At 37.4% G+C, this 1,153,433-nt stretch overlaps 5 protein-coding genes, 1 long non-coding RNA gene and 1 pseudogene across 20 annotated transcripts; 4 read left to right on the top strand and 3 right to left on the bottom strand.

The window, feature by feature from the left end:
* Window positions 1-23,613: 23,613 nt before the first annotated feature.
* Window positions 23,614-232,035, bottom strand: ADAMTS20 (ADAM metallopeptidase with thrombospondin type 1 motif 20). Its single transcript, XM_032645453.1, has 39 exons — window positions 231,617-232,035; window positions 230,674-231,035; window positions 214,397-214,559; window positions 176,913-177,172; window positions 164,325-164,408; window positions 163,679-163,803; window positions 162,303-162,343; window positions 146,283-146,388; window positions 144,282-144,428; window positions 142,283-142,424; window positions 140,610-140,714; window positions 132,851-132,996; window positions 131,466-131,647; window positions 131,233-131,369; window positions 129,047-129,164; window positions 126,595-126,690; window positions 123,550-123,716; window positions 123,265-123,394; window positions 118,186-118,312; window positions 116,216-116,426; window positions 115,917-116,081; window positions 115,254-115,418; window positions 114,153-114,272; window positions 113,072-113,179; window positions 111,862-112,026; window positions 111,476-111,766; window positions 110,472-110,633; window positions 108,818-108,994; window positions 76,390-76,557; window positions 62,820-62,993; window positions 62,572-62,742; window positions 54,760-54,960; window positions 53,926-54,055; window positions 53,620-53,714; window positions 53,437-53,531; window positions 52,755-52,888; window positions 46,972-47,063; window positions 26,519-26,623; window positions 23,614-24,120 (listed from the first exon to the last, which is right to left on the bottom strand). Exons 1-39 carry the CDS (start codon window positions 231,705-231,707, stop codon window positions 24,031-24,033), a joined length of 5,748 nt encoding a protein of 1,915 aa, XP_032501344.1. The 5' UTR covers window positions 231,708-232,035; the 3' UTR covers window positions 23,614-24,030.
* A 29,083-nt stretch (window positions 232,036-261,118) lies between these two features.
* LOC116760635 lies at window positions 261,119-276,534 on the top strand (annotated as a pseudogene).
* Window positions 276,535-354,308: 77,774 nt separating this feature from the next.
* On the bottom strand, window positions 354,309-394,213 carry PUS7L (pseudouridine synthase 7 like). 7 transcript variants are annotated; one of them, XR_004351799.1, is made up of 12 exons: window positions 394,062-394,213; window positions 392,543-392,670; window positions 389,950-390,878; window positions 382,850-383,009; window positions 380,924-381,116; window positions 377,634-377,732; window positions 373,497-373,578; window positions 371,665-371,945; window positions 368,238-368,291; window positions 363,971-366,671; window positions 355,632-356,119; window positions 354,309-354,368 (listed from the first exon to the last, which is right to left on the bottom strand). XR_004351799.1 is itself a non-coding variant. In XM_032645944.1 (9 exons), the coding sequence occupies exons 1-9, from the start codon at window positions 394,064-394,066 to the stop codon at window positions 366,345-366,347; spliced, it is 2,130 nt and encodes a 709-aa protein (XP_032501835.1). In that variant the 5' UTR covers window positions 394,067-394,213; the 3' UTR covers window positions 363,718-366,344. The 7 variants fall into 7 exon arrangements, 1 of the variants encoding a protein (XP_032501835.1); XR_004351800.1 differs by having other exon boundaries at window positions 389,950-390,807; XR_004351798.1 differs by lacking the exon at window positions 392,543-392,670 and having other exon boundaries at window positions 363,971-364,129; window positions 366,321-366,671.
* A 79-nt stretch (window positions 394,214-394,292) lies between these two features.
* On the top strand, window positions 394,293-424,290 carry IRAK4 (interleukin 1 receptor associated kinase 4). 4 transcript variants are annotated; one of them, XM_032646049.1, is made up of 13 exons: window positions 394,314-394,381; window positions 396,534-396,678; window positions 401,440-401,609; window positions 403,734-403,879; window positions 404,651-404,833; window positions 405,325-405,485; window positions 406,628-406,692; window positions 415,246-415,360; window positions 415,784-415,893; window positions 419,287-419,470; window positions 420,391-420,453; window positions 422,853-423,011; window positions 423,141-424,290. In XM_032646049.1, exons 3-13 carry the CDS (start codon window positions 401,449-401,451, stop codon window positions 423,174-423,176), a joined length of 1,383 nt encoding a protein of 460 aa, XP_032501940.1. In that variant the 5' UTR covers window positions 394,314-394,381; window positions 396,534-396,678; window positions 401,440-401,448; the 3' UTR covers window positions 423,177-424,290. The 4 variants fall into 4 exon arrangements, with proteins under 4 accessions (XP_032501939.1, XP_032501941.1, XP_032501940.1 ...); XM_032646048.1 differs by lacking the exon at window positions 396,534-396,678 and having other exon boundaries at window positions 394,293-394,381; XM_032646051.1 differs by lacking the exons at window positions 394,314-394,381; window positions 396,534-396,678 and adding an exon at window positions 402,805-402,921 and having other exon boundaries at window positions 401,479-401,609.
* A 13,535-nt stretch (window positions 424,291-437,825) lies between these two features.
* Window positions 437,826-454,000, bottom strand: TWF1 (twinfilin actin binding protein 1). 4 transcript variants are annotated; one of them, XR_004351862.1, is made up of 11 exons: window positions 453,891-454,000; window positions 452,134-452,211; window positions 450,026-450,204; window positions 448,762-448,857; window positions 447,508-447,612; window positions 445,697-445,822; window positions 445,278-445,428; window positions 444,984-445,105; window positions 441,005-443,049; window positions 439,160-439,291; window positions 437,826-438,460 (listed from the first exon to the last, which is right to left on the bottom strand). XR_004351862.1 is itself a non-coding variant. In XM_032646148.1 (9 exons), the coding sequence occupies exons 1-9, from the start codon at window positions 453,913-453,915 to the stop codon at window positions 442,879-442,881; spliced, it is 1,053 nt and encodes a 350-aa protein (XP_032502039.1). In that variant the 5' UTR covers window positions 453,916-454,000; the 3' UTR covers window positions 440,961-442,878. The 4 variants fall into 4 exon arrangements, 1 of the variants encoding a protein (XP_032502039.1); XR_004351864.1 differs by having other exon boundaries at window positions 439,190-439,291; XR_004351863.1 differs by lacking the exon at window positions 437,826-438,460 and adding an exon at window positions 438,900-439,045 and having other exon boundaries at window positions 439,190-439,291.
* Window positions 454,001-495,521: 41,521 nt separating this feature from the next.
* TMEM117 (transmembrane protein 117) lies at window positions 495,522-1,061,727 on the top strand. 3 transcript variants are annotated; one of them, XM_032647238.1, is made up of 8 exons: window positions 495,522-495,792; window positions 504,942-505,246; window positions 591,104-591,236; window positions 783,552-783,651; window positions 837,805-837,902; window positions 950,225-950,384; window positions 1,048,607-1,048,736; window positions 1,059,988-1,061,727. In XM_032647238.1, the coding sequence occupies exons 2-8, from the start codon at window positions 504,970-504,972 to the stop codon at window positions 1,060,635-1,060,637; spliced, it is 1,548 nt and encodes a 515-aa protein (XP_032503129.1). In that variant the 5' UTR covers window positions 495,522-495,792; window positions 504,942-504,969; the 3' UTR covers window positions 1,060,638-1,061,727. The 3 variants fall into 3 exon arrangements, with proteins under 3 accessions (XP_032503129.1, XP_032503131.1, XP_032503130.1); XM_032647240.1 differs by lacking the exons at window positions 1,048,607-1,048,736; window positions 1,059,988-1,061,727 and adding an exon at window positions 1,017,561-1,018,652 and having other exon boundaries at window positions 495,623-495,792; XM_032647239.1 differs by lacking the exons at window positions 495,522-495,792; window positions 504,942-505,246; window positions 591,104-591,236 and adding an exon at window positions 710,401-710,524 and having other exon boundaries at window positions 1,059,988-1,061,718.
* Window positions 610,765-625,550, top strand: LOC116761346. The gene is made up of 3 exons (XR_004351947.1): window positions 610,765-610,934; window positions 618,879-618,883; window positions 625,509-625,550. It is a non-coding gene; the product is annotated as an uncharacterized LOC116761346 (long non-coding RNA).
* Window positions 1,061,728-1,153,433: the final 91,706 nt, after the last annotated feature.

The following is a 1,153,433-nucleotide window of genomic DNA, read 5'->3' as shown; positions in this document are numbered from 1 at the left end:
TTTCTTAATTGGTTTTGATTGGACTGAGACATACTGATGATTACAGTATTCTTAATAATTATGCTTACAATTGTCTAAAAGTCTTTAAGAAACTAGAGCACACTACTAAAACTGCTTGAGATAAAATTTTAAAATGACTTTAATAACTATGAACATGAAAAGCTAGAAGGAGAGAGTTTTAGGTAAAATCTGAAGTTTTATTTGTCTCTAATGTCCATTTCATTATCCCTTGCCTATTGAACTGGATGATCTCTGAGCTATCACACATTCTGTTCTTGTGTAGTGTTTGGAGTGCCCTTGGAGAGGGTTGGGATTTCCTTTTTACTTTTCATACAAAATTAGCACCACTTCATGGAAACAGCACACTTACGTGCAACTCCAGCGTTATTGTAAAGGGAAATGGAGAATTCAAAATTGGGGAAAGCACTAATTTGAACACATTGTTCGATATGTCTATTTTAAGACAGGCATATTTAGTGGAAAGAGGGGAAATGTATTAATAAGTTCTTACATTATCGCAAAGTAAAAAAGACACTCGAATTGGAAGTAGCAGCATGACTTATGAACTTCTGGGAAAAGGGAGCTAATTGGAATCAGTTCAGCTTGTGATAGGCTACATGTCAGTGAGGATGCTTTACAAAAACAAAAAATATAAAGTACACTCGAGAAAAGTCATACCTACTGATGAGAGTGAAGGGATCGATGCCCAATGTCTACTAAAAGTAGAGAAGGTTCAGAGAACAAATCATTTCATTAATAACAATGATCAAATATTTTGATATGTTTAATTGATATATCCTCTTCCTTATAATTCTGGTTGAGAAGTGAAAGATAATAAGGAAACTAAGAACCAAAGGAGGAAAGAAAGAAAAAGGAAAAGAAGGAAAGAAAAAGAGAAGAAAAGTGTTGCTGAGTTGACACAGATGTCATTTGGGGTCCTGGAATGGGTAACAAGAACAGTCTTCAGACAAGCTGAAGCCTGAGTCTGTTGAGGAGTACTCTGGGTTTTGGGGAAATTGATCTTTGTTTTGCCCAATATCTCAGTAAACATTCTGGAATGTGCTGGAATTTTTTATATCAGCCACTTTCTTCTGATGAGCAGGCCAGTTTTCAGGACAGCCAGATGTGAGGGAGATCAAGGAAGAAAGCCCTTGTGAGAATTACAAAAGGAGCTTCTCCTGGCTGGTAGAATCTTCACTCCTTGTGAGTGATATCATTCACATTCCTTAGCTTTTGTCATTGAAGACATTTTACAACCACTTCTCTTGACATCTCTCAGTCAATAATACCATTACCTCATTGTAACAAACATGATAAATTGTAACTGTTAGTAGAATAGACAGCAGAATTCACTTCTAAATTAACAACTGGAATTTTTTTTTTAATAGTGAAGTCAAGTACACAGAATACACAGAGAGCAGAAATAAGATCAAATATATTATTTAGAAAATTAAAAGTGGTCAAGATTAATTCCCCTCTTAAAAGACTTGAGAATAGGGGATTAGGAAAAAAGTAGGAGAGTAGGAAAAAAGTTATAACAAAATATTTTTAAAAACCAACCTCCTCCCTTTAATGTATAGGTGCATGTGTATGTGTACATGCATGTGTATGAAGAGAGTGGGCATGAGAGAGAAAGATGTTGCTTGCAAATATTAGACAATTGACAGTTTTAAAATTTTACTGGTATAGATGCAAAATCAGTTCATTATTTCGCCACAAACAAACCTAGATGAAATCAAAATAGTAGAGATTTTACAGACTACATTTTTTATCATAAATCAATTAAATAAAATATAAACAGGTAATGGGGAAACTTGATTATATGGTACAATATGGAAATTAAGAATTATCTTTCTAAAGAAACTTTAAATCACAAGCTAAAAACAAAAATTACAAAACTATACACAGAAAAAAGAAAACATTATACCAAAATCTCCAGAGACAGCTAAAACTGTATCAAATTTAAGGAAGGAATACAGTGTAAAAATTAGGGAAAGACTAGCAAAATTAACCAAAAGAAAATACATAGACAAAAATCAATATCAAAACTTGGAAAATGAGAAATAGGAATGAAAATATTTAAGAAAGTATAGATATACTCAACTGCATTATTTGAGAAGGCCAGTTAGAAAACAAAAATTTCTAGCAAGCTTGATTAAGGGAAATATGCAGAAAGAAAAATCATACAAGTTTAGAAATGAGAAGACATAATACAGTTAATACTATGAGAGTTAGGAAAGAATATCATCTACAATCTATAATAGGCATTTTTAAGACCCAGAGGAAATTGATGATTTCTTTGCAAAATATAAAAATTGACCAAAGAAGAGGTAGAATGCTTGCATAAACTGAAGGGATTTAAAATGTGTGGCAGTTTCCTTACTCTACATATATCTATACCCTGGTCATTATGTATTTTTTTACCTCTTGACTTTGCCCTTGACCATAAGACTTTCTTTAACCAATAATATATGGGTGAAGGGCGAGTACGCCTGTCTGAGTCTAACCTTTCAGAGGCTTCAGGTTTTTCTGCCCTCTCTCTTTGCCTCTGACACAGTCATGAAAAGGATATGGAGAAAAATAAGAAAAATAATTATAAGCTAGTTCCAAATATTTTTCTTTGGCTCATTAATTTTTAAATAATTCCTCTTATTTGATAACTTAGGGGAGATCTTTTTTTCAGTTGTTTAAGAATTTGCAGTCTAATGATAGCAAGTTCTAGTTTTGTTTCAAAGTTAGAATTTCTGATTTGTCTGCAACTTCTTTGATTTTATCATGTATATAGAGGTTCTGACTCAGAGATAGTCATATAAAAACAAGTTCTGTTATGTCATATTCCATTTGGTTAGAAGGTATTTGAAATAAAATAAAAATTATTCTTGGAAAAAAAAAGGATATACCTCTATAGCTACCTCTCCAAGGAAGATGGTACAGAGGTGCCAGCCAAGCCCAGCAGAAATCAGTCTGTAGACAAGTAAGCAAGGTCAGTGCAGATGAGCAGAGCTGTTACAGATAATCTGCAGACCTGTAGGAATAAAACACAGCTGTTAAATCTTCGAGTTTTAGGTTGGTTTATTATGCAAACAACCCTGAGTAAAAGCAAGCACATACCAATGTTATGAAAGTTCTTCCATCATAATTAGGGCACAAATACAAGAAGGTTTCACAGCTGATTTTTCTCTAATCTTAAGAACAGGTAATTTCAGGATATACTGGATCTTTCCCTGACTATAGTAATAGGATGTAAAGATTCTTAGTTCATTTATCAAACCAGACACCTTATTACCAAAACTTGATATAGTACCAATAAAAGAGGAAGGGACAGAGAGACAGTTGAAAGAGATATAAATAGAGAAAGGCAGAGAGAGAAAGGGGAGGGAAGAGAGAGAAAACTATAGGCTAATCTCATTATTAAATACACAGTGAAATTCATAAACACTACCTTAGTTTAAAAATCTAATTAATAACTAACAAAATTACCGTTCAACTGACGAAGAACAGTTTGTCAAGGAATACAATTTTAGTTCAATTCTCTCTTCTGCTTCTGGCATACCATTCTATATTTATTAGACTGACTGATAATGTCCTACAGCTTTTGAATACTCTATTCTATTCTTTTCACTCTTTTTTTTCTTTTTGTGTTTCAGTTTGGGTAATATCTTTTGACCTATCTTCATGTCCTCTTATGCTTTCCTTAGCTTGTTGAGTCTGCCAGTGGGCCCATCAAAGGCATTCCTCTTTCCTGTTATCATGCTTTTCATTGCTAGAGTTTCCATTTGATTTTATTTTGATAAATGTACCATGTGTTCTTGAAAAAAATGTGGTTATGTTGCTGTTGGAAGGTATATTCTATGCGTGTTCACTACATCCTCCGTATCTTCCAGATCCAGTTGAGAAAGGTGTGTTAGAGTCTCCCACTAAGATTGCAAATTTGTCTGTTCCTTTCTTTTGAAACTATAATTGGATGCATCCAGATTTTACTGGCCGATATCATTATGAAATATTCTTCTTAATCTTCAATAATGCTCCGTGCCTTAAAGTTTACATTTTCTTTTATAGGAATAGTCACATCAGCTTTCTTTTGGTTAGTGTTTGTAAGGTATAGTTTTTTTTCCCTTTCATTGTCTTTTTGAACTTTCTGTGTACTTGTATTTAAGAGGCCTCTTGTAAGCTGCCTGTAATAATCTTTGGCTCTTTATCCAGTCTGACAAGCTTATTCTTTCAATTGAACTATGTAGTCCATTTGCTGATAGACATGCAGATATATCTCCCACATCTTCAAGAGAGACCTGTGGCCCTGCCGTAGGGAGCGTTACCAGCAGACTGCCTCCATTGTCAGCTCCCTCAGGGTCTGCCTCAAGTGCAGGGGAGCACTGCACCCCAAGTCTCCCTGCTTTGTCCAGTGCTGCATGCATTTGGGGTTTGAGCAAGTTGTAAAGGCCTGGCCATTTCAACACAACATAAGACAACTCCTGTTCCTCTGCCCCATTCCCTTCCCTTTGGGTCTTTCCTTTTTCCTAAGGCGTGGCCTAGGATGGAAGCCTGACAGACCTTTGTCACCTCAACCTTGAATGAGACCTAGCTCTGCTCTTCAGAGTTTCCAGACATCCTTCTAAGTCTGTCAAATGTCTTGAGGGGGAGGCCTGTGGAATTCTTGGAGGCTGGTCTCTGTTTCCTCAGCCCTACAACACTAGGATACATTTATTCTGCCTTTAAGGCCTTTAGGACTAGCTCCTGGCCTTCTAAACAGAGCAGAATTTAGCAAATATGCTCTGGGGAAAAAAAAAAAAAAACAGTGAATTTGAGTCATCTCAATGTTCTAACTTGTCACACCAGACCCCTAAGCCAACAGCTTTGCTGATCTCTATTTTCTATAGCGGGGGCTCTCTCTGCTTGGGAAACTCCAAAGTTTGCCTGTGGTCATGCTCAGAATCAGCAAAATCTCCAAGCAGAAACAAAGAAAACAACTAGAGATCTTCTGCTCAGCTCAGGAAGCTTCCTCCTCTTTGGGATTTCAGTTGTTCTAATAATGCTTACTTAGCTGTTCTGACGCCTTTAAAAATAGGGTTTAAAAAAAATTATCCAGCATTTCTAGTTGTTACAGTAGGGATGTTGGCTTGCCATAGCATCCCACCAAAGTGGAAGACTCAGTTATCTCTTAAACCTTCTTTTAGTCTTCTCCTTCTTTGTGCATTCAGCTGACACATCCCATTGATTCCATTTCTGCAGTTTGCTTTGACCTTCTGTCTTTTTCTTTCCATGGCCACCACTTTAGTTTGGTTACTCCAGGGTGATTCCAACATCACTAGTCTCTCCTGCACATCCCACTAGACTTCTCTGTAGACTAAACATTGGTAGGCACAGCTCTAATGATACTAATTTCCAGCCAGAATTCTTCCATGGCTCTTTGCCACAATTGAATGTCAAGTTTTTGTCCCAAGTTATTTCTTGTTTTATGATTCCTATTGCTTATGCTTCATGCAAACCAGACTATTTAGTGCTCCATTAACATACCTCGAAAATCAGCACTACTTGCCCTTTGTCCAAATTATACTTAGTCATTTTCCCTTTAAACATCTGCTTTAGAAATACTACCCGTGATTAAGTTATCATTTAAATGCTGCCTCTTTCTACAAGATCTCATGAGTTTGCCTCCTCTACATCTTCCTGTTATATAGAGTTAACTTGTCTTTTGGTGCTTCCTAAATTCTGTCCACCATTATATTGATTTGGGTATCACCACTGCTAAAATGTAAAATTTCGAAGTCAGGGACCTAATTGTACTACCTGGTAAAATATACACTTATTAAGCACATTTTGCTCAACAAAGAATAATAAAATAAACATTGGTAAATGAATAAAAGAGTGAGTCACATAAATGATCAAAAATAAGCTGATGACAAATTGTGTACAGATTTTCTAGTGTAGGGACTTTTTCTCTCCCTTTTTCACTGTTTTTCACCATATTTCTGCAATATTCGGTGGTGGGGGGGGATATTCAGATTACCTGTAATGATTGCTTGGACCAAAGTCAACCTCCTCCTTGTCTTTTCTTTGTTAGCTTCAAAGTCATTGTACAGAGAGAGATAATTTGGAGCAAGTACAAAATATTCCACAAAGCAGCATAAAATGTTTATCTTAATTTATAGTCAATCTTAAAGTATAAAAATTCAGTATTTGTCCACAAAGTGCTTTCAGCACCTCAGAAGGATAACATAACCCAAATCCAAAGTGCCATTGTGTTGTTATCTTCAGTTTCTCATGTTATGAGGTCATGCTTATTACTCATGTAGTTGGATACTTTACATTTCTTACAAATCCTTCCCAGAAACAGCCCCACCCTAAATAAAACTGTTCAAAGTGAAGACTCTTAGTTTTAAAGTATAAATAAGTAAATGATGAAACTTGGTAAAATGATCTTTTAAACCTCATTTGGAACAAAAGAGCATCAATGAGAAACAATAAATGATGCAGAGAAACATTTATTTCTGCATCAGCTACACTCCTTTCTCTATCGCCTGCAAAGGATCAACTGTCATGTTCTATAAAACTCTGTGAGTCATATGAGTTTCCAACAAGCACTTATCATTGGCTGTCATAGACTGATGTGGACTTGAAGTTGGGGAAAACAAGCACAAAGGTCTCAAGCTTGAAATATTAATAATATAGTTGAAAGAGATTATAGCAGGAAGTCCTTCTCCCATCATTGAATAATCTGATATAAGCTATTTTGGTTGTATCTACATAAGAAAAAATAAAACTATTTAAATCAGTAAATCTGATTTTTAACATGGGCAAATTAATAGCTAATTGAAGCTGTGTAGTCTGTACTTAATACATGTAATTATGTAAATAAAATAATATATATGTTGTGACATGCATAATTTTAAATCCAGCACTCTCTATCTCTAGACTCCAGGATTAAATTGAAAAGCAGCTGAGGATAAACAGCAAGGTCAAGGGTATGGACTCTGAAACCAGACTGCCTAGGTTCAAATCCCAGCTCAACAATTAATTATGTAGCCTTAAGCAAGTTAATTAAAATCAAGTTTCCCATAGATTGCTTACCTTGATAGGAGTGTTGGTTACCGGGTGTAAAAATTTGTCAAACCCCATTTAACTGAACACTTAAAAATCTGTGGATATTATTTTATATAAATTACATCTCAATTAAAAGGGAACAAAATTGTTTAAAAACCATTTCTATAAGAAGGGAAGGGCTTCCCTGGTGGCGCAGTGGTTGAGAGTCTGCCTGCCGATGCAGGGGACACGGGTTCGTGCCCCGGTCCAGGAAGATCCCACATGCCGCAGAGCGGCTGGGCCCGTGAGCCACGGCCTCTGGGCCTGCATGACCGGAGCCTGTGATCCGCGACGGGAGAGGCCACAACAGTGAGAGGCCCGCGTACTGCAAAAAAAAAAAAAAAAACCCCCCCCACACACAAAAAAAAAAAAGGGAAAGAAAATCACTCTGCTTATCACATATGTTTGTCATATGTCTTAAATAAGACTGCATACAAAATGCCACAGAAATCATAACTATTATCATTTGAATAAGTGATCAAAATTTTGCAAGGTAAATATTGCTGCCTTTTTTGTTTTGAATTAATGAAGGAACAGTCTAGAAATGTGTACTAACTTGCCAAAAATTTGAAGCAGAGCATTAAATCTTGGTCTGCTGAAGGTCCGAGTATTCTCCACTCTAAGAGAAAATTACAGTGTGGACTTTTAAAAAGAAGTTTAGCTGGATTGAATGAACAGTTAAGTGTAGATTCTGTTTTTTCTTGTAGTTTAACCATGGGAAAAGAGCTCAAAGTTTCAAATGTTTTAGTTTAAAATATTCTGTTCACAGAAAATTTTAGTTTGAAAGTTTACGATTGTAAATCTTATAATAGGGTATAATAGGGAGGGATAGTAACATTATGGAAGATGGAAACTTCATTCTTCCTTTCTGCTACTTGCTAAGGGAATATTTCATTGTTTCAAATATGTTTAGAACTGTTACTTTTCAGATTGACAGCCTAATCGATGATACTACCAAACAGATAAAGAGACTCTATCTCTTCCTCAGACATGTGGAGAAATATACATAAACATATGACATTGGCTGCAAACATGTTGGTTATATGGTTTGAATAAAAAGAAAACCACCATGAACTATATGGTGGCTTTCCAAATGACACATTGTAGGTTTCATCTAAAATTATTTATAATTCCTATATAAAATATTTCTATAAAAAGTGTTTCCAAATTTCTGCTAAAGCACAGGTGAAGTTAGCTCCACTTTTTAGCTCATCATCTCTTGCCATATGATGAATGTAATCTTAAGAATTAAGTGACATTTTAAATAATAAACCATCAACTTTGATTCTATATAAGTATTGTGAATTCATTCATATCTTATGATTCGTTCTATTTTTTGAAATTCTAACATTTTATAGAAATTATGTAAAAGGTTTGACTCCTTTTGGGGAAACGTCATTTAAAATACTTTTTATATAGCTGCATCTTAATATAAAAAATCATTATGCTTCCTTTATTCATTCATTAAAATACTGCTAGCAATCACATTCAGAAAGAAAAAACCTGCTCTGTGATTGGTATACAAAGGCATCCGCAAAGAACTTACAGTTTAGTGAGGGGAAATAGAATTTACACTGAAGTGACTATCATAAAAACCAATATTTAAGGACACTGTTTAACCCAAGAGCAGTGGGAGCAAAGCAAGAAAGATATTTCTGAAAAGGCAACTTATTCTGAATAGAGAAAGTTCAGATTTGAAAACCTTATCTTTGATACAATAAGGATATAATAGATTTAACAGAGGGTGACCTGGAGAGAGGAACTAAAATAAGCAGAGACACAAGAATACAGGAGCAGAAACCCAAGGGTAGAAAAATAAACTAGAAGATTAATAGCAATTTGTTTAACTACACAGTTCAGGTAGTAGAGAAAGGGGAGATAAGTATCTGAAAGGATGGTTGGAGCCAGATTTTGAAGGTCTGAGAATGCTAAGATAAAGAGTTTGGGCTTTTATTCCCCAGCCTCTGAAATCCTGGTTTAAGCATTGTTCTAAGCAGTGATTCTCAAAGTGTTGTCTAGGGAACCCTGGGGAGCCTCCATGAGGTTTTTAGAGTCCATGAGGTCAAAACTATCTTCATAATAATACTAAGATATTAATATCATTCTCATTGCCTCACAGGTTTACTGTGGAGTTTCCCATGGTGTGTTACATCACAAAAGATTAAATGAAGAAGCAGATGTAAGAATCCACGTGTCTCCTCTTGAGCCAGATATTAAAGATGTTTATAAAACATAAACCCATGCCATTTTTCTCAATAACAGTGCTTTGTTTTGGAGAATATAGTTATTTTTATAAGACTATATCACTTACATTAACATGTAATGGCTTATTAAACTTATTTTATAGTAAATTAATAAATATTTTTAAAGTTCTCAGTTTTATTTCTGATATATAAATATATAGTATCAGTAGATATAACTCATCTAAATAAAAGCTCTTAGGAGTCTTCACCAATTTTTAAGAGTTTAAAGAGGTCCTGAAATAAAAGGTTTGAGAACCATTGCTGTAACAGTACCTTGGACGTGATACAGATTTTATCATGGCCTCTAGAGGACACATCCAGTCATGTCATAAATGTGGGGAAATCTGATTCAGTCACCAAAATAAAAGGACATGATTTAAAAAAATTTTTAATAGCCCAGTAAATCCAAGAATGTCATTTCAACATGTAATCAATGTAAAACTTATTGAGATATCATGAATTCAAAAGAACATCATTTGAAATTCCACTATCAATTCTTCTTGAGACTTCACTGAAGCTCTTCTATCAGCAGTGCCATATCCAGGTGCGGCTTGGTTGGCTCGGGCCATGGTGTCCCAAGGTCTCCCTGCTTCAAATCACCTGGGCAACAGGCTTCTAAGGAAGATTCCTGGCTCTTACCCAGAACTTCCAATCATCTTTTGTGGAAGATCCCATCTGCATTCAATCAAGAGTCCCACATTGTTCTTAGGAGCACTGCCATTTAAAATTCTTGTTTTAGGATATTTATGGTGTACTTAACAAGTTTACAAAGAAGCATCAAAAAATGGTGGTTAAACCTCACATGGAGTCAGACATTTCACTCAGCTGGAATTTCAGTCGCCACTGACATAGGTGTTTTTTCCACTAGAAGGTATCTTGTTTTCAGTCAAAAATTGAGAAACCCTGACGTTTACAGAACTTGTCCAGAGAAAAAGAATTACTCATGGGTCCCTAGTGAGACCTAAATTCATCAGACACCACTCTGCCCTCGTGGAAGAGTAAAGTGTGGATTAAACCTGAGCGTCTGAGACTTTAAGGTACAAGAGAGTCACCAAAGATTGCAAAGCCTAAAATATTTATTATCTGATCATTTACAGAAAAAATTTGCTGTCTCCTGCTCTAAATCAGTGCTTTTTAAACTTTAACAAATTAATCTTTCAGGGATCTTGTTAAAATGCAGATTCAGATTTGGTGGATCTGGAGTCAAGATTCTTATTTCTAATCAGCTCCCAGGAGATGCTGCTGGCCCACTGGCCACCTCAGAGCAGGTCTGAAATGCAGGACCTCAGGCCCCAACCTGCAGTGCCACTGAATTGGAAGCTGCATTTCACCAGGATCCATGGATGACCCTCATGATTACACCAGAAGCACTGAAGTAGATTACAGAAAAAGAGTGTGACCTTTGACTTCAGACAAAGCAGAATCATAATCCCTCTCTCTCATTAGGCATGGGGATGTCTGCATGCAACTCAAGCTCTCCAAATCCCCTTTTTTTCATCTCTAAAGTGGGGACAAGAATATTTTGTTCACCCACCTCATAACCGTTATGAAAATCAAATATGACAATGGAAACAATTTATAAATAACACTAACAGATATTGAAGGTTTACTATATGCAAGCCATTATGGCAAATAATTTATAAATAAAGAGACTGAGGTTCAGAGAGGCAAGACAACTTGTTGGGAATCACATTGCCAACTAGAGAAGAGTCGAACTGGTACACAGTCCTGGCCAGTAGTTACCTGCTCCTGCACTTTTTATGATCATATAATTTTGCCACCTTGAGGGTCTTTCAGCCCTATTCAAATGCCTGTGTTAGTGGCTTCTATTATTTTTTGCAATCATATTCCAAAATACATCTCCATGCATAAATGAAAGAAATCTACAGTCTGGGCCAATAGGGTAAATGCTGCAAACCATAGTGCACACACTTGACCTTGCCAAAAAGTCAAAAAGCAATGAAGTAAATCAAAATAGTCCTAACCCATGTCCTACATTAGAGCAACTTTGTTTAATTAAGGTCAAGCGTCCAGAAATCCAGGAATGGTCAACTCTCATGATGACTAAATCACATATTGAGGGAGATAGCAGTGTACACTGCTCAATTATATAGTTTCCTGGTCTTTGAAGTCACCTTTGAGTATTGCTCTCAGGAGAGCTTTGGCAGCAAAGCCTCCATCTGCTTATAATTTCCCCTGCATTTTCTTAGCTTTTTCAGTCCTTGCTGTTTTGTCCAGCAGGAAGTCAAATTGGGTGAATCATTTTCACCAGGCAGTCCCCATCTCTGCAACTCACTTTCATTTTCCCTTCCTGCCCTAAGTAGAGGGTCACAGCTGTCTTTGAAAGAGCACTTTATAAAAGATGCAACAGCAACCTCTACTGACTGTGGTTTACTATATCAAAGAGGAAACAACTCACTTTAGTGTGATTTGGATCATTCTTTAGTGCATTTATCAGTGCTTTTTATTTTCTTATTTTAGGCTGTTTTGGAATGAAAATAAAGCCTTGGTGTTTAAACTCATTTTTAAAACCACTTATTGAGGTGTGTGACTGACATAGAAAAAGCTGTACACATTTAATGTACGCAGCTTGTTGAGTTTGGAAATAAGAATACATCAGTGAAATCATCACCCCGATCTATGCCATAAACATACCCATCAGATCCAAAAGTTTCCTTCTGCTCTTTTTATTATTATTATTATTTGTGATAAGAATGTTTAACATAAGATCTGCCCTCTTGAACCATCATACACTGTTGGTGGGAATGTAAATTGGTGTAGCCACTGTGGAAAACAGTATGGAGGTTTCTCAAAAAACTGAACATAGAACTACCACCTGACCCAGCAATTTCACTCCTGGGTATATATCTGAAAACAACAAAAACACTAATTTAAAAAGATACACACACCCCAATGTTCATAGCAGCATTATTTACAATTGCCGAGATATAGAAGCAACCTAAGTGCCAATCTACAGGTGAATGGATAAAGAAGCTGTGGTATATATATACTACTTAGCCATAAAAAAGAATGAAATTTTCAGCAATATAGATGGGCTTGGAGGGCATTATGCTAAGTGAAATAAGTCAAAGACAAAAACTGTATGATATCACTTATATGCGGAATCTAAAAAAATACATGTTAGTGAATATAACAAAAAACAAGCAGACTCACAGATATACAGAAAAAACTAGTGGTTACCAGTAGGCAGGGAAGAGGGGCAATATGGCGGTTAGGGGAGTGGGAAGTACAACTATTGGGTGTAAGGCTCATTGATGTATTGCACAATACAGGAAATATAGTTAACATTTTGTAATAACTGTAAATGGAATGTAACCTTTAAAAACTGAATAAAACATTTTAAAGTAAAAAGCCCCTGCACTATCCCTGAAACCCTAGGTTTCCAAAGACGTACCCACCACCATCTTTCAACACATACAACATGTTTGTATACTTTAAAACTAGTTCACAAAAGTATTATACATGATCCCATGGGTCATGATAAAAGTGGTAATTACAGCTGACATTGTAAAAACTTATTGGAGAGAGGATTCTGGGAAAATGGCATAGTAGTAATCATCAAGAATCTGTTTCCCCGCATGGAAAACAATTGTACTGGCAGAACCATTTTGGACCTCTGGCATCTACTGAAGCTTTGCAACTTCCTGGGGAAGGCTTGGACAGTAAACTGTGATGAATTTTAGTCAATTTCACCTTTTAGTTCAACAGCACCCACTCCCAAGTCCCAAGGCAGACAGCCATGGGTATGTTTCTGCAACAGCTTGCACTCAGCTTGAGGAATCCAGGGTGGGCAATAAGGACCTGTCCTAAAATTTTGGGGATCTATGTTCTGTTCACTGAGAGCTGCCTCTGATCATGACAATACAGACTTGGAAGCAGGCAGTCATTGTTAAACACATCCCCACATACACACCCACCATTGCAAGTCCCTCACCCTCAGGCTGAAGCAACTTCAAGGAGATTTAAAGTGTCATATCTTTTTCCCTCCTTTACTTTTCTCCTTTTAGAAGCCAGACATTAAAGACAAAGACATTCAAGAGCAATTGCTTTCGAATTTATATAGTCACTGTGCGTGGATAAGGAAAGGCACAGGCTCAAGAAAGATCTGAGAAGACTTTAAACTTATACCCAGGTTTATCGTCGACACAGAGACAGCCTATAACAGTCAAAACCAAGAGAGAAACAACAAAAAGCAAACCCTGTGAAAAGGGGAGAATCTGATTACCAGAATCCACATAATTAAATGTAAATGTCCCATTTTCAACAAAAAGTCACAAAACACACCAAAAACACAGGAAGGTCTGAACAATTCATTGGGGAAAAATAAACAAACAAAACTGTCCCTGAAAAAGACTTGATGGCAGATCTACTAGATAAAGACTTTAGAACAACTGTCTGAAAGATGCTCAAAGAACTAAAAGAAGACATAAAGTTAAGAAAATGATGTATGACAAAATGGAAATATCAATAAAGACAGAGAAAACTTGAAAAGAAAATTAAAAAAAAATTCTAGAGTTGAAAATACAATTGAAAAGTAAAATACATGAGGGAAATTCAAGGGCAGATTTGAGTAGGCAAAATAACCCATGAACTTGAAGACAGGACAATTGAAATTATCAAGTCTGAGAAACAGAAGGAAAAACACTTGAAAAAATGTGAACAGAGCCTAAGGGACCTGTGGCACACCATCAAACAGACAACCATATGAACTGCGGGAGTCCCAGAAGAAGAAGAGAGAAAGGGACAGTGAAGTTATCTGGAGAAATAATGGCCAGAAACTTCCCAAATCTGATGAGAGACATGAACAAAAGTATACAATAAGCTTAATGAACTCCAAGAAGATGAACTAAAAGAGACCCACACTAACACACATTATAATCAAACTGTCCAACGCCAAAAACAAGGAAAGAATATTGAAAGCAACAAGAGAGAATCAATTCATCACATTCAAGTGATCCTTGATAAGATTTTGGACAGATTTGTCGTCAGAAACTTTGAAGTTCAGAAGGCAGTGGGCTAATATATTCAAAGTGTTAAGAGAAAAAAAAAAGCTGTCAGCCAAGAATCCTATACCTGGCAAAACTGTCCTTCTAAAGTGAGGCAGATTAAGACATTTCCAGATAAACAAAAGATAAGGGAATCTGTTACCACTAGACCTGCCCTGCAAAAAATCGCTACGAGTAGTCCTGAAGATTGAAATGAAAGAACACCACCTAGTAACTTAGCTATAAGAAGAAATAAAGATGTCAATAAAGGTAAATAAATGATTCATTATAAAAGCTTGTATTACTGTAGAATTAGTTTGTAACTCTACTTTTTGTTTTCTACATGATTTAAGACTAATGCATTATGAAAATCAATTACTGGTTTATGTTTTAGGTCACACAAGGTATAAGATGTACTTTTGTGACATCAATAACTGAAAGACATGGGAAGGAGCTGTAAAGGAACAGAGTGTTTGAATGTTATTGAAATTAAGCTAGTATAAATTCAAATTAGAGTGTTGAAACTTTAGAATATTAAATGTAATCCCCATGGTAACCACAAAGAAAATAGTTACAGAATATCGAAAAAAGGAAATAAGAAGGGAATTAAAACATTTTATTAAAAAAATTGACTAAACACAAAAGAAGACAGGAATTTAGGAAATAAGGGACACAAAAAGCACCATAAGGCATATAGAAAACAAATAGCAAATTACAGAATTAAGTACTTATCAGTAATTACTCTAAATGTATGTGAATTAAACTCTCCAATCAAAAGATAGAGATTGGAAGAATAGATTAAAAAAATCATATGCTGTCATGTCAACTATATGCTGTCTATAAGAGACTCACTTTAGTCTGAAGACACAAATAGGTTGAAAGTAAAAGAATGAAAAATCATATTTCATGCAAATACTAAACAAAAGACAGCAGGAAAAGCTATACTAATAGACAAAATAGACTTTAAATTAAAAAAAGGTATAAGAGACAAAAACTTTATATATTAATGAGTTTCAATACATCAAAAATATAATAATTAGAAACATTTATGCACCTAATAAGACAATCAATACATATGAAGCATAAATGGACAAAATCGAAGGGAGAAATAGACATTTCCACAATAATAGTTGGAGACTCCAATGCTCTACTCTCAATAGCAGATAGAACTATCAGACAGAAGTAAGGAAATAGAGGACTTATTACAAATAACCTGACTAAATCTAACAGACATACTGAACACTCTATCTAACAACAACAGAACACACATTCTTCTCAAATTCACATGGGACATCTTCCAGCAAGGACCATATGTTAGGCCACAAATTAAGTCTACATAGGTTTAATAAGATAGATATCATACAGAATATCTTTTATGACCACAACAAGATGAAGTTAGAAATCAAAATAGAACTAAAACTGGAAAATGCACAAATTCGTGGAAATTAGACAACACACTCTTAAACAACAAATGTATCAAAGAAGAAATCAAAAGGGAAATTAGAAAATACTTAGAGATGAATTAAAATGAAGATACACAGTATCAAAACTTATGGGACATAGCAAAAGCAATGCTAAGGAGGAAATTTATAAACACATTAGAAAAGAAGAAATATCTCAAATCAACAACCTAACTCTGCAACTTAAAGAACTAGAAAAAGAAGAACCAACTAAAAATAAAACTAGCAGAAGGAAGAAAATAATAAGGATTAGAGCAGAGATAAATGAAATAAATAACAGAAAAACAATAGAGAAAAATCAAAAAAATCAAAAGTTGATTCTTTGAAAATATGAATGAAATTGAAAACTTTCAGTTGGATTGACTAAGAAAAAGAGGGTAGAATCAAATAACTAAAATCAGAAATGAAAGTGGAGACACTACAACCAATAATAAATACAGACAATAAAAAGGATTATAAAAGAGTAATATGAACAACTGTGTGGATCAAACTTGGATAACTTGGATAACTTAGATGAAACGGACAAATCTGAGAAACACAAAACTTGACAAGACTGAGTCACAAAGATGTAGAAAACCTGATTAGACTAATAACCAGTTAGGAGATTGAATCAGTAATAAAAAAAAAATTCCACAAATAAAATCCCTGAACCTAATGGCTTCACTTGTGAATCCCATCAAACATTTAAAGAAGAACTAACAAACACCAATCTTTCTCAAACTTCAAAAAATATTTGAAGAGGAGAGAACACTTCCTAACTTCTAGCTCCTCATTCTCTAAGGCCAGCATTCTTCTGACACCAAAGACACTACAAGAAAAGAAAACTATAGACAAATACACTTATGAACATTGATGCAAACTATGCAACAGGAAAAATATTTGCAAATAAAGGACTAATATCCAGAATAAAACTCCACAACAAAAACAAATAACCTAATTAAAAAACAGGCAAAGGACTTGAATAGACATTTCTCCAAAGAAGATATATGAATGGCTAATAAGCAAATGAAAAAACTGCCAAAATTACTAACCATTAGGAAAACGCAAATCAAAACCACAATGAGATAGCACTTCACACCCATTAGTATGGCTACTATCAAAATCATTCAAAATAACCACTGTTGAAGAAGATATGGAGAAATTGGAAATTTGGAAATATTGGAAATTTGTACTGTTCATGGAAAACAGTATGAAACAATACGATGGGTCCTCAAAAAAATAAACACAGAACTACCATATTATCAGCAATTCCACTTCTGGGTACACACTAAAAGAATTGAAAGCAGGGTCTCAAAGAAATTCTTGTACATCCATGTTGATAGCAGCATTATTCACAATAACAAACATGATAGTAACCCAATGTCCATTGACAGCTGAATGGATAAGCAATATATGGTATATACAATGGAATATCATTAGCCTTAAAAAGGGAAGGAAATTCTGACACGTGCTACAACATGGATGAACCTTAAATAGGGAGTTATTGTTTAATGGTTACAATGTTTCAGTTTTGCAAGATGAAAAGAGTTCTGGAGATGAATGGTGGCAATGGTTGCACAAAATATGAATGCACTGAGTATCACTAAACTGTGTATTTTTTTAATGGTTAAGGTGGCAAATATTGTGTAATGTGTATTTTACCACGATAAAAAAATTTTAAGCAAAAAAAATTTAACCCAATTTAAGAGCCTGACCTCGTATCAAAATTTTAGAGATTAATATTTTCAGCCACAAAGTGAGAAAGACACTATAAACAGCTTAGATTTATAGTTGCAACCATGATGTTCAGGAAGATCTAGTGATTTTCCCAAGGTCACAGAGCTTACATAAGCAACAGAACTGGAGTGTAGACCCTCAGAACCTGCCGTCTACTCACTATAGTGCTTTTGAGGCTATTTTCTGTATTTAAAATGAGGGAATGTAGCTAATTTGGTACTTTCTACCATTCAAAGAATATTCACAAACATAAACTCATTTACTCTCACAACTTTTATGTTAGGAGGGCAAGCAATGCAATTTTTCTTCTATCCATTTTACAATTTACAATACTGAGGTTGAGATTGTGTGTTTTGTTACGACACCGGAAAGATACAAAATGGCAGAGTACATTAAAAACTCAGGTCTTCTTAACTATGAAACACTGTGAACAGTACCTATCTTTGCTTTGTTTCATAAACTGAACAGTTTCTGTGTAGTATAGTAAAAGTGAAAGAGTAGTGATCTACCCCCTTCTAGAACTGTGTTTTTTACTCACAATTAAATGTCAAATAGTTTTGTTTATATAACAAACGTGGTAAAATGTCAAAAATTAGTGAATTCAGCTGAAGGACATATGATAGCCACTTTTACTATTCTTGCAGGTTTTTGTAAGTTTTAATTCTGTAAATTTTTATAGATGAAGTTTAAAAATATGAAGGTATAGTCAGATAAATGCAAACTGAATAAACTGCCAACTAAGGCACCAGACACAATTTACACATATAAACTTTTAGAGTTGAAAAGTACCTTGGAAATTATTTATTTTAAATCCCTTATTTTACAGCTGAGGAAACAAACCTAAAGTTTAATGTTAACGCTATTTGTTAATATTAGAGCCTGGTCTAGAAATCTGAGGTGTCCCCAAACCCTTGCTCTCATCCTGAGTTTCCTCTTTTTGTAGCATAAAGTTTCTCCAAAAAATTTATTGCATTAAAAACAACTTCTTTGGCTCCTGGAAGCCAAGGAAGATTCTATATTGTTAAGAATATTCTCAGATTGAAGTAGTGAAAAGAACACATGTATGTTTGTATGACAGAGATACAGATATGGATCTGATAAGGATATAGGTAACAGTGTTCAACTGGTTTAAAGAGAACTCAAAGACAGTTCACCTACTCCATTGCAAGCAGTTGCTTCTCAAGCTCTTCAGAAAATTGCAGAGGAAAATTAATTTGACATTTTTTCTTTATCACGCTGCAAAATAGTTAAGAGTGGCCAGCAGATGCCACTGTTGTCAGTTGTAAATAATTTTTCACATTTCAAATAAAGGAGATGAGTCATTACAGAAGGAAATAGGATAAGTGTAACAAAAATAATCATGTTATCTTAAAAAAATGTAACAAAAATAATGCATTAATTAGATCTTATTATTTACCTTTAAGCAAAACATTTAATTAGACACTTGTCAGCTAAAAGATATGAGCTAACGTGTTAGAAAAAAATTAACAAGGAAAACTGTAAGTCTTCTATGTTTGAAAAGAATAATCATGTTTAAAAATTAGAAGTTGATGCAATCACCAATGTTGACTAATAGCTATATTTAATAGCCAAGATATAGCCTACCTGATGAGTGACATCAAGGAAGAGTAAAATAAAACATCAATTCTATTTTTTTTTGTTACTATTGAGACATTATAAAAATAGTTTTGTATTTCTCAAGCCTACACTCAATGGTGAATAAGCTGTTACTACAAAATTGACTGTTAATTATGTTACTCTCTTATATTTCCATCAATATTCGTAGTGTTAAGTATTTTTAAAACAATTTAAAATATATAAATTAAAGCAGACCTACATGGTCTATTCCATGAGAAAAAATATGATGGCTATTGTTTACTTCTAGGCTGGCCTCCCAAATTCCACAGTGGAACATGATTGATCACTCCTGGAAACCCTGTATCTTCCTGAACATATTTTTGGGATGACTCTTCACTTTTTTTAAAACATCAATCCCACCAAAAATCTGTAAATTATAGTTCAAATAGATTTTTTCATATATTTTCATGTGGATTTGAATTGCTGAATATTTTAATTAATTGACAAGAAAATATTAAATCTATGCTATATTCAACACTCTGATAGTTGCTGTGAGGGATTCAGAAGAGAATAAACATAGTTTCTGTTCTTAAGCAAAGAATACAGTAGAATAAAAAGAAAGGTTTTATGTGTGGACATATATGTACTATGCTAAATGTTTCTGCTGTTACATAAAATGATGTGTAAAATGGTGAGGTTTCATAAGATTGTTGTAAAGATTAAATTAGATAAGGAGTAAAGTATCCATATCTAATTTAATCTCTCAATATCAAACACAAAATAGTGGCTAAGCCAGTGTCAGTTTTCACTCAAATAACTGTCTTGGAGAGCAGATAGAGTGAGTGTTCAAAACTCTAATCAAATACTAAGTATAAATAATAAGTGATGTAAGAAAGGAATAGAATACATGAGAAATTAAAAATAAAGTGTTCCTGGCAGAATGGTCCACAAAAATCTTGATGGAGGAGGTCATATTGAGCTAATACTTGAGAGAAATGTAAGAATTTAAAGTGTAGAATAATGTGAAATAATCTTATGTAAGGTAGAGAAAGTGTGGGATAAGATAGGTTAATCCCTGGGGCAAACGTTAAAAAAATAAAACAAAGAAGCCAACATAAAAAGAGAATATAAAATTGAATACAAAACTAAACAACTCAAAAGAAGGCAGAAAAGGAGGAACAATGGAAGAAAGAATGTATGAGACAAATAAAAGACAAATAACAAGAAGGTAGACTTAAATCCAACCATATCAATAATTGCATTAATTGTAAATGGTCTTAAATTCTTCAAGAAAAAAACAGATTGCTGAACTGGATTGAAAAATGAAAAAACACAGAACAATTCTATGCTATTTATAAAAGAAAATTTAAAGATATATGCTGGTTAAAAATAAAGGATGGCAAAAGATATATCATGCAAACACTAATTTAAAGAAAGTTGAGATAGTTCTTTTAATACCAATGTAGACTTTAAGGCAATAAGTATCACTAGAGATATAAGAATATTTCATAAAGAGGGTCAATTCATTGAAAAGACATAACACTCATAAACATGTATGTACCTAATAACAGAGTTTCTAAATTCATGAAAAAATCTGGCAGAATTAAAAGGAGAAATAGATAAATTCACAATTGTAGTTGAAGAATTTAACATTTGTAAGACTAATAGAATATTAATATTAACATCCTATTAATAGAATAGAATAAGTTAATCAATAAGTGATCATTTTCAGTAATATAATTTTAAAAAATTGACTCTACAATTAGAAAAATATCTCAATATATAATATAATAATAACAGACACTACAGTTATTATTATATATTAATACTCTACAGTTATAACACTACTATAATAACTGACACTACAATTAGAAAAACTGTACCCCTCAGTAATTGATACTGCAATTAGAAAAAAGATACAGAAAATATTTGAATAATATGAAAAACTAACTTGACATAATTTACTTACATAAAACCTATAAAAAATTACTGCAGAATACACATTATTTTCAAGTGCACATAAATATGTACCATGATAGACAATACTTTCAGCTATTGTCATAATATTTCATGGAACTCTCCCTCACCCTTGCCAAACGCTATTCAGACATCAAAAGGAAAAGAACTCAAAGTATATAATTGTGCTTGGCAATTAGGAATTCATTTGTGATTTTAGCGAAAGTAGTATCGATGAAATATTGAGGGCTGGAAACCACGTTATAATGGACCAACGCTTGAATGAAAGGTAAAGATGAAGAGATCATGAGGATAGCTGTTTCTCTTAGGAAGTTTGACAGTGAAAGGAAGAGAGAGTGAATAGGGGTGGCAGAGGAGGACATATTTTTGTTTTAAAATATAAGAGAGGTGAACACGGTTTCTGGATGAAAAAAGGAGCCAGTAGAGAGAGAAAGGAAAAGGAGAGAGAATAATCTGCGGAGAAAGGTCTTGGGTAATTCAGAGTGGGAGGAAATCAAGAGCAGAGATGGGCAATTGGCCTTTGATATGATCAGGGAAAGCTTTTCCCCTTAAGGAGTAGGAAAAATAGGTAAAATAGATGTAGAGGGTGCTTCACTTTAAATGATAAACAGGTATAGAAAAACTACTATACACTGCATAGTAATATTTGTAACTAAGGTACAGTGCAAAAAGCATGCTTTGTGATAAGAGATCCTGAAATGTTTTAAATCACATTCACATAAAACTGACTCCCTTATATGTTTGTTTCTTTCCTTTTTTGTTTTTTTTTATTGGGGGGTGGAGTTTAGAGGATGGGGAAAGGCAGGAAAGGTGGAGGACCGGAGAGGTAAGGTGAACAAAAAATATAAAAAGCAATTCTCAGAAAAAGGAACCTAATAGCAAAAAATATATGACAGGATCTTCATCCAACCTAGTAATTAAATAAATATAAATTCAAACAATGAAATACTATGCTCTGCCCCATAAGATCAGAAAAAAATTTCACATGTCACTGAGGATGTGGATACTCTAAAATTTTTACACCCTGCCAGTGGTAATTTAACTTGATTTAACCCCTTTAGAAAGTAGTAATTTGGCAATTTTTAGGGAAGTTTAAGATGGATGGATGAAACATATTATTGCTCAAAAGGATCTACTCCCTCCCTTGGGAGAGGATTGTGAGTCCTCACTCATTTCCATATGTCTGGCCATCCTGCACTGTAGAGGTAGTATATTTCCCTGCCCCATTGACTAGGATTTGGTCATGTGATTTAAGTTGACCAATTGAATATGAGTATACATGGGTACCCCTTCTATGAACAGAAGCTTTTGAAGTCATTGCAAATTTTTGTCAGCCTCCTGCCCATTATTTCCATGAGAAGGGTATACACTGGACAGGAGCTGTTTCCATCCCAGCTGCAACAATTTGAATAAAATCTTTGTAGAATTTCTGTAGTGATTTTAGAGTTATAGACTTTTTTGGTGAAGAATTCTTTTTTTTTTTTTTAACCTGTAAGGAAAATGAAAACAAAGTCCTAATATATCACACAAATATGTTTATTACTTAAATGCTTATAAATTATAAGATTTTACTTATGAATAAAAACATTTCTAGAAAATGTTACACATTTTGTAATAATGTTTGTAACTGGTTTCAGGCACATAGTGCAAAATACTTCTTTTCTGATACAGAGATCCCTAAGTGTTTATCTAACCACATTGGCACAAAATTGCTTTAGTACCTTATATGGTACAATATACCCCTAATAAATCTTTGAAAAAGAAAAACCTTGTGGGCAAAACTAGTACACTACTATTTACTGGCAAAAATCCATTAGTAGATTCAGTTTTCTTGGTTTATAAGGTAGGTTGCCATAGAAAAATATTATTTGTCTATGATTCTTTTAAAATCACATTATTATATAATACACAAATTATTCACCTGAAAAAAATCTCTTAATACCTGAGAATTTGTCCATGAATAGTTAATTTTTATACTATCTTTTATGTTCTGGCTTTGAGATACCTCAGATATGAAATAACTTGAACGTCTCTAATAAAAATTTTGCAAATGTAAACATAATTTTATGTTTACCAAAATAGGATCTTCAACATGTCAATAATTCTTACTTTTCTACTTGATTAATAAAATATAGTACTTAACTGTGAGAAAATTAATTTTTTAAGAGTAGACATATACATATATAGGATCTATAAAGACATGATAGAATATACACATTATAAAAACAATGTATTGCTCTTATAAGTACAATCAAATTAGAGGTAGGTGTTTTAAGTCAAATTCTACTATAGCATATCTTCTTCTGTATTATTCCCACAAAATTTCATATTTAGTATTTAACCAAAGCATATATTTTAAATACAAAATTATACCATATTTTAGGATGATTTTTTTCAAGCACCATAATGCACAATTAAAAATTAAAGGAAACATAAAACAAAATATCTAAGCTGTATCAGTAGAAAGTATAATGGCTATGTACTTTTTTGATGTGACTATTGATTTGCTATTCACCTGACAGATTCAATATGTTTATCGCAGTTTTAAATAAGTTCATTTTCCTAATTTTTACTTGCTCCATTTTAACAAGTAGAATAAACATTCATTGTACAGTAGGATACCAGAGCAGAGATTTACATGTGTGTTTATAGGCATAAGGTAATTGTGGTCCAATCCAAGCTGTTAACAGCAATATTATCTTGGTATAATTCAAGCATCCCTGTATACCCTACCATAAATTACTATATCCTTTTAAGGATCCAGATTAGAATCACATATCGTTCAGTTTATTTTGAAGGCCTTGAAAAATTAAGCAGTGATGTGACTCCCTGATAAGCGCCCTGAAAAAAAGGCACAGACATTTTAGATATGGAAATCTCAGGAAGGGAAGGGTAAAGAAACAAGCACCAGCTATTTGCAGTTTCCAGAAAATGTCTCCTCTTTGGGACACACTTCCCACTTCTGAATGTTCATATTACTTGAATTGGGAGACCAGTAGTCATGTGAGGAATACACTTTCCACAGAACCCTCCACATCTGCCGTAGACTTTGGTTCCATCCTGAAAATAGGAAGAGGCAGAGATACAGGAGAATCTGTTACAAGCTAATATCTGCGTGCACAGGGCAGAAAAAGCAAATGCTTTGAATCATGCGGTTGAAATAATTAGCCAAGGTTTCATACAACAATTACACTTGAGGTCAAAGGTCATGCCATTTCAGGATTAGTTGAAATTTGTGGTCATGGGAATTAGATAATGTGAGATTCATATTATCTACTTAATGATTATAAACCACACTCTAATTTAGACAATTCATCTTAACCCACTTATTTTTCAACAAGATATCTATTTGCTTCAGTGAGTTTATTAAAACCTCTCCCAATCTGTTGTCCAGCATTGCCATGATTTTATATAAGATTCTCACAGACTAAAAAAAAGATAGTACGCAAACTTGACCTTAACTGAATCCAAGCCATATTAACCTCAAATATCTCCTGGAAGCATTAGAAACACAGCCTGAAGAAAATATTTAGAAGGTGATAAAATGGGGGGGGCGGGGAATAAAACTGGACTGAAAGCAGGAATTGTAATTAGACAAGGACTAAAAAAGGGAGATTCTTCTTTTTTTTAGGAAAGCAGAGCTGCTTACTGAGGAATGGCTGGTGAAGAAGGTGGTCAGGACATGCTAGATTTTCTTTCCAAACTGTCTTCCATCTTTAGGTCCAAAAGTCAAAAGGCATTTTGATAGGATAAAGCAAAAATAGCTTGAACTCCTGTAGTTTCTAGAAAAGGTAAGTTTTGCTTTGTTTTTGTTTTTTTAATCTAAGGAAGGAGGGTAGATAAGGAAACTTTGGGTTCCTGGAACTTTTGAGGATGAAGAATATTTTGAAATCGGGGGCTTTTGGAGTTGCCTCTCCTTTCAAAAGCTTTCTAAACTCTAGAGAGTCTGAGTAAACAGAGAAAGGAATGGCAGTAAAAATTCCAATTTATATACATTCCTGTTCGCTAACGGATCGTATAAGTAAACCCCTAATCTTGCTTAAATTTAATGGGAAATGAAAATATGTGTGCATTTCCATAAGTACATTTGGGTTTCACAAGTCTCATTTTCACACCAGGCAATAGATCTCAGGAAATACCTTCATGTGCAAAATTTTTGATTGAGGGAGAAACTCTCAATTAAATAAACAAATAAATAATCTTTAGAATAGAACTTAAATAGAAGCAAAAGTAATGATTGTACTAAATATTCATTTTTACTGCTGCCCTCAGCCAGATCTCATTTAACCAAAAGATACCTAAAAGCTGTATAAAGTCAGAATATCTCATTGCACTCTCTAAATTTTCTACTTGCTCAGAATATACTTTAACTAGGTAATTAATTTATTTCCATTATTCTACCAAAAGGGATTAGACCAAAATTTGCCAAATAAATATTTAGAAATAGCCATTTTTAAAAAGCCTACTGCTTGCCCATATGATAGAAATAATAAAAATTTAAATTCTTTAATTATAAATTGAGACACAATTTCATAATATTTAGAAATATAATGTTTTAGTCTCTGATTATTAGAAAATTGAATTTCATTTATAAGTAGTATTCATATAAATAGGAGTAACAGAAGTCACGTTTATCAAAAGAAAGAAAAATGATAAAACCTTAGAGTGGGCAGGGGGTTGTTGATGGTGCTGATTTATGTGCAATATAGGTGAGGACACTTATAATGTAGATCCTGATTTACTATAGATAGGATCATGCTATCTAAGACATGGGAACTCCAAGTACTAGAAGACATCTCATAAAGAGGATGTGCTAGTACACCATACCAGCATCAAAATTAAATGGATTCTACTTTAGATAATACCTGTGCTATAGGTAAAAACCAAATACCAATGTGCTCTAGATAAAGGTAGACAGAGGAAAATATGCATACAACCATAAAAAAATATTCCTAATTCTTGAAGAACCTATAAAGGATATTTGTTAAATGACAAATGGCTCCAACCTCAGCTCCATCACTAAATCAAAGTAGTGAGGTAAATAAACCAAAAAGTTACCTCTCGCTTTGAAATATTAAAACGTACAAACCTTTAATAATTAGAGTATAGCTAAAAGCACTACCTCTTTTTGAAGTACCTGCATTTCAAGCCATCAACCCCAAACTTGAGCTACTTCAATCTATATGCTCTGGCATTTGATTTCATGTTCAGATATATGTAGTCTAAACATGAATGTGTATGTATATAAAACCTACATAAGCACATGAATAAAAATGAACCCAATTCCATAATTTCATAAATTAATGTTATATTTCATTATATGTAATATAGCCCATCATATGCAATAATGCATTAGTCATTAACTTCATATAACTCTAAATTTAAAGTAGAGGACCTTTAATGCTAGTTCACAGCACAGAAGTATTTCAGACAGAGTTTTTGGTCCAGCAGGACTTACTTGTGATCTGTGAATGATGACAGAGGCATAAGTGCCCTGAGCAAGCCACTTTGCTGTACTGGATATCTTCATTCCAGTTCCAGTCAAATTAATGCTGAATTGTCCCTGGATTGAAAACAAAACAAAATAAAAATAGATGGAATTCATAAAATATTTAAGCATCCACTTTGCTGGAAACACCTGCATTGGAATTATGTAAGAAAGGACTCAAATTGGTTTTCAAGATTCTTTCTTTAGAAAATGAAACAATATTGATACAATCTTACACTAAAGAAAATGAACAGGCTAAAGACTTTTTAAATTGATTACAAATAAGTCTTCTCAATTACAAGAGACAACTGAAATAATATCAGATAATGTTATTTGTGCAAAAGTAATTCTGTCCAACACTAGGACTCTAGGGTTGACAGCTAGAGCTTATGCTCCTGTAGCAACAGCAAGTCCAGTCAGAATGGGTGTTCACAGGGATTGATACCAACCAGACTTTAACATTTCTCCAGTTTCAATTTTTGACCCCTCGTTGCTAATTTCCCTAAGTTACACCTGTTTAATGTATTTCCTAGAATCTTCTGTTACTGTGCCCTTACCTTTTGTGTTAAGAATGTTACTTTTTAACCTACCACACAAAACTACTGAATGTGATATTATTGTCCCAGCTATCATGAGCTTTTAAGAGCCCAGAAGTGTTATGTGGACGTCTGATGCCACGATTTACATACACACATGGTATGTGAGCCCCCTAGTGGCTTTATGATCGAATTATTTTCAAGACACAAGAACCAGTTTCATGTCAAAATATTCCAGACTATCTCTGCTAAAAATTAAACTTTAGGGCTTCCCTGGTGGCGCAGTGGTTGAGAATCCGCCTGCCAATGCAGGGGACACGGGTTCAATACCTGGTCCGAGAAAATCCCACATGCCGTGGAGCAACTAAGCCTGTGCGCCACAACTACTGGGCCTGCACGCTAGAGCCCGTGCACTGCAGCAAGAGAAGCCACCACAATGAGAAGCCCGTATGCAGCAACGAAGACCCAACACAGCCAAAATTAAATAAATAAATTTATTTTAAAAAAACCTTTAAATATCTGTTAATTAAGAAAGTGCCTGACTAAAATTGGTAAAATTTGTGGCACATGTATATGATCTTGCAGTACAGAATTATACACTGAAAAGCTGAAGTACTTAATGAAAGCTAATTAAGCCTACTGCCAATGTTTAATATACATACAGATTTAGAGCGATATTAGGACAATCTTAGATCACATCACAATATCCTATGGCCTAAGACTCAGGAATCTTGAGCAAGACAGTGATAAAACATTAAAGATTATGTTATGTCAATGAAAATATTATCTTGTCATAAAAGCAAACTAAATAGATTTCAAATATATTTATAATATGAATTATTACAACTGCTAAAAAGTTATGTATCAGTTTAGTTTATTAAGTTAGATTTCTTAGGAATCTTATATACTTCTTATTTAAAATCAAAATAGAGATTCAAATACATTTATAATACAATAATAATATATGGAGAATTTCCCCCAAAATAGAAATAATTTGTTTTAGATAAATTTCAAAGAAAATTAATTGTTATATACGTCATTTGGTTATGAAATTTAGAATATGACCTGTATGTGTGCTTCATTGCTGTATTCCTAGAGTCCAAAAGAAGGCCTAGGCACTCAGTAAGTGTTTTTAAATGGATGAATGAAGTGCAACATTATAAATATTAAATTTTAGCATTGTAAAAGTTAATACACAGCTAAATCCTTCATGCTTGTGATAATGAATGACACTAACGATACACACATCAGAATTTTATATTAGTAAATATTTGAATGAGAAGAAGTAATTCTAAGGATATATTCTACTGGTTAATACTTAGTCATCTCATACAGGTTTTGCACTGAATACCTTCATCCCACCTTAACTCATAAATAGGCCTCTCACCAAATAAAAGAAATGAAACTATATTCTGTGGTGTAGGTTTCCTGTGACTAGCCACTTACTGAGTGCCCCAGTTGGGGGAATGCAATGTTTTCACAACCTAATAGTCTACACTTCCATTTATTCTTTACCTCCCTGCTCAAGGTTGCTTGGAAGCATTCAGCTGGAAAGGAAAGACAAAAATCCAACTGACTACAGTACTGAGAGACTTAGGTGGTCATTAACACAATGAGTTGGGTCTAGAAATATCTGCTGCTTCATTTCTCCAGACTAATTTTCATGATCTTTGTTTACATCTTTAGTCCTTGTTCAAAAGCTACATAATACAATCTCAAAGAAATGGCAAAACAATTCAACGGAACTCTGGGATGATATTGACAGAGGTAAAAATACACTTCACTCATTTTTTTCTAAATTAACTGAGTGGCAGACTTGGTATGAAGCACTACTGCAATACAGAGAGAGGTTTTGCTCTAGGTTTGAGAAGTGAAGCACAGATTGGTGGTTGCCAGAGGTAGGAGCTGGAGGGGGAAATGGGTGAGGGTGTTTTACAAGATCCTGGGGATTAATGTGCAATATGGTAACTATAGTTAAGTATACTGTATTGTATATTTGAAAGTTGCTAAGAGAATAGATCTTAAAAGTTCTCATCACAAGAAAGAAAAAATTGTAACTATGTGAGGTGATGGATGTTAACTAAAACCATTGTGGTAATAATTTTTCAATATATACATAGTCAAATAATTATGTTGCACACCTTAAACTAATACAATGTTTAATGACAATTATATTTTAATAAAATGGAGGAAACTAAATCTGATATACACATAAATAAATGTGATGCAATGTAGAGAATTATAGGTGCCATAAGAAAGGTACTGGTACATTCCTATGGAACTTTAGAAGTAATAAATGATTGAATAATTGTATTAATTACTTATTTCAATTCCATTACTTTATTTAAGATTAAAATTTAAACCTCCTTAAACCTAATATTTAACTTGAAAAATTAGTTCGACATAGTATCAACTAAAAAATATGCTTTTTTGAAGTAGTATGAAGTTTATCTCCTCTTGTACTCTCGACATTTTTTAGAAGAGACCATCATAAGAAGTAAAATTCTAACAGCCAAATCACAAGTGGAAGGGAAGGTGATTCAGAAGACCTAAGAATTCAACAGATTGGAATGTCTGCCCTTGAGTAATTAGCTGCATCAAAGGAAAAAGTAGCTATGGATACAAGGCAGAGGGAAAGCACAGAAATAGATGCAAGTTTTAATGTTCCACTTCTTTGATTGACTGGTTGGTTCATATGTGCCCATTATATCATTAGGTTTTACAATTTTAAAGTTTGTTCCACATATTTTATTGTGAATGGGATCTATAGATAGCAATTCCAATAAGAGAACTGATTCTAAAATTTATATTGAAAGACAAAGAAATTAAAATAATTAAAACAAGTTTGAAAAAAAATAAATTTGAAGGGCCCACACTACCTTGTTTCTTTTCTTTTTTTTTGTGGTATGCGGGCCTTTCACTGCTGTGGCCTCTCCCGTTGTGGAGCACAGGCTCCGGACACGCAGGCTCAGCGGCCATGGCTCACGGGCCTAGCTGCTCCGTGGCATGTGGGATCTTCCCAGACCAGGGCACGAACCCGTGTCCCCTGCATCGGCAGGCGGACTCTCAACAACTGCGCCACCAGGGAAGCTCCACACTACCTTGTTTTAACACTTATTATAATAAAGCTATCATAAGCAAGACAGTGCTGTGTTGGTGAAGAGAGAGACATGTAGATCAATGGAACAGAAGACAGAGTCAGAAATAGACCCACATAAATATGTGCTATATATATATATATATATATATATATATATTTTTTTTTTTTTTTTTTTTTTTTTTTTTGGCCTCACCACATGGCATATGGGATCTTAGTTCCCCGACCAGGAATCGAAGCCATGACCCTGCATTGGAAGTGTAGATTCTTAAACACTGGACCACCAGAAAAGTCCCCTCCAATTTATTTTTGACAAAGGCGGAAAGGCAATTTACTGGAGAAAGCACTGTCTTTTCAACAAATGGTGTTAAGACAACTGGATGTCTATAGGCAAAACCCTTCCAACTTCATAAAAAATTAGTTCAAAATCAGTCATAGGTCTAGATGTAAAGCATAGAACTATAAAAAAAATTTTAAGAACACATAGAAGAAAATCTTTGTAACCTGGAGTAAGTCAAAGGCTCTTAAATATGACACAAAATGTACGACCCACAAAGGAAAAAAATGATAAATTTGACTTCATTAAAATTTAAAACTTCCACTCTGTGTAAGACAATTAAGAGAAAGAAAAGATAAGGTCCAGACCAGGAGAAAAAAACTTGGAAATGTTATATACAACAAAAGACTTGTAACCAGACTATGTAAAAAACCCTCAAAACTAAACAGTAAGGGACAATAAGGAAACAAACAACCTAATTTTTAAAATGAGCAAAAGACTTGGGCATACACTTCACCAAAGAGTATATACAGATGGAAAATAAGCATATGAAAGATACTTAACATTATTATCCATTAGTGGAATGTAAATTAAAACTACGTTGAGCTACCACAGAAGATGGGAAAACAAACAAAAAACTTGACAATACTAAGTGCTGACAAGGAAGCTAATCAACTAGAAATTTAATCTTTGCTGGTGGGAATAAAAAACGGTACAGCCACTGTATCAAACAGTTTAGCAGTTTCCTATAAAGTTAAACATACACATATCATGTGACCCTACAATCTCACTCATAGGCATTTATCCCAGAGAAATGAAAATGTACATTCACACAAAAACCTGTATGCAAATGTGCATCTCAGCTCTATTCATAATCTCCAAAAACTATAAACAACTCATTTTCTTCCAACAAATGAACAAACTGTAGGACAGCTGTATGACATCCATTTGATGGAATAATGCTCAGAAATAAGGAAGAAAAAATTATTGACACATGCAAAAACACAGATGGACCTCAAAGGCATTATGTTGAGTGAAGGAAGTCAATCTCAAAAGGTTACATACTGTGTGATTCCATTTATAACACATATCTATGTCATCCCAGAAAATGCAAAACTAAAGCAACAGAAAAAAGATCAGTGTGTACCAGGAGTTAGGTGGGAGGGAGGAACTGACTCCATGGAGGAAGTGTGAGGAAGCTATTCTATATTCAGATTATGGTAAAGTAACATGAATCTGTTTGTATGTTAAAACTGTATACTAATAAAGGCAATTTTATTGTGTTTTTTTTTCAACTTAAGATGTGAATGAATATAACACCTATTTAAAGAAAAAAATTTCCAATTGACTTGCAAACAAAACCCAAGTACATACTATATGTAATAGACACACTTAAAGTGACTCATAAAGGCCAAAACTAAAAGCATGTGCAAAAGTATACCAGGAAAATGTAGAGAACAGGGGTAGCAAATCCTGATAAGGTAGAATAGAATTCAAGTATGAAATCAGGAAAACATGACAAAGAAGTGCTAAAAACCATAATCCACAATGAAGACATAATATGTGAGTATTATGCATCAAATAACACAGCAACTTTTTTTCTTTTTTATCGCGGTATGCGGGCCTCTCACTGTTGTGGCCTCTCCCGTTGCAAAGCACAGGCTCCGGACACGCAGGCTCAGCGGCCATGGCTCACGGGCCCAGCCGCTCCGCGGCAAGTGGGATCTTCCCAGACCGGGGCACGAACCGGCGTCCCCTGCTTCGGCAGGTGGACTCTCAACCACTGCGCCACCAGGGAAGCCCAAACACATCAACTTTTATGAAACAAAACTACAGGAGATGAAAGGAGACATAGGTAGAAACATCCTAATAATAGGAAATTTTAATATACCACTTTTAATAACAAAATAGATCAAGCAGGCAAAAATAAGGAGAGAGATGATCTAAACAATATAAATAAAAGGGTAGATCTTATGCATATATATCAAACTCTACAGTCTGATAATAAAGAATACACGTTCAAAATATGTAAAAACTGGCTCTGAATACTCAGAATGGTTGCTGGCCATGATCCTCTGGCATTGGTTATTTCTCTTGCTCTCATGTAATCAACATTAATTACAAAACAGCTAAAGAGATACACATTGCGTTTTGTTTTGTTTTTTTAATGGCTCTGTGAAAAGTACCGAACATTTTACTTCACTTTTGAGGTATATGTATATATATATATATATATTCTAAAGTCATATCACACTCCTTAACTTCATCTTATATTACAATGTGGCAAAGTTTATTTTCCCTAGAGAGTGCCATATGTGTCCATTTTCTTTTTAGCATTCATGTCCCGGGGTGCCCTGTCATATGCAAACAAAGAGAATATGGTTTTGAGGAATCCCAAACAACAGAATAAGTTCTTTCTGTGACATCAAACATCTGGAGAGTATTCATGCAAATCTTATATAACTTAACACAGAATCTGGTTTATATATTTGACAGAATAGCTTCAAGAATACTGGACAGTTTGTATTTTTGGTAACAGTAACTTCAGGCACTTGAATACAGACTGAAAAAAATGGGCATACCTTTTTTTGACAGCACATACCTATGCCCAATAACATCTAATTCTGGAAATAGAGCTTTGCATTCCAGAAATGCAAACTAAGTGGAAAAGCCATCTCACCTTGATTAGCAGAGAGGAGCATTTTATTACTACACTGGGGCTACCTCTGACTTCCTCAAGGATCTTGTACAGGTTGTTGACACAGAGTGTCTGTTTCTCCAACTGTAAATTGGGGTTACCCAGTTTATAACTATGTACTTTTCTCAAGATATTGTAGGGAAAAATAGGGTTACATAAAAATTGGAGTAATGGAGTTAGAAATTACTGAAAATATCTGTTTTATCATTTAAAAACTTGATTGTGCTAAGATCTCTTATTCTGATTTCATGCTCATTGAGAAATATACTGTTTATAATAATTAGTTTTCTGTTAAGATATTTTCTATAAGGAAAGTTTACTAATGAGATAAAAGGAGTTTTGATTCAACTTGACAGTTATATTACTTATTTGTATATCAGTCTCCTGTGAATTTTGTTGATGTCTCATTGACCAGATTTATTCAATTCAACATGTAATGAAAAGGACCAGATTCCCAGAATGTCATGACCTTTCCGAGGTAATAGTACCTTGTAGCACACTCTTCACATCTCTAGGTGGCATTTACTTCTTTCTAATCATATCAAGTATATGACCAGAAGGCATTGGTTAGAAGGAATATGGGTTGTTGGACAAATTTGACCAGTCTTGACATGGGTTGGTCATTGGAGACTGAATAATCTCCATTTAAAAGGGTCAAAATGGAAAAGTTATTTTAAATATCCATATGTGAAAGAAAAGATTGTTTAAAGTGCTAAAAGTTTTAGAATACACATCCTTGACCTTAGAACAACTGTTCAAAGAGACATAGTGTAAGACTTCAGAAGGGGGAGTTCATCAGGAAAAGCATAGTCCTGGGAAGAGAACTAAATAAAAGATGTAGGTCAGAGAGTCACCATTTTGCAGGGAGACCAATCATCTGGTAGGCCAACATGAGTGAAGCAGGGAAGGAGAAGAATGGACATGAATAGAGCTAACCAGGCTCAAATATTGAATGAGAACCTGAGATTCCTCTGCAAAGCTATGTACCTTACAAAATATAGCCAATAGAGGGAGCACATTTGGAATGGCTTTTGAGGAGACCTGTGGACTCTTTCTTCAGTGAAACAATAGAGAAAAATAGGAATAGAGGGGAACTTCCTCAACTTGATAAAGAACACTTACCAAAAATCTATAGCTAACATTACAGTTAATGGTGAAAGACTGAATGCTTTCCCCCTAAGATCAGAAGGAGTTAAAGCATGTCCACTATCACCACTCTTCAAAATAATGCTAGAAGTTCTAGACATATGTACTAGTATGATTCCACCTATATAACATCTTTGAAAAGACAAAAATTATGGAAATGAAGGCTAGATTAGTGGTTGCTAGGGGATAAAGTGAGGCTGGTGGTAGGAGGGAAGTAGTTGTCATTATAAAAGTTCTTGTGGGGGGCTTCCCTGGTGGCGCAGTGGTTGGGAGTCCGCCTGCCGATGCAGGGAACACGGGTTCGTGCCCCGGTCCGGGAAGATCCCACATGCCGCGGAGCGACTGGGCCCGTGAGCCATGGCCGCTGAGCCTGCGCGTCCGGAGCCTGTGCTCCACAACGGGAGAGGCCACAACAGTGAGAGGCCCGCATACCGCAAAAAAAAAAAAAAAAGTTCTTGTGGGGCTTCCCTGATGGCACAATGGTTAAGAATCCACCTGCCAGTGCAGGGGATACGGATTCGATCCCTGGTCTGGGAAGATCGCACATGCCGTGGAGCAACTAAGCCCATGCGCCACAACTACTGAGCCTGCACTCTAGAGCCTGAGAGCCACAACTACTGAGCCTGCATGCCACAATTACTGAAGCCTGCGTGCCTAGAGCCTGTGCTCCGCAACAAGAGAAGCCACCACAATGAGAACCCTGTGCAACGAAATGAAAAGTAGCCCTCACTTGCTGCAACTAGAGAAAGCCCGCACACAGCAATGAACACCCAATGCAGCCAAAAATTAAATTAAATTAAATTAAAAAAAAAATAAAGTTCTTGTGGTGATAAAAATGTTCTGTATATTGATGTAGAAATGTCAATAGCCTAGTTGTGATATTATACTATAATCATGCAAGATGTTACCATTTGGGGAAACTGGGTACATGGGATCTCTGTATTATTTCTTAGAATTACTTGTCAGTCAACAGTTACCTCAAAATAAAATCTTTAATTTCAAATATAAAAAAATATAAAATACAAAACGATTTCAAGTTTCTTGAAAATGTCCTAAGGCTATACAAAAAAATGGAGAAACATTTATTCGGGAAAATCTATGAAATCTAGGTAAGAACAGTAAGCATCTGTGACATCTGAACCATGACCTGTCCTCTCTTCCCCACCTCAGCAAGATGACAGTTCTACTCTTCGTGGGTGCAGCTATGAACACAGGACTGTATTTCCCCCAGCTCTCTGCTAGGGCTAAGCTTTCTCCTAGGGTGTGTGGGGGGCGGCGGGGGTTGGGGGACACCAGCACTCCTCATCTCACCCAGCTCTGTGTTGTTGAAGCTGTCTTAGAGGCAAGAATGGCGGAGAGTCTGAAGCTCCCTTCCACCACTCAGTCCCTACTCATAGATCAGAAGATCTGCCCCAGGCATGGCAGCCCAAGACCACAAGGCCTGAGTCAGTCCCACTCAAAATCACTGGTAGGGCAGAAGTTCCATGCTGAGCAAGGCAAGCCAAGAAGACCAGGGGATGTTGCCATTACCCAGCATTCTGCTTATAGATGGGGGATGTTACTCTGCAAAGTGGGTTCTACCCACTGAATCCACAGAATTGGTGCAAAGGTCCTTCCTTGGGGGAAAATCAATCTGTAAGAACAGAAAATTCCATAGCTTTTCCTAAGGAGACTGAGCTTATTTGGGACTGATCATGGGGGAATTTAAGCCTAAAGGGCATATTGAAAATAAGATTTTAGTGGTGTGCAGTTAAGAGGAGGATGGGGGTAACTGGATGAGAGCAAGAAGCCAAATGGTAGGTCAAATCTCAGTTTATCAGAGAAAACCAGGGAAAGAGACAGCCAAGAAGGGCTCCTCTTGAAGTCTGACCTGACTTCAAAGACTGACCTCAAAGACTACCCTGGCCAAGGGGCCTGAGTTTAATTGGATCAGACCATGTAGTAATTTATGCCTCCAGGATGTTATCAAAAGAACAGAGTGATCATATACTAATTAGTGGAAGCTAAGAACTGAGTGTGATATCAGTAGAGGCAGGCCATCTAGAAACTTCACCAAAGACAGGCCAACTAAAAACACTGTTGTTCCAGGAGGATTGGGGTGACAGTGTACATGTCCAAGGCTGAGTCCTCTGAGGAGTGACATTAAAGGCTGCACACCACAGGGGAAATAGATGTCCCTGAAATAGCCCAGCCAAAGAGCTAAACAAATACATTAGCAAGCAAACAACAAATCCTAGAGGGAAGGGGAAACTTAGTATCCACAGTTGCTAAAATATCTTATCTAAAATGCCTGGTTTTCAACAAAAAATTGTGAAACATGCAAAGAAACTGGAAAGGATGACTCATATACAGGGGAAAAGGCAACAGAAACTGCCTTTGAGAGGTTTCAGATGTCAGGCTAAGCAGATAAAGACTTCAAAGTACCTATTATAAATATGCCCAAAGAACTACAGAAAACTGTGTTTAAAAAAGTAAAGGAAGGTATGATAATAATGTCTCATCAAATAGAGACTGTCAATAAAGAAATAAAAATTATATTTATAAAAAGAGCCAAAGGAAAACTTCAGGAGTTTAAAAGTACAATAACCAAAATAATAAATTCACTAGAGCAGATCGATCAGTAGATTTGAGCTGGCAGAATAATCAGCAAACTTGAAAAGATATCAATAGTGATGAGACAATCTGAAAACTAGAAAAAAGAATGAAGAAAAAATGAATAGAGCCTCAGAGAAATAAAGGGACGCCATTAAGTGCACCAACATATGCATGATGGAAGTACCAAATAGAGCAGAAAATATATTTGAAGAAATAATGGCTGAAAACTGTCTAAATTTCATGAAATGCATTAACTTACACATCTAAGAAGATCAATAGACTCCAAGTTAAGTAGACACAAAGAGATCTACATCCAGATATGTCACAGTAAAGATGCTGAAAGTCAAAAAAAAAAAAACAAAAAACTGAAAGCATCAACAGAAAAATGACCACATATGTGGGAATCCCAGTATGATAAATAGCTGAGTTCTAGAAGCCAGAGGACAGTAGGATGGCATATTTAAAGTGCTGAAAAATAAAAACTGTAAAATAATTTTCTAGAAAATCAATCTCTCAAGAATGAATGCAAAATAAAGACATTCCCAGATAGACAAAACTGAGAGGATTTGTTATTAGCAGACATACTAGTTATTATTAGACATACTAAAGGAAGTTTTTCAGGCTGAAGTTAAGTGACATCAGACAATACAAAACAACAGAAGCGTACTGATAGAGGTAATTGTAGTAATTATAAAAGGCACTATAATTGCATATTTCTTTTTCTTTATTCTCTTGTTTAAAAAGCAATTGTATAAACCAATATGTATGTAATTATACTACTGACCAGTATAATATAGAAATGTAGTATATTGATAATAATGCCACAAATAAAGCAGATGGAAGCAAAGCTATTTTGCAGTAATTAAATGACAGCAGCTGATAACTCAGAACCACAGGAAGAAATGAAGAGAACCAGAAATGCTAAATAAAAAGGCTCATGTAAAAAACTCAATGAAATATAAGTTCTCTCATTTCTTAGCTCTAAAAGATATAAAATTATATAAAGTAACACTATAAAAATGTATTGTGGTTTGTTACACAGGTAGGTATATGGATAACAAATATAACAACAAAAAAAGGGAAGAGGAAAAAGAGTATATATAGGAGTAATGTTTCTATATGTCACTGCAGTTAGGTAGTATAATTCTGGAGAAGATTCTGGAGTAGAGTTAAGATGTACATTGTAAGCCCTAGAGCAACCATTAAGAAAGCAATTTAAAATACAGTGAGAAAATTATTAAAGAAATTAAAATGTTACACTAGAAAATGTTCACTGAATAAAAAAAGCAGTAAAGAAGAGACAAAAACAATACAAGACCTATAAAAACAAAAAGTAAAATGGCAAAGATAAATCCAGACATATCAGTTACAACATTAAGCAATCCAATCCAAAGGCAGAGATTCAACAAAGTATTCCCTGTAGGAGACACTTCTAGGATCCAAAAATATATAGGTTAAAAGCAAATGGGATGAAAACATATATACCATGTACTATAAGCAGCCTGAGTAGCCATTCTAATATCAATTAGACTTTAAAACAAAACAAAACAAAATGGTACTACAGATAAAGAAGAACATTTTATAATGATATAAGGGTCACTATATCAGGATATTATGACAATTACAGCATATAGTCATGTACAACAAAATCACAAGGTAAATAAATCTAATACAAAATAAATGAAACAAAAGGATTGAAGTGAGAAGCAGACAACTCAGCAATAATAGCTGCAAAGTTTCAGTAGATAGAATAACTAGGCAGAAGATCAACAAGGAAATGGAAGAGTTGAACAATACTTTCAACCAACAAGGTCTGACAGACATCTACAGAACACTTCACCCAACAACAACAGAACACACATTCTTTCCAAGCACATATTGAACACTTTCCAGGATAGCCATATGCTATGTATAAAACAAGCCTCAATAAATTTTAAAAGATTGAAAAATACAAAGTGTGTTTTCCAACCACAATGGAATGAAAGTAGAAATCAATAACAGAAGGAAATGTGGGAAATTCACAAAACATGGGACTTAAACACCACACTCCTAAATAACCAGTGAGTCAAATGAGACACCACACGTGATAATAGAAAATACTTTAAGATGAATGAAAATGAATTCACAACATACCAAAACTTCAGGGATGCTGCAAAAGAAGTGCTTAAAGGAAAACTTACAGCTGCAAATGCCTATATTAAAAGAGAAAAAAGATCTCATACCAATGACCTAACCTTCCATCTAAAGCACTGAAAAAAAGGAGAGCAAAATAAATCTAAAGCAAGCAGAAGGAAAGAAATGATAATAAATAGAGTGGAAATTGATGAAACAAAGAAGAGAAAAATAACAGAGAAAATCAATAAAATCAAAAGTTGGATTTTTGAAAAGAACAAAATTGACAAACCAAGAAAAGAGAGAGGAGACTCAAAGCTCTAAAATCAGGAATCAAAGTGGGGACGTGATTGTGAATCTCACAGGAATATAAAGGATTATATGGAATATTACATACAATTGCATGCCAACCAGATAACTTTGGTGAAATAGACAAATTCCTAAAAGCAAAAACAAAAAACATAAGCTTACCAAAACAGACTCAAGAAGAACCAGAAAATCTGAAAAGATCTACAGTAAGTAAAGAGACTGAACTAGTAAATAAAACAACTTTCACAAAGAAAAGCCTGAGCTCAGATGGCTCTGCTGGTGAATCCTACCAAATATTAATTTTTCACAAACTCTTCCAAAAAAGTAGAAGAGGAGGGATCACTTCCCAATTTATTCTATGGAGCCAGTACTTCCCTGATACCAAAACCAGAAAAAGACATCACAAAAAAAGAAAATGATAGGCTAGTATCTCTTCTGAATACAGAGGAAAATCTAGCAACATATAAAAAGGATTAGACCTCATGACCAAGTGGGATTTCCCCAGGAATGCAAGATTGTTTCAACATACAAAAATCAATCAGTGGGCTTCCTTGGTGGTGCAGTGGTTGAGAGTCCACCTGCCGATGCAAGGGACGCGGGTTCGTGCCCCGGTCCAGGAGGATCCCACATGCCGCGGAGCGGCGGGGCCCATGAGCCATGGCCGCTGAGCCTGCGCATCCAGAGCCTGTGCTTCACAACACGAGAGGCCACAATGGTGAGAGGCCCGCGTACTGCAAAAAAAAAAAAAAAAAAATCAAGCTGTGTGATACACCATATCACAACAGTAATGGACAAGAACCACAGGATCATCACAACAGATGCAGAAGGAGCATTTGACAAAATCCAACAGTCATGATAACACCACTTCAATTAGGAAAAGAAGGGCACTTCCTCAATCTAATCAAAGGCATCTACAAAACTCATAGCTAACACACTCAATGATGAAGGACTAAATGCTTTCCCTCTGAAATCAAGAATAGGACAAGGATGTCCACTCTTGTCACTTCTACTCAACACTATCCTGGAAGTTTTAGCTAGTGTAATGAGGCAAGGTAAAGAAATAAAAGGCAGCCAGATTGCAAAGGAAGAAGTAAAATTATTTGTGCGTGGCATTACTATGTATATAGAATATCCCGGGGAATCCAATAAAAAACTCTTACAACTAATAAATGAATTCAGCAAGGTTGCAGAATACAAGATCAATTTACAAAAATATTGGCAAAAATTAGTGATTTATTGAGGCCACGGATTTTTTTTTGCAGGGGGTGGTCTCTTTATTGGGCAATTCTCCTTGTCAAAAGTCTTCTTTATCTTGAGCTGGAATCTTCTGCCCTATTAATGTCTCCTTGAGTAACACATACTGAAGTCACTCCTCTTTCATGGAGCTCCTTACATATTTAATAGTAGTTATCATAACCTCCCACCATTTTCCTGGCTACCTTCTTCATTTTCCTAACATAATGAACTTTAAATCTTCCTTTTTTTCCTGATTGTCACCTTCTACTCCTAGATAGATTAAAAATTTATCTTTCCCAGACAGAAATTTTTAAATAAGTATAATATTCCAGTGTCAAGTACAAATAAAACTTTTAGTCTCGATATTGTGTTTTGGTACCTTATGATTATACTGGGTCATTTAGAAATTACTTCTTGAGGACGTGGGAACCAAGATGATGTAGAAGGACGTGCTCTCACTGCCTCTTGCGAGAACACCAGGATCACAAATAGCTGCTGGACAATCATCGACAGGAGGACACTGAAACTCACCAAAAAAGATACCCCACATCCAAGGACAAAGGAGAAGCCACAGTGAGATGGTATGAGGAGTGCAATCACAGTAAAATTAAGTCCCGTAACTGCAGGATGGGTGACTCCACAGACTGGAGAACACTTATACCACAGAATTTCACCCACTGGAGTGAAAGTTCTGAGCCCCACATCAGGCTTCCCAACCTGGGGGTCCGGCAATGGGAGGAGGAATTCCTAGAGAATCAGACTTTGAAGCCTACTGGGATTTGATTGCAGGACTTTGACAGGACTGGGGGAAACAGAGTCTCCACCCTTGGAGGGCACACACAAAGCGGTGTGTGCATCAGGACCCAGGGGAAGGAGCAGTGACCCCAGGGGAGACTGAACCAGACCTATCTGCTAGTGTTGGAGGGTCTCCTGAGGAAGCAAGGGGTAGCGGTGGCTCACCGTGGGGACAAGGACACTGGCAGTGGAAGTTCTGGGAAGTACTCCTTGGTGTGAGCCCTCCCAGAGCCTGCCATTAGCCCCATCAAATAGCCCAGGTAGGGGCTGGCCCCACCCATCAGCAGTCAAGTGGATTAAACTTTTACTGAGCTGCACCCACCAGAGTAACAGTCAGCTCTACCCACCACCAATCCCTCCCATCAGGAAACTTGCATAAACCTCTTAGATAGCCCATCCACCAGAGGGCAAAGAGCAGGAGAAAGAAGAACTACAATCCTGCAGCCTGTGTAACAAAAACCACATTCACAGAAAGATAGACAAGATGAAAAGGCAGAGGGCTATGTACCAGATGAAGGAATAAGATAAAACCCCAGAAAAACAACTAAGTGAAGTGGACATAGGCAACCATCCAGAAAAAGAATTCAGAATAATGATAGTGAAGATGATCCAGGACCTTGGAAAAAGAATGGAGGCAAAGATTGAGAAGTAGAAGAATTAAAGCACAAACAAACAGAAATGAACAATACAATAACTGAAATGAAAACTACACTAGAAGGAATCAATAGCAGAAAAACTGAGGCAGAAGAGCCGATAAGTGACCTGGAAGACAGAATGGTGGAATTCACTGCTGTGAAACAGAATAAAGAAAAAAGAATGAAAAGAAATGAAGACAGCCTAAGAGACCCCTGGGACAACATTAAACGCAACAACATTCGCATTATAGGGATCCCAGAAGGAGAAGAGAGAGAAAAAGGACCCGAGAAAATATTTGAAGACGTTATAGTCAAAAACTTCCCTAACATGGGAAAGGCAATAGCCACCCAAGTCCAAGAAGTGCAGAGAGTCCCATACAGGACAAACCCAAGGAGGATCACACCGAGACACATAGTAATCAAACTGGCAAAAATTAAAGACAAAGAAAAATTATTAAAAATAGCAAGGGAGGGCTTCCCTGGTGGTGCAGTGGTTGAGAGTCCGCTTGCCGATGCAGGGGATACGTGTTCATGCCCCAGTCTGGGAAGATCCCACATGCCATGGAGCGGCTGGGCCCGTGAGCCATGGCCGCTTAGCCTGCGCGTCCAGAGCCTGTGCTCCGCAACGGGAGAGGCCACAACAGTGAGAGGCCTGCGTACCACAAAAAAAAAAAAAAAAAAGAAGTAGCAAGGGAAAAATGAAAAATAACATACAAGGGAACTCCTATAAGGATAACAGCTGATTTCTCAGCACAAACTCAACAAGCCAGAAGGGAGTGGCATGATATACTTAAAGTGATGAAAGGGAAGAACCTAAAACCAAGATTACTCTACCCAGCAAGGATCTCATTCAGATTCGATGGAGAAATCAAAAGCTTTACAGGCAAGCAAAAGCTAAGAGAATTCAGCACCACCAAACCAGCTCTACAACAAATGCTAAAGGAACTTCTCTAAGTGGGAAACACAAGAGAAGAAAAGGACCTACGAAAAGAATCCCAAAACAATTAAGAAAATGGTAATAGGAACATACATATCGATAATTACCCTAAATGTGAATGGATTAAATGATCGAACCAAAAGACACAAGTTTGCTGAAGGGATACAAAAACAAGACCCATATATATGCTGTCTACAAGAGACTCACTTCAGACCTAGGGACACATTCAGACTGAAAGTGAGAGGATGGAGGAAGATATACCATGCAAATGAAAATCAAAAGAAAGGTGGAGTAGCAATACTCATATCAGAAAAAACAGACTTTAAAATACAGAATGTTACAAGAGACAAGGAAGGACATTACATAATGATCAGAGGATCAATCCAAGAAGAAGATATAACAATTATACATATATATGCACCCAACATAGGAGCACCTCAATACATAAGACAACTGCTAACAGCTATAAAAGAGGAAATCAACAGTAACAAAATAATAGTGGGGGACTTTAAACCTCACTTACATCAATCGACAGATCAACCAAAATGAAAATAAATAAGGAAACAGAAGCTTTAAATGACACAATAGACCAGATAGATTTAATTGATATTTATAGGACACTCCATCCAAAAACAGCAGATTACACTTTCTTTTCAAGTGTGCATGAACATTCTCCAGGATAGATCACATCTTGGGTTACAAATCAAGCCTCAGTAAATTTAAGAAAATTGAAATCATATCAAGCATCTTTTCTGACCACAACATTATGAGATTAGAAATGAATTACAGGGAAAAAAAGTAAAAAACACAAACACATGGAGGCTAAACAATACGTTACTAAATAACCAAGAGATCACTGAAGAAACCAAAGACTCCCTAACACCGTACACAAAAATAAACTCAAAATGGATTAGAGACCTAAATGTAAGACTGGACACTCTAAAACTCTTAGAGGAAAACATAGGAAGAACACTCTTTGACATAAATCACAGCAAGATCTTTTTTGATCCACCTCCTAGAGCAATGGATATAAAAACAAAAATAAATAAATGGGACCTAGTGAAACTTCAAAGCTTTTGCACAGCAAAAGAAACCATAAACAAGATGAAAAGACAACCCTCAGAATGGGAGAAAGTGTTTGCAAACTAATCCACGGACAAAGGATTAATCTCCAAAATATATAAACAGCTCATGAAGCTCAATATTAAAAACAAACAAACAACCCAATCCAAAAATGGGCAGAACTAAATAGACATTTCTCCAAAGAAGACATACAGATGGCCAAGAAACACATGAAAAGCTGCTCACCATCACTAATTATTAGAGAAATGCAAATCAAATCTACAATGAGGTATCACCTCACACCAATTAGAATGAGCATCATAAGAAAATCTACAAACAACAAATGCTGGAGAGGGTGTGGAGGAAAGGGAACCCTCTTGCACTGTTAGTGGGAATGTAAATTGATACAGCCACTATGGAGAACAGTATGGAGGTTCCTTAAAAAACTAAAAATAGAATTACCATATGATCCAGCAATCCCACTACTGGGCATATACCCAGAGTAAACCATAATTCAAAAAGATACACGCACCCCAATGTTCAATTCAGGACTATTTATAATAGCCAGGACATGGAAGCAACCTAAATGCCCATCAACAGACAAATGGATAAAGAAGATGTGGTACATATATACAATGGAATATTACTCAGTCATAAAAAGGAACGAAATTGGGTCATTTGTTGAGACGTGGATAGATCTAGAGACTGCCATACAGAGTGAAGTAAGTCAGAAAGAGAAAAATATCGTATATTAACGCATATATGTGGAACCTAGAAAAATGGTACAGATGAACCAGTTTTCAGGGCAGAAATTGAGACACAGGTGTAGAGAACAAACGTATGGACACCAAGGGGGGAAAGCGGTGGGGTGGTGGGGGTGGTGATGTGATGAATTGGGCGATTGGTATTGACATGTATACACTGATGTGTATAAAATTGATGACTAATAAGAACCTGCTGTATAAATAAATAAATAAATAAATAAATAAATAAATAAATATATATATATATATATATATATATATATATATATAATTCAAGTTATCCAGTGACGGAATGACCCAGTTGATTGTATGACTGATTTGACCAGTAACAGAGTGATGTAACAAAACAAACAAACAAACAAAAAACAATTGATTTGCTTGGTTTGTTTATGGCTTATGAATAAAGAACTAAAGTGCTACCTAAGTAACTAGATAGGTAGGTGGAGAAACAGATGGTCAGTAGATAGTTCATTCCCCCCCAAAACATTAATGAGTGTACTATTTAGGATCTTTATCTTCAAAATTCCAATAAATCTCTTCTGGCCACCCCCACACACACCCAATCCAACATATTCTTTTTTTAAATTTACATGTTTTATCTTCTCTCCTAGAGTAAAATCTCATTGAGAGTTCAAATACTGAATAAATATTTACTGTTTAGTCAGTAAATACATCAGGCATTGAAGATATACCTAGGAACCAGTTTCACCAGATGCTTACAGACTAGTGGAGGGAAATGACAAGTAAGCAGATGATTATAATAAGCTTATTATAGATATGATAGATATTGGATGGATAAATAGATGAGAAAGAATGAATAGGCACATTTCCCCAATTTGGTAGTTTTAATTTCTAAATCAAGTCCAACCATGGGCTGAACAATCCTGAGGTATCTCCAATGCAGTGGCAGCTGGCAGAGAAGCAAAATATCAGGCAGGAACTAAAACCCCTTAATAGGATTTGCCCTAAAAACCTGGCATTTCATAAAGCAACAAATTAAAGGCATTCTACCCTCTGCTCAAGTGGAGCACAGACAATATGTTTCCAATGCATCATATGAACCATAATGTCTTTGTTGTTCTTTAGCCTTAATTTAATTGTAAAGAAATGTGGTATCACATTTTGTTCCGTGAAGAGGAAAATAATCCTTGTATTATGCCAGCCAATAAAAATAACTCAATATGAAAAAAAAGAAAAAGAAAAAAAATTACTACTTGATCTACACTAGTTATATTGAACTCATGGTGGTTGAATAAAACACCTGGTCTTTTTATATGACATTGCCAGGTTCTACTTGCATTTATGGACCTAAGATTTATATATTTATTCCAGTTAACTTTTTTCATATTCATTTCAGCCTGTAGTTCTAGTGTCTTTTGAACTCCTTTAAGTGTCCTTCTCTAATACAGAAAATGCCCTCTCTTTTTAGCATAAGCATACTTTCTATGTCATAGGATGAAAACTGTGAATGAGAAATTCTTAGAAGAGAGGGCTATGGCAAACCCTTAGCTAGTTCTCTTCAAAATGAAATCATTATTATAATTACTATCTCCTGGGCAGGATTTATCATTAATCTATAAATCTACCTAATAATGGTATATTCACCTAGCTTATGTCTCTGTATCTTATCATAAAAAATGTTATTCACACAGACTTTATAAAATCCTATGTTAAAAAAATGAGACAGCAAATTTCTTCTAGGAAGCACACTTTGTACTGGAAAGCTCAAAAATGACATAAAAGGGTGTGCAAAGAGAACTCTGCAAAAGAAAGGACAAAAACAAGAATAAATACATGGAAATGTATTATTTCACAGTAATAGAAAGTTATTCTGAGAATGTTACAGGTCCAAACAGCTAATATAACTGTTGTTAGCAGCAGTGTATGAAAGTCACATGTTTGTGATCCATTCCTTTACCTTGTAACTTATGTCCATTCATTTCTATGGACTAAGTCGAAAGATTGTCAGTGATAAAGCATCATGGAAGGAGAAACAGGATCTAAACAATTTAAAATTCTTATTATTACACCCTTCAAACAAACCTGGTACTGGCAAAGATGCTTTTCCTCCAAAGTTTATCTATAACCTTTGAAATAAATTTCATGTCAGAAGTTTGAATTTTCTATTTACTTATGTTTCTTGCAGTATTTTGGTCAAGAAAGTGAATGAAGAGAAACAGTATTAACTTTACTCAGTGAGAAAAAATAATCAACTATGAAATACCTGTGGGCATCTGGCTGCACTATAGCAATCTCCAGCTGTGGCAAATGGAACTGCGTTTCCAAATACTGTCTGGGCAAAAAGAAGGTCTGTAGCTAGAAAATAATAAATGAAATTCTTTAGCACTGAGACATTGTATGTTTTCACATCTTCATTGCAAAACATGCAGTCTTCATATTACATTCTTAAATACATTCATATAACTAATCCAAAATTTTAAGCAAAAATGTTGCACAATTGTAGTACATAATATAGATCAGGCTCTCAAATTTTTATTTAATATAAAAATGTTCACCTCATAAATTGCTCTAAAATATGACAGGGACATCTGTAACTAATTCATATGTTTTAAAAGCTAAATAAATTCTCTATCATATTTTACATCATAGTGAATAGCTAAAATAGATAAAGTGGCATAAGGAGCAAAATTACAGAGGAAAAAACATTATTTAAAGATAAATTATGATAAAGCAACATATACATACTTATAGAGAGTATGCATATCAATTCATTTAGAGAATTCAAAAACACGAAGGTAAAAAGTGTGCCATTTTCTTTGATTTCTTCTATTACTATTTCATTCTTTCTAATCTCACTTTTGTTATTCTTATTAGCAAAATTTCTTGACTGGCAACAATGCTGGGGATTCCATATAAAGTATCAGAAAGAAAGAGTCATTGGCTCAAAAATAGGTTGGGAGGAACCCTAAAGGTTAGCTGGTACAATCACTTATTCATGCTTGAATCACTTAAATAACATCCCAACTAATGCTCATGCAGTCGGTGGCTCTCACCTCTGCTAATGTTGTTTCAAGTATCTTTCAGGAGGACTGCAAGATCACTGCATGCCCTCATGATGACGCCAGTCCCCTAGAGGCAATCCCCAAAGGTAGCATTTCTGGAAATATTTATCATATCTCCAAGGGCAGCTTCCAAAGCCAGCAGGCCTTCCATGGTGTGCCAGAGTCAGCTTGTACCAAATCATGAGAACCAATTGTGTGTGTCTCTTCCCAACTCCATGCATAATGAGCTCATGTTGGTAGCTTAAAATTGGCCATGGTGGGAATATATACCCCATGGAAACTGGCAAAACCTACAAATCAAACTTTTTTTTTCCTGATTGTTAAGAGCTGGTTGTTAAACATTTATCCACACACCACTGCTTATGCATGGTACTTAGGGTTAGGCTGGGCAAACTGACACAGTTTTCAAATTAGCCTTTGCTACTATCTCCTCCATCATTCCCTGGATAACCCACAGATAGCTCTCGCTTAACATGTCCAAAGCTAAATGCATTATCTTTTTCTCCAAACATATTCCCCCTGCTATATTTCTCATCTCATTGAACTATATCAGCATCTACCCAGTTATTTTGGAACTCTTTCTAAACATTCCATGCCACAAATCCCCATATTCCATCTGTTGGAAAATCATAGAGTGTACCTCTTTAATATTTCTCTCAGGTTCTCTATTCTGAACCAAGTCCCTAATTTAGGTCCTTATCACCTTCTATCTGAACTATTATATTAGCTTCCTAAATATCTTCATGGATGCAATTTGTTCTCTCTCCAACTGAGCCTGTTCCCTCCCCTGTTTATACTTTTACCCCAAAGGTCCCCATAACTTAAAAGATAAATTCAGCTGTATAGTTTAGTACACGTTGTTCTTCATGATCTGCTTTCTGGGAACTTCTCTAATAAGCGGCTATCCCCCAACCTCCATTCAATTTATGCTTAGACAAAACTAGACTACTCCTTATTCTCTAGTGGAACCAAAATGCTTCACCATTTCATGCTGTGTTCATGATGTCTCCTCCTGAAACTCCTTCTCCTCACTTTGGTTAATTCAAATTTGTCTTCAGGATTTCCTTAAGATAGTTTCTTGAGGAAAGTTGACTTTTATTCAGCAAATATTTCTTTAGAACCTATTGCGTATTGGGCATTATTATAAATACTGTAAGAGCACAATAGTGGATGACATAGGGGCCGATGGAACCTGAGTGCTACCAGAGAGAAACAAGTAATAGAGTAGATATTATCATATGTTGTAGGTGATCAATGCTATAGAAAAAAATAAAAAATAAAGCAGGAAAAGAATGAGAAGAAAGGGAGTTTTGGAGTGAAGAGGGTCCAGGATGAATTTATTGGGAAGGTGTATTCAGGAAGAAACTGAGGGGTAAACCCGACAGACAATCATTCTAGGCAGATAGAACAGAAAGTGCAAAGGCCTTAAGGAGGGGTGGAGGGCATGCTTGATGTATTCAAGAAACAGCAAAGGGACAAATGTGTCTGAGCCAGATCGTGCAAGGGAGGAGTGTGGAGGGAAGGAGCAGAAAGTTAATGGAGATGGGAAGGTCTTATTGAGTTTGATTGACCATTGGCAGGATTTTTAATTCTGTTATGAGTTAGATGGGAGATATTTGGAGAGTTTTGAGTAGAGGTTGGGGTTATTAAAAAGATGAAATGAGATAATGTATAAGACAAGACATGGCTCACGTTTTAAGGGATCACTCTGGATTCTCTATTGAGAAGAGAATCTAGGTCAGGAGTTGGGGAAAAGGTGAAAAGGAACCTGAGTGCTACCAGAGTAAACAGGAATACCAGTCAGTAAGCATAAGAATCCAGGTGAAAAAAATGATATGGACTTGGCCCACAGTTATAGCAAATGAGATAATGGCAAAGTGGGATTTTGCATGTGTCTTAGCTCAAGCTGCCCTAACAAACTATCACAGACTGGGGGGCTTAAACAAAAGAAGTGCAGGTGCAAACAGGGTCAAGTTCTGGTGAGAACCCCCCTTCCTGGCTTGGAGATCGTCTTCTTGCTGTGTCCTCACATAGCAGAGAAAGAGATTGCTGGTGTCTTTTCCTCTTTTTTTATAAGGGCATTCATCTTACAATTATGGCCCCACTCTCATGAACTAATCTAGACCTAATTATCTCCCCAGGACCAAACACTGTCACATTGGGGATTAGGGCTTCATCATATGAATTATGCAGGACACAATACAGTGCATAGCAGCATGTATGTTAATGATTCACCTGACAGAATTTGATGATGGATGGCACGTAGGTGTGAGATAAAGGGAGGAGTTAAAGACATTGCTATGCTTTAGCAAGAGTAACTAGAAGCTGATGGTTGCCATTTACTGAAATGGTAAAAATTTGGGTAGAAGGACTGGTTCCTTTGTAGAGATGTGAATGGACCTAGAGACTGTCATACAGAGTGAAGTAAGTCAGAAAGAGAAAAACAAATATCATATATTAATGCATATATGTAGAATCTAGAAAAAGGGTACAGATGAACCTATTTCCAGGGCAGGAATAGAGACGCAGAATGAACATGTGGACGCAGTGGGGGAAGGGGAGGGTGGGACAAACTGTGGGATTAGGAATGACATATATGCACTACCATGTGTAAAATAGATAGCTAGTGGGAACCTGCTATAAAGCACAGGAAGCTCAGCTCAGTGCTCTGTGATAACCTAGATGAGTGGGATGGGGGCTGGGAGGGAGGTCCAAGAGGGAGGGGCATAGGTATACATATCGCTGATTCACTTCATTGTACAGCAGAAACTAACACAGCATGGCAAAGCAATTATACTCCAATTAAAAAAAAAAGAAAGTTCAGTCTTGGATACATTGTCAGAAACATATTCGATTTCATGTGGATATGTGGAGTAGGGAGTTGAATCTTGCAATTCAGGGCAGCAGTCTGAATTAGAGATATACATTTGGGACTGTCATTTAATAGATGGTATTTGAAATCTATAAGTTGAAAGAGATCCTTAAGGGAATGACTGAGTCCTGAAGTTCTTCAATATTCAGTGTTGTATAAAATGAAGAGTAACTAGCCAAGTTGAGAAACAGTGAGAAAGATGGGAGAAAGAGTGACCAAGACAGGAGCCAAATGATGAGTGTGAGAAGTCCTGGAAACCAAAGACTGCTGATGGATCAAATGGAATGAAAATCAAGAATTTGTCATTGGAGTTAAAGAAATGGAAGAAGAATTGATGATGTAAGAGAAAAAGGAAAGTTTGCTGAAATAATGGTCCTGAGTTGGTACAAAGCAAGGAGCTCAGAGCACAAGTAGAAGGGGTTGCCTCAGATGGCAGCAGAAATAGTTCATCCACAGTGACCAGGAGAGAAGGCAAAGTCTATAGGTCAAGGTTTAGGTCATCAGCAATGAATGACTGGAGTGGAGGTATTAGAAAATTTCGAAGTTTGAAGCCAGAGGAGAAGCTGTGAGTCAGGCATTGGGAAGAGTTGGGGAGGAATGGACCAGGGTCCATGCAAGCTCAGGAGTCATGCATTTAAAGTAAGATCAGTCAGGAGGGCTGTGTATTACTTGCCACATGCAAGATTCATGGTGCAAGTGCAGAGTAGGTGAAAAGTTTAATTTAATCAAGACTGGGGTTTTGGCACACAAGTATGAGGAAGGAAAAGAGAAAGCAAGTGGAAAATGTATACATTTAACATTGTATCTTCAGAGCCCAGTCCAATGCCTGGCAAAATGGCAGGTTTGATAAATTAATGAAAGATAAAAGCTTGCTAAACAGCAAATAAGTTCCCAAATGCCCATTATGTACTCAGCAATGCTGACACAACATATATTATTAAATAACCATTGTTTATAGAACACCTACTACTCGCAAGGCATTTACTAGATATGTTACAAGTATTATCTCTTAATCCTAACCGAAAAAAAAAAAAAAAAGGAAAGAAAGCAGAAAAAAAGAAAGAAAAAAACCTGAGAGGCATCTTATTATGACTGGTAACTGGATGCAGAGAATTTACACCCAGCAATCTAACTCCAGAGTCTATGATCATAACCAAAGCATTATAACACTTACCCACTGCAGTAATTGTGGGTGTTCAGTAAATGGTAGCCACTATTACTGACAATAATAGTTCACCATCATATGACTGATTTAGAGATTATGTATTCATGCATTCACTGTCTCAACAAACATTGTTTTGTTTCTTTTTGTGGTTTAGGTGCTGTGCTAGGCACTGGTGATTCAATTGTGATTTAGAGTTTCTGCTTCTGAAATGAACTTCTTTGCATTTTCATGTCACTATGTAATTTTCAGGAGGGCAGACTGCCTGATGCTCAGTGTATGTTAGGTTTCATAAAGTATATTTACTTTAACTTGACTGTACTATAAATTACTTCCTAGAAAGGCAGCAGGTCCATAATCTGGGATCTGTGAGTGGGACTTTATCTCCCTGCAATGCCAGTTACTAACTGTATGAATTGGGCCAATCACTTAATTCTATAAGTGCATCTTAATTTCATCACTTGCAACAATGTGATGAAATTTTGCCTTATCTATTATAGGGTTGTTAAAAAGATCAGATGAAATAAAGTATAAGAAAATACTAGACAAACTGTCACCTGAAGCTAATGTTAATTATTACTTTAAGCCCTTGCAAAAAAGCTTATACAACTACATTGAGGATATTAACTTCCTTATTTTTAATGTAATTGAGGATTTTAAGGTAGATTGTTATATCTTGGAAGGGCAGGATCTTTACTATGATAGTATCCTTACTATCTTTACTAATGACAGTGTCATTACCACTACATTTTATTAAGGGTTCCCATGGTTTGTATCATTGCACTGGAACTATGTAGCTAATAACTTTTTAAAAAGAATTCTAAGTAATTATTGTACAATGCTAGGCCCTTCTCTATACCCTAGCTACCACATATACCATATAGTATATTGTTACACTTGCATTAGCAAACAGGTACTTTTCATTCTACAAATAGAGATTCAGCACTTACTTTTAATTTGCATGGAATTAAGATCAATTCTTATTTTGCTGAAAACAGTGTGTCCAGCAGCCAAGTAGTCATTTTTACACTCACAGTCTTGCCTCCTGCTTCCATTAAAAGGACATTCATATGGATTTTGCAGTCTGTAACAACATTAAAATATTTTAGTATTAGATACCATTATTAGACCATAAAGCAGATAAATGGTAAACTTTGGAAGTGGGAAGGTAAAAGACACACTCTTCAATATTTTAGGGTCAACAGGTTAAATGTGAAAGAAATGAAAATCACTCAACAAGTTAAATGTCAAAGAAATACAAAATGATCAATGGGAAATTCAAGACCAGTTTGTGGAAAAATAATTCAGCTGTAGTTCTCCTAGCTTTTATTACTGGAATTAATTTGACTTCTATGAAAATACACACAGGTCTTAAATTCTTCCCTCCTCTGTTGTCTCACTGCTCACCCATATTATCCTTCTTAGTCAGTCTCTCTGTGAGTACATGTTAATGCTCAAATCTTTATTATTGAACAGGCATGGACAACATCTGGCTTAGGTCATAATATGTCTACCTGTTTCTAAATTACTTGTCACACTGGGAGCTATTCAAGTACCACTCTGAACTCTGGAACTTCTAATTCTCTTGAAGGACCATGAAAATGCACAGATAAGGCAAAACACAGCATATACCTAAAGCCATATACTTCAGAAAAGTTGTCTTCTTCACCTTTGACCAATGATATATATTCCTTGGGGTTCTGCAAGTGCATGCCAGCACAATAGATCTAAAGAGAAAATGCAAAGATCTAGAAAAGATTTTTTTCAAAGTCAACAGTCAATGCTAAAATCAAATAGGAGCTGTCTTCATAATACCTTTATTATTCTTCCTTTAATGTTAAGGTAATAGTCACCATCTTTGGTAATGTTGTTTTTCACTTGGATTTCTTTACAGCTGGTAAATGTTTTACCTTCAAGGACAAGTGAGTACAACTTATCAACAATAAACAAATTACAGACACAACATGAATTTAACTCAATTACACCAATATTGTTATATTCTGAAAAAAACAGAACTTTCATTTTGTGGAGTGTATGACTACTCTAAATATTTATTTTCAGATTTTAATTAAAACTTCTTAGGAACACTTAGGTTCTAGATTTTTGAAGTCTAGTACTTACAGTCATGGACATAACATTTCTTTTGAGCATCTGGTTTTAAACTCTTTAAACATAAGTCACTGGACCAACCATTGTCAGCTATGCATTCCACTCTTCTCTCCATTATCCCAACTCCACAAGTCACAGAGCACTGTGAACAGAGTAAAATCTGAAGGTAAAGTATATAATGGATAATAAGGCCAGTAAATACATATCTCCTCCTTTCAAGCTAGGTCCTTTTGGAACAAACTGATGATCAATAATGGCTAGAATTTCTGCAGACACAAAAATATCCTGGAAGCTAGAGAGTCACAGGTGGAGCTAATCCTTAAGAAACTCAATCTATTCTTTCTCAATTACTGGCTCCTTTCCATTTATTTTGTATAGTTAGCTCAGCAGTATATTGTAAATACCCGATAAATATTAATTAATGATGGTTATTCAGACTACTGAGTTTTTACTCGTTGTATGCTGTTTGCAAAGCAATATTTACTTGCTTTCTATCAATTAAATTGGAAATGGAATATGGTGCAAATAACCTGTATTACTCATACATTAGATCTATTTACTTTTTCACTTAACCAATAAGTATTGCTTAAGCATCTATTCAAAATGCAAGCCACTGTGCCAGGTGCTCTGAGGAAAAGAAACAAGTATTAATTATGGTTCCTGCTTAAGGCAGGTTATAGCAAACTTAGAAAAAGAGATAATAACTGATAAATAACTGGTAAAGTGATTGTTAGACAATAGGGGTATGAGACAACTCTGATATCTAGTTAGAAGTGCAGAATAGTAGGCATCCCACAACAAGAAAGTCTCATTCAGAAGGTTTTAAATTCATAATTATAAACTGACCTTGCTCCATTTTCCAACTTTCCAAGTGGCCATATGCAAACAGGTTCTAAAATTGCATTTGTAAACCTGAGGGGAAGGCAGCACAGGGCATTCTTGATAGTCTATAGGCCACAGCTCATGAAGCTTATATTTCTCAGTAGATCGGATCCCAATGCAATATGAAATCCTTTGTCGGTAACTAAATCCACAGTTACCTGCACACTGAAAAATACAATGTTACGAAGGGAGAAGAAGATGCTCTTAAACTTAACCAGGGTTAAGCACCACTACTTTCCACGTGCTTAATATATACTATGTTATGGTATCCCCACAACAATCCTATTTATTAGCCTCATTTACAGATGGGTAAACAAATGTTCAGAGGTATTAGGCAACTTTCACAGAGTTGTACCAGGATGGAGAGGATCCAGATTCAGGATAGATTGTCTTTTTTCAGTGCCTATGTTTTTTCTGTTTGTTTGTTTGTTTGTTTTCTGTTTTCTTGGTCACACTACAAAGAAAAGCTTAACTGAATGAAAATTTATTTCCTGGTAAGCAGAGCTTTGGAGAAATGAAACATATCAAGCGTTCTTACCTGAAATAAAGGACATTTATTAGTCTTAATGTACTTGTAACTCTATATAAGTTTAGCATATATTTACCTCTACACATACAATGTGATGTGTACTACCATCTGACTAGAATAGGTAAGTGATTTAGATATAAATTAACGATCCAGAGAAAAGAATGGGCAAATAGATTTCTGACTCCAACAAAAAGGAGTAACAAGGAATAGAGTTACCATCTGACCTAAAACAAAGAAAAAACACCTGAACAAAATATGTATTGATAAAACAATGGCTCTTAAGACACTGGACATTAGGCAATAAAGGACAGTGATTCCCTGGGAGACGGAAACAAACAAAGTGACCCTATAATTGCTCCAGCTTAACGTCTTGAGAGAGTTTCCAGGTTTTGGAACAAGGAAAGGGATCCCAAGGGGACAGCAGAGTTCTGACCAGTGCAAACATGTGAGGACTCCAACTGAGGCCAAGGGATGGACCGATTAAAAGACATATGGGGACGTCCCTGGTGGTCCAGTGGGTAAGACTCCGTGCTCCCATGCAGGGGACCCAGGTTCGATCCCTGGTTGGGGAACTAGATCCCGCACTCATGCTACAACTAAAAGTCCGCATGCTGCAACTAAGAAGTCCGCATGCCAAAACTGAAAGATCCCATATGTCACAACTAAAGATCCCACATGCCACAACAAAGATATCGTGTGCCTCAAATAAGACCTGGTGCAACATAAATAAATATTTTTAAGTAAATAAATGACATATGAATCACTGTATCTGGCACTCACACAGGACCAAATATAGTGTCTGTTCCCTTCATTCAGATTGGAAAACCTTATATACATGCAGCAATAGGTAGAGTACTCAAAAGGGTCTTGCCACAGTAGAGGGGAATAGCTAACCTTAGACTAAACAATGAACTGGTCTCCCATAAAATATCGTAAGAGCAAGACAAGAAAAGATCACACTTCTTACGGATAAAATAACTGCATTCTGGAACAAAGCTCAAAATATACGTATAGAAATAAAAACTATCCAGTAGCCAACAAAGTAAAATTCATAATGCATGGCATGCAATAAAAAATTAACTGGCATGCAAAGAGGCAGGAAAATATAACCTATGATGAGGAGAAATATCCATCTATCAAAGCAGCCCCAAAGGAGTGAGTGACATCGGTGAAAACAGCAGAGCAAGGACATCTGAAAATGTTCTCTTCTATAAAAGCAATGAGAAAACTGACAAAACTTGTGAAAATCAACTTTTTCAGAGCTCTGTAAATTAACCAAAGGCTTGCAGCAATCCAGGAAGCATTTATTAAAGAAATAAGGCTAAATCTCAGTAAGAACAGTGAGCTTTGTGTGTTTTAGTTTGCCCTATTCCCATTCCCCCTCTTCAGCTCTATAGGAGGATTGAAAATCTATAGCCCTGCAAACATAGTGAAAAACAAAAGCATGGAAGCCTCCAGAGGGATTGGACATCTTTCTAAGCCTCATTTCCAGAGAACTGTCATTATTTGAACTGTTTGGTGGTTTTCTGAAAGACCTCACTTTCAAGTCTCTATTTGACTTTACCCAGCACTTGCCCAGTGCTAAAAGCCTTCTCCTTGGAGGCATTTTTTAACACAATTAAAGGCTATTGTTTAACTTTGCAGCTTCCAGAGGAAGTGGATAACAGTCAGGCAAGCAATGGGCTACCAAGAAAAGCTTAAAAGGAAAAGCTTGGAAAGGAGATGTCCACAGGGGCTTTAAAAACTCCAACAGAGTCATAGATAACTAGAAGGCCATGGACATACATAAGGTTGTGCACATGTCTAGGGCTGTGTGCAAGTTTAGGAAATATCTGAGAAGTACCTACACTCTCATTTCTGGCTGATGTCAAGGCTCTGCTCAAGCAGGAAGTTAAGGTTAAGGAAGAGTTGTCAACTGCCTCATCTAGTGTTGAAGATGCCCACACATGCACACAGAGCCTCTTGGCAAAGACTGGAGATTACTGGTTCCAAGTATCTCAGGAAATCACTATCCAGTCATTAGTTGAAAATTAATCAGATAGAGACTTTAGTGACCACATGAGACAAAGAATACAGACTTTACAGTTAGTTCAGAAAAGTCACTGAACAAACAAACAAACAACAACAAACAGCAGTAACAACAAACTCTGGGAAGATGGGAGAACATGTGTAGAAATCTGTGTATAGAAATCTATGTAGACCTATAACAAGTAAAGAGATTGAATTAATAAACAAAAAACTTCACACAAATAAAAACCCAGGACCAGAGCCTTCATTGGTGAATTCCCCCAAAAGTTTAAAGAATTAGCACCCTCCCCCTCCAAAACACTTCCAAAAGATAGAATAGAAAAGAACACTTCCTAATTTGTCATATGAGGCCAGTATTTCCCTCATACCAAAACTAGGCAGACATAACAAGGAACGAAAACTACAGACCAATATCTCTTGTGAATATAGATGTAAAAATCCTCAACAGAACACTAGCAAAACAATCCCAGAAGCAAATAAAAAGGATCATACACCATGACAAAGTAAGATTTACCCTAGGAATGTAACATTGTTTCAACATGCGAAATCAATCAATGGAATACATCATACAAATAGACTCATAAAGACCACACGAGCATCTCAATAGATGCAAAAAAAGCATTTGACAAACTGACACATTTTCATTATACAAACACCAAGCAAACTAAGAATAGAAGGGTATAATAAAGAGAATCTACAAAAAAATCCATAGCTAACCTATTCAATTATGAAAATTGAAAGTTTTCCTCTAAAGAGAAGGATATCTGTTTTTACCATTTCTACTCAACATTGTTTTGGAGTTTCTAGCCAGGGATACTAGGCAAGAAATGAAGTAAAAGTCACCCAGATTTAAAGGAAGAAATAAAACTACCTGGTTTTGCAAATGATATACTTCTGTATATAGAAAATGCTAAGTAATCCACACAAAAAAAGAACTGTGCTCAATAAATGTGTTTAACATACAAAAATCAATTCTATCTCTACACATTATGAACGGACAAGCAGAAAATGAAATTAAGAGTATAATTTCATTTTCAGGAGCATAAAAAATTAATAAAATTTTTAGGAACAAAATTAACCAAAAAAGTGTAAGATTTGTACAATGAAAACTATAAACTATAAAGCATCCTTGAAATAAATTAATAAGACCTAAATAAATGGAAAGACATGTCAATTCACAGATTGGAAGACATTATTAAGATGGCAACATTCCCCAAACTGATCAAGATTCAATGTAATCTCTAACAAAATTCTAGCTGGAGTTTACACAGAATATGATAAGTTGATCCTAAAATTTATATAGGAATGTAAGGGACACAGCATAAGCAAATAATCTTGAAAAGGTTCAAAATTGGTTCTCTCACACTTCCTGATTTCAACACTTACTATAAAACTACCTTACTATAAGACCAAGACTATGTGGTAATGATATAAGGATAGGCACATAGATCAGGGAACTGAATTCAGAGTTCAAAAATAACTCTTCAGTAATAGATAACTCAATGAGGAAAGAACAGTTTTTTCCAAAAATTGTGTTGGAACATCTGGATAGCCACATGCAAAAGGATAAAGTTGGACCCCACTTCACATCATATACAAAAATTAATACAAAGTGGATTACAGACCTAAACGTATCAGCTAAAATTATAAAATTCTTAGAACAAAATATAAGTGTGAATCTTTGTAACCTTGGATGGGCAATAGTTTCTTAGAAATGATACCTAAAGTACAAGTGAACAGAAAAAATAAATTTGATGTCATCAAAATTAAATACATTGGTGCACAAAAGACACTATCAAGAAAGTGAAAATGCAAGAGAAAAAGTTACAGCTGACACCACAGAAATACAAGGATTATAAAAGATTACTGCTAACAATTACATGCCAACTAATTAGATAATCTAGAAGACATGGATAAATTTCTAGAAATGTTCAATTTCCCAAGACTGAACCAGGAAGAAATAGAAAATATGAATAGACCAATCACATGCACTGAAATTGAAACTGTGATTTAAAAACTCCCAGCGAACGAAAGTCCAGGACCTGATGGCTTCACAGGTGAGTTCTATCAAAAATTTAGAGAAAAGTCAACACCTATCCTTCTCAAAATATTCTAAAAAATTGCCAATGAAGGAACACTTCCAAATTCATTCTACAAGGCCAGCATTACCCTGATACCAAAACTAGACAAAAATATCTCACACACACATACACACACACACACACACAAATACAGGTCAATATCACTGATGAACATAGATGCAAAAGTCCTCAACAAAATATTAGCAAACCAAATTCAAGCGGGATTTAGTCCAGGGATGCAAGGATGGTTCAATATCCACAGATCAATCAACGTGACATACCACATTAAGAAAATGAAGGATAAAAGTTATATGATTATTTCAATAGTACAGGGAACATAACTCAATATAATAAAGGTTATATGTGACAAACCCACAGCTAACATCACATTCAGTGATGACAAGTTGAAAGCTTTTCCTCTAAGCCTTCTTCTAAGATCAAGAACAAGTCAAAGATCCCACTCTCACCACTTTTATTCAACATAGTTTTGGAAGTTCTAGCTACAGCCGTCAGACAAGAAAAAGAGATAAAAGACGTTCAAATTGGAAAGGAAGAAGCAAAACTGTAACCATGGGCTTCCTTGGTGGGGCAGTGGTTGAGAATCTGCCTGCTAATGCAGGGGACACAGGTTCGGGCCCTGGTCTGGGAGGATCCCACATGCCGCGGAGCAACTAGGCCCGTGAGCCACAACTACTGAGCCTGCGCGTCTGGAGCCTGTGCTCTGCAACAAGAGAGGCCACGATAGTGAGAGGTCCGCACACCGCGATGAAGAGTGGCCCCCGCTTGCCACAGCTAGAGAAAGCCCTCGCACCCGACACAGCAAAAATAAATTAATTAATTAATAAACTCCTACCCCCAGCATCTTCTTTAAAAAAAAAACCAGAACTGTAACCATTTGCAGATTACATGACATTATATATAGAAAACCCTAAAGACTCCACCAAAGAACTATTGGAACTAACGAATGAATTCACTAAAGTTGTAGGATACAAAATCAATACACAGAAATCTGTTGCATTTCTTTTTTTTTTTTTTTTTTTTTTTTTTTTTTTTTTGTGGTACGCGGGCCTCTCACCGCTGCGGCCTCTCCCGTTGCGGAGCACAGGCTCCGGACGTGCAGGCTCAGCGGCCATGGCTCACAGGCTCAACCGCTCCATGGCATGTGGGATCTTCCCAGACCGGGGCACGAACCCGCGTCCCCTGCATCGGCAGGCAGACTCTCAACCACTGCGCCACCAGGGAAGCCCTCTGTTGCATTTCTATACACTAACAACAAACTATCAGAAAGAAAAATTTTAAAAACCATTCCATTTACAATTGCATCAAAAGTAATAAAATACCTAGGAATAAATTTAACCAAGGAGGTGAAAGACCTGTACTCTGCAAACTATAAGACATTGATGAAAGCATTGAAGATGACACAAGTAAATGGAAAGATACACCATGCTCATGGATTGGAAGAATTAATATTGTTAAAATGTCCACACTACCCAAAGCAATCTATAGATTTAATGCAATTCTTATCAAAATACCAGTGGCATTTTTCACAGAACTAGAACAAAGAATCCAAAAATTTGAATGGAACCACAAAAGGCCTGGAATAGCCAAAGCAATCTTAAGAAAAAAGCCCAAAAACCCCCAAAGCTGGAGTTACCATGCTCTTGGATTTCAAACTGTATTATAAATCTACAGTAAACAAAACTGTATGATACTGGCACAAAAACAGAAACATAGCTGAATGGTACAGAATAGAGAGCCCAGAAATAAACCCATGCTTATATGGTCAATTAATCTACAACACAAAGCTAGGAATATACAATGGGGAAAAGACAGTCTCATTGATAAATGGCATTTGGAAAACTCGACAGCTATGTGCTAAAGAATAAAACTGGATGCTTTCCTTACACCATATACAAAAATAAACTCAAAATGACTAAAGATTTAAACGTAGGTCTGAAACCCTAAAACTCCTGGAAGAAAACATAGGTAATATGCTCTTTCACACCAATCTTAGCAGTATTTTCTTGTATACATCTCCTCAGGCAAGGGCAACAAAAGCGAAAACAAACAAATGGGACCATATCACAATAAAAACCTTTGGCACAGCAAAGGAAACTATCAAAAAAGTGAAAAGACAGCCTACTGAATGGGACAATATATTTGCAATGATATATTGGATAAGGGGTTAATATCCAAAATATATAAAGAACTCACACAACTGAATATCAAAAAAAAAAGCAAACAATTCAGTTTAAAAATGGGCAGAGGATCTGAATAGATATTTTTCCAAGAAAGACATACAGATGGCCAACAGACACATGTAAAAATACTCAACATTACTAATCATCAAGGAATTTCAAATAAAAACTGTGATATCACCTCATACCTGTCAGAATGGTTATAATCAAAAAGACAACAAACAAACAAGTGCTGGCAAGGATATGGAGAAAAGGGAACCCTCCTGCACTGCTGGTGGGCATATAAATTGGTACAGCTACTATGGAAAATATTATGGTGTTTCCTCAAAAAATTGTGAATGGGCATTACCATATGATCCAGCAAAATTCCACTTCTGGATATTTTCCTGAAGAAAACAAAAACACTAACTCAAAAAGATATATACACCCCAATATTTATTGCAGCATTGATTACAACATTCAAGATATGGAAGCAACCTAAGTTTCCATAAATAGATGAATAAAGAAGCAATAGATAGATGATAGATAGATAGATAGATAGATAGATATAGGTAGATAGATAGATAGATATATGGATGATGACAGAGATATATGCTGTACCCCTTACACTTATACAGGGCTGTGCGTCAATTATATCTCAATAAAACCGGAAGAGAAAAATTTTTTAAAGCAGCCAACTATGCAGGGACAGATGCCAAACCATCCCTGGTAGTCGGTTTCAAAGTTGTCATCGCTTCAGAACTGCACCAGAGTTTAACATACATGTTGCTGTTACTCTATTTGCACCATCCAACTGCCAGCGATTTTATCCCTTAGATTGATATGCACACCATCATCTGCTCCCATGTTCAAATTTAGACCCAGTTTCAACTGGGTCAAATTTGAAACTCAGCTGTGTTTTCCAGGAGCGAAAATTCTCAACTTCTTTTCTTTGCCTTACCTGTGATGAGTCTCCCGTTACCACAATATACTTGCAGGGAGGGTTTCTGCACTTTCTGACCGCAAGAGGTCTGGCTGAAGGATCGCAGAAACTTTCATTCACTTGCGTGTTTTGTGCACCCACGCACTTCACTTGCCGATGTGTCTCTCTTTTCTTACATGACGTTGAACACTAGAAATACAATGACGAAATGAAGAACACATTCTTTCACTGAAGGGTTGTCTGAAAGTGTACTTGACAATACTCACATCCAGCCACTCTCCCGCAACCCAATGGTACTGTATGCAGTCCTGACGCCAACATTGTCTCTGAAAATAAGGCCGTGTGGACTGATCACACTTTTCTTCCGCCACCCGACCAACACCTCGCAGTCTGCAGTACACATCCCTTTGCTGAACTCCAGAGCCACAGGTCACAGAGCACTATGAAGAAACCCAAACAATTGGAATAATTAACTAACAAATATCAAATTACGTAAAAATCGCAAAGTAGAGCAAAATTATACCATGCATTAGATAGAAAATACACGCAAGAAGTATTTTTAACATTGCCTGGTCTGGAGCACCTATACAAGTATACAAATAGATGTTCTTTATTTTGCAATACCTATTCAAGTCTTGTAGAAACTATGACCAGATACTCCATCCGAATTGATAGCTCTCTCTTCTGACTTAAACATACTTAATATCTATAAAATTTACCACACAAGCTATTCTACTACTACATTGCTTTTGAACATTATTTAAATATTGAAATTACACTGTATTCATAATCTCCCTCAAAGCAACAATAATTTACAAGTTTGGGTTCTATCCATCTTTATACCTGCCGTCCCTATTACAGCTTGGGGATCCAAACATTTGCTGATTTGTTGACTCGTGATTGTATTTCAGTGGAGAGGTGTTTTGGGAAACTGATCGTGCAAGCTTACAGTTTACTTGGACAACCTTGTCTTAGCCTCTCCTTTCACTTGTCTTATCTGTACAAAGAAGGTTTTGTGTTATTTGTAAAATTTCACAGAACATGTCCCACACACTTATTCCTCGCAACAGCTCTTCAAACAGCTCTTCAAAGGAGGCACAAGGGCTGAGGGCCCGGAACTTAGCTAAGTCATTTGCCTGAGCTGCTACGTGAAGTCAGTGGCGAAGCAGGTTTAAGCCCGCTTCTTTCTGACTGCAGCCTTTGAGCTCTCCCTGTGCTGCCTCCACGGGATGGAGAAGGACTTGGCAACTTCTCAGGGTTTTCTCAACTCTGCAAGGCCAAGCCATAAAACAGCAGAGCCTGACCACAACCAAGAGCTAGGATGCCAATATTAATAAAGTAGGCAGAACGTCTAAGGGTATTTATTTAATTTGTGAGCTTGGTTTTTATACTCTTCGTTATTCCAGAAGGGATTGGAGGTCATATTGAGTGTTACATGGGGCCTCATGGCTGTTCGCAACTGTGACAGTGTAAGGGTAAAACTTCAGGTTTTTCATTAAGGTCTCTATTTCTGCAGGATTCACAGAGTCAGTGGTTGCTTTTTTCTCTAACAGTAAATATGTCTCTGCAGAATATGCTTTCACCATGAATTTTAAAACACTTAAAGCCCACAAAATCTAAGAACTTAGTTCACCTGTTAGACTCAAGTTCCTCTTATAAACTCTTGCAACAATTTTACTGTAGCGGCACCTTTAAATTTAGTTTTCTGTCTTGTGTGTATAAGCGGCAACCACTGACTTAAAAGAGGATTTTTATATTTTTTTAACTTACAAAGAATATTATGCATATCTACATCGCTTACTTATATTGACCCTCATTTTATGCTTTAGCAGTTGAATTTTGACAGCTCATTGAATGTTTTCACAAAAAAGACATGGCTCCTTTGTATGGAGATAATAATAACTTAATGTGTATTTTGTGCAGGGCACAATATTAACCAGACTAAGATGTCAGGTTGTAGTTTAACTTATCTGAACCTTTGGTGAAATGTTTAGTCTATAAAATAAGGCTCCTGCAAACATTTTCCAGTAATAATTTCACAAATATAAACCATGTTCAGAAAAATTCCTACTTCTAAACCTGAAAAAAAAATCCTGAAAACAAATTTCACAAAACACAATTTAGCAAGAAGTTCTTTCAGATAAATAGCGTTTTCTACAGTTCAATAATCCACAGTGGCTGACTGATTCTTTGACCACAGCATGCATTTAGAAGAGTCCACTGACACCATAGGGGGCTACTATAATGGACCTCACCCTCAAAGGAAAAGAAAAAACTGGACTACTGCTTGGAAGAACACAAGTAACTTTTGTTTTTCAGCATTTTTTAGAGATAAGAGTACAAAAGACTAAACTGATGTGATTTCAGATTTGAACAGAGGAGAGAATTCTTTGCTTAAATGAAGTATTTCTTAGCCTCATGTCATTGATAACCCTAACTGCCAAGTCCAAGAGACACTTTTCAAGTCTTTTCTTAGTTAATCTCACTGACACCGTCAGCACCAGTGACCACATTCTGTTGAGCCTTTCTGGCCTCTGTGATTGAAATCCCCTCTGGTTCCAGGTACTCTCCTCTTGTAGTCCTTAACTGACTCTATTTTCTCTGTTTAGCCTTTAAGTGTTAGCATCTCCCAGGGTTCTCTTTATAACTTGCTTCTCTTTATACCCTCTGAGCTCTTTCTGAGCAATTTCTTCTATGTCCCAATAATTTCTAAATCTGTTCTCTCCAGCCTTGATCATAATTCTGAGCTCTCCATTTATATTTTCATGTATTTACAAGGAATTTTTCATGTATTGACAAGAATTTTCATGTATTTTCTACATAGATAGGTCAAAGGCACCTCAAATCCAACATTTCCAAAGCCTAACTTATCGCCTTTGCCCATCAGCTCCTCTTACGGGCTGCGGATGCTGTGAAGACATGATAACTCACTCTTACATCCAGCAACTTATTAGAATGACCTCTCAAGGTACAGCTGTAACTCCAGAGTAGTCACCCTTATTCAACAGCTTTATTGAACCACATTTTTATAAGCATGTTAAATTTTATCTTTCTTTAAAAATCCAAGTAACTCATATGAAGGCAATGCGAGTCTATCATTACGAGTATGACACAAATAATTGATTGGAAGGCACTAACTGACCGCCACTGCATAATTTAACTCAGAGAGGAAAAGTCAGCCAAATTTCCTATTCACGCGTACATGTACTACAACACTGCATAGCCTGGTGCTTTAAAAACTTGACAGTGGAAGTGGAGAAGGTAAGTTTTAGCCAATCCACAGGTACTGTAGCTGTTTTAGCTACTGTAGAGCAGAGATGAAGAAATGTTAGAACATGCATTGCCAAATGGGTTCATTAAGGCTAACTCACTCTGCTATTTAATAAAAAATTATTTAAAATGTAATAGTAAAGTCCTTTCTTGATGCATTATTTATAATTTCTTGTTAATGGATTAAGGTTTTGATTTTATTATAGTCAGTTATTTGTAACTATAGTTTATTTCAAATGCATCAATACTGTAGCAGTAGTATTAGCAGTAGTACAGGATGTTGAGTTAGAAAAGACTCTAGGAATATCTAATTCCAATTCCTCTTCCATCCTGAAATCCATTTTACAGCAGTAGTGAATGAATGAATATCAAACCTACCCATACTTCCACAGCCTCAGTATGAGTAAGTTCACTGTATCCTGAAAGCAATCATTTCATTTTTGGGTGACTCTGAAGTTTTAGCAAATACTCTCCTATATTGAGCTGAAATATTCTTCTGTAAACTTTACCCACTGTCTAGACCTGTCCTCCTTATCAACATAGAACAAATTCATACTTACTTTCATGTGAGAAAGTATAAAAGTGTGAGGTCTGGAAAGGGAGCAGCTATTTTATGACCATTAGGATTGATCAACAGAATCACAGAAATGCCCATTCAGCACCCTGCCATTGTGGAGCTACTGAATCAAACTTAAATCTAGTGACCTTCTGGTCTTGTTATGTGAAGAGTAAGTGACTTTGAGTTCGAGCCACTAATAATCAGTACTTTTCCTACTTGCAACAGAATACAGTAGAACTGATACAGAATAGTTATAACAATTCGATTGTGCTTCTCTGGGGATTTGGTAATTTGTCAAGACTTTTCTTACAGTGTGGGTCTCAGAATAGGCACTGCTCCAAAAATCTGACTAGAATTTATTAGTGCAAAATTCTGAACACTCTTCATGTATTAATGTAGCCTAATATGTTGCTAGTGATTTAAGCAACTACACCATATTCAATACATGATCAATTAAACCCTCAGTTATTTTCCTAAGATATGTAAAATCCATATATATCTTAAATTTATGCAACAGACTTTTTATATATAAATAAGCTTGTAATGAACTCAACACAACATAGAAACTACGTTTCTGTTGAATGCATTGTTATGTGTCATCCAGTGACATTCTGCAATTGTTGACTTCAGATGCCTTGTAAGAGGGGAGATACATTGCTAAGGAAGTAAAAGACATTGCTAAGGAAGTATAAAGATGAGCTCATGTAAAATGATAACTATAAAATAATTATGACAGCAACTACAATAGGGAAGACTCAGACAAGTGTTCAAATGCTCACCCCCCGCCCCCATCACTTCCTGGCCTGTGACCTGCACAAGCTGTTCAGTACTTAACCCCTATAAGCTGTTGTTTCCTCATCTGCATAATGAATACCTACAGTTGGGACGAATACAGAAGTCTCTCAGCAGTGTCAGGAACTGACTGTCCCTTGCTGCTTCCGTCCTATTCCCATTTTTTTCACTTTTCTTACAGAGATACAAATATGTTTGCCTTGAAAAGTTTCTCGACACATGCCTCAAACCAAAGAGTATTAGTCGTCTCAGCCCACTCAAAGATAGACCATCTTAAGTATCAAGAAAGATGATAAAGGAAGAGAGTTAACAGGCAGCATAGAAATTCAAAAGCAGAATTGCTGGCCCTAGCTAGAAAAGATTGAGAAGCATAGCTCACCCAGCCCCAGAACAAAAAGACATCCTCTCTGACCTTGGCCTCAGCCTGTCTTCCTGGAAGAAAACTCACTTAACCTGGATGTAAAGATGAAGAGGCTCTGCATTCTTGGTCAGGGGCTGTGGGGACTTAAGATTTGCTATCTTTTTAGATTATAAAAGATATATATGTATACATCACAATTTTTTCAAATATGACTATATTTGAAATCAAATATTTAAATCAAATATGATTTATATATGTATTTTGGAAATATAGAAAATATGGAATTACAGAAATACAAAATCACTTAACCATGTCAGCATTTAGCAAATAGTTTCCAAAAAATTTTTTTTCACATTAGGTGTTTTGGGAAAGGGGGGCACTAGCCGGTAGACTTGTGAGATTTTGGAACTCATATCACATTTGGTTCCAACTCTGATCTTAAAATACTACAAAGAAAATAATGGGTCCCTGAAAAGAGGGACCAAGTAAGTGGCTGCTATCACGAGGCTCTAGATTCAATAGGGTTGCCTGAGATTCTTCAAGTATCTTTCTAAGCTGTCCGGCAAGTTTGCCATGATCAAGGGGAGGTGAGAATTCTGGATGATTTTTTTTTTCTGAGTATAAAAACTACATTTGGATGACACTGAACTAAGCATGAGACCATGAAGATGCTAACACCCCATGCTAGCCTTAAAAACTTGAATTTACAAGTGAAGCTGGTATTCCCAAATAGGTAAAATTAGGTGAAAACAAAAACAAAAAGCCTGGTTCCAGAAATAAGAGGATGAGGCTTTTTTCATTTCAAATGATTCCAGTATTTATTTTGCCTCTAAACGTATACATCTGGACCCTACGGACAAAGGACTCTATATAGCAATGTTTGTTCCTGTTTGGCTGCAGTCATTAAAATGCATTACTAAATCCTTTCATTAAAAAAAAATGATATCAAATACCATATGAAGAGTGTTAACTTCAAAACTCATTTGAGCACCTCTGTGGTCACAGTTTGCCAAATAAGTCTTTCCATTAGAGGTACAATGTAAAATAGTAATAAAATGAAATTATAGTGAGGGATTCTAGTAAAGCAATTTTACAATTTATGCAGTTGGAACAAAGTAGCAACCAGTGATTATCCTGTAACTACCTCTGAAATTACACTTCTGTTGAATATATTATTATATGCAGCTCACTGATAGCCTGCAATTGTTAACTTCATGTGGGTACTTTTTATAGAATAAATCAAAGCCAGCGACTTTACTAGTGGTCATTTGTTTCTGGCAGAGTTTTGGGGACTGTGTGGGTGTATGAAGTTAATTTCTATGACAAGGAAAACCAATTCAAAGAAAAAAAGCCAACGCTGTACAAAAGCATCTGTGTTTTTTATAGTCTTTACATATTCATATCTGTATCTTAGAAACCCCTGAAATACATCCATTTAGTGAATCTTATATAATTTCAGAGTTGGTGGCAAGCCAAGGACAAGTTGTTAGCACCCATGATTGATTCACTGTTGTGGAGCTGGAGGTCAAGGGTCAGGAAGTGTCCCTCATGAATAGCAACCACAGCAGCTGCAGCAGCTGCAAGGCAGCAAAAGGATCCTGGGGATCAAAAGGGATGCTGGTGGCCAAAAAGCAGAGTGTCTCCCACTTCCAGTCCCATCCACCAGCGGCTCCTGCCTGCTGTCATTGAGAGAAGCTAGGGGATAACTAACAGGGGTCAAGGGAGACAGGATGGACCCAGTGTTTCTGTTTTGAACGACTTAGTAGGTAGTAGTGGCATTCACTAAATAAAACAGGTTAATGGGATATCTTTTAAATAATGGTCTCTGCTAAACCACAAAATTAATTTTATTTACTGTACCAAAATTCAGGGTAGAAGTAAGTGCTCAGATATATATGTTTTGTTTTGAGAAGAAAAACTGAGACATGTTTGCCCCTAGTTTTCAGTCAAAGATGAACCACAATTCTCAACACCCTAACACTTGACAAAGGCTAACTCTTCTACACAGAAACCTGAGATGCTCACTCAATTTGGGAGCTTTTTATTCAAAAATAATGATACACTGACACTATCACTTTAAAAGCTGGTGCTCTGCCACCAAGGATCTGATCTCACGGAGTGAAGGATGAAAACTTAGAGCCCCAGGGAAATCCCACTTCTAGCTCCTGTCTGAACCCCTACCTTCTTAACATAGCTCCAGCATCAGACAGAGACAAGAAAGTTCCATCAGCAGAAGATGAGTTCTTTTTCCCATCATAGGACTAGCTCCTCTAAGACACGGATAAGTATCCTGAGGTACTGCTGAGAGCAGCCAGATAGCTTTGCTGAAAGCCTAGCCCCACTGAAATCAGGCCTCAGGAAATTATTCTAGTTATCATTTCTGGCTTCATTTATGGCTTTTTCCTCCTTAATATTTCCCAGGCTGGTCTTTGCTGGACAATCACATTCAAATATATGGCTTTCCCAGTTTAGATCTGGAGCTTACTTCCCTGAGTGTGCCAGAGCAAGTATCCATCACCCTTCTTTTGTAAACTGAGTTTTCAGCCTTGGTCTCATCTCCGCAGCAGCTTCATTTTTGCTGAGTCTTTCCAAGCGTGTCCACTCTCTGACCTTAGACCAGCTGGGCTCCCTAGTTCTGTCATTTCCCTGACTCTTAAACCATCTCCAATTATGATCCATCTGGAACTTACCAGTCCCTTTTCCAAGTTGCAAACTCAGCTCAAATCCAAGACTTTAGTGTGGAAGCAAGACAGTTACTAAACACCACATCAGGTATATTTTACTGTTAGGTCATCTGGAATAATATTATAATCATCAGTAGCCTCCCTGGTATTCAGTAACAGAATTTCTTGTACAGATTACAACCACAAAAAAAAAAAAAAAAAATCAAAAGACTAATTTGTTGAGCAGCCTCAGAAACAGCAGATTAAAGCTCCACAATCAACTTGATGTAACCTGCATCTGTGGAATACATGAATAGACAATGATTCATCCCAAATTGAGGAGCCGTGTGGATGAAAGGCTCTTGGTGCTCCAGCCAGGAGTCAGGGCTCTGCCTCTGAGGTGGGAGAGCCAACTTCAGGACACTGGTCAACAAGAGACCTCCCAGCTCCACATAATATCAAACGGCGAAAATCTCTCAGAGACCTCCATTTTAACACCAGCACCCAGCTTCACTCAACGACCAGCAAGCTACACTGCTGGACAACCTATGCCAAACAACTAGCAAAACAGGAATACAACCCCACCCATTAGCAGAGAGGCTGCCTAAAATCATAATAAGGCCACAGACACCCCAAAACACATCACCAGACGTGAACCTGCGCACTAGAAAGCCAAGATCCAACCTCATCCACCAGAACACAGGCACTAGTCCCCTTCACCAGGAAGCCTACACAACCCACTGAACCAACCTTAGCCACTGGAAATACACATCAAAAACAGCGGGAACTACGAACCTGCAGGCTGCAAAAAGGAGAACCCAAACACAGTAAGATAAGCAAAATGAGAAGACAGAAAAACACACAGCAGATGAAGGAGCAAGATAAAAATGCACCAGACCTGACAAATGAAGAGAAAATAGGCAATCTACCTGAAAAAGAATTCAGAATAATGATAGTACGGATGATCCAAAATCTTGGAAATAGAATGGACAAAATGCAAGAAACAGTTAATAAGGACCTAGAAGAAATAAAGATGAAACAAGCAACAATGAACAACACAATAAATGAAATTAAAAGTACTCTAGATGGGATCAATAGCAGAATAACTGAGGCAGAAGAACGGATAAGTGACCTGGAAGATAAAATAGTGGAAATAACTACTGCAGAGCAGAATAAAGAAAAAAGAATGAAAAGAATTGAGGACAGTCTCAGAGACCCCTGAGACAACATTAAATGCATCAACATTCGAATTATAGGGGTTCCACAAGAAGAAGAGAAAAAGAAAGGGACTGAGAAAATATTTGAAGAGACTATAGTTGAAAACTTCCCTAATATGGGAAAGGAAATAGTTAATCAAGTCCAGGAAGCACAGAGAGTCCCATACAGGATAAATCCAAGGAGAAATACGCCAAGACATATATTAATCAAACTGTCAAAAATTAAATACAAAGAAAGCATATTAAAAGCAGCAAGGTAAAAACAACAAAAAACACACAAGGGAATCCTCATAAGGTTAACAGCTGATCTCTCAGCAGAAACCCTACAAGCCAGAAGGGAGTAGCAGGACATACTGAAAGTGATGAAGCAGAAAAACCTGCAACCAAGACTACTCTACTCAGCAAGGATCTCATTCAGATTTGATGGAGAAATTAAAACCTTTACAGAAAAGCAAAAGCTGAGAGAGTTCAGCACCACCAAACCAGCTTTACAACTAATGCTAAAGGAACTTCTCTAGGCAAGAAACACAAGAGAAGGAAAAGACCTATAATAACGAACCCAAAACAATTTAGAAAATGGGAATAGGAACATACATATCGATAATTACCTTAAATGTAAATGGACTAAATGCTTCCACCAAAAGACACAGATTGGCTGAATGGATACAAAAACAAGACCCTTATATATGCTGTCTACAAGAGACCCACTTCAGAACTAGAGACACATACAGACTGAAAGTAAGGGGATGGAAAAAGATATTCCATGCAAATGTAAACCAAAAGAAAGCTGGAGTAGCAATTCTCATATCAGACAAAATAGACTTTAAAATAAGGACTATTAGAAGAGACAACGAAGGACACTACATAATGATCAAGGGATCGATCCAAGAAGAAGATATAACAATTGTAAATATTTATGCACCCAACATAGGAGCACCTCAATACATAAGGCAAATACTAACAGCCATAAAAGGGGAGATCGACAGTAACATATTCATAGTAGGAGACTTTAACACTCCTCTTTCACCAATGGACAGATCATCCAAAATGAAAATAAATAAGGAAACAGAACCTTTAAATGACACATTGAACAAGATGGACTTAATTGATATTTATAGGACACTCCATTGAAAAACAACAGAATACATATTTTTCTCAAGTGCTCATGGAACATTCTCCAGGATAGATCATATCTTGGGTCACAAATCAAGCCTTGGTAAATTTAAGAAAACTGAAATTGTATCAAGTATCTTTTCGACCACAACACCGTGAGACTAGATATCAATTACAGGATAAGATCTGTAAAAAATACAAACACATGGAGGCTAAACAATACACTACTTAATAATGAAGTGATCACTGAAGAAATCAAAGAGGAAATTAAAAAATACCTAGAAACAAATGACAATGGGGACACAACGACCCAAAACCTATGGAATGCAGCAAAAGCAGTTCTAAGGGGGAAGTTTATAGCAATAAAAGCCCATCTTAAGAAGCAGGAAACATCTCGAATAAACAACCTAACCTTGCACCTCAAGCAATTAGAGAAAGAAGAACAAAAAAACCCCAAAGTTAGCAGAAGGAAAGAAATCATAAAAATCAGATCAGAAGTACATGAAAAAGAAATGAAGGAAACAATAGCAAAGATCAGTAAAACTAAAAGCTGGGTCTTTGTGAAGATAAACAAAAAAGATAAACCACCAGCCAGACTCATCAAGAAAAAAAGGGAGAAGACTCAAATCAATAGAATTAGAAATGAAAAAGGAGAAGTAACAACTGACACTGCAGAAATGAAAAAGATCATGAGAGATTACTACAAGCAACTCTATGCCAATAAAATGGACGATCTGGAAGAAATGGACAAATTCTTAGAAATGCACAACCTGCCAAGCCTGAATCAGGAAGAAATAGAAAATATGAACAGACCAATCACAAGCACTGAAATTGAAACTGTGATTAAAAATCTTCCAACAAACAAAAGCCCAGGACCAGATGGCTTCACAGGCGAATTCTATCAAACATTTAGAGAAGAGCTAACACCTATCCTTCTCAAACTCTTCCAAAATATAGCAGAGGGAGGAACACTCCCAAATTCCTTCTACGAGGCCACCATCACCTTGATACCAAAACCAGACAAGGATGTCACAAAGAAAGAAAACTACAGGCCAATATCACTGATGAACATAGATGCAAAAATCCTCAACAAAGTACTAGCAAACAGAATCCAACAGCACATTAAAAGGATCATACACCATGATCAAGTGGGGTTTATTCCAGGAATGCAAGGGTTCTTCAATATATGCAAATCTATCAATGTGATACACCATATTAACAAATTGAAGGAGAAAAACCATATGATTGTCTCAGTAGATGCAGAGAAAGCTTTTGACAAAATTCAACACCCATTTATCATAAAAACACTGCAGAAAGTAGGCATAGAGGGAACTTCCCTCAACATAATAAAGGCCATATATGACAAGCCCACAGCCAACATCATTCTCAATGGTGAAAAACTGAAAGCATTTCCACTAAGATCAGGAACAAGACAAGGTTGCCCACTCTCACCACTCTTATTCAACATAGATTTGGAAGTTTTAGCCACAGCAATCAGAGAAGAAAAGGAAATAAAAGGAATCCAAATCGGAAAAGAAGAAGTAAAGTTGTCACTCTTTGCAGATGACATGATACTATACATAGAGAATCCTAAAGATGCTACCAGAAAACTACTAGAGCTAATCAATGAATTTGGTAAAGTAGCAGGATACAAAATTAATGCACAGAAATCTCTTGCATTCCTATACACTAAGGATGAAAAATCTGAAAGTGAAATCAAGAAAACACTCCCATTTACCATTGCAACAAAAAGAATAAAATATCTAGGAATAAACCTACCGAAGGAGACAAAAGTCCTGTATGCAGAAAATTATAAGACACTGATGAAACAAATTAAAGATGACACAAATAGATGGAGAGATATACCATGTTCTTGGATTGGAAGAATAAACTTTGTGAAAATGACCCTACTACCCAAAGCAATCTACAGATTCAATACAATCCCTATCAAACTACCACTGGCATTTTTCACAGAACTAGAACAAAAAGAATTCGCAATTTTAATGGAAACACAAAAGACCCCGAATAGTCAAAGCAATCTTGAGAATGAAAAAAGGAGCTGGAGGAATCAGGCTCCCTGACTTCAGACTATACTACAAAGCTACAGTCATCAAGACAGTATGGTACTGGCACAAAAACAGAAAGATAGATCAATGGAATTGGATAGAAAGACCAGAGATAAACCCACGCACATATGGACACCTTATCTTTGATAAAGGTGGCAGGAATGTACAGTGGAGAAAGGATAGCCTCTTCAATAAGTGGTGCTAGGAAAACTGGACAGCTACCTGTAAAAGTATGAGATTAGATCACTCCCTAACACCATACACAAAAATAAGCTCAAAATGGATTAAAGACCTAAATGTAAGGCCAGAAACTATCAAACTCTTAGAGGAAAACATAGGCAGAACACTCTATGACATAAATCACAGCAAGATCCTTTCTGACCCACCTCCTAGAGTAATGGAAATAAAAATATACAAATGGGACCTAATGAAACTTCAATGCTTTTGCACAGTAAAGGAAACCATAAACAAGACCAAAAGACAACCCTCAGAATGGGAGAAAATGTTTGCAAATGAAGCACCTGACAAAGGATTAATCTCCAAAATTTACAAGCAGCTCATGCAGCTCAATAACAAAAAAACAAACAACCCAATCCAAAAATGGGCAGAAGACCTAAATAGACATTTCTCCAAAGAAGATATACAGACAGCCAACAAACACATGAAAGGATCCTCAAAATCACTAATCATTAGAGAAATGCAAATCAAAACTACAATGAGATATCATCTCACACCAGTCAGAATGGCCATCATCAAAAAATCTAGAAACAATAAATGCTGAAGAGGGTGTGGAGAAAAGGGAACACTCTTGCACTGCTGGTGGGTATGTGAATTGGTTCAGCCACTATGGAGAACAGTATGGAGGTTCCTTAAAAAACTACAAATAGAACTACCATATGATCCAGCAATCCTACTATTGGGCATATACCCTGAGAAAACCAAAATTCAAAAAGAGTCATGTACCAAAATGTTCATTGCAGCTCTATTTACAATAGCCTGGAGATGGAAACAACCTAAGTGCTCATCATCGGATGAATGGATAAAGAAGATGTGGCACATATATACAATGGAATATTACTCAGCCATAAAAAGAAACGAAATTGAGCTATTTGTAATAAGGTGGATAGACCTAGAGTCTGTCATACAGAGTGAAGTAAGTCAGAAAGAAAAAGACAAATACCGTATGCTAACACATATATATGGAATTTAAGAAGAAAAAAAAATGTCATGAAAAACCTAGGGGTAAGACAGGAATAAAGACACAGACCTACTGGAGAACGGACTTGAGGATATGGCGAGGGGGAAGGGTGAGCTGTGACAGGGCGAGAGAGAGTCATGGACATATACACACTAACAAACGTAAGGTAGATAGCTAGTGGGAAGCAGCCGCATGGCACAGGGATATCGGCTCGGTGCTTTGTGACTGCCTGGAGGGGTGGGATAAGGAGGGTGAGAGGGAGGCAGACGCAAGAGGGAAGAGATATGGGAACATATGTATATGTATAACTGATTCACTTTGTTATGAAGCAGAAACTAACACACCATTGTAAAGCAATTATACCCCAATAAAGATGTTTAAAAAAAAAAAGACTAATTTGTTATTAAGCTATGAACTTAGCAAACGTGTTAACACTGTACAATATTAATTCAGAGCATAGTGCAAAAAAATTGTGTAATAGAATAAAACACATTTAGTAGAGTAAAACTTTCAAGGTTATTGAAAGCATACAGAATGAATTAAGATTTTCTCTGTAAATGCAAAAATACATATATAATCATAAAACATCTTACATACCTCATTCCATTTTTTGGCTTTCCATGAAGGGCATCTGACAGATCTACAAGCTTTATGAGTTCGAGGTTTCTGTAGATGACTGCAGTATTTTTCTTCTAACTTCCCATGGATTTGGTCAATGCAAATCACCTCACGGTACTTTAAACCTTTACCACAAGGAGCTGAGCACTGGAAAATAAATATGAATTCACTTGATTCATTTTATCTTTACTAATTAAAGTTTATCTGCAAGAAGTGTAAAATGAAGCAATCAAAACATCATCACTTTGATATTTCATCAAGATATACTTTGATATTTCTAATGAGAGAATTTAAAATTTGCCAATCTGCCCTCTACCATCACTGATATTGATATGATAAGGTATCCATTTATTCTTCAAAAAAGTATTGATTGTCTACCATATACCAAGCACTCTTCTGGCACATAAATGCTTTAGATCTTTTGAGGTTAAAGACTATCTGCAGCTAACTCCTGTTATCACACATATTTCAATAAAACTTGCTTTTGATTTTGTATGGTTGCCACCTATTCAATTTTTAACTCCATATGTCTTGCCATAGTGCAAACTGTGCTTTGGATGTCAAAAACAAAACAAAACAAAAATCTCTCAATGTAGGAAACTATGAGAAAGTATAAAATTAATTTTTTAAAGCGCAATTCAGTTCAGGTTTGTTTTTCATTTCCATCTGGCAACTGTATGTCTCCATCATCAACCCTCCAAAATATTTAGTGAAAAACAAACTACCTAAAATCTCTGTAAGGATATATGTAAAACAGTGATCGGACTTCCATTTTCAGCCAGTTGCCATTTTGTGAGCAAGGCGAGTGCAGAGGATAGGAAGGGCTTGGGCTCTGGCATTGAATACCAGCTCTGCCACTTACTATTTGGGTGACTTTAAGTATATTTCACCCCCTGGCCAAACCTCAGTTTCTTCATTATAAAGTGATGATAATGACACCAATATTAGTGGTTTATTATGAAGATTAACATGAGATAAAGAAAATGAGATATCTAATCCAGTCCTTTTACATAGGGTACATCTTCGGTGAATATTAGCTTCCTCTTCTATCATTTTCCTTCATATACTCTGAGGATGTTGACAATTTTCAGCATGATATATGTACCAGCGAAAAGTTAAGCAAAGAAGACACGGATTCCAGATAACTCCTCTCATTCCTCTGAGACAGCTGGTTACATATGGTTTCATTTAGAAACATATACTGAGTTCTGAGAACATTAGATAATATATTATGCATTTTATGTATATTATGAGTTCAAAGAGTGACTAATATAGAGTATTAGATGTTTAAAATATTTTAAATTAAAAAAATGAATAGTTTGGGGATAATTTACCTTTATATGTTATCTGCAATACTATATCCCATTTGTGTAGGGAACTTATTTAACTTGGTGCCTTGATTATTAAGACATTACCATATCTGAGATGTTCTCTTCCTGTTAACACCTACAGCTTTACATGTCACTTAGAACACACTTTAATTCAGTGTGAATTGTTAACGGGTCTTGATAAAATGTATTACATGTACGTTCTTTCCTGCTATTTTTTTATTTTTTATTTTTGTATTGAAGTGTAGTTGATTTACAATACTGTGTTAGCTTCAGGTTTATAGCACAACAATTCAGATATATATATATATATATATATATATATATATATATATATAGAGAGAGAGAGAGAGAGAGAGAGAGAGAGAGAGATGTATGTATATATATTTTCTTTTTCATATTCTTTTCCCTTATAGGATATTACAAAATATTGAGCATAGTTCCCTGTGCTATACAGTAGGTCCTGTTGGTTATCTATGTTATATATAGTAGTATGTAAACATTAATCACAGCTTCCTAATTTATCTGTCCCGCCACTTCCCCCTTTGGTAACTATAAATTTGTTTTCTATGTCTGTGAGTCTATTTCTTTTTGGAAATAAGTTCATTTGTATCTTTTTTTTTTCAGATTCCACATATAAGCAATATCATATGATATTTGCCTTTGTCTGGCTTACTTCACTTAATATGATAATCTCTAGGTCCATCCATGTTGCTGCAAATGGCATTGTTTCATTCTGAATGTGCCTGATCTCATCTTTCCTACTACTGACCTTCCCTTTCAGATCTACCTTTATGCTCTACTCCTCTTGGTCTCTTATCTTGGGCACTTCCCTGTCTGTTTCTTCACTACATTGTTTATTTTTCAAAGAGTATAACATAGTTTATACTAAAAACATCATATACTATTGAGTACCAGGCGTATATTATCTGGGAGTATACATGCATGTTCACATATACAAGAACGTTTTTCTCCTTGGTGTGTATTTTTTCTAACTTTTAAACTGTGACTTTTTGAACAAAGGAGGATTTATTACTCTCCCTGATAGTCCCTTGTAAAAAGTAATCATTATTGTGAATACTCATGATATGAGCCCAGTACTACTTATGGTAGATGGAAAAATGTTTACTATTTTATTTACTCTATGAATATTATTGAGTTTCTGTCATATACCAAGAGTAGCATATAAATATAGATTCATTAACCATCTTTTGCCTTGACTTATCCTCAAAGTGCTTATAATCTAAATGACACCATCTATTAAATGAATAATGCCAGAGTACATCTTAAATAATATTAAATTCAATAAAGATCAGAATAAAAATACTACAAGACAGTAAAAACCATTAAGATACTACAATAAAAATATTATTGAATTAAGAAAATAGTGAAAAATAGTCATTTCTTTATGGGATATTTAGTAAGCACTCAGGGAGAGGTGATATTTAAACTCAGTCTTGAAGATGTAGTTTTGTTGATGGACAAAGACAGATGGTCTTGTATATTTGTTTGATGTGCCTTATCTAATGCCCATGTGTCTCTGTTTTGCAAAATTCTCATAGTTCTTTTATCAGTGCCAAGAATCCAAGAATCATGCAGTAAACGTGCAGTAAATTGTTGATATTTCTGATAAGAATGACCAATTCATTTATGAAACTAACACAAGAAGAGACATTAAAGATTCTACTTTAGAATTGAACAATGCATTTCCTCTATAAGCAGTATTTGTGAGTGGAATGTAAACTGGGACATTACAGTTCACTACCAAAATGAGGACTGTTTCTCACAAAACTGAATAGCCTCTCCTCATCTAACTGGAAGTCACCTTGTATTCTTCCTCTTCTTTGTTATTCCTCTGTAACCAAGACTAGTGTTAAACATAATTTTAAACATATTGCTTCTTTATTTTTTTCAAGAACTGACAATGAATCTCTGTTGTCCTTAATACAATATGAAAACAAACCTCTTCCCTGCTTTCTTGATTCACCAAATTTCAGTCAACATCCCTTTCTAGCACAATATTCTGTTTCTTTTCAACACGCAACCTTTGCTCTACTAACATATAACATAATTACTTTCTCTTTAGGGTGACATTTTCACTCACCACTGTACCTGATTCATACTTTTTCCTTTTACTTCGACTAATCACTTGCTCTGGTGCTTTCTAAATAGTACTTATCCATAAAGATCTAAGTCCATCCCATGTCTAAGGTGAATACATATCAATCTTTCACTTCTCTGAACTCTTCTGTCTCTGTTTTTTGGCACTTCATCGTTTTCTATTTTTGTCACATACTTTATCCAAACTTCTAGAGGTCAAGGACCTTTTAGATCACCCACGTCACCCACAAAGTGGAAGGTACGATAAATATCAGCTGATTAATTGATGTTGATTCTTGCTGCAAGTAGTTATTTGTTTTTATTAAACTCTAAAATAATTTATTAAAACAGTTTACTTTTCCATGAAATATATTTATTGGATATTAAACTCAAAGTCTTCTAGGAAAGATAAACAAAACGTATAAAATCAAAGAATTGCAAAGTAAATTATGCTTTCGTTACACTTTTAAAGTAGCACTCTCTTTCCCCAAGATCTGAAAAGGAATAAGTACATTATTTTATCATGTCTGATGAATTCCATGTGGGCATTTAAGTAAAAGAGAACACATTATGCAAAGAATTATGTTTTGGTTGGAACGAAGCAGTCATAGAGTAAATAACTAGTGAAATGTTACCTTCCTTCTCTCAAACCACAATACATTCTGAGTTGTAAAGTTTCTACAAAATAACTTATTTAGTAGAAAAACCCAAACATGGTCATTCTTTGCTCTGGGACCCCAGTAATTCTTTTCATTTTTGTTTTTCTCTATTTTATATCCCTGATACCATCCTATTCCCTTGAGGTTTTATTAACTGTATAATTTTTTTGAACTTTATTTTATTTTTTACACAGCAGGTTCTTATTCATCTGTTTTACACATATCAGTGTATACATGTCAATCCCAATCTCCCAATTCATCCCACCACCACTACCACCACCCCATCCCTCTTTCCCCCCTTGGTGTCCATACGTTTATTCTCTATATCTGTGTCTCTATTTCTGCCTTGCAAACTGGTTCATCTGTACCATTTTTTGATTAACTGTAAAATTTATTTCCAGCATTCTCATCAAAATTTTTTTTTCTTTAAAATCATCTCTGTTATCCTTAGTTGACAGTCTTACTAACTAACTCTTTCTGAAAATTTTCCATGAATACTAGGGAGCAATAGCTATAGGAAGTGGTGACATTAAATGTAAGTAATCTGAATTGACTATTCTTATAAATTAGGTGAAGACACGTGCCTATTTAAGGAAAACAGGGCGTTCAAAGCAAATGTAGAATTTGCAGGCCCTAAAAATAGAATAGAATATCCAGAACTGTGCAGGTTGACTGGCACATTCAATCTCATGATGGACAGTTGGAATTAATGAGTCCATTTTCACATGATTAACTTTGGAACAAGTCTATTCTCGTATTTTAAATGAAGTTGTACATAATTACAGAATGATTACTTCTGATATTGGAAGTGTGGATTATTGCTTTGTTTGCATATAAGGATACTACAGAAGAATGAATGAACTGACAATTTGTGAGAAACTTGTTAATTTAATTCTAGAAACTTAAATTGCAAGACAAAATAAAACAAGGAAATGAAGTTTACCTAGCTCCAGTTCTAGAAAATGGAAAACCGTGGGGTTTGTGCGTGTGTGTTAGACTTTCATAAACTGTAATGGTGATTGGGTCTCTATCCTCTCTGAAAGTAGTGGGAAACATACTGATATTGGGAGAATTAGTATGTACCCTAATTAACAATAAAATAGACCTGAAAAGTAACTGTTACACTATACCCTTGTCATGTATAAACTGCCTTTTACTGACAACAAACTGGGTAACTGTATGTAAGTTCTTTAATCTCATTCAACCTCTATTTTTCATATGTAATATTAGTAAAAGAATAACTATTTCATATAAATGTCTGGGTAAAGGTAAGGAGAAAGGAATTTTTTAAATGATAGAAGGGGCCAAACTTAAAAAACTCTAAAGAATTTATAATGCTATAGCAAAATGTAAAAAATATTAAAATTAATAAAGAATAAAAAGAATCCTGCAAAACTTAATGTTAATTATATGAAGGACAACCTTGAAAATGTTCTCCATAATGTAAAAGTGAATGGGAAGATGACATAGAGAGAGAATATTGTTTCCTGGAAAACACTCTGCTCATTCCCAGCTCACAACATTTGCACATGTCATGTCCTCCAGTCCCAGCACTCTTCTTCCATTTCAATCCCTACATATTTTTCAGTGCTGAGTTTTAAATCTCATTCCCTCTGCAAAGCCTCCTTTGGCTGCTGGAGGATATCAGTCCAGGCTAGATTAGGTGTGGCTCTTACAGAGCTTTTATACCTCAATACCTGGTTACCTCTTCCCTTGTTTCTTTTCCCTGCTAGACTATAAACTCTACTGGGAACAGACTTATTTCAGGAAATCATGAAAAGTAGAAAGAACCCCAGAATCACTTGTTCCTAATTTAATGTGTTATGAACCATTCTTCTCAAAAGAAGAAATAATTTTACCATTGTACAATGAACCATAGTTCTCCTAAAATAATAACTATTCCACTGGTGCTACCTTAGCTGATTTTAGATGGTATATTTTAAATTTAATGCTTAAATTACATAGTAATGGTCAGCTTCAATTTTAGCTATAAAGATCCCTTAGCTAGCTCTTTGAAAACCAGAGTAAAAAAGAAAAGAACCTAAAGTTTGGTCTACTGAAAAACAAGTGAAGTCAAAGTTAAGAGTAAGAATTAATTATTCATGGGATCTATTTTAATTAAGTTTGACTAGAAAAGTAACTAGACAAAAAAAAAGTAGCTAGACTAGAAATTTGGCTAGAAATGTGTATTTCACTTGCCACTGCATAGTGTCATCTATGGATGAAGGAGCATATTTTTGTTTCTATGTTCCTCACGTAAACTTTAGCTAAATAACTCTAAGAATAAGTACTAAAACTAATATTTGACATTTTATATTAGAAAATTATTATTAGAAACACTTAATATTAGAAAAGAGCTATAACATCAACTATAAGTTCTACATTAACTATTTTTAATGATTATCAAGATAAGCAACCAATCAGTGAAAGCACAGGTTTTACAGAAAAACTTAGCAATTCACATAGATTCTCGGTTTTTTATTTAAAATTTCCTAATTAATTCAATATATAGCCTAAATAATTTCCAGTTCTCTAAATGGACTTCAATCAGTAAATTTGGCAATGACCCCATTGTTTAAAGTCAGCAGGGTCAGTTAGTGGTTCAAGGTCAATTAGTCAGAACTAAAAGTATCTTCTAACAATAAAACTACAGCTTCCTTAACATTCCTTTTCATTTGCTGATAAGGAAAATATTTAACATTAAACAAGTATTATCAAAATTTGATAATACTATTGTAAACATTTTATTCTATATCATGGTTTATCACAAACCCTTTCCGGGGTAGTTAAAAATAATGACATTTAGTTTTTCAGCTATCAGAAATAGCATAATTTGACTTAATTTTCGTTTTCCAATGTTGTTATTATGCAAAAAATGACTAACAAGAAAATACAAAACTGAATAAAAGTAAGTGAGTTACTATTAATCAATTTCACTTTGCTTTTCAGAATCTTTGGAATCTTCTGGTTGTTTTTCGAAACATAATCGTTAAGTTGTCAAACAACCTAATGAAGAAACGAATTTTTACTTTATTTCTAGATGTCACATTATCTCTGTTTCCTGACAGCAAGGTCCACAGTCATCTGTTGAAAATGTGAAAGCTCACAACTGGATGGCTGGGAGTCATGTCCATCCTATTGCTTACTGTATGACAGGTATTAGCTAAGACAACCAAGGAAAACCTGCTACCAAGTGACAAAGGGGTTCACACAGTCTTTTTGTTTTAGGAGAGCTAAACTCACAGAAATGCAATCATTACACGTTACAAATCTAAGTCCAAATATACCTTCTCACTACAAACCAGAAATGCTTTCCATCAAGACAGGTGCAACTGAATAAGAAGCATCAAGTTACAATGAAAAAAATGGAGAAGTTTTGATTTAAACACAAACGTATCATAGTAGCTAAACATAATCATGTACTTGGAAATAATTTGAGAGGATTAGTTGTCGTTTTCTTTGTCTTTATGGCAATTCCAAAAGTATCAATGAATTTCTCACTATAGGAACATGTATTATTTATCTTTGTTTTGAACTTTTCAAAACTAAACAGTTGTATGCTTCTATAGTAAAGTTAAATTTTAAATTTTTTATGGAAAATTTTTGATCATAGCTATTTTGCCAGAGAATTTTTTAAACTACGTTTTGGTGATTATGTTAAATGTCTTTACAACACTCTTATAAAACAAAAAAATTGTCTATGAAATGACATATTACAAAGGGAAATAATAGAGTTTCAGGCCAAAACAGTCCAGAAGTTAGATATTCTATGGAATAAAACACTATTGTGTGTATGCATTCATGGATATATATGTTTCTTTTTTTCTTTCTGATTTTTAAGAAGCCTATTATAACATTCTCTAAATAAAGTAAAGAGGCTAATCAAACAAACAGACTACATCTAAACCCCAGGAACAGCATGGGTTTTTTAAATTTCAGGAAGACAACGATAACTATCTAAGAGAAAAGCCCCACTATAGAAAAATCTTAGCTATGAGTTTTATACAACTATTAATACTTTGTAATTAAGGGCATTCCTTACATTGGTGGAATACTATTTTAAATTGAGCTCCAAAACTATTAGAGAAGTAAAAAATTAAAGTAGTTAGAGCAAAACAGCCAGAGTATAGTAGAGTATCTCTCTGTTTAAAGAGAAGCAAAAAAATGACAAAAATATGCATATTAAGAGTAGAGTGTCAACTCTGTAAATATAGTACTGCTACTGTTCCTTTAATTCAATGCATATGTGCAGTAAGGAGTAAGATACTAAATCTTATCAACAGGGACCCCATTCATAGTATTTCCTGAAAGATTATACTTAAGAGTTTTAAAGTTTAATGGAGTTTGAATATTTCCTTTTTAACCTGTTACAGACACCCTTTGACTATGCAGCTTTAATAATCCAAGACAGCATTTGGTTTTTAGAATATGTACTACTGAAATATTTCATTCAGTTGCATTGTATCTGATTATATTTAAAATCTGCAAATTTAGACATTTAAAAATTTTCAAGTCAGATTCATTTGCAAAGATGCTTGAGTCTCAACTGAAAGGACAAAGAAATATATGCTTAATAACAAACATATCCAGTAAACTTTCACTACATTTATATTATTGTAAAAATTATAATATTTTGATTTCTATTTCATGTTCTAAAATTTTTTGGGGGGGTATATATTTACATACACACACAAAATGGACTTACAGTTCTAAGCTAGTCAATGCAACACAATTATCTCATGTATAATTTATCTGGCTAATTCAATTGCCAGTAATATTTAAAGATAATTTACTATAATATAATTATGGCTATGGAAAAATTTTGTGATTATTTTCACTTTCAAATATAAAACCTGAAGCAAAATTGCAATAACTCATGCAAGTACTTTATACAGAAAATTTCACTTATCATATACTGTTTTCCACACATAAATATTAGGAAATTGGGATAAAAATCACCCCAGTATATGGTAACTAAAATACTCAATTATTGGATTCATTTTCTTCAATAATAAGATTTGATAAACAATCCCTATAAACATGCAAACATGAGTTACTGAACTCAGGTTTATTTTGCTAGAAACAACAGTAAGTGTAAGTCTAATTCAAAATGTAAGCACTATTTGTAGCAAATAAAATTGCTAAGGAAAAACTGGCATTAGTTTAAAGCTTGTAGATTATTCTTTTAACTTTCTGTCTAATAGTATAGTGTGTGTGCATTACAAAGGAGTAATGAACATTTCAGACTCCTCTGTAAAATCTCATCTAAAGAGTTCCTGTTCAGAGATTTTATTGACTCAGTAACATAAATCTTAACAATTACATGGTATCAGGAAAAAAACAGTTACTCTCAATATGAGAATAATATAACTCTTGTCTAATTTTAACAATTCTTTAGGGGTCATTATTGTGCATTTACTTTTTCTTGATGTCTTTATACAAATCACAACAACTGGGACATTACTTTTGTTAGATGGTATGGCACGTTCCGTGATAAAAACCCACATTTTAACCCCTGGAAGCTGCATTCAGAACCATGAGCATCTGCTTTCCTGGATGGAACAAAGCAGAAAACTATTCAGTGTGGGTAGATCATAAAAAGGTAAAGAGATCAGAAAAATAACTAAAGCATACCTTTAAAAAAATAGATTGACTTTCAAGGCATTACTTACTATGGTAACATTTACAAAATTCTTAAAATCAAGTGCCAACAGAATAGCAGGATTTACCATTTCAAGTTTCTACAAATGTTTTCATGCTAGCTGTGGGAGTTAACAGAAGTAAAGCCAAGAAGTTTGCTTTCAAGTTGGGTTATAAAGATCTGAAAAGGAATATGCACAGAGAACTCTCAGATGAGAAATAAAAAATGAGCTCTATGAGGGCTTTGATAAGGGAAAAGTCAGAGTTGAAATTAAAGGAGCGATACCCACTGCACCTATTCATGTCTATTTATCATATGCAATAAAGGTTGTGAGGCAAAAATGTTTTGGGGATTAATTTTTCAGTGAACTTAAGCTAATTTTAAAATTATATTAATCAGATAAAGATTATTTATGTTAAAATTTAAGGCGGGGTTTTATAGTTTTTACTACTGGGGAGTGGAAGATAGAATAGTAAAAAGGGCATGGGATTTGGAATCAGAGACCTACACTTGAACCTCAATTGTCAGCAGTTGAACAGCCTTAGGCTAGGTCTTAACCTTCCTAGTCCTCAATTTTCTCATCATAAAGTGGCAATAATAACACCTACACCTCAGGGTAGTTGTGAGATTAAAGGTGATAATGGATGAATGAACCTAAAACAGTGCTTGACACAATACTCTAAAGTCATATTAAACCTCCGTTCCCCTGTCTTTTTCTTCCTTTCCCAAATCCTCAGTAAATAAATTTTCAAAAAGGTAGTGAAAATACAATCCATGGTGTGGGTTTCTCTATTAAACACTTGAATGGAATAGGGGCATGGTTCAACACTCATACATTTGTAGTTCATTCAGTAGTGAGAGAAGGAGGGTAACCACCTCAAGGGAATTCAGGTAAGACCCTATCTTGTTCCCTCTGTAAAAAAATTCTGTTTACCAAGATGCTGAAAAACTCATCAGACATACTTCAAGTTATTTCAGAGTGGAGAGAAGGAAGAGAAAATAGAATAGGAGGTGAATAGACATATGGTCAAAAAAAGCCCCCAACAAAAACCTAACCAGTTTCCGTTAAAAATGATGGAGTGATCATATGTGTTCATTTCCCCCTCCCTCCTTGATTTTTTTTTCAACCCACAAAGTCAAAGCCAATAAAACAGACTGGAAGATGCAAAGAAGAGAAAAGACCAATGTGAAGCAAGACAACCTTGTACCTACAAGACCTCTGAGCCACTTAGCACCTGGATGCAACAAGAAGGGCTACATCTCCTCAACTCCTCTTTAGGCAGATGAGGGGTTTATTCTTTGGAGAAATTAAATTGCAGGAGTTCCAGAGTTGGGGATGCTGGAGGAAGAATAAGGGAATTCTACGCATTGAACTCTTGACCCTTAATCTCTCTGCCCAGAGTACTCTTGCTCACTGGCAGGACATTCAAGGGTTCTTCTCTGAGAAACTGGGTCTCCAAGAGAAAAGACCTTAAACTATTGACTTACAGGGAATATCATCATCACTAGATGCTATCCAGATGCAGTTTCATATCAATTCTCTAGTGCCTTACTCTTAAATATGAGCTGCAGAAAATTATCAACTTTTGAAAGAAAAGACTTCCATAGGAAAACCAGAAAACCACTCCCACCCTTACCCAAAGAAAGGGTCCAAAGGATAAGGAGACCATCAAGAGAGAATCTCCCCTCAAAAAACAGTAATTAATATGAGAGAGAGAGACTAGATGCTGTATGGGCAAAAGAAGAATAGAATACTATGACCCCAAAGCAATCAGAATGCAAGAAAAGGCTTTGGATAATTCAATATGTAATAACATAAATAATTCAAGAGATGGTTTATACACTGACAAAGTTTCCCATCAAGTAAAATCAAATGACAGAGACAGAAAATAGAATAAAAACAAGAGAATTAGAGGATCAAGAATTCTAATATTCAACTAGAAAGAGTTCAAGAAAGAACAATGAAAATAGTTGCATAGATATTATCTAAGAAATAACAAAATTGATTTTCTCAGCACAAGTCTCCTTAATGAAAGGGCCTATAGAATGCCTAACAAACTGAATTTTAAACACACACAAACACTAAGTCACTTTATCATGCAATAGCAGAACAACAGGGACAAGGGTACCAAAAGCTTCAGTAACACAGATATGAAGACAAAGGCACCTACAACAAATCAGGAGTCAGAATCACCAGACATCTCAGAATGCTAGAGGATAAGGTAATCCCTTAAAAATTCTGAGGGAAATTTTTTCAAGCCAGAATTCTAAAACCAGCCAAATTATCAATGAAATATGAGGACTGACCAAAGACATTTTCAGATTTGCACAAAAGGAAAAATGTATCTCCCATTTTTCATCTTTCCAGAAGATACAGGGAAAAGTGTTCTCATATCCAAGAGTAAATTTAAAAAAAAAAGCATGTGATGCAAGAAAAAGTCATCATAATCGAAATTGAGTGAAAGGCTTCATAGGATTAGAGAATGGTCAGCAAGGTTGTTTGTCCTGGCCAGATCAGAAGAGGATGAATGGGGGTCAGGGGGCTCTGGGAGGAGTCTAGGAAAGAGAAATATCTGAGCATTTAGAAAAAAACATTCATAGAGATTTTATATACCTGTTCAAGCACTTGAGAGAAAAAATAATAATTGGAACATTCAAAGAAAAACTAAGCAAATTTTTAAAGGAAGCAATTACTAACTCTAGGAAAATCAGAGTTGTGCAAGAAAGGAGCAGTGTTTTAGGGACCTCCTTGGTGGCGCAGTGGTTAAGAAACTACCTGCCAATGCAGGGGACACAGGTTCGTAGCCCTGGTCCAGAAAGATCCCACATGCTGCAAAGCAAGTAAGCCCCGTGTGCAACAACTACTGAGCCCGCACGCCTAGAGCCTGTGCTCCGCAGCAAGAGAAGCCACCGCAAGAAGCCCGCGCACCACAGTGAAGAGTAGCCCCCGTTCACTCCAACTAGAGAAAGCCTGCGTGCAGCAACGAAGACCCAACGCAGCCAAAAAATAAATAAATTAATTAATTTTTCAAAAAGGAGCACAGTGCTTCAAAGTACACTACTTGGCTTCACAGTGACGTAAGGAACACTAACTGTTGACTGAATCAAGATTTATTTTGAAGATAGGATTGTAGAATTAGCAGTCCATTTAGGAATTAAATAGTCAACCTCTATAAAAGGAAGTCAATAGGTCATTTTTTTTTTTTTTTTTGATGCATCAAGAAATAGCAGAGTAAGCCTGTTTGGGAATAAGGAAGTACGTATCAGAAGACATAGATAAAAGGATTTAAAGATTAATTCTGGGTTAGGAAAGACTGCAACAGGAGATAGCTTTTTTTCTTTATCTTTATTTTAGCACCACTTATTTTTTTAACTATGTACATGTGTTACATTAATAAGACTATATTCAAAACTGTAATCGATGATATTTAGTTCATTAATGGAGATCAATGCCAAACTGGGTGAGCTCTCTCTAGAGGTATGTGCTTGAGCTCTGGATCCACCTGGGTATGGAGGAGACTTAATTACTTTATGAAGACATGAAATGCACGCTTCCCAATTTACTTAAGACATAAAGTTGGAAGGATTTATTTAAAAGTCAAATATGAGAATTTAAATAAAAACTATATGAATGCAAACTACTAGAGAAAAAAATAGAAGTTCTATACTTTTACTTAAAAATATCTACTGCTAAGAAAAAATAAAATGATTAATAACAGTATCATATACCATACATATTAGGCTTATACTGATGTAAGATCAGTATAAAAAAACTAGGTGACCACTAGGAACTGAAATTTGATGCAATATTGATTATTATTGGGCTCAGTGTTCATATCAAAGGTGGCAATATTCTTTTTACAGTTAGACCATTTTTGCTAATGAATGAAATTCTAGATGTTAGATTTTGAGAGAGAAGTAAAAATAGGCGATTGCAATGATTAAAGAGTTGAACAAAATAAATATATTTAACCAGGAAAACAGAAAAATAGCTGCCTTCAAGTATTTGCTCTGTAGAGGAGGAATTTGATGTATTCTTACTTCAGGGTGCAGAGTGAGAGTTACAGAGGAATATTCCATATATATCAATTTTACCTCAAAATACAGAAGAGCAATCATATAATTTTCCTAAAAAGAAGTGGATTATGTTGTGTTATGTATGGTCTCCAACTTTAGAAAGGTTCATCAACGTAGAAACTGTGTATAATTCAGATGAGAAACTTAGTAAATAATGTATGCTTTGTGTAGAAGGATAGGAAAGAGGAAATTGCAAGTCTCTCCCAATTTTAAAGGTATAATACCAAAAAATGTAAGAAAACAGTATTTTTAAAACATTTCAAGAATCACAATAATTTAACTTTTTAGATATATATTTATGGGTTTATTTTTAAAGTTGTATTATTTACTCAAACCAGAAAATCCAAATTCCTGCACACCTGAATTACAGGACATCCTAGGAGAATATGCCATCCTTTACTTCTCAAGAAATTTCAAATAAATCTTATAGTTTTATATTGCCTCATTTACTATGACATAGGTATCTGAATGAAATCATGAAGTTATTCCCAGACTTATAAATTTTAGTTTCTGATAAAATAGCTTTCAAAAAAGAATCTGCTTTTTATTATCATAGCCACAGCTAAAATCTTTCCAACTAATTTCTCTTTTAAAAATTTCTCTAGAGTTTTCCTAAGCATTAAAATATATATACATGGAAACATTTTCCCAGTCAATAAGGAAGTGAGTTTTATGTACAAGTTTTCTCCATATTTTGACTTAAAAATAACTTAAAAATCCTCATAGTTTGAGAGTGACACAGGCATAAAAACTTGAAGACAATGTTTAATTTCTGAAATACAAAAAACGTCTCCAAAGCTCTCCTCAATATAAACCATAATCTTAAATGGCGTATTTAATTATATCTAAATAAATACCATATCCTTGTTAACATAATAGAAATTTGGATATTAGGATGATTTTCATGTATAAATTATGCATCAACAAAAATAACTAGACTTTCTACCAAAATAGGCCCACACATTAAAGATGCTGAAATAAAAAATAAATGAGAATTCTAAACTTAATAAGGTCAGAAACCACATCTATAAATGTTTACTGAATGAAAAAATGTTATGTAGAAAAAAAACGAGCAAATACATACAAACAAACATCACTTAAATATGCAGTTTATGTTATCTGAATGAGGTAGAGTTGAATGGCCCTTAATTCTACCAAAATTACATAGAAAAGAAAGCTTCATGTAATTTAGATCTCTTTCTCCAAGATTTTTGTTGTTTTACTGATTCTATGGGGTGCCTTGTGGATCAGCAGAGATGAGAAACATCTCCTGGTTTCATCTAAAATTAAGATCTTGCCAATTTTAGCAATGAAATGCTGACTTGGAGACTGGAGCCCATATGAGCTCCTACTGTTCTTTTGAGCCTGGATGCTGAAGAAATGTCCACTGATGTGAGAGGAGCCAGGCCTGATTATCTTCCCTATTCCCAGATCTGAAAATATTCCTAAGGCCCATGAATAAACAGTAAAAAAGCTTCCCTCAGATGGAAGGATGCAAACTCTGGCGGTAGAATATGGAGTCATTTTTTATTAGTGTGGCAGTAAAAAGTTCCTTTTATTCTTTCACTCTCCTATAAAGAATATATTCTCACAGAGCACACATCACCATTTACATGGTACAATTTGCACATTTTAATTCTCACACTATATTTAATGATATCCCAGAGTGATTAATCTTTAAACACACAAAATGCTTTCTGGTTCTACCTATTGAATATTATTATATGTGCATTTGTTTATGATGGGTAAAGTCTACTATAAGAAAAAATACTTTTGTGAATATATTTATACCCTGAAAAAATTACAGGCTAGAAATAAAAATGGTTCTACTTTGGGCAAGCCTTTTTTTGACAATTTTAATAATTTCACCAAAGTTCTCTTCCCCAGAAGTCTGACTGCTTGCCACAGTATTTTCAATTCTGTTTTTATTTATATTTTGGAACTAGGTTAGAATATTTCCTGCTATTAATAAATATCACATTAAAAGAAACGTTTGTCTCAAAAATGATGATAGTCATCTCTTTAAATGTATTAATTTGTTGTTGCTTTAGTCTTTTTTTATCCAGCTGTAATATGTAATATCTTCTATTTCATGATACATTCGTGTTTTTATCCTCCACACCAAGTACTATGGAACCATCGTTAACACACACTAACTGCTATGTAAATATCTACTGAATGAATAACTTAAGAGAAATCCATGAAGATTATAAATTTTGAAGTCTGATAATATCAAGTGTTGGGAAGGATATGGAGCAACTGTAATTCCCATACAACCCTTCAGAAAACTGTCAGTATTTACTAAACCAGAACCTAAGCATTAACCAAGATTCAACTCCTGTCTACCTACCCAACAGATGTGCATGTACATATTCACCAAAAACATGTGTGAGAGATGTTCATAACAGCATTATTTGTATATCCCAAATTAAAAACAACTCCAATTGCGTGTCAACTGGAGAATATTCATATAAATTCATTAATTTATTCACACAACAAATGTATTCATACAGTACTAGAATGTAATAAGAAACTACAATTACACGCAACATGAATGAATCACACAAATGTCATATTGTGAGTCTCATAAACAAATTCTCTAAGTTCTATTTATATAAAGTCCAAAGACAGGCAGACTTATCAGTGATATTTGATGTCTGAATATGGGTAGCTTTGGGGGTTATAGTGATTACAAGGGGTATGTGGGGAAATTTCTGGGGTGCTGTTCTTGGTCTGGGTGTTGACTACTCAGGTGTGTTCACTAAAATTCACTGAATTGTACCTTTATGATTGAAAGTATTGCTGAATGTCACATTTCCTAATAGTGTGAAGAAGAAGCCAAACTCTAGTCCGAATTGATTTCTTTCTTACACTAGAGTATTTTTGCTTCAGTAGATCTTGTTGCAGATTGTTCAATGTGTTATACTTATCTACTGCGTTTGGATTTTTAGCTTTTTGAGGAAAGAGAATTAGTACTTATTATTGGATAAGTGATAATAAAAAGCAAAATACATTGAGTCTTTAAGTAACAGGCCCTATGCTAATCACTTTACCCATTGTCCATTTAATACTAAAAAGTGTCCTCTTTCGGTAGGCACTATTATTATATTCTATGAAACAAAATTTTCAAAATGTTCAGTAACTTTCCAAAAGTCACTCAGTTAAATAATAGCAGTTTTAACTCAAACGTAGGCATTCTAACACCACAACTCTTAATCACAAGATCTAGAATAGACTTACTATTAAAAGTTTCAGTAGGCTTAGGAATAATGATATTGCTTCAAACTCTTTTGGTAAATGAAAATTTACATTTCTCTTGGTGAAGTCAAGATTATATTCTCTTACGTGAAACTAATACAAAGCTAAGTTATACACCATCAAACGGGCCGCTCAATCTGCAGTTTGTAATCATAGTAAATTCTTGACTCATTGCCCAAACTTTTTACTCTCTTCAAGCCCAAACCTAATTTATCTTAAAATTATCCAACATGACTTTTCTCAACTTTATTATCTTGACAATACAATACTCGACAAGATGTTCTCTTATACATCTTCTCCTCCCATTTGCAAAAAATAGTCCCATGAATCTCTCCTCTACCAGCTTCTTCTACTCCACTACAATTTGAGTGTTGTGAGTAATCCATAAATACGTGATGAGTAACTGAACATTACCTAAATCATCAGCTAAACTTTTAGAAGAGTCCCCTCTTGGACTTCTCATCTCCAGTGTCTGATATTTTCAATATGTTTATAATTTATGATGAGAATTGCCTATGAATTTTCCTAAAACACTGCTGTGTTCCCACTCCAAAAAATTCAATGTTTTTTAACAAACTTAAAGAATTTTTCCATTTTTAAATTCTCTCAAGCATGATACTTATTGGTCCTCCTTGCTATGGCTCAATTCATATTTCATATTTCTAACTTTATTCTTGCCCCTTGTCTCTCACAAACCAACCTACACTAGTCAAATAACTACTTTTTCTGGCCTCTGGTTTTGCTCAGGGTGATCTCCAACCTGGTTCCTCCTTTTCCACTCAAATCCTACCTACCCATCAAGGCTTATGCCTTCTTCATAAAGCCTTACGTTTCTCCAACTGGATGCACATTTTCTGACTTTCCATGACATCCATTTCTGCCTTGTGATTTGTGTATATATTTATTTTTCCCTGGACTGTCCCTTGAGTACAGTATGTCATTCTTATTCATCTTTAGCTTTCTTAGTCCAGTGCCTGTTATAGATGGGCTCTTAATAATCTTGAATGGATTGATGGGGATTAATTTTGGGGAGCTCAGTGGCCACCATTCCCTTCATAGTTACCTCCAAAGTCTCTGAGTTTCCCTGGGTCACAACTGTAAAATGTCAAAAGTTCAGGGAGATTGAAAATAGCTCAGAGCAGTCTTAGAGGATCACCTTAGAGCTCAGTTACAACTGATAGAGAAGAATTTGTTATGTGATCTACCAAAAACTTTGTAATACATCATTTAACTTTCACAAATATATGAATGTCATATAATGCATATTATATGATAGCAGGGTTTTAGTACAAAGGTCATATCACAATAGGACATGATAGAGAACCTTCCTAGATATAGCCTACTAGATTTAGGTACATTGGTGAGTTTAAGTTTACCCAATCGTGGGTAGGGGAGTACAACCAAGAAGCAGATGATGGTGTCTATGAAAACAAATTACATAATTCCAATCCTTACTGTGTAACGTATAAGGTTTTAGAGATGTTACTGAACCGTTAAGTCTCAAGTATATCTCAGAGGCAAGGTGATTCAATGGAGTGCCAGAAACATTTTTTAATAGTCTCTGTTCACATTTGTTTTCATCTAAAGTAAGAAAATTAGCTTTACTATATGGGGTTATATGTCAGCCTGATATGTAATGCATATAATACATTAGGTATCCTGGCAGGGAGATCATCACTTGCCACTCACTTTCAGTGTACCCACCACACTTCACACACACCCACTTAGGAAGATGAACAGATTACAGTACATGTATCAACTCATAACACTATAATCAGATGAGTACCATGACACACTGCTCCTGCTGGTTTTTCAGTTTTAAGCCACAGAGTTTTGCTGATTGTGTTCAAATTACCAAATGGGATCATGAAGATGAATTACTAATTTTTCTATTATGAAAAGAGGCTTGTTCCAAAATCAGCAGATTTTTTCTATGATAAGGATTAAAATGTTATATCTGTCACTTAAACAAATAGACTTACAATCTCTCCTTTAAGATAAAGGAAACATTTAAGACTGGATGAGAAAGCAACTGCATTTGGAAAATCCTTCTAAGGAGAGAACATTTTGAAATGTTTGGAAGTGTTTCTAGTGTTATGGGACTTTGTTACCATAAGTATGCCAACGATAAAAATTCTCCAGTGTATTTTTAAAACTTTGGAGCAAGATTTTCTAGTATGTTTAAATTGCTTTCAAATCTTTCAAAGTTTCACTGTTTTAACAGTATTTGTTGGGGAAGATGGTGGAAGAGTAAGACGTGGAGATCACCTTCCTCCCCACAGATACACCAGAAATACATCTACACGTGGAACAACTCCTACAGAGCACTTACTGAACGCTGGCAGAAGACCTCAGACCTCCCAAAAGGCAAGAAACCCCCCACGAACCTGGTTAGGGCAAAAGAAAAAAATAAACAGAGACAAAAGGATAGGGGTGGGTCCTGCACCAGCGGGAGGGAGCTGTGAAGGAGGAAAAGTGTCCACACACTAGGAAGCCCTTTTGCAGGCGGAGACTGCGGGTGGTGGAGTGGGGGAGCTTCGGAGCCGCGGAGGAGAGCACAGCAACAGGGGTGCGGAGGGCAAAGCGGAGAGATTCCAGCGCAGAGGATCAGGGCCGACTGGCATTCACCAGCCCTAGAGGCTTGTCTGCTCACCCGCCGGGGCGGGCGGGGCTGGGAGCTAATGCTCCAGCTTCAGTTGGAGCACAAGGAGAGGACTGGGGTTGGCGGCGTGAACACAGCCTGCAGGGTGTTAGTGCACCGCGGCTAGCCAGGAGGGAGTCCGGGGAAAAGTCTGGACCTGCCCAAGAGGCAAGAGACTTTTTTTTCTCTCTTTATTTCCTGGTGCGCGAGGAGAGGGGATTAAGAACGCTGCTTAAAGGAGCTCCAGAGACCGGCGCGAGCCGCGGCTAAAAGTGCGGACCCCAGAGACAGACATGAGGCACTAAGGCTGCTGCTGCCGCCACCAAGAAGCCTGTGTGCGAACACAGGTCACTATCCACACCCCCCTTCCGGGGAGCCTGTGCAGCCCGCCACTGCCAGGGTCCCGGGATCCAGGGACAACTCCCCCGGGAGAATGCACGGCGCGCCTCAGGCTGGCAACGTCACGCCGGCCTCTGCCGTCGCAGGCCCGCCCGCACTCCGTGACCCTCCCTGTCCCCGGCCTGAGTGAGCCAGAGCCCCCGAATCAGCGGCTCCTTTAACTCCGTGACCCTCCCTGTCCCCGGCCTGAGTGAGCCAGAGCCCCCGAATCAGCGGCTCCTTTAACCCCGTCCTGTCTGAGCAAAGAACAGACGCCCTCCGGCAACCTACACGCACAGGCGGGGCCGAATCCAAAGCTGAGCCCCTGGGAGCTGTGAGAACAAAGAAGAGAAAGGGAAATCTCTCCCAGCAGCCTCAGAAGCAGCGGATTAAAGCTCCACAATCAACTTGATGTACCCTGCATCTGTGGAATACATGAATAGACAACGAATCATCCCAAATTAAGGAGCCGTGTGGATGAAAGGCTCTTGGTGCTGCAGCCAGGAGTTAGTGCTGTGCCTCTGAGGTGGGAGAGCCAACTTCAGGACACTGGTCCACAAGAGGCCTCCCAGCTCCACATAATATCAAACGGCGAAAATCTCCCAGAGATCTCCATCTCAACGCCAGCACCCAGCTTCACTCAACGACGAGCAAGCTACAGTGCTGGACATCCTATGCCAAACAACTAGCAAGACAGGAACACAACCCCACCCATTAGCAGAGAGGCTGCCCAAAATCATAATAAGTCTACAGACACCCCAAAACACACCACCAGGCGTGGACCTGGCCACCAGAAAGACAAGATCCAGCCTCATCCACCAGAACACAGGCACTAGTCCCCTCCACCAGGAAGCCTACACAACCCACTGAACCAACCTTAGCCACTGGGGACAGACACAAAAAACAACAGGAACTACGAAACTTCAGCCTGCAAAAAGGAGACCCCAAACACAGCAAGATAAGCAAAATGAAAAGACAGAAAAACACACAGCAGATGAAGGAGCAAGATAAAAACCCACCAGACCTAACAAATGAAGAGGAAATAGGCAGTCTACCTGAAAAAAATTCAGAATAATGATAGTAAAGATGATCCAAAATGTTGGAAATAGAATAGACAGAATGCAAGAAACAGTTAACAAGGACCTAGAAGAACGAAAGATGAAACAAACAATGATGAACAACACAATAAATGAAATGAAAAAATACTCTAGATGGGATCAATAGCAGAATAACTGAGGCAGAAGAACGGATAAGCGACCTGGAAGATAAAATAGGGGAAATAACTAATGCAGAGCAGAATAAAGAAAAAAGAATGAAAAGAACTGAGGACAGTCGCAGAGACCTCTGGGACAACATTGAACGCACCAACATTCGAATCATAGGGGTTCCAGAAGAAGAAGAGAAAAAGAAAGGGACTGAGAAAATATTTGAAGAGATTATAGTTGAAAACTTCCCTAATATGGGAAAGGAAATAGTTAATCAAGTCCAGGAAGCACAGAGAGTCCCATACAGGATAAATCCAAGGAGAAATATGACAAGACACATATTAATCAAACTGTCAAAAATTAAATACAAAGAAAGCATATTAAAAGCAGCAAGGGAAGAACAACAAATAGCACACAAGGGAATCCCCATAAGGTTAACAGCTTATCTTTCAGCAGAAACTCTACAAGCCAGAAGGGAGTGGCAGGACATATTGAAAGTGTTGAAGGAGAAAAACCTGCAACCAAGACTACTCTACTCAGCAAGGATCTCATTCAGATTTGATGGAGAAATTAAAACCTTTACAGACAAGCAAAAGCTGAGAGAGTTCAGCACCACCAAACCAGCTCTACAACAACTGCTAAAGGAACTTCTCTAGGCAAGAAACACAAAAGAATGAAAAGACCTACAATAACGAACCCAGAACAATAAAGAAAATGGAAATGGGAACAGACATATCGATAATTACCTTAAATGTAAATGGACTAAATGCTCCCACCAAAAGACACAGATTGGCTGAATGGATACAAAAACAAGACGCATATATATACTGTCTACAAGAGACCCACTTTAGACATAGAGACACATACAGACTGAAAGTAAGGGGATGGAAAAAGGTATTTCATGCAAATGGAAACCAAAAGAAAGCTGAAGTAGCAATTCTCATATCAGAGAAAATAGACTTTAAAATAAAGACTACTAGAAGAGACAACGAAAGACACTACATAATGATCAAGGGATCGATCCAAGAAGAAGATATAACAATTGTAAATATTTATGCACCCAACATAGGAGCACCTCAATACATAAGGCAAATACTAACAGCCATAAAAGGGAAAATCAACAGTAACACATTCATAGTAGGGGACTTTAACACTCCACTTTCACCCATGGACAGATCATCCAAAATGAAAATAAATAAGGAAACACAAGCTTTAAATGATACATTAAACAAGATGGACTTAATTGATATTTATAGGACATTCCATCCAAAAAAAACAGAATACACATTTTTCTCAAGTGCTCATGGAACATTCTCCAGGATAGATCATATCTTGGGTCACAAATCAAGCCTTGCTAAATTTAAGAAAATTGAAATTGTACCAAGTATCTTTTCCGACCACAACGCTATGAGACTAGATATCAATTACAGGAAAAGATCTGTAAAAAATACAAACACATGGAGGCTAAACAATACACTACTTAATAACGAAGTGATCACTGAAGAAATCAAAGAGGAAATCAAAAATTGCCTAGAAACAAATGACAATGGAGACACGACCACTCAAAATCTATGGGATGCAGCAAAAGCAGTTCTAAGAGGGAAGTTTATAGCAATACAATCCTACCTTAAGAAACAGGAAACATCTCAAATAAACAACCTAACCTTGCAACTCAAGCAACTAGAGAAAGAAGAACAAAAAAACCCCAAAGTTAGCAGAAGGAAAGAAATCATAAAAATCAGATCAGAAGTACATGAAAAACAAATGAAGGAAACAATAGCAAAGATCAATAAAACGAAAAGCTGGTTTTTGAAAGGAAAAATAAAATTGATAAACCATTAGCCAGACTCATCAAGAAAAGAAGGAAGAAAACTGAAATCAATAGAAATAGAAATGAAAAAGGAGAGGTAACAACTGACACTGCAGAAATACAAAAGATCATGAGAGATTACAACAAGCAACTCTATGCCAATAAAATGGACAACCAGGAAGAAATGGACAAATTCTTAGAAAGGCACAACCTGCCAAGCCTGAATCAGGAAGAAATAGAAAATATGAACAGACCAATCACAAGCACTGAAATTGAAACTGTGATTAAAAATCTTCCAACAAACAAAAGCCCAGGACCAGATGGCTTCACAGGCGAATTCTATCAAACATTTAGAGAAGAGCTAACACCTATCCTTCTCAAACTCTTCCAAAATATAGCAGAGGGAGGAACACTCCCAAATTCCTTCTACGAGGCCACCATCACCTTGATACCAAAACCAGACAAGGATGTCACAAAGAAAGAAAACTACAGGCCAATATCACTGATGAATATAGATGCAAAAATCCTCAACAAAATACTAGCAAACAGAATCCAACAACACATTAAAAGGATCATACACGATGATCAAGTGGGGTTTATTCCAGGAATGCAAGGATTCTTCAATATACGCCAATCTATCAATGTGATAAACCATATTAACAATTTGAAGGAGAAAAACCATATGATCATCTCAGTAGATGCAGAGAAAGCTTTTGACAAAATTCAACACCCATTTATCATAAAAACCCTGCAGAAAGTAGGCATAGAGGGAACTTTCCTCAACATAATAAAGGCCATATATGACAAACCCACAGCCAACATCGTCCTCAATGGTGAAAAACTGAAAGCATTTCCACTAAGATCAGGAACAAGACAAGGTTGCCCACTCTCACCACGCTTATTCAACATAGTTTTCGAAGTTTTAGCCACAGCAATCAGAGAAGAAAAGGAATCCAAATCGGAAAAGAAGAAGTAAAGTTGTCACTCTTTGCAGATGACATGATACTATACATAGAGAATCCTAAAGATGCTACCAGAAAACTACTAGAGCTAATCAATGAATTTGGTAAAGTAGCAGGATACAAAATTAATGCACAGAAATCTCTTGCATTCCTATACACTAAGGATGAAAAATCTGAAAGTGAAATCAAGAAAACACTCCCATTTACCACTGCAACAAAAAGAAAAAAATATCTAGGAATAAACCTACCTAAGGAGACAAAAGACCTGTTTGCAGAAAATTATAAGACACTCATGAAACAAATTAAAGATGATACAAATAGATGGAGAGATATACCGTGTTCTTGGATTGGAAGAATCAACATTGTGAAAATGACTCTACTACCCAAAGCAATCTACAGATTCAATGCAATCCCCATCAAACTACCACTGGCATTTTTCACAGAACTAGAACAAAAAATTTCACAATTTGTATGGAAACACAAAAGACCCCGAATAGCCAAAGCAATCTTGAGAACGAAAAACGGAGCTGGAGGAATCAGGCTTCCTGACTTCAGACTATACTACAAAGCTACAGTAATCAAGACAGTATGGTACTGGCACAAAAACAGAAAGATAGATCAATGGAATTGGATAGAAAGACCAGAGATAAACCCACACACGTATGGTCACCTTATCTTTGATAAAGGAGGCAGGAATGTACAGTTGAGAAAGGACAGCCTCTTCAGTAAGTGGTGCTGGGAAAACTGGACAGCTACATGTAAAAGTATGAGATTAGATCACTCCCTAACACCATACACAAAAATAAGCTCAAAATGGATTAAAGACCTAAATGTAAGGCCAGAAACTATCAAACTCTTAGAGGAAAACATAGGCAGGACACTCTATGACATAAATCACAGCAAGGTCCTTTTTGACCCACCTCCTAGAGAAATGGAAATAAAAACAAAAATAAACAAATGGGACGTAATGAAACTTCAAAGCTTTTGCGCAGCAAAGGAAACCATAAACAAGAACAAAAGACAACCCTCAGAATGGGAGAAAATATTTTCAAATGAAGCAACTGACAAAGGATTAATCTCCAAAATTTATAAGCAGCTCATGCAGCTCAATAATAAAAAAACAAATAACCCAATCCAAAAATGGGCAGAAGACCTAAACAGACATTTCTCCAAAGAAGATATACAGACTGCCAACAAACACATGAAAAAATGCTCAACATCACTAATCATTAGAGAAATGCAAATCAAAACTACAATGAGATATTATCTCACACCAGTCAGAATGGTCATCATCAAAAAATCTAGAAACAATAAATGCTGGAGAGGTTGTGGAGAAAAGGGAACCCTCTTACACTGTTGGTGGGAATGTAAATTGATACAGCCACTGTGGAGAACAGTATGGAGGTTCCTTAAAAAACTACAAATAGAACTACCATATGACCCAGCAATCCCACTACTGGGCACATACCCTGAGAAAACCATAATTCAAAAAGAGTCATGTACCAAAATGTTCATTGCAGCTCTATTTACAATAGCCCAGAGATGGAAACAACCTAAGTGCCCATCATCGGATGAATGGATAAAGAAGATGTGGCACATCTATACAATGGAATATTACTCAGCCATAAAAAGCAACGAAATTGAGCTATTTGTAATGAGGTGGATGGACCTAGAGTCTGTCATACAGAGTGAAGTACGTCAGAAAGAGAAAGACAAATACCGTATACTAACACAAATATATGGAATTTAAGAAAAAAGAATGTCATGAAAAACCTAGGGGTGAAACAGGAATAAAGACACAGACTTACTAGAGAATGGACTTGAGGCTATGGGGAGGGGGAAGGGTAAACTGTGACAAAGCACGAGCGAGGCATGGACATATATACACTACCAAACGTAAGGTAGATAGCTAGTGTGACGCAGCCGCATAGCACAGGGAGATCAGCTCGGTGCTTTGCGACCGCCTGGAGGGGTGGGATAGGGAGGTTGGGAGGGAGTGAGACACAAGCGGGAAGAGATATGGGAACATATGTATATATATAACTGACTCATTTTGTTGTGAAGCTGAAACTAACATACCATTGTAAAGCAATTATACTCCAATAAAAAAAACAAAAACAAAAAAAACCCCAGTATTTGTTAAAATATAAAGATATAACCCCTTCCAGTACTTTTCAAGAAGCAAATGACAGAATGGAAAATGGAAATTCGTCAATTTTCAATAAAAATTTTTTAAAATAACTGGTATGATCCAATGATTTAAAATCAATGACTAGTTTGTAACAGGAACATCCAGTGATAAACTTTGCTATATGGAGGTATGCATTTAGCAAAGTAATTTTTTCAGCTATGGAAGCTACTGAAATCACATATTGGAATAAACCAGACTTTTGAATTGCTCTAACAGTACTAAAACAAGATTTTCAAACTAATGAAACATTCTACCACTTTTTAAACATGAGATGAGTACAATAATAGTTCACTGAGAGAAAAACTTTATTATCCATAAAATTAAAAATATATTTAATATTCATCTTATCCTTTAAAATTTATATGTTCTATAAATCACATTTATATATTAGTTTATGCTTGCAATGTATAGATATATAATAATATATAAGGGTATGTGATCAAAATATTTTACTGAGAAATGTACATATAATTAAAAATTAGAAATTGTCTAAAAAATGTCAAATAGACTCTTTAAAGTGTTAATGTTTGACTCTGTTGTAATTATATAGGAACTAAAATCTGATTTTCAGTCTACCGAAAGTTGACACAAAATTATAACAAAAAATTAGGGATGTAATAAATGCACTAATATTAACAATTCCTGTATATCTCATACAGCACATAGATATTGTAGAATACTGAGACTGTTCTTCTAAAACATCTAAAAATCTATTTCCAGAAATTCTTAAACATTCTGAAGCATTATGTCTGGGAAAATAGAATTACAATGGAAACATGACCATCCATTTTCTTCATATAAAGAAAAATATAGCAGTATCACCATTTCACGTTGACATGTGTTTTAGAGTTATTTTAAACTCTACATTCTAACTTCACTCAACCAAACACACTTACAAGTATGATTTTTTACATTCTCATCATTAGATTATCTCCTTAGATTTTTCCTAAGTCACACATTTCAAACCTGCAAGGTCCATTTATATCTCCAAAATTATTTTCAAAGCATCATATCTAGGGCAAACTATAAATCAGTCTACATTCTCCCTTTCGGTGATTCATGAAATTTATGCACACAGACAAAAAAAAAAGATGCTGCGATTAGGCAAAAACTAACCTATTCTTCTAGCACAGAGACTTGGACGCCACTCATCTCTAGCCAGGTTATAATGGAATACCTCCTTCTAGTTAAGGCTTTCTAGAAGGATCTACTGGAATAATTACTATGCTTTCAAATACAATTCTTATTACCAATTCTTGGATAATTATAATCTATTGAGCCCCCGATATTATGAGTCTTCAATATTATAAATCACAAAGTTGTTACTGAAATAAGATAGGAATCCCATTCTGCTTCTGATCATCTGTTCATCTGGTACCTTCACCACTAAACTGCAAACTCCTTGTACACAAGGACTGTGCCTGATTTACGTCTAGTGACTAACACAGTGCCGAACATGTAGGGGATGCTCATAATTTGGGGGAGAGCTGATGAATGTACCATAGAATGATATGGCAATATAATAAATGGAAACATTATTTCAACAGATTTCTATGATAAATTGGAAATAAAATAGATTACCAGTCTGTTGCTATACTTGCGTGTATCTTTTCCAAATTTACGAAAATAACTGATTACTATAAATTGTTTTACTGAACACTCCACTTTACAAGGAATTGACAGTTTCTTGAAACCATTTCCCCACACATTACCTTGTTCCCCTGGCTGATTCTGGTCTTAGGAGCAGTGGAGCCAGTAACAAGTTCCTTCCCGAGTACATTCCACCTTGAGTGGGAGCCACAGTTTAACAGGCTGCCTGACCCCTCTGCTCAGTCCCTCAGTGTTCTTTTTTTTTTTTTTTTTTTCTTGTGGTACGCGGGCCTCTCACTGTTGTGGCCTCTCCCTTTGCGGAGCACAGGCTCCGGACGCGCAGGCTCAGCGGCCATGGCTCACGGGCCCAGCCACTCCACGGCATGTGGGATCTTCCCGGACCGGGGCACGAACCTGTGTCCCCTACATCGGCAGGTGGACTCTCAACCACTGTGCCACCAGGCAAGCCCCCTCAGTGTTCTTTTGTTACACAAAACTGTTAAATTGACAAACTGCAGATTTACTAGGTGTGTACGGCTACCCCATGCTCATTTCTGAAAGCGCCTCTATTTGTCGCATTCTGTTGTATCATATTAGAAATTTAGTGCTCTCTCTCTCTATATATACACATATATGTATATTTTAACACAAGGCTACAGGAGGGTATTATTTTAAAAAGAGACACTTGGGAAAAAGGACTAGCATCAAGAGGGTTCAAGTATCAAGCTTTCCTTTTTAAAAAATAATTTTCTCATTTTTAGAGGAAAAAACAATCTTGAATGGGAAAAATACTCTCTTTACCTCTGTGTGATCATTATTAACCCCAGAACACAATGGAATACACAACATTTTCTTACCAAACATGAATTCATTTTATGTAGGGAATAAAAAAATATTCATTTTATGTAGGAATATTCTAGGAAAATAAGTCACTTAAATGAGGTTTAGGGGGAAATAAAGATAAGTTAATATAAATTTATTTAAAGAGCATTTGCTAGAATAGTTTATGTTACATGTAGTGTCCCTTACAATATAAAGGAAAAATAAAACTTTTACTCATCTTTTAAAGACTACCCTGGGCAAGAGCACATCTATTGTTAACTTACTAAATAAATTTGCTTACATCACAAATTTTTATTCATTATTTATAATATATGAAAAGAATATTAAAACTTCTAGTATTTAAAAATTGATAGTCAACAATAAATCTTATTTTTAAATACCAATGTTAGTTTCTAATAGGATTATCTGAAAAATAGCAGTAGCTTATACATATACTCAGTAAAATTATGAAAACATATACTATTCAACAATTGAATGTTTAATAAGAAAAATTAACAATTTGTTATTTAATAAAAATACATCAAAATAAAAGAGGCATTCATTATAATATAGGATCTGTTCAGTGACTTAAAACATTTTAGGTATTGATCCAAGGAATGAAAATATAACATACATGTGAATTATGCAAAGCACAAAGCCACAACACATCATTAATAAGCAAGGGTTAAAATACAAGCATTTCACATTGACTAATCACAAAAATGCAGTCATTAAATTAACAGACAGACATTAAGATTTATTTATTCCTTTCTTTAATCATGCTTATAAATTATTACAACACAAGGTTTCCAACATGGAGAAAATTTAAATGTATATTTACAACTTTTCTCCTAGTTACATTTTAATGATTTAGCACTTGGTATTTTAATTTTGCTTTAAAATGAAAAGTGTTTAAGATTTCATGTCATTCATATATGTGTGTGTATATATATATATATATATACACACACACGTATATATATACATACACATACATTTCTTAATTTTCTAACCTAGTAAATAGGATCTGAAATTAAAGTTATACATGAAAGAATATCAACCTGATATGTTAATTAGAGGTATTCTGAAATTTGGCTAATATGTAACAACACTGAAAGAGGTAAAGGGTTATATCTGGTTTTAACAACAAAACTTCAGATCACTTAAACCCTTTTAATATAAAAGGCTAATTTAAGGAATAAAATTCTTCATATAATAAGAAATCCAGGTACTCTAATGATATATATTTACTTTATACCTATAAAAAGTTAATAAATAAAGTTTATAAAAATTCTGATATATACATCTACTGTGACTTTTAAATTTTTATCTTCAATTTATCAAAAAAATTACAGTTCTTTCCTAGTGCAAAGACTGAATTAGTCAATGAACTCCTTTGTGGAACAGACATGTATTAAATAATTGAAGACTTTTATATTTCTGTCTTATATTTTTTAATTTGTGGTTATTGTTTTCTTGGTCATTTGTTTATTGTGAGGTTGAAAAAAGTTACGTCTACACAGAGTCTTTAATGAACATTCAGGTTTTTCACTTATGAAATCATTTACATACAAAAAAATAACATGACACAAATATATTGGAATGTAGTATTAGATATTATTCCAATACAAGAAATATTGTGTGATGTTGTACACCTTAAACTTATACAATATGACCATATATATCTCAATAAAGCTGGGGAAAAATTATGTGAATATTACAGTGAATATGTAGAGAAGATTGATAAACATTAAGGTATTTTAAAATGTTAAAGGATCAAAAACATCTAAAACTGACCCCAAATGAATATTTGCAATTCTAATATGCTATAACTTTAAGTACATTTTACATTAAATTTTAAAAGTTTTATAATGTTATTAAATAGAACAGGAGTCAACAAGCTTTCCCCAGAAAGGACCAAATAGTAAATATTTCAGGCTTTGAGGGCCAGTCTCTATTGCAACTAATGAACTCTGCTTTGTAGTGCAAAAGCAGCCATAGATAATACATAAAAAGTTGTGCATGACTGTGTTCCAAAAAAACTTATTTACAAAAATAGGCAATGGGCCAGATTTCATAGTTTGCTGACCCCTGAAATAGAAAATCTGATTCAAAAGCACTTAATTTTAGGAACTTCAATATCTAGCACAGAGCAGGAGACATAAGTAAATGTCTAATGCTTCGTGAATTAATGAATTCATGAACGAGTGGGGAAAATAAAACCTTCGTGTCTTCTTTCCTAATTGAGGCAAAATTCCAAGAAGGCAATCTATGGATTAAGTCTTATTAAGAACTAGGCTTGCAAATTAAATCAATAAAATGAAAGAAAATGTAACAGAGATATAGTAAGGAGAAAGTGAATTCCAATCTAAAATGACTAACAAAAAATATCTTTATAGTGAGTTCCTACAGTATTTCACATCTCTCCAACTAAACTGTAAACTCCATAGGGGTAAGAAATATGTCTTTATTATTCCTGTAGCACAGTACCTAGGATATAGCAGATGGTCAGTGAACATGTTATTAAGTAAATATGTGAATGCTTTCCATAGCAAAATACGTTTTTTGTTAGTTCCTAAAAAGTAATGGCTCTCTACTTCTAATGCAGCCATTTAACTTTAAGACCCTCCTATAAAGTTAAAATGTTCTGTTGTTTTGTATCAGTCACACTGACTCTAAAGATGAATTTCAGCCTGAACTGGAACTTGACCTGTTCTTCAAATAGCATGAATTGAAACAGGTTTACATTTCATCATAAAGCTTTGACTTGGGTGAAGTAAAACAAGTGTACACATCAGGGTTGGATATAAAACCAGAGTTATAATTATTTTCCAAATAAAGAACTGTTTAACTTTATAAATTTAATTATAAATAGATTATAGACTCCAATCAGTTTTTCACCTGAGAGAAGTATACTTAGTTGTTCATGATGTAAAATATCAAAAGTGACCAAAATGCTAATTTCAATATATTTATATATTAATTATTCTTCAAAGCCTGGTATTTGAAAAATACTAGAGGAAATTAATCATTCATAAATATTTATGAATTTTGTCTATGGCTCCAAAAAAAATAAAAAATTAAAACAGTTCAAAACACAGTAACTCCACACAGTGGAAGAAATGAATATTCTTATAAACTACTATATAAATCATACTTTTCCATGATGTATGTGACAAACTGTAAACAATTAATTTACTTTGTGTAAGTAAATTTCTCTATATATTTAATACAATATTTTCATATTTCCAAACAAAATACTAAGTTTAACAATGATAAAAACAAGAATGTTACTTGCTTTTAGATCAGTTATTGGACATTGACAGACAAAAGCCACAAACAGTTATATACTCAAACAAGACACAGCCTTAACTCGCCATTGTTATAAGCACAATGTTAACATTATGCACAAATGTAAATAGTAAAATATTTCCAATTAATTTGTGGGCAAGCCAAAGGTGTACTGGAGAAAGATACTGCCATTAGTGCTACGGTTCAAAATTCACTTATAAAAAAATAAATACATATAAAACTATTATATATATATATATGTATATATTACAGTACTTGAAATTGAATGATTCTTCTTTCAAACTATCAAGCCAAGAGGGCCAATGGTCTACTTTAAAAAAACATCAGAAGATAAAATATGTGCATCACAATTTATGAAGAGAGGAAATTAAAGTAAAAGGAACATAGAAAAACAAAACGAAACAGAAGGATAAAAATAAGAATACTATCGTACCGATTTCCATGGTCCCCGATGCCATGATACATCATCAGGGCAAGCATGCACATGACATTGTACCACACTAGGTGGCTTGTTTAAGATTTCACAGTTTTGCTCTCGTGACATTTGGCCATTGGGAAATAGACATATTACGAATCGTGATTTTATTCCTCCTCCACATGTTTGTGTACACTAAAAATAAGAAGAAAAATCAAAACTATGTGGCTTCAAAAAGAATATTATATTGCTTTATTCAATGTTGAGTACATAATCAGTATTGCTAGAGTTTAAAGTTATCCTTTCTTATAATCTTATAATTATAAGAAATATATAAGAATATATTTACATTCTTATATAAGAAATATAAGGGCTTCCCTGGTGGCACAGTGGTTGAGAGTCTGCCTGCCGATGCTGGGGACACGGGTTCGTGCCCCGGTCTGGGAAGATCCCACATACCGCGCCTGCGCGTCCGGAGCCTGTGCTCCGCAACAGTGAGAGGCCCGCGTACAGCGAAAAAAAAAAAAAAAAAAAAAAAAAGAAATATAAGAATCCTTATAATTCTCAACATTTCTTCCTGGGTAAAAAATAAATCAAAGTTTTAGTTCTACAATTTTTTTAAAAAGACAAAATTTTGAGAATTGGTACTGCAATAGGTATTAACTACATAATGTATGGTATCCTACCAAAAGATGACTGTGTAGCCATGAAAGCTAATAAGGGAGATCAAAATTTATAAACATAGAAAGATGTTCAGTATATATATATTACATGAAAACAGCAGATGGCAAAGTGGCATGTATGGTATGAACCTATTTCTGGAACCCATACAGAACAAAAGTCTGGCAGGAAATGTATCAAATGTTAAAAGTTCTTTTCACAATTTTTCATTTTATTTGAATTTTCACTATGAGATTTAACTCAGAAATTAAAAAGTTACTTTCATTTTGGAAAATAGTAAAAGTACATTTTAAAGAGGTACTTCCTATTTATTAGCACCTGGTCAGAGTGTATCTTTAAACAATGATTTCCAAACTCCTTATGGAGAGAAAATATGTACTAAAATCATTCAGCAAAAATATCTGACTTATTAAATTAGGCAGTTTGTTTTATTCATCCAAAGCCAATATAAGTCTTTCTTCTTTCTCATGCATAATATAGGTGGAATTAGTATTCATTATAACCATTTTTAAAACTATCTTCATAATCCCAGTGCCTAAAAGAATGCCAGGACGTGAAGAAAGTACTCAATAATTGACAGCTCTCCATTTAAGATTCACCAAATGAATGGTTCAGCCTTCATTTGATATGGATATAAGGATATAAACATGCCTATATATCACTCTAATTGTCTATATCCGTCTAATTTCCTAAGAAATTAAAACAATAATATACTACTTTTAGAGAGGTTTTAGTAGGTCACAGACCTATTGGCTAGCACAAAGGATTCTGTTAAAAATCTGGAGTATATATTTCCTATCATGAATGAGTGATTTATACCATGACACAATGTCTATTAAAAGAACATATTTTTACTGACTCAATTAAAAAAAAATCTTTTCTCTCTAGGATAGTGAAGTAAGATTATCCAACAGTAACAATATGAAATGCTTAACTTTCAGTCTTGGGAGATGTCATAATCTCCACAAGTTTAGGAGATAGTATGACTTACTTCTCCCCAGCTTCCGTAGCTCCACCGTGGACAAGGCCCCGAATCACAGTGCTTTGATTCTGGGGGTTTGGAGGCTGCATTGCAGTAACTGGCACTTTGTCCATTTTCATCCTGGCAAACCACAGCTCTACGCTGAATACCTCCGGCACAACTGCTAGAGCACTGAAAAGGATGGAACACAGGAACACACAAACTGCAGATTCCATGGCACAAAATTACATCAAAAAAAACCCCACAAAAAATCAGTACTTGGACTCAAATTCAGGCTCTCCACGTTAAAACCCCCCTCATTGGAATAATAATTTGAATCAAGAATATCTGTCAAAAAACACTTGGGTTGTTTTTTTTTCAATACATAATGTGTTTTATTTAACCCAACATAACCAACACTTGGGTTTTAACTAGTGGTTTCATTAGAATTTGTTGATGGAAAGGTGAAGTTTTAAAGCTTGCAAAAGGAAATTCACCCTTGTCCTAAGTGTTAAGTAAAAAGGAATTAAAGTTTTCAGGTCTCACTAAGAAGGAAAAAAACCAAAAGATAATGTTAAGTTACTAAACTTTCACATTGTTTTTCTTTTTTGGTATCTTTACTCTCATATAAAATATGAACCACAGTTGTACCTTTTCTAGTAATCATGATTTTATTCCAGCTTACTGCACTGCTATCAGAGTAATTTCTGGGTTTTTGGGGCTTTTTTCTTCATAAACACTGGTAGTCTTAACATTTAAAAGATTTTCTTTTATTTTTACTATAATAAACTCTGAGATGGTTTTCAAGTGCATTCCTCTGTAATCATAATATCACATTACTGTATAATTCAATAAGAACTCTGGGGATTTGTAATCTGCATCAAAAATTGCTTAATCCTTTTAAGATTTAAACTACTGATCTTCAGAAAAATTTAGCATTAAAAGCATTTGATGTCATTACATACATATCTGTTAAAAGGCCATATAACATAACAAAATTACAGAATTAGTATAACTCAATAAAGAGGGCTTACTGATCCCCATGGTCCTGTTCTCCACTGGTTTCCTCTGATTGATGGATGGACCCCCTGATTTTGATTATCTTCTGGTTTGTGAGTTAATGGAAAATTCCTGCCTGGTAAATGGCTTGGCTGCTCAGAGGAACTCGGAAAGTGGCTGTATGTGGGAGGGCAGGCTGCCAGGTTACATTCTTGTTCTATCACAGGGCGGACTTCAGGGTCACAGTAATTCTCATTAATTGGCTGATGATAGTTGATGCATAAAACTTGTCGAGTTGTTTTTCCATGGCCACAGGAAGCTGAACACTGATCACAAATTCAGCCAATAAACTACATTATCTTAAATAGCAAGTATTATATTAAAATTTTTCATTTCATTTTTTTCACATAAAAATACTTACAGGTGACCAATTCCCTGTTTGCCACTCTCCACAAGGGCTAAAACAGACAGCTATTTCAGCTGGTCGGGGTAAGTGGGCACAATATGATTCATCTGCTATTCCATCGTAAGCATCACGACAGCTTACATAGCGGGCTTGATTCCCTCTTCCACAAGACACAGAGCACTAAAAAAATTGAATAATACCAAGGAGTTATACAGGACATTTCCACATCCCTTACACTTGGCTGTTGTTCAAATTTCTAAACCTCAAGTTTATTGAAAAAAGTTAAATTATAAATACTATCACCTGGCATCATTTCTGAGTCAAAGACAGGGCAGTGAATATCCCAATGAGTTTAGAAAATAAATTTCACAAATCAGATATTTGTGGTAATGAAACAAAATACTCAGCTTCTAGGAATATTGATTAGTTGATTGCCAAAATTTAAAAAAGAACAGAAAATATTTTATGTAAGAGAATCTTAAGATATCATTTAAGATAACTTTTGAAGACCTAGGTAATAGAGTAGATAGGCTCTCATAATTAAAATATTCAGAGAATATGTGAAACTTAAAAATATATCTTTCATATATTTTCATATATCTGTCTTTCATATATTTAGTATATATTTTCATATATACTAAAGTGAGTATATACTCCGAATAGATTAAAGCCTTCAGTTTAGAAAAACAACATGAATATGTGGTAGTTTAAATAAAGGCTGATAAAAAGCATCACATCTGCTTCTCATAACAACCTGGGACATAAATATTATCATCCCCTGAACTGGTTTGCAAGGCAGAAATAGAGACACAGATGTAGAGAACAAACGTATGGACACCAAGGGGGTAAAGTGGGGTGGTGGTGGTGGGATGAATTGGGAGATTGGGATTGAAATGTATATGCTAATATGTATAAAATAGATAACTAATAAGAACCTGCTGTAAAATAAAATAAAAGTTAAAAAAATAATCAATAAATATTATCATCCCCATTTGGTAGATCAGAAAATAGAGCTAGAAAACTTAAATTTCTTCTCAGAGACACAGAGCTCTTGAAAGGCAGAACAGGATTTAGTCATTAAATTATCTAATTCTAAACCTTATATTCATCAAAATACCTGAGAATGAATGCATACATTAATTTGGCAAATCTGTAGCAACTATTTTGTGGATGTCTGAAAGGCTCCATAGTAGAAACACTGTACCTCTTAAAGGAATTCACTTACTGGAGTCCAAGAACCATATCGCCATTGTGCTATCTTTCCCATGGGAAGGGCTGGTAATGAAGTGGCCCCAATTTTAGGGATAATTGGGCAAGGTGTAACAATACAGTCCTGTTCAAAAGAAAAATGTGTCTCACAAAACATCAATGAATTAATTAACATTCTGCTTTATACTAAATCCTATACTTCATTTCATCCTCCACATATATAAGTAAAGAACATTTGCACTCTAAACTATAAAGAAGCGATGTAAAGGTTTATATTTTTCAAAAGTACAAAATATGGGCTTCCTTGGTGGCGCAGTGGTTGAGAGTCCGCCTGCCGATGCAGGGGATGCGGGTTCGTGCCCCGGTCCGGGAAGATCCCACATGCCGCGGAGTGGCTGGGCCCGTGAGCCATGGCCGCTGAGCCTGCGCATCCGGAGCCTGTGCTCCGCAACAGGAAAGGCCACAGCAGTGAGAGGCCCGCGTACCAAAAAAAAAAAAAAAAAAAAAAAAAATGTACAAAATATTATCAAGGGCTAGAAGTGGATAGTATGACTCTGAAGGCTAAAGTTTGGATGATTCTGCCTGATGGTTGAAAAGCAAAGAGTAATAGTCCTTCAAAAATACCACTAAGCTGAAACCTCCTGAATGAACACAGGAGGCTCCCTTAGGCAGTATGACACGCTTTAGAGGTTCAGCCTTCTGCAGTTCAAAGGATGGAAATATAAGTTAAATGAGTGAGCCAATGGCAGATAAAGAGTAAAAAAAATGCATCAATAAAGCTGGCAAAACCAAGAACAATATACTTTCTGATGCCCACATACCTTTTGTAAAAAATATTTATTTATTTATTTATTTGGCTGTGCCAGGTCTTAGTTGCAGCATGCAGGATCTAGTTCCCTAACCAGGGATCGAACCCAGGCCCCCTGCATTGGGAGCACGGAGCCTTTGCCACTGGACCACCAGGGAAGTCACCCACATACATTTTTAAGGCAAAGAAGTTTAAATGGAAAAAATACGTATGGAAATAATTTTAACATATCAATAATCCTCCTGTATCAAACATTTTTGTTTATAATCCATGAAGAGGTGTCCTTTACCTGCCTGTCACTTGGGCGACTAGCTCCATGGCACACTCTATCATCTAGCACTGCACTAAGTAGCTCATTGACACATTTCACAGCACGCATCTGGTACCCCTGTCCACACGTGGCTGTGCACTGAAAGAATATAAGCAGATACCAAACACCATTGTTCAAAAATTACATAAACTTAATTTTCTTTGTAAATAGACAGTTAAGAATATACTTTCAGTAGACATTTTTATTAGTCCTTTATACCAGATTCTAGACTTAAAATGAGCAAACTGAATCAACACACATCTTTATTCAAATTTATGGAGATGCTAATAAAATAGTGAAGTTAAAATGGACAATTATTATATCTTTAAAGTTATCATGTAAAAATATCAATAGAAGCCTGATATTTTGAAGGCAGAGTCAATACAGTTTAGAGAAACTAAATACTTTTCAAAATCGACCTGGTGCATGCATGTCATTTAATACGCTAAGTAAATTTCAAAGAGATAAAGGAAGAGCATAGGACAGAGTTAAAGGGCAGATGAGAGAAGGTTTCCCAGCAACTGTGGCAACCTGTGTAGGATAATAAGCTGCCCACCCTCATCCAGCAGATTCCTAGCCGCCTGTTTGGCAAAACTTCCCAACAATGCCTACTCTAAATACAGTAAAGATAATAATTTAGACACCGAACATGAAAATGTCTATAGTTTAAATAAAGCGGATGAAAGCATAAAAAATTTTTTATTGAAGTATAGTTGATTTACAACATTATGTTAGTTTCTGGTGTATAGCAAAGTGATTCAGTTATTTATATATATATTCTTTTTCATATTATTTTCCATTACGGTTTATTACAGGATATTGAATATGGTTCCTTGTGAAAACATAAAATTTGTAGCATTTTTCTTAACAAAACTGAATTAAAAAGCAAAGCTAGAATATTTACCACAGCAACATTAGCAGTACTGACAAAATTGTGCAGGTAGGGATTTACATTTCAGGAATCTTTTTCCAAAAAAAAACCCAAATTTAGATGCAGCCACTAAAGAGTGAATACACCACAAGTTCTGTGTTATTCTGTAATGATGGATTACAGTAGAAAAACCCTTATCATATACTCACAGAACTCCATGGTCCTACTTGCCAGGAAGCACATGCATGAAGCTCACATGGTCTCAAAGACTCAGGCTTGGTGCTTGGATCACAGAAGCCATCACTCAAGTGATCTTCATTCAGTTGACACCACACCTGCCGCTGCCTTGTTCCTTTTCCACATGTAACAAGACACTGTAAGAATACAACTGACCATTATTTTCAGTATTAGTCAGCACATATACCTACAAAATATATAATGAATGATCAATTTGCATATTCAAATACAGTTGAAAGACCATTCCTAAGGACATTTTCCCTTTACTCCTCAGAAAAATCAGAGATATACACGGGGTAAAATCAGCCATCCCAAACTTCTGCTGCCCAAATCCCAGTGCAACATCCATTTGTTCCAGAAACAAAGGTACAAAACTAACCTTAGAACAAGTGTATATCTCAGCCTACTGTGGACACTATGAAAGTGGTTATAGATTAAACATCAGTATGTCATTGTTGGCCAGATATTGTAAACAGTTAAAGAACGAACCATTTTTAAATGTTTTATACCTTGATAAAGTTATTTACCACATGATAAAATAAATTGAAATATTTTTTTGAATTATATAGCCTTCGATTGCAAAGCTCTCCTACACAATGTTATAACAGTTCTAAGCCTCATGGGTTTAATGTTACCTCACTCCACTCACTAGTGGCCCAACTGGGACAGGAAAATTCATTGCAATTCTCAGTTGTCACTCGGGGAAGTTCCTGGCATTCTCTGTCAGCAAGACGGTGGCCAAAGTTATTTATACAGTAAGATTCTCGAGACCTCTCTCCTCCTCCACAACTCCTGGAACACTGATTAAAAAAAGAAAAGTGGTGACAAATGGACACAAAATTAAAATTTTAACAAAACTTTAGAGTGACAAATATTTAATTAGAGGTAAAAAAAAAAAGGAGCAACTTTTCTTAAGCAATCTTTTTCTTTGTACCTGGGACCATTCTGAATAATGCCACCTTGTTAAGACACAGTCACCATGGCAGGGTTCTCGGGTCGGAGGTTTAAGCTGGTCACCACAGTAGTGGTCATCTACTGGAACAGTATGTCCTTTATGAATGGAATACTTCATACAGTGGATGTCCAATGACTTATATCCTTGACCACAAAGGGATGAACATTCACTTTTGCCAATGATGTGCCACCTTCAAAAAATGATGTTATTACATTTAGGAGGTATGCCAATGAACACAATTTAAAAATGGATTCACAGAAACTCAGGCATATCATTCATCTTTAAAATTTTGTTGCAATTAATGGACAAGCTACCTAAAAATATTTGATGTATCATTGATTTAGGGATGAAAACTTCTTAGACATCACAGAGCCCAAACTTTCATTTTATAGATGAGAAAATGAAGACCAGAGGTGCTGTACATTCAAATGGTATGAACGCCTGACTTGTCAGAAATCTTACTTTTTTTCCAAATAAAATCTAACTTGCACTCCAAATACATAAACATGGAGTGTCTGGTTAAAGACAGAAGTAGGGAACCAGCTATACAGGCACTTGGAGGCAGCTTTGGAGGTCCTAGGAACCCACGCCTCCCGCTAGACCTTTGAAAACAACTAGTTGAGATCAAGATTGCTCAGTTACGTAGTAGAAGATTTAAGACTAGAACTGAATATATTTGACTCATCATCAGGGAGTGCCTCCCTATGCAACCTTTATTTGACTGAGGATCAGGGAATATCTGGGAATATGACTACATCAATAAAGATAAAGCCTTTACAAGTTGGTAAACTTGGTTTTTGTAAGGCATATCACATTTTCTCATTAACTCAAGTAATCTATTTTTAGACATGTTTCCAGGGAAAACATTTTTTTCCACAAGTAAAATCTGCCAGTTTGAGCCACATTATCTCAATTACAGTCTAGCAATCTCTCAGACAATATGAGTGCACTAGTACAGCAGATAAGAGAATTCATGGAGTTCCTTTCCATCCCACCTGCACCTCAAGGGTTTCACTGTGCTTCACTCTACTGCAATGTAGAGGATGCACCTTGTACAGGCTGTTCTGTCATTAGCCTTTCACTATAGGCCTTCAAATACCACCATAAATACATAAAAATTCTCATCCTTGCTGAGTCAAAGAGGTTCTGGCCATCCCTGAAAGTTGACTGTCACCTGCTATATGGGGGTTATTGCTCTTAGCTTCACTCTAAAACCCATCACAGATAATCAAATAACAAGAATTTTAGAAGAACAAACTTTCTGCCATGATCTAGGATCACGTTCCTAACGTTTAACGGACAAAATGCTGATAAGATATAGAAATCAATTTATTGATTAATCCTCAAACTTTAAAAGTTTATTGGTTCATGAGTTCAATGAGAATTATAGGATAGTGCTACAAAATGTATTGTTTCAGATCTTTAAACCATAGGTTTTCAGATTAGAGTTTTCCTGTATTTATTTTACAGACAAATTTGATTCGATTTCTTACACAAAATATTGAGGCCTCTATACTGGAACTCAGCAAATACTATGAATAAAAAACTCAAACCAATTGCCGAGTTTCACAATAAGTTAGTGAGTCTAAAGTTTTTTTTTTTTTTTTTTAGCATTACGCGGGTCTCTCACTGTTGTGGCCTCTCCCATTGCGGAGCACAGGCTCCGGACGCACAGGCTCAGCGGCCATGGCTCACGGGCCCAGCCACTCCGCGGCATGTGGGATCTTCCCGGACCGGGGCACGAACCCGTGTCCCCTGCATCGGCAGGCGGACTCTCAACCACTGTGCCACCAGGGAAGCCCGAGTCTAAAGTTTTTTAACCGAAGGGGCAAAGGATAGACATTAATTACATGTCCACCCTGTGAGAGGCACTACACTAGATGCTTACATCTTACCTCACTTACTGATTTTAACCTGGTTACATTATACATTATTTCTCTTTTACTTACCTTAGTTCACAGTCTGTATTGCACCTTTCAGTCACCAACAATGGAAGTGGTAAGTGGTCACATCTTTGATCAGACACTACCATATGATCACTCTTACGTACGCAGATAATTTTTCTTCTATGAAGACCTTGGCCAAAGCCAAATGAAAATTTAAAATTAAAGGAAAATTCACATAAGGAGATGTTGCATAATCATTTACTTCTGCTAATAGCCTGAAGGATTAAGCTAAGAAAGCAAAAAAAGAAAAAAAATTCCAACATAGCATACAAATAGGCTAGCATATTGATCTAGTCAGGAATGACTTTCTGCAATAAGCAAGCTGAATCCTGAAACACTGAGGAGTTTGCTTAGTAGAGAGACATAAGGGAAGGTGGGACAGGTGTGGAGTAGAAAGAAATTTATTATAGCTGTATTGAAGTGTTGTTAATAGAGAACTGAGTGGCCAGGGTCAGTGCTGACGATACATGATACAGGATACACAATACATGATACACTACACCCCTGTTCCCCATTATTTGCTTCCCTTTTCCCTGTAACAAAATTACAGTCTCCACTTGCTACAGTGTTACTATAACTTCCTATAGGAGGAGCAGACTTCGCTGCCCATTGACATCAGGCTTATGACAACCACCTGTAAGGGGATGTGACCTATTCCAGTTCCAAGCAGAAGCTCTAAAAGCCACGGTATGCTTCTGCCAACTCTCTTTCCCTTTTCCCTCCGTCTCTAAAATAGCCTTTCCCAGATGGGGCTGATCTTTCAGCCTGGAATCATGAATGAAAAAGGCAGTACGGACAGACTTTAGTTCATAATAATGGATCAATTGTAATAAATGTGCAACACAAATGCAAGATGATAATAATAGGGGAACTGGGGAGAGAGGGTATGGAAGAAGGGGGAATATGAAAATTTTCTGTACTTTCTGTTAACTTTTCTATAAACCTAAAACTTCTTTTTTTTTTTTGCGGTACACGGGCCTCTCACTGTTGTGGCCTCTCCCGTTGAGGAGCACAGGCTCTGGATGCGCAAGCTCAGCGGCCATGGCTCACGGGTCCAGCCGCTCCGTGGCATGTGGGATCTTCCCGGACCGGGGCATGAACCCGTGTTCCCTGCATTGGCAGGCAGACTCTCAACCACTGCGCCACCAGGGAAGCCCTAAACCTAAAACTTCTTTAAAAAAATAAAGTCTATTAATTTTTTTTTGAAAAATGACATGGATGCAGATACCAAGCTGGAGAAGAGTCAGAGCCAATTAGCAGCCAACACATAGTATGAGCGAGAAATAAACCTTTGTTGTTCTAAGTCATTGAGACTTGGCGGTTGTTTGTACGGGGCATAACCACAGCAAAAGCAAACTAAGAGAAGCCACAGGGGCCAGAGTAGACTGAACTTTGCACTTTCTGCAATGAGGAGACAGGAATAAGTTTAAGCCATCAGTGCCATGGTCAAATTTCTGTTTTATCCAAGTTCAACTGTATACTTTCAGTTAGTTAAACATGAACATGCATTTTTATCTCTGCTCCTTCCTAAATACCATCTGAGGTAACTATAAAGAATTTTGAAAAGGCAAAAACCTGAAGGAACAAAAAGAATAAAGAAGGAAACACAGTAGGCAAGAAAAGGAAATTCTGAATATGAAAAGAAGATGGAAATAACTATTGTAGTAGAGCCAAGGAAGCTGAAATCTAAGGCCATGGAGGAAGAAAGTAAGAAACAAACCATTCATGCCACAGAATCCAAGCAAAGTCCAGGAGTCAAAAACACCAGGTTCCTCTAAAGAGGTGAATGTGTGAGGGGCAGGCCTGAAAAAATGGAGAAGTGACTGAATACTATTTATGAAGATCGGTCAGACTCCTACCTTCTCATCGAGAGCAGCACTGTCCAATAAAAACATGACGTGAACCATATGTAATATTACATTGTCTTGTAGTGACATTAAGAAGTACAAAGATAGAAGTATCCAAATATCCAAATAGGATCATTTCCACCTGATAGCAATGTAAACATTATTGATGATGTATTTTACATTCTTTTTTCATACTAAGTCTATAGAATTCATTGTGCATTTCACACTTACACCACATTTCAATGGGCTAGCCACATGTGGCTAGTGGCTACCATATTGGACAGCAAAGCTCTAGAGAAGGTGAACTTGAGGGCACAGACACAGCAGCTGAGGGAAGTTAGGGAGTTGTACTAAAAAGGGAAGTTGTACTAAAAATAGGGGTATTCAGTAAAAGTCCCATACTGAATGATGAGACCCAGGCCCACTGGGCTCTCCCGCCATTTCCCTCTGGCTCCAAGCCAATTTTTATGGTTTCTCCCATCCCCTAACTGACCATCAGAAGATGGGAGAATTCCTCTCTTGGAAAACTCTTCAGCCCAAGAAAAAAGGTCAAATGACAATGACATTTGGGGCTTCTCCCCCAGTGACACAAGAAAGGGCTACTTAGAGATCCAATTACTCTATAATGAGGGTTGACTTATCTAACCAACACAGGACTTTCAGTTAGGACTTTAGTCTTAAATATGAACAAACAGCAAAGGATCAGCAGACACTTTAGGAAAGTCACTCACACAAAAGAGACCAAAAGAAGCAGAAGCAAAACAGAACTAAGATGAAATAGATATGTCAGGGGGCAGAAGAAACTTACAAGACTAAGATTAATACTCTCAAGGACATGGGTATTGCATCCATGAAACAAAAGCAAGCTGTTGAGAAGAAACATTAAGAAAACAAGGTACATTTGGAGAGGAAATTAGGAGATAAGAGATCAGTCCAGGAGGCTGGATATCCAGACAATACAAATTTTACAAAGATAGGAGAGAAAATTTAAAGTGAAGAAATTATCAAAGAAATCATGCACAAAACTTCTCAAGTCAAAGAATCTATGTTTCCTGATTGGAATGCATCCTAATTACCTAGGAAAATAGACGAATAAAAAAGCCACACCGACACACATTGTCTTGATAGTCCACACCAGCAGAATTAAGGTGGGGAGAAACAAAACTTCCACATCAGGAAGTATCATATCCAAGCACAGGAAATCAGAAAATGAGCCAGAAAACAAGATTTTCAACATTCTAAAGGAAAATAGTCTAGTTTAGAATTTTATATGAGCCAAGCTATCAATCCAATGCGCGAATAGAATAATGCTATTTTCAGAGAGAAAAAAAATTTCAAAAACCTGCCTCTCTTTCTCAGGAAAGTACTGACAGATATGTTCCCCGCAATGGAGGAAATAAAAAGAGGAATTCATAGGATTTAGAACACAGGGAATCAAATACATAAAAAAGGGAAAGTGCATGATGACAGCCGTGTAACAGGCCTGAAAAGCAACACGGCCAAGTTAGAGCAGGAGAGAAGAGGGCCACAGGAGCAACAGATGAGGGAAAATAAAGGAAAAGTGAAACTGATACATTGAATAATGTGCTTCAAAATATTAAGACAAAATTTATAGCACTCACAAAAAGTTGGGGGACTGATCATTTTCAGTATACAGGAAACAAGTAAACAAAACTGAAGAAACTTCACTTTAAAGAAACCCCAAAGTTACACACACTCATCAAAGGAGCTATAATCATAGTATATGTTGTGGCAATTGATTTAATAGCTCCTTTCCTCCTGCACACAAGAGAGCTCTCCTGGTTCAGACTTCCAAACTATCTCAAAATGCCTCGTCCCACCTTTCATTTGGATCTTGTTATTTTTTATTTGGTGTGTTCCCCACATTTTAGAATGTTCTTTCACTAAACTGTTACTTAGGTTTCTTCTAGCTCCCCATATCCACTGCCACAGACCAGCTTACCCAGTTATGCTGGAATGCTTGTCCCAGCTCCCCAAACCGAAATTCTCTTCTATAAAGCATAACCAGGGTCTTTCGTCAAAATGAATTCCTCCATCTCCTGTGTTCCTAAAGCTTTGTTCCTACTTACAGCGTTGTCCCAGTCAGCCTGGCATCATCTACTTCAGTCTCCCTCCCCGGAGACACTGCTCAAACAGGAATGCCTGTTTCCATGCTATCATCTGGGCACCCCTGTCCCGACACCACAGGACGAAGTCTGTGCCTTTTTTTGAACGGGATACCACAATTTCTTTGGCACCTTGAGGTCAGTTTGTTAAAATGTCCCGCATGTTTCCATCATCTGTGATCACTGCCTCTGGCCACCTACCTTCTCTCAGCTCTTTTCCATACTGTTCTGATCTGCCTCTCTTCTGACTCACTGCTCCCCTAATTGCCAAAACTTGTCTCTAGTCCCCATCGGAACTACCTTTCCATTCTATACAAACTTCCCTATATCTTCCCCTTTCATCTCCTCAAACTGCCCCCTCCATCTTTCCTGGGGTCTTCTCCGTGCATACCTGTAGCATTGCATTTACCATTTAAAACTAAGATGACCTACATATGCCTCTGTTTCATCCATATGACTTTAAAGCTTTCATGCAAATTCAGGGTCCTAATAATCCAAAACAAAGTAGCCTCTCAATAAACATTTACTGATTTGCACAAATGTAGCATCACACAACTAGGTATTCGTAATTACAGATTGCCCAAAGACACCAGTCTCTTCATTTGCTTTCTCTACTACAAATTTCGCTGTTTTTCCATCTCCCTCTGTATTCCTTTCAGTTACCCATCCATCAGTACAAACACATTTCCTTGTGGTCAGGGAAGGGAAATAAAAGAATGAGAGAATGTTGACACTCCAACACTAAAAGAGGGAGATGGGTGGCTGGGAAAGTGTGTTGAGGGGAAAGGACAAGAGGGTGGGTATTTCACTGGGAAACAGAGTCCCAGTTAGAGAACCCTTCTGTGACGGCGAGAAAGAGAACGAGGACGTGATAGGGAAGAAGCAGTGATGGAGAACGTTGAAAAGGGTAGAGATAAGGGAGGCTGTTAAGTATAAGAACCAAAGAATAAGTGGGGAGAAAAGCAGGAAGAGAAAAAAAGACAGAAAACCTCTGTATGTCTGTGTGGTGTACGTGCGTGGATTCCACAGGCAGTCAGACTCAAGAGCACCCCAGATTATACCAGCATGCAGAGCTGAACTTTTGTCTCTTTCATTTAATACCAGTGTACCTTGACACATTTTTGTACAGTCTTGCCATGGTCCATATGGGTCCCACGTGAACAGATCACTCTTCTCTTCCATGGGGATATTGAAGGAATAACGTACATCAGGGTTGTAGAGATTACCCACACATAAAACCTCAATAAAAATACAAAGGGGCATACCATTAATTCATAAAAGATATACTCTTAAAAGATATAATTTTTATGTTTAATAATAAATGCAAAGCACTTAAGCATCATACTTTACTAACATGATTAAAACTGTCTTATTAACGACTACTGAGAATTTACCTGCAAAAGAAGTTCTTCTTCCAGCCGATCAGTACTATTAATTCTTTCAATCGAGTTGTTTGAACCACTGTATTCAAAAATAGCTCCTTGTACGTTGATTTCCTTTTTGGACATACTTACAACAAAATTCCCATTCAAAAGAAAATTCCCTTGAGTGTCTGATAATGCTGTAAAAGGAGAGTACTCATGAAATAGCAAAACCACTCAATGGTACAGAAGCATTTTTAACTTTTATAATTCACATCCTTTTTTGAAATTAGAAAATATAAACATAAATTAATATGGAGGAAATAAACTTTATTTTACTGTAAAGTGGTATCTAAGCCATATGCAGGGAAACTTCAGCACATCAGCCAAAGACATGAAAATAAATTCACCCCATAATTTTTCCTTCTGAGAAGGTCATGTTCCACAAGGTGTGCAGCTCTGGGAGAGACACACAAGAAGTGGGAAAACAGAAAGAAGTCATGCACGGGCCTGCAGACAGATCAGCTAAATCAATCCTGGTCACCCATGGTGAGGAAAGAAAGGGCAGCCAGACTGCTGCGGCATTTCGTTAATGCTTATCTTGGAAAAAATGTACAAAGCTTCAACACTCTAGCGTCAACGTTCTAAAAGGCCATGCCTCTCCACTCCTCTCTCTGTAAACATCTGGATCTTCTTCATGGCAAGGCATTCATCACTGCTTACGCATACGTGAGTGACTGCTGCTTTTCGGAATCCTCTGACCTCCCTCTCTGTTCTTACCCCTTCTTATTCTCTCTTTTTCCCCAATGACAGGTATTAATATCAGCCTATCAAATATGTATCCTTATGTCTATCTATATACTAATATTTACATATGTATATAATAGAGTATGTAACAATATGTATTCACGATTTGTTATTTTTTATTTATTTATTTTTTTGTTGTTGTTACTTTTTAAACGCAAAAAGTACATGGTGTCCACAGTGATGTGGTAGTAAAAAGACCACAGAATTTGGTATTAGAACAACTGGTTTAAATTCAAGTTGTTCCAATTAATTACTATGTGATCTTGGATAAACTACTTGCTTCCTAACTGCATAAGAGGAATAATAAAAATTCTTACCTCACAGGCTTTTAATCGGAATCAAATTTGGAAAGTGTTTGTAAAAGTGTATAAACTGTAAAAAAGCACTGTGCTTTTTTTTAACTTTCAAGAGGATATATGATATTTTAAATTTTATACTAATAAAAACTCCATATTAATAAAATACATTTTTGCTGCTTTACTTCTCAGTGGAATAACTGTTTTGGAAAACATTTGTTTGGTCTTCCAGGGAACCCCACCCAAAGCATACAAATTACCTATGATTAAACTTACTAAATACTACACACCTCAAAGCAACCATGAAGGGATTACTGCCAAAGACATTTGGTGTTCCTGTGTCTGTATGGACTATTGTGATTGTCTTTATACATTGCACTGAATTCAATGAAGAACAAATAAAGTTCCACATTTATCCTATAAAATGAAAATCTGGACATTATCAGAAGTGTATAGGCCTATTTAAGGGACTACCAGTTACATTAAAACTAAGGGAAATAAACAAAACTTTACTGAGAAAAATTGTATACATTTCATTATTTTTAGTTACCAAAAGCAAATTTCATAAATATAAATATTTTACAAGTCCTTTCTAATGACTTCACATGTTTATTTTGCTCACTCCATTTAGATTTTGATATTTCCATTAGTAGTTCTTTTACAAAGTATAGTGATACTTTATTGGTGAACATTTCCAATTTTTAAACTTGGGCAGAACCCAAATATCTATATTTGGATCCTAAGAGAGACATATTAAATTATCTAAAATATGGTAGCATATATCTATGTATATGCAAAAAGAATTTCAACTAAATGTAAAATGTTAAAACATTTACATTTGATTTTCTTTGGGAAATTTTTTGCATTTTTTATAGAGGTGAAATTGACATAACATAGAATTAACCATTTTAAACTGAAGAATTTGATAACACTTAGTACATTCACAATATTGTATAACCACCGCCTCTACTTAGTTCTAAAACTTTTTCATCATCCCAAAAGGAAAACCTGCATCTATTCAGCGGTCGTTCTCTTTACAATTGACTCTATAATGCCAAATATAATTCTTGAGATAAGCTGTTCATTACATATTCAGATTTCAAGTTAGAAGAGTTGATTACTTGGGCCAATATTTCACATTTCATTAATGTGAAGCAGGTACTTTCTCATTATCAGCTTTGCATCACCAGTTTGGTGAATTATGAATTAGTCAATATTAAGGTATTTATCAGACACAAAGAAAAGGTTTGTAAAGCATTCTTTTCATCTCTGGGCCTAAGTGAAATTCTTTAAGCCTAAAAGCTAATTCCCAAAAATAAACAACAACTGAAATTTATACTCTAGAATTAGCTAAAGGACAATATACTATAACTATACTCATTAACATCTAAAAATATGAAACCATAGTTCTTTCTGCCTTTCTGTAACATAAGAGCTTTGTAAAAGTTGTATTTAAAGACTTTTGCTACATGGTAAAGACATTTAAGAAAATTCTTTAAAACATTTAACCCCAAAGAGGTCTATAATTAACCTTAGATAAAGATAGAAGGATAGAGGATTTTATTCTAAATACACAACACAACTTTAACTGAATATAACCTCTGGTTTTCTAAAACACCCTCATGGGAAAAAACGTTTAATTTACTTTCCAGAATTTAGTTAAGGATTTTTAAGATAGGATATGGTGTGTAGCTCAAAAAGAAATCACACATAGGGAATCAGATGACTTAAGCTCAGTGTGAACTGAAATTGCATGTTTGTTCAATTTAGTTAAGGATTTTTAAGATAGGATATGGTGTGTAGCTCAAAAAGAAATCACACATAGGGAATCAGATGACTTAAGCTCAGTGTGAACTGAAATTGCATGTTTGTTCAAGGGGCTCTTCTTGCCTTCCAAGAATTTACAGCACCCACAGACCTCTGTGAAATTGCACACGAACCACATACTGGCTGCTGTTTAACTAAAAATGTTTACCCAGGTAATTGTCATCTTCTGGTTTTCCAGAATAGCTGTGCTGAAGAATATCAATGTTTGTTGCTCCTGGGGGAATCTTTACAACGACATTATAACCTGCAATAGAAGTTTACACAAGTTAACTTTCACAAAAAGCAGAACAGACAGGAGGCTAGTACTGCTGAAAGAAAAATCTGAATAGCATAGCAGACTTAATTTCATTTTATCTTTGAAAGATGATATCGTGCTTATTCTTCTTGAATCAGTGCCTTATATAAATTACTAAGGATTAAGAAAAAGTGGTTGTTGTCTGGAAATACACAGTCTGGGATTCTTAAAGTACATTTCTTAATTACTCTTACTTCTAAAATTCTGAATATAGAATAAGAATGAAACTAGTATTTTAGCTCCTGAACTATTTAGTACACATATTCATTTAAAATTTGACCAATACTTTTACATCTTATACTTCCTAATGAGGAAAAAAATTCTAAATGCTATTCACAAGTCCAGGAGATATAAAAATAGGTGGTCATTGCTATATGTGTACACAGACTCAGTGAACAGCAAAATAATGAAAGTTAAAGAGAACATTTTTCTTAAGCTTTTAGGTTCTAGTGTAAGCAAGAATCCCTATAGCTACCCCCCAAATTTTACATTATTTTGTAAAGTCTACTAACAAATTGTCAAGAGAAAAGTAAAAAGTTTACTCAAGAGAAATGAAAATGTTTCTGTTTTATGAGACCAAATTCAACAACACTGGCACTTCTCAAAAGATGAGGAAACACTATATCAAATATACATTAAACAAGAAGCAACGTTTCTCCTGCACTAAAACCACTCATGTCACAGTTTTCTGAATACTCTCAGGTTTTAAGTCAACAATTAATTTTGCTCTAGTGATATTATTCTAAGTTTTTCCTTTCCCTTTTTAGGATTTTCCTCTTTTATTTAATATACAAAAGGAGTTAAAATTTTTCGTATGTACTGACTTGATAAATATAGAATGAACTTAAGAAAACGAAGTTTTCAAAGAGCTTACGTTTGAAACCTTGATATGAAATTACCTTGCATGTTTTTAGAGCAGCCTCATTTATTTATACCTCTTTAAGATATCACATTTAAACATAAAGTGATAAATGATCTGATGATTCTGTATACACTATATGCATATTGGGTGTAGGTTATAAGCCTACAAAAATAATTTTGACTCATGATTTTTTCACTATAAAATATCCCTACCAGCTCCACTATTTTATGTCTTTGCTATTTTTTCAAGAAAGCGTTTCTAGGCATTGCAAATGTGACAAAATGAAGGCTACCACCAGGGGGCAGTAATGTGACAAACGCTTTTCAAACCCTGCACAAGAGTTTAAGATCTTTTTCCGTTTGCAAACTGATTAAGTCATAGTACAATTTTGTCAAGGTTAAACGTATGATCATAATTTGGTGCATGTGGTTTTACACAGAAAAAAAAAAGTTTTTCAGTAAATACAGACCAGACTTTGATAAATGTGTGCCATTGGTTATAAAAGGGGATCAAATATTTACGGCTCCCGTGAAATAATGAATCATAATAACTAGAAAAATAATGTCAAATTATCTAGTAACTCAGATTCATAAGCACGACCAGAGTATGAAATGTACTATGCTTTTCATATAGATAAAAATATAAATTGTGTTTTAAATTATACTGCTTTAACTGAATTCTTACTAACTTAAAACAACTATGTTCAAACATATGTGAATACAATTTAAAGCTGAACAATAAAGCTGTAATAAAAAATACATTTTTATTTTGCAAGGAAAGTTTTAAAAGGCTGCTTTTTTTACCATAAAAAGAAAAAACGTTTTCTCAGAAAATTTAATGGAAAATGTCTGACATATTGTGTTCTCATAATAATTTTGAAGAAAAATGAAACCGTGGCCAAACATCAATTATATCTGTAATCCAGATACTTCTCGAAAAATCAAATGTAACACTAATTCCAGATTAGCACTGAAGTTAATGGTTTCATCCTTCACTTCAATCAGTTTCAATACATCATCAATACGAAACACAGTAGATAGGCCAGGTCACACACAAAAAAATGTGGTTCAAATGATTAAAAATAATTGAAAGCGAATTTCCTGGAAAAATTATAAATAAATACAATACAAATTACAGGAAGAGCAGTAAAAACATTTCTTTAACTGGGGGACTATTCACACACCATTGTCAAGCTGCACCACATTTACTCTAATAAATACACCTAACAAATTTTTAAGGATCAGATTTGTCTTAAAGCAGGTTATTCATTCATTAATTAATGTAATCATTAATTCAATGATACATCTGGTATAAGATTTAATTAATCATTATGAACTAAGGTATAGAATAGACAAAACAATAACGAGCCATTACTATTATTCCTTCATTATATACTCCATTATTATACCCAAAGAGAAAATTAGAAAGAACTGCACAGCTCACCATAATGGGCACTGTTGAAGGCACCTGCCATTGTCCTGCATGAGGAGTTATCCCCACCACACACTCCACATCTGTCTCTCCTGGCCTTGGAATTTAATACGTGATCACAGCCAGCTTGCTTCAAAATACAATAATTACAATGAACGTCATAAAAAGGACTAATGAAAAGCATGGTGCTTTATAAACAAAGTTCTTTTCAAAAATATTCTTTCAATTAATAGGAGATTCAATACACAGGGTTTTTTCAGAATACTGATCTTGTTTGTACACCAGTATTTTCACATATCTGTTCACATGGTTGAAAAAGCAATGTTTTTTAAAGGGTCATCCACATACTTCCTGCATCAAAATCACATGGCGTGGGATTTAAAAAGACAGATTCCCAGACTTTCTGAATTAAAATCCTTGGAGGTAAAAACCTAGGAATCCAGATTGTAACAAACACTGACAGTGATTCCCACATCCGTCATTTGAAAATCACTCTTTAAAGTCACGTAATTCAAAAGGGACAAAAAGTAACACATTACAATAACTCCAAAAAGATGTCTTTCATGATTCACTTTTTTCACTCATGACCTTAGAACTCTGGGAATTAAATGAGCACGTTTGAAAGAAACAATTTACTTCTTTAAAATTAATACCTAGCATAATAAACAGTGATTATGAAAAAGAATGAATAAATAAATAAAGGTGAAAGTATACATGGTTTGTTCTAGGGCTTTGAAAGAACAAGTGCAGCTCTTCTCCACACAGATGGTGTCCTCTGCATACATTGCAGTAACGTTTAGTTCTTTGGAATATTCCTTTAAATTTAGTGATCAGGAAAGTAAGAAAAATTCATAAGCCTCATGACTTTTTACTCACAAGGCAAATATTTCCAAAATGAAAATTTCATCCAGATAGTTTCTGAAAGTAACATGCATCTTTATGTTCAGATACTTGTCATATTTTTTCATGGTATCTGGCTTTCTGCTGTTAATTTAAATAAAACAAGTTTTTAAGGCCACCAAGTACACTTTTTCTAGTATTTAATCTATTCCCAAAGTGTAATTTAAGTTTCTCTGAACATCTCATTAGCCCTTTGGGTGCGAGGCCTTTCTCACCTAGGTAACTGGTAATAGATGTTTGGTTATAGGGAGAAGAAATTGGTCCTATTAAGTTCCACTTAATGAAAGGAATGAGTTCACAAGATGACATTTGTATTCTTTAGACAGCATTCACTATCCTAGTTCTCAAACTCACCATCCGTTTTTAAGATCACCATCTGCAATTTGCATGCTTTGATTCAGGGGCTCATCTGCTCTCACCTAGAATCCTGCTTAATGGCCTACCTAACTCCATTTCCTGACAATCCAGTACATTCTGAAGATTCTGACATGCAAATCGAATCACATCTCTTGCTTAACTCTAAATCCTTGTATTTTCAAGGACTTCAGGAAAAAATTTCATATAACAACCATCAGCTGGTAGCTACCTCCAACCCTGGCCCCTTACTTCTTCACCTTTCTAAACCTACTTACCCTGATAATTAGCTCCAGACTCACACCCTCCAAGAGCATTCCCCAAATCCTTTACCCACTTCCCCACAGAACAAGACACTCCTCCTACATCGTCCCCATGCCACCTTGCAGATGAGCCCATAGCACTGCATTCTACTTGTGTGTGTGCCTATCTCCCCCACAAATCTGTGTCCATATTGGCGGTAGGTGCTCTGTTTCATTCTTTCATCTTGGTGACTAGAACGGTATGTGACATCTAGCAGGTATTCGGTAAAAGTTTGCTGAATGTCTGTAAGAAGTAAGAGAATGGAGAGAGGGAGGGAGGATATCACTGCTTCTAACACTGAGGGGAAAAATGTCACCACAGAAGGGTCATGTTCGAAGTAGCAAAAGGACTTTACAACCCTTGGGTCCTAATACGTTCTATCTTTTTAGGAAGCTGACCTCATCTTTCATCTTGATTTTAAGTGCCATAGGCAAAACAAAATCAGCAAACTGATCTTACTGCTTCATGAGTCACTCCTAATGACGGAGAATGGCCTAGTAATAGGCAGCCCGGTAGCAACCAAGGATTGCTGCACTGAATTCACAAGAACGTATCTGAAGTCATAGAAGCAATATTTGGTTAGAGTTATAGAAGGAAAATAGTATTCTGAAAGTCATTTTAAATGCAGTAAGTTTACTTACCCGACACAGACCTTGAACACAGATGTCATTTGTTTCAGTTCCACAAGGAGTACCATCGGCAACCCTGTCCTTCAACTGGTAGAAGTTAGTGGTTCCAGCCACCCGACAATACAGTTTACAACGATCTTTCATGGCAACTGTAAGAAAAAATCAAATTCTGGGTGTACGATAACACAGCTATGTGTTCCTATGTCTCAAAACTTTTTACATTAAAAAAAATTCTAATTACTTACTCCCACTATACTTTGGAAGCCACCTCACATTAGGGGACAGACCATGGATGTTGAAATGTTTACCATCAAAATCAGAGCACTGCTTCTCACGAAAGTCCTGCTTGCCTTTTGGACATGAATCAGTGTTACATGATCGAAATTTCATCCTGCGGCCCACACAGTACTTTCCTCCGTTTCTTGGCCTAGTCAAATTCATTACATTGTAAAGCACATCAGTACAAGATTATTTCTGCCATTTACTTCTAAAACTCTTCCATTCCTTTCCAGGATCTGGAAAACCACTGATGTCCCACTCACACTTTCCTTTTTTAACAGAAGTATGTAACGTGGTTGTGAAGCAATTCTGTGGTTAATGAACTGTAGAAAATACATTTTAACATGGACACTGTGGCCTGGAGGGCCGAAATGATGTCTTATTCACGACCAGAGTAACTAACAAGGAGCTAAGTCATGATGAGGATTTGTTTTAAAACCTCAAAAAAGGGTTTCTTCATTTTGGAGGTGGCGGGACACATAGAGTGAGCCAAAGATGATCAGAAAGGAAGATGATAACATGTTAAATTTTAAAAGAAGTATATATGCCTCTTTGTCGTGTATATCCTACTTATCACTCAGTTCAAAGAGTTTCATGGTATCAATCTATAGCCATCTATCGCTATATCAACTTATGCTGGAACATAAAAACTCTTTTGTCAGTGTTTTTCTCTTAATATGAAGACTTTCAGCGTAATTAACTTTTCAAAAATTCAAATAAACTAAGTCGGATTTTATTCAAAGTATGTCACATTTCTGCATTAAAAAGTCTTCATGTATATAACATATAACAACAGAAACATTATTTTTAAATTTTTATGGAATCCCTAAGTTCTTTTAAATAGTTTGGTGAGCAGGACCTATGCTTCAGTTCTTATTCAAACTAAAGACACTGAAGCATCTATAACATGAAAAGAAGAGAAAGAAAATATGACATGACAGATTATACCAAACAGTAAAAATACGGTAAAAAAAACTACATATTTTATCCAGGAAAGCCAAAACATAGTCGAAAGGGGCCAGGATCTTTCAATAGAAGCACAGTAAAAGTAAAACTGCCATTATATTACTATCATCATTATTGACAACTATTTGTCAAATTTACACCAAATCAAAAAAGAAAGAAAATGGCTTGGTCTTGATTCAAATTCTCAAGACTATTTTAATTTACTTTTTTGTTCAAGGTCGGAATCTACCAAGATATAAAGTAACATGGCTTAAAGTACTCCAGAAGTTTTCTGAATCTCAGAAACTTACAGACTGACCTCCAGTTTTAGAAGTGAATGAAATTGATGTTTACTTTCTGGTGCCTTGAGATAATCTTAATTTACAGTGACATAAAAAGGACATACTCGGGCCGATTACAGAGCCTGGTTGTGCTTTTGATTCCACCTCCACATGTTCTTGAACAAGAACTGTAAGGTCCCCACGGTCCCCAATCGCCATCTACAGGACGTGTGTCCATTTCTTTGTTTACACATAGCCCATGGTGGCAATGCTATAAAAATAAAACAAAAAGAAATGATTCATGCATTATCTCATTAGGACATCGTAGTAATAATAACAATAGCACAGAGATCAGTAGAAAAAAAGGTATACAATTTTAAGCAAAATGTTATCAATTCAGAAATGAGATTACACGTGACACCACTTTGTGAATATTTCCTGAGTATCTACTGAGTAACTGTAAAAAGATCGACAGAATGCAAAAATGAATAGGAAATTTACCTTGCCTATGAGATCTATAGTCTCATTGGAGAGGGAAGACCTACACATATGGGGAAAACTTAAATAGTATAATGAAAAATATTTTTGAAAAAGAAGCAAACAAATATTTGTTAACGTGGTATTTGTCCATGCTTCTATTTTTATGCAAAGATATCTATCACTCTCCCATGCCTTAAGCTAACTTTCGGCTCTATCTCATTCAAAGTCTCAAAGACCACTTCGTTCCTTGCTTTCATCAAGAAAGTAGAAATGTACAAAAGAATCTGCCCCAAATCTCCCACCATCCCTTCTACCCACCCAAAAGCGTCTGTGCCCAGTACTCAACCTTCCTGCCAATTAGTACACATGAAAAATCCAAAGTCGATCCCTCCACTGTGCCCCTCATCTCATCTCTTCTCGCTACTCCAAACACCACTCCAGCAATTCTCCCATCTCTCCTACATCATCACTGCTCCAGGCACTACTACATGAAAGCTAATCAAAACACGGTCCATGCACGGATGCCAGTCTTTGAACTAGTCACTGTCAGTAGGGAGAAGAGGTATACAGAAGTTGAGAGTAAGTGTTCAGAAACTTTCAGAAGATTTTGACAGAGTAATTTCGTTTATTAAAGTTAATAATTTTAAAATTAGCTTATATTTGTTCTATTTTTAACTGTGGTAAAGTACACATAACAAAATTTACTCTCAACCATTTTCAAGTGTACAGTTCAGTGGGATAAAGAACATTCACATTGGTGCGCAACCATCGCCATCTATAAACAGAACTCTTCTCCAAACTGAAACTCTGGACCCATTAAACAGTAACTCCCCATCCTCCCCTCCTCCCAGACACTGGCAACCACCCTTCTACTCTGTTTCTATGAATGTGACTGCTCTGTATATCTCACATAATTGAAATCACACAGTATTTGTCTTTCTAGGATGGGCTTATTTCACCTAGCATAATGTCCTCAAGGTTAATCCATGTTGTAGCATGTGTCAGAACTTCCTTCCTTTGAAGACTGAATAATACTGCATTGTAGGTATATATCACATTTTCGTTATCCATTCATCCGCTGATGGACACTTGTGTTGCTCCCATCTTTTGGCTATTGTGAATAATGCAACTCTGAATACGGGTGTGTGAATATCTCTCAGAGACCGTGTTTTCAATTCTTTTGGATATATACCCAGAATTGTTTGTGTTGGGTCATCTATTTCTATTTTTAATCTTTTTGAAGAACCACCATTTTGTTTTCCACAGAAAAAAACTGGCTTACACTTTGAATGTCTTTTTTCATTCATTTTTATCATTTTGTGCAAGAGTATGTTTATAAATGACCAGGACTGTTTAAAAGAGAAGACTGGTCCTTTATGAGAGATAGTTTGAGAAGACTCCACTCATGCTCTTTAACTTCCAAACATACTCTTGTTTCTCCCACTTTAACAACAACAACAACGAACTTTTCTTAGATCTCGTTTTCTTCACCAGTTATTGACCTGTTTTTCCTTGAAAGAGTTGTCTACGTTTATTGTCTAACTCTCTCTGTCTATTCTCTCTCATCATTCCACCGTCCATGAACCTGCTCATGTGTACATCACCAATGGCCTCCAGGACACTATGATGAATGGCCAGTTCTCAGTCTCTGTCTTCACTGACTTATGTGACACAGTATGTGACACAGCTGATCATTCTTCTTCTTTGATACATTTTTTCTTCTCTTGGTTTCCAGGGCTTGGCACACTCTTGGTTTTCTTTTCTCTTTAATGAGTTCTCTTTTGCAGTTTCTTTTGCTATTTCTTCTTCTTTTTGACCTCTTAATGTCCCGAGGCTCAGATTGTAGTCCTTTATTCTTCTTTATTGACAGTCATTCTCAGTCCAGATCTCTCTCCTGAACTCCAGACTCCATAGACAGCTGCTTCCTCATCTTCATTTGAATGTCTAATAGCCACTTTAACTATAGCGCATCAACACTGAACTCTTGCCTTGGCCCCTCAAAATCTGCTGAGTTGACTCATTTGATCAGCTAAAAACCTAGTCATCTTATCTCTTCTTCCTCTAACATTCCATATCTAACACATTAGCAAATGCTCTAGTTCCTTCAAAACCATACACAAAGTTGAGTTTTAATCATCACCTGGTTTCAGCCACCTGCATCTCTCATCTCCATTATTTCAACAGCTCCCTGAGTACATCTCCTCCGTTTCTACTCTTGGCCCTTACAGTTTAGCCTCAACATTTGTCAGAATGGTCATGATCCTTTTTTAAATTAGTTTAAAAATTAAGTCAAATTAGGTGACTCCTCTGCTCAAATCCTTCAATTATCTCACTTTGAGTTATACAACATTCTCACAATGGCCTGCAAGTTCTTCCAGTAACTTCCCATACATCTCTCTCTCTCTCTCTTCACTCCACTCCAGCCAAAATGCCTTCCTTGCTCTTCCTTGAATACTCCAGCAGTACTCCAGACTTAGAAGTTTGGCCATTCCCTTTTCCTGGAGCTCACTCCCCTGGGATGTCCTCAAAGCTAACTCCCTCACTTCCTTTAAAACAACTCATGGGCTTCCCTGGTGGCGCAGTGGTTGAGAGTCCGCCTGCCGATGCAGGGGACACGGGTTCGTGCCCTGGTCCGGGAGGATCCCACATGCCGTGGAGCGGCTGGGCCCGTGAGCCATGGCCGCTGGGCCTGCGCGTCTGGAGCCTGTGCTCCACAACGGGAGAGGCCACAACAGTGAGAGGCCCGCGTACTGCAAAAATAATAAATAAATAAAATAAAATGAAGTCCCTTTAAAAAAAAAACAAAAAACAAAAATACAGCTCATTAGGCAACTTCCCATAAGATCGACCTTGACCACCATAGTTTAAAATGCAATCTGCCCTCTCCTACCACACAACTTCAATCTTTCCTCTGCACTATTTCTCTCATTCATGGTACTATTATATTGTTCGTAATACTCCAGTCTTCACTAGAATACAAGCTCCAGGGGGGACAAGGATCTTTTCTCTTTTGTTCACTGATGTATCCTGAGTGCCGAGAATAGTATCTGACATGTAGTAGGTCCTTAATACATTTTTGTTGAATGAATTAATCCTATAACCAAGATTATTAGCAGAAAAAAATGCTTTGTGCCCTCCATTGGAACAAATCATTCAATATGAGAAAGCCATTATAAAAGTGAACAAAAACAAACTCTCAGAATAGAATATACTATGTGCATATAAATTTTGTGGGCATCTTCCAGAAACATTTAAAGATTCCTTGCATGTTCCTTATTTATTTATGTATTTCTGAGAGATCAAAGCATGAAAAAGAATGTTATACTATTCACCATATAGTAAAATTAACTCATCATCAGATGGGTTCAGCATGTCTTCATGCAAATAGATTTACTGCCAAAAGCATTTAACAGATATCTCACACATAAGATAGTCATAAGATAAAGGAACTAGAGGAGAGTGTTAAGGCCAAATTATAGGATATTTGTTTAAATTTTCCTTTAATAACAGGTCCATTTAATACTGAAAATGGCTAATGCATAGGGGCTCACTGTTTTTAATTGATTTTTTTAAAAAGGGAATTTATACCTATCATGATCCACATTTTATCCCAAATGCCACCTCTACCTTTAATCTACATGGGCTTTATAGTAGGTTTCAGTATCTCATCATATTTACCTGAATTCCAGAAAACCCATGCCCTCCATACCGTATCACCGGGGGAATATTTAAGTGGCTAATAAGCAAATGAAAAGATGCTCAAAATTGATGATAATCAGGATAAGGCAAGTTAAAATTACAATGAAATTCTATTTTGCACCCATCTAGAATGGCTAAAGTTTTGTTAAGGCTAACACTATCAAAAATTGGCAAGGAATGCAAAGCGACTCAAACTTTCATATTTACATTGCTTGGTAGGTCTAAAATGGTTCACATACTTTGGAAAATTGTTTGGTACTTTCTTATGAAGTTAAACACACACCTACCCTATGACCCAGGAATCCTACTCTAGGTATTTACTCAAGAGAAATGCAATATATGTCCACAAGAGGACTTATACAAGGATGCTCACAGCAGCTTTATTCATAAAAGCCAAAAACTGGTAATGACCCAAATATCCATCAACAGGAAAATGGTAAACAAATTATGGTGCAGCTGAATTAAACTTCAACATAAAGGAATGAAGTACTGATGAACACAACAATTTGAATGAAACTCCAAAACATGATGTTGAGAAAAAGCAGCCTGACCCACTTGCTCCTGACAGACTATACTGTATAGTTTCATTTACTTAAAATCAAGAACACACAGGAGATGGGGCAAAGATGGTAGACCCTGAGCTCATCTCCTCCCATGGGCACACAAAAATTGCAACTATTTACAGAGCAACTATCAATGAGAATGACCTGAAGTCTAGCAGAAAAGATCTATAACTACAGATATAAAGAAGGAACCACAACGAGATGGGTAGGAGAGAACATAGTATAGTTAAGACCCACACCCCTGGGTAGGCAACCCACAATCGAGAGGATAATTACAATTGCAGAGGTTCTCCCCAAGGACCCAGAGGTCCAAAACCCACATCAGGCTCCCTGGACTGGGAGTCCTACACTGGGCAGATGAGCCCCACAATGTCTGGCTTTGAAGGCCAGCAAGACTTACTTGCAGGAGAGCCAGAGGGCTGTAGGAAACAGAGACTTCACTCTTAAAAAGGCACACAAGGGCTTCCCTGGTGGCGCAGTGGTTGAGAGTCCGCCTGCCGATGCAGGGGACGCGGGTTCGTGCCCCGGTCCGGGAAGATCCCACATGCCGCGGAGCGGCTGGGCCCGTGAGCCACGGCCGCTGGGCCTGCGCGTCCGGAGCCTGTGCTCCACGGCGCGAGAGGCCACAACAGTGAGAGGCCCGCGTACCGGAAAAAAAAAAAAAAAAAAAAAATGCACACAAAAAATCTCACATGCTCCAAGACCCAGGGAAGAAGCAGGAATTTGAAAGAAGCCTGGGTCAGACCCACTTGCTGATCTTGGAGAGCCTCCCAGAGAGGGAGAAAGCAACTGGGACTCACCCTGGAAACAGAGACTCTGGCAGAAGACATTTTAGGGAGCTCATCCTACAAGAACACTGGTACTGGCAAGCACCATTTTTAATCCTCCTTATTAGCTTATTAGCATCAGGACCTGGCCCCACTCACCAGCCTGCTGGCACCAGTCCTGGAAAGCCCAGCCCCTAGATCCCCAGAGACTTGTAGCCGGCCATCAGACAAAGCTCCACCCACCAGGGGGCAGGAATCAGCCCTGGTACCCCCTGGGCCCTGGCCCTGCCACCTGCTGGCCTACGTGGACTCTGGGATGAACAGGGCCCTGCAGCCATGGTCCTGGACCAGATTCAGCACACCAATGGACCAGCACTAGCCCTAGGACTTCCTGGGCCATAGCCCACCTACCAGCAAACTGACCAGCTCTAGGACCCCCAGGCCCCACAGTTAGAGAGCCCAGAACCCAGCTTCACCCACCATGGGCCACCACTAGCCCTGGGACCAGATTTACCCACTAATGGGCAGGTATGAGTGCCTGGATTCCCTGGACCCCACAGACACCATCCCTGGGAAGCACCATGGCCCCACAGCCAGCTGTCCTGGGATCCAGCCCCACCCACCAGTGAGCTAGCACCAGGACCAAGCCTCTCCTAACCATGCAGCCAGCCACACCAGGACCCAGCCATACCCACAAGTGGCCAGCAGCCTCCGCACAAGGCAGAACCTGGCAACCAACAAGACCAAGATGACTGAAATCATATCAAGCGTCTTTTCTGACCACAATCCTATGAGACCTGAAATCAACTACAAGAAAAATACTGTAAAATACACAAACATGTGGAGGCTAAACAACATGCTACTAAACAACCAATGGGTCACTGAAGAAATAAAAAATACCTAGAGACAAATGAAAATAAAAACACAACAATCCAAAATCTATGGAACGTAGCAAATGCAGTTCTAAGGGGAACATTTGTAACGACACAATCCTACCTCATGAAACAAGAAAAATCTCAAGTAAACAACTTAACCTTATACCTAAAGGAACTAGGGTAAAAAGAACAAACAAAATTCAATGTTAGTAGAAGGAAAGAAATCATAAAGGCCAGAGAAGAAATTAATAAAATAGTTACAAAAAAATAATAGAAAAGATCAATGAGACTAAGAGCTGGTTCTTTGAAAAGACAAACAAAATTGATTTATTCAGACCCATCAAGAAGAAACAGAGAAAGGGCTAAAATCAATAAAATCAGAAATGAAATAGGAGAAGTTACAACTGACACCACAGAAACACAAGGGATCCTAAGAAATTACTATAAATGATTATATGCCAATAAAATGGACAACCTAGAAGAAATGGACAAATTCCTAGAAATATACAATCTCTCAAGACTAAATCCCAGGAAGAAAAAGAAAATATAAAAACACCAGTACATGAAGTTTACTAGTAATGAAACTGAATCAGTAATTTAAAAAACTCCCAACTAATGAAAGTCCAGGGCCAAAGGGCTTCACAAGTGAATTCTACCAAACATTTAGAGAAGAGTTAACACTTATTCTTCTCACACTATTCCAAAAAATTACAGAGGAAGGAATGCTTCTGAATTCATTCTACAAGGCCAGCATCACATTGATACCAAAACCAGACAAAGATATCACAAAAAAAAGAAAATTACAGACCAGTATCACTGATGAACATAGATGCAAAAATCTTCAACAAAATATTAGCAAACTGAATTCGACAATACATTAAAAGGATCATACACCATGATCAAGTGGGATTTATCCCAAGGATTCAATCGTTCAATATCCGCAAATCAATCAATGTAATATACCACATTTCATTATCTTGGTGAACCCTATCACTTGACATCATGTTGGCAGATTAGGTAAGTTCATGACTGATGCTAGAATGGCAAAGATGTAGTATGGTAGGCAGTTTATCTTGCAGTACAATGTATTTTAAACATTAACACCAATAAAAATCTGAAGAAGCCACTTAAAACTTTCAATTATACTTATCTGAATTTTTAGGATAAAACATATACAATGGTAACATCCTTGAATTTGGGGGATTTGCTGTAATATCTATGGCTAGACTCATTTTTAATAACAAGACTATAATATGCTTAGATAACTAAATATCCATGTTATTAGGTAACTATGATATCCATCCGCTAGATCTTGAAAAGAAGAGTAAAATTAAAATTTTAATTCACTTGACAACATACTACATCAAACAAATAGGGCAAAAACATTAATTCAACTAGCAGAACAAAAGTTGACAGCGAAAAGGAAGAATGCTGAAACACAGAGCAATCGCATCCTTGGATAATCTCTTGATACAAGACTCACCCTTCGAGAAAACCTACCATCCCAGGACCACAGTTTGTTCCATCTGCCAGTGGCATGTGTTGAGTGCGACAGCCCTTGTGAACTCCTTCTGCACTCGTGCACCAGAGACGCCTGCATTGTTTCTGCAGAGTAAGAAAAGGCAGGCAAGCAAGAGTGAAAATAACACTGTAACCACGGAATCAATTCAGTATCATGCATTGGTTTATAAGCTGATCCTAGGTACTTCCTGGTTTCATGGTCAGAGCGGGAAATAATCAGTAAAAAAATATTTGCTAAGTCAGTCCGAGTCATCGATTTTCCTCTAAACACATAAAATGGCAAGATTTCATTTTTAAAAACTTTTGGATTATCATCAAACACTGAACAATGGAAGAGATGTCTTGGAGTAGAAGTATTCAAAATTATGTGAGACATTTTTCTCTCTTTGCAAGACATTTTTCTAAAGGACTTTTTGTTGTTAAATGTCATTCACAAGGAGTTTCCAAAAGTCCCTTTTGATCCAACAGTGGAATGTATGAATAATGTGCATAGAAATATTGTATAATGTATACTGGTTTCCTATTTTGTGAATATAATGCATACTTTCAACTTTTGAACAAAGCGTTCTGAAGTTTTCACAAGATAAGAAAATTCACAGAGGCTCACAGGAGCTATACCCAAGATAATCCCTTTCTGTTTCTAAATTTAAATTCAAAGTTCATTCAGTACCTAAGTCAGGTAGGAAAGAAATGTATCTTTTATAACAAAAAATTAAGGTAAATCTTCCCCCCTCCAAAGTAGACGTTTAAAAGCTTATAAATTTAAGATTTTAGGAATATTATTCACTGTACGGAATATGCTTTGTATGTCCCTGTGCTCACTGTTAAGTAACTTTCATTCATTCATTTATTCATACATTCCTTCACACATTCATTTATTCATTCATGCAACATGCAGTAAGCATTGATTTTCTGGTGCCTATTATGTGGCAGACCCTGAACAGCACCCTGGGGATATTTAAATGAATGAATAAGGCTGGATTCCTGGTCCAATGATCCTCACAGTCGAGTAGTATAGTAAGCAATTTGGCAAAGTTTTATACAGGAATGAAGAAAATGGAATGAGTATTCTGCTTGGAAAAGAAAAGCATGGATTCACCAAAGTAGTGACGTTTATTCAAACTAAATCCTAAATTTAATTTACCCTCAAGATAAGGTAAAATCTTGGTTATAGATTCAGTAAAAATGTTAATTCAGCTATTTCGGTGGAAATTTGAAGCATCTAACCTGTGAAAAATCCTCAAAATAAATTATAGAGTAATGGTTTAATGAAAACTAAACAACAAGAGCCAAATTTCATTCCTTTGGATTCAAATCTGTATAAATTAAAATGTAGTCTCTGAGATTCCTGGGGCCTTTAATACAATTCATTATCAAAACACTTATATTTTCTTCTCCCACCCACAAAACAACATCATTTGAAAATAACTATTTGAATGCTTTTAATTTTCGGTAACCTCTCTGTGACTCTTGTTTTCTGACGGGGGATACTTTTTTAAACCTTTTCCTGACAAACACTAAATTTTTCTAATCCTTAAAAATAAGATGTATTCAGCACACTGTCTGTCCAAGAGAATAAATGTACATCTCGAAATGTAGTCAAACTACAACTTTGTGGTAGTTTTCAAACAAAAGGACATAATTTTTCTTACCAAATAGGGACACACTTGTGATCCAGGACCAAACATAAGTTCACATTGCTTGTTTACATCATACACTGATCCAGGAAGTTGTGAAGACAGATCGTATACTCTTCCATTTGGTTTGTCAAGGAGGCATTCCCCATGACCAGTACTGTAACAATGACAGAAAACAAAGTACTGTGCATACATATGGATGCATTTCAGTATAAGATTCTTTATCACATTTTCTATAGCTCTGCACTTTCAAAGAAACTATCAATATTTTTTCATAATTTAAAAACCAACTCACATGAAAGTCAGTATGAAAACCTCAGTTTATAAAGGACATTTTATGTGTTTGTTCTCATTTGATCCCCACAACTGCCTTAAAGGTAAACATTTTTAAAAAAGAATAACAAATAAACAAAAATTCATCACAATATCATGTTTGAAACATACATTCCTATTTTGATCACACTACACTTTTGGTCTGCTTTGCTATCCGATAGCAATGCTCTATATCTAATGTCCAAATTGTCAAAATGTAAAAAGTAAAGTTTTCAGATCATCTGAGAAAGTACATTGATAGCTCTAAGTGACAACAAAACAAAGGAATTTCCAAAAGTGTTATGCGGTCTCCATCTCAAAGAGTTTTTTTAGGAAAATAATATAAAGCAGAGTCAATAATGTCAGCTTTGGGAGTTTGCATTTGGGTCTCATCACTTCCCAGAATGCATGGTGTGAACAAGTTATTTAGTCTCCCTGAGCCTAAATCTCCTCATCTGTAAATTGAGAGTGGTAGTGTTTGCCTTGCAAATTGCTATTAAAGTATATGATATAATATCTTGAAGGAGTTAGAAAAGTGGTAAATAGTGGTGAAAATGTGTATTTGCTATTCCTAGTTTGTCACACGATAGATAGTCTGCAGAAAACTTTGTGAAAATGTTCAGCCATTCTAATTGGGTTAAAAGCAGCAATTTATTCAATGGAAATAATTAGAAGAAATATCTTGGTGGGGATTTTTTACAGCTAGAGGGCAAATTAAATTTTGTCCCAAAAATGAACATGTAATTTTTAAAATACCCATTGGCTAGAATCATATTACCCCCTTCCAAAAATAAGCACACCCACTGGTATTTTTAATCAATACCTCAGTCAGCAATTAAACAAAGCTATATGCAGTCATGTATAGATCAGCAACTGTGTATTGTGCTTTCAAATCAAGTTCCCATACAAGGATAAATAATCACTGCTGATTATAATTAAGGGATATATTTATACACATATATTCCAAAACATGGTTTCATTTATTCCTGTAGTTCTCATAAAGATAGGTAACTAAAACTGCATAAATTGGTGATTAGAATATGTAGTAGAAAAAAATCAAACAGTATTGTGTTTATAAGAGCTTGGCCTTGCCTTTTGAACAAGTTTCAGTAAGTAGGATAGAAATACCATTTGGATAAGAAGTTGGGAAGCAGAGAAACCTGGTAGGAGTTGAAAAGGCAAGGCAAGAACAATCTGGATCTGCCTCCTGTCTTCAGAGCTGGGAAGAGCCTCCAAAGAACAGGTAAACCTAGAGATTCCATATCCCTTCAGAGAACTATTTGTAATATTCATAGTTTGACTTTAGCTATTCTTTGCCCTTCAAGGGCACCTCAAACTTGAACTAAACTCCTCTTAAACTATTACCTAGTAGCTTCTGAAAAAATTCAAACACACACAAGGAAGCTTTGATTCCCATTAAGTCTCCCCCTAAAATAAGTTTTTCCCATAACAGAGAGCCCAAATAAAAAAAAAAAAACATGATAGCTAGATCTGAACTGCCCCCCCGCACACCAAAAATATTAGTTAAGAATGAAATAAAATTCTTTTCTTGTTTTTAAACATCCATTTGTACAGTGAAAGTAAGCTTAAACCATAAAAAACTCAACAGAGATTGAACCACTCTAAAAGAACATACAAGTTTCAAATTTCATAATCTAATAAATGTTCAATTATTTAACTAAAGTAACACAAAATCACTTACTCTAGGAATTCAGTGATGTATTTCTGACTACATTTTGACCAGGTCCAAGGACTTGTGTGGTAATTTAAAGTTGGAGCCATTACATGATACTGATGTTTAATTCCAGTTTCCTTACATTTAAAACTATCATCGTGTGGAACATTAAATCTAAAAATAAAAATAAACACTTAAAAAAGAATACTAAAATATGTATACAACATTAGAAACAGATCTCCTATGTTTAAAGTATAATCTAAAATGCAGATAAATCTGATTACATCAGGATTTGTACTCTTGATCTCTCCATAAAGTATTGTAATGCTAGGGTTACCTTCATGTTTAGAAGGGCATGATGTCTAAGAAACAGTAGATTATAACTTTGATCAGTAGCACAGTCTGTTGATTTGGTATTTGAATTTAAACAATCAAAATACTTGGATTCTGGCTTACTTCATCACAATATGGACTTAGCATTAACATAAAAATAACTGTAGCATCCAACACACGTACCCTAGGAGATGTGTGTGGAAATATTAGGTGAAGGCTCTACCACACTAAATTCCAGACCATTGACTATCACTACAGTATCAAAAAAAAAAAAAAAAAAAAAAAAACCACAAAAAGCACTTCTTTAATTTCATATCACTCTATATTTTCCATCTATTTCATATGAAACAGCCTAAGTGCTCTTTCTGGTTTATAATCAATAAGTGATGATTTGATTGAACTGGAATAATAAAAATATTCCTAAAGGGCAACCAAATCTTCACAATAAGAGCAATGCTATTAAATGATTAGCTGGTCAGCAACAAATCCTACACATTCTTTTGAGGACCCCAGTAAAAACTCACATTTAGAAGAAACCACTTGATTCAGATCCTTGCCTATCAAAATGTGTACATAAATCAGTATTTTAATTAAACTACTTACCTATATTCTAAAGACACCTAAAGAGTTTCTCAGGAAGAAAATAAATGTCTAAGATGGTACCCTCTGCAAGAACACTCTTCTCCTCGTTAGCACCAGAAGTAACCTGAAATCAGTGCTTTCCAGATGTTGCAATGCATGATGTACCTCAGGCAGGTTCCTGATCTGCCCCGACTTCAACAAACAATATAAAAATCTGAGTGTGCATCTTGTGGATGGTCATGAGATATAACCATGCTAAAGGGAACTGAAGAGGCACTAGTTTAATAAAAACAATCTCCACATGAAATTATTCCAGCTGAATACTCTAATGACGTTAAGCCATGACCAGGAAAAGAAAATGTAGTGAAGAGAGGCAACTCTAGCCTCAATTCCTTATTAGCAGATAACCAAGAAATCAAAGGAGTACTGGGGGTATATTTGGGATCATTTTTCAGGGGATGAGTTTCAGAGGGGTTTCTGATTTTCTCTGGGAGCCCCAAGGGTATCATGGGAAATCACAGCCTCCACATTATTAGAGCATAAAACCCCAGTAGAATTTTTAATAATGCAGGAACAGATAGGAGAATCTCAAATTAAAAAACAAAAAAACAAACAAACAAAAAAACTATGGAACTGGGAGGAAATTTTTTAAAAAATCTTTTAGTAATTAAGAAATTCCCACAGGCCACATCTTCTGCTGGGGCTCTGAGCTATAAAAGCAGGAAATGAATTGGTACTACAAATATTTTGGGGAGTTCCCCAGAACCAGGGGCCCCTGCAGGCCCTCCCATAAGATGGTAGAGCACAGTACCTGGTCATGTATAGGATAACAAGGGATAGAGGCCAGAAGTGCTTGTCATGTAATCCAATACAGTAAATGAAATAAAAGAATTCCCAAGCTCTAGTTCTTTGCTTAGTCTGTTGATCTGTGCAGCCTGTCTGACCTAACATAGATCACAAAAGAGCCAGAGTTAGAATTTCAGGGGTGAAAATTACACTACTAATACTTTATAAAGATATAAAGGTGCTAATTATTCAATTGAAGATGGAATTTTAGACATTTGTGCAATGGTATATAGAAGGCACGTTACTGAGGTGACAGAAGGTACTTACACATGCCCAAGCTCGTGGGCTATGGTAAAGGCAGCACTGAGTCCATTTTCTTCACTAATAGAGCAACTCCGTAAAGGATCACACAGGGTACCTAATTCTGCTAAACCTGAAAAATTTCACGTTTGTATTTCAACAAAATGGGAAATACCAGAATCATAAAGAAAGCACTAAAGCATTTATCATTGGCATTACTACTTAGAAATGAATGCAGTTGACTGTTAATATTGCATGAACGTTTTGTAAGGTGAAGAAAAAAAGAACAGAATGTTTTGTCTGTAGTTGAAATCTTTTCAGCAAATTCTTGGATTCTTTTACTGAAGAAAATAATCCAAAATATGGGATAGGCAAACAGTTTTTTAAAAAACAGAAAAATAAATTTAAAAATTTATTACAGGAAGAATGAAGTTTTATGCCACGTTAGTGTGTGTAATAGGAAAGGTAATAAATGTTTAAATTGGTAATAGCACTAATAAAGAAAATAGCACAGAACAATATAAATTATAAATTTTCTTTTATTTTTTAAAGTTTTGAAGCAGCATACAATTATTCAATTACCATATGATAATTAAATGAGTAAAAATATATTAAATGCTTAGAATAGTGCCTGAATTTAATATGTGTTAAATAAAACATGATAATAATATAATCACTGGAAGCACTTGATTTTGTAACCACTTCAGCAATGGGAAATGTATCACATGTCAAGATCTAGTCACTCATTTAAATAACAACGTGCAACTCTGCAACTCGAATTGCTGCTGAAAGAAGAAGACAGCATGAACTGGTTGGACACCAAAGACAGCAATAGTTACAATTGATATAGTCTTTTAGTCTAGAAAAAGAAATTCAAAATAAATGTTCATTATAATAATCCTACTCCATCATCAACCAAGGTAGCATTTCATTTTACTTTTCAACATAATACAATGGTTTTTGCTATTGCTAGCCTTCAATATTTGCCTGCAAATTTATCTGTTCTCCTACAATGATTCCTTTCATTAAAAAAAGATTATCATATGTAAAATAACCAGTTTCTTACTGTAAAGTTTTACATTTAGAAATTTCTTAATATAAAATAAATACTTATATTAGCTACTGTGTTTTAGCTCCCTCTTCCTATGTATTCTCTTAGTCATAAATGTCAGAATAAACTGAACACATTTCTTTCATGAATATGCTGGCGTTCCCTTGCCTTCATTAGTATTTTCAATTTGCCTAGTGGCTCAATTCCAGTGTATTCATTTTCAGGGCTGTGTATTTGGAACACAATATTGACTCCATTACCACCTAAACTTTATGTTACATGCTTAAAGATAGATATATTCTAAACTGAACATTTTAGTCACATGACATATCTGTAAAAATATGCATTGCATATGATTAGAGATCATGATCAAATATCTCCATAGGCAAGACCAACAAAAATCAAAGTGAATGTATAGCCTTATGGTACCAAGCAGCCGGCTGAGGGTTTGTGCCTAGATTCACTCGTGTTGATCAATGGTTCTCTAAAACTGGGCAGAGATAGAATAAAGCAGCACAGGCCCAAATCTGACACAGATTCCCCATGTTTGGAAGTGCAAGAAGCTACACAGAGTCACCAATCCATCATGTTAAAGAATAAAAACCATTTTTTAACATACTTTATAAAACATGCTCAGAGACTAAGGCAACAGTACTTGCAAAAGGATAAATGAGCAGGAAACCTAGTAATTATTACCAACATCTTGTATTTGTCATTAAGAACTATCCTTAGGGTGTGTTCAATTGAGGAGGTAAGAATAAAGGAGCAGCAGCTACTCAGGGAAGGATTTTGCAGGGCAATGGGAGAAGTATAAGAAAGCAAATCCAACTCCAAGAAAATATTGAATTCTCTCCTATGCCATGTTCTGCAAGTCCCAAATAGAGGCACTTTTTGGACTCAGAACCCATTGCCTAAAATCCTGGCTGAGTCCCTGGGTGGAGAAAGACCCTGTAAAACATCCGTGTGGCTGACAGGGACTTGGTGCTCCAGCCTGGGGTCAGGGCTGAGCCTCTGATGTGGGAGAGCCGAGTTCAGGACATTGGACCACCAGAGACCTCCTGGCCCCATGTAATAACAATCAGTGAGAGCTGTCCCAGAGATCTCCGTCTCAATGCTAAGACCCAGCTCCACCCAACAGCCAGCAAGCTCCAGTGATGGAGGCCCCATGCCAATCAACTAGCAAGACAGGAACACAACCCCACCCATTAGCAAAGGGGCTGCCTAAAATCATATTAAGTTCACAGACACCCCAAAACACACCACCAGATGTGGGCCTGCCCACCAGAAAGAAAACATCCAGCCCCACCCGCCAGAACACAGGCACCAGTCCTCTCCACCAAGCCTACACAAGCCACTGAACCAACCTCACCCACTGGGGGCAGATACAAAAAACAACAGGAACTACGAACCTGTAGCCTGGAAAAAGGAGACCCCAAACACAGTATGTTAAACAAAATGAGAAGACAGACAAATATGCAGCAGATGAAGGAGCAAGGAAAAAACCCACCAGACCAAACAAATGAAGAGGAAATAAGCAGTCTACCTGAAAAAGAATTCAGAGTTATGATAGTAAAGATGATCCAAATACTTGGAAATAGAATGGAGAAAATACAAGAAACATCTAACAAGGACCTAGATGAACTAAAGAGCAAAAAAACAATGATGAACAACACAATAAATGAAATTTAAAATTCTCTAGAAGGAATCAATAGCAGAATAACTGAGGCAGAAGAACGGATAAGTGACCTGGAAGATAAAAGAGTGGAAATAACTACCACAGAGCAGAATAAAGAAAAAAGAATGAAAAGAATCGAGGACACTCTCAGAGACCTCTGAGACAATAGTAAATGCACCAACATTCGAATTACAGGGGTCCCAGAAGAAGAAGAGAAAAAGAAAGGGTCTGAGAATATATTTGAAGAGATTATAGTTGAAAACTTCCCTAACATGGGAAAGGAAATAGTCAGTCAAGTCCTGGAAGCACAGAGAGTCCCATACAGGATAAATCCAAGGAGAAACATGCCAAGACACATATTAATCGAACTATCAAAGAAATACAAAGAAAAAATATTAAAAGCAGCGAGGGAAAAGCAACTAATAACATACAAGCGAATACCCATAAGGTTAAGAGCTGATCTTTCAGCAGAAACTCTGCAAACCAGAAGGGAGTGGCAGGACATATTTAAAGTGATGAAAGGGAAAAACCTACAACCAAGATTACTCTACCCAGAAAGGATCTTATTCAGATTCGATGGAGAAATTAAAACCGTTAGAGACAAGCAAAAGTGAAGAGAACTCAGCACCATGAAACCAGCTTTACAACAAATGCTAAAGGAACTTCTCTAGGCAGGAAACACAAGAGAAGGAAAATACCTACAAAAACAAACCCAAAACAATTAAGAAAATGGTAATAGGAAAGTACATATTAATAATTACCTTAAACGTAAATGGATTAAATGCTCCAACCAAAGACACAGACTGGCTGAATGGATACAAAAAAAAGACCCGTATACATGCTGACTACAAGAGACCCACTTCAGACCTAGGGACACATATAGACCGAAAGTGAGGGGATGGAAAAATATATTCCATGCAAATGGAAATCAAAAGAAAGCTGGAGTAGCAATTCTCATATCAGACAAAGTAGACTTAAAAGTAAAGACTATAGCAAGAGACAAAGAAGGACACTACATAATGATAAAGGGATCAATCCAAGAGAAGATATAACAATTGTAAATATTTATGCACCCAACATAGGAGCACCTCACTACATAAGGCAAATGCTAACAGCCATAAAAGAGGAAATTGACAGTAACACAATAATAGTAGGGGACTTTAACATCCCACTTTCACCAAAGGACAGATCATCCAAAAGGAAAATAAATAAGGAAACACAAGCTTTAAATGACACATTAAACAAGATGGGCTTAACTGATATTTATAGGACATTCCATCCAAAAACAACAGAATACACTTTCTACTCAAGTGCTGATGGAACATTCTCCAGGATAGATCATATCTTGGGTCTAATAAAGCCTTGATAAATTTAAGAAAACTGAAATCGTACGAACTACCTTTTCCAAACACAATGCTATGAGACTAGATATCAATTACAGGAAAAAAACTGTAAAAAATACAAACACATGGAGGCTAAATGATATGCTATTAAACAACCAACAGATCACTGAAGAAATCAAAGAGGAAATCAAAAAATACCTAGAAACAAATGACAATGAAACCACGATGACCCAAAACCTATAGGATGCAGCGAAAGCAGTTCTAAGAGGGAAGTTTATAGAAATACAATCCTACCTTAAGAAACAGGAAACTATGAGACACTGATGAAAGAAATTAAACATGATACAAACAGATGGAAAGATATACCATGTTCTTGGATTGGAAGAATCAACATTGTGAAAATGACTACAATACCCATAGCAATATACAGATTCCACGCAATCCCTATCAAACGACCAATGGCATTTTTCACAGGGCTAGAACAAAAAATTTCACAATTTGTATGGAAACACAAAAGACTGCGAATAGCCAAAGCAATCTTGAGACAGAAAAACAGAGCAGGAGGAATCTGGCTCCCTGACTTCAGACTATACTACAAAGCGACAGTAATCAAGATAGTATGGTACCAGCACAAAAACAGAAATATGGATCAATGGAACAGGACAGAAAGCCCAGAGAAAACCCACACACATATGGTCACCTTATCTTTGATAAAGGAGGCAAGAATATACAGTGGAGAAAAGACAGCCACTTCAAGAAGTGGTGCTGGGAAAAATGGACAGCTACATGTAAAAGAATGAAATTAGAACACTCTCTAATGCCATATACAAAAATAAACTCAAAATGGATTAAAGACCTAAATGTAAGGCCAGACACCATCAAACTCTTAGAGGAAATATAGGCAGAATAATCTATGACACAAATCATAGCAAGATCCTTTTTGACCCACCTCCTAGAGAAATGGAAATAAAAACAAAAATAAACAAATGGGACCTAATGAAACTTAAAAGTTTTGCACAGCAAAGGAAACCATAAAAAAGACCAAAACACAAATCTCAGAATGGGAGAAAATATTTGGAAATGAAGCAACTGACAAAGGATTAATCTCCAAAATATACAAGCAGCTCATGCAGCTCAAAATCAAACAAGCAAACAGCCCAATCCAAAATGGGCATAAGACCTAAATACATGTTTCTCCAGAGAAGATATACAGATTGCCAACAAACACATGAAAAGATGCTCAACATCACTAATCATTAGAGAAATGCAAATCAAAACTACAATGAGGTATCACTTCACTCCGGTCAGAATGGCCATTATCAAAAAGTCTACAAACAATAAATGCTGGAGAGGGTGTAGAGAAAAGGCAACCCTCTTGTACTGTTGGTGGGAATGTAAATTGATACAGCCACTAGTGGAGAACACTATGGAGGTTCCTTACAAAACTAAAAATAGAATTACCATATGACCCACCAATCCCACTACTGGGCATATACCCTGAGGAGACCATAATTCAAAAAGAGACATGTATCCCAATGTTCACTGCAGCAGTATCTACAATAGCCAGGACATGGAAGCAACCTGAGTGTCCATTGACAGATGAATTGATAAAGAAGATGTGGCACATATACACAATAGAATATTACTCAGCCATAAAAGTAATGAAATGGATGGCCATAGAGTCTGCCATACAGAGTGAAGTAAGTCAGAAAGAGAAAAACAAATACCATATGCTAACACATATATATGGAATCTAAAAAAAAAAAAATGGTTCTGATGTACCTAGAGGCAGGACAGGAATAAAGACGCAGACAGACATAGAGAATGGACTTGAGAACACAGGGAGGGGGAAGGGTAAGCTGGGATGAAGTGAGAGAGTAGCATTGACATATATACACTACTAAATGTAAAATAGATAGCTAGTGGGAAGCAGCTGCATTGCACAGGGAGATCAGCTCGATGTTTTGTGACCACCTGGTGGGGTGGGATAGGGAGGGTGGGAGGGAGATGCAAGAGGGAGGGGAAAAGGGGATATATGTATACATATAGCTGATTCACTTTGTTATACAGCAGAAAATAACACAACATTGTGAAGAAATTATATTACAATAAAGATGTTAAAAAAACTATTCTTAGTTTGTTATTTTTTTCCACATATTTTAGATGGGAAAAAATACTAAATCTTGTATTAATATACACTATGTAGCCTTGGGCAAATTATTTATCCTCATTTATAAAATTGAAATTATAGGTCTTACTTCATAGGTTTGTTGTGAAGACTAAATAAGTCCAATCATGTTAACCTTAATATAGTGTATGATACATAGTAGGCACTCAAATATATCAGCTATCATTATCATCACCATTACGCTTGACTTAAAGCATAATAGGAACACTTTTATTTTCACATTCTATGTTTCTGATATCACTATGATTTATGTGCACAGGAGTGGCTGAAAACTGCAAAAAAAGAATGGGGACCAGGAGACCACCCACTTCTACATGAATAGCCCAGAATGTCTAGCATTAAATCATTAAAAAATAGTAAGATATGGCTGACATATTCATACTTAACTTTTAGTATAAAGATGTGACAACAAGGCATAGATAATATAAGAAATATATCAATGGATTCTTCTTAGATGATTGACTCATAAAATATGTCTACAAAGTCAGAGAATAGTTTGCAAGGAGAAGAGAATGGGGTCTGTTGTAAAAATTAGAGTAGCAGGTGTCGGTTTCCACATTTGTGGAAGATTAGAGTTTCTAGACAGTCCTCCTACCACAAAGAAACAAGACAAGTATTAAAAAATACTTTTTTGATGAATACTGACCTCACAGTGTACAAGAACTATCAAATCCCCACACCTCCAAAACCTAACATATATTCTCCCCCTGCCCATCTCATACCTATGCACACATGCATACATACATATAAACATTTATACCATGGGCTAAATTCTAATTGGTAAGCAATGAACAGTAGGGATAGGAATTACTCTGAGGGATAATACTGATAAAAGCAATATGATCCAGAGCTTGCTATAGGAAGTTTCAAGGTAGAGGATCTGATTCTGAATTCTCTGTCTTAAGTCAGGGACCTTGGTTAGTAACACCCTTTGGATTACAGCAAAAACAACTGAAAACGCTCTCTAGAGGAAAGCACACACTTTTTAAGTGGTCCACCACTAACCTTATGGATTAATATTAAGTAAATATGAGTTTATGATCAGAGATAACCAAACATACAAACCAACAAGTCAGCATAAGAGAAAGTTAGCAGAAACCACATATTTGGCTATCAAATGTTTAGGATATGGGAATTGTCAAAGATGGTATATAAAATTACTCCAAATAAATGTGTCAGTAAACATGAAAGGCAATTACAAATATAAGCAAATATAAAAGGAATGTAAACAAAATGAACACACAGATTTTGAATAAGAATTAACTAGGATATTTTAAATTGAAAAACTTATGTTGAACTGGAAAATTCAGAGGACAGGTGAAATATCAGATTAGATGCAGCCAAAGAGAAAAATAATAAAATGCATGAATAAAGCATGAAGACAAAAAGAAATAAAAGTATGGAAAACAATTATAATAAATGTACATGGACTAACGTTGGTAGTTAGACATTATTATGGATGTTATTTTTAAAATCCAATTATATGTTGTTTCCAATAAAAACACCTGAAGTAACAGGACATTGGAAAATTGAAGGAAAAGAAATCTAGCAAAAAGTAAACAAGAAAAAGTTGGGAGCATAAATATTGACAATTGTTATATCTTCTTCTTGGATTGATCCCTTGATCATTATGTAGTGTCCTTCTTTGTCTCTTGTATTAGACTTTATTTTAAAGTCTATTTTGTCTGATATGAGAATTGCTACTCCAGCTTTCTTTTGATTTCCATTTGCATGGAATATCTTTTTCCATCCCCTCACTTTCAGTCTGTATGTGTCCCTAGGTATGAAGTGGGTCTCTTGTAGACAGCATATATATGGGTCTTGTTTTTATATCCATTCAGCCAGTCTATGCCTTTTGGTTGGAGCATTTAATCCACTTACATTTAAGGTAATTATTGATATGTATGTTCCTATTCCCATATTCTTAATTGTTTTGGGTTTGTTACTGTAGGCCTTTTCCTTCTCTTGTGTTTCTTGCCTAGAGAAGTTCCTTTAGCATTTGTTGTAGAGCTGGTTTGGTGGTGCTGAACTCTCTCAGCTTTTCCTTGTCTGTAAAGGTTTTAATTTCTCCATCAAATCAGGAGCACCTCAATACATAAGGCAAATACTAACAGCCATAAAAGGGAAAATCGACAGTAACACATGAATAGTAGGGGACTTTAACACCCCACTTTCACCAAAGGACAGATCATCCAAAATGAAAATAAATAAGGAAACACAAGCTTTAAATGATACATTAAACAAGATGGACTTAATTGATATTTATAGGACATTCCATCCAAAAACAACAGAAGACACATTTTTCTCAAGTGCTCATGGAACATTCTCCAGGACAGATCATATCTTGGGTCACAAACCAAGCCTTGGTAAATTTAAGAAAACTGAAATTGTATCAAGTATCTTTTCCGACCACAATGCTATGAGACCAGATAGCAACTACAGGAAAAGATCTGTAAAAAATACAAACACATCGAGGCAAAACAATACGCTATTTAATAACGAAGTGATCGCTGAAGAAATCAAAGAGGAAATTAAAAAAATACCTAGAAACAAATGACAATGGAGACACGACGACCCAAAACCTATGGGATGCAGCAAAAGCAGTTCTAAGAGGGAAGTTTATAGCAATACAAACCTACCTTAAGAAACAGGAAACATCTCGAATAAACAACCTAAAGTTCCACCTAAAGCAATTAGAGAAAGAAGAACAAGAAAACCCCAAGGTAGCAGAAGGAAAGAAATCATAAATATCAGAACAGAAATAAATGAAAAAGAAATGAAGGAAACAATAGCAAAGATCAATAAAACTAAAAGCTGGTTCTTTGAGAAGATAAACAAAAAAGATAAACCACCAGCCAGACTCATCAAGAAAAAAAGGGAAAAGACTCAAATCAATAGAATTAGAAATGAAAAAGGAGAAGTAACAACTGACACTGCAGAAATACAAAAGATCATGAGAGATCACTGCAAGCAACTCTATGCCAATAAAATGGACAATCTGGAAGAAATGGACAAATTATTAGAAAAGCACAACCTTCTGAGACTGAACCAGGAAGAAATAGAAAATATGAACAGACCAATCACAAGCACTGAAATTGAAATTGTGATTAAAAATCTTCCAACAAACAAAAGCCCAGGACCAGATGACTTCACAGGTGAATTCTATCAAACATTTAGAGAAGAGCTAACACCTATCCTTCTCAAACTCTTCCAAAACATAGCAGAGGGAGGAACACTCCCAAACTCATTCTATGAGGCCACCATCACCCTGATACCAAAACCAGACAAGGATGTCACAAAGAAAGAAAACTACAGGCCAATATCACTGATGAACATAGATGCAAAAATCCTCAACAAAATACTAGCAAACAGAATCCAACAGCACATTAAAAGGATCATACACCATGATCAAGTGGGGTTTATTCCAGGAATGCAAGGATTCTTCAATATACACAAATCAATCAACGTGATACACCATATTAAGCAACTGAAGGAGAAAAACCATATGATCATCTCAATAGATGCAGAGAAAGCTTTCGACAAAATTCAACACCCACTTATGATAAAAACCCTGCAGAAAGTAGGTATAGAGGGAACTTTCCTCAACATAATAAAGGCCATAAATGACAAACCCACAGCCAACATCATCCTCAATGGTGAAAAACTGAAAGCATTTCCACTAAGATCAGGAACAAGACAAGGTTGCCCACTCTCACCACTCGTATTCAACATAGTTTTGGAAGTTTTAGCCACAGCAATCAGAGAAGAAAAGGAAATAAAAGGAATCCAAATCGGAAAAGAAGAAGTAAAGTTGTCACTCTTTGCAGATGACATGATACTATACATAGAGAATCCTAAAGATGCCACCAGAAAACTCCTAGAGCTAATCAATGAATTTGGTAAAGTAGCAGGATACAAAATTAATGCACAGAAATCTCTTGCATTCCTATACACTAATGAAGATAAATCTGAAAGTGAAATTAAGAAAACACTCCCATTTACCACTGCAACAAAAAGAATAAAATATCTAGGAATAAACCTACCTAAGGAGACAAAAGACCTGTATGCAGAAAATTATAAGACACTGATGAAAGAAATTAAAGATGATACAAATAGATGGAGAGATATATCATGTTCTTGGATTGGAAGAATCAGTATTGTGAAAATGACTATACTACCGAAAGCAATCTACAGATTCAGTGCAATCCCTATCAAATTACCAACGGCAATTTTTACAGAACTAGAACAAAAAATCTTAAAATTTGTATGGAGATACAAAAGACCCCGAATAGCAAAAGCAGTCTTGAGGGAAAAAAACAGAGTTGGCGGAATCAGACTACCTGACTTCAGATTATACTACAAAGCTATAGTAATCAAGACAACATGGTAATGGCACAAAAATAGAAATATAGATCAATGGAATTGGATAGAAAGCCCAGAGATAAACCCACGCACATATGGTCACCTTATCTTTGATAAAGGAGGCAGGAATATACAGTGGAGAAAGGACAGCCTCTTCAATAAGTGGTGCTGGGAAAACTGGATAGCTACATGTAAGAGTATGAGATTAGAACACTTCCCTAACACCATACACGAAAATAAGCTCAAAATGGATTAAAGACCTAAATGTAAGGCCAGAAACTGTCAAACTCTTAGAGGAAAACATAGGCAGAACACTCTATGACATAAATCACAGCAAGATCCGTTTTGACCCACCTCCTAGAGAAATGGAAATAAAAACAAAAATAAACAAATGGGACCTAACGAAACTTCAAAGCTTTTGCACAGCAAAGGATACCATAAACAAGACCAAAAGACAACCCTCAGAATGGGAGAAAATATTTGCAAATGAAGCAACTGACAAAGGATTAATCTCCAAAACATACAAACAGCTCATGCAGCTCAATAACAAAAAAACAAACAACCCAATCCAAAAATGGGCAGAGGACCTAAACAGACATTTCTCCAGAGAAGATATACAGATTGCCAACAAACACATGAAAGAATGCTCAACATCATTAATCATTAGAGAAATGCAAATCAAAACTACAATGAGATATCATCTCACACCGGTCAGAATGGCCATCATCAAAAAATCTAGAAACAATAAATGCTGGAGAGGGTGTGGAGAAAGGGGAACACTCTTGCACTGTTGGTGGGAATGTGAATTGGTACAGTCACTATGGAGAACAGTATGGAGGTTCCTTAAAAAACTACAAATAGAACTACCATATGACCCAGCAATCCCACTACTGGGCATATGCCCTGAGAAAACCAAAATTCAAAAAGAGTCATGTACCAAAATGTTCATTGCAGCTCTATTTACAATATCCAGGAGATGGAAGCGACCTAAGTGTCCATCATTGGATGTATGGATAAAGAAGATGTGGCACATATATACAATGGAATATTACTCATCCATAAAAGAAACGAAATTGAGTTATTTGTAGTAAGGTGGATCGACCTAGAGTCTGTCATACAGAGTGAAGTAAGTCAGAAAGAGAAGAGAAAGACAAATACCGTATGCTAACACATATATATGGAATTTAAGAAGAAAAAAAAATGTCATGAAGAACCTAGGGGTAAGACAGGAATAAAGACACAGTCCTACTAGAGAATGGACTTGAGGATATGGGGAGGGGGAAGGGTAAGCTGTGACAAAGTAAGAGAGTGGCATGGACATATATACACTACCAAACATAAAATAGATAGCTAGTGGGAAGCAGCTGCATAGCACAGGGAGATCAGCTCGGTGCTATGTGACCACCTAGAGCGGTGGGATAGGGAGGGTGGGAGGGAGGGAGACGCAAGATGGAAGAGATATGGGAACATATGTATATGTATAACTGACTCACTTTGTTATAAAGCAGAAACTAACACACCATTGTAAAGCAATAATACTCCAATAAAGATGTAAAGAAAAAAAAAAAGACTTCAGAGACCTATAAAAAAAGAAAAAGTTTGGCTAGCTGTAGTATTGCCAGACACAGTACTTTAAACATAAAGCTATACTGACTTTATTTTCTTTAAAAAGCATTATTAGAGATAAAAAAAGTCACTGCACAATTGTAAAAGGTTCAATTCAAACTTACATATGCCTAATAAGTTAGCCTGAAAATAGATGAAACAAAAAATTTGAATACTGTAATTGTAAAAATTATAATGTAAAATTGAAAAGGGACAGAGTGACAGAGATATATTCATGTTTCAAGTAAGTGACCTAGTAAGCAAAAAATTAGTAAATATATAGTTGATTTGAACAACATAATCGGCAAGTTTGATTTAACAGGCATATAGAAACCTGTATACCATAGTTAAAGAATGTACATTCTGTTTAAACATACATGAAACATTTTTTTTAACTGACCACATAATAGACCATATATGTAATACCAAAAGATTTCAAAGAACGGGTATGGTATAGATCATGTTCTCCAACTACAGTGAAATTAAATTAAAATTTAATAAACAAAAAACAGTAAGTCTGAATATATTCATAAAATTTTAAACGCATTTCTAAATTATAAGTCAAAAAAGAAATCATGATGAATTTATACATACTTAGAATTTAGAATTTTAAATGACATGAAAAATACCTATCAAAATTTGTGGGACACAATAAAATGATACCTTGAAGTAAATCGATAGTCTTAAACAATAAAATTAGAAAAGAAAAAATCCTGGATGTTATTGAGCTAACAGTCAGTTTACATTATAAATAGAACAGCATGAGTAAATTGGAAAGAAAAGGAGAGAGAGAGAGCAGAAATTAATGAAATAAAAATGAGATTGAAAGCAAAGAGTTGATCCTTTAAAAAGACAAATGCAATAGACAATATTCCAGTGAAATTGGGCCATTATAAAGAAGTGTAAATAGATAATATCAGAAATAAAACAAGGCAGAAGTATAGCTATTGACAGAACTTAAAAGAAAGTGCTATGAGAATAATTTAAGCTAATTAATTTTACTACTACTAAAAGAAATGGTCAGATATCTAGAAAAACACACTTTTTAAAATACCTTCAAAAAGATTTTTTTAAAAGTCTGATTACCGGGCTTCCCTGGTGGCGCAGTGGTTGAGAGTCCGCCTGCCGATGCAGGGGACACAGGTTCGTGCCCCGGTCCGGGAAGATCCCACATGCCGCAGAGCAGCTGGGCCCGTGAGCCACGGCCGCTGAGCCTGCGCGTCCAGAGCCTGTGCTCTGGACAGTGAGAGGCCCGCGTACCGCAAAAAAAAAAAAAAAAAAAAAAGTCTGATTACCGTTGGAAAAGTCAAATAGTTAAATATCTTTCCACAAAGGAAAGATGAAACCCAGATGGTTTTCTAGGTGGGATCTCCCATGCTTTCAAGATATAGATCATTCCAACATTATATAAAATCTTCCAGAGAATGGGAAAAGAAATAATACACTTCCAACAAATTCTGTATGGTGAATAAAACCTTGGTATCAAAATTAGACAAATATAATCAAAGGAAGATCATTTCACTCCTGAAAATATATGCATGGAATGGAATCTAGCAGTGTGTTTTAAAAAAAAAAGGAAAAACCTTAATCAAGTTTGGTTTAGTGTTACAAAACTCATAAAAGGAATTCACAGAATTAAATTAATCGTATGATCATTTCAATATCTGCAAAATATTTTAATAAAAAAGCATACATTTTTTAAGTCTCAGAAAACTATGATGATAAGTTTATCTGCCAAGAACCTATATCAAATATTATTCCTAATGGTGAAACTGCACAAGTATTCCTTTCAAAATCCAGGAAAAAAGGCTACCATCATCATTTCTATTCAACATTCAACAAGGTTTTTGTCTTGCTTTAAGACAAAGGAAAGAAAAAGAAAAACGAGAGAAAGTTATAAGGATTGAAGAAGAGGGGGAATAATAGCCATAATTCAAAAGTGATATAAATATCCACAGGTAAATTATAAGGATTAGAGTAATGAATCAGCTGGCTAGATTTAAAATCAATAATCCAAATAATCTAATGCATTTCTCTCAATCAACATCATAGACCATACACTAATAAAAGAGATAAATGAAAGTTGTGCATGACCAGCTTTGAAAGAAAATACTATATACTACTGAAAGAAAATTTTAAAAGACCTTCATAGATAGACAGATAATTGTTTTATAATTACTTAACATGCGGGTCTAAAATTTTTATAGAAGAGCAAAGGTCCAAGAACAGCCAAAATACTCTTGAAGAAAATTAGATGGAGTTATATATCCTATGAATTATGATGATTTATTATATAGCTACAAAATTTGAACTAATATGAAACTGGCACATGGACTAAATAAAAATATTGATTAATGAAACAGCGGGATGATTTGCACATACCAGTGCAAACAGAAACTTTATAAACGGCATTGCACATTCTAATGAAAGGAGGTAAAGTAGTCAATGTGTGATCTGAGGAAACTGGACATTCACAGAGAAAAGGAACTTACAAAGTTAGATCCCTGTGTGATACCACATCAAAAAAATTATGCCAAATGGTTTAGAGATTTAAATGTGAAAAGACAAATTTTTAAATATTCACAAGGAAACAGGATAATACACTCAGACTTTTGAGCTACAGAAGGCTCAGAAGGCTATAATTTCTTTAATAAGATACAAAATTGCTAAACCTAAAGTTATAAATTCAGCTACAGCATACATTTTCACACACACAAAACAATTAACACTAAGGAACAAATTATTAACAGATATTTACAATACATATAAACCAAAAAGGGTTTGGTATCAAGAAGTTATAAAGAACATTAAAAGGCAGTAAGAAAATGAAAAATACCACAGCAGAAAAATAGGCAATGTTTTCTTCATTTCTTTCATTCCTCTCCAAAAAGGAAATATAAATGACCAGTAAATGTATAAAAAGATGTCCAAACTCATTAGTGACCAGGGAACTGAAAATTATTGCTATAATGAAATACATTAAATTTAGATTGGCAAAAATGAGAAATTTGAAGATCCTGGTATTAATAGTGACATAATCAAAACGAATGCTTATACACTATTGATTAAAAGTATAAATTAGTACCACTTTAGAAAATAATTTGGTATATCTTATAAAGTTAAACATGAGCACATTTAATGGCACGCAATTCTAACCGTAGGAATATACCTTAGCTCTTATAATAAAGTTCATAATAGAAAACAACTGGAATCAGCCCAAATATTCACTGACAGGATATAGATATGTGAACTGTGGATGAAATATTGTATAGCAGTGAAAATGCATGAACTAAAGCTCAAAAATAAGCATAATCAAGCAATTTCTTTTAGGAATATATACATATACAATAAAACTATTTTTCAAAAGATGGAAGGAACTGCCACATACAAAATTCATGCTATTGGTTACCTCTTGGGGAAGTGCAAGGGAGAGAATAAGGACTTAGCACAGGCCATAGAACAGTACCAAAAAATTTCTAATTCTTAAATCTGGTGGTGGATTCATGACTACTCTTTTTTTTTTTTTGCTTTAAATTTGCATATAAGTTTTTATGTACTATTTTGTATGGATCAAATATTACACAATAAAACACTTTAAAATGTCAAGCTCTGCATAGCACTTGATATTTAGAAATTAATTGGTACATAAATATTAGCTCTTATTATTCTTTAAAACTTAGAGCAGAATCAAATAATAGTGACACTAACCATTAATTAATAATCAAAATGATTGTGTAAATTAAAGGGAAGATAATCAAAACATCATTTTAAATAATTCAGTAAACAATTATACAAGCTATATTTTATTTACCAAATAACTTACCTAATGTGTCACATTTCTCTCTAGCTCCACAAATGTCTTCCCTTAAAACAAAAGATTTTGAAGCATTTTCAGAAAATATTTTTGCAACATGCCAAAACAAAGATAAAGAAGCTTTGACTATGACATGACTATTACCCTAAACCTAGAGTAATGCACCATTTTTGCACATCAATAAGCAATAGGTGCTATATAAAAGTGATTGCTGTGAACAGCTGAAGCTTAACCAAGTTCAATGAAAAGCTCTCTAAGTGTATTTTTCTCCTCTCTGCCTTTATTTATGCAGTAGCATATGTAATATACTCTTGATGTTTCAATGCCTTTATGAACTTCGGCTATTATTCTCAGCTGCAAAATAATGATGTTCTCAGATGTTACCAAGTTGCTTAAATGTTTTCCTTCTTAAATTACTTAGTCCTTAAACATTCATTATGACAGTTCTCTAGTCTCCTTCCTCATGGTCTCCTCTTACAGCCCTTTTCCTCCCTCCCATCATTAACCTGTTATCTTCAGTCTTTGCTGCTTGGCCTCTAACTATAACCCAGGGCAGTACCATGGATTGGTAATAGAAGACTCTGTATAAATTTGAGTCAATTCTGTTTTAATTTAGAAAAGAAATAAAGCACATGGACAATATGTCAGCTGTTTTACATGGACTAAAGGTTTTCATTTCAGGGTTCTAGAAAGCCCAAATTTCTCTGAGTCTGACCCTCAAGCAAAAGATTTTTCCCCCTTGGCCAAGCAACCAACCGAAACAAACAACAAACTCAGGATCTAAATATTCTGGTAGCATGACCGTTGCTGAAACAAGGATGTGAATTAACATTGTATAGTGGTACATGTAAAATGGATACTCATTTTATAATAGCAGCAGCTGCATATAAATAAATAGGTTTGAGAAAAACCCTAGCAAAAGCAGCCTGGTAATTAAGTCATGCGTTGAGCATCAAAACAAGGAGCAGATAGATATTTTTAAGTATAGGGCGTCCAAAATAAATTCAAAGGCTTTCTTTTACAAGCGATTTAAAGGTCAAGTTGGGGAAGAAGCAAAACGTGTTCTCAGTTCCATAACTATATTAATTTCCAAGTAATTTTCCTAATTCTTACTCTGTCACTAATATAATAAGGAAATTATCTTGTTTATGTCAAACCATTACTTAGCAACTTAACGTTGCTAATTTCCTAAGGAATCAGGCCAGTGTTCTGGTCTGAAAAAAACAAAGAATGCTTTCATTCAATGGTATCTTTCGTAATACAAGTTCTCATAGAACGTTTCTATGTATTATCGATAAAGAATTAACGTAAGAAGAAGTACAGGTGATCACGCAGGAGATAAAGGGTAAACAATTTCATTGCAAGCGTTATTTCTAGAACTGTACCTAGTGATAAGAACAGCAGTATCATGGTGGGATGGGTGGGCATCATCTAGAACATTCTGAGTTTGCTGCCATAAACAGAAGTTGCGTAACGTGGTAGCCGCATTAAAACTGATGACTGGTCCTTCCTACACACAAAAAATCAGCAATTTAACATTACGTCAAAACACTCATGGCCTTTTTCCTTCCAAGCCTGTCAATGTTTATGCAATTCATTAAATAGCATTTTCACAGGCAAATGAAGAAGTGGTATCATCTCTCCCTCATATCTAAAACATATTTCAGCAATACTTAAAACACGGTGATCAAAACACAAAAATTAGAGCTTCCAATATTTGGGATTGAAAAGCTAACTTCTGAAAATTACTATATTTTAAATCTTTCAACAGTAGGATTATAAAAGTGAATACCTGAATGTTTTCAACCTTAAATTTTTTAATTGTTTATTAATTTTTGTTACTTCCTCTGTTGTCATTCCATTTTGTTTCCATCACGACAGAAAAAGTTAACCCCACTCCTTTTCAAATCAAGTTTTGTAATATACATTTTAAAAATATCTCATTTCTAATAAGGGTTTCATGATCTCTCTATATATCCCCGCTAAGAGCCTACTACAGCTAGGATTACTACTTTTAGAACTGTTTCTTACCTGTTCATCATGAATTATAACTAATTTTACAATTACTATGTTTATAAGATTTCCAATACTTGAGTCCTTGTAGATCGCTGCAACCTGCAAGGAAAAAAATTTAAGATTAGGTGCCTAAAATGAACACCTTTTCTCAAAAAGTAAATTGAAACCAGTCTGAGCCAGAGCATCAATTCTCCAATTTAGCTGCACACTGGAATCTCATAGGGAGCTTTTCACAAATCCCTAAGCTCAGGCCACAACCCTTATCAATTAAATCAGAATCTTAAGGGTTGCGACCCAGGCATCAGCATCTTTTAAAATTCCCTGGCTTTTTAATGATTCCAATGTGAAGCCAAGTTTGAGAAACAGTATCTTAAATCTTGCTACTGAGATTTCACTCATTGATCAGCAGCATCTGTATCACCTAGAGCTGATTAGAAATAAGGAATCTCAGGCCCCACCCTGGACAGGTGAGTCAGAATCTATATTTTAACAAGATCCTCAAGTGATCTGAACACGCATTAGAGCTTGGAAAATACTGTTCTAGATGATTCAGCAAAAAATTCACTACATTCTGTGTCACAATCCACAATTTATGTGTCCACAATACACCATAAAAATAAATATAGGGGGCTTCCCTGGTGGCGCAGTGGTTGAGAGTCCGCCTGCCGATGCAGGGGACACGGGTTCGTGCCCCGGTCTGGGAAGATCCCACATGCCGCGGAGCGGCTGGGCCCGTGAGCCATGGCCGCTGAGCCTGCGTGTCCGGAGCCTGTGCTCCACAATGGGGAGAGCCACAACAGTGAGAGGCCCGCGTACCGCAAAAAAAAAAAAAAATTGAAAGGTCATCTTGCTCATTTAATTGTACGCACCTCCTATTGTTTTATGTATTGACCTTTATAATCTATGTGCTCACACTCTATACATACATACCTTTTATAATATTTGGATATTTAGAGGTGCTTTTATTGAATAACTATTCAATTAAGCTGAATTGTGAAGCAGGCAGATGAAAGACCAGAAGGCCCACTTGTTACTTCAGAGTTTTTCCCAATTAGCATGCACAACATGCTTCTCTTATTCCTAAAACTACCACCCCATATTAGGTCACCATAATGGTAGGGTATCCATGTTTGCTACTTCCTCATAAATACATAACTAGAAATAATATTTATTGAATGTTTACTATGTTACTATGTTTGTGATGTGATCTAAGTTTAAATGTATTAATTCATTTAGTAATTCTCACAACAAATCCTATGAGCTAGAAACTATTGTATCCATTTTACGGATGAGAAAACTAAGGTACAGAGAAGTTAAGTAACACACTCAAGGTTAGGTGGCTGGTAAGCAACAGAACAATTTCCATCCAAGGCAGTCTAGCTTCAGCTCTGACTACTTTATCCGATCTTATGGAGCTTCAGCATTCTACTCTAAGTATTTCCTAATTAGCTCTTGGTACAAAAGTTATTTCAGAACCCTGATGTGGTTCATGCCCTAGCCCCTGACACTGTCCTGCTATAGTCACTTGAGCATGGCCTCAGAAGTCCTACACAGTCAGGAGACCTGCGTTTTAGTTCTAGCTCTTATCAGTTACAAGCCAGTTGTCTAACTCTAGAAATGGATGTATCTACTTTTTGGCTCAATACCACAACTACACTGAGGCACTGAGCACCCTCCGTCACAGTGCCCTGGTGTGCTGGATTAGTATTTACCAGATGCTGTTGGGGAAGGAGTGTGAGAACATTGGTTTTAAAGAACAAAATCATTCCAGTTTGAGAAAAGTTGAATAAAAATATTAAACAGGTGCCTTCATGGAGTCTTGAATAGGCTAACATATATGCATAAATATTATATCTACAAGAGAGGTATTACATGCAGCATCTCACACAACAACTTGGCCAAGTCCTCTCTTCCCTTTCATGAAACATGCCGAAGGACGAGTATCCCATCCCAAACCACACTGTAGGAACTGCTAGATTAGATTTCTAAGGTACCTCTTCTGTTTTATAAAACCATGGAATATTGTTAAATTTTATTGTAATCACTCCACTTTAGAGTGCTATATATTAGAACTTTGATTGATCCAGTTAAAATGTATTCAATCTTTTATTCTTCTTTTATCTTTTAAAAAATTTTTATTTCATTTATTTTTTTATACAGCAGGTTCGTATTAGTTATACATTTTATACATATTAGTGTATATCTGTCAATCCCAACCTCCCAATTTATCCCACCACCACCCTCACCACCACTGTTCCCCCTTAATGTCCATACATTTGTTCTCTACATCTGTGTCTCTATTTCTGTCCTGCAAACTGGTTCATCTGTACCATTTTTCTAGGTTCCACATATATGAGTTAATATACGATATTTGTTTTTCTCTTTCTGACTTACTTCACTCTGTATGATAATCTCTAGATCCATCCACATCTCTACAAATGACCCAGTTTCATTCCTTTCTATGGTTCAGTAATATTCCATTGTATACATGTACCACATCTTCTTTATCCATTCATCTGTCGATGGATACTTAGGTTCCTTCCATGACCTGGCTATTGTCAACAGTGCTGCAATGAACATTGGGGTGCATGTGTCTTTTTGAATTATGTTTTTTTCTGGGTATATGCCCAGTAGTGGGATTGCTGGGTCATATGATAATTCTATTTTTAGTTTTTTAAGGAACTTCCATACTGTTCTCCATAGTGGCTGTATCAATTTACATTCTCACCAACAGTGCAAGAGGGTTCCCTTTTCTCCACACCCTCTCCAGCATTTGTTGTTTGTAGATTTTCTGATGATGCCCATTCTAACTGGTGTGAGGTGATAACTCCCCGTAGTTTTGATTTGCATTTCTCTAACAATTAGTGATGTTGAGAGGGTTTCATGTGCTTCTTGGCCATCTGTATGTCTTCTTTGGAGAAATGTCTATTTAGGTCTTCTGCCCATTTTTTTGTTTGTTTGTTTTGTTTTTTGTTTTTTGTGGTACGTGGGCCTCTCACTGTTGTGGCCTCTCCCACTGCAGAGCACAGGCTCTGGACGTGCAGGCCCAGCAGCCACGGCTCATGGGCCCAGCTGCTCCGTGGCATGTGGGATCCTCCCGGACCGGGGCACAAACCCGTGTCCCCTGCATTGGCAGGCAGACTCTCAACCACTGTGCCACCAGGGAAGCCCCGTAAAAGTTTTTAAGTATCACTAGATCCCATTTGGTTATTTTTGCTTTTATTTCCATTACTCTAGTTGGTGGATCAAAAAGAGATCTTGCTGTGATTTATGTCAAAGAGTGTCCTTCCTATGTTTTCCTCTAAGAGTTTTATACTGTCCACTCTTACATTTAGGTCTCTAATCCATTTTGAGTTTATTTTTGTGTATGGTGTTAGGGAGTGTTCTAATTTCATTCTTTTACATGTAGCTGTCCAGTTTTCCCAGCACCACTTATTGAAGAGACTGTCATTTCTCCATCCTTGCCTGCTTTGTCATAGATTAGTTGACCACAGGTGCGTGGGTTTATCTCTGGGCTTTCTATCCTGTTCCATTAATCTATACTTCTGTTTTTGTGCCATTACCATATTGTCTTGATTACTGTAGCTTTGTAGTATAGTCTGAAGTCAGGGAGTCTGATTCCGCCAGCTCCGTTTTTTTCCCTCAAGACTGCTTTGGCTATTCGGGGTCTTTTGTGTCTCCATACAAATTTTAAGATTTTTTGTTTTAGTTCTGTAAAAATTGCCATTGGTAGTTTGATAGGGATTGCATTGAATCTGTAGATTGCTTTCGGTAGTATAGTCATTTTCACAATAATGATTCTTCCAATCCAAGAACACGGTATTTCTCTCCATCTATTTGTATCATCTTTAATTTCTTTCATCAGTGTCTTATAGTTTTCTGCATACAGGCCTTTTGTCTCCTTAGGTAGGTTTATTCCTAGGTATTTTGTTCTGTTTGTTGCAATGGTAAATGGGAGTGTTTCCTTAATTTCTCTTTCAGATTTTTCACCATTTGTGTATAGGAATGCAAGAGATTTCTGTGCATTAATTTTGTATCCTGCAACTTTACCAGATTCATTGATTAGCTCTAGGAGTTTTCTGGTGGCATCTTTAGGATTCTCTATGTATAGTATCATGTCATCTGCAAACAGTGACAGTTTTACTACTTCTTTTCCAATTTGTATTCCTTTTATTTCTTTTTCTTCTCTGATTGCCGTGGTAAAACTTCCAAAACTATGTTGAATAAGAGTGGTGAGAGTGGGCACCTGTGTCTTGTTACTGATCTTCGAGGAAATACTTTCAGTTTTTCACCATTGAGAATGATATTTGCTGTGGGTTTGTCATATATGGCCTTTATTATGAGGTAGTTTCCCTCTATGACCACTTTCTGGAGAGTTTTTATCATAAATGGGTGTTGAATTTTGTCAAAAGCTTTTTCTGCATCTATTGAGATGATCATATGGTTTTATTCTTCAATTTGTTAATATGGTGTATCACAGCGATTGATTTGTGTATACTGAAGAATCCTTGCATCCCTCGGATAAATCCCACTTGATCACGGTGTATGATCCTTTTAATGTGTTGTTGGATTCTGTCTCCTAGTATTTTGTTGAGGATTTTTGCATCTATATTCATCAGTGATATTGGTCTGTAATTTTCCTTCTTTGTAGTATCCTTCTCTGGTTTTGGTATCAGGGTAATGGTGGCCTCACGGAATGAGTTGGGAGTGTTCCTTCCTCTGCAATTTTTTGGAAGAGTTTGAGAAGCATGGGTATTTGCTCTTCTCTAAATATTTGATAGAAGTCACCTGTGAAGTCAACTGGTCCTTGACTTTTGTTTGTTGGAAGATTTTTAATCACAGTTTCAATTTCATTACTGGTGATTGGTCTGTTCATATTTTCTATTTCTTCCTGGTTCAGTCTTGGAAGGTTATACCACTGTAAGAATTTGTCCATTTCTTCCAGGTTGTCCATTTTATTGGCATAGAGTTGCTTGTAGTAGTCTCAGGATGGTGTGCATTACTGCATTTCTGTTATAACTTCTCCTTTTTCATTTCTAATTTTATTGATTTGAGTCCTCTCCCTCTCTTTCTTGATGAGTCTGGCTAATGGTTTATCAGTTTTGTTTATCTTCTCCAAGAACAACCTTTTAGCTTTATTGATCTATTGTTTTCTTTGTTTCTATTTCATTTATTTCTGCTCTGATCTTTATGATTTCTTTCCTTCAGCTAACTTTGGGTTTTGTTTGTTCTTCTTTCTCTAGTTCCTTTAGGTGTAAGGTTAGATTGTTTGAGATTTTTCTTGTTTCTTAAGGTAGGCTTGTATTTCTATAAACTTCCCCCTTAGAACTGTTTTTGCTGCATCCCATAGATTTTGGATCATCGTGTTTCCATTGTAATTTGTCTCCAGGTATTTTTTGATTTCCTCTTTGATTTCTTCAGTGAGCTTGGGTATTTAGTAACGTATTGTTTAGCCTCCATGTCTTTATGTTTTTTACGTTTTTTTCCCTGTAATTCATTTCTAACCTCATAGTGTTGTGGTCAGAAAAGATGCTTGATATGATTTCAATTTTCTTAATTTACTAAGGTTTTATTTGTGATCCAAGATGTGATCCTGGAGAATGTTCCATGTGCACTTGAAAAAAAAGTGTAATCTGCTGTTTTGGGATGGAATGTCCTATAAATATCAGTTATATCTAGCTGATCTATTGTGTCATTTAAAGCTTGTGTTTCCTTATTAATTCTCTGTTTGGATGATCTGTCCATTGGTGTAAGTGAGCTGTTAAAGTTCCCCACTATTATTGTGTTACTGTTGATTTCCTCTTTTATAGCTGTTAGCAGTTGCCTTATGTATTGAAGTGCTCCTATGTTGGGTGCATATATGTCTATAATTGTTATATCTTCTTCTTGGATTGATCCCTTGATCATTATGTAGTATCCTTCCTTGTCTCTTGTAACATTCTTTATTTTAAACTCATTTTATCTGATATGAGTATTGCTACTCCAGCTTTCTTTTGATTTCCATTTGCACAGAATGTGTTTTTCCATCCCCTCACTTTCAGTCTGTATGCGTCCCTAGGTCTAAAGTGGGTCTCTTGTAGACAGCATATATATGGGTCTTGTTTTTGTATCCATTCAGCAAGACTGTGTCTTTTGGTTGGAGCATTTAATCCATTCACGTTTAAGGTAATTATCGACATGTATGTTCCTATGACCATTTTCTTAATTGTTATGGGTTTGTTTTTGCAGGTCCTTTTCTTCTCCTGTGTTTCCCACTTAGAGAAGTTCCTTTAGCATTTGTTGTAGAGCTGGTTTGGTGGTGCTGAATTCTCTTAGGTTTTGCTTGTCTGTAAAGCTTTTTATTTCTCTGTCGAACCTGAATGAGGTCCTTGCCGGGTAGAGTAACCTTGGTTGTAGGTTCTTCCCTTTCATCATTTTAAATATATCATGCCACTCCCTTCTGGCTTGTAGAGTTTCTGCTGAGAAATCAGCTGTTAATTTTATAGGGGTTCCCTTGTATGTTATTTGTCATTTTCCCCTTGTTGCTTTGAATAATTTTTCTTTGTCTTTAATTTTTGTCAATTTGATTACTATGTGTCTCCATGTGTTTCTCCTTGGGTTTATCCTGCCTGGGACTCTCTGCACTTCCTGGACTTTGGTGGCTATTTCCTTTCCTATGTTAGGGAAGTTTTTGACTATAACATCTTCAAATATTTTCTCGGGTCTTTTCTCTCTCTCTTCTCCTTCTGGGATCCCTATAATGCGAATGTTGTTGCATTTAATGTTGTCCCAGAGGTCTCTTAGGCTGTCTTCATTTCTTTTCATTCTTTTTTCCTTATTCTGTTCCGTGGCAGTGAATTCCACCATTTTGCCTTTCAGGTCATTTCTCCATTCTTCTGCCTCAGTTATTCTGCTATTGATTCCCTCTAGTGAAGTTTTCATTTCAGTTATTGTATTGTTCATCTCTGTTTGTTTGTTCTTTAATTCTTCTAGGTGTTTGTTCTTTAATTCTTCTAGGTTTTTGTTAAACATTTCTTGCATCTTCTCAATCTTTGCCTCCATTCTTTTTCCGAGGTCCTGGATCACCTTCACTATCATTATTCTGAATTCTTTTTCTGCAAGGTTGCCTATCTCCACTTCATTTAGTTGTTCTTCTGGGGTTTTATCTTTTTCCTTTGTCTGGTACATAGTCCTCTGCCTTTTCATGTTGTCTATCTATTTGTGAATGTGTTTTTTGTTCCAGAGGCTGCAGGATTGTAGTTCTTCTTGCTTCTGCTGTCTGCCCTCTGGTGGATGAGGCTATCTAAGAGGCTTGTGCAAGTTTCCTGATGGGAGGGACTGGCGATGGGTGGAGCTGGCTGTTTCTCTGGTGGGCAGAGCTCAGTAAAAGTTTAATCTGCTTGTCTGCTGATGGGTGGGACTGGGTTCCCTCCCTGTTGGTTTGGCCTGAGGAAACCCAACACTGGAGCCTACTGGGCTCTTTGGTGGGGCTAATGGTGGACTCTGGGAGGGTTCATGCCAAGGAGTACTTCCCAGAACTTCTGCTGCCATTGTCCTTGTTCTCACGGTGAGCCACAGCCACCCCCACACCTCTGCAGGAGACCCTCCAACAAGAGCAGGTAGGTCTTGTTCAGTCTCCTATAGGGTCACTGCTCCTTCCCCTGGGTCCCGATGCTCACACTACTTTGTGTGTGCCCCCCAGTCCTGTCGAAGTCCTGCAATCAAATCCTGCTAGCCTTCAAAGTCTGATTCTCTAGGAATTCTTCTCCGATTTCCAGACCCCCAGGTTGGGAAGCCTGACATGGGGCTCAGAGCCTTCACTCCAGTTGGTGGGCTTCTGTGGTATTAAGTGTTCTCCATTTGTCAGTCACCCACCCAGCGTTTTATTTTGATTGCGCCCCTCTTACCAGCTCATTGTGGCTTCTCCTTTGTCCTTGGATGTGGGGTATCTCTTTTGGTGAGTTCCAGTGTCTTCCTGTCGATGATTGTTCAGCAGTTAGTTGTAATTCTGGTGCTCCCACAATAGGGAGTGAGTGCATGTCCTTCTACTCTTCCATCTGGAACCAATCCCCCTATCTTTTATTCTTTAAGTATTTGTTTCCCTGGCATATAGAATTCATATTGCTTTATAGTAGGTCTCATAAAATAGTAAACATTAATTCATAGATAATTAGCAAAAGGAAAAGAAATGGTATGAATTATTTAAATAGTTTAAGAAAATCTTAGGCAAAATAAAGTTCATGCAAAGCATGAAACAAATTATGTCGGTAGTAACTGACCAACTATTTTGAAATAATTTCCAAATAGTGCTTCATCAAATGTTCATACATGGCATGTTTAGAGACCACCTTCTTTATTATTTTAGCCATTTTTTAAAATTAAGATAATTGACATATATCATTGTATTAGTTTTAGGTGTACAATGATTTGATATATGTACATATTGCAAAATAACCACTACAATAAGTTTGGTTAACATCTATCACCATGCATAGTTGCAATTTTTTTTGTTATGATAACTTTTCAGGTCTACTCTCTTAGCAACTTTCAAATATACAATACAGCATTGTTAACTGTAGTCACCATGCTGTACATTACATCCCCAGGAGTAATTTATCTTATAACTGTATATTTGTACCCTCTGACCACCTTCACCTTCAAAGTCATCTGTAAAGAACTGATTTTAACAAAGTGAACACATTTTGCTTACAGAGACCATTACTCTTATCAGAAAGATGTTTTCATTTTTAAGTTAGAAAATGACATTCTGCATATGCACAAAGTAAATATGTGCAAAGAATTAAGAACAGGTAGAGCACTGAGTTGAAGGGAAAGGTAACATAAATGGTTGAACATGAAGTACGAAAGTAAATCATTAGTTTTTATTTTAGTGTGTTCGAAAATTTTCCCCATCCTAAATAACATCAGTAAAAGCAACTCAAAGAATTGAAAGCAATGATATTAAGTCAGTGTAATGTAGGTTAGGCTTTCTAGTTGATAAATGTCTCTAATAGCAACTGTGTTTTAATAAATAGGGCTAATTCCTGAGAATCAAATGATGCTCTTGAAATTTACATTATTAAATCTGTGGCAAGGTGAATAGCATCAAGTCAAACCTTTGTAAACCCAAAGGAATGTGGAGTTTTCTGACACAGTATTTCCAAGATTAATTAAACAGTAAGTCATTGCATATCAAAATAAATCTGTTGAAAAAATAATAATGCATGTAAAATTACATTTTAACCTGATTATGTCACCCAAATTCTCTAAGGATACATTTTTTGGAATAGCAAATAATTGAACATCTTTGCTCATTTAACACACACTTTTTTCATTAGATATACTATACACCACATATGTGCTCTTCCCAGCTAATTTTAATGTTATTTCCAGAAACTCTTTGAATAGAGATCACTAAGCTATTTTTGCAACATGAGTAAAGCACTCTAAAAGGTGAATTAAATCACACACATTATTTCTACATCACTGCACTCAGATATTTTTAAACTGTTGAAAGCAAAGGAAAAGTTTGAGAAGAGAGCATAATTGTTTACTTTGTACAGGATGAGTAAGTGTAGATAATCCTCTTTCTAAATTATGTATATAATCGATCTGCTCAATGCTGAAAGCATTCAGCTGTTTCCCCCACTATATCTGGAGCTCAACACAGAAACTCTTTCATCACTTTGAACTTTTCTTTAAATGGCTCTCAATCATATTCCAAGTCCAAATCACATATTCATGTCTTTTTCCTAAATTACTATGACCAAAAAACATTACCAATATCTCGAGTGTGTGCTTGAAATGCAGTTAATGCCTTTTTAAAAATTAGGACAAAGGGCTTCCCTGGTGGCGCAGTGGTTGAGAGTCCGCCTGCCGATGCAGGGGACACGGGTTTGTGTCGCAGTCCGGGAAGATCCCACATGCCGCGGAGCGGCTGGGCCAGTGAGCCATGGCCGCTGAGCCTGCGCGTCCAGAGCCTGTGCTCCGCAACGGGAGAGGCCATAACAGTGAGAGGCCCGCATACAGCAAAAAAAAAAAAAAAAAAAATTAGGACAAAATATGCAAAACTTGAATGCCTTCTTCTTCAACTGGAAACATCTGGGGACATTTATGTGGAGATAGTATTCCTCTTACTTCTTTAGAGCAATTTTGGAAATGGACTTCACAAGTGGAGATAAAACAAATTGGATTAGATTTGACTATCTCTATGTAGTGTGACCAACTGTCCCAGTTTGCTCAGGACTAAGGGATTTCCAGAGACATGAGACTTTTAATACTAAAACTAAGAAAGTCCCAGGCAAAACAAGAGTCTGTCAACTCTTTCTCCAAGTTTCCATTCACCTTTAACATGGTTTACATCTACAAATATAGCTATGACCTCTTTTTTTCACTAATAAAATAACAATAACTGTCCAGAACCTGACAGAAAGTCTGCTGACTTTCCTGCATCCTTATCTAAACATTCAACAAAAGAGAAAAAGAATAAAGAGAGCAAAAACCCCAGGTAATTTGAAGTCATCTGAAATTCGGCCTCTGAGGAGGAAAGAAAGTATATATAAAACCAAGACTACCTCAAAAGAGAGAGTTACCCTCCTGAAATTTTCCTCCTGCCCCATCTGTATTTGGAATGTTCCCCTATTCCTCAACCTGTGGCAGTATCTCCCTGTGAATGAAAGCTTAACACAAACCAACTGACTACATCTACAAACATCTCGTCTAAACTGAAATTGGCTCTCCTAGTGGGACTAAAAATCTAGGAAATGGTATGTGCATGCACTGGTCTTCTGTTTCAAGCAATCTCAGAAGCAGATTTACTTTCCATGAAGTCCGAATGTCGGCTTTGTCCTTGATGAACTCTGGCTTTAAAACTCCCATGGACACAAGGTATATCACAATATCTTCTAAGCAGTGATTACATTGATTTTTATGTAAAATACAGATGACAAAACTTTTCAGAGGATGGCATCATCACCAAAACTGTATTTGAGAGTTATTTGAAAATTACTCTTGTGTTCCTTGACTTCTTCTAGTTATTACTTCCAAAGCACTGATATGGAAGTTGTCACTTAACATGCTACAAAACCTGTTGCATTTATAAAATCTAATATTTTCCTTTAGTATCTCTATCCCCTCCCCAGTTTTCTTAATGAGTATCTCCTTTAACCATTTAAAATTGCCAAACTTATCCCACACTGTTCCATATAATTGATATAATTTCCTACATATCAATCAACATCCTCCATGTCAATGTTCTCATTAGAATCCCTTCATAATGAGCATGCCACACCCATATCTAGATAATTACACATCTAGATAACTACTTCAGATTCGGAAGTTAAAAAGTCATCAGAATAAATCTATATGTATAGCTTTGTTGTCATTTTAAAAATTCAACTCAAGTAAACAAAAGACATCTATACTGTACAAATTTAGGAAAATCATTTTGGATCATCTCTGGTTTTTGTCTGTTACAATGTCATTTATTTCGAAAAAAGTATCACTTTAATCACTTATTTACTCATTCGTTAACTAACTAATGAGTGCCCATTTCATACCAGATACTGTGTTTAGGCAGCAGAGATCATGTATTCTTAGCACTTATAAGAATTTAAGATAAAATGTTATACGTAAGGAAAATAACAAAGTCTTAGGATCTTCAAGTCACAATGAACTTAACTGGCGAGTTCTTGTTAAAGGAAATTTATAATAGCCTATATATGTGTCCTGTTCAAGTTTTATCCACCAAGTAGGCCTGAATTCCCTACCTGTGAATAGAGATACTTCTAGCCATGAGATATGTTCCAATATCCTGGATGTGTATAAATAGGGGACCATATAATTCATCAACTAAACAAAGATACTCCTGAGAATGAAAGAGGTACTTTTAGTAATTACTTCAAAACAGCAGGACTTAATCCAGCAATGTCCCAGACAGTAGGTATATGTGTGTATATATGTATACGGGTGCCTATATACGTACATGTATATAGGACATAGACTGCTACCACTAACACAAAACCGGTGTTCTTTACTGGCACTAGAATTCTGCTCTAACGATACTGGCACCACCATTACTCAAATAGATATTAACATCAGCTCAAAAGCTCTTATAACTACAGTGATCTTACACCCCAAATTTGCTAAAGCAGCTCTATTAGTAATAGGTTATCCTTTTATTGCCATAATACTTTTATAACTTAAAATATCATGTGTCCCAATTTGATTTGGCGAATGCAGTAGTAGTAAAATTAGTATCCCCTCCTTCTGTGCAGAAATAAGATAAGGTTTAAAACTTCAGATTCAAAGGGCAAAAGATCAGTTCTACTAAGATCTTCCCTGTCACTAGGGGGCAGAAGCCATTCATGTGATGAAGTAAAGATTCAAGCAATTTCTGTAAGTGGCTTGTTTCAAAGATTTTAGATTTTTTAGAAAACTGTCCAAGTAACAGAATGGGATACTTGCTATATACATCTATTTAAACTAAATTTCAATGAAATATTTTTGGCTTAAATATAGACAATTTGCTTACATCTAAAGTTTGGGAAAACATTTTAATTAAATGTGAAAAAATATTATGTTAAACATTTTAGGAAATACAAAGGACTCGTTAAGTTTACTTACAATTGACATTAGAGTTAGTACGTAGTGCTGCAAATTCTGTCCATGATGATGAACCATTTTAGCATCAGCTGTAACCATAACTTCCACGTATCTTGGATATGATAAAAAACGTTTTTTCCTGGAATGTAATTGACTTCTTTCATCTTTCAATGATATATTTTTTGAAGAGTCTCCTAAAACTATTTCCTCCTTTATATTAAGATCTTCATTCATGTCGCTGTAGTTATGAAAGGGTAAAGTGGTTTTCTTTATTTGACTTTCTGGTGGGGGAAGAACACAACAATGTGGAGTCATTAAGTTGGAGGTGACTCAAAATACTGCACAGAATAGAATAACCAAAAATATTGAATACTTACACACCTGCTTCCAATATGAAATAAAAGGACAAAAAGAAATTATTTTAAAGTGTTATACCGTATTATCATAAGCATTACTACTCATAGTAATATAATGTTCACATTTTCATAGATTGCACTAACAAAACTGTATGTAAGTCTTATTTTAACAGCTATGACTATTCAAAACATATATTAACCACTGGGCAGACAATAAAAACAAATCAAGGAGAACTTATGTTTTTTTCAGTAGGTAAATTAGGTCCTCAAGCCACTGATTGCATCTAATCTCATTACAGAGGAGTATTTTGTAGGATGAAACTTCACAAAATACAGAAAAGAAACATATTTTTTGTTATACAGCATGTGAAGAACACCAGCAGAAAATGAACCCATATAACAACAGATGGCTTTTCAAACCCAGAAAGACAAAGGTTGATATAAATTGTATAATACTTGATTATATGAAATACCTGATTATTTTTATTACATTTCTTTATATATAAATACAGTGTTAAAACTGCTGAAACCTTATGGATTATTATGACAACTACTTGAAGTCCTATGCATTTATAAAAGTCACTTCTAAATTCTTATTTGTGCTAATGGAAAAATATTCATAGGCAGCATGAGTGTTTGTCCTCTTTCCTTCTCTTTAAATTTATTCCTCTACTCTCTTTCTTATTTTTCTCTTATAATTGTTTAGTTAAACTATTTAGAACAGAAAAGTGGACCAAAGATATCAGGTAAGAAGAAATAAAAGGTCCTGAATAGTTCATAAGGCAAATCATCAATACCACAACAATCAAGATTTAGTTGTACTATAAGGATTAGACAAAATATAAAACTATATTACAGAAATAATTCATTTCACTTAAAATTAGCAGTAATCCTATGGTTGTAAAAAAAGAAACAAAAGTCCTTGAACAATGTTTCCACAGATGAACTACTTTTTCTAATTCTTAAAACCATCCTGCCTTTTAATGCTACTATGCTCTTAAGTTTTAAAATTCATCTCAGTGGGAGATTGTGGGAATCTGGCAAACTGAATATACATTCCTAAAACTTTGTCCTGCCATATTTTTCCTAGGGTGATTCAACCACCAAAATATCCATGAATAATTATTAGACCCTGGAGAAGATCCCAGATATATCTGATGAATACAAATCTCAGATTTATCAGAAAGAAGCTAAATATTCATGTTTTATTTTTTCACCCACTTCATTCATTCAAAATAAATTTTCATTGAGTACCTACTCTATGTCAGCAAACATTTAGAAACTGAGGAGCAAACAGCATCTAATAAGGCTTACACTCTCGTGGGAAGAGAAGAAAATAAATGAACACATATTGAAGCACTTAAAGTTACCTTAAATTTGTTCTTAAATAACAATTCAACCAAAAGACAAAAAAAGTGACTCAACCTTACCAAAATGGCTAAAACTTAAAAGACTGATAATACCAAGTGTTGGTACAGACACTTTGGAACACTATCTGGCAATTTCTAAGTTAAGTTACACATGTACCCCACAGCCCTGCAATTACACTCCTAGATACATACCTAAGAGAGGGAAAATATATATCCACAAAACACTTGTATAAGAATGTCCATAGCATGACCAATGGAACAAAATAAAGAACCAAGAAATAAACCCTCACATATACGGTCAAATGACCTTTGACAAGGGTGCCAAGGATACTCCATGGAGAAAGAACAGGCTCCTCAACGAATGGTGTTGGGAAAACTAGATATCTCCATGTAGAATAATGAAACTGGACCTTATCTTACAACATATATAAAAATTAACTCAAGGGCTTCCCTGATGGTGCAGTGGTTGAGAGGCCGCCTGCCGATGCAGGGGACATGGGTTCATGCCCCAGTCCAGGAAGATCCCACATGCTGTGGAGTGGCTGGGCCTGTGAGCCATGGCCACTGAGCCTGCATGTCCGGAGCCTGTGGTCCGCAACGGGAGAGGCCACAACAGTGAGAGGCCCGCGTATCGCAAAAAAAAAAAAAAAAATTAACTCAAAATGGATTAAGATCTAAAAGAAAGACCTAAAACTTTGAAACTCCTAAAAGAAAACAGAGGAAAAGCTTCATGACAGTTGGTTTGGCAATGATGATTTGAATGTGACACCAAAGCACAGGCAATAAATGCAAAAAATAGACAAATATGACTACAAACTTAAAAATGTATGTGCATTACAGAACACAATCCACAGAGTGAAAATGCAACCTATTGAATGGGAGAAGATATTTGCAAATCATATCTGATAAGGAGTTAAGTAGGTAATATACAGAATATATATATAAACTCTTACAACTCAATAAAAATAACCTGATTTCTTAAATGGTAAAAGGACTTGAATAGACATTTTACCAAAGAGAATATAAAAATGGACAACAAGCACATAAAAAAAGATGCTCAACATCACTTATCATTAGAGAAATGCAAATCAAAACTACAAACAGATATCATTTCACACCCATTAGGATGGCAACTATTTTAAAAAAACAGAAAATAAGTGTCAATGAGGATATGGAGAAATTGGAACCTTTGTGAACTGTTGGTAAGATTATAAAATGGTGCAACCGCTATGGGTAACAGTATAAAAGTACTTAAAAATTTTACATATAGAACTACCATATGATCCAGCAATTCTACATCTCAGTATATATCCAAACAAATTAAAAACAGGGTCTTGAAGTAATAGTTGCACATCCATGTTCATTGCAGCATTATTCACAACAGCCAAAGGGTGGAAGCAACCCAAATATCTATTGATAGATAAATGTATAAATGAAATGTGGTATATGTATAAAATGGATTATTCAGTCTTAAAAAAGGAAATTATTTCATGCTCTGACATGGATGAACCTTGAGGATAGTATGCTAACTAAAAATAAGCCAGCCACAAAAATACAAATCCTGTATGATTCCACTTACAAGGTATCTAAAATAGTCAAAATCATAGAAACAAAGTTGAATGGTTAGTTACCAGGGCCTGTCAATATCTCACTACCTGAGATAGCTCCCAAAGTCTGTCCAGCCTGGGTGCTAAGAAATCAAACATCTCACTGGCTAATAGTAAGTTAAACAACACATCTGATGAAGCACTATATCTTGAAGGAGTCAGACTGACAGTAAGTTAGAATAGGTGGTCCTTTGCAGGCTGAAATAATGAAAGAAACAAATAGAATTCCAAACTGGAATGAAAACACTGGATATAGTAATATAGCACAGAAAAAAAAAAGTCTCTACAACAAAAGAATATATAAATTTTAAATTCAATTCTGGAGTAATTAATCAATTGAAAAAGGAAAAAATAGCAAATATCAGGATCCTGTAAACATTAAGAAGACATTATAAACAGCTTGATGCAAAAAAATTCAGAAATGTTTTCTAGAACATTTCTGAAAAAAATACAATATCAAAACTGACCCATAAAGAATTAGAAAGCCTAATAGCCACATAACTTTAAAAAAATTGAACTCTAATCAAAATCCAGTCTCAAAGGGCTTCACCAGTAAATATGATTAAACATTTAAAGAAGAAATAGCTCTACTTTCTCAAATACTTTTCTAAGAATTAAAAAAAAAAAGAGGGAGAAAGATCCCAAACATGTTTTATGAGGATTTTAAATGACGATATATCAGAATACCTTCAAGATCTGGTTTTTATTTTTAAAACAGGACTCTTTAGGACACAAAAAATACTAACCATAAAGACTCTTCATTTGAGTAAGTTAAGACTTTGAATTTGTGTTTACCACTATGGGAGTAGGAGAAGGTATCCACAATAAATAAAAATAAAGGGCTTGAGGAGTCAAGATGGCAGTGTGGAAAGACGCAGAGTTCACATCTCCCCACAATTAGGTTGCCTGCCGGATGTCGGTAGGAGACCCCGACGCCCAAGGAGACAGGAAGAACCCCCAAGCAAACTGGTAGGACGTGGGGGCACTGAGCAGGGAGGAGAAGTGGAGGCCAGACAGAACTGGTGCCCCTGAGGGATGACTGAGGGGGGGGATTCCCATGCCTGGAGGGACCCTCAGGGGCTCGGACTGGGGGGAACAGACCCAGCATCTCCCTTGCCCAATCAGCTGGGGAAGTCTGCCTGGCTCTCGGGCCCGGTGCTACGCCCTCAGAGGTCCCCTCTGGTCTGGGTTGGTCTTGGGGGCATAGAAGGGAGGACAGGAGAGAACAGGAGAGGCAGGCAGGAGGGGCCCTCCAGGACCAGAGGAGCAGGAAAGGAGTGGAGCGTGTTTGCCCCACCAAATTGAGCATGGGGAGCCTGTTGAGTTCCCAAGCCAGTCCCCCACCCTCTAAAGCCCCTTCCAGGCCACGTGGGTCCTGAGAGCATAGGAGGGCAGCCAGGGAGATCAGGAGAGGCAGATGGGAGGGATCCTCCAGGACAGGAGGAGCAGGAGAGGAGCTGAGGGCATTTTCCCCACCCACTTGAGCCCAGGAAGCCTACTGGCCTCCCTGGTGGGGTCCCCCACCCTCTGAGACCAGGGGTGGGGGGCACACCTGGGCCTCTTCTGTTCTGTTGAGCCTAAGCCCCAACCCCCACACCCCAACCCACCCCGCCATTTCCAGCCCTGTGGGTACTAAGCATATGCCCAAACCTCACCCCTGCTTAGGCCCTGCCCTCCACAGCCAAGGCCTTTACGACTTTTTCATTTTCCTCCTCTTCCTTTTTACTATTGCGGTTCTGTTTTACCTTCCAGTTGTTGTTTCATCTATATTTTTATTTTTATATTTTTTCTAACATAGCTGGATAATTTTGCACCCCCGCATGGCTTGCGGGATCTTGATTCACGAGCTGGGGGTCGGGCAGAAGCTCCTGTGGTGGGAGCTCCAAGTCCAAACCACTGGACTACCAGAGAACCTCAGACCCCAGGGAATATTCATCGGAGTGAGGTTTCCCAGAGGTCCTCATCACAGCACCAAGGCCCAGCTCTACTCAACAGCCTACACACTCCAGGGTTCAAAGCCTTAGGCCAAACAACCATTAACACAATCCCACTCATAAAAAAGAGGAAAAAATAAAATTAGATAGCAAAAAATATGTCACAGATGAAGGAGCAAGGTAAAAACCTGCAAGACAAAATAAATGAAAAAGCAATAGGCGATCTGCTGAAAAAGAATTCAGAGTAATGATAGTAAAGATGATCCAGAATCTCGGAAAAAGAATGGAGGCACAGATTGAGAAAATACAAGAAATGTTTAACAAAGATCTAGAAGAACTAAAGAACAAGCAAACAGAGATGGATAACACAATAACTGAAATGAAATACACTAGAAGGAATCAATAACAGAATAACTGAGGCAGAAGAACGAATAAGTGAGCGGGAAGACAAAATGGTGGAAATATCTGGCGAGGAGCAGAACAAAGAAAAATGAGAAAGAATTGAAGACAATCTAAGAGACCTCTGGGACATACTAAATGCACCAACATTCGAATTATGGGGTCCCAGAAGAAGAAGAGAAGAAAGGGTCTGAGAAAATATTTGAAGAGATTATAGTAGAAAACTTCCCTAACATGGGAAAGGAAATAGTCACCCAAGTGCAGGAAACACAGAGAGTTCCATACAGGATAAAGCCTAGGAGAAACACACCAAAGCACATATTAATCAAACTAACAAAAATTAAATTGAAAGAAAAAATATTAAAAGCAGCAAGGGAAAAACAAAAAATAACATACAAAAGAATCCCCATAAGGTATCAGCTGATTTTTCAGCAGAAACTCTGCAGGCCAGAAGGGAATGGCAGGATATACTTAAAGTGATGAAAGGGAAAAAACCTACAACCAAGATTACTCTACCCATCAAGGATCTCACTCAGATTTGATGGAGAAATCAAAAGATTTTCAGACAAGCAAGAGTTAAGAGAATTCAGGACCATCAAACCAGCTTTACAACAAATGCAAAAGAAACTTCTCTAGGCGGGAAACACAAGAGAAGAAAAAGACTCACAAAAACAAACCCAAAACAATCAAGAAAATGGAAATAGGAACATACATATTGATAATAACATTGAACGTAAACGGATTAAATGCCCCAACCAAAAGACACAGACTGGGTGAATAGATACAAAAACAAGACCCACCTATATGCTGTCTACAAGAGACCCACTTCAAAGTGAAAGGATGGAAAAAGATATTCCATGCAAATGGAAATCAAAAGAAAGCTGCAGAAGCAATACTCATATCAGATAAAATAGACTTTACAATAAAGACTGTTACAAGAGATAAGAAAGGAAACTAATAATGATCAAGGGATCAATCCAAGAAGAAGATATAACAGTTATAAGTGTTTATGCACCCAACATAGGAGCACCTCAATACATAAGGCAAATGCTAACAACCATGAAAGGAGAAATCGACAGTAACACAATAATAGTAGGGGACTTTAACACCCCACTTTCACCAATGGGCAGATCATCCAAACAGAAAATTAATAAGGAAACACAAGCTTTAAGTGACATATTAGACCAGATGGACTTAATTGATATTTATAGGACATTCCATCCAAAAACAACAGAATACACTTTCTTCTCAAGTGCTCATGGAACATTCTCCAGGATAGATCATATCTTAGGCCACAAATCAAGCCCTGGAAAATTTAAGAAAATTAAAATCATATCAAGCATCTTTTCTGACCACACGCTATGAGACTGGAAATTAATTAGAGGAAACACACTGTAAAAACCACAAATACATAGAGGCTAAACAGTGCACTACTAAATAACCAAGAGATCACTGAAGAAATCAAAGAAGAAATAAAAAAAATACATAGAAACAAATGAAACAAAACCACAACGACCCAAAACCTATGGGACACAGCAAAAGCAGTTCTAAGAGGGAAGTTTATAGCAAATCAATCTCACAACAAAAAACAAGAAGAATCTCAAATAAACAATCTAACCTTACACTTAAAGCAACTAGAGAAAGAAGAACAAACAAAACACAAAGTCAGTAGAAGGAAATAAATCATAAAGATCAGAGCAGAAATAAATGAAATAGGAATGAAGAAAACAATAGCAAAGATCAATAAAACTAAAAGCTGGTCCTTTGAGAAGATAAAAGAAATTGATAAACCATTAGCCAGACTCATCAAGAAAAAAAGGGAGAGCAAATCAATAAAATTAGAAATGAAAAAGGAGAAATCACAACTGACACCGCAGAAATACAAAGGATTATAAGAGACTACTACAAACAACTATATGCCAATAAAATGGACAACCACGAAGAAATGGACAAATTCTTGGAAAGGTACAATTTTCCAAGAATGAACCAGGAAGAATAGAAAATATAAACAGACCTATCAAAAGTAATGAAATTGAAACTGTAATTAAAAATATTCCAACAAACAAAAGCTCAGGACCAGATGGCTTCACAGGTGAATTCTATCAAGTATTTAGAGAAGAGCTAACACTGATCTCTCTCAAACTCTTCCAAAAATTGCAGAGGGATGAACACTCCCAAATTCATTCTACGAAGCCACCATCACCCTGATACCAAAACCAGAAAAAGATATCACAAAAAAAGAAAACTGTAGACCAATATCACTGATGAATATAGATGCAAAAATCCTGAACAAAATTCTAGCAAACAGAATCCAACAACATATTAAAAGGATCACACACCATGGTCAAGTGGGGTTTATCCCAGGAATGCAAGGATTCTTCAATATATGCAAATCAATCAATGTGATACACCATATCAACAAATCAAGGGAAAAAATATGATCATCTCAATAGATGCAGACAAAGCTTTTGACAAAATTCAACACCCATTTATGATAAAAACTCTCTAGAAAATGGGCACAGAGGGAACCTACCTCAACATAATAAAGGCCATATATGACAAACCCACAGCAAACATCATACTCAATGGTGAAAAACTGAAAGCATTTCCACTAAGATCAGGAAGAAGACAAGGAGGTCCACTCTCCCCACTCTTATTCAACATAGTTTTGGAAGTCCTAGCCATGGCAATCAGAGAAGAAAAAGAAATAAAAGGAATACAAATTGGAAAAGAAGAAGTAAAACTGTCACTGTTCGCAGATGACATGATACTATACATGGATAATCCTAAAAATGCCACCAGAAAAATACTAGAACTAATCAATGAATTTGATAAGGTTTCAGGATACAAAATTAATGCACAGAAATCTCTGGCATTCCTATACACGAATGATGAAAAATCAGAAAAAGAAATTAAAGAAACAATCTCATTTAACACTGCAACAAAAAGAATAAAATACCTAGGAATAAACCTACCTAAGGAAGCAAAAGACTTGTACCCAGAAAACTCTAAAACACTGACAAAAGAAATCACCAGATGATATAAACAGATGGAAAAATATACCATGTTCTTGGATTGGAAGAATCAACATTGTGAAAATGCCGATACTACCCAAAGCAATCTACAGATTCAATGCAATCCCTATCAAACTACCAATGGCATTTTTCACAGGACTAGAACAAAAAATTTTACAATTCATATGGAAACAAAAAAGACCCCGAATAGCCAAAGCAATTTTGATAAAGAAAAATGGAGCTGGAAGAATCAAGCCCCCCAACCTCAAACTATACTACAAGCTACAGTAATCAAGACAATATGGTACTGGCACAAAAACAGAAATATAGATCAATCATACAGGATAGAAAGCCCAGAGATAAACCCACGCATATATGGTCACCTAATATATGACAAAGGAGGCAAGAACATACAAAGGAGAAGAGACAGACTCTTCAATAATTGGTGCTGGGAAAACTGGACAGCTACATGTAAGAGAATGAAATTAGAACACTACCTAACACCATACACAAAAATAAACTCCAAATGGATTACAGACCTAAATGTAAGACCAGACACTATAAACCTCAGAGAAAAACATAGGAAAAATACTCTTTGACATAAACCACAGCAAGATCTCTTTTGACCCACCTTCTAGAGTAATGGAAATAAAAACAAAAATAAACAAATGGGACGTAATTAAGCTTAAAAGCTTTTGCACAGCAAAGGAAACCATAAACAAGATTAAAAGACAACACTTAGAATGGGAGAAAATCTTTGCAAATGAAACAACGTACAAAGCATTAATCTCCAAAACATACAAACAGCTCATTGAAACAATGGACAAAGGATTAATCTCTAAAATATACAAACAGCTCATTGAAACAATGGACAAAGGATTAATCTCTAAAATATACAAACAGCTCATGGAGTTCAATATCAAAAAAACAAACAATTCAATTAAAAAATGGGTGGAAGATCTAAATAGACATTTCACCAAAGAAGACATACAGATGGCCAAGAGGCACATGAAAAGATGCTCAACATCACTATCAGAGAAATGCAAATCAAAACTACAATGAGGTATCACCTCACACCGGTCAGAACGGCCATTATCAAAAAATCTAGAAAAAAATAAATGCTGGAAAAGGTATGGTGAAAAAAGGAACCCTCCTGCACTGTTAGTAGGAATGTAAATTGATACAACCACTATGGAGAACAGTATGGAGGTTCCTTAAAAAATTAAAGATAGAACTACCATATGACCCAGCAATCCCACTACTGGGCATATACCCTGAGAAAACCATAATTCAAAAAGAGACATGTACCACAATGTTCACTACAGCACTATTTACAATAGCCAGGACATGGAAGCAACCTAAATGTCCATCTACAGATGAATGGATAAAGGAGATGTGGCACATACATACAATGGAATATTACTCAGCCATAAAAAGAAACAAAATTGAGTTATTTGTAGTGTGGTGGATGTACTTAGATTCTGTCATACAGAGTGAAGTAAGTCAGAAAGAGAAAAACGAATACCATAGGCTAATACATATATATGGAATCTAAAAAAAAAGTGGTTCTGAAGAACCTAGGGGCAGGACAGGAATAAAGACATAGACATAGAGAATGGACTGAGGACACAGGGGAAGAGGGGGAAGCTGGGGCAAAATGAGAGTAGCATCGACATATATACACTACTGAATGTAAAATAGTTAGCTAGTGGAAAGCAGCAGCATAGCACAGGGAAATCAGCTTGGTGCTTTGCGATGACCTAGAGGGGTGGGACAGGGAGGGTGGGAGGGACACTCAAGAGGGAGGAGATATGGGGATATATGTATACGTATAGCTGATTCACTTTGTTGTACAACAGAAACTAACACAGTATTGCTAAGCAATTATACTCTAATAAAGATCTATTAAAAAAATAAATAAATAAAGGGCTTATATGCAGATTATATAATTAACCACTGCAAATAAGAAATAAGACAAAAATAGGAGAGTTGAATACCTCACAAAAGACAAAAGTCAAAGGCAATAAATATATGAAAAAAGTGCCAAAAATTTATCGATAATCAGGGAAATGCACATTAAAACACAATGAGGGCTTCCCTGGTGGCGCAGTGGTTGAGAGTCCGCCTGCCGATGCAGGGGACACGGGTTCGCGCCCCGGTCCGGGAAGATCCCACATGCCGCAGAGCAGCTGGGCCCGTGAGCCATGGCCGCTGAGCCTGCGCGTCCGGAGCCTGTGCTCCGTAACGGGAGAGGCCACAGCAGTGAGAGGCCAGCGTACCGCAAAAAAAAAAAAAAAAAAAAAAAAAAACACAATGAAACTTGACTATTTACCCTCCCAAATGGCTAAAATGAAAAATATTGAAAATAACAAGGCATGGTAATATAATGTTATTACCATGAACCTCTCGTATACTGCTGGAGATGGTGAAAAGTGGCATATTCACTTTGGAAAATTTCAGTGGGGCAAGAAGGAACTGGGATAGGTCACATAGCTTCGTGCAAAAAAGGCTATAATTATTATTTACTTTTATTATCAGCAAGTATCAGGTGTGTGTATATACAATTGTTAAAATAATCACATCACCAAAGGAAGAAGATACTCAGTAGAACTTCTAATTTCAAAAGTGTGGGGGATGACTTAAGAAAAGGAAACTCAGCAAAAGTAAGGAAATGGAGAAAAAAGAAATCAGAATATCATTAATATGAAATACAAATAACACAATATATTGGTTATTATAAGCCGAGTACAGAAGAGACTTGAACAACATGGGTATGAGCTGTGTGGGTCCACTTATACGTGGATGTTTTTCAATAAATAGGTACTATAGTACTATGATCTGCAGTTGGTTGAATCCACGGGTGCAGAACCACAGATATGGAGAGCCAACTATGAAGATATATGCGGATTTTCCACTGAGCGGGGGTCAGCACCCCAAACCCCCGCCTTGTTCAAGGATCAGCTGTACATTTCTGACAAATTTATTTGTATTAACTAATTTAATAGTGGCATACAAAATAAGTACTATTGTTAATCCCATTTTATAAATGAGGAATCTACAATATAAACAGATTACAGAACTCACATAAACAGTTAATCACTGATAAAGCTGAAAATGAAAACAGATAAAACTAACTAAATAGTTCATATCATAATAAAGGTAGTTTAAATTTGCCTATCAAAAAGCAAAAGCTTTATAGAATTGGGTTAGTAAAATCCAGCCCTATGTAACTAATAAGTAGCACATCTAAGATTTAAATCCTGGGGATCTGGCTCCAGAGTCAGCAGTTTTAACCCCTAAAACATACTCCTTGACAATGAAGGTTAAAGGAAAAAAGAAAGAAAACCATAATTTAACAACAAATACAGTGTTATCAGTACAGATCTCAAGAGTTTAATCTCTATAGCAAATGAAATAATGATAAGAATATTCTAGAGGACTCTGTCAAAATCATTGAATAATTTAGAAGAAATCTAATTTCATAGTTCAACACACAACAGTATAAATCTATTTTGTCACTATAAGTGACAAAAGTGGAAAAAATTAAATACAACATATTTTTATATAGCTTAAAAGCTAAAAGATATATACCTTAAGAAATATCTATGGATGTAATAACACTACATTAAAAGCAAAGCAATGACAAACATGACATTCAGAATGATGCCTCAAGTGAGGGGAGGTAGGTGGATGAATGAGAGGGTGGGTGACAGAGGAACTGTGTGGCCATGTATAAGTTGTTGTCCAAATCCTATATTTCGTATTGGTTCATATCTTCATGACTTGCATTATATTATTAACAAGTCCTTAACAAACAGTAATTTACAAAACTAACTGCCGTTAAAATAATAGGACAGCTCTCATCACTATCATACAGTATTGTTTTGGTAATGCTAAAGCAGTAAGACAATAAAATGAAATATACAGAATGAATATTAGGGTGAAAGTTTTCTTCACTATTGTTTTGATTTGATTTTGCAAATATAATTTTGCAAAGACAAATGGCTTTGGTAACTAAAAAAACCAAGAGACGCAATTTAAAACTTTTAAAACCAAGAATCCTCAGCACAGGAATAATTCAACAACAGAATGTTATGCGGCTGTGAAAAAAAAAGAATGAGGTCTATGTGTTTTTATAAGGAAGGATGTTCATGATGCATTTTTAAGTAAAATGTGTAAGTGGCAGAACAATATGAATAGTATGTTCTCATTTTTGTGAAAACAAACTTTCACAAAATATTGATATATACTCATAAAATTTTATAAAATGAGCCAAAAAGATATAGAAATATATACCTCAAACTTTTAGCACTGGTCATATGGATAGTGTGACTGAACAATTATTAAATTCTTTCATTAAATCTCAATGCCCTTTAAATCATTACAATGAATTTGTTTACTGTTTATTTTAATTACAATATTATTTTTTAAAACAGTATCTATAACTATTTTATAGGATAAATGTTTTATCTCATTATCTTTTTTCTGATATTTATACTGAAGAAGTATAACAAATAATGATAATGTAACCTTTCCATATATCCTAAATAAATGGGCATTATTCAAAGCTCATTTGCCAATTCAATTACATCATTTCTATGCAATGCTTGTCTTTCTATGTTCCATTGACTCAAATGTTTAAACAACGTCTTGTCCTTTATTAATAACAAGTGTATTGTGACCCAAAACTAATTTAGACCAAACCACCACATCTCAAACATCATGCAACAATGATAATCTACTTACTAGAACATAAAATACTTAAAATTACATCAGTGAATATAACCCTTAAAACAGCATAGTGTATTCTAGAATGCAAGGAGATTAAGTTATAATCTATAAGAGTATAAACTACTAAAAATTTTCTCAAATAATGAAATTAGAAGCCCATAATTTGACTTGAATGTCTTACTGGTACCTCATACTCAAAATATATAAAAATGAGGGAATTTTCTTTTCCCATTCCCAGTTTCCTCATTTGTATTAATGTGAGCAATAACTTCCAAATACTATACTGACACTAAACTGTACACCACCATTGAGTTCTTCCTATCCTTCCTTTACCCTTTGCATCTGGTCACCAAGTTTTGCCACTTCTCCTTCAAAATGCTCCCTGTATTGCTCCTGTTGGCAACAATATTGTTGCCTCTAACTTCATTCAGGTCTTTCTCACTTTAGAGCAACACTGCTGGAATCATAAATGCAAAATAAGAATCAAAGAGTCTCCAAACGGTCCCACTATCTTCAATCTCTTCTCCCTCCCATTCATCCTTCATTGGTATCCAAAAAGATTAATTTTTAGAAACATCTCTTTTATCTCACCCTTATTCAAGAAATTACAATGGATCCTCATTGCCCATAAGATGAAGTCCAAGCCCCTCCCCATCAGCCTACCACTAAACACAGTCATCCCCACTACCATCAAGCTATACCCTCCCTAAAGCCTGGGAACACTACTGGGTAATGTGTTCTGCCCTTTGTATGTGCTCAACAAATGTTCATGGAAAGAAGGGAAAAGGATTAAGAGAAAGAAAATGAGGATGATAGAAAGTTGGAGGTGAGATGGAGAAAAGGAAGACAGAAGGAGAGAGACAGAAGAAAGGAATACACTGAGGAACAAGACAAAAGAGTTATCAGACCAGAACATCAGAGAAGGGGTAATACTAATCATGAAGTGCAGCAGCAATTCAAAGACAAGAGAGATTGCCTCTGACTCTCCTAATATCAAGTACAACATTTACTCCAGTCTCTGGGCTGAGGCTGGAACTGATACTCATGCTCTGTATTTGACCAGATGAGTAAACAAATTTTATACTTCTCCAATAGCACCTAACCATCCATTTAAAAAATGATGGCATGAAATCAAATGAAGCTTATTCTAGACCATCAACATTTCAAACTACCTGTTAAATACAGCTCAAAGAACTGGGTGTGCCTTGAAATAAAGGATGATCATAGCAGGTATACTGTGAAATCTAAATTATATTTTCTCATGGTTTAAACTGTTTTCTGGATCTATTAAATGTCCTATGTTGCAACCCTATTGAGTTTTCTTATTAATACTATTAGCAGCAATAATGGCAAACATAATACTCAGTGACTGCTTACAATGTACCAGGTACTTGTACATTTCACACAAATTATCTCTTATTATTAACAATAACTTTATAAGGTAGGTATTGTGATTATCTTCACTTTATATATGAAGAAAGTGAGGAAGAGTCAAGTAAACTGCCCATGCTAACATAGCTTATAAATATAATTCCAGAACATATTTTTTAATAGTAATATTCCATAACATAAAAATTTATACAAATCTATAGCTCTCTGATTTGTCAATATTAGAAATCTCAACCACTATTATAGAATTATGGCACTTAGATTATGAAATATTTTATAGTGCTTTATTTAAAAGCAGTTCACAAATTAATAATTAGAACTCCACCTACTAGTAATAAATATGCAGAAGATTATGGACTTGCCTGTGGCCAGCTGAAACCTGAAATATAAAAGAATCATTACGTCATTAGTCCTCATTGCATCCCTGAATCAGCTACTATTACAGTACACTTTTTAAAAGAGATGTGACACGGGTTACATAAAATTTCAACAGCCACCAACTAAATAAGTGGCATAACAAAGAGATGAATTCATATTTCCTCAATATCAATTATTACATCTGAATTCCACATCACATGACTCTTCTAAAAGTCATATGTGGGTAATATATGCATAATGTTAAGAATTTAGTAACCAAGGTCATAATGGAAAATCCTGCCTCCTACAAAATTAAAAGAGGAACTAGCTAGTCATAATGAAAATACGGGGTCTAGTCTTCTTTGTATTACAGAATCATAGAGTTGAGCCAAGATTTGGATATAAAGGGATTTAGCTCAAACTTGCATAGACTTGAGACAGACCTGGTACTGTCATTTTACTCTACTGGCCCTCAGAGAGAAGAAAAGAGGGCACTGGAAACCCCCAAATTACTCACATTAATCCTATATCCAGCAAGAAATTCTAGTTCCTTCTGCTATGTATGCTGACAGGGCAAAGGGCACACTGGTCAAATATTACAGAGTAAATACCCTTTCTTCTTCCATATTCTCAAGAAGTGAACCCTAGGGGCTTACTCTAAAGGTGTAGAAGACAATTTCCCTAACAAGCTGATCAAGGATTCTTGCATAGATCAAGAGCTGAGGGACTTCCCTGGTGGTCCAGTGGCTAAGACTCGACGCTCCCAATGCAGGGGGCTCAGGCTCAATCCCTGGTCAGGGAATTAGATCCCACATGCTGCAACTAAGAGTTCGCATGCCACAGCTAAAGATCCTGCACATGCTGCAACTAAAGATCCCATATGCTGCAACTAAAGATCCCACGTGCTGCAACTAAGACCTGGTGCAGTCAAATAAATTAATTAATTTAAAAAAAAAAAAAAAGAGTTGAGGGCTTCCCTGGTGGCACAGTGGTTGAGAGTCTACCTGCCGATGCAGGGGACACGGGATCGTGCCCCGATCCGGGAAGATCCCACATGCTGCAGAGCGGCTAGGCCCGTGAGCCATGGCCGCTGAGCCTGTGCATCCGGAGCCTGTGCTCTGCAACGGGAGAGGCCACAACAGTGAGAGGCCCACATACCACAAAAAATTTTTAAAAATTTAAAAAAGAGTTGAAAACAGGCACATATTCATTCATAAATTCAAAACCTTTAAGGTTTTTTTTAATGGAAAGGAATACACACCAGTTGTCTCTTTTCAGCTTTTGGCATCCCAACCTCTACACTTGATGGTTATAAAAGAGGAACACTTGTATTGCCCTTTGCATTTTGTGCCTTTTCGCATCTTCAAATCCTATCCCTTATCAGAAATTCTAAGCAAAGTGAGACTAAGACAAACTAACCAACCAACACAAATATCAGAAGAATTTAGGTGTACAATTACATATATAACAATGTGATATTCCAAACTCCTACTCCATTACTGCTTGAAAAGGTGTTTGAAAATCTTATCAATGAGTTAAATTTATACCCTAGGAATTGAACATATAAATGAAATGTATCATTTCATTCTTTAAAGAAAAATTAGTTATTCAGAATTCATGCTGAACACTACATATCACATTGATATGAAGTGAGTTTATTTTGCAAGGGTTCATGGCTGCTAAAATTAGAATATAGCATAACACTATTAAAATGGACACCAGTACGGAATTCTACCTTATCAATCTTATCTTCTTGTTTTCAGATGAGCCTTCATGGCAAGCCACTCCTAAACCATATCCACTTACTATTATTTAACAGTAGATAACATAACTCCCTCTGTTTTTCAAACTTTGCATAAGTTGCTCCTAGAGCTCAGTTTTCCCATATTATCTGACAATCTGATTCATGTGGAATCACTCCAGAACTTCCTTGAGGTAATTTTAAGTACTAACTAAGCATTCTAAAACACCTCCCAAAGTGCAAACTTAGTTCAAAATAGGCACTTATATAAGCATTATACCCAATTTGCTCTATCAATTCAAGTATTGATATAATACTATTTTCTACACTATTACTAAGTAACTCATTAAAATCCTAGATGAGCACTTCCTTTTGTGCTATTAACTATAATTTATGTCTTGGATATTTTTGGAAAATAAAGTTATAACTCATAAAAATCTAAAATGTAATCTAAGGTTATACTTAAACTCATTCTTTATTCCAATGCTACTCTGGTCATTACAATTTATTTCTTAAACTATATATCTACTTCTCCTGACTCTAAAATTCCTGAAACAGCTTTGACTGAAAATAGAATTCTTATATGAAATATTCTTTGAACCTTTAATATTTGCTTGAAAGATTTTTTAAAATAAGGAATATTAAAGGTGTTTTCCAAAGTAAATATAACACTGAAAAACTCTGAGATATAATTAAAAGATAGTCATTAAATGAATATAAAATGTTAAAAATTAAAATTTTATGTGATATCTTAATTGATATTATGGAATCAGTTTTTACTCACATTGCTTTTGTAAAAGCTTCTATTAAATCCGTATTTTTAGTTTTTGACAAAAGTGGGAAAAAATCCAACTTTGAAATTAGATAGATTGAACTCATATTTTCAAGCAGGTATTTTATTTTATGCTACACCTCAGAATTTAACAAATCACCACTTTCTGAAAGAATGTTTCCATCAATCTTGCACAAGGAAGTGACTGTAACATCCAAGTACATTTGTATTTATGCAAAAGAAGTTGCAAACTGCAGCCTGACAGATCAGAGTGGGAAGGGAGTTTTTCTCTTCAGTTTTCTGACTCTCTTCCAAGGAAGAAAAGCCCAAGAAAGAAGCCTTCTTGGGGTAGATCCAGAGATCTGGATGTTCTCCACATGAGACAGTGTATCTGTCACTGACCTGGCCATTGGCCCAACTTTCATTCTGGAAGTAATGATCTTCACAAATAGTGGAACACAGGCTGAGACCAGCCAAGAACATGGCCCATCCTTGTGCAGTTTTCCCCTACATTTGTACTCATTGTGAGAGCAGCCCAGTCTCATGTCTCAATGTCTTTAAGCAGAGCTGCTTTTGAATGTTGCAATTCTGAATTGGATTTTAATTGCAAATAATTAGAATCTTGCACCCTCTTCATGAGGAAAGCATAATGTGACTCAACAGTAGCAAGCCAAAGATAAAAATTTACTTCACTAAGCATCTGCAGTTTGGTAGACCAAAAGAAAACTGTAAAAATGAGCTATCTGGCTGATTAGTAATCTAATACTTCAGATAGAAAATTTTACATTTATTGCTCTCCATAAACCTATTGATTTATTGACTTTTGTCCTTTACCTGCTGAGTAAATCTAAAAGAATATCAAGTGTATAAAACAAAAATGATTATACAGCTCATATTCCATGGTCCATCATTTTAACCATTCTTTTCAATAGGCCCTCATACTGCTTGCTCTTTTCCATGGAAAAATTACAAACCATATTCATTCATGAACATAGATGAAGAAAGTCTAAAGAATATATTAGCAAACCTAGTCTGATAAGAACCCAAGCCAGACTTGCCATTTGAGAATCAAATAACTGAACAAAGGGGGAAAATATGATCACCTTGGTACATGCAGCATAAAATGTTTTGATAAAATTCAATATCCATTCATAATAAAAGTTCTTAATAAAGCAGGTGTTCAGGGGAACTGTCTTAATCAGATAAAAATTGATTTTTCTTCCTAAGAAAAACATACATTTTGTTGTAAACATTGTACACATCAGAACAGGTCAAAAGCTTTCATTCCAAAATTGGTGATGAGGCAAGGATTTTCATCATTGCCATTTCCATTCAACATTGTTCTAGAAATCCTAGCCAGTGCATTAAGGCAAGAAAAGAAATAAAATGTTGAAATAATCTTTCAAAGGAAGAAATAAAACTGTCTTATATGATTGTTCATGTACAAAACCCAAAAGTATGAACAGATAAACTATTAGAATATATGAGCACAGTTGCTAAATATAAGATCAATATAGGGACTTCCCCGGTGGTGCAGTGGTTAAGAATTCACCTGCCAATGCAGGGGACATGGGTCCGAGCCCTGGTCCAGGAAGATCCCTCATGCCGCGGAGCAACTAAGCCTGTGTGCCACAACTACTGAGCCTGCGCTCCAGAGTCTATGAGCCACAACTACTGAGCCCATGGGCCACAACTACTGAAGCCCATGTGCCTAGAGCCCATGCTCTACAAGAGAAGCCACCACAATGAGAAGCCCACGCACTGCAATGAAGAGCAGCCCCTGCTTGCCGCAACTAGAGAAACCCCACACGCAGCAACAAAGACCCAATGCAGCCAAAAATAAAATAAATTTTAAAAATAAAAAAATAGAGATCAACATAAAGTTTGCCTGCATTTTTATGTACAATAATTAGAAGATGAAATTTTAAAAATTATACCATTTACAATAGTGTCAAAACTGACCAAATACCCAGGAAGAAAACAAAGACACAAGACCTCTACAAATAAATCTATAAAATATTAAATGGGAAATTAAGCAAGAATATAGGGATATGCCATACGGATGGATTAAAAGACAATATTAGAAAGATGTCACTGCTCCAAATTGATCTATTGATGCAATTAAATCCAATCAAAATCCCTTTTTTTCCTTTTGTGGAAACCAACAAGTTGATTCTAAAATACATATATGGAAATGTAAAGGGTAATTTACATATATCAAGGACTTGTCCTACCACATTTCAAGACTTATAATAGAGCTATACTATTTTTAGGACTATTTTTAGCAACATTGTTTTTTTTTTTTTTTTTTTTTTGCTGTACCTGGGCCTCTCACTGCTGTGGCCTCTCCCGTTAGCAACATTGTTTTTGGTGTTGGCACAACAACAGATATAAGAACCAATGGAAGAAAAATACTAAGCAAAACAGATGGACATATAAGGACACTTTTCAGAATAAATGTTATGCTAAATGTTTTCAATTTCTATGAAACATCTCAATTAACTTTTACACAAAATAAACTTATTTACACTGCTTTTGGTAGTTTATTAAGTCCACTCTTTCTGGATTTTGACAAAAGGAATAAATCAAAGTTTGAAATTGATATATTGAGCTCTTAATTTCAAAGATTTATTTTATTTCGTCTTTTATTTTATTTTATATTATGCTACATTCCAAAGTTTAATATATCATCTTTTCTATGAAGGTTTTCACCATTGACAGGATTAGTCCTCAACAAGGAAAGCCTAAAGATAGTTCATCTAAGTCTCCTTAATAATACCTTAATTTTATGAGTTTTATTCCTGAAAATATTCTGGAACCCATTCCAGTCAGCACAACAGTTAGGGTCACCAATCATCTCTACTTTGCAAAATCTAATAATCAGTTCTAAATCTTCATGTTCTTTGAATTCTCAGCATCATTTAGCTAATTAATCAGTCCTACCTTTTGAAAATTTTTTTCACTTGGCTTTGGGGTACACATTCCTCAGGGTTCTCTTTAATTATCACCCTGGCCTCTACTTTTCAGTCTTCCTAGTTTTCTCCTCATCTCCCCAACTGCTAAAAATCGACATGGCCCATATAGTACAGTCCTTGGACGTTTTCTCTTCTCTTTCTAATCCATTCCCTATGCAATTTCACACAAACTTATCTTTCAATATAATTTATAGTATGACTCCCAAATTATTATCCCAAGCTCAGATTCCCCTACTGAGCTCCCAACTCATATTTTCTATTGCCTACCTGACTATTCTCCCTTTGGATACCTAATTGGCACCTTAAATTCAAAATATCTAAAACCTAATTCCTCTTATTCCCTCCTAACCTGTGGTTCCCTCAGACTTCCCCATCTTAGCAAGTGACAACTCCATCCTTCCATTTGTTCAGGCAAAACAAACAGACAAACATAGAATTATCTGTGACAATTTTTACTGTCAACCTTCACACTCAACCCACCTATCAGCTTGACAAAACATACAGAGTGAGACCTTCAACATGATGGACGAGTAAGAAATGGAGATCACCTTCCTCCCCACAAATACATCAGAAATACATCTACACGTGGAACAACACCTACAGAACACCTACTGAACGCTAGCAGAAGACCTCAGACATCCCAAAAGGCAAGAAACTCCCAACATACATGGGTAGGACAAAAGAAAAAACAGACAAAAGAATGGGGACGGGACCTGCACCTGTGGGAGGGAGCAGTGAAGGAGGAAAGATTTCCACACACTGGAAGCCCCTTCGCGGGCGGAGACTGCGGGTGGCAGAGAGGGGTAGCTTCTGAGCCGCGGAGGAGAGCACAGCAACAGGGGTGCGGAGGGCAAAGTGGAGAGATTCCTGCACAGAGGATCGGTGCTGACCAGCACTCACAAGCCCGAGAGGCTTGTCTGCTCCCCAGCCGGGGTGGGCGGGGGGCTGGGAGCTGAGACTCAGGCTTCGGTTGGAGCGCAGGGAGAGGACTGTGGTTGGTGGCATGAACACAGCCTGAAGGGGGCTAGTGTGCCAGAGCTAGCCGGGAGGGAGTCTGGGAAAAAGTCTGGACCTGCCGAAGAGGCAAGAGACTTTTCCTTCCCTCTTTGTTTCCTGGTGTGAGGAGAGGGGATTCAGAGCACCACCTAAACAAGCTCCAGAGACGGGCAGGAGCTGCAGCTAACAGCGCGGACCCTAGAGACGGGCATGAGACGCTAAGGCTGCTGCTGCCGCCACCAAGAAGCCTGTGTGCAAGCACAGGTCACTATCCACACCTCCCTTCCAGGGAACCTGTGCAGCCCGCCACTGCCAGGGTCCCATGAGCCAGGGACAACTTCCCCGGGAGAACTCAACGGCGTGCCACAGGCTGGTGCAACGTCACACTAGCCTCTGCCGCCGCAGGCTCGTCCTGCATCCATGCCCCTCCCTCCCCCCGGCCTGAGTGAGCCAGAGCCCCCGAATCAGCTGCTCCTTTAACCCCATCCTGTCTGAGAGGGGGAACAGATGCCCGCAGGCGACCTACATGCAGAGGCGGGTCCAAATCCAAAGCAGAACCCCAGGAGCTGTGCCAACAAACAAGAGAAAGGGAAATTTTTCCCAGCAGCCTCAGGAGCAGCGGATTAAATCTCCACAACCAACTTGATGTAGCCTGTATCTGTGGAATACCTGAATAGACAACGAATCATCCCAAATTAAGGCGGTGGAATTTGGGAGCAATGATATATATTTTTTTTTTCTTTTTCTCTTTTTGTGAGTGTGTATGTATATGCTTCCTTGTGTGATTTTGTCTGTATAGCTTTGCTTTTACCATGTGACCTAGGGTTCTGTATGTCCGTTTTATTTATTTATTTTTTTAGTATAGTTTTTAGTGCTTGTCATCATTGCTGGATTTGTTTTTTGGTTTGTTTGGTCTCTTCTTTCTTTTTTTTTTTTTTTATTTTAAATATTTATTTTAATAACTTTATTTTTTTTTCTTTCTTTTTTTCTCCCTTTTATTCTGAGCCATGTGGATGACAGGGTCTTGGTGCTACGGCCAGGTGTCAGGCCTGTGCCTCTGAGGTGGGAAAGCCGAGTTCAGGGCATTGGTCCACCAGAGATCTCACGGCTCCACGTAATATCAAATGGCTAAAATCTCCCAGAGATCTCCATCTCAACACCAAGACCCACCTCCAATCAATGACCAGCAAGCTACAATGCAAGGACACTAGCAAGCACTGACACACAACTAACAAGAAAGGAACACAACCCAACCCATTAGCACAAAGGCTGCCTAAAATCATAATAAGGCCAGACACCACAAAACACAACACCGGACACAGACCTGCACACCACAAAGACAAGATTCAGCTTCATCCACTGGAACACGTGCACTAGTCCCCTCCACCAATAAGCCCAATGAACCAACCTTAGCCACTGAGGGCAGACACCAAAAACAACGGGAACTACGAACCTGCAGCCTGCAAAAAGGAGACCCCAAACACAGTATGTTAAGCAAAATGAGAAGACAGAGAAACACACAGTAGACGAAGGAGCAAGGTAAAAACCCACCAGACCAAAAAAATGAAGAGGAAATAGGCAGTCTACCTGAAAAAGAATTCAGAGTAATGATAGTAAAGTTGATCAAAACTCTTGGAAACAGAATGGAGAACATACAAGAAATGTTTAACAAGGACCTAGAACTAAAGAGCAAACAAACAATGATGAACAACACAATAAATGAAATTAAAAACTCTCTAGAAAGAACCAATAGCAGAATAACTGAGGTAGAAAAACAGATAAGTGATCTGGAAGAAAAAATAGTGGGAATAACGACTGCAGAGCAAAATAAAGAGAAAAGAATGAAAAGAATTGACGGCAGTCTCAGAGAATTCAGGGACAATATTAAACACACCAACATTCGAATCATAGGGGTTCCAGAAGAGAAAAAGAAAGAGACTAAGAAAATATTGGAAGAAATTAGAGTTGAAAACTTCCCTAATATGGGAAAGAAAATAGTTAGTCAAGTCCAGGAAGTGCAGAGAGCCCCATACAGGATAAACACAAGGAGAAAAACACCAAGACACATATTAATCGAACCATCAAAAATTAAATAGAAAAAATATTAAAAGCAGCAAGGGAAAAACAACAAATAACATACAAGGGAATCCCCATAAGTTTAACAGCTGATCTTTCAGCAGAAATTCTGCAAGCCAGAAGGGAGTGGCAGGACATATTTAAAGGGATGAAAGGGAAACACCTACAACGAAGATTACTCTACCCAGCAAGGAACTCATTCAGCTTCCATGGAGAAATTAAAACCTTTGCAGACAAGCAAAAGCTAAGAGAATTCAGCACCACCAAACCAGCTCTAAAACAAATGCTAAAGGAACTTCTCTAGGCAAGAAACACAAGAGAAGGAAAACACCTACATTAACAAACCCAAAACAATTAAGAAAATGGTAATAAGAACATACATATCAATAACCTTAAATGTAAATGGATTAAATGCTCCAACCAAAAGACATAGACTGGCTGAATAGATACAAACACGATACCCGTATATATGCTGTCTACAAGAGACCCACTCAGATATAGGGACACATACAGACTGAAAGTGAGGGGATGAAAAAAGATATTCCATGCAAATGGAAACTAAAAGAAAGCTGGAGTAGAAATTCTCATATCTGACAAAATAGACTTTAAAACAAAGACTATTACAAGAGAAAAAGAAGGACACTACATAATGACAAAGGGATCAATCCAAGAAGAAGATATAACAATTGTAAATATTTATGCACCCAACATAGGAGCACCTCAATACATAAGGCAAATGCTAACAGCCATAAAAGGGGAAATTGACAGTAACACAATCATAGTAGAGGACTTTTAACACCCCACTTTCGCCAATGGACAGATCATCCAAAATGAAAATAAATAAGGAAACACAAGCCTTAAATGATACATTAAACAAGATGGACTAAATTGATATTTATAGGACACTCCACCCAAAAACAACAGAATACACTTTCTTCTCAAGTGCTCATGGAACATTCTCAGGGATAGATCATATCTTAGGTCACAAATCAAGCCTTCGTAAATTTAAGAAAATTGAAATTGTATCAAGTAACTTTTCCGACCACAACGCTATGAGACTGAATATCAACTTCAGGAAAAAATCCATAAAAAATACAAACACATGGAGGCTAAACAATACACTACTTCATAACCAAGAGATCACTGAAGAAATCAAAGAGGAAATCAAAAAACACCTAGAAACAAATGACAATGAAAACATGATGACCCAAAACCTATGGGATGCAGCAAAAGCAGTTCTAAGAGGGAAGTTTATAGCAACACAATCCTCCCTTAAGAAACAAGAAACAGCTCAACTAAACAACCTAAACTTACACCTAAAGCAATTAGAGAAAGAAGAACAAAAAAAACCCAAGTTAGCAGAAGGAGAGAAATTGTAAAGATTAGATCAGAAATAAATGAAAAAGAAATGAATGAAACAATAACAAAGATAAATAAAACTAAAAGCTGGTTCTTTGAGAAGATAAACAAAATTGATAAACCATTAGCCAGACTCATCAAGAAAAAAGGGGAGAAGATTCAAATCAACAGAATTAGAAATGAAAAAGGAGAAGTAACAACTGACACTGCAGAAACACAAAAGATCATGAGAGATTGCCACAAGCAACTCTATGCCAATAAAATGGACAACCTGGAAAAAATGGACAAATTCTTAGAAAAGCACAACCTTCTGAGACTGAACCAGGAAGAAATAGAAAATATAAACAGACCAATCACAAGTACTGAAATTGAAACTGTGATTAAAAATCTTCCAACAAACAAAAGCCCAGGAGCAGATGGTTTCACAGGCAAATTCTAACAAACATTTAGAGAAGGGCTAACACCTATCTTTCTCAAATGCTTCCAAAATACAGCACAGGGAGGAACACTCCCAAACTCATTCTACGAGCCCACCCTGATACAAAAACCAGACAAAGATGTCACAAAGAAAGAAAACTACAGGCCAACATCACGGATGAACATAGATGCAAAAATCCTCAACAAAATACTAGCAAACAGAATCCAACAGCACATTAAAAGGATCACATACCATGATCAAATGGGGTTTATCCCAGGAATGCAAGGATTCTTTAATATACGCAAAACAATCATTGTGATACACAATCTTAACAAACTGAAGAATAAAAACCATATGATCATCTCAATAGATGCAGAAGAAGCTTTCGACAAAATTCAACACCCATTTATGATAAAAACCCTCCAGAAAGTAGTCATAGAGGGAAGTTACCTCAACATAATAAAGGCCATATATGACAAACCTACAGCCAACATTGTTCTCAATGGTGAGAAACTGAAACCATTTACACTAAGATCAGGAACAGGACAAGGCTGCCCACTGTCACCACTTTTATTCAACATAGTTTCGAAGTTTTAGCCACAGCAGTCACAGAAGAAAACGAAATAAAAGGAATCCAAATCGAAAAAGAAGTAAAACTGTCACGCTTTGCAGATGACATGATACTATACATAGAGAATCCTAAAGATGCTACCAGAAAACCACTAGAGTTAATCAATGAATTTGGTAAAGTAGCAGGACACAAAATTAATGCACAGAAATCTCTTGCATTCCTATACACTAATGATGACAAATCTGAAAGTGAAATTAAGAAAACACTCCCATTTACCACTGCAACAAAAAGAATAAAATACCTAGGAATAAACCTACTTAAGGAGACAAAAGACCTGTATGCAGAAAACTCTAAGACACTGATGAAAGAAATTAAAGATGATACAAATGGAGAGATATACCATGTTCTTGGACTGGAAGAATCAACATTGTGAAAATGGCTATACTCCCCAAAGCAATCTACAGATTCAATGCAATCCCTATCAAACTACCACTGGCATTTTTCACAGAACTAGAACAAAAAATTTCACAATTTGTATGGAAACAAAAAAGACCCCAAATAGCCAAAGCAATCTTGAGAAAGAAAAACGGAGCTGGAGGAATCAGGCTCCCTGACTTCAGAGTAAACTACAAAACTACAGTAATCTAGACAGTATGGTACTGGAACAAAAACAGAAATATAGATCAATGGAACAGGATAGAAAGCCCAGAGATAAACCCGCGCACATATGGTCACCTTATCTTTGATAAAGGAGGCAAGAATATACAATGGAGAAAAGACAACTTCTTCAATAAGTGGTGCTGGGAAAACTGGACAGCTTTATATAAAAGAATGAAATTAGAACACTCCCTAGCACCACACACAAAAATAAACTCAAAATGGATTAAAGACCTAAATGTATGGCCAGACACTATCAAACTCTTAGAGGAAAACATAGGCAGAACACTATGACATAAATCATAGCAAAATCCTTTTTGACCCACCTCCTAGAGAAATGGAAATAAAAACAAAAATAAACAAATGGGACCTAATTAAACTTAAAAGCTTTTGCACGGCAAAGGAAACCATAAACAAGATGAAAAGACAACCCTCTGAATGGGAGAAAATATTTGCAAATGAAGCAACAGACAAAGGATTAATCTCCAAAATTTACAAGCAGCTCATTCAGCTCAATATCAAAAAAATAAACAACCCAATCCAAAAATGGGCAGAAGACGTAAACAGACATTTCTCCAAAGAAGATATACAGATTGCCAACAAACACATGAAAGAATGTTCAACATCATTAATCATTAGAGAAATGCAAATCAAAACTCAATGAGATATCATCTCACACCAGTCAGAAGGGCTATCATCAAAGAATCTACAAACAATAAATGCTGGAGAGGGTGTGGAGAAAAGGGAATCCTCCTGCACTGTTGGTGGGAATGTAAATTGATACAGCCACTATGGAGAACAGTATGGAGGTTCCTTAAAAAATTAAAAATAGAACTACCGTACGACCCAGCAATCCCAGTACTGGGCATATACCCTGAGAAAACCATAATTCAAAAAGAGTCATGTACCACAGTGTTCACTGCAGCTCTATTTACAATAGCCAGGACATGGAAGCAACCTAAGTGTCCATCCACAGATGAATGAATAAAGAAGATGTGGCACATATATACAATGGACTATTACTCAGCCATAAAAATAAACAAAAGTGAGTTATCTGTAGTGAGGTGGATAGACTTAAAGTCTGTCATACAGAGTGAAGTTAAGTCAGAAAGAGAAAAACAAATACCGTATGCTAACACATATATATGGAATCTAAAAAAAAAAAAAATGAAGAACCTAGGGGCAGGATGGGAATAAAGATGCAGACCTACTAGAAAATGGACTTGAGGACACGGGGAGGGGGCAGGGTAAGCTGAGAGAAACTGAGAGTGGCATGGACATATATACACTACCAAACGTAAAATAGATAGCTAGTGGGAAGCAGCCACATAGCACAGAGAGATCAGCTCGGTGCTTTGTGACTACCTAGAGGGGTGGGATAGGGAGGGTGGGAGGGAGGGAGACGCAAGAGGGAAGAGATGTGGGAACATACGTATATGTCTAGCTGATTCACTTTGTTATAAAGCAGAAACTAACACATCATTGTAAAGCAATTATACTCTAATAAAGATGTTTAATAAATTAATTAATTAAATAAAATGTACAGAGTATGTGGCCACTTCTCACTAACTTCATGGCTATCACCCTAATTCAAGACATCATTTAGCAACATGATTACTGCAATAGCCTCTAACCCTCTTTGCTTCTGCCCTTCTGCTAGCCTTACAGCATTCCTTACAACAATCTGAGTGATCCCTTTAAAACGTAGGCTGATCAGGTCACTCCTACGTTCAAACTCCTACAGTGGTTTCCAGTGTTAAAGTTAAAGCCAAAGCCATTACTGTGACCTACAATGTCCTATGGGTTGAGGTGGGTTCACCATGAACCTAAAACAGGTTAACTTCTGACCTCTCACTTATGAAGTCCCTTTCAAAGACCTTGAAGGAACCCTAGAAATTTTGTATTCATAATTTCTCTATTATTTTTCTTAAAGAAGCCCCCCCGCCCTTTGTTTAATCTTCAGGCCCCACAACCTGGATCCACCTACAACTATAGGATCTAGCCTCCCACTACCATGCTGGCTTCATCTCCTACTACCGTCTCCCCCTCCCTCACAGCAACTGTACTTGTACAGGCTGGTCATGGTATGTGTTATGCAGCCCCAGCACCTTTGTAGCTTCAGTGAAGGAGGTACTCAATAAATATTTTATAAATGAATGAATAAACAAACCCATGTTAGGGTAAAATTGAGACCTCATCCTCCAGAGTTATTGATGTAGAACAAGGACCTGAGTCTCCTCTTAGCAGTCAGCCTTCTTCTCCACTTATTAAATTCAACCCCACCCCAGAACGTGGAGCAGGGAAAACCTGCCCACACACACTTCACGACGACACTTTTCTTGCTTTTTTATTGTCCTTTCTTCTCCTGGCACACCACGAGATGGGAAACAGAAAGGGCAGGCTTTTTATTTATTGACCCTACACCATACATTTTCTCTTTCCAGCTGAACTATAAACCGAGTCCTCTAGGGCTAGCAGTGGATATACTACTACAGTAAAAGATAAAGAATTCAGAAATTTCTTCTATTTTCTTGTTGCACCAATTTTGAAAGTCACAACCTGAATATTAGCCTAGTCTTTCTATTTGCATTCTCTCCAACCCCAAAATAAAAAACAGAGGTGTGGTCAGATAATCCAAGTTTGCTAGAATATATGTGAAATTATTGAATTTTCCGACAGTGGAAAAAATGAGGTAACTGAAAATTCTGGACAGTGTTACACTAAGAATAATATTACCAGTTCTCTTTCTTGTACCATAGCCTGTATTTTAGCTATTAATAACTCAGTCCTCTACCCATTCCATGTCTTTCAACATGAAGTTCAGCTACTAACTCATTAATGTCAGAAATAACCCCTTCATTCTGTACTTATCAGTTGTTGGCATCTCCTTTTGCAGTGCTCAAAAGCACGTCAAACACAATTTTTCTAACCCCAATATCACAACTGTCCATCCCGTGTTTCTGCATGTTATGGTTTTCTCTACCCAGCATTTATTCACCTAACTTCTTACAACAGTCCCCAATTTCTCTTTGGGTATCTATCCCTGTCCACCCACTTAGTCTATAGTTACAGTTACAGTGATCTGACCCCACCACCAGGGTGGGTGTGGCTGATTACAGCTCTGTCTCCAATAACAGCAATTAACTCAGGCCAAGTCAGGTCAAACAAAATAATCAGACCCTACACCGGGAACTTTGTTTGAACTACTGGGGGAGACGACTCCCAGTATCTACTGGATGGGTGCTGAGTTAAAGCCCAAACACCTAATCCAGGTTTACACTGACCTTCACGAACTTTCCCCTGCTGACCTCCCCAGCATCAGGTCATCTCACCATCTCCTGGCATCCCACAGTTTTTACTAATTACTTATAGTTCCCACATGGTTCTAGTACTGCCTCATCTCCAGGTGTTTATACATGCTGTTGCTTCCATATGAAATACTTCTCACTCTCTCCCTGACTAATCCCTACTCTTCTTTTGAGTCTCAGATAATGAGTTATTTTCTCCAGTAAGCTTCCATGACTTCCATATCTGAGTTAGGTTCTCTTTCTATGAGGCCCCAAATCATCTTCTGAATGAACCTCATCTTACATGCCTACCTGTAAGCGGTTATTTTAGTACTAACAATTCCTCAACTATTTACACAGCATTTATTATATGCACAATATATTTCAATAGTATTAGTTGCTGTGAGGAATGTAAATAAGGAAATAAAATGTAACCTTTTACTTTAAGGAGCATAAACAAAGAATCTTAAAACTGAGAGGTAGGATAACAGAGCACATAAGAAATTTTAAAACAATGCAAGACAGTGTTAATTATGTTCAGAATAAATAGAGTAGCCCCTAAATTGTGAGACATTCTATGGGACATTCAAAAGCCTGTGTTCTTAGTCTTACAAAATCATGAGTAGGTACATTAACCACAGGAGAATGAATAAGATGCTAATTATAAGTAAAATGAATAGCAATTTTTAGTAAAGCAAGAACCTGTAATAAGATACAATTAGTAAAAGAGCTAAAAACTAATGACTCCATTCACATTTTTATCTCTGTAAGTGAAGAGCATCTAAATAAACTTCTACTTAGAGCACAGGGATTTTTTTTTTAAAAATTTGAGGAGACACATCTCATTGTAGAGGAAACATTAATGAGAAAACTTCTTAAAGAACATGTGATTAAGTATGAAAGAAGCCAAAGAAAATACAAGGTGGTAGACAGATCACTGAAGAATAAGCACTGCTGTAAGAAAGGGAAAATGGAGATGTATCCAATTCTAGCAGTGAGGCTTATATTACTGTCAAGTTAAAACACATAGAAAATTTACCAAGTTGCAAAGTGACTAAAATCCCTACAAGGAATTTCAAAACAAGAAGTAGACCAATCTAAAGAAAAGACGGAAAAGTTCTTAATGGAGGTGGAAGAGAAACACACATGCACAGTACATTTCAAAGAAGGATTAATAATCTCATTCCCACCTTAACAGTAGATTTCATGAACACATGAACCAGAACAAGTTGACATCAGGATTCCTAGCAACAAACAAGAAGCTCAAATTTTACAGTGAGATGTAATCAAATCTTAACAGAAATATGAGAAGTGGTTTGGCACTATTATATTTAAGACTCTGATGTAGCTTACTCTCCAATCAGGGGTTATAACTATAATAGTTTCTCTTCTACCTCACGAATCACAATTCTCCCCATTCGTTCCCAAGCTAGTACAGAAACAACATCAAGAAAAAAACTATGCTTCAAAACTAGAAGAATGAATCATTATTTCTACCAGCAAGACATTCTCCTGTTTAAGGATACAGTATGAAGTATGTAATCCCAATACAGAGAAAGGAAGATTTTTAAAAACTGTTTAATTCTAAAGAGTATGTAGTTTTCGGGTAGTCCTTCCTGGAAAGAACTATTGTTACCACAGTTAAAATACAGAGGATTTCAGTTACCTATCGTGATATATACATTTCAAAATACACCTGACAGACTGGATAAACATACCTTCTGGTTCCTAACATACTGGTTCCCTTCCTCATTTGCCCATTTCACACAATTCACCCAATGTGGGAATCATTAACTTCACTATAAGTAAAACTGGGTAACACAAGACTTCACAAATAAAATAGGACTTCAAAGCTCTGGGAATTGCCACAGGCCTAATAATGCAACACAAAATAAGCATCAAGTATAGCAGACTGATTCTTCTCTTTGGAATGCATTCTTAAATACACGCACATTTCACAATCATGGCAAAGCAGAGCACACAACTGGCAAAACAGGTCAGCTAATAAAATAACCCTGTACGTGTGGAACAAACAATTGTCACAGCACCACGAGGTCTTCCCCTCACAGAAAACATGCATAAGTTGAGGATGATTATAGCTCAGAATTACTCTAAGGATCAGTGACATATGACTATGAAGAGTGCTTTGAAAAGCACAGAACCATATATATGTATCTTCTATTCCATAGCATTCACAGTCTCAAAATCTTAATAGGTCAAATTTCACAGTTTAGGATATTTCTTTGGTTTGGGATGAAATTTAACTTAAGAACATTACTAGTACAATAAGACTGAATGAATAGCCACTTAGGAAAATAGTAAACTACTTTCATGCACTTTAGAATACTGATGAACAAATAAAGCAAAACAGGAAAACCTAAGTGGGTGAGGCAAATAATTTGTTATCCAAATATAAATCAGTCTTTTCTAGTTAATTGAATAAGGCTTTAAAAAGCAATACTTGTTAAGTTTCCACTATAGCATGTGCTTGATTTAGACATAAATTTGGACACCAAAAGAATAAAGGCTTCTTTTGGGGGTGCAGGCGAAGAGCGAGATAGAAGAGAGAATGGCTTCGGATTTAGATGTATTGAGTCTAAGATGCCGCTGGGACATCCAAGAAAACATCAGCATCACGCAGTTGTAAACCTGAGATTTCATCTCAAGACGAGCTGAATATAAACATTTTTAAGTTCTCTAACGTTTAAGTTAGTAGTTAAAATTAGAGAAGTATAAAAAACCACAGACTATATAAGAAATGGTGTAAACTGGTGGCCAAGAAGAGCACTTTTAAAAAATGTCTACCTCAGAAGATGGTAAAGTAACAACGACCAGGAACTGAAATGGGAAGAAGGGTAAGAAAGAAAAGCAGCAAAGATGGACGCAAAGTGTGTCAGAGAAGCCAAAGTTGATCAAGAGTGAGAAATAATCCCCCCAAATGACGTAACAGTAAGCCTGAGAGAGATGATTGCTTTTGGCAAGTAGAAGCTCATAAGAGATCTTTGAGAGAGTAGTTTTAATAAAGGGTGGGCAAATGAGTAACATCTCTATAGTCATTTCTATAAATATTTAGAAGCTTGAGCTGACTCTTAAAAATACCATTAACAAGTTATTAGTTCAAAATATTGGCCATTGTCACAGCCATATTTACAATCCTCTCTTCCTAGATTAATGGCACCTCCTTCTCTACCCACAAATTTATAAAATGTTATAAATGTCAGGAACCTTAGAAATCATTAAAAGATTGCAAACTGGCAGCCAACGGGCCAAATTCAGCTCTCATGTTTCTAACTTATTCCCCCACTTAAAAAAAATCTTAGATTTTCAGCTTCTCTGTAAGATACAAAGGATCTGGTAATAATGGTCCCACACTTCCAATGCACCTTTTGCAAGAAGCATGTCTATTCCACTGCCCTAAGGACACCTCAACGCCCTAATGACACCTCACTTCACTCATTTCTGGTAACTGCCTTCCTGTATCTGTGAGGTATCTAAGATAGAAACTCCTAAACTTGACTTAAATAGGAACAATTAAATTCATCAGCCATTCACTACCTACTCTAGGTTAAGACCCAGAGAGGTTAAGGTCTCAAAGTCAGTTAGAGAGCCAGAAGTAGAACTCTGTTCCCTGACTCCCAGCTTACTAAGTGAACCGTGGCTTCTGCTGACACTAAAGATACCTCTGGGTTTCCCCAAACACATGCTGATTAATTATCTTTAAAGGAAAGGGAAATCATCTATATCTAAATATAATTTTATTAAGAAGACAATTCTCAGACATTCACAGAAATATCCAAATTGATCCCTCACAAAAAAAAAATCTTTACCATATCATCAAAATTGAAGGAAATGCGTTAAGGAAATCATCTTTAATTTATTCTTTATGTGCACTTTACTTGTTTGACACGTCCTTTGTTGACAAGAGAGCTGCTTTCTTGGATTCGGTCTTTCTGCCTTCAGTCTTTTCTTATTCAAACCCAAAGTTATCTTTAAAAATAATCTGCCAGCTGAGTAATAAGTTGTAAGAGAGGATGTCTCTGTTTTGGAAGTTCTTCATTTCCCCAGGGCTTATGGAATAGCCTACAAGACCCTGGAGCCCTCTCGGTCGGCTTGTGTGCCTTCACGGCCTCATCTTCCCTTACCTCCTACACTCTTCTTCACACACATCAGGACGCTGAGGACACAAATATTATTCCCCCTTATCTAGAGGTCTGTCCTAAGCAACTGCTGTAGTTTTTGTAACTGATGAGTTGGCATTAATCACAGGAGCAAACTAACAGCCAAAGATGTTTATATGTCCGCCACAGTCCAGCTTTCAACAAGCACACTGAAACCGTATTACGAACCTTCCGACCACAAACCACAAATTGTGACCAGTGGTTCACTTCCTGCCCAACAGGAGACACCCTGTGTAACAACTTCCCATCACTGCAGAAACAAAGCCTTTGCCCATGCTTTTCCCTCCCTCCTTCACCTCCTGACCAAGCTGGGTGCTTCTCCATGAGACCCAGGGGGGGCATGTCCCCATCTCTTGGGGACTGTAAGTAATAAACTCTTCTTTCAAAGGCAGTTATCTCTATGTCTATCTTCTTAGCATACTTAACTAAAATAAATCCCGCAGATGTTTTAATATAAGCCCATCCTCCTTTTTTTTTTTTTCTTAGAAAATACCGATAAATCCTTCACAGTGAAAATTAAATGGTTTAAATGTCACCTCCTTGGTGAAACCCAAGGCAATTTTTGTTGCTCAGCCCCATGATCTGCTCCTAACACAGGTAGGGCAGCCTCTGCTCAGTTTTGCAATTTTTCTGTTTTTGTGTTCTTTTGTACCCATTGGGCTTGGAGAACCTAAATGAAGAGAAACACTCAAGTCTTACCCAGTTCCCTCCTTTATATATATTAAGGACTCAATGAATAAATTTGCAATGGGAGAAAGGGAGCAAGGCTCACCGGGTCCCTTGAGGAACACAGACCAGCTCTGATCTGCCTTGGAGGATAAACAACAGCAGAACCACACTTAACAGAATCCAGAGGTTTATTTTCATTCCTGTCAAGGCTTTTCAGGGCTTACCTCTCCCTTGGGTTTTAATTTTGTTACTATGTGGTTGTTTGTTCATTTCATGGGTTTTATGGGCTTGTTTTGCTATTTCCACTGGATTTTACTTAGACTAAGTCTGATGTCTACCTGGGAACCTGGCATCCACAAAGGCTTAGGTTTGGCTACCAAATATAATTCGTATGGCCTCAAGGCACATGGTGAAATCTGATGTTAAAAACAACTTAACCTAATTCATCAAGGCTGAAGTCACTATGAATTACAACATTTTAGGGTTGCAATGAATTAAAATCAATAGAAATATGGGGGGAAAATGACCTTTCCTTTTCCAATTAATCCTTTTGGTTCAAGCGCTAAATCTTTAGGCCTACCTATTTGAAGAATTCTCCTGAATGAAGGTTTACCTTTAGAATACGTAAGATTCTGCAAGTATTTCTGAACAACAATGTGTGAACTGGGGAAGAAGATAAAAGCCTTTGATAACATTTTACTAATTACATTTATAACTCTCCATTTTTACTAACAAGATGATGATTAACAGGTAAGTATTTAGGCCACTAATTGATTGCCTTTTTTAGTGATTAAAAATATGCATGTCAATTATACCTAAAAATGTAGGTAATTTAAGAACTGAAAAGAATGATACTACTTTTAACATTTTAGTAGATAAATGTTGTGGGAAATAATATCATGATTAAAAGAAAATCCTATAGCTTTCTACTTGCTTGTTATTTGTAGCTTTAAATAAATAATAAATCTAACTTAGTATAAGTTTTTTGGTTTTTTAAACAAAAGGGCCTGGCTTTTCTTGAACCATTCTCTTTCTGATAATGAACACTGACTGTGAATGCAAAACCTTGCATATCATTATGTGAAACATTTATGCATTCAGAGTGTCTACTTGGTGGCTTTCTTCTTAAGAAGCTAAACAATTCATTAAACAAGCTGCTCCTGAATGGTAGATCAGAACAAGCATAAGCTGCCTTCTGTAGAATTCTATTGTGGAGCTGTACCCATTTGTGTTTTCTTTGAAGCCACAAAAATGAAACCCTTATGCTCATATTAAAAGCATAAGAAAGGCATCTATTGTGTCAATAGATTTAAAACACGGCCTTAGACACAGTGAGAACCACTCCAAAATGGCACTCCTATAATAGCAAAGGTTAAGAAGTGCATTCCCAGGGAAAACCTTCAAAGGCCTACATATCATTATATCCCAAAACAGATGGCATCGCAGTGTTTGGAACTATAGTTTATGGACACCTACAATCTCAAATAAATCCTTTCTAATCCCACTCTTTTGTCTAGATTTTGTACTTTGATGATAACTGCAGGTGCTTTTCTCCATTCTTCATAGGGTGACAGAGTGACAAAATGATACAGTGGAGATTCATGTACATATATGGACACAACTCTTAATACAACTTCTATGCAATGTACAAGTATTCTACTAGCAACAGACTTACACTTTATAGAAACTGGCAATTCCTAGATTCGGATCTATGACAAATCATTAGTCTGAATTTTATAGGAAATAATGAAAAAAAAACACATCTCTCATATATTGCTGAAAATATAAACTGATAAAAACCACTTTGCAAAACAATGTGGAATTCTCTAGTATCTATGTGTATACTTTGGAAAAACTCAAACACAGGAGATGAGGACAAAAAATTTCACAGCAGCATTGTTTATAATAGCAAAAAACTGCAAATAACCCAAAAGCTCATCAACAGGAAAATGGATATGTGAACTGTGATATACTCAGCAATGAAAATGAACAGCTGCTACATGTACCCACGTGGATGAACCTCAGAAACAATGCTAAGCAAAAAAGTCCCAGAAAACGATCTGCAATGCTTCCTTCATGCAAATTTAAAAGCATGCAAAATTGAGCAACATGTTATTGTTACTTAGGTTCAGTTTTTTTTTTAATCATGTAAAATTCTGCTGAGAAAAATCATACTACTGTGACTAACAGATTGAAATAAAAGTTTTCTGATTTTTTGCTACAAATCTCGGATACAGTGGACCCTTGAACAACACGGGTTAGAATTGCACAGGTCCACTTATGTGAGTTTTTTTCACTAAATTTGTACTACAGTACTACATGATCATGGTTGTTTGAATCCATGGATGGAGAACTGAATATAAGGAAGGCTGACTATAAAGTTATACATGTATTTTCAACTGTGAGGGCGTCAGTGCCCCTATCCAACATGCTGTTCAAGGGTCAACTCTACTGAACACATTTTTGGATTCAAATTTAGTCTACAACAAAATTGCCTACAGATAATTTCTAATGGATCCTTACAGGTCAAGAAAATTTATTTAAGATATCATATATATCAATATTTAAGGAAAATATGTAAATTCTAACCTGAAAAAGATTTAAATAGTATCATATTTTTACTGTAAAGAGTTTTACTTCATAGTTTACCTGAAACTTCACAAGGCTTGTGAGACTGCAGGAAATAGCTCCTCTTTAATTCCTGTCTGTATATAAGATGTGGCTTGTTATGATCATCTTCATGTTCACTCCCATCTGCCTTCATTATAGGTTCTAAGAAATATTCACCATCATGTGCTTTAAATGTTCCCATCTGGAAATAAAGAAAATAAAAATTAATTTTCTTCTGTCACTAAGCAGAGAAAGCACGCTGTGCCACAGGTTAAAGTGAGAGCACAGAAACAAGACAGCCAGGAGTTCATTCACTAAATGCCATCAACTAAACATAATGTTTCTTTCCTGGCTCACTTCTCCCTCTTATGTATAAAGTCACAGAGACTGGGTAATATTCCAGTAAACCAAGGTGAAATGACAGGTATTCCAGGTATAAAGAATAGCATAGGCAAAGGCATTAAAATGGCCAAAGGCTTAGCACATTCTAGAAGTAAGAAAGCCTCTTTGGCTTGGTCTATGTAAGGTAATAGAGTGAGACAAGACTTAAAAGGAAGGCTGGGGTCAGATAAAAGATCTTGAATGTGACGCTAGCAATTTAGAATTTGTAAGCAATGGGGAGCCATTGAAGAGTTTTCTCAAAGACCTGTCTCCTAAATTCCAGAATCCAACATCCAACTTGCTTTTTTGACACTTCCTAGTAGCATTCTCAACCTCAACATGTCCAAAGACAAACTCTTTCTTTTCAGTCCAAACCTGCTATTTCTTCAATGCTCCCTCCTCAGTAAATGGCAACAGTATTATTCAGATAGCTTAGGACAAAAATCCTTAGAGAGAAACCAAGGATGGGTCTCTCTCAAATCCCACATTCAATTCATCTGCAAATGTAAATGGCTCAACCTTCAAGGTATAACTGAAATCCAACCACTTCTCCCAAATTTTATCACTACACCCATGATCTAACCTAACTTTCTCTTCTTTCTGAACTAAATCAATAGCCCTCTATTGTCTCTACAGAGGAGTCACAGTAATTTTTAAGTCTAGATCACGTTGCTCTCAAATCAAAAAAACAAATACAAAAAAGTAACATGACTTTTCACATCATTCAGTAAGATTCAAATTCCTTACCATTGTCCACAATGTCCTGCGTGATCTGCCCACCCCTTTGCACCACCCGGCCCCTCCAAGCACACAGATGACCAACAGTTCTGACTTCACCTTCTCCCATTCTACCTTGGCTCATTCTACAGCTCCATTCCTGATGTCTTTGCTATTCCTCAAACATGACAAATATTCTCTCACCTCAGGACCTTTGCACTTTCTAAACCTGCCTCAAGCACTCTTTTTCCTGATCACTCCCACTATCACTTGTTTCAGGTCCCTACTCAACATTCATGACCCTATTTAAAAATGTTACCGAGCCTCCTACGTCTATCCCCATTATCCAGTTTCATTTTTCTCCATAATGCTTATCACTACCTGAGAGATTATTATTTATATTTGTTTCTTGTCTGATACCATCCACTAAAATATAAGTCCATGAGAGTAGAGCTTTGACTGTATTCTTCTCTGCATGCCTGTCATGCCTACCACATAGCGGATATTGGATAACATATATTAAAGGAATGAATAAGACTATAAGACATGGAATTTAATCTAGTGACACTGTATGGTAGAATACTAGCAGTTATAAGATAGAGGCTATAGCCCAGAAGAGAGGTAACAAAACCTGAATTATGGTGACAGTGATGGTATAGCAGTTGGAAGAGAAAGATTACCAGATGCGAATGCCTGAGGAAAGCAGAAAAACAGACAGTGAGAGGGAGAACTTATGATAGAGATAATTTTCTGGGAAAATAATATTTACCAAAATGACTCCAGAAATGTTAAAAATCCAAACAGACTCCTTTTCTACCAAACAACAGAAAAAGATGTCAGAGTTACATCACAAAAACTCCTGGCCTTGATGATTTCATAGAGGAATTCCACCAAACCTTGAAAGAGCAGATAATTCCATTGTTATTTGAACTGTTCCCAAAAATGAAAAAAAATCCAAGTTATTTTTATGAAGCTAGTGCAAACATATAGCAAAGCCTGGTAAAGACAGCACAAAACAAAACAACCACCCAGAAAAACAAAACAAATACAGGACAAGCTCACATATGAATATCAAGCTAAAAGTCTGAAACTGTATTAACAAACAAGATACAGTAATGTGTGAAAAATACATGACGAGGTGAAGTTTATCATGAGAATGTAACTATGGCTCAATATTGGAAATCTTAATTCATCATCACCATTTACACAAATGGAAAAAAAATCACATGTCTTTTGAAAAAAATCACCAAACATTCTTGATCTTAAAAATATCAATAAAATATAAATAGGTAGATGCTCCCTTAACACGATAAACTCTATCACAGCCCAAAGACAGTATCATGCATAACAAAGATACATGCAAGGCATTCCCACTTAGATCAGGAATATAAGGATGCCCAGTATCACCTGTCCTAGACAACAGAATTAGATAAAAGATTAGAAACATAAAATTGGAAAGGAAGAGTTAAAACTTTCATCTTCATAGGTAACATCAGTGTATACCTTAACAAATAAGAACTAACTGAAAAACTACTATAAGAACTAAGTGAATTCAGTGAGAAAATACACAGGCTTCAATAATATTCATGTGTATAAAAAACAGTGAGAAGATACTATGGAAGAAGCAATCCAATTTACAAAAAAATGGTTAAATGCCCAGGAATAGAACAAATTTGTCAGATTCCTGTAAAACGTCAAAGGTCTACTGGAGAACAAAGGAAGAGAACTTAGAAACCACTTGCCATGTTCCTCAATATAACAAGATCTCAAAAAAAATACCAACAGATTTTTTAACATGTAAACTGCTTCCAAAGTACATACAGAAAAAAGAAATAACCAAGATAATTATAAGAAAACAGTGAGATGGGACTAGCACTATAAGATGCTAAAATATTATAAAGCCACATTAGTTAAATACTCCAATGCTGGCATGTGAGGAGACCAACGGACCAATGAACTGAAAAGAAAGGCAAGCAATAAATCCTAAACCACAGGACTTAGTATTATTAGTGTATAGACTGCATCTCAAATCAATGAGGAAAGAGTATATTTAATAAATAGATTGCGACATGTGGACATCTGGACAAAATAATTTGGATACATCCCACACAGAATAAATTCCAAAGGGTCAGTGATGTAAACTTTTGAAATAAAACTGTAAAAGCACTAGAAGGTAACATGAGAGAATGCCCCTTTCACTTTGGAATAGGGAAGGTCATTCTAACCATGACTCAAAACCCATTAAAAAAATGTTAAACTTCACACAGGAAGAACAGAAATTACTACTAAACTGAGAAACCATTTCCACCTATGAGACTGGCAAAATTCTAAATGTTTTATAACATACTTCAAATGTGTCTGGAAAAACGGGCACTCTGATACACAGCCGTTGAAAATGTAAATTAGTGCAATCACAATGCAAAGCATTTAGCAATATCTATGGCAACTACAAATGTGTTTGTTCTTTAACACAGCAATTCCCCTTTTGAAAATTTATCCTACAGATACTGTACATTTCCACACATGTTGAGCTAACATAATTAAGGTTACTAACTACAGCACTGTTTTTAACAGCAAAATATTGGAACCAATTCAATAGTCCACTGTTAAAAAGTATATTTACATAAACTATGGTATAACCATATAATGGAATATCTTGTTGTTATAGACAAAAAAGAATAAACATTTTATGTAGTGGTATGGAAAGACCTCCAATACAATTATTATACCAAAATATAAAACTGTAAAACAGGATGTATAGTATACTACCATTTGTGTAATAAAGGAAGGAAAAAACACTAAATATTTCTATTTGCCTGGAAGAAATGCTAGAAGGATTCATTAGAAACAGTACAGGTAGAGGTGGGAGAAAGCAGATGGATTCAGGATGGACTAGGTATAGCATCCTTTTCACTTCAGGTACTTCATATACACTGTTCCCAATTCCCACCCTTCACCTCATATTCCTGCCACCGCCCCCTGCCTGGTGGACTCCATCTCATCGTTCAATTCTCAGCTTCAAATAGCAGCTACCCAGAAAGTTTTTCCTTTACCAGCTAACTAGGTAACCACATCCCTACCCCTAATCCTGACAATGTATTACTTTTTTAGAGTTTACTACTGTTTGACTTCTTCAGAGCACTTACAATGCTGTATTTATATATTCGTTTGCTATTTATAACTGTTCTCCCTCATTAGACAGGCTTCATACAGGAAGAGACCTAGCCCTGAATTTACACTGCCTTATACAGTACCTGACACACAGCCAGCGTGGTACACAATAAATATCTGTTAAACCAAGAAAGAGATTATTTCCTACTTTTTGTAAACTCAGCTTATGTTGAGCAGAGAAGTAGGACAAATCTGGACTCGCAAGCTGGAGCTAGAATATGAACTCTTGAAGGTAGGGATGTTATAATAAAAAGAGTCCATAAGCAGGTGAGAAAAAAAATTGCATTTTTATTACCATGAACCTATAACTGAAAGTTAGAATTTTCTTCAACTGTGAATGTAGGCAACAAATCCCAGTGATGTTGCCAGTGGAGAGCAGATATTTTCATCACATGAAGATGTTTGAGATCTCAAAATATTGTTTATGCTCAACAACTCTGTTATTAGATCTTATTTAATGTGATAATAGGTAAAATTTTACATAACTATTTTTAATATCCTGATAACTGTATTTCAATAAAATTGGTTTATTTTGTAATTTATCTTAGGCACTTGAAAACATTCTGAGAAGGGCTCCGTTGGTGAATTATCAACAGGTTTGAAGAGAAATGGGAGGAGGAAGGAGAGTCAAAGCGATAACTTCAGAAGATTAAATAATATCTTCGTGCAGCTGCTAAGACAGCAAGGGATGAAACAGAAAGAACTTGCACCCACTGGTAGTCAAGAGAGTGGAAAGAATCCCTCAAATGGTCAGCTCTGATCAATAAATCTCTTTCTCTAGTTTGGTGAGGCTAAATCATCGAGGGTAGGCATTTATCATAATTTCAATAACTAACTTGGTTCTATACAGCAGACATCATTCATATACACTTATAATTTATTTCCACCTAATAATAACTGAGGTAAGTTATTATTATCCCCATGTTCCTGAGATGAATGAGGAACAGTGAGGTTAAGTACCTTGTCCAAGTCTTACCACCTAGTAAGTGACAGGACCAAGATGTGAACCCAGTTAGGCTGGCTCCACAGTTCATGCCTTAACACAATGCACTGTGCTAGTGATCATACACCAATTCTGATAAACCCTACAAGACAGCTGAAAAATACTTAATGAGTAGGCAGAGTTCTAGGGGCTAGAGATACAGAGGTGAGCATGACGAAATCCCTGCCTTCAAAGAATTCATACTTACATGGGAAAAGACAGATAATAAAAATGTAATATGCCTGGTGGTAACAAGTGCAATAAAGAAAATAAGGCAAGGAGACAGAGAATCCCAGAGGGTGGGGGGAGGCACTCTAGGCTGAGGCTAGAATAACGAGGGGGTAGCCATGGAAAACTCTGGGAGAACACTGCAAACAGAAGAGTGGTGACTGAAAGGCCCAGTGACGGGGAAAAGCTTGGCAGGTTTGAGTGACAGAGAACAGTGAGGCTGAAACTTTGCCAACAAGGGGATACACAGCAGAAGCTCAACAGGTAGGGGCAGGCTGCACTTATTATGCTTGACACTGGAAAGCACTCATCAGGCCTCCAAATACACAAATGTACATTTACCTACATGTAAAACTTGGCAAGTTTCCACTTAGAAAAGCATATTTCTGTGAAAAACCAATTCAGAAATGAATAACTAAATTATGGATGCTATGATAAGCACAGCTTTAGTGAATGAGGCTTCATTTTCATTTCTTAATTATCTTTAAATTATTTAGGTATAATAACTTTGTAATTGTTGCTTTAAATTCCATTGTAAAGAGCATATGTAAATCACTATTTTAACTGAATAGTCACTGCAAGCTGTTTAAATGATTAGGGCAATTATAGTCATAAATTCTTTACATTCATAATTATTACCACACCAACTTCTCCTTAAAGGTACCAAAGCCTTTACTATTTTTACAGTTCCCAAACCTAAAACATTGCCTGAGACGTAGCAGGCACTCAACACATATCTGTAGAAATGAACATTTTTTAAAATAAATTTATCTATTTATTTTATTTTTGGCTGTGTTGGGTCTTCGTTGCTTCACGTAGGCTTTCTCTAGTTGCAGCGAGCAGGGGCTACTCTTCGTTGCGGTGCGCGGGCTTCTCATTGTGGTGGTTTCTCTTGTTGCGGAGCCCGGGCTCTAGGCACACGGGCTTCAGTAGTTGTGGCTCACGGGCTTAGTTGCTCCATGGCACGTGGGATCTTCCCGGACCAGGGCTCAAGCTCATGTCCCCTGCATTGGCAGGCAGATTCTTAACCACTGCGCCACCAGGGAAGCCCGAAATAAACATTTTTGTAACATGGTAAAGTACCTGATTTTCCCCCCATATACCCTTTAGTAATCCTTTTTTTTTCCTCTAATATTCTTAAGTTACAATAGTTTAGGGACTTGTCTGAGATATAGTTACATGATTTTGTTTTCTTTTAATGCTGAAAAGTAAAATGTGTAGGTGCTCTTGGTTACATAATGTGCTAGTATATTAGGATTACACATTTTTAAAAGGCTTAAAAATTAAGGAAATTCCATCAGATATACTGAAATTCTAGTCTGTAAAATAGAAAAATTTATAAAGAATTCATCTATTTCTTAGATACTTTTCTAGTATACTATACTCTAGCATATTTCATTCATTCTACCAGTGCTTATTTCCCAAATATAACTACAAATCCCTTATTTTCAATACATACCAAAATTCCAGCTTTCTTTGCTTTCCCAGAAAAAATAATTAACTATACTTAGAGGTAACAAAGACTACTTTTGAAACTTGAGTAAATGGACCCATGGGAAAAAAATCACTTTCTACCCTTTTTAAAAAGCATGCTGAGCAGAAGAAATGTGATAGCATCCTGGTAAAAGATACAAATAGGAATGAGGCAGCTTGTTACTCATCCCAAAACTATTTTGAATAATGTCACACTTTCCCCAAACAATACTGTAAATATCTATACCTTGAAAACTTTTTTTTATATACCTTTTGGATCAAACTCTGTCTACGAGGTACTTCTATGATAATGTTCCAATAAAGCCACACATGGGTCCAACCTGCACTCCCATGTGAAAGATGAATATAGCTGTTTCAATCCATCAGCACTTCCTTTAGTCATGCTGGAACACTCTAGCCTGCTAATAATACTGCCTTTATAACTCAGAGGCCTTTTCTTCAACAAAACCTCATGCTTAAAAGAGTAATTTCAAGAAAAAATAATTTGTCCTCAAAGGGGTTTGCCCATATTTATCAATGAAGGACTTAAAAGCATTATGCTTCCAGCAATTTTTCTATAAGCCACCCCACTGCAGAGGACTTTCTCTTCAAAAAATAAAAATATTAGAGCTTTGCCTAAAGGCTCCTAAGGAAGCACTTATTTTTTTTTTTTCAACTTGGAAAGGAACCTCGTAAGGCATTGGAGGACTTAATAAAACAGGTGGTTCGTAGAATTATATTTAGATCATGCCATATTTTTAGCAACCTGCCTATCTGCGGAGGGGCACTGCAATTTGATTCATGAGAAATGCCAATCAAATTTCAAAGTCTTTCTTTTGATGACTATTAAAAGTAGTATAACTAGTTTTCACTTGGGCAAAGGGTTCCCATTTACTTGAAGCAATGATCTTCCATTTGCCAAGGCAGCAAGTGATTATGCAACTGGTTCCAATTTACTCTCATAGGTCAAAATTTTTATGTTTAGAGAATTTTTATACAATAGTTTTTCCAAACTGTTCTTATTTCAGTATTTTGACATTCATTCATATATTTTTCCCTAAATACATGGCAAACACATGTACTATAGCCACCAATAATAATGTACTCTCAGATTTTATTAAAGGGTGAAAACAACAAGCACAAAATTTAAACCATTTGGACTCTTTTCCCAAATCATTTACAGTTATCACATAAGCACTGGCAGCTATAGAACTAGTTCAAAATAAAGGTACTATTAAACAAGGCAATTATTTAGAGTCAATACTGAGAATTTATTTTAGTAACAGATTGCTCTCAACTATTAATAAAATTGGATTTTCATTTAAGGACTGAATCACTGGTAATTACTACCATGAAGACGAAAATGTTTAGTTTCTCAATCTTTAATCATATGTCACATTAGAATCAGTTTGATGCTATTTGTAATAAGAAAGCCTGAGTATGAGTCCTGGGTCTGCACTCATGGAATCTTGGGCAAGCCACTTCATATCTCAAACCTCAGTTCCATGACTTATAAAACAAAACAAATAATTCTATCTACCTAACTTCCTTAGAAAGATAATGTGTGTTAAAATGATGTCAGTAACTGTTTTGAAAGTGAGTATAGTTTGATATAGGATGGAAAAGTCTCCACTAAAAACATAAATGTTACAGCTACCCTTTTTTACCCTAAGCAGAGGGTAAGTGTTATGTAATAAAAGGTCATGAAGATTAACTCTGAGATTCATCTTTATTTTAGGGTACTCTGTTCAATGCAAAAGATATTTTCCCCTGACAGTTCCTCATTATAACACCACTGACCACACCTAGGAGATAGCATATTATACATAAGCACACATTGAATGAATGAATCGATGATATGAAGAATATGTAATTGGCTGCAGAAGCCTAAAGCAGAAGATTCATTGCAAAGTTTTTGAAAAGAGAGTCTTCTCTCCTCTAGTAGCATTCTTTACTCCCCATTCCACAGGGCAATTCCAGATCTCCGGTATAAATGTGAGAGGAAACATTGCTGATACTCACCTAAAAAGACACTGCTCTCTCACCACACCCCTACCCATGAGGATCAAGAAAATAAGACAGACTCTGGACTCATCTACCTGAGATTCATGCAGCCAAATGATTCAGCTACATAAATAGTGTCCCAGCAACATCACTAACAAGGAGTGAATTCTGTAACATTTCTCTTTTTTGTAGGCACTGAGGTATGTTTGAGGTCACATGAAGTCACTAAAAGTGGAGAGAACTGTCAAAGAAATGGCCACATTTCTTTGACCTGTGGGGTCCAGGTAGTGGTTCTCAGGACAGCCTCTGCCATCCTCTTACTAAAACATCTGCAGAGACATAAAGCCCAAAGTCATTATAACAATTAGAAATTTAAAACAGTAAGAAATGATAAAGAACTACTCTGTAGGTATATAATGGAAAGATGTTCATGATATATTGTCAAAATGTTATAAAGAACATTACTTAACAAAGATATATGTATACAACCTGGTCAGCTCTTTGTAGAGAAGATGGGACAAAGAAAAGAAGGCTCAGGATGGATCTGGAAAGATGAGTAGGAGTTTAAGGCAAAGGACATTCTAGACAAAAAGAAGATAAATATAAATTCAAACCATTATGAAGATTAAAGTAAACCTATGAGAGAATCAAACAAATGTTTCTAGAATAAGTATCTCTTTCTTGGCACCTCTCCTGTTATTAACTTTCCTGGTTAATAGCTACAGGATCACTCAGTCATTTAAGTCAGAGTCATTAGAACCATTTTGGTTGTCTGGTCCAAAATTCTAATGGGTCTCCTACAAGGTGGCTTAACTTCAGCACTACTGACATTTTGATAATTCTTCATTGTAGGAGGCTATTCTGGGCATTGTTGGATGTTTAGCAACATCCCTGGCCTCTACCCACCCGATGCAAGTAGCTTCCCTTGCCCCCTGTACAGCTGTGACAACCGAGTGTCCCCAGACTCTGCCAAATGTTCCCCGGGGGGACAAAACTGCCCCAGTTGAGAACCACTGGTCTCATAGTGCACCTTCCACAGGGACCCAACTCTTCTCGCCACTGCAACCACATTGCTTCCTGCGGCTCCCATTCCCTGCTCTTCCTTACTGCAGTGGTGATCTCCTCAGCACCTCGCTGCCTCCCCTGCTCCTTGCACCACGGTGCATAAGGGCAGACCCCTCCCAACACATCAAACTAACCCACCATCTACAGTCTAAGCCTTCACGCTTTCGCGGTACATTCCAGGCCTTAATCTGACTTCAACCTTACCTTTCACCCTCACCTCCTAATGCACCCTACTCTTCAGCTGCAGAGACCCACAAGAAGCCCTTGAATTTTCACATCCCCAAATGTTTATCCATCCCTCAAAGTCCAGCTGAGAAGCCTCCTCCAGCCCAGGTCTCATAACACTCTTCCTCCCTCCTTCCTCAAAGTTCACCCAGCACTCCTTGTACGCCTCTGTTAACAGTATTTAACAGATTATTTTCATTGAGTGTGTGTACATGTGCCCGGGGTCACTATGTGGTGGCCCTGAGAAGGCTGAGCATAATTGACCAAGGACCCCCACTCCAGGTTTTGAGATCCATCCGTGCGTGTGCCCCAGCCATATCTCCCATGCACCACTCCAGACAGTAACTGAGTGTGGCAAGGATATGAAGAGGAAACTCATTATAGGAGGCAAGGCACCGTTGTCCCAGGCAAATCTGGCTTGAGGGGTGCTTTGTTGAACCTTGCTTAGACTGCCCGGAAGCCCGGGATGCTTCCACCCAACATTTTCATCCTCTCTTCACCTGTTTCAGACTCCACTGCTCGCTCCTTTTTTCTAACACAGACACTTCCCCTATTAAACTCTTTGCACATTTAATCCCACCTTACTATCTGCTTCGTGGAGGACCTAGGCTAACACACGAATGTTAAAGGTAGAGGCATAAGAAATTCTCCCTAGTGTTGCTTGAGTATTTGACTAAGTATAGGAATAACTAAAAGGGATCCTTATGAGTTTTCCAACAAAAAAATATGAATACAGAATGGCATGTGTAATGACCTGAGGCTATGTGACTTCTGAGCAAATAGGAAGTTTAAAAAATAAAGTTTTCTAAGAAGACAAAAACCGGTAAAGACACTGCTGATAGTTTCCATACATTTATTTCCTGTCTGAACATGGAGGTACTACAGCACCTAAATAATCAGTCATCAGAGGGCATTAGTGCCTGACATGCCACAGAATGGTTCACATGAGAAACTTCAAAAAAGTACACACAGCCACTGCTCACTGAGAATACTGTATAAGCCAGATGCAATGTCTGGTTTTATGACATCTGGAAACTGTTTCTTTCAACCAAAAAGACTGCATTGATTCAAATCCCACCAAGAAACAGTGAAGCTAATTGTCTAGGCGGTCGGGTTAGTCCCTGAGGGCCTTTGGAAGAAGGGAACCCAACCAGGTAATGTAAGAGAGCTGGTAGAGCGACAGGGGTTGTTGGGAATAGCCTCTGTACAATTTACATATGCCATTCTTACAAGGATATGCCCCAAATATTACAACTTATGGATACTGACCTCTACTTTGGCAAGAGTGTATCAACATCATGAGAAAATAGATAATATGGCCATGAAAACAAAGTTTAGAATTGAATCAAGAGATATTAACGCCTGATAACTATATATTCTGTGACTTTATCAATGAACTAAAAACAGACTTTGATTAGCCATTATATTACATATAGGTAAATTTATGATTTGGCTCTATTTTCATATCTACTATAGATTTTAGAAATGTCAAAATAAATAATCAGAAATGTTTGAATTATGTGATAAATACTTACACTTAGAAGAAAGAAAAGTTACAGAGAAAGAAAGATTAGAAAAGCAAAAGTAGGGCTTCCCTGGTGGCGCAGTGGTTGAGAGTCCGCCTGCCGATGCAGGGGACACGGGTTCATGCCCCGGACCAGGAAGATCCCACATGGCGTGGAGCGGCTGGCCCGTGAGCCATGGCCGCTGAGCCTGCGCGTCCGGAGCCTGTGCTCCGCAACGGGAGAGGCCACAGCAGTGAGAGGCCTGCGCACCGCAAAAAAAAAAAAAAAAAAAAAAAGATATTTGGCATATAAAAATTTATATACTCGGGGTTTCCCTAATGGCGCAGTGGTTGAGAGTCCGCCTGCCAATGCAGGGAACACGGGTTTGTGCCCCGATCCGGGAAGATCCCACATGCCGCGGAGTGGCTGGGCCCGTGAGCCATGGCCGCTGAGCCTGCGCGTCCGGAGCCTGTGCTCCAAAACGCGAGAGGCCACAACAGTGAGAGGCCTGCGTACCGCAAAAAAAAAAAAAAAAGAAAAAAAAAAAAAAGAAAAGCAAAAGTTATACCCACAGGAAACAAAGAAAATTTCTGGCAGACTCATAGCCCCTCTGGTTCTTGGACCCAAAACACTTAAGAAAACTAAACAATACAAGTCATGGTTCAGTGGTTTAGTGAAAGAGAAAAACACGTAAATACTAAGACTTCTAGAAGTGGGGAATAAAAGTAACTGTGTAGAAATTAAAAGAAAACGTTAGTTTATATGTTTGAGGTTAATGCAACACTAGCAACCGAATGAAATCAATAAGTATGTTGTGATGTCAATTTTTTTAAATGGTTGTATGTACAGAGATATTTGGAAAGTAGTAACTTGGTTTGTATTCCCTTCCTTTAAAAGTCACATTCCTCAGTAGCCACCAGAGAAAGGAAAGGTAGATGCTACCTCAAATGGGAAGATGGAAGGGGAACAGCTCAAATGAATGAGATATGAGAGGGGAACTCAGTGGATTCCAGGAAGAAAAGAACGATGGAGGCAATGGATACGGCTGGGAAGATGTATGTGCGCTGACTTCTCCACTGGGGGTTTAAGGCCCTGGAGGCAGAAGGCACGTTACATAGTTTAGGAGGACTGCCAAGAGAAGTGCTTTAGCATGCTGTGTGGGACTCAAGGGACGGACCTCTACAAGCCCCGCCCCCCCACACACACACACACATGCACTCACTGAAATAGAGGTGTGGCAGAGTTTGGCGAAGGGAGGGATCAAGTCCCCCTAGACTTTCATATGCCATGAAGGGTCTCAGAGCCTTAGAGGGGTCTGGAAGATTACCAATGGCATCAGCAAACCACCTTATGTGGAGAGAGCACTGCAGCAGGAGCTAAGTGACCCTGTGTTGAAGGCTGCACATGAAGAAGCCAACTAGGTGTTGCATCCAGAACTCAGAGGGATACGCAGCAACAGAGAGAGCCCAGGTAGGAAAGAGTCAGTGAGCCCCAACCGAGCAAAGAAAAGCCACAAGTTCTCAGGCCCAGAATTCAGCGGCTGGTGCCAAAAAAATGCAAGGAGACTGAGGCACAAGGGACATCAGAGGCTAGAGGAACTGGAGGACAGTATGATTTCCCCACCTTCCTCCCAAACAATACAGAGGCCTCAGAACACTTTACTGCCCTGTATGAGGTCAGTTTTCATCAATGGTCAACATTTGCTTGAATCCAGCCATGACAATGAACGTTAGCAGAAAAAAAATGAGGAAGTCACACACTCATTCAATATATTCAGGAAAAGCATCTGATTAAGTACAACATCCATTCACGATTAAAAGCAAAACTAAAAGCAAAGAGCAACTAGCAAAAGAGAACTTCAATAGGACTGGCTCTAAAAATCCTTCAGTAAATCTCAACTTTAGTGTTTAATGGACTGACAAAAATCAAAGCTGAATCATCACAGGCGCACACATGCAAAGTCACAAAGATGAGCTGGGAAGCAGTAGGAGCAGGGCTGGAAGTGATCATTACTGACATCCTGGGCATTGTATCGAGGAGGATCTGCAAAAACTCAGCTGGTCCAGGTTGTGGGTAACACAACTTTATCTGGATCTAAAGATTAATCTGAGACTAAAAAACAGGAATCTGATATAATAATAAATGGACTCTAAAACCTACCAGAAGTTCCACCATTTGATGAAACTATTATTCTAAAGAGTGCTAAGGATAGAGTCAAGGTAGAAATAAAAAAAATCATAAATATACAGCTAATATCCGTTATAGTGCTAATATCACAAGGGAGAAAAATCAAAGAAATGTCACTAATCTCATCAGTGATTTAGACTTATAATGGGTCCTGATCATACTTCTAAAAGATTTTTAGATCCTGATACCTCTAGTTATGTGCTGTATTACTGGAAACTTTCTATCTCTGCTGTGACTGATATCCTCAACGCAGCCCTACACATACAGAGAAATGGAGATAAAGCTGAGTTACATAGGTATGAAAATATGTTTTCAGATGTTAAATCAAACTCTGATAATATCAGTAAGTCTACCAAAAGCAAAGTACATACATAAATCAAATTAATAATGCATGATAACTAAACAATTATATCCAAATTGACACAGTGACAGGAAAAGGATGAACTCCTGTTATGACTTTAAAACATTTCCAACTGTTTTTTGATTTCAAAAAGGAGATATTGAATAATAATTTGAACCACACAAAAATTATGAATCAACATGAGCAGAAACATCACTCCTAATAATGCTTCCCATCTGGAATTTTTTCCATGCCTTAAATACTAAATCAAGAAAACATACTGACCATGACAAATTTGTGGTAGTAAATCTAGAATTTTCTAGACAAACTAAACATTTTGAAAGGTTCTAGAAAAGAGAATATTTTTCTTTCCTTTGATGTGTAGATGGCTGTGTAAATATTAGTGTGTTTCTGCCATTCTGATGTTGCATTTTACACTTATCTACAGCTGAAAAGAAAACTGTCCAAGGCGTATATATATATATATATATATATATATATGTATACGTACATATATATATCAAGATAATAGCAGAAAAAAGAACAAAGAGGTGTTCCAAATCTACTTAGTAATGACCAATACTCACACCCAGGAAGACATCTTATACCAATTACCCTGAAAGGAAGTATTACATTTGGCCTAGAAAGAACTGTTATCAATTTTCTACTTCATCAAAGAGTAAACAATGTTGGTGTTCTGAAACTCATCTAAAATTTGCCCAACAAAAGCTAGAATACTTGGAAAGAATCCTGTAGCCAAATTCTTAGTTGTTTCTTCTTGAACACGTATATATCAGAGGAGTTAATGATAAAGTGAGTTCATATATGTTTTAATGTAAGTGTTCTCAACCAGAGGTTCCATGAACTTGGATGAGAAAGACATCTTTATTTTCCCTAACCTCTGATACATAACATTTCCTTCAATTATGATTGTAGGTAAAACCACAGACATTGTGACTTTGTTGGCAATAAAATAATAGCTACTTCAACTCTAATGTAATGTAATACAAAACTATCCGGATTGTTTATTCTCATTACCACTACAAAAGTATAGAAGTAAGTAGTCCCCTCCCCAATAGATATTATTTAACGCATTAATAAAGAAGGATGTATTATGACACCACAAATTCTAATACTTGTAACATTTGATTACTGTTAGTACTTAAAAGGAAGCCAATTAAATAACATGTATGCTATTTTACACATTTAAATTATGCTGAGAGGAGGCCCTGGGTTTCCCCTAGAATGCTGAAAAGTTGATGGCAAAAAAAAAAAAAAAGTTTAGAACCTCTGTTTTAGAGGGAGATAAACAAATAAAACACATAGAACCCAATATTTTATTTCATTTCCTCTCTCCGCAATGAGGTTTTTACAAAATCCACATCTTTTACTCTTGTCACTCTAATGATCATTTCTCATTTGCTGGCACCAGATCTTTGTAGATGCTCTACATTTTTAAGTGCAGTGCATTTTAAACTGGCATATTCAACCTTTTCCCCATCTTGTACTTCACAGATTAATGGCCATCCCCATAGTATAGCAAAAAAACCAAAACAAAAAAACAAACAAAAACTCTTTGTTTTCAAACCTTTTCATTTATTCATTTTCTATTCATTCTATCATTCTTCTTTCAAGGAATAAAAGTAACTTCAGAGGAGTCTGCCTTAATAGATGGTCCAGAATGGGTGTGTCTGAAAGAAGGAGGCTGTTGTCCTGCTGGAAACCACACTTCCTGTGTAGCAGAAAGCCACTCCCCACCTCCCTGACTAGCTCAGCATCTGACACTCTTTCTCGCAGCTTTGCACAGAAGGGTCAGTTTTGCCCAGCAGGGAGAGACATGCTGATCCTCCAAACCTTTCTCCCCACTGCAAGAAAGGAGTGGCCTCTGGCTTGGGTTCATCTAGGTGTTAATCCCTCTGGTGGCCCACTCTGATCTCTTGGGTCAACCAAACGCCCATTCGGGAAAAGTCAATGCCCGGCTCCCTGAACAAGCAAGGATAGATCCCAAGAAAATGCCAAGGGACCCGAGCGCGCTTACCAAGCCTCCACAAAGGCTGAAGACGGCTGTGTGATCCTCCCGAGCATTGACCTGGCCGCGGTAGAAGCAGTGGCGCAGGTCTGGGGGCGCCGTGCGGCGCTCCTCAGCCCGGAGCGCAGGGGCTCCCAAGTGCACCTCGGTGTAGCCCGCAGCCAGGAAGGCCGCGTCGGCGCTCAGGTTCAGCTGGAAGACCTGGCCGTAGGCGCGGATTCGGTAGTGGGTCCTGAACGGCGTGGGCTCCAGCGCCTCGGCGCTGCGCTTCCTCCGGCTGAAGTGGTGGCTCTTTGGGAACACTTCGCCGAACTCATTGACCCGCGCGGGGGTCACCACTTCATAGGAGGCCAGTGTCCTCACCAAGGCTTCTGCAACCACAGCGAAAAGGCCGTTGAGCCCCTACCCGTTTCCAACTCCCCAGCGCCGAACTTCTTCAACCAAACGTCCCAGCCAGAGAGCCGAGGCCCCAGGTCCCCATACCCCCGGCGGGGCGCGACGAAAGAACACACGCTGGCGAGCGCGCGCGCACACACACACACGTGCGCTCTGTGAGTGTGCCTGCCTGCTTTCCCACAACTCCGATTCGCTCCACCCTCCCCAAGCAGGGACCCTGACACTCAGGGCCCTCAGCAGCACCTCCTTCCCGCGCCCCTCTTCGCCCCCCTGCCGCCGCCAACTCGTGCCCCGCGGGCGCCCGCGCCACCCTGCTCCACGCGTCCCCGCCGCGTGGTCCCCGGAGGGAAACGTGTGCCCCGCGCGCGATTCCTCGAAACACCGCGCAGCCGCAACCTCCGGGGATGCTTGGGGCTGGCTGATCCCGGAGTCCCGAGAGTCCCGGCTGGGCCAGGGTCCCCCAGCGGGCGGAACCGCTCCCCCCCGCCTCCGTCCGCCCGTCCCACTCGGGCACGCGCCCCACCACGCTGCTGAAGGCGCCCCGCGGTGACCTTACCCTGCCTGGGGTGGAAGTGAACTTCCCAAGACCTGGTGATGAAGAGCGAGAGCTGGTAGAGCAGCCCCGTCAGCCACTTGGCCACCCGCATGGTTCCACCGGGGGTATCCCGACCGGGGAGGCCAACCAGAGACGCCTGCCGCCCCGCCGGCTTCCCCGCGCTCCGCTGCCTCTCCTCCCTCTCGCCTGCCGCTCTCCGCGCCGGCAGCCGCGGCGCCTCAGCAGCCTCCGGAGCAGCAGCCCCGGCCCCGGGCCGGCCCGTCGCGCCACACCGCCAGCCTCCGCTCGCTGAGCCACTGCTTCATCGCACTGCAGCCCCGCAGCCTCCGGCTCGCAGTCGGCAGCCTCGCTCCGCTTCCTGCGCCCGCACAGCCCTCAGAAGCCCTCTCCTTGCGTCCAGCCCAGCGCGAGGAAGCGACCCGACCTAGCAGGAACGGTGCCAATATAGCCACCCCGGGCCTGGCGAGCTGGGGGGGAGAGCCCGCCCCCAGGGGCCGGGCCCGGCCAATCAGCTGGAGGCGCGGCCCGGGCTCGCCCTCCGGCGCGCTGCCCGCCCCCAGCCCCTAGCCGCAAGCAGAGTGCGGTCGCCGCAGGCTCCGGCTGTGGGCGTGCAGCTTGGTGAGTAGCCCGAGGCCCAGTTGGACACCATCCCGGTACCCGTAAAACCTAGGACTAATACAAGTTGCGCGGCCGAGGTCCAGATAGGGGATAGGTGTGCGAGGTTTTAGTTCTTACAATGAAATGGCAAGCATCAGAAGGAAAGTTTCTGTCATTTTTCACGGTAATTTTAGGCTTCTCAAACAAGATAAAGTAAGCTACAGCGGAAAATTCTTGTAGGCAGAGGATGCTTCCAGCGAAGCTTAATGGCCAGGCCTCATTTGCAAGTACCCCTGTGCACCCGGGGGGTTGTTGTGAGTTTCAGTGTTGGAGGGGAAAGCAAAGGTGAGGTTGCAATCAGCAAACACTTCTGGGTGAGAATTTCTGGCAATTGCCAGAGAAAAAAGGATCTCAGTCTCCAAAGTTCCAGTAACTTATTGTGACTTTTTTCATTTCAGTATTCATTTTTGTATAAAGGGCCCCCCAAAATTATATAAATGTCAAGCCCCGCGAAACTTGGATCTGCCCCTGGGTCATTGTTTTTATGAGACTTTCTGCTGGTAGTTTCACAGTATTCATATGTCTTTTGTTTATAATATCCAAATGACCCCATGTATCCACAGTTATCTTCCTCAGCAATTATTGTAGCTCTGAATCCAGTTGAGTCATCTTGTGTCTGTTAAATTGGATAAACCTCAATGGCAACAGAAAGCAGTCATCATTTCAGAACTCCTTCCTCATTTCCCAAATCCATCTGTTTGATTTGCAGGTTACATAACTGTTTCTCCCTATAACCAGTATGGAAAAAAAAAATGAAGTGGGAGTGGTCAGATATTGTTGAAATCCAACCAAGGGAGAGAAAGAATATGAGTATAAAAAGTAAAGGAATTATATGGGTAACTCTTCACGAACACAAAGGAATACACTCTCAATTTAGTCCCTGGCTGCCCTTTCTCCTGTGAGCTCACAACAATGAAAATTCTGTTTGCTTTGAGTTGACCTCTCATGACAGAGCTCCATACTTTTGTATCAAATGTGGAACAATCTTGTCCAAGGAAGGAGAGTTTCTTACTTTTGCCAAGGAAATTACCCAGCTCTGTAATGGTAATTCTTCCACAATCTATCCCCTTCTTTTGTACCCCTTGCTCACAAGTATCATTTTATTCATCACAGAATTACAGATTTCTCATGTTGTTTTTCTAAATTAATCCTACTGTTACTCTAAACAAAACAAAAATGGACTTGACCCACACTTGTCTGTTTAGTGGTTACCTTCAGTACACTGTAATTTAGAGTCATTCCAATTACACTGCAGCTCTGAATGCATCTTTACCTTAGGAGCTATGCCTACCTTCATACAAATAACAGAAAATAGATCTGCACCTGTTTAACTGGCTATCTGACTGCCGACTGCAGGCAAAGTAGATACTTCATTTCCATCACAGAATGTTTGTCACTCAAAGTAGTATTTGCAGTGTGATATTTGATTTTCAACCTGCTCTAACTTTTTGGAAACAATGTTCTAAGAATAGGGCTGTTTTTTCCTGTTTTAAAGGAGCGGGAAAATGTACGGGGTATGTATTTTATGTCATTATAATCTTTACAGTGTTCAGTAAAGAACATTATTTCCTTCATTTTATAGAAGGTAAATGTTACACAGTATCTAAGTAACTAACTGGATATCTACAAACCCTTTCTGACACCAAAGTTTTTTCATTATACTAGACTAGACCCATTACGATATTCACATTATTTGTCTCTCTTCCTTTCTCCTTCCCTACCAAGTGAAAATGTCATGAATAAGCTAATCTATGCCATTTAAATCAAGCATTTCTCCACATGGGCAATTATAACTACCACTTATGGAATTCCCTTGACATACCAGGCACTGTACAAGAGACTTTAGAAAGGTTACCTCATTTAATTTATGCATTCCCCCCAAGAGAAATTAGGTAAATCACCCCAGATCACACATCAAGTTAGACTCAAATCTCTTTGGTCTCAAATTCCATACTTTTTAAGAGTAGATTGTATTCTTCATACTAGCTCAAATCTCATTACAGTCGTAATCATCAATCAACAGTAAAATAGATCAATAGATTGTGATATATGCCCACAGTGGAATGCTAGACAGACTGAGAACATATAATCTATAGCCGCATGCAACAACATAAATGAATCTCACAAAAAATATTATTTAGAGAAAGACTTAGAGACCCCCCAAAAAAATATATAGTGCATATAAAATGACTCAATCTATATGCAATATACAAAAGCAGGCAAAACTGCTCGATTTTATTAGAAGTGGCTAATTCTTAGGGTGGGGATAATAGAGATTGGAATAAAGATGAGTGAGCTTCTAAGATGTTGATACCATTTTGTTTCTTGATCTATGTTCTAGTTGAAGAGGTGGTGTGTGAAATTTCTTACATCTGCAGTCTTGTGTATTTTCATATCATAATGATATGTATCATTTTTCTGTGTATATGTGCATGTAATAATATAATAAACATTTTTAAAGTACTTACTATGAAAAAAACACCACTATTTCTTTACTATATGGAAAAAGTTTAAGAGAACTTCAGGTATTAAATATTAAAATAATCTTTGAGGTAAATATTTATTTCCAGACACAACTTAATCCAATAACCAGAACCTATAACTAGAATCTCACAAGACAAAAATGTCAAGAAAATTCTAACAAAATATCTTCCATGGCTATTGTCAGTCACTTAACTACTTATTCAATTTTTCTTTTAAAAATAAGAAAGGAAAGAAAGGTTCAACACAACAACTAAAAAGGAAAGAAAGAGGGGTATACATCCCTCTGAAGAACATTTTTATTTTATTAAATACATTGCTAAGTGCATGGTATTTAACTCATGACTTAAAAAAGGAAGAAAGGAGGGAAAGAAAGAAGGGAGAGAAAGAAAGAAAGAAAGGGAGGAAGGAAGGAAGGAAGGAAGGAAGGAAGAAAGAAAGGGAGAGAGAAAGAGAGAAAGAAAGAAAGAAAGAAAGAAAGAAAGAAAAAGAAAGAGAGAGAGAAAGAAAGAGAAAGAGAGAGGGAGGGAGGAAGGAAGGAAGGAAGAAAGAAAGAAAGGGGGAGAGAGAGAGAGAAAGAAAGAAAGGGAGAAGTGAGAGAGAGGGGGAGGGAAGGGGAAAAAAGGAAATCTAATAACTTTCCTCTGATTTTGAGGGATCATAAATAATTCACAGATTTTCTTTTAAGCCATGATGTACTTTTACCCAAGAGAATGTAGAATTCTGATGGGTCTAATCATTATTTTACATCTAAAATGTTACTTTTTTACCTTTTATACTATTCTGCATATTAAGGTTCATAACCTGTTGGTTGCACAAATATTATAGGATTATTTGATAGAAGTATTTTTGACACAATGGATTCACGTTGAATACGTCAATTAAATTTCTATAGAGAGTAATGATAATAGTCCATGAAAAATGAAATATAATTGGAAGTATCAACTGCTTTAAAAGGATATAAGTTTTGGGCTTCCCTGGTGGCGCAGTGGTTGAGAGTCCGCCTGCCGATGCAGGGCACGTGGGTTCGTGCCCCAGTCCGGCCACATGCCGCGGAGCGGCTGTGCCCGTGAGCCATGGCCGCTGAGCCTGCGCGTCCGGAGCCTGTGCTCCGCAACGGGGGAGGCCACAACACTGAGAGGCCCGTGTACCGCAAAAAAAAAAAAAAAAAAAAAAAGGATGTAAGTTTTTCCAAACATTTACACAATCGTTTCTGTTTAAATGGCCTTTATATTTGGAATTCTGCAAAATATAATGAACTGATGTGTCTTGCTCCTGAAAATTGGTTTTCTGTCAATTATTCTTGAAAAGAAGTTCTTGATCGTTTATGGTCTAAGATCCATATAGACAAAATGCTTCCTTCTAGACAAAGTATTAAATAAGTAATATATTGTTCATTTCATTTTGCTACTGAGACAAAATTCTAGCAATCTATTAGGGATAGAAAAGTTCAGGAAAAATTATTATCACTAAGATTTATTTAAAATTCTACACTAAGGCAAAGATATAATACATTTAGAAAAAGCAAGAATAACTTTCCTCTAAGGAGGTGTTAAATTGGAATTGGACACTGTGGCATATAACCAGTAGACTTTTTCGCCAGGAAAAAAAAATGGCAGAAGATCAGAATACACAGAAGCCAGTCTTGAAGTTTACCCCAGTGACATGACTGAATGCCAAATAAGGTGGAATGCCACCAGGATGGGGTGAAAATAAGGCAAGGAGCCTCAGCAAACAAATGAAGGAAAGGATGGCATCATTCCAAGGACAGAAGAAGAAAGGAGTGATCTTTCCCAGTCCAGCCTGAATTACAAAACTCTGGAAGCAATGGGAGGAGCTAATAATACAACTCTGTTCTAGCTCGGGAGGTGCTTGGCTAACATGATGATGACTGAGCGGTTTAAATATAAGACTCTACTGGTGTGTTTGCAAAGAGCCAAGTAAATGCCTTCACTCAGGAGAATATGACACCAAACAAAAATTCACCTGTGCCGTTTTGTTTCAACATACATTACATTTTTCAAATATTATAGCCATTTATTTTATAAAAATATGGACTAGTTAGACTGATACTCAAGGACATTGTCACACCAAAAAACAAATATGTCAAATCTCTTACTTACTCTTACTTTTGAGGTCTCAATGTGTTTTCTTTATGAATAATGAAGACTGGACTGGATCATTTCTGTGACCATTTACAAGCCTAACATTTTATGTCGCTGTAATTTTATGATTTGAAATAAAGTATAAAAAACACACAATCACCAGGGAGTGGAAGAGTTTGTGGACTGAAAAAGGTCAATATGGATATCGGATCTTTATTTTAAAGGGAGGGTAGCAAAAATGGATGATGCACTTTGGGATATAATACAGGAATTTGAAGAAATGTTTTATTCCTTTATGAAACAAAATAGGGTGGGAACCAAAAGCTGAAATCAATATTTTGGCATCCAATGGAGGTCTATGCAGCTCAAATGAATTGTATGTAGTCAACCAAGTTTCACAAACAGGTTAGAGAGAAAAGTAGGCATTGCACGGCCATTTTTGAGATATTCTATAGAGGTAAGATTTATGGACACTGATTATTTTAGTTCCATCCTTTTACACTGCACACAAATATAGAAAGAATTCCTCAACTATTAGGGTGATAAAAACTGAAATGGACTCAACAGAAATGCAGGGTCTCCATTACTTCATATACTCACCTGTGTAAACTGAGACCAAAAATATATTTCATGTAAACGCATGTAGTTTTTACAGAAAATTAAAGTAAGAAAGACGCTTTGAAGCAAGCATAATTTTATATTGTTTTTTGATTGTTTGCTTTTTCCTAATTTTATTTGCAGGTGCAGGAAAAATGGTTGGAAAAGTGTGTTTCAGAGCCCAATTATAAGCCATATGAGAAAATCACTTTACCTATTTTATTGCTGCATACTTTTTGTTAACCCATTGCCCAAGCTGCATATTTATTTACCAGACTTACTCTCAGTTGCATAGTGAACGTATTCAAAACTCAAATACATTTCAAGGCCTCCACTGTGGACCTTACATTTTTTTTTTTTAGTGACTCTAAGAAAAATTCTTAAAAAGAATTTCAATCTGTTTTAAGAAAAAGTAATGGTCCCTGTCACATAGTACAGTAAAACAAATATACAGTTTTGTTTAATTAATATTATAAATGAAAACATTCTTATTTTTGGAACTGTGAGCATAACCTCTCTATCTAACCATCTATCTACCACGTGATTTGCTTGACCAAAATTATTCAATGTATATAATTTAAAGATAAAACCATCTTCAGTCTGGCATAGCTAAATTAAGTGAACTCTTAGAAATCACTTTGAACGTACACTACATCTGCCTAAGGAATGCCTTACATAGCCTTTTTTCACTTATGTGGTCTTAGGTAAATACAATAGGTGCTATTCTAACTTTCCTTTACTTTTGAGGTGATGCTGAGAACACACAAAATTTGTAGTATCCAAAATAGAAAAGTTGCTGAAATGCGGACCAGATACCATCTCTTACTGTCATGTTTCCTCCATTCTTCCAGAAGGAAACAAACATTCTAACATGCCCACTGAACATGAGGCATATGAAGTTGGAAATCTGGAAATTACCTAGATCCCCATTTCCCTGAGTGAATACAAAATAAGGAATGGTAAGCTAAGTTATCTATTTTTGACAGTAGCCTTCCAGGATCTGGATCAGACCTTAAAGCATTGAAATATTTATTAATTATTCTTGTGGTTTGTCTCACCTAATGTAAGCTCCAGTGAAGGTAGGAGGAGCAGGGTGGGGAGCTCAGCCTATGTGTGAAATCACCATGGAAACCACATCTATGACTAATCAGTGAGAACTGGCAGGCACGGTTCTGCACTTATTATTACAAAGCCCCACATGTGAACTTATTTAAATCCCCTCTCACTTTGTCTCTATTTTGAGTTAAAACAATACTCAGGGTTTTATTTTTTCCAGAGTAGTCCCTGAGTGTTGTGTAACCACAGATCCCCACCAGCCTCTCCTCTCAAAACTTGGCCCAGCATTTCTCAAAGCATATTGGAAACATCTAACATCTCTCTCTCGTTCTCTCTCTCTCTGTCTCTCTCTTGCCCCCCTCTCTCTCTTTCAGTCTCTCTCTTTCAATCTCTCTCCTCTGCCCCATATCTCTTCTTAATATAGGAACAAGGATAGAGATATGCCCACCTCTGTGGGATTGTTTAATCACAGCTGGAACTGGAAAAAGAGCTATTAGGAGGGTTCATTTCAAGAGGCTGCCTTAAAGAATCAGGACAGAATGTTGAAATAGGAATCAAAATTAGATTACTTAAGAACCAAAGTATTTCCAGAAGGACAGGTGTAGTCAAGTAAGAAGGGGAGAAAGTCAAATAAAATGAGTGATAAATACCTATTGGATTTCACAAAAACGAAATCATCGACAGACTTCATGGAGCTGTTGATATGAAACGGGAGTAGGATGAATGTGAACCAGGGCGGAGGGGGCGCAGACAGTGAGCTCAGAATGAAGTTCAAACAGCTTCGTTATGAAGATAGAGTGGCATCTGAGAGACGCATGTTTGAAAAGGGCTTGTGTTTTCTAAACTTTTTAAAGACAAGTGTCTTGAGCACATTTAAAATCTGACAGGATGGAGCCGGGAGACAGTGAACAGTTGAAGATTGAGAGAAGAAAGAGGCAAGGATGGGATCCTGTGAAGCAGTGGATGGCCTGGCCTTGGGCAGAAAGAGATACCCGGCTGCTAAAGGGTGGGTTACAACCCAGGTGAATATGTCAGTGTAGTGGCAGGAAGTTGAGGAATTCCACTTTCAGATTTCGACTTTCTCTGTGAGGTAAGTAAGTCACTTTCTGAAAAGGAAGGACAGGGCAGCGGATGAGAGGTGTCAGATAAGTGGAGGAGGTCTGAAAGGAAGGTTTTGGTCCTGATGAAGCCACAAAGGGAGATGCTGGGGGAAATATTGAAGGATGGCCAAGAAGCATTGAGAAGCCACCTAAGGTTGGAGAGTTTGTAGTGACACCAGACCCATGTTTAGGCCATTTTCTTCAGCAGGACCTAGTCACCTAGAAGAAGAAATATTGAGGGAAAATAAAACAGCCTTCTAAAGTATTCTTAAGACTATACCACCTAGTAGAAATTACTTTTGCCACCTTAAAGACCAATTTAAATACATGCATACTCCAGCTTCCACAAGGCACCCAAGATCTGTTATATTTCTAGGTATTAGTCACTGTAAACCTATTTGAGGCCAGAGATCATGCCTTTCTGACATTGTGTCCCAAGGACCTAACAGGGCCAAGCACATAGCAGACAATATGTTGATAAATATTTACTGAAATCAATGTTAAATGGATGGATATCTTCAGTCTACTGTGAAAATAAAACACTGGCCACTTGTCTTCCAGACCAAAAGAAATAAGTATAAAGTAAAAGAAAGGTAGATTGCTTACTGGCAAATTGCATGTGGAAAGACATAAATGTGCTTTCAGTTTATTACTAAAGACTATGTATTTAAAAGAGACCCAAGTACACTTACTAAAAGGAGATCATTGTATTTAATTCATGTGTCAGGAGAACAGTAGAAGGAGACAGTAGCCAAATAACAGAAGGGTGACCTCAGGAAACAGGGTCAGTACAGATACAAATTTCATAGCCTCAGTTGATGATCCATGGACTTAATCATGAAACCAGAAATCATAGTAGGTAGTCATTATTAAAATAATATTCTGGGATGCTTATTATGTGCCATGTTCTGGGCTCAGCACTTAGATGAATTCTCTAATCTTCACGACAACCCTGGGAGACGGGCACTATTAATCTCCTCTTTTTGCACATAGAGGAACAACACTTAGGTGAAATAATTTGCTCATGAGTACAGATCTGGTAAACAGCAGAGCTCATATGGGTTTAGTTCTCTCTGTCACCAGAGTCCGCTCTCTTCACCGTGCTATCTTCCCGTCCAGTGCAACCCTTCCTTTGTCAAATGTGAAAACCAAGGCCCAGGGAATTAAGTGAGTTGTCTGTATTCACACACTGTTAATTGTTGATCCATGAGTAGAACTCAGGTCTCTTCATCTCCAGCCCAATAATCTGTTACCCATTCTTCAAAGCCATAAGCCCTGATACATTAATTCCTAGTATTTGAAAATTTTACCTGACCCCAGTTCATTGACTCAATGAACAAAATTTGCCCTTAGCTGAGTGACTGGATCCATTTTTGATCTTAACACTTTTGACCAAACTAAAGTGGATCTATCGTAATTCATCACTTAAATAGAGAACATATTTTTAACTCAGATATTTGAGAGAAACCCTGTCGTAAGAATCTTCACTATTATCCCACTATTGTGATGTGAGAGCAACAAGAAGCAAAGACCGTATAAGACTATGGTCAAGCAATAACCTGAGCTCTTTAGATTTATTATTCATTTAATTTTCACAGTATCGTATCACCGAAGATAGGTACAATTAGCACCCCATTTTTCCAGTTCAGGGAAGTGAAGTACTGAGTGCTCCTGTCATATACTTAGGAAATGGCAGACTCCAAACTTGGATCTTGGCAATTCCTACTGAGAACCTTTCATTCGTATTCACATTTATGAATATAAAAGAATGTTAAATAGGACCTCTATAAAAGACCTATCATAACAGGACTTACCAACTGTTCCAGAAGCCATCATTTCTAATAGTCTATGGAAGATAAGCATAGAGATTCATTAGAGAGAAGTTCCCTCTAAGGGGGTTATTAGGATGAATTCCTAGTGATAGGGGCAAAGAGAAATCTTTGGATAGATTGGTGGGGGTGGCATACTCATAGGGAAAGTCAACAGGCATCTCCTTCTCCAACTGGATGCTTCTTTCTAAGTGGGTAAATTGGATAAACCCCTTGGCTCATCCAGGGATAATGCAGGAGTGAAGTAGAAGAGTCCTTGAGAGAACCTAATGAACCCCTGGTGTTTGGAGGGCAGAGAGTCTAGGTATGAGATGCACCTGGAGCAGTTTGGAGGTGGCGTCTGGCTGCAGTTGCGTTTGGCGGCTAGGTGAGTAGAGAGAAGAGGGAGGGGCATTGGGAAAGGCAGCTTGCATTTCCAGAGTTTTGCAGACCTGGAGGCAGAGCCCAGTTCTGGTGGGCCACACAAATGTCACTGAAGTAAGGCAGATCCTAGCCTAAGAGAGTTGTCTGGTGGGGGAAGAGTATCCAACAGAAAAGACTATGGCGGGGGGGGGGGATCTGCCTCCAGGACAGAAGCTTGAAAAGCTGATGGTTGCCCTGAAGAGTAAGCTGGAAAAAGTATCACTCATGACAGGGGATGGTACAAAATGGAGGTCCTGAGACCTTTGGGGGAGGGTCTCAGGGGAGACACAGAAGAGCCTCCAACAGGAAGAGAAGCATTCGGACATCTGCCCTACAGGAAGCACCAGCTGCCAAGGTAACAACAGCAGCATCAGTCAGAGAAGAGCAGCCCTTTCCCTCTACCTGACCTCCAAAATTATTTCCTGATTTATTCCCTCTGAATTCAGGCTACTTAATAAACTGGTCACTCTCAATCCACAGTAGTTTCTTAACTGGTCATCTTATCTTCAGTCTAGCAGTTCTTTATCCAACATATACTTTGCTTTCAAAAATATTTTTCAAAACAATATTACTTCCTTGCTCTGGCCCTTTCATAATACTCCCTCCCTCCCAGTTAAGACTGAACTCTTCAGTATTCATGGAAGAGATTCAATAATCTTTTTTCTGTATTCATTTTTCAACATATGAGTGGTTTGACTTATATTTGGACCCACTATGAAGGGAAAAAATTTAATTGATTTCTGAGAATACATTTTAGTCCCCCAAAGTTCTGTGGATGTGTACTTTCATTTCCCCAAACTCACTACGGATGTCACAACTCTGTCTCTCAAGCTGAAATGCTTCCATAACCCCAATCAAAATCCAACCCACCCTTCAAAGCTCAGCTCAAATATCACGTCTTCTTAAATTGTTACCTGATTCCCCCAGTTGGAATCAGTTAGTCCTTGGTCTGTATTCTCCTGACCTTTTCTGTATTCTTTTGGTTTTGATCTTATTTCATTCTGTTTCATATTAGAGCTAGCCATGTAGCAAGGGTGCATGACAAAAGCCCAAAATGTACATCCAATCTCAATTTCAATATATCAAGAAATAAAACAAGAAGGACTTGGAAGATTCTAGTTGCATGCAAGTTCAAGGAGTCTGCTTGAAAGAGAAGTGACTGAGACCCTTGAACAAGTCCAGAGTCAAGTAAACCTCCTGACCTATGAGGAGTATCATTTTTAGTTGAACCTGAGTGAGCAGGGTAGAGGTGGTAGGATTCAGTCCTGAGGCACCAGCAGAAGTGTGCCAGGGACAGAACTTGAGGGATTCATAGTAAGCAGTATCAGTTCCCAACAACTGAGTTTAGGAGCCTCAGGTGAAGAATTTTAAGAAATTGAGCCTAAGAAAGGGTTTTTATCTCTAGGGCGGTACAAAGGATGCTACGTGGGAGCCAGTTAAGAGTTATTTCATTGGAGAGAAGAAGGCTATTTCTTACCTCAGCTGAAGATGAAAGTGATGGGGAAAAAAAGCAAGTATTGACAAGCATGAGGATATGGGCATGGTGTCAGAGGGAAGATGACAAACCCCGAGTCATGATTCGGTCTGTCCATATGGGTGCGGTGAGAGGCCAATAACAAAGTGTGTGGGCTGGCTCAGTGTGTGCACAGGCACAGAGGAAGGAGATCAGCAGGGCAGCCCTGACTGTGATATTGTGTAGTGTCAGTAGCAGTGGCCTCTGATGAATTAGAGAATTAATTTGGAGTTAGAGAAACAACCTCTTGTGGCTGCAGGGGGACACTCTAAAGTCACAAGAAGCATGTGTAAACCACTCCACCAGGGAAAGGGGTTTGGATTTGAGTATCACCTACTTCTCACTCCTATGTCCCAGGATGGGAGAAACTGCATGTCAAGGGTTACAGTTGGAGACACTCAATAAATGTCTATTGCATCAATAAGGATGTTGCCGTCTTCTGTGAAAGATCTCATCAGATCTTGCAAAACAGTGTGTCTGGCAATTCTCACTGTATCCTTAACTTTCCATAGAGTAGACACCTGTATCTCTATCGGTTGAACATGCCCCTTTCCCCTTCCTCTAGTAAATGCAACCTCTTCTTTGGCAGACCTGGTCCTCCCCTGCTCTAACTTTTGACATTAGTGAGATTGCCAGTCATGGTCACAAGAACCAGGCTTGCCATTCAAATGGTCCCATCGTTTTAGTAACAGGGACTGGTGCGAAGGATTGGCACAAGACTCAAACTCTGGTTAATCAGCATTTTTCCATAGACATGTTACATACAGAAGCAGGGACCCTGTCTTTCCTCACAGTGGCGAAACTACCATGTTTACAGCATTGGAGCTGCTGCTTGCAGCCATGTTCACGGTCGTGTGGAGAAAGCCAGTGGGGAGGAGGAGAGAATGAAGGCCAGCAAAGACAAGCTCGGGGATGTGTGTGTGTGTGTGTGTGTGTGTGAGAGAGAGAGAGAGAGAGAGAGAGAGAGAGACAGAGAGACAGAGAGAGACAGAGAGACAGAGAGAGACAGAGAGAGAGAGAGAGAGGCAGACAGAGATTAGAGAAAGAAAATACAAGCTTTAGTAGGAAGATAGTAATTATATTTTTCAGTGTACATTTTCTTCATTAACATTTTCCTGCTGTTTAAACAAAAATTATTTTTTAAATCAGAAGAAAACACAAACACATATTGGGAGGACACATGTGAATGTTTCTCATCCTTTAGCTGATCCAGCCTCGCCAGACTTGCCTGTTTTAGACTGTTTATTTCCACTCTATCACCATGTGTGACACTAATGAAGATTCTGGCTTCATAGTCCATATGCTGGAAGCTGCATTGTTTTCTGTAACACTCTGGGGTCCCACTATAAATATTTAAAGCATGTCAAGCTTGTTATCTACAAAGGAGATTCCGGGTAAGAAGTGAGCTCTAAAGCTCTCCTAGAACATTAGAGTGGGGTAAGAGAGTCGTTATAAAATCATAAAGCTTTGTAAAACTCAGGCTAACTTCTTATTTTAGAAGTTGTTTTTGATTTTTCTCATATATCTTTCTTTGTATATCCTGTTTCTGACTAGATAGCCTTGCTTAATATTTCTAAAGGAGATCATCATACTGAATCTAAAAATCAAAGAACTTAAGCCAGAGGAATTTAAAAAAAAAAGAAAAAAGAAAAACTGGGGATGAAAACTAAGCAAAGAATAAAATGTTAAGGAAAAGTAAATCAAAATTGTCATGAACACCAAGAGATTTGAAAGTTGAATTATTCAAGGCGGCACATTTTCTGGATTCCAGCTCTATGCTGCAAGAATTGGAAACAGATAACAGAGGCATTGTTACATACTTTTCACTGCCAGCCTTCTGCTGCCACCAGAAAGCACTGCAGTCCCTGTCCTTACTGCCAGGACAAGAACCTTGCATGGAAAATAACATGCAGAGTCCCTAGTTTTGTTTTTAAGTGATAAAGACTCACTTTTAGACGTCTACAGAGAAGCTACTCCATCCAAAGTTTTACCTAATCAATTTGTCTAATAATCTATCAGGGAAGACTTGCTTTATTTTTTTTTTTTTATGTTGGGCACAATTGCAAGTGTAAAGACTGGATATAATAAGGCAGATAGTTTTAAAAAATGGATACAATTCCTATCATTTCTCTCCAACTTGTAATCTTTAAATTGACATTGCCCACATTTATCCTAAGATCATGTAAACAATAGACTGTCTCCAAATTTAACTTTATTACAAAATTTGGTGCCTCCTAACTCCATATATTTTATAATTGAGACTTCAACAAAACACTACAGTCACTCCTTTTCTTCTTTCCCTTCTTTTCAAATAAACTCCTTTTTGTTTTCTTTTTGAAATTTTTTTTACCCCTCACTTCCACAGCACTATCCATGGGATTTATTTCTTACATGAAAGCAGAACTAGTCTCTGTGTGATTTGAAGAACCTTGCCCACAACACTATTTTTTTTTCTCTCCTCAGACTACTTTCTGTTAAGTCCTGCATCTCCAGAAAGCCACAGTTAAGCTGCTGGAAAATGCCTGAAGGGAGAGACAGGAAGGGAGAAAGGCAGAGTAGGCCAGTCACTGTCTAGGAAGGGTAGACCCAAAAACGGAGTATCATGGCAATGCCCAGCAAAGGAATACCTGAAAAGTTGTAGTGGAGAGGTGAGTTTTTACGCAGACTTAAGTGATGTAGAATAGGAGAAAGCACTACTACAGAGCCTGGCGGAAGGAGCTTTTGTACAGTGTTTCCTTCCTTCCTGCCCTCATTCCTGGTTGTCCATATAACAGAGGACAAGCCTGATGGAGGACACTGCTAAGACCCCTCTAAAGATGCATAAATGTCCACATTTCCAACAAATCGGACTTAAGCTAACTCAGTATTATGCTTGCAGCAGACTTGTCCTAGACAATGCATGTCTGATGAAATAAGTTTGGAAGGACTCAAAGTTCCCACTGTATCTCTCAGCTAAAATTACATACAGATGCTGCTCCGTGCCTGTATTAACTTGTAACTGTGAACAAATTATAAGGTTTTAAGATCACAGAAAAGTTTTTGAAGTTGAAAATAACCACCATTACAGACAAAATAACCTGTCACTTCTTTTAGAGTTCAGGGAAATAAAATGTTGGTAAGAAAATAAAACATTCTGGCTCCACACCAGAACATAACATTATACTCTCATACACTTCTAAAGTGCTTAAGTGTCAGCAAGTGGCTCTTTGTTGAAATCCATTTCCCTTAAAAATATTTAAGATCTTTTTGATTGACAGTACTGAGTGTCTGTTATACATTAGATTATATGTTAACTTTGCTCTAAAGAAATAGCATCCAAACATTTATTTCTTCGGAATCAAACTTATACTTATTGCAAACCCATCCACAAATCAAGGAAAGAAAAATATTTGACATATTTAATGAAAGAAGTGATCTATTTTATTTTATTTTATTTTATTTTATTTATTTATTTTTGCAGTACGCGGGCCTCTCACTGTTGTGGCCTCTCCCGTTGCGGAGCACAGGCTCCGGATGCGCAGGCTCAGCAGCCATGGCTCACGGGCCCAGCTGCTCCGCGGCATGCGGGATACTCCCGGACCGGGGCAAGAACCCGTATCCCCTGCATCGGCAGTCGGCCTCTCAATCACTGCACCACCAGGGAAGCCCAACTATCTGTATTTTAATTCTGCAATGTCATTATCAGTTTCCTGGTTTTCGTTATTTGAAAGGAATGACACACAGAGTTTAGAATCTGGGTATGATAACTTTACATTTCTGTGTGCAGATACTATATCTTATAATAATAAGGTTTTTAAGACATGTGTAAGTTCAGAAAAAAGAGGCCTAATTATAATTTTATGCTGTGGTTTTGATAGTAATGGTTTAATCATAAAGCATAAATAACTGATATGAAAGTTAAAGGGAAGTGGTTTTCACCAACACTCTGGTTAATCAGAAAATATGCAGTATTAGGTCTCAAAAGGGAGAACACCAGTTTTCTTGAGATTTCTCTTCTGCAGCTGCATTCTACAGAGGCCTAAAAATCATTGAAATGAACTATCCCAAGGTTCAACCCAAGTCTTTTCTTTAAAGGACACACTGAGGGTAAATTTTTGAGCCTAATTATTATGCCACTTCAAATACACTCCTCCAACGGAATCAGTGGGACACAGCTATCCACACACACGTTGAGCATCTCAAACGTCTACCCTCTGACCCTTTTTAGCTCCTCTTCCTGCAAGCTGAGCCATTCTGGCTTTTACTTTCTTTATTCCCTCTTTCCTACTCTCAAAGGGGAAAAATGAATGTGAAAGAAACTGAACCACAGTACCAAGTGCTCGGGCATATATAGATAAGCAGATAGACTCTCTCATACCTAGATTGAAAATCAGGAAAATAATTTTTAACTCTTAAGAGTAATAGAGGGCCCAATATGATATGTCATATATGCCAGGAAGTTCAGAGTCTGGGAGCACCTTCTGAAGATTAGAATCGATACATCAGGCCATTTAGCATACACATTATAACTGAATTTTGCCTTTGTGTTAATAAGTCTGATGCTTTTGGCTATTTTGGACTCATATTAATTGGTCTAAAGGTCAGGAGTTATAGGTTCTACCCCGACCTTAGAACCCTTTGTAACCTTAAGCAATTCATGTAAATGACCTGTTCTAAATCATTTGTCCCCTCATCTGTGAAGTAAGGAAGTTGGACCAAATCAGTTTCTAACCTGTGGGTCAAAAACCTATTCAGGGTAATGGAGTTACTAAAAAGGTTCAGATAAATCATACGTACAACTGAACAAATACTACTAACACATGTGACACTAATGCTTCAAATGTGTGCAGATACTACTGCCCTTAATAAAATATAACTTCATTTAAAAGGCTTACTGAATTCAGAAAAGCATTTTGTTACTTTGCATGTGTAATATTAATCATCCAATAGAAAAATTACAACTGAAATTATGTGAGAGGTCCTACTAAAATGGTGAAATATGAAATTATGCCAGCTCTAAAACACTAAAAATCTGTGGAAAGCAAATTCCATGCAGAATTCTTAGGTTGCTCTTTGGAAGGGCTATAGTAATGTAAAAACAGAGCTTATGGGCACCTCTTTGTCCTGTGGCCTGTTTTCTGCCTCACTAGTCAAAGGTGACCCTTACTGTGTATAGGACCGCGGATTCTAACCACAATGCTTTCAGACTCCAACTTAAGCTAGGAATACCAAAGACGTGAAACATGTCTATTTCTCTTTTTCAGAATTGCCCAGGAAAATAATCTAGCCTGTAACAACTGCAACATTCTTCTTTGAACACAAAGCTTAGGCTATGAAATTCCATATTAGAAAATAGTTTTGAGACTTGACTTGAGAAATATGAAATAATTCCTTTAGAATAAAAGAAAGAGTATTAGAGAGATAATATATGTCTATGAAGTTAGTCTCATGGACACAGGAAAAACTATTTTCTGTATCCATTGTAATGCTTTGGGCATGATATTTTCTTTCTCACTTTTTTTTCTTTCATTAGTCTTATATGTGTCCAAAACTGAAAGTGAGCTAAAGTTCTTATTGTGGATACCAACTGATCAATTATCAAGATAATCAGAGTTAATGTCTTTCTCTGGTTGATTCTTCCATTGTCTTTATCTCTATTGTCTATATATTCTCACAATCCTTTCAATGGAATTTTCTCAGCTTTCCATACCTTGCAAATCTCAGCGCTCTGGATTCCTCTCAGCATCACTCAGAATGCTGATGCTTACCTTCTACCTACACTCTGATTTCTTCCAGGTAGAGTTCATTTTGTCCCAATGAAACCACCCATTTCCCACCCTGATTGATTCCAGATCACTCCCTACTCAAATCCATTCTACTCCACCATCAGAATTGTTTTCTAAAATAGATTTACTTACATTAAAAACTGCAGGGACTTCCCTGGTGGCACAGTGGTTAAGAATCTGCCTGTCAATGCAGGGGACACAGGTTCGAGCCCTAGTCCCGGAAGATCCCACATGCCGCAGAGCAACTAAGCCTGTGAGCCACAACTACTGAGCCTGCACTCTAGGGCCTGTGAGCCGCAAACACTGAGCCCATGTGCCACAACTACTGAGCCCGTGTGCCACAACTACTGAGCCTCTGTGCCACAACTACTGAGCCCACGTGCCACAACTACTGAAGCCCATGTGCCACAACTACTGAAGCCCACGTGCCTAGAGCCCGTGCTCTGCAATGAGAGAAGCCACTGCAATGAGAAGCCCATGTACTGCAAGGAAGAGCAGCCCCCACTCACTGCAACTAGAGAAAAGCCCACGCAGCAACGACGACCCAATGCAGCCAATAATAAATAAATAAATAAAATTTTTAAATAAAATAAAAACTGCACCCAAGTTTTAAAACATCTTAAATTACTCCCCGTTATCTTAGAGAGAAGTTCCATGCTACTTAATCTAGCCTACAAAGTTTCACAACCTGGATGTGAGCCTCCTTTTTAGCCACATCTCCAACCAGCTCAATCCTACTACTACACCATGATTTTTTTGTAATTCATTGTCTTTGCTACTGCTACTTAGTGTGTCTAGATTATTCTCTGTCTAAAGCCTCCCCAATCCTGTGTCCCTTCCTGTCAAAATTTTATTTATTCTTCAAGATCCAGATTAAAATATTCTCTCCGTTTTCAACGTTTTTGTTACTCCTTTCTCCTTAGTAGAATTGACTGAACTCTTCATGCAACACGAACTGAACATCTGTGTGTGATATCATACTAGATACTGAGGGCACAAATGTTTATAACAAGACAAATTCTTGTTTTCAGTGAGCTTTCAGACTAGTAAAGGATACAGTTCTGAAAAGAAATAAATGCTACTTGGTGTGTCAGTTCTATGACAAATCAATAGGTATACAACAGGGGATAAATAATGATCAAGAGGGGAGGGAGAGAGCATCTAGTCAGTCATTCAGTTATTCATTCAGCCAACATTTATTGAGTGACCATGATATGTCAGGCGATGCACTAAGGGCTGAGAGCATAAAGACAGATTAAAATACATTCTTTATCTTGTAAAAGGCAAACAAGTAAATAAGCAATTATATGACAGTGGATATGGTAGACCGCCTCTAAAATAGCCCCTTGTAACAAGGAGTCTGTCTCCAATTTCATTTTGCTGGTTGACCCCTGACAGCACTCACATCCTATTCTCCCCCTTTCCATTTTCCCCATACCAGAGCAAGACAGTGAGAAGGCCTTGGGGCTCCATCCATTGGTGCTGGTGGAAAAGTTTAGACCATCCAAATACCATTCCCGTGGGAATCCTCACCAAGGTCCCACCTCCTCAGCACAATAAAAGATAAAGCCACTGGCTTCTCTCTTCTCTCAAGACATTCCAGACTGGCTTTTATGCCTGCCCTACTTTCTTCAGAAAGACCCATTATGTGAGTAGTAAGTACTGTTGTGGCATCTTGGTGCATGTGTGGCGTCATCAGTCTGGATGTGCAAACCAGTTATGGGTGGAGTTATTGCCTCCACCAGCCAACCACAGAGCATTCTCAGTGACCCCAGCCTGGGCGTTCCAGGCCTTGGATAATCCCCTCCATCTGAATGTGGGCTGAGCCTAGTGACTTGCTTCTCACAAACAGAATACAGCAAAAGCGATATATCCTATCACTTTAAAGGAGTTAAAGTAGAGTAATCCTCTGTGATTAGATTACAAAAGATTCTGTTTTCCCTCTGATCATCCTCTCTTGCTGTCTTACTCGCTGCGATGGAAACCAGTTACCATGTTGTGATGTACCTATGAGGTCCACATAACAAAGAACTGAAAGAGGCCAGTGGTCAATAGCCAGTGAAGAGCTGAGGCCCTCAGCCCATCAGACTATATGGACCTGAACTGGTCAACACCAAAGTCAGGGAGCTTCAAAGAAGACCTTCCCCCAGTTGAACCTTCATATGAGACCACTGCTCTGACCAACACCTTGATTGTACCCTTATAAAAAGAACCTGGGATAAAGAACCCAGCTGAGCCATGCCCAGATTCCTGACCCACAGAAACTGTGATAGAATAAGGGTTCATTGTTTTAAGCCACTAGGTTTGGGGATAATTTGTTAAACATCAATAGATAACTAATACAAAGGAGTATTACAGTGGTGAAAATACATAATGATGGTATGCTACTTCTGGACATCATGGGTAAAGCATGCAGACATGAGAAGCCTGGCAAAGTTATGAAATGTATTGCTTAAGATAGTTCAATGTTGCTGGGCTAGAGGGTTGGGGTAGGGTTTGTCTCCAGCTGAGCCTGGAGAGATGTACTAAACCAGGATAGGAGAGTGCCATATAAGGCCACGGGAAGTTGCAAAAAGGAGGCACTGAAGAATTCTAAACAGCACAACAACATGATCATATTTATGTAACTTGAGCCTGTGCTGTTTTCTTCTTCAGATTCAGACATGCCTGGACAGCTTTTGAGAGCTAAGTGACCCAGGCCCTCAGCAGTCTGTTTGCATGAGTGATCAAGAAATATCCTAGAAGATAAGTCAATCGGTAAGAAGAGTTCCTAGGTCTCTTAAAGTCAGTGATGCAAGAGCCGTGGCTCTAAGCTTAGCAACACAGTGTCGGCAGCTCTGATTATCCTTAATTCCAGTCCCTATAGATTGATGCCTGAGCCCCAAGAAGAAAGAACTGTAGTAACAAGCAAGGAATCTAAAAGGACTGTTTCACAAGATTCCCATGAGAATCTCAGATCCCAAGACAATATCATCAAATCAATAGCACTAGAGTCAGCAGATTTGGCAGGAAGAAATGTACTGGCTGCTTTGCAAGGGCCTTGGCGCCTTAAACATTGGACACCAGCATTGGCATCAGTGCCCTGGCGAAGACTCCAGATCTTTCAACAGAAAACATTATTCTCTTTTTTCTTTAGGAGCCAGAACAAGAGAGAAGAAAAAGAGCAGATGACAAAAAGATTTCTTGAGAGCACATACGGATCAGCACCAGCCTCCCAGGCTCCCATGTTTGGAGGAGAATCTGAGGGGTCTAGAAGGTCTCAGTGGGGAGGGGTCAGTGAAATAAAAAGACAAACGCTATTTTTTTTCACTGCTCCTTTAAACTTTATTATAATATATTTAAAAATCTAGCAAACTAAATGCTTAAAATATATAAACTTTGCTCATTTATAACTATATATCTATATAAACTTGAATATCTAACATATACTTAAACATACAAATATAAATGGGTAATGTTTATAGCAAAAACAAGGCTGTAAAACTGAAAATCCAATACTACAGAGGGAACAAAAAGTATATTTAAAAATATATTCTGACCCAGAGGAACTAATATGTCCTATGTTATGTAAACTCTTCTAAAGTAGTCATTGTAGATAGAAAACTGCTCAATCATTATAAGATACTAGATACCAAAACCACCAACATGCGTGTGCACACATGCACAAACACTCTAAACAAAGTCCCATTTTTATGCCTACATTCAAAATCTCCTAAATAATGTATTTTTCAAAATCTGACAAGGTCTTCCCTGGTGGCACAGTGGTTGAGAGTCTGCCTGCCGATGCAGGGGACGTGGGTTCGTGCCCCATTCCAGGAAGATCCCACATGCCGCAGAGCGGCTGGGCCTGTGAGCCATGGCCACTGAGCCTGTGCTCCACAATGGGAGAGGCCACAACAGTGAGAGGCCTGTGTACTGCAAAAAAAAAAAAAAAAAAAAAAAAAAAAAAAAAAAAAAAAAATTCTGACAAATAGTGAGCTAAATGTGTAATATATTTTGTAAAAATAAAAAGTTTCCCAAGAGTACATCTTCTTCCCCTCATTTGATGTTTCTGTATTTTGTTAGAATTTGTTAAATATAGATTAGAATTTGTCTGACATATGTTATATTTCAACTTCATTTTCAACTTTTTTAAAAGTTATAAGTGTCTCTTCAGAATAGTGTTTAACTGATTATTTTTGTTAGTTTTTTATTAACTCGTTAGCTTGACTTTACCCAATTCAAAAGTGTCTGTCTTTGGAAGGGGATAATTAATCCTTTTATATTTATTGTAATCCTTATCTGTTGATCCTATTTCTCTCATCTGTTTTTTTCTGTAACAAACACTATTTTTTAATAATAAACTTTATTTTTCAGAACAGGTTAGATTTACAGAAAAATTGAGCAGGTACTGCAGAGTTCCCACCACAGTTTCCCCTATCATGAACACCTTACATCAATACAATACATTTATTGCAATTAATTAACCAGTATTGATATATGATTATTAACAAAAGGCCATAGTTTGTTCAGATTTCCTTAGTATTTACCCAATGACCTTTTTCTATTCTACAATACCATCCAGGATACCATCCAGAATTACATTTAGTTGTCTATCTCTTTAGGCTCCTCTTAACTGTGACATTTTCTCAGACTTTCCTTATTTTCAATGACCTTAACAGTTTTGAGGAGGACTAGCCAGGTATATTGCAGGACTCCCCTCTACTGGAATTTTTCTGATGTTTTTCTCATGATTAGACTGGCTTATGAGTTTTGGGGAGGAGAAATACTATTTTGATATTGATGTTGTGCACATTTTTTGTCTCCACACTGCTTTGGCCTGGGAAATGTAAAATGTATTATATTTGTATTTTAGAAAAATCACCGCTGTAGAAGAAATATGGAGTAGGGTCAAGAAACTAAGCCGCATGACCAACTTGAAGGCTATTGCAATGATACAGATAAGATATAATAAAGATCTGGGCCAAAGCAACTATGGTGTGAAAAGAGTAGAAGGGAAAGATACAAGATGTGTTCAGAATGTAGAAATGGCAGAATTCTCTAACCAATAGTCTGTGAATTGGAGGAGTCTGCAAAAGTGTCTGAGAAGAAATGGTTCAAAATGTGGAAGAAGACCAGAAAGAGCACAGTGCCAAAGCCAAAGAAAGAAGAAATTTCAGGAAGGGTGTAATAAGTCAAATTAAAGAGGACCAACATGATCTTTGGGTTTGGAAATTAATAGGTTTTTTTTTTTAAGTCAAGGGCGGTAGCATGATTGAAGGGGCTGGAAAGTGAACTGAATGTAAGGAAATTTTAAAAAATAGTGTCAGTACTCCAAGCATTCTGATTCTAAAGGAAAAGAGAATGATCAGAGCATGATCTAAAAGCTAGCGAGATATATAGAATTGAGGACATTTACTGATATATGAGACAGGAGCATGTATTTGTAACTATATGTAACTATATATTGAAAATATGGCAAAATGAAAAACTGGTCTTATAGCAGATGAAAGGATGGGATCATTCATGATAATAACAGTTACACACACTGAGTATTTACCTAACCATTCCAGACACTAGGGCAGGGCTTCAATGCATTATTTGCATTAACCTTAACAGTACTCCTGGGCGGTAAGTGTTATGATTGTCCTCATTTTATGGATGAAGAAACTAAGGCAGACAACAGCGTGAGTCAAGACTTGAACCCAGGCAGATTAACTCTACTTGCTTAATCGCTGTTATATATTGCATCTCCAAAGCCTGGGTGGTAGCCTGAAACAGCAGAAGAGGCATCTGTACGATGGAGGAAAGGAATGTATGTGGGTGGCATATGGTGGTTGCATAATAAATATTTGTAGGATGAATGGAAGAATAACAGAGTGCAAATATAGATATATAGCTATAGGAGCAGGAAGTCGATGGGGGTCACACATTACGATGCTAATTACATCAGCATTGATGAATTTGTAACACTTCATACATAAATAGTATAGTACTTGTTTCTTTATATTACAAATCTGTACTTCACCTCTGTGTCCTCACTTACCTGAAATCCCACTCCCTCAGCAAGGAGAGAGGTTGGGGCTGACCTATCCTTTGGATTCCCTAGGGCAGAACCGGAAAAGTCTTCAGAAGATGTCAGAGACAAGGAAGAAGCAAAGCACGATGAGAAATTGAAATCCAGTGAGCTGAAAAATCAACAGTCTCCAAACAGATGGGAGAAGCAGAAGCACGTTTGGAATCCAAGAGTGTGGAGCCAGGGATTTGAAATCCTGGGAGTCAAGAGCAAGAGCAGAGGCCTGGAAAAATGATCTCAACAGATGTCGCTTTCTGAGTCTTATTTTTCGCTGCCAGTCATGGTGATGAATCAAACTGGCTAGTTTAAAGGGTTGTGAGAGGTCGATATCTCCAGGTAGTGAACATCTTGGAGGCAGGGGCTATGTCTTTTTTACCCATAATTATGTCCCTAGCATCTGATACAGTGCCTGGCATAGAGAATGTGTTTTTAAGCTGATAGGATGTGTGGAGGGACTGACCAAGACCTAGGAGAACTAGAACTTAATTGATAAATATTACTGATGCATGCCAGTATTTCTAGATCTCTTCCTACTCTTGGACATACAGAATGATTATCTGTTGAACTTAATCAAAGCTGTCTCATTTGCTTCAGTCAATAAAACAGGAATGGTGGCACTTTAAGAAAAAACACTGAATGGGACAGAGCACTAATCATCTGTAAGTTTGGACTAAAGTCTTTAGCTGGAGTAATTAGTGACTATTTAAATTATAGCATATTTGAATTTGAACTTGATAATTATGCTGAAATATCATGTGGATTTGTAGTATGTCTCTGGCTTATCATTGGACGTTATTGACACATATATAGTCCTATTTAAGATGATAAATGATTACCCTTCAAAGGGAACAATAATAAAATCATGATTCGTAAGTGTATTAATCATTCTTTCTAACTGCAGACATTCACAGTATTACCCACTGGACCACCAGGGATGTCCCTAGAATAAGGGAATTTTTGTATAGGGATTAGTCCTTATGAAATTGTGGGAGCTGATGAAGAAGTTAATGGAAGACTTTTGTGCCTCTGGTAATAGGCCTGGAGTCACTATAGGTCAACAGTGCCGCAAGTCTAGGTGTGAAATGGGACTGTGTGAGGGCAAAATGGTAGCCAAAAGGACAAACTGGAAGCCACAGGTACACACTAGACCTCACATCTGTCTCCCACTGTCTCCAAACTTAAGATGCAGGTGACCCGAAGAAGGGGCTCATCCCCTTCTCCACAGAGCTGCACACCTGCCTGGCCCAGGACTCTAAGAAGCTGAAGGAAGACATGCGGGGAGCCGGAGAGGCTGCAGACCAGCTGTGACCCCACACCAACACTTTGGGCCAGCAGATCAGCAACAATGCACACCAGCTTCACCAGTGCCTGGCACCCTCCACTGACCCTTCAGAGCAGTCACTGCCGCTTCATGTGTGCCTTTCAAATCACACAAGAATTTCTCTTTGGTCAATTCTAAGCTCAAAACATGCAGAAAAGGGAATTCTAGAAAATGTTATTTTAGATCAGTTGAGTTGACACAATGTAAAGTCACCACACTAAGCAATGCTAACATGTCCTGCAAATTTGTGTTTGCCCCTCACACAGGACCTCCCATGCTCCAGAGTTTTGCAGGTCACCTCCTTTTGCCTCCCAAGTACTCTGCCAGGTTGTACTCATATCATCCTGTTCCCACTCCATGGTAGGCACAGCTAAGTCTCTGCTGAAATTATTGACACCCTGGAGTAATCGAAGTATGGATCCAGCACTAGAGGTGGCCAAGGTCAACACACCTCCTTTTACTTCTACCCACCAATTGGAAACTCTAGATGTCAATGTCACCTTCAGTACCTAGATTAACCACCCACAGTACTAGACAAAGGAGGAAGAGTTCAAATTCCTAGCTCCACATAGCTCCGCACCCAGCTTCTGTTTCTGCCTCTGCCTCTGCCTTCCCCTCCTCAAAGCCCCGATGGGAACATGACAGTGGGAACACACAGTTCTTCAGGCAGAAAACCCCCTCCTGCACTCACCAAGTGTGCTTGGGCCGCATGGCCCAGAGAAGGAAATAACAGTGGGCAATCCAGCAGGGTTCCCAAAGGCAGCTAAATTAGTCTTAAATAACACCCTGCGTAGGATACCAAAGTGAAGTGACGTTAGTGTCATGCGATGTGTAGCCTGGTTATTTTGTTAGCTTTTCCTACAGTAAGATGAAGAAATCAGGTCTGCACTTTTCTGCTGCAGTCTAGTCTCATGACCTTGTAATGGCAGTGTCTAAGCGAAAAGAGAATTCTCTCTCTCTCTCTCTCCATCTCTTTTTTCTCTCTCTGACATATACACACACACACACACGCAAACACACACACCCCTCTCAAGAATAATCAATATTTTTAGACATTTGGCATCTTAAAAGCAGACTTGATGGGATGGAGGAGACATTCTGTCTTCAGTGTGGAATGGTCCTGCTAAAAATTACCAAGTATTTAGTACTAAATAGAAGCTCTAACATCTCAGCGGAAGCATTTGCTTTCAAGTTCATGGTTGGTTCACTGTTTCCTCCAGGAACATTAGGTGGTATTCGTCTTACACTTGTGCAACTAAAGCTTTGTTTCTGGTGATTCCCGTAACCTCCACCACCAAATCAAAGTCTCTTCCACTGGTGACTTGCAGCTCCGCCCCTAGATGGAGAAAACTGTGAGCAACTTTTAAAGGATTCTTCCCTAGTTAAACAAAATTGAAAAGTTCAGTCAGACGTTCCATTGTCTATTCAATGCACCTCCTGACGGAGATTATCTCTGAGCCTCGGTTTGTGAAATAGGGCTAATACCTTTCTTGAAGGGGAGTTATAAGAAAGAAATGATGCGAATTCCCTGGCTGTCCAGTGGTTAGGAGTTTGTGCTTCCACTGCCGCGGCCCGGGTTCCATCCCTGGTTGGGGAACTAAGATCCCACAAGATGCTCGTGTGGCCAAAAAAAGAGAAAGAAATGAGATTTAGTATAATATTCTCTTGACACAAACTTTGTGTACTCAATAAAGAAAGCTATTCAATTCACAGGCATTATGTGTACAAACATATATGTATGTATATGAATACATATCCTTATATATCATGTTACATATATCAGGAAAAAAAAATTACTGTTTCCATATTGAAAACATATGCGAAAAGGAAAGAAATTCATCTATACAGGGAGTGGGAAATGGAGTGGAAAAGACAGAGAGGTATTGAGTGAGGAAAAGTTCAATGAAATAAGACAAACAGACCCTCTATAAACTAACTGTAGCAAAATCCCATTTGTATTCCAATTTTGGATCTACCAAGAGATATCCTTGAATAGTCTATATTATTTCAAATAAACTGAAACCAACTGCCCTTGAACTTTATTCCTACTGTAAAAATATATATATACTAAAATTTTGAGGCTAGTGAGTTCTAACAATTTCCCAAGGTTTCTCATAAGAACATATGCTTGTGTGCTGTCTAATTTTTCACCAAATTTTAAGCTGCTAAATCATAGCATGTGTTTATTATGCTTAAATGTGCAAAGTTGAAACAATGTTAATTTTTTTCTTGGCCTTTCGTATGGCTCAAATGTTTTTATTGTTTTCCTAAATACTACTATTTAAGTCATATGGGGGGAATCTCTGTATTCACCACGTTTTTCACATTTAGCAAATTAATACAAATTATAAACCATTTGTTTCATGTTGCTAATGAATTCCTTCATGTGCCATGACTCACTGAATAATTATTGAAATCCTACTGGGTGCCAGGTATTATTCTAGACCCTGGAGAAACAGAAACAAGTCTCAGTTTCTGATTCAAACAGATTTATTGAATCTGTTACTGGGGTAGACAAACATTTTTTCAATCACTGCACAATGTTATCAGAGGTAAATGCACAATACTACGTGGTAAGGAAGGAAGTTACAAATATTCTATGGGGAACAGAGAGAAGTTAGAAAATAATGGTATGATAGAGGTGATATTTTAACTGGGTATTAAAAGAGAGGCACACATGGAAATAGTAGAAGAGGGTTTTAAGCAGAGAGAACACATGAGCAGTGTCAGGGAGAGTGGAAAGATCATGAGTCCTGCTGGGTTAAGACAAACGAGGTCCCAGGGGAGAGAATGAGGCGCAGAGGGGAATCAACACAGCAGGTATATTTGGAAGAATTTGCACTTTGTCCTGTCAGCACAGGACCCTTCAAGGATTAACTTTCAAAATACTGATTTAGTTCAAACATTCAAAAAGTGAAAATCAAAGAAAATGATATAGAACTGATACTTTCCTTGGTATTTCTTATTGAATTTTAACCTGTACACTACAATATTATACTAGGTTTCCAACCAATTTGAAACATATTAAAAAGGTCTGCTAATGAACTGTATGACAAAGGTTCAAAGTCAAGAAATTTTAACTGATAGGAGTCTGGGAGTAAGCTCAGAATAGGATACTACTTCTACGTGAAAGTTCTCTCCATTGTTACACTGTGGAAAGACTTCGTCATTACACTGTGGAAAGTTTTTGAAGTGAAATATTCTTCTACCTCATGGAATATTAAGGAGTCTTTTCCTTCCAGCTTACCTATCATCAGTGATTGTAAGCTATCTGTAAAGCTATATTTTTAATGATCCATTCCTGTAAAAAATGTAAATTAATATTTTAAAAAGTATAAGAGCAATATATTTCTTTTGGGGTGGTGAGGTGTCTGCACAGGAAAGATAGAAGAAATAACAGACTCGGGATTTCAAAGAGGCCAGGGACTGACTTATCAGAAGACATTAGAAGCAGAGGTGTACGTGGACATTTATATTGTGATACAAAGTCTTTGAATAAAAGACAAATAATTCCAAGCAATGTTTAAAACAACGCCAGAAGCTAACACTCTCTAAAAAGAAGCAAGAAGCAGAATTTCTAGGAGTTAAAATAAGAATGATCCTTCATTAATTTTAATTTTATAGAAAAAGTCAAATCTATTTCCACTTACATCCACTGGCTCTTATTAATTGACATAGATACGTTGTACATAGTTGTTATTAGACTGTACATGCAAATTTGTATTTTTATTCACCTTTTCTTCATATACTTCTATTCATACACAGTCATTTCTAATTATTATGATGTATTCTAATTAAGGTCTCTACTTGAACCAATTGCAGAAGGAATTTCTACCATTTCCATATAAAAAATCACCACCATTCATATCAAGTTGAATTGCATTTCGAAGTATACTAGACCAGGAGTTAAGAGACCATATTTAATCCCAGGTGTACTATTAATAATCCCAAGTAGCTTGCTGCAAACTACTTTTTCTCCTTCAAACTCCATTTTTCCAACTATAAAATAAAATGTTTAGAAGGAAGATCTAGGGTACCTTCCAGGCCCCAGATGCAGATCCTGATACATAGTATTCATTCATTCATTTATTCATTTATTTATCCGTTCAACTGATATTTACTGGGTATCTTGTCTGTGTCAGGTGTTGGAGATACAGCACCTGGGATACAGCAATGGAAAAAACCATCAGAAGCCCCTACTCTCCTGGAATTTACATAGCCATGATGGGATACAAATAATAAATCAACAAGTAAATGCAGTAATTTCAGATAGCTGTAAATGCCGGTAATATGATTAAATGTCTGATGCGGAGCAAGGATTTGGTTTGGGTACATATGTACAGATTGATGTACAATGCATAATATATTTGCCCCACAGTGCTTCATATCTGAGTGATGTTTAACTGCAACTTTCCTTGCAATTAGATTTTTGTACCCACTGGTATAAACAGCAAAAATAGCTTATAGACATCTTATATATTGTTCTTTATAGATTAGCTGCCCAATTTAGGCAAAATCCCTTTTAAAATATAATTATAATCTGGAGCATATAGACAGAATATTAACATAGAAGTAAAAAGGTATTAGCTTTCCAGTCGGGCACTGAGTGGTTCATTGGATCATGTCTGGTAGCTCCACGGATTATAACAGAGAACACGGCGGCCCAGAGGGAATGGAGCCCGATGGTGTCATCGAGAGCAACGGGAATGAGATTGTGATAACTTTGATGATATGAATTTAAAGGAGTCTCTTCTTCGAGGCATCTATGCTTATGGTTTTGAGAAGCCATCAGCTATTCAGCAGAGAGCTATTATCCCGTGTATTAAAGGGTATGATGTGATTGCTCAAACTCCGTCAGGTACTGGCAAGACAGCCACATTTGCTATTTCCATCCTGCAACAGTTGGAGATTGAGTTCAAGGAGACCCAAGCACTAGTATTGGCCCCCACCAGAGAACTGACTCAACAGATCCAAAAGGTAATTCTGGCACTTGGAGACTATACGGGAGCAACTTGTCATGCCTGCATTGGTGGAACCAATGTTCGAAATGAAATGCAAAAACTTCAGGCTGAAGCACCACATATTGTTGGTACACCAGGGAGAGTGTTTGATATGTTAAACAGAAGTTACCTTTCTCCAAAATGGATCAAAATGTTTGTTTTGGATGAAGCAGATGAAATGCTGAGCCGAGGGTTTAAGGATCAAATCTATGAGATTTTCCAAAAATTAAATACAAGTATTCAGGTGGTGTTGCTTTCTGCCACAATGCCAACAGATGTGTTGGAAGTGACCAAAAAATTCATGAGAGATCCCATACAAATTCTGGTGAAAAAGGAAGAATTGACCCTTGTAGAAATTAAACAGTATTATATTAATGTTGAAAGAGAGGAATGGAAGTTGGATACACTTTGTGACTTGTACGAGACACTGACGATTACACAGGCTGTTATTTTTCTCAACACAAGGCATAAGGTGGACTGGCTCACTGAGAAAATGCATGCCAGGGATTTCAGTTTCTGCTCTGCATGGTGACATGGACCAGAAGGAAAGAGATGTTATCATGAGGGAATTCTGATCAGGGTCAAGCCATGTTCTGATCACTAATGACTTGTTGGGGTCGATAGCAGCAGTTGATGACGAGATGGCACTCAGAAACGGCGTTGACGTAATTTAGGACGTGGAATCATAAGTGAGACAGCACACTGTCTGAATAAAGAGCGAAATTGGCAGAGGGGGTCAATTTGGGAGGAAAGGTGTGGCTATAAACTTTGTTACTGAAGGAGGCAAGAGGATTCTTCGTGACACTGAGACTTTCTACAATACTACAGTGGAGGAAATGCCAGTGAATGTGGCTGACCTTATTTAATTCCTGGGATGAGATAGTTTTGAATGCAGTGCTCGCTTTTGCTGATAGGCGAGCACAACGTGCATTGTGCTTCTTTCTTTGGGAATATTTGAATCTTGTCTCAATGCTCATAGCGGATCAGAAATACAGATTTTGATAGCAAAGCAACATTAGTCATGAGCTCTTGTGAGGAAAGTCGTTGGCTTTATCCTCTTTAGAGTTAGACTGTTGGGGTGGGTATAAAAGCTGGGGTCTGTAAAATCTTTCTTTCTTAGAAATTTATTTCCTAGTTCTGTAGAAATGGTCATATTAGATATTCTCTATCATTTAATAATATACTTGTGGACTAAAAGATGTAAGTGCTGTATAAAATCAGCCAATTATGTTAAACTAGCATATCTGCCTTTATTGTGTTTGTCATTAGCCTGTATAGAAAGGCCTTTTTTTGGGGGGGGCGGGGGTACGCGGGCCTCTCACTGTTGTGGCCTCTCCCGTTGTGGGAGCACAGGCTCCGGACATGCAGGCTCAGTGGCCATGGCTCACGGGCCCGGCTGCTCCGCGGCATGTGGGATCCTCCCGGACTGGGTTACAAACCTGTGTCCCCTGCATCGGCAGGCGGACTCTCAACCACTGCGCCACCAGGGAAGCCCGCAGAAAGGCCTTTAAAATTGATTTTTTTAGAAAGCATTTGAATGCATTTTGTTTGGTATTATATTTATTCAATAAAGTATTTAATTAGTGCTAAGTGTGAACTGGACCCTGTTGCTAAGCCCCAGCAAGCAATCATCCTAGATAGGGTTAAACGTTTACCCCAGTAAAATTGCCATATTGCACATGTCTTAATGAAGTTTGAATGTTAAATAAATTGTATATTCACTTAAAAAAAGAGAAGATATTAAAGTGAAAAGGATATGAGAAGAGGGTCATTCAGTTGTTCATCCATGGGGCACCATGATAGATCAGAAGTTGGTTAATACTTGCCATGTCCAGAAAGGAAGCACAAAGGTAGAATCAAGAAGACCATGCTTACTGATTTGATTTTGCATGGATTATGCACACTTATGTTTCAATTTCTTCTTTTATTAAATGATGAAAATATTTGTCCCTCTCTATTTTCCATTGAAGACATAAAGATAAATTTATAATTTCCCTAAATTTGAGATGCTCTTTGCTACCATGTGCATACTGAGTTCACAAAAGGCATATTCATCACTAAAGCAATCTGCATGTGCAGTGACGGTCAAGTACAGCTTTGTTAGGATGGGTTTCGAAGGTATGCATTGTCACTATACAGTGATTGCCATTTTTAAAATAAAAATCAAGTCTATGTTTTAAATCATACAGAAATCCCTAAAGTTTTCCTCTTAGCTGATTTGGTGAACAAGTTCTGTATTTTACAAACATCTCACCTATAAACGACTTCAAATAGTACTGTGCAAAATGCAACAGAAATGCAAAATAATGGACAAATAACTCAAACTGTGGTGATGAAAGATGTCTATTTCATTGATATACTTGTTCACATAGGAGATTTGGAAAATAATGTTAAGTATGCCTCATTCTCTCAGAATTCCACAGAGGAGTGGATGAGGATCTTCCCTTTACATGGACAACATATCAAATGTAAAAACCTTTTTTTTAATAGGCCAAATTGTACCTCCCTAAAACAAAGATGGGTTGAACCCAGAACACTAATCACACCAGCTTCTAAGCAGAACAGCTGCTGCCACATCAAGATGCTCTGGGCAAAGATGAGTGGAATAAGTTGGCCTTTGCCAAGGAAACTGTAACAATGTAACTGCAAAAAAAACAAAAAACATCCACTCAATTTCCAAAAGTGACAAAATACTCTGAGAAAATACCTTAAAGTCAGAGTTAAAGATACTACCACTACTTATTTAGAGCTAAAATTTCTCTTCCACAATATGGAAATAAAGAATACACAATTAAACCATTTTAGATAAGATTTATTTACTTGTACAGAAAGTTTTTATCTCAAGATAATATACATTTTTCAATCTGTTTAAAAAACAGTAAATAATGACCTACTGTACACTGAGGAAACTACTAAACAATCTTTAAAACAATTATTTGGTAATTATAAATGCTCTGGAAATAAAAGAAAATTTCTTTTAAGATAAAAGCTTCTAGTGATACTGAGAATCTAGTGATCCTGAGATATAACAGGAAAACTTATTCCAACTTAAAAAAATGTATATATGATGCTCAGAAGTGTCACACTGGCTATGTCATTAGAAACACAGAGCATTTTTCTGGGTGCCATTGTCCACAAGGCCCCATGACAGGCGCAGTACAATTGTGTCCTGACCCCCGAGCTTTAAAACAGGACATTTGTAAGCAAGTGTTTCTCTTTCTTATCTTTCAGTCCTTTGTTCTTTGCTCGAGGTACACAGGCACAGCTGTCACAGCATAGACAAAGTTGTGGACAGGGGAAATGGTCTGGATAACATCAAACTGGCTATGCTACGACCAAAGATTGAGAAGAACTGTCCAGTCACAGACGTTTTGTGACGTGACTATGATCTTTTCCCCCTTGGATCCAGAATCAATTTGCATCTTTTTTTTTTTTTTTTTTTTTTTTTTGCGATACGTGGGCCTCTCACTGCTGCGGCCTCTCCCGTTGCGGGAGCACAGGCTCCAGACGCGCAGGCTCAGCGGCCATGGCTCAGGGCCCAGCCGCTCTGCGGCATGTGGGATCTTCCCGGACCAGGCACGAACCCATGTCCCCTGCATCGTCAGGCAGACTCTCAACCACTGCGCCACCAGGGAAGCTCTGCATCTTGTTTTTTAGATTAAATATGGAACATGAATTTACTCAGTGGAACTCTTTACTTCTGCTTCCAATTTGAGAGAATACACTTTGCTCTAGTGGCCCTGGGATCCTCCAAACTGATATGAATGGCTACAATTCTGTGCATGGCAGTGATCCTCAGTATGTGGCAGTAAGGGGCTACAAGTGTATTCTTCCCTAATTGTGGATGTAAAATAAATAAAGAAAATGTCTTTTTAATCTTAAGATAATATTTTATTTCACTGGCACACCTCCATGGCAATAGCAGAGACCAGGCTTCTAACACTGCATTAAATCTATAGAGCAAACATAGCACATAAAAATTTTTAAAATATGAGAAAAATAAAATGTGTTTTAACTCTCAAGGTATAACCAAATAATACTTGATGGTTGACACAGTGCACCTTAACTTACTCCTATTTCTTTTAATTTACTTTCACTGTCTTTTCCTCCTTCTCCATTCATTATCTTCTTTTAAAGTATTCAAACTGCCCACATGGATTTAATAGTAGCTCAGTTTATATCAGTCATTAATGTTTCCTTAAAAACAGCATAACTCATAAGAATCCTCATTACTTTTAACTTTATTGCTGTTGGTCAGTCAACATCTTATAAATGCTACATGTCCTTGAAATATTTTTGTTAAGTTTTTGAAGATACAGAAGCACCAATGAAGAATGAAGGAAAGAAGAATAAACCCATGTGCTTGGGCGAAGAATGGCAGGTATGTCGAGGTCCATAATCAGCTTACCTGATTGCTGTTTTGACACCTACTGCAGAGACATTGTGAAAGCTGACAAGATAACAGCCCACACATGTATGTCACCAATCTGGGGTGGGAGGCAAATCAGATGAACTCTGTCTAGCCCTTAGAGCTTTGATTTTGTTGTTTGTGATGATGGTGCTGCATATACTTACAGGAATAGAGTCATTTGGTACTTATTGAAATATGTATTAGTTTTAAAAGGATCAAAGTATGGGGGAGCAAACAGTGTGAATATACAATATAGTTACTATTGGTGATTCAACAGGTAAAAATTTGTCACCATAGAAATCAAATGTGCATTTTTCTCTGAGGATCCCATTAATGTAGGTATTCTCAAGATTTCAGCCTTCAATCCTCATTAATTCTCGACCTCACACTCTCCATAGGGAGTAGCTTCTGTTCTCATGACTTCAGTTGCATCACTAAACTGAATCGTCTCTTCAACCCAGTCCTCTCATTTGGGCTCCAGATCCATATATGCAACTTCTTGCCAAATCTCCCACATCTGTCCTACTTTTCATCTCTAAATCTGAATGAGTCCTTCCCTGTGTGCTTCTTTATTCAGTGTACTCTGTCCAGTGAATGTCATCACCATTCATCCAGTTATCAAAAGCAAAACTGAAGATCCTGACCCCCTCCTCCTCCTTTACCACACCCCTGATACCATCAATCCTGGTATATTTCCTATTTCTTTAATATTGTATCTATACGAGGTGATGGATGTTCACTAAACCTATTGTGGTAATCCTTTCATAATGTATGTAAGTCAAATCACTATGTTATACACCTTAAACTTATACAGTGCCGTATAAGTCAATTATATCTCAATAAAATATACATGTATATAAAAAACATAGAAAAAACAAAATCAGCATAACCTATTATTCTATTCTTATACAGTGATTCCAGAATCTATCACTCTATTCACCATAGGTGACAACATTGTATCTATACACACATAAGGGTAAAGTTTTAAAGACACTAAATTGGAAAATTTTGATTTGTTACAATTACAAATAAATAAACAAACAAACAAATAAATAAAAGGAATCTATGCCTGCCATTCCACCTATGCTAAAGTGGTGGAGGAATGAGGAATCCTAAGCCCATTTATGACCAGAAGACACTGATGGACCAGATAAGGGCAACTTCTAGCAGTGGTTAAAACTCATGAGTTCTCTATGCAATCTATATGGCTACTATTATATTAGAAAAACCCTTATTCCAATCCCTTTATTCTTATGGACTCAAGAGAATCTCCTTTAATAATCTAATGAAAATGTGTTTCATTTCTGAGCTCCTTTATTAGTTTGGACAAATCTTATCTGGCTCTATCTGCCCATAGAACTTGTCATCTTGGCCATATCCAGGTTAGGAAAACCTCAAGCCTGTAACAATTAATGGTATTTAGACTTTCTTCCTTTTTTCCCATCAGTTTTTTCATTCTTCTTATCTTTCTTTCCTTCCTTCTTTCCTTCCTTCCTTCCTCCCAAATACTTCTGAACCATTAATACAGTATCTCTTTGTTTAGAACAATTGTGCAATCTAAACACTTAGGAAGTATAATATCAGAAATTCCCTTGTACATTCTTTGAGATTGGTGACCAGTGTCCTAAGAAAGGGTGACTGTAATTTTCCTTGTATCCGATGAGATGAGTTGGGATTAATGAATGTCAAAGGGTAAGGATCAAGGGATAGAATATCCATTTTGCCAAAATCACTGTAGGAGTTTTCAATAGGGCAAATCTTTGTGTTGGAACCAACGTCCATTCATAAGAAACAGTAGACATTCTTTTTTTGATGATCTAATGGTGGAAATTCCCTGCATACTGGCCAGCAGTGAAGAAATGTTGCTTCAAGCAGAATTACTGATGCCTTTCCATTATACCACGTTAAGACTGCCAATGTAAAAACTTAGCTCAAATACCCCACCCCCCAAAAAGGAGAGATTATGTGTCTTGAGAGCAAGTAAGGAAAGACAGAAAGAGCACTAACTACAAGTTGGGGAATCAGAGAGATAGTCCTGGGCTCTGCAACCCTCTAGCAATACTAGATGAGTAGCTTCACGTCTTGAACCCTCATTTCTTCAACTGTGAAATGAGAACATTGGATTACATGATCTTTAAAGCCCCTTCCACCTCTCAACATCCTTTGCTCCATAGTTCATCATGAAAATGATCTCAAAGAAAAAAACAGTGGGGTTTAAATAAAATAAATACATAGAAAAATGAGGAATATGAAGGAGGGTAGAGTGAAGAGTAGGATGAAATAGTTCCAAACTGCTTGATGGAATAAATACAGCTTTTTAAAAAATGAATAAATGAGATCAATTTAACCGACAAATTCCTGCCATGCTTGTGGTCTATGAGTGTTCTAAGACAAATAGTATTTTCCCACTGGCAGATCAGAACCTTCTCTGGTAATTCAGCTGAATTTCAGCACTGAACTTGGGACTCCACAGAACATAAGGGTGTGTTTTGGGGAGATAATGCGGATTCTTAGGAGGACTCACTGGGGAGGCAAATGTTCTCTGTTCGGTTTCACAGAAGTGCTTGGTGGCAAATCCACAAGCACTGACCGTATTACTTGCTTTTTCTCATACTTTTTACCTAACTGAGGGGAACCAAAAAAATAAAAAATATCAGTGAGAGAGTTCTGTTACTAACTCCAAACTAGATGCTTACAGTTTGATACAAAAATTTAGTTTTTAATTTTATAATTTCATTCTTGAGTCTCAGAAAAATGAGAATTGAATGGAAAGGGTGCTCCTCCTCCCTTTTTTTCTTTCAGTGTAATCATTTTAGGAAAATTATTTTGCAATGCCAATTTTAAAACTTTCCCACTCAACTGCTCTTTCATTTCTGAGGCGCCTAAGCAACTCCCAAAGTTCAAAGATCACAGTTCTTTACAAGGCAGCTCAGTATAACGATTGTGTTCACACAGAGTGAACTGCAGTATTTCACGCTATTTCAGAGTGGTAACTGTTGGCAAGGCAAAACTATTGGTAATCCTTTCCACAGGTGCAAAATCGCCTCTGGGTATCACATCACTAGATCTAACAGCAATCAAAATGCATGTTACCTTAACAAATCTATGTTTAAATGAATTGCGACTCAAAACGTCAAGATGACTGAAGTTTCACATGCTAACATCAAATGATCTTATTTATAGAAGGTGGGTATTAAACTTGTTTGCAACCTTGCATGAAATATGCATTAATATTAACTAATTTCATCTGACAGTGATTTATTTGGCTAGGATGCACAGTACTGTGTATGTGCCAGGAAGATTGTTGTTTAATAAGCAGAAGAAAAATGGAGCTCATAAATGTTTGTGGAGGACTGGAATGTTCTACATTAAGACAAATTTCAGTGGTGTATTATTTAACAATTATAACAACACTTTGGAATTTGAAGTGTCTGATGTACTGTATAACATAAAACTGTATACAAATACCCTCTGTTCTGAGACAAATTCAGTAGCTTCAGCCTCTCCACTGCCACCCAGAGGAGTTAAAAAATCAACAAACAAGGAACATTTCTCCCGAGTCAGCATTAGGAGGAAATTTTTCTGCTATAGGGTTTCTTCAGGAGTTTGTATTTGGAGACCATCAGCCAAAGGATAGCAAAAAGAAATTTAGGGGAAAATTTCAAGTGACTGAGAGATTGTCAACTGGAATTCAAACTTAACGAACATGCTGGGGGTAGGGTTTAAAGTCGCAGCCTAACACAGCTTTTCTTGGTGTAGGGTAGGAAATAGAGCTTCTCTAAGCATGACCCATTACTTAAATGCATGAAATCACTGACTGGAACAGCTGAGTTTTTTCAGAGCTTTTACCCTTCAGTTAGTCTGGATAAAGTAACTGTTTTAAAGTTAATTGTAGGTTGCTTTTAAATACAGTGTGAGGGGTCTCCAATTTATGATTCTCCTTTTCATTTATTGCAAAGATAAAAGTGATGTGTGTGTGTGTGTGTGTGTGTGTGTGTGTGTGTGTATGTGATGTTTCAGTTGAAAGGCTTTTATACATTTACGTCCTGAGAGTACACTGATGGTCTTCTTAGCAGAGATGTATTTTTGTTTTATTGATATGCTTCTGGATAATTCTCCATTCTTTCTTCATCTTAATGTGTGCTTTATGCATTTTTGGTCTTTTCAACACTCTTCAGTAGAGCTTAAACAGAAAAGGTGGGATAATCTGTCCCAACTTTTTTTAGTCTAATAAAAGATGTTTTCATAAAAAGGCATTAAAAGACCATAACTGTCACTGCACAAGGCCAATGGAAGACAGAGATACAAATGTTATGGTTCTTACCTCCCATGAAGCTTACTATTTAATGTACATAATAAACATTAAATATGTATATTTATATTAGGGAGGAATACACACACATGTATTTTTTAGGGGAGTAAAGTCAAATTAGTGTTTTAGAGTCAAGTTCTATTTTGTTTTTTTAAGGGAGAAACAAAGTTTGCTTTTGCTTGGTATAGAACTATAGAGAATGTCCATCCGTATTTTTTTATTTTTTAACTATATTACGGTATAAGTGAGGTAAACCTTCATATATTTAAAGTTTATAATTTAATCAGTTTTGACATAAGTATACACCTGTGAACCCTCACTACAATCAAGAAAAATCAAGAAAAACATTTCCATCACCTCCAAAAGTTTTCATGTGCCCCTTGGTAATCCATCTCTCCCTTCATATGGTCCCTAGGCAATCATTGATCTTTCTATCCCTATAAATTAGTTTGCATTTTCTAGGATATTATATAAATGGAATCATAGACCATGTACTTTATTTTACCCAGGTGTTTTCACACAGCATAATGATTTTGTGACTCACCAATGTGGTTATGCGTATTGATAATATCTTCCTTTTTATTGCTGAGTAGTGTCCATTGTCTGACTATACAGAAAATTGTGGATCCATTCCTTTGATAGGCATTTGTGTTGGTTCCAGTTTGGGTCAGTTTTTAAAATCTTAGACATTTTTATGTGTGGGTTCTCATTGTGGTTTTAATTTGCATTTCCCTGATGACTAATAACTTTGAGCATATCATATTCCATTAGGATGTTTGTCCTATTATTTACTTGAAGCAGTTCTTTATATTTTCTGGATACAAGTTCATTGTCTGATACATGTTGCAAAAAATAATTTCTACCAGTTTGTGGTTTGCCTTTTGATTTTCTTAATTGTGTGTGTGTGTGTGTGTGTGTGTTTGCAGTAAGCGGGCCTCTCACTGCTGTGGCCACTCCCGTTGCGGAGCACAGGCTCCAGATGCGCAGGCTCAGCGGCCATGGCTCACAGGCCCAGCCACTCCGCGGCATGTGGGATCTTCCCGGACGGGGGCATGAACCCGTGTCCCCTGCATCGGCAGGCGGACGCTCAACCACTGTGCCACCAGGGAAGCCCTGTGTGGTTTTTTTAACAAATTTTATTTATTTGTTTATTTATTTATTTAGGCCACGCTGTTCAGCTTGTGTGATCTCAGTTCCCCTAAACAAGGATTCAATCCATGCCCTCTGCAGTGGAAGCACAGAGCCCTAACCACTGGACCAGCAAGGAATTCCCTTAATTGTGTGTTTTGAAGAGCAAAGTTTTAAATTTTGATGAAATCCAATTTATCAGTTTTTTCTTTTATGACTCAAGTTTTTATGTTCTAATTAAGAAACTCAATTAGAGTTCTGCCTAACTCAAGATGTTTTCTCCTATATTTCCTTATAGAAATTTTATCATTTTAGATTTCATATTTAGATTGTTTTTAAACTAATGTTTATGTAGGATGTAGAGTAAGTGTGATGATTTTTTCCCATTCAGACTCTCTTTTGTTCTACTTATGTGTGTGTCTATTTTATCACCAATAGCAAACTATAATTTTATAGTAAGCCTTGAAATTTACTGGGGTAAATCCTCCAACTTTCTTCTTTTTTACTGCTTTGTTTATTCTAGATCCTTTGCATTTCCATGGAAGTTTTATGAAAACGTTGTTAATTTCTACAAAAAAAAAACCCTGGAATTTTGATTGGGATTTCATTGATTTTATAAATCAGTTTGGGGATCTTAAGAATATTGGTCATCTGAAGAATAATGAGTCTTTATTATATCTCTCCATTTATATAGCATGTCTTTAATTTTTCTCAGAAACTTCTGTCATTTTCAGTGTAAACGTCGAACATTTTCTATTAGATTTATTCCTAGATATCTTATGTTTTAATTTGGGGTTTTTCTGGGTACTATTCAGAATGGATTGTTAAAATTTTGTTTTTCAATTGTTTGCTTCAATATGTAAGAATACAATTGACTTTTGCATGTGAACTTTGCATCCTATGACATTGCTAAATTCATTTGTAAATTCTAGGAAATATTTTGTTGACCTCCTTGAATTTTCTGCATAGATAATGATAGTATTTGCAAATAAGGACAGATTTACTTTTTTGTTTTCAGCTTTTTCAGTCTTTTATTTCTTTATTCTGTCTTTTTTCAATAGCTAGGACCCTACTCTAACGATGAATAGAAGTGGTAAAAGCAGGCTATGTCGGTTTGCTGCCAATCCCAGGGGGAAACAGTTCAGTTTTTCACCATTAAAGACGATGTTAAGCTGTAGGCTTTTTTGTTGATACTCTTTATTCATTTGATAAAGCTCCTTACCATTCCTAGTTCTGAGACTATTATGAATGTATGTTGAATATTGTCAAAGGCTCCTTTGGCACTAATTAAAAGGGTCGTAAGGATTTTCTCCTTTATTCTGTTAATATGATGAATTTTGTTTATTGATTTTTTGTTTGTTTGTTTGCGGTATGCGGGCCACTCACTGTCGTGACCTCTCCCGTTGCGGAGCACAGGCTCTGGATGGCCATGGCTCATGGGCCCAGCCACTCCACGGCATGTGGGATCTTCCCAGACCAGGGCACAAACCCGTGTCCCCTGCATTGGCAGGCAGACTCTCAACCACTGCGCCACCAGGGAAGCCCTATTGATGCTTTTTTAAAATATTAACTAGCCTTTCATTCATGGGACAAGTTCTATTTGATCATAATGTCTTATCCTTTTTATCAATTGTTAGACTTAATTTACTAATATTTGCTAAGAATTTTTGTGTGTCTCTCATGAAAGACTTACTGTCACCATAATTTTACCTTTTCTAGAGTGTCATATAGTTGGAATTGTGTAGTATGTAACGTTTTTAGATTGGCTTCTTTCACTTACTAATATGAATTTGTTTCCTCCATGTTTTTTCATGGCTTGAAAGGTTATTTCTTTTTAGTATTAAATAATATTCCATAGTCTGGATGTACCACAGTTTATCCATTCACCTACTGAAGGACATCTCAATAGCTTCCAAGTTTTAGCAATTATGAATAAAGTTCCTATAAACATCCGTGTGCAGAATCGTGTAGATGTAAGTTTCAACTCCTAGGGTAAATACCAAAGAGCACAGTTGCTGGATTATATGGTAAAAGTATATTTACTTTTGTGTGAAACTGTCTTCTGAAGTGGCTGTACCATTTTGCATTCCCACCAGCAATGGATGAGAATTTCTGCTGCTCCACATCCTTGTCAGCATTTGGTGGTGTCAGTGTTTTGGATTTTGGCCATTCTAATAGGTATGTAACAGTATCTCATTCTTGTTTAAATTTGCAATTCCCAAATGACATACGATGTTGAAGATCGTTTCATATGCTTATTTGCCATCTGTAGACCTTCATTGGTAATTGTCTATTCAGGTCTTTTGCCCATTTTTAATAGGGTTGTTTGTTTTCTTACTGTTGAGCTTTAATAACTCTTTTTTGTTTTGTTTTGTTTTTGTTTTTGTTTTGCGGTACGCGGGCCTCTCACTATTGTGGCCTCTCTCATTGTGGAGCACAGGCTCCGGATGCGCAGGCTCAGCGGCCATGGCTCACAGGCCTAGCCACTCCGCAGCATATGGGATCTTCCCGGACCGGGGCATGAACCCGTGTCCTCTGCATCGGCAGACGGACTCTCAACCACTGCACCACCAGGGAAGCCCTAAGAATTCTTTGTATATTTTCTTTTTTATTAAAGTATAGTTGATTTACAATATATTAATTTCAGATGTAAAGCAGAGTGATTCAGTATTTTTCCAGATTATACTCCATTAAAATTATTATAAGATAATGGCTATAATTCCCTGTGCTATACAATATATCCCTTTTGCTTATCTTAGTGGTTTATATTTTCTAATCCCATACCCCTAATGTGCCCCACCCGTCTTCCCTCTCCCCACTGGTAACCACTAGTTTGTTTTCTATATCTGTGAGTCTGTTTCTGTTTTGCATATACATTCATTTGTGTTATTTTTCAGATTCCACAAATAAATGATATCATAAGTATTTGTCTTTCTCTGTCTTATTTCACTAAACATAATATTCTCTAGTTCCATCTACACTACTGCAAGTGATGGAATTTCATTCTTTTTTTAGCTGAATAATATTCCATTATGCATATATATACCACATCTTCTTTATCCATTCATTTGTTGGTGGGCACTTGGGTTGCTTCCACATCTTGGCTATTGTAAACAGTGCTGCTATGAACATTGGGGTGCATGATCTTTCTGAATTAGTGTTTTCATTTTTTTCAGATATATACCCAGGAATAGAATTGCTGAATCATATAGTAGTTCAAATTTTAGTTTTATGAGGAACCGCCATACTGTTTACCATAGCAGCTGCACCAATTACATTCTCTCCAACAGTGTACAATGGATCCCTTTTCTCCACATCCTCTCCTACAGTTGTTATTTGTAGACTTTTTGATGTTAGCCATTCTGACAGGTGTGAGGTGATATCTCATTGTTTTGATTTGCATTTCTCTAACAATTAGTGATGTTTAGCACATTTTTATATGCCTGTTAGCCATCTGTATGTCTTCTTTAGAAAAATGTCTATTCAAGTCATCTGCCCATTTTTTGATTGGGTTGTTTGTTTTTTTGTTGTTGAGTTGTGTGAGCTTTTTATATATTTTGGACATTAACCTCTTGTCTGTAATATCATTTGCAAATATTTTCTCCCATCCCATAGGTTGTCTTTTCATTTTGTCAATGGTTTCCTTTGCTGTGCAAAAGCTTTTAAGTTTAATTAGGTCCCATTCATTTATTTTTGCTTTTATTTCTTTTGCCTTTGGAGACATATCAAAAAACACAATTTATGTCAAAGAGTGTTCTTCCTATGTTCTCTTCTAGGATTTTTATGGTTTTAGGTCTTACACTTAGGACTTCAGTTCATTTTGAGTTTATTTTTGTGCGTGGTGTGAGGAAATGTTCTAATCTTATTGTTTTACATGCAGCTGTCCAGTTTTCCTAGCACCACTTGTTGAAGAGACTGTCTTTTCTCCATTGTATATTCTTGCCTCCTTTGTCATATATTAATTGACCACAGATGCATGGGTTTATTTCTGAGCTCTCTATTCTGTTTCATTGATCAATGTATCTGCTTTTGTGCCAGTACCAGGCTGTTTTGTTTACTGTGGCTTTGTAGTATGGCCTGAAGTCAGGGAGCATGATACATCCAGCTTCGGGTATTTTTCTCAAGATTGCTTTGGCAATTCTAGGTCTTTTGTAGTTCCATATAAATTTTAAGATTATTTGTTATAGTTCTGTGAAAAATGTCATGAGTATTTTGATAGAGATTGCATTAAATCTGTAGATTGCCCTGGGAAGTATGGCCATTTAACAATAGTAATTCTTCAAATCCACGAGCAAGTGATACCTTTCCATTTCTTTGTATCGTCTTCAATTTCTTTCATCACTGTTTGATAGTTTTCAGAGCCTAGGTCTTTCACCTCATTGGTTAAGTTTATTCCTAGGTATTTTATTCTTTTTGAAGCAATTTTAAAAGGAATTTTTTTTTAATTTCTCTTTCTGGTAGTTTATCATTAGTGTATGGAAAAGCAACATATTTCTGTATACTAATGCTGTATCCTGCAACTTTTCTGAATTCATTTATTAGTTCGAATAGTTTTTGGGTGGAGACTTCAGGGTTTTCTATATAAAGTATCATGTCACCTCAAATGGTGACAGTTTTACTCCTTCAATTACAACTTGGATGCATTTTATTCCTTTGTCTTATCTGATTGCTGTGGCTAAGACTTCCAATAACATGTTAAATAGAATTGGCGCAAGTGGGCATCCTTGTCTTGTTCCTGAATTTAGAGGAAAGGCTTTCAGCTTTTCACTGTTAAGTATGATGCTAGTAGTGGGTTTGTCATAAATAGCCTTTATTATGTTGAAATATGTTCCCTCTATACCCACTTCGATGAGAGTTTTTAATCATGAATCAATGTTGTATTTTGCAAATGCTTTTTCTGCATCTATTGAGATGATCATGTAATTTTTATCTTTCCTTTTGTTAATGTGGTATATTACATTGATTCATTTGTGAATGTTGAACCATCCTTGCGTCCCAGGAGTTAATCCAACTTGATCATGGTGTGTGATCCTTTTTATACATTGTCGGATTCGGTTTGCTAATATTTTGTTGAGGATGTTTGCATCTACATTCATCAATTATGTTGGTCTGTAATTTTGGTTTTTTGTAGTGTCTTTATCTGGTTTTGATGTCAGGGTAATAGTGGCCTTGTAGAATGAATTTGGGAGTGTTCTGTCCTCTTCAATTTTTGGAATAGTTTGAGAAGCATAGGTATTAGTTCTTCTTTATATGTTTGGTAGAATTTCCCTGTGGAGCTGCTGTTAACATTCTCTGCCTCTATGACTGTAGATGAAACAGTTAGCTATCACAGCCTTGAAGGGGTGTTCTTATATGCGAGTGTCCCAATACAGACGTTTGGTGGGAAGGCTGGATTTGACATGGACATCAGTTATGTTTCCCTCAGTTTGCGCTGGCAGCTATCACCTTGGTAAGTGGTGCGGCTAGGGTTGGAAGGGCTAATGCTGATGGTGGGTGTGAGGCAGGACTTCCTCTCTGCTTAGTGGCCATCACTGACCATCAGAGGTGGAGTCTGATCCCAAGTTGCTGGAGCAGAAGCCTTGAGTGTCAGGCTCAAGCTAGTTTTGTTCCCTTGTGTTGTGTATTTCCCCTATCCCCATGCCAGGATATTTGTCCCAGAGGAGAGGAGTGTTGAAGCAAGTGGGGTCCCTGCACAGACAGAGGTCCAATGCACTGCTTGTGTAGGCATCTGTAGTTCCATTCAGACACAGCCTTGGGTACAAGCCCCCTTTGTATCTCACAACCAGTCACTGCCCCCTGCCTCTGCCAGCCCCTCCCTGTTGTGGAACTGCTTCACAGGGGTGGCAGGGACCCTCATGGACTCTCAGCATGTGTCAGGAGGTTAGCTGTGGTACAGTGGTCACTGTCAGAGATCTTGGCAGCTTCTGTGGTGCTGCTTAAGTGCCAAAAATGGCTGCTGCCCCACCCCCAGCTCCACCCCAGGACCAGGTCACCTCTGCATCCCACAGTCGAGTCTTTTTCCTGGTTCTAGCTAACCCAGATCTAGTACCACACTGTGGCATGGAGAGATCAGGATTGGAGCATTTGCTCAGCTTGGGCTAAGGTGTGCAGTGTGGCAGTCACAGGAAACCCAGCAACTGCTATGGCAGACCTCTCTCCTTATGAGCAGAGTCCAGGTTTTTCCAGCATTTCTGTCTGACCCAGCAGTCCTTCAAACAGCCAAGGGGACTTGTCCCTCTACATTGGATCCCAGGATTGGGATGCCCAATCTGTGGCTCAACTGGCTCACTGCCCAGAATGGGTGTCTGCTCATGTAATCTCCCTGTTCCTACCAGGGGCACAGGTCCTTACCTGATCGCTTTTCTTCCCTTCCTACCCAATTCCGTGTATATCTTTCTTACAGCCTTGGTTGTATAAGGGTTCTTCTGCCAGTTTCTGGTTGGTTTTCAGTAAGGATTATTCCACACGTTGATGCATTTGTGATATGTTCGTTTGAGGAGGTGAGCTCCACATCTTTTTACTCTACCATCTTGATCTCCACCTTTACATATTTTGAATAATAGTACTTTCTTTACCAGATGTGTCTTTTGCAAATATTTTCTCCCAGTGTCTGGCTTGTCTTCTAATTATCTTGATATTGTCTTTTGCAGAGCAGAAGATTTTATTTTCAATGAGTCCAATTTATCAATTATTTCTTTCATGAACCATGTCTCGTGTTGTATCTTAAAAGGCATCATCATACCCAAGATCATCTAGATTTTCTCCTATGTTACCTTCTAAAGGTTTTATAGTTTTGCATTTTACATTTAAGTCTATGATCCCTTTTGAGTTAATTTTTATGAAGGGTGTAAGGTTTGTATCTAGATTGACTTTTTGTATGTGGATGCTCAGTTGTTCCAGCATAATTTGTTGAAATACTATTTTTGTTCAATTTTTTTTTTTGCTTTTGCTCCTTTGTCAGGTATCAGTTGCCTATGTTTAAGGGAGTCTATTTCTATGCTCTCTCTTCTGTTCCACTGATCTATTTGTTTGTCCTTTTGCCAATACAACACTGTCTCGATTATTGAAGCTTTATTGTTAAGATTTGAAGTTTCCTATTGGCTGACCTCCAACTTTGTTCTTCTCCTTCAATATTGAGTTGGCTATTCTGGGTCTTTTGCTTCTCCATACAAACTTTAGAATCAGTCTGTTTGTATCCACAAAATAACTTATTTGGATTTTGATTGGGATTCTGTTGAATCTCTAGATCAAGTTGATGAGAACTGACATCTTGACAATATTATGTCTTACTATCCATGACCATGAAATATCTCTCCATTTATTTAGTTCTTCTTCGATATATTTCATGAGAGTTTTGTAGTTTTCCTCATATAGACCTTGTACATATTTTGTTAGCTTTATACCTAAATATATCATTTCAGGGAAAGGTAATGTAAATGGTAATGTGTTTTTAATCCCAAATTCCACTTGTTCATTGCCAGTATGTAGAAAACTGAATGACTTTTGTACATTAACCTTTTATCCTACAACTTCTGCTATAATCACTTATTAGTTCCATCAATTGTTTTGATTTGTTGTTTTTATCAATTCTTTTGGATTTTCTACATAAACAATCATGTCATCTACAAAGACTGTTTTATTTCTTCCTTCTCATTCTGTATGGGTTTTATTTCAGTATGATATAGAAATGCAGTGATGATAGGAACATCCTTGCTTTCTTCCTGAATTTAGCAGGATAGCTTCACATTTCTTCCGATTAAGTATGATGTTAGCTGCAGGTTTTTTTTGTAGATATTCTTTTTAAGGTAGAAGCTTCCCTCTCTTCCTATTTTGCCAAAAGTTTTTATCATGAATGGTTGTTGGATTTTACCAAATGCTTTTTCTGCAACTATTCCATATAATCATGTGATTTTTCCTTTTCAGTCTGTTACATGATGGATTACATTAATTTATTTTCAAATGTTAAACTAGACTTGCATACCTGAGATAAATCCTCCTTGGCTGTCGTGCAAAATCTTTTTTATATGTTGTTAGATTCAATTTGCTAATGTTCTTGAGGGTTTTGAACTACTATTGTGTTACTGTCAATTTCTCCCTTTATGTCTGTTAATATTTGCTTTATGTATTTAGGTGTCCTTATGTTGGCTGCATATATATTTACAATTGCTAATCTTTTTATTAGATTGATCCCTTGATCAGTATGTAATGTTCTTCTTTGTCTTTTATTATAGTCTTTGTTTTCAAGTCTATTTTATCTGATATAAATACCCTTGCTTTCTTTTTATTTACATGGAATACCTTTTTCTATCCCCTCACTTTCATTCTGTATCCATTCGGCTATCTTTTGATTGGAGCACTTAGTCCATTAACATTTAACATAACTATTGATAGGTACTTACATATTTCCATTTTGTTAATTGTTTGTGGGTTGTTTTTATAGTTCTTTTCTGTTGCTTTCTTCTTCTTTTGCTCTCTTTCCTTGTGATTTGATGACCCTTTTTAGTGTCATGTTTGGATTCTTTTCTCTTTATTATGTATATACCTCTTATAGATATTTGGTTTGTGGTTACCATGATGTATATATGTATGTGTGTGTGTGTGTGTGTGTGTGTGTATGCGTGTATGCCTTAAGTTTGAATGCATTTTAAAAACCCTGCATTTTCCTCCCCTTCCATTTACTGTTTTTGACATCATATTTCACATATTTTTATTTTGTGTATCCCTTAACTACTTATTGTGGACAGAGATGGTTTTACTCCTTTTGTCTTTTAACCTTCCTAGTAACTTTATTATTGGTTTATCTACTACTTTTACTGTATGTTTACCTTTACCAATGAGATTTTTGTTTTGTAATTTTCATATTCCTAAAGCTGTGATCTTTTCTTTTCTGCTTAGACAAGTCCTTTTAACACTTTTGTAAAGCAGGTTTTGTGGTATTGAACTCTGTTAGCATTTGCTTGTCTGTAAAACTGTTGATTTCTTCTTCAAATCTGAATAATAGCCATACTGGGTAGAGTATTCTTGGTTGTAAGTTTTTCCTTTTCATTACTTTAAATATACCATGTCACTCCCTTCTGGCCTGCAGAGTTTCTGTGAAATTTCAGCTGATAACCTTATGGGGTGGGGGTTCCCTTGTATGTAATCTGTTGTTTTCCCATCTCTTTATCTTCAGTTTTGTCATTTTAATTACAATGTGTCTTGATGTGGTCCTCTTTAGGTTGATCCTGTTTGGGACTCTCTGTGCTTCCTGGACCTGGATGTCTGTTTTCTTTCCCAGGTTAGGGAAGTTTTCAGCTATTATGTCTTAAAATATGTTCTCTGCCCCCTTTTCTCTTCTCCTTCTGGGACCCCTATAATGTAAATGTTAATAATGTTGATGTTGCCCCAGAGGTCTGTGGAACTATCTTCATTTTTTTAAATCTTTTTCTTTCTTCTATTCAGATTCAGTGATTTCCACTACTCTGTCTTCCAGTTTGCTGATCTGTTCCTCTGTATCATCTAAATCTACTGTTGATTCCATCTAGTGTATTTTTATTTCAGTTATTATATTCTTCAGCTCTGTTTGTTTCTTCTTTATATTTTCTTTTTGTTAAACTTCTTAGTGTGTTCATCCTTTCTTGTCCTGAGGTTTTTGAGTATACTTCTGATCATTATCTGGAACTCTTTATTGGGTAAATTGCCTAGCATCACTCCACTTACTCCTGCTTCTTTGTTTGGAACATATTTCTCTGTTGCCTCTTTTTGCCTAATTCACTGTTTTTATTTCTATGTATTTGGTAGGTTGACTATGTTTCCTGATCTTGGAGATGTGGCCTTTTGTAGGAGACATCCTATTTATCCCAGCAGCACTCTCCCCCTTGGTCACCAGAGCTACATGCTCTAGAGGTGCCTCCTATGTGGGCTGCATGGACACTTCTGTTGTGGTGGGCTGACTGTGGTGATTTGACAGATGTTGCTGGCCCCTGACTGGTTACTTGCCAGGCCTTGCCTTGTGTGGAGCTGCTGGCGGGTGGGGCTGGGTCATGAGGTCACTGGCTGCAGAGAGTCAGGGGACCCTGTGACTAGTGCTGGCTCCTGGTGGTGTGACTGGCTTCCAGGCTGTGTGTCCCAAATCTGGTGTCAGCCCACTGGTAGACAGGACAAGTTCCTGACACAGCTAGCTGTGTGGCGCAAGGTGTCCAAGGTGTTGGCCTGCTGGTGGGTACACTGGGTCCTGACATGGCAGGCTGTGGGGCTGCAGTGGTTCTAAAGCTGGTGTCCATCTGCTGTTGTGTGTGTCTGGTGCCCAGAGGACTCTGGGGCTAGTGCCAGCCCACTGGTTGGTGAGACAGGTCCTGGGGTTAGTCCTGGCCCACTGGTGGGTGGAACTGTATCCTGGGGTATCTGGTTACAGGGCCCTGAGTGTCCTCAATTTGCTGTCTGCCCATTGTTGGGTGGGGTCAGGGTTCAGGTGGTCCTAAGGCTAGTGATGGCTTATTGGTGGGTAGAGCCAGGTCCCAGGATCTCTGGCTGCAAGGCCCTGGGGTCCTGGAGCTGGTGTCAACCCACTGGTGGGTGGGGCGGGGTACCAGAGTTGCTGGAGATTCAGGGGGTCCAAAGGCAGCTGGCCTGCTGATCAGTGGGGGCTATGTCCCCCTTGGCTAGCTTCTGGGCCTGAGGCATCCCAGTTCTAGGTCAACAGGCTGGTGGGTGGGGCCAGGTCTCAGTGCTAATAAGCTAGAGGAGGATTCCAAAATAGCACTTTCCAGTACCAGTGTCCTAGTAGTAGAACGAGCTCCCCAGGAGGGTTGCTGCCAGGGTCTCTGGCATTCTCCAAGATCATCTGGTGGGTGTGACCCAGGCTCCTCTCAAATTACTGCTTCTGCCCTGTACGCCTTTTAAGAGTGGAGTCTCTATTTCCTATAGCCCTCTGGCTCTCCCAAAAGTAAGCCCTACTGGCTTCAAAGTCACACATTCTGAGAGCTCATTTTCCCAGGGCAGGACCCCCAGGCTCAGGGGCCCAAAGTGGGGCTCAGACCCCTCACTCCTTGGGGAGAACATCTGCAATTGAAATTATTCTCCGGTTTCTGGGTCACCCACCCAGGAGTATGAGTCTTGACTATACTGTGTCTCTGCCCCTCCTGCCCATCTCACTATGGTTTCTTCTTTATATCTTTACTTGTAAAAGATCTTTTTCCCTAGTCTTCTGGTTTTTTTCATCAATAGTTTCTCTGTTGTAATTTTGGCTTGACTTTGAGAGAAGGTAAGCTCAGGGTCTTTCTACTCTACCATCTTGGCCACTCCTCACCTCTGACCTCATGTTTTTTATGAGAAAACTTCCATCACTCAAGTCATTGTTCCTTATATGAATTGTGTCATTCTTGTTTACCTACTTATAAGATTAAATTTTTTTTTTTACTTTCCTGCAGTTGAGTATGATGTGTTTAAGTTTTATTTTCTTTGAGTTTATCTTGTTTAGGGGTTTGCTGAGCTTATTAAATATGTACATTTTTATCTTTTCCAAAATTTGTAAAATTTCCAGCCATTATTTCTTCAAAAACGTTTACGTACTGCTCCATTCTCATTTTTCTCTCCTTCTGGAACTCCAATTGCTTGGATGTTTGACATTTTGATATTGTCACAGATGTTTTGCTTTATTTTTTTCCTCTCTGTTCTTCAAATTGCATAATATTTACTTCCCTATTTTCAAACTCCTCTGTCTTCTACATTCTGCCATGGAGCTCACGAAGGGATTTTTTTTTTTAATTTAGAGATTCCAATTTTTAATTTCTAAACTTTCCATTTAATTCTTTTTTATAGTTTCTATTTCTCTGCTGGCAAATTCTATCTTTTATTCATTTCAATTATGTTTTCATTTTTTCATAAAACATAGCTATAATAGCTGCTTTAAAATCTTCGTCTAATAATTTTAATACTTAGCATCTGTTGATCTTTTCCCTTGATAATTGTCCACGTTTTCCTGGTTGTATGCTGAATAATTTTGGATTGTATAATGGATATTGTGAATGTCCATTATACAATGCACTCTAGTTCCTGTTATAATCCTCTGGAGCACGATGATTTTTATTTAGCAGGCAATCAGGATGGTTAGGTTCAGACCACAAATTCTGCCTCAGTTTTTGCGTGTGGTGGTTCAAATTTTGGTTCAGTTCTAAAAAACACTTTTGCTGTTTGCTTGAGCCAGTCCACAATAATAAAAAAAAAAAAATGAGCCCAAGATATCTGCAGATTTATACACAGAGGTAAGGGATCCTCTTCTCTGGCTCTCTCTGCTCTGAGAATCTCTCTTCACTCTCTAGCCCCCAGAGCCTCCTTTGCTGGTTTTTCTGATTATAAAGATGGGCTTTCTATTTAAGTGTTAGCCTCTCATGCATCCACTCCATGACTTGCTGTTCTGTGACTGGGGTCCACCCTTGGGGCAAAGCATAAAAGGGAAATGTAAGTGGGAAACATACCTGTGCCTTCGCTTTGACTCCATTCCTCTTACTTTTGTTTATTTTTAGGAGTCCTCTATTAGTCTTTTTTCCTAGTATTTTAGTTGTAATTAGTAGGAAATATGGGCTATGGTTGGCTTACATAACCATGCTGGACCCAGAAATCCTATCCTTATTGTTTAAATCAATGTTTCTCAAACAGTGGATCATGACCACTTGTGGGTCATATACTCGATTTAGTGGATTGTTGATTCGTATTTTAAAACTTAAGTGTGTAAGTGATTAGTCTAGATTATATCCAATTGTGTCACATGTAATAAAAGTAACTTATTTTATAAAATTTTTACTTGCTTTTTATTCAACGTATATTTATTGAACACCTACTATGTTTCAAAAACTGTTTTCAATCATGGGGAGCATAGTAGTGAACATAATGTACAAACATGCATACTTATTTTTAAATGGGTTGGAGGAAAAAATATTTCTTAGAAGTTAGTACAGTCTATAGTAGGTATACAAATAAAAGAAAAAATAGTCTGCCATACCTGTTTAGTCTTGTGTAAAGGGATTCTGTGGGGAATATTGGGAAAGTGTGACAATTGCACCATATGGCAAGAAACAGAAATCTAAGTTTTCCAAGGAGGTGATCTGCAGCAATGTGAATGGTGGACCAAATTAGGACTAAGATCAATTTTTGAAATAGCTACAGTGTCGGGTTTTTTACAGAGCTTACATAAACAAGCTCTCCCCACCCCCAAAATGTACTGGTGGTTTTACACTGATTGTGAAGATAAAGATAAAGAGAGTTTACATCACATCATAGAATGGAAAGCTAGAACCACCGTTGCTAAAAATTCTTCTACCACCCTACAATCAGGAAGTCTCTACTGACTACATTTAAGAGTTGCAGGCCCTTGACATGGTGCCTGGTCTCTCTCTTTTCTCTCTCCCATATTCTCTTTTCTGCTACCCTACCCACCCACCCAACATCACATTCCTGCTTATTTCTTATAGATGACAATGTAAGTTTCCTTTCTTCAACTTGTGTCTCAGATCTGATAGTACATGAACTTCAGGACCCATTCTACAGCTTCTTATCACTCTCCCCTCCCTTATCTAAAAAGGCTATTTTTCCTTTGCATTTGGGGTCTTGTTATGTTATTAGGAGTCCCATTTTGGCTCTGTACTTGGGAAAGGAGCAACACAAGGCCCTATTGTCCTCATGTCCAAATAGTCCCCAGGAGTGGAAATTGGAGAAATGACAGTATGCTTTTCCCACGTCAAATGCCTCTGGTAACTTATTGGATAGCCTATACCTAAGTGGATCAGAGAATCATATGTAGTCGTACATACATACAGTCATACATGCTTTTTTCCTATTCCAAATTTTGTTTGTTACAAACATGCTTGTTTTTAGTAGAAATGCTCCTCACCTATTTCTTTTTTTCTTTTTCTTTTTTTTTTTCTTTTTGCGGTACGCGGGCCTCTCCCTGTTGTGGCCTCTCCCGTTGCGGAGCACAGGTTCCGGACGCGCAGGTTCAGTGGCCATGGCTCACGGGCCCAGCCGCTCCTCAGCATGTGGGATCTTCCCAGACCGGGACACAAACCCATGTTCCCTGCATCGGCAGGTGGACTCTCAACGACTACGCCACCAGGGAAGCCCCTCACCTATTTCTGATATGGTATTAATATTGGGATGGGAAGCACAGCACCCATTCCATACATATAGCAGAGATCATTAAGGAACAGTTCCCTATAACCCACTTCCTCCATTCTCAAATTTTTTTCTCAACACAGCCCTAAGTCAGCCACTGACAATCAATCAGTATTGAAACAGGAGATTATTTTCCTTTTCTTCTTTTGGTCATAACAAAAAACTTTCCCAGAAAGTTATGTTTTTGCCAGTTTTCACAAATGAATTTGCATTCCTATAAGGTAATTGCAGAAAGCAATGTCCATTCTAATTCTTTCAAGTTTCTCTAGGCACCATTTTCAACCATAAAGGAAACTAACTGAATATATGTAGCTAAAGTAAATGTACATTTAGACAAACACAAATATTCTTTTTGAAGAACAAATAATCTGCTTCTTTAAAAAAATGTGCAGATCTGGAAGCAATTTGGTAAATTTACTGCATGTAAATTATAATTAACTTTAGACAGAAATTATTTGTTTTCTTGAAAAGAGATAGATAAACTCAAGGATGAGGGGATCAGGTTCAAATCTTAATTCTAGAGTTAAGTGAGGCAGAAAGAGATCCAACTATATGCCAACTATAAATATATGCTAGGCTGTTTGAATTTCCATGTTACTGTCTACAATGCTACATTACTATCTTGTAGTAACAAAATCTTACACATTTATGGCTTTGACTACACAGAGATTTTCTGAATATGATCATTTTAATTCAAGTTGCTCAACATATAAAATTGAGGTGAATTAGAAAGTATGTACCATAAGCACCAAGCCTGAAAATGTACTATCAAATTCAACCAAAGTTTGTTAATACGAGCATTAATAAATTTAAAAAGACCACTGTTCAGGGAGTAAAATAGATGAATTGAAGCAGAAATTTAAATTCTGCTTTTAAAAAATGGTGCTGTGAAATGCCTGTTCTATTCAGACTTCCCCCCTAGGAGGATCTTCTGTTGCTCACAGTTTTTGCTGAGGGAACAACGGACCCTATACTTCTACCTCTCCACCCCATAGAAAGCTAGATAGGTGTCAACACTTAATGCTAAGGTAACACAACATTAAGTCCACCAGATGTCTATATCATAACTTGGTATAAAGATTACAGAGAAAAAGTACAGCTAAGTCAATCAGATTTACCTTGGAAAGCTAAAAATAATAGATAGGGAAGAAAATGCCAGGTGGTGATGAGCTGTGAAGTTGGAAGGTCAAGTGCACCCAAGGGTTAGAATATCCATTTGGATCATGAGTAAGAAAAATAACCAAAGATAATTTTGAGAGAAGGAGAGAGAGAGAGAGAGAACAGAAGCATAGAGAAAAGCAGATAATTGAGCAGCATCTAAAATAGAAAAAGTAGTTGCATCTCTCTGCCCATCAAGGAGTCTGAGATCATTGACTTTTTCCTGGGGACATCTCTCAAGGATGAGGTTTTGAAAATTGTGTCTGTGCAAAAGCAGACCTGAGCTGAGCAGTGGATAAGGTTAACAGCACTTGTCACCACTGGGGACCCCAGTGGCCATATCAGTCTGGGTGCTAAGTGTTCCAAGGAGGTAACCACAGCCATCCATGGGACCATAATACTGTCCAAGATTTCCATTGCCCCTTTTCTAATATATTTTCATGTATCCATCTCATAAATATGGCACCTTGCCCAGAGGAGGTCAAAAGTACCTCCTTCCTCCTATTCTGGGCCCCACTCTGTCATGTTCCCTTAGATATTGCCTTATCATATATGCATCTCCTCACTCTTTTCACTCAGCCTAAATATATCACCAAAACTCTTCCATCTTAACTCTGCATCAGCACTGCATCTTCATGAAGCTAAAACTTGTTTCTTCCCTTCCTTTCTCAGTTAAGCATTTTGAAAGCCTACGGATGTATCTACACTTCACACTTCTAATTAATCCCCCAGCCTACTGTGAGCTGGCTTCTACCTTCATTCCACAAAGATCCTCTCACAATACCCTTGATCACCAACTTGCCAAATATAATGATCTCTTTTAAAACCTGAGCAGGATATTCTCCATTTACCTCACCAGTTTTACTCTCCATTATTTTCCATTTTGCTTGTTGCTCAGGGAAGCTGACTTACATAAACTACCTCAACTGCTCTTTTTTCTTCTGGCAACCAGTTGAGTTCTGTCAATGGGAGGCACTGTAGGAGGCCCATATATATGTATATGTATGGGAGGTATACGTCAGGAGGTCCTCTTCTACAGCTGAATCTCTCAATCTCTCTCTCATTCTCTTTCTCTCTCTCTCTCAGACACAGAGACACAGAGACACAGAGACACACACACAGACACACACACACACACACACACACACACTTCTTAATTACCCCATTTGAAGGAGCCAGCTGTTTCCTGGCGAAACTGACCCATTCAAGTCCTTAAAGTCCTTATCAAAGTTGTCTTTTTTTTTTTTTTTTAACATCTTTATTGGGGTATAATTGCTTTACAATGGCGTGTTAGTTTCTGCTTTATAACAAAGTGAATCAGCTATACATATACATGTGCTCCCATGTGTCTTCCCTCTTGCATCTCCCTCCCTCCCACTCTCCCCCTCCCACCCCCCCAGGCTGTCCCAAAGCCCCGAGCTAATATCCCTGTGCCTTGCGGCTGCTTCCCCCTAGCTATCTACCTTACTACGTTTGTTAGTGTGTATATGTCCATGACTCTCCCTCGCCCTGTCAAAACTCACCCTTCCCCCTCCCCATATCCTCAAGTCCGTTCTCCAGTAGGTCTGAGCCTCTATTCCTGTCTTATCCCTAGGTTCTTCATGACATTTTTTCCCCTTAAATTCCATATATATGTGTTAGCATACGGTATTTGTCTTTGTCTTTCTGACTTACTTCACTCTGTATGACAGACTCTAGGTCTATCCATCTCATTACAAATATCTCAATTTCATTTCTTTTTAAGGCTGAGTAATATTCCATTGTGTATATGTGCCACATCTTCTTTATCCATTCGTCCGATGATGGGCGCTTAGGTTCTTTCCATCTCCGGGCTATTGTGAATAGAGCTGCAATGAACATTTTGGTACATGACTCTTTTTGAATTTTGGTTTTCTCAGGGTATATGCCCAGTAGTGGGATTGCTGGGTCATATGGTAATTCTATTTGTAGTTTTTTAAGGAACCTCCATACTGTTCTCCATAGTGGCTGAACCAATTCACATTCCCACCAGCAATGCAAGAGTGTCCCCTTTTCTCCACACCCTCTCCAGCATTTATTGTTTCTAGATTTTTTGATGATGGCCATTCTGACTGGTGTGAGATGATATCTCATTGTAGTTTTGATTTGCATTTCTCTAATGATTAATGATGTTGAGCATTCTTTCATGTGTTTGTTGGCATTCTGTATATCTTCTTTGGAGAAATGTCTGTTTAGGTCTTCTGCCCATTTTTGGATGGGGTTGTTTGTTTTTTTGTTATTGAGCTGCATGAGCTGCTTGTAAATTTTGGAGATTAATCCTTTGTCAGTTGCTTCATTTGCAAATGTTTTCTCCCATTCTGAGGGTTGTCTTTTGGTCTTGATTATGGTTTCCTTTGCTGTGCAAAAGCTTTGAAGTTTCATTAGGTCCCATTTGTTTATTTTTGTTTTTATTTCCATTACTCTAGGAGGTGGGTCAGAAAGGATCTTGCTGTGATTTATGTCATAGAGTGTTCTTCCTATGTTTTCCTCTAAGAGTTTGATAGTTTCTGGCCTTACATTTAGGTCTTTAATCCATTTTGAGCTTATTTTTGTGTATGGTGTTAGGGAGTGATCTAATCTCATACTTTTACATGTACCTGTCCAGTTTTCCCAGCACCATTTATTGAAGAGGCTGTCCTTTCTCCACTGTACATTCCTGCCTCCTTTATCAAAGATAAGGTGTCCATATGTGCGTGGGTTTATCTCTGGGCTTTCTATCCTGTTCCACTGATCTATCTTTCTGTTTTTGTGCCAGTACCACACTGTCTTGATTACTGTTGCTTTGTAGTATAGTCTGAAGTCAGGGAGCCTGATTCCTCCAGCTCCTTTTTTCGTTCTCAAGATTGCTTTGGCTATTCGGGGTCTTTTGTGTTTCCATACAAATTGCGAAATTTTTTGTTCTAGTTCTGTGAAAAATGCCAGTGGTAGTTTGATAGGGATTGCATTGAATCTGTAGATTGCTTTGGGTAGTAGAGTCATTTTCACAATGTTGATCCTCCCCATCCAAGAACATGGTATATCTCTCCATCTATTTGTATCATCTTTAATTTCTTTCATCAGTGTCTTATAATGTTCTGCATACAGGTCTTTCGTATCCTTAGGTAGGTTTATTCCTAGATATTTTATTCTTTTTGTTGCAATGGTAAATGGGAGTGTTTCCTTGATTTCACTTTCAGATTTTTCATCATTAGTATATAGGAATGCCAGAGATTTCTGTGCATTAATTTTGTATCCTGCTACTTTACCAAATTCATTGATTAGCTCTAGTAGTTTTCTGGTAGCATCTTTAGGATTCTCTATGTATAGTATCATGTCATCTGCAAACAGTGACAGCTTTACTTCTTCTTTTCCGATGTGGATTCCTTTTATTTCCTTTTCTTCTCTGATTGCTGTGGCTAAAACTTCCAAAACTATGTTGAATAAGAGTGGTGAGAGTGGGCAACCTTGTCTTGTTCCTGATCTTACTGGAAATGCTTTCAGTTTTTCACCATTGAGGATGATGTTTGCTGTGGGCTTGTCATATATGGCCTTTATTATGTTGAGGAAAGTTCCCTCTATGCCTACTTTCTGCAGGGTTTTTATCATAAATGGGTGTTGAATTTTGTCAAAAGCTTTCTCTGCATCTATTGAGATGATCATATGGTTTTTCTCCTTCAATTTGTTAATATGGTGTATCACGTTGATTGATTGATTTGCATATATTAAAGAATCCTTGCATTCCTGGAATAAACCCCACTTGATCATCGTGTATGATCCTTTTAATGTGCTGTTGGATTCTGTTTGCTAGTATTTTGTTGAGGATTTTTGCATCTACGTTCATCAGTGATATTGGCCTGTAGTTTTCTTTCTTTGTAACATCCTTGTCTGGTTTTGGTATCAAGGTGATGGTGGCCTCGTAGAAGGAATTTGGGAGTGTTCCTCCCGCTGCTAGATTTTGGAAGAGTTCGAGAAGGATAGGTGTTAGCTCTTCTCTAAACGTTTGATAGAATTCACCTGTGAAGCCATCTGGTCCTGGGCTTTTGTTTGTTGGAAGATTTTTAATCACAGTTTCAATTTCAGTGCTTGTGATTGGTCTGTTCATATTTTCTATTTCTTCCTGATTCAGTCTTGGCAGGTTGTGCATTTCTAAAAATTTGTCCATTTCTTCCAGATTGTCCATTTTATTGGCATAGAGTTGCTTGTAGTAATCTCTCATGATTTTTTTTATTTCTGCAGTGTCAGTTGTTATTTCTCCTTTTTCATTTCTAATTCTATTGATTTGAGTCTTCTCCCTTTTTTTCTTGATGAGTCTGGCTAGTGGTTTATCTATTTTGTTTATCTTCTCAAAGAACCAGCTTTTAGTTTTATTGATCTTTGCTATCGTTTCCTTCATTTCTTTTTCATTTATTTCTGATCTGATTTTTATGATTTCTTTCCTTCTGCTAGCTTTGGGGCTTTTTTGTTCTTCTTTCTCTAATTGCTTGAGGTGCAAGGTTAGGTTGTTTATTCGAGATGTTTCCTGCTTCTTAAGGTGGGCTTGTATTGCTATAAACTTCCCCCTTAGAACTGCTTTTGCTGCATCCCATAGGTTTTGGGTCGTTGTGTCTCCATTGTCATTTGTTTCTAGGTATTTTTTTATTTCCTCTTTGATTTCTTCAGTGATCACTTCATTATTAAGTAGTGTATTGTTTAGCCTCCATGTGTTTGTATAGTTTACAGATCTTTTCCTGTAATTGATATCTAGTCTCATGGCGTTGTGGTCAGAAAAGATACTTGATACAATTTCAATTTTCTTAAATTTACCAAGGCTTGATTTGTGACCCAAGATATGATCTATCCTGGAGAATGTTCCATGAGCACTTGAGAAAAATGTGTATTCTGTTGTTTTTGGATGGAGTGTCCTATAAATATCAATTAAGTCCATCTTGTTTAATGTATCATTTAAAGCTTGTGTTTCCTTATTTATTTTCATTTTGGATGATCTGTCCATGGGTGAAAGTGGGGTGTTAAAGTCCCCTACTATGAATGTGTTACTGTCAATTTCCCCTTTTATGGCTGTTAGTATTTGCCTTACGTATTGAGGTGCTCCTATGTTGGGTGCATAAATATTTACAATTGTTATATCTTCTTCTTGGATCGATCCCTTGATCATTATGTAGTGTCCTTCTTTATCCCTTTTAATAGTCCTTATTTTAAAGTCTATTTTGTCTGATATGAGAATTGCTACTCCAGCTTTCTTTTGGTTTCCATTTGCATCGAATATCTTTTTCCATCCCCTTACTTTCAGTCTGTATGTGTCTCTAGGTCTGAGGTGGGTCTCTTGTAGACAGCATATATAAGGGTCTTGTTTTTGTATCCATTCAGCCAATCTGTGTCTTTTGGTGGGAGCATTTAGTCCATTTACATTTAAGGTAATTATCGATATGTATGTTCCTATTCCCATTTTCTATATTGTTTTGGGTTCGTTATTATAGGTCGTTTCCTTCTTTTGCATTTCTTATCTAGAGAAGTTCCTTTAGCATTTGTTGTAAAGATGGTTTGGTGGTGCTGAACTCTCTCAGACTTTGCTTGTCTGTAAAGGTTTTAATTTCTCCATCAAATCTGAATGAGATCCTTGCTGGGTAGAGTAGTCTTGGTTGCAGGTTTTTCTCCTTCATCACTTTCAGTATGTCCTGCCACTCCCTTCTGGCTTGTAGGGTTTCTACTGAGAGATCAGCTGTTAACCTTATGGGGATTCCCTTGTGTGTTATTTGTTGTTTTTCCCTTGCTGCTTTTAATATGCTTTCTTTGTATTTAATTTTTGATAGTTTGATTAATATGTGTCTTGGCGTATTTCTCCTTGTATTTATCCTGTATGGGACTCTCTGTGCTTCCTGGACTTGATTAACTATTTCCTTTCCCATATTAGGGAAGTTTTCAACTATAATCTCTTCAAATATTTTCTCAGTCCCTTTCTTTTTTTCTTCTTCTTCTGGAACCCCTATAATTCGAATGTTGGTGCGTTTAATGTTGTCCCAGAGCTCTCTGAGACTGTCCTCAGTTCTTTTCATTCTTTTTTCTTTATTCTGCTCTGCAGTAGTTATTTCCACTACTTTATCTTCCAGGTCACTTATCCGTTCTTCTGCCTCAGTTATTCTGCTATTGATCCTATCTAGAGTACTTTTAATTTCATTTATTGCGTTGTTCATCGTTGCTTGTTTCATCTTTAGTTCTTGTAGGTCCTTGTTAACTGTTTCTTGCATTTTGTCCATTCTACTTCCAAGATTTTGGATAATCCTTACTATCATTATTCTGAATTCTTTTTCAGGTAGACTGCCTATTTCCTCTTCATTTGTTAGGTCTGCTGGGTTTTTATCTTGCTCCTTCATCTGCTATGTGTTTTTCTGTCTTCTCATTTTGCTTATCTTACTGTGTTTGGGGTCTCCTTTTTGCAGGCTGCACGTTCGTAGTTCCCGTTGTTTTTGATGTCTGTCTCCAGTGGCTAAGGTTGTTTCAGCAGGTTGTGTAGGCTTCCTGGTGGAGGGGACTAGTGCCTGTGTTGTGCTGGATGAGGCTGGATCTTGTCTCTCTAGTGGGCAGGTTCACGTCTGGTGGTGTGTTTTGGGGTGTCTGTGGCCTTGTTATGATTTTAGGCAGCCTCTCTGCTACTGGGTGGGGTTGTGTTCCTGTTTTGCTAGTTGTTTGGCATAGGTTGTCCAGCACTGTGGCTTGCTGGTCGTTGAGTGAAGCTGGGTGCTGGTGTTAAGATGGAGGTCTCTGGGAGATTTCCACCGTTTAATATTATGTGGAGCTGGGAGGTCTCTTGTTGATCAGTGTCCTGAAGTTGGCTCTCCTACCTCAGAGGCAGAGCCCTGCCTCCTGGGCTGGAGCACCAAGAGCCTTTCATCCACACGGCTCAGAATAAAAGGGAGGAAAAGTAGACAGAATTATTAGAAGTATGAGGAAAGAAAGAAGGAAAGGAGGAAAGGAAGGAAGGAAGAAAGAAGCAAAGAAGGAAAGAAAGGAGGGAGGGAGGGAGGAAGGAAGGAAGGAAGGAGGGAAAGAAGGAGAAAATGTAGAGAGAATTAGTAGAAGTATGAGGAAAGAAAGAGGGAAAGGAGGAAAGGAAGGAAGGAAGAAAGAAGCAAAGAAGGAAAGAAAGGAGGGAGGGAGGGAGGGAGGAAGGAAGGAAAGAAGGAGGGAAAGAAGGAGAAAATGTAGAGAGAATTAGTAGAAGTTTGAGGAAAGAGAGAAGGAAAGGAGGAAAGGAAGGAAGGAAGAAAGAAGCAAAGAAGGAAAGAAAGGAGGGAGGGAGGGAGGAAGGAAGGAAGGTAGGAGGGAAAGAAGGAGAAAATGTAGAGAGAATTAGTAGAAGTTTGAGGAAAGAAAGAAGGAAAGGAGGAAAGGAGGAAAGGAAGGAAGGAAGAAAGAAGCAAAGAAGGAAAGAAAGGAGGGAGGGAGGGAGGGACGAAGGGAGGAAGGAAGGAGGGAAAGAAGGAAAAAAGACAGAAAGAAAGAAGATACAGTAAAAATAAAATAAAGTATAATATAGTTATTGTACTAAAAAATATTTAGAAAGAAAGAAAAGAAAAAAAAAAAAAAAAAGAACAGATAGAACCCTAGGACAAATGTTGGAAACAAAGCTATACAGAGAAAATCTTACACAGAAGCATACACATACACGTTCACAAAGAGAGGCAAAGGGGGAAAAATCATAAATCCTGCTCCCAGAGACCACCTCCTCAACCTGGGGTGATTCGCTGTCTAAGGGAGGGAAGGAAGGAAGGAAAGAAAGAAAGAAAGAACGAAGGTAAAGTACAATAAAGTTATTACAATTAAAATTAATTATTAAGAAAAAAAAATTTTTTTTAAAAAAACCATGGACGGATAGAGCCCTAGGACAACTGTTGGGAGCAAAGCTATACAGAGAAAATCTTACACAGAAGCATACACATACACGTTCACAAAGAGAGGCAAAGGGGGAAAAATCATAAATCCTGCTCCCAGAGACCACCCCCTCAACCTGGGGTGATTCGCTGTCTAAAGGAGGGAAGGAGGGAAGGAAAGAAAGAAAGAAAGAACGAAGGTAAAGTTCAATAAAGTTATTACAATTAAAATTAATTATTAAAAAAAAAATTTTTTTTTTTTTTTAAAAAAAACCATGGACGGATAGAGCCCTAGGACATATGGTGGAAGCAAGAGTATACAGACAAGATCTCAAACAGAAGCATACATGCACACATTCACAAAAAGAGGAAAAGGGAAAAAAATCACAGATCTCGCTCCTAAATTCCCCCTCTTCAATTTGGGATCACTCCCTGTCTATTCAGGTATTCCACAATGCAGGGCACATCAAGTTGATTGTGGAGCTTCAATCCGCCGCCTCCGCGGCTGCCGGGAGAGACCTCCCCCTCTCCTCCCTGCTCTCACAGCTCTCAAAGTTGTCTTATGATGGAATTTGATACTGTTAAACAATCTCTTCCTTCTTGATATCTTCCAGTTTTTGAATTCTTAACTTTTTTACTGCTCATTCCAAATCCACTTTATCCATTCCTCTTTCTCTGTTACCCTTTTTATGTTGGTGTTTCCCAGAGCCTGTTATATTTATTTCATGTTTTTACTAGGATATCTGAATCCAATATCCTAGCTTTAATACTCACCAAGACACAGTGTTTGATATCTAGTAGGTAATCAATATTACATATTGCTGTATGAGTGAATGAACATGTATGCTGATGACTGCCAGATTTTATCTCTACTCCTGATCTCCCCTGATCTACTTAATAAGTATTATTACTCTCTACTACACATCTCCATTTGGATGCCACACAAACATCTCAAACTCAATATGTTCAAAACTGGATTAATTATCTTTATCTCCAAATCTTGGTTCTTGTGTCTCCTATCTTATTTAATACCAACCTATCCACCTAATTGCTCAATTCAGAGATATAGGCGTCATCTAAACAACCACCTGATTCCACACTTTGCTTCTTAAGTCTTATCAACTCCACCATATTAGGTCCTCTCTTCTCCATACCTTACTCTCCATCTGCTACAGTCTTCATCAATGACCTCATGTTGTCTCATCTGACTAGTGCAATGTTTTCTTACCCGTGTCTCCTTGACTCCTGCTTTATTCCTTTCCAAGCTATCCTTGAAACAGCCTTCACGGTGATCCTTATATGTCACTTCTCTACTTAAAATGATTCAGTGGTTCTCATTTGCATGAACTTCTTGGTAGGCTCCTTACCTAACTTTCAAGCTTTTCATCTTTTACTTCCAACATGCACTTCACACTAAACAAATTGACATTACTCAAAATAACACTTATTGTTTCCTTGGCTAGAGTTTTCTTCCCAATTTTGTCTTCCAAGCTTCCTTATATCATCTAAAACTCTACCTTAAAGTGATCTCCTCACTGATGCCTTTCTTCATTCTTCTTATCTTAGCTAATACTTTGTAAATTATTACTATGACTCTGAATACATTGTGCTGTCATTAATTACTTACTTATCTATCTCATCCAAGAGACTGTAAGACCCTTGAAGATATATCTTTACTTAGTTTGATGTCTGGCATATAAATGGAATTCAATAAGTAAGTATTAAATGAATTCATCTTCCAATTCCTGCTATTCTTAACCAAGGTTATCATTAAAATTGTGTTATGGGTTGAATTGTGTCCTCCCAAAATTCATATACTGAGGGCCAACATAGTAAATCAACTATACTTCAATAAAATAAATTTATAAAAAATAAATAAAAGTTAGATAGTAAAGCAAAAAAATGGATGGAGCCGTCAAATGCAGCCTTGACTACAAAAAGCATGCAAGCTAGCATAAGGGACAAAACAAATATGGTAGATCTTGAAATTAAGACACATATGCCCAAAGATGTTTGCAATCCCCAAATACCAGAATATAATTTCATCAGTGACCTCCTAGCTAAAATGGATATAATAATACAAGTGTTGCGGTGTTGTTTTGACAGTTAAATACAATAAGGCATCATGGGGAGCAGCACTGTTGCACTGAGGTGTGCAGATTCTGCATGTCTGTCTAGATTTCCTTACCTGCCCAATGACTCATGCTCACACATCAGCCTTGAAGCACTCACAATTCAAAATGATACCTCAGCAAATATTATATGCCACGAACTTTTTTTTTTAAGGTGTTAGGGGTAGGAGTTTAGTAATTTTTATTTTTGGCTGTGTTGGGTCTTCATCTCTGTGCAAGGGCTTTCTCTAGTTGTGGCAAATGGGGGCCACTCTTCATCGCGGTGCGTGGGCCTCTCATTATCACGGCCTCTCTTGTTGCGGAGCACAGGCTCCAGACGCGCAGGATCAGTAGTTGTGGCTCACAGGTCCAGTTGCTCCGCAGCATGTGGGATCCTCCCAGACCAGGGCTCGAACCCATGTCCCCTGCGTTAGCAGGCAGACTCTCAACCACTGCGCCACCAGGGAAGCCCTGCCACGAACTTTTAAGTCTCCTTCAAAATGCTCAGATTCCAAGAGTTTGCCCTACTCAAATGGATACCATTAAAGCAACAAGGAGGAATTCAGAGGAAGGAGAATCATATCTGCTTGTATTAGAAGACCCTGGGTTAAACAAAATTAAATAGCTTATTCATACAGGAATTTCAGAACTTTTACTATGTGAATGTGAATTATGAATACTTCAGAAGGGTTTCAGTATTATAGAATTTTCCCAATGTATATAATCACAAAGACCTTTTTTCACAGTAGAAAACATGGGAAACTATTGATCATAGAACTCAGCCTGGGAGTTCTGCCTTTTAAAATAAATTTTAAACTCCTGTGCACAAATACCTTCTCAATGTTGCTCAATTCAGTCTTTTTATTATTCTCTCTTATTATCTTCTTTTGATCATCTTCATGCTAGGTTTGTAACCTGCTCTGCATTTCCACACTTTACATTCTTTTTTTTTTTTTTGACTGCGCCATGCCACTTGTGGGATCTTAGTTCCCCAAACAGGGGTTGAACCCGGGCCCATGGCAGTGAGAGCACCAAGTCCTAACCATTGGACCACAGGGTATTCCCTCCACACTTTACATTCTTGTCTCAAGGTTTAACCTGATTGGCATGGCCATTCCTCCTCTCCCCACCACTTCAACCTTTCTGAGCACACAAGAAAATATACCTCATCACTCAAGACACTGAAAAAATTACACGTTTTTTTCTCTGAAGACTTCCTGTAAACTCAGGCAGAATTATTTCTTGTTTTTCCTCTATACTTTAATTGAATATTGAACCTATCTACAGTCTAGCATACTTCATGGGTAGAAATTATTTCTTTGTGGCTATTTTCCTTACTGGGTTGTTACCTCCTTAGAGGCAAGAATTGAATTGAATTCTTCTTTCCATAGCTAGGACTCAGCAGTTGCTGGCTCATGTAGTATCTTCTCAAACCATACTAATTAAATGAAAGGATTAGATAATTGAAGTTAAACAACACAAATAGATGGAATTTGTCAGTCAGGTTCTGACTATCAATGATTGCCATCTGGCAAGTGCAAACTGAAAAAAGGAAAAGTTAGGATCTGACCAGGAATTTTAGAGAAGTTGTAAATGTCTGACTGACATAGCTGGCGATAGGAAGCAGGCTGTAAAAAGAAAGAAGGAATTAAAGAGATGATAAAATGAGAGAATTAAGGGAAGTCGAAGGATTCAAGAATCAATGAGTACTCAGCGCAGGTTCAGTAGGTCCCAAGATTAGAAAGATAACGCACATGGGGTCAGAAATGTTACTTTTAGAGTTTAAGATTTAAAAATGAAGGTAGAAATGCAACAGACCTGTGTAAAGATTTGGAGAAGCAGCAGAATTTAGGACTAATCAGTGAGAATTAGAGGAGAGGCAAATTCTACGTTAATCCAAACAAAATTATTCAAGCTCTATGCAGCTGGATGGGAAAAATGGGATGGACATGTAAATCATTGGAGATGGCGAGATTCCAATGTACTATATATAAAGTGGAGACGATAAGTACATCATGATCTAACTACTTAAATCACTGTGGAAGGAAAGAGATGGTCCTAGAAGTTAATAGATGTTGTTGCTGACAATGGGAAGAAAATAATAAAAGGAAATGGTATAAACCTCCAAAAAAGAGAAGTTGTGTATTGACGGTGGCAAAGGGAATGCCGTTTTCTTCTTCAGGCCTGATGAATTAACATGGAAGAGGAAAATAATTCAATTCAAGGACTTTCTCAGTCAAGGGGAAAAAAGCTTATTAGTGATCCTTGTCTGAGGAGGTGAGAATTGTCAGTGAAAAGAACACATGCAAATATACACAGCAAAATATTAGCAGGTTTGTCTGAGACAACATTGGCAGATTTACTTAGGTGAAGTTGAAAATACTTCATTATTCTGTATCAGAATGAAGAATCTGGAGGTGAATTTTTTGCCTATAAAAGTATGGTGTGGAATATCAAAAAGTATTCTAATACTTAATAATTAACTTTAATAATTTTTGTTTATAAGTTACTTTTTGGTATTTTGTTTTAAAGCCAAAGTACTTGGGTTCCTTGAAATATCTGAGCTTATCCAAAAAGTCAGTTATTTATTTACATTACTATGTTTTTTTCTTTTTGGCCATGGCACGAGGCTTACAGGATCTTAGTTCCCTGGCCAGGAACCCATGCCCCTTGCAGTGGAAGCGCAGAGCCCTAACCACTGGTCTGCCAGGGAATTCCCTATTATGTATTATTATATGATTCTCACATTGGAAGATGGTTAGATTAGATGACAGTTAAAGCCCTTTTACACTCAAGTTCCAGGTTCAATAGTACTATATGTTTAGAAATCTGTTTTACATTTTAAACAAAATTAAATTAAGTCAAGAACTTTAAGGAGCCAAGTACATATTTTATAAGCTCCCTTTTACTTTAGTGAAATGTTTAAGCAGGTTGAAATATAAATAAGGTTTTTTTAAACATACTTGGTTTTTAAAAGAATGTTTTTTTCAACCAAGCCTGGTTCTTAAAAGAATGAAAAATATTAGTGACTGATGTTTGTTAAATGGATTTGGAGGAAATCAACTCATGATTCATTTAAATGAATTTGAAGAGGTTGACTAACGTTTTTATACTTTCTGTCTAGACTATAAGTTTCAAAAGCACACCTGTGATTCCCCAAGCCTCTGCTAAATTATGTCTGGTAAGACAGTTTTGTAAGAAGAAGAAAAAAGTCATCATCCACAATACCCACAAGTATGAATCTGGAGACTGGGGAGACAGAGAGTCATCATTGTGTGTGACTCCAGCAGAGCTTCCAAAGAGCTTTTGGCCTTTGTGCCAGTACAGAATGTATATTCCAGAAGGAGCTCAGGGAGGGGTGATTGTGGGAAGGAAAAAAAAAAGTATGTACCATCTGTTAGTTTCCACTCCATAAAATCTCACCACCCTTCTTCATAAATCAATTCCAGGGGCCCTGAGTCTTTCTCTTCCCCTGCCACTCCCAATATTTGAGAGTCTGTCTTTCTCCCAGTTTAACATTTGAGAAAGTCTGGTGTTCAAGCAGTAATACTGAGTGTATTCATTGTGTTTTAAGCTAAAATGCAATAGAGTTCTTTTAACTTATCTGATTGGATAACTACTGATTTATTCATTTACTGGAAACCTGTTCATTCCAAGGTTGCCATATTATAGAAATTAGTAGAATAATCCTTTCAGTAATTAAAACTGTTGGTAGTGATCTTTAAACTTTGGTCTTCAGCAGCTGAACAGTTATATCAAAGAAACTGTATTGGTTCTTTATGATATATGACATAAAACCTAAAGGGTCTTAAGTCCACCTACACCACCTACCAGAACCCTGCCTTTAAATCACCCATTAGTTCCCGAGGCAGCTCTGTAACCTAATAGATGAGACAGACATGCAAATAATGAAAACAATACAAGGCAATACAATAAAATCTATTTAGGAGCATTTGAACAAATATCACAAAGAATTGGCATTTGCATTGTGCATTGAAAAATAAACAGGGTTTTGATGGAAAATATGAAAGGAAAAGGGGGGAAGAAGGTAAGTGAAGGAAAAGTTGAAAGAAAATTCACAGAAGCTTAGAAGTAGAAGCGTGTTTTAAAAACAAGTCCCCAAATGTAGACTCTTAGTTCTTGGTTTCCTACAAGATCTTTGTTTCTCCCTCATTCTGGAATCATCATTTGGCTGGGCTGGATGCAGCACTGCACAGAATAGGTCCACAGGTTCTAGGAAAGGCTTTTCCTCTGCTGTAAATAAGTTTGTCATCCAAAGGAGACCATGAGACAAGAGCATTAAATACAGGCAACGTTAATATAGATATATGAGCACTTATCGCTGAATTGCAACAGTCATTCAGCGGTAACAAGTCTCCTCAATTTGCTTTGCTCAATCTTTTTATACCATTTCTACTCTCCTAGTCCCTGAAATGTTCTCAAATTGATAAATTCAGAGAGAACAAAAGATATAACCAGATCATAAATCACTGGAGTTTCTTTTTTGCCTCAAGCATAAAATAAAGGGGTTGGATTAAAGGGTCATGGATACCCTTTCAGGTTGTGACATTGTTGGATTCTACATGTACAAATGTAGTTGGCACATAATCCCTCTCTCTCATCTTTCCTCTCTGCTTTCCTCCTTCCCCCTTGTTCTTTTTCTTTCTCTCTGTCATACATATTTATTTTGTACAATAAAAATGACACATCCATTTTTGACAACAGCAACAATTTTAAAAAGCTACTTAATATTTAGGCTAGTCTGACATTTTTATCCAGAGGCATTTTTTTTCCCTAAGTGAATATTCTTGTAGTATATTTACATATATAGTCTACTAATTAATATAAAAATATATGTCATGTATATATATATGTGTGTGTATCATGGTACACATATAATGTGGCTGTGAAGAGAGTATACTATACAAAGACTAATGTCAAATGTGTGTCAACATCCCTATTCACCCCAGAAGGAACATCAGAGTCTACCCAGAGAAAGGAAAGTCTAATAGCTTAGTCATTTCAGTAGCCTTCCTGAGGCTCACCACAACTCTCCTTGTCTCCAGGACTGAGATTCAGAGCACTGGTTAGGCCAGTCTAGGGATTTTATTCCACTGGACACTGACCACACATAACACTTCTTCTGTCCTCATAGAAAAATGAGATAAATTGTCAGCTCCCTTGTAAAAGTGGCAATCCTGAATTAAGAGTCTGCAAGTGCCCCATGAAACTTTCAGGACTGGTTTCAGGGGGTTTGGGAACATTTAAGAGTAGTATTAACCCAGGCCCAGCCACTCCACTTCCACTTAGAATTATACCAGTCCAAGCACTCGCTCTCCTGGAAGGCTGGACCCCACGTGCTCACAAAAATTTGTGCTGCTTCTTTTTGCGCAGCACAGGCTCCAGACGCGCAGGCCCAGCGGCCATGGCTCACGGGCCCAGCCGCTCCGCGGCACGTGGGATCCTCCCGGACCGGAGCACGAACCCGTGTCCCCTGCATCGGCAGGCGGACTCCCAACCACCACGCCACCAGGGAAGCCCTGTGCTGCTTCCTAATGCTGAATGTTTGGAAGGAAGGTGAGAATTGAAGTATGCAGAAGCATGTGAACATGGTAATCTAGCTCGTCAATTAGAAAAGTCCTGGAAGGTTGGCAAAGCACAGGGAATAATCAGTTAAATGATTCATACAAAATGAATCTCAAATAATTTTGTATTTCATACATGTAAGGACAGTTTTCTCTCAAACATGTTAAAAGTTATTAACTCATTACAACTATTTGGATAATATAATGGAATATAAATAAATACCTTGGACTAAATTAATAGCAGTTGACTTGACTGCAATAAAATGGACCCTTACAAAAAGGCACAGGATAATCTGTTTATAGGAAATTTCATCAACTTCAAGAAAGCCTTATTTAGTAATGACTATACCACTGTAGAAAAGAAGAGCTCATATAGAAAGCTTCATTCAGCAAATCTCAGTAGCCCAAATACTTGTAGATATATTAAATTTTCTGACTCTGAGGTTTTAACAAACTTTGCCTTACATTCTAACGTCTTGTACGTTGGTAATTCCTGAGAGAGATATTTAAATTTCACTAGAGCAAAACAAAGAAAGCTTTTCTAATCAAACAAACCACACTATAAGCATGCTTTTGAAATTAAACTAAGCAAATTTTATAGAGTTGTTGGATTAGACTAGCCTTTAATTATAGCAGAACTATTACTTCTGTAATGATTAAATTATGGGTTGTCAGCATTTCCTTACATTTAGTAATTAATAACTTGACCAGGAAATTTTACTTTCAGCTAAGGCTTGATAAGAAATAGCCATAACTTAATTATGAAAGCAGTAACAACAACCTCAGGGAAGGTGCAGCCAAAATTCCTAGAATTTTCCTTTTTCATTGGTGTCCATTTCAGGTTCATACTGGTTAATTTTAGGTTGTTAGTACCTAATACAAGCTGTGCTAATATGTCATTCCTATTATAATCAAGTTCAAAATAACTTCAAAAATAAGATTTTTATGTTTCCTTTAACATTTTGTACATAGAAATGGTTAGCAGTGACAGAGTGAACCTATATTATACATACAGTGATTATAGAAAAAAATAGATTATCAATTTGTTATTTCAAAGTCACGACCAATGTACTGTTTCCATTTGTTGCACTGTTTATTTGATGAAACAATTGGCTTTGAAGCTTTTGTTTTTAAAAAGCACAATCATATGAAGAAGTCAACATGATATTTGGAACATATTATTATAACATTTAAAGCAGAGCTAATTTTAAACTTTAAACTACAGAATTCTTTCAAACTATTTTGGCTTTCTAGGAAATATATTTTTTTAATTGCTTGTGAATAAATTACATATTCTCCCAGGGAGCAGTTAAAGTATTAACTATATGTTTTAAACTGATTTTAATAATGGTTAGATTAAATATTGAATAACAGAAGAATGGTACTATGTCCAAAGGCAAGGGAAATTATTTTTTAACTTCTCTCCTTTAATGCCACCATGAGAGAGAATGTCTTAAATACTATTAAGTACTGCCTTACAGAAATATCAACTGTGTTATAGTCATCCTTATACTGTCCTAAAGTAACATGAAGATAGTGACTTAAATATCTAAATCTTGTAAAGTTTGTGGTTAAATTTTAAATATGGCTGCCCTAAGTTCTGAAACTATACAGTTAATCCAGACAATTGAGTGAACTGTCCCAAATTAGTCACTGAATGTCCCCTGTATATGGAAATGAGATATAGAGTTTGTGCTCTCTTCCCAAAGTTTGCCAATGTTTCTTGATCACATAGTTCACTTACTTAGCAATCTGGAGGAGTAAGATGGTAAAGAGAAAGTCCCAGGAAGATATTGTAAAATATCCCATGCTAAAAAGATTATGTGCTTTAGGCTTGACAAATGTGAAGTGACATCTGCTGGCCCTTTTGTAGAAACAGATAAAGGAACTGGTTCATCAAGAAAAAAGAATTCTTACCAGGAACCACTGAGAGGAACAACACATCATCTAAAAAGAAGCAGGGTTAAGCAAGTGAGTCACACATATTGCTTCAGGAGATGAAAGGCAATGGTTTTTAATTCATTTTATGTAGACCACAGATAAGGAATCTTCTAGATCAAAGCCTAGTAACATAATGGAAACTAGTTGAATACAACTGGATCTAAAAACGTCTGTCAAGGGTTTAATGTGCAAAAATGAAATACTTTGATTCTACTAGATGATCTTTAAAGACTCAGCTCTATTATCATGTAATACTGTATGATGAAACAAGAACCAAAAAGACGTGTATCCCTTCATGCTGGTACTTTCTAATGTCAAAAAAAAGAAAGTGTGTCTTGCCTAGCCATGAAAAACCGGGCTCTGGCAAATGGCTGGAGTATAAGGACTTTAAATTACATTAGATTTTCAAATGCTGTATCTTTTTCAGGCAAGTTTGCATAAGTTTTAATGTTCAAATGTGCCAATCATCAGAGAAAATGTTCACTATTTTAATATTAATTGGGTCATTGAGCCCTTTAAAATTTGTTAAATAAACTTCAACTACCAGGCTCATATCTTTGTAATATTTTTTTTCATTGTGTTGCAATTGTTTTACACGTGAAGCAAAGAATCCTATTGGTGGTGTTACCCACCACAGAATAAATAGGTAACTTTGTTTTGTGAGCACTAGTTAAGTGGTCTCCATGGTGATGAAAGAATAGGGGCCATGGGCCCCATTATTCTAGCCAGAGGATAAATTACTTGAAAGAGATAGATCTTCCTTATTCTGTGGAGAATCACTTACATCATTTCCCTTAGGTATGTAAATGTTTGCCTAGCTGTGCCATGGTCCTGTCAGAAACATACTATAGAAGTGTTTTTGGTTTTGAGGGATTTTCTGAAAAGTTGCCACACTCAGGTGTGGAACAAGTTAGTTACCTGGGAAGATCTGGCCTGCAAGGAGGCCCCAGGATACTTTGAAAACTAGAAGACCCCAGAACTATGCGAAGGAGGAACTGGAGACTTGGAGAGGAGAAGATTGGGCCTTTGCGCTTGCTGCTTAAAAGCGCTAAAATGCTGCAGCCTGCGGACAGGCTGGAGAATAGTATTTATAGCCCACGAAGAACAGAGTAGGTGTTACAAACTCAGAACCCTAAACACATATATTACCTGAGTGATGAGCACTGGAGGGCCTGCCTCATCTAAAAGGAGCACCTGCTTGTTTTTGCCAGAGGAAGTGTTTACACCTAGAAATGCCAGCCTTTCTGATTTTTTTCAGAAAACCCAGAAATGTTCATGTGAAAACTCTGTTTTTAAATGAAGCCAATGAATTTATGATTTTATTAAAACACTATGAGGCGCCATATAAAGCAAGTCTACAGAGGGGTGGGGTGGATTCAGCTGAGAGTGGCTTATATGCAGTGTCTAGTGTAAAGGGCACTTTGGTTACACGTGGATTGTCTCACAACTGGACTGTGAACTCCTGGAGGAAGGACCTTGTCTTCAGTATCCAAAAATGTCCAGGACCACAGCCTGTGTTTAACACAGTTTCAGTTCACACAAAAGTATTTTCATATATAATATGTTGACACCACTAAACAGGTCATTTGTAGGGGAATTGTAGAGGAGCGCTTGGCAGAAGGAACCCCCTGGTTTCCTGATTTTCAGAGCCCACCCACAGGAATCTATATTTTGCTTGCTTATTTGGGGTCTTGGACCCAAGTTCAAGTCCCTTCCCCCAGCCAGAGTTTCCTTCTCACCCCATCTCTGGCCTTACCTTATCATCTTCATTCCCACTCTTCCTGCAGTTGTGGAAGGTGATGGGTTGTTGGGGATGACAGATGACACATTAGGGAGGTCAGTGGGGTGAGGGGGAAAGATGGGAGGGAGTCACATGCATTGGGTGAGTCCTTCCTTCATTTCCATTGGATTAGAAACTGAAATCAAAAATATTTCCCAGGGCTTCCCTGGTGGTACAGTGGTTGAGAGTCCGCCTGCCGATGCAGGGGACACGGGTTCATGCCCCGATCCGGGAAGTTCCCACATGCCGCAGAGCGGCTGGGCCTGTGAGCCATGGCCGCTGAGCCTGCGTGCCCAGAGACTGTGCTCCGCAACGGGAGAGGCCACAACAGTGAGAGGCCTGCATACCGCAAAAAAAAAAAAAAAAAAAAATCTTTCCCAAAAGCTATTCCAGTCATCCACATAGTCATGTTTAGAAGTCTCAAAGTCAACTGTTTGTGATTACCTGCCCTAGGGTCAGGCAGAGAAAGTTAGGAGGGAAAATGCCTGGAGGACTCTTGCCTGGGGCCTGTGAACATTCTCACTCATAAACGATTCCACCTGCCTCCAAAGGAGGCAAAGCCTGAACAAGCCATGGTTAGAAAGCTTTTGTTTTCTGGCTCCCTGGAAATGGACTCCACTTTTTAATATGTAAATCTGTTGATCAGATTTTCAAACACACTTTCATACTAAATAAGTAAGAATGTCTGTAAAGATGGCTACTCATGAAAAAATTTGGCTACAATGAGAGTTGTCTGTTAGAATAAGATATATTAAAAGAAGAAATCCATTAACTTGAGGGGTGATGATATTTCTTATCATCTCAGAAGTCTGTCCTTGCCTTTTTTTTTTTCACCTATGATACCATGCACTCTCCCTAAGTAATATTCTTCACTTCTGTGGCTTCAATAACTATCTACAGGCTCATGACAGCCAGATATTTGAGTCTCTGTCCCACAGACCAAACCACATACTAAATCACTTTTGACCCGTGATATTCACATATCTCACTTTTGTTCATTCCTCACATTGCAGTTTGCTAGCACTTTCTCTGATGGATTGTCTCTGACTTTCTAAGACTGGTTCTGGTCTCTTTCCTATGTACTTCTGTTTTACCCTTCATTTACTCCTATCACAGAATTTATCCCATTCATATGTTCATTCAATCAATCAATAATTATTGAACTTTAGGTGCTTGGAATATAAAGGTAAGTAAATACAGACAAGTTCTGTGCTGAGGAGCAGTCAAGTACAAAAGAAAGAAAATTGAATAAGCACCACAAAAGGAAAAATTACAACAATAATAACCATTACAGAAAAGAGACATGGTATAAAGAGAATAAAATATGGGTATTTGAACTAATTAAGAAGATCAGGGAAGGGAATTTGATAAGTATAAGTTAATAGGACAAAAGGGGAAGAAATAGACTTTTTGCAGGTAGAACAGTATGTTGTGTTCTTTTATAAGTGCTGATTGACTTAGTCTCTCCCATTCCACTGGGAACTATTTGGGAGTAGGGATGTTATCTTATTTATGACTGTATTTTGAATGCTTGTAAAACTGCCTGGCATATAGTAGATGCTCAATAAATATCTGTTGATTCTAGGCCAATATCAATATCTAAGTGTGTGCTGGATGATGAGTGATCCCACAAATAGAATTCTACAATACTACTCTAGGCCAATATTTATGGAACTGTGATCTACAGATGACCTTATGAGCTCCACCCCAGATCTACTGAATCAGAATTTCTATGAATGAAGTTATGAAGATGTGTATTTTTAGAATTGACCCCCAAATGCTCTTTAAGTACCCTGATTTTTGAGACTCATTAGTCTAAGCCAAGAAAATGGCAATACCAGGAATTCAGTTTGAATCAGAAACTTCAACAATGGCTGGGAATGCAGACAAAAGCTTCAATTACCTTTAGAAGGTAGGATGTCAACAGAGTTCCAACCACTTGAGCTACAGATTCATGGCAGAGTTCAATATCAAACAATGAAATGACAAGACATAACCCTACTCATTAACAGTAAACATTTATTGAGGACATACAACATCCCAGGCCCTATGCTGAATGATCTGCATGAACTGTGTGCTCTTCAACCTCACAACAACTGTATAATATAGCATTTTTATTATTCCCAAATAACAGATAAGGAAACTGGGGCACAGGAATATTCACTAAATTGCCCAAGATCACACAATTAGTAAGGCAGAATATTATATAAAGTCAGGCAACCAACTGCAATTCTCCAATTACAGTCATGAAGAACCTTCTATTTATAGACTCAGCTCTACTTGGCAAAGTAAGAACCAACAAAATAGTTGGATAGCTGGATCAATAGCTGGATCAATAGAATTTCCTGATAATACTTGCTTTCCCAGAGGGGGACCCACACTAGCTCAACTTTCAGAATCGAGGAAGGCAACGCAATATCTAAAGTGCCTGGTTTACTGAACCCTTACATGACAGCCCATAGCAGTCCTTTCTTTGGAGACATCACTCTTAACTGCTAAACACTGACTGTCAGTGACCTCAGTGTGGCAGGTATCCAAATCCTGGCTCTTCCAGGGTCCTTACTATTGAATAGTTCCCTGAAGCAGGAGGTCAGCTCCATTTTGTCCTCTTATTCACTCCTCAACCCCCACCAACAGAAGACTGTCTGCAGCCTCCCACTGCTGAGTTCTTGATCCAGGGGAAATAGCAGCAACCCAGGCCAAGACCAGCCCTCTTCTGTGAGAAATTCGTCTATGCTTGCCAGGCCAACAAGTAAGAGTGAGGGTCTCATGCCCCCAGAAGCCCCAGATCTCTCTCTAATTTTCCCTTTCCCTGCTCAGGTAGTCCAGAAGCAAATCAGCAAAATTATTTACAACCTATTAACAACGAGGAGAAAAAAGATTTCAGTTCCTCCTCCTTGCTACATCATTAATCTTTTTTTTTTTTTTTTTTTTTTTTTTTTTTTGTGATACACAGGCCTCTCACTGTTGTGGCCTCTCCCGTCGCAGAGCACAGGTTCCGGACGCGCAGGCTCAGCGGCCATGGCTCACGGGCCCAGCCGCTCCACGGCATGTGGGATCTTCCCGGCCTGGGGCACGAACCCATGTTCCCTGCATCGGCAGGCAGACTCTCAACCACTGCGCCACCAGGGAAGCCCCGTCATTAATCTTTTATAGGTGATTATCTCAGAACACTTCCCCTTGATACTGAGGATTGGGAACAGCCCCTTCCTCTCAGCCTCTCTCCATGGACACCACTCTCACCAAAAGACTGATGACTCTTGTTCTCTCTTTGGCCTATTTTTACTTTAACTGCTGGGAGAGGAGGTGAAGGTGGTTATGGGTACTCTAGCTAATTAAGACCTGCAGGAAGGTGGCTAATCTTGACTTCCAGAAGCTCCTTGAATGTAGGATAGAGGGATTTAGGAACTCTTCGTCTTAGTTTTTGGCCTTAGCAGAAATTCAAGGAAAATGGGAAAAATCTCACTTGACATCCTGTTATGAGTTTATCTTGTAAAAAAAAAAAAAAAAAAGCTTCTCCATCTTATACTCCATTCTTTCTCAATGTATGGGAGTCTAGAATTTTATGGTGATAGAATAAACTGCATATACTGATATTTTACATTCCCATCTTGATTTTTCCTTTATTTCTTAAGTGTCAATCCAACCATGATTATACACACATGTTATTGGAGGAAAGTTACACCAAACCTGTGAATGCCATCAAAGAACTCCAATTCAAAACTGCCATGAGTTTAAGTAATAGACCACTTGCTTGTATTATCTTCACTCTCACTGAACATCAGTGAGGGTGGGGTGGGGGGAAATTGGTCTCTAACAAAATCAAGTCAAAATAAATAAGAACAGAGCCACTGAGAGTGGAGCCTGAAAACAGCCCTCTTTAGGTGGCATGCCTTGGCTTAAAAAATTGCCTCCCCCCAAGGTCATTTCTCATTCCAAGGTCAGTCCACATCCAGTGACTAATCTATACAGAGTATAAAGTCTAGCCTCCTTGCCCCAACTCAGGATAATCTGAAGGACCACCTCAGTTCCAGAGCCTCCCCGCTGCAAGTGTCGGCTGAGACCCTCATTAGGACCATATCATACCTCAACTTGTTTCTCTGCCCACTTCTGCTTCTGTCACATCCCTTCTTCCTAGAAGAATACTCCCTAATAAATATCCCCCATACTAATCTCTTTTGAGTTCCTGGGAACCCAAACTGAGAAATGGGTAGAGGTCAGAATGACAAACTTTTATGGGTTTCATAGGTTCTTGTGTTTAAATTCCTGAGAAAATACTATTTAGGGAAATATTTTACAATACAAGTTAAGATGACAATTTCAGAAATTGGGTTTAGGGGCCTGAAGAATATTCGGTTTAGATTTAAAGAATCTCAAAAGGAATTATTGGAGATTAAAACAATTAGATTATTTTTAATGATAGCATTCTGATGATTTCTATAATCTGTCGTTTAATGACATTATTTGTGTGATTTTTAAAAGGAAGATATTATATCAATGGATTCTGTCAAATAAATTAGAGGATTGTTTACTGATGGAAAATCTAGAAGAACACATATGAAAGAAAACCCAGCAGAGTATCTTCTGGCCCAGAAGAGAGAGCTGACTTGGTAAAGAGAGTTGCAGCTTTATGTAGACACCAAGATCCATAACACAAAACCATTGGAAGGTCACCATCTGTTTCTCTAATTTGATCAAACACACAGGAAACCATGCAAGTATATTGGAATGATTTCTTTTTCTAGCAATATTTTGCAAGGAGATATCTAGGAAATAAAGCATGCTATATTAACACTTCTATATATCCATCAGAAGTTTTTATTATCTCTGGCCAAATAGATCTAATAAAACTATTTCAAGGGTAAAATTAAAACATATTTCTAAGGAAAGGCATTGGTATAACAGTATATAGGTTGAATTTTCAAAGGACGCATTACAAATTTGGTATTACATCATAGAGCAATTTTGTCCAATGTCCCAAGGAAAGGAAGAAATTTGCCTAGCTTATTTGTTTATTTCCAATAATTTGTAATTTTACAAAGAGACTTAACTATATAACCTAATAATTGGACACACTTCTTGGATTTATGTTTAATTGGAGTTATAGGAAAATCTGATAATTAAGCAACTTAAATATAATTTCCTGAAATAGTTTAGGTTTGTCCTTGCATCCCAGCAGTTTGAATGGCCTTTGGTCAGATGGTATTTTCCTCAGGAACTGCCCAGAAATACTTTCTTTGAAATAAATTGAATCTATCTACTAATTGTGTCATTTAAATTTATTTCTTGGTTTGTGGAAACAGTTTTCCAAATTTTCTTAAATGATGGTCACTTTCATAGCTCCTAGAAATACATAAATATTTTTTATAAAATGTAAAATTCTGTCTGCAATATACATTTAAAAATGCAAAATAATCATACCCCTAAAATCATTACTGCATTATCAAATGAATGTTAATTTAAATTATAAACCCTATTTGTTCATTCATCCTTCTAATTAAAATATGATTAAAACATGTTCTGAAAAATATAATACTATACTTTGATCTAGAGCAGTAAAGGTATGACTATTAAAATATGGTGATTGAACTCTATTTGTACTTTTTACGTATCTGTAATAATTGTGAATGATTAACTCAAATGAGATTTAATAACAAAATGAAATCCACAGTGGAGTTAACTTTGGCAAATACTTTTATTATAACATCGGATATACCATCCCTTAAAAAAGAGTAAGAGAACTAGTGTGTCACGGAGAGCACATGGATTTCACTACTTAATAGCTTTCTGAATGTGGGCAATTTACTTCAGTTCTAAACCTCAACTTCTTTATATAGAGATTGTAGCTCACAATGTGATGGTGAGATTAATGGGGGCAATATAAGTAGAGCACTTAGCACATATAAAATCCCTGGCCTGTAGTCAGGATTTTAAAAAATTATAACTGTCATTAAATATATTTGCAGTCAAAACACCTGGAGGATTCCTGTTTCTGTCATTAGCTATGAGTCCTAAGTCCTCTAACTTGTATTTTCCTCATGAGGAATATGGGGCATTAATAATACCTGAATGGTCTTCTGAATAGGATTGTCTTGAGGATTAAATGAGATAGTATATATGAAAGTGAAACGTTAATCATAATTATCCTACTTTTTCAGATGAGGAAACTAAAGGCTAATAGTTGGAAGCAAACTGTCCAAGGCCACATTGCTAGAAAGTAGTAAAGCCAGAATTTGAAACCAAACCTTCAGTTCCTGAACCCAGGACTTGGTCGAGTTCATTTTATCACACAGCTGCTTCTCATAAAGTTTTTAAGCACTTCCTTTGCATAGGCCAAGATTAGTCCCAGAGCCTGGGATAGGATTAAGCCAAAAAAAGAAGTGAAAGAGCCTCAGCTGTTGAGGTGAAAGGGCACAGGAGTGGAGAGTTGGGACAGCTAATATGCCAATCATTCTGTTTCTAATAATAGTTCTCCCAGTCTCCTGAATTCAATGCTCTGAAGTCAATCTTTGACTTTCCCTTTATCACCCACAGTTGTTTCCAAATCCAGCCATTTCTTCCTTTAGAAGTGATTCCATTATCCACCTTTTTCTCCCCATTTCCACTGCTGCCACTTCTGCATATTGCTTTGTGCCTGGATACAGCAAACAGCCAGTTGGCTGGGCTGCTGTGCCCTTCCTCTGACAAGTTACCCTCAGCAATATTGCTAGATGACTCTTGCAAAGACATCACTTTTAAGAGTCATGAGAGCTGGGATTATCCAGGGGTGGGCTGAAGCTGGTTTGCACCAGCTGGCGAGACCAGATTGTGCTCATCTCTTCTCAACTCTGAATTCTGTGTGAATAGCTTGAAACTGGCCATGGCAGAGGCACTGATACCACAGTAGTCAGTGAATACTACGAATCGGGGATCATTTTCCCCCAGGGAGTCAGTTGTTAAACATTTAGCAGCACTGACTACATCTGACATATCCTCTCCTTAAAGGGACTCTGCACAGTGTCTGACACACTGTAGTACTCAATAAATACATATGCTAAAGAAATTACGTAAAATCACTCTGCTCCTCCAATATCTATACATGTCATTCATCACAATTCACAGTCTAACTCTGCGGCCTAACTTTCTAGACCCATTTAATTTTGTCCTTTCTTATGAAATCAACATTTTTCACTCTTCTGTAAGACCCATTCCACTTAAGCTGGTAAAGCCCCCACTGGCACTGGCGTGATCTATGATGAGCCCATTCCTTTGTGCCTTTGCTCACGCTCTTCCTCCCACCTAGAAAGACTTCTCTTTCCCCTTTTACTTTTTAAAATCCTACTACTACTTTTTTTTTTTTTTTTTTTTTTTTTTTTGCGGTACTCGGGCCTCTCACTCTCGTGGCCTCTCCCGTTGCGGAGCACAGGCTCCGGACGCGCAGGCTCAGCGGCCATGGCTCACGGGCCCAGCCACTCCGCGGCATATGGCTTGGACTTTCTGTTTTCCCAGAATATGCCCAATAAAATAAAATAGACTTTTCTTTCTAGTTATGGTCAGCATTCCCATGTGAAACAGTATTTTCTAAGTTTGTGAAAAAACCACATAGTATAGGCAAAATGTTGGATGAATAAGTTCTACTTTTTGATACATAATAAAACATAGATTCCCAAATTGACAGCTGTTCAAAAAGTAATTACATATAGGAATGCCTTAAAATAAGCTATTATGTTATATATTTATACATTTTTAGTAACATTTGCACTCTGTGTGCCACGTATACAATGTGAGTGACACCTCCTGGAGATGTTCAATGCAGTGACCTTACATTGAATCTAACTGCTGGGCAACTAGGCAATCTGAGAAGTTAAAGGCCTAATTCAGGGCAATATGAGGTTTATAATGAGGGACTATTCATTCACCTGCAAATAAGACTCCGTTTAGAGTACAGATGGTTGAATGCTTATGGTGTGGTTTGCTAAAAAAAAACCTCAGAGAATACAAAGATAAATCAGATAATGTTTCTTTCCTTACATTTCTTACCACCTAATGAGGGAGACAGGCCAGGAGGCTACACACTAATTGTAAAGCACTCACTGTAAATACAGATTCACCAGGTCATCAGGTATTACTTAAAATAATCAATAAATTCATCATCATTTACTGAGATGCAGCACAATTAGGCAGTTAGAAACTCATGGGAGAGTTGGAATCCCAGCTCCATTGCTAGAGGTTTTGTGACCTTCTCTGTGTTTCTCAACCTCTCAATAACTACATTTCCTCATGTGGAAACTGTGAAGAATAATAACAGTATCTACCTTTTAGGGGTGTTAGGATACTCAAAACGAGTTAACATTTGAAAGTGTTTAGCTCAAGGTCTGGCGCATGGTAAGCGCTAGATAAGCGTCTATCAGGTACCTAGTGGTGCTTAGTGATTTTTTTTATCCTGCTTGGTTTATCATTCTTAACATATTTCATCTATTTAGAAGAGTTTAGTCAGTTTATGTTGTTTGGATTCATTTGGGGAAGGGATAAAGGAACACAGAGGAGGAAAAATCATCTATATTTATATCATTGTTTTTCTTCACCATCAGTAGAATGAAAATTGCCCCAGGATGCAGAGTTTCTGGTTCTGGTGAAACTGTAAAACACACTGGAGGCACTTCACTTCCCAGAAAGAGCCACATGCAAACATTTTATGAACTCTTAACCAACAGGTGAGGAAATTAAAGCCAAATTTAAAGTTAGGTGGTAAAACACATGAATTACAATCCAAATTCAATTTGTTTCAAATGCATTAGATGATTTATGACAAAAACTGGAAATTTCAGAGGCCCACAAACAACATAAAATCAAGGTTTCAGTTTATCTCATAATTATCTTCTGAAGTCCAAGCACATTGACAGACTGAATCAAAATTTTAATATGCAGTGATATTTAGTTACCCTGCTAAAATAGATACAAATATTTTTAGAAATTTGCCCAGTCTCATAGGAAAAAGTACTGAAACAACAACAAAAAGCCTTCTGTATTTGTTGCATTGTCCTTATACTACTTAATAGAGAAAACAGGAACTAAGATACCCAATAATTATGTATCCACCTCTGAAGTATTTAATGGAGCAACTGATCCTTTACATGTTGAGGTAGTCATATGCACATTATTCCATAATTATTTACTTCAGAACTAACACAGTAGTTATTTTAACTTCTTTTTATGTTTTTTTACTTTTTTATCCTATTGATTTGAGGCAGACGTTTCCTATAAGAGGAATGCTGATCTTAATGATTCATTGACAACAATCAAACAATCATAATCTCCTCTCACTTTCAAGACAAATCAAAGGTAAAATCTGCATACTTTACTTCTGCCACAACTCGCTACCTGTTTGACATGACCCTTTTGAAACGTGATCCAAAAAATAACCTTCCCTGATTTCACATAAAGGTACTAGAAAATGCTATAATAAACTGTCCAAAATAACTTCTCAGAAACTCTGAGCAAAATAGACAGCTTTATTTTTACAAAGTCTATTTTAAAATATAGGAACAAGAAAAAGTGATTCCATGAAAGTACGCAAAGTATAAGTGAGTATAATTTCTCATCCTTTTGCTCCTTACAGCCTGAGATTTTAAAAAATGGAACAATAACAATTACCTGATTAACCCTAAAGAAAGAAGGAAAGGAGAGAAAAGGGAAAATAAAATACAAGAAAATAAATAAAAAATAGATTTAAGCTAAATATACCAATAATTATCTTAATGGAAAAGAACTAAATACCGCAATTATAAATCAAAGATCACTAGAATGAATTAAATAACAACTGTATGCTTACAAGAGACACATCAAGACATAAAGATCCAAAAATGTTTATTTTTAAGTACATAAAGATATATCACACAAACTGTAAGAAGCAATATACTTACATAGCTATACTTATATAGCTATATCACACAATAAAATTTAAGGCAGAACTGTTACTAGAAATAGAGGCATTTCATTATGGTGGAAGTGTCAATCCACCAAAAAAATGTAAAACTCAAATTTGTATGCACGTAGTAACACAGCCTCAAAGTATATAAAGCAAAATTTGATAAAAACTGAAAGGAGAAACAGACAAATATGTAAGCATAAAGGTAGATTTTAATACACTTACCTCAGCAATTGACAGAACAAGGACACAAACACACACAGAGTGACACACACAGTGAAGACATAGACAATTTGAATAACACAATTATCAAAACTGACCGAATTAGCATACGTATAACACCTCACCCCAAACTTCAGAATATACATTACTTTTAAGTGTACATAAAACATTTGCCAGAAATAGCATATGCTAAGTAACAGAGCAAATCTCAACAAATTTAAAATGACTGAATTAACAGGGAGAAGTTTGATTACTACAGTAGGTCTGAGCTCGAAATCAATACCAAAAATACCATTTTTAAAACCTCAAATGTTTTGAAACTTAGGAATACACTGCTAAATAGCCCATGAGTTGAATAAGAAAGATCTGAATTAAAAAATATTTTGAGCTCAATCATAATGAATATATGATATTTCAAACTTGTGCTATGCAAGTAGAGCTGTGCTTAAAGGAAAGTTTGTCTTTAAATGCTTATATTAGAAAAGAATAAAGGTTGAAATAGATTATCTAAGTATCATCTTAGGAAGTTTGGAAAAGAAAAACAAATTAAACCCAAAGAAAGTAGAAGAAAGGAAATAATAAAGAGCAGAAATCAGTGAAATATGGTCAACAAAACCAAAAGTTTAATTCTTTGAAGAGACTAATAAAATTTGTAAATCTCTGAGAAGACTGACCAAGGAAAAAGAGAAAAAGGTACAAATTGCCTATGATTCCTATTTCCTACATATATATATATATATATATATATATATATACATATATATATATATATATTTTTTTTTTTGTGGTATGTGGGCCTCTCACTGTTGTGGCCTCTCCCGTTGCGGAGCACAGGCTCTGGATGCTCAGTGGCCATGGCTCACGGGCCCAGCCGCTCAGCGGCATGTGGGATCTTCCCGGACCAGGGCACAAATCCGTGTCCCCTGCATCGGCAGGTGGACTCTCAACCACTGCACCACCAGGGAAGCCCTCCTACCAATATTTGAAGGCAATAAAAATTATCAAAAATGCCAATTAATTTTAAATTTTAAATGAGATAGACAAATTTCTGGAAAAACACAACTTATCAACACTGACAAAGAAGAAATAGAAACCTTGAAGAGTCCGATGTTTGTAAATATACATATATTTCTGTATCATTACATGAATTGAATAATAATAAAAATCCTCCCACAAAGAAAAATCTAGTCACAGGTGGCTATTGGTGAATTTTACTAAGCATTTAAGAAATATTAATCTTACCCAAAATCTTCTCCAAAATAGGAAATAAGAAACACTTTCCAACTGGATGAAATTTGATAAGGAAAAAGAATGATGGAAATAGATTTTTAAAAATACCTTGGGAAAGTATGTATCATCAATAAACTTTAGACACAAATACACTTTTATAATTTTTAGAAATTATTTTTACCTTGTCCTGATTTTGAACTTTAAACAGAGTTCAAAAAGAAGCTGCTTCTTGGTGTAACTCCATTTGTACTAATAGAATAAAGGAATTCAGGGCTTCAGTAAGAATTTATTGATCTCTTCTCCTTTCTTTTTACCTTCTCTCCTGACCATGGGCTTTTCTCTCCTGTGTACAGAACATTTGATTGCCTTTCTCCCTCAAAACTCCTTCTCAACCCTGTCATTTCCTAGTGCCTTCCTTTAACTGCCCGGACTTGAAAAATGAACCTAATCTTCCACTGCTAATTTCTCATGTCCCATTTTGTCTTGCAGCTTCAGCAATCTGATCTCCAACTGTACCATTCCACTCAAACTGCTTTCAGAAATGTCACCAATAAACCCCAAATTGCCAGATGCAATGTAACCTTCTCAGTCTTCACTTTACTGGAACTTTCTGCTGCATTAAAACGGTCCACTTGCACTGTTTCTCCAAACTTTACTCCCTTGACCACCTTGACAATGATCTCTCCTGGTTTTCTAATCACTGTGTTTCTTTGGAGCCTTCCTCCTCTGATAATATATTTCTAAGTAGATACTCTGTTCAACTTTTTAACATATGCAATATTTTTTTTAATCAAAATAATTTCCATATCCACAATTTCTGTGCTAAAGCTTTAAAGAAACATTGTATTTTTTAGGTTGGTTGAATATCACCTACTATTTTACTGCAAATGCACTTATTACCAAAAATTTTAAAAGTCCAAAAAGTTAATTTATGTTATCAGAAATTCTAATTCAGTGAATTTGCCTGAAAATGAATTAATTAGAATTGCTTCCAACTCCACCTACCATTGAATTGAAACATTCTAAATGATTTTAAATGCATCTTAATGTGTTGTATTACTATTCTTAAAATAAATAGCAATATTCAAAATCAGAAATAGCTACAAATTTAACCCCTGTCTTGCTCATCTTTTGAGCAAGGCTAGTAAGCTACCTGTTACTCTTTCACTCAGACCCTTGAAGGAAAACCAGCTAACCACTATGGCTCCAACCTCATACACAGCACAGAGGCTGGGATAGATTCTTTCCAGAAAAAACTCACAATTGGCCCTTTCTACACCTGAAGTAAGAACACAATTGTAATCTCCACCTAATAGCCCAAAGCCTTTCCTTTGTAGTCACTTTGGCCTGAATTAAACAATACATGAATATACAAGTCAATAATTAAAGGGAAAGTACAGAATATGGACCATGAGAGACCTGACAAATGTGGTAGAAAATTAGGACTTTTCTAAGTATCAGGAAAGTATTTAAATTAACTCGCCCTTTGGGGGAAAAAGTTGAGCAGTTTTTGCATTTGTCAAACACTTGTGTTGGATTACAGTGAGCTACTCACCTCACTATAAACTGTTAGTACATTTTAAAGTCCAAATGTGTCCTCAGATTAAGAAGCAAATGTTATATGCAAATAATCATCTGTTACCAAAACAAACCTGGGTCTGCTCACCTGAACTGCAGCAAAAGCAATCTACTGATACTAGGTTGTGGTGAAGGAAAGTACAGCATTTATTGCAAGTCCAAACAAGGATAACAGGCAGCTAATGTTCAAAAGACTTGAACTTCCAGATGGCTTTCAGGGAAAGGTTTATAAAGGCAAAGTGAGGGAGGGGATTGCATGGTACCTGATCAGCCTGTGGACATTCTTCTAACTGGCTGGTAGTGAGGTAACAGGGTGGTATTTTGGGAGTCAACATTATCAGTCCTCAGACCCCAGCCAGTCTGGTGGCTATGTGCATATGGTCATCATGCAGTTAGCTTCTACCTGGTGGGGATTTTTTAGTACCTGCAAAACGACTCAGGGATGTGGCTCAGGATATTATCTATAGTTCTCGAGGAGGAACTAAAGGTCCTTGACTTTGTTTTATGGCTAAACTATTATTATTTTGTCTTCCTTGACTGCTTTCCTTTGTTTCTGCATTTTCTCACTTCTCTGATTAAATTTGCTCTGTGGAACTCAGGGAAGGTCTAGGAGGCTAAAGTTTTCTACAAACAAGAGGAGGGGAAACAGGGGTCTGTCCCCATAAAGGTCCTGCAGGTCCTGTTCGGTTTCACATCTGTAAACTTAAGATAAAGGACTCTGGTAAATTCCCTGAAATCATTATTTAAATCAAACTGTAGAAATTTACAAAATAGTGAAATATATGTTGCATTCATCCAAATAAATCATTTCAGTTACTATTTTTCTACAGATTATAATCCCACATGTGCAGTCATTGACTCATCTCATAATTTACAGCCTACTGATTAATGATGTAGTCCACCACAAAATTGGAGAACACTAAACACCAAAATTTAGAATATTTATTTTAAATACTTCATCTTTCTAAAAATATTTTAAAGATGTCTAACAAAAAATTACATTCTTTATTCTTTAGCTGACTTTATCTCTAGTTCTTATATAATCCTATCATTGAGTGAATATAAATCATTAAGGCATGAAAACTTTCTAAGTAGAAAAGAACTCATGAATGAAAAGGAACTTGTGTAGAAAGGTTATTCTACTCGGAAAGGAATAGCTAGGCTTTTAACTAAATCTTCATGTTTTAAAGGACATGTTATTAAATTGAAATAGAATCTGTAACTCCTTCATTGTAATTCAGTTTAGGTAAAATTTCTTCACCAAATATGAGGACATTCTTATAAAGAATTCTCTCTTTATATATAAAATACCCAGCTGCCCTTTAAGTCACTGTAAAAGAACAGGTCTATGAAGGGCAAATGTGTGCATTGGCACATAACTGGATCCTAAGAAGGAACTCAGTAATTTCAATTCAGATAAGCCTTAGTAGAATGAAGCATGTTGTAAAAATACTGGTGCCTTTTTTTAAAAAGGTCCACATACTCATAAGATAAAGACAGAAAAAAGGATGCCATAATAGTGCTTACAGTGTCTGATTGAGGTAGATTTGAGCATTTACAAGAGGTGTTTGGACTGTCTGTTTCCCATTAATGATAGAACAAAGCACAAGAGGCATCTACTACCTCTGCCTCCCCACCCACTTCAGTTCACCCTTGTCAATCTTAACCACAACAGATTGCTCTCTTAACTGACATGAACAGAAGGGCTCCACCATGAAACCCTATCTTTTGACAATGGCTTTCTGAAAGCAGGATAAGATGAATGAGGCAGGAAAGAAAATTGAATCAGAGTATCATTTTGCTAACCCTAGCCTTGCCTTACTTCTGTCCCAGCTTTCTTGTCTGACCCTTAGCACAGAAGAGAATGGGCTAAATTTATCTAGGGTTCCTTTTCATACCCTTTCAACTCCAACACTCTTCTCTCTCCCATTCTTTCCAGTCACCACACCACAACTCCCTCCAAGGCAAATCCCTGTTTCCTATTAAAATTGACTCTCTCAGTTCTCAACTGCCAACAAACTCTTAAGTTCTTCCAAAATGGCTAAACTGAAGTAACAACTGTAATAAATTAATCTATTCTAATGGAGATGGATAGAAAAGCCTGAAACCACCCTCCATCCTCCTCAAATAAATACATTTTAGCAATAATTTGGAATAGTAAAAGATACTTTCTGGCCAAATAGGAAAGGAAAAAACTGGGGAATTACGTGAAATGTGAATATCTTCTCCTCCTCTTTTCTCCTGTGTACAGAACATTTGATTGCCTTTCTCCCTCATCTTTTCTCCTGTTGTTGTAGAGAAGTTAAGTACTAGAGTTTGAGATCCTCTCTGTAACTCACCAGGTCTATTTCCTAGAACAACACATTTATCTTAAAACTTAGGCTCATCAACTGTAAATGGAGTTTACAAAAATATCTAATCATAGAATTGTGTGTATCAGATTGGTTTTTATATAAACTTAACAAATAATTTAATAGTCCTATCAGAAACCCCACCAGTTCCATTATCTTATTCTGACTTATGGGTCATGACGATATTTTTTTTTCTAGTTTTAGTCAGTAAGCAATCAGATTCTTCACTGCCACATTTTAAATTTTATTATAGCTTTCAGTCTTTACAACTGATAATATTTTCCTAATGACTATGTGTGATACATGCTTTATAATAAATAACCAGGCAAGAATGACTAAAAGCAAGACCTCGGCATGTGGCCAAGTTGTCATTGATGAAACTGGGTTTGGCTTGTGTGAAGAAAAGATGGTTGAATTTCCAGACAGTCCAGGCAGCAAAGAAATTAAAGCTTAATAATATCTGCAACCTTTGCCATAGCTGGGGAAAACAAGGAAGAAATAGAGCAGATCCACCAACTTCCAGGAAAGCTATTAGAAAAGAGGAAGTTAATATTAAAGAAAGGGTTGGAAAGTTATAAAGTGGAAAGGTAAAAATCACGAATAGTGACCAAATCTCTAAGAAGTCATAATAATGGCCCATGGTTAACCTTGACATGTAGCTGTTATGAAAGACAGATAGTCATAAGCTGACCTATACAGCAACGCTTACTGACAAAGTATAATTATCTATTATATTTTAAAGCCTCCAAGAATCTTCTTCTCACTGATTATTAATCTAAATATTTTTTTTGGAAATAAAGAAAGTACAATGGCTGGCTAGCTCAAGGTCACACAGTCCTAAGAAAAACTAAGAAACAAATTTCTTACAACCATTTCTGATGTTGCTAAAAGAACAAGGATAATTTCATCTCCTTCATCTCGTTTGGAACACATTCTTCACATTAATTTAAACATCTATAATCATGTTAGATATTGGCTTCTGTCTTTAAAAAAAAATCTATTATCAGAAAAATGTGATTCCATTTAAATGTCAAAATAGATGAAAGTTTATTTTTGAAATAGGGTCTCCTTCTCTATTCCTTATTTGCATGATAATATCACTTATCTTGAAGGGTCATGAACTCTTTTTATAAGAAAATAGTTCATGAGGATTCATGTCATCATCTGTGACCCATTATCTTTCTGAAAACATGCTGTAAATGGACTAACACACTGACAACTTTGTTTTGACTATGGGAGATCATTTCAACTATTTTAAAAGGATATAAAGTATACAGTGGGATTAATAAAAAATGTGTGTGTAAAAGAGTTCCTTATAGCCTTTTTATAAAAATGAGCTTGTCTTTAGATAATATAAATCTTATTTTTATATCTTTCATCCAACAACTTCAATGTAAAAATTTATTGGTTTATTTTTCTTCTATTTTAGACTTCAGGCAGAACTTGCTTTTACCTGAGGCTGAAGGATCTCTTCTGTGTTTATTTATGCTCTTTGAGCTATGAATACTGTCATATTTATCATAGAATATGGTCATGTTCTTTAATTGTGGAATTTTAGATTAATTGTTCAAGAGTTCATTAACAAGCTAATGATTTACCAAAAATAGTGATTTTCTCCCAATAAGTAATCTCTTCAAATCTTGAAAATATATAATAAATTTACAGATGTCTCAGGGAGAGAGTGGAGGATGAAAAAGCAGAACATCTGTGAGATCCTGGGTATGATGACAGTTTTAAAAAATAGAATTAAGAACCAAGAAGATCAATAATGACACCACATAGAGTAAATATGCATTATTCAAGAATTCCTAGGATATTAGAACTGTGCAAATGGGGCCAGATAAAATGTCTGTTAGGAGGTAGTGAGCCTTTTGTCCTCTTATGAAGTACAGATTAAAAAAATATATAAGGCCAAAAAGAAAAGAAAAATCACAAATTACAGTTACACTATACATTGTTAAAGAAGATCTAGCATATCTGAGATGTGTCCTTACCTTTGTGATGTTGATATAAAAGAAACCTTCAAGAAAATGTGGCAGAGTAGATCAGACACAGAAATTTCCAAAGGCATTTTAATGGTAGTTGTTATGTCACAATGATGATATTTTAAGTAGCTTGCTATAGGCTAATCGAGCATTTTTCTGCAGCCAACAGATACACTAGTTTTAAATTTTGGAAATAAAAGTCTGGTAGATATTATGGTCAAAAACTGTGAAACGTCAAAGATTTTACTCTACTTGCAAGCTAATAAATCAGTTTCCTGGATGTTTGTAGAAGACAGGAACCTCTGGAGTCAGAAACAAAGGAAAGTTTATTAGTCACCGCAGTAGAGTGGCCTGAGTATCAGCATTTGTGCTGTGTCCCTGAGCCCCATCCCCACAGGTTGATGTACAGAGAGCCAGTGATGTCTGCATGTGTACTAGGTTACATTACAGGACTGGAATCCTGAACGTTGAAAGAATGACATATTTGTTATATCGGACAACAAACAAATGTGCCTTTTGCTTTGAAGGGAGATACTGTTTCTATCTTCCAAGGCTATTTGCTATACATGCGTCAGCAAATTTTTTTGTAAAGGGACAGATAGTAAATATGTTAGGCTTTGCAGGCCATATGGTCTCTGTTGCAATTACTCTGCTGTCGCTATTGTAGTGTAAAAGCAGAAACAGACAATATGTAAACAAATGGATATGGCGAGTTCTAATAAAACTTTATTTACAACAACAGATGGCAAGCCAAATTGATCCATGGGCCACCTCTGGTGTAAAAACATCCTCAAAAATATAGTATTAAACAAAGGCACTCAGTGTCTCTGCTCACAAGATATGTAGAAATATGAGACTCATAAAGAACAACATGTCTCCCAGCATTATGAAGCAGTTCTCAGGTATAATTAAAGGCTAGATATTTTACCTATATTATATATCTAGTGACACACCCACAGAGGCACACACTACACATACAGAGGTAATAATATATCAGAGAAATATCACTGAAAATGACTGTATAAGCTAGCCATTAAGAAAATTTACTCAATAAATGTTTTTTGAGCATCTACTATGTGCCAGGTATTATTCTATGTGCTGGGAGGCAAAGGTGAATAAATCAATAGAATTTATATTATAGTAGCAGGAAAGAGATCATGAACAAATGAGCAAGTTAAGTGTAGACAAGTGCTGTGGAGAAAGGTAAATAGAATGGCTTAATATAAAACTTATTTCACTATATAGAATGAAGACACAATAAGCAGACTTATGCATATAAAATAACCTGCTGTGTGACAGAAGAGGCAAATGGGAAAGTGTGGAACAGTTAATATGTAATGTTTGAAAATTGGCTAACAAAATGGAAAAATAAAATTACAATTTTATCTCAATAATACACACAAATAAGGCCTAGATATATTAATAACCTGAACAAAATGTAAAATATCTGAGAACGTGAAGTATAGGTCAGGTTGTAGGGAAAGCTCTCCTTTCATACACTTTCAGTAATACAGGTCCATACAGAAGGATGCCTGTACCAGGATATTGCATATAATAGCAAAAAATAGAAATAAACATCCATAAATAAGGGAATAGATTAAATGTGGTAATATTTAAGATGAAATGCTGTAATTTTAAAAAATAGTGTTTTTAAGTATATCAATGCAACTTTATCCCAAAAACATTTTGAGTAAAAATAAGCTAAGTTGCAAAAATGACCAGACTAGCTTGTTAACATTTTGGGGCTTACATATACACACCCACACAAAAACAATGCCACACATTTTCTATGGATGTACATGTATGGAAAGGTAAAAGGTTCTTAAAAGTACTAGAAAGATAACAAACTAAACATGGTGATGACTCCTAAGGGAGTGTAGAGAGGGCTGGAACTGGGAGCAGACATCAAGTGGGATTTTAGCTCTATCTGCAACATCCTAATTTAAATGGACTATATACTCATACATGTTGTAGGCTGAAAATGTCACCCCCCCATCAAAGATATCAGATTCTAATCCCAGAACCTAAAAATGTTCTTTTATATAAAAAAGATTTTGTAGGTATGAATGAACTAAAGATTTTGAGATAAAGCGATTATCTTGCATTATCTGGATGAGTTCTAAATGCAATCACAAGTATGTTTATAACAGAGAGGTAGAAGAGATTTGACACAGATGCACAGAGAAGAAGGCAATAGGAAGATAGAATAGAGAGATTTGAAGGTGTTGACTTTGAAGACTGGAGAGATACAGCCACAAGCCAAGCAATAGCAGCCCCCACCAGAAGCTAGAGGAGGCAAGGAATGGACTCTCTGTGAGAACATCCAATGGGAGCATGGAACTGAAAATATCTTATATTTTGGCCCAGTAAAACTGATTTCAGACATAGGTCCTCCAGAACTAGGATAGAATAAATTTCTATTGTTTTAAGTCACCCAGTGTGTGGTAATTTGTTACAGCAGCCACAGGAAACTAATACTCTAGGTTACTTTATATAATCTTTTTAAAGAATACACATAGAGAAAAGACAAAAACACAAAAAAGCCAAATGTTAACAGCTATTAGTTCTGGATCATGGGTTGTGAGTAATTATTAATTTCTTCCTTCTCTGAAGCTTCCAAGTTAAAAACGGAAAAAGACAATGATAAATATCAGGACAAGGAAAACACAAAGTAGATTCACTCTGGGAAACTGTCAGAGAATTAGAGCATTTTGAAAATTTTACTTTGGAGCTAAATTTCTCAATTAGGGTATTAATTATAGAATCGGTTTAAAGATTATAAACTTCTCTAAGATGAACTAATATCGCTAAATCTATGGCTATTGCCTCTAAATTAATTTAGTTCATATACAATTCCAAAGCCTCTGGTATAGCTAGAAGAAAATCTACATTCTCTGGAATATGCTCCAGGTCTCTTGGTTGTTACCAGGTACCTTGGAATCAGCATTCTGCAAGCAATGAGTTGAGTTTGACATAGGGATTTCTGTATCTAAGAAAGTCCTTAGCCTCTAGTAGAGAGCCTGAGGCTTGGGCTAAGCTTATACCTCAGTATATACTACTTATGCTGGTGGCTGCTGTCACTCCTTGGCTTGTAGTGGCATCACTCTAAACTTCATAGACATATTTTAGGTAAGCAATTTGCATAAGGACTCTAAAATGTCCCAAGACTCTACCTGAGAAAATACCTTTGATAAAGAGGCAAGTTTTTCTTGTCCACATTCCCTTTCATGATAGCCATTTTCCCCCTTACAAGGGAAAACATAATTCTCATCCATCCTAATCTTACTATAGTATATTGTTTCAGGAAATACCCTTAGCATGGATAATCATCCACAGATACATAATCTAAATTAGGGAAACTGGCCCAATTTTCATCTCATTAAGAAATATATTACCAATAAAAGTTTATTTTTGTATTTACCATTCATTATCAAAACATATGTACATTTTTTATTATTTTTGTATTCATAAAAATCATAATGATAACTTAATTCAGAAATTTTTTACTTAAAATCTGTATGGTCACAGGACATAAAAAAAAAACTAAATCCTAATTTATATACATATTTTTATGGCAAATAAGTGTGAGGGGGGGCTTGTCTTAGTTTGGGTCTACAAACAAGGGGAGCTGCGACTTCAACAAGGAGTGAGAATACAAGTCATTGGGAGGAAGGGGAGGGACAAAGAGGCAGGGAAGGAGCGTGACAAATGTACATGAGGGCTGGATTTGTTGTGCCCAATTCCTAAGAGACACAAGATGGGGAAGGGAAGTTATTTAAACCAACAACCTTGACTGTATCAAAGCAAAAGTGTATATGTGTACTGGCAAAAGGGCTGAGTCTTCTCAGCACCAAGAGGCCTGACCTTAGATGTTTTAGCCATTCACTTTAACTTTCTATTACTTAAAACACACAGATCTCTCTGCTTATGTATTTGCTATTCTAAAAAATAAAAAATCTAAGAAATAAAATATAGATCTAGTTTTAACTTTACTCTTGCAAAATAATTCATCCTCCAGACTTTATATTTTGATGCTTTAATCAAACTTCTCTGGCTTTAAAAGAACAAACAACCTAAATTTATAGCCTTATAGATGTTTAAGGATTTGGGAATACTGATTGTTTGATTAATCCTAAACTCTGCATTCAAGTATCCAAACATCTTGAAATATAAAGGGCATTTTAAACAGGAAGACAAATAATTACATTACTTTTAGTCTGGGCATTTGATCAAGAAGTTTCCTGTCACATTTGGGAAGGAATTTCTATTTAGATTACCAGTCAGATAGATGCCCTATCATCATTTTAATCAAGATAACAACTCTTCAATCAAGGATACAATGAAATCAAAACACATACAGGAACATACATTTTATAAGTGGGAAAGACGCAGGTCATGACACAGTACAATAAACTGCTCTTAGGAGAAAGGCTCTCATTGTTTCTTTAATAAAATGAAAAAGTAAATTAAAAACCACTATAATTCATTTCAGGTATATCTTGCAGGGCTATAGCAACATGGTACCAGTCTATAAAGTAATTCACAATCTGTATTAGATTATAAATACTTCCTAAATACTCCTATGCGTTTTTTAAAAATGATACCCTCCTACCTTTCTTTGGCTGCACTGATTCTTTTTTTTCCAAAGAGCAACATCTAGGAAATTTATGCTCAAAATCAAATTACGTGAATCATGTATTTCTAGTAGTAGCTAGTCAGAATACAACTACTCTTAGCTCTTGCATTGCTAGACTATGGCAATAACGATAAGAAAAGTCCTTTCCCTCTTGAAGATTGTCCCTAGCTTCACAGACCCTGAACTAGGAATTTGAGGCAGGAGTGCTTGCAGGTAGACAGAAAAGTGAAATAAGGCTAATTTTGGTGTTTCTCTAAATATCTGAACATGCTTGCGTCAAGAGATAGCCAAGAGTCTGTTTCCCTACCTCTTAACCCTTAACTAATTCTTCACACCAAGGATCCTGTGGCCTGGTTTCTATTGAAAAGTTGTTTAAAAATCCAGAGATGAAGTGTTTTCTTTTCTGGATGAAATGCTTTAAATTTTTATTTAAATAAATATTGTTATTCGCCAAGTAAAACATTCAGGTAATTCTTAGCTTTGAAAAGAAATTTAATTATCAAGGACAAAAGCTCCCTCTTTTTGTTGAAAAGCTGAACAGTTTTTCTACTGTTTCCTTTTAAGTGGAGGCCTCTCATAATGTTCCACCCTCAATAAGAAAACTCTGGGGTGTACCCATCAGCTCTGGGGACATCATTATTTTTCAGGATGATTGGTGATTAACAAATGCATTATATCATCAACTTGCATTTATTAAGTGAAATGAACATAATGTTATGCTGCATGCTGTATGAAGCAAGTTAAATACACAGTCTCTACCCTCTAGAAGGAAATTATTTATATTTATCAGATAGCAGCATGATGTAATCCATGGAGCATTGAATGAGAGCAGATTTTATTCATGAGAGTATCACTAACTGATATATATCCTTTAGCTATTCCTTAGGAAAGAAAAATCAAGAACTGGAGGAATTACTTCTGTCTTTTGCCTAGGTATTCTGATAATGACTCTAAATCTCTGCTTCACGTCAGAAAGGGATAACCTAGCCACCATAAAATAAATTTTAGGAAAACTATTTCATCCAGTAAATTAAGCTGGTTATAGCAGAGATTCCCAAAGAGTAGTAAACTTGTGATTACATAAAAATAATTTTAGGTAGTATATAAAAGAACATTTTAATAATAATATATTTATAGCAGTACATATTAGAAATGACTTATGTATTTTCTCCCTAAATCTTTGATATAAAATTTCCTTTTAGATAAATTTATTTAAGTTTAAAAAGTGATTATATTTTTAAAAATATATTAAATGGCATGCAGATATGTCAAGAGTCAGGAAGGCAGAAAAAAAGATGATGAAGTTTGAGCTTAGCATGTAAGTAGCAAGAGAATAATGTCAAAATAGTCTGGCTGGCCTTTCACATAAAATTGTCTATTTTGAAGTTGTGATGTTATTTTTTTCATAGAATCGTAACAGTTAAAATACTAGGTAATCAAAACCTATGAAAACTGTTCATCAAATAACTCACAACTTACACACTAAGAAAAGAGATACCATTGCAATTATGATATTATAAAAAATAACAAAATACTTAGGAATGAATTTTAAAAAGGAAAAGCAAGGGGTGTACTGAAAACTAGAAAACATTGAGACATATTAAAGACCTAAAAAAATAGAAAGATAGCCTTTGTTCATGGATTGGAAGACTTGATATTGTCAAGATGCAATACTCCCCATATTGAGCTACAGATTCAATGTAATTCTTAGGAAAATCCCCAGCTGGCTCTATGGAATAAGTAGACATGATGATTCTAAAATGTATATGGAAATCCAAGAGACCCAGGATAGACAAAACAATCTTGGAAAAGAAGAACCAAGTTGGAGAACTCACACTTCCTGATTTTAAACTTACTACAAATTTACAATAATCAAGACAGTGTAGTGCTGGCATAAAGTTAGACATACATCACTGGAATAGAATAGAGTCCAAAAATAAACCCTTACATGGACTGATTTTTGTCAAAGTTGCCAAGAAAACTCAATGGGGAAAGAGTAGTCTTTTCAAAAAATTGTGCTGGGACAACTGGATATCCATATGCAAAAGAATGAAGTTAGATCCCTACCTCACATCATATTCAAAAATTAACACAAAATTCATCAAAGAACCAAATGTAAGCACTAAAAGTATACAACTCTTAGAAGAAAACAGAAGCACAAATCATTGTGACCTTGAATTAGGCATCAATTTCCTAGACATGACACCAAAAGCACAAGCAACGAAATAAAATTTTTAAAAAACCAGATATACTGGACTTCATAAAAGTTAAAAACTTACATGCTCAAAAGACACTATCAAGAAAGTTAAAAGACAACCCATAGAATGGAAGAAAATATTTGTAAATCATATATCTCATAAGGGGTTTGTATCTAGAATATAAAGAACACTTACAACTCAAAAATAAGAAGACAAATCATCCAAAAAAGGGGGGGCAAATGATCTGAATAGACATGTCACCAAAGAAAATATATAAATGGCCAACAAGCACATAGAATACTGGTCAACATCATTAATCATTAGAGATATACAAATTGAAACCACAATGAAGTACAGCATATCTGCTAGAATGAGTATCAAAAAGAGAGATATTAAGTAGTGGCAAAGATGTAGAGAAATTGAACACTCATACGTTGCTAGTGGAAATATAAAATGTGCAGCTACTGTGGAAAAGTTTGTCATTTCCTCAAAAAGTTAAATATAGAGTTACCACACGCTCCAGCAATTCCACTCCTAGGTATACAACCAAGAGAAATGAAAGCATATGTCTAGACAAAATCTTACAGATGAACGTTTACAGAAGCATTGTTCATAATAACCAAAAAGTAGAACTAATCCAAATGTTCATTAGCTGATGGAATGGATAAACAAAATGTGATGTATCCATACAATGAAATATTATTCATTCACAAAAAAGAATAAAGTGAAATGTGAAACTGAAATATGCTACAACATGGAAACATGTTGAAACCTTGAAAGCATTATGCTAAGTGAAAGAAGCCAGAAACAAAAAGCCACATATTGTATCGATATGCTTCAATATATCAAATGTTCAGAAAAGGCAAATTCATACAGACAAAGAGAAGATTAGTGATTGCCAGGGGCTGGGATGAGGGACAGATTGGGAGTGATGGCTAACGGGTATATGGTTTGTTAGGAGGATGATGATGACCATATTCTGGAATTTGATAGTGGTGATGGTGTTATAACTTTGTGAATATACTTAAACCCCCTGAATTTTATATTTTTTAAAAGGGGGAATTTTATGGTATGTGAATTATATCTCTATTTAAATATATATATTACTAAACTAGTAGCATTAGTTTACATTTTTAAAAACATGAATTAGCTTTGTTTCGTGTTTCACTAGAATGTTGTTCAAAGAATGAAAATAAGCCAGATTCCAATATCATGAATATATAACTAGTACTATATTAGTTTCTTACAACTGCTATAACAAATTACCAGAAACCTTATGGCTTAAGACAGCCAAAATTTATTCTCTTGTAGTTCTGGAGTCTAGGGGTCTTAAATGAACATTTCAGCAAGACCATACTCCCTCAGGAGTCTCTAGAGGAGAATCCTTTCTCTTTTCCATTATCTGGTGGATGTCGACATCATCTTGTGGCCACATCATTCTAATCTTTGCCTCCATGGTCACACTGTCTTCTCTTTCATGTCAAAGTTCCTTCTACCTCTCTCTTATAAGGTCACTTGTGATGGCATTTAGGGCCTATCTAGATAATTCAGGATAACCTCCCTATCTCCCTTTTTCCATATAAGGTAACATTCATAGGTTCCAGGGATTAGCACATGATATCTTTGGTAGCCATCGTTCCATTCATCCTACCTTCAGTACATAGCAGTGTTGATAAATTTTAGTGCATCAGTGTAATATAACACACTCGCTGTTATGCTATATGAGGGCATTACTTTAAAAATGAATCTTTTTTAACAACCATAGCAACATTTACTTATTGAAGTAAAAGCTGTTTTTTGAAGTGGCCTTTCTGGAGGAAGAACACTCATTACCACTATACTGCTCTCACTCAATGTATTTTTGGAACTCCAATCTTGAAAATGTCTTTAGAATCACTTTACAAGTCACCAGGAAAATCAACCTTACTGTTGTATAATTACACACAATATAGCATTATCTACCTTATCCATTGTACTCACTCCTAGATAACTCCCATCTCTTTTAAAATATTAAATCTATCTGGTATTGTACAGCCCTGTTGATTTTACATATTCATTATAGAAAAAAGAGTTTTTAAGGAAAACTATCTGTCATCCTAGTCAATAATGAGCTGCTTGGTATATGACATATCCAGACATTTTTCTATGTAAGTATATGTTTATGAAAATATTATCAAGCCACACATAGTCTTTTGTAAAAAGTAGTAAAAGTTATTTAAGTGTAAGTTATCATTATTATCGTTAATATTATTATAACCTACTTTTTAATTTTAAATATGTTATTAACATCTTTCCATATTAATATATATTAATATTTGTATTAATAGATAAAAGTATTAATACAAATTAATATTAGTGGCTGCATAGAATTCCATTCTTGGTTTTACCACAACTTATTTAATCAATTCTTTGTTAGAGAGTTGTGTGGTTCAGGTTTTCTTTTACTATTATCACTATGAAGTAATAAGCTACTTCAGACATAAATCTTTGTACACTTGTCCAGTTATTTCTTTTTAAAATATTTGTGGAATCTAAAAAACAATACAAATGAACTTATTTATAAAACAGAAACAAACCTACAGACATAGAAAACAAACTTATGGTTACCAAAGGGGAAAGGGAGGAGGGATAAATTAGGAGTATGGGATTAATAGATACACACTACCATATATGAAATAAACAGCAAGGATTTTCTGTATAGCACAGGGAGCTATATTCAATATCTATAATGCAAAAATAATTGGCAAAAAGTATCTCTATATATGTATAACTGAATCACTTTGCCGTACACCTGAAACTAACCCAATATTGTAAATCAACTATACTTCATTTTTTAAAAATCTAAAAAAAAATTTGTGGAAAAGAAATTGCTAGGTCGAAGGTGGAACTTTTATACATCTTCCCAAATGGCCATCTGTATTTATTCCTCAAATATTGAGTGCCAAGCACGTCCCTAGCTCTACAGATAGTGTTCTAAGAAGGTACATGCTGTGTATGGTATGATAAAGACAGTGTGGCCATGAGAAGAAGCAAAATGAGGCTTGGAAGGAAGTTTATTATATTCACAGAGAGGGGGGTTACCACACGCCACGCAGAGTCACAGGGGAGAATACCAGTGTTGGTCAGGAGGCACAATAGACCAAGGGGAAAGTCAGCCAGAGCCTTGATTTCCTTGGCAAAGGCAAGAAGTATACAAGATTGACAAGATGCTTAGACTCAGATAATTTACCCTCTACTAAAATGGATATACTTCAGAGAAGTAAATAAAAGTTGATTTGTGTGTAAGAGAGGAAAGTACAGGGTGTTTGGGTTGCCTAGAAGAGGAGGCTCTCACCGTCCAGGGTTTCAGTGTTTAAACATAAACTGAGGTACTGAAGAGTAAGGATTCTGCAGGAAGAGTGAAAACAATACAGTTAATGAAACAGGGGCAAGGTAGGAAATAATTGGATTTCTATATTATAGGAAATAAATGGAGTTGAATATGGCTGCTGTATATGTGACAGATAAAGGTTCATATTCTCAATACGTGAAGAATTCTTATAAATCAATAAGTGAAAGTCGAACATATCAGGAGAAGCAGACAATTCACCAAAAAAGAAACTAAAATATCAGATATTTTAGAAGTTCAGTGTCATTGGTAATTAAAGAATGCAATTTAAAAAGTGAAAAAAAACTTAAAATATGTTTTGCTTGGTATACCAACAATGCTTTAAAATAACTAGCATCTATAATTGGCAAGGGGCACTGTGGGTAACAATGCATGATGTTTAAGAGCTTGGGTTGGGAGCCACATTGCCTGGGTTCAAAACTCGCCTCCACCTATCAACTGTAAGAACTTTGGCAAGTTACTTTATCTCTCTTAGTTTCAACATCTATAAAATAGTCCCAGTACAACCTCACAAGGTTATTGTGAGGTGAGGATTAAATAATATGTGTCAAGTGATTAGAGCAGCACCTGGTATATGATGAATGCCCTGTAAATGCTGTTATTATTTTGTGACCCTGCCCAATGATTTGATGTGTACTGTATCCATATACTGAATCATAACAGATACCTGGGCTCATTTCCCATTGACTTGCCTAGTCTGACACCAATACAATACCACTTAATTACATAATACATATTCATATAATACATTTTAATTGCTGAAGTATTATGTCAATATATTAAAATATATGTTAATGACAGGATAAATTCTCTGGTTATTACTCTAATTTTGAAAATTTTCCTGGCTATTTTTGCATGATTTTTTTTCCTAAATGCACTTTAAAATCTTTTCTAAATTTTCAAATTCCAAAGTAAAATGCTCCAAAACAAGGCTTGGAATTGCACTTAATTAAATGGCATGCTGACAATATTGAGTCTTCCTATCCATGCATACGCTGTTTCTCTTTATTTTACCCTTTCATCTTCCCACATAAACAAATACAACAACAGTTTTGGAAATTTTTTCACATAGGTCATACAAGAGACAAAACTTTGTGTGTGTGTGTGTTTGTGTACATGTATGTACATATTTATACACAAATACAATGTATTTATAAAACAAATTCTATAGGAAATTCCAAAGCAAGTAATTCAATAATGTAGGAATAAGCATATAACTTCCCAAAATAACTCCACTAAAGGGGAAAAAGATTTATTTTAAAATATGAGTATATTTATCTAAAAATTAATCCCGTTTCTTTATAGTTAAATTATGTATTTTAATAACCTATATATATAAGGTGCTAAGAAATTCTGTTTTTTAAGTGAAAATCCTTGCTGGTTAATCTGACAAAATTATCATATACATCCACACACAGAAACATGCCCAACTTTGTATTTCCTAATCTAGCTGATGGGTGTTCACAGAAGTTGTACACGGATTATAGTCATTACATTTCATGGCATTTGGATTTCTGCTTGAAATATTTTGATTACACTGGATAATCAATGCATACAGAATGAAGGGACAAAATTTATCATGGTTCTTTAAGAGAAGAAAATTCATTAATCATTCTCCTTCCAAAAAAAAAAAAAAAAGGAAACTCTAACCCTAACCAAAAACACCTTATGATCAAAAGGGCAGTTTCTAGGTTCCAACACATGGACCAAAACAGGCTCTGCAGGAACAGTCCTAAGCCTGGGCCAAACTGCCCAACTTCTATTCCGTGAAATAACAAATCCACGAAAAGTCCGTTAAGTCAAATGGGGGACCAGGTGAAATGTAACACAAATCAATGGCAAAAACACCACAAAGTATATATAAACACTGTAGAGCAAGCAGAGGCAAACTTACCAGGAAGCTAAAGACACTTCAGGGCCTCTCGCCACCTCCAAGATCCCGGAAGCGGCCCAATCAACGTGGCCACTTGTTCTCTTGTTTTAAGCTTGTAAAGATACTTTTTATTCCAATTCTTAAAGAAGAACCCCCTCCCTCCCATATTACATATCCTTTTTTAGGGAATTCCCTGGTGATCCAGTGGTTAGGACTTGGCGCATTTGGGGAGAAGCCTAATTTTATTGCACAAAATGTTAATGACCAACAAATAATACTGTGTACTACAAAACACATACCAACATTATAAATTCCTAGCGATGGTAGAGGAAGAGACCAAGAAAGCTCTCTTTGTATTATCATCCCCCCTCGTTCTAAAACACAGCTGTTTCCAGAGGCAAAGAAAGGAAGGGAGTGGGTAGTAGATGCCTCAAACTATCCCTAAAGTTTTATTTTGGTTACATTCTCATAGCATGACAGAGGAGAAAAGTGCTAAGATTAATGAGAAAACATAACCATTTAATAAATGACATCTGTTGGAAAGTAACCTTAGAGAATTCAGTCTTTTCAAGTGAAAAAGCATTAAAAAAACCTCTAAGCTTCCCTCCACAAAGTAAAATATAAATCGAGCAGAGTGCTTCTGGGGGGGAAAGAAGAGTGTAGCACATTTTTCTATTCTCTTTAAGCTTACATAGAATATAAGGTTCTGGACATTTCTTCCTCATTTTATAATTTATTCAATCACAATATGCAAATAGCAAAGAAATGCAAAATCTAACATTGTTACGTTCAGTATTTATTGCAAAGATTGGTCTGCAACATGTTTATGCCTTCCTAATTCTTTTTGTGTTTTAATTGAGGTATAGTTGATTTACAATATTATATTAGTTTCAGGGGTACAACATAGTGATCCAAAATTTTTAGAGATTATACTCTATTTAAAGTTGTAAAATATTGGCTATATTTCTTGTGATGTACAATATATCCTTGTAGCTTATTTATTTTGTACATAGTAGTCTGTACCTCTTAATCCCCTACCCCTATCTTGCCCCTCCCTGCTTTCTTCTCCCCTCTGGTAACCACTAATTTGTTCTCTATATCTATGAGTCTGTTTCTTTTTTTTTATTCACTAGTTTGTTTTATTTTTTAGATTCCACACATAAGTGATAACTTACAATATTTGTCTTTCTCTGACTTATTTCACTAAGCATAATACCCTCCAGGTCCATCTATGTTGTTGTAAATGGCAAAATTACATTTTTAATGGCTGAATAGTATTCCACTGTGTATATATATGCAACGCCTTCTTCTAATTCTCTTTGATACTAGCCCAACTAGTCCTGACATTCTGTTAAATGGTGTTCATCAGGATTTCTAGTTCAGCTGATCTGTTTCAAGCAGCTATCCTGTTCTCTTTTTCTTTTCCACACTCAAAGTAATAATGTAGGAATATAAAATTACTAAAATACTACTTTACTAAGAAGGTTCACTTTAACTTCAGATAACCTTGAACAATTCTTTATATTTGACCTTCTTTGGTAAATTAACAGTTAGAACTTATGGCTAATGTTTTACTTTTACTCCTTACATTTTTTTTCTATGTCTTATTCCAAGTATATTTCAATTGTAAAATTGGCAAGATGCATAGTAGGTTATAATATGTAAACACATTGTGATTTTTATATTAAAAATTTATGACACCCTTGCAATAATCTCCAGTGACTAATCAAAGTAATTAAATATTTCAATCTTTATTGTTTCCAGGGCATCCTTAACCTAAAGTAACTCACATATGGTGTACCCTTGTTGCCCATTCAATGTCCTCTCCTTCCATAGTTAAAGAGCTTCTGACATTTTAGTTGGACTTATGGATGCCCAGAATATGAACTACATTTCCTGGTCTCCCTTGTTGCTCGATGTGGTATATGACTGAATTCTAGCTAATAACATGTAAGTTTCCTTACAAATACTTGGCCCACACCTTTTGCTCCTTTATTGGTCCTTTTTTCCCTTCTGCCTTAAAAATGTGGGTGAGGCAGCCAATTTGAACCATGAGTAGACCTTGGGAATGGAAATCCATGTATTACAAAACAAGATAGGAAGAATCTGGTTCCCAAGGACTTTGTGGGATAAATCTCTTCTACAGCATTGTACTGTCCATTTTGGAATTTTACTTGAGAAGTAAATAAATTGCTCACTTATTTAAACCATTGTTATTTTGCGTTTCTGTTACTGGCAACTGAACCTTACCATAACTGATATATAATACTGCACCAGCTAATTTTCTTGGACATTTGTGCCAAGTACTAAGATCTCTCTCTAGCATGTATATCATATTAAAATCTCAGTACAGATAAACAATTTTTGTACACTACTTACAAGGTTTATAATGGTAATGAATTTGTATTTATACCTGATAGTAAATAAGGCATACCTGAATTTACTACTGCTAGATACAGAAAAAGCAGCAAACACATTCAATGTAAAAACTTCCTCAGACCTGTTTTGGGAAGTTAAACTCTGCACATAAATTCCAATCAGATATGAGTTTTTAAAATCACCTTGTCATCAATTGTCCAATAATTTAGCTGCATCATAATTTTGAGGAAAGAAACCAGATATATTAGAATAAATAAAATAAACAGATCCAAAAACAAGCCATGAAAAATAAATAGATGGTTGGTTGGCCCATTTATTCATTTATTTGATCAACATGTATTAAAATTCTTCTTTGTATCATTTCCCATGCTGATTTATTCTTATACATATAAATAAGACAATTCTCTACCCGGGCATTGCATTTTTATCTTTAAAAAGAAATCTTTGTTTCATTATTGTAATAGAAACTATTACATCTTGCCCTTTTTAACTTATAACTAAAAATAAATCAGCCTTAGCAAGATCTGTTGAAAGCCTGAGGTAATAGTATAATGAGTCTATTTAAGCCATTCCAATTCATATATTGAATGAAAATTTCGATAGTTACATTCCTCTTTCATAATTGTAAATAATTTAATGTATTAATTCATTTGACAAAGTGTGTTGACACGTGAGCATTCAACATTCTTTTGATTTACTACTTGGTGTTATATTTGATTACATTGCAAAGCTGTGCTTTGAGAAAGACAGTATTTCTCTGTACACATAATGTGCAAGTTGCAGAATGACTAACCGGGGTATTTAGCCAGAGTTTAGATTGAAATAAAAAAGGATGGAGGTTACAAAAGCAGAACTAGGAATGTGGCCATAAGAGTTGTTAAGGTTGTGACTAAAGAAGATCTAAGCAGGCAAAGATCCAGGTCAAGAAAATTAGCAAAGGCTGGAGTTGGCAAGTACCTTGCACCCTGATTAGAAATCAGTAAATCAGGAATCAGGGTTGATCTGAAGCTCTGCTAGAAGACTGAGACCAAAGATTAGAGATTCTGGGCAATACGAGATCAGAAACTCAAGCCAAATAGCTTAGCAGCAAGGGCTTAGGTTCCCATTAGAAGGCTCTGAGCAAACAGGCATGGGTAATCAAAAGTAAAAATGAGGTTTATCATTGAGCCAGGGAGTCTGTAGGTTTAGGGCTCCCCATATGTTTAACCCAGGGCTAGAATATATCTTACAGCAAGAGACTGGCCTGAAACTTCAGATACCCTTGGCTGGGAAGAAGGAGTGAGGGAATTGAAGAATTAGGAAATTCTTGATATAGGGATCCAAACCCCAGATATGTTAGACTTTCTCAAGCTAATTTATGAGCATGATAGAGTTTTATCAAATACAAGATCACATCAGTTGTCAAATTAGGATCCCTTAAAATCAAGGGGTGGGCCAATTTAGTGAAGACCCTGGTACGACATTCTTCATCTGGTAGAATTAAGTATTGCTGACTAGTTTTGTACTTTCTCAAGCATAATGCATAAACTATATATATTATTGGGAACCTGAAATACGACATTTGGTTTCAAATGTGGAGTTTTTTTCAAATATGGAGTTTTTTTCTTTTAGGCTCTAGGCCTGATAGCTAAACCATGAAAGGGAAAACCCAAGAGGCTGAGGCACCTTGGATCATCACATCCACTGTGTTCTCATCCTACAATGAGAAAAAAGCAATCCGTATACAGAGATAGGCAGTATCATGAGTTTCCTACATCAACAGAGAGAGAGACAGAGACAGAGACAGCAAGAGACAGAGACAGAGAGAGAGAGTCTCAAATCTTTTACAGACACTGAACCACACATTTATGCCAAAATCAGCTTATTTATCCCAATGTAGGATTGTAGTCTATCCAAGTTTTCATAGAAATTTCTATCTTACCCAAATTTTACCTGCTCCTGAAATTCCATCATCTTTAAAACAAAATAAAATCCTAGTTTTTAAAATTCAGATTGATAAAAAAAGAGGCAGAGGTAGGGTTTTTTTTCAATCTACATAGTTACAGAGTGAACTCTAACAATATGTGTGTGATTATGAACAGATAAATTTCAACTCATTCTGCTATAGTGAGCAGAGAAAAATAGTAAAGTTTGAACAAGCAACAGGTAAAGGGACAATACTATAAGAAAATCAATAGAGCAAGATTCCTAAAAGGAAAAAAGAAAGAGAAGAAAAAATCTAAAGTAAAGGGGTAAAATTACAAATGGGCTTTCGGACAAGCTGTAAGTACTCCAGGCAATGAAGGATCATTGAAGACTGGAATTAAAAACAGATTCAACCAACAAGAAACATATTTTGTAAGGAAGGACAGATGTAATGGCTTGAGGGGAAGAAAGGAAGTAAGCGATGGAGCAGTGAACATAAAAGAGTGACTCAGCTCTGCAGTCACAGCAAGGTGATCAAGAGATGAGGTTGGAAAGTACAAAATGACTTTTCAAGTCAAGCAGGAAATTTCAAATTAATATCAGAGTCTGATTAGACATAGCGAAATGGTAGCTGATACAAAATTAACCCTCTCCTGTTCTTAAAAGTCTTGAGGTAGGAAGAGGGAAGTTTGCAGGGAAATGAACAGGGAGAAATTCAAAGAAATTAACAGCTGTTTACATGTAAGAAAAGCCCAAGTAGGAAAAGATTTTAAGCAAGAGAAAACTCATCCATCACCTAATTTAATACCATCAATGTGCAAAGAACTGTGGTGTAGATGAACGTCCTTAGGTTCAAGCCTTTGTTCCACCTCATACATTATCATCTTATGCAAGATTCTCTCTTCTTTGAGCAGAAGGATCTTTGTCTATAAAGTGAGGATAGTAACACATATTTAATAGAATATTATCAAGATTAAATCCAATAAATTGTGCTAAAGTGCTATGTAAATGATACTTATTATTGAAAAATAGGAGTGGACGTTTATTTTACAGTAGTTTCAAGCAGAAGAGGAAACTGCTTAGAAAAGTTTTCTTATGCCCACAGAGAAACAGTGAGAGTGCAGGGATTCACCCAAAGCAATCCAGCTAGAAAGTATGTGATCCTAAAATACTTAGCTGTACTGCCTCAGTCCCTGATTTCAGAGAATTTGCAATCTAGTTGAGGGGGAAATATGTGGAATGTTAAATAATGAGACAACAAAAAAATGATCACAAAGGAACCCATGATCTATGTTAGATGAATGTTAGAGATACGGCGGTTTATGCTGGAACATTCTTAGAAGAACTTCTGGAAGAGAAAAGACTTGAGTCATGCTTATTAGGATGATTGGAATTGGTTAATCAAAATGAGGAATAAGAATAGAAGAAAACAGCAAAATAATAAGACTAAAAATATAAAGCACAGATATTCAGATTACTTAGTCCATCTATGTTAAAGAGCTAAAAAATTAAAATGTAATAGAAATTTTAAATGCTGCTTACATGTGCTTACATGTGCAAGCATCCAAATGCTTGCTTAAATCAAGCACTTGGATTTCCATCATGTCAATACTGCACACAGCAAAAGATAGCTAATTTGGAAAGAGCAAATCAGAGTGCCATTAGGAAAAGGCAATGGAGTCTCGGCAGCCAAAAAAAAAAAATCAAATATCAAATGAGTACAACAGACAGTCTTTATGGAGGGTTCTCAAGTGAAGAAAATAAGCTGCAAATAATGATACAACTCCAATATATAGAATATACTGGCTATAGAACATACAGAATAATATGAAACAATCTACTATTCGCTATTTGAGGGATGTTTAAAATAAATGACTGTAGTACACTACATGCTAACCAGAGACCAAAAAACAATAAAAGAAAATGTAAGCCAAAATAAATACAGACAAAATAATACTATTAAGAAATAACCTTATTTTAAAATATTGCTTCCTGATTTTAATGCTTATTTTAGATTTAAGGTTTAATAAAATTATATTCAGTTTCATAAATGCTTGTTGTCATTGGCCTTGAAAAAATTTAGAAAGAGAAAAATAAAATCTTAGGACTTTTTTATGCTATTGAAAAAACTTATAAGTCTTTCCACAACATGGTCTGACTTAGTATAAAACTAAATTGTATCATCTATTTATTTTGTGGGAATTTTGAAAACTCTAAGTGTAAACACAAATATAAAATATATAAGAGAAAAGGAAAGTGTGCTTAAGTTACAAGACCTTTAAGGTGCTCTTAGGGAGCACAGGTCTAGAACAATTCCTGCTCTCTTCATCTCTCTTCATCCCTCTTCTTCGCCCTTTTGACTCCTACCAAAAGTGTCAACTGGGAATGCTGTCTATTGTGCTAGAAATGTGAGAAATATTGTTCAAGTCGTCCCTGGACAACTTTGGGGTAAGACCCTACCACGTTATTTCCAAAACATTTCTTCCATTAAAGCATTTCTTATGAAAATGCAAACAGTATCTGGCAGGAGTAATATATTCCACTATTAAAACCGTGATGAGAATTTCATTATCAGCTTAGCTATCTATATTCCTAGTGGGACTTATATCCTTAGAGGATTTATTTGAGGGAATGGGAAGTTAAGATAGGCCTTGGCATGATTCATGTATTATTTAGGATTCTTTAGTAACAAGCAACAGAAACCAAACCTGGCTAATCTAAGTCAAAAGAAAAAATGATATGAGCAGCTTACATGCCCTAAGGGAGAGCTGAACAACAAGGTTGGAAAAAGTGGAACCAGAAAACCCCAGAAGGTCTTCCCAATCCCATGTGACCACAGCTGATCAGATATAAACAACATTTTCTTCTATCTCTCATTACCTCACTCAAGTGTCAGCGTCCCAGGAGAGCAATTGATTAGTCATATTTAAGTCACTTACCTTACTGTTGACACTGCTGGGGAAGGTTAGAGGAAGTATTTGGCAGGAATAGCCAACAAACTTCTCTGGTTTTGGTAGAAGCAAATCAAGCACTTGGATTTCCATCATGTCAATACTGCACACAGCAAAAGATAGCTAATTTGGAAAGAGCAAATCAGAGTGCCATTAGGAAAGGGCAATGGAGTCTCGGCAGCCAAAAAAAAAAAATCAAATATCAAATGAGTACAACAGACAGTCTTTATAGAGGGTTCTCAAGTGAAGCAACCCTGTGTACCAAGAAATAACAGCTTCAAATGCATATTTATTCAATACATAGAACATACGTTATTAAAACAACTCATTAGCTACTGTTTGAGCAGTGGCAAAAATGACTGAAATTAGAATGTACTTAACCAGAAACCAAAATCTGATAAAAAACGGTATGCTAAATAAAGACAACAGCATTAAAAAGAAATTTAATGGATAGTCAAAAAAAATAAAATAAAATAATAGTGGATAAGAACAAACTCTGGAGCTAGCCTGTTTTTGTGACCATAAAGGAGCTACTAAATCTCCAATAATTCATGTAAATTTGCATGCCATAAACTGTTTTGATCCCACAGACAAGCCAAAATTCTGGTGGCGTATGTAACATTTACAAATTGCCACATAAACTTGGGGTGCACATGAGATCACTTCTTTATTTTTCCAGTGAATTGCTTAAGCCCACACCTGCCTTTTTAGTAGTAAGTTCAGCATCTCTTTTTGGGCTTCCTATTTCCCCTGATTTCTCCAAGATCCCTGGCTTTACCCACAAACTCAAAAACTCTGATTACATCCTTTTCCTCCTGACAAGAAGTCTTCTCAAAAATTATCCTAAGGAATGATATGCTCAGGTCTCGGTGATTCACTGGTGTAAGGGAAACTTCCCAGCTGATTGTAAGATAATCACTTTCAACTTCTCTACTGAGTCCACATTTTCTTTGAAATCAGGTTTAAGCACAATTTGCTTACTTTATACTTGCTAAGAAATCCTCATCTGTGGGCTTCCCTGGTGGCACAGTGGTAGAGAGTCCGCCTGCCGATGCAGGGGACACGGGTTCTTGCCCCTGGTCCGGGAAGATCCCACATGCCCGGAGTGGCTGGGCCCGTGAGCCATGGCTGCTCGGCCTGCGCATCCGGAGCCTGTGCTCTGCAATGGGAGAGGCCACAACAGTGAGAGGCCCGCGTGCCGCAAAAAAAAAAAAAAAAAAAAAAGAAATCCTCATCTGTGAGTACCCATGCTAAGTAAGTTATATGAATTCCCATTAGCTTCTCAATACATGCAGAATAGAATCCATGGCCTGTAAGGCCCTGTGGGATCTGGCTCATATCGTCCTGAATCTTACCTCATACCCGTAACCCATTGCCCCAATAACACCAGCCTTTTTCCCCCTTGAATATGTCAAGCTCACATCCTGCTCATTGCCTTGGACTTGGCGCTCCCTTTGATGGCTTTCCCATGACCCTTCAAATGTCTGATCTAACTCTTCACTTCTTAATTTCAGTCTCACCACCTCAGAGAGTCTTTCCTTAAATTCCCTATCTTCATTCTCTAATTGCATCACTTGATTCATTTCTTCTGTAACACTATTAAAATATACTTTTTTGCTTCTTTATTGTTTGCCACCTCCCACTAAGAAGGATCCTTCTCTGTCTTATTCATTGTTCTTTCCAGCTCCTAGAAAAGTTCCTGAAACATAGTAGGCACTCAATAAATATTTTTAAATGAAATGAGCTAATCTATACAAAGCATAACTTTTTAATATCTGTGCTTTGAGAATCAAATAAGAAAAGAGCTTAGGAGAGCTCTCTGATACAGTACTATTACAAATATATAATTACAGTTGTACATAAAATATTAGAAGTAGAGAATTAATAAGTTCTTAAGCAGTTACCAACCAGGCTGTGAGCTCCTCAAGGGCAGGAATTATATTATTATATAATTAAATATAATTACTTAATTATAAATAAAAAATACACCTATTATCACTGTGTATTCCATGCTTGGCATAGTGTCTGCCATGTAAATAAATATTTGTTGAATGAATAGATGAATCCATGAATGAGCACAGCATCTCTCTACTTCCAGAAAGACTTGCATCTAGAAGGAATAAATTTAGCTGGAGTCCTTCAAAAGAAATTATACCGATGTTATGTTCATTTATTCATTCATAAGAATTGTTAAGTACCTACTATGTGCCAGACACTGTGCAAGATGTGGAGGATACAATAATAAAACAAGTAAACCAACCAATCAACAAAAAGTAATGTTCCTGCCTTCATGGATCTCATTGCATGGTGAGAGAGACATTAAGCAAGTAATCACAGAAATAAATTTATAAAGTTTCAACTGAGATAAATGCTAGAAATGGATTTGACTTACTTTGGAAATTATTATCGATAACTACTTAAAAAGATGTTATAAAGTTTCTCAGACAGAACATATATTTTGGTTAGTAAAGAAAATAACTTTTTGAAGAGAGAGCTAGGTACAAGAATATATGAAATAAATTAATATTTTTGGCTCATCCACATAGGTTTACTAAATTAAATTAACTACAGAATGATTCACATGTTCAAATATTTGTTTTCAGGGGAAATTTCCTCTTACCCTCCTCATCCTTAAGTTTGTCAGTTGCCTTTAAAGTCATCTGTATCTGAAATGTCACTTCAAGCTGTCAAAATGAATATTTCCTCCTCTTGATGTGTTTTGGCTTAAATTCCTCCTAATTTGATATTAAGACCATGACTTCCACTCTCTGTTTGCATTTGCCTTTATTCACAGCCTTATATTCAACCATTAAATATATTTGTTTTAGGTGAACTTGTTGCATATAGCATAAAGGCATAAAAAGTGATTTCTTTCTGGGAAAAAAAAAAACTTTTCTGGAATTAAGCCAGTATAAATGTATTGATATGACATATTTCGGTTCTCATTTCTATCCCAGATTATTTTCTAATTGAAAGTTTGTGTCCAAAGCCAAGATGGAGTTAGACATGCAAGAATCACTAAGAATAATGCCTGTGAAACTAAAGGCAAGAGGAAGCAGCAGGAGGATGGAAAAGCATTTGGACCCTGGTATGGGTGGGAAACTTGAGAAAAGAGAGGAGAAAGCAAGGACAGCTGGGTGGCAAAAGCCTCAGACTAGTGCAGCTCTGAAAACATTATGGCCAGTCTGGAGCAAGAGCTCTAGATCAAAGACTGCCCATTGAGGGGTCTCTCCTTGGGCAGAATGTCCAGGCTCTGCTACCCATGTCATAACAAGCCACTGGCTGGAGTTGCAGAGAGAACATGTCAGCTCCAGTGCTGCAGCACATTCTGAAGACGCTACAGCTGGAGGCTATAGGCTAACAGCACGCCATATGGCAGGGTCTTTTTTTTTTTTTTTTTGCGGTACGCAGTCCTCTCACTGTTGTGGCCTCTCCCGTTGCGGAGCACAAGCTCCGGACACGCAGGCTCAGTGGTCACGGTTCACGGGCCCAGCCGCTCCGCGGCATGTGGGATCTTCCTGAACCAGGGCACGATCCTGTGTCCCCGGCATCGGCAGGCGGACTCTGAACCACTGCGCCACCAGGGAAGCCCCACAGGGTCATTTTTGAGGGAATATCTGAGTGAAAGAGCTCCATGGCTACCACAGACGCATTATTTTACTCAAGTATAATCTACCTACAGTGAAATGTACAGATCTTAAGTGTACACAGTGTAACAAGTTTTAACAAATTTATAAATCCATTTACCCCATCCCAAACAAGACGTAAAATATTTCCTTCATACAAAAATTTCTCCTCCGGCCCTTAGATCCAACCCCCCTTGCTTCTGCCCCCACCGTACACACATACACACTGAAGCAACAACTGTTCTGATTTTTATAACCACAGTTTATTTTGCTTTCTTTGAATTTCATATAAATGGAATCACAACACATGTCCTCTTTTTGTTCCTGGCTTCCCTCACGCAATACAATATTTTTGATATTCATCATGCCGTTGCATGTATCTACAATTTTTTATTTTATTGTCTGAATACACCAAACATCTCTTTATTATTATTATTATTATTGTGACATCTTTATTGGGGTATAATTGCTTTACAATGGTGTGTTAGTTTCTGCTTTATAACAAAGTGAATCAGTTATACATATACATATGTTCCCATATGTCTTCCCTCTTGCGTCTCCCTCCCTCCCACTCTCCCTATCCCACCCCTCCAGGCTGTCACACAGCACCGAGCTAATATCCCTGTGCCATGCGGCTGCTTCCCACTAGATATCTACTTTACTACGTTTGTTAGTGCGTATATGTCCATGACTCTCTCTTGCCCTGTCAAAGCTCACCCTTCCCCCTCCCCATATCCTCAAGTCCATTCTCCAGTAGGTCTGCGTCTTTATTCCTGTCTTACCCCTAGGTTCTTCATGACATTTTTTTTTCTTAAATTCCATATATATGTGTTACCATACGGTATTTGTCTTTTTCTTTCTGACTTACTTCACTCTGTATGACAGACTCTAGGTCTATCCATCTCATTACAAATAGCTCAATTTCGTTTCTTTTTAAGGCTGAGTAATATTCCATTGTATATATGTGCCACATCTTCTTTATCCATTCATCCGATGATGGGCACTTAGGTTGTTTCCATCTCTGGGCTATTGTAAATAGAGCTGCAATGAACATTTTGGTACATGACTCTTTCTGAATTTTGGTTTTCTCAGGGTATATGCCCAGTAGTGGGATTGCTGGGTCATATGGTAATTCTATTTGTAGTTTTTTAAGGAACCTCCATACTGTTCTCCATAGTGGCTGAACCAATTCACATTCTCACCAGCAGTGCAAGAGTGTTCCCTTTTCTCCACACCCTCTCCAGCATTTATTGTTTCTAGATTTTTTGATGATGGCCATTCTGACCAGTGTGAGATGATATCTCATTGTAGTTTTGATTTGCATTTCTCTAATGATTAATGATGTTGAGTATTCTTTCATGTGTTTGTTGGCATTCTGTATATCTTCTTTGGAGAAATGTCTATTTAGGTCTTCTGCCCAATTTTGGATTGGGTTGTTTTTTTGTTATTGAGCTACATGAGCTGCTTGTAAATTTTGGAGATTAATCCTTTGTCAGTTGCTTCATTTGCAAATATTTTCTCCCATTCTGAGGGTTATCTTGTGGTCTTGTTTATGGTTTCCTTTGCTGTGCAAAAGCTTTGAAGTTTCATTAGGTCCCATTTGTTTATTTTTGGTTTTATTTCCATTACTCTAGGAGGTGGGTCAGAAAGGATCTTGCTGTGATTTATGTCATAGAGTGTTCTTCCTATGTTTTCCTCTAAGAGTTTGATAGTTTCTGGCCTTACATTTAGGTCTTTAATCCATTTTGAGCTTATTTTTGTGTATGGTGTTAGGAAGTGATCTAATCTCATACTTTTACATGTACCTGTCCAGTTTTCCCAGCACCATTTATTGAAGAGGCTGTCCTTTCTCCACTGTACATTCCTGCCACCTTTATCAAAGATAAGGTGTCCATATGTGCGTGGGTTTATCTCATGGCTTTCTATCCTGTTCCATTGATCTATCTTTCTGTTTTTGTGCCAGTACCATACTGTCTTGATTACTGTAGCTTTGTAGTACAGTCTGAAGTCAGGGAGCCTGATTCCTCCAGCTCCATTTTTCTTTCTCAAGATTGCTTTGGCTATTCGGGGTCTTTTGTGTTTCCATACAAATTGCGAAATTTTTTGTTCTAGTTCTGTGAAAAATGCCAGTGGTCGTTTGATAGGGATTGCATTGAATCTGTAGATTGCTTTGGGTAGTAGAGTCATTTTCACAAAGTTGATTCTTCCCATCCAAGAACATGGTATATCTCTCCATCTATTTGTATCATCTTTAATTTCTTTCATCAGTGTCTTATAATTTTCTGCATACAGGTCTTTTGTCTCCTTAGGTAGGTTTATTCCTAGATATTATTTTCCTTTTGTTGCAGTGGTAAATGGGAGTGTTTTCTTGATTTCACTTTCAGATTTTTCATCATTAGTATATAGGAATGCCAGAGATTTCTGTGCATTAATTTTGTATCCTGCTACTTTACCAAATTCATTGATTAGCTCTAGTAGTTTTCTGGTAGCATCTTTAGGATTCTCTATGTATAGTATCATGTCATCTGCAAACAGTGACAGCTTTACTTCTTCTTTTCTGATTTGGATTCCTTTTATTTGCTTTTCTTCTCTGATTGCTGTGGCTAAAACTTCCAAAACTATGTTGAATACGAGTGGTGAGAGTGGGCAACCTTGTCTTGTTCCTGATCTTACTGGAAATGCTTTCAGTTTTTCACCATTGAGGATGATGTTTGCTGTGGGCTTGTCATATATGGCCTTTATTATGTTGAGGAAAGTTCCCTCTATGCCTACTTTCTGCAGGGTTTTTATCATAAATGGGTGTTGAATTTTGTCAAAAGCTTTCTCTGCATCTATTGAGATGATCATATGGTTTTTCTCCTTCAATTTGTTAATATGGTTTATCACATTGATAGATTGGCGTATATTGAAGAATCCTTGCATTCCTGGAATAAACCCCACTTGATCATGGTGTATGATCCTTTTAATGTGCTGTTGGATTCTGTTTGCTAGTATTTTGTTGAGGATTTTTGCATCTATGGTCATCAGTGATATTGGCCTGTAGTTTTCTTTCTTTGTGACATCCTTGTCTGGTTTTGTTATCAAGGTGATGGTGGCCTTGTAGAAGGAATTTGGGAGTGTTCCTCCCGCTGCTATATTTTGGAAGAGTTTGAGAAGGATAGGTGTTAGCTCTTCTCTAAACGTTTGATAGAATTCACCTGTGAAGCCATCTGGTCCTGGGCTTTTGTTTGTTGGAAGATTTTTAATCACAGTTTCAATTTCAGTGCTTGTGATTGGTCTGTTCATATTTTCTATTTCTTCCTGATTCAGTCTTGGCAGTTTGTGCATTTCTAAGAATTTGTCCATTTCTTCCAGATTGTCCATTTTATTGGCATAGAGTTGCTTATAGTAATCTCTCATGATGTTTTTTATTTCTGCAGTGTCAGTTGTTACTTCTCCTTTTTCATTTCTAATTCTATTGATTTGAGTCTTCTCCCGTTTTTTCTTGATGAGCCTGGCTAGTGGTTTATCTATTTTATCTTCTCAAAGAACCAGCTCTTAGTTTTATTGATCTTTGCTATTGTTTCCTTCATTTCTTTTTCATGTACTTCTGATTTGATTTTTATCATTTCTTTCCTTCAGCTAGCTTTGGGGTTTTTTTGTTCTTCTTTCTCTAATTGCTTGAGGTGCAAGGTTAGGTTGTTTATTCGAGATGTTTCCTGCTTCTTAAGGTGGGCTTGTATTGCTATAAACTTCCCCCTTAGAACTGCTTTTGTTGCATCCCATAGGTTTTGGGTCGTTGTGTCTCCATTGTCATTTGTTTCTAGGTATTTTTTTATTTCCTCTTTGATTTCTTCAGTGATCACTTTATTATTAAGTAGTGTATTGTTTAGCCTCCATGTGTTTGTATTTTTTACAGATCTTTTCCTGTAATTGATATCTAGTCTCATGGCGTTGTGGTCAGAAAAGATACGTGATACAATTTCAATTTTCTTAAATTTACCAAGGCTTGATTTGTGACCCAAGATATGATCTATCCTGGAGAATGGTCCATGAGCACTTGAGAAAAATGTGTATTCTGTTGTTTTTGGATGGAGTGTCCTATAAATACCAATTAAGTCCATCTTGTTTAATGTATCATTTAAAGCTTCTGTTTCCTTATTTATTTTCATTCTGGATGATCTGTCCATGGGTGAAAGTGGGGTGTTAAAGTCCCCTACTATGAATGTGTTACTGTCGACTTCCCCTTTTACGGCTGTTAGTATTCGCCTTATGTATTGAGGTGCGCCTATGTTGGGTGCATAAATACTGACAAATTTTATATCTTCTTCTTGGATTGATCCCTTGATCATTATGTAGTGTCCTTCTTTGTCTCTTTTAATAGTCCTTATTTTAAAGTCTATTTTGTCTGATATGAGAATTGCTACTCCAGCTTTCTTTTGGTTTCCATTTGCATCGAATATCTTTTTTCATCCCCTTACTTTCAGTCTGTATGTGTCTCTAGGTCTGAAGTGGGTCTCTTGTAGACAGCATATATAAGGGTCTTGTTTTTGTATCCATTCAGCCAATCTGTGTCTTTTGGTGGGAGCATTTAGTCCATTTACATTTAAGGTAATTATCGATATGTATGTTCCTATTCCCATTTTCTAAATTGTTTTGGGTTCGTTATTATAGGTCTTTTCCTTCTCTTGCGTTTCTTGTCTAGAGAAGATCCCTTAGCATTTGTTGTAAAGCTGGTTTGGTGGTGCTGAACTCTCTCAGCTTTTGCTTGTCTGTAAAGGTTTTAATTTCTCCATCAAATCTGAATGAGATCCTTGCTGGGTAGAGTAGTCTTGGTTGCAGGTTTTTCTCCTTCATCACTTTCAGTATGTCCTGCCACTCCCTTCTGGCTTGTTGGGTTTCTGCTGAGAGATCAGCTGTTAACCTTATGGGGATTCCCTTGTGTGTTATTTGTTGTTTTTCCCTTGCTGCTTTTAATATGCTTTCTTTGTATTTAATTTTTGAAAGTTTGATTAATATGCATCTTGGCGTATTTCTCCTTGTATTTATCCTGTATGGGACTCTCTGTGTTTCCTGGACTTGATTAACTATTTCCTTCCCATATTAGGGAAGTTTTCAACTATAATCTCTTCAAATATTTTCTCAGTCCCTTTCTTTTTCTCTTCTTCTTCTTCTGGAACCCCTATAATTCGAATGTTGGTGCGTTTAATGTTGTCCCAGAGGTCTCTGAGACTGTCTTCAGTATTTTTTTTTTTTTTTTTTTTTTTTTTGCGGCACGTGGGCCTCTCACTGTTGTGGCCTCTCGCATTGCGGAGCACAGGCTCCGGACACCCAGGCTCAGCAGCCATGGCTCACGGGCCCAGCCGCTTCGCTGCATGTGGGATCTTCCCGGACCGGGGCACAAACCCACGTCCCCTGCATCGGCAGGCGGACTCTCAACCACTGCGCCACCAGGGAAGCCCTGTCCTCAGTTCTTTTCATTCTTTTTTCTTTATTCTGCTCTGCAGTAGTTATTTCCACTATTTTATCTTCCAGGTCACTTATCCGTTCTTCTGCCTCAGTTATTCTGCTATTGATCCTATCTAGAGTACTTTTAATTTCATTTATTGTGTTTTTCATCGTTGCTTGTTTCATCTTTATTTCTTCTAGGTCCTTGTTAACTGTTTCTTGCATTTTGTCCATTCTATTTCCAAGATTTCGGATCATCCTTACTATCATTATTCTGAATTCTTTTTCAGGTAGACTGCCTATTTCCTCTTCATTTGTTAGGTCTGGTGCATTTTTATCTTGCTCCTTCATCTGCTGTGTGTTTTTCTGTCTTCTCATTTTGCTTATCTTACTGTGTTTGGGGTCTCCCTTTTGCAGGCTGCAGGTTTGTAGTTCCCATTGTTTTTGATGTCTGTCCCCAGTGGCTAAGGTTGTTTCAGTGGGTTGTGTAGGCTTCCTGGTGCAGGGGACTAGTGCCTGTGTTGTGGTGGATGAGGCTGGATCTTTTCTCTCTAGTGGGCAGGTTCACGTCTGGTGGTGTGTTTTGGGGTGTCTGTGGCCTTGTTATGATTTTAGGCAGCCTCTCTGCTAATGGGTGGGGTTGTGTTCCTGTTTTGCTAGTTGTTTGGCATAGGTTGTCCAGCACTGTGGCTTGCTGGTCATTGAGTGAAGCTGGGTGCTGGTGTTAAGATGGAGGTCTCTGGGTCATTTTTGCCGTTTGATATTATGTGGAGCTGGGAGGTCTCTTGTTGACCAGTGTCCTGAAGTTGGCTCTCCTACCTCAGAGGCAGAGCCCTGACTCCTGGCTGGAGCACCAAGAGCCTTTCATCCACACGGCTCAGAATAAAAGGAAGAAAAAGTAGAGAGAATTAGTAGAAGTATGAGGAAAGAAAGAAGGAAAGGAGGAAAGGAAGGAAGGAAGAAAGAAGCAAAGAAGGAAAGAAAGGAGGGAGGAAGGAAGGAAGGAGGGAGGGAAAGAAGGAAAAAAGACCGAAAGAAAGAAGTTACAGTAAAAATAAAATAAAGTATAATAAAGTTATTGAATTAAAAAATACTTATTTAGAAAAAAAAAAAGGGACAGATAGAACCTTAGGACAAATGTTGGAAGCAAAGCTATACAGAGAAAATCTTACACAGAAGCATACACATACATCCTCACAAAAAGAGGTAAAGGGGGAAAAATCATAAATCTTGCTCTCAGAGACCACCTCCTCAATTTGGGGTGATTCGTTGTCTAAAGGAGGGAAGGAAGGAAGGAAGGAAAGAAAGAATGAAGGTGAAGTATAATAAAGTTATTACAATTCAAATTAATTATTAAGAAAAAAATTTTTTTAAAAAAACATGGAAGGATAGAGCCCTAGGACAAATGGTGGAAGCAAGACTATACAGACAAGATCTCACACAGAAGCATACACGTACACATTCACAAAAAGAGGAAAAGGGAAAAAAAATCATAGATCTTGCTCCTAAATTCCACCTCTTCAATTTGGGATCATTCCTTGTCTATTCAGGTATTCCACAGATGCAGGGTATATCAAGTTGATTGTGGAGCTTTAATCCACTGCTTCTGAGGCTGCTGGGAGAGATTTCCCTTTCTCTTCTTTGTTCTCACAGCTCACAGGAGCTCAGCTTTGGATCTGGCCCTGCCTCTGCGTGTAGGTTGCTGGAGGGCGTCTGTTTTTTGCTCAGACAGGACGGGGTTAAAGGAGCCGCTGATGTGGGGGCTCTGGTGCACTCAGGCCGGGGCGGGGGGGGGGCACTGCATGCGGGGCGGGCCTGCGGCGGCAGAGGCCAGCGTGACGTTGCTCCAGCCTGAGGCCCGCCGTGCGTTCTCCCGGGAAAGTTGTCCCTGGATCCCGGGAACCTGGCAGTGTCGGGCTGAACAGGCTCCACGGAAGAGGGGTGTGGATAGTGACCTGTGCTCGCACACAGGCTTCTTGGTGGCGGCAGCAGCAGCCTTAGCGTCTCCCACCCGTTTCTGGGGTTCGCGCTTTTAGCTGCGGCTCGCGCCCGTCTCTGGAGTTCCTTTAAGCAGCGCTCTTAAACCCCTCTCCTCGTGCACCAGGAAACAAAGAGGGAAGAAAAAGTCTCTTCCCTCTTCGGCAGGCGCAGACTTTTCCCCGGACTGCCTCCCGGCTAGCCGTGGTGCACTAACCCCTTCAGGCTATGTTCAAGCCACCAACCCCAGTCCTCTCCCTGCGCTCCGTCCGAAACCGAAACCCGAGCCTCAACTCGCAGCCCCGCCCGCCCCGGCGGGTGAGCAGACAAGCCTCTCGGGCTGGTGAGTGCCAGTTGGCACTGATCCTCTGTGCGGGAATCTCTCCGCTTTGCCCTCCGCACCCGTTGCTGTGCTCTCCACCGCGGTTCTGAAGCTCCCCCCTCCGCCTCCCGCAGTCTCCGCCCACGAAGGGGCTTCCTAGCGTGTGGAATCTTTTCCTCCTTCACAGCTCCCTCCCACTGGTGCAGGTGCCATCCTTATTCTTTTGTCTCTGTTTTTTTCTTTTTTTCTTTTGCCCTACCCAGGTACGTGGGGAGTTTCTTGCCTTTTTGGAGGTCTGAGGTCTTCTGCCAGCCTTCAGTAGGTGTTCTGTAGGAGTTGTTCCACGTGTAGATGTATTTCTGTTGTATCTGTGGGGAGGAAGGTGATCTCCGTGTCTTACTCTTCCGCCATCTTCAAGGTCCCCCCCAACTATCTCTTTATCCATTTTCCTTTTATAGACGTTTGGGTGGTTTCCAGTTGCTGAAATAAATAAAGTCACTGTGAACATTTTTGTACAACATTTTGTACATTTTTGTGCATGTATTTTTCATTAATCTTTGATAAGTAAATACTTAGGAATAGGATTGCTTAGTCATATGGTAGGGTATGTTTAAATATATGAAAAACTGCTAAATAGTTTTCCAAGTCATTTGTACCATTTTTCACACAGTTGGCTGTGTTTTGTTATTTAATTAAATATACATACCGATTTGGGATGAACTGACTTAAAAATATTGAGTCTTCCAGTCAATGAACAGCATATCTGTCTCAATTTTCTTAGGGTTTTTTTTCCTTCTCCCAGAAATGTTTTAGTGTTAATGGTATAGGGGACATGTAAGCCTTTGTTAAGTATGTTCCTAAATACTTCATGTTTTTATGCTATTGTAAATAGTATTGTTTTTAAAATATCATTGTTCAATTATTCATCCCTATTATACAGAAATAAAGTTGACTTTTGTACATTGACTTTGTAAACTGGCTAAAATCATTTATTAGTTTCAGCTGTTTGTTTTGTTCTTCTTGTAGATTCCTTTGTATTTTCTATGTATAAAATCATATTGTCTTCCAAAGATAAAAATTTAATTTTTCCTTTCTGAACTTTATGCATTTAATTTCTTTTCCTTGCTTACCCTAGTGGCTAGAACCTCTAATATAACAGAATTGATGAGTGCAGACATCATTGCCTGTTTTCTGATCTTAAGAGAAACAGTTCTATATTTCACTATTAAGTTTACTCTTCATTATAGATCACATTTTCTGGCTTCATTGAACGTTTTATTGTTTTAAATTTCATTGCCAACATTAAGCATAAAGGATCAGTATTATTTTAATTATTTCCCAAACAGTACAAGTGTCTTCCTAATTTGGCTGTTGGAAAGAAAGGTTGTTTATTCTGATTCTCTCTAGGAGTTGAGTTGCTTTGCAGCTGGCCCAGTTCTTAGGGTGGGTTTACCTACCCCCAGATATGGAAGCTAACATGGTTCTCTGCTAACTAGGAAGAACCCATCTCACCCCAGTACTCAGTCCATCATGCCTTCCTTGCATCCAAGACTATTTTATAATTCTATAGAAAAGTATAATTTTTATTTTGTCCCAGATTTTCTTGTTTCCACAAACACAAAGGCCTTTTATATCCTTTTACATCCTAACCATTAATATTTTGTGATTTCTTGTGTGTGTGTGTGTGTGTGTGTGTGTTTAAATCTTCAAATATTTAGGAGAGTTCAATTTCGTTCTCCTTACCTTTTTCATCCCTTGTATTCTTCTCATTGTCTACTGCTTTTTGTGCTTCCTTCAATTTCATCTTCATTTCTCTGATGGTTTTGTCTTCTGCACCTTTCTTGAAATCTGCTGTCTCAGGTTTCCTCTCCTCCCTCCTTTATCTTGTGTTATATTTCCTACGTTCTTTTCTTTTTTCTTCCATTTCTTTTTTGTCTTCTTTCACAGAAGTGATTTCTTTACCAAAAAATAAAATAAAAGCGTGTCACAATTTTTATCTTCATGGCCACCTTTTTGCAGGCTGTTGGTAAATTTTGCTGCTCTTTTCCACAACTTTATCTTTTTTTCCCACGTTTATCTTTGTGTTGACACTGTGCCAGTTTCCTTTGCTACTCATTGTTGAATGACTTGAATTTTCCTGGGCCAGCTATTTGCAGGAGGTTCTTGGTTAGGTGGGAGAGGCCAGGATAATCTTCCATGATTTATAACTCAAAGATGCTCTCTTCTGTTTCCTACAAATACAACATCATTATTTGAGATGCTTTGTTTGGCCTCAAACCACGTTTGGCAGTGTTTTTGCCACCAGCCTTACCTACCAAAATTTTCTCTTCAGGATAGACCTGTCATATTTAGGAAAAGCCTTTCTTGCTGCTTCTGAGATCTGCTGTTACTGAGCCCTCTTGCCACTTTTTCCCCCACGTCCTACCATGCAACCTTTTTCAGGTCTCAGCTGCTCTTGGCAGTTCTTACATGGACTTAAAATTTGCTTATCATATTGTTTTGCTGGTTTAAAAAAAATGCTGTTTTCCTTATTGCTCTTATATGATTTCCATTCAGGAAAAGGGGTAAAAGCCCACTTGCACAACCACATTCATATCACAAGTCACCTGAAGGTGTTTAGACCAAAGACCTAAGTTTAAGACTTATAAGACTTATTGTCTCTTGGATGACATTAAACTCAATTATAAAAACAGTAACCAAGGATTTAAACGTTAAGTTCTCTAATTTGTCTTATTAAACACATGTGGAATATTTCCTAATAGCTCCTATTAGGAGAAATTCTATTCCACTGCAATTACTAGAGCAATTAAGCTGATTGCCAAAATACTTTACTTGATTTGTCACCTAGAAAGTGTCTGTATGATAAAAATAAGCATTCTAACACTCCAGAAATAGGCAGAGAAAATTCTAAGATAGCCCCCCAGTTTTCCTTAGAGCATTAAAACATGGAGAAGAATACCTAGCAGAGTTAGATGAGCAAGGAGGGGGTTATAAGTACAAGGATATATTTCACTGTGAAATTAGAGTAGGCATTGAAGTTGAAGGCTGGCTCCTAGTGAGTTTTCTTCTGGGAACACTAAGAAACCATCAGTACAAAGGTCACAGAAGTATTTTATGAAGCCAACTACTTATGACTTTTTGTGGCTGTGGAACTGATCAAGTCAGTTGTCAAATGCAGACTGAGAGCATGGGGGCATGAACAAAAAGAAAGAAAAGTAAAGGAGAAACACACAAGGAAATAAATATGAGTAGTCATATTTATTATGCATGTATTTTCTAATATTTTTTGTTTTTAATATAGCCTTAAAAATGCAGAATGCAGAATGATCATACTCTCCTCCACTCTATCTGGCTCTATATAATGTAGTGTTCTCCAGACTCTTCCCTCACATGCAGAAAATGATATTTGTATCACACTAATGTAGGCTGTAAAGAATTTAGGGGTATGAGTTAGTGAAAAACAATATTGCTTTTATATAATTATGATAAGAAAAATAAAACAGACCTACTATGGAAGATATTAAATACTGAATACATATGAAGTTTCAAAATAAAGTATTTTCAAAATTTTAATAAGAAATTTGAGCTTGCTTCTCTGATCATAATGTTTTAATCATGGATTTTGTGTGAAATAGCAACATCTGCACACCTCCTGGTCAAAACTTATCATTAAGAGAATAAGTGTTTGTGACAATGCCTAGAAAATAGTAAATACTATATATACATAACTGCATAAAATTTTGTGGGAAAATTTTTAAATCTTTTTTTTACAATCATTCAAAGTTTACAACACCTGAAATTATGTTTGAAGAAGCTAACTCTTCCTATTCTTCTTGAAATATTCAATGTTAAAATTTTTCATGACAATGGAAATGATTCTTATATTGAATCAAATGTCTGTTATCAAGTATATCAAACTAATCACAAAACTCTAACCTGTAGGGAACACATTGTTAGAGCAATCATCCTGCACCAAGTTTGGCTGTTATAACTGTTTTTATTCTTTTAGTATTATAGATATTATACCACACCGTTCCAATTTATCAAAGATTAAAATTAATCAATGTTTATCCTTTTTTACAGCTAATACCACCTTAGATCATTAAGCCCTTTCAGTTCCCTCCCAGGTGCTATGTTTTAATTTATCATCCTTATTTAACCCACAAGATATTGTGGATATTATCATTTTATCAAGGCAATGTTTGTTTATATTTAACCACATATTTACCACTTTTCCTGTTCATCATTCATTCCTCCACTTTAGGCTTTTGATTTGAGATCCTCTACCTTCTGCCTGAAGCTTGTTTTTGTTCTAATTTCCTCTGGTGAGAGTCAGTACTTAGTTGTAAACTTTCTCAGTTATTTCATTATATTCCATTGTTGCTGTGGAGAGTAAGCTATCACACACCCTGAGAATAATCTTTACCCAGCTGCTTTTAAGATTATTCTTTTTATTACTGATGTGCTGCATATTCACTATGATGTATCTCAATCTGGCTTTATTATTATTTACACTACTGGGGATTCATTGGACTTCTGAAATCTGTATTTTAGTGTCTTATTAGTTCTAGATGACTCTCAGCCACTATCTGTTCAACTATTGCCTTTACCTTATTCTTTCTCCTTTCCTTCAGATTCCAATTAAATGTATTTTGAATTTTCTCACTCTATCCTCCATGTCTCATCTCCGTAAGTTTTAAAAATCTTATTGCTCCTTTCTGGATTTTTTTGGGTCCAACTTACTAATTTGCTTTCAATTTTGTGTAATGTTATTAAACTCATGAGTTTTAAGTTTTGATTACTACATTTTCACTTCTAGAAAGTCTGTTGGTTCTTTTTCAAACATACTAGATTATGTTGTAGCTTCTTGTTCCCTGCAGATTTTCAAGGTCATCTCTTACTTCTTTAAAAATAGTTAACATGAAGTCCATGTCTATTATTCTGAAGACCTGCAGGTCTATTTATATTGTCTTTTGTTTTTGCTGATACTTATTCATGATGCCTTGCTTTTCTTTTTTTCTGTGCTGCTTACTGTCTTTGAACATGTATGGGAAACCTGGGATGAAGGCAACTTCCTCAAGAGAACATTTGTGTTGGCTCTGTGACATGACCAGAGTCACTACCACTTAATTTCAAACCAAGTTCATGGCTTAAGAGTCTCTGGATTCTGTAAGAAAAAGCATCTGAGTTTCAGCTCTGGCTCCATGTTTCCCTTCTCAAGGTTCTTAATTGTACTCTATCTCTGTGTCCTCATCTATAAAATAAAAGTAATGGTACTTATCCCATAGGTAAGTGCTTATTGGTAAGATGTAAAATGCTAAGCACATAGTGCCCAATGATTAACAGCCATTATCATTTTGTCACTTAGTGAGTCTTCCCCCAGGTTGCCTTAATGTCATAAAGTACTAGAAATATACAGGTAAATTCAGAGATGGGCAGAAATTAAATAATCACTAGTTAAGCAAAGTGAACTGAGGCATTTTGCATTAGGAATCAGCAGAGCAAAGTAGTTATCACCATGGGCTTTGAAAACAAAAAGAGCTAGGGTAAACTCTCTTTGCAACCTAGGGTAAGTGCTACTTAACCTCTTCAAGCCCTAGAATCTTCATTTGTAACATAAGAATGGTTATATTCCCTGACAGCTTGTTCTGAGTTGTTAAGTGAAATTCTACAATGCATTTAATATTTAAATCAAAAGTAGGCATTTTACAGGTAGTGATGACAAAGATGAAACCATTAAAATTATTTTGGCAATTCATGTAAAAGTGGAAAGGCATTATAATGAGTCCGAATTCTAATACTCTAAACTTTCTGTGAGGGTAAAAGGCTATTTTAGAACTTTCCTGAGATACATATATTTACCAAGTAACTTTACTAAGGTGTGTTTGTGGTATTCAATCAGCATTTTTAAGCCTACTACATGTCAGGCACTGATGGGTACCTGAGGTATAAAGAATGCCCTTAAATAGTTAGTAGTAGATGAGCCAGATATGCAATCAAATAAATATAACATGATATGAACAGTATGAGTGTTATGAGAACACAGATTTCACAGACAAGACATTTATTTAACCTAAACAGAGAGGACTTTCTGCCATGGAGAATGGGAGGTTGAGGTACAAAACATGGGAAAACTTGCTATACTTGGCAAGGAGCAAACAGAACTTAACCAAAAGGTATGTTTTACAAAGTAAGAGGCAGATGACATTTGAAAGATAATCTGAAACCATGCTGTACATGTCTACATGTGCTGTGTTTAGGAATCTGGACTTTCATTCCATAGGTACTGGGAAGCCCCTGAAATGTTATATGGTCTCAACACAATGACAGGATCAGATTTCTACTTCTTTTTTTTTTGGGGGGGGCGGTAACTGACATGAGTATATATACAAAGATAGACCAGTTAGAGTGAAGAATGAGGGCAGTCAGTCAGAAAATTATCACAATAATCAAAACGAGAGTGAATATGTACATTAAAAACACAATCATCAAATGCTTCACTTTGAAATTAAAATTTTCTCTTTCAATGCCTTGGAAGAATATTCTCTGAATTCAGAATAACTGCTTCTTGGTTCTTCTATTGGTTCCTAAATGTGAAAAGTGCATTGCTATTATTTATATACCATAAAATCTATTAGATTTCCCTTAAGATACTTTATGGAAAAATTAGTTTCCTTTTGAAAATCATATGCAAAAAAAAAAAAAAACCACATTTTATTATAACCTAAAGAAACTATAAAGGTTATTTATAGAAAGAGTCTTCATCTTCCCTTTCCAGAAAAGAACACTAGTCCTTTACGACCAGGAGTGGGGATGGGAACAATAATCAGCTAAGATTAACACCCTATTGTAGTGAAAGCTTCAGAATCCTGACATAACCAGTCTAAGAAAATGCCAGTAAGGCTTATCAGAAAAGGGTGACTTGGAATCAAAGCATAAAGAACTAAGTCCCTAACCCTCTCCACTCTCCACCCATCTTGCTGCTCAAACACCCTCAGCTAAGGAGTGACCAGCTCTTTGTTCTCCTCCCTTTAAAAACAACCAAATAGCTCTTGTTTCAACTCCATGATTAAATTTCCTCTTTGTAACAGAAAATATTGGTAATTGAGTTGGGTATTTAGGAAGGAAACTGATACAGAAAAGACAATTTAATGTTTCTTATATTTTGCCACATTTTCCAATGTCTAAATATAAATAATTTCATGGGTATTGTGACTTCTCTCCATGAGTAAAATTTTCTTTTAATAAGACAGGCCTGTGTACATAGGCAGAGTAAATTAGCTCCTGCCTCCCAGTTGCTGAGAAAACGAACTGCTTAAGAAGATTAGAGTCATTTTCTTTACTTAAAGGTATTCCTGACAACCCACACTGAAATTACACAAGATTAACTCTGCTAACACCATTTCCCATTCTTTAAACTATAGCTTTCGAGAAAGCAGCATTTAGACTGAATACTTCAAAGCATATTTTAAGAGGAGATCTCAAAATGCGTGGAGATGCTAATATAGGTATCATTTAAAGATTCAGAATGAGGTGCTGAGAGGTCAAGAAACCTATTATTCGTCATACAGTGAGCCATAAGTGAAATGCAAAGATGCTGCTTGTTTTTCCCTTCGCCATCTAGTGGTCTGTATACTCTTTTTCCAGATGGCATTTCAAATAAAATGATATCTTCAAGGACATAACACTGTTAATCCCTCAAAGTCAGGGATATTATCTGTTTGTCTTTCCCCATAGCATCTTACAGAGTGCCTTTAACTTAGGGGCACTCAAATGTCTGTGGATTATTATGTCATATATTTGGCATTGCTTTGTGGCTTATCAGAAATACGTAAAGCAGAAGGGCTTAGGAAAAAAAAAAAGATTAAAACAGTACCATAAGACATCAAGCTATTTGTAAGAATCTTTCTGAATCTGAAAGCAAAATCCATGGCACAGGTACTAAACTTTACTTATATTAACCGCCATTGTACAATGCAGAAATTTCTCTCTCTGGCAGTACGTTGGCATGACCCACCAGAACCATTCTGAAAAAAATGCAATCATAATCCATCAGTTCCCTTACCTTACCCTCTCTGAAGCTTCAGTATTCTTCAAGTATTCTTTAATTAATTGCAAAATTAATATACAAATGTATTCTTATTTAAATACCCAAACATTTCAGAAGTAAATAAAAAAATGAAAAGTCCTATTTCTCTTACTCCCTATGTCTCCTCCCTCCAACCTCTTCTCCTATCCTGACATTAACACAAGAAAATTCTGCACTGTTATATGCAGCTTCATTTCTTCTTGGTCTCTTAAGGGTAGTTCCCAGGTGGAAAATATTGAGGCACACTGACCTATATAGTTCTTAAAGATCTAAATTTGAATGAACTGCTGAATTCCCAGATTTAGAAATACATAGTTCTTTCCACTTACAAAAAAATAAATAAAAGTGTGCTGAATTGTAATTACTTTATGCTAAGATAGAGTCAGATCAGATCTCAAGGGAAATTCATTAACCATTCAACTGTAAAACTTTCATCAGAGAGCACAGTAAAGTAATATTAGCTATAATAACACAAGCTGACACTTATCGAGAATTTACTAGGTGCTGGGCACTGCTTTTGGTGTTTCATAAGATTTTCTAAAAGAAATTCCCTATCAGTGAAATTTTAAGATATGGCATGTGATCATTAGTACTTGTGTTCATAGTATCTTGCATTTGTGTATTTTTCATTATTTTGTTTGATGCAGTACAGTCCTGGACTGAAAAATGATTACTAACATTACTTCACACCTGAGATCACAACAGAGAAATTCAGTGGGTTACTAAAGGGACACCCTACTGCAGTGGTAGAGGCACTCTCTGAGTTCAGGTACTCTCACTATTTCCCAAACTTCAATCATTCATGTACTGCTGTCATAATTACTGTTATATCTATACTAGTAGTTCCTTATTACCTTTACACTGAGTTCCTCATTTTAAAATTTATTTTTGAAAGAAACATCACGTAAGTTGAAAACCAACATTATTTGCCATAAAAAAAGGTAACTAGAAACATAAACTCAATAAAACAAAGCAGTATTATGAAATTCTAGTTAGATATTGTTGCTTGCTGGTATTCCTGAGCCTCAGGCCTGCACAATCTCTGTTAAAAAAGTAAATCCAGCAAGCGATATATGTAAACTTATTTCAGCCAGCTTTCTCCTTGTCTTAAACAGAATGGTTGATTAAAAGATTAAAAGAGTATAGGGGGTGGGGGGAGAGGGGGAATAAACAATCCTCTCACTGAACTTTTTCAGTGATATTTAATATTGTACCAGGTATCATCTAAAGTAACCCTCTATGACCTATAATGATGTTGCCCATCATTGAGATACAAGTCCCAAAATGTTCTGGAAAATACCCCAAAATGCTTTGGAAATTTCCTAAACGATCTCCTTTACTTTGGTTTCAAAACCTCAAAAAGAATCTTGTTTCTCTCAAGACCTGCTCCAATATGCCTATTAATCGATATCAAGAAATAAGTTGGGGGCTTCCCTAGTGGCACAGTGGTTGGGAGTCCACCTGCCGATGCAGGGGACATGGGTTCGTGCCCTGGTCTGGAAATATCCCACATGACACGGAGTGGCTGCGCCCGTGAGCCATGGCCGCTGAGCCTGCGTGTCCGGAGCCTGTGCTCTGCAATGGGAGAGGCCACAGTGGTGAGAGGCCCGCGTACTGCAAAAAAAAAAAAAAAAAAAAAAAAAAAAAGAAATAAGTTGGTAGAAATAGAAATTATTAACCAAAAATTTTGTTTTCAGAAGGCAAATATTAGGTAGATGAAAGCAGTACTGCTCTAGGAAGCATAATCAAGTTCCCAAATAGCATCTTGTTTGACCTTGAATAGGTCAGTAAACCACTCAAATATTTTCTGATTTGCAAAAACAGGGAAAACACTACCCACCTACAGGGTGGGTACATGGATTACAATGAGAGGACTGGCACAACACTCAGAAAAAATGTTACTTGGATCAAAGTTGCATATGACTTCAGTTTATTACAACTTACAAAAATCCAAGTGTTTTTATCTTAATAAAAAGACCTCCATTTGTTTTACCTCAGTAATCCTGAGGCACTATTGCTCAGTTTCAAATGCAACGCTGAAAATTAAAGCTAATCCAAAGACTCTTCTTCTGAAAGCCTGAAATGCTCCAGAAAAACTGCAAAAACTTAGGTGACTGCTCATCATTTGGTCCAAAGTCTATTCAAGTCCTTACTGAAAAAAAAAAAATTAACGTGGCAAATATTATTAGTATATAAAATAATTTTTCACATGAACAGTATCTGAATACATTTTATGGTGACCTGAAATAACTTTAGTGATCCTTTCTTTACACAGGGCCAAAGTACTAAATTAATAAATTAGAAAGATACCTAAAATTATAGTGCCATCTACAGGCAAAGAAAATACTATCAATGATGGCACATTTTTAATGGTTTCATATTTTCTAATTGCTACCCAATGATTAAAAGAAAACTGGGATTTAATTATTTAGTAATTCACTTCCTGATTACATTTATAGGACATAATTTATCATATAAAATAAAGTTAAAACATCATTTCTAAATTTTTTTACTATTTAATATAGCATCATTTCATTTTCGATAAATATTAAGGCAATAAAAGTAATTTTTAAAATCCATGGTACCACAATCTGAAAGTTTTGTGTCCTGAATTTGTTTATTATTAAAATATATAAAGACAAAAGAGGAACTTTCTAGTATTAAAAAAATTCCAAACATTCTACGATCTTAACAGAATGGCATTTTCATTTTTTTCTGTTCCCTTCCTAACTTGCATCTGTGGACATTGATTTAACAATCACTAAATGCTAGGCACTTTTCTAAGCTGCTTTACATATATTAACTCGGCAAATCATCACAATAATCCTAAGAGGTAGGTTTATTACCATCCCTGTTTTATAGATGTTGAAACTGAAACACCCAAAGCTTAAACAACTTGTCCAAGGCCACACTGCTCTAAGTGGCAGAGGCAAGTTTCAAACTAGGGGAGTCTGTCCCCAGTATCTAAGCTTTTAATCACTACGCTCAAGTGCCTCTCCTGTGTAAAAGCTGCATGCAGTGTATATACTGCATTTGTGTTTTATATATATGGTTAAATATATATATATATACATGGTTTTGTGGGGCAACATTTTCTCACATACCTAAAACCTTCATCATCAACTTTAATAACTAAATGTTTTGCCATCAAGTTGTTACATCTCATTTTACTTTTAGTTAGCTAACGCTGGACTTCCAAACTGTTTCTAATTTCTTTCTATATATATAGGAATGCTGCACTAAGCAAATTTTGCATTGCATACAGTTTTTTTCCTTCTTTGGAATTTTATTTCCTTATGCTAATATACCCAAAATGGTTTGACTGGCTTAAGCATATAAAAGTGCCACATTACTAATATATAATACTCTTGACAGCTTTTAAAGTCATTATGTAATGGTACCAGCAATAAAAGAATGCTCAGATTTTCCCAATCAGTATATCCCATTTCCCCCCAAATGTACCTGATGTAAAGTAGATAAGGATAGTTTGTGACGTGGGATAGTTAAACCAAAAAATACAGAATTTTCAAAATGGGTAAAATGTTTTTCTTCCTCCAGCAACGTAAAAAGGTGGAGATAATTCTATTGTTTGCTGCTTATGAGACTGGTGCTATTTAAATGAGCCTCAAAAAGAATCAATAACACTCAGTCACTAGTAAGTGTCAGAGCTGGAGTCTGAGCACAGATCAGCCTGACTCTAAAAATTTATGTTTTAGATGATAGAACAAAAATAACAAAAAAGTGGAGGGTCAATATATGTCAAGATAAAGAAACTGTAGGAAAAATTTTATTTCAGTCTTTATCAAAGATTATTTACCTCATAAAGGGGTAAACTACCCTGGGGTAGCTATCATAAATAGAGGGATTATATTTTCCTAATGTACTGTTCTGATCAATAATTTCAAAAATAGGAGATAATGGCAATAATTAACAAAATGCTTCATCTATCTTTCCAACCCTGTTTTCATTACAACCTAGTTTCATCTACATTCTAAGAAAGGAGCTTGAGGATATAAACATTACTCCAAAAATGTTTTTCTTTAATGTTATCTTCTTTAATGTCATCCTGCAGTATTATAGGCTCCTAACAGTCCAGAAAGACTAACTTTTATAGCACAGACTAAAGGTCACCGAGATATTAGATAATAGAAAGAACAAAGGCTTTGGAGTCTTCAACTCAGATGCTGCCATTTACTAGCTATCCGTCCTCTGGAATGTTAGTATCAAATTCCTACTTCATCAGGATGTTGTGTAATTAAAGGAGATAACAGTTATAATGCTCCTAGCACATGGTAGATGCCCAAGAAACTTTAGCTCCCTTTCCTTTAAAAAGTGGCACATACACGATTATATTAAGGGGATCAGTTTTAAAAGTCATGCTTCATTATTTCCCTCAGACAAACGGTAGCATAACACGAAGCGTCAAGATCAAAAGAGATCAAAAGAGATAAAGTTGCTTCATCGATGTGGGAACCTTCCTTCGTGACATCAATATCCTGGTCTTCTATTAGTTGGTATGAGAGATTACAGGGATGTTTCAAAATCTTTCTATAGCATCCTGGAACATTCAGTTTCAGAGTAGGTATTTTAAATCTACATGTCTGTAGTCCATCTCTGCTGAGTACTTCCTGGTACCACTTCCCTAGTTTGTTCTTTGGGTACTGAATATTGTATCCAAGCACTGGAAGAACCACCTGTGCAATGAAAGGGAAAATAAAAGATACGTGAAACAGCCTTCAGAAAAATATTTGATCATATTTTAAATTTACTTTTATGACTGGGACCTGGATCTGTAAAAACAGACTCAGGATATCAACATTACAATCAGCCTAAAACATGCTATTGAGTATTACACTACTTTGATTCTTTTTAACGCTGCCCAGAAAAGAGAAGAGCCAACTAAAATCAAGAAGGACTCTGAAAGGACTTCCCTGGTGGTCCAGTGGTTAAGAATCCACCTTCCAACGTAAGAGACACAGGTTCGATCCCTGGTCGGGGAACTAAGATCCCACATGCCGCAGAGCAACTAAGCCCGCGCCACAACTACCAAGCTTGCATGCCTCAACAAGAGAGCCCTCGTGTCACAAACTACAGAGCCCACGCACTCTGGAACCCTCATGCCACAACTAGAGAAGCCCACACACCGCGACAAAGACCCAGCGCAGCCAAAAATAAATAAATAATGATAATAACTAACTAAATAAATATTGTGTTTGCGTGGTATATCTAAAAAAAAAAAAGGACTCAATTACCAAGGCAACCAACTCAAGTCGGATATTATTAGACAAACTGCTGTTAATGTAGAAGAGATGAAACAAGAAGTTGAGGTACACTTAATTAGCCAACAGACTTCATCTTTGTGCAGTTATACAATCCTAAAAGCATATTCTTTCCGGAACACAAAGAATAACCTTTACTACTCAATCACATAACTGGTATTTTGGCTGATAATTTTACATTTCCCTTACTTATTTAAAAACATGGGGCTTCTCTGGTGGCACAGTGGTTAAGAATCCGCCTGCCAATGCAGGGGACATGGGTTCGAGCCCTGGTCCGGGAAGAACCCACATGCCGTGGAGCAACTAAGCCCATGAGCCACAACTACTGAGCCTGCGCTCTAGAGCCCACGAACCACAACTACCGAGCCACGTGCCACAACTACTGAAGCCCACGTGCCTTGAGCCTGTGCTCCGCAACGAGAAGCCACTGCAGTGAGAAGCCCGTGCACTGCAACGAAGAGTAGACCCCGCTCGCCACAACTAGAGAAAAGCCGCGCACAGCAAGGAAGACCCAACGCAGCCAAAAGGTAGTCAGAAAAAGGAACAAGGTAAAAAACTCAAATACACACAACATGACTGAATTTCATATTCGTTATGCTCACTGAAAGAAGCCAGACACAAAAGGCCATAAACTATATGATTCCATTTCTATGATACTCTTTCAAAGGCAAAACCATAGAACAGAAAAGAGCTGAGTCAGGGCTGGGGCAGGGGTGGGGTGACTACAAAGGGGCACAGGAAGTTTGGGGGAGACATGAAACTGTTCTTTATCTTGATTTTTGTGGTGGTCATATGACTTTATACGTATATCAAAACTTGCAGAACTGTAAACTGAGAAGAGTGAATTTTATTATATAAATTATAACTGAATCAAAAGTGGTAAAAAAAGGAGCAAGGAAGGGAACTGGTTAATATATATTGTCCTTTGGGCACAATGTGTACATTTAGATCTAAATGATACTAATTTTTAAGCAAGTTTACCTGATGTATTGCATATGTATTAGCTGATTCCTCTTCTTCAGTTACTAGATGAACCTATTTTTTAAAAACATGATGAAAGTACAGATGATTTTCAAATGTTCCAAATTCCCTCAATTTTCCCTAACTCTGTTATGTACAATTTGACTCCTTAGCTGAATATACACATACCCAAACAAGATCTTTTCACAATTTCTTTCCAGAGGAGTAGACTACTTAAAAATTAGAATGATTCTTCCTGCTTTAAGCCCTGATAACTCCATGGAAATACACAGAGAATGTTGGGCAGCTAACACTCTGAAGCAACACATTCACCTCAGTTACCAACGATCTTTTTCTAAACTGCAAAGTTGTTTTTTCTTACTATGCTGAATCAAGAATCTGCCTCTGTGAGACCACCCAACCTCTGTCCCTAACAAATGTCATAATAATCTATGAGAAGTAGTGCTTCTCAAAATGCGTTTCATAGACTAGTAATAGGTGTCACACACACGAGGCAAAAAAAAAAGAGGTGAGTGATAAGCTACGTTTGAGAAATGTTGCTCTAGGACAGAGAATAATTCTGATTTCTCGGGCACATGAAAGCTCAAGTATAAAGGCAGCTGTCATCATTCCATGAGGATTACAACAGCCTCATTTTCCTAAAGCATTCATCATATAATATGTCTAGATCTTCTCTAAACCTGCTTGCTTTCCCAATTCTCCCTACTCTTATCAATAATGTCTCTCCTTTTTGTTTTTCCATTTTGGGTTTATTTGTTTGTTTACATGTAAATAACCCATTTTAACTGCTGCACTCAGAAATGGACATAACACTCCAGATGTGATCTGACCAAATACATGGGGCTACGATCTCTCTTGCATCATTACTTCCAGCTTTTTGTCTTTCACGAATTCATAAGCATACCTACAATGCTGCAATTTAAGTAATTTATGAAAATACTGAACAAACATGGTCAAGTACAGAGTACCATGTTTTGTCTTTAGAGAACTCCCTCCAGGTTGATATCAATCAATAAATTAACAAACATGATTTTGCTGTATGGCTGCTCTGCAAAGATGAATTCACCATTCTCATTGTCTAACTCACATTTCTCCATCTTGTTCACAAAAAAACTATACGACAATCTGCCAAGTCACTTGAAATTAAGATATATAGGTAGTCCTAGTAATTCTATCAAAAAGGGACTCAGTTTCCTACAATTTTTAATGTAGATGCACAACATGACATGTTCTATATACCATTTATTAGAAATATTAGTTTGTCTTTTTTCTTTTCATATTTCATGTCTTTTTTTGGTTTTATTTTGGTTTTTTTCTTTAACTTTTTATTTTATATTGGAGTAGAGTTGATTAACAATGCTGTGTTAGTTTCAGGTGTACAGCAAAGTGATTCAGTTATACATATTTTACGTCTTGAGACTCCAGTTCCTGCCTTTTCTTTTCTCAGTGCTAACTAATAAAGTATAAATGATTGATCTTAAAAATATAGACACTTTTTGCTGCTAATAAAAGGAAACTCTGCAAAATGTAAAGGAGAAAATATTCTCTTTTCTACTACATCTCCTGAAAGAAAAGCAGATTCAATCCTGATCACAAAACTATCCGTGCAAATGTTACATGGAACAAAGAAGTCGTATAAGACACATGCATTTCAGAGATTATTGTTATATTTTGTCAAAGTAACCTTTAACTTCTGAAAATCTGAATTAGAAATGGCTGACCTACTAAATAATGTGTTGCCTAGGTAATATTTAAACGGACATGTTTTCTGAAAGGTGTTAAAAAACTTGTGCTTTTTTCATTATTTATCAAAATGGAATCAACTGACATATCTCTTCTTCCACTCATGAGGTAAAATAAAACCTACGATGCTGCTAGATTTTTTCTTACACGGTTTCAGAGTCTGTGTCTCAGTTAAATGACCATTCTTAATGATTTATGCTCTTAGTGATCACTTTATCTAAATATTCATAAGCCATTCATTTAATAAAATAGTAAAGCAGACATCTTTGTTCTGGCTCACTCATCACTCAGCCTTTACTCTCTCTTTTCTGGTAGTGCACCTGCGTTTTCCTGGGAGCTTTCCTCCCAGTTCTTAAATGTGGTTTGGATGGGATGGTTCCAGGAAGGAGCCCTTGGAACATAGGTTTTGCCAATCACGTACTCCAGTCCACAATAACTGGTCTGGGGACTTGTGACCCAAGCCAAGCCATTCCTAGCCACTGAGGCTCAATTCCATGGCTTTGATTGAAACTGTTGGGAAAGAAAAGCCCTCTTTTCTGGAGAAGAAACTGAGAATGGATCTAACAGAGAGGAAAGCAGAGCTGCAAGATAAAGCAAATGAGATGGATGATTTAGGACACTGCTTAAGCCCCTTGATACAGCTGTGCCTGCATCAATCATGTGCTTTTAGTTATGAGGGCCAAGAAACTCCTGTCTGTTTTCCTTAAGTTACTCTGAGGTGGGTTTCCATCACTTGAAACCAAAAAAATCCTTAATTCATACATCTAGAACTCTGCCATTAATTTAGAACAAGCTTCCTTTATGGAAAGTTCAGCCTATTTTTCTCCATTTTTGAAAAACTGGGCCATGCCCAATCTCTAGATGCTGACACCTTTTCTACACTCCACAATTTCTCTAGTAGAGACTAATCTGGGCTAGGAATCAGACAACAGATTAAGTGCTACCTATGTCACTTAATCTGTCTCCTCTCCAGCCTGGGTCTCAATTTCATTTCTATAAAATGGGAATTAGAAAAGAGGGTCTCTAAAATCTTTTTGTCCTCTAAAGGTCAATGATTTTATGATGTTATATACAAAAGCACTACTCAAATCCCTTCATTAATTTTTAAAATATATTTGTGAGACTGAATTAAGATAATGATGGAGAATAGTCTGCTCTTTTTGCATTACAATACTATAAAATAAATTTCCTTACATGATTTACGGAATTAAATTTCATTATTTAGTTCAATCCCACAGAGATTAAAATACTATAAAAATACTAGTTGGATGGGGAGGAAATGGATCAATTTTTATAATACAAAATTATATTTCATTAATATAAATGCCTCTAAGATACTGTTAAGAGGGAAAAAAGTAAGTTGTAAAATCGCACCTATATAAAAGAAACGCACATGACATTACATACCCTATATACCATTATTATAAAAATCTTATTCTAAAGAATGTGTTCAAAGGAAGGTTTACTATCTTTGTAACTTTCATTTCATACCACTAACTATTTTTATTTTTCCATTCAATAGCATGTTAAGCGTCAGCTGACAGCAGAGTAGAAGCAGGAGATGAGCAAATATACGTTAAAAAAAGAAGAAGAGCATGTTTAGTTTTAAATTGTTTCTAAAATAAGGGCTTCTGAAAATTAGTATTCCTGGTGTGGTAACTACTCTTGATGAAATGACACTTACTTTACTACTTGGTAAATGCTCATCATCAATATCTTCATCCAAACAGACCAAATCACCCTCCACCACTCTTGATCCATAGGTTGCAAGTCTGTAAGATACTGCCTCATTCCAGATTTTGCTGCTATATGCGTGAACATAGAATATGCGCATGGAATGGGGGAAAGAGAACCACGCCTGGATACAGCCCTCCTCTGTCACGCCAAAGCGATGCAAGGACTCCAACAATGCTCTCTCCCGAACTTTGAATTCAGGCATCAGTGAAAGTGTGCCTTTAGCATCCTCTGAATAAAGCGAAGATCAGTTAGTCATTTTTATTTAAAGGCCAGTTATTAAGACCTTTACCACGCTCTCTAAATGAACTGAGCTATCCTGGGAACCTGAATATGAAGATGATGCTCAGCACCAACTATAAACCAGAGCTACACCTGAAGAGGTGTTTTGTTTGTTTGTTTTTAATAAAGATCATTCATCATATGGCTCAATCACTTTCCCTGCTTTAAAAAGAGCACAACATTAGTAACTCCAACTTCAGGATGGAGATAAACTAATTTGCAGTTATTTAGAGGACTTTTTATTTTAAAAAGCATTACATAAACCCCTGAGCTTAGAGATTTTTAAAGAGCTATTATAGACATTTTACACAGAATTTTTTGAATAAGAAAGGGTTGACATCTGGATCCTTCAAGTGTACTATTAGGTCTCGATAGTAGGATGCTTTTTAAAACTAGGTTACTGGACTCCATGGCAAGATGGTCATTCAGGTAGGGCCTTGGATTCCACATTTTAATAAATGCACCAGGTTTCTTAAGCACACTAAAGTTTAAGAATCATTGCCAAAAGGAAATTATTTTCTCAGGACCCTACAATAGATGCAATTTTGAATTTTCCTTAGTATTACTTAGATTACTCATAACAATTTGAAATGCTCACACTATTTACAGATTCTGGTGTGGCATAAAAATATTTTTCTCCTATGAATCATTACATATAGGTACTATGTACATAATTTAAAACAATGAAATGGAGATATTTGAAAACTGATGTCCTTTATTTCAATGTAAGTGAAATTCAATATGCACGTATATATCGATCATATATTTGAATGACTCTAAAATGCTACAGTTGCCATTATTGTTTAAATACAAGTAATATTTATTCAGTATTCAGAACGTGCCAGGCACTATATTAAAAGCATTATATCTATTATCTTATTTAAATCTCATGACAGTCTTTTAGGTACCATTATTAGCTTCAGTTTGCAGATGAAGAAACTAAAAGAATGTAACTAAATGACTTGCACAAGACTGTACAGCTGTGAAGTACTAAAGTTGAGAGCTAAACCCACGTAGATTGACTCTAGAACCCACACTCGTAACAACCTTCTTTTAGTGCTTCTCATTAGCATTCTACATATATTGGGCTAAAGTTTTCAAAATCAGCAATCAGGGCTAAATGGCAACTAGATCAAAAATAATGCACAAAGTATCAGATATAACAAATGTACTTTTATTTAGTTTATTTTTTCAGTCTCCTCTGATTGTAGTGAATTATACTTCCATCAATACCTAAATCCTTCGAGGATTTAGGCCAAGAAAAACTCAGCATCTTTTCCCTCACCCCTACCTCCAAGCAAGAATTAGAACAGACAAAACTCCCAGAGATCTGGCCAAAAATGGAGTGCCTAGGGCACGTAATAAAAATGCTTAAATATACAATATATTACAGTCTATTTCTTATCATATTTATGTTGTAATGAATGCCCTCCTGCTGACATAACACTTATATTATGTATCTGCATGGTTATGTATGGGGTAAAGAAACTTTTTAAGTACCAGTCTGAAGAAAATATTTCTTTGCTCTATTTACAGGATCATCCAATTCTTCTGGTGTAAGAAATAATTGTACAGCCTTCACCTTTAAAAACCAAACAAGCAAACGTGTTAAATGAAAATGAAAACTTACTTTTTTTTAAAAAGATACAAATTGTCTGACATCTAACAAATGCCAGACATTTAACAAAGGAACAAGAATAAGCATTTAACATGATATATTTTACGTGGCAATTTTGTCTTTAAGTGTTCAAAAGTTAAACAATGTTAAATTTAGAATTAACCTCCTGTACAAAGCAACCTGATACATAGGTTTAAAATATTATGGACTGGAAAAGTGCTCCCCCACCACTTCCACAGTTCTTCTTCTGTCATTCTTTGCCTCTATCATCGAACTATGAACACAAGTATTAAGTGATGACATAAAACTCAGACTTAGCCAACAAAAATACACAACAAAAATAAGGGAAGGAACAAGCATAGGGGAATGGCAAGCCACTAATTTCATTTGTGTTCTCAAGTCTCAGAATTCTGTGGTCTTAAAACTAATTGCCAGTCATTTTTAAAAATTGCCAACTTTACTGTTTTCTTTTAAAACCTAAATAGATTAAAAGATGATCCTTTAAAAAAAAAAGGTATCTACTAGTTCCTATATTTTATCACTGTCTCCAGCACAACTTATTTCTAAGTATGTGCCTTAGAGTAGGAAAGGATCTTTTTTTTTTTTTTTTTTTGAGGTATGCGGGCCTCTCACTGTTGTGGCCTCTCTCGTTGCGGAGCACAGGTTCCGGACGTGCAGGTTCAGCGGCCATGGCTCACGGGCCCAGCTGCTCCGTGGCATGTGGGATCCTCCCGGACCGGAGCATGAACCCGTGTCCCCTGCATCGGCAGGCAGACTCTCAACCACTGCGCCACCAGGGAAGCCCGGAAAGGATCTTAAAATAGGTCAAGCAACCAAATCTCCCATTCATTCTTCTGTTAACATTATTCATTCATTCAAACAAATACTATTAAGCATCTGCCATGTGCTAGGCACTGTGGAGATACCAGGGATAGAGTGTTGAGCAAGAGACTTGTGGTCTCTGTCTACTGGAAAAGATTAAATAAGCAATAATTATAAAATGTAATCAAATCTGAGATGGGAAGTCTAGGAGGCTGTGCAGTCACAAGATAAGGGGAATTCACTAATTCTTGGGTAGTGGGATGAGAATTTAAATTGAGACATAAGGAATGTAAAGGTTGGGGAGGGCGTAATTCAAGCAAAAGGAAAAAAAAAAAAAATCTGCCTTTCCAGCTGTGGGAGCCAGCCTCTAAGACAGCCCCAGTGGTCTCAAGCACTGGTGCTCACGCCTGGGCAGTCCTCTCCCACACTCATCAGGGTTGGCCTGCATGACCGTGGAATACGGAAGTAGTGAAGGTCTGTCCCTCCCAAGGTTAGGCTATGAAAGACAGTGAAGTTTCTTTTTTCTTTTTTTATTCAATGAATATTTATTGAGTATGAATGAATGAAGAAAGGAAAAAATGCTCTATTTTTTTTTTTTTTTGCGGTACGCGGGCCTCTCACTGTTGTGGCCTCTCCCGTTGCGGAGCACAGGCTCCGGACGCGCAGGCTCAGCGGCCATGGCTCACGGGCCCAGCCGCTCCGCGGCATGTGGGATCTTCCCGGACCGGGGCACGAACCCGTGTCCCCTGCATCGGCAGGCGGACTCTCAACCACTGCGCCACCAGGGAAGCCCAAAAATGCTCTATTTTTAAAGAACTTTTATGAGGCTAAAAACTGTATCCTCTGAAAAGGAATTACTCCCCTCCATTTTACCAAACTGCAACTTTTTTCTCATTTCGTTTCTCTGAAGGAATATTCTATTTCCTTTAGCAAAGAGAGCGTGTCAAGAGATATATGACCAGGCTTCCCTGGTGGCGCAGTGGTTGAGAGTCCGCCTGCCGATGCAGGGGACACGGGTTCATGCCCCCGTCCGGAAAGATCCCACATGCCGTGGAGTGGCTGGGCCTGTGAGCCATGGCCGCTGAGCCTGCGCTTCCGGAGCCTGTGCTCCGCAACGGCAGAGGCCACAACAGTGAGAGGCCCGCGTACCGCAAAAAAAAAAAAAAAAAAAAAAAAAAGAGAGAGATATATGACCCTACTTTTTTAAAACTTTTTATTTTATGTCAGAGTACAGTTGACAAACAATGTTGTGATAGTTTCGGGTGTACAGCAAAGTGATACAGCTATACATATACATGTATCTATTCTTTTTCAAATTCTTTCCCCATTTAGGTTATTCCATAATATTGAGCAGAGTTCTCTGTGCTATACAGTAGGTCCTTGTTGGTTATCCATGAGGTTTCTGTTGTGGTCTCCCTCTCTCTCTCTGTTGTGGTCTCTCTCTCTCTCTCTCTCCCTCTCTCTTTTGTGCTCTTGGACTCCTCTCTCCGGGGGAAGCCATGCCACGAGTACCACTATGTCAAGAAACTCAAGGTTCCTGCCAACAACCATGAGAGTGAGCTTGGATGTAGATCCTTGGTGCCCACTCAAGTTTTCAGAGACCACCCAGGCTGATAGATAACTGCAAATGCATGAGACACCCTGATGCAAAAATGCCCAGCTAAGCTGCTCCCAGATTCCTGATCCTCAGAAATAGTGAGGTAATAAATGCTTGTGGTTTTAATACACTAAGTTTTGGGGTAATTTGTTCCACGGCAATAATTGATAACCAACAGTCTAGCAAGTTTACAAATAAGTAGGAGCATGGAATATGAAGTTTGAAAGAGGTAGCCATTGAAGGGGTAGCCAGCCAGCTTTTGTTTAAATGCAATGATAGCAAGAGGAATTTCCAGTTCTTGGGGTGGGGCGTGGCGGAGGAGGAAGCCCATTTCTTTGGACAACTCTTACATAAGTCTTTCTTACACTAGGCTAAAACTTGGCCCCCTGAATTTCTACCACTGTTAAAACCAGACAATTAATAGTCTAATCATATTTTTGAACATTCATCTTACTATGAGCCTGACACTACGCTAGGTGCTTTCACAAAAGTTATCTCATTTACTTCTCACGAACATCTTGTAAAATACGTATTATGTCCATTATACAGATAAGAAAACCGAGGCTGGGAAAATTAATTAACCTGCCTATAGTGACATATTAGACAACTGGCAGAACTCAAACAGAACACATGATGCATTCTTCAGACCCCTAACTATTAAATTCTTCTTCCATATGACAAAATTTCCAATACTTCATAAGCTAATTTCCTCTTCAGAGTTTTCTAGACTGAAAAAACACTTTTCAGTTAATCATTTCTCATCAATACAGTTTCTAGACCTTTTATCATATCAGTTATATCCCACTTGCTAAACTCCCTCTGAAATGTTAAGCCCATACTGACTGCAGTTTTGCAGATGTGGTCTGCATCACCAGCTGTCAACTTTATTTCCATGTGTAAGATGATGTTCACATGCACAATGCTTCTCACAAGTGCTTTTACTGTTCCTTTCTCTTCCACTCAAGAAAACATATCAGAACACAAATGAGTAAGCATGACACTATTATATGAATAATACTGCATTTGCTCAAATATATAATTTTCATAGTTATGTGGGTTTTCTCTATTATGTATACTGTAATCAGTGTGAAAATATATGTGTGTATATATAATACATAATTATATATATGTAATATACATTTTAAAAACATATAATTGGGCAAATGTGGCTTATTTGTGACATGCACTTTTAGTTTCATTTGAAACTAGCCAGATTTTCTTTTTCAAATTTGCTGTTCCTCTTGGTCTCTGCCATTGGGTGAATTCCTATCTTGCGTAATATCTGATACCAGATTTCTCGAATCAGGGTTTAACTTTCTCAAAATCCTCTATTCAGCTCACTAAGAATTTGATGAGCGCTGGTCAAGTCCCTGTTAGTCTCAAGCAGGTATTAAATACAAGGGGCATCACATACAGTTTGCTTTGTTATAATGTGATACCAAGAATATAGTGGCTGCTCAATAAACATGATGTAATGTATGGTATATGTATGTGGTGGTATAGCTGCCTTTATATGCTGGGTTAAGAAAGCAAGGAGCAGGCTTATGTAGTAAGGACAACTGATAAAACAGCTAAGTCCATACTTTTAAAGAATCCATACCATTTCACTCTTCAGCAAAGCCAATCCAATTTGGTCTGTGTGAACTTTCCTTCCCATCCCAAATCTCTGTGGTCCATAGTAATTCACAAACCCTTTATTCTATAAATACAAAAAAAAATCAATTAATTAAAAGTATATTGTTATGGAACGCATGCCTGTGAGCCACCAAAAGTCATATGTTGAAATCCTAACCTCCAATCTGATGGTGTTTGGAGGTGGGGATTTGGGGAGGTAATTAGGTCATGAGGATAGAGCCCTCATGAATAGAATTAGTGCCCTTATAAGAAATGGTGGTAGAACTAGCCCACTCTATTTCTGCAGTGTGTGAATACAGTAAGAAGACCAGGCAGGAACCCTGATCTTAGGCTTCCAGCCTCCAGAACTATGAGAAGTAATTTTCTCTTGTTTAAAAATCACCCAGTCTACGATTCTTTGTTATAGCCCCAAACTAAGATAAATAAATACAATTATTGTGTCGGAATATGTAATCAAGTCTTTCGTGTTGTATTTATTTCAATACAAGAATCTTGTAATTGGCAATATGCACATGGATGCCAAATGGGCTGAGAAACACTATACAGTTAAAATATAGAAAGGAAAAGAACAAATGATTAGAAGTTAGAAATAAGTGAAAAATCTTTAAAAATATGTCAGCTTTTCATTCACATTACTGAGTTTTCTGGAATGTGGGACTCCTGGTGCTAAATTCATGAAAGTTCTGGGAAAACTGGGATGTACTGGTTACCTAGTATTGGATCTGCACTTTGCCCTCAAGCTCTTTCTGATTTTGAGACTTCTGCTGTCTGGAAATGCTTGAAATACAAAGCAGATTTATTTTCAAACCCAGCAAGTCTTGGCTTCTTTATATATAATGGTTCGTTTTTCGATTATCTCAGTTTCTGAAAGCCTGGGCCAAGGCAATGGCATGGAGTCACTTCAGCAGGAATAGAAAATTGTAATTTACCACTGCAACCATTAAAGACATTGGTCAGTGGTTAAACATGTTCTCACAAAGCAAACCCCAGGCCCAGATGGTTTCTTGAAAGACAAAAGAGTTCTCTACACTCACTTTATGGGGGAATATATATTCATTCAACAATGATTATCAAGCACCAGCTCCAGGACTGTTCAATAAAAGATGCTAAGATAATTTGTAATCAGCATAGTACACAAGGAACTGCATCCTGACCTCATGCCACAAAGATCAACTGCAGATAGAGTAAGTACTCCCTGTATTAAATCTCACAGTTAAATACTTTTAATTATTTCAAATTTGGAAAAATAACATTACACAATATCCTCCAAACACCAGAAGAGTTTTAAGTACCCCTCCAAATTACTTAGGGTTGGTTATATAACAAAAGGTTTATAACCCTTTAAAACAAAACTCCAAAAACTTCTTATTTTCAGGACTTCTCAACTTCCTTCCCCTCATCATGAGAGCTAAAGGTAAATTGGCTAAATCTAAGATTATTCCTAGTGGGGATTTTAAAATGTATATGCATAAATACCAAATGAAAGTCTGGCAATAAATGCTATCAGAGTTCAGAAAACCCCACTCCCTTTTCTAAGGGATATCTTTTTAACAGTTTATCAGGGGGAAAAAAAAAAAAAGAATCTTAGGTAGGTCTAGAAGAAAAGGAAAAAACAACCGTATAAAAAGTATATAATCAGGGAATGCCTGTATATTTTAAAGATTTTAAAAATCTTTAGTTGGAAGGTATTTTCCTGTTAGGCATGACATTGATTAAAACCTGATTTCTGTTTGTTTGTTTTCCTGCTGGAGAGGCATAAAACTGTGTAAAAAGGTCTTTGTGGTCAGAAACTTAGATCTGTGTTTCTCAGTGTTAGCCGTAGAGAAGAATCACTTAGGGAGTTTTTTTTTTTAATGTTAATGCCTAAGCTGCATCCCCAAATGTATTTTTTTTTTTTTTTTTTTTGCAGTACGTGGGCCTCTCACAGTTGTGGCCTCTCCTGTTGCAGAGCACAGGCTCCGGACGCGCAGGCTCAGTGGCCATGGCTCACGGGCCCAGCCACTCCGCAGCATGTGGGATCTTCCCAGACTGGGGCACGAACCCGTGTCCCCTGCATCGGAAGGCAGACTCTCAACCACTGCGCCATCAGGGAAGCCCCCAAATGTTCTTATTTAATTGGTTTGGGAGAAGAGACAGACTGCTGAAATGTTTTAAAAGCACCCCAGGTTGAGCATTATGGGTCTAGATCAGGAGTTAGCAAGCTATTAACTGGCCCACAAGTCAAATCTGGCCCAACACCTGTTTTTGTAAACAAGGTTTTTATTAGAACATGGCCATGCTCATTCATTTACATATTGTCCATGGATGCTTCCACACAACAGCAGTAGAGTACCTGCAACAGAGACCATATGCCTACAAAACCACAAATATTTATTATCTGGCCCTTTACAGAAAAAAGTTTGCTGAACCCATAGTCTACATGATCAGAATAAAGGCTATGGTTGTATGTGCATATTTAGATGCCTGGCAAATGTCATTTAAAAACTTATGGTAAGTAATTTTTTTACTGTAAGACAATATGTATATGATTTAACATTTGTATACACTGAAACAAAATTCAAAATTAGACTGAAGAGAAAAAAGATTCTGAAAAGTCATATAAAAACTATTTACCAAAGATTTCTGAAAAGAATTACTAGACAAAGTTTCCCCCAAAATTCATCTCTTTGCCTGAAATACTACTCTATATGACAGATACTAAAAAAAAAAAAAAAAAAATCTGTCTTTTTATACAGTTTTTACCCCCACACTGAGGAACACTATACAATTTTTTTTATTACACTAAAGTTGTGTTTTTTCAATACAAAAATGTGTACTAAGAAGAAAAATTAAAAAATAAGTCAAATGGCCCTAATTATCATTTTAAAAAATAATTATACATGCAATAAAAAGAAAAGGTACAAAAGAAAAAGAAAAATTTCCCTTCTTATCTCAATGTAAAGGAAGGGACTATAAAGATTTTCCTATAGTACTCTATTTTAAAGTGCAGTTTGGGGACATCCTTGGTAGTCCAGTGGTTAAGAATCCGCCTTCCAATGCACAGGACACGGGTTTGATCCCTAGTTGGGGAACTAAGGTCCCACCTGCTGTGGGGCAACTAAGCCCGCTCACCACAACTAGAGAGCCCGTGCACTCTAGAGCTCATGCACCACAACTAGAGAGAAGCCCACATGCCGCAATGAAAGATCCCATGTACAGCAACTAAGACCCAACTAAGCCAAAAATAAATTTTTTTAAAAAGTGCAGTTTTCTTACCTTAACATTTTCTACTGCCTCCAAAATTCTCTCTCTCAGGTTTGCAGAATCATTTATTTGATTTTTTAAATTTCTGATGACAATATCAAAGTGATTTCCTTTGAGCTGACCAAGTCTAAGGGAATCATCTACAGACCGAATATTAAACACATTCATTCTTTTCTTTTCAATTTCTTTTTCAATATTTTTCAACCTATAAATGATAAATCATATAGACTCAGTTAAATCTTACATTTAAAAAATTAGTTTAAATGCTTAAACATTAAAAAATTATGTTAAAAATGTCAAAAAATTAGTTTAAATAAAGTTTAAATGACAGTTGGCAGACAACCACTTATATCAGTGGGGATATAATAAATTGGGGGAACTATTTCAAAAACACATCTTTCATTTATTTCAACAAATGTACACTAAAACCCTTTATCATAGGAACATATTAAGAGTTATTTTAAGAACTGGAACACATATACCTAATGCTACTACTCTATCTATGTAGCCTTCTGACTTCTTAGTTCAAGGGATAGAACCTCTTAACTGTTCTCTGCTCTTCCTGTCCTTAGACTTTGCTCCTTTCCTCCTCAGTCTCTCTTTCTCCAATGTTACCAAAAAACCACTAGTGCCAGAGGATTTTCCTAAAATTCTGCTCTGAACACTTCCTTATTCAAATTTTCAATTTTTCACCAACATCTAAATAATAGATTCCAATTGTCTTAGCCTAACTTTTAAGATCCTGTAAGAACTGATGTAAATTCTTCTTTACATCTTATTTTCTGTAGTCCTTACAGGAACTATCTGCTTTATTAGGCAGACTTTTTAGCTTACTGCCCCTCTAAACTATCTTCAGATTTTCTGCATCTGCTAAAATCTTACTGTTAGTTGATGGATAATTAAAATCCCCTACCCATAAGCCAAATCAAAGTACCTGCTCCTCCTAGAAACTAATAACTTGTTTCGTCTTTGATGGTTAAAAACTAATTTTTAACATCTAAATACCTTTTAACATCTAAAGTCATTCTCTCTTACTATACTGCACTTCTTGACCACAAAGACAAAATCATAAACAATTTTTTTTGTCCCACATATAAGAACTTAGAAACATCTATCTGCAAGTAGTGAATACTTAAACATCTGATGACTAAAGATTAATATATCAATATTACATCAAGTTAGGCAGAATTCTGGTTCAATGATTCAACTTTCTGAACTTTATCTTGAGGAAAGTATCCACAAGGCACAGATTTAAGTACAATCATATTAATCACAGTAGTATTTACAGTGAAAAACTGAAACAAATTTCTATGTCCTAAAACAGAGGAATGTTAAATAAATTAGTCTGTATAATGAACATGACTCTGAAATATTTCATGACATAAATTTTCATTAAGAATACTAATTATTTTTATAAGTAAAATATAAATTACACACACAGGGCGATTTTCACATATGTAAGAAATGGCTTTGTAGCATCTGTATGTAGCATAGTATTTGAAAAAAGACTGGAAGGAAATGGATCAAAATGTTATTGTGGTTATTTCTGAGTAAGATAACTTTTAGTGACATTTAATTTCTTTTTTATTTTCTAAATCTTCTATAATAAACATGTATTTCTTCTAAATACACGTATTATCTTCTAAATAATACATGTACTATCTTCTAAATAAACATGTATTATCTTCTAAATAGAGTTTTGTTTTGTTGTTCAATAGAGTTTTGTTTCTAAATAGTTTAGAGTTCTAAATAGAGTTTTGTTTTGTTCAACAACAAAACTCTATTTAGAAGATAATTATACTATTAATGCAGAATATGTGCTGAGTAAGCCTGTAATCAATTACTATTGATAGTGAGATTAATATGCTCCCAGTATTATTCTGAGTTTTTGATGCAATAAGAAAATAAAGTCTGTCCTTTAAAGTAACATCTTATTACCTCTCTGGTGTCACTTTTCTAACAACCATTGCTTGATAAGTGATGGCTTTCTTGTCTTTAAGTCCTGCATAACTAAAATCCGAAGGAATCACTCCAAGTTTGATAGCTAAAAAACCAACTGCTTCAAACATTTCCAGATTTTCTTTTCGTAGGGTAAAGGCTGAAACAAAAACAATCCCCGATTACAAAAAAAACAGCTAACATACATCAATCACATTCTTAGCAGATTGACAGATCATTATAATGAATCAAATCACTAATTTAAATAATGAGTACTTTTAAATCAAAATACAACCAGTAAAATACAAAACCTCATGGATTTCAGCGCTCATTTTAAAAATGCTAGTGGGCTCATTAAAGGCTTACAGAAAAATAAAAATCCAAATTCCCTGATCTGACGTTCATACTGGCCCCAGTCACACTAGCCCTAATCTACCCTTCCAGTCTCCGCATGTGCCACTCCCATTCATATAACCTATAATCCTAACACAGAGAACTCCTCACAATCCTTGGATGGACTAGAGCCTTCATGTGCTCCCTCCATTTACTATTTGCCATACTTCTATTCATGCTTCAAGACCCAATGGCCACAGCAGCAATCACGTTTGTCTTGTTTTTGTTTTTGTTTTTGCGGTACGCGGGCCTCTCACTGCCTTGGCCTCTCCCGTTGCGGAGCACAGGCTCCGGATACGCAGGTTCAGTGGCCATGGCTCACGGGCCCAGCCTCTCCGTGGCATGTGGGATCCTCCCGGACCGGGGCACGAACCCGTGTCCCCTGCATCGGCAGGCGAACTCTCAACCACTGCGCCACCAGGGAAGCCCTATCTTACTGACCATTATATCTTCAGCCTAACACATAGTAAGTATTCAAGTATTTATTGAATGAATGAATAAATGAACTTTACAGGAAGTTAATTACTTAAATCTGCATGTCTCCACTAGCTGTCATTATCTATATTGTGACACTGAACACCATGTTATAATTTATCTCTTTAAGTTGTGCACCCCACGGACTAGGAGTTCCCAGCCAGCAAACCAGGAAATAAAACCATACTTGCTTCGTGCTAGCTGCTTCAAATGTCTACTAGATGAGAGAGCAGGAGTGAGGTTGCAGAAGAGGAAGGAGGAACAAGCGCAGTAACGGCCACCAAAACAGCCCCCCAACTTGTTGGCGTATATAACCTGCCAACATTGACAGTAACAAAATACCTCAATCCTCAGTTCACCATATACATATAAGATGCTTCAAAGTACTGCCCTTTTCCCTCAAATCATGAAAAGGAAATTCAAAGTTTTCTGCAGAATAATTTCTATTTTGTGCACCTCTTGTAAGTGTCATCAGCAGCTACATGGGTCTCTCTGAGGAGAGCTCTAAGAAAAATGAACGTTTAACATACATGTGACTCAGGAAGCAGAAGGATGTGAAATTTACCTATCTATCTATCTCTGAACATATGAAATAGCTAAACAAAAGCTTGTAATGTCTACACTTTAGAAATCATACTGTTTAAAAGAAAGGGAAAGATCTGTATGTTCTTTAGATCTCTATATAAATAACCTCAAAAAACATGAAAATAGCAAGTCCCAAAAATATGAAGAAAAACATGCATTTATGAAAAAGTTTTTAAAATCAGCAATAATGCTTCAATATTTGTACATATTGTGAAATGATCACTACAAAATTTTTTTCCTTGTGATGAGAACTGTTAAGATCTACTCCTTTAGCAACTTTCAAATATACAACACAGTATTATTAACCGTAGTCACCATGCTGTACATTATATCCCAGGACTTATTTATTTTATCACTGGGAGTTTGTACCTTTTGACCACCTTCATCGATGAATAAAATAGATTATTTTAAATAAATTCATATCTTTTAAAATTCATTTTAAATTGCTAATAGGTTAAATACAATTAACACATAAACCAAGGCGGTTTGGGGTTCACAGTAATTTATAAGAGCTATACTAGTCCTGGAACCAAACATTTGAGAATCAATTAGTAATAATGTGAAAAAATATAGTAGTCTTTCAAATATACCAAATCTACGGAATTAGACACCACTAAAATATCTTAAAAGTGTTGCGGCAGCCTGGCTAGGAGGTACAAACTGTGAAAAACAGACCAAGAAAGTGTATTATATAAAGTAAGAAGGCTAGGAGAGCAACACTTAAAGTTTTAAAGTACATGTGTTTGATAACTAGAGTTCAATGTGTCAAATCTGTCCCTGACAATCTGGGCATGTCACTCACAGGTCATTAGGCAAGCTCAGCCATCTAAGAAGGAGCCTCCAAATTGTTTGAGATTGTATCAGTTTGTTGCTGATTAGCCTTAGTGCATAGGTATATCTTATCCATGAAGATACAGAATTTAGAATAGAAATATTTAAGACGATCAAATTCACGGTTTTTAGTATTTGTGTTAATGAATGTCTTATGCACTTGGAATGCACTTGGAATGCTTAAGGTAATGAAACTCAAGTAATTCCAATTAAAAATGTCTAATTGATTTAAACTTGTCTTTCTTACACTGAAATCTCATTAAGTTAGTAAATAATATTGGCGCATATAAGAAAATGTAAACATCACCAAATTTATGTTGAATTTATAAGATTTATAACATTTTCTTAATTACTTAATTACCTGGAATAAATGAAGTATTGGAAAAGAAAATCAACTATGCTAAATTTTAAAATTCAATTTTAGAGACTTCCACTTCTAGCTGTAAACTTCCACTGTAAACAAACAGAAAAAAACTAGACAAAACATATGAAACACCTGTCTTTGGACCCCGGACTAAACGCATCACAGAACTCTGATCCAAAAGGAAACGCAAAACAAACGAGGTGAGTCTTAAAATACCATGGTTTTGGACTTCCCTGGTGGCACAGTGGTTGAGAGTCCGCCTGCCGATGCAGGGGACACGGGTTAGTGCGCCGGTCCGGGAGGATCCCACATGCCGCGGAGCGGCTGGGCCCGTGAGCCATGGCCACTGAGTCTGCGCGTCCGGAGCCTGTGCTCCGCAACGGGAGAGGCCACAACAGTGAGAGGCCGCGTACCGCAAAAAAAAAAAAAAAAAAAAAAAAAAACATGGTTTTCTAACTAGGGGTACTTTCTGGGCCAGGGAGGAGGAATCCAAGTAGAGCACAGTGGTCTTGCTGAGGCTGGAGTTCAAGAAGGCCCAGTGGGCTGGAATTCATAGTGCAGAGTAAGAGAACGTGTTCCAGAAATCTGCATAGGTGACCCCTTGAGTTCCTTGCTGAGTAGTAATCTGCATGCCTAGAATTAAATGTTACATATCATTTATCTAGAGTTGTGTAACAAGTTGTCCCAAACCCTACTGGCTTACAACGTTCACTTATCTCTCAGAACTTCTCTGGAGCAGGAATTCAAGAGCACCGTGGTTTGGTGGGTTCTAGCTCAGGCTCTCTCAGGAGGTTGCAGCACAATGTGGCTAGGGCTGCAGTTACTCAAAACTCCTGACAGGAGTTGGAGGATCCATTTCCAAGGGGATCACTCACTCACATGGCTGGCAAGTTGGTACTGGCTATTGGCGGAAGGCCTCAGTTCCTCTCCAAAGAGCTGCTTTAATAGCCCTAAAGTCTGGTAGCTAGCTTACCCCAAAGTGAGCCATCCAAGAACTGTGCGCAAAAAGTGCAATACCTTTTATGACCTAGCCTTAGACATTACACACCATCATTTCTGTCATGTTCCATTCGTCACACCAGCCACTAAGAGTCTTCTCAGACACTGAGAATCTACCTTCTGGCTCTAATACTTTATGTCCCACCCCCATTCAAAATATACTCGTTCTTTCCCAATGCCCCAAAGACTCATCCCATTAAAACATCAGCTCAAATTCTAGTAGTTTTCATCTCTATCAGGTCCAGTGTGGATAGGCTCCTTAAATACATAGTAGAGCTATATGACAGGACTAGTGTAAACCCTACTCTGGACCTCCGTTAATAAAATTCAAGATGAAGCCTCAGATGGATCTGCAAACTATTTCCTACCTGCTAGAGCACGTTCAACACTCTCTAAAACAAGACAACAAAATCCAGACACTCAACAAGATAATATTCACAATGTCTGACCTCCAAAAAATAGTACTGGACATGCAAAGAAGCAGGAAAATATGACCCATGAACCAAATAAAAGTCAGTCAATAGAAACAGATCCAGAAACAACAGAGATGAAATTAGCAGACAAATATTTTTAAAGACCCATTAAAAATAGGCTCAAACTGCGCTCTAGAGCCCGTGAGCCACAACTACTGAGCCCACGTGCCACAACTACTGAAGCTCATGTGCCTAGAGCCCATGCTCCACAACAAGAGAAGCCACCACAATAAGAAGCCCACCCACTGCAAGGAAGAGTAGCCCCCGCTCGCAGCAACTAGAGAAAGCTCGTGCGCAGCAACAAAGACTCAACGCAGACAAAAATAAATTTAAAAAATTAAAAAAATAAAAAGGCTCAAAGATTATAGGAAAACATGAACGTAACAGGAAATTGAGGACCTAAGAAAGAACCAAATAAAACTTCTAGAGCTGATAAATGCAATACCTAAAATGAAAATGTCATTGGACGCTTAAATATTTCATACAATTCCTTCTTCAAAAAAGTGTCTAAGAAAACAGTATACCACTACCTCAAAAAATTAAACATAGAATTACCTTATTATCCAGCAATTCCATTTTGGGGTATATACCCAAAAGAACTGAAAACAGGAACTTAAACCAATATAGCCATGTTCATAGCCGCATTATTCACGATAGCCAAAAGATGGAAGCAACTGTGTCCACTGGCAGATGAATGGATAAACAAAATAACAAGATGTATGTATACATACAACAGAATATTATTCAGCCTTAAAAAGTAAAGAAATTCTAACACAGTAAAGAAATTCTAACACACACACACAAGTAAACCTTAAAAAACCATAAGCTAAGTGAAATAAGCCAATCACAAAAGGACAAAAGTTGTATGATTCCACTTGTATGAGATACCTAGAGGAGAGGCTAGGGGAGAAGGGAATAGAGAGTTATTGTCTAACAGACATAGAGTTTCAGTCTGAGGAGATGAAAAGTGTCTGGAGATGGATGGCAGTGATAGTTGTACAACAACGTGAATGTACTTAATGCCATTAAACTGTACACTTAAACATGGTTAAAATGGTAAAGTTTATGTTATGTCTATTTTATAACAATTAAAAATAAAAGGTTTTTTTAAGTGTTCTATTTTTTAGGTAGGTCTACTTATTAAGGAATTTTTTTATATGAACTATTTTTGTTCTTACAAAAGGCTGGCCTAAGCAAAATCTGGGATAAGCAAAGTTTATCTTTGTCTTTTTCTTTGTTCTTGTACTTATAGGTATCCCAGTATCTTCATACTATCTTCTGGTGAACCATCAATTCCTCTCTTGAACATGTCTCTCCAATCATTCATAGTTTTGGTAAAACTAATTTAAACTAATATATAAAAGTTTCCACAATTTTTTGGTTCATTAATTCAAATACTGTTAGAATTTCAAGTCGTACAAAACCTACACCTGCTTAAAACACTGATCAGCAATTCTCTCCCCACGTGTAAAACTAGTTTTGTTTTTCCTTCAAAACAGATTTATCTGTTAACATTTATTGCATGCCTCACGTGTCAACTCCTATACTAGCAGCTTTTTCATGAAAAGGTAAGTCATACAACTGGACAAATTTCCAAGACAGAAGACACCAACATTTGAAAAACGATTACATACTAAACATTTGCATTCATTATTTCATCTAATCCTTAGAGTATCATTGTGAATTAGGCTTTACTACTACCCCATTTTTAAAGTACAACCAAAAGTTATGAATTGTTAAGTAACTTGCCCATGGTATTATTCTTTCCAGTTTTACATTTATGGAAACTAAGTCCTAAAGATATTAAAAAGTTCACAGATCTTTTTATGAACTAAAGTCATAACGTAAAATAAAACCCACATAGCTCCAAGGTCCAAACTCTTTTCACTTACATCACAGAGTTCCCTACATAGTACAACCTTGTTTCTGTGCCAGATACACACATTTGTGCAAATCTGAGTTGCTGTTTATATTTTAAATGCTGTGCTGTTTACTTATAAAACAGGACGATCTGAAACACTTGCCATCCTTCACGTAGGATACAGGCCAATTAAACCTGATCAGCCAAACTTGCAGAGTGAGATTTCATCAGTTCCACTCCATCCTAGAAAGTGAAAATATTCCCTAAGACAGTGATTCTCAAAATGTGGTCCCCAGACCAGCAGAAAAAGGATCACCTAGGAATTTGTGAAAGACCTACCCCAAACATTCTAAATCAGAAAATCTGAGAATAGGGCTCAGAGATCTCTCTCAACAAGCCCTTTTGGTGATTATAATGCATGCTAAAATCTGAGAATCTCTTCTCTAAAAGACAGCCAAAGGAAGTAAGTTTGCATGTTCCCTACCTTGGGCAGTTAAGTCCAGCTGTTTTAGATTACAAGGTATTCTCTTCACTTCCCCAAGCACAGCAAACATATTCTACTTCTCTCCAAATACTTAATTTTAATTAAGATAACTCTCAAAATATGAAATCAAGATTCATCCCCACAACACTTACTTCAATGCAAAGTAACTGCTTCAACTTTATACATTTGTGACTACGTTAACTATAAGTATCTGTGTTAACGACACTTTCATCAATAAGGTTAGTTTTGTTTTGTTTTTTTGCGGTACACGGGCCTCTCACTGTTGTGGCCTCTCCCGTTGCGGATCACAGGCTCCGGATGCGCAGGCTCAGCGGCCATGGCTCATGGGCCTAGCTGCTCCGCGGCATGTGGGATCTTCCCAGACCGGGACATGAACCCGTGTCCCCTGCGTCGGCAGGCTGACTCTCAACCACTGGGCCACGAGGGAAGCCCCAATAAGGTTAATTTTTAAAACCAGTGTATTTTGAAAGACTTTCCCTTCCATTAAAAAACAGGACCCATATATTGTTTCCAATATCGCTCTGGACAAGGCTATTTAATTCATTTGAAATTATTCAGCTTTCACGCAACTTTAACTAATTTACCTAAGAAAATAATAATGATGTATTAAATTACCTGTGTATATAACTTTTCTTTCCTGGCATTCATGAAGAGATCTTTTCCTGTGCTTGTGTGCCTTTTCCCGAAATCTTACTGTTATCACTACCTTTGGATTATCAGCACTATAATTCGGTTCAGGAAAAGATTTGGTTTCCACAAGATTTCCAAACTTTTTGTTGATAAAATGGTGGACAGCCTTTCGGTGATCTTTGTTTATATTAGGTTTAAAGGTAAATTTGGAATTTTCTTTCTTTGCATCCAAATATTTAAAAAAGTCAAATGCTTCTTCTTCAGATACCAAGTGACAGAGTTCTTTATACTCAAGATTTGGTTTTACAACAATTTCACTGTTTTTTCCTACAGTTATTAAAAAAGGAAATTTCTGCCTAATAGCACTATGCAAAATAGCCCTCTGGTTTTTGTCAAGGATTCTGCCTAATGAGAATTCAGAAGATGGTCCAATTAGTTCAGTTTTAGAATTCCGCTTCTCTTTTACATCACAGGCAAACTGATTCAGTAATTCATTAGTTTTTTCATCTAACAAGGATCCTAATACATCAATGTTTTCTTCTTCACCTTTGGAAGTTCCATCTTCGATAGTATCTTCCTTTTCTGAACCAGGCTCATAATTTTGGTCATCACCAGAGCACCCAGCCAAAGTATTGACTTCTTGATTGCTTCTCTCTTCAAAGGATAAATTTTGAGGATCTAGGTTTGTTTTTTTAGCCAAATTATTTGGCCCAGGTAGTATTTTATTAACCTTGTAAATAGGTTCATCACTGGCTTTATTAACTAACTGTCCCTGTTCATCAATCTCAATAACAACAAAGTCACTTGGTGAGCTTTTTATGGTGCCATGAAATCCAACGTGATCTGTAATGAAACACAGAGAACTAAACCTGATTCTAAAATCTGTATCCTCTTCCATTCTCAAATAACAACACCTATAAAAGAAACAAAGAGGTGGTCAATTACCAGAAAGAAAAATTCTGGATAACAAAAAAAGAAATAGTTTTGAAAGATTTATTTAATTCTCCTTCTCCTTCTCCCTTCCAATCCGGAGTCCCCTTAAAAGACATTACTAATCTAATTTATTTCTATATATCATGTGTATTTTGACTCTCTTATACCGAGATATCTGGAGATTTGCACCTTGACTCTTCACCCACTCCAGGCTTCCATCTATTAAAATTCCAGGATTAAAATGGGTTAAGTTTCAAGTTCACTTTTAAAATACCATCTGTAGGCTTACAAAGAAGAGACTAGAACATACGCCTGTTTACAATGATTTGTCTGAACTCCATCCCTGAAAACTAAAATTTCCAGCTAATTCCAGAGAATCTGTAGCTAGATATTTATATATGAAGAGATAGGGATGGAAGAAGGGATGAGGAGAAGACAGGAAGAAATGGTCCAAATTGATAGATAAATGAAGTTCTAAAAACAACCTGCAATGTGATTAGGTTTCTAGGTAGGCTTAAATTAACCCTGGACCTTAAACCTTCTTGAAAGCCAGATACAAACTTTTACAGATACAAACTTTTGCGGCTAACCCAAAGAAAAATTCCAACCATCTCTCTCTGGCATTAGAGAGAAAAAAACCTTTACAAACCTTCTTGAAGCCAACTTCACTCATTCTTCACACAACCCATGGCTACCAGATGGAGATTCAGGAAAAATAAAATGCTCAGGGGACCAGTACTACTCCGTTCTTTGTGTTAACCACACTCTCCAGGAAATTCATCATCTGGACCTTCACCCCATTTCTACAGTGTATTCTACTAATCGGAACCAATTTAGAAAACCACCTCCACACCATCCTTTCTAATATGTCATGTAGAAATCACAGCAAATTCTCTATATCCTAAATTCCTAGGGAATATATAGGATATATTTATTTTCCCTCATTCCTTTATTTCCTGCACAGTCTCCCCAGTTTCTTGCCCTAATGAAACCTGGCTATTTTCCCCAAGCTGCTTCTTCTGTAGCCCTCTCATGTGAAGGCTATTTATCCTTTCATACCCACCTTGGGATCTGGAGGTTGTAAATATTTTCTATGTTTGCCACTGCTACTTCCAAACCATTTCTTCCTCCTCTACTTCCCCAAATCCCATTTCCTTTGAAGTTCATGCCATCAGGCTCTACTATTTGCTGCCATACTCTCTCTGGTCCCAGGACAATTCTTCTTCATTCACTGATGACTTTAATACCAGGCTTAAAATCTACTATCCAGCATGACCTCCATGACCATCCATATGGATCATCCATTTAACATCACAGTCCCTCAGTTCCTCAATCTCAACCTCACACCACTTCCACTTCATCTCGGTCATAGCTTTGACTTTCTCATCACCAAAAGTTGCATCACCTTTAAGCATCCGGCTCTCTGATTATTCCTGCTGTCCTTTTGTCACCTCTACTTTAGGACTTCCATTCCAGAAATTCTTATACACTGTGAACGTCTCTAATCTCTGCTTCTATTACTAGTCCACTATAGTCTGCTCTCCACAGAGTAGCCAGAATGATGATTTAAAAGGTAAATTAAATCATATCACAACCCCTTTTTAAACCCTCTAATCACATTTATAATAAAATCCAAATTACTTACCCTGGCTTCCGAAGACTTCTAAGATTCTGGACTCTGTCTATTCTCCAAATTTATCTTGTACCTTTTTCCCATTATCCACTTTACTCCAGCTTCACTGGCCTTCTTCAGTTCCTTTCTGCCAACTGTTCCTGTTGATTAAATCAGTACCTCCTCAATAACATCCTCAGTGAGGTCTTCCTTGACCAATAATCCAGAGGAACCAGCAAGCCACTATTTTTCACAAAATCCTATTTAATTTTCTGCATAGCATTTCTGTCTAATAATTTTCTTCACTATTTATTGTATACCTCCCCCAACTAGAATGTTTGCTCCATGAGAACAAGAACCCTGTCAGCCTTATTCACTGATTATCTCACAATTAGAACAGTGTCAAGCACATAGTAGGCACATAATCAATACTGACTGTTGAATAAACAAAACAGCTAGTACAAATAAAGAGCTGTAAGAGTGAAAAGGAAGAAAGAAAAAATCACTTTTGTCTAGAATAAGCAGTAAAGGCATAAGCAAGAAGTGGCCAAGTCTTCAAAACAGTTCAGGAGGCAGAAATGAGTCAAAGACCTATCATAAGTGATGCACAAACAACATATGCAATGTGTTAGAGAAAACTGAAGAGCCCAGATACAGAGCAGTAGGAGAAAGTGTTTTCTAGTACAGTTCTGGAAAATACAGCTGGATTAGTGCCGAACAAGGTAAGATACTGAACACCTTGTCAGGGACTTAGAATCCACTGAGTGGTCAATGGATGGCCACTGGAGGTGTTTGAATAGGAAAATGACACAATCCAAAAAGATGTTTTAGTAAGATGACTGATAGCACTGCACAGGATGAATCTGATGAAGAGTTTGAAGAGTTGGAAAGCAATGAGATGTGATCAAAAGCTCAGCTGCTGGATTGGTCTTGGAAAGAAAAATGACCTACTCTTTACCCAGTAAAAGGAAGAAGATATGAAGACATTCTAAGCTAGTGGCATAGGTAGAACAACCTGAGGAGAATACAATGATGAGGGAATTATTACAACCAAGCATCTCAGTAAGAGTGGAACCGTGCTGAAAGGCCGCCAAGGAACCCACGTGGAGTTAAGCACACACGTGCAGTGTTCCCGGGCAACAGATGCGTTGAAGAGCTTGCGGGGCAGAAAGGGGGTACTCTGGCTGACCCGAAGCTGGGGAAGTGCTGGCTAAGGGCAGAGTCTGAGAGGGTGTTAAAAAAAAGGCCAGTAGCGCCTCCAGTTCCTCCACTGCCGTTGCTCCGCCTAACTCACTCCTACTTCCTACTTCTGCCACCAACCAGCAGGACTAACGTCCCCTGCTGCGTAGCCTTCAGCCGCATTGGAAAGTACCCCGGACACAGCCAGCAGCTCCACCGGCTTCTTCTCCTCCCCCAGCCCCGCCTACCCCAAGGCGCGATACTAGCTCAGGTCGCCCTCCTGTTGGGGACAAAGGGGCAGGGTCCCAATGCCTATCTTGTCATTGACCCATACACAAGCCCCACTTGGCGCAAGAAACTCAACCCGCCCTACCTCATGTCCAGGTGAAGGCATTCCTCTGCACTACGCTGTGCGCATGACCGGAAGCCTTAAAATAGCCTCCGGCACGGACTATTTAAAGGGCCAGGCTCCCACTTAAAGAAGAGCCTTAAAAGAGGCCCGGAATTTCTCACGCTGTGGAGCCACCTAAAGGCACAAAGAGGAAGAGGGCGGGACGGGGGTGGGGACGGGGCGGGCCTGGGCGGGGCCTGACGGGTTGAGCCTGCCCCAGCCGTCCCTAGGGCCCGGGTTCCTCGACCGCTGGCTCAGCCCCGCGGCGCCCCTCCCGCCCCCCGCTCCCCGCGCCTGGGCAGGTAAGGGATTCCGGCCGTGCGCGCCACCTTCTCCGCGAGGTGTCCGAGGTCCGCGTCCCGGCCTCGGCCCCTCTGCCCCAGGGTTGTGGAGGGACGGTTCGGAAGGAAAATCGCCTATCTTCAGCCCAAGTGAGAAAAGGTAGAGAGGAAGTAGGTTGCGTGGGCAGCAATTGCTCCAGGATGAAGACGTGGGTGGGTCCCTGGGGATCAGAAAGTTAGTGGTACCTGTGGAGGACCGTGGGGCGAGAAGAGACGTCACCTGGTGGCTCGGTCAGACCGCGCCTGGAATTTCTCAACTCCCGGGCGGTGTGTTCCGAGAACCCGTTTACGAAATGAAATATCTTTTCCTGAGAACCAGGAAGTAAGACCAGCACCCGGTGGAGATGCTCGCCGCGTGGAAAGCATTCCGAAGCCCCCCCAAGATTCTCCGTCAGGCTTCCAGGAACTTGGAAAGTGGAGCGGGGTTGTCAGTATCTTATCAGATAGGAAAAGTGTACAGACAGCCTGGAAACAAGAGAGGGAACGAAGGGATGAAAAGCAGACCTCAGAAAGCATTTTAGCCATTTAGAATGGGAACAAATGGCTCTCTTAGTGCCTCAAAAACGTGTCTGCCCAAGGAGCCCTAAGCGGAGAATATTAAGAATTGCCCTTTCCCTTTCTGGGGGTAATCCTTGAAGAGATATGTCAGAAGGTTCAGATTTCCTTAATTCTTCTGTTTGCACACTAAACATTCATTTGAAGTTTGCTTCCGACCTGTCCAAACAGAGCTCCTGCGCTTCCAGGCTAAACTCGCTCCTGCCACAGGCTTCTCCATCTCAGTAAAGGTGCCATCTTCTCACCCTTCACATCAGCACACAGGATCCTGTGTGCTTTACCTCAGAAAATATCCATCATCCTAGGACTTCTACCTTCTTTGCTACCTCTCTGATCCAAGCCTCCAGCACCTCCACCTGGATTATTGACGTACTGAACTAATTGGTCTCTTCCTGCTTCTCTGCCCTTTCTTGAATATCCTTTATTCTCAGCAGCAGTCCTGGTGTCCTTTTAAGACATGAGTAGAGAGTGTGTCTCTCCACTTCTCAAAACCTCCACTGTCTTTTCATCTCCCTCAGAAGATAAAGTCAATCCAAAGGCTATGAGGGCCCGAGGAGACCTGGCCCCATTACCTCTCTCATCTATTCTACTTTCCTGCCCCCTCTTCTCCAGTCTTACTGTCTCCTTGCTGTTTTTCAGTGGACCCACTCCAGACCCTTGCATTTACGATTTCTTTTGCCCAGAAACCTTTCCCACAGATATCCCAGTGGCTAGCTTTCTCATTCCTTCAAACCTTTAATCAAACGGCACCTTCTTATTGAGGGCTACTTTGACTACCCTATTTAAAATTAAAACCCTTTCTCAGTTTATTTATTTCCATTCCACTTGGCACCATCTAATGCACTATAAAGCAAATGCTTATTACCTGTCTTTCTCTATTAGAATATAAGCTCCATGAATTCAGTTTTTTTTTTTTTTCTTACTTAACTTATGCTTTATCTCCAGGGACCTGGATCAATATCCAGCACAAAATAGAGACTCAGTAAATAATTGATGAATGTATAATATTTTGGCTTTTAAAAAATATATCCAAAATATTTAAATACTTACCATTGAGATAAATCAATGTTTGAGAATGGTATGTGATGTTTAATTTATGGAATACCAGCACATATCCTATTTAAGAAGGGCAGCCCTATATAATTTATTAGGTCTAGAAGGTATCATGAGCTTTTGTTCTTAATGATGATATTGAGTTGTCCAAAAATATCTAGAATATTTTGCTTAAGAAAGCATGCGTAGATGATGTATTTTAGGAAGGTTATAAGCATTTTAAAGATACTATGCTTGATAAAATAACACTCACCATGAAAAGCCTAGCTATGTTTTCAGACCTATTAGTTCCATTCTTTCAGTTGTCCTTCACTGCTATTCTGAAAATTGAGCTTAAATACAATTCTGCACATTTCTTTTTTTTTAAATGTGACATAAGAATAACTTCTGCCATACAATAGTCATTGCTACATTTTCTTTGATCACTTATTATTGATAGGATTAGGCGTTTGTTAATTTAAAATCTATACAGCAACTCTTAGGTAAGACCATCTCTGTTTTTCAGATGAAGAAACCAAAGTCCAGAGAAACTGAGTTATTGACCCTGGTCACAGTTGGCTTGTGGAAGAGCTACATTAGAACCCAGGCCCAGGCAACCTCAAAGTCCATCTTCCATCCACCCCTCTACACTCTCTTCCTCTGATCAGACTGTTAGTGAAGCACAACCTTAAAACTTTATTAATGCATTTCATATGAATATTTTGAATTTCTATTTTGAACTGTACTTTGTTAGAGAATGTGCATGCAGGTGGGAAGGCACTGGGTTCCACAAGCAGATCTCGTTTTAGTATTATTTCTCAATGATCACCTTACCTCGTATTCTTGGCTGAGTTGTCTAGTGTGAAGATATGAGTGGTTTTTCTTTACCATGAGAATTAATGGTATGAGAAAATAATCATGAATATATTTATTTATTTGTAAGCAGTATATCCTGTTCCACTTCTATTAATCCTAAATGTACTAAAGTAAAATCTTGAATACTTTGAAAGAGGTGACACTTTTTAATTTTTTCTGCACATATCATTTATTTTCATTATAGAAAATGCAGAAAAGTAAATGAAAACAAAACCACCATATAAATCACCATCAAGAGTTAACCACGGTTAATATTTTGGTGTATGTTCTTCCAAACGTGTTGGTGGTGATAGATGGATGTATGTTTTAAGTAACATTTTAAATTCTGAAGTTTAGAACTTCCAGACTTAAATATAAGGAGGAGTTGTTAGAAGGCCTTCCTTTTCTGGCATCCCTACGCTATCACCTTTGTTAGAAATCTGGATGCAGGAGAGTTACAGAATTTATCCCTGGTCTTCAGATAGACTGCTCTTATTCTCAATTCTTTGTATTTTAGCTCTAGCTTTTAGGATTACTAAGCAGTTCTACCTTTACTAGCTTTGTCAATCACATTGTACTTCTTAACAATGGAGAGAAATACAAGTAAATAAGAAAAAGTAGTGTGAATGTAGCAACTGTAAAATCTATAGGCAGATGTGATTTCTTAATTTAAAACATCAGCCTTCTGGCATTCAGCACAAATATTCTGAATAGCTGCTAAAGCTGAATTTGGTTGGGTCCCTGCCCAGGAGAGCACGCCATCTAGGAGAGAAGGCAGACCAATAAATAATAAAATATGATAATTGTTATACTAGAAGAATAACCAGGTGACAGTTTGGAGCAAAAGAGATGGCTGTCAGGAAAAGCCAATAGTGCCTTTTGTGTTGAGCTCGAAGGAATAGTAGACATTTACCAGGTGGTCCTTAAGGTGCTTGAGCGATTCTTAACCTAGCCCTGGATGACCTCACCTCCTGCTTCACAGAGAAAATGACATTGTATAGGAATTCTCCCTCTTGCTTCAAATATATCTGTATCCAAACCTCTGCTTCCCTCCTGTTAGATTCAGAAGAGGTTTTCTTCTATGCCGGGTTGACCCCTTCATCTCTGTTTACTATCCGTTTCATATCTTCAACCAAGTTTTGTCTTAAAACAAACCTTAAACCGGCAGTTCCCAGAGGGTGGTTGGGGTCTTTGAGTCTCTTTCAAGAGGTTCGTAAGGTCGAAATCACGTATGGGTAAAAGATTCATTCAGAGTGCAATGGATTTTAATGTGACAAAGTTCATTGATATGGTTTCAGATTCCACACTGCAGCTAACTTTCAGGAAATTGTCACTTATCAAGTTTTAGTATAGCATCAAAGAAAAATACTGCTTTGTGAAATGGCTGCTAAAATACTGCTCCCTTTCCAACTGTATGTCTGTGTGAACCTGGACTTCCTTCATATACATTAACCCAAATGATATATTGCCGCAGACTGAATGCAGAAGCAGATATTAGAATCCAGCTATCTTCTATTAAGCTAAAAATTAAAGAGATTTGTAAAAAAAATTCACTCATATTTTTGGGGGAAATATAGTTTTTATTAAAATATGTATGCTAACACGTAGTACATTTATTATTTTAAATGAATTAATGAATAAGTAATTTTTCAATTTCTCAGTGTCAGTTTCTAATATGGTAAATATTGGCAATATAACCAACATAAACAAAAGCTCTTTGGAGTCCACAGCAATTTTTAAGCGTGTAAAGGGTACATAGTTTGAGAGCTGCTCCTTTTCTTTGCTTTTTTTTTTTTCTTTCTTTCATCCTTTTTTCCTTTCTCCTTCCCTTCATAGCCACGCTTCCTGGAAAATGCATTTCTACCATGCACTCATTGCTCCACTAAAACAGTTCTTAAGTCACCCAAAGGCCTTCTGGTTACCCATCAGTATTTTTTCGACCTCTCTGGGTCTTTTATACCAACCTATGGCTAATTCTAGAAATCTCTGGTATTCTACTGCCCTGGTTCTCTACTTACCTCCATGACACATCAGTACTTTTAAAAGTTTCTTTTTTTCCTTCGTTCCTTCACATGCTATATATTCCTAATAGGCAGGCTTATATTTCTTGTTGTTTCAACCAACTATTCATGTATGAATATATGAGTATTCCTGAACCTGTCTCCTAAGCTCCAGAGCATATATTGAGCTACTTAGTGCCAACTCCCCTAGGTGGTGCCAGAGGTAGATATTTCACATTTAACATGACCAGGACTGAACACATTATTTCCTCTATCATCTACATAATTACCCAAGCTGAAAAAGCCAGGAATCAGCTTCTTTGTTTCTCTCAGTCTCCTTTCCCTCTAATATCCTGAAATTACTTTGATTTGGCCTCCTAAACCTTTGGAGTTTTTTTCTTCCCCATTACCCAACTGTATGTTTCTTTCTTCAGGCTTTCATTTCTAGATTATTGTAAAATTTTCAAACTGTTCTCTTTGCCTTAATATACATTCCTTTAATGTTTCATCCAGAGGAATCCACTTAACCACATCGGATCACATACCACCTTTCCTTAAAATCCTGCATTGGCTCCCCTGTAACTTTTAGTATAAAGTTTAAACCCCTTGTCATAGAATATGAGGCACATGATGACTTGGTCCTGCCTACCTCTCCAATCTCATCTTTTAATGACATGCGTCCTGTGGTCCAGCCCTAACAAACTACTTGCCTTAGCCTAACCCATGCTCTCCCATGCTATTCCTCCTGCCTGGAATTTCCTTTTGGGCTTATCCCCATTGCTTTTCACTCATCCTTCCAACCTCTCACCCCCCCAAATCTGTCTTGGCATACCTCCTTCAGACTGCCTCCCTTGGTGCTCCTTCTCTGGACCCCATTAACACTCTGCTCACCCTTCTTGTAACATTTATTCTCATTGTAATTGTTTGCACCCCCTGCTAGACTGAGAAGCTTGAAAACAAAGATTTTTCTCTTCTTTGTAGCTCCCATCACTTAGCACAAAGCCTGACATATATGTTTATTGAGTTTATGAATGAATGAAAGGACTGGTCTTTCTAGAAAAGAGAATGACATGAACAATGCATTGAGTTAGAGAAACAGGGACATATGGCATGAATTTTGGAGTCAGATATGGTTCAAGACCTAGCTCTTTCACTTACGACCTTTGTGAAATAGAGATGATAAAATGGCCTTAGTCACTGTGAGGATTAAGTGAAATATATAAACCACCTAGCATGGTCCTGGGCAAGAAATTCATTCATTCCTAACCCTTAACAACACCAATATCTACAAAGCGCTAGTAATTAGTTACATATTAGTGAATAAAATGAGCATAGACCCTGAATTCATGGAGCTTGTAGTCTAATGGGGTAGACCATTAGTAAACAACTAAACAAATAAATATATGATTACAAATACATTGTGCAGTGATGAAAGATAATTAAGTTGAGAGTAGATGGACCTACCTAGCTGTGGTCAAAGAAGGCCAAAGAGAAGAGAATGCTAATATAAGAGGCACAAGACACAGGGAGACTTTTTGCTTCTTACTCTTCTGTAACGTCTGAATTTCATACCACATGAATCTATTCCTTATTCCAAAAATTAATTATATTACACTTTAAAAATAAAGATATGTAGGGGAGCAGGAGAGTAATTGACAGAAGAATATCTAAATCTATTTGTTTTGATTAATTAGAAGGAAAGGTGACCACCTGCTGAGAATGAGGGAGATGGAGATCAAATAAAACCACGTAGACAGAGCTAAAGGTGTGAAATAGTCACCAGGGAGGATGAGCAAAGACAAGTGAAAGGACTAACAGCAGTGTTGAAGGCCCGATGGAAAAGGCTCCCCTAAATTTATATTTATACCAGTCTGCTCAGTTACCTGGTTCTCCACAGCTGTATTCAGCAGTGCTGGTGTACAAGTAAAAGTGTGAGATTTATCCCCAGCTACAGCTCTCCAGGGTGGAGTAGCAGAAGAAAAGGGGGACTGAGGAAATCAAAGTCCTGTCTAGAGAGTAGTTAGGTGGTAAACCACAGGGTTTGCCTTAGTAGGGAATGAATTGTCATCAGGCAGATCTGATGGATTCAGAAATTGTGGCTGCACCAAGGAAGAACATGTTATGTAAAAAGTCAGTGGATAGACCATATCTTTTAATGCTGTACAAATTATTTCAAGACATTTGTTTTTACTTCCACCAAAGAGTGTTGTATAAATGTTTAATAGTAAATAAATACGGACTGAGAAAAATATTTTAAATTGAAAACTTTTTTCTTAATAGATTTGATTCCTGAATATGTTTACCTAAATTTTTCTGAAAAAGTAAACTTTGCTCCCTTGTGTAAATTTCACTTGGAAAATGTTAGTGCCGGAACAAAAATAATCCTGTAATTTTTTTATTGATATTTAGAGATGGAGAAAGATGAAAATAGCAACTACCTGGCTTCGGAGTGTTCCTTTATTATGGTGTAATGAGTTCCCAACATTTCATAAGTTAGAGCAAAGTGTGATGTATAAGCTTACAGATGTCATCGCTAAAGCTACTGTAAAATTTTAATGAGAATTTTCCGTATTTCAGGAATAAAAGATGAACAAACCCATAACAGCATCAACATATGTGCGCTGCCTCAATCTTGGACTAATTAGAAAGCTGTCAGATTTTATTGATCCTCAAGAAGGATGGAAGAAGTTAGCAGTTGCTATTAAAAAACCATCTGGTGATGATAGATACAATCAGTTTCACATAAGGTAACGTTAAATTCTTACATCACAATCTAGAATGATTAATAGATACGAATACTGTCTACTGCTGCAGTTCAGAAAATAAACCTCTCTCTAGGGGAGATAATGGTAATAAATCACACACCCCCTTTTTTTTTTTTTTTGCAATTTTTGCTTCATTCTCCAGCATATCAGCTAGGTCAATATTGTGATATTGCAAATAAGTTTTTGAAGTTAAAATCAAGATTCCAACTTTTACTCTAAATTTCTGTTTGGCAAGCTGAGCCTAGTTCACTCTGCCTCATACCTGTCATTTCCAGATTGAAGTAACATAAGAATATTTTAAGAATCTGTAGTAAAATTCTGGAGCCTAAAAGTGTGTGAGTCTCTAATTCACTTTAACAGTATATTTTAGGAATTCTTCAAATGTGACATTTTAAAGTTGCTTGTACATGTACACATCTATGAATAGACTTCTTAGTTCTTAGCCAGGATTTTTCAACACTACCTTCAGATAATTTCCATCTTTCTGTTTGTCTCTGCTTGATTAAGTGTAAGATATAAGTACACATGTTATTTTTGCCAGTTATTTCAGCCCAAACCTATGTCAAAATCTGTCTTTGGAAGCAAGGGGAAAAGAAATTTATTTGTGATTTTCACCATTAACCTGAAAATAACCTGAAGCCTTAGCTCCCATACTAGTCCTTTCAGGAAACGTTTTCTTGTATGAAGGATGAGCATCTTAAATTACTTGGAAGAAACTTAAGTTTAAACCTTGAAAACCATTTTTATAGACAGTTTGTTGATCTTAACTATCTAACACTTTGAGAGCATAGTCGAGGGAGTGGTAGTGAGGAGAAAAGACTCTTCTTTACAGAATAATGGCAGCAAATAATTATTGAAAGAATGATAGAACTAAAAAGTTACCAATTTACAACTACCAGTGAGTGATTACGGAGGGCTCATCAGCGAGTGCTAAAATCACAAGGCGAAAGGGTGTTGGTGAACAAGATACGCACACGATTTCAAAGTATTATCCACAGGTTATTTATGAATTGCAAAGGGGAAAGGTAGTTTTATAGAGAAAAAATCTGAAGTACCCCTCCTTAACCAGGTAATCAAACTGGTGTCGTCAATAATGGTACAAACTGCAATTATGTGCCTCCAGATGTGATGCAGTGCAAAGGACACATTGTCATCTCTGTACTGTTCTTACCAACAGGTTTTCACCTGAATTTAATCGTGAGAGAGTAGTCAGACAAATCTAGACTGTGTGAATTCTACAAGGCATCTGACCTACACTCTGTAAAGTGAGCACACAGACACAGAGATGGAGAGGGTGAGAGCACAAACATGGCAAAATGTTATCCATTGGTCATTTGGTGAATCTAGATGAAGAGCAGATGGCTGTTCATGGTATTATTCTTTCAACTTTTCTGTAGGTTTGAACTTTTTTGAAATAAAAAAATTTCAGGAAAAGCCGAGTTGTTCAAGTTTTTAAATGTTACTTTCAAAACTAGTTATTAAAGAAATTTTGAATGAAAAACTGCTCTGTGTTTTTCCCTCAATTTAACTGAAATATAGTTAAGAACTATATTTCTTAACTATAGAAATAAAACTATTTCTTAACTTGGGATAATTCTCCAAGTTTGTGTATATTCTATTTCTTTAAGCAGGCTGGTTTATTAAAAATCATATGGCTAACAGAGTGAGTATGTCATGTAGGGAAGTAATATAGCTTAGTAGGTTGAGAGTATACCCTTCTGTCAAGTGAGATCTGAATTTGAATCTCAATTTGTATACAGTTGATGGACAGTGTGGCTGTAGGCTGCTTACTTTACCTCTCACGCTTCCTGTTTGGTAAATTAGTATGATATTCATAGTGTTTTCGAGAGTTAAATGGGTTCATGTGTGTGCACCCTCTAGCCCACTGTAAGTACACAGTGTCTGTCAACTTATCATCATCTCCAGCATCTTTTTTCCTTCTGCCTATCTTTCCTGTTCTCTGTAATCCTTGCTGATTCTCTTGCTGTATTGTAGGAAGTGCTCGGGACTAGACGGGGCAGGGGGGTGCTGCTGGGGGGAATAATTCCTATTTACATGTTAACTCTGTTTACATACTAATCTTGTTTCTCTTTTGCTTACTTTAAGGAGATTTGAAGCATTACTTCAAACTGGAAAAAGTCCCACTTGTGAATTACTGTTTGACTGGGGCACCACAAATTGCACAGTTGGTGATCTCGTGGATCTTTTGGTCCAAAATGAGTTTTTTGCCCCTGCAAGTCTTTTGCTACCAGGTAAACTGAGCATGTCTAGGGTATCAGTAATTAGGGTGGAAAGACAAGTAGCAGAAATAGGAACATTTCTTCTGACTCTTACTTTTTTCTCATAGTAGATGAGCCTTACATTTAAGACTCCTTTTCATTCTTTCAACTCTCCCCAACTCTTTAGCAAGCACGCCAGACAGTGCAGACTTGCTGCTAAGGAAATGGAGGCTTCAGGATTGAGTCTCATCCCACCATTAAAGTCAGGTGGTTTTGTGCCAATAAGAAGTTTAGAATGATGAGAAAAAACTCTTGCTTTTTTTCACCCTCAACTTCCACTCTGATGGGACTCTGTGATCGTGAATTCCTTACATTGTGTTCCAGTGGGCTGGTGTCTAGTTGCCTTCTTCATAAGCTACTTTTTCTCCCTTTGATGCCATGTACACCAGTGGTACTCATCCTTCAGAGGGCATAAGAATCGCCTGGAGTTCTTGTTAAACGTGTAGCTTCCCAGGCTCTACTCTAGACCTTATTATCAGAATTCTTGAATTAGGTTCAAGATCTAAGTTACTTCAGTGCTTCTGTTGCAGGTGGCTTATAAACCACTTTTTGGAAACACTGCCTTACCCATCCTTATCAAAATTTACAAATTCTTACTAGGTAGCTTCTTGTGTAGTGCTGTGAAAATGTGGGGCTAATGTGTAGAAACTGGAATGATGTTAAGTGAACCAAGTTCTTAATTTACCTTTTTCACAAACACTTTTTCTAATGGAATGACAACTTGTATCTTATTTCATTTGTTAGATGCTGTTCCCAAAACTGTTAATACACTGCCTTCTAAAGTTACTGTAACAGTTCAGCAGAAACATATGCCCCTCTATGGCAAAGACAGGACATCTGTGATATCTGATGAGAATACTGAACAAAACTATACGCCACCTGACTCCTCGTGTCCAGAATATAGAAGTTTAGAAGTTACTGATACACGTAAGTAACATTTGCAGTGCTTTACACTAGTGGGTTTGTTATTAAGACCATCACTGTTTTAAAATCAATCTCTCCTTTTGTTTGTGCACTCTGGTAATAGCTCTTTTGTGGTTGTTTTTTTCCCCTGATTTATTAAGCACCATCTTCATTGTATTAGTCAGTGTTATAAGTGAGTAGAGGCAATAGGATATATGAACAACCACAGAAGCTATGAAAAAAAAAAAAGTAAATATTTACATAACTTAAAAGGGTCATTTTATAAAGAAAATAAGTGACTAGAGTTTTAAGTGGAGGACCACCAAACAGAATTCTCAAGGTAAACCTTAAAATTTGTATTTTAAAAATGTTTTTACTCTCTTCCACTGTACCTAATACAAAATTGTAAATATTTGCATATGTATGAAATATCCAAATTGAGAAAATACTGAAGTTATTAAAACCAGTTTCTTTTTTACTGAAGCCCTTTTTTTCTTATTCTATTGACATTATAGGTTTTCACAGTTTTTCATATTATGAATTGAAGGATGTCACAAATAACTTTGATGAACGACCCCTTTCTGTCGGTGGTAACAAGATGGGAGAGGGAGGATTTGGAGTTGTGTATAAAGGCTATGTGAACAACAGGACTGTAGCAGTGAAGAAGCTTGCAGCAGTAAGTTATACTTTCAGGAAGACAAAGGATTAGAGAAGAGTTGCTTCTTAGTGTGTTATATAATAAATTTTAAATTATCTTTAGGAAATATATGATTTCAGTGTGTATTTTCTTTAAATAAACATCATTCTAAGCTGGCAGTTCTTAACATTTAAAAATTTGTTGAAAGCTACGGACTCTGTCCCTATAAAAAATGTAGTTATATACACATACATACAATTATACATATAATTTGGGGAGATTCACAAAATAGAGAAGCTGAACTCTACACAGTGCTTCATGCATGATCAATATTAAAATGGTAAGATTCTAAAAAATTTTTATAAAAATAGCTTCCTTGTATTACTTTTCTCATTTAAAAATAAAGTTTAGAAAATATACAATGGGCTTCCCTGGTGGCGCAGTGGTTGAGAGTCCGCCTGCCTTTACAGGGGACACGGGTCCATGCCCCGGTCCGGGAAGATCCCACATGCCGCGGAGCGGCTGGGCCCGTGAGCCATGGCCACTGAGCCTGCATGTCCGGAGCCTGTGCTCCACAGCGGGAGAGGCCACAACAGTGAGAGGCCCGTGTACCGCCAAAAAAAAAAAAAAAAAAGAAAATATACAATAAGAAAACCTTTTCCTAATTCTTATCTATGTCCTTTGTTCCCATTTCTATTAGAGTGTTTACCATTTACTTATTGATTTGTTATATTTTAAATCATTATTATATTCTAAAAATACCAACACAATACATATTTTTACAATAGTCACCCTTTGTCATATATGTTGTAAATACATTTGCAGGTCTTGTTTTTCTTTTCGCCTTCAAATTTGCTTATGTTTTCTATTACATTTAATTTTTTTTCCAGAATGTTTATGCAGTTAAGTCTCATATTATTTCATTTTGTTCCCACAATGACTCAGTGAGGTTTATGTAGTTACATAGTTTATAAGGTTTTCTTCCTTCCACTCACCAGCCGTGAGACCTTGAGCAAATTGATAATATTTCTAGTTCTTAGTTGTTCTATAAAATGGGGAGAATGATGCCTTACTATTTTAAAGAAAGCAGAATCAGCCAGACGATCTCATGGCCCCTTTTAGCTTTAGGAGACTTGGGGTTATTGTATTGTATTATACTGTATATTATTTTATTTTTTCAGATGGTTGACATTAGTACTGAAGAACTGAAACAACAGTTTGATCAAGAAATAAAAGTAATGGCAAAGTAAGTTAATCTGGCAGTGTGGTACTGTGGAAAAAAGCAGGACAAGGAGTAAGGGACCTGTTTCTTATCTAGAGTGTGCCATGAACTAGTGATATTTTCAAATATGTAAATTAAAATAGTTTAGAGAACTTAAAAGAACTTTGACTCTACAATTTTGTGACTGCATATACTCTTTCGTATGTGTGTAGATTAAACAGCTGTCGTTATTCTAAATCATGGGAAAATTACATGGAATTTCAACTAACTTCCATTATTGTGTTTTCTACTCCCAAAGTTCACAAGAGATAAATTGTAGACATAATATGTATGTGCATATATGTGTAAATACATATATGTGTAAATAAATATATATATATATGACAAATAGTCCCTTTGATATAAGTTAACACCATAAGCCAGGGAAGTGTTATATGTAAGAATGTTTAGAAGGCACTGACTCAGTATGTTTGAAAATTGTTGGACATTATCAGGAAGATAAGGAGAAATAAATTAGGAAATTTATTCAATAATTATAGTGATTGATACTTGAGTATGTACAATAGACCAGAAACTGCAATGTGTTAACCAACAATTGTTATAACACCCCCCACACCCACACACTTTTTTCCACTGAGATTTAGAAACATTAAAAACTTTGCCCAAGGCCACATAAACAATAAATATGTGGATTTCAAATCCGGATCTGTCTGACTCCAGAACTTGAGCTCTTGATCTAAATCCTTAATGGGATTTACCAATTTATTCTCATTAGACCCATTGCTATAAATCACTAATTCTAGTTGCTTAACTTCAAGAAAGAAAGAATAGACTGGAATTAATTCATTCACAGTAAAAATAATGCACACTGAAAAAACTAAAAAGCCTTCTGTTCAGGATTTGTTCTTCGTACCCCTAACCCCTCCTGAAAGTAACTTGTTCAAAATAGATAATCAGGAAAATATTTTTAAATAATAAAAGTCATCTCTTAAATATATCACTCAGAGATAACCACTGCTAGTATTTTGATGTACTTGCTTCATGAGGAGTGTGTAGCATTTTCCCCATGTCATTAAAAATAATTGTAAAACATTTAAAATTATTGTATAACATTCTAGCATATATAAGGATTATATTTTATTTAACATTACCCTTCTAGGTTTGTTTCTAATTTTCAATATTAACTATTAAAGCTCCTTTAAATCTCTTTGTACATAAACCTTTAAATACAAATCTGCTTATTTCATCTGGAGACAGTCCTAGAAGAAGAATTACTGGTTCCGAATGCATGAACTTTATAAAGACTTTCTAAGTATTTGTCCAAATGGCTTTGTAGATAAGTTATGATAATTTATACTTCTACCACCAATTTATTACAATTTCAGACTTCACTGCTACCTCACCACCATTAAATATTACTGCTATTTTTTGATAAGTACCAATCTCTGGACCTTGCTAGCAGAATAACCTTGGCCAAGTTTCTTACCTGTCTATTCATTCTTTTTTTTTAATTTAATTTTATTTTTTTTATACAGCAGTTCTTATTAGTTATCTATTTTATGCATATTAGTGTATATATGTCAATCCGAATCTCCCAATGCATCCCACCACCACTACCCACCCCCCTCCACTTTCCCCTCCTTGGTGTCCATACGTTTGTTCTCTACATCTGTATCTCTATTTCTGTCCTGCAAACCAGTTCATCTGTACCATTTTTCTAGGTTCCACATATATGCGTTAATATACAATATTTGTTCTTCAATTTCTGACCTACTTCAATCTGTATGACAGTCTCTAGATCCATCTCACATCTCTACAGCCACATCTCTTCCTTTTTATGGCTGAGTAATATTCCATTGTATATATGTACCACATCTTCTTTATCCATTCATCTGTCAATGGGCATTTAGGTTGCTTCCATAACCTGGCTATTGTAAATAGTGCTGCAATGAACACTGGGGTGCATGTTTCTTTTTGAATTATGGTTTTCTCTGGGTATATGCCCAGGAGTGGGATTGCTGTGTCATATGATAATTCTATTTTTAGTTTTTTAAGGAACCTCCATACTGTTCTCCATAGTGGCTGTATCAATTTACATTCCCACCAACAGTGCAAGAGGGTTCCCTTTTCTCCACACCCTCTCCAGCATTTGTTGTTTGTAGATTTTCTGATGTTGCCCATTCTAACTGGTGTGAGGTGATACCTCATTGTAGTTTTGATTTGCATTTCTCTAATAATTAGTGATGTTGAGCAGCTTTTCATGTGCTTCTTGGCCATCGGTATGTCTTCTTTGGAGAAATGTCTCTTTAGGTCTTCTGACCATTTTTGGATTAGGTTGTTTGTTTTTTTTAATATTGAGCTGCATGAGCTGTTTATATATTTTGGAGATTAATCCTTTGTCGGTTGATTCATTTGCAAATATTTGCTCCCATTCTGAGGGTTGTCTTTTCATCTTGTTTGTAGTTTCCTTTGCTTTGCAAAAGCTTTTAAGTTTCACTAGGTCCCATTTGTTTATTTTTGTTTTGATTTCCATTACTCTAGGAGGTGGGTCAAAAAAGATCTTGCTGTGATTTATGTCAGAGTGTTCTTCGTATGTTTTCCTCCAAGAGTTTTATAATGTCCGGTCTTACATTTAGGTCTCGAATCCATTTTGAGTTTATTTTTGTGTATGGTGTTAGGGAGTGTTCCAATTTCATTCTTTTACATGTAGCTGTCCAGTTTTCCCAGCACCACTTATTGAAGAGACTGTCTTTTCTCCATTGTATATTGTTGCCTCCTTTGTCATAGAGTGTGTGACCATAGGTGCGTGGGTTTATCTCTGGGCTTTCTATCCTGTATGATTGATCTATATTTCTGTTTTTGTGCCAGTACCATATTGTCTTGATTACTGTAGCTTTGTAGTATAGTCTGAAGTCAGGGGGTCTGAGTCCCTTTTTTCCCTCAAGACTGCTTTGGCTTTTCAGGGTCCTTTGTGTCTCCATACAAATTTTAAGATTTTTTGTTCCAGTTATGTAAAAATTGCCACTGGTAATTTGATAGGGATTGTATTGAATCTGTAAATTGCTTTGGGTAGTATACTCATCTTCACAATATTGATTCTTCCAATCCAAGAACATGGTATATCTCTCCATCTGTTTTTGTCATCTTTGATTTCTTTCATCAGTGTCTTATAGTTTTCTGCATACAGGTCTTTTGTCTCCCTAGGTAGGTTTATTCCTAGGTATTTTATTCTTTTTGTTGCAATGGTAACTGGGAGTGTTTTCTTGATTTCACTTTCAGATTTTTCATCATTAGTATATAGGAATGCCAGAGATTTCTGTGCATTAATTTTGTATCCTGCTACTTTACCAAATTCATTGATTAGCTCTAGTAGTTTTCTAGTGGCATCTTTAGGATTCTCTATGTATAGTATCATGTCATCTGCAAACAGTGACAGTTTTACTTCTTCTTTTCCAATTTGTATTCCATTTACTTCTTTTTCTTCTCTGATTGCTATGGCTAGGACTTCCAAAACTATGTTGAACAACAGTGGCACGAGTAGATGTCCTTGTCTTGTTCCTGATCTTAGAGGAAATGCTTTCAGTTTTTCACCATTGAGAATGATGTTTGCTATGGGTTTGTCATATACAGCCTTTATTATGTTGCGGTAGGTTCCCTCTATTCCCACTTTCTGGACAGTTTTTATCATAAATGGGTGTTGAATTTTTTCAGAAGCTTTTTCTGCATCTATTGAGAGATCATATGATTTTTCTTCTTCAATTAGTTAATATGGTGTATCACATTCATTGATTTGCATATATTGAAGAACCCTTTCATCCCTGGGATAAATCCCACTTGATCATGGTGTATGACCCTTTTAATGTGTTGTTGGATTCTGTTTGCTAGTATTTTGTTGAGGATTTTTGCATCTATATTCATCAGTGATATTGGTCTGTAATTTTCTTTTCTTGTAGTATCTTTGTCTGGTTTTGGTATCAGGGTGATGGTGGCCTCATAGAATGAGTTTGGGAGTGTTCCTTCCTCTGCAATTTTCTGGAAGAGTTTGAGAAGGATGGGTGTTAGCTCTTCTTTAAATGTTTGATAGCATTCACCTGTGAAGCCATCTGGCCCTGGACTTTTGTTTGTTGGAAGACTTTTAATTACAGTTTTAAGTTCATTACTTGTGATTGGTCTGTTCATATTTTCTGTTTCCTCCTGGTTCAGTCTTGGAAGGTTATACATTTCTAAGAATTTGTCCATTTCTTCCAGGTTGTCCATTTTATTGGCCTAGAGTTGCTTGTAGTAGTCTCTTATGATGCTTTGTATTTCTGCAGTGTTCTTTGCAACTTCTCCTTTTTCATTTCTAATTTTATTGATTTGAGCCCTCTCCCTCTTTTTCTTCAGTCTGGCTAAAGGTTTATCAATTTTGTTTATCTTCTCAAAGAATCAGTTTTTAGTTTCATTGATCTTTGCTGTTGTTTTCTTTGTTTCTATTTCATTTATTTCTGCTCTGATCTTTAGGATTTCTTTCCTTTTACTAACTTTGGGATTTGCTTGTTATTCTTTCTCTAGTTCCTTTAGGTATAAGGTTAGACTGTTTATTTGAAATTTTTCTTGCTTCTTGAAGTAGGCTTGTATTGCTATAAACTTCTTTCTTAGAACTGCTTTTGCTGCACCCCACAGGTTTTGGATCATCGTGTTTTCATTGTAATTTGTCTCTAGGTATTTTTTTATTTCCGTGTTGATTTCTTCAGTGATCTCTTGGTTATTTAGTAACGTATTGTTTAGCCTCCATGTTTTACATTTTTACATTTTTTTCCCTGTAATTGATTTCTAATCTAATAGCATTGTGGTCAGAAAAGATGCTTGATATCATTTCAATTTTCTTAAATTTACTGAGGCTAGATTTGTGACCCAAGATGTGATCTATTTTGGAGAATATTCTGTGTGCACTTGAGAAGAAAGTGTATTCTGCTCTTTTTAGATGGAATGTCCTATAAATATCAAGTAAATCTATCTGTCCTATTGTGTCATTTAAAGCTTGTGCTTCCTTATTAAGTTTCTGTCTGGATGATCTGTCCATTGGTGTATGTGAGATGTTAAAGTCCCCCATTATTATTGTGTTACTGTCAATTTCCTCTTTTATAGCTGTTAGCAGTTGCCTTATGTATTGAGGTGCTCCTAGGTTGGATGCATATATACTTATAATTGTTATATCTTCATCTTGGATTGATCCCTTGATCATTATGTAGTGTCCTTCCTTGTTTCTTGTAACATTCTTTATTTTAAAGTCTATTTTATCTGATATGAGTATTGCTACACCAGCTTTCTTCTGATTTCCACTTGCATGGAATATCTTCCTCCATCCCCTCACTTTCAGTCTGTATGTGTCCCTAGGTCTGAAGAGCATCTCTTGTAGACAGCATATATATGGGTCTTTTTTTTGTATACATGCTTCGAGCCTGTGTCTTTTGGTTGGAGCATTTAATCCATTCACGTTTAAGGTAATTATCGATATGTATGTTCCTATTACCATCTTCGTAATTGTTATGGTTTGTTTTTGTAGGTCCTTTTCCTGTCTTGTGTTTCCCACTTAGAGAAGTTCCTTTAGCATTTTTTGTAGAGCTGGTTTGGTGGTGCTGAATTCTGTTAGCTTTTGCTTGTCTGTAAAGCTTTTGATTTCTCCATCAAATCTGAATGAGATCCTTGCCGGGTGGAGTAATCTTGGTTGTAGATTCTTCCCTTTCATCACTTTAAATATATTGTGCTACTCCCTTCTGGTTTGTAGAGTTTCTGCTGAGAAGTCAGCTGTTAACCTTATGGGAGTTCCCTTGTATGTTATTTGTCATTTTTCCCTTGTTACTTTGAATAATTTTTCTTTGTCTTTATTTTTGTCAGTTTGATTACTATGTGTCTCGGTATGTCTCTCCTTGGGTTTATCCTGCCTGGGACTGTCTGTGCTTCCTGGACTTAGGTGGCTATTTCCTTTCCCGTGTTAGGGAAGTTTTCAACTATAATCTCTTCAAACATTTTCTCGGGTCCTTTCTCTCTCTCTTCTCCTTCTGGGACCCCTATAATGCGAATGTTGTTGCATTTAATATTGTCCCAAATGTCTCTTAGGCTGTCTTCATTTCTTTTCATTCTTTTTTCTTTATTCTGTTCCATGGCAGTGAATTCCACCATTCTGTCTTCCAGGTCACTTATCCGTTCTTCTGCCTCAGTTATTCTGCTATTGATTCCTTCAAGTGTAATTTTCATTTCAGTTATTGTATGTTCATCTCTGTTTGTTTGTTCTTTAATTCTTCTAGGTGTTTGTTCTTTAATTTTTCTATGTGTTTGTTAAACATTTCTTGCATCTTCTCGATCTTTGCCTCCATTCTTTTTCCAAGGTCCTGGATCATCTTCACTATCATTATTCTGAATTTTTTTTCTGGAAGGTTGCCTATCTCCACTTAATTTAGTTGTTTTTCTGGGGTTTTATCTTGTTCCTTCATCTGGTACAAAGTCCTCTGCCTTTTGATTTTGTCTGTCTTTCTGTGAATGTGGTTTTCCTTCCACAGGCTGCGGAATTGTAGTTCTTCTTGCTTCTGCTGTCTGCCCTCTGGTGGATGAAGCTATCTAAGAGGCTTGTGCAAGCTTCCTAATGGGAGGGACTGGTGGTGGATAGAGCTCAGTAAAACTTTAATCCACTTTTCTGCTGATGTGTGGGGCTGGATTCCCTCCCTTTTGGTTGTTTGGCCTGCAGTGACCCAGCACTAGAGCCTACCCAGCTCTCTGGTGGGGCTAATGGCAAACTCTGGGAGGGCTCACGTCAAGTACTTCCCAGAACTCCTGCTGCCAGTGTCCTTGTCCTCATGGTGAGCCACAGTCACCCCCTGCCTCTGCAGGAGACCCTCCAACACTAGCAGGTAGGCTTTGTTCAGTCTCCTATGGGGTCACTGCTCCTTCCCCTGGGTCCTGATGCACACACTACTTTTTGTGTGCCCTCCAAGAGTGGAGTCTCTGTTTCCTCCAGTCCTGTTGAAGTCCTGAGTCAAATCCCACTAGCCTTCAAAGTCTGATTCTCTAGGAATTCCTCCTCCTGTTGCCAGACCCCCAGGTTGGGAAACCTGACATGGGGCTCAGAACCTTCACTCCAGTGGGTGGATCTGTGCTACAAGTGTTCTCCAGTTTGTGAGTCACCCACCCAGCAGTTATGGGATTTGATATTATTGTGATTGTGCCCCTCCTACCATCTCATTGCAGCTTCTCCTTTGTCTTTGGACATGGGGTATCTTTTTTGGTGCATTCCAGTGTCTTCCTGTCATTGATTGTTCAGCAGTTAGTTGTGATTCCAGTGGTCTCGCAAGACGAAGTCTATTCATTCTTAACTTAACCAAGTTTCTTAACTGTCTCTTCATTAGTTTTCTCATCTGTAAAATGGGATAATTATTTTAATAATGAAATACTTCATTAAGTTATTGTAAGGATTAAATAAAACAAAGCAGGTAAATCACTTACCGCAGTGCCTTGTTAGTATAAATTCAGCAAATATTATCTACTCTTTTTTTTTTTGCGGTACGCGGGCCTCTCACTGTTGTGGCCTCTCCCGTTGCAGAGCACAGGCTCTGGATGCACAGGCTCAGCAGCCATGGCTCACGGGCCCAGCCGCTCCGCAGCATGTGGGATCCTCCCAGACCGGGGCACGAACCCGTGTCCCTGCATTGGCAGGCGGACTCTCAACCACTGCGCCACCAAAGAAGCCCTACTTATTTTAAAATGTGCTAATTTTGTGGAAAATGGAGCACTTACTATCTTAATTTGCACTTCATAAAATATTTCTGGGCTCTCATATATATTTGCTCATTTAATTCTCACAGCATTCATGTTACATAATATGTATTATCCACATTTACCAGGTAAAGTTGCTGAGGCTCAGTGAGACTGTTAACTTGTGAGAGGTCACATTTCCAGGAGGTGGCAGAACTGGACTTTAAACTTAGGACTTTGAACCCAGGTTTCTTTCTACTGTGCCACAGATGCCTGCAGTTTTGTTACACTTCAGCTCTATTTAGTTTTATTACTCTCAAGTATATAAAGAAACTCAAATTAGGTTGTAAATAATCAGACATGATTAAAGATCAAAAATATATAACTTAGATGTAATTAAAAATCAGATGTCTATAAATCAGTGCTTTGGATGTGTTAAAGAATTCTTGAAAGGATTGTCATACAAGTTTCAACACACTTCTTGAAATCTTGTTTGTGCTATCATTGAAAATTATACAAAACAAAGGTAAACTTCAGCCTAGTTCTTAACCAAACTATTACAAGTACCAATGATCTGAATTATTGAGCTTTTGCTATAAAATCAAAAGCAGTTTTGCTTCTAATGTTGATTAATATTGACTGAAAGGAGAACTGTTTGCAGAAAATTATAAGCAGTTATAATAAACATATATAAAGATGTTAGAAACATATGTATCATATTACAGTGATATATAGCATATAATTATTTCTTGCTGTTTTTTTTAAAGCTCTAAATTGAATAACTTATAACCTACAGCTAAATATATGTATGTATCATAATAATTTTGAGTGGAAAATTATTTGTCACAGGTGTCAACATGAAAACTTAGTAGAACTACTTGGTTTCTCAAGTGATGGAGATGACCTCTGCTTAGTGTATGTTTACATGCCCAATGGTTCATTGCTAGACAGACTGTCTTGCTTGGTAAGATGTTTGTTCATCACATTGTTAGGCTTTATGTTTCTGTGTTGGAATACTGATATTTACTTTGTGACAGGATCATTTAAAGTGTATTAGTCTTAATATTTTTCCTAGTCTGTGAAAACTATACAGTTGGTATGTAAACAACTGGAATTGCCTAGCAGGTGATAATCTAAAATGTAAAAATATCAGTCAAGGCTAAACTTTGAAGATGCTCTTATATATTTTTATTGTTAAATAAGAAATACTAATCCCCATTTGATCTTATTTAGAGATTATTTTTTAACAACTTAAAAAGTGATATTTGTAAATTCTTAGCAATGTAATATAATTGTCAGTAGCTGCTTAGAAAAAATCTTATATATTTTCATAGATTTTTTTTATCCTCCTCTTTTTTTTTAATTGGTTTGTTTCTTACTTCATAAGGATGATACTCCACCACTCTCTTGGTGCATAAGACGCAAGATTGCTCAGGGTGCAGCTAATGGCCTCAGTTATTTACATGAAAACCATCATATTCATAGAGATATTAAAAGGTAAAATGCTACCTTTACAAAGCTTTAGGAAAACTGTCTTAAAGAATAATTTTCTCTCACTCTTTCTATTCACTATTCACATGCACGTCTTAACCTGGAGCACTCCATGAAAGCTCTCCTCACTAAGGATGTCTGTAATCTGCCTTATTTCAAACCCAGTGACCTATTTCCAGCATTCATCCTAATTTACCTTTTTAAAAAGAATAGTATGTTTTTCTGTTCTTCTTGACCATTTTTGCTATGTCAAGATTATTTTCCTTCTTATTTTCTGGGTCACTGCTCTTTTCTGAATCACTTTTATCCTCCACAGGTGCATTTCAGTTATCTTTCTTGTTATGTATTTAGTTAGCTAACAAATATTAGTTGAACACTTATGACATGATAGGTACTGTAGATGGTATAGTTAGCAAAAGTAGCATTTGTAGCATCTGACAGCAATCAAATAATCACAAAATAATAACAGAACTTTAGTGTATAGTCTATAGTATTAGTATAAAGAAGAGTTCCCTGAGGAAATGATATTTAAGCTGAGATCCAAAGAATGAACAGGAAATAAGTAGGCACAATTTGAGGGCAGCCATAGAAAATGGGGAAAGAGCATTCTAGGAAGAAGGAACCACATATGTGAGACCAGTGTTGAAAGGGAACGTGGGAGCATGAAGAATTACAGGAAGTGAAATAAATGAAGTGTGGAAATTCAAGGGGTGATTGATGTAAGATAAAATTATGGAAGTAGGCAGAGAGCTAGGCCCTGTAGGACCTAATAGACCAAAATAAGGACATTAATTTTATCACAGATGTAATCAGATGCCATTGAAAAATTGTAAGTAAGAATGTGGCACCACATTTAAGTTTTGAGAAGATCACTTTGACTTGAGTGTAGAGAACAGTTTGTAAGAAGGGGTAGCTTGGAGCCTATCATAGAAGGCTTGGTGGTAGCAGTTCATATGAAGAGACGTGAACAGATTTGAGAGCTTAAGATGGCAAGTCTTGCTGATTCTTGGCTGCAGGGGCATCAGGGAGAGTGACATATCAGGAGTGACACCAGGATTTATGGCTTCCAGAACTGAATTCTGGAATGATTGTGACACGATTCACTTACAGAGAAAGCACTGAAAGAGGACCAGGTTGGGGGTGGAAAATGTGAGTTCTCTTTTGTGCATGTTGTGTTAGAGGTTCCTTTAAGATATAGAAGTGAGTAGAGATGTTAATCAGTGTGATGTACATGTTGGAGCTGAAAGAAGTCTGAGCTGAAGACATCAATTTGTGTATTACTTGCATATGGGTGTTAATTGAAGAGCTATCATATGGTTGTCTTCACTTTAAGAGAGAACTAGATTAGGAAAAGTTCCCAAGATTTAGTCCTGAGGAACTTCAAGACTTAATGGCCAAGTAGAAGAGAATGAGTCTAGAAAGGAATCTAAGAAAGTATTGCAAGTAAGCTGAAAACCAGGAGAGTGTGGTATCCCTGAGAACAAGGAAAGAGAGTTTCCCTAGAAGGACTAGTCAAAAGTGTCAATTGCTTATTTAGAGGTCAGGATAAGGACTGAAAAATAATGGCATTTAAAAAAAAATTTTTAAATGAGGCATTTGATTAGTGCCATGAAGGTCATTAGTGACTTTATGGAGATCTACTTCCATGTAGTGATTGGGTCAGAATTCAGGTTGTAGTTGAGCAGAGAATGGGAGCTAGAGAAATGAGAGGTGAGTATAGACAGTCTGATAAGACGTTTAGCCCACGAAGAGGGATAACTGGAAATTAGTGTGTCATTCAGGAAGCTTTTTTTTAAGATGGCAGTGACTAAAGCATGTTTTTGTGTCAATGGGAAGAAGGAGGTGATAGAACAGAAGAGAGAAATGAGATAATTTATAGCATAAGGTTCCTGAGAATGTAGAAAGGAGTCCAAGTAGAGGGACTAGCCTCAGATAAGAGAAGAGACACCATCTCCCATCCCTTACACATTGGTGTATTCCAGTTGGTGTGTTCTTACCTCATCGTCTCTTTGGTTCATCCTACATATTCTTGCTGAGTGATATATTGACTTTAACTTCTACCTCTATGTGGGCAACTCTCAAATCGGTATCATTAGCCTCCAGTCCTATATTTTCAGTGTTTACAGACCAAATCACCCCACCGAGATGTCCCACAGCAGCCTGTAAGTCAACATGTCAGAAATCACTCATTCCTCTTCCAACCCAAGTTCTTCCTTCTGTATTTCTTCCCTAATCAAATGAAGTCAGTATTCATCCTGTCTCCCAAGCTAAAGACTTTCTCATTCCCCATATCATACAAATTACAAAGTTCTATTGAGTATGCCTCAAAATTTGCACCTCCTTTTTCTCTCCAGCCTTTATTTACACTCTATCTCTTGTTTGCTTTATTACAAACTTTCCTGGTCATCCTTTAACCAGTCTGTACCAGTTCTCATCTATGCAGTACTATACTGACAGGTTGTGGTCCTAAAAATCAAGTCTGATAACATCAATTCCCTACTATGAACCCATTAGCTGGTATCCTGCTGCTCACAGGATAAAGCTCAAGCTCTCCTCATGTTCCACTGACACCAGTTTCTTCAAATTGATCATATGTTTTTTGTTTTCATCACTGTGTTCATGTTGCTCCATTTGTCTGAGATGCCTTTCTTTCTTTCTTTTAACCTCAACTTGTAACAATCCTTCAAGACTATGCACTCTTTTCACCTTCTACTTGGAATTTTCTGCAGTTCTTCCAGACACGTGGTTGTTCTCTCAGCATTTTGTGCCTAATATCACCATTATGAATACTTACTGGATTTTAAAAAATTATTCCTATACCTTTGTTACAGATAAGATTCGAAGATAGCCCCCATGCCCTGCCCTGAGCTTAAATACTATAAAACATTGGGGGTCCTCAATAAAGTTTTGATGAATGAAAGTATGAGTGTAGGAGCACATGCATAAAATGAATGAATGAAGATCTTTTAGCCATATTCTTTCCTCTTTAAAAGATTTCAGATAATACCCCCCAAGAAATGAAATAAATAAGAAACTTTAGTTGAAAATTTGTTTTTAAATGAATTGGGATATTTTAGGAAAGGAATTAAGAAGGGTGCTTTAGGACACTTCGAGGGAAGTTACCTTGTAATAAATTATTTGTGAAATAATAAAAATATCTCTCACTAATATCAACAGCTTTATTTCACTTTTATTCTCCTTAGATTTTCCCTCAAGAAACAATAAGGAAAAGAAGACAATTTTATTTCTCATTAGCTTTAATCTGAAATCTCATTTATTTACACAAATTTCAGGCTTTTATGATGTATATTATAAAGTGGGATACTGTATAAATACAAACATTCATACACCTACCTAAGGAACTATTTGATTTGCTTGAAAAGAAAAACTTTTTTTCAGCGCAAATATTTTACTAGACGAAGACTTTACAGCCAAAATATCTGACTTTGGGCTTGCACGGGCTTCTGAGAAGTTTGCCCAAACAGTCCTGACAAGCAGAATTGTGGGAACAACAGCATATATGGCACCAGAAGCTTTGCGAGGAGAAATAACAGCCAAATCTGACATCTACAGCTTTGGTGTGGTAAGTTTCATATATATATATAAATGTACACACACACACACGCACACACACATACACACACATATAAAATAATATATATATAATTAGTAACAATAATCATTCTGGCTGTACTTGTGAAATTGAAATAGAATATTTTGAATACACCTGTGTTGCTTAGCTCTTACATAAAGATTAAAATTGTTCAGTTTAACCTCTAGTTAAATGAGAAAGTTATAAAAACTACTCTGAATTTGTAAAACTTTTAAATTGATTTCTGAAATTACTGCAAGAAATAATTTTTTGCCACATGAATTAATATGAAACTTGAATTAATGCATAAAACAAATTGTGTCATACAGTATGCACTTTAATGTCATGTTTTAAAAATGAAATCTTTTTTGAAGGAAATATGCTTTGGCATTTTCTGATCTACCAGTCTGTTCCTAATAACTTTTATGATGGTATGAGGAGTGGATGGGAGTGGTTGGAGAAATTGGGTGCTTCTTTATCTTATTTATTCAGATGTGTTTCATTTATGGATATTTATCTTCATAGTACTGTGAAGTTAAGGCACAGAGTTCTAGGATATGCCTGAGGTTTAGAAAATAATATTCTCCTAAGAACCAGAGAAAATTATTCTTGTGAAAAATCCTCTGCAAGACAGGAAAAGCAGAGTCCAGAACACATGTTGAGGGGGTGCTGATTGTTTAGTAAGTTGCCAGTAGAAAAGAACTGCTTGAGGGTATGGGTGGGATCCGAGGTGTCCGGGAAGAAAGAGTGGTCAGAAATGACCACAGCTCGTGTTCTTTCCGCTTTCATGCCTAAAGGGCATAATGCAGTGTGTGGAAATTGTTCATCAGATTTCATAATCAAGAGTTATGTTCCTTCTAGTTTCTATATGTTGTCTTGAGTCATATTAATGGATTTTACTTTCTTCTTAGGTTTTACTAGAAATAATAACTGGACTTCCAGCTGTGGATGAACACCGTGAACCTCAGTTATTGGTAATTGAAAGATTTCATTTTTTCCAGTCCTTTTCTATATGCATTTAGAATCTAAATTTCTGTGGGTAAATTTGGTATCTAGAAATGTCATTTTCTATTGGCAGTCTTTCTGTTGGCAATTACATAGTGGCATATGGAAAGAGCATCAAATATTTCTAATCTCAGCTCTGCCTTGAAATATTTGTGAAGCTTGGAAAAGACACATATATTCTATGTTCTAGTTTCTTTGTGTCTAAAATCACAATAGGGCTATATGATTTATGAGGTCTCCTCCAGTATATGTTTATTTTGTTACTTTCATGGTGATTACTAATAGCAGAGAGGAAAAGCAACATTTGCTTCCTTTGAAATTTATATCAGAATAGAATTGCTAATAAAATTCTTTATCCATTTCTATTATGGAGTATTTTTTAATATAGTTACCATAGAAAATTTTACCTGTGTGTTATATTAGGCATTCATTGACAATTATATAAATAGACTAACTGAATGCTAAAACTATAGGAAAATTATGCCATGCCTTTTTTTCCTATATATTAAATTTTAAGAACTTGGAGAGCCTTCTAATAAAATTAAAGACTTACAGAAATACCTAGTACTATATATAAGTTTTTCTTAAAATTAGTTAAATAACTACACTGACTTTATTCTAATTTATGTGTTCTAATGGAACAAACCAGTGTGACAAATTCAGACAACATGTGTATACCAGATTATTCCCCTAGAATGAGGATTAGAAAGTCAAAAGGTATAATATATTTGCTCAAAGGCTTGGTGCCATACTTTTAAGAAATACCATAAGTATAATATCTCTATATTACAATATTGCTACAAGTGTCCCTTATAAAACTATATATTACAAAGCTTTCCATGGGTTCCTGGATATGTAGTAATGAATATTACATGCTATATAGTATTTCACATTAAAATATATTTATAAAACATAGTTGTGAAAAGTTAATATTTTTGTAATATTTCATAATATTTTACAGTAGCACATAGTGAAATTTTGTCTTATCAAAGAAATAAAATCCTCTGTCCCATTGGTTCTTGGAGGTCAGGAAAGAAGCCTGGGCTGGAGTTACAATTTTTGAGCTGTTCGTGTACAGGCATGCCAAAGCTTTGTGTGTTGATTGGATTATACAGAGAAAGTGTGTAGGTGAAAAATATAGGAGGAAAAAAATTACCACAAAGTAGGGTTTTAAATGACAAATTTATTCTCTCATGGTTCTGGAAGCCAGAAGTCTGAAATAAAAATTTTGTCAGGGCTGCATTCCCTCTGGAGACTCTAGGGGAGAGTCTTCCCTTGCCTCTTCCAGCTTCCAGGAGCTGTTGACATTCCTTGACTTGTATGCACATCCCTCCAATTTCTGCCTCTGTGATCACATTGTCTTCTCCTTTGTGTCTTTTTTTTTTTCTTCTTTCTGTCTCTTAAACAGATGCTTGTCATTGGATTTAGGGCCCACCTGGGTAATCCAGGATGATCTCATCTCAGAATGCTTAGCTTAATTACATCTGCAAAGACCTTTTCTCCAAATACAGTCACATTCACAGGTTCTGGGGATTAGGACTTGGACATATCTTTTGGGGGCTACCGCTCAACCCACTACACCATCCTAGTCCTCCACCTCTTTCCTGATTGATTATCTTTTCATCGTGGCCCTGCCCCCTTTCTCTTCCTCCCTCTTTCTCTTTGATTCAACAGTGTGAGTACGCATAGAGAAGTGTGCCTGTGCAGGGAGGGGGTCTGCATTCAGAAGCTGGAATTGCATCATCAGAAGCACAGCAAAGAAGCAGACCTCCTTGTGCTGGCCACCAGTAAATACTGCTGAGTACATGAGAGCAATTAGCTCAGTCACATAAATACAAAAACCAATAGGCGGGTTTCCCTGGTGGCACAGTGGTTGAGAGTCAGCCTGACGATGCAGGGGACACGGGTTAGTGCCCCGGTCCGGGAAGATCCCACATGCCGCGGAGCGGCTGGGCCCATGAGCCATGGCCGCTGAGCCTGCGCGTCCAGAGCCTGTGCTCCGCAACGTGAGAGGCCACAACAGTGAGAGCCCCGCGTACCGCAAAAAAAAAAAAAAACAATAGGCAAATGGCTGAAAGTTTCTAGGAGGGAGGTATATATGTATACATAAGTAAGTAAGTAAATAAATAGAGTTTCTCCTAGATGTCTTCAATTCTTAATAAGGTTACAACGGTAGATAGTAAACTAAGAGTAAATGTTATTATGATGTAGATTAAATAATTTAAATGTATTCTTTTATAATATAATTGATAATATAGGTTAATTATAATATAAATATAATTTATATTTATTTATAAATACATTTATAAATTTATCTGATTTGTTTCCCTTTTATTTGACACTCAAAGTTTTAACATTTGTCTTAAAGCTGGATATTAAAGAAGAAATTGAAGATGAAGAAAAGACAATTGAAGATTATATTGATATGAAGATGAATGACATTGATCCCACTTCCATTGAAACTATGTACTCTGTTGCCAGTCAATGTCTGCATGAAAAGAAAAATAAAAGACCAGACATTAAGAAGGTAATTTTTTTTAACATATATTTAAAAAGTGAAGGAGGTGGGGTTTGTCATTTTTTCCTAAGTGTACATTTCAAACCAACTATTTAATGTGGTTCTTTTGTTTTTTCTATCTTTCTTTCTTTATAAAAGGTTCAACAACTGCTGCAAGAAATCACAGCTTCTTAAAACTTTACTGGAATAGACTCTTGGGTTTTTATATACAGCTATCTAAATCATTTTTTAAACTAAGATTTTTTGTAAGCATTCTTCTTTACCTTTGACAAGGCAGCATGATGAAGTGCAGTGGTTATTGAAGCTTGTATAGAACCCCCAATATATAGAACAAACGAAAGTAGAGCCACTGTAGCAACACTTAGCCCTACTTTCACTCTGAGGTCTTACCGTAATCCCTGAGATCTCCTTGGAACCTTACCAAACACAGTATGAAAACTCAGAATTAACAAAAAAGAGGACTGAACTATAGGGTGAAAAGACCCTGGGCTGAAGCCTGACTCCACTACTAATTTTCTGTAAAGCTTTGGGCAACCTCTTAGCTGCTTTGAACCTTGGTTTTTTCACCTGTAACGTTGGACTAATTATCTACTGTGCCTCTCTGACAGGTAGTCATGAAAATCAAATGATGCAGAATATGTACAGGCACTTTGTAACTTGTAAAGTGATATAAAATTTAATGTTTACATAAATGATTATAAAATGCTATTACAGTCATTTGTTTATAGGGTCATGTTCACAGTGTGCTATTTTAAGCAATCATTCACCATAAGCCAGTTATGCCCTGATGATATTCCCATGATGATATGGCCATTGTTAGATTATGTTATATGGGAAATTTGAAAGCATTTTGCAGATGCAGTTATAGTCCCTCATCAGCTGACTTTGACTGTCAATAAGGAGATGCTGCTTTGGGGGCTGGACCTAATAAGGTGAGCTTAGAAGAGCTTACAAGAAGTCCAAGAGATTCTCCTGTAGGCCTTGAGGTAAGCTACCATGTTGTAGGAAGGCCACATTGGCTAAGATCTATGGGTGGCCTTTAGGAGATGAAAGCTACCTTCCGGCTATCAGCCAGCAAGAAAAAATTGGAATCTTCGTTGTACAGCCTCAAGAAACTGAATTCTTCCAACAACCTAAATTAGCTTAAAAGAGTGCTCCAAACTTCAGATGATACCATAGCCCCCACTGACACCTAAATTTCGGCCTTGTGAGACCCTCAGTAGAAAACATGGACTTCTGTGCCTGGACATGCAGAATTGTGAGATAATAAATAAGTTGCTATAAGCCACCAAGTTTGTGGTAATTTTTTATGCAGCAATAGAAATGAATACAGATATTCTCATGATGATTCTCCCACAGGGATACCCCATCATGTTCACAGGTTCTGTCCACAATACCAAATATCTGCAATTATTCATTCATTCAATAAACTTGGTATCATTAGTTCTTTCATTAACACACTCAAAACAAGAGTATGTAGAGTGAGCTATAGTAGAAGATGATCATCCTCTATATTGTACTGTTTAGACCTTCCTAAATGCTTTCTTGGGAAACAGAGATAGTACTGTTTTCAAATCACCTTTATAAACTAAGCATTTAAGAAAAAAACATTTGCTAGTTGAAAAGCAAAATAAATAAAATGACTTGGTCACATTAATCTCAACAAGAACTCACATAATTTGAGGCACGGTATGGCTTATAACCCTGAAAATAATAATGTTATTTTAAAATATAATGAGAGACTTCCCTGGTGGTCCAGTGGTTAAGACTCCATGCTCCCAATGCAGGGGACACGGGTTCGATCCCTGGTTGGGGAACTAAGATCCCTCATGCCCCGTGGCATGGCCAAATAAAATAAAATTATTAAAAAAATTTTTAAAAATAAAATATAATGAGTTAACTATTACTTGAAATAAAAGTATATATGTAAAATGCCATGGATGTAGCTGTGGTTATGGGCTGTGACTAAACCATATTAAAAATTTTTAAATGAGTAACCTGTTTCATTGATTTTGAAAATTTCACAGTATAATTTGGTAGATGTTTCCATTCCAATCAAATGGAATTGATATCAGACTTTCCAAAATTAGGCATGGCTTCTCTCTCAGGATAAGACTGTACCTTAACTCTTTTGAGAGCCACAATACAGTCAATCCAAGATTCCAAAGCAAGATTCCACACGGTTTCATGCCTGATGGTGTGTGATGCATCGTGGACCCTTGAACTTGTGTGACTCACTTAACTCTAGGAATGAACAGCAGGGGGGTTGCCCTCAGCTTGCAGCTGAGCAGGACTTGACTAAAGTTCTGAGGAGAATAATGTACAGGCTCTTTTCACAGTTTCCTCAAGGCAGAATTTAATGGCCTGTGGTGACATCTAGTTGAAGCATTTTCTTAACTGCATTTGGAATATACTTCCCCCTAATCTTTTATAGAAACAGAAAAAAATAGATTTTCGAAAAAAATGTTTGACAAAGGTTTTGATGTGAACTTTTAACGTTGCCTCCAACAACTGATGATTGTGCAAACCAATAAGTAATGAGACCACAGTAGAGAACCACTGGCCTACCCCATTTCCAGAAAGAACAACTGCCTTTCCCCCCATATTTCTAACCCATTGATTTGCGAGCTAGCCAACTAAAAGTTTTTAATTCTGAATTTCTCTCAATATGTTCTATGAGGAACAAGCAGATAATAGGAACAATTAATCAATGTTTTGCTTTACTTTTCTGACATATAATTAAGACAAATTTAAGACATTCTAAAGCATTTATTGCTCTGATCACTTTTTCTTCTATAACTATATATAATGGCTATAGATCCCAGCTATCTATGATCCCATTTTTCACTTTCAAAACAAGTGTATGTTTTATTTTTTCCAACTTTATGGCAGTATAATTGACAAATAAAAATTGTATGTACTTAAGGTGTTCAAAGTGATAGTTTGATATATAGCCCTCAGTATCCCCAGGGCATTGGTTCCTGGACCCCTGTGGATACCAAAATCTATAGATTCTCAAGTCCCTAATATAAAATGATATAGTATTTGCATATAACCTATGCACATCCTCCTGTATGCTTTAAATCATCTTTAGATTACTTATAACATCCAGTACAATGTAAATGTGATGTAAATAGTTGTAAATACAATGTAAATATGTAAATAGTTGCCAATGTGGCAAATTCATTTTGCTTTTTTGAACTTACTGGAATATTTTTTCAAATATTTTCAATCCACACTTGGTTGAATCCACAGATGCAGAACCCATGGATACAGGGGGCTGACTGTACATTGTGAAATGATTACCACAGTCAAGCTAACTAACACATCCACCACCTAACGTAGTTACTTTTTTAGTTATTTTGATGTGGTGAGGCTACTTAAGATCTACTGTCTTCTTAGCAAATTTCAAGTATATAATGCAGTGTTACTAACTATAGTCACCATGCTGTACTTTAGATCCCCAAAACTTACTTATTTTGTAACCAAAAGTTTAACCCTTTGACCAACCTCTCCCCATACTCCTTTAAAGTTTGTACTATTCCACTATATGAATGGACACAGATAGGACTGGCTTTTTAATCATTCAAATTCTAGTCTCAAAAATAGTATGGAGGCAACAACAGTGAATCTCCAAAATTAATACTAAGATTTCATTTCTCAGATGAAATTAGGAAAAATCATTTTATGAAATATTCTCACCTAAAATAAAAATCAGTAAATTAATTCATCAAATATTTATTGATTGTTTTCTGTGGTCCAGACACAGAAAGTAATGTACATATCCAAAGTCCCTGTTCTCCAGGAGCTTGTTCTCAAGAGAAAGTCTTTGTTCAGATGGAGATGATAATATACAAGTAAATAAGTAAGACAACATCAGGTAGTGAGAAGTGTTAAGGAAATGTTAAAACTATGTATTGTGATAGATTCCCTTGGCTAAGAAGGTTTAACAACACCCAAGCTAAAAAAAAAAAAGGCAAGAAAGAAAAGAAAAGAAGGAAGGGAGGAAGGAAGGAAGGGAGGGAGGAAGAAGGAGAGAAAGCAAGAGAGGAAAGAAAGAAAGAAAGAAAGAAAGAAAGGAAGGAAGGAAGAAAGAGAAGAAAGAAAGAAAAAAGAAAGAAAGAGAAAGAAAAGAAAGAAAGAAAGGGAGAAAGAAAGAGAAAAGAAAGAAAGAAAGAAGGCAGGCTACCAGTGTGTAGTCTCAGAAATGACTAGAATGTACTGTAACTTAAAAAATAATAATAAAAAATCCTAAACTGAATCAAGTTTTATTTGCATGTTAGACTGTGTTATCAGAGACCTTTGGGTCAGCAATGAGCCAAGAAGAAGACGCTGTCACAAAGTTTCTACTACTATCCTGGGAAAAGGAATACTGTGTTTCAGATTATGTCAGATATTTTCCTCTACTGGCTATTTATACTTCAGGGTAATTTGGTGAAGATAGTGGTTAAAGTCATCTAATCTGTTTGCCTCACACTAATGCCATGTTTATCTGGCAGTCTTTTCTTTTCATTTTGATTTTTTGTCTGGATTTGCCTTTTGGAAGATAATGCACAGTGGCAAAGACTGTTACAACCTACATATCAGTTTCTATTGCAGAATATATTTTTATGAATAGTAAGATCACATTCTGGTTTATACTGAAGTCTTTTGAAAGTTTAGGTAGTATGAATTAAATCTTCAGAGATTGATCATCTCAGGCTGTCCCACAATGATGGTATCTAAACCCTAGACTGTGACTGGCCCCTTCTTCTGCGACAGCCATTCTAATTTCCAGATGGTGTCTTCACCTCTTTTAAGAATTAGAATGGAGGTAATGCTACAGTGGTAATCATTTTGCAGTATATAAGTGTATCAAATCAACATGTTGTACACCTTAAATTTACACAGTATTATAATGTGGACGGACCTAGGGTCTATCATACAGAGTGAAGTAAGTCAGAAAGAGAAAAACGAATATTATATATTAATGCATATATGTGGAATCTAGAAAAATGGTACAGATGAACCTATTTGCAGGGCAGGAATAGAGACACAGACATAGAGAACAGACGGGTGGACACAGAGGGGGAAGGGGAGGGTGGCATGAATTGGGAGATTAGCATTCACATATATACACTACCATGTGTAAAATAGATAGCTGGTGGGAACCTGCTGTATAGCATAGGGAGCTCAGCTCAGTGCTCTGTGATGACCTAGATAGATGGGTTGGAGGGGGGGTGGGAGGGAGTTCCAAGAGGGAGGGGATATATATACACATATAGCTGATTCACTTCGTTGTACAGAAGAAATTAACACAACATTGTAAAGCAATTATACTCCAATTAAAATAAAAGGTTAAATGAGGACTACATTCTTAGCCCATCTTCCCCTTTATAAAATATCTAAATAATGATAGAACTTTTATAGAAAAGAGATGCATATCACCATTATATATCTTAGAGAAAGACTGGAATCCTTTAGAGCAATAACAGAGTTTGACTATTATAAATTAATGAGTGGCCTTAAAACTGTTGACATACTGACCAATATCTGTTTAAAAATAAATTCAATGTCACTTCCATTAGTGGCATGCATTGGTCAAATATTCTTAAATCAATTCATAAGTTAGTGGAGGGAACATGCTATATCTTACTCTGTTAAACATATTAGAAAGCCCTGCCATACCAAGATTCTTTTTTTGCCAAGAAAGATCAATAATAGCATCTGCCGTTAAATATACAGGCCTGGAAAATGGCAAAGGAGCTCTAAAAATTCTCCTCCCCATGAAAAAATAAGAAAAGGCTGGCAAAAATTGTCAAAATTGACTTTTTCAGAACTGAAAACTAATCAAAGGTTTGCAGCATCTCCAAGAGCATTTATTCAAGAAAAACAGCTGAATCTCAGTAAGAACAACAAGCTTTGTGGCATTTTAACTTACACTAGTCCTATCTGCTGCTTCCTAGCTCAGTGGTAGCCTTGAAAGTAACAGCCCACATTTTTGGTACCAGAGGGAACAGAACAGAGCTGGAGCTCTTCAAAGCCTAGTTCTGAAAGAACTGTAATTATTTGACCTGTCTGGAGGTTCCCTGGAAGACCCCATTCAAAGGCTTATCTTTTCTGACCTGACTAAAGCTAACCTAGCACTAAAAGCCTCTATGTGGAGTCATTTTTCAAAATCATTTACTGGCAAATGTTTTAATCATAGCTGCCTGAGTTGATGAATAACCACTGGGACAAACAATAGGCTAAAAAGCTTAAAAGGAAAAGCTGAGGGAGAAGATGTGCATTATGGCTTTGAAAGTCTCCAATGCATTTGTGGGAACCCAGAAAGCCATGCACATATGTAAGGCCGTGTGCATGCTCAAAAAACCTGAGAAGGTCCTAAGCTCTCACCTCTGGCTGATCTTCAGGCTCTGTACAAGTAGGAAGTGAAAGCTAAGGCAGAGTCTAAGCTGCCTGACTGAGTGTGGATGGTGTGTCTCAACATGAACACAGAGCCTGTAGCAAAAACTGGAGCATTTATTGGTTTCAGATGTTTAAGGAATCTCTGTCCATTCATTAGCTGATGACTAAGCTGAGTTGAGATTTCAGTGGCCACACATCACAAAGAATACAGACTTTACAAAATTAGCTCATAAAGTCACTAAATAAACAAAAACTAAAACAATTAGCAACAGCAGCAAACCTTGAGGAGGGGGCAGTCTGATGTCTAGAGTTTCTGCATTATATTATTTTAAATTCCCAGGTTTCACTAAAAATATACTAGACATGCAAGGAACAGCAAAGTATGGCTTATACCCAGGAAAAAAGAAAGCCCATAGAAGCTGTACCTAAGGAAGCCCAGATGTTGTGCTTACTAGACAAAGACTTTAAATCAGCTATTTTAAATATGTACAAGAGTTAAAGGAAATTGTGGATAAAGAATTAAAGGAGACTGTGAGAACAGTGTCTTACCCAATAGATGATATCAATAAAGAGATATAAATTTAGAGAAGACCCAAAGTTGAAAAGTACAATAACTGGAATGACAAATTCATCAGAGGGCCTAACTAGCAGATTTGAGCAGGCAAAAAACAAAGAGTTATCAATCTTGAATAAATCAATTGAGGAACAGAAAGAAAAAAGAAAGAAGAAAACTGAGCAGATCCTCAGAGACCTGCATGGTAGCTTCAAGGTAACCACCATATGTATAATGGCAGTTCCAGAGGAGAGGTGAGAAAGTACTAGAAAGAGTATTTGAAGAATGAATGGCCAAAAACTTACCAAATTTTATGAAAAATATTAAGTCACACTACCAAGAAAGTAAGAACCGCAAGTAGAATCAACTCAAAGAGATCTTACTCCTAGACACAGCAAAATCAAAGACAATCTTGAAAGCAGCAAGAAACAAGAGATTTAGCAGGTATAAGGGATCCTCAATAGGATTATTATCTGCTTCTCCATCAGAAACCATGGAGGTCAGAAGGCATGATATATTCAAGTGCGGAAAGAAAAAGAATTTCAACGAGTAATTCTAACAAAACAATCCTAAAATATTGAAGGAGAAAATAAGACATTCACAGATAAATAAAAGTTGAGAGAACCTGTCACAAGAAAATCTGCTCTTTGAGAAAAGAGGAAGTCCTTCAAGCTGAAATGAGAGAACACTAGAGACTAAATAAAATCCACAGGAAGAAATAAAAAGCACCAGTAAAGATACTACAAAGGTAAACATAAAAGATATTAAAATGTATTTTTTGTTTCTGACTAAAGCAAATAATTATGCCATGAAGCAATAATTAAAAATCTGTGTTGGCAGACACACAATGTGTAAAGATATAAATTGTATGACAGTAATGGTTCAAAGGAGGGGGCTGGGCACAGATCTACATAGGAACACATTTTCTGTATATTACTGAAATTAAGTTTATATTACTCCAAACTATATTTTTTATGTTAAGATGTTAATTGTAATCCCCAGGACAGCACTAAGAGAATAACTAAGAAAACATGGAAAAAGAAAGGACAAGAAAATTAAAATACATGGAATATATATATATATATATATATATATATAAATTTGCCCCTCACTTCCTGCATTACTGCCTTCTTTTGTGTTAAATATACATATTTTTATACATAATAATATATATTATAAAGTAATATATTTATTATATTTATATATTATTTATATATGTTTATAATATATAACATGTTATACTTAATATATTACATATTGCATTATGTTGTATTATAATATATATTATATTAATATTATATATAAAATATAATATATTAATATTACGTATAAATATATACTATATTACATATTATTATATTATATATAAAGTATATTTTATAATAGATATATAATATATAAAAGTATATATTATATATAATATATTGCATATTACATATATTAATATATTGTATTATACTATATTACATACAATAATATATGTATTATATTATACTACATTATATATATAATATGTAATATAATATAACATACATATATTATATATGTACTTTATATACAATAATATGTAATGTATATTATATATTAAATATATAATATATTGGGGCAGAGTCAAGATGGCAGAGTAGGAGGATGTGGAGTTCGTGTCTCCTCACAACTAGGGCACCTACTAGGTGCTGGTGGGGGACCTCAGACACCTAAGGGGATGGGAGGAATCCCTGCGCAACCAGGTAGGAAGTGGGAGGGAAGTGGGGGAGGGAAAGCAGAGGTGGGATGGGACCAGTGCCCCTGAGGGTGTGCTGGGGGAGGGGAGAGGTTCCCACGAGCGGAGCGGTCCACTCACAGCAAGGAGGTCAGCAAGGACAGAGAGGGACCTATGCAAGATCAGGGCATCAGAGGGTAATGTGGCCAACATCTCCCCTGCCTGCTCAGGCCCTGGCGAGCCTGCTGGAGTCCTGAGCCTTAACCCTCACCCTTTGGGGCCCCTCCAGCCATGCAGGTCCTGGGCCTGAGCCCAGGACCTACACAGGAACTGGCAGCCCGAGTGTGGCCCCTGACAGGGCCTCCTCTTGCCAAGCGGATCCAGGCAGACCGAACAGGCCTCTGGCTGCGCCAGCCCCTGTGGGTGTGCTTGTGGAGGACTACGTCCCAGTTGGCTTGCACGGGCACATGTGCTCTGGGCCAGTTTCAGGAAGAGATGTTGGTGAGAGGAACATGCAGAGGTGGGACTGACACAGCAGGTCCAGAGACCTACCTAGAGATCTTGGAGGCCTACCACGGAGGCAGGGGGAGGCTGTAGCTCACCACTGGGGCAAGGACACTGATAGGGGAGATACCAGTGTACTACTTTTTTAAAACTTTTATTCTTATTTTATTTATTTATTATTTTATTTTTCTTTCTTTCTTTCTTTCTTTCTTTCTTTCTTTCTTTCTTTCTTTCTTTCTTTCTTTCTTTCTTCCTTTCTTCCTTTGTTTCTTTCTTTATTGCTGTTGTGGTTCTGTTTTGCTTTGTTTCATTCTTATTGTTATTTTTCCTAATATATTTTTTATTTTTATAATTTTATATTATTCTTTATTCTTTGTTATTGTTCTGCTCTTTTCTATTTGTTGCTTTCTCTCTCTCTCTCTTTTTTTTTTTTTTTTTTTGCTGTGCCACATGGTTTGCAGGGTCTTGGTTCCCAGTCCAGTGGTTAGGCCTGAGCTCCTGTAGTAGGAGCACTGAGTCCAAGCTGCTGGACTAACAGAGAACGTCAGGTCCCAGTGATATTAATCAGTGTGAGGTCTCCCGAAGGTCCTCATCTCAGCACCAAGACCCGGCTCCACCCAACTGCCTGCAAACACAAATGCTGGACACCATAGGCCAAACAACCAGCAAGACAGGAACACAGCCCCACCCATCAAAAGAAAAAAATGAGAAGACAAAAAACTATGTCACAGACGAAGGAGCAAGGTAAAAACCTACAAGACCAAATAAGTAAAAAGAAAATAGGCAAACTACCTGAAAAAGAATTCAGAATAATCATAGTAAAGATGATCCAAAATCTCGAAATAGAATGTAGGCATGGATCAAGAAAATATGAGAAATGATTAACAAGGACCTAGAAGAACTGAAAAAACAAACAGTGATGGACAACACAATGAATGAAATGAAAAATACACTAGAAGGAATCAATAGCAAAATAACTGAGACAGAAGAATTAATAAGTGAGCTGGAAGATAGAATGGTGGAAATGACTGCCAAGGAGCAGAATAATGAAAAAAGAATGAAAAGTAATGAGGACAGTCTCAGAGACCTCTGAGACAACATTAAATGAACCAACATTTGAATTATGTGTCTCAGAAGAAGAAGACAAAGAGAAAGGGTCTGAGAAAATATCTGATGAGATTACAGTCAAAAACCCCATAACATGGGAAAGGAAATAGCCATCCAAGCTCAGGAAGCACAGAGTCCCATACAGGATAAATGCAAGGAGAAACACACCAAAGCACATATTAATTAAACTAACAAAAATTAAATTCAAAGAAAAACATTGAAAGCAGCAAGGAAAAAGGAAATAATAGCATATAAGGGAATCCCCATAAAGTTATCAGCTGATCTTTCAGCAGAAACTCTGCAGGCCAGAAGGGAGTGGCAGGATATAATTAAAGGAATGAAAGGGAAAAACCTATAACCAAGATTACTCCACCCAGCAAGGATCTCATTCAGATCTGACAGAGAAATCAAAAGCTTTACGAGCAAGCAAAAGCTAAGAGAATTCAGCACCACCAAATCAGCCTTACAACAAATGCTAAAGGAACTTCTCTAGGTAGGAAACACAAGAGAAAGAAAAAGACCTACAAAAACAGACCCAAAACAATAAAGAAAATGGTAATAGGAACATACATATCGATAATTACCTTAAATGCAAATGGCTTAAGTGTTCCAACCAACAGACACAGACTGATTGAATAGAAACAAAAACATGACTCATATATATGCTATCTACAAGAGACCCACTTCAGACCTAGAGACACATATAGACTGAAAGTGAAGGGATGGAAGAATATATTCCATGCAAATGGAAATGAAAAGTAAGCTGGAGTAGCAATACTTAGACAAAATAGACTTTAAAATAAAGAATGTTACAAGAGATAAGGAAGGACACTATGTAATGATCAAGGGATCAACCAAGAAGAAGATATAACAATTGTAAATATTTATGCACCCAACATAGGGAACCTCAATATATAAGGCAAATGCTTACAGCCATAAAAGGGGAAATCGACCATAACACAATCATAGTAGGGGACTTTAACACCCCACTTTCACCAATGGACAGATCATCCAAACTGAAAATATATAAGGAAACACAAGCTTTAAATGACATTAAACAAGATGAACTTAATTGATATTTGTAGGACATTCCATCCAAAAACAACAGAATACACTTTCTTCTCAAGTGCTCATGGAACATTCTCCAGGAAAGATCACATCTTGGGTCACAAATCAAGCCTCGGTAAACTTAAGAAAATTTAAATTGTATCAAGCATCTTTTCTGACCACAACGCTATGAGATTAGAAAGCAATTACAGGAAAAATACTGTAAAAAACACAAACAGTGGGCTTCCCTGGTGGCACAGTGGTTGAGAGTCTGCCTGCCGATGCAAGGGACATGGGTTCATGCCCCGGTCCAGGAAGATCACACATGCCACGGAGCAGCTGGGCCCGTGAGCCATGGCTGCTGAGCCTGCACGTCCGGAGCCTGTGCTCCGCAACGGGAGAGGCCACAACAGTGAGAGGCCTGCGTACCACAAAAAAAAAAACAAAAAAGAGCAAACAAAAAAACCCACAGATACATGCAGACTAAACAATATGCTACTAAATAACGAAAAGATCACTCAAGAAATCAAAGAGGAAATCAAAAACACATAGAAACAAATGACAATGAGAACACATGACCCAAAACCTATGGGATGCACCAAAAGCTGTCCTAAGAAAGTTTACAGCAAATTAATCCTACCTCAAGAAAAAAGAAAAATCTCAAACAACCTAACCTTACACCTAAAGCGACTGGAGAAAGAACAAACAAAACCCAAAGCTAGTAGAAGGAAAGAAATCACAAAAATCAGAGGAGAAATAAATGAAATAGAAGTGAAGAAAACAGTAGCAAAAATTAATGAAACTAAAAGCTGGTTCTTTGAAAAGATAAACAAAATAGGTAAACCTTTAGCCAGACTCATCAAGAAAAAGAGAGGACTCAAATCAATAAAGTTAGAAATTAAAAAGGAGAAGTTACAACTGACACCGCAGAAATACAAAAAATCATAAGAGACTACTACAAGCAACTCTATGCCAATAAAATGAACAACCTGGAAGAAATGGAAAAATTTCCTTCCAAGACTGAACCAGAAAGAAATAGAAAATATAAACAGACCAATCACAAGTAATGAAATTGAAACTGCAATTAAAAATCTTCCAAAACGGGCTTCCCTGGTGGCACAGTGGTTGAGAGTCTGCCTGCCAATGCAGGGGACACGGGTTCGTGCCCCGGTCCGGGAAGATCCCACATGTCACGGAGTGGCTGGGCCCGTGAGCCACGGCCGCTGAGCCTGCACATCCAGAGCATTTACAGGTTCCAGAAAACAGGACAAATCTCAATGAATTTCAAAGTATTTAAATCGTACAAAGCACGTATTCCAACCACAGGAGAATGAAATTAGAAATTAATAACAGAAGGAAATTTGGGGAATTCACCAATATGTGTAAATTAAACAAAACACTCTTAAATAGCCAATGAGTAAAGAAGAAATCATGAGGCAAATTATAAAATACTTTGAGAGGAATGAAAAACACACAACAAAACTCATGCAGCAAAGGCAGTGCCCAAAGTAGACACAAAAATTTCCCCCCAAAATTCTAGCAAGCTGAATCCAGCAACATATAAATAGGATTACATACCAAAACCAAGTAGAATGTATCCCAGAAATGCAAAGTTGGTTCAGCATACAAAAATCAGTGACTATAAAACACCATTTAAATAGAATAAAAGACAAAACCCACATGATTATATCAATAGAGAAAGCATTCGACAAAATCCAACACTCACCAATTAAGAATAGAAGGTAACTTCCTCAATCTGATAAAGGCCATCTAAAACAAACACCCCGCTCCCCCCCCAGTTAGTATCATATAGAATAGCCAAGAATAGCCAAAATATTATTTTTTTAAAAAGTACAAAGTTGAGGACTCACATTTCCAAGTTATGAAAATACAGTAATCCAAACAGTGTGATGCTGACATAAGGACAGACATATAGATCAATGACATAGAATTGAAAGTCCAGAACTAAACTCTTACATATATGGTCAATCGTTTGCCAAGACCATTCCATGGAGGAAAGAATGGTTTTTTCAATAGATGGTGCTGGGACAATTGGATATCTACCTGGAAAAGAATGAGTAGGACCCTTACCTCACATCATATACAAAAATTAACTCAAAATGGGTGAAATACCTAAAGGTAAGAGCTAAAATTACAAAACTCTTAAAAGAAAACAGGTGTAAATATTTGTGACCCTGGATTAGGCAACTGTTTCTTAAATCTGACACCAAGAGTACAGAAAAAACAGAAAGAAAAAAAAAGTATAAATTGGACTTCACCAAAATTCTAAACTTTTGTGTATCAAAGGACGTCACCCAAGAAAGTGAAAAGACAATCAATAGAAAGGCATATGTGAAAATAATATGTGATTAGAATCTACTATCCAGAATATACAAAACACTCTTACAGGCAATAATAAAAATAAAAATAATTTCAAAATAGGCAAAGGATCTGAATAGATATTTCTCCAAGGAAGATATACAAATGGTCAATAAGCACATGAAAAGGTGCTCAGCAGCATTAGTCATTAGGGAAATACAAATCAAAACCACAATGAGATACCTCTATAGCTATTACAAATATTGGTGAGGATGTGGGGAAATTGGGAACTTTGTACATTGCTGATGGGAATATAAATGGTGCAGCCATTATGGAAAATAGATTGGTAGCTCTTCACAGAGTTAAACATAGAATACCAATGACACAGCAATTCCACTCCTGGGTGTGTATCCAAAAGAACTGAACACAGGTACTAAAAAAATATGTGTACACATCTGTTCATAGCTTCTCCCAGAACTGGCAAATGGTCCCAAGGAAGTAGTAGCCCTACATACTGGGTTCATCTCTTTGGATTTATGTTTTCTCCCATATCTTGGTTCTATATTTCATCACTACCTTAGTAGCACACTGATGCCTTTGAGCAGAATTTTTCCCCTAGTTTTCCTCAGGGAAAGGTTTGATCTGAATTACCCGATATTTTCCTAGTTTAAGTAGAATAATATTGATTCTATCCTGGATACTCTTCTTTCCAGACCTTTGTATCTTATCTACTTATGGAGTTTCAAATATCATCCATATGCATATGGATAGATTCTTGTAGTTCTCATCTTTAGCCAACCAGTCTGAAATATATTATACCTTTCTCCCAAACAACTGCACTTCCTGGAATTTCTTGAACATGACATCTGTGTATCTGGGCATATGGTCGTCCATCTTTCTATTCCGCTTTGAATGCTCTTCCCTCTGCTGTCCACCCGGCAAACTCATGACAGTTTTTTAAAATTCAATGCTGGTATCCATTCCACAGTCTTTTCTGATTCCCCGTGCAGAAGTAGGTGCCTCTCCTCTGTGTTCCCGTAGTATCCCAAGAATAATTAATAATAATAATGTTATGCACATTAATTTATAAACTTACAATTTTAAAAAGTTATACATTGCACTGTTTTTATTAAATAATTTAAGGACTATTCAAAATGCTTCCCCTATATTAACTTATCTCTCATAACAATCCTATGAATCTGATCATATTATTCTTCACACTTTATAAATGAGGAAATTGAAGTGAAGTAACTTGCCCAAGATTATGCAGCTATTAAATTGCAGAGCTGGAATTTTAACTCAGGCATCTGACATCAGCCTGGAACCTTTACTATGCTCTCTGTCATCATATTGATCATAATCATCTTCTCTGTCATTTGCTGGGCTGTTAATGCCAAGCATTATGTTAAAGGGCATGATCACATTTTAGAGCTCTATAATGTAGGTCCCATTTTTTTCTTATTGAGGAAATTGATGCCCCCAAATTTAAGTAACTTCTCCCTTATGTTCATTGTGTTAGATTGCAATTCTCCACTCTTCCCTAGATCCATGCCCTTTACAATATGGTTTTGTAATTCTTCCCATCAAGAGGTAAATTTCATTTCCCTAGTCCTTATATCCAAAATGGCCTTGTAATTTGCTGTGGTCAATAGACTGCAGGAAGAGTGACGTTTCAGTTCCAAGCCTGGGCCTCCAGAGCCCCTGTGCACCACTTTTCACTTTCTCTGTCATGGGACGCTGCCACTGCCATGAGAACAAGCCAGGGCTAACATGCTGCTGCTGAAACCATGCTCAGCAGAGAAAAGTCATCTCAGATGAGGTCATCCCACACCAGCCAACCTGCCAGCAGACCACAGATGTGAGAGAGGTCAGCCAACTGGAGACATGTAGAAAATAATTGCTGTTTTAAACCCCTACATCTGGGGGTAATTGGTCATGCATTAGTATGGTAGCAATACATAACTGATTCAGTCATATAGCCAGGAAGTGACAGCATCTCTCTCTCTCTCTCTCTCTCTCTCTCTCTCTCTCTCACACCCACACACACACGTGTGCAAAAATATGACCCATGTGCTCTTATCCATACAGCTTGATAATAGGAGACTAAGAAATTAATTTAACCCCCATTCATGAAGGCATGAATGTGGATGGGGCACAGGGAAACCAGAACAGGAGGTAACATAGGAAGGAAGAGGAGGGGAGGGGCCACGAAGAACTTACCAACCCCTTCAAACTGACTTGCCCCCTCTCTGTCCCTTTCATTTTTTTTTTTTTTTTTTGCGGTACGCGGGCCTCTCACTGTTGTGGCCTCTCCCGTTGCGGAGCACAGGCTTCGGACGCGCAGGCCCAGCGGCCGTGGCTCACGGGCCCAGCCGCTCCGCGGCATGTGGGATCTTCGCGGACCGAGGCACGAACCCGCGTTCCCTGCATCAGCAGGCGGACTCTCAACCACTGCGCCACCAGGGAAGCCCTGTCCCTTTCTTAAGAGACCCATCCCTCGACCCCTCCCTCTTCCCTCCCCCCCCCCCACCCCCAGACCTGGAGGATCCTTCAGAGGGAGGTTCAGACCTCTTTCTCTTCCTTTGCTGGTGTAAGCCATGGTGGTGTGTGCTTCTGTGTGAGAAGTAGGTCTTTGAAGTTCCTGTTCTTTCCGTTCCCAAGTCTCTGGGGCTGAAAAGGAGGAAAAGATATTAGTTATCAGATTTTTAAAATGTAAATAAAATATACTCCCCCCACCTCAGAAAAGCACCTCTTCCTGTTAAGCGTCCGGAGGTTTATAAGGCACTACCGCCTGACTGAATTCTAGCAAATGCAGATGGTGGTGGATCAGCATTAGCCATTGAGTAGAACTTAGCCTTTGGTCTTCCCAGAACAGTCAGCTGAATGAGGATCCATCCCCACGGGAAGACACTTGCTGCTCAGGAATGAGTCAGTACTGGAGTCTCCTGAGGTAGAAACTATAATCTTCTGAGGGCAAGAGGTTGTCAGTGCTAGTGATGTTTGCTCTGCCCAGAAATACAGCAGCAGAGGCCAGAGCCTCTGTGCTGAACCTACCACTGCTTCAATGTGCTCCCTTCCCCACTGTCCAAGGAAAGGTAAAATCTCATTCTTTTATTTATTCAACAAGTAAAATATCCACTATGTCCTAGACACTGTTCCAGGTGCTGAAGATGCATCAGTGAATAAAACCAAGTCTCTTTCCTCCATCAAACTTGTATTTTAGTGGAGGAGACAACCAATATATACATAGATATGTAATTCCTAAGTGCTTTGAGGAGAGATAAAGCAGGATCAAGGTGAGAGGACAGGGAGTACACTTGAGCAGAGACCTGCATGAAGTGAGGGAGGAAGGCACGTAGATATCGGGGTGGAGTAAGCCAGTGTGAGAAACACACTCAGCGTTCCTGAGGCAGCAGTGTGCCTGGTCCTTCAGAGGTCCAGCCAGCAGCTGACTGATCAAGGGAGGTGGAGATAGCCATGGGCCAAGTCATGCAGGAGTTAGTGGGCAAGAGTGGGGGCTACATTTTATTCTATGAGATGTTACCTTTCAGCGTAACCACTATAGACCAATATACAGGAATACTTAGAAAGTCTGTTGACTGAACGGGGTGGGGGGAACCCTCACTTTATATCATTTAAGACAAACTGTACCCAGTCATGGCTACACATAAATCATTTGTGTAACTATGTGACTCCTGGGCCCACTTACTCATCAAAATCTCTGGAGATGAAGCCCCAGAATCAGTACTTAAAAAAAAACTCCAATCATCATAACATATGGTTGTATATGCAAAGAAAACGTGTGAAAGGATTTATACCAAACTACAATATGAACCTCAGGCACATGAATTTAGTTCTGAGTAGAAATGCCATAAAGAATTTAACTTTTTAAAATAGTTCTCAAAATCAGACCTTTTAAGGACAGTTCTGTCTTGGTGAAACTGCTACCAAAGACATCCCTCTTGTAATATAGTTCTAATAAAAAGGATCAATTTGATACTGAATTGAAACTGGAATGCACTCAGTATTTGCTGGGTGAATGTCTTTTAACAGCTTACTGTCAAGTATGTCGGTCACCCTATTGTACTGGGTTGCTGCTATCACAGTAGGAACTAACTCATGACGTTTCCATTATTGCTGCAGTAGTGGAAAAGTTCTAATCTACTAAAGCACTCTATTGACACAACTTGCTTAGGTTTCAAACTATTTAAAATCCTTTTCGATTTAGATAGGTTAATTAACAAATAGATGAATGGGCTATCTAACCTATCACCAGGTATTGCATTATGCAGACTTATCCAAACAAACAAAAAAAGGTTATACTAGAAAACCAATTTAGTACACAATTTAGAGAAAAAAATTTTATTGCAATATAAAACGCACTTATAAAATGTCCACAGAAGGCATGTAATTCTTCACTGCTATATAAATTCACTGGGAATACTTTATTCACCTTCTATTGTTATGACATCACCTAAAACATAAACGATGAGTTATACTCTATAACAAATGCATCATTGATTTTCAACAATCATTGGTTTAATAATAATTAGTTTAAGATTATATAATCACATCTATATTCTGGAATGTCCACTTACTTTCATGTAGTGTAACAGAGTTTAAGAGCATAATTGCACATGGATGGTGGAGAAAAACATTCACTACTAAATTATTTTATACCTTCATGACAGGTTAACTTTCTTCCTGACCGAAAATAACAGCTTCAGCAGCTTGGCCTATGGTCGACAACACAGCTCCAGGATTCTCAATGCAGTAGTTTGTGTGTATGTGTGTCTATGTGTGCACCCACGGAAGAATTTAAACTACATCTTTCATAAACAAGTGCAACATTACCGTCAATTATTTTGCATTATAGTCTGATTATTTGTAAACAAACAAAACCCCACACAAATACTCTTAATTCTAGAAAACAAAAAAATCTGTCAACTCATTATTCTAACATGCTTTTAGTTGAACACACATTGAATTTCTGAAAGGTGCATATATTACCTTAGATAATAAAGTGTAAAAATGAGTGTTTCATATTTTATACTATGAAATGTACATTTCTGGTATTTGTTCTATGCAGCATAAAGTTTAGATCAAGAAATTCTAAATCCCGGATCCCCAGTTCGTTTAGAAAAGTCCTCTAAATTATGGCTCTTGCAGCAGGTTTATCAGATTAAACATGATGAAGTTTTCTAGCTCCCTGTATTTCAAGTATCAGAGAAAACGAGGCTCAAAATCTCTGTAGGTTGTAATTGAAAATGCAAAGCTTTAGAAAACAGTTAACTGTGTTTTGAAATAAGATATAAATTGAAACAAGATTTGTTTATCTGTGTTAGGCTGATGAGTACTAGGACTTTAAAATAATTCTGTTAAATCTGAATATTTGCCTATAAATATATGGTTTTAGAGAGAAATCAATCGGTTTAAAACTTTTTCAATATTGTTGACTTTAGTTTTGTTTGCTTTTGAATGATATTAATTTAATATTCAACTGGACATAAATATTTGGTCTCACACTACCTATAATGAAACGACTTACTTTTGAAATGGAAAACTTTTAAAGCACTAAAAAGAGCATTTACTAAAGCAGTTTCAACGTGTCTTTCAACATCATCAGAAATCCTGAAGTATATATCTGGTACCCTTAATGTTTCAGAGTGAGTTGATTTTCTGAAATTTTAATGCCATTTAAAAAATGAAAAAGTCAAATAGAAAAGACTGCTGCAATAAAGCACTGTTTCTAAAAGTTGTAGACATGATCTCAATCTGAGTGATCACTGCTCTTCAGAGCACCTTTTCCTAGGCACATGAAGTTTTCAGCTTAGAAAATAATCTAATCTGGTCCTTAACATATTCATTAAGTGGAATGAATATTTTAAGGTCTTCCTCTCTCCCTTGAAGAAAAAAAGTGATGTATCACCGAAGAGTAGTAAGAATTGTATCTTACTTTAGATTTTCTGGAATTGGCCCAACTCTATAAAATTTTAAGAACTATGTGAAAGTGTGGAATCATCACTCTATGAAAACTGTGATGAAATTAAACATCATTATGTCAAACCCTTTTCTAGCTTTAACTCAAAAATAGAAATCATGAGTCTTCTATAACATTAATTTAAAAACACACAGAAGTGAAAAGTGCTGATTTTCAAAAAGTACAATTTTTTCCCCTACTATACATCAACGTGGAATGATTTCAGTTCTCCTGTACTAAAAGCTGGACTTTTAAAAAAACTAGTATTGTAATAATTTTAATCAGTAGTGGCTTCAGTTTCAGCTGGACCCCTAATTAGTCTTCGAATTCCTCTTTTTCCTGAAGGACCTTTTGGTTTTGCAAAACTTTGTTTATGTGCATGCTGCTTGGGGTGTACTTCTTCATAAAGGAAGTCTGCAGTCAACTCATCCCCATTGTCTATCTCAATCTGTAAGAGATAAAATTAGCAAAGTGTGATGCAATGTGAGAAAACACAACATTCAAAACCTAATACAGATTTGGATAAAGAAGATGTGGCACATATATACAATGGAATATTACTCAGCCATAAAAAGAAACGAAATTGAGTTATTTGTAATGAGGTGGATAGACCTAGAGTCTGTCATACAGAGTGAAGTAAGTCAGAAAGAGAGAGACAAATACCATATGCTAACACATATATATGGAATTTAAGAAAAAAAAAATGTCATGAAGAACCTAGGGGTAAAACAGGAATAAAGACACACACTTACTAGAGAATGGACTTGAGGATATGGGGAGGGGGAAGGGTAAACTGTGACAAAGCGAGAGAGAGGCATGGACACATATACACTACCAAACGTAAGGTAGATAGCTAGTGGGAAGCAGCCGCATAGCACAGGGAGATCAGCTTGGTGCTTTGTGACAGCCTGGAGGGGTGGGATAGGAAGGGTGGGAGGGAGGGAGACGCAAGCGGGAAGAGATATGGCAACATATGTATATATATATATAACTGATTCGTTTTGTTGTGAAGCAGAAACTAACACACCATTGTAAAGCAATTATACTCCAATAAAGATGTTAAAAAAAAAACCAAAACCTAATACAAGCAATGAGCCAGTTTTCAGGTGTGAACGCTCACCAATAAGTGCATAATACTCATTCCAGCAAGAGAGAACCAAGGACCATATGAAAATAGTTCACTTTCATCTTACTTGGGGGGAGGAGGAGGGAGCTAAATGAGTTGCTTGAATATATAATTAGCTATACTCATTTTCTATTTGGTTCTCTCTTTCTTCTCCAATTTAACTAATGTTTAAAAGTAGTACAGTAGGAATCACCACTATATTCTTAAGTTGTTCTGCTTTGGTACACTACATATTTTCAAGAAACATTACTCATGGCCCTTTCATCACTTGGGTCACTTGAAATCACTCTATAACACAGGTTGGCGAACTATGGCCTGCAGGCCAAATCTGCTCAAGTTAAGAGAGTGTTTTACATTTTTAAAGGGTTGTAAAAACAAACAAAATAATAAAACAAAGAAGAATATGTGACAAAGACCATATGTGGCCTGGCAAAGCCTAAAATATTTACTATCTGGTCTTCTGGTAGAAAAAGTCAGCCAGCCCCTGCTATAGAAAGTGATTCTTAAGAACTTAAAAAGCTCTTAAAGGGCTCAGTACCTAAAACACTGGTAATTTGTAAGGACCTGTGTTTTAAGAGTTGAAGGGCTCAAGAATAAACCATATCTTTTCCCATGCCTCACCTGCATTTAAGAAAATAAATTTAAGGAAACTTAGCTCCCCAAATTCATGTTTATGCCCATTCTCTCCTTTCCCAACAACTGGAAAGATTCTCAACCATCCCATGGTTCAGTTATAAATAGAGACTGTAGTTCCTTATTAATAAAGTCTTGAGACAATCACAAGTATGCAGCTTTAGTAGCACCATCCAGCAAAACTTTCTGCAATATGGAAATGTTTTCTAAATTCTGCACCATCCAATACAGTGCCATTGGCCACATGTGGCTAAAATGAGCACTTGAAATGTGGCTGGTGCTTTTAAGGAACTGAATTTTAAATTTCGTTTAATTTTTATGTATATTTAAATTTAAATAGCCACATGTAGCTTGTGGCTACATATTAGAGAATACAGATCTACAGGGAGACTGGGGTCATGATAGGCCATCCTCAAGCACTTAGAGGAGTTCCTAAGGATTTATGATGAGGATAAGAAAAAAAAAACCTATCATTTATAAACCACAATACATCATGAACTACACGAAAGACAATAAAAATGTAACAAAAACTGAAAAATTAAAAATAAATAGGTAGGTATTAAATATATTAATAAGATAAATTAGATAAAATAAATTAGATAAATAAATAGATAGGTAATTACCTTTCTAATGACATCCATTTGTAGTTGTCTTTCTACAATCTCTAGCAGAGGGCTCTTGCAGCTAGAATACAGCATCCGTTCTCTTATACTGCATGTGTATCCAGGCATTGAATAAATAAAAACTGTAAATTAAAATAATAATAAATCCAATTAGCAGCATATCAATTAAAGCACATACTAAACCTCATAAAGCTACAACTAAGCCCTCTGGCCAAGAAATAAGAAAGAATATAGTGATGAAATATCAATCAGCAAACTGAAAGTATTATGTTAAAAAAAAAAAGTATCATATACCTATAGACTCCAAATAGTCTCCTTCATGGGAATGTTTATACAGAAAGAAATGATAACGTGCTGAATCTCTGGGAATCCTCTTTGGCAAATCTTTTAGTTCTGTATTTATTGTGTTGGCCAAAATTATAATTTCATTTTTTATATCTATTTCCTGTCAATAAGAAACAAAATACATTTATTAAGACAGATACACAGAAATTTAAAATTCATAAATTAAAAAACAAGGAGACAAGAGGAAACTTACACAATTTCACTTTTTCCACAGTGAATATATATTGCTTTTGTAGTTTAAAAAAAAAATGAATAAAAAATAAAAAGGAAGCAAATAAAAAGATTTAATATCCATTAAAAACAAACCTTATACAAGCCATAGATACCAAAAAGTGAAGCCATTTCATAATAATCATTATATCTCTTACCAACTGCACATAGTTGAGCTGTCTGTTATTCAATTTTTCCAAAGCCTGAAAAGCTTCTCGAGAAATAGGAAATGCTACTCCTTGTAGTGTTTGATGCTTAGTGTCCACACTCACGTCAGTTTGTACCTAGTATGACAGATTCAATTTACCGATGAAGTTTAGCATTTAGCAGTGTCAGATGGCAAAGAGAAGAAAACCCAAGCTCTACAGAGTGAGGGTCATTCCACCCTTGCCCATTTTAATATAATTAAAATTAACAATTAAAACACTATGAACTTAAAAAGCAAATAATTTTCACATTTGTTTCAGGTTCTGCTAGCACTTTGTCAACATGCAAGAGTGTATGCCACATTTTGATGAAAATGCCGGAAGTGAACATCTGAGTTGAGTGTGCAATGTTAGTGGGGCTTTGCTTATATGTTTGGTTTGGCACAATTGCCATGAGCTATGTAAGCTCTCTGAAGTGTCTTCAGATTACACTTTTAATTACAAAGTTTTACTTGATAAAATTTATGAACAGTGTGATATAAATATAATATGCATAGAACTTTACTTTGTTCTGCTAGACATAAAATGCAACACAAACACCATGCACTGAGTTGAAAGGAGTACAAACAATATACAAAGACACAACACAGCTCAACAAATTATACTACTGCAGAAGTTCCACACTTAGAGCTTTCATTACTAAGAACATGGGTGTGCACGTATCGGAAGAGAAGAGTACGTCAAGAAAGCTTTCAATGCACATATTTAAGACTTTTATACTCAGTAAATGACAGCATAGTATAGGGTCTCATTTGCAGTGTTGCAACAAAGTCAAATAGAAATTTTACTTTAAAAAAAAATGAATGGAGATTCTACAGCATAAATGGTATTGTATAATGAAAACATCATAGAACATATGCAAATGCATACCCCAATAAGATCCTCTGGGTTCTGATTGCAAGGAATAAAACAAACTATCAAACTTGTAAAAAAAAAAAAACCATGTAAAAATCCATACTCAAATAACTTGAGTTAAAATAATATAAAGATAGATCCTTGCTATCAGGTCAATATTAAATAATATTCAATCACTTTTCAGACTGATTCTTATTAGTCTGTTACTCAGACAAGTGAATAGTAGTTTCTGCTACTTGTTCTTTTCTATAAAATTCTGTTAGAAATACAGTAGCTATTCTAATTTAGAATTGCTGCAGTAAACACATTAGAAATATGATAAACTATAATATGGATGAAATTTATTGACTCTAATATGCTAAACAAGTACTCAAATAACCATCTCCCATATATATCTATATATATGCACACACCCATCCAAGTAATGTCCATAGAATTTATAGAGCCTCTAGAAATCCTAAACACACTACAGCATTTATGTTTTACTCTCTTTAGTCGTCAGTATTCTCTGAAATAACAAAACAAACCTTCTTCAGGCAACCTCATTAGATATAATATCCCTCACACTACATAGATAACACATACTTTTCCCATTTATCGATATTTAGTATTCAAAGTACAAAGTTAAAAACAGTTGTACTTCTCACAGGAAGATTACTAATCTATAACCTACATTATAAAGACAGGAGAAAGCTATTTATGAAACTGGCATGAAGTTTAATATTCACTTTTAACTTTTTCCTGAAGACACATTGAGCACAGTCTTGTCAGTCTTGTCTCTAAACTGAACAGAATAAATGTAAGCTATCTAACTTACTTATTCTCTAGTTACCTCTTCATCAATTAATTAAAAATACAATATTTTTAATCACTTAGAATCTTGCAAGGTTTCAAAATGGTAATAATACCTCATTAATTTTAATCTGTCGTAATTCTTCTTCAGCTGCAGTCAGTGGGGCAGGAGAAGACTGTGACAGCAAATATTTCTTATATCCATGTAATGACACATCTTCCTGTGAGCACAGAAACTGACTGTTACTAGTTGTGAGGCTACTTTAGGAAAACAAAATCATTAATTTAACAGAAAATATTTTAACTAAAAATAAACAGTAACAATAATTTTATTACTTCTTTTTTTTTTAAAAAATATTCTATTCTACAGGTTTCAAAAGTTTTAAGGGGATTAGCTACACTTCATTTCTTAAAGCTTTACAATTATTAGATCTTTTGTGTGAGTGTGATGGTGGTAACGCCAGCCACATGACGAACCTGATCATGCTGCAAGTCTACAGGACAATTGTAATTAACCTGGGGAAGCCTGCCCCATAGTTATTCAATAATCAACATATTCAATTCTGAATTCTGTACTGTAATGAATTATATAATTTCTCTATAATTATTCATAGAAAATAATTACAGTTCTTATTTAAAATAAAAAATATTCCAAAGAAGTTTACTTCTCATCAAAATTGTGTGGTTTGGAAGGCTGAGAATAGAATTGAGAAACCAGGCCACTTCACAACTGATGTGAATAAGCAAAGGATACCCATCTAGTCTCATGCTCTATCCACCAGAATACATTACTCCCTGAATCACAATAAAAGCTCTAAAAAACAAAAAACCTGTTGAAAAAATACACTGTAATTTTCTTAATTTGGGGGTATATCTACATACATGTATTTACCATACAAATTTTATAATGAAGTAAATTCTTAATCATAACTTAACAATTTATTAATCAACAATTACCCCAATTAATTATCAATCAATTTACCTGCCTCAATGTTCTAGTTCAATTAATACAGCTATTGCTTCCACAGCATAAGTGTAAACATCCAAAATATCTAAAACCTACTATCTCTTTTAAGTAGTCTCTCATTTTTCTGAGCCTATCTCCACATCCTTAAAATGAAAAGGTTGAACTAAATGAGGGGTTGAACTAAATGATCTCCAAGGGATATTCTAGTGTTTGAAGACTAACAGAGGAGATTCCAACATATTTTAAAAGTGTAAGTATGATGTTTCAGTTAACTTGCATATCATATGAAACATAATATTTTCTCTTATTCTTTATGTTTACCGATTCACCAGTCATAATTCACATTAACTATCCCATTACCTCGGTGCAACATGCAGAATCTACATAAAAGTATGTTTTGTACCTTTACTGTTCCAAACACTTCATCTTTAATGTGGCCACCTCCAAACTCCTTTTTCAGAGTTGCTCTTGTTGCTGCATACAACATTTTTTGACGAACCTAGTAATTGTGAAAGTTTACTTATAAGTTTATAGATGAAAACTATCATTACAAAAGAAAGCACTTTATAAATGTATGAAAATCTTCAAGCACATTAAAAAGAAAATAAACTGTGACAAAGCTAAGTCCGTTGACTATAACATGTTAAAATATGTGTATACAAATAACCATCATAACATCAGCATCTAAAATATCAACAGCTACTAAGGAAGACTTCAATTTATAAGTCATATTTTTTGAAAAGTAGAAAAAAACTAAATTTTAGAAAATCATTCATTTTTGTCAAAGTATAAAATGAATTCAGGAATTAAAAAAACTACTTAAAACACTATTTTAAAATCACTGAAATGAAGTAAACTTGATAATCACATTTTACTCAAAACAAGTCTAGGTCAGACGCTACTTATTTAGTTGTTTAAGAATCAAATATTCATGACATAACTATGGCATAAACCATTCTATGAGGGACAAAGTAGAAAAGAACTACAGTATATACTATTATTAATGAGCCTGATAGCATCTATGGAAAACTACTAAAGATAACTGCCAACCAATAGAAATCATTTCATAATTTTGTACTGTCAAATCCAGTATTTCTTTCAGATAGCATATACAGAATTAAATAGGAAGTGATGACTTTTGAGAATGATATCTACATAACTTTTAAAATTATTATTTTTCTACAATAAACGAGAATTAATTTTTAAAATATTGAGCAGTATCCATATTCTAGCTTTTTATTTTATTCTATTAATCAGTCTACTAACTCTCCTAAGAGAAATACTTGTTTGTGTGCATACCCATCACTTGAATGGTAGCTATTGAGAATATTTAATAAAATGTTCAGTTAGTTCTATAAGAATTATTTCAATTATTACTCTCAAAGTAGTAACCTTCATTCTTCAGAGGTCCACAGAGTCATTTATAATTGCCACAAATTTTTCAATTTAAAATCAATAATAATTCTACTGATTTCAATCAAGGTCAAGATTTCTGAATCTAAATACATTACCCCTGATTCTACATTACCAATCACAAGGATTTTTTCCATGATCATTCCCATCTACGAGATATGACTGTTGCTTCTTAACTTTCTCTTGGCCTAGGAATATTTCAGAAAAAAATTTCTAGCTTTTAATGTTAAATAAGTAACCAAAAAATTACTTACATGAGAATGGTCTGGAGACCACGCAATGAATATCCATTCATATCCCTGGGCATTCTGAGAATCTAACCTGAATAATACGTAGCACGGTTGTTTGTCCTCCAACAGGGGTAAAACAAAGGAATCATAATCCTTATCCCAGGAATCTAAAGGCTGCCTACACGCTCCAACCACAAGTTTCTCTATGAAGAACAATTTTTAAAAGATATATAAATGGTTTAAAATGCCAAATGGTAGAATAATGAAGAATAGAAGAATAAATTAATAGTTAGTTCTTAATTGCTATTATTCACATCAAAATATAGAAAGGGCAAAGGTTTTAACACAGAAAATAAATATAATATAAAGCAATATTAAAAACAGATATAAAAATTATAACCAGCATAGTTAAAATAATGTTATAAACACAAGAAAGGAACGTACAAAAATGATTATAAATAGTTGAGTTGGATGGCTGAAGAGAGGATGATTATATTCTATTGTCCAAATATTTATGCTATAAATTATCAACAAAATATATTTAACTAAGTGTCCTACCGCACAAAGGTATAATTTCTGAAATTAAACACTGAATTGTACAGTTAAGAAATACTAAATAAAAACAGGTTTAGCTCCTATTTGGCCATAATGCTACAAATTTTAATATTTGTCCAGAAACAAACTGGTACAGCCACTGTGAGGCATTATTGGGCGAATCAAGTGAAACTGCTAATGTACTCTGCATAGAGAATCTCTTGCACATATATACCAAGGTGTTCACTGCAGCACTATAAAATAACAGTGGAAACTGAAAATAGCCTAAATATTCATCAGTAAGAGAAGGGACATATAATATGTGGCATAGTCATATCATACAATTCTATTCATATTTAAAAAGAATTAGTGAGCCTCTATCAAAACTAATTATAAAAGCAATGTTTACAGGAAAAGGAATGATGCAGAAAAAGATGTCAGTTTATGTGAACTTAAAAACTCTAAACAGCACTATATGTTATTTAGGCATACATATAAAAAACAGATTGAACAAAAATCAGGTTCCTAATACAGTTGTCTCAGGAGAAGGTCAGGAAGTAAAACTGTTTAAAGTGAATGTTCTTATATCACAACAACATTAAATTACAAAAGGCTTGAAGCAAATATGATAAAAATGTTAGCAGTTAATAATTTAAGAAGAGATGGAAGTATTTGTTATATTATTTATTCATAATTTCCTTATTTAAAAAATTTTCTCAAAAGAAAAATAAAACCAGAAAATAGTGATATTCTAAAACATGCTGCTTTCCAGTATATGTTTATTCTTGTTGAGTGTGTTAACATATGTAGAACAACTGCCTATTTTTCAAACTATTTTGGTATTTTTAATATATAAGAGAAAATGGAAAGCAAATTAGATTTACTTCCAGTTTATGAAAGAACAAGATATTTTTCCAAAGCCAAATATTTAAGGTATTTAAGAAATTAGGTCAATGGAATATTTTAACATATTCATTTGAGATTAAGTAGTTATAATATTAATTATTCACACTCAAACCAGCTGAATTAAAAGACTCTCCCACCCAGTGAATTTCCCTACGTACAGCTTTATTTTGAAAGTATCAATTTATAGTTTGTTACACTCAGAACTTTTTCCCATAACAAGAAAAGGGAATCATTTCTGCAGCATACACTGCAATCAAGTTGAGAAAACGGGAGAGTTTAAAATCCTTCCTTTCTACCTCAAAACTGACTTTACTGAATAACAATTCACAAGTAACTTTTCTTTTGTGTGGGATAATCACCTGTTACTGATTTTCATTCCAGAGATGCAAGCCCTGATATTAGATACAAACTGTGGTACAGAAACTGAGACACAAAAAGTGTAAGAGGAAGATGTCACACCAAAAACAACATCTTTTTGTTTCCGTGAGAGTCAACTACAGAATGCAGAAGATAAAGTAAGCAGGGGCCCGTAGGACATGTCCAAAATGTAGAGGAGCCAAGTTAACTAAAGGCGAGATCTGAACCTGCTTCACATTTATTAATAGTCCAAATCACTGACAATGATTTAGAAGTTTAAAAATACAACAGCCAATAATCCAAGGACAAACAACATTTAAAAATGCTTAACTAACCATTTTCAATCGATATCTTCAGAAGTCTGTATTTTCCATTTCTTGCTCTGGCAAAAATATCTTTAACATCCTCACTTGCTGTGGAAAAAGATACAGAAAAGTAAACCTATTTTTAATACTTACGTATTAATACTTTCTGATGCTACTTGGATAGGGAAAAAATGAAATGTAATACAAAGAAAACATCTTGAAGATGCAGTATTCTCTTATCAGTAATTTAAATTACAAAAATTAAAAGGTGTAACAGTAGACATTGTATACAGCTAAAAAGCATAAATATTAACATATTTTAAAAGTATATTAATTCTCACCTGTTTTACCTAGATAATTCCATAGCAGAAATTTACACTGGGAATGAATATATTAAAGTTTCTCAAATCCAATAATCACAAATCACAATTTTGAAAAACACCTTTATTGCTTGTTTGAAAAATGCTGAAAACCTGCTTTCACTCTCTTCTGGTCCAATTTCAAGCTTATAATAAACAAACACACCTCCTTCATCAATTCATTTTTACATTTTCACCTTTAAAAACAACAATTAATGTCAAACACCCTATCCTGATTAAAGAAAAAGACAACACAATTCATTCAAGCTCGCACTTCTGGTCATACTTCTCTAATTCATATTTCTTAAAAACCTGGAGTAATCTCACTGAGCAAATATATATTTAATAACCTATCCCTTGTGCTATTAAAGCTTCAATTTCGTTCTAATTTTATTCTTGAGTTGTATATTGAGAACAAGAACCACTGTTTAGTAGTGCTTGCTATAACGCTCAAGCATGAAAGTCAATAATTATATATATCAAAACTAACGCAGACAAAACAATGCTTTTAGATTTGCGACTGTTTTGCTTGTCTTTGTGCGTGCAGGAGGAGGTGTGGGGTGGTGTCAAAGGCCCTTAAGAACAAAACACAATTAGACGTTCATCTGGGGAAAAGATTCGTTGTCCATTAACAGGAGGAGCTTGTGTTTACATTACAACTCGTTAAGTGATCGCGAGTAACCCGGGACATATTATTTGATTCTGATGAGGTGAGCGCTTTCAGACCGCCCATTTTCAAACCAGGAAATAACACAGGTCAATTATAATCGCACATTCAACTGCCTGCCCGGGACGATTAAACGCAACCACACAGATCAAACTTTTCAGTTCCCTGGGTAGTATCTAAGAACAACCAAGACGCCTCATACTCAGGATACAGACAACGGTGTTGATGTTCCAATTTTGGAAGAAAATGCGGAAGAGTTTGGGAAGCACCCTTACTGGAAATGAAAAAGATTCCTGCATCTTTCTTTTGATAATCCAAATCTTGTAACAACTCTAAAGTTGGACCGTGAAAAAGAAAATTCGCCCGTCTCTCGACAGCAAAAAGAGCCCCAGTCGCCTCCACGGTTCCAGGTCTTCCCAATCCGATAAAAAAGGGGAAAGTTGGGCTAACGGCGGCGGCGGCGGCGGCGGCGGCGGCAGGCACGCCCCCTTCACCCCGGCCGCCGCGGAAAGCCATTTCCTTCGCTCCGGCGAATTTCGGATCCATCGGCAACGTGGCGGCGGCCGGCCCGGGCTGCGAGGGTGGCAGGCCGGGAGCGCCCGGGACACGAGAGCGCGGAGAGGCGCAGAGGCCCGGCTCGTCCCCGAGACCGACTCCCTGTGCTCCGGGACCGACTTCGGCCCTGCCCATCCCGCCGCCCGCCCGGCTCGCCGGGGGCCTCCCAAGAGTCCCTTCCCCGCAGGTAGCGCCGGCGCCGTTACCTTGGATGCCGGTCTGATGGGACATGGCGGCGGCCGCGGGCTCCCGGCTCCGGCGCTGAGTGCAGCGAGCGGCCCCGGCCGGCGGCTCCAGGAAGTGGCGGCTACTCCACCAGCCCCGTCGCGTCATCAGCCTGCGACCCGCCCCGCCCCGCCCCCGCCCCGCGAGGCCAGCGGCGTCCTCGCGCGGCCCCGTCGCTCTCGCTGCCTGCCTCCTGACACCCGCGGAGTCTCGCCGCAGCCGGACTGCAGGTCCAGACCCCCGGCCCGCAGCTTCAGCTGTCTGGCGGAGGTCACAGTCCACGTTATTTGCCGCCGTTTCTCCCCCTCCACCACGGTGAAACACTGCTGGCCCGGCAGGATGGCTTTGCCCTCTGGGGTCTGCCCTCCAGTGACCCTGCCGACACCGCCTTTCACTGGTTCAGCAAAAACATTGCTCAAAAACAGAAATGAACGTTTTACTGAACACACGTTTTCAGCTTTAAAAAGATGTGCATGATATCCTTCTTGGTTTACTCTTCCTGCAGTCTATACAATTTAATATAAACGGTCACTCCCCTCCCCTTTTTTATAAAAAGAATTAATAGATAGGCAGTCTCCCATGAAAATCCACCACGCTTTTAAATTAAGTTTATCTCAGACTGTTAACTATCCTTTCTTTAGTTGGGCACATTTAGACACCAGGTTTTCCTTTCTCTTCATTCCAAAAAGACGCCACTGAGAGTGAGATTAACTGACTTGAGTACTCCTCTGTGGTCAGTTCTATCATTGCAAACTATAATACTGATCTGCTTCAGGTTGGCGGTTTATTCTTTAATCAGGTAATTACTCAAGATTCATTTGTAAGGATGAATTTGTAAGGTAACAGCAGATATTATTAAAAATTATTTTTCATTTTCTGCTTTTATGAGCATGTATTTCCCTTTCTAAGGATAATTTTAGTAGTTATTTTTGTACTACTTTTCTAGGACTCTTAGATTATAGTTTCCTAGGTGGAAAGCTGGGTCTTTTGTTTTTAGGGCCTTGAACTGACAAGTATACAAAAGTACAATCTGATTATCAACAAATACTCTGAACAGGCCAATAATATAAATGCAAGTTAACAAAATCACTCTTCAAATGCAATGTATTTTTAATTAGTTAACTAGCCGCTGGGTAATTGATTTCTTTACGAGGGTCACAGCAAACAACGTTGCTATGCCCTGTTTCTTGTTACTTCAGCCTTATTTCTCAAACACTTCCTCATATTCTGGAATAAGCAAAATGTAATCTGAGTTTTATAACTTGTTTGGATTTAAGAAATGTAGGGAGATGTTTCATGCTAACCAAATTCTTCCTGACACAACACAGTTCACCCTAATTTACCAGTTTTGATAGCATTGTTGAGCACAGAGAGTTCATCTGCAATTTTTTGACTGATTAATGTTATGGTGACTAGGGAAAATTGCTTAAGGAGGTTGGCACTACTCAAAAGTACTGATGAGAAAAAAATAATTCTCCCATATTCATGCTTAGAAAAGACCCCGGTATGTTCAGCCCTGGAGAGGAGGAAAGTCCAGGTAGGTTGGATAAGACCACCACGGCATCCACCAGAAAATGCTTATTTACTGCCAGTACAGTAGTTTGACTTAAAACTGCAAGGGGCTTGGGTGCATTGTTTATGAAACAGCAAACTTCCTCTAGCAAAACAGGAAATCTGAGAAGGGAAAATGTTTGCTAAGATGTGAACAGCATGGCCAAAATGATCTTTTTTACTGTCCATCAACATTTCTACATATAGTTAAATAATTTCCTCTATTTTACTGTATTTTCGTATGTGCAACAAATGGGTTCTTGATGCTTTCATAGGATATTGTTTTATGAAAATGTTTCTGGTTGATATTGACCATACACTTAAATCTCACTAATTTATTATGCCTGATGTTCATTTCAGATTAGATCATTGTACTAACCTTAGAGAAATGGTTTATTGAGTATAAATAGTGCTAGTGGTGCATATATTTTACCTATTTAAGAGAACAGATTGTGATAGAAATCCTGTTTATTTGGTTAATCTCTTGCATTTACATCTTTAATTTGATCCCAATCATATGACTGCTCACCTTATCTTTTTAAAATATTGTGTTAAAATACACATAACAAAAAATTTACCATCTCAACCATTTTTAAGTGTTCAATTCAGTAGTGTTAAATACATGCAACCACTCTCCAAAACTCTTTGCCTCTTGCAAAATTAAAACTTTATATTAACATTAAATAACTTTCCATTCCAACCCAACCTCCAGGTCCTGGCAAACAACATTCTATATCTGTTTCTATGAATTTGACTACTCTTAGTACCTCACGTAAGTGGAATCATACAGTATTTGTCTTTTTCTGACTGGCTCATTTCACTTGGCATAATGTCCTCAAGTTTCATCCATCTGTAGCATGTAGAATTTCCTTCCTTTTAAAGGCTAGATAATATTCCAGTGTATGTATATACCATATTTTATTTATCCATTCATCCATCATGAGCACTCAGGTTGCTTCCACTTTTTTGGCTATTCTGAATAATACTGCTATGAACATGGATGTACAATTATCTGAGTCACTGCTTTCAATTCTTTTGGGCATATGCCTGGAAGTGGAATTGCTAGATCGTATGGTAATTCTGTTTTAATGTTTTTGAGGAAACTCCATACTGTTTTCTGTCGTAGCTTCACCATTTTACAATCCCACCAACAGTGCACAAGGTTCCAGTTTCTCCACATCCTTGCCAACACTTGTTATTTTCTTTTTGGTTTGTTTTTATAGTGGTCATCCTAATGGATGTGAGGTGGTATCTCATTGTGGGTTTTATTTACGGTTCTCTAATGATAAGTGATGTTGACCGTCTTTTTATATATTTTTTGGCCTTTTGTATATCTTCTTTGGAGAAATGTCTATTCAAGTCATTTTTAAATTGGGTTGTTTGTTTGTTTTGACGTTAAGTTGTAGGAGTACTTTATATATTCTGGATATTGACCAGATATATGATTTGCAAGTATTTTCTCCCATTTTGTAGGTTTCCCTTTCATTCTGTTGTGTCTTTTGATGCACAGAAACATATAATTTTGATTTTGTCCAATATATTTTATTTTTGTTGTTTCTCCCCTTAATTTTAGAATATCTTTCCTAATCTTTTGAATATCTTCTAGCTTTCCTTCCCTAAGTTTCTGCTAAATGTCTTATAAATATCGTCTACACTTTCTCACCTCTTACTCCTTCAATCCATGGTTTCCGAACTGTGTGCAGAGATGCCCCAGGCACAGTGAACTCATAGGAGTGCCTGGGGGATATTACACAATTCTGAGGGAAACACAGTAGTACTTGATGTCTTTCTGATACCACACAAAATATTAGCTCAGGATAGTTTATAGTTTCAACATTAGATCGCTCTACGTTCCTTTTCATAATGTCATATCTTTGAAAAGCTGGATATTCAGTGGTTGCTGTGATAAAAGCAATTACAGGGCAAAAATCAGTGTTGAACAGGAAATGACAGTGGCTAGCATCTTATCTAATTCCAAAATTTAGGAAGTTCTGTGGTGTGTAACAGGTGCATGCATCCCGTTAGTAAGTAACTGATTATTTAAAAATAAAATCAAATATTTTTCTTTCAATTTTTATGTATTACTTTTCAAACAGCATCTAAGTTGCTAGTTCATAAATACTGATTAAGTTGCTTGGAACTGACTACTTAATAAACTGAACTATTAAGTGTTTCTTTTGACTTAGGAATACTATGAAAAAATCACTGAGTTATGAAAGACTCCATGAACTGAGAAAGTTTGTGAACCTCTGTCTTAGAACCTTTGCATATGGCTTTCTCCATACCGCTCTGTTGAAAGCATTTTCTTGAATATGACCAATGTCTTCCTTCTTGATAGCAAAATCGATTCTATTATTCTCAGATGTTTTTATCAGTTTCCTGTAGCTGCTAATTAACAAATTAGCACAAAGTGGGTGGCCTAAAACAACAGAAATTTATTCTCTCACAGTTCTAAAGGCCAGAAGTCCAAAATCATAGCTGCCATCCCTCTGAAGGCTCTAAGGGAGAATCTTTCCTTACTTCTTCCAGCTTCTAGTGGCTGTTGGCATTTCTTGATTTGTGGCCACACCACTCCAATATCTGCCTCTACGGTCACATTGCTTCTTCCTCGTCTGGGGTTCTCAAATCTTCCCCTGCCTTACTTTCATAAGGACGCTTGTCATTGGATTTAAGACCCAATCAGATAATCCAGGATGATCTCTTCATTTCAATATCCTTAACTTAATTGCATCCGCAAAGATTCTTTTTCCAAATAAAGTAACATTCACAGGTTCCAAAATTAGGTTGTGGACATATCTTCTGGAGTGTCACCACTCAACCATCAACCTGCTACAGATGTTTGAGGCTTTTGATACTCTTGATCGTTGCTTCTTCTTGACATACTCCTTTCTCTCTTCTTTCACACTGCACTAAACTGATCCCCCTCTTAACTTGGCTCACAGTGTCCGGAGTATTATTGTTGTACATTACTCTGGATGTTACTGTGAGGGTGTTTTGGGGATGAGATTAAAGTTTAAGATGGTAGACTTTGAGTAAAGCTGATTGTCCTCCACAATGTGGATGGGCCTCTTCCAATTAGTTGAAGACCTTATTAGAACAAAGACTGAACTCTCTAAAGCAAGAACAAATTCTGCCAGCAGACTGCCTTTTGAATTGAATTGAAACTCTTCCCTGAGTCTCCAGTCTGCGGGATTACCCCATCAGATTGTGGACTCATCAAGTCTCCACAATTGCCTAAGCCATTTGCTTAAAATAAATCTCTCTTTCTGAATATACACACATCCCGTTGATTCTGTTTCTCTGGAGAACCCTGACTAATACCCTTTAACTCCTTCTCTGTCTTCTTTACCTCATTCGTTGACATATGTGAAAAATGAATTCATTAAATCTTCATCCAACTAGCCCTACTCTAGACTTCAGTGTTTCTCAATGTGATATCATCACTTAAAAACAGGTCCTTCTAACCTGCTACACAGCTGACTCCAGACCTGGGAGACCTTGCTTATATTAACCACATCGCATGTATCAGATACAAAATTAACATAAATCGTAATTAAATTGCTCAAATTTGGAACTTTGAGGCTGAACTCTTCCATATCCAATCTATATTCAGTGAATCACTCTTGTCAATTACCTAGCAAAATTCAATGAAGTAGGCAATTAATGTTAAAAAAAAGAAAAAGAAGACAGAGTAGGCAATTAATGTTAAAAAAGAATAAAGTATCCCATTTACCCAGTCCCTCACTTATACCTCTTTCAAATCCTCACATCTGATTATTTTCCAAATCTTATAGATTCAACTGTTTTACTTTCAGAAGCAAAACATCTTCGGGTTCCCTTTTTTGTGTCTTGTTGCTCTACTCTTCTTACCTTACCTTATATTATTTTCTATATTGACCCCATATGAACAAATCCATGCTCAGCTGTCAAGTTCATTTCCTGAAATGCTCTTTAACTGGTCAATCCCCCACATGCTGACTCTCAATGCCTCCCCCTACCTACAGAATATGGTCCAAGCTCATCAGCCTGGCACCCAAGGCCCTCTGCCATGTCTTTCCTAACTGTGCCCTATGCCCCAGTCAAACTACACTGCACTGTCTTATGCTGTTTTACTGATCTGGAAGACAACTCCTTACTCCCTAGCTATACACCCAGCACTTTTCTGCTGTCTCTACCTTTTAATAGTGAACCCATCCTTTGGAGCCATAACAACTCCCATGAAACCTTTTTTCAGTGTCAAATATGTAAGAAGTCTTGTTTCTTTAAATGCCTTTAGCATTTTGTGTGTCTGTTCTAGCACCTCTCTTACTCTTTTCTCTAGTCATATATGTACTTGAACTTACTGCAGTCTTCCTATTAGACTGTGTAATCCTTGATATCAAGGACTTTATCTTGCTCCTTTTTGCATCTCACATGTATTTATTACTTATTTATTCATTTGTTCTTCCATTCAATACACTGTTTCTCAAGTTGGGGATATAATCATGATCACAGTGCTCTGTAAACATTTCTGGAATTTAAAAGATCTTGATGACTTTTATTTTACATGTGGAAATGAATGTTGATAAGTCACTTATCCTCAGTGGAACTGCAAAATAAGGATGCTGAACAGTTTTCCAAGAATGCTTTCTTAAGTTATCAAACTGTATGATTCTTTGGTAATTTAAATGATTGTATATCCACTCAGTAAAACAACTGTTTGGAAACAGTTCCAATTAGTTTATGCAATTCAACCAAATTTCTTTTGAAAAATCTGCATTGTAAGATTTTTCTTTAAAAAACCTTTATTTTTATGGTAACTATTTTTATGTTTTTAGCCGTCACTACTCAGACAGTTATAAAAATTGCCTCCTCTCACCCTACCTCTTTCTTTAAAAACTGATGCAAAACAGTGGCACCTTATTGTCGGCCCTATCAAATTATGTATTCTTATTCCTGTAATTTATATGTATGAATCCTCTGCTCTAAGCATGAATATTTTCCCACTTTTCCTCATCTATTATGTCTCCAGATGTTAAACATTTGTCAGAATTGTCATAATAATAGTACCTTCGATTTGTATAACAGTTTAAAAATTTGAAAGAACACAGGTAGACTTATTTGAGCACCAATATAATCCCATCTGACAGGCTGAATGATGTATTATCAGGTTTTATTTTTTAACTTTCAGAGATTTGAAAATCTGAGGGATAGAGAGAGGAAGTCAGCAGCTTTTAAGGCTAGGGCAAGTGTTTACAAGAGACGGAAACCATTTTAAGCCAGTGTATGCAAATAACAGGAGAATCTCATATATCCCAAGAGCCTGGCTTCATTTCTGCTTCTCTCTTTTTCTCTCTCTCTCCTAACAGGATATCTCTGCTTGTGCACTCCAAAAGACAGAATATGGCCACCTTACCCTTCCCAATTGACAGTCACAGTTCTAGCCATATGCAGAGATGGAATAGTTGTTTCTAAGTTCCAAATTCCTAGGAGAGCATATGATTGACCCTGCTTGGCTCAGGTATCAAATCATCCTTGGCCAAGTTGGCTGGTTTACCCAGTGCACACTGCTCCATGAATGAAAGGCAATTACTGTAGGAGGGGAGATGGATCTTGGATCTGAAAAATAGTCTTAGAATTTACACTTTTTACAATTTGGTGGAGCTGGTGCTTAGAACCTCAGAAGTCACAAATCAAATGCACCCCAAGGGCAGTTAAATAACATAAATGAATAAAGGTGACAGATGGAGGCTGCAGTACCCGGATGGGCCACAGGCTCAATCTAAAGGGAGCTGCTACTACTCAACTCCAACTCCATGGGAGTCTGGGCCTGGGCAACCAATCTGCTGATTTTCAAATAAACTCAGAAATTGGGATTTTATGTAAAATCTCTGTTTAAATTTTTAAAAATTCCAATGAGTGAGAAAAGAAAAAAAAAAAAGCCATGACTGCAGGTCATATCTGAACTATCAACTTGTAGTTTAGTACTTCTGACCTAGATCTGTCTGGTCAATTGTCAAATAATGACATTGAAAAACTCACATCCAAGGCAGCTTCAAGATGGCGGAGGAGTGAGACGTGGATATCACCTTCCTCTCCACAGATACATCAGAAATACATCTACCTGTGGAACAACTCCTACAAAACACCTACTGAACGCTGGTAGAAGACCTCAGACTTCCCAAAAGGTAAGAATCTCCCCACATACCCGGGTAGTGCAAAAGAAAAAAGAAAAAACAGAGACAAAAGAATAGGGATGGGACCTACACCAGTGAGAGGGAGCTGTGAAGGAGGAAAAGTTTTCACACACTAGGAAGCCCCTTCACTGATGGAGACAGGGGGTGGCGGGGGAGAAGCTTCAGAGCCATGGAAGAGAGTGCAGCAACAGGGGTGCAAGGGCAAAGCAGAGATTCCTGCACAGAGAATCACTGCCGACCAGCATTCCCCATTCCGAGAAGCTTGTCTGCTCACCTGCCAGAGCGGGCGGGAGCTGGGAGCTGAGGCTCGGGCTTCAGAGGTCAGATCCCAGGGAGAGGACTGGGGTTGGCGGCATGAACAAAGCCTGAAGGGGGCTAGTGCGCCACAGCTAGCCAGGAGGGAGTCCGGGAAAAAGTCTGGACCTACCTAAGAGGCAAGAGACCATTGTTTCGGGGTGCGCGAGGACAGGGGATTCAGAGCACCGCCTAAACGAGCTCCAGAGACGGGCGCGAGCCACGGCTATCAGCATAGACCCCAGAGACAGGCATGAGACGCTAAGGCTGCTGCTGCCGCCAAGAAGCCTGTGAGCAAGCACAGGTCACTATCCACACCTCCCTTCCCGGGAACTGTGCAGCCGGCCATTGACAGGGTCCTGTGATCCAGGGCCAACTTCCCCGGGAGAACGTTCAGCACGCCTCAGGCTGGTGCAACGTCACGCCGGCCTCTGCCGCCGCAGGCTCGCCCCGCCTCCGTACCCCTCCCTCCCCCCTCCCCCCGGCCTGAGCGAGCCAGAGCCCCTGAATCAGCTGCTCCTTTAACCCCATCCTGTCTGGGCCGGAAAGGATGCCCTCAGGTGACCTACACACAGAGGCAGGGCCAAATCCAAAGCTGAACCCAGGAGCTGTGTGAACAAAGAAGAGAAAGGGAAATTCTCCCAGCAGCCTCAGAAGCAGCGGATTAGATCTTCACAATCAGCTTAATGTACCCTGCATCTGTGGAATACGTGAATAGACAACAAATTATCCCAAAATTGAGGTGGGGGACTTTGGGAGCAACGATACATATATTTTTTTCCTTTTGCTCTTTTTGTGAGTGTGAATGTGTATGCTTCTTTGTGTGATTTTGTTTGTATAGCTTTGCTTTTACCATTTGTCCTAGGGTTCTGTCTGTCCGGTTTTTTTTTGTTTTTTTTTAGTATACTTTTTAGCACTTGTTATCATTGATGGATTTAGTTTTTGGTTTGGTTTTTCTCTTCTTTCTTTTATTTATTAATTTTTATTTTTTTAATTTTTAATAATTATTTGTTATTTTAATAACTTTATTTTATTTATTTATTTACTTTCTTTCTGATTTTCTCCCTCTTCTTCTGAGCCATGTGGCTGACAGGGTCTTGGTGTTCTGGCCGGATATCAGGCCTGTGCCTCTGAGGTGGGAGAGCTGAGTTCAGCACATTGGTCCACTAGAGACCTCCTGGCTCCACGTAATATCAAATGGCAAAAGCGCTCCTAGAGGTCTCAATCTCAACGCTAAGACCCAGCTCCATTCAACGAGCAGCAAGCTACAGTGCTGGACACCCTATGCCAAACAACAAGCAAGACAGGATCACAGCCCCACCAATTAGCTGAGAGCCTGCCTAAAATCATAATAAGGTCACAGAAACCCCAAAACACACAACCAGACATGGTCCTGCCCACCAGAAAGACAAGATCCAACCTCATCCACCAGAATACAGGCACCAGTCCCCTCCACCAGGAAGCCTACACAACCCACTGAACCGACCTTAGCCACTGGGGGCAGACACCAAAAACAACTGGAGCTATGAACCTGCAGTCTGCGAAAAGGAGACCCCAAACACAGTAAGTTAAGCAAGATGAGAAGATACAGAAACACACAGCAGATGAAGGAGCAAGGTAAAAACCCACCAGGCCAAACAAATGAAGAGGAAATAGGCAGTCTACCTGAAAAAGAATTCAGAGTAATGATAGTAAAGATGATCCAAAATCTTGATAATAGAATGGAGAAAATTAAAAAAACATTTAAGAAGGACCTACAAAAACTAAAGAACAAACAAACAATGATGAACAACACAATAAATGAAATTAAAAATTCTCTAGAAGTAATCAATAGCAGAATAACTGAGGCAGAAGAATAGATAAGTGACCTGGAAGATAAAATAGTGGAAATAACAGAGTAGAATAAATAAAAAGAGTAGAGTAGAGTAGAGTAGAATAAATAAACAAGAATGAAAAGAATTGAGGACAGTCTCAGAGACTTCTAGGACAACATTAAATGCACCAACATTCGAATTATAGGGGTCCCAGAAAAAGAAGAGAAAAAGAAAGGGACTGAGAAAATATTTGAAGAGATTATAGTTGAAAACTTCCCTAATATGGGAAAGGAAATAGTTAACAAGTCTAGGAAGCGCAGAGAGTCCCATACAAGATAAATCAAAGGAGAAACACACCAAGACATATATTAATCAAACTATCAAAAATTAAATACGAAGAAGAGATATTAAAAACAGCAAAGGAAAGACAACAAATAACACATAAGGGAATTCCCATAAGGTTAACAGCTGATCTTTCAGCAGAAACTCTGCAAGCCAGAAGTGAGTGGTAGGACATATTTAAAGTGATGAAAGGGAAAAACCTACAACCAAGATTACTCTACCCAGCAAGGATCTCATTCAGATTCAATAGAGAAATTAAAACCTTTACAGACAAGCAAGAGCTAAGAGAATTCAGCACCACCAAACCAGCTATACAACAAATCCTAAAGGAACTTCTCTAGGCAGAAAACACAAGAGCAAGCAAAGACCTACAATAACAAACCCAAAACAATTAAGAAAATGGTATTAGGAACATACATATCAATAATTACCTTAAATGTAAATGGATTAAATGCTCCAAACAAAAGGCATAGACTGGCTGAATGGATACAAAAGCAAGACCCGTATATATGCTGTCTACAAGAGACCCAGTTCAGACCTAGGGACACATATAGACTGAAAGTGAGGGGATGGAAAAAGAAATTGTATGCAAATGGAAATCAAAAGAAAGCTGGAGTAGCAATTCTCATATCAGACAACGTAGACTTTAAAATAAAGACTATTACAGGAGACAAAGAAGGACACTGCATAATGATCAAGGGATCAATCCAAGAAGAAGGTATAACAATTGTAAATATTTATGCACCCAACATAGGAGCACCTCAATACATAAGGCAAATGCTAACAGCCATAAAAGGGGAAATCGACAGTAACACAATCATAGTGGGGACTTTAACACCCCACTTTCACCAATGGACAGATCATCAAAAATGAAAATAAAAAAAGGAAACACAAGCTTTAAATGAACCATTAAACAAGATGGACTTAATTGATATTTATAGGACATTCCATCCAAAAACAACAGAATACACTTTCTTCTCAAGTGCTCATGGAACCTTCTCCAGGATAGATCATATCTTCGGTCACAAATCAAGCCTTGGTAAATTTAATAAAATTGAAATCATATCAAGTATCTTTTCCGACCACAACGCTATAGCTCTAAATATCAATTACAGGAAAAAATCTGTAAGAAATACAATACATGGAGGCTAAACAATACACTACTTAATAACAAAGAGATCACTGCAGAAATCAAAGAGGAAATCAAAAAATACCTAGAAACAAATGACAAAACACGATGACCCCAAACCTATGGGATGCAGCAAAAGCAGTTCTAAGAGGGAAGTTTATAGCAATACAATCCTACCTCAAGAAAGAAGAAACACCTCAAATAAACAACCTAACCTTATATCTAAGGCAATTAAAGAACAAAGAACAAAAATAACCCAATGTTAGCAGAAGGAAAGAAATCATAAAGATCAGATCACAAATAAATGAAAAAGAGATAAAGGAAACAGTAGCAAAGATCAATAAAACTAAAAGATGGTTATTTAAGAAGATAAACAAAATTGATAAACCATTAGCCATACTCATCAGGAAAGAAAGGGACAAGACTCAAATCAATAGAATTAGAAATGAAAAAGGAGAAGTAACAACTGACACTGCAGAAATACAAAAGCCCATGAGAGATTACTACAAGCAACTATATGCCAATAAAATGGACAACCTGGAAGAAGTGGACAAATTCTTAGAAAAGCACAACCTTCCAAGACTGAACCAGGAAGAAATAGAAAATATAAATAGACCAATCATAAGCACTGAAATTGAAACTGTGATTAAAAATTTTCCAACAAACAAAAGCCTAGGACCAGATGGCTTCACAGGCAAATTCTATCAAATATTTAGAGAAGAGCTAACACTTACCCTTCTCAAACTCTTCCAAAATATAGCAGAAGGAGGAACACTCCCAAGCTCATTGTACGAGGTTACCATTGCTCTGATACTAAACCCAGAAAAGGATGTCACAAAGAAAGAAATCTACAGGTCAATATCACTGATGAACATAGCTGCAAAAGTCCTCAACAAAATACTAGCAAACAGAATCCAACAGCACATTAAAAGGATCATACACCATGATCAAAGGGGTTTATCCCAGGAATGCAAGGATTATTCCATATATGCAAATCAATCAATGTGATACACCATGTTAACAAATTGAAAGAGAAAACCATATGATCATCTCAGTAGATACAGAGAAGGCTTTCGACAAAATTCAACCCTGATTTATGAAAAAAACCCTCCAGAAAGTAGGCAAAGAGGAAACTTACCTCAACATAATAAAGACCATATATGACAAACCCACAGCCAACATCGTTCTCAATGGTGAAAAACTGAAACCATTTCCACTAAGATCAGGAACAAGACAAGGTTGCCCACTCTCACCACTCTTATTCAACATAGTTTTGGAAGTTTTAGCCACATCAATCAGAGAAGAAAAAGAAATAAAAGGAATCCAAATCAGAAAAGAAGAATTAAAGTTGTCACTGTTTGCAGATGACATGATACTCTACACAGAGAATCTTATAGATGCTACCAGAAAACTACTAGAGCTAATCAATGAATTTGGTAAAGTAGCAGGATACAAAATTAATGCACAGAAATCTCTTGCATTCTTATACACTAATGATGAAAAATCTGAAAGGAATCACTCCCATTTACCATTGCAACAAAAAGAATAAAATACCTAGGAATAAACCTACCTAAGGAGACAAAAAACAAAAGTATGCAGAAAACTATAAGACACCAATGAAAGAAATTAAAGATGATACAGATGGAGAGATATAACATGTTCTTGGTTTGGAAGACTCAACATTGTGAAAATGACTATACTACCCAAAGCAATCTACAGATTCAATGCAATCCCTATCAAACTACCACTGGCATTTTTCACAGAAGTAGAACAAAAAATTTCACAATTTGTATGGAAACACAAAAGACCCCGAATAGCCAAAGCAATCTTGAGAAAGGAAAACGGAGCTGGAGGAATCAGGCTCCCTAAGTTCAGACTATATTACAAAGCTACAGTAATCAGGACAGTATGGTTCTGGCAGAAAAACAGAAATATAGATCAATGGAACATGATAGAAAGCCCAGAGATAAACCCACTCTCATATGGTCACATTTTTGATAAAGGAGGCAAGAATATACAATGGAGAAAAGAGAGCCTCTTCAATAAGTGGTGCTTGGGAAACTGGACAGCTACATGTAAAAGAATGAAATTAGAACACTCCCTAACACCATACACAAAAATAAACTCAAAATGGATTAAAGACCTAAATGTGAAGCCAGACAGTATCAAACTCTTCAAGGAAAACATAGGCAGAACTCTCTATGACATAAATCACCGCAAGATACGTTTTTTTTTTTTTACATCTTTATTGGAGTATAATTGCTTTACAGTGTTGTTCTAGTTTCTGCTTTATAACAAAGTGAATCAGCTATACATATACATATGTTCGCATATGTTTTCCCTCTTGCATCTCCCTCCCTCCCACCCTCCCTATCCCACCCCTCTAGGTGGTCACAAAGCACCAAGCTGATCTCCCTGCACTGTGTGGCTGCTTCCCACTAGCTATCTATTTTATGTTTGGTAGTGTATATATGGCCAGGTCACTCTCTCGCTTTGTCACAGCTTACCCTTCCCCTTCCCCATATCCTCAAGTCCATTCTCTAGTAGGTCTGTGTATTCCTGTCTTACCCCTAGGTTCTTCATGACATTTATTTTTTCTTAAATTCCATATATATGTGTTAGCATACGGTATTTGTCTTTCTCTTTCTGACTTACTTCACTCTATGACAGACTCTAGGTCCATCCACCTTATTACAAATAGCTCAATTTCGTTTCATTTTATGGCTGAGTAATTTTTGACCGACCTCCTAGAGAAATGGAAATAAAAACAGAAATAAGCAAATGGGACCTAATGAAACGTAAAAGCTTTTGCATAGCAAAGGAAAACATAAACAAGATGAAAGGACAACCCTCAGAATGGGAGAAAATATTTGCAAATGAAGCAACTGACAAAGGATTAATCTCCAAAATTTACAAGTAGCTCAAGCAACTCAATATCAAAAAAAAAAACCAATCCAAAAATGGCAGAACACCTAAATAGACATTTCTCCAAAGAAGATATACAGACTGCCAACAAACACATGAAAGAATGCTCAACATCACTAATCATTAGAGAAATGCAAATCAAAACTACAGTGAGATATCACCTCACACCAGTAGAATGGCCATCATCAAAAAATCTACAAACAATAAATGCTGGAGAGCATGTGAAGAAAAGGGAACACTCTTGCACTGTTAGTGGGAATGTAAATTGATACAACCTTTATGGAGAACAGTAAGGAGGTTCCTTAAAAAACTAAAAATAGAACTATGAGTAATCCTGCTACTGGGCATATACCCTGAGATAACCATAATTCCAAAAGAGTCATGTACCACAATATTCATTGCAGCTCTATTTACAATACCCATGACATGGATGCAACGTTAAGTGTCCATCGACAGATGAATGGATAAAGAAGATGTGGCACATATATATAGTGGAATATTACTCAGCCATAAAAAGAAACGAAATTGAGTTATTTGTAATGAGGTGGATGGACCTAGAGTCTGTCACAGAGAGTGAAGTAAGTCAGAAAGAGAAAAACAAATACCCCATGCTAACACATATATATGGAATCTAAAAAAAGAAAAAAATATGGTTCTGAAGAATCTAGAGACAGGACAGGAATAAAGATGCAGACCTACTAGAGAATGGACTTGAAGACATGGGGAAGGGGAAGGGTAAGCTGGGACGAAGTGAGAGAGTGGCATGGACATATATACACTACCAAGTGTAAAACAGATAGCTAGTGGGAAGCAGCTGCATAGCACAGGGAGATCAGCTCGGTGCTTTGTGACCACCTAGAGGGATGGGATAGGGAGGGTGGGAGGGAGATGCAAAAGGGAGGAGATATGGGGATATATGTATATGTATAGCTGATTCACTTTGTTATAAAGCAGAAACTAACACACCATTGTGGAGCAATTATACTCCAATAAAGATGTTAAAAAATAATGAAAAATAAAAACTCACATCCTCCATAAAGTTTTTATACAATGGAAGAGAATACAGTGTGTACAGCATTAATGTAAGTAGTACACATTTGTATATAATGGGTATACACATAAAACATAAAGAATCATTCATCCACCTTGTGTCTGAATGAGAAACTTGATGGAAGCAATCATTTCTTCTTTACTTTGTGAGATAATTTATTATAAAGAGCTGCACTATTTGCTTTAAGCTTTCATAAAGAACAAACCCTGTTACAGGATAAAAAGCCATGTGGAAGCTATATGTCCCTGAACAAAAATTTTTAACCTGAGTCTCAGTTTTCTCTTATGTCAATATGATGTCTCATGATTGTCATGGACATCAAGTGAGATACGATTTTATAAAGCTTTTCACATGTATTAGGTGCTCAGTGTATGTTAGACTTCATATCTGCTAGTTGGAATTAAGTTCAACACAATACTGTATTTTTGAAACATACAGTATGAAACATACAGTATGTTTCAAAATACTGTCATTAAAAACAGAGCAAGTAAAGTTAGATTGAATTTCCAAACATCAAAATCAATGATCCAATGTTGGTTTCTTATGTAGGTTCATAAAACCACAATATCACTGTTAACTGCTTTGTCTCATTTACATTAGAGTTATAAAGCATCAAATAAGAAAAATAACCCTTGGTCATAAGAAAAAAAAATGGATCAAGCATTAAGCAACTTTTTATATGCATGTAATTATAACCCCCAACAATCTGTAATAAACACCTGGCAATATTGCTGTAACTTTTAACACAATAGAGTATACCACAGAAGATTCTTCCATTTCATTGAGGCTCTGTGTGTTTAAATGAATCACCAAGGAAACAGAGCAGTTTGGGTTAAAGATCAGTTCCAGCAAATAATATTGCTTTGTTACTCTACCTGAGTGAAATCTGGGCTGAAGTAATCTTAAATGATATGTACTTTCTAATGAAACAGTGAACGCTTTGGTTCAAAAGAGCTGTTTATAATGACAAGGATGCATATTGGAATCAAAGTGCAGGAAAGCACAAGGCAACCAGCTTTTTCATGCATTATTTAAAGTGGGATTTTTTCACCCTGCTTTGGAGAAGTGCCTTGGCAACAGGATCTTGAACCTCATTCTCATTATCTCTAATGTCTTCATGTGAGTAGGATGGTTTAAATGGCTAATGGGGGTATTTGCAAACTACTTTGAAAATACACTACTCTTCCCTTCCCTGTTGCTTTGTCTTTTCTAGGGATTCTAATTCACACCTAAAAGCTCACCTAACATTTTAAGAGCACGCATGAGAAAGCCTCTCTAATACTAAGTCCAAAATGGGGGACAACCTTCTATGCCCTTTAAGTATTTTTGTAGTCACAACAGAGGCAACTTCAGCATTTCCATGTTAGAGGAATTTAGGGCTGGAATCTGCAGTCTAGTTTGAAAGCAGTGCAAGGGGTTGTGAAGCTGAGCTAACCTAGCAGGGGGTTTTGTGCTTGTGTATGTGTATCTGTGTGTGAGATAAACTTGAGAAAACCATTCATATCAAATAATTGAGGGGGGGTGGAGTTACAGCTGAGCAGGATTATGGGAGGGTTAAGGCCCCTTCACTCTCATCCTAAACTACCCTTTGGAGGTGTCTGAAAAGCATAATTTCATTGTTGGGATCCAAAACGGATTAACATTTTACTAAGTACAGCTCCTTAACAAGCTCCTTAACAAAGCTTCAGTGTATCTTATTCTGCTTTTTAGGGGTAGACTAGATTCATGTGGTGACTTTTATTTAGGGATGTGCCAGTAAAGGAGTTAACTTACATTTTATATGTTAATGATGGACACAGTAGTACAATGAATTCCAGGAAAGGGAATGTTCAAAAGTCATTGAATAATTATATTGAATCATATGTATTTTTAATAGCTTTCGGTGAGACTGGTGGGTACTACACAATATTATTCTTTCTTAATAAGAAAGCTCAGATTTTATTTGGTATGGCAAGGTACCCAGATAAAAGTTGGCAATTCTACCTCACTTGCAGCTTGATGTGATCTTGTGATTAAATTCTGGCCAATGAGATGGAAAAGCTGTTGGGTGAGTCTTGAAGGCTCCTTAAAAAAAGGCTAAATAGCTGGTGAGGACCCTTTTTAATTTCCCACTTCTCCTGTTTCCTACTAGAATGAGGATGTGAGGGCTGAAGTTTTAGCTGCTGTCTTAGACCTGAGGCAACCTTGATGATAAAAGCCACAAATCTGGAGAGTGGAAAAGAAAGACAGAGGGGAATCTCTCTCTCATATCAGACCTGGCATGCCTACCTTCAGACTTCCTTTACACGTAAGCAAAACATCTTCTGGGACTTTGTGGTAGTGCAGTGGATAAGATTCCGCGCTCCCAATGCAGGTGGCCTGGGTTCAATCCCTGGTCAGGGAACTGGATCCCACATTCATGTCACAACTAAGAGTTCGCGTGCCACAACTAAGGAGCCCATGTGCTGCAACTAAGGAGGCCGTGAGCCGCAACTAAGGAATCCTGGAGCCACAACTAAGATCCGGTGCAACCAAAAGAATAAATAAATATTTAAATATTAAAAAAAAAAAAGAAAAACATCTTCCATCCTATTTAAGCCACTATTATTTCCAGTCTCCATTATTAGCAGCCACGTATATTTCATAAGTGAGAGATTTTGTTTCACCAAAACTGTTCCGTTTAGTTCATAGAGACCCAGGATAGCAGGTTTGTAAAATGAGAGGTGTTGTTATCCAAATCCCTTTGTTTTGGATAACAATGAGCGAGAATTTGGTTAGCAAGGGATACATGTAGTTTTAAAGGTGAAATCACAGCTAGTTGGTATTCTACATTCCCTGTAATCACAAGATAGAAAGTGTCAAAGTTTTCCTTTAACTTTGCTAAATAAGAGAAGCAAATCCTCCTAGACCTAAAAATATTCCTTTGTACAAAAGCAGATAAATATGCATTCTTCATCAGATTTAGAAATACTGTAGATCTTACAAAATATATAAATGTTTCTCTATTCTTTAAAAAACCATTTTTAAACTTTAGCAAGACTCACTTCTATAATAACTGCAACATTTGGCATATATTTTTTGAATTTCAACATTTCCCTAAATATTGACTCAATGTTATTTAGGAATTCAAAGAGCCTTCACTGTCTTGAAAAAATATTTAGGAGTCTGTTTGTTGCCTAGCTTTGCCAAATAGCATTGTAAACAGGTATCAATATTCCCTTTCTGAATTTATGTCATCTTACAATCCTGGTTTGTACCTCCTTCTTTGTTACCTACTGCCTTAGATTGGACATTATTTTATCTGTTCTCTCTTAAATGAGTTCTCAGAGACAGCTCCTAAAAGAGAAAACTCTTAGGAACAATTTCTCTCTGGTGTTTCATGTCAGTTATGTCTGACCTGTTGTCAGTAGAGAGTCAAGCTTGTTGGAGAATTGAGTGGAATGTGACCAAGGACTTCTCAGGAGCATGGAAACTCGTCTCACCTTTTCTTTCTCTTTACTCACTGCAATGCAGCACATTTTAATACAAATCATGTGCACCTTGGATTTACTACAGTAAAAGGAAAGTGAAGGATATGTTGATATACCAGAGAAAGAAATGGCAAATTCTTACGTTTGTGCTTGCTATTCAGTTATCAGGTTGGCAAAGTTTTCACTAGTTAACGGATTCTTCCATGTACTTCTCATTTCTACCTCCCAGTTCATCACTAGCCTTTTCACTTGGCAATTCTGATCAATCCTTTTTTTTTTTTTTTTTCTGGCCACACTGCACGGCTTGTGGGATCTTAGTTCCCCAACCAGGGATTGAACCCGGGCCCTCGGCAGTGAGAGTGCCGTGTCCTAACCACTGGACTGCCAGGGAATTCCCTGATCAATCTTATTAAACCAGTTTACTTTGATCCTAGGACTAGGCTGGTCTCTCTCATTAAAAGCAAGCTGAATCCGCCACTCAGCTCCCAGGTCCAGTTCCATTTGGCCTCACTATTAGAACTGCGCTGCTTGGAGTCATGTAACTCACTGGCTCAGTGGGTCCATACACCTACCTACTACTCATAATAATACTTTTACCAGTCTTCCCGATGATGCTGGGTGCTGGGTTTCATTCAAGTTTTCTGAACTGTTTTTCCTTTTCACCTTTCACATCCTGAACTCTTCTTTTTTTTCCTTCCTCAGAAATAAAGCGCAGCTTATTTCTTTATGCAGTAGCCCTCTGCTGTGGCAGCCCACATCAGCCCACATCGGTCCATTTCTTTTGCCAGGGTTCATTAGGCTCCCTCTCAAAGAAACTCATTTCACAGCCCTTACTCATTGGCTGTTGTTTCTTCCTGAACCATTATTTCACAGGACAACACACAGGTCCAGTTAAATCACAGTTTTCTTTCCCTGGCTCTAGACACGATAACCTCCAATCGACTTTAACTTTGATCCTGTTTGTTTTTAAAGATTGTTTTTCTTCCCTCCCTCCCAACCCGTCTTTCCTCCCTCCTTCCTTCCTCCGCCCCACAGCCATTGTCAGTGCCCTGGTGTTTTCCATGTCACTATCCTAGCTCATTAACAGTGAAGTGGAACAGAGGGAGAGACTCCCCAGGGGATCCTCAGGTATATTCTTATTGTTGCGGCTCATCTTAGATGCTTATAATGGCGCTAGAATAAGTGTTGTGGGCTGCCCCCCACAGCACTGCAAGCCCTGTACTTGCCCAGCCTCAAGACTGAAGAGCCTAGAGTCAGCGACAGAACCATCTATGGTTTAACGGATGGTGGGGAGGGGGGCTTACGTGTCTGAGGCGAGGTCCTGGAGCAACACCGCACCACAGATGGCAGGCAGGACATGGCAGCCGTCTTCGCTACTGGGGAGGGGGCGAAGTTATAGGGGGAACTGACGTCACGTTGGCTCTTCTGTTACCAGGGAAACCAGCAGGGGAGCGGGCCCCTCACCTCCCCTTTGATAAGCTATCATAGAGGAGTTGTTCTGATCTAAAGATTAGAACAATCACTAGCTGGGACAAGGGCAAGTATGTAGGCATTTACTGATTAGGCTCTATGATTAAGAGAGAATGTCAATCATGTGAGTAGGGTGTAGGTGAGGCAGGGACTGGTGGAGCAGGGATGTACAGAGAGCAAGAGAACAGCCATCTTGGGTGGCCTGATCATACAGTGTTCAAAAGGATGTAGATCCTTCTGTTCTACAGTTCAAGTCTGGATAGAAATACATTTGAGAGAATGGGTAATGAGCCTGAGAAAAATACAGCTCAAAGTGAGGTAAATTGCACTTCTAAGAGTTTAAAGTCTGAATGTGCAGATGGGAGGCTGTATTTCCCAGTGGGAGAAGCTCTGGGTTCTACTCTCACATCCATGACCGCCTAGCTGTGTGATGTTGTGTGTGAGATGTTAAAGTGGGTAAAGAAGGGGTGAGAGCAGCATAGTCATCTTTGAGCAACAATAGATCCCCGAGTTGTTTTGGTACTTTCTTATCTTGCTGGGTTTTTTCTTTCCATTCTCCTCACTGCTGTCCTTCTAACATTACAGTAATTTGTGATTCTTCCCTGGTTTCTCTGGGTGGTGTCTCACTCCAGCCTGCCGGTGCTGGGCCCTCTGCTCTAGACTGTACCTTTCATTCCTCCTACCACAGCGAACTTGTCCAGGCTCTCAGTTGTTAAGAATACCTGCCAGGTAACCGGAAGCCAGTCTGGTAAACTAATTCACAGCAAGGTGCTCATTCACGGATTCATCAAACATTTACGGAGCATCCCAGCTCCTGTGCTCAGTGTGAATGACTGACCAAGGCCATCCCTCTGCATTATCAACATACACTGTGGCAGCCTTGAGCTTTGGGGTCAGACAGTCCTGGGTTTGAATCTCACCCTGTCACTTGCTAGAAAATCTTCCATCCAGAAAAAGTTACCTAGTCCTTCTGGAATCTCACTTTCTTCATCTGTATAATGGATACAAGACAGTAATAACTCCTTGCAGGAGTTCTTGGGTTTTAAGGACAATGACATACAGTGGCTAGCTCAGAGTAGATGTTAAAGATATAGTGACTGGGCTTCCCTGGTGGCGCGGTGGTTGAGAGTCCGCCTGCCGACGCAGGGGACACGGGTTCGTGCCCCGGTCCGGGAAGATCCCACATGTCGCGGAGCGGCTGGGCCCGTAAGCCATGGCCGCTGAGCCTGTGCGACCGGCGCCTGTGCTCCGCAACGGGAGAGGCCCCAACAATGAGAGGCCCGCGTACCGCAAAAAAAAAAAGATATAGTGACTATTATGGTATTATTGGTTATCCTTTCCGTATATCATTTATGGGGACCTTTCACATTTTAAATGTGGATGTAAATTGACAGCGCCTTAGCAATAATAAGAATTACAAGGCATATGACAGGTTGTGAGAGACATTTAGTGAGTCAGAAGTCTTTCCCCACCTCTCACCCACACCAGTTGTCTCAGTTCTGACACTAGAATACGCAAGTATCAGCTGTCTGAGGAACTGAAGCAGAGCGAATTGCTGAAGACACAGGAGAGGTGTTAAAAGGATACACAGAGGTATGTTTTCAAATGAGGCAGCCTGGCTCTAAAATGCCAGGAAACAGCAACAGCAGATCATGAAGTGAAAAGTAGGTCACTTGTTTGGAGTCAAGGTGTCAGGTAGCATGCAAGGTGAAGAGCCCAAAGCCATAAACAGTAACACGCTGTGGAGATTGCTGCAACAGCCGTAAACCAAATGGCTGCCTTCCTGCATTTGCCTGATGGATAGAACTGCTGGTCACTGCAGCCGTCTTTTTGCCACACTTTCACACATGCAAAACAACAGCCAGCCATCAGCAGTATCATTTTGAACGTAGAGGACAATGATAAATCCAGAGACCAGATAGCTGGTTATGCACATGGCCAGGAGGGCAACTCAAGAGAAAGTGGGAATAAAGCTCTCCATCTATTTAGTTTGCCACCTAAATGTGTGTTGTACTTTTCAACTGTTTATGGCTTCAGATTTTAGGGTGTCAAATTTCAGAGTGCCTAAATGAAACACCCGCTTGTTTGCATATTCTTGTACGTTGAGTAGGCCTCCTACTATTGTAGGATGTTTCTGTGTTGTGAAAATTTTTTTTAAAAATACTGGTTTTGTGTGCAGGTTATAAAGAATTTTAAACTCAAAGCCTGGGGCTACCACTTCAAATGGCATTTGAACAGTCATCTGGGACTGTCAGCTTGGGGGAAAGGGAGGAGGGAGACAAAATGCTGTTTGGATGGTGAGGGACACTAGTGGGCCGTATGTTCTGCTCCATTACACGCATTGTCATCCCACGGTTCTCTCTTCTTACATTTGCCTCCTGCACACTACCCACGACAGTCTAAAACTCTGGAGAGATGATTGAGATAAAGATAAAAGAGTATCTGAGGGAACAGGGATTTTGGTGAACCCCGAATTTAGGAACTCGATGCAAAGAAAGAAAAGACTTAGCTATCATATACCAGTGAGTCATTTTGGCCATTTGATTCAAGCAGAATCCTCCACATTTCTTAGCCTCCTGATATTAACTGCATTATGATTATTACTTTTTAAAAATGACTTATCTATCATGAACTAAAGAGTTCTTTACAGGGATATATTAATATTGTTGAAGTTACTGAAAATAAACTGCTTGAGACCCAAACTATGATGTGATGCTAACATTATTTTCTCTGACATCTGATACGTATTAATTTTATTGCAAAAGGGTGTAACTAAAACTTCACACAACCTGAAGTCCATGAAGAGTTTAAAATAAATTGAAGTTACTTGGACACTAGGAGCTGTGTAAGAATACAGAAATATCCTAGCTTCCCTAACCCTTTCAGTTGTCAAGGAGCACACTGGATTCTGGAGCATTCGAGAAGATAAACGGCCTTCGAAAAGTCAGCAAGTAAATGAATATAAATATTGGTTCAAATATTCTCTTTAAAAATAAGAATAAATGACGGAATTGAATAAAACTTCATATAATTTAAATTGCTAGGAAAAGCAATTTGTGTAGAAAGTGTGACTGTTAATCTACTCTCAGAAAGTAATTTTTATGGATCCCTGTCAAAGGCATTGGCCTTACCTGAAAGGATAACTGGCTGATAAGGGAAATATATTCCTGTTAGTAAGAGTTATGTTTAAAACTTAATTGTTGAATAAAAATTCCTCTTGGGGGCAGAATTGAGGGTGATTTAGGAGATATTCCCTTTGTTGTATGATTGGGAAGAATACGTACATTTGTTTATTTTTAATTTTTTTTGGAGTTCTGACTTGACAAGAGCAAAATTTGAATTTATGGCCTTAAATGACTGGAATGCGTTTAGGATTTTCATAAATCTAGACAGCAACTAAGGAACGCTTCCACTCTTCCTAAAGGCAGTGGAAACTATTTAAATATGTTAGAGTCAACTGACAAGGACCTACACCATTCTTTGGAGTTTTTTTAAAAAAGAACTTTTATTTTTCAGACTATATATTATGTTAGTATATGAACATCATTGTCCTGGAGTATTTTGGATGGAACAGTCATTAAATGGGTCGATTCCACTTAGCATCGATGCAGAATATATAAAAGCACGTTTTTTTCTAAGCTCAGGATTACACTGAATTATTTCTTTATTTCCCACTAGCATAAAATTTACTTATATCAGCTATATTAATGCAAACATAAGAGCTTTATTCTTCAGAGAGGTTAGTTTCATGATCTAAATTTAGAGCTGCTTCTCAGTTTATCTCATGAGTGATTATGCTATTTTTTAAAAAAATAGCTGAAGCAAAGAAATGTTATGGCCACTTTTGATTTATCTTCTTGAAAATGTGTTCTTAGTGGTAGAACAGTTATATGCTTGCACTTACTTAGCAGCTCAAAAAACTGGGGGGAATAAGATCTCGCTTTTCAAAGATGCCTCTCTCATGAGTTTGTAGAATCTTAAGCACACCTTCAGAGTGTTATTTTTAAAAAGGACTTTGGTTCTTTTCCTATATGCACTTTAAAACTTGCAAGTAACTTTATACAAATAGATTCTCACATCTACCCATTTATATATGATTAGTTCTAGGTGTCTGAGTGAATCAAATTTCTTGTGGAGAATAGAAAGTACATAAAAGTAACTGCTGACATTTTTTTAACATTCCATTTACTGGAAAACAAAATGAACTTTTCAACAAATGTTTTTCTAATTTATAAGGAATCTGCACTCCCCCATCCCCATCTTAGCCTTCTCTTACTTTTTAATTTTGTACCAGTTCTCTTAATCTTAACATTTTAATATCACCCTTATGGGCTCAGTTCAGATTTTGATATATTTTTTGATGGAGTGAGAAAAAGCGATTAGAGGGATGTATATGTCCATAATATGTTAAAGAACTTCATATCTTCATAATACCTCTCCACTCTTGATTTCTTTTCATCACTTTCCTTTTCCTTCCTTGTTCTTTCAACTTGAAATACCTCTCAGTATCACATCACTCTAGTGAAACTGATGGGGTTTCCATAATTCTCCACGATGGACTGCATAAATTGAGAACACGGGGTTAACATGAAGCCGAAGATTCTGAATTGCAGAGGGAGAGGCAGCACTAGTTCACAGCTACTGATTAAGTCACTAAATAAATGGAGGGGAAGAGGCCTTGTTGAACCAGTTGTTTGTTGACTTAATCATTCACTTCCTATGACGTGGTGTAGACACAGTCTATGCCAAGCTTTTACTTGTTTTCTTGCTTCTTAACTATGGTCAAAGAAGAAAAGAATAGGGGCCTCTACCTGTCTCGGAGTCTTTCTATTTATTGCAGGTTCTTCTGATTTTCAATTCTAAAGCTTGATTGGTGGCAGACTCCACTGTAAGCTGAACTTCCCTATCTTGTTTCTCGGAATAGTATTGCATTTCCCCTTATGATATTTCAGAAGGGATGTTTGACCCAACAGCATTGATTTTCTCTATCATCCTAGTTGTGATGGGGTGGTTAAATTGCAATATGCCTCGTTACAGCACATAACTCTGTAGGCTGATGCTGAATTCTAGAAAGAGTTGTATTGCCATTCTAATCATTTTGTGGTCCTTTTCTGTATGGAAAAGATCTAAGCTTATATTTCCCAGATAAAGGCAGTTGCATAAATATGGTAAGATAAAATTATAAAAAGAAAAACAAAAAAGCCTATGTTTTTCAGATATTCCAGCTCTCTAGTCCTTACCAGTATGTAATTAAAGGAATCAATGCAGAGCCAATGCATTGCTGTAGAAAAATAAGCAACAAGCATTCGTTATTCTGCAGATGTGCAGAATCTGCATCTTGCCCACGTTATTGTCCTCAAAAGACATCGCGAGGAAGAGCACTGTTCTCTCATAAGTATAAGACAATTAGTCTCAAACATACAGAGACAAATAAGTGATTTAAATCTTTACCAAACCTGTCAATTTATCTATGAGCAGTTTTAAGACACAAAATGAATAAAATTTGCATTTATTACCACTCGGTATAAATTATTTATAACTAGAATCTTAGGGATTAAATAGGCTTAATTATCTGTGTCCAGTACCGTTATTGTTCACGTGAAGAAATCTTGTGTGTGTGTATTCATAAAATTACACGTAACTACATGGAGTATAAACCTTGGGTGCATTAGGCCCTGAAGGCACAGAGATTAATGAATTATCCAAGGTGATACAGATGGGCAGTGGCAGGGCTTCCCTGGTGGCGCAGTGGTTGAGAGTCTGCCTGCCGATGCAGGGGATGCAGGTTCGTGCCCCGGTCCGCGAAGATCCCACATGCCGCGGAGCGGCTGGGCCGCTGAGCCTGCGCGTCCCGAGCCTGTGCTCCGCAACGGGAGAGGCCACAACAGTGAGAGGCTCGCGTACCTCAAAACAAAAACCAAAACAAAAACAGATTGGCAGTGGCAGAGCTGACTAAAATCCACCTATCCTGACTCCCCTTTTAATTCTCCTTTTGTTATATTTCAAATGTGATTATTTGCAAGAGTACTGAATTATTGAATCATTGTGTTTCTTTAGTGGGGAAGGGCAGGGATTTGGAACTCCTCAAGGAAGATACATTTTTATAGTAATTTATTTTATTTTGTGTATTTCTTGAGTGTCAGCTGTGAGAGTATAGAAGAAGACCACTCAGGGTGAACAAGCTATAGGTGTGCCCATGTGGGTGTGGGCCTACCATGATTCTGTTTGTGTCTTTCATGGGGACGACAACAAAGAAGTAAAAGATGATGGGTCTCAATGTCTTTCCATAAACTTTAGGAGACCTGGGCATTTGTGGATATGGAACTGATATTCAAGATTTCAAGACTTCTCTATGGGCACCCAAGGTTCAACCTAAGGGCTTATGTGTATCTTTACTAAGGCACAAATGTGAGTTGACTTCTGTGAGAGACCAGTTTCAGAAAGATAGTCACTTAGCTATTGTGTGAACCCTGATAACCACACCCACATTAAAACAAGATGTTTATTTTCTTGCTGTTAAATCCTGCAGAAGAACTCATATGAAGTATTAGAAACTTTGGTTTTGCAGATTCAAGTAAATTCATGATTACTGCTTGTTCAGTAATGATAATATTGTAACATAGGTCAGTTACATGACAAAACTAACTTTAATAACTTTAAAAATGGCTATAACTTAGTATTTATAACATCATTAAAGGTCTAAAGAGCTCTTTAACGTTTTTATTATGTTTTACAAATATTTTATGAAAAAGTTATATGATATAATGATACTTTGGAAATGAGGGAATCTTTTTTATAAGTTCCCTGGATTTCTCTCTCTTAAATGCAGTAAATCTATTTGGGGACAAGGCATTCGTACACAGAGCAACCTATGCATTCACAGAGAAGAACGCAAATTAACATAAAATAATATACAAGTAAAATGCCATTAAAACATGCTCTTTGTAATGATGAAATTCTTTTCCTAGTAATCTTATACTATCGCCTGTTACTACTTCTGTGGATCCTTCTATGTCTCTAGGCAAAGCTAGTGGTTCATAGGATACTAGTTCCTCAGTTTCTATGTTGTGATAGAATGATATGTATCTGGTCTTTTTCTCTATAAGATAAGCAGGATAATGCTATCTTAGTTGTTCCTACAGTACAGTACACAGTAAATAGTTGCTAAAAAAATGAATTAAATATTGTTTGAAGTGGTGATCCATTGAAATTTGAAAATCTTTTTCTCTACAGAGAATTCTATTGTACAAATTGAAACATATAACATACATAAGAGGTACTGAGTAAAAGTCATAGACACAAAGGGGTTCATGAGTTTCTCCATTAAAATTTTGGTGAAACATTCATATAGGAATTTTTTGGTAAAAATGTGAGACCTTTCACTAAAGCTGTTACCCATGGAAATGAAACTTAAAAAGAAGGAATAGAAAATGTACAAGGATATACCAGATGTTTTACTATTTTGTTTAATCCTTCCTGTGTTCCATAACTTACATATTATTAGCCAGATATTTTAGACAAGGATATCTGTTTTAGATACAGTATGTAGCAAAATACTATCTGAACCCAGGCCTGTCTATCCAACTCCAAAAAATCTACTATGTTTTCCTTATACTACACGTTTACTCAAGGTAAGAGATGAGATGGTCAAGAATATTCTTTTGAGTAAGGCTGAAAACTATCTCAGACAAAATTGTATGAGTGAGTTTTATTTTTAATTTTTGTGTGCTAACAATAAATTAACTGAAACACTTTCCACATCAGTTCAAATGCTGATTTTCAAGTTTTCCCCTGTTATTGTAGAGAGAAAACACTTTGTGCCAGCTTAGCAGTTTTAAGTGACAAATTGCTTACATTAATATATATATTCTCCCAGCACTAAAACACTAAAAATTACATGCAAAGGTCTAGCATTGCTATTTTCAAAAATAACGACCAATCCATTTGCTAATATCTGTGGATATAAGGGAAACAAGAGGCTCTAGAAAGTTCATTATTACAGGGAGGAGCATGCTTCTCAAATTCCTCTCACCAAACCCAGCCCTCCACAGACCTAAGGAAGCTCTCTGGTTAAACAAACCAGCGCTGCTCCCTCCCAAAGAAGAGTGATTTCACTGCAGTAAGGGGCTTGCCAGGGTTCATTCCAGGGAACCCAGGTGTCCAGCTGATTTGTGGTAGCAGGGAGCCTAGCCCTGCTGGTAGAATGCAATAGTATCCATATCGGTGTCGGACTTCACCTTGGCCTGAGGTGAGTGCTGCTTCCAGGGCAACTGCCCCAGTTCTTGCCATGTGACCTGAGATGCTGGCAACTGCGTCTCCAAGAAGTGCGCTTTGAATCAGAGGATAAAACCAGCAGGTGAGGTAGGGCCCGTTTCACATGATTTCCCCATCTATGTGTCATGCTCAGGGGGACTTTGAAATCTGTGACAAGAGGCTATGGAGATTGGGATGCAGGGGGTGGGGGAAGCTGAGAGGATAAAGCCCCTTGATAGAGTGCATTATAGGCCTCAAATGTCTTCAGAGGTCAGGGGTCCAGGTATGCAACTCAAATGACTGCAGAAGGCCATTTTGGGGCAGCTGTTTTGCCAATCAAGAATGTAGGTCCAGCAAAGCCAGTTCTTCAAGTTTTCATGAGAAGCTAGAAATTTATTTATTTTTTATGTGAAATCTCTTGGTTTTTAAATATTTGCAACTAAGTTAGAGTTTTTTGTTTGTTTGTTTTGCTTTGCTTTTTTGGCCTCGCCACGCGGCACGTGAGATTTTAGTTCCCCAACCAGGGATGAACCCGCACTCCCTATAGTGGAAGCTCGGAGTCCTAACTACTGGACCTCCAGGGAAGTCCCCAAGTTAGAGCTTTAAAGTAGTGTGAGGTCAAAGAAAATAATTCCACAGGCCAAATTGCCACCACTTTGTAAGCTTCGGTATAGGGCATCTATCTGGGACTCTGGAGAGAAAGGACCTGCCTCATTCCCTCTAAGAGAGATGGATTTCATTGGTCTGGGATGCGTCCCAAGCATCAGATTACCCTAATGTAAAGTTGATGTTGAGCCCTACTCACTTAATAGGTGGCATGAAGTGATGGAATTCCAAGTGCTGCAGGGCCGTATCAACAAGGCTTCCCTGGCTGCCTTTTCTCCTATATTCTCTTATGCAACTTTATCAACAGAGCCATAACTTCAATAATTCCCTCTACCTGTGTTTCTCCAACTTAAATGTGCACAAGAATAACTCAGAAGCTTATTAAAATAGAAATTACTAAACACACTGCAGGAGATTCTGATTCAGTAGATGGGTTCTAGAATTTGCTCTTAACATCCACCTTAGTTTACTGTAACACAGGTGGTCTGGAGACCACACTTTAGAAACACTGACTCATGATGGATACTGATGGCTGGCACATCTGTTATTTCAGCCCTAGTTTCTTGCCTAAGTTATAGATCTGTATACACAACTGCCTTCTGGAAATCTCCACCATCTTTACCTGGATATCTCAGACTTACTGTCTGAGTCCAAGTGTATTATTTTCTTCCAAAGCCTGCATACAGACATATTTTTTATCTCATTGAAATGCATCATCATCAACTTAGTTTCCCAAGCCAGAAATCTGCATTTGCACTTTTGATGGGTGGGGACTAGCATTCAGGGTGTAAGGGGTATACGGTGGGCACCAACATGCCCACCAAGCAGCTGCTTTCCTATCCAAGCTTTGCCGCGTCTGCTCAGTTATTCTACCTTGGCTTTCTAAGTGTAATCCAGTTCTTCTGGGACAAGACAATACTAATAACAGCTTTATTTATTGAGGTTTACTCTGTACCAGGCACTCTTCTAAGTGTTTCACATGTATTAATTCAATCTTTTCTTGAAGCCACTGAATTCTCTGTCTAGTTTTTGCCAGCTCCATACCCCCTGAGGCTAAATCTGCTCCCCGTCTTTCCATTTGCTGGCTGCAACCTCTGCTTCAAAATAGATAATGTCATCTTTTCCCCACAATCATACCACCCACCTAACTACAGACCCTGGGATCTAGGATCCCTGCTATTATTTTCTACTCATGGTTCCAGGGATATTGATGGCTTCCTGAATTGAAATCATATTTAACTATGGTATGATAAATCAGGTTGCCACCTACTCTAAAACAATGGAGTGCTAGAGTCAGAAGGGCATTCAGAGATTGTCTAGTCCAATTTCTTTACGTTACACACTTGGAAACTGAGGCTTCGAACCACAAAGTGATTTTCTAAGAGTAAGAGAGAAGTAAGAGAGCTGGGGATCAAACCTCAGTTTTCTGTTTTCATGTCTAATGCTGGAATGCAAACTCTATTCTAGGGGAGCTACCTGATCCTGGGGATTTTTGTTGTGTATTTTCTGTATCTGCCTGCATATAGAATAGTGCCTGGAATAGTGCAGTGATTGTGAATATATACAGCACAGATGCATCGATCTATGCTTGATTGGCAGTACAATGACCAGAAAACCCCTCTGACATGAAAAACTGTGATTACATTGCAGGAATTTTATTATGTTTAATGTAGTATGTGGACTATTTAGCACCTCTAGTAAAAATGCAATGAAGGAAATAAATATAAGATTGTGGCAGCAAGGAGCTAGCTTAATTATTCTGCACAAGTGTCCCTCAAGAGAAACCTGCCCTGGCCACCCTTTCTAAAATTTCCATATCTTTCTCCATGCTCTGATTCTACCTACTTTTATTTATTTATTTATCCTTTTTTTTTTTATTGAAGTATAGTGGACTTACAATATTATATTAGTTTCAGGTGTACAGCATAGTGATTCGGTGTTTTTCTGATTATACTCCATTAAAAGTTATTATAATTCCCTGTGCTATACAATATATTCTTGCTGCTTATCTATTTTATACATAGTAGTTTGTATCTCTTAATCCCATACCCCTAATTTGCCCCTCCCACCTCTACCTACTTTTCTTAATAGCATGTCTCACTACCAGAAATTATATCATTATGCATTTTGTGTTTACTATCTATGCAATCACTAAAATAAACTATATGAGAGCCTGGGCGTTGTTTATTTTCAACACCGCATCGCTGGAAGTGTCTGACACAGTAGAGCTTCCTGAAAATGATGGTTTTAAGTTTTGGAATGGAAGCTTAAATAACATGCAACACTTCAGCATTCAGAGGGCTAATATACCTCTGCAAATAGAAGCAAAATAAAGACCCAGGGCTGTACAGTGCTGGAGTCATAATGTGAGAGATTTGGATAACATTACTCAGAGGAATATTTACAAAAAAACACTTTATCGTTAAGTAAATGACTTCTCCCATGTGTTTTTTACCCTGTATTGGAGGAGTAACCCAGTACTGTAAGTAAAATCATGACATTTGGACGGGGGATACTTGCTTATTGGTGAATGCAAATGTAATAAGTTGAATAGTGTCCCCCCAAGATTCATGTTCCCTTGGTAACTCAGAACATGATTGTATTTGAAAATAAGTTCTTTATAGATGTAATTAGTTAAGTAAGGATCTTGAGATGAAATCATGCTGGATTTGCGGTGGGTCCTAAATTCAATGGCTGTATCTTTATAAGAAAAAGGAGAGGGAGATTTGGACACAGAGACAGAAGAGAAGGTGACGTGAAGACTGGGGTGATGCACATATCAAGCTGAGGGACACCAGGAGCCTCCAGAAGCTGGAAGGGGAAGGAGAGGGCTCTCTCCTATACTCTTTGCGGGGAGAAGGCCCCGATGTCACCTTGACTTCAGACTTCTGACCCCCAGAACTGTGAGCAAATCAGTGTCTGTTTTAAGCCACCATTTGTGGTGATTTGTCATAGCAGCCCAGGAAATGAACACAGGGAAAACAGGAGATATTTGCTTACTTGTGGACAGGAGGATGTGGATTGTGCCGTAGATAAATTAGTCTACAATATTTTGAAGTTAAGTATTATAATACCTAACTCACTATAAGAAGATAATGCTCTCTGTGAGACTCACCCTTTTTTTAAATTAATTAATTTTTATTGAAGTATAGTTGATTTACAGTATTATATTAGTTTCACGCGCACTAGATAGTGATTCAGTATTTTTGCAGATTATACTCCATTAAAGGTTATTACAAGATAATGATTATAATTCCCTGTGCTATAAAGAATATCCTTGTTGCTTATCTATTTTATGTATAGTAGTTTGTGTGTTAATCCCATACCCTTAATTTGTCTTTTCCCCTTCCCTCTCCCCTTTGGTAGCCACAAGTTTGTTTTCTACGTCTGTGAGTCTGTTTCTGTTTTGCATATATAGTCATTTGTATTTTTTTTATTCCACATATAAGTGATATCATACAGTATTTGTCTTTCTCTGTCTGACTTATTTCACTAAGTATAATATCTTCTAGGTCCATCCACATTGCTGCAAATTGCAGAATTTCATTCTTTTTTTATGGCTAATATTCCACTGTGTATGTATACTACATCTTCTTAGTCCAATCATCTGTTGATGAACACTAAGTTTGTATCCAAGTCTTGGCTATTATAAATAATGCTGCTATGAACATTGGGGTGCATGTATCTTTTTGAGTTAATGTTTTCATTTTCTTCAGATGTATACCCAGGAGTGGAATTACTGGATCATGTGGTAGTAGTTCTATTTTCAGTTTTTTGAGGAACCTCCATACTGTTTTCCATAGCGGCTGCACCAACGGTATACAAGGGTTATTTTTTCTTTGCATCCTCTCCAACAGGTGTTATTTGTAGAGTTTTTGGTAATAGCCATTCTTACAGGTGTGAGGTGTCTTTGTGGTTTTGTCTCTTTGTGGTTTTGATTTGCATTTCTGTAACAATTAGCGATGTTGAACATCTTTTCACGTTCCTGTTAGCAATCTCTATGTCTTCTTTAGAAAATGTCTATTCAGGTCTTCTGCTCATCTTTTGCTCGGGTGGTTTATTTTTTTGATATTGAATTGTGTGAGCTGTCTATATATTTTAGATATTAACCCCTTGTCAGTCGCATCATTTGTAAATATTTTCTCCCATTCTGTAGGTCGTCTTTTCATTTTGTCAATGGTTTCCTTTGCTGTGTGAAAGCTTTTAAGTTTAATTAGGTCCCATTTGTTGATTTTTGCTTTTGTTTCCCTTGCCTTAGGAGACTGATTCAAAAAATGTTGCTACAATCTATGACAAATAATGTTCTGTCTATGTTTTCTCCTAGGAGTTTCATGGTTTTCATTCTTACATTTAGGTCTTTAAACCATTTTGAGTTTATTTTTGTATATGGTGTGAAGGAATGTTCTAATCTCGTTATGTGTCTCCAGTTTTTCCAGCACCACTTGAAGAGACTGTCTTTTTTCCATTGTATATTCTCACTTCCTTTGTCATAGATAAATTGACAGAGGTGTGTGGGTTTATTTCTGGGCTCTCTATTCTGTTTCCTTGATCTATGTATCTGCTTTTGTGCCAATACTACACTGTTTTGCTACTGTAACTTTGTAGTATATTCTGATGTCTGGGAGGGTTATGCCTCCAGCTTTGCTCTTTTTTCTCAAGATTGCTTTGGCAATTTGAGGTCTTTTGTGGTTCCATATGAATTTTAGAATTATTTGTTCTAGTTCTGTGACAAACATCATGGGTATTTTGATAGGGATTGCATTAAATCTGTGGATTGCTTTGGGCAATATGGCCATTTCAGCAATCTTAATTCTTCCAATCCAAGAGCATAGGATATCTTTAGATTTCTTTGTATCATCTTCATTATCTATCATCAATGTTTGTAGTTTTCAGAGTATAGATCTTTCACATCCTTGGTTAAGTTCATTATGATTTTTTTTTTAACTTTCTCTTTCTGATATTTCATTATTGGTGTATAGATTTTCAACAGGTTACTGTATATTAATCTCATATCTTGCAACCTTACTGAATTCATTTACTCTAATAGTTTTTGGGTGGAGACTTTAGGGTTCTCTATATAAAATATCATGTCATCTTTATTTTATTTATTTATTTATATTAACTAGAAATAGAATTTAGATAAATATTTAAGAAAACAGAAAAGAAGGCTACATAAAAATCCCACATGGTAAAACTTAAAAAAACACTTATTCCTTTTAACAAAGGTTTAGGCGTATTGTTTAGAGTTTCCCTTGTCTTCAATAATATTAATAGCATGTAACATAATATTGGATGTTGTATCTGCTATTTCACAGGTAATATTCTATGCCACTTAACACATTTTGACTCATTTATTCCCAACAAATCTATATCCTAGATACCATTATTATCTTCATTTTACAAATGAGGAAACAGAAACACAAAGATGAGTGAATTGACCAGGGTTAAATGACGATCATGTCATCTTAAAACAGTGACACTTTTCCCTGTCACTATTTGCAAAGACATCTTTTTTTTTTTTTTTTTTTTTTGCGGTACGCGGCACTCTCACTATTGTGGCCTCTCCCGTTGTGGAGCACAGGCTCCGGATGCGCAGGTTCAGCGGCCATGGCTCACGGGCCCAGCCGCTCCGCGGCATGTGGGATCTTCCCGGACCGGAGCACGAACCCGCGTCCTCTGCATCAGCAGGCGGACTCTCAACCACTGCGCCACTAGGGAAGCCCAGAGACATCATTTTAATTACTTTCTAAAACTTGGAAGAGTGGGTCAGCCAGGCTTCTGGGTTGAGCAGTTCTGATGGAGGAGGGGGCCCCAGGCACTGAAGAAAAGGCTTTTGAAGCCCCTTTTTATTTTTTCATAAATTGAAGAAGTGGAGGATGGGGAAGATGGCTACCCCTAACCCTTATGGGAGGCAGGGAGAACAGCCCTTCTGGTCTATGGGTAGAGTCAGGCTACTGTTTTTTATTTCATGGCTACATAAAAACAGGGCCATTGTTGTCAAATACAAATCATTTTCATTTCTTATTTTTTAAAAAATTCCTGGTGCTAATTATTTCTCTTATTATCCGCCTGCCCTGAGCCCCTTAGTGCTAAAAGAGCTGAAACTGAAAAGTCCATTTTCAATAATCTGGCTTTCCTTACTTCTCCAAAGACATAATTCACTATCCCCTACAATCTGCTCCTGTGAATGGACCATAACATTCCTGATCCTTTGAGCTTCTTCTCTTCATCCCCTCCTCCCACTTTCTCTCCTACTGGTCTTCCCTCTCTTCCTCCCCTGCTTCAGCATGTATTGATTGAGAACCTTATGGGGAATAAGCATTGTTTCTGTGCTGCTCCCCTTTGCCTGGAATTTCTTCTTTCTCCCTTTGCTGCTTATCTAAATTCTCCTTATCCTTTAACGTTTGCTTCAAGCACCGTCTTCCATTTGGTTAATACAGCAATTACTAAGGATAGTTTTTTGGGGTTTATTTCTCCATTTCAAATTTCTATAGCTCTTATGGTCAGTAAAATGCATTTGGCCTTGATCCCATGTCACATTTTATTACTGTTTATGGTGGTTATAATCTATCTCTTGTCTGCTCATTTAGATCACGGAGTTTCCTGAGGAAACAGACATGCTGTGTTTGTCTTTGAAACCTCAGCACCTTGCAGTGCTTTGATGGACTAGCTGCTTTGGATATGTTTATAGTTTGGGTGGTATATTTGGTAATTTATATGAAATCAAGAGTTTTGAAGGCTCTCAAATCAAGCTACTCCCCCTTGGGCTAGGTCTATGAAACCTGTCAAAATGGGTCTGTTGGAAACAGTCTGAAGAAGAAAAAAAAAAAAAGACCATTTGTTTTAGGAGAAATCAAGCAGGAAGAAAGCGAAGGTCAGCTCAAAACTGCCCAAAGGCAAATTTGCCATTTTAAACCAGCAGTTGCATTCCTGTGGATGAAGTCATCCCCAATCTCAGTCAACTGCTGCTTCTTGGGAGTGAGGCACTGGTCAGTTCTTAGGGTCTCTTGTATTTGCAAGAGTGAGTGAGAGGCAGAGGAGAGAGCAAGTAGAGGCAGTAAAAAGAACTGAAGGGAGTGGCCAGTGAAACAATTGCCCCTCTCTGTCATCATAACAGAAATGGTTCTTTGAAGGAACTGTTGCATTTATGTCGATTCTTCAGGACAGGTGTGAGTCAGGGCTGATGCTGGCCACCAAGTAGGTGGCAGCTCTACTTTTGCTATGACTGCTAGTCCAGCCTTTGTTTGCATGACTCCTTTGTTTTAAAAACTGTACAGAAAAATCCCTTTGCCCGGCCATTTATCGGCTGGAATGGAGGCTAGGCGAATCAATCATTTGGTAAAAGAAACCCTGTGGAAATATAAGCAGGGCAGGGATGAGATAAATAATTATGATAATAAAAAGAACATTTATGGAGAACTTAATATGAACGAGGCCAAATGTTAAAAGTAAAACACACATTAGTTAATCCCTCTAACAACCTGTGAGGCAAGTACTAAGTAATTTGCTTAATATCACATTGCCACTATCTGTGCAGAGCCAGGATTTCAGAGCACAGGCTCTAATATTCCAACCAGTAGACATGTAATGATCTTTTCCCAAGCAAAATTCAGGACATGTGGACTAACTAAAATATATCAGGGACTTGCCTGGTGGCGCAGTGGTTAAGAATCTGCATGCCAATGCAGGGGACACGGGTTCGAGCCCTGGTCCAGGAAGATCCCACATGCCACGGAGCAACTAAGCCTGTGAGCCACAACTACTGAGCCTGCACTGTAGAGCCCGAGAGCCACAACTATTGAAGCCCACGAGCCTAGAGGCAGCGTTCCGCAACAAAGAAGCCACCACAATGAGAAGCCCACGCACAGCAACGCAGCTAGAGAAAGCCCGTGCGCAGCAACGAAGACCCAACGCAGCCAAAAATAAATAAATTTATAAAATATATCAGTGTATTCTGGGTACAGTGGGGCTAGACATTTACAATTACGTCTGCTGAGGAAAATCCTGGCAATAAAGCCATTGACCTTTAAATACCAGAAGAAAATTAAGGATCAGTTTCAAATTTCTATTCTTGCTTCTTTGGAAACAAGGGAATTATGCTGTTTATATATGGAGTGTGCAATAAGCATCATCCTGATTGACCTGTTGGAAGTTAAAAATGATTTTGCTTGGAGTACATCAAATCACTGATGAAAGGGTTTCCTGATAGACTTGGTACAGACTACTGATGCTTCCGCCTATAGTTTCCTTTTGCTTTCAAAGGGCCATTTAGAGAGGATACAGTTTGGTCATGATCAAAGTTTTCACCAAATTTTGAAGTGTATATTGAGCTTGTCTTTTCCTTTTTTTAAAATACAGAGTATAACTGTATTATTAATCTACTGGGATAGATGAGGCAAACAGAAGAACATCATCTCATGTGGTTACTTCTAATTTCTGCCCTCTTGGGTCAGACTGTACAAAGGAATTATATATAAACAAGACATATTTTAAGCCTGTCTGTCTGCAGGGTTGACTCTGTATGTGGAAGTAGAGTAGGTAGAAGACTGGATAGTGGCATTTGAGAGTTTCCTATTTAAACTATTTATATCATTGCCCTGACATTGTCTGAAACTGTGGCCAGTTTACTGCCTATAAAGAAAAGAAACGGAGCTGTCTGTGTTAAAATATGGATGGGATGAGTGCAAGATATGCAGCTCTGCCATCTTGGTTTCTTCTTGGGGCTCCTATCTATAATACCATTTTCAAACACTGCTGACCAACACTAGAGAAATGGTTAATTTCTGTGAGTAAACAGTTGCCATCTGTGCACTGGACCAACAGATTTTGGTCTGGAGGAAAGTTTTCATAGAACATAAGGTTTGATGGGAAGGAAGAATGGCCTTTACTGAGAGCCTATCATGCACCTGGCATTCTATAGGTGTCTTACACACATTAAGGCACTTGAAACTCCCAGTAGTTCTGTGTGGTAGGTGGCAACTGGGATGGAAAGAGACTGGAGAATAGGGAGAACAGTAGCCTAAATCCTGAATAGGATCTGTCCTTGAACAGGCCAAAAGACCTACCTTGGGCCCATAAGTCCATGTCCAGATGTAACATCTCCACTTTAATGGTGAAGAAAAGAAGACCTAGGGATTCTTACGGTAATCTTATAGTAGCAATTTGCTCAGAGTTGCAGCTAGGGTTGTGATGGAACCAGAATTCACACCCATATTCCTTATTCCAGGCCTCCTAACTGTAATACCCACATCCCTTTTGAGGTACACAGGGAGGAAGTATAAGATGAGAGGTTAAAATGTGGGCTGGCGAGACACACTGCCTGGTTTCTGATCCTTACTCCACCACTCTGGCTAGTCGTGAGATCCTGCATGAACTGCTCAGTCTCTGCTTGTCTCTTTCCTCAAAGACAAACATAGAAGTGAAACTAACTGCAGCATCTCACAGGTCTGTTGCAGAGATTAAACATTTTAATACATGAAATGGACCTGGTGCACAATAAGCCTTCCATAAATCAAACTTTTATCACTACATGTTATTGTGACAAAGATCAAGTGTAAAGGCTATTCTCCTGTCTGGTTCTTAGATAGGGGTGAACTGGAGATCATGGATGGCTATTGAAGCAAAGAGCACAAGCTTCTTGTCAGTGGTAAAAAGGGAGCATTGATATTGAAGAAAATCCTGCCCATTTCAATATTTTGCCTTGAAGTGGTCCTGGAGAACTGTATTCTTTAAAACTTGAGATCTCTCAATTAAGAACAAATAGTAAGCATTGGTTAAGTTTATTTTTAAAATTATTATTAAAGGAAGCCTGACCGTAAGTTAAGAAGGCAGGGATCTAAAGGTAGGGTAATGAGTACTGTGTAACTGAGGCCAGACATTTCAGTTCTGATGAACTGAAATTCACTCTAGTAGATACCAGAGTAATTCAACCAATCATGGAGTGGAGTGAGTTCTATTTTTCAAGTAGACAGAAGAGAAGCTGCTCAATGATTTTTACCCCAATATCCTTTGAAATACAATGTGTTGACACACTGTCTTTCAGGAACAGGAAAAGCGTCTTTTGTTTTGCTTTGTTTTGTTTCTTTGGGGGAGGGGATGATAGTTAAGAACCCACAGTCCTCAGTATTATGCTGTACAATTTTTGAAGCTTTAATATTTTCCAGTTTTAACTGATTGAAGATTCTTTGCTTTAAATGAAGACATAAGGAAAATATAGCATATGGTGAAGAGGTGGAGAAAAGGGAACCCTAGTACACTGTCAGTGGGAATGTAAATCGGTGCAGTCACTATGGTAAACATTATGGAGATTCCTCAGAAAACAAAAAATAAAACTACCATATGATCCAGTAATCCCACTCCTGTGTATACATCTGAAGAAAACAAAAACACAAATTTGAAAAGATACATGCACCTCAATGTTCATTGCAGAATTATTTACAATAGCCAAGATATGGAAGCAACCTAAGTGTCCATTAACAGGTAAAGAAGATGTAGTATGTGTGTGTGTGTATATATATATATATATATATATATATATATATATATATATATATAAAATGGAATACTACTCAGCTATAAAAAAGAATAAAGTTCTGCCATTTGCAACAACATGGGTGGACCTGGAAGGGTATTATGTTTAGTGAAATAAGTCAGACAAAGGCAAATATTGTATGTTATCACTTATACATGGAATTTAAAAAATAAAGCAAATGGATGAATATAACAAAGACTCACGGATATAGAGAAAAAACTACTGGTTACCAGTGGGGAGAGGGGTGGGGGGAGGGGCAACACTGGGTAGGGAATTAAGAGCTACAAACTACTATGTATAAAATAAATAAGCTACAAATATATATTGTACACCACAGGGAAATATAGCCATTATCTTATAATAACTTTGACTGGAATATAATCTATAAAAATACTGAATCACTATGCTGCACATCTGAAAGTAATATAATATTGTAAATCTACAGTTAAAAAAAAAATATATATAGCATATGGAAGTCATGTTAATTAGTTACATGGTTTAATAATTTTTTGTAAAATAATCCTAATTATAGTTACAAAACCACAGTAGACTCTAATAGTTAAACTGTGGAATTAATCTGCTATTTATTGAGCCATTACTATAACTCATTATGGTAGGTATTGAGGATGCAATGGTGAGTAAGATTTAGTCTCTGCCCTCAAAGAGTTTATTGTTTAGTGGGGGAGAAAAAGAAGTTGTAAAAAAGTACAGCAAATGTAAGAAATGTCACAGTAAAATGTACAAAGTCCTAGCATAGGAAATAACTTTCTGGGAAAACTTGTGAAAGCTTCACTATGCTGAGAGTTCCATAAGATGATCACAAACTGTGACTACAATGTAGATATATGTGGTCATTCTTAGAAGTAGAACAAATGTCAAACTAGTGAGAAGTATGGCAGTGGACTCCCAACGATCCCTGTGTACACTAGCTACACTGCAGGACTTGGGAATGGCTCTCTCTATACCATCTCAAAATCTGCTGACATCTCAGCTCTCCCTGTTGCTACCCAATTTATTCCTGAATCATGCTGCCAGTCCAGGAGAGAGGCTGTTCTCCTCCTAAGTTTGCTACTGTTAAGTAGATATGAATTATCGCATTTTCCATTTGACTATACAAACTAGTGGTCACTTCTGTTAGCATGGAATATCAGTATGCCGGATAGCAGTTTTTAATACATTATAAGCAACCTGTAAATTGAGGTAGCAGTTGTTATTGGGTGTGGATGGAAACAAGGCCACACACATATATAATGGAAAAGACGCTACAACAGGAAGAAAGGAACCTGTTAAATGTGGTCAGAGGGTCTTCCTCCGGCATGCTGCAAAGGAATCACTTGAGCACTATAGAATTATAGTTTATTGAGAGCTTCAGGCTGCAAAAAGGTTAAAAATTGTGCTCCTGTGTGCTTCCGTATATATGTGTGCATCAATGCATGTATGCATTTATATATGTGTGTATACATATGCAGCTCACTTCTAAGTGTGTATGAATGTGTTTGTGCTTATAAAAGTGTGTACATGTGTGAATATATGAGCATATGTTTTGTGTAAGTTAGACAGGCTGGAAAGTAAGTTTCAGACTTCTCAGATCGTCGCGGGCTCTGTCTCTTCCCACCCCCAGCCCTCCACGCCACCAATAGACAAAAGCAGGAAGGATGCCCTGTGACCCGACCGCGTTAGAAAGTTTGCAGCTCTTAGAGGACATTCCACCTGGGAACCTCATTGGTTGCCCGCAGGATGGTGGGTTTTATAAGAAGTCGGCCGATTCCCCCCGGGAAGAAGGGGCTGCTGTTGACAGGCTAGGCTGAAGCCCTGCCGTCCCCGGCCGCCACCCCCTACCCCTCCGGGTACCGAAGTCGGTCCCCGCCCGTCGCCGCCGCCACCGGCTCTGCAGAGGAGGGCCCGGCCCGGGCAGCTCGGCTGCGGCGCAAGACCCGCGGGCTGGAGTCGGGCGGGCCCGAGAGGAGGGAGCGGGAGGGCGGGGGCGGCAGGAGGCCATGCCTCCAGCTGCGGAAGCTGCTGCACAGCTGGAGCCGGCGCAGTCTGCGCGGCGCTGTCGCCCTCGCGCTCCCGCTGCCCGGCCCGCGGCCGGCGGACTTTGCGGAGGGCCCCCGGCGTAGGCGGCGACGGGTGTGGGCCGAGCCGGTATTTATAGCTCGGTGACAGCTGCGGTGGCAGCGACGCCGCCGGCCCGTCTCGCCGCGCTTCCCAGCGAGGCCGCGGGCGCGGCGGAGGGCTGCGCTCCACCGGGTCTCCCGAGTGCGGACGCCCCGAGCCCGCGCGGCCCCCTTGGTGAGTACGCGGCCCGGGCGGCCGCGCGCGCCTCCCCAGCCGCTTGGTCCCGCTGCGGCGGAGCCCTCCCGGTCCGGCCGCCCGCAGCCGCGCCGCCTCCTCGTCCTGCCCGCGACTGCGGCCCCGGCCGCGTCCCCCGGCCCGCTGCCCAGCAACTCCTCTCCTCCCTTCCCGGGGTCGGCGCGCCGAGGGGCAGTGCAGTGCCCGGGAGGGGGGCGCGCACCTGCCCTCCAGCAAAAGGAGGAGGAGGAGGGCTAGAGGAGGGCTAGGGGAGGGCTTGGGGCAGCGCGGGGGCGGGGGGCCCTCAAACTACCGGGATCCGAGGGTGAGGGTCGTCGCCAGGACGGACGGTGAACTTTCCTCGCTTCAGGGGTTCCCAGGATGCGAACAGAGTAAAAGCCCCAGTATTGTTCGTTAATTAAATTAACAGGTTGTAGTTCAGGAGTGTTCGCCTTAAAAAACAAACCCCTCCAAACCCCACAAAACTTCAGTGTTTGGGTGTTTACTGTCTTCATCGTGATTAATAAAGCTATTTGTCGAGTCCTATTTTTGAAAATGCCAGAGGCCCACAAGTGTGTTTGACTCATGTGGGTCCACTCTGGCTGCCCTTATTCATTCTACTCGCTGTGGAACAATAAACGAGTGTGCGTGTATGAGAGAGAGATGCTCGTAAACATCACATGCTTATTTTAGTATTTATGTGTAGGTAGAAGTCTCATGAACAACATTTTTTTTTCGAGTAAAAGTATGTTGAATAAATGTATTCGAATAAATGTATTTTCCCCCTAGTTATAAATGATATGTTGTTTGAAATCCAGAGAAGGACTTCCAGGAAGATTTCAGGGTTTTGTTTTGTCTTCAGAAAAAAAGTTCTTCCAATTTATTGAATGTAAAGTGTAGTAGAATCCCTGTAAAAGCAATTTTTGTTGTAAAGTATTGAATTTTTGCCATGCTTATACTTTCCAGCTCTATTCCTTCTCCCCCAATCTTTACTTTAAAGGTAATTATGGATTTTGACATTTTGACTCATATTTATTCCCACCCCATCCCACCTTCACCTGATCCTTGTGATCAGAAACCAGTACTTGTTTGTTGTACTTAATTTGCTTCTTAAAACTGTCAGTCAATTAAAAGCAATTTCAGATATGAATGAATTTTATTTTATTAATTAACTGTTACTTTATTTGGTGTTATGTTTAGAATATGATCATGGCAATTAATTTTTTATCATCAACACATGTAATGAAAAGGAAGTCTAAATATTTTTAAAGAATTCATTGGTGATTATTTTTCAACTTTAGGACACGAAAAGGACATTTTGATCAAAATCTTGCCATTTTGATGGAAAGTTGGCTAATGTGTTAGTTCAGAGAGAACCCCTGAGCTGCTTTGCTTTCATGTTTTCTATTTTAAACACTTGCATGGGTTCAGTGCTTTGTTATGCCAAAGACTGAAGGACAATAACAAGGGAAGAACATAATTTAAAGGTTGAAACTATGTGAAGAGCAAGTCTAGGAAGTGATTTATGGATGCGATCCTCTAAATTAGCTAGGGTACCACAAATACAATCCTGGTATTTGTACAGAGCCACTTATGGTGGTTTCATTGATTGACTTAAAAGGTTGATTTTTATTTAAAAGGCTGTGTGGTCTCTTGCATTGGACTAAAAGTAAGAAGTTCCAATTTTACTTCTGTTATTACCGCTGCTTGTATTTTTAAAACCTGTATTAAGCATTTGCGTTACATAAAAATACTGTGTGTCATCCCCTCATGCCTGCCTGCCTTTTCGTCTAACAATTCAAGATAGTAAACTAAGACCTATCCTTACCTCAGGACTGGTCTAGGCAAATATATATTTGGTTTTCTCACCTTCTGACATTTCTCATTTTATAGACTTGGATATTCCATTATCCAGAGTCTGTTCTGTCTGGAATGGAATATTCAGTGCTTTTTTTTCACCCAGGGCTGGTCTGTTATCCAACCGTCATCACACAGTTTTTCATTTACTCATCCATCAGCAAAGATTTATTGAGTGCCTACTAGGCACACATCATCACCTAATTCTTACCCTTGCTCCCTCCCCATTGGAAATTTATTAGGTGTTATACTTTTCAGGGTAGGGAATACACAGTAATTAAGAGTATTGACTTTGGGGTAATAAAGAGATAGTTCTCTCTGCTTCTGCCAATTGGTAGCTGTATGACCTTGGGCAAATTATAACCTTTTAAAATCTCTGTTTCTTCACTGGTGAATCCAAAGGTTTGGTCTAAATGTTAATTGAAATAATGCATGAAAAATGCTTGCCAAGAGCCCAGCACATAAAAAGCACTACAAAATGTTAGTTGTCATTATGTTGCCTGTCTGCTCCAACAGTGTTCATCTCAAGAAATGCATTCCCATCTCAGGAAATGGCAAATCCATTCTGGGGTTTGCCAGGCCGTGTCCACATCCAGTCTTATCAGTACATCTTGTCATCTCTTCTTTATAAATGTATCCAGAATCTGATAAATTTCCAAGCATCAGGCAGAGTGGTCAGATTGCATCACTCTCTGCTTCCCATCTCCCACAGGGTGAAGCCCACATGGTAGGATGGCCTCAAGGCCTGGTGGTGATGCTGCCTCCCAGACCTCGAGTCCTTTCATACTCCTCTGCACCCACACCCTGTCCAGTCACACTAGACTCCTGGCTGTTCCTTAAATGCACTAGTCATGCACCTAGCACAGGCCTTTACAATTGGGAGTTCCCTCTGTCTGGATCACTCTTTCCCCAGATATCTGCTTGCCTCGCTTCCTTCTTTCACGCCTGGGCAATTGTCACCTTATAGTGAGGGCTTCTTTAACTTCCCTCACTCCTGACACCCCCTATTAACTTTCTCCTGTTTTAATTTTCTCCAGCAACTTATAACTTTCTAAAATACTGTGTGTTTCATTTTTCTCTGTTTAATGTCTGTTTCCCTCAGTTGAGACTCTAAGATGCAGGGCAACAGGGGTGTTGTCTGTTAGTAACCTTCCCACATAGGCCAGTGCCTGGCACAAATAGGCAATTGGTAAATCGTGAACAAATGAATGAAGAGATTATGGAATTAGCATGGAATTAACAAAAAGTGGACTTCACCACTTTCTGTGTATGATTTTAGACAAGTAGCTTGACCTCTCTGAGCCTCATTTTCAATATTTGTAAATTAAGGAAGATATTCATCCTTTATGTTGTTATATTAAAATCCTTTGACACTGAGAGTAGCATGTGAAAAGCACTGAGTAAATGTAATATAGAGTTGATATTATTTTCATGCTCATGTTTAATGGGAATGACCAAGAGACACTTGTATTTTAAGAGTGGTCCTCAGGGTAGGAAGTTCCTGAAAGTGACCAGGCACTTTACAAATGAAATCTCCTTTAGTCTTCACTACAACCCTATGAGGAAAGTACTTGCATTAGGATTCTGCTGGTGAAGAAATGGAATCTCAGGGCGGTTAGGGATTCCCTCAAGGTCACGGAGCTAGTGAGTAGCAGGGTCAGGTAGAACTGGACCATATTCCTCCCACCGCCATTTGTTTTGCCTTCCTGATTCCTTTGATCATTTCTATAAAGTCATTCTAAAGGTGTGATTTCACCCATTAAGAACACTAAGAGGTAAAATGTGACATAAACATAGGCTATCGTTATTTATCTTTTAAGGAAACAGTATTAAATAATTTAAAGTTCTGTCTGCCCTTTTGATAGGCAATTTTAAAAGCGATGATTTCCTAGGGATTAAATGAAATGATTGTAAAAAGTGTTCTGTTAACTGCAAGGAACTTTACATACATTAGCATAATACTATAGCTAGGTAACTGAAGAAGATACCCTTTAACTTTGTCTTGTATTAATACAGCCAAGAAGCGTCCAAAACACAACTGTCTGCTGCACAAAGTGCATACTGCAAAAAATAAAGCACAAGAAGTCTTTTTAAACATTATTTTTTAGGAAATTAGACTCAAGGTGCTGGAATAAAGTTCACACTCTTGGCAGAGTACAGGCGCAGTCATCTTTAATAAGCCCTTTGACAAGAGCTAAGAAGGGTTACAGGTGAATTTTCAGACATAAATACCAAGGAGCTTCAAAAACTTTGGAGAAATTCTTTTTTTATCCTAGAATAGTGCTCCACAATGAAAACGATGTTATTACCTGGTTAGGTATCACTAGATGCTAAGACCTACGTTAGCAGAGCTGGGCTCTGAGGGAGTTTTACTTGGCTGGTAACAATGTATTTTGTATAGCATATTTTATTAGTTCTTCAAGGACTTTGCCATATGCATTCATAAATTTTTAAAAATAGAAGTGATACGCTCTATCTTGATGATACTTGTCATTATGCAAAAAGTATCACCTGAGCCAGGGTTCCTGCTGAGGAAACATGAAATTCATACTCCTGAAGTCCTTGAGTATTTTCACTTATTTGTAAAAATCCTAATAAGTGAGGAAGGCAGGGTACTCTTGGTGTAATCAAACAAATTATTACAACAATTATTAGGGCATCGATGTTGTCCAGGTCCAGGACCTGCTTATCTTTTACGTAAACTGTTGGAGGTGCCTCCAAACTAGTCTTGCCATTTTCATCATGCCTCATACCAGTGGATCATTTTCCAAGCTGGCAGAGAAATCTTTTTAAAACCCTGCTCCAAACAGTTTCGGATCTGAAAACTTTGAATCCATAGAGTCTACTCAGTAAAATACAGAACAGTACTTTTGTATAATCTTCTTTGAACCACCCCCAAATTATCCTTAACTCTCCCAGGATACTCCCAAGTGCTCTATGTTCCAGCCACACAGAACTACTGATACATCTCTGTGCCTATCCCAGATAGCCTTTCCTGTGCCTTTGCTCAGCTGATCTTCCCAACTTGAGTGTAATTACCCTACCTTCCATTTTTCCATTCTTAGCCTTTAGTACCAGGTGAAATACTGGCTTGTAGTAAAATGCATGACATTTCTAATATCTACTCTAAATATTAGTCCCTCTAGAGTTGGAAACCATGACTGAAGGCCTATGGATTATCAGACAGTATATAAAGTTTAAGCCTGTAGTTAACCATCATCTTTGTCGCTGCTATTATGTGAAAAAGCAGAGGCTTCCAAGGTATTGATGGGGGCATCTACCTAATGATGATATTATCAGGAGAGAGAATTGAATGGTGTGAATTAGTCTAGTTCTCAGAGGTGCAGTGTTCTCCCTAAGCAGAGTTGGAAAATCACAGAATGAATATCAGTGATGCGTCGCAAAAGGACAATCAGATAGACTCAACTACGTATACTGATGCTCAAAGGAGAAGGAAAAAATTTGAGGAATCCCAGTTCTTTCTGATCATGCTACCAAGTCAGTTTGAAGAGTAATAGTAGACTCATTTATCCTACAAGTACTTTGAATCTTTTATATCAGTGGGCTTTATTATTAGGAACTTTATAAGCAACATGAAAAGGGCAAGATTTTGGAATGTCTGTCTTCGCGTGGGGAAGGTGTAGCATAGAATGTTGAAGCCACGTAGCTGGGATGTGAATGCTGGCTGTGGCATAGGCTTGTTTTGTTCTGTCATGCAAGTTACTAAACTCAGCTTCAACATTGCTTACAATAGATTATCTCTTCATTGGACTGCTATGAAATTTAAATAAGATGTCTGTAAAGCTCATTAGCATGGTGTCGGCTATATGCTAAGTCCTGAATAAATGTTAGCCTTAGTAATAATGATAACAGTGCAGAACCTGGGGCTGGAATGAGATAGGAGCTGTAGGGGTGGGCATGGGGTGTGTCAGTGCTTGTTCCTGGCTGAGTCATCCTTGCAGTCTTTGGACTCAGCTGTTCTTCTCTTCCCTTAGTGGAAGGAATGGCAGATTGCTCTGCCTTCTCATCTCACCTAAATGAGGGGACTGATCTCTGCTCAGCTTATCCACTAGGTGCTTACTGATTACCCCCTATGAGTTCAGCACTTTGCTTGCTCTGAAAGTAAACAGCCCCTTCTCTAGGGACTTTGTGTTCTAGTGAGGGAGACAAACACATAAACAGATCATTTCACTGTGATCTGCTAAGAGCTACGATAAAAGCACATTTGTTTACGATAAAAGCTCAACTGTGGTAGCAGAATTGAATTTTAAAAAACATTTTTAGACTGTGTACACAGTGGAGCATTGTCAATTTGAACCACCTCAATCCTGGATTGTTAACATTAGAGTCACCAAATGGTTGTACTGTTCATCAGGACGCCTATGGGAACTACAGAGAGGAAAGCAGTTTTGGTGCTCTGGATAACAGGCTGAGATCACTTGGCAAACTTTTGGCAACCTTGTATACGAAGTCAGGAAGTGGAGATAAGCACAGGTGTTGTTTAAGTTATAATGTAGGTTTGGAAATTTGGGATCCTCTAGAAGACATCGCTTCCCTTTAGTGTATGAGGCAAGAATAAATAACCACGTTTAGCATAAAATAAAAAGACCAAATGATCCTGTTCACTAAGCTAGTATCTAAGTCACTGAATCTAGTTAGGGGAGATGAAGACTAAGCTGTAAACATGATGGGAACTATTTATTGCAACAAACACTTCCGGCTTTGTTGTGGTATATTAGATCAAGGGCTGGGAATGGATTTTGATTGAAGTGCTGGCTCTTCCACTCGCTAGATATGCAAATTACGTAGGCAGCACCTGCTCTGCTCCTTTGTTTTCCTACCTGTAACATAGGAATGATAGTAGCATTCATAGCATGCTGTGGGAATTAGGATCTCTACTAGGGCAGGATTGTTGTTCAGTACTATAGTTCTCTCTCTTGAAACAATATAAATATTGGCGAGGAACAGCTGTCTCCAAATTGTTTGAATGTTGTCATTCAGTTTGGACATGTGGACATTACATAGCCCACAAAGCAAGGTTCTGAAATTAACAACAGCAACAATAAAATAAGTATATGCCAACTCTCCACAAAGCATTTGTTTAACAAACAATCGAGGTTATATGTAGTCAGTGTTCTAAATCCTGCTGCCTTGCTTGTGTGTGGGTGGGGAAGGGAGGTGGTGGGACAATCACACCAGAATTCCTCACTGGTAGGAGAAGCAATGTAGAAACCTTTTAACTTGTTAACTGACACCCCTGTCCAGTTCTGATGGGCATGTAGGAACTATTGCTGCTTCAAGACTCATTGGCCTTGAGGTGTTTCTATGTATTCTCTTCTAATAGTGGTCTTTCGACATTTCCAGAGATGTTGCATAAAATCAAGTTGACAGCTGACCCATTCTGGCCTTCTAGCATATTGAATACTGTGAAAATGAATGATGCGTTTTTTTCTTCATCACTTTCTCTGCTCTCTTTGGTGTGAGAACCACACAGGTCTTTGGGTGATGAACCTCACATAAAAAAAAAAAATCACCATTCCTTAGCGATCTGGGCTACAGATTCTGGGAACAGATATTTTGGAGTATTCATGAAGATCACAAAGGACTTGTAATTGCTTAGAAGGTTTAGAATCCAAGGCACAGTAACTATTTGTTGTGCTAAATTTTACTGCCAGTTGTTTTGTGTGTTTACATAGCTTTTCTAAAATAGCTAAGCCAAGTCCTCATTAGCTTAGATAGTGGGTTTACTTGACATTCATCAGCCCAGAATGCTGGACTGGAACTTGGGAGCCAGCCTTGGAGTCTATTCTCAGATCTTCCACTGACTTCAAGTTACTTCAGGTTTTTGACTTGCTCTTTGTATTTTTAGCCACGTGTAAAATGAGAATTTTATTATTATTACCCCAGATTTAATCAGCTTTCTTGTGGGGGAAAAAAAGAACTATAGCTTAGTCTGAGCACCAAATGGGCTCACCAAAACTGAACCACAGAATTAGATAGACTGAATCACCCAGTCCCACACCTGATGGACCTAGACAGGCTTGTGTCCCTATGGGCAGGCTGGCTCCCAAAGAGGAAAGAGAGAGGAGCTGAGCAAGACTTAGGGGGTGGGGCCTGGACATCAGCATTTTAGGAAAGCTTCTGTACTCAAAGTGTACATCCACGTTAGGGCCTAGCCCTTAGGCATATCACATATTTTGCAATGCCTCTGTGCCTTTGCACATGCCTAGATTGAGCATCCTTGCCTCCCTCACTGGGGAAAAAATCCTAGTGATACTCCAACCTCCAATTTGGGTATGTCCTCCTCTGTGAAATCTTCCCCTTCCTCTTCACTTCCCACAAGCAGAGTAGCCTAAAAGCTCTCCTACATGCAACTACTCTGCCATAGACTTAGGTATTTCATGAACCATATTCTGTGTTGAAATTATTTGGCAAGTAGACTGTGAACATTTTTGTGCCCACACACACACACATTTTTGTCAATGTGAAAAAAAAAAAGAAAAGGTCTGAAAGTATATCCATCAAATTATTAAGGGACCTTAACTCTGAGGAGAGGGGTTTGGTCAGAGGAGGATTTTTTGTTTTTAATAAATAAATCGATACATTTATTTATTTTTGGCTGCGTTGGATCTTCATTGCTGCCCGCGGGCTCTTTCTTGTTGCGGGCGCGGTGTGCGGGCTTCTCATTGCAGTGGCTTCTCTTGTTGCAGAGCACGGGCTCTAGGGCTCAGGGCTTAGTTGCTCCATGGCACATGGGTTCTTCCTGGACCAGGGCTCAAACCCGTGTCTCCAGAATTGGCAGGTGGATTCTTAACCATTGTGCCACCAGGGAAGCCCAGGAGGATGTTTATATTAATGTCCTCAGTTTACCTCTACATTGCTTTAATTTTTAAATGATATGTATTATGATTGTAACATAAAAATGATAATCTAAAAGAGGAAGAGTGTTGCATTATTTTTTTTTTTTGCTGTATATTGCCTCCTGAGATGATTTTTACCTATGATTTCAGTCATCATCCCAATTTTGGACCATGATCTGCCCTCTCATGTCCCTCCCTCTCCCCCTACTCTTTCCAATACTCTCCTTCTTTCCTAAATCCCCATAGATCAGAGGTATGATGAGATGATGGGGAAGGGACAATCCTCGATCTCGGGCTTGTCTTGGTGCCATAAATAGGAGTAGGTCTTTTCCAAATACCTGTCTATTGAGCTGTTATAAATCTGAACAGATAACAGGAAGACAGAGACTACTTGTTTTTCTGCTCTAACCCTGTGTATCTTTTCTTATGCAGGTAAACTACGGAACTGAAGTTTTGAAGGATGGGTAAAGACTTCCGTTATTATTTCCAGCATCCCTGGTCTCGGTTGATTGTGGCTTACTTGGTGATCTTCTTTAACTTCTTAATATTTGCGGAGGACCCAGTTTCTCATAGCCAAACAGAAGCCAACGTTATTGTTGTTGGAAACTGTTTTTCATTTGTAACAAATAAATACCCTAGAGAAGTTGGCTGGAGGCTTTTGAAGGTGCTTCTATGGCTACTTGCCATTCTCATAGGACTAATAGCTGGCAAATTTCTGTTCCATCAGCGTTTGTTTGGTAAGTACTCATGAAATGTAGTGCAGATAATTATTTAATTCTATACTCCAAGATAGAGCTTTGTTATTTCTAAATGCCAGTTTAGAATGCATTTCAGTTTGCCTTCCAGCCTTAATTAGTTATGTGCTGTTGTAGCTCTGGTTCTTCAACTGTTCTGTGTTTAATGGTGTACTTTTCTATGGCCTTAGGAATACTAGCATGAGGTAAAATTAGTTCTAAACTTAATTTTATAAAATGGTGTTACATCTAAAATGATTGTATGTGTAATCTTATTTAAAGAAGACATGTAAATAGCTCTTTTCCCATAAGTAGTACCTAAGTATGATATCATAAAAGGTTTGTAAATCATAAAGAGAATGCTTCCATATCACACCACATTCTCATTAAAGTAAGTTAACCATTGCCCATATAGTTACACATATTGTTCATTCAGGGAATTAGAACAGGAACTCTTAACTTTTTCCCTTCATTTCTCTCTTTCCTTTTTTTTTTTTTTTTTTGTTTTTTTTTTTGTTTTTGAACACTGGCTTTAGAATGTTTATTTTGAGCCTGATCAACCACAGAACAGTATTATAGTAAGGAATCTCTTGGTAGTAAGCAACAGAAAAAGAGACTAAATTTGTTTAAGTTTAAAAGGTAACTTACTATACGGGTATTGGGATATTTCACAGAGACCAAGAGTAGAATTTGTTTTGATAAATGGGATAATGGAACCAGGGGCTTGAATTCTACCAGGATGTTTTTGTCTCAACTTCTCTCTCATACCTGCTTTATTCTCCTTTCACACTGAAGATCAGTTTATATTCACTTAGACAGACTGGCTTGACTCTTGGTCCCAAGTTTAAACTCTTAGATTTAAACGAAGTTGACCCAGGTTGGGTGTGGTTCCTACCTCTGGCCCAGTCGATTTTGGCCAGGAGGTGGGTGCAATTTATTCAACAAATTCATTGGTTACTTATTATGCCAGGCACTGTTCTAGACATCGAATCAAAAAAGCAGGGTATCTGCCCTCATAAACACATCCTGCAGGAGGGAGGAAGGTTCTAAACAACTAAATGTATAAAATGCAAAGAGGTGATAAATGCTACGGGGAGAAAGAAAGTTTTAAATGCTACTGGGTCAATTAGGGAGAGAACTTAGCAGTGAAACTTTGAATTTAGCAATTATAAGATCATAGGTGACCTAGTGTGGGTATTTTCAGTCTAGAAGTTTGGTGAGAAACAGATGGCAATGGTTTCGGGAATAAACAACAAATATATATGCATACATACACATAACATTATATATATATTCTTCTCAATCTCTACTCCTCAAACTGTTGCCATCTGTTTCTATTGCATAAACATATAAAATGTACATATTTTATATTATAAAATATGTAGTTTCAAGAAATTTGATGAGGAAATGGAAGAAGGAAATGGGAAGTAGCTATACATGGAAAAAAGGCTAAGGGGAGATTTTGTTTTACTTGTTATTTTTTTATTTTTATTTTTTGCGGTACGTGGGCCTCTCACTGTTGTGGCCTCTCCCGTTGCGGAGCACAGGCTCCAGACGTGCAGGCTCAGCGGCCATGGCTCACGGGCCCAGCCTCTCCGTGGCATGTGGGATCCTCCCGGACCGGGGCACGAACCCGTGTTCCCTGCATCGGCAGGCGGACTCTCAACCACTGCACCACCAGGGTAGCCCCTCTTGTTATTTTTGATGATGGTGATTTTATTTGAGGAGTGAGATTAATTGATCTGCTTGTCATGGGGAAGAAGCTAGACTGAAGTGCAGGTAAAGATATAGAAGGAAGACAGCATCTCTGAAGGTTGCTTTGGTCTGTGACTTAGGACACAGGCCACAAACAGTGGCCTTAGAGAGGACAGGAGGAGACACCCCAGTTCCTCAGAAATAGTCATGAGTGAGATCAAGGTTGGTACTCTAGTAGGTACATTTGAGTTGGAGGAGTAGAGAGGTGAGTGTGCTCCCACCTGGTGATTTCTATTTCACTACGAGGAAGGAAGGGCTAAAGATAAAGATGGAGGGATTGATGAGCAAGGGGCTTAAGAAAGTGGTCCAACTCCGGAAGAGCTACTCTAGGGAATATAGATGTGAACTGACTAGGACAAATGAAAGGGTTACTGATGATCACCGAAGGCTGAGGTGGTTAGTCACTATAAATTTGAATGATACCAATCTGAATATCTGAGCAGCTTTCTCTGTGAGAGCTCAGTCACCTGGAACAGAATTTGAGTGATTCACCTGGTCAGGGAATACTCAGGCTTGCTGTACTGGAAACAAAGGATGGAAAATCAATCGAGAGTTCTAGTAAAAGAGGTATTGATTTGATTAGTAGGGGGTTCTGGCTGGGTGTGGAAAGGAGGTGAGGAAAACAGTGGTTTCAGAGGAGTGGGCAAGGGCCTGAAGATTTGGATGAAATGGAACAGGTGAAACGGGAGTAAGAGGAGGGAACGGACTGATGGGTGTGGTTAGATGGCATGTTGGAACAGAAGTATAGGCATTCTTTAGTGGTGATTCCCAACTAGGGTGTGTTCTTTAGAGAGTGGGTGCTAAAGTTAAGTGGAGAGTTGGGGGTCATTGACACAGAGGATAACGGGGAACTGGGTGTGAGCTGGGCCATCCACTGAACATTGAACGAGCATGGTGTTGTTTATAGTAATCATGGATAGAAGAGGTCAAGGGGAGGGGGTAAGCGAGAGATGGCCAGTTTTCAAAAGTGGGCAAAGGGTGCTGAGCAGGCAAAACAATAGATATCCATTACAAGCAATGGCTGGATGCATCTGTAATCCATTCCATAAACTTGCTCAGGGTAGAAAGCTAAGGCAAGCTTAGACCAAAATATACAGTTTGGAGAAAAGTTATCAGCCTATATTATAAAAGACTGAATGAAAATCATATGGTGGAGGTAATGATATTAATAATAAGGGCAGATCATTTGGTTTTGTAATTACTGCATTTCATTAAGTTATTCTATTGCCGTCCTATCTCTTATACTAAAATCACATTTAGTCATGGCTTACTTTTTTTTTTTTTTTTTTTTTTTTGCGGTATGCGGGCCTCACACTGTTGTGGCCTCTCCCGCTGTGGAGCACAGGCTCCGGACGCGCAGGCCCAGTGTCCATGGCTCACGGGCCCAGCCGCTCCGCGGCATGTGGGATCCTCCCGGACTGGGGCACGAACCAGTGTCCCCTGCTTCGGCAGGCGGACTCTCAACCACTGTGCCACCAGGGAAGCCCCATAATTCACTTTTTTTAAAGGCCTTATTTAAACCTTTAACAATTTGTAGGTGCAAGTTTGTGGTAGGTGGTGGTAATGGTGATGATGGTGTATGTATGTTGAGAGGAGTGGGATTGTTCATTACAAGTACGGAAATTTTTGTTACAGAAATTGGAATGGTTTACAAAATAATCAGAATCATTTTGTGTGATCAAGTAAACAGTTTCTTTTTTTTTTTGGTAATTCTCCAATGAAATGCCAAATAAAAATATTAAATAGAGTGCCACTACTGCTTTCATTTCATTAACTTGAGTCTTCCCTCACTTATTTTATTATGGAAAGTCTCTTCTTTGTAGATTCCAAAAAGACAACACAATATTGCCGTTTTAAAGCATGCGTGAGGAAGAGTGAATGATTCTGTGGTCACTTGATTTAATCCAGTTCATTGGTTATAAATTTTATTTTTTATGAGACATGAATATTACAATGCTGTGGCTATTTAGTTAACAACATGAAACCCTCTCATGATTTATAATTTGTAGTGGGATTTGTCCCGAATAAAAATGCTGACTCTTGCAAATTGGAAATTGCTTTTTTTTTTTTTAAACATCTTTATTGGGGTATAATTGCTTTACAATGGTGTGTTAGTTCCTGCTTTATAACAAAGTGAATCAGTTATACATATACATATGTTCCCATATCTCTTCCCTCTTGCATCTCCCTCCCTGCCACCCTCCCTATCCCACCCTTCCAGGCGGTCACAAAGCACCGAGCTGATCTCCCTGTGCTGTGCGGCTGCTTCCCACTAGCTATCTACCTTACGTTTAGTAGTGTATATATGTCTACGCCTCTCTATCAGAGACAGAAACGATTAAATGCATTTAAAACTATTCCCCTCTCACCCGTGCTGTATGATTGGGATAAAATGAGAGAGTTGGTTTTCCTACATAGTAGCACTAAACTTGTAAGACTTCAGGCTGGTCACAAATTTCCCAAATGCAGAATATAATTTAAGAGCACATGTGAAATGAGAATTAATACATTTTTTAAAAATTTCTTTAGGTTTAACACTGAATCTTGTTGAGGTATTATATCAGGATTTATGAAAATTAGATTCCATTGGAATATCAGTTTATACTTTTCCAGTGCCTCTCTTTTCAATTTTTTTGGATGATTCCATTGTTTAAAAAAATAAGTGTGTGTTCAAATAATGCATCCTACCCTTTTGGAGGATTATACATTTGGGATATCCATGAATAGAGAAATCTAAAATTATTATGCTGATAAGGCTTACATAGAAAGGGGAACTTAATTTTTTGAGCTTATTGAAGAAATCATTTTTATTCCAAAAAAAGAATTGAAATGACTTACAAAAACATTTATGTTTAATACAGTAGGAATAGTAAATGAGTACCACAGAATCAAATATGTTTTGATTTCATGAGTTTTGCTACCGTGTTGGTTTTGAGCTTCCAAAAGGGGAAATGTGATACATTACATATCTTTGGATATCAGAAATGATGAAAATTGCAAGTTTCATGGGGGAATTTTTCTTTGCACTAAATTCTAGAATTTCTTGCCCTAAACTCTGGTAAGGATTTTTTTTTTTTTTTTTTTTTGGTATAAGACACACTGCATGGTGAGGTGGCAAGTGCAGAAATGAATTTCGTATTCTTGTGTTTTAAAGCAAACTTTCATAAAAGTTTAGAGTATAACTTTTAAGCATAAAAGAAATTTGTGATATTGTATTCACTGAAAGTAATTCTATGGAGGGCAAAGTGATCAGAGTCTAAATAATGCCTTCTGATTGAATAGCTTTATCTAGGGATGGATATTAGAACATCAAGATTATGACAAATGTATTTCTCAAACAGACTGCTCTTGCTATTTGTATTCCTTCATTTCTTTTTGTTTTCTAACGTGCAGAAAGCCTCTATTAGTTGCACTTTTCTTTTTTACATGGATGAAGGGCAGGCGACTCAGACTGCTCTGACAGGTATAGTGTATAGTAATGATGCTGGACCTGTTAATATTGCATAGTTCCTTTTTGGAAACGTATATATTCATGTATATAGTTATTTGCCTAATTATTTCATTAATGTTTCATGTCTTAGCCATACCATAAGCCGCACAAAGGCAGAGATTGTGCTGTGTTGCTTATCATTTAATCCTCAGTGCCTAAAACAATGCCCGGAATGTAGTATTATTTGATAAATTTGAATGAATAAATAAATTAATATTCCTTTGTCTTTTACATGTTATCTTTGCCAGTGTTGCCTTTTTATTGTAAGCTATAGTAGAGTATTCATTTGTTCATTTATAAAATACCAGACGTGGTCTCTGCTCTCAAGGAATTTAAAATCTGGTTAAAGAGATAAGATGCATATGCATGAAAAATTAATTACTCTGACAATACAAGGAAATGCACATCAAGTATCAAATGTACAGACTGTGAGAGTTGTGGGAATTCAAGAAGGGAGGTCACGGTGGGCCAGGAAGGGGAAAGAAAACTTTGCTGCCAATGTGGGATGTAAGGGAGTCTGAAGCATGAGTGGGATTAAAATAGTCAAATATGATGCAAAGAATTCATTACAAACTTTAGGTCATGAGGTAGATGGTGTGAGCAAAGGAGAGGAGAACAGTTTAGATTTTTTTTAGAGTGGGGGAAAACTGAGGAGGTCATGCTCATTTTGACTGGAGTGAAAGGTTTGTGTTAGGAAAGAGCAGGAGTTGCAATAGCAAGGTAGGCTGAGTCTGAATTCTTTGTCTTTTTATGCCAGTCTTGTACTTTGGTCTTTCTCCCTTCTGCTGCAGTATTTGGATCAAGGAAAGTATTTGAACAAGATGGGAGATGATGGCAGGATTAATCTTGAAGCAGAATCTAGAGGGAATTGGAGAGGGAGAGGTTAAGGGAGTAGAAAAGAGTAGGAAAGTATTTTCGGAGCCTTGTGCAGTCATGCAGGCTTGAGATAGTTCAGGCCAATCTGGAATAGGGGTGGTACAGTGGGCATCAGGGTGGGGATTCTCGGAACCTTGTGAAGCTTCAACAGCTGATGAGATGTGAGGAGGTGAGAGTAAAGGTGAAATTATGGGTGACTAGGAATATTGGGATGAATGACTAAGGGAGTGATTATCTTCTTAAAAAAAGAAAGACTCATTAGGAGAAACCAGTTAGAGAAGATAATGAGTTCAGTAAATAATGGGTTGAGGTAATGAGAACATAGGCAATGGCCCATTTACCTTGAATAGTACTCAGTACAGCACAGTATGGATTTATGTACCTTAATCCAAGCCCACCATTTCTTATCCAAACCTCGAGACCAGACATGTTTCAGACGTCAGTGCATGTGCTCACATTTAGTAGCTTGCCCTATGGGACTGAGGAAATACTCCATCATCAAACACATCGATATATCTGTAGCTGAATGTATACGTATGTGTATGTGTATATGTGTATATGTATATGTATATGTATTCACATGAAGCGGTGTAAAGGCTATAAACAGCCTCAAATCAGTTCAGGTTAGGTCTTGCTGCTAAATGAATTCAGGTTTGGTCAGGTCTTACCAACACATCAGTTACAAATATAGAGTCTTTCGGATTTCAGAATTACAATAATTGGATAATGGACCTGTACTTGACTATAAGCAACATTTCATATAAATCTTTGGTCCCCCCAAGATATCCACCTGCATAGAAATCACAATTCTTTTTTAGAAGGCTGTGATTTTTAAAAAATTATGGTTTGACTGATAAGTAGACATCTACAAAAGAAAAATACATGTTGAAGGTTTTTTTCTTGTGTTTATATTATGCAAAATATTAAAGAGTTTGCTATTTTCTGTGTACCTATGTCTGTTTTAGTTTTAAACAGGAAATTCTAAATAAAGCACTCTCAATACATCTAGAAATCTGAGGAAACAAATTCTAGGGTTTTTTTCTTTCATTTTATTTAAACAAAAAGCTGTTGCCCATAAAATACCAAGTAACTCAACAATGTTTTGTCATTTAATGGATTTAATAAAGGTAAATGCTTGTTTGTTTTCTATTGTCTTAGCTTTAAGTCTAGTTTGAATTTTTTTTCTTTGTGTTTGAGCTACACATGTGATTTTATCATTTCAGAATAGAAAAGTTTCAGACGTTCCAGAAAGTGTGGGTAAGATAGTCTTGGGGATACAGGAAGATCAACACATGAAGAAACAGATTTCGTCAGATATTTAGGAAGGAAAAACTATTATTTTAATGCAATGATGTGGGTATGATCTGACCTCTTTTGTGTTAATTTAAGATCTGAATACCCGAGTAGTGTAAATGACTCTGAAAGTTGATAGTAACTATCCTGATAGTTTATAATACATTAAAAATAGTATATTTATTATTACTCAGGGTGATTGTCAACAACTGATTATTTTAAGTATTGCATTCTCAAGATGATAAGTACTTCCTTTTGCAGGAATTACTTGAACAAATGCTATATATGTGGTCAAATTATACTTAGATAGAATATCTACAGTTTTAAGCTTTGTCTTCTCAAGATACAGTGTTTGATACTCATGATAGATATTATTTAAATGTTTATTACCATCTTCATTCTCAACCAATGTATACACAGTGCCAGAATCTTCATTTTTCTACACGCTTGAATTGTCAACACATAATTTCCTTTTGTGGAGTAAAATAATTTTGAGCTCAGAGTGACCACAGAATTCATGTTAGAGAAAATGTTATACCATTGCTTGGAGTGGCCTTTAACATGGGAGAAAAAAAGCAAGGTTTTTGATATGAGAGGTTAGGAAAGGTAAGCTGGGAAAATGATAATTTAGCATTAAAATAATCCCCAAGGAACACCCCTCTTCAAAGGGGAATTTGATGTCTAATAGTTACTGAACTTGGTAGCCCTTTACAAAAAACTTATCCTGTTACTTTAATGTTCTCTCTCATTGAGTAGAAAAGGAAGGTGAAGCTGGAAACCCCAACTGTACAGCCGCTTCCTCCCATACCTGTTTATTAGGTGCCTTCATTAGTTTGCAGTGCAGTCAGCTGCGCATCCATTAACACTAAAAGGCCACCAGCTGCAGCTTCCAGTGTGCTGGGATTGTCTGGCTGCTCTAGTTCCCATAGGACAGAGGATACAAACGCTGTAAAAAGATACCTCGAGGACTTAATAAAACTAACTCAGGTTAGAGCATTGTTAATTAAGCAATTATTAACCAAGTACCTTTCTCGGTACGTTTTACTGTACTTGGTAGAGATGAGTAATTCAGGGCCCAAGGTATTCTTTCCTTTCCAGGTCCAATCCTGGCCTCCACTTCCTCTTCTCATTTCCCACCTATGGGGGGTAATGGCAGAAATTTCTTACGAAAGCAGCTATCAAATGGAATTGCCACAACTAGACCCTCACACACGGTGCTAAGAGAAACCGCTTCACTGTTGAGTGAAATATAACTTGCCAGGGTGGAACTAGCCAGCTGGTTAAACAATACATAGTAAAATTGGAAGCAAACAGTGCTTGATCACTTGTTCATTTAAAACCACATTAATAGAAGTTTTGTTTGTTTTTCAAATTATAGGGTAAATAGTCCTGGGTGGGAGAGGAGTGTGATTTGAAAGGACACTGACAAAAGTTTTCCGTGGTTTGTTTTCTTTTCTCTTTTATTAATGCTCATACCTAGAATCATTTCTTGAAGGTATTTTCACTGGCTTGAAGTCTGCGCTACTTGGGAGGGTGATGAACTAACAAGGACGTTAACAGTCGGCATCATCGGGAGATCTATTTCGAAGGGTGAGTGTTAGTATATGGGAGAACGCAGGAGAACATTCTGACGTGGTAGCTGTGTTGCTGTGCAGGATTCCAGATAGAAGGGAGAAAAAAGGCCATTAGAAGACCTGGGGGAGCACAGGCGGTCAGGCTGGAATACGGGGTGCACAGCCTTGCCAAAGACAAAGTCTAGTTGCTTTCTGGTGGTGGACTTGAAGCTGCATATTTGATTCTGAGTATCAGTGGTAGTCGAAGCAGTTCTGTTGTTTTTGATTTGTATTTTTATTGTGGCTGTGACTCAGACTTATTAGTGATGGGTAAATAGAAATGTACAGGGTTGATTTGCCTGGCTCCAAGGTCACAACAATAGCCAGCAGTAAAATTGGAACATAAACTGAAGCCTCCTGGTTCCCAGACAGGTGCCGTTTCAGGCATCCCAGATGGGGAGCAGGCAGCCGGTGAGCCTCAGGACTGGGTTGTGCAAGGCCACTCCCCACGGCTTTGCTCCACTTTGCCTGCGTGCAGGGATCTTTTCTGGCACCACCTCCTGCCTGACCAGCCCTCTGTTTTGGACAGAGAAAGTCATTCAGTTGACCCCACGAGAAGTTGTACAGTTCCCGGACAGAGCCTGTCATTGGTGCTGACCCAGAAGATCTCAGCATGGTGCTCTCTGCCCTGGCAGCCATCAGTAATCTCACAGCCTGTGCTGGACTTTACTTCTTCCCTGGATTCCAGAGGAATGTGATCACGCTTCAGGATTTCCCTAAGCTTGTCTGTGCTCGTGATGATTCTTTGTGTGTCCTTGAGGACACGCCTATCGAAATGGATAGACCCTCTAAGAGTTAGGTGAGTGTGTACACACGGAAACCTGGGAGAGCGAGTTTGAACTTACCTTCCAGCAGCCCGGGGAAGTTAACGTTTGTACTGTAAATTTTAAACTCCATATTTTCCTGCTGCTTCCACATCCCTATGAACAGGCTGTGAGCACCTGACCCAGGTGACCAGGTGCACCAGTGTGAGGAGACTGGCCTTTGCCACAAGTTCCCCTTCTTGCCCTCCGCTGACTGTGACCTAGTGACATTCAAACACACCAGTCAAATCCGTCACACCTTTTGATTATGTGGCCCTGACCCCCTGTAAAGGTACTGGCCTGCGGGTCCTTACTTTCTTGCACCCCGCCTGGCTGATTGAGATTGCTCCCTTGGCCCTCCAAGCCTCTGACCCTGTGTGGCCTCCCTGTGGCATGTCTCTCTAGGATCTGTGAGTATAATAAATATTTTCCTTTGTCTCTCTTTGTGTTTCCTCTTGTGACTGTACCTGACTGACCATCTCATGAGAGAATATAAAACAGTTCCTTGCTGCTTCATGACCTATCTCCCTCTTTCTTTTATGTCCTTCCCAATTGATTCCTGTTTGAACTGTACCATTTTTCAGCATCATCACTGACAAACATCAAGTACCTCTCATTTGCAAGGGACAGTGCTAGGTGCCGTGAGACACTGTCTTTCAGGAGGTTGCAGTGAGCTAAGAGATTAGACACATACATGAAAATACAGCTGTACTATAACTGCAATGCCAGCATATGATAATTGCCATGTAAGCAGGATGGGCAGTCTATTCTGAAGGGGCAAGAGGTCATTCCCAATAGAAGTGGTTCAATAAGTCTCCTTAATAGGAGCAGGAATTCATGGGAACCATAGCATCTCAGTGTGAATGGAGTTGGTGAGAGCATCCTTGCTATATTTTCAGCCAGTATTTGAGCACCTCTAATAACGGTGAGCTCACCATCTCCCAAGTACTGTGTATCTGACCACTGTTTCTACAACAGTTCTTGAGTCTGAATCTGAGCCTTGCCTTGCGCTCCCAGTAGGATTCTGTTGGATAGAGAAGGAGGGCATTCTAAGCTGGAGAAATGGCAAGCACAGAGTTGCGGGGAGGAAAAGGACAAATAGTTCTGGGGTATAGTGTGAATCTGCATCAGCAGATTTGAGGCGGGAAAGGGAAGCTGCAAGGCAAATTGTGGAGAGTATTGAGTTTCAGGTTCAGCAGCTTAAAATTTATTCTGGAAACAATAGCAAGCCATGGAGCGTGTCTGTCCCTTTCAAATTTTAAATTACAAAAGTAGTACAATCTTGTTGTGGGAAAAAACCCAAACCCTAAAATATGTGAAATCAAAGAAGAAAATCTAAAGCTTTGACCACAGGATGACAAGATCAAGGTACTGTTGTAGGAAGATGAATGCAGGATGAGTTGACCTTGAGGCAGGAGGTGTGCTTCCGTGGCTGGGGTGCACCTGACCTCAGGTGATCAAGGCTCGATTTAGCAGAGGCAATGAGGATGGGGTAGCAGGGAAGGAAGAGAGGGTGTGAAGGAAGTTCAGGCACACTCACTATTCTTCTCCTTTTATTGATAAAAATAAGATCTTGATTTCAAGTACTGCAGTTTCCTGAGTCCATGCCCATCATTTACCAAACATAAGATATATCAATCCATTTCTAAGATTGGAACTTAAATTATCATTAGATCATCCTACCTTCTTTTCTAAGTTTGCTGAAAGAAATGAATGTATTATTCTGGTTACTTGTAACACTAGAAGACACTTTAGGAAAAAGCAGATTTATGCTCACAGATATAAATAAAGCTGTGAAGACACTAATGGCACTGAATTTCTGTTTTGAAGCTTAGTGTCTGTTTGCCCTTGTCCACTCCTTTGAATCATGCTCTTTGATTTGTCTCAATTCACTTGCAAAGTATAGGAACCTTGATTATATAGGGCTTTATTTTGTTCATTCAGTAAATATTTACTGAGTATTTTCTAGGCCCTGGGGATCCAGCATTGAACAATACAAAGTCCCTACCCTGATGGAGCTTATGTTTTAGTGGGAAAAGATGGACAATAAACAAATAAGTCATCACATGTTATGTCAGAGGGCAATACATTCTGTCATGACAATAAAGCAGGAAAACTCTAGGGAGGGGTCTGGGAAGTTGCTGGAATTCCCTCTCTGAAAAAATGACATTTGAGCAAAGGCCTGAAGGAGATGAAGGAGCAATCCGAGTCGCTTTTCTTGGGGGGGAAACTACAGAAGAGAGCAGGGCAAGCCCCAAGGCACTCGTGTATTTTGAGTGTTTGATGAACAGCAAAGAGGCCAGTGGCTGAGCAGAGTGAGCAGAAAAGAAAATGGAAGTGGGGTTGTGCTGGCAAGATCACAGCCATCTCATTGTAAACAGTCCTTTTCCCTTAAGTGCAAAAAGGGCAACACCAATGAACAAACACATCAGCGTGACTTTAAGAATGTAGTTTCTAAGATAGATATACTGTATTTAAAACTGGCGTTTTAGTGAAGCCCTTGAGCCCTGCTTCTTGGTTTACTCTGGAATAGTGCACAATCAGTGATTTTTATTCTGGCAATTTCTTTACTCTTCTGAACTCCCCATTATGGCTCTTTTATGGGGGTTCTCACCTCACCTCCCTCACTCTAGTGGGATATAGAAGGGAAGAAAGCTGCTTTTTTAATGGTGGGTGAGTTTTTAAGTGATTTTAACGAATTTTAAAGGCACTCTACTCTGTGCCTGTTCCCATCCCTGCCGCTAGCAGTATTCACTCTGTAGTGGTATTTTCAGCAGTGGAGGTGGGGAAGACGTTCCTGGCGGCAGCCCCAATTGTCTGTCCTGACTCTCACATTTCCCCCATAGAGTTTTAAGCATCTTTTCTTTCTCTAGGGATGAATAGATGTTCTGTCCATATAAGGGGGTGGGGTGTTGTAGAGATGGAGGTTCACAGACCTTCCTAGGTTTTTCCCCCATTATAACCCCAGCCATGAGTCTGTTAGTTTAGCCCCAGGAAAAATGACCCTATTCATTTATTTCTAGGTTGCTTTCCTGCTTCTATTTAGAGCCTAAATAGATTGCTAGACTGTCCCCTTTATTAAATTTTGGAAACACAAGCACTTGACAATCCTTGTTTAAACCAGGACAGAGAATTTATTTAACAGCTGAATTTTAGATGGCAGATCAAATTGAAAATGAAAGAAGAGTATTCTTACTCTTTCTCAGAAAACTATCAACAGTGGGTGGAGGAAGATTTTCAGACAAAATACTTTGAGCAAGTCTAGATTTTCTAGCCCTAGATATACAAGAAGGATTAATGAAAGAGATTCATTCAAGAGGTATTTCTAGAGTGCCTGTTTTATGGGAGACCCAATTCCAGGCACTGGGGATACAACAGTGAATAATAATAAAAACAAGAAGACACTCAGGATTCTTTTTCTCATATGTTGTATGCTCTGGTGGGGATATATAAACAATAGTGGTCATTCATGCAGTTCATCAAATATTTCTGTCTCACACATCTCTGGAACATGGTGGGATTGTACTTTGTGGTCTTGTAATTAATTCTGATTGGTTAGTTGTGAGCAGGGGTGGTGTGTAGCACTTCTGAGCTAGAGCATTTGATTGCACATGCAAGACCCTCCGGTCTTGTTTCCTCTTTTCCTCAGCAACCAGCAATGCTCCAGATGGTTGTTGCTCTATTGACCTGAGACCCAGAGTGAAGGCAGTGTGGAGTAGAGCTCTTAGCTGACCCTTAATGGACGTGTAGTAGGAGAAAGGAATAAACTTTTGTGCTTTAAAGTCATTGAGATTTTGGAGTTGTTTGTTGTCGTGGCATAACCTGGCTTATCCTGACTGATATAGTAAGTTAAAAATAAACACAATTTTAAAAAGAGATAACTTCAAATAATGCTATATTCTATAAAGAAAACAAGACAGGGAACTGTGGCCGAAAGTGCCTGGAGTACGGTATACAGGCTCCTCTAAATAGGGTGAGGAGGTTAGATTGGAACTAAGACTTGAATGATGAGAGAGAGCTAGCTGTGGGAAAATCTGGAAGAAGTGCACTGAAAATTGAAGGAAGAGCAAATCAAAAATCAAGAAAACCTTTTTGGTATGATTGAGAAACATCAAGGATGTTCATGGAGACTAGAGAGGGAGGAGGAAGAAGAAGTAGGTAAGAGCTAATGTTGTAGGAGTTGGCAGGTCATGGTCAAGAAATGTTGTCTCATTTTAAGACTAAGCTATCATAGGGCTTTGAGCAGAGAAATGACATGATCTGATTTTTATAGTAATTATTTGGGTTGCTCTGAAAACAATGGCTGTATGGGGGAAATAGTGAAAACAGGGAGACTAACTTCTAACTGGTAGTTGGGAGATTGCTGTATTGGTCCTTATCAAAGAGTATGATGGTTTGATTCAGGATGGTAATATGGAGATGGGGAGAAGTGGATGGAATTAGGATGCATTTTGGAGGTTGATCCTATAGGATCTGATGATGGATTGGGTGTGGGTGATACACGTAAGATTTAAGGATGGATTGTGTGTGTGTGTGTGTGTGTGTGTGTGTGTGTGTGTGTGTGTGTGTGTGTGTGTGTTTGAGCAACTGGGTAGATTGTATTGCTATTCAATAGAGAGATTGGGGGAATAAAAGATTTAGGTATGAAAAATCAAGTTTCTGTTTTGGACACATTGAGTTTGAAATGCCTATCTATATTCATTATTCAATACATGTTGGGTATGTTTGGGATTCCAGTTCTAGTAATATGAAGTAGCTTATATCAGACTAACCTTCCTGCAGATAGAAATTCTAACTTTTTTTCCTTCCTCCTCCCCCAGTACTACTATTTTAAGGCATTGGAGAATGACCAAAATAAGGCAGAAACAGGAGGGGATTCAATCTTGTTAAAAGGGTGCCATACTTGTGAGATCCATATAGCTTTAACCCTGAAGGTACTTCCCAGCCCATTAAGCATGGTAACAGCTAGAACTCCAGTAGAAAGCCACAGCTCTTTTGATTTGAGGACTCAGAATATGCAGTTCAGGGCTGATGGAGCAGTTGGAAAGTAATGAGGGAAATCCTGGAAAAGTCATATCCATAGAGTAGAGTGCTCCAAATTTTATGTATAAACTCTGCTTGAATTCTTGACTGGCCCTGGGCTGTACATTCTTGGTGGAATCTTCAAGAATCCCAACAAAAGCACTAGCTAGAAGGTTGAAGGAGCTGAACAGAGATTTTACTGGCTGTCTACCACAGGAGAGACAGTTTGGAGTTTGACTCAAACTAAGTTAGAAGGATTGGTAAACACCTTGGGCTTTCCATTGAACCTCCAGAAGGGCTGTCCCTTAGAAGTAAAAGCTATATCCTAGGGCTATGCGATTTGCCCCAGGCCTCAGGAGGAAACCAGCACAGATCCAACCTAACCAAGTATAAAATCAAGCCTACACAACTTCCAGGTGATTAGCCAATAATTTAAGTGCATGATAGAACAAGAAATCAACACTCTTTAGAGGAAGATAACAGAATGCAGTCTCTACAATGTATCATTCATAATGTCCAGCATAAAATAAAAATTGATTATATTTGCAAAAAGAAAACAAAAAAAAACACCCCTGGACAATTTGACCCATAGTCCAAAGAAAAAGTAGTTAATAGAAACAGACACCTAGATTACACAGAAGTCAATTAGCAGACAAAGACTTTAAAGTAGTGTTTATATATTGTTCTTAGGCAAGTAGGATAATACGAAGAAGACCACTAACAATTTCATAATCAAACTGCTGAAAATCAAAGATAAAATGATAATGTTGAAAGAAGCTAGAGAATAAAGTCACATTTTATATAGGGGAATAATGGTATGAATGATGGCTAACTTCTTGTTGCAAATAGAAATCATAAATATGGGGATAAGTTAGAAGACTATTTTTTCCTTTTCTTAATTTCTTTAAAAGACAACTGGATGTATAAAGGAAAATTTATAATATTGTATTGTGGAGCTTTATAAAATATGATGATATAAAATATATGACAATAATAACACAAAGGATGGAGGTAAACGGAATTATACTGTGGCAAAATTCTCATTTTTATGAAGTGGCACAATGTTAATCTTAAACTATGATAAGTTAAGGAGTCATGTTGCAATCTTTAGAACAATCACTGAAAAATAATACAAAGAGGATAGATCAGAAATCTAATAGGAAGGAAATTAAAATTAACTAAAAAAAATTTGATTATGCCAAAAGAAGACAGGAAAGAAGTAGCAGAGTAGCAGTATACAGATGGGATAAGGATAAATCAAACAGCAGAGTGGTAGACCTAAACCCAAACATATCTATAATTAGATTGTATGCAAAAAACCTAAACATTACAATTAAGAGGCAGAGATTGTCAGACTGAATTTAAAAAGCTTGATCCAAGCATATGCTTACTGTTTGTAAGACATAAACTTTACGAAGACAGAGCAATTGAAGTTGACAGGATGGAAAATGAATATATCACATAAACAGTATAAGACAACTGGTGTGAATATGTTAATGTCAGACAAAGTAACCAAGGTAGACATATCAAAATGATGAATGGCTCAATTCATCCAGAATATATAGCAGTCATAAATATATATGTACCTGATTACAGAGGTTCAAAACATCTGAAAGTAAAACTGATAGAATTAAAGAGAGGAAAATCAAATCCATAAACATTGTTGTATAATTTTACTGTTTTCCTTTTAGTAATTGATAGAATTAAATTAGACAGAAAAATTAATAAAAATATAGGTTACTTTAAAACTAATATCAAACAGAACACATCATAATACACATTCTTTTCAAGTGGAATGGAATATTCCCCAAGGTTTATTCTTCTCTAAGCAAAAGGGAGAATCAAGGATTTATATATTTATTTAATTTACTTACTATGGAACATACAACAAGTCTAAGTGAATTTCAGAAGTTACTCATACAGAGTATGTTTTCTGATCACAGAGGAATTAAATTAGAAATAAAAAACAAATACACACAACACAGAACACATATACACACAGAGAGGAAATCCCCAAATATTTGGAAATTTAAAAACACAATTCTAAATACCTATGGTCAAGGAAGAATTTACAAGAGAAATTAGCAAATATTTCTAACTGAATGATGATGAAGATATAACATCAAAATTTATGGGATGTAACAAAAGCAATGCTTAGAGGTAAATTTATATTTAAATGCTTGTATTAGAAAAGAAGAAAGGTTTTAAATCATTGCTCTAAGTTTCCATCTTCAGAGGTTAGGAGAAGAAAAGCAAATTGAACCAAAAGTAAGTAGAAAGGAGAAAAAATAATGAAGGTAAGAGCAGAAAGGAAAGAGAAAAAGGACAAACAATGGAGAAAATTCACAAAGCCAAAGGTTGATTATTTTGAAAAAATTAATAAGACTAGAAATTATACTAAGAGTGACCAAGAAGCAAAGATAGAAAACGAATTACCAATACCAAGAATTAAAGAGGGGGTGTCACTGCAGATTCTAAACAGATCAAAAGTGTAGGGAATGCCAATTAATTTATGCCAATAAATTCCCTCAAACCCCACAAGAGAAATAAATTTCTTGATAGACATAGTTTAACAAAACTGACATAAGAAGAAATAATCTGGATAGCTTTATATGTATATAATAAATTGAATTCATTATCAAAAATCTATCCACAAAGAAATTTCCTGGCTTAAATGACTCCATTTCTTGTGGCCTTGAGGACTTATAGGTGTTATCCTCTAAGCAAAAGAGAGAATCAAGGATTCATTCGTTTAAGTTATTTAATGCTTGTATAATAGTTACGTGCCTGGCATTGTTCTAAGCACTTTAGAAATGGTAACGTATTTGTCGGATGTTTACGGTGGTAAGGACATGGAGAGATGAAGAAAGATTTCAGGAATGATTACCTCCTACAATATATGCTATATACTTAACAGAACTGAATGCTTCTGGCTGTTTTCTGCCCACAGATGTCAGAAATTTGTGGGCAAACTGGAACATGCTTTCAAATGTGTACTCTGAAGTTGTGATCAATCAATTGGTGTTGTATTCTCATTTTCTTTCTGCATGCAGAGTAGAATGCAATTGTTAAAATCCGGAATATGAGGCCTAGTTGTGTTGCTTTCTGTTCCCTGTTCTTGCCTCATCATTTTCTGCCTTTCAAATTCATGCCGTCTGTTCCCTTGCATCTCTACATGTCAAATCTTATCTCTTCATTACAATTTATTCCAAATATTGCCCCCTGATTTGTCTTTGTATAAACCCTTTTCATATTGCATGTTGTAGGGGTTTAATAAGCATTTTATGAATGGCATGAATAGATGAATGAATGAAGGCAGGTGTCTATTATGATAGATGATGCAAAGAAGCAACCTCCTCTTTGCAGCTTCATCCTCACTGGTATCGTGCTTTTATGACTAGGAATTAACTCTGAATAAAATGTCTAGTTTGGCTGCACAACAATGACTAGCATTTAATACAATTGCTATTACAGAGCAATTTTGCATCACTTGAGAGTGGATTGCCTTATTGATTTGATTTTGTAATTGATGAATGCCAACAAGAAGTTAATGTTTCATAAAAGATTAATTGGAGGTATTTTTCTAAGCATTTATGAGAGATCTTTTTTTCCTGTGTTTGGAACACAATATGAGGCCTTACTGGGTCTTTAACAGTTCATCCAGATATTGTTCTGATAGAAAAAAACATGCTAGCAGTTGATAAACTTTCTGGGTCCTATCTTAATTACTTCATTCCTTAGACAACATATTTGTTAATTATTAAATATGTAATTGTGCTAAATCATAAATGGTAATTGCTCAAGGGCTATTGATGTAAATGAATGCAGTAGTCTCTGCTGTTTCATGGGGTGAGTTGTGAGTAAGGCTTTTCAAAGTCCCCTATCTTCAGAACCACCTGCTACGTATACAAACCGCAGGCTCATCATTTTCCATTTTTGACTTATATCCTGTAGTAATCAAGGATTGGCTTGGAAACAGTACAGGCACAGACCATGATTATGAGCACAGATACTATTCTAAAAATAAATGAAAAAATTGTCGTAGAAAACCTATGACTAAGGCATTGTATCTATTTGGCCAATGTAGAATGCAGTGACACAGCAGGTATTAAGAAGCAGGAAAATTTTTTTTTGCAAGATACTTTATTTTAGGCATCTAATTTGCTAACTTTTAGTTGAGAATTTCTGATTATCTACCTTGTGTGTGTGTTTTTGTTTTTTGTGTTTTTTTTTGCGGTACGTGGGCCTCTCACTGTTGTGGCCTCTCCCATTGCGGAGCACAGGCTCGGGACACGCAGGCTTAGAGGCCATGGCTCACGGGCCCAGCATGTGGGATCTTCCCGGACCGGGGCACGAACCCGTGTCCCCTGCATCGGCAGGTGGATTCTCAACCACTGCGCCACCAGGGAAGCCCCGTGTGTGTGTTTTAAATGTTTTTTTTTTAACAATGATCCTGACTTTCTTTAATATTTATATTTATTTATTCATTCATTTGTTCATTTATTTATTTATTTATTTATTTTGGCTGTGTTGGGTCTTCGTTGTGGCATGCAGGATCTTTGTCGTGGCATGCGGGATCTTTTTGTTGAGGTACATGGGCTTCTCTCTAGCTGTGGCGTGTGGGTTTTCTCTCTCTAGTTGTGGTGCCCAAGCTCCAGAGCATGTGGGCTCTGTAGTTCGCAGCACATGGGCTCTCTAGTTGAGGCCCGTGGGCTCAATAGTTGTGGCACATGGGCTTAGTTGCCCTGTGGCATGTGGGATCTTAGTTCCAGGGATCTACAACCAGGGGTCGAACCCATGTCCCCTGCATTGGAAGGAGGATTCTTTACCACTGGACCACCAGGGAAGTCCCTGTGTGCGTGTTTAAGTGTTACCAGAGAACTAGCTTACTCAAGAATGAAAAATTACAAATCATTATATGACCTACTTGAAGAGGTTGAGCGTGATTTGTTGACAATCCCCCAGTTGCAAAGGTAATTTTGAATCTTTCCATCTTTAAATAATGGCATTTAAGATAATAATGTGCCTCCCCACTCTACCGTCAAGTCGTATATGACTTGCTCCGTGGTGCAAAGAAATAATGTCATGAAGTAAAATTTAGCCATCTTTGAATTCTTAATACCCTTACAAGCATTATGTAATTTCTATAATATCCATAGATTATAGCCTACTTTTCTTCTTGTGATTCTTTTCTGGCAAAGAGAGAAAGAAAAATGATGATACAAATGAGGTATTTTACTGCAATGGAAAATATATTGAAATAGAATATTATAAAGTCAGAGTCTGAAATGTAGGGGCAGTAGTCAAAGAGGATGGAGGAAGACCAGAGGGGAATTCTTCAAAGATGCCATGGGAAACAAAATTTTAAGAAGTGGGTGCTCAGTAGAAATGAGTGCTTTAAGAAAGACAGGAAGATGTTGCAAATAGAGAAAGAGTCATTAGATGCGGTGATAGTTAAAATAGCAACAACAGTTTATGATAGAAAACTGCTTCCATTTTATCCATTTTTATGGAATGATAATGCTTTATAGATTTAAATTCTTAGAGTGTTATCCCTCAGTTTGAAAAGGAATGAAAATCTGACTTTTCTTTCTTTTAAAAAAGTTTAGTACAGTATAAGATGGCTCATTTAACAAGTGCTGTGCAGCACAGGAATTATTTACAAAGTTAATTATCTGTTTAAGAATCTACTTTAATCAAAACCTTTAGTATATGAGAGTATATTTACATATATCTGAAACCTTTTAACTCTAATGTATGATATAAATGAATCAAGTTCATCTAGCACATTCACATGTTCACAGCTCTGATGAAGCTCTAATGTATCAGTTACTTTTTGTATCAACTGTAATAAAAAGATTGAATTTGCTATTGTATTTGCTTGTCATGGATATTAATCAAAATCTGCGACTTACACTGAAGCAGGAAAACATTTTTGTTAATTTTATCTCATTAAAAAAGAAATAAGTGGCTCACTTTCATTTTAATATTTTGAAGTTTTTTTCTTTCTTTACTGTTTCTACCCATTTTTACTGCATCTTTTTTTGTTAGCTTTTATTTCTTACCTTTTGTTGTCATTTCCTGTTTCATTCTGAGAGTTTGTCTCTTGCCTTTTCCAAACATCAGTACTTGAGTTTTTGCTATTTTGTTTCTTGCATTCTTTTTACTCTAGCTTAAAGTTATCTGCATATACTTGTTTCCTTTTTTATTTCTTTTTATTCTTTCACTCATCTTTTACTTATTTATCGTTACAGCCCCCGAGTTATAATTGTTATTTTGTAATAGCTTACTATTAATCTGAACTGAAAAATCCATATATATCTTCACTCACTGTCCTCTAATCTATTTTGACTTCCTTCTTTTCATTTCTTTATTTTACTCTTCCTATCCTAATTTCTCCCACTTTGTAATTGTTGGTGTTTTTTTTCTTTGGACTAGTAGAACTAAACTTTCTTACTTTATAACTTTATAGGAGGGAATGAAAATAGTGAAAAGAAGAGAAAATTCTGCTTTTCTATCACAATAAATAGGAAGGTATTATGGAACTTCAATTTGTCTCTTCTTTTCGGGGTGAGAGCTTCAAAAAGATGTATAAGCAGTATTAAATCCTGGAAGATAGCGTCATCTAGTCTGTCTGTTTTCCCCAATTTCTATTCCCTCTTTTTGTTTTAATCTAAACAGGTTCTTGGATAGTTGATCCTGCATTCTTAGTGTTCTTTTTAATTTGACTTGTTCTTCAGTTAAAGTCCTTTGTTAGTACTTGGCACTCGTATAACACGCCGTACATATCAGTTGAGTTAATTTGAGCTACTATCTAATGTACTGGCTTCATCACCATCTAAATACACACCCAAACCTCTAATTTCTGGAAGGGTAATGGTGATACCAAATTGGATCTTGTGGGATGGAGTAAAGCCAGGGTAGCCTAAAACCCTCTGGGGGTGCAGGTGGGAATTATGTTTTCTCTCTAGTAAATAACATTTGATATTTAATAAGTTTTCTCTCCTAGTTTCTCAAGTAATAGGAGATCCCCAAGGGAACTGAACTGGTTAATACAGACTGTATTAATTCTCCTCTGTGAAATACAAGTTAGCCTCAATCATTTAATAGATACAAGTTACCCCGAAGTATTTTATAAATGATGCATTTTTAAAAAGTGAAATACAAATAGTTTCTTTGTATCATTAAGATTTGCTAAAACCCAGGACAAAGGGTTGAAAAGAACGATGGGGAATGATGTGTGTATGTGTGTGTGTGTGGGGATATATGTATGTGCGTGTATATATGTGTGTGTGTGTGTGTGGTGTGGTAATGAGGTGTGTATAAACAGAGTCAGAGTCTGGTAGGTCAAAAGGATAAGCAGAAAGGGCTAAGCCTAAACTGAGTTTTACAGGAGGTCCAGTAGCTGCATGTCTCCTACTATCCATAGTCCTGGGTGCTCAGACCCCTGGACCAGATGTGACTGAGTTTTTTTTTTTTTTTTAATTGGATTAAAATTTCTTTACAATGTTGTGTTAGTTTCTGCTGTACAGTGAAGTGAATCAGCTATATGCATACCTATATCCCCTCCCTCTTGGACCTCCCTTCCACATCTGAGCTTCTGAGATACGTTACTGCTTTATGCTTCAGTAGCTCAAGCAATTCAATTTGGCTTCTATGTTTCTCATTTCCATTCTAAAAGTCATGCAAGATCATGTCTAATGGAGTTTCTTTCATAAATTCATTTCTCAATCTCTTTATTTCCTTTTTTCCCTGACTATGACTTTGGCTGGATTGAGCCTCTATCTGCTTAAAATTCAAAAAATCTAATTTGGGACAGAACCTAGAACAAAAACATGTTGGGCTGCTTTATTTATTGTTGAAAGGAAGAGTGACAAATTATCACTCCGTTATTGAGTTTGGCGACCAACGAGCAAGGGAAAAAATGTGAGGCCATTTTGCCTTGTCTTTATATCTCACCCTTTTCTCTTTCCTATTATGTATTACTTTTTCAGAATGATATGGGTCCACAGGCCCAATCCACTGTGTAGCTGGAGCCTCTGCCTTTAGTTCCATTTGGTAAATGTACTCATGTGGAATAATTTGAACAGCTTAAAATTTTAGTCTGTTCAAACACCAATACCTTGCTGGGGTAGTTTTGATTGACTTACTCCCTTTGGGTAAATTACTCATTATTTCAGATTTCCTCTCCAAAATGTCATTTTGAGGTATGGTAGAAGAGTGTGCCTTTCATGATCTGCATGGTGTTCAATGGCTCATCCTGTCTCCATGGCTTTGTCCCTTTTATTCTGGCTCTTGTTTGTCTTACTGGCATTTATGGTAAAGATTGGCAGCTGATAAAACTCCTGATTTGGTTTCTCTTAGATTGTTCAGGTGTGGTGGTAATCCCTGGCTGATTGGGCTCTCTGGGTCTTGACTGGTTCATCTGTTGGCTCCTACCCTAGGTGTTCCACCTCTTCTTTGCCATGGCTGGCCTCAGCCAGGTGTGGGCTCTCCACTCAATTTCCTTCGGTGGTGTTCTGTCATCTCTAGGGTCATTCAGGAACTTAGGCTGGTCTTCAAGATGTGGTTTTCAAGGGCACCCCTCTCATTAATATCCAGCTGCCAGACGGAGGACAAGAGGATGGACAAGGCATACTTGCTTCTAACTACCTCTGCTTGGAAGTAGCACACATTATTTCTGGTTATATTCTATCGGTGAGAATGTTGGAATCTTAATATCTGAGTGTTAATATTCTACTGCTTACTTGCTCAGTAACCCTCATTGGCCATGGTAATAGATTAAATTGTACAATTTCAAGTGTTTTTTTGAACCTTTGACCTGCCCTCTCCACCTCCTAAAGACTCTCTCTTTACCCTCTCTGAGTGCGTCTGTTCTCTTTCTGCTTTCACAGACACACAGTAATTTTCATTAAGTTACTGCTTTTATCAGCACTGTGCTTAGCATAATGCCTGATATATAGATACACAATAACTATTTTTTGAGTAGATGTTAGACAAACAAAAATATGAAGTGAAAAATTATACTTAATCTTACCCTAGAGAAATAACTATTTTTGGCATATCTTTTTCCTCAGTATCCCTCTCTTTGAAATTATTTTACAAAAGTGAAATTCAATTCTTTTCTTTCTTATTGAGCAGTATTTTAATAAACATCTATCCTTGTCAAGAAATATATATTTTCAAAAATTTTAATGCATAGTATACACTCAATTTTAGTGTATGCTTAGTGTTCCATTGGGTGTGTCCAACATAATTCAATAGTTTCCTTAAATTTTGGGGTATTTCCCATTTTCCTCTTTCATAAAGTTTCAAATAATATTCATGTACATGCATTTTGAAAAAAATCTATGCTCCTTTGCTCAATTATTTCTTTCCTAGAATCGGAATTTGTGAGTTAAAAAATATGCAAATTTTTTGGGCTTCCCTAGTGGCGCAGTGGTTGAGAATCCGCCTGCCGGTGACACGGGTTCGTGCCCCGGTCCGGGAAGATCCCACATGACGCAGAGCGGCTGGGCCCGTGAGCCATGGCCGCTGAGCCTGTGCGTCCGGAGCCTGTGCTCTGCAACGGGAGAGGCCACAACAGTGAGAGGCCCACATACCGCAAAAAAAAAAAAAAAAAAGAAAAGAAAAGTATATATATATAGATCTATATATCTATATATATATATACACACAAATTTTTGAGTTGTTATTTATTGCCAATTTGTTCTATGAACTTTGATTTTTCAACTTGAAGAAATATCTGTTTATTAAAAAGCAGCTATAATCTTTGACCCATTAATTGGGAGAATCTATCCTATAGAAATAAAAGTGGTTTTATGTAAACGTAAGTGTAAATATTTATGGGACTTGTAGCAGCAAATAGCTGGAATCAATGTGAATGACCACAAATAAGAAAAAGGCTGAATAAAATGTGGACCATCCATGCTACATAGTATTATGTAGCCATTAAAATTTTCTATGTCTATTGACCCATGGTGATGTCCATGATGCTAAGGGAGAAGTACAAGTTCCAGAGTAATGTGCCTGGTATAATTTTGTATTTGTAAAACCAAAAAGCAAAACACACGCACACATATATACATATAATCACACTTTATATGTGTATATACTTTTAAAATTTGTTTGAACACAGAGAAAGTTGTGAAAATCCTTTCACTCAGGTTTTTAAAACTATATCTTAGGCAGTGTGTGTGACTACATTTTTTTATTGTTTCACATGTTACAATAGGGAAGTTTTACTTTTGTAATAAAAAGTTAAAAACAAAAATCAAGAAAAACATCACAGCCCTAACAAACCACTCTAACTTTTCTGCAAACTGCTTTCTGGACTAGAGAGCTTCCTACAGTCCCCAGAGGAATTTCAGAGCTTTGAAGCATGTGCTCTGAAGTTGGGATGACTTTTATAGTAACTTAATTGGTATATTATTTTATGCAAGGTAACAGCTAAACTATTGGGATTTCTCCAGTTATTGATGTTCTCAGAGGTGATCATCCTCAGAAAGACCGCTGAAAATAATGGTCTGCTTACATCCTGGCCTGGTTCATGTCAAACAACCAATTTTTCAGAAGAGGAAATAGTGAATGAAATAGCAAAAGTGTATCAATTTAGGAAATTATTTTTAGAACTTATCTATAACTTTCAGTAGATAAAAGGAAGGAACAAATTTTGCAGCAGCTAAAAATATAGAATCAAATAGGGTGAAACAAAAATTTGATTGAAATTTCATCTTTGTAAGGGAGAGCAGTAAGTGTTAAAAGGAAAAAACTTTTGTATATTTTAGAAATTTTAAAGTGTGGTACTATAGAAAAATCATTTTAAAATGAGACATTTTAGTAATTTAAAGAACAAACATAAAATGAGTACCTTATTTAGAAAGTAAAATTGGTTATTGCTCATGGATAAGAGTTTGATATTTGAAAGCCTCTGAACAGACAACACAGTAACTTAAATATAATAGTTGATCAGTTTATAAATGTGTACCAAGGATATTTTGAAAATATCTATTGAAGTGAGTTCCTGGAAAGCTGTACTTATACTTGACTAGCCAATATACAAAATATATTTGAGTTAAATTATAAATGATAATCATAAATGCTAGTATACATGCTGATTTGTGAATAAGTTTGTTAAATATTACTAGATTAGGGGTCTGAACACTACAATGTTAATATTATTTTTAAATGGTTATATTTCAGCTGCACATATAGTTTTATCCATGGCATATGTTGAAATTATTCTACTCCTGTAAGAGTTTCAGAATTTAAACTCTGCTATAAATTTAACATAGGTCATAAATTAGTGGTAATGTAAGTTAATGAATAAGGCAGATTTTATCTTATATTTTCTAAAACTTTAAAATCAATAAAATTTAAAGCATTTTTTATTCAAAAAATTTAAAGCATTTATACAACTTCATAAGCAAAGAACTTTAAAGTACTCAATGAAATTGGATGGTGAAATAGAAATGAAAAGCTTCTATGGTGGTTATTGGTGACCACTATATGCATCAGTATATAATTCTTTCTATAATCCCATTGCTCCCCATTGGTAAGGTCAGTGGGAGTACCACATCTCTCTGAAGCAAACTTTTTTTTTTTAACATCTTTATTGGAGTATGATTGCTTTACAATGGTGTGTTAGTTTCTGCTGTATAACAAAGTGAACCAGCTATACATATACATATATCCCCATATCTCCTCCCTCTTGCATCTCCCTCCCACCCTCCCTATCCCACCCCTCTAGGTGGTCACAAAGCACAGAGTTAATCTCCCTGTGCTATGCGGCTGCTTCCCACTAACTATCTGTTTTACATTTGGTAGTGTATATATGTCTATGCCATTCTCTCACTTCATCCTAGCTTACCCTTCCCCCTCCCCTTGTCCTCAAGTCCATTATCTATGTCTGTGCCTTTATTCCTGTCCTGCCCCTAGGTTCTTCATAAACATTTTTTTTTACATTCCATGTACATGTGTTAGCATACGGTATTTGTTTTTCGCTTTCTAATTTACTTCACTCTCTATGACAGACTCTAGGTCCATCCACCTCACTACAAATAACTCAATTTTGTTTCTTTTTATGGCTGAGTAATATTCCACTATATATATATATGTGACACATCTTCTTTATCCATTCATCATGCGATGGACACCTAGGTTGTTTCCATGTCCTGGCTATTGTAAATAGAGCTGCAATGAATATTGTGGTACATGACTCTTTTGGAATTATGGTTTTCTCAGGGTGTATGTCCAGTAGTGTGATTGCTGGGTCATATGGTAGTTCTATTTTCATTTTTTTAAGGAACCTCCATACTGTTCTCCATAGTGGCTGTATCAATATACATTCCCACAAACAGTGCAAGAGGGTTCCCTTTTCTCCACAACCTCTCCAGCATTTGTTGTTTGTAGATTTTTTGATGATGGCCATTCTGACTGGTGTGAGGTGATACCTCACTTTAGTTTTGATTTGCATTTCTCTAATGATTAGTGATGTTGAGCACTCCTTCATGTGTTTGTTGGCAATCTGTATATCTTCTTTGGAGAAATGTCTATTTAAGTCTTCTGTCCATTTCTGGGTTGGGTTGTTTGTTTTTTTGATATTGAGCTGCATGAGCTGCTTTTAAATGTTGTAGATTAATCCTTTGTCAGTTGCTTCATTTGCAAATATTTTCTCCCATTCTAGGGTTGTTTTTTCGTCATGTTTATGGTTTCCTTTGCTGTGCAAAAGCTTTTAAGTTTAATTAGGTCCCATTTGTTTATTTTTGTTTGTATTTCCATTTCTCTAGGAGGTGGGTCAAAAAGGATCTTGCTGTGATTTATGTCATGGAGTGTTCTGCCTATGTTTTCCTCTAAGAGTTTTATAGTGTCTGGCCTTACATTTAGGTCTTTAATCCATTTTGAGTTTATTTTTGTGTATGGTGTTAGGGAGTGTTCTAATTTCATTCTTTTACATGTATCTGTCCAGTTTCCCCAGCACCACTTATTGAAGAGGCTGTCTTTTCCCCACTGGACATTCTTGCCTCCTTTATCAAAAATAAGCTGACCATATGTGCGTGGGTTTATCTCTGGGCTCTCTATCCTGTTGCATTGATCTATATTTCTGTTTTTGTGCCAGTACCATACTTTCTTGATGACTGTAGCTTGGTAGTATAGTCTGAAGTCAGGGAGCCTGATTCCTCCAGCTCCGTTTTTCTTTCTCAAGATTGCTTTGGCTATTTGGGGTCTTTTGTGTTTCCATAAAAATTGTGAAATTTTTTATTCTAGTTCTGTGAAAAATACCTGTGGTAGTTTGATAAGGATTGCATTGATTCTGTAGATTGCTTTTGGTAGTATATATAGTAGGATTAATTTGCTATCAACTTCTTTCTTAGGACTGCTTTTGGTGCATCCTATAGGTTTTGGGTCATGTGTTCTCGTTGTCATTTTTTTCTATGTGTTTCTGTATTTCATCTTCGATTTCTTTAGTGATCTCTTGGTTATTTAGTAGCATATTGTTTAGCCTCCATGTTTTTGTGTTTTTTACGGTATTTTTCCTGTAATTGCTTTCTAATCTCATAGCGTTGTGGTCAGAAAAGATGCTTGATACAATTTCAATTTTCTTAAATTTACCAAGGCGTGACCCAAGATGTGATCTATCCTGGAGAATGTTCCATGAGCACTTGAGAAAAATGTGTCTTCTGTTGTTTTAGGATGGAATGTCCTATAAATATCAGTTAAGTCCATCTTGTTTAATGTATCATTTAAAGCTTGTGTTTCCTCATTTATTTTCATTTTGGATGATCTGTCCATTGGTGAAAGTGTGGTGTTAAAGTCCCCTACTATGATTGTGTTATTGTCGACTTCCCCTTTTATGGCTGTTAGCATTTGCCTTATGTATTGAGGTGCTCCTCTGTTGGGTGCATAAATATTTACAATTATTATATCTTCTTCTTGGATTGATCCCTTGATCATTATGTAGTGTCCTTCTTTGTCTCTTGTAATAGTCATTATTTTAAAGTCTATTTTGTCTGATATGAGAAGTGCTACTCCAGCTTTCTTTTGATTTCCATTGGCATGGAATATCTTTTTCCATCCCCTTACTTTCAGTCTGTATATGTCCCTAGGTCTGAAGTGGGTCTCTTGTAGATAGCATATACATGGGTTTTGTTTTTGTATCCATTCAGCCAGTTTGTGTCTTGTGGTTGGAGCATTTAATCCATTTATATTTAAGATAGTTATTGATAGGTATGTACCTATTACCATTTTCTTTATTGTTTTGGGTTCGTTATTGTAGGTCTTTTCATTCTTTTGTGTTCCCTGCCTAGAGAAGTTTCTTTAGCATTTGTTGTAAAGCTGTTTTGGTGGTGCTGAATTCTGTTAGCTTTTGTTTGTCTGTAAACGTTTTAATTTTTCTGTCAAATCTGAATGAGATCCTTGCTGAGCAGAGTAATCTTGGTTGTAGGTTTTTCACTTTCATCACTTTAAATATGTCCTACCACTCCCTTCTGGCTTGCAGAGTCTCTGCTGAAAGATCAGCTGTTAACCTTATGGGGATTTCCTTGTATGTTATTTGTTGTTTTTCCCTTGCTGCTTTTAATATTTTTTCTTTGTATTTAATGTTTGATAGTTTGATTAATATGTGTCTTGGCACGTTTCTCCTTGGATTTATCGTGTATGGGACTCTCTGCACTTCCTGGACTTGATTAACTATTTCCTTTGCCATATTAGGGAAGTTTTCAATTATAATCTCTTCAGATATTTTCTCAGTCCCTTTATTTTTATCTTCTTCTTATGGGACCCCTATAATTCGAATGTTGTTGTGTTTAATATTGTCCCAGAGGTCTCTGAGACTGTCCTCAATTCTTTTCATTCTTTTTTCTTTATTCTGCTCTGCGGTAGTTATTTCCACTATTTTATCTTTCAGGTCACTTATCCATTCTCCTGCCTCAGTTAATCTGCTATTGATTCCTTCTAGAGAATTTTTAATTTCATTTATTGTGTTGTTCATCATTGTTTTTTGCTCTTTAGTTCTTCTTGGTCCTTGTTAAATGTTCCTTGTATTTTCTCCATTCTATTACCAAGATTTTGGATGATTTTTACTATCATTACTCTAAATTCTTTTTCAGGTAGGCTGCCTATTTCCTCTCCATTTGTTTGGTCTGGTGGGTTTTTACCTTGCTCCTTCATCTGCTGTGTGTTTCTCTATCTTCTCATTTTGGGGTCTCCTTTTCACAGGCTGCAGGTTCATAGTTCCCATTGTTTTTGGTGTCTGCCCCCAGTGGCTAAAGTCGGTTCAGTGGGTTGTGTAGGCTTCCTGATGGAGCGGACTTGTGCCTGTGTTCTGGTGGATGAGGCTGGATCATGTCTTTCTGGTAGGCAGGACCGCATCCTGTGGTGTGTTTTGGGGTGTCTGTGACCTTATCATGATTTTAGGCAGGCTCTCTGCTAATGGGTGGGGTTGTGTTCCTGTCTTGCTAGTTATTTGGCATAGGGTGTCCAGCACTGCAGCTTGCTGCTCGTTGAGTGGAGCTGGGTCTTAGGGTTGAGATGGAGTTTTCTGGGAGAGCTTTCGTTGTTTGATATTATGTGGAGCCAGGAGGTCTCTGGTGGACCAATGTCCTGAATTTGGCTCTCCCACCTCAGAGGCACAGGCCTGACACCCGGCTGGAGAACCAAGACCCTGTCTGCCACATGGCTCAGAAGAAAAGGGAGAAAAAAAGAAAGAAAGAAAAAATAAAATAAAGTTATTAAAATAAAAAAATAATTATTAAAAATTAAAAAGTAATAAAAAAAGAAGAGAGCAACCAAACCAAAAAACAAATCCAACAATGATAACAAGCACTAAAAACTATACTAAAAAAAAGAAAAAACAAGAAAAAAACAGACAGAACCCTAAGATAAATGGTAAAAGCAAAGCTATAGAGAAAAAAAATCACACAAAGAAGCATACACATACACACTCACAAAAAGAGAAAAAAGAAAATAATATATATATTGTTGCTCCCAAAGTCCACCTCCTCAATTTGGGATGGTTTGTTGTCTATTCATGTATTCCACAGATGCAGGGCACATCAAGTTGATTGTGCAGATTTAATCCGCTGCTCCTGAGGCTGCTGGGAGAGATTTCCCTTTCGCTTCTTTGTTCGCACAGCTGTCCGGGTTCAGCTCTAGATTTGGCCCCGCCTCTGCGTGTAGGTCACCTGAGGGCATCTGCTCAGACTGGACAGGGTTAAAGGAGCAGCTGCGTCGGGGGCTCTGGCTCACTCAGGCTGTAAGGAGTGTGGGGCGAGCTTGCAGCGGCAGAGGGCAGCATAACGTTGCAACAGCCTGAGGGGCACCGAGTGTTCTCCCGTTGAAGTTGTCCCTGGATCACGGGACCCTGGCAGTGGCGGGCTGCACAGGTTCGCGGGAGGGGAGGTGGGGATATGACCTGTGCTCGCACACAGGCTTCTTGGTGGCGGCAGCAGCAGCCTTAGCATCTCATGCCCGTCTCTGGGGTCTGCACTGATAGCCGGGGTTCATGCCCGTCTCTGGAGCTCCTTTAAGCAGCGCTCTTAATCCCCTCTCCTCGTGCACCCCGAAACAGTGTTCTCTTGCCTCTTCCGCAGGTCCAGAATTTTTCCTGGAGTCCCTCCCGGCTAGCCGTGGCGCTCTAGCCCCTTCAGGCTGTGTTCACGCCGCCAACCCCAGTCCTCTCCCTGCGTTCCGACAGAAGCCCGAGCCTTAGCTCCCAACCCCGCCCGCGCCGGCGGGTGAGCAGACAAGCTTCTCGGGCTGGTGAGTGCTAGTCGGCAGTGATCCTCCGTGCGGGAATCTCTCCGCTTTGCCCTCCACACCCCTGTTGCTGCGCTCTCCTCCGTGGCTCTAAAGCTTCCCTTCTGCCCATCCCACCGTGTCTACCAGTTAAGGTGCTTCTCAGTGTGTGGAAACCTTTCCTCCTTCAGAGCTCCCTTCCACTGGTGCAGGTCCGTCCCTATTCTTTTGTCTCTGTTTTTTCTTTTGTTCTATCCAGGTACGTGGGGAGTTTCTTGCCTTTTGGGAGGTCTGAGGTCTCCTGCCAGTGTTCGGTAGGTGTTTTCTAGGCGTTGTTCCACATGTAGATGTATTTCTGATGTATTTGTGGGGAGGAAGGCGATCTCCACATCTTACTCTTCCGCCATCTTGAAGGTCTCTCTCCTGAAGCAAACTTTTACAAGCTGTCCTGGTGCAGCACCCAAAGCTGTAAATAAATATAGTTATGCTATTGGGTGAGGCAAGTGTATCATTAGTTAACATGCAGAGAAGTGCAGTTCCTGCCTACTCCTTATTATGAGTTTGATGTGGGCTATGGCTTTTCCACAGAGACTTCGGATTTTAAATGATCTTTTACCTACTTGCTGTATTTTAAGGAGAGCCTGCCTTCTCTCTGCAGATTTCATCAATGTATACTTTATCAGAATGCACAGTTTAAAACATTCACTTATTCAAGTTTATCTAACACAGATAACTGCTAATTTGTTTCTGCTGCATTTGGGATAATCTATCCCCAGGCCTTTCTGTGTTATCTTGAATAATTGAGAGCCTGCTGGTACACAGAGCCACAGTGCTATAGAAGCTGCTGCTGAGCTTCCAGGAGGCTCCCTTTACTGGAGGAAGATTGAGAGTGATTTTGGCTGGCTAGAAAAAGTGTCCATGAAGGCTGTAATAGACCTTGAGAAAGGAAATCTGTTTCACCAAGACAGAATAATGATTCATATGTAAGGAAGGTAAATATTTTTCAAGTATCATTTTATTTTTTAACATTCCTTAGTTTATCAACTTTCAGTAGGAGGCTTTCAGAGTCTTAGTTTTCTCATTTATAAAATGAAGTAGTAATAACTGCCTTCAATTCTACAGTTTCATGAAGATCAAGTAGTTAGGGGGATGCAAAAGCTCCTATAAATTATAAATTTGCACACCGTTCTAAGGCATTATTTTCTTTCTTGGTGTTTTTTTTTTTTTTTTTTTGCCTTTTTATTACTTTGATAACTTCCTGAACTAAATACTACTACTTGAATACAACATATACCTAACTATGTTACATACTTAGAGGACTTTTTAAAAATTTAATTTCTCATTAACTTGAATTTTTATCTTTTATTTTTTTTCTGTGCAGAAAGGAAATCAGCCTGCAGTCACTCATGTCCAGTTTCAAAATTATCTTGTAGAATTAAGTAGTTGAGGCTTTGCAGAAGCCTGGGGAACATGAGGAATGGCAGGTGAGTGCCCATTCCTTCTGGATGTGCAATTCCTAAGGAAAAAGTTGTATCGCCCACTTCCAGTTAGTTGTGCCTTGGAACAGGGTGCAGGGGTCCCTGAAGACGCACCTGCAGTCCCAGAGGCAGTGCTTTCCTTTAGCCACTTTTCCATTGAGCCAGAGTGTGTGACCTCTTTCTGCTGCAGTTCTCAAAGTGATTGTATTTCACTGCTCTCATGAACACATCTTGTAAAAGAAACAAGGTTGTCTTTTAAACTTGTGCTCCTGTTGACAAGAAAAATAAAACCCAGTCTACTTTCAGGACCTTAAGTCCTGAAAGGGATTCTTAACAAAAATGAAAACGATTGACTTCTCTTATGTCCTAATGAGACGTCAATCCTCTCCATTTTTGTTAAGAATGCTTTTGTATCAACTTCCCATTTTTCATGTAGAAGTACAGCATATTATGAAGAAAGAGAATCGGTATTGATAAATAGACCATTTATGCTTTTTCTGTCTGGGACTAGAGAATTCTAACTAGCAGTGCTGGTTAAATAGAGAATTCTAAAATGCATAATGAGAAGATGCTTGTTAAATCCACTTTTTAATGCTTGTTTTTTGTTTTCATTATTATTATAATCATGACACGTAATACCCATCTTGTGTGACAGCTTGCAACTTTTTGGTCTGCTATACCTTCCTATATATTTTATGCCTGGCTATGTCAGTAACACAGATATTATTAAATAAGGCCAGGATTTAGTTTATTCTCCATCTATACGTTATGCTCCAGTTCAAAGTTTATAGAGATGAAGGGAATTTAGACCAATTATTTTCATATGATTTATAACAAAAAAGCACTTGTGAATTCTTTTGTGTCAGCAGGGAGGGTAAGAATCTGTTTGCATTTTTGCTTATATATATTATTTGACCAAATAAATATAGGCTGAATGTTTAGTTTTTTAATCAGAAATTAAGTGTGGTGCTAAATGAAGTAGGTTAGATTCTCTAGATTCTCTCTCTCTCTCTCTCTCTCTCTCTCTTTTTTTTTTTTTGGAGCAGAGAAAGTTTTATTGCAGGGCCAAGTGAGGAGAATGGGAAGCTCATGGCTCATGTCAAAAAACCTGAACTCCCCGATGGTTTTCAGGAAGTAGTTTTTATAGAAAAGATTTGGGGTGAGGGCTACAGGATATGTGACTTTCTTCTGATTGGTTGGTGGGGAGGTAACAGGGCAGTGCTACAGGAATCTTGTGCTCAGCCTGCAGTTACCATCCTTCACCTGGGTGAGGGCCTTAGTAGCCATTGGCCACATGTGACTATTGAGCACTTGATGTGAGGCTGGTACGAATTGACATGTGTTGGACAAGTAAAATGCACACCAGGATGAGTACAAAAAAAGATGTAAAATATTTTGCTAATAATTTTTACATTGATTACATGTTGAAATGATATTTTGGATATATTGATTAAGTAAGATATATTATTAAAATCAGTTTCACTCTTGCTTTGATTTTTGACTGTGGTTACTAGAATATTTAAAATTGCATATGAATCTCATTATATTTCTATTACACAGTAGTGCTCTAAACAGTCTTGGTATAGATGTATTGTTTAGATCCTTCTCTGCATCGAGTTCCCTCATTTAACCCCTGATTTTGAGGGCAATTTAGGGAGATGTGCACTTTCTGGAAGCATTAATTTTCATTGTTTCACATCAAAAATTTCATTAGAATTATTTCAAAAGTTTGCTCATTTCTTAGAGGTTTCATTTATAGAAAGTCGATTTTAAACTCACTTTGGGTCAGTGAGCATGAACATTATGCAGTTTAACTGTGTATATAAAGGAGGCTCTTCTTAGGGAGAGGGCACCGTCTTGTGGAATGTACTGACTATAGCAGTTTATTTCAATGATCACTTATAGTTTTTAAGATCCTGGAATAGGCAAGTAATTTATTTCAGATATTTGGAGAAAGAAACTAAGACTAATGATAAAGATATCCACTTTTCTGTAGCATCTTCTTTCACAACTAGGTCTCATTTCAGTTCTGGGACTTATTTTTCCTAGTTATGCAGTGCTTAGTTTGAGACAGTGTAATAACATGCTGATTTGGTGTGCTTTTTAAAAATAATGAAGCTCCCATTCAAGTTCTTGACCTATTTTTTCCCTCCCCAAATTTCCAACTGAGACTTCTGTATTTCATTATAAAAAGAGTTCTGTATTTTTGTCTTTTTTCTTTGCAAAACATGAGGGTGTTTAAATTATTTGATCCAAACAAGTAAGCTTCATTGGATAAATGAGGGAGAAAAGATATACAAGCAAGTCATTAAATTCTCAAGAAATAATTTTAATTATTTTGTAGACACAAATTTTTAAAAGGGAAACTGTTGAAAGAGTCTGGTTCATGTATTTCTTGTTTTTTTTTATGTTTCTTCTTGATGTATTATGTGTACATATAAAGACGAATTATTCAATTTATATCTTTTCATCATCACATTTCATATTCAAAGCCTGTCAAAAGTAACTGCCAAACCACTGAGATCTTAATACTGAGAACAGAATAGATTTCTCATGATTTGGAATTACAAACAAGTCCAGCAAAACAATTAGGATATGAGGCAACATCCAGCCAATCAGTTAACCAAAATTCTCCAAAGCATTTTTTTGGCTTTTTAAGCTGATGTAAGAGAGACTAGATATAAAGAATGGCTATGAGGGAATAGGTCAGTTGGATTTTCCTTCCATTTGGAGTCCCTGGCAGCCCATTTCTAAAATTGTGGTTGTTTTATACATATTACCTTCTTCAGAATCCAACAATAATATGAAAAACTATGAAAACATAACACAGATACCAGGACAAGACAAAACCAAGGAACTAGCCAACCAAATCTGTCCTAAGAAGGAAACATGAGATTGGCCTACTGCATTAGAGAAAGGAGCCAAAAGTTACCCATATTGACAGCGAGGAGGTGAAATAATTGTTACATTCTTATGAAAGTATTATTGCTCTCTATTGCTTTTTTAGTTAAAAAGCTTTCGTGCATTTCAATGTGGGAACAGACTTTAAAATCACTATTTAATATTACATAGTATTTTATTTATTTATTAGATAAATAAGTTCTCGATGAAATAAAAAATTCATTCAAGCTCACTTTACCAAAAAGTCAATTTTTAAATTTACAATATTAGTTTTAGTCATAGCTATTGTTCAGTTCTATTTCCAGAAATATATGCTTGTTTCACAGCCTCCAGTAAAGGCTTCTGTTGATGAGAGACCTTGACCCATGTCCTTTCAATAGGACAACATTTTTTTTGTAGGGATTATCCATTTAAGTGGAGCCTTCCAAGCAACTGTCTCCACCGTCTCCCTTTGTTCTTGCTCCACTCCTACTGTTTTCGTTTTTCTGTCCCATCCCATTTGTGAAAGCGAGGCAGTGAGCCAAAAAACACCTCATGGATTAGTAGCAACCACAGTCACTTGAGAGCAGGGTGGCCACCTGGCCTCTTTTGGTGTGAACAATTCAGCTCTGTGTGTATTGGTCCTAGTCAGGGCGGGCTCTGTAAGGACACTGTTTGAGAACAAGGTGCCCCATGCCCAGGTAGGCTTGTTGTCAACACGTGAGTGCTTCAAAGAGAACAGGATGCAGCTTCCCACTTTGCTGTTCTCTTGCTGTTGATAGAGATGGAAGGGCCTCACCTATTTTCAATGAGGTGTTCAATGGTTGCACCAGCTGTCATTCTTTCCGAAAGTAGGAATCAGGACTACTGCTTGGAACAAAGCTAGAATCCAGTTCTCAGGAGGAGATTTCCTAGGAGAAAATGTTATTTGGTATCTTGTAAATAGCTTTTCTCTAGGGACAGTAATGATTAATGCAGGCTAAGAATAAAGAATGTACTTTTCTTCCTGCTATTTCCTGCAATGTACACAAAACTGCTTGAAACAAGTCATTGCAGGTTGTTGAAACAGCATCATGCAAAATTAAAGAGTTGGAAGGCAATCTTTGGTGGCAAATATAGGGGCTTTTACAAGAAGCTAAACTAAATACGCTTTTTAAAAAGGTGCAGCTGGAGTCTGCTTAGGGTTCAGTCTGCTTTGTGACCAGGACTCTGAGCCAGTGTGAGACACATGAGAGCTCAGCACAGGGGGCCCAACTGCAGGAGAGACAAACACTCAGACTCCAGCAGTTCTAATGTGCTGCTTCTCACTGCCAGGCCTGGAGGACGGGAAGGGGTAGCAGAAACTATACTCATTTGGAATCAGAGTGAGGGCTGGTGTAGCCTCAGTCAGTCTACTCAAGGATGACAGGGGTGAGAAGACAGATTCCATGGACTAGGCGTGGAAACAAAGGGAATGTGGTATTGAAGAGTAGATTGAAGATCAAATCAGGGATTACAGATTCCTTCTTTTTGCTATGCTCTGCAGGCGGTGGTCTCTTAGATGGCTCTGTGTGTCTTTGTATTGCTGGTATGCCAGAGGTAGCCTCTCTATGGGGCACACCTGTAGAAGAGGGGTGAAGCAAAAGAGATCTTAGAGAACAATACAAAATACCTATATGCAGAAAAACTAAGTTAAATATTGGTTCTACCACTTAACAGATGGGTAGCTTTGAACAAATTGCTTTCTCTGAGCATCACCAGTTTCATATCTGCAAAAGGGCATAATACCTACCTCATAGTGTTTTTTTGAGGATTAAATATAATATAGTACATAAAACACTCCACATTGTACCTGGCATGTTGTAAATGCTCAGTAAGTGTTAAGTTACTATTATTTATCAGATTCTATATACTATGAGTACTACTTTCTCATACCTATTGATCAGATATATCATCCGTTTACCACACACGTTTCATATCGCATGCTCTTCATTGTTAGGAGTTTGCATCATCAGTGCAAATGCATGGCTGTTATGGGAAAGCAACTCTAAACTCCTGCCCCATTGTTAATGAGTGGAGAGAAGAGAAGGGATATTTGTTGGGCTGTTACTGTATGCTTTTGTGTATGTCACCTTAGTTTACCTTTACAACAGCTTTATGAGATAGGTTCTATTATCTTTTTGTTAATAAGAAGAAACTGGGAATCAAAGAGTTATTAAGCTGTCCACGCTCACATGGATTAATGGTGGAACTGGAATAGTTTTTTTGAAAGCAGGATGTATGCTTTTTCACTTTTATCACATTTCAGTTTTATTAAATAAAATAAATTTTGGGGGGAATATACTGTAATAACCACTTTGCTGAAATTGTAAAAAAAAAAAGAGGAATGCATAGATTCTATTTATATTTCATTCTTAGGACAGCGGGTGAATCATTCACCTCCCAGGCAACCATTGGATGCCAGCTGGGAAGGGAGCATGACCCTGGTGATGGGTGAGGCAGCTCGCTTCAGCAAAGGGTCATTCTTGGAGAGGGCTGAAAGCTGAGAGCTGTCAGCTGACAGCATTCCCACCTGAAGAGAAAGCATTTTTAGGTACGCTGGCCTCTCACTGTTGTGGCCTCTCCCGTTGCGGAGCACAGGCTCCGGATGCGCAGGCTCAGCGGCCATGGCTTACGGGCCCAGCCGCTCCACGGCATGTGGGATCCCCCCGGACTGAGGCACGAACCCGTGTTCCCTACATCGGCAGGCGGACTCTCAACCACTGCGCCACCAGAGAAGCCCAAGAAACTTGGTAGGTGTAGCCCAGCATCCACGACACCTTTGGTGATACATAATTTAGAAAAAGGAGGAAAGTCACATTTAATATAGGAATACAGATTTATTTTCAGTGTTCTGTTTTCGAAGCAGTTATAAACTGTTTGAAGCTTAATTTTCTGTGTTTTCCTTTCAAATGTTAACAATTCCCTTTGCAACTTCTATACTAGGTTAACTGTTTCCACACGTTGGTTTTGCCTCTAAGACCGCTATTGAAAATCTGTCAATAAATCTCACTCCAAGCAGTGTAAAATAGTGTAAAAGTACTTTTTCTCTCCAGTTCACATGAAGATCATTTGTACGTACAGCCATTCTGGATGGGTTTAAGATAAAACTAGTGTCTTTTTCTTTTTTCATCAGGTTTTAGGCCTAGAGATAAGGACTTTATCTAAGGATTATTTTCATATGAATATTATTAAAGAAGGCACTGATTCAGTTCAATTCAATTAGGTATCATGTTATATATATTCTAAAAGTATTTTAGAAATTCCTATTACTTTTTTATCTAAAGAAGAAATCTGGGTAGAAAGATAGCGCTTTTTATTACTCTTATTGGTTCCTTAATGATTTTTTCCAGAGAGGTGATCATGGACCTTGCCTCTTCTCTTCCAGGACCTCCTCCTCTGCCCCTCGTAGCCTCTTACTTTACTGAGAGGTATGAGATAATCATATTTGACATCTCTCCATTTCCTTCTTCCATACTGCAAGCTCTGTGTGTTTTTTATATGATCTTTCTTCTTTCCTTACCATTTGTTGAGTACATATGATGTGTTAGGTTCTCTTCTAGGTGCTTAGAATATGCCAAAGAACAAAACACACTGAAGTCCCTGCCCTCACTGAGCTCACAGAATAACGTACAGTTATATTAAATAGGTCTTTATTTCCATTCTTAAGTCCATCTTTTAAATGTTTCCTTTGGGAAATTCCTCTTGAATCTATAAACTTTCTAAAAGTATACTCATATTCACTTACTTTAATATATATATATTTTTATAATCAGGCTACCCTAAAAACACCATGCTCTCTTATTTTTCTCCTCCATTGTCTGAGTAGTCTGCATCTAGTGTCTCATCTTCTTTAGTTCTCCTTCATTCCTTGTAATCCAATGTCTTACCTTGAAAGTTTGCAAAATTTTTTCTGGGAAACTATACTCACACATTTACCTCTTTTAGCTTCCACTGCTGCCATCCTGCCTCTCTCGGACCATTGCAACAGACTCTTTCCTAACGGGCCTCTTTAGCAGTAATTACTTCGATCTTCAAGTCTACCTTATAAGCTGCTGGCAGAATATGCTTTGTGATGGGAAGTCCCCAACACCAACCCCAGTTTTGATGACTCACCAGGACTCACAGGCCACAGTATATATTAGTACTCAACGGCTGTGATTATGTCAAAAGGATACAAAGCAAAATCCATGAGGGGCAAAGCTACATGAGGCAGAACCCTGGGGAAACCAGGCACAAGTTTCCAGAGCCCTTTCCCAGTGAAGGCACACAGAACACATGCAGTTCTTCCAGAAAGGAGTTGTAACACCATGTATGAAATGTTGCCAGCCAAGGAAACACATTACAGACTCAGTGCACAGAGTTTTTATTGAGGGTTGGTCACACAGGCACCCTCTGCCTCTGGCACATATCCAAATTCCAGACTCCCAAAAGGGAAGCATGTTTTCATTTTTTTATTTTTAATTTTAATTTTTTAAAATTCACAATGAAAGCAAATTTTATTTTATTATCTTTTGTATTTAGTTTCATTTACCATAGCACTAGAGTTTAAATTATATCAATTTGACTCATTTGGCTTAATTTCACACTTAAGAGACAATGCAAATTTGGAAATCCCACTTATATGTAGCATACAGTTTAAATGTTTTTAGCATGGTCATATTATTTACACAAACAGTTTAGGTACAACAAGACAGCCTTATTAGTTATAGAATGGTGGGAATTTCCAAATCCAAATTCCCACATGCCAGCCAAGGGCCAACTCTGCAAGTAGGCCTTTCTAAGGATGGCAGTTTAGCCCCTCTATGTTAACTCTGGTCTGCACACTCCTCTTAAAGAGCAGCTCTGATTCATTCATTCACTAAATATTTATTAAATATCTGCAGTGTATTGAATACAGTGTCAGGTACTAGAGATGCAGTAGTGAGCAAAATAGATAAAATCCCTATCTTGGATAATACAATTTCAGGTAGTAATCAAGGTTATGAAATAAAATAAAGCAGTTTAATAAGATAAAGCAGTTTAATGAGATGGGGTGGACACTGTTTTAGATGGAGTCACAAGGGAAGGCCTGTCTGAAGAGGTGAAATTTTAGTAGAGACTAAAAAGAGGATTTTTGCAGAGGGAATAGCAAGTGAAATGCCCAGAGATAAAAACAGCGAGAAGATTACTACAGCTGAAGTGGAATGTGGAAGATTACTACAGCTAAGAGAGTGGAAGGAGATAAGTTTGGAGAAATTGTCAGAAACTGCACTATTTCTCAAAGCTTTTGGAACAGTGACTGACATAATCTAACATATTTTTAAATGTTCGTATTAGTTGCTGTCAAAAACTAGGGCAAGCGTGGAAGAACACTCTGTTCTAGAAGTCTTAAGATGTCATGGAGGGTTGGACTAGAGTGGGAGCAGTGGAATAACGAGAAGGTATTATGACACTTTACTGCTTAAGAACTCCAGTCACCCAATGGCTACAGTATGTAGTTATGATACCTTACTCTGACCTTCAGTGCATGTTTGATCTTGAACCAATCTCCTAACCACCCAAAATTTCTCAAAATTTCCTCTTATGTACTCAATATTTAAATCAACCTAAGTTTCTAGCCATTAATTAAATATATATTTTCCTCACCTCCATAATTCATTTTATACTCAAGTCTTCTTGTGAAAAATTATGATCCCCTTTAGCTAGTCTTTTACATCCAGATGTTACTTATTCTTCAAAACTCCTTTTCTATGCATCCTTCCCGATTTTCCACTTTGGAATTAATTTCTCTTCCCACGCATTTCACTTCTCTACTGCCACGTACAACTCTAACTTAAACTTTGTGGCTTCAAATACAGTTTTACTTGCTCATGATTTGTGGGTTCAGAATGCAGGAAAGGGCGCAGCTAAGTGGTTCACCTGTTGTGTCGTCAGCTAGAGTAGCTGAGACTGGAGGATCCATTTCCAAGATGGCTACTTCACTCACCTCAGTGCTTCTTGGCATTTCTCCCTCTCCACCTGGTGCCTCACCCTTCAGGGCTTTGGTTTCTCACAGCATGGCAGCCTCTCACATGGAGCCTGAGTCCTCTAAGAGACCAAGATGGAAGCTGCCAGTTTTCCTAAAGGTTAGGTGTGGAACTGACATACCATCACTTTTATCATACTGTACTTCTCACTGCAGTCACAGGCCAGCCCAGATTCCAGGGAACGGGGGAAAGGCTTTATTCCTTGTCAAGAGAATTACATGTGTATACAGGGAGGAAAGGAATTAATAGCAGCCATTTTGGAGAAACTATCACACCATAGTACTTTACTCAAATATCTATTTTCATAGTGTTCCCTGGTATTATATGTATTTGTATAGATGTCTCATATCTCTTATTAGATTGAAAACTCTTTGAGGGAGGAAATAATGTCTGGTTCATCTTTGTATTGCTAGTGTCTAATCTGTTGTCTGATTTTCAATGCTCATTTCTTGAGCAGAACTTACATGGCAATATTCTTAGAAAATACATACTGAAATGAAAAACATAATTCAGTTCAACAAATAATTATTGAATATCTACTAAATTCAGTAGGTAGATTAATTGTAGGGTTTGAACATTTCTTACATTTGAATAGTTTTACAGTTTACAGGTGAATTAAAGTCTTTAAACATTTACTGGGTAAACTTCTGTGCTGTGTACTATGGGGGATATGAAGATTAATAACACCTTATTTAACATCCATTTTTAAATTTGATTCTCACAACCATGTTTGAGGTGTGTGGAAAGAATTTGCCAGCCTCATATTACAGATGAGGAACAGTCAAGGGAACTTTTGGCAGATCTGGGCCTATAATTTAAGTTATTCTCTTTATTTCCAGGGCAATGATATTTCCTACACCATGTGGAGATCTAATGCTCAGGCATTAGAGGCCCTGCATAATATGGCCATAAACCTACCCTTCCATTTATACCAGTCACTACTCTTTAAGTACTGGGTATTCTTGTCCTGTGAACAGACCCAAAACATTCTCATAATTTTGCTGATGTTTCCATCTAGTTTCCCCTTACTTATTTATACTTATTAACATTTAATATTAAAATATTAATATTGATTGAGATGCTACTTGGTGAGATACTGTACTGGGCACTAGAGATACAAAGGTGAGAGGGAAATGTTCCTTACCCTCAAGGGGTTCTCAGCCAATGTTAGAGACTGTCTCCTAGATAGGGCCTCATCTCTCTTCCGCTTCCTTTTCTCATCTCTTGTTGAAATCCAACTCATTTTCAGATGTCAGAAAAAAATGTCACCTCCTCTATGAAGTCACTTTCATTTCTCTGGTCATCTTGTCACTTTTATGTAGTAGTTTTTGTATTGTTCACAGTTTGTAATTGTATGGTTGTCTTCAATTCCTTTGAGTCTCCGACTCTGCTGACATTGAGGAAGAAGCAAAATTTGGGTTCAGTTTTATAGGACCTAGTATGATATATGTACCCCCACAACTTGGAACACTGATTGAATTATAACAGCTACTCCCAGGTTGCCTTATGTACCCCTGAATTATAACAGCTACTCCCAGGTTGCCTTATGTACCCCAACAACTTGGAACACTGATTAAATTATATCAGCTACTCCCAGGTTGCCTGAAACAAACACATCTTTTGTGGTTCCCCCCTCCTATAGACCCTTTTGGAATTCTGCCTCAGTCCATGGCCTCTGCTAATGGCCTTGGTGACCATGATTATCCCATATGACTTCCCCTTACTGCTGTTGATTGGACTAGGAGTGTGCACATGACCCAAGGCAATGAACTCATTAGCTGGACCACAGCTTATCAGCTGAAGCTTGTCAGATTCTCTAATGAGTTTGCACTAAGACTGGGAAGCTTCAGTTTGTGGTAGACATTCGCCCTGTAATTTAACCTGCTTTTGAGTCAAACGACCGTATTGGTCTGTACACAAAGAGGGAAGACAAAAATTAGAGACTCTTGAGAGGGTGGCTTTGGCTGTAGTTAGTTGTTCCCCAGTTCAACTTCCTCTACGTTTGAACTTCACTTTAGTTTCTTTCTTTATGAGATTGCCTCTCAGATGATTAAATAAATCCTCCTTTGCTTGAGTGTTTTTTGCAATCCAGAGTGCTTTGACCAAAACATTGCCAGATTCAATCTTTTCTCAGTCCGTATCTTCCTCAGTCTCTGACCACATTTTTAAACTGCTGGACCACGTTCTCGAATGTATGTTTTCCTTGGCTTTTAAAGGTATTGATTATTCTAATTCCTCCCTCACCTGACATCTCCTTCTGTGCTTGCCTTTCTTTTTATACTATAAAATATAGGAATTCCCTGTGGTTTTTCTCTTGGTTTTTGTTTCCTTTGCACATACTTCTCTCTTGTTCTTATCTATCCCCATGGTATTAGCTGTCATCTCTATGAAGGTGACTATTAAATATACTTCACACACACACACACAGACACACACACACACGCACACACATACTTCATAGCCTTGACTTCTCTCCTAAATTCCACTGTTTGCTTATTGACATCTGAAACTCAACAAGTCAAAGCGGAATTCTTTTTTTTTTTTTTTTTTTTGGGGGGAGGGTACGTGGACCTCTCACTGTTGTGGCCTCTCCCGTTGCGGAGCACAGGCTCTGGACGCGCAGGCTCAGTGGCCATGGCTCACGGGGCCCAGCCGCTCCGCGGCATGTGGGATCTTCCCGGACCGGGGCACGAACCCGTGTCCCCTGCATCAGCAGGCAGACTCTCAACCACTGCGCCACCAGGGAAGCCCCAAAGTGGAATTCTTTATCTTTCCCTCCAGATGAGTTCATATAGCTACTCTATACTTTTAAAATTAATCCTATGAGTCTGAGTCTTCATGACTTTCTTATTTTCTTTTAATAGTGTTATTTTTCTCTTAGTAAAATAGCTAGAATTTTATTTATACCCTTCTGGGTACTTTCAGTGTCAATCTAGACTTTCAGGATATATTATGATTAATAATGATTGATAATAGACCTACTTGAGTCATGATTAATAATAGTGAAACCCTACTTGAAGTACACATTTCTAGACCTGGCCTAGATCTGACTCTGGGGTAGGAGGTTGTTTTCATCTTATCTGTGATTCATTTTAGATATCTAGGATGTAGGAATATATTGACTCCAGAGTCCAAGCAGTGTGTTGATCCTGACCTAATACGGTATCCCCTAAACAGTTCTGTATGGGTGAGAGCACCTTGTGATGTTGGTATTGAATAACTTAGTTCACAATGTCCAGCACAGTAGTTATTTGTGCTCTAACAGACTGCTTCTCTTATACAACACTTCTCTTGAAATTCAACTCCTGAACTGATTTGTTAACATTTGCAATAGAACCAGAGAGTCTGAGACCTACAGAAGGTAGGATTGGCTTTAAGATGCAAGTGGCCTTACAGGTAGTTGGAAGAGCAACCTATCTGACTAATTCAAGAACTTTCAGACTCTTAGTCCAGCTAAAGAAGACAGTAATCATCTTCCACTTGGCGTGGAGCAGCTGCCAGTCAATGGGTATATATCAAGTATATGTGATAACCAAGCATTATGGCAAGATCAAAAAGATCTTGAGAATGAAGCCTCTGCCCCCATACAGGTACTTTTCAGACTAATGAGAATTCAATACAAGGTCTAATTCAACCATGTGAGAGCGGCTGATTATTATGCTGTTTTGTTTAAACTCATATTGCTTGAAGTCTGGTCCTGAACATGTTTAATAAAGAAACCTAATATATTTCCTTTGGCTCCAATTGAAGGCATCGTAATAGCAAAGAGCTTTGCAAGGCATGAAGTAAACATCGGATTATCTAGAGCACAGTTTCCTGAATATCTTACTGATGGGTCCTCCGTCTAGAGCACAGTGGCAATTTATATCCATGATTTGTGAAAGATTCCAAACTGTCTCCTGGACTATCAAAAGACCAGCTTATTTTCAGTATATGTTAGAGGATTTTGTTGTGTAAAACACTGGTAGTCCATATATGCATTTTGAAGTAGCAATGCTAAACAGGCTTATTTCTTTTTAAAAAATTTATTTATTTATTTATTTTTGGCTGTGTTGGGTCTTCGTTTCTGTGTGAGGGCTTCCTCTAGTTGCGGCGAGCAGGGGAAACTCTTCATCGCGGTGCGCGGGCCTCTCACTGTCGCGGCTTCTTGTTGCGGAGCACAGGCTCCAGATGCGCAGGCTCAGGAGTTGTGGCTCACGGGCCTAGTTGCTCCGCGGCAACGTGGATCTTCCCAGACCAGGGCTCGAACCCATGTCCCCTGCATTGGCAGGCAGATTCTCAACCACTGCGCCACCAGGGAAGCCCCAGCCTTATTTCTTGATCATTCTGAATAAACACAAATGTACTACATAGTAAATTCAGTGTATTGGACTCACATAGGAAATTGTGCTTTGTTTCTTAATGAGCAAATTCAATGAACGGAAAGCCTTTGAAATTCATTTTAGGTGCATTTTCCCCACATTTTAATTCTTTTTGAAGTGAGAATGTACAAAAAATCACTAACTTTCAGCAATTGTAAAAATAACTGTCATTATTGAGCACTTGCTCAGTGCCTAGCAAAGGTACTTTATATACATAATTCTCTTTAGTTGTCCTGTCTTTTTTTTTTTTTTAGAAGATGTTGGGGGTAGGAGTTTAGTAATTTATTTATTTATTTTTGCTGTGTTAGGTCTTCGTTTCTGTGCGAGGGCTTTCTCTAGTTGTGGCAAGCGGGGACCACTCTTCATCGCGGTGCGCGGGCCTCTGACTATCGCGGCCTCTCCTGTTGCAGAGCACAGGCTCCAGACGCGCAGGCTCAGTAGTTGTGGCTCACGGGCCTAGTTGCTCCGCGGCATATGGGATCCTCCCAGACCAGGGCTCGAACCGTGTCCCCTGCATTAGCAGGCAGATTCTCAACCACTGCGCCACCAGGGAAGCCCCGAGTTGTCCTGTCTTGAATTAGCAGAATCATTAGCCCTAAGTAGTGTATTAGAAAGAAAATGAGCTTCGGAGGCCATCAGATCTGGATTTGCCACCACGTAGATTTGCAACCTGTACAAACTACTTTTCTTATCTTTGAAGAGGTTTGTCATAAGGATTCATGTGTATTTGTTTTATCCTCATATGTATATTAATATAAAGCTGGTCAAAATCAGTAGCACTCAGTAAGAGTTTACACTAATCCCTTGGATGAGAATTGAAAGTGAGTTTTTATTTTGAAACTTGGAGCCCGCCTGCAGTTTTCTCAATCTGTTCTCAAACTGTCTGATTCTCCTAACAGCAGTAAAAATCTACTGGTGGGATTAGACAGCTGGAGCTTGCTACCTTGTGTTGCGTTTGAATAAGATATTTACATACAGTGTTTTCGGTGTATTTGCTTGCATGCGTTTTTCTTAAGATCAGCCTTAGAGATCTGCTGGGACCGTGTTCTGAGGATAGGAGCAGCCACCACACAGAGGCAGATTAAGAAGTTGTAGCACTGAGTGCAGCTCTTTTGGGAAACCATCCCTGTTAATTTATTAACTATTTAAAAAGGGAAATCAATTCAATCCTTTATTATACTTGAAGATACTCTCATGCTTTTAAAGTATTTTATATTCTTTATAGTTTTTTCCAAGTTAAGAGCAATGCATACTTAGTATAGAGCATTTAAAAACTATAGAACCAAATGCTCATGCAAGAGAGCGAGAGGAAAGAAGATTAAAATGATCTGCCATTCCACCACTCTTGACTAACCAGATTACAGTTTTGATTCTGGATTTTGCCCATTTTATTAAGTATTATAAGGTAACATAATTTAAAAAGACTATATAGTTTCCCAGCATATATCTATCCTGTAATTTATTAAACCAAATCTCATTGATTACTTAGGTCATTTTTTTTTTCTGTTAATATAAATGAAACATTTTTGTGTATAAATCTTTGTCTCAATGTCTGAATTTTTTTTTTTTTTTTTTCCCGGTACGCAGGCCTCTCACTGTTGTGGCCTCTCCCGTTGCGGAGCACAGGCTCAGTGGCCATGGCTCACCCCAGCCGCTCCGTGGCATGTGGGATCTTCCCGGACCGGGGCACGAACCCGTGTCCCCTGCATCGGCAGGCGGACTCTCAACCACTGCGCCGCCAGGGAAGCCCCTATGTCTGAATTTTTTAAGGGAATACCACTAGAAAGGGAATTATTGGGTCAAAATAAATTGAATTTTTAAAAAAATCTGGAAACAAATTGTGCAATAGCTTTCTGAAAGAATGGAACAAGTTACATTTCCACCAGTAACATTAAGAGTTCCTTTTTTTCCAGATGCCTTCTTTTTCAACAGTAGAGCATTCATTTGGCCTTCTTTAACTTATTTGCATTTACCATTTTCCTCACCAAGAAAATTAAAGTTAAATTTGTATTAGTGTACAAAATAAGAGAGCAAAGGAATTTCAGAACTACTAACTTTTTAGAAGGATTTATGAGGAATAAGTGAAGCATCTGAAGGCATACTTAAGATTTGTTTCAAAAAGAAAAAGTGTATATATTCCATGAAATTATTATTAATCCTTGTGCCTAATCATTTTTTGGGGGGAGCCTAGGAGAGAACGGGATTCAATTTTCATCAAATATTTTACCATTTCTTATGTCATTGTCTAAAATTTGTACTTCTTTTTCTGTTATGTGGTTATAGTGATGTCATATATAGAGAAAATGATAATGTTAACATTTCATGGCTTTGGTAAGACTATTGATTATTCAACCTACATAAGTTTAGAAATCTATCAAAAATCCTTTTTGATCAATTATGCATTCCGTTGGTATTGGTGAATTTCCAGTTGGTTGTTGTATATCTTGAGACAGAGTCAGGCGAGACAGTGTTCACTCCATTGGAACAGAGGAAGTTTAGGGGATCTGGAAGTTGGAACTAGACATGCCCTTGAGTGGAGGAGGTTGAGAATGGGATAGGATGTGGGACCAAGACATAACTACAGACACCGGGGGGGAATCCATTCAGGAAAGTACTTTGGGGTACACAGAGAACAGATGTATTTTATCAAGACAGAACCAGGCACAGAGGGAAGTGAGCAAGAGACCCAGTTACCACAGCAAGCGGATCAACTGGGACTTGGTTTCAGGAACAAGCCAGAAGCCTAGTTGTTAAAACTTTGCCAAAGGATCAGTTATCAGAGTTGGACTAAGTAAGTTTGACCTGATATCTAGTGCCCTATATTGAGCCAAAGTTCCTGTCTCATGAGGATGCTATTGATCCAAAGCCTGAGATAAGACTGAACATCCAGGAGAGATTAAATGGCTCCACTGTGGAGAAAGGAGACATGGGGGTAAGAGGGTATTGGAACCAGACAGACCACAATAGTATCACTGAAAAAGTGCTATCAATGTTTTAGAAGAAGTTAGATGGATATAATGGTGACCCAGAGGAGACAGGCCTCGATTTAGTGCTATTTAACACTCACATTAAATTGATAAATTAGAGAACAAGCCATTAATTACTCAAATGGACATTAAATAAAAAATAGTAGCTTGTAATTTGGGAAATAAGATTTCAATATTATCTTGAAAAACTGGATAAATGATTAAAACCCAACAGTAGATAAGCAAGGACAAATGCCCAACAGTAATTTAAATAGAAAAACAAGTGCTACCAATCAAGTATTTCTACTAAATTACAGACTAAAGGATTGAAAGACCTTTATTTTATGGTTGACCTTTTCTGGAAAACTAATGAGGCTATTAATTGGAATTTTTAAAATGGTGACATTAATAATTTTATTCTTACCAGTTTTAAGATCTCTTGAAATTTACTTGATTTTGTAGTGTCCAGTTACATTTAGAACAAGAGTAAAATATATATCAGACCTCTCTTGGTGCTACTTGCAGGTGCTTTTCAGAATAAGTATTATGGTTTTTTGGCTCCAAGTTAAAGACAAGTGGATACCAATGAATATGAAAAAGAAAATCTGGTTTCTCTAGTGCTGGTTGGGAAAAGATCACTAAGCACTACTGATTACTGCTTCTTCTGGTATTTTAATAAGAACTTTTATAAGATATTGAGTTTTGAGGACATGAGGCCAATTGAATACAAAAGGGAGCTATTGAATATAGAACAGAGAAAAATACAAGTTAGCTGAGAAGACAGCGGAATGAGTCATCCCACCTTTTCTTAAATGGAAATATCAGTGCAGCAGAAAATTTATTTGAATGATTTTCATGTTTGCACTAATAATCTGCCTTCAATTTCATTTAATTGTTATAGTACTTGAAAAAATATAACCCATTGAAGTGGATTTTTAGATAAAGACAAGATGAAGAGGTTAGTGATAAGGGAAAATTTATTAGCCTAAAGATGTGGGCTTTTCAGGAGCTCTGACATTAGAGAAAATGTAAAATGTCTGATATAACTGCACTTTTTAAAAAAAGTTTCTTCCAGTGGGCTCTTTTTCTTTGAGATGATTCAACCCCAGTAACACTCTATCTGGCGGCTCAGCTCTGCCTGGGCCATTTATATGCCTAGCCGTGGTTATCTGATTATCTGACCTTTTGGAATAGGAATCCTGTCCTTTATAATCTTCCTACCACCAAAAGTGGGTGAGTGAGTGTTTACTTCTGCCTCAATGTCTCCTTTATGTACTCAAGTACCATTCTTCTGATGTCTTAACTTTTTATTCCACAAAATGAAACAAAGCTCAACTCTTTATCACTATCATATTTAAAGATCGTGCATTCACAGAGTATTGCGTTTTATCTAAGTCAAAGCATGATCATCTTGTCAGGTGGTATAATTTAAGAAAAGAAACATTTTGATTTTTCTAAAATTGGTTTGCCTGAGAAATCTTAGCACTGTCACAGATTAAAAAGGATGATTAAAAAAAATCTTTTCAAAATCATAGGATAAACCAGATTCTTTAAATAATTCACTAAAAGAAATTTTATTTACTTAAAAACAACCATTTACTTTTAAAGTCCTTTATGATATTAGTGTTTTAAATGATAGCTTCATCTTTTAAATGGGAATTTCTCAGTATACCCGGATTGCTGGCAACCATTTTATAATGTAGACAGTTGGTTTTTAAAAGATTCAGAAACTATTCCTTTCATTTGTGCGTGAAACAAGCATTGAAATTGGTGGGAAAATTCATGGCTATACAGATAAGGCATTTTTCTGTTTTTAAATCCAAATAGCAGAATGTGTTTGAATCAGAGAGATCTGTTGACAATGATTTGATTTTTGAGTTGCCACTGAATCTCCATGGCCTGAAGAAAAATCTTCACCCAGTCCAGGGAAATGTTTACATTTCAGTTCAACATGCATATATTAAAATACATTTAACTTCAGGCCTAAAATTACATGAGTGCATTAGTTGGCCTATAACATAAATGTTAAAACTGATTTTGATACTACCAGCGCTAGAGTCCTCACCATGCCCTTTCACAGGGGAGTCTTCCTCCCGAGGTCCTGGCCAGCTCTTTTGTACCAGTTGACCATTTATCACCCCCAGGTGAACACCTTGGCTTCCATCTCTGTGGTCCTCTACCCATCTGAAGAAGGAAAAACAATCATACAGCTAATACTCTCTGTATCCAAGAAAAACAGCTCCTCTATGTCATTATACCAAGCAGTTTAGTCCCTTATCGTTCCAGTTTCTTCATTCCAAATAGCATTTGCTTCAATATTTGCATATCAAAAGGTCTGTTTTTTGAGCACAAGGGTGTGTGTTTGTGTGTGTCCAGTCTCAAGATTTCTAGTTCCCTAAATTTTGCAGAGAAAGCTTTGAAATGGTGGCTTCGGTTGAAAGGCATCAGATGAGTTTCTTAGTACTTAAGCTAGAACACTTGAAGATTCCTTGTTCTTTCTCTTATCCTCAACATGTACCCAACTGAGTTTTTGAGGCACACAATGGGAGGGTTGGTGGGCAATGCTGATGGGGAGTGGGGAGCAGAGGATAATTTTGCTTCTCTTCCTGACCGACCCCATGGATCCAGACTTTTCTCCCATTACATTTCTCTCATCAACTGTTATATCAATTCACATATACTATTTAAACCATTTGTAATTTTTTATTCTATTTTATTTGTGTGTGTGTGAAAGAATAATGCCAGAAAAATATCATGTCTGGGCTTTTTATCTGTAGTTTAAGTGTGTTAGAAATAACCTGAAGTGTTCAGATTAGAGAAGGATGAAGACTAACTTGTTCATTTAATTTAGAACAGTTATTTAGTCTTGGAGCAAGAACTTTCTTTTTCCATGAACTCCTGGATCTGGCTCTGACATCTCCTTATACTTTATAGAGAAGGGAGTAAACTCTGCCCCCAGCCTGTTCTGTTGACAACCCTATTTTTCATTCCCTACATGTTATCTTATGATCCTGTACTCCCAAATACCTAGAATTTTTCTGTTGCTTTTGTTTAGATCAGGTGACTGAATATAGTCAAGAAGATATATTTTCTTAGAATTATCAAGCACATAATATCCTTTATTTCTTTATTTCTATACAATATGTTGTGGTTACCATGGTTCTGTTCATTTTTACCGAATGTCTTTACCAGCATGTTAAGCATTACGTTGTATTTTGCTGCTAATAGTTTTCCTCCCCAAACATCATCTTCTCTATATTTTCTTTTATTTCTATTTTACTTTTCTATTTGATTTCTATTCATACTTATTCATAGTTGACCAATGTATGTTAGATGAATTATTAAACAAAGATGCTAGAATGGAAGCTCCATGAAGGCAGGGATTTTTGTCTGTATTTTCAACACTTACAAGAATGCCCAGTATATGGTAGACACTCAATAAATATTTGTTCAATGAACGAAGAAAATGTGATTTCCCCCCCCCCCCCCACCTTGGTTAATATTGTCCTTAAGGTGCTGATTTTTTTTTTTTTTTTTTTTTTTTTGCGGTACGCGGGCCTCTCACTGTTGTGGCCTCTCCCGTTGCGGGGCACAGGCTCCGGACGCGCAGGCTCAGCGGCCATGGCTCACGGGCCCAGCCGCTCCGCGGCACGTGGGATTCCCCCGGACCAGGGCACGAACCCGTGTCCCCTGCATCGGCAGGCGGACTCTCAGCCCCGGTGCTGATGTTTTTATTGGTGCTTTTCCATGTGATTTTCAATTAACATGTAGCCTTTAATCCCTTTTATGTCCTTCAAGAAAATTAGTCTCATTACTTTATATTTTCATTTCAACCAGAAATAAACTTCACAGTTTAAGCATTTACCTATCATATTTTTACACTGTGATTTTGGATGACTTTAAAAACCAGAGCCCACTCGAAGGAAGACTTGGCATCATTGAGATTTTTCACAAAAGATGTCCTAGGCTTTGAAATATTCCAAAGGAAAAGTTCAAAAACTGTTTTGAGCAACTGGAAATATTTTGAGAGATGCAATACTTTTTATAAGCCCCAAGTCAGTGGTTCTTAACCTCATTGGGGCCACCAATCCTTTTGAAAATTTGGCATCTATCAAACATCTGACGCTGCCAAATGGACTTACCAACGTATAACTCAGTGCATTTGCTTTAAGAGGTTTATAAGCTTCTGAAAGCTTATTCATGAACTGTCTATGTGTTCTTGGACTCCGGTTAGATAACCTGACTTTAAGGACATAAGTACCAAACTTTAAATCATTGAGCTGGCTGTCTGATTCTGATTCATCCTCCACCACGGGAAAGTGCCTTATGCTTAATAAATATTAAATGAAATGATGTCTAGTAATAAAAAAGTCATAGTTTTATCATCATATTTTAAACTTTTTACTGCCCACATATTCACATAGGTTAATAAAATTTGTCTTAGGTGTCTGTCCTGTCATGTTGTGATATCAAGGACCTAATTATATCCAAGGGGAAGGGAGCTAACTGGGAAGGACTTTTCTTTATAGAAGTCTGGGGCTATTTGAATGGCATTTGCACAGGAACTGGACACAGAGGAAGCTATTAGAGGTATATTTGACTGTGTGTAACTGTCACTCTATTTAATCCTAACACCCAGTTCTCTTAAGTTTATGAGTCATTTCCATTTTTGCCACTGTGTGACAAGTTGCCATTACTGCTAGACTGTATTATCTCCAGAAAATCAATATAAATTGGATTTATGCAAGGCACAGTGTCACACAATAAACTTTAATACGAGAATAAAGGAGAACTTGATGTCTCCTTTTCATTAAGCACTTTGTTCACTTCCATCTTGGTAAAAAGAAAACTAATTTTTTATTTGTTTATGGAAATACAGTTGAGAGCAGCAATATTACAAGTGAGAGAATGTTAAATATATCTTGTCAAATACGATAAAAGGTATCATGGGGACTTCCATTTATATTGATGCATTTCAATAGACTTAATTCTCCCATATGTTTTTGGGATGTTAGGTATAAATATCCAGATGTGAAAGGTAGAAATGCTTTATCCTTTCCACTGTTTCTCTGGTGCATCCTAAGGTAGACAGAGGATCACAGGAGAAGGCTTGGGATAAATTCAATTAAGTGCAAGCCCAGATCCTGCAGCCTGATGTATAATCGATGTGTGGAGAGCGGGGGACAGGAAGCGGGGTAGGGAAAGGATAGGTGTGGAGGGCTTGGTGCTAGCAACACTTGTCTATGGAGAAAATAATGGAGTTAGTAAACTTGTTCTGATTCTGCTTTGGTTTTTACTCCTCTTCCTCACTGTCAGTCCTTATTCCCCTCCTCATACCTGAAGGTGTCTTAAGAATGAACACACTCCTCATTCTTCCTCGAGATTGTGAGCACTTCTTATTCTTCCTTAATCTTTGCTGCAAGTCTGATACGGTGATTGAATGAACTAATTCATTCATTTCTCAAGTGATTGTGGAGCTCCTACTACGTTCCAAGCACTGTGCTAAGTATTCAGTAGAGAACTGAAGAGACACAGTTCCGGCCATTGGAGCTCTCAGCCTCTGGTTAAATGCATGATAGAGAAAGATATGGGGAACAGTGGGTTACTCTTACAGTCCCGGACTGATAAATCTCTATATGGAAGGGTGCCAGGATTGATGAAATTGGGCAGTAGCAGTGGCTCATCTTTCTTCTTCTCTCTCTCACTGATGAAATCAATTCAATTTTAAATCGAGGCTCTGTCTAAAATGCATTTGAGTATATGAGAACTTTGGGATCAAAGGGAGAGGAAGCAGGAAGCTTCCGAGGGTAGAGATTTGATCATATTTGACTTTGTTCATAGTGTGACAGTTATGGATCACTTGATAATACTCAGTGGTGTAAATTCACCACCACCACCTCCCCAAGCCCGCAAATTTGAATTAAAACCAATTATAGATCTGCATATCAGAAAGTACGCAGTATCTCCTTGGGGATTTCCTTCTCCTTTTGATTTGCCCAAGAACCCCAGCAGCTTATACTCTAAAGGGACGGTCTGGGTGCCTTCATCCCCAAAGCAAAGCACCGATGTTTGAACCTTATTATTGCCGTTTCTTTTTCTGCTTCTACACCTTGTCAGCATTAAGTGATGGTCCTCTCAGGCCTACAGGTATCCCTGTTCTGCACTGCCCTCAAGGCACAGGTCCTACCCATTGTTCTATGAAGGAGGTTTGGCCCACCCTTCAGTGACATTTACCAAAGGAGCTTCACACTTAGGTTTCCCCTTCAGTTAATATTCCTGTGACCAGCCATTGCCCCCTAGGGTCCAGGCACTGTGACAGGTAGCTGGAAATGGAGGACAGACCAAATCCATCCCTCTACTGTGGACCCTGGACATCTTGTTTTGAGTCTGGTTCATTAGCCATAGCTCTCCTTGCCTCAAGGTAATTTTGTTTCTAGACGTTTATTACTCTTCTTTGCCCCGGACCAATAAATCTCCCTAACTTCAAACCTTAGTGGCTCCTTATGCTAATTGATCTACATCCCCTTCAGTTATAACTTTGCATAGCTAAACACTCTTGCTTGATCACAAAAGGGATTATTGCACCTTAGTCCCGGGATAATGGCTGTCTACTAACCCTAGAATTGCCTAATTTAGATGACTGCTCAGGTAAAGGAGGATAGAGAATGTTTGCTTCCATTATTGAAAGAAAGAAAAAGAAAGAAAGAAAGAGGGAAGGAGGGAAAAATTCAGTAACGTTCATTGAGTATATATTATCCTCATGTAGAGGAGGAGGTGAGGGTAAGGAAAGACTTTTTTTTTTAATGGGAGGATATGACCACATTTCTCTGTTGCTACTATAGACATTGCCACTTCCTGCCCCTAACACTAACAATTCTCCTATTTGATCTAGAAAAAGAACTGCCATGTCCATGATGGTGAATAGTGGCAGGGAAAGGGTGAGGACTGGGTAAAGAAAAAGGGGAGGATAGAGTCCTAGCAACTACTAACTCATTCTCCTCTCCCCAGCTCTGTTTTCGGGCCACCTGATTGTACTGGTCTCTTTGGCCAGCAGAAGAGGGAGAGCATGGAGGGAGACAGGTGCAAGGGGAAATGGAATGGAGAGAGGGGAGGGATTCCCTGTCCCAGCTGTTTGCTCTTCACTGCCAAACATTTTCAGTGACTTAATGCAAACCATGTTAACCATTTTGTTTTCTTAAAAAAATATCGCTTATATTATTCAGCTAAAATAAGAATATTGTATTGAATTTAGAAAATGTAGGAAGATTCAAAGAAGAAAAATTCTCTTGTAATCCTTTCATCTAGAGACCACCACTCTTAATATTTTGATGTGTGTTCTTGGGAATATGTATTTATAAAATATGAACTTAGACTGTGTATTCAATATTTATTATAATTCCATCCCTTCCAGGGTCATTAACTATCATTTATAAATGCATCTTAATGGCTGCATGCTTTTATCACTTTATTGCACCCTGATATTTGGTTGAACATTTAGGATGTTCATAGGATGCTGCCTTTTTTACTAGTTAAAACACTCCAATGTGAACACCTTAGTCCATAAATTTTTCTACATTGTCAGAAAGACAAACACAATGAAGTGCTGTTACATTACTGCTGCTGGAATATGTAACTGCTAGGTCCTGATGGGGCTCTCTCTGCAGCTCCTGGGACTGAAAAATCAAAGATTATCTATTGCAGCTTTCCTACTCCATCACAGGACTCATCTATTTCCCAGGGTTGAAGGGGCTAAACCATAAGCCAGGCAGATATACTGGGCAGAGCCTCTGCTTCCTTCTGATTTCTTGTTGTCCTGAAGTAGATGTAAGCTTCTTCTGGCTGATACAATTTCAGTATTACATTCAATGCCTACACTCCCCTCTGCTATCCCTCCGTGGTCCATCCTTCTTTCCTGCTACAGCTAGATCCAGGTTAGGGTTGCAACCTCCTAGAGCATATTCAGATTATCTGACACCACTTAGGTAAGACCCTTCTATGCCCAGTTGTAGATGTGATGAGTTGCATGCAGAGATCAAATGTGACTTACTGATGCAGAGATAAAACAATAATAACAACTCACCTTGAGGGCATGCTTTGTGTCAGGCTCTTGGGTAAGTGATGTATAAATTGCAATACAACCCTAAGAAAAATCGTAAGATGTGGTTAATATTAGTACCCTCACTTGGCATATGAAGAACCAGAGGTGGGAAGGGTTACATAGCTGGCTCTAGGTCATCCCAGTGGGCAGTGGCTAAACCACGATTCGAGCCTTGGTGGTCTGTTTCCCAAGCCCTCACCCTTACTCATTATGTATAGCGTAAACATAGGTGTATAATGTTTAGCTTAATTTATTTTTTTTTTTAAGTTCCTGGGCTAAAATAAAACCAGGAAGGTTCATAATTCTTACGTGAATTTTCAAACCAATTATTTTATTTATTTCTAACATTAGGTTTCTTTTAGACTTTTATCAGGCAAAAAGCAAGAAATTTTATAAGGATTTATAAACTCACAGAATGCTGCAGCTGGAGTGAGGGATCTCAGCGATGCCCTTTTCTTATGGTCTGGTTGTATAGACTTAGGTTGTGATTTTAGACCTTGGCTGGTTGAGGTTGATTTAGATTTCTGTTCTGATCTCTATTCCAGTCTCTTGGTCTGTGACATTGAATCATCCTTACTAGTTTGTTAGATTGATATCTTAGTGTTCTTCTCTAGTGGGTAGGGGAATCCTTCCGTTTCTATTTCCACTGCATCAGAATACACTTATCCTCAAGGACACAGCCTGTGATAGAACATAACTGCCAGACACAGTAACATTATTTGACAAAAATATTGCATACATGGTGCTGTAGGACTCCCAGCAGAGTGCTGTGATCACGGCTTTCACCAGAGACCTCAGTCTGTCCTCGCCCAAACATTTCTTTTTTATTTTTATAGTTAGTGACTGTGCACTTTTTGTGTATGCAGGCTCCATCTGGTGTAGTCTGATGAAAGTTGATGGTTATTTTTATGTCATCAGCAATCATATTTTTTGGTTCCATTTTTAGAACATCTCTTGCAGGAATTTTGAATACCTTTTTAAAAAAATTTCTCTTTTTTGACTTGTCACCAAATTCCAGCACAGTTTTTCAGTGCCAACCTCACCTGAGAATTAATCACTGCCTAAACAAAAGGTTATTTCACCATACTAACCCTTTTGGATGGCTTTGTATAACTGAGTAGTTAGTTAGAAGCTACTTCTGATTCTATATTTCAAGATAAATGCTTTCTGGACTCTAGGCCTTTTCTTTGAACTTTTCCCCCCTCTCCTTTTCTTTCTTTCTTTTTTTTTAACTAATTTGATACTTGCTTGGTACAATGCTTGAAGTGGGTCTGGGTTGCTCTTGGCTCTATGCCTGCCTCCTGTACACAATTTTTTTTTTTTTTTTTTGGCTGCGCCTCATGGCTTGCGGAGTCTTAGTTCCCCAGCCAGGGATTAAACCCATGTCCTCAGCAGTAAAAACACAGAGTCCTAACCACTGGACCACCAGAGAATTCCCTCTATGATTGCCTCCTTAACACTGGGAATTACCCTGTGTTCTACTGAGTTCCACAGCTGTCTGCCTTAGCCACCACTCAACCCCACTTTAACATTCTCACCATACTTCTGGAAATGCTTTCTTCAGTCTCAAATGACCTGTCTTCATTCTTTTATTCTCTGTAAAATTTGATAGTCTTAACCGTACTCTCCTTGAGGTTTTCTTATTTGATTTCCATAGTAAGCATTATCTACTATATTACTCTGGTTTTTTTTTTTTTTTTTTGGTCTCCTTTTTTGGTTTAACTTCCAGTTTCCTACAAGTACTAAGTGAACCACATGACATAGCTGCTTCTATGATTCAAAAGCTCAAACTTCTATGATTCATACACTAGTGTTGTATCTCTAGTCTTCCTCTCCATTCTTTTCTTAATGGATGCTGTCTCTTTTGGTGACTATATTTACTCTAAAGAACTCACTGATTAGCTCTGGGTTCATGCAGGCCGAGTTCATATCTCTAGGTCCAACATCACTCATGATATTTCCATCTCTTTTAAGACCTCTCCATTTTGAGATTTTACTAGAACTCCAGATTCAGATTCGACCTCTGATTCATTCCCTCCACAGCACCCCTACCCCAGCTGTCCTTCTCTGTATCTTTCCCTTCTCTGTATCTTTCCCTTCTCTGTTACCGCCATTACTATTTCCCAGTTTCCTGAGTTTGAAACACTGAAGCCATTCTCTGACCTCTCTTTCCTTTATACTCAAGAGGATATCAGTTACCAAATTTTATGGATTTTATCCCTTAACTGTCTTTGTACCTCTTCCTACCCCTCTCCTTTTTTCATTCTTTTTGCCATCATACCACTTCAAACCTGTACTATTTCAATAGCATTTTAAAGTCTATTCTTTACAATGTGGATAACTTTGTATAAATTTATCTTCTGAAGCATAACTCAGAGAATGTCTCTTCTCTGCTTGGAAACCTAATTATTCATTGTGTTCACAATTAAACATAATACTTAGCCAGATATTTGAAGTCTTCCACAATCTGACCCCAATTTACCTTTTTGCTTTCCCTCCTGCAGTCTGCTTCCTGTATCTTATACTTCATTTACACCATTGCTTTTTGTTAGTCCTTGATCTATATTTGCTTTGTATATCTTTTACTCATGCTGTCCTCCATAACTGGAGTCTTTGGCTCCAGTTATAATAAACCTGCCCACCTTTCCATCTTTTATTATGCTTTTATTGATTCTCTTAAAATAATGTGATCTATCCTCATTTGAACCCTATAGCCTTTTCTGGTTTCTCTGTTGTGCTTTTCCTACTTAGCTCTGTATTATTTGCATTTGTTGGTCTGCCATCTATCTATCTATCTCTGCCTAACTACCTATCTCTAGCCTAGAAGCTTGAAAAATGTAGACACATGATTTTCTTTCTGATCATTTCCCTCCAGCACATGCATGTACTCAGAGAATGTATTCAATAAATATTTGGTGGATGCATAGATGAATCAATGTGTTTTGCTCCTTTTCCAGTGCTTGGTTTCCCTTACATACAGTTTCTTATATTAAAAAATTATTGTTTGGTGGAAAGAGAAAAAGATTTGGAATCTGATAGAGCTAGATTTAGGTCCTAGACTTACTAGTTATGTAATCTTGGACAAATTATGTAATTTCACTGAGCCTTTACTTTCTCATCTGTAAATTGGGGGCAATCATACCTAGTGCTTACTGTGACATTTGAATGAGGTATTATGTGAAAGACCTTGGCAAAGAGGAAGAGTGAGTAAAAGTGTTATTTTTTCTACTCTCTCTTTCTTCCATTCTTTCTTCCTTTTTTCTCTATCATCATATATTAAATAACAATGCAAGTGTTATTTAATCATATTTTGTTATTTACATTTTGTTACTGTGCGTCTCATCTCCCCAACTAAATGTCAAGTTCCTTGAGGGAAGTAACAGTTTTCACATTCATAACAGAAGTTAACATTAGGCTCTACATAGAGAGTCGCTCAACACATATTCATTGAATAAATGAGTTTCACCTCTTTACTCAGTTGACATTCTTTCCATTCAATGACTTTCTTATATTGGCTGCTTTTCCATCTTTTCCTGTTTGGTTGCTTTCCTCTTGTTCTTCACACATCTTCCAAATGCCCGCTCTTATGCTCTTAAGGTGACCTTTCTTCGTGAACTCTACTGTACATAGTCTTAAATCTTTCTTTCTCCAAATTGCCTGCACTAGAGCACCTCTTGTCAGCAGGACCAGAAAAAAGCACAATAGGGAGTCTTTTTGTTGGATTTAACACTGAGTCAAATACATCTCACAAACTGGTTTCTCTCAACACTTCCTAGACATTCCTTTTCTTTCATGTTAGAAGACAGCATGCTTGCAATGGATTCTCTTAATAGGAAGGGCTGTACATTTAGGGATTGGAGCAGTAACTTCATTGTCTGTAAAGGTTGATTATGAATCTAATTATTTCTAATTTTTTTTTTTGCACTTAAGGACATTTTAGAAAACAAGACATGCTTGATGACATCCTGATAGTGATGGAAAACAGAGAATGCTACTGAAATTAACAAGCAGGCAAATCTAGCCTTATTTGTGCTTCTGGTTTAATTATACTTAGTGATTTAAATGTCTGTGTTTTTTATTTTTTTTAAGCAAAGTCATTACACTAAGGTGATGAATTTGGTGAATTTATGTTAGCATGACATCACCTTAATATTATGTTTCAGTTGGTCTGAAAATCATCTTTGCTTTGAGGTTTTCTTGGTTAAGCCATGTTAATTTATTAACCTTACCTTTGCCTAAATTCTTTGAATCTCCTTATTGTGACTTCAAACAACTTAGGTAGTTTATATAAGTATAAAAGTTGGAATTCATGAAAATGCTGGTTATTGTCTGGGTGGTTGCATTTTGTCTTTTTGTAGAGTATTTGGTTGTTCTAATCACTGATGTTTTTAAGTCCTTTAGGAGACCCGAGTAGGAACACCCCTCTTCTCTGCCCAAGTTCTAAATAAATTAAGAAGTAAGACAGAAATAAATATTATGGTGACCAAGATATTACCTCTATTCTGACAATGTACTGGAGAATGTAGCTTGTATCTGCAGACAAGAGGACTTCTTAACACTCACCTCCAGAATTAAGTAGGCTTCCCAGTCCCAGGCAACACTGCATGGACACACCTCCCCTGGAGGAGCACAGCAGAATTTGTCAGGCTCTCTTGGAGAAACTGGGTCTCTAGAGAAAAGATGCTAAGCTATACATGCCAGTTTTCTTCTTCCAGAATGATCAGTCAGATAAGACACTTCCCCTCTGAAGGGGAGAGAGGTGAGAAGTAATGTACCTGGTGGAGTATTTTCTACCTGGAAGGAAACAACCTGGGGTAGGGAATAGACATTCCCCAATAGTGTTAATCATCTTGTGATAATTTGGTGGTTAGAAAAAATGGTATGAACAGTTATAATGGATTTATCTTGACATATTTAATAAAAGAAATAGCCGAGATTTCAGGTAATACTTTGCATTTAAAAGCTACCTAAAAAATTTTTTTTATGTATTTGATGTGCAAATTACGGTGACATCTGGTCACACATTGGCAATTACACAAATGATTCCCAATGTGGTCCTACAATAGGTATCACTGTTTTATCTTATGTCTTAATGATAAACCACTGTAGCATCTAGCCTGTTACAATATCAATATTCATCACCACAAACACATCATAAGTTATTACTTCCCCCAGGCACCGACAAATAACTATTTCTAAGACTGTACAAGAGACTAATTCAAATGAGATTATATTTGGAAAGATTTTCCTACTGATCTCTCTGAAGCTGCTGGTTTGCATACTTGATTGAATAAAAACAAAATTTTTCTGTCATAATTTCAAGTTGGTGTACTTCAGAAATAGTCAATTCCATTTTGTACAGTCATGGAACTGCATTGAGGACAAATAGTTCTTTGAATTGAAAGTATTGAAATATACCAATATTCTAACCACAGATTTTTCATGCCCTCTCATACAGAAAATAAACGTCAGTAATATTCAACAGTGATTAGTCATAGAAGAGAAACAGTTGTGATGTTCAGGATGGGAAAGCAATTTACACTATACAAATATTAAATATTAAATTATAGCCATCAAAGCTTAGAATAAAGCTACATAAGTTAACTCTTTAATAAAATACCTATAACACAGCCTAGAAGACCATAACACTACATAAGTGTCTATTATATAAGAACTAAATAAAATAATGGATTCTGTAGGAGTAGGATTTCAAGCAAAGGTGGTACAGTAGATTCTAATGGGTTGTATACATTTATCTCTTTTCTGTAAATACAATTTGTAAATGTAGAACGTGGTGTGATTCTTTGTTTTGCTTGTTTATTCTTTTTATATCTGAGATACATTACAAATATTAGTAGATTAAAACTTGGAAGTAATATTGCCTGCATGCTCAAAGATGAAAAAATAACCCTAACATCTAAATTATAATGCATTGTTGCTCATTCAGTTTGCATAGACACTGATCATCTAAAGTAACTCCTATATTTTTTATTTTATTGGTAATATATGCATCAAAACTCTGGCTAATAGTGTATAAAATATAGTAAGAAATATGACACATTATGTGCATTACAGAAGAGATCCAAAGAAAATATCGTTTAGTGCCATTTTCTCCACAAAGGTTGCCCTTTGAAATTACTCAATTATTTCAAGGCTTTTATGCTATGATGGTTATTTCCACAGAGGTTCTTTTGCTCTGTCACCATAATGTCAAACGCTTTATTAAGGTAAAGTAAGCATTTACACTATGAATATTGTACTTTTATTTTCTATTTTGTGATCTCAGGTCTTTAATCATAAAAATCATATATCATATTAGGTTTTGGTATTTCCATGCTTCACATTCTGAAGTGGCTCCTATTAGCTTTGGGAATAATTACAGAGCCTAGAGTTATGTATTGCTGTGTAACAAATTATCCCAAAATTTAGAGGCTTAAACAACAATAAATACTTGTGATCTCACACAGTTTCTCTGGGTGAAGAATTTGGGAACAGTTTGGTTGGTTCTGCCTTGGGAATCTCTCATGAAGTTGCTGTGAATATATCAGCCAGGGCTACAGGCATGTGAAGGCTTGACTAGAGAGTTCTCTACCAAGATGGCTCTCTCAAGTGGATGGCGAGTTGGTGCTAGCTGTTGGCTGGACCCCTCAGTTCCTTACCACGTGGATTTTTTTTCATAGGGCGACTTGATTGTCCCCAAGACATGACAGCTGATTCCTCCCGAGTGAGAAATTCAAGAGAGAAACCAAGGTGGAAACTGCAGTGTCTTTCAAACTTTGTCTTGGAAGTCACTCATTGTCACTTCAACCATATTTTATTGGTCACAGGCCAGTCATAGTTCAGTGTGGGAAGATTCTACACAAGGAGTGACTAGCAAGAGGTGAAACTCAGTAGGAGCCGTCTTGGAGTTTGGCTATCACAATTTACAAATGTGTGTTTTGGTTAAAAGTATTGAATTGGGTTAGAGGATCATATTTATGTGCATAACCATTTCACTGACTCTTTGCAACCTCTAATTTCTAGCCTTCTTTAACATCTCAAACACTTATTTCTTGTAGTCCCCAGGGGCATATCATATGGGCTGATGAAGCTATATTCTGTTCTAGTGCCTTCTGTTGATGTCTAATGCCTGGAGGTGGAGTGGGGTTGAAGCTGGTTGAGGCTGGTGCCTCCATTGCTATGGCTTCATGTTTTAACCTACTCTGTTTGAGATCCATGCCTATGCTGTGGTTTCCAAGCACTCCCCAAATTATAAGCTCTCAAGCTGCTAAAATAAAGATGAACTCCATGAAATCCTTCTTATTTTAAATTTGTACCAGTTTCCACCCAAAAAAGTTTCTGTTTGCATCTCTGAATTATATACTTTATTCCTAAGTACCCAAAGAGTATGCTTCTATGTCTCACAGGGCTCAGACCTTGATCCACAGGCTGAGCTTTACCGTAATATGTACCACTGTGCTTTAGAAACGGTGTTGTCTTGCCTGTTTCATTTTATACTCAGCTAGAATATCTCAAGAAAATAAAGTATTTAAATTATTAGGAATTTTTCTTTTCAGTTCATCAGACCTGTCTGAATCCCAGCTTTAGGCTCTAACCAGCCATCTGCCACAATCTGCACAACATGGCATGTGTTAAACATATGTATCCCCAGTACTTTTAGTAGCTGTGTAAATAATATTCGTTGGAAAAATATTGAACTTAGAAGATTGTTAACCTATATGCTCATTAAATATATGTTGAGAAAAATCCAGATTTGGTTCTGTATGTCTTGGAATTATTCATTGCAAACATCTGTCAAGGTATCTTTGGTACTTTAATGGAATAATTAAACTCAAAATGGGCAGTGTGAAACTCAGGAGAAGCACCCTGGCATATCCTTCCCAAATACGGATAATTGATTTTCCTACATTTTATGTAAAGTGCTATGTAACTGTAGATTCAACACTCTTCTTCCCTCTTCCAACCAGCTGCATCTACTAAGCTCCTATCCTGAAGAATTTCAGGAACTGTAGTGCTTAAATTCTTCTGAGAAGTTTTTTTTCATAAGCTATGGAATATGTCTGAGAAAACAAATAACAACATCTGAATTTCAGATTTAAATTAATATTAGCCATCATCGTCAATATCTACTCTTTTAAATAGACATTTTAATGAATTATAAAATCCTAGAGGAAAGAGTTTTTGAAAGATTGAAATTGTGTTACTTAAATGTTTAAAAGAACTCCATTATCAAATCGTCTAGGCATGATATTCTCTTTATAAAAAGATGTTTGAACTACTGAAGAACTTTTTAGTACTTTTAGAATAATTCAAGTTTTATGCTTCTTTAATCAGTTTTGGCAAGTTGAATATTTTTCAAGAAATTTGTTCATTTTGGATCCCTGTTGTGTTTGTGGTTATGTACCTTTTTCATTTCTAGTACTTTTTATTGCCTTCTCCCTTTTTTCTTCATCAATCTAGTAAGACATCTGTGTGTTTTATTAAACTTAAATTTTTTTGGCTTTGTTGATTCTTTGTATTTTATTTTTACCTTCAATTTAAGTAATAATTGTTCTTGTCTTTAACATCACCTTACAAGTTTATTCTTTTTTCCTTAAGTTGGATATTTAGTTTATAGATGTTCAGGCTTTCTTTTTTTTTTTTTTTTTTTTTGCTGTACGAGTGCCTCTCACTGTTGCGGCCTCTCCCATTGTGGAGCACAGGCTCCGGATGCGCAGGCTCAGAGGCCATGGCTCACGGGCCAGCCACTTCGCGGCATGTGGGATCTTCCTGGACCAGGGCACAAACCCGTGTCCCCTGCATCGGCAGGCGGACTCTCAACCACTGCGCCACCAGGGAAGCCCAGGCTTTCTTTTTTAACATAAGCAATAGATTACTAAATTTCCCATTTTGTAATGCTTTCTTTTTTATTCTATATATTTGATATGGAATATTTTTAAAATTGTTCAACTCTAAATATTTCTGTTAAAATTTTTGTTTTATGCATGAATTGTTTTGAAATACGTTTTAAAATTTCTGAACTGTGAGATATAAAAATCACTAACTTTTTGTTATTGATTGCTAACTGTATTTTGTCTGGAAATGTGGTCTGTGTGATATCTGATCTTTGAATTTTGCTGAGATTTCTTTCGTAACATAATACATGGTTAATGTGTAAAATTTTCAATGCATGTTTGAAGAGAATATGTATTCTCTAATTGCTATATGGAGGGTTCAATATAAGTCCATTAAATCACGTTTTAATTTTATTATTCAAATATTCGATTTCTTTGTTAAAGTTTGTTGTCTGCATGACCTATCAATAAATAGCAGAGGGATGTTAAAACCTCACACTATGATAGTGGGTTTCTTAATTTCTCCCTCTAGTTCTATCAGACTTTATTTATATATTTTGACTCTATCTCATTTGATGCATTGTGCCAACTTGAAGATCATTGTATCTACCTGGAGAATTTAATGTTTGTCATTATGTAGTAATTCTCTTCGTTCCTAATATTATTTTCTCACTTAAAATCTATTTGTCTAGAATTCATACCCATTCTAGCTTTCTTTTGGTTAGTTTTGTCTGATATATACTTTTACACCCTATTACTTCCAACCTTACTGTATTCTTGCACATTTCTCTTGCAAACACACATCTTTGATTTTGTTTTTCTGTCAGTTTTCTATCTTCTATCTAACAATTATTGTACTATGTAAGATCAACATATTACATTTATATTACCATCTGATTCTCCCACTTTTTTGTGTGTTTTCTATTACATAGTTTTTTCTTCTTTCTTTACTTTTTTGGGAAGGGGGGATGAGGGTGATTGTATTTTGTTCATTTGTTTGTTTCTTTCACTTTTCTATCCCTCCTCTACCTCTCCATTTGGTTTATAATTTATGCTTTTCCATTTGGTTTATAATTTATGCTTTCAATACCTATTCTTTTAGTGGCTATCCTTGAAATATCACTGTTTCAAGTTAAATTTAAAAACCTAGCAACTGTACAGCTAATCAATGTCTTAGTCTTCTCCCGTATGATAAAAATTCTTAAAACATTTTAACTAAGGTCAATGTTTTCTTAGTTACATGGGATTGTTGTTGAGTATTCTGGTTTATTTTTATTTTTTATCAATTTATTTATTTTTGGCTACATTGGGTCTTCATTGCTGCACGGGCTTTGTTGTGCAAAGGGTTGTGGTGAGCAGGGGCTACTCTTCATTGTGGTGCACGGGCTTCTCACTGTGGTGGCTTCTCTTGTTGCAGAGCAGGGGCCCTAGGTAGGTGCGTGGGCTTCAGTATGTGGCATGCGGGCTCAGTAGTTGTGGCTCGCAGGCTCAGTAGTTGTGGCACACAGGCTTAGTTGCTCCGCGGCATGTGGGATCTTCCCGGACCAGGGCTCAAACCCGTGTCCCCTGCGTTGGCAGGTGGATTCTTAACCACTGCACCACTAGGGAAGTCCTCTGGTTCTCTTTTTAGCCCCATAAAGTAGACAATAACATTTTTATTATTTTATACAAACAGTGTTTGTTTAGATTTGATGCGTGTTGATCAGTTTATTTTTTCACCATTCTTTCTTGTCTCAGATATTTCTTTTGAGGTCATTTCTGGAGTCAGGTTCATTTTCCTTGAAGTACAACCTTTAGAAGTTTTTTGAAGGTATATAGAAGATATACTCTCTCAATTTTTATTTTTCCTTCAGTTTTTAAATCCTTGTGACAATTGTCTTTCAATTACAATTTTTAGTCCATTTGTACTTATGTAATTACGAATGTATGCATGTTTGAATCTATCATTTTGCTACAGACTAGCTTTTGATTTGTCTAATATTTTCTAAGTTCTTTTTTTCCTCCTCTTTGCTCTCCTTTGGATAAATAAAATATTTTTGTATTTTATTTTTTCCCACCCTATTTCTTTGTTGGTTATACATACTTTTATTCTTTCAGTGATCACCCTAGAGCAGTGGTCCCCAACCTTTTTGGCACAAGGGACTGGTTTTATGGAAGACAGTTTTTCCATGGACTGGGGGGTGGGGGATGGTTCAGGATGATTCAAGCACATTACATTTATTGTGCGCTTTATTTCTATTATTATTACATTGTAATATATAATGAAATAATTATACAACTCGCCATAATTGTAATATATAATGAAATAATTATACAACTCACCATAATGCAGAATCAGTGGGAGCCCTGAGCTTGTTTTCCTGCAACTAGATGGTCCCATCTGGGGGTGATGGAGACAGTGACACCCGACGTGTGTTGCTTATGTCCAGTCTACTCCGTAAGATGCAGCTTAATTGTCACTTGCCACTCACTGATAGGGTTTTGATATGAGTCTTCGACTTATTGATTTATTATGGTCTCTGTGAGTCAAACCTCTCTGCTAATGATAATCTGTATTTGCAGCCGCTCCCCAGCGCTAGCGTCACCGCCTCAGCTCCACCTCAGATCATCAGGCATTAGATTCTCATAAGGAGCACGCAGACTAGATCCCTCGCATGCGCAGTTCACAGTACGGTTCGCTTTCCTATGAGAATCTAATGCCGCCGCTCATCTGACAGGAGGCGGAGCTCAGGCAGTAATGTGAGCGGTGGGGAGTGGCTGTAAATACAGATGAAGCTTCGTCTGCTTGCCCATCTCTCACCTCCTGCTGTGCGGCCCATTCCTAACAGGTCACGGACCAGTACCGGTCCATCACCTGGGGGTTGGGGAACCCTGCCCTAGAGAGTAAAACACATCACTGACTTAATCAGAGTCTACCTTTAATTAATATTGCCAATACTTTACAAGACCTTTATAGCTTTTAACTCCATTTACTCCCTATTTTTGTCATAACTTAAATTCCACATATGTGTTAAACCAAAAAGATAATATAATTATTGTTTTATTTTAAAACAACTTTATCAAGGTATAATTGGCATACAATAAAGTACATATATTTAAGTATAATTGGCATACAATAAAGTACCTATATTTAAGTGTATAGTTTTGACATATGTATACATCTGTGAAACCATCACCACAATCAAGATTAAAGTTTCTCCATGAGCTTTTGTAATCCCTTTCTCTTATCCCTTCAAACCTCCAGGCAACCACTGTTCTGCTTAGTTTGCATTTTCTAGAAATTTATATAAGTGTAATCATATAGTATGTACATATGTAACTGCTGTTAAATTTGTCTATTGGTTATTAATTTCAGTTATTATTTTTTAGTTTAGACTGTCCAGTTGATTTCAAAAAATATATTCCAGTTCTTTGATAAAATTCATAATCTTTTAATCTATTTCTTGAACATATTAATTATAGTTATTTTGACTTCTATGTACATCATTAATGAGTTTATATTATCTATTTTTTTCTATTGGGTTTTCAGTAATTTTTCTTGTCCTGTGTGCTTATTTTTTTTTAATTGAATATTAAGGATAATATGTGAAGAATTACAGAGATTCATGATGATATAATCTTTCCCAGGGAAAATTTAATTTTCTTCTGGAATGCAGGTAGAAAATGAGTTTCAGGCTTTGTTTGGGCTAGTCTGTTTCTGGTTTGTCCTCACTGTTGTGTTATAGCCCTTAATGTACCACATCTGAAATCCTAGACTTCATTCAGAGTTCCTGGTGTATCCTGAATTGGTGTATCCTGAATTCCAATTTTTGTTTCCTCAACATCATGAGACTGCTAAAACCTATGCTTAGGGTTTTTCTCTTAGTTATTCTTTGCTTGGTATTACCTCTCACCTACATAGTTTAGGTGTCAGCAAATACTCTATAGGAAGTTGTGTTAGAATTTTGGGCTTACTTTCGGAGTTTCCCTTTTTCTGGTAGTTCGTCCCTTGTGTCCTTGTGGCATTGGTAGCCCAGAATTTCAATTTCTGTCTCTCTCACCCAGTGAAACTGCCTCAAATTATAAGCCACAGTTTTCCATATGGTCTCTGAAAATCAGCAAATCTCCCAAGGGGAAAAAGCAGCAATAAATGAGAACTTATCTAAATGCATTTTTCTTTCAGGGATCTTGGCCTTCAATCTTGGCTGCCTTGTTTGCTCTTTGGTGCCTTCAAATAGCTGCCTTTGTTACAATAGACACTTTTGCTAGGTTGACAGTTATTTCCTCTCAGCACTTTGAAACACTGTTTTATGACATCCATTGTTACTGTTAGGATATCTTCTATGGGTATGGTTGTTGTTACTTTGAAGAAATCTGCCTTTACTGACTGATTTTAAGATCTTCTCTTTTTACATAAGTGAGCCCTCCAATTACTCCAGTTTACTTCTTGGAGAGAATTTCCTGGCTTCAATGCAGGAAGAGGGAAATCAGGCAGAGCCTGATGTCTCCTTGAATTGAAGAGATGGAGTTTGGTGTGTGGGGAGGCCAAGACAGCTAGATTTCACAGGGCAGAATACTGGAGAGGAGAGAGGAACACAGCGAAATAACTCCAAAGATTTTTCAGATCTCCCTTGAGTCTTCAATTGAGTCATGATCAGCATATGCATGTGAGAAAACCACCCAAGGTGCCACTCAAAAGGAGCAGGGGTAAAGTCCTTGGCTCTCACACAGGGCCAGGAATAGTTTGTGTCTCCACAAGTCAGAGAGGAAAAATCTGGAATTTATGGTGCATCAGGTAGAGTACTCAGAACGATGGTAGTGGGACAAAATTAGCCCTAGGTTAAAGGCTTCTTTGATCCTACTAACAAAGTCTAAAAGCAAGACTCAATAGGATCAAACTGTTTACAAGTAATTTAAATGCATCTCAGAACAAAACTCAAAAATACTAATAGGAATACAGAAATATCTAGCACCCAAGAAGATGAAAATTGATAATGTCTGGAATTCATTAAAAACTTATCAGGCATGCAAAAATGCAGGAATATATGACCCATGATGGAAGAAAAATTAATCAATAGAACAAAGCCAGAAATGACACTGTTGACATAATTAGTAGACAAAGATATCAGAAATTATTACTGTAATTCATATGCTGAAGAAGGTAGAGAAATGCTAACATGTGTTGAGACAGCAGATTTTAAATGCTTCATATTTGGTAATTCCAATATCTGAAGTCCTTGTATGGTCTAAATATTTTATTTGCTGTTTTTGTCAACTCTCACTCATAGTAACATTTCTTTTTGTGTTTGGCGAGTATTAATTTTGAACTAATACTTTAATAATATAATCTGTGGGAATTCTGAGGATTTAAATTAGGCTTGTTTTCTTCTAGAATGTATTTGGGTTTGCCAAGTTTGGAATTCAGGAGACACTATTCTTTTAGGACAACTTTAGACTCTTTGGAGAATTGTGATTTACTGTGGAGACTCAGGTTCAGTTCCTAATATGCAGTATCTCCAGGTTTAGTTTTATTTCATTTTCTTAGTGCTCTTATGGGCCTTTGGCCCTAAAGTAACCCTAAATTTTAAATTTGCTCACTAGTACCCTTTAAATTTTAGCTTACTATACTTCTTGCTTCCTGCTCCTTTGCAATACACGAAAATGTACATTTGTTGTATTTTCACAATTATATTTATATTATATTTACATTATATTTATAGTATATAACACTTGCCAGGCACATAGTAGGTGTTCAACAAATGTGTAAAATGAATATTTTTATTGTGAAAATATTACCAACAAAATTAAGAATTTTCCATATAAGCTACTATCATAAACATCAAAATCTGTTTTTGCTTTCGAGTATGCCTTGTAATTTTTTTCTTGATAACTGGACATGATGTACCAGGTATACATAGGCCTTTAGTAATATGGTGGTAAGATGTGGGGGAAGAGGAGGCATTCTATAGTCCTATGATTAGGCCTCAGTGTTTTAGTGAGCCTATGCCTCTGGACTGTGGACTGACACGTGCTTCTTAGTTCCCCCACGGTTCTCTAAGGTGGGAGAGGATGGCTAGAGAGGCTAGAGTTGGGTATTTCTTTTCCTCCAGATCACTTAGGTTCTGATTGAAATTCAGCAAGTTAGGTCTGGTGAAGTAACTTCTCCTGAGGGCAGTCCTTGTTAAGAAGAATAGATTCCATATAGGGGCAGGACAGGAATAAAGACACAGACGTAGAGAATGGGCTTGAGGACACAGGGAGGGGGAAGGGTAAGCTGGGATGAAGTGAGAGAGTAGTAATATACACTACCAAATGTAAAATAGATAGCTAGTGGGAAGCAGCTGCATAGCACAGGGAGATCAGCTCAGTACTTTGTGTCCCCCTAGAGGGGTGGGATAGGGAGGGTGGGAGAGAGATGCAAGAGGGAGGGGATATGGGGATATATGTATACATATAGCTGATTCACTTTGTTATACAGCAGAGACTAACATACCATTGTAAAGCAATAATTAAAAAAAAAAAAAGAAGAATAGAGTGTTCTGGCACATTTTAAAATGAGCCCCCCTCCTACCCCTCCTATGGCTAGGTTTCTCTGGAGTTTTTAACCTTAAGTTTTGTACACACTAAGCCCCCCAGCAATTCGTTAATTACAGTTCAAGTCTTCCTATGCCAGCACCGGTTCCCAAGGCAGTTTTTTTTCCTGAGTTTCTGCTGTAGTCAGCTGTGACTCCCTGTATTTGCCTGTCTGCCTCTCTAATCATGGGGGCAATGGTTTGACCTCACCTCTGTTACAGAAAAGTTATTGATTTATTAGAAAAGTTATTGATTTTTCAGTCTGTTCATATATATGCAGAACTTGGAAACTGTTATGAATTTTTAATATCTTTATTTAGTAAATCTATAAATGGAATGGGTAGAGAAAACAACAAGTTTGCAAATTCAAGGAACCAGTCTGAGTTAGAGGACTTGTGGAAAGCTGTGAATGAAAGCGAAGTTCAGGATAGCAGGAAGGAGTCATGTATACATGGATACAGATGATAGGATACTGGAAATGTGGGTGACATGACAGAATTTTGGCCTGGTTTTGCCTTCCCAGTATTTACGGTTGTGGGAGGACCAGTCCCTCCTGTCCCATCTCCACCTGTGATCAGGGAGCTAGTGTCCAAACCTTGTGATTGATCAGGATTGCTTGAAACCATGGATCAGCCTTCAAGGGATTAGTTTTGACAACTTAACCTTTCTTTTTCAGTTGGATCAGTAGAATGCCCAACACGGCATAAAAACCTATTTTAAAAGTATAAGTATTATTATTTTTCAAAGCTGGTATCCATATAATAATGATGATATAAAAATTTCATAATAATAGTGATGATACTAATGTGTAAAAACAGGAAGCTCTACTTTCTATCCCATCGCCCATTTCAAAATACAAAATTGTGATAATAACAACCTGTATCATTTCCAAAAATATTTTATTTTTTACTTTTTTTTTGACGGGTTTTGACTCCAAAAATGCTGTTTAATATGATTCCACTTAGTAGATACCTAGAAAGAAAGAACAAATAGATTTCATCAAAATGATAGACTATTACAATATTACATGTGTGCATGAATTAAGTGTGCTGCTAAATCTTATCTTACAATCTTATCTTAGGCTACAAGCTAAGATGTAATGTTAATTTAATATTCATTTTATTCAATAGCTCCTTTCTCCTTAAAAGGAAAAGTAACAGATAATAATAAGTGAGTGCCTTTTATTTCCTTTTGGAGTTATGTTTTTTCCTCTTGAGCAATAATAAGCATTTTAAATCAATTAATTCTAAGAATGATCTAGTGGAAAGAGCCATATTATAATAGTAAAATATAATATTTGGACTTTCTCAATGAAACGGAAGATTTATTCCTGTTTTTCCTGTGGAGAATAATTTATGTCAATATTTGTTTATTTAGTGGATACATATTTTACTCAAAATTATTGTAATACATACATTTTTAAAAATTGACATTAAACCCTAGATCTGAAAATACTATAACTTTTGCTGTTTCTAACTGTGGTCTTATTTTCCTTTCTTTCTAGAACCTTTTGAAATACATATTATAATGCATATTTTTAGTATCATATGCAATTATATTTCAATTCTCCATATTTGATTTTCTGTCAGACTCAGTGAATCACAAACATTTTCTGTGTAAGCACCTACTTCTAAAAAGGGATGATAACCATCTGTTCAATGTTTTTAAATTCTCTTTGTACACCGAAATAACAAGATTTGATCTGAATATTAATGAAATGGGGCCCTTATGGTACAAAAGTTTCATCATTTTATACTTATTATATAAAGCCATGTTTGTCTAACTAGAATATCCTTCATCCCTAATGATATTCTGGTGTGTTTTGTTAGATAATTTTCTTTGTTGGTGTCCCATCCGTGGAATAATTCTCTTATTTTAGTTACTTTTATTGACATTTTAAAATTAGTAAATCTTAAAAAATATCATGTTCTTATCAACTATACATTTATACAAATCAGTCATGAATTCTTCATATACTTATTTTAGTCTGATTGGAAGTAAAGTTCAATTAATTTTCAAGTGCTCTGATCCAATTTCACTTTATACTTTACTATTCTAGATATAAGAAATAGGGCATATCAATTGTCACATATTCTAATATTTAAAATGTTAAATATTAACTTTAAAGAATCTTGTCAGTGTGTTACTTTGGGTTCATTTTATATATTAGGCATATGATGACAGATAAGACATAAGAAAGAATACTGTTTCTCATAACGGGTAAGACTAATTTCTTTTTTTTTAAACTAAAAGTCTTTTGAGTTAGCAGACTTTGAGCTAGTCTCTCACCAATACAACAAACCCTACAATCCTCAAATTTGACTGGATCATAAAAATCATGTAATCCAACCCATTACACTTGGCTTCAGTAGCACCCATTCCTCCTTGTTTGCCCTGAAGGGAACTTACTACCTCCTGAGAGAATCGATCCTATAAGCTCTTCTGATGATTACTCCAATTATGAAATATTTACCAGTGAGGATGATTTTGTAGAGGAGCTCATCTCTGACTTACATTTTAAGGCCCACAGGAAATATAGGTGTTAGTTGAGTGATGGGAGAAGAAGAGTATCCCAGGCAGAGGGTCAGCATGAACATAGGAAACTGCAACCTGTTTAGTGTTTATGCAACTAGAGTGAAAGGTAGGGAGTGGTGAGAGAGGAGAGGTAAACGTGGGTCAAGTCAAGCCTTGTATCCCATGATAAGGAACTTTAATTTTATACTGTAGGAGAAGAGTGATCATTGAAAGATTTAAAGTGAAGGGATGATGTGACCGTATTTATATTTTAGTTAGATTTATTGGGGGTGGATTGAGATGGGAAAAGAGGCTGGAGTAAGGAAGACCAGTTCGGTTGTTGCAACAGTCCCATTTAAGAGACAATGGGAATCCAAATTATGGGAGAAGAGCATGCATGGAAGTTTATAAAATAATAAGACTGTTGATTGAAATGGAAGGTGTGTAGAAATCAAGAATCAAGAATGAATTCAACCTTTAGTTATTTTGAAAATGATAAGATGGCAAAGTTAGAAGTAGGGGTGGATTTAGGGACGGAAAAGGTCAGATTGGAGATGTGGGTATACTGTGTGTTGGGACGAGAGGTGGAAATTTTGAATTCTTTTTTGTATACTGAGTTTGAATTGGCAGTAGGACATCGAGGAGGACAGTGGGTAGGTGGCTCTTCCAGTCTGAAGATCAGGAGGAAAAGTCTATGCTGGAGATATTGGGTGTTAAACCCACAGAGTGAGTGAGACTGTTACCGAACCCAGCTCCAGCTGCTCGCGGCTTGAAAGCCAGTTCTTGAGAGACAAGGAAAGGTTGCTTTATTTTGGAGGGTGGCAACCAGGGGGTAGGGCAGATGCCTGTCCAAAGGCCAACTCCCCCCTTGACAATCAGGGGGCAAGAGATTTTATAGACAGAGGGAGGGGGCTACATGCAGAAACAATATAGTCAGCTCTGACAGTCATCTTGAAATTGGTCATCAGTGGTTTGACCAGCGTCACCTTGGTTGTTTTAAGTACAGTTAATCTTTAGTTCCAGGGTTTGTTCCTATTTCTTTGAGGCCAGTTCTTGGAATTGTGGCAGCTTATGTCATGGCTTCAATTTCATGGCTTCAATTTGGTCATCATGTAGTTATACTCCTCCACTTGGTGGGGGCTTCAGTATCTGCAAAACAGCTCATAGGATATGGCTCAGAATATTATCTATAGACCTTAAGAAGGAACTAAAGGTCCTTGACTATGCTTAATGATTAAACTATTGTTATTTGGTCTCCTTTGACTGTTTTCCTTTGTTTCTGCATTTTCTCACTTCTCTGATTAACTTTTTTTTTTTATGGCTGTGTTGGGTCTTCATTGCTGTGCGTGGACTTTCTCTAGTTGTGGCGAGTGGGGGCTACTTGTTGCGGTGTGCAGGCTTCTCATTGCGGTGGCTTCTCTTTGTTGTGGAGCACGGGCTGTAGGCGCATGGGCTTCAGTAGTTGCAGCACGTGGGTTCAGTAGTTGTGTCTCACGGGTTCTAGAGCACAGGCTCAGTAGTTGTGGCACGTGGGCTTAGTTGCTCCATGGCATGTGGGATCTTCCCGGACCAGTGCTCGAACCCGTGTTCCCTGTATTGGCAGGCAGATTGCTTTTTTTTTTTTTTTTTTGCGGTATGCGGGTCTCTCACTGTTGTGGCCTCTCCTGCTGCGGAGCACAGGCTCCGGACGTGCAGGCTCAGCGGCCGTGGCTCACGGGCCTAGTCGCTCCACGGCATGTGGGATCTTCCCTGGCAGGCAGATTCTTAACCACTGCGCCACCAGGGAAGCCTCTCTGATTAAACTTATTCTCTGGCTAAAGTTTTTCCACAGACAAAAGGCAGGCTGAGGACACGGGGGGCGGGCAAGGACCATAGGGTCCTGCTCCATTTCAAGACCATGTAGTGGTATGACAAGGAGAAAGACTGAGGGCAGACCATGAGGAACATTATTGTTTATGTGACAAGCAGAATAGATGCCCCCCAAAGTGATAAGAATAAACAAAGTGGAAAAAGCACAAGGAGTATTTGGTGTTAGGGAAGCCAAAGAAGTAGAGTGTCAAAAAGGACAGAGTGGATACTGCAGTGTCAGATGCAGCCGAAATGTCCTGTAAGTTAAAGGCCAGTATATTTCTATTGCGTTTGGCAATGGTGGGGGCCATTAACATTTGCCAGAACCATTTCAATAGAGTGTCTGCATTGCAAGTAAGATATCAGTGAGTGCGGCTGATGGAGATTACTCTCTCTTGAAGTCTGGATGAGAAGGGAAGTTGAATGGATGGTAGTTCAAGGATATGAGGTCAAGAAAGCCTTGTTTATAGGATGGACTTAAGAGGCTTTAGAGGCAGAGGGAAGAGAACCCGGAGAGTGGGAGAGATTGGAAACACAAAGGAGAGAAAGAATGGATGATGAAGCAAGGCACCAAGAGAGAGGAGGGTATGTTTTTAAAAAGGCACACATGGTGTCTTTTGCAGGAGGAGCACAAAGAAAAACAGAAGAAGAAAGTAAGAATAACAGAGAAAGTAGATAAGTGGATGAATGTGAGTGGGAAGAAGGTTGAAGGAAATCATATTTAGTAGTAGCAATGTTTTCTTGAGGTTGAGACGAAGGTCATATTCTGAGAGTGAAAGAGGCTTAGTAGGAGTTTTGAGATGAAATTTGAAATGGATGTATTAATGTGCAGTGCTGTGGCAGCAGCTGAAGTTGGGGATCGTGATTATGTAGTAGCTTATCAACCCATTTGTGTAGCTTTTTCCACAGAAGTTTACTGAAATTGGAGAAAACAAATTGTAGCTCGGAATCAGAATTGGGGTTTTGAAGGGCAAGTATAAAATAAACCTGGGGTGCACAAGAAACAAGGGTGCTGCAGAAAAGAAGGTCTGATAAGGACACAGGAGCTTCATGCTGAGTAGGAGGGAATAGATCTCAGGAGGTAGTTAATTTATGGGGAGAAAATGAGGAGGAGGTGAAGCTTGAAGAACTGCAGTGCTCACAGGGCTCACAGGGCGGGTGCGGTAGGCACCAGATTTACAAAGACAGAGGGCTTTTAGTCATACAGTGGAATATTGTTTGTTTGTGTGTCCCTTCCTTTTTAATCTATTGGGCAAATATTTATTTATTTAAGACGCTCTATGTGTCAGTGCCATGGGGACACCAGTGGTGAGGAAGACAAATATGGCCTCACCGTGTTGCAGGTTGTAGACAGGTGTGGTGCACGCTCAGTAGACAGCAAACTAGACAGTCTTGGGCATTAGGTCTTTGAGATTGAGTGGTCTGAGTGATGACTACATCACTGCCAACAAGATGTGTTTTCCTGCATATTTTACTTGTAGAATTTTTCTTTTGGAGGACAGGTCTTAATTTTCCTTCTAGAATCTGCCCATCAGTATTTCATCCAATATAAATAGTTTACCATGTGTTTTGCTGAGTACTAGGGACGTAAAAAAAAAAAAGAAGTAAAGATTCCACATGGGCTATTTTTAAACCCATTTTTTCTTACCTTCTCAGGGCCTTTTATTCACTGGTCATGTTGTATCTGGTAAGACAATGCTAACTACAGTAATAAAACCCTACAAAACATAGAATTGACTACATCTCAATTGAATTTCTCACTCACTTAAACCCCAAACATGGCAGGCACCTCTGTTCCAAGCAGTGATTCAAGGACCCAGGGACCTTTCATCTTAGGGCTCTACATTTTTCAACTTGTTTGCCATACTTGCCTTGCATTTGCGGGTCAATGTAGCGCTAGGGAACTAATTTCCTCTGGCTGTAGGAGTGGAGCATGTGACATAGACTTAGTTAATCATTGCTTTTCATAACTCTGGCTATGGTGATTGGTTCAGGACCCAAACAAGCCCAAGTGGAGTTAATCACATGACTTTTCAAGAAATGCTAGGGCAAAAGCAGTATGCTTTCCTCCCCAAACGAAAATGAAGACACATTCATCAGGATTGCTACAGTCATTTTAGGGTTACAACGAGTACATATGAATGTGCTGGAGGAGCTGGCTGAGATGGGACCCCACCCTGAAGGAACAGAGCTGGAAAATGCAGATAAATTAAACCTTGGTCATATTGTCTGAGTGCTGGATGAAGCCTTTCTTGAAGTCATATTATTGTTTAGTTAAACTAAATCTACATTAGTTTCTAAACATTTATAGTAAGGAGAAAACTATTTTTTGTTCAGGGAACAAATATCCTTGTTAGGAAATATGAGAAGCCTATAGACTTATAGTTTAAGCTGGTATTAGTTTTTTGTTTGTTTTATTTTTGTTTTTTAATTTAAAAATGATACTTACTTATATCTTTTGTAACACCATTTTCAGAGCACATCTGAAGTCCAAGTGTTCTGTAGTGATTAAAAGCAAGGGTTTGGAACAATTGTTTTTGTTATTTGCAACAGAAAATATTCTTACTGGTATGTTAAATGCCTGCTATGCTGATTTTGACTGCTTTTTGACCCCAACAAATTAAATATATTCCTTTAACTAACTGCAGATTACATTTGTTTCTTATGTATATCTATGTATACATTAAGTAGTTGCATGTACACATTATGTATACATTATAATCGGCTGCATCATATGTAGGATATTTTGCAGCAGAAGACTTAATGGATAGTAGTGTTAACTTCAGTTTAGCGTCCTCTTGAGGAAAATGCCTGCTTTCATATTTCCTGGTCAGGGTAGTATGTGTAATGCCATACTTTTCCCTCTAAATTAAATAAATCTTGCTTGGACTTCCCACTCATTAAGGTGAACAGAGAGTACAAAATTCGTAATATTTTATTTAGATCATCTTTTTTATATCTAAAGTTTAAAGCAGTCCCAGGGCTTATAGGGGTCCTGGAAACAAATCCTTGAGTCTGCATTTACCTGTCTTCCCCTCTCCCATTGCTGCTTGGGTGATGGTCTTCTGCCTCTTCTTTAGCACAATGGTGCCATCTAAGAGAGTGTAGGTTTGCAACCTCAGGGACTTCCTGGGTGAAATCTTAAACTGGCCCCGTTCTTGGAGGGAAAGGACAGACCAAAGAATGAGGCAGACTGCTCCAGATTGGTAGGTTTAGCAAGCAAATGAACTTATGTATGAGGCTTGTCTTGAGTGGCCGCAAGACAAGTAGATCTCTATACTTGCCCACCAGGGTCAAAAGTTTATACAGAGGCCTTAACTGGGTTCGTCACATATTCTGTGCAGATGGTCTCAATAACACATTGCTCTCTCAAGACTGTCTTCTTGAAAACGGTCCCACTGGGGGTGCGGTGGGCAGAATGTACATTCCAAGGCCAGGGGAGGGGGTGAGGAACCTCTGATTGCCCAGGTCCAACTCCTGGGTCAGCCAGCTGTCACGTCCTCTCGATGACCTCCACCATCCTAACCAGGTCACTGTGTTCCTAACGAAGGTGGGTGGCTGCTCTATTGGCTCCTTCCTTTGGGGTCAGTTCAGTCTCCTTACCTGAATTCCAAGGCCATGACCCTTGATACTTTGGCCTTCACCAGCATCCATGGAATCAAACCCAAATGAGGTTCTGTCACCTTGGAGGCCAAAATCTTTGTATCCTCAGTGAATCTAGACACCCTCACCCTATTTAATCTTGCCTTAACAACTTCCCAGGAGTACATTAATCTCTTCCCTGGAAGCACAAACACTTCTACTCCTTCTCCTCTGAGATAGTTTAGTTTATTTCTTTGTTCAAGGCCTCTTTGTGAAAATTATGCCTGAAGAAAAGGAACCCAGAACCTAGCATAAAAGTCTGGCTGTGAGGTACAAAGGAAATGTTCCTTTCTATTATTTTGCTGATGAGGACACAGCAGCAAAAAAGCCAAGAAACCAAGTAGGCTCTCCATAATTCTCTTACACTCATCTACCTCTGTCTTCCACCGTATATGTGAGCTCATCATATATTTTTTTTTTTTTTTTTTTTTTTTTTTGCGGTACACAGGCCTCTCACCGCTGTGGCCTCGCCCGTTGCGGAGCACAGGCTCCGGACGCGCAGGCCCAGCGGCCATGGCTCACGGGCCCAGCCACTCCGCGGCATGTGGGATCTTCCCGTACCGGGGCACGAACCCGTGTCCCCTGCATCGGCAGGCGGACTCTCAACCACTGCGCCACCAGGGAAGCCCATCATCATATATTTTAAAATATGCTTTTAGGTCATTATCCTTGTTAGAATCTTATGACATCTTAGTGGTTCTAAACCTACTGTATCTCCAGGAAAGATTCTGAGGTTCTAGGCTATTTCAGTTTACTTTAATCAACATTCGTAACAATTAATCCCTGTGCCCTCCAACCCTAACCTCCAACACAGATATAGGCTTGTGTACCACCTTGATGCTTCGGATTGTTTTAAGATTTGTTTTCCAATTACCTTGACCATATCAAAGATTATAGTCCATACAGTGCAAGACAGATTTTATTAGTAACATAAACATACACTCAGATTTACAAATATATCTATGATTAAAATAAAAGTCGTTATCACCTTGTCAGAAATATACCCCTCCTAGTGATGTCTTTTACCTCTGTTGACCTATGAAGACTGTTTTCACTCAGTTATCTCCTGAAACTCCTCTAAAGTGTTAAAAAAAACTCTGAATTCTGTGACCTATAGGAAAGGTGGCGTATAACTTATTGTCCAAACCAGTGCACTTCAGAAAGGAAGGGGGCACTATTAATAATTATTCTAGGACAACAGTTATAAGCCACTGTTGTCCCAGGGAAACCAAATATATGGTCACACTGCAGGGGAGGAGATAGTGCATTTTCATGTGACATCCTGGGGTAACTCTGAGGTTCCTAGTTTGATTAGATTGCATGGGGAGTCAGCTGATGGCCATCTGTGTATACAGCTTTCTATCATTAGGATGGACACTCAATGAGTTAAGTTGAAGTAACTTATGGGAAAAATTTTTAATGTGATTTGACTCAACATTTGGGTCACACCAGTTCTGGCCTTAATATATTTTATTGTGTGTTTCAAGTGAATTGCAAGCCGTGTTAACGTGCCATTTCGTTCTAATGACTCTAATGACTGAAATTAGTGCCAGGCAATGAGTTTGGCGATGACAGCATAAATGGTACTGTCACATTTCTCATTTTACTAACTCTGTATTATTTCAGCCATGTACAGTTAACCCACTGTATTTTATTTGCAAAGCACTCTTAAGTCACCAGCATTATTATCTGACTTTTAAAATACATCCATTAGTGAATTTTTTGACATATGCATATGTTAAGAAAGAAATTCGCATTTAAATTTTCCAAGAGCTCTAATTGCTGGTCTTAGTATTTCTTCAATATCAACTGCTGAATTAAATAAATAGGTCAAGGCTGAAGGACTTGCAGCAAAGGGAACATTGAGTCAAATCAGTCTAAAATAAGATCACATTTTCATTAAATATCCAAATGATGGTTGACTTTGAACACTTCCTACCCTGCTCACAGCTATATCTCCAGCACCTAGAACCACAGCTGGCATGTAAGCACACATTTAATATTTGCTCAATAAGCACACATTAAATATTTGTTCAAAGAATAAATAATATTCTCTACAGCTTGCTTTAAGATATTCGTGGCATGGGTTTTTTACTCTCAAGCATTCTGTGTTAAATATCTATTTATAATATTCCTGTCAATGTGTTGTGTGGAGACTTGCAAATCCCTGGCTTTCTATAATTATTGATTCAGTTAATCAACAAGTTCTGTAAGGCTGTAATTTGCAGCGTTAGTATCCTTTGCTTCAGTAGAACATTTTCCACATTCTTCTTTCAGTTATAATTCACATTCCCCCTGACTTTCAGATTTGTCCTTTGCTTCTCTTGTGCAGGCCAAGAAACCAGATAATGTAACCAAATCCGTTTTTGCTCCATTTAAAGTTTTATCTAGGGTAGTGTTTCTGTGAGTCTGGTTTCCAAATGAAATCTGAAGTGCTATTTTAATGAAAGAAAGGGACAAGGGAAAATTAGTAGTTAAATCTTAAAAGATGATTTCTTTTAAGATTACTGTAGGTAATCTTAAGGCTACTGAGGTAGCCTACGTGAGAGCTACTATCTGTCCCTAGAGAGACCATTTGCAGATGGAAATATACATATTTTCCCCATACCTTTAACATATCATCAAAAAAAGGGAATATTTTCTCTAGTGAGAAATTTTATTGTTAAGGTTTCAGGCCTACCCTATTTGAATTGTAGTTCCTATATGTGAATCATCTCCTTTATCATTATTTAGATAAACTTTCTCTTAGGAGAAGCCAGGGTGACCTATGTTTATTTTTTTCTTAATCCTGTTTTTTTTTTTTTTTAATCTTTCTCACCTTTCAGGATACTAGTGCTCTCAGTTCTCTTTATCATAAATCAAAATATTTATCTGGACTGATTATGATACTAGTAATTTTTACTTTAGTGTTCATCTTAATACATTTTCCTCTTTGAAGTATTTGCATTTTAACATTCTTTTTTTCTTTTTTTATTGAAGTATAAAGTATAGTTGATGTACAGTATTATATGTTACAATATTATACATTGTTTCACAATGTTTAAAGGTTATACTCCACTTATAGTTATTATAAAATATTGGCCCTATTCCCTGTGGTTTACAATATATCCTTGTAGCTTATTTTATACACAATAGTTTGTACCTCTTAATCCCATACCCCTGTATTTCCCCTCCTCTTTCCTTCTCCTCATTGGTAACCACTAGTTTGTTCTCTATATCTGAGTCTGCTTTTTTGTTGTTGTTATATTCACTACGTTGTTTTAGTTTTTAGATTCCATATATAAGTGACATCATACAGTATTTCTCTTTCTGTCTGACTTATTTCACTTAGCATAATACCCTCTGAGTCCATCCATGTTGTTGCAAATGGCAAAATTTCATTCTTTTATGTGGCTGAGTAGTATTCCATTGTGTATATACACCACATCTTCTTTATCCATTCATCTGTTGATGGACACTTGCTTCAGTATCTTGGCAATTGTAAGTAATGCTGCTATGAATATTGGGGTGAATGTATCATTTTGAATTAGGGTTTTTGTGGGTTTTTTTTTTTTTGATATATACCCAAGAGTGGAATTGCTGGGTCATGTGGTAGTTCTGTTTTTAGTTTTTTGAGGAACCTCCATACTATTTTCCACAGTGGCTGCACCAATTTACATTCCCACCAATACTGTACAAGTGTTCCCTTTTCTCTGCATCCTCACCAACATTTGTTATTCGTGTTCTTTTTGATGATAGCCATTGTGACAGATGTGAGATGATATCTCATTGTGGTTTTGATTTGCATTTCCCTGATGATTAGTGATGTTGAGCATCTTTTCATGTTCCTGTTGGCCATCTGCATGTCCTCTTCGGAAAAATGTTTATTCAGGCCTTCCACCCACTTTTTAATCAGGTTGTTTGTGTTTTTTTGATGTTGAGTTGTATGAGCTGTTTATATATTTTGGGTGTTAACTCATTGTCCGTCATATCATTTGCAAATATTTTCTCCCATCCGGTAGGTTGTCTTTTCGTTTTGTTGATGGTTACCTTTGCTGTGCAAAAACTTTTAAGCTTAATTAGGTCCCATTTGTTTATTTTTGCTTTTATTTCCTTTGCTTTAGGAGACAGATCCAAAACAATATTGCTACAATTTTATGTCAAAGAGTGTTCTGCCTGTGTTTTCCTCTATGAGTTTTAGGGTTTCCAGTCCTACATTTTGAACTTTAATCCATTTTGAGTTTATTTTTATATATGGTGTGAGAGACTGTTCTAATTTCATTCTTTTACATGTAGCTGTCCAGTTTTCCCAAGCACCACTTATTGAAGAGACTGTCTTTTCTCCATTGTATATTCTTACCTCCTTTGTCATAGATTAATTGACCATCCTTTCCAATTTTAGCCATTGTCTTTATAAATGGAATTTTAGGTATTATGTTTTGCTAGGAGCCGTACCAACACCATAACACATGCACACGCCACCAGGCCCCACACACCCCACAGACTTGGGCACCAGCCTGTATGTGGTTATGGATATTTTAGCTAAGAGTAAGGCTAAGCCTTCTGTCTCTTATGACAGAGACTTTATTTTTACTGTTCATGTTTGCATGTACCTTTAACAACTGGATCTTCTTATAAGTGAAGTATGACTTGGTTTTATCATCTGGCCAGTATTGGGAATGGGTCTATGGAAGCAAGAGGGAATTATATGGAATTTATGCAACATCGTTACCATTTGCCTTACTTAAGTAGTTTCAGTAAATGAACCAAAAACATATTTGTGAAATAAAAAGTAGCAGGTAATAGTGTCCTAATTAATTTGTTTTCATCACAGCCTAGTGAATGATGTCTGTATACCAGATTCTCATACTAGTATTGTTTGCTCTAGGATGATGATATGGAGGTTGTCTTGGACTTCACCATTTACGTACAAAAGAGCAAAAAGGACATTAGATAGTGGTTTCACCTGTAAGACAAGTGCTAGGGCAAAGGCTTCAGAGTATTTGTGAGATAATAGAGATTCACTAAAATAAAGCAAAGCTGTATGGATTTTGAGTTACAGTGTACACTGATTTCCAATAATATTTATATTGCAGGTCAGTTGCTTCGGTTAAAAATGTTTCGAGAGGATCATGGATCGTGGATGACAATGTTCTTCAGCACAATTCTCTTTCTCTTCATATTTTCTCACATATACAACACGATTCTTCTAATGGATGGGAACATGGGGTAGGTTGTCTTTCCCCTTTCTACTGTGGTGAGTGTTATATTTGAAACTTGTAAGAATTCAATAATTTTTTAGTTTGTAGTAACCTAAATCTTCGTTACAAATATTCTACCCTAATAGGGATAATCTGTGCATTTTTCTTGAGACATTTAGAGTCTTTTATCCAAGAAGCTTATCGCACTTTGCAATACTTATATAGTGTTCCTTATTCTTTAGGTCTTCTCTGTGGAGTAGTCTGAGAGCAGGTAGTAATTTCATTATAGTGACAGAGAGTATGAGAATCAGGAAATCTTCTTGACTTGTTTATAATCACACAATCAGTAGAACTGTCCTAAGATGTAGCTCTCCAGGTTTGCAATTACATTGCTCTACAATGCGTGGCTAAATAAAAGTGTTTGATACTGGTGGCATTTTTTTTTTTAAACTCTCTTGGCAGTTCCAACAGAGAGAGCTTTGTTATAAATGGGCCTTTTTAAAAGTGGGCCACCCTGTATTAAGTCCAAGGTTGTAATCTATACTTATCAAATCACTAATCAAATCACCATGGCATGAAGGTGTGCTAACAAGTAGATTGTAGATTTTTTTTTTAACTTTCTCCAGTTCTTGGTTTGCTCTTTACAAGTTTTAAGGGCAGAATGTAAGGAGAATACCTTAACTTACAGCTTTAAGAATTAGATTAGTGACAATAAGAAACCACTTTAGATACTTGTTGTACACTGAAGTAGTTCCTCTAGAAGGTTTTGATCTATCCTCTCCAATAGATTGGAAAGCTAGCTCGTATCCTTTTCTTCTAAATGTAGGCCAGGCAAGACTGCTGGCCAGTTCCACGGTGCAATTATTTTGATGTTATGTATAGATTTTGTCCACCACTGTTCAGTGCTGAGAGGGATAACTCAATTAAAATTTTATTGTTTTCTTCCCACCATTAAAGAGATGAATAGTAAAAGAAAAGCAGGTACTTCACCTGCTTTTTATACTTTATATTGCAGGTTTATACTTTAGTCCATACTAACAAGTGGTAAATTCAAGAATGTGATTGCAGATCAAATATCCAGGCTTTAGGAAGTTATTAAAATGCTTTGTCTGTAATTATTTCTTGGGCTTCAAATGACGCCATTCCTACTGGGTCTATTTTTAAATGGTGGAGTTACAGATTCTAACCCATGGCTAGTCAGAATAAGCCTCAGCCTTAGAACAGTGCCTGTATAATGGAACCAGGTAATGGTGTGTTCCTGGATTTATCTAACACAATCAAAAGTCTCTCTGAGAGGAACTGTGCATTCTCAGCCCTGGGACCAGAAGAGGAAGTGATCCATGTAAAACTTACTCTTTTTAAGCTGTTGCTGGAAATAAAATGTTAAATAGTATATGTACATAAAATATATCCTTTGCTCTGAAGTTGACTTTTCATCTAATTCTACTTTTTTTTTAATATGGAGCTAATGAGGTCTGTGCTAACCAGAAGTGCTTACTCTTTACTCTTACTCTTACTTCTTTAATTCTGAAAGAAGCAGAATTAAAAATAATAAATTAAATGCAATAATAGATATTCCATGGCACATTGTAAAACAATCAACAGCTAATAACAACGCTAACCTTAGTGAGAGCTAACAGTTATTGACCACTCAGTAAGAGACACAAATTGTTTCAAACCTCACAATGACCCTCTGCAATAGGTATTTTTATTATCTCCATTTTACAGATCAAGAAACTGAGAACCAGAGAGGTTTTGTCACTTGCCCAAAGTTACATTATAATTAAATCTCTATTTTAAGCAGTAATAGAGAAGGGGTTGAGCTATTAAGTAGTGAATTCTAGTAATACAGCCTGCTCTTAAGCTAGCACACATTTGATGGATGGTTGATCCTGTTGCTCAATCACCATATGCCTATTAGCCTTTCTTTGTATTTTTATCATTCAAGCTGAATTTGAAAATTGAAAGAAGTAGGAGATATGTGCAGGAAATAAGAGAAGAGTTAGTCTAGAATTTATGTGTATCTGTCTTAAGTAAAATTGAAGGTGATTGTCTTTTATTCTCAGACTACATAAATTCCATAGTCTTATGTAACTCGAACTCTTCACCAATATGCCTCATCTTTGTTGAAAAGGATCTTTGCTTGAGAGGACATCTTTAATGGTGCTACTTTTTGAAGAAAAATCCAAAGCAAGGGGAAAATGGTTTATTTCTACACATTTAAAAATCTCCATTTATAAAAGATGTATTATCAACAGTTACAACACATGCCATTTGAACTAGTGAGCGCTTTAATGTAGAAATGCAAACCTGGAGGAAAATCAGTTCTTAGAGCAGGTGGATACCACTGTGCCTTTGGGGTGGAAGCACCATGTTACCTGAGGCATTGCCCTATCCTGTTTAGGGCAGGGAATGATGGAGCCAGAAGGGTACAGAAAGGACAACAGGCTGGTTTTATATCAGAGGATTGCTGGTGGTAGAGAGGAATTCTGGCTTCTTTACACTGAATCTGATTTGCATTGGGGATTTCAACCTGTGCTGGTCTGTGGATCTTTCTAGGAATATTGGTCTAGAACCATTCTGAAAAGGATTTCAAGGATTTTCTATGATGGCTAGACTTGCGTTTATGTATTTTAGAACTCCTTTCCAAAACAGAATCTGTGAGGCCTACAGAGAGTGGATTTAGGATTTAAGAAAGGAAAAAATGAAGTTTCCCTAGAATAATTTGCTTTTTTTCCCTCCCTTTTCCCCCCCAATTTTAGAATTGTTTGTAAATTTAGTCTCAACCAGAGTCCCTTGATCCCTTGTTACGGAGAACAAAGTCCCTAGGTTTACCTGATCAGAACTGATAGTTTTAGCCAGAGCTCGCTTGATAAGAGTCAAGTTGCGTGCTCCTGGAGCTCTCATTACAGTGAGTGCCCTGAAGTGTACACTCACTCATGGCTTCAGCGATCTGTGGGAAGCCAGGCTGAGAGGCAGTGAGGTGGAGAGGGAAAGAGGGGAGTTAGAGATGTGCTGAAGGGACCAAGACAATCCCTATTTCCTACACTCAGGGGAAAGTCTCCTCTCACCTTTGATTCTCCCTCCACACCTCCTGCCACCAAAGTGCTGCTTTATTCTTTAAGTCACCAAGACGAACTCAATTCATCTTCCATAAATGTGTGAGGTCGTAGGTGAGGGTTCTGCTGCAGAGAAAGCTCTCATCCTGGGCAGACTTTTACATCTAGACATTTTATGAACAACTTCCTTTTTACAAAGTGGCAGACTAGCTAACCTGAAGCCTCTCCTCCTACAAAACCTTCAGGAATGCTGAAAAATACAATGCAGACTTAGACTTCTTTTCCCTCTTCATTTAATATTATTTGCTTATTTTTATTTTTTAGATCCGATTAACATTGATTGATTGAAATATAGTTGATTGACAATATTATGTCTGTTTCAGTGTACTGTATAGGGATTTGACATTTGCACACATTATGAAATGATCACTATGATAAGTTTAGTAACCATCTGTCCCCATACAAAGTTATTACAATATTATTGACCATATTCCTTATGCTTAATATTACATACCTGTGGCTTATTTATTTTATAACTGGAAGTTTATACCTCTTAATCTCCTTCACCTATTTTGCCCCCATCACTTCCCTTCCCTCTGGCAACAACCTGTTTGTTCTCTGTATCTATAACTCTTTTCATTTTGTTTTGTTTGTGTCTTTGTTTTGTTTTTTAGATTGCACATAAAAGTGAGATCATATTGTGTTTGTCTTTCTCTGTCTGACTTATTTCACTTCGTGTAATACCCTCTAGATCCATCCATGTTGTTGCAATAGCAACGTTTCATTTCTTTTTTTTAATGACTAATTTTATATGTAATACCACATCTTCTTTCTCCGTGCGTATATGGATGGACACTTAGGTTATTTCCATATATTAGCTATTGTAAATAATGCTGCAGTGAACATAGGGATGCATATATCTTTTCAGATTAGTGTTTTTATTTTGGGGGGGTAAATACTCAGAAGTAAAATTGCTAGATCATATAGTAGTTCTATTTTTCTTTTTTTTTTTTTTTTTCTGCGGTACGCAGACCTCTCACCGTTGTGACCTCTCCCGTTGCGGAGCACAGGCTCCGGATGCGCAGGCTCAGCGGCCATGGCTCACGGGCCCAGCCTCTCCGTGGCATGTGGGATCTTCCCGGACCGGGGCACGAACCCGTGTCCCCTGCATTGGCAGGCGGACTCTCAACCACTGTGCCACCAGGGAAGCCCCTATTTTTCTTTTCTTGAGGAGCCTCCATACTGTTTTCTATAGTGGCACCAATTTACATTCCCAGCAACAGTGCAGGAGGGTTCCCTTTTCTCCACATCCTCACCAATGCTTGTTATTTGTGTTCTTTTTGATGACAGCCATTCTGACAGATGTGAGGTGACATCTAATTGTGATTTTGATTTGCATTTCCCTGATGATTAGTGATGTTGAGCATCTTTTCATGTGCCTGTTAGTCATCTGTATGTCTGGAGAAATGTGTATTCAGGTCCTCTGCCCTCTTTTAAATCTGGTTGTTCTTTTGATGATAAGCTGTATGAGTTCTTTGTATATTTTGAATATTGACCCCTTATCCAATATATTGTTTGCAAATATCTCCTATTTAGTAGATGGCCTTTTCATTTTGTTGATAGTTTCCTTCGCTGTGCAAAAGCTTTTTAGTTTGATTTAGTCCCATTTGTTTATTTTCACTTTCGTTTCCCTTGCCTGAGGAGACAGATCCGAAAAAATATTGCTAAGACTTATGGAAAAGAGCATACTGCCTATGTTTTCTCCTGGGAGTTTTATGGTCTCAGGTCTTACACTTAAGTCTTTAATCCATTTTGAGTTTAGTTTTCTATGTGGTGTGAGAAAGTAGTCCAGTTTGATTTTTTTGCTTGTAGCTGTCCAGTTTTCCCCAAACCCTGATAGACTTTTTATAAATGCATAGCTGAGCTTACCCAAAGATAAGGAAAAACCCTGAGGCCAAAAATGAAGAAGGATATGAACACCAAGGCAGTGAGCCTGTGAAGTGACACTCAGGCAGTGACTCAGGAACTTGAGTTTTAACTTTCACATTTGCATCAGAAACAAGGATCTGGGCTTGTATAAGTGAGAAATTGAAACAGAAGCCTCCACATTAGATGGTCCTGCAAACTGCTACTGAGAAAGGATGGAATGGAAAACATCACTAGCACAGGGAACATCAAGAAGCTTGTCTGACTTAGATTGGGCTTTGGGTAGAACACAAAAATCTTCCAAGAACTCATAGCCACAGGTGTGGTTTTTATGGTTTTCATGTACATTTTCCTTTGGACTTTAGAACGCTCCATCCCCTGCCCAAGTCTCCCTGGCTGTTCTCTTCTCCCAGTTTCAAGTTTCTACTTCTCTCTGGAGTACCTCCCCACCCTCAAATAACTTTCAGAATTTCTCTGTTTCCTTATACAGAGCAATTTAGTTCCCTCCAACTTTTGTCCACTTTGATTTATCTGGGGCTTTTCCTTTCATGACCAAAATCATATTAATGCATGTTCCAATCAAAAGGACCAATACTCTAAGATGAATGCTGTTGACTTCTCAGAATATGAAGGGGCTGCTGCTGTGGCATTTTGCATATTTTAAAAATAGCAATTGTCCTTTCTCCTTTCATTCAGCTGTGTATTTAATTAACTGTCTCTTGGGAGAGAAAAACGAAGATACTCAAAGAAAAGGGGGCAAAGCAAGCAACCAAGTTAAAATTAGGGTTATGTAGTAATCACGGTTCAACAATACGGTGCCTTGTTTACATACAGGACTGAAGCTTCAAGGCAGAGAGACATAAATAGGAAAGAAACACGAAACCATTTTCCCCTGCAGTTACAGGACTTGATTAAAATTGATTCTAAATGAATCTCTCTCCAATTTAAAAAATTTCCTCTGTGTTCACTAGGTGCCTTATAGCCAATCTATTAGAAGTTCTTTATGGATAGAAATGGAGAGCTTTGCTCCCAAGTCCAGATTGAGGACTTTACTGACAGAAACTGTGTGAGGCACATAGGGCTGGGAAGGGTTTTCAGTGTTTGGACACTTCAAACCCCTTTTGATGTTGTCTTTCTGAAGAACTTCTTAGTCATGGAACATTTTAGCATCCATAGTATTACGCCCTAATTTAGGAAACGCTTGCCTGGTCTTTTCAAATATACCAGTCCCCCAAAGGATAACATGTGTGTAATGTGTGAGAAATGAAACGGTGGGAAAGAAAAGCATTTGCACCGTGGTTGAGGCTTATTAAAAGATTCTGAAAGCAGCCACTTGATGGCAGCAAAGGGCATGTTTTCATCACTGTTTCAATGTTATCACCGGCAGGTTTTCTCTCCTTTGAAAAGAAGACTCTTCCTCCTGAATTTCTGAAACTTGGTGTTGAAATATTTGCTCTCTTAGTGTTTAATGGCAATTTTTAAGAAATCCACATAGTGAGCTCTCTAATAAGCACCTCTTTCGTGATGTGCTTGGCCCCCTTCTATGTTCTAAAACAGGTTTAAATAATAGCGCATATAAACATCTGTATGCACACGTATACATCTATATGTTTATAGACTTATTCCAGTGTTACAAGGATAAATATCGTGTTTCTCACTGAGGAAATTAGACACGACTCACTGATAAAAATTCCTCTATGAACTAGAATAAGTGTCCAAAGAGTGCATACTCTTTAGAGTAGGATATGAAGAAGCTGATGTTTTCTAGTGTCAATCACAAAGAAAAGTTTTATTTTTTCCAGACACAAAGCCTTTTCTAGAGGAGTTTTACAAATATTAATTAATATATCAATATGTGTTAAGTATTGCAGGTACAGAATTTGAGAAATTAAGACAAAGTGATTCAGGCAATTTCAAAAATAAATATTAGTATTCATATTCAGGACCTGAAAAAAATGGAGGTAAGAATTAGGTGATGAGTGTAATGAAAATGTAGTAAATTGTCTCTTCTGTTTTCTTTCTGATAAGTTTTAGTAAGAACTTTTGTACGGAGCACTCACTGAATGAGCGCCGTGAGCACAGTGGGTGGGATGTGATAAGGGTGCTCGGTTGAGGAGAGGAGACAGGAGGGAGTATTTGAAATGGACACTCTCTTAACATCTAAAATGCATGGCTTTTAAGTATAGAGGCGGCAGCAAAAGCAGGCAAGGAAAAATAAGAAAAACAAGTGAGAGACTGGCCTAGACTACTTGTCTATAGGTTGCATGGAATTGTTCAAGATCTAATAATGCTTTGTAAAGTCCATGTGTACAGCTGACCTAGGCCTTAACCTGTCACTCTCTTATCCTCGTTTTTTGTTTTTTTTTTTAAAGAATGACCATACTCTGGTCCAACAGTGTGTCCATACATTGTATCAGAAGAGACTCTGATTTATAGCTTCAGTTTCTCTTGTCAGGGATGTATGTTTCAGCAGGTTATTCTGCCCAAAGCTGAATTATCCTTTAATGGAAAAAAATCAGGTGAAATTTACTCCAGGCAGTACTTTTTTCTTTACTAAATTCACTAATTTTAAAACCTCCACTAATGCTTTCAGATTCCTTAATCAAACTTTTCCTCTTTCTAGTCACCACTGGTCTAGAAATAGGAGCCCTGGTACATGTTTTTATTGTTAAGAACTGTGATTTTCATTTGCTTTTGCTCTTCAGTACAAAGCTGGTTGACCTGCTACCACTGTTTATACTGGTAGCTTCATTCTAAGGAAGGAATGTTTGTGAATTTGTTTTGAAAGATGCCAAATTTATTTTGGGAAATGACAAGAAAAAATTTAAATTGTCTTTAATAATGTTAAACTATACAGTTTTTGTATGACCTAAACTGACAAAATAACCGAAGTACAAATGTATCCATTTAAATTGTAGTAAATGAAAAAAGGGATCGGATGTTATTTTCAGTGGTATGTAATAAAACACTGAATTTAGGGATGGGTAAAGGATGGAGGCCTAGGGCAGGGTTCAGAAGCTGGGGTGGGGAGAAAGCCTAGCTGTAAGTGTTAGTGAAGCCTGAAAGTACTTGAGTCAATGGCTGAAAAGCTTGATTGGCTGCTAATACAAGGCTGAATGCAAATTTTGCTAGAGTGGTGCTTTAAATAATTTGTTGGCTTCACTCTTAATTAGGCTAAACATTGACTTGCTTGTACATTTAATTCACAATAATAGCACAATTAATTACTAAGGCTGGGAGGAAGGGGCAGAGCTGGTTGCCCAGAATGGGCTCATGAGAAGAAAAGCTGGAAATGAATGGCTGAGTCTGGTCAAGATGGCTGACCCAGTGGGGTATTGGGGAGAGGGAGGGAAGGAGGGAGGCTGGTGAGAATGAAAGGAAGGGAGAAAAGGAGGCGGGGAGAGAGACAGACAGACAAACTTATTTAGCCAAAGGCAGTATAGCACCAGGGCTCCGGTGGCTGCTTTTAATACTATTGGTTGCACGTTACTTGGCTTTGATAGTACAAGGGTAAAATAGCGCAGTGTGCCCAAATTGTCACAGGTTTACTGTTAGTGTTGTCTGCATTGATGAAATTTTAAAACATTAATGAAAAACACAACCAATGTTGCATCCTTATTACTCTATGGCGTACATTATCATCTGTCCAGAATCGACATTGATTTTGACACACTTAGGAGGTATTCTGTGATCATTGTTCATAGTTGCTTATTTCAACTCTCTTATTAAATAGTTTATCAGCTTGTTACTGGGGAAGAATTCTGATCCAGGAATGAGATACCTGGGTTGGAGCCCCATCTTAGCTACTTACTGGCAAAAATAACTCAGAAAAGTTAAACAGTTTCCTTTTTTTTTTTTTTTAGAAACTTGTTGTTGTGATAGGGTTCTTATTAGTATCAGTGTTATCAGCATCATCATTATTATTATTAATCTGGGGGAAATGCGTGCTTCTAAAGTGGAGAAACAAACTAAATTAAAGATTGCTAAAACTCTTGGTTGCCTTTAGTTTTGCTTGGTATGGAAGGCAATGTGGTGTAGTAGAAACAGCATGGACTTTTGTCCTGACACCCTGTATCTGTGTCTGGGAAACTACTTCCTGAGCCTGAGTTCCTCCAGCATACGATGGGGATATTGGTACCTACCTTCGTGTTGTTGTGACAATCACAGATAACAACGTATGCAAAGCAGTTGATGTGGTTCCTGCCATGCCATGAGCTCCTGATAAATGCTAGTTGCTGTTATAATAAGAGAACATTTTAGCTTCTCAAATCTTTAGCTCTCATTAAATATCAGTTGTTATAGTAACAAGTACTTTGGTTAATGTAATGAAATGACATAATTTATGGCAATGATCTTATTACATTATAATCAATTATAATAATTACTATCAATTTCATAAAAAATGCCCAAATCAATGCCTGGCACCAGTAGGTCTTCAATAAGTATTAATTTCCTATGCCATAAAACATCATACATAATCTTAAATTTACTTGATTTAGGAGTGAAATTAGTACATGGAATACATAGCACCTGGCTCAAATGCTATTGGAACACATCTTTATGAGTGCACATAAGCTATTCTTTCTTTTGTTTTTCATCAGTGAAAAGTAAATACAGAAAACAAATATTTCATTAGGATTCAGAAAAGCAAATCAAACACATATTAAGTTACTAAATGATTATTTGCCAATTTTGACCTTTTTGAAAGGAGAGGGAAAATTTGGTGGAATTATGGCTGACATCATGTAAATTAATGACATAGTGGTCTCTCTGTGTGTGCATGTGTGTTGTGTGTGTATCCATTATCTAGAGACTATATAATAATAAACATCTTTAGGTTCCTTCTCAATTCCTTTTCCTGAGTGGTAAACATGCAGGAAATAAATACTTTCCAGACATGAAAAACTGATGTATATGATAACCCAAGGTTCAAGGTTTACCAAAAGTTGTATAGTTAAATAAATTAATACGAGATGACTCAGCACTCGCTTAGAAGTGACATTTCTGTGACAAGTTATCCCATTTGTAATCTATTAACCCCGTAGTTATTCTTGAGGGATAGATGAAAAGCAGTAAACAGAGTTCTACTGATAAAATATTTCATCATTCAAAAAGTTCCTTGTTCTAGTAATGTCAATGGCAGAATAATTATATACACTGCTCTGGCAGCTTGGTTCAGAATGTCTACAACCTCTTTTGCACCAGAGCAAGAGGATAATGACCTTTTCATAGCGGAGAAGAGCAAGCCTGCCTGAGCTCTTCTCAAGGGGAGAATCACATTGGAACAGGTTAACTTCTCTCTATTTCAGTTTCCTTTAGGCTATCATGAGGATACCCTGACACTCTACATTTTTCTTTTCTAGAGAAGCAAATGTGCGTAATACACTGGATTAAGTTACTGTCAAAAGACCCAGAAGAGCATAATAATAATTGCAATGTTGAAATTCCTTAGAAATGGGATGCCCAAAGACAGATCCCGATTAAAGCAACATTAAATGAATATTCTTACCTAATTAAAAAAAACTATATTACGTCCTTTATAATAAAAGATCAATAATATAAAAAAATTTGAAGAAAGTAAAGGGGTATTAGATTTTGACTTATATTTTATAGCCTACATATTTTAATTCTCTCTCCTTAAAATACGTATTTTAAAAGATTAGGAGGATTGTTCTCGGGTATGTTGAAAAGTGTAAAGTAGTCAACATCATGTGCAGTTAACAGGAAAAAATATATATCACATATAAAATGATTATATTCTTTTAGCAAAAAAATTAATGGATTTGTTTGCTTCAAGACTGTCCATATACTATATGTATTCTGTTTTTTGATATAAAATATACATTATATATAATAGTATATATTATTCAGTATACTATTATACACATATATGTATAAAATGTTAATTATGTTAATTATTATAATATAATGTTAATTATTAGGTAATCAAATCTATTTATTAATTAAGTCATTTACTTTTATTAGAGAGTTTGATGTGTAAACTTAAAGCTAAGCACCCAAAATAATTCACTGATGATAAAGTTATGAGTAACTACCCAAGGAGAAGAAATTACAGCAGTATGTATGTATTTATCGTAATTGAATATGTGGATATTCATAAAACTGAGAAATAAGTAAGATTTTGTAGGTGTTAAACGAGTAACATATGTGATATTTATGTTGGGATTATGTCAAATTAACACATACATAGGGTTCAGAAAAAGGAGAAAGCTAAGTCAGCTTCTTAAACAATTTAAGTGTCTGGAGAAGATGGTGTTAATCATCATTTCACTACACCATCTACAGTGGAGTCAGTTTAGGGTAAGTTTATGAAAATTGACCTAGACTAGTGAAGAAGCTAGATTTGTGCACCCATTTGGTGAATTGCTTCCAGGGAATTTACCTGGAAGCAATTACTTAGACCCTCAGTCTATGGGACAGTTCTTAATTAAAATTCACAATAGAGGGACTTCTGAAAGTCCAGTGGTTAAGACTCCATGCTTTCATTGCAGGGGGCATGGGTTCAATCCTTAGTCAGGGAAATAAGATCCCGCATGACGCATGGCACGGCCGAAAACTAAGTAAATAAAATAAAATAAAATTCACAATAGCCATTTCTCCTTATGTTTCTTAGGAACAGGGTCTCAGACAAAGTCAGGCTATTGACACTGTTAATTTCTCTGAGCTTGGCCTCATTGATTAAAAAATACACTTTTTGAGTACTTCCTTTGGGTACCAATCACCAGTTATAGTTTAGAGACTCATCTCCCTGAGATCAAAGAAGTATCCAGAGCTGGTTCAGGAAGCAGGTTACGGACACATTTAATCATAGCCAGACAATGAGTGATGATGGATTTCAAAGATAAGGTAAGAATGTAGGAGTAGGAGATCCAAGTCAAGGTTGGCAACAAGAGATTATCTGTCATGGTTATAGACTAAATGTATAGATTACTTAAGAGTCAACAACAGTTAAAAAAAAAAAGAATCAGCAGCAAAGTAGCGATAACATCAAGAGTTTTGGAGTGTCTAATGATCACCGTGTACCCTCTTCCCCAGCCTCCCAATTTTTGTGTACAATATGAGGAAGTTTATAGACTTCATGTTGAGAGCCACAGAAGTAGGCCTCTCTGAATTAAGACACTAAATAGGAGGCTCCAATGAAAAGATCTTAAAACTAAGATATATCAATCAGGAGAGGTTAGTGTCTGTCTCTACTTCTACTTCTCAGTAACAAATATATTGTACTTCTCCTTCCTATGTACATTACCTTTAATAGCCTTCTCTACCTTCTAACACACAGTGTCTTTCTTCCTATGAAGGAAATAGATATATAAACCTATTTTTTTTTTAAATCATCATCCTGTGATTTGACATAAAAGGCAAAGATGAATTTTTCATCAAAATCTAATACTTATTCAATTGTATATGGTGATAATATTAGATGGCCGATCAGGATGTTAAGTGTGCCATGACTGATAGAGGAGAAGTCTGTTTGATAGCAGGAAGGAAAGATATCAAAGTTAGTTAGATTGGTGATTAGTATGCCCTAGGTTTGGTTCTTATCTATAGCTAGTATACATTCTGATTTAGTGAATGCATCCATTCTGATAGGTACTTCTCATGCCAAGTCTGTTCTAAACACTTTCAATAGCATCCCTGGTTAATAGAAATAAATGAGTTAATGTAGTGAATTCGGGAGAAAAGACACAGATCAGTGAGATCTTAGGAAGATATGGATAAAATGTATAATAAGTCAGAGGAATTATGAAGTATCTTACCTTATTATGACTACAAAAATGAGATGAGTCAAGAACACAGAATTTGATCAATTAGAATAAAGGAGCCAACTGAGGCTGAACTTACGCAGTCCTTCTGGTTTCCCTGGCAACAGGGCCCCCTTCCCAAGCAAGTAATGTTATAGTATGAGTGAAGTAATAACTGGAGGTAGAAGAATATGTGTTCAATTCAACTCCTACTTCTGGGAAAGGGAGGAGTTTGCTAAAGGCAAAGGATGAGGTCACGAGAAGGGAAGAATTTAAATTAAAAAAGAAAAATAAAAGAATTAAATTAAGGCTGAGCTTGAAAGCTTCTGGGCATAGCACTGCACATAGCAATGTTTCTTCCCTGATTTTGGTTGAAACCAGGGTAGATAGTAAATCGCATGGCTGAATAGCTACATTATATTTTCCATCATAGCCCAGAAATGGCACTGAGAAATGGTGATCTGTGTAAATTGGCTTGGAGTGGAGCCCTATGCTGTGTGGATAGCTCTGCCTGCTTTTACAGTTACCAAGGAAGTTCTCATTTGCCCAGAAGGATCAAGAGGCAGTCAAAACAGGCTTGCCCATATATTTCTGTGAATTTAGTTTACTTTGCTTTTAATGTTTTATTTTTTAGGTTTTATTTTTCCTTGCTAAATACATCTTTTCAAAATCTGCCCAATGGTCTGATCCTTTTCCACTTTTATTAAATGTATGTCATATGTGCACCACTGCTTGGAGAACCAAGAGGCTAGGAAGGGTCCACAATGGGACAATGAGAACCTCACTCTTTCAATTCTATTTTTCCTTCTCTGAACCTTTCTCACTAGAAAAAGAAGAGGAAAAGGGGTATTCCCTCCATTCCACTCTCTATAGCTCCCTAAACAAATCCCTATAAAAAACAGAATAGAAATAAGAAAAAAAACCCCACACAGTATTACCTAAAAATAGGATGATTTTATAATTTATTATCCAAACCAGGACACTATTGGAAATGAAGGGGAGGGCTATTAATAGTAACATGAGAGAAAAGGCATAAACTGTCATGTTCAAGGCTAATTGAAATGTGTGGTTACCCTACCTAAAATCAGTAGGTGATAACAGAGAGATCAGGAGGGAAAGAAGATCATTCGGGGATATTCTAGAAGAAAGTCTTGGCTTTGATGCACACTGAATATTTGAGTTCCTGGACAGTTGTAACTAATTTGCAGTCAAGTTCTATTCTAATAAGGACCATGAGATTCTTCTTTTTAGCTACATTGTGTTTTATTGTTTTGGATTGGTGCCCACTTTTCATTGTTTTATCTTTTGCAGTATTTTCTAGAATAGCTTGAGGTATAAAAATTACATACAATAAATTGCATATACTTAAAGCCTTCAATTTGATACCACCCTCCTGCCTTTCCCTACCCTGACCTTCATCCCCAGGCACCACTCGTCTTTCTATCATTATAGTTTAGCTTTCTTTTACTAGATTTTTATAAATTGAATCATACAATATGTGCTTTTTTTGGGTCAGGGTTCTTTCACTCAGTAAGATTGAGATTCATCCATGTTGTTGCATGCACTGACGGATCTTTCCTTTGAATTTCTGAGTAGTATTTCTTTGTATGAGTATACCACAATTTGTTTATCCATTTGCTTGTTGATGGCTATGTGGGTTGTTCATAATTTTGGGCTATTTGAGCTTATTTTAAGATTAAAGATCTCTTGGACCTTTTCCAGAAATAACCTGTATCAGGTTAAACTGTAGGAAGAATGAGTTATTAGGCAAAAAACGAAGTGATAGGGATCCATATTCATAGTGAAGTCTCAGAAAGGGCCTTAGTGATTGACCAAAGAATGGCCAAGGTTAAGGGCTGATTTCTGCACCCATGGCTATAGTTTAGGAAAATTAAAATCAGTTCCCTTTTGCTTAGGGCAAAGCAATGAAGCACCATTTTCTCATCTTAGATCCCAATAAGAGTGAAGAAGAGTCCCTGTAGTGTGAGAAAATGACTGTAACTGTGGGCAGTGTCTGAGATGGTCCCAATGATTCCCCACTCCTGGTGTTCAAGCCCTTGTGCTCCCCTCCCCTTGAGTGTAGGTTGAACGTAGTGACTCACTTCTAATGAATTGAATATGGTAAAAGTGATGGGATGTTAATTCCAAGATTAGACTGCTGTCTTGCTTTCCCTTCTGTTCCCTTCCCTTCCCTCCCATTCCCTTATCCGACCCCCACCACCCTTACTCTGGGGAACACACTGCCCCACTGGGAGTTGTCTTATGGAGAGGCCCACTTGGCAAAGAACTGTCTGCCAACAACAGCCAGCAAGGACCTGAGGCCTGCCAATAGCCAATAGCAAGCCAAGTGAACTTGCAACCAGATCCTCCCCAAATCAAGCCTGGAGAAGACTATAGCCTCAGCGTACACGGTGATTATAGCCTGTAAGAGGCCATCAACCAGAGGACCCAGTTAAACTGTGTTCATATTCCTGATCCACAGAAACTATGAGATAATAATTGTTTGCTATTTTAAATTACTTCAGTTTGGGATAATTTGTTTTCCAGTAGCAGATACACTGTGCTTAAAATAGTGAGTTCTATGTGATGAAAATGTTCAGAAAGAAGAGCAATATATACATATTTAGATACGCACACATCCAGAATGGCCACAAAATCCCTGTGTATGCTGGATGGGAGTTTTTCCTATGTTTTCCTCCACTCTCTGCACTAATTTTTATTTTCAGCTCTGTTTTTCTGGCTGTCTTCTTTCATGTTGATGGTGGAGAGACTTTAGAGCAGTCCCATAGAATATTAGCAAATAATCAACAGATAATATCAGGCACAGAGACCATATATTGCATCATACGGTGGATACTTAGCGGAAGCACTATTGATCTTTCTTATGGAAACGGTAGAGAAAATTTTCCAATGAGTTTTCATAGAGAAGACCCTCTAAAAATATAGAGAATGGCATCCTCAATGACATTTCTAGCAATTTCCTTACAGCAACTAGAACATTAGTGAATTTTAGTGAGGTGGTTCTTTTCAAGTGTGTCAATATGGTCTTTATTTTCAGTCTTAAGGACTAACCTAATTGTAGCTATGGCACCCAAGTGGAACTCATTAGTTTCCCAGGAGAGCATCTTACATATTGGGCTTTTTCAACAATATCAAGCGTCACAGCAAAGGCGGTTGTCAAATTTTTTCTGCAGATGGATGGTTTCTTTTAGACATATAAAGTTCTACTTGTGAGCAAGGAAAAAGTAGTTGGCAGGTAACATCTTACATTTTTTCTAGTTATATAATTCCATGATTTGTTGTCTAAAACCTACTTTTTTTTCTTTTTTAGTATTGTTACAAAAAAGGTATATATTCAGCTTGAAAACCTGCTGAAGGAAGGTTAAATCCAGGTGACTTCTCATCCTATTCTGACTATAGGGGTAGCTAAAACTCTGCAGGACTTTTCTATTTCTCTCTTTAGAGCAGCGCAAACTCTTTGAGTCATCAGATTACAGGTGCCATATACCACTTTAATTTAGGAATAATTGTGCAATGCTCTTTCAGTTAGGCCTGAGAAAGTACCTGTATTTAAAACTATTTCCAGACTTGGCAGCTTTTTTACTGCAGCCTGCACAAGAGCAAATAATTCTTACTAAAATCACTTAACACTTCCTCGTGAGCTTTGTGTGACACACTGATTTATATGTATATCCTTTTAGCAGGAAATGAGTTTGAGTTTCACTTCAGGAAGTAAGAATGATATTACAAGCAGAAATATAAAAAGATATGATAAAACACCTTCAGCGAGTAATGTCATAGCATCCCTTATCAAAGAAAGCACAACAGAGCCATGGGAATATCCTTTTACTTCGCGAATGAAGCAGAAGATTCTCTGTAATAGTTTTAATAAAAGATAGGAGCAATATACTCTTTGTGATAGATGTCTGTTAGTGTGCTGCAGATTTATTATCATCCCTTCAAAAATCAATTTAAAATTATACCCTACTCTCATATAAAAACCCTTGGAGGCTTCTGGCATTACATTCTTCCATCCTGTCATCTGGCAACTTGCTGATTATTCTCTCACCCACTAAAAGGCTTTAGCACCTGTCTCATAGTCTTGCTCTTTGCTGTAAATCTTGCCATTGTTCTGGGGTATCCAAACTCCACATGGTCACTTACCGACTACTTGTAAAACCATCTAATGTATTCTTCTCAGTCTTTATTTTACTAGACCTCTCCTTCTTGCACTTGGCACTTATGATCATTCCTGACTTCTTGAAATGCTCTATATTCTTGGTTTCTATGTCCTCCTCTGTTCCATACAGTGAATGGCACTATTATCTAACTAGTTTCTAAGGCCAGACACTTAAGTACTGCTCATTCTTTCTTGTCTTTGCTTATCTCCTACATGTGATAAATCACAAAGGGTCTTTGATTCTACCTGTTAAATATCTCTCAAATCCATCTACTTAGGTCTGTACTTACCACTACTCCCCTATTGTTTCTTCCTTGGATTTCTGCAACAGCTGCCCCTTCCCTTTCATTCTCCACACTATGGTGATTCCTCTAAAACATGGATATCCCTGCTTACAACTCTTCAGTCTATTTTCATTGTTTTCATAATAAAGTCCAAGTTCTTCCATGGCTTAAAGGCTCAAAATAATATGGCCCCAGCTTACCTCATTATTTTGCTGTTTTGTTACTTTTGCCCAAAGACTAAGCTCCATCCAAAGGGAACTTTTAGTTCTATGAATAGAACATTCTCTTTCTCACCTCTGGCTAACTCTATTCAGATCTCTGCTTAGACATCACTTCCTCTGAGAAATCTTCCTCACACTTAAAAGTCAGGTAAAATGTTCCTTCTTTATATTCCCATAATTTTATGCACCATCCACATCATAACATTTCCCACACTGTGTTTTAATTGCCTTTTTACCTGTACATATTTCCAATCAAATTATGGGTTTTATGAAGGCAGTAGATTTTTAATTTTTGTTTTGTTTTGTTTTTAGGCCGAAATGCACTTTATTGACATTTGTGTACAGTATGAAATGATCACCATGATAAGTCTAGTAACCATCTGTCCCCATACAAAGTTATTACAATATTATTGATCATATTCCTTATGCTATATATTGCATCCCCATGACTTTTAAAATTTTATAACTAGAGATTTGTACCTCTTAATCCCCTTTAGCTATATCCACCCCTCCTTCTCCTCTGGCAACCAACTGTTTGAGTCTGTTTTCATTTTGTTTTGTTTGTTTGTTTTGTTTTTTAGATTCCACATATAAGAGAGATCGTATGGCATTTGTCTTTCTCTGTCTGACTTACTTCACTTAGCATAGTACCCTCTTGATCCATTCATGCTATGACAAATGGAAATACTTCATCTTTTTATGGCTGAGTAATATTCCATTGTGTATATAGATACCATATCGTTTTTATCCATTCATCTCTGGACAGACACTTGGGTTGCTTCCCAGAAGTGAAATTGCTGGATCATATGGAAGTTCTATTTTTCATTTTTGGGGGAACCTCCATATTATTTTCCATAGCAGCTGCACCAATTTACATTCCCATCAATGAGGGTCCATTTTTCTCTACATTTTCACCAACACTTGTTACTTGTTGCCTTTTTAGATAATAGCCATTCTGACACATGTGAGGTGGTATCTCCTTGTGGTTTTGATTTGCATTTCCTGGATGATTACTGATTCCTGAGTGAGCATCTTTTCATGTGACTGTTGGCCATCTGTGTGTCTTCTTTGGGAAGAGAGTCTATTCAGGTCCTCTGCCCAGTTTTTAATCAGATTTTTTAAAAAAATGTTGAGTTGTATGAGTTCTTTGTATATTTTGGGCATTAATCCCGTATTGAACATATCATTTGGAAATACCATCTTCCATTCAGTATGTTGTCTTTTGGTTTTGCTGACAGTCTCCTTCACTGTGCAAATTTTTTTGTTCAGTGTAGTCCCATTTGTTTATTTTTGCTTCTGTTTCCCTTGCCTGAGGAGATGGATCACCAGAAATATTACTAAGAGTTTACTGCATAGGTTTTCTTCGAGGAGTTTTATGGTTGTAGGTCTTACATTTAAATTTTTAATCCATTTTGAGTTTATCTTTGTATATGGTGTGAAAAAGTAGTCCAGTCTGATTTTTTGCACAAAGCTGTTCAGTTTTACTAGCACATCTATTTAAGAGGCTGTCTTTTTCCCATTATACATTCCTGTCTCCTTTGTTGTAGATTAACTGACCATGTAAGTGTAGGTTTATTTCTGGGTTCTCTATTCTGTCTCATTGATCTGTTTTTTGTGCCAGTACCATACAGTATAGGTGAAATCAGGGAGTGTGATACTTCTGTTTTTTCTTTCTCAAGATTGCTTTGGCTATTTGGAATCCTTTGTGCTTCCATACAAATTTTAGAATCCTTTGTTGTAGTTCTGTGAAAAATGTCTCTGGTATTATAATAGGGATTGCATTGAATCTGTAGATTGCCTTGGGTAGTATTGTCATTTTATCAATATTAATTCTTCCAGTCCATGAGCACAGTATATCTTACCATTTGTATGTGTTCAGTATTTTTCATCAATGTCTTATAATTTGCAGAGTACAGATCCTTAACCTATTTCATTATATTTGTTTCTAGGTATTTTATTCTTTTTGAAGCAATTGTAAATGGGATTGTTTTCTTATTTTTCTCTTTCTGATAGTTTTTTATTAGTGTATAGAACTGCAACATATTTTTGTGTATTAATTTTGTATTCTGCAATTTTACTGAATTCATTTGTTAGTTCTAATAGATTTTTGGTGGTATCTTTACGATTTTCTATGTGTAGTATCATGTCATCTACAAGCAGTGATAATTTTACTTCTTCCTTTCCAATTTGGATTTCTTTTATTTCATTTTCTTGTCTGATTGCTATGGCTAGGACTTCCTATACTGTGTTGAATCAAAGTGGCCAGAGTGGGCACTTTTGTCTTGTTCTTGATGTTAGAATAAATGCTTTAGCTGGCTCTGTCATATATAGCCTTTATTATGTCATGTTCCCACTATACCCACTTTATTGAGTGTTTTTTTTATAATAAATGAATATTAATTTTATCACAAGCTCTTTTTCTGCATCCATTGAGATGATCTTATGATATTTATCCTTTTTTTTTTTTTTTTTTGTGGTACGCGGGCCTCTCACTGTTGTAGCCTCTCCCGTTGTGGAGCACAGGCTCCAGATGTGCAGGCTCAGCGGCCATGGCTCACGGGCCTAGCTGCTCCGTGGCATGTGGGATCCTCCCGGACCGGGGCACGAACCCACGTCCCCTGCATCAGCAGGCGGACTCTCAACCACTGCGCCACCAGGGAAGCCTGATATTTATTCTTTATTTTAAAATTTGATGTATCATACTGATTGATTTGCAGATACTGAACCATCCTTGCATCCCTGGGATAAATCCCACTTGATTATGGTGTATGATCCTTTTAACGTATTGTTGGATTTGGTTTGCTAATATTTTGTTGAAGATTTTTACGTCTATGTTCATCAGTGATATTGTTTGTAAATGTGTGTGTGTGTGTGTGTGTGGTGTCTTTGTCTTTAGTATTGGGCTGATGCTACCCTTGAAGAATGAGTTAAGAAGCATTCTTTCCTCTTTAACTTTTTTGAATTGTTTGAGAAAGATAGGTGTTAAGTCTTCTTTAAATGTTTTGTAGAATTGTCCTTTGGTTAAAAAAAATGTCCTGGATTTTTTGGGAGTTTCTTGATTACTGGTTCAATTTCATTACTGGTAAATGGTCTGTTCATATTTTCTATTTCTTTCTGATTCAGTCTCGGCAAATTATACATTTCTAGAAACTACTCATTTTTTCTAAGTTGTCTATTTTATTGGAGTATAACTGTTTGTAGTAACCTCTTATGATACTTTGTATTTTTCTTGTTTTGGTTGTCATGTCTTCTATTTCATTTCTGTTTTTATTTCTTTGGGCTTTCTCTCTTGTTTTCTTGATAACTCTGGCTAAAGGTTTATAAATTTTGTTTGTCTCTTCAAAGGACCAGCTCTTAGTTTCATTGATCTCTTCTGTTTTTTAAAAAAATTCTCTATTTTATTTATTTCCTCTTTGAGCTTTATTGTTTCTTTCCTTCTAACTTTGGGTTTTGTTTGTACTTCTTTTTCTATTTCCTTTAGATGTAAGCTTAGTTTGTTTATTCAAGATTTTTCTTGTTCAGAGGTAGGCTTATATTGCTATAACCTTCCCTCTTAGAACTGCCTTTAATGTGTCCCATAGATTTTAGAGTGTTGTATTTTCATTTTCATTTGTCTCCAGGTATTGTTTGACTTCCTTTTTCATTTCTTGAGTGACCCATTGGTTGTTTATTAGCATGTTGTTTAGACTCCATGTTTTTGTGGGTTTTTTTGCAGTTTTTTTTTGTGTAGTTGATTTCTAGTCTTATACCATTGTGGTCAGAAAAGTTGCTTGATATGATTTTAATCTTCTTAAATTTATTGAGACTTTTTTTTTGACAAAGCCTGTGATCTATCCTAGAGAATGTTCTATGTATACTTGAAAAGAATATGTGGTCTGCTGTTTTAGAATGGAATGTTCTGTATGTACCTGTTAATTCAATCAGACCTGATGTGTCACTTAAGACCAATGTTCTTCTGCCTGTTTTCTTTGCTGCAGTATTAACGGCCCCTACTGCGGTGTCTACCTGGCACATACTAAATAAATATTCGTTGATTGAGTGGACTTATTGGATTTTCTTTCCAAAAGATGTATTATTTAGCAGCCTATAAAGGTGACATTTTAAATGGTACTACAGTGAACTGAAAGAATTAACATAATTATCAATTGCCTAAATTGCTACCAGAGAATGAATGTCCAACACATATAGGAAAATCTTATAAATGTGTCAGTGGTATAGTACCATGGCACTAAATTACCAATCAAGAAATAATAAGCTGATCACATGTTAATGAGATATGTGTTTTGAATGATTTTTCTAGGACTGCTATGTCTATAGAACTGTGTTTACTACTGGCATTTTGCTTATTTAGTTCTTTAGCTTCAGTGAGCCTTTCAAAACTTTTCAGCTCACTCATCATATTTTGTCAGCATTCCTCCATGACATGGAGTTTGCAGATAGGGCAAAAATATAAGGCTGCTTTACAACCAAAAGTTTTTACCCTAAGTTAAGTGATGGATGCACCCTTTTTTAAAACATTGAGAGATTTTTTAATATTAGTACCTTGATATCTGTCTGAAGGTGCCAAATTGCAGACATAAGACCCCAAATAGCCAAAGAAATCTTGAGAAAGAAAAACGGAGCTGGAGGAATCAGGCTCCCTGACTTCAGACTATACTACAAAGCTACAGTCATCAAGATAGTATGGTACTGGCACAAAAACAGAAATATAGATCAATGGAACAGGATAGAAAGCCCAGAGATAAACCCACGCACATATGGTCACCTTATCTTTGATGAAGCAAGAATATACAATGGAGAAAAGACAGCCTCTTCAATAAATGGTGCTGGGAAAACTGGACAGCTACATGTAAAAGAATGAAATTAGAACACTCCCTAACACCATACACAAAAATAAACTCAAAATGGATAAGAGACCTAAATGTAAGGCCCGACACTATAAAACCCTTAGAGGAAAACATAGGCAGAACACTCCATGACATAAATCACAGCAAGATCCCTTTAGACCCACCTCCTAGAGAAATGGAAATAAAAACAAAAATAAACAAATGGGACCTAATGAAACTTAAAAACTTTTTTACAGCAAAGGAAACCATAAACAAGAAAAAAGACAACCCTGAGAATGGGAGAGAATATTTGCAAATGAAGCAACTGACAAAGGATTAATCTCCAGAATTTACAAGCAGCTCATCCAGCTCAATTACAAACAACCCAATCCAAAAATGGACAGAAGACCTAAATAGACATTTCTACAAAGAAGATATACAGATTGACAACAAACACATGAAAGAATGCTCAATATCATTAATCATTAGAGAAATGCAGATCAAAACTACAATGAGGTATCACCTCACACCAGTCAGAATAGCCATCATCAAAAAATCTACAAACAATAACTGCTGGAGAGGGTGTGGGGAAAAGGGAACTCTCTTGCACTGTTGGTGGAAATGTAAATTGATACAGCCGCTATGGAGAACAGTATGGAGGTTCCTTAAAAATCTAAAAATAGAACTACCGTATGACCCAGCAATCCCACTCCTGGGCATATACCCTGAGAAAACCATAATTCAAAAAGAGTCATGTACCAAAATGTTCATTGCAGCTCTATATTCAATAGCCAGGACATGGAAGCAACCTAAGTGTCCATCGACAGATGAATGGATAAACAAGATGTGGCACATATATACAATGGAATATTCCTCAGCCATAAAAAGCTTTTCATTTTGATTTTTGTGTGGCTTTAGCGTACTTGATCAGGGATGGTGTTAATGTGTGCACAGCAAAGGTTCAAATGCTGTATGTGTCAAATAAGCACAGCTGGCACTCCTCACTGCAGCAGTTCAAAAGAATGGTTGTCTGTGGCCATTTTGATCACCATGAGCATGAATATGGCATTTGCTTTGACATATTTTCTGTAGTGATTCAAGATTTAAGACAATCTTCCTGGGCTCTCTTGCATTTTTTTTCTTCATGGAGAAATATAAATTTATTATAAATAAACATGTCTGGGAAGTTACATTTTCCTCCATATATTTCTTGCTCTTCTTAAAAAAGGGATAGCATACATAGAGGAACCAAGAGGGTAAGACTTTGGAATTGGAATAACAGACAGCCCTTGCTGGTTTAGGAGATTTGGAGACAGTTAATTGGGCAAATGTAAGTTTTTCAGTAAGATGGTGGAAGTTTGAGTCTTGGCTCTGTTTATTAGATGTCAGATCTTAGGCAAACTGTTATGTCTTTGAGCTTCAATTTCCCTATCTATAGATTGAAAAAATAGCTTTTAGACCTGTTTTGAGGAGCATATGAGATGAAGATGTGGACTTGAAAGTGTTCATGCAGTGTAAAGTGATGTAACGCTTTCAAGGATGATGTTTTGTTGTTGTCGATTTGTTTTCTCCACATTAAAAACCAGTTACTACTTTGGAGTGTATTTAGTGGAAAAATCTGAAACAAGACTGGCTGCCCTTTGCAATGGTATGTACTTTGGACTGTCACATGCTTACTGCTGCAGAGCTTGGCATTCAAGCCTACTCAGGCAACCTTGGGTCCTGGTTTGGGATTAGTTTCCAAGATGGTATAATTCTTACTGAGATACTTCTTTGGATGCCTACTATTTAAAGGAAGCTACAAGTGATCTTCTTGACTATTTCTAAGTCAAGATTATGACCCATTTTTATATGCCAAATTTTAGTGACTTTCTTGTTTTTAAGGTAGTGAAGTTTGCTTGAGTACTGAGACATCTGAGAAGCTAAAATAGACAGTTTTGCATAGTTTTGTCAGCTTAGGTATATTAAACAAGAATTCTTATGGATTGTAGTAGAACTGTATGTGACCTAGTCTTTTCCACAGAACTATTCTAGTTGTCAGGCAAGAGAAAGAAGGGCTTAATTAGATAGAATAAATAACTTTTTATATACCCTTCAGTCATTTGAGTTTAAGCCACAATTGGAAGAGTTTCCTGCCTTTGTTATGCTCTGGAAAGATCTGTCTGTGTCATCCTACCTGGCTTTTCACCTGACACAGAACTGTGACATTTCACTCACTATCTTTTGTCATTAATCTCAGTGTCTAGAGAAGCCCTGATTGTACACCTCTGATTGAGTCCTAATATTAGAGACTTTAAGTAAACTTTAGCATTTTAAAATTTGATTTTATTCAGAAAACTTTTTATTTTATAGGAGAATATTGATGTTATTGTTTGTTTAAAATGTAAGAATATGTAACTTGGAATTATTCTTTGAAAAGTAAGTTTTATGAAGGACTTACTCTATTTCTGAGTTCTTGATTATTTAACATATTTTTAAGAGTGCTTAGTGTTTAATACATGTTACACTGACTGATACCTGATAGTAGAAGAATGCTCTTTTCTATTCTCTCAGAACAGAGTTTCTGTCCTTAATTCTCTTTGTCTTCTTCATCTGATAACTGAGATAAGCAAAATTTGTGATCTGTCCCTCTGTCTTACCTTACCTTGTTCCAGATGTACATTTTTTGTTGTCTTTCATCCCAGTTACCATGTATTTAATACATCCTCCTCAATTTTGTTACAACATGGAGATATGTTTTTTACTAGACAAGCATAAAGTAGACAATTATGTATTTTTGTATCTTTACATTCTTCCTCCCCAGCTTTACTGACTTATAAATGACTAAAGTTGTTTATATTTAAGGTGTACAATGTGATGATTTGATATATGTAGACATTGTGAAATGATTCCTAAAATCAAGCTAATTAACATGTCCATCCTCTCACATAGTTACCTTTTTTCTGTGGTGAGAACATTTAAGACATACTCTTTTAGAAAATTTCAAATATATAATACAGTATTATTGATTTTAGTCACCATGCTACACATTAGATCTCTAGACCTTATTCATCTTGCATAACTGAAACTTTGTGCTCTTGGACCAACATCTCAAAGAGGTAATATCTCATTGTGATTTTGATTTGCATTTCCCTAATTATTAGTGATGTTGAATGTTTTAAAAATATATCTGTTCAACATGTGTATGTCTTCTTTTGAGATTTATATCCTTAAGTAATATTGATGTGTCTGTTAATAAAATGTAATGCTAATGAATAATTTAGCCTCCTGAGTGTAAATTTAGGGGCAATCTAAAACCCAGGAAGTTCAGGGAGGTATTAAATACCAGAACAGTTTATATAACCCATCAAAGTCAAAATGCCATTCAGCATTGCCCTCAAATACTTAGCGACAAAGGAATTTGTTGCTACCTCATGAATGTCCTGCCTTGAGCTACCACTTGTCTATCTTGTAACTCATCTTGATCCTGTGACCTAGTTCTTAGCCTGGTTTTTGTCCTTAAGTTGTCACTATAAAATCTCTAACTGGCCTATGGCTTTGTTTCCATTTTTCCTTTTATTTGTCTCAAAATCTTATTTCTATTTTTTATTGCATCAAAGGATATGACCAGGAAGACTAATTGTATTTGCTAATAAGAAAAAATTAGTTCTGTATATCCTTGACAATGCATATTTGTAATAGAGTTGGGGTCAAACTCTGCTTCAAATCCTGACTCTGCCACTTTTCTAACTCTCTTGTCTTTGGCTATAATAATTATAGATAATACTTATCAAAACCTTACTATTTTCCAGGTACTGTGTTACATGATTTATGTGTATTATTTTATTTAATGCTCATGAAAATCTTATTTAATGCTCATGAAAATCTTAGTCCACTAACAAAGGTTAAGTAGCTGATACTGTGTTTGACAGTCAGAATTCAAATGCAGGCTGTCTGACTCCAGAGAACCTGCAGTTTTTGCCACATTGAGTTTTCCTAGCTATAAAGTAAAAATAGTAATACCTACATTATAGGATTCATTTGGTGATTAGTAATATAATGTGTGAATATGATTCTTTTCTTTTTAAAATCAACCTTTAAACACCAAACATAAGCAGACTCTCAGGGTACATTGCATTCTCCACTAAACAAAGATGATTTTTGCCGGAAACCCAAATGCCTTTGTGATACAATTCATTACCTTATAGTGAAAAAATATATAGAGAGTGTTTTGGTTTTAGGATGACATGGAGAAGCACATGCTAAAAAGACCAATTGCCAGATGACCCTCAGCATCTCTAATGGTGTGCCACTGGGCTCTGGATCTGCCCCTGGCCCGTCAGCCTATCAGTAGCGTGGGTGATGGTAAAGAGGCTGAGGAACTTGGCTAAAGGAATTAAGAATCCTTTCTCCATAGACTAGAGTGATGGGTTGAAAGTAACAGGAAAATTAGAGGCAACTTTAGATCCTATTCTTGGATTCTACCAGAAAAATACAGGTTATATTCTTAATGAAAGTTTGTTTAGTAAAGCTCTTAAAGTTTTAGCTGACTGGAGGCTGAATGGGAATCACTAGTGTGTCATGTCTATTAACAGAGCTAATACCATAATACATAGAGTTGTTTTCCAAAATAAGGAAAAGATTTGTACTCTGCAGTATCAGACCATGTCTCACACATTTTGATCAGGTCTCGGTTCATATGCCCAAAGGTTTATGGGCCATCTGCTTGTATTTTGGAGACCAGACCACACTAATAAAGGGTTTTCTGACTATTTGATTTGAGGAACTGTTAAATCTGGGTTTTAGTCCCAGGAATGCTATCTCTATTTCAAATACTTGAAGAACTGTCATGTACAATTGGGAATAGTCTTAATCTTTTAAATGCCAGAGGGACAGAAAAGAAAGATGAATGAATCACAGTTACAGAGAATCAGTTTGGGCTTAATATAAGAAAGAGCTTTTTAACTATTAAAACCATCTGAAACTAAAGTGACTGTTCTGTTGGTAGAGCAATGAGTTAGTTCCCTGCCAGGATTCAAACAGCTACTAGATAAACCACTTGTCAGGGAGAATACAGAAAAGATTTTTGCTTTGAGTGACTGTTTAAACCTGGTGAACTCTAATGTCTTTTCCAAGTCCAAAATCCTTGATTGTTAAGAAAAAAGGAGACATTAATTTTTGCAACAGAGCAAAATATTGCCTCATAAGATGAAGTCTAAATGAGGAGAAAAATGGGCTCTACTATGAAAAGTAATATCTACTTTTCAAGAGATATTAACTTTTAGCTTTTTAATTTGTATAATTTTAAAATTTATTTTATATGTATTTAGTTTTACTTGTACAGGTAAATAACACTTTCTTTTTATCTATAAGTAGGAATGTGAATTTATTACTTTAGGACAAAACTCCAAATGTCAGGAAAACTGGGTCAGCTTAAGTAGTTTCCTTGAAGAATGCAATATTGGAAGTCAGATTGTCAGAGGGATCCAGGGTGAGTCTGAATCTGAACAAAGGGGAGTATGTGCATAACTGAATGTTTACTCACATCAGGTTCTAATGCCTCCATCTCCACGAAAGGGAGAGGTCTGCTAGACAGACTCAATGGACCCATTGACTTGACAACTACCCTCTTTACTAAGTATAGGAAAGAATAGGTCCAACCAAGAAACCCACACACTCTTGTTTTCTGGCCATTTCCCTTCTAATTAAACACATTAAAAGATAGTACCTTGGATCAAGTTATAGTTAAATCCACAGTCTTATAGTTAGTTAGTTATTTTAAGGTACTTTTATTTTTGTTTGGACCCTACATTTGTGTTTTATTGCCCAAATTTCTCATGAAGTACTTTATTATGACCCATTTTTTTAATTTTTATTTTTTTAATTAATTTTTAAAACTGAATTATAACTTCAATGTTGTCTTAGTTTCTGCTGTATAGCAAAGTGATTCAGTTATACATATATGTGTATATTCTTTTTCAGATTCTTTTCCATTGTAGTTTATTACAAGGTATTGAATGCAGTTCCCTGTTCTATACAGTAGAACCTTGTTGTTTATCTGTTTTATATGGAGTAGTTTATATCTGCTAATCCCAAACTCCTAATTTATCCCTCCCCCATCCCCTTTCCCCTTTGGTAACCCTAAATTTGTTTTCTATGTCTGTGAGTCTGTTTCTGTTTGGCAAATAAGTTCATTTGTATCATTTTTTAGATTACACATGTGTGTGACCGGTATTTTAAAATTGCCTATTTTGATCAGGTTTCTATAAAGTATCTAAGAAGCCCAGTAATGAAGTCTCTTTTTAAATTGATGGTGAATTTATTATGATTTAATTTTTTACATTACTATAATTATTTTTTCCGTGCATATACTTGACAAGTTTTTGAAATGTCATCATAATATTTTTCACTTTGCTCATACTAGGGAAAGGTCTCTATTTTCTTTCAAAAGTTATTTTGTCTGCCTCTTTTCTTCAGGACAAATCACACCCCGAATTACTCAGTTGCAATCTCTCCTGAGAGCAACCTGGGAATAAAATATTCTTTCTTTTACTTCTCTTGTGATATCACCAATCAGAAAATAGAGAGTATTTATGTATTATATATTTTGTTTAGACTTGAGCTGCATGAACTTTGGGACTTGAGCTACATGAATTTTTGGAAAAAAAGTCCTTTGACCCCATTTCCGCTAGTTAAGGATTTTCTTAATATGTGTCTTTTTAAGCAAATTCTTATTTAAAAATCTTACTACAAAGATGAAAATAACTATGCAGTTGAAAAAGCTGCACAATAAACCACCTCAAAATTGAGTGGCTTAAAGCCAACTTATTTAGTGGCTTAAATGAAATAGCCATTTAATTTGTTCATGTTATCTGTGGGTCAGCAATTCAGGTTGGGTTAGCGGGTGTTCTTTTGCCCATCTCATGCAGCTGTAGTCTGACATGTTTTAGGATGACCTTACATGTTTGTCTGTTGGTTCCTGCTGTCGGCTGCACCATAAGTCCCCAGCAGGGTTGTATAGGCTTATTCACATGGTGGCAGCATTTCAAACATTGCAAGAGAGATTTCCCAATAGCAGGAAGACAAGCCCAATGAACAAACAATTTTTAAGCCTTTGTTGGTGTCACATTTGCTTATATCTCATTGGTCAAAGAAAGTCACATGCTGGTGAGGAAGTGGATGGTGCAAGGTCATGGATGCAACAAGATGTGACCAATTAAGTTGTTACTATAGCCATCTTTTGTATTTGTGTGTACATTTATTTTAATTTTTTTGATGCATTTTAACTTTTGGTTTTGGTCAACATAAGATGAGCATAGACTCTAAAGAAAGTAAAAGTGGTATAGACAGGAGGGAATAAAATACATTGAGAGCTGATGGTGCCAAGAACTCCTCATTTAATTTTGTGAATCAGAGTGAAAAAACTTAGTTTAAGAGAGGGTAAATAACCTGTCTAAGGTCACAGTTAACAAGTCTAATGGTCTCAAAATCAGTTTAAAACAGAAAGAATAGAGTAGAAAATATAAGTAATGATATATATGAATGATATCAACTGTTTTAGAAACTGTCTTTATTTTTATGTGTTGGTTCACAATGCATAATAAAATTCTTATAATGGATAGCTTTTCAAAAAGCTTTCAAGCCACCCTATTAGCCCGTATGGTCTCCCATGAGCGTGTGAAACCAGAATGCTCATAACGAGGGGGGATTAAAAATATACCACTATTTCCCATTCCTGATTTATCTGAAAGGTGTACCTTGACTACTATATTACATTGACATAGTGTTTGAATCAGGTGATGAGAACCTGACCTTTTCCACTGCAGCTAATCTCGTTTTAACAGCATCTACTAACATTTCTTTGAGATTTAAAGAAAATCATGACCTTAGGAAAGATTTGATATTCTGGAGTGGAAGAGATTAGAACATAAATTTCCCTTATTGATAGACCCTTTTAGAAACCAATAAAGAGCAAAGCAGGCATTGAAATAGTTTGGATGCAACACTGGTTTGAACTGAAACATTTGTTTCTCAGATTTGGTTTCTGAAAGAGGTGAGGGGAAAGCATTCTATCACAATCTATTACTATTTCTTTTTAATCTCATTTTTCTTCAATCATGCAAAATGGGACGTTCATTTTAAAATCAGCCCACATACTGAAATGTCTTCTTTTATTTGCAAAGTGGAACCTTTGCATTAAATGTTGGAGGAGAAAGAGACTTTTAAAGAAATATCAACAAAATAGGAGCATTTCTAATGGAAGTTTCTTTTTTTTTTTTCTTTTTTTTTTTTTTTTTGCGGTACGCGGGCCTCTCACTATTGTAGCCTCTCCCGTTGCGGAGCACAGGCTCCAAACACGCAGGCTCAGCAGCCACGGCCCATGGGTCCAGCCGCTCCGCTGCATATGGGATCTTCCCTGACCGGGGCACGAACCCGTGGCCCCTGCATCGGCAGGCGGACTCTCAACCACTGCGCCACCAGGGAAACCCAAGTAGTTTTTTGGTTTTTTTTTTTCCAATGGAAGTTTCTTTGAACTGAAATAAGTTTCTGCTTGATGGGTTTATTTGAAGCTTCTCCCTTTGAGATTATTTTTTCATATTTACCCAACATGAATAAAGATTGCAAATTAATAAACTGGAAATCACTTGGTAGAAAACAATAGCAAGAAAATGTCCATAAATTCCTACAAATCTCTGCATGCAAAGAATTCAAACAGTAGCTTGAAATTCACAAGAGTGCTTTATAGATTGATTAGAGATTTTTTAAAGCTGTCATCTTCTATGCTCACCAAGTAAAGTGTGGGCTGGAAAGTTATTTTAAAGTTAATTTTATTGCAAGGAAAACAGCAGGATTCTGCCATAGCCCAAATGCTAGTGAAATTGCAATGAAACATTGAAAATTACAAGGTCAAATCTTCATATGAAAGTAATATTCAGACAAAAATGAAATATTGAAAATTACAAGGTCAAATCTTTATTTGAAAGTAATATTCAGACAAAAAAAGGTGATGATATTTCTAAAATGTGGCATATTCCAAAGAAGCACTGAGACAAAATGGCCAGCTTATTTGTCATGATATATTTTGATAATTACCCCCAATTTAAGAAATTATAGTGAAGAGCATAACTTTAAAGACATGACAGTTTTTCATTTTAAAAGTGCTTGTGAAATGTAATTGTGGTGTGATTATTTCTTATTGATTTTATTTTCAAATATTGTTTTGTATTTGGAGTATTGTTTTGGAAGGAAAGATTCAGCAACAACAATCAGCTTGTAATTAGTGCCAGATACGTTAAATTAAAAAAAAGATGTTAGTAAACAAATGATAGAAATTGAAAATGAAGGTGATTAAAACAAGGTAATTTCTCAAACAAAATAAGATTAACTGAGTATGGAACCCCAGCAGGATTCCTACTTTGGCTCATTGGGCCATACTTTTGACTACTGACGTAATAGGCTCATCCATGCTGGAAGAACAAACCATTAGGAGAGACCCAGTGTGGCCACCTTGAATAGAAAGTTCTGTAATTTGTTGGTTCAATAATATTTTGTTAGTACAATGTTATAATTGCATTACACCCGAATTCCAAGTCACCCTCTCACTTCTTGTCTTAAATTGTCATTTTGGGGTCAGGAATAAAAGCCTTTGAATGAATATTTAAATATTTATTTAGGTTTTTGTTTTTTCACTTTGTGAAATTATACTTTTATTAGAAGTACTTTTACTATTTACAGTCAAAGTTATACCAAACAGTAAACAACCCAATACAAAGAACCCCCTTCACTATACATCATTTAAACATGAACGATCAATTCAGTTTTCTATTAAATCCATTTAACATTTTTAAATTGAAGTATAGTTGACGTACAATATTATGCTAGTTTCAGGTGTACAACATAGTGATTTGACATTTAAATACACTATAATATGATCACCACAATGTCTAGTCACTGTCTGTCACTATGCAAAATTATTAGAGTATTATTGACTATATTCCTTATGCTGTATATTACATCCCTGTGGCTTATTTATTGTATAACTGGAAGTTTGTACCTCTTAATCCCCTTCACCTATTTCACCCAACCCCCAAACTCCCTCTGCTCTGGTGACTACCAGTTTGTTTACCATATCTATGAGTCTGTTTTGTTTTGTTTGTTCATTTGTTTTATTTTTTAGATTCCACATAAAAGTGAAATCATATGGTATCTGTCTTTCTTTGTGTAACTTATTTCACTTAGCATAATACCCACTATATCCATCAGTGTTGCCACAAATGGTAAGATTTCATTTTTAATGGCTAAATAATATTCCAGTGTGTGTGTGTGTGTGTGTGTGTGTGTGTGTGTGTGTGTGTGTGTGTACCAAATCTTCTTTATCCATTCATCTGTGAATGAACACCTAGGTTGTTCCATATTTTGGCTATTGTAAATAATGCTGCAGTGAACATAGTGGTGCATATATCTTTTCAAATTAGTGTTTTCATTTTTTTTGGGTAAATACCCAGATGTGGAATTTCTGGATCCTATGGGAATTCTATTTTTCATTTTTTGAGGAACCTCTATACTGTTATCCATAGTGGCTGTACCAATTTACATTCCCACCAACAGTGCATGAGGGTTCCCTTTTCTCCAGATCCTTGCCAACAATCGTTATTTGTTGTTTTTTTGTTGATAGCTATTCTAACAGGTGTAAGGTGATATCTCATTGTTATTTTATTGACATTTCCCTGATAAGTAGTGACATTGAGCATCTTTTCATGTGCCTGTTGGCCATCTGTATGTCTTTTCTGGAGAAATGTCTATTAAGGTCCTCTGCCCATTTTTAAATCAGATTGTCTCTTTTATATTAAGTTTTATGAGTTCTTTGTATATTTTGGATATTAACCTCTTAACATACAAACCATTTGCAAATATCTTCTCCCATTCAGTAGGTGGCCTTTTATTTTTTAATGGTTTCCTTCCCTATGCAAAAGGTTTTTAGTTTGATGTAGTCCCATTTGTTTATTTTTTCATTTGTTTCCCTTGCCTGAGGAATTAGATCACCAAAAAATATTACTGAGATTGATATCAAAGAGCTTACTGCCTATGTTTTCTTCTAGAAGTTATATGGTTCTAGGTCTTACATTTAAGTCTTTAATCCATTTTGAGCTTACTTTTGTATATGGTGTAAGAAAGTGGTCCAATTTAATTCTTTTGCATATAGCTTTACAGTTTTCCCAGCACCATTTACCGAAGAGGCTGTCTTTCTCCCATTGTATATTCTTGCCTCCTTTGCTGTAGATTAATTGACCATATGAATGTGGGTCTATTTCTGGATTTTCTATTCTGTTCCATTGATCTTTGTGACCATTTTTGTTCCAGTACCATATTGTTTTTCATTACTAAAGCTTGGTAATATAGTTTGAAATCAGGGGTGTGATGCTTCCAGATTTGTTCTTCTTTCTCAAGATTGCTTTAGCTATTCAAGGTTTTTTTTCTATACAAATTTTAGAATTATTTATTCTAGCTCAGTGACAAATGCCATTGGTATTTTGATAGGGATTGCATTGAATCTGTAGGTTGCCTTGTTTAGCATGGTCATTTTAACAATATTATTTCTTCCAAACCATGAACATGGGATATCTTTCCATTTATTTGTGTTGTCTTCATTTGCTTTCATCATTGTCTGATAGTTTTCAGAGTACAGGTCTTTTACGTCCTTAGTTACATGTATTCCTAGGTATTTTATGGTTTTGATGCAATTGTAAATTGACTGTTTTGTTAATTTCTCTTTCTGATGGATTTTATTAGAGTATAGAAATGCAACAAATTTCTGCATATTAATTTTGTGTCCTGCAACTTTACTGAATTCACTGATGAATTCTAGTAGTTTTTTGGTGGCATCTGTAGGATTTTCTATGTATAGTATCATATCATCTGTAAGCAGTGACAGTTTTACTCCTTCCTATCCAATTTTGATCCTTTTTGGGTTTTTCTTGTCTGATTGCTGTGGCTAGGGCTTCCAATACTATGTTGAATAAAAATGGCAAGAGTGGTCAACCTTGTCTTGTTTCTTATGCTAGAGGAAACACTTTCAGCTTTTCACTGTTAAGTATTATGTTAGCCTTAAGCTTGTCATAAATGCCTTTTATTATGTTGAGCTATGTTCCCTCTATACCCATTTTGTTGAGAGTTTTTAACATAAATGTATATTTAATTTTGTCAAAAGCTTTTTCTGCATCTGTTGAGAGGAACAAATGATTTTTATTCTTCATTTTGTTAATATGGTGCATCACATCGATTGATTGACAGATATTGAACCATCCTGGCATCTGGGATAAATCCCACTTGATCATCACGCATGATCCTTTTAATGTATTGTTGAATTTGGCTTGCTAATATTTTTTTGAAGATTTTTGCATCTATGTTCATCAGTGATATTGGCCTGTAACTTTCTTTCTTTTCTTTTCTTTTTTTTTTTCTTTTTTTTTTGTGGTGTCTGTCTGATTTTGTTATTAGACTGATGCTGGCCTTTTAGAATGAGTTTGGAAGCATTACTTCCTCATCAGTTTTTTCTGATAGTGTGAGAAGGATAATTTTTAACTCTTATTTAAATGTTTGGTAGAAGTCATCTATGAATCTGTCTGGTCCTGGGTTTTTTGAGAGTTTTTGAATACTGACTCAATTTCTTTATTAGTTACCAGTCTATTCAAATTTTCTATTTCTTCCAGATTCAGTCTTAGAAGATTGTATGCTTTTTGGAATTTATCCATTTCTTATAGGTTGTCCAATTAGTTGGCATATAATTGTTCATAGTAATCTCTTATGATCCTTTGTATTTCTGTGGTGTCAGTTGCCGCTTCTCTTTCATTTCTGATTTTATTTTGTCTCTATTTCTTGTATTTCTGTTCTGACCTTTATTATTTCCTTCTTTCTACTAACTTTGGATTTTGATTGTTCTTCTTTTTCTAGTTCCTTTAGATGTAAGCTTAGATTGTTTAGTTGAGATTTTTCTAGTTTCCTGAGGTAGCTCTGTATTGCTATAAACTTCCCTCTTAGAATTGCCTTTGCTGCATCCCATAGATTTTGGAATGTTGTGTTTTCATTTTCATTTGTCTCTAGGTACTTTCTGATTTTCTTTTTGATTTCCTCAGTGATCCATTGGTTGTTTCCTAGTATGTTGTTTAGAGTCCATGTGTTTGTATTTTTTTGCCATTTTTTTTTTTTGCAGTTGACTTTAAGTTTCATTGCATAGTGGTTGGAAAAGCTGTTTGATATAATTTCAGTCTTCTTAAGTTTATTGAGACTTTTTTTGTGGTCTTGCATGTTATTAATCCTAAAGAATGTTCTATGTGCATTTGAAAAGAATGTGTATTCTGCTACTTTTGGTTGTAATATTCTGTATATATCTAATAAGTCCAACTAATGTGTCATTTAAGACTAATGTTTTATTATTGATTTTCTGTCTGGATGATCTGTCCATTGATTTAAGTAGGTATTAAAGTCCCCTACTACTATTGTATTACTGTCAATTTCTCCTTTTATGTCAAGTAAATATTTACATTATGTATTTAGGTATCTCTCTCTTATCCTTCTGAGACCCCTATAATGCAAACATTAACATGCTTGATGTTGTCCCAGAGGTCTCTTAAACTGTCCTCATTTCTTTTCATTCTTTTTTCTGTTCAGTGGTAGTGATTTCCACTACTCTGTCTTCCAGCTCACTGATCCATTCTTCTGCCTTATTTAGTCTACTATTGATTCCTTCTAGTGTATTTTTCATTTAGTTATTGTATTCTTCAATTCTGTTTGCTTGCTCTTTATATTTTCCAATTCTTTGTTAAAAACTACTAATTTCTTGCTCTGTTCATCGATTCTCCTCCTGAGTCCTTTGACCATCTGCCTATCTCCATGGCACTTAGGTTTTCTTCTGGGGTTTTATCTTATTCCTTTATCTGAAACATATTTCTCTGTTGCCTCATTTACTCTAAATTGCTGTTTGTATTTTTAAGTATGTGGTAGATTAGCTATGTTTCTTGACCTTGTAGAAGTGGCTTTCTGTAGGAGACATCCTACGCATCCCAGCAGTGCTGTCCTCTCTCATCACCCAAGGGCCAGGGGCCAGCTGGTCCCAAGGTAGTGTTTGACCTACATTTGCAGACTTGGTCTGTAGGCTGTGGGACTCTAGTTTTCTTGCTTCTGGTGTCTTCCCCCTGGTGGGTGAGGCTGGGTCTTGGCCCTCTGGTGGGCAGCACTCTGTCTAGGAGTATGTCTAGAGGCAGCTGTGGGCTCAGAAAGTCTTTAGGCAGTCTATCTACTGATGGGTGGGGCTGTGTCCCCACCCAGTTTTTCGTTTGGCCTGAGGCATCCCAGCATGGGAGCCTACAGGCTGTTGGGTGGGGCCAGATCTTGGTGCCAAGATGTCAGCCTCCAGGAGGACTCACACAGATGAATGCTCCCTGATATGTTCACCACCAGGGTCTGTGTCCCCAGGGTGAATCACAGCTGTCCCAGCCCCTGCCTCCCCAGGAGACCCTCTAAGACCAGCAGGTAGGTCTGGCCCAAGCTCCTATCAAATTACTGTTTTCTTGTGGGTCCTGGTGCATGTGAGATTTTGTGTGCAACCTTTAAGAGTAAAGTCTCTATTTCCCCCAATCATGTGGTGCTCCTACAATCAAGTCCCATTGGCCTTCAAAGACAAATGCTCTGGGGACTCCCCGTCCCAGTGCTGCATCCCTGGGCTGGGAGGCCTGACATGGGGCTCAGAACTTACACTCCTGTGGGAGAACCTCTGTAATATAATTATTCTCCAGTTTGTGGGTCTCCTACCCAGGGTGTATGGGATTTGATTATATCTTGAGTCCACCCCTCTTACCCGTCTTGTTGTAGTTCCTTCTTTATGTTTTTAGTTGTAGAAGATATTTTCTGGTATGTTCCAGTCTTTTTAATCAATAGTTCTGCAGTTACTTGTGATTTTGGTGTGCTCATGAGAGGAGGTGACCTTAGGGTCCTTCTACCCCATCATCTTGGCTGCTTCTGTTTAATGTTAATTGTTAATGTTAAAATATTAGATGTTAAAAGCAACATTGCTTCACTGTAGAAGTTTTTAAAACACAAAAAGTATAAAGAAGAAACAAAAATCACCTACAATTCATGTACTTAGAAGTAATTATAATTAACTTCTTGGTATAAATTCATGTACTTGTTTGTTTGCCTTCTTTTTTTGAATGAAGGTGTAGCTGGATATGGAATTACAAATGACTGTTATTTTCCTTTGGCACTTTGAAGATATTATTCTGTTGTCCTATTACATCTATTGTTTTTGACATCTGTATAATTTTTATTCTTTTCTAGATAATAATTGTTCTACTTCCATTACTGCTTTTATGATCATTTTGTGTTTGAAGTTCTGCATTTCCCTGCAATATGTCTGTGTGGATTTCTTTTCATTTATCTTGCTTAGAATTTTTTTTGATTCCCAAATTTTAGAATTAACATCTTTTGTTATTTTTGGAAAATTCTCAGCTATTATCACTGTAGATATTGTCTCTTTCTCATTTCCATAATATCCTTTCTGGCATTTCAATAAGACATAAATTGTACCATTTCATCTTATTCTCTTTCCTTCTCAATTATTTCTCCTTAAGAATAAGATCTTCTTTTTCTATCTATCTCTCTGTGCCATATTATATATTGTCCACAGATGTTTTCCAGTTCACTAATTACCTCTCAAAACTTTGAACTAAACTTCTGCTGTTTAACCTACCACTTGGAGTTTAAATTTTAGATTGTGTTTTTCATTTCCATAAGTTTTATTTTATTTTAAAATCAGTCTTTTTCCTCCTTCCATACTGTTATGGGCTTAACTGTGTCCCCCCACTAAAAGATTTTCATTATGAATTTTGTCAAATGTTTTTTCTCATAAGACAATCATGTGATTTTTATTCTTTACATTTCTTGTTGGCAGTTTTTCTTTCGGCGCTTTGAATAGGTTATCCCACTACTGGCCTGCAGTGTTTCTGTTGAAAAATTCACTTATAGTGTTATGGTGGTTCCCTTGTATGTGACAAAGTCACTTTCCTGTTGCTGCTTTCAAAATTCTCTCTTTGTGTTTAACTTTTGACAATTTGATTATATTATGTCTTAGTATGGATATCTTTGGGTTTATCTTTTTCTTCCCCAGACTTGGGACATTTTCAACCATTATTACTTTGAATAAGCTTTCTTTGTCCTTTCTCTCTTCTCATTACGGGACTCTAATAATGTGTATAACAGTTCACCTGTTGGTGTCCCATAAATCCCTTAAGCTTTCTTCACTCTTTTTCATTCTTTTTTTTTTCTTTTTGCTCCTTTGACTTAATTATTTCCAATGATATATCTTTGAGTTCACTAATTCTTTCTTCTGCTTACTCTAGTCTGCTGTTGGATCCTTCTGGTGAATTTTTTAGTTCAATTATTGTGTCCTTTAGCTCTATAATTTCTGTTTGGTTACTCTAGAATATATTTTCCATCAATTTGTTAAAATTCTCCCTTTGTTCCTGCATTGTTCTCTTGACCTCAGTGTTTACTTTTATGACAGTTATTTTGAATTATCTATCAGGTAAATCATATAAGTTTTTTGTTCTCTATGGTCAGTTTCTGAAGCTGTACCTTATTCCTTTGCTTGTGGTATTTTTGCCTGATTCCTCATTTTTCTTGACTGTGTGTTGGTGTCTGTGCACTGGACAAAGCAGACACCTATTTCAGTCTTCACAGAGCAGCCTTGTACAGAAAAAGACACCCATAAAGCATCCTTGCCAGCAGTTCTGGAGGCCTCTATGAACTCTTTCCATCTTGAGGGTGAAGTAGGCAGCTTTTGTTTTAGTGTACTTGTTCTGTGGTGAGCTGGGGAGGAGGGAAGAGCTACAGCAACTATCAGTGCAAACTGCTGTCTCTGTTCTCCCTCAGTAGCTAGACGATGCTTGACCTGTCAGAACTTCAAAACTGGTAAGACAAATGCTAATTATTTAGGCATCTCTGGAAAAGTTAGGGCACTGGATGTATGGATCAACTTTCTCTCCCCAAGGGGAATCTGACAGTTGGGATTTTTCATCTCCTTTTGGTATGTTGAGCAAGGGGGAGGATCTGTGGTGTCTGTTAGCCCAAGGTGTCACCTTCATTCTCCCCCAAGCTACTAGACTGTGTCAGACCCCATTGGAGCTCCAAGATTGGCAAGACAGATGCTAGTTCTTTAGGTGGTCCCAGAGAAGTTAGGTCATTGGACATACAGATCACCTCTTTCCCTCCCCAGGGGGAATAGAGATGGGATTTTTTCATCCACTCACTTGTGCTTAGCAGGGGGAAGATCTATGGTGTCTACCAGCCCAAGACACCATCTCTGTTTTCCCCTGGGTGGCTAGTTTGTGCTGAATCAGAGCTCTGACAGTCAAGACAGAAGCCCTTTTTCTCGGGAGGCCCTGCTCGACACATGAACCGATCCCTTTCCTTTCCTGAATGAAACTGGGTGTTAGGGGGTTTCTTCCTGATCATATGGGACTATACCAGGGACAGGACTCTGACAAGAGGATGTCCAGAATCTCCCAACTGGCTTCATTAAGTCTGGTTTTGCATTCTCCAATGTGTAGGGCCGTTCCAATGAGTTTCTTGATATCTCACAAAGGTAATTTTTCTGGGAATTGTTGCTGAATTAGTGTGTTTGGTGGTGATGGAGGGAGGAAGAAGAGTTCAGGGCTTCCTACTCCACTGTCTTACTGATATCACTCCATTTTTCTAGAGGGAGGAAGAAGGGTTCAGGGCTTACTACTCCACTGTCTTACTGACATCACTCCATATTTCTAGTTAGTTTGTTTCTTGGGAGTCTTGTGTGCTCTGGGTGAGTTTATAGAATAACAATCCAGTGGACAAAAATCGAATCTCATTTTAATTTGTTTTACTTTAGGTACTAATGAGTTAGAACATTTAATATGCTTGCTGGCTACAAGCATTTCCTCTTTTGTAAAGTTAGGGTGAGTATACATATTCATCTTCTGGAAACAAAAATGAGTTCATTTATCAGCCTACATTCTGTTCTGATGATTCAGTGTTATCCATTTCTGGGTTCTGTCATATCTGCAAGTTATAAGTCTTTCTTGGCCTCCTCCAGGAAGTTGAAAATTAATATTCATTTCTATATTTGACAGAAAAACATATGACTGTTTGCAGATGGGGTAGAATCTTGTTTTTAACTCTATTTAATACCTGCCATTAATCATAGAAAACCACCAATTTCAATCTGTTGAGATATTGTTACCATATTCTAATTTTGTAACAACTAAAATAATACCCTCCTTTTGGGTTAAAACCCTTTTAGAATCTTAGCCTTAAGGAAAAGACATTAGTGCTTTGGAAAACATGAACAATTGAAACCTTGTAATAGAAAAATTTCAGTTAAATATCTTCTTATAAAAGAATAAAATAAGATACTGTGTGGCAATAGATCTCCACAAAAAGGGCACATAAGATTCACCTGTTGATTAAAAAAATATATCAGATGCCTAGCAGCATTTGCAAACGTGAGGTCTAGATATATATCTTTGTGTTATTTAGCCCTTGGTTTAGAATTACTTTTCACAAGAGATAGAAGAGTGTGAGTTACAAGGTTTAACTTTTATAAATTACATATATGTCACATATTTTTCAATTTTTAATGATGGAAACTTGGCAGTGTTATAATTTATGATTATACTACGTTAATATGATAGTGTTTCATTTGCTGTTGTTGTTTTTCTTTAGGAAAACTATTGTTAAATTGTTGTAAATTAGAATGAAAACATTTAGACTTGAGGAAATATGAGAGATTATAATGCCTTAGGAAGTTCTGTAAAGAATTGCACTAAATATTTAACAGTGGTTACCAGTGGGAATTGCATGGGGGATAGGTTGGGAGGTCAATTAGAGGTTTCTCTGAATGATAACTGGCATTTTTCAAAACTATTGTATGTATTTTAGTGTTTGTTAAGTGTTAATACATAAATGAAAAAACACTACTTTTTATTTATAAGTAACTTTTTTTTCCCATTGAATTTCTAAGTTGGGCATGGGGAAATAGATGTCACCTCAGAACCAACTTCAGTTGATAGGTAGTGACTATGTGGGGCCAGTGTTTTAAAGAGGATTCAAAGACCCTCTCTGAGCAAAGGTGCTCAGCGGGAAGTATCATTTTCCAATAAACAGTGTTTACGGTGCAAGAGGAAAGGGAGGGATGGTATCAGTGTGAGGTGTTTACTGACACTTCTACAAGTGCTAATAAGATAGAAAATGTAGCATCCAATATTTTATTATTTGGTCCTCATAAAATATTTTAACAATAGATTTACAAATGGCACAACTTTATTCCTTCCAACTGTTTTTTCATATTTCTGGGACAGGGTTTTGGAATTTGTTGTTCTTGGGCATATGTTTATTTTCTTCATTGCTTTCCAGTCACTGCTCTTGATTCAGACCTTACTGGAATTGGAATTAGGCTGACTGACAGTTTTGCAGCTAGACTTTCCTGATAACTCATTTGTATTCGAAATTGAGTTCTGGTTTTACAAATGAGAGGCCTAGAATATCTCTGCTGCTACATTTTTTTTAACTGCAGTGTTATTCCACATTTTACCGTTTATTCTACCATGGCTGGTTTCTCTATCCTTTTTCAAAAAATGGTTGATAGCTGTGAATGTAGCTTAACATTTGGGTATTGGAGATTTCAGCTCTGACTTACAAGATTCCGATCAGATTAATGACCTCTTTTCATCTGAATATATATATTTTTCTGGACAGTTGTCCTCTCTGTTAGGGGATTCTGCAGTTAGCTGCTTAAGCCTTCTAAAATGTTAAAGCTCTTTTTAGCAAATTCTGGCTCCATAGAACCTGCTCCTCTATTTCTCAGGTAGGAGTAGTAGTAGTAATAATAACAATAATAATAATGATGACAGTTATTATTATTACTTGGTTTCTGCCCAAGATTTCATCCTCAAATGACAACATGGAATGATTTACTTACATTTGTGAGCTTAGATCTTAAAATCTCTTTTATCTTCAGGATGAGTGGCATTTCCCGACTCCTAAAGAAAGATTTTTATTTCTGTATTATATCTGAATACCTTAAAGGCAATACATTTGAATGAAACAATGACTATATTATATACTTGCTCTCAGATAGCATTTTAGGCTGTATCTCCAAAATGGGAAACATGCCCTTTGGTAAGATTTAACCTAGTATATAAATCAAGCCAGCATTTCCTAATGTAGAAGTTGATCTGCCTTAGGAAATATTAATTGTAAGAAAATTGATTTTAAAAAAAGCTCTTAAAGGCAGTTCTTGGAATGGAGGGTATTAGAGCACTGGATCATCACCGCTCAGTCTAGAACTCTAGCATTCCTGGCAGCTGTTAACCCTCTGTCTGCTTTAAACCCACATTAGAAATGTAGACAAATGTAGGTATTGAGGCTCAAGCAAATATGAGGTCTTTTCTCTTGCAGTTTCAGAAATTAGACTTTAAACCATTTTATCATCCAAAAATGACTTCAAGGTAACCGCATTTCCTTTTAAAATGCTATCATGAGATATTTCACTATCCTCTGGAATTTTAGAAGATGAAATTTAGCACTACTGGCTTTTAATCTAAATGGCGTGAGCATTTAGAAAATGATCTTGTATTTAAATGTTTTTATACTTCACACTGTAGAAGTTTTTGTAAAGTTTATAATATTGCAGTCCATTCCTCTGAAGTGTATACATTAATAGGATTTGTATACATCTTTAATTCATTTAAATTAATTAGGATTTAATGTGTTGGATCTTTGATCCAGAGATCTCAAAGCCTCTTGCCTGTCTATATGAGCTCATTATTTTTTCACTGTATCCCTGTGAGGTAGTTGTTAAGCATTATTCCATTTTACAAATGAGGTACAAATGAAGCTGAGAGAGGCTTAAGGGACTTGCTTAAAGTCCCAGAGCAAGTTAATAGCAGAAAAGCAATAAAGGCATAGTCCCCGGACTTGAGAGATTTTCAATCTTTCCTCAAGACATATTCCTAATTCCACTCTAAAATACTACATTGTCCATGAAAATTAGCATATTATTACATGCCCAGTGCTTTAGGAAATTAAAATGGACCTAAGAGGAATTTAATGAAATATCTTTCTCTCTATTACAATTGATAGGGTTTCCAAAGAGCTATGCGTGATCGAAGTGTCCTTACTGCACATAAGTAGGTATTTTCTTTTGTCCAGTCATATAAGGAGCCCTGAAAGATGGCATCAGAAATAGTAGCCAGAAAAGAACATGGTGACTGTAAGTGTGGTTGAGATTAGTGGTAATTTTCTTACTAATGGAGATTCTTACAAGCTCAGGGATTTTTCTATTAATTAGCAGGTATTCGTCCTTTAAACTCACTGAATCATACAGTCATTGAACTGTTAGTGTTATTAGGGGCTTTAGAATTTTCTGGAAGCTTACACAAAATACACGATTTTGTTCCAAAGCATTCTTGACAAGTCATCACACAGTCTCTGCTTGAGCACTTTGGGAGATGGAAACATCTCTTTCCAAGAGACTTTGTTCCAGTGGTGAATAACTGTAATAACCAATGCACAAATATTTATTGGGCACCATATATATTTATATATATATTTCTTTTATATATATTATATAATGAAAGAAATATAAGGTAATGTCTCTGATCTTGAGAACCTTGGCCAAGTTAATTTCTGAACCTCAAATTCCTCATCTATATAATGAGGAATTGTTTTGAGGACAAAATGAGTCAAAACTTTTAGGAGAGAACCTGCTACGTAGTAAGTGTTCAGTAAATGTCAGTTCTTATTATTCTCTATGGACGAGATGAGAGAGAGAGAGAAAGTTACTTGTTTATTTGTTCTCCATACCATTGCCTTAGATCAGCCCATTATCACTTCTTACTTGAATTACTGCAGTAGCCTCCACACTGGTCTCCCTGTTTCCAGCCTCTGCCTTTGCAGTCCATTTTCCCACATCGAAAGAAAAGAGAATTTAAAATACAAATCTGAGCATGTTAATCACCATCTTAAAAGTCATTGCTCTGCTTGTACTTCAGTATGAACTGGTTTATATGACTGATAACGCCCTTGTTGATCCAGCCCCTGACTGCTTCTTCAGGCTTATTTATACTACACCTGTCCTCTAACTTATAATTCCACATTCTGAAATTTAGACAATGTGGCACCTCTGCATGCTGTCTCAGGTCTGCAGGTCTCCAGGTCTGGCCTGAGCTCCCATTCCACTCCCTGCCTGAGCTGTGGTACACTTCCCATCATCTGACCCTGTTTTACTTCCTTTACTAAGGCTTTGTTCTACTCTTCTGTCAAGTTCAGTTTATACACCTTCACCAAGAAGTAATTTGATCCCTAAGGTGCTCTCAAAGACTTTTATTCCTACATTCCTATCTACTTACCACATGGGGTTACAATAACATTTTTTCACTCTTCACCTCTAAATTCAAGAGCCTTGAGATCAGGGACCATGTCTTATTTGCTGGTCTTTCCCCAGAGTCCAATTCTTGGCACATGGTAGATATTCAGTAAATGCATGTTGAATGAATAATAATAGACAACAGTGTGGAAATGTTAAATAATTGCTTCAGAAAAATAGTGTGATAAAAGTTACAGAAATGGGCCCTGACTATGAAGGCAGAGAAAGGAGCACAGAGATGGAAGTACTTGAGCTAGAATATTTTTCTTTCTGGAGTAAAAGGCATTCAAATAAAACTCTAGGGCATCAGTTACTCAAACTGTAGCCTTTGTGCCAGAATGTAATCCCAATTTAGCTACTTCCTAGCTGTAAGACATTGCACATCTATACAATGGATATTATAATGATATCTATTACTATTATATACCTCAATTCAATTAAACCTATTCTTAACTCTTTTGAGAGATAGACTAAGGAGATGTAAGCTGTCTTCCTAAGCCTGATGATGGGGAACACATATATACTTGGTATATACACTAAAACTTATGTTAAGGATTTGGGATTGAGCAGAAAGCCCTGAAGAAGATGGAAGGGGTGAAAGGTCTGAGAAGAAAATGGAAGGGAAATGAAAACATAAATTACTATATGTACGTATATATTTATGTCTCAGAACATTTATAGAATTATGTATGTGAAATTCTTTTCAAAATACCTATAGTTAAGAAATTTTTTCTTTTAAAACTCTAGTTTTATCATGAGAACGTTTGATTTGTTGTATTTTTTCATGACAATGGAGATGGAGATGTTAGTGTAGAATATTTAGATAGTCTTTTTTTTTTTTTTTTTTTTTTGCGGTACGCGGGCCTCTCACTGTTTTGGCCTCTCCCGTCGCGGAGCACAGGCTCCGGACGCACAGGCTCAGCGGCCCAGCCGCTCTGCGGCATGTGGGATCCTCCCGGACCCGGGCACAAACCCGTGTCCCCTGCATCGGCAGGCAGACTCTCAACCACCGCGCCACCAGGGAAGCCCTACTTAGATATTCTTAATCTAAGCCAGGGATGAACCCGAGTCTATTGGGACTCCTATGAATAGGAGTTCTGGATGGGGTTACTCCTGGAAATTAAAAAAGTGCAAAAGTTTGTTAATGCATTTCTCTTTCTCTGAGGAGAGAGACCATTTTATTCCCAAAAGGCCCCATAGTGTTACAAAAGTCAAGAATCACTGGTATTTCTGTACTTTCTCTAGTCAGAGTCAGGCAATGAGCTGTATCTCTGAGGAACGGAGGTGTGTGTATTAATAATAGACCCCTCAGAATATTTAGTCACAGTGGAATATCATGATTCAACAGACACGATATATCTTCATCTTCTAATATTCCTATTTCTCATTATAACAAAAGAGAGCTTACTAGGTCATTTTAAATTTAGCATTTAATGATGTATAAAAATTCTTTCCATAGAGTAACTTTTGTATAATCATTAAGTTTTATTATTTTCCAGGATCAGAGCTTGGAAAGCAAGCAGACAAACAAGCATATACATAAACAACAGCAACAAAACAGTAGGAAAGTCCAGGATTTTGGAGATTGGGAATAGCTACATGGTCTTGGCATTTTGTATTTTTCTTTCTTTTTTATCTAGTACATTTCAATGCTCCTTTTCCTTTTCAGTGATTGAAAGGTTTCTATTATCCCTTTGTTAGAGTGAATATATATGTTCAAGGGAAATCACATTTTGTGTTTACTTACCTGGCACACGATTGTTAAAGCGTGGCCTTTGCTGGGATTGGGAGAGGAGAGGAGGAGAGGGGTTAGGATGAGGGTTGAAGGAGAAAAATGGACTTTTGATTCATGCCTAGTGTGTGCCAGGCCCATCATGCGTTAGCTCATTTAGTCCATACAGCAATCCTGTTGTATGTTAGAAGCAGCATCTTTGTTATAGGTGAGAAATTTGAGGCGTCAGAAATTAAGGAATTTGCTGAAGGTCACACAGCTTGCAAAACTGGCCTTTAACCTCAACTTTGACTCTGAAGCCTATAAGGTTCCCTCCGCCTCCCCCCGACCCCCAACTGGATACCTTTTGCAAAAACTGGTATCTTCCAAAGGCCTTTTTAGATGCCTTAGTGTTTACACAGGAAATGACATTACTGTTACCAGACAAATTGAAACTATTTTCCCATACTCTTTGGAGAGCTAGAATAGCCCTCAAAGATGAAAGCATCCCCAGAGTAGTTAGTTGTCTTCTCATTAGCTAGTCTAGCTAGTGATCTGGACTTTGTATGATCTGTAGAATACTGAATGATCAGAGGTCACAGGCTATAACAAAGTAGACTATTAACTCAAACATCACAGAAACAACAATGATAATATGATAAACAGCCAGATTATGAAATTAGCAACCTATGTGATTTTAATGGGTCATCTCTGAAAAATTCCTCTTGCAGCTCTGTCTTTAAATAAGCACATAATCGCTAGACAATTTTCACAAATCCTATAGAAGTCACAAAAGAGTTTATAAAACTTCTGTCTCAGGCTCAAGGGTTGTTACTAGGGTTATAAACTGAGCTGGGTATGAACCTGAGTCTCAGGTATTGCAGGATTTAATCTGAAACAAGTATTAAAACAACAATAATAACAACAGAAATCTTTTATTGTTTTCCCTCTGATTATATAAGTAATAATATAAGCCTGTTTAAGAAAAAATATAATATAGTAAAACATTTTTATGAAAATGAAAATTATTTGATTCTATTACCCATGAAAAACACTGTTAATATTTTAGTGCATTTTCTTACAATGATTTTAGTATATATTATTTTCTAAAGTTTAGATTGCACTCCATTTGCAGTTTTATATCCATTTTCACTGAAACATATTATTAAACATTTTGTAAACATTATTTTTATATTTAAGTGGTTTAAAAATATAAATTTAGTGGATATCTATGGGATTTTCTGCCTAGCGTCATCTTGTCTCCTGTGTCTGGTCCTCCACTGCCTGCACGGTTGCTGTAGAAGCAACCACGTTCTCATTTAACCATATTCCATTGGCTGTATTTGGTTGGATTGGAGGTGGGCACTTGGCCAAACTTAGCTAATTAGAGTGCTTCCCCAGGAAATTTTTAAACGTGGGATTTCGCTGGTAGCTGAAACCCTGGGAGCTTTCATTGGCCATATTTGTTGGTCCTAGTAAGAAAAAATTAAATTGACAATGCAGAGAGCAGATACAAGAGTTAGAAAAAAGCACCCTGCCAGTGTCTTTAGTTCCAGTTGTTCCTGAAACTCAGCTTCCTCTCTGACTTCCCATGACTCAAGTTCAAACTTTCTTTCAATACCTTGAGCCAGTAAATTCTCTTCTGTTGGAGGTCGTTTGAGCTGGATTTCCATTGCTTTCTACAAAATATTTTGACTAGCCGTTAACCTTGGAGGTTATAGATGAGAAAACTGAGGCTGAGAGAAATTAGGTAAGCTGGAAAATGGTAGAACTGTGATAAAACTCAGATATATTTGACTCCAAAATCTGCACACTCAACCACTAAGATACATACTCCTGGAGAAGAGATTTTCTGGGACTTCTATTTCCACGTGGTTCTCTCCAACAAAAATAGCAGCAAGAATGGGAGAAATGATGCATAGGCACCTGTTAATTTTAGTTTAGTTTTAATTTTTTATTTTCTTCTTTCCTTTTTTCTGGTACAGGGACAGAGAACTGAATATATAACAGTGAAGAGATTCTCTTTCTGCCTTTGTGTTTCTGGGTTTCCCACCTACTACTCTCAATGTATACCCTGCCCATAAAGTCCAGACTGCTTCTCATAGAGTTTGGACTAGTTATCAACTCTTTTGTTAAAGATACCTGGTTTCTTGTTTCCTCCTTTGCTCTCCCCATTTCTCCCATGACCCTCAAGGTTTAAAAATAAGAACATCCACGTGGAACCTGTGACATTTCATCATCATCATCATTACCATCATCACTGACATTAATATTTACTGAGTGATTGTCATGGGCCTGGAGTGATTTAGGAACTTGATGTGTATTTTCTCATTTAATTTTTACTAATGAGACTTTTTAGGTACTTCTACTATTACTGTTCTTATTGATGCCATTGGTTTTGTTTTCTCCATTTTACATATGAGGAAACTCTAAAGAGATACCTTTTCCAAGGTCGAATACATAATAAGTGATGGAGCCCGGATTTGAATCCAACTCTGTCTTCTCCCAAAGCCTATGCTCATACCCACTCTAACGTTACTGGTTACAACAAATTCAGTGGTAGGCATGGTTCCCTCAACTGCACAGGGCAAGGGAGGTAGATCAGGAGACTGTATTCTTTTTAGTAGTGGGACTGGCTGCTGGGCCAAAGGGCTCAGTGTTTAAAGGGTTGTGGAATCGAGTAGACAAGATAAGATCAACACAAAAATCCATCTCAACTTGTGCAATATGCAGATCACTTTGCAAGGAGGATTGTGGTTCTGCCTCTAAGTGTAGGATGTAAATTACTGCTTAAGAATTACAGAGACAAGGTAATCTAGACATTGGCAGAGGGAAAGGCAAGGACTGGAAATGTTGTCAGAGCTCCAGCCAAGAGTATAGCTGTCAACGGAGATCTCTAGATTCAGCCAAAGAATTGAAATGCATTAGGAAACAAAGGCAAAGTCTGGTTGTGGAAACTAGCTGATCACAAGCAAGGTTGAGTGGGAAAGTTGAAGAAGCACGTCTGTGGGAGCCATGGTGTTATTGCAGATGTGTTAGCATGTAGGTGTGCTATATTAGTAGGGGTTCTTCAAAGAAACAGAACCAATAGGAAATATATATATGAAAACTATATATAATATATATGAGAAAAATTATATATAGGTAAAAAATAAGATTTATTCCAAGGAATTGGCTCATGTAATTAGGAGACTGGGAAGTTTTATGATCTACCATCTATAAGCTGGAAAGCCTTCTGTCTAAATTCCAGTCCTAGTCCAAAGACCTGAGAACCAGGAGGGCTGATGGTACAAGGCTCAGTCCAAGGGCAGCAGCCTGATATCCCAGCTGGAGTAGTTAGGCTGAGAGAACAAATTCTCCCTTTGCCTGCCTTTTTTTGTTCTATTCAGGCCCTCAACAGATTGGATGATGTCCACCCACATTGGGGAGGGCCGTTTGCTGTACTCAGTTCACCAATTCAGATGCTAGTGTCATCTGGAAACAACCCCACAGACATATCGAGAAATAATGTTTAATCTGAGCACCCCATAATCCAGTCAAGTTGATCGATAAAATTATGCCAAGTAACAGCCTTTAGAAAGACTAATTTTAGAGTGTGTCAATGAATGGGCAAGACCAACGATTTGGAGATTAGCCAGCACCTGCTTAACCACTAGCTTGCTGACTGTCCTTTAGCAAATTATTTCACCTCTCTAAGCCTGCATTCCCTTATCTGCAAAATGAGGATAAAAGTATCTATCCCCTACAGTGGTTAGGAGAACTGAATCAGCTTATAATTTATATGTAATGGGATGCTATTTTGAAATATTAAAATAAAAATTCTTTGGTTTAAAGAAGGGAGAGTAGGAGGAGAAATATATTAGTCAGGGTTCTCCATAGAAACAGAACCAGTAGGGGATGGAATGAATACACACACACACACACACACACACACACACACACACACACACACACACACACACACACAAAATGATCCAAGGAATTGGCTCATGTGATTGTGAGGGCTGGCAAGTATGAAATCTGTACAGTAGGTCGGCAGGCTGGAAACTCTTAGGCAAGAGCTGATGCTGCTGTCATGAAGTAGAATTTATTCTTCTTCAGCAAAATCTCAATTTTGCATTTAAGGCCTTTCAATGGATTAGATGAGGCCACCATACCTTACTGAGACTAATCTCCTTTACTTAAAGTCAGCTGATTGTAGATGTTAACCACACTTACAAAATACCTTCACAGTAATGCCTAGAATAGTGTGTGAATAACCGGGTTATTCAAGTGGCTCATAAAACTAACCATCACTGGAAGTAAGAGAGTAAGACACCTGCTGCTGATGGCTACTGAGAATACCCAGAAAGCTTTGCAGGGAAATGGCACAGGGAGAAAAACTGTCTCCTCAGACACGTTTGGGGACCTTAGGGAAGGGAAGTTCCGTGTTTTGATCATTGTGTACAGCCAGGGAGGTGAGATGCCATGCTCAGTAGCCTCTTCATTCCTAGAGCACAGCGGCCATAGAGCAGAAAATGTTGCAGGTTGATAGGCCAAGGCAGGTGGAAGGGCAAGGCAACCTTACAGAGTTCCAGTGGGAACTCTGATGCAGAGAATAACAAAATCCTTTCCATCCTTGCCTCTGACAGTGGTATGGACATGTTCCGTCCACAAGTCAGATAAGATGGGAAGGATGAAAGGATGAGAAAATAAGAAAGGTGGACAGAAGACCTTAGATCTGGGCCATGGAGGACCTGCATTTATTATAACTACCCACCCTGTATCAGGTGGGCATTACGGTCTTCTTTTCAAGGATGAGGAAACTGATGCCTAAGATCAGGCTGCTCAGAATCATCACAGAACTTGAACACAGGTTTTCTGAATTCTGCTTCCAATTAAGGTCAATATTTGATCCATCACAATGGATCTCAAACTGTAGTGTGCAGCAGAATCACCGGCAAGACGTGTGAAGACCTAGATGTTCAGATTCAGAAGGTCTAGGGTGGGGCCTGAGAATTTCTAGCAAGTTCCCAGGTGATGCTGATGCTGGTTCTGGGAGAGTACTCTGGAAACCACTGTACTATGTTATAGCCAACTTCCTAACCTTATATGATTTGGTAGGTATAAGTAGCTCAATGCATGATCAAAAGCTATGATACACTACTCATTACCATGGGTTGTTTATCTTTTGAAACTTCATGATTAATCACCTAGATGTTGCAAAGAAAATGGACACTTGTATTTCCATTTCTTGGTTACTATTATTTTTTCTTTCTTTAATGTTGTGCTTTTATGTCGGCTCTTTTCTTTCTTTCTTCATTTCCTTTGTTCTCCTTACTGTGATCTTTCTTGAGAAACTGTGTTTGTTGTACTGTTTTTCCCCCATGTTTTGTAAAATACTGTGATAAGTATGTGAAAATAATATAATATAATTAAGCTTAAGGTGAATTATCTTGCATTTAGCCCGAGAACAGCACAAAGCCTGCCATAATTTCTATTATTAACTTCGCTTTGGAGGTTTTATTTGTTGAGGGGCATCATGAAAAACCTTAGAAACTTAGTACAGAAAAAACAAATTGGGTGACTGCAGTAATAACGTATACATCAAAGATTTGAGATTTCAGACACAGATGATGAAGTTACTGTGGAAAACATTATTTTCTCCCACTGGCTGTTATCACTCGGCTACTAGCTATAAGATCTGTCCAGGAATAGTGCATCGTCTGGAAGAGGGGAAGCTGGACTTCAAAAAACAAAAAGAAAATAGAAAATTCAAATCAGAAAAAAGGCTGTCTTAAATTGCTCATTATTGTGTCCATACAGATGTCCTTAATTAAAAAGAACAAAACCAAGGGAGACCTAGATTGATTCCTCAAATAACATATTTTTGTGTCATGACCAAGTGAGCAGTGATTAAATTTTGACTGTATAATAAACTCAATGATATTTACTAGTATTCCCCAGATATGAAATTCTTAGATTGTATAGTTCTGAGGCTTTTAAATATACACAGTCATTTCAAATATGGAACTTTGTTCTCGGAGCATTTGCTCAGAGGACTCTTTTTTTTTTTTTTTTTTTGGTTTATCTGTGTTGAAATGACAATTAAAGCAGCTAGAGGGCACTATGGATAAACACTTGCACCAAAGATACCTATTCAGGAGATCTAACTTGCCTGGATTTAGTTGTACAGGAAGTTTTCAATTACCCATATGTACTGTTCCAAAACTTTGTTTTTAAATTACTCCTTTGGAACTCAAAATGCATTTTTCTGACAGAACCAATAAAGTAAGTAGTGATATATTCCTAAGTTAACCTCCAAGAGTCTGTTCAATACACATTGTAACTGAGGTTTATTTGCTATACCCAAGTAAAAATGACAAAACAACAGAAAAGCCCCAATAAAATTATACAACTCATTTATATATAATGGGGTTTAAAAAACAGAATGTAGAGGTTTTTTGAGGGGCGAGGGGACCAGTTTAATTATAGAAGCCCACTTGGCTTAGAAATACTGCAAAGCTGCAATCTCTACTTGAAAAATGATAGAACAAAAATACTCAGTCGTGAGCCGCTAATCCGTGGGTGCCCCCACTAGCTAGATTGCTAGCACTAGCACCCCCCTCCCTTCTGTTGTTGGTGGGCCGGGTTGACTGCGTTCTGCCTCCCTAGAGCCTGATTAAGCTACTTTGCTTTCTGATGACCACTACTGCTGGCCACCTCTGCTTCCCTACCTGGTACTCTTCAGGAGCATTTGTTGCTTTTTTTCCTTTACCTTAAAGGGCAGCCAGCTGTCCAGACAGCAGTATGTGTGCAGTTATTTCCTCCTGGCCTCAAGCTAGCAAGGGTGATTTCCTTTAGCAAACATCTCCTCCAGATCTAGTTTTGGGAATTCCACTCAGCTCACTTCCCAGGGGGCGCAGGACCACCCCGACAGACACAGCAGTCTCCCCTCGTTCCCTCTGTTCCTCTGCCCCTTTTGTCCTCCTAACTTAATGACTGTTTTCGGAATGTCCAATTTTTTTTTCTCTAGGGCTTTCACTCCATTAGTCTACACTTCGATCAACGACTATTTTGACCTAGATGGGAAACAGCACCATGCTTCCCTTTGCTCTTTAGCCAGAGTTGAAAATCAGATTTCTTTCTTCTCCTCAGAGCTCATGGGGGTGAAGACGGAGGTGAATGGCGAGCAAAATGTCTGAAGGTGTGTGGATGAGAGGAATGCCCAGAGGGGCTCTTCCTCTCTGGATGGTAAACACCACAACCACCCTCATAATTTAGGTTGTATCAGTATCACCTGGGAGTGCTCGTCAAAAATGCAGGTTCCCAGAGGTGTGGCGTGAGACCCAGGAAGCATCCATTCCGAGGAGGGTGGTATTCAGGCCACACACTGATAAATTATGCAATAGCCCTTCCATCCGCAAGCCTCTTTCAGGCGAATGTGCTGTGATTTTAGAGAGCAATCTTTTGTTTATGGGTTTTTGTTTTAAGGCAGCACATGTGTCACTATCACCAAGGAGACAGGAAAAGTATTTAGTTGGTTTGTTTGGTGAGGTTATGAAAAAATGACGTTTAGTAAAAGTGGGCATCGATCTCATCTGCCCATGTAAGTATTTCCACCTACACTTTTCGCAAAAGGGGAAAGCATTATTCATGAAACCTTCTGCATGTGTGTTCTTTTTAGATGATAAATAATTGAAAGTAAAGGTTGGCATCAGTATGCCATGTCAAGCTTTTCTTTTCCTTTCTATCTCTTTTTTTTTAAGGGTAATGAGGAGACAGATGGTATTTTTTTCTACAGACGCCAAAAAAAAAAAAACCTCCCAATTCTCACAGTTGTGGAAGCAAGTCTTACACAATTTCTAAAAGCAGCTCTCAGATGCTACCGGCCCCTCCTTAGCCCCCTAGGACAGTGAATTTCATGGACAGTAGATTCGCATACTCTGACTGCCTAAATAGAGGGGCTTTGGTTGAAACCAGAGCTTTCTAAATATACAGAAAATAAACATGTAAGAAGTAAGAACCAACTGCGTCCAGCTGATTAGTAGTGGCTAGATTTCAAATATGCTGGGGTTTAAATGAATAATAAGAACTGCACTATCCCCCTATGCACACTTCAAAATATTGCTTCATTTTAGTATTTATAGCCTTTCACAACATCAAAAGTAACATTATTACTTAAATAGAAGGAGGAAATCAGTTTTAGAAAGAGAAAAGTTTTTCAGTGCGTTTTGGCTAGACAAATGATGGCAAAAAACCCCAACTTTCTGATGCATCATTTTTATAGATCACTGAAATGACAGAACTTTGATCTTTTTCAGTGTTCTTTTTAACATTTGACAAGTCTAAGTGCTTCTATCTACATAAGTCACATACTAATTAGCAGTTAACCACTGTTATTTAATTAGGCTATCTAGTTGGTGGATCATGCATTACTCACTCTCAATTTGGTGTGTGCTGGCTGCTTGTGGCGACTAGACCACTCTGCTGGGCTCCATTTCATGCTGTGTGATATGCAGCCACAACCTTTTGCTGCCTTTGTCTTGAATTTAGAGAGGAAACATCAAAATGGGTGGAACTGTGCTAACCCTGGCTAGTCAACTAGACTTCCAAAATGGTTACAAAAGACCAAAAAGGAGTCTTTGCTGATTGAATGAGGAAAGGACTCTTTCATTTAAGAGATTCATTACATTTTCTTCTTTCTTAAGCTTTGGATTTGCTCTCAGATCATTTGAAAATATGTATGCTTTAAGGAAAGGTCAAAATTGTATCTTAGACCTACTGAATTTGCAGGAACTGTAAGCATGCAATAAAAACTCAAATTTTCAACACTTTTCTAAAGTTTTTGGTAAATAGGTTATATTAGATGAAATACATTTGAAAGAACTTTAATTAGAAGTGGCCACGGTAATTTGGAAGCAGTTATTTTAATAAAAATGTTAACGATTCTTAGAATTTTGAAATTAACTCTTTTATTTTTATTAGTTTATTTTTATTAGTACTTTTTATTCTATTGGGTGTTATGTAAATGGAGACTACTGCTACTATGAATTCTTCTAACTGCATATAGTATGTCTTGAACAACAACTCCAAGGACCTTATCAATTATTTTATCCAGAAGGTACTCCTGATAATTAACTCTCCACTCTTGTAGCTGCACTTAACCATAAGTAGACTTCATCTAAGTCAGTGGTTCCCAGCTCTGGGCAGAGGTCAGGGAAGGAGGTGATTCATGTATCCTAATTGTCTGTGGAGGTTTTTTGTCTTGCTTAATTGTATTTCTGTATAGAAGACTGTTGTTTCCATGGGGCTTTATGATGAAAGGCAGCCATTTTTTTCCAGATCTTGGGGCAAGCTCGTCTGGTATGACCAGACTCATCATTCCCCCACAATGTGAAACATGCAAAAACCTGAGGTAAAGATCATTTCAGGCAAATCTGTACAGCAGTCAGACTTCCCTCAGTGATCGCATACATGCAGTTCTCTCTGCTGGAAGACCCATTATATTTCCCAAGCATGCTCACCTACAGCACCCCAGAGAGAGAGGCAGCCTAGAAACCGACGCTCTGAGAAGATATTGACTCATTCACATTTGCACTGTTAATAAGCCCTGGAATCAGGGCCAGGGCCCAGATCTTTCGATACCTGGTCTGCATTTCTCTTCAGTGTACATTTCTCCACCTCCTCCTTATCTTCTTCTTTTATCTTCTTCTGAATAAAGGCATTTAGACAAAGAAGTTCAAGTTTAATGTGGTCATTATTTTAAGTTTTATGTAATGATTTAGTCCGTAAACATAATTTTGGATTAATTTTTATTTCTCTAAAATGGCAGGTTCATCAATCAGCATAAATATTTATGGATTACCAACTAGTCAAATGATGCCTTATATACTGCATACATTCCTAATTATTGAAAGATGGAATTATATCTCTGGAAGTGTTTTAATAAAGGTTCTATGAACATGAATAATGAATCTCCCTAAGCTGCTTTGACTTTCCTCATTCCATGTATGACAACCCTTAGCTTCTTTGAACAGAATGAAGGTTCTGTTCTTTGGACAGAATGATTGTTGTCACATTGTGATAGAATCTGATGGTGATAATACTCAGCAAATAGAAATCCTTCATCCCTCTACCACTCTAGCATAGGAAATGTTTTAGTCAGTAATAGCATTTCCTTATAAATTTGCAGTTATTAACTATGCTTATTAAAAATAAATTAAGAACAAACTGGGAGACTTCCCTGGTGAGACAGTGGTTAAGAACCCGCCTGCCAATGCAGGGAACATGGCTTCGAGCCCTGGTCTGGGAAGATCCCACATGCCGTGGAGCAACTAAGCCAGCGCACCACAACTACTGAGCCTGTGCTCTAGAGCCTGCGAGCCACAACTACTGAGCCCACGTGCCAGGACTACTGAAGCCCATGTGCCTAGAGCCCTTGCTCCACAACAAGAGAAGCCACCTCAATGGGAAGCCTTTAGCACTGCAACGAAGAGTAGCCCCCACTCACTGCAACTAGAGAAAGCCCGCACACAGCAACGAAGACCCAACTCAGCCAAAAATAAATAAATAAATTTATATATACATATAAATAAAGAAAAAACTGGGGTTAAAGAATTCCAGGTCTTTTGGACAAATCCAATGATCAGATCTATGATATCTTTGATAAGAGAAACAGCTTAACTTTTTAAAAAAAGTTTTTAATACAATTTTTAAAGGTTACTTTCCATTTACAGTTATTACAAAATATTGGTTATATTCTCCATGTTGTACAATACATCCTTGAGCCTACGTTACACCCAGTAGTTTATATCTCCCACTCCCCAACCCCTATATTGCCCTTCCCCACCCCCCAAACTGGTAACCACTAGTTTATTCTCTATATCTGTGAGTCTGCTAGAGAAACAGCTTAACTCTTTCAATGAAAATAGTAAGTTTCTCTGTTAGCAGTATTCAGATATCACAGTCAGTGAATCAAAGTTATTTTATGTCTTTAAATTACATGGAGCCCCATCTGACAAGAATCAATGTTCTAAAAGAACACATGGTGTTACGTCTCATACTACCTTCTGTATATTCGTCCTCTGGTCAAAGAACAACTGTGAAAGATTTATACATAAATAGTAGAATGCATAGTAGAACTCTAGCTCATTTTGAATTCAAGACTCCTGACTTCTATCATTGGCTGCCATCTACTATTGTGATCTTGGGACATCATTAACTCCCATCTATAAATTGAGGGAATTGGCCTAACATTATCGTTTATGCCTTTTAATCCTAAAGTTTTGTGTGAATATTTAAGTAAACATGCTTCAAATTCTGGGCAAACTCCCAGGCTATGAATGCTGATTGAAACCTGGGACTAGGGAGTTTTCATTTAAACTCCAGTGATTTTACAAACATTCTTGAGTTCTCAGTAGTCAGGGTATTTTATGGATATTTTTAAGGGGTTAGCAGTTTGCTCAAGTTAGCTAGCAGCTAGAACTTAGTCCACAATCTCTACTCCATCTAGGAGAATGCTGAAAACACAATGGAGACTATGATACATAGAAATGACAAAATCCAAAATTGTTCTTCAGTTTACTCCTCAGTTTGTTACACCAAAAAGGTATGCCATGATTTCTAGTGCTATTGAGGTTGGTGATAGAAATTACAAAGCTTGCCAAACCCAGGTATTTATTTCTTTCCACTGGAAGTCTGAAATCAGAGCAGAACATATGAGCTTGTTTGTTAAAAATATAAACAGGAGTAAAACTCATGTGTTTAACTATTATTCTTTTCCACAGCACAAATTAATTAACATTCAGTCTTTAGAGTGGAGATTTGTATATTATTATGTAAATGACCCAAAGATGGCATCTGTGTACGAATTAGTCTAACAAGGGCTTCTATGTTCACTTCATAGCAGGCTAGGATAGTTAGCTGGCATCAAACAAATTCTCATACATTCAGTTGCTTTTCTGTGTGTCTGGTGTGTTCCCCCTTGGGTTTATCCTGCCTGGGACTCTGCTTGGTGACTTGGGTGACTATTTCCTTTCCCATGTTAGGGAAGTTTTCAGCTATTATCTCTTCAAATATTTTCTCAGGTCCTTTCTCTCTTTCTCCTTCTGGGACCCCTATAATGCTAATGTTGGTGCATTTAATATGGTCCCAGAGGTCTCTTAGACTGTCTTCACTTGTTTTCATTCTTTTTCCTTTATTCCATTCTGTGGCAGTGATTTCCACCATTCTGTCTTCCAGATCACTTATTTGTTCTTCTGCCTCAGTTATTCTGCTATTGATTCCTTCCAGTGTATTTTTCATTTCAGTTAAGTATTGTTCATCTCTGTTTGTTTGTTCTTTAGTTCTTCTAGGTCTTTGTTAAACAATTCTTGCATCTTCTCAATCCTTGTCTCCATTCTTTTTCAGAGATCTTGGATCATCTTCACTATCATTATTCTGAGTTCTTTTTCTGGTAGGTTGCCTATCTACACTTCACTTAGTTGTTCTTCTGGGGTTTCATCTTGTTCCTTCCTCTGGGACGTATTCCTCTGCAATTTCATTCTGTCTAACTTTCTGTGATTGTGGTTTTAGTTCCGCAGGTTGCAGGGTTGTAATTCTTCTTGCTTCTGCTGTCTGCCCTTGGGTGGATAAGGCTGTCAAAGAGGCTTCTGCAGGCTTCCTGCTGGAAGGGACTCCACTGGTGGGTGGAGGTGGGTCTTGTCTGATCCACTGATGGGCAGGGCCATGCTCAAGAAAACTTTAAGCAGACTGTCTGCTGATGGGTGGGGCTGTGTTTCCTCCCTGTTGGTTGTTTGGCCTGAGGTGTCCCAGCACTGGAGCCTACAGGCTGTTGGGTGGGGCTAATGGTAGCTTCTGGGAGGGCTCATGCCAATGAATATTCCCCAGAAATGCTGCTGCCAGTGTCTTTGTCCCCACAGTGAGCCACAGCCACCCACTGCCTCTGCAGGAGACCCTCCAATGCTAGCAGGTAGGTCTGGCCCAGTGTCTTATGGGGTCACTGCTTTTCTTCCCCCTGGGTTTTGGTGCACACAGGACCTTGTGTGCGCCCTCCAAGAGTAGAGTCTCTGTTTCCCCCAGTCCCATGGATTTCCTGTGATTAAACCCTGCTGACTTTCAAAGGCAGATTCTCTGGGGGCTCCTCCTACCATTGCTAGACCCCCAGAATGGGAAGCCTGACATGGGGCTCAGGACTTTCTCTCCTGTGGGAGGGCCTCTGTGGTACAATTGCTCTCCAGTCCATGGGTTGCCCGCCCAGTGGGTATAGGATTTGCTCTTATCGTGATTGCGCCCCTCCTACCATCTCCTTGTGGCTTCTTCTTTGTCTTTGGATGTAGGGTATCTTTTTTGGTAGGTTCCAGTGTTTTTCTGTTGATGGTTGTTCAGTTGTGGTTTTGGTGTTTCTGTAAGAAGGGATGTGCCCAAGTCCTTCTACTCTGCCATCTTGAGCTCCTCCTGACCAGTACTCTTCCAAAATGTCAAGATCTTCAAAAACAAGGAAAACCTGAGAAACTGTCACAGCCAAGAGAAGCCCAAGAAGACAGGACAGTCAACTGTAATGTGGCATCCTGGAAGGGATCCTGAGGATAAATATATTGGGACAGGGGAGCCTTGTAGGTGATCCTCAAACCATATCAGTGCCACACAATCCCTTCTCACCTCAGGGTGCTCAGTGCTACAGCAAGTTATGAAGGCTGAGAAGTCCCACAATCTACTCGGCAGGTTGGAGACCCAGGAGAGCTGATATTTCAGTTCAAGTCCAAAGGCAGGAAAAAAACCTGATGTCTCATTCTGGAGGCTGGAAGGTCCAAGATCAAGGCACTGGCAAATTTAGTGTCTGGTAGGGAGAGCCAGCTTCCTGGTTCAGATGTGGTATCTTCCTGTTTTGCTCACATGATGGAAGCTCAGTTGCTTTAAATATATCCCCAATAAGCATATTTTTAGCCATTTAGAGCCTGCCTACTTTACGTACCCATGAAACTGCACCTAACGTCTACTAACTATAGGTAAGACAGACTCTAGCTATGAAAGACCCCCAACTCTCTTGCCCTTTGGAGTTCTCTGACCCAGAGACTCTTCCCCTTGGTGCTGAGCAACATCATCTAGACACATAACTCCCCTCTCCAGTTTCTCCTGCCCCATGAGGTCCCTTGCCCTATTCCCCTTCTGAGTGGTGGCCGGTGCTGCTGTCTCTGGAAGGTCTGTAGTTGGGAGGAACTTCCTCTCTTAAGCAACTCTCATGCTGTCCAATAAAGCACGTTGTGTGTAACTGCGTCTCATGGGTCTGCCTCTTCCTTGATCAACCCCCAAGTCCTCAAACTTACCACATATGCTCTGATATATATCTATGAGTATATTTTTTTAAAAACAATGAACCAGATAGGCTTGCTTTAGTCTGGGCATGGAGAAAAATGAATCTATATAAATGATGTGCTAATTCCTTCATGGTGTGAAATAGCAATTTGATTGATTTATGTGAATAATAAAGGCAGCATGATATAGTGAAAGGAGTTAAAGTCAGAAGCCTTGAGTTTGAACCTTGACTATTTATTACTGTGTGACCTTGGACAAGTCACATAGCCTCTCTGAGGTTCAGTTTCAGAGCTATAACATAATGATGATACTACTTACAATCCTTTTTATTGACCTCATGACAATACAGAGGTGACAAAAAAGGCATAAAATAAGCTGGTAAACTCTAAAGCACTGTGTAATTAAGAGTATAGACTCTATCTTCAGATCTTGGCCATACAACTTAGGTGACCTAGGGGAACTTCCCTGAACCTCATTTTCTTTATTGCCAAATAAGGGTAACAATACTACTTCCTTCATAGGGTTGCCCTGAGGATCAAAAGAATTGTCATTCAAATATTTCTAGTGAGCAGACATAAATGTGTATTATGTATGTGTTTCAATGGTAAAAATACGTGAAGTACAAGTATCATATAAGACATCTACAGGTGTCATGAGGCATGTGAGCATATTACAGAAGCAAGATGTGTCAGAGTATGTGATACTCAGTTCTAAAAAGCCATTAAGACTCTGGGCAATAATTCTGCATTTATGTGAAAGACAACTCTGAAATGTGAATAGTATGAAATATTAAAAGGAAATAATATTTAAGAATAAAAATGCCCTCAGATGATCAAAATAATTCTCATATGTCCCTTTCTCATGGTTCATATATATGTAGTCTTCACATATACTTAAACCACAAAAATATTACCCAAGTACAGAGACGGATTAAAAAAAACAAGTAAGCTTCCTGTTTTAATTTAATTTCCAGACAGTGAATTACATCAATGAGTTCTGGCATCTAATAAAATACCACAAAAATAGAAGCAGATTAATCATCAGACTACAGTTCAGTGGCTGCAACATGACGCTGAATGCCTTTCGTCATGTTGGATTGATGAAGCCCGTCCTCTTAACAGAAAAAAGCAGAGACTGTGCTTGAACAGCAGCAGTAAGGTTACTTAGTCTTCCTAAAACTGTCCACATGAGGATGGGAAGCCCTTTCCAGAAGACTAGCATGGTAAAGTGGGATCAGAATACACAATGAACTTTTGCTCTTTGGGAGCCAATGCACAATATTGCTAAGTGCAGCTATTAGGAGGTGTGTACACTTGGCCTGGTGCACTGCATTAAGGGGATTACAGCAAAGACAATGTAGCTAAAATGAAGTCAGTTCATACATCTACTTAGACTACATGCTGAGCAACAGAAATGCCTTTGATGGAAAATGAAGAAATAAAAATAAGGTGACCTGGACAATGTATACCATAAAAATATTATTGCTGGATAGGCAGATGTGAAAGGGAGCACTCCTTAACCTTACAATGTTTATTTCTGTGATGAATGGTTTAGAGCAGGGGTCCCCAACCCCTGGGCCATGGACCAGTACCGGTCCTTGGCCTGTTAGGAAGTCAGCTGCACAGCAGGAGGTGAGTGGCAGGCAAGCACACGAAGCTTCATCTGTATTTACAGCCACTCCCCATCACTGGCATTACTGCCTGAGCTTCACGTTCTCTCAGATCAGTAGCAGCATTAGATTATCATAAGAGCACGGACCCTACTGTGAACTGCACATGCGAGGGATCTAGGTCGCTGCTCTTTATGAGAATCTAATGCCTGATGATCTGAGGTGGAGCTGAGGCAGTGATGCTAGCGCTGGGGAGCGGCTGCAAATACAGATTATCATTAGCAGAGAGGTTTGACTGCACAGAGACCGTAATAAATCAATTGCTTGCAGACTCATCAAAACCCTATTGGTGAGTGGCAAGTGAAAACAAGCTCAGGTCTCCCACTGATTCTGCATGATGGTGAGTTGTATAATTATTTCATTATATATTGCAGTGTAATAACAATAGAAATAAAGTGCACAATAAATGTAATGCACTTGAATCATCCCGAAACCATCCCCCCGCACCAAGTCCATGGAAAAATTGTCTTCCACGAAACCGGTCCCTGGTGCCATAAAGGCTGGGGACCACTGGTTTAGAGAGCATAGATTGACCACATGCACTGATGAAAACAAGTTATTAAGAAACAAAAGCAAGGAGTTTATTTAATGTCTGTTATATGACAGATAGGTGTGCTATAAATCTTTTGGGGAAGAAAGCAGGATACAGCTGAATAAATGCAAGGAAGGAAGGGAGGGAGAGAAGGGTAGAGGGAGGGAGGAAGCAAAGGAGGGAGGGAAAACAAATAACAGATGAAAAGAAGTCAAGGGATTATGGTGATTGAGGGACAAACTTACCCAAATATTTCCTACTTGATTTTTCTTAACATATGGATAATTACTTTAACCATTAGTCAGTATAGGTATAAAATATTGTATCTTTGAATATATATATACACACACACATACATACCTTTGAATATGTATATATATATATACCCATATTCTTTATCCATTCCTAAATATAGACTGATTAGATTAGTTAGATTTCCAGTTACAACTAAAAGGTGAATAGGTTGCCCCACCACTTATATGATAGGGCTCACTACATAGTAACTAAATGAGTGAATGACCTTAGACAAATAACTTGATTTTGCTAGGCTTTAGTTTCCTATTGTATAGGATGGAGATTGCAATGCTCAAATGGTTGTAAGGAGTAGATGAAGAAATGCCTGTAAAATATTGACATACATTAAAGACTTAATTTTTCATCATCATCATCATCAACATCATCAAACAATGAGGGAGAAGGCAAGTTGAACAGATAAAGCCTAGGAGCATTTGATCATCATAAGCAAGGAGTATGCAACTGTGTAGATTCATGCAATACTGATTTTCATTTAAGAAGGAACTAGGTAAAGTTGAGATTTGTTTAACTTTTCATAAATATACATCCTAGTCAGCCTTCTCCTTCTGCTAATATAGAAATAGGCAGAGTTGAGACTTTAACTCATGTGGAAATTTAGGAAAATAGACAATGAGGGTAAATGAAAGATATGGAGAAATGAGTAAATGTTAGAATTTTTTTTTTTTTTAAACATCTTTATTGGGGTATAATTGCTCTACAATGGTGTGTTAGTTTCTGCTCCACAACAAAGCGAATCAGCTATACATATACATATGTTCCCATATGTCTTCCCTCTTGCGTCTCCCTCCCTCCCACTCTCCCCATCTCACCCTTCCAGGCTGTCACAAAGCACCGAGCTAATATCCCTGTGCCTTGCGGCTGCTTCCCCCCAGCTGTCTACCTTACTACGTTTGTTAGTGTGTATATGTCCATGACTCTCTCTCGCCCTGTCAAAACTCACCCCTCCCCCTCCCCATACCCTCAAGTCCGTTCTCCAGTAGGTCTGCGTCTTTATTCCTATCTTACCCCTAGGTTCTTCATGACATTTTTTTCCCTTAAATTCCATATATATGTGTTAGCATACGGTATTTGTCTTTTTCTTTCTGACTTACTTCACTCTGTATGACAGACTCTAGGTCTATCCATCTCATTACAAATAGCTCAATTTCATTTCTTTTTAAGGCTGAGTAATATTCCATTGTGTATATGTGCCATATCTTCTTTATCCATTCATCCGATGATGGGCGCTTAGGTTGTTTCCATGTCCTGGCTATTGTAAATAGAGCTGCAATGAACATTTTGGTACATGACTCTTTTTGAATTTTGGTTTTCTCAGGGTATATGCCAAGTAGTGGGATTGCTGGGTCATATGGTAATTCTATTTGTAGTTTTTTAAGGAACCTCCATACTGTTCTCCACAGTGGCTGAACCAATTCACATTCCCACCAGCAGTGCAAGAGTGTCCCCTTTTCTCCACACCCTCTCCAGCATTTATTGTTTCTAGATTTTTTGATGATGGCCATTCTGACTGGTGTGAGATGATATCTCATTGTAGTTTTGATTTGCATTTCTCTAATGATTAATGATGTTGAGCATTCTTTCATGTGTTTGTTGGCATTCTGTATATCTTCTTTGGAGAAATGTCTATTTAGGTCTTCTGCCCATTTTTGGATGGGGTTGTTTGTTTTTTTGTTATTGAGCTGCATGAGCTGCTTGTAAATTTTGGAGATTAATCCTTTGTCAGTTGCTTCATTTGCAAATGTTTTCTCCCATTCTGAGGGTTGTCTTTTGGTCTTGGTTATGGTTTCCTTTGCTGTGCAAAAGCTTTGAAGTTTCATTAGGTCCCATTTGTTTATTTTTGTTTTTATTTCCATTACTCTAGGAGGTGGGTCAGAAAGGATCTTGCTGTGATTTATGTCATAGAGTGTTCTTCCTATGTTTTCTTCTAAGAGTTTGATAGTTTCTGGCCTTACATTTAGGTCTTTAATCCATTTTGAGCTTATTTTTGTGTATGGTGTTAGGGAGTGATCTAATCTCATACTTTTACATGTACCTGTCCAGTTTTCCCAGCACCATTTATTGAAGAGGCTGTCCTTTCTCCACTGTACATTCCTGCCTCCTTTATCAAAGATAAGGTGTCCATATGTGCGTGGGTTTATCTCTGGGCTTTCTATCCTGTTCCACTGATCTATCTTTCTGTTTTTGTGCCAGTACCATACTGTCTTGATTACTGTTGCTTTGTAATATAGTCTGAAGTCAGGGAGCCTTATTCCTCCAGCTCCTTTTTTCGTTCTCAAGATTGCTTTGGCTATTCGGGGTCTTTTGTGTTTCCATACAAATTGCGAAATTTTTTGTTCTAGTTCTGTGAAAAATGCCAGTGGTAGTTTGATAGGGATTGCATTGAATCTGTAGATTGCTTTGGGTAGTAGAGTCATTTTCACAATGTTGATTCTTCCCATCCAAGAACATGGTATATCTCTCCATCTATTTGTATCATCTTTAATTTCTTTCATCAGTGTCTTATAATTTTCTGCATACAGGTCTTTCGTATCCTTAGGTAGGTTTATTCCTAGATATTTTATTCTTTTTGTTGCAATGGTAAATGGGAGTGTTTTCTTGATTTCACTTTCAGATTTTTCATCATTAGTATATAGGAATGCCAGAGATTTCTGTGCATTAATTTTGTATCCTGCTACTTTACCAAATTCATTGATTAGCTCTAGTAGTTTTCTGGTAGCACCTTTAGGATTCTCTATGTATAGTATCATGTCATCTGCAAACAGTGACAGCTTTACTTCTTCTTTTCCGATTTGGATTCCTTTTATTTCCTTTTCTTCTCTGATTGCTGTGGCTAAAACTTCCAAAACTATGTTGAATAAGAGTGGTGAGAGTGGGCAACCTTGTCTTGTTCCTGATCTTAGTGGAAATGCTTTCAGTTTTTCACCATTGAGGATGATGTTTGCTGTGGGCTTGTCATATATGGCTTTTATTATGTTTAGGAAAGTTCCCTCTATGCCTACTTTCTGGAGGGTTTTTATCATAAATGGGTGTTGAATTTTGTCGAAAGCTTTCTCTGCATCTATTGAGATGATCATATGGTTTTTCTCCTTCAATTTGTTAATATGGTTTATCACATTGATAGATTTGCGTATATTGAAGAATCCTTGCATTCCTGGAATAAACCCCACTTGATCATGGTGTATGATCCTTTTAATGTGCTGTTGGATTCTGTTTGCTAGTATTTTGTTGAGGATTTTTGCATCTATGTTCATCAGTGATATTGGCCTGTAGTTTTCTTTCTTTGTGACATCCTTGTCTGGTTTTGGTATCAAGGTGATGGTGGCTTCGTAGAAGGAATTTGGGAGTGTTCCTCCCTCTGCTATATTTTGGAAGAGTTTGAGAAGGATAGGTGTTAGCTCTTCTCTAAACGTTTGATAGAATTCACCTGTGAAGCCATCTGGTCCTGGGCTTTTGTTTGTTGGAAGGTTTTTAATCACAGTTTCAATTTCAGTGCTTGTGATTGGTCTGTTCATATTTTCTATTTCTTCCTGATTCAGTCTTGGCAGGTTGTGCATTTCTAAGAATTTGTCCATTTCTTCCAGATTGTCCATTTTATTGGCATAGAGTTGCTTGTAGTAATCTCTCATGATTTTTTTTATTTCTGCAGTGTCAGTTGTTACTTCTCCTTTTTCATTTCTAATTCTATTGATTTGAGTCTTCTCCCTTTTTTTCTTGATGAGTCTGGCTAGTGGTTTATCTATTTTGTTTATCTTCTCAAAGAACCAGCTTTTAGTTTTATTGATCTTTGCTATTGTTTCCTTCATTTCTTTTTCATTTATTTCTGATCTGATTTTTATGATTTCTTTCCTTCTGCTAGCTTTGGGGTTTTTTTTGTTCTTCTTTCTCTAATTGCTTGAGGTGCAAGGTTAGGTTGTTTATTCGAGATGTTTCCTGCTTCTTAAGGTGGGCTTGTATTGCTATAAACTTCCCCCTTAGAACTGCTTTTGCTGCATCCCATAGGTTTTGGGTCGTTGTGTCTCCATTGTCATTTGTTTCTAGGTATTTTTTTATTTCCTCTTTGATTTCTTCAGTGATCACTTCATTATTAAGTAGTGTATTGTTTAGCCTCCATGTGTTTGTATTTTTTAAAGATCTTTTCCTGTAATTGATATCTAGTCTCATGGCGTTGTGGTCGGAAAAGATACTTGATACAATTTCAGTTTTCTTAAATTTACCAAGGCTTGATTTGTGAGCCAAGATATGATCTATCCTGGAGAATGTTCCATGAGCACTTGAGAAAAATGTGTATTCTGTTGTTTTTGGATGGAGTGTCCTATAAATATCAATTAAGTCCATCTTGTTTAATGTATCATTTAAAGCTTGTGTTTCCTTATTTATTTTCATTCTGGATGATCTGTCCATGGGTGAAAGTGGGGTGTTAAAGTCCCCTACTATGAATGTGTTACTGTTGATCTCCCCTTTTATGGTTGTTAGTATTTGCCTTATGTATTGAGGTGCTCCTATGTTGGGTGCATAAATATTTACAATTGTTATATCTTCTTCTTGGATCGATCCCTTGATCATTATGTAGTGTCCTTCTTTGTCCCTTTTAATAGTCCTTATTTTAAAGTCTATTTTGTCTGATATGAGAATTGCTACTCCAGCTTTCTTTTGGTTTCTATTTGCATGGAATATCTTTTTCCATCCCCTTACTTTCAGTCTGTATGTGTCTCTAGTTCTGAAGTGGGTCTCTTGTAGACAGCATATATAAGGGTCTTGTTTTTGTATCCATTCAGCCAATCTGTGTCTTTTGGTGGGAGCATTTAGTCCATTTACATTTAAGGTAATTATCGATATGTATGTTCCTATTTCCATTTTATATATTGTTTTGGGTTCGCTACTATAGGTCGTTTCCTTCTCTTGTGTTTCGTGTCTAGAGAAGTTCCTTTAGCATTTGTTGTAAAGCTGGTTTGGTGGTGCTGAACTCTCTCAGCTTTTGCTTGTCTGTAAAGGTTTTAATTTCTCCATCAAATGTGAATGAGATCCTTGCTGGGTAGAGTAGTCTTGGTTGCAGGCTATTCTCCTTCATCACTTTCAGTATGTCCTGCCACTCCCTTCTGGCTTGTAGGGTTTCTGCTGAGAGATCAGCTGTTAACCTTATGGGGATTCCCTTGTGTGTTATTTGTTGTTTTTCCCTTGCTGCTTTTAATATGCTTTCTTTGTATTTAATTTTTGACAGTTTGATTAATATGTGTCTTGGCGTGTTTCTCCTTGTATTTATCCTGTATGGGACCCTCTGTGCTTCCTGGACTTGATTAACTATTTCCTTTCCCATATTAGGGAAGTTTTCAACTATAATCTCTTCAAATATTTTCTCAGTCCCTTTCTTTCTTTCTTCTTCTTCTGGAACCCCTATAATTCGAATGTTGGTGCGTTTCATGTTGTCCCAGAGGTCTCTGAGACTGTCCTCAGTTCTTTTCATTCTTTTTTCTTTATTCTGCTCTGCAGTAGTTATTTCCACTACTTTATCTTCCAGGTCACTTATCCGTTCTTCTGCCTCAGTTATTCTGCTATTGATCCTATCTAGAGTGATTTTAATTTCATTTATTGCATTGTTCATCGTTGCTTGTTTCATCTTTAGTTCTTGTAGGTCCTTGTTAACTGTTTCTTGCATTTTGTCCATTCTACTTCCAAGGTTTCGGATCATCCTTACTATCATTATTCTGAATTCTTTTTCAGGTAGATTGCCTATTTCCTCTTCATTTGTTCGGTCTGGTGGGTTTTTATCTTGCTCCTTCATCTGCTGTGTGTTTTTCTGTCTTCTCATTTTGCTTATCTTACTGTGTTTGGGGTCTCCTTTTTGCAGGCTGCACTTTTGTAGTTCCCGTTGTTTTTGATGTCTGTCTCCAGTGGCTAAGGTTGTTTCAGTGGGTTGTGTAGGCTTCCTGGTGGAGGGGACTAGTGCCTGTGTTGTGCTGGATGAGGCTGGATCTTGTCTCTCTAGTGGGCAAGTTCACGTCTGGTGGTGTGTTTTGCGGTGTCTGTGGCCTTATTATGATTTTAGGCAGCCTCTCTGCTAATGGGTGGGGTTGTGTTCCTGTTTTGCTAGTTGTTTGGCATAGGTTGTCCAGCACTGTGGCTTGCTGGTCGTTGAGTGCAGCTGGGTGCTGGTGTTAAGATGGAGGTCTCTGGGATATTTCCACCGTTTAATATTATGTGGAGCTGGGAGGTCTCTTGTTGACCAGTGTCCTGAAGTTGGCTCTCCTACCTCAGAGGCAGAGCCCTGACTCCTGGCTGGAGCACCAAGAGCCTTTCATCCACACAGCTCAGAATAAAAGGGAGAAAAAGTAGGGAGAATTAGTAGAAGTATGAGTAAAGAAAGAAGGAAAGGAGGAAAGGAAGGAAGGAAGAAAGAAGCAAAGAAGGAAAGAAAGGAGGGAGGGAGGGAGGGAGGGAGGAAGGAAGGAAGGAGGGAAAGAAGGAAAAAAGACAGAAAGAAAGATGATACAGTAAAAATAAAATAAAGTATAATATAGTTATTGAATTAAAAAATATTTAGAAAAAAAAAAAAAAGGGACGGATAGAACCTTAGGACAAATGTTGGAAGCAAAGCTATACAGAGAAAATCTTACACAGAAGCATACACATACACCTTCACAAAAAGAGGTAAAGGGGGAAAAATCATAAATCCTGCTCCCTGAGACCACCTCCTCAATTTGGGGTGATTCGTTGTCTAAAGGAGGGAAGGAAGGAAGGAAAGAAAGAAAGAACGAAGGTAAAGTATAATAAAGTTATTACAATTAAACTTAATTATTAAGAAAAAGAATTTTTTAAAAAAAGTCATGGACGGATAGAGCCCTAGGACAAATGGTGGAAGCAAGAGTATACAGACAAGATCGCACACAGGAGCATACACGTACACATTCACAAAAAGAGGAAAAGGGAAAAAAATCATAGATCTCGCTCCTAAATTCCACCTCTTCAATTTGGGATCATTCCTTGTCTATTCAGGTATTCCACAGATGCAGGGTATATCAAGTTGATTGTGGAGCTTTAATCCGCTGCTTCTGTGGCTGCTGGGAGAGATTTCCCTTTCTCTTCTTTGTTCTCACAGCTCACAGGAGCTCAGCTTTGGATTTGGCCCTGCCTCTGCGTGTAGGTCGCTGGAGGGCGTCTGTTTTTTCGCTCAGACAGGACGGGGTTAAAGGAGCCGGTGATTCGGGGCCTCCGGCTCACTCAGGCCGGGGGTTGGGGGATGGGGGTAGGAGGGGCACTACGTGCGGGGCGGGCCTGCGGCTGCAGAGGCAGCGTGACGTTGCGGCAGAGGCCGGCGTGATGTTGCACCAGCCTGAGACCCGCCGTGCGTACTCCCGGGGAAGTTGTCCCTGGATCCCGGGAACCTGGCAGTGGCGGGCTGCACAGGCTCCGCGGAAGAGGGGTGTGGAGAGTGACCTGTGCTCGCACACAGGCCCCTTGGTGGCGGCAGCAGCAGCCTTAGCGTCTCCCGCCCGTCTCTGGGGTCCGCGGTTTTAGCCGCGGCTCGCGCCCGTCTCTGGGGTTCGCGCTTTTAGCCGCGGCTCGCGCCCGTCTCTGGAGTTCCTTTAAGCAGCGCTCTTAAACCCCTCTCCTCGCGCACCAGGAAACAAAGAGGGAAGAAAAAGTCTCTTGCCTCTTCGGCCGGTGCAGGCTTTTCCCCGAACTCCCTCCCGGCTAGTCGTGGTGCACTAACCCCTTCAGGCTATGTTCAAGCCGCCAACCCCAGTCCTCTCCCTGAGCTCCGTCCAAAACCAAAACCCGAGCCTCAGCTCGCGCCCCGCCCGCCCCGGCGGGTGAGCTGACAAGCCACTCGGGCTGGTGAGTGCCGGTCAGCACCGACCGTCTGTGCAGGAATCTCCCCGCTTTGCCCTCCGCACCCGTCGCTGTGCACTACTCCGCGGTCCCGAAACTCCCCCCTCTGCCTCCCGCAGTCTCCGCCCGCGGAGGGGCTTCCTAGTGTGTGGAAACTTTTCCTCCTTCACAGCTCCCTCCCACTGGTGCAGGTGCCGTCCTTATTCTTTTGTCTCTGTTTTTTCTTTTGCCCTACCCAGTTACGTGGGGAGTTTCTTGCCTTTTGGGAGGTCTGAGGTCTTCTGCCAGCCTTCAGTAGGAGTTCTGTAGGAGTTGTTCCACGTGTGGATGTATTTCTGGTGTATCCGTGGGGAGGAAGGCGATCTCCGCGTCTTACTCTTCCGCCATCTTCAAGGTCCCCCCTAAATGTTAGAATTGAATTCACTTATTTAAAGGTAAAAAACAAGAATGCAGAGAGAAATTCCTCTTTTTTCATTGCTCTATTGATTGGTGTTGAAAGGACTTTTCATGAGTTTAGGAACATTTAGTAATGAAATGCTGGGACAATTTGAAAATTCAGATGTTGTATTTTAGGACAAAAATGATGCTGGCAGCCTGTTGGAACACCTCATATTTTATTCTACTAAATTTGTATTAAAGAATCTTTCCTTGAGAAAAGGAACATTTCTAGAGAAGATTTCTGAAGTTTAAATATGATAACAGATGGTATTTCAAATCTTCTGTCAATTACATATGTGATATAATTCCAAATTTAGATTCATTGCACAGCTGCAATTCTTAACTGAAATATTATGAAATTCAGGTACCACCAAAGGGATATCCATCTCCTCATGGACCACTTACATATGCGTTTGGAGGAAATTTCAGCTTGCCCAGGTCACCTGTCCTTCCCATTCAGAGATGACTCCGGAGAGTGATTACTCTTTAGTTGTCAACACAAATCAGTGTGGGACCAAAAAGCTTTTCCACCTTTTTCACGGTAAAGCATATCGACTAGTGTGAGGCTGCAGCAAGCGACCCTGTTAGTCTATAACTTATCACTTCTTGGCCTTGTGATTATTCTAACTCTTTCACTCAGATGAGAAGTATGGGCTTTTTCCTCACTGTAGCTATTTTCTAGATGTCTACAGTGGTATTATCAATACTTTGTTTGACGCGTGTCCATATGTCCAAGATAATACATAGGCTATTCAGATTTTGTACTCCGGCAGCTTTGGCTCCCTGCTGCCATACTTTTTGTTTCCCCTGTGTTTCCTTGTAAATTTAGACACAGATTAAAAACCAGAGACCCACTTCATGACCTTAACACATACTATCCCATATGCCTTTGTTGCTTTTCCTGAGGTTTTCATGTGTCTGTGAATGTATGTCACTTTCTCAGAAAGGCATTCCCTGACTTTTTTATTTTTTAATTTTTTTAATTTATTAATTTTTATTTTTTACATCTTTATTGGAGTATAACTGCTTTACAATGGTGTGTTAGTTTCTGCTTTATAACAAAGTGAATCAGTTATACATTTACATATGTTCCCATATCTCTTCCCTCTGGTGTCTCCCTCCCTCCCACCCTCCCTATCCCACCCCTCTAGGTGGTCACAAAGCACCGGGTTGATCTCTCTGTGCTATGCGGCTGCTTCCCACTATCTATTTTACGTTTGGTAGTGTATATATGTCCATGCCACTCTCTCACTTTGTCACAGCTTACCCTTCCCCCTCCCCATATCCTCACGTCCATTCTCTAGCAGGTCTGTGTCTTTATTCCCATCTTACCCCTAGGTTCTTCATGACATTTTTTTTCTTAGATTCCATATATATGTGTTAGCATATGGTATTTGTCTTTCTCTTTCTGACTTACTTCACTCTGTATGACAGACTCTAGGTCCATCCACCTCACTACAAATAACTCAATTTCGTTTCTTTTTATGGCTGAGTAATATTCCATTGTATATATGTGACACACCTTCTTTATCCATTCATCTGTCGATGGACACTTAGGTTGCTTCCATGTCCTGGCTATTGTAAATAGATCTGCAATGAACATTTTGGTACATGACTCTTTTTGAATTATGGTTTTCTCAGGGTATATGCCCAGTAAAGGGATTACTGGGTCATATGGTAGTTCTATTTGTAGTTTCTTAAGGAAACTCCATACTGTTCTCCATAGTGGCTGTACCAATTCACATTCCCACCAGCAGTGCAAGAGGGTTCCCTTTTCTCCACACCCTGTCCAGCATTTATTGTTTCTAGATTTTTTGATGATGGCCATTCTGACTGGTGTGAGATGATATCTCATTGTAGTTTTGATTTGCATTTCCCTAATGATTAATGATGTTGAGCATTCTTTCATGTGTTTGTTGGCAATCTGTATATCTTCTTTGTAGAAATTTCTATTTAGGTCTTCTGCCTGTTTTTGGATTGGGTTGTTTGTTTTTTTGATATTGAGCTGAATGAGCTGCTTGTAAATTTTGGAGATTAATCCTTTGTCAGTTGCTTCATTTGCAAATATTTTCTCCCATTCTGAGGATGGTCTTTTGGTCTTGTTTATGGTTTCCTTTGTTGTGCAAAAGCTTTTAAGTTTCATTAGGTCCCATTTGTTTATTTTTGTTTTTATTTCCATTTCTCTAGGAGGTGGGTCAAAAAGGATCTTGCTGTGATTTATGCCATAGAGTGTTCTGCCTATGTTTTCCTCTAAGAGTTTGATGGTTTCTGGCCTTATATTTAAGTCTTTAATTCATTTCAAGCTTATTTTAGTGTATGGTGTTAGGGAGTGATATAATCTCATACTTTTACATGTACCTGTCCAGTTTTCCCAGCACCACTTATTGAAGAGGCTGTCCTTTCTCCACTGTACATTCTTGCCTCCTTTATCAACGATAAGGTGACCATATGTGCGTGGGTTTATCTCTGGGCTTTCTATCCTGTTCCATTGATCTATCTTTCTGTTTTTGTGCCAGTACCATACTGTCTTGATTACTGTAGCTTTGTAGTATATTCTGAAGTCAGGGAGCCTGATTCCTCCAGCTTCATTTTTCGTTCTCAATATTGCTTTGGCTATTCGGGGTCTTTTGTGTTTCCATACAAATTGCGAAATTTTTTGTTCTAGTTCTGTGAAAAATGCCAGTGGTAGTTTGATAGGGATTGCATTGAATCTGTAGATTGCTTCGGGTAGTAGAGTCATTTTCACAATGTTGATTCTTCCAATCCAAGAACATGGTATATCCCTCCATCTATTTGTATCATCTTTAATTTCTTTCATCAGTGTCTTATAATTTTATGCATACAGGTCTTTTGTCTCCTTAGATAGGTTTATTCCTAGATATTTTATTCTTCTTATTGAAGTGGTAAATGGGAGTGTTTTCTTGATTTCACGTTCAGATTTTTCATCATTAGTGTATAAGAATGCAAGAGATTTCTGTGCATTAATGTTGTATCCTGCTACTTAACCAAATTCATTGATTAGCTTTAGTAGTTTTCTGGTAGCATCTTTAGGATTCTCTATGTATAGTATCATGTCATCTGCAAACGCTGACAGCTTTACTTCTTCTTTTCCAATTTGGATTCCTTTTATTTCCTTTTCTTCTCTGATTGATGTGGCTAAAACTTCCAAAACTATGTTGAATAAGAGTGGTGAGAGTGGGCAACCTTGTCTTGTTCCTGATCTTAGTGGAAATGGTTTCAGTTTTTCACCATTGAGGACGATGTTGGCTGTGAGTTTGTCATATATGGCCTTTATTATGTTGAGGAAAGTTCCCTCTATGCCTACTTTCTGCAGGGTTTTTATCATAAATGGGTGTTGAATTTTGTTGAAAGCTTTCCCTGCATTTATTGAGATGATCATATGTTTTTCCTCCTTCAATTTGTTAATATGGTGTATCATGTTGATTGATTTGCATATATTGAAGAATCCTTGCTTGCATTCCTGTAAAAAAACCCACTTGGTCATGGTGTATGATCCTTTTAATGTGCTGTTGGATTCTGTTTGCTAGTATTTTGTTGAGGATTTTTGCATCTATGTTCATCAGTGATATTGGTCTGTAGTTTTCTTTCTTTGTGACATCCTTGTCTGGTTTTGGTATCAGGGTGATGGTGGCCTCGTAGAATGAGTTTGGGAGTATTCCTCCCTCTGCTATGTTTTGGAAGAGTTTGAGAAGGATAGGTGTTAGCTCTCCTCTAAATGTTTGATAGAATTTGCCTGTGAAGCCATCTGGTGCTGGGCTTTTGTTTGTTGGAAGAATTTTAATCACAGTTTCAATTTCAGTGCTTGTGATTGGTCTGTTCATATTTTCTATTTCTTCCTGATTCAGTCTTGGTAGGTTGTGCCTTTCTAAGAATTTGTCCATTTCTTCCAGGTTGTCCATTTTATTGGCATAGAGTTGCTTATAGTAATCTCTCATGATCTTTTGTATTTCTGCAGTGTCAGTTGTTACTTCTCCTTTTTCATTTCTAATTCTATTGATTTGAGTCTTCTCCCTTTTTTTCTTGATGAGTCTGGCTAATGGTTTATCAATTTTGTTTATCTTCTTAAAGAACCAGCATTTAGTTTTAATGATATTTGCTATCATTTCCTTCATTTCTTTTTCATTTATTTCTGATCTGATCTTTATGATTTCTTTCCTTCTGCTAACTTTGGGTGTTTTTTGTTCTTCTTTCTCTTATTGCTTTAGGTGCAAGGTTAGGTTGTTTATTCGAGATGTTTCCTGTTTCTTAAGGTAGGATTGTATTACTATAAACTTCCCTGTTAGAACTGCTTTGCTGCTTCTGATAGGTTTTGTGTCGTCGTGACTTGATTGTCATTTTTTTCTAGGTATTTTTTGAATTCCTCTTTGATTTCTTCAGTGATCACTTTGTTATTAAGTAGTGTATTGTTTAGCCTCCATATGTTTGTATTTTTTACAGATCTTTTCCTATAATTTATATCTAGTCTCATAGCACTGTGGTCGGAAAAGATACTTGATACAATTTCAATTTTTTAAAATTTACCAAGGCTTGATAAGTGACCCAAGATATGATCTATCCTGGAGAATGTTCGATGAGCACTTGAGAAAAATGTGTATTCTGTTGTTTTTGAATGGAATGTTCTATAAATATCAATTAAGTCCATCTTGTTTAATGTATCATTTAAAGCTTGTGTTTCCTTATTCATTTTCATTTTTGATGATCTGTCCATTGGTGAAAGTGGGGTGTTAAAGTCCCCTACTATGAATGTGTTACTGTCGATTTCCCCTTTTATGGCTGTTAGTATTTGCCTTATGTATTGAGGTGGTCCTATGTTGGGTACATAAATATTTACAATTCTTATATCTTCTTCTTGGATCAATCTCTTGATCATTATGTAGTCTCCTTCTTTGTCTCTTGTAATAGTCTTTGTTTTGAAGTCTATTTTGTCTGATATGAGAATTGCTACTCGAACTTTCTTTTGGTTTCCATTTGCATGCAATATCTTTTTCCATCCCCTCATTTTCAGTCTGTATGTGTCCCTAGGTCTGAACTGGGTCTCTTGTAGACAGCATATATATGGGTCTTGTTTTTGTATCCATTCAGCCAATATGTGTCTTTTGGTGGGAGCATTTAATCCATTTACATTTAAGGTAATTATCTATGTTATGTTCCTATTCCCATTTTCTTAATTTTTTTGGGTTTGTTATTGTAGCTCTTTTCCTTCTCTTGTGTTTCTTGCCTAGAGAAGTTCCTTTAGCATTTGTTGTAAAGCTGGTTTGGTGGTGCTGAACTCTCTCAGCTTTTGCTTGTCTGTAAAGGTTTTAATTTCTCCATCAAATCTGAATGAGATCCTTGCTGGGTACAGTAATATTGGCTGTAGATTTTTCTCCTTCATCACTTTAAATATGTCCTGCCAGTCCCTTCTGGCTTGCAGAGTTTCTGCTGAAAGATCAGCTGTTAACCTTATGGGGATTCCCTTGTGTGTTATTTTTTGTTTTTCCCTTGCTGCTTTTAGTATGTTTTCTTTGTGTTTAGTTTTTGACAGTTTGATTAATATGTGTCTTGGCGTGTTTCTCCTTGGATTTATCCTGTATGGGACTCTCTGTGCTTCCTGGACTTGATTAAGTATTTTCTTTCCTATATTAGGGAAGTTTTCAACTATAATCTGTTCAAATATTTTCTCAGTCCCTTTCTTTTTCTCTTCTTCTTCTGGGAACCCTATAATTCTAATGTTGGTGTGTTTATTGTTGTCCCAGAGGTCTCTGAGACTGTCCTTAGTTCTTTTCATTCTGTTTTCTTTATTCTGCTCTGTGGTAGTTATTTCCACTATTTTATCTTCCAGGTCACTTATCCGTTCTTCTGCCTCAGTTATTCTGCTATTTATCCTTTCTAGAGTATTTTTAATTTCATTATTGTGTTGTTCATCATTGCTTGTTTCCTCTTTAGTTCTTCTAGGTCTTTGTTAAATGTTTCTTGCATTTTCTCTATTCTATTTACAAGATATTGGATCATCTTTACTATCATTATTCTGAATTCTTTTCAGGTAGACTGCCTATTTCCTATTCATTTGTTCAGTCTGGTGGGTTTTTATCTTGCTCCTTCATCTGCTGTATGTTTTTCTGTCTTCTCATTTTGCTTTTCTTACTGTGTTTGGGGTCTTCTTTTTGCAGGCTGCAGGTTTGTAGTTCCCATTGTTTTTGATGTCTGTCCCCAGTGGCTAAAGTTGGTTCATTGTGTTGTCTAGGCTTCCTGGTGGAGGGGACTAGTGCCTGTGGTCTGGTGGATGAGCCTGAATCTTGTCTTTCTTGTGTCAGGTCCACATCTGATGGTGTGTTTTGGGGTGTCTGTGGCCTTATTATGATTTTAGGCAGCCTCTCTGCTAATGGATGAGGTTGTGTTCCTGTCTTGCTAGTTGTTTGCCATAGGGTGTCCAGCACTGTAGCTTGCTGGTCATTGAGTGAAGCTGGGTGTTGGTGTTGAGATCTCTGGGAGATTTTCACCTCCCTGACTTTTATATCGTTGGTTCCCACTGTTTCCCACCTTCCACCTGCTTCTATTATTTCTTATTTAAGTACTGTGGGTTTTCTTCATAGCACATACTACAATTTATAATTATAGTATATTTTACTTTTTAAAAATTTGTTTCTCCTCTACAGTCATGAAGGTGGGCCCCATGTCTGCCTGAAACATTTTTATATTCCCAGATCCTTGACTGGTTCATAGACATTCAGTTATTTTCTTAGCCATTTATTTGACATAATTTAAAACTTGTAAAGAAGTTGCTGTAATAGTAGAAGAACTCCCCAGATATCTAGATTCACTATTACCATGATTGCCATATTCTCCCAATCATTTTCTCTTTATATATACCTATTCTTATTATGTATAATCCCCTAAATACTTCAGTTTTACTTTCTTAAAATGTCCCTTTAAGGACATTTTTTGTTGTTGTTTCTTAGAAAGACAAGCCAATTGTAAAGATCAAGACACTTAACACTAATATGATATTAATGGTTAATCCACAGTCCACATCCAAATTTTGACAACAATTCCATCAATGTCTATCATAGCAATTGTTTAACGAGTCCAAGAACCAAGCCAAGATCACACATTGCATTTAGATATCAGATCTCTTTATTGTCCTTTAACATCAAATGAATCCTTAGCTCTTTATAACCTTGACCTTTTAAGAGAGGATAGTGCAATAATGTTGTAGAGTATCTGTAAATTTGGGTTTATCTGATGTTTCCACGTGATTGGATTCAGGCAGTACATTTTTGTCAGGAATATTACCTGAGAGAAGTTTCCTTCTCACAGCATCACATGGGGAGGCATGTGATGTCAACCTGCCACATTTTAATCAAATTTCTTTTTTTGAAAGCATTTAAGTTCTATTCTCTTAGTAAATTTCAATTATACAATACAGTGTTATCAACTATAGTCCCCAGTATTGTACATTAGATCTTCAGACCTTATTCATCTTATAGTTGAAAGTTTGTGCCCTTTTACCAACCGACTTCCCTCACTTTCTAGCCCCTGGCAACCACTTTTCTACTTTCTGTTTCTATGAGTTTGACTTTCTTTCTTCTTTTTTTTTTTTTAAGATTCCATATATAAGTGATACCATGCATTATTTGTCTTTATCTCTCTGGTTTATTACTAAGGAATTTGTTAATCAAATTCCTTAACAGTAACTTACTGAGTGAATGGTAGAGGGTTACATTCTAGAACTTCAAACATACTGTTAATCAGTATGCCTTAGAAGTGGTTTTAATGAAACTGTTCAAATATAGAGATGACTTGTGTGTGAATCCAGGCCTCTAGGGTCCTTCTGTCAGGTCTAGAGTTAGATGTTAATGCACTCTTAGGTTTTCTATATCTACTTGAAGTATATACCTGTTATTTACTGTCAATAAGCAGTTTGACAAGGTATAGGTTATTGTTATTTTAAAAAATATTATATATTTCCATACACGCCTGTATGGCTAGAACATAGGCATGAGGTGAATGAATCAATGAATCTATCAGTGTTCACATTTAGATTTATTCCGTGATAACATGCCATTTCTGAATATTAATCCTTTGATTGTCTCCATAATATGTCCTTGATAGAACCATACTAAATCATAGCTGTAGGGCATTTCCCTCAGCCATTTTCCTCAGCTAACAGATGACATAACTGAGGTCTTAAAGTTATGGAGTGGTTTGCCAAAGTTCACGCAGTGGCGTGATTGGGATCCAAATATTTCCTTAACAGTGGTCTCCAGATTTTAGGGTAATTCTCTTAATCTCTTCACCAGAAAGGATTTTCTAAGTGTGGAAGCATATTTTGACATCAGCTTCCAAGTTTCTTCTTTCTCCTTCAAGGATGACAAGAGAATCTAATAAAAATGCTTTTACTGTAGCTCTCCTTGATTGGAGAAGGGTAATGGACTGGATGGGGCTCTGCCAAATGGGTGTTCTCAACTCGCCTCAGCTTAAGGATGCTGGTGATTTTCTCAAGACAGAATCAAAGGCTATTAATAGAGCTTGATGTTTTCTTCAGTTCAATTGAGAAAGAAATGTACTGATTTTGTTTTTTGTGATTCTCATCTACCTTGTCAACAGCAAAGATCATTTGTCATTATGGTATTATCCATTCATTCTCTGATGCTGTTAATCTTAGAGCACTGTGTGCGTTTTTAAATACCTCAACAAAAGAAAGATGAGAAAAATAAGGAGATGGAAAATTCATTCCTTCTTAGGAAAGAGGTTACACAGCCATTTCCCAGTTTTCAAAGGTTTCCTTTACACAACTTCACTTAATGAAAGACTGACGTTGGTACCTGTTTTCACTAACCAAAAAAATCTTGCCTTTATGAGGAAGGTGAAAGTGAAAATAGGGTTTAAGGTTTGTTTTGTTGCAGTGAGTCATTATGGAGACAGCACACACCCCAAGCAGCAAGAGAGCCACTGCCAAACTCCTTTCCTGGGAACTGCAGGTAGTATCTCAGCATCAAGCCACCATAGCTTTGAAATGTGTCTGTGAGCATCAGTGCTTTTTCTTGATTTATTTTGTGCATCCGTTAGCAGGATGTGTCCTAAGGTAACTGCTTCTTCACTTTGCATTTTTTCAGCTTTCGAAAGGTTTCACAGGAACCCTCTACTTTTAGATAGTGGGGGAAAACTGTACTTCCACTTACTACATTATGACAGATTTTACATCGGAGAAACCCTCCTGCTGCAAATGTCTAGAAATGCTGGATAAGAAACAGCAAACGTACTCTTATGTTAGTAGCTGAGACCATAAGAGAGTAAAAGAAATTCACAGGGGCCAAACATTGAGAGTGATGAAAACAGGGGTTCTGTCCTGGGTTTTATCAGCTTCACAGGTAAATCAGTAACATTTGGCTTTTCATGTTATTGTATTAGTATTAGAGTTAAATCATAGATATAAATAATAAAATAATATATATAATCAATATAAATAATCGTTGTTAAATTGGTCCAAATAAATTAAAACATATGTGTGGCTTTAAGTGCAGTTAGGTTTATGGTGATTGCTCCTAAAGTCATGTTAGAATTCTGCAGATGCATAATTTTGTTTTTGGTAGCTACGGTAGACTTTAGCCTTGGGCTCAAAAACATTGCTAAGAGAGAGGGCTCACATTTTAGTGGTTGAAAACCTACCAGAGCTATCCATTCAACAAATCAAGCTAAAATAAAATCAAAATTCAGAAAATTAAATGATTATTTTACATTTTGAAAAACATGAACTTTGTAAGAAGGTACTATATTATATATATTAAAAAAATAAAGATTCAAACAAAACAACTCTCTAGGTATTTGAGAAGTCTTCATGGTCTCAATTTTCTCACCTGTGAAAACAGAGGAGTTGAGGATATGAATGTTTATGTACTGTGATTAGGATTTTGTTCATTCTGTATTTATTAACTGTTTACTATATGCCAGATGCTGGCATTTGAAGATGAATAAAGTATTGCTCCAGCACTCAAGAAACATGGTCTAGTGAGGGAAACAATCATATGCTGATCATTAAGACACAGTATTATATTTACCTAGAAATATACATAGAATGGACTGATTAAAGAAACTTGAAGCAGGGAGACTGGACAGAAGACAGCTGCATTAGTCCAGGGTTAATACTGAACTGATTGTTCTCATTCATTGCTGTTACCTTAACTTAGCATTTTAAACTGAAATATGCTCCTTCTTTAAAGTCCGTGGTCTTTACCATTATTCTCAATCTGGGTGAGATTTAGATGACTTTCACCTTCTGGGAGTGCTACAGTGTTGAGGCCTTGCAATGAGCTAAACCTGCTATGCCTGATAAAACCTTCGGTGGGTGAGAATGGGATCATTCATCCCCTCTGTGTGAATGTCATTTGATAACACATGAAAACAACTAGAATAACAGTAGAAAGGTAAAGCTGGCAATTGTAGAGACTGTTGAGGGTCTCTTGAGTTTTCTTTTTTTTTAACATCTTCATTGGGGTATAAATTGCTTTACAATGTTGTGTTAGTTTCTGCTGTATAACAAACTGAATCAGCTATATGTATACATATATCCCCATATCCCCCCCATCATCCATCTCCCGCCCACCCTCCCTATCCCACCCCTCTAGGTGGTCACAAAGCACCATGCTGATCTCCCTGTGCTATGCGGCTGCTTCCCACTAGCTATCTATTTTACATTTGGTAGTGTGTATATGTCCATGCCATTCTCTCACTTCGTCCCAGCTTACCCTTCCCCCTCCCCATGTCTTCAAGTCCGTTCTCTACATCTGCATCTTTATTCCTGCCCTGCCCCTAGGTTCATCAGAAGCTTTTTTTTTGATTCCCTATATATGCGTTAGCACACGGTATTTGTTTTTCTCTTTCTGACTTACTTCACTCTGTATGACAGTCTCTAGGTCCATCCACCTCACTACAAATAACTCAGTTTCATTTCTTTTTATGGCCGAGTAATATTCCATTGCATACATGTGCCACATCTTCTTTATCCATTCATCTGTCAATGGACACTTAGGTTGCTTCCGTGCCCTGGCTATTGTAAATAGAGCTGAATGAATATTTTGGTACATGACTCGTTTTGAATTATAGTTTTCTCAGGGTATATGCCCAGTAATGGGATTACTGGGTCATATGGTAGCTCTATTTTTAGTTTTTTAAGGAAACTCCATACAGTTCTCCATAGTGGCTGTATCAATTTACATTCCCACCAACAGTGAAGAGAGTTCCCATTTCTCCACACCCTCTCCAGCATTTATTCTTTGTAGATTTTTTGATGATAGCCATTCTGACTGGTGTGAGGTAATACCTCACTAGTTTTGATTTCTCCAATGATTAGTGATGTTGAGCATCCTTTAATGTGTTTGTTGGCAATCTGTATATTTTCTTTGGAGAAATGTCTATTTAGGTCTTCTGCCCATTTTTGGATTGGGTTGTTTGGTTTTTTGATATTGAGCTGCATGAGCTGCTTGTATATTTTGGAGATTAATCCTTTGTCAGTTGCTTCATTTGCAAATATTTTCTCCCATTCTGAGGGCTGTCTTTTCGTCTTCTTTATGGTTTCCTTTGCTGTGCAAAAGTGTTTTAAGTTTCATTAGGTCCCACTCATTTATTTTTGTTTTTATTTCCATTCCTCTACGAGGTGGGTCAAAAAGGATCTTGCTGTGATTTATGTCATAGAGTGTTCTGCCTATGTTTTCCTCTAAGAGTTGTATACTGTCCAGCCTTAAATTTAGGTCTTTAATCCATTCGGAGTATATTTTTTTGTATGGTGTTAGGAAGTGTTCTTTTTTTACATCTTTATTGGAGTAAAATTGCTTTACAATGGTGTGTTAGTTTCTGCTTTATAACAAAGTGAATCAGTTATACATATACATATGTTCCCATATCTCTTCACGTTCTAATTTCATTCTTTTACATGTAGCTGTCCAGTTCTACCAGCACCACTTATTGAAGAGGCTGTCTTTTCTCCATTGTATATTCTTGTCTCCTTTATTAAAAATAAGGTGAGCATATGTGCCTGGGTTTATCTCTGGGGTTTTTATCCTGTTACATTGATCTATATTTCTGTTTTTGTGCCAGTACCATACTGTCTCGATTACTGTAGCTTTGTAGTATAGGCTGAAGACCGGGAGCCTGATTTCTCCAGCTCTGTTTTTCTTTCTCAAGATTGTTTTGGCTATTCAAGGTCTTTTGTGTTTCCATGCAAATTGTGAAATTTTTTGTTCTAGTTCTGTGAAAAATACCCTTGGGAATTTGATAGGGATTACATTGAATCTGTACATTGCTTTGGGTAGTATAGTCATTTTCACAATGTTGATTCTTTCAATCCAAGAACATGGTATATCTCTCCATCTGTTTGTGTCATATTTAATTTCTTTCATCAGTGTCTTATAGTTTTCTGCATACAGGTCTTTTGTCTCCTTAGGTAGGTTTATTCTTAGGTACATTATTCTTTCTGTTGCCATGGTAAATGGGAGTGTTTTCTTAATTTCTCTTTCAGATATTTCCTCATTAATGTGTAGGAGTGCAAGAGATTTCTGTGCATTAATTTTGTATCCTGCTTCTTTACCAAATTCATTGATTAGCTCTAGTAGTTTTCTGGTAGCATCTTTAGGATTCTCTATGTATAGTGTCATGTCATTTGTAAACAGTGACAGTTTTACGTCTTCCTTTCTGATTTGGATTCCTTTTATTTCTTTTTCTTCTCTGAATGCTGTGGCTAAAACTTCCAAAACTATGTTTAATAATAGTGGTAAGAGTAGGCAACCTTGTCTCGTTCCTGATCTTAGAGGAAATGTTTTCAGTTTTTCACCATTGAGAACAATGTTGTCTGTGGGTTTGTCATATATAGCCTTTAATATGTTGAGATAGGTTCCCTCTATGCCTACTTTCTGGAGAGTGTTTATCATAAATGGGTGTGGAATTTTGTCAAAAGATTTTCCTGCATCTATTGAGATGATCATATGGTTCTCATCCTTCAGTTTTTTAATATGGTGTATCACACTGATTGATTTGCATATGTTGAAGAATCCTTACCTTCCTGGGATAAACCCCACTTGATCATTGTATATGATCTTTTAATGTGCTGTTGGATTCTGTTTGCTAGTATTTTGTTGAGGGCTTTTGCATCTATGTTCCTCAGTGATATTGGCCTGTAGTTTTCTTTTTTGTGACATCTTTGTCTGGTTTTGGTGTCAAGGTGATGGTGGCCTCGTAGAATGAGTTTGGGAGAGTTACTCCCTCTACAATATTTTGGAAGAGTTTGAGAAGGATAGGTGTTAGCTCTTCTCTAAATGTTTGATAGAATTTGCCTGTGAAGCCATCTGGTCCTGGGCTTTTGTTTGTTGGAAGATTTTTAATCACAGTCTTAATTTCAGTGCTCGTGATTGTTCTGTTTATGTTTTTTATTTCTTCCTAATTCAGTCTCAGAAGGTTGTGCTTTTCTAACAATTTGTCCATTTCTTCCAGGTAGTGCATTTTATTGGCATATAGTTGCTTGTAATAATCTCTCATGATCCTTTGTATTTCTGCAGTGTCAGTTGTTACTTGTCCTTTTTCATTTCTAATTCTGTTGATTTGAGTCTTCTTCCTTTTTTTCTTAAGGAGTCTGGCTAATGGTTTATCAATTTTGTTTATCTTCTGAAAGAATCAGCTTTTAGATTTATTCATCTCTGCTATTGTTTTCTTCATTTCTTTTTCATTTATTTCTGGTCTGATCGTTATGATTTCTTTCTGTCTGCTAACTTTGAGGTTTCTTTGTTCTTCTTTCTCTAATTGCTTTAGGTGTAAGTTTAGGTTGTTTATTTGAGTTTTTTTTTTTTGCTTCTTGAGGTAGGATTATATTGGTATGAAATTCCCTCTTAGAACTGCTTTTGCTGCTACCGATAGGTTTTGGGTCGTTACGTTTTCATTGTCATTTGTTTCTAGGAATTTTTTGATTTTCTCTTTGATATCTTCAGTGATCTCTTGGTTATTAATTAGTGTATTGCTTCACCTCCATGTGTTTGTATTTTTTACAGTTTTTTTCCTGTAATTGATATCTAGTCTCGTAGCATTGTGATCAGAAAAGATACTTGACACAATTTCAATTTTCTTTTTTTTTAATTAATTAATTAATTTATTTATTTATGGCTGTGTTGGCTCTTCGTTTCTGTGCGAGGGCTTCCTCTAGTTGTGGCAAGCGGTGGCCACTCTTCATCGCAGTACATGGGCCTCTCACTATCGCAGCTTCTCTGGTGCGGAGCACAGGCTCCAAACGTGCAGGCTCAGTAATTGTGGCTCACGGGGCTAGTTGCTCTGTGACGTGTGGGATCTTCCCAGACCAGGGCTCGAACCCATGTCCCCTGCATTGGCAGGCAGATTCTCAACCACTGCACCACCAGGGAAGCCCCCAAGTTTCTTATATTTACTAAGGCTTGATTTGTGGCCCAAGATATGATCTATCCTGGAGAATGTTCCATGAGCACTAGAGAAGAAAGTGTATTCTGTTGTTTTTGGATGGAATGTCCTATAAATATCAGTTAAGTCATCTTGTTTAATGTATCATTTAAAGCTTGTGTTTCCTCATTTATTTTCATTTTGGATGATCTATCCATTGGTGAAAGTGGGGTGTTAAAGTCTCCTACTATGATTGTGTTACTGTCAACTTCACCTTTTATGGCTGTTAGTATTTGCCTTATGTATTGAGGTGCTCCTATGTTGGGTGCATAAATATTTACAATTATTACATCTTCTTCTTGGATTGATCCCTTGATCATTATGTAGTGTCCTTCTTTGTGTCTTGTAAGAGTCTTTGTTTTAAAGTCTATTTTGACTGATATGAGAATTGCTACTCCAGCTTTCTTCTGATTTCCATTTGCATGGAATATCTTTTTCCATCCCATCACTTTCAGTCTGTATGTGTACCTAGGTCTGAAGTTGGTCTCTTGTAAACAGCATATATGTGGGTCTTGTTTTTGTATCCATTCAGCCAGTCTTTGTCTTTTGGTTGGAGCATTTAATCCATTTACATTTAAGGTAATTATCGATATGTATGTTCCTATTAACATTTTGTTAGTTGTTTTGGGTTTGTTTTTGTAAGTCTTTTCCTTTTCTTGTGTTTCCTGCCTAGAGAAGTTCCTTTAGCGTTTGTTGTAAAACTGGTGGTGCTATAAAAAGCTGGTGGTGTTGTAAAGCTGGTGGTGCTGAATTCTCTTAACTTTTGCTTGTCTGTAAAGGTTTTAATTTCTCTGTCGAATCTGAGTGAGATCTTTGCTCAGTAGAGTAATCTTGGTTGTAGGTTCTTCCCTTTCATCACTTTAAATATGTCCTGCCAGTCCCTTCTGGCTTGCAGAGTTTCTGCTGAAACATCAGCTGATAACCTTGTGGGGATTCCCTTGTATGTTATTTGTTGCTTTTCCCTTGCTGCTTTTAATATTTTTTCTTTGTATTTAATTTTTGATAGTTTGTTTAATATTTGTCTTGGCATGTTCCTCCTTGGATTTATCCTGTATGGCCCTCTCTGTGCTTCCTAGACTTGACTATTTCCTTTCCCATATTAGAGAAGTTTACAAATATAATCTCTTCAAATATTTTCTCAGATCCTTTCTATTTCTCTTCTTCTGAGACCCCTATAATTTGAATGTTGGTGTGTTTAATGTTGTCCCAGAAATCTTGGAGGCTGTCCTCAATTCTTTTCATTCTTTTTTCCTTATTCTGCTCTTCAGTAGTTATTTCCATTATTTTATCTTCCAGGTCACTTATCTGTTCTTCTGCCTCAGTTATTCTTCTATTTATTCCTTCTAGAGGTTTTTAAATTTCATTTGTTGTGTTGTTCATCATTGTTTGTTTGCTGTCTAGTTCTTCTAGGTCCTTGTTAAACTTTTTTTGTATTTTCTCTATTCTATTTCCGAGATTTTGGATCATCTTTATTATCATTACTCTGAATTCTTTTGCAGGTAGACTCCCTATTTCCTCTTCATTTGTTTGGTATAGTGGGTTTTTACCTTGCTCCTTCATCTGCTGCATATTTCTGTGTCTTCTCATTTTGTTTAACTTAGTGTGTTTGGGGTCCCATTTCACAGGCTGCAGGTTCATTGTTCCCATTGTTTTTGCTGTCTGCCCCCCAGTGGGTGAGGTTGGTTGAGTGACTTGTGAAGGCTTCCTGTTGGAGGGGACTGGTGCCTGTGTTCTGGTGGGTGGGGCTGGATCTTGTCTTTCTGGTGGGCAGGGCTGCATCTGGTGGTGTGTTTTGGGGTGTTTGTGAACTTAGTATGATTTTAGGCAGCATCTCTGCTAATGAGTGGGGTTATGTTCCTGTCTTGTAGTTGATTGGCATGGGGCATCCAGCACTGGAATTTGCTGGTTGTTGGGCGGAGCTGGGTCTTAGCATAGAGATGGAGGTCTCTGGGTGAGTTCTTGCCAATTGATATTATGTGGGGCTGGGAGGTCTATGGTGGTCCAATGTCCTGAACTTGGCTGTCTCCCATCAGAGTCTCAGGCCTGACACCAGCCTGGAGCACCAAGGCCGTGTCAGCCACATGGCTGGATCCACTTCCAAAGAGCAAGAAATAGAAAGCACTTCCTCAGAACTAAAAGCCTCACTGTTGGCCACCTGTCTGGGTCTCTGCAACACATAATCCCTTATGTCATAAGCTGATGGCATGTCCAAAGCATTGATCTCGTCTGACTGGCTTCATGGAGTGACATCCTGAGTTGCCATAGTCCACTCCACAAGAGCAGCCACCTTAAACGGGAAGTGGTGGCACCATGTGTGCTATGGGAAAAGTGGAGTTTGAAAGGAAGTTGCCTGAAGCATATTTTCTCTTGAGTTTTCTTTATGTGTTTTATCAAACGAAAGATATGGCAAGTATTTTACTGCACAATTGGAGGCCATGTCCCATTCTCTCCCACAGAGTGTTTTCAAACTCTTTACTGTCAGTGGTTTAGCTCTACACTCTTCTATACAGGTTTTTGTGTGCTAATAATATAGCCGAAAATTTCTAGATCATAGGGATCATTGCCATTCTCAGAGATTATCATCTGGAGAATCATCAAGACAGCAGAAGAGTAAGATGCGGAGCTCACCTTTTTCCCACCGATACATCAAAAATGCATCTACATGCGGAATGACTCCCACAAAACATCTACTGAATGCTGGCAGAAGACCTCAGGCTTCCAAAACACAAGAAAATCTCCATGTAACTGGGCAGGGCAAAGAAAAAAGAAAAGAAAAAAAGAGAGACAAAGGAATCGGGACAGGAACTGTACCTCCGGCAGGGAGCTGTGAAGGAGGAAAAGTTTTCACACACTAGGAAGCCCCCTCACTGGCGTGGATGGGGTGGGGGCGGGGAGCTTCAGAGCCACAGAGAAGAGCACAGCAACAGGGGTGCAGAGGGCAAAGCAGAGAGAATCCTGCCCAGGGGATCGGTGCCGACCAGAACTCCCCATCTTGAGATGCTTGTCTGCTTGCTGGGGCAGGTGGGAGCTGGGTGCTGAGGCTTTGGCTTCAGAGGTCAGACCCCAGGGAGAGGACTGGGGTTGGCTGCATGAAGGCAGCCTGAGGGGGTTAGCGTACCACAGCTGAGGGAGTCCAGAAAGAAGCCTGGGCCCATCACAGAGGCAGGGGACCATTGTTGGGGGGTGCATGAGGAGAGGGGTGGGCCTGCTATAGGAGCTTCTTTCCCCGTGTGCTCACAGACAGCAGGGCACTGCCTACATGAGCTGTAGGGGTGGGCATGAGCCGCAGCTGCTATCTTGGACCCCAGAGGTGGATGCAGCTCCTACCACTGCCACCACTGCCACCAGGGGTCCTGTGAGCAAGTGCAGGTCACTGCCCACACCTTCCCAGGAGACTGCGCAGCCCGCCACTGCCAAGGGCCTGCATCCAGGGCCAACTTCCCCGGGAGACAGCATAGCACACCCCAGGCTGTTACAACTTCCTGCCAGCCTCTGCCGCTGCAGGCACTCCACCACATCCCAATTGTGGCTGCCATATTCATCCCTCTCTCCGGCCTGAGTGAGTAAGTGTGCCCTAATCAGCTTCTGCTTTTGCCCTCTCTTGCCTGGGCCTGGGTGGGGAACAGTTGCCTGAGGGTGGCCCACACACAGAGCTAGGGCCAAAACCAAAGGTGAACCCCAAGGACAGTGCCACCGAAGAAGAGGAATGGAAATCTCTCCATGCAGCTACAGGAGCAGTGGATTAAATCCCTTAAATAGGATTGGTAAACCCTGCATCTGTGGAATATCTGAATAGACAATGAGTGTTCCCACAATTGAGGCTGTGTACTTTGGGGGCAACTGTGGACTTTGGGGGCAAGTACACGCAGTGGTTGAGTGAGGTCAGAGTCTGAGTTGGCCCCACAGCAAGTCTAGAGACCTACCTGGGGGTGTTGGAGGACGTCCTGGGCTGGCAGGGGATGGCTGTGGCTCAATGTGGTGGCAAGGACACTGACAGCCGAGGACCCAGGAAAATATTATCATTATTACTATTATTATTTTGTTTCTTTTTGTTCTGTTGTTGTTTTTTATTATTCTTTTAATTCTTTTAAAATTTTTTCTTTTGTTTTTTATCCTTTTATTTTTACTATATTTTTATTTTGTTTTTTTTCTATTTCTACTCTACATTCTTGGTTATACTGTGTTTTTTTCCTTGTTTTTGTCCTTTGTTTTGCTTTGTCTTACCTTTTTAAACTATATTTTATATTTTTCTATTTTTACTTCACTTTTTTGCTGTTTTGTGTGTTTTCCTTTTGCTTCTCTTGTTTTGTTTTTATCTTTTTTTAATCGTTTTTGTGTGTTGGTTTTATGCTTTCTTTGCCTTTTTTTACTTTGATTTCTGCTTTCAATTTGCTCTTTGTTTTTGTTAGTTTAGTTTTTATTGTTTGTTTTTGAGGTCGTTTATATTTTGCTCTTTTGTTTTCTCTTTTTCCCCCCTGTTTTTGTATGTGTGTGTGTTTCCTTGTGTGTTTCTGTCTGTTTAGTTTTGTATTTACCATTTGTCTTGAGGTTTTGTTTGTCTATTGATTTTCTGTCTTTCTTTTTTCTAATTTTCTGTGCCGTGTGGCTTTCAGGGTCTTGGTACTCTGGCCATGGGTCAGGCTTGAGCCTCTGGGGTGGCAGAGCTGGGTCTAGGAGGTTGGACCACCAGAGAACTCCTGGCTCCAGGGAATATTAATTGGCAAGAGCTCTCCCAGAGGTCTCCATCTCAACACTAAGACCTGGCTCCACCCAACAGCCAGCAAACTCCAGTGCTGGACACCCTGTGCCAAACAACTAGCAAGACAGGAACACAACCCCATCCATTATCAGAAAGGCTGACTAAACTCATACTAAGCTCACAGACACCCCAAAACACACCACATGATCCTGCCCATTAGAGGGACAAGATCCAGTTCTAACCACCGGAACACAGACACCAGTCCCACCTGCCAGGAAGCCTACACAAGCCACTGTACCAACCTCACCCACCACGGGCAGACACCAAAAGTAAGAGGAACTATGAAACTGCAGCCTGTGTAAAGGGGACCCCAAACACAGCAGGTTAAACAACATGAGAAGACAGAGAAATATCCTGCAGATGAAAGAGCTTGGTAAAAACCCACCATACCAAACCAATGAAGGGGGAATAGGCAATCTACCTGAAGAAGAACTCAGAATAATGAGAGTAAATGTGATCCCAAATCGTGGAAATAGAATGGAGAAAATATAAGAAACATTACAAGGACCTCGAAGAACAATAGAACAAACAAACAGTGATGAACAACATAATAACAGAAATTAAAAATACTGTAGAAGGAAACAACAGCAGAATAACTGAAGCAGTAAAATGGATAAGTGAGCTGGAAGATAGAATGGTGGAAATAACTGCAGCAGAGCATAATAAACCAAAAAGAATGAAAAGAATTGAATACAGTCTCAGAGACCTCTGGGACAACATTAAATGTACCAACATTCGAATTATAGGGGTCCCAGAAAAAGAAGAGAAAGAGAAAGTGTCTGAGAAAGTATTTGAAGAGATTATAGTCAAAAACTTCCCTAACATGGGAAAGGAAATAGTCAATCATGTCCAGGAAGTGCAGAGAGTCCCATACAGGATAAACCAAAGGAGAAATGTGCCAAGACACATATTAATCAAACTAACAAAAATTGAATTCAAAGAAAAGATATTAAAAGCAGCAAGGGAAAAGCAACAAATAACATATGAGGGAATCCCCATATGTTTATCAGCTGATTTTTCAGCAGAAATGCTGCAGGCCAGAAGGGAGTGCCAGGATATATTTAAAGTGATGAAAGGGAAAAACCTATAGCCAAGATAACCCTACCCAGCAAGGATCTCATTCAGATTCAATGGAGAAATCAAAAGGTTTACAGACAAGCAAAAGTTAAAGGAATTCAGCACCACCAAACCAGCTCTATAACAAATGCTAAAGGAACTAGTTCTCTAAGTGGGAAACACAAGAGAAGAAAAAGACCTGCAAAAACAAACCCAGAACAGTTAAGAAAATGGTAATAGGAACATACATATTGGTAATTGCCTTAAATGTGAATGGATTAAATGCTCCAACTGAAAGGCACAGACTGGCTGAGTGGATACAAAAACAAGACCCGTATATATGCTGTCTACAAGAGACCCACTTCAGACCTAGGGACACATACAGACAGAACATGAGGGGATGGAAAAAGGGTATTATATGCAAATGGAAAACAAAAGAAAGCTGGGTTAGCAATACTCATATCAGATAATATAGACTTTAAAATAAAGACTGTTACAAGAGACAAGGAAGGATACTACATAGTGATCAAGGGATCAATCCAAGAAAAAGATATAACCATTATAAATATATATGCACCCAACATAGAAGCACCTCAATACATAAGCAAATGCTAACAGTCATATAAGGGGAAATCGACATTAACATAATAATAGTGGGAGACTTTAATACCTCACTTACACCAATGGACAGATCATCCAGACAGAAAATTCATAAGAAAATACAAGCTTTAAATGCCACAATAGACCAGATAGATTTTATTGATATCTATAGGACATTTGATCTGAAAGCAGCAGAATACACTTTCTTCTCAAGTGCACATGGGACATTCTCCAGGATAGATGACATCTTGGGTCACAAATCAAGCCTCGGAAAATTTAAGAAAATTGAAATCATATCAAGCACCTTTTCTGACCACAGCGCTATGCAATTAGCAATTCCTTACAGGAAAAAAAAGTTATAAAAACCAGAAACACATGGAAACTAATCAATACGCTACTAAATAACCAAGAGATCACTGAAGAAATCAAAGAGGAAATCAGAAAATACCTAGAGACAAATGAAAATGAAATCATGATGATCCAAACCTATGGGATGCAGCAAAAGCAGTTATAAGAGGGAAGTTTATAGCAATACAATCCTACCTCAAGAAACAAGAAAAATCTGAAATAAACAATCTAACCTTAAACCTAAATGAACTAGAGAAAGAAAAACAAAAATAACTCCAAAGTTAGTGGAAAGAAAGAAATCATAAAGAGCAGAAATAAATGAAATAGAAACAAACAATAGCAAAGATAAATAAAACTAAATGCTGGTTCTTTGAGAAGATAAACAAAATGGATAAACCTTTCATCAGACTAATCAAGAAAAAGAGGGAGAGGACTCAAATCAATAAAATTAGAAATGAAAAAGGAGAAGTAACAACGTGACACCACAGAAATACAAAGCATCATAAGACAACTCAAGCAACTATATGCCAATAAAATGGACAACATGGAAGAAATGGAGAATTTCTTAGAAAGCTATAACCTTCCAAGACAGAACAGGAAGAAACCGAAAATATAAATAGACCAATCACAAGCACGGAAATTGAGACTGTGGTTAAAAACCTTCCAACAAACAAAAGTCCAGGATCAGATGGCTTCACAGCCAAATTCAATCGAATATTTAGAGAAGAGCTAATACCCATCCTTCTTAAACTCTTCCAAAAACTGCAGAGGAAGGAACCCTCCCAAACTCATTCTATGAGGCCACCATCACCCTGATACCAAAACCAGACAAAGATGTCACAAAAAAGGAAATTACAGACCAATATCACTTATGAACATAGATGCAAAATCCTCAACAAAATACTAGCAAACAGAATCCAACAGCACATTAAAAGGATCATACACCATGATCAAGTGGGATTTATCCCAGGGATGCAAGGATTCTTCAACATATGCAAATCAATCAGTGTGATACACCATATTAAGAAATTAAAGAATAAAAACCATATGATCATCTCAATAGATGCAGAACAAGCTTTTGACAAAATTCCACACCCATTTATTATAAACACTCTCCTGAAAGTGGGCATAGAGGGAACTTACCTCAACATAATAAAGCCATATATGGCAAACCTCCTTCTCAATGGTGAAAAGCTGAAAGCATTTTCTCTAAGATCAGGAACCAACTGAGGATGTCCACTCTTGCCACTAGTATTCAACATAGTTTTGGAGGTCCTAGCCATGGAAGAGGAGAAAAAGAAATAAAAGGAATACAAATTGGAAAAAAAGAAGGAAAACTGTCACTGTTCACAAAGGACATGATACTATACATAGAAAATCCTAAAGATTCCACCAGAAAACTACTAGAGCTAATCAATGAATTTGGTAAAGTTTCAGGATACAAAATTAATTCACAGAAATTTCTTGCACTCCTATACACTAACAACAAAATATCAGAGAGAGGAATTAAGAAAACAATCCCATTCACCATTGGAACAAAAAGAATAAAGTACCTAGGAATAAACCTACCTAAGGAGGTAAATGACCTGTACTCAGAAAACTGTAAGACACTGATGAAAGAAATGAAAGATGACACAAACAGATGGAGAGATGTACCATGTTCTTGGATTGAAAGACTCAGTATTGTGAAAATGACTATAGTACCCAAAACAATCTACAGATTCAATGTAATACCTATCAAATTACCAATGGCATTTTTCACAGAACTAGAACAAAAAATTTTACAATTTGTATGGAAACACAAAAGACCTTGAATAGCAAAAGTAATCTTGAGAAAGCTAAACAGAGGTGGAGAAATCAGGCTCCTTGACTTCAGACTATACTACAGGGCTACAGTAATCAAGACAGTATGGTACTGGCACAAAAACAGAAATATAGATCAATGGGACAGGATAGAAAGCCCAGAGATAAACCCACGTACCTACAGTCACCTTATCTTTGACAAAGGAGGCAAGAATATACAAGGAGAAAAGACAGCCTCTTGAATAAGTGGTGCTGGGAAAACTGGATACCTACATGTAAAAGAATGAAATTAGAACACTCCCTAACATGATACACAGAATTAAACTCAAAATGGATTAAAGACCTAAATGTAAGACCAGACACTATAAAACTCTTAGAGGAAAACGCAGGAAGAACACTCTTTGACATAAATCACAGCAAGATCTTTTCTGACCCACCTCCTAGAGTAATTAGAATAAAAACAAAAATAAATAAATGGGACCTAATTAAACTTAAAAGCTTTTTCACAACAAAGGAAACCATAAACAAGATGAAAAGACAACCCTCAGAATAGGAGAAAATATTTGCAAATGAAGCCACTGACAGAGGATTAATCTTCAAAATATACATGCAGCTTATGCAGCTCAATATCAAAATAAAAACAAACAACCCAATCAAAAAATGGGCAGAAGACCTAAATAGACATTTCTCCAAAGAACACCTACAGATGGCCAAGAGGCACAGGAAAATATCCTCAATGTCACTAATTATTAGAGAAATGCAAATCAAAACTATAATGAGGTATCACTTCACAGTGGTCAGAATGGCCATCCTCAGAAAATCTGGAAACAATTAATGCTGGACAGAGTGCAGACAAAAGGGAACCCTCTTGCACTGTTGGTGGGATTGTAAATTGATACAGCCACTGTGGAGAACAGTATGGAGGTTCCTTAGTGCAATTCACTGGTGCACATATACCCAGAGAAAACCATAATTCAAAAAGTGTCATGTACCACAATGTTCATTGCAGCACTATTTACAATAGCCAGGTCATGGAAGCAACCTAAATGCCCATCGACAGATGAATGGATAAAGAAGATGTGGCACATATATACAATAGAATATTACTCAGCCATATAAAAGGAACAAAATTGGGTCATTTGTAGAGACGTGGATGGACGTAGAGACTCATACAGAGGGAAGTCAGAAAGAGTAAAACAAATATTGTATATTAACGCATATATGTGGAATCTGAAAAAATTTGTATAGACTATCTTATTTACAAAGCAGTAATAGAAACATAGAGAACAAAGGTATGGATACCAAGGGGGAAAGTGGTGGTGGTGGGATGAATTGGGAAATTGGGATTGACATATATACAGTATTGCCACTATGTATAAAATAGGTAACTAATGAGAACCTCCTGTATAGCACAGGAAACTCTACTCAATGCTCTGTGGTGACCTAAATGGGAAGGAAATCCAAAAAAGAGGGGATATATGTATACATATGACTGATTCACTTCACTGTACAGTAGAAACTAACACAGTGTGGTAAAACAACTATATCCCAATTTAAAAAAAGAGAGATTATCTTCTCACCTTGCTTTGAGAGCAACTCTCCCACCAATATTGCTATATATATTACTCTTTCTAGAATCAATATAGGTATTATAAAACATACCTAAAATGATATGTTTTATAAAACATATAAAACATATCATGTAGCAGAGTATATAAAATATTTGCAAGTTTAAAGAATAACAATGAAAGGAACAATCCTCTACCCACCACTCCGCTTAAGCACAAGGACCTTAGCAACATCCTGACTCACTCTCTGGGCACCCCCCGACCCCGAATCCCTGGACTGGGGAAATTTCCATAATTAATTTTGTGTTTATAATCGTTTGCTTTTCTTCATATTTTATCACATATAAATGCATTTAAATGAATATACTATTTATTTTTGCATTTCTGGAACTTAATATGAATAATGTATGTTTCCAAGACTTCCTTTTCTTCACTCAACTTATTTTGTCTGAGATGTATATTGTTGTTCATGACTAAGGTTTATCCATTTTCAGTGCTGTATCACATTGAAGGAAAATACCACACATAATTTGTCCTTTCTGTTAGTGGAAATTTTGGTTGTTTGCAGTTTTTTTGCCATTTCAAACATTGTTGATAAGAATATTCTTTTACATGTCTCTTTGTGTACATATGTACAGATAGCAAATATTAGTAGGAGTCAAATTGTAAGTTGTAGGTTATGGGCATCTCCACTTTGTTAGATAACAGCAAATTATTCTCCAAATTGACTGTTCCAATTTACACTCCTATCAGCTGTAGATCAGTTCTTATTTATTCACATTGTCATCATACTTTTAAGTTTTTGCCCACCTGGTAGGTGTAATATGACATCTGCTTGGGGTTTTAATTTGAATTCCCTTGACTATAGATGGAGTTGAGTGTCTCTTTTTATGCTTATTGATATCTCATATTCTTCTGTGGAAAATTTTCATGTCTCTTGCCCCCACCCTTTTTTTGTGATTGAATTCTTTATTTTTTTTATTAAAATTTTTAGAAGTTCTTCAAATGATTTGGAGGTTAATCTTTTTTCTAAGTATATGTGTCATTAAATAATTTCTTCAAAGTTGTGGCCTTTTAGATCTTTTATTATAAAACATTTCAAACACACAAAAGTAGAGAGGATTGTGCCCTGAGCCCAGGTAAGCATTGCCCGGCAACAGCAGTATCAATTTCCTCCTCAGTATGTGGTTACTCTTGTTTCATCTGTATCTCGACCCACAATCCAATCCCCATCCATCAAGCAAATCCCAGTTGTCATATAATTAATTTATTGTGGCTTGGTTTTCACTTTGTGGGTTGTTCTTTTGATGAACAAAAGTTCTTAATTTTAATGTAGTTGAGTTTATTAACTATTTTTCTCCACAGATTATGTGTTTACATTTCTTGTTTAAGAAATCCTCTGTAAACTTAGATCATGAAGATATTCTCGTGTCTTCTTCTGTATATTTTAAAGCTTTCTTTTTTTTTTAAACATCTTTATTGGAGTATAATTGATTTACAATTGTTTGTTAGTTTCTGCTTTATAACAAAGTGAATCAGCTATACATATACATATATCCCCATATCTCCTCCCTCTTGCATCTCCCTCCCACCATCCCTATCCCACCCCTCTAGGTGGTCACACAGCACTGAGCTGATCTTCCTGTGCTATGCAACTGCTTCCTACTAGCTGTCTATTTCACTTTGGTGGTATATATAAGTCCATGCCACTCTCTCACTTCATCCCAGTTTACCCTTCCCCCTCCCCATGTCCTCAAGTTTATTCTCTACATCTGTGTTAAAGCTTTCTTTTTTCACATTTAAGTTCTTATTACATTTGAAATTAATTTTTATGTATGGTGTGAGATATAGATCCAATTTTCTTTGTTTGCTCATTTTGTTTTTAAATAAGAATACCTCTTCATATAAGCACTAGTTATACTAGGTACCCCCTGCCCTTCCCAGCCAATCTTTAATGTTATCTCTGGCATGTATGAATTTTCCAAATTTGTGAGGATTTGTTTCTGGACTCTTATTATGACTCTCTGCTAATGCCATGTTATCTTAGTTACTATAACTTTATAATAAATTATTAATAAAGTAAAAGCTCTCAACCTTGCTCTTCATCAGAAATCTTGGCTGCTCTTGGACCTTTGCTCTTTCTTGTAAAGTTTTGAATTAGATTATCAAGTTCTACCAAAAACTTTTGGGATTTTTATTGGTACCACAATCCACATATAGATAAATTTGTGGTGAAATTCTATGTTTCAAATTTTGGAGTTGTAACATGTGATTGTGTTGCTCTTTTCCATTTGTTTAGTTTCTTCCTCTCTTTGTTCTGTTCTTTAATTTTCTTCTTCTCAGTGAGATCTTCCCTGTCCAGCCTACTTAAAATTATAACCCCTGTCCTCTCCTGCAATGCTTTTATTTTACTCCCATAATGTTTAACCCCATGTTACATATTGTTTCTCCTTGATATAAGTAAGAGCAGATTTTTATCTGTTTAGTTACTTCCTGGAATAGTTCCTGGTACACAGTAGGTACTCAATAAATTAATTTTTATAATATCCTCCATGAAGATCTTTAACATCTTTTGAGAGATTTATTCCATGGTTCAGTGATATGCTGGTAAATGTTTAACAATAGGCCTTCTGGGGTAGGGGAGAAGGGAAATGATTTGTAGAGTTTGCTAATTTCCATGGTGTAAATTATCCTACCATGGCCAATTTCAAGCTACTAATGTGAATGCAGAGTTGGGAGGAGATGTGAAGTAGCACACAATTATAGTATTCCCACCAAACAAAAACAATAGATGTAAATAAACTCAAGGTCATAGATAATTGTAAAATATTTTTTAACATCTTTATTGGACTATAATTGCTTTACAATGGTGTGTTAGTTTCTGCTGTATGACAAAGTGAATCAGCTATACAAATAATTGTAAAATTTAATAACATAACTGAGTATTTAATTGTACATTTATATAAGTTAATTTTTTTTTTGCGATACGCGGGCCTCTCACTGTTGTGGCCTCTCCCGTTGCGGAGCACAGGCTCCAGACGCACAGGCTCAGCAGCCATGGCTCACAGGCCCAGCCGCTCCGCAGCACGTGGGATCTTCCTGCACCAGGGCACGAACCCACGTCCCCTGCATCTGCAGGAGGACTCTCAACCACTGCGCCACCAGGGAAGCCCTATATAAGTTAATTTTTAACAATGGCTTTGCTTAACAATTGGCTTGCACAATTCTTGAAAATTTAACAATGAGTTTTTGCAAGCTGTATATACCAACTCCAGGATACCACTGTCTAGGTTCTTTCTGTTTTGTGTGACTATTCTAAATATCTTTTCTCACTTTATGAAATTAAGTTTTCTAACACTTTTTTGTTGTTGGTGTATAGGAATGCATTTGAGTTTTACATAATGTCCTTATATCTGGCAAACTGGGTAAAATCTGTTCATAATTTGAATAATTTATATGTACATTCGTCTAGGCTTCTTTGTAGACAATCCTATGATCTGTAAATAATGACAGTTTTATTTCTTCATTTCCAATCCTTACATATTTTATATCTTATTGCTCTGTTATTGCATTCACATGAACCTCCAATACAATATTACATTTTAGTGGTAAGGGAAAATGTCTTGCTTCTGATTTTCAATGAGTGATTTTAGATTTTGTTTCTTTTTGATATCTTCTTAGTTAGACAAAAAGTTTTCTTTTATTCATAGATAGGAATTTGTTTTCTTTTTTCCATGAGTGGGTGTTAAATTTTATGATATGATTATTCTGCATCTATTGAGATGTACTGTGTAGCAAAAAATGTTAAACTTGCCAGGAGTATTTTGTCACATACCTAATAACATAGCATCAAAATACAGAGAACAATGATTAACAAAAGTAAAAGGAGACATGGAAAAATAAGTACACCGAAAAAATAAATGTATGTGAACAATATAATTAGATACTTGATCTACTGGAAGAAAACAGATCACTCCATTGAATAATGTAAGAATATATAGTATTCTCAAATCACATGGAACATTTACAAAAATTGGCCATTTAATAGGTCAGCTATAAAGCAAGTCTTAGAAAACTTCACAGAATCTGTATCGTGCAAGCAGTGTTCTCTGACCACATTAAGTTTCTTTACTACCTCTGAATAATGTCTTCATATTTATATTCCATTTCACTAATTCTCCTTTCAGCTACATATAATTTTCCTTTTAGCTTATTCATTTTTCTTCACATTTATAATTATAGCTTTCAGTCCCTAAAATTCTATTCGTTTTTTGAGGGGAAATCTGCTGTGGTTTATTCACTTATTTTTAATAATCTCTTAAAATCTTTGCAAAAAGTTTCTTCAAATATCATTAAACATAGTTATTTTATATTAGATTACATACTGAATATAATTTCAACAATTTTTGCCTGATTTTGTTGTTGTTTCCTGCTATTTCTGTATTCTGGTTGTTTACTTCCTCATGTTAGTATAATATATACACTTGAACTTAGAATCCATGGAATTTTTTGAGCTTTGCATTTAAAGTGCTTTACTACTGAGAGAATTTGAGTTTGCTTCATGCATAACTATAGCCTCTAGCAACCTTGGATTACTTGATATCAGTATCTCAGCTTCAGTTTTTTTTTGACCACACAAATATTGTGAATTCAGTCTCCAAATCCCTCACCTCCATCCATATTCAAGACAAGTACACTTTTTTCCTCTCATTCCCTTTTGTAGGGTGTATTTTATTTTCTAGAGGGTATTACTTTTTCAAAATTCTTACTTTGTTCAGGAGACTATAGTTTTACTAGCTAATTTTCATAGTCCATAGGCTTTGTCTCCAATCCCTTACATGATTATTGACTATAAAACCCAAAGTGCTAGGCCTTCAGGAAAAAATCCCAAATTGATCAGTGTTCCATTCATTATATGTATTACTGGATATGGTTGGCTGATATTTTGTTTAGGATATTTGTGTTTATGTCCATAGGTGAAACTGACTTCTTATTTTCCTTTTGTATCAATTTCTTATCAGAATTTAGTATCAAGGTTATGCTGACCCAAAATAAGTTGAGACAGTTTCCCTTTTTACCTATTCTCTGGAAGAGTTTGTATAAAGATGGCTTTATTTTTTTTCTCTAAATGCTAGTGGTTTTTCCCAATGAAAGTATCTAGGCTTGAAATTTTGTTGGGAAAAAAATTTTAATTACAGGTTTAATTTCTTTAGTAGTTATAAGACTGTTGAAAAATTTTTTTTCCTTATGCCAGTTTTGTTGTACTGTTCTAGAAGTGTTTTAATTTTATTTACATTTTCAAATTCATTATCATAAATGTTCTAATAGTCTTATAATGTTAATATTTATAGATTTTTATAATGATGTCCCTTTTTATTCCTAACATTATTACCTTTGCTTTTTCTCTCTTAATCTTGATTGGTCTTTCCAAGGGATTATCAGTTTTATAGTCATTCCAGAGACCCAACATTTGGCTGTGTTGATCCTCTATAATTTTTCTTTGTTTTCTATTTCCTTAATTTATTCTCTAACATATGTTAATTTTCTTTTTCCATTTTATTCATGTTTATTTTACTGTTTTATAACTTGTTGAGAGGATATTTAGGTCATTAATTTACAACTTTTTTCTTTTATATATATTAAAGACTATACACATTCTTATACATTTCTACAACAGTATTAGCAGAATCTGACAAATTTTGGTGTGTAATGTCACTTGCAGATTTTTTTTTTTATCAGCTCTTATGGATTAAAACTGTTTTCATTGCACACAAATACAGGGCAAAAGAGTTAATTGAACAATAAATATTTCAAAGCATGTTCAACTCCTAACAAGGTAGTATGCGCATTGGTTAAGAAAAATTTTAGCTTGATAGAGTAATACCAATTGGCCAAAACCGTGCAAAGTGTATTTGTCACACTAGCTGTCAATGGCTGTGAGCATATTAACATTCAAAGCATAGGAGATATAAACACACATCATTTGGGGTGTTTCTTTCTGGAAAAAAATAACTTTCAGAAACAGTATTACAGCAAATCAGTATTTCTTAGGAGTGGCATTTAATGATGTAATGATGTTTGTCTTTATATTCTTTGCAGCTCTTGGCACAGTGCTGATATTTGAATGGACAGTATTAGAAAATATATATCAAACAATGAATAATTCCATCCTAATTTTAATGGTGGTTGAAGAATCCCTGGGTTAGCCCCTATCCATGTGTTTATTTCTTTGCATGTGATGTTATGTGTGAGTACAAATAGACAAGTTTATATGTACTCATGAATAAAATAATGACTTTTTTATTACTCTACAAAATCATTAATCGAAAATTTCAAGTTGCCTGTAAAAATGATTTTTACCCATGACACATATTCATAGTATAATTTGAAGAATTAAATAAAAACAAATGATTATAGTTTTACAAATTATTATTGTGGGATTCAGATTAGGAAATACCTAATATTTAATATTTTTAAGGATTAATCAAAACATTGTGTTCAAAATTTATAAAATATTTTTAAGACTATTGAAAACAAAGAAAACAGAAACAAAATTTAAATATAGTCAAACCATTTAAGAACCGTGACATCAAACATAATCATTTGTGCCCTCCTTTGAAATGAAAGCCTGGGTTAATGGGCTTTTCAGTTGGAAAGAAAGGCCAAAGAATTAACTTAAGATTTTGCCACCTTGCAAATAAAAAAATTTCCAGAGCAAATAACGACCAATGCTCAGTGAATAATAAAGCTTTGTTTTATTTGGCAAATGTTACAGAAAAGTTAACTACCATCAATATTTGGTTAACCAGGGTGGTGGAGGGACAGATAAGGCACAGCAATCATTAATTCACAGTTCTACTGCAGAATGAAGGGAAGTGAGGTGTGGTGGCACCACTGGAAAGCTAGGAGCCCTGCAGGGGAACAAGCTGCTGGGTAGTTGGGGAACCCAGACCACAGTCTTTGTTTGCTAGGTGGGACTTTCCAAATGGCAGCTACAGCAGGTCAGAATGTAAAACAGGTCAGTCTACCTAGCAGACTCGAGGTACTGAAAAGTTGATTTGTAGATGAATCTCTTTCCTGGTTGTCTCTCCCAGCCCTGTGTCCCTGTCTCTGTGAATCTGTTTCTGTCTCTCCTTTAAAATCTTTTACAAATCTAATATTGATGGCACAAGCATATTTTGAGGCATCGTACTTGCTAGGTACATGATCTCAAGGAATTATCAATCTGGTAAGAGAACCATTCAGAGATCTGTTGCTAATAATATAGTTCTAAAGAGTGATTTCTTAAACCATTTTTAATCTGTCACCTTTTGTTTCACAAAGAATGTCTTATATTCCCTTGAGTTAAGAATTTACATCAGTAAAGAGTGAAGATTTAATCTTACTGACAGCCCTGAGGACATTCAAGGGCAATATCACCCATGTTCTGGGAAGTTTAGGAGTGAGAGTGATGGCATGTATTAACGATATTCATATTGCTACTTCTTCTAAATGAAAATTTATTATTTCATTATTCCTGAGCCTTCATTTATTACGATCCTTGGGACTTGAGATAATTGAAGACAACAATAATAATCCCTTTATGTGTTATATACTGTGGAGTCATTCATTTTGAAGGATTCCCAAGTGTGTCGCAGACTACATATAAAGTTCAGGGTGGGGAGCTCTGGAATGGTGAAAGAAATGTACATAGACATACACACGGATGCCCTTGATATCCTGAGGGGAACTTGCAGTCTCAAAATATGATAAATCCTCTGGAATATCAGAGGTGTTGCAAACCCTCCCCCCTAATTTACAGTAGCTATGGCAATTTGATGCTGGAGAGGGTGATAATAATAATAATGGTGATGATGACAATAATAATAGATAATATCTACATTTGTTCTAATAAACAACAGTAGCAAAAACTAAGCTATATATATATGCAAGAAATGTCAAACCTTTTCATTTCTCAAGAAGAAATGAATAATAAAATATACTGGAAGCCTGGGGGAACGTAATTAAAAATTGTTGTAAAACTAGGCTCTGGCAGGGCTAATGTTGTAAGAGGAAAATTGAGCATGTATTCTTTCACTACATATTTCCCCTCCTGTCAAGTGGTAAATCAGGTAACCATTTAGGGGCATTATTTAGATTTTCCATGATCAAGTTGTTTGACAATGCAAATCATATCATTCTGGTAAAGAAGTTGAGATGCATAAAATGGTAACTAACAACTGTGTGAATGGGAGCAATGGTGAGACAGAGATGGAGACAATATGGGGGCATTAGTCCCTGAATGGTCGTGTCCCACATGCACCCCATTTATTATTCAAGTTAATGGAGAAACAGTTGAACCTGAGTATGTAGTAGCAACTTTAAAAGAAATCATATGGACTTAATCAGCATTATCCATTTTGTCAATATGTTTTTAAAAACCTACATTCAGTTGGCAAGCTAACATGATACATTAATTAATGGTACCATCACTGATGTCAAAACGATCTGGATTCAGATACCAGCTCTACCGCTAAGTAGATGTGGAATATTGGTAAGTTACTTCATTTTCCCAAGTTTCAGTTTCCTTATCAAATATAAAGATGAAAATAATAGTAACCATAGTTCACAGAGTGATCATGTAGATTAAATGTGTGTGGCACATAATAAAACTCAGTAAATATTAACAATACTGGTAAAGTTATAGGAAGATATTTATCTCATTGAATGATTCATTTTCTTCAAAATGTTCGAAGCATTTTTTTTTTTGCAGCGGTTCTGTGGGACTTGTTCACCCTTTCCAATCCCCTTTGATAAAATAAAGGCCATATCACATGACTTCTCTGGCATATTTTATATAAAAATAAATTCATTTGGCTACTTCTAGTCCCCCTTAAAGTAGGCTCAGTACAGTCAGGGGCAGTAATCAAACTTCCCAATGTGCTTAGTGAAAGCCCCTTTCCTTCTGACTCAGGCTGCTTCAGGCTGACTGCACGCAATGGTTGGCCTCTTTATTTCATCATCTGGCATTCTGATTTATTTTCCCAATTTTCTAGCATGCCTCTGGCTCCTCCAGCAAAGGAAGGGCCAAGAGGTAAGGGGTAGAAAAAGTAATAATTGACTGTAGCTGTCATGGTCAGCTTTGCCGGCACTCTCCAGGCAGTCGTGGGTGCTTTTGTGAGTTCTTTGGAGATCCTCATGCAGCATAGCTGGAAATTTCTCCCTCCTAGTTCCCTTGATGTGGATCTCTTTGACTATCAATTCTGGTTCCACCCTCATTTCCCAGAATGGTCTCTCCATTGGCTAGAATCTAAGAAAACTCTTGTTGGCCCTCTGAAATGTGGCCCATTCCTGACCCAGGGCAAAGAGTCACAAACACTTTAGCTCAACTCGTTCTGCAACTGTGGCCTGTCCCCAGTGCAGGGACTACTCTGGTCAAGGGTGTCGGGTCAGGTAGCCAGCCAGAGTCTCTTCCTTGTTAGATTTCTTAGGTGTAGACCACATACCAGCTGAGTGTATCATCTTAGTTCTAGAGACACATATGAATCTCTCTGATATTGCTTTCTCAGGGCTTATTGTTCAAGAACATCACTCCTTAACTGTCAGGAATACCAAGAGCTCTTATAATTTCCAGCCTCTCCTCTCAGTCTCTCCAGCCTCAAATGTGGGTATTCAGGTCAGGGTTGTAGATGTTCTTTATCACCTCCTTTGTAAGGTTTCTTTAGAGGTCTCTGACACCAACTGGGCATCCTACAATTCAATTCAATTCAATTCAATTCAATTCAATTCCTAACTACCCTAGTTAGCACACACCCTACAGGTTAAGGGTCTGATTTCCACATGACTGTTCTCGTTTCAGATGCTAGCTGCAAGTCCTCCATTCCAATGCCGCCTGCACTTCATTGCATGGGAATTAAGGAGGAGTTCGTGGTTAAAAATCAGAGGCAGAGGTCCTATATTCTTTGGGGAAATTGGGCAGTGCAAAAGAGAAATATGATAGTAGGCCTTTGGTGTCTGGGGTCAGAGGAGGGTTTGGGGTGATGATATGGAGAGCATTTTATCCTCTTAGCAACTCATATGAGAATATCTTTGCAAGATGGGAAGAACTTTTCTGAGAAGATGATTAAGAAGAAGCTGCTGGAGCTTGGCTGGGCTATGTTTTATACTGAAGCAAAAAAGTTTTACTCTGAAAGTCAGCTCTTTCTAGTGGGAGGATTTCCAGACAAGATATAGTGGCTGGGGTCAAGGAAAGAGACTGAGGTAGAGATGTGTTTAATGGAGATTTTTTTTAGTGAAAATTTATATGTTGTATGACATGACACCTTCTGTTATCCTCACACGTTTCAGTAAAACGACAAAATTCAACATATAGTTGGTACTATTAGTTGTTTTTTCTTGTAAGATTTATATCAGTGTTGGTGAATTACAGAGATAGTCACTTCATAAGGAGGAAGGCTCATAGTCATAAGCACTTAATTTGTTATGGCTGTTTTATGTCACTTTAAGATTAGAATTGTTGAATTAATAAATTTATGGGGTAGATGAAGGAAGTAGTAGAGGGCAAGAGATCAAAGGTACAGTGAGATTAGATGGACTCAAAAATAGGTGTGAGGAAGCACGGTTGAATGTTGGGCTCGAGGAAGGCAAGTGTTTTGGCCCATCTGAGTGAACAAATGAATAAAATGATTGCCAAGCAGCAGAGACAGATAGTTGTCAATGCCACTGCTTTAGTTTTATAAATTTTTCTAGCAATGTTGCCATTTGGAGTAGAAATGAATAAAGTCTAGGGATATATTTAAGTAAGAAGGTCTATATGCTTGCTTCAGATTGTATCAGGAGGGCATATGTCAGTTTTCTTAAAAGAGCAAGTCCCACTAACTAAATGTATATGTCTTAGGGCATCTAATTAAAGTATCTATGTAGGTGTCCATATCATCTATGAAATATCTCCATTTTTTTGTCTCTGAGACTCTACCCTTTGTGGAATAATCCAAATGTGGTTAATCCCCCCATTAACTACTTCAGTATTTTGCTCTTATGGGCTATTTTAGATGTTTCATGGTGTTTTCTCTACCCATTTTCCCTTCTAAGAGGAACGTTCATGTTTAAAGTTCCCACTGAAGGGATGGACCTGGGAGCCATGGTTTTAACCAAATTGTCTGGATCTGCCCTGGACCACAGCTGATTGGAATATGGGAGTCCCCTGACATGTGACAGCTAAGCAGTACTTACTTAGTGACTTATAGTCCGTGGCTGAGCAAGAAAAGATAAGCTGGGTCAATAGGTTTCTCCCTCTAGAGAATCTTATTTGATCAATGCTGTGACAAACAACTTCAAGTGGTTATTGAAATGGAAAGAATGTCCCGAAGTTTACTTGTGGCCGTAATGGTGGGATAATCGTAATTCTAGATCCAGTTTCTAGAAGGACCTGAAGATGTAATCCTAAAAATATAATTTTAACAATTTGTTTTTAAAAAGCATTAACTCTCCACCTCATGGATAAAAGGGTGCAGTGCCCCTGCTGTCGGAGCTGCATGATGTCTTCTCACATGAACAGTCGGAATATTTAGCTGAAACTGAAACAATGCGGTCCCACCTCCGACAGAAAGTGAACGCTCTCAGAACATGTAAAGAGACTCAGTCTCCAAATACTGTCTCCAAGAATCTTTTATCATTTTCTTTACTAAAATATGAGGACTGTACATTAGTATTTCTTCAATATAGAATTATTTCTATTTTGAAGCAAGAAGGAAATTTTAGGAGTATGAAAGAATGCTGAAGATCCATTAAATCCCTCGTTGACAGATTTTAGTCTCTGCATAACCTTGAATATTTTATTAGCAATGCCAGTTTGCTTTTCAATATGCAATCTTACTGCTCAAAGGAACCTCCAATAGACTTACCAGTTGAAAATATAAAGTTTCTGTGCAGTTAAAGAGGATAAAAACTTACCACTCCTGGTTTTATTTCTTCACTCTGTACATGGTTCTTACTCCATTTCATCCTTGGGAGATGTAATAAGGCCAATTAAAATTATATGCAATTTTCTGATGTTGTAAAGGATGCATGGATCTGAGGGAAGAAAGTGGCTAATGGTTGCCAGGGGCAACCAACAAAGAGGCTGTAAATTAATAGGCTCGCTTCTTTCAAATATGGCATTAATCGGATGGAAGGAGGGAAGTTTAAAATTGTTTCTTAGGGGAAAATCTTCATGCATTAGGGGGATTCTTAGATTCTTAATATGTTTGCATGTCAAGTGGAATTTATGGGCCTCTTGGGGATCTCCTTGAAGAGATTACTGAGAAGCAATTCTGAAGAGAGACCTATGGTTTGCTGGATCAAAAAAGAAAACCACAGAGCATGAGGTGATTCGCTAAAAAGGGATGATGACAAACTTCTGGAGTCAAGCCAAAATTAAATAGTTTGGGTGGAGGTTTTTCCTTAAAGCCAAGGACACAGTGTCAATCAGTTGACGTTATTTCTGTTTTGCTTTAGAAAAGTTTAAAGAGCATCTGCTTAAATATTGATGCTTATTCTAAGTTAATTTAAACTTTTGCTATTTGCATAATATATGTGTTTTTAATTGCAAAAGGATTTGGAAGCTCACGCTAATTTGTTATTTCAATAAAGTTTAGGGCTTGCAATTTAGAGCAAAAACAAATCCATGATTCTGCCACTCACTGGTGCTAAAGTTATTTAAATTGCAAGGGTATTTTGTCAAGTGGCTCCTTGAGGAAGGTGTGTGCATGTTCTGTAAGTCTGTTGGTGAAGACTTTTATGAGATGTTTTGCAGTGTCATATGTATAATGACTCAGGTGATGAATCCATTTTTTAAACAATTTTCTCTTCTGAATGGTATGATTCTCAATGTGATATGATAAACTACTGTTTCTCTCTTCAGTTTTTTTTTTTTTAATTTATTTATTTGTGGCTGTGTTGGGTCTTCGTTGCTGCTCATGGACTTTCTCTAGTTGCAGAGGGCAGGGGCTCCTCTTGTTGCAGAGCACGGGCTCTAGGTGAGCAGGCCCCAGCAGTTGTGGCGCGCGGGCTCAGCAGTTGTGGCACACGGGCTTAGCTGATCCATGGCATGTGGGATCCTCCCGGGCCAGGGATCGAACCCATGTTCCCTGAATTGGCAGGCGGATTCTTAACCACTGCGCCACGAGGGAAGTCCCTCTCTCTTCAGTTTTAAGCAGTAGGAGGCTCATGCTTAATTTAGTGCACAATTGCAAAGTCCCTATTAGGTTACTTTTAGTAATATGACCTGATAAAATAAAGATTAAAATTAATAATAGTGAACTATAAACTCCATGAAGCAGAGGCTTTGGTTATTTTCACCATTATTCTCAGTGCCTAGAATAGTTTCTGGATATATTTGGAGTTCAATAAATATTTATTTATTTATTTGAAGTATAATTGACCTACAACACTATGTTAGTTCCTGGTGTAAAATATAGTGATTCCATATTTCTATACATTACAAAATGATCACGGTAAGTGTAGTTACCATCTGTCACCATACAAAGTTATTACAATATTACTGATTGTGTTCCTCATGTTGTACATTTCATCCCTGTAATTCATTTATTTTGTAACTATAAGTTTGTGCCTCTTAATCTCTCTCACCTATTTCACTCAAGCCCCAACCCCCCTCCACTCTGGCAACCACCTGTTTGTTCTCTGTATCTTTGACTCTGTTTCTGTTCTGTTCACTTATTTTGCTTTTAGAATCCACATATAAGTGAAATCATAAGCTATTGGTCTTTCTCCATCTTACTTATTTCACTTAATATAATACCCTCTAGGTCCATTCATGTTGTCCCAAATTGCAATATTGCATTCATTTTATGGTGGAGTAATAGTTCATTGTGTATATATATATACACACATATATATATGTGTGTGTATATATATATATATATATATATATATATATATATATATATATATATATATATACACGCCATGTCTTCTTTGACCATTCATCTATGGATGGACACTTAGGTTGCTTCCATATCTTGGCTATTGTAAATAATGCTACAATGAATATAGGGTTGTATGTATCTTTTCAAATTAGTGTTTTTATTTTCTTCAAAAGATGCCCAGAAATGGAATTATTTTTAATTTTTTGAGGAACCTCTGTACTCTTTTCTATAGTGGCTGTACCAAGTTACAATCCCAGAGGCAGTGCACAAGGGTTCCCTTTTCTCCACATCCTTGCCAACAGTTGTTAATTGTTGTCTTTTTGATAAAAGACCTCTGACAGGTGTGAAGTGGTATTTCATTGTGATTTTGATTACATTTACCTGATGATTAGTGATGTTGAGCATGTTTTCATGTGTCTGTGGGCCATCTGTATGTCTTTGAAAAAATGTCTATTGAGGTCCTCTTTAACTCTGGTAGTTTTTTTCATGTTGAGTTGTATGAGTTCTCTGTATATTTTAGATATTAACCCCTTATCAGATAAATTGTTTGCAGGTATCTTCTTCCATTCAGTAGGCTGCCTTTTTGTTTTGTTGATAGTTTCCTCAGCTGTGAAAAAGCTTTTTAGTTTGATGTAGCCCCATTTGTTTATTTTCAGTTTTGTTTCACTTGCCTGAGGAGACAGATCCAAAAAAATATTGCTATGACAGATGTCAAAGAGTGTACTCCCTATGTTTTCCTTCAGGAATATTATGGTTTCAAGACTTACATTTAAAGCTTTAATCCATTTTGAGTTTATTTTTGTATATGCTGTGAGAAGGTGGCCCAGTTTTATTCTTTTGCATGTAGCTGTCCAGTTTTCCCAACACCGTTTATTGAAGAGGTTGTCTTGTTTTCATTGTATATTCTTGGCCTTTTTGTAGATTAGTTGATCATATAACTGTAGGTTTATTTCTGAAATTTCTATTCTGTTTCATTGATCTACCTGGCTGTTTTTGTGCCAGTACTATACTTTTTTGATTACTTTAACTTTGTAGTATACTTTGAGGTCAGGGATCATGATACCTCCTGCTTTGTTCTTCTTCCTCAATGTTGTTTTGGTTATTTGGGGTCTTTTGTGTTACCATACAAATTTTAGAATCATTTGTTCTAGTTCTATGAAAAATTCTATTGGTGTTTTGATAGCGATTGCCCTGTATCTGTGGATTGCCATGTGGAGTAATCTTAGCAATATTAATTCTTCCAATCCATGAGCATGATCTATCGTTCCATTTTTTTGTGTTGTCTTCAATTTCCTTCATCTATGTCTTATAGTTTTCCCAGTACAGGTATTTACCTCCTTGGTTAGATTTATTCTACGTAATTTATTCTTTTAGATGCAATTGTAAATGAGATTTTTTACTTTATTTATTTATTTATTTATTTGCGGTACATGGCCCTCTCACTGTTGTGGCCTCTCCCATTGCGGAGCACAGGCTCTGGACGCACAGGCTCAGCAGCCATGGCTCACAAGCCTAGCCACTCCGTGGCATGTGGGATCTTCCCAGACCAGGGTGTGAAGCCGTGTCCCCTGCATCAGCAGGTGGACTCTCAGCCACTGTGCCACCAGGGAAGCCCAAATGAGATTATTTTAATTTCCATTTCTCATAGTTTGTTGTTAGTGTACAGATTATGTATATTAATTTTCTATCTGGAAACTTTATTTATTAGTTCTAATTTTTTTTGGCATTGTCTTTAGGATTTTCTATATACAGTATCATGCCATCTGCAAACTGACACTTTTAGTTCTTTCTTTCCAATTTGGATTTCTTTTACTTATTTTTTTTCTTGTCTGACTGCTGTGGCTAGGACTTCCAAAACTGTGTTACAAAAAGTGGTGAGAGTGGGCATCCTTTCTTGTTTCTTATGTTAGAAGAAATGCTTTCATCTCTCCACTATTGAGTATAATGTTGGCTGTACGTTTGTCATATTTAGCTTTTATTGTATTATGTTCCCTCTATACCCACTGTGTTGAGAGTTTCAACATAGATAAATGTTTAATTTTGTCAAAAGCTTTTTCTGCATCTATTGAGATGATCATACAATTTTTATTTCTCAATTTGTTAATGTGGTGTATCACATTGATTGATTTTCAGATATTGAACCATCCTTGTGTCCCTGAAATAAACCCCACTAGATCATGATGTTATGACCCTTTTTATAATTGTTGAATTTGGTTTCTTAATATTTTGTTGAAGATTTTTGTGTCTATCTTCATCAGTGATATTGACCTATAATTTTTCTTTTGTGGTATGTTTGTCTGATCTTAGTGTCAGGGTGATGCTGGCCTCATAAAGTGATTTGGAAGCATTCCTTCCTCTTCAATTTGTTTGGAATAGTTTGAGAAGCATAGGTGTTAACTCTTTAAATGTTTGGTAGAATTCACCTGTGAAACTGTCTCATCCTGGACTTTTATTTTTGAAAATTTTTTAAATTACTGATTCAATTTCATTACTGGTAATTGTTCTGTTCTTTTTTTTTTCTATTTCTTCATGCTTCAGTCTTAGAGATTGTACATTTCTAGGAATTTATCCATTTCTCTAGGTTGTCCATTTTGCTGTCATATAATTGTTCATAGTAATCTCTTATTATCCTTTATATTTCTGTCGTGTCAGTTGTAACTTCTCTTTCATTTCTGATTTTATTTATTTGGGCCCTTTTTTCTCTTGAGTCTGGCTAAAGTTTTATCAAATTTGTTTATCTTTTTAAAGAACAAGGCCTTTGTTTCATTGATCTTTTCTATTTTTTTAGTCTCTGTTTCATTTATTCCCACTCTGATCTTTATTACTTCCTCCCTTCTACTAACTTTCAGTTTTGTAATGTTTTGACATCATATTTTACATCTTTTTATCTTGTGTATCCCTTAAGTACTTATTATGTACATAGATGATTTTACTACTTTTGTCTTTTAACATTCCTACTAGCTTTATATGTGGTTGATCTACTACCTTTCCTATATGTTTGCCTTTACCAGTGAGATGTTTCCTTTCATAATTTTCATATTTCTAGTTGTTATCTTTTCTGCTTAGAGAAGTCACTTGTAAAGCTTGTTTAGTAGTGCTAAGCTCACTTAACTTTTATTTCTCTGTAAAACTCTATCTCTCCTTCAAATCTGAATACCCTTGCCTGGTATAGTGTTCTTGGTTATAGGTTTTTTTCCTTTCATCATTTAAAATATATCATGCCAGTTCCTTCTGGCCTGCAGGATTTCTGCTGAAAAGTCAACTAGTGGTCTTACGGGAGTTCCCTTGTATGAAACTAGCTGCTTTCTCCTGCTTCTTTCAAGTTTCAGTTTTTATCTTGAATGTTTACCATTTTAATCACAATGAGTCTTGGTGTGGATCTCTGTGGGTTCTTCTCAATTGGGACACTGTGCTTCCTGGACCTGGATGTCTGTCTGCTTTCCCAGGTTCGAGAAATTTTTAGAGAACGTCAAAATTTCTCTGCTCTTTTCTCTCTCTCTCTTCTCATTCTGGGATCCCTATAATGCAAATGTTTTTATGCTTGATGTTGTGCCAAAGGTCCCTTAAACTTTCCTCCTTTTAAAAAACTCTCTTTTTTTTTCTGTTCAGTTTGGGTGACTTCCACTACTCTATCTTCCAGATTGCTGATCTGTTCTCTGTATTATCTAATCTGCTATTGATTCCTTCTAGTGTACTTTTTATTTTGGTTATTGTATTCTTCAGCTCTGTGTGGTTCTTCTTTATATTTTCTAACTCTTTGTTAAGCTTCTCACCGTATTCATCCATTTTCTCCTAAGTTTGTTGATCATTTTTATTATCATTACTTTGAAGTCTTTACCAGGTAGATAGCTTATTTTCACTTAACTTTGTTCTTCTTCTGGTGTTTTAGCTTGTTTCTTTGTTTGTAACATATTCTTCTGTCACCTCATTTAGCCTAATTTTCTGTTTTCATTTCTATGTATTAGGTAGATTGATTACCTTTCCTGATCTTGTAGAAGGGGCCTCATGTGGGAGACATCTTTTGGGGCCCAGCAGTACATTCACCTCTGGTCACTAGAGCTACATGCTCTTGGGGTGCCCCTATGTGGACTGTGTGGGCCTCCTGTTGTGGTGAGAATGACTACTATGGGCATGCTGCCCTGCCTGTTTGGCTGTCAGACCCTGTCTCGTGTGGTAGCTCCTGGTCCTCTGGTGGGTGGGTCTGGGTCCTAATGCAGTTGATGATAGGAGCTGGGGGGCCCAGGACTGGAAGTTATCTGGCTGCTGAGCAGAGCTGAGTCCCAGTTTGATAGCTGCATGGGCCAGGGTGTCCTGGGACTGGTGCTGGCCCACTGGTGGTGGGGACCAGGTCCTGCAGCAGCTGGCAGCAGTTCCCAGGGGGCACAGAGTTGTTGCCAGCCTGCTGGTGGGCAGAGCTAAGTCCCTGCAAGGCTGACTGCTCAGCCTGGGGGAGTCCCATGACTGGTGCCAACCGGCTGGTGGGTGGGTAAGCCCCCGCACTAATAAGCTAGAGGGAAGATTCCTAAATAGTGCTTACCAGCACCAGTGTCCTCGTGGTAGAAGGAGCTCCCCAAAAGGGTTCTCACCAATGTCTGTGTCCCCATGGGGAGTCCCAGTTGCCTCCTGCCTCTCTGGGAGGCTCTCCAAGATCAGCAATTGGGTCTCACCCAAGCTCCTTTAATATTATTGCATATGCACTGGGTCTCACAGTGTGTGAGATTTTCCATGTGCCCTCTAAGAGCAGAGTCTCTGTTTCCTTTAGCCCTCTGGCTCTCCTGTACACAAGTCCCTGCTGTCCTGTGCAGGACCACTAGGCTGGGAAGCCCAATGCAGTGCTCAGACAATTTGTACCTTGGGGAGAACCTCAGCAATTGTGATTTTCCTCATGTTCATGGGTTGCCTACCTAGGGGTGTGGGTCTCGATTATACTGGGTCTCTGCCCTTGCTGCCAGCTTATTGTGTTTCTTTTTTTTAATCTTTGGTTGTAGAAGACCTTTTCTGCTAAAATTCAGGTCATGCTCATCAGTAGTTACTCTGTAAATAGTGGTAATTTTGGTAAGTATGGGAGGAGTTAAACTTAGGGTCTTCCTACTATATATACCATCTCAGCCACCTAGTCATTATTATTTCTTGAAAAAATTGGATAAATAATTCATAGAGATATATATATATATGGTTATAGGATTATATTTTTTATTTGGAAAAGATAAAACTCCAGAAAATTACAAATTTTATTTTGTAAAGCTCCATGTAAATCATTCAGGGTAGGGGGCTTCATAAAAAGTGTTGAACGGAAATTTTCCTTGTAATCAAAAAAGAGTTCATGTGGTAAGCAACAGAAAAGAGATAAAGAAGAAATCCCACTCTTGTGCAGATAAACAAATGTAGCTGAAATTCAGTAAAGTTGTTACTGAGTTCAAGTTTGTACTGCTTACCACATGATAGACCAGTAAAGTGAGAAACAAGTTATTGGGACAAGGAATAGTGACTTTATCTGGAAAGCCAGCAGACTGAGAAGATGGTGGACTAGTGTCCTAAAGAACCAGCTTACCTGGTTAGAATTCAGGCTTCTTTTATACTAAAAGGGGAGGGGGGTGGTTGGTTGTTGCAGACTTCTTGGTGTCAGAATCCTTTATTCTTGCATCTGTCCAGGTACGTCAGGTCATGATGTTCCTGTAAACCTGCAAGAGGACAAATGTTGTTGAGGACAAATGTTGTTGACGACAAGTGTTATTCTCTGTTCTGCAGCATTTTATCTCTATGTGAATGGGAAAGTGTTATACCTTTAAAGTTAGAGCCTTGAGAATGGGCTATCCTGTACATCTCGCACTACAGGCAGCATTCTTATAGCAAAAGCAATAGAATACAGAGGTTAAAGTGAAAGAAATGGACCCAATATGGAGTCAGATTTGTTCTTCCCTATTGAAAAGTGGGGCAGCAATTTACATTGTTACCTTTGTAATATGGTCCCTCTCTCCGTGTTAATGATGTTATAAGGAGAACATCACATACAAATGAAGTAAACAGTAAATTAGTTTTGAGATCCAATTAGGATCTTTAAGAATGATCAGGTGAGGCATCTGGTAAGGGTTTGAGGGATAAGTAAATGAGATTATGACTATGGGCCTTAGCTTTAGAAGCAAAAGGTGGTGTTCTAAGCATTCTCTGGAATTGTTTGTAGAGTTGTTTATCTTCCTGCTGACTTGGTGAGTCAGACTAAACAAGCTAACTGTTTTGAGTTACCTGTGTCACCTGTTCTGATTTGAAGCCATTGCTTAAATGGAGGAAACCCCAAGCCTTGAAAAATATGGACTGTATTTATTTGGTGTAGGCAATTTTGTAAATTGGCATGGGTATCTAGCAGTGACAAGAGCTGGTTGTCACAATTAATTATTTTTCTTGATTCTTACAGAGGAATTTGAGCCCACCCAAAGAGTTTAGAATAAGTAGAATGGGGAATCGCCATTTAAATCTCTACTCCTTACGACTTTTAATTATGTTTATTTATGTAATGGTTTACTATGTGTGTGGCTTGTTATAAAGTGCCTCAAATCTTTGTTTTGGATGTTGCCATGGCATAAATAATAATTTTTAAAAATGGTGTTAATCTTTTTACAGCTCAGAAAAGCATAAGCCCTCAGGTTTTTGAATGAAACCTATAGTTTTCAGGAAATATAGGGATCTGTATTAATTTAAAAAGTTATGTGGATAAATAAAACAGGGCTAGGCAGGGGGACTTTTTGCAATTTGATATTGGATAGCAGAAAGGCCTCACTGAAACATAACATTTTGGCAAAGACCTGGCAAAAGAAAGGGAGTGAGCCTGGCAGATATCAATGGGAGGAACATTCCAGGCTGAGAAAACAGTAAAGAAAATAAAAAAGGCTTGAGGTAGGAGCGTACCTGGTGTGTTGAGTCAAGACCAAGGAGTAGACCTAGTCAGGGGAAGATAGCAGGTGATGAGGTCCAGGCGTTCACAAGAGGCAGAGTGTGTAGGGCCTTTTTGGGCCTTGGGAAGAGTGCCTATACTAAGTGAGGTAGGGAGTCATTGGGGGCGTTTAGAAGCAAAGGAGCGACATGACCCAACTTAAGTTTTAAAAAGGATTATTCTGGCTTCTGTCATTGTCTCGGTTAGGAACACATATGGCTGCAAGACACAGCGTATCTAATAGTAGTTTAAATGAATAGGGGATTCATTTTCTTATATTTGCTTTTAATACAGGAGATTTCTGGAATTGGTCCAACATTTCCATTTTGCCATCATAGACTCAGGCTTTTTATCTTTCTTTTCTACCATCCCCCACCTACTGGCTTTCCTCTTGTGCTCGTTGCCTCCTGGTTATAGTGTGGCTGTATAGCATAGCATAGAACAAAGTCATCACATCTTTGTTCAGGGAAACAAGGAGGAAGGAAAGGCAACACTAGCCACCTCTACCTGGAAATCTTCACCTTTGTGTAACAGGCTATTCTTTCTGTAAGAGAGGATGAAAAATTATAATATTTGTTTTCTTGGCCTCTACAGAGAGGCAGGAAAAGGAGTTGCGGATGGGTGCTAGGTCAGTTAACCTACAGTGTCTGACAATCGCGGACCATTTTATCTGTGCTGCTTTATCAATTTGCCAGGCTCTTTGATGTACATTTTCTCATTTGGGTCCTACAGTAATCCTTTGGGGGAAGGCAAGGAAGGGGTGTTAAGCTCCATTGGAAAGATTAGAAAGTCAAGACCCAGAAGTGCCTGCCTCACTGGTAGTTTAGTGACAGGTCAGGGACAAGAAAAGATGTCACTGACTCTCATTCATTATTTCCTGGCACCTAACTTTAGAATCATATGAAAAGCCTGCCTTCTCTCCCTAGCTGATGCATTACCATATGCATCCAGCCTCCTCCAGTAAATGAGAGGCTACTAGAAGGCTCCTGCTCTCTCGGAAGGCTTGGTGACTACAATCACTTTGTGGCTTGTTTTCTGGTTACCTGGAACCAAGGAGGTCTGAGCTCCTTGAGGCAACACAGAAAGCCAAGGAGTAAAGAAAAGCATTATTCTGGGGAGGAAAGAGGCAGAGTCATCCATCTGGCCTGTGACCCGTGGAAGAGTTGCTGAAAATTCATGGATTGAATGTTTTTCTGGCAGAAACATTTAAAATGCACCAGAAGAGCTCTCTCTGTAAAGGAAGTATCTTTTAATTAATATTATGAATTGTATAATTATTTTATAAAGGTAACAATTGCCCTTTGTCTCTTGACTAAATCTGTGGTTTACTATTTCTATAAGATGTGCCTGAAGCTGGGTTTCCAAGTGGCTCTGAGAAGCAGAGCAGCTGCGCTCTGTGTCAGACGAGATTTTTCCTCCTGTCTCAGAGTGGATGCGGCTAAGAGGGGCTGGTGTAGCTCTTCAGCTTTAGATACATCTTCTGCCCAGGTGTGCATTCACCCTTCCCTTTCGCAAGACTGATGTTGTTTTATCCAAGCGACCTTGGGACCAAAATACTTAATGCCCTAAGGCTCCGACTTGGCTATGAAAAAACACAGAAAGGCCCTAAGTTTAGGAATAAAAATGTAAAAAATTATAAGGAATGGAAATTTTAACTTATATATGATACTGAGAATGCAAACTGCATTTAATCCTTTCAAAAAAGCACGAAGTGTTACTATTTTTATTACTACTTCTGTTTTACAGGTAAAGAAACTGAAATCTAATTAAATTACTTAAAGTTACAACCAATAAGCAGTCGAAAACCAGGTTTTAGATCCAAGTATGTTTTACTTAGTTAAATACTAACAGTTTTCTGCGTCCTAAACACTCTAGCGAAAAAGAAACACACACATACAAAAGAACTCTAGGGAAAAATTAGGAAAGGTGATAAAATTCTAGGAAGTCTCAGGGATTGAATTCAGAAACAGGTAATACCAGAGGTATACTATAAATGGGATTTGTTATGGCCTGGTTCAAGATCAGTGTGGTTGGTTCTCAAATATCTATGTGCTTGAAAATCGTTGAAGGAGTTCCTTTTAAAATGTACATTCCTGGGCTCCAACCCAGAGGTTCTGGTTAAGTAGGGGTGAGGCAGAGTCTGGGAATCTGCACCTGGTAAGTATCCAGATGACTTTAATGCAGGTTCTCTGCAAAAGACATTTAGAGAAATATTGCTCAAAATTGAAACTCAGTAGTCAGAACTGCACCAAGAATTCAGGAGCCTTCCGGCTTCACATCCAGGAGTTGGGAGAAAACAGATTGATGCACTGCTCACGAATGAAGATAAACAGATTTTCTCCAATAGAGACTTTTCCCATTTATTCCAAGACTTTGAAAACTTAGAGAAGGTATAGAAGAAGCCGAGAAACCCCTTTCTAGGTAAGATTACAGAAATTTTAAAATATATATATATATGTAGAGAGAGAGAGGGAAATGTACATCATGTGTATTATTTTTCCCCCTTATTTTGATTCTATAATTTTTTTTTATTTCCCTCACACAGCCAGACACACTAGAAGAGAGTCTCAGAGGAAGCTAAAAATACTGCTCCTGTCACTAACAGACTTCACATCCCCATTGCTTCTTTCTTTCTGAATCCTTAGTAGAGAAGGTATCTTTTGTCTCTTGCCTTTTTCTGACAAGAATTAGGTTCCTGGGCTCTGAGTTACTTTTGTGATAGGTTCTCACCTCTCTGGCCAAATTCACCACATCTGCCTTGAGGCCAAGAGTTCAGTTCCCCTGGATGTCACTCAGACCTGACGCTGGGCTCAGGCTGAGCAGGGGCTTTATTTTAAATAGAGAACTCAGCCTGGCAACACAAAGAATAAAACAGAACAAAAGTCCCACAGCTGTAGTCTTGAATATAAGTTTGTTCCTTCATTCAACAAATGTTTATTGAGTGTCTATTGTTTGTCAGGTATGTGCCAGGTGCTAGGCTGAGAAATAATTTATGGTTAAAAGAACTGATTTAGAAAACCACATTGTCTTTGGTTTCCTGTTGGAAACCTTTAAAATTTGCTTACCTGTTCTGTATTATAAGCTTATTTAAACATATGAATAAATAAATTACTCTTGAGCATTTATTACTATGCCTGTTGCCCAGAAAACCCTGTGTATTTTGAGGTCATGTAAAGAAGAACAGTGCTAACAGCATAGACTTAAGAGTCAAACTGATTCTGGGTCACATCTGGCTTTTGATTCCTGTTAGTGGGGTGAACCCAGGCAAGAGTTACTTCTGTCCTTTGAGTCTCATTTTTTAAAAATCTATAAAGTATACTATAGAGGCTCTTTCTGAAGAGTAAATAACTAAAGCATTTGGCACATATTTAATACTTAATAAATTTCAGTTACTGTTATTGTTGAGGTTTTTCAGATGCCCCCAAGGAGCTTACAGTATAGGTGGGGACACAGAAATGTCTTTATATTTAAAGATGAAAAGCAAGGCAGTGCGATGAGCACCAGATCCGTCAGAGCAGCACCAAGAGCTGTTGGAGATGGAAGCAAGGAGAGTTGTTGGAAGGGGCCTCCCGGGGAGCCACTCCTGACCATGACCATGTAGTATAGACACAGCCTGACACCACCCTTGACGCCGCCCCCTGACTCTATTTGCAAATCGACCTTCAGTGTGCAATTCTCTATTTTGAGCTACACAAATCGAGAAATATCGAAAATGTAAGCGATAGAAGAAAAAGAACAATTATTTCTGTAAGGGAAAATGAAAGGATGTGTGATTATTTGAATGTAGGAACATGGTTCTTAATATAGTTTCTGGTCCATGAGCCATTTTGGAAAGGCAAGAAAAAAAAATGCAAGACAAGAAAAAAACTAATGATGATAGAGCTTTTGTTTTTCATTTTTATTGCCTTCTCATGCCTAACAGGGGTTATAGGAAGCAAGTGCTAATTAAACATGTGTTGAGGAATGAATGTGATTTCTCTATTTTCTGACTGATTTTGCATTCAAAGTCATAAACAAAAACGATTTTTGTTAAAAGCAACATATGTGGGTTGGGAGGATTGGTAACTTTTGAAGTTATACCAGTTGCATTATAGCCGGGGTGATCATAAAATCTGTCATCCAAAAGGGGACACTTTTGAGAATAAAAAGGGAATTTTTATTAATAACTAAGCTGAGATGAGTATCAACGTGGGTTGGGTAAATTGGAATATATGGGCAGCATAATGATAGTTTTTATTTATTAAATACACGTCATTAGTCATTTCTTAGTTAAGATCAGAAATAAATTCATAGATCCTATAAAAACAAGCTTACAAAGCCTCAGCCATGCAAATGCTATGAGAAAAGTCAAGTGTTTAACAGAAAAGAAAGAAATGAAAATAAATAGTTATTGAATGCTTATTTGTTAGGCATTATCTCACTCAGTCATGGATATAAAGCTCAGAGAGATGTAAATTCCTCAAGGCTTCATTGCTAGTAAGTAGTAGATATAAATGGGGCTTTAATTCCAGATCCGTCTGACTTGGGATTTTATAAGAATGTACGTTGACAGTCTGGTATTAAAGCAGAAAGATATATAATAACTGCATTTAAGTAAAAATTGTGATTCTTAAAATAATTCACAGTGTCTCAGAAACAGCAAGAGAATTTCAGAGGAAGAGGTAAACTGAACCTCTCCATGAAGGTTGAAGTCTCTCTTCCTGGAATCCTTCAGAACATGGGAGCATCCCTTACTCTGAGTTAATTTAGAACAAAAAACGGAAAGGGATGCAAGCTATTATCCATGTATACTCATGCATTATTTTTTCTTAGTCCATTTCTTCTTCTTCTTCTTCTTTTTTTTTTGTGGTACGCGGGCCTCTCACTGTTGCGGCCTCTCCCGTTGTGGAGCACAGGTTCCGGATGCGCAGGCTCAGCGGCCATGGCTCACGGGCCCAGCCGCTCCGTGGCATGTGGGAACTTCCCGGACTGGGGCACGAACCCATGTCCCCTGCATCGGCAGGCGGACTCCCAACCACTGCGCCACCAGGGAAGCCCTAGTCCATTTCTTCTTTACTCCAAAGGTCCATTCAATTTTCTCAGAAATTGAGTGTTTTCAATTTACCCTTGCCTTGTGCTTTTTCCATGGTGATAAATGCTGATTTCTTTTTTTTAATGTGCTAGACCTTTTTCTTTTTCTTTCTTTTTTTTTTATTGGAGTATAATTGCTTTACAGTGTGTGTTAGTTTCTGCTGTACAACGAAGTGAATCAGCTATATGTATACCTAGAGTCTATCATACAGAGTGAAGTAAGTCAGAAAGAGAAAAATATCGTATATTAATGCATATATGTGGAATCTAGAAATATGGTACAGATGAACCTATTTGCAGGGCAGGAATAGAGACACAGACGTAGAGAACTGATGTGTGGACACAGTCGGGGGAAGGGAGGGTCGGATAAATTGGGAGATTAGGTTTGACATAAATACACTACCATGTGTAAAATAGATAGCTAGTGGGAGCCTGTGGTACAGCACAGGGAGCTCAGCTCGGTGCTCTATGATGACCTAGATGGGTGGGATTGGGGGTGGGTAGGAGGGAGGTCCAAGAGGGAGGGGATATATGTATATGTAATGCTGATTTCTTAAAGTGGCTCACCGGTAACCTTGTCTCTGTAAGAAACTAGACTAGGGTTACTTTGTGATTCCCATCTTGAACCTGAGCTATGCTCTTCCATTAGGTTTTGGTCAAGACTGAGCACATCTGAAGAATGATGGTGATGTTGCGTTAGGAATAGGGGAGCTGGTGACCTTGAATCTGGGAACATAGTGCTGGCTATAGTCAGACCTCTGTTTTCAAATCCCTATTCAGGCATGCAGTAGCTGTGTGGCTTTGGGCAAGTTACTTCGCTTCTCTGTGCAGAGTTGGCTTCAAGGATGTGTGGTCTAGGCAGTTACACAGGGCCTGGCGCTCAGGAGGACTCTGCCCTTGGTTTAATGCTCTGCTCTCCCTATCTTGAAATTTGTAGTAGTTTTTGAACAAGAAGCCTTACATCTTCATTTTGCACTAGGCCTCAAATTATGTAACAGGTCTTGTTTCTAATTTGTTTTATTCATTTATAAAACAGGGATAGTGACATTTTTCTTCATCTTAGGGTACATAGGATCCTCCTAGGAAAGGATATGCCAGCAGGAAGGTAGAGTCAGGCAATGAGCTTAACCCAAACTGTTTAATTCATTAAAAGAGGAACGTTGAACGTGGCCATGTGTGGTATTCACTCCTCTCCGTGTCTGTTGGTTTAGCTAGCTGTGGGCATGTGCCATGGGTGGGAAGTGGGCAAATAAAAGTGCTCTTTTAAATGAGGATATCTAGGAGACGTTAGAAGCACAAGGCAAACGTGTATGGAAACACCATCACATAGTACGACATGAAGATTAGGGAAGTTTCTCTTTATTTCAGCAAAACTGGGCTGTGGTCCCACCATGTTGGTGCTGGCATCATGGCATTGGCACCATAGCTTGGTGGACTGGCATTGGCCGAGTGCCAGTGGCAGTGCCGGCAGTGCTGGTAAAGTTCACTCTGAGGTTTTAAAGGGCCTCAGAGAGCCAAGCAGCAGATACACCCACAACAACTACCACCACCACAAAAATGAACTGACATCATCATGGGAGGAAGAGGGGGAGAATGGCAGACGTCAGGTGGTTCCTTAGGCACTGTATTAAAAACACAGGTGAGAAATTTTCTGAACACTCTGAGAAATAATTGGAATGGATTTTGTAAAGGGCTGGAGGTACTTTAAAAGCTAGTGACGGGGCTTCCCTGGTGGCGCAGTGGTTGAGAGTCCGCCTGCCGATGCAGGGGACACGGGTTCGTGCCCCGGTCCGGGAAGATCCCACATGCTGCGGAGCGGCTGGGCCCGTGAGCCATGGCCGCTGAGCCTGCGCATCCGGAGCCTGTGCTCCGCAACGGGAGAGGCCGCAACAGTGAGAGGCCCGCGTACCGCAAAAAAAAAAAAGCTAGTGAGGGAGTGGCATCGGAGAAAGGTGGGTTGTTGATAAAATTAAGACCTGTGTTGTATTCTGAGTTAGTGTGCTCTGTGACATATAGGTTACCTTGACAAATGAGCCTCCTTTATTACTATTAATTAATGTTGGGAATAATTGTATTTCAATTATATATTAGGCAATATAACTTTCTAGCAAATCATAATCTGAACACAAAAAGCAAGGGAAAGAAACAACTCAATAAAAATGTTACTAATTCATCCCTTCTTTATAAAAAATAATAATGGCTTATTCCTGTGGTGTTTAGGAAGGTTTTTATTTCTTGCTCACACCTCATGGCTCGTGAAGTTGAAGGCCATTTAGTATGCAAGTGAAGGATTCTGTTCATGAGCCTACATTTATACAGTAGAATTAAATATGGAGAGCAAATCAGCACATATTCCCAATTAGCCAATACTCAATGTATTTGAGTAATCCGTGTCCACAAAAATGTTGATTTTTGGTAATGCATGGTTAAAAAGCGTTGTCTTCTTAGCAGTTGGACTTTGTTATTGAGATCAGTGATGGATAAAGAGCTGACCCTGGATTCACTGTAGCAAGTTGTAAAATGGTTAGCCCAACGGATGAGACAATGACAACAAAAATAAAATCCACCACCCACTTCTAGGAACCAAAGTAAAGATGGGACTTAAATTAAACTATTGGTTTGACACTTTGTACAATGTATTTTAAAAAACTCCGTACTAAGAAGCAGATTTCTCAGTCTGCAGTGCCTGCCATGGAGAAGAAATATGCCATTTAACAAGCACCTTGCCCAGGTGTTTATGCTTCTACCAGCTGGCAACTACAGAAGGTAGCACTGTCTTATACTCACCAGGAGACGTTACAACCAGTTCCCAGGGAGTTAAATAGAAGATATCCAGGCATGCTCAGCAGGAATGAAGTTTTAGTATTCTTAACCTGCTGAAGGCAGTGGAAAGTGTTCATTAGAGCAGTTGCTCAAATGAGTCACACTTATATCTTCCTCCTAACCTGTTTCTTTACTAGGCTACTCTGAAGCTGGCATTTCCACAGGTACAACTTGCTGCAAACAGGTCAAGAACTCTGCTCTGAATTTTTGCAAAACTTAGAAAGATTTGTTTTCATTTAATGTATGAACCATTTTTGTTTATAGCCTATGTGAGAATATTTACCAAAAGACTTTTTGGGGGGCTTACTTTGGAATGATCCGAGCTAAATTTATTACTTAGAAACGTAAACAATGGCTTGAACTATACACTTTCTAGCCCTTTAAGTGACCAAATACAATATCACACTTGAGCCCTGAGCTTGGTTAATTCACTGCACCTTTATGTTGATTCAAAGGGAATGACTCCTGTAGGATTTTGCTCTCATCTTGAAATACCATCTGCTAAATTACCAAATTATGTTCTAAGCATTTTTTTTTTTAAATTAAGGGTTACTTTCTAAGAACAACTTAGAAACATTAAGATAATCTCACTTGCAGTCGTACCTTGAAAAAGAGGCAAAATGTTACTGCTTCATGATTTTGACAGAGTATTTCAAACTAAACAAACAGGACTATTTCATTTTTATTTTATTTCATTTTTTCTAACATCTTTATTGGAGTATAATTGCTTTAAAATGGTGTGTTAGTTTCTGCTGTATAACAAAGTGAATCAGCTATATGTATACATATATCACCATATCCCTTCCCTCTTGCATCTCCTTCCCACCCTCGCTATCCCACGCCTCTAGGTGGTCACAAAGCACCGAGCTGATCTCCCTGTGCTATGCGGCTGCTTCCCACTAGCTATCTATTTTACATTTGGTAGTGTATATATGTCCATGCCACTCTCTCACTTCGTCCCAGCTTACCCTCCCCACTCCCTGTGTCCACAAGTCTATTCTCTACGACTGCATCTTTATTCCTGTCATGGCCCTAGGTTCTTCAGAATCATTTTTTTTTCTTTTTGATAGCATATATATGTGTTAGCATACAGTATTTGTTTTTCTCTTTCTGACTTACTTTACTCTGTATGACAGACTCTGGGTCCATCCACCTCACTACAAATAACTCAATTTCATTTCTTTTTATGGCTGAGTAATATTCCATTGTATATATGTGCCACATCTTCTTTATCCATTCATCTGTTGATGGACACTGAGGTTGCTTCCATGTCCTGGCTATTGTAAATGGAGCTGCAATGAACATTTTGGTACATGACTCTTTTTGAATTATGGTTTTCTCAGGGTATATGCCAGTAGTGGGATTGCTGGGTCGTATGGTAGTTCTATTTGTAGTTTTTTAAGGAACCTCCATACTGTTCTCCATAGTGGCTGTATCAATTAACATTCCCACCAACACTGAAAGAGGGTTCCCTTTTCTCCACACCCTCTCCAGCATTTATTGTATGTAGGTATTTTGATGATGGCCATTCTGACTGGTGTGAGGTGATACCTCATTGTAGTTTTGATTTGCATTTCTCTAATGATTAGTGATGTTGAGCATCCTTTCATGTGTTTGCTGGCAATCTGTATATCTTCTTTGGAGAATTGTCTATTTAGGACTTCTGCCCATTTCTGGATTGGGTTGTTTGTTTTTTTAATATTGAGCTGCATGAGATACTTGTAAATTTTGGAGATTAATCCTTTGTCAGTTGCTTCGTTTGCAAATTCCCATTCTGAGGGTTTTCTTTTTGTCTTTTTATGTTTTCCTTTGGTGTAAAAAAGCTTTGAAGTTTCATTAGGTCCCATTGATTATTTTTGTTTTTATTTCCATTTCTCTAGGAGGTGGGTCAAAAAGGATCTTGCTGTGATTTATGTCATAGAGTGTTCTGCCTATGTATTCCTCCAAGAGTTTTTATAGAGTCTGGCCTTGCATTTAGGTCTTTAATCCATTTTTTTTTTTTTTTTTTTTTTTGTGGTATGCAGACCTCTCACTGTCGTGGCCTCTCCCGTTGCGGAGAACAGGCTCCGGACACGCAGGCTCAGCGGCCATGGCTTACGGGCCCAGCCGCTCCGCGGCATGTGGGGTCCTCCCGGACCAGGGCACGAACCTGTGTCCCTGGCATCGGCAGGTGGACTCTCAACCACAGCACCACCAGGGAAGCCCTTTAATCCATTTTGAGTTTATTTTTGTGTATGGTGTTAGGAAATGTTCTAATTTCATTCTTTTACATGTAGCTGTCCAGTTTTCCAAGCACCACTTATTGAAGAGGCTGTCTTTTCTCCATTGTATATTCTTGCCTCCTTTATCAAAAATAAGGTGACCCTAGGTGCCTGGGTTTATCTCTGGGCTTTCTATCCTGTTCCATTGATCTAACTTTCTGTTTTTGCGCCAGTACCATACTGTCTTGATTACTGTAGCTTTGTAGTATAGTCTGAAGTCTAAGCTTGATTCCTCCAGCTCCGTTTTTCTTTCTCAAGATTGCTGTGGCTATTCGGGGTCTTTTATGTTTCCATACAGATTGTGAAGTTTTTTGTTCTAGTTCTGTGAAAAATGCCAGTAGTAGTTTGATAGGGATTGCATTGAATCTGTAGATTGCTTTGGGTGGTATAGTCATTTTCACAATGTTGATTCTTCCAATCCAAGAACATGGTATATCTCTCCCTCTGTTTGTATCATCTTTAGTTTTTTTCCTCAGTGTCTTATAGCTTTCTGCATTCAGGTCTTTTGTCTCCTTAGGGAGGTTTATTCCTAGGTATTTGATTCTTCTTGTTTCAATGGTAAATGGGAGTGTTTCCTTAATTTCTCTTTCAGATCCTTCATCATTAGTATATAGGAATACAAGAGACTTCTGTGCATTAATTTTGTATCCTGCTGCTTTACCAAATTCATTGATTAGCTCTAGTAGTTTTCTGGTAGCATCTTTAGGATTCTTTCTGTATAGTATCACGTCATCTGCAAACAGTGACAGCTTTACGTCTTCTTTTCTGATTTGGATTCCTTTTATTTTTTTTTTCTTCTCTTATTGCTGTGGCTAAAACTTCCAAAACTATGTTGAATAAGAGTGGTGAGAGTGGACAACCTTGTCTTGCTCCTGATCTTAGAGGAAATGGTTTCAGTTTTTCAATATTGAGAACAATGTTGGCTGTGGGTTTGTCATATATGGCCTTTATTATGTTGAGGTAGGTTCCCTCTATGCCTACTTTCTGGAGAGTTTTTATCATAAATGGGTGTTGAATTTTGTTAGAACCTTTTTCTGCATCTATTGAGATGATCATATGGTTTTCTCCTTCATTTTGTTGATATGGTTTGTCACATCGATTCATTTGTGCATATGGAAGAATCCTTGCATTCCTGGGATAAATCCCACTTGATCATGGAGTATGATCCTTTTAATGTGCTGTTGGGTTCTGTTTGCTAGTATTTTGTTGAGGTTTTTTTCATCTATATTCATCAGTGATATTAGCCTGTGGTTTTCTTTCTTTGTGACATCTTTTTCTGGTTTTGGTATCAGGGTGTTGGTGGCCTTGTAGAATGAGTTTGGGAGTGTTCCTCCCTCTGCTATATTGTGAAAGAGTTTGAGAAACATAGGTGCTAGCTCTGCTCTAAATGTTTGATCGAATTTGCCTGTGAAGCCATCTGGTCCTGCGCAATTGTTTGTTGGAAAGTTTTTAATCACAGTCTCAATTTCTGTGCTTCTGATTGGTGTGTACATTTTCTATTTCTTCCTGGTTCAGTCTCGGAAGGTGGTGCTTTTCTAAGAATTTGTCCATTTCTTCCAGGTTTTCCATTTTATTGGCATATTGTTTCTTGTAGTAATCTTTCATGATCCTTTGTATTTCTGCAGTGTCAGTTGTTACTTGTCCTTCTTCATTTCTAATTCTACTGATTTCAGTCTTCTCCCTTTTTTTCTGATGAGTCTGGCTAATGGTTTATCAATTTTGTTTCTCTTCTCAAAGAACCAGCTTTTAGTTTTATTGATCTTTGCTATTGTGTCCTTCCTTTCTTTTTCATTTATTTCTGATCTGATCTTTCTGATTTCTTTCCTTCTGCTAAATTTGGGAGGTTTTTCTTCTTCTTTCTCTAGTTGCTTTAGGTGTACAGTTAGGTTCTTTATTTGAGATGTTTCTTGTTTCTTGAGGTAGGATTGTATTGCTATAAACTTCCCTCTTAGAACTGCTTTTGCTGCATCCCATAGGTTTTGGGTTATCATGTTTTGATTGTCATTTGTTTCTAGGTATTTTTTGATTTCCTCTTTGATTTCTGCAGTGACCTCTGTGTTATTAAGTAGTGTATTGTTTAGCCTCCATGTGTTTGTATTTTACAATTTTTTTCCTGTATTGATATCTAGTCTCATAGTATTGTGGTTGGAAAAGATACTTGATATGATTTCAATTTTCTTAGATTTACCAAGGCTTGATTTGTGACCCACAATATGATCTATCCTGGAGAATGTTCCACGAGCACTTGAGAAGAAAGTGTATTCTGTTGTTTTTGGATGGAATGTCCTATAAATATCAATTAAGTTCATCTTGTTTAATGTATCATTTAAAGCTGTGTTTCTTTATTTATTTTCATTTTGGTTGATCTGTCCATTAGTGAAAGTGGAGTCTTAAAGTCCCCTACTATTATTGTGTTACTGTTGATTTCCCCTTTTATGCCTGTTAGCATTTACTTTATGTATTGAGGTGCTCCTTTGTTGGGTGCATAAATATTTAAATTTGTTATAACTTCTTGGATTGATCCCTTGATCATTATGTAGTGTCCTTCTTTGTCTCTTGTAATAGTCTTTACTTTAAAGTCTATTTTGTCTGATATGAGAATTGCTACTCCAGCTTTCTTTTGATTTCCATTTGCATGGAATATCTTTTCCAACCCCTCACTTCCAGTCTGTATGTGTCCCTAGGTCTGAAGTGGGTCTCTTGTAGACAGCATATATACAGGTGTTATTTTTGTATCCATTCAGTCAGTCTATGTCTTCTGGCTGGAGCATTTATTCCATTTAATTTTAAGGTAATTATCAATATGTATGTTCTTAATACAATTTTCTTAATTGTTTTGGGTTTGTTATTGTAGATATTTTCCTTCTCTTGTGTTTCCTGCCCAGAGAATTGCCTTTAGCATTTGTTGTAAAGCTGGATTGGTAGTGCTGAATTCTCTTACCCAGAGGTCTCTGAGACTGTCCTCAATTCTTTTCATCCTTTTTTCTTTATTCTGCTCTGTGGTAGTTATTTCCACTATTTCATCTTCCAGGTCACTTATCCATTCTTCTGCCTCAGTTATTCTGCTATTGATTCCTTCTAGAGAATTTTTAATTTCATTTATTGTGTTGTTCATCATTGTTTGTTTGCTCTTTAGTTCTTCTACATCCTTGTTAAACATTTCTTGTGTTTTCTCCATTCTGTTTCCAAGATTTTGGATCATCTTTACTATCATTACTCTGAATTCTTTTTCAGGTAGACTGCCTATTTCCTCTCGATTTGTTTGGTTTGGTGTGTTTTTACCTTGCTCCTTTATCTGCTGTGTGTTTCTCTGTCTTCTCAATTTGCTTAACTTACTGTGTTTGGGGTCTCCTTTTCACAGGCTGCATGTTCATAGTTCCCATTGTTTTTGGTGTCTGCCCTGAGTGGCTAAGTTTGGTTCAGTGGGTTGTGTAGGCTTCCTGGTGGAGGGGACTAGTGCCTGTGTTCTGGTGGATGAGGCTGGATCTTGTCTTTCTGGTGGGCAGGACCGCATCTGGTGGTGTGTTTTGGGGTGTCTGTGACCTTTTTATGATTTTAGGCAGGCTCTCTGCTAATGGGTGGAGTTGTGTTCCTGTCTTGCTAGTTGTTTGGCATAGGGTATCCTGCACTGTAGCTTGCTGGTTGTTGAGTGGAGCTGTGTCTAAGAGTTGAGATGGAGGTCTCTGGGAGAGCTTTTGCTGTTCGATATTATGTGCAGCCGGGAGGTCTCTTGTGAACCAATGTCCTGAACTCGGCTCTCCCACCTCAGAGGCATAGGCCTGACACCTGGCTGAAGCACCAAGACCCTCTCAGCCACACGGCTCAGAAGAAAAGGGAGAATTAATAAATAAAATAAAATGAAATAAAGTTATTAAATTTAAAAATTATTAGAAATTGAAAAATTAAAAAGTAATAAACAAAGAAAAAAGAGAGAAAAAAGAGAGCACCAAAACCAAAAAAAAAAATCTAAATTAAAGAACAGAATGGAAAGAACCCTAGGAGAAATGGTAAAAGCCAAGCTATACAGACAAAATCACAGAAAGATGCATACACACTCACGAAAAGAGAAAAATGAAAATATATATATATTTATGTATATATTAAAAAAAAGGAAGAGAGCAACCAAATCAGTAAACAAATCTACCAGTGATAATGCACTCTAAATATTAAACTAAAATAACATAAAACCAGAAACAAATTAGATGCAGGAAGCAAACCCTAATCTAAAGTTGCTCCCAAAGTCCACCCCCTCAATTTCGGGATGATTTGCTGTCTATTCAGGTATTCTACAGATGCAGGTACATCAAGTTGATTGTGGACATCTTATCTCCTGCTCCTGAGGCTGCTGGGAGAAATTTCCCTTTGTCTTCTTTGTTCAGCTCCCGGGGTTCAGCTTTGGATTTGGCCCTGCCTCTGCGTGTAGGTCGCCTGAGGGCGTCTGTTCTTTCCTCAGACAGGACAGGGTTAAAGGAGCAGCTGATTCGGGGGCTCTGGCTCACTCAGGCCGGGGGAAGGGAGGGGTACGGAATGCGGGGCGAGCCTGCGGCGGCAGAGGCCAGCGTGACATTGCACCAGCCTGAGGCACGCCATGCGTTCTCCCGGGGAAGTTGTCCCTGGATCCCGGGACCCTGGCAGGCTGCACAGGCTCCCCGGAGGGGAGGTGTGGATAGTGACCTGTGCTCGCACACAGGCTTCTTGGTGGCGGCAGCAGCAGCCTTAGCGTCTCATGCCCTTCTCTTTGGTCTGCGCTGATAGCCGCGCTTGCTCCCGCTTCTGGATCTCATTTAGGCAGTGCTCTGAATCCCCTCATCTCATGCACCCTGAGACAATGCTCTCTTGACTCTTAGGCCAGTCCAGACTTTTCCCCAGATTCCCTCCCGGCTAGCCGTGGCACTCTAGCCCTCTTCAGGTGGTGTTCACGCTGCCAACCTCGGTCCTCTCCCTGCTATCCGACCGAAGCCCGAGCCTCAGCTCCCAGCCCCCTCCCTCCCCGGCAGGTGAGCCAGACAAGCCTCTCGGGCTGGTGATTGCTGGTCGGCACCGATCCTCTGTGCGAGAGTCTCTCCCCTTTGCCCTCTGCACCCCTGTTGCTGCGCTCTACTCCGTGGCTCTAAAGCTTCCCCCCCGCCACCCTCTGTCTCCACCAGTGAAGGGTCTTCCTAGTGTGTGGAAACTTTCCTCCTTCACAGCTCCCTCCCAGAGGTGCAGGTCCCGTCCCTATTCTTTTGACTCTGTTTTTTCTTTTTTCTTTTGCCCTACCCAGGTATGTGGGGAGTTTCTTGCCTTTTCAGAAGTCTGATATCTTCTGCCAGTGTTCAGTAGGTGTTCTGTAGGAGTTGTTCCACATGTAGATGTATTTCTGATGTACTTGTGGGGAGGAAGGTGATCCCCATGTCCTACTCTTCTGCCATCTTGAAGGTCTCCCCCTCAAAGAGCTCTTTAACATTGTAGGAAAAGCGACTCTCCTCAGCTGGATATTTCATTTCAACACCATTTATGACACACAGCTGGTTCATCTGTGGTCAGTCATTTGTGGCAGAGGATGTACTCTGTGGGCAGCTCAAGAATGTATGAGTGATTGGATGAACCACAGGGAAGGCATTTTCGACTAAACTTACAATATCTTTGTTTTTACATGTTTCAATTCCAGTGTTTAAAGATATATCAATATATTTTGAATAAGGCAGATCTGATGAACTCAACATAAGATTTTATAAGACCAAGGGGAGACACTACAATATTATTCATCCTCAGAGAGGTACTTTTAAAAATGAATTCAAATTAAATGCAGTAAAGGAGTTCTTCTGTAAGTATATGCTGGTTTGGTAATGCTGTCCATCCAAGATACCATTTTAGAACTTTTAAAGCCATATGAGAAACACAATAAATTATTTTGAATGTCATGCATAAAGATGATAATTTTTAGAAAGAGACTTTTCTGAAAGAGAATAACTCTATATCTAAGCCAGGTTCAGTAAACTATGGCTCATGGGCCAAATCCCACCTGTTTTGGTATGACCCATCAACTATGAATGGTTTTCTCTTTTTTTTTAAGTTAACATTTATTGAATATGTATTCCACACCAGGTGCTACATGTCTTAACTTACTTAATCTTCACTATACTCTTATGAGTTTAGCATTATCATAATCTCCATTTATCAATGAGGAAACTGAAACAGAGAGAGCCAGAGTTGCCCAGCTAGTAAGTGACAGAGCCAGGAGATGGGCAGTTTGACTCCAGAATCTGTGATTTCAACCAGCATACTATACCACCTCTGAAACCTAAACTCCCTAGTGTGTTATGTTCTTTTACTGCTTGCTGTATCCTTATTCTTCAATAGCTCTCTCTATATATCTTTGGCTCTAGACAAATGAAACTCTTTTCCATTGCTAATGTGTCTTCTAATCTGTGCAGGCTGTGGAGTGCCACTGAGGTTTGTCCCCCTCACTGGAATGCTCTTAACCCATCTCTATCTTTTCAAGTCCTGACTGCCCTTCAAGCACTAGCTGTTGCTAGTAATAACCAACTAGAAAGATGCTCTTCATATTAACACCAAAACCTTTATCAACCAACTAAACAAAGAAGATATTTACAGAATCATAGGAGAAAATTTGAATAACTGAAATGGTATTCACATTTTTAAATGGCTGAAAAAAAAGAAAAATAATATTTCATGACACACAAAGTATATATGAATGAAATTTCAACGTCCATAAATAAAGTGTTATTGGACTACAGCCATGCTTATTCATTTATGCATTGTCCGTTATATAGTGTCTGTTGTGTGTGGCTGCTTTTATGCTGAAATAGTGGAGTAGAGGTGCTGCATCAGGGAGAATCTGTACAAAACCTAAAATATTTACTATCTGGCCCTTTACAGAAAAAGTTTGCCAACTCCTGTTCTAAATTACTTAGTTTCCGATCTTGATCTGCTATTGTATAATGAAAAGGTAAGTAGTTTTTAATAGTTAAACTGGACTTTATGTCATAATTATTTTTGGGCTAATATTATGAATGCATAATTGTAACATGTTTGATTGTGTTGGCATTTTCATGTTATGTAGTAGGTTCCCAGTAAATATATAGTTTTGAAGCACTTGCTTAATTTAGTCATATTGTCATGTCCCCTGAAGCATTAATGGCCATAAATTTGAAAACAATACATTTGTGAAATCACAAACCATATTTGTGCCTGATTTAACCCAGCTAAATGTAATCCTAATTAGATGCATGGTGTTCTAGCATTTCTTGTTCCCAATTCATTTTTTATGGTTCTTCTATGCCATGCAGTATTAAAAATATGTGCAAATCTCTATGATAATTCTCACTGAGAGACAGAAGCTTCTGTGATCTGTAATCATCCAATTATACATAAAGAAATTGATTTGTAAAAATCAATAGTTAGATGGCCTTGGAATATAAATCTTAGCTTTCTGCTGTAGAATGGCTTTCTTCTGTTGACACCTCTCTAGGTTCTAAGTCTGAGGCTTCCATGATTATTGATTATAATTATTTTTAAAGTTAATGACTCCCTTGTGACTGCTTTTGAGGCTGGAGTAAGTCCAAAATGCAAAACTTCTGATTGAGTTAGTAAACAAATAAATCTCTAATCTTATCAAGCAGGTTCTTTACTGGAAGCTGTGTAAATTAGAAGCACAGTGTCTCACAATTCCATTAATAAAATCACATCAGCATAATCTAATAAGTCACATATATAACAGTGAGGTTTTGGAGCCAGTGCCACCGTTACTGTGAGAGGGAGTTAGTTGTATAAATCTTAATCTGAGAAACTATTAAAACCTTTTCAAACAGACAGGGATATGAGAAAAACTTTCCTAGATAAAGACTCTTAAAATATTATTTAATTTCTCTTTATGAAATCTTAAGCTGTATATTTGAGATATAAGATCATTTGAACAAAAATGACTTTTTGCTTATATGTAAAATAAATAGAATAATTCTCTTAGAATGACATTGATACCATATTAATCTTTATTTACGCTGTTTCATATAAAATCAAAACTGTACGCATGCTATTTATGGGGTCTCTGGTAATGTAGAAAATTTGAGTAAGTGTTAGAAAAGGATTTAACAATTAACATTTTTAAGGGTCTCTTAGTCTAAATTCAGTTTTTTCACTAAGAATATGTGAAACTTAAATTGACACTTCTGACCACTTTAAATGACCTCTAAGTGTGTATGAAGTATTTTCTATAGGTTTTATAGCTACTGTTTTCTATAGGTTTTCTGTTTCAAGTCAATCTTTCTATAGAGCTATAGCCATAGACATTATAAAATGTTTTTCATACAAATAAAATAGTAAATATCACATTACCTGTTCTTATGTTTTTTTCACAGCATTTATAGATGATTAATCAATAAAATATAGTTGGGGAAAATGAGTTATGTAAAAGTACTTGTAGGAAGTAAAGGAGGAAAGTTAGAAATAATTACAACTATGAAATGATAATTATGTAACATGGTGTTATATGTAAATCTTTAAAGACATTTAAATATACCAATTTACAAATACAGAATAATGCATTCAACATGCAGGCATGTTATACAGCACAATGATATAGTGAGTACTACCGCCCATATCAAGAATCAGAACACTAGTATCCTGGATCCCTTCAGACATTATTTTGAATGTTGTTTTTATTATTCCCATGCTTTTATTTAAAAATAGTTTTATGGGGAATTCCCTGGGGGTCCATGGTTAGGATTCGGTGCTTTCACTGCTGAGGGCCAGGGTTTGATCGCTGGTTGGGGAACTAAGATCTCACAAGTTCCGCAGCTTGGCCAAAAAACACCCCGAAGGTTTTATGTATCAACCCCCCCTCCCTGATTGCCAGTATTGCTTATCTTTGAACTTCTTTTGTAATTTGTTTTTTCTGTTCCTGATACTGTATCTGGTGTTATTTCATTCATTTTCTCTGCAGTAAAATATTCCACTGTGTGAATATACCACAAACTATTTATCCATTATCCTATCATTGGACATTTGGGCAAGTTTGTTTTTTCCCCCTATTTTATACTGTGTTGTTATGAATATTTGTGTAAGCATCTTTTGACATTTGCAAAAGTTTCTCTAGGGCATATAATGAAGAAGAGTAGTTTAAGCTATGGAAGATCATAGTTTACCCAAATAATGACTTTACCATATAATGACACATTGTTTTTAAAAAGACTTATGCAAATTTATCACCAGCAACATTCCATTTGATCCACATCCTCACTAGCACTTGATATTGTCAGAATTCTTAATTTGTGCCAATCTATTGGGTGTAAAATGATCTCATTATAGTCTTAATTTTCATTTCCCTAATTACTAATGAGAGTGAATATCTTTATATTTTTATTACTTTTGCATATTTCTTCATTCATGAAATATCTTGTGTCTTGTCATGCCTTTTGTCTATTTTTTCCCTCCCTATTGGGTTATTGTCTTTTTCTTATTGATTTGTATTAAAATACATTTTCCTAAATAAAATTACCCTTAAGTACAACAAAAGACACCAGCAAAATACTTTGGAATCCAACAGAGCTTCAAAAAATTATGTGGATTCTGTAAAGCAGTGATAATTTTTATTTATTTAAAATGGTCTCCAACAAGAGAATGCTCATCTCTGATTAAATATTATATTCAAGGGTAGATGATAGAGTAAACCGTATATATATATATATATATATATATATATATATATATATATATATAAATTAGAAATATGTTTATGTTTTTTAAACCCAGAACTAAGAGTGATCTTTCATTCTAAAGCCTTTTAATTCTAATATATATATTATTGGGACAAGCTGAGTACTAAACTTGGCTTGACACTTTTATGTTAATTAATTATCATTTTTACTTTGTACTTTGAAAAGTCTTCCAATATCCATTGAATTAAAAAGTTCAGCATGATAACTACTTAGGTCATAGCTATCATATTTTTAGGTCTTTTTTATTTTTAATGCTCTTGCTAGTAGTATATCATCATGCCATTGTCAATGGTAACGTAGTATCAATATAAAAGCTACTTAAACACTATTATATTAATTATTGTAATTATTTAAAATACAACTTTAAAATCCAATTGTGCTCTAAAGTGATATTTCAACTGTAAGAGGAGAGTGTATTCTTTGAAGCATGAGCTTTCCCTGTTAGGTGTTTTTCATTCTTTCCTTCATCTGTATCAGAAAAGGTCACTATCCGGGGATAATTATTCACTTCACCTTTTCTACCTGGTGAGATGGCTTGAATTCCCAAGACCTTTTCTTTTCAGTGCTTCTCACTGGATCTCAGGCCCCCATGCTAAGTCTAATTTATTCGTTGACTTCATATGTTTACAGTAGCATAACAATGAGTGTGTTGGATCCGGTGCCGAAAATATTCTCCATGCTGCTGCTTCCTATATAAAAGAGCACTCTGCTTTGCTGGTATCATCAGACATTTAAACTAGTGCTTCCCAGATGGGGTGAGAGTTCATCTTAAATCCAGTTTCTGAGGAGTAGGGAAACTTTATATGGGAGAACTTCTCTGAGACTTTTGCTTCTCTGTACCATCTAATATTAGCAGAATTTCTGAAAATTACATTCAGTGATTGCTGTGTCTAAGGTGACTGTGAAGGTTAAATGATGTCAGTGCCTGACATGGAGTTAGTGTTCATTAAGTGTTACCAATGAAGAAAATGATATTGCTTCTATATTATTTACAAATTTGATGTATACCATGTTTTTCTATTAATTCATAAGCCTGCCTTACTAAACCTCTATTCTAAATATGAGCAGCTCTTATTTTATAGTTTTTGGGGGGCTACCTTTGGACTTGTATTATTACCCGTAATCAGCTGAAAACTAATTTGACAGAGTTTGTCTCATTTCACAGACAATAAATGCTTGATAAATATTCTTTTGGTTGAATAGTAAAGGATCCATGTGTATTTATGTCATAACCACAAATTTAAGAAATGTGGTTAGCCAGTAGAAATGTAGCATGTATTCACTTGAACTTTTAAATAAAAATCGTATTTATAAAGTCATTATCATTTCATAGTGGCTAGTGGTTCTGGGGGCTCTGTTATAACCACATTCTCTGGTTCACTATCACTAAATTATCCATGGGGAGCTTGATCTGAGTACACTTTCAAAAGTGGATCACCTCCAGCTTTCTCTTGCAGGGATTCAAGAGTCCATTTTCAACAACACAGAAAATAGATGGAGAAAGATATATTAGGGAAAAGCATAATGGTGCTTTCTAACCTGTGAAAGATAGTTGCTAATAGTAAATTTTAGCCCATGTATATTACCTCACTGAATCTGTACTACTTCAAAATTATATAAGTTCTCTTCTCACCGGAAGAGAGAAGTGATCTTCTTTATCCCCATGCCTAATTACTTCTGAATATAACAATTTTAAAGTGTGTAAACATATTTTTGTCCCCTTCCTGTGGCTATCTTTTCCAGAGAGAAGAAATAAAGTAGAGGTTATTTTAAAATTGTAACTTTTTCTGGAGTCACAGTTTTTGGAGCGAGAAAAAGAGAGAGAGAGAGATATTAAATTTTCCCTAAAGCCATTGTGGCATGCCCTAATTCTAGCCTTTTTATTGACCTCATCTTTATCAGACCTTTCTGCTAAAGTAATCTTTATTATAGTCTTTTCTATGGATTTCAATATAATTTCTCAGGTTACTCTGCAATATGAAGTTCTACATTGCATGAATTCTTCTCCTTTACCAAAGTTCCCTTCTATAAGTCATCTAAAGAACAATTTACTCCCAAGCATCAGTTTTAACAAAGAAGAGTGATCCAGAAAGCTAACAGCAGGGGAAAATGGAGCTAGTCTCTGCCATACTTTTATTTCAGTAGGATACTGAATGTTTAAAATGCTTTGGCTTGGGGTACATCCTACTTTGGTCCTGTTTTCCATTCCAAAGGTTTGTTCTCCATTCTGGCTTCATATTCAGATTCTATTTAGATTCAGACTTGCTTGACTTTCTCTGCTTCTGGCTCAAAGCCCAAACAAAAATCTATCTGGACAGACCAGAGGTTCAGATGTTTGAGGGCCATTTGTAGGCAGCTGTGTTGTGTAATTGAGATTTTGGTGATTCTTACAATATCAAACAAAATAGTGAAGCCCAATTTTCCCCCCAGTTTTATTGAGAAACAATTGACATACATCACTGTGTAAGTTTAAGGCATACAACATGATGGTTTGATTTACATATATTGTAAAATGATTACCACAGTAGGTTCAGCTATTATCTTATCATCTCATCTCATACAGGTACAATAAAAAGAGAGAAGAAAAAAAAAAGAAAAAAAATTTCTCCTTGTAATGAGAACACAAGATTTATTCTCTTAACAACTTACCTATATATCATACAGCAGTGTTAACTATAGTCATCATTGTACATTACATCCCTAATACTTATTTATTTTATGAGTTGGAGTTTGTACCTTTTGACCACCTTTCTCCAGTCCCCCCACTCCCCACTGGTAACCACAAATCTGATCTCTTTTTCTATGAGATTTTTTAAAAAATTCCAATATAAGTGAGATCATGCAGTATTCGTCTTTCTCTGTCTGACTTATTTCACTTAGCATAATGCCTTCAAGATCCATCTTTGTTGTCGCAAATGGTAGGATTCCCTCATTTTTTATGCCTCAATAATATTCCATTGTACATATATATATATATATATATATATGTATATAAACCCCACAGTTTCTTTATCCATTCATCCATCAATGGACACTTAGTTGTTTCCATGTCTTGTCTATTGTTAATAATTGAAGGACAATTTTTAAAAATAGTTTTCAGTTTTGTCGTTGTAATGCACGAACACAGTATATGAGGCCAAACAATACTTTTGGGTTATTATTACAACAACCAAGATCAAGTCTTTTTTTTTTTTTGCGGTACACGGGCCTCTCACTGTTGTGGCCTCTCCCGTTGCAGAGCACAGGCTCCAGACGCGCAGGCTCAGCGGCCATGGCTCACGGGCCCAGCCGCTCTGCGGCATGTGGGATCTTCCCAGACCGGGCCACGAACCCGTGTCCCCTGCATCGGCAGGCGGACTCTCAACCACTGCGCCACCAGGGAAGCCCAAACATTTTTTTTAAATTTATTTATTTTATTTATTTATTTTTGGATCTGTTGGGACTTCGTTGCTGCACGTGAGCTTTCTCTAGCTGCAGCAAGCGGAGGCTACTCTTCATTGCGGTGAGCGGGCTTCTTATTGCAGTGGCTTCTCTTGTTGCTGAGCACGGGCTCTAGACACGTGGGCTTCAGTAGTTGCAGCACACAGGCTCAGTAGTTGTGGCTTATGGGTTCTAGAGCCAGGCTCAGTAGTTGTGGTGCATGGGCTTAGCTGCTCCACGGCATGTGGGATCTTCCTGGAGCAGGGATCGAACCCGTGTCCCCACCATTGGCAGGCCAATTCTTAACCACTGCACCACCAGGGAAGCCCTAAGTGTATAACATTTAAAGATATTTCTTTCTTCCTCTTTAATCTCCACATATATTTAGCAAAGGAGCAGTGTGCGTTTTACTTGCTTATAAAGTCCATTTAAGCATCTCTAAACCTATATTATAAAACAGTAGTTCTCAAACATTTTAATATCAGAACCCCTTTACATTTTTAACAATTATTGAGGACCCCAAAAGTTTATTTTAGAAAATTCTGGAAAACATAAATGTGCACAAGAACACCATTCCATCAGCTGATAGAGTGATGATGTCACCATATATCACTGAGCCTCAGGAAAACTCCCTGGTACACTTGAGTTAATCAGAATGAAAATTCAAATAACAGCTTATTTTAGTTATAAAAATAGTTTTATTGCAGAGCTAAAAGGATCTTGGTGTTTCCAGGTACTCCTGGACAATATTTTAGAAACTGCTTGTATAAAATGTGAAGTGGTAGTAACAAGAAATATTTGTAGATTAGCTTGAAGTTTGCAATGTGATTTAACAAATGTTTTCTATTTGGCTCCCCCCGAGTAGCACTGTGAGATTAAGATTATGTCATTTTACATGTAAGAAAAATTATATTCAGGGAAATTAAGTGATTGGCTCAAGGGAGCTCAACGAGTAAAATTAAACTCAATTCTTCCAACTGCAGAGCCTGTGATTTTTCCATTATAATATATTTCCCCCAAACTTGTGTAACCTGAAAATTCTCCATGAAACTAGGTTAGTTGAGTTATATCTGGTTACAGCACAGCCTCTGGAGCATGAGACTGATTAGAATCAGAGCTGAAGTCTCCATTAAACTTTTGAGAGATCCTGTAATGTCTCATCTATCTGGTGCTGGGTGACACCTGAAAGGCAGATTTTGTTCATGGGTAACCCACAGATTTGGGGGTCTTCGTTAGTTGGATCCTGGGATTATATCCATCTTGAGCCTAAATTTTTGCCTTAGGATGTACCTGTACTTTTCAGAGAGTCCTGATAGGCACAAATAGTTTGTAATTGGGCTACCACTCAGGGTCACTGGATACGTGGAGAGACTTGCTAAGATTTTCCTAGGCCCCAGCACTAGACTCAAATGGCTGATGGCCAGGAGCAAAAATATCAGATACTGTTTGCCTGGGAGATGGCCCTGATGTATTTATCTCTTTGGAGGACTGCACTTTCTGTACTGCCTTTAAGCTTTAACCTTTGGGCAAATCAAAATGACAGCACCATACACCCTGTAAATCAAAAAAAGGACAGGATCAAAGACCATTCTTTATCTCTGTTGCTGCTCAGGGCTTTGATTCTTCAAGTAATAAACATGAAGGAAATATGGATCACAGGTGTAAGGAACACAAGTATGTGCTGGGTAAGAAACTATAAATAACGATGTTAAATTTTCTTTGAAATGAATGAAAAGGAAGGATGGATTTATAGAGATGGTGTAAAAAGCTATTTGACTATTTTCTTTGCTCTGCAGTAAACTGATCTAGTTAGATGAAATAAAATGCCTGCTTTACTGAGAGAAAAATGGTAATATTTTCTAGACTATATCTTTCGTTTGTTTTACTTATCTGCTAACTCAAAGCAAAACACACAGAACAGTAGCCATCATAACAAAGATCTCTTCTGCTGACTGTGAAGAGAAAGTCCCATTTCTTCACTTGGCCTTTAGGTACTTTGTCATTCTTGTGCCCAGCTCAAAACCACCATTTCCATGTGGTTACCACTTCTTCAAACAACCACCCCACCACTGTAGGCCAGGTGGGTCTCTGTATTGCTCCAGGCCACAGATTCCCACCTCTGCACTTTTGCTTGTTTGGTTCCTTCGGATCAGAGTACTCCTCCCTCATTTCCTCCCTCCACTGATTTCTACCCATTCTTTGACCCCTTCTTTATCAGTCCAGCGCACAGCAATCTCTTCTAGAACAGGGGTTGGCAAACTTGTTCAGTAAAGACAGTAAATATTTTAGGTTTGGTGGGCCATAAGGTCTCTGGTGCAACTACTCAATTCTGCTGTTGTAGCACAAAAGCATTCTTAGATAATATTTTAAAAAGTGAGTCTGGCTGTGTTCCAATAAAATCACCTACAAATAACTTGTCATAATTATATATAAAGGAGCCATAGTGTTCCAACTCTTGTCCTTGAGCATCTATTATGATTAGTGGTCATTTGTCATGTACTTTCTTCTTTTCTTACTGTTTTCATGTATTTGTGTGATACTTACTCAACTAGACCATAAGCTCCATGAAGACAACCTTATTCTTTGTATTCCATACATCTTTCCTGGTACCTTAAACATGACATATATTTAGATATTTGTGATTTACTTAAATACATTTTTTAAATCAAGAAAAAACCCTTGATCCCTCTTTACTTCCATACTGTTGCCTTTTTGTTTGTGTACTAATTCTTAATGTTGCATTTATGTGTTGGCTCTTTGCTGAGTGCAGGCACCAGCCCATGCTGAGTTGTAGTATATTGCTCTCTATGTTAAGACATATATTAAAGATCAGGATAAATGCTTTGACATGTATCGTAAGAAAAGATTTTATGACTTATTTGATGACAGAATGGTTATGATAAAACCTCTTGCTTAGCCTGCCAACATAACATTCATTTCTTAGGAGAACAAAGTACCATAGGTTGGCCTCCTGAGAGAAAGCCTGCTGAGTTTCACCATTTAATAAAATACAGTACACAGTGTAATTTGTACAATGTCAAACTTCAAAGAACAATCTATAACAAGAATGTTTCTATTTACAGCATGCCACTAAGGAAGGGATAATAAAATGTCAAGTTTGACAATGTCCACTGATTGATATTAAGGTCAGAAAGGAAAATATTTCTATTCTCAGCAATTGCAGAGTCAGTTGGCACAATGGAGAGCAGAATACAATCAACTTTGTATTCTTTCCAAAATTCAAGCCTTTGGAATGGACAGCAGCCTAGATGTTATATTTACCCAAGAGAAGCTTGAGTAGAAAAACAGAAACAATTGAAAATTGCATGTTACCAGGTTTTCTCCCCTCTCTGTTAGCCTGGAAAAATTTCTGATAAATGTAGTCCAGTCATAAGTTTTTATTCATGCTGTATCATAACAATCTATTTGGATATGTTAGCTGTTCCTTGCCAATACTATACCCACATTCTCTGGCAACAAAGATGGGGTCTGAGAAGATTAATTGTAAGCCATGAGATTTGTAGAAATGATGAGGGGGCAAGTATAGCTGCCCCAGTTACACAGGAGATACTGAGCTCAGATGCCTCATCTTGGAATATGAATTAGCATGATTCACTGGTAGCAAAGAAAGGTTACTCCAATCACAGTGAAGCATCTGGTATGTGTCAGATACTTCTCTTTATAATAAAATAACACAGAGCTAGGTATAGAAATAAGTCATTCTCATATCAGTGTGTGGGATTAAGTGCTCAACTTTGTGAGATCCTTATTGCATTCTGAATTATTCACATGTTGATAAAATCATAGAATTTCTGGATGTATATTTCTCACTCACACCTTCTATCAAGATGTTGCCGTCTCAGAGTAAAACAGTGAGCAGCTAAGCTCAGCCCCGTGGCCCAGGTATGAGGCAGGGCTTGAAACCTAGAACTGGGAGCTTTCCTGAATGATGTATGATGAGATCAACTCACCTAGGAGGTGGAGGACGATGTGCTTTAATGCTGGCTTATGTAGATGGCATTACTTTATCACCACCTAGGGAACACCCAGAGACATTGAACACCGAGGAGCATTGAAATTGCATCACCTTTCACCCCACACATAGGAGTGTGGTATTGCCAATAGAATAACCATTGTGGAAGCCGATTCACAGGAACAAAAATGTTGAAATCATTCAAAAGTAGCCACACACAATAGAAAACCAGAGAATTCAAGCTGTGTGGAAGAGTTTCAGCACTTTCCACGTAGAGACTGAGAGGCTGAGTATTAGTTTCTCACTTTTTTTTTCTGCTAAAGTTATTGAACTTGAATGCTAAGCCAGGGGACAGACATGAACAGAATAAGATAACCCCTGTGCACATGGAGCATACATTACAAGCAAATAACTTTGTGGTTATGATGTTTTTAGGTGCTGCAAAGGAGGAGTAAAAGTGCTTTGAAAGTCTATAATAAGGAGAATTGACCTGACCTAGTTTGGAGCAGGGTTGGGGGCAGGAAAGTTCTACTGAAGCAGTGACATTTAAATTGCAGTCTGAAATATGACCAGAAATTAGACTGAGATGGGGATAAGAAGAGAGGGCAAGTGTTCCAGGGAGAGGGAGAGAGCCTTTGAAAATTCAAGATGAGCATGATAAAAATGGAGCTAGAGGAATCAGAGTCCCTGACTTCAGACTATACTACAAAGGTACAGTAATCAAGACAATATGGTACTGGCACAAAACCAGAAATACAGATCAATGGAACAGCATAGAAAGCCCAGAGATAAACCCACGCACCTGTGGTCAACTAATCTATGACAAAGAAGGCAAGGATATACAACGGAGAAAAGAGAGTCTCTTCAAAAAGTGGTGCTGAGAAAACTGGACAGCTACATGTAAAAGAATGAACTTAGAACACTCCCTAACACCATACACAAAAATAAACTCAAAATGGATTAGAGACCTAAATGTAAGACCAGACAATATAAAACTCTTAGAGGAAAACATAGGAAGAACACTCTTTGACATAAATCACAGCAAGATCTTTTTTGATCCACCTCCTAGAGTAATGGAAATAAAAACAAACAAATGGGACCTAATGAAACTTAAAAGCTTTTGCACAGCAAAGGAAACCATAAACAGGAAGAAAAGGCAACCCTCATAATGGGAGAAAATATTTGCAAATGGATCGTCGGACAAAGGATTAATCCCAAAATATATAAACAGCTCATGCAGCTCAATATTAAAAAAACAAACAACCCAATCCAACAATGGGCAGAAGACCTAAATAGACATTTCTCCAAAGAAGACATACAGATGGCCAAGAAGTACATGAAAAGCTGCTCACCATCACAAATTATTAAAGAAATGCAAATCCAAACTACAATGAGGTATCACCTCTCACCAGTTAGAATGGGCATCATCAGAAAATCTACAAACAACAAAAGCTGGAGAGGGTGTGGAGAAAAGGGAACCCTCTTGCACTGTTGGTGGGAATGTAAATTGATACAGCCACTATGGAGAACAGTATGGAGGTTCCTTAAAGAACTAAAAATAGAATTACCATATGACCCAGCAATCCCACTACTGGGCATATACCCTGAGAAAACCATAATTCAAAAAGACACATGCACCCCAGTGTTCACTGCAGCACTATTTACAATAGCCAGGTCATGGAAGCAACCTAAATGCCCATTGACAGACAAATGTATAAAGAAGATGTGGTACATATATACAATGGAATATTACTCAGCCAAAAAAAGGAATGAAATTGGGTCATTTGTAGAGATGTGGATGTATCTACCGATTGTCATACAGAGTGAAGTTAGTCAGAAAGAGAAAAACAAATATTGTATATTAACGCATATATGTGGAACCTAGAAAATGGTACAGATGAACCGGTTTGCAGAGCAGAAATTGAGACACAGAAATAGAGAAGAAACGTTTGGACACCAAGGGGTGCAAGCAGCAAAGGGTGAGGGTTTTGGTGTGATGAATTGGGAGATTGGGATTGACATGTATACACTGATGTGCATAAAATGGATAACTCATAAGCAAAATAAATAAGTAAATAAACAAATGAATCATAGAGGCCAGGATACTTCTCAAGGGAAATGGAGAGTGTCAGTACAGGCTTCACAGTTTTGTTTTAGGTCAGTTCTAATGTTTACAGTGAAAGTCAGACAGATATGAATAAAAATCATTTTTTATTTTCAACTCAACTATAAGAGGTTCCTATTTTTTGCTGGGAAGTTATAAATCAACCACATCACTGAGAATCAGTTTGTTTTCATTGAATATGATCTTTTTAAAAATGTCATTTCTATGATGATTAGTGATATTAAACTTTTTTTTTTTTTTTTGTATACCTGTTGGCTATTTTTATGTCTTCTTTAGAGATATATCTGTTCAAGTCCTTTGACCATTTTTTTCTCCAGCTTTATTGAGATATAATTGATATATAACATTGGGTAAGTTTAAGGTGTACAACATATTGATTTGACACACATATATTTTTTAAAATATTTATTTATTTTGGCTGTGCCTGGTCTTAGCTGCGGAATGCAGGATCTTTACTTGTGGCATGTGGACTCAGTTGTGGCATGCATGCAAGATCTAGTTCCCCGACCAGAGATGGAACCTGGGCCTCCTGCATTGGGAGCTCAGAGTCTCACCCACTGGACCACCAGGGAAGTCCTGATACTCTTATATGTTGACAAATGATTACCACCATAGCATTAGCCTTTGCCCACTTTTAAATTAGGAGTTTTTTCTATTTAGCTGTAATAGTTTCTTATATATTTTGGAAATTAACTCCTTATCAAATATGTGGTTTGTGAATTTTTTTCCCCATTCCTTAGGTTGCCTTTTCACTCTGTTGATTGTTTCCTTTATTGTGCAGAAGCTTTTTAGTTTGATGTAGTCTCATTTGTCTATTTTTGCTTTTGTTGCCTGTGCTTTTGGTATCATATCCTGCGGCGAGCCGCTTCTGACCAGCAGAATGACGAGTCACCACACTCTAGATTCTTCTCGTATCACACTTTATTGGAGTACAGCTTGGTTTCAGACAGATGGAAGGAAGACCCCGAGCCTTGTTCACACTGGCTTTTTATAATGCACTATAACCTGTGGCAACCTGTGGTTGGCTGGTTAACTCAACAAGATATGTGCTGTTCACAATTTATTGGTTGCAATTCTGATCCTTCATTAGCATATTGGCTCGTCGTGGCGCATGTGTGGCACATAGCCTTCGGGCTACTCCCTGATAAGCGTTATCTGCGACATGGCAGAACAACGGCTTCCAGCGTTATCTGCGACATGGCAGAACAACGGCTTCCCACATCTCCCCCTTTTTGTTTTCTTAGACCCAGGAGCTGAACTCGAGCAAAGCCCGCACAAGCGCTCACCCCATGGGATGTTCGCTGAGCAAGAGTTGGTTCGAGAAGCTGGCTCATCACCCTCCCCGTCGTGCAATGTCCACACAGACCGCGGAGTGCAGGGGCTGATGTGCCTCGTGATTCCCATCAAAAGTGCAATGGTCATAAACCCTTTTGTGCAAGGGCAATCACTACGGGTCGTTCAAGATGGAGAGCCAGGCGCCAGGGGAGTCGCCTTTACTAATGGCCACCAATGCCTGCGTGAACAACATCTCGCTTTGTCCGAGTTCGCAAACGACATATCAACCACAGGCACACCACAAGTCCTGCCATGCAACACACTGCAAACATCCCTACACCGACCCACTCCTTAAAGAAGGCAAAGGTAGAGGACAGCCAGGTAGTAAAGTCCCCAAGCGTAACGGGGTATAGCCTAGTAGCATTTAAAGTCTTAATCTGTATCTTCTGGTTTAACAGCATCAATTCAGCCTCTCGGGACCAATTGCCTCTCAGGAAATTGCCAATCTCCCTGCTCCGGTTCAGGGCATCTGAAACAGGAAGAGGCGTGATACAGAAATGTTCCAGCTTTTGTACACATCCTACTTGTAGGATGCTGTAAACATCCTCCACGGTTTCTTCCAGCAAATCTACTCGCTGATTAAGTGATAAAATCCCATTCATCAGATGGTTATTAAATTTATTTTGATCCTCCAAGATCCGGGAGGTTTGGGAGACTATAGTATTTACCGCCTGTGCAGTTTGTACTTGATTAGCCATGGTCACTCCAGCGGTGACTGCTGCAGCAGCAGATATCGCGACCGCGGTGACTATGGCTGTTATGCCAAAGTCTCGCTTTTCGCGCAGTAAATTCAAAAGAGGAAAATTATTGGGGTCTGCCTGGACTGGGATGGGCACAAAGGTAGGTACCCTGACCAATAAGGCAGTCCGCGTCACAGAGCCATTCCAACATTGTGATAGCCAGCATACACTGTCGTTACGACAGTCCTGACTATCATTAATTAATAAAAACATAAATGGCGACTGTACACAAACCGAAGCTGCTGCTCTGGAATAATTATATAACCTAGATGCATAAGAGGTCACATTAAGCTTGTATCGTGTCCCCTTGGACATTTTTGCCACTCCACTAACATTAAAAAGGGTGCCATTACTATCTTGTAACATAGCAAAAGGGGAAATGTCTGTACTTGCCCCCACTTGATTTCTCAATAGCCAAGAAAAGAAAGGCCACCCTTCATAGTACCAGACCGTATTATTAACATCTGTTTTTTTTCCCTCTACATAAGACTTTAAACCTGGGAAAAACTGAAATCCAGAGGTAAGCTGACACGTAGCATAAGTTTGTTCCTGGCAAGGGGTAAAAATTGGAGGCGTATTGACAATGGCAGCGCAGTAAGGAGCAATCCTGGTCCGGTTAGACTCAGTACAATTTTTTGTATTGTTCAGTAGGGGAACCACGCCCTCATGTTTCAAAAGTAAGGTGGTAACATTCACTGCATCCTGGCTAGAACTCCCTGTACCAGAGCCAGACTGTTGACCCTGTGATATTTTGGTCAAGGCTTCATTTAGCATAGACAGAGGAACCTGATTTCCCGTAAGCGGGTTATTCCAGGCAGTCAAGGTTTTTCGAACTAAATGAATGCAGCCCACAGAGGCATTCCAACTAAAACAAAGGGTATTATTTAAAACAAAATTTGTAGCATTATATTGCACCCATTCATCGTCTAACGATACAGTGCAGGCTGTATTCATCTCACAACTGGTGGAATAAAATATTGGAAGCACTCTGCTATGGGAATGGACCGGTAGAGGAACTGGCCAGGACCGGCTAATTCCCCAAAACATCTTGTCCTCCGCCTTGAGTAGGGAAAAGCCCGTCAACACCATCCAGCTCAGCATCATCCCTTGAGCGCCCTGCATTGCCCTTGGGATCCTCTTCCACGACTCTTGTCAATCTTGTCGGGACCCAAATTGGATCTTGATCCTGCGGAAAAACACAAAGAGATCCCCTGGACCGCGCAACAACGCGATCCGGGCCATTCCATCGATTGGTCAATACATCTTTCCACATCACTATACCATGTTCCTTTTGTTCATGTATAGTATGGCGTTCAGCAGAAGTTTCTTTCTCATCATGTAAATTCAAAAAATTAATAGTAAATAAGGCAAGCGACAATTTCTGCTTCGGGGTGCAATTCTCCGCTATTCCCCCTCTTTGTTTTAAAAGCAATTCTTTAAGTGTGCGATTAGTGCGCTCTATTATACCTTGGCCTTGTGGATTGTAAGGCAGGCCCGTAACATGTTCTATTTGCATTTTTTGACAAAAGAGAGCAAAGCTCTTGGAACTATAAGCTGGGCCGTTATCTGTCTTTAGTTTAGCAGGCTTGCCTCAGGCTGCCCAGGCTTCAAGGCAATGAGTAATAACATGTTGAACCCGTTCTCCAGAGAGAGGAGTAGCATGTACCACCCCGGAATAGGTATCCACAGACACATGAACATACTGGAGCTTCCCAAAGGAGGGAACATGAGTGACATCCATCTGCCACAGCTCGTTTGGGGACAAACCTCTGGGATTGACACCAGTCTTTTGGGCTGGCAAAAATTGGGCACAAGTGGAACAAGACTTAACAATATGCCTGGCCTCGGCTCTAGTAATGAAAAACTTCTTTCTCAACACTGCAGATGATACATGATATAGCTCATGAAATTCTTGTGCTTGTTGCTTTGGATCCAAGGATAAGAAAACACGTGTTGCCATATCAACTTGCTCATTGGCTTTTGCCATTGGACCAGGCAACAGGGAATGAGCCCGTATATGGGTAACATAAAAGGGGTGTTGGCGGCGCAATATCTGAAACCTTATCCCAGCCAACAAGGATGCCACTGTGCTGGATGATCGAATATGGGGGGTCACTTCGAGATGTTTCACTGCGTTAACCACGTACAATGAATCAGAGATCAAATTAAAAGGTTCTTGAAATCGTTGAAAAACTTCCAAAACCACATGACATTCCACCACTTGAGGAGCATCAGGTCGATAGTCTATAACGACAGGATGCTGACCCTGAACCATATAAGCCCCTTTTCCGGATTTTGATCCGTCCGTATAAATGGTCAGGGCATCATTTAGTGGTCGCTCTACAGTGACCCTTGGAAAAATGACAGGTTGCTGGATAATGAATTTCAAAATTTCACTCTTGGGCAAATGGTTATCAATAGTTCCAGAAAAGGCATAAATAAGTATAGACCACTCAGAGGTGGTAGCAATTAATATTTCTATTTGATCTTTAGTATAGGGAACTACAAGTTTTTCCGGCAACATTGCAAAGGCGGAAACACATTGTTTAATACCCAAGAAGGCAACCTCAGCAACCATAGATGGATAGTGAGACAGCGTCTTCATCCCCAGGGACTTGGTATGGATCCAAAGCAAGGGCCCATCTTGCCAAAGAACACCTGTTGGAAATCCTAAGGTTGGAAGAACACACATCCAAATAGGCAAGGTACTGTCATAACGCTGTAATTGTGCTTTCATAAGAGCCTGTTCCACCTTCTGAAGAGCTGTTTGGGCCTCGGGGGTCATCTGACGCGGGGAATTAAGATCAGGATTACCTTCCAATACAGCAAACAAAGGTTGTAATTCAAAGCGAGTCAGACTCAAATACGGTCGAAGCCAATTAATATCCCCAAGCAATTTCTGAAAATCATTCAAAGTTGTTAAATGATTAGTTCTAATTTCAATTTTTTGAGGCACTATTTTGGTCTTATTTATAACAGCTCCTAAAAAGTTAATGGCATCTCCCTTTTGAATTTTTTCAGGGGCCAAATATAAACCTCTAGTCTCCAAATGCATTGACAAATCTCCTAAAACCTGCTCAAGCAGTGTCATGCTAGGGGCTGACAGCAAAACATCATCCATATAATGAATGATTTTAACACCCGGGAACTTCTCCCGTACTGGCTGTAAGGCAGTGTCAACATAAAGCTGGCACATGGTGGGGCTATTGGCCATACCCTGAGGAAGCACGACCCATTGATACCTTTTATCAGGCCTTTCATGATTAATTGAGGGTAATGTAAAGGCAAACCTCTCCTTGTCTTTCTTATTCAATGGGATAGAGAAAAAACAATCTTTTATATCAACAGCAATAATGGGCCACCCCTGTGGGATGGCTGTCAAAGCCGGCAGGCCGCGTTGTATGGGTCCCATGACCTGCATTTGTTGATTTATTGCTCTCAAATCATGGAGCAAGCGCCACTTCCCCGACTTCTTTTTAATAACAAAAATAGGAGTATTCCAGGGTGATTGAGAGGGTTCCAAGTGTCCCAATTGTAATTGTTCCTCCACAAGTTGTGACGCTGCTTCCAATTTCTCCTTAGACAACGGCCACTGAGGAATCCACACGGGCATCGTGGTCTTCCATGTAATAGGAATCATAAACTCAGTGACCCCTGAGAAAAACCCAACCCCCTGCGATTGGGGTTTCCCTGAGCTTCTATAGGAGTAGCAATACCTTGTAAATTTTTCCCTATCCCTCTGCCCGGTATAAAACCAGACCTAAGCAGCATTTGCTGTGCAGTCTCGGAATAATCATTAGTAAGTTTCAATTTCATCTGGCTCTGCACATCCCTTCCCCACAGATTAAGCGGCAATCCCTCAACCACAAAGGGTTGAAATTTCCCCTTCTGATTTTCAAAATGCCAAGTCAGTGTTTTAGAGCTAATTTGGGGTGCTTTGGCATACCCTAAACCCTGTAAGGTCTGAGAGGAGGTCTGTAAAGGCCAGGATTTTGGCCAGTAGGTGGCAGTAATAATACTGCGATCAGCTCCGGTATCAGCCAGACCGGAAAATACCTTTCCCTCTATAATTAAATCCATCATAGGACGATCATCAAGAGACAATGATAAACAGGCCAGATCAACCCCAGTAGATCCAAATCCGCGATCTCCTCGGTCCTCGGAGCGAGCAGGGTATTTTTCATGAAGAGATGGCAACACCAACAATTGGGCAATTCGATCACCGGGATTTATAATAGCTACTCCTTTTAGGGATTGGCACATGACCTTAATTATTCCAGTATAATCAGAATCAATTACCCCGGGTAAAACTATGAGCCCTTTTAGAGCAGAGGAGGATCGGCCCAACACCAATCCGACCGTCCCTTTAGGTAGTGGTCCTTTCATATCGGTCTCCACAGGCTGTACACCCATAGTCATTGTTAGTACCATTCTGGAGGCGGCACGGAGGTCCAACCCTGCGGATCCTGACGTGGCTCGCCTCGGGGTTTGGGTGGTTGGAAACTCACATTCTCGTGGGCCCCAAAAATTTTCGGGCCCTGAGACCGGGGGCCCTTCATCCCGTTTTTTGAACTGGAGGCATAAGCATTCCCTGAGTCTGCAAACGCTGTAGCGGACGGGATGGGTTGTCCATTAATATCCTTAACGGATCTACATTCATTTGCCCAATGCTTCCCTTTTTTACATCTAGGACAGGTTCCTGGAGTCTTTTGAGGTGGCATATTTGGTTTTTTGCTCATTTCTCTACATTGTCTCTTAATGTGTCCAGGCCTCCCACACTGGAAACAAACCCCTGATTTTCCAGAGGGCTTTGCATTATTGGTGGCAGCCATTACTGCTGCCGCTAACCCAGCATTAGATAAAGGCCCTCCAATTTCTCTACACATCTTCATCCATGCTTCCAAAGACTTTCCTTTAATAGGCGTTATTGCCCTGCGGCACTCCTTTGTGCTTTGTTCGTAAAGTAACTGTTTTACTAGAGGCAAAGCATCATCTACACTTCCAAAAATCCTGCCCGCAGCTTCCATCATCCTAGCTACAAAATCAGAAAATGGCTCGGTGCTTCCCTGTATAATCTTAGTCAAATTCCCTGTAACTTCTCCTTTATTTGGGAGGGCACGCCATGCTTGCATGCCAATCTGGTTTATTTGGCCATAAACCTCTGTCGGAAACACCGTCTGATTATTTAACCACTGGCCCTGTCCTAGCAGCATCTCGGCATTCCAGGCAGGTTGCCCATTGGCGGCATTCTTTCTCGCCTGGCTGTACGCCAAGTCAGCCACAATTGATTTCCAATCTAAATATTGCCCCATGAACAGGCAAGCACGAGCAATATCATGCCAATCTGTGGGCGTCAATGCATTTCGCGTAAGGCGCTGCAATAGCCTCAAGGTATAATTAGCAGTAATCCCATATCCCCTGGCAGCCTCTGCAAGATCCTTAAGTATTTTATGATCCACCATCTCATAATGTCTTTGACGCGTGGCTGGGTCTTCAAACACCGGAAAAGCTGTGGGTACCTGAGACCAGACTTCTCTGGGTATGAATGTACACTTTGGCGGTTCCCGAACCGCAGCGCCAGGGGAGGCGCTAGCAATAAAAGCGGAAGTCTGAGTACATGTTAAAGCTTTTGATTTAGCAGAAGCACAAAATGGCGGACGAGCACCCGCAGAGGCACAAAATGGCGGACGAGCACATGGGGAACTGCCATATCGTCCTCTTTCATATTCGGCAGCTGCTTCTTCCAGATCCGCCTCCTCCTTGGGATTCAACTCATCCTGAGACAAATAAAGCGCTTTAAATTCATCTAAAAGTGGATACAATCCTGGCGTTGCATCCGATTTTTCTTCTATTTGTTTTTCTCTCTTTTTCCTAGGATTCTTAGGCCTATCTACCGTAGTCCCTATATTTTCACTTTCTGACGCACTATCTTGATGTATGCTAAGAGCTTTACGGCCCATCTGTACAATATCCTCGCATTTCCCGTCTCTTAAACACGAATGTATCATCCTCCATAACGGAAACGTGCCTCGAGAGAGCTCCCCTATTTTATGATGATCAGCTAAGTCCTTCCCCAATTTTTCCCAAGATGGAACAGTCAGGCTTCCAGACACCGCAAACCATGGAGCGGCACCATCAATATCCTGCAATAACTTACTAATAGTTTTGTGCGAAAGCTTAAGTCCTCGGCTGTTCAAAAGAGCTTGAATGGGTTCATGAAATCCAGCAGACGGTTCCGTAGATAAACTGTTCCCCATAGTTCACTCTCCTAAACAAACAACTTACCAAAGTGGGAAAGTCTCTGATCTATCTAATGGCCAGGGGAGACACACTCGGTCAGGCTGATGGACCCGCAGCTACACGCAGACAAAAATGCGAGAACCACAAAAGGACGAAAGCAACAATAAAAATCTTGAGCGTCATGGGATCAAAACATACCTGGACTACTCACCGACGGTCCACTCCGTGTGTCGAGTTCTGAATCGGTCTCCCACGCGGGGTGCAAAGTTCCCGGGTTTCGGCACCACTTGCGGCGAGCCGCTTCTGACCAGCAGAATGACGAGTCACCACACTCTAGATTCTTCTCGTATCACACTTTATTGGAGTACAGCTTGGTTTCAGACAGATGGAAGGAAGACCCCGAGCCTTGTTCACACTGGCTTTTTATAATGCACTATAACCTGTGGCAACCTGTGGTTGGCTGGTTAACTCAACAAGATATGTGCTGTTCACAATTTATTGGTTGCAATTCTGATCCTTCATTAGCATATTGGCTCGTCGTGGCGCATGTGTGGCACATAGCCTTCGGGCTACTCCCTGATAAACGTTATCTGCGACATGGCAGAACAACGGCTTCCAGCGTTATCTGCGACATGGCAGAACAACGGCTTCCCACAATATCCAAGACACCATTGCCAAGATCAATGTCATGAAGATTTTCCCTTATGTTTTCTTCTAGCATTTTTAGTTTCAGGTCTTCAGTTTCCATTTTAATTTATTTTGAGTTGATTTTTGTGTATGGTGTAAGATATGGGTCAAATTTCTTTTTTTCTTTCTTTTCTTTCTCTCTTTCTCTCCTTCCTTCCTTCCTCACGTAGAAATCCAGTTTTCCCAACACCATTTGTTGAAGGGACTATCCTTTCGCCAATGTGTATTCTTGGTGACCTTGTTGAAGATCAGCTGACCACATATGTGTGGATTTATACCTGGACTCTCTATTCTGTTCCATTTGTCTCTATATCTGTTTTATGACAGTCCCATTCTGTAAAACTATAGTGAAATATCACCTCATAGTGAGATATCACCTCATCATAGTTAGGATGACCATTATCAAAAAACAAGAAAAAACAAGTGTTGGTGAGCATGTGAAGAAATTGGAAATCTGTGCACTGTTGATGGAATGTAAAATAGTGGAGCTACTAGGAAACAGTATGGAGGTTTCTCAAAAAATTAATAATACAACTTACCGTATGTTCCAGCAATTCTACTTCTGGGTATATATCCAAAAGAAAATCAGGATCTCGAAGAGATATTTGCACTCTCATGTTCATTGTATCATTATTCATAGTAGCTATAATGTGGAATTAATGTAAATGGTCATTGATATATATATATATATATATATATATATACACACACACAAATACAGATATATATATATATATATATACACACATATACAGAGATATATATAATGGAATATTATTCAACCTTTAAAAAAGGAAATCCTATCACACAGCAACATGGATGTATCTTGAAGGAATTACACCATGTGAAATAAGCTAGTCACAGAAGGAAAAAATACTGCATGACTCCAGTTATATAAGGTATATAAAGTAGTCAAACCCATAGAAGCAGGAAGTAGAATGGTGATTGCTGGAGACTAGGGGTAGGGGGAAAATGGGAGTTGGTGTTCAATGGGTATAAAGTTTCAGTTGTGCAAGATGAAAATATTCTAGACATCTTCTGTACAACATTGTGCTTATAGTTAATGATACTGTATTTGTTAAGAGGATAGTTCTCATACTATGTGTTTTTTAACTGAAACATTTTAAAAAAGAAATATCACTAACTCATTACTTTATCTTGGATGCTAGTAAGAGAGAACCATCTGAGGGACAAAGAGGTTTAATACCTGTGAGAAAATGAATTCTTCTTAAAAGAAGGCATATAGACTGGATGACCACTTAAGATTCCTTTAGCTATGGGTTTCTATGATATAAGAACACCTCTGTTTGAAGAAGTATGAAGTGGTTTGCATATCATTAGGAATGCTATTTCTAGTATAGGGGTAATTTAGTAATACTAATTTACTAACAGAGTATATTAATATACTAATGGTGGCATTTAAAGCACTTATGGTTAAAAAATCAAGGAGAATGAAAGGCAAAGCATAAAAGGATCTACTTCAGCTATGTCATTTATGATGTATTATGGTCTTTGTTTGATACATGACTGTAATAAAGCATTGCCATTCAATTAGAGTAAGTTAACTTTAAAATTAATATTGTACCTATGCTTGATTCCATTTAAAGGGCTGGAGAAAGGGAAGAGGATTTTGAACCATTCACTATGCATTAGCTTCAATGACAGAATATAAATCATAGTAAGTCATGGGCCTCTGCCCAGTTCTGATCTCTGTGTGGTGCATGTCAATGTCAAACTTTAAAAATGTGTACCTCGGTTAAAACGGCATGCATTTGGTAATTGGACAGAAGTGAGTGGAATGAATAGGAGGTTAAAATCTGGCCCTTTGGAAATGTTTTGACACTTTACCCGGGAGCCTGCGTTTATTAATAGTAATGGTTCCTAAAGTTTTATTTTGGCCAGCTTGCTGATTATATAGAAAGCCCCAGAAGGAGTGATGAAGGAAATACATTAGCGAAAAGTATTAAAAAATTGTCTTTGACATCTCTAGCACAAAGAGCAAGATCAGGTGGTTGATAAGAGAGCATAATTCAATCGATAGGAACATCCATTTTAATTTTCCTTTCTTGTGAGATATTTAATTCTTCCCATTCTTGTTATGAAGATACATCACGAATTCCATTATTACTGAGAAAATCCATCCTGTGGGCATACATTTTGATCTTTGAATTTTGATCTTTCTCAAAATTCACTCATTATCAATTAATGAACAGAACAAATCAGGGAAATAAAATGCACGCATATGTAAGGGTACATATATAGTGTATAATCAGTTGAAGAGAAAAAGAGAGAAGGAATTAAAATTTCAAAAATTCCTACTGTGCCAGGGACTCTGTTAGACACTTTAACTAGTTTATAAATAAGTAATAAATATTATTTGTCTGAAAATATGTGACATTCTTTAATATCTACATACCGTCACATTTTTACAGCAGTTGTGTGATCTTATCAAGAATAGTTAATTAATTAATTATTATATTACCATGATGATCAACTTTTTTTTTGGTGGGGGCTGGTAAGACAAAAAAAATATTCTTCAGGCACTGAAGAGACTCACTACATCACTACAACCTGTTCTTTCTGCTTCTGTAATGTGGTAAGCAGTGTAAAGGAATAACATTTGTCTGTTATATATCTATTTATTTAACATTTACCTATTGCATGTATATAGGTATATATACATACCTGTCCCACTAAAATAAGTATTGCACAAACACATACCAGCATTTTAATGAGCGTCTGATCCTGAAGCATCAACATTTTTACTTGCTTTCTTCAGTTTAATTTTTTTTTCTGTCATTTTGTGTATGAACTTTTCAAGACAGACAATTCCTTGGCAACAACATTGAGAAAAAATAAGCAAACTCATTCAATGACTAGGATTGGGAAGTTATCTTGCATGAAGTTCATGCTGAAGATGGTTTTGAATGAGGGGGTGGGTGGTTTTCAGATAGAAATTTGGTGGGACCACATGGAAATAAGCAGGAAAGTGAGAGGAGAAATATAAATTATTTCTTAGATGCAGAATAGAATGGAGGTTGGACAGTGAGTATATGTCAGGACAGGAGTAGAAATGAGAAATGAAAGTGGGCTCTTAGATTCAAAGGAAAGCTGAGGAGAAGAAGCACTAGGGATAAAGAAGAAAGAGAGAAGAAAAGACTCAGCTCACAGTTTCCATTTGCTTCCAAGTAGGTGTTAATTCCCATGACTTAAAGATGGCTTCTCGATCTTCACCAGTGGCCATATTGGAATTATGTCAAACAGAAATAATCTGGACTAGGTCAGAGTGTTTATGGTGCTTGAGGACAGTTCACATATGCATCCATAATGAATTCTGAAATAAGGAATATAGGCTGTCACTCCTGAGAGTTCATATTTAGTCAGGGCAGATGTAGGTCAGCAGGTTCTATGGTAACCTGATTGAATATTAATGAATTTGACACAGAATATGCATTGGTTAGCCTTGAAAAGATAGAAAAAGGTGAATTGAGTTCATTCAGCCCACAAATCTATATTGAATGCCTACCAGGTACCAGACATGGGACATGGTGATGAATGAACAAGAAGACAGTGTCCTTGACCCTCTCACAGTTCTTAGAATCATTGAGGTATGGCCATTAGCATTCTGTGTGTTATATTGGGGTACTGTGAGTCCACCCCTAAGGGATGGAGCCCTTCTTAGAGTGCTACCAAAATCAGGTTGTTGAGTCTTGAGGGCTGGGGCCCAAACCCTATGCTATCATCAATCTCTCAGGCTCTTGAGAAATAGCCAGCTTGGCCACTTGGTGATATCCAATATTTCTGATTAGCTGCTCTTGTTCTCTCTTAATACTTCTGGAAGGAATAGGTCTTATTCATTTCCTCCAAACAATATAGAGCATGGGTCTGAGAGATACTACTTTTTATTTTTAACATCTTTATTGGAGTATAATTGCTTTACAATGGTGTGTTAGTTTCTAATTTATAACAAAGTGAATCAGTTATACATATACATATGTTCCCACATCTCTTCCCTCTTGCGTCTCCCTCCCTACCACCCTCCCTATCCCACCCCTCTAGCTGGTCACAAAGCACCGAGCTGATCTCCCTGTGCTATGCAGCTGCTTCCCACTAGCTATCTATTTTATGTTTGGTAGTGTATATATGTCCATGCCACTCTCTCACTTTGTCACAGCTTACCTTTCCCCCTCCCCATATCCTCAAGTCCATTCTCTAGTACGTCTGTGTCTTTATTCCTGTCTTACCCCTAGGTTCTTCATGACCTTTTTTTGTTGTTGTTGTTTTTCTTAGATTCCATATATATGTGTTAGCACATGGTATAAACCCACGCACGTATGGTCACCTTATCTTTGATAAAGGAGGCAAGAATATACAGTGGAGAAAAGGCAGCCTCTTCAATAAGTGGTGCTGGGAAAACTGGACAGGTACATGTAAAAGTATGAAATTAGAACACTCCCTAACACCACACACAAAAATAAACTCAAAATGGATTAAAGACCTAAATGTAAGACCAGACACTATCAAACTCTTAGAGGAAAACATAGGCAGAACACTCTATGACATAAATCACAGCAAGATCCTTTTTGACCCACCTCCTAGAGAGATGGAAATAAAAATAAAAATAAACAAATGGGACCTAATGAAACTTAAAAGCTTTTGCACAGCAAAGGAAACCATAAACAAGACCAAAAGACAATCCTCAGAACGGGAGAAAATATTTGCCAATGAAACAGCTGACAAAGGATTAATCTCCAAAATTTACAAGCAGCTCATGCAGCTCAATTACAAAAAAACAAACAACCCAATCCAAAAATGGGCAGAAGACCTATATAGATATTTCTCCAAAGAAAATATACAGATTGCCAGCAAACACATGAAAGAATGCTCAACATCATTAATCATTAGAGAAATGCAAATCAAAACGACAATGAGATATCATCTCACACCGCTCAGAATGGCCATCTTCAAAAAATCTAGAAACAGTAAATGCTGGACAGGGTGTGGAAAAAAGGGAGCACTCTAGCACTGTTGGTGGGAATGTAAATTGATACAGCCACTATGGAGAACAGTATGGAGTTTCCTTAAAAAACTACAAAGAGAACTAACATACGACCCAGCAATCCCACTACTGGGCATATACCCTGAGAAAACCATAATTCAAAAAGAGTCATGTACCACAATGTTCATTGCAGCTCTATTTACAATAGCCAGGACATGGAAGCAACCTTAGTGTCCATCGACAGATGAATGGATAAAGAAGATGTGGCACATATATACAATAGAATATTACTCAGCCATAAAAAGAAACGAAATTGAGTTATTTGTAGTGAGGTGGATAGACCTAGAGTCTGTCATACAGAGTGAAGTAAGTCAGAATGAGAGATACTACTTTTAAGTCAGCGACAGAATGGGTAAGCTCTTCTTTCTTGCTTCCTTTTAGTGGTTCTCTTGTGTCATTCCTTGATCTCATCTTATCCCAGACATCTCCTGCCTCAAGTATGGCTGGCAAAGGGCCAGCGAATCATCTTAGGAGATGTCTATCTACTGTTCAGAGGTCAGAGTCATCTCATGATGTGTTAATTTGCTTTTGACATTTGTTTCCAGTCCATCTACTTAGAAGTCTGCTGTAATTTAGTTATTGGCAAAGCCAACCTCAGGCTATATCGAAAAAAAAGAAAACCTGAAGTTACCTGCGGTTTTCTAAAGAGATCATTAAGTAGAGCAGCAACTAATTATCCTTTCACAAAATGTCTTTTCTTGGTATCAGTATTTTTCTTTTCTTCTTATTTTTTAGAACTTGTGAGCACAAAAGACTTAAATAGATTTGTGCCTGATGACTAATATCTATTTTTACCATTGTCCTATGCAGATCTCAGTGGTGTTTTGCTTTTCATGCACCAAATGGTATTATAATTCACAGTGGACTTGGTTGAAGAGATTAGTATTAGCACCGTACTTTTTCATCCAAATTTGAAATGTGAATGTGAACACTTTTCTTTAGGGTGCTATAAGTACTGGCGTATATGTTTGTTTAATTATTTCACCATTCTTTAGGTTTGTAAAAAACAATAACACAAGAGGATGTTTAAAATTTTAAAAAACAGGGTTTTGATTTTGTTTTGTTTTCAAACTAGCGGTAAACCCTGTTTCCATAAAATATGGTGAACCTGATAAAATTAGAGAGACTCTAGCTAAAGCCTGGTGGGCAGGTGAATTTGGTGGAATCCTGGCTTAGAACTCTATACAATACTGTTTTAAAATCTGGAGGTTAGAACTGCAATGTTAAAGGCTATTGGTGAAGAGAGAGAAACGGTATATTACTTTGCTATATGTATATGGAAGAGCACTTTGAAAAAGTCCACCAAGACAAACTGGTATCAGTAGAAAGGCTAAAATGGACCTAGAAGCCATAGCAAATTGGGAGCAGAGCAAGCATATGGCCATGGGAATGCTAAGGACGATGACCTGACACTGAGTTAAGGGGAACGCTAGTTACAGATTGCAGAGGAACATCGGAATCAAACTGCAAAAGCTTTCAGGAAGTGTTTAAAGTTGTATTAAAATTTGAATGATTCTTTTTGAGCAAAGGAATCAGGACTGCAAAGATAGTGACAGAGTTTAGCTTAATCCATTTATCTTCTATAATGGGCTGGACACAGTGCTAGGTACTTTCATATTATGTGGTATGCTGAAAACAATGCTGAAGCTAAAAACTAAAAACATGGGTTATTTCATGCCTCATAAACATGCCAGATGGGAATCACTAGCATTCTATTACCTACTAATATGTGGGGCAATGATATATAATGACCAATAGTGTTAGAATTGGGATTTATTCTTTGTATTTGCAACACTGGTTATTTTTTTTCTGTATGGGCAGTGCTAGTAAGAGAGTTTGGAATATATAAAAATATCTGTACATTCAGAGACCAATAAATTCCATTTAAATATCCTAATCATCTCAGATTTAATGTACATATTAATGTTTAGATACTGCGTATTGTAGGAGCGTTTAGTGCCAGATTCATTCTATTTTTAGCTAGATCTCACTCATTGCCAAGTACTGATGTGTTTTCATCCATAAAAATAAAATGCTTGATGATACTTTGCTCATATTCTGCTTATTCTCTTCTGTCTATAACTTTTCCCAAAGCAAAACTCCTCTGCCCCTTCAGTCTCCCTCACATTTATCTTATTCCTTGCCACCACCGTAAAGCTCCCAGATAGTACAGTTTTTATCTCTGAGTATTTCCTTCTCAGCCCACTGCAGTTTGTCTCCTGCTCTCACTGCTCAGAACAAGCAGCCCCTCGGGTCACTGTGTCGACCCACCAAGTGCCGGTTCTGGAGCTTCTCGGCAGCCTCTGTGCCACTCTTCCTATCACTCCTCTGGCTTCTTTGACTGCTTGCTCTCAGTCTCTTTCATGGGCTCTTCTGCTTCTGTTTTTTTTTTTTTTTTTTTCTTTGCGGTACGCGGGCCTCTCACTGTTGTGGCCTCTCCCGTTGCGGAGCACAGGCTCCGGACGCGCAGGCTCAGCAGCCATGGCTGATTGGCCCAGCCGCTCCGCGGCACGTGGGATCTTCCCGGACCAGGGCACGAACCCGTGTCCCCTGCATCGGCAGGCGGACTCTCGACCACTGCGCCACCAGGGAAGCCCTGCTTCTGTTTTTTAATGGCTCCTGAATGTGGGCCCACGTCTTCCATTTCTGTAGCGTTTGCCTTAGTTTGGGACTCATCACCTCTCACCTGGTCTGTTTCAAGAGACTCTCAAAATCCTCACCGATTATTGGGCACAAGCTTCTCCCACCAGCAATGTCTGTATTAAGAAGAGATTGTGATGGTTGAAGGAAATGCTGCCTGTGTAACTGGTGAATTTCCTACAAGCACTGTGTGATGATCTATACATGTTCATTGTGACTTCTGTTATTAGATCACTCTGAGGTGGGCTCGGGAGGGTTTGTAGAGGATGCTCAGGAAACCAATAAAGATAATTAAAAGTTTTGAAAATTAGAGCCATGGAAAACAGGTAAACGAGCAATTATTCAGCCGAGGGAAGAAAAAGCCTAAGGGGAGATAGAAGAGTGAAAAATTATTTCCTAGAGGATAAACTCAGACCATCCTCTATTAATACAGAGAAGAAAACACAACAAAGCATGTAGGATTTATATTTGCCATAAGAAATTTATATTTCCCAGATAAGGGATTGGCTATCTAGAATTGTTTATTCATGAAACTCCAAAAATTTGTTTATCTATAGACCTAAAAAGATATATTTTCTTCTGTCTAACCTTAGGTATGAAGTGGGCTGAATGCAGAGAATCGGATTAGGGCAGCGGTCCCCAACCTTTTTGGCACCAGGGACCGTGGAAGACACTTTTTCCACGGACTGGGTGGGAGGGGGATGGTTTGGGGATGATTCAAGCGCATTACATTTACTGCACACTTTATTTCTATTATTATCACAGTGTAATATATAATGAAATAACTCTACAACGCACCATAATGCTGACAGGAGGCGGAGCTCAGGCAGTAATGTGAGCAATGGGGAGCGGCTGTAAATACAGATGAAGCTTCGCTTGCTCACCTGCCGCCCGCCTCCTGCTGTGCAACCCGGTTCCTAACAGGCCCAGGGGTTGGGGATCCCTGAATTAGGGGATCTCATGAAGTCCTTTTTCCCTCAGTAAGTCTGTCTCTTTTTGCCCCTATCCAAACCCTCTGAATGTCTCTCTCTGGCTTTCTGTCTCTCTGCCTTTCTATTTCTGTTTCTTTCTCTGTTTTTCTTTCTCTTTGTTCTCTCCTCTTTCTCCCTCCACGCCCCAATATTTCTACCCCATCCTCCAGCCCCAGTATGCAGTATAAGCAAAAGTTTTTCAGAAATGGTCCAAACACTTCTCTTCTCCTCTTCTTATCTCAAGTTTATTGTATTTTTTGGTTGGCATTACAAATACTTTGGGTTAAAGGAAAATTTCTATTTCTGTAATGAGTTGAGGACAGAAAAGTTTTTATGATCACTTTCTTTGACAGTGTTATTTTCTGAGATCTTCCTCCTGCCATATACTTTCCTTAGCAAAACTCCCTGTCTCTTCCTTTTGAGAAGATTTTTTCCTATAACTTCTGGACAGTGCATTTGACCAGAGAAGTGTAAAGTTCCTTCATTGCCTGATGCTAGAAGTCCAAGGGAAGGGACATTAATCGTAGCACTGCTCTGAGGAACACAGAGCCCTGCTCACCTTTGAGCAATATCTTTGAATGTCCCATTTCTAACCCTGGGATTTCGTAGACTGTAGATGTTGTATCTTTCTACTTATGTGTGGACCCCCCTTCTTTCTTTTGTTGATGCTGGTGATATTCTTTGTCTTTCTCTCATTAACATTGCCTCATATTTCTTCTCCATGATTTTTTCTATTCTTTTCATTCCTTTTAATTTTCAGCCTTTGGGGCAGATTTCCCCTTATCTTTTTATGAGATTGGCTCTTCATGGACGTAACCTATGCTAGAATCCTATCAATCGGCCTGCTGATCGATCAGCACCTGCTACTGGAATTCACATGGCAATGAGGTGACAGATATTAAAGCTCATGTTATATGTGAGAAAGTCATACGGCTGAATTGATACAATCATTTCTCTTTTCTCTGAGCAGGGACAATATCTCATCCTTGACTTTTTTATTAAGTGTTTACTAGATTTTCCCCTTAAGCACTTTAGAAGTTAAAAGGTAATTTAATTTTGTTCCTTTTTTTCTTTTTCTTTTTTTTTTTTACTAACTCTCATGTCATAGTTGAAGAGAACAACCTAGTGTCCATTATCACAGGTTCATTGTGACCCAGCAAACCCCAGAACTAAAGCTTCACAATACAAACTCTAGGGAGAATAGTGAAATTGACACAGCTCTTGAAGGGTAAAAGAGAGGAAATTAAGATAAGAGAAAGGATCAGTGGCCACTGTAAGCAGTGTAAGTTTCCAGTGTATGAATGGCCACTCTGGACTACCATTTCAACAGGTGCCTCCAAACATAAGCTGCCCTGGAACAGCTATTGGGAACTGAGTGTAAATAATGCTGCTGTAAAGTAGAATTATTTGTCAATATATTAACTGTAACAGCAAAATCAAGTCACTTAAATTATAGCTTTGTGTTCCCTCCCTCTATCCTTTTCTTCATTTTTAAAAATTATTTTGAGCACACACAATCAATTCAATCAAAATTATATCATTTAAGTGTTTTCAGTTAAGTAGGGTTTAGGTTGTATTTTTCATGTGTGTGTCACAAATATTTATCGAGCCAGTACCATTTGCTAAGTGTTACTAAATTATCTTATTTATTAATTCATTTAAGCCCCACAAAGGGCCTATGATTTGTATTATTATCTTCATTTTAAATATATGAAAGCAGACACAGTTTTCTAAGAGGGTTAATAACTTGCTTGAGGTCAAACATGACTATAAGTGACAGAGCCTAAGATTTTTGGAAATTGAACTCCAATTTTCTTTCTATTATACCTTAGCTGTTCCAGTGGGTCTGCTGCTTGGAATGACAATTATATATTGTTATTATGGTGAATAACAATTATATATCTGGGAAAGTACAATTGAAGTATGGAAAATTTCTTCTACAGGTTATTCAAAACAAATTAATACTGACACCAAATTAATAATTGACAAATAATAGATATTGAGTATTTTGTTTTTGGAATAAAAGATGAGTTCTAATTATAGATTGAAAATTTCCTATGTCAGATTTTGAGATTGCTTAGTCCCATTCAAAGAAATGTAGACTTTCTTTTGTAAAACAGAACTTATATGGTAAAAATTTTCTTGTTACTCTTATATCTCTTTTCTCTTTATTAAGCTACTTTACTACTAACACTGCACTCATAATTTAAGATATCTTCCTTAGATGGCAGTCGGGATAAATGATGACTTGTCTACCTCTCAGTAAAGTTGATGATGGTATAATAAAACAATAGCAACAACAAACAGACATTTATTGAGTAAATTTTAGGAGTCAGAGAAGAAATGTTAAGTAAACTTTCCCCTATTCCCCAGGGCTGGTAAACTGTAGGGTGAGGATTTGAACCCGGGTTTCAGTGATTCCAGAGCTCAGAGTATCAACAGCTACAAAAATTCAAAAAATAAAAAGAAAGTCAAGAAATACAATAAATTTTTAAAAATTTAATTCAAAAAATACTAGAAATTCAAAAACTCTTCGAACATCTGCCCAATTCACATAGTCCCTTTGAAAAAATGTTAATATTAAAATTAAAATGAATTTCATAAAACAGTCTTGTTTTCTTTGTGGACAGATGGCCAGAATTATATCTATGAAACATTTTTTCTTCATATTTTGGAGGCAGGGTATGCAATCATTGTAGGATAGAGCTTCTAAAAGTTGCTCGTTTCCTACCCTGAACCAATTTAATAACATGGCAAAAAATAGCATGGCCATTAGTGTCTGACCTGGCTTCTAGGAGCCAAATAGGTCCTTGCAGTATTTGTTTATGTGGGTCTATAACTTTGTTTATTTTTCACTCTGACACTTTCTAGTAAAATAAGTAAAATTTTCTCAACATTTTAAAACAGACTAAATCTTTGTTCATAGATGTGTTGAACTATGATCAATGCATCCACCAGATAGAATTTAAAAGGAATAGTTCATCTTTTCATTCTTCTTACTTGTCCCACTAATCACTTGTGCCAAGGGGAACATATTATTTAGTTAAGTTTCTATTTTAAAGAAAAATGGCAGCTCTCACTTCCGTATTTCCTTCTTATGTCTCTGCTTAATGGCAGACAGGAATGAGGTAGCTGCTGGTGCTTGCAAATGAGCGGCCATGGAAAATATACTACTTTGTGGCAAGATAGAAACTCAGAGTAGTGGGCTCACCTCTGCATTTAGGACTGTTTTTTAGTATAGTATTGGGTGAATGTTATAACTCAGAGGTACTGAGTCCAAACCTCAGGGGGACCTTTCTCTGTATAGCTCTCGAATACTTGAGCATATGCCTAAATCAGGTCTTGGATCTGCTTGACCAAAGAAACCATTCTCACATCCACTTCTGGTTTGCTCAGTAGCCTGGGAAAAGTAATTTATTCTCTCTGTGCTTTGTTTCCCCATCTGGTCAGTGAGGCTAATCATACTTACTGCTAACCTCCATCACAGCAGTCTGCTGAGATTAATAAAAGAATATCCACTGAGCGTCATGAGCTACTCCCAGATTCCTACATGGAGATTCGATAGTCTAGCCATGCTAGTTTGGTTTTTATAAAAAGAAATCTGAAACAAGCCATGGATAAAACATCTCTCCAGTCTTTAATTCACTGTAGGATTTTCTTTTTAAAACTTTATTCTGAATGAATTTTCAGAAAAGGACCATAAGTCACATATCTTTCTTACCTTTCAGAGCTGGATACATGAACTATTTTAGGGTTGGGCAATAATGTAGCACTTGTGTTACCCACTCCTCTTTGTGTACCCGTAGCAGACATTGCTGATTCCTTAAAACCCTCCACTCCCTTGAGTACAGACAGAAGCTTAGACTTCATTACACTGTGCCAGGCAGTTAGGACCAATCCATCAGACTCGGGATGAATTCAAGCTTCTGTCATTCCTGATCAACTTTCTAATTTACAGAAAAAGTATCTGAAGTCCAAATATTATGTATTTTTTTACTAAAGTCATGCAACTTTTTATTTTTGGTGTCATATGAACTAAAACTTAGATGTACATGATCCCCTCCAGTTTTATTCTGTGATACTGTATATCTATAATTATACTATAAGTTTTAAGTCTGGTTGCATTTATAATATTCCTTATATTCTTCATATTTTTCTGATTGATTGCTGCATTCATTTACTCCCTGATTAAGTAACATTTATTGAGCCACTACTATGCCTGAGTTAGTGTTTTTGCAGTCAAACAACTTAGAGTTAAGTAGAGAAAATGAGTCATGTACAAAAATAGCCATGATGCATGATAACGTGCATTCTGATTCAGTTCCCTCCGTTAGAAACACAATTGTGTCTCCCTCATTCCTTAAGCCGATGTGGCCTAATTATCGGTGTGTCTTTCTGTCCCTTTACAGGCAAGCTTTTGGAATTAAAATAAATGCCTGTACTCATTGTCTCCATTTCCTTTCTTCCTAAATATGATCAGACCCCCTGCACTCTAATATTTACTCAACTCGTGGCATGTTCTTGCTGAGATCAACAGTGATCTAAATGTTAAATTTAACAGATATATTTCAATTCTTAATTTTTCACCTCAGTTAAACATTTCATACTGTCAATCATTTTCACTTAAAAAAACTTCTTATTATATTCCATTTTCTTGAATTTCTTATTGTATTTCATTCTGACGATACTCCTAATTTTTTCTGTCTCTAGACAGATCCTGTTCCTGGATCAGCCCTCTCTTTAAATAGTGTGGATTCTTTTTCTCCTTACAATTCCTTTGAGGTTGATGTTCTTGGGATTCTGATCTTAGTTCCTTTCTTCTCTTTATGGAATTTTACCCACTTTTATAACTGCGAAGTGCAAACTCCACCTCTTACCTAAGTGCTCTTACATCCTTCTCTGCACTCCAGTACAGACTCGTATATTCAGCTACCTATTGAGCATGTCTCTAGTGTTCTACAAGCAGATAAATCTCAGCTTTTCCAAAACTGAATGTATTCTTCACATTTGCTTCTTTCCCTGTATTTTCTGATTTGATGAATGGCATCACCACCCACTCAGTTGCTGAAGCAGAAATACAGAAGTTACTTTTAACTCCATCCTTTCTCTTACTGTCTTCATCCTGCAAATGAGGACATTTTGTCCCTTATTAGCTTTGACTGTGTCTCCACCTCCTCTCTGCTGCTGGTTCCTTAGGCCCCTATCTTTCACCTGACTCATTGCAGCGGCCTCCTAACTGGTCAAATTTCGTCTCATTGTGGCCCTATCAATCAAGTCTCCATGCTGCTATCAGCTTAGTATCAATAGAACACAAATTGAATCATTTGACATACAAACCTATGATCATTGAAAGCCCCCTTTACATTCAGGATTACATTTACACAATTCCCTCTTCCAGATCTGTTCCTGCCTGTATTTTCAGCTTTGTTGCTCATCACTCTGATCTGCTTCATCAATTAACCCTTAGCTTGGGATTCAGTTTCTGAGTACTTTGAGCTCCTTGAATGCATCATGGTTTCTCTTGCCTAGTTATTCTTGCATAGATTGTTTCTTCCACCTGAAATTCCCACTACCCCTCTTGCCTTCCCAAAATGGACTCATTCATTAAATTCTAGTTCTGATGCCATTTCTACATTGAACCTTTCCTTGAACCATAGTGTATTTTTTTTTGTTTTTAATTACATCACTTTCTGCATAGCATTGCAATTGTCCTTTTTGATCTTTAGCTGTCTATCCCAATGCCTTTTACTCTTCATAACCCATTAGTTGAATCAAATGCACCATAACTGGTTCTTTCCCCAAAGTCTACCCACTCTGTCCTGGGCCTTCTGGACATACTCTTGACAGAGTTCCTCTGCTGGGGTTTGCCAGTGCATTGGCTAATGGTGAACAATCACAATGTCTGATCCTGAAGTCATCGGGGTTTGAGATAAAACCAGGCTATGCCTTGCTTTTGACTAGTGAGGGAGAGAAAAACAAGAGAATTATGCAATAACCTCCCACTTAATTTAGAGCATCATTTTAATATCACCTATATCGGGCATGCAGACTGTTTGTGTTTTTATCTTTGTGGTCAGGCATTACTGTTCACTTCACCATGATATATGTCAGAATGATACTATCTGACTCTTTCAAGTAACTCCTGCTTCTTCGAGTCAAAAGATCTTATCAGTAAAATGTCTTACTATATGTGTGTTATAGATTTATTGGGATGTATTGATTATCAGTTATCTTGTTTATAATCATTTTATAATTTATTTTTATAAATTATTACCTATCTAGTTATCTATCATCTCTCTAATCTTCTGCCACATTTTGTCCTTACTCACACCTTGATTCTTTTATTTAGAAAATATGTAGAAAATATATTGGAGGAAATTGTAGTAGTTGTTCTGAATGATGGAATGTCAGATGACATCTTCCCTTCAATTTCTAATGCTTTTTCTATTTTAATTGTGAACTTTTTTTTTACCTTTATGATTAATAAAACTTTTTAAAGGAAGAAAAGCAGGGTTTCCCTGGTGGCACAGTGGTTAAGAGTCTGCCTGCCGATGCAGGGGACACGGGTTCGTGCCCCGGTCCGGGAAGATCCCACATGCCGCGGAGCGGCTGGGCCCGTGAGCCATGGCCGCTGAGGCTGCGCGTCCGGAGCCTGTGCTCCGCAACGGGAGAGGCCACAACAGTGAGAGGCCCGCGTACCGCAAAAGAAAAAAAAAAAGAAGAAGAAAAGCAACAAAATAAAGGGGACAATATATTCATGAAAAATAATAACATTTTATATTCAGACCAGTTCCTTTCTCATTGAATAATGACCCAAGTTTCTTTTTAAGAATTATTCAACCAGCAAAAGTTTATTTCAACCAGCAAAAGTTTATTAAGTGCCAGATTAACCAGGGGAAAAAGTACTGTGATTTAGAAGACAGAAAAACCTAACTCAGCTTTAGAAGGTCGGGGAAGAGGATAAGGAAGAGAAAGTGATACTGGAGCTTTATTTCAAAAGATAAGCAAGGGTCGACTGCTGAAAAAGATAAAGGAAGATATTTCTGGCATAGGAAACAGCAATGTGCAAAATCTCACAGACATAGAAAAGCAAGGGGGACTCAGTATGGGTGGAGATTACTATGTGTATGAGAAACAGAGGAATAGAAAGATTGTTCACCATGTTATTTTGTTCATCCATAAATTTTGGTAGGAATTGGTGAAAGGAAGTACTTTTTCTTTTTCTCTTAGCTCTTCAAGTATTATGCAGTATATCATTTTATTAAAATTAATATGCATTGCATTTTTTCTTCAGCCTCCGTTTTCCAGGTATCAGTACTTTTTCACTTTAAACATCACAGTTTATTCGTATGACACCTTTTGGACAAAACTCGCTATATTTTTATTTTGTCATAAGTAGTTTCATTTTCATCTATGGTTTTAAAACACAATTCTCGCATTTTATTTTTCCTGTTCTCAGGCATCATTGGGGAATATAACTCAGCCATTAGCAAAGAGACTTTCCCCAAATTTCTAAAGAAACGAAAGTAATATTAAACTGCCCATCTTTACTCATAATTCATGACCCATAGGTTTTTTTGGGGGGAAACTGACTCCAAAGTGAACAAGAGCAGTTAGGGTGGGGTTATAGCACTTCTGATGCTCCACTTGGAATGCAGCGTGTGCCAGGCACATCCCTTCATGATTGCAGCTCATTTCAACCAGAAGGTCTCTAATTTAAATAAATTCTGGTTTTGTTAATCATCAAAGATATAATTATGTCATCATATGCTATGTGCTTTTAAATCAATGATTCTGAAGCAGATTGTTCTTTGATATTTCCATCATTTCTTCATGAGCTGGCATCGGGAATTGGGGCAGCTAAAAGAATTTCAGCACGCTGAGCAGAGTTTAGATGTCTCCTGATGGCTGGATGGTCACGGCTTTTCTGAATGAGATTGACTATTAATCTGGTGAACAGTGTCTAATGAATAACTGAGGGTCCTTTGTTGGAAGTAAGGAGGCTGTAAATGTTTCCTTTTTATAAGTCCCAGCTTTGATCATTCCTGATCTACCCAAATGTACTTAAATGTGTCTTTTGGTGCTTATCATTCTTAGGGTGCTTATGATTCGTAGACTATATTCTGCTTCTTACGGCATATTCTGCTTTACAATGGTCCTTTGTAATGACTCCCGAGACCCTTTGTGGCTCAATGTGGCCATGATGCTCGCTCCAAATTGCCTTCCAGACCACCAGGAGCAGTGTAAAGAAGCCTTAGCTACAGCAGTGGTTCTCAAGTCAGGCTGTGTGTTAGCATCACCAGGAGATTTAAAAAAAATACTGATGTCTGAAGCCCACACCAGTGTAAGTTAGGCTTTTTTGGGAAGGGGCCCAGGCAATGATGTTCTTCAAAGTTCCTCAGGTGAATCTAGATGTAACCAGGACTGAGAATGAGCTGAGCATTGATCAAGACTGAAGGATGGGCAGGGCAAGCTCACCTGTGGACCATGGTGAAGAGAGCTGAGAAGTCTGGGAAGCAGTGTCTTGGAAAGAGAGGAAATGAAATCCAGATAGACTCTTTAAGGTAGCAGTAGTCTGGGTGGAGAGGAAGAGTCAGGCTTAAAGTCAACAGAATGTTGATTGGAAGGCTCGAAGAGGGAAAACTCAAAGCAGAGGGTAGAAGATGGGGGCTGGAACAGTCGCTGTGCATTACCTGATGTCCTTGAATGTGTGTGCCCAGATCAGGTGAAGCCATATTGTGAAGAGACAAGTTCAGGGGGAAAGGGACAGTTAGTTAAATAGACAACAAATACTTCAAATTAGTAGAACTTCAAATTAGTAGAAGTAATAATTTTCCTCGTTGCTGTCTTCTGTTCTCAATTTTGAGGGCAGCTGATTTGCATGTGGATTGTTAGACAAACTAAAGCCACTGATGACTTTATCAAGGCAATGTTAAGTAAAAGGTGCCATCTGCCTGGTTTTCCTTACATGTGGGAATTTATGCATGGCCTATAAATATCAGGTACGTTTCACCAGGCTCTGATACTGATACTCATCTGGAGGCATCCCTTGGGCCTGATCTTCTGCTCATTTGGTAGGTAGCACTCCTACCATGCCCTTGCTCCAGCTCCAGGAGCTGGATAAAAAGCTAACCATGTGGAGATCAGCTCAGTGCTCTGTGACCACCTGGAGGGGTGGGATAGGGAGGATGGGAGGGAGACGCAAGAGGGAGGAGATATGGGGATATATGTATACATATAGCTGATTCACTTTGTTATACAGCAGCAACTAACACACCATTGTAAAGCAATTATCCTCCAATAAAAGATGTTAAAAAAAAAAAAAGCTAACCATGTGTATACCAGAGGGCTTACTTTTAAGCTCAGTAGTTGCTACTAGCTTCCCTTGTGCCTGCCTACGGACATGGTCCGATTTTGTACTTTGGTGCCCATGTTTCCATTAAATCACCTCCCTGGAGCTGGTGATTTGGTTTTTTCAATTGTCTGAGCATCTTTAAATAGGCCTTAGTTATCTGCTAAGCCTAGATTTGGGATCCCAGTTCAGACTCCGATCGCTCAGGCCCCGTCCTGGTTTCTGGTAGTTGGGACACATACATGGCAACCATTGTTAAGAGGTTGAGAGGTGTGTCCCCATGCCCTCTCCTGCCTTGTGACCCACAATTTCACAGGGAATGAGTCACTTAAGGATTCTATAAAGATGTCTAAAAGTATATGTTTGAGTATGAGTGATCCTCAAATTTATAATGAATATATGCTTTTCTCTCAATAACTGAGCATAAATGTATACAATACTCAATTTGGTTTGATATCAACTTCCAGCCCTTCCTCACCCATCAGAGGTTGTGTTTCTCTAGAAGATTAATTTCTCTCCCTTTCTCTTCAGATTTAACACACACTCACTAAACACCCACAGCATTGGATACTATGCTAGATACTTCTACTTGTGTTTATATAATGCCCTGCAACTCTCAGGATTCCAAAAATAGTATCTGATATTCAAGGTTCTGGCTGCCAGTGATTTTATATGCTGTTAAACATTCTATGGTGTTTCTCACAGGCTGATGACTGCTTACTAAAAAGTGCTACTTGTATTATATACACAGAATAGTGTGTTCAAAGGATAGTCTATTTTTGATGAACAAAATAGGCCGTAATAAAAATGACTAATATAACCACAACCTCTATGTTCAAGAGGAACTAAAAGTGAATACCTTGGGGTTTCAAAAGAATGCTTTTTATGTTGGACATGAATGTACATAATTTACCTGTTGCCATGTAGCTGCAAACAGAAGAGTAAAATGTTGATGCTTGAAGCAAAAATAATTTTAGTGTAAGAACCTCAGAAAGGGGCTAGAAGGAGAAGAGCTTACAGAGTCTTGTGCTGAAACAACAAAACATAACTCATTATAGATTAAGGTGCAGGTATGCGTTCATGGAAATTGAATTACAATTTCAGAAATACTGTGAAATTTCACAGTTTGAATGATAAACTATTAAGGTGTGACTAAATGTGTATGGACTTCTCAGAGTATTGGTGAGAAGCATCATCTCTATTTGATGAGGTACTATTTGTGTATTTTGTGTGTACGTGTATTGGGGAAAGTGGAGGCAACGTTACAGGACTTCTGTGTTAAATTCCAAAGTTACAATCATAGGGACTTAAAAATGTTGTAGCAGATGTTGATGGGAGTTGTAGTTTTTGGATGTAAAAACAAGTGTATCTTTAAACGTAAATTGGGAATATGACTTCTGTGCTGGTTTGTTTTTTGTGTCAACTTAGCTAAGCTCGTACCCAGCTCTTGAATCCAACACTAATCTCGGTGTTGCTGTAAAGGTCTTTTGTAGATATGGTGAACATCTGCAATCAGTTGAGTTGAAGTAAAGGAGCTTACTCTCCATAACGTGGGGGACCTCATCCAGTCAGTAGAAGTGCCTTAAGAGCAAAAACAGGATTCCCAGAGAAAAAAGAAATTCTTCCTGATGATTGCAGCATCAGCTCCTGCCCAAGAAGTTCCAACCTGCTGGCCTGCCCTGCAGATCTCAGGCTTGCCAGGCTCCACAACTACATAAACTAATTCCTTGAAAGAAATCTTTTTGCTTATGTGAATGTGTGTGTATGTACTTGTGCCCATCTTTCTATAACTATCTGTATATCTACCTATCTATCTGTCTGTCTGTCTATCTATCTATCTATCTATCTATCTCCTACTGGTCTGTTTCTCTGGAGTACCCTGACTGATAACAGTTTCCTAAATGGAAAGCACTTTTTTTTTTTTTTTGCGGTATGTGGGCCTCTCACTGTTGCGGCCTCTCCCGTTGCGGAGCACAGGCTCTGGACGCGCAGGCTCAGCGGCCATGGCTCACGGGCCCAGCCGCTCCGCGGCATGTGGGATCTTCCCGGACCGGGGCACGAACCCACGTCCCCTGCATCGGCAGACGGACTCTCAACCACTGCGCCACCAGGGAAGCCCAGAAAGCATTTTAAAGACATGAAGTCGATAATATTCAGGTAGATGTTGAGATAGTTGAGTGGGGCTTATTGTTCTAATGTTCCCATATCAGTATTTAAAAAGACAGACTTTGTGAAGGCTCTGCAAAGCCTTCAGTGATGCAGCCCTGGCTCCCTGGCCTCCCTTCCTATCTCACTGTGCATCTGGACAGCAGCCCGGAACTGCCCCTGCTTCTCCCTTTAACATGCTTGCTGCTTTCAACCCTCTCTACGTTTGTATGTCTGTTTCGTTCTACTTCAAACGCATTTTCCTTCCTCTGTCCCTCCTCTTGAAGCCTGCTCTTCCCCGGGCCCCTCCCCTTCATGTCAAAAGAACTGGGACTCTCTCATCTCTACCTCTCCCCTGGTGTACAGCATTTTCCACATAGGGCACTGTTGGTTTATTTGCATGTCTTTTTTCATTTGCTAAATGCTAATGACTACATCTTGCTCATCTTGGTATTCCCAGCACCTTGCACTGTTCCAGCCGTATGGGAGGTGTTCAGTCAATATTGTTGAAAGAATGAATAAATAGGTGACCCTCTCAAGTGAAATTGCAGACGGGGAGGCGTCTTAAGTGGCTATGCTTTTAGGGTTGGATATGCCCCTTGTATCGGAGGTGCCTGAAGAGAAATCTCCAGGCAAACAAACCTTTAATTCCTACCCAAGGCCTCTGCTTTCAGTGTTTGTGGAGGATGATATATGCACCAAGCAGCTTTAAGCTGATCGTGCAGGAATATCTGGCACCATATGTTGGTGGCCTGACTTATTTTAGCCTATCTAATTGATGACTTGAGACTCTGCCTGCATTCATTAGCAAGGAGTCCAGTCTCCCTTCTGAAGTTTGACCTACCCGATTAACCTTAAATTCAGTGCCTTACCTAGTCCAATGTGGGGTCACTGGGGTCTTTTTCAACTATGAGCCATAGAGGAAGCTATTGATTATTCTCCTACTGTCCATGTGTCTCGCTGCCATATAGTGTGACTTTTGAAGCTTGCACCTGCCTAGTTACACGCACTCCTGTCCACTCAGCCTTGGTGCCCTCCCTGGCCCAGACCCAACCTTGGCCATGAGCGTATCCCTCACTTCAGAATGACTGGGTTCAGAAGAGCTCCCATCAGTCACACGGTTGCTGAAAACAGCTCTCCCATCCCTGCCCCTGAGTCAGCAGCTTGGCTACCACTTTGCTTACGGCTTTTGTTTGAGGAGGCCTCACGGTTCTTTCCTGCCAGTGGGCTGCAGTCACGTCCTCCACAAGCCTCTGCACCTCCCCTCTTGAGGAGCAGATGGACCCATTTTCTCCCCTGTGACTGTCTCTGCATGTCAGGGATCTTGGAGAGCGTTGAATACACCCTTGCCTATTCCACTTCCCCAGCATGGAGCTCCTGGGAAATTACCCAAGTGATTCTTCCAGGAACCGAGGGAACAAGTGCTTCTAGGTGACTTTCTGCTTCACCCCTTGAAACCAATGAAGCAGATAATACATTTTTATAGGTCTTTCAAATGGCACTTGATTTAATCTGTACCTTATCAGGCGTAAGGGATGTCAAACGGGTAGTTCTTGCATTTCATAAGGCGATATCACCTCTTTTCCATTAAGAGATACCAAGAAACATGGTTAGTTAAAAAGCAGAAAGATGTTTAAAATGCAGCGCCTTATGGAAGAAACTCAAGCAATCTAAATTCCAAATGTGAATTGTCCACAGGCTCAGAAACAGGAGCTAAATTACCTTGTGGGTACTCAGTAACCTTCCCTACGTAATTAGTTTTCAGCTTCATCTTTCATTTTTCTTTTATACTATGCTTGCTTTAGCCAGGATCCTTCACTAATTGTACTGGTCCCACACAGCAGGCTTGGTCACCCTTCAGGAAGCACTCTCGCTCCTCTACGTCCCTTTGTGGTACTCTCCAATCCAACCTAGAAATAATTTTCTCCCAAAAGCTGTGTTGGTCTTTTGCGACCCCAGTGTTTCTCCTATTAGGTGACAGTAATAGCTACCATTTCTTAATATTTCCTATAATTATAAGTACTTTCTTTTTGGTAAATTTTTTGAAAATATGGAAATAACATACCTATACAAAAGCACATATAACATGTATATACAGCTTAATTATTGCAAAGTGAATTATTATCAAATATTTTTAAGTGAACACCCGTGTTACTACCATTTGTATTAAACAAACAAACGAACAAAACATTGCCAGCACCCCGGAAACCCTCTGGCTGTCTTTCCTTATAATAAAGCTCTCTTTCTCCAAAGTAACCCCTATCTCACTTTTATGCTCTATGTTTTCTTGCTTTTTTTTGTAGTTTTACCACTTATAATACTTTCCTAATCACTGTAGTTTAGTTTTGCCTGTTTCTGAGCTTTATATACTTATAATCATACAATATGTTCTCTTTTATTTTTGTCTGGCTTCTTTTATGTAAGTCTCTGAGCTCCATTCAGGCTTTGAATAATAGTAATTTGTTCACTTTCGTTGTTGAATTGTCTCCATTTTATGGCTGTGCCGTGATATATCTATCCATTCTTCTGTTGCTAGACATTCTGGCTGTTTCCACTTTCAGACTATTACAACTAATGATGCTATAAACAGTCCTGCACATTTCTCTTTGGCCCATGTGCACATCTGGGCCTGGAACTTTCCTGTGGAGAAGTTTCTAATTATACATTCAAGTTTGTGAATAGATCTATGTTTTAAATTCTTTTTGATTCCTATGTACATTTTGGTAATTTGTAAATGTTTTTCTAGATATGTGTTGATTTCATCTAAATTTCATCAAATGCACACTTATTATTTGTTTAACCTCTGCGGGATCTGCAGCAATTCCCCTTTTTCATTTCTGACATGGTTATTTGTCAGAAATTGTTACTTGTACCTTCTCTCTTTATATGTTGATCAGTCTTGCTAGAGAATGATCAATTTTATGTCTTCACAGAACCAACTTTGTTCATCCTCTCTATTGTATAATTCCATTTTTTCTTCGTACATGTTTAATTAAATTTTATTTTTAAAACTTTTTATTATTTTTATCTTTTTGGGTGTATTTTGCTACTTCTTTAATTTCTTGAGAAAGATTCTTAATTCATTAATTTTTAGCGTTTGTTCTTTTTAAAATATATTTGTTTAAAATTGAAAGTTTAAGCATGATTTTAGGTATATCTAACAATATTTTTATTACTATCCAGTTCAAAATATTTTCTCTGTCCCACTGAGATTTCAATTTTGACTCACATGTTACCTGAAGTGTATTTCTTCGTTTCCAAAGATCTGGGGGGATTGTCAAGTTATCTTTTTATTATTGATTTATAGTCTAGTTACATTATGGTCAAAGAATATCCTTTATATAATTCAGTCATTTAAAAATTTTGAGACTTGCTTTATAGCCTTGTTTATTTTCAAGATGTCTAAATGTTCTCTGTTGCATGAAAAGTATGTGTATTCTGTACATATGGGGTGAGTCTATATATATATATATATATATATACACACACACACACACACACACACACACACATTAGAGAGTTTGCTAATCATCTTATTCAAATCCTTTATGTCCTCACTGATATCTTTGTCTGCTTGTTTCATTGGTTATTGAGAGAAATATGTTGATATCTTATACATTTTCTATGTGAATTTGTCTATTTTTTCTTACCACTTTATAAATTTACTTTAATTCCTGTATTTTGGTGGTACCTTATATCTTCCTGATGGGTTGAATCTTTTGTCATTAGTAAGGTTCTCTCACTTTATAATAATACATTTTGCCTTGATTGATATTATTATAGCTATACCACATTTCTTCTTGTTATTGTTTGCATGTTATCTTTTAAACCTTTTTAACTATTCTATTTTCAACCCTCATGTAGTGTTAGTTTTAGCTGTATTTTTTTATAGACAGCATATAATTGAATTTTGAATTTGCATGTCTGAAAAATATCTTTATTCTCTCTGGACACTTTTTTCTCTGCTCTCTGTATTGTCTATTTCCTCTGAATGAGTACCTCATTTTTGTTTAGTTTTGAGCTTTTTTTTCTTGTTAGAAATTTGCCTCAAATACATGGTAGTGTATGAAGTGAGTTCATTTTCAATAGTGGGCTGTAAAAGATGGTTGGAAAGTCTCTGTGCATAACAAGGCTTGTGACCAGTAAGACTTGTATGGAGGGGGATTGTGGTCAATGGGAATTTGCTTATTTCACTAGGTGATCTTCAATTGTTAATGATTTTTTTGGGGGAGGGCAGAGCTGGTCAGTTTTCTTTGAGATGAAACTTGTCTTCAACCCATATAAACAGTATTTAGGTAATGGGACTCGTTTAATATAAAAGGTGTATTTTTATAGCTTTTCTTCTCATTAAGGTGTCTAACTCTCTGCTTGAATTTCTCCAGGTAGCAAATGCTCATCTTAGCTCGTGGGACAAAAGTCATTTTCTGGTTTTATTGGCTGGAAGAGAGTACATAAACTACTCATCATGCAGGATTTCCAACTCCTGTTTTAAGTTCCATCCTTCCTCTCCCTCACAACCAGAAATACTGAACCTTCAGTCCCTGAGTATTGTTGAGGTTCAGAGGCAGAATTTAGTTCCTTCCTTAATATCCCCAGAAGGATTTCATACAACAGAAAAAGTTGAAACCGTCACTATTTCTCAATCTGCTTTACAAAACATTTATACTGCTTTGGGTAGTATAGTCATTTCCACAATATTGATTCTTCCAATCCAAGAACATGGTGTATTTCTCCATCTATTTGTGTCATCTTTGATTTCTTTCATCAGTGTTTTATAGTTTTCTGAGTACAAGTTTTTGCCTCCTTAGGTAAGTTTATTCCTAGGTATTTATTCTTTTTGTTGTGATGGTAAATGGGATTGTTTCCTTAATTTCTCTCTCTGATCTTTTGTTGTTAGTGCATAGGAATGCAAGAGATTTCTGTGCATTAATTTTGTATCCTGCAACTTTACCAAATTCATTGATTAGCTCTAGTAGTTTTCTGGTAGCGTCTTTAGGATTTTCTATGTATAGTATCATGTCCTCTGCAAACAGTGACGGTTTTACTTCTTCTTTTCCAATCTATTATCCTTTTATTTTTTTTCCTTTTCTGATTGCCTTCCAAAACTATTTTGAATAAGAGTGGCGAGAGTGGACATCCTTGTCTTGTCTGTTCGTGATCTTACAAGAAATGCTTTCAGTTTTTCACCATTAAGAATGATGTTTGCTGTGGGTTTGTCATATATGGCCTTTATTATGTTGAGGTAGGTTCCCTCTATGGCCACTGTAGAGAGTTTTGATCATAAATTGGTGTGGAATTTTGTCAAAAGCTCTTTCTGCATCTGTTGAGATGATCATATGGTGTTTGTTATTCAATTTGTTAATATGGTGAATCACATTGATTGATTTGCATATATTGAAGAATCCTTGCATCTCTGGGATAAATCCCACTTGATCATGGTTTATGATCCTTTTAATGTGTTGTTGGATACTGTATGCTAGTATTTTGTTGAGGATTTTTGTGTATACGTTCATCAGTGATACTGGTCTGTAATTTTCTTTTTCTGTGACATCTTTGTCTGGTTTTGGTATCAGGATGATGGTGGCCTCGTAGAATGAGTTTGGGAGTATTCCTCCCTCTGCAATTTTTTTGGAAGAGTTTGAGAACGATAGGTGTTAGCTCTTCTCTAAATGTTTGATAGAATTTGCCTGTGAAGCCATCTGGTTCTGGACTTTTGTTTGTTGGAAGGTTTTTAATTACAGTTTCAATTTCACTACTTGTGATTTGTCTGTTTATATTTTATATTTTTCCTGGTTCAGTCTTGGAAAGTTGTACCTTTCCAAGAATTTGTCCATTTCTTCCAGGTTGTCCATTTTATTGTCATATAGTTTCTTGCAGTAGTCTCTTATGATACTTTGTATTTCTGCAGTGTCCATTGTAACTTCTCTTTTTTCATTTCTAATTTTATTGACTTGAGTCCTCTCCCTCTGTTTCTTGATGAGACTGGCTAAAAGTTTATCAATTTTGTTTATCTTTTCAAAGAACCAGTCTTTAGTTTTATTGCTCTTTGCTTTTGTTTTCTTTTTTTCTATTTCGTTTATTTCTGCTCTGGTCTTTATGATTTCTTTCCTTCCGCTAACCTTGGGTTTTGTATGCTCTTCTTTCTCTAGTTCCTTTAGGTGTAAGGATAGATTGTTTCTTTGAGATTTTTCTTGTTTCTTGGGGTAGGATTGTATTCCTGTAAAATTCCCTCTTTTTCGTGTTTTCATTGTCATTTGTCTCTAGGTATTATTTGATTTTCTCTTTGATTTCTTCAGTGATCTCTTGGTTATTTAGTAACATATTGTTTAGCCTCCAAGTGTTTGTGTTTTTTACTTTTTTTCCCCTGTAATTTATTTCTAATCCCATAGCATTGTGGTCGGAAAAGATGCTTGATATGATTTCAATTTTCTTAAATTTACCAAGGCTTGATTTGTGATCCAAGATGTGACCTATCCTGGAGAATGTTGTGAGCTATCCTGGAGAATGTTCTGTGTACACTTGAGAAGAAAGTGTAATCTGCTGTTTTCAGATGGAATGTCCTATAAATATCAATTAAATCTATCTGGTCTATTGTGTCATTTAAAGCTTGTGTTTCCTTATTAATTTACTGTCTGGATGATCCATCCATTGGTGTGAGGTATTAAAGTCCTCCACTATTATTGTGCTACTGTCAATTTCCCCTTTCATGGCTGTTAACATTTGCTTTTTGTATTGAGGTGCTCCTATGTTGGGTGCATAAATATTTACAATTGTTATATCTTCTTCTTGCATCGATCCCTTGATCATTATGTAGTGTCTTTCCTTTTCTCTTGTAACAGTCTTTATTTTAAAGTCTGTTTCATCTGATATGAGTTTTGCTACTCCAGCTTTCTTTTGGTTTCCATTTGCATGGAATATCTTCCTCCATCCCCTCACTTTCAGTCTGTATGTGTCCCTAGGTCTGAAGTGGGTCTCTTGGAGACAGGCTATATACAGGTCTTGTTTTTGGACCCATTCAGCCAGTCTGTGTCTTTTGGTTGGAACATTTAAGGTAATTATTGATACGTATGTTCCTATTACCATTTTCTTAATTGTTTTGGGTTTGTTTTTGTGGATATTTTTCTTCTCTTGTGTTTCCCGCCTAGAGAAGTTCATTTAGTATTTGTTGTAAAGCTGGTTTGGCGGTACTGAATTCTCTTAGCTTTTGCTTATCTGTAAAGCTTTTGATTTCTCTGTTGAATCTGAATGAGATTCTTCCTGGATAGAGTAACCTTGGTTGTAGTTTTTTCCCCTTCATCACTTTAAATATATCCTGCCACTCCCTTCTGGCCTGCTGAGAAATCAGCTGATAACCTAATGGGGATTGCCTCGTATGTTATTTGTTGCTTTTCGCTTGCTGCTTTTAATGTTTTTTGTCTGAATTTAATTTTTGTTGGTTTGATTAATATCTATCTTGGTGTGCTCCTCCTAGGGTTTATCCTGTATGGAATTCTCTGGCTTCTTGGACTTGGGTGGATATTTCCTTTCCCATGTTAGGGAAGTTAGGGAAGTTTTCAACTATGATCTCTTTTTTTTAAATTTTTTTATTTTTAGCATCACTAATTTATTTTTATTTTACATCTTTATTGGAGTATAATTGCTTTACAATGGTGTGTTAGTTTCTGCTTTATAACAAAGTGAATCAGTTATACAAATACATATGTTCCCGTATCTCTTCCCTCTTGCGTCTTCCTCCCTCCCACCCTCCCTATCCCACCCCTCTAGGTGGTCACAAAGCACCGAGCTGATCTCCCTGTGCTATGCGGCTTCTTCCCACTAGCTATCTATTTTACGTTTGGTAGTGTATATATGTCCATGCCACTCTCTCGCTTTGTCACAGCTTACCCTTCCCCCTCCGCATATCCTCAAGTCCATTCTCTAGTAGGTCTGTGTCTTTATGCCTGTTTTAGCCCTAGGTTCTTCATGACATTTTTTTTCTTAAATTCAATATATATGTTTTAGCATACGGTATTCGTCTTTCTCTTTCTGACTTACTTCACTCTGTATGACAGACTCTAGGTCCATCCACTTCATTACAAATAGCTCAATTTCGTTTCTTTTTATGGCTGAGTAATATTCCATTGTATATATGTGCCACATCTTCTTTATCCATTCATCCTGTGATGGACACTTAGGTTGTTTCCATCTCCAGGCCACTGTAAATAGAGCCGCAATGAACATTTTGGTACATGACTCTTTTTGAATTATGGTTTTCTCAGGGTATATTCCTAGTAGTGGGACTGCTGGGTCATATGGTAGTTCTATTTGTAGTTTTTTAAGGAAACTCCATACTGTTCTCCAAAGTGGCTGTACCAATTCACATTCCCACCTGCAATGCAAGAGTGTTCCCTTTTCTCCACATCCTCTCCAGCATTTATTGTTTCTAGATTTTTTGGTGATGGCCACTCTGACTGGTGTGAGATGATATCTCATTGTAGTTTTGATTTGCATTTCTCTAATGATTAATGATGTTGAGCATTCGTTCATGTGTTTGTTGGCAGTCTGTATATCTTCTTTGGAGAAATGTCTATTTAGGTCTTCTGTCCATTTTTGGATTGGGTTGTTTGTTTTTTTGTTATTGAGCTGCATGAGCTTCTTATATATTTTGGAGATTAATCCTTTGTCATCAACTATGATCTCTTCAAATATTTTCTCAAATCCTTTCCCTTTCTCTTCTTCTTCTGGGACCCCTAAATTCGAATGTTGGTGAATTTCATGTTGTCCCAGAGGTCTCTGAGACTGTCCTCAATTCTTTTCATTCTTTTTTCTTTATCCTGCTCCTTGGCAGTTATCTTCACCATTGACTTTATAGGACAAATGACAAATGTAATTTGCCAGTATACATTTGAAGGGCAATGAAATAAATTTTCTTTCTTGTTTCACATGGATAAAATAAATGTATTTTGCTATATAGCTCTTTCACTGTTTTTGCCAGTAAATTGGTGCACAAAGTTATAGATTGATATCTAGCCTTATTTAAAAGGAGTGTTTTAAAACAATAAGATTCAGTAGATACCATGAAGAGATTTTATAATATTTCACTTTTTTCATTATTAGCCAGCTAACTTATATTCAAATTAAATAAATTTCCAGTGTGTGATTGCAGAAAGTCAAAGATGGGTTCTTTATTTTGATTTGATTATATCCTACCCTCTAGTTTTTTATTCTAGAAGAGGTATAAAAATGATAGAGTGATATTCTATTCTAACTTTGTTAGAACATCATAATTAATTACATGGCCCACAATTTATCTGTGGTTTTCTTTTAGTTTTTCTTATATTGCAAATCCTTGTTTTTATCTTTATCCTTTTATTCTCTTTCTAGTTGGCCCTGGTGTTAGATGATCTAAATAATCTTTTTATATTAATTAATTAATTCATTGCTTCATTCATTTAAGTATTTTTGTATTCCTAAATCATACTATACACTGAACAAAAATTTTCAGCTGCCTAGATTAAGGAAATATTTTCTTTACACTTGATGAACTAAGTCTTGTGGTAGAAAGGGGCAATGTGAGACAATCATTAGAAGACTTTGGGAAATTTGTTTAACATAGAAGTATATTCAAAGTGTTACAGTAACACCAGGGAAGGGGTGACTTATAGGAATAATAGCAGTCGATTTCTCAGTGGACAGGCTTAGTTAGTAATCTTAGGCCAGAAGAAAGGTATGGCATTCCAAACAATGGGAGCATTGCATGCAAAGATGCTAAGGTACGTCATAGAATGGTGGGATAGTTGGTGAGATTGGTTTTATGGTGGGGAAGAGGGCCTGAAAAAAGGAGACTGTGAGATGAAATATGAATCTGAAAAATAAGATAGCTTGGAGAGAGTGAAGGATCTTCTTATCCATGCTTTGCTTTTTGGGAACCACTACATTATTTTGGAAATGTGAGCCTGTATGTCAGAGATCTAACATTTTTTTTTTCATACCTATTATGAAATAGTTGTGCTAGAAGCTCTATATTCTTTATTGCATGTAATCCTCAAGAAACCCTGTGAAGGGAAGTTATTTTTATCCCCATTCTACAGATAAGAGAATGGATGATTATCAAGTTATTCATTTGTCCCAGGTCATAAAGTGGGGAGGTGGTCTGCAAACCTAATACTTTCTGGTTCCAGGACTCTTGCTCTTCTAGTACACCATATTAATTCTCCAGAAGTTACCATAGTGGCAATAAGGAATCTATAGTGAAGTGAAGATAATCACAGGGAAATAGGAGGTTATTGTGTAATTCAGATTAGAGATGGTTATGAACAGGGTTAAGACATTGGTAGTGGTGATAACAGAAAAACTGCATAGATTTGAGGCCCTTTCAGAAGTAGCCTCAGTGCTTAACCAAATGTTGAGGGTAAAAGACAGGGAGGAATTGATGTTATAGTAAGGTTTCTGTATCTACTACAAACGAATTTCACTGAATGGGCTTAAGCAAGACAAAAATGAAAGGAAGAGTTGATATGTGTACGTGTTAACAATCAGGATGGATTTGTCCAATGAAAACTCCATCTATAGTCTTATATATGTCTTCTTTATAGAAGTTAGAGGGAATGAATGACTAAAGTTGGGGAATTTGCGTTGGTATTTTATCTGTAAGCATTTTTGGGTCCAGATGCAATTTTGATCACTCCAGCCTCCTTCTAACAATTGTCTGCAGCATTTGTCACCTTCCAATGGATCTTGCTCTGTACTTCATACCCTAGGTCTTGCCTGGAAGGTCCATACACATGTATTGAGCTCTATCAAAGTCTTTCAATAGTCAAGAACTAGCTATTTTGAGCAGAAATATTAAAATGCGGTTATTTGTATAACAGTTGAACAAGTGACTGGATTAAAGGCTATTAATCATTTCATTACAAGTGCAAAGATTGAGAAAGGTTAATATAATAAATCTAGGTTTAATTTCTGGCATTTTATAGTAACAGATTTTCACCTCAAGCCTTAAGAACATTTAGAGTTTTTGCTTGAGTTTCATTGTGTTTAATGCAGCTAAGTCAACTTCTTGTCCATGATTTACTTGTGTATGAAGCCCCCAGTCTTGTTTATGTTGCCCGAACATGGCTGAGAGAGACAACTGTGACGTCATGAATCCAGCTGGTCACAGATGGGTCTTCAGTGAAGCATGAATCCATACTGGTTTGGTGATCTATGTTTACTGCCTCTTGTTAAACTTTTAGAGATTCAGCTCCTAAACCACCTGGCATTAACTGCATCTACTTACATATAAGTAATAGACTGAAGTAAACTGGAGCCTCTGTTGCTAGTACTCAAGACTCTCACCTGTAAGGCCAATTCATTATATTATCATTTCATCGACTACTTAGCCCATGTTAGAGTCTGTTTACTTTATGGCCATTTAGCACATAGGTTTCGCTAGGCACAGTAGGCTTAGTAGCTCATGTTTTCAGGTTGTTATGATAATTATGAACCTTTCCAAGATCCTGTTGACGTTTACACACATATGTTATGGATTTGACAATTAAGCCTGAAATCTCAAAAAAAAAATACTGAAGTTGTAGCTTGAAAAGAAATTCATTTAGAATCTTTAAAGAAAATATCAACAATAAATACTTACCTGGAAGGCTGGTAAGACTGCAAGCTTTTCTAGATCTAAGCATAGAAAGCCAGCCAAAGCTCAAAGCAAAACAAACAAAAGATGTATGACTTGTTGAAATAATTAGCTAAAACTCTGAACGAAACTAAAACTTTAACGGTGACTCCTAGCAAATAAAATTTAAACTGTTGTGTATATAAACTCCACAACTTCACATTTTCAGAGTCTAATGTGATATTCAAACTGGCCAGAATTGCTGATATAAATATATGTACACTCTGTCCTTTACAACCTGAGCAGGAAGTATTGTTAAATGTTAATGAATGTGCAAATCAGTGAACTAGTGGTTGAAAGTTTTTATGGCAGGTCTGCATATTTGTAATTCTTCTTTATATTTGTCCAAAACAGCAAAATTAAGAATAACTACTAATTTTTTTGGTACAATATATCATTTTAAAAAACATTTTTATTTTATGTGGGACTGTAGTTGATTTACAATATTGTGTTAGTTTCAGGTGTGCAGCAAAGTGATTCAGTTATACATATACATTTATCTCTTCCTTTTCAAATTCTTTTCCCATTCAGGTTATTACAGATTATTGAGCAGAGTTCCCTGTGCTACACAGTAGGTCCTGTTGGTTATCTACTTTAAATATAGTAGTGTAGGGCTTCCCTGGTGGCGCAGTGGTTGAGAGTCCACCTGCCGATGCAGGGGACACGGGTTCGTGCCCCGGCCCGGGAAGATCCCACATGCCGCGGAGCGGCTGGGCCCGTGAGCCATGGCCGCTGAGGCTGCGCGTCCGGAGCCTGTGCTCTGCAACGGGAGAGGCCACAACAGTGAGAGGCCCGCATACCACAAAAAAAAAAAAAAAAAAAAAAAAAAAATATATATATATATATATATATATATATATATATATAGTAGTGTGTATATGTCAATCCCAAACTCCCAATTTATCTCTCCCCCCACCACCTTTCCCCTTTGGTAACCATAAGTTTGTATTCTATGTCTGTGAGTCTGTTTCTGTTTTGTAAATAAGTTCATTTGTATCAATTTTTTTAGATTCTGCATATAAGTGATGTCCTATTATATTTGTCTTTCTCTGACTTACTTAGCATGATTATCTCCAGGTCCATCCATGTTGCTGCAAATGGCATATTTCATTCCCTTTAATTGTTGAGTAGTATTCCATTGTGCATATATATATATATATATATATATATATATATATATACACATCTTTATCCATTTAGGACATTAAGTTGCTTCCATGTCTTGACTATTGTAAACAGCGCTGCAGTGAACATTGCGTTGTATGTATCCTTTCGAACCATGTTTTTCCTCTGGATATATGCCCAGGAGTGGATTGCTGGGTCATATGGTAGTTCTATTTGTCGTTTTTTAAGGAAGCTCCATACTGTTCTCCATAGTGGCTGTACCAATTTACATTCCCACCAACAGTGTAGGAGGGTTCCCTCTTCTCCACACCCCATCCAGCATTTATTATTTGTAGACTTTTTGATGATGGCCATTCTGACTGGTGTGAGGTGATACCTCATTGTAGTTTTGATTTGCATTTCTCTAATATTTAGTGATATTGAGCATCTTTTCACGTGCCTGTTGGTCATCTGTATGTCTTCTTTGGAGAGATGTCTAGAATAAATACTAAATTTTATATATATCACTCTTCACTTTTAAATATATTAATTAATTCATAAATTCTCTGTGCCATCTCCTTTGCATTATCATGCCCAGTACTCACCATGTGCCCACAGCCACAGAGGAGTGACATTCCCCTATTTTGTGCTGACTTATCTTTCTAGATGAATACAGGACAGTTATTCTGTAATCAAGGAAATACAAATGTAGTTGGAGAAGTGAAAACACAAAACAATTAAAAAACGTATTTAATGGTTTTCTCTGTGGTAAAGTTCTTCATAATTCAATCTTATTTTATTGCTGTTTCTAAGGTTTAATATACACAGGTTTACCTATGTAATATATCAATAAATATGAATAACTTGGGTCACTTTGTTAATTCATACATTAAGCAGATGTTTATTGATCACTTACTGTTTTCAGGCAGTGCTCTAGGTTCTGGGGAATTAACAGTGAAAAAATTATCTAAAATAAGTCCCAGTCCTCCTGAGCTTATTATCTAGTTTTGGCTATTGTCTTCTCTCATGGTTTTCAGTGATGGGAACCTCTTTCTTAACATCCTAGTGATTTTTGAATGAATGATGGATTTTATACATAAAAATGTATAGAGGATCTAGATGATACTTTATTCTTCCTGAAAAGGTTCACTCTTTCCTCTATTAGTTGGAAAGAATAGAAGCTGATCACTTTAATTCAGTCATGGAATGGACTGGGTAAGGACTGATTTACAGCTTCATCAAGGACCCATCCACCTCTGGTTTTCTCTAGCCTGCCACATCCCTGTATATCTTGGGCCATTCTCTCTAGCAGGCTCTGAACTATAATAGTTTCCTCAGCATGGTGAAGTTGCCAAACTTCTGCTATACTTTACAGAGACTTTCTGCTTAGTCTCTCAGCATCCCCAGTGTTCAAGTTCATAATTTGGTAAATGTCTTGAAAGGACAACCAACTGTGTATCATGTTCTCTTCTAGGCCTCTCTTTTCTCACAAGAATCTTGGCTCCTTAAATTTCAAATGTTGCCCCTCTAACCCACTGAGACTGCCCTCTGCCCAGGAAAACCCCAGATCCTCCTCTTCTTGCCTTGCACACAGAATCAGTTAATGTCTCCAGAGAAAATATAGTATAGCTAACCTTTCCACAATTCTCTCCAATCTGGTATCTTGGTTTTTCTTGTCCTCATTGCTTCATCAGCTCTCAGATGCCTTTAAGCAGATTTTGGGAGTGACTTTTATATTTTGTTTAGATCTCTTAGTTGTTCTTGGCTGGATCATTGGCCTGTTGCATGCTTACCATCTCATCCCTATTTTTAGATACTGAAATAGAAGAATGATGCCTTCTCTTACACACATCTATACAACCACAAAGAATGTAGCCAGAAATTTCTACCCTAGCCCAATGTATTCTAGAATTACTTGGCAGAGTGGACACGTAGAGATGTATCATTGAATGAAATCTTCAAAATAGGTGTCATTGAAAAAGCTGGACAATTAACAGAGCTAATACTCCATAGTACACTGAGCTCACTGCCCAAAAACTGCTTAGATGGATGAACTCAGTATAAGTGGGAGTCCAAAACCTAATGGTAGCTCTAGGGAGTTGAAGCTTCTGGATGCGACTCTTGACTTCTTATTATGAATTATCTTCACAGGAAGTAATTCTTGATTGTCATTGTCTTACTAAAATACTGGGGAACAGAGATATTCTTTGTGTTTTCTATATCTCTACTAACACTTGTAGGAAGAAGGTATAGCACAGTGGTTAAGTGCCTGGATTTGGGGTCAATCAAATTTAGATTCAAATCTTGTCCATTTACTTGCTTGACCTTGAGAAAGTTGCAAAAACTCTCTAAAGCCTTAATTCCACATCTGTGAAACAGGAATAACAATACATTTCACTTTTCTGATATGAAAGTTGATGGAGATTCAGTTTTCAAAGTGCTAATAACAATCTCTAGAACATTGCTAGCATGCAATTTATGGTAGCTAAAAATTTTTTGGCTATTATGGAAACACATGGAATTAGAGACCCAGAATTTTGAGATGAGACCTTAAGATATTTACATAGACCCTCCATAGACTTTAAGATATTTACATAGCCCCTCCAAAGAATGAAGCATGTGGAAAAAGAATTGTTTTGAGAATTCATAAATTTGTTTTTGTTATTAAAAAACTATGTAAATACCTGTTTATGTTATGGATAAAAAACTGTCTGAAATAACTCTGGAAAAAAATAACTGAATTGGGGCTTCCTTGGTGGCGCAGTGGTTGAGAGTCTGCCTGCCGATGCAGGGGACGCGGGTTCGTGCCCCGGTCCGGGAAGATCCCACATGCCGCGGAGCGGCTGGGCCTGTGAGCCATGGCCGCTGGGCCTGCGTGTCCGGAGCCTGTGCTCCGCAACGGGAGAGGCCACAACAGTGAGAGGCCCGCGTACCGCAAAAAAAAAAAAAAAAACTGAATTGGAAATGGTTTAATTCTCAGCAACTTCAAAAATGTGCTTCTTCATAGTTTCAATAGATAACTAACAAACATATCATTCTCTACTGCATATTGTTTTAAAGTTAATACTCCAATATGAAATAAAAAGTTAAAAAATGAAGTTAATCTAAGAAGAGTCACATTTAACTGGCACTCTAAATTGTACAGGTATTATCATGTTTAAGAAAAGGAACAAAATTTAAAGGAAAAGAAATCTAGCAACTAACCCCAATAACTTTAAAAAAAAATAAAGTAAAAGAAGTCTGAGTGAAAAACTTAGAGTTAAAAATAGAGAGAGAGACAAATTTGGTTCCTAGCTACCATCCATTTGTTATGTGGTATTGATTGAGCAGGTTAAGTGATCTCTTTGAGTCCCATTTTTCTCAGAGAAATTACAAGATGGTAAAAATGATACTTAGAATTTTCTTGACTATCAAACAAGAAAATGAAAATGCTTAATAAACAATAAGCATGGTCACATTACTTGTATTTAATGATTGGGTGTACCTATGAATCTCTCTTTGAGCTGTGAGGCATATGAATTGGTGTTATATAGCAAGCAAACAAGAATTAGCTATGTAAAAAGAGTGATGAAATGAAGTCTTCTGGTTATTGCTATTTAAGTAATAATTTAAACCACATATATTTGAGTCAATTTTTACATCACTGTGTGGAAAATTTTCTCTAATCTTGATATTCTTCTGAACATTATTCAGATATATTATACTTAAAGCCTATTCCCAGCACCTTTTCAATAGTTCTGACTCGACAGAACTGAAGGAAAGTGAACTCTTCTCTTCCTTTCAAGTTACTCTAATTCAGGAATTGTTTCTGCACTCCTCATACTTGAGTGAGTGTGAAATGATGCCTTTGCTGAGTATTTCTGTTTGATTTTCCAAAAGCTATTGTCAGTCCTATAGCTCAAAAACAAAAGGCACGTGGTAATTGGTATAGTCACAGTCAGTCTTCAAATCTAATTAGAACTGACCCAGACACCCTCAGAGCTCCTCCTAGCCTTTCAGATTTGTAAGCATAAATGATGAGACGAAAGCAAGAAAGCTTGTGGAAAGGGGAAAAAGCCCCTTCGCGTGTTGCTGAACCAGAAAGCTTTGACTGTATGGCTCTCTGAGTCCGGACAATGTCTTGTGTGTTTGTTTCCACAGAGCGTATATCATTACAGACTATATGGGCATCCGAAATGAAAGTTTCATGAAATTAGCTGCAGTAGGGACCTGGATGGGGGACTTTGTCACAGCTTGGATGGTAAGAAATTTTAACTTCACCCATTTCAAACGTCAGATGGAAGACATGTTCATAATGTTGGATACACACTACTTTTTTTTAACTTTAAATAACTTTAAATAACTTCATGAATTATTTTATTTCATGTTACATGTCAAATAACATTCCAAAGTAAAAAAAAAAGGATCTTGTTTTCATGGTTAGCATTATTACATTTGTGCAGAGCCCTCAAACATGAGAAAGTCTCATTTATTTCACAAAATTTGAACGTACAGTCATTTCAGTAACTGGTTTGTTAGATAACCCAAGTCCAGTTATCCCCGGTTTTTCAAGCAACAAGTCACAGGAAATGCTGAGCTCTAACTGTTTGTGTGCCTTTCAGCCCATCATACTGATCTCCAGCCCCTTTTTGACACAGCCGTGCTCTTTGTTTTGTTATATCATTCCTCTGTCCTCCCAAGGATTAGAGATATAGTTTCATTTTCTCAACTAATGTGAATTGGATTTTATTGGATACACATTGCTTTTCATGGTTTAGAGCAAAATAGTTACCTCTGTTTCAAGGGGAACAAATTCATGAATATGGACAAATCTAGAGATTATATGCAATATCTGTTTACCTCAGGTAAAAACGTCAATACAATTTTAATACTAATGACTGTCCACCAGGATATATTTATTTATAAAATGCATATATATGTGTATGTACAAAAACATATACATATGCACATATGTGTGGCATACAAACATACACATTCATAAAATTAGTGGAAAATTCTTTCCTGTGAAATTCTAAATAATTTTGTGAAGATTGTTTGTTGTTTTCTGACATGTACACTTTTCAGGTAAGAAATGCTGTATGGCCTGTCTCAAAAGACCGTATGAAACATTCTTTAAGGACTTTAAAAATAGTTTTCTACATTTGTTTTCCTCACTGAACCTACTAACTTAATAGGTAACTAAGGAGTTCTGAGAGTTGTCTGTTTTAATCTCTTTTGTGCATTATCAGTCTTTATTACTATACGTCTGCAACAATTAGACAAACCATGTTTCATGCTGAGTTCATCTGCCAGGAGAGTAACTTCTGTTTCTAACCATTGAGTTAATTAAAGACAGTATATAGCTTAAAGGCCCTAGGTCCTGTAAGTTTACAGGAGAATCTCAGAGTGCAAAGAGCGTGACTCTCATAAAAAAGGAACACTTTAACCTTCATTGACACCTTTCATAAGTGTAGCCAATCCTGACACCTTTCATAAGTGTAGCCAATCCTGACACCTTTCATAAGTGTAGTTAATCCTAATTAGCTTTACTCAAATTCATTCACTTGAAAATGAGAGGACTTATCAAAAGAAAGATGATGCCCAAACTAAACACGATTTGGCAGGGTCATGCAACTACAGATGTGTTCCTGATACTGTAGGGAGATTCTCACAACAGTTACTGCCACTTCTATTGATAGTTTTGCTTCTTACCTAGAACAGGTGTTTTCAGGGCACAGGAAGCAGTTATATCTTAACTGCTACTACTGTCATCATCCTGCAAGAGTATCAAGTAACCATAAAAGAGTTTGTCTAGCCTGTTTTTGAGCTCCCTCCCACCTCTGTTCAATTTTAGAATGTTACCAGAACAAATTACCAGATGCATTCCATTTTGTTAACTTTAAAATTGAAACTTGAAGGTGTTATTTATTTGTAATCATTAGAAATAGCAATGAGAATAAGCCAGACATTAAGACCAGGCTGCCTCATCTATTTCCATTGGGAAAAACTATTTAAAAGGAAATATATGAACTTTAAGCTTGTAATTTCCTTAAAATTTGAGGTAATGCCTTTTGGAAATTTCTGCATTAATTGTGGATTATGATTTCGAATCCACTTTATGATGGCTCTACTTACTAAAATGGAAAAGAGAACTGGAACAAGAGTTCAGAAATCTGGATTCTCTCTTGCCACCTATGGTTTGACCTTCCACAAATAATGTATAATCCTTTGAGCCTCAGTCTGCACATTTCTTAAAAGGGATTAATAGTTCCTACTGGTGCTACAGGTTTTTTGTGACGATTAAACGTGTGGTCCTAGAGCAGGACTTAAAATGCTGACATGTAAGGGAGGTATACGTGCTTTATTGTTATTGTTCATGTTTTTGGACCCCCATCCTCGTGACTGGGCCCAGTTCCTTGAAGTAATGGCAAAGGCAGGTCATTGATCCAAACCTTAGGCTTCCCAGACTTCCCGTCTCTTCTGTGAAGCTCCAGGAGCACGATAATCCCACCTTATTCCAGGCATGGGGTTCAGAGCATCTGGAGTTTCCTTCCTATTGCCCATGCTAGAGCAGACAAAACCAGTATAGTACTTCGCTTCCTTACTTCTGCCTGACACTGATCCTGACCAAAGTCAGGGGAGAAGCAACAGACCAACAAAACCTAAGAGCTGCTCTGGAGTTTTCAGGCTCAAGTTAGCCATTTGATGCATAAATCACTTTATTTCCCATGATGACATCATTATTTATTTGTAACCCAATTCCACCCAACTTCTCCCCAGACTTTCCCACAAAACAGTGTTTCCTAGGCCATATACAGCTCTGCCCCTATTTATTGGTTATTTTTTTTTTTTTTTAAATTAGGCTATTTTTCTTTTGAACCATAAGGTGGGGTCCAATGCCTAGGCAGCATTGAGAGGCAAATGCATAGTACAGCTTTGACCAAAGACCTTTAACCCTTCCTGGTTGGATTTTTACCATGCACTCTTCTGCCCTACTCTTATGGTTTAGGGGAGTACCAATAATTCCACAGTTCAATCTGTAGTCTTTCTCTCTCTCCATCATCTCTCTTACCTTCAGAGTTTCTCCTAAATTTACTACTTTAATGCCTTCTATTTCTACTAACTAACCTGATAACTTTTTACCTTTTCCTATACCATAGATTACTGCTCCAATCAATACTTCCAATACCACAGAAGTAGGACTAGATTGAGGGTCAAGAAAACTATGTTATAAGTTTAACCCAGCAAACCTTCTGGGGCCTCTCATCTGTTCCTTTCCGCAAACTGAGGAAGAATCAAAATCCCTTTCTGCGTATATAATCTGAAAACCTGACCTTTCCCCATTAGCCACAGGGATAGAAATGGCAAAAAAAAAACAGTTCTCTCCTGATTTGAAAGTACAGTCACCCAGGGAGGATTCCCAGAGCACATAATTTCTATTCCCATTTCTATTCACTGACTAGGCAGTACGTTTCCATATAAATATTTATATGTCTACATATGTGTTATTGATAACATTTTTAAAAAATAATAGTTTTCCTCATGAGAGGAGTCTAAGGAAGCTTTGACCTTCATTTCTCCATAGAATTCTCATCATGAAGGTGACCATTGTGGAAAACGAACGGACTATTTACATTTCCAATAAAAGCGTGTCTTTCAATGCAGTTCAGAAATAGAGGCTTTTTCTTTGGTGGAAATAATTCAGAACTTTTCCTTGGTTTTAAAAGGCACATCAGGACTGATGTGATCCACAGGCAAGGCTGATATCAACCAATCTGACAAAAATATTTGACCCTCACACCACCGAGTGTCGAGCTCTGCTAGGTTCAGTTCCCTGGCAGTCCTGACTTTTCCGGGCTCTGTGGTATGCCTTGTACAGAAGGCTATAAGTATATGTCAGGGTTCAAGTTACTAATTTTTTTGTCAAATAGACTTTTTAAAAATTAGTATAAAAGAAATACATAAAGTGACCAGTGAGGTAATTCATCATTGAGCTGGCCCTTTATGTTAAGAGTTGCAGAGACGAGCTCTATCACGAGGACACGTAGAAAGCAAAAATGCTGGGTGTCACATGCGACACCATTGCCACATAGCCCCATGTTTGCCCATGCTCTGTGCCATTAAGCAAAGAGCCAAGGAGGGTAAGCTGTTCCACAGCACATGGCTCCAGCTTGACCACCTCCCCCGTGTGGAAGACAGAGGTCATGGCCTCTGCTGAAGTCTAAGGTGGCAGGGCATCCTGCGGACATCATGATGGCCCTTGCTTCTGCCCCTCAGTTAATACCAGAGGGAAAAATCACTTCCTGTATATGTATACTTAATCATCATTCCCTTTCTCCAGCTCCTGATTCCTCCTGCTCTGGTGGCTTTCTCTTACAGCAAAGTGATTCAGTTTTATATATATATATATATATATATATCTCCACTCTTTTTTAGATTCTTTCCCATATAGGCCATTACAGAGTATTCAGTAGAGTTCCCTGTGCTATACAGAAGGTCCTTATTAATTATCTATTTTATATATAGTAGTGTGCATATATCAATCCCAATCTCCCAATTTATTCCTCCCCCTGCCCCTTATGCCCTTGGTAATCACAAGTTTGTTTTCTAAATCTGTAACTCTATTTCTGTTTTGTAGATAAGTTCATTGGTACCCTTTTTTTAGATTCCACATATAAGTGATATCATGATATTTGTCTTTCTCTGTCTGACTGACTTAGTATGACATATATATTCTTTTTTAGATTCTTTTCCATTATAAGTTATTACAAGATATTGAATATAATTCCCTGTGCTATACAGTAAGGCCTTGTTGGTTATCTTTTTTATGTATAGGAGTGTATGTATGTTAATCCAAAACTCCTAATTTATCCCTCCCTGTCCTTTCCCCTTTGATAACCATAAAAGTTTGTTTTTTATGTCTGTGAGTCTGTTTCTGTCTTGTAAATACATTCATTTGTATCATTTTTGTTGATGTAATTCTCCTAAATGGTGATGTAACCTTTTGTACAATTTTGCGTTCTTTGGCAAAATAAAGATTGAGACTCTCAGATCCCCCCAGATGATTCCTTGAGTGGTCATTGTTGCTTTCAGGAGCATAGTTCTGCTCCTGGGGGCAACAGAAGGAAACTAGGTTGAGATATATCCCTTTAGCCACTTAAGCAGAGAGCTTTTACTGTACTATGTAAGACAGAAAATTGGTTAAACTTCAGTGGACAGAGGCAGAGAGGATTAAAGAATGGTGCATACTTGAGAATAATTTACACTCTGGGTTAGTATTTATTTACAAATCTAGAACAGAATAGAGAGAGGAACTATTTCTGCAGCATTCAAGAGTAAAGTATTCCTTCTAGCTTAAATATAGAAAATATGAAATACATTTTGTAATTATAAATACATACCTAAAATTTGGTGAGTTTTTCTATTGTCCCATGTTTATTTCACACTTTCTAAGGAAGGAGTGTGATTATCTGTGCTATTTTCATTTCACCAAATTAGTAATAGTTTATTTAGTTTAAAGTTTTCTGTTATACATGTCACCATTTTGTGGACTGTTCTGCACATGCTAAGTTTGTCAGTGAACAATAACCTGGAATATAACTGACATCATATCTAGTTTGTTATTCTGTCTGGAATTGAGTTTTTCAATTCATGTTATGATCAATGCCAGTTTTCTAATTATTTCTTTTCCACTGATATTTCAAAATGACAGAATAAAGAGCATAATTGAGTTGATTTAATATCTGAAATAAAGTAGCAATAATAGCTTTACTGAAGTTCATAATAAAAGAGCATTTAAACTGTGAAATGTTGAATAGAAGGATCATAGTTAGCAAACACATCGAACAAGTATATATGACAAGTGGAAGGGGCAAATCAGATATTAAACCATGCGAGCTGGACCCAAGAGCCCAGCATTAATTTGAGATGTTCTCTTTTGCTCTCTTTCTCTGCCTGTTCATTGAAGCTATTTCGTGGTTGCAGTCTACTTTCTGATTAGTTAACCCCATGTTTGGTAAGTTTATGTTGCATTTTCCTATTTTATACAGTGAAGTTAGAAACTGGATCAAGCATTTAAATAAGTAATAAACTATCTTTCTATAAAGATTCTCTCTTAAGTGAGATACCATAGAAAAAGAGAATGTCTCAGAGATTTGGGGGCACATGGTTTATTGAGGAAATGCTCTTCAGGGAAATCTGTAAGGAGAGGAGAGAAACAAGAGAGATATGGGGAAGGAAGAGAGCAAAGATGTAGTCATATGGTTTCAGGTAGTCTATCCTTGGCTTGACCCACTGGGCAGGTGTTATGTTCTTGGGGAGTGGAGTGTACCAGTAAGTGAAGGGGATCTGGGTGGGACACCAACATCACCAACATTGATTACCACATTGAGAAAACCCAAGGACATTAGATTGAGTGGCATTCATAATTGCCAGAAAACATTGTCAGTTCGTTTGATTATTTGATTGAAACAGAGAACATAAGAGAGGAAATTTTTTTACATTTCTTTTTTATGCATTAGAAAATTTGAGGGAACCAAATGTGGTCATTTTGCTTCTGTGTCTATAAATATTTTAATGTATCTATAAATATTTTAGCATTGTGTTTCATGTTCCTTCAAAATAATAAGTTCTTACTAAAAAATTAATAAGACAGGAGAGTCTAACCTCCTGTTTTCTGATAGCATCACAAATGGTGATCAGGAGTCTTTTAATTTTTAGGAATCTTGGAGTTTTAAAGTCCTAACAGAATATGATATGAAGAAAAGGATTTCTGAGTAAAATAGCTTATAGTATAGAATATAGATATTTAGGAATAGAAGCACAAATTCTGTCTCTGCTATAACTCTCTTAAACTCAATCTCTATCAGAAATTCCATAGTATGTTATAGGTATATTGTATATAATTTATATTCATTTATTAAAAATTTATGCAATATATTATTCTAAGTGTATGAAAGGTACCAGGGAAGTGTATTGGATTGAACTATGTATTGGATTGAACTACATTAAGATGTGAAAGACACTAAGCACATCTCTTATAGAAAGACAGCCCTACTAGAGGCAGGAGATGCTCACTTTTCGTCTTTTCCATCCCCAGCTTAGTTTTAGCATTTTTCAATTCCATTACACTTTATTCTGTTACCTGGTTTATACTTCCTCAAGGCAGGTTTCCTTTTGGTCCACACATTTGTTTTGATTTTTCTAACATGATGTTCCACACCTTTTAAAGCACCATTTATCAGTCATTTGCCTGAAGTTTAAATAAAAGTGGGGGGACATTGATATTTCTTTCCTCTGAAAGTCAATAATATAATGAAATGAATACCAGTTGTTCATATTAGCTCAGAACCTCAAAAAAGAAGCTATGTGCTTCTTTTTGTAGTCATTTTAGAAGTAGTTGGATTATTCCCCTTATACATTTTTTTAAATGTTTTATTTAGTGCCTATTCCTGTGGGCCAAGCACTATTTTACATTTGTGTGTGTGTTGTGTGTGTTGTGTGTTTGTGTGTGTTGTGTGTGGTGTGTGTGTGTGGTGTGTGTGTGGTATGTGTGTGTGTTGTGTGTGTTGTGTGTGTGTGCTCTGTGTGTGTGGTGTGTGTGTGTGTAAAATTTTAATTAGTTTTCAGAGTTTTCAGTGCTTTCAACTACTATGCTATTTTGTCAAACTAAATAATTTTCTTGGAAATATTTAATCATAGATATCAACAAGACATGGAATATAGCTGTAGAAGTTGGTTTGATACTTTTTTTCTGTCAGTGTGTCAATAAAATTTGTCGAATTTTGTCATTAGTTGGGAGAGGGGAGTTGCATATCTTTTTAGGTACTAAATGATAGTACATCACATCTTTGCCAAACTATTACTTTTAAACTTTAGAAAACTCAGATATTTTTTCCTGTTCCATTTTGACAAATATAAGTGGTTGAAAGCCTCTTATTTCTGGGACTGGAAGAATGTAAAAACTAGCTTTATATAATCTTTTTCTTTAATATATAATCTTTTTAAAATGATACTTCAATTCCTGATTTTTTAAGTGTTAATTTTTTTGTTTATATAAAATTGCTATCCTTTAGCAGTTGTTTGCCCCAAGAAAGATTTTTATATTCACAGTGTACATTGCATTTGTAGTTAAATGTTCTATAAACATCAAAATGAAATTTATAACATGAGTGCTAGTACTTAGGTTTTATTTTTGTTGCTTTATAAAAATGATTACATCATATTTCAAGAGACTGAAATATTTGAGTGAACAGAAGGAATATTTTGATAATGAAGGATTAAGTAAAACTATGTTTGGCATATATTCTTCTCTGTTCTTATATATCTGAAGGCTGATTTGGAAATAAAGAACTTCCGTTTGCCTTGACTGACAAAATATGCTAAGGTTTATCCCAGACCTGAGCTTGACTCCAGTATCTTTCACTAGTCTATCAAGTTGCTCAGTGAAACATCTTATGTAACTTTGTGAACATACTATTGCACAAGGAAAGGAGTAAATTGTGCATACAGTACTAGTGGAACTTACTAATTAAGTATAATATCAAATAAATGACCTTTGACATTTCTGAAGATATCAAATAGAACAGATGATTAAGTTCACATCAGTAGTTTCTTTAATGCAACAGACCAGGGCTCACAGAAAGAAAGTTAGGACAACACATGTGCCAACTTAAAAATTCCAAATTGTTCTTGACTGCTAAGCAGAGAGTATATTTGAGAAGTATTGCCTAAATGAGTCAAGTGCTTGAGATGAAACAGGAAACCTGGAGAGATGCCATCTGTTTTCACTGAAAAGGATAGCACCTCTCATAAAGGTCTTAAAGTATATCATGAAAGATACTGTGAACCTGTAGCTTTGGAAGAAAAATGAAAGCTAATAATTTTCAAGATCTGAGTACTTTTTCCCTTGACTTATCTTATAATTATCCTAATTTCTATTTGACATTTTCAATTTCAACTAGAGGTGACAGAATCAATGAAAGATTTTTGACAAATCCAAGTGCAGATTAAAAAAAAAAAACAATGCATCTTATTTCACTTCAATAAAAAAATTAGCAAAATGAATCAACTTTCTGTGTAACCATATGCTAGATATCTCAACTCATTTATTCATTAAATGAGTATGTATTTATATAGTAACCTTATACTTTACTCTACAACCTTATTATACAATACTTTTCAGTATTAAAGGGGACTAAGTATAATTAAAATTATAAAATTGTTGAAATATTTATTGACCAACAAATTAGATTTACTATATTGGTAGAGATATAAAATGTCTTTTCAAAGACCATTTAAAAATTCATTTTTTTCTAAAGTACAAAAATAACATACACCCATGTGTAGTAAAGCAAATATATATTTTACAAATCCTTTATTTTGATTATATGAACACAAATAAAGAAGCGGAATAATAATTCTTGGCACCAGTTCATGTACTTTACTTTCCTAGTCCTAAAAGTCTCTATGGTAGTGTCATTGGTATCTTTTTGAAGTTGTTGACACCTCCAAATGATGATATAGACCATAATATTTTTGAGAAAATATGTTCTCTAGTGTCAAAAGCCCTGTGAAACTCAGTGTATTCTACTAAATGGATGATTGTACAAATTTATTTTTAGTAGTATTTTAGCCCCAATATTTCTGCGGATATCATATTTTTGCTTCCATTCAAACTACCTTTTTTTCACAAATATTTTTACATGATACAACTCATCAAGTAAGTTTTCTCTGTGTCATTTAAAAATATTTTACCAAATTTTGATGCTGCGAAGTTACAGACCTTTAGCAGCCCAAGACAATTCTGAGGGTCTCCTTCCCTTATTCATTAATCTATTCACTTAATAAATACACACTAAACGCCTACAGGAAAATAACAAATGAGTGATGGAGTAAACATTAGCATATATTAAATATGGTAAAAATCGAGTTCTAATATCATTACGTTTAACGTTAATTTCCTCTTTTTAAAGGAGTCTCCTAAGTGCCTTGCCCTAGCCAGCCCTTCACAAGACTTGCTGGGTTGGCGAGTGTTCAGGCTGTGTGGGAATCGTTGTCCTACACCATCTTTTGGTCTATTTAGATCTTCCCCACCTTCTTTGAGTATCCTCAGTCATCAATTTGTGGTGAGGTTTTAATGAGTGACAGTGGCTTTCTGTGTTAAACTTGCATAAATAATAAACACTGGAGTTGCAAATTCCAATGCCCTGAAGGCCAGCCCACTCTAGTACATTGTGAGACATCGGTATGAGATAAAACGGTGTGCAGTTGGGGGTAGCTGTGTTGGACCAGAGAGCATATTCCCACAAAGAGGCAACAAAAATTCAGTTTTGTGCAAAAATACCAGGAATGAGATGTAGGCTATAATTTCAGTACAGATTCTGACCCCTGTCCACCTGCTTCATGCTTTCATTAAGCTGCAGACTGACACAGGACGTGAACGTGGAGAGATGGGCGTGATGAGTGAACTTCGGGCAGGTGCCATTTCGGAACATCTCAATCACACCTCTTGGTTACGGCCACTGACATGCAGGGGAGACAAGAACTCCCCGTGCTCTAATCACAGCTGATGAGAACACCCTGAGTCCTTGTACCACTTAGTGCTCATCTCACCCAAACAGTGAAGGCTCAAGTGGGCAAAAAACATTTTCACAGTAACACTTTCTGAAGTGTTAATGAAATGCTTGTTATTGAGGTCAAGCTAGCCATTACCAGCATGGGTGCAGAGAGACCTAGAGCTCATGCCGAATTTGTTGACTGACTAGCTTTGGTTCATCATAGGGAAATGGTGTGCAGGCGGGTACCTAATGACTATGCATTGTGCAGTTCTTAAAGTGAATGCAACTATCATTAAAGTTTCAACATTTATAAAGCTCTGAGGCAGTTTCTAAATAGGTACAATGAACCAAGCTTATTGTTTAGTTGGTAGCCCCAATCAATTTTTTTATCTGCATTCCATAAGGCAGTGGTTTGCAAATTTGTCTTTACATTGGAGTCTCCTGGGGAGCTTCAAAGACCACTGATGCCTATGTCCCACTCCCAGGGATAGGGACTTAAATTATCTGGACTGTAACCTCGGTGTTGGAATTTTTAAAAGGTTTCCAGAGTTTTAATATGCAGACAAGTTTGGGGCCATTTCTCTTAGGTGATTCCAGGAAGTTTGGCGTGAGAGTATTTTGACATATGCTACGGGGTCATAACCATCTGATATTAAGGCTGATGGGAAATCAAAGGAAGGAATCTTGTGTTGCTGGGAGACTATACAACAGAGAAGCAGGCATGAAGGCAAAATGGGTGAGAAGAGGGCTGGTCTCACACACCATGCCACAGGGCGATGTAAGTGCTCCGTAAATTTTCCCCGGCCTCCAGTGGTATGTCTAGAACTTGATTTGGGCTTCTTACAGAGCAAATTTGGCCTTGGCTTCCTTCTGATACTCACAGCAGACTCCTCTGAATATATACCAGCCTTGCTGAAAAGCTGACCAGTATCATCTGCCTTGGCTTTGGCTCAAATTATTCAAGAAGACTGCCTCTCCAGATAGCAGGACAGGCACCCCCCACCTCCTTCCAGCTCAGAAGATGGAGAAGAATAGTCATGCCATCACTTTGCCTATTCTAATAGAGTATCATCTACGTAAACTTCCTTTCAATCCACCCCTACCAGCAAATGACCCACTCCCCCAATTCTCCATGTGCTTTAATTTGATTCTTTACTTCTCATTGAATGTTACTAGGTATTGGTGCCATTCACTCAGAGGGTGGGTTACTTTTAATAATTATTACTTAGAGAATATGGCTCTGAACTGCTGTGAGATAAAGATAAAGCATGTGGAATTATGATTGTTACTATTGTTAGTGTTACTTAATTTAAAAAATTATAGTGTTTCATAAATGAGAACATCTTAAAATACAGTCTGCAATATGCATTTTTGGAATGAAGACTTTTTACTAATTTTAACATCTTTTAATTTTTACTGTACTGTCCTTCCCACAGCTCAGCCAAACTGAACTAACATCAAGATTGTATAGTCACCATTTTACATGCTTTTTTAAAATGAAGTCAGCTTTAAGTAGATCACTCTGAATTATAAATATACATGATGTTAATGTTATGTCATTTGCCAGAATCTCCTCTGTTTATAGGAATTAAGATATGAATTATATGGATTATATTTAGTGACGAAAACTCCCAATGAAAAGTTTATATTCTTCAACAAATGCTTATATCTCAGCTATGCTTTCCAAAGGTTGACAAGACAATCTTGAGTAAATAAATCATAGTTCCCATTTACTAAAATAAGAGATTAAAAAGTAGTATTGAAAAATGCTGAATTTTAAAATATAATCTTGACACAAAGTAGATAATTTAAACTTTTAACTGCCATGAAACTTTATCTCATAATTTTCTCTCCTGATGGGCTCTGAGTTCCAAATAGTATTGGAATTCCTCTACTAAGATTAGAGGCAAAAAAATACACTCACTTAAAAAGGTTTCTTGCCATTTATTTTTAGTCCTGTTTATTTTAGTAGGGTCCAAGTTACAGGTTTTATTAAAATACTAATTTTATAGTCTCTAAAATGGATTACATGCAGAAAAATATGAAGGGAGGGGGTTTGGGCCAAATATGCCATTCAAGAAGCAAACTTGAGAAGCAGATGCGTAAAGATGACATTTTCCCAGTCAATGACAATTATCAGGAGGCTCTCATCTGATTTCCTGCCGCGTTATGTTTCCACGACAGTTCATTGACTTGTCTATAAAAGTAAAGCTTGGAATCAATTAAGGTGTGACAACAAAGGAATTCAATAGAAGACCCAGGGGATTGTAAGATAAGTGTAGATTTTAATTCGGAAGTTTTGAGAAAACAGCTGCACAAAAACAACAATTTTTGATGCACAGTGGATCTTGACAGAAGCTCAGATCCCTGATATTTCAGTCCTGTTCATTTGTCAACATAAAGGCGAGATAGAGTCTTATGGGATTAAGCAAACTCCACGTCTAAAAATATAGTTTGACATTTCTTGAATGCACTTGACAAGACTCCACATAAAATTATATGAGCATTCTTTCCAGCTAAGAGAAGAATTTTAAGGGAGGCTGAGTTCTTTTATTCAAATTCAGATTTCATCTTTGGTTGCCATGGCGTCTTAAAAAATTTAATTTTATATCGCTGAGTTTTAAATGTTAGGTATAGGGTGTTTGAGTATAGATGGAAAATAACAAACTTTAAAAATGTTATTGTAGGGCTTCCCTGGTGGCGCAGTGGTTGAGAGTCCGCCTGCCGATGCAGGGGACACGGGTTCGTGCCCCGGTCCGGGAGGATCCCACATGCTGCAGAGCGGCTGGGCCCATGAGCCGTGGCCGCTGAGCCTGCGCATCTGGAGCCTGTGCTCCGCAACGGGAGAGGCCACAGCAGTGAGAGGCCCACGTACCACAAAAAAAAAAAAAAAAAAAATGTTATTGTAAAAATTAAATTGCATTTCGACACACACAAAAAATGAGCAAGGCCTGAAAAAAGTCAATTACAGAGATTCTACACAATAGGAAAAGTGATTATTGACTGTGTTGTCAATAGCTGTCCGTGACTGCCCTGCTCTCTGGCTTCCTTGCAGTGGTACAGCTGGCTGACAGATTGTGGCTAATGGGCAAGCGGAGAAGAAAGGTGGTGAGGGTTGCAGGATACAAGATGCCAGCGGCCTGAGAGACTGGGCTGATGCATGTGTGATGGCCGGCGCTGGTGAGGGGCGGGGATCTGCAGGAAAATTCTGTGGTGATTGGGATGATTGGGAGTCGGGGTCGTTCAATGAAAAATATTTAATGGAGAGAGAAGTGGAGGGAATTGTGTAGGTCTTGGAATAACCTTTCAGCAGTGGGGGCAGTGAGCGGCAATGATTTCTAATCATCAAACACTACAGCTATGGGAAGTGGAAGGCTGGTACATGTAGTGCCTCAAAATGCTAAGTGTTCTTCTTAGATATAATGTCTGTTACCACCTTAAAAGCTCTGCCTTCTTCGCTTTTCCTTCCCTCTGAGAAACATTTGCCAGCTTGTTGGACTTGAGCTCTTATTCTCTTTTCCTGCAGGAACAACAGACTGCAGCGTCCAACCACATTACTTACTCTTTAAAAACCTTTCTTTTTCTTTTTAAAGAAACAAAACTAGTCAGATGGTTTAGTTTTCTGAAACGAATGCAAAGGTGTGAATGCTTAATGAAGCTGAAACAATTGCAGAGCTGTGCTTTTGCAAGCTTGCTGAATGCCAGCCCCACTTTTGAGATTAGCATTTTTTTTTCCTAAACAGTGGGCCCATAATTTTTAATGGGCTTTGCCCATTCATCCTTGAAATTCATGAGTATAATGTGCAGCCAGATAATCACAAGACTTGGTGTCAAACTGTGAGGCATATAATTTCTACATGCCTATGAATTAGCACTTGATACCCTCAAATACATTTCCTGTTCTCCCTAAACATACCACTAAAAGTAAAAACGCTGACAAAGTCATTATTAATCACTTTGTGACTTTGTTGACATCATAAACAGAATAAACTTAAGTGGGATGGTTCTTGAGGTACTAAAAGTGACTCAGAAAAAGAATCCAAGCTACCAGATTGCCTGGTGAGAAACAAAGTGCTGATGTGGAAATGACAGAGAAGGCAAAGAAACAAATGTAGGCAGTTTACAGCACTGTGCCTCTCCACTCAGGCTCCGAGTTTCAAGTCAGAGAGTGGAAGGAAGCACAAAAACCCCGGCCAAACGAAAGCTGAGAGAGAAGCGGCAGATTGTAAATTAGCAGGACCCCGTCACTAACCTGGAAAACAACATGACATTTCCCGAGCTGTTCTGAGGATCAAAATAAAGACTGAGAATGTGTAAATATCCAAGCTACTCCCTGGAATAAGGCTCATGAATTTGTAATCAGCGGTAACTCTTAAATCACCAAATCGGTTGTCATTTTAGTGAGCATCTAAATTACTTTAGTCATGTACTTTTTCCTCATATATACGTGTATATATATATATATATCCATATACAGATACATATATACATATATATATATATATATATATATGATTCATCTGGTGGAAAGTCAATATATAAAAAAATCTAAGTTTCTCCATTCTTCCTTACCTTTTAAAATTTTTATTTTAGAAAATAAATGATGAAAGGAATGATTGGTTACAGTGCAAAATAATCCATCAATGAAGCTTATTTTAAGAAAAAAATGCTATTTATTTTTTAAAAAATGAATTGTACATAATTTTTCAGGAATACTACTATTGAATAGTATTGGATTTCATGTTACTGTTTAAAAAGCTATTCTGTCTGTGCCCTGTTTCAAGATTGGTGATTCTAAAGGAATTATTGTAGTTGCCATAGTAACAACAATCACATATAAAATTCATTGAGCCCATGTTCCAGGAGCCATTCTAAATGTTTTAAATCATTTGAATTATTTAGACCCAGTCCTATTAGATATATTTATTATTACTCCCATTTTACAGTTGAGGAAATGGAGGCATTGTGCGCCAAAGATTGCACAGTTATTAAGTGATTATAACCAAGAGGTTTCGTGAGCCTCGGGCAATGGGTTTATTAACGGCTACTGAGTAACATCTCACTTATGTGACACCAAAAGTGTTTTTTTTTCCCACTTAATATTTAATCTACATGCAACTTAATCCCTGGAGGTTTGTGATTGTAATTGTGTTTTAATGAAAATGTTGCTGAAGTTTGTTGTATGTGTCCCTATCTTAATAAACAAAAAATGATAAAGATAAGTTAACCCTTTTTATTTATAGTGGAAAGAATGTTGAATTTGCCTAGGTCTGGGTTCAGATTTCAATCCTATTTCTTAGGTGTTACATGACCTGGGCCTTAGTTTCAGTATTAGTGAAATGTACTGATACCTACATCCTTGTAAATCACTTAGTGTGGAACTTGGGTCTCAGTAGGCTGTCATAAATGCTAGCTGTTATTATTTTTATTACTTCCATTTCCTTAAAAGGAAAGTGTATATAATGCTCACTTTACAGGGGTTTTGTGAAGTAAATCAGTAGAATTGTATATGCTGTCATTTCTAAATGTGTATGTGTGTGTCGTATACCCTAGCACAATGCTTAGTAGTTAAAATTCAATAAGCATATAGATTAAATGGGTTAATGCACATGAAGCACTTAGAAAAATGCCTGGCACATAGGAAGACTGATTACATGTTAGTTATTGTTATTACTATGGTATCATTTAGTTTCCATCCTTCAGTTTGTTGTCCTTTTATATTTATTCCCTATTCTTGTTGATTTATGGTTATGGTAGGTTAATTAATTCATTAATTTTTATTGAATGCTTCATTGTGCCAGGTGATTTGTTAGGTCCTCATCACCAAGGTCCATAATTCAGGAAGGAGAGAATTATGTAGTGAGGAAGGTGGTGAGATCAGCTATATGTGTTGGTTTGAGGCATCTATGGGACATCTGGGTACAGGAGCAGAGTCAGCAACTGGATTTAGAAATTAAATCAGGCTCTAGACAGTCATTTGGCAATCATCAACATTTTTCTATTATTTGAAACCATGAAAGAGAATTTAAAGAATAAGAAAGGGAGTTATGCTGTATTGGAGCTCCAGAGAACATAGACATTCTAGACAACAACTGATACGTATAAAAATAAGCAAAAATAAAACAGAGTGAATAGTCAGAGACATAAGAAGAGAACCATAGCAACTTTGGGCACTGTGTGTGAGCAGAGCGTTCACGGTCCACCCTGACCTTCAAATGCCTATCCAGTTCTTCTATGACAGTTGACACAGTGCCCCTTGTTTAGGCCTTCATACAAACTTTGGGGTGGCTGCTACTGCCTGGTCCCACTCTCCCCACTTCAGATGCATGAAGCCATCTGATATCTCTCCAGGAATGGCAGTTGACACTCTGCCCTCACAGTGCATTTTTTCTCCCTCCCCAGAGCTGAATGGTGTTGGACAAAAGAATTTGAGCCTGATCTTTCCTGTTAGAACTACTCCATCATCTGTCACTCTCTGTATCTCTTAGGTCCTCAGGATCTGACCTAATGCATAGCCATTAACTGGCTGCTTGAGCTGCCCTGGTCCAGAAGCTTTTGTTGCCAAAACATTACTGCTTTCACAAATTGCTATTATCTCTTCTTTTTTTCTTCCTTTCTTCCACTTCTATCTGTTTACTGTAGCATTAAGATGGAATGGTTGAATGCATAGATGAGGTTATGGTAGTTGTCAGATCGAATGAATACTGATCACACAGAGGTCCGTGTACTTGTTCCATTGAAAACATCTCTGCTGTCATCTTGCCTCTGTTTCATAAAAGAAGACTAATGTGCATTTAGTTGTGTGGTCATCTCCATGGGTATTATACACTTGCCTTTCTCAAAATTAATTACTGAATCATAGATTTAAAAAAAAAAAAATAGCCTTTTCCAAGTTATTTTTGTACCCTAGAAAAAATCTTCAGTGATACTATCTGTGTATTTTGACTGGTCAGCAGCATTGGGTAAATACATACGGCTAATTTCTGCTGTGCCAGCTTGTGGATCAAAGACACCTCCCGGCCAGCCTCAGCCCTCTTTTCTGGCTCACTTACGTGTCTTACAGAAGACATTGCCATTTGAAGAAGTCAGCTAAAATACTTTAGAAATGGCTTCCTGCAAAGTTTACATTTTCTTCTCGGGAAGAAAGAGAACAATTTAGCAAATCCATAACGTCTACATTTAAACAGAAGTCTAGATACCAGCACACTTAAGATTAAAATTCTTCAGCAGTATGTGCATCATTTTTAAATTGCTCACCAAAGCTTTTCAAACATTCTTAATAACTTCTGTCCACAAGATGATTCCATGACATAGCATCTAGGGATATGGGGAGCTTAAAAATGTTCTAAAACCAATTTTTTTTCAAGATGAGCTCTATATTTATCTAGCAATAGTATAGAATTTCTACCTTTAGCTAAGTCTGCATTTCTGAAATGATCTTTCACTGAAGTTACAAGAAGATAAGAGAATCAGTCAGTAAATAATTCTTACCTTTGCATGCTTTGCCTTAGAAGCAATAGGTAAATGTGTGACACTTTTGAAAGCACGGTGATATAGATTTTTGATAGTCATCAGTTTTATTTGTGAGAATTTATAGCATTGAACATGAAAAGAGAAAAACTGGATTTATTTTACTTAAGCAGAATGATGATTGGAAAAACTATTTCACTGACTCCTCTGAGAAGGAAATGGCGAGCATCACCAGACACTACTAATTTCGAGCATTGTTGGATTCCCATTGATTTGCTAGTATTCAGAAATGGGAGCTCTAAAATATAACGTTCTGGGTAGCATCCTGATTACTTTTTATGTTTTAAGACAAGCATATCTAATCTTTTAATGGCATTTAGGATTATTGAAGCCACTCATCATAATATACCAGGTCAACTGGATTTTTTCTGAAGTATTTTCTTGTTTTCATTTAGCATTGAAGCCTAGATTGCAGCAACCTGTTGTTTTCTTTCTTCCCAAACACGAGGGATCCCAAGTTAATTGAACTGGCTCCCAAGACTCCTGGGGACATGGGCAGGAGCTAGGGTGGTTTGGGGAATAATGTCTTCTCCATCGCCCATGGAATACACAGTGGAATGAGGGAGACCAGAGACACAGCACCAAGAAGTAAAAATGTAAACCAAAGCCACAGAACCATACCACTCTGAGGGGCTGGACAAAAACCCTGGTCAAAGACAATAGGATGGGAGTATAGAAGAAGAGTTTTGAAATGGAGAGAATAACCTAGGAAGATTCCTTAAGCTCTAGAACCTAATAAGGGGATTTCTGAATTAAGGGGCTAGCAATCTTAGCTGTGGTCGAGTGGGCAGTTGGAGCAGCAGATATGAATACAGTGACCCTGTCAATATTCTGAGAATTGCTTAAACTAAGGTTTGGATGGTACATTTTAACCACATTCATGGTTAGTAGCACTAAGTCCTTCAGTTGGACTTTCTTTTCAAGTGAATCTATAAAAATGAATATTTGGGGGAGGTATTACCAGTAATTTTGTGGAAGAAATGAAGTTTCACGTGGTGTTTGGACCAGAGTCAACTTGAATCTTCTCACTAAGAAGAGTCTTCCAGGGAGAGCCAGCCTAAGCATTGAAAATGCTTGCATTTAGGGGAGGTGTCTTTATGGGGTGAATCACACAAGACTGGTCTGTTTCTAAATGGACAAATCAAATGTTCTAAAATAAACATGTTTTACTACTTAAGTGGTCATGCTGCTACAAGCCTTACAGTTAAAAGATTATATTTATTAGCCCTCTAGTCAGACTGTTATGTTCACTGATATTTAAGCATTCTGTGAAATCTTCCTTATTGAATGGTTAAGAGCAACTTCTGCACAGAATTCTCCAAGTACTTTGTCTTTGAAATTAGCCTCCTTACCCAGATTTACAAAGCTTCTTATCAAACACAGAAATAGCTTAAAATATTCCCAGAGCCTGTCAAATCTTAAAGCCTATAATTTTTCATTCCACACTAGTATTGTGTCTAGCCCCCCGTAGTTGATCGATAAATGTGTGTTGAATGAACACTCTTCTTATAAAAATTGCCACACCTCTTGTAGGATTTTTACATCTTTCTTCTACTTGAGTTTCCCAGAAGTTTGGGATACACTAGGATAGCTCCTAGAGTATTTATTTCCTTAATGGATTTTTATCTAAAATCATATGCAGTAAAATGTACCTTGTTTTACTAAACATGAATTTGTATATCACAGGAAATATCTCTATGGATGATTCTACTGTCAAATCATGCAGCATAACCATACTGAATGCACTGTAGTCTTGCTGGATTATAGAGTTTGTCTTATATTAAATTCTCCTCCCCCCTAGAGACTAATACAGTTTTTTTGGATGCCTAGGCACATTCTTCTTGCCCCTATTGTATTTGAGATTTATAGTGTAGAAAAAATAGAAACTGTGGGATCAGATGGTTGGGGTTCTGGCTTCGGTTCTGCCACTTCCAATCTGTGGGACACTGAGTAAGTTACATAGCCTTGTTGAATCCTAGTTTCTTTCCCAGGAGAGTAAAGAAAGTGATGTGTACAGATACACAGTTCTGAGGTTGCATTACATAATATAGGTCATAGTATGCATAATACAGGTGAGTAGTTCAGAGCCCTGCACAGTCAGAGCTAAAAGAAAAGTTATTTAGTCTCCTCCTGAAAATTCCAAACTGTCCTTTTATTTTCTAAGTTCCTATATTTTTAGGTCAGGTAAAAAAATCTTGGATCTGCAGGATTGATGGGCCACCTTGTAGGACCTGCTGCTGTGGTGATTATCCTCCCAAAACATTTTATTTGTACAAGAAATATATGAGTGTTACTGAAGCAATGGAAAAGAAAAAATAAAAAAATAATCACTCATTCCATCCACCTGAGAAAACCATGGTTAATATTTTATTTTCTTTAAAAATGTTATGCCTTTGTAAATTATTATAATTACATTTCAATGTTATATTCTAAATTCTATCATTTAGCACACTAACATGAGCATTTACTCAGTGTTATCAAAATCTTTGCAATGACTGCATCATAGCTCTGTATGATTGTAACCTAGTTCAATTAGGATTTTTCATTGTTACGTATTTAGGCTTTTTCTAGTGTTGTGCTATTCTAAATAATGATGCATGTTGTGCATGAAGCTTTTTCAATTTTGTCTTGTTATTTTCTTGTTAGAGATTCCCCAAATTAGAACTTTTGAATGCCCAAATATGTACATAATTTTTTATTGTGGTAATATAAACATAACATAAAATTTACCATTTTAACCTTTTTTTTTTCAGTGAGATACCATCAGACTGCCACAATGGCAAAGAGTCATAAAATCTAATGTTGGCAAAGACATGTGGAAATGGTCATTTTCATACATTGTTGGGCATTGTTCAGCATTTCTACAAGCTTTTAAGAAAGAAACTATCCCACACCAAAATTTTAAGTAAACTATCTTTTAATTCAGCAATTCCACTCCTAGGAATCTAGGCAACAGAAAATACTTGCACATTGCCAAAAAAGTGTATATACCAAGAATTTCACTACTGTGTTGATTATAAGGGCAAAGAGAGGGAAATAACCCAAGTGTATCTCAGTAGTCAAAGAGTTAAATTATGATAAGCTCAGATTTGAGAATAAAATGCAACCATTAAAAAAAATGAATTAGGGATACATATGCCTTCATGGAAAGTTTTCCATGATGGAAAATGTCTAGAAGCATATATGCTAAACTATTAAAAGTTAACTATTTTTAATTATACAGTTCAGTGGCATTAATTCTCATTCCTGTGGAACCATCATCACCATTAATCTCCACCACTTTTTCATCTTTCCAAACTGAAACTCTATATCCATTAAATGATAACTTCCATTCTCTCCTTCACCCAGCCCCTGGCAAGAAACATTCTACCTGCTGTATCTATGAATTTGACTACTCTGGGTACCTTATATAAGTGGGATCATATAATATTTGTCTTTTTGTGACTAGCTTATTTTACCTAGCATAATGTCCTCAAGATTCATCCATGTTGTAGCATCTAGCAGAATTTCCTTCATTTTTAAGGCTGAATACTATTCCACTGCATGCATATACTACCTTTTGTGTGTTCATTCATCCAATGAAGGATATTTGGGTTGTTTCCACCTTTTGGCTAATATCTGGCTATGAATATTGGTGTACAGATATCTCCTGAAGTCCCTGCTTTCAGTTGTCTCTCCAGAATTGGAATTGCTGTATCATATTGTAACTCTGTGTTAAATTTTTTGAAGAACCACCATACTGTTTTCCGCAGCAACGGCCATACTATTTCACATTCCCACCAGCAATGCACAAGGGTTCCATTCTCACCAACAGCTGTTATTTTCTGTTTTGCTTTGTTTTGTGGTGTTTTGTTTTGTTTTTTTAGTAATAGTCATCCTATTGAATGTGAAAAGGTATTTTACTGTGGTTTTTATTGGAATTTCCCTAATGATTGGTGATGTTGAGCATCTTTTCATCTGCTTATTGGCTATATGTATATCTTCTTTGGTGAAATGTCTATTTAAGTCCTTTGACCATTTTTAATCAGATTGTTTGTTTTCTGTTATTTAGTTGTAGTTCTTTATATATCCCAGATATTAACCCCCTATCAGATATATAATTTGCAAATATTTTCTCCCATTCCACAAGTTTCCTTTTCAACTGTTGATACTGTCCTTTGATGCACAAAGGTTTTAAATTTAGTTGGATGAAGTCCAGTTTATCTATTTTTCATTTTGTTGTGTGTGCTTTAGGTGTCACATCCAAGAAATCATTGCCAAATCCAATGTCATGAAGGTTTTCTCTTATTTTTTCCTCTAAAAATTTAATAATTTTAGCTCTTTATGTTTAGGTCTTTGATTTATTTTGAGTTAATTTTTGTATGTGGTATAAGGAAAGGATGTGAGTTCATTCTTCTGCATGTGGATATCCAGTTTTATCAACACTATTTTGTTGAAAAGACTGTCCTTTTACTGTTGAGTGGTCTTGGCTCCCTTGTCAAAAATCACTTGGCCATATATGCAAGGGTTTATTTCTGAACTCTCTATTCTATTCCATTGGTCTGTATGTCTCTCTTTATGCCAGTACCATATTGTTTTAATTACTATAGTTTTGTAGTAATTTTTGAAATCAGGAAATGTAAGACCTCCAACTCTATTTTTCTTTTTAAGATGAACTTTTTATAAAACTGAAGTTTCTATGTAGAAATAAGCACGTTCATTTTAGGCCAAAGAACCAAGCAAGTTTCTTTCTACCTTCTGGAGGGAGAACCAGTAAATTTTACATCCTGATAGATCGATGCACTCTTTTCCCTGTGACTTAATTTTTTTTTTATTTTAAACTTTTGTTGGGGAAATAATTTTAGACTGAAAAAACCTTTGCAAAAATACAGAGTGTAACTTTGTATCCTCCAACCTACTTCCCCTAATATTAATGTCTTATATAACCATAATTTAATTATATGAAAGAGAAAATTGGCATTGGTGCAACGCTATTAACTAAATACAGATCTTATTTGAATTTAATCAGTTTCTCTGCCAATGTCTTTTTCTGTTCCAGGATCTGATACAGAATTCCACATTTTCTCTTTGTAATTGACAAAAAAACTTTGGAGATATACCTTTGAGATGACACAAATGTTCTATTTCTCCTCAGACTTTTGCCACTAACTTTAGCATCCATTAGTGAATTTTTCCTGAAACAATTATTACTGTGGTGTTTGCCTAGTGGTGATTTTGTATTTCCCTCCTTCTTTCTACATTCATTGATTGGACTTCTTTTGAAAGGAAGAACTATCCCTTCTTCCCCATTTATTTATTTAGAGCATATTTTTAAGCCTCTTAATACAGTTAGCCAAATTGATTCCTAAGAGATTTCTCCTGAGTTATGCTTCTTAGCAATAGTATTTAATATTATAATAAAAATGTTTTGCTCAGTCAGTGGGTCAACATATCACCTTCTCAAAAGGCTCTCTCTGACTACCCTATCTATGTTAGACTCCCCCAACTCTAATATTCTCTATTTTATAAACTGAGCACCATGAGAGAGAATATCAGGGGACAGTAACTTAAAGGGGATGGTCAGAGACAGTAAGATTTTTGCTGAGACCAGAAGTATGAGAAGGAGTCAGGCAGAGAGAAAACGGAGGTAAGAGTGTTCCAAGCAGAAGAAACAGTGTGTGTACAGCCCTGAGACAGCTAAGTCACTGGTGTACTCAGGAAACTCAAGGAAGGCTAGTGTGGCTGGAGCATAGTGGGCAAGGCAGAGATGCTTAGGAGATGAAGTTGGATGGTAAGCAGTGGCCACATCTGGCAGAGTCTTGAAGACTTTGTTAAGAAGCATGGCTTTTATGGTAGGGACAGTGGAAGCCACTGGAGGAGGTAGTTTCAACGTTGTCAGTTCTGTTATTTACGTCTGAATTTGTTTCCTAGGGCTGCTATAACAAAGTACTACAAAATAGCAGGATTAAAAAAAGAGATATTTATTCTCACACAAGTTTGGAGGCTAAAAGGCCAAAATCAAGGTTTTAGCAGTACCATGCTTCTTTTGAAGACCCTAGGAGAGAATTTTTTCTTGCCTTTTCCCCGCTTCTTGTGGCTCCAGGCATTCTTTGGCTTGTGGCAACATCTGTGCCTCCATCTCCGCATGGTTGACTTCCCCCCGTGCATCTCTGTACCTTTATATAGTGGCCCTTCTCTGTCTCCCTCTGTCTCTCTCCTCTTCTAATGAAAGACACCAGTCATATTGGATTAAGAGCCCACCCTATTCCAGTTGGACATCTTAACCAATTACATCTTCAAAGACCCTATTTCCAAATAAGGTCGCATTCTAAATAAGGTACTAGGGGGAGGGATTTCAACATATCTTTTAGGAAGACACAATTCAATCCATAACACTGCCTGTATTTTTTTCTTTTACTTTTGCACACCCACCTATATGGTAGGTTTTGGTAATTTTCAAAATCTACCCTGTTGTCAAATTGTCCCCCTTCTAAGTAGCCTGTTCTTGTTTTACTAATGTAATAACTTCATGTATTTTGCTTAGGCTATAAATTAGAATTGTTTTTGCATTGGAATTTTATAGTTGGGAGCCATTTTCCCTGATGTCTAGTTGATTGCCTTCTTTTGAGTTAGAATGTTCATTTTTCCATACATTTGTGGGATATGTGTAATTTCATGAATTGTCTGTTTTGACATTTATCCTTTGATCACTTAGAACACTAAAATTTTTCTTGCTGTCATCTATAAGTACTTAATATGGAAATTATATTAATGTTTCATCTGTTAAATTTCTGCACAAAACATCCCAATTTGTTTTTGGTACTTAAATATTTATTTTTATAAAATATTTAGTTTGGAGTTTTTTATGTGTTTAAGGTTTTTTCTTTGAAATTTCTTTTATACATTTTGAGCACAGAAAATTTATTAAGAAGTCAGATAAATATTCTCCCCATTTGATCTTCTAGTTTTTTGTGTGTTTTTTTTTGTTTTTTTTTTGTTTTTTTGATCTTCTAGTTTTTATGGGTGAATTTTCTTTACATTTAAAGAGCTTTAATGCTTCTTTTTCCTAATTATTAAAATGATGCACTTCATATCTATTTATAAATGTAAAATAAGTGGTTAATGTTTAAGAAAATTCAGAAAGGTTTGAGGGGAAAACAGTTTCCCATACCTCTATGACTCACTGGTAACTGCTTTTTTTTTTTTTTTTTTGTGTTACGTGGGCCTCTCACTGCCGCGGCCTCTCCCGCTGCGGAGCACAGGCTCCCGACGCGCAGGCCCAGCGGCCATGGCTCACGGGCCCAGCCGCTCCGCGGCACGTGGGATCCCCCCAAACCGGGGCACGAACCCACGCCCTCCGCATCGGCAGGCGGACTCCCAACCACTGCGCCACCAGGGAAGCCCTGGTAACTGCTTTTATTATTTGGTTTATTTATTTTCAGGCTCTATTCCATGCAAATATTTTAACCATATTAATTAAATCTCTGTGTACAATCTGCAGAGTCTCAATTTTCTTGACATTATGATCACAGCATGTTATTGAACATACTTTGTAAATATTTTTAAAGATTGCCAAATGTACCATCATACAGATACTTTAATAAAGGGGTCAGAGAACTATGGCCCATGGGCCAGATCCAACCTACTGTTGGTTTTTGTAAATAAAGTTTTATTGGAATACAGCCACACTCGTTTGTTTACATATTGTGTGTGGCTGCTTTTATGCTACATTGGCAGAGTTGAGGAGTTGTGACAGAGACTGTATAGACCAAAAATCCTAAATATTTCCTATCCAACCCTCTACAGAAAAAGTTTGTAAACTTTTCTCTAATATACTTTATTATTCTTTGAGTTTTGTAATTTAAGTAGTTTACTTCTTTTGACTTAATATATAACATGGCAATGAAATTTTGCCTATTACATTTTTCTTTACCTTGAGTTTTCTTAGGCCAGAATTTTGAATACCTTTAATATAGTTATTTGTTTATCCTTTCCTTCATTCAACAAAATATATTAAATATGTATTTTATAACTAATGCTGTATTAGTTTCTGGGGATACACTTACAAACAAGATACACATGATTTGTTCCTTCATAGAGTTTACAATTTAACAAAGACATATATATTAAAACATGTTGAGCATTTAGACAAGCATTTTGATAAGCATTATACAGAACTTATTTAATGAGATTATCACACGTCAGAAAATCCTGGCTTAAACTGAGGAGGTCAGGCCACTTTTTTTTTTTTTTTTAAGTGGTGGCATGTGAAGAATGAAAATCAGTCTTCAGGTGGAAGAGTCGCATTGGCAGCAGGAATATGGAACCTCAGGGAGAAGCAATGCAATGAAAAAATCCAAAGAGAGATTCAGAGAAGTATAAGGACCTCGAAGTCTCAGGATTCTGGCCGAAGCAACTGGAGTAAGGGGGGAATAGAGCTGGAGAGATTGAAGGAGCAGGTTTCAAAGGCTTTTTTAAGGCCATGGTAATTATCTTCGATTGTAAGTGTTTAAGAAACTACTAAAGCAGATTTGCTCACTACGTTAGCTGGAAAATGGAGACTGTTTTAGAGAAAATGAAGAGTCAATGCAGAAATATCAGTTAGGTGTTCAGGCCAGAGAAGATGGTGGGTATGGTGAAGACAGAAAGAAGGGAACATTATTTGAGGGATATTTTGGAGGTTGGGTTGACAAGATTTTGTGGTAACTAGTGGTAGGCATTGAGAATAGGGAGAAACCAAGGATGACCCTGGTTTCTGGCTTATGAAACTGGGAAGACTTTCATGTCATTCAGTGAGACAAAGAGCATTGGAGAAAGAGGAGTTTCTTGGGAGCGGGGATGGGGATTATGACGATGAGGTTGAGATGGCTGAAAGACCCCTGAAGGCCCATTACTCAGGAAGAGTATAGTGTTGGAGATACATATTCTGACATCTGTGGCCGACAGGTGATTATAGATGTCATGGGAGTTGGTGGGCTTACGTGAGTATAAAGTGAGGTGAACATGACAGCCTAGGATAAAGGCCCAAGAAACATCACCATTTTTGGTTAGATAAAGGAGGTAGAGCTATAGAAGGTAGAATAATAAAGGCTGACAACAGAGATGGGAGTAAATCAGAATAATGATATCATAAATCAAAGGACAGACAGTTTTTAAAGAAAGGAGTGACCAACAGTGACAAATGTTGCTGAGAATCATGCCAGCAAAATACTGGAAAAGGGGTTACTGGTTTTATTGAAATGGATGGTCTTTAGTGATGTGTATGAAATTAGTTCAGTCGAGTTGTGATGTAAAAATGACTTGGAGATTGTTGGATTAAGTGGGAGGCGACGGTAAGGAACAGCAAGTGTAAATGATTTATTAAGAAGTTTGTGAAAGAAGAGACATAACATAGAAGCTCAAGGGTGAGGTAGAGCTAAGGAAGGTTTTTTTTTGTCTATTTGTTTGATTTTTAAGAAAGAGGCTTAATCTTATACATATTTCCAGAGTTCTTCTTGAACATTATTACTAATTTGTGCTTCCACTATTGACATGTAAAAGTGCTTGCCTCACTTAGGGCTAACTAGAATAATGGAATTTAAGCTCTGCTAGAGCAGGGATTTTTTTTATTTTTAACATCTTTATTGGAGTATAATTGCTTTACAATGTTGTGTTAGTTTCTGCTGTATAACAAAGTGAATCAGGTATACGTATACATATATCCCCATATCCTCTCCCTCTTGCATCTCCCTCTCACCCTCCCTATCCCACCCCTCTAGGTGGTCACAAAGCACCGAGCTGATCTCCCTGTGCTATGCAGCTGCTTCCCACTAGCTACCTATTTTACATTTGGTAGTGTATATATGTCCATGCCACTCTCTCACTTTGTCCCAGCTTACCCTTCCCCCTCCCCGTGTCCTCAAGTCCATTCTCTACATCTGCGTCTTTATTCCTGTCCTGCCCCTAGGTTCTTCAGAACCTTTTTTTTTTTTTTCAGATTCTATATATGTGTTAGCATATGGTATTTGTTTTTCCCTTTCTGACTTACTTCACTCTGTATGACAGACTCTAGGTCCATCCACCTCACTACAAATAACTCAATTTCGTTTCTTTTTATGGCTGAGTAATATTCCATTGTATATGTGTGCCACATCTTCTTTATCTATTCATCTGTTGATAGACACTTAGGTTGCTTCCATGTCTTGGCTATTGTAAATAGAGCTACAATGAACATTGTGGTACATGTCTCTTTTTGAATTATGGTTTTCTCAGGATATATGCCCAGTAGTGGGATTGCTGGGTCATATTTTAGTTCTCTTTGTAGTTTTTTAAGGAACCTCCATACTGTTCTCCATAGTGGCTGTATCAATTTACATTCTCACCAACAGTGCAAGAGGGTTCCCTTTTCTCCACACCTAGAGCTGGGATTTTTTTAAAAAAGATCTTTTTTGTTCTTTGCTGTATACCTAGCACCTAGAACACTGTCACATAGTAGGTGCTCAATAAATTCACCTGTGGAATGAATGAATGAGTGAACCATATATCCTTGTTAAATTGAGATGTGTAAGTGGTATCTCATTAGTGCTTAAGTGTGGAAGTCTTTGTTAACCAGTAATCGCATGCATAGAGATCCCTGTTAAACTGTGAACTCCTCGGTGGAAAGAGCTATGATTTGTTAATCTATGGATCTCCTCATCTTGTACATATTTTAGCACCTAACAGGCCTTAAACATGTTTGTTCAGAATGACTAAATTTCTGCCTTACATATGTGGGGGAAGGAAGAGAGTTCGATTAACAACCTAGACTCCAAGGGCTATTGAACAGAGAACTTGTTTTCAGCTTTTTAAGCTTTGGTTTACTAAGCCAAAAGCAAGTATTTTCCCTTTTAAAATATTCTGTAGGAAGATTAAAATCAGGTGGTCTTCACTTGACTATGGCCATTTCACTTTCTTCATTGCCCCAGTGCTGGAATTCCAGCTGGTGATGGAGAGAATGTTATGTAATGGTCTTAACATAATTAAAAAGCTGCCCTCAAAGAATTTTATAAAACAACACAGGAAGAGAGTGACCAAGTTAAGAATATAAAAAAAAAAAAAATAGCTACTGAGAGCTGGTACAGTGTAACGGAGGACCAACTCAGAAAGGAAAGGGATAAAGTTATATGTGACTAAGGCCCATAGGTAACGCATGTTGGCAACCTGTTATCCCAGCTGCATTTCTCAGATTTAAAAAATTGAGTTACAAACCATTAAAGAGATACAAGTAGCGTTTCCAGCAAAAACCCCATTCCTTGCTGGTTTCTTGTGGGAAAGAACATTCTGTTTACAATGCAGTACAGACCACTTCAGGAGGGAAATAATGCTTTAGAACAGAAATATACACAACTATTTTGGGCAAAATGGTCAATACACAACTATTTTGGGCAAAAATATACTGGGCAAAATGTTGAATGTCTGTCTTCTTTTCTCTCTTTTCACAAAAGATTTACTGTTATAGCTCATTTAAAGCTCAATGCCAAATGAACACTCTCTTGGCTGTCCCATCACCTAAATCTTAAAACAATCTACTCTTTCCACATGTATAATCACAAACCTGGACAGTAATTGAAATATTTATAACTTATTTTTATTCTACATTTGCCTGTGGCTATGATTCAGCAGGTACTGTGAAACGGATTGTTGCAAATTTCATTAAAGGTCATGAGCTGGGTATACTCAGGCTGAAACCCCTCACACTTCTTTTTCTTAGATCTTTGCCTCACCTGATTCACCTCACCTCAGGAAAGTTATTAATTTCCTGCCTCACCTCAGGAAAGTTATTAATAATTCAGTATTCAATATTCACAACTTATAAAGTGAGGACTGATTGGGGTATGAGTTGATTAAAATTTACAGTTACAAATTATCCATTTAATTATAGTTTTTCTGTTTTGAAAGAGAATGTAATGCTTATTTTATTAATGTCAATTATCACTGGATTGTAACCTACAACTTTGCCAATGAATTGTCTAGAATAGACTTGGATGCCTCCAGTGACAAAGATCTCATTACCTCACAGGAAACCTCTTCTAGCTCTTGACAAGTCTGACTATTTGAAAGCTTTTCCTTACACTGACCTGAAATCACTTCTCTTGAGCTTATATTTTGGGATTGTTGTTCCAACTGTTGCAGACATACCAAATTTTCCTATTATATATTTAAAGATACATGACATAATTCACCTACATATTTTCTTCTCAGGGGAGGCATCTACAACTTAAGTCATTTCTCAATTGACTTGACTTCAAGATGCCTCAATATCCCAGTCACTACTTTATCAATATTTCTCTTAAAATGTGGATTATGCAATATAATTCATTACCCCAGCTATGGCCCAGCCAACCCAGAAGAGAACTATACTATCATCTCTAATGTTTTAGATATACTAGTAATTTAGCCCAAGATTACATTTGTTTTTGATAATCCCATCAATTTATTCTTTCATATTGAATGTACTGACAACTATACTTTGTCACATAGGCTACTGTTAAGCCATGCCTCTCCCATTCTGTCTAATTTGTTTATTAGCTATGATGATAGAAATGATATTTAACCTTATTTAATTTTAACTTGTAAGATTCAGGCCATTTGTGCATTCCTTTAATATATACTTTGATCTTTTTTTCTAATCTAGTCTACTTATTCTGCCAGTTCCCTGTCACCCACTGGTTTGAAGCATAGAACTGTATATCATCCAATTCATTTATTGATACATTAAACCTCAGCATTCCCTCTAGGTGGGAATTTTTAATTTAAAATAACTTTCTACATCTATTAGTTGCCTTCCCTATCTTATTATATACCCTTACTTTTTTGTGTGTTTTAGTGTATTAAAATACGCCTGTGGACATAATTATAACTATTTTTAACCATTAATTGTGTTGTTATTTTTTTATACATAGGATTCTAGGATTTAGTATACTCAGAAATACATAATGAAAAAAGCAAAACATTGCCAATAATCCTCAGGTAGAGATAGTAACAGTTTAAATTTTGGTGTATTTATAATATTTTACCGACGCATATAAGAGAATTGTTGTTAATTGTTATATTACATTATTTGGTTAGTATAAATATGTCATTGTTCATTCAGGCATCCCCTATTATTGGATGCATGTCCACATAGCTGTTGTTGCATGTGCCACTGTATTGCACTCTAGTCCCTGAATCAGGTAGAGGGTGTCTGCTGTATGAAATAATGGTTTTGGGGTCATTTATTTAATGGTTTTCCCACTTCTGTGTAACATGATGCACAGGAAAGAAGAATCTGGTTGATGTTTGAGATTAAGCAGTTTATTAGATCTCTTGTTCATTCTCAGACCTACCTAATATGTACATATAAGCCCCTAATTTCTTACAGTGTTATTATTGGTGTCTTTTTTTTTTACATGCCACCTACCACCTGTTCTAACACAAAGCAGCAATTTAAAAACAGGTCACCAGAATGTTCTGTAGCAATATGAGCAGAGCGTGATATATATCCAGTAGGAACTTCTAAGGGCATTTCGGCAGAAGGAATGCAGAACGATCAGCAGATGATTTGCCTGGAATCTCTGCCAAAACCCCCACTGTGTGAAAAGGGCTTTTGGGAGTCGTGATAATGAGGTGTGGTTAGGATTCTGACATCTGCTCTTTCAGATATCATGGGAAGCCCCAGCCCTTCCAATACCAGAACTGACAGCTGAGTCAAGCAACCCCTGTTGACTTGCCTTCCCGCTGAACCTTACGCCTCAATGAGAACAATCAGAACATTTTCTCCTACAGAGACCTAGGGTTGGCAAACCAAGAAAAGTTGGTCCAATGAGAGCAGTATCCTTCACTTTACAACTTGTTTGTTTAATTGATAGCCAACTTAGCAGGTTCTCTCTGAGCTGTTAAAGGCACATGAAAAGATGCAGAGAGAGAGGCGTGCATGTGTGAATTGCTTACCGTCAAACCTCCCCATATGTTGTGTCATACTTACGCAGTTTTCCTGTGGAACAGGGTAGGTGACAAGGAGAATGATTTACTATCATAATAGCCTATAAGAAACTTATGTTTTAAAAACCTAGTAATATTCAGAACTATGTTCCGTTTAACATAATTTCGAGTAGCCACGTTGTATATCTAGGAAGATTAATTTTACTGTCCCTAATAGAAGGACTACCTTAGCATCCCTCATTTTATAACAACTTTGTGGTAGAAAACCAAGAGGAAAAAGGTTATGAATTTGTAAAAAAAAAAATAGATACTTTTACACTAGGCAAGCAAAAGTAATTTCATCACCAATCTGCCAAATAACTGCTACTCTGTGCTCAGTTCTTTGGAACACATTAAAATTTCAATTCATGAGAGTAAGACTCAGTAGTGGTTCTCTTGTAGGCTGAAGGAAATACCCTATCTTTATTTTATTTATTTAACATCTTTATTGGAGTATAATTGCTTTACAGTGGTGTGTCAGTTTCTGCTTTATAACAAAGTGAATCAGCTATTCATATATCCCCATATCTCCTCCTTCTTGCATCTCCCTCCCACCCTCCCTATCCCACCCCTCTAGGTGTTCACAAAGCACTGAGCTGATCTCCCTGTGCTTTGCGGCTGCTTCCCACTAGCTATCTATTTTACCTTTGGTAGTGTATATATGTCCATACCACTCTCTCACTTCGTCCCAGCTTACCTTCCCACTCCCTGTGTACCCTATCTTTAAACATGCCTAACGTTCTCTTCAGGAGCGATTTGAATGGAGAGAACCTGGGAGTATGTAGAAAATAATCTTACAGTAAACCAGCAGTAATTTTATATTTAAGCATCCGCCTTATTTAATTCTGAAGGCAGTCAAGTTTTCTAGTACATATTAGTTTCTTGCACAGATGGACTCTCACTAGGGAGGCTTCTTAAAACTATTTAATGTATATGTGTTTTTTAATTGTATCCAGACTTTTATATTTGCATATTTATTTTCCCCATATCAGTTTAATCCAGATGGACAGAAGTAGATAGGAAAAAATATCAAGGTCATTATGATCTTGAATATTTTCTCTGATTCCTATGATTTGTATGTTTGTCAAAGCAAACTTCTCATTTTTCTGTTTTTCAAAAGTATATTATTTTCTGTTATATGCTATAAGAGGAATTTTGACTATGTGTAGTTTCTCCTATTATGCCCTTTAGAGCGAATGCTGTTAACCTAATATTTCTTTTTTCATTTAATCATTTATCAAATATTTGAAAGTCCCTGAAGAGCAAAGCCCATATATTTTTAATGTTTGGCCCTCAGTAATGTTTTTTGAAATAATAAAATGTGCCAAAGAAAGTGTGGGGCATTCAGGTTGAATACATTGGGGTCTGTAACCTAGACGTGCTCACAGTCTAATGGGGGAAACGGGTATATTATATTTGTGCTGGGTCTTGAGTCATAAATAGAATTAAACCATAGAAGTGGGTAGCTTCTCAGGCAAAGTACTATGTCCTAATGTTTGAAGATCTATCATCTACTGCCCTTAACTAATCCCATTTGACCATCAGTATTTGCTTTTCGAGAGAGCTGCTTTATGTAAGGGGTGCAAGTATACACATATTGAGCAGAGAGACGCTTTTTAAGATCCTAACTGACTCATATGGAGCTCTAACCAATGATTTACTTAGTATTGATCTATCCACTAGGTCTAAGGAAGAATCAATATAGCCAGCTTTCTATTTCAGCAGGCAGCTGATGAAATTAAATCCTTGCTTTTAGGTGGCTCTGAGAATGGTTTAAGAGATGAAGTAAAAGAATCCAACCTGGTGTTTGGGGGAAGAACTTGCACATAGTGCCTCTTTTGGAACAAATTTGAAAGAGGAATGTAAAATACAGTAAGATAGTTAGGGGCACCTCATGAAGCAGGATGGCATACATCCAGGCCTCAAAGATCACATTAAATTACTTGGGCAGTGTGAGCTACTTACATCTCCATATCTGATTTTACTTCCTGATTTGGGCTCCTCTTTTAGGCCTGTGGTTCTGTTTTCTTTTTCAGTAACTTTAGTCTGAGCATCTAATAAATGACTTTGGCTTTACTTCTCTGCTGACCCTTTGCTGTTAATCCTGATTCATTTTTCTTTATTGTTTTCCTGGTACTGGTTTTCCGTCTTACTACATCTTAATGCTTAACCCATTCAAGGACCCCTTAACTTGGTAAAGAGAATCTGAGAGTAATGGCAGATTATCATGGCTTCTAGAGCAACTCAGCCCTAACTGTGCCATTCCTAGTGACCAGAGGGCCAAAGAACTCATCAGGTACCAGTCACTTCTTGACTCTCGTCTTCAGAGGTCATTGGATAAAGAAAGGAGGCCAGCAGACTTGAATGACGAGTCTCCTTGCTTCTGCTTCTCTGTAGTTAGCATCTTCCACCCACTGTCCATTTTGCTGAAATGCCACCTTCTCAACGAAGCCCAAGTACAATTGCAATCATCCTCATCTTCTGCTACTGCTTCCCCCTGGCATGCCCGTTTGTCTTACCATGCTCATGTTTTTCTCTTTTCCATGTCACTTATTGCCTTATAATATACTATGTAACGTATTTATGTTTATTGTTTAAATTTTGTTTCTCCTTCTACAATGTTAATACCATGATTTTTGTTTGTTTTCATTGATGTAGCCCAAGAATCTAAAATAGTGCTTTAGCGCATTGATAATTCTTAATGAATTAAGAATTCATAATAGAATAAGCGAGTGATTCCCATGTCCAATTCATTGCCATAATTAGGAATGGATTTGTTTTGCATTCGTAATACTTATTTCAAATATCTGTTTGCTGGGAATCTTTCTTTCAGTCAAGTGCTATTGCAGAAAATGGTATTTCTCTGTATTGTATGAAAGGATTACTTATCGCTGTGAAAACTATATAAAGGTTTGTGAGAATGGTTTTGATAAGCTAGAGACGCTAAAAGAATGTTAGATTTTCTTCTGTACAATAGTATATTCTGAGACATAAAGGTATTTACCTTAGGCTCATTTATCATAAGCATGAATTTATTAACTTGTTTGTAATTTACAAAAGGATATGACAGCATGCTATACCTGAAAGAAAAAATAATATATTGTCTTGTTACTCCTCAGAACAACAAAAAAAATATCAGCAACCTGCAATGCTTAAACATCTCTTTTGTAAAAGGGAAAGGGAAAAAGGTTCAGAAACTTTAATAGGCAAAGAAAAGCAGTAATGTGTTGCTCTTCTTCAAACCTAAAGGAAAGAACTTAGAAGTGGTATCAAAATTAACTTCTCTGCATCACTATAAGGGGATGCAGAAGTGATTTTAGAAAAATTAGATTTATTTTATGAATAAAAATCCAGAGTTTAAATCATTTCTTCTAAATTCTTGGAGCTATGTGCTAGATGAGATGGCTGAAAACGTGTGAAATTCTGGGGTTACCTGTTTTTAAATGAATAGCAACCGAGCATGATTTTCTGACAGAGCTTCATAGACCTACGCCAAAATAAGCTTCATAGACCTATGCCTATGCCTGATTAAATTGCTCAATTAAAGGACTAGAGATGACAAACAGGGCCAGATCTAGACCAAGGATTGATCCACACCAGCTGTGCACACCGTGTGAACTGTAGAAGTGTCCAGCTAGGCAAAGTAATAATAATGAAAATGGCCACTCAAAATACAGAATTTAATGAAATAGACAACCCACTTTCATGATATTCTAATATCATGAAATTTAATTTAACATGAAACATTCTTGTTTGTTGATTTTCTTGAGCTATTAAACCAGATAGAGAGCAAAGATATTGTCTCTTAAAATCGTGGTTCTCAAAAAAAGGATGTATAGAAAATCATTTGTAGGACTTTGGAAAAAATACTGAGATCTGGATTCAGACAAATGGGATCCAATTGCCCTGGGGTAAGACTCAGCAACTAAGTGACAGGAGTGTTACTTAGGTGATTCTGCTGCCTGTTGTGGCTTCTACCAGAAAGAGAATTCATTTACTAGATAAATCTGTAGATAAATGAAAGGAACAGATTGAGTAAGAACCCGATGATAAATAATTGTTTCAGTTACATATGCCTGAGATTTATAACTCTTTATCCACAATTCCAAAATCTCAAAAGCTTTGAAAGCCAAAAAAAAAAAAAAAGATTTTATAACTCACTTCATGGCAAAACCTACCCTGCCTTCATTTTTGGCAAAACCAGATCTGAACTGACACAAGGCCCTTTGTGCTCTTTATTTACCCTGACAAGTGTGAAGACTCATGTGTTTTGTTACAGAAATATGAATATGTTTTATTGTGGAAGTGTTACCTCCTAAACTTATGTCTACTATGTTCCCCTTCTAGAATCTGAAGAATTCTAAATCCTAAAATGTATCTGGCCCCAGTAAATTTTAGATAAGAGTTGGTAGACTTGTAATGGCTTCACCTGACATTTTGTTTTGTTCTGCATCGAACTGATTTGAGATTTTCTACTGACTGGTTCTAAACTCCTTGAAGGCAGGGACTCTGATATGCTTGCTTTGTTCAATAATGACCTTACATGCTCAACATCATTAATCATTAGAGAAATGCAAATCAAAACTACAATGAGATATCATCTCACACCAGTCAGAATGGCCATCATCAAAAAATCTAGAAACAATAAATGCTGGAGAGGGTGTGGAGAAAAGGGGACACTCTTGCACTGCTGGTGGGAATGTGAATTGGTTCAGCCACTGTGGAGAACAGTATGGAGGTTCCTTAAAAAACTACAAATAGAATTACCATATGACCCAGCAATCCCACTACTTGGCATATACCCTGAGAAAACCAAAATTCAAAAAGAGTCATGTACCAAAATGTTCATTGCAGCTCTATTTACAATAGCCAGGACATGGAAACAACCTAAGCGCCCATCATCGGATGAATGGATAAAGAAGATGTGGCACATATACACAATGGAATATTACTCAGCCTTAAAAAGAAATGAAATTGAGCTATTTGTAATGAGATGGATAGACCTAGAGTCTGTCATACAGAGTGAAGTAAGTCAGAAAGAAAAAGACAAATACCGTATGCTAACACATATATATGGAATTTAAGGGAAAAAAATGTCATGAAGAACCTAGGGGTAAGATAGGAATAAAGACGCAGACCTACTGGAGAACGGACTTGAGGATATGGGGAGGGGGAAGGGTGAGTTTTGACAGGGCGAGAGAGAGTCATGGACATATACACACTAACAAAGGTAGTAAGGTAGATAGCTGGGGGGAAGCAGCCGCAAGGCACAGGGATATTAGCTCGGTGCTTTGTGACAGCCTGGAAGTGTGGGATGGGGAGAGTGGGAGGGAGGGAGACGCAAGAGGGAAGACATATGGGAACATATGTATATGTATAGCTGATTCACTTTGTTATAAAGCAGAAACTAACACACCATTGTAAAGCAATTATACCCCAATAAAGATGTTTAAAAAAAAAAAAAAAATAATGACCTTACATATTGGATCATTTAATAGTATTTTCTGCTCCAGGCCTATATTAGTCAAGGCTCACCAGAAAAACAGAACTAATAGGAGATATAGATAGATATGGATATAGATTTAGATATAGATATATGTATATATATGAGGATATTTATTATAGGAATTGGTTCCTGGGATTTTGGAGGCCAAGAAATCCCATGATCTGCCATCTGCGAGCTGGAGAGCCAGGAAAGCCAGTATAATTCAGTCTGAGTCCAAGGGCCTAAGAGTAGGGGTTCATTGATATAAGTCCAAGTCCAAAGGACTTTGAGAACATGGAATCCAATGGTATAAGTGCCAGTCCGAGTCCTGAAGGCCCAAGAACCAGGAGCACTGATGTCCAAGGACAGGGGAAGATGGATGTCCCAGCAGGAGCAAAAAGAACAAATTCACCTTTCCTCCACATTTTGGTCTATTCAGGGTCTCCATGGATTGGATGATGCCCCTAAGTCCAAGGGCTATCTTCTTTACTCAGTCTACCAATTCAAATATTAATCTCTTCTGGAAGCACGCTCACAGACACACTAATAAATAATGTTTCATCAGGTATCTGGGCATCCCTTAGCCCAATCAAGGTAACATAAAATTAACCACCACAAGGCCCACAACAATCTCGTGAGGGACACAGGGCTTATCATCCTCATTATAAGGATGAACAACCTGAAACAAGTCAATGAACTATCATAGTGCTTAGTGGAGGTCACAGGTTAGTGGTCAGTGAGTATTTAGTAAATTGACCATTGCTTTAAATTGAGTTGAAGTAGCAACTTATTTTTTTCCCACAAGTAAAGAAGTACTTTAGTGTGTGGTGGTTCAAAAACCTTTAAAAGAAAAATATTTAATAAATACTTATAAAATATGTAAACATTTTCCAAATCGTGTGATAAAACATAAAGGACATTTTATTTGTGTATTTATGATCAGAATAAGCTTTACACATAAAGAGCAATGTATAAGGGTAAGATTGACACTAAATTGTGGCTCTAAGATGTTTCTTTCTAATTTTTCAGATTTAATGCAGTAATCACACCCCTTTGTATACCATTGCCTCAAATAATAATTTCAATCTTAGTGGAGTAGACCAGTAGTAGGGGAAGTGGGTTTGGGATAAAACTGTAAAGGATAATCTCATGTCAACCTCATTCCCACTCCTGCAGTAGAGTCTTCAGTAGCAGAGCCAGGGGGCCACGCATAGCATCCAAGGTCCTCTGCATCTGAAGCTTGGCCCTTGGCTTCCTGCTCTGTCTCTTAGGACATACTGGATGCTCAGTGTTTTCAGACTTTTCTAAATGGGGTTGTCATATTCCAAATGTAAGTGTCAGTGAGGGAAGAGGATTAAGAACAAGATGGCCTACTTTGGCTGTAAATGCTAAATTGCTCTGTGCATGTCATGAAACTCCTCTGTGTCTGCTTCACCATTTGTTAAATAAAGATTTTCAATTGATGATAAATTATTTGTTGTAATAAAACATCGATAATATTAATGAAGTAGACACAGAGCACACTGGCTCACAGCTTGGACTTTGGAATCGGGCATACTGGCATTTATTCTGCATCTTGGTTCTGTCACACTCTGTCCTTGGACCAGTTATCAAGCCTCCTCTGCTCCCAAAACTGGGAACACAGTAATGCCTAGATCATGGAGAAAATGCATGTGAATTTGCTGTCAATAAACATGTGTTAAACTCCCAAAGATATAAAGTGAAAACTTGATTAGCATCTACTCTGCTTCAGATTAAGGTAGAAATGAGTTATGTGTGGGGAGGGGAGGCATTTCTCAATTGCAGCCAGCTTTGTACTTGTAGACTGGAAAACAAAACAGAGAACCTATGAGTTTATTTGGATATGCACCTTTGAAACTTATTGAATATCTTTATTCATTCTAGAATTATTTCTAGACATGAATCTAGCCTTTCTAGGATTAGTGATGAAAACTTGGTATCTTTGTTAAAACATCATGTTCTGTACACTGCTAAAGTGAGCGTGATAGAAAGGGTGTGGAAAAATTGAACTGTTACTGGGAATATGGTGAACTAGATAACTGGGGAAAAGCAAAAACAATAACAAAATCAACCACCTTCCAATAACAAACACCTTGACTATATTCATATTTTTAAATAAAACAAATAGAAAATAAAAATAGCAATCTTTTCAAAACCATGGTCTTTTTCTTTTTGGAAAATAAAGGATATCCTTAGAGACCGAAAGTAAAATATGAATCAAACCCAGATAGTTAAGGAGAGGGACAGTGACTGGCCTGAGGGCATCTGCCCATTGTTAGTGACTTAGAGCTCTTTTTTTTACACTCATGTGAGGAAAAGAAGACAAAACTGAGGGTCCAGACGAGATGTACTGTCAAATTAGAAACAGTCAACAAAAAGCCAGGAACCTGGAAAAACTTCACTCTCAGTGAGAAAGTTGACTGGTAAAAATTTGCCCTAAATAAGGAAACACCTTAGAAACTTGGCTGCCTTGTCATGGGTTCTGAAGAGAGGGGAAAATGAAGTCTCCCTGAGAATTTATAACCATAAACTGTTCCCCAAGTGGGTGGATGGCCCAAATTCTCACCTCCTGCGGGTTCATAAACTTTACACTAAGAATTTATTTTAAAGTGATCCCAGGTTGGAAGTTTTCTTAGGCCCTTCACAGAACCAAGCATGAATTCTCTCTGAGGGAACATGTTAACAAACCTGTCCTTAAAATATCTGCATAAATAAAATGCCAATAAACATGACTGTATAATCAAAAATTACAAAAGACACAATAAGTATCATGAGTAGCAGCAGTAAATACAACTAGCAGAAACAGAGCCACACAGATTTTAGTTTTTAGAATGTTCTATATAGCACATAAAAATGTATTTTCAAATAATATATTCAAATGAATAAAGAAGGAATTGAAAATGTAACTAAGGAATGGAAGACTGGGTAATTTGAAAATGACCCAAACAGAACTTTTAGGAATAAAAATACATAATGATTGAAATGAAAAATTATTTTTGGGTTAAAGAACATATTAGACAAAGATAGATAATTATTAAAGTATAAAATACATCTGAAATATATTGTTCCATAGTGATATACAGAGAAATAGAAAATATTTAAAAGAAGGTAAGAGACATGAAGCGACAAGTTCTTATGTGCATCTAATCAAAATTCCAGAAGGTGGAAATAGGATGGGGTGAAGCAATATTTGAAGGAAAAAAAAAAAAGCTTAGATTTTACAAATTTTCAGCTTCCAGAATCACAACAAATTAAAAATAGGAAAAAAATTCCACCCCTAGACAAGTGGGAGTGAAACTACATATCATCAAAGGAAAAATAACCTTAAAAGTAACAAGAAAACAAAATAAATTACCTATAAAGAAATGAAAGATTGACGATTTCTAATCAGCAACAAAAGAGGCCAGGAGAATATCTTCCATATGTTAAAAGAAAATTTCTTAGAACAGTAAAGCCCATAAAAACTCTTGTGTAACAATACCAGCCAAGTAGAAATTTTCAGAGAAAAGTAAAGCAAACTTTATCTTTACAAACTCACTAAAGAAACTTCTCAAGGCAACATTACAATGAAGATATAAGAATAATGATTCTAAAAAGGCAATCTGAGATGCTAGATTTGTGGACAAAAAATGTTTAATATGCTTTTAAATATAAGCAAAAAATGACTGTGAAAAATTAACTATAATGACTTATTTGTTAAAAATAAGCAGGTGGTAATAAAAGCCAGATGGAACTAAAATTCTAGACAAATTTGCATGTAAGTTGGGAAGGGGTGATCAGAATTCAATCACTATAAGTTCTTTGAATTGTTTGGGAGTAGAGTAGTGATACTGATTAACTAGATTTTAGTAATTTATGTATACTGAGTAAAATTTCTAGGACAAATTCCTAGTAAATAGAAATAAATACTATAGCATCGAAATCAATACAGAAGAAAGAAATTAAATGCAAATAAAAACTCAATCAATCTGAAAGAAGGCAAAAATGAAGGAAAAAAAGAAAAGTTGAAGTAATAGAGGTAAAAATGAAGTGGTAGAAATAAATTATATTAGTAAGCACAGCTAATGTAAGTTTCTTAAAAGACAAAGATGGACAGATTAGCTTAAAGCAATTTTAAACTATAAGCTGTATATTAGTTTTCTGTTTCTACATAACAAGTTATCACAAATTTAGCAGCTTAACACAAAACCCATTCATTAGCTTACAGTTCTGTAGGTCAGAAGTCTGCATGAGCTCCACTGGGTTCTCTGTTTCAGATCTCACAAGTCTGGAATCAAAGTTTTGACCATCCTGGGCTCTTACCTGGAGGGTCTGGGGAAGAATCCCCTTCCAAGCTCATTCAGCTTGTTGGCAGAATTCACTGGATCAATTAGGCAAGGGTCATTTGGGATCATTCTTCGAATTCTGCCTGCCACATGCTGTTTTCAAGACTCATGCCCCAAATCTAAAGAAAAAGAAATTTTGAAAGTAAATGAATGGAAAATAGGTACTAGGGGAAGAGTATCCAAAATAAAATTGATGTAGTTACATTGATAGCAAGCAAAATAGACCTTTGGGAGGGAAAATAAAGCCTTTTTAGGGTTAAAGAGAGTTAACCACTGGTTAAAATGAATTCACCAGGAATGTGTAACAATTTTAAACTAATATGTACCCTATAACATACGTTCAAAATTTATGAAGTATAAATTGATAGAATTTAATAAGTGATAACTCCACCATCATAATACTTACAATAAAAAAAAGAAACACTGAAAATGAATAAATTAAGTGTACAGCATTAAGATCCTAGGGTGAATAAAAACCCTAAGCCAGATGCAGGAAAATCACACTGAATTATTCTGTTTAACTACAAATACACAAAATATATATAACTAAATAATATTTTATTATATTTGTGGTTGCATTCAGATGACATAAAGCCACAAAGAAAAACAAGAAAATGGGAATTATAAAATACAAGATTTAGAATTGTGGTTACCCCAAGGTAATTTGACTGGGGATAAGTACACAGAGGGCTTAAAAGTTTTTGTTTTTATTCTAGTTTTTTCAAGGTACCTAGTGGAAGATGCTGTACTATTTATTTGTATTCTTTATGCCTTAATATACATTATATGTGCTTTGATATAGATGCAATTTTAATAATTTTAATTAAAACATCTTTTTTTTTTTTTTTTTTTTTTTTGCGGTATGTGGGCCTCTCACTGTTGTGGCCTCTCCCGTTGCGGAGCACAGGCTCCGGACGCACAGGCTCAGCGACCATGGCTCACGGGCCCAGCCGTTCCCGCGGCATGTGGGATCTTCCCGGACCGGGGCATGAACCCGTGTCCCCTGCATCGGTAGGTGGACTCTCAACCACTGCGCCCCCAGGGAAGCCCAAAACATCTTGAATATGTAGATGTCTGTGATATATTAACAAAACGACAGAAAACATATTGATTAATGCAACTTCCTAGGTTTAATTTTTAAAATATGCTCTAAAACCAATATTTTACTTGTATTTGAAATGAAAATATTTAGTTTTAGACACTGAATGCTGAAATAATAATCCCACTGCAAAGATACATATTTAGGATACTGCTTTTGAATTCTGAGCTTGCTGTTATGTCACCCAAACATTTAGTCCATAGTGTTATAATTATATCAGACACCAATATAACATAGAAATAATGCTTAAATTTATAAGGTATGTTACTTGGTGGTTGCCTTACTTGATAATCTCTCAAATTTTGAAAACAGAGCGAAGGTGGTTATGTCAGATGGTTGATTTATCAGCCTTTTCTTGAACTTACTTTTTACTAGCAGTAGGAATGACAAGCCAGTTCTTTTCAACCCACTGGCCTATAGATTTGGACTTGTCACCTTTCAGAGTTGACTAAAACATTTTAATAAATATCATGCAAGCAGTATGGCAGGTTACATAGTGGTGCTGGGTCTGGGAGACTGAGCCAACTCCATTGATTCTGTCATTAGAGCTAGCATGTTTTAGGCATTTCACTCAGAAACTGGAATGCTGAGATCTTTAAAATGAGATTTATTTTCCCTTTAAGGAGATGTTTGCCCTTTCTGTGTTCTAAGGCTGCTTGGTGAATAATGGTTCTTATAATCACATTTCTGAAAGCATCTTTTATATATCTTTCTATTGGCCCTCCATTCATATGTACAGTCACAAAGCTACCATATTATGGCCTATTTTGTATAATTAATTTCTCTAGTAGCAATCTCTTATCTATGTTAACAAAATAAGGAAAGTATAGATGCTGAAAACTGCTTATTCCTTCAAGCCACAAAACAAAAATAAATGCTTAACCATGTAATATTAAGCTACTATCATTTGATAATTTAGCCACTCATAAGGAATAACATGGCAGAAGATAGTCTAAATATTTTTCTGCTGGCTTCTTGTTCAGCAAAATCAGTAATAATTCTAGTTCTTTCCACTTACTCTATATTATAATTCAAAGTGCTAGACAGCAAATTGTACTAGGGCACATTGTATTTATTCTGCATCTGTTAACACACTATTTGAAATTCTGCAGACCTTGCCTGGGAAGATACTTTTAGATTGTGTATATTTCTGTATTCAGGTAAGTCAGGTATCTTTTTCTAAGTGTTTCTATATACTGAAACATGCCCAATCTCCTTACTTAATAATAAAACAGTCCATGACTCTTTGTAAATCAGTAGGGATCCAGCAATAAGGTGCAACATATCACAAAAGCAGTGTAGGCTATCAATGGAGATAATAAGCAGGTGCATTAATATTCATGCCTTATGAAATCCTGGTTGTGCTTCTAAAAAGCGTAGAATACATTCCAGGTTTAATGTTCACCAGTAGATGTTTGCCAGTGATTTTCAGATATTTCTTGTAGCAATTCATTCAAGGCATCCCTAGGTAATTTAGGAAAATTTCATCTGTATTTTCCATTTACTTAATTGTATGCTCAGCTAATGTACCTCAGTGAGTATGCTGGTTGACCATTGGCTCTTTCTTTGACTCAGCTGGAAGTGCTGTTCTGTAAGACTGACTGTATGTGTGTGTCCGTGTGTGTAGTGGGGGTCAGGTGGCAGTGATAGGAGAAAAACTATATGCGTTGTCCTGTACAGTACAGTATTTCCTTAGTGTCAAAAAGTGCATTTAGACTTTGTTTCCATATAGAGTGACCTAAAAGGGAGGATAAGAAAATAATGCTATGCTACAAGGAATGCAGAGATACCAATAAAACAGGACCACTACATAAAGATGCACAGGCTGGGTACTGTGCAAGTCCAGAGGCCACCACACACTACCCCCTCAGAGTTATACAATGTATCAACACCACAAAAAAAGCATATGAAAGTGTACTACTGTTGTCTTTAAAGTAGGGGATTGCTATGTGTCCTTACTTAGTTCATCTATAAATAAATTCATAATAAAGCAAATATATTATGCACATGGATAATGTGAGTAGCATGCATCTTAGACTTAATATCCTTGTTTGAAATTGTATTTGATTTCTTTATTTTTCCAGACATTGATGAGGACCACTTCTACCTCTTTTGGAATCTTAACTGTATACCTCCTGTGTCTTCCTACCTTTCCAAGAGGTGAAGGGGCGGGGTTGGGAGGAAAAGGAATATTCTACCATCCATGTACTACACTCCTAACACCACTACTGCTACTGCCGCTATTAGCACCATCATCACCACTAAACAGAGAATTCTGAAAGAGCTCTTTGGACTAATACTGTTTATCCTAGCTTTCCCCACTGGTCTGTTCTGCATTCCATGCTCCTATTGATTCCCTTTGTTTACTCATTCATCCAGTTATCCTTTTATTCATTCATTCAATAAATGTTGACTGAGACCCTATAGTGTACTTGATAGAATGCTAGAGGATGGGGACAGAGAGTGAACAAAATATACAAAATCTCTGCAATCATGGAGCTTATATTCTGATAATGAGTAGGTTTGCAGGGTTAATTCAACCACTTTAAATCTTTTGCATTCTGCAGTCTCCCTTTACATTCAGGACATTGTTGCTAGAGCTGGGAGCTTTTACTTCCTCCCTATTTTGTATGAAGGGTTTATACCACACCAGCTTTTTATAAAAAATTTCAATTAACACTTTTATTTTGAGATAACTGAGTCATGTGCTATTGTAAGAAATACTACAGAGAAATCCCACACACCCATTATCCAGATTCTCCCACTGTTACTTCATAGTTCGGTATCACAGCTAGGATATTGACATTGGCGCAATCCACCAGTCTTATACAGATTTCTCAAGTTTTACTAGTACTTATTTGTATGTGTGTATGTGTGTGTGTTTTTAGTTTTATACCATTTTATCATATATGTATGTTTGTGTATCCATCACCACAGTTAGGATACAGAACAATTCCATCACCACAGGGATCCCTCATTCTGCCTTATACAACCATATTCACCCCCTGACCTTTCCCACACCTTATTTCCTAACCCCTGGCAACCTCTAATCTGTTCTCCAGTTCAAAAATTTTGTCTGTTCAAAATGTAATCTAAATAGATTTGAAAAGTACGTGACCTTTTGGATTGACTTTTTTTTCACTCACCATAATTCTCTGGAAATTCATACAAATTGTTGTATGTGTCAGTAGTTTGCTCTTTTTCATTGCTAAGTACTATTCCATGACACAGATGTATAGCCATGTATTTATCCACCAACTGAAGGATGTCTAGATTGTTTCCAGTTTGGGGCTATTTTTAATAAAACTGACATGAACATTTGTGTACAGATGTTGGTGTTATCATACATTTATTTTTGTGTAGGAAAAATGCCCAAGGGTGCAACTGTTGGACTGTGTTGAAATTGATGTATAGTTTCATAACAAACTGCCAAACTGTTTTCCAGAGTTTCTGTAACATTTCACTTTCCTGGAATATATGGGAGATAGTCTCCCACAATTTCTCCACGCCCTCATCTTCATTTGGTGTTGTTACTGTTTTTCATTTTAGTCACTTAGGTAGGTTTTTGTCTTTATATAATATTAGCCTTTGATGCATGGAACTAGAGCTTCAAGAATACATTGACGTTTCCTTGACAATCTCTTAGGAGTATCTCAGTTCATTTGAAGACTTTTGCACTGCTGTTTGATGACGAGAATATGTTTGTATCAGAAGATGCCAAGATTCCATAACAAAAAGTTAGGATCTCAAAGTAGACCTGAGAAAAAAATCACAAAGAACTCTCTACTTGTCATGATGATGTCAAGTTTGCTATTGTTGTGACTGTTCCATAGAAGTAGGATGGACCCCATCTCAAATTTGTTCAAGTGTTGACAGTGATGATGCCACACTTGCACCAACAGAGTATGGAAAGGTTTATTCCTCCCATAATGAAGGTTCTCAGAGAGCATGGCGGCTCCCAAACAGGGCCAAAAATGGCTTGAAGGAGTCAGAAAAAGAGACTGACATGGGGTTTTTATGGTGGATTTGGGGTGGGTCTGGAGTGAGAATTCCTGCTCGTGGTTTGGACTTCCTGCTGATGCCAAGGGAAGGAGTGCTAGGGTTTTCTCATCAACTTACCCAGATGTGGGGCAAAAGGAGAATAGTGGATGGTGAAGCTTAAAAGTAGTCAGCAGTCAAATATAAAAAAAAAAAAATGGAGTCAGACTTCTTACTATAATTTTGATGACATTGGGAAGAATTTGGGGATATATGGCTGCAGCATGAACAAGGACTTTCCATCAATCTGCTTGGAAGCATAGAAGTAAAATGAACAATTTAAAGAAATACTGGAGCCCTGCTCACCATCTTTTCTTCCTCTCCAGCTTAAGCGCTGACATTTCCTGGTTTGTGACCAATGACTTATTACTCACTGTCATGCTCACGTTATTCATAATGATAAGCAATCTCTCCTCTTGGCCCGGGTATGTGAAGATTCTCTCATTTTGATATTGGCTTTGGCTATTGGTAAATCACTGTGTCCTGAACCATAATTCTTTGGGCAGCTAAAGCCCTCAAAAGTGAAGTTTGCTATTACAAATTAAAGGAACTTTGTTAACTTCCCATCCTGTCCCTGAATGAACACTATAGGGAATTTCAAAACACCTGCCAAAATATGGGTTTGCTTGGTATTGAAAATTTGGCATTAATTGCCTATTCATTCTTCGTAAGTGCCAGTTACTGGCGTATAATTCCATCTAAAGAATTCTGTATAATTAATGTGTACCTGTGATATGCCTCAATGAAATCTAAATAAAAGTGGCATCAATAAAGTCAGGAAAAGAATATTGCAGCTGTGGGGCAGTACATTACTAATAATCTCAATTTACTTTCTTAACTGGACAAGGAACTAAAAACAAACAAAAAACAAATCTTGGTCAGAGTAACAATTATATAAGGACCTTTATCCAAGTGTTTAAAAAGTAATTGTAGAAATCCATGAAAATCATCCATTGCTGATGGCATATTTTGACCTAATTTTCATGAGATGGAAGACACTATTAAATTGGGAAACTATTAGCACTATTATCTTTTTTTTTTTTTTTTTTTGCGGTATGTGGGCCTCTCACTGTTGTGGCCTCTCCCGTTGTGGAGCACAGGCTCCGGACGCGCAGGCCCAGCGGCCATGGCTCACGGGCCCAGCCGCTCCGCGGCATGTTGGATCCTCCTGGACTAGGGCACAAACCCGTGTTCCCTGCATCGGCAGGCAGACTCTCAACCACTGCGCTACCAGGGAAGCCCCTAGCACTATTATCTTTACGAGATGAAAATTATAAATGCTCTTACAGAATACTTATCATTCAATTAACTAAACACTTTTTCAAAATTCACTTATATAATAATATAGGTAGCCAGATAAACTAATTACATTTTTATATTACACATATGCGGAATATGAAGCAAAGCTTTTCTTCAGAATAATCTCTCAGAAAATCTGAAATTACCTTATGTTCAAATACCTACAAAATCTCATATTACGTTTCATTATTTTGTTTTGAATAAAGTTGTATTTGGGGAAGGCATTAATCTAAAACAGCGTTAAATAAAAACTAGCTTTGAATGCTATTTATCACAGATGTAGTAATTATTTTTGATGGTATGGCCTCAAAATTGCCCAAAATACCTGTCATCATGAAAAGGCTTTTAATAATCATTTTAAATAACAATACAGAATTTCCATTTTAAAATAGGACGATTTGGGCAATGAACTAAAAGAGTGTGGAGTATAAGTGTCAGAGATTCTAACTTTATCTTTAACTTTATCTGATTCTAACTAAATCACATCTCTAAATCAGAAGCATGATCTATGATGGAGGGTTGCCAAATGTAGTGACTGTCAAGTATGTTTCATGACAATGCTAAGAGGACATATGGTGACTACAGATCTCAGGCCAAGTTGGCAAAGAACAGTTCTCCAAAGTAGGTGGCCCTCCCTGAAAGGCCTGAAATAATGGGGATGGGGTGTTCTGATTGGGAGTGGGCCCTGTCACCCCTCAACATGAGCCTCTTACAGAATGCTAGTCCAGGGAAAACCTCACATCATTCAGAAGGCAATCCATTCCAAAGGAACCAGTACGAGAATTTTGTCATTAAGAATAAAAGCGGAAGAAAATAACAAGAAAATCCAATAACAGGTGAAGAACCCTCCACCAGAAAAATGATACCACAAGCCAGAGGAAAATTTTGATTAAAATATCCCAGTGAATTAAAAAAAAATTAGTGAAATCATTGTCTTTATAAAATAAGGTTTCAAAGCAAAGATTCAAGAACGCAGAGAGGATGGTGTGAGACAGTAGAAGATGAAACAAGAGATGGTAGGCTCAGGAAAGGAATGCAGAAGAGAAAAATGTAGAGAAATAAAGGTCAAATTGGAATCTCCACAAACATTAGTCAACACACCCAAAATCATAGTAAGGGATATGATATGACTGAGTGAGTGAAATTAAAAGTTAAAAAGAGGTGTAGACATAGAAGATAGAAAAAAAAACCAGAATCTGCATAATTGTGTCTCTAAAAAATAGAACTAAAAAAATGGATAAGTAAAGTAATGGTTAAGTATTCCTAAAAGACTTAATAGAATAAAGAAACATGTGACTCTTTAGACTTAAAGGGCAAATTGTGCCTAGAAAAGTGACAGATAGCAATCAATAAACTTAGCAAAATTATTACACTAAAAAAAAGAGAGAGAGAGAGAGAATACTGTGGGCATCCAAGCAATTAAAAAATCAATTCACGGGGCTTCCCTGGTGGCACAGTGGTTGAGAGTCCGCCTGCCAATGCAGGGGACACGGGTTTATTCCCCGGTCCGGGAAGATCCCACATGCCGCGGAGCGGCTGGGCCCGTGAGCCATGACCGCTGAGCCTGCGCGTCCGGAGCCTGTGCTCCGCAACGGGAGAGGCCATAGCAGTGAGAGGCCCGTGTACCGCGAAAAAAAAAAAAAAAATCAATTCACCTGTAAAGATGGAAAAAAATTTTCTGGTTCCAGTTTTCTGATACTGCTTCTTGGCATCACTCAACAGTGTTAAGAAAGTAAAACAATGCCTTCAATTCTAAGGAAAACAGTTGTGATTCAGTAACTTTATACTCAGCCTAATTACTGGTCACGTGTAAAGAAAATAAACAATTTGGTTGTAGGCTGCATTGTTTTCACAAATCTTCCGGAAGAATGTTATAGAGAAAAGTTCAGGCATTGGAAGTAGTGGAAAAACTCCAGCAGTAGTTCTGAAAAAGATTGTTGAGGCAATTTGAACTAAGGTCAAAAGAAATGCATTCCTTCTGATTATAGACCAGAATATAGAGGTATTCCCAAACCATAACAACATAGAAATGATATATGGTGTAAAAAAGTATAATATTCTGAAGTTCACATCTTTTATAGATGAGGGGAAAAGGTATCATTTAAAGATGATAAATAAAATAGGGACTTAATATATTCAAAGAGTCAAAAAGTTAATAGGAAAAATAATATAATAAGTACAATAGGGTGATGGAGGGGGAGAAGGCAGAGGGAGAAGAAGCAGAAAAATAATTTTGTCAATGCTCATACTAGGGAATAAATAAAATCAACAGAAATAATAAAATACATCTATTAAATGAAGTTTAATTATAAAGATAATAATCAGAAATAATAGAAACCTTTTATATTACAGTAAAATGCACATAAGAATGTAGGATAGAAGATGAAACAAAGAAGAAATATTTAAATAATTTTACAGGTACTGATGTAAATATAATAATGTTCAAGATATATTGTTAAATAGAGAAAAGTTGTAAAAGAGCATTGCAAAATTGTATGTGTACGTTTGTTCATTAATATCCTTAATGTATATGCTCGTGTATTAATGACATAGCACTTATTTCTCTTAAATGATACTCCACTGCATAATGGCTATCTCAAGAGAGGCACTATGTAGCTACTGTTATTGTTATTATGTTATGACCTTGTATCCTAATAAATCAGTATTTTTTATTAATATCACATGCTTAACATAAAACTATATGTAGTACCTACATGTGAGTACCTACATGTACAGTTGGACTACTGACCTCCCTTCCCTTTGATTTTTCACAGCAAATTAATCTGTAATGTATTTTAACATTGTACTGTATCTTTGTCACTTTCTAACGGTTCAATATATGATAGTTTTGTCTTTATGGAAGAGATGAGACTGATTGTCAATCCCTTTGACTCCAAATCCAGTTATTCAACACAGTCACAGGAAGCAGAATGATAGACATCAACAGTAAACATCTATAATTATTATAACACCTGCTAACATGTATTGTGTGCCTATAGATGATGAATAAGAAACTGAGACACAGTGGTTGATTACTTTGCCCCAAATCAAAAAATAGTAAGAGACAAAACTTGGATTAGAAGCCAGGGAGGCTGGCCCCAGAGCTGGTGCACATAACAGTACATTAGAAGTGTGACCCTGCTCACTAACTTCTCTTTCTCCATGGGCGAAAGGCAGGATATAATGACTTATTTTATAAAGTTGCTACAATTCTTAAGAAGAATACATCTAAGAGCTTTGTAATCCATGAAGCTCTCTAGCAAATGCCAGATATTACCGATGCCATTGTATCTTCTTGCTGCCCTTGTTACCACCATGTCATATAGGCTAAACTCACAGAGGAGCGAAGTTTTCACTTAGATTGCTGTAGAGATCACTTGCTTTTATGATCATTTACTGACTTTTAAATCTCAACATGCATGTTCCTGCTCAGATTGTACTATACTCAAACCCCAAGATAAGCTTATATTCTACTGAGAAAGACTGCCAACAAGGCATAAGGGGCGTAATGAAGTTCTGAGTTTTTTGCAAAGACCTAGCAGAGAGGAAAGGAGAAGGGAAGGATTGTGAGACTCAAAGATTTAGACAAATATCTCCCAGCTTAGAAAGAAAGACCAGCAATTTCAAATTCTAATAATCTTCTCTGGAGTGAGGCATCAACAAGTTTCACATTGTATTTATGCTACACAGCAATATTTTTGCATTGTCTTCAGTCCCCCCTTTCCTGCATGTATTCCCACAAAGACTGTCCTTGACCAACACCAGAAATGAATTTGATTACTCTAATGCAGAAGGTAATTGGATTTTTCTTTATTGAATGCATCCCTTTAATGACTGTCTCTGCTCCTGCCAATTTAGCTGCAAGTGACCTGACGTTGATCTGATGATATGACTTAAAGAGTTGGAGCTGGGAGTGAAAAAGACCAGCTGTCTGGCATCAGAAAAAATGTTTTTTGCCTCATCTTGCTATTTTCCTGAGAAAATCCTTTGTCCTTGAATGTCATTTTTCCAAAACATGCTGCTGTGATAATTGGCCATATAGCAGCAGATTGCTTCCTTCTAGAAAATATGATAAGTATTTCCCAGAAATTCAAAGGATCGTGAGAGATTACTACAAACAACTATATGCCAATAAAATGGACAACCTGGAAGAAATGGACACATTCTTAGAAAAGCACAACCTTCGGAGACTGAACCAGGAAGAAATAGAAAATATAAACAGACTAATCACAAACACTGAAATTGAAACTGTGATTAAAAATCTTCCAACAAACAAAAGCCCAGGACCAGATGGCTTCTCAGGCAAATTCTATCAAACATTTAGAAGAGCTAACACCTATCCTTCTCAAACTCTTCCAAAATATAGCAGAGGGAGGAACACTCCCAAACTCATTCTACAAGGACACCATCACCCTGATACCAAAACCAGACAAAGATGACACACACAAAAAAACTACAGGCCAATATCACTGATGAACATAGATGCCAAAAACCTCAACAAAATACTAGCAAACAGAATCCAACAGCACATTAAAAGGATTATACACTGTGATCAAGTGGGGTTTATCCCAGGAATGCAAGGATTCTTCCATATACACAAATTAATCAATGTGATACACCATATTAACAAATTGAAGGAGAAAAACCATATGATCATCTCAGTAGATGCAGAAAAAGCTTTTGACAAAATTTAACACCCATTTATGATAAAAACCCTCCAGAAAGTAAGCATAGAGGCAACTTACCTCAACATAATAAAGGCCATATATGACAAACCCACAGCCAACATTGCTCTCAATGGTGAAAAACTGAAACCATTTCCACTAAGATCAGGAACAAGGCAAGGTTGCCCACTCTCACCACTCTTATTCAACATAGTTTTGGAAGTTTTAGCCACAGCAATCAGAGGAGAAAAAGAAATAAAAAGAATCCAAATAGGAAAAGAAGAAGTAAAACTGTCACTGTTTGCAGATGACATGATACTATACCTAGAGAATCCTAACGATGCTACCAGAAAACTACTAGAGCTAATCAATGAATTTGGTAAAGTAGCAGGATACAAAATTAATGCACAGAAATCTCTTGTATTCCTATACACTAATGATGAAAAATCTGAAAGAGAAATTAAGGCAACACTCCTATTTACCACTGCAACAAAAAGAATAAAATACCTAGGAATAAACCTACCTAAGGAGACAAAAGACCTGTATGCAGAAAACTATAAGACACTGATGAAAGAAATTAAAGATGATACAAACAGATGGAGAGATATGCCATGTTCTTGGATTGGAAGAATCAACATTGTGAAAATGACTGTACTACCCAAAGCATTCTACAGATTCAGTGCAATCCCTATCAAACTACCAATGGCATTTTTCACAGAACTAGAACAAAAAATTTTACAGTTTGTATGGAAACACGAAAGACCCTGAATAGCCAAAGCAATCTTGAGAAAGAAAAATGGAACTGGAGGAATCAGGCTCCCACAGTTGGAGGGAATGGTGAAAACATCACAGTGGTGATGTGACTTTACCCAAGACGGGCAGGATTTGTGCACCTGAGAAAAAGAGGTGGAACATTTTTGGAACAATACTGGATAATTAGAATAATATGCCATAAAAAGGGTTCATGTCTTATATCTCACACATCATTGAAGGGAAAAAGGGAGAGAAAGGAAGGTAATATTTTGACTAGTGATATAGGTAAAAATCTAGACACATCAGGAAATGTTTGAATTTTGGAGTTTCTGATTTAGACAAACTTAAAAAGAATATGACATTTTATTTATTATGTTTTTGTTTCTATGGAGAAGTTAATAGTATCTTAAAGATGCCTCCTTGGATAAGGTAATCTTGATGTTTTTTTAAAAAATATCACTATTTGATACGTTGAACAGCCTTAAATATGCTCATTCATTATGTGAAGTCAAATGAACTGTTAAAACTTTTAACTAAAGCATATTCTTCTAATTTTCATCTCTGCATATATTCTAATGTTAAAATACATACATGTTTTATTCTTTACAAAATGTGAATTATATACATATTTAAACCTGAATGGAAGATTTCTGAAAGTGCTAAATAAGTTTCTTTCATTGCTTCAGGTCACTGATATGATGCTTCAGGACAAGCCCTATCCTGATTGGGGAAAATCTGCAAGAGCTTTCTGGAAGAAAGGAAATGTTAGGATTATTTTATTCTGGTAAGAGATTGTTTCATTTATTGGCATATGTCTTGCCTCATTCACAAGGACTTGGGGTAGATTTCGTTTTCTTTAGATATATAAAATTCTATCTAGAGAGGCACTTCTAGTGGACACTGTGCTCCATTAAAATGATGAAAACCATTATCCTATTTATCAATTAATTTCTGCTTACACATTTTTGCATATACACATTTACAAGAGATACATTTACTAATATAGTAAAGCGAATAAGATTTTACCAGAGGTAAGTAGGTTTTTGAGTCAGCAAAAATAAGCTATAAGTTTCATCAATGGAATCGGGTATAAAAATGTCCCCAGTGAGTACTGAATTTCCAGTGTATTTGACAGGATATAATTTTGCTTTGAAGAAATCATACAGTGAAGGAACCTCTTTACAGACCACATCTGGCTCTTTGGCACTTCTTTTTGTACCAATAATTTCCTTTAGCTCTCCAGCCCAATCATTGCAATTAAAAAACAATCCATGTCTTATGGAACTTTGTCTTTTGTGGAGTCAACATTATTTATGTATATCTGAAGAAGCTTAGACAGAAATGGTAGGAATATAGAGACAGCAAGAAGGGCACTTCCACCAGGCCGTGTGACAGTGATTCAACCCGATGTATGAAAAGTTATCTACATTAACACCCAGAAGCCTTTTAATTGATGATGACTTGTGCTTCCTAAATTGCATTCTGTTCACCTGCCTTTCAAAATGAAAAAAAAAAAAAGTCTGTTTATTCTTGGATCTAACTCTGAGGGTTGATTTTTTTTCATGTACAAGCTACAAAAGTCATGGTCACTAAGTACTTGGGGGAAAATATACACTCTAAGCTATCTTTGTGCTTTAGCACTATTACTAAATGTTGCTTCAGATGTATGGCATTTTGAACTCAATTAACAGCAAGTAAACAAAAAGTAGATTTTTCAATAACGTTGTAAAAATGAATATGATTTTGTAGATGTTTATTCACAACTTGCCTCAGAGTCAAGTGTGGCCTATTTTATGGCACATTTACTTCATATTGTTTCCTGTTTGTAAGTTCCCCATGTAGCTTGACTAAATAATATGTAATATTATAATTTTAGCAAGTATTCATTGAAGATATGTTTTGCTCCAGGCACTATGCTAAGAACTTACTCATTTAATCCTGATAACCCTGTAAGTAAGTGCTATATTATAAGCATAGGTCTCTGAATTCAGGGCCCCAGTTACTAAGCATTATATTAGACTGTCTCTAGAAAAACAAAGGATACATCGGTGTGCAAATTCCAAATGATTATCCTTAATCCTTGTTTAGATAATGGTGCTAAACAAGAACGTGAGATTCTGGGAAATCATTCTACCCTATAGAATTGTGTACAGGGGTTTTAAGAACCATAATTTAATAGGAGATAAACTCTAATATTAAAAGTCTTTATGAACTATCTCTCTTTTAAAATATCTACTTACTATGTTTACAGATATTTTGTATCATTTAATGTATCTTCGAAGGCAGCCCATTGATTATTGTTCAATGTGGCCAGTTACCAAGGTCACACGTATATCATTTGCAAAGATGAGCCATGCATATCTGAATGCCTCTATTATTGTTGTCATTAGCTACTCTTAGTTGCAATTGTTGTTTCAGAGGAGAGGAATCCATACTAGATTTCTCCTTAATCATCTTAGTACATTTTCCTTGAACGTTATTACTCAAATCTATGTATTACCAATCTCTGTTTATACAAGTGTGTTTATTTTTGACATATGTGATAACACAGTCCCAATGGATAATCTAAAGCGTATTTTGAATGTTGTAAACTAATTTGATTAGTCACTGACAAATAGATAATATTCTTAAATGGAGAGCAAACTAAAATTCACACTTATTCTTGTAGTCATTGTTTCTGTAAAATTATTGATTATTAGGTAATATATTTGAGAGATGATTTTTATTGTTATGTTTCAGAAGTAATATTTCAAATCATGGAGAGCATAAAACAACTGGAGGAAAATTTAAATGCCGCTTTGAATATATTTTTTCCTATTTTATCCATTACATACCATTAGATTATCTTGACAACAGTATTCATAGTTTTAAAAAAGAAAAATCTGATGCAAAATATTGAACATGGAAATTATGTGGGAAGCAAAAAATCTCCCTTTTTGTTCATACTTTTCAGATAAAAGGGATTTAGCAAGTGTAAAGGACATTTGTTTTTTTAGCTCTAGGAGATAAAAATACAGAAATCATTGGCAAGGTTTTAAATGAAATAAAAGATAGTATTTACATACTATGTGTCACCCACTCAAAAAGAGGTATTTTCTTTTGGTTTTACCCTAGTTAAGGAGAGACATATTCATGTAATAAATCTGTGGTGAAGAAATTTTGCAAAGGAAAGCTTTTATACATTGCAGTGTGATTATGAGTTTAAACAGTACAACATGCAATTTTGTTGTAGTAAACTTACCTTTACCTAAGTGTAGCTGCTTTAACTCACAAATGCCTGTCAGAAACTATTTCATTTCATTTACAACTGTGTGGCTAAGTTCTTTCTGATTCTTAGTGATAGATGTCTCTACATTGGAAAGGATGGTTCCTATTTCTTTCTGTAATTGTGCAAAGATGAGTCTGCTATAACACATGGGCCTTTATGCCTGGGAGGAGACTAAATTGTGGTTGATTTGAAAATACTAAATGGGAAAGGGCAGACTATTTTTAGAACTTCCCTTCCAAAGCCCCATTCCCAGCCCTTTTGTTAATTAAAAAGAATAAAAATTTAAATCAAAATCCTAGGTTAATGCCATATAGTGTTCTATTTTCCAAAGGGGCTACCAATACCCATTTTCACTCACCTGTGTCTGAAGTAAATGTATACATAAACGTAGACATAAAAAAAATAAGTAGTATGATATTTATATTAGCTTCTATCTCCCCACTTTATTTACTCTCTAGAGACACAATTTATATGCTTTTGAGGGGAAGCATCTTGGGATATTTCCCAAAGGCTCAACTTTTTAAAAAATAAGGAAGACACTCTTCTGTGATTAGTCGGGGAATTGGTGGAGGAAGGAGTTGGGAGAGCTCGTGGTCATTAGGGCTTCCTGGATAATTCAATTCCTTGCCTTGGAGACACACGAGAGGTTTGTACCTTTCTGCCCCCCCTGATCACATGACTTGCTTAGACCAATTAAAATGTGAGTGAAAGAGGCTTGTGTCACCTCTAGGTAGAAGCATTTAATTGCCAGCGAGAAGCACTGAAAGGGGCTCCTTTCTAGGTAGCCGTTGTGGAAGTTTGTGTCTAGCTGGAGCACTTGTCATTCAGGTTCCCTGAATGACCTGGATAAGCCCAGCATCCTTTACAACACATGTAGTGTGAGCGAGGAATATACCTCTGCAAATGGTAAGCCATTGAGATTGGGGGATTATTTGATACTGCAACATAAATCAGCCTATCCTGATGTATCCAGTCACTGATCCCTGGAAATGGAGTGCTGTCACAGCAGAAAGCAGAAATTTTAGTCTTGAGGGCTGGACAGCAAATGGCAAGAAAACTAATGAAGGCTGGAAAGATAGTAATACAGGTATTATAGTGGCAAAGCATTTGGTAAAAACTGTGGTCTGTGATTACTTAGATGCCTGGAAATTGGAAAACATAGCGCATTGCTGTGTGCATCTGTGTACAACTGTCCACTTCAATTCCACTCTGTTGCACAGAGAAAATTATGTGGGTTTTTTTGATGATTAGTATATTTATATTTTTAAAAAGTACTTTATCTAGTGCTCTCATGGTTTGGTGGGCATCTTTTGATCATGATTAACTTTATTCTTGACTGAGAAACAAATGAGATGCTGCTGGTTTTCCTGCTTTGAGTTTCATGGTTATTATTCAAGTCTAACAAGGTTGTTTAACTTTGACCATTCAAGAGCTAATCAAGAAACAATTATTGTCTTTTTTTTTAATGGGGAAACTTCTTTATTTTTTTTTATTTTTATTTTTTTAACATCTTTATTGGAGTATAATTGCTTTACAATGGTGTGTTAGTTTCTGCTTTAGAACAAAGTGAACCAGCTATACATATATATATATATATCCCCATATCTCTTCCCTCTCGCATCTCCCTCCCTCCCACACTCCCTATCCTACCCCTCTAGGTGGTCACAAAGCACCGAGCTGATCTCCCTGTGCTCTGCAGCTGCTTCCCACTAGCTACCTATTTTACATTTGGTGGTGCATATATGTCCATGCCACTCTCTCGCTTTGTCCCAGCTTACCCTTCCCCCTCCCTGTGTCCTCAAGTACATTCTCTAGTAGGTCTGAGTCTTTATTCCCATCCTTCCCCTAGGTTCTTCATTACCATTTTTTTTTTTTAGATTCCATATATATGCGTTAGCATATGGTGTTTGTTTTTCTCTTTCTGACTTCACTCTGTATGACAGACTCTAAGTCCATCCACCTCACTACAAATAACTCAATTTTGTTTCTTTTTATTGCTGAGTAATATTCCATTGTATATATGTGCCACATCTTCTTTATCCATTCATCTGTTGATGGACACTTAGGTTGCTTCCATGTCCTGGCTATTGTAAATAGAGCTGCAATGAACATTGTGGTACATGACTCTTTTTGAATTATGGTTTTCTCAGGGTATATGCCCAGTAGTGGGATTGCTGGGTCGTATGTTAGTTCTCTTTGTAGTTTTTTAGGGAACCTCCATACTGTTCTCCATAGTGGCTATATCAATTTACATTCCCACCAACAGTGCAAGAGGGTTCCCTTTTCTCCACACCCTGTCCAGCATTTATTGTTTGTAGATTTTTTGATGATGGCCATTCTGACTGGTGTGAAGTGATATCTCATTGTAGTTTTGATTTGCATTTCTCTAATGATTAATGATGTTGAGCATTCTTTCATGTGTTTGTTGACAATCTGTATATCTTCTTTGGAGAAATGTCTGTTTATATCTTCTGCCCATGTTTGGATTGGGTTGGTTTTTTTTTTTGATATTGAGCTGCATGAGCTGCTTGTAAATTTTGGAGATTAATCCTTTGTCAGTTGCTCCATTTGCAAATATTTTCTCCCATTCTGAGGGCTTTCTTTTCAGCTTGTTTATGGTTTCCTTTGCTGTGCAAAAGCTTTTAAGTTTCATTGGGTCCCATTTGTTTATTTTTATTTCCATTTCTCTGGGAGGTGGGTCAAAAAGGATCTTGCTGTGATTTATGTCATAGAGTGTTCTGCCTATATTTTCCTCTAAGAGTTTTATAGTGTCTGGCCTTACATTTAGGTCTGTAATCCATTTTGAGCTTATTTTTGTGTATGGTGTTAGGGAGTGTTCTAATTTTATTGTTTTCCATGTAGCTATCCAGTTTTCCCAGCACCACTTATTGAAGAGGCTGTCTTTTCTCCATTGTATATTCTTGCCTCCTTTATCAAAAGTAAGGTGACCCTATGTGCGTGGGTTTATCTCTGGGCCTTCTATTCTGTTCCATTGATCTATATTTCTGTTTTTGTGCCAGTACCATACTGTCTTGATTACCGTAGCTTTGTAGTATAGTCTGAGCTCAGGGAGACTGATTCCTCCAGCTCCATTTTTCTTTCTCAAGATTGCTTTGGCTATTCGGGGTCTTTTGTGTTTCCGTACAAATTGTGAAATTTTTTGTTCTAGTTCTGTGAAAAATGCCATTGGTAGTTTGATAAGGATTGCATTGAATCTGTAGATTGCTTTGGGTAGTATAGTCATTTTCACAATGTTGATTCTTCCAATCCAAGATTGTGGTATATCTCTCCAACTGTTTGTATCATCTTTAATTTCTTTCATCAGTGTCTTATAGTTTTCTGCATACAGGTCTTTTGTTTCCTTAGGTAGATTTGTTCCTAGGTATTTGACTCTTTTTGTTGCAATGGTAAATGGGTGTGTTTCCTTAATTTCACTTTAAGAAACAATTATTGTCTTAACATACATGTGTGGAAGAGTAGCATGATAATAATAATAATAAATGGAATAAACTAATAAAAACGACCTGAGAATCAGGGGAAATGTCAGTTAGAAGCGTTTTAGTAATAGCTCTACTAATATCCAACTGTGTGACCTGTATGACTACTTTGAGTTTCCATTTTCTTTTCTGTAAAAGGGATGTTTTGTTATTTTTTGTGGTCCTTTTCAGCTCTACAATGTTATTTTCTACTGTAAGATTAAGGTGTGGGAGAGTGAGTAATTCTGTCTGCTTTTCTCCAGAGGCCAGAATATGGACTGCTATAGTCTGAATGCTTGTATCCCTCCAAAATTCCTGTGTTGAAATCCTCATGCCCTATGTGATGGTATTAGGCAGTAGGGCCTTTAGAAAGTGCTTAAGTCATGATGGTGGAGCCCTCAGAAATGGGATAAGTGAGTTTATAAAAAAGCCCTCACAGAGACCTCTAGCCCTTTCCACCATGTGAGGACACAGAGAGAAGGTGCCAGCTATGAATTAGGAAGGAGGCGCTTACCAAACATAACCATGCTTGTGCCTTTATCTTGGACTTCCAGCCTCCAGAATTGTGAGAAATAAATATCTGTTGTATATAAGCCACCAAGTGTGTGATACTTTGTCATAAAAGCCCAAATGGACTAAGATATGAGTCAATGAGTGTTAAGTCACATGGAAGCAGCTTTGGATACACGTATGAAAGAATTCCCTAATAATGAGAGCGTCTGAGTGCTGAATGAGCCTGCCTGATGAACTGCTGAAATCCCCATCAGTGGAAGTATTCCTGCCAAGGCTACATAATCTTTCAGGGATGCTATACAGGATTTTCACAATGAATGAGAAAAAAGTAAATCACTTTAAATTTTCATCAAACTTGAAGGTTCTCTGACTCGACATTTTTAACTAGAAAAGTACTACATATTGATTTTTAATAGAGAGGATGCTAATTATATTTTAATATGCTCTATAATGCCATCATCATTATGAACAGAATTTTTACATTAGACAATGATTCATGAAAGTTTCCAGGGGCAACTAGATTATGCACAGCATTTTGCCTCACTTCCCAAATAATAAATTAGCCCATATCTTCTCTCTGGATGGATTTTGCCTTCAGCCTTCCTTCTATCTCAACATGTCTCTTTAATTAAAAGCTGCCTCTGTGAGGAAAAGCAGAACATTTTTAGCCCAAAGCATGTAACTGTACCAACTGAATCAGTCACCTTAACTTTAAACATTGCACTAAGTTAACAAGCTCCATTTAAATCTGGCTACTTCTCAGCAGAAGAATCCAAGGATATGCTTCACTTGGTTTTCTTGCTAGATGTTTCCCACTTCTGGCTAAAAAGATGATTGATGTTGCATTACTGTTTTGTTGAATTAATGTGTTGTCATATTATTTAGAGATTTTCATTTAAAAAGTAAATTCTGTATTTATACCTGAGGGATTTAACTCTCAGGTGTATATTTATGCCTGGGCATTAACACAATCCCATGCCCTTCGAGACTTAATTTTGCTGAATCAAGAGCAAGTCTTGTTTGCATTTAACTTATTTAAGTAAATGCTTAAGCTCTGAGTACAATATGAAGTAGTGGTTAGAAGCAGACTCTGAAGCCAGTTGCCTGACTTTCGGTCCTGGTTTTACTACTTACTATTGTGTTAGTTGTTTTAACTGGTATTATGACATGTTATGACTGGTATTATGAGCACCAGGTGCTCTCCATGTTGCTGAGAATACAACTTTGAGAGAGAAAATAAGGACTCTGACAGCACAATTTTCTATCCAGTGAGAAATGTGGGGGCAGGAGGTAATACCCACCAAGGTGTAGGTTCAAGGTGAGCTCTCGGGATGGTTTTGCTAGGGCTGAAGTGTCATCTCAGGATAAGTAGGGGCCAGAAACATGGTGATTGGTTAGGTATGTCGAGTGAGGCAGAGGGAGAAGTTTAGGGTATCGTTGAGTAGTTAGGCTTGAGCAGCTGAACAGGAGCTTATGTTACTCACTGAGACAGGAGATCCTGGTGGAGAACTGAGTCTTAAATGGAGGCATAATGAATCCAGGCTTGAGCATGCTGAACCTGATGTACTAATCGAGATACCTAGTAAGCAGGTCCTTTTATGGGATCTGCAGCTGAGGAGTGAGGGAGTGAGGTCTGAGACAGAAATATAACTAATATTTATTTCTTGGTTTACATTTTTATACTTTTGTAGATGTCATTATCTACATGTATGGGGTGTTTGAGTGGGTGTACAGTGAAAATAAAAGATCTACTAGAGTAAACCTACGGAGCTCTTTTATTTGGGAGCAGGCAGAAGAGGCATCTGGAGAGAAGAAGACAGAGAAAGAGGGGACAAAAAGAATGAAAAGTCCGAAAAGGGTGTGTCATAGATGCCAAGAGAAGAGAGAATATCAAGAGATATAACAATGTCAATAGTCAAATGCTAGCAATATATCAAATAATATCAAAATGCAAAGTGTCTATGGGATTTCACTCTAAGAGGACCATCAGTGATGAGCTTGGCAAGAATGTTTTTCTAGAATGCTGCTGATAGATGCTAGACTTGTACCAGGTCAACCCACGATTAGGACAGGAGGAAATAGGAACAGGGAGGATATTCAGAAGGTGAGAGAGAAGGCTGGAGGGATATCTATATGTAAACATGAATAATCCCCAGGAAAATTTTAAATGTATTTACTGATTTGGCTATTAATTGATTTGTCTTGTCCAGAGCATATTCATTTTTCTCCCAAGAGATAGAGGTCATTTCGAATTACTTGTTGCCCAGGTACTGAATAAAAGGCTCTTAAATTAAATTCTGTGGTGAAATTTCACTCTTTGTTATTCTCATTTTTTAGTAGAAAGATAGAGAATAAATAGTTCATAGGGTTTTAAATTTAAAAACCTTTAAAAATTTAAAGAAATGCATTAAAATCAAAATGGTGGCTAAGTTCTCTACATATTTATGCTCAGATCATATTACTTGAGAGCAGGATAGCATCTCACTTATCGTGTCCCTAGGACTTAACATGGTGCCTGGCACACAGTAAGCATTAAATACACTCTTGCTGAATTAACTACTTTGGTGAGGACTTTCAAATATATAATACTCTAGGACAATTTTGAAAATTTCTTTAGATAGAGGACTTCACTGAAGACGATAAAAGGATGATTAAAAGTATTTTGACTTTGTGATTAACTGATGCTTTATAAGAAGATATATAATCCTTATGAATTTTTTTCTGAAAAATTTTTAGAAATATTTATTTTCAGTATTTTAAAAAAATCGTCTTGGTTGCAAATTATGTGCTTTACCTACAACTAGAAGGTGCATTTAAAAATCGTGGGATATGTTTCTACAGTGATGCAATGTCAGCCCCACACTGACCGTGAGGGTCTTTAACTTAGGATCTTTTCCTCATCTCTTAAAGGTGAGTAAGGTTTAAGGAAAAAGGATTAATTAAAGTGTTACATTAGTTACTAGTAACCTCCCTATTATAGGCCTTCATTCTAATAGCTAAAGTCTGGAATAGCAACTCTGAGTCCAAGAACAATCCTCCAATTTATGAATCTTTGAAAGAAAATGCCCTTTAATAAAGGCTTGGAAATACTGCATAGTTTTTTCTGTATAACAGCTGTTGGTAGAACATAGTTATTCCTCTTCAGTCTTAAATTTATTGGTTGAATGGAATACTCCCCTGAGCTGGGAGACCTAAGTCATACTTATTAAATTTCTAAAGTATAGGTCATGTTTTCAAAGGTCTCTGAGTTCGTATATAATAGTATAAATGCACAAAATTAAAATAGAAACAATAAATTCTAGAAGAATAGAAAGCAACAGTTAACCAAATTTAATGACTCGATCCATTTCAGCAGTGTGGGAAACCCTGCCTGTCTTTTCCTTCTTTGTCATGAGTGTGTGCCCCCTGTCGCACCATCTCTAATAGACGAAAAATGCAAATCTTTCATATTAACAAAACTCCAAGTATTTCTATGACTCCACCTGTTAGAAAGACCAGATATTATTTTCACTTTTGCTATTTCCCCACATCTCCCAGTAACCATTGGTAGAATTCTTTGAGGTATTTATCTTCATCCTGAAAATATTTACAAAGTGGCCACAATACAAATGTCTTAGAGTAAAATGTCTTTGCTAGCATAAAAATCCTCCTTAAAAACATGTTTGTTTTTATGTGCTTTGGTCAAACCTGCCTATTAGGATTAAGGTTTCCTATTCAGGAGACAATTATCATATCAGAAGAGCTGTCATTCTTTATTTAAATCCCTCCCATCAGCTTTTTGTAGATTGAATGGGCCGAGAAAAACATCTCAGTGTCACCAAGGTACAGCTGGTTGTTTAGTGCCCATGATTCACTATGGTTCACATCCAATGCTGAGATCTGCAAGCCACCAATTCAGTTTTTTGGTGCATTAGTCACTGTTGGAAACTCACAACTGATCGATTTTCAAACCAGAATTGCTGGTAACTAATACTCCGATGTTCTCTGCAAGGCAACTCTTTTACCATTATCAACTGGAAGTGAATCATTGTTTATTTCATGAACCACTGATCAAAATTAAGGGAGATGAAGAGTGCAGGCAGGGTTCATCCAAAACAAGCTGAGGCCTCTGACAGTCCCCATCAATGTGCAGTTTCTTTCTGGTACCAGACTGCTGCTATCACCCAGATCTAATATGAATTCACCCCATTAGCTCTGGTCCCAAAATGCCAGCTCTTGTTTTCAGAGTATCCTATTCATACATTCCCCCCACCCCTACCGGCCAGAGCTCCCTGTGCCTTCTCTCTTTAGAAGAAGGGATGGAGGCATTAACCATATTAAAGGCTGAAATGCTTTGATGTTTGCTGTTGCACCTAGGAAGCTTTCTGATGAACTAGAGGTAGAATGTATAGGCAGGTGTCCAATCAGATGAGGCACTCTGAGTTTGTCCTCACATATATATTTATTAGCCTAAAGGTTAAATATAGTCTGATTATAATGGCAGGGCATATAAGTAACCCACATTCTGGAAACCAAACAAGAACCAATGTCTCCATACGTAAGCTGGACGAAGCGTTGCTATTGAGTGAAAAACAAAAGTTCAAACTTGTCTCATACATTCATTCAATCATTCATATTTGTTGACTGTGTTAGGTATTCTACTGGGAATGCAACAGTGAATAGGAAACATACCTAGTTCTTGCCCTCATGTAAGACTTACTGTATATCTTACCAACTAGCTTGCTGGTAGGATAGAAAAAAAAGAAATAATTTTTAAAAATTATAAATAACAGTAAATTCTAGGAAGGAAACAAATGTCAGGGACTGTACCCCTTTCCAGTTCTCTCCCTCTTCAGGTCACATTTCTTGAAAGACTTGCCCACACTCACTCTCCACCTTGTTATTTGCCAATTACACTGTCATCTCTTCTCTTCTACTCCATGGTGGTTTCTTGCCATCAGTTCTCCTGAATTTCAGCTTGTGTCACACTTCCACTGCACAAACCAGCACTGTTTTGGAGGTTAATCAAGCGTTGGTGACTTTGGTGGGCCATCTTTTATTTAAAGTGGGCAGGTATGGAAAGACATAATTGAAAAGTAATACTTTGACTTTTTTTTCCATCATTTTCAAAACTCAGCTTTATTGAGATATAATTTACATAAAATAAAATTTTATTTACAAAATTTTAAGTGTACATGGGAGTTTGGGATTAGCATAACATTGTGCTAATTGACACAACATTGTAAATCAACTATACTTAAATTAAAAAAAAAATAACACATGGAGAGAGACTTCCCTGGTGGCGCAGTGGCCAAGAATCTGCCTGCCAATGCAGGGGACACGGGTTCGATCCCTGGTCCGGGAAGATCCCACATGCCGCGAAGCAACTAAGCCTGTGCTCCACAACTACTAAGCCTGTGCTTCAGAGCCCAGGAGCCACAACTACTGAAGCCCATGCGCCACAACTACTGAAGCCCGCACACCTAAAGCCCGTGCTCTGCAACAACAGAAGCCACCGCAATGAGAAGCCCACGCACCACAACGAAGAGCAACCCCCGCTTACCACAACGAAGACCCAACACAGCCAAAAGCAAAATGTAAACAAATAAATAATATCCTGTGATAAACCACAATGGAAAAGAACAGGAAATATAATGCATATTTATGTAAAACCAAATCATCCCTGCACAGCAGAAACCAACACAACACTGCATATCAGCTATACCTCAATAAAATAAATTTTTTAAAAGTGGTATACCTGATGAAAGGCAAGTACAGTAAGCCATGGGCATAGCAGGTGGACTTAACCCAATCTTGGGAATCAGAAAGTTGTTCAAGCATTCCAGGAAAGGAAAGAACGTGTGCCAAGCTCTGAGGGGGCAAGCAGGGTGACCTTGATGAAACAAGTGAAGTCTGATAAGGCTAGAGCCTCATAAGCAGCACAGGGGACCAAGCTCATTACAGTAGGGGCGGGCCTGGGACTTTGTGTTTTTGCCAAGTTCTCCAAGCTCTCCTGACGCCCTGAGAACCACGGCCTTAGAAGAGTACTGCATGAGGCTCCGTTTCCCACACCAGGCCTCACCGGATGGAACTTGCCTCCTAACGGATCTTGCGTCAAGTCTCCACATTGTGCAATTCTCTATCACTTCTTCAATTTTTTTGCAGACTGTGGGTTTTTTTTTTCATTATTATATGCCTTCATTTATTATTATTGTTTTTTAAATTGATGTATAGTTGACTTACGATGCTGTGCCAGCCTCAGGTGCTCAGCAAAGTGATTCAGTTATACATATACATATATATATATACATATACATATACATACATGCATGCATACATATATACATATATATACATATACACACATATATACATATATATACATACATATACATATATATACACATATATATATATATATATACATATATATTCTTTTTCATGCTCTTTTCCATCATGATCCATCACACGACATAGAACACAGCTCCCCATGCCATCCAGCAGGACCCCATTATCTGCTTTATATATAGTAGTTTTATGCCTGTATTTTAAAAATCAGCTTTCTTCAGGTGCAATTTATATACAACAAATTTTACCAGTTTTAAGTAAGAAATTTCAATGAATTTTGACAATTGTATACAGTTTTAAAACCACCATCACCCAAAAAAGTTATTTTGTGCCCTTTGCAGTCAGTCCTCTTCCCCATTCCCAGCCCTGGGCAACCACTAATCAGTTTTCTGAAAGAATAGTTTTGCCTTTTCTATAATTTCATATAAATGAAATTATACAGTATGTGGTCTTCCATGTCTAAGTTCTTTCATTTATATAATGCTTTTGAGATTCATCATTTTGATGTGCATATCAGTAGTTCATTCCATTTAGTTGCTAATTCATATTCCATTGTGTGGATGACCATGGTTGTTCACCAGTGGATGGACGTGTGGGTTGTTTCCAGTGTTTGTCTATTACAGATAAAAATTCTATTAAAAAAATAGTATGAGTTTTTGTAGGAATGTGTTTTCATTTGTCTTCAGTAAAGACCCAGGAGAGAGATCGCTGGGCCACATGGTAAATGCATGTTTAACTTTGTAAGAAACGGCCCAACTCCTTTCCAAAGTGGTCATTTTGTGTCCCACCTAAAGTGTGTGAGCGTTCCAGTTCCTCCACGTCCATGTCAACTCTTGGTCTGTCAGTCATTTTTTTTTTTTCTGCGGTACATGGGCCTCTCCCGTTGCAGAGCACAGGCTCCGGACGCGCAGGCTCAGCGGCCATGGCTCACAGGCCCAGCCGCTCCGCGACATGTGGGATCTTCCCGGACCGGGGCACGAACCCGTGTCCCCTGCATCGGCAGGCGAACTCTCAACCACTGCGCCACCAGGGAAGCCCTGTCAGTCATTTTCTTAAAAATTTTTATTGAATTATAGTTGATTTACAGTGTTTTGCTGTTTCAAGTGCACAGTAAAGTGATTCAGTTATACTTTTTCAGATTCTTTTCCATTATAAGTTATTACAAGATGTTGAATGTAGTTCCCTGTGCTACACAGCACGTCCCTCCCTGTTGGTTATCCCTTCCACATACAGTAGTGTGTGTATGTTAATCCCAAACTCCCAATCCATCCCTCCCCACCCTCGCTATCCCCACGGGTAACCATAAGTTTGTTCTCTATGTCTGTGAGTCTGTTTCTGTTTTGTGGATAAGTTCATTTGTTTCATATTTTCGATTCCACATATAAGTGATATCATATGATATTTGTCTTTCTCTGACATCAGTCTTTTTAATTTTACCTGTTTCAGATTGTATTTTAATAAAATCACTCTCCCTGCAGGAAGGAAAATGAGTTTGAAGGGACAAAAGACCCACTGGGTGGCTCTTGCGGGAGCCTAGGTGGGAGGCTCTGAGAGAATTAGAAAACCTACGGTCTACTTTCTCATCAGCAGACAGAGGGGCTGCAGGAAAGGAATTGTAAAGAAGAATTTACCTTTGAATGTACCAGGCACACTGATTTCACAGAGGAAACATAGACCTGACCAGCATTAAACAGGGAGCGAGTGGCAGGGCCAGAGGAAATGACTGTCCTGTGGATACCTGCTCCTGACCCTGCTTTGGGGACTGGGGACCCCAGCGGTAGAAGGGCAGGGGCAAGGTAAAGATGTAGTTCTTTTGTCCTTAGCTGAGATGATGAAGTAAATCCTCACAGGAAGGGAGTTATAAGCAGTGGTTAGTTGTCTGTAAAATTAATTCCAACAGTGTTCGATTCATTCAATATTCATTTTCAAAGTGGCTGAACTTGACGGGCACTGCGTCCTGTCTGGGAGCACAGACCTCCTGTCCAGTTCCTCACAGTTAGGGGAATTCCCTGGCGGTCCAGCGGCCAGGACTCGGCACTCCCACCACCAGGGCCCCAGGCCCGATCCCTGGCCAGGGAACGGAGATCCCGCAAGCCACTTGGTGCAGCCAAAAAAAAAACTTGCTTGCACACAGGTTAGTGAGTGAGTGAAGGGAGCTGACCATCATTTCTAACAGTGTTTCCTCAGGCCTCTCATGTATTTATTTGTAATCCCTTGCTGAGTGGGCCCAGACATGCCCAAGGACAGCCCTGGAGTGAACATCCCTGCAACATCCCTGTTGCACAAGGTGAAGTTCACTGCACTCACTTTGCAAGGATGAATTAACATAGTCTCTGTCTTCTAGGATTCCAGCCCTGAGTGCGTACATCCTCAGCTCTGGTTCCCAGAAGCCACCCAAGCACCTGTTTCGCGCCTCCCCCCCACCACTACCTGAGCAAGCTGAGATGGGGATCGCCCCCAGAGAAACACTAGGAAGACAGAGGTTATACAAGTATACCAATGCCAGTCAATGGCACAGCTCGCAGCTCACCAGATTTATCATGAGGCCAATCAGCTCTCAGCGTGCCCTGGGGAGAAAAATGCTTATTCCTTGGGAGAACAGAAAGTGGAGCTTTGGCTGAAACCGCTTTGCCTTCAAGAGCAATTTTTTAATCCCTTTGTCTGGTGCATGAAATCAGCTCCCAGAGCACAGGGGTTATTAATAACTGTGGGACCTTTTTCCAGCCTCCAGATCAATTGGCAGAAGCCTCTGGTTCCTCCCTTCTGGATGCTTCTATTATTTAGAGCTGGGAAGTGACCTCCTCCTTGAACTGAGTATAGTTTTTTATGTAACTTGGGAATTGCACAGTGCCCCGCCCCCCCAGCCCCCAGCCCAACAAACCCAGTCTACCAGGAGGCCTCACCCTCTAGTCCGTCTTCCCAAGCTGGCTCAGCCTGCTGGGGTCTTTGCTTCCGCCGAGATGGCCTGCTCTCCGCAGAGCAGTGCAGCCTGTACCTCTCCTCCAGGCTGGCTCTTCACAGCCCAGTGCAGGCCCGAGTGCTGACAGGGATCCAACTGCCAGCAGTAGAGCCGGCCTGATTTAGAATAAGGTCTCTTTGAGCCGGCTCCTCTCCTGCAGCTGGTGGAGGCCCCAAGGCAGCTGTTGGCTAGGTGCTAAGCGAGGACCAGACCTCAACCTGGGGACATGGGGGCTGCTATGCCAGCAGCTTCCGTGCAGGGGGAGTGTCGTAACGTATGTCTTCCTTCAGAGCTGCCTCTGTCCTTCTCCTCCTCTTCCCACCCCTCCTGGGGGCCTAGCCATGCCCGTGGCTTTCCCAGGCTCTCAGCTCAGGAAACTTGGATCCTCTGTCTTGCATCCTGCAAGCTCCACATCACCCCCGTGTCTGTTTGCCACCTCCCCAGAGGTGGCTCGCTGGCACCCTAACCCCAGCACAGCACGGGGGAGGGGCAGGCCTGGGGTCACCTCCTGGCCCCAGGCCTGTTAGCTCCCTGTGAAGAAGCTAACACAAGAACACCCACCTTGTGAGGGTGGGTGACAGCGGGCACAAAGCCCTGCCCACACGCGCACACAGCGGACACATCCTAAGGGATGCTCAGAGCTGACTGCATCTTCCCACAAACCTGCTCCTTCCCCCCCCACTTCCTGTCTCAGTCAACAGCATCATTGTTCTCTAAGTCACTCAGAGAGAATGACAAAGCAGTTGCTCATCCATCTTTCATTAGTCCGTGTTTTTCCTTTTGTGGCAAAATATACGTAACATGAAATTTACCATTTTAACCACTATTAAATGTACAGTTCAGTGACATTGAGTACATTCACATTGTGGTGCTCTGATGGTCCATCTCCAGAACTTCCTGTCTTCTCCAGCTGAAACTGTCCCCATTAAACACTAACTCCCCCTTCCCCTCCTCCCAGCCACAGCACTCACCCTTATACTTTCTGTCTCTATGAATGTGACTATTCTAAGTACCTATGCAGGTGGAATCACACAGTACTTGTCATTTTTGTGACTGGTTATTCCACTGAGCATAATGTCCTCAAAGTTCATCCAGGTTGTAGCCTGTATCAGGATTTCCCTCCCTTTTTAAGGCTGAATAGTATTTCATGGTATGGATATACCACACTGAAAAAAATCCAATCATTGGTCTTTTTTTCTCTCTTTTGGCCACACAGTGTGGCCCGCAGAATCCAGCTTCCCGACCAGGGACTGAACCGCCGGCCCCCAAACACTGAAAGTGCCAAGCCCCAACCACCAGATGGCCAGGGGATTCCTTCCTTGGTCTATTTTTTTAAAGGGTTTTGGAAAGGAAATTAACACAGAGAATTTTTTTTTTTTTTGGCTGCGTTAGGTCTCCGTTTCGTGTGAGGGCTTTCTCTAGTTGTGGCAAGCGGGGGCCGCTCTTCATCACGGTGCACGGGCCTCTCACTACCACGGCCTCTTTGTGCGGAGACAGGCTCCAGGACACGCAGGCTCAGTAGTTGTGGCTCACGGGCCTAGTTGCTCCGTGGCATGTGGGATCTTCCCAGACCAGGGCTCGAACCTGTGTCCCCTGCATTGGCAGGCAGATTCTCAACCACTGCGCCACCAGGGAAGGCCCAACAAACAGAAATTTTTTTTTAAGTTTTCCAAAGTGTTTCTTTTTTTTTAATCACCCATTTTATTTATTTATTTATTTATATTTATTTATTGGCTGCACACCTCGGCACGCAGGACCTTAATTCCCCAACCAGGGATCAAATCTGGATCCCCTGCACCGGGAGCATGGAATCTCAACCACTGGACCCCCAGGGAAGCCCCCAACACACAGAGTTTCAAAACCCACTCAATACAGAGGACTGTGTAATGAAAGCGTGTCTCCTCCCAGCTCAAGGGCAGGACTGTCCCCTCAGCACCAGCCCTCTGACCCTCCCCCAGCAGTGACCGTCCCACTGCCCATCCCTGGTTGCTGCCCGATATTTTCCAGTTCTCACTGGTTTCTCCAACCCAGACTCTGCCTTCTGGGAGCTGTCCTGCCGGGCTGCCAATGGGGCAGTCTTCAGGCGAGCCCTGGCCATGGCCCTCACCCACAAGGCATTAAATCTGTGGATCAATTCAGAAAGTCCCTTAAAAGTATGAAGCCTTTTGGTCCCATGAACACGCGATGTCCCTCCATTTATTTAGGCCTTCCTTAATTTCTTTCAACAACGTTCATTGTACAAATTTTCTACTTCTTTTGTTAGATCTATTCCTAAGTATTTTATTCTTCTTGATGCTATTAGGAGTGGAATTGTTTTCTTCCTTTTCAGAGCAAATGTCTTTTTGCTTCACTGGGATCCATTGGAATTCTCTCTGGGTTGCTGATTTTTTACTTAGTGACGTGAGTGATGGACAGAGACCTTGTGTAGGCAGGCGTCCAAGGCCCTGGATCTCTCGGGGACACATGTTGTGAGCTCTCCTGAAGAGGCTTGCAGGTCTCCACAGAGCACAGTTCCCTGCTGTGGGATACTGATGTCAGTTTCAGGATTCCAACCTCGCCACTCAGCTCGGCCCTAACGGCATCCCCTGTAGACACTTTCTGGGTTTTCCTCCCTGCCGTGTGCATCCTCTTGGGTAGTAATTCAAAAGCAATAGCTCAAATGCGTTAGCTCCCACTCTGTTCACCTGACAGGTAGAGGCTGACTTTCCAGATCTTATAACTTATGACTGTTGTAAGGGAGCCCAAAGCACAGACGGGAATTCTGGAGGTTCAGGTCTCAGTGGCAGCCTTGGTCCCAATCAGCCATGTGACGTTGGGGAAATCATTTTTCCTTTGGGGTCCTCTATTTACTCATCTGAGTTTTGCCACAACTCTCAGGGGGGCACCAACTCCATTCTCTTGACTTTTTTTGAGTTCTTTAAGTCAAACAATGAGGTGGAACTTTATCATATGTGTATTAGACATTATGCTATTTTCCTTAAATATAAAATGTCATTCCGATAAAATTAATACGTAGTATATGAACATCCTTTCGATTGTTTATTGAGAATCAGAATGATACTCTAGAAAAGCACTTCTCTTCATTCTTAATTTAACACATATGTGTTACATGATCACTCACTTTGTACAGGCTGTTGTAGTTCAGTATTTCAAGCTTCTGAGTTTTGGAAATGGAAGGAGAGGAAGCATGGTTGGGAGGAAGGATCTGGCATGCCTGAACTACACATCAAAATTTGGAACAGGGCTTCCCTGGTGGCGCAGTGGTTGAGAGTCCGCCTGCCGATGCGGGGGACACAGGTTCGTGCCCCGGTCTGGGAAGATCCCACATGCCGCGGAGCGGCTGGGCCCGTGAGCCATGGCCGCTGAGCCTGCGCGTCCGGAGCCTGTGCTCCATAACGGGAGAGGCCACAACAGTGAGAGGCCTGCGTACCGGAAAAAAAAAAAAAAAAAAAAATTTGGAACAAAACATGCCTCAAGAGGTAAAATAGGAATGCCAGCTGACTTGAGAGGTAGGAGACATGTATTACACGAGCGTAAACTGTAGACTGAATGTTTGTGTCCCTCCAAAATTTATAGGTTGGAACCTAATCCCCAATGTGACAGTATTTGGAGGTGAGGCCTCTGAGAGGGGATTAGGTCATGAGAGTGGAGGAGAGGAGGCCTCGTGAATGGGGTGAGTGCCCTCATGAAAGAGGCCCCAGGTTGCTCCCTCACCTCTTCCACCAAGTAAGGACACAGCAAGAAGATGGCTGGCAGTGAGCCAGGAAGCAGGCTCTCACCAGATACTGAATCTGCTGGTGTCTTGATCTTGGGTGTTCCGGACTCCAGAATTGTGAGAAATACATTTCTGTTGTTTGTAAGCCTGTCAATGGTATTTTGTTATAGCAGTCCAAACAGACTAAGACAGCATGTCCAGCATAAATAATACTTTAAATATTTTACCGGTTTGAATGACAAATCTAATGTTCTTATTTTGAAATATTTCCAGCTTACAAAGTTGTAAGAATAGTACAAAGAATTCCTGTATACCTTTCATCCATATTCCCCAGCTGACGAATTTTTAAGACATTTGCTTTATCATTCTTTCTCACTTGCTATATAATTAGGTAACTGTAATGTTTCAATATTAATTTCCTAATTTTGACGATTAGACTGCAGTCATGTGAGATAATGTCCTTCTTTCAGGAAAGGATAAATAGTTCACTGTACTTCCTAAAACTCTTTTCTTTTAGCAAAGAGTAAATACTTTGTTTTATTTCCTAAAACAAGGATATTTTCTCACACAGTCTAGTTGTCAAAATCAGAATATTAACATCACTACATTATTTTATTCACAGACCTGATTCAGAGTTCACCAGTTGTCTCAATAATGTCCTTTAGATGAAGAGAGAGAGAAATAATAAAAATTAAAACATTGTTTTGTTTTCCTCTAGTTTGGTATTCAGTACAGAAACATGCAACACATTTATTTGTCAAGCCTCTTTAGAATTTTTAGATGCATGTTCTTTTATGGGTTCTGAAATAAAATATTTTCATCAATAGAACTCCTTCAAGATTTGATGAGCTTTAGACAACACATCATATACTATGAATATATTTTTATAATACACGCATTTAGTAATTGAATATATTCTTAGTATAACACATATTCAATTTGGCTCAGTGAACTTCTGAGAAATAAATGTTGCTCTCTGCCATTCTTCTTTAAACCTGTCCTTATATTTGTCTTATGTAGTTCAAAATCAGCAGTACTTTAAGCAAGCATTCAATAAGCTGCTAAAATACACTCCATTTTGGGCTCGAATTGTGGAAGAGAGAGAAAACTTGCATCATGATCTCAGCTCCCAAGATCCATGCAAATGGTTTGGGCAAATCAAAACACATAAATACAACGGATGGAAGGTAACATGAGATGGTTCGTGAAAAATTATCTCATGCTGACTATGAGTTCTATTTGGAAATGGAACATTACCAAAGAGGATTAAGGTTGTCATGGAAATAATCATAGAGGAAGTTGGCTCTAATTAGACCCTTGAAGAAAGCAAAGGTTAAGGAGAAGCACAGAGAAATAGAGCCTTCAGATAAAGCAAGAAGTAACAAGAGCACTCATATAGGAAGATTGGAACAGTCAGTATTCTAGGGTCCAAATGGGTACCAGGCAAAAAGAAAGGTTTTTTTTTTACATTAAGAATCTTGTCACAGGGCTGGGATTTCAGAGCAGGAATTGCCCACAGTTCTTGGAGGCACTGGGGTACTGAGAGGTGGGTTACACACATGGACTTACCTGAAAAGATAAGACTGCCTCTTAGGAATTGCCAAAAGCCTATTGACCATAACTAAGCTCCAAACTCAGAACTAGACAAGCAACAGTGTTGGCCCAATGCTGTGTTTCCCCTGGGTTTGAGTTGAAGATACTTAAGAGTCCTCTAATCTCCAATGAAAGACAGATTTACAGTTTAGGCTTTATTCCCAATTATGCTAAGAAAGTCTGCATTTTTGTGGTTTTCTTACCATGATCATCTAACTGTGAGTTTAGGGGAGGGACCATGTTTTGTTTTGCTCAGTATTCCCAGGGCCTACTAACCATTTAATAAGTATTTGTTCAACTTCTGATGCCAGAATAAATGAGTACAATCTTCCTTGGTAAACAAAACTAGAACCTTCTGATATATATTTTTTTTTAGTAGAGAGTTGTTCTGGAAGGAGGACATCCTTGTGGGGAGGGCTCATCAGTACAAGTAGCCCCAGTTTCGTCCCTTGGGGTCTTGCCCTTCCCTTGGGGTTGTCTCATTTACATTCCTGCCACCATCACCAAAACCTGGGCCAAGCATGATAAGACACACATTCTTCGTTTCTCGTTATCATAGTTAATAGAGTCCAAAATGTCCCAGAAGACCAGTACTAAACATTAAAAAAAAAACAAAAAGAAGTATTTTCAGAATGTGAAGATGTCCTAAACACAGTCTGGTATCCTAGATACAGGTTTGTGATCCTCTACCATCTCCTCACTTCAGACATTTGAACAATTTCAGGGACCTTTTACCTTTTTCCACTTGCTGCTCTGACTGATTCTTTGGGGTTAGGGCCACCATATTTCTGGCTGAAATGGAGTCCTTTCTGAGTGAGTTTGGCACAATGCTACAATTACCTTTCCAGTTGTGAGTCTGAGTTATTGACAGACTGTGGTGATCAATCCACCACCATCTGATCTTGCCCTCCGAGTAGCTATTACTCTACCCAGAGTATTGTGTGTGAACCATACAGGAGCCCAAACCTCCACAGAAGAATTAGCAGTAGCTTCAAGTCCCTTTTATAAGATTCTCAACCATATTACCTTTTCAGTCATTGCCTCACTATTGAAATATCCTTATAAGTCTGTTCCAAAATGACTGTCATTTGCTGAGTGCTTCCTGCATGCCCAGGACTGGGCTGTTCACAGTCATCCTTTCATTTGATCCACACCACCACTCTGAAAGGTGATTATCATCATTATCTGCAGTTTAAAGAAAACCTGTGGCTTACAGAGGTCACACAGCTGGTGAATAACAAAGCTGAGATTCGAGTGAGGGCAGGCTGATTTCAGAATCTGCACGATACTGCACTGAGCAGCCTCACTTATTCCAAGATTTTAAGACACTTGGCACAGTTAACAATGATTAGCCACATTTTTCACAAATAAATTGCTATAACCCTTTCTTTCTTCTTGCAAATGAATTTGGGTTGACTAAATAAATAAAGTCCAAGAATCCTTTGAGTTTATCTACTTATGTTCTAATGCCCTCATATGATTGACACAGAAATTGAAACAAAAGTCAGTCCAGTGACATACTCAAGGTTACAAAATTAATTAATGTCTCTATGGCAACGAACACTCAGGGCTATTGGTTCCTAGTTTAATATACTTTTTCTCCTGTATCACAGTGCTTCCCTATATTATTTTTTTTAATCGATATAATTTGACTAAAAGAACTTGCTGATGATTGGCTATGTTAAGGTAACAGGTCTTATAAGCCAATAGTAATAATCAGAACATTCTGTGTAATTTAAATTAATGTAATTGTATATCATTTTTTTTCTCAATTACAAGAATTAAGTAAGAAGAAGTTACACAATATGTAGTTTAATATGACAACAAAGCATGATGTATTAACAGAACCTTCACTTAAGTGCTCATATAAAAAGCCAGTTGCTGTTTTTCTTATTTTATCTTCAGGAGTTTCAAGGATTTGATTTCTTTAAAGCATATTTGCAAGGTTGAAAATAAAGATTACAGTTGATGTCCTAAAAGCTGGTACTAACAACCACAACAAAAACACAGCATTTTACTAGGGGACACTAGAAGTGAGAAGATATTAACTATTACAGCTAGTCAAAGGAGGGCCCTTTCTCCTTGGAAAATAGTGAATTTAACATTCCTGCAGAAAATATCTGCCAGAGAGAGACTATTTCAGCATTGATTGCAAGAATAGACTAGGTGATAACCAAAGTTTTTTGTATTCTAAAATTCTATGATTCTGGGTAGACAATTTTCTTATCTAAGTTTATCTATGTGTTTGGACAGACATGAAGTGCTCAGAATAATAATTAAAGCAACTCAAAGTAACATTGTAAGGAAATGGTCATTTTAGCTTGCTTATTTTATGGAACACTATCCAGCCATTAGAAGCTATGCTTTGGCAGGATATTTAATGACATGAAAGGTGGAGTTAAAAAAAGATGCATATCTAAGTAACTTGGGGAAACTGTTTTGACTGGGAACTGAAAGTCCAAGAAAAAGGGAACTAGACATAAAGAACTGTATTTATTTGGTAAAGTTATTTCTCATGGGGACAAGGGTTAATTGTCAGAATTAACAATTCTGAGCCTGCTTCACGTGCATACTGGGATTGATCAATGAATAAATGAATGTTGCATAGTTTTAAGCAGATTTCTCACTGTGGAAGAGGAAAGTTAGAAATAAGCAAGGCGGCTTGGGGGAAGGCCACCATGAATAATGTGGTACTAGATTAGAGTCAGAAACATCAGTATAAACTCATGTTTAGCTTAATATAGAGACAGATGGATACTTACAGAAATAATTTTAGGTACATTTGTGTATATGGGTTAGAAAATATATACATATATTTCCTGTTCTGTGCCCTGAGAGGGCTTAGTCAGAACGACACTCTGGTAGCAAAGAACACACCTGGGGCCCAAATCTTGGTTTCTAATGTTGTTCTTCAATAAAAGGAACCAGGGCACTTGGGAGAAATGACTGATTCTAGGTCTGGGTCAGAGAATATATAAAATGATCCTGGAGTATCTTGTTGTACCAGAAGTTAAGGAAGTGTTCAAAACCAAAATGATAGAGGCATGTCAAGTATCAAATAAATCTTCATGAGTTCATACTAGTAGAGATAAATGACTGAATAAATAAATGGAGAAGAAGATAGAAGTCTCCCATATAGAAGAATTCTAAATAATTTATGGAGAAACTCCTCCCTTAAAGATAGTGAAGCCTAACTCCTCACCCATTGAGCATAGGCTGAAGTTTGTGGCTTGCTTCCAAAGAGTAGAGTAGGGAAAAGGGCAAAAAGTAACCTTACAGTGGAGAAATCTGGAAAACATTACCCCAGCTCTGTGTTCAAGCTTAATATCATCAGTGATGAATCATGTTGGTAGTATATAGATTAAGACTCCATACATCTCTAAAATGCTGTCCTATTATAAACATTTTATATTTACTGGGGCTCAATTTTTGAACTTCTATATCTTCATTAGATCAGAAAGAGAGAAGAAAAGGCTCTTTATCCCCTTTTCTAACAATTTGAGGGGCCTTCTCCCAAACTGTTAAGTAAACTTTAGTTGTTTATAGGAGAAGACATCTACTTCTGGATAGACCTCAAGGCGGTAGCAGCCACAGGCTTCATATGGCCAGTGATCTAGTCTTTGAATAAGATTCTAATTATGGGGGTTTTTGTTTTATTTACTGATATCATTCCCATCTCAGTATAGAGATATCTCAAGCATATATGTGTTGTAGGTATGCAAAGAAGTTTGAATATATTGTGATCTCTAACTGATCATGCCTTCCTTACAAGCTGTCATGTAGCTACTAGGATTTGGAAATATGGGAGATTATCACAAAAATTTAAATTACTAGTTAGTGATACCTCTGAGGCTTTGGGTCTAAATGGTCACTTTTGGAAGACTCAGTCTTATTTAGTTAAGTCTGTCTATTTTGGGTTAATGTTCGGTTTTTCAGATCTCCTTCCCCCACCCACCCTCTTGACTTTCTTGCCTTACTTGATGACAGAGGAAAGGAAAGTCTCTGTATCGTTGCTGATCTCCACAGTGGAGCTGTTGGTTTAGCCTTATCTGTGGACAGTGATGGCTGAGGTACAAATGATTCTGTCTGACCTTTTAAGTCCTTTTCTAGTTAGGAATTCCATTCGCCTCTCCTGGCTTAAGTCTCAACAGTCCTTTTGTCTTGACTGCAGGCCTCTGCTTCGTCTCCAGGAGGTATCTGGAATGGGTTTAATCTTTTGTACCTAGCCCCATCCCTCTACAAATGCCCTAAAACTGTGATATCATTCTTTTGTGGGAAAGACCTGCCACCTTCCTTAGGCTACAGCCAGAGAAGCCCTGATGTGCTTGAGTGCTTTCTTATTCATCCGGGCATTTCTACATGTCACTACTTCCGCCTTAAAGTGGACCCTGGTGGTGTAGGGGAAAAAGATACTTGCAGTCTGGTCTCCTCATCCTTCTTCTCTCCCTCTTTTATTTCCAATACTCCATGGCTAGAAGAGCAGATTTCTCCTATTTCCATGGACAGGAATTTATCTTATATTATATATCCATCCTGTATCCAGTCCTCTTGATAGAAGAGCCCTGAGATATTAGAAACTAGGAATCACCAAGGATACCAAAGATTAAAATATATTGGCTTAATAGTTTCAGAATATAATCCCCATTGCATCTCTGCCCTGGTCTTGCATGCAAGCAGTAATACAATGCCCTATATTACACTTTCTAGGAAGTTAAATCTTTTCAGAATACTTCATTCTGTAAACCACATATGATGGTTGTAGACCCAGGAAGATGTTGAAATAAACTTTGGGGAAAAGTTGTAAACTGAGAATTTGAAAAATCTCCTTGAACTTTCATTTAGTCCCCGGTCCCTAGGCCACTCCATATGAATTTCTTTGCACTGTTTCCCTTATTCCAGCATTATAGTGCCAGTGTTCCTATAGATGACTTGGGCCCTTCACCTGTGTTAAAGTCCCCTCAACCTTCACCCCAGACCTTCTCTCCTCGTGGGGGCTTTTACCTAGACCATCATTTGGAGCTCAATCCTTCAGTTTCTACACGTATTTGAGAGAGTCCTTCTTACCACCAAAATTAAAATTCACTTATTTTTCATACATGGTTCCAAACAAACACTATTAAAAAATATTCTAATTTTCCCCAAGTTGGCACTTCCTTAGCTGCTAAGAATACGCCACTCACTTTTTAAATCCAAAGCACTCCCTTCTTCATAAACCATGAGTTTTCTACAAGTTTCAGGGTCTTGCCTCTTAATGTCCACACCAAAGTTTCACTGTAATTAACTAGCTCAGCAAAGTATAGGTTGTATAGGCTGACTTGGGAGGTCCTATAACAAACCGATGCAAAACTAGAAATTTAGGTCAATAATAAACAAAAATACCAAAAATACCAAGAGAAGCTTCTGAAAAGTATGATTGTCTGCCTCACTCTGCCAATTGACTGGGCCTTTTCAGAAGATGAGGACTTCCTGGGATGTGATCCATCACCCTGGCTGTCAGCGCACCTCCCCCATATCTTGATAACTTTGTACTATTTACAAAGTTTAGTATTCTCTCATCTTTTTTGGTAAATATTCCTTCCCCTATGCCCTAACCCTTATAGACTCCCTTCTTACTCAAGGAAAATACCTGTAACTTCATTCCAATTTCTATCGCCTGTCTTTGCCTTGACCCCCTTACACATACACACACAGGTACAATACACCTGCATGTGCATACACATTCGCACACAAATGCACATAAGCCCACACACATATACACTCAGACGTGCAGGCACACACGAACATATAGTGAACTGATCGCAATCCTTGGTCCATGACAGTTATTTTATTGACCCTGGTAAGACTGTTTTTTTTCTGTACATCTAGATAAAGTCAATCTTGGACTTTATGGATTTCAATCATTGTCAATCTGCCTAAGAACCCACAAAGTACAATACTTTAAATTGGACTCTTTTGTTCCATCCACCTCAAATCTACCTACTCTTCGATAACCTTTCTCTATCCCCTTCACCTGTGCGAAGTCCAGAACAAAGGGGAGCCAGGAATGAGTAATTATTTTTTAAGTATTTATTTTTTTAATGAAGTCTTAATCTAAAAGGAAATTACCTTTGGCAAAATTTCAAATATTAGAAAGCATGTGAAGGAGGACTTGGAAGTCATTGGGAACTTCATTTTTTTCCCCTGAAATCCTACTGTATAAGTATGATCCCCAGTCCCTTTGTTTGTGAAGCTGGCCTTGCTTCTGAATATTCTTTTAGTAACCAAACAACGCCAGAGGCAATTGGATTCACTATGATAACTCCATGAGTGCAGCTGTCATCGTAGGAAAAATGGAGAATTTCACCATAGCTTTGTTCTCTGTAGGCCCACTGCATTTCAGTTTTCCTCAGCCCTCCTCTTCTTACATCTCCCCGGAGTTTTCTGGAAGCTTAGGGCAGAGCAGTCACCTGTCCCACCAGGCTTCCACCCTTCCCTCCATCCATAAGGGATGGGAATGCTGAGCTCCGTGTCCCAACATATGCATGTTTTATTCATATCTGCAGCTTTGGTAGAGTAGAATCACTACATGCTATGCTTTCTCAGTGCAGCATTTTCATGTGTCTTGGTGTGGAGTGGTAAATTTGGGGTAGGGAAGGGAACAAAGACTATAAGTTGAAAGAAACACTTTATTTTACTAAAATGAGAAAGAACACACCACTTTTAGGTTTTTCCTCACACTTGTAAAATACTGGCTGGGATTCTCTTGTAATGTATTATGAAGCAACTTAGTACTTAATGAAATGAAATTTGAGTACCACGATAAGGAAATGACAGGCTTAAAAACTGCCAGGAAACTACATTAAAATATATTTGAGGGCTTCCCTGGTGGCGCAGTGGTTGAGAGTCCGCCTGCCGATAGAGGGGATACGGGTTCGTGCCCCGGTCCGGGAAGATCCCACATGCCACAGAGCGGCTGGGCCTGTGAGCCATGACCGCTGAGCCTGCACGTCCGGAGCCTGTGCTCTACAAAAGGAGAGGCCACAACAGTGAGAGGGCCGCGTACCGCTAAAAAAAAAAAAAAAAATATATATATATATATGTTTGACATCCATTTGAATCATCCCAGTCACATTGCAAAAATAGTGCCAAGTTGCCCTTAGGCACTTACTGCAGTCTGTTCAGGTACCGTGGCCATCTTCTCTGTGTCAGTGAGCACTGGGCTGAGACGTGGGCTCTGTTTCTGGATAAGAACGGGATGGAGGGCAGAGATAAAGGTCATTGAAATGCCCTTAAAATAGCATTAATAGAATGGGTTTTTTCTAAATAAGATATAATATGCCACCAGCAGACCCCCTGGGTTTAGTATCATAGATTTTCTTCTACCTGAAGTGGGGAGAGTTTACCTCACTTAAATTCCAGTGAAATCAATAAATATATTGAACTCAAAACATCTTTATATGTGTATATATGCATATATTTAATATAAAATAGATAATACATGTTTAATATATGTATATATACACAAATATCATATACACGTTTTATGGCCTGAATATGTCTTCCCCAAATTCATATTTGAAGTCCTAACCCCCAATACCTCAAAGTGTGACTGTAATTAAGTAATTAAGTAATTAATAGTAATAAGTTAAAATTAGGTCATTAGGTGGGCCATATTCCAACATGACTTAGATCCCTATAAGAAGAGGAAATTAAGTCACAGATACACATAGGGAAGATCATGTGAAGACACGGGGAGAAGACAGAGGAGAGAGGCCTCAGAAGAAACCAGCTCCACTGGCACCTTGGTCTTGGACTTCTAAGCTCCAGATTTGAGAGAAAATAAATTTCTGATATTTATGCCACCTGGTCTGTAGTGCTTTGTTACGGCAGCCCTAGCAAACTTATACACATGTATAATATAAATATAATAAAAATCAGCCTAACTGATCCCAGTCCCCAAACAATGAATTTTTTTTTAAGTAATAAAGAGTTAAATAATGCAAAAATAACCTAATATCATGGATTTTTGCAAAGGCGATTTCTCAGGCCTGGATGCCGTTGGCTCATTACATGTTATGTCCAGTCTTCCACATATTCAATATTTGCACTACAGAGTCACAGCAGTGGTTGATTTGCAGAAACAGGACCCTGGGGCACTTTATTATTTGCAGTCATGAAAGAAAAGATTCAATCATGTTCAGTCTATTACACTTTTGAAAGCAAGCAATGGGCTATTCAATTTTTGAAATATTTGCAAGTTGGAACAAAATGGGTTTTCAAGTTAGCTAGAAATTCAGTTCACTCAAACAGATTTTTCTGCCTAAACATGTGTTAAGGCAGAGCAGACTTTACTGAAAACAAACCTTATACTTAACTTCTGTATTTGAACAATTATATGAACTTACACGCTTTGCATTTCTAGTGTGCTTTACAATCGATAAAGGACCTTTCAAGGCTTGTCTCCTCTTCTGGGAAGCCTTCCCAGGCTCTGCCAATAGATTCAGCACCATTTGACCTCATGTCACCCAGCTTTCCCTCTGTTATAGCTTTCACTGCACCATAATGTGGTCTGTTTACTCCCATGTTGATCTCCTCAAAGGCAGTGACTAAGGCTGTTCACATTTCTGTTCCCAGGGCCCAGCAGAGTTCCTGGCACACAGCAGATGTCCAGTAAATATTTGTGGAGCTTCTTATGCCTTCCCAGAAATACTATTTTTACAACTGAAGAACCCAACATCCAGAAAGTTTAATTAACAAGTCGGGTTAGGGAGAGACACAAAAACCAGAAGTTGGGATAGGCGAGGTAGTGATATGGGAGCACTGGTAAGCAGTCAGAGGCTGGATCACCTTAGGTGTTAAGATTTTATTCTAAGGGAGATGGAAAGCCATGGAGAGTTTTAAACAGATGCACAATATGATTTCATTTACATTTTTAAAGATTGCTCTGGCTGCTGAGGGAAGCAAGGAGACCAATTAAGAGGACATTTCAGGCAACTTGATTCTAGATATATTTCGGAAGGAGAACTGAAAGGATTTGCTGACATATTAGACCCGAGGGGGTTATTTATTAGTTTGGCAAATATTGATTACCTGTTGTGTGTTAAGTCACTGTTTTAGAAACTGAACAGATATGGGAAAGATCAGATAAGATACCTGGTATCAGGATATGCAGTTTACATTCTGGTGGAGTTATACAGGCAAAAACAAACAAACAAGCAAATAATTAAATAAAAAGCCCATAAGGGTTTTTGCCATAAAGAAGATAAAACAGGGTGGTGACCCAAAGAGGCCACTTTAAATTGTATGGTCAGGGAAAGTCCCATAGATACTTAATTAGAGAACTGAATGACAAGAAGGAATCAACCATATGAAGATCCAGGAGAAAGTATTCCATGCAGAGGAAATGGTTCATGCAAAAACCCTGAGATAGGAACAAGCTTGGCATGTTCCAAGAATAGAAAAAAGGCCAGTGTGGCTTACAGGGAGTGAAAAAGTTGGAGAGTCCTTCGAGATTAGGTAGCTCCAAAAGGCAGTAAAGGGCAAGATGTGGTATGGAGCCTGTGGGTCACCCTAAAGAGTAGAGCAGAAGGCCATTGTGAAATTGTAGTCAGTTTTGAAAAATAGTTACTCTAGTTACTGTGTACAGAACAGATTGTAGGAAGGCAATATGAAAACGTGACCTGGGCAAGACATGATGTTGGCTTGCATCAAAATGCTAGTGGTGGAGATGGAGGGGTGAACATTGATTCAGAATATATCTTAGAGGAAAAATAGATGTGAGGAGTAATAGAAAGAGATGATCCAAAGATGACTTGTAACTTGTGGCCTTGAGCACCTGGGCAGATGATGGTGCCATTTAGAGATGGAAAATTGGCAAAGGAGCAGATTTGGAGATGAGAATCAAGATTTCTCTTTGCATGTGTGTCTATTAAATACCCAAGTTATTATGTCAAAAAGGCTGGTTATCAGAGAAAGAAAAGGAAAAGAGATGTTACTTCCAAAGTTTCTGGTTTGAGCAATAAAATATTAAATGTTCAGTTGAGATACCTATTAAACATCATGTTAGAGGTACTAACGAAACAACCTAGCTTATGTAGACCATTCTAGCTTAAATGAATCAATACCAAACAAAACAAAAAACCCAAACTCTGTATTTATGAGTGAGTGGAGCCACACCACCATGACCTCCCATAGGTTGAGACAACGTCACAATTCCTAGTACATAGTTGCCAGAGAGGGACATGTGCTTACTGAACCCAGATGCATGTACCGTGCTCGAGGAAAGGGCACACCACACAGCTCATACACATTGCACAGGGAATCTGGAGAAACTCGCTTCTGGATTTCCGCCTCCCCCATTTTTCACTTTTTAGACACCATCTTTTGACTCCCTGTAATCCCCGGGAGCCTTTCCCGCACATTTGCCTCCTTGCTTTGTAAAGCTGGTAGAGACCATAGATATGCTTCTATTTTCACCAGCTCCACTGTTTATAAGACATCCTTTGGGAACTATAATTAATGTTTTAACATCGAACAAGTGTTCACTACATTGGAAGAAATTTTATTGTAGATTACACTTGTAAGCATTGGGGGAAAATGTTACTCTTTATTCCAATGCTTTTCATATGGAGTCACATTCAACACACAAATCAATGGAATTATTTACTTATAAAATCATCACAAATCAGACTAAGTTTACATTTTTGAAATCCTGCTTTGTTCAGTTTTGTGAGCTACTTAACTCTTCAGTCACATGCACCTGCTTAATGATGAGCTTTTCCATACAACATCTAAAAGCACCCTATTATCCGCATTCCAGATTCAGATTCAGTGTCAAGCCACTCTTCTGACCTGAGCAAGGTGCTTTTATACTACCTAATTTAATCAGTACATCAACTCTGTGTAATAGTAATATTACCCGGTTTTGTACATGAGGAAACAAGAGTGGCCCATGACTTGCTTGATATCATGTAGTTAGTAAGTAGAGGATCTGACACCCATACTCTTCTTTTGAATCATGATCAAGTTAACTTGGTTTAAAAATTACTCATGCCACCTTGCCCTACTATAATTATTCTTTCAGCTTGCTCTTTAGCCAACTTATTGAAACACATGCTATGGTTTTATAGAAATATTTACTTTCATTCACTAAATTTTCATATTCCAAAATTACAAAGTGTAAAGCAAATGGTGGCTCTCAATTCTCTTTCTCCACCTGGCTTTTACCTGAGCTTCAGATTTATGAAAGTTTCATAAGAGCAGGGCCTCTGTTGTTTCACCCTTATATTCTCAGTGTCTAGAACAGCAGACATCGAATAAATATATACCAAATGGTTGGTTAACCCTATTGTTTACTGAATATCTCATCTTGAATGTCCCAGAGACTCCCAAAGGGAACTAACTGTTTTCTGCTCTATTCTGCTCTTTTCTCCTCTCTCCCACCCCACCTCCCATCTCCCTCTCCCTCTCTCCCCTTCATCTCTCTGTCTCTGTCTCTGTTTCTCTCTCTCTCATTCTCTCTCTTTCTGTATCAGAATGCCACTATCATCAATTTACTTTTATTTTCTATTCATCACTGCTACATCCAATAATTCAGCAAGTCCTGAAAATTCTTACTTTTCGTAGCTGTGGAATCTGTCCAGTATTTGCTATCCTTTCTGCCATTTCCCCAGTTCAGATTATCACCCTTTTTCTTCTGAAATACCACAACAGCTACCTAACTCATTTCCTGCCTACATCGTTGCCCTTTCTTAACCTATTCTTCACTCAAAAGCCAGAATAAAATGTCTGTCTTGTTTAAAGCCTTTCAATGGTCCCCTTAAGATGGCTCTTAAGATAACTTCCAAAATTTTTAATAGGATTTCAAAGCAAATCCAACAATACATTAAAAGGATCATACACCATGATCAAATGAGATTTATCCCAGGGATGCAAGGATTCTTCAGTATATGCAAGTCAATCAGTGTGACATATATTTGTAAGCCTTACATATTAACAAACTAAAGAATAAACACCATATGATCATCTCAATAAATGCAGAAAAAGCTTTTGACAAAATTCAACACCCATTTATGATTAAAAAAAAAACTCTTCAGAAAGTGGGCATAGAGGGAACCTACCTCAACATAATAAATGCCATATATGACAAACCCACAGCAAACATCATTCTCAATGGTGAAAAACTGAAAGGATTTCCTCTAAGATCAGGAACAAGACAAGGATGTCCATTCTCACCACTATTATTCCACATAGTTTTGGAAGTCCTAGCCACGACAATCAGAGAAGAAAAAGAAATAAAAGAAATCCAAATTGGAAAAGAAGAAGTAAAACTGTCACTGTTTGCAGATGACATGATATTATACATAGAAAATACTAAAGAGGCTACCAGAAGACAATTAGAGCTCATCAGTGAATTTGGTAAAGTTGCAGGATACAAAATTAATACACAATCTTTTGCATTCCTATACACTAACAACAAAAGATCAGAAAAAGAAATCAAGGAAACAATCCAACTTACCATCACATCAAAAAGAATAAAATACCTAGGAATAAACCTTCCTAAGGGGACAAAAGACCCTACTCTGAAAACTATAAGACAGCGATAAAAGAAATCGGAAATGACACAAACAGGTGGAAACATATACCATGTTCTTGGATTGGAAGAATCAATATTGTCAAAATGAATATACTACCCAAGGCAATCTACAGATTTAATGCAATCCCTATCAAATTACCAATGGCACTTCTCACAGAACTAGAATAAAAAATTCTAAAATTTATACGGAAACACAAAAGACCCTGAATAGCCAAAGCCATCCTGATAAAGAAAAAGAGCTGGAGGAATCAGGCTCCCTGACCAGACTATACTAGGATTTCAAAGTTGATTTTATGAAATTGTGTTTGACTCTTTAGCTTCATCCCTTGTCACTTTCCACCTTCAACTCCCTTGGCACTCTTCCTTCTAGCCATAATGAATGTCTTTGATTTCTACATGGCTTGACACTGTCGCTTGCCTTTGTATCTTTACACATTTTTTGCCCTCTGCCTAGAGCACTTGAAACTTTTTTTTTTAATTGTGAAATAAAACGCACACAGAGAAAAAGACTTAAGCATAAGGTACTATATAACGAGTAATTATAAAGTGAAAACCTGTGTATCCTCTGCTAAGTCAAAAAAAAAAAAGTCACCAACATCCCAGAGACTCTCCAATAGCTCTTTTATATTAAACCCTCCTTATCGCCTTCCCTCCACAGCCAAGTTAGCCACTATTTGGACTTCATTTCCTTGCTTTTTTTTTTTTTAAATAAATTAATTTTTTAAAAATAAATTTACTTATTTATTTGTTTATTTATTTATCTATTTTGGCTACGGTGGGTCTTCGTTGCTGCACACAGGCTTCTCTAGTTGCGGCGAGCGGGGGCCACCCTTCACTGCGGTGTGCGGGCCTCTCATTGCGGTGGCCTCTCTCTCCACGGAGCACGGGCTCCAGGCACGCGGGCCTCAGCAGTCGCGGCTCGCGGACTCCAGAGCGCAGGCCCAGCAGCTGCGGCACACGGGCCTAGTTGCTCCATGGCATGTGGGACCCTCCCAGACCAGGGCCCGAACCCGGGTCCCCTGCACCGGCAGGTGGACTCCCAACCACTGCGCCACCAGGGAAGCCCCTCCTTGCTTTTAAAAAAAAGTAGTTTACCAATCACACGTGAATTCCTAAACAGTATGGTTTAGTTCTTTCCCTTTTTAAAATTTATATAATCATGCTCTATATTTTCCTTCTTTCACACATAATTATGTTGGTAAGCCTTATACATGCTTTAGTGAGTATCTCTAGTTACATCAGCATGTCAATTTCCCCAAGAAAACAGGAATTTGGACTACAACTTCACTGAAACTATAGATCAACTTGTGAAGAATTCACATTTTAACAATTTTGAATTCCAATTCTTGGACAGGGATGCATTTTCCTTTATTTGGGTCTTTTAAAATGTTTCTCAGTAAATTATATAATTTTGATATGTTACAAAGCACCTGGTACTTTTGGATACTGTTGTAAATTATAGTATTTTTATACTTTCATTTGACAGCTTTTGCTGGTACATGGAATAAAACTAGATTTTATATATTGATCTTGTATCCATCAAGCTTACTAAGTCCTCTTAGTACATTTTAATGATTTACATTCAATTTATTTGGATTTTCGTGAATAACGATAGTTTTGTTTTTACTTTTTTTCAGTCCTTGCACTTTTTTAATCTTTTTCTTGCCTTACTGTGATGGCTAAAGCCACCAATACAACACTTGAGTAGAAGTGGGAAGAGTTGAGTTGTTCTTGATTTTGATAATGTCTTTATTAAGGATGATATTTGCAGTGGGCTTATTTGTAGTTTGCCTTTATTAGATTAATAAATTTTCTTTCCATTCTTAGTTTTCTCAGAATTGTATTATGTATGGATGTTGAATTTCATAAAATGATTTTCTGCACCTGTGGAGATAATCATATGATTATATATTTTTCAGTTAATGTGGTACGTTACATTAATTTTCTTATATTCTTTTTCTTAAAAGTTTTTCTTTGAACCTCAGGTACATGGAATTAGATTAATCATAATTTTTGAGTCAGGACATTATCTCATCTCTGGCTCATTCATGCTCACATTATGTATTCACTTAATTATTTTATTTAACTGCTTTTAATAATACATTAAGTATGTTTAGCACTACCATGCAAAGCAATACTATATCAGTCACAATAACTGACATTTACTTACATGACCTACTTCCATCTCATCCCCTGCCTACCCAAGAAAAAATAATTCTGAAATCTTTTATTTTCTTTTTAAAACATTTTATTATATCTTTTTTATTTGTTTGTATGTAAAAATATATCATGGTGGCACTTTTTCGTATAATATTTTATTGCTTAAGTTTACCCATATATTGCATGTATATATAATTCTTTTTTTTGACTGCTGAATGAAGTTCTATTGTGTGAATATAACACAATATTTTTATTCTCACTTGAAAAAACATTTGGGGGTGCTTCCAAGTTTTTTACACTATTAACAGTGCTTTTATGAACATTCTTGTATGTTGATTAATTTTCTAATGTTAAAATAACCTGCATGATCTGGTATAAATACAATTTAGTAACAATATATACAATATATGTATAACAATATGTCCTTGTAACTTATTTTATATCTAACAGTTTGTACCTCTTACTCCCCTACCCCTATATTGTCTTTCCCCCTTCACTCTCCCTGTTGAAAACCACTAATTTGTTCTCTGTATTGGTGAGTCTGCTTCTTTTTTAAAAAAAAATTCACTAGTTTGTTGTATTTTTTTAGATTCCACATATAAGTGATATCATACAGTATTTGTTGTTCTCTATCTGACTTATTTCACTTAGCATAATGTCCTCCAGGTCCATCTATGTTGCTGCAAAATTCCATTCTTTTTAATGGCTGAATAGTATTTCATTGTACATATATACCACATTTTCTTTATCCATTCATCTGTTGATGGATACTTAGGTTGCTTCCATATCTTGGCAATTGTAAAGAATGCTGCTGTGAACATTGGGGTGCATGTATCCTTTCAAATTATTGTTTTTATTTTTTTGGATATATACCCGGGAGTGAAATTGCTGGATCATATGGTAGTTCTATTTTTAGTTTTTCAGGAACGCTCCATACTGTTTTCCATAGTGGCTGCAACAATTTACAATCCCACCAACAGTGTACAAGAGTTCCCTTTTCTCCACATCCTCTCCAACATTTGTTATTTGTGTTCTTTTTGATGATGGCCATTCTGATAGGTGTGAGATGATGTATCATTGAATTCAGTTGCTGATACTTCTTTAGGGATTCTGCATCTAGGTTCATATATATTATTGGCCTGTATTTTTCTTTTCTTACCTTGCCCTTGTGTATATTTCCAGATTATACTAGCATAGTAGAATAAGTTGGGGATTATACACTATTTTTCTGTTTTGGGGAAGCATTTGTATAAAACTGGAATTATTTATTTCTTGAATGTTTGGCAGAACTCAGTGAAGGCATTTGAGTCTAGAGACTTTTCTGCAAGAATATTTTCTTTGTAGATAATTCATTTTCTTTAATTGTTATAGGCTGATTTATAATCACATTTTAATTTTTGTCTTAAGTTTGTTATGATAAATTACACCTATCTCAGCATTTATCCAGTTTGGTCTACATTTTCAAATTTTTCCATAAACTTGTTCTTAATCTTCTGCAGGGTTTGTAGCCATGGATTTTTTTTATTCCTAATACTAGTTGTGTGTGTCTATTTTTTTCTTTATCATTCTTTACTGTTTCTCAATATTAGTCTTTTCAAAGAACTAACCTTGTCTTTGTTGATCCTCTATTTTTAATGCAGTATAGTTGACATACAGTATTATGTTTCAGGAGTACAGCATAGTGATTTGACAATCAAATACATTATGAAATGATCACCATGATAAGTCTAGTAATTATCTGTCACCATACAAAATTATTATAATATATTGACTATATTACTTATGCTGTATATTATATCCTCCTGACTTATTTTATAACTAGAAGTTGGTATCTCTTAAGCCTCTTCACCTTTTTCACCCTCCTCTCTTGTAACCAACCGTTTGGTCTCTGTATCTATGTCTGTTTCTGTTTTGTTTTGGGTTTTGTTTGTTTTGTTTTTTAGATTCCATGTAAGAGTGAGATCATACAGTATTTCTCTTTCTCTGTGTGACTTATTTCACTAAACACAATACCCTCTAGGTCCATCCATGTTGTCATAAATGGCAAAATTTCATTCTTTCCTATGGCTTAGTAATAGTCCTACATATATATATATATATATATATGTATATGTATATGTACATATACATATACATATATAGTCCTGTGTGTGTATATATATATTACATCTTCTTTAATCATTCATCTATGGAAGGGCATTTAGGTTGCTCCCATATCTTGGCTATTGTAAATAATGCTGCAATAAGAATAGGGGTGAATATGTCTTTTTAAATTAGTATTTTTAAATACCCAGACACAGAATTGCTGGATTGTATGGTAGTTTTGTTTTTCATTCTTTCAGGAATCGCCATACTGTTTTCCATAATAGCTGCATCAATTTACATTCCCACCAACAGCGTACAAGAGTTCTCTTTTCTCCACATCCTCACCAATATTTGTTATTTGTTGTCTTTTTTTTTTTTTTTTTTTGAGGTACACGGGCCTCTCACTGTTGTGGCCTCTCCCGTTGTGGCCGGACAAGCAGGCTCAGCAGCCATGGCTCACAGGCCCAGCCGCTCCATGGCATGTGGGATTCTCCCAGACCGGGGCACGAACCCGTGTCCCCTGCATCGGCAGGCGGACTCTCAACCACTGCACCATCAGGGAAGCCCTTGTTGTCTTTTTGATGATAGCCAATCTGACAGGTGTGAGGTTATATCTTGTTGTGGTTTTAATTTGCACTTTCCTGATGAATGGTGATGTTGAGCATCTTTTCCTGTTTCTATTGGCTATTTGTATGTTTTCTTTGGAAAAATGTCATTTCATGACCTCTTCCCATTTTTAAATCAGTTAGCTTTTTTTGAAATTGAGTTCTATAATTTCTTTATATAATTTGGATATTAACTCCTTATCATATATATAATTTGCAAATATCTTCTCCCATGCAGTAGGTTGCCTTTTTGTTTTGTTGATAGTTTTCTTCACTGTGTAAAGGATTTTTACTTTGATGTAGTTTCATTGGTTTACTTTTGCTTGGTTTCCCTTGCCTGAGGAAACAGAATCAAAATCATATTGCTAAGACCAATGTCAAACAGCATACCATCTATGTTTTCTTCTAGAAGTTTTATGGTTTCAGGTCTTACATTCAAATCTTTTTTTTTTTCCACAGCTTTATTGGAGTATAAATGCTTTACAGTGTTGTGTTAATTTCTGCTGTCCAACAAAGTGAATCAGCTATATGTATACATATATCCCCATTCCCATATCCCCTCTCTCTTGAGCTTCCCTCCCACCCTCCCTATCCCATCCCTCTAGGTTGTCACAAAGCATTGAGTTGATCTCCTTGTGCAATGCAGCAGCTTCCCACTAGCCATCCAGTTTACATTTGCTAGTGTATATTTGTCAGTGCTACACTCTCACTTCATCCCAGCTTCCCCTTCCCTGCCATGCCCTCATGTCTGTTCTCTACATTTGCGTCTTTATTCCTGCCCTGCCACTAAGTTCATCAGTACCACTTTTTTAAATTCCATATATATGCATTAGCAAATGGTATTTGTTTTTCTAGTTCTGACTTGCTTCACTCTGTATGACAGATTCTATGTCCATCCACCTCACTACAAATAACTCAATTTCATTCCTTTTTATGGCTAATATTCCATTGTATACATGTGCCACATCTTCTTTATCCATTCATCTGTCGATGGACATTTAGGTTGGTTCCATGTCCTGGCTATTGTAAACAGAGGTGCAATGAACACTGTAGTACACGTCTCTTTTTGAATTATGGTTTTCTCTGGGTATATGCCCAGTAGTGGGATTGCTGGGTCGTATGGTAGTTCTATTTGTAGTTTTTTAAGGAGCCTCCATACTGCTCTCCATAGTGGCTGTATCAATTTACATTCCCACCAACAGTGCAAGAGGGTTCCCTTTTCTCCACACCCCCTCCAGCATTTATTGTTTGTAGATTTTTTGATGATGGCCATTCTAACCAGTGTGAGGTGATACCTCATTGTGGTTTTGATTTGCATTTCTCTAATAATTAGTGATGTTTTGCATCTTTTCCTGTATTTTTTGGCCATCTGTATATCTTCTTTGGAGAAATGTCTATTTAGGTCTTCTGCCCATTTTTGGATTGGGTTGTTCGTTTTTGTAATATTGAGTGGCAGATGCTGCTTATATATTTTGTAGATTAATCCTTTGTCAGTTGCTTCATCTGTAAATATTTATGCACCCCACATAGGAGCACCTCAATACATAAGGCAAATGCTAACAACCACAGAAGGAGAAATCAACAGTAATAGTGAGGGACTTTAACACCCCACTTATACCAATAGACAGATCAAGACAAAAAATTAATAAGGAAACACAAGCTTTAAGTGACACAATAGACCAGATAGACTTAATTGATATTTTTAGGACATTCTACCCACCAAATGCCATGTCCTCCTAGTCTGCCATCTTGACTCCACCCCCTTACATTCAAATCTTTAATCCATTTTGAGTTTATTTTTGTGTATGGTGTGAGACAGTAGTCTAGTTTCATTCTTTTGGATGTGGCAATTCAGTTTTCCCAACACCACTGTTTGAAGAGACTGTGATTTTTGCAGAGTATGTTCTTTCCTCTTTTGTTGTAAATTAATTTTCCATGTATGGGTGGGCTTATTCCTGGGCTCCCAGTTCTGTTCCATTGGTCTATGTGGCTGTTTTTCTGCCAATACCATACTGTTTTGATTACTACAGCTTGAGGTAAAATAATTTGAAGTCAGGAAGCATGATACCTCCAGCTTTGTTCTTTTTTTTCAGGATTGCTTTGGTATTCTGGGTCTTTTGTGGTTCCATACAAATTTTAGGATCTTTTGTTTTATTTCTGTAAAAAGTTTCATTGGGATCTTGATAGGGATTGCATTGAATCTGTAGATTGCTATTGGTAATATGGACATTTTTTTTTTTTAAGATTTTTTTTTTTTTTTTCTTGGCGGTACGCGGGCCTCTCACTGTTGTGGCCTCTCCCGTTGCGGAGCACAGGCTACGGAAGCGCAGGCTCAGCGGCCATGGCTCACGGGCCCAGCCGCTCCGCGGCACGTGGGATCTTCCCGGATCGGGGCACGAACCCGTGTCCCCTGCATCGCCAGGCGGACTCTCAACCACTGCGCCACCAGGGAAGCCCCAATATGGACATTTTAACAATGTTAGTTCTTCCAATACATGAGCTCAGTATATCTTTCCATTTGTGCCTTCTTCAATTTCTTTCAACAATGTCTTTCAATTTTCATAGTACAGGTCTTTCACCTATTTGGTTAAATTCATTTCTATGTATTTTATTCTGTTTGATGCAATTATGAATAAGATTGTTTTCTTAATTTCTCTTTTTGATAGATCATTATTAGTGTTTAAAAATACTACATACTTTTGCATATTAATTTTTTTATCCCACAACTTCATTTATGAATACTAATAGTTTTTTTATAATTTTTTTAATTTTAATTTTTACTAATAGTTTTTTGATAGAGTCCACAGGGTTTTCTATATACAGCATCATGTAATCTGCAGACAGTGACACTTTTACTTCTTCCCTTCCAATTTAAACGGCTTTTATTTCATTTTCTTTTCTGATTGCTGTGGTTAGGACTTTCAATACTACGTTGAATAAAAATGGCAAGAGTGGGCATCCTTGTTTTGTTCATAATCTTAGAGGAAATGCTTTTAGTTTTTCACTATTGAGTATGATTTTAGCTGTAGATTTGTCATATAGGGCCTTTATTTTGCTAAGTTATCTTTCCTCTATACCTACTTTGTTGAGAGTTTTTATTATAAATGGATGTTGAATTTTGTCAAAAGCTTTTTCTGCATCTATTGAGTGATTATGTGATTTCTATTCTGCATTTTGCTAATGTGCTGAATCACATTAATTGATCTGCAGATATTCAACCATCTTTGCATCCCTGGAATGAATCCAACTTGATCATGGTGCATAAACATTTTAATGTATTGTTGAATTCAGTTTGCTAATATGTTGTTGAGGATTTTTACATCTATGTTCATCAGGGATATTGGCCTATAACTTTATTTTTTTTGTATTGTCTGTGTCTGGTTTTGGTATCAGGGTAGTGGTGACCTCAGAGAATGAATTTCTCCTGCTTTATTTTTTGGGGATAGTTTGAGAAGGATAAATATTAATTTTATTTTAAATATTTGATAGAATTCACCTGTGAAGCCATCTGGTCCTGGACCTTTGTTTGTTGGGAGTTTTTTGATTACTGATTCAATTTCATTACTGGTAATTGGTCTGTTCAAATTTTCTATTTCTTCCAAATTCAGTTTTGGAAGATTGTATGTTTCTAGGAATCTATCGATTTCTTCTAGTTTGTCCAATTTGTTAGGGTACACTTTTTCATAGTAATCTCTTATGATATTTTGTATATCTGTGGTGTCAGTTGTAATTTCTTCTCTTTCCTTCTGTTTTTATTTATCTGGGCCCTCTCTCTTCTTTTCTTGATGAGTCTGACTAAAGCTTTATCAATTTTGTTTGTCTTTTCAATGAACCAGTTCTTAATTTCATCCATCTCTTCTATTGTCTTTTTGGTCTCTATTTCATTTATTTCTGCTCTGATATTTATGACTTTTTTCATTCTACTATCTTTGAGTTTTATTTGTTCTTATTTTTCTAGTTCCTATGGTTGGATTATTTGAGATTTTTCTTATTTCATGAGGTAGGCTCATGATGCTATAACCATCCCTTTTAGAGTTGCCTATGCTGCATTCCATAGATTTTGGAACATTGTGTTTCCATCTTTATTTGTCTCCAGGTATCTTTTGATTTCCTCTTTGATTTTCTACAGGGACACATTGGTTGCTTAGTAGCATGATGTTCAGACTCGATGTGTTTGTGTTTTTTGCAGTTTTTTCCTTTTTGGTGATTTCTAGTTTCATAGCCTTGTGGTTGGAAAAAATGTTTGACATAATTCAGTGTTCTTAAATTTATTGCAACTTATTTTGTGCCCTAACATATCATTTATCCTGGAGAAAGTTCCATGTGCACTTGAAAAGAATGTGTATATTACTGGTTTAGGTGAAATGTCCTGTTTATATCTATTAAGTTCATTTGATCTACTGTGTCATTTAATGCCAATATTTCCTTATTGATTTTTCTGTTTGGTTGATCTACTTATTGATAAGTGGGATGTTAAAGTTCCCTACTATTATTGTATTACTGTCGGTTAATATTTGCTTTATGTATTTAGATGCTCCTTAGTTAATCTTCTTGATTGTATTTTTTCATTAATTTCTGTTCTTATTTTTTTCTTATTTTGTACATTTTTTACTGTTTTTTTTTTCTAACATCTTGAGATGAATACTAAGTTCATTACTTCACAGGCAAACTTTTCTAATATATGCACTTAGTTATATATAAAGTATTACTTTAGTTACATATGAATATTTTTAAATTATCTATTTGTTGATTTTTAGCACCTTTGAATTTTGGTCAGAGTATGTACTTTGTGTAATATCAACATTTTGAAATATGCCAAGATGTATTTATAACCATTTGTTTACAGTCACTTTTTGAAAATCTTCTGATGTGTTTAAAAATTTGTATTCTGTATTTTGGAAGTACATAGTTATCTCTATGTCCTTTCGGGCAAGTTTATTCATTGTTTTCAATTCTTCTGTATTTTTACTGATTTTTTTTTTTTTTTTGTCTGCTTGTTTCAGTTACTAAGAGCTACATGTAGGTATTAAGGCTACCCAAAAAAATTATGGGGTCTGTTTCTTTACCCTGTGCTAATAATTTATTTAAAATTTTGAGACCATCTTAATGATGCATACAATTTAAAAATTCTTATATCTGCTGTCATTTTCTAGTGATTCTCTTTATATCTGAAAATGCTTTTTGCCTTTAAAGTCTGCTTTTTCTGATATTAATATAGAAAACCTGCTCTCTTCTTTTTTCCATTTGTTTACTTTCAGCATTTTGGATCTTTAGATGTCTCTTAGTGCACATATGTTTTTAAAACATCATCTATAATTATTTCCTTTTGACTGGAATATTTGGCCCATGAATTTATCAGTAAATGCAGACATATTTGAGTTTAAATGTATCATCTAAATTTGTGCTTTAATTTTTACCCTTTTGTCCTCTTTTGTTTGGATCAGTATTTTTCCACTATTTTATTTATTTTCCCATCAATATGTAAGTTATAAATTCAGATTTAAATCTATTAGAATTACTGTAAGAATTTTAAGAAATTTATCCTTATCAAAATGTAATGTTAACATCTTTACACTTTTTTCAATTTTTTTCTTTTTTTAAATTTTTATTAGAGTCTAGCTGATTTACAATGTTGTGTTAGTTTCAGGTGTACAGCAAAGTGAATCAGTTATACATATATCAATACATATATCCATTTTTTTCAGATTATTTTCCACATAGGTCACCACAGAATATTGAGTAGAGTTCCCTATGATATACAGTAGGTCCTTATTAGTTATCTATCTTATATATAGTAGTATGTATATGTTGATCCCAATCTCCCAATTTATCACTTCCCCCCACCACCACATTTCCCTTTTGGTATCCATAAGTTTGATTTTGAGATCTGTGAGTCTGTTTCTGTTTTATAAATAAGTTCATTGTATCATTTTTAATTAGATTCCACATATAAGGGATATCATATGATATTCAGATACCAACATCCAGCTCACCCTCGCTACAGAGCATCGAAAGGAGCAGCTGTGGTATCATCATGATCCTTTTCTGGATGTCCCAAGTGTTCTTGTCCCTGAAGCCTGGTTTGTCCTGCACAATGATTCTTCTGGAAGCACATTTCAGATGTGCACCAGCTCAGAAATGAGTCAATGTTCTCCCACCATCAGTTAATAAAAATCCTTCTTCTGGCATCCCTGTGGGTCTCACTCTCCACTACCCCACTCCACATAGCTTTCACGCCAGCTGTGTGAACAGCCATGGCTTTCCCTAGTGTCTTGAACTTTTCCACCTTCATGCTTTGCTCATGCACTTCTTCAGCCTGGGGTGTCCTTTTCCCAACTTCCGTTCCCTGGGTTGAAATCAATCCATCTATCCCAGATCTTAGGTTCCTCCCTGGGCTACTGCTACCTCCAACTGGCTAGATCCCATGATCAGAAGTGCTATACCAGCAAATGTTCTGCACACCTGACCTTTGGGTCAGATGATCATACTTAATCCAATGCCATTTAGTTTGGAAGACATTTGGCACTTGTACAACACACTCAGGAAGAGGCGCTGATCATATGAGCAAACTGCCAAGATGAGAGAAAAAGAGAGAACACACTTCTCCGATGATCTAGAAGTGACGACTTAGGGACAGGTTCCATGAAACATAACTCTGCACCAAAACTTTAAAAATCTTCTACTGGATGGAAAGATGTGACCACAGAGAGAAAGCCAGGGAGTTTCTAGCAGTGAGGAAACTGTTCTGTAACCTGATGGTGGGGATGTTAACACAAAAACCTCTAAATGTGGCAAATTCGTGGAACAGAACACCAGGAGAAAGAAAAGTCAACTTTGCTATATGACCTTTTTTTTAAATTTTAAGTGTTCCACCAGAGAAATGAACTATGCATTAATAATCAGTCATTACTTTTTCTGAAAATAGCTGTCAAGCAGGGTGGAATTAATAACTTTTGGTGTGAGTCCAGCTCCAAGGTGATAAACAGCATTGGCTTTGTGTTTGGGAATGAGGGGAGGCAGTTGAGGAAAGAGAATATTTTGTGCCAAACAATACTGTACAGATTGAAAACTTTGTCCTTGGTCTATGTAGCGCTAGACTTAATTTGCATTTTCCTTTCCCTCAATTCGTTTTCTTTTTTCTTTTCTTCATCTATTATCTTCCACCTGGGATCATTTTCCATCATTACTTCTGCCTGAAGTAAATTCTTTATTATTCCTTTAAACGTAGGTCTATTATTAGGTTATAATATTCCCCAGTCAGTTTTTGAAAATGTCTTAATTTCACCATAATCTTGAAGAACATTCTGCTGACCATGGAATTCTAGGTTGGAATTCTTTTTTGCATTTAATATACTGAATCTATCATTCAGATATATCATTTAACTGCCTTTTGGTTTCCATTGTTTCTATTAAGAACGTGGGTGCTGGTCTAAGTATTTCCTTTATAGGTAACCTGTCCTTTCTCTGTAGCTGCCTTTGAGATTTGCTCTTTGGTTTTATTCTCTTTCTCTTTTTGAAAAATGATACACCTATGCCTTGATGTGGATTTAAATATCTCTATATAAAATGATGTGTATATCTTGCTTGGAATTCTTGTCATTATTAAATCAGTAGACTGGTTTCATTCCTAAGTTTTCATAATTTCTATTTTTCTCACATATTGCCACTATGCTATTCTCTTCCACTTCTCTCTCTGGTTTGCCAATTAAATGCATATTAAACGTTCTTACTATATCCTCTATTATCTTACACTCACCTCTGTTTTCTCATCACCACTTTGTCTCTCCATGCTATGTTCATAACAGGTTCTTCTAGCCTGTGTCTAGCTAATTAGTTCTCTCTTTAATATTCTGTTAATTCTGTTCTTAATTTCAGTCATTATTTTTATATAGAGAGTTTGGGGTTTTTTCCCAAATTTGTCATGTTATTTTACTAGTTTTTACTTCACTCTTGAAATTTCAAGCCTCAAGTTTTATTTTTTGACTTTTATTTCTCGGGACTTAGTAAGCATAGTTGTTTAATGGTCTATGTCTGATACCTCTACTATCTGAATATTTTGAGTGAATGCTTATGTTGTTTCTGTTTGTTCTCACTCTTGTTTCCCTTCATACCTGGGCATTATTGGCTCTATACTGACATTTTGTATCTTAAGAAAAAAAAAAAAACTGCTTTATAGGCATAATTTGGAGCTTAAAATGATGGTTTCTTTCTTCAGAGTAAGTTTTTTGTTTCTTACACAAGTTACTTCAGATCTTCCTCAATACAAGTTCAAGGCTTGAAGTATCCTGAATTACCCATAATGAAGTAATAAAGCTGGGAAAAGATTCCATGCAAGGGCTATGTTATTAACAGTTTACCCTGTCTTTAGGGTGTAGCCTTTCATGTTACTAACTTAAAGCCAGGGATGATTTATCAGAGTGCCCACCCTCGTGAATACTAGGCTTTCATTTTGAATTACAAACTGCTCAAGGTTGTCAAGTCAGAATTGATTGGAAGATGTCTTCCAAGCAAAACCAACTTTGACTGACAAGAGATTACCTCTCTGGTATACCCTTCTTTTATATTTTATCCCAGTAACTTCTCACTACCTTGTTAGCTCTTTGATACTTTTAAAGAATATGGTTTTTATATCTTATCCAGCCTTTTTAGTTTCTTTCTTTTTTTTTTTTCTTTTTTTAGCTAGGGTTTGATCTGAATTTCCTAGTTCCCTATTTCCTGATGCTGTACTCTCAAATTTTATCTGCCTAGAACACTCACTCTTCATCTGCTTAATTTTTTATATTCTTTAGGACTTATATAGACATCATTTTTTCAGTAAAGCCTTCCCAGGCCCTCAAATATTGTTTAAATTGCCTTCTTTGCTTTCATAGAATATCTTTCTTCTCTATTACAGCATATATTCTATGTTGTAATTTACAGTTGTTTATACACCCCCACTAGTCAGTAAGCTCCTTGAAGACAGTGAGTATAGCTATTTTTTAATCATTTATTCATCATTATTGAGTACAATCATGACATACAATAGATATTAAGTAGACATCTGTTGAATAAATGAATGAATGTTCATGTTCAGGGCACAGGTGAAACACTATAATTTGGAAATAACTTTATGTATTTTAAATACACACATACAGAAATATTATTTCTGTATTCATTGAAACCATACTAAAAAACAATTATATCTGCAGATATTTATTGAACACTGATTTATGCAAAATGCTGTACCATAATAGGGCACTCAAACTCATTTATAGACTCAAGAGAAAAAACAGCCGTGAAAGTAATTCTTTATATACGGTCATGGGTGTGAGTTCATCAGTGAAACATGCTTAAACTTTCACATTGCTTTAAAAATAAATGTGAAGAAATTACAGGTAGGAAGAAATATGTATATTTTGCAACGTAGCATTTATAAGAAAAGTTGAAAGTGAAGCATAGGCAGGAGGGCGAAGCATTACTTAATTAAGCAGTTCCATGTGGAGTCTATTTACAAAGATTATAAGTACATGATGGGATTTAAAAGAGAGTTTTGTGTCTCAAATGCCAATATAGTTGTACATAATAGTAACAGTAAACATCTGAGGAAGGGAGGATGAAAAGGAAGGTGGGGAGGAGGAAGCAGGCAAGCAGTGGTTTCCAATTTTACTGATCTAGGCCTTTTATACATATAAGGCTATAAAGACTCAACCCAATTGCAACTCTATTCTCAACAGTAATTCTCATCATAGCTAAAGACAAAGATACGTTTTCCTTATCATCTGTGAAATCACAGGATTTGTTCCATCCCGAATCCTACTGAGATATTCAACTGGCCTCAATTTGATTGGGGTATATTTTAATACAAATACATTCAACTGATCATCATGCACCACATGTGATCTTATCATTTGGATCACTCTTATCCTAGATATTATACTTTTAATTCTGCCTGAAGTTACTTTAGATTATTTTGATAGTCATGACCCACTGTGTGTTCAAATAGAGCTTAAAGTCAAACATATCTACATTAATATAGGCCTCCGCCTTTTTATTTTATTGTATTTTATTTTATTTATTTATTTACATCTTTATTGGAGTATAATTGCTTTACAATGGTGTGTTAGTTTCTGCTTTATAACAAAATGAATCAGTTACACATATACATATGTGCCCATACCTCCTCCCTCTTGCATCTCCCTCCCTCCCACTCTCCCTATCCCACACATCCAGGTGGTCACAAAGCACCAAGCTGATCTCCCTGTGCTATGTGGCTGCTTCCCACTAGCTATCTATTTTACGTTTGGTAGTGTATATACATCCATACCACTCTCTCACTTTGTCACAGCTTACCCATCCCCCTCCCCATATCCTCAAGTCCATTCTCTAGTACTTCTCTGTCTTTATTCCTGTCTTACCCCTAGTTCTTCGTGACACTTTTTTTTCTTAGATTTCATATATATGTGTTAGCATATGGTATTTGTCTTTCTCTTTCTGACTTACTTCACTCTGTATGACAGACTCTAGGTCCATCAACCTCACAACAAATAACTCAATTTCGTTTCTTTTTATGGCTGAGTAATACTCCATTGTATATATGTGCCACATCTTCTTTATCCATTCATCCAATGATGGAAACCTAGGTTGTTTCCATCTCCTGGCTATTGTAAATAGAGCTGCAATGAACATTTTGGTACATGACTCTTTTTGAATTATGGTTTTCTCAGGGTATATGCCCAGTAGTGGGACTGCTATGTCATATGGTAGTTCTATTTGTAGTTTTTTAAGGAACCTCCATACTGTTATCCATAGTGGCTGTACCAATTCACATTCCCATCAGCAGTGCAAGAGTATTCCCTTTTCTCCACACCCTGTCCAGCATTTATTGTTTCTAAATTTTTTGATGATGGCCATTCTGGCTGATGTGAGATGATATCTCACTGTAGTTTTTTTTTTTTTTTTTTTTTAAACATCTTTATTGGGGTATAATTGCTTTACAATGGTGTGTTAGTTTCTGCTTTACAACAAAGTGAATCAGCTATACATATACATATGTTCCCATATGTCTTCCCTCTTGCATTTCCCTCCCTCCCACTCTCACCATCCCACCCCTCCAGGCCGTCACAAAGCACCGAGCTAATATCCCTGTGCCTTGCGGCTGCTTCCCCCCAGCTATCTACCTTACTACCTTTGTTAGTGTGTATATGTCCATGACTCTCTCTCGTCCTGTCAAAACTCACCCTTCCCCCTCCCCATATCCTCAAGTCCGTTCTCCAGTAGGTCTGCGTCTTTATTCCTGTTTTACCCCTAGGTTCTTCATGACATTTTTTTTTCCCTTAAATTCCATATATATGTGTTAGCATACGGTATTTGTCTTTTTATTTCTGACTTACTTCACTCTGTATGACAGACTCTAGGTCTATCCATCTCATTACAAATAGCTCAATTTCATTTCTTTTTAAGGCTGAGTAATATTCCATTGTGTATATGTGCCACATCTTCTTTATCCATTCATCCGATGATGGGCGCTTAGGTTGTTTCCATCTCCGGGCTATTGTAAATAGAGCTGCAATGAACATTTTGGTACATGACTCTTTTTGAGTTTTGGTTTTCTCAGGGTATATGCCCAGTAGTGGGATTGCTGGATCATATGGTAATTCTATTTGTAGCTTTTTAAGGAACCTCCATACTGTTCTCCATAGTGGCTGAACCAATTCACATTCCCACCAGCAGTGCAAGAGTGTCCCTTTTCTCCACACCCTCTCCAGCATTTATTGTTTCTAGATTTTTTGATGATGGCCATTCTGACTGGTGTGAGATGATATCTCATTGTAGTTTTGATTTGCATTTCTCTAATGATTAATGATGTTGAGCATTCTTTCATGTGCTTGTTGGCATTCTGTATATCTTCTTTGGAGAAATGTCTATTTAGGTCTTCTGCCCATTTTTGGATGGGGTTGTTTGTTTTTTTGTTATTGAGCTGCATGAGCTGCTTGTAAATTTTGGAGATTAATCCTTTGTCAGTTGCTTCATTTGCAAATGTTTTCTCCCATTCTGAGGGTTGTCTTTTGGTCTTGGTTATGGTTTCCTTTGCTGTGCAAAAGCTTTGAAGTTTCATTAGATCCCATTTGTTTATTTTTGTTTTTATTTCCATTACTCTAGGAGGTGGGTCAGAAAGGATCTTGCTGTGATTTATGTCATAGAATGTTCTTCCTATGTTTTCCTCTAAGAGTTTTATACTGTCTGGCCTTACATTTAGGTCTTTAATCCATTTTGAGCTTATTTTAGTGTATGGTGTTAGGGAGTGATCTAATCTCATACTTTTACATGTACTTGTCCAGTTTTCCCAGCACCATTTATTGAAGAGGCTGTCCTTTATCCACTGTACATTTCTGCCTCCTTTATCAAAGATAAGGTGTCCGTATGTGCATGGGTTTATCTCTGGGCTTTCTATCCTGTTCCACTGATCTATCTTTCTGTTTTTGTGCCAGTACCATACTGTCTTGATTACTGTTGCTTTGTAATATAGTCTGAAGTCAGGGAGCCTGATTCCTCCAGCTCCTTTTTTCGTTCTCAAGATTACTTTGGCTATTCGGGGTCTTTTGTGTTTCCATACAAATTGCGAAATTTTTTGTTCTAGTTCTGTGAAAAATGCCAGTGGTAGTTTGATAGGGATTGCATTGAATCTGTAGATTGCTTTGGGTAGTAGAGTCATTTTCACAATGTTGATTCTTCCCATCCAAGAACATGGTATATCTCTCCATCTATTTGTATCATCTTTAATTTCTTTCATCAGTGTCTTATAATTTTCTGCATACAGGTCTTTCGTATCCTTATGTAGGCTTATTCCTAGATATTTTATTCTTTTTGTTGCAATGGTAAATGGGAGTGCTTTCTTGATTTCACTTTCAGATTTCTCATCATTAGTATACAGGAATGCCAGAGATTTCTGTGCATTCATTTTGTATCCTGCTACTTTACCAAATTCATTTATTAGCTCTAGTAGTTTTCTGGTAGCATCTTTAGGATTCTCTATGTATAGTATCATGTCATCTGCAAACAGTGACAGCTTTACTTCTTCTTTTCCGATTTGGATTCCTTTTATTTCCTTTTCTTCTCTGATTCCTGTGGCTAAAACTTCCAAAACTATGTTGAATAAGAGTGGTGAGAGTGGGCAACCTTGTCTTGTTCCTGATCTTAGTGGAAATGCTTTCAGTTTTTCACCATTGAGGATGATGTTTGCTGTGGGCTTCTCATATATGGCCTTTATTATGTTGAGGAAAGTTCCCTCTATGCCTACTTTCTGGAGGGTTTTTATCATAAATGGGTGTTGAATTTAGTTGAAAGCTTTCTCTGCATCTATTGAGATGATCATATGGTTTTTCTCCTTCAATTTGTTAATATGGTTTATCACATTGATAGATTTGCGTATATTGAAGAATCCTTGCATTCCTGGAATAAACCCCACTTGATCATGGTGTACGATCCTTTTAATATGCTGTTGGATTCTGTTTGCTAGTATTTTGTTGAGGATTTTTGCATCTATGTTCATCAGTGATATTGGCCTGTAGTTTTCTTTCTTTGTGACATCCTTGTCTGGTTTTGGTATCAAGGTGATGGTGGCCTCGTAGAAGGAATTTGGGAGTGTTCCTCCCTCTGCTATATTTTGGAAGAGTTCGAGAAGGATAGGTGTTAGCTCTTCTCTAAACGTTTGATAGAATTCACCTGTGAAGCCATCTGGTCCTGGGCTTTTGTTTGTTGGAAGATTTTTAATCACAGTTTCAATTTCAGTGCTTGTGATTGGTCTGTTCATATTTTCTATTTCTTCCTGATTCAGTCTTGGCAGGTTGTGCATTTCTAAGAATTTGTCCATTTCTTCCAGATTGTCCATTTTATTGGCATAGAGTTGCTTGTAGTAATCTCTCATGATTTTTTTTATTTCTGCAGTGTCAGTTGTTACTTCTCCTTTTTCATTTTAATTCTATTGATTTGAGTCTTCTCCTTTTTTTTCTTGATGAGTCTGGCTAGTGGTTTATCTATTTTGTTTATCTTCTCAAAGAACCAGCTTTTAGTTTTATTGATCTTTGCTATTGTTTCCTTCATTTCTTTTTCATTTATTTCTGATCTGATTTTTATGATTTCTTTCCTTCTGCTAGCTTTGGGGTTTTTTTGTTCTTCTTTCTCTAATTGCTTGAGGTGCAAGGTTAGGTTGTTTATTCGAGATGATTCCTGCCAGTTAAGGTGGGCTTGTATTGCTATAAACTTCCCCCTTAGAACTGCTTTTGCTGCATCCCATAGGTTTTCGGTCGTTGTGTCTCCACTGTCATTTGTTTCTAGGTATTTTTTTATTTCCTCTTTGATTTCTTCAGTGATCACTTCATTATTAAGTAGTGTATTGTTTAGCCTCCATGTGTTTGTATTTTTTACAGATCTTTTCCTGTAATTGATATCTAGTCTCATGGCGTTGTGGTCAGAAAAGATACTTGATACAATTTCAGTTTTCTTAAATTTACCAAGGCTTGATTTGTGACCCAAGATATGATCTATCCTGGAGAATGTTCCATGAGCACTTGAGAAAAATGTGTATTCTGTTGTTTTTGGATGGAGTGTCCTATAAATATCAATTAAGTCCATCTTGTTTAATGTATCATTTAAAGCTTGTGTTTCCTTATTTATTTTCATTTTGGATGATCTGTCCATTGATGAAAGTGGGGTGTTAAAGTCCCCTACTATGAATATGTTACTGTCGATCTCCCCTTTTATGGCTGTTAGTATTTGCCTTATGTATTGAGGTGCTCCTATGTTGGGTGCATAAATATTTACAATTGTTATATCTTCTTCTTGGATCAATCCCTTGATCATTATGTAGTGTCCTTCTTTATCCCTTTTAATAGTCCTTATTTTAAAGTCTATTTTGTCTGATATGAGAATTGCTACTCCAGCTTTCTTTTGGTTTCCATTTGCATGGAATATCTTTTTCCATCCCCTTACTTTCAGTCTATATGTGTCTCTAGGTCTGAAGTGGGTCTCTTGTAGACAGCATATATAAGGGTCTTGTTTTTGTATCCATTCAGCCAATCTGTGTCTTTTGGTGGGAGCATTTAGTCCATTTACATTTAAGGTAATTATCGATATGTATGTTCCTATTCCCATTTTCTATATTGTTTTGGGTTCGTTATTATAGGTCGTTTCCTTCTCTTGCGTTTCTTGTCTAGAGAAGTTCCTTTAGCATTTGTTGTAAAGCTGGTTTGGTGGTGCTGAACTCTCTCAGCTTTTACTTGTCTGTAAAGGTTTTAATTTCTCCATCAAATCTGAATGAGATCCTTGCTGGGTAGAGTAGTCTTGGTTGCAGGTTTTTCTCCTTCATCACTTTCAGTATGTCCTGCCACTCCCTTCTGGCTTGTAGGGTTTCTGCTGAGAGATCAGCTGTTAACCTTATGGGGATTCCCTTGTGTGTTATTTGTTGTTTTTCCCTTGCTGCTTTTAATATGCTTTCTTTGTATTTAATTTTTGACAGTTTGATTAATATGTGTCTTGGCGTATTTCTCCTTGTATTTATCCTGTATGGGACTCTCTGTGCTTCCTGGACTTGATTAACTATTTCCTTTCCCATATTAGGGAAGTTTTCAACTATAATCTCTTCAAATATTTTCTCAGTCCCTTTCTTTTTCTGTTCTTCTTCTGGAACCCCTATAATTTGAATGTTGGTGCGTTTAATGTTGTCCCAGAGGTCTCTGAGACTGTCCTCAGTTCTTTTCATTCTTTTATCCTTATTCTGCTCTGCAGTAGTTATTTCCACTACTTTATCTTCCAGGTCACTTATCCGTTCTTCTGCCTCAGTTATTCTGCTATTGATCCTATCTAGAGTACTTTTTATTTCATTTTTTGCATTGTTCATCGTTGCTTGTTTCATCTTTAGTTCTTGTAGGTCCTTGTTAACTGTTTCTTGCATTTTGTCCATTCTACTTCCAAGATTTCGGATCATCCTTACTATCATTATTCTGAATTCTTTTTCAGGTAGATTGCCTATTTCCTCTTCATTTGTTAGGTCTGGTGGGTTTTTATCTTGCTCCTTCATCTGCTGTTTGTTTTTCTGTCTTCTCATTTTGCTTATCTTACTGTGTTTGGGGTCTCCTTTTTGCAGGCTGCACGTTCGTAGTTCCCGTTGTTTTTGATGTCTGTCTCCAGTGGCTAAGGTTGTTTCAGTGGGTTGTGTAGGCTTCCTGGTGGAGGGGACTAGTGCCTGTGTTGTGCTGGATGCGGCTGGATCTTGTCTCTCTAGTGGGCAGGTTCACGTCTGGTGGTGTGTTTTGGGGTGTCTGTGGCCTTATTATGATTTTAGGCAGCCTCTCTGCTACTGGGTGGGGTTGTGTTCCTGTTTTGCTAGTTGTTTGGCATAGGTTGTCCAGCACTGTGGCTTGCTGGTCGTTCAGTGAAGCTGGGTGCTGGTGTTAAGATGGAGGTCTCTGGGAGATTTCCACCGTTTAATATTATGTGGAGCTGGGAGGTCTCTTGTTGACCAGTGTCCTGAAGTTGGCTCTCCTACCTCAGAGGCAGAGCCCTGACTCCTAGGCTGGAGCACCCAGAGCCTTTCAACCACACGGCTCAGAATAAAATGGAGAAAAAGTAGAGAGAATTGGTAGAAGTATGAGGAAAGAAAGAGGGAAAGGAGGAAAGGAAGGAAGGAAGAAAGAAGCAAAGAAGGAAAGAAAGGAGGGAGGGAGGGAAGAAGGAAGGAAGGAGGGTAAGAAGGAAAAAAGAAAGAAAGATACAGTAAAAATAAAATAAAGTATAATATAGTTATTGAATTAAAAAATATTTAGAAAAAAAAAAAGGGACGGATAGAACCTTAGGACAAATGTTGGGAGCAAAGCTATACAGAGAAAATCTTACACAGAAGCATACACATACACCTTCACAAAAAGAGGTAAAGGGGGAAAAAATCATAAATCTTGCTCTCAGAGACCACCTCCTTAATTTGGGGTGATTCGTTGTCTAAAGGAGGGAAGGAAGGAAGGAAAGAAAGAAAGAAAGAACAAAGGTAAAGTATAATAAATTTATTACAATTAAAATTAATTATTAAGAAAAAAATTTAAAAAAAAAAAAAACATGCCCGGATAGAGCCCTAGGACAAATGGTGGAAGCAAGAGTATACAGAAAAGATCTCACACAGAAGCATACACGTACACATTCACAAAAAGAGGAAAAGGGAAAAAAATCATAGAACTTGCTCCTAAATTCCCCCTCTTCAATTTGGATTCATTCCTTGTCTATTCAGGTATTCCACAGATGCACGGTACATCAAGTTGGTTATGGAGCTTTAATCCGCTGCTTCTGTGGCTGCTGGGAGAGATTTCCCTTTCTCTTCTTTGTTCTCACAGCTCACAGGAGCTCAGCTTTGGATTTGGCCCTGCCTCTGTGTGTAGGTCGCTGGAGGGCGTCTGTTTTTTGCTCAGACAGGACGGGGTTAAAGGAGCCGCTGATTCGGGGACTCGGGCTCACTCAGGCTGGGGGTTGGGGGATGGGAGAAGGAGGGGCACTGCGTGCGGGGCGGGCCTGCGGCGGCAGAGGCGGCGCAACGTTGCGGCAGAGGCCGGCGTGACGTTGCACCAGCCTGAGGCCCGCCGTGCGTTGTCCCGGAGAAGTTGTCCCTGGATCCCGGGAACCTGGCAGTGGCAGGCTGCACAGGCTCCGTGGAAGAGGGGTGTGGAGAGTGACCTGTGCTCGCACACAGGCCCCTTGGTGGCGGCAGCAGCAGCCCCAGCGTCTCCCGCCCGTCTCTTGGGTCCGCGGTTTTAGCCGCGGCTCGCGCCCGTCTCTGGGGTTTGCGCTTTCAGCCGCGGCTCGCGCCCGTCTCGGGGGCTCGCGCCCTCAGCCGCGGCTCGCACCCGCCTCTGGGGTTCGCGCTTTTAGCCGCGGCTCGCGCCCGTCTCTGGAGTTCCTTTAAGCAGCGCTCTTAAACCCTTCTCCTCGCGCACCAGGAAACAAAGAGGGAAGAAAAAGGTCTCTTGCCTCTTCGGCCGGTGCAGGCTTTTCCCCGAACTCCCTCCCGGCTAGTCGTGGTGCACTAACCCCTTCAGGCTATGTTCAAGCCGCCAACCCCAGTCCTCTCCCTGAGCTCTGTCCAAAACCGAAACCCGAGCCTCAGCTCGCAGCCCCGCCCGCCCCGGCGGGTGAGCAGACAAGCCTCTCGGGTTGGTGAGTGCCGGTCAGCACCGATCGTCTGTGCAGGAATCTCCCCGCTTTGCCCTCCGCACCCGTCGCTGTGCACTACTCCGCGGTCCCGAAGCTCCCCCCTCCGCCTCCCGCAGTCTCCGCCTGCGGAGGGGCTTCCTAGTGTGTGGAAACTTTTCCTCCTTCACAGCTCCCTCCCACTGGTGCAGGTGCCGTCCTTATTCTTTTGTCTCTGTTTTTTCTTTTGCCCTACCCAGGTACGTGGGGAGTTTCTTGCCTTTTGGGAGGTCTGAGGTCTTCTGCCAGCCTTCAGTAGGTGTTCTGTAGGAGTTGTTCCACGTGTGGATGTATTTCTGGTGTATCCGTGGGGAGGAAGGCAATCTCCGCGTCTTACTCTTCCGCCATCTTCAAGGTCCCCCCCCTCACTGTAGTTTTGACTTGCATTTCTCTAATGATTGATGATGTTGAGCATTCTTTCATGTGTTTGTTGGCAATCTGTATATCTTCTTTGGAGAAATGTCTAGTGAGGTCTTCTGCCCATTTTTGGATGGGGTTGTTTGTTTTTTTGTTATTGAGCTGCTTATAAATTTTGGAGATTAATCCTTTGTCAGTTGCTTTATTTGCAAATATTTTCTCCCATTCTGAGGGTTGTCTTTTGATCTTGCTTATGGTTTCCTTTGCTGTTCAAAAGCTTTGAAGTTTCAGTAGATCCCATTTGTTTATTTTGTTTGTATTTCCATTTCTCTAGGAGGTGGGTCAGAAAGGATCTTGCTGTGATTTATGTCATAGAGTGTTCTGCCTATGTTTCCCTCTATGAGTTTGATAATTTCTGGCCATGCATTTAGGTCCTTAATCCATTTTGAGCTTACTTTTCTGAATGGTGTTAGGGAGTGTTCTAATCTCATACTTTTACAGGTACTTGTCTAGTTTTCCCAGCACCACTTATTGAAGAGGCTGTCCTTTCTCCACTGTACATTCCTGTCTCCTTTATCAAAGATAAGGTGACCATATGTGCGTGGGTTTATCTCTGGGCTTTCTATCTGGTTCCATTGATCTATATTTCTGTTTTTGTGTCAGTACCATACTGTCTTTATTACTGTAGCTTTGTAGTATAGTCTGAAGTCAGGGAGCCTGATTCCTCCAGCTCCGTTTTTTGTTCTCAAGATTGTTTTGACTATTCGGGGTCTTTTGTGTTTCCAGGCAAATTGTGAAAATTTTTGTTTTAGTTCTGTGAAAAATGCCATTGGCAGTTTGATAGGGATTGCATTGAATCTGTAGATTGCTTTGGGTAGTAGAGTCATTTTCACAATATTGATTCTTCCAGTCCAAGAACATGGTATATCTCTCCAACTATTTGTATCATCTTTAATTTCTTTCATCAGTGTCTTAAAATTTTCTGCATACAGGTCTTTTGTCTCCTTACATAAGTTTATTCCTAGATATTTTATTCTTTTTATTACAATGGTAAATGGGAGTGTTTTCTTGATTTCACTTTCAGATTGTTCATCATTAGTGTATAGGAATGCCAGAGATTTCTGTGCATTAATTTTTTATCCTGCTACTTTACCAACTTCATTGATTAGCTCTAGTAGTTTTCTGGTAGCATCTTTAGGATTTCTATGTATAGTATCATGTCATCTATAAACAGTGACAGCTTTACTTCTTCTTTTCCAATTTGGGTTCCTTTTATTTCCTTTTCTTCTCTGATTGCTGTGGCTAAAACTTCCAAAACTATGTTGAGTAAGAGTGGTGAGAGTGGGCAACCTTGTCTTGTTCCTGATCTTAGTGGAAATGGTTTCAGTTTTTCACCGTTGAGGACGATATTGGCTGTGGGTTTGTCATATATGGCATATATTGTGTTGAGGAAGGTTCCCTCTATGCCAACTTTCTGGACGGTTTTTATTATAAATGGGTGTTGAATTTTGTCAGAAGCTTTCTCTGCATCTATTGAGATGATCATATGGTTTTTCTCCTTCAATTTGTGAATATGGTGTATCACATTGATTGATTTGCATATATTGAAGAATCCTTGCATTCCTGGAATAAACCCCACTTGATCATGGTGTATGATCCTTTTAATGTGCTGTTGGATTCTGTTTGCTAGTATTTTGTTGAGGATTTTTGCATCTATGTTCATCAGTGATATTGGCCTGTAGTTTTCTTTCTTTGTGACATCCTCGTCTGGTTTTGGTATCAGGGTGATGGTGGTTCGTAGAATGAGTTTGGGAGTGTTCCTCCCTCTGCTATATTTTGGAAGAGTTTGAGAAGGATAGGTGTTAGCTCTTCTCTAAATGTTTGATAGAATTCACCTGTGAAGCCATCTGGTCCTGGGCTTTTGTTTGTTGGAAGATTTTTAATCACAGTTTCAATTTCAGTGCTTGTGATTGGTCTGTTCATATTTTCTATTTCTTCCTGATTCAGTCTTGGCAGGTTGTGCATTTCTAAGAATTTGTCCATTTCTTCCAGGGTGTCCATTTTATTGGCATAGAGCTGCTTGTCATAATCTCTCATGATCTTTTGTATTTCTGTAGTGTCAGTTATTACTTCTCTTTCTTCATTTCTAATTGTATTGATTTGAATCTTCTCCCTTTTTTTCTTGATGATTCTGGCTAATGGTTTATCAATTTTGTTTATCTTCTCAAAGAACCAGCTTTTAGTTTTATTGATCTTTGCTATCATTTCCTTCATTTCTTTTTCATTTATTTCTGACCTGATCTTTATGATTACTTTCCTTCTGCTAACTTTGGGTTTTTTTTCTTCTCCTTTCTCTAATTGCTTTAGCTGCAAGGTTAGGTTGTTTATTCGAGATGTTTCTTGTTTCCTAAGGTAAGATTGTATTGCTATAAGCTTTCCTCTTAAAATTGCTTTTGCTGCATCCCATAGGTTTTGGATCATCCTGTCTCCATTGTCATTTGTTTCTCGGTATTTTTTGATTTCTTCAGTGATCACTTCGATTTTGAGTCGTGTATTATTTAGCCTCCATGTGTTTGTATTTTTTGCAGATCTTTTCCTGCAGTTGATATCTGGTCTCATAGCACTGTGGCAGGAAAGATACTTCATACAATTTCAATGATTTTTAAATTTATCAAGGCTTTTTTTGTGACCCAAGATATGATCTATCCTGGAGAATGTTTCATGAGCAGTTGACAGAAATGTGTATTCTGTTGTTTTTGTATGGAATGTCCTATAAATATCAATTAATTCCATCATGTTTAATATATCATTTAAAGCTTGTGTTTCCTTTTTTATTTTCATTTTGTATGATCTGTCCATTGGTGAAAGTGGGGTATTAAAATCCCCTACTATGAATGTGTTACTGTCATTTCCCCTTTTATGGCTGATAGTATTTGCCTTATGTACTGAGGCCCTCATATGTTGGGTGTATAAATATTTACAATCATTATATCTTCTTCTTGGATCAATCCCTTGATCATTTTGTAGTGTCCTTCTTTGTCTGTTCTAATAGTCTTTATTTTAAAGTCTATTTTTTTCTGATATGAGAATTGCTACTCCAGCTTTCTTTTGGTTTCCATTTGCATGGAATATCTTTTTCCATCCCCTTACTTTCAGTCTGTATGTGTCTCTAGGTCTGAAGTGGGACTCTTGTAGACAGCATATATATGGGTCTTGTTTTTGCATCCATTCAGCCAGTCTGTGTCTTTTGGTAGGAGCATTTAATCCATTTACATTCAAGATAATTATCGATATGTATGTTCCTATTCCCATTTTCTTAATTGTTTTGGGTTTGTTATTGTAGGTCTTTTCCTTCTCTTGTGTCTCTTGCCTAGAGAAGTTCCTTTAGCATTTGTTATAAAGCTGGTGTGGTGATGCTGAATTCTCTCAGCTTTTGCTTGTCTGTAAAGATTTTAATTTCTCCTTCAAATCTGAATGAGATCCTTGCTGGGTAGAGTAATCTTGGTTGTAGGTTTTTCTCCTTCATCACTTTCAGTATGTCCTGCCACTGCCTTCTGGCTTGCAGAGTGTCTGCTGAGAGATCAGCTGTTAACCTTATGGGGATTCCCTTGTGTGTTATTTGTTTTTCCCTTGCTGCTTTTAATATGTTTTCTTTGTATTTAATTTTTGATAGTTTGATTAATATGTGTCTTGGTGTGTTTCTCCTTGGATTTATCCTATATGGGACCTTCTGTGCTTCCTGGACTTGATTACCTATTTCCTTTCCCATATTAGGGAAGATTTCAACTATAATCTCTTCAAATATTTTCTCAGTCCCTTTATTTTCCTCTTCCTCTTCTGGAACCCCTGTAATTCGAATGTTGGTGCATTTAATGTTGTCCCAGAGGTCTCTGAGACTGTCCTCAGTTCGTTTCATTCTTTTTTCTTTATTCTGCTCTGCAGTAGTTATTTCCACTATTTTATCTTCCAGGTCACTTATCCATTCTTCTGCCTCAGTTATTCTGCTATTGATCCCATCTAGAGTATTTTTAATTTCATTTATTGTGTTGTTCATCATTGCTTGTTTCATCTTTAGTTCTTCTAGGTCCTTGTTAAATGTTTCTTACATTTTCTCTATTCCATTTCCAAGATTTTGGATCATGTTTACTATCATTATTCTGAATTCTTTTTCAGGTAGACTGCCTATTTCCTCTTCATTTGTTAGGTCTGGTGGCTTTTTATCTTGCTCCTTCATCTGCTGTGTGTTTTTCTGTCTTCTCATTTTGCTTATCTTGCTCTGTTTGGGGTCTCCTTTGTGCAGGCTACAGGTTCCTAGTTCCCATTGTTTTTGGTGTCTGTCTCCAGTGGCTGAAGTTGGTTCAGTGGGTTGTGTAGGCTTCCTGGTGGAGGGGACTAGTTAGGCCTCCCCGTTTTTAAATCCAAGTGTAGGATTTTTAAGTTGCCCTTGTTAAATATATTTTTTATTTATTTCTAGGTTAAATTATCATTTCCAGCTTGTCATGGTCTTCTTAAATTGTGATTTTGTCATTCAAGGTGTTATATTTCTCAATTTTTTATGAGTCATAAATTTTGTAAGCAAAATCTGTAAATGTTTATCTAAATAATCAATTAAAATATTGAACAGGATAAGGTTGAACACAGACATGACAACTTGACACTAGGCCCTCTCCCTTCCAGGCAGGCATTATAGCTCTTGCTGTTTATCACTTCTGGGGACTGATAATTCAACTAGCTACAGCTCCACCTGCAGCATTACAGATTGTCCCATCAGAAAATATTATCAAATACACTGAAGTTAAGATGCTCCCTAGCACTGCATTACTCTCATTTATCAACCTCTCATCAAAACATGAATTGTTCATTTGTATGATTTGCTCTTCTTGAACCTATTTTTGCTCTCAGTGATTTCCATATTTATCCTAAATAGTTCTGAGCTGTTCAATAATCCGTTATAGAAATTTTCAAAAGGGTGGCATAAAATTTACCAATATATTGTTTTCAAAGCTATAAAATATGACTTTAGAAATTGGGGCATTTGATGCTCTTCACACCTTTAGCTTTCTTTTTCTTTCATAAGTTTATAAAGCAGGTTAATAATACCAGCATTAACTCATTTGTCAGATGCTTAGTTATCTTGGGATAAAGTCATACACACACACGTGTCTGTATGCACACTCATACTTCGAACTGAGGGCTTTTGTCAAAATTTTAAAGATCTTTGTTGAGTCACAAAAGACATAAGCCAAGTAGACACTGGTAATTTCTGCTTTCCATTTGATAAAATAACATTCTTTCTATGCTTTTATTTAAAGTAATAACATACAGAAATTATTTTGAATAGGAAATGCATCCACATAAAACAAAATTCAAGTTAAGTGAAATATATTTGGGCAAAATGAATCTTCCTCTATATTAGTTAAGATCATGTTAAACTGAGAGTGACAGAAACCTAAGAATAACAGTGGCTTGAAAGACACCAGAAGTGGACAATCCAGGGCTGCATTATTTGCAGACTTCCAACCTTTTTATATTTTGCTGCACTGTAATCTTTAGCATTCTAACTCATGAGCAAAGGTAGGTGCTGGAAATCCAGATTGACTCTTCACATTTCAGCCTGTGGGTAAGAGGAAGGGAGTAAGTAAGAGCATGCTTCTCTCTCTCTTCTTTTTTTTTTTTTTTTGCTGTACGCGGGCGGGCCTCTCACTGTTGTGGCCTCTCCCGTTGCGGGGCACAGGCTCCGGATGCGCAGGCTCAGCAGCCATGGCTCACGGACCCAGCCACTCTGCGGCATGTGGAATCTTCCCGGACCGGGGCACGAACCAGTGTCCCCCGCATCGGCAGGCGGACTCTCAACCACTGCGCCACCAGGGAAGCCCCTCTCTCTCTTCTTTTAAGGGCACTTCCCAAGAGTGCACATATGACTCACATTTACATCCTAATGGCCTAACTAGTTACATTCCTACTCTTGATTTGGTTGCCAAGTGCATATGGAATAATAACATGTTTATCCCTATGGAAGAGGGGGAACAGCTTGCAACAACTATGGCTTCTGTCATCCTTTCCAACTCTCATCTCCCAGTCACTCAGTTCTCCCAAAATCTATTGCTAACTATATTTTGTATCATTTTAGAAATGATGTGAGTACATTTATATTTTATACTTATACACATGTATATATTTAATTGCTTTTTTGTTTATTGTATAGCAATGTTATGAGTATATTATAGACACTCTTCTGTGCAATGCTTTTCATTTAATAGTATGTTTTGTAGATCTTTCCACATAACATAGATGAACCATAATTTATTTAACCACTCCCCTATCCTTACACATTTATATGTCTTCAAATGTTTGCAGTGAATATCTTTTTAACATATATTATTTCACATTTGTATGAAACTCAGTATATGTCTCTACAAATGTAATTATTGGGCTAACTGGAATGTGCACTTTTAATTTTGATAGGTGTTAATGAAATGCTTTTCTTAGAAGTTGTACTAAATTTCACTATCACCAGTAATGCATGAGATTATTTGATAACTTATGTTTTATCAGACATTTTTACTAACACAGCATATTATCAAAAATTTTAATCCTTGCTTTTGATAGATTAAAGAATGGTGAATCCTTGTAGTTTTGATTTATATTCCTCTTATTTTGAACAGAATTGATAATTTCATTCTTATTTAGTAATGGTGGGCTTTTGGGGGTTTTATGGGGGGTTTTTTGCCTTACAGAAATATTTTATTTTTATGTAGTTTAACATATCAATCTTTCTGTTTTTGGCTTCTAGGATTTGTATTACAATTAGAAGTTCTCTCTTGCTCTGAGATTATGAAAGAAATTATTTTTCCTTCTTCTGGTAGTTTTATGACATAATTTCTTTGTGTTTAAGCCTCTGATCCATCAGGAATTTCTTTTGTTTTAGACTATAAGGTAAGAAATCTACCATTTTTTTTAAGTTATCAATCTAGTAGTCCTACCATTATTTGTTCACAGAGTCTTCTTTTCTCTCACAGATTTGAAATACCATGGACATTATAGACTAATCTGTGAACGTTTTAAAATTTTCTCTAGTGATGCACATTTTTCATCCTTCTATGAATACTAAACTGTTTCAGGTTGTCCATTTTATTGGCAAATAGTTACTTGTGGTAGTCTCCTCGGTCCTTTGTATTTCTGTGATGTCCATTGTTAACTTCTCCTTTTTCATTTCTAACTTTATTAATTGGAGACCTCTCCTTTTTTTCTTGATGAGTCTGGCTAAAGGTTTATCAGTTTTGCTTATCTTTTGAAAGAACCAACTTTTAGTTTCATTGATATTTTCTATTGTTTTTTTAGTCTCTATTTCATTTATTTCTGCTCTGAAAAAAACATAAAATTTTTAATTAGTGGAACCTTATATTTTAATATCTGGAGGACTGGTCCCCATTTCTTTTCACTTTCAGAAGTTTATTGGCTATTCTTTTATATATTTTAGACAAAATTAAAATAGATATTTTAATTTTAGAGTGAGATTATGATACTTAAAAATCCTGTTGACATTTTTGTTAAGAAACTATTCTCTTTTACCAGTGGCTCTCTCCCTTCCTTGCTTTTCTTTCTTTGCATATAGTACAGATATCCCTTTTTTGATATATTTAACATTTTCCTGAAGTCATCTAGTCATTTTTCCAATCAACTCCAGATAATTGTAGAAATTAGAAGTCCTTAATATTCTTGTGTTGACCTTTGATTTTGAATTCTTCTTGTTATCTTTTTGTACATTACCTTTTTTTGCATCTTTATTGGAAAATAATTGCTTTACAATGGTGTGTTAGTTTCTGCTTTATAACAAAATGAATCAGCTATACATATACATATATCCCCATATCTCCTCCCTCTTCCATCTCCCTCCCACCCTCCCTATCCCACCCCTCTAGGTGGTCACAAAGCACGGAGCTGATCTCCCTGTGTTGTGTGGCTGCTTCCCACTAGCTATCTGTTTTACATTTGGTAGTATTTATAAGTCCATGCCACTCTCTCACTTTGGCCCAGCTTACATGACCCCCTCCCCATTTCCTCAAGTCCATTCTCTACGTCTGTATCTTTAATGCTGTCCTGCCCCTAGGTTCTTCAGAATCTTTTTTTTTTCTTCTTAGATTCCATATACATATGTTAGTATACAGTATTTGTATCTCTCTTTCTGATTTACTTCACTCTGTATGACAGAATCTAGGCCCATCCACCTCACTACAAATAACTCAATTTCGTTTCCTTTTATGGCTGAGTAATATTCCATTGTATAAATGTGCCACAACTTTATTTTTTTGCTTAAAATAACCATTTTTATTTTGTTAAAGCAGCTCTAATTAATGTCCCAAATAAAAGCATCCAAAGTACCTTTTTTTTTCATTTCTCCACTAGAATTTATTTACGTATTCATAGTCATTATTTTTCTAAAAAATAAGTGATTCCCTATCTTTTTAGTTGACAGGTTAATTAAATGGAGAAATTTGAGTACTGTTTCGGCACTCTGGGTGGAATTGGTTCACATTTGTGTTCATTATTCGTTTCTTCCTACCTGTCACCACTGTGCTGTTAGAACACAGTACTAGCTCCTGTTTTTTGATGTCTACCTCTTCCCAGCTAAGTTCACGTTGTCTATTTTTTTTTTCACACACACACACACTGTATTTTATTTTTACAAGAGATAAATAAACTGACACCAAGCATTGTAAATGGATGACCACAACAAAAGCAACAATTATTGCAATTAACAAACACGAAACACACTCATACTATGTCATAATGTTGACATTCAGTCCAGTAATCCTCCACTGTAATAGCTCCTTTACTTTGCAGTGAAAATTGATTTGTATATTTTTTGCCTCTGAGTCCTTGTGGGAATTTTTTTTTATTTTATTCAAACAGAAAGTCACAAAAATTATAATCATCCTCATCACTTCACTCAGTCCCATGTAATTAATTTTTTTTTCATCTTGATCTTTTGTTAGCACTTTTATGAATTCATCAGTTTACCATTAGAGTTCTGAAAATGCTTATTCATTCAGTTCACCAGTATAGTCAGTTACCAGAAATCTGTACTTGTCAGAGTATTTTCCATGAATTCCTTGAAGATAAAACCCTTTTATAGGAACATTTTTGCAAAAGTATCAGAGTACACACAGAACTGTCTGTAAATGACAAAAGACTTAAAAATGACCACAGTTAAAGATGTGATGAAAGTTCATAATAATGCAATTGACAAGGAAATTTAGTTATTTCTGAGATATACATTTTAAAGTAATAACTAGAATTATGACTTATAACATTATACCAGAACATATAAGATTTTTAGAAATTTCATGTAATGCCTGAAACATTTATATTAACATATTTCCATACAAATAACCAAAAGAAAGTTTAGTATTAGTTGTTTATGTTTGTTTGTTGTTTTATACTGCAGGTTCTTATTAGTCATCAATTTCATACACATCAGTGTATACATGTCAATCCCAATCGCCCAATTCAGCACACTACCATCCCCACCCCACCGCAGTTTTCCCCCCTTGGTGTCCACACGTTTGTTCTATACGACTGTGTCTCAATTTCTGCCCTGCAAACTGATTAAACTGAACCATTTTTCTAGGTTCCACATACATGCGTTAACATGCGATATTTGTTTTTCTCTTTCTGACTTACTTCACTCTGTATGACAGTCTATAGATCCATCCACATCTCAACAAATGATTCAATTTCGTTCCCTTTTATGGCCGAGTAATATTCCATTGTATATATGTACCACATCTTCTTTATCCATTCATCTGTCGATGGGCATTTAGGTTGCTTCCATGACCTGGCTATTGTAAATAGTGCTGCAATGAACATTGGGGTACATGTGTCTTTTTGAAATATGGTTTTCTCTGGGTATATGCCTAGTAGTGGCGTTGCTGGATCATATGGTAATTCTATTTTTAGCTTTTTAAGGAATCTCCAAACTGTTCTCCATAGTGGCTGAATCAATATACATTCCCACCAACAGTGCAAGAGGGTTCCCTTTTCTCCACACCCTCTCCAGCATTCGTTGTTTCTACAATTTCTGATGATGCCCATTCTAATTGGTGTGAGGTGATACCTCATTGTAGTTTTGATTTGCATTTCTCTAATAATTAGTGATTTTGGGCAGCTTTTTATGTGCTTCTTGGCCATCAGTATGTCTTCTTTGAAGAAATGTCTATTTAGGTCTTCTGCCCATTTTTGGATTGGGTTGTTTGTTTCTTTAATATTGAGCTGCATGAGCTGTTTATATATTTTGGAGATTAATCCTTTGTCAATTCGTTTGCAAATATTTTCTCCAATTCTGAGGGTTGCCTTTGTGTCTTGTTTATGGTTTCCTTTGCTGTGCAAAAGCTTTGAAGTTTCATTAGGTCCCATTTGTTTATTTTTGTTTTTATTTCCATTACTCTAGAAGGTGGATCAAAAAAGATCGTTCTGTGATTTATGTCAAAGAGTGTTCTTCCTATGTTTTCCTCTAAGAGTTTTATAGTGTCCGGTCTTACAATTAGGTCTCGAATCCATTTTGAGTTTATTTTTGTGTATGGTGTTAGGAAGTGTACTAATTTCATCCTTTTACATGTAGCTGTCCAGTTTTCCCAGTACCACTTACTGAAGAGACTGTCTTTTCTCCATTGTATATCTTTGCCTCCTTTGTCATAGATTAGTTAACCATAAGTGTGTGGGTTTATCTCTGGTCTTTCAATCTTCTTCCATTGATCTATATTCCTGTTTTTGTGCCAGTACCACATTGTCTTGTTTACTGTAGCTTTGTAGTATAATCTGAAGTCAGAGAGTCTGATTCCTCCAGCTCCGTTTTTTTCCTTCAAAACTGCTTTGGCTATTCGGGGTCTTTTGTGTCTCCATACAAATTTTAAGATGATTTGTTCTAGTTTCTTAAAAAATGTCATTGGTAATTTGATAGGGATTGCATTGAATCTGTACATTGCTTTGGGTAGTATAGTCATTTTCACAATATTGATTCTTCCAATCCAAGAACATGGTATATCTCTCCATCTGTTGGTATTATCTTTAATTTCTTTTATCAGTGTCTTATAGTTTTCTGCATACAGGTCTTTTGTCTCCCTAGGTAGGTTTATTTCTAGGTATTTTATTCTTTTGGTTGCAATAGTAAATGGGAGTGTTTCCATAGTTTCTCTTTCAGATTGTTCATCATTAGTGTATAGGAATGCAAGAGATTTCTGTGCATTAATTTTGTATCCTGCTACTTTACCAAATTCATTGATTAGCTCTAGTAGTTTTCTGGTGGCCTCCTTAGGATTCTGTATGTATAGTATCATGTTAATACAAACAGTGACAGTTTTACTTCTTCATTTCCAATTTGTACTCCTTTTATTTCTTTTTCTTCTCTGATTGCCATGGTTAGGACTTCCAAAACTATGTTGAATAATAGTGCTGAGAGTGGACATCCTTGTCTCATTCCTTGTCTTAGAGGAAATGCTTTCAGTTTTTCACCAATGAGAATGATGTTTGCTGTGGGTTTGTTGTATATGGCCTTTATTATGTTGAGGAAGATTCTATGCCCACTTTCTGTAGAGTTTTTATTATAAATGGGTATTGAATTGAGATGATCATATGGTTTTTATTCTTCAATTGGTTAATATGATGTATCACATTGATTAATTGCATATATTGAAAAATCCTTGCATCCCTGAGATAAATCCCACTTGATCATGGTGTATGATCCTTTTAAAGTACTGTTGGATTCTGTATGCTAGTATTTTGTTGAGGATTCTTGCATCTATTTTCATCAGTGATATTGGTCTGTAATTTTCTTTTTTTGTAATATCTTTGTCTGGTCTTGGTATCAGGGTGATGGTGGCCTCATAGAATGAGTGTGGGAGTGTTCCTTCCTCTGCAATTTTTTGGAAGAGTTTGAGAAAGATGGGTGTTAGCTCTTCTATAAATGTTTGATAGAGTTCACCTGTGAAGCCATCTGATCCTGGGCTTTTGTTTGTTGGAAGATTTTTAATCACAGTCTCAATTTCTTTACTTGTGATTGGTCTGTTCATATTTTCTATTTCTTCCTGGTTCAGTCTTGGAAGGTTATACATTTCTAAGAATTTGTCCATTTCTTCCAGGTTGTCCACTTTATTGCCATAGAGTTGCTTGTAGTAATCTCTTAGGATGCTTTGTATTTCTGCGGTGTCTCTTGTAACTTCTTTTTTTCAGTTCTAATTTTATTGATTTGAGTCCTCTCCCTGTTTTTCTTGATGAGTCTGGCTAATGGTTTATCAATTTTGTTTATCTTCTCAAAGAACAAGCTTTTAGTTTTATTGATCTTTGCTGTTGTTTTCTTTGTTTCTAATTCATTTATGTCTGCTGTGATCTTTATGATTTCTTTCCTTCTTTTAACTTTGGGTTTTGTTTGTTCTTCTTTCTCTAGTTCCTTTAGGTGTAAGGTTAGATAGTTTACTTGAGATGTTTTTGGTTTCTTGAGGTAGCCTTGTATAGCTATAAACTTCGCTATTAGAACTGCTTTTGCTGCATCCCATAGGTTGTGGATCGTCGTGTTTTCATTGTCATTTGTCTCTAGGTATTTTTTTGATTTCCTCTTTGATTTCCTTAGTGATCTCTTGGTTATTTAGTAATGTATTGTTTAGCCTCCATGTTTTTGTGTTTTTTACATTTTCTCCATGTAATTCATTTCTAATCTCATAGTGTTGTGGTCAGTAAAGATGCTTGATATGATTTCAATTTTCTTAAATTTACTGAGATTTGATTTGTGACCCCTGGAGAATGTTCCATGTGCACTTGAGAAGAAAGTGTAATCTGCTGTTTTTGGATGGAATGTACTATAAATATCAATTAAATCTATCTGGTCTACTGTGTCATTTAAAGCTTCTGTTTCCTTGTTTATTTTCATTTTGTATGATCTGTCCATTGGTGTAAGTGAGGTGTTAAAGTCCCCCACTATTGTTTTATTCCTGTCGATTTCCTCTTTTGTAGCTGTTAGCAGTTGCCTTATGTATTGAGGTGCTCCTATGTTGGGTGCATATATATTTATAATTGTTATAACTTCTTCTAGGATTGATCCCTTGATCATTATGTAGGGTCCTTCCTTGTCTCTTCTAACATTATTTATTTTAAAATCTATTTTATTTGATATGAATATAGCTACTCCAGCTGTCTTTTGATTTCCATTTGCATGGAATATCTTTTTCCATCTCCTCACTTTCAATCTGTATGTGTTCCTAGGTCTGAAGTGGGTCTCTTGTAGACAGCATATATATGGTTCTTGTTTTTGTATCCATTCAGCAAGCCTGTGTCTTTTGGTTAGAGCATTTAATCCATTCACGTTTAAGGTAATTATCGATATGTATGTTTCTGTGACCATTTTCTTAATTGTTTTGTGCTTGTTTTTCTAGGTACTTTTCTTCTTTTGTGTTTCCACTTAGAGAAGTTCCTTTAGCATTTGTTGTAGAGCTGGTTTGGTGGTGCTGAATTCTCTTAGCTTTTGCTTGTCTGTAAAGCCTTTGATTTCTCTATTGAATCTGAATGAGATCCTTGCCGGGTAGAGTAATCTTGGTTGTAGGTTCTTCCTTTTCATCACTTTAAGTATATCATGCCACTCCCTTCTGGCTTGTAGAGTTTCTGCTGAGAAATCGGCTGTTAACTTTATGGGAGTTCCCTTGTATGTTATTTGTCATTTTTCCCTTGCTGCTTTCAATAATTTTTCTTTGTCTTTAATATTTGCCAATTTTATCACTCTGTGTCTCGGCATGTTTCTCCATGGGTTTATCCTGTATGGGACTCGCTGCGCTTCCTGGACTTGGGTGGCTATTTCCTTTCCCATGTTAGGGAAGTTTTTGACTATAATCTCTTCAAATATTTTCTCAGGTCCTTTCTCTCTCTCTTCTCCTTCTGGGACCCCTATAATGCACATGTTGTTGTGTTTAATGTTGTCCCAGATGTCTCTTGGGCTGTCTTCATTTCTTTTCATTCTTTTTTCTTTATTCTGTTCCATGGCAGTGAATTCCACCTTTATGTCTTCCAGGTCACTAATCCATTCCTCTGCCTCAGTAATTCTGCTATTGATTCCTTCTAGTGTAGTTTTCATTTCAGTTATAGTATTGTTCATCTGTTTGTTTGTTTTTTAATTCTTCTAGGTCTTTGTTAAACATTTCTTGAAGTTTTGCGATCTTTGCCTCCATTCTTTATCCAAGGTCCTGGATCATCTTCACTATCATTATTCTGAATTCTTTTTCTGGAAGGTTGCCTACCTCCACTTCATTTAGTTGTTTTCCTGGGGTTTTATCTTGTTCCTTCATCTGGTACATAGCCCCCTGCCTTTTCATCTTGTCTATCTTTCTGTGAATGTGGTTTTTGTTCCACAGGCTGCAACCTGTAGTACTCCTTTGCCACAACTTCTTTATCCATTCATCCATTGATGGACAGTTAGTTTGCTTCCATGTCCTGGCTATTTTAAATAGAGCTGCAGTGAGCATTGTGGTACATGACTCTTTTTGAATTATAATTTTCTCAGTGTATGTGCCCAGTAGTGAGATTGCTGGGTCATATGGTAGTTCTATTTTTAGTGTTTTAAGGAAACTCCATTCTGTTCTCCATTGTGGCTATATCAATTTACACTCCCACCCACAGTGCAAAAGGGTTCCCTTTTCTTCACACCCTCTCCATCATTTATTGTTTGTAGATTTTTTGATGATGGCCATTCTGACTGATGTGAGGTGATACCTTATTGTAGTTTTGATTTGCATTTCTCTAATGATTAGTGATGTTCAGCATCCTTTCATGTATTTTTTGGCAATCTGTATATACTTTTTTCTTTGGAGAAATGTCTATTAAGTCTTCTGCCTATTTTGGATTGGGTTGTTTGTTTTTTGATATTGAGTTGCATGAGCTGCTTGTAAATTTTGGAGGCTAATCCTTTGTCAGTTGCTTCATTTGCACGATTTTCTCCCATTCTAATGGTTGTCTTGTCATCTTGTTTATGGTTTCCTTTGCTGTGCAAAAGATTTTAAGTATCATTAGGTCCCATTTGTGTATTTTTTTTTTTATTTCCATTTCTCTAGGAGGTGGGTCAAAAAAGATCTTGCTGTGATTTATGTCATAGGGTGTTCTACCTATGTTTTCCTCTAAGAGCTTTATAGTGTCTGGCCTTATGTTTAGGTCTTTAATCCATTTTGAGTTTATTTTTGTGTATGGTGTTAGGAAGTGTTCTAATTTCCTTCTTTTCCATGTAGCTCTCCTGTTTTCCTAGCACCACTTATTGAAGAGACTCTTTTCCCCACTGGACATTCTTGCCTCCTTTATCAAAAATAAGTTGACCCTATGTGCATGGGCTTACCTCTGGGCTTTATCCTGTTCCATTGATCTATATTTCTGGTTTTGTGCCAGTACCATATTGTCTTGATTACTTTAGCTTTGTAGTATAATCTGAAATCAGGGGGCTTGATTCCTCCTGCTATGTTTTTCTTTCTCAAGATTGCTTTGGCTATTCGGGGTCTTTTGTGTTTCCATACAAATTGTGAAATTTTTTGTTCTAGTTCTGTGAAAAATGCCATTGATAGTTTGATAGGGATTGCATTGAATCTGTATATTGCTTTGGGTATTATAGTCATTTTCACAATGTTGATTCTTCCTATCCAAGAACATGGTATATTTCTCCATCTGTTTCTATCATCTTTAATTTCTTTCATAACTGTCTCATAGTTTTCTGCATACAGATCTCTGGTCATCTTAGGTAGGTTTATTCCTAGGTATTTTATTATTTTTGTTGCAGTGGTGTATGACAGGGTTTCTCTTTCAGATTTTTCATCATTAGTGTGTAGGAATGCAAGAAATTTCTGTGCATTAATTTTGTATCCTGCTACCTTACCAAATTTGTTGAATAGCTCTAGTATTTTTCTGGTATCATCTTTAGGATTCTATATATATACTACCATGTCATCTGCAAACAGTGACAGCTTTACTTCTTGTTTTCCATTTTGGATTCCTTTTATTTCTTTTTCTTCTCTGATTACTGTGGCTAAAACTTCCATGACTGTGTTGAATAATTGTGAGAGTGGACATTCTTGTCTTGATCCTTATCTTAGTGGAAATGATTTCAGTTTTTCACCATTGAGAATGATGTTGGCTGTGGGTTTGTGATATATGACCTTTATTATGTTGAGTTAAGTTTCCTCTATGCCTGCTTTCTGGGGGGCTTTTATCAAAAATCGGTGTTGAATTTTGTCAAAGGTCTTTCTGCATCTATTGAGGTGATCATATGGTTTTGATCCTTCAATTTGTTAATATGGTAAATCACAATGATTGATTTGCATATTTTGAAGGATCCTTGCATTCCTGGGATAAAGCCCACTTGATCATGGTGTATCATCCATTTAATGTGCTGTTGGAATCTGTTTGCTAGTATTTTGTTGAGGATTTTTGCATCTATGTTCATCAGTGATATTGGCCTGTAGTTTTTTTCTTTATAACATCTTTGTCTGGTTTTGGTGTCAGGGTGATGGTGGCCTCATAGACTGAGTTTGGGAGTGTTCCTCCCTCTGCTATATTTTGTAAAATTTTGAGAAAGATAGGTGTTAACTCTTTTCTAAATATTTGATAGATTTTGCCTGTGAAGACATCTGGTCCTGGGCTTTTCTTTGTTGGAAGATTTTTAATCACAGTTTCAATTTCAGTGCTTGTGATTGGTCTGTTTATATTTTCTATTTCTTCCTGGTTCAGTCTCAGAAAATTGTGCTTTTCTGAGAATTTGTCCATTTCTTCCAGGTTGTGCATTTTATTGGCATATAGTTGCTTGTAGTAATCTCTCACGATCCTTTGTATTTCTGCACTGTCAGTTGTTACTTCTCCTTTCACATTTCTAATTCTATTGATTTCAATCTTCTCCCTTTTTTTTTTTGATGAGTCTGGCTAATGGTGTATCAATTTTGCTTTTCTTCTCAAAGAAACCAGCTTTTAGTTTTATTGATCTTATCTATCATTTCCTTCATTTCGTTTCCATTTATTTCTGCTCTGAATTTTATGATTTCTTTCCTTCTGCTAACTTTAGGGTATTTTTGTTCGTCTTTCTCTAATTGCTTTAGGTGTAAAGTTAGGTTGTTTATTTGGGATATTTCTTGTTTCTTCAGGTAAGATTGATTGCTATATGCTTCCGTCTTAGAACTGCTTTTGCTACTTCCCATAGGTTTTCAGTATTCGTGTTTTCATTGTCATTTGTTTCTAGGTACTTTTTGATTTCCTCTTCGATTTCTTCAGTGATCTCTTGGTTATTTAGTATTTTTTAGCCTCCATGTGTTTGTATTTTTTGCAGACTTTCCTGTAATTGATATTTAGTCCTATAGAGTTTTGGCCAGAAAAGATACTTGTTGCAGTTTCTTATGTCAAGGCCGAAAGTAAGTACATCACACGAGATGAATTGTGCCAAAACACAGCAGTAGAGGGCTGCTGCTCGCTCAGGCACTACAGCGCTGTCTCGTCCTGCTGTGGTGCTTTTTATTGAAGCATTATCTATGTTTACATGTTAAGACTTGTTTTCTTAACATTCCAGAAATGCCAAAGCAGCTAAATATGCTTTTACTGATTATACAAGCAACAATGGGCTTTCTTAAGAATATGCCGTGCTTTGTCCTTGAGCGCAGAAGTAGCACAAGGACATTTCCTTGTGTTCCCATTATTCTGATTATACTGAGGACATTTCATGGATCAGTGCCAAAAGTGGCCAGGACTGTTTGCAGTTCTGGCTTTTTCTCATGCACCCAACTTGCCGGGGGGAAAGCTTATGAGTCATGTCTCCTTCCATGTCCTCAGTTATTTCTCTACAGATACTTGATCTGATTTCAATTTTCTTAGATTTACCAATGCTTGATTTGTGACCCAAGATATGATCTATCCTGGAGAATGTTCCATGAGCACTTGAGAAGAAAGTGTATTCTGTTGTTTCTGGGTGGAATGTTCTATAAATAGCAATTAACTCCATCTTGTTTAATGTATCATTTAAAGCTTGTGTTTCCTTATTTATTTTCATTTTGGATGATCTTTCCATTGGTGAAAGTGAGGTGTAAGAGTCCCCTAATATTACTGTGTTACTGTCGATTTCCCCTTTTATGGCTGTTAGCATTTGCCTTATGTATTGAGGTGCTCCTATGTTGGGTGCATAAATATTTACAATTGTTATATCTTCTTCTTGGATTGATCCCTTGACCATTATGTAGTGTCCTTCTTTGTCTCTTGTAACATTCTTTATTTTCAAATATTTTGTCTGATATGAGAATTGCTACTCCAGCTTTCTTTTGATTTCCATTTGCATGGAATATCATCTTCCATCCCCTCATTTTCAGTCTCTATGTGTCCTTAGGTCTGAAATGGTTCTCTTGTAGACAACATATATACAGGCCTTGTTTTTATATCCATTCAGCAGTCTATGTCTTTTAGTTGGAGAATTTAATCCAGTTACATTTAAGGTAATTATCAATATGTATGTTCCTATTTCCATTTTCTTAATTGTTTTCTGTTTCTTATTGTAGGTCTTTTCCTTCTCTTGTGTTTCCTGTCTAGAGTAGTTCCTTTAGACTTTGTTGTAAAGCTGGTTTGGTGGTGCTGAATTCTCCTAGCTTTGCTTGTCTCTAAACGTTTTAATTTCTCCTTCAAATCTGAATGAGATCCTTGCTAGGTAATCTTGGTTGTAGCTTTTTTCCTTTCATCACTTTAAATATGTCCTGCCACTCCCTTCTGGCTTGCAGAGCTTTTGCTGAAGAATCAGCTGTTAACTTTATGGGGGTATGCTTGTATGTTATTTGTGGTTTTTCCCTTGCTGCTTTTAATATGTTTTCTTTGTATTTAATTTTTGATAGTTTGATTAATATGTGTTTTGGCATGTTTCTCCTTGGATTTATCATGTATGGAACTCTCTCCACTTCCTGGACTTGATTGACTGTTTCCTTTCCCATATTAAGGAAGTGTCAACTATAATCTCTTCAAATATTTTCTCAGTCCCTTTCTTTTTATCTTCTTCTTCTGGGACCCCTGTAAATCGAATGTTGGTGTGTTTAATGTTGTCCCTGAGGTCTCTAAGACTGTCCTCAATTCTTTTCATTCTTTTTTCTTTATTCTGCTCTGCAGTAGTTATTTCCACTATTTTATCTTCCAGGTCACTTATCTGTTCTTCTGCCTCAGTTATTCTGCTACTGATTCCTTCTAGAGAATTTTTAATTTCATTTATTTTGTTGTTCATCATTGTTTGTTTGCTGTTTAGTTCTTCCAGGTCCTTGCTAAACGTTTTTTGTATTTTCTCCATTCTCTTTCCAAGATTTTAGATCATCTTTACTATCATTATTCTGAATTCTTTTTCAGGTAGACTATTTCCTCTTCATTTATTAGGTCTGGTGAGTTTTTACCTTGCTCCTTTATCTGCTGTGTGTTTCTCTGTCTTCTCATTTTGCTTCTCTTACTGTTTTTGTGGTCTCCTTTTTGCAGGCTGCAGGTTTGTAGTTCCAGTTGTTTTTGGTTTCTGCCCCTAGTGCCTAAGGTTGTTTCATTGGGTTTTGTCAGCTTCCTCGTGGTGTGGACCATTGTCTGTGTCCTGGTGGATGAGGCTGGATCTTGTCTTTTTGGTGGGCAGGACCGCGTCCAGTGGTATATTTTGGGGTGTTTGTGACCTTATTATGATTTTAGGTAGCCTCTCTGCTAATCGGTGGAGTTGTGTTCTTGTCTTCCTAGTTGTTTGGCATAGTATATCCAGCACTGTAGCTTGCTGCTCCTTGAGTGGAGCTTGGTGTTAGCATTGAGATGGAGATCTCTGGGAGAGCTTTTGCCATTTGATATTACGTGGAGCCAGGAGGTCTCTGGTGGACCAGTGTCCTGAACTCAGCTCTCCCACCTCAGAGGCACAAGCCTGACACCTGGCTGGAGCACAAAGACCCTGTCAGCCACACAGCTCTGAAGAAATGGGAGAAAAAAAGAAAGATAGAAAGAAAAAAATAAAATAAAAGTTATTGAAATTAAAAATTATTATTAAAATAAAATACTTTAAAGGTAATAAAAAAAGAAAGAAAGAAGAGAGCAACAAAACCAAAAAGTAAGTCCTCCAATTTTAACTAGTGCCAAAAACTATACTAAAAAAAGAAAAATGGACAGACAGAACCCTAGGACAAATGGTTAAAGCAAAGCTATACAGACAAAATCACACAAAGAAGCATACACATACACACTCACAAAAAGAGAAAAAGGAGAATATATATATATGTAAAAAAAAGAAAAAAGGAGGAAGAGAGCAACCAAATGAAAAATAAATCTGCCAGTGATAATAAACTATAAATATTAAACTAAGAAAAACATAAAACCAGAAACAAATTTGATGCAGAAAGGAAACCCCCAGTCTACAGTTGCTCCCAACATCCACCGCCGCAATATTGGGATGATTCGTTGTCTATTCATTTTGGGATGATTCGTTGTCTATTCATGTATTCCACAAATGCAGAGTACATCAAGTTGATTGTGGAGATTTAATCCACTGCTCCTGAGGCTGCTGGGAGAGATTTCCCTTTCTCTTCTTTCATCGCACAGCTCTTAGGGTTCACCTTTGACTTGGCCCTGCCTCTGTGTGTAGGTCGCCTGAGGACGTCTGTTCTTCTCTCAGACAGGATGGGCTTAAAGTAGTAGCTGATTAGGGGGCTCTGGCTCACTCAGGCCAGAGGGTGGGAGGGGCATGGAATGTGGGGTGAGCCTGTGGTGGCAGAGGCCAGTGTGACATTGCAACAGACTGAGGCACACCGTGTTATCTCCCAGGAAAGTTGTCCCTGGATCACAGGACCCTGGAAGTGGCGGGCTGCACAGGCTCCCAGGAGGGGAGGTGTGGGTAGTGGCCTGTGCTCACACACAGGCTTCTTGGTGTCTGCAGCAGAAGCCTTAGCATCTCATGCCCATCTCTGGAGCTCGTTTAGGTGGTGGTCTGAATCCCCTTTCCTCACGCAACCTGAAACAATGGTCTCTTGCCTCTTAGGCAGGTCCAGACTTTTTCCCGGACTCCGTCCCGCCTAGCTGTGGTGCACTAGCCCCCTTCAGGCTGTGTTCACACCGCCAACCCCAGTCCTCTCCCTGGGATCCGACTGAAGCCTGAGCCTCAGCTCCCAGCCCCTGCCCGCCCCGGCGGGTGAACAGACAAGCCTCTCAGGCTGGTGAGTGCTGGTCGGCACCAATCCTCTGTGCTGGAATCTCTCCTCTTTTCCCTCTGCACCCCTGTTGCTGTGCTCTCCTCTGTGGCTCCAAAGCTTCCCCCCTCCACCATCTGCAGTCTCCACCTGTGAAGGGGCTTCCTAGTGTGTGGAAACCTTTCCTCCTTCACAGCTCCCTCCCACTGGTGCAGGTCCCGTCCCTATCCTTTTGTCTCTGTTTATTCTTTTTTCTTTTGCCCTACCCAGGTACATGGGGAGTTTCTTGCCTTTTGGGAGGTCTGAGGTCCTCTGCCACTGTTCATTAGGTGTTCTGTAGGAGTTGTTCCACATGTAGATGTATTTCTGATGTATTTGTGGGGAGAAAGGTGATCTCCACATCTTACTCTTACGCCAGCTTGAAGGTGTCCTCCATCCGTTAGCTTTTGATAAAAAATCGTCCCTTGGTATCTACAGGGGATTGGTTCCAGAATCTACATTACCTTTTTATGCTGGCATTATCAGATTTAGATCAGATTAGAGCTAATGTCTTCACAGAGTATACAGAAATAGTTCTCTAGGTTAATATCTTGTATGATTTAAGGCCAGGATCAATTAATTAGAAGGCTATGCCTAAGAAACCCTGGAGGCGACTTTATCTGTGATTACAATCTAAGAGTTTACATATTTCTCAGGTGAAAATAATCAGATTAAATACTAAGTACGAATGAATTCAAACCATTTATCCTTTAAGTTTAATTATTTAAGGAAAAAATTGGGAGGGGGAACTAAGAAAGTACTACTGAGATCTCTAGATGGGATAGTTAAGAGGGCTAAAAGGAGCACTTTTGGTGGACATTAGAATGATTATTAGGAAGAAAAGGTAGTAGGATCAGGAAAACAGGACTCTCTATAATCTCAATTTAGCTTACATTTTTAGATGGAAATGACCATTTAAAAAAAATGTATTACAGATACAGTGGTACATAGCATTCCTATAACTTCATATGTTCAGGGTCAAAACAATTATTAATGCATCATTTTGTAGAAACTGCTTTCACTCATTCTATATTAGGCTAGAGGTTTAAGAATTTTAATTTGACCACAGACTGTAGCATAACAAAGAGGTGAATAAATATGAAAATGATGAGGTCAGTTTCTCAAGCTGAACCACATTATGTTAAAATTAATTAGTTATATTTTATCTTTAATGACCCATGTATGAAGGTAGAAATTTTACCTTGTTGGTAGGGTAATGTACACTTCACCATTTTAAGTTTGTTTGTAAAAGAATATTATGAAACATTTAGCTTTATCTCTTGAGTATAACTAAATAATAAGGTATTCTGGGTTTTAGCTTTCTGTTTCTGAGTACAAGATTTATGTTTTCTTACTATAAATACATTTACCACATGAAGGATAGCTAGAAGTTGGCAGAATAAGTTATTAATGTAACCACAATGTTTATTCTCCTTTTAAAGAAGACAGTGTGCTTTTGCCTTCAAAAATCTGTTTCAACTTCTTTTTTTTCTTCTAGCTTCTGTAACTTAGTTTGCTGCACATCGTGTTTTAAAAAGCCAATTCAAATAAGATGTTTAGTGTCATCATTTAGACATGCTGTTTTCTCCTGCTACAAGGAATTTAAATGACAGCAATATATTTTGAACAATTCCTGAAAACACACTTTTTCTTTTAATCTATACACAAACTCAATTAGCGTTCAGGTCAGTAGGAAGGCATTTATAGAATCAATCATTTTGGGTTAAGGAGTAGACATCCTGAAAGCTTATTAATTAATGGAGTGGAAATAATGCCTGGAACCTCTCCAAACAATAACAGTCTCAATGGAGCAATTAAATATGTATGAAGAATGTTTGCTGAGAAGTTCAAACACATCAACCTGGGGTTTATATTTTTGGTTTAATTTATTCAGCACCTTCCAGTTAGCTGATGCTTAATGGTCTAAAGACATTTCTGGGACCTGTGTACACTGCATCCTGCACAGAGCTTTGACTGACAATCACTCAGAAACCGTGGTTACTTTTAATCATCTCAAGAAGTGCAGGAGAGGAGGGAGAATAGGAGCTTGAGATTAGCATTCAGGTACCCAGCACTGCCTCGTGAATAAATTTGGCACTGTTAAGCTTATGCCATACAGTCTTCAACCCATTTAATTGAAAGCTTATGCCATACAGTCTTCAACCCATTTAATTGAAAGTATCAGCATTATCAAAACTCCTGTTTCTGCTCACAGCAGTGGCATTTAGGCCTTCAAATTACAGTTCACTTATGTTATTGCTGTAATCTGCGTCTTCAGATAATTACTTTTCCCTCTCACAAGGAGAAGTCTGTGTGGTAGTGACTAGCTGTACTTTATGCCATTAGTGAATAATGGAGCTATTGTAATATTACTGATTAAATCAACTATAGAAAAGATTTTGTGAAAAAAAGGCAACAGAGTGGTAAGGCAATATTTTCTTCTATGCGCTAGTCTTTTTTTTAATTACAAAGAACATGAAGATATTTAATAGAGAAAGGGTGTTTTGTTTATTTTTCTGGGGGTTTATATTCAAATGTATGTGGGGCACTACCAATGATCTCCAACTGGATAATGATGCCCATTATTCTAGGCTGAAGTCTGCAGTAAATGAAATTATCAAACAACTAGAATCCATATAATGGGCAGAATATCCCAAAAAGGTCAGGGTTTTGAGAGAGTTCTCAGTGGAATGATCACTCTGGTAGATGTCCCTACCCTTTCCCTGTTACATATAATGTGATCCTGGGAAACTGGCATTACAGGGATGAGAGCCATGTAGCAGAGTGAGTGACAACTCTGAGGGATGCACCATAAAGCCCAGGCACTCATCTTTGAAATAGATTTACATTATTAAAGGAAAAGGCTGAAGCATCACCATAATTTAACTGGATATAAAATGAAAACAGGCCTTCTAAAATGGAAACCTAAAATCCCAGGGAGGCATTTAAAAGGTGGTTACTGACAGATGTGTCATGGCCAATTTATGAGCTGTGAAAGCTCCCTGCTTTCAAAGCTTCTTTTAGGACCCCGACATTTAGAGCACATAGGCCATTGGTTGGATGCTTTTCTTACCCCGAGGAAATCCTAAAGGTGCTTATACGATAATTGATTCAGCTCCCCTGAGACCTGGCATTTAATGGTCTGTGATGGCAACATACGGCCAAGTGTAGTTTGACCACTGTCCCAGATCACCGAGGAAATGTTTCACAGCTCCTTCACACATATGTAAGGTAGTTTTTAAAAATGGTGTAATTAACTTATAACCTTGGCCACTGAATATTTAGAAATATTGAATAATCTTATTAGTTGACACTGAATCTACCAGCAGTCCTAACTAATCTTTTCATTAGTGACTCTCGTACCCTAGGTGTACAAGAGTTAAAGAAAATGATGTTAAAGTCCTTCACCTGTAGGTAAGTCAATCACACATTTCTGAGGTCACAGACTAGTAGATAACAAAGTAAAACAGGCATCACTAGCTTCTGAAAATGCTGATTGGGCTGGATCACTTTCAGAAATCTCTCCTATCTCAGTGGTAAGAACCCAGCCAGAGATCATCCCTACCCCACCCTCACCACCCGCTGCCTCCAGCTTCATTACTAACAAAAAGATAGCTTCTTACCATAGTGTTCAAGGCTTTACATGATCTGGTCCAACCCCATTTGCTGTTTCCATCCTTTGACTTCCTGTACATCAGCTTGCCTGCCATCTATTCACAAGCCCACAAGCTCTCCATGCGCATCTTTGGGGAGACATGGACCATGTGCCACCCTTGCCTAGAAGGCCCTCCTCCCTTTTCCACTTATTTAACTTTATCCATATCCCAAGATTCAGCTTAAATGCCATTTTTTATGGAGTCCTCCTCCATCTCTATTACATATTTAGGGCTCCTTCTCTTCATTTTTACTTCCCTTGGTTCATCCTTACATTATAGAGTTGCTTCCTAGTATTTGAGTTGGGTGTTGACACGGGCTTGATTTACACTGGGATGGAATGCCCTTCTCAGCTGAGTGACCTGGAACACCTCATTTAACCTTCTGAGCCTCAGTTTTTCCACAGGGTTGTGGAAAGCCCCTAATGGTGTTTAACACAGAGTAAGCATTAAAGGCATTTAAGGAATGTCAGACCCACCTACCCCTGTCCAGGAAAGAACAAAACTTATTGTTCTCCAGCAAAATGAGAACAATAAAGATTATCAACTAGTTGTTGTTGTTGTTGTTATAGTAATTACTTAGCAAAGAGAAGAAGACAAAAACAATGATTAAGAAAGAAGAGAAAGAGAGGGAAACGACAGAGAGAGAGAAAGATAAGAAAAAATGCAATCCTCTCTATATTGAGCCTCTAATTTAAAAAAAATCAATGCTTGAAACACAAATGTCTAAGAACCAATGCATTTTTGATCTATGGTTTTAAACGGTATGTCTAAGATTACCTTCCTACTTCTTAGAAAATTACCCATCAAAACACAGGAAAGAAATAAATGAATGAGAATTTTTTAAATTATTTTTTATTGAGATAATTATGGCATGTAATATTGTGTAAGTTCAAAGCATAAAATGTGTTGGTTTGATACATTTGTATATTTCAATACGGTTACTTTTTCAAATTGGTAACCAAACATTAATGAATATGGTGAGTATCTGTGAGTTGGGGAGGACATATTTGACCTGATTTATTATATTTTTTAATTATACAATTAAAAATTAAAGCAGTCTGATATTGGCCCCAGAATCAAAAAGCAGATCAAAGTATGAGGGTAGACATTGCTGAAATTTTCACCATATTTGGAAAGGATGTTCAGGAGGATCAACTTAAAATGTGGGCTCCTATGATTTATGCACAGCTCAGTCTGCCCTAAGGAGGCACCTTAAGGTAAGAAGCAGCCATCCACTCAACACACTGAAGCTAGAAAACTGGAGCATAACCACGTCAAGAGATGGAGAAAAGACTGGAAATGGGGAATGAACCAGGTGCTGTTGTAAATGCTATGCTAAGAAGACTGCGATTATTTTCTCCTACAAATAATGAGGCAGGGGATGGCAGTAGACTTACATGAACTTCCCCAAATTGAAAGCCACAAGGGCAGAATTGCTGAATTTCAAGTGTTGGTTGTAAAGAGCTCCTTTTCCCAAAGACAAATCTAAGTAATGGACTCCAGGAGATTAGAAACCGGATTGTTTGATGGCTTGATTGATTCAGCTGGTAAGTCGGTATTCTCTAGGTGCTTTATATGCTGACTTCATGCCATTCTCACAGCATTTGTATGAGGCTGACATTGTTACCCACACTTTGCACTTAGACCATTTGGGCAGAGAGAGATTAGGTAATTTGTTTAAGACCACACACTAATAAGTGGAAGAGCCACACACATCCACTGTGACTTCAGAATGTGCATAAAAGCCACGATGCTGTACTGACACCCCTGCACACCCTGACAACACACACAAACACACACAGACACAATCAAAGGCAAACATTGCAAAAACATGAAGAAAGGTCTTGTTGTCAGTAGAGAAGCTTAGAAAATGATCTTTTGGGAAAAAAATTGTTTGATCCTCATTTCTTTCCCTTTACCCCATTTGGCAAAAAAAAAAAAAAAAAAAAAAAAAGGCAGACTAAACAATTCAAGCAGAGTAATAATAACCACTATGAAACAAAAAATAAAAAGAAGTATTGATTAGAATGGCTTATGTGTGAATAGTTAAGTAACCTCATAACAAATTTATAACCATCAAAATAAAAAATCACAAATGAAAAGATTGTTATATTGACTACATAATATATATGTATGTATATTTGCTTACATATATTTTGGATAGAAAATAGTTATAAAAATTTTTAGATGATTGGCACACTGGAAAACTATTTTCAGAGGAGATGATTAATATTCTTACTAGATAAAGAATCAATCAATTTGGAAAACACTGTGAAAATAGACAAAGTTTATAGAAAATACATAATTATGACTACTAAAAATGTAAATTTAACAACTTATTATTAGTCACAGAAATTCAAATGGAAACTGCACTATACCATCTTCACCCATCAAACTGGCCTAGATATTTTTTAAATTTCTACTGAGTAAGATAAAAATAGACACTCTCTTACACTGCTGGTGGAGAGTGTAATTTGAATCAAGTTTCCAAGAAACAACTTTTACAATATGCAAAGTACCATAAAATAATCATACCCTTGATTCAGTAATTATTCTGCTTGTAATAGTATAACTTAAGAAAATACTAGATATTGACTAAGATCTATAATACTGACATATTAGAAACAAATAACAAGTCTAAATAAGTTAAATAAGTTTGTGTTTTGGAGTATTGTTTAATATTAGCTGTTTAGCTAAGATAATGTTTTTGAAGGATATTAAAGTTTTCTGATAAAAAATATCCAATGTAACAAGTTTAGTGTAAAATCAGGAGGCAAACTTGGAAATGGCAGGATCACAGTTTTGTAGTCCACAGTTTTGTCCACACACGTGGACATGTGTACATACATGCACACGGGCATGCACACATAGCTATAGAGAAAATACTGGAATGAAATACAACCAAAGAATTACAAAGCACTGGCAGGAAATCATCCATCAAATTACTGTAAGAGTAATTTTATTTTCTATTATGTACTTTTCTATAACTTTCATGAGTATTAGAACATAATTTTAAAAAGGAAAATAGGTTTTGACAAACAATCTTTTCATATTTTACAATTGTCATTCTAAACATTGCTGGATATTGATGATAACTACAGGATTGTTGTTCAGTGAAGTGAACTGTTGATCACCTGACTTAGAGAGACAATCCAGACAATGCCTCAGATCCCCAACGGCATTTTATATTAAATTATTCATATCAGTCACTTATAACTCCAGTTACAGTACCGGAAACACTAGTTAGGGACATCATTTGTGGTCAGCAGTTTTGAAAAAACTTTGTTTTCAAATATATACATACACACTATATGCACATATATATACACACATATAAAGATGTATATATAATTTATATATACCTAAGTTTATATATAAATTTTATATATCATGTATGTACATATATAACAAACTACATGTATATTTTGAAAGGAATAGCATACCTTTTTCTGATTTTTTTATTGCATTTCTGCATTTTTAAAAATTGCAGCCACATCTGACCTATAGTATTTAAAGCTCTGTTGGTCAGATACATAGAATCTCATTATTATACTTAAAGCAGTTAGTATTGAACGTGGACCCAAAATGTCATGTTTTAACCTTTTAAATATGAAAAACGGAAGAAATATGCAATCATATATTTCACTAAAACTAAATTTCATTTCAGCCTCATCTCATTATTTATGATTTGATCAAAATCACAAGATGAAATTACTCTTATAAATAATACATGGGTGTTTCATGTGGATTTTGATGTAGATTTATACAATGTGGAATTTTACTGCCTTATATTACTATGCATTCTTGGATTTTATACCAAAAGTTATGGTCAGTAGTAATATAATGCATTAGAATTTAGTATGATGTCACAAACCCCAAAAAGAATTTACAGATACAATTATAAAGTGTAAAATAACATGAGCTTTTATTTTATTTGAATTCTGCTTCTGAAAATATCATTATTTGTGATAATAAAAGAAATGTTTGTGTTTTAAATAATCAGTGCCTTTAAAGCATTTTCATTATCTTAAAAAGATGCACAATTTTTTTCTACAGGCTATTGATTTTTACCAATCCCATTATGTGATGATAATTTGTTTGGTTTTAAGTCTTTTTCAAAAGGGTTTGTAACTTGGACATTATGTAGATAAACAGCCCTGTTCTATGCTTAGTCTCTTCCATTTTTCCAGGTCTGTAACTCGGTCCTGCTGCCCCTAACAAATGACCTCTACCCATCCTATTAACCCTTCCTCACATAGAGGAAAAAGGATTTATAAAATGTCTATTATATACCAGATGCTTATACACATGCTACCTCATTGACCCCTCAAATAGCCCACGTATTAGGTCACTGGAAGAGAGGGGAAGGAGATGTTCCACACCCATGAGATTCTCCTCTTTCTTAAACCAGCCACTCCAATCTGGACGCCACTCGACTCCCAGTCCATTCGTTCTACTCAGTGAAATAAAACACATCATGCAGAAGAAACTTTTTGTTTTGCATTTTCTTCTCAGAACAAAGAGGTATAATACTCAATAAGGAGGAAATCCAGGGGGGAAATATGGTGTTTCTATTTTAAATAAAGTATATGTTGTGCACATATGTTTTTCAGTTGAGCCAAAACTATTTCTGCTATAACATTTCTTAACTCATTGCTGTTCAGTCATAACTTTGGTAGTTTTCATCCTCTTCTTTAGAATAATTTGTATCCCATATCTTTAAAATAAGCAGATTCAGAAAACCTGGAGATTATTTATATTTATTACCATTATAGACAGAAAAAGCATAATTTGAAATGGAGAGACATTGATTTTGTCAAAGCGTACAAAGTTTCACTTAGGCAGAATGAATAAGTTCTGGACCACTAATATACAGCATGGTGACTATGGTTAATTATATTGTATTGTATACTAGAAATTTGCTAGGAGAGTAGATCTTAAATGTTCTCACCACGATAAAAAGGATAACTATGTGAGGTCAAGGATTTGTTAATTAGCTTGATTGTGGTAATCATTCCACAATTATGTGTTTATCAAAACATCACATTGTACACCATAAATATATACAGTTATTGTCAATTACACCTTAATAAAATAAAAAAAGAAAATAAATAAATTGTATTAAAAATAGTTTGAATATCACTTTTTTTCATGATGAAACTTAATTACCTTTTTACTAGGAATTTTCTTATCTTGGCTTAGCTTTATTTCAACTCAGTAGGTACTAAAGTGTTAGGTAGAAATTTGTGAACAAAATGCATCTGTGCCATCATGTTTGATGTTAGACAGTAATACAAACCCTTCCAAAGCATAAAAGAAGCTCTCTATTTATTCCATTAAGTTTTTAAAAGTATGTGTTTATATTTTTGCTTCGACATTAGCTCTTGTAGCCTTAGGCAATTACTGTCTATAATGTGTGAACAGGTATGGCCTCATTGAATAATGGCTGTTCTATTTCTTTCAATAGTTTGAAAGACTTGTCGCTCATATGACTGATTATGAAGTTTCATTCACTTATAAAAAAAAATTTTTCTTCTTCCCTGATGACATATGGTGTGTATTCTAGGGAAATATTTTTAACATTAAAGCATCACCAGGGAAAAAAAGATTAGAGTGTTTTGACATTTCTTTTATTTAAACTCTTAGAGGAGAAAAATCAACCTTGTTAGATGAAAGAATCTATATTTATTCAAACTCTTTTGAAGAAACATTAAAGATGGGTTCAAAACATTTGCAATTGCATTTTACCTTGGAAAGCTTTCCACAATTCAATAGTCAATGTTTCTTTTAAGGCATCTCGATGAAGAAGATAGATTTCCTTGAGAATCACATGTAAAACTCAGAATTAGCAAATGTGCAGTAGTGACTGTGCTCACAGGCTGCTGGAACGTTGAGATTAGTATTGATCAGTTCAGCCCCTCATCCAGGTGTTGCATCAGTCTGCATTTTTCAACAGGGGGCCACCAGCAACAGGTGGCTACTGAGTGTGTGAAATATGGCAGTCTGACCTGAGATGTGCAGTAAGTGTAAAATACACCATGGATATCAAGGATTTAGTAAGAGAAAAAAGAATGTAAAATATCAAATCCCTAAGTTTACATGGATTATATGTTGTAATGATAATATTTAGATACATTGGGCTAAATACATTATTAAAATAAATGTCACCATTTCTTTTCACTTTTTCTTAAATGTGGCTACTAGAAAATTAAATGTTATGTATGTGGCTCACATATGTGGCCTGTGTTATATTTCTGTCTTTGTGTACAAAACATTTGAATGAAAATATGCTTCTCTATTCATGTCCAAGTCACTGTTGCTTACTAAATTACATGTGAGGAAGAACTGCTCTCCTAATGGCCTGAGCTGAGTCCTTCTATGAGGTGGCAAGCCTTATACTCAATGTTCTAGTTATGCAATATGGCAGCCTACAGTATGAATTCCTACAATATACTGGGTGAGTTACATAAATCCACTCATTTACTCTTCTCAACCTGCAGTGATGTAGTTATTAACTAACCCCAGGTTCAAAAGAGGGAAACTGAATCTGGCTTATTTAAATTAAAGTGTTAACTTATAAATGCCACTACCTCTCTGTGATAGAGCAAAAATCAGAGGTTTATACAAAGCACAATTTCAATAAATAATATTACATAAAAAATAGAGAGCAGGGATTAACACAAATTCTGGTCAAGAAATTTTTCTTACCTAGCTTGCATTCTTAAAGGTAACTGCTTCATTTAGGAAGATAGTAATATTAAAAATGAATCACATTCCATGAAAATGAGTCTTTATAGCCCATGCTTCTTTTTTTTTTTTTTTTTTTTACTGTGAACTGCTTTTCTTTCTTCTATTTCAAGGCTTTCCAGGAAATCTATTGAGATATTGACTTCTATCCAGGAGTGATGTCAAAGTGTATTGATCTTTGGGGGCGATGATCATGGTTAGGATGATTATGGGCAACAGTTATACAAGATTTCCCCAACCTTAGCTGCTCTACAATTAGTATGCAATTAAATATGTAACTTGAGGGGTAATAAATCATGGCATTCACTGAAATGGGCATTTTGATATTTCTGTGCACATTTATCAATTTATCAATACAATGATTAAATAATAACAGTGCATACTAAACATATTAAAAATAACATTAGCATCTTCAAACCAAAATGATTTCTTGGAGAAAAAGGCATTGGAAACCAATTATATACTATAAAAACTCATTATTAAATCATTTATACCCTTGCCCATATTTAGTACTACTAATATTTGATGAGTTGAATAATGAAACCCATTTGTTTATGAAATCATTTTCTTCTTTAAAAAACTAACATCAAAATGATTACAAAGGTACATGATATTTGAGAACATTTAGAATATTGTGTTGATACCTACTTCGACTAGGTTATTCTGGTTCACTTCACTGCTCAAAATTGGCTGTGGGGCATCTTCCCTATCAGCTTAATAGGCCAAGGTAGGGACTGGTGGTATCTGAGGTATTTTTCCAGGGCACATAGTTCTTCTGTCCAGAAGACCCAACTTGGCCACCAAAATAATCCCACAAGTATCCATAGGTTAGAGAAAGGTAAGAAAGCATGTTCTTAAGCAATCTGTAGTCACCACTGTGTTTACAAGGGGAATTCCTATGAAATTGTGCCTTATAGATCCACTGGTGATTTTCTGACTTCTTTCCTGGCTAAGAGGGGTCTAAACCTTTCCTCAGATCCTGCCTTGGTAATCAGGTGCACAGATGTAAAAACTCCTTTAATGTTAGATGAGAAGCCATGTGATATCAAAAGAAATTGTACCTAAAGGATGCTATAATTGTTACTTATCGAAAAGAGGTCTTTAGTTAGAAAGAACTTTCCATTCTGTAGGCTTTATCTGATATCCTCTATTTTCAATCCATTGGTCATACCATCCATTATTATCTCCTACAATAAATACAAAACCCCAAAATTTGTACATTATTTCTTACTTGATATTTGGGGAAAATACTATTCAGAGTGAATTCATTTTAAAGCTGGCTACTCCAGTGATTGTTATTTGCCATGACAATAGGTACTTCAGGCTATGAAAGTTTAGGAAGAAAAAAAGACAAATATCAATTCATGGATAGTGTTTAGTTTCATTTTTTTAAACTATCTTCCATATTTCCTTACTCCCCACTAGTTTTACAGTGAGAAACCATATGTAAATTATAGATCCTGGCAGCTGGAGAAGAGGCAGATGGACATAAATCTTGGTTAAGCATCTTAATCAGACTCCACAAGTAAAAAGAGGGAGAAAAAGTTTTAACAAGCTGCTTTAAAAATATTCACGTTTGTATTTATGAGTTGCATATTAGAATTTATATAGCATACACTTTAATCTACAAGTATCCTTATTAATTGAATAAATTGAGTTCTTGGGCTTCCCTGGTGGCGCAGTGGTTGAGACTCCGCCTGCCGATGCAGGGTACACGGGTTCGTGCCCCGGTCCGGGAAGATCCCACGTGCCGCAGAGCGGCTGGGCCCGTGAGCCACGGCTGCTGGGCCTGCGCGTCTGGAGCCTGTGCTCCACAGCGGGAGAGGCCACAACAGTGAGAGGCCGGCATATCGCAAAAAAAAAAAAAAAAAATTGAGTTCTTCACCATTTGTCTTGGAATTTTTATATATTTTTGAACTGTAAGTACATACAGGTTATAAAAATATACTGTACACTGTCCTTCTTAAAATATAAATTTAAAAAAATATAAATTAAAAATGCAAAAAAAAAAATGAAACACATTTATATTACTTAGTAAGGTTGATTCCCAGCTTTTACTATATATTTGCCTTTACTAGTGGGATTTTTTTCTTTCCTATAGATACTGACTTCTTCTTGTAGCTTTTTCTCTTCCATTAGAGAAGACCCTTTAACATTTCTTTTATGGTAGGTTTAATAGTGGTGAACTCTTTTAGATTTCACTGGCCTAAAAAATTCTTTCTCTCTCCTTCAGTTCTTGGTGATAACCTTGCTGGGTAGGGTATCCTAGGTTGCAGACTTTTCCCTTTCAGTACTTTAAATATAACATGCCCCTCCTAGGGGTGCAGGTCCCACCTGGTTGCTTCTCTTGTCTTCCTACCTGATTCCGTGTGATCTTTCTTACAGCCTTGAGTATTATTTACAAGAGTTTCCCTGCCAGCCTCAAGTCAGTTTTCAGCGAGAATTGCTTCACATGTAGGTGTATTTTTGATCTGTTCTTGGGGGCACATGAGCTCCACATCCTTCTACTCCACCATCTTTTTCTCCCCCATCCCCCTTGGAAATCAGGGTAGGTACTATCTTTTTCTCACAGGTGAAGACACTAGGGCTTGAAGAGGGTAAATAACTTACTCATTATCACATAATTAGTAAGTAACCGAGTTGTGATTCAGACATATGTTTGCCTAACTCAAAAACTAATTTTCCATGCCATTTGATCAAAATATCAAAATATAATATGGAAAGTGAAAAGAATCTAAAGTTTTTGGTCCCTATATCACCAAAATTATGGATTTTTAGTATCTTAGTTAGAAAGCATTTTGATATCATTAAAGATTTGGCCTATTTTCATTTACTTAAAGGTTTATGTTCAAAGAAGTTGATGCTGCAGATATTTGTGAGTATTATTGTTATATGAAAAAGTCATATTAAAAAATAAAGCTTAAGGAAGCAGTCCAATTTAATAATAGGAACATAGATGGAAGATACTGTGGTGTTCAATTACTCCTGCTGTTGATATTATGCCACTTAACTGGTAAAGAAAACCGCTGTAATTTTCCCAGTTGAGTGGTAAATTGAAAAGTAGGAATGTTTGAAAAACCTTTACATGTGCCAGCATTTTGAATGGAGTTTGGAACGATGCATTATAGTAAAGCTCAATTAGAAGCAAGTCAGGAAGCCCATCTGAAAGAAGTTCTGGAGTAGCATTTTTTTTTACTTTGCCCCCTGTAAAAATCACCTTATGGTAATTCTCTATTGATTTGAGTATAAATTTCACGATAGTGACCTTTGTTCAAAGTTGGAAAATTACCTTGTTTAATGAACTGGAATGAACAAATTTTTCAGTTTATCACACATAAACATATAAAGTAATGTGTATGTATGTGTGTGTTCCAATTTCTATAAATTTGCAAATAAACATGACATATTTGTTTGTAGCTGTAATACTATAGAAATAAAAAGAAAACTCACTTTTCCTTTGGCTGAATGTCGATGGCAGGGATCCTTTATTCACTCAGTGAAGAATAGGGAATTCTGTTCATTCCTGTTGCTTCCACAAATGCACATGTTTGAGGGAGATGAAGGAGGCAGCTTGTCTGAGGTACAAAAGTAATAGATATGAATACCTTCATACTCAGCCACCTAAGTAAAGTTTCATGTGGTTTGTGTTCAATTTTGTATAATTTTATAGCAGTTAACTTAATATGATATACCACTATTTTCATGGAATGTGATTCATTTTTGATATTACTATCTTCCTAAATGAAGCAGTTACCTTTAAGAATGCAAGCTAGGTAAGAAAAATTTCCTGACCAGAATTTGTGTTAATCCCTGCTCTCTATTTTTTATGTAATATTATTTATTGAAATTGTGCTTTGTATAAACCTCTGATTTTTGTTCTATCATGGAGAGGTAGTGGCATTTATAAGTTAACACTTTAATTTAAATAGGCCAGTGTCATGCTTAAGTGGCGTTTATCCCAGGAATGAAAGGATTCTTCAATACATGCAAATCAATCAATGTGATACACCATATTAACAAATTGAAGGAGAAAAACCATATGATCATCTCAATAGATGCAGAAAAAGCTTTCAACAAAATTCAACACCCATTTATGATAAAAAACTCTCCGGAAACTAGGCACAGAGGGAAACTACCTCAACATAATAAAGGCCATATATGACAAACCCACAGCCAACATCGTTCTCAATGGTGAAAACTGAAACCATTCCATCTAAGATCAGGAACAAGACAAGGTTCCCCAATCTCACCACTATTACTCAACATAGCTTTGGAAGTTTTAGCCATGGCAATCAGAGAAGAAAAAGAAATATAATGAAGCCAAATCAGAAAAGAAAAAGTAAAACTGTCACTGTTTGCAGATGACATGATACTATACATAAAGAATCTTAAAGATGCTACCAGAAAACTACTAGAGCTAATCAATGAATTTGGTAAAGTAGCAGGATACAAAATGCACAGATATCTCTTGCATTCCTATACACTAACAATGAAAACTCAGAAAGAGAAATTAAGGAAACACTCCCATTTACCACTGCAACAAAAAGAATAAATACCTAGGAATAAACCTACCTAAGGAGGCAAAAGACCTGTATGCAAAAACTATGACACTAATGAAAGAAATCAAAGATGATACAAACAGATGGAAAGATATATCATGTTCTTGGATTGGAAGAATCAACATTGTGAAAATGTCTATACTACCCAAAGCAATCTAAAGATTCAATGCAATCCCTATCAAACTACCAATGGGGGGGGCTTCCCTGGTGGCGCAGTGGTTGAGAGTCCGCCTGCCGATGCAGGGGACACGGGTTCGTGCCCCGGTCCGGGAAGATCCCACATGCCGTGGAGTGGCTAGGCCCATGACCCATGGCCACTGAGCCTGCACGTGTGGAGCCTCTGCTCCACAACGGGAGAGGCCACAACAGTGAGAGGCCCATGTACCACAAAAAAAAAAAAAAACTACCAATGGCATTTTTCACAGAACTAGAACAAAAAATTTCACAACTTGTATGGAAACACAAGGGACCTCGGATGTCCAGAGCAGTTTTGAGAAAGAAAAATGGAGCCAGAGGAATCAGGCTCCCTGACTTCAGACTATACTACAGGGCTACAGTGATCAAGATAGTATGCTACTGGCACAGAGACAGAAATATAGATCAATGGAACAGGGTAGAAAGCCAAGAGATAAACCCATGCACATATGGTCACCTTATCTTTGATAGAGGAGGCAGGAATGTATGATGGAGAGAAGCCAGCTTCTTCAATAAGTGGTGCTGGGAAAACTGGACAGCTACATGAGGCTTCCTAACACCCTGCACAGGGATAAACTCAAAATGGATTAAAGACCTAAATGTAGGGCCTGACACTATAAAACTCCTAGAGGAAAACATAGGCAGAACACTCTATGACATAAATCACAGCAAGATCCTTTTTGACCCACCTCCTAGAGAAATCGAAATCAAAACAAAAATAAACAAATGAGACCTAATGAAACTTAAAAACTTTTGCACAGCAAAGGAAACCATAAACAAGATGAAAAGACAACCCTCAGAATGGGAGAAAATATTTGCAAATGAAGAAACTGGCAAAGGATTAATCTCCAACTGACAAAGGATTAATCTCCAAAATTTACAGCAGTTCATGAAGCTCAATATCAAAGAAACAAACAACCCAATCCAAAAATGGGCAGAAGACCTAAATAGATATTTCTCCAAAGAAGACATACAGATTGCCAACAAACACATGAAAGGGTGCTCAACATCACTAATCATTAGAGAAATGCAAATCAAAACCACAATGAGGTATCACCTCACACTGGTCAGAATGGCAATCCTCAAAACATCTACCAACAATAAATGCTTGAGAGGGTGTGGAGAAAAGGGAAACCTCTTGCACTGCTGGTGGGAATGTAAATTGATACAGTCACTATGGAGAATAGTATGGAGGTTCCTAAAAAAACTAAAAATAGAGCTACCATAATACCCAGTAATCCCACTACTGGGCATATACCTTGAGAAAACCATAATTGAAAAAGATTCATGTGCCACAATGTTCATTGCAGCTCTATTTACAGTAGCCAGGACATGGAAGCAACCTAAGTGTCCATTGAGAGATGAATGGATAAAGAAGATGTGGCACATATATACAATGGAATATTACTCAGCCATAAAAAGGAACATAACTGAGTTATTTTTAGTGAGGTGGATGGACCTAGAGTCTGTCATACAGAGTGAAGTAAGTCAGAAAGAGAAAAACAAATATCATATACTGACACATATATATATGGAATTAAAAAAAAATGGTTCTGATGAACCTAGGGGCAGGACAGGAATAAAGACACAGACATAGAGAATGGACGTGAGGACATGGGGAGGGGGAAGGGTAAGCTGGGATGAAGTGAGAGAGTAGCATTGACATATGTACACTACCAAATGTAAAATAGATAGCTAGTGGGAAGCAGCTGCATAGCACAGGGAGATCAGCTCGGTGCTTGTGACCACCTAGAGGGTGGGATACAGAGGGTGGGAGGGAGACGTAAGTGGGGGGGGATATGGGGATATATGTTTACATATAGCTGATTCACTTTGTTATAAAGCAGAAACTAACACAACACTGTAAAGCAATTATACTCCAATAAAGATGTTATTAAAATAAAATATAATAAAATAAATAGGCTGGTGTTGAAGTAGATATTACTTTCAATTTGGGAAGTTAATGATATGGTAAAATAAATTCAGAGTTGCTTTCACCTATAACATGAAGTTTTTTTAGAATTCTAATGCTTCTCTGTATGTTTGTTTAATATGATTTCTCATGCCATTGAGAAAAATATGAGATCAGTTCTGCATTTATTATTTTAAGCATTTCTTGGATGATATGGCACCTTTAAGGCAAGATATTGCCATCTAGATAAGAGGGCTATCCCTGGAGATAATTGGCCATTTGATTGAGCTGCCATCAATGATGCTATACCTTTTTTTGGAATTATTGGAATTATTTGTCATTATGCTTCTTGTAAGGAAAAATAATTGAAAAATTCTGTACTGTACATGAAAAACACAAATAGAAAATGCACATATTCTTTCACCAGCTAAAACAAAATAGAGTAATCAAGCTGTATTCTTATAGTTCATAATTTATTTCATTGAAGGATCCCATTAACATTTTCAAAGTAATAGAATTGTTTAATGTTTTATAACATTTCAACTTAATAATTAGAATCTCTGTTTTAGGCTCTAAAATATTACTTACTCAGTTTCATGTCTTTCTAAAGAATTCTTGATATAGTTACAAACAAGCCAACATCGACTATCTATGTATATGAGCTACAGTTAATATGATAGAACTATCAGATTAATGGGTAATTAGGAGATAACATATTGTTTTCTGAATAGGTTATTTTTCCTCTGTTTCTTATTCATTTTTTCTGTCTCTGTTTTCTGCCTAAAAGATTTCCCACTAGCTGGAAATTCAGAGTCCATTCTCAGTGTTCTCTCTCACCTCCTTGATTTTACAACTATTAATTAAGCTTCACTCTATGGCATTTGTTTTCTTCACCAAGCACAAATGTGAACATTGACCTTCAGCATGACCCAGTAGCAGTGCTATTCCCCTGAATATCTGTTATCTTAACTCTGTGGGTCTGGGGACATAGGACAGTGTTTATGAGAGGAGGGTATGTGTGTGTGTTGGCAGGGGGTGGAGTGGAGAAACCTACTCAGAGATCCTTCAGATGAGAATGACATTGATGAGAAGATGTAAGGGAAGGCAAAGGAGAGGGGAGAAGTCTCACCTAACTGAGGCAACGGAAGTAAATGATAGCATGGGCAACCTTTGTTATTTAGTGCATATATGTATGTGTGTCAGGTGGACTAAACTACTCAGAGAACCACAGAAATCTGACAAAGCAGATGCTTTTCTAGATACCATAAAACCAACAAAAGGAGAAAATATAAAGATGTAGTTTTACTATATATATTATATTATATATTATAATATGTATATTACATATAATATAATACATATTACATTATATTATAATAGATATATTACATATAATACTGAATTTCACCATGTATATGGTTATTCACTGAAAGAGCCAAAATAAATAATAGTAACTACCATATATTAAAGCTAGCAACATTTTTGAACATTCTATAAACATTACCTTGTTTAATCCTCACAACAACAACCTGATGAGTTATGTACAGATAATGTAAGTGGTTCCCAAAGTGACAGAGCTGGAATTAGAAACCAGGCAGTATGATTGCAGAAAATGTGTTATAGGCATAGTGGATTGATGAACAAACAAATGAAAAACCAGCAAGAGAAAAAATATCAGCTTTGTGAAGATTCCTTGTTGAGAAGTAAAATAAGATGACATGAAAAAGAATGCTTAGGTGACTAGTTTTGATTGGGAGTTCAGAAAACACTTATCTGAGGTTTAAGCTGAATACTGTATAAGAAACCAGGAAAGCAAAGATGAGAACAGGAATTCAAAGGCTGCAAAGCAGGAAGGAACTTGGTGTGATCCAGGAACATAGGACAGGCCAGAGTGAAAGTGGTACCAGATGACATTGGAGATGGAAACAAGGTGATATCATGTAGGTCTAAGGTAGGGATTTTGGATTTCATTCCCAGTGCAATTGAGACACCATTGGAGGAAGCAAGTGATACAACCTGGATTATGTTCAACAGGTCATTTTTGTTGCTCTGTGCAGCATATATCATAGGGAATCAAAAACTACAAACAGTATACCAAGTACCCACTACTTAGGTCAAGAAATAAACAAATATAGGGACACACCACCCACCAGCCTCCTAGATTACAGTTCTTCACTCTGTGAGGTAAACAGATTAAGGTAACCGGAATTCATGTCTTATAATAATAATTTATTTGATTTTCTTTTTAGTTTTACAAACCTACACATACATCCCTAAATAATATATTATGGATTACCCATTTTTGAATTTTATGTGATTGTATATATTCTTTTACACCTTGCTTTTTTTACTCAACATTACATCTGTGAGTTTCCTCTGTGTTGTTGGTGTACTTGTGGGTTATTCATCTTCATCACTGTGAATTTTCTTTGCATTAATACAAGGCAATTTACTTATCCATTGAATTAATGTTGCTTCCAGTTATCTTTTTGTTAGTCATTATGATCAGTAATGCTAGAAATATTCTAGTGTGCACTGCAAGAACTTCTTTAGAGTATATACCCAGAAGTGGCTTGTATAGTATGTGCATTTTCAATTATATTACATAACACTAAATGGTTTTCCAAAGTGGTTATAACAGTTTAAACACTATAATTTAGTTCACACTGTTCCATATCCTCAACACTACTTGGTATTGTCAGACTTACATTTTTGTCACACTAGCAGGTGTGTGGAAGTATTTCTTCATGGTTTAAATTTTAATTTCCTTGAACTTTAATTAGTAAGAGCACCATTTCATATTAAGATTGACCCATAGTTTTCATTTTGTTACTTTGTCAGACATTAAATGAATTGGGAAACTTTCTCCTATGCTTTATAATAATATTAACTTTATAGAGGTCTAATACCTAAAACAAGTTTTCTTCTGTCTCTACTGTCTAATGTTTAAACTAGAATGGCTTTGTGGTTTGTTATGTGATGTTATTACCCTGTAACTAATACATTTATTATGGTAAAGTCAAAAATTCAAGTGGCACCAAAAGACATAAAATAAAAAGCAAACCATTACCACCTCTAGGCCCACTCCCAAGAGTGGCCACTTAAAACTTTTCCTGTATTTGGTTCTTCTGGTTTTTCTAATCTTAAATAATCCTAAACAATTTTTAATTGTATCAAGTTTAAACAGTAATAACAACAAACTATCAAAAATAGGAAATTTACTCTCCTATACCACCTTCTAATGCCCCTTCAGCCCAGTCTTTGGAGCGTTTCTTATTTATTTTCTTAGTGTTGTTTCTTCTATTTCTTGCCTTTAAGTAATGGCTCCATATTTCTCTGTGCCTTTTTTGCCCTTCCACACCCTCCAAGCTTCTATCAGCTATATTTTTTTTACACTGTTGAGGTTAATTACACACTTATTGTTGGAACTGTAATTGCCTTCCATGTTTTGTCTATTGATTCAGCCCAACATTTGTAAACCCACTAATGGTTTTTAAATTATACGCTATATTTTTAAATTTGATTCACTGAAGAATCAAATAATATGACTGATCATGTAATTAAGGTGATGACATTAAATCTGACATTAAGAGAAGACCACGTAACCGGTACCAATGTCAGATAGATCCTCTCTTTTCATATTCAAACAGCTGCCCAAAATCATGGATAGTAAGAGAAGAGAATAGAGAGAATTCTACCACGGCACTTCTCTTCCTGTTTATCATACCTGCCGTCTCCTTGCTTTGAGCTCCCCAGAATCTTACTGAAATGAAGACCTCTCTACTAAGCCTTTGTGTGTACCTATGCTCCTGCTTCCTTCATTCTGTGTCACATATATCTAAATCCAATTATCCCCTTCTTCTGGAAATTCAAAATCTTTCTCACTCATGTTCTCCTTGCTATTATGGGTTTACTTCCTTTTATAGATCATCAGTAAAACATCAATGGGATTGGGAGTGGTTAACAAAAGAACTGTTTATCATCTTGATGTAAAAGATGTTTATCTTAGCTAATTGTGGTTTAACGTTTGCTAAAAGTCCATAACTGCACCATGACAAAAAAGGCTATTGGTAGAAAAGGAAAAATTACTTTCCCTAACAAGTATAAACAGGTAAGAATTTGAGGCTTGGCACAAGCAGGCATAGGGGTCTAGTCAAGACTTATCTCGAAAAGCAAAGCATAGATTAAGACTATTTGATAAGATAGGTTCAGAAAACTCTTTCAGGATCAAAAGTCATACATTTAAGTACTAGAAAGAAGGGATTTTAAAAGACTAATTTTCTTTGTTTTTCTTTTCACATGTTTTTCTCTTTTTTCTTTTTTCTAAAATTTTTTTATTGGAGTATAGTTGATTTACAATGTTGTGTTAGTTTCTGTTGTACAGGAAAGTGATTCAGTTATATATAAATATATGATATATATACACACATTTTTTCAAATTCTTTTCCTTTATGGTTTATTTATAAGATATTGAATATCATTCCCTGTGCTATATAGTAGGACCTTGTTGTTTATCTATTTTATATATAGTAGTTTGTATCTGCTAATCTCAAACTACTAATTTATCCCTCCCCCACCCTCTTTCCCCTTTGGTAACCATAAATTTGTTTTCTATATCTGTTTCTGTTTTGTAAATAAGTTCATTTGTATCATATTTTAGATTCCACATATAAGTGATATCATATGGTATTTGTCTTTCTCTTTCCGACTTACTTCACTTAGTATGATAATCTCTAGGTCCATCCATGTTCCTGCAAATGGCATTATTTCATTCTATTTTATGGCTGAGTTTTTTTCTCTATATATATTGCATTGTTCTGTAGTTAAGCTTCAACTCTATGGCAGCATTTCCCACTTCCCCCTCCTATACACATCTCACTTCTCCTTGAGGGTGGCCCATCTGGGGTCTGGAAGGGGAAGAATGTAGGAAGAAAGAGTCCCCAGCAGCTAGTACCAACATTTTAGACTCCTGTATCCCACAATGAACAGTTCGAACTATTATCACAAGCATAAGAGTAGATGTTTGGCATTTCTTTTGAAGGTTCCCATCCAGTATGCTGTAATAGTGCTTATTGGGCTCATGCAGTCCCAACATCTCGTTACCAAACACACAGTGAAATTCATGTGGCATCACCAGTGTCAAAAGATCTGTGAACCAGGAAAGAGTATAAACATCTTACAGTGGAAATAAGGAAAAAAGGATGACCTTCTAAAATCCCTCAACTGGAAAGGAAGGCAGAATGGCACTAGAGCCCTTCATTCCTAGATGAGGAATGGATGGTGTTAGAATGATAAGGGTCTAAATTGTAGCTACCGCGAATGGGGCCAGTAAACTAAGTATAATGAAAATGTACAAGTTTGAACTGGATGAGTTAATTCATCCAAATTTTACTTATTTCAGAAAAAAAAAAACCTCCCTTTGGAAACTACCTACCAGAGAGTCACACACCTTATATCCTTTAAATGTTCTTGAAATTAATCATAATATGATGATAATTTTTGAAGATCACCTAATTTCATTAAGTTAATGGATGATACTTTCCAAGTCTGCATTGGGCCAAATCAGATATTTCTGTGCCTGTGCAAGCACACAACCAGCTCCAGGGTGGGTAGTCTTTTTTTAACTTAATGCTACCAAACAAAGCAGAGCAAATTATTATCAATGAGAAATAAGGGTTTGTGTGTTAAACACATCACCTCTAAGTTTTTAAAAAAACGCACAAGTCTTATAATTCAAAGAAAATCTCCTTAACTACTTGAGAGTGAGATAATTCGTAGTAGCTTTATCCTTGAATACCTGCTGAATAATTTGGAGAAATAAGCCTAAAGAATGATTGGATTATTACCTTTAAATTATAAAAACAATATTTAAAATCTTCAGTTATCTCACATACATTCCTCACAACATCATAAATAGGTAAGTCAGAATAGCACAGTGGCTAAGAGCTTGGCATTGAAGTCAGAGACACATGGGTTTAAAATCTAAGCTCCATATTTAATAGATTTGCGATCTTGGATTACGTAATCTCTCAGTCCAGTGTTCCTTATGCAAAACGAGGTGATTAATTGTACTTACCTCATACGATTGGTTTGAGAATTGAGTATATGGGTGCAGTAATATAACTACCTAATACTTTATAACTGCTATCATCATCATTTACTTCTTCTTCATCATCATCATAATCATAATCACCAGTTCAGAGATAAGAAATTAATCCTGAGAGGGTAACTGACTTTTCTGAGTGCACATAAATAAGTACTATAAGCCATGACCAGAAGCCTGTTCTTCCCTTTCCCTTGACGAGGTTTTCTTTTTAAATATATGAAGAGTTTTTCTCATGGAGTAGATTCTGACTAATAACCTGTTAGTGCAAGGAGAGTTAAATTTAACTAAGAGAAATTGCATTTAGGTATTAGGTGGCATTTTAATATGCTTCGATGCACTTTGAAAGCATTGTTTTTTCTTGTTACATTTTAAGAAAAGACATCAATAGAACCTTCCCTGTACAATTATTTATGCACTTGAAGACAAGAAGCTGGACCAAAACTTTTTTTAAGGCTAATTTTGGTTTTTTAATTCAGTGAGCATTTTCCTGTGATTAGATGTTTCACAGAAGCCTGGCTTTATTTTCCAGATTGGATAGGTAATGATTTTAATTGATCTTAATTATCTCAGATTTCAAGAGCTAAGCATTTCTATATGTGACTTGGAAATATTTCCAATAAGCAATTATTTTAGGATCCCAAGAGTCCTAAATTTCTAGAGCTGTATTCGTTTTCTATTTGCTGTATAACAAATCACCACAAACATAGTGTTTAAAAAAACAACACTCATTTATTTTCTTATAGTCTGTAGGTCAGGGCTGGCAAGATGTGTCTGGATTCTCTGGTCAGGCTTTAGTCAAGTTGTCAGCTGCCTTCTCATCTGGAGCACAGGGTTCTTTCCAAGCTCCTTCCTGTTGTTGGCAGATTTCAGTTCCTTGTAGTTAGAGGACTGACATCCCCATTTTCATGCTGTCTGCCAGGGCTGCTTTCCACTCCTAGAGTGTCTCTCATGTTCTTGTCCCATGACCCCCTCCATCTCAACAACAGAGAACCTCCCTCTCACACTGCAAATCTCTCCAACTGCCTCTACTGCTACCAGCCAGAGAAAACTCTCTGTTTTTAAAGAGCTCATGTGATTAGGTTAGGCCCACCCAGATAATCTCCCATTTGATTAACCAAAGGCCAACTGATTAGTAATCTTAATTAAGTCTGCAAATATCCCTTCTGACATATAAAGTAACATAATCACAGGAATGATATCTCACAGTATTCATAGGTTCTGCCCAGACTCAAGGGGAGGAGATCATACAAGGTCAAGGATCATTGAAGGTCATCTTAGAATTTTGCCCGCTTGCAGAGCCGAGGGTACTACCAGGGCAAATATAGGTTTCTGCAGCTCTCTGAATAGCTATCTCATAGTCTGTTCTCAAACCAACTTTCTTTCCAACTTCCCTACTTCATTAAGTATTATCCGGGTTTAGCATAAGTTCTATTAATTTTGCTTTCAAATATATTTTTTATTTATCCTCTGTATCATTATAACCATATCATTCATGCATTACTGCAGTTGTCTACATTCTACTCTTTGTCGATCTGTGCTTTAACTTCCCTCCAGGACTGAAGCCATCCTGCAAAACAATGATTTTGCTTGCGATATTTGCATAAACTCTAATAAAATTATCAATTACTTGGCTAATTGCAACCAAATGGTTTTAAATTGATTACCCAAATAATTTGTCTCTTCCTCTTTACTAGTAGAGATCCTGGGAGCAGAACACAAATTAGGCCCATATCTGAGTTTACAGAGAAAATATCTGAAACTATATTTACATCCAATTTTGCAATTTTCAAAGGAGTCGTGTTAAAGAAAGAAGTGTGCTCTACAGTGGTCCATCTTCAGTCTATATCCCATAAAACCTCTATGTAGTATCTGGGGGTTTTGACCACAAATTCATTCCTGAAATTATCTTTCTCTCTGGCTTCTATAATATTGTTTTATTTTGGATTTCTTCATATATCATGTCATATGTCTATGGCCTTGTCATCCTCCAGCCTTCTCTGGATATACCATAAAAAGAGGTGACCTTCAAGACTCTGTCCTTGATTTTCTCTGTTCTTTTTATTCCTTTTTCTTTTTTTATCTGAAAAATTTTATTAATCGTCATGTCTTTAAAAATTACTTGTATTTGAATGAATCAAAATTCAGGGCCTGATCTTTCCTTGACCCAGATTCCTATCTCCAGTTGACTATTATTCATTCCTGTATAGATGTCCCACCAGCTCCTTAAACTCAACAAGGTGTTCAAAACAGGATTCGTAATATTTCATTCCTGGTTTCTTTCATATTTCTCACTTCAGTTAGTGACGTCACAATCTTTTTAGTCACAAAACCTAGAAACTTTGGAAACATCTGGCACTCTTCCCTAATACTTCACTACCACCCACTACCATTTCCATATTTTCTTTCAAATTCGTTTTTTGCCTGCAATATCCATTCCACTATTGCAATATACTCATTTTTTAGGTCTAATTTTATTAAATGTCCTAGCTACTTTTCATACCTGAATAAAAATAAATCAGATATTCCTGAAAACTTCCATAGCATCATGGTTTTTGCTTAACTTCGGGTTTGATTGTTTTGTATATACTGCCATTATTTAGCTGGTGACAAGTTCCTTAAGGGCAGAGGTCATTCCTATGTCCCTTCAATTTATGTCTGTGCCTTATATGCTCAATAAATGTTTCTTGAATTCTCTGTGCCCTTGCATGCATTACAATATGACTTTCTCTTTCAAAAGCAACTGTTTTTCAATCTTGTACATTACCTGAAATTGCTTTTTCTACCAAGGAGCTATCTAAATTCTTGATAAAATTACACTTTTACGTAGCTTCAAAATTCTCCACTGGGTTGACCAGACAAGGTGGATGATCTGCTTTTAAATTGCCAACAATCTATCCTTAATTAAATCAAATTTATAAGTTGGTCCTCTGATCACTAGTGCCAACATGCTCTTTCCCTATTTTTGAGTGAGGTATTTTTTCTAGCTGGTCCTGAATTATTTATAAATAAATCAAAGATTCTTCACAGGTTCCCAAGAGAAAATAAATATATATCTGCGGTCATAAAGCTTTAGATGTTTTAAAAAATCTTTTCCATTAGAATTCAAGAATGAATCATGTCCCTTATGAAACCTAATATAAATTTTTTGATCTTCCATTGTGACATGACATTATTTCCTTTAAATATTTTTGCATAACTTTAGGGAATTTTTCTGTTCCTGGAGTCTACTTTGTAGTCTTCTTTCATAAAAGAAAAGTATTTTATGTTCATAATCTCTACTTTCCTAGCCATTATATCATGTCCTCAATGTCTTTGAAAAGATTCTTTCTTCCAGGGATACTTGTGGAGAGTTCTGAAAGCATTCTTCCCAATGGACAGTCTCCTGATGATACATTCTTCAACAGATATTTGAAATGATACTGAAAATGTACTTTTGGTCTTGGTTTGACTTATGTAAACATCTTGGCTGGCTTCAACAAAGTCACAAAATTTTACCTGAACCTTTATTTTTAACCCAGTATGTAAATTCATCCTATTTTTTAAATCAAATAAAGCATACTTTCGTCCTGCTCACCCCAGAAGATCCTGGTTTTTCTTATTTTTTAAAAAAACAAATTTAACAGGAAAAAAATGCAACATGGTATGTTTAACTTAAATTTTCTACTTTGCATTTTGAAAAGTCAAAAGTATGTTTGGAGTATCATAGCTATCGTTTTATTTTCATTAAATAAACAATAATGGGTATAGTTCTTGCTGGCATTATCTGTAGTTAATGAGCGTTTATTTATACCCTTATCTTTATTACCACTTTCATTACTGAACTTGTGGTAATATTTTATACCTGGGGTAACAATTAGTAGAGTATATCTCATATGCTTCATCCTACTGAATTGGTGAATTATTTAGTAATTACAAGGTAATTCACTAGGAAGAAAAATTGTGCTGGTGAGTTTGCTAAGAGACACAGAAGATTAACATGCCCACTAAGTCCATGCAACCTAATTTTTCATTGCACAGGCCTCTTTCTTTGCTCTGTAAATACTGGAGGAAGTACCATGAGTTGCAGAAGTATCTGAACTTGGTGAAGGGTAAGGGATAAGTATTTCCTACATCAGGTTAAATAGATTGATTTATTCATACTGTTTTTTAAATATCAACAGTGTGCTGGTCATTGATAATCAGTAATGAATGACACAGCCCAAATCCTAAGGACTTTGCAGTCTACTAAGTACTTTTTCCTAGAACGCGTGTTTTATTCCACCCCTAAAACTATGAAACACAAAGAAAATAAAATGATTTCTCCTGACCAAGACTAACTCTGCTCTGTATCAATAAGCTACTTTTAAGAACCTCTGAGTAAACTAACATCACTCAAACATAGGTAGAAGAATTCAAGCCACTAAAAGAAATGTGGTCATTTCATTTCCACCTCTTATATCAAGACTGCCAATGGCCAGGGCTCCACATAAAGTTGCGATAGTTGGACACTGCAGAACTCCAAGGGACATTGTTTACATAGATTAGGATGCCAGGACACTGTCCACATAAATTACAATCTGTGTGGCCAAATGGCCCAACCCAGAAGTGCCTTTTTCAGCCACCTCTTTCATGCCCTTTCAGGAACAAGAGTTACCAACAAGTTCCTTCTTCATTCCAATTTGCTCAGTGTTTTTTGAGCTCCTGCTATGTTCAGAGCACTTTCCTTCATGGAATAATAGACAGATATAAATAACACATAAATGTATACTTTAATGGACAACATTAGAGTCTAATAATTTCCTTTATAGACTCCAGATCCCAATGCAGCCACAAATAAGACAAGTTAATAACTGCATCTTCTTTCTCAGGGATCCTATCTTAACAAGTGTGTTCAGGTTGGCCAAGAACTGACTGTGATGTTTACTTAATGAAAGCCACATGGAGAAGCTGTGCTCCCTCCCTAGGTCATTTAGCAAACATCACCTTTGTGTTCCCTTGGTGCTTCCTGATCCCAAGAGTGGGAAACTGGAAGGACACTAAAACCATTTCCTTACAGAATTCTAAGGAGCAATCTTGACTTCGTCAGCTAGGCTACAGTACTGAGTAAACTCATGAATTTCAGGATGAACTGGCTTGAGGACCCAAGTGGTGATTGTTTTACTAACAGAGTTGCAATGGCAACATTGATCATTAAAACAAGCAAAATGGAAAGTGTCAGCATTCTCTCATGGCCATCTGTGACTTCTCTGTGCTGGTAGTTGATATTCAGAATGGAACTGGATGCTTGAACTGGCTCTCAGTTTTGCAATGAGAAGTGAAGGAAAGCATTCTTCTGTTTATGCCTGCTTGTTGTATTTTTCCCTCTAAACGACGTGGTGAGAAATTATGATATTAAATCATTTAAAATTCTATTGCCATGCCACATTTCATTTCATGTATTTCATACTTTGAAATATGAGACTATATCTAACTTAATTGTGAGATTAAATTTGCTATCTTGATCCGTGCATTCATTCTTTCTTGTAGTGATAACATTAAACCTTTCATTTTTAATAAGATTTGCAGATTTTTATATTGCTATGAGAAATCATGAAACACGATCTGACTTGTTTTGATTGAGTTCCGAAATTTTAACACAAGTATTATAGAAAGAAATTAAAGTGATTTTTTCTTCCTGTAACCATCACAGTAATTGTGCAGCAAGATCAGAAAGGAATATGATATTCATGACTGGAATCAAAGATTATAAACATTTTAGAACACGAAAAATGGCTAATATATTAAAACACATAAAAGCATATTTATTATGTTGAATCACATGAAATTGCTATTTTTAGTAGGATAAAACATGGTCAAATTTTGGCAATTTTGTTTGGTTCAACATATATTCTTTTAGTTAGGAGATTCTGTACATTCCTGCTGCCTGGTTTAATCAAAATGAAATTGTGTGATAACTAACACTGAGTTAGCCCTCTGTGGATAATCGAAGCCTAATGCCAGTTCTTTTCTCTATTGATTTAATCCCTGATTTCAGGCTGTTTAACTATGCAATAAGTCTATCTTAAAGTGGTTATGATTAGAAGAAGAAAAACAATATTAACTAATTTAATTACTTAAAATAGAAGTTCAGTATTTTTTAAAGTCCAGAAATTAGTGTGAAAGAGTGGTTTAGACTATGAATTAAACCAAATTGGGGAATTATCTTGATTCATTTATATGTACTACTCTGTTTCCAGTCAACATACACAATAGATATTTGGGTAGGCTATAAAGTATGTTCCCAGTTGAGATCCAGATGATATTAAATTTTTAGCATGGGCTTCCCTGGTGGCGCAGTGGTTGAGAGTCTGCCTGCCGATGCGGGGGACATGGGTTCGTGCCCCGGTCCGGGAAGATCCCACATGTCGTGGAGCGGCTGGGCCCGTGAGCCATGGCCACTGTGCCTGCACGTCCGGAGCCTGTGCTCTGCAACGGGAGAGGCCCCAACAGTGAGAGGCCCACATACCGCAAAAAAAAAAAAAAAAAATTAGCATATCTGAAGATTTTTAGCAAAAGAGAGAAAGTGGTTTACTACAGGGCAAGTCCTTGCTCAGAGTAGTTCTCATGGTAGTTCTGTCCTTGGCAGTCTGTGTGACATGAGTGAGTCCCCTAACCTCTCTGGAAACATTTCATTTTTTCACTTTACAGACAACTCATAGTGCACATATAAATTCACACTTCTTAGCAACTCTGTGATTCCCAGGAGCCCAGCCCAGAGATTGGGAAGCAGTGAATTAAAAAAGCTCTGTTAACCTTTCTTGGTCTCACATTCTAATTCCTATTAATCTAAGAGGAATTAGCAACAGTTGAGGAAAAGCAAACAAACTGGAAATCTGAAAACAGGGAAGTGAGACTAACCACTTGAGCTGATAATTATGGATGAGTTCTTTCCCTTTGACTGGTGGCCAGAAACCAGAGACAGTAGAATTGATGAGCCAGGATGTCCTGCTGGTGCTGGCTGCATATTGAAAGGAAATAATCCAGATAATTGTTTAATTGGATGCTATTTAAAAAGAGAAGCTGAAACTCCCAAGAATCGTGATCCAGAGTAAACATCTTTTCAACCATACTGGTTAAATAAAAACCCAAGGGTGCTGCATTGATGGTTAGCATCCCTGAGGGTCCATTTTCACTGCCATGAAAATATCCCTGTTAACTGTTTCCTGTCAGTCCTTGTCAGAGTCTCTGTGAGTTTTACGTTTCAATATTAAGTATTCCTGGATGATAATTTTCCAACATTATACTTATAATAAAAATGGAAAATAAGTGAAATCTTAGCTACAGACCTAGTAACAAGAGTGTAAAATCAAGTGCTTCCTATGAGAGACAATACGTACAATGGTTGTGACACATACTGTCATGAGTCAGCCTAGGTTTGAATCATCTTATATCTTATATAACGTATAAAGTCTTTAACTCAGGTCCAGTTATTTGAACTTTCTGTGACTCAGTTTCTGCACTTGTAAATTGGAGGTGGTGACAGTAGACTTGTAGTAAGGATTATACTATTTTGTGTAAAGCTCTTATACCAGACCCTGACACATTACAAGTGGCATATGACTGTAACAGTAATTTGTAATTGAGTCATGGTTCTTTTAAACTGGTGTTTTAACTGAATTATCTTAGCATGGTAAAGTCTATCAATTTTACAAGATGTGACTCAGAAAAACAAGCCACAAGCAATACATTTGCTTCCATACCTATATCTAGATAAGGCATTGAATATAATTTTGGAGGTGAAATGACCAATTAATGTATTTTGGTCCCCCTTTTCCTTTTCTTTATTCCGTTCTCTTGACTTATTTTTACAGCTTTCTCTGAGCTCTATGGATTCATATTTAATGATTGCCATTTTTATTCTTTTTTTAGTATTAAATATTAAATATAGGGCAGAATACCTCCTTTAATTTCTCTTTAGAGTAATAAAATATTACCAGTAACTTTTTCTTAAGATCTGTAGCAATACTCTTTGTCAAAACAGAAGTACTTAATAAAGCCAGGAAAACACCTATGAAAAGGTCTTAGGAGGAGTATTATTACATATTGGATAAATGAAATGTATCAAATAAAGCAAACATCTAAGACATGAATTGGTGCAGATTTGATCTCAGGAAGCTCTTATACAACAGGCTTTATGATAAATTCTAATTACCAAAGAGTCTTAATGATTAATTTTAATGACTTTATTCACAATGAAATTGTTAGCATGAATAAGAATAACTCCTTTGAACAGATTTGTGGCTGCCAAGGGAGAGGGGTAGGCAGGTAGAATTGGGAGTTTGGGATTAGCAGATGCAAACAGTTATATATAGAATGGATAAAACAAACAAGGTCCTACTGAATACCCCAAGGAACTATATCAATACCCTGTGATAAACCATAATGGAAAAGGATATGAAAAAGAATGTATATATATATATATATATATATATATATATATGTATAACTAAATCACTTTGCCATACAGCAGAAATTAATGCAACATTGTAAATCAACTATTCTTCAATAAAATAAATTTAAAAAAAGAATAACTCCCTTATAAATCTTGTAATAGATGAGGTTTGTGATTTCTCAACAAATGCTTATTCCAAAATCTCAGATTTTGTCACCTAAAAATATTCCTCTGCATTAGTATTTAATTTTACAGTATCAGTTTACATATTTAGACCAACAAAGTAACATTAGAGTATGAATTCCAATGTAATCATCTGTCTTCACAAAAAGAAGTTTCCAGGTAGCTCTTGGGGAAAATACAAGGATGATATTAAAAATACTAACCTGTTGGGACTTCCCTGACATTCCAGTGGTTAAGACTTTGCCTTCCAACGCAGGGGGCATGGGTTCATTTTTTCCTGGTGGGGGAACTAGATCCCACGTGCCTCGGGGCAAAAAACCAAAACATAAAAAAAAAAAACAGAAGCAATATTGTAACAAATTTAATAAAGACTTTAAAAATGGTCCACATCAAAAAAATCAAAAAAAAAAAAAACTAACCTGTCAACCACAGGCTTGAACCAACAGGATGGATGCTGGCCATAGAGTTGGAGTAAGGTGCTGGAGTACCCATGTTTCACCAAGACTTCACCCTGTAGTGCTGGATAACAGGAAGGTGTGGGGTCTTGTGAAGGAAGCTGGGGAGGAAAAGAAGGGGGAGCTTGAGAGAATTGGGATCCCAACCATTTACCAACCTGTACGGTCATACAGTACATCCTGAAGAATTATATATATTCATAGCATCCTTGTGAAACACACATATGAAAAGCCAAGAGTGATGAGGAAGTACCCTTATCACCAAAATGAGATTCAAAGAATAGTCAATATTTATCTATTCTTCATGGAAGTTGTTATATTCCTTGTTGACAAAAGAAATTGTGGTAATTGCATTCAAATTTCCTTGAAGTTTCTCAAACTCAAAAAGACAAAAACAAATGAATCAACTTAACCTGGAGAAAATTTTGTTTAAAATTCCAATATTCTTATGTTTGACTATATAATATTTGCAATTTCTTTCTATTTGTATTTTAATAATTATTTTGGATTTCTCCCATGTTCATTTAATCCATTTGAACTTCTGGAAATGCTCAAAGATATTCTAAACAGTAGCAAAGATAATTTTTAATTTATGTTTTGGAGATCATGAGTCAAATTCTTTTGAGAGTCTGCAATTTTAATAAAATAAGTAAATTTTAAAAAATTTATTTTCCAAAATTAAAAAAAAATGTATATTTTCTATTCATGGGGGAAAAATCTAAAGAGGAGTTCATTATACTTATTTTATCAGAGTATAACTTGTTCCAAATAAAAAGTTGTGAAAAGGAAAACCAAAATTTCAGTTTAGAAATTTGTATTCTGTTCAATTGTTAAGAGAATTCCAGGATGATTCATATTATTCCATTTTTCTTTTCTCTTATTTATTTATTCCTTTACGTTAAAATTATTTTCAAAATATTTGGTGTTCTTTATTTTCCTTTTTATAATTCAAAACAATCTCTGTATACAAATATAGTTCTGAAAGCAGAGGCTTTACAACATTATGGACAATTCTCTGGCAGATTGAATTTTCACTGCCCGGATTTCAGATTTACTTTGAATGTCAATATTAAAGACTAATTTAAATATGTTTTGATTTCTATAAAAAGCTTAATTGATAATTATTACAGTTTCAACAAACATTCTTTGAACTCCATCTGCATATAATTATGTAAGATTTTACAGGAGCTACAAAAATAAGTAAGAGAAAAATCTCAGGCCCCTAGTATCTTATAACGATGGATGGAGGATTAGACATGGTGTGACCTGGACAGGTCACTAGGCCACAAGATATCTATGATATGAGTACCATGAGGAGAAGAGGCTACACAGTTGGCACGTAGAGGTGGTTCCTCTACAGAGCTCATCAGGCTAGGGAATAATGAAGGGACCAGTCTATCTTCCCTCTCTTCTGTAGAATAACCATGGAATCCAAAGACTTCCTTACCCATCTGCCTTATGTTCCTATATATATTTGTTCACCACCCTCAGTAAAACAATGTATGTGTAATGAGAGTTACAACCAATGCTCTCTTTGGGACATATATTGCACTAACCAAGATTATTTGTAATATTTTATTGTTAACTATTTGTTCTATAACCATTACCTTATTGCCCTTTAGGGAAAATCTTGGAAAAGATGCTGTCATACCATTTTCTAATTGCTTTTGAAAGAAAGCTCTTAATTTGCTTCTTTTTTCATCTTCCTTTGGTGACTATGCCTTAGGATAGGTACTTGGCAAGGGGTAGACTTTTAATACAGCAGATCACATGCACTCTGCACTGTTTATATTATTACGTCTAATGTTTTTTACTGAGTGTCTTGTTCCTTTCAGGACGGTTCTTTTCACTCTGACATCTGTGGTTGTACTTGTCATTACAACTGACTGGATCAGCTGGGACAAGCTGAATCGGGGATTTTTGCCCAGTGATGAAGTTTCCAGAGCCTTCCTGGCTTCTTTCATCTTGGTCTTTGACCTCCTTATTGTAATGCAGGTAAGTGGCTTTGTATTTTCCTCCTCTCACTGAAGCCACTCCCTGCTTTGTTCTCAGTAAACAAACACTACACAGTGAAAGGCTCCATAAAGCTAGAGAAATGCATAGTTTACAGTTGCTATAAATGGAGCCTTCTCTGATCATATTTTCAGCAATTTTACTGAGAGGATAAACCAACTGGGCTTTTATGAAAAGGGCACCAAAAAGTCATTGTATGACCATTGAAAGGTGGCCCCTGGAAACCATACAGAATGGTTGTGGTATTTTTGCCAAAGCTTCAGGGAAAAAAACAAAACAAAGCAAAACAAAAAAACGCCTGCCATTTAGTAAATGGAAAGCTGCAGAGATGAGGATGATATAAGCCAACAAAGCAGGGATGAGCAATTGCCAAAGCAACTTAGGGCTTTAGAGCAGTTGAAATGGAATAATATAAAAATGCTTTTTCTGCTTATAGAAATTATCACTTTCTTTCAGTATTCACCAGAGATCATTCCATTTTCATGTAAACAATATTTCTGCCCTGCTTAGCAACAGATTCTTTGTACAATGGCATCGTGCTTATCAGTGCTACTCGTGTAATCTTCTGGTGTGAATGCTTTGGGGTCTTAGGGGTGTTCCTTTGAATCTAGCGGAAAGAGACATTAACTATTACTTGGCACTTTATCTTGTTCATTAAATACCCATCCATTTGCTAGACATTTTCTTCTTACTTTCATAAGGCAATTTTGTGTTTTCCTCTCCAGAGGCATTGTAAGTGACCAGAACAAAGGCTCCATTGCTGAAGGGAAAGTAAACTTCATTGTGTTCTGAATTTATGTGAGATTTCACAGGATAGCAGATTGGTTTTCTCATCGCTAATCGCTACAGGCAAAGAGAGGCCTTTATAAGAGATTAAGTGTTTTAGTGTTATTGTTTTGTTTTGGTTTTGGGGTTTTTTTGGTATATAACATAGCCGAGGTGTGAGAGGCTCAAGAGGGTTCCTAGAGTATATTATTATTTTAGTAGATGATGATTTAAAATACATTATGGTTTTTAAAAATTAAATGAAATTGAATTATTTGTCTCATCTAAAAATTGATGTATTTCTTTTTTATTTCCCATGGGATAGTTTAGCATAGTGAAGAAAGCCCTGGACTTTGAGTAAGGAAGCATTGGCAAGGTTCCATATCTGTCTCTCACTTGCTATAGGACCTCCTCTGGATATTTATAAAATTGAATTTATAGCACTTATGCAATAATGTCGTGCATTACTTTTTAAAGGCTATTTTATCTTTTTTCATCTAATAGTCCTCCTAACTAACATACTATTATATGTAAAATATCTGCTTTGGCCAAGTGGCCTACTGGTACCTCATTGAACCCATCTTAAAGTCAAAGGTACTAGTAGCCAAGTAGACCATTATCTTTTTTTTTTTTTTTACGGTAAGCGGGCCTCACTGCTGTGGCCTCTCCCGTTGCGGAGTACAGGCTCCGGACGCGCAGGCTCAGAGGCCATAGTTCACGGGCCCAGCCGCTCCATGGCATGTGGGATCCTCCTGGACCGAGGTACGAACCCACATCCCCTGCATCGGCAGGTGGACTCCCAACCACTGCGCCACCAGGGAAGCTCTATCTTTTAATCTGTTTAAATTTATATATGTGAAAAAAAAATTGTATATGTGAGAGCATAAATTTCCTGATTTCCTACAACCATCCACCATCTTTTACCTTCTTTATATAGTTTTAATTATTCTTGCAATAGGTTCACTAAAATCAGGGACTTGAAGTGGGAAAATGTAACATTAAAATTTGCAGATATTATGGACTCACTCAAAAAGTACTTCATAAAGAGAGATGGAAGGAAGGCTAGTCAGGATTTATGCAGGCAGAGTCAGCAGGATTTAGAAGGGAAAGGCATTCTAGATGAAGGAAATGGCATGAAAATGTGGAGTCAGTAAAGTACTGAAGTGTGTACAGAGTGGCCAGAGCACCAGTTGACTGAAGATGGAGGGCCCCTGCTGAGGAATATATCAGTTTGGACCATTTTGGCTACAAGTAACAATAACCCTGCCAAGCCAGCTTAATCAAAGAAGGAAATGTATTACTGCATTATAAGGATGCCCTGCAGAATTAAAGAGGAGGGATGCAGTAGCATTTTAGGGACACATGAAAGCAGAGACTAAAGTGTAACAGGGAACCCAGTCCTAGCTCTTATTCTCCATCTCTCATCTTTTTCTCTTTCACTTCTGCTTTCTTTTTCTCTCTTACTGTAAAGGAGGTTTTTCAGCTTTCCAGTTCACATAGAAGAAGATAGCCACAGCCAACACCTCAGAGGGAGACTACTCTTGGCTGTCGGGTCTAATTCTGGATTCCAGGGAAGGAATAGCAGGGACTGGATTGTCCTGCATCCATCCGTGAACTGACTGGGGGTGAAGCAGTCCCAGAGAAAAAGGGGGAGAGGTTGGGCCTCAAAAACCAAATTAATACAAGGAGCTGAAAATGGGGCCCCCAAAGTAGATCTGTTAACTCCTTTTCTCTCTCCCCCAACACCTGGTCAGCCAGCCAGGCCTATCGATTCATCGTTTGTTACGTCTCTTGTAGCCATACCTTCCCTGCTCATTTCTCTGCCACCATTCCAGTCCTGGCTCTCCTCTATACTATTGTAAAATAATTTCCAGTGAAACCTTCTGCCTCCAGATGTCCCCTTGTCCCACTCGCCCTACACAGCTCACCTTCCTAAGCTTCCAAGCTGAAATGCCATGTTGTATATGTCACTTTTCAACCAAAAATATTGTCAATGACTCCCATTGTCCGAGAATGAAGTCCAGACTCTAGGAGCTCTCTCTCAGGGCTCTCCACAGTCTGCCCTTGGCTGTGTTTTCTCCCATATCTTCTGTGCTCTGGCTCTACCCAGCCCTGAGGGCTGTTGCTTGGCCCCAACCACAGCATGCTTATTCCAGGATGTCTGTGAGCCTCTGTTTCCTCCTCAGGTTGTATCTGTCTCCTGCTCTGCTCATTTACACTTTACCATTGAAGACCATTCCAATGCCCTCAGTAAAGCCAGGGGATGAATTCCTCCTTGCAAGTCCTGCAGCACATTTTACCTGAACTGCAGATCAGCATTTCACCTTTTCCTGCTCTATAGAGCAGAAACCATAGCTTATAATGATATATCCCTGGAGCCTCTCTAGCACAGAGCCTTACAAGGGCGGCAATAGGCCCAGAGTAATAACTGCTTGATGAGGATAAAGAAGTGGCATTTCAGCACTGAGTCTCATGCAAACTCTGTCCCCCTCTGGGAGCATCACGTTGAAGTGCAAGGAACTAGTGCATGTGGTGAGAGAGTGAATTTAAGGAAACAGCCCCAGAAGCCATATACAGTCAAGCTTTTTAAAAATATCTAATACAAATGTCCTAACAAGTCCATAACCAGCTAAACTCTGATCTAATCCACTTTATATTCACATATTTTAGACAAAAGAGCAATAGAAAAGTAGCAAACTTGGTGGAAATGGAGGCAGCAGTTTTACTGAAAGGTTTTCCCTCATTAGAATTAAGTGATTTAAAAGCAATAGACCCTAGGCTTTTCTAATGGTAGGAAAATTCAACTTATATGATTGAAGAGATTTTAATGTTTGGTTAAAAAAAAGAAAAGAAACCATTAGAATATGATACTACTGCTGTAAAGATTTTATTTTAACAAAATTAGTAGGCCAATTCTGAATACTTGTAGAGAAAGTGCAATTATTTATTTTTATGAATATTTTAAATAGAATTTTTGTACGTTTATTGTGAAAACTATTGGTTGTATCACATATTTCTGTAGTTTTGGGAAATTCACTAGAACTAAGGCATAAACAGTTTCCAGTAAAGTATAACATGACTCATATAAATCACACATTACTACAGAGCATAAGAGGTAAATTGTAAAGAACACTTCCCTCTGAGGAAATCTTATCTCAAATTCATTTAATATTTATAATTACGTCACTTAACTTTTATATACTCCTTTAATTCCTTGCATAAGTATTTAATTTGCAGTTCTATCCCACCTACTCATCTTTTCTGCTAGATTGAAGAAAAGATATACCTAAGACATATAAGAATTAAAAATGCAACATGTTATAGAGTAAGCAAAGAACAAAAATGTGTCTTAGGAGTTCACCAAAAAAAAAGAGAGAGAGAGCAGTGTAGACGTGTAGCCAATGTAGTAAGGGAAAGCTTCAGAGACGAGATTAGATTAGAAGGACAGGTAGCTAAAATTTGAAAAGGCAGAGCAATGAACAAGAAAAATTTTCTAGCTGGGAGTAGTATCATAATCATCAAGGTAAGAATCAGTTTTGTTCCATTAAGTTCAGAAAACGTTGACAGATTCATTTCTAGTGTGCACTGCACCCGGTGCTGGAGACGGGGGACACGGGGAAGGGAGATCAAAGATCAGTGACACACCGCACAGGAGTTTGTAGCTGCAGAGAGGAATTCACAGTTTAATAGAATAAATAGGAGTAGAAAAGTAGAGACATTTGAGAAAGACTATCTTTATTTGGATGAATGGTTCAGGTAGAAAGTAAAAATTCCCACCTCACACTTTTAAATTCAACTAACCCACGCTGCCAGGATCTATTTTCTGATACAAAGGCTTTAGAAGAAGGAAGTTTCTCTTCATAAGCTAAAGAACATTCTGGGCTTTTTACTAGACAAGAAGAGAGAGAGTGAGAGAGGGAAGAGAGAGGAGGAGACGGAGTAGGAGAGGTGAGAAGCCAGAAAGATGGATACAGGCAGGAACGAGTGCAGGAGCCAGTGTGTGGGGGAGGTGGCAGGATTAGGCAGTGGTGATGACCACAGAGGCTGATGAAGTTATATCTATGGGCAAGTTTCTCATAAATGCTTTACATAACTGGACTCTGGCAGATTGGTGTAAGGAGATTAAAAAACTCTTCAGTTTCACAACTGGACCAGTGTAGCCTAGCATCAAGATAGCAACTGCTGAACAAAGTGCCCAGGAGGTGGACACAGTTGTGAGCTAAATTGCTAGAGTTTATAGGTAACTATGGGAAGGTTTTGCACATATATATGTATCCTTGAACCTTTCTTTTCTTTAACAGCCTCTCCCCTAGAAAGCTTCTCGCATCATCTTGTGTGTGTGTGTGTATCTTAGATTTATGTATATTATGTATATAAATAGATACATAATATAGATAAAATACACATCATGTATGTAATAGCTTTATGTGCTTCAAGGTGATGAGAGAAATCTTTTAGAAGAGAGGCTTTTAAAGAGAAGAGGAAAGATTCAAGGATCATATTTTGGTGAATATATGTGTGAAAACACTGTTGATACATCTTTTCAATACTTCTCGTTCTTGTAATTTATCTATATACCTGCCTATTATCTTTGTACCTAAATACCTACCTTCCCCCTGTAACATGTGAGCTTGAGGAGAGGAAATGTATTTTTTCATTCCCACAGCTAACTCATGTTCAGTACATTGCAGCTTTACCATAAATATTTTGCTGAATGAAAGAACAAAGGAATGAACATAACGTTATTTCAAGAAAGCCAAAGAACATGAGATTTTTCAAGAAGTAAAATGTTTACCAACAGCAAGAGAATGAACCATCAATACTATTAGATTAAGTCATATCCACTGACGTATGATCCCACAGTAATTAAATATCCACATAAAAATTTGAATAAAATGCTCAGTTAAGTGTTAAAAAGAACTCTTTGGACTAGTTGGAAAGCACGTAGAGAGAAGTGATATTTCCTGAAAAGTCCTGAAAATATTTCAGTGCATTAATTCTTAATGCACTGAAAAAATAATTATGAAAATTACATTCAACAAACATCTCACTGTGTAACATCTAATAATCTAATTTTTTTTCTGTTTTGTGCATCATTCTTAGAAGCAGATTGACTAGTTTATAAAAAAATAGACATTATGCCTCTTGGTAGACTTTAAAACTCTGTTGACCTGACTTTAGTAGGGCACTTCTTTTGAGGTCATAATTTTTGAAAGTGGAGTCAGTTCCTTTAGAACGTAGGGCAGAGCAACAAGTGTGAAACTATTTTAATTAAAGAGCCATAGTGTTTTGACAAGTGGTCATATATTTTTAGGATAAGTTATTTCAACTGTTTTGCTTACAGGTTACTTAGAAAGGGTTGTTTAAATGTCTGTCCACCAGTTTTAACATATTCTTCAGCTTTGGGAATACTTTATATAGCTTTATTCAAAATATTTAAAGTTCCTCTTCACATTTATTTTTCATCTTTATTTTTCTTATGCAAGGTCTACACTCCTATTTGAAAACGCAGTAATGGTAATTTCTGTTATGGGTCCCACATGATGACATGGAATAAGGGTTAATCCTTTAAATAGTTCCTAGATTAACCATAAATGCCTGTTCTCTTCATGATATGTATCTAAGAGGTTGAATCGCAACTTTATTTACTGTCACCGTTTTGTGCTTCTGACATCATTGGTGGTCCAGTGGGTAGACAGACTGTTATATATTTATATATATACACATATAAATCAATATATTTATTAGTGGTCCCAGAAACTGTTCTCCACATAGCAGACAGACTTACCACGGTAAGCCATGTTCACGCAGCCTGACGGAGGCCAGCCAAGTGGGCAGGAGATGCCAGAGAACAGACCTTGGCAGGTGACCCAAGGTATCAGGAACATTTGGCAGAAGGTAATATGTGAGCTGGAAGCATTGGGGTTATCAGGCAAAACAAAATTTAGCATCCAGTCATGGGTACTGGTGTGACAAATACACTCACTCAAAAATGAAACTAAGAGTCTGCTTAGCATATGAAATAGATCACAATTTTGAAACAGGCAGTAAGTTCTATGAGGGATTATTGTGAGCAGGAAAGATCACGGAAGTCTTTATGGATAATGTGGGGAGAATGTAGCTTGAAGGGATTATAAGATTTGGCTAAGCGAGCGGAAAATAGAGACATTCAAATTTTAGCCCCATTTAAATGCTTCAAACCCTGAGGTATTTTTTAAAAAAAGAGCTAGAACGTGTTTTAAAAACTGGGAAGATATAAATTCTATACTACTGCACTACTGCATGAGCAGTAATTTTTTCAAAGCCATGCTGAGGCAGCAAAACAGATCTCCCATAAATTAGTATTTTTCCAGTGGATGCATTGTTTCCAGGTGCTGTGGAATGATCAGTGCTTGATCATCATCCTGAAAGAGTTTTCCAGCCCTGGCCTCCACCCCATCTTTGTGTGTGTGTATCACGGTTCTCCCTGGATGTCTTGTGTAGTGTTGCCACTTATTGCATCAACTGTACATGACCAAAAAAAGTGCAATATTGAAGACTGACATGGTCGGTCATTTCATCAGGCCCTCAGCTTCACTGGGGCAGGTTTCAAACAGAGTATTATACTTCAGGTCAGAGCTTTATAGGTTTGTTGGAGGAGGTAATGAAGAGGATGTGACCCCACCAGTTGACCCACAAGCAGGACCTAATACTTGAAGACTTCTCCCTGCTCCCCTGTGTTTGGTATACCTGCTGTCCACACTCTTCCCATAGTGGGAGCTGTTTTCAAGGGTGCAGGCTTGAGAGATCAAAATCTAGTGGAGACCATCTGACAGGTAGTTTCTAAGTCAAAGGTCCATTAACTCTGGATTTGAACATGCAAGAAATACTGTGCAGCAAGTGGCTCAAACTCCAGTCTAGTCTAGTTAGACTAGAGATTGGGTCTAATACTAGGAGACCATAGTGAGAACCTTTCATAGTGAAAATGAGGAACAAACTTTGAAGAGGGGCAGAGTGTGCAATGGAAACATAACTGGACTAAAAAGAAAACAGGGATGGAGGGAGACAAGGAAGCAGGGAGGCAGAAAGAAATGTAAAAGGCTAGCATTCACTGAGCACTTACTATGACCTGGATGCCTAGACACACTATATCTTTTTTAATCTTCTCAAACCCCCCTACAGGATTCATATTGTTATTATCTATAATTTTATAAATGAAGATGGGAATTGCCCAAGGTACACAGATAGAGTCTGGCTTCAGCAGAATGGGGATTAAAAAACAGAACTGTATGACTCCAAAGCCCATACATTTTTCAGACCTTGTAATATTATGCATATCAAATTAAGTAATATACACAAGTAATGTCCAAAGCAAAGCACTTGACATGTGGCAGGAACCTTGGTGAATGACGGGAACACTCCTGCAATAGACTAGAGCCAGGACTCTATTTCTTTTCTCTTTTTTAAAAAATAATTTTATTGGAGTATAATTGCTTTACAATGTTGTGTTAGTTTTTACTGTACAGCAAAGTGAATCAGCTATATGTATACAGATATCCCCTTTTTTGGATTTACTTCCCATTTAGGTCACCACAGAGGACTGAGTAGAGTTCTCTGTGCTATACAGTAGGTTCTCATTAGTCATCTATTTTATATATAGTATCAATAGTGTATATATGTCAATCCCAATTTCCCAATTCATCCCACCCCCCCCTTCCCCCCTTGGTATCCATATGTTTTTCTCTACACCTGTGTCTATTTCTGCTTTGTAAATAAGATCATCTATACCAACTTTTTCAGATTCCACATATATGCGTTAATATACGATATTTGTTTTTCTCTTTCTGTCTTACTTCACTCTGTCTGACAGTCTCTAGGTCCATCTACGTCTCTACAAATGACCCAATTTCATTCCTTTTTATGGCTGAGTAATATTCCATTGTATATGTGCCACATCTTTATCCATTCATCTGTCAATGGACACTTAGGTTGTTTCCATGTCCTGGCTATTGTAAATAGTGCTGCAGTGAACATTGGGGTGCATGAGTCTTTTTGAATTATGGTTTTCTCTGGGTATATGCCCAGTAATGGGATTGCTGGGTCATATGGTAGTTCTATTTTTAGTTTTTTAAGGAATCTCCATACTATTCTCTGTAGTGGCTGTATCAATTTACATTCCCACCAACAATGCATGAGGGTTCCCTTTTCTCCACACCCTCTCCAGAATGTATCATTTGTAGATTTTTTGATGATGGCTATTCTGACTGGTGTGAGGTGATAGCTCATTGTAGTTTTGATTTGCCTTTCTCTAATGATTAGTGATGTTAAGCATCTTTTCATGTGTTTGTTGGCCATCTGTATGTCTTCTTTGGAGAAATGTCTATTTAGGTCTTCAGCCTATTTTTTGATTGGGTTGTTTTTGTTGTTGTTGTTATTGAGCTGCATGAGCTGTTTGTGTATTTTGGAGATTAATCCAAACAGACAGGTACAAAAGAGGCTAAAAGACTAAGAAATTTTGGTGCTATGATTGCTCCTCCCTGTAATATGAAACAGGCTAGAAAAGTTCTGATTGAAAAGTCATCAGAAAGAGATTCTGAGCATGACAGACCTGCTATATTTTTCCTAATCCCTGAAAGAAGGAAAAGAGGTAAGAATATTATGACTAAGCCTTGACTTACGCTGTCACTGTTGTTAAGAGAGACATGGTGACTCCCCCAGAAGGGCTTCCTTATGGATGGAGTGATGGAGAACTACAACTGACTTTCACATTAGGAGTAAAACCGTCTGTTATTATGGGTGAGAAAACGACACCAAATAAATAAACACTTTAACACTTTAAAAGCTCATAATCCTAAATTCAGTCATAGAGAGTCCATGATACTTTATTAATTTATAAAAATAGCAACCATCTATTTTCAACTCAGAGCTATGTAATATTAATAATAACATCAGTCTGTTTTGTATCTTAGTATAGAATCACTCAAGGGTTCAAACTTAGTGACAGATATACATTTAAATATATATTTACTAAATTTTTATAATAAAATTATAAAAAGTTATGGCTTAGTTTGATGAAGAGAGGAAAAAATTTGTAGATTTTAACAAGGTAAAGTGGGAGAACTTGAAAAAGGGATTCTAATAAAATGAGATGTTGTAACTGGAAACATCTCTAGCTGTATGATCTGGAGGACAATGAACAATAAAAAGGACATAATTTGATTAGAATAAAATGAGTTGATGATGTTTATCAGACAAACCTTGTCATGGAGAAGACACTAAACCTATCATCCTCAGCATGGTCCAGGTGTTAGTTCTTTCTGCATTTGTATGGTTAGCAGCTCAAGAACATTTTCTGTTTGACCCCTAGAGTTCTCTTGATAATACAATGTGTATTTTCTGAGATGGTCCCAATGAGATAAACACTTAAATGAATAATGGAACTTCTCAAAGATCTAGAGGGTTTAGCAGTTTCACTCTTTCTGTTCAAATTCATGAGACACTTCATCTCACCACTAAAATGGCTTTCTGACTTCCTCATCTCTCAGTAAGAATAAGTCTGATGTGTTTTTGAATGTTTTGGACAATTATTTCCATCTCTGAATGATTGTGACTTGCTTATGAAATCAGAAAGGGTAGATCATCAGCCACCAAGCTTGATGGAGGTGGGCCAGTGTAAGTAGTTTCAATACTTCTTTTGAGATCTGTTTTAAAGCTGTGCTATAAAAAAGGGAATTTGCAAATCGAATTAATATACAACCATAGTCCCATGACGCACAGTAACCTTCAGGGATGTTTTAAAGCCAATCTGCCAGAAAGATTATGACAATATATACACCACCAACAGTGACTAAAAATACCTGGCATGGTAGGCAGAATAATGCCCTCCCACCACTACACACACACACACATGCACACACACACACACACACACACACACACACACACACACACAAAGATATTCACATCCTAATCCCTAGAACCTCCAAATATGTTAAAGTATATGGAAAAGGGAAGTTAAGTTTGCACTGGAATTAACGTTTCCAGTCAGCTGACCTTAAAATAGGGAGATTTTCCTAGAACACCCAGGAGTGCCCAATGTAATTATAAAGATCTCTAAAAGAGGAAAAGAGAGGCAGAACCAGAGACATGGTAACATGAAAAAGACTTGGCCCAACACTGCTGGCTTTGCAGATAAAGGAAGAGGGCCAATTAGCCAAGCAATGCAGGCAGCATCTAGAATCAGAAAAGGGCAAGGAAACAGATTTTTCCTAGAGCTTCCAGAAAAAAGACAGCCCTTCCAACACCTTGATTTTAGCTCCATGCGAACCATTGTGAACTTTTGACCTCCAAAACTATAAAATAACAAATTTGTGTTGTTTTAAGGCACCAAGTTTGTAGTAATTTTTTATAGCAGTAATAGGAAACTAATATATCTTTCTCCACATCTTTGCTAATATTGGGTATTATTGATCTTTTAAACCTTTTGCTAGTCCAAAGGTCAAAAATATCTTACTGTGTTTCAATTTTTTCATTGTTAGTTAGAGCTTATTTCCTTCTCCTAGATATTTGATGGATATTAAAATTGCTTTATGAACATCCAGCTCATGAGCTGATCCTATTTTATTTATCTATATTTTTTTAATATCTTTACTGGAGTATAATTGCTTTACAATGGTGTGTTAGTTTCTGCTTTATAACAAAGTGAATCAGCTATACATATACATATATCCCCATATCTCCTCCCTCTTACGTCTCCCTCACACCCTCCCTATCCCACCCCTCTAGGTGGTCACAAAGCACTGAGCCGATCTCCCTGTGTTATGTGGCTGCTTCCCACTAGCTATCTATTTTGCATTTGGTAGTATATGTATGTCCATGCCATTCTTTCACCCAGCAATCCCACTACTGGGCATATACCCTGAGAAAAACATAATTCGAAAAGAGTCATGTACCACAGTGTTCATTGCAGCTCTATTTACCATAGCCAGGACATGGAAGCAACCTAAGTGGTTATCGACAGATGAATGGATAAAGAAGATGTGGCACATATATACAATGGAATATTACTGAGCCATAAAAAGAAACGAGTTATTTGTGGTGAGGTGGATGGACCTAGAGACTGTCATACAGAGTGAAGTAAGTCAGAAAGAGAAAAACAAATACCGTATGCTAACACATATATATGGAATCTAAAAACAAACAAACAAAAAGTTCTGAAGAACCTAGGGGCAGGACAAGAATAAAGATGCAGATGTAGAGCATGGACTTGAGGACACATGGAGGGGGAAGGGTAAGCTGGGACAAAGTGATCCTCTTTTATTATTGAGGTTCTAGGTTTTTTTCCTTACACATTCATTTGACTATTTGACTATTATGTTTCATTTTTGCTGTTGGTGTCTAACACATTAAGAAAAGTGTTTTCTAATTTTTATCAGGAATTTATGGTGAATTTTTATAAAATAAGGCAGCTTTTCAATATAATGGGAGATGATCACAGATGCGTTTTCTTTTAGTATGTTTTACACTTTGAACTCTTAATATAATAAACTGTGAGAATAGATTTCTTATTTTGACCCATCCTTACATCACTAGAGTATATCCCATTTTGTGACAGTGCATTATTTATAATAAACAGCTGAATCAATTTTGCAAATGTACTTCTAAGTGAGATGTGTGCCACCTTTTTTCCTGCTAATTTTTATCATCTTTACTTTAGTCCTTAAATGAAGTGAAAGCCTCTGACTTTTGCTGTATTCTGGAATCATACAGGAGCTATTTGTGTTACACTCTATTATTCCATGCCTTGCTGCACATCCTCTTTCTCTACCCCTTTTTTGTGTAAAGTCAGTAATCTCAAAGATGTTTAGAGAGAAAAGGAAAATACCCATATTATCTCGAACTGCTATTTTGAGTACCTCCTTACCCCCATCTTTTAAAATTAGAGTTTTATTTTTTCACATCCTTCAGCCATTCCTCTCATTATGGAAGAAAAAGGAGGTGAGACATAAGAAAGGACCTCCGTGGAGAAGTGTTTTGGGCAACATAACTTCTCATTGCCCGTAATGTCATTAGATTTCTTTCCCTATGGTGTTTTTTTGTTATTACTCTGACTGTCTTTATCACTATCATGATTATGCCTTATATAAAAGCCTGTTTGTAGTATACCAAGTTATAAATATATTGTTAATTCATCTTTTATTATGTCAACTTGGACTGTACTAATAGAAGTATCCAGGGTGAAAGAGGTAATAGCCCCATGTTATTTTATCATGGTCAGAACATTTCAGCAGAATTGTGTTGATTTGGAGTACTATATTAAAAATGTATTGACTTTCTTTAAATTGAAGTTGATTTCCAATATTGTGTTAGTGGCAGAAAGGCTTTCAGCTTTTCACTGAGTATGCTGGCTGTGGGTTTGTCATAAATGGCTCATATTATGTTGAGATACGTTCTCTCTATACCCACTTTGGTGAGACTTTTTATCATGAATGGATGTTGAATTTTATCAAATGCTTTTCCTGCATCTATTGAGATGATGTGGGTTTTGTCTTTCCTTTTGTTAATGTGCTGTATCATGTTGGTTAATTTGCATATGTGGAACCATCCTTGCAACCCTGGAATGGATCCCACTTGATCGTGGTGTACGATCCTTTTTATGTATTGTTGAATTCAGCCTGCTAATAATTTGTTGAGGATTTTTGCATTTATATTCACCAAAGATATTGGCTTATAATTTTCCTTTTTTAGTGTGTTTGTTTGGTTTTGGTATCAGGGTGATGGTGGCTTCATAGAATGACTTTGGGAATGTTCCCTCCTCTTCAGTCTTTTGGAGTACTTTGAGAAGGATAGGTATAAGTTCTTCTTTGTATGTTTAGTAGAATTTCCCAGTGAAGCCATCTGGTTCTGGACTTTTTTATGCAAGGAGTTTTTTTTTTTAATTACAGACTCTATTTCACTTCCAGTTATCAGTAGGCTCAAATTATTTGTTTCTTCTTGACTCAGTCTTGGCAAGCTCTATGTTTCTAGAAACTTGTCCATTTTTTCTAGGTTGTCCAATTTGTTGCCATATAGTGTTCATAGTATTCTCTTATGATTTTTTATATTTCTCTGGTATTGATTGTTATTTCTCCTCTTTCATTTTTTAGTTTGTTTATTTGGATCCTCTCTGTTTTCTTCTTGGTGAGCCTGCCTAGACATTTGTTTATTTGGTTTTCTTTTCAAAATATCAGCTCTTGGTTTTCTTGATCTTTTCTACTGTTTTTTGATCTCTATTTTATTTATTTCCCTTCTGATCTTTATTATAGCCTTCCTTCTGCTTGGGCTTTTTTGTTCCTCTTTTTGTAATTTTTTTGGTGGTAGGGTAAGTTGTTTATTTGAAATTTTTCTTGTTTCTTGAGGAAATCCTGTTATCACTGTGAACTTCCCTCTAAAAACTGCTTTTATTGCATCCCATAGATTTTGTATGGTTGTGTTTTCATTGCCATTTGTCTCAAGGTATTTTCTGATTTCCTCTTTGATTTCATCAATGACCCATTGGATTTTTAGTAGCATGTTGTTTAGTCTCCATGTAATCATTTTTTTCTCTTGTTTTTCTTTCTGCAGTTGATTTCTAGTTTCACACTGTTGTGTTCAGAAAAGATGCTTGAAATAATTTCTGTCCTCTTAATTTTGTTGAGTCTTGTTTTGTGCCCTAGTATGTGGTCAATGCTAGAGAATGTTCCATGCCCATTTGAAAAAAATCTGTTTTCCGGGGTTTTTTTGGATGTAGTGGCATATAGATATCAAGTCCGACTGTTCTACTGTGTCATTTAGGATCTCTGCTGCCTTATTGGTTTTCTGTCTGGAAGATCTGTCCATTGATGTCAGTGGAGTGTTAAAGTCTCTTACTATTATTGTATTCCTGTCAATTTTTCCTTTGAGTCTGTTAGTATTTGTTTTATATATTTGGGTGCTCCTATATTGGGTACATATATGTTAACAAGTGTAATACTCTCTTCTTGTATCATTATAGTGTCCTTCTTTGCCTTTCTTTGTGAACTTTATTTTAAAGTCTATTTTGTCTGATATGAATATTGCTACCACTGTTTTTTTAGTCATTTCCATTTGCATGAAAAACCTTTTTCATCCCCTCACTTTCAATCTATGCGTGTCTTTTGCTCTAAGGTGAGTCTCTAATAAGCAGCATATTGCAGGGTCTTGCTTTTTTAGTCCAATCTGCCACTCTGTGTCTTTTTATTGAAGCATTTTTTCCATTGACATTTAAAGTAATTATTGATAAGTATGTATTTCTTGCCATTTTAAACATTGTTTTCCAGTTGATTTTGTAGTTGTTCTTTGTTTTTTTCTTCTTTTTTTTCCTTTTATGGTTTGATGGTTTTATTTTGTATTATGCTTAAGTTCCTTTCTTTTGTGTTTTTGTGAATCTATTGTACATTTATGATTTGTGGTTACCCTGATTTTCAAGTATGTTAACCCATAACTGTATCTACTTGCTTTAGACTGATAGTCATGTGAGTTCAAACACATTCTAAAAGATCTATATTTTTTACTCCTTGCCCCTACATTTTGTGATTTTGATGTCCTATTTTACATCTTCATGTTTATCCTTTTGCTGTTAATTATAGTTATAATTGCTTTTACACAATTTTTTGATTGGTTTAATCTATGTATGACATTTAAGTGATCTTCAATCCGTTTTTTTCTTTTTAATTAATTAATTTATTTTTGGCTGTGTTGGGTCTTCATTGCCGTGTGCGGGCTTTCTCTAGTTGCAGCAAGCGAGGGATACTCTTCGTTGTGGTGTGCGGGCTTCTCACTGCGGTGGCTTCTCTTGTTGCAGAACACGGGCTCTAGGTGTGTGGGCTTCAGTAGTTGTGACAAGCAGGCTCAGTAGTTGTGGCTTGTGAGCTCTAGAGCACAGGCTCAGTAGTTGTGGTGCGCAGGCTTAGTTGCTCTGCCATATGTGGGATCTTCCTGGACCAGGGCTTGAACCCATGTCCCCTGCATTGGCAGGCAGATTCTTAACCACTGCACCACCAGGAAAGTCCTTCAATCCTTTTATATATTTGCCTTTCCTATTGTCTTCTTACCTTTCCTATAGATTCTTGCTTATTTTCTATTTCGAGAAGACCTTTCAATATTTCTTTTAGGGTAGATTTAGTATTGCTGTGTTCTTTTAGTTTTTGCTTGTCTGAGAAATTCTTAATTTCTCCTTATATTCTAAATAATATTATTGCTGGGTAGAGTATCCTGGGTTGCAGGTTTTTCCCTTTCAGGACTTTGAATATATCCTGCCACTCCCTTCTGGCCTGCAAAGTTTCTGTATAGAAATCAGCAAATAGCCTCATGGGGGCTCCCTTGTAAATGACTTTTTGTTTTCTCTTGCTGCCTTTAGAATCCTTTCTCTTTTTTGCTTTTTAAAATTTATTTATTTTTTAACTTTTATTTTATACTAGAGTATAGTTGATTTACAATGTTGTGTTAGTTTCAGGTGTACAACAAAGTGATTAAGTTATACATATACATATATCTATCCTTTTTCAGATTCTTTTCCCATATAGGTTATTACAGAGTATTGAGTAGCATTCCCTGTGCTATACTGTGGGCTCTTGTTGTAGAATCCTCTATGTTTTTTTTTAACTAATTAATTAATTTATTTATTTTGGCTGCGTCGGGTCTTCATTGTGGCATGTGGGTTCCTCTAGTTGCGGCACATGGGCTTAATTGCAGTATGTGGGATCTTAGTTCCTGAACCAGGGATAGAACCCAGGCCCCCTGCATTGGGAGCGTGGAGTCTTAACCACTGGACCACCAGGGAAGTCCCTTTTCTTTATCTTTTACTTTTGCCATTTTAATTATGATATGTCTTGGTGTGGATCTGTTTGGGTTCATCTTGCTTGGGACACTATGTGCTTCCTGTACCTGGAAGGAAGGAATTTTGGTAAGTTTTCAACCATAATTTCTTCAAATACATTTTTGATTCTCTTTTCTCTTTCTTCTCCTTCTGGAGCCCCTATTATGCATAGATTGGCACGATTTATATTGTCCCATAGCTCTCATATGTTGCTTTCTTTTTTTTTAATTTGTCTTTCTGTCTGCTGTTCTGATTGGGTGATTTCCATTATTCTATCTTCCAGATCACTTATTCATCCTTCTGCATTACTTAGTCTGCTAGTCATTGATTTTAGCTCAAATTTTATCTTGGCAACTGAGTTGTCTAATTTTTATTCATTCCTCTTTATAGTTTCTAGTTCCTTGTTATAGTGATCTGCATTTATCCATAATCTTCCTTAATTCCTTTAGTAATTTTATTACCTCCTTTTTAAACCTGGGGTCTAGTAGACTGGTGAGGTCTGTTTCACTCTTTGTTCTCTCAGGGAATTTCTCTTTTCGTTTGATTGGGAGTAGTTCCTCTGCTTTTTTCGTTTTACATATGTTACTCTGTCTTTGTAAGTTTAGGAGAAACAGTTATCTACTGTGGTCTTGCAGGACTGTTTTTATGTGGGAGTATCCCTGTGTAGAATGTGTGAGACCAATATTTTTGGTGTGAGGAGTGTTTTTGGTATGGATGCCAGCCATGTCTTTCCTCAGTGTGTGCTGGGTGTTATCACCTTGATAGGGGGTGTGACTGGTGTTGTGGTGACCAGAGCCTGCACTGGATGTTGGGCACTCTTTGTTCTGTGGCTGTCATAGCTCTGTTGGGGATAGGATCAGCTCTCCACTTGGAATAGAAGCTCCCAGATCTGGTTCCAAGCTTCAATGTGAGGTAGGTAAGACTGGAGTGCTCCTGTGGGGAAAGGAGTGGCTGAGTACTCTTCCACAGAATCTGTCTGTGGGACGTGGAATTCTGATGCTGCCCATCACTTGGTGTGCAAATCAACAAAGTCTGCTGCTGCTGGACCTGCCCTCTGACCCGTCCCTACTGTGGTAGAGCTGATGATAGGCTCAGGTGTCAGCCCTGCTCCATCCTGTGTGATATCACAAAGCCTACTGCCACTGGAGCCATGGCCTGTTGAGCACACTGACAATGGGTTTCTAATGGCAGACCCATGCCCTGTCCTGTGTGCAGTGATATTAGGGCTCCAATGGTGGAACCACACCCCACCCTGTGCACATTAACAATGGCAGCTAGGGACCACACTCTAGGCCCTTCTGGCTGTCTCTGCGCAGCTAGACTGAGTCCTCTCCCAGGGACTGTCACTGGAGCCTGAGTTTCAGCAATTAGATACTGTGCGTACCAGCAGCCCCATCTGGCTTTGGTTTCCAGCTGGGAAGTACAGCAACTGACAGCCATCAGTGCCCATCTCTCTCTGTCCTGATTGCGAGCAAGCCAGCACCTGCACACTCCTGTGAGCAGAATACACTCCTCTCTAGCTCCCTATCTGTCCCAGGAGACCTCTCAGCTGGCAATGGGGGTTCCCAGAGCAAGGGAACATTTCCTCTTTCACAGATCCCTCCCAGGGGTCGAGGTCCTGTCCTGATGGTTTTTTTCCTTTTTTTTTTTGGTCCTACCCAATTGTAAGGGAATCTTTTTTGCAGCTTTTGTTGTGTAAGAGATCTGCCAGTTTTCAGTTACTTTTCTGTGAGAATTTTTCCACATATAGATGTATTTTCAATGTGTTTGTGGAGGAAAGTGAGCTCCATGTCCTTCTACTCCACCCTCGTGATCTCCACTCCTCATGTATTGACTTTTAAATTACAGAAACTTTACAAGTTTTTGAAAAAAATTGGAAAGCATAGAGCAGAATAAAGAAGAAATACAATTATTTATAATATAATATTCCAGATAAATTCATCATTATTTGTAGACTTTAGCTTATGATAATAATTACATATATTTTTTCTGAAAACAGAATCATCCTCTACATTATTATTGTTTTATAACCTGATTTTTCACTTCACAATGTTATTAAAATTTTCCATGTTATTACATGTTCTTTCACAAAATTATTTTAATCAATGTATTATAATTTTATCAGTGATGGTATTGACAGATTCTCTATTGTTCAACCTTTGTTTCCATTTTATTACTATTTGTGGTGCTTCAATGAACATGACACAGTGAATATTTTCTTGAGATAAATTCCTACAAGTTGAATTGCTAGGTAAAAAGTTGAATTGCATGTTATAATGACTTCTAATATGCTTGGCTTAATTTCCCTCTAGAGGTTGTTTTATTTATAATTCCACAATAAGTGCTGGAAGGTGACCATCCCCCTCAACAGCAAAGAATATTGGATTTGTATTAATAGTTTCCAACTTGACTGGCAAAAAAAGGAGTATTTCAGTTTGATATACATTTCCTTAATTATACTTATCCATGATCATTTTAATTCAACTCTTTAAAATTTGGATTTCTTTTTGAGTTTTAGCAAGATAATACAGATCTGTACATTCTCCAGCCACCTCAGGGGGCCTGGGATAGCATAGCCAACTATAAACAAACAAAACCTTCTGCATCCCTCTGCAGTGAAACATGACTATCCACACTAAGTACAACATACAGAGACTATCAATACCCTCTCTTCTTGATGGGTTTTACCACCAAGTGAGCTCAAGTCAGATTAAATTTTACTGCTGTATGAATGCTGGAAATATCTTTATTTTCAGAGCTTTTCTACTTCGAAATTGAGTATAAGGGATGGTAGACATGTAGTGAAGATGGTCATTTTTTTTCTTCTCTATTGTCTATTTATATTCTTTTTTTTTTTGTGGTACGCGGGCCTCTCACTGTTGTAGCTTCTCCCATTGCGGAGCACAGGCTCCGAACGCGCAGGCTCAGCAGCCATGACTCACGGGCTCAGCTGCTTCGCGGCACGTGGGATCTTCCCGGACCAGGGCACGGACCCGCGTCCCCTGCATCGGCAAGCAGACTCTCAACCACTGCGCCACCAGGGAAGCCCTATATTTATTCTTTTTATAAATTGGTGGTTCAGCTTTTTATTAGGATGCTTACTATTTTCCTTAATGGCTTGTAATTACTGTTTGCACATTGAAGATCTTACTTCTTTTCCTGTTACATGTATCATTAATATTGTCCTGAGTTTTGTTATTAAGATTGTTTGCAACAGCTGTTGTCAAGCTTGAGTCTACCCAAGAATCACTTAGCTTGTCTGTGTGTGGTGAGGAGTAGCTGTGTATGTGTGCATGCATGTGTGTGTATGTGTATGCACATAAATGTTTGATGCAAATTCCTAAACACTGCTCATAGAAAATATGGTATAAAAGGTCAGGGTAGAATTCTGGAGTCTGAATCTTAGAAGGCCCAGAATCTTAGAAGGCCCAGAAATGTGATTCTGATACAGGTAATCAAAGGCTCACATTTCGGTTTGTGGCTGAGTTTGTTCAGTATGTAGCTGTTTTCAGTTTAGGTCTGGTGAAATTTATCAATCTTTTCCTCTGTGATTTCTGCCTTTTATGTTAAGCTGTGGGCACTGTGTTTCAAAAGAGACATAGACAAACTAGAGAACATGCCCTAAGGCCAACAACCAGGATGTTGAGAGAACCAGAATGACAAAGGAATGATGGAAGGAATGTGATATTTAGCTTGAAGCATAGATTTTGGGAAGGAACATGCTAGCTATCTTCCACTGTCAAGTGGAACAGAGCATGTAACCATTCTCTGCTGTACCAGAAGGCTGTACTAAGAGCAGTGTGTTGAAGTCCAGGGCATCAAATCCATCTTCCATTGTGAATTTCCATTTACAAAATGTCTTTCATCATGTCACTTCTCTGGAATCCTTTATGGCTTTTGTTGTCTCTTGGAGAACACTCAGTGTCCTATGAGAGCCCTCACAATCCCAGCCTCATCTGCCAGCCTCACCCCTTCCACACGCACCCAATGTGCTGCCCAAATGAGGGCTTGATGTTTCTCAAAATCTCAACAGGTTCATGAGTCTTTCCTCCTTCTCAAATCTGAGTTTCACAAGCTATCTGATCTGCTAACCCCCCTTCCCTCTGCCCTGAGCCAGATGTTGAGCTCTGGTCAGGCCAGAATCCTTGGGAGTTCGTTTCTCACATGATCCTCTTTCTGGACTCTCACCACTGTGACCTTACCCAGAAAAGAAGTCATTGAAAAGCCCAAAGTTGTATTTATATGCATTTACATATATTAATATGTAGTTAATATTTTATAGGCTAGGTATTAGGGCTGTGAAGATGAATAAAATATGTATCCTTTTTTCTAAGATTCTCAACATCTCAAAAAAGAAGAATTAAGGAAAATTAAATGGGAAAGTTTAGTGAATATTTAAAAATTGGAGAGGGCATCACGACTATGTAATTCACATTTCAGCAGTTATCGAAATTCAAGTGATTTATAGTGCATTCAGACATAAAACTATGTTTAAGAGAATAAATAAAAAAGAAAAGCATTAAATTTGCCTTATTTATATAGAAGACTAGCAGCATTGTGTTCTGAACCAAATGCATAATTTTTGCCGAGATGATTAAATGGAAGATGTTTATGCTTCTGTTGAAAATTTGATTGGTGTTATACAGCATGTTAACTGAAAGACATGCTCATTTTTACTTGCTTAGGAATCCCTATAATGTTCAATAAAGCGGCTGCATGTTTTTGCATAACAAAAGGGAAAGTGCCTAGTTAATCACTGAATGTCTTGGGATAATGAGCCTGTTACACATTTTAGCATCTGTTACATTTATATTTTATTGTGACCATTAATGGATATTTTTCCTTTCCACTGTATAGTAGAAATGTTTTTTTTCTTACTGTCACACAGCAATTTGAAGTAGGAGTTGTAGTTTTTCTAGAAGCAAATTACTCAAGTATATTATTGTATTTGGAGTCACTCCTTTCAGGTATGTGTGGTGTGCCGCTGAATTTCCGAGTCAGTAAGAACCCCACAGTTGCTAGGTCAGAAGCTCTCAATATTTTAATCTTATATCTCCACACTTCCAGAGTTGGTTAGTAAGCTGTCATGGAATGCCCATTAAGGAAAGCATTCCTCAACATTACACACAGTGACTTAAATGGCCAGACCCAAGCCCGAACTTCTATGACAGATTACAAATGTGTTTTACTCTGTAGAGCAGTGAGCCAGCTAAGTAACTTCTAAATAGTAGACTTGTCATCCAAATGCAGTTTGACATTATCTCTAGTTGATCAAAACCCTGAGCTTTTTCTCAAGGAATTAATAACACTTTTATTCTTTGACTATAGAACATCTTGAAATTTGATACTAATTGTATTAGCTGAGGCTGATTTTCTTTGCAAGTTCCAAAGCAATGCAGCATGCACTATATTGTGAGCTCCTTAAAAGCATGAGACATCATATTTATCTTAGCATCACCACCATTTGACCAGTGTGATGCAATAAAAGTTTCCATAAATATGTATTGAGTTGAATTAACTTCATTTGCCATTGATTATAAAAACTACGAAGAATTACAGCACTATTAACACTCTCAGTTCTACTTAAGAGTTTGAAGCTTTAAGGAACAGTGCATTTTATTCTTCCAGTAAGTCAATGACTCCATGAGAGAACTATTAGCTCTTATAGTTCATTCGTTCAGCTACTTTTGGAAAACTATCATCCCAGACCAGATACAGCAGCAGATTCTAGCCAAGGCAAAGCAAATGTTATAATCGATGTTATAATTTATAACTAAAAGATATCTTTTTTGGGGATTTGGACCAATTTTCCCAATCTTCACCTAAATTTTTTTCTACCATTTCAACTCATTTGTTTCTAAAGAATTCTAGAATCTTCCTGTAGCAGAAAGATCTTCTCTTTACCAGGGAGTTCAGAGACCATTAAAAAGCCTAGTGATATGAGGTAAAGGGAAACTCAGAAATAGTTTTTAAAAGATACAGTATATAAACAAAGTCTCCTGTTACATCAATAATGTCTTCTCTCAATGACTCTTGAAATCAGGGTGAGTTGCTTAAGGAATTTATGGAGCTGATATGATGTCAGAAATAAGAAAATATATCTTGATATCTCAAGACACAATTGTATTTCCAGAACCCTAGCTTCTGCAGATATGCCACAGGGGCCATTGAGAGGGAGTCAAAGGCCATAAAAGTGGTAGTGAATGGAAAAGAGATTATCCAGCTTCAGGACACCTTCAGTTTTATTGCAGATTCCTATACAATGTCACTCAGAGTTTCACTGTTCAAAATATTTTGGACACCACCCCTCTAAAACAATGGACAAAAGTAATTTTAAATTACTTATGAGGAAGTGTAAGTTTTTGAAAAATCAAGCTGCCAACATACAGAACACAAGCTTAGTAACAACAGGCATGAAAACATTGCTGAGTTCGAACCAACACCATGCCGTGGCTGCCAAATCAAAAAACAAACAAACCAAAAAACTTAATAGGAACTAAGGCTGTATTAAAAAAAATATGGAATTTAAAATATTGAAGGTGATAAATTCAGTTCTAGTCTGAACTGATCAGCCCAACTTATCCAGAACTGTGTTCAGAAAATCACATAGAGATTGGTTCAAGATGGTGGAGTAGAAGGACGTGCGCTCACTCCCTCTTGCAAGAGCACAAGAATCACAGCTAACTGCTGAACAGTCATCAACAGGAAGACACCAGAACTCATCAACAGGAAGACACTGGAATGATAAAAGGATCAATGCAAGAAGAGGATATAACAATTATAAATATATATACACCCAACATATAAGCACCTCAATACATAAGGCAAATACTAACAGCTATAAAAGAGGAAATCAACAGTAACACAATAATAGTGGGGGACTTTAACACCTCACTTACACCAATGGACAGATCATCCAGACAGAAAATTAATAAGGGAACACAAGCTTTAAATGACACAATAGTCCAGATAGATTTTATTGATATTAATAGGACATTCCAGCTGAAAACAGCAGATTACACTTTCTTCACACACGGAACATTCTCCAGGATAGATCACATCTTGGGTCACAAATCAAGCCTCAGTAAATTTAAGAAAATTGAAAACATATCAAGCATCTTTTCTGACTACAATGCTATGAGATTAGAAATCAATTACAGGGGAAAAAAATGTAAAAAACACAAACACATGGAGGCTAAACAATATGTTACTAAATAACCAAGAGATCACTGGGAAAATCATAAAATACCTTGAGACAGGGCTTCCCTGGTGGCACAGTGGTTGAGAATCTGCCTGCTGATGCAGGGGACATGGGTTCGTACCCCGGTCTGGGAGGTCCCACAGGCCGCAGAGCGGCTGGGCCCGTGAGCCATAGCCGTTGAGCCTGCGTGTCCAGAGCCTGTGCTCCGCAATGGGAGAGGCCATAACGGTGAGAGGCCTGCATACCACAAAAAACAAAAACAAAAAACCTAGAGACAAATAACAACAAAAACACAATGATCAAAACCTATGGATGCAGCAAAAGCAGTTCTAAGAGGGAAGTTTATAGAAATACAATCCTACCTCAAGAAACAAGAAAAGTCTCATATAAACAATCTAACCCTACACCTAAAGGAACTAGAGAAAGAAGAACAAACAAAACCCATAGTTAGTAGAAGGAAAGAAATCATAAAGATCAGAGCAGAAATAAATGAAATAGAAACAAAAACAATAGCAAAGATCAATAAAACTAAAAGCTGGTTCTTTGAGAAGATGGACAAAATTGATAACCCTTTAGCCAGACTCATCAAAAAAAAGAGGGCGAGGACTCAAATCAATAAAATTAGAAATGAAAAAAGTTACAACAGACACTGTAGAAATACAAAGCATCCTAATACACTACTACAAGCAACTCTATGCCAATAAAATGGACAACCTGGAAGAAATGGACAAATACTTAGAAATGTATAACCTTCCAAGACTGAACCAGGAAGAAATAGAAAAGATGAACAGACCAATCACAAGCAATGAAATTGAAACTGTGATTAAAAAATCTTCCAACAAACAAAACTCCAGGACCAGATGGCTTCACAGGTGAATTCTATCAAAAACTTAGAAAAGAGCTAACACCCATCCTTCCTAAACTCTTCCAAAAACTTGCAGAGGAAGGAACACTCCCAAACTCATTTTATGAGGCCACTATCACCCTGATACCAAAACCAGACAAAGATACTACAAAAAAAGAAAATTACAGACCAGTATCACTGATGAATATAGATGCAAAAATCCTCAACAAAAGACTAGGAAACAGAATCCAATAACATATTAAAAGGATCATACACTATGATCAAGTGAGATTTATCACAGGGATGCAAGGATTCTTCAATATATGCAAATCAATCAATGTGATGCACCATATTAAAAAAATTGAACAATAAAAACCATACTATCATCTTTATAGATGCAGAAAAAGCTTTTGACAAAATTCAACACCGAGTTATGATAAAAACTCTCCAGAAAGTGGGCACAGACGGAACCTATCTCAACATAAGAAAGGCCATATATGACAAACCCACAGAAAACATCATTCTCAATGGTGAAGTACTGAAAGCATTTCCAATCAGATCAGGAACAAGATAAGGATGTCCACTCTCACCACTATTATTCACCATAGTTTGGAAGTCCTAACTATGGCAATCAGAGAAGAAAAAGACATAAAAGAAATCCAAATTGAAAAAGAAGTAAAACTGTCACTGTTTGCAGATGACATGACACTACACATAGATAATCCTAAAGATGCCACCAGAAAACTACTAGAGCTAACCAATGAATTTGGTAAAGTAGCAGGATACAAAATTAATGCACAGAAATCTCTTGCATCCTTATACACTAAAAACAAATGATCAGAAAGAGATATTAAGGAAACAATCCCATTCACCATTGCAACAAGAAGTATAAAATACCTAGGAATAAAGCTACCCAAGGAGGTTAAAGACCTGTAGTCAGAAAACTATTAGACACTGCTGAAAGAAATCAAAGATGACACAAACAGATGGAAAGATATACTATATTCTTGGATTGGAAAAATAAATATTTTGAAAATGACTATATTACCCAAAGCAATCTACAGATTCAATGCAATCCCTATCAAATTACCAATGGCATTTTTTACAGAATTAGAACAAAAAAGTCTTGAATTTTGTATGGAGACACAAGATCCTGAATAGCCAAAGCAATCTGAGGGAAAAAACGGAACTGGAGGAATCAGACTCTCTGACTTCAAACTATACTACATAGCTACAGAAATCAAGACAATGTGGTAGTGGCACAAAAGCAGAAATATACATCAATGGAACAGGATAGAAAGCCCAGAGATAAACCCACGCACCTATGGTCAACTAATCTATGACAAAGGAAGCAAGGATATACAATGGAGAAAAGACAGTCTCTTCAATAAGTGGTGCTGGGAAAACTGGACAGCTACATGTAAAAGAATGAAATTAGAACACTCCCTAACACCATACACAAAATTAAACTCAAAATGGATTACAGACCCAAATGTAAAACCATAACACTATAAAACTCTCAGAGGAAAACATAGGAAGAAGACTCTTTGACATAAATCACAGCAAGATCTTTTTTGACCCACCTCCTAGAGTAATGCTAATAAAAACAAAAATAAACAAATGGGACCTAATGAAACTTAAAAGCTTTTGCACAGCAAAGGAAACTATAAACAAGACAAAAAGGCAACACTCAGAATGGGAGAAAATATTTGCAAACAAATCAACAGACAAAGGAGTAATCTCCAAAATATATAAACAGCTCATGCTGCTCAATATTAAAAAAACAAACAACCCAATCCAAAAATGGGCAGAGGACCTTAAAAGACATATCTCCAAAGGAGACATACAGATGGCCAAGAAGCACATGAAAAGCTGCTCAACATCACTAATTATTAGAGAAATGCAAATCAAAACTACAATGAGGTATCACCTCATGCCAGTTAGAATGGGCTTCATCAGAAAATCTACAAAAACAACAAATGCTGGAGAGGGTGTGGAGAAAAGGGAACCCTCACGCACTGTCAGTGGGAATGTAAATTGATACAGCCACTATGGAGAACAGCATGGAGTTTCCTTAAAAAACTAAAAATAGAATTACCATATGGGCCAGCAATCCCACTAACGGGCATATACCCAGAGAAAACCGTAATTCAAAAAGATACATGGGGGCTTCCCTGGTGGTGCAGTGGTTGAGAGTCCGCCTGCCGATGCAGGGAACACGGGTTCGTGCCCCGGTCTAGGAGGATCCCACATGCTGCAGAGCGGCTGGTCCTGTGAGCCATGGCCGCTGAGCCTGCGCGTCTGGAGCCTGTGCTCCGCAACGGGAGAGGCCACAGCAGTAAGAGGCCCGCGTACCGCAAAAAAAAAAAAAAAAGATACATGTTCATTGCAGCACTACTTATAATAGCCAGGTCATGGAAGCAACCTAAATGCCCATCAACAGACAAATGGATAAAGAAGATGTGGTACATAGATACAATGGAATATTACTCAGCCATAAAAAGGAATGAAATTGGGTCATTTGTAGAGACATGGATGGACCTAGAGACTGTCATACAGAGTAAAGTCAGAAAGAAAAACAAATATCGTATATTAATGCATATATGTGGAATCTAGAAAAATGGTACAGATGAACCAGTTTGCAAGGCAGAAATAGAGACACAGATGTAGAGAACAAATGTATGATTACGAAGGAGGGAAAGCAGGGGGGAGGGGGTGGGATGATTTGGGAGATTGTGATTGACATATATACACTAATATGTATAAAATAGATAATAACAACCTGCTATATAAAAAAAAGTAAAATAAAATTAAAAAAAAAGAAATATCTATGTAAAACTGGACCATTTTCAGAAGAAATTGTCCAGGATAGTGAAGATTACTAAAAAATTTGGAAGAGAAAGTTTTCAATAGAAATAAGATAATTTTCTTAAAATACTAAGACGTTGATATAAGACAGAGACTTTGTCCTAAGGATAAAGTCCTTAATCTTATTAGGTGATGGAAATGAAGTTTTCAAAATTTAGATTGTGAGAAAAAGAGAAGTATGATAGGTATGAGCCATAGCTTGGGGTGGTTTCTTTTTGTAATTTTTTATTGTGGTAAAATAATGATAACCTAAAATTGACCAACTTAACCATTTTTAAGTGTACAGCTCTGTGACATGAAGTACATTCACATTGTTGAGCTTTTGACAAAGGCTCTCTCCTTGACCAGAGTCTAGTCAGGCTCCTCTGAGAGCTCTTCTCCACCAGGCCTCCTCCTTGGGCCTTGTCCTCAAGCCTGCCGAGCCCAGTTGTAGCAAATAGCATAATAAATCAGCTTAGAGTGACTGCCCAGCCTTGGATATCTGATCACCTGGCATGCCTTCAGCAAGAATCCTGTTAAGGTCGTTTAGTAATAATCCCCTACCCTTGATGTGTCCTTTTAGTAATTTTCCACCCAGAGACACCACCGCCCCAACCCCCTTCCCCAGCCACTCTCTTCCTTAGATGTAAATTCCCAGCTGTCTCTACTGTGTTTAGAGTTGAGCCCAATCTCTCTCCCTTATTACAGTGGTCTTGACACCTATTGCAATAGTCCTGAATAAAGACTATTTTAACAGTGTCTGTCAGAATGATTTTTTACCATTTTAACAGTGTCAAAATGATTTTTTTCTAAACAAAATCATCACCACCATCCATCTCCAGAATTTTTTCATGTTGGAAAACTGAAACTCTGTACTCATTAAACAGTAACTCCTCATTCTCTCCTAACCTAGGCCTTGACAACCATGGTGCTACATTCTGTCTCTATGAACTTGACTTCTCCACGTATCTCATATAAGTAGAATCACATGGTATTATACCTTTTGTGACTGACCATTTCACTTAACACAGTATCTTTAAGATTTATTCATGTTGTAGCATGTGTCAGAATTTCCTTCCATTTTAAGACTAAATGGCTGGGGGTGCGGGTGGTGGGATGAATTGGGAGATTGGGATTGACATATATACACTAATATGTATAAAATGGATAACTAATAAGAACCTGCTGTATAAAAAAATTAATTAATTTAATTTTTAAAAAAAGACTGAATAATATTCCATTGCATGGATATACCACATTTCGTTCATGCATTCATCCATCATGGACACTTGGGTTGCTTCTACCTTTTGGTTATTGTGAATAGTGCTGCTGTGAACATGGGTGTACAAATATCTACTTGTGTCCCAGCTTTCAATATTTTGTGTATATACTCACAAATAGAATTTCCATATCATATTGTAATTGTAATTTAAATTTAATTCTAATCTTTTGAGGAATTACCATACCATTTTCCATAGCAACTGCACCATTTTCCATTCCCACCAGTAGAGCACAAGGGTTCCAATTTCCTACATCCTCTCAAACACTTGTTATTTTCTGTTTTTTTTCTTAAATAATACCCATCCTAATGAATGTAAAGTGCTACCTTATTGTAGTTTTCAGTTGCATTCCCTAATGATGAGCCATTCTTGTTTTCCTTTAAAATTATAAACTTTTTTGTATTTCTGAGTTATTTGGAGCCCTCTAACCTCCTAAGCTCCTATGTTGTAAGATAGCTCTGTCCAGTAGAAATACAATGTGAGCTATCTATGTAATTTTAAGTTTTCTAGTAGCCACATTTAAAAAAATAGATGTATAAAATTAATTTTAATAATATATTTTAATACAATATATCTAGAAAACAATCATTTTAACATGTAATCAGTATAAAAGTTATTGGGATATTTTACATTCCTTTTTCATACTAAGTCGTTAGTGTGTGGTTTCTGCTTATAGCATATCTCACTCAATTCTAACTGTCCCCATTTCAAATGCTCAATAGCCACATGTGGCCAGTGGCTACCGTGTTGCACAGGTCTAAGCTCTTGATTCTAATTAAATACTCATTAAAGCTATGAAAAATTATAAGGTAAGAAAAACCAGTTATCAGTACATGACGTACAGAAATTCTTTGTACACGGGCAGCTTGTGGGTGGATGAGGACACACTGCTGCCTCACCACCATCCACATATTGAATACACGTGTACACAGACTCACATACGGAAGGAAATCTCCCTCTGGACAGCAGCAGCCAGAGGGTCTCTCCATTTTGCTATATTACTGTTAGGTGATAGTATTGTTTTCTACTATTTTACATTTTTTAAAAACTCACAATATTTCAACTGAACTCTAAGTTGTAAAACATGGTTCAGCTAGTCTGAACCACAAATGCTTTGACTGCCCAGGAACCAACAAAGTTTGGAATCACATCATTTATGAATTGGTCAGTTTCTGTATAGAGGTGACTTCTTCAATATTTGATTTGTGGATCAAATAAAGGCCTTTTTAATCAGCTCTAATATTTCCCCTATTGGCATGCTGATTTTAAGTTTTTCGTTTTCATTTTCTTTGTTCCAGCAGCCTGGGAGTCACATAAGTGGTGCCATTCAAACTCCTTGATTATCTAAGTGCCTTTCTAATCTCTGCAGAAGCTAAGGCACTATCCTGTAAATAAGGCACCACGGGTGCCAAATCAGAAATTGTCACATGAGATATTAGATTTTCCGAGATCATTGTCGGTTTTAATAACAGTGACGTTTTGTAAGCCAAGAGTCCTCTTTGGGGCCAACCTGTCACTAATAGCCATTAAGTTCTAGCCCATTTCAGTGCTCCTCAGGGTTTCATATTTGTTTCATCTATGTACGGCCTGCATGCCAAAAAGTTAAAGAGTTTTTAAACAATTAAGAAGGAACCTCTTGTCAGTTTAAGCTTAACTGTTGACAGTTTGGATCACAGGGTAATTGTTCATGAATTAGTGATACAGTGAGGTTCATTGAAATTTAATGGACAGTATTGACTACCTTTCTAAGCTTCCTATAGAATTCAACATTTTTTACTACTCAGAGTATTGGATACCCCTTCTTGTACACTGGATTGCTCCCTCCTTTCTAGAGAGTAGCTGCGTGGGGACTGAATCCCTGCCTGCTGCCACTCTTCTGTCCCTCAGGGCACCCAGCTCCACCATAATGCTCAGTGACACGTACCCATGGACTGGCTGGACTGGCAAAGAAAATTTTCATTCTTACACCTTGGGCACAGTGGTTTTACCTATACTTCCAAAAATAAATTTAGCTCATTAAAGTAATATTTATTCAATAATTATGTGAGTGCCTACCAAATGCCATCTCTGTGCTGGAGGCATCACACTTATTAATTTATCACATAAATCAAGCATTGATTATTTTTCTGTTATGTGTGTGTAAACTGAGGCCCAGAGGAGACACACCCTTCATGGGTCATTTACCAGCCCTGGTGCACTGGATACGTTATGGAACTTCTCTGGGCTTCAGCTTCCCTTGTTCATGCGATGGGATCAGTAATACTGCCACTAAGTGTTGCTGTAAGAGATAAATTATGTAATGCTTTATTTTATCCCTTTTCTTCTTTTCCTCACTTTGCAGAAATGGAATAAGTTTGCACAGAGCATTTCACTTCTTATCAGAAGTGGAAAAAATATCTCCTCATTTAGACTAATGAAGCCAGTCTTTCACTGCATTATACCAGATTGTTCTGTATCAGACAAAGAACTGGGCCAAATGAAACAAAAACTAAATCTGCTTATTTAAGGCTACCTTGGAATGTTTTGTAATAATATGAGCACTGGTGAAACTGTTCTGTAGATCCCTGTTGTAGTCTGAGTTAAAAATGATGACCCCAGGGCTTCCCTGGTGGCGCAGTGGTTGAGAGTCCGCCTGCCGATGCAGGGGACGCGGGTTCGTGCCCCAGTCCGGGAAGATCACACATGTTGCGGAGCGGCTGGGCCCGTGAGCAATGGCCGCTGAGCCTGCGCATCGGGAGCCTGTGCTCCGCAGCAGGAGAGGCCACACAGTGAGAGGCCCTCGTACAGCAAAAAAAAAAAAAAAAAGACCCCAATATAATCCTAAGACTTTTTTAGGCAGTATCAGCTTACATCTGGAGGCTTAAAAAAACAAAATTAAACTACACACACACACACACACACACACACACACACACACGCAAATGTAGAATTATATCACTATGGAAATACTGATATTCAATTTATATTAAATACTGATATTTCTAGTCAAGCATCTGAATGTGTGTATACACAGTTTTAACTAATACCAGAGGATTTTAAATATCTGTAACTTTAAAATACCTTTAAAATAATTTTATATAAAGCTATACCTATTCAGTTGAAAACTTATACTAATAGATTTAAAATAGGTCTTCGTATGTTGACAGTTTTTTATCACGTTATATATTTTTATTACAATTGATGAGTGATAGATTACTAGAAGGTTTCTTAATATTTTCAAACCAATAAATAACAATTGTGTTGTCAAAAACAACTCAGACAATTTGCACATCTCTCACCTCTCTGAGACTGTGTTGTTCTTACTGGAAGTGTCTTTGATCAACCACTTCCAAGTTTCTTGCTTCAGACTGCAGGGTATAAATATCATTTGTTTGATAAGTATTTATTAAATGCCAACAATATTCCATGCCCTGGGCATAAAATGTGGTGGATAAAAATGGTATTGCCCTTTTGGAACCTGGAATCTAGTGGCAGAAGCAGATATTAATCAATGAAGTATAGAAATAAATACAAAACTACAAGCTGTGGTGATTTTTCTTATGGAAAAGTACAAGGAGATATGAGAATATTGAAAAGGGGGGATGTGGCATGGTCTGGAGAGCTTGATTACAGATCACTTCTCTGACCAATCAACTAGGTAAAGACGGTGATGTAGGGAAAGACATTGGACTTTGGACGGATATAAGCTTGAGTTTCAAATATGTCTTCTTTGTCCTGAGGTAAGTTGCTTAAATTGTTTGAAATCTCAGTTTTCTCATTTATAAAAGGACTTTATTGTATTTACCACAACACAGCTCTTAAAGACTGTAAAACAGATTTGTTAGTGGCTGGCACATAATGTGCATTTAGTAAATGATAGTGTCCTATCTCTCCATTGCTCCTTTAATAACAAACTTTTTCTTAATGCCTAATAAAGTAGCATTCTTCTTCTTAAGTATTATTACAGATTCTATCCAAGTCAAAGACTAGTAATTACACAATAGCATTGTACCTGCAGTAAACACTAGAATTCAATATAGGGCATTTTATTTCAAGTCAAATGTTTGACCAGGAGTGTAATTAAGAGAATGGATTCATTGACTTTGGGAAAATAGCGTGCATTATGCATATCATTAGCTTGACTGAGTAAAACCATGTGTCTTCATGGAAAACCCACCAAACTAAGAGTTAGGAGAACATGATTGTAAATGAGATGCTTGAAAAGTCAGGGTGCAGCTCTGGGTCTCAGACCAATTTTAAATCCCTTTTAGCTCAATCATCTTGGGAAGCTGAAAAATTAAATTAGTGCCCAGTTCACATGGTTGATTCTTATTCTTTCTGGGATTCTTAGCTTGAGGGTCACCTCCTCTGAGAAACCTGCTCTGACTACCTAAGGTTTGGGCTATTGTAACTCCCCTAGGCTCCCTTAAAAGAAGAATCTGGCTACTATTTACTGCATGTGTGTGCATAGGACTGAATCTTCCCCACACTATGCTCTCCGTGAGGAGGTGAACAGTGCCCACCTCACGCCTCAGCTCTTGGTACAGTGCCCAACACTTAATAGGCACCATGCTGCTGAGACAATATTTGGTGCATCATCTAAGTCAGAAAAAAGATCACCAGTTACGTGCTCAGCACCATAAAAATGTTCTGAAAAACCATATAGGCTGAACTTTCACCTTAAGGAGATTATAGTTAAGTGAGCAGTGCAAGACTAAAACACATCACAGATGTAGAGAATAAACTTATGGTTACCAAGGGGTAAGGGGGTTGGTGAATGGGGAGATTGGGCTTGACATATATACACTACTATGTATAAAATAGGTAACTAATGAGAACCTACTGTATAGCACAGGGAACTCTACTCAATAATCTGTGGTGACCAAAATGGGAAGGAAATCTAAAAAAAGAGTGGATTTAGGTATACGTATAACTGATTCACTTTGCTGTACAGCAGAAACTAACACAACATTGTAAAGCAATTATACTCCAATTAAAAAAAAAGACTAAAACACAAACAAGCAAAAATCAGACAATATAAGAATGGCATCACTGGACTTCCCTAGTGGTGCAGTGGCTAAGAATCCACCTGCCAATGCAGGGGACACGGGTTCGATCCCTGGTCTGGGAAGACCCCACATGCTGCAGAGCAACTAAGCCTGCACACCACAACTACTGAGCTGGCACTCTAGAGCCTGACAGCCACAACTACTGAGCCTGCGTGCCAAAACTACTGAAGCCCGTGCACCTACAGCCTGTGCTCTGCAACAGGAGAAGCCACCCAATGAGAAGCCCTCACACCGCAACGAAGAGTATCCCCTGTTCACCGCAACTAGAGAAAGCCCGCACGCAGCAATGAAGACCCAACACAGCCAAAAATAAATAAATGAATAAATTTATTTTTTAAAAAAAGAAGCGTATCATAAAATGAGGTATGCATCATAAATTCTTCATGGGGTCCAATGATGGTCATGGAAAAGATGGGGCTTTGAAGACTGGAAGAGAATTCACTGAGTAGAATAGGAATGGACAGGCCATGACTGAAATATGAAACTGTGTCAGTCAGGGCTGAAAAGAGCAGCGGGATCCATGGTAGTTAGTTGTGGGAACTGAAGCCGGAAGTCAGGCAGTGGAGGGTCTTGTACATCAAGAGGAGCCATTTACAATTTTCAGAAGTTTCACACACATGATTTCATATAATCCCATAGTAACCCTCATTTTTAATCCTCTACTCTTACATTGCTCCTCCCTCCTTCCCTCTCCCCACTGGTAACCACTAGTTTGTTCTCTATGCCTGTGAGTCTGCTTCTTTTTTGCTTTTTTCACTAGTTTGTTGTATTTTTTAGATGCGACATACAGTATTTGTCTTTCTCTGTCTGACTTATTTCACTTAGCACAATGCCCTCCAAGTCCATCCGTGTTGCTGCAAATGGCAAAATTCCCTTCTTCTTTATGGCTGAGTAGTATTCCATTGTGTGTGTGTATACACACACACACACACACACACCATATCTTCTTTATCCATTCATCTGTTGATGAACACTTAGGGGCTTCCATACTTTAGCAATTATAAATAATGCTGCTATGAATATTGAGGTGCATGTATCTGTTCCAATTAGTGTTTCTGGTTTTTTCAGATATATACGCAGCAATGGAACTGCTGGGTCATATGGAAATTCTATTTTTAGTTTTTTGAGGAACCTCCATACTGTTTTCCACAGTGGCTGAACCAATTTACATTCCCACCAACACTATAGGAGGGTTCCCTTTTCTCCACATCCTTGCCAATATTTGTTATTTGTGTTCTTTTGATGATAGCCATTCTGACAGATGTGAAGTGATACCTTGTTGTGGTTTTGATTTGCATTTCCCTGATGATTAGTGATGTTGAGCATCTTTTCATGTGTGGAGAATTTAAAGAATCTTTTGTTAAAAAAAAAACGCTAGTAAAGGCAAGTTAGGAGAAGGTTGAGAAAGAAAATAATCATGCAAATAGTAAGACTGAGTCAATTGTATTTAAGAAATACAACTTATCTTTCTTATTTAGAAAAGATTTTGGCCTAGAATTAAGTAGGTGAGCATTTCTTCTTGAAAGTAGAGCATGGGAATAAAAGAAGAAAATGATTAGGAATGCAAAGAAAGAAGGGATAGAAGGAAAGAAAAAGAAAACACCCAACTGATTCAGCATTTATACCACCTTTGGCACAGGCTCTGTCTTTTTTTTATTAACTTTACATTTAGCTGTGTTTAAACATTTTAATAATGAAAAAAATCAAGAGGAGTGTGCACTTGATGGGTTTGGAAATGTGGGCCCCTGATGGCATTGAACATGAAACTAATATGCTCATAATAAAGTTTCTAGAAATTTAGGATAGATTTTTAGGATAGAAGTAAGTCTAAAAGAAGGAAGGCTCTGAACAAAGTCATTTTAAAATAATATTTTATATTTAAATAATGTCCTGAACGTCTAACTCATGCCCATTTCTTTTATCTCATTGATCATCATAGCAGTTCAACCAGGTAGGACAGCATTTACAGAGGAAGAACAGATGCTCAGAGAGGTTAAGTAACATGTTCAGGGTCCTCTAGTTAATTAATGGCAGAGTCAGGATTAAAAGGCAGAATTCCTGAATTTCAAATCTATATCATTAAAGTTATAACTAAAATTTATCTAATGGTAGCAATGCTATAGTTCCATTTTTTAGTATGTATTGTCTAAAGACATTTTCACCATAATCTTGGTGAAAACATGTAGAGATTTTTGTTGGTGAGGCTTTTTTGCTTTTAGGTTAAAAGCATATGCATGTTCGTAAACCCACAAAACAGCATTGAAGAACATTAGTCAGATTTTGCTGGATAAACCCAAATTTATAATACTTACATGTAATAATACTCAAATAGTAATAAATGTTAATTTAGCTTACATACAAAAAGCCAGAAACAATTCTTGCCATTAAAACCACATAGACTTTACACTGCAGTTTTAAAGGGAAAATATTTCAAGTATAAGAAATAAAACAAGAAATTAGTATTTACTACAGAGGCTGCTTTTTCCTGTAGAAGAGATATGATATGTGTTCTATAAATAGAGCGAATTTAGGACATGGCAATCAACACGTTTAACTTAATTTCTTGAGTTCTGTTAGCTGATTCATACCCTTTGGCCAGAGAACAATGCATGTGACCATTTACTGCTGAATGCTTTAGGCGAGTCTGTGTAGTATTTGTGCTAAAGAAGACAGATTCTGGAGTCAGATTTGCTGTGGTACAAACCCTGATCCCCCATTTACTAATCTGTTATTTTATGCAAGTTTCTTAACCTCTGTAAGTCTTATTGTCTTTGTCTATAAAATGTGGACAATAGTAATAGTAAATTTTATCTATGAGTCCTTTAAAATAGTATAGGAATAAATAAATGAATTGATAGTAAGGAATAAAAAGTTCTCATGCAAGCAAAACCACCGCTATGCATATGTTTTATACATAGGTACAGCCATACGTATATTTCCTATTTGCCATGAACTACTAATTTGTATTCTAGGACATGTCTATTCCATTCAATTTTCTAACCATTCACTCCAGAAGTGTCAGTGTTAAGTTTGCAGGAAAATGGAATGGAAGCTTTTATGACATTTTACTGATTTTTAGTGATCTGTGGTGATTAATGAAGTTTTATTGGATACCAGAAAAAAATAATTCCTATATTCCTAGTTTTATGTTTTAAAGCAATCCATTAGGCATTGGAAAAGTGCCTGAAAGTTACATTTTAAAGGCTTTTCTTTTTAAACCAAAGCTTTTTTTTCCCCAATAAGGTTTATATGTAAAACATTGTATCAGTCATAGGGTAAGTACTTGTTGGTAAGAGTACTTACTTTATGACTGTATTTTATAAATGTTTAAATCTAGATTTTTCTTCCTTGCCCTCCCTCCCCTTTCATGCTGCACTCTACATCTGTTACAAAATTATTCATTCAAAACAACTTGAGTAAACTTCATCAACAAGACCTGCTGTTGGCTAGAGCAGTTCTTGCACACCCAGAAATTGAAGCTGCTGACAGGGCTAGTGCTATGAATTTAAACATGTGAGAAGCAAGACTGATGTTTTAAATATTATTTGAAACTCAATGCCTTCAGTAACTGATATTCTTTTCTGCTGTGTGTGATAGCCTTTGTGGCTGTGGAAACTTGTAGAAAATATCTGGTGGCATCTAATAAGGTAAGAATGTAGCAGAGCTGCTCTGAGGGGATAAAGAGGTCCAAGGAGATGGAGGGGTGATCCCAGTTCTGGTCAGTCACGCCTTCCATCCTTCAGTGACACCCTCTGCTATGGACTGAAAACCGAACTCCAAAGGAGTTCCAAAGGACCAAATCATATATTTGTCTGAAAAGAAAAATAATGTATCTTCTGACGGAGATGAAGACAACCAGCCTTACAAGAGATCCTTAGGAGTCAGAGTCACAGCATGCAAGCCATTCTAACACGCACATTTTCACATCTAAATGCATCTCAAAAGTCAGTGAATACATTTAATGCATTAATTCTATATTCTTTTCATTCAAAAAAAATTTTATTAAATTAATTGTTAGTGTATCTTATAATAGACTGTATATTCACTATATATGTAAACATATTTATTTCATTTATTATACACTTTATATACACACATATACATTCAAAATATTTTGGCATTAAATGAATTAAGAAATGCAAAATATTTACTTTGTGAAAAATTGTATAAATCAAATGTTGATGAAAATATGTACAGTCTAACAATATTTCATTCCTTTGCAAACCACAGAACAGAGAAAGCAGCAGTGAATGATTAAGAACCACTAATCTATGGTGGGGAAATACTGATAATATTTAAAGTAGAAGGAAAAGCACTGTTGATTTTTGATTTTTTTTTCCATTACTCTAGGGGATGGATCAAAAAAGATCTTGCTGTGATTTATGTCAAACAGTGTTCTTCCTATGCTTTCCTCTAAGAGTTTTATAGTGTCCGGTCTTACATTTAGGTCTCTAATCCATTTTGAGTTTATTTTTGTGTATGGTGTTAGGGAGTGTTCTAATTTCATTCTTTTACATGTAGCTGTCCAGTTTTCCCAGCACCACTTATTGAAGAGATTGTCTTTTCTCCATTGTATATCCTTGCTTCCTTTGTCATAGATTAGTTGACCATAGGTGCATGGGTTTATCTCTGGGCCTTCTATCCTGTTCCATTGATCTATATTTCTTTTTTTGTGCCAGTACCATACTGTCTTGATTACTGCAACTTGGTAGTATAGTCTGAAGTCAGGGAGTCTGATTCCTCCAGCTCCATTTTTTCCCCTCAAGACTGCTTTGGCTATTCGGGGTCTTTTGCGCCTCCATACAAATTTTAAGATTTTTTGTTCTAGCTGTGTAAAAAATGCCATTGGTAATTTGATAGGGATTGCATTGAATTTGTAGATTGCTTTGGGTAGTATAGCCATTTTCACAATATTGATTCTTCTAATCCAAGAACATGGTATATCTCTCCATCTGTTGGTATCATCTTTAATTTCTTTCATCAGTGTCTTATAGTTTTCTGCATACAGGTTTTTTGCCTCCCTAAATAGGTTATTCCTAGGTATTTTATTCTTTTTGTTGCAGTGGTAAATGGGAGTGTTTCCTTAATTTCTCTTTCAGATTTTTCATCATTAGTGTATAGGAATGCAAGAGATTTCTGTTCATTAATTTTGTATCCTGCAACTTTACCAAATTCATTGATTAGCTCTTGTCTTCTGGTGGCATCTTTAGGATTCTCTAAGTATAGTATCATGTCATCTGCAAACAGTGACCATTTTAATTCTTCTTTTCCAATTTGTATTCCTTTTATTTCTTTTTCTTCTCTGATTGCTGTGGCTAACACTTCCAAAACTATGTTGAATAATAGTGGTTAGAGTGGACATCCTTGTCTTTTTCCTGATCTGAGAGGAAATACTTTCAGTTTTTCACCATTGAGAATGATGTTCGCTGTGGGTTTGTTGTATATGGCCTTTATTATGTTGAGGTAGGTTCCTTCTATGCCCACTTTCTGGAGAGTTTTTATCATAAATGTGTGTTAAATTTTGTCAGAAGCTTTTTCTGCATCTATTGAGATCATCATATGGTTTTTATTCTTCAGTTTGTTAATGTGGTATATCACATTGATTGATTTGCACATAGTGAAGAATCCTTGCATCCCTGGGATAAATCTCACTTGATCATAGTGTATGATGCTTTTAATGTGTTGTTGGATTCTATTTGCTAGTATTTTCTTGAGGATTTTTGCATCTATATTCATCAGTGATATTGGTCTGTAATTTTCTGTTTTTGTAGTATCTATGTCTGGTTTTGGTATCAGGGTGATGGTGGCCTCGTAGAATGAGTTTAGGAGTGTTCCTTTCTCTGCAATTTTTTGGAAGAGTTTGAGAAGCATAGGTGTTCGCTCTTCTCTAAGTGTTTGATAGAATTCACCTGTGAAGCCATCTGGTCCTGGGCTTTTGTTTTTTGGAAGATTTTTAATCACAGTTTCAATTTCATTGCTTGTGATTGGTCTATTCATATTTTCTATTTCTTCCTGGTTCAGTCTTGGAAGGTTATACCTTTCTAAGTGATTTTTTTTTAAACATCTTTATTGGAGTATAATTGCTTTACAATGGTGTGTTAGTTTCTGCTTTATAACAAAGTGAATCAGCTATACATATACATATGTTCCCATATGTCTTCCCTCTTGCGTCTCCCTCCCTCCCACTCTCCCCATCCCACCCCTCCAGGCTGTCACAAAGCCCCGAGCTAATATCCCTGTGCCTTGCGGCTGCTTCCCCATAGCTATCTAACTTACTACGTTTGTTAGTCTGTATATGTCCATGACTCTCTCTCGCCCTGTCAAAACTCACCCTTCCCCCTCCCCGTATCCTCAAGTCTGTTCTCCAGTAGGTCTGCGTCTTTATTCCTGTCTTACCCCTAGGTTCTTCATGACATTTTTTCCCCTTAAATTCCATATATATGTGTTAGCATACGGTATTTGTCTTTTTATTTCTGACTTACTTCACTCTGTATGACAGACTCTAGGTCTATCCATCTCATTACAAATAGCTCAATTTCATTTCTTTTTAAGGCTGAGTAATATTCCATTGTGTATATGTGCCACATCTTCTTTATCCATTCATCCAATGATGGGCGCTTAGGTTGTTTCCATCTCCGGGCTATTGTAAATAGAGCTGCAATGAACATTTTGGTACATGACTCTTTTTGAATTTTGGTTTTCTCAGGGTATATGCCCAGAAGTGGGATTGCTGGGTCATATGGTAATTCTATTTGTAGTTTTTTAAGGAACCTCCATACTGTTCTCCATAGTGGCTGAACCAATTCACATTCCCACCAGCAGTGCAAGAGTGTCCCCTTTTCTCCACACCCTCTCCAGCATTTATTGTTTCTAGATTTTTTGATGATGGCCATTCTGACTGGTGTGAGATGATATCTCATTGTAGTTTTGATTTGCATTTCTCTAATGATTAATGATGTTGAGCATTCTTTCATGTGTTTGTTGGCATTCTGTATATCTTCTTTGGAGAAATGTCTGTTTAGGTCTTCTGCCCATTTTTGGATGGGGTTTTTTGTTTTTTTGTTATTGAGCTGCATGAGCTGCTTGTAAATTTTGGAGATTAATCCTTTGTCAGTTGCTTCATTTGCAAATGTTTTCTCCCATTCTGAGGGTTGTCTTTTGGTCTTGATTATGGTTTCCTTTGCTGTGCAAAAGCTTTGAAGTTTCATTAGGTCCCATTTGTTTATTTTTGTTTTTATTTCCATTACTCTAGGAGGTGGGTCAGAAAGGATCTTGCTGTGATTTATGTCATAGAGTGTTCTTCCTATGTTTTCCTCTAAGAGTTTGATAGTTTCTGGCCTTACATTTAGGTCTTTAATCCATTTTGAGCTTATTTTTGTGTATGGTGTTAGGGAGTGATCTAATCTCATACTTTTACATGTACCTGTCCAGTTTTCCCAGCACCATTTATTGAAGAGGCTGTCCTTTCTCCACTGTACATTCCTGCCTCCTTTATCAAAGATAAGGTGTCCATATGTGCGTGGGTTTATCTCTGGGCTTTCTATCCTGTTCCACTGATCTATCTTTCTGTTTTTGTGCCAGTACCATACTGTCTTGAATACTGTTGCTTTGTAGTATAGTCTGAAGTCAGGGAGCCTGATTCCTCCAGCTCCTTTTTTCGTTCTCAAGATTGCTTTGGCTATTCGGGGTCTTTTGTGTTTCCATACAAATTGCGAAATTTTTTGTTCTAGTTCTGTGAAAAATGCCAGTGGTAGTTTGATAGGGATTGCATTGAATCTGTAGATTGCTTTGGGTAGTAGAGTCATTTTCACAATATTGATTCTTCCCATCCAAGAACATGGTATATCTCTCCATCTATTTGTATCATCTTTAATTTCTTTCATCATTGTCTTATAATTTTCTGCATACAGGTCTTTCGTCTCCTTAGGTAGGTTTATTCCTAGATATTTTATTCTTTTTGTTGCAATGGTAAATGGGAGTGTTTTCTTGATTTCACTTTCAGATTTTTCATCATTAGTATATAGGAATGCCAGAGATTTCTGTGCATTAATTTTGTATCCTGCTACTTTACCAAATTCATTGATTATCTCTAGTAGTTTTCTGGTAGCATCTTTAGGATTCTCTATGTATAGTATCATGTCATCTGCAAACAGTGACAGCTTTACTTCTTCTTTTCCAATTTGGATTCCTTTTATTTCCTTTTCTTCTCTGCTTGCTGTGGCTAAAACTTCCAAAACTATGTTGAATAAGAGTGGTGAGAGTGGGCAACCTTGTCTTGTTCCTGATCTTAGTGGAAATGCTTTCAGTTTTTCACCATTGAGGATGATGTTTGCTGTGGGCTTGTCATATATGGCCTTTATTATGTTGAGGAAAGTTCCTTCTATGCCTACTTTCTGCAGGGTTTTTATCATAAATGGGTGTTGAAATTTGTCGAAAGCTTTCTCTGCATCTATTGAGATGATCATATGGTTTTTCTCCTTCAATTTGTTAATATGGTTTATCACATTGATAGATTTGCGTATATTGAAGAATCCTTGCATTCCTGGAATAAACCCCACTTGATCATGGTGTATGATCCTTTTAATGTGCTGTTGGATTCTGTTTGCTAGTATTTTGTTGAGGAGTTTGCATCTATGTTCATCAGTGATATTGGCCTGTAGTTTTCTTTCTTTGTGACATCCTTGTCTGGTTTTGGTATCAAGGTGATTGTGGCCTCGTAGAAGGAATTTGGGAGTGTTCCTCCCTCTGCTATATTTTGGAAGAGTTCGAGAAGGATAGGTGTTAGCTCTTCTCTAAATGTTTGATGGAATTCACCTGTGAAGCCATCTGGTCCTGGGCTTTTGTTTGTTGGAAGATTTTTAATCACAGTTTCAATTTCAGTGCTTGTGATTGGTCTGTTCATATTTTCTATTTCTTCCTGATTCAGTCTTGGCAGGTTGTGCATTTCTAAGAATTTGTCCAGTTCTTCCAGATTGTCCATTTTATTGGCATAGAGTTGCTTGTAGTAATCTCTCATGATTTTTTTTATTTCTGCAGTGTCAGTTGTTACTTCTCCTTTTTCATTTTAATTCTATTGATTTGAGTCTTCTCCTTTTTTTTCTTGATGAGTCTGGCTAGTGGTTTATCTATTTTGTTTATCTTCTCAAAGAACCAGCTTTTAGTTTTATTGATCTTTGCTATTGTTTCCTTCATTTCTTTTTCATTTATTTCTGATCTGATTTTTATGATTTCTTTCCTTCTGCTAGCTTTGGGGTTTTTTTGTTCTTCTTTCTCTAATTGCTTGAGGTGCAAGGTTAGGTTGTTTATTCGAGATGATTCCTGCCAGTTAAGGTGGGCTTGTATTGCTATAAACTTCCCCCTTAGAACTGCTTTTGCTGCATCCCATAGGTTTTCGGTCGTTGTGTCTCCACTGTCATTTGTTTCTAGGTATTTTTTTATTTCCTCTTTGATTTCTTCAGTGATCACTTCATTATTAAGTAGTGTATTGTTTAGCCTCCATGTGTTTGTATTTTTTACAGATCTTTTCCTGTAATTGATATCTAGTCTCATGGCGTTGTGGTCAGAAAAGATACTTGATACAATTTCAGTTTTCTTAAATTTACCAAGGCTTGATTTGTGACCCAAGATATGATCTATCCTGGAGAATGTTCCATGAGCACTTGAGAAAAATGTGTATTCTGTTGTTTTTGGATGGAGTGTCCTATAAATATCAATTAAGTCCATCTTGTTTAATGTATCATTTAAAGCTTGTGTTTCCTTATTTATTTTCATTTTGGATGATCTGTCCATTGATGAAAGTGGGGTGTTAAAGTCCCCTACTATGAATATGTTACTGTCGATCTCCCCTTTTATGGCTGTTAGTATTTGCCTTATGTATTGAGGTGCTCCTATGTTGGGTGCATAAATATTTACAATTGTTATATCTTCTTCTTGGATCGATCCCTTGATCATTATGTAGTGTCCTTCTTTATCCCTTTTAATAGTCCTTATTTTAAAGTCTATTTTGTCTGATATGAGAATTGCTACTCCAGCTTTCTTTTGGTTTCCATTTGCATGGAATATCTTTTTCCATCCCCTTACTTTCAGTCTATATGTGTCTCTAGGTCTGAAGTGGGTCTCTTGTAGACAGCATATATAAGGGTCTTGTTTTTGTATCCATTCAGCCAATCTGTGTCTTTTGGTGGGAGCATTTAGTCCATTTACATTTAAGGTAATTATCGATATGTATGTTCCTATTCCCATTTTCTATATTGTTTTGGGTTCGTTATTATAGGTCGTTTCCTTCTCTTGCGTTTCTTGTCTAGAGAAGTTCCTTTAGCATTTGTTGTAAAGCTGGTTTGGTGGTGCTGAACTCTCTCAGCTTTTACTTGTCTGTAAAGGTTTTAATTTCTCCATCAAATCTGAATGAGATCCTTGCTGGGTAGAGTAGTCTTGGTTGCAGGTTTTTCTCCTTCATCACTTTCAGTATGTCCTGCCACTCCCTTCTGGCTTGTAGGGTTTCTGCTGAGAGATCAGCTGTTAACCTTATGGGGATTCCCTTGTGTGTTATTTGTTGTTTTTCCCTTGCTGCTTTTAATATGCTTTCTTTGTATTTAATTTTTGATAGTTTGATTAATATGTGTCTTGGCGTATTTCTCCTTGTATTTATCCTGTGTGGGACTCTCTGTGCTTCCTGGACTTGATTAACTATTTCCTTTCCCATATTAGGGAAGTTTTCAACTATAATCTCTTCAAATATTTTCTCAGTCCCTTTCTTTTTCTGTTCTTCTTCTGGAACCCCTATAATTTGAATGTTGGTGCGTTTAATGTTGTCCCAGAGGTCTCTGAGACTGTCCTCAGTTCTTTTCATTCTTTTTTCTTTATTCTGCTCTGCAGTAGTTATTTCCACTACTTTATCTTCCAGGTCACTTATCCGTTCTTCTGCCTCAGTTATTCTGCTATTGATCCTATCTACAGTACTTTTAATTTCATTTATTGCATTGTTTATCGTTGCTTGTTTCATCTTTATGTCTTCTAGGTCCTTGTTAACTGTTTCTTGCATTTTGTCCATTCTACTTCCAAGATTTCGGATCATCCTTACTATCATTATTCTGAATTCTTTTTCAGGTAGATTGCCTATTTCCTCTTCATTTGTTAGGTCTGGTGGGTTTTTATCTTGCTCCTTCATCTGCTGTGTGTTTTTCTGTCTTCTCATTTTGCTTATCTTACTGTGTTTGGGGTCTCCTTTTTGCAGGCTGCACGTTCGTAGTTCCCGTTGTTTTTGATGTCTGTCTCCAGTGGCTAAGGTTGTTTCAGTGGGTTGTGTAGGCTTCCTGGTGGAGGGGACTCGTTCCTGTATTGTGCTGGATGAGGCTGGATCTTGTCTCTCTAGTGGGCAGGTTCACGTCTGGTGGTGTGTTTTGGGGTGTCTGTGGCCTTATTATGATTTTAGGCAGCCTCTCTGCTAATGGGTGGGGTTGTGTTCCTATTTTGCTAGTTGTTTGGCATAAGGTGTCCAGCACTGTCGCTTGCTGGTCATTGAGTGAAGCTGGGTGCTGGTGTTAAGATGGAGGTCTCTGGGAGATTTCCACTGTTTAATATTATGTGGAGCTGGGAGGTCTCTTGTTGACCAGTGTCCTGAAGTTGGCTCTCCTACATCAGAGGCAGAGCCCTGACTCCTGGGCTGGAGCACCAAGAGCCTTTCATCCACACGGCTCAGAATAAAAGGGAGAAAAAGTAGAGAGAATTAGTCGAAGTATGAGGAAAGAAAGAAGGAAAGGAGGAAAGGAAGGAAGGAAGAAAGAAGCAAAGAATGAAAGAAAGGAGGGAGGGAGGGAGGAAGGAAGGAAGGAAGGAGGGAATGAAGGAGAAAATGTAGAGAGAATTAGTAGAAGTATGAGGAAAGAAAGAAGGAAAGGAGGAAAGGAAGGAAGGAAGAAAGAAGCAAAGAAGGAAAGAAAGGAGGGAGGAAGGAAGGAAGGAAGGAGGGAAAGAAGGAAAAAATGTAGAGAGAATTAGTAGAAGTATGAGGAAAGAAAGAAGGAAAGGAGGAAAGGAAGGAAGGAAGAAAGAAGCAAAGAAGGAAAGAAAGGAGGGAGGGAGGGAGGGAGGGAGGGAGGAAGGAAGGAGGGAAAGAAGGAAAAAAGACAGAAAGAAAGAAGATACAGTAAAAATAAAATAAAGTATAATATAGTTATTGAACTAAAAAATATTTAGAAAAAAAAAAAGGGATGGATAGAACCCTAGGACAAATGTTGGAAGCAAAGCTATACAGAGAAAATCTTACACAGAAGCACACACATACACGTTCACAAAAAGAGGCAAAGGGGGAAAAATCATAAATCCTGCTCCCAGAGACCACCTCCTCAACCTGGGGTGATTCGCTGTCTAAAGGAGGGAAGGAAGGAAGGAAAGAAAGAAAGAAAGAACGAAGGTAAAGTACAATAAAGTTATTACAATTAAAATTAATTATTAAGAAAAAAAAATTTTTTTTTAAAAACCATGGACGGATAGAACCCTAGGACAAATGGTGGAAGCAAGAGTATACAGACAAGATCTCACACAGAAGCATACACGCACACATTCACAAAAAGAGGAAAAGGGAAAAAAATCACAGATCTCGCTCCTAAATTCCCCCTCTTCAATTTGGGATCACTCCCTGTCTATTCAGGTATTCCACAGATGCAGGGCACATCAAGTTGATTGTGGAGCTTCAATCCGCCGCCTCCGCGGCTGCCGGGAGAGACCTCCCCCTCTCCTCCCTGCTCTCACAGCTCACAGGAGCTCAGCTTTGTACCCGGCCCTGCCCCTGCGCGCAGGTCGCTGGAGGACGTCTGTTTTTTGCTCAGACAGGACGGGGTTAAAGGAGCCGCTGATTCGGGGGCTCCGGCTCACTCAGGCCGGGGGTTGGGGGATGGGGGAAGGAGGGGCACTGCGTGCGGGGCGGGCCTGCAGCGGCAGAGGCCGGCGTGACGTTGCACCAGCCTGAGACCCGCCGTGCGTACTCCCGGGGAAGTTGTCCCTGGATCCCGGGAACCTGGCAGTGGCGGCTTGCAAAGGCTCCGTGGAAGAGGGGCGCGGAGAGTGACCTGTGCTCGCACACAGCCCCCCTGGTGGCGGCAGCAGCAGCCCTAGCGTCTCCCGCCCGTCTCTGGGGTCCGCGGTTCTAGCCGCGGCTCGCGCCCGTCTCTGGGGTTCGCGTTTCCAGCCGCGGCTCGCGCCCGTCTCGTGGGCTCGCGCCCGTCTCTGGAGTTCCTTTAAGCAGCGCTCTTAAACCCTTCTCCTCGCGCACCAGGAAACAAAGAGGGAAGAAAAAGGTCTCTTGCCTCTTCGGCCGGTGCAGGCTTTTCCCCGAACTCCCTCCCGGCTAGTCGTGGCGCACCAACCCCTTCAGGCTATGTTCAAGCCACCAACCCCAGTCCTCTCCCTGCGCTCCGTCCAAAACCGAAACCCGAGCCTCAGCTCGCAGCCCCGCCCGCCCCGGCGGGTGAGCAGACAAGCCTCTCGGGTTGGTGAGTGCCGGTCAGCACCGATCGTCTGTGCAGGAATCTCCCCGCTTTGCCCTCCGCACCCGTCGCTGTGCACTACTCCGCGGTCCCGAAGCTCCCCCCTCCGCCTCCCGCAGTCTCCGCCCGCGAAGGGGCTTCCTAGTGTGTGGAAACTTTTCCTCCTTCACAGCTCCCTCCCGCTGGTGCAGGTGCCGTCCTTATTCTTTTGTCTCTGTTTTTTCTTTTTTTCTTTTGCCCTACCCAGGTACGTGGGGAGTTTCTTGCCTTTTGGGAGCTCTGAGGTCTTCTGCCAGCCTTCAGTAGGTGTTCTGTAGGAGTTGTTCCACGTGTAGATGTATTTCTGGTGTATCCGTGAGGAGGAAGGCGATCTCCACGTCTTACTCTTCCGCCATCTTCCAACCCCCTCTAAGTGATTTTTGATTTTAAAGGATATTATATGTGTTACATTAGAGCTAAAGTTTGCAGAAATTTGTTTTTAAAATATTTTTATAAGAAATATTTTTTAAAATTTATTGAAATAATTATTTCTTAAAAACAGATCTTGACCTTCTAGGAAATTGATGAATTATTTGAGAAATTTAACACAGTGTCCTGATCTAAATTAAGGTGAAGGAATGTGTGATAAGTGTGAGCATAATTTGGTGGATTCAGAACTGATTGAAGATTGGACTTAAAAATATATTAATTTAAAAAATCAGTGTCAGTCTCTAATGTGACTTCTAAAGGTTTGCAGCAGGCTTTTATTTTTAGGCCTCTCCTATTTAAATTCTTTCTTTTTAAGTACATTATATAAATTGTACTCTGGTCAAATTTACAGATGAAACAAAGATGACACATATAGATAATATACTGGATTATAAAACTCTAGGCCAAATCTAAGAAGATGCAGTTTAACAGAAGTAAAGTGTGACTTCTATCCTTTAAACACACACATATGCGTGTGCACTCACACATACACAGATGAAAAAGATGGTGGAAAATAGTCTTTAAAGTAACATGTATAAAATATTTTTTAAAACAGTGGTTGAAAAGTGGATGTTTATTGACTATAAATTGGCTTTCAAAGCCAGAAACTAAAGGAAATGAGGAGGGAAAAAAACCCATAAAATTATAAATGAGAAGAGTAAATAACCATGAATATAGAGGAAATTAAAGGAATAATTTCAAAAGTATTTCAAAAGCATTATGCAAATATATTTGTACCTGTGTACACAGGCACACACACTTTCAAAAGCCAGCAACATACTTAATGGTTAAATATTAGAACTCTCAATACATTTCCTTTCAACTTAGGAACAAGATAAGGATGTTCTCTCATTAGAGTTGGTTGGCAGATAACAGAAGGCATTCTAGCTAGTTTAAGTAAATATGATCACATGGCAGAACTGATTATGAAATTGTTGGAAGAGTTTGTGGAGCAGTCTCTAGGCTTAGCTTCCAAGTGTGTCTCCCAGAATGCCAGTCTAGAACTGGCCTGCCAGGAGAGCTGCTCTCACTGTCGTGATTATGAAGTGGGAAAATCTGGCAGCCACTACCCGACGGCTGGCTCCGTGACCACACCATCTCAGGTATGACCTATGGCAGCGAAATGAATGCCCTGCCCACTACCTCTCAATACCTACAAAAGTAGCCATTAGACAAGGATCTCTGTATGGTTGAGAAAACCTCAAAACCTCTGTGATGGTGCTCCTGGTTTGCAGAATCAGCAGACCAGAAGCACAGCCCAGTTTGCCTTACTTCCATCCTCCATATCCCATGAGGAGACATCTTCTCCTTCTCAGTGTGAGATAGATTACAGATAGAATCCAAGCTTGAAGTGACCCTGGGAAATATTGTCTTAGTTTCCTAGCCTTTAGCAAGCAATAAGTCATTTTAAAAGGAAAATGAAGCAGCCATGATTGAAATGATCTAAAACATCTGCCACATTACTACCCCATTGCTCTGGAAGTAGTAGCCAACGAAATTTAAATAGAGAAAGAAAGCAGAAGTATAAAGTAGGAAGCAGAATTATCATGTTTTTAGTTAATATGGACATATACTCAGAAAAACCAAGAGAATCAGCACAAACACTACTAGAAAGTTTTCAGAAAGATATTTGGTTTTAAAATTAATATATAGAAATCAAATAGCTTTTCTATAATCAGTAACCACTTAGACAATACAATGAAAGAAGTTATCCCATTTATAAGCACAACCACAACAACAAAACATATACCAGCTCCCATAAAATTAATAAAAATGTGTAAGTTTTATGTGAAGAAGGCCTTGAAAATTCCTGCTAGAGTATATAAGAAAAACACATGTAGGGGGACCTTGAAGATGGCGGAAGAGTAAGACGCGGAGATCGCCTTCCTCCCCACGGATACACCAGAAATACATCCACACGTGGAACAACTCCTACAGAACTCCTACTGAAGGCTGGCAGAAGACCTCAGACCTCCCAAAAGGCAAGAAACTCCCCACGTAACTGGGTAGGGCAAAAGAAAAAACAGAGACAAAAGAATAAGGACGGCACCTGCACCAGTGGGAGGGAGCTGTGAAGGAGGAAAAGTTTCCACACACTAGGAAGCCCCTCCGCGGGCGGAGACTGCGGGAGGCGGAGGGGGGAGTTTCGGGACCGCGGAGTAGTGCACAGCGACGGGTGCGGAGGGCAAAGCGGGGAGATTCCTGCACAGACGATCGGTGCCGACCGGCACTCACCAGCCCGAGTGGCTTGTCTGCTCACCCGCCGGGGCGGGCGGGGCTGCGAGCTGAGGCTCGGGTTTTGGTTTTGGACGGAGCTCAGGGAGAGGACTGGGGTTGGCGGCTTGAACATAGCCTGAAGGGGTTAGTGCACCACGACTAGCCGGGAGGGAGTTCGGGGAAAAGCCTGCACCGGCCGAAGAGGCAAGAGACTTTTTCTTCCCTCTTTGTTTCCTGGTGCGCGAGGAGAGGGGTTTAAGAGCGCTGCTTAAAGGATCTCCAGAGAAGGGCGCGAGCCGCGGCTAAAAGCGCGAACCCCAGAGACGGGCGCGAGCCGCGGCTGAGGGCGCGAGCCCCCGAGACGGGCGCGAGCCGCGGCTGAAAGCGCAAACCCCAGAGACAGGCGCGAGCCGCGGCTAAAACCGCGGACCCCAGAGACGGGCGGGAGACGCTAAGGCTGCTGCTGCCGCCACCAAGGGGCCTGTGTGCGAGCACAGGTCACTCTGCACACCCCTCTTCCGCGGAGCCTGTGCAGCCCGCCACTGCCAGGTTCCCGGGATCCAGGGACAACTTCCCCGGGAGTACGCACGGCGGGTCTCAGGCTGGTGCAACATCACGCCGGCCTCTGCCGCAACGTCACGCTGCCTCTGCAGCCGCAGGCCTGCCCCGCACGTAGTGCCCCTCCTACCCCCATCCCCCAACCCCCGGCCTGAGTGAGCCGGAGGCCCCGAATCAGCGGCTCCTTTAACCCCGTCCTGTCTGAGCGAAAAAACAGACGCCCTCCAGCGACCTACACGCAGAGGCAGGGCCAAATCCAAAGCTGAGCTCCTGTGAGCTGTGAGAACAAAGAAGAGAAAGGGAAATCCCTCCCAGCAGCCACAGAAGCAGCGGATTAAAGCTCCACAATCAACTTGATATACCCTGCATCTGTGGAATACCTGAATAGACAAGGAATGATCCCAAATTGAAGAGGTGGAATTTAGGAGCGAGATCTATGATTTTTTTCCCTTTTCCTCTTTTTGTGAATGTGTACGTGTATGCTTCTGTGTGAGATCCTGTCTGTATACTCTTGCTTCCACCATTTGTCCTAGGGCTCTATCCGTCCATGACTTTTTTTTTAAAAATTCTTTTTCTTAATAATTAAGTTTAACTGTAATAACTTTATTATACTTTACCTTCGTTCTTTCTTTCTTTCCTTCCTTCCTTCCCTCCTTTAGACAACGAATCACCCCAAATTGAGGAGGTGGTCTCAGGGAGCAGGATTTATGATTTTTCCCCCTTTACCTCTTTTTGTGAAGGTGTATGTGTATGCTTCTGTGTAAGATTTTCTCTGTATAGCTTTGCTTCCAACATTTGTCCTAAGGTTCTATCCGTCCCTTTTTTTTTTTTTTCTTTTTTTTTTCTAAATATTTTTTAATTCAATAACTATATTATACTTTATTTTATTTTTACTGTATCATCTTTCTTTCTGTCTTTTTTCCTTCTTTCCCTCCTTCCTTCCTTCCTCCCTCCCTCCCTCCCTCCTTTCTTTCCTTCTTTGCTTCTTTCTTCCTTCCTTCCTTTCCTCCTTTCCTTCTTTCTTTACTCATACTTCTACTAATTCTCCCTACTTTTTCTCCCTTTTATTCTGAGCTGTGTGGATGAAAGGCTCTTGGTGCTCCAGCCAGGAGTCAGGGCTCTGCCTCTGAGGTAGGAGAGCCAACTTCAGGACACTGGTCAACAAGAGACCTCCCAGCTCCACATAATATTAAACGGTGGAAATATCCCAGAGACCTCCATCTTAACACCAGCACCCAGCTTCACTCAACGACCAGCAAGCCACAGTGCTGGACAACCTATGCCAAACAACTAGCAAAACAGGAACACAACCCCACCCATTAGCAGAGAGGCTGCCTAAAATCATAATAAGGCCACAGACACCCCAAAACACACCACCAGACGTGAACCTGCCCACTAGAGAGACAAGATCCAGCCTCATCCAGCACAACACAGGCACTAGTCCCCTCCACCAGGAAGCCTACACAACCCACTGAAACAACCTTAGCCACTGGAGACAGACATCAAAAACAACGGGAACTACGAAAGTGCAGCCTGCAAAAAGGAGACCCCAAACACAGTAAGATAAGCAAAATGAGAAGACAGAAAAACACACAGCAGATGAAGGAGCAAGATAAAAACCCACCAGACCTAACAAATGAAGAGGAAATAGGCAATCTACCTGAAAAAGAATTCAGAATAATGATAGTAAGGATGATCCGAAATCTTGGAAGTAGAATGGACAAAATGCAAGAAACAGTTAACAAGGACCTACAAGAACTAAAGATGAAACAAGCAACGATGAACAATGCAATAAATGAAATTAAAATCACTCTAGATAGGATCAATAGCAGAATAACTGAGGCAGAAGAACGGATAAGTGACCTGGAAGATAAAGTAGTGGAAATAACTACTGCAGAGCAGAATAAAGAAAAAAGAATGAAAAGAACTGAGGACAGTCTCAGAGACCTCTGGGACAACATGAAACGCACCAACATTCGAATTATAGGGGTTCCAGAAGAAGAAGAAAGAAAGAAAGGGACTGAGAAAATATTTGAAGAGATTATAGTTGAAAACTTCCCTAATATGGGAAAGGAAATAGTTAATCAAGTCCAGGAAGCACAGAGGGTCCCATACAGGATAAATACAAGGAGAAACACGCCAAGACACATATTAATCAAACTGTCAAAAATTAAATACAAAGAAAGCATATTAAAAGCAGCAAGGGAAAAACAACAAATAACACACAAGGGAATCCCCATAAGGTTAACAGCTGATCTCTCAGCAGAAACTCTACAAGCCAGAAGGGAGTGGCAGGACATACTGAAAGTGCTGAAGGAGAATAGCCTGCAACCAAGACTACTCTACCCAGCAAGGATCTCATTCACATTTGATGGAGAAATTAAAACCTTTACAGACAAGCAAAAGCTGAGAGAGTTCAGCACCACCAAACCAGCTTTACAACAAATGCTAAAGGAACTTCTCTAGACACGAAACACAAGAGAAGGAAATGACCTATTGTAGCGAACCCAAAACAATATATAAAATGGAAATTGGAACATACATATCGATAATTACCTTAAATGTAAATGGACTAAATGCTCCCACCAAAAGACACAGATTGGCTGAATGGATACAAAAACAAGACCCTTATATATGCTGTCTACAAGAGACCCACTTCAGAACTAGAGACACATACAGACTGAAAGTAAGGGGATGGAAAAAGATATTCCATGCAAATGGAAATCAAAAGAAAGCTGGAGTAGCAATTCTCATATCAGACAAAATAGACTTTAAAATAAGGACTATTAAAAGGGACAAAGAAGGACACTACATAATGATCAAGGGATCGATCCAAGAAGAAGATATAACAATTGTAAATATTTATGCACCCAACATAGGAGCACCTCAATACATAAGGCAAATACTAACAACCATAAAAGGGGAGATCGACAGTAACACATTCATAGTAGGGGACTTTAACACCCCACTTTCACCCATGGACAGATCATCCAAAATGAAAATAAATAAGGAAACACAAGCTTTAAATGATACATTAAACAAGATGGACTTAATTGATATTTATAGGACACTCCATCCAAAAACAACAGAATACACATTTTTCTCAAGTGCTCATGGAACATTCTCCAGGATAGATCATATCTTGGGTCACAAATCAAGCCTTGGTAAATTTAAGAAAACTGAAATTGTATCAAGTATCTTTTCCGACCACAACGCCATGAGACTAGATATCAATTACAGGAAAAGATCTTTAAAAAATACAAACACATGGAAGCTAAACAATACACTACTTAATAATGAAGTGATCACTGAAGAAATCAAAGAGGAAATAAAAAAATACCTAGAAACAAATGACAATGGAGACACAACGACCCAAAACCTATGGGATGCAGCAAAAGCAGTTCTAAGGGGGAAGTTTATAGCAATACAAGCCCACCTTAAGAAGCAGGAAACATCTCGAATAAACAACCTAACCTTGCACCTCAAGCAATTAGAGAAAGAAGAACAAAAAAACCCCAAAGCTAGCAGAAGGAAAGAAATCATAAAAATCAGATCAGAAATAAATGAAAAAGAAATGAAGGAAACAATAGCAAAGATCAATAAAACTAAAAGCTGGTTCTTTGAGAAGATAAACAAAATAGATAAACCACTAGCCAGACTCATCAAGAAAAAAAGGGAGAAGACTCATATCAATAGAATTAGAAATGAAAAAGGAGAAGTAACAACTGACACTGCAGAAATAAAAAAAATCATGAGAGATTACTACAAGCAACTCTATGCCAATAAAATGGACAATCTGGAAGAAATGGACAAATTCTTAGAAATGCACAACCTGCCAAGACTGAATCAGGAAGAAATAGAAAATATGAACAGACCAATCACAAGCACTGAAATTGAAACTGTGATTAAAAACCTTCCAACACACAAAAGCCCAGGACCAGATGGCTTCACAGGTGAATTCTATCAAACGTTTAGAGAAGAGCTAACACCTATCCTTCTCAAACTCTTCCAAAATATAGCAGAGGGAGGAACACTCCCAAATTCCTTCTACGAAGCCACCATCACCTTGATACCAAAACCAGACAAGGATGTCACAAAGAAAGAAAACTACAGGCCAATATCACTGATGAACATAGATGCAAAAATCCTCAACAAAATACTAGCAAACAGAATCCAACAGCACATTAAAAGGATCATACACCATGATCAAGTGGGGTTTATTCCAGGAATGCAAGGATTCTTCAATATACGCAAATCTATCAATGTGATAAACCATATTAACAAATTGAAGGAGAAAAACCATATGATCATCTCAATAGATGCAGAGAAAGCTTTCGACAAAATTCAACACCCATTTATGATAAAAACCCTCCAGAAAGTAGGCATAGAGGGAACTTTCCTAAACATAATAAAAGCCATATATGACAAGCCCACAGCAAACATCATCCTCAATGGTGAAAAACTGAAAGCATTTCCACTAAAATCAGGAACAAGACAAGGTTGCCCACTCTCACCACTCTTATTCAACATAGTTTTGGAAGTTTTAGCCACAGCAATCAGAGAAGAAAAGGAAATAAAAGGAATCCAAATCGGAAAAGAAGAAGTAAAGCTGTCACTGTTTGCAGATGACATGATACTATACATAGAGAATCCTAAAGATGCTACCAGAAAACTACTAGAGCTAATCAATGAATTTGGTAAAGTAGCAGGATACAAAATTAATGCACAGAAATCTCTGGCATTCCTATATACTAATGATGAAAAATCTGAAAGTGAAATCAAGAAAACACTCCCATTTACCATTGCAACAAAAAGAATAAAATATCTAGGAATAAACCTACCTAAGGATACGAAAGACCTGTATGCAGAAAATTATAAGACACTGATGAAAGAAATTAAAGATGATACAAATAGATGGAGAGATATACCATGTTCTTGGATGGGAAGAATCAACATTGTGAAAATGACTCTACTACCCAAAGCAATCTACAGATTCAATGCAATCCCTATCAAACTACCACTGGCATTTTTCACAGAACTAGAACAAAAAATTTCGCAATTTGTATGGAAACACAAAAGACCCCGAATAGCCAAAGCAATCTTGAGAACGAAAAAAGGAGCTGGAGGAATAAGGCTCCCTGACTTCAGACTATATTACAAAGCAACAGTCATCAAGACAGTATGGTACTGGCACAAAAACAGAAAGATAGATCAGTGGTACAGGATAGAAAGCCCAGAGATAAACCCACGCACATATGGACACCTTATCTTTGATAAAGGAGGCAGGAATGTACAGTGGAGAAAGGACAGCCTCTTCAATAAATGGTGCTGGGAAAACTGGACAGGTACATGTAAAAGTATGAGATTAGATCACTCCCTAACACCATACACAAAAATAAGCTCAAAATGGATTAAAGACCTAAATGTAAGGCCAGAAACTATCAAACTCTTAGAAGAAAACATAGGAAGAACACTCTATGACATAAATCACAGCAAGATCCTTTCTGACCCACCTCCTAGAGTAATGGAAATAAAAACAAAAATAAACAAATGGGACCTAATGAAACTTCAAAGCTTTTGCACAGCAAAGGAAACCATAACCAAGACCAAAAGACAACCCTCAGAATGGGAGAAAACATTTGCAAATGAAGCAACTGACAAAGGATTAATCTCCAAAATTTACAAGCAGCTCATGCAGCTCAATAACAAAAAAACAAACAACCCCATCCAAAAATGGGCAGAAGACCTAAATAGACATTTCTCCAAAGAAGATATACAGAATGCCAACAAACACATGAAAGAATGCTCAACATCATTAATCATTAGAGAAATGCAAATCAAAACTACAATGAGATATCATCTCACACCAGTCAGAATGGCCATCATCAAAAAATCTAGAAACAATAAATGCTGGAGAGGGTGTGGAGAAAAGGGGACACTCTTGCACTGCTGGTGGGAATGTGAATTGGTTCAGCCACTGTGGAGAACAGTATGGAGGTTCCTTAAAAAACTACAGATAGAATTACCATATGACCCAGCAATCCCACTACTTGGCATATACCCTGAGAAAACCAAAATTCAAAAAGAGTCATGTACCAAAATGTTCATTGCAGCTCTATTTACAATAGCCAGGACATGGAAACAACCTAAGCGCCCATCATCGGATGAATGGATAAAGAAGATGTGGCACATATACACAATGGAATATTACTCAGCCTTAAAAAGAAATGAAATTGAGCTATTTGTAATGAGATGGATAGACCTAGAGTCTGTCATACAGAGTGAAGTAAGTCAGAAAGAAAAAGACAAATACCGTATGCTAACACATATATATGGAATTTAAGGGAAAAAAATGTCATGAAGAACCTAGGGGTAAGATAGGAATAAAGACGCAGACCTCCTGGAGAACGGACTTGAGGGTATGGGGAGGGGGAGGGGTGAGTTTTGATAGGGCGAGAGAGAGTCATGGACATATACACACTAACAAACGTAGTAAGGTAGATAGCTGGGGGGAAGCAGCCGCAAGGCACAGGGATATTAGCTCGGTGCTTTGTGACAGCCTGGAAGGGTGGGATGGGGAGAGTGGGAGGGAGGGAGACGCAAGAGGGAAGACATATGGGAACATATGTATATGTATAGCTGATTCACTTTGTTATAAAGCAGAAACTAACACACCATTGTAAAGCAATTATACCCCAATAAAGATGTTTAAAGAATAAAAAAATAAAAAAATAAAAAATAAAAAAAATAAAAAAAAAAAAAAAAAAAAAAGAAAAACACATGTAAAAGCATGCTTTGCTTTGAATAGCAAGATTCAATATTACCAGTATTTTAATTTTCCTTTATTATAATATATATTCCCAAGTCAACAAGACTTTTTTTGAAGCTGACAGTTCCACATTTAAAATGAAAAAATATGTATGCAAAATTAGCCATGAATATCTGAGCCAGATATTAAAATATATCATGAAGCCATAACTAAAATCATTTCTGCATTAGGAAAGAAATAGACAGAAGTTCACTGGATTAGGGTAGAGATTTAGAACACAGCTAAAATACATATAGAAATAATTTAATGTAAAATGAAGGTGATATTTCATATCAGTGGAGAAACGATAGATTATTCAATAACTCCTGAGACAACGGGCTAGGTATTTGGAAAAAAATAAAGTTGGGTCTCAACCTAAATCGTTAACAGCAAAATCACTTCTAGATGAAACAAGTATATTAAGGTGAAAAATTAGTAAAAATATGAAGAGATAGTTGATAAATATAAATGGGTAATAACCATTAAAGGAGGTTCAACTTCACTCATAACTTAAGAAAAACCAATCAAAGTAAAGATGTATCACTTTTTACCTATCAGATCTAAAGGCCATAGGATTGCATTTATAAACACTGTGATCTGGCTGTGCTTTCTACTTTTCTGGAAAGGTTAGCCAGCATTACCACAGTTCAGTTTTAGAATGTCTGGGGAGCCTGCCTGCTCACTTTTTAGCCAGTTTCCAGGTATGAGGTCCTTTCCTGTTAAAAATATAAGAAGCTTGGGGAAGAAACAGCTCATCCTCTCATCTCTAACCATCTAACTACTCAGCTGTGCATGTAAAGAATTTGTTTTCTCAAGAGATACCACATAGTTGCCTTTGGTGGGGAGGTGGGTAGGCGTGGGCTAGAGGCCTTGGAGGAGGGGGAGACTGGTTTTGAATTAGAGGCATCTATATGCCTATAGGCATGTTGGAATTTCTGACCACATGAACATTTTCATATTTTAAAAGCACCCTAGCATCTAGAACAGGGTTGGTGTTTGTCACGCTGTGTCCTGAGGGGGTGAACTGGGCTGGGATTGGGTTCAGATGTAGACACTACCCTCTAAGATTGGTCTGTGAACCAGCCAGAACGTTGTAGGAAAAGCAACCGTGACATAAGGGAATTTGCAGTCATGCCAGAACAAGCATCCGGATGTGTCATGTAGTTGGATGAGGAACCGGGATAGAAATTAGAGCAGTGTTCATGAAAGAGAGTCTGGAAAAGGCATGAAAACATGTTGGCTGTGGGCTCAAGGGATATGATGGCATCAGGGAGGATATTAAAGGAAACAATTTTGGATTGATGAAAGAAGAGAATGCTAAGCAGTGAGGCTCTCCAAGGAGGCTGCCATGTTCGGTAGTGAGTTCTCCCATTGTGAGAGCAGTTCAGAACTGAGCCTCCTGTCAATCAGGTAAGGGGTGCAAAAGGGATAGAGATCAAACTCGGGATTCTACAGACTCACAGACGTAGAACAGACTCATGGCTGCCAGGGGGGAGAGGGGGTTGCGGAGGGATGGATTGGGAGTTTGGGGATAGCAGATGCAAACTATTATATACAGAATGGATAAACAGCAAGGTCCTACTGTATAGCACAGGGAACAAACTATATTCAGTATCCTGTGATAAACCATAATGGAAAAGAATATGAAAAAGAATGTGTGTGTATATATAAATATATATGTCTGAATTCCTTTGCTGTACAACCATAATGGAAAAGAATATGAAAAAGAATGTGTATATATATATATATATATATATATATATATATATATATATATGTCTGAATCCCTTTGCTGTACAGCAGACATTAACGCAACATTGTAAATCAACTATACATCAATAAAATAAATAAAACAAACTCAGAGTTCTTAGAGGCTGTCAAAATCCATCTTGTACTCACTGTTAGTAAGAGTCCCCAGATATTTTAAAAGACAAGAAAGGAATAGTTCTATATAAGAAAACAAACTTAAAATAAGTTTTAAAGCTAGGAGTCAGCCAACTAGTCTCTCAAGAGCTATTCTGGGGAACCAGCTCTTTAAAGCAGAACCACAGCAGAATGTTTGTCACGTCTAAAGGCCACAGGACCACTTTTACTACCTTTTCGATTTTGCTTTTGCTTTGCTCTCTGATTTTTTCTGAAGATTAGCCAGCTTTACTACATCTCAGCTTCCTGGAAAATTGAGGGAATCAACCCTGTTCTTTTCAGCCAGCTTCCAGCTGATGGATTCCAGACAGCTGCTTGTAGGCAGCAAGAGGAGGTGTGACCTTGGGGCAAAGGTGGTAAAGCAACTTTGGTCCGACCTTCCCTTCATCACAGACCACCAAGCCCTGAAAGTGAATGTTTAATACCCTCGGGAAGATTTCTGGCCTTTGTTCCAAACAATTACTGAACTAATCTAAATTACACAAACACAGACCATTTATCAAGGCCGTCCTGCAACGAGTTGCATATCTAGGCAAGGTGTTCCTACTACAAAGGGTGAACTCAGGATAAGGAAAGCAGAAAGGAGGTGCTGATTAGTCAAAAAAAAAAATGACTCATTAAATATCTAACAATGGAAGAGTTTGCAGGCTGTTTACCTGAATGATTTTGTTTTATTAGTATGTAGACAAAAAGATGTTTTTCTTCTTTTATAATAACCCGAGAAACAAAACCCTTTGCAAGTTTAGATTGAGATGTTTGAATTCAAAGGATTTTAACATTTTTGACAAATAAGGAAGATGTGAAGGAAAAGAGACAGCCAGCTTGAGGGAATTGGTGATAGAGACAATATTTCCAACCCAGAGACAAGATCCAACTCTCCTTTTCAGACCTTATTTCCTACAGCGATGAGCAAATTCTCTAAAAGTTAGTGGCTGTCTATTAATTGCCCCTAATTAGAACTGGGACTCTCCTTCAGTTCTACACACTCACCTGAAAAATTTACATCAAAAGTTAATATCAAATAAGCCAGTCCCCAAAAGACAAGTGTTGCATTGTTCCACTTATGTGAGATAACTGGAGTAGTCAAATTCATAGAAGCAGAAAGTAGAATGGTGGTTGCTAGGGGGAGGGGAGAATGGGGCGTTATTGTTTAATGGGTACAGAGTTGCAGTTTGAGCAGATGAAAAAAGTTCTGGAGATGGATGATTATGAGGTTACACGACAGAGTAAATGTACTTAACACTACTGAACTTAAAAATGGTTAAGATGGGGCCTTCCCTGGTGGCACAGTGGTTGAGAGTCAGCCTGCTGATGCAGGGGACACGGGTTCGTGCCCTGGTCTGGGAAGATCCCACATGCCGCAGAGCGGGTGGGCCCGTGAGCCAGGGCCGCTAAGCCTGCGCGTCCGGAACCTGTGCTCGGCAGCGGGAGACACCACAGTGAGAGGCCTGCGTACTGCAAAAAACAAACAAACAAAAAAGAGGTAAAGATGGTCAATTTTATGTTATTTAACCACAATTTAAAATAAACAAAAAAGTTAAAGATTAGTAAATGATATCCATAGACGAGAATATTATAGTGACTGGCTTAAAAAGTCCACAGTTTTGCATCTGCTGTGTCACAGTCTTTCTGGAATAATATTTTTAGTGGGAAGAGCTTGACACTAAGCTGATCATCCTTGAGTGTGTTGCACGGACTGAAGTGGACCATGAGTCGGGACCAAGCCCATGGTCCTGGCAGGGAGTTTGGAAGCCTGATAGGGTCAGACAGGGAGGGCAGCTCAGACTGGTAGGTTGCCTGGGTTGGTCGATTCTGAGCTCAAGGGTGATGGGGAGTAAATATTAAAGCAGGTTTTATAATAGTTGAGAAGTAAGTAGGGAGAAGCAAGCTTGCATTCAAAACCACAACTACAATGTCACAGAACTATAGGTAACTAATTAATGCCACCTGAGAACCAAAAGGTATGATGAAAAGCACATGTCTACTGCTCTACATATTTTTAATAACAGAGGCATCGTATTGTTTTCATATCCTCAGAGGAAAGCCAGCTGGGAGTATGATTTTCACCAAGTGAAGACTGAACAGGCATCCTGGGTCAGCTTCGTAGGTGTGCAGCCTGCGCAGTCACATGGGTCCCATGCGCAGAGGACCTGCACTTGGTTTAAGGCTCTGCTGCGGGGGTCTCAAAATTTTTAATACTTTTTGAACAAGGGACCTGACATTTCACTTTGTGCCGAGCTCCACAAATTATGTAGCCAGTCCTGCTGGCAATAATCAGAACACCAAACGGCTACCTAGGTTAAAATATCATGGTAATGCAAAGAGGTGGATGCACGAGCCGAATCTGGGCAGATAAGGTGTATCACCAAAAGGACTGAGGTTGGTACAGAATCTGGTGGAGTCAGAAAAGGATCACAGACAGGGAAATATGTGCTGTTGTATACATATGTGACTCTAAGCATGCCTGTCGGTCCACTGCTGGGGACAGAGCCCTGTGGGTGGGCAGTGTCGTTATGCAGTTACACGGTTGCAAACCCACATAGTTCCTGCCTTTCTACTCACACCATGAAGGAGATCTTGGATGGGAAAAGGCCAAGGCTCTGTCTCTGGTTCTCCAAGTGACTTGACTTGGATTGCAGGGTCCCCCACGCCTCCCACCGGGACATCTTATTGCTTACTTGCTCTTACAGCTCTGGTTGTCATTTTTCATCTTTAGTCCCCAGCAGGATGGGCCTGCCCAGATTGGGGCACATTAAACCAGTAATCGGGCTTTAGACCAGAGATTTCAACCAGCTGGGAACTGGGAGGGGAATGGGATTTCCAAGCTGCAAGCTGGGACTTGAGGGCTGGGTGAAGGGCAGAAGGGAGAGAGGGGGGCTCCTTTGGCACCTGGCATGGTGGAAAGGAGATGGATCCATGCCCAGGGCTCTCACCAAAGGAGGACTGTTGTCTGGGTGGAGTCACCTGAGCTGAGTCGTCTGGAGGGAATTGTATTAGCTCTGAATTTCAATTCATTTCACCGGCTCCCTTTCCTTCAGGGCATGTTCCCCTCAGTTCCTTTGTCACGTGGAAAAGCGAGAGAGCGATCGCAGCACCTTGTCTTCAGTCTGACCTGAACTCATTTCCTGGAATTGTCACAGAGCAGATGGGAGGGACACTTTGAATAGGTTATTTTACCTCTCAGAGCTGAGTTTACATATTCTTAATTTTATAAAACAGATGAAACACACTTTCATAATATTACTGTGAAGATTAAGTAACATAAAATATGTCAAGTGTAAGAGCACAAAACAGATCCTAAATGACTTGTATCTATTATTAATATTATAGGCATTATAATATCATGCAGATAGTGAAGGGCTGAAAACATATCAGACAGACTAGTACAAAAGTCTATAGGGATTAAGGTGAACAGAGAGCTAACTGTGATTCATTTACATAGTCAACATATCATGATTATTACTTTATTTTCTGATTGTTAATGTTATTTTGTAGGTATAGATTTAATTAATTCTACATTTTAAAATTGAAAATATACTGAATAGTGAGCCTGGTACTGTTAGAGTCTCTTTTTTTATGGCTCTGCAAATAAAATGACAATTAGTGACAGTAGATAGCTGTCCCTACTGTTAGGGATAGCTTCTTATCCTCTACTAAGATTATTTATTTCGTGTGTAGAAAAACAGGATATTTTAAAGGTAAACGGGACCTTACAGATCATCTACTAAGGTTTCCTCTTTTAACAAATGAAGAAATTGAGATCTGTGAAACTGTGTCTTTTACAGTATTGAATTACTTTCCTCTAAAATTCTATCTGTTCAATAAAAATAAAATCATTTTATTTGTTTAATTCAGTTATCTTTAAATAAGTTAACTTACATCACTTCAGTCTAGGTCCGAGCTGGGAAACAAGACTTCTGTTATTCGGTCCCTTTGCTCTCCTTTTATTACGCTCTTGAAATGATTATTTTGGACAAGTGCTTGCCAGTGTATTTAATTTATAAATGGCATGTTGCTTTAGTAATGGTGTATACCACTTGCCGTATTCCACCAGGGTGGATTTAAATTATTTTACCTGCACAACTTTCATTTCCTGCACAATGATGCCTATTCTACGCCCTTCACTCATTCAGTGTGTAAATAAGGTTTTGGTCATTCTGTTTCAAAATACGGAGTATGGTTGTCCATAATCTCATTTTCAAAATACACAGGCGACATGCAGCACACAAAAAACATAACAGAGTCTCTCTCTCAGTCTCCCTCTCTCTCTCTCTCTTCCTCTTTTTCCTTTTCTCAACAGGAAGAGGACTCGTAAGTCTATTTGACTCTTAGACTCTTGCATACACTGCATGATACCCGAGGTCTGAAGCAGCAGAACATGCTTGGTTCCTTGTTTTCTAGGCTGTGTCGCTTCAGCACATGTTGCTGAGTTGCTCCTCACTATGTCAAATGCAGCTTGACCAGTTGAGAGTTGAGTGCCTGCTCTGTGGTTGACAGTCTCTGTGAATTTTAACTGAGTTTTCCAACACAGGGGAAAAGATGCCACAGGCCAAATATAAGTAAAATCTTCAGCTCACTGAAGCGGTTGTGCCTTTGCAAATGGGTGTATTAAGTAAGCATATCATTGAAAATAATGTCCCTCTGAGGGATGCCTTGTGAGAAGAAATCATTTTGGGGGCCAATGAATTAATTTTAATTGCCTTTTGTCTGATAAGGACATTGATTTGGCATTTGTTTACACAACTGAATATAATTTGTTTATTTGTCAATCTTCTCCATCATGATTTATATCCAGTCTATTTTTACACACACACACACACACACACACACACACACACTGTGTGTATGTGTAGTCTTGCAATTAAATCAATCTTACTTATCCTTTAATATTTTATTCCATGGTGAGTAGTTTTCTACGTTAAAAGTTTGAAATTTTCCCCACAGGTTACAGATTCTGGAAGGATTTCAAAGCCATGCATGTTAAACCTCTACTTAAGGTACAAAGATGTAGAAATAAGTTTGAACTCAAAAAAACTCACAACCTGTGATAGAATCATAAAAATCTCTGGTGTGCTCCCAAGTACTCTTGGGTTCAAAGGAACTTAAGTTTTAAGTATTCACAGAGGAAAAAGGTATTCGTTTCTCTGAATGATTCCTGTCTTTCAGCATAACCTCACAGTTTCGATGGCGTGCATTAAGTATGTATTTAGTTGTGAAGGAAATTCTCTCACATAAACCCCAAATCTTCTGTGTATGAGCATAGGAGAGCTCTGAAGAGACAATCATCATTAATTAATTTTCTTATATCTGGCTCTGTTCCCAAAATAATTCAGGGTGGCGACATTCTTCAAGTAAGATGTTACTTCCCTCTTAGGGAACTTTGTGTTTTGCTTAATAATAGAGATCATTTTCTTACAAGAGTTAGTAATCATGGGACCAAAGTGACAGGACAGCATTTTTAAAAACTCAGAGAAATAGAAACCATTAGCTGTCCCTATCATCAGAATTTTTCCTGTAAATGTTTCCGTATTCAGCTCTTAGAACAATGGTTTCAAATTCAGCTGTACATTAGAGTGTCCTGAGTTTTTAACATAAGTGTCCATCAACAGATGAATGGATAAAGAAGATGTGGCACATATATACAATGGAATATTAGCCATAAAAAGAAATGAAATTGAGTTATTTGTAGTGAGGTGGATGGACCTAGAGTCTGTCATACAGAGTGAAGTAAGTCAGGAAGAGAAAAACAAATACCGTATGCTAACACATGTACATGAAATCTAAAAAAAAATAAAATTGTTCTGATGAACCTAGGGTCAGGACAGGAATAAAGATGCAGACATAGAGAATGGACTTGTGGACATGGGGAGGGGAAAGGGTAAACTGGGACGAAGTGAGAGGGTGGCATGGACGTATATACACTACCAAATATAAAATAACTAGCTAGTGGGAAACAGCCGCATAGCACAGGGAGATCAGCTCAGTGCTTTGTATCCAACTAGAGGGGTGGGATAGGGAGGGTGGGAGGGAGACGCAAGAGGGAGGAGATATGGGGATATATGTATATGTATAGCTGATTCACTTTGTTATAAAGCAGAAACTAATACACCATTGTAAAGCAATTATACTCCAATAAAGATGTTAAAAAAAAAAAAAAGAATGTCCTGAGCTTTTAAAAAATACCTATATCTTAATCTCACTGTCAAATAATTGAAGTGACTTTGTAAGGGTAGAATCCAGTGAGTCAGGAATGAGCACCATGGCCTCAGAGGGATATATTTATACTTTATTAAGAGGGTTAATCACAAACAGGGACCAATAGAGTAATAGAAAATACTTGACTTGGCTTCTAGTTAGAATCTTACGTGGGCACTGTGATAACAAAAAAAAAACCCAGAGGAACCTTTGGGAGTTGATTTGTTTGGAGGCTATAAAAAGTGTTTTTAATGGAGATTTTCTTAAAACAAGAACATTATTTAACATAAGGACATCTCAGAAATTACCAAGGCATGCTTTAAGGTAGAACACACCAGATAAAATATTTAGTGCCTAGTAGGTCATGGCATTAATTACTGTAGTTTCAGAAACTGTATATATAGTTATATATAGAAACTATATATATATATATATAAATTATTTTTGTATTTTTTATGTTTGTATCTCAATTTTTTTCTTAAATTTTCTTTGGAATGTTAATACTAGACCTAGTTACATTTAAAAGAGCAAAAGGAAAAGCATTTTTTTCAGTTGTGGTTTTTGTTTTTGTATTAACAAAAGGGGATTTTTTTATCTTTGCGGCAATGTGTGCTGATGGCAGGAAGAACCAAACTAAAAAGCCTCAAGACATAGAATGAAGCTTGAGGGTAAAGCATTGAGATTATTACTGTGGACCTCTTCTTCCACCAGAGTTTATTTTTCTCTACAAAGCTCACTTTTTTCTCATCCTTAAAGAGTGTTGCTTTTGTTACAGAGCTGATTCCTTTACATCCTAGCCTGTATTTCCAGGTTTAAAGTTCTGTGCCAGTGAGATAACTAAACAAAATTTTGGGTTGAAAGCCTTTCCCAATCACAGTGAGTACTGAAATTATATTATTATTATTAATCAAATATACATTTTTAACACAGATCCACTGATACAGGAGTTCAAACAAACTGTATGTTTGCCCCTCTTAAAATACTATAGGCTGATATCAATGATATGTTTCCTTATCACTTTCAAAGGCTTAGATCATAAAGTATGATGGAATATCTTCAAACGTTTGCAAATCTATGTTTAATTTTTTTCTGTGAAAGTTAATAGATCAATTTAACTCATTCTTCAGGGCCTCTGTTATATGAATTTTCTGTTGTTTAAACAATAAGTAAATTTCCTTATTACAAACACATGTTAAAAGAAAGCCACCCTTTCAGTAAAATATGAATGAGGTAGTTATTTCAACAGATATGAAAACTGGAATCAGGTTGTCTGGGTGCTCTGGCAGAATTTGTAATGGAGGAAATTAGGCTCCGTTTCATGTGTGTTGGTTTAAGCAGTGCAAGCTGCTTCTTTCTAAGCTCTTGTAGTATGTCTCCATTATTAATCGCAGCATGGCAACTGACATTCCTGTCAGATCAACTTCAGAGTGCTGGGTGCTGGTCTATGTCACTCCATGTGAGAATACATTCTGGAATCTACTCTTGAGGTTCCCAGACAAATGCTGAGCATTCTTTTGGAAGTAGTATCCTTCTCCCCCTGAGGGCTTAATCTGTTATTTTTTTCCTAATTTAGTAAAATGCAGCTGCCTTATAGAATAGATTCACTCAGCCGCTCACTCACTCACCCATTCTTTCGATTTTTTTTTTTTTTTTCCCATCCTCTTACTCTGTTCTCAAAACTCTATCAGGCGCTAAGGACATAAAAGATGAAAAAGACAAAGTCCTTGCCTTCAAGTTATTGCAATGTAACAGAGAAGAAAGACAAAATCAGCCAACTTGCCATATGCAGAGTACTCCTAATTCAGCCAGGAAAAGCGGAGATGGCATCCAAAGAAGGTCATGAGGATCCTGGCTTCAAATGTCAATGAAAGGAAATGAAATACAGGATGGAGAGAAGTAGCCAACCAATAGGTTATGTTTTCAACTGACTCAGTGTTTATCCAAAGCATATGCTCGTATCATTGATATTTTCTTAAAAATCCTCAATATTATTTTCTATTTCTTCTAAAAATAGTTCGTTTCTGAGACTGGCCTATCTTCACTGGGAAAGACTTGCCTGACATACTTTTTGATTCATTCAAGTCCTATAAATAAATTTTGATTCTGGTACAGAAATCTAATTTGTCACACAGGGAAAATAATAATTACATTTTGCTTGTGTATTATTAATGAAAATTATTTTAAAATTCAAATCAAAGTATTGCATTTGTCAAAATTCAAGTGAGTTTACAGCAATCAGAATATATTTTAGAGTATTTTTGACAACTCATTCCAAGTGATTTCTGAAAACAGAACTGCTTTTAGAATGATGTTCCTGTTCTCCACACAGCACTGAAATTGGTAGATATATCACCATGGCATAAAAAAAGCTGAAATTGCATTTCACAGCAATCGCCCTCAATAAAGTCTTTTCTGCATTGGGGTCATATGGGAGGCTAGTGAACAGCTTTATCTTCCCTTCATTTTTATTTACTTTTCTTACCTTTTCCCCTTTTGTTTCTTAAGACAGACGTATATGCATGATAACTAAATGCTGTAAAAAGAACATTTTACTGAAAAGAAAGTTAACTGCTTTTAATTTGAGAATTAATTTTTAGTAGTATTAAGCTGTAAAGAGAATGTCATAGGAAGAAATTTTATGTCTTCTAGTTCTTTTGAAAATTCTGTGCAGCACCATAATCACTGGAAAAAGCATGAAATTATAATTAATCTGACCAGCATACTTATAATATATAACTTTTTATTAGTATTAAAAATAATAAAATCAGCAGACCCAAAGTAAATGGATATACAGTGCTGTTTTTATTATTATTTCCAAAGGCTGAGGTAACTAAAGTTTCCCGCATGATGTTGTAAAAATTAAATGATGCACAATAATTTGAAAAATGAGTTTTTCTTATACAAGTTGGCATTTTCAGCTCTATATTTTTGTTCAGAAGTCTATATCTTTTGGTTGATATTGCTTTAGAATGATCAAGTTTCTGTTTGAATATAGTAATGAGATAGTGTTTTGAGCTTCTCAAAATGAAAGTCTAAGACATGAACAGATTTAGTTCTGTTTGATTTGACACTTCCTTTCCATTGGCTATTTGGAAATTACATAGACTCTACCTGGTTACTCATTTGAGACATGTGGCATTACCCAGGATCACCCAATCTGTATTTACCTTGAATCAGACATGATCACATATGTATGGAGGGCCCTAGGGGACTGGCTTGCCAAGAGTTCATTTGCATGATGGATTGAGGAGGATTTGGGGAAATAATCCATCCTATAGGAATAGAGAAGCTTGATAGAGTAGGCTATATATAGCACCAGAAGAATGGAGTTCATAGAACAGAAAGAATGACTGCAACAGGAGGCTGGATCAGCCTGATTGATACCTGACCCCAAGAAGAAGCAGAACTGGAAACATCTTCAACAGTCATTGGTTGGAGGCAAAACCAGTAATTCTAGCAGTGGAGGCAGACAGTTTCACAAAGGCTAATCAGAATCCTCAGTGTCTTTCCAGTATTTTCCTAGCAAGTTCATGAATAATATCTTTTGTGGTCAATATCTGTTGTGAGTCAGAAAAGAAAAAAATGGAAAAGGCAGATGCTACTTGGTAAAAGCAAGAACCAAGTTCATGTGCAATTGTGAGACCCATTGGTCAACTTCCTGGTGCTAGTGTATGTGTGGCAGTGTGGGGGGAGATGATGAGGCAATTTTTTAAGAATAAGAGGTCTTGAAATGCCTTAACTTCCTTTTCCTCTGGAGGTGTGTTGGGGAAGACAAATGAGTAAGATATGATAAGAAAAAGAAGGACAGATTACAAGATTACATGTAAAGCAGATAAAGGAAAAGAACTGCACTTGTCAAACAACAACAAAATGAAACCCAAATCAAAAGTATAAAGACGCAAAATGTAGTTAAATTAAGCTCCTTTCATCCACTTCACACTTATAGTATTGTCTTCTGAATGAGTTTGTGAAGTCAGCCGAATCTTAGGAAGAAATAACAGAATTAATAGGATAAGGGGGATCACAATAGTGCCTCGCTAGGTATTCAACTGAATTCCTATAACCAATTTTCTTTGGTTTATTATATTTGGAATATTTTTTTCCAGTTTCTTTCCAGCTTTGACGTCTTCCCCAAGCTGCAGACCCACATTCCACTTGTCTTCTGGACACTGCCACCTGGATATCCCACAGGAGTCTCATACTTAACAGTCAGGACTTGTTTTATGACCTTACCATTCTCCCCCAAATTGCTCTGCCTCCTATATTTTGTGGTTGTTGTTAATTATGTCACCATCCATTCAGTCTCTCAAGCAAGGAAAATAGATTTGCCTTTTGCTTCTCCCATACCTTTGGTTCTCATATCCAATATATTGACATCAGTGCCATCATTAATTTCTCAAACCTCACTCCTGCCTTCCTAGCACTGGCCTCATCAAGTCTTCCATAGACTTTTACAGTAACTTCTTATCACAAGACCCTCCCCACTCTATTCATTAATCTACCTACATTATTACTATAGTCATCTTGCTAAGGACAGGTCTGATCATGTCATTCACCCGCTCCAGAATCTCTTGTTGGCCCCATTGCATGTTGCATAAAGTCCAATCATGGAAGCATTGGAAATAAAACCCTCAGGTACTGGCCTCTCAGTCTCATTCCTACCACTCAGATTCAACCATACTGAACTTCTCACCCTTCCCTGCACAAACCTGGCCCATTCACAACTATTTTATGCTCTTTTGCTTCAGCTGGAAAAATCTTAGCCATCTTAGTCATCTTTTCAACAGGAGGACAAAAATCACCTTCTCTGGGGAGCCTTTTTGAATGCTTTCTGGCAGGATGACTTTCTTCCCCCCTCTCTGTCCTTTGACACTTTAGTTCCTACCTGCAACCTAGCACTTACCATATTTATGATGATTTCCATATCTTGGTGTCTGCGTCCCATTAGACTGTGAGATCCTGTAGGACAGAGAAGTATCAAAAATTCTCTGTGTCCCCAGAGCCTCACGGGGAGCCTACACAATGGCTACAGAGTAAGTGATGACTATGTGAATGAATAAAAAAGCATAATGAAATGGCTAAGTCAGAGGATGGACACTTAGTGTGGCTTCAGAAAGCAGAACAATAGGAGGGCAGGATCTGGCTAAATGCAGAGCAGAACATTCTAAGTGTCAGAGCTCTTTTTAGGAAGTAAAAGTGTCCCTTCTGTAGAAAAGCTCGGAAGTGGTTGACCACTTATGAGTGGTTGGCTAGGGGATTTGTGCATAAAGTAAGGGGTGGCCGTACTGTATGCCTCTAATTCAGTTCAGAAGTTGTGTTATTCTTCATTAGTACACAGTCCTCAGATCATCTGACGATTTCGAGTAATCAGTAATAGCTGAATTTTAACCCTAGCTCTGGAAGCTTATTTCCTATAAGTAACTGGGAATGTATTCATTTGGAACTCAGCAGAGACAGGGAGAGTGGTATATCAAGCAAACACAAATGACACACTGTAATTTTTAGAAGATTGCACATATAAACCAAAGTATCCTGTTTTTAACCTTGAGAGGAAGTGGGCATTTGCCTTTTGGTACTCTCAGTGCAGGGAGCAACTTCCTCCCACTCCTGCCTTCTAGTTTGGCATTAAGGGACATTGCCCAGTCTGAACTTGGATTGAGTCCAACCCTGTCTCCTTGTGCTAAATTGTAGGTCTAATATCTCTGTGGTTTTATAATAACATAAATCATTATAATGCATTGTTTTTATACAGCACCTTTCTCTAAGGAACATAAAGTGCTGCATGGACATTATCTCATTAAATCTCACAGTGCACTGGGGACATTGAGAGGATGTAGGTGATATTGTATCCCCTTTGAACCCAGAGTTGAAAAGGACTTGCTTCAACCAAAACTAAATAAAAGCAAGATTGAATAAAAGCAAGATTTATAAGACAATATAAGATTAGAGTTTAAAGAAAGAAATTGTTGGAATTAAAGAGAGATTAAAAAAAAAGGAATTGCTCTGAAAAATGTGAAAGTGTCTAGAGTGTGTTTATAAATATTTGTAGCTAAAAAATTAAAATAATATATGACACTTTAGAAATTTGAAAAGAAAGAGCTTTTTAAACCATTGGTAATTTTACTGCAATACAGAACAAATTTGGTATATTATCTTCATATCTTTTGCTAGCTTTTTGTTTGGTTTGTTTTTTAATACTGTGTATATGCAAGATTACTCTTAGAATTATAGTGTATATTCAATTTTATATTATGTATTTTTAACTTAACAATATATCATAAAGTTTGCATAGTTTTAATTCTGAGAAGCTTGTATAATTTTCCATGGAATGATATAGTGTAATTTGTTTCACTCTTCTATCATAAGATTGTTTCCACTTTTTCACTTTATTGAGTAACAGTAAATTGAAACTCTATCTTTATGCATAAGGATTTTTATATTTTAAATTATTTCCTTAGCAGGAAGATTTCCACATGTAGAATTATCAGATTAATATGGATGTATAAGTATGTTAAAACAAGTCTACATAAACATACTCCAAAATTAACAAATAAGTCAGAAAAAGAAATAGTAAGAAAATAAATCTATCTAAAAGCTTACTATGTTTATAAGTTGGCAAAGCAGCCACTTTAAAAGTGGAAAAGTAAGCAATATTTGTCTATGCACAAACAAGTGTTTTGATTTTATTTTCCACCATGTCTATATTTAATTACTTTGATAGTGTGAAACCAGATAGAAAAGAGAAAGTTGACTCTCATAGAAAGCACAGATTTGTACCAGATGTAGGAAAGTAGATTTACTTGGATAGAACAGATAATTTCTCTGCCATTTTAATTTACATGGACAAATGTTCTCTGAAAATAATTAGGTATGTGTGCATATACCAATAAATGAAGTCCCATTTCAAGGAGGTAAATAAGATTGTAGTTTTCTTATTAATTATAGAAGCATTGGGGGAAATGGTATGCACATAGCTGTTTTCAGTGGTGTGTTGTTATAGGGTTATCTGATTTATGCCATAGTCATTTACCAAAGTAATTACCTCAAGACTGAATCAGGAGGGAATAGAAAATATGAACAGACCAATTGCCAATAATGAAATTGAATCATTAATTAAAAAAAAAAAACTCCCAACAAACAGAAGTCCAGGACCAGACATTTACATGTTAGTTCTTCCAAACATTTAGAGAAGAGTCAAACTATTCCAAAAAATTGTAGCGGAAAGAGCACCTCTGAACTCTTTCTACAAGGCCGACACCACTCTGATAATAAAACCAGACAAAGATATCACAAAAAAAGAAAATTATGGGCCAATATCACCGATGAACATAGATACAGAAATCCTCAACAAAATATTAGCAAACCAAATCCAACAATACATTAAAAGGATCATACACTGTGATCAAGTGGGATTTATCCCAGGGATGCAAGGATCTTTCAATATCAACAAATCAATCAATGTGATACACTACCTTAACAAATTAAAGAATAAAAATCATATGCTCATCTCAATAGATGCAGAAAAGCATTTGACAAAATTCAACATTTATTTATGATAAATCCTCTAAACAAAGTGGGTATAGAGGGAACATACCTTAACCTAATAAAATCCATATATGACAACCTTACAGCTAACATCATAGTCAATGGTGAAAAGCTGAAAGCAGTTCTGGAAGATCAGGAACAAGCTAAAAATGCCCACCCTTACCACTTTTTATCCAACATAGTATTGGAAGTCCTAGCCACAGTAATGGGACAAGAAAAATAAATTAAAGTAATCAAAATTGGAAAAGAAGTGAAAGTGTCACTGTTTGCAGATGACATGATGCTACACATAGAAAATCCTAAAGACACCAGTAAAAAACTATTAGAACTCACCAATGAATTTGGTAAAATTGCAGGATATAAAATTAATATACAAAAATTTGTTGCATTTCTATACACTGAAAATGAACTATCAGAAAGAAAAATTAAGAAAGTCCCATTCACAATTGCATCAAAAGGGATAAAATTCCTGGGAATAGATCTAACTAAGGAGGTAAAATATCTGTACTTGGAAAACTGAAGAAGGATATTGAAAGTGACACAAACAGATGGAAAGATACATTGTGCTTATGGATTGGGAGAATTAATATTGTTAAAATTACCATACTACCCAAGACAATCCACAGAGTAATTGCAATCCTTATCATCAAAATACCAAGGAACTTTTCACAGAACTAGAACAAATTAGCTTAAGACCTTGAATAACCAAAACAAGCTTGAGAAAGAAGAACAAAGCTGGAAGAAGAACAAAGAGCATTCCCTGATTTCAAACTATAGTACAAAGCTACAGCAGTGAAAACAGTATGTTACTGGCAGGAAAACAGACATATAGATCAATGGAATAGGATAGACAACCCAGAAATGAATTCACACTTATTTGGGCAATTAGTCTATGACAAAGTATGATTTCACTTATACGCAGAATCTAAAAACAAAACAAATGAACAAACATAACTTACAGAAGCAGAGTCATAGATACAGAGAACACATGGGATGATGACTAGACTTATGGTGATCATTTTGAAATGTACAGAAATATGGACTCACTATGTTGTCTGCCAGGAGCAAACATAGCTTTGTAGGTCAACTACACTTCAAAAACAAACAAACAAACATAGAAAAAGAGATCAGATTTGTGGCTACCAAAGGTGGGGGATGAGGAGGAATTAGATGAAGGCAGTTAAAAGGTACAAACTCCAGTTACAAGATAAATACATACTAGGGATGCAGTGTACAACATGATAAAGATAATTAATACTGCTGTACATTATATATGAAATTTGTTAAGAGAGTAAATCCTAGAGTTCTCTTCACAAGGAAAAAGATTTTCTATTTCTTTAGTGTTGAATCTATATGAGGTGTTGGATGTTCATTAAATTTGTGGTAATCAAATCATGACATATGTAAGTCAAATCATTATGTTGTATACCTTAAACTTACGCAGTGCTATATGTCAATTATATCTTAATAAAACTGGGGGAAAAAGTGGACTTGTGAATGATGATCATTAGACAACCTAAAGTTAGATAAACCAAAATTATTCACTAGGAAAAGTTCATTTGGTCGTGTTTAAAACCAGTAACTCCTCAAATTATAGCAAAGCTGAGCAATTTGTATGGCTCCATCTTATTCCTACAGCATGGTGATGATCTACACACTCTCAATAGCCTGTGGTTACTGTGCAAATGGAAGATAGGAAATGATTGGTTAATTCACTTGTTCTCTCAAGGTTTGAATAGAAACTCCCACTGGGGACCTGTTTAATGCCTCTGTTATTATACTTCCATATTTTCCTGCAAGTACTGTTTAACTTGTTTATTTCCCATGTAGAGAATGAGTTTCTTGAATTCCGATTTATATCTTTGGTATCCCACAGCCTTGTACAGTTTCTGGCACACTGTAAGCACCTTGTAAATATTGATGGATAATTAAACAATGAATGGTTTGTACTTCCTACTATGTATTTAGAATTATGCTGAGGACTGAAACATAAAGAAGTGTACCTTCAAGGAGCATATAATCAACACATAAATATAAAAAGTTAATGAACACCATGCAGTAGTATATCATGTAGCTATAACAGAAGATTCCTTGGTGCCAGCACTGAAGAAAATAGCCAAGAAGAGTTACATATACCAAAGACTGTGACATTGCAATGCTTAAGTGAGTGATGGATGGGCATGGCCATGCAAGTTAACCCAGAAATATCAAGGTCTATTCCCATCATTATGTGATTCATGTCTAAATTACCCACTAGACTATAAGAACCAAGAAATCATAGTGCACATAGGCTTTTGTTCACCATTGTATTGCTAGGACCAAGCAGAGTACCTGGCATAAAGTAGAGAATTGAGCACTTGCTTTGCACAATATTCTCTGTTCTTTGTGTGGCTGGATCAGTCCCATCCTCAGTTCTCAGATCAGGTGTCATCTCTTCCAAGATGCCTTCCTGAGTGGCGACTTTGTTATTCTCTTTTTCAGTCTTCAGTTTATTTCCTTCAAAGCACTTATTACTTCTTATTTCATTTAATTGACACTAAGTCTTTCATCTTTTGCTCCCTCTAGACTTAAGCTACTTGAGAGTAGGGACTCTGTTGGTTTGTTTTGGTCCCCGTTGCTTTCATAGCATATATCACAGTACCTGGTACCTTTCACTGGAGAGGTTTTATCTACCGAAAGATCTTCTCTAACACTATCTAAAGTAGCTTCTGCTAATCAATCATCTTGACTTATTTTCTCTTTAGCACTAATCATTTTCTGAAATTATTCTGTTTGTGTGTTTATGCTACATTCAAACTGTAAACCCCATGAAGTCAGAGCCTAGAACCAGATCTACCTGGTTCCTTACTGTATTGTCGGTGCGGAGAAAAGGGGCTGACACAACCAACTGCCGTGTGTACGAATATTTAGTAAATAAAACATGTGGCATGAATGGAAAAGACAAGATACATTTCTTTTAAAAAAGGCAAAATAAAAAAAACAAAGAGGGGGATTAGCTTTCAGCCAGGATAGCAAAACAAGTGTTAGCTTAGAAATGGTGGTGGCGGAAGCAAGGTCTACTTTTACTGGAAAATAACGTCTGTAGAAATCAGAGTGGGGAGGAGGGAAAAGAAACAAACAATTGTGGCCAACTCATTGGCTCCCTTAGGGCTCAATGTGGGAGACAATAAAACAACAGCAACGAAAAACCAATGGTTAAACTAAGACAGTAATAGGTCATTTAGAGACAGGACATGCTAAATTCCTACTCACCTTCCTGAGTGTGGTATAAAGAACACCGGATATGAGGCTGGGAAGACCTGGGTTTGGCTCCTACTCTTCCACTTATTACCTGTATGATAGTGGGTAAGTCTGGTACCTTCTCTGAACCTGGGTTTCCATAACTGCAAAATGGGAAATAGAAAACCTACTTCATACCATTCTTTTAAAGATAAAATAAGGAAATGTATGTAAATAGCTATGCTGGTGCAGAGCCTGTTTCATTTAGCTCATTGAATAGTGGCCATTTTCATAACAGTTCACCACTTACAGTGCCCAGCTGGAGGTGTGGCAAGCAGAATATTTGATAATATTAGTAAAAAGAAAACCATTTCCTCACATTTAAATCACTTTAGAGGGCATATCTTTATTTTGGACCATAGCATGAGTAAACTATTGATCATGCTATATAATTGTCAGTGAAGGAATGCTAAATCATAAACCACTGACTTGAAACAGAAAAATAGAAAAACTGTTAATTATGCTCATATTTATTTTTCGCATTGTACGTAATTGAGCCTCAGAAAGTACAATTGAAATCTTTCACTGATGCTGAGTAAATTAGCAACTCTTGCAGGTGCTCACATTAAAACACCCAAACATTCTTCATCTGTATTGTTTCCAAAGAAGAGATATGAAGAAGTCTGCATTTCTGGCTAAGGCAATCATGTATTTGTATTGAAAAGCAAATGATACATGATTAGTTGAAGTTTTTAATATGGGTGTGTAGATGTTAAAGAGTGGATTTTTTTTTTAAACATCTTTATTGGGGTATAATTGCTTTACAATGGTGTGTTAGTTTCTGCTTTATAACAAAGTGAATCAGCTATACATATACATATGTTCCCATATGTCTTCCCTCTTGCGTCTCCCTCCCTCCCACTCTCCCCATCCCACCCCTCCACGCTGTCACAAAGCCCCGAGCTAATATCCCTGTGCCTTGCGGCTGCTTCCCCATAGCTATCTAACTTACTACGTTTGTTAGTGTGTATATGTCCATGACTCTCTCTCGCCCTGTCAAAACTCACCCTTCCCCCTCCCCATATCCTCAAGTCCGTTCTCCAGTAGGTCTGCGTCTTTATTCATGTCTTACCCCTAGGTTCTTCATGACATTTTTTTCCCTTAAATTCCATATATATGTGTTAGCATACGGTATTTGTCTTTTTCTTTCTGACTTACTTCACTCTGTATGACAGACTCTAGGTCTATCCATCTCATTACAAATAGCTCAATTTCATTTCTTTTTAAGGCTGAGTAATATTCCATTGTGTATATGTGCCACATCTTCTTTATCCATTCATCCGATGATGGGCGCTTAGGTTGTTTCCATCTCCAGGCTATTGTAAATAGAGCTGCAATGAACATTTTGGTACATGACTCTTTTTGAGTTTTGGTTTTCTCAGGGTATATGCCCAGTAGTGGGATTGCTGGGTCATATGGTAATTCTATTTGTAGTTTTTTAAGGAACCTCCATACTGTTCTCCATAGTGGCTGAACCAATTCACATTCCCACCAGCAGTGCAAGAGTGTCCCCTTTTCTCCACACCCTCTCCAGCATTTATTGTTTCTAGATTTTTTGATGATGGCCATTCTGACTGGTGTGAGATGATATCTCATTGTAGTTTTGATTTGCATTTCTCTAATGATTAATGATGTTGAGCATTCTTTCATGTGTTTGTTGGCATTCTGTATATCTTCTTTGGAGAAATGTCTGTTTAGGTCTTCTGCCCATTTTTGGATGGGGTTGTTTGTTTTTTTGTTATTGAGCTGCATGAGCTGCTTGTAAATTTTGGAGGTTAATCCTTTGTCAGTTGCTTTATTTGCAAATGTTTTCTCCCATTCTGAGGGTTGTCTTTTGGTCTTGATTATGGTTTCCTTTGCTGTGCAAAAGCTTTGAAGTTTCATTAGGTCCCATTTGTTTATTTTTGTTTTTATTTCCATTACTCTAGGAGGTGGGTCAGAAAGGATCTTGCTGTGATTAATGTCATAGAGTGTTCTTCCTATGTTTTCCTCTAAGAGTTTGATAGTTTCTGGCCTTACATTTAGGTCTTTAATCCATTTTGAGCTTATTTTTGTGTATGGTGTTAGGGAGTGATCTAATCTCATACTTTTACATGTACCTGTCCAGTTTTCCCAGCACCATTTATTGAAGAGGCTGTCCTTTCTCCACTGTACATTCCTGCCTCCTTTTGGATTTATTATTTAAAAGAGAAACACAATGTTAAAAGTCCTGGTATCTCTGAATTGGGAGTGGGGGTGGGGATCTGTCAGCAAGTCATAACTTTGTAAAACAATTTGGAACCGTTTTCAGAAAACTAATTTCTGAAGATAATCTATTGCCTGAACAGTTTCATAATGATGTTGATTTGCCAACTTCTCCTCTAGTGAGAGGTAATGAATCAAGTGCACCTGGGTTTATACAGGAAAAATAGCATATTAATTGATTTATGTCTATGTGTTGCAGATATCCATAAAGCAAAGCCTTTGGCAACTGGCAAATGTAATAATTTCACGTTTATGTATGACTCACCAAGTACAATCCAGTGCTTGAAGGCAAAATTTTGTGTTTTATGTTTAGTTTTTATGATTGCTTTCATGTAGCTTCTCTGTGCATTAAAAGTCAATTTTCAGAACCATAGGCTTACCAATTTTTACAAATAAACATGTTAGGAGATATTTTCCTGAGGTACCATAAAATTATTTTCTGATAATTTTTACCACCTTCCTAAAGTTCACTGTTACTTTGTTTCCACATATGCTTAAGGATATTGTTTGTAATATTTCTAAATATGACGCATTTCATTAGAAATCTGATATATTACACAGAGATGTTATATGGAGCTTCATTCTCATAACATTGCCAATGTATTTTTCAATGTTGTTTACACTGATAATTCTGTTTAAAATCAAATATCAAGATGGGCTTTGAATAGATTATCAATAATGTTACATTTATGGAAATTGTGTCATCTTCTACCTGTCATAATTATGAGCAAGAAGAATTAATCCTTGAAGTAAAGGGTGCCCAGTAACATAGTAACTTAGTCCACTGATATACAGAACAAGGAAGACTTGAGATAAAATAAAATCGTTTTTTAGATAACTATGCAGAATATGTATATTTTATATATACATTACATAAAATTATACTATACATACGTATATAGATAAACATAAGAAAGAAAACTATAAGGATAATGTATGTTATATTTGTTATATTGTCCTTATAGTTCTCTTTCTAATGTTTTTGCACTGCCTTGAGTCACCTACGTAATACAAAATTTTATCACTTAATGATATGTCCAGCCACAATGTGTTAACAGCACAAATCTCACTGTCATACAACTTCCAAAGAAACATAAAAGTTTTGTCTCTTTAGGAAGTTGCAAAGTTTGATAGCCAACACTAGTGGGCACTAAATCATCCCCAAATCCATCCTGTTTTCCATTGCAGTGATATAGGAGTCTGCCATCAGAGTGCCTATGTATGATGAAAAATTTCCTCGGGTGAGAAAACTGAAGTGCAAAGAAGTTGGGGAGATAGTATTCATTACTAGAAATATTCTAAGTTTAGAGACAAATCTATGCATTGGCAGTAAAAATTCTAAGATGGTCATAAACCATCTAGAGTTAAATGTGCACCTCAACCTGCATATTTTGCAGGCTTTGTCAATGACTCTCAGAATAAACATAGACCTGCTGCCATTGTTTCACTTTGCAGTGGAAGTGAGACAGGATTCCTTCTTCGTGTGCTGCAGGTACCAACATTATTTCAAGATAAGCTACAACATACCACTTAAAGGAAAGTTTTCATTACAGATAAGTTAGCATCCAAAGGAAACACATATTGGCATGACAGTTGGCTTTTAGGTGGGAAGATAATTGCAACATTAGAGCTTAATGAAAAAAAGTCATGAACAAGCTTGGTATGGTATAAAAAATATCTTTGGATTCAGACTAACCTGGGAACCAATCCTTTTGGTACCCATTGTGCAGCATTGGGCAAGCTACTTGACTGTTCTCTTAGCCTCAGTTTACTTCCTTATAAAATGAGTAAAAACTCACTTGCCATATATATTTGCATGTGGTTTACAGTGGATCAAATTCTTGACACAGAGCAAGTTTATGATAAATGTTGGTTTGCTTTGTCTGAATAGCATATGAAAATAAAGTCAATCTCCTAAACAGGGTTTGCTTTCTCCTAAATAGGATTCTCAATAAGGCGGATGCAGTGAAATACAGTTCAAGGTGTATTGACTGAATTTCATCTAATCTTTTCTCTACCAGTTGTCTGTTGGGTAATATGGGAAGAATCTAGTGACCTCACTGACCATCACTGTCTATATCTGCAAAAGGAAGAGTGTAATTTCTTTCTTTATTAATGCCATTAGATATTCTTTGAGAATAAATGCTTTGCCTATAGTCAGCATTCAATAAGTATTGAATTCGTTGAATAATAGTGTGATACTATCCTATGCGGAAGTTGCGTGAGTTACTGGAAACTTCTGCAAGAAATATAGACTTCACATTCCCTCTAAAAGTGCTATGTGGACTCTATAACCCAAGCCCACTGTAGTCACCTTGGGCTTTTCTGAATGCATCGTGTCAGCATAAGGACAGGCAACTGCTAACATGAGTGTAAGGCTTCTTTACCCCAACTTGGAAACTTGTTTCCCAAAAAGATCCTGAGGGTGGTAGAATCTCTCTCACATAGGTTCCCAACAAGGAAAACAATGTATTTTAGGTTTTTCTTGGCCATTGACCTCTGGACTAAAACTAGGTTCAGAAAACTTTTCATCTCACTGAGGGTATAATTCTCCAGCAACAAAATGTATTTTATTGTTCCCATCCCTCCACCCTGCCTCTATATATCTTGTTTTCCTAGTCTACCCTCTCTTACTTGAGGGTTGATAATTTTTCTCAAGAGCTCAGAGGATGAACACTCTTGACCCAAAACACACTGAAGAAAGGCCTGGGATGTCTGGCCGTTCAAATCCATTGCTCTAAAGGGTTTACTTTCTGTTCGTGTTATCACTGGGTGGTCCGTGGGGGTCAGAGGCAGACATTCTGTGATTGTCTTTACTGAGAAAGATGAAACAGAAGGAAATCACATCGGTAGAGCAACAAGGATCCAGCCTACTGTTTCTAAAGGTCTGCTACTTTCCAGATACAATTAACTTAGCCTAGCGTTGTTTTGTTTTTTCAGGAAAACAGCCATTTTGACTTCACAGACAGTGATAGTCAAAGCATTTAACTACTGATACAGTGGAGGTATTCATCAACCAGAACGGACACCCGCTGTAAACAATCAGCGCATCCACCCTGGCGCACACCAGCTTTTAACTTTAGCCATTGCAGAAGCTATTTAAAATGTAAAAAGGAAATTTCAGGTCCCACTCAGAGTCCCTTATCCTGCCAAAATTGACTTTATTTGACACTAACAAGTTTATTTGAAATTAACAGAATCATAATCTCTCTCCAGTTACTGCCTCTTTACTGTGTTCCCACTCACAGCAAAGCTCCTCATAAGAGTTCTGTAATTATTGTCTCTACTTCTCACTTCCCATTTTCTCTTGAACCAACTGCAGTCAGGTCTTTGTCTCCAACATCAGCTTCCTCTGGAGCTTGGAGGTCTTATCGAGATCAACAACTCCTGGGAGTTCCCTGGCGGTCCAGGGGTTAGGGCTCCGTGTGTGGGGTGCGGGTTCCATCCCTGGTAAGGGAACAAAGATGCCGCACAGTGTAGCCAAAAAAAAAACCCATAACCCCTCTCCTACAGTACTGAATCCTATGGTTAACTTTCAGTCTTCTTACTTTCAGCTGCATTCAATAAAGTTGACCACTTCTGCCTTCTTGAGACACTTTTCACCTAGCTTCTAGGGTGCACTTTATCCTGTTGTTATACACCATTCTTGCTTTGTTTTCCTTACTGCCTCTTGCAACTTCCAAATGTCAGAGTACCTCAGCGCTCAGTCCCCAGCCCTCTTCTCTTGGCTTTCTGTACTCCCTTTCTAGACGATTTCATCCAGCTTCATGGTTTTAGATCAGTAGGTGCACGGGTGACTTCCACATGACATCTCCAGTCTTGATCCCTCCCCTATGCTTCCCAGCTGCCTGTGCAATACCTCCACTTGATATATAGTGTGTTCTAAATAGACCTCTGGATTTCTTACCCACCTCCCAATCTGCTACAAGTTTATTGGTTCCCCGAATTCTCCCTTCTCAGTACATGATGCTGTCATTTACCAGTTGCCAGAGCAACTGGTAAATCCAGAAACTCAGCTGGCGACACTTCAAAATACATCTTGATCTGAACACCTGACCACCATTGTTTAACCACCATCATCTCGCACCTAAATTACTACAGTTGTCTTTAAACTGAACTTTATTCCACCTACAGCCAACCTCCCACTCTCCACATCACTCACACTCCTATAGCCACTCTATCCTTGCTGTTTCTGGACATTCCCAGCTCATTTCCTGCTCAGGGCCTTTGCATTTGCTCTTCCTTCTAGCTGATCAGCTCCTCCTCCAGAGATTTACAGAGCTGTTCTTTCATACCAGTCAGCACTCCATACAAAGGTCATCCTCAAAGAGGCTTTCTTTTGACTAACTAAACTAGCACCCACCCCTAACTCACCACTCTCCATCACCTTACCCTGTTTTATTTCCTTTAAAGCATTTATCTCTATTTGACACCATATTTTATTGCTATTTGCTGATTGACTGGTCTCTCTTCTATTAGAATATATGCTCCATGAGACATTCTTGACAAAAAATTATGAAAATAGAAATGAACTTATTGCAAGAAACACTAGAGGCCCTTTACCTCAACCACCCATCTGATATTTAGATCAACTTCATACCCTCTCTATTGTTTGTAAAGTGAATATTTTTATATTGAATCATATTTATCCACTGATCTCCACTATTATTAATTTTTTACAGAGAAAAATGACTTCAATATTAAATAAAAATTTTACCAAGGACAATATCTACTCTTTTGACAGTATGCAATTAATTTTCCTATATAGCCTATAGAAGAAATTAGTCATTCAGACAATTGAATGTGACCATTCCTGGCAGCATGCATAGAGCCAGAACAGATACTGGAGCAGTGACATTTTATACCAAATGTCCAAATACAATAAAGCACAGAATAAGCAAGGGCTATGTGACATTGAACCGCAGCCAGTGTCTGAAAAATAACATGGAAGTATGCTGTCTAAAAATTTCCTTCCACTAGATTTCACTCTTTCCTCTTTAGGAAAAGAGGAGTTATTAGGAGTTCTCATTTAATTAAAAAAATATATCAATTTATTATATAGCTAATATTCACTCTTCTTAAGAAGTGCAAAGTAGGTCAAGTTGTTGTTTGATGATGGATGGAAGACTTTATCCAAAAGGATCTATCATTGAGTTATGACACTGTGTTTCTTTAGACTTTGCACTAGCTTTAGTTGTCAGCAACTTGTCCTAGTCAATGGTTTGTCTACACACCTCCACACACATATACACATAGGAGTCTCTAAAATGTCAAGCACTCTTTCCTTGCATATTGGTGAACTCTATTGCCCTAGTGAGGGATATTGATTTCCTATTATTCCTAGATGCCACATGATGCATTTCTATTAGTTGTAAACACTTACAAGACTGACTTTTATTTTCTACTCCATCACATCAGTCTGCCAGGGCAGGACATCTGTAAATGAGGCCCAGTGCCATTTCATCAGACACTCTTCCACCTTGGTGCTTAAAATAATGATGCTTTCAAGCTGTCTAAATATAAAAAAACTTGTCTTTAACAACCCACTGCTATCTTGCCAGAGCCTCACAGTAAAATCTCTTAAAAGTAACAAACTACAATCACTTCTCAAATCTACTCTGGGCTTGACTTACTTGCTTTTTCTACAGGCACTAAACTGTTACTTATATCTCATTGATGTATGTTGGCTTCAGAATTAGACAGGAAAATTCCTATTGGCCTTTGCAAGTAAGAAAGATTACTGATGAAGAAAATACATTAAACCACACTACAAAATAGGCCTTCAGGATGAATTAGATTGTTTAGACAACGACAATTTTGAGAGTTTATCGGTATCTTGGAATGCATAAAAAGCACGTATCAAGTTCTTTAAACATTTTAAGTAAGGATTTACAGTTTGACTTGGATTTGTTTTAATGATGCATGAGATCTGCCATCTCTTCTACTTGTTGAAAAAAGCCTACTTCAACCAGAAAGCCAAGATTTTTCCCCAAAGGTTTTAAATCTTTTAAATAGCATATGTGACTCCTGAGGGAGAACTCCAAAAGGTTATGGAATTCATTTGCCATTGAGGAAAAAAAAAACAATAGTTAATATTAGGAGAAAATAAGAGTATAACTTATAAGAAGAGAATATTTGTCAAAAGATATCTAAGAAGTAAGCTGCTGGTCTTTCTCTTTAGTACATCCTTCACATTTACTGCAGGGTGTCTCTGATATTCAACGTTGCCTTGACCACCTTCCTGGTGTCATCCACTGCTGGAAATGATCCTCCATATTTTTTTAATCACATGTTGGTTTACATTCTCTTTTCATGTTCTCTGACTTGGTTGGACGTGTCTCATGAGCTTCTTTACATTTATATGGTAACTAAAAGTATGTCTTGGATCATCCCAATGAGCATTTTTACTAATTTTCCAAACATTAACTGCCTCATCTCACAACATTTACATTTGACCACTTTCTTCCTCCCATTATCCACTCTCTCTTTTCCTCTGTGATCTTTGGCAAATGGCTTTATCTTTAGGTTACTCCCTGTGTAATTCCAGTATACCTTGTTTATAGGGAAAAAAATAAAGTAACAATTTTCTTTCATAATAATGAATCTCAGTTTGACGTGTAATATTATTTACAAAAACAAGTATTTTTTGTCTCTGTTTACCTAAATTCCATTTACATGAAACCAAAAAGAGATGGTTGTATATCTTTAACCTTCAGAGAGCTCCATTCATCAATTCAACAAATATTTGAGTTCTTACTATACGCTGAGTACTACTTCAGATATGGGGAATATAACAGTGAACAAAACAGGAAAAATTTCTGTATGCTCCTTGGAGTTTACATTCCAATGGGAGAGGCAGGTAATAAACAAACAAATGAACAACATCTACTCTGTGTCAAGATTTCCAAGGATTTATTCAGCTAAGTGACACCATGGCAGTTTTGCTAATTAGGAGAAGCATAGGGTTACTGAAAGAAATCAGGCACTCGAGATTCTTAATAAGAAACAAAAATATCACCCAAAGCATGAGTACAATTCTTCAGGCCACCACTGCTCACTGTCATCTAAAATCTTGTTGCTAGGACATGGTAAACATAGAAAAGCTAAGGACACTTTACAAGCTGGGGACATTTTTGGTATGATGATGTTCTGATATTCATGGATCTAAATTCAGTTCTGAATAGGCAAAACAGAAATTAACAAAGAGAAAGAAGCATATCTGTAAAGTTGGCTTTTGAAATCATTTAAAGCTTTATAATCTAATGCCTATAAAGAGGAGATATACAAATTATTACATTGAAAAATGTTGATATTTTATTGGTATTTAGGAATCTAATTATCATTCTATTCTAAGTAGTTATCAATACTTTTTGTTAAACTATAATATAATTTGCGTCTTAAATTTCTCAAAAACCAGGTGGCCAGTCTTTAGCCTCCAAAATACGACTTTTGTTCTGACACCATGGTTTCATTTTTGCAGGGTAGAGTACTCAATGTTATTACATTTTTATGCTTTAACGCTTCTCTAAATAGAAATGGGGTCCCTTCATTTGATTTGGGAAATTGAATGCCAGTTGGGGAATTCGAAACCATGTTGGTTTCAAGCTTGAGTTTCTCTGCACAGTACCAAGTTCTTTTCCTTGGCCCCAAGGCATGTGTCTCAATGAGAAAATGTGGGGAAATGATGAATCGAGGACATCTTGAGACCATCTTGCCTATATACTTAACATTGTCCTGAAATTCTGTCTAGATGTGGCCCATGATTAATAGGGCCACACTTGGATGTAATCACATTTGGTCACATCCATCCAAATTACATGTCCAAATGCAATTTGCACATCAGTGTTCAAATGTGATTTTTATAGCTATAGGCAAAAGTAAACCATTGTACGTAAGAAATAGGAGTAGATACATACCATGGTGCTGCTCATTTATTTTTATATGGGAAATATACCCTTCTGAATAAAAATTAACTTTTTCTCCTATATGAAGCAAGATACAAAGTTGGAACTCTGTTCATCACCATAAACTGATGAGAACTACAATAGGGTGTGTGACACAATGTACCTAAATCATTCTCACATCACTGAGTCACAAATGGGACAGACAGCTGAAGGCATTGTTAGATTTGATAGCAGACTGTAATAAGGAAGCTTTGAATTACTGAATACTAATAATATTTCTTAAAGAACAGAGTAAATGAACATTTTATAATATACAATCACAGGACCAGCCTGTCTGTACCCTGGTCTTAGTAACCAAACACATCTTGCCTTGTAATTCTCTTAATTCAACACTTTCATCTGGTTTTCAAAATATAATTTATAAAACTTATGCAGCGGGGAGACCTTCAAGATGGCAGAGGAGTAAGAGGTGGAGATCACCTTCCTCCCCACAAATACATCAGAAATACATCTACATGTGGAACAACTCCTACAGAACACCTACTGAATGCTGGCAGAAGACCTCAGACTTCCCAAAATGCAAGAAACTCCCTACGTACCTGGGTAGGGGAAAAGAAAAAACAGAGACAAAAGAATAGGGACGAGACCTGCACCAGTGGGAGGGAGCTGTGAAGGAGGCAAGGTTTCCACACACTAGGAAGCCCCTTCACTGGTGGAGATGAGGGGGTGACAGGGGGAAGCTTCAGAGCCACGGAGGAGAGCGCAGCAACAGGGGTGCAGAAGGCAAAGCAGAGAGATTCCTGCACAGAGGATCGGTGCCGACCGAGAGGCTTGTATGCTCACCTGCCGGGGCGGGCGGGGCTGGGAGCTGAGGCTCCGGCTTCGGAGGTAAGATCCCAGGGAGAGGACTGGGGTTCGCTGCTTGAACACAGCCTGAAGGGGGCTAGTGCGCCACAGCTAGCCAGGAGAGAGTCCAGGAAAAAGTCTGGACCTGCCTAAGAGGCAAGAGAACACTGCTTCGGGGTGCGCAAGGAGAGAGGATTCAGAGCACTGCTTAAATGAGGTCCAGAGACGGGCAGGAGCCGCGGCTATCAGCGCAGACCCCGGAGACGGGCATGAGATGCTAGGGCTGCTGCTGCAGCCAACAAGAAGCCTGTGTGCGAGCACAGGTCACTATCCACACCTACCCTTCTGGGAGCCTGTGCAGCCCTCCACTGCCAGGGTCCCGTGATCCAGGGACAACTTCCCTGGGAGAACACACGGCGCGCCTCAGGCTGGTGCAACGTCACGCCGGCCACTGCCGCTGCAGGCTAGCCCCGCATTCTGTACCCCTCCCTCTCCCCCGGCCTGAGTGAGCCAGAGCCCCTTAATCAGCTGCTCCTTTAACCCTGTCCTGTCTGGGTGGGAACAGACGCCCTCAGGTGACCTACACGCAGAGGTGTGGCCAAATCCAAAGCTGAAACCCGGGAGCTATGCGAACAAAGAAGAGAAAGGGAAATCTCTCCCAGCAGCCTCAAGAGCAGCGGATTAAATCTCCACAATCAACTTGATGTACCCTGCATCTCTGGAATACCTGAATAGGCAATGAATCATCCCAAAATTGAGACCGTGGACTTTGGGAGCAACTGTAGACTTGGGGTTTGCTTTCTGCATCTAATTTTTTCTGGTTTTATGTTTATCTTAGTTTAGTATTTAGAGTTTATTATCATTGGTAGATACGTTTATTAATTTGGTTGCTCTCTTCCTTTTTATTTATATATATAGATATACCCATTTTTTTTCCTTTTTCTCTTTTTGTGAGTGTGTATATGTATGCTTCTTTGTATGATTTTGTCTGTATAGCATTGCTTTCACCATTTGTCCAAGGGTTCTCTCTGTCCATTTTTTTCTTTTTTTTAGTACAGTTTTTAGCACTTGTTATCACTGGTGGATTTGTTTTTTTGTTTCTGTTGCTCTCTTCTTTCTGTCTTTCTTTTTATTGTTTTTAATTTTTTTTATTTTCAATAACTTTTTATTCTAATAACTATTTTCTTTTTTTTTTTTCTTTCTTTTTTTCTCTCTTTTCTTCTGAGCCATGGGTCTTGGTGCTCCAGCCAGGTGTCAGGCCTGTGCCTCTGAGGTGGGAGAGCTGAGTTCAGGACATTGGTCCACCAGAGACCTCCCAGCTCCATGTAATATCAAATGGCAAAAGCTCTCGCAGAAATCTCCATCTCAAAGCTAAGACCCAGCTCCACTCAACAACCAGCAAGCTACAATGCTGCACACCCTAGGCCAAACAACTAGCAAGAGAGGAACACAGCCTCACCCATTAGCAGAGAGGCTACCTAAAATCATAAGGTCACAGACACCCCAAAAACACACCACCGAACGTGGTCCTGCCCACCAGAAGGACAAGATCCAGTTTCATCCACCAGAACACAGGCACCAGTCCCCTCCACCAAGAAGCCTACACAACCCACTGAACCAAACTTACCCACTGGGGGCAGACACCAAACAATGGGAACTACGTACCTGCAGCCTGTGAAAAGGAGACCCCAAACACAGTAAGTGAAGCAAAATGAGAAGACACAGAAACACACAGCAGATGAAGGAGCAAAGTAAAAACCCACCAGACCAAACAAATGAAGAGGAAATACACATTCAACCTGAAAAATAATTCACAATAATGATAGTAAAGATGATCCAAAATCTTGGATATAGAATGGAGAAAATAAAAGAAACGATTAACAAGGACCTAGAAGAACTAAAGAGCAAACACAATAAATGAAATTAAAAATTCTCTAGAAGGGATCAATAGCAGAATAACTGAGGCAGAAAAACAGATAAGTGACCTAGAATATAAAAGAGTGGAAATAACTACCGCAGAGCAGAATAAAGAAAAAAGAATGAAAAGAATTAAGGACAGTCTTAGAGACCTCTAGGACAGCATTAAAATCGCCAACATTTGAATTATAGGGGTCCAGTAGAAGAAGAGAAAATGAAAGGGACTGAGAAAATACTTGAACAGATTATAGTTGAAAACTTCCCTAATATGGGAAAGGAAGTAGTCAAGTCCAGGAAGCATAGAGAGTCCCATACAGGATAAATCCAAGGAGAAACATGCCAAAGACACATATTAATCAAACTATCAAAAATTAAATACAAAGAAAAAATATTAAAATCAGCAAGGGAAAAACAACAAATAACATACAAGGAAATTCCCATAAGGTTAACAGCTGATCTTTCAGCAGAAACTCTGCAAGCCAGAAGGGACTGGCAGGACATATTTAAAGTGATGAAATGGAAAAACCTACAACCAAAATTACTCTACCCATCAAGGATCTCATTCAGATTTGACAGAGAAATTAAAACCTTTACAGACAAGCAAAAGCTAAGAGAATTAAACACAACCAAATCAGCTTTACAACAAATGCTAAAGGAACTTCTCTAGGCAGAAAACACAAGAGAAGGAAAAGACCTACAATAACAAACCCAACACAATTAAGAAAATGGTAATAGGAACATACATATCAATAACTACCTCAAATGTAAATAGATTCAATGCTCCAACCAAAAGACATAGACTGGCTGAATGGATACAAAAACAAGACCTGTATATATGCTGTCTACAAAAGACCTACTTCAGACATAGGGACACATACAGACTGAAAGTGAGGGGATGGAAAAAGTTATTCCATGCAAATAGAAACCAAAAGAAAGTTGGAGTAGCAATTCTCATATCAGACAAATAGACTTTAAAATAAAGACTATTACAAGAGACAGAGAAGGACACTACATAATGATCAAGACACCAATCCAAGAGGAAGATATAACACATAAATATTTATGCACCCAACATAAGAGTACCTCAATACATAAGGAAAATGCTAACAGCCATAAAAGGGGAAATCAACAGCAACGCTATGATAGTAGGGGACTTTAACACCCCACTTTCATCAATGGACAGATCATCCATAATGAAAATAAATATGGAAACACAAGCTTTAAGTGATACATTAAACAAGATGGACTTAATTGATATTTATAGGACATCCCATCCAAAAACAACAGAATACACTTTATTCTCGAGTGCTCATGGAACATTCTCCAGGATAGATCATATCTTAGATCACAAATCAAGCCTTGGTAAATTTAAGAAAATTGAAATCATACCAAGTATCTATTCTGACCACAATGCTATAGGACTAGATATGAATTACAGGAAAAAATCTGTAAAAAATACAAACACATGGAGGCTAAACAATACACTACTAAATAACCAAGAGATCACTGAAGAAATCAAAGAGGAAATCCAAAAATACCTAGAAACAAATGACAGTGAAAACACAACGACCCAAAACCTATGGGATGCAGCAAAAGCAGTTCTAAGAGGGAAGTTTATAGCAATACAATCCTACCTCAAGAAACAAGAAACATCTCAAATAAACAACCTAACCTTACACTTAAATCAGTTAGAGAAAGAAGAATAAAAAAACCCCAAAGTTAGCAGAAGGAAAGAAATAATAAAGATCAGATTAGAAATACATGAAAAAGCAATGAAAGGAACGATAGCAAAGATCAATAAATTAAAAGCTTGTTCTTTCAGAAGATAAACAAAATTGATAAACCATTAGCCAGACTCATCAAGAAAAAAAGGGAGAAAACTCAAAACAGTAGAATTAGAAATGAAAAAAGAGAAGTAACTACTTACACTGCAGAAATACAAAGGATCATGAGAGATTACTACAAGCAACTACATTCCAATAAAATGGACAACCTGGAAGAAATGAAGAAATTCTTAGAAAATCACAACCTTCTGAGACTGAGCCAGGAAGACCTAGAAAATAGAAACAGACCAATCACAAGCACTGAAATTGAGACTGTGATTAAAAATCTTCCAACAAACAAAAGCTCAGGACCAGATGGCTTCAGAGGTGAATTCTATCAAACATTTAGAGAAGAGCTAACACCTATCCTTCTCAAACCCTTCCAAAATATAGCAGAGAGAGGAACACTCCCAAACTCATTCTACGAGGCCACCATCACCATGATACCAAAACCAGGCAAAGATGTCACAAAGAAAGAAAACTACAAGCCAATATTACTGATGAACAACCATGCAATAATCCTCAAAAAAATACTAACAAACGGACTCCAACAGCACATTACATGGTTGATACACCATGATCAAGTGGGGTTTATCCCAGGTATACAAGGGTTCTTCAATATACACAAATCAATCAATGTGATACACCATATTAACAAACTGAATGAAAAAAGCCATATGTTCACCTTAATAGATGTAGAAGAATCTTTTGGCCAAGTTTACCACCCATTTATGATAAAAACCCTCCAGAAAGTAGGCATAGAGGAACTTACCTCAACATAATAAAGGCCATATATGACAAACCCACAGCCAACATTGTTCTCAATGGTGAAAAACTGAAACCATTTCCTCTAAGATCAGGAGAAAGACAAGGTTGTCCACTCTTACCACTATTATTCAACAGAGTTCTGGAAGTTTTTGCCATGGCAATCAGAGAAGAAAAAGAAATAAAAGGAATCCAAATCAGAAAAGAAGAAGTAAAGTTGTCACTGTTTGCAGATGACATGATAGTATACATAGAGAATCCTAAAGATGCTACCAGAAAACTACTAGAGCTAATCAATGAATTTGGTAAAGTAGCAGGATACAAAATTAGTGCACAAAAATCTCTTGCATTCCTATACACTAATGATGAAAAATCTGAAAGAGAGATTAAGGAAACACTCCCATTTACCATTGAAACAAAAAGAATCAAATACCTAGGAATAAACCTACCTAAGGAGACAAAAGACCTGTATGCAGAAAACTATAATACACTGATGAAAGAAATTAAAGATAATACAAACAGATGGAGAGATATACCATGTTCTTGGATTGGAAGAATCAACATTTTGAAAATGACTATACTATCCAAACCAGTCTGCAGATTCAATGCAATCCCTATCAAACTACAACTGGCATTTTTCACAGAACTAGAACCAAAAATTTCACAATTTCTATGGAAACACAAGAGACCCCGAATAGCCAAAGCAATCTTGAGAAAGAAAAACATATCTGGAGGAATCAGGCTCCCAGACTTCAGACTACAGTACAAATGCTAAAGTAACCAAGACAGTATGGTAGTGGCACAAAAAAAGAAATATAGATCAATGGAACAGGATAGAAAGCCCAGATAGCACATACTGTCACATTATTTTTGATAAAGGAGGCAAGAATATACAATGGGGGAAAGACAGCCTCTTCAATAACTGGTGCTGGGAAAACTGGACAGCTACATGCAAAAGAATGACATTAGAATACTCCCTAACACCATACACAAGAGTAAACTCAAAACAGATTAAAGACCTAAATATAAGACCAGACACTGTAAAACTCTTAAAGGAAAACATAGGCAGAACACTCTATGACATAAATCACAGCAAGATCCTTTTTGACCCACCTCCTAGAGAAATGGAAATAAAAACAAAAATAAACAAATGGGACCTAATGAAACTTCAAAGCTTTTGCATAGCAAAGGAAACCATAAACAAGATGAAAAGACAACCCTCAGAATGGGAGAAAGTATTTGCAAATGAAGCAACTGACAAAGGATTAATCTCCAAAATTTACAAGCAGTTCATGCAGCTCAATATTAAAAAAATAAACAACCCAATCCAAAAATGGGCAGAAGATCTAAACAGACTTTTCTTCAAAGAGGATATACAGTTTGCCAACAAACACATGAAAGAATGCTCAACCTCACTAATCATTAGAGAAATGCAAATCAAAACTTCAATGAGGTGTCACCTCACACCAGTCAGAATGGCCATCATCAAAAAGTCTACATGCAATAAATGTTGGAGAGGGTGTGGAGAAATGGGAACCCTCTTGCACTGTTGATGGGTATGTAAACTGATACAGCCACTATGGAGAACAGTATGGAGGTTCCTTAAAAAACTAAAAATAGAACTACCATATGACCCATCAATCCCACTACTGGGCATATACTCCGAGAAAACCATAATTCAAAAAGAGTCATTTACCACCATTTTTTTTGCAGCTCTATTTACAATAGTCAGGACATGGAAGCAACCTAAGTGTCCATCAACAACTGAATGGGTAAAGAAGATGTGGCACATATATACAATGGAATATTACTCAGCCATAAAAAGAAACGAAATTGATTTATTCGTAGTGAGGTGGATGGACCTAGAGTCTATCATGCTGAGTGAAATAAGTCAGAAAGAGAAAAACAAATACTGTATACTGACACATATATATGGAATCTAATAAAAAAAACAAAAAATGGTTCTGAAGGACCTAGGGGCAGGACAGGAATAAAGACGCAGACGTAGAGAATGGGCTTGAGGACACGGAGTAGGGGAAGGGTAAGCTGGGACCAAATAAGAGAGTGCCATGGACATATATACACTACCAAATGTAAAATAGATAGCTAGTGGGAAGCAGCCACATAGCACAGGGAGATCAGCTTGGTGCTTTGTGACCACCTAGAGGCGTGGGATAAGGAGGGTGGGAGGGAGATGAAAGAAGGAGGAGATATGGGGATATATGTATATGTATAGCTGATTCATTTTGTTATAAAGCAGAAACTAACACACCATTATAAAGCAATTATACTCCAGTAAAAATGTTTAAAAAAAATATGCAGAAGGAAAGGAAGCCATGGCTCTCATAACATGTACATACAATCTGTGCATGAAACTACTATACATACATAGATTTCATGCCAAGAGAATCTCAGTAGTTTCTAGTAATCTCCCGTTCGTCAAATCTCCCTACTCAGCAGTCTGATTGGAAACCAACTATCCTGAGGCAGTTGCTTAGTGGAGAAAAATTTACAGTTGCTCTTCTTGTTCAAATTAGGGTCAGATAAAATATGAGAACCTTATGTGGTGGCAGGGAGGGATAGTTTAAAGCCCCTCATGGAACTGACTTTGGGTGAGAGATGAGCAGGTGATGAGCGTCATCAATGATTCTCTATTAGAACAGGTACAGCAGGTACAAATAATTCCATTACTGAGTCAAAAACAAAAAGGGCTGTCACTTTTCATGGTTGGAGCCTGCGTGTCCCAGCAGAAAGTATGTATTCTTTGGCCCGGGCTCTGCCACATGACAGCTACATTATTTTGTGACAATTCAACCTTTGTGAGGCAAATTCTTCTCATCCATAAAATGGGTTAATAATAGCAACATTTGGGGATGATTTTGTATGTAATGTAACTCTGTAGCTTAGGATGATGCTAGAATACTGCCAGTGCTTGATACTTCATACCGCAAGCATCCGCAGGTTTCCTTTAGTCTCTCATATTGCTGGTTTACCAGCTCCCACCTACACAGTAGCAGTGCCAGCCCCACCACAGTGCAAGTCCCCCACAGTTATTTGTGTGTCGCCACAGTGTGACCCACAATTTGCTCCTGTTCTTCTATCCTTCTTTGAAGCCACCTCATGCATCTCTTTGAGAGAGGTGCCCTTCTCTATGGTCCCGCTCCTGGTGCCCTCTGGGAGGACTCAGCTCTGACCCAAGTCCCATCAGAGACCTCAGGAGGCTAGTGCTGTGCCATGGATGAGGGCAGAAAGGAGAAGATGGCTGTTTTCCTTTTTCATCTGGACCTTGAGGCAGCCCTGGATGCGATACTCCTGAAAACAAACCTATCTGCTTCCTCTGCTTCACTCTCAGGATAACCCTGACCTTGGAATCATGCTCGGAAATCAACCTTGCTTGCTGGCCTGTCTCTGTCTCTTCCATCTGTCTCCAGCAGTGCGCTAATTGCTGTTCAGGCATTGTCTCATCCTCACAAGAAGCTTGTAAGATTGACAGATGAAGATGGGGACTCAGAATATCATCCTCTCTCCTCTTCTATCTCCTATAAATAAATACTTGGGGTATCACCACCCTCAGATGCCCCCATTAAGATGAGTCTAAAACATATTGCAAGTGGTAGCAATGGTTATTATTTTTTTAAAGACTTTTTTGATGTGAACCACTTTTAAAGTCTTTATTGAATTTGTTACAATATTGCTTCTGTTTTATGTTTTGGTTTTTTGGCGGCGAGGCATGTGCGGATCTTAGCTCCCTGACCAGGGATTGAACTCACACCCCCTGCACTGGAAGGTGAAGTCTTAACCACTGGCCCACCAGGGAAGTCCCAGCAATGATTATTATTATCATTCCATTCTAAGTCAAGGTCAAAGTTTATGCTGATTCAACGAGTCTGCAGAAATATGCAGAGTAGGAACTGAACTACAGAAATCAGAGTACCAGGGAGAGAATGGGGATAGGGAGTTAGAAGACTAAGGAAGACAGTTTTGAAAACCAAAATCTGGTCATTATAAAAAATAATATATAAGGGGGGAATCTAAGAGAATTTATGTATCATCTCTTTTATTAGTTCTCTTTGTTTTAATTTATTAGATGGCATAAGACACTTCTCTCACACTTTCCCCCCAAATCCCTGCCTTGATCCCTTCTTTAAAAAACTAAAAGCACAAGTAATGCCATCTTCTAGATGAAGAGCAAGACTTTCTCTTCTCTTTCCCCTACTTTCCATTTCCTTAATTCATCTTTCTATCTCCAAGTACAGGTGGGAAATAATTGAGGAACAATTTTGGGGGGAATGAAATTTTGATCCCAGTCTACAAGAAATCTCTAGAGATTACTTTCAAACTAAAATTGATTTCATACCCAGTAGAAAGCTTTCATTTCATGAAATGAAAAGCTAAATGATAACAGTCTAAGAACATCTTTCCAAAAGAAGGCACCCTAAGTACACTTGCCCAATTACTACCAAGAAGTATTCTCTTCCTTTTTTTTTTAACTTTTTTTTTAAAAATTGAAGTGTAGTTGATTTACAATGTTGTATCAGTTTCAGGTGTACAGAAAAGTGATTCAGATATATACATAGAAAGAGATACAGATATAGGTATTCTTTTTCAGGTTCTTTTCCATCATAGGTTATTACAAGGTAATGAATATAGTTCCCTGTGCTATACAGTACATCATTATTGTGTATCTATTTTATATAGATAATAGTGTGTATCTGTTAATCCTAAACTCCTACTTACACCAAGAAATAAGAGAGAGAATTTCTCTATTGATCACGCTCTGTGTTTTTTATCCAGGGCTAGTGAAATATTCTCTGGGTACCATTGCCAAGCATAATTTTTTATGGCAGATGTCAGTTATATTTTAGTAAAAGACTAAATTCATTTTCAATTCTCTTGCAAGAGTCTTTCAAGTAATATAGAAAGAACAAGATGTTATCAGTGGAGGAAAAAAAAAACAAAATCAAATACACTTTAATAAAATGCAATCGTTCACAAGTATTATTACCGATCCACTTCCTACTAATATTTTAGATCAAAATGTTCCAAATTCATTCGGCTCCAATGCTTTGGGTTTTCTGAATTTCCAAAATTACACGTCTATTTGCTGCTGAAATCTGAAAAATTAAGAGAGGCAAGACCAAAAAGAAATTTGCGTACACACCAATAGAAAGGGATGATATTGCATCATTTTCTTCTTACATATTTATTTCTTATTAGTGGTTTAAAGTGATCCATTGATCAAGAAATTAATAGACATTGAAAACTTTCCTGGTTACCACCACTCACATACTCGCCTTTCCTTTAAGGTCTATTCTGCCTTAATCAGAATTTTTACCAAAGAGGGGAGTGGAATGACATGGAAACTCCTAAAATGTTCAGGCACACTATTATCAGTACACCTCTATTAGCTGCATATATAGAAATCTTGGGAAAAAATAAGTTTTTTTTATTGAGATAGCAGATTGAAATCTTAAATTAATATTTTGTTTATTATTTTTTCATATCCAAGTTTTTAAAAAAATATTCTTTAAGTATAGGACTGTTAATTAGTGATCATTTCATTACTAGAAATAAAAATATGGATTCAGCTTAAAGGTTTCTTCATTATTTAGTGTATTTCTTCTTCACATGCTAGTTATGAACTTTAATTTGGTACCTCTCTCCAAAAATCAAGAGCAGATGAGACACCTAAAAATATCTTCATTTGCATCTGTTTTCCTTCCTTATGAGAAGGAGAGTCATCCCACCTGATTTTGCCTTGACAACAAGGAAATAACTAATGACAATTTGGGAATTAATTCACTGTTCATCTCGCAAGCTAGTGTGTCAGGCCCTCCATCGTTTGGTTCAAATTGATGCTAAATTGCAAGAGGGTAGGACAGGAGTCTTTGGCATTTTTCCATTCCATATAGTTGCTAGCAGAGATGATTAATAAAGCTCCCTTGATGTGAATTAAGGAACTCGGTTAAGTGAATTAGATCCTATTTACTCTGTCTTCTTACACAAATATGCTGTTATAAGGTTTTTTTTAAGTAGTGGAACAAAATATAACTAAATTACCCCATATTTTTAAAATATGGATCACTTCCTTCCTATAAAAATTTAAGACCAGGTCTCCAGAAAGAAAGACAGAAACATGTATTGATGCACATCAAATCTGCATTGGTTTCTTATTATCACATTAAAGAGACAATCTAAGGATATAAGTTATGACTTAATTTTGATTTTGTTTGCATACCACTACCTAATGTACATAAAACAACCATCACAGAACAAAACAGATACACCCAACAGCTAGCTGCATTTAAATGATTTTAAAATAGGTGCTTATAAAAAGTCAATTTTTGGTGTTTAGCTGCTTAGGAATGAAACAAATCACAGATACGTTTTCATGTTGATTTTCTCTGGCAGGACTGGGAATTCCCACATTTCATGGGAGACGTCGATGTAAATCTTCCCGGTTTGCACACGCCTCACATGCAGTTCAAGATTCCTTTCTTCCAGAAGATCTTCAAGGAGGAATATCGTATTCACATAACAGGTATAATTTTGAACACAATTTGATTGTCTCCTAGTTAGAGTCATGCTAGCTGCTATAAAAGGCAAAGCAAATGGTAACATTTTAGAGGCATACAGGAATATGGTTTTATTTTACTCACGTAACAGTGCGAGGCGGCTCCAGATCAGCAAGGGGGCTGTGGACCGTCATTCTGGGACTTAGATTCCTGGTGACTTTAACAATTTCAACTTCAACATCCACTGAGCAAATGGGAATAATGAGAATGGGGAAAATGACTAAGAGGGTTTGCCTGTTTCTTAACTCCCTGGCCTGAAAATAAAACATGTCACCTCCATGCACATTCCATGGGGAATAACTAGTGAGATAGCCCCATGTAGAGTTGAGGAGAGCAGAGAGATATGGCCCCCCATTGGGCAGCCACTTGTGATGTCATGTCTCATGTTCTAGCCTAGGAGTATCAGAGATGAGTCATATATTTGTTATGGATTGTTTGCTATCTCTGCCACACTCCATAGACCACTACACCTCGGTTTTGTTCATTAAGTGGGTTTCTTTTTCACAACATACAGCTCAGTATATTTTTTTGTCGTGAATACTCTTTATGCTTTGTTCTTCATTTGCTTCTGAGATCAAAACAGTGGTACCCTAGAGCTCCAATCAGACCATGTGCCTTTAGGGAGTTGGGCCGCTTCTCATTTGATTGAGTAAAACTTATTGCTGTGGCAGGGCTCATGTTTGTCTCAGGCGATTCTCTTGTGGATCCTCAGATTATTCCATTTTTAGATGTGTCCTGCTCTTGAAGTAGCTCGAATATGATTTATTATAATCTTCTTCCATGACGACTCAGTCATTCTCATCTAAACAAGGCTTCCCAGAGCTTCGTTTTATACCACTTTTTCTCTTTATAACAAGAAGCAGTCAGCTGAATGTTCACAAAGAGAGAATGGCATTGGTTCTCAAGCTGTTCAAATGCAGGTAATGAATGTGTGTGTGTTTTAAGGACAATGGCCTAGGATCCCACACCTGCTATAATAAAAACTGCTGAAGAAATCTGTGCTTACACGACCGTCTGTGCTGCCGAATAAAAATAGCCTGAGCACAGAAAACGTGAACATCTGAGTACTGCAAAAAACCTTTGCTCAACTTGAAGGCTGTTTTTTGCTTTGAGCATGAGGCAACCTCCCTAAATTGGAGAATGAGCTCATGAATAGGGAAGATGCAGCAGGTTTCTTTTCTATTCAAAATGATTGAGGCTCTTCTATTAAATTCACTGGGTAAATCAATCAATTTGAGTTCAGGTCACATAGTGTGGTTTCAGAGTCCCCACTTAATCTCTGCAGCATGCTACCCTCTCCGACTTCTAAAACAGCTATGACACACGTGGTATCATCATATCCCTTTGGGTGGGCTTTTGACGGGACCATCTGTTCTTGCTATCAGCTCTTGTCTCAGACCATCATGGCACTAATATTGTCTCTGACTGAATATCAGAAGCCTTATCAAAAATATATTGTTTGAGTGCAGAATATCAAGTTTAAAAAGGGGGGTAATAGAGGAAGACTCAGAAAATCCACCGACCAGAAAGAAAAATAAAGCTGTTAAAATATTTAATTTCGGGCGCTTTTGCATGGCTTTGTCATATATGCTGCCATTTATAGACAGGGGCAGGGGTAGGTTTTGTGGTTCCCAAAGCTTACACAATTTGGAATGCTTTACTTAAGAATATGAATACAAAATTACAACTAAAACTTGTATTCAGTGTCTGGGAAGGGAGCCAGGCACACAGGAATCTCTGATGATTCAGCATCATTACTTTCAAGGTAAAGCCTCCTGTGCCTTTGAACTAAAACATTCATCCCACCAAGTATTATTTTCTAAAAATGTAAAAGGAGGAAAGGCTAGCTAAGTTTTTGCAATAGAGACTTCACGTTAATAAAGTTTTCCAGAAGATGGAAATATATTATAATTAAGGCTTTGGGGTAGTATTTGCCAAATTATGCTGATTATCATATCATCCAGGAATTTTATAAATATACAGATTGTTGGGTCCCATTTCTAGTGGTCCCAGCCCAGTAGGTCTGGGCAAAGGCCAAGGAATGGGACTTTTGTAAAGCTGCCCTGGGTGATGCTGACCATTGAGAACTGCTCCTTTCTGATTGAGAAGACACCGGTGCGGTCAGACTGTCTCCCTGAGAAGAGCCATGCAAATGATTGGGTATCTGGACCTACTAGGAAGGCTTTCAAGGATTCTGGGGCTTAAATTCAAAATAAGATAGGATACATGTGGGCTTTGGGGTGAAGGGCTCCACCATAAACTATTTAAATCCAGTTTGTGGTAAGATGGTCATGTGCTTCCCCAGATCCAAGATAAAAATTTCTAGGAAAATGGTGACAGGTTTGGAGGCTGAAAAAAGAACTTTCCCCTCTTGTTTTGTTCTGTTGCTCTCTTTGTTCTGTGAATTGGTGAAGAGGTTGCTGAAGCCACCCTGGAGCATCACCCATCTCCTCTGAAAGGCCTTTGACTTTATCTGATGTTGTAAGATAGTTGTTTCTGGGCAAACCCAGGCAAAACCCCCCAAACACAGTGCTACATGTTGTATTTTAACATGCTCAATCGTTAGTAGCCCACAAATTTCCAAGTGAACTACAAACGCTAGCTTGATAGGTTCCTTCAAGTTCTGCTTCTTTTCGTAAAGAGACCCTAATGCTTTCCTTGTTTAGCAAATCACCCCTGGGAGTATTAAGTGTGAAACCCTCTATATCCATCTATGTTTCTCAAACTTTATGTGTATGAGAATCACCTGGAGAGCTTGTATAAAAGATCAATCAGCCACACACCCAGAGTCAGATGCCTGAGGTAGGAGGTGGAGCCTAGAATCTGCCATCCTCTGAAGCACCACCAATGCTGCCTATGCAGGCAGCCAGAGAACCACACTTTGAGAAACACTGCTACTGAGAAACATTTTCTATAGTTAGAATTCCTCTCATCTCAGCTTTTATATATTTTCTATGCACTTCTTAAAACAAAAGCCAAGGGGCAGAATGCAAATTCAATAGAAATGGCTAGCCAGTGAGAAAGGCATATGGTAGGGGCCTGACAGGAGCTAGAAAGTTCAGAGCTGGGGCCAACAGAGGAGGTCCCAAAGCAGAGCATGACCAGAGAAAAGGTCCAGAAGAAGCTGGAGCCAGGGCTAGGAAGGGATCCTGCAGACCTCCAGATAGCTCTGTCTATTGCTTTCTCTGTCTGTGTTTGTTCTGCACCAGAAGAGCCTCGACAAGGCTGGCTGGGGTTCTCCCAGGGTCAAGGATGCCTTGATGGCCTCAACTATTATTTCTCCGTGATCTAGAAAAGATGTTCAGTGCATGCTGAAGCAATGGAATGTAAAGACTTGGTGCATAGGTTCCAGCCCTGCTACTAACTGGTGGCAGGGCCCTTGTCAAGCTCTTTAACCTCTTAGAGGTTCAGTTTTCTCATCTGTTAAATGGGGACAGTAATGGTACTTATCCCATAGGATTGCAGTGAGAATGAAATTGATTAATATGTACAAGGCACTTAAAACACTGCCTGCCATGAAGTAAGCACTCAATACGTTCTCAGTATTTTTACCTAAAGCTTTTCCTTTCATCCCTCCAGAATCTGGCTTTCCTATTTAATTCACAAACATTAGGTAGCCTGAGAGAGGGCTCTCAAATTACTTTTCCACTATTCGGAGTCCTTTCCTGTTATTTACTGTGCTGAGTCCTCAAGAAAGAGAAATCTAAGAATGAAAATAAAAAAATCTCTCTCCCAATGAAATGCTCTGTATGTAGATGGTTATCTGACACTGATGAGTTCCCATTGACATTCTAAAAGCCTTTATGATTTGAGTATTTTTTAATCCTAGTTCCTAGCTAGTTTTATTTATGGATGTCAGAAATAACTTGAATTGTTGCATCTGTTTAGCTCATCTGGATCCCCCTTGACAGATGGTTTGCTGCAGTATGTATGAGCTTTCAGTTTATAAGCTGGGCTACAGCTTATAAAAAATAAATCATCTCTATCCAAGGGTGTGTTAAAATATTTTTTTCTGGGAATTTTGACTTCAGTAATAAAGGGGCTAAATGGTTAGTGATTCAGTCACATTGGTGCTTTTAGCCCAAGTCCATTGTTCTTCTCCTAAAAGAAAGTGCTAAATGCAACTGTGTAATTATCTCTTTTGCCCTCTTCCCTTTTACCTATAAGGTGAGTGCAAAGATGGATTCAAAATGTGATGCACTAAGTCTCAAGAGAGGAATGGCCTCTCAATTTAGTCTTGGAAGCTCCTATGAGTCCTATTAATGCCAATCCCGGTGGAAGCTCTGCCATCTGTCATCCCAGCCAGACAAAGGAAGTGTCCCATTGGTGGCCATCATCTGAGTAAATTAGGAGAGGGTTGGGGGAAAGGCCAGAAGGAAGGCCTGTGCATCTGTGAGGAGAGAATTCACACTGCTGGCACGATGATTCCCATGGGAAGCCTTTCGGCAAAAATGGAAAATGTAGAAGTAAACAAGCCTCTGTAGGTCTGTGTTTTATTTCAGTTTCCTGAGATGCGTGAGGGCACAGGTGCTTTACAATGGTGAGAATGTGGAAAATAATGCTGAAAACCCCTTCATTTTATTTCCATAGGTGCCTGATTTCTGGCAAATGAGCTCCCAAAGATTGTTTTTTAAAGAGCTCTCCTGTGTCAAACAGATCATGGAAAGTGCTGGCGAGGGCAGGCCAGGGGTCCATCCAGCAGAATATTTTGTCTGGCAAAGTTAGCAAGGGACTTGTTATAGGGAAATACAATGCATCCCCTTCACCATGACAGTCCCCAGTGATCATGAATTTATCCAAAGTACACAAGGATCTCTTGCTATTCTCTCAGTTATGAACTTTCCTAAACCTTTCCTGAAGCAATTTCCATTTTCAACACATTTGTGAAGCTCTAGGAGTTTACTATGTAAGTAAACTATGTTTACTTCTACACAAAGCAGCAATCCCTTTTATTTGTCCCAAACTCATCTTCTTCAAGGCCATGGTTGCTTTGCCCACTGCCTGTCAGTCCTTGCTGTCCCTAAGCTGGTCTGTCCTGTCCACGCTGAGATATTCTGGGTTCACTTATGCATAGATGAGGATTTTTGTCATAAAACTCACGTGATTTTCAGGAATTTGTCTTTACATCCAGAAGAAAGACTTGAAATATATAATTAATATAATCTTTGAGACGAATGTTTTGTTTTTCCCAATTTTCCAGATTTTATCTTATTTTTATCTTAATTTTATTTTATTTTAGCAGTATCCTGGAATTCACCAGATCATGGCGACACGTGTATTTGACTTGAAAGACTAGAACTTCACTCCTCGAAATTTTTCTGGACACAGTATCTCAGACATTTACCTAATGATTAGTGGACATTTTTTGAGTTAACATGTGTCTAAAGCTAAGCTAAGATCTAGGGAATACGGAAATGAGTGGCACAGTTCCCAATCTCAAGAAAGTCAGAGTTTGAGGGTCATCTAATTCACTACAACTACACTTGATCTTAGCCAAAAGGCCGAGAAGCGATTCACTACAACTGCATGGCCCTTTCTTTCACATTTTATCATCACAAGTTTCTACCTCTATTCATCATATTGGATTATGTCCTAAAGGAGTAGTAGCCCACTTACGGAAATGACAATGACAAGAGAGGTATTTTGAGATGCTATATTCATTTGCTTTTAAGTCTTAAGGAGATAATTTATTAACTCAAGTTAACTCTCATTAGTTCATCAATTATTTAGTCATTATCTTCAATTTGCTAAATGGTCTCCTCATGGCCCAAGCACTTAATGTGGTTTCTAGATATCCCTAAAATACCTAGGGGGACATAAAGAGATGCTAACTCAGTGAGCACTGTTTTCACTGATCATGTCTGGAGTGAGAGGACATTGAATACGGCCAAGAAGCCTGTTACAGCAAACTGTTATTTATTTAATTATCCGAACGTTGTCTTCTTCAAGGCCATGGTTTCCTGCTATCCCATAATGGATACTAAATGGCTCTGTGGAGCGTGACCACTGGACGCAAGAGTCTGGCTTAGCGGTGACACCCACTTGGTATAGAGGGTGCTCACAGCACAGCTCAACCTCAATGCTGACTGGCAACCCTACTGAGTAAAAGATTTTACAAAATATTATAATTGCATATTTGAATCATGAAAGGTTCATTATATGGTGGAAATATCATCACTTATAGCTTTTTTCCTTAGTTGAAAAATAGCACTTTCCCCCAAACTGTTGTCATTTCCTATGCTGAGTGAGGGTGATATTTAATGAAGAATTCTTTTAAAATTAACTAGCCCAGGATTCTATAAACTCCCACAAAGTAAAATGATAAAACTACCACTGTAACATCATTTTTAACAATCAGTAAGATTCATTAAAAGCACAAAACACAAGAAAGAGGTAATCCCACCAACACCATGCAGGGATTTCTCGTTAAAGGAGACAATGAGGTATTTCGAGAAGGAGATTAATAGAAATAATGTATGGATTATTACCCTTCCTCCTTGCTGATTACATTATGCTATGTAGTTGAAACAGCAGGGGAAAATGCAAAATCTCTCATGTGATAAATGCCAAAATACCAAGCCTCTTGTTATGGTTGATTGTCGGTTCACAACACCACACATGGAAAAATGACAGTAGAAGCACTTCTAGTCTTTTTTTTTTTTTTTGCGGTACGCGGGCCTCTCACTGTTGTGGCCTTTCCCGTTGTGGAGCACAGGCTCTGGACGCGCAGGCTCAGTGGCCATGGCTCACGGGCCCAGCCGCTCCACGGCATGTGGGATCTTCCGGGACCAGGGCACGAACCTGTGTCCCCCGCATTGGCAGGCGGACTCTCAACCACTGCACCACCAGGGAAGCCCTTTTTTTTTTTTTTTTAGTCGTTTGTTTTTTGTGTCTTATACCTTGTCATGTGTGTCATTTCAGGGACTCAAAATTATCTTTTTATGGCAAACTGTGTTTCTCAGAATATACAATCTTTTTTTTAAGGAAAGCTTTCTGCATCTGAAAATTGTGTATTGCATCTTTTTTGCTCTAATGGTGAGAATTTTCTGGTCCATCATAAAACACTGAGGTTTAGGTGATGTTTATTTCACAGAATCATCAAAGAGACTTTAGGACAGGGAAGAAATCTCAAGGATTATATGGCTCAACTCCTTCACTTTATAGACAAGAACACTAAGGTTGAGTTGTCTCACCTGATTTTGCTTTCTAGTTTGCTGCATCTCAGAAAACTGGTTTTTAAAGAGGAGAGAGTACTACCAAAGTAATAAAACACTGTATAGGAAAATGGAAGAATGGATGATAGAGAAAGATGAACATCCTTCCTTGTACAAATGGATAAATGGACCAGAAGTTATGTCAGGTGGGCAGGAAACAAACAAAAAGTAAGAAGAGCCATTTCTTCTATATTTTCAGCTGTTCCAAGTTTCGAATGAGTGGCTACAGCAGTGGGGGGAAGGACAATGCTACCTTCACAGAGGAGAAAAGGAAATAAATCAATAGGGATCCTGCTTCAGTTGATTCTCTCCTCTCTGCACTTCCCCACCTCCCAACACGATCTGTCTGCAGAGGAGGGGAAGAATCTATCTGCTTCCAAATTTGTGTGTATAAAAGACCTTGTCTCTGGACTAATACTACTGCAAGCTGTAGACAAATTACAGTTGCTAAGGATTTTTAACAAGTTAAATATGGTGATTCAGAAAGCATATTTACATATAACTATACACTAGATCCTCTTGGATAATTAGTCCAGTGATATCTACCCAGTAATGTCAGTGCTTAGTAATTTATTCTGTTTTATCCAAACTGAAACATTTAGGATATATCTTTGTTACAAATCCTTACACACTCTTCTCTCTCTCTTTTCTATCACTAAGATCTTGTATTAACTGGATTGAACAAGTAGAATGAAGAACTGGCAGAAATAATGCTACCCTACATTTTTGGCAAACAATACATTTCAGAGAACATTTAAATATAATCTCTCATTTTATCCTCACAATAATCCTTTGAAGTGGTTATGTTGGTATTATTCTCCATTTCATAGAACAAAAAGTTGAATAGTTAATAAGTAGAAGGATTTGGGGGAAGAGGACAGAATCATAGAATTGGGAGGCATCTAGTTCTGTTTCCTCAATTTGAAAATAAAATTGCTGAGATCTGGAGAGGTTAAACAAGTTACCCAAGGTTGTATTATTTAAGATGAGTATTAGATCTCCATCTGCTGGTGTCCAGCCTGCAGTTTTTGTCACTATGTTACTCTCTCTCACAAATCAGTAAAGATGTGTTAGAGCAGGGTGATGGTATCCCTGTCAGGCAACACATTCTTAATGCATGTGTCCTTCATCCTATCTAAATATTCAGACACCAGGTCATGTGAGAAGCAACATAACGTGATCCTTTAGTGTGACAGTTTAGTGGTCAAACTGACCCAGCACCATTCATCTTGGGTAGAGAAAATAATTTGAAAAAATGGAAAAAATCCCCTTCTATCCTCAGGGTTCCTTCAGTTTGATCGCTGTACATTCACTACCACTTTTATTCTCTGCTTTTATTTTTTCCTTTGACTATTAAACATTCCCTGAGCATCTTCTCCCCACCAGGAAAGCACCCTTCTCCAAGCTCCGTGAGCATTCCTCTTTTTCCTCGCTGATTCCATGATGCTGCTAATGTTCCGTTTCTGACGTCATTACCCTGGAAACAGTCCTTTATGAAGGACTGCTCTGTTCATGAGTGTATAAAAGTGACCAAGAGAGGGTACACATTTTTCCAAGGGACCTTTATGAGTCAAGAAGGTGATGGTCAGTCACACAAGTCCAAGGACCTCTTCCCCTCACCATCCAGTCTGGCTTCATAACCCATGTAGGTTACAACAAGGGAATAAGTATGGATCTTCTTCAACAGAGAAGTATCCAAAGCCCCTCTCCCAACTTCTTCTATCACAGAAGCTACAAATTAGTGCCTCCGAGATACTGAATGATAATCCCTGAACTTTTATATATCACCTGTCTCTCATTCTGGTTGGCCTTTTTTTCCTATGATAGTCTCCATTCTTTCCCTTCTCTCTCCCCTCAGGCCCTCTCTTCCACATTACCTGATCTTTTTCTGTATGTTATTCTATCTGCAGAAAAAAAAAAACACATACTAGAAAGAAACATAACATTTTCCAAACCGTTCCCTGTCTTGCTTTTCTTTCTGGGACCACATGAATTGCTATTTCCTGCAAAATCTTTTCTGCAGAATTTAGCCCTCAGTTTTTATTCCGTTTTCTCAACATCTGCAGAATTAATGGTTTGTATCACTCCTTTGGCACCTCTTAAATGTGGCCTCTTATTATTATTTATCTGTTGATGTCTCTTTCCTATTTCCCCCATAAGATGATGAGTTCCTTCCTAGAAGGCAGTAGCATATGTCTTCAGCATCTACTAAGGTACCCTCCACAGAGTCTATTCTGAGCACAATAAATGTTTGGCAATGATGCTCACCTTTGTATTTGAATTTCTCTGGCTTGAGCTTTCTTAATTTGTTTTATGGTTGATTCTGTTTTCGTTTTGAAGATTCAAGAGGGAAGGAGTGGTTTGAACTTAACAGTACCAGATGTTATAAACATTTTAACATATCTGGAAAAGTTTCCAATGTTCTATCTTACTTTGCAGTTTGGGTGTGCCAAATAAATCATTCAGGCAAGAGCTTCCATTACAAATATTATAAACCCTGTATAGTTGAATGATTTCAGGACAGGCAGAGTTATAATTTCCCTTCATATGATTTATGTAACTTCTCTTCATAGAGAAGAAGTTGCACCTTCCCATGCAAATGAAGACATTATCATGACTTAGGCAAGGCTTTGATGATAATAATAGTAACAATTACTGAGTTCCTATTATGTACCAGGCATTGTGCTTAGTATCTAATAATCTCATGAAATGCTAACAGCTTAATAAGTACTGTTATTTTCTGCTTGTAAAGAAATTGGAGTTTAGAGAATTTAAACAACTAACCCAAGGTCACATAGCTAGTAGGTTTGGGAGCCAGCCCCGGATTAAAGTTCTTCAACCTTGCATATAATAGGAGATTGAAAATGTGTAATGATGATGATAAAATACTTTCTTAAACTCTTTACAAAGTTATATTTTTATAGAGCTATGTGTTCTATTGGAGTACATATTTAAAAATACATTTTTACCAATCTTAGTTTAAGAAGTTTGCCCAAGATCCTATCTCTCATGTGAAGCAGTAACTTAATAATGTTCACTATCACTATTTTTAAATACAAAATAAAATAATTTTGACATAACACATATAATTATAACTAAAACTTTTAGAACTTGTTATAAATATCACATAATTTTGCAAAACTATGAGCTGAGTATTACTATATTATTATGACACACTAAAACTTGGAATAAATTATAATAAAAATTATAATGGAATCTAGTATCCCTTGAAATTTTTTCAACATTCTTTCCATTTAAAGATGCAAAGATTTCACTAGGTAGTATGTCTCTAAATAATACCTTATTTATGTAAGATTTTTAAATACTACAAAGAAGTCATAATAATTACAGTCTCTCCAAATCATGTCTTCTACAGCTATGGTTATATTTATATGTCTGATAAATGGATTCTGTTCAATGAGAATTTGATGCAATTATTTTTAAAGTCTTGAAATGAATGCTCAAGGATTATTGATCTGAATCACATCAACTAATGGTTTAATCAACAGGTCACCTACAAAGAGTAATGTGAATTCAATTCATATACTGCTGTGCTTGCACTGCAAAATGATTTCTTTCTTTCCCTGGCTTAATTATAAAACTGTAAGAGATAGTCAATCATACGTTGGACTTTTCTTAAGAATTTCATCAGAACTTTGTTTTTAAACCTTAATTAAATTGTTCTATAGAATAACCTACATGGAACCAAATTTGAGTATAACTGTGGTGCCTTAAAAACCAGGAGACTTAATCTAGAAAGTGTAGTTACCATAAATTACTGGCTCTGGGATCTACAGTTACATTTTCACATGCCTAGAATCCATTTAGGAAATCCCCATTGCCAATTCACTTAATGGCAGCATAACACTCTCAAAAAATTTTTAGCAGGTCTAAAATATTAACAATTTATGCTATAATACCAGTATCTCCATTCTGTAGGAGAAAACTCTATTGCAGTTTTATAGGTCTTTGACTAACATGCAGTATTTCTTTTTTAATGCAGGTAAATGGTTTAACTATGGGATTATCTTTCTCGTCTTGATTTTGGATCTTAATATGTGGAAGAATCAGATTTTTTATAAGCCTCATGAATATGGACAGTATATTGGCCCAGGGCAGAAGATATATACAGTGAAAGACTCAGAGAGTCTAAAGGATTTGAACAGAACCAAGCTATCCTGGGAATGGCGGTCCAATCACACCAACCCTCAGACTAATAAAACCTATGTTGAGGGAGACATGTTCTTACACAGCAGGTTCATAGGGGCAAGCCTTGATGTCAAGTGTCTGGCTTTTGTGCCAAGTCTGATAGCTTTTGTGTGGTTTGGATTCTTCATTTGGTTCTTTGGACGGTTTTTGAAAAATGAGCAAGGCATGGAGAATCAAGACAATACTTACACACGCATGAAAAGAAAATCCCCATCAGAACAAAGCAAGGACATGGGAATCACGCGAGAAAACACCCAGGCCTCAGTGGAAGACCCGTTGAATGACCCCCCCTTGGTGTGCATCAGGTCTGACTTCAATGAGATTGTCTACAAGTCTTCCCACCTAACGTCAGAGAACTTGAGCTCGCACTTAAATGAATCGACCAGCGCCACGGGGGGAGGCGACCCAGATCCAACGACTTCTAAAAGTACACCAACGAACTAGAACCGATTATTGGGGGATAGCACAAAGAGCAACCCTGGGTGTAACTTTCAAAAGTTAGTCTTTCCTTTTGTAAATGTTAAGGTTTACATAGCGTTAGGTAAAGAAATACAAATGATGCCACAACGGTGCTCAACATGCTTTTTCTAGGACTCATTGTTTTCTATTTGTATTATGATACCTGTGCCTACAGTATATCTAACAGTCCTCTAGAGATTGCTTTTTCACAGTTGTACAAGCTACTTACTGACTTTACAGCCTAGTAGATTAGCTGGTTACCCATGTGTCTGATGTTCAACCATAGTGGTGCCTTGAGACATTAAACTTTTTAACTGTACCAGAAACGACGTATGGAACAGTTCTCTAACCTGCTTCACATGGGTTTTTTTTTATACAATTATTTTGATCTCCACTTGATGTCTGAGCAGGACACAGATATAGTCAAGATGTGGCTCAGGAAGTATGTCTCGGTTTCTTATTCAGCAGCGGAGTTGGTACTTTGACAGCTGGACTGCAGAGAAGCATTGTGATTACCTTTGAATTTTTATTGGCTGTCTGCCAAACACAAATACAGATTCAGAATTCAGTAATAGGAGAGTGATAATCCATCATGGGTCACTACTTGTGAAATGTGACTTTCTCCAACCAGTAATTGCAATTAGATAATAATACCTAATTATGTTTTCCCAAGTAAGGTAAATTGCTACCTGATTAAAAATCCTGCCCTTCACCTTTAGGAACAAAGGTTAAGATACACAGTTAGATGAACTCTCAAATTTATTGGCATTTACACAAAGCCCTAGAAAACCAAGAAACTGAAGTTTTAATTATGTGAGGGTTGCACAGCCTACCATTCACAATATTTGTACATCTTTCTGTAAATATGGTTGTTGACAGTGAAAATTGAAAAACATATGCCAACCCTGAGCAAGGGAACTCCTCTAAAAAACCATGCTATGGAACTATGTAAGGTAGAAAAAAGGATGTGCATGAAAGAGTCTGTTTACTGGCTTGTTTTGTGTGTGTTTTGTTATTTTTGTTTTCTTTTTTTAAGAACTAAACATCACACATTAATAAATCAGAATTATACATCCGTAATTATGTATTGTAGTTTTTTGTTTATAGTAGAAGAGATCAATTGTATCTTAGTTTAACAACAGCTCATTAATTTTTTTTTTTTTAACTCAGAGCCAAGCAGGCTAAGAAATGGAATGCTCCCAACTTGCTTTAATTTTGTTCCATAAATTGTGGTTACATGTTCCTTGAGGGGGTTGGGGAAGATCACTTTTAAGGCAAAATTATTTTCCTGTCACATACTGACATAGCTGTATTTTGTCTTTATGATTTTTTAAAACCTCTATTGTTTTGATCTATCTTCTTTTAAGCTTGCAGCATGTTAAATTTAGCATACGTAATAGAACTCTGTCACTTGAGAGTCAGCTTTAATAAACATCTTTCTATGATTGTTTACTAGGCAATTGGAACCATACCCCTGCTGTTTATTTTACCTTTAATAGCCACACATGAGGTACTTAGAATCATAAGGATCTCTGACACTAAAATTGCAGAGATCAAGCTCACTATAGTAACCCACTGACCGTTCTGTACAAAGAAACTTACGATGTTATCCCTGACATGTAGGAACATTGGCCATGACCAAATTTGCATAGTGGACGATTCAACTTTTGACTCTGGGACAAGTAAATAATGCCACTTAGGACTATATTTTTATTTATTCTGAAAGTCATTGTCTTGTAGAATGAACATGAAAGTTGATTTAGAAAGTGGGTGTTATTATCAGTATGTAGTCCTTATGAGAATATTATTTGAGAATCTTTATGTGGCTTTTAAGGAAAAAGTGCTTCAATGAAGGAATCTAGTCAGCAGAAGTAAGATAGAAAACAAACCAACCAACCAATCTTAGAGCACTATGCTTATACATTTCAAAGGATTGACTAGAGAAACTGGCTATCAGCTGATATGAATATTTGTCTTTAAAGTTTCCAGGAGTTTAGTATCAAATAGAATAATATCCAGGGATGACACTTTAATAGTCAAACAAGATTTGATCCTTCAAAGGCTTCCAATATTCAATTGTATAGACCAACCTTGACCTTTTTATCTACATGTGGGTCTCCCTCCTTCTTTTCCTACCTCTTTTGTGTATTGCACATTCCTTTTGCACCTATTCCAACTAAAGATTAGAAAATGAAATAAAATCTAAGTCAAAATCTCACCCATCCATGTTTAGTCTCAGATCCTGAGTCATATGTCACTGGAATATGACCCTGCAGAGCTTTATGAATACCAAAATTTTTGGACTACGGAGGACACTTAAAAAATGTGTAGTAAATTCAGAAACATTTTAAAAATTCAGAAAAATGGTGAGTTTAAAAGGAGGATTAAAAAATTACTAACCAAAATTCTATAGAAAGCATAACAAATATGATGCCTTCATTGAAGTGATGCTTAAAGACTATAAACAATTATATATCTACTGTTCAGTAATTATAGTATTTTCTTTCATGCAGTTCAGAATTTGTACTTATTTGACACAACTTTAGTATCTGGCATCATAGAGAACTTCATTAGTAGTATAAATTGAAAATTAAATAAACTCTATGACTTTATGCCTGATAATATATGCCTAGACATAAATCTTATCACCACATGCTCATTTAAATTATATAGCCACAGTCAGTTATCCCATCTCCCCATGGTGGCTCCTTATCCTGTCCACTTATCTTCTAGCACATCTAAAATCATCAGTGAATCCTATTAGAAATGCTAAGAATTATTTCTTCCTCATTTGTCCTAAGAGTCAGCCAGACATAAAGTCTCCTGTCACTTTTATACCATCGGAATTCACAAGTAGTGTCCAATAGCACTACGAGCTGACAGTACAAGGAAAGAAGTTGTTCAACACAGACACTCAGATTTGAAGGTGCGAGTAGCACTGTCGTGTCTCACCACTGGGCTCTGGAGCAATTCTGTTACATTCTTTGGCTGTCCTGTGAGTCCCAACACAACCCAAAACAAAACATGAGAAAGGTAATGCTGACAAGCCTCTTATATAGCCTCTTCCACCAGAGGGCAGACAGCAGAAGCAAGAAGAACTACAATCCTGCAGCCTGTGGAACAAAAATCACATTCATATAAAGATAGACAAGATGAAAAGGCAAAGGGCTATGTACCAGATGAAGGAGCAAGATAAAACCCCAGAAAAAAAGCTAAATGAAGTGGAGATAGGCAACCTTCCAGAAAAAGAATTCAGAATAATGACAGTGAAGATGATCCAGGACCTTGGAAAAAGAATGGAGGCAAACATTGAGAAAATGCAAGAAATGTTTAACAAAGACCTAGAAGAATTAAAGAACAAACAAACAGAGATGAACAATGCAATAACAGAAATGAAAACTACACCAGAAGGAATCAATAGCAGAATAACTGAGGCAGAAAAACAGATAAGTGACCTGGAAGACAGAATGGTGGAATTCACTGCTGTGGGACAGAATTAAAAAAAAGAGAATGAAAAGAAATGAAGACAGCCTAAGAGACCTCTGGGACAACATTAAACACAACAACATTCGCATTATAGGGGTCCCAGAAGGAGAAGAGAGACAGAAAGGGCCAGAGAAAATATTTGAAGAGATTATACTCAAAAACTTCCCTAACATGGGAAAGGAAATAGCCACCCAAGTCCAGGAAGCACAGAGAGTCCCATACAGGATAAACCCAAGGAGAAACACACTGAGACACAGAGTAATCAAACTGGCAAAAATTAAAGACAAAGAAAAATTATTGAAAGCAACAAGGGAAAAATGACAAATAACATACAAGGGAACTCCCATAAGGTTAACAGCTGATTTCTCAGCAGAAACTCTACAAGCCAGAAGGGAGTGGTATGACATATTTAAAGTGATGAAAGGGAAGAACCTACAACCAACATTCCTCTACCTGGAAAGGATCTCATTCAGATTTGATGGAGAAATCAAAAGCTTTACAGACAAGCAAAAGCTAAGAGAATTCAGCACCACCAAACAGCTCTACAACAAAGGCTAAAGGAACTTCTCTAAGTGGGAAACACAAGAGAAGAAAAGGACTTACAAAAACAAACCAAAAACAATTAAGAAAATGGTAATAGGAACATACATATCGATAATTACCCTAAACATGAGTGGATTAAATGCTCTACCCAAAAGACACAGGCTTGCTGAAGAGATACAAAAAAAAGACCCATACATATGCTGTCTACAAGAGACCTACTTCAGATCTAGGGACACATGCAGACTGAAAGTGAGGAGATGGAAAAAGATATTCCATGCAAATGGAAATCAAAAGAAAGCTGGTGTAGCAATACTCATATCAGATAAAATAGACTTTAAAATAAAGAAAGTTACAAGAGACAAGGAAGGAGACTACATAATGAGCAAGGGATCAATCCAGGAAGAAGACATAACAATTATAAATATATATGCACCCAACATGGGAGCACCTCAATACATAAAGCAACTGCTAACAGCTATAAAAGAGGAAATTGACAGTAACACAATAATAGTGGGGAACTTTAATACCTCACTTACACCAATGCACAGATCATCCAAACAGAAAATCAATAAGGAAACACAAGCTTTAAATGACATAATAGACAAGATAGATTTAATTGATATTTATAGGACATTCCATCCAAAAACAGCAGATTACACTTTCTTCTCAAGTGCTCACAGAACATTCTCCAGGATGCATCACATCTTGGGTCACAAATAAAGCCTCAGTAAATTTAAGAAAATTGAAATCATATCAAACATCTTTTCTGACCACAAGGCTAGGAGATTAGAAATCAATTACAGGGGAAAAAAACGGAAAAAACACAAAGACATGGAGGCTAAACAATAATGTTACTAAACAACCAAGAGATCACTGGAGAAATAAAACAGGAAATCAAAAAATACCTAGAGACAAATGACAATGAAAAACGATGATCTAAAACCTATGGGATGCAGCAGAAGCAGTTCTAAGAGGGAAGTTTATAGCAATACAAGCCTACCTCAAGAAACAACAAACATCTCAAATAAACAATCTAACCTTACACCTAAAGGAACTAGAGAAATAAGAACAAACAAAACCCAAAGTTAGTAGAAAGAAAGAAATCACAAAGATCAGAGCAGAAATAAATGAAATAGAAACAAAGAAAAAAATAGCAGAGATCAATAAAACTAAAAGCTGGTTCTTTGAGAAGATAAACAAAATTGATAAACCATTAGCCATTCTCATCAAGAAAAAGAGGAAGAGGACTCAAATCAGTAAAATTAGAAACGAAAAAGGAGAAATTACAACCGCAGAAATACAAAGCACCCTAAGAGACTACTACAAGCAACTCTATGCCAATAAAATGGACAACCTGGAAGAAATGGACAAATTCTTAGAAAGGTATAACATTCCACGACCTAGCCAGGAAGAAATAGAAAACATGAACAGACCAATCACAAGTAATGAAGTTGAAACTGTGATTAAAAATCTTCCAACAAACAAAAGTCAAGGATCAGATGGCTTCAGAGGTGAATTCTATCAAACATTTAGAGAAGAACTAGCACCTATCCTTCTCAAACTCTTCCAAAAAATTGCAGAGGAAGGAAAACTCCCAAACTCATTCTATGAGGCCACCATCACCCTGATACCAAAACCAGACAGAGATACTACAAAAAAAGAAAATTATAGACCAATATCACTCATGAATATAGATGAAAAAAACTTCAACAAAATACTAACAAACAGAATCCAAAAACACATTAAAAGGATCATACACCATGGTCAAGTGGGATTTATCCAGGGGATGCAAGGATTCTTCAGTATATGCAAATCAATCAATCTGATACACCATATTAACAAATTGAAGAAGAAAAACCATATGCTCATCTCAATAGATGTAGAAAAAGCTTTTGACAAAATTCAGCACCCATTTATGATAAAAACTCTCCAGAAAGTGGACATAGAGGGAATCTTCCTCAACATACTAAAGGACATATATGACAAACCCACAGCAAACATCATTCTCAATGGTGAAAATCTGAAAACATTTCCTCTAAGATCAGGAACAAGACAAGGATGTCCACTCTCAGCACTATTCAACATAGTTTTGGAAGTCCTAGCCACGGGAATCAGAGAAGAAGAAGAAATAAAAGGAATACAAATTGGAAAAGAAGAAGTAAAACTGTCACTGTTCGCAGATGACATGTTACTCTACATACAGAATCCTCAAGATGCCACCAGAAAACTACTAGAGCTAATCAATGAATTTGGTAAAGTTGCAGGATACAAAATTAAAGCACAGAAATCTCTTGCATTCCTATACACTAATGATGAAAAATCTGAAAGAGAGTTTACAGAAACACTCCCATTTACCACTGCAACAAAAAGAATAAAATACCTAAGAATAAGCCTACCTTAGGGACACAAAAGACCTGTATGCAGAAAACAGACACTGATGAAAGAAATTAAAGATGATACCAGCAGATGGAGAGATATACCATGTTCTTGGATTGGAAGAATCAATATTGTGAAAACGACTATACTACCCAAAGCAATCTACAGATTCAGTGCAATCCCTATCAAATTACCAATGGCATTTTTCCAGAACTGGAAAAAAAATCTTAAAATTTGTATGGAAACACAATCAACCCTGAATAGCCAAAGCAGTCTTGAGGGAAAAAACAGAGCTGGAGGAATCAGACTCCCTGACTTCAGACAATACTACAAAACTACAGTAATCAAGACAATATGGTACTGCCACAAAAACAGAAATATAGATCAATGGAAGAGGATAGAAACTTCAGAGATAAATCCATGCACCTATGGTTAACTAATCTATGACAAAGGAGGCAAGGATATACAATGGAGAAAAGACAGTCTCTTCAATAAGTGGTACTGGGAAAACTGGACAGCTACATGTAAAGGAATGAAATTAGAACACTCTCTAACGCCAAACATAAAAATAAACTCAAAATGGATTAGAGACCTAAATGTAAGACCAGACACTGTAAAACTCTTAGAGGAAAACATAGGAAGAACACTCTTTGACATAAATCACAGCAAGATCTTTTTTGATCCACCTCCTAGAGTAATGGAAATTAAAACAAAAATAAACAAATGGGACCTAATGAAACTTCAAAGCTTTTGCACAGCAAAGGAAACTACAAACAAGATGAAAAGACAACACTCAGAATGGGAGAACATATTTGCAAACGAAGCAATGGACAAAGGATTAATCTCCAAAATATATAAACAGCTCATGCAGCTCAATATTTAAAAAACAAACAACCTAATCCAAAAATGGGCAGAAGACCTAAATAGACATTTTTCCAAAGAAGACATACAGATGGCCAAGAAGCACATGAAAAGCTTCTCAACATCACTAATAATTAGAGAAATGCAAATCAAAACTACAATGAGATACCACCTCACACCAGTTAGAATGGGCATCATCAGAAAATCTACAAACAACAAAAGCTGGAGAGGGTATGGAGGAAAGGGAACCCTCTTGCACTGTTGGTGGGAATGTAAATTGATACAGCCACTATGGAGAACAGTATGGAGGTTCCTTAAAAATCTAAAAATAGAATTACCATATGACCCAGCAATCCCACTACTGAGCATATACCCAGAGAAAACCATAATTCAAAAAAACACATGCACCCCAATACTCATTGCAGCACTATTTACAATAGCCAGGTCATGGACACAACCTAAATGCCCATTAACAGACAAATGGATAAAGAAGATGTAGTACATGTATACAATGGAATATTACTCAGCCAGAAAAAGGCATGAAATTGGGTTATTTGTAGAGACATGGATGGATCTAGAGACTGTCATACAGAGTGAAGTAAGTCAGAAAGAGAGAAACGAATATCGTATATTAACACATATATGTGGAACCTAGAAAAATGGTACAGATGAACCGGTTTGCAGGGCAGAAATTGAGACACAGATGTAGAGAACAAACATATGGATACCAAGGGGGGAAAGTGGCAGGGGGTGGGGGTGTGATGAATTGGGAGATTGGGATTGACATGTATACACTGATGTGGATAAAACTGATGACTAATATGAACATGCTGTATAAAAAAATAAATAAAATTTAAAAAGAAAGGTAATGCTAATAAACCACTCTTAGCTGCCCCTATAACTAATGGTTTATGATGCCACTGTATTATCTGACATTCACCCAAAATCTCAGCACCCCACCATTGCTTGTCACCTAGCTGTCCTCACTGTGAACTGACCCTTATTTTAAATTAACACTCTTGGATACGCAACCCCAGTCTGGGTCTTGTGCTTTTATTGTCTTTTCTTCCCTCAGACAGTGAAATGGCTTCTCACTCTAGCTGGCCTGATTTCCTCCAGCTTTGTGTTTCAGGACACAACTCTAATGTATTAGCCAGCCCTGCCCTTAAGAGGGGTAGAGCAATTGAATTCGTTTCACAACAGATACACTGGCACTTTTCTCCTTGATCCCTATTTTTATTTTTAAAGACGTTTGTGTGCATGGGGTTGTGATTAAAGAGAACAAAAATAGATAAGAGACTCGAGGTCATAAATGTTTGGCTTACTACCATTTTGGCTGGACCAGAACTGTACTATAATTTGAACAATTAGAGAAGTTGAGATGTAGTATTTGTAGCTCACAAGTCACTCTTGTTGAAGATAATTGGAAAAAGCTGTGGATATTTAGAATGGAAAGACAAGGTAAGGCAGATGGTGGAGAGTGGATGGAAGCAGCAGCAAGGAAGACTTGGAAACGAAAAATGGCAGCTGTAGTGCAAATGAGCTTTAAAACTTCAGGGAGAGGAGGGAGACGTTGTCAAAGGAACTTCAACTTAAAGTTATCATGAGTGCAGTACTCCTACCTGTTAGGCAGAAGACTCAAAAACATATGTTCAACACAGCTGAGGGGGTTACACAAAAGGTTGGTTGGTTGGTTTCTTAAGCATCCTTGCTTGCACTCAAGTTATGCCACTTCTGCCCCAGGGAGTGTGGTGAGACCGGGGAGAGGAGGCGTGGGACCTGGGAAACAAACTACAGAAGTAGGTGTGGGGAGAGTGGGCAACACGAGAAGAGAAGGACAAAATCAACACAACATTTCAGAGAGACTGCAGCATCCTTAACGGGAGAACACACACGAGGGCAGAGTCTGTCTGTTAACATATTATCAGCAAATAAAAGGCAACATCTTGTAAATAAAAATATTTTGCAGATACTTTGCAATAGACATTCTGAAAAATTTTAGTGAGAAACAAAATTCAATAGTATTATTACTAATTTAACACGTGTAAAATACCACCGATATTATTTTAATTGTGTGTGAAGTATCAGTTATTTTACTTCAGGGAATATAAAACACATACAATGTATTTCATAGGTTTATTCTAAAGCTCTGTCCTCTAACACAGTTTTTCATAAGGTCTTAAGTTTTTTAACACCAAATAATTGTGCTATTGGGCATTTTGAGGACTTAACCTGCATGATTGAGAAGGACCACTATAATTTATAACTGAGAACTACAGTAATAAAACAAATTTATAGATGTTCCTCATCTTAATAAATATCTTGCTCTATCTAGATCTTTGTTCAACCCTCATTAATATTATACCATTTTGAGTATTTTCTATGTGCAAACAAATTATCCCACTTAATCCTCACATTAACCATTAAAGGTAAGTATGCTTAATTTCACCTTATAGATGATGAAACTGAGATTCAAAGAGGTTTCTTAACTTGCTCAAGGTCACGAAGCTGGCAAAGGCAGAGTTAATATTTGAATGCGTTTGTCTGACTCCAAAGCCCCATTATTTTCCATGACAATCCTTCATAAAGATCCATCCAAACTAGAGTGTCTGTTTCAAACAGGATCTTTGCTGAGAATAACCTGAGGAGCAGTTGTAAAACCATAAGATGCTTGATTTCTAGCCGTTTTTATCTCTCAAGAATCTAAGTTAAATAGTTTCTAACAGCTGTCTGGAAGCAATTTACAAGTTAAATCATATGATCGAAAAGATAAGTCTGAATTAAATGACAGAAGCATTCCGTTCATTGCCAGGTGTTCTGATTTAAGCTACATTTATAAAACCACAGCACAGACTTGTCCTAATACAATTTCCGGCATTGGCATTGGTTTCTTTCATGGTTTCACTTTCCTGGGGGAAGGGGAAAGAATGGACCTCTGCACGTTTTGAATACATCCCCAGGCAGATGTCAGGAGAGTAATAGGTAGGTATGAATATTTAAACTAGGGAAAAAATGATTAGAGATTGGCCAGTTTTAGAAAGCATAATTTGAATATGGGCTCTGGAAACAACTATATTTTGAAGTAATCGTCCATAATTTATCTTTTAAAATCTTTACCAAGGTAAGCAAGCTGTACTGTGGTATAAACAAGCACTGATATTGAAAACATGTCCCTTGAACACTGTGAACCTTAGTTTCTCATCCCCAAAATGGGAATAGCACACAGAGTTCTTTAAGAGAATCAGCTTAGACTGTATGTGAACACATTCTGTGAACTGCAGTGAGCCGTGCAGTTGGAAGGTAATATCACAGACGTGAGCTCCAGTTCCCTCCGGTGCCCCCCTTTCAAGGGAGCCCACTGGGCTTGCCTTCACCAACAGCTCCAGAGACACTTGAACATAGTTAGGCAGTTTGTTCCCAATTTTCTCTCTCTCTGTAGTTGTTTTGAACTCTACAAACTTCAATGTAATCCCTTTTCACTTTCAACAGAAGTTCATGTTCCTTAGTTTAAAGCAGGTGACTAAATTGTCTGAAATCAATGGCCATAATCCCTTGGAGCTGCTGGGCCAAACTTATTCCTCAAGGTTTCCTCTGCTCTACAGTTCTTCAATTATTTCCTTCCTTTTATGATTACTCTACCAGCTTCTCTTATAGGGACTTTCTCATCATGCCAGTAATCCACCACCTTTCATAAATCCTGAAGTGAAAGTGCTTGTGTCTTCGCATTTAAATGAGAGCCAACACACACACACCTGAGCCCCTGCCCTTCAGCATCTTCCGGCTGTATTCGGACGCAGTTGAGGTAGTCACTTCTGAATCAGGGTGTCACCCCAGCCTTGCCTTTTAGGAAGACCCCACCTCCGTATCCCATGGCATCAAGCTGACACTTCAGCCAAGCCACGGTGCTTTATAGAATGATATTTTCAAACAGGATGGTGGTTTTCCATTCAGCTTATAGGCCTATTTGCCTTGAATTCCTTATTTTATCTGGATAGCCCTGTTGACTTCAATCTAACCAACACCAGAACAGATCTGCAGTTTAAAATAGTCTCTCTTGACTGAAACAAAATGTGTAAGATCGGAGAAAGAGCAATGGCCACATCAGGAACTCTAACACTTACTATTCAGATTTGATAATGATGAAATTACTATAAAATTATCCTTGAACGAATTATAATGTTTCTTAATTTTAAGAGCAGTATTTAGAGCTTGAAATATGCCAGAAAGCTGGGAGATCCTTCTGTTTACATATCCAAATGGCTTCCAGTGGGAATAGATTGTATTTACTTTGTGTCTCACAGGTCTTCTCTCCTACTGGCTGTCATTATCACTGAGTGCCATGCAGAGATCTCATCGTCTCTCCCCAGGATAGCTGCAGTGTTGTCTTAACTGGTCTTCCCAATGCTCCCCTTATCCAGTGTAATCCATTTTCCACACATTTACCGGAACAATCTTTCTAGAGCCTGATTATATTACTTCGCCTTTTCAGTTACCACCGATTGCTCAGTAGTGGTTTTTAATGATATTGTGCACAATTCCACATTCCCAACGCCTTCACGCAGTAAGATTTCATTTCTTGCTCACGTTGCCATTGAACTGGGTGTCCACCGGCTGGCCTTCCATTCAGCCATGTGGGGATCCAACCTATTCCAACAAGCAGTTCCTTGACTCTAAGTTTTCTGCGTATCTAGTTGGCTGGTGAGGAAAGAGAGAGGGTGAGGAAAATCTTACAGAAAATTTTAGGAAGAGACCTGGAAGTGACATACATCACTTTCTGCATGCCGTTAGCCAGAACTCTGTTGCGGGGTCTGCCTAACTGCACGGGATTCTAGGAAACGCCTTCAGCTCTCTGCCTACAAAGGACAGGGACAGTTGGAGTAATTTCTAGTCAGAGAAGCATTTACAAAATATAAACTCAGCCGAGTCTCACGTCTGCAAGTTCATACTCAGTGGCTTTAGGATACAACAGCAGCTGAGCTGAGTTTTAAAAGTTCCATAGGTGACTGTCTCACAAACATCAATTTGGGGATCATTCATAAAATGCAGAATCCTCTCTGGCACTAAGGACCCTCTCTGACTCTTCCATGCCCAGAGGGTTCTGATCATCCATCCATGTTGAACTACTTACTACTTTCCTAATGAGCCACTGTACCACTCAACTCTGCTATTGTCACAGTGTCTCCTGTTTGGAATCCCCTTTTCCACCATGACACCTAGGATTAACTCAACTATCATCTCTTTTAAGTCTTTCTTCCCCTTCCAAAGTGAAAATTACTGCCCGTCCATTGTATTCCTACATGACCTACCTTTTATCTACCAAAGCGTCTTTAACATTCTCTTCCTTTTTAGGTTTGCATGTCTGTATGTCCTGTTCAATTATAAACTCCTTGATCTTGCATATAATGATGACGTGAGGTAAAATTTGATTGAATAACTATGTAGTGAAGCAATGTACTTAGAACTGACTCATTTGTGTTGCATAATATTCTCAAATTCTCTGATCCCCTTGATGATAAATATTGTAGGGGAGTGAACTCTGCCAAACAAACCCTTTCAGTTAGGTAGGAGGCAGAGTCATTATTTACATTTGATCTGGAGAGTGAGGGTTCTTTAGAGAAACAGAACCAATAGAATATAGAGATATAGATGTAAGAGCTACAGATATGTACATACAGATATGAAGATTTATCATGAGGAATTGGTTCAAAAGATAATAGAGGCAAAGAAGTCCCACAGCTGCTCTCTGCAAGTTGCAGACCCAGGAAAGTGGTGATGTAATTCAGTGTGAGTCTGAAGGCCTGAGAACCAACGGAGCTGATGCTACAAATCTCAGCCTGAGGACAGGAGAAGATGAAATGAGACATTCCAGCTCAATCAGTAAAGCAAGGAAGGAGGGACAGATTCCTCCTTCCTCTGCCCTTCCATTCTCTTCAGGCCGGCAGTGGATTGGATGATACCGATCCACGCTGGGGAAGGCAATCTACTGAGTCAACCAACTCAAGGGCTTATACCCTCTGGATACACTCCTACAGACACACCCAGATACAGTATTTAACCTGAGCATCCCAGGCCCCCTCAACGTGACACATAAAGTTAACCAAAATCTAATTGAAAGGGAGCGTCACAGTTGAGCCAAAAAATGTGTACAAACTCTTCCTCAAGTAAAGGAGGCTCAAGATAGGAGCTAAGAACCAAACCAGGACAAAGCATGAGCGAAGAGAAACAAATCAGAGCGGCAACTGGAAGTCTATGTTCTGATCCTGAGACAGAGGTTCTAGATCCTCACCTGACGGGTCAGCTGCTTCTACTACAGATTAGCATGGGTGAGTTTACTGTGATATTGGGTAGGCAGTGACATGATGACTGACTGTGTATCCTGAGACGCTGTCTCTTAGAAGAAAGGAAATACACTACTTCGTTCTATGTGACTTTGTGAGCAGTTCATAGCTCTCTGCAGACCCAAAGCACTCAGGGAATCCAGGGGCAGAGCACCACAGAGTGAAGAGAGATGATGGAACAGTTTGCGGGATTTTACGTGTTGTTCTCTGGAAGCCAAAATTGGAAAATAAACACAAGTCAGGAGCTCTGAAACTCAGATGAACTGTGATTATAGCAGTACTCCTATAACTTGTATCTCAGAATTCCTTAGAAGCCATTTACATATTGAAAACATCAATTATTCCTCCCATTTGAAATACGTAGTCCTTGTAATCAACTGCTTTGAGTCAATGTTCAGAATTATTCATGAAAGAGTTATATTTTAATGGCCTTTGGTGAGAACCAGCAGCGGCATCCATTAATTTGATTAGTTTTGTATGGTCTGGAAGAGAAAACTGGCACACAGCCCTAACTGAATCAATAAGGTGGGGTCTATCCCAGCCAGCCTCACCAGCCTGAGATCCAGCAGAATGATGGCTGTGGTGGAGAGCAAAATGTCAGGGAGGAGATGCCTCATGTCCTCTCCTTCTGCCTCCTTGGCATTTTATCATCAATCACCTCTTAGTTCCAGGCAGAGGATGTATGCTGTATCCTACTCCACTCCACCACCAGCCTCACTCCTTGATGTCCTTTCTAAAGGACAGAGCAGAGAAGTGTTTTTCTAAAACCCAAGGGCTTACATATGTGTCACAGCCCAACCTGAAAAAACAGGGTAATGAGTCTGCGCGTTGAGGAAAACAAGAGTCAGGGCCAAGGATTTCATTTCCCTGCATGGTTCATCCATTTGAAAAGGCCGAGGAACAGCTGTGCAAAAAGGCAGAAAATGCTCTGTATCCAAGGGATCCAGTGAGGGGGAGGGGTGGCAGCAGACACTGCTGAATCTGTCACGGTGTGGTCATGGTTCCAAGTAATATGTCCAGCTTGAAGCAGGAAGCATTCCTGGGAGAGGTCCAAGGAGGGGCACAGGGCTGGCCCAGAGCTGGGAGATGGACCAGTTTGCAATTCTGGGGCACTTGGCTTATATTTAAGTGGTGTGGGATTCAGGGAAGGATATCAGTAGAGCTGGAAGGCAGACAAGAGACCAGGCTGTGTTTTAGCCCTGCCCACCAGACACACCGAGTAGGAGGCGGAAAAGAAATATCTTAACGCCCACCGCACTCCAAACAGGAGCTGGCTTATGAGAACAGACCTCACTGCTAACGATGGCTCTTCCGGGACACTGAGAAATATTGGTAGGAGTCACACAGTGACTGAACAAAGCTGAATCCACAGATATAAGGACATTCTTGTGAAACAAAAAGCAAAAGCCAGAGAATAATGCCAGGCTGAGGCAGAAAAGATTGCATTAGCTTTTACAGTAGGCTACCTTCAAAAAAAACCCAGAAGAAATGGTAGTGCTTCTTGTTAAGTCTGATTAAGTTATTATTTGTGTAATCGTGTACTTACCGTATATTTCTCTCTCTCTCTCTCTCTCTAGTTGTTTTTAAGGCTCACTCCTGTATCTCTAGCTCTTCTCTCAGGTGGGAGAGGTGGGTGGGGCAGATCATGCTTAGGCCTTCTTGACCAAGTTGAGGACTTTGCATGTTTTTCTCAAGATAATGGGAAACCTCTAAAGAATGTTACGTAGGAAATAATACCATTAGATATAGCATATTTTGAAAGATCACTCTGACAAAGAATGGATGTCAAGACCCCATCAGTACAATAAGATAATTAAATCAACCTAGCTTTGACTTTGCTGTCTTTAGGTCCCTTCTCCACAATTGGACAAATTACTCATCTCCTGCTTGTGTGAGGATGACACACCAAACAGGCCTTGTTTTAACTAGGATTCTTAGTTTGTGAGTTCACTGTCTGCAACAGGGAAATGGTAACAAATGTGGGTTGGAGCATCCAGTTTAAAGACCCCAGAAGAGGCTCTTGTAACTTAGATCTTCATAAGGACTGAAAGATTACCTGCAAAGATTTCAGCTCATACAATGAAATGAAATATATACTGTTCTTCAGAAAGTTAACCGAAGCCTAGAGATAGGAAAATAAAGAGGTAGATGTGTCTGGGTTTACATACACAGATAACATGCAAGTAGAAATGTAATCATGTATCTCAGTTCTAGCTCTGGTCCACTCCTTAAAAAAAAAAAAAAAAGCAACAGCAGCAAAAACACCTCTGTTCTGCAAATAGTTGTCAAAAACACCAACAATGCCAATAAAAAGCCTCTTAATGACTTGTGATGAACATGGAGATGTGCTGCCCTACAAAGGACTTGCTGCCCAGCTGCAAGGGATGCTGTCAGCAGATACCTCTAACTGTCAGCTCCTCTGGTCAGCCTCAGCTGCAGAGCGACCCTGCCCAGGGCCTTCCTACAGCAACATACCCTACACCCTTCCTACAGCAACATAAATACATTATTTTCTATCTCAGTCAGAAAGGAGTATCAGAAGCCGTTTGCATTCACATGGATCAAACAAAATATTTACTTACAGTGCTACCCATGGAGAACTCACCTGCCCTTAATAAAAACATCATCCAAAGAAATCTGGATCATCTAGACATCCTACAGAACTTCACACTGACTAATTTTATCAATGATATTATATCTATAGGGCCAAATGAGCAAAAGATGGTTAGCATACAGAAGGTCTTGGTAAGAGATATGATGGGCCCTGAGAAAATTCAGGGGCCTGACACATTCATAAAATTTTCAGGGGTCCAGTGGTTGAGAACATACTGAGATATCCTCCTCAAAATTAGTGTATCTTGCATCTCCTACCACAAAAAAAGAAGGAAAAGAGAATTGAAGAAGAAGAAGAAGAGGAAGAAGGAGAAGAACACGGTGATGGAGGAGAAGGAAGAGAAGGAGAAGGAGAAGGAGAAGAAGAACACTGCCTAATGATGAGCTACATTTCACATATAGAAATATAGCCCCAGTCCACATACCAGGCAATGAGAAAGGCTTCTAGATTTAAGTGTATTTAAGCCTTGATCAGGAAAGGACTGAAGCAGGTTTAAGATGAGGGGCAAGCAACTCTGCCACCACTTGGACCATAAGATCTGCAGACCCTACAGTGTTGGCGGCGTCAGTGATGAATAAAGAGGCTGAGTGGAGTTTGTGCCATGCCCCACTGAAAGAGTCACAACACAGACCCCCGGGTTTCTGGAGCAAGGCCATGCCATCTGCAACAGAGAATTATATGTGTAAAACAACTCCTGACATGGTATTAGGCCCAAGCACAAGCAGGACCAGAGAGCACAAGTAAGGGGCGTAAGAAGGTAGGACAGACCCCACCCCTCCCCGCCACTCCATCTGCATATTAATTCCTCAAATTCATATACTGAAGCTTAATCCCCAATATGATGGCATTTGGAGGGGGGGACTCTGGGAGGCTATCAGATTTGGATGAGATTTTGGGAGTAGAGACCCCATGGTGGGATATGTGCTTTTATAAGGAGATAAAGAGCCCAGAATGGAATCTCTCTGCCACGTGAGGATCTTACAGGAAGACAGCTGTCTATGAACCTGGAAGCCGGTCCTTACCAGACACCAAATCTGCTGGTACCTTGATCTCGGACTTCTCAGCCTCCAGAAATGTAAGAAATAAATGTCTGTTGTTTAAGCCATTCAGTCTATGATATTTTTGTTATAGCAGCCTGAACTGACTAAGACAGCATCCATATCTATCATAATAGCATACTTCTCTCATCTCTTGTATGGACATAGGACAGATCCCAAATGACCAACTAATAGGAAAAAACCCAAGCTTGGTTTATGGATGGCTTGACTTGGTATGTGAGAGTCAGCTAAATATGAACAGCAAATCTAATATGGCTCATTCAGGGGTGACCTTGAAAGACATGGGAAAAAGAAATTCTTCCCAATGGGCAGTGCTGTGGTTGGTTTATCTGGTCACATACTTTGTGTGGAAGAAAAAAGTAACCCAAGGTTGGAATATATATGGACTTACAGGTTGTGGCATGAGGCCTGGCAGGCTAGTCAGGGGTTGTGGAGGCATATGAAAAGACATAAAGAGAGGGATCACAAAGTGTGAAGGTCTTTGTATCATATGTTAATGCTCGCAAGAAAGCATTCACCATGAAAAAGGAATTAAACTACAAAATAGAAAAAATGACTCAACAGTTGATGTCAGCCTCTACCACTGGACACCCCAGGTGAAAAAAATATATATGACGTACTCTGCCTTTGCTTTCTAATCTTGCATTTGTGCATTTTGGGGAATTGCTGGGGCTGAGTCATCACAGCAAAAAAAATTAACAAGGGATAAACTAGAACAGGCAAGCTGGATGGGCAGCCTCTACAGGAAGAAACCAGAGCTGCCCACTGAAAACCTATCATGTTGTGAGAGGTGTTTTGTCTGTCATAATCCAGAGAGATTTTTCAGCAAAATCAGTTACTTTGTGCTCATTAAAACAGCAAAACAATATGTCAGCCTGACCCTCTCCACCATCTTCCTGTGAGCCTTGGGGCTGTCCAGAAGCGATGGGGAGACCTGCCTGTCCTGACAGCTGATTAGAATACTTCAGCGAGATGCTGCTATGAATAGGAATTCTTAAATAAGTGCAGTAAGCTCTTTCCTCATTCTGCCTGGGTACTCAAAGACTTTCTAAGGATACTGAGATGCTTTTTAAGAGAGTACGTTAATTAGGGAATATTGGATCAGATGTCTTCTTGCATCCAAAGAACATGTTTATTCCAGCATCTTGAGATCGAAAAGCAAAATATAGAAGACTAGCAAAGAAACAAAGACAGATACACAGATGCAGTCCTGTTTTTACTGCACTAAAATAATATCACCCTTATTGAACAGATGCAGAAATACCCAATAATCCATAACAGGTGGGAATTCACTTATTTTAGAACCATAAAGGCTGATGTGGCAGGGGATGGATATTCATTACCAGGTGATTAGGCAAGCTGTCTCTGTAAGTACATCTTCCAGTGTGGGCATCAGAAGAAAAGACAAGCAGTGCTCCCATGGGAGCCAAATCTGATATTGAATTGTCTCCCTAGATAGAGGAGGGAGACCCCACCATGGCATGCTTTCTGAGGTTTTCTTCTCCAAGTAGTGTGTTATGGAGCTTTAATTTTGTTTTGCAAAACAAATTTCCACACCAAGATAGTGGTCACTACATTAAAACCAAGTAGATTAGCATAAGTATTTTGTACATCCCCCAAATCTCTAAACACAAAGCTTGTGTAAGCATGCATGCATGTGCGTGCACACACACACACACACACACACACATACACTCACAAAGTGAACCATTTCAGTGCCTGTGATGAGGTGATGATTTGAATTTTCTGAGTATGCAATGTTTCATTGGAAAGATAGTAACAAATTAAATTTAATGATATTCCTTCATGAGCTGCTCCATGAAACCTGTCTGGTTGATGGGATTATTGGCCCCTTCATAGCAAAAAGCATGTCTTATAAAGCTTTCTATCTTAAATAGCATCTTCAATAAATACATATTGAATGGATGAATAAATAAAGGAATGAATAAATGAATAGATGAATAGATGAAAGGATGGATGAATACAATGTAAGTGGTGTGAGAACTTTACATAATATATGATTTTATCCCTTTCATTTTCATAACTAATCTCTTAAAACTTGTTTGCCCAAATTATCCAGAATCCAGTAACACCTCCCTAAAGTGTTCTCACTTCAACTGTTAACCCCAGGTCACTCAGCCCATCTGCATTTGAGAGATATGCCAAGTCTGCTAGTCCATTATCATTACTGATCCTCATTGCCATATGTGGTTGCTGTTGGAAATTGGTCCCTTTTAGTCACAGGGGTTGATTCACACTGCTGAGATGACTTCCTTAAGAATTTATACCCTTTAAAAGGGATAGGATCAAGAGGAATCCCCCCCCGCACCCCCGCTTTAAGTCCCCAAAATGAGGCTCTTTAGTTTATTTATCCTCAGTGTAGGGCCATTTTTTTATACAGAGCACAGTGCAATGGACAGGATGCTGGGTCCTGAGAGTCCTTTGGCTTCGGTATCATGATGCATTGAAAGCAGCCCTGCCCACAAAGCATTTTTAAACTTGGTGTTGAGCCTAGACCCTCCCTTCCTATATGGTGCACACTCCCTTGGGGCCCTTGATGTTCCTTCTTGCCAGGTAACTAACTGAAAGCATGGGAATCCATTATAGAGTTGCTGATAATATTGAACCTCAAGGAGGTGGTGCAGGTCTCTCTTCCTCCCAGAAGGCTTCTGGGCCCCATATTTACTCTCCTCTACATACCAAGAAGGAATCCCCTTGTCCATGACCAATGTCCTACTCCTTCTTCCTCAAAGGAAATCAGCCTTACCTTTACGTAACTAAGAACTACTCAACAGCCTATGACCTAAACACAGAAGAGCTGCCACAAGGTAAATTGTTGGGTCTACTCAACAAAGGAAAAAACAACAGGGCCATGGCAAAGGACCACAGCTGCTACAACAGTTTTGAGTTCAGTCTCACCCAACACTGCACTGCAGTGAAGACAGTAACATGTGTTGAATCCCTTACTGTGAGCCAGGCCTTTTGTTAAGCACTTCACACTCATTAGCTCACTTGATCCCCACATAATCTCTGTGATAGACACAATCATTATCTCCTTTTTTACAGATTAATAAACTGAGGCTAAGAGAAGTTCAGAAACATGGATAAAGTTGCAGAACTAGTATAGCCTTATTCAAATTTATAGACATATAAGTAATCTATAGATATATAGTTATGGTAGGGGAGCAAAGCTTGCTACCCTAAATTATCTCTTTGGCTTGCAGAGTACTTTGAGATGAAAACACTAGGAAGGCCCAAAAGACTCAGGGAAGAAACTTTGGCCGCACCCTTAACTGCCTGAAAGAATTTAGATAGAGGGTCTGTCCCAGAATAGAGCTATCAACAGAGACATCTGCGAAGAATATAGGCTAGTTTTGGTGGAGGAAACTCTAGGCAGGGCCTAGAGATCAAAGTCTTCTCTGTGTCCCATTGTCTCTGCCTGGCCCAGCAAACGTTTGCTTTTCCATCTCCTTGTGAATTGCCTCCCTCCACTTTGAGGTCTCAAACCACTACCCCTAACAAACATCTTCTTTTGTCTTTAGCTGAAGGTGGTATTTAAGGTGAGGGCTTTGGCCATTTTGGTAAGTTACTCAATTTTCCTGGGTCTCTCCCATGTACATATGTTATTAAACTTTTGTTTGATTTTCTCCTGTTAACCTGTCTCATGTCAATTTCATTCTATGATCAGCCAGAAGAACCTAGAAGGGTAGAGGAAAATTCCTTCCTCCCCAACAATATGTATAGCCCTGCTCTGTGCTTACACCCAGACTTCATACCAGTAGTATGATGGGAAGACAGCAGGAGGCATGGAGGGAGAGATCAAAGAGATTCTTCCAGTAGAGGTCAGCTCATTTTGTCTTTTTGCCTGTGCCGTTGTGGTCCCTTGCCACAGCCCTACAAACAGAATTTATTTTTCATGCCCTCCCTGTAACATCTTGTAGAATTAAGGTGGGGAAGTCTCAGTATCACTGAATCAAATTGGATTACAAACATATTGTATGCTTCATTTTCTGCAGCATTCTGTGAGAATTAACACACAAAATTCCTACATGTTGGAATGTGTCATTTCTTTGTCCAGTTTTTGCTATGATATGATCTTTCTTTTTTACTCCTTTGGAAAACCAGTTTTCTCAAATGCAGATCCCAAGAAAAAATGCTAGTGGAAAACTGCTTTTAGCTTTTGCTGTATACTTCTATTGGCAGAGGATTTTACATGGTGCCAAAGAAAAGCAAAGAATAAGTAAATTTGAAAAGAGATTGTTTTTAATGATCAAACATCCACCTATTATGCACAGCTATATATTTTTTTAAATGTCAGGATTTACATAAACAAACTATTTTTCCTTCCTTAAAATCATTCCTTTTCTTGTATTCCAGATCTTGCTGTTATAATATGTAAAATTTACTTCAAAGTTCTTCAACATAGGGTGATACAAATGTGTGCATGTTTGTGTAAACTATGTTCTAGGCAGTAAGTGGTCTTGAAGGAAATCTCATTTCTAGGGGGGTTAGTATGATGAATGCTAGAAATGAGCTCTCATTGGTGAAATTAATATCTAAGTGATGAGGCTATTTTAATGATACTTCTCATTTTTGGATGAATGCAGAATAAGAACCTGGCAAATCCGGTGAATTGTACTCTTAGTTCACTCAAGACTTAATCCCTAGAAGACCCTTGGGGGTCCAGCCACTGGATCAGAAAATCCCTGTTTCCTGATGATTACTAGAAAAGTGACCACATTCAGCCTCTAAAGTATTGTTCAATCTGTCTCAGGTGAAACTTTCATGCAAGATGCATTGTCACCTAAGAGCACAGAGAGATGGAATGTCAATAAGATTACAAGACAGTTTGTATGCACTGTTTCATGCCTATTTAGAAAACAATAAATGTCTAAGGGGGAGGCAGAATTTTGTCTAAGAACCTGCTTTACACCATGAAAAAGTTGAACTAACTGAAAATCAATGTTTCTTAGACTCATCAGAGAAATTGAGGTCACAGGGGTGAACTGCTACCCTGAAAGTTGGAAAGACAGGTGAACACAGAGAATCACAGCCAAACACAGCTGACATCAGCTTATCTGAATTAGAAGCTACTGGAGCCCAAAACTGATAAGAATACTTAAATGATAATTTTGATGAGTGGCTAGAATCTGAGTGCAGACTAGCTTGAGAGTAAGAACTGTTGGGGGCCCAGTCTTTGGGGAGCCCACACACTTCCTTGTAATCCCCAGGTTCTCATGCTGAACAGCCAAGAAAAAAATTCACCAATTTCTTGCAGGGAGAGGGCAAAATAAATCATTTTGAGAAATATCCATTCTTTATAACAAAAGCCCAATCTCTAAGAGAAACAATTTTGCCAGACCCTCATCCACCTGAGGGAAGAGCAATTATCCAACTCCAGTTTCTTCTAGCTCTCCCATCTCACCTATGGAGAGATAAAAGCAAGTTTAGAACCTCTGTAAAAGTCACAGCCCAGGGACACAGACCCACTAAAAGACTGAGATTCAATCATAAAATTGTAGAACGTTTCTCATCCCCCCCAAACCCTACCATCACATCAACAGGACTTCAGTATAATAACAGTGGATAGCAGCTGAAAGAGCTGCAAGATAGAAATTCTATTTAAGAAGCAGTTCTTTGGGAAACCCAAGATGAGAGGATATATAAACAAGCACATTAAAGGAAACTGAAACCTCTGTCACCTACAACTACAATAAATATTAAACATGGCCCAAGTCCCAGTCAGATTAACATAAAAGCTCACACTAGTTCCTATTATCCTACGCATATCCAGCTTTCAATAAAATATTACAAGGCATATTATGAGGCAAGAATAAAGCACAGTCTAAGGAGAGAAAGCAAGCATAATAACCAGATTCAGAGATAGCATAGATTTTAGAATTATCAGTTAGGGAATATACACACTATGATTAATATACCAAGGTCTCTAATGAAAAAGTAGACAACATAGAAGAACAGATATGTACCGTAAACAGAGAGATGAAAAATATAATAAAATAAACAGAAAATGTTAAAGATTAAAAACCGTAATTAAAATGAAGAATGCCTTGGTGAGCTTATCAATTGACTAAACACAGCCAAGGAAAGAATAAGTGGACTTGAAGATATGTCACTAGAAACTTTCTAACTGAAATGCAAAGAGAGAAAAAAAAAGAATAAAAATTCAAGAACTAGAACATCTAGAACTGTGGGATAATTTCAAAAGGTATAACATTTCTGTAATTGAAATACCAGAAGGAGAAGAAAGAGAAAACAACACAGAAGTATTAATATTTATAATGTCTGAGAATTTTCCAAAATCAGTAACAGACACTAAACTACAGGTAAAGGAAGTTTAGAGAATACCAAGCATGATTAATACTAAATAATCAATACATAGGCATGTCACATTCAAACGGCCGAAAAAAACCAAAGAAAAAGAGAAAACTGTAAAATGAAGGCAGAGAAAAAAATTATGTCTTACCCAACAAGGAGTAAGGATAGAAGTTACATTGGACTTCTTGTCAGAAACCATGCAAGCAAGAAGCTAGTGAAATATTTAAGAGCTGAAAGAAAAAAATCAACTTAGAATTCTCTACTCAGTAAAATTATCATTCAAAAAAGGAAACATAAAGACTATTGTAAACAAAATAAATTAATTAACTTGAAAAAAAAAAGAAAAAAGCTTCATTAAGCTCTGAGACAGGCCTGGGCCTTCCGGGAACAGAGTATTTAAACAGCTTTTATTTAGAGAGAGTAACTTGATTTTCTGTTTTAGATATAAACAAATAAAAGAAAATCCCTACATTTCACTCACCTAGTAAAACCACCTCCCTTGTCTCCGTTGCTAAAATGACATTAATTTTTATTTTAGTAACAAAGGGCACAGGCATCATATTGCTTTTTTTGTAGTTATGAGATGTTGGGCAAGTAAGTTAACTTATTTGTGGCTTGGTTCCCTCATCTACAATAGGTACAATGATAACACCTACCTTACAGGGCTTTTGAGGATTTATAAGTCAATATAAGCAATGAGTGCAACCATTCTGATTATTATCCATGAGGAACAGAAATCAATCAATCTACCCAGGGTTGATTATGCAAACGAATTTTTAACTTATATGCATACTACTCAGACCAATTCATTTTGTCCCTCTTTTTCATCAATTCTCTTTGTATTAGTGATGCCTAATTCTACATTTCTAAGATCTCACTCCTTAACTTTAGATTTAAATATGTAAATACCTACCAAATGTATACACTTAGTCACCAAAGGCATTGTACATTTACCGTATCTAAGACTTTCCCACAGGCCTTCCTATTATATTGATAATTTACTTAAAAATTTACTTCATAAACAGTGTGGAGTATTTTTAAGTTTTAAACAATTATACAAGTTAATTTCATGCTACACCCCCAGGGGGGTTTAGTTAGTATTACAAGTACCCCAACAGAAATCAAGCTCCAAGGGTTTTTACTAAATATTTGAATTACCATTATCAAAATCTAAGAGCCTCGAGTAAGTAATTAGCCTAAGTGCTATTAGAACCTTAAAAAAAATAATTATTAAAGATATGAATGTGTTTAAGAGAAATGACTGGCTATGTTCTACAGTCTTCATTTGCACAAACATGGAGTAAGAACACGACAAGAGCCTGAGGCTAATATGCCAGTGGTGGGGCAACCCCCCACTCCACACAGAACTTTGTAACCCAACCAGGCCAGAAGCCTGGCTGCCCCTTTTCTCAGAAAGTTCTGGAATCACTTCTCCTAAGCCTTTTCTGCAAGGTGCTTAGTCAGGTGGCCGGTGCAGAGTGTGGCACTGTTCTTGTGACTTCTGGCTAAGCACGTTTAGGCTTTTAGTAGAACTTGGCCTAAGACTGGCTTTCACAGTGGTACACCATCTAGTAGCAAGGTTGTGGGGAAGAGAAAGCTTAGACCCCACCTACCTCTGCTCCACCAGAGGCTACCATATTTACCAAATAAGCTGATGTCTTCTGATCTGCCAAATTGGCTTTAGAACAGTTTGCATCTATTTTTTATTTGTTAACTGGCCCTACAGTTCACCCAGATGCTCAAGTCTTGAAGGTAGAAGTCATCCTAGATTATTTGCTTTCCCTAACTTCACCCATTCAATCAGTCCACATACCTAGTCTCTACATCCATATGTTTCTTCAACTACATCCTTGATAAATGTGCCGTAATTCAGACCCTCCCTCTTATTCCTGGAACTCTAGAAACATTTTTTAACTTTTCCTCCCTCTCATCTTGCCATACCTTCTAACACACTCCCCATTGCAGCCACTCCAACATACTCAAAGTCTAACCGTTTTCCTTATTCCACTGCCTTACATGAGCTTTCCTGGTTGGCCTCTATAATCACCTGAGCCAATCCCAGTAATAAACATGTATTGCAATATATTGCAACTATGTTGTTACATGGTCTTCTGTCCCCTAGACTGAGGATTTTGGGGTTTGGGGGGTTTTTTTTGAAGGTAGGGGCAGTGTCACCCTTGTAGCGTAAGCCCTGAACACAGTATCCACCATACTCTAGTTGCTCTTTGAAGTCTCATTTTCATCTACCAACCCCTTCTACCTCCCCTCTAAATCACATCCCCTTTCCTTTTCAAAGAGCATTCAGAGAAAGAAAAAAAAAAAAAAGGAAGATATTATCAGCCTGAACATTTTCTGACATCAAACTGATACCGCTTTAACCAAAAATAACTAGACATTTGTCACCTTTTCTAGTTGCCTTGATGATGCTGGGGTGAAAGAAGCACAGCTCCTCAGACCTGGCCCTGGACAGCTGGCAGGAGGAAATTGCTTACCAAGGCACAACAACTCATGCTTATGTTAAAATCTTCAGCTAATATCGTTCAGGAAGAAAAGCTTTCTGATGAATTTCTGCTGCCCAATTCATGCACAGAGAAATAAAGAACAGCAGCCAGTGTAATTAGCAAGCAGATCTTCCAGCAACAGGATTTACACCTGGACATAAACATGTTCACTGAAGTTGGGATGAACATTTGCTAAGGTAAATGCTTTTTGAAAAATTGTAAAGCTAATGATCTTGCACTGACAGCATAACCTTGAGCTTATTGCCAAATAGAATGCCAAGTGTAAACACTTAATGAAAGAAAACAAGGAATGATAATGGTCCTTCTTGTGACCCCCAGATAAGTGACACTTTGAGTGCTTTTGAGGTCAGTGGAAACACTTTCCTACTTGCTGGTAATTTTTTTTTGCAGTTTTATGTACTTTTTGATCTGACTTGATATGGCTGAGAAGCACTTCCTCAGTCAGTGCAAGATGCAATAATTGCTTTTCTTCCTCTAATATCTTATCCCCAGAAGTAGAAATAAGCAGCCCTGAACTGCAGTAGAGACCAGTTATTATTTTGAAATATTGGTGAAAGCCATAGGTAAGGCTATGGTTAAGGCTCATTCTGTGGATTAGGGACATTTCTGGATTTTATCATGTGTGAGGGTCAAGAACGGGAACCACATTGAAGGTAGTAGAACACACCATAAACTTCCTATCATTGGAGGTTCCAATAACCAAACCTCTCTTAACCAGAAGAACAGCATAATGAAAGAAACACAGGGTATAGAATGAAAGGACTTGGGAATTAATTCTGTTGTCCAACCTCAAATAAGCTAGACAACTACTCTGAACTCCCAGTTGCCTTATCTCAAGAAAAAGTGGATAGTAATTTAGAGGTTATAAGATAGAGAATAAAACGAAATAATAATATATGTGAAGCTGACTTGTATGGTACCTGGAACAAAGAGGTCAATAAATATTTACTGGGTAAGTGTGAAATAATAATAAGTATTCATCCATTCTTTAAATTAAACGATATCCATATTATAATATTTTTCTTTCTTTCTTTCTGCCTCTCCAACATCCCATTTCTTCCCCACATTGGGAACTGCCCATCTGCATATATGTGATGAAGTGCCCACTTTGACTATTACAGAAGCTGAAATAGGAGATATGCCCTCTACTTACTTCCAGAAAACCAGTAACAGGCACATCATCCTACTATATATTTGTTTATTTATCATATTTATCGTTACTGTCTGCACTTTCTTCAATTCCATAAGCTTCATAAGGTAGAGCACTTTTATATATTTTGTTTGTGAGTATATCCCCAGCACATGGAATGCAACTTGACACGCAAAAAAGACCTCAGTGGATTTGATACTTCTGTCCATAATATTGAGTTATGAACAAATAATGCAGAAATTAAGGGAGTTAAAATTTATTCCAGCTGGTGGACCATAGAAGTCAAGATGTTTGGTGGAGGTACACAACAGAGATTTTGTCCGTAGAACCACTGCACTAGCAGAGGAAGAGTCATGCTAGAATCCACCTGCCTTTCAGCTTCCAAAGACCTCTGGGTTCCTGCCTGTTTTCAAATCCTGCTTTAGCAGACTCTCCCAAATCTTGTGAGCTACTCAATATCCTTTCTATAAATCCATTTTTTCTTCAAGCAGATCTGGTTCCTGTTTCTTGAAGCTATGTGACTGATACGGAATTTATGCTTCTTTGGTGCCTACAGAAGAGTAGCTGCTAAGATCACAGTTAGTGGGAACATTATGACAGATGAAATCCCATTTTGATGGTGTCACATATGACTTGAACTGACCACCCATATGTTTAATCATCAACTAAACAACTGGGATGACAATTAGCTGCATTAGATTCATGCTCTTCCAGCTCTCATAATCTTGAATTCAACAATCACATAAACATCACTGAATACCTGCAAACAGTGCCTTGAATTAGAAATAATTCTTGACTTTAAAATGGTGACATAGGTAGGCAAAGATTTTTTTAGGCCATAAATATTACTAAGGAAAAAAGATATTTAAACTTCTGCTCTTTAAAAGATAATTTTAAGAAAATGAAAAGGCAAGCAACAATGGGAGAAAATATTTGCAATTTCTAATAAATGACTTCTATCCAGAATATATAAATACATACGAAAATAAATTGATACAAGTATAAATAATATAGAAAGGATTCTTACAACTCAACAATAAGAAGACAAACAAACCAATTTTTTAAATGAGCAAAAGACTTGAATAGATATTTTTCAAAAGAAGATATAGGAACAGCAGTAAGCACATGAAAAGATGGTCAACATCTTTAGTCATCAGAAAAATGAAAAATAAACTCTCATACGTTGGTGGTGGGAGTATAAATTATAAAACCACTTTCAAAAGCATGTTATCTATTTTATATAGATAAACAATGCTTATCATAAAATCCACCTCTTCTACCCTGAGGTATTTACACAAAATAAATAAAAACTTTTGTCCACAAAAGGCATCCACATAAATCTTCACTGGAGCTGTATTCAAAATAGCCCAAACTGGGGGCTTCCCTGGTGGCGCAGTGGTTGAGAGTCCGCCTGCCGATGCAGGGGACACAGGTTTGTGCCCCGGTCCGGGAAGATCCCACATGCCGTGGAGCGGCTGGGCCCGTGAGCCATGGCCACTGAGCCTGCGTGTCCGGAGCCTGTGCTCTGCAACGGGAGAAGCCACAACAGTGAGAGGCCTGCGTACCGCAAAAAACAAATAAATAAATAACCCAAACTGGAAGTGACCAAATGGTCTATCAGTGGGTGAATGAATAAACAAATTATAATATATCTATATGACTGAATACTACTCGGCAATAAAAAAGGAGAAACTACTGATACACACAACAGCATGAATGAATTTCAAATATTATGCTTAGTGAAATCAACCAAATTCTAAAGAGTTTGTACTATATGATTTATTCTAGCCCTGTAATTGGCAAAATAAGCTCTAATGATACAAATTTGATTAGTCATTGCTTGATGCAGGCATCAGTGGGATGAGGGGGACTGACTGCAAAATGCATGACAAATATCTCTGTGGTGATGGAAATTGTCTATATCTTGACTGAGTTAGTGGTTAGATGGGGTATACATTTGTCAAACTCCTCAAGCTATAAACTTATAATGTGTGTATTTTATTATATGTAATTTTTTTTTTACCTCAATAAAGCTGATAAAAAAAGATGGCTGATAATTTGAATATACAAAGCATGAGGCAGGACGTGGTAGGTGCTACCATAACAATAGAAAGTTAAATATCAAAGGAAGAAAGAAAAATTACTTCACCGGAGAAGTTAGACAAGGCCTAATGGAAGACACAGTGTTTGAGTGGAGGTTTCGGGTCTGGATGGCATTTCAATAGAAGAAGATGGAGGAAGAAGCACCAATAGAGTGTATAGGTGATGGCAAAGAATCAGGTATGACTGGGGTGCATGTTGCATTTATTCATTAATTCAGCAATATTTTATTGATGGCCCGCTAGAACCAGACACTCTCACAGCAGACAATATGACGTTCCTGATTTCATGGATCTTACATTCTAACGTGGAGAGACATATGAAAAACAAATAAATTTATAATACATGAGCTGTGCAATATATAGCTGAGAAAAGGGAAAAGAGAATTTAGGGCTGGGGGACTGGGTCGCTTTGTTAGATGAGGTAGTCAGCAAGGGCCTGTCTGAAAGGGTGACATTTGAGCAGAATCATGAATAAAGATCACTGCATATATCTGGAGGAAGCACATTTCAGAACAAAGGAAGAGTCAACGCAAAGACCTTGAAGGTGGAGCATGACAGGTGCATTCAGAGAACAGCAATGAACAAGGAAGGATGTAGTGACTCCAGGAGGAGATCAAGGGGGAGCCTGGCAAGAAATCTGGAGAGTGATGGGGGTGGTAGGGGAGCGGCAGAGCTCACAGGGCTGTGCTTCTCATTACTGTGCAATATGAACCACATGAAGATCACATTAAATCTTCAGATTTTGATTCAGTTGGTCTAGGGATAGGGCCTGAGATTTTGCATTTCCAGCAAGCTCACAGGTGATGTGAGATTACTTTCAAATAAAAAGGATTAGGACCTTGGAGGATATTTTAAGGAGTAGTATCATCTGCCAGGTGCAGCTCGGGGGTCAAAGGCAGATTCAGGGAAAACAGGAGGCACTTGAAATACATTCAAGAGATAATGGTGGGGCTTCCCTGGTGGCGCAGTGGTTGAGAGTCCGCCTGCCGATGCAGGGGACACGGGTTCGTGCCCTGGTCCGGGAAGATCCCACATGCCGCAGAGTGGCTGGGCCTGTGAGCCATGGACGCTGAGCCTGCGCGTCCGGAGCCTGTGCTCTGCAACGGGAGGGGCCACAGCAGTGAGAGGCCCGCGTACCGCAAAAAAAAAAAAAAAAAAAAAAGATAATGGTGATTTGGACTAAGATAGCTATGGAGGAGTAACAAGAAACAGTTGAGTTTTTGATATGTTTTTCAAATAGCTGAAAGGACTTTTACCAACAAATTAAATTTGTCATGTGAGAGTAAGAGAGAGGTCAAGGATGACTCCAAGGATTTGGTCCTAACAAATGAAATAGTATATGAATCTGTAGTTCAGGGAAAAGGGCCAAGGTTGAGATATAAATTTAGAAGTGGTGAGGGTAGAGATGTTACTTCATGCCATGAGATGAGATGAGATCACCAAGTGAGTGTAGAGAGATATCCTAGCACTGAGCCTGGGCATACTCTAAAATTTAGAAGTCAGGAGGATTAGGTACAACTGGTAAAGGAGGACTGAGTGTAAATGATACTGACCAGGGTTCTTGGCCTTCCCCAATCAATAGAAATTGACTAGAGGCCCAGACAAGAAATTCAGGCAAGGCTTTATTGGGACTCGCTGCAGGAGGGAGAGAAGACAAGGAATAGGTTCCCCTTTTTCGCTCTCTGAGGGGAGGCGAGCTGGTTCCTTATGAGGGTAGGGGTGTGCCCAGGGGTTGGGCCAGAGGGATGGCTTAGGTGTTCTGCCCACCCCTTTGTGGTGTTGAGTGCAGGGGCTTGCACAGTACCCTGCTTTTGCTCCCAACACCCAGTTTTTGCTCCCAGCTCTTCAGAAAAGCCAGTTGGGTTTGTCTTTTTTGTATCTTTTGGTCCAGAATTTGACCAAACTGCACATGCACACAGTTATTTTTAGTCCCATACAGTTTCTTTGTCTTCTGTTCCTAGAGGAGAGGTGTGTCCAAGTGCCAACACTGCAGCTCTGCAGCAAAGCATCCCAGTCTGCAGGCCTGTCTCATAATATGGTCAGTGAGGTCTGAGAATCAAGAGGGTGGTGTCCCAGAAGCTAAATCATGAGAATTTTTCAAGAAACATTGATCAGTGTGTTCGAATCTGCCAATTAGTTGGGTAAGATGGAGACTGAGAATGGTCATTGGGTTTAGCAAGGTAGGGGCCATGAATGACCTTGACAAGAGCCTATTTTGTTAGAATGGTGAGTTATAAAAGCCTGATTAAAGTGGGTTTTAGAAAGAATGAGAAAGGAGGAAGTGGAAAACACTGAGTTTCTGTGGTTCTTTAGTGAAGCTCTGGTATAAGGGAGAACAGAAAATGAGACATAACTGGAAGAGAAATGAGGGACATGAGAAGAATTGTTATGATGGGAATTATTACTTTATGCTGTATGTTGATAGGCAATGACTTAGTAGAGAAAGAAAGATAAGGGATAATTGCTGGATGAAGTCCTTGAAGAGATGACAGAGTGAGGTATTTAGAGCACAGTTGGAAAGAGTGACCTCAGAGCCATGGTAAAAGGTGGGAGGGCAGAGTATATGGGTTTAGATCTAGTGAAGTAGGTAGGTATAAGTGGGAGCTAGTGGAAGGCCTCATTGGTTCAGTGTTTTTTCTTTTTTTCAATGAAAAAGAAACAGCAGCAGGTAAGAGGGGACAAAATGTGCTAGACTTCTGAAGAGAGAGGGTACGTTGTGACATAGTTGTCTGAGAGGATGGGAAAAAGGCTAGGGAAATGTTATCAGATTGGCAGACAACAAAATTCAGTTTGAATTTAAGCAGAAAAAGTCAACATATTGACTTCTGTAAGATGTTATGGAAACATCTTACAGAAAAACCCGAACAAAGTTTTTGGCCAACCCAATGGTTTGTCTTTTCTCCAACCATGACATAAACTGTGAGTATAGATTGGGAACAGGCAGAGAGTTGGAGTTAAACAGACTTCTGCCAGACAGATATGTTGCAGGGAGAAAAAGGCACAAAAGATAAGAGTATACAAAGAGAAAAAATCAAAGTGATAGAATATGGGATGTAAGCATATAAGGAAATATAGGATATAAAAAATTGAGAAATACTGCAAAGGTGATCATTTGATTATATGTCTGTGAATAGAGTCACAGAAGTTGTGAAATTTAGATAATAGAGTAAGCCAGTTAATATAATCGGAGAGAAAGAGTGTTGAAATTTATATTACCAAGGTTGTACAGTTTTCAGCACTAACATGTCCTAGAATTTCCTATGAAATGGAAATGTGGCATAAGTACTGATAAAATGAGAATATTAAAGAAGAGATTAAGGTGCCCAGGGGCCAAGACATTGGAAGGATTTTCCATGTGATCATTGAAATCACCAAGATTCAGGACTAGGTGGAGGAAACTCTTCCCAGTTTCAACAGTTGGTCATATATTTATGGCAAAGGCATCCTTGGAGATAATATAGGGAGCCAAGTGCTAAAACAGTCAAGAAATGAGGAAGAATGGGGTATAGAGGACTCCAAAAAAAAAAAATGTTGCAGGATGTCACCTGGGGTTTTTACAGATGTACAGAAGAATAAATGGTCTAGAAATAACAGTAAAGAGCAAGAAGGACAAGAATTTCTCTGTCTGAGAGGGAAATGATGATTTAAGAGGAAACCTTAGTTCAATCAGAACACGAAGGCCAAGAGAACATTCAAAGAAGAGGATGATGTGGAAGGGGTTGGTAATCTGCTGAGGATTGGCCATGAGCATGAAGCAGACTAATGCAAGATGCAACTGAAAATGGAGCTAAGGACCAATCATGGAGAACCAGAAATAAGGGGGGTTTAAAAGAACTGTAAAGGAATACTAAATGAAATTCAGAGACAATTATAGAAAACTATCCTAGTAAAATACAAATTTCCCAAGATTTTTTCCTTTTTTTTATTTTTTATTTTTTTAATTTTTTATTGGAGTACAGTTGATTTACAGTATTGTATTAGTTTCTGCTGGTTAGAAGTCTAACATGGATTTCAAAGGCTTACAATCAAGGTATAAGCAGGGCTGTGTTCCTTTCCGGTGGCTCTAGGGAAGAATATATTTCCTTACTTTTTCCAATTACTATAGGACTCCCACATTCCTTGGCTTATGGGCCTTTACTCCTTCTTCAAAGCCAGTGAAGTTGCATATTTCTGACCATTCATCTGTAGTGAAACTTCCTACTGGCCATATCTTGGAAAGTTTCTATGGAAATGACTCATATGCTTAGATTGAGCCTACTCAGACAATCTAGAATAATTTTCCTATCTCAAGGTTCATAATTTAATCACATTTGCAAAGTCCCTCTTGCCATGTAACACAGCATATTCATAAGGATCAAGACATGGACATCTTTGGGGGGGACATTATTCTCCCCATCACACACCATGGAGGTGCTCTGGGCCACCCAGCCTCTTAGGGATTGTCCTGATTGCAGGGTGTTCCTTCTTTTTAATTATCTTTATTTAGTATTCTTTTGTGCGTTTCCAATCATTCTATTGTTAACTATTTAGATTTAGCTATGCAAATGCAGAACTATTTGCTCATAACCAATGCCTCTCCTCTTACACCTCCCCTATCTTGAAGTTTCTATTCTGATTCATTTATAATGTCTATTATTCTTGAGTGTTTTTTCTCCGACAGGGTGGTATCATGGCATATTCTTTGAATTGTGTATCCTCAAATTTTTCATCATAACTAGTGGAGAATATCATGCTCAGATATGAGATTCCTAGGCTGGAGTCCTCTCTTCTCATCAGTCTGTAAGGTTTTTTTCCCACTGTGTCTAGTTTTATTGCTGCTACTGAGAAGTCTGATACAAAATTGCTTTCCTTTTTAAGGGTTTTCATTGTTATTGGAAGCTTGTATGTTTTCCTCTTATTCTTAGAGTTCAGAAATTTTACCAGAATATGCCTAAGTATGTGTTATTTTTTTTTTCAGCCATTTCTTCCTAGATCTCAGCAAGCCCTTCTAATCTCTAGATTCAAGTGATTCTTTTTTTTTTTTTTTTTTTTTGTGGTACGCGGGCCTCTCACTGTTGTGGCCTCTCCCGTTGCGGAACACAGGCTCCGGACGCGCAGGCTCAGCGGCCATGGCTCACGGGCCCAGCCGCTCCGCCGCATGTGGGATCTTCCGGGACCGGGGCACGAACCCGTGTCCCCTGCATTGGCAGGCGGACTCTCAACCACTGCGCCACCAGGGAAGCCCTCAAGTCATTCTTTAACTCAGACGAAATTAATTCCCTCTCCTCCTCCTCTTCCTTCTTCTCTTCTTCTTCTTTAAATTATAACCTATGTTCCATATACTCCATTACCTTCTTCTGGAATTCCCATATGTCTATGTTATGTTTATTAAATCTGTCCTCCAAGTCTTTTACATCTTCCCTGATGGTTTGCATACCTTTGTATTTTTTTCTGTATTTTGAAATATTTCTTCTACTTAGTTTCTCAAGCTTCAATTTTGGTTCTCAATAATGACAATTCTTTTTTTAAATTCATTTATTAAATATTTAAGTTGAAAATCAGTCCTTTGAGAAACTATAATTGAATGTCTTTAAGGACACTTACTTTTCCTTAGAGGAGTTGCCACACATAGATATGTTTACAATAGGGGCTTAGAAAGAGCTTCTAGACCTCCTTGAGCAGCAGCATTCCCTTGTGTGCTGGTGAGAGTACAGCAGTTTCTGTTGCTGTGGGCTAATTTGGAAAGTTGTCAATCCTGTATTGGGGTTCCAAGAACACTGTGCTCTGTTGCCTCCCAAGCTATGAAGCCTACTAGTCTCTAATTTCAGGAGTAGAGAGGGTTCAGCCCACTGTGAAACTCTGCTGGCTTAGAAGGTAAGGTTACCAGCACATCCTTACAAGAACAATCAAGAAGAATGTTACCACTGTTGTTTTGTTTTATTCTTTTTGAATGGATAAAATGGATCTCTAAGGACCAAGATCAATCAGGATCCAAGAGCCACTTTTCTCTCTCTAAAATGGGAATAATATTCTTGAGAGAAATAAAACTATATGTATAAAATGCAAAAATAAAATTAAATGCAATGTGAAAAATATATGTAGTTGATAGATGAATATATTTCCGTATCTTCCTCTTCCTCCCAGATTAAATTTAAGAAACTCTTAATTATCTTCTAGTTTAAGCCAGGCAATCTTATATACATTTTCATATATATTTATTTTATTTCCACAAAAAGACCCATGTACAAACATATTCTTTAGAGATAAGAAAAATGTTGCTCCGAACTTCTATAAAGTTTTTACAGAATTCAAACTCAGATCTTTGATTCCAGGTCCAAAGTGCTTTCCACTATTCCACAGCATTGCCCTTCCAATGTAATATTATGTGCTCTGGCTTTAAAGAATGAGGGCTGTCCATTCTGAATGCATTTATACGTCTTTTGCAAGTCATAGCACCTCTTATTTAATGACATGCAATAAATTTATACTTGAGTTTAGTTTATGAAAAAAGTTTCTCTGTTGACAAATTTAAATATTTTCTTCTGCCAGAACATCAATGCTTAACTCCCCCATCTTCTCTCTCCCTTTTTTTCCCCCTCAATGCCAGGAAATTTAATTCAGCCAAATTAAGACCTAATTATGGTAATCAAATCATCTTGAGTAACTAATAACACTGGATCCCTTTACTTCCTAAATTTAAGGGATCTTCTCTTTCTAACATTTTTTCTTGAAATCAAATAATTTTGAATAAATAAATTTTAAAAATCCACAATAAATAAAAATGAGTTGTAACTTTCTGCAATTTTGACAGATATTTTAAGTGGTTCTGGGTCCAAAACATTAGAGAACAGGTGGGTTAACTAAATAATTTTGGGGGCAATTTGGGGCATAGATGAGGAGTAAGACAAAGAGAAAAGTAAACTGCTCTCCTGAAGAAATTAAGGAAAATTTATTAGGGTTGGAAGAAAGTGATTTCAGGAGGAAAGACAAGGGAGAGGAGACTGAAACAGAGAGAAAGGAGTATAATAAACACTGGGAGTGTAGAGCTCAGATACAAGAGATGACCAATGAAGATCCCTCAGGATATCTCATGCATATGTCTAGTCCAATAACCCTTGATGTAGAGCTCAGAAACTGACATGGGGGGTGCACTGGCCAGCTGACCTCCTTTACCTCTCCCTCAGCTCTTGTTGCTAGATTAATATCACTTGGCCTTTCACTAATGAAGCCACATCAAGAGAGCTATAACACAGCTACCAGCCACAGCATCCCCCTGGAATATGGAAACTCACACCTCCTTGCCGTTGTGACCTGTTACTTCTCTTTTCTCCCTGAAAATACAGGCTGTTTTAACTTCTTGCCTGTTTTGTGCAGGTCGCAGCCTATCAATAACCAATGTCGTGATTGGACCAGTCCTTATGCTCTTTATTTTTATTATAACACATCTTTAGTAACAACCATCAGGAAACTTTGAAAAAATAAAAGTTTATTACTTACAGAATCTGGAAATTATAATAGCACACCTGGGACCACACAGTGAGGTAACAGGCAGGCCTTGGGTTCTGTTTTTATTGGGGGTGAGGATACAGGCCTAAGATTTCAAGGACTCAATCTTTATTGGTGAATTTTAAACATAAGAGCAGGAATTTAAAGCTTAGGAAGAGAATTTTTTAAAGTGGCCCAAATGGTAAACTATCAAAATCAACCAAGATCGCTAAAACAAAAGAACCTCAGCTGGGGAGGTAGCCTGGCTCTTCATACAGTTGGGTGGTTGACAATGTGTTTATTTGAGATAGCTGTCTTTGAAATGGCTGCTTTATTGAAATGGATACCTGGACAATCACAGCTTACGTCAAGAACTTGCATTACAAAAAAGAAAAACAACTGTCAGGGCTTACACAACACTGCTTAGCTTAAACTTTTCCAAACCTAGAGGAAGCAGCATGTTAACATATGGCCTCAACTTTAGATGATGGCTTGTTCAGCACTCCCAAGAACTCTCTTATGGTGTTCTGTTGGGACCACGGTATCATCACCCAGTATTCTGCAGTTCTGGTAATTTCCAACTAGGGAATAAAATGTATCTCTGTGTAGGCAGCCCCAAACTCACTTGAAAACTCTTCTAGTCCCCCTTCTTTGACTTGGAGTAAAAAGCAGGTGTAGCCCACAGGAAAGGAGAGCAAAAGTTCAATTATTCCCTCTGTAGGTTTATATCATTCTTCAATTCTTGTTTCAAATAGACTGGAATGTCTGATAAGAGTTCATGGTCACAGACTAGTTCTGCTCTCTTTAAGTATATTCAGCATGGATGTCTCAGCACCTCTTCTTAGACTTTGGGAGAAGTTATCACCAATTGTCTTCAAAAAGCCCAGATGTACAATTAGTTCTGTGAGAATAGACTCTGAGATTTGCATGCAGGAGGTATATGGGGAATGTACTCCAGACCTACACCTATGAGGAGTGAGTGAAGTGGAATGGGGCGCAGGAAGAAATTAAACTGTGAAGAAGTTGCAACAAAAATTTCAGCTAACCCTACAGGGAGCTCTGGAGCTGGAGAGCCCTTCAGAGTTGCCCCAGATTGGAACAAGGACTTGAACCCTGCATGAAGGGGACATAACTTTGGGGGATGGAGGAGAAGGAAGTGATAGAAGAATGAGTTACTAATCAATTCAATAACGTCCACAATCTTTTTGGTCTTTTATCTTTGACTCGCCTTTTTCAATGGCAATTTGCCCTGTCATTCCACCCAATTTTAACTGCAAAAATAAAATATATCATCCTAGGTGAATGCCAAACTGATTTCCTTAAGCCTTAGTGCCACAAATGGAAAAGTGCTCAAAAGGGACACCAAAGTCAGAGAAGAGGAGATTGGTTCAAGATGGCAGAGTAGAAGGTGGTGCGCTCACCTCTGCTTCTGAGAGCACTGAAATCACAACTAACTGCTGAATAACCATTGACAGAAACATGCTGAAACTCACCAAAAAGATATCCCACAACCAAAGACAAAGGAGAAGCCACAATAAGATGGTACAAAGGGTGCAATCATGATAAAATCAAATCCCATAACTGCCAGTGGGTGACCCACAAACTGGAGAATAATTATACCACAGAAGTCCGCCTACCAGAGTGAAGGTTCTGAACCCCACGTCAGGCTTCCCAGCCTGGGGGCCCAACAACAGGAGTAGAAATCCCCAGAGAATTTGACTTTGAAGGCCAGTGGGATTGGATTACAGGACTTCCATGGGACTGGGGGAAACAGAGACTACATTCTTAGAGGGTACACACAAAGTCTTGTGTGCACCAGGACCTGGGGGAAAGGAGCAGTGACCCCATAGGAGACTGAACCAGACCTACCTGCTAGTGTTGGAGGGTCTCCTGCAGAGGTGGGCGGTGGCTGTGGATCAATGCAGGGAAAAAGGTACTGGCAGCAGCAGTTCTGGGACATACTCACTGGCATGAGCCCTCCCAGAGGCTGCCATTATCCCCATCATACAGCCTGTAGGCTCCAGGGCTAGGTCACCTCAGACCAAACAACTAACAGGGAAGGAACACAGCCCCACGCATCAGCAGACAAGCAGATTAAAGTTTTACTGAGCACTGCCTTGCCCACCAGAGCAAGACCCAGTTCTACCTACCACCATTCCCTCCCATCAGGAAGCTTGTGCAAGGCTCTTAGACAGCCTCATCCACCAGAGGGCAGAGAGCAGAGGCAAGAAGAACAACAATCCTGCAGTCTGCAGAACAAAAACCACAATCACAGAAAGTTAGACAAAGTGAAATGGCAGAGGACTATATACCAGATGAAGGAACAAGATAAAACCCCAGAAAAACAACTAAATGAAGTGGAGATAGGCAACCTTCCAGAAAAAGGATTCAGAATAATGATAGTGAAAATGATCCAGGATCTTGGAAAAAGAATGGAGGCAAAGATTGAGAAAATGCAAGAAATGTTTAACAAAGACTTAGAAGAATTAAGAACAAACAAACAGAGATGAACAATACAATAACTGAAATGAAAAATATACTAAAAGGAATCAATAGCAGAATAACTGAGGCAGAAGAACAGATAAGTTACCTGGAAGACAGAATGGTGGAATTCATTGCTGCAGAACAGAAAAAAGAATGAAAAGAAATGAAGACAGCCTAAGAGACCTCTGGGACAACATTAAATGCTCCAACATTTGCATTATATGGGTCCCAGAAGGAGAAGAGAGAGAGAAAGGACCCAAGAAATATTTGAAGAGATAATACCTGAAAAATTCCCCTAACATGGGAAAGGCAACAGTCAACCAAGTCCAGGAAGCACAGAGAGTCCAAGACAGGATAAACCCAAGCAGGAACATGCAAGACACATAGTAATCAAGCTGACAAAATTAAAGACAAAGAAAAAATATTAAAGTGACATAGGGGCTTCCCTGGTGGCGCAGTGGTTGGGAGTCCGCCTGCCGATGCAGGGCACACGGGTTCGTGCCCCGGTCCGGGAAGATCCCACATTGCCGCGGAGCGGCTGGGCCCGTGAGCCACGGCGCTGAGCCTGCGCGTCTGGAGCCTGTGCCTCCGCAACGGGAGAGGCCACAGCAGTGAGAGGCCCGCGTACCGCAAAAAAAAAAAAAAAACAAAACAAAAAAGTGACATAGGAAATATGACAAATAACATACAAGGGAACTCCCATAAGGTTATCAGCTGGTTTCTCAGCAGAAATTCTTCAAAGCCAGAAAGGAGTGACATGGTATATTTAAAATGATAAAAGGAAGAAGCTACAACCAAGAATACTCTACCCAGCAAGGCTCTCATTCAGATTTGACAGAGAAATCAAAAGCTTTACAGACAAGCAAAAGCTAAGAGAATTCAGCATCACTAGGCCAGCTTTGCAACGAATGCTAAAGGAACCCCTCTAGGCAGGAAAGAGACTAGCAACTTAAAAAACCTTGTACATATATAGACTGCTATATCAAAACTTCATGGGAACAGCAAACCCCAAAATTACAATAGATACACAAACAAAAAGGAAAAAGCAAGCCAGACACAACACTAAAGATGGTCATCAAACTACAAGAAAAGAGAACAAAAGAGGAAGAGAAGAAAAAAGACCTACAAAAACAAACCTAAAACAATTAAGAAAATGGCAAATGAATGTAGATATCAATAATTACCTTAAATGTAAATGGATTAAATGTGTCAACAAAAGAGATAGACTGGCTGAATGGATACAGAAACAAGACCTGTATATATGCTGTCTACAAGAGACCCACTTCAGATCTAGGGACACATACAGACTGAAAGTGAGGGGATGGAAGAAGATATTCCATGCAAATGGGAATTAAAAGAAAGCTGGAGTAGCAATATTCATATCAGACAAAAACAGACTTCAAATAAAGACTATTATAAGAGACAAAGAAGGAAACTACATAATGATCAAGGGATGAATCCAAGAAGAAGATGTAACAATTATAAATATCTATGCACCTAACATAGGATCACCTCAACATATAAGGCAAATATTAACAGCCATAAAGTGAGAAATCGACAGTAACACAATAATAGTGGGGGATTTTAACACCCCACTTTCATCGATGGACAGAGCATCCATACAGAAAATCAATAAGGAAATGCAGGCCTTCAATGACACACTAGACCAGATAGATTTAATTGATATTTATAGCGCATTCCATACCAAAGCAGCAGCATACATATTCTTCCCAAGTGCACACAGAACATTCTCCAGGATTGACTACATGCTGGACCACAAGGCAATCCCTGCTAAATTTAAGAAAACTGAAATCATATCAAGCATCTTTTCCGATCACAATGCTATGAGATTAGAAATAAACTACAAGAAAAAACTATAAAAAACACAAACACGTGGAGCCTAAACAACCAATGGATAACTGAAGAAATCAAAGAGGAAATTAAAAAATACCTAGAGACAAATAAAATGAAAGCACAATGATCCAAAACCTATGGGATGCAGCAAAAACAGTTCTAAGAGGGAAGTTTATAGCAATAAAATATTACCTCAGGAAACAAGAAAAATCACAAATAAACAACCTAACCTTACACCTAAAGCAACTAGAGAAAGAAGAATAAACAAAACCTAAAGTTAGTAGAAGGAAAGAAATCATAAAGATCACAGCAGAAATAAATGAAATAGAAACAAAGAAAACAATAGCAAATATGAATGAAACCTAAAAGCTAGTTCTTTTAAAGATAAACAAGACTCATCAAGAAAAAAAGGCAGGACTCATCAAGAAAAAAAGGGAGAGGACTCAAATCAATAAAATTATAAATGAAAAAGGAGAAGTTACAACAGACACCACAGAAATACAAAGGATCATAAGAGACCACTACAAACAACTGTATGCCAGTAAAATGGGACAACCTGGAAGAAATGGAAAATTTTTAGAGAGGTACAGTCTCCCAAGACTGAACAAGGAAGAAATGGAAAACATGAACAGGCCAATCACAAGCAGTGAAATTGAAACTGTGATTAAAAACTCCCATCAAACAAAGTCCAGGACCTGATGGCTTCATGGGTGAATTCTATCAAACGTTTTAGAGAAGAGCTAACACCTATCCTTCTCAAACTGTTCCAAAAAATGGCAGAGGAAGGAAAACTCCCAAACTCATTCTATGAGGCCACCATCACCCTGATACCAAAACAGACAAAGATACCACAAAGAAAGAAACTACAGGCCAATATCACTGATGAACATAGATGCAAAAATCCTCGACAAAATACTAATGATCCAAACCAAACAATACCTTAAAAGGATCATACACCATGATCAAGTGGGATTTATCCCAGCGATGCAAGGATTTTTCAATATCTGCAAACCAGTGTGATACACCACATCAACAAATTGAAGAATAAAAACCATATGATCATCTCAATAGATGCAGGAAAAGCCTTTGACAAAATTCAACACCCATCTATGATAACTCTCCAGAAAGTGAGCATAGAGGGAATATACCTTAACATAATAAAGGTCATATATAACAAACCTACAGCTAACATTATACTCAATGGTGAAAATCTGAAAGCATTTCCTCTAAGATCAGAAACAAGACAAGGATTTCCACTCTTGCCACTTTTATTCAACATAGTTTTGGAAGTCCTTACCATGGCAATCAGAGAAGAAAAAGAAATAAAAGGAATCCAAATTGGAAAAGAAGTTAAACTGCCACTGTTTGCATATGACATGATATATTACATAGAAAATCCTAAAGACACTACCAGAAAACTATTAGAGCTCATCAAAATGAATTTTGTAAAGTTGCAGGTTACAAAATTAACACGCAGAAATCTGTTGCATTTCTAAACACTAAAAATGAAAGGGCAGAAAGAGAAACTCAAGAAACAATCCCATTTGCCATCACATCAAAAAGAATAAAACACCTAGGAATAAACCTATTTAAGGAGACAAAAGACCTGTACTCTGAAAACTATAAGACACTGATGAAAGAAATCGAAGAAGGCACGAAACAGATGGAAAGATCACCATGTTTGTGGATGGAAGAATCAATATTGTCAAAATGACTATACTACCCAAGGCAGTCTACAGATTCAGTACAATCTCTATCAAATTATCAATGGCATTTTGCACAGAACTAGAACAAAAAAATCTTAAAATTTGTATGGAGACACAAAAGACCCCAAATAGCCAAAACAACCTTGAGTAAGAAAAACGGCTCTGGAGGAATCAGGCTCCCTGACTTCAAAATATACTCTAAAGCTATAGTCATCTAAACAGTATGGTACTGGCCTAAAAATAGAAATATTGATCAATGGAACAGGATACAAAACCCAGAAATAAACCCACTCACCTATGGTCAATTTATCTACAACAAAGGAGGCAAGACCACACAATGGTGGAAAGACAGTCTCTTCAACAAATGGTGCTGGGAAAACTGGACAGCTACATGTAAAGAAAATGAAATTAGATCATTCTTTAACATCATACACAAAAATAAGCTCAAAAATGGATTAAAGACCTAAATGTGAGACCAGGCACTATAAAAAACTCATAGAGGAAGAACACTCTCTAACATAAATTGCAGCAATATCTTCTTTGATCTCTCTCCCAGAATAATGGAAATAAAAACAGAAATACACAAAAGGGACCCAATTAAACTCAAAAGCTTTTGCACAGCAAAGGAAACCATAAACAAAACAAAAAGACAATCCACAGATTGGGAGAAAATATTTGCAAATGATGTGACCAACAAGAGATTAGTCTCCAAAATTTACATACAACACATGAGGCTTAATATCATCAAAACAAACAATCCAATCAAAAAAATGGGCAGAAGGGCTTCCCCAGTGGTGCAGTGGTTGAGAGTCTGCCTGCCGATGCAGGGGACACGGGTTCGTGCCCCTGTCTGGGAAGACCCCACATGCTGCAGAGCGGCTGGGCCCGTGAGCCATGGCCGCTGAGCCTGCAGGTCTGGAGCCTGTGCTCCGCAACGGGAGAGGCCACAACAGTGAGAGGCCTGTGTACCACAAAAAAAAAAGGGCAGAAGACCTAAATAGACATTTCTCCAAACAAGACATGCAGATGGCCAAGAAGCACATGAAAAGAAGTTCAAAATCACTAATTATTAGAGACATGCAAATCAAAACTACAGTGAGGTATCACCTCACACCAGTCAGAATGGCTATCAACAAAAATCCACCAACACTGAATGCTGAAGAGGGTGTGGAGAGAAAGGAACCCTCCTACGCTGTTCTTGGGAATGTAAACTGACACAGCCACTATGGAGAACAGTATGGAGGTTCCTTAAAAAACTAAAAGCAGAGCTACCATATGACCTTTCAATCCACTCCTGGGCATATACCCAGAGGAAAACACAATTCAAAAAGACACATACACCACAAGGTTCATTGCAGCACTATTTACAGTCACCAGGACATGGACATTGAAGCACTATTACAGTCACCAGAACATGGAATGGATAAAGAAGATGTGGTACATATATACAATGGAATATCACTCAGCCATTAAAACGAATGAAATAATGCCATTTGCAGCAAGATGGATGGACCAAGAGATTGTCATACTAAGTGAAGACAGACAGAGAAAGAGAAATATTGTATGATATCCCTTATATGCATAATCTAAAAAGAAATACAAATGAACTTATTTACAAAACAGAAACAGACTCACAGACTTAGAAAACGAACTTATTGTTACCCAGGGGGAAGGGTGGGGAGAAGGGATAGTTAGGGAGTTTGGGATCAACATGATGTACACACTGCTATATTTAAAATGGATAACCAACAAGGACCTACTGTATAGCATAGGGAACTCTGCTCAATGTTATGTGGCAGCCTGGATGCGAGGGGAGTTTGGGGGAGAATGGAGACATGTATATGTATGGCTGGGTCACTTTGCTGTGTATCTGAAACTATCACAACAGTGTTAATCAGCTATACTCCAATATAAAATGAAAAGTTAAAAACATAAAGCCTTTCATAATCAAAAAAAAAAGAAAGTCAGAGAAGACCATTAGTCAATGACCATGTCTTCCATATTAGTAGAAACATCATTCAATCTAACAGTCACAACCAAAGGGTACATTCCTATTAACCCATTGCAGAGGCTTTGAATTTATTACCTCTGCTTTCTCTAATTAGAGACCTAATGGAGACCTAAACAAATAATATAATCAATTAGAACTTAGAGTAGAAAGTCGCTCTCAAAGGGCAGTGTTGCATTTTCTGTCAAGATTTGCTCATTGCTCCTAATTTAAAAATCTACACTCCATTTTCAGTGTCTGCATGGGCATAGACTACACCACAGAAATGAGCATTACTGAAACGTAAGTATTTTCCTCCATAGCACATCTAACATAGATTCACATTAAAAGTCAGTCTTACTCAAATGATTTCTGGTAATGGCACTTTATATTTAAATTGCATAAATGCTTTTAAATCTGGGACTTGCTATGTGGCTTTGGGCAAATCACTTTCCCCCTTGTCTCAGTTTATCTTAAAAAACATTAGGGGAAAGAGAGAGGTGGGAAAATTAATACCTGTTCTGTGCAACAACCAGATTTGTTCTGAGGATGAAATGTGTGAAAGTACACAAAACAAAACATAAAACAATTCAACAGTCTTATGTAGATGATTTACTCAATGATACTATAGTTTGATATAGGGGTTCTTAAACTGCATATACATTGCATTGGAATTACTTATAGTACTTATTTCAAATGAGATACAACGGGTGCTATTGCAAGAGATTCTGATTCTGTAGTTCTGGGATGGAGCCCAGAAATCACCATTTATAACAACTACCCAGACAATTCAGATACCAGTGGTTCAGATCCACATGTGCAGAAATACTCAGAGTAGCATAATTATTGCACCCATATTTCCTTTTCCCACTCTGCTGGTTATTGGTATGTGGCCATGGACAATGGCACTCAATGGTCCTGAGCCTCAGTTTCATCACATGAACATCTGGAATTAAATGGATCTTACTTGAAAGAACTGCATTAAGAAATGAAAAGGATATTCTTTGTAAGATGCAAACCACTCTATAATGATTATTAGTAGAATTTTATGTCCTTATTCCTGGAAAAAAGAGTTTAGCAGGAATGAGTAGAGATGTGGTTAAAGTGATATAGCTCTGGAAAGGTTAGGTGAGAAAAAGGCAGAAAAAGAACATAGGTGACATTCTTCTTGGAAAGGTAAGAGTGAGTAATGAAACAAAGAACTAAAATGTGGTTCTTTTCAAATCTGCTTACGTACAGCAGTATTCATTTTAATGACATTCCAGACCAGGACTACTACTACTACTTCTGTGTAGGAGTCATGATTTTTAATAAAAATGAATCCTACCATGATAAGCAGTACAAAATACAGTTTTTGCTCCAAGGCAATTTTCCACTAGTATGTTTTGCCTTAAGTTTAAAAGTAGCAAAAGCCATATACTCACCAGAATGTACATATGAATTCATTATGCTCAAGTGCACAAAAATGACTTCCAGCTCTGATTAAACCAACTCTCCATTATTCCTTTCTCAACAATCAGCAATATTAAGTAGGTTAAAGTTACTACATTTGACAGGTATTTAAAATCAATAGCACAATCATACTAACCTTGCACTTTTTGACATGTGGAAAGTGTTCAGATTTCTCTTTGTTCAGTCACTACCACACAGCTTTGCAGGTGATGAATAACTTTCTTCCAGTTACTTAGCCAGCCTTAACATTCATTGAGCACATTCAAGGATAGAAAGCTCTATGGAATTGAATTTGGCAGGAAAGGGTGGTTGTTGATACACTCATAACATCCTCAGTAAGACCTTAAAGAGCCATAAGATCTAACCTTGAGAAGTTCTGCAAAACTGTCAATTACTCCTTGTAAACTGCATCTAAATAGGAAAAACCTGTATTTCACTGTCAGGAGGATGCAGAGCTTGACTGAATCTTTTCCTGGGCTTATTCATCTCACTGAGGTTAAAAATGGGCTGTTGACTTTTCTCACTCCATACAGTCTGTTGAGGAAAACTAGCAGAGGCACCTACCCAATAAAAAGCAGGCTAAGGTTATTATGCTATAAAAATGAGATGCTGGAAAAGTTTTGAAACATGTAGCGCTAATTAGCGAGCACCACTCAGAATACAAAGCCAGTTACCATTATATGGAACATTTTAAAGTTTGTGTCCCAAATCTCATCTCAGGTTATTCTGTCATTAAATGCAATGCTGGACTAGCACACTATTAATAGTACCTCCTTCTCTGCAAATAAATGATATTTTTGAAAACATATTCTTTCAGAAAAATCACTGAAGACAGTTGGACCATTTTAGGGGCACTGATGTATTACTCATTAGCAGAAAACAGTATCATGATGCCGAGAAAAGAATGAATTGGTTATAAAGCAACTTTTGGTTCTAAAATTGTCATATTAAAATTCAGTCATTATCTTTCTCTATACCCCAATCTGGAAACTAAGCCTTGTGTTTATTAAGGAGCAATTAAATGGAAACCAAAAGAAAGCTGGAGTAGCAATTCTCATATCAGACAAAATAGACTTTAAAATAAGGACTATTAAAAGGGATAAAGAAGGACACTACATAATGATCAAGGGATCGATCCAAGAAGAAGATTTAACAATTGTAAATATTTATGCACCCAACATAGGAGCACCTCAATACGTAAGGCAAATACTAACAGCCATAAAAGGGGAAATTGACAGTAACACATTCATAGTAGGGGACTTTAACACCCCACTTTCACCCATGGACAGATCATCCAAATGAAAATAAATAAGGAAACACAAGCTTTAAATGATACATTAAACAAGATGGACTTAATTGATATTTATAGGACACTCCATCCAAAAACAACAGAATACACATTTTTCTCAAGTGCTCATGGAACATTCTCCAGGATAGATCATATCTTGGCTCACAAATCAAGCCTTGGTAAATTTAAGAAAATTGAAATTGTATCAAGTATCTTTTCTGACCACAACGCCATGAGACTAGATATCAATTACAGGAAAAGATCTGTAAAATATACAAACACATGGAGGCTAAACAATACACTACTTAATAATGAAGTGATCACTGAAGAAATCAAAGAGGAAATAAAAAAATACCTAGAAACAAATGACAATGGAGACACAACGACCCAAAACCTATGGGATGCAGCAAAAGCAGTTCTAAGGGGGAAGTTTATAGCAATACAAGCCCACCTTAAGAAGCAGGAAACATCTCGAATAAACAACCTAACCTTGCACCTCAAGCAATTAGAGAAAGAAGAACAAAAAAGCCCCAAAGCTAGCAGAAGGAAAGAAATCATAAAAATCAGATCAGAAATAAATGAAAAAGAAATGAAGGAAACGATAGCAAAGATCAATAAAACTAAAAGCTGGTTCTTTGAGAAGATAAACAAAATAGATAAACCACTAGCCAGACTCATCAAGAAAAAAAGGGAGAAGACTCAAATCAATAGAATTAGAAATGAGAAAGGAGAAATAACAACTGACACTGCAGAAATAAAAAAAATCATGAGAGATTACTACAAGCAACTCTATGCCAATAAAATGGACAATCTGGAAGAAATGGACAAATTCTTAGAAATGCACAACCTGCCAAGACTGAATCAGGAAGAAATAGAAAATATGAACAGACCAATCACAAGCACTGAAATTGAAACTGTGATTAAAAATCTTCCAACAAACAAAAGCCCACGACCAGATGGCTTCACAGGTGAATTCTATCAAACATTTAGAGAAGAGCTAACACCTATCCTTCTCGAACTCTTCCAAAATATAGCAGAGGGAGGAACACTCCCAAATTCCTTCTACGAGGCCACCATCACCTTGATACCAAAACCAGACAAAGATGTCACAAAGAAAGAAAACTACAGGCCAATATCACTGATGAACATAGATGCAAAAATCCTCAACAAAATACTAGCAAACAGAATCCAACAGCACATTAAAAGGATCATACACCATGATCAAGTGGGGTTTATTCCAGGAATGCAGGGATTCTTCAATATACGCAAATCTATCAATGTGATAAACCATATTAACAAATTGAAGGAGAAAAACCATATGATCATCTCAATAGATGCAGAGAAAGCTTTCGACAAAATTCAACACCCATTTATGATAAAAACCCTCCAGAAAGTAGGCATAGAGGGAACTTTCCTCAACATAATAAAGGCCATATATGACAAGCCCACAGCAAACATCATCCTCAATGGTGAAAAACTGAAAACATTTCCACTAAGATCAGGAACAAGACAAGGTTGCCCACTCTCACCACTCTTATTCAACATAGTTTTGGAAGTTTTAGCCACAGCAATCAGAGAAGAAAAGGAAATAAAAGGAATCCACATCGGAAAAGAAGAAGTAAAGCTGTCACTGTTTGCAGATGACATGATACTATACATAGAGAATCCTAAAGATGCTACCAGAAAACTACTAGAGCTAATCAATGAATTTGGTAAAGTAGCAGGATACAAAATTAATGCACAGAAATCTCTGGCATTCCTATATACTAATGATGAAAAATCTGAAAGTGAAATCAAGAAAACACTCCCATTTACCATTGCAACAAAAAGAATAAAATATCTAGGAATAAACCTACCTAAGGATACGAAAGACCTGTATGCAGAAAATTATAAGACACTGATGAAAGAAATTAAAGATGATACAAATAGATGGAGAGATATACCATGTTCTTGGATGGGAAGAATCAACATTGTGAAAATGACTCTACTACCCAAAGCAATCTACAGATTCAATGCAATCCCTATCAAACTACCACTGGCATTTTTCACAGAACTAGAACAAAAAATTTCGCAATTTGTATGGAAACACAAAAGACCCCGAATAGCCAAAGCAATCTTGAGAACGAAAAAAGGAGCTGGAGGAATCAGGCTCCCTGACTTCAGACTATACTACAAAGCAACAGTAATTAAGACAGTATGGTACTGGCACAAAAACAGAAAGATAGATCAGTGGAACAGGATAGAAAGCCCAGAGATAAACCCACGCACATATGGACACCTTATCTTTGATAAAGGAGGCAGGAATGTACAGTGGAGAAAGGACAGCCTCTTCAATAAATGGTGCTGGGAAAACTGGACAGGTACATGTAAAAGTATGAGATTAGATCACTCCCTAACACCATACACAAAAATAACCTCAAAATGGATTAAAGACCTAAATGTAAGGCCAGAAACTATCAAACTCTTAGAGGAAAACATAGGAAGAACACTCTATGACATAAATCACAGCAAGATCCTTTCTGACCCACCTCCTAGAGTAATGGAAATAAAAACAAAAATAAACAAATGGGACCTAATGAAACTTCAAAGCTTTTGCACAGCAAAGGAAACCATAATCAAGACCAAAAGACAACCCTCAGAATGGGAGAAAACATTTGCAAATGAAGCAACTGACAAAGGATTAATCTCCAAAATTTACAAGCAGCTCATGCAGCTCAATAACAAAAAAACAAACAACCCCATCCAAAAATGGGCAGAAGACCTAAATAGACATTTCTCCAAAGAAGATATACAGAATGCCAACAAACACATGAAAGAATGCTCAACATCATTAATCATTAGAGAAATGCAAATCAAAACTACAATGAGATATCATCTCACACCAGTCAGAATGGCCATCATCAAAAAATCTAGAAACAATAAATGCTGGAGAGGGTGTGGAGAAAAGGGGACACTCTTGCACTGCTGGTGGGAATGTGAATTGGTTCAGCCACTATGGAGAACAGTATGGAGGTTCCTTAAAAAACTACAAATAGAATTACCATATGACCCAGCAATCCCACTACTGGGCATATACCCTGAGAAAACCAAAATTCAAAAAGAGTCATGTACCAAAATGTTCATTGCAGCTCTATTTACAATAGCCCGGAGATGGAAAGAACCTAAGCGCCCATCATCGGACGAATGGATAAAGAAGATGTGGCACATATACACAATGGAATATTACTCAGCCTTAAAAAGAAATGAAATTGAGTTATTTGTAATGAGATGGATAGACCTAGAGTCTGTCATACAGAGTGAAGTAAGTCAGAAAGACAAAGACAAATACCGTATGCTAACACATATATATGGAATTTAAGGGGAAAAAATGTCATGAAGAACCTAGGGATAAGACAGGAATAGAGGCGCAGACCTACTGGAGAACGGACTTGAGGATATGGGGAGGGGGAAGGGTGAGTTTTGACAGGGCGAGAGAGAGTCATGGACATATACACACTAACAAACGTAGTAAGGTAGATAGCTAGGGGGAAGCAGCCGCAAGGCACAGGGATATTAGCTCGGGGCTTTGGGACAGCCTGGAGGGGTGGGGGGGGGGAGAGTGGGAGGGAGGGAGATGCAAGAGGGAAGACACATGGGAGCACATGTATATGTATGGCTGATTCACTTTGTTATAAAGCAGAAACTAACACACCATTGTAAAGCAATTATACCCCAATAAAGATGTTAAAAAAAAAAAAAAAAAAGGAGCAATTAAAACTGTGAGAGGACCCAATGCTTAGTGCAGTAAGTGGCACAGGGTAGGAAATCAATAAATAGTTCTGTACTGAAGAAATAAATTATATTTTGCTTTCGATTTGTCAGATTGTGATATTTACAGTAATAGATCTGCTGACAGCTTGCACAAACAGGTAAATATTATTAATTGATGTTTTTAACAGTTCATAGTCAGTAGAATGGATCAAACAACTTCTAGAGGATAATGATGCCCAGTGTTCAAACTCCAGGAGAGAAACTACAGTGCAGAGTCCGTTTTTCTCATGACCAGTTCATTGGATTGCTCTCAAAATGTCCTTATCGTGTTATAAAGACCTTAAAACACTTGGAAGGGTGCTTTATTGGGGCCTACATGGTACATAAAAGTATCTTTACAAATGCTTTTTTCCAAAATGATTAGTTCTGCAAACAAGTGTATTTAACCCATTAATTGCCCCACCCTCTTAGCCTTCTTAATCATGAATGAGACACTACAGTGAGGTGGGTTCTGGTTTCAGATTCCTGTGTTTAATCCTGGCTCTGCCCACTCATTAGCCGTGACACCTTATGATGTTCATTTCAGCTAACTGTGCCTCAATTCTATCATCTGTAAAGTGGGCCTAATGAAAGCACTGTTGTAAGGATCAATTAATTGCACTAGTTAATTAATAACATGTGAAGCCCCTAAAAAGTAGAACAAAGTACGCACTTCATAAATATTAGTTATTATGGCTATTCATGGTTTATTTTAATATGGAAATAATTTGTTTCTCACATGGGTATATATCATAAAAATGAAATAAATATGCAAAAGGCAAATCAAAATGTATTATGTGAATTTATGATCCATGACTTGATTTTTATCCATTCCATCTTTTGGTTTTCATTTTACCAGCCTCAAAGTCTCTGAGACTTATTTTGGATAAGAACTTATTTTGATGATACCTTTATTATATTTCAGAATGATCAACCCATAGCTATATGGGCATCTTTGTGGGATCATTTGCGTTAACTGTTTACCAATTTTCTGAGTTTATAAAGAGTTGCTTTTGCTCTCCTGGGTCATAAGCTCGGAATTCCCTTCTGAGTTAATGTACATCCAAGAGCTCAGGAATCACCTTGATTCCTCCTCTCCCTTATCTTCCACATCTAATCCGTAAATCCTGATACTTCTGTATTACTGATTCATCCACTTCCTTCTCTCTCCAGAGTCTCCATCCTATTCCAAGCCAAGATCCTCTCTTCCTCCTTTGTCTCCAGTCACATCTGCCTTCTATACTCTTTAGATATTCAGGGCTTTTGTATTTGCTGTTCTATGTCCAGAATAAATTCTACTTGAACATCTTATAAAGTCAATTTTTCTGCTTTGCTATGGGCTGAATTTTGTCTCCCTAAAATTCATATGTTGAAGCCCTAGTCCCCAGTGTGATGATATTTGGAGACAAGGCCTTTGGGAGGTAATTAGGTTTACATGAGGTCATGAGGGTGGGTCCTTTATGATTGGATTAGTGCCCTTATTAAGAAGATACAACAGAGAGTTTGCACGCTCTCTCTCTCCCTCTCCCTCTCCCTCTCCCTCTCCCTCTCCCTCTCCCTCTCCCTCTCCCTCTCCCTCTCTCTCCCTCTCTCCCTCTCTCTCTCTCTCCCTCTCTCCCCCTCTCCCCCTCTCCTCCTCTCCTCCTCTCCCCTTTTTCCCCTCTCCCCCCACCATGTGAGGCCATAGCAAAACATCAGCCATCTGCAAGCCAAGAAGAGAGCCCACACTGGAACCTGACCATGCTGGCATTCTGATCTCAGACTTCCAGACTCCAGAACTGTGAAGAAATAAATTTCTCTTGTTTAAGCCATCCAGTCTATGTTATTTTGTCATGACAGCCCAAGATGACTGAAACAATTTCCTATATAGCACATATCACAATCTGGATTTATCTTGTTTATTTGTTTAGCTCCACAAAGGCCAGAGTTTTATTGTATTATTCACTGCTCTACACAGCAGCTGGAACATTGACTGACACACACATAGTAGATACTGAACAACAATCTTTGAATAAATGAGCAATGATGCACTGATGAGACACTTCTTCCAGATGTGACATTTTTCCTTCAAGGATTACTTGAGGGGTGAAATACCAAAGTTTTAGTGAAAATCCAGTTTATAGTTCACCGATTGAGTCACAGATTCTACTCCATTCCATTTCTAGGCAAAGAGAAATAAACCTCCAGCAACTAGTTGCATACTCTTTTGTTAAAAATGTCCTAAAGTGTAGAATCTACATGTGACTCTCAATACTTTATGGCTAGGATACTATGCTTATAGCAGGGAGGCCCAGTTTGCCAGTGTAAGTTTTTTTTATTTTTCTCTGGAATCCAGATTTGACTAAATACTTCTGAAAGACTAATGAGAATGGGTATGACATCAGTTTATTTGCTTTGGGAACTGAGAGTAACGTCCTTGGGGAAAAAAACGTTAACCTAAGGGAATAGAGGACTGAGGTTCATAAATTTGGACAAAGGAAAATGGGCCATTATTGAAAACAAAAGCTAACGACAAAAGGGAAGAGCCATTTTGGGTTGGACATAAAGTTTCTAACCCCGCTCCTAAGGGCAAAGGAAAGGAGAAGATATCAAAATTCCAAAGACACCTTAAAGAGCTGTTTCACTAATATGGAGACAGTGGAGGCACAAGGCAGCTCTTCTCTGTAGCCTATGATGAGTGCAGTTTGCAGGACAGTGAAGGGTGGACTTCCCATTTGTAATTTTTGTTGTAGCACAGTGCGAACCTAGCAGCTCCAACAGCAAAACAGAACAATGAACATCTGGAAAGGAGACACCACAGAGGAGGACATTCTGTCTTGGTGATTTCATTCATCTCTGGCCTCTACAGCAGCAATCACTGTGTCAATGCCAAACAGGACACGGCAGCTGAGAAATAATCCCCAAAGACTCTTGGATCATTATGGGTTTAATTAAGGTGACCTGTTAAGAATGGAGAATTGATTCTATTGTTGGAATTCTAATTTTTAACTCCAGGCTATTGTACTAGATATTGCATTTCTGATGCATAACATCAATCTTCACTGGGACTTTGGTCCTCAGTCTTGGAAATAAATGGCTGCTTAATAAATCAGCTCTGATATTCTATCTCACATGATGACTACTCTAAAAATATTCATATAGTGCTTTATAGTGTACAAAGCCAATCTGCCCAGCAACTCAATAATGAGAGTAAAGTTTGGGTTTTAGGGAAAGAATTCAGTGAATTCAAAGGGAAGAGCCATGAACTTTATTTTAATCCCTGGTTCTTCTTAATCAGAATGAGAAATTCAGTGCTTAAAGGCAAAACTTCTCACAGTGCTCAACAAATGCAAATAATTTCACGCTCAGTTGTTTCTCCCACTGTCCCAGGGCACCATTCAGGACCTCAAGGGAACAAAGAGAATTCAATGAGATACACTAGCATCAATGGGACCCCCCTCCCCCCACTTCATTCAGGCCTGGACCCCAAGCAACCTTAAACAGGTCATTCTGAAGAACCAGCAGAAGAAAGCTGCAATTAGGTACAGAGGACTTCTATGAAAAGGAATCTATGTTCAGGCTCAGGCTGTCTTATCCTGACTTTGTAGAAGTGACATATTTGTAAAATATTAAAACAACCTGCCCTTGATGTTCATACATTACAAAATTGTACAAAATGTTTTTTTAAATTCTCACACTAAAAAATTTTAAAATACACATTTTCACTAATTGAAAGGAGAGAAAATTATTATATATATATATATATATATATATATATATATACACACACATATATATTTTGTCCAAGGAGGAGAAGTATCTAAGTCCATAGTTTTCTCCTTATTCTATTAGGATCTTCCATTTTACAAATGAGAAAAATAAAAGAGATTTTATAACCAATAAGTGATAAAACCAGATCTTTATCTCTAGAATTATCATCCTCAGTTTGGGAGGGGGTCCATTTTGGAACTCCAAGCTAACTCCCAGTTATGTAGTTTTCCCTCACACTCTTCCCCAAAGGAATGTGACTATTAGGCATTGAGTTGCTCTCTTCTGAAATTGCCATTAATCTTTTTTTTTTTTGAACTAAATATCAGAGCACCAACTGCCCTTTCAGTTCTACTAGTCCATCAATGTGTTCTTATTTCTATAGCAAGGATTTCATCTTTAGTCCAATCTATGTGTAGCTGACATTCTGGTAAGTCTAGAACACTTTGGCATGGCACTGACTGAAGTCTCTTTTCACAGGGTCTGAGAGGCCTCCTGGAAATGTGTTCGTATAAACGGAAGAAGGAAGCAGGCATGACACACTTGCAACAAAGCCTTTGTCATTAAAAGAGAATGAGCATTTTGAGTACATTATGGCTGTCACTCAGATCCATCTCTATCCCGGATGGATGTCTAGAGAGAGAGAATATGATAACTAAAAACTGAAAGAGCAGCTTTACATAAAAGCTCTGAAAATGTTGGTGTACAGGCAGTGCTGCTTGGGGACCCCTCTGACAAATTATAACACAAGGGAAGAGAGGCGTTCCACCCCCTACCCATTTATCTACTGTGGACCTGAGTGCATTGGCAATGATGCCTGGGGGAGCAATGGCAGAGTTTTCTAGAAGATTATGGTGCCCAGAGGGATCTTTGGAACCTAATGGAGCAATAGCAGAGTCCCAAGGGGGCTTAACTGCATGTGAGAACACATTAGATAGCCCTTTGGATTTCTTAGAACTACTTGGGAGTGAATATTGCAGGAGCTGAATCTACAGGTGGGTGCAAGAGCCAATGAAATTTATTTATAGTTATTATATGTTTTAATTATTACAAATAAGAAAGTATAACTTTATAAAGATTAACCTCATTCTCTACTCACAAGTTGGGGATGCCTTGGAAACAAAGATTAAGTTTTTCTCTATTTTAACTTCTGTCAGCTGAACATGTAGAACTGTCGAGGGTGGAATGGGGGAAGTACCTTGCCAGCTAAAGAATGTTACTTGCCATCCAGCTCTACAAGGATTGAGTCATTAACCACTGCAGTCACTGACCTTCAACACCACCTGAAAGGAGTTCAGAGTAGAGATCAGGAATGAGGCACTCTGTGCTCTGGGAAAACTGGCAGAACAGGTCTTCAGATAGATATTTTCAGGAGAAATATTTTTATGAACCTGGATTCTTGCATCTTCCCATACTTAGAAAAACATTAAAACCATTAACTAAGATGCCTGTTCCTCACGACTAGCAACAACCTTCTCCTGAAATGTGAGTTTGGTTGCATGTACCCTCTTCACCGAAATCACCTATATACTGACATCCCCCCTTACCGCTTCTGAAGTTTCTCAGAGCTCTCTGAGAGGTTGTCTCCCAGGCTATAGTCCTCAGTAATCACTGAATAAACTTGATTCGCACCTGTTGCGGAGCACAGGCTCCGGACGCGTAGGCTCAGCGGCCATGGCTCACAGGCCCAGCCGCTCCGCAGCATGTGAGATCTTCCCGGACAGGGGCACGAACCCGTGTCCCCTGCATCGGCAGGCGGACTCTCAACCACTGCACCACCAGGGAAGCCCAACTCACACCTTTTATGTTGTGTTTTTTTGCTTTTCTTTAGTCAACAACCTTTAATTAGGCAACACATTCCCAAGTCAAGAACTTTGGTCCTTCCCAGATAAAATCTGAAACAGGTCCCCATATATGGCAGGCAAGGGGAGTCCCCCAAAAAAGTCAGACCATTCCAGATTGGTAGGTGGCAAGTTTAATAATCAAGGGAATTTACATACAAGACTTGTCCTGGGCAGCCACAAGATAAGTAGATCTCCACCCTCACCTGCCAGAATTTTAAAAGTTTATATAGAGGTCTTAATTGGGTTCAGTCACATATACCATCCAGATGGTTTCAACAACTTACTCTCTCAGGGCTGAGCCCTTGAAAGCAGCTCCCACTGTGGGAATGGTGGACAGAATGTACATTCCAACACCAAGGGAGGTGGTGAGGATCCTGATTGCCCTGCCCAGGTCCAGCTCTTGGGTCAACTGGTAGTCATGTCCTCTTGAGGACCTCCTTCTACAGCCACAGTTTTCTAAGGTTTTTAATAAGAAAGTAATTGTAATATATGCAGTTGCTTACATCCACTGCTTGTCCATGAAATTCCAGGGTTCTATGACACCTGCCAGTTCCTGAAGCCATTTCTTCTACTAACGTTTTAGCCAATTGTAAAAATGAGAATTAAATGTAAATATAATAGTAAAGCAATAGGTAGGAGGCTGAGACTCAAAACATTCCATCTTCTAATCTATTACCAAGGAAATCAGCCAACATATTCCCCTTATGTAAGGGGAAATGAATACTACTGGCATATTTATATACATTATGTGATTGTGTTATATATATTTTAGCCTGCATGAACATGTTTAAATGTATTTTTACTTTCATGTACATGCACATACATTTTAATGTATTTTTAAAATCATATCCCTATTTTCTGTATCAGCTCTTCAACAGTGACTGTATTTGCCTCTTCAGAAATATTTCCATGGAATGTTATTGTCAGGTTTTTGGGACTTTGTTTTTAATGGATAAACCATTTTTGTCCTAGGTTAATGGAGGACATGCTATCCCACTGATTATTTTTCAAATTCATAAATCTATCCAGTTAGGAAACTGTAACATTGTCAGAAAGGTTAGAGGAAGAGGTGTAGAGATCATGTGCTTGTTAAAGAAAATAGCTTTAGATATTTTTTAAATGAAAAAAAATGCTTAGTTCTGGGCATTTATACAAGTACAAATATGAAATTATAACGGGCAAGGTGATGTGGTTCAACATAGGTGAATTCACCAAATTACAAGTCAAAGTTACATTTAGATGGTGTCACCCTTTTGTTTAGTTTCAGGGAAAAAGCATTTTAAGGACCCAGGTCTTCTTATAGGAGACATAAAAAGTAGTTTTGACCTAGGGCTGAAAATGTACATTAGAACAAATATGTTCTAATTTTACAGGTAAAATTAGAGGGTGAAAACCTTTTAAAATATTTTGAGTTTTTCTGATTGGGTTTCAGGGGATTCTGTGTTTGGAGACTGGAATTGGTGGAGGGTCTAAGTTTAACTAACATGGAGAGATGCTGGTGTTCTCTTAGCCTCTGAAGATAGAAGAAAGAGCAATGAAGTGAGAGGAAAAGAGAATATTTGCAGGCCAACCAGACTCTGCCATATGTGCAGGTGGCATAATCATGAAACATTTAATAGATATTTTACTCTGTAATTTTATGGCACATAAAGTTGGTTAATATTGACAAGCATGTTGTAATAGTAGCAATTCCATTACTTAGTAACCATTGATCTTGAGTTGGATACTTTGCTTTTCTGAAACTTAGGTTCCCATCTGCAAAATGAAAAAAAATCACTATCTCTAAGTATTATTAAATTATGGGGATTAAAGGAGAATATGTGCAAGTTTTATATGAGTGTAAAATATCTTTGATGAAAACTATGTTTAACAAACACTTGATCAGTGTGTCCCCACACACAGATAAACAGAAAGGCTCAGGACCTTCCTACAAAGTAGTAGTGAGGAAGGGAAGTAGAGAGAAAGAGAGGAAGGAAGGAAGGAAGGAAGAAAGGAAGGAAGGAAGGAAGGAAGAGAGGAAGGAAGGAAGAAAGAAAGAAAGAAAAGAAAGAAAGAAAGAAAGGAAAGAAAGAAAGAAAGAAAGCCCAGAGACAGTGACAGAGACATCAATGATTTTTGGACAGGAGATCTTACACATTGGAAGCAAGAGTCCTGGAGAAACACCCCACCATGTATGGCAGGTGGCAGGCAGGACATGGCAGCAGTTTTTGCTACCAGGGGAAGAGAGAGGTTACCAGTTATGGGGGAAATTGATGTCAGGTTGGCTCACTGGTTACCAGCAAAACCAGCAGTGGAGCACGCACCTTACTACCCCCTTGATAAACTATCATAGCGGAGACATTTTGATCTAAAGATTAGAACAGTCACTAGCTGGGCAGGGGGCAAGTAGGCATTTACTGATTAGGCTCTGTGATTAAGATATGGAATCCAGAAAAATGGTACAGATGAACCTATTTACAGGGCGGGAATAGAAACGCAGACATGGAGAACAGACGTGTGGACGCGGTGGGGGGTGGGGGCAAGGGGGAGATGAATTGGGAGATTGGGATTGACATATATGCACTACCATGTGTAAAGCAGATAGCTAGTGGAAACCTGCTGTATAGCGCAGGGGTCTCAGCTTGGTGCTCCATGGTGACCTAGATGAGTGGGATGGGGAGGGCGTGGGAGGGAGATGCAAGAGGGAGGGGATATATGTATACATATAGCTGATTCACTTCATTGTATAGCAGAAACGAACACAACATTGTAAAGCAACTATACCCCAATTAAAAAAAGAAAAAAAGATGGAAGGTCTGTCAGGTGAGTAGGGTATAGGTGAGGCAGGGGCTTTTTGAGCAGAGGATGTACGGAGAGCAAGTGAACAGCTATCTTGGGTGGCCTGATCATAGCGGAAGGAAGGAAGAAAAAGGAAGAAAGAAAAAGGAAGAAAAAGAGAAGAAAAAGGAAGGGAAGGGAAAGAAGAAATCAGCCAATCTAGTTGATGACATATTTCCTCTTAAAAAAGAAAAAAAGAACCAGATTTAAGCTGAATTTAGTCAAACTGGTTCTTGTAAATAGACACAATGCCATCCATTGATGAGCTCCTATTTGAAAGACTAAACTAAATAAAACATAAGAAAATTCTATTAATTACTCGCCATAAGTTTAGAATTTTTTCAAACAAGCAGAGAAAGAAGCTAGTTTATTCTCTGTGAATATATCTTTCTATGAAAATTAATAATAAATGTAAATAAGGTTACAGGTGGAAAAGAGTTTAAGCCTCTTCAGAATAAACTTTTCGAGATGTCCTCAGGCCCTTTAGCAATATAAATAATTGACACCTAATTATAAATCATTTTGATCTGTTCAAAAATAGGTCCCAAAGGGCTGCTGGTAAGCAATGCTTTTTTGACTACTTCCAATTATTGTATTAATTAAAATTTAATTGGACAACCAAGCTCAATTTCAATTAATTAATTAATTAACCACCTAATATAATAGCAAACCAATTGCATTAATTTTACAATGAATCAGATTAGATTCCTCAGGAAACATGAATTACTGTGGTGTTAATGGTGTTAACACAGCTGCATTTACGTTCACATTTTAGCCCTTTAATTCTCAAATCTTTCACGTTTGTAATCCTCCCACTTCTTATTTTCTAACTCTGTCAAATCACAACACTGGAGTTTGTCTTTAGTTTCCACATCCAAGCTCAAAGCAAGTTTGTTCAACCAGCTTATTCATAAATATTTGAACTTCACCAAGATGTGTCATTTTGGTTGAATTATTTACAATAGAGAGAGAGAGACAAAACACATGGTGACTTCTAGGTCATAGTCCTGGTTTTAAGACACAAGAAGAACTAATAGGAGGAGCTTGCTTAATTTCCATGGCATTTTACTAGTCTATTTAACTTTCTAATTCTCTTTCATACTTAGGAAATGTGCTTGGCCTAACAGTTGCTTTCTTCCCAGGAATTCCTTGGAAAAGTCTAAGGTGTAAGCAAAAGTAGTGAAGTTGAACAATTTCAGTTCTCTCTTGACTTTAATTAAAGCTTCTGATCTATTAAAATGGCAAGAACAGGGCTTCCCTGGTGGCGCAGTGGTTGGGAGTCCACCTGCCGATGCAGGGGACACGGGTTCGTGCCCCGGTCCGGGAAGATCCCACATGCCGCGGAGCGGCTGGGCCCATGAGCCATGGCCGCGGAGCCTACGCGCCCGGAGCCTGTGCTCCGCAACGGGAGAGGCCACAACAATGAAAGGCCCGCGTACCGCAAAAAAAAGTCAGGAACAGTACTATGTTTTCTCTGTGGCCTCATTACAGACATCCACTCATCCATCAGAGCAGAAGTCGCACTATGATATTTTGCTTTGGTCGCAGTGAAAAGAGAGGTGAAGTAGGAAAAAGGGATTCTCATCCAGGGAGTAGTCCCTCAACACAAAGACAAAACAGTGGAGTGGAAGCTGGGGCTCAGAGTGACCTTGCAGATTAGCTTCCTTGCCCATCCCCATCCCAAACAGCACAGCAGGAAACTCTCCTCCTGCTCCTACTGCCAACTCTTTCTCCCTCCCTCCCCCTAGTCACTGCTCCCAGCACATGGTAACCTCTTGTTGCCATGAGGTGCTAATTTCAGGACCCACTGCAAATATGTTTGGGCAGTAGAACAAAGAAAACACTCTTGAATGAGGGTTGGAAAGTTTTGGAATGTTCTTAGAGTAGTAGTACATTAAGTGGTTGCTGGGAGGACAGGAACCATGGCTTTCTTTTTCAATTTTTCTTCCCATTCTCAGAATCCTTATCACACCTGACACACTTTGGAGTTCTGATAAATGCTGGATGAATTAATGGACAAATAATCTTAAAGTCACCACAGAAAGAAGCCTTGTCCATGGAGTCTGGCCATAATTCTTCCATTTCTTTTCTCCTGTTCACATATCCTGTTGTTTTGATAAGTGGATTCTATGTGGAAACTAAGTTATCACAATGTTAATTCTTACTCACATTTTATCATACCCAAGATGAAAACAGATTCATAGGGAATTAAGACTGACTTGCATAGAAGTTTAAATCTATTGTTTCACTCTGAAGTTGAGGAGGCACTTGGCTGAACTCTGGAAGCATAGAATCTGATATTTCATTAACATTTCCTGGTAACTTCCAAAATGTTACCCAGTAGTCAGGCAACAATCCAAGATTCCTGCTACGGCTAATTTAAAATCTGCCAAAGCCAATGGTCATTCTTTTAAAGTTAGAAAAAAGCACTGAGTCAGTTCAACATTGTGGTTTTCAAGATTCAGCATCCAGTAAAGATGGACTAAGTAATTTGGATCAGCTCTGAGGACTGTCACTGAGAACAACTAGAAAAGATGGACACAAGATAAAAATCAGTTGCTTAAAGGTTCAGAGATAACAGACAGTGAGGAACATCAGGCCAACACTGGCAAGAGAAAGAGACTCCTCCCAAATGGCTGGTTCTGCCCTGGGGATATTTGCTGATCCTGGTGAGACAGCTGAAGACTAAACAAAATTTTCAAAACCTTAAAGGTCCACAGCTGGAGTTTGCTAAACCAGCTGTATCTTAGATTGGGACCCCAAAATGCTATATGTCAGGAGAAAAGGGGACCCAGAAGTACACTAGCCTTTCTCTGACTGAAGCCTGGTTTCAAAATGAAACCAAGCAGGATACTGTGGGAACCTCCCGGGCACAAAATTCTTTCTGTGTCTCTCATTTCTTGTTTGTAGGAAATAGGCTTCATTCAGCCTCCTTGCCCTTCCCTGATTTCCAAAGGGCAGATTCAAACATTTGTTAATCAAAGAAGGGAAGGAATGCAGAAACAAGGGAGGAGAAGTCAAAGAACAATAGTTCAGCCTTGGGGCAGTGTCCTGGTTCCTCCTCAGGGAATATCTTTGAGTTCTTCTGCAGGAACAAAGGGCCCCACCCAGGTGGAGGATGGTAATTTCAGGCTGAGCAGAATATTCCTGGAAAACCTGCCCTGTTACTTCACCACCAACCAATCAGAAGAAAGTCACACACCTTGCAGCCCTCACCCCAAATTTTGCCGATAAAAACTTCTCTCTGCAAACCACCAAGGAGTTCACGGTTTTTGAGCGTGAGCCACCTGTTCTCCTTGCTTGGCCTTGCAAGAAACCTTTCTTTGCTCCAAAGTCCAATGTTTCGGTTTATTTGGCTTCACTGTGCATTAGGCACACGAACTTTTGTTCGGTAACAAAACCATCTATATCACTCAGAAAATCTCATTCTGAAATTGAAGTTAAAGGATCCCTGAATATTAATGCCTCCAGGTACCTGTAGAAGCAAATAAAAATTCTCCTGGAGGAATACATTGTTTTATACCTCAAAGTATTTCTGGAAGTATTTTTTCAAACCAAAGTCACACAGAGAATCAATGATATAACAAAACCCATGAGGAGATAAGACAACGTGACTGAGACCAGCAGAAGAGAATAAACAAAGGCGAATCCTGAAATTCCAGATAGCAAGTGGGAATTATCAGATACCTTGGAATTCAAAATCACTAAAGGTAATTTAAAATTAATTTAATTGCAACAAAGAGTTGTTGAGTACTCCTCTAGATAAAATCAGTAATGTAAATACCGATAAGGCATTGTTCCCACTTTCAGGGAATTTACAGTGTAGTCATAGAAAATATGTACAGGCAGACCTTGGAGATATTGCAGGTTCTGTTTCTGACTACTGCAACAAAGGAAACATCTAAATAAAGCCAGCCACATGACGTTTTGGTTTCCAAATATATATAAAAGTTATGTTTACACTATACTGTAGCCTATTGTGTACAATAGAATTATGCCTTAAAAATTCCATAACTTAATTTTAAAATATTTTATTGCAAAAAGTTGCTAATTATCATCTTAAAATGTAGGATTGCCACAGACCTGAAATTTGTAGGAAATGCAATATCTGTGAAGCAGTGCAATCAGTCAAAGCACAATAAAATGAGTTATGCCTATGTGTATATTTTTTCTTTTTATTTAGTATTTTTTTAAACATCTTTATTAGGGTATAATTGCTTTACAATGGTGTGTTAGTTTCTGCTTTATAACAAAGTGAATCAGCTATACATATACATATATCCCCATATCTCTTCCCTCTTCCATCTCCCTCCCTCCCACTCACGCTATCCCACCCCTCTAGGTGGTCACAAAACACTGAACTGTTCTCCCTGTGCTATGCAGCTTCTTCCCACTAGCTATCTATTTAACATTTGATAGAATATATAAGTCCATGCCACTCACTAACTTCGTCCAAGCTTACCCTTCCTCCTCCCTGTGTCCTCAAGTCTATTCTCTACATCTGCGTCTTCATTCCTGTCCTCTCCCTAGGTTCTTCAGAACCTTTTTTTTTTTTTAGATGCCATATATATGTGTTAGCATACAGTATTTGTTTTTCCCTTTCTGACTTACTTCACTCTGTATGACAGACTCTAGGTCCATTCACCTCACTACTAATAACTCAACTTCATTTCTTTTTATGGCTGAGTAATATTCCACTCTATATATGTGCCACATCTTCCTCACCTATTCATCTGTGGATGGACACTTAACGTTGCTTCCATGTCCTAGCTATTGTAAATAGAGCTGCAATGAACACTGTGGTACATGACCCTTTATGAATTATGGTTTCCTCTGGGTATATGCCCAGTAGTGGGATTGCTGGGTCATATGGTAGTTCTACTTTTAGTTTTTTGAGGAATCTCTCTATTGTTCTCTATAGTGGCTGTATCAATTTACATTCCCACCAAAGGTGCAAGAGCGTTCTCTTTTCTTCACACCCTCTCCAGCATTTATTGTTTATAGATTTTTTGATGATGGCAATTCTGATTGGTGTGATGTGATACCTTGTAGTTTTGATTTGCATATCTCTAATGATTAGTGATGTTTGTTGGCAATTTGTATATCTTCCTTGGTGAAATGTCTACTTAGGTCTTCTGCCCATTTTTGGATTGGGTTGATTGTTTTTTTGATATTGAGCTGCATGAGCTGCTTATAAATTTTGGAGATTAATCCACTGTCATTTGCTTCATTTGCAAATATTTTCTCCCATTCTGAGGGTTGTCTTTGTCTTGTTTATGGTTTCCTTTGCTATGCAAAATGTTTTAAGTTTCATTAGGTCCCATTTGTTTGTTTATTTATTTATTTATTTATTTATTCTCTAGGAGGTGGGTCAAAAAGGATCTTGTTGTGATTTATGTCATAGAGTGTTCTGCCTAAGTTTTCCTCCAAGAGTTTCACAGTGTCTGGCCCTATATTTAGGTTTTTAATCCATTTTGAGTTTGTTTTTATGCATGGTGTTAGGGAGTATTGTAATTTCATTCTTTTACATGTAGCTGTCCAGTTTTCTCACCACCAATTATTGAAGAGGCTGTCTTTCCTCCATTGTATATTCTTGCCTCCTTTATCAAGCATAAGGTGACCATATGTGTGTGGATTTATCTCTGGGCTTTCTATCCTGTTCCATTGATCTATATTTCTGTTTTTGTGCCAGTACCATACTGTCTTGATTACTGTAGATTTGTAGTATAGTCTGAAGTCTGGGAGTCTGATGCCTCCAGCTCCGTTTATTTTTCCCTCAAGATTGCTTTGGCTATTCGGGATCTTTTGTGTTTCCATACAAATTGGGAAATTTTTTGTTCTAGTTCTGTGAAAAATGCCATTGGTAGTGCGATAGGGATTTCACTGAATCTGTAGATTGCTTTGGGTAGTATAGTCATTTTCACAATGTTGATTCTTCCAATCTAAGAACATGGTATATCTCTCCATCTGTTTGTATAATATTTAATTTCTTTCATCAGTGTCTTATAGTTTTCTGCATACAAGTCTTTTGTCTCCTTAGGTAGGTTTATTCCTAGGTATTTGATTCTTCTGGTTGCAATGGTAAATGGGAGTGTTTCCTTAATTTCTCTTTCAGATTTTTCAACATTACTGTATAGGAATGGAAAAGATTTCTGTGCATTAATTTTGTATCCTGCTACTTTACCAAATTCATTGATTAGCTCTAGTAGTTTTCTGGTGGCATCTTTAGGATTCTCTATGTATAGTATCATGTCATCTGCAAACAGTGACAGCTTTACTTCTTCTTTTCCAATTTGGATTCCTTTTATTTACTTTTCTTCTCTGATTGCTGTGGCTAAAACTTCCAAAACTATGTTGAATAACAGTGGTGAGAGTGGGCAACCTTGTCTTGTTCCTGATCTTAGTGGAAATGCTTTCAGTTTTTCACCATTGAGGATGATGTTGGCTGTGGGCTTGTCATATATGACCTTTATTATGTTGAGGAAAGTTCCCTCTATGCCTACTTTCTGGAGGGTTTTTATCATAAATGGGTGTTGAATTTTGTCGAAAGCTTTCTCTGCATCTATTGAGATGATCATATGGTTTTTCTCCTTCAATTTGTTAATATGGTTTATCACATTGATAGATTTGCGTATATTGAAGAATCCTTGCATTCCTGGAATAAACCCCACTTGATCATGGTGTATGATCCTTTTAATGTGCTGTTGGATTCTGTTTGCTAGTATTTTATTGAGGATTTTTGCATCTATGTTCATCAGTGATATTGGCCTGTAGTTTTCTTTCTCTGTGACATCTTTGTCTGGTTTTGGTATAAGGGTGACAGTGGCCTCATACAATGAGTTTGGGAGTGTTCCTCCCTCTGCTATATTTTGGAAGAGTTTGAGAAGGATAGGTGTTAGCTCTTCTCTAAATGTTTGATAGAACTCACCTGTGAAGCCATCTGATCCTGGGCTTTTGTTTGTTGGAAGATTTTTAATCACAGCTTCAATTTCAGTGCTTGTGAGTGGTCTGTTTATATTTTCTATTTCTTCCTGGTTCAGTCTTGGAAGGTTGTGCTTTTCAAAGAATTTACCCATTTCTTCCAGGTTGTCCATTTTATTGGCATAGAGTTCCTTGTAGTAGTCACTTAGAGTGCTTTGTATTTCTGCAGTGTCAGTTGTTACTTCTCCTTTTTCATTTCTAATTCTATTGATATATGTCTTCTCCCTTTTTCTCTTGATGAGTCTGGCTAATGGTTTATCAATTTTGTTTATCTTCTCAAAGAACCAGCTTTTAGTTTTATTGATCTTTGCTATTGTTTCCTTCAATTCTTTTCCATTTATTTCTGATCTGATTTTTATGATTTCTTTCCTTCTGCTACTTTTGGCAGTTATTCTGTTCTTCTTTCTCTAATTGCTTTAAGTGTAAGGTTAGTTTGTTTATTTGAGATGTTTCTTGTTTCTTGAGTTAGGATTGTATTGCTATAAACTTCCCTCTTAGAACTTCTTTTGCTGCAACCCATATGTTTTGAGTCATCATGTTTTCATTGTCATTTGTTTCTAGGTATATTTTGATTTCTTCAGTGATCTCTTGGTTATTAAGTAGTGTATTGTTTAACCTCTATGTGTTTGTATTTTTACAGATTTTTCCCTGTAATTGATATCTCATCTCATAGCATTGTGGTCAGAAAAGATATGTGATACAATTTCAGTTACCTTAAATCTACCAAGGCTTGATCTATCCTGGAGAATGTTCCATGAACACTTGACAAGAAAGTGTATTCTGTCATTTTTGGATGGAAGGTCCTATAAATATCAATTAAGTCCATCTTGTTTAATGTATCATTTATAGCTTGTGTTTCCTTATTTATTTTCACTTTGGATGTTCTGTCCATTGGTGACAGTGGGGTATTAAAGTCCCCTACTATGATTGTGTTATTGTCAATTTCCCCTCTTATGGCTGTTAGCATTTCCCTTATGCATTGAGGTGCTCCTATGTTGGGTGCATAAATATTTACAATTGTTATATCTTATTCTTGGATTGATCGCTTGATCATTATGTAGTGTCCTTCTTTGTCTCTTATAAAAATCTTTATTTTAAAACTATTTTGTCTGCTATGAGAATTGCTACTCCAGCTTTCTTTTGATTTCCATTTACATGGAATATCTTTTTCTATCCCCTCACTTTCACTCTGTATGTGTCCCTAGGTCTGAAGTGGGTCTCCTGTAGACAGCATATATATAGTTCTTGTTTTTGTATCCGTTCAGCCAGTCTATGTCTTTTGGTTGGAGCATTGAATCCATTTACATATAAGGTAAGTATTGGTATGTATGTTCCTATTACCATTTTATTAATTGTTTGGGGTTTGTTATTGTAGGTCTTTTCCTTCTCTTGTGTTTCCTACCTAGAGAAGTTCCTTCAGCATTTGTTGTAAAGCTGGTTTGGTGGTGCTGTATTCTCTTAGCTTTTGCTTGTCTGAAAATTTTTAATTTCTCCATTGAATCTGAATGAGATCCTTGCTGGGTAGAGTAATACTGGTTGTAGATTTTTCCCTTTCATCACTTTAAATATGTCCTGACTCTCCCTTCTGGCTTGCAGAGTTTCTGCTGAAAGATCAGCTGTTAACCTTATGGAGATTCCCTTGTATGTTATTTGTTATTTTTCCCTTGCTGCTTTTAATATTTTTTCATTGTATTTAATTTTTGAGAGTTTGATTAATATGTGTCTTGGTGTGTTTCTCCTTGGATTTATCCTGTATGGGCCTCTCTGTGCTTCCTAGACTTGATTAATTATTTCATTTCCCATATTAGGGAAGTTTTCAACTATAATCTCTTCAAATATTTTCTCAGTCCATTTCTTTTTCTCTTCTTCTTCTGGGACCCCTATAATTCAAATGTTGGTGAGTTTAATGTTGTCCCAGAGGTCTCTGAGACTGTCCTCAATTCTTTTCATTCTTTTTTCTTTATTTTGCTCTGCAGTAGTTATTTCCATTATTTTATCTTCCAGGTCACTTATCCATTTTTTGCCTCAGTTATTCTGCTATTCATTCTGTCTATAGAATTTTTTTTTTTTTTTTTTTTTTTTTTTTTTTTTTTGGCGGTACACGGGCCTCTCACTGTTGTGGCCTCTCCCATTGTGGAGCACAGGCTCCCGATGCACAGGCTCAGAGGCCATGGATCACGGGCCTAGCCACTCCACGGCATGTGGGATCTTCCTGGACCAGGGCACAAACCCGTGTCCCCTGCATCGGCAGGCGGACTCTCAACCACTGCGCCACCAGGGAAGCCCTATAAAATTTTTAATTTCATTTATTGTGTTGTTTATCATTGGTTTTTTGCTCTTTAGTTCTTCTAGGTCCTTGTTAATCGTTTCTTTTATTTTCTCTACTCTATTTCCAAGATTTTGGATATCTTTAGTATCATTACTCTGAATTCTTTTTCAGGTAGACTGCCTATTTCCTCTTCATTTGTTTGGCCCAGTGGGCGTTTACCTTGCTTCTTTATATGCTGTGTGTTTCTCTGTCTTCTCATTTTGCTTAACTTATTCTGTTTGGGGTCTCCTTCTCGTGGCCTGCAGGTTGATAGTTCCCATTGTTTTTGGTGTCTGCCCCCAGAGGCTAAGGTTGTTTCAGTGGGTTGTGTAGGCTTCCTGGTTGAGGGGACTAGTATCTGTAGTCTCATGGTTGGGGCTGTATCTTTTCTTTCTGGTGGACAGTACCACGTCTGGTGGTGCGCTTTGGGGTGTCTGTGACCTTATTATGATTTTAGTCAGACTCTCCACTAACTAGTGGGGTTGTGTTCCTGTCTTGCTAGTTGTTTGGCATAGTGTGTCCAGCACTGTAGCTTGCTGTTGTTGAGTGGAGCTGGGTCTTATCATTGAGATGGAGATCTCTGGGAGAGCTTTCACCATTTGATATTATGTAGAGTCGGGAGGTTTCTGGTGGTCCAATGTCCTGTACTCAGCTCTCCCACCTCAGAGGCACAGGCCTGACACCCGGCTGGAGCACGAAGACTCTGTCAGCCACACAGCTCATATGAAAATGGAGAAGAAAAGAAAGAAAGAAAGGAAAAAATAAAATAAATTTATTAAATAAAAAATAATTATTAAAAATAAAAAACTTTAAAAGTAATTAAGAAAGGACAAAGTATAGAAGAGAGCAACCAAACCAAAAAACAAATCTACCAATGATAACAAGTGCTAAAAACTATAATAAAAAACAAACAGGAGGCTCAGGTTTCGGTTTCGGTCAGAGCGCAGGGAGAGGACTGGGGTTGGAGGCTTGAACATAGCCTGAAGGGGTGAGTGCACCACAGCTAGCCGGGAGGGAGTCCGGGGAAAAGTCTGCACCTGCCGAAGAGGCAAGAGACTTTTTTTATTCCCTCTTTGTTTCCTGGCGCTCGAGGAGAGGTGTTTAAGAGCACTGCTTAAAGGAACTCCAGAGACGGGCGCGAGCCGCGGCTAAAAGCGCAAACCCCAGAGACGGGCACAAGCCGCGGCTAAAAGCGCGAACCCCAGCGACGGGTGCGAGCCGCGGCTAAAAGCACGGACTCCAAGGATGGGCGGGAGACACTAAGGCTGCTGCTGCCACCACCAAGGGGCCTGTGTGCGAGCACAGGTCACTATCCACACCCCTCTTCCGCCGAGCCTGTGCAGCCTGCCACTGCCAGGTTCCCGGGATCCAGGGACAACTTCCCCGGGAGAACGCACGGCGGGCCTCAGGCTGGTGCAATGTCACGCTGGCCTCTGCCACCGCAGGCCCGCCCCGCACGCAGTGCCCCTCCCTCCCCCCCGGCCTGAGTGCACCAGAGCCCCCAAATCAGTAGCTCCTTTAACCCCGTCCTGTCTGAGCAAAAAACAGACGCTCTCCAGCGACCTACACGCAGAGGCAGGGCCAAATCCAAAGCTGAGCCCCTGTGAGCTGTGAGAACAAAGAAGAGAAAGGGAAGTCTCTCCTAGCAGCCTCAGAAACAGCGGACTAAAGCTCCACAATCAACTTGAGGTAACTGTATCTGTGGAATACCTGAATAGACAACAAGTCATCCCAAATTGAGGAGGTGGGCTTCGAGAGCAAGATCTATGATTTTTTTCCCCTTTTCCTCTTTTTGTGAATGTGTATGTGTATGCGTCTGTGTGAGATCTTGTGTGTATAGTTTTGCTTCCACCATTTGTCCTAGGGTTCTATCTGTCCATGGTATTTTTTTTTAATTTTTTTCTTAATAATTAATTTTAATAACTCTATTATACTTTACTTTCTTTCTTTCCCTCCTTCCTTCCCTCCTTTAGACAACGAATCATCCCAAATTGAGGAGGTGGTCTCTGAGAGCAAGATTTATGATTTTTTCCCCTTTACCTCTTTTTGTGAGGGTGTATGTGTATGCTTCTGTGTAAGATTTTGTCTGCGTAGCTTTGCTTCCAACATTTGTCCTAAGGTTCTATCTGTCCCTTTTTTTTTCTAAATAAGTATTTTTTAATTCAATAACTTTATTATACTTTATTTTATTTTACTGTATCTTCTTTCTTTCTGTCTTTTTTCCTTCTTTCCCTCCTTCCTTCCTTCCTCCCTCCTTCCCTCCCTCCTTTCTTTCCTTCTTTCCTTCTTTCCTTCTTCGCTTCTTTCTTTCTTTTTTTTTCTTCCTTCCTTCCTTCCTTCCTTCCCTTCTTTCTTTCTTTCTTAATACTTCTACTAATTCTCTCTAATTTTTCTCCCTTTTATTCTGAGCTGTGTGGATGAAAGGCTCTTGGTGCTCCAGCCAGGAGTCAGGGCTCTGCCTCTGAGGTAGGAGAGCCAACTTCAGGACACTGGTCAACAAGAGACTTCCCATCTCCATGTAATATCACACGGCAAAAATCTCCCAGAGATCTCCATCTCAACACCGGCACCCAGCTTCACTCAACGACCAGCAAGCCACAGTGCTGGACAACCTATGCCAAACAACTAGCAAAACAGAAACACAACCCCACCCATTAGCAGAGAGGCTGCCTAAAATCATAATAAGGCCACAGACACCCCAAAACACACCATCAGACGTGAAACTGCCCACTAGAGGGACAAGATCCAGCCTCATCCACCACAACACAGGCACTAGTCCCCTCCACCAGGAAGCCTACACAACCCACTGAACCAACCTTAGGCACTGGAGACAGACATCAAAAACACTGGGAACTATTAACCTGCAGCCTGCAAAAAGGAGACCCCAAACACAGTGAGATAAGCAAAATGAGAAGACAGAAAAACACACAGCAGATGAAGGAGCAAGATAAAAATGCACCAGACCTGACAAATGAAGAGGAAATAGGCAATCTACCTGAAAAAGAATTCAGAATAATGATAGTAAGGATGATCTGAAATCTTGGAAATAGAATGGACAAAATGCAAGAAACAGTTAAAAAGGACCTAGAAAAAATAAATATGAAATAAGCAATGATGAACAACACAATAAATGAAATTAAAAGTACTCTAGATGGGATCAATAGCAGAATAACTGAGGCAGAAGAACGGATAAGTGACCTGGAAGATAAAATAGTGGAAATAACTACAGCAGAGCCGAATAAAGAAAAAAGAATGAAAAGAACTGAGGACAGTCTCAGAGACCTCTGGGACAACATTAAACGCACCAACATTCGAATTATAGGGGTTCCAGAAGAAGAAGAGAAAAAGAAAGGGACTGAGAACATATTTCAAGAGATTATAGTTGAAAACTTCCCTAATATGCAAAAGGAAATAGTTAATCAAGTCCAGGAAGTACAGAGGGGCCCATACAGGATAAATCCAAGGAGAAATATGCCAAGACACATATTAATCAAACTGTCAAAAATTAAATACAAAGAAAGCATATTAAAAGCAGCAAGGGAAAAACAACAAATTACACACAAGGGAATCCCCATAAGGTTAACAGCTGATCTCTCAGCAGAAGCCCTACAAACCAGAAGGGAGTGGCAGAACATACTGAAAGTGATGAAGGAGAAAAACCTGCAACCAAGACTACTCTACCCAGCAAGGATCTCATTCAGACTTGATGGAGAAATTAAAACCTTTACAGACAAGCAAAAGCTGAGAGAGTTCAGCACCACCAAACCAGATTTACAACAAATGCTAAAGGAACTTCTCTAGACAAGAAACACAAGAGAAGGAAAAGACCCATAATCACGAACCCAAAACAATTTAGAAAATGGGAATAGGAACATACATATCGATAATTACCTTAAGTGTAAATGGAATAAATGCTCCCACCAAAGGACACAGATTGGCTGAATGGATACAAAAACAAGACCTTTATATATGCTATTTACAAGAGACCCACTTCAGACCTAGTGACACATAAAGACTGAAAGTAAGGGGATGGAAAAAGATATTCCATGCAAATGGAAACCAAAAGAAAGCTGGAGTAGCAATTCTCATATCAGACAAAATAGACTTTAAAATAAGGACTATTAGAAGAGACAAAGAAGGACACTACATAATGATCAAGGGATCAATCCAAGAAGAAGATATAACAATTGTAAATATTTATGCACCCAACATAGGAGCACCTCAATACATAAGGCAAATACTAACAGCCATAAAAGGGGAAATCGACAGTAACACATTCATAGTTGGGAACTTTAACACCCCACTTTCATCCATGGACAGATCATCCAAAATGAAAATAAAAAAGGAAACACAAGCTTTAAATGATACATTAAACAAGATGGACTTAATTGATATTTATAGGACACTCCATCCAAAAACAACAGAATACACATTTTTCTCAAGTGCTCATGGAACATTCTCCAGGATAGATCATATCTTGGGTCACAAATCAAGCCTTGGTAAATTTAAGAAAACTGAAATTGTATCAAGTATCTTTTCTGACCACAACGCCATGAGACTAGATATCAATTACAGGAAAAGATCTGTAAAAAATACAAACACATGGAGGCTAAACAATACACTACTTAATAATGAAGTGATCACTGAAGAAATCAAAGAGGAAATAAAAAACATACCTAGAAACAAATGACAATGGAGACACAACGACCGAAAACCTATGGGATGCAGCAAAAGCAGTTCTAAGGGGGAAGTTTATAGCAATACAAGCCCACCTTAAGTAGCAGGAAACATCTCGAATAAACAACCTAACCTTGCACCTCAAGCAATTAGAGAAAGAAGAACCAAAAGACCCCAAAGCTAGCAGAAGGAAAGAAATCATAAAAATCAGATCAGAAATAAATGAAAAAGAAATGAAGGAAACAATAGCAAAGATCAATAAAACTAAAAGCTGGTTCTTTGGGAAGGGAAACAAAATTGATAAACCACTAGCCAGACTCATCAAGAAATAAAGGGAGAAGACTCAAATCAATAGAATTAGAAATGAAAAAGGAGAAGTAACAACTGACACTGCAGAAATAAAAAAGATCATGAGCGATTATTACAAGCAACTCTAGGCCAATAAAATGGACCACCTGGAAGAAATGGACAAATTCTTAGAAATGCACAACCTGCCAAGACTGAATCAGGAAGAAATAGAAAATATGAACAGACCAGTCACAAGCACTGAAATTGAAACTGTGATTAAAAATCTTCCAACAAACAAAAGCCCAGGACCAAGTGGCTTCACAGGTGAATTCTATCAAACATTTAGAGAAGAGCTAAATATAGCAGAGGGAGGAACACTCCCAAATTCCTTCTATGGGGCCACCATCACCTTGATACCAAAACCAGACAAGGATGTCACAAAGAAAGAAAACTACAGGCCAATATCACTGATGAACATAGATGTAAAAATCCTCAATAAAATACTAGCAAACAGAATCCAACAGCACATTAAAAGGATCATACACCATGATCAAGTGGGGTTTATTCCAGGAATGCAAGGATTCTTCAATATACGCAAATCTATCAATGTGATAAACCATATTAACAAATTGAAGGAGAAAAACCATATGATCATCTCAATAGATGCAGAGAAAGCTTTCGACAAAATTCAACACCCATTTATGATAAAAACCCTCCAGAAAGTAGGCATAGAGGGAACTTTCCTCAACATAATAAAGGTCATATATGACAAGCCCACAGCCAACATCATCCTCAATGGTGAAAAACTGAAAGCATTTCCACTAAGATCAGGAACAAGACAAGGTTGCCCACTCTCACCACTGTTATTCAACATAGTTTTGGAAGTTTTAGCCACAGCAATCAGAGAAGAAAAGTAAATAAAAGGAATCCAAATTGGAAAAGAAGAAGTAAAGCTGTCACTGTTTGCAGATGACATGATACTATATATAGAGAATCCTAAAGATGCTACCAGAAAACTATAAGAGCTAATCAATGAATTTGGTAAAGTAGCAGGATACAAAATTAATGCACAGAAATCTCTGGCATTCCTATATACTAATGATGAAAAATCTGAAATTGAAATCAAGAAAACACTCCCATTTACCACTGCAACAAAAAGAATAAAATATCTAGGAATAAACCTACCTAAGGAGACAAAAGACCTGTATGCAGAAAATTATAAGACACTGATGAAAGAAATTAAAGATGATACAAATAGATGGAGAGATATACCATGTTCTTGGATTGGAAGAATCAACATTGTGAAAATGACTCTACTACCCAAAGCAATCTATTGATTCAATGCAATCCCTATCAAACTACCACTGGCATTTTTCACAGAACTAGAACAAAAAATTTCACAATTTGTATGGAAACACAAAACACCCCGAATAGCCAAAGCAATCTTGAGAACGAAAAAAGGAGCTGGAGGAATCAGGCTTCCTGACTTCAGGCTATACTACAAAGCTACAGTAATCAAGACAGTATGGTACTGGCACAAAAACAGAAAGATAAATCAATGGAACAGGATAGAAAGCCCAGAGAGAAACCCACGCACATATGGACACCTTATCTTTGACAAAGGTGGCAGGAATGTACAGTGGAGAAAGGACAGCCTCTTCAATAAGTGGTGCTGTGATAACTGGACAGATACATGTAAAAGTATGAGATTAGATCACTCCCTAACACCATACACAAAAATAAGCTCAAAATGGATTAAAGACCTAAATGTAAGGCCAGAAACTATCAAACGCTTAGAGGAAAACATAGGAAGAACACTCTATGACATAAATCACAGCAAGATCCTTTCTGACCCACCTCCTAGAGTAATGGAAATAAAAACAAAAATAAACAAATGGGACCTAATGAAACTTCAAAGCTTTTGCACAGCAAAGGAAACCATAAACAAGACAAAAAGACAACCCTCAGAATGGGAGAAAATATTTACAAATGAAGCAACTGACAAAGGATTAATCTCCAAAATTTACAAGCAGCTCATGCAGCTCAATAACAAAAAAACAAACAACCCCATCCAAAAATGGGCAGAAGACCTAAACAGACATTTCTCCAAAGAAGATATACAGACTGCCAACAAACACATGAAAGAATGCTCAACATCATTGATCATTAGAGAAATGCAAATCAAAACTACAATGAGATATCATCTCACACCAGTCAGAATGGCCATCATCAAAAAATCTATAAACAATAAATGCTGGAGAGGGTGTGGAGAAAAGGGAACACTCTTGCACTGCTGGTGGGAATGTGAATTGGTTCAGCCACTATGGAGAACAGTATGGAGGTTCCTTAAAAAACTACAAATAGAACTACCATATGACTCCGCAATCCCACTACTGGACGTATACCCTGAGAAAACCAAAATTCAGAAAGAGTCATGCACCAAAATGTTCATTGCAGCTCTATTTACTATAGCCCGGAGATGGAAACAACCTAAGTGCCCATCATCGGATGAATGGATAAAGAAGATGTGGCACATATATACAATGGAATATTACTCAGCCATAAAAAGAAACGAAAATTGAGCTATTTGTAATGAGCTGGATAGACCTAGAGTCTGTCATACAGAGTGAAGTAAGTCAGAAAGAAAAAGACAAATACCGTATGCTAACACATATATATGGAATTTAAGAAGAAAAAAAAATGTCATGAAGAACCTAGGCGTAAGACCAGAATAAAGACACAGACCTACTGGAGAATGGACTTGAGGATATGGGGAGGGGGAAGGGTGAGCTGTGACAGGGCGAGAGAGAGTCATGGACATATACACAATAACAAACGTAAGGTAGATAGCTAGTGGGAAGCAGCCGCATGGCACAGGGAGATCAGCTTGGTGCTTTGTGACCGCCTGGAGGGGTGGGATAGGGAGGGTGGGAGGGAGGGAGACGCAAGAGGGAAGAGATATGGGAACATATGTATATGTATAACTGATTCATTTTGTTATAAAGCAGAAACTAACACACCATTGTAAAGCAATTATACCCCAATAAAGTTGTTAAAAAAAAAAAAAAGGACAGACAGAACCTTAGGACAAATGGTAAAAGCAAAGCTATACAGACAAAATCTCACAAAGAAGCATACACATACACTCACAAAAAGAGAAAAAGGAAAAAAGTGTATATATCATTGCTCCCAAAATCTACCACCTCAATTTTGGGGTGATTCGTTGTTTATTCAGGTATTCCACAGATGCAGGGTACATCAAGTTGATTGTATTCTGCTGCTCCTGAGGCTGCTGGGAGCAATTTCCCTTTCTCTTCTTTGTTTGCACAGCTCCTGTGCTTCTCAGAAAGAGAGGCAAATACAGCTACATGGGTAAATGTTAGAAGCAGGGAGAAGTGACTGAGGTGATGGAGGAGGAGGCTTACCTGAGTCAGTAATAACTGGGCTGTGGAAGAAGTGTAGAATTTTACTAGCATTATCTTTCAGGATGACAACTTCAGTACACATCTCCTTTATTGAAAACATTTGCATCTTTGCATCCACTGTAAGATAAGGTCTGTGTAACAGGCTTATCCAATGGACTGAATTAGATGATACAACCAATTTGCAGCTCAGATGGAGAAACACATCCAGCCCAGTCTGAATTAAAATTTCAGTTTAGCACCCAATTAAAAGCTAGGGGATCCTGTAGCAGAGAAGGGGTGGGGAAGCATTGTCTCTTCTTTTATTTTTCTCTAATTCCTCCTCTCATTCTGTTGTTTCTAGCTCTAGGATCTGAGCTGGTGAAAAGACTGAGAAAAACAAGGGGTGAAAATTTTTTAATCACATAGGGATGTATGTAATTCTCTCTTCACCAACAGTGCCCTCCCAGTAGCAGCATCCAGATGTTGGCTGTCTTGTGGAACATTTTTGTGGGCTCCTCAGACGGATCTCCACACTACATAATTCACACAGTGGGTAAAGTATTCTCTCAGGAACCTGTTTTGGACGCTTCCATACCCCCCACCCACCTGCCTGACAGCATTTGCCCTGGAAACTCATCCATGGTGTCTTATCCCTGAGGCACCCTCACCCTGGGAAGCAGCTCTCCCTTGGGTGAGCATCTATGAGGCACCTTTGAAACTGGGCACCTCAGATTAGGACTTGAACCCACGTGCCAGGACTCTAACCCAGCCAAAACCCTTACTGAGACTTGAACCCACGCAGCCTGGGCTCGAACCCAGCCAAAACCCATGGTCTTCCAAGTAAGATCACACACCTGGTTTCAGGACTTAATGAAGCTTAAGTTCTTGATGTCTTATTACAGAAAGAATTCTGTGAGAGACAAAGTGATAGGTAAGAAGTGGATTCATTTAGAGAGAAACACACTCCACAGACAGAGTGTGGGCCATCTCAGAAGGTGAGAGCAGCACCAGGATATGGTGTTGTCAGTTTTTATAGGGGTGCGTAATTTCATAGGCTAATGAGTGGGAGGAATATTCTAGCTATTTCAGGAAGGGGCAGGGTTTTCCAGGAATTGGGCCACCGCCCACCTTTTGATCCTTATGGTTGGTCTTGAAACTGTCATGGCACCTGTGGGTGTGTCATTTAGCTTGCTGATATGTTACAATGAGCAACTTGAGTATACCAAGTCTCAACGTCTAGTGGAAGTCGACTTGTCCTCCATCTTGGGCCCATGTGGTTCTAATCAGTTTATGTCATGTCATTCTTTCAAAGGTTGTGCCCTGCCTGTTTCCCTCCTGTTTCACCTTTGGCCACCCTGTCGCCAGGTGAGAAAAGAGCCCTGACGTTCTCATTATTCCCAGCTTTGCTGCCTGAATGTGGACCTCTGCCCAACTTCTCATCCTCAGGGTTCTCTGGTCAGGAAATATATACATCCTCCAAGTCTATGTATGTTTCTCAAGAATTCTCTCCCCTCTGGCAGCCCCAATGGGAAGAGCCTAAAAGTTTCTGTAGTTGAACAAGCATCAGCATAGGGGTAAAATGCTGACTTCTTTTTGTTGGCACCCTCAGCCTCTCTGAATGTCTCTCTCTCATTCATTCTCTCTCTCTCTCTCTCTCTCTCTCTCTCCATTTCTCCTAGTTTGGGGAGATGAAGAGAAGAAAGAAAATGCAAAATACTTTTCCTCTAAGCATAAGATTCACTGCCTCTATCAATCCTCTCTTCAACAAACTGAATTCTTATATAAGCTGGAAGGAGGGGTGGGGAAAAGAGGAGGAAGAGTGATTTGGACTCATCTTAATAAGATCTAATAAGGTGTCTGTTTCTCCTCTTCACAATGACCCTCAATTTGGGGGCTTTAGACAAATTTGGAGAGAACAAGAATTGTATTCAACATTCAGTCACTTCTGATTTCCTAATTATGACTCAGAAGACACTCAAGATCTGATTCCCTGACTTCTACACTGCCAATGTCCTTGATTTCTGGTAACATCCCAAACATGATTTGTTCTTTCATGCCTCCCCAAAATTATTGCCACTTCTCATGGAAATCTCTGTTGTTTCTCACCGGGTCAGCCTAATTTCTATTGACCTTTCCAGAGAAAAGCAAGGGTCCCTTCTGTGAAAACAGGCTCATTTGTTATACCATTGCCTCTTTATATATATCCATCATGGCAATATTAAATCAAAGAGTAATTATTGAAATCAACTAAAGTTTACCAAGAGATTAAAATCTCTGTCCTTCTGGAGTTTAGAATCTCATTATCATTAGTCTAAGAGCTCCAAGAGGGCAGAAGGCATATTTCAGTTACTGCATGCTCCCAGAGACAAACTAAACACCCTTAAGAACTGAATGGTAAGTGAATGAGTTAATGAAATAGATATTGTCAAAGGAAGAATACAGATATAAAGAAAACATAATGGGAACACTGAAGGGAGAGGGACTCCCACTACAAGCATCAGAAAAGCATTTTAGAGGAAGTGATACTTGTTCTAGACTTTGAAGGAAGGTACTATGGGTTGAACTGTATCCCCTAAAAATACATATGTTGAAGTCCTAACCCCCAATACCTCAGAATGTGTCCTTATATGGATATGTCACTGCAGATGTAATTAGTTAAGATGAGGTCATACTAGAGTAGGGTGGGCCCCTAATAGATATGATTGATTATATTTATATGATTATAAAAAGAGGAAATTTGGACACAGGGAGAACACCAGTAAAGATAAAGGCAGAGATCAGAGCAATATAGCAGAGGCCAAGGAACACCAAAGACTGACAATAAACAACCAGAAGCTAGGAGAGAAGGGCCTCAAACAGACCCTTCCTTATAGCCTTTAGAAGAAACCAACCTTGAGGACACCTGATTTCAGACATGTAGACTTCAAAACTGTGAGACAACAAATTTCTATTGTTTGAGACACTGAGTTTGTGATACTTGGTTACAGCAGCCTTAGCAAACTAACACAGAAGGAAAAGATTTAATCAGGCAAATAAGGAGATGTACAATACACCTGGAAAAAAATCTAGAGTGAGAAGAATGCTGAGTGTATCCTGTGACCAGCTGATATTCCTCAGGAGTGGAACAAATGTTGCATGAGCCAGGAGACAAATATGCAGTGGAAGTTAAGATTATATCAGGATTTGGGAGCCCAACTGCTGAAAACCTGGAATGTTATGCTGAAAAGCTTGGGGGCATGGAATTTTATGGGGTTTTTTTTTGGTGGATTTTTGTTTTTTTTTTTTTGTTTCTGTTTGTTTTATGTAATAGGAACAATTCACACATTGTTAAGTTCAAGAAAATCTTATCAATCATAATTCAATCACTCATTTAATCAACAAGCACTTATTGAATGACTGCTACATTGTTCTAGGCACTGAGGATACAGTAGAAGGAGAGAGACAAAAAATACATAAAACAAATAGTTTTCTGAGGAACCTCCATACGGTTTTCCACAGTGGCTGCACCAACTTATATTCGAGAGAAAGACAAAGACCATATGATACCACTTATATGTGGAATCTGAAATATGACACAAATGAACCCACCTATGAAACAGAATCACAGACATAGAGAACAGACTGGTGGTTGCCAAGGGGAGGGCGTTGGGGGAGGGGTGGAGTGAGAGGTTGGGGTCATCAGATGTAAGCTTTTATATATAGAATGGACAGACAACAACGTCCTCCTGTATAGCACAGAACTATATTCAATATCCTATGATAAACCATAAGAGAAAAGAATATTAAAAAAAGAATGTATATATGTATGAATGAATCACTTTGCTGTACAGCAGTAATTAATACAACATTGTAAATCAACAATACTTGAATAAAAAATAAATGTCATATTGAGAAAACTGTTGTGGGAGGAAAAGTCAGGATAATAAGTTGGGAAAGATAGATAAATATATGTCAAATAATGTTATCAAATGAAGAAAAATAAACCAGGTTGGGGAGATAACGAGTTTGAGACAAAGGAAGGGGTTGGGGGAATGGGATTATTGAGGAAGGTGGTCAGGGAAGATGTCTCTGATAAGTGGCATTTGAGATCAGCAGGAAGTGGGGAGTAAGCTGGGCTGTATTTGGAAGGTTAGCAGCCCTGGCCCCAAGGGTGGGGGTGAGAGTGGGTGGTATGTGCCTTACAGTGTCTGGGGGAACAAGGAAGCCAGTGTAGCTGCCATGTGATGAGCAGAGGGGAAAGTTTTAAGAGATGGAAGTCAGAAGGTTTGGGAGGAAGTGAGTGATAACAGGATGTAATGATGAGAAATAATTAGAGCTTGCTAACTCTTGGTCCTTTTCTCTTGGGATTGCACATGAAAAGGTATGGCCATTCCAAACCGACCACTGTGAATTCAGTCAAGACTGGGTGTACACTCCCTGCCCTGGAATGGCCAAGGAAATATGCTGATACATTATATGCCACCGCACGATTGTTACACCCCCAAAGACACAGAGGGTCTGATGACATCTCCAGCTCTTCCAGTGAACAAAAGCAATTTCAACATTGTTGGATGTATGGATAGCACTTCTGAATGTAAGTGTCGGATTTTCACCCCAGAAAAATGGTGAATTGTTGAAAAGCACTCAGCTTGATTCTTTTTTCCCTGCAACACATCCTTTCTCATAGCATTTAAAGCATAGGAGCCAGGAAACTTTGCCAAATGTATGTACAGGAAATGTTCTCAACATCTTAAGAGTCGAGTCACCAATAGAGGTGATTGAATATTTACATAATTAGAAAGCATGGTCAGAATTTAAATAAATCATTATAGGCACTGTCTCCACCGAAAGCCCTAAAGCTCCCACCCAGCTCCAAATTAATGCAAAGGGAAGAATGGCACTGAATACACATCAAACCCCAGCTGTAATCATTACTCAGACCTCAGTCAATAATCTGGCCAACTTTAAATTAGACAGAAACCATACTTTGCAGGTATCCATGCCTATCATTTGATTAATGTTTACAAACAAGAATGAGTACTCACAGCTCTCTGGTGTGGCATGAAATACTTTATTTTCCTCTCTTTGGTGGCAGAGAAATTTGCAAGAATAACTTTAAAGATTTTTTTTTCATGATTACCCAAAAATCTTGGATAAAGAAGAAAATTGAACTTGGTCTTATGCTCTAGTTGGGAGGACAATACTCATTTCCAACTTCCCGGAGGTTTGAAATCTATCCATGGTGGTAAGACTGACAAATCTTATCTAAATTGCCATTTTTCAGAAGCTTGCTGCCAATGTGGTAGGGGAAAGCTGTTCCCCTCCCTACTCTCACCCATATATAAATAGAACGTACTCTCATTAGGACTTCATTTTAGATTCATTGGAAAAGACATGAGTTTCACTTCTGAAGTTTCTATCTTATCAGGTATAAAGAATATCCATGGGAAATTAGAAAACATTTTTGTAAAAAAAAGAAACTAAATACTGCTTCAGTCTAGGTGTCATTAACATCAGCTTCTCTTTTTGTTTTCATGTATTCTCTTAAATAGGTAAAGCAAACTATCTAAAACTCTTTATGACCACCATTCTCTCTTCTATGTAGAATGCAGGATTCATCTGTTTGAAAGAGAAAGATGGCACCACTGGAAAGAATCTTAGAGTTTATCTAGTTTAACCCCTTCACTGTAAGAACCATTGCCCAAGGGGCTAAATAACTTGCCTTAGGTGACATGATAAAAAGAATTGCCCTGATATTAAATACAATTCTGAGATACAGATTTGAAGTCTTCTGTTCAAAATGAAATATTTAAGCTCTTAGGGACTGAACTAAATTTCAAAACTCCCAATCCTGACTAGCTACAGCATCACGGTTTCAATGAAGTAGGATAATGATGCCCCAAGAGATCGTGTCTGAAATGTTTTGGCATGTAAGTATTTAATAAAAGTTAACTATTATTATCAATATATAGTTTTTGGCTGCCCACACATATTAGACAGCTCTTATATGTCTCTATGTTTATGATATAAAGATCCTCCAAAGCAAAGTGCCATGACAAGAACAATTTCTTAGTTATAAAGCCACATGGAGATTTAAGGACACAGAAAATATAAGGTAAGAACGCAACCCCATCATCTTCTACGGACATTAAAACAAGAGCATCTGCCATCTCAGACATCCTTTGCTTGCCTATTTTAAGGATACCTGAGATTCTGGCTCAGAGTATGTTGCCAGGAGCTTCCCGGGGACAGAGGCAACTCAAAGTGGCCGACCATGTTCCCGTTCCCTAAGGACACTGGGTGGAAATCAAGGCTTTGGCCTGAGTCTGAGCTGGAGGCAAGGTACAACCTGATTTATGTAAACACTAGCAGTACTATATCCTATTCTTCCATTCCTGCCCAATTATTTCAGGCGTGGGATCCCTGGCTAAAGAAGGAGGAAGAAAGAAGAAAAGGAGGACTATTTCTAGGTCTGGACATCCTTCCTTTCCACTCCTTGGATTCCGGGTGGTTGTCCCTTTTATCTTCATATCACACATCATGAAGGATGTTAAGTAATCATTGAGTTAAAGTTTACAGCTGTGCAAGGCTATTCGTTCCATAAGAATAAGAACCATGTCTGTTTGGTTTATTGCTTTCTCTCAGTGTCTAGCATGGTCCCTGCCATTTAGCAGCCCCCCAGGAATTGCTGTTGAGCGAGTGATGCATGCATGCATTCCCTCTGCTGATAATGTATGGGGTGGCTTCAGGTCCTCTCTTTGTAAATAAGGAATGAAGGAAGAAAGTGGGTTGGAGGAGGAAAGTGAACTAATATTTATTGATTATCCCTTAAGTTCTATGCATTTTCATATGTTGCTTCAGGAAAGCCCTACCTTGCAAACAGTGGGCAAGAAAATGCAGACCAGTTGCTTGTCTAACAGCCACATGCATTCCACTTCAGGTGCATTAAATGTGTTTCCTGCTTACTTTTCCTACTGTTCATGTGGAAGCGCTCAAATTTGGAGTCATTTTAGTGAAGCACTAATTAACCAATTAGCAACTGTCAACTTTATTTTCTTTCTTTCTTTTTCTTTCTTTCTTTCTTTCTTTCTTTTTCTTTCTTTCTTTCTTTCTTTCTTTCTTTCTTTCTTTCTTTCTTTCTTTCTTTCTTTCTTTCTTTCTTTCTTTCTTTCTCTTTCTTTCTCCCTTTCTCTCTTTCTCTCTTTCTTTCTTTTTCTCTCCAGGATTCATGACTTCTTTTCTATGTTAAGTCTCTAAGAATTGGTTTATGTATGTGGAAATCCTAGCTCTATAAGTACAATATAAGTGGAAAATTCTTCCTATTTCCTCCTGCTCCCTGAAAACATAGTTCCCAACTGTGTCCCGAAGTCCTTTGTCCTCTTGTAGGTGATAGTATCTGCTCCCTTCAAATCCCTCCCAACCTCACCAAGAGGAAAAAGAAAGGTCTGGGTAGACTGTATAAGAAAATAGATACAGATGGACAGGAAGAAAAAATTTCTAGTGTCTGCTCTTCTCTATTCTATGATACATTTATATTGAATAATAATAAAACTTATCCCAAAGATGACTGAGCTAAAATTAAACTGGCAGTAGTCATTTCTTGGGAGTACAGAGCAGAACACACATTTGAGAAAGTATCCCATTCTCACTCTAGATAGACCAAGCTTCTGGGGACTCTGCCACATATTAGGTCTACAACACTGAACAAGTTACTTAACCTCATTACATTTGTTGCCTCATTTGTAAAATAAGGATAATAAAAGTGGCAATTAAATTAGATAATGCATATAAATTGCTTACCACAGTGCCTGGTATGTAGCTAAATGCCAAATAAAAGGTAGCTCTTATAAGTATGCATTCAACAAACATTTATCAGGCATTGTTATATAGCAGGCATAATATTCAATGCTGGGGATATAAACACATTTTTCCTCTAGACTTTGCCATTTAGGCATAGAATTATTTTGAGAAGGACGTACTCTAATTATTGAGATGATGTCCTGTATGTGTATTTCCGATAGGAAGGGCCTCCATCCCCACTTTGGCCAGGACTCACAGACAAATCAGACTGTCATCATTTATCCAGCTAATGTAGGAGTGTAGAAAGTCTGATGGATTCATCAGGATAATGTGAAATTAAGCCAGAATAATTATCTAAGTGAACTGGGAAATTTTTGACTGTCCAAAATGGATTCTTTGGCTACCAAATATTTGAATATCCTTCTGATTATGGGGACTCTATCTCTGTGTATAAGTGCATGATTTCCCTCTAGAGAAAAGGAAGGAGTCAGGTATCTCTACTCACCCTCCAGCAATGAACATATGATGTGAACAATCAGCTGCTCTCACCTTGGACTTGGAATCTTGAGAGAATTGGGCAAAAAGGCAGAGATAATTGATACCATATTTCCAGATGGAAGGTTGTGAGTGTAACGATGATTGTCTAGAAGGTCCAGTAGTGGTGGTGGCTGCACAGAAGCTCTAACTGAAATGACTGATGGCACCACCAAGCTGTGTTTCTTGATACCAAGTCTTCTTGATTCTGGCCTGTTTCCCAAGACTGGTTCTCCATATTTTCCAAGGATTCTATGAGCTCCCAAAATCCTTCCAATAACTTTTTCTGCTTAAGTTAGCTAAAGTTGATTTCTGTTGCTTGCAACCAAAAATTCTAACTGAAATACTCTTATTTTCTTCGACTAATAGTTCTTGGTGCTCTGCTCTGATCTAAAGCTAAGGAGAATTGCATTTTCTCCTGCCTCAGGAGTATCCACACATGCCTGGAGGTGAGACATTTGACTGGCTTCAGAAGACGCTTCTGATGAATGCAAGAAGAGAGAAAAAGGAAAAAAACCAAAAGACTAGGAATATTAGATGTTTCTTAAAAAGACTGATGTTGATTTCTTTTAGGGCTTGAGTCCAGAGGAGTAATTTTATTTTCAAGTCAGCTCTGATGACTTTGGGACATAAACATGAATCTGCTTAAAAATACATATTCACATTCCAGGAAAGGGCTCCAGGAAAGAGTCTAGTTCGTTGTTAATACATTTAACTTTTAAAGCACAAATGAATAGTTAAAGATGAAAACATAATTATATCAATTAATAGCCAGTAACAGCCATTAGTAGGCCCGCAGACACTACATTTAATTTTTACAGCCTTCATCTTTGCTGTGTCTATTCTACTCTATATAATGGAGACATACCAGAATACGGTTTCATTTCCTTAAGGCACAGGTTAGACCCCTTTAAGAGTGATAGGGTGAGCAAGGCGAGGGGCCCTTTAGACAGCCTTTTCAGCCTGCTGTTTGTGAGACATTCCATCTTCAGGAATTTTCCTTAAGTACCCTTGAGAGAGAACATACCTTAAGCCCTATGAGCTACCCCATCTTGTCTTAACGAGGTAGCATGTTGTGTGGGGGAACAGAGCTATGAGTCAGGGGCCTCACCCCAGTCAGCCCCATAGTCTCTTGAGGCCTCAGTTACTGCCCCAACTTCTGCCAGACAAAGAGGTGTGCTCACTTCTCTCTAAAGTCTCCTGTAGCTTTCATTTTGCTAGAGATCACGTTCTACTTTAGCAGTTGAAATTAAGAATAGGGCTCAGAATAGGAGCTAGGAAACAGAGAAAGGAAGAAAACTGGGGACATTGACAAGGAGGAAAAGAGCTTTAACATTCCACATGGCACAGCAGAGAGACACAGGAAGTGCTAAAGAACAGAACGAAGCCCAAACCGAGAAGTTGAGAAAGTCTTCTAGTTCTCACCTACTTCCCATCCTCACTGTCAGGGCTCCCTGAGCTGCATTGCTCAGGTGGAAGCATGGAGGGGGCTGGAACTACACCACTTAAATCCTCCCCTACCCTAGGGAGGCTCTGAGGAAACCGATGGCTTCTCTGAGCCCAGCTTGAGCACCTGAGATGCAATGGGAGGAAGGACAGGCAGACCAAGGTGGTCTGCACCCAGGTTTTTCCACTAAAAAGCTGAATGAATATGAGCAGGTCATTTAAGTTCTCTGAAGCCCTGGTTTCTTCATCTGTAGTGAGAGGATAATTGCACTGCCCTGTAAAGTTGTAAAGATTAACAATATTTTTTTTAAGCTTCTTGGTATTGCAAATTGAGCAATCAGCAATTGGTAACCAAAATTATTATAATTATTGCTGTTACTATAGTTATCATTGTCATATCTGTCCTGAACAACCATGGCATGCCTTGGGTTGGCAAGTCTCTAGAACTGATATGTGGATGTGGACCTAGGTGACCCAGAGAGATGACACAGAAAGGACTTCCAACTAATCTAATCTTAGTATTAATTGGAATAGAGATATTTCCAGAAAGGAATGAATAGACTCCAGATTGTACCCAGGGAGTGCAGCTTGAAAAAATAATATAAAATCAATGCTTCAGCTCAGCCTCAAAGACAGGTGTGTGCCACTATGTGCTGTTACATGGGTTATCTCTTCTAATGTAGACATCATGGAAATGAATACATTCTGTCAAAATGTTCTGTAGGAGGATTAAATGAGATAGTGTATGAGAGGCAGCTGGGATTCTAGAAACAGGGTTACCTGAATGCAGCCTCCTTCCTCTTCTTAGCAACTCCAAACTGTGTAGCTCCAGATTCAAGCAGCTGCTATAAGTTACTGGCAAGTGGGTATAAAGGAAGTCTTGAGTTCTGTTGTGGTCCTAGGAGAAGAAAAAAAACCCGAGGGGCTTCCTCTCCTGTGGTCTGGGTAAGCAATTGCTTAATGGCATTGAGCCTGAGGGTTAGAACTTCAGCCTATAAATACAGATAAGATCTGTGTATGGATCTCTAGGGTAAAGTCAGTGCCAATCTTACATTACTGGAAAACTACAATGGAACTTCCAAATAAACAGGGAGCAAAAGATGGAATGAAGAGCAAATTAAATAAAACAGCAATAATTTTAAGAAAGGAAAAGAGCAAATTATGAGATAAAAGAACCAATAAACTTAAAAGAAAGAAATAAAATCAAGTATATTAGTTATTATACTACATGTCAGTGAAAGATTTAAAAGACAGAAATTGTTAGACTTTTATATACTTTATATATTATATTACTTATTATTTATAAGTAACTTACATAAAATAAAATAATAATGAAATTCTTTTATAAAAAAGGACACAGATGAAGAAATACCAGTCAGATACAAACAAAAAGAAAGCAGGAGCAGCAATATTAATATCACTCAAAATGGAATTTAAGGTCAAAGGTACTGCACAGATTAAAGAAAATAATTATGTTACAGAGTTTCAGTATGAAAGGACCAAGGGAATGGACAAGGAGCAATATTTAAATAGATGATAGACAAGGATTTTCCAAAATTAATAAAAGACATTTAGGGCTTCCCTGGTGGTGCAGTGGTTGAGAGTCCACCTGCCGATGCAGGGGACACAGGTTTGTGCCCTGGTCCGGGAAGATCCCACATGCCGCGGAGTGGCTGGGCCCGTGAGCAGTGGCCGCTGTGCCTGCGTGTCCGGAGCCTGTGCTCCACAATGGGAGAGGCCACAACAGTGAAAGGCCCGCGTACCACAAAAAAAAAATGGGAAAGGAGGAGGAATGGAGATTAAAAGTTCTAAGGTTGTAATATTACAACTAGCTAGGGGAGTGGGGAAAAGTAATCATTTTTATTATACTGTAATAAGTCTTCTCACTGGTTATAAAAGGAAAAAGCAAGTATATGCTGCTTACTAGAAATATGCATTAGATATAAGATTGAAAACAAATGGTAGGAAATGATCTATAATACAAACACTTAAACCACAGCGATGGGGTCACCATCAGATGATGTTAAGACTGTAAAAGAAAAGGAGCATTATTAGAGATGAAGAAAGACATGCCATAAAAACAAAATATTAATTCACAGGAATATATGAATCCGATAATATGGTGAGAACAGCCACTGCCCCTCCTGATAGAGAACTTGGCTGGACTCCACTAACTAGGAACTGCGGTTGGAACCAGGTTAAGTATGGGGTGTGGAATCTTACTGCTAGAGGTCTTGCCCCTCTCTACTGCTAATATGAGTTACTTTGACATCTGGGGGTTGCCTAAAGATTATTATGTTTATGGTGACTATTTCTCAAGACCCTGGGTGCTGACTTACACCAGGTAGAGAGTTTTTAGATTGGCGAATGATATGGCCCAACGTTAAGCAGATGACACAAAAATATCTTCCTTGACTTCAAGCAACTTACACTCTGGGGAAGACCAGCTTATAAAAAAACTGCAATACAAGACATAGCCTGGTAAATGTGATAAGAATGGTAGAAGCAAAAGTATACAAGGCATAGGATACTAAGTGTCACAAAGAGAGTTACAAATAAAGGCAAAGCTAAAGTATGAAAAAATGAATTAAAAGTCACTAATTCAAATGCAGGGTGATAGAAACCCAGGTGTTTACTTCACATCCAGTGCCAGAGTTTCCACAAGTTTAAAGTGCAATAGTATCATATCTCCATGGGGGCTATTAGTCAGGGCGTCACACATCCTTGATTCTTGCATCTAAGAGTAGCTTTAAATCTATTTCTTAAATTATGATTTAACAAAAGAAGCATGTAGAAGATTAAACTGTAAAAACCTGGAAGTTCCTGTGAGACCCTTACTTCATGCAGCTTTCTGTGGAAAGCATCTTGGTTGGAGGAGGGGTCTGATTTCTACATTCTCTCCTGAGCCTTCAGTAAGAGTGCATCTATTTGGAAGGGATGCAGACACAGGGCTCCCACTGCCTTCAAAGGACTGCCATGCTGAGCCAACTCAACAGGATAAAAAGAAAATAGTTGAGATAAGCTGTACCTTCCCAGATAGCATCCATAGCGCTTCCATGTAAAAATTGCAGGGCAGAAATCGAAGGGAAACATAGGGGCATTCAGAAAACAGATGGTAGAATAATCATTCTATTTAATTACCACAGTGCCTGATGTAAACTAGGACCAACTGATTCCAGCGTCTTCCTTTTCCCATTTCCCTCCTTTATATTCCCACCTGAATATAAACCCAGCTCATGGCTCTCAGTTGAAGATGTAGCCTCACATTCCCTGCAGAAGTGACAGACCAATTGAAATTCTTTGATAGCAAAAGTTATGTCCAGAATAAGACCAGGAAACAAAACTAAGGGTTTTTTTAAAAATTAATTAATTTTTCGCTGTGTTGGGTTTTCATTGATGTGCACGGACTTTCTCTAGTTGCGGCGAGCAGGGGCTACTCTTTGTTGCGGTGCGCGGGCTTCTCATTGCGGTGGCTTCTCTTGTTGCGGAGCACTGGCTCCAGGCACATGGGCTTCCGTAGTTGTGGTGCGTGGGCTCAGTAGTTGTGGCTCGTGGGCTCTAGAGCGCAGGCTGAGTACTTGTGGCACACGGGCTTAGTTGCTCCGCGGCATGTGGGATCTTCCCGGACCAGGGCTCGAACCCGTGTCCCCTGCATTGGCAGGTGGATTCTTAAGCCCTGTGTCACCAGGGAAGTCCCAACACTAAGTTATTTGTAGTGTAACTTTTTGTGTATATTATTCCTTATCTACTTGCCCAGAGAGAATAGAGATTTGGACTAGTCAAAAAATGCTTTTGATGTTCATTGTATATTTATGTGTCTATAGGAGAATGAGGGATTAAATAATTACTTAGTTATCCAAGCAGTGTATTCTTAAAACCATGTATTCTGGGGGGTGTGTGGGGGGGGGATATGGGTGTGTGCAATTAGAGATTGGGAATATTAGAGAGTGAGGGAATTTCTATTTTTTATGCAGATGGTCAGAGAAGTCCACAGTGATAAGGCGATATTTGAGCAGAGATATGAAGAATATGAAGGAACTAACCACCAGGCTATGAGAAGGAATAGAAGAGAACTGAAGTCCAGCAGAGGGAACAGTACATGAAAATAAGGTAGGCCATGCTTAGCACGTCTGAGAAACAACAGGGAGGCCACCGTGGCGAACCAGAGTGGAATGATAAAGAGGGGAATGGTAAGAGGGTAAGAGATGATGTCATAAAAGCAGTAGGGAAGGAAAGATCACAAAAAGTCTTATTGTCTATGGTCAGGAGTCTGACTCTTATTCCAAGTGATTCCATTAGAGGATTTGGAATGGAAGAGTGACAAGATATGACTTACATGTTTAAGTTATTACCCTGGTTACCCTATGGAAAATAGACAAAAATGGGACAAGAGCTGAAGTTGGGAGACCAAAAATGTAGGTTATTGCGATACTCTAGGCAAGGGGCAGAGGTAGCTTAAACCAGGGTTATAATGTGTTGTGGCCTCTCCACGGGATGCACCCCCGTCCAAAACTGAGCTCAGATGTCAGACATTATTACCACACCATCCCCCATCCCCACCAACATGCATTAAGAGGGAGCATGGAAAGGTTTATTATTTATATAACAAGGCTTTGTGGAGAGAACTGGGCAGACCTCCCAAGATGGTCCAAAAATGGCTGAGAGAGCAGGAAAAGGACACTGCCTGGGGGTTTAGGGTGGTCAGGGAGTGGGGCTGGAGTGAGGGTTCCCATGAGTGGTTTGACTCTCCCCTGGTGCCAAAGGAGGGAGAGCACCTGGGGCAGAAGGGGAAGAGGGAGGGGTAAGCAGTCAAACATCCAAAAATGGAGTCAGATTCTTTATTACATAATGGGAGAGATGATAAGAGGTGATCAGATTCTGGAGCTCTTTTAAAGACAGAGGTATAATGTTTATACTTGGAATGGAAATTGAAATGCAAGGGAAAGAGAGAAGTTAAAGATGATTCCCTCCCTCACTATATCTTGGCAAATAAAAAATTTTAAAGACAAAAAAAATTGGTAAGAAAGTTCTTTTATTTAATCATGTTTTTCCCCCCACTTCTATTAATACATTGAAGGTTTTATTTAAAAAAAAAAGAAAGAAACATGATGTCCTTTACTTTTCTTTAATCCTCTCCAACCTCCTCAACCATTTTCCTTGAAAACTAGGACAGTGCTCTGCAAGTAGGTATGTTCAAAGAATACTTATGGATTGAAAATATTTACTGTAATATATTATTAGGGTATTATGTTGACTTAAAACTACATGCTACCTTGTTTATCATTCAAGTCAAACACTGATGTTAAGTGAAAATTTCTTAAATATCCTAAATTATAAAACTGGGATTTTGTATCATTATTTATCACAGATCTATTTAAGTATCTGGGGTATAAAGAACTTTTTACTTACAACTTTTATGTTAAAAGTGACCTTTTATTACTTTATAGTTAATTAAGAAGACAGCTGTGTTATAATAAAAGTGTCCTAAAATAGAAACCTAAATTTCTGGGTTATATTCCCATTGTTGTCATAAACTAAGAAAGTAT

The sequence above is a fragment of the Phocoena sinus genome, chromosome 10 (genome assembly GCF_008692025.1).
Source record: "Phocoena sinus isolate mPhoSin1 chromosome 10, mPhoSin1.pri, whole genome shotgun sequence".
Classification (NCBI taxonomy): Eukaryota; Metazoa; Chordata; class Mammalia; order Artiodactyla; family Phocoenidae; genus Phocoena; species Phocoena sinus.
Note: the sequence above shows the minus strand (reverse complement) of the source record. Positions and strands in the feature narration are given on the sequence as shown.

Coding starts and splice junctions, on each gene's coding strand:
- TMEM117 (XM_032647238.1), top strand. CDS start 504,970: ATGGGTAAAGACTTCCGTTATTATTTCCAGCATCCCTGGTCTCGGTTG. Junction 783,652..837,804: donor ACTTTGTCACAGCTTGGATG/GTAAGAAATTTT, acceptor TCATTGCTTCAG/GTCACTGATATGATGCTTCA. Junction 837,903..950,224: donor GTTAGGATTATTTTATTCTG/GTAAGAGATTGT, acceptor TGTTCCTTTCAG/GACGGTTCTTTTCACTCTGA.
- IRAK4 (XM_032646048.1), top strand. CDS start 401,449: ATGAACAAACCCATAACAGCATCAACATATGTGCGCTGCCTCAATCTT. Junction 401,610..403,733: donor TACAATCAGTTTCACATAAG/GTAACGTTAAAT, acceptor GCTTACTTTAAG/GAGATTTGAAGCATTACTTC. Junction 423,012..423,140: donor AAAGACCAGACATTAAGAAG/GTAATTTTTTTT, acceptor TCTTTATAAAAG/GTTCAACAACTGCTGCAAGA.
- ADAMTS20 (XM_032645453.1), bottom strand. CDS start 231,707: ATGCGGGTGGCCAAGTGGCTGACGGGGCTGCTCTACCAGCTCTCGCTC. Junction 140,715..142,282: donor CACAAGTGTGTCCCTATTTG/GTAAGAAAAATT, acceptor CTTACTCTGCAG/AAACAATGCAGGCGTCTCTG. Junction 131,370..131,465: donor GCTTCCAAAGTATAGTGGGA/GTAAGTAATTAG, acceptor TTTTTCTTACAG/TTGCCATGAAAGATCGTTGT.
- TWF1 (XM_032646148.1), bottom strand. CDS start 453,915: ATGTCCCATCAGACCGGCATCCAAG. Junction 452,212..453,890: donor CCATCAGACCGGCATCCAAG/GTAACGGCGCCG, acceptor CTTTTTCCACAG/CAAGTGAGGATGTTAAAGAT. Junction 450,205..452,133: donor GAAGATATCGATTGAAAATG/GTTAGTTAAGCA, acceptor TGTTCTTCATAG/AGAAACTTGTGGTTGGAGCG.
- PUS7L (XM_032645944.1), bottom strand. Junction 381,117..382,849: donor AGAAAAGTGACACCAGAGAG/GTAATAAGATGT, acceptor TATCATTTATAG/GTTGAAAAATATTGAAAAAG. Junction 368,292..371,664: donor AGCATTTACCAAGTAGTAAA/GTAAGTGTCATT, acceptor TTTAAAAAATAG/GTTCATCTAGTAACTGAAGA.